Genomic DNA, 1,152,878 nt, shown 5'->3' on the forward strand with positions numbered 1-1,152,878 from the left:
TGAACAAGAGCGGTACCTTTCGCGCAGCCTTCAGAGATGCTTACTATGTCAGCTGATTCGTGCACTAAGTGAACTTTTGCCAGGGGACACCTGGGCGTAACTTATCAAAAACCGATTTTCGACCGCGATTAGATAAGTTAAACCGAGTTTCCGGATCGAAGTAGAAGAATCAACGTATACAACAACGAAGCGCTCTATGATTTCACTGCGCGATTTACCTTACCTTAAAAACAAGAATCGAATCAGCAACAAAACCAAAATGTGAGTCCCATTCTACTCACGGTAGCCATTAACGAGATTGTACTATACAATGGTAGATTTCTCTTGCAATAGTCATTGGCCGATAACGCCAAATATGTATTTATTGGACCATCTTCGTATAATGTATTTTCTTGCAAAGAAAATGGGCGAATACGGCCGTAAATTATCTCTTATTTCTTTTTTAAGAATAATTACTACTCGAGATATTAACTCAATATCATTATTTATTTGTTTTGTCCAAAGCTTTTTGTATAGTACATATACCTACACACGAATGTATGTACTTACGATTTTTTTACATTTTGCTATATGTACATATATACACATATGCAGCTTCTTTTCGTCAGTTCAAAACAAAATATATAAAATAATAAAATAAATTAAAGATTATCAATTAAAAGTAAAACGAAAATGCTATCTAATCATTGCTAACGTTTAACAATATTTAGTGCCTTTTCGAGTGTGAGGCCAAACGGAAATGTAGTAATCTTCGGTGGTGGTGTCGCGGGTAGTGTACAGTAAGCAATCCAATGCACCAGATGCAAAGTGGCACGCTGATATGCAATCGAATTGTTCCAGCAACTACGTATACGGTTCCCCAACGTAGCAGCCAAACATTGTTGCAGAGTTTCTACTTCTCGGGATAGATTTGCGACTTCTTTGCGCAAATGTGACTCCACTTCCAAGCTACTGTCCAAAATCAGTGTTTTCCTTAAAAGCAGTACAATGAATAGAGAACGGTAATCAATGTGATATATATATGAAATATCGCAATTTTAAATCTACTATATGAGTATAGTACGATATATAAACATTTGTATATACCTAAATAAGCCTGTATATGTAGCGCTATAAGCCTTTGAATAAAGGTCAAAGGTTTTAGCACAATTCATAATATACTCGTCTCTGCTGTTCAACCTGGTGTTAGTAATGGACAACAAGCTTGGAGTAAAACTTCGCAGCGAGTAACTGAAGTTACTCTGAGGCTATATGGCTAGTATTGAACAATGTTAATTTGTTTCAAAATAAGAATTACATACAAACCAAATTCGGTTTTAAAATCAATATCTTAAATCAGTTACAGAAACTGTCATCGCTAACAATTTTGATGATGGCAAGATGAATGTCATTAGTGTTAGTGTTATTGGTGCACAGTCCGTGAAAATTCTGTCATTTTTATATCTGATAATGAGTACACCGCTATATATGTATGTACAATGTATATAGTTTTCAGTGCACTTACTAAATGTCACCATTTTCAGGTATTCAGTACTAAAATACTTAAAATTATTAACAGAAAAGGCAACTTACAGAATTTTAAAATTCTTAGTTTGTTTCAATTAATTCGTATAGTTGCTTTATGATCAAATTAAGAATTCATCTTATTATTATTCACATAATACTTACTGTTTCAATTCATTTATTTCGCATTCAAAAGACTCCAGCTTAGTGAGCGCAGTGCTTAAAGCATCGTTCTTCTCCTTAATTTCATTGTGTAACTTTTCTTCCTTTTGCAAAGATTCATTATTAACTTCACATATCTAAAATAGCACATTTTCCGAAAATAAGTAACAAAGTATAATTTACAGTATGCATTTTCAGAGTTTTACTTCATTAATTAATTCTTTCTTCTGTGCTTCTAGGGCTTGTACTTTACGTTGCTCACTGGACAAATTCGCCTGTAGCTCCCTCTGTTGAGCCATTGCTTTAAATAGGTCGGATTTGGTCTGAGAAAGTATTGCATTGAGACCGTCGAATTCTTGTTCCTTGATTTGGATTTGCTGTTCAAGTAGCGTTTTGTCCGCCTTTAAGCTGATGAGTGAAGTAGTAAGACTCTCGCAAGAAGATTTGGTATTGCTTATATCTTCTAAAGATCGCTTCAGCTGAACACTGAGCTCATCATTGCGTTTTTGTTCAACTCGAAAGAGGGTATTGAACACATGGAGTTGGTTCTTGGCTTTAATTGACTTAAGAGTAGAAAATTTAATGAAATCCATGTTTAACAAATAACTAGCAACACGATCCTAGACTTACACCACGTTTAAGGCTGTTTACCTCCTCCATAAGGCGTTTCACTTCGTCGCGCCGTTTTCGCCAGGCGTTTAACATTATTGTTGCAAAAATACGCATTCCAGCTATCTTTGGATCGCGATCTTGAATAACATAATAATAATTGTTCTGATCGAACATTTTATTTACCAACGAAGATTGACTGGATACGCCCATAAGACCAGTTATATCAGAGGTTCTATTCTGCATTAAAGCACTGGGATTTGTAGAAAGCCCACGCAGCGATTGCGATTGCGGGGAAGCTAATAACGAGTAATTATTGGCATTGTCCCGATGAGTTCGCTTTAAATCCATTTGCGTAATCGACTTTCGGATACGGAAATTCAAAATAGCTGCAGTACTTTGACGCCGCAAGTATAATTGAGTTGCAGATGAGTTAATTGTTCTCGTTGCAAGCTCGAGCTTTTGAGAAAAATGATTTCTACACTGCTTCAGTTGCACCAAATTCGGTGTGGTCAAAGGTTGCACATCAGTTTTAGGTATTGTCGCTTTTTTTGTAACTTTGTTTTCAGGATTGTCTACCTGAACTTGTAACCTTGGTGATAAGTTGCAGTAGACGTTTGTTTTAGATAAAGCGGATGATGGGGACGGCTTTCGTAACGGGACACGAGGAATTTGAGATTTCAGACAGAACGCAGTGCTGCTCTTTTGCTGCAAACTGTGTAGATGTGTTTTGAATCGAGGGCGTGGCCGAAAAAACATAGGATGAATCTGGGTTGAGACTAAATGCTGATTTTTTCCTTATTTTATTATACACGTGTCTTTTAATTCGATGTACGCTAATATTATCTGATTAGCGATCTAATAGCGAAATTTTAATGCAATTCTGTTGCACAAAGAAAACCCGAAAATTTTTATATTTACTGCTTTTGAAATTTTCAGTGTCGAAAAACTGTATGTACAATGAGAGAACTGACTGAAAAGTCGTAGCTCAAGTTGCTATAAACATATGTATGTGCATACAAATGTATAAAAAATAAGTGAAGTTGTACGAATCTAAGCAAGTAACCCTGTGTATCAAAAAATGGATTCGAAAATAATGTCACAGACCTGCAATACTCACCCAACTTTCAAAGCCACTTTTTTTTGATTTCGCCGTCCAATAGATTTGCGCGACTTAATAATCTTCCCGTTAAGCATCGGATTTTTTTCACACCTAGTTGAATTCTCAAGAGGGCTTCTAAGCTCTTCACTAGGACTTGGAATTCCATTACTAGAGGTTATTGATCGATCAGTAGAGACTCCGTCCGTTTCGCTTAAATTTTCATTGGCCAATGTTAGAGGTGGAATGGTGGTGAGTATTTCTGGCATATTGAATAATAAAACTTGAAGCGGTGGAAAGTTATAATTTCTTAAGATGAAAATAAATGCAATAAATAAACAGATACAAATTCAATTGAGTTTGACACAGTTTTATTTTTATGTTTTAAGAGTTTTTCAAATTCCTCACTATGATCAATTATAATCGTAATTGTAAAGTGTTTTTGTTTTAAAGTATTTTATATCATTCTGACATCTTTGCAAGTAAGAAATTGTGTACAAACGTTCCGGGTATTTTTAGAGGAATGGAAGTTGTTTCAGGTTAAACGTAGGAAGATTAATAGATATTGTCACGGCGACTGAGTTTATGAAGATCATCCGGGGAAACTTTAGTATACAATCTCACGATTGCAGGGTTAAAATTGGTATGGTTGGATAGAGGAGATACTCCAGATTAAGAAACTTATAGTTTTCGAGATATTCGCATTTTAGGTTAAAAATTTTCACAAATTTTTTCTTGCAATTTCCCGATTTATATTTAATTTTTTATATAGTAAAATTTGTTTTATGTCCATTTATTATTGTGTTAGTTCACTACATTGTTTCTACATATTTAATTTATATCAATTATTTTAATACTTGCTTTAAATAAGCAATTTACTCTAAACACAATTTTCGGTTCATGCACAATAACAAAAGGGTGCCATGTTGACAAATAATAAGTGTTACCATACCCTCTTTAATATTACTTATTTTTGATTAGATTTCCTTTCTGCTTTGGCGGCCTTCGTCAGCGCATCAAAAAAATAAACCCTGGCCGATCCAGCACCTGGGTGGTCGTATATCCTTTCCAAATTTTCCAAGAACGCTGTCGTAGCGTTGAATTGACATTCCCCATTCCTACTATAGTAACATTTATAAGTGAACCTAACTACGCCTCAAGCATTAACTTGAATCTTACCATAATTTTTACAAACTGATCTACAGCCACCACTTGTGATCACTGATTTTCAAATACAGTAAAGTAAAACCTCCACAAAACTATTCATACCTACACCTACGCATCCAAACAGTCCATACATATGTATGCACATACGCACATACATAGGTATGTACATTCATACAGGTGGAATGTTACATAAATGCTTTCTATATGTACTCGTATATACATGTTTACTATGTACATATGTTTATTGAGCCACAATACATGTATAATCATTAAAAGAACCGTTCTTACACTTCATTAACGGCGAACAAATTGAATAAACTTTATAGTTAGTAGCACAAAGTTTGTACGTATGTAGATATGTGTTTTCTTGCACATTGTATATATGGTATGTCTGTATTTATGTATGCACATACATACATATGTGTATGTGGAGAAAAGCTGACAGCTACTAAATGGCTGACTGGACCAGTATACTTCAGTTAGCTTAAACGATTTAAAATATGTTTATCGTATCCATACAAAACATACTTGTACACATGTATGTACATACGTATATGTAATTGTTATATTATGTTTGAATGACAGCATATGCATCTCGTAGATGTCTGTTTAAAGTGTCTTCATATAAACAAGAAAATTCGAACCTACATATGTACCATATAATAGGCCATTGGCCTTTATAAAAATCTATGCATAGAACAAAAGGAGTTTTCCATGCTGACCTAGCGTTGATAGGTATGTATATCAAAGCACTAATAGATGAAATTCCACCACACATACAGTAATGCGTTTGCGCGGATTTCCTTTTTGCTTGGATGACTGTAGGAATCGGGGAGATTGGCAAGAACACTGAGTTATTGTCATTAACAGCACCCGTAGTCGCTAAACGCTTCATTGTCTGTTCGGCTACGACGGCAATCAGTTGATTTGAAAATATCGAACGGAAAATCAATTACTGTAAATACTTACGTACTTAAATACATATATATGTAAATGGAATTATAAAGAACTAGTGCTACCGGTACTCCTGTAATTCACGTTGATTTTATACAAACGAATTGATCGAATCGATTGGACAAATTGGATAAATACAATACGGTTTAAGTTCGAAAAAAGTATATGATAATATCTACGTATTTGTTATAATACAATAAAATTGTGAAAATTTAACATTATTGTTTTTCAATGTAATTGTATTAAAGGCAGACACAGGTTAACGAATATTTTGGATATTAACTACTTTTCTGTAATAAAACGACGTCACTGTGCACTTGATAGAAAACGATATTATGGGTAAGACAATAAGATATAACGTGACATGTTTATAAGTCTTGTACGTATGTATGCCCACCCAATTTAATTTTACTAACAACTAGTAATTATAGTACATGCATGAATATGAATATGTTTATTCATATATATGTATGTATATATGGTATAAATTCCTTGACGGAATCGGAATTAGAACTTCACTGCATTTTGATTCCAAAAAAGTGATCGCAATCGAAGTTCAGAATAGTATTGATAAATTTCTTCTAATCAATAATTGTTTCTCAATACATGCAATCATATACAATTCCTGTCATCCTAAGGCGTACGGATTCCATTTTATATAAGAAAATTCATTTCGAATAATTAAATTGATTTGTAATTACAATATACAATCATTTCATAAAGTGTATTGGTATATTTAGGATGTTGTATTAGTGTATTATATTTGTGGTTATTTTTTATTCCGGAGATTTAAGTGCAATGAATGAAATTACTTATAATAAAGCAAATATAAGGCATAATATTCTAATTTACTTCATTATTATATTCATCTCAAAATAATAATTAATACCTAAATCGTAAAAATATTTCAAACCAATTAACAATGTATGTTTTCGAAGATAAATATATTTGCATATATCTATGTATAATTTATCTATATATAAATGTACATACATATATAATTGACGATACATTAAACTAGCACATTATTTACGTTTTTGCTTTATACTTGAATACATAAAATAATAGAATTCGATCGATAGACTATAAATAGCAAATCTAAGAATATTGTATATTGGAGTGAAACCCTAAAAACCTCAAAGCAAGAACTATCATGACAGTACAATATTGCAGTTTTTGAATGACCTAGATAACCTTTCAAAAATTACTTTCTTATACACCCATTGATTAATATACAAAATTTGTATGATTGTTTACTGGCATATATCATGCCATAACACTACTTAATAAATAAAATGAGTTATTTATTGGCGTAAATATTTCAAAGGAAAAAAATCCCAACTTGATTTCTCAACATTGTTTTTGTTAGAAGTCCACGAATATATAATATGTACATAGTTATTCTTGACCTCAAGTATCGTGTGCGCTTATTAATTTCCTTTTGAATTAACCAATTCCTGGGTCCGATAGTTTTGTTTAATGCTGGCTTTTTCCCAAATCTTATAATAACTAGGTTTAGATGTATTTGAGTAAGTAGCCTTAGTAGTTATGGTATCGGGCTAAATGGACACATATCACTTAAACGGTGAATTTGCGTGCATAGCAAGCTAATATGAAGATTTCTATCTGTTGTTACATTCGACGATCCCGACAAGCTAACGAATTTCTACGCTCGTTGTCTCTCTAAAAATTACATAACACAAGAAGTTGAGGTGTAACCGAACATTTTATACTTTCACAACTTGCAAGGATCAAAGTCGGGGAAAATTCTTCTCGCATTTAAATAATATATCTGACAGGTTGGCCGATATTTTCTGTAAAAAGTTCGCAGTCGAAACTGGGGTCCACGTATTCAATTTATGGTGACTTGAATAGTTTTGGTCCGACTTGGACAATTTTTGGTCTTAAGGTGGCACACGTCAAAGGTACAATTTGTGAAAAGTTTTATACAGATACGTTGATTGGTACTTGATTGTATACTAATTTAAAATTGTCTTATATGGGAAGTAGGCGTGGTTTGTATCTGATTTCGCCCATCGCACTGGAATGTAAGAATGTCCGGATAACATTTCCTACCGAATTTGGTTGAAATCGGTTAAGTAGGTCCCGAGATATGTGGTTTCACCTAAATGTGAGTGGGGCTACGCCCATCATCCAAATTTGTAAAATTGTATGTCCCTGGCGCATTATTTATAGATTTATCGCACTTTTAGTAGTTTTTAACAAAACGTTATATGTTATTCACAGTAGGGGTGGGGGTGCCAAAAATATTTCCCTTGAACAAATTTGGTTATTATAGCTTGAGTGGTTTAGGATATACTTGTATGTACATTAAACTTATTAGATAGCGGATAAGTGCCTCTCGCTAATGAAATTTGTGTCCTATTGCGAAGCTTAGTTATGGCACTTTATATGATTTTCGATTAATGGCATTTTGTGGGCGTGGCAATGGCCCAATTCCAACCATCTGCCCTTGGGTGGCAGGGAACATGTGTACCAAGCGTCATCAAAATATCTAACGTTTTACTCAAGTTATCGATTGCACGGACGGACAGACAGACAGTCACTCGAAAATCAACTCATCTCGTCATCCTGATCGTTTATATATGTACCATATATATAACTCTATATCTATCTCGATTAGTTTTAGGTGATACAAACCACCGTTAGGTAAACAAAACTATTATACATGTTGCTACAGAGTATGCCTAAATATTCGATTTATCACTTGTTCGCACAACTCACTTGTTTATTCGTTATATACTAAGTAGTGTGTGCTTCAATAGTCATATGTGTATGTGTTCCAATTCAACTGTTTTAAAGAGATGCGTCAGGGTTACTTTCAATGATGGATGAATTTGTAGATATTCCTCGATTCAGCAAGTATAACATACTATACCAAGTAAGTATATGAGTATAAACAGTCATACATATAACCAAACCTACTATTTTCTCTTTCGCGAGTACGAGTTTTGCAATCTTTAAATGAAACTGATCGTTTAGGTTCGCACATAGGACCACAACAGCTGAATTACGTTACGCTTCTCTTACGTAATGAGCTGATGTCTTTGCGATTTAATTTCGGAATAAGGCGTGAATGCGGAGAAGCAATGGTTTGCAAAGTACTAGTGTAGAAACTGTTAGAACTGAACTAGTAAGTTTCCTTAAATGCTATGCTGTTGCACATACTTGTATGTATATGAACATAAAAATGTATTGTATTTAGATTAAGTACATTTGCTCATACATTATATATACATACATACATATATATATAGTATAATATATAGAATTAGTAATATTTTCGAACAATTTGGTTTGCACACATAAATATGTGTATGGCATATGTATGCAGACGGTGTGCGAATATGCCAAAATAATACTGAGTAAGTATACGCAGCGTTGTACCAAACAATTGTTAATAAATATTATATAATATATATTTATTGATGTTATATCCCAATCTTATTCTTTAAAATCATGCTATTAATTAAATTAGAAAACAATCCAAAAATAAAAAAATTTTGCCACAACAAATAACTAGGAAACCTTCTTATGAGCCTCCTAAGCCCGAAAGTTCTTTAAAAATATTTACAAAATATCTATTCTACGACATAAGGTTTGGAATCTACCGCACTTTAGCATTCTCGAATTCAACTTTTCTCTATATAGCGGGGGCAAATAATTTTATCTAAATTCTTTCTAGGAGACACTGAAAGACACTTTCTAGGAGACTAGAAGACACTAAAAATTAGTAGTACCGTGCACACTTATTGTTCCAAATCAAATCATTTTAATTACTAGGCTCGTTTTCAATTTTGAATGTATAGCACGTCGCAGTACGGCTGCAGAGTGGTTCTTTTCATTCCTTCAAAATATAGGTTTGTATATATGTAAGACTTTGAAGAAATACATATGTATATACCAGAAAAAATATATATGGAATACCAAAATCGAGTAATAAAGGAGTAATAACTTGTTCATCCAAAATGTAGTAATAAAGGATCAAGTATGGCGAATATATACAGTTGTTAAACGGCTAAAAAGTTTATTAAACTTAATTAACTTATTAAAAATGTGTGAAAATTTATTCTAAGCGAAAAGCGAAGCGATAAAAAATATGGAAAATATTCTTGATGGCCTCTTAGCCGAATTCGGAATGTTCAAAGAAATTAGAAGAGCTTATGAAACCAAACCGGAATCCGAAGTGGTAAGACAAAGTTTATCAATATTTTATAAAGAGAAAAGTTGTTTGGAGTTTTTAATGTTTTTCAGATTTCCTATATAAAATCCATGTTCGATAAACTCAAACTTGAAAAGGCCTTACCAAAAATTTTTCTCAACAACGTGATCAAAGTCAAATGGGATGGCTCGAAAAACAAAACAGCGATAAATAAATACAGATTGTTTAACTTTCTAATTTTCGGTAGAATCTGAGATTTTTATATTATATTATATATTAAGTAACTAATATATATTATCAATTTTTTCGTTAAAGAAAACTTTACAACATATGGGAGTTTTGAAAAATGTAGGACAACTTTTTATCGAAAGACCTATTCACTAAAATCTGCTTCGACTCAGAACTCATCGTAAATATTAAAATTACCTCTACTATTTAGCAACTAATAACTTTATTTTGAATCATTATAACTATTTTTGTGAAGAGAATTACTAATTTTTATATTTCAAAAACAAAAATAAAATATTTGAAACAAGACAAAATGCATTACTCTTTTCGTACTCTTCATGGTGACAAAAGACATTACTATTTTTATGCTCTTTCTGAAGACAAAGAAGATCACTACCTCTGCACTCGTTTCGGAAGTCAAAAAGAACTTAAAAGAATACTCGGTTTGCTCTTCATTAGGAGTTCAAAAGGAGTGATCTCTCGCAAGGACATGCAATTTTAAAAAGGAATATTAAACGCATGGGGCTCGGAGATTTGTGGAGTAATCCATTGCTCGCAAAAAAGCGATTTTAGATTAATCATTGGATAATCCGATTTTTTAATGGGATAGTACTTACTACTTTATTAGGTATCTAATGCAAATAGAAAAGTGGCGTTTATTTGCTCGTTCCCTCTGTGGTGGCATACTCTTCATAAGTTAAAAGTGACAGATATAGTTGCAGATATAAAAGTTATCCTTTAAAATTTTTGAGACTGTTACATTGGTATTATTGAATTATTCTCTTAGTGACTATATATCCCTCACGACTAAAATATAGGTGAATCACATTCGAAAGCATGCCATTTTATTGGTATGGGTATAATCACTTGCTTTAGTTTATTTACAGGTCATTATTATGCAATTTAAATGTTCCGCAACTTGAAAACCAGTTTAGAGTTCGACAAAGTTATTGCGTCACACAGTCCAGCAAAGTATCTACGCAAACAACAAACTGTTGACCAAAATCGCCAACAAAGAAACTTTTCAACTGGTTTTATATTACTATTACGATTAATAATTGCAAAAACTCAACAGTTAACTACAAATACAAACTCTATAACTGGCTGCGTCTTAGCATTGTAAAATTTACTCTCTTCCTCTCAATCTCAAAGCACTATTCCGCAAAATAATAAAAACAACAACTGAACTTCATTATTTAACTAGTAAATAAACGTGTTTGATTTTCAAAATAATACAACGTGAAAGCTTTTTTAAGCTCTAAACTTATCGAACAGAACCCGAAGCAAGGTTTTGTAACGGATTGTGACAAGCGACCAAACTAAACACAGCTAGTGAGAGAACAAATGTTAAGAGATCGCTTAAATCAATGTACCGATCAAAGCAGCATATGCATTGTTGAAGATTTAGTATTAAATTATCAATAAAAGTAAATATTTGAAGGCAACCAATTGAACAGATATCATTACATACAAAAGCATTATATACAAGTATGTACATATGTATGGTATATATGAGCACATATGTACATACAAGTATGTAACCACAAATAAATATAAGTATATGTATGCACGGGAGTAAGGGAAGTGGTAAAAAAGATTGATAATATTGCTGTTCAGCACTAGCTTACTGCGGGTCGAGCTCAGTTGAAAACGCGATTCAGTGCTCGGTGGACAAGCGCGATTAAACAATTCGAAAGTGAAATTAGAAACAGTAGTATTAAAATATAATGTTTAGATTTTGATATTGTACAATTTACTCTTCTACCTTTTCTAAGTGAAATCTGTAATAGTGTGCGACTTTAGCCATAATTCTGTACTACAAAATCGAAGCTAAATTGAATTCATGAGTGTAAACCAGTAGCGCAAATTATCAGAGATAATTTCTTATACATACATATGTTAGCCGGTATATATGTACACATACCGCATGTATTAGTGAAAATAATCTGCCATATTTATTATAAGCACATATTGTATACAGATATGTACACTAGTGTGATGTATATTGTGCAAAATTTCAATGCAGTGAAGTATTAAATGAACAATTAAAAATTATTCAGCTACGACTTAAGTGGAAAAAAGTGTGTTGGCAATATTAGCATAGTATAGTATTTTAAATTAAAATTAATACAATCGCCAAACAGCAATTTTAACAAATTTCAATAATGACATATGTACTTCTTTAATCCATACTAATGAAAACGAAAATAATAGACAACATCTATGAGATAAAAAATACATTTCATTGAAGGTACAATATTATTGTATATGTGCTCGTATTTCATAAACTTACTCAGAGTATTTAATGACTTTGCTTACAGTAACATGAAAGCAATTCTCAACAAAATCACTTCTAAGCAAGTACATAGATTTATAATATTATATATACGAATGTTTAATAATAGATGTTTTTATTTTCTAATGAATATGTTAAATTCGTATGAGATCTCGTGTGTATTTCCCTGCAAACAGTCGTCGTAGACAAGAGCGTTAAATGCGTAATGTGATCATCTTTCCGTTTCAACTCCCGTTAGGATCCTAATCAATTAATATCAAACAGTGAAAAGGTAGAACTAGTAGTGTATTTACATAGGCATGTCATGAGAGAAGCCTTTCATAAATCCCAACGGCCATTTGGAGGCGACCCATATTCATATAAAAAATTAAATATTTTATTCAAACTTTTTATTATTTTAAAGATACATATTTTACAAAGATTTTGTGAAGTATTCAAAATATTCTCAGCAAAAATGTTTTTTTAATTAGTAGTAATAGAGCAAATCCTTCGTTCAAGACCTTGTAAATTATATCTCGAAGACCTGTGTAAAAACATTTTTTTTTTTGAAGCCGTGAAACCCATATAAACCTAAAACCCCATATTTGTTTAACTAGGTTTGTGATAGTTTATGTATTTATGAACATTTGTAAATACAATGTATGTACATATGTATATATTTTAAGATGCTCATAAAAATAAAGTCGCAATAACAGATACTGATTGACATGTGTACAAAAATGTTTCTGTACATTATCAGTATGTGCTCTTATAAGAGAGTAACTACAAGCGCCAGACTAATAATGCAAATACTATATTATATATTTAGGTATGTTCTTTATGCTGTATAAGCTTTATGTCATAAAAAATCATTGCTGAATTGTCACTGATGCAGCTGATGGAATGTTGTTGCTTTGCTTATAAAACAGGTATTACCTTATAGATGGCATTATTATATCTCAAGAAGTAAATAAAATTAATTTTACGGAAACAGTACATTCTACGACATTTTGCTAGCCTTTGAAAATGTTCAAAATCTGGAATTACCTGAACTCACTTCCCCCTTTTGAAATACTTTTGGGCTTTAATTGCAATTATTGTTCTGATAGGTACATATTTAATCTACGAAGAGCAACGGAAAACGAAGCAAGTTCTTTGGGACAGAATTGTTAATCCTTAGTTAATGGCTAACACAGCAACATACCTCCCACGATCCTTCTTGAAAGTATATTTACCACTTTAGTTAAAAATATTACTAATGCAAAAATGAATATGTACATAGTATGTATTTGTGGAGCGTGGATTTAAATAATTTTAAAAATATTCTTAATTTGAATTGTGTTATGGCAAATGCGTCTGTATGTATTTATGTATGTACACTAGTTTACACTTGTGTTGTTGTGTACGTGTGAATAACCCAAGATTTGCTTTATTCAAGGAAAAAATGTTGAATATTTAAAGAAAGTTTTAGTTATATGGTTCTAGGTTATGGTTGAAGTATCGAAATTATAACCATGTGTGAGTAACTTTTAAGCCATTTTTGTTTTAGCAGCGAATTACATATATCTTAATTCGAAATTCAAGAACTTGACTCAAAATATTTAACCGATCTCTATATTTCTGTGAAAACTCGTAATAGTTTGAGATGCAAATGCAATCGGCAGCCATAAACAACATTTTGTGTATAATTAAAAGGGGGGCCACCATTAGTATTAACGATAACTTGTCAGCCGACTGTCATGTTCCCATAAAGCAACTGATATGTTTAATGATTTGATATCTTGTGCTATTATATGGGCAGATTACATTCAAAAACATACCAATCTCACATGAGTTCAAAAAATACAAGTTAAATTATGAAGCAAAATCATTAATAAAATAAAATAATATAATGATCTGATAGTTTTCTGTGTAGTTGGAATTTCTAGTTGTGAATTATTTAATTTTAGACTAGTTAGATGCTTTACTGCAGGGTACTTCCAACCGATGTTATTAAAGACCGCTAATTGATTACATCTAAAATGCCCTCATCTACAGTAAAGTTGGTTTTTAAAAATGAAAGGTATTTCTTTGCCGTCATCAACTTACTTACATATGTACATTATTCTTAGTTTAACAACTTGGTTGTTATAATTCTCAGAATTGAGTTTGATTTGTACCATAATCTTTTCCTTGCTCATATACCGATATACGGGCTATGTGGATGGAGAAGAACCGCTGGAGAAGAGGCGCAGTGAACTTTTGTATGTATAGGTCGAAACTAGAGGGGAAAATTGGAGCGGGAGTTTTCTGTAAGGAGCTCTTCGTCAATCTCAGCTTTAGGCTTTTAGACCACTGTACTGGTTTTAGGAAGAAGTGGATCCTATTAAGTTTACGGTAGGCGTACTGCCACGAAGTGCAACCTCTCTTGGGGAGGTGAGAATTCACTCCGACAGCAGAGAGGCAATACTAGCGTTGAGCTGGCTAACTGTGCGCTCAAAACTAGTTTAGGAGTGTCTGTTCTCACTAGAAACAGCATCAAGCTACCTCGTCATCAGACTCGTTTGGCACCTGGTCATAGCGGAAGCGCTGGCAACTGCAAGGCCGATTGTCTAGCCAGAAGGGAACCCTTATCTCACTCACATCGGAATGGGACCGAGTTGGAGCTCCCTTTGCGTCTTACGTTCCAGCACTAGACCAATGGGCCTGTGCGACTGCGAGATCCTTTTGGCCTCGAGTAGAACGCAGGAGATCTACTGACCTACTTATCGTTTGCAAAGTTCATCTTGTCACAATCGTAGGGGTTCTTACTGGATACTGTCCAATAGGCATTCATGCTAGTTGTCAAAGTTGTATGGATGAAAGTGAGGTGGAAACATCTAGGCACTTTCTCCTTCATTGTCCAGCCTGTGCAAGACTGAGGTAGAAACATCTTGACAGTCGTACCTTCGACAAACCAGAAGACACAGCCGAGCCGTAACCTAACTTAACTTATAGTTAATAATGATTTAGTAAACATTTTTTTAATTATTCAATTTGTATCGGACTCACATATGTATTTACATGCACATGCTATAATTTAAGCTGATGCAAAACTTCAACCTCGCAAATTTTCCTTTATGAGTTTAACTTTTGTTCTAGGTGAAGGTTGAAATTTTGCTTACAGTATGCCTTACGCCGTTTGGGAAATCGTTTTAATAATATCTAATCTAATTTTTAATGTGTCTTCTTATGTCTTTTTACACTTTATATGACTGTATCGCTAAGTAATTTAAAAAGTGTAAGCACCTGTATGTCACATTTCATATGCACAAAAGCCGATTTGTTTATTCCATAACACTGCGTAACATTAAAGGTACTCCTTAAAGCAAGCTATCATTTAGGCAATCGATTGGAAAATTACACCTCTCAAGCGAAAGTAATTCATAAATAAAGCAGTGAACAACTGCCTTTCAACTTAAGTGCAAACATGTACAAAATACCACCTAAATAACACATAACTGTTAATATATGTACTATATATTCGTCATACCTATTTATGTAGTCTGGTAACGATTTTGACTACATGCTATTTTTAAACTTATTCATAACAGAAACTGCCCGAGTAATGTAAAATATGAATAATATAACATACATTTTGGTTTATATGTGATCTGTATATATATTTAGATATGAAATTGGTATACATAAGTGGCTATTTTGCAAAAATGTCAAGATATTTGAAAACTCTGTAATTATATAAATTTCAGTTTTTGTTTTAATTGAATATAACATAGATACCATACGCGCATCCGACTGTATGTATGTATGCTTGTACCCATAGATAACTTTATTGCGATAAATAATTTCTAGTTTAAATATTTAGCGAAATGTGTAAATAAAACTATACATATGCCAAACTATTTCATTTCTTATTCCATAGTACGAAATTAAAATAATGTATGTACTTATATATGCAGATCCGTATACAGATTCACGCATACGCATTTGTTCATTTGTTTAATTGCTGGAAATAAGTGTTTACATACATACATATACATGACCCTCAGTGCAGATGCCGAGAAGAATTTTTCTCTATTTTTGACGTTAAGAAAGCATACATTTTGTTTTTGTTAAAAGGTGTTCTGGTTCAAAATTAAAATTCTAAAATATATGTACTGTGAAAATCACGGTAATCGAAACAATAACAACCTGTCGAATGTATACATGTGTGCGTGTGATTGTAGGTGTATAAGAGTCAAAATAATTTTCCTTATGTAGGTGCACATTCATGTACATAATACGTATGTAAACACTTACGTAAGTATTTCGTTAGTAAACTTATGTCTTGCACATTCGCCCCAAAAAATCATTTGCAACCGAAAATTCCTCTCCACCACGATTTCGTTTTAGTTTTTGTTTTAATTTTTCCATGACCATCATCTATACAAATTCAATCAATATCTATCAGTTCAACAATGTTTTGAGAGCATTTTAGTTTACGTACATATGTATGCGGATTGTGTGATTGGAGAATTCGTACGTATCCGAAATTGCCGCAAATCGGATTCAACAAGAATACATAGTATCCGGCATTCTGTTGACCTGAAACTTTCGTTCAATTTTCCGTGGCATTGCTCCAGCAGGTAGTAGAAGTTTATTTTCTGATCGACCACCACATGTTTTCGAAGACAAATACCATAGAAATAAAACAGATGTAGTCGAATCTATAAACATACTTACAGTATGTTTGTAACGCTTATATTTATAAATATGGTGGCAAAAATCATCAAAGTATCCCTAATGATACTTGTATAAGCAATGCTAAATTCAGCATTCTATGAAAGGACAGTAATTCACATCGCTATGCTTTTGAAAATTTCAGAGCGTTTCCAAATAACCATATTATATAATATGTGCCCTGCAGGAATATACAAACTAGCAAAGTTCGAAGTTGTCATGTGGACGAAAGTCGTTAAGGTTCAGAACAGATGCATTTTCTAAATTAGAAAGGTTTCATTATATTCATATTTGTATATGTATGTAAAGAAATTAATTCATACTCAGAGAAATATTAGTAAAACTTCGTTTATGCACTGCATTTATAAATTTCTTTTGAAGAGTTCGCTTGTAAAAACATTTAGAACTGTATTATGTAAATATTCGAACAAAATTATAATTTTATATGCTTAGATGATATTAGCTTTGAATTTATTGAGCATTTCTACAGATCGCAGGAAGACATTTAGATTTTTTATGTTCTACCGGAGCACGCGCGCGGATTAATCTACAAGTATTTGTGTATAGAAACATGTCCATTGGTAGATAAAAGGGATTACATATGTGTAAGACTAAACTGAACAGCTAAGCAAGGTCCAGATTAGCATCAAAGCTCTCAAAATTCGATCCTGTATGATTTCATATTAGTAAAAATTGTAGAAATCTTTACATGTCAGATTTAGAACGCCTCCATATTTTTACCTTAGCGGAAAGTAATTTGTTAATTTTCTACTTCAGTAAGTTTTTCAATTTACTATTTAAATAACAAGCTTTATTCGATATTACTCTTAACACGATAAGCTACTGATACATAAATAGGTACACGTATACTTTTGTTGCCCTCTATTTTTGTGTGCGTTGTATATACTATATACGTATGTATGTAAGAATATGATTAATATATTAGGAATTCTACAATTAATTTTAGACTTAAGTACGGATCGATTTCATCAATTTTGTCAACCCAATTTAATGTATCCTGAATATATCCTCAAAAAGGTAAAGCAGAAGGACGTAAAATGTTATATTTAGTATACTCTTATGAAAGCTGGGCTATAATTGGTGTCACCAGTATTCATGTAAATGAAATTATATGAAAAATGGGCGCTAATATCACAATTACAAATTTTCGTACCTTTTAATTTGATGTACTAGTATAAGACAAGCTTTAAAATTCCTTAAAACCAATCTTAAAAACTTATATTTTAACGCAAAAATTATAAAAAGTAATTGTAGAGTACTCATAAATCATCCCAATCAAATAAAAGAACTTGTTAATTATTAAATAATTAATAAAATACTTAAATAACTCCATGTATCAAATTGCAGATAACAGCCGAATTATGGATACAAGTGAGCACGAATTGAGTGATATTAGTAAGTTTTACAAAAATAAATTACTTTATGTATGGGTTACGATGGGTACACGGAATTTAATTGCTATGCTCGTGTACTTGCATACTAATCCAATAATAACGTACAAGAATAATATAGAAATATAGAAACTCAAAAAAAAATTGTATACTTGCAGTTGAGATTATATCGCCCGAATTGGATGATATTTCATCCTCTTCCAAACCTTATCTTCGCGTTGTAGAACAGCCTTCAAGAAAACCGATGAGATTTCGGTACAATAGTGAAGGTCGTACAGCCGGAAATATACCTGGTGAGAATTCATTTCAGGAAACCAAAACATTTCCTACTGTCGAAGTCGTAGGCTACGAAGGAAAAGCGCGAATTCTGGTGTCTTGTGTTACAAAGGATAAGCCTTTTCGACAACATCCACATCAGTTGGTAGGTCAGGAGTGTAAACATGGTTATTGTATTAGATATGTTGGACCCGATACACCACTACGTGTCGAACTCAGTAATATTGGAATACGATGTGTAAAGAAAAAAGAAATTTCGGAGTCTTTAGAGAAGCGAAAAAATAGGAAAATTGACCCTTTCAAGAGTAAGTGATACATTTAAACAACTATGGAACTAAAGCAATTAACTGGAATATAACAAATTGCAAATTTTTAGCTGGGTTTGATCACATAACTGATCCGAACTCAATTGAATTGAATTCATTACGTTTGTGCTTTCAAGGCTTTATAAAAGTTGGGAACGGTTGGAAAGCGCTGAGCCCAGTGGTTTCGGAACCTCTCTATGACCGAAAAGCAAAAAGTGAATTGCTTATTAGTCGCCTTTGTAGCTGCGCAGCCACTATTGATGGAGGAGATGAAATAATTTTGCTCTGTTCGCAAGTCAATAAAGATGATGTGAAAATTCGCTTCAAAGCGATCGATAACAATCGCGAAGTTTGGCATGCATACGCCGATTTCGAACCGTCCAATGTACATAAACAGACAGCAATTGTATTTCGCACACCACGCTATCCTCAGGCGGATTTGCCAAAAACTGCCAAAGTAAAACTAAACGATCATATATGTATATGGTGTCTCCATATATGTTTTAACAATATAATTTTCTTCGTATTTTACAGACATACATTGAGTTGGAAAGACCCAGTCTGGATAAACGGAGTGACGCTTTGGAGTTCGTGTTTCATGATCCAGGTACGCTATCCTTTGCCAGTATGCGCCGCAAACTTAAGCGAAAACAAGAAGTGGATATATTTCAACATATATTGTCCATGGATAGTGAAACGACTGCAACAAAATACTCTTGCCCCCCTTCTGATATTGATTTCGATTTGGATGATATTGCTACCTTATCAACAGAATGCACCGAGAGTGCCGTTAGCAAGCAACATAGTTTAGATACACTTAATGAAACCGAAAGTATAGCTCGGTGCAAAAGAGAAAGTATTACCGACGCTGATGAAGATATTAAATTTTATAGACCCAATGATATTGAATACGACTTCGAAGCGCCAACCATGAATTGTCAAGCTGTGGATACAGACACTCAAACATCGACACCAATTGATCAAATACTTAATCCATCACAGATCGAATCGCGTTCATTATCCGCAGTCGATAAAATCACTGAATGGATGTGCTCTAATGAGTTCGAACGAACCGATAGCTTAACAGTTGAGAACGGTGATACAACTTCAATCAGTCCAATAACAGTATATACCAACATGGCAAGTTTATCAACCAACCACACGACTATATCGACTGCTACTGACGACGACAAAACCATTACTGATCAAATGGATCAAGTGCCCGAACTCGATGACATGATTACAGAAACAAAATCTCGACGGGGCACATTTGACAGCCCTATGATACAGAACTTGTCGTTAGGTGGGTCACCGATTTTCGACAATAAATCAATTGAAACAATGGTAGAGGTGGTCAACACAAGAGGAAAGGAGAGTTTTGATGAGGCCTCAACATATACAAATTTACAAATTACTGTAAAAAATCCATTTTCCATTGATTATTTAGACACAAAAACGCTTGGAGGAGTTACCAATGACGAACTTGGCATGGTGGTATTAAAAAATCCCCCTGCACCGAAAATACGCGTAAATGTTGCCCAAACGCCTCCATCACCATCTTCTCCCCCACTACCTTTACCACCACGTACACCCTCTCCCGGTCCTGAACAAAGCCTTCCTCCAATTCCACCGAAAAGAAAAACATCACAAGAACTCTGTACAAACTCATCGGTTACACATGATTCCTTAGAACTTTCTCGCACGAATAGTGTGTCCTCACGACATCCGTCACAAATAATCATTATGCGAACACCAGATCAAAGTCCAACCAAACGACAAACTACACTCACTTCATCACCAAAGAAACGTCAAGGATTTTTCTCTCGACTTTTTTCACGACGCAAAAGTAAAACTGAAATAATGACTAACGATAAATCCATAAAAAATCAATCAAACAAAGTGACAACACTTTTTGACAGTAGGGAGCTTAGTATTGGAAACTTTTCTATCGGGGAACCAAATCGGTGCTCCCTACGCTCGATTAATTCTGCGACGCTACAAGTTAATTCCAACTATTTAGATTCCCACAACAACGTTGCTGAACGAAATGAGAGCAATAGAAATGGTAAACCGGTTGGTCGCAGTGTAAGTAGTATTTCTGGCAAGAGACCGGCATATTTAAATACAGACGTAGTTCATATCCCTCTAAAAGGTGAAAACGCTAAAAGTTTACCCTCCAACGAAGGTAAAGCTTTCACTTTTGGTCAATATTTGGACCGAAGAACTCTTAGTGCTCTTCAATTAGCCGAAATACCCGTTTGTGATGGGAAGATGGAACTATTAGCTATTGCCGATAGACAAAGCATAAAAAATCTATGCGAAGGGGAATTCGGTGTCACACTCGATGCGGAGGTAGACTTGCAGGAGGCCGAACACTTTGCACTATATACGAGTATACCACCAGAGCGTCAATTCACTGCAAATAGTTCCGATATTGAGTTGAAAATCTGCACATCTATGGACGATGTACAAGTAATAACAGCTGACGAAATCGCCAAACGACTGAATGAAGCAAATAGAATGCCAATTTTTTAATATTTATTCACTAATTTTTAATTTAGGGAATGGCAGTGAAAATAGTACATATGTATGTATATGTATATGCATATGTATATTTTTTCAAGATCTGAGAAGATTCATATTAAACCCCTTTTAAAGATTCGAGATGTCTCATATATTTCCATTATAGATCGTTATAAAAGAGAAAGAAAACGTCGGAAGATTAGTGGAGAAAGTCTCATAAACCAGATGAACAGAGATATGGGCTTAAACTTAAATTATCAAAGCATTTGTAAGTTGTATTATATTTATTAACTGCACACACTATTTAAATAAATATCTTGAAAAATACCTTCAAATGCCCATTTCGAAGCATACGGCTAGGCCAATAACTTTGTATTTAAAACAAACAAGCATCTAAAAATATCCATAGACATTTAACACTGGTACTCGGTGACCATCCATTATGTTCTCACCATCTGTAGCATACATATTGCGAACATGCATAAGCATCTAAACACTTACAGGCGCAAATACTTATGTATCAAATTCGACTCTAACTTAAATATGCTAAATATGTAATGTCCATAGTATTTTATGTACTGCATTTATAATTTATAAAATAAATGTATGTAATTGATGGCGCCAATTTTAATATTGTCATTTCTAATTTTGTCATAAAAATAAATTTTTCGATATTCGCGACAGATATACATATACATAGCCAATAAAGTTTGCGTTCACCCGACACATTTTTTTAAGTGAAGTAAAAAAACAATGTAAATAGGTAATTCAGTTTAAAATGCAAAAACAAAAATGTGTATTCTTGTTGGTACAGTTAAACACTGAGGTGGCGGAATTATGGTGTGAATGGAATTATGGTTCCATGGCCGCTGGTGGTGTGGGTCAGCTTGAATTTATTGAATCCACAATGGATAAGTGATATTTGAACATTTTAAAAAACAATTTGAAACAAAGTGCAGAGAATCTTGTATTATCTTCGACGTTTTGGTTCCAACAAGATAATGACCCGAAGTATACTGCGGAAATAGACTTTGGCCGGCCAGATCGCGGTTTTGACGTTAAAATTCCGGTTTTTTTAATTGTTTACGACGCGCTGGACAGAAGAATACGTTCTTCCAATAGTTTGCCCAATTTTTCTGAAACTTTCGCCATCTTTTCACAGCTTAATGATAATTTTTCTTTCCGACAGACTAATTACTTTTCCTTTGGGTTCCATTTTTTAAATATTATTAAAACGCGTCACGAGCTCTTTAAACGACTTATTATATTAAAACACAATAGAATCTACGTAAAAAGAAGGAACAAATTCATGAGAAGTAACGGTATTTCCAATTCAAGCTAACTGAACGCAAACTTAATGGTGCCTATGTTTACTTGTTCTTACACTAAAATCCCGTTATCACAAAATTAAAATAGGAATATACATTTTTGTTTTTGCATTTTGAACTTAAGAATATAAAGAAGAAATACATGCAGAAAATTTAAACTGAATTACCTATTTACATTGTGTTTTTACTTCACTTAAAAAAATGTGTCGGGTGAACGCAGACTCTATTGGCTATGTATATGTATATGGTATACGATCATCGAAGGTTTACCGAGTTTAAGGAATTGTTAGACAAATCTTAAAAGTTTATGTACTTATTCATTACTTATTGACTCAATCATAACCGAATTCTGAATAATGAACCTTATTATAAATAAATAAAAATAAACTATTGACTCTAGTGAATATATATTGTTGATATACTTATGTATCTACATTTATAAGTACATATTTTATTTATTATATCAGCTTCGCATATCAGAAATGTATTGTATAATGGGAAAATAAAGCATATAATCATTGAAAAATAATTGCAATGAGACTCACTCCTTCATACATATTCGATAGGTAATTAGCAAGTTGATTGAGTACGATTAAATACGTTACCGTTACATTTCGCAGTAAGTCAGTATATATGTCCTTCTATGTATGTATGTTTGTATGTTATTAATATGGCATTTTTTCAAATATTAATATGTTTATAATTAAGTATCTTCATACCAGCATCCGGTATGTACATACATATAAGTGCACTTTATAAATACACAAACCAAAGTGACTTCTAGTAATTTTATTGTTATGTACTCACACATTTATAAATCAAGCACTCTTTATTTTGCATTTTACTAATTTGCAAGGTCATTAATTCACAAATGTACATGTACATATCCCTTTCCTGGCTATTCAAACTACTTTTTTATTAATATTTGATGTTGTAAAACTTGGCATCGAATCAGCGCGGAATTCTAATTGCATACGCTTTAATGTAGTTTCTTTACTCTTTATTTAAGCAATGAATAATACTTTCAACTTGCCTGTCACCACAGTCACACACAACTACCAAATGCCACCGCTGTCACAGTTATCGGCAATACCACCACAAAATTGTAATGCAACACCATCGCCGATCACCCCTTCTTCCAAGTATACAGATCAACTAAGCACACTAATTCAGGATACTACTTGTACAAATCAGGCAGCAAGTTGTCAAACGCTTCATACCATATTAAATGATCGAAAAAAGCAAGAACTTGACTACAACACCATAGGCAACGTTAACGTTTACAATGACAACACAAATTACCAAATTACGAACGGCCACTATTTAGGTACTGTCCGTAACACTACCAGCGGTGGTTACTTTCAACCTATTAAAGAAAAAATTGAAATGGATACCAAATGTGACTTATCTGGTAATTTCATTGTTATATACTTATACCTTTATAAATCAAGCACTCTTTATTTTGCGTTTTACTAATTTGCACGATCATTAAATTGAAAATGTACATTTATATATTCCCAACCTACCATTCACACCATTTTTTTTATTAGTATTTGATGTAATTTCTTTACTCTTTATTTAAGCAATGAATAATATTTTCAATTTGCCTGTAATCTCAACAACACCACCACATCCAGATATCAAAGATGAGCCAAGTGAGTTACACTTTAAGGTTTAAAATATTTTTGAAATTACGCATAACATTTTATTTTTTATTTTTGTTTCAGTAGGAGCTGCAATGCCAATAAAGTTTACAGCAGTTGAGCAACATTTTGATCCATACAGAAGCAACTACCTAATGTCACCGCAGTCACAGTTGTCGCCAATGTCACCACAAAATCGTAATGCAACACCGTCGCCGATCTCACCTTCCCCCAACGGTGCTTATACGGACCAATTATGCACACTAATGCAGGATAGCACAATTGAGACAACAAAATGTCAAACGCTTGATGCCATATTTAATGGTCGGGAAAACCAAGAATTCGACTACAACGCCAGAGGCAACATTAACGCCTACAATGACAACACAAATTACCAAATTACGAACGGACATTATTTTGGTACTGTACGTAACACTACCAGTGGTGGTTACTTTGAACGTATTAACAATACCGCAGGAGTATGTACCCCTGCGATACATAATGTACAGGTTACAGAGCAACAGCTCCAAAATTCTATTTCGGATAAGGAAGAGATTGAAAGAATTATATTGGATCTCATGCAAACGCCTATGACGCAATCGCCTGCTCAACTAACTGATCCCAAGCAAAACAATTGCCAAGACAATGCAAATATCGATTTTTTTAAATAATTATCACAAATATAATGAGATAAGAAAATTTGTTCCTGGGGTTAGATTTAAAATCTTTCTCTAGTTTTTTACATTTAAAAGTTGACCGGTTAGAATTAGTAATTTTCTTATAAACATATGTATATATCAATTTATTGTAAGATTCGAACAATACATTTAAGTATACTTCAGAACTTAACTTAATGAAAACAAACATATATTTTATTAAGTATAGATAAAACCTCTGTAGTTGATATAGAGTTAATATGCAGACTAGGGGTTTGGCTTCCAACATAAAGATGATATCGAAAGACAACAATAAAGCAAGAGAAATGTGAATAAAGTTATTTATTTGTATATAAGTACAAATATTCAACATTTTCATGACCATTTAGTGAACCTTTTTACACTTTAATTTGATTGCAAATCTCATGATAAATTTTAATTTACTAATTAAATATAACTGGTATAAGATAATTTTGCATTATGAATTAAATTGTTTGTATATTGACTAAAAATGTAAAGTCCGGAATGTGATATAAAAAATTGGAATACTGAGTCGAATATATGTATGTTTTTAGATGGTATTTGTGTTATAAATTAGATATGTATGGTGCAATGCTTTGAAATTTCATATAATAATTCATGCTTAACGGCAAAGATATGGTTGACCCAAATCAGCGTTTTTTTCGCTCCGAATTTCTTGGAAAAAACGATTGATGTCCGCTTCGGTGACAACTTTTTTGGAAGCAGCAAATGTTTGTAAATATTCTTTTAGTTTATCTTTCATGCGGTTATACTCTGTTATAGCGTCGATTTGTTGCACTCGACCAATGGAAGCCAAAGCGCGTATACCTTGTTCATATGTAGATTCAATTGCACCACGTTTTTTACCTCGCTCTTCATAAGACTTGGCAGAATCTTCTGGATCTAACAAATACTCTACTTTTTCAGTTTTATAGAGATCCAAACAATTAACACATTGACATAAAGCCTCACGCCAGTCACATCTCCAAAATGTAGCTCCTGAAATAATTATAATTATAAAAATTTATACAAAATGCATATGTCATATATTCATATTAACATCACACAATTCTCTTGTGAAGTAAATCCAGAGATCACAAAGAAGGAAAGAAGGAAAAAAGGGAATAATATATTCACACAAATTAATTAAAACAATACCGTGGGAATTAAAAGTCTGGTTCGAAATATAGAATAAAACAAAAGAAGTTTAGAAAATAAAAAAACAGAAATATATCCATTTTTAACATAAATAAATAAATACCGTAAGATGACTTCATTGACGACCAAGTTAAACCTTAACACCCAAGCTAGAATTAGAAAATTGCTACAACAAAAACATAAATAATTTCTAAACAAGGATTACTAAAATAGTGTGGACTTGGTATTCGTTATTCGAATGCCAACTGATACGATATTAACCACAAAAAAAAGGATGGAAAAATATTTTACTATTTAAAAAAAACATATAAGGGAAGTTGGAAGCAAAATTATTAAGTCGACAAATCGAAAAGATGCTTCGTCTAAAATCTCAGCTAGCCTAAACTAATCTTTAGCATTTTGATGAAGAAATCGGCCCTAGGCCTTTTGTGGAGAGATGCGTGTTAAAGTATTTTACGAGTACTATTATATTTAAAATTACTTTATACAAACATTTGTCTTAAATATCTCTAGTAAACGTTATTTTTTCAGTCAATAATATGTATAATTTAGATAAACTTAATATTTTTTGATGTATTTTTTTTACTCAGAGAAAAAATGAATATAGAATATTTCAACGAAGGCCTGGAAGATCTAATGTATTGCGGACAAAAACTAACACCTGAGCAAAAGGTTTTGATCGAAAATTCGCTTATAGTACTACAGAATGAAAATCGATTCACAGGCATGTACTTTTGGGGTCGCATTAATGCAATAACTAGAGACTATTACATAGCTTTCGGATATACCCAAGATTGCTTAAAAGACCGTAAATTCTTTTACACGCTTGATGGATATCAATGGATGATCTTGCCTTTTGTGCATAGTCCGAAAATTTTTCAAGCTACTATTTTATGTCGCGAACCTTTTTTAGGAGACCCGTTTCTTGTAACAACAGTAGAACTGGTAAATCTTATAAATATGTGTTTATTAAAACGGAATCAATTATAGTGTTTTTAGGATCCTACATTCGAAATCGATGCTAACCAAATAATCTCAGCGAATTTACCCGAGAAAGTTAAGCTTAAGGAAGAAGAACGTCTGGCTGCTATAGTATTTATTATTACTGAGGAATGTGCAGTTTGCCCACGTGGAGCCCTTTATAAGCTTACAGATGGACGTGTAATACCCAACCAAATGTTTCGGGGCCTCAACGATCTGCAAGTTGAAAATATTTCTAACTACCAAATCCTTCGATTACCACGAAACGATTTAAAGCACAATTTGCTAAAGCGCAGTGATTACAACTACGCTATTGATTTCTTAGACTGTATAGCCGATGTAATACCGTTACGTCAAGTATTCTCTTTGAACTTAATGAGAAACGAACGCTTAATTATTATAAAATCTTGTCTCTGGCCCGGTATGACCTTTTTCCACAAGTTAAACTCTCGAAAACATGGTTTTCTCTATTTTGGAGACGGCAAGAAAAACTATGATCTACTTTTTATGTACTAGCAATCTCCAAAATGAACACGTATAAACAATATACAAGTCCTACAACAGTACTGAAGAAACTTACGATATCAAACTTACGACCAATCAAAAATATGCCTCACTATACATGACATATTTATTGATTTCGGCTAATATGTTCGCAATTACCTCGACGGTACCTCAAAAATAATTACTTGTAGCTTTAGTTTTAAAAATAAATGAATGCATTACCCTACTTTAATTTAATTATATTTTTAATGACTAACTTGTTTTGACAATGCAACGAAATCATCTCACTATTTTGTCACCAAAAGATGGACGGAGGGGGACAATATAATTTTCATGCATCATACAAATCCTTTGTTTTACGTGAAAACAATAAAATCATATAGCGTAAAATGGTGTAAATATATGATACAGAAAGCTATTATGAAGGTTACCTCCTACGTAATTCGTTTTTTCTTTTGGACGACGGCAACTTTGTTTAGCTGTCTTCATAGGGGAATCACTTTTGATTTTCTGTCGTTTAACTTCTGGACCACCATTAAATGTATTTTCATCAGCATCAACAGTAGGTTTAACTTGTGATTCCACAATTTTTTCTGACGACGCTGTTTCGGCCGCATTCATATGCATTATATCCGAAATGCTCTTGTCTAAATCTGAACGTAATTTGTTGTCGTGATCTTCACCCAACGAATTATTTTCTGCTGTTATATTATATACAGGTTCGTCAGAATTATCAAATGCATCAAGTGCCAGCCCAGTGTAATTTTGCAGAAATATGTGTTTCTTCATACATTTTTCACAAACCATTTCTGCACAGATATCAGCGCTATCTATTTTTTTGGCGGATCCACCCATATCTAAATGAATCAAATGAAACCAATCTTCGCAAACTGTGCACTGCAACATCACTTCTTCCGTGGTTCGCTCCGGATCTGGGTATGGCCTATGACATTTACAATATAATCCTTGAAAGTTTTGATTATACAAGTTCTCGGAATTACACTTTTGTGGCAGTGTCGTTCCAACATTAAGTAAACATTTTTGGGTAGATATTTTTTCCGTGGGGCAATCGCAACGAAAATTACGTTTTGTATACAATTCGACCAGTTCGTGATTTTCGTGGCAACGATATGAACATGCTAAACAGATTCCAGCGCATTTATTCAAGTCGGTACGAGCTTCAGGACAGCAAGTTAGACAAGAGTAAAGAGCCTGGCGCTTAATGGCTCCCTGAGAATATGTGCAACATTTCTCATCAGAAGCGCCTAAAACAGCATTGTATTCCTCTTCTAAATCATGCTCCTCTTGCAAGACATCAACCATTGTAACACTGGACTCATCCAAAGAATTTTCTGTGTGTTCAGGATTCATTGTAAATACACTTTTTTTCAACTAGCTTTGTAATAAAACTTTTATACAGGTCTGCAACAAATACTCAAAAAATTTAGAAAATTGTTTGATCAATCACCACATATAATTAACATAACTTGGCGCGCGCCCAGACAATCTTTTTCTTTACAAGTTATGGAAAATGCTGCCAGATGTAATAAGAATTGTTTTGAATAAAATGACATTCGAACTAAATCCTAATCGCAAAGGATTTATATGAAAGCATTTTATATAAATATGAAAATGTCAAGTTACCATTTATCTTTTTCTTTACAAGTTATGGAAAATGCTGCCAGATGTAATAAGAATTGTTTTGAATAAAATGACATTCGAACTAAATCCTAATCGCAAAGGATTTATATGAAAGCATTTTATATAAATATGAAAATGTCAAGTTACCATTTTTATTTGAATTATTACATTTAATACCACTATATGTTATTAAAAATTTGAATTGAATATTTTTGAGTATCTTAATTTTTTCTTCATTTACAATTTTTCAAAATGTTTCTATTATTCTATGCATACATATTTGCACATTACATATAAAATATGGATAACAGAATTCAAATTTCTGAACGAATAGTATATATTCATTTGAAACCGAGCGCTCTTGTAACCATTAAAAGTCTTCGAAAGTGAAAAGGAATGTTGAAAACGGTAGCAGCGAGCTGTTACGAACAAGAACACAAAGCGTGCCACCCGAACACGAGTGGCACTCTCCCTTCGACTTTCCTAGTCGTCCCCTCGCCCACAAAAAACCGGTTTGGGTTACAAAAGAGTTAAAATGTACTAGAAGTTGTAAGCTCGAAAAACGAGCAATAAGTGTTAAGTGGTTGGAATCTCTTGTAAACAAAAGGTTTGTAAACCTTATGTTATTTTTTTTTAACTTTTTGTAAATTTGTGAAATAAACTCCATTTATAAGTTTATAGTTAAAAAATTAAATAGTGATCACAATATTTCCCTGAACCGTTATTATATTTATTTCAGTAAGATTTTTTCCTTATAAAGTAATAAATTAAGTCTAAAAAATTACGTAACAAGATGGCGGTTGGCGTAATCTTGTATTCTATCATTCTTGCTTTACCACCATAATCCGTTTTCATTTCTTATACACATATGTGAAACACAAAGATTTAGCCAGTGAAAATAGCTTTTTCAGGAAATAATTATTGTCAGCGGAGCTGGGGCAAAATATCGATAAATAATCAACAGATGCAATGCAATTTCGCAAATTATTCTATCGAGAAGTGTTGCGAGCAGCAGCAGGCCTGCTTTTAGTGCCAAAAAAATTAAAATATTGTTTTGGGCATTTATTATTGAAATTGCCGATAGCTTAATAACAATGGCTTACAAATAAATATTGCCTGTGAAGGTAAGAGTTATTTAAAAAACACGAAAGAACGACCTTTTATATATTTTGTTTGCAAATAAAGTTAAAGTTGCGTGTCACTTTCTTAAATTTTTGTCAAATATTCTAAAGATATCTTTGTGCTGGTAGACAATAAACTTTTTGCAGTCTATCTCAGTGTATTTGTGTATCTAGCTTGTTTATTATTTTTTTTTTTAGAAGAATTACATATTTTCTACAAAATGAATGCGCCACCAACGTTCGAATCATTTTTACTGTATGAAGGTGAAAAGAAGTAAGTTTTTAATGTTTAATAAGATATCTTATAAAGAGATTAACCTGTTGATTTTTAGAATCATCAAAGAGTTGGATACTAAAGTTACAAATGCTGCGATATTCACGGTTAATAAGGAGGATCACACACTTGGCAATATGATTAGAAAGTATACAATAATGAAATTACTTCAACTAAAATGTAATATGTTTTTGTTTTAGTCAACTTTTAAAGGATCCCAACGTTCTTTTTGCTGGGTACAAAGTGCCGCATCCATTGGAGCACAAATTTGTTATAAGAATACAAACCACTTCTGATTACTCTCCGCATGAAGCATTCATGAATGCGATAACCGATTTACTAGCAGAACTTTCATTGTTTGAGGAGCGATTTAAAGTAAATTAAGAATTGTGTTCATTAATTTTGTTGATACTAATCAAGCTAATATTTTGCCTATAGGAAGCTATTAAAGAAAAAAGGGAAGGTGGCGATTAAATATTTCGTTTCGAAAATAATGAATATTTATGTATGTATTTTGTAAACACAAAAATATGGATGCTCACATCCTAAGGAAAAGTCAAACTTTCTGATTAGACACAATTATTATATGATGGACTTGATTAAGATAATAAAATAAAATAATAACAAAAAAAGCAAAATTTTAGTTACAGTAATAAGTTGATATATTTGATAATATGTAAAAATGTGACCGAGTAGTATAAATTATTACAAGGAGAATATGTGTAGAATTTTTCAGAAACTTTTTTGTGCTATAGTGGTCCGATATCGGCGGCTCCGACAAATGATCAACTTCTTGAACAGAAAAGGACGTGTGCAAAGGAGAAACTATCGATATCTTAAAAACTGTAACTAACTAATTAAATTATAGACAATTATTTTAATTTAATTTTGGAAATTATTAGCAAATGATACTCACATTCCAACAGAAGCACTTCATTTTGGAACGTGTAGGATCTCAAACGCTCTATTTGCAGATCGCGGGCGTAGTGCTCCAACAGTCGTATAATGCAATAGTTATTGCTTCCGATCCAATCATAATAAAATTGAATTTCCAGTTTGTCCATGAGTAAGTTAATTAAAATGCTTAAAAATATACCGCATATTTCTATATCAAGACGATATAATTTAATTATTTGTTAACAGTATTAAACACTCTTTTATAATACAAATTGCAAATAGTTATAAACAAAATTACAGTGTTTTTGGTTATGCGCAACTCGTTTAGACCGCTCGCCACCCTGACTCACCAGAGGCGGCCACGTTCGTTTTTTTGTGAAACGTACTCTTTGATAGTGGGAAACGCTACTCCCTTATACCATGGTATATCTATGCACTGCACTGTTTCGCTCTTAACGTCTTAACTAGCGTTATTAATATTACAATATGTAAATTTTATTGTACATATTAAATTTTTCCCCTATCTACATATATATTTTAATTGCAAATTTAAATAAAGTAAATCACAACAGAATCGGCGATTAACAACAAAATATATTTTAATATATTTACATACATAAGTATGTATGTACCTGTATTGGATAACTGTTGCGTGCAAAAATACAAATAACAAACTAGTTGTAAGCAGCTATTTTACAGTAATGTAATGACACAAAGAGTGTCTATATTTCTTTAGTTCCTTGCCAATCTTTAATATATATTAGTTAAAGAAATTATAAAATTATATTATAATTAGCAATACATATAAATTTTTGCTATACTTCTGTACAAGTGTTTCTATAACTAAGTGAAAGAAGAGAGTTATGTACATATGTACCCGTACATGAGTAGCAAAGAATGATTAAAAACAATAAGATCCTCAACTGTTTATCACAAACGCATAATATTTAAAAATATATATGTATGCATATTGAAAAAGTTGAAAAGTTCAATATCATTAGTTAGTAGGTAAACATAAAATACATTTGTATATAGTAAATAAAGTTTTGCTACCACTCGTCCTCAGCGCATTCACCCGTTACGTGGCCGAAAACTAAGAGGGGGAATAATATAATTGATCCTAGCGTAATCTCATATAATTTGGCAAACATTTACCTTCACAGGTTTCACAGTATTTTCGTGGTTCTGGTAATTTCCGGATCTTTTTTCCCGTCGCTTCCGTCAGAGGTGGAGGTGAGTAGTCTCGGACATCGGATGCTTGAAGAGGGCAGTCTTCGGTTTCGTGTTTATCAAATTCATCGCAAATATCACAGAAAACACGAGGAGCTGGTTTGCGTTTAGCGATTAATTCAAAAGCTTTGGGCCTAAAAGGATCATAGATTTTTACAATTTCGTTTCGCCTTATAGTGTTATTATTAATGGTAATAAGTTCTAATAATAAGTAGATAAGTTCTCTTGAAATAATAAAGTGTTGTTTTAAAAAAAAATTGTATATAGTAAACATTTTAATTTTCTACTTACTGCGTAAAGTCCGTGGGTAACGCTTCGAGTGCTTCGATCTTAGCCTTTAAAGAATCATTTTTCTTTTGCATGTCCGCAATTATAGAATTCAGAAAGTTGATTTGTGCTAAGTTGCCTTCTGGTTCTTCACCCTAGAATAATATACTTAATTTTTATGCATACTCAGTGTAAAATACGAAAGGAGCAACTATATATTGGCCATTTAATAATAGACTGCCGTTAGGCAAAAGCTATTGGTTTTTTTAAATAATTGAAAATTAACTGTATAAAAAGCAAATATCGTTCGTAAATTTCATTTCCGAAATATGTACATAAATATGTACATACATACATATATTAGACATAGGAAAATTATTTAGGAAAACATAGTAAAATTATAATCAGAATTTGATTGGAAATTATAAATTACATTTCTTTTAAGGTTTTATTTATGTCAGTCTTTTATTAAAAAAAAAACATATGTATGTAAGAATTTGTCTGCTAACCTCTTTTGGGATATCACGAGTTGATGCACTATTTGGTTTCAATACTTTCAATGCCTGCAATTCATTGATACGACTTTGTGCAGCAACTATTTCACGAGTTTTCTCCAAATCAAGAATCTCAAGTTTTCGTTGTATTTTAACGTTATCACTATTTAATCTTTCTTGAGATTCAATATTGCGCAATCTTTCTTCTTCTAAATCTTTAACACGTTCCTGCAGTTGTTGCAGTGTTTCGTTCTTAGCCGTGGTTTCATTATCCATTTCGTTAACTACTCCTTTATATTCATCGAGTTGACTTCGCAAGGCTGCTTGTTGTTCTAATAAATATTTTTTTTCAAAAACTAGTTTTTCCAATTCCGTATTTGCAGTATTCAATTCAGAGATTTTTGTGGCTTGATCTAATAATGTGCTCTGTACACCTACTAAAGCCATTTGTGATGCTTCAAATTTAACCAAGATACTCGACAGTTCGCTTTCTTTTTCCGTTATAATGGCCGATTTTTGTTCAATATGAGCTTGCGCATCAATCAATTTCTGCTTCAAGTGAACAAGCTTTTCACCAAGTTTTTCTATATTTTGATCAGATTCCATTTCAAAGAGTTCGAATATATGGCCTGTTTCACATTTTTCTTGTTCTAAGGACTGCAGTGCATGCGACATCTCCGCATTGGTTGCTGAAATATTTGCATTGACTGTTTGCACCGTCTCCACCATTTTCCGCAATTCCTCTATCTTATTTTTATCCTCTTCTGCCATTTTTGTTCTAAATTGAGCTTCAGTATTCGCAACATCTAATGCGCTTTTCAACGATTCAATTTGATTTTGGAACTCCTTGGCATCTTGAAGAACGCTTGACTCTGCTTCTTTCAACTGTTCGATTTCACTACGACTTTTTCTCAGTTCGTCTTCGATTGTTTTCAGTTCTGATTGCAAACTCTCTATCATCTTGTGTAGTTCCAGCTTTTCTAACTCCAAAGTGCTGAGTGAATTTGAACCATCCAATTGGGTTTGATGTAATACTTCACGTATCTGTTCAGCCTCGTTGCATAAATTAATGATTTGTTTACCTAGTTCATCCTCCTTTGCTTTAAAATCTAGTTGAGATTTTAGTAATTCATCTTGTAGAAGTTTTATTTGTTGTTGTAGACTGGAAATAGCCTCATTTAACTTGGTCTTACTTTGCTCTGCATCCTTTAGCTGCTCTTGGAAATTTTCGATAATTTTTGCCTGCTCGGTCGATTCTTTCTCCTTCAAATAATTTAACTGATATGTTGACTGCGCTTGCATTTCCAGTTTCAATAACTCAAACTCTTCTGCCTGTTTGTCTTTTGATTTTATTGCTGCTTGCAGTTCACTTCTTAACAGATCCGTATCACGAAGTTTTGCTTCAAGTTGCTGTTCTAGTTCCTGCAATTGGTTGCTTAGTTGCAAGCGATCAGCAGCTGATTTGTCTGTTAAGTCCTGCATAGTTTTCTGTTTTTGAGTAAGGTCCTCAGTCAATTTGGTTACAAGTGCGCTTGAAGTGGTTGACTGGTTCCGTAATGTTGCCAAATCTCTTTGAAGATGCTCATTTTCACTCTCTATTCCCGTATATTTCGCAGAAAGTACTTCAAGTTTGCGTGATAGCTCACTTAATTCTAGCTCCTGTTTACCACATTTTTCTTGTTCCAGCTTAAGCATTTCTACACGCTTGATATTCTGCTCTGTAGCACTTTTCATTTCCTGCGTAAGCGTCTCCACCTGGTTACATAATATATCTAGGCGTTGTTGACTGGCCTCCAACTGCCCTTCGAGGTTAATGCGGTCCATGTTGGTTTTATCCAATAGTTCATCGTAAGCTTTTTGTTTTAGTGTCACCATTTGTGACATTTTTAAAAGTTCAGTGTTTGAATCTGTAGATGACGTACGGAGGGTGTTTAGATCTGTTTCAAGTGTTTTATTCTGCACAACCATAGATTCATATTTGCTTTGCAAATTCTCCTGCTGACGCTTCTCGTCACTGAGTGTAAGCTCTAGTTTAACACTCTTTTCCTCAAGAACAGTCAATTGATTATTTTTTTTTGATATCTCGCTGCGAGTTTGCTCAGTGATTGCGCGCTCTTCTTCCAAATCTTTTGATACATTTCTAAATTTCTGATTAATCTCTTCTATCTGACTTTCTAACTTCAATCGTTCATCGTGGTTTTTTCCTTCAGTTTCGAGTAAATTCTTTTGATGCATAGCGAGTTCATCTTTAAGTCTACTAACCTCATCCTCAAGTTGAGAAATAATTGAACGGGAAGAATTAAGCCCATTTTCAAGAGTCTCATTTTGAGTTTTTAGACTTTCACATTTTGTATTGAGGCTATCTAGCTTGCGCGTTAAATTTCCAATTTCAAGTTGTTGTTGAGCACATTGCTCATCTTGTATTTTATTTGCGATGTTTAAATCAGAACATTTGTTTAAAGTTAGCGATAGTTCCTGCTTTTGTTTATTTAAATCATTATTTGCGCTTTCAAGTGCAGTCATGGTCGTGTTAAGGCACTCTATTTTCTCTGCTATTACGCGATCGTGATACGCACATGCCTCCGTCTGAGACTTTAAAGCATTTTCTTTAGTTCTTAAATCTTCGAGAAGGGTTTGCTCCTTTAATTTAAGTTCTTCGATTTTTGAATTTAATTCTTTTTCGGTAGTCGAAGAATTCGATTCAAGATGATTTAAGCCTTGTTTGAATTGATCGACCTCGATGTTAAGAGCCTCAATCTTTCTCATTTTCTCATCTAAACATTCCTGAAATTTTCGTTTATCACTTTCTAGATTTTCTGTCAGGTTTGTATTCGATTTTTTTAATTCTTCTAGGCTAACTGTATATTTTTGTTGCTGATCTATTAAAAGCCTTCGAAGTTCTCCTTCTGTAACAGCGGCAATAACTTTTAATTCTTGTTCTTTTTTAAGCTCTGCATTTAGACGACCATTTTCTGCTGTATGATTATTTAATTTTTTTTTCATATCTTCTATAACGATACCCAATTGTGTAATCGCATCGAGATGCTCGTGATCTGCACATGTTGCAGCCGACAACTGCTCTTCCAAGGCTTTCTGCGATTCAGTCAATTTTCTCACGCCTTCATTGACAGTTCTAAGCTGTATTTCTGCAGAGTCTTTAGCATTTCGCAAACTTATTATCTCATCTTTAAATTTCTTGATTTCTTTCAAATTTTCAGCCACCTGGTTTTTCTCCTGCAAAAGCTTATCCTGCTGTACTTTTACCAGTTCCTCCAGTGTCACATTCTCTGCTTTTTGCATACTTAATTCCGATTTAAACTTCGCTAGTTGCTCATTAAGATCCTGCAATTGTGAATCACGATTTTTGCATTCTGTCATTAAGATCTCACGTTCATCTTGGTTATTAGATCGTTCGATCTCTACCGTAGATAGAGCATTTTTCTGAGAAGTAAGTTCAGAGCGCAATGTGTTTAATTGTACATCCTTCTCCTCCAGTTTAAGAGCAAAATCGGTTTGCAATTGCTGCCGCTCCTTCTCTGCTTCTTCTTTGAGCAGATCCAATTCATGACTCAGATTTTGAATGCCACATGCTGATAATGAGAACTTTTCAAGACTCTCATCTTTGTACACCAACTCTTTTAGCAATCCTTCATTTTCCTTTCGAAGATATTCTATATTTTCCTGCAATCTTGTTTGCTCATCTCCAGCATTAGCCAGTCGTGCTTCGTACTCCTCTTTTTGTTGTTGTAACTGTAATGAAATTTTGGCGTTCTCGGCAATGGACGTTTCAGTCGGCACATTAATGACAGTAGAGGTATCTTTACCGGACTCTGTTTCTGTAGGTGGTGTAAAATAATAAATTTATAGTAATATACATACATATGGAGTGTTATTTTTTTAGCGATATACTCGTAGTGGTCGGCTAATTGTTCAACATAAAATGTTTACTTTTATACATATGTATAATTTTATAGCAATATACATATACATATTAGGGTTCCGATATCACCCAAGTTGATTTCTTTTTGCTGATGCCCATTATGGTATACCATGTCGTATGAGCAACACAGAAATATTTATAAGCCACTTGTATGAACATTTGATGTTTAACTTTAACTGTGTATAACTAAATAATATTCGTTTTTTAAAGTTGTAGCTTTATTTGCTTAGTGCAAAAAATAAAGACGATCCCATGATCCCATCACAGTTGAGTAAAAGTAACTAGATTTAGACACGGTTTAAATTGAAAAAAGGGCTTGTTTCCGTCAGATAATGTTATTTAGAAAAAAAAACTGAAACTTCTGGGAACGTCAGCAATAAAAGATCAACTTAGGAAGTAACGGACACCTTAATCTATATGTACATAAAAACATAAATATTTTCTCACATATGCTAATTAAATTAATTGTTTAATTTAATATTCTTACGCTAAGTTTATGCAGGAGGTGTTGAACATACTTATGTATGTATATAGTACACATATCTATGTATTCTTGGGCTAAATATTCAAAGATTCTTTCGAATGGCTTTTTAGAAGAGAGGAATGTTAATATTTTGTTGATTTTAAATTGAAGTTTGCTTACCTGTCGAAAGATATGTTAATTTTTTCTCCAATTCCTGAATTTTATCCCTATATACATGAGATTGGACCTAAAACAGAAAGGATGGGCTTTGAGTTGTAGAAATTATTTATTCAATTTAGAAAATTAATTCCAAAAGTTCAAAGGCACTGATTAAATTAATGCATACTCCGTTCGGAACCTAGTTGTTTCGTTTTAGAAAAATTTGTATTTGTGATTTACGATAAATCTAAAAAATTTTAAAATTGCATTGAAAAAAAAAATTATAGTAATGTTTAATCTGGTACAGTGGAGAACATTTTTATATTTGCATGAAAAAAGTATTATTTATTCATATATATGTCAATTTTCCTTAGCACATTTAAATATAAGCGATTTCCTCTGAAAGACTTTGTGGTGGATCATTCAACAAAGATCCATAATTTTTGTGATATGGGTGGTAAAGAGAAATAACCATAAGTAGCAAGTCTAACATTCAGAGGGGCATACCGAGAAATATCTAGCGCCTCACAATTAAGCATTTTATATGTTTAGTGTGATGGATTTAACTTTTATTTATTGCGCCATCTGTTTAATAGTGAACATACTAATGCTTGTGAACTTTTATTATTCATTTCTGAATTTGCTTTTACGACTTTCTTACATCGTTACCACAGTATGTAGCCTCATCAATAGAGAATTGCAAATCTTCCGATTTTTTACGTTCATCATCCAGCGAGCGCTCCAATTGAATTATTCGGGACTTCAGCTAACGTTCAAATAGGAGATAAAAGGAAAATAAAACAGTTGAAAAAGGCTACAGCAACTTCAATTTTATTAGAAACTTTAATTTTACAAAAGCAAAATATATATAATATATGTATAGTCACATGAATATTAAGAATATTCCATATTAGCAACAAATATATTGCATAATATATTTCTAAATTCACCTCCAAATGTGCGGTTGAATTTTATTAAATACAATAAAGTAGCATAATAGTAAAAATCGTTATTTGAATAAGCAAAAAAATTCGCTCAATAAATCCATATATACATATATGTGTATGCATGCATATTTATCACATGGCTACCCTTGCAAATTGTAGCTAGTTTTGCTTGCAATTATAGTTAACTTTGATGATCGTATATAATTCCTAAATTAGAATGCAGCACCGTAACAAAATAGATCATTTATGTTTATATTAAATTTTGGTGTTTTTAGTCAGGATTCCATATATACAGGTACTTCTCAGATAATTTGAGCACCGTTTACATCTACTTATACATATATGGTATGTATGTATGTAAGGTATAAGTCGACAATAACCGAGAATCCTATTTGATGCGGAGCGGTGTAAGGATAGTGTGTAGGATGCAGTGCCGTTCATGATTGCCATACCAGCCTCGAAATTCACGACGAAGTTCAGCCAGACGAAAACCTCGACGCGTGATGAGTCGTACCCAACGGTCTGAACCATTGAGTTTATCCTATATTAAATATTGTGATAGAAATTTGATTTATATTGATGTATTTAAATAACTACATACGAACATAGGTATTTGAATCTAAAAAAAGTTGAATACAATAGCTTATTTTCATATCTTTCCCTTGCCTTCACCTGCTATTTACACGCGTTTGCGTAAAAACCGTTATAATTTGAAATATTTTTAAAACCTTCAATAAATTCGATAACTACTATTTAGATACTTATAACATATACGCACCTACAAATATGCATGTATGTATGTACATATGTACAAACATATATTTTGGAAGCATGTTATGATTTTTTACTAATTCAATTACATATGTACATACACCAATTCATTGCATCCTTTTGTAGTCGAAAACAGTATTTTTCGTAATTAGTGGCAATTAATGAAACAAACTGCAGTCTTTTCAATATGCAAATGACATTGAGTTATTTATTAAAAATTAACATATAATCAAATATAACAGTAACGAGAACAATAAAAAACAACATCTACAAATTATTTTTAGATATGAAAAAAGCATCATTGACAATGAAACATCTGCATAGAAAGTTTATTAAAAGATCATAATCAAGTTTTCAAATGTGCAAAACTTATGTATAAAAAAGGCAATTAATGTCATATAGATGCACCAATAGACACAACGAGCTTAACGAGTATACTTGTGTCTTTAAAAGCTATATACTCAAGAAAGTGAAAATTTCTATTAATTCTTTGTCATTATTATTAATGTAGTAAATGCTTCAAAATAAAATAACAGTTTTAAAGTGCTGTAGAGTGTTAATGTACGATATTATACATTTGTTGAGTTTACTTGCATGCTATTAAAAGGATAAATTAAGTAACAAAATAGCAGTTTGTTAACGAAAATATATATAAAATCAAGTACAGAAATATGGATTAGAGATAAAAAAAATTCGATAGTATTCGAATGATCTGTGTATTCAAGTACTTAATGACAAAAAGTAGTTTAAAGAGAACAATTCAACGGAAAGCAAATCAGCAAATATCATCGCTTCTATATATGAACGCCTAACAATCGGAACGTTAGCAGGTTAAGGTGAGTAAAAGTGACTTTGTAGGTGTGTATGTATATATGTATGTATTGTATAAGACCTCATCTTATACACATATTTGCATGTATGTGCTTATGTGTACGAAACCCCAATTAGCCGAAAAATCTCCAACTACCGTATATATTCCTATAACTATTTTGCAATTAGAATCTAGAATGCAAACACTTTATTTGTATCCCAAAACCACACTTTTTTCGTTGGTGGTGTAGGGGAACGTGAGTACGTCCACTGTTGCACCAATGAGGAACGTTTCTTCGCAGGCGAAGAGGGCGGTGATTGCGAACCGCGTGATGAACGCGACGACGGTCGTGGCGGTATAGTAGGCAACCGTTGCCGCGTCAAACGGAACGGTCGCTTCTTATCGGCGTATACGACCGGCGCATATAGCGCGTCTTCGTAGATAATTACCTCGTTTATATTCTTCTGGTATTGTAGCGCCTGATTCTGGCAATCCTCACGATCCAACTCTCGCTCGATCATTAACTGCTCAATGTGCTTCTGCTTCTCGTGTAGTAAATCCTAGCCGTGTCCATATTAAAAGGAAAAAATTTAAAGAAAATAATACAATTTATTCACCTTAATGAACGGAACTTAGACTTAAACATGCCACTTAGACTAAATCACATTGTCACATGCAACTATGGAAATTCGGGCAAAAGTGCAATATATGCATCTAGATACATAAGGGGGCAAATACCATATACTTATAATGGTATATACGTATATAAATATGTAAAGGCATTTACAGTTAAAACACACAAAAAATGAAAACAAATTTTACATATATTTCTTTAGATACAAGTGCTGTAATAAAACAATAAAAACGGCGTTTCTGGCCGTATATGTTCGGACATATTTATTTGAGTCTTATGATTGTTGAAAGTTACCAGGTTAATTACCTTTTTATTAAACCAAAAAACCATAATAACTCAACACTGTATGTACTTGCACACAAATCCGCATACATATGTACTAAACGTATACAACCAGACCCATTACGATTTAATATATCGTTAAAGTACTTAATAGCACAACTCTAAAGATTTGCCTATATACATACATACATCCATAAAAGCAAATTGTAGTAGTAGTTCAACCTATGTGTGTATATATGTATATTGTGTTGGATAATGGTGAAAATTACATGTAGTGCACGTAGTCAAATTTAATGCTAGCAAACAAAATTTGTAACTTTATTTATGAAAGATCAAAATTCGTCTTTTGTAAAACAAGGATCCACCAAAAAAAATAATAATAACGTGCATAGAGTAAGTGTTGGTTTATTTGATTTATAAAGACAAAATTATAACAAACAAATAAATAAAATACATACACATATATACCTATATATACATATACATATGTACATTTCATTCATTGTTAGCACTTAGAGAGTCTTAAAATTATATTTTAGTTAACAACACGCAAGCAATAAGAAATAAATAATTACATAAGGGTATAACGAAAAATCGTCGGATTGGAGAATATTACAGGTGTATTAGTTGGTGCAATTATTAATATTCATTTAGTATTCACACAATGAAGTTGTATTAAGCCACTGATAAATTGCGGTAATATTAAAGATAAATAATTTCAATCATACAAATATGTACATATGTATGTACTCATTCTGGGCAGAACTTTTAAGGGGTTCCATGGGTTTCACGGCTTCAAAAAACCAAAAGATTTTTTATTATCTTATTTAATTCTATAACATATTCTCGTTCAAGCGCGAGTTTATGGTCTTAACTAAAACACATATTTTTTTTGTTTCATTTTAGATTATGCTGTCAGGAGTTATGATGACAACGCGGACGCACCTTTTTTTCGAGGGGATCGGAATCGGAGTTTTAAATTTTTCTTTTGAAAATCTCAGAAATTATTCTTTAAATGTGTATCTTTAAGACAGAAAAAAGTTTGAGTTAAATAAATAATTTTTTATATAGAAAAAAAAATTATTGAAAATAGACCTTTTTTTACCCAACGAAACCCATGTAACCCCTTAAATGAGAAGTTTTTCATAATTCCAGAAAACTTCTTTGTGCGAATACTCGGGAATGTGTATGTATGTACGAATGTATGAACATACATATATGTATATCTACAATTTTGGGCTCCCAGCCCCATAGAAATATTTGGAATAAAATGGTCAAGCATGTACATTTATAATTCTTCTCAGCTTTCATTATCCATATACATATGTAAGATGTAATATAGCATACCTGCATGGAATATTGCGATTTAGGAGGGGCAACGACCGGCTTGATTGACAAAGATTTGCGCTGTATGAGAAAATAATTTAATTTCGTTTCTGTTAATTGATTCGATTAGTTTGGTTAATTGTCAGATCTTATGGTTATAAGTTGTGAAAATAAATATTAAAAAAAAATGATTTCTTTAAATTTAAGATAATTTAAATTAAATAAACATTCAGCCAGTGAAAACTCGGTTTTAATGTTTGGTTCATAAACGCCAACAGAAGTTCATCATAACGTCTTATTTATACCTGTGCATTCATGCGCAAGCGAGATGTATTTGTTGTTGCGATGCTGTTTATAGTACCAATTGAGTTGAGAGATTCTCGAGAGCCTGCTCTGGATAGACGAGACTTTTTTGATGACGGCGAAAGTGAGACTTTGGCAATCGGCACGAACACTCCATATTTCGGCTTACATTCGAAATACCTGCGTAATTAGGGTATAAATATCGATTTTGTTTTCAGAACGTCGGACAATTTTTAATTGTTAATTAAAAAATATTTTTTCAGAAAAAATATGTGATTTGAAAAAAAATACGAATCTCGTTAAGCAGTAATTTATTTGAACTTACTTTATACCATCGACAGAGCCATCGTTTTTACCAGAAGGCTCGTCTAATTCCACACCACACCAATTGCCTGAAGCGAACTGCGTTTCACCCAAATAACGCAATATACCTGGACGACTACCGAAGCCAGACGACACAATAATGCGATCGCCAACTGCCAAACCATTTTCTTGGTTACGAAATGCAATAAAAAATTATAATTAAATGAATATTTAATGCGAGAGAATATACACATACTTCCCGGGCTGCGTAGAAATGAACTGCGTATGCTGGCAGTTGGTGACACTGTACGTGAACGTTCTGGAGACATTTTTGCTAATGGCGAGGTGGGCGTATTTGCCCCAGAAAATGGTGCCAATGTGAGACGTGTTAAGCGCGAGAAAATACCACGCCTCGGTTCACACTGGAAATAACGTTTGCCAGCGACGCAACCATCATTTTTACCTTAAATAAGTATACGCAGTGTGTCACTGAAATTACTCATCTCATCCGATGAATACTTACCATTCGGTTCATCCAATACAATTCCAGCCCAATCTCCAGGGGCAAAATGAGTCTCGCCAATGTAAGCAATTTGTCCGGGGCGAATGCCGCCTACCCATACTTTCTGACCAATTATAAACTGTTCTGTATCTTGTGTTAGAACGGCACCATGATCTGAGGAAGAAAAAGGGGATCAATTGTACAACAATTGAACAACTGTGTAATTAAATACACAAAGAGGAAGAGTTATGGAAACTTTTTGAATGTAATGGTTTCTTGTGGCCATTTAGTTGCAAACTACAACTATTTAACTTCTAATGATTGTTACATACACAATGTTATACCAGTTTTATAAAAGCAACTTTCAGACAAATGTCTCCAAGTATTTGTAGTGGTTCGATATAAGTAAATATTTACATAGTTTTATAAAATTGCACTCTTAAGTGAGAATCGGCAATTGTTGCGTCACCAAATGTTATATTCATCCTAATTGTAAAGAACGGTACAACTTGTAAGACCACAGTAAGCTTGTCAGTGATAAAATCATCGATAGTTGTTTCGAATACAAATGCAGTATATGTATGTATTTATATATCTGTGCATATCTATGCCTAATGAATATTTTTTAAAAACTTTCCTGTCATTTTTTTCAATTGCAGGTCAGATTATTACTTTTTTATTTCAAGGCCATAATTTCAGCGTGTACAGCGAACTACGAGCGGAACTAACTGTGCTGGTGCATCAATGCATTTGGATTAAAAGCGGCCAAATTGAAAAAACTCTACCCGACGAGAAAATATGAGCAGTAGCAAGCTCAATAGCATTGTGACCCTACATACATGTGCAAGCTGGTAAGTGTTCTCATGGTATAAATACATATGTATGTGTGACTACACTTGGAACAACAAAGACGTGAGGGTGTTGCAAATCAAATTTTCCAGCAATATATAAGTACGTAAATAGATACTTGCATGTATGAATGTGTGTGTGTATGTATGTGGTGTGTATAAACGTGTACAGATCAATTGATCACGAATCAACTCTCAGTATTTGGTACACACTTACACTTCGCTCTCACATACTTATAAGTATATACATATGAGCAAGCCGCTATACATATATACTTACAAATAAATATGGCGTTCTAATTACGCCATTGCGAAACAAATATCGCCAATCTCCGATACAATATCTAAAAAGATGGGCGGCGGGCGCTGCTGTTTTGTAGACGTATACCGCCTTCATGAAATGTGTTTTTAATCATCAGTAATTTGGTGTTGATTCCTGCACTTGCAGTAAAATGATTGCATAGCTCCGAAGATGGCCTTTTCACAGTCTATTTAAACAGAGTGTAAGAAGGACAATATGTCTGTATTTTCCCTTTTAATATACTTTGCATTTCTATTATATAGAAACTTGGTACACTTACATAAATATTTATAATCAAGTTTTGATTCATACTTGTTGATTTGGTGTCAACTTCAGCTAAACAAAGACAATTTGTTATGCTAAAACGAAAAACTAATCAATACCAGTTTCTTAATGCATGCGCTTTACCCAATTAAGGCAGCAAAAAGTAGCACATATCTGATGCATCAAATGCAAATACGATGTGAAGGCGCCTACACCCGCGCTGCGTTACGTTAGCATTGGCAGTGTAGCGGCGGAGTAACCGGGAAATACTTACATAATTGCAACAAAAAAAGCACTGAGCACAAAAACTCGCCTTCATTGCCGAATCATAACTGCAAATTGCGCACTATTTATTTGCACACCCCTCACGGACAAATCCCCAACAAAATGTTGCAACAGTATTGGCTGTTAAATAGATTTTAAATTTCATAGGATGTGTATGGGTTAATTTAAATTAATATGTATTTTGTGAATTTTTAATAGTATTTGCTCGAAATGTACATGCATAAAGTACATATCTACACATGTAATATGTATACATTTATAAATATGTTTACTAGTAATTAAAAGTTAGTACAGACTTGGCATCTGTCCAGGGAGTTAAGTGATCCATATGCTTTTCAAAATATAATATATCAGCATACATACGAAACAGTTAGTAGGCGAACTGCTTACCTGAACTACGGCGGCGCCCAGTGGCTTCAAGATACAAATCGACTTTCAACGCAAAGCACAGAAACAACAACGAGGACAAACAATGAATTACAAAAGCAAGAAAACAAAAGAAAAATGTAAAGAAAAGATAAAAACAAAAAATGAAAATCGTGAGATACATATGTACGATGTGTATGTGCAAAAATAGAAAAATTTTCAACTTACGCATACATGCATATACAGATATCTTGTAAGTGAGCATTAAGCGGTTGCTCAATATGATGAAAATCACGACCAACACTTGCTCACCAACAAAATATTTTTGACGGAGATATATTAACTTACAAGAGGTGTGGTGATCACTATCCCGAGATTTCAGGGATGTCGTAGTAGTTTTAGATGAATTACGTGACGATAAGTACTGATCCATTTCAGGGGAAAGTGAGGAGCGTGTAAAGCGCTTCACAGTCTCCTGGTACAAATCTGTCGAACGTTGAGTGATAAGTAGAAGCAGATAGGCAAATAAGTACACATTTGCATATACATATACAAGTTTATGTTCGTAGAAGTAGTTGGATGAGCAGGCCACGTCATTTTGGCATTTCACATCGGCAGCAATTTTGATCGAATATAACACATTCGCCAACATTGGATTAACATATACATATGTATGTAAGCGCATATGTTCGAATGTGTTAGGTGGCGTTAAGAGATCGACCGTAGCAGAAACGTTGAGGTCGTATAACATTCATGTGAAACCGTGTGAAAACAAACGAAAATAATTAAACATTTAGATGGGGCGTCAAGTTAAATATGCACTTTTCTATGTAACAGTAAACTTATCTGGCTAACTGGTTACTTGGTTTATTTTGCGCAATACAAACATAGCAAACACACGTGCAAGTTGTTACCGAATACGCTAACAGTATTAATCGTTAGCTTTTTGAAGGTTTTATATACATACATACATAATTTAAACAATCGAAAGAATTAGTTGATGTGATTTTGGTTAAAATTTAAACAAGCGACATTAAAGCATTATTTCTAATGTTGGAAATTAATATATTCATTTTGGTAATTCCCCGATGTAGTAGAAAAAAAATCCATAAAATAGTTACCCCTTAAAGTTAAAAAAAACAGAAAAGAGAAAAACGCAGACCTTTGGTCACATTTCGAATGAAACAGTGTTGAGGAATTAAGAAAAATATATCTTGCAAAAACATTTGGCTAACAATTTCTGTTGTTCTATATGTTTAGAAAAACATTTTTTTCTGAAAATAACTTTTACTGGGAAACTGTTAAATTAAATGTAAAGATACCAACATTTTCACATACAAACATTTTGCATTTGCGAAGGCTTGCATGAGAAATAACAACGCCAGTTCATAAAGATGAGAAAAAAAAAGGGTGAAACCGGAAATGCGAATTAAACACATGTATGTATATATGTACACACATGCAAGTCCAATTTACAAGTGAGACTAGGGCATAACATGGTACAACATTTTTCCAAGTTACACGTATATGAAGTTTGCGAACCAGCTAAATTTATACATATAAATACAGTAGGGACCATCTATCCGTATACTCGTCGTAGGACACCCAATAACTAAGAAGCCAAGAAACTCTGGCGATAATATAAATTTCAATAGAATATTTAATGCACTATTTAAATTTACTGTTTCCATATGATTTTTTGACATCATGGTTGTCTATCACTCTCTCTCTCGCACCAAGGACCCAGTCTGCTTGGTTATACATATACATATATGATTACTAGCTTTGTACGTTTTTACTAATATTGTGGAGAGTAAATTGTGTGTGTTCCACCAAGCCTATAATTTGACATTGTGATAATCGTCTGTGGCGCCTAACAACACTCAGCAATAAACACTGTGCAGTAAAACAGAATGGCGATCGCACAAAATGTCCTAAAATCAACTATATTGACCTGGTTTAGCAAGTGAGAACCAGCTGAGGCTTACAGAATTTTCTTTTGTATCCGCCGTCATCACTTTATAATGTTAAAAGCAACAAAATTTAATGCTATTGCCGCTATTGAGTGTTGGATTAACAAGCTGCAACTTGTCCATTTTGGGAATAGATACATCGGTCAGTGACTGCCTATTGAAATTTACGTCTATATTGATACAACATCGAGTGACTAGAAAACATTGACTGCCGGCCCTCTTTCTATGACTATTTATCTACTTGAGTATTATGTAAAAGCACACAAATCGATTAGGAAACAGTTTTCATTAATTAAATGATCATGTTCTGTCAGATGCGATTTGTAGATTAGTTATAAACACTTGAGCAAACCTTTAAATGACATCCTATGGGCGTTACGACGGCTATTTGGACTAGTGAATAGACATACATACACGCAAGTATATGTATACACTGCGCGTCACCAGGTTAGCACACCTTCACCAGCTTCTGATTTTTTTGTTATTAATTGCATAATTATATTGTTTTCTTATATTCGTATGAACAACCACTGTTTTTGCTATTTTCTGTTCTTTTTAGTCACTTTTCGACAGTACTTGAAATTTTAAAAAAGTTGGCAGAAGTCGAAATTTTATATAAAATTTTTTGCGAAATACGGTCGAAATAATTAAGACTGTACCAAAAAAGTTATTTCCGATGTTAACAAAAGAGCAATTTTGAGAAAAGAATCAACTCCCATAAATCGACTGCCAAATGCTGGTGTTAAAGTGAGCTTATCTACTGTTCAAAGGGTGTTAAGGAATGCTCCATATTTGAGACTATTAAAACTAAAGGAAAAACCACCACTTAAGATACATTTTGCCATCAATGAAATAGAAAAGGCTCGCAAAGTTTTCGAGTCTGGCCAGCAATATTCCACAAAGAGGTATTAGTTGAAGGTAATTAAAAGTCTTGATCATCAATTTCCTTAAATTACGAGTATATTGGAACATTTTACGAGTCGCTACCCAATCAAATCTTTGAGATCATTCTGAACTAGGAGAATCGACTCTTTATTAAAATAATATATAAATGTTTAAATAAGTTAGTACATAAGGTTACAAATATGTTCTTAGCCAAACATTTTAAAGAATATTGAAAAAAGGTAATATGTGCGAACCTGATGACCTAATTTGAATTGTTAATTTTTTTGTTGAGTATGGAAAAATATGGAAAAAAGATGAAACACTAATTGCTGTTTTTTTTTAGTAGAGAAATTATTCGTTTACAAGCGCTAATTTTAGAATTGTAGCTTTTTTAGTTTTTATAGAAAATAACCTAAACTATTTAACCTGAAGTGTGCTAACCTGATTAAGCGCGGTCATACAACGATTGAATAAAAAAAATAATATGATGACAAATCATATAGCTGCCGCTACTTTATTTGAAAAATTTGTGGCGCAGTATGAAAGCCCACACGTTGGTCAATTAGGTATAAATATAATATGTATATATTATACGTGCATTCGTAATATGTGTGCACAAATGTAGACTTATGGTAACGAAATTTTGTAAATAAAAGCTATTATATATTTAATTAAATAATACTTAAATATCTCAACTTGGGACTAATTTTATAGCTCAACATTTCCACACATAACGAATAAGCACACAAGTGAGTATTAGTATATAATATGTAATTGTGAAATGAAGTATTCTACTTAGCTTAACATAAAATTGCACTTGTGAAATGCTGACGCCTAGATAGATTTTTTAATTCCTGTGAGTACGCTAGTTTTGTTTTCCGATGTACTTAATTTATTTCGTGCCATACAAACGCATGTATGAAAAGAACACGAATTTGGCAGCAATATAATGAGAGAGAGCGAGCTGCTGACTCGTAATGGTGCTACTAACCAAAAATTCAAAATTATCAAAATTATGAAATCCACACGATGTCCAGACGTTTCACTTTACTATTGCACTATTTATATAGTGGACTGTAGCGGTACAAATACATATGCAAACGGCTTTAGAAATGTTAATTATTTCTTTAGTATATAGAATTTTATATTATAGGAATTGTATAGAAGAACAGATAAGAACAATATTCAATCACGTTGATAAATCTTGCACTTCTTGACATAAACAATTTAGGCCACTCATACATACATATCGTCATCTAAAATGCAAAATAATGTATCATTACTTTTCATAACTTAACAGGAGAAAAAACGACATAAAATAAATTGAAATAAAATTTGAATTTTGGTTATAACCTGGTTATATCTGATAGCATAATCTTAAAATTTTGTACGTATGTATATGTAATATGATGTAATGGATCGCAGTCAATAAAAAACTCAATTTTGCATTTTTAGTTGACGATATACCATATATGTGCACAGTATATGCATACATTTATATGTATATAGTAGGTAGTAGTACTTCAAAAGGAATTTTTTTTTGCCGTGCTGATTATGTTAATTAAATAATATACGCCCATGAAACATTTCTAAAAAAAAAACAATGTAGCCATAGAGTTAAAGTCCATATGCAATATATATATATTTACGAAATGTGTTCTAAAAAAGGGCTAATGCGTGTATTCAGAACTGTTACTATAATTTAGTATATTCCCAAATATAAAGTAAAATTAGCTTACGAACTCTTTTCATGTCCCATATAATGAAAAAATCAAAATTTATTTCGGTTAGTTATTGATTAAACAGGCGTTAGAGTGTAACAATAAAGTGAAATATGAGAAAATGAAAAGGTCTGTGCATAGCAATCAAGCATTCGAGATAAATTATAAAGTTATGTGGTGGCATGAATATGTGTTTTTTTTTATAAAAAGTTACAAGAAAAAAGTTTGTAATACTGTACCTGCATATGCTGAGTTAATTGAACTCAAATTGCCATCGCTTTCACGACTCATGCTTTTAGAATCTGAAAATAAAATTAAAGAAAATGAAAGAGCGTGGCGCAAGCAAATAAGGAAAAATCTAAATGCGGGATCATGCGGGAAAATAAAAATTATTCAGCACAACGACAAATTGCCAAACAAAAAAACTTAATTAATAAAATTTCCATATACAAACCTTACGTGTATATTTATTAAGTAAGATCTGGATTAACCAGAAAATATAAAAAAAGTTTATTTTTCATTTAGAAAAAATTAAAATATTTTACAAACTTCAAAACTAGCGTATAACTTGTTCTTTCTTTTTTTTATATAGATATGTATTATATAACCTGTATATGCGATTATTAAGCTACTACACTTGCATTTTATGTACATGTTATAGTCCTCAGAATGTTCTTTTTACTTTATATTGTTGTAATAGAAATCACTTGAGTTATAAATATGTATATATTAAAAGCTGAATGCGTATAGAGGGTGCATGCGTCTCATCTAAATTGTTGCTTACCTGGATGTTCAACAAATATTTCTCTTTTTCAACACATATTCGGATGATAACAGAATTATAAATCAATTTATGTAGACTGTGAATGGAATACAAAATGACAATAAACACGACTATTCAATAAAAAAATAACTGTTGGGAAATATTTACAGTATTAATATTAGTTAGCAAAACATTCGCTAATATTATGGTATAATTTGATATATTTTTCGAAATTTACGGTAATACTTTGATTTCAAAAAGTTACGTGCTATTAAAATCATGAGAGGTAATAAATATTTATTAAGTATTTGTCTAGTTTCTAAGCCAATAATGAAATCTGTAATATGCCCCTAAATAGTTGTTCCAAGGCAATGCATGTACTTTCGAAAGTGGACTACATACATATGTAATTGTCAATCACAATATTATTTGTATAGTATTCAAAAGAAAGCTGACATCAAATTATGCAATAATGCAGCGTAAATTCTGTAATTGTCTCTTGTTAAAACTTTCTGCACAAATAAAATAAAAAAATAAACATCAATGAAAATACATAAACATGCTCCAATAAGAAATAATTATAATTGATTGCTTTTGTTGTAAGTACACAACATTCATAGCTTATCAACGAAAGTGTTGGAGAGAAGTACATACCATGCTTTGGAATTTCACTTTGCTTGTTCGTTTTTTTAATATGCTCCTAAAATCCTATACATACAAAAATACCAACATACGTTTCAATTAAATCTTAAAATTTGATATATTCTATAAATATTATATACAGTTAGCTTGTGAAATAAATCCACTAACCACTTATTTACTTTTATTAAAAACTTCGTTCAATTCCAACTCAACTGATTTTTGTATTCAATTGTACTGTCACTTCGCTAGCTGACCGCTGGCAATTGCCTTTTATAATAATTCATTCACAAATATGTATATAAAATAATAACAATGATTACAAAAATTAAAATGGTAATGTCAACCGCCCTCGTCATTGAAGCGATTACTAAATGACAGTGCCAACATAATTCCCATATGGGTGAGAAATTAAATATAGACATTAAATTATTTTTCTTATTTTTTCATAAATAGACAACATAATTTTAATCCAAAATAGCACATTTTATATTACAAATACAAATTTTAAAAGTATATCTCAATAAATTTAAATTAAAAATATGTTCAATTTTTCATTTACTTAGCTAAATTCACTTCATATTGTACATTTATGAATGTCACCGAATTCGGTTGAAATGCATCTAGCAGTTCATATTATATGTTATCTTAATACGAAATGCTTTTTGTTACACGATTTTTAAATCTTCATATCAACCTACACTCATTCACTAAAGCCTTGTATTAAGTTCCGGGATTTTAGCTGAATTCGCTGCATAACTATGTAATGTCATCAAACCTATAGGGACAAAGAATATGTACATGCCTATGGGTGTTATTTTTAGATATTTAATTTTATGACCAACATTAAAAAGATAAGCGTTTACCATTATGTTTCAAAAATGATTTCTATTCGCTATTCCATATTATATTACCTCACACGCAGATGATTGTATGATAATGAATTCGGGCAATAGAATTGATCGCATGTGTTCAAAAGTGTACGCCTATCTCTTAGAACTTTCTCGCTTCTTCACTGCAAGGGGACTAAAACCTCCCATGTCATATCCACGGCTACCTTACTTACAAATTAGACGAAGGAGTACAGACTGGACCTCAACATTTCTGTCAAAGATGTCAAAATTTCAATGGTAAACAATTCTAAAATTTTAGGTATCACATTCGACCGTCTGCACTCCTGACACTAAGGCAGGTAATTGGTAATTTGGTAAGCCTGCAAACAAAGATCATTCCACAACATCTTCCATAAAGTCGATGGGCACATTCGGGTCTTCTTCACACACCACATTCAACAGCAGCAATAGCGTTTTCGGAGCGCACTGTACGGCGTCCCTGAGGATGCGCATTATCCACTAGAGTAAACGTGGTGTGAAACCGATCCATGGTTGCTTGAATTACCGACTCTCCTGGGCGATTATGTCAATAGAGTAAAGGATGCAGCGCGCGATGCGTCACGCGAACCGAACCTTTTTTTGGTAATAAATTAGCACAAATATTGTTCCGAAATTAGTCTGTTTATCATCCGAAAAATATATTGCCTCATAAAAAACCACACGTCAAAAAAACACCCTTATATACATACATATTTAGCTACACAGTATGTCCGCATAACTTCAAATTTATCGATATAAAAAACATGTTTTGCTTGGAGAAGTTCTGGAGGTGTATTTTTGAAAACTGATAGCAGTAAAAGCCACACTTACTATGTAAAATAACTTTCAATAAATGATATTTTTTTAAAAGTTGTTTGAACGACCATTTTTTGTGTTCACACAGTGAAAGACACTCACTGTAAGGAAACAATTTTTCAAATGAATTGTTCGATCTTGAGTGTATGTGCATCTGTACGCTTTGTCTTTACACTTCCATTGCGTTATACTTTTTTTGCAAAGCTCATTAAAACAGTTTTTTTTTTAATTCATACATACATATTTAAATGACGATTAAGTGTATTTATTTGTATATTAATAGGTACATATATACCGATTGTTATTAAAACTAAAGGATCCGTTTAAGTTAATCAATCACCACAACTTGATCTAAAATATGGCATACCCTGTATGCAAGCTTATTGATATCCAAATAATAAACCGAAATCGTTTCAATTAAAATGTGCTAAAAACATACATACATATGTATGTAATTTACAATCCAATTCAAATATTTATGTACGAATATGTATGGACTATAGTTAAGTAAAGGAAATTAATTTAGAACCAAAGAAAGTGTTATAAATAAATTTATGCTTTACATATGTGAGTATGTCAATTTCGTGATTTGGACTTCGAATTTTTTTATTTATTTATTTATTTCACTTTGTTTATGTATGTCACCGAGTATCGAGTTTATAATATATTCTTAATTAGTGGTTAACCGCAACAGTCGACAAATAGTATGCCAACAAACCTAATCATAAATACTCTTTAGTGAAGCTTAAAACTAGTATGGAGATATACTAGTCTACATCTAGAATTTCCTAAATAAAATTGAACTAGTCAGCAAAACACCAGCAAAATAAACACATACAACGACTTGTAATTTTTTTATTACTTGTTATTTGACTTTGTATATGTCGTATATGGTTTTTATGTACATATTTGTGTACGTACCCAAGTAGTATTTTTTTTTATAAAATAACTCATATTTTTTATCAAAGTGGATTGGTCGGGACTCTTCAAGATAATTACGAGGGAAATAATGTGTAATAACACATTGATTAATTCATATATACCATAGTTTTCAAAAAGTAAGATTAAGCCGCGTTTTATTATTTAGTTTTTGAATGTGTGTTTTTCGAAAACATTTGTATAAATATTGCATATATTTTTAAAAGTGTTATACATTTTTGCCTACATTGTTTAACACAACACAAGTTGACAACACAGTTAAAATCCCTTTATAAAACCCAATAGTACATTAAAGTATGACATTCGAAGAATGTGGTTTTCACGAATTAATATTATAAAATAACAATTATTTGAACGTGGCTTGAAAGAAGCTTGAGCTTATCCTCATAATTTGGTGCTGAATCATCCGGAATTTAAGAACCATTCATCGCTAGATAATTAGCTTAACACCGTGAGTTGTTTGAAATTTAAATTTTAAATTTTTTGGTACACGATCTTTTGCGAAAAATTCGGGTAATTTGTTACTGTAAAATGAAAACTATTAACAAATTTGAAAAAACTATTCGGCGTTACCTCGTAAATTGTGTACAGGAATATTATATTAAAATATTCGGTAATTTCATCAGTTTTGCTCCAATCGACTAGAAATATTATACACTCTATTTATAAATAAGAAATAAAACAACTTTAGAATCATTCAAACAGACATTTCAAAAAACTCTCTAAGGGGTTTGCCAATACTGTATAAACATACATACATATGGACAACTGAATCGTCTGAACATTACACTGAATACAAGAAAACATACATATGTATGTGTTGTAATTGTTATTTATTAAACTTGCATTTGGCTAATTCTACACAATTTTCATTTACTGGCTACATTACCAGTATTTCACTATTTTCTATCCCAAAATGCAGTCTTCTCCTAACGTCGTAAAATAATTTCTCACCGCAGTTTCAAGCGTTAATTTTTTTGTACTATATATATATATACAAATGTCTGTATATGTACGTTTTATATAAATTTCTATTTCGCATTAAAATTCAGGCGCGTACACGTCTGTCTCGTAAAATGTCGTTGGAGTAACTAAAAGTTTCTCCGAAGCACCTTAAAACGCTAAGCTTTGTTGTGAGCTACACGAGAGGTAGCACCGGCGATAACGAAAACAACAAAACCACACAGCAGTCAGACAACATCATCATTACTAAATTTTCAAGTAGATACATAAATGCTTATATAGTATATAGCAATAGTATAAAGTAAATGCCAAATAGCCTTTTTGTTAAATGACTTGGATTTGTGAATAAACAATTTACGATATCGTCACGCAAACCATACTACCAAAGGAAGGTGTGTGTAAGCGCAGAGCTTGGGATGCCTAATATTCGGATTTCTACCATTTTTATATTTTTGTAACAGGTTGCACAGAGGGTAATAGTTTTGTTAAACATTCTTGTTCATAAATACCTAAAGTGATTTAGCTTGGTAATTAATTAAGATAAAAACAAAAATATGTTTATCACAAAGCATTTGACGTGTTCATGTCCTCTTATTCATATGTAGGTGTTGTATAAAGAGTGGAATTTAAATAAAAGGGTGTTTTTTTAGACATATGGTTTTCCAGAAGAAGTAAACGCATACAATTTAATGTTACGGCCAAGAATTTAGCTTTTTATTAAGATGTTTTAAAAAATATTTCGGGCAAGTGATCCCCGCGGCTGGCTTGAATAAATTCCGGCAGAGAAGCCCAAATTTCGACCACTTTTTGTAGCAATTAAGGACGTACATATGTCAGCAATAACGCTCCAAATATTTTCTTCCAAGGCATCAATCGTTTCGGGCTTATCTGCGTAGACAAGTAATTTCACATAACCCCACAAAGAATAGTCCAGTGGTGTTTAATCGCACTATTTTGGTGGCCACGCCACCAATGGTTTCCTTCAATAAATTGATTGTTTTGTTGATTGTATGGTCTTGTTGGACCAAAGGTCGTCCACATCAACACTCTCTAATTCAGGCACGAAAAAGTCATTTATCTTGGCTCTATAGCGTTCCCCATCGAAGACGTATGGACCAATGACTCCCTCTGCTCATAGAGCACACCTAACAGTAAGTTTCATCGCTGAAAAAAATTTTCTTGTGAAAATTGGGATCGGTGGCCATCTCATTTTAGGCCCATTCTCTGAACGTGCGACGAACTTGATGGTCGTTCGTCTTCAATTCTTGCACGAGTTGGATATTGTAATCGTACGTGCGATAAAGGATGGACTTTTTCGGATCTTGTGCCATCTCTGCTCCACAGCAGCAATAGCGTGTTCAGTGCGCACTGTATGGCGTCTGTGAGAATGCGCATTATCCACTAGAGTAAACGTGGTGCGAAACCGATCCGTTTCGTTTTAAACACGTGAAATAACGGGCATTAGCTTTACAATTTTTGAACTTTAAATCCTAATATCTCGAAAACTATAAGTCTGAGACGGGTGGGTAGTGGTTTCACTCCAAGTACTCCGATCACTGGGATGGAGTCTGTGAAAGTGTTAATGACTCCACTGTGAATGGAAGGTCAGTGCGTGTCTGAAGTTAGTTGCATCCAAAGTCTGGTGAGCGTACTGTTCGATGTTGTCGACGTAGTCAAGGAAGGACCTCTTGCTGTTCCTAGGAGGCGGCTCCGCTTTAAGCAGATGATGGTTTTGCGAAAAAATCACAGTAGATATTGGAGAGGAGCTTGCTATGTTCCTTAACCGGAAGCATATGGGCCTTGCTGTGTAAGTGCTCAACCAAGAGGCATCTTGGAAAGTCCGGAGTGCAGTGTTCTGACACGTCTAAGGCATCTTCGTCTGTGGCTGTGTACTTTGGCAGTTATTGTGGTCGTATGAGGAGTGAAGGACCACAGACTGTTGAATGTTACAACTAAAATCTTAGGAATATTGACAGTCGGAATTTTAACGCCATCGACGGTTGCACATGCCATCAATTCCATTGCCTAACGTCAAATCATAAAATCAGCTATCCAGTGCAACCGGTTCGTACGCCAAATTCGCCAAATGCCACGCTCCCGGGAGCTCTAGGCGGTATTTATGGCAGTAATGTAAAATAAAGGTGGTAATGTGAAAAACTATGTACGCGCATTCAAAATCGATCATTGTATATTCTAAAGGATTGTCGCGCGTTCCTGGTGATAATGGAAAAGCCTTTAGGCCATCCGTTCCTGATCACCCTATGCGAGCGGTTAATATCTCTAATTAAAGTCTATACAAGTAAAATAGTTCTATACAAGTAAAATAGTTTCAGCTACCTATTGCGGCTGGTTTGTACGCCAGTGCCCGCAAAGGGTGTCACGGGTACTTATTAAAGTGCATTTTCGCACTTTCGTGTATACTGCTTTTAGATTGGTGCTCGCATAAATCGCTTTCCAAATATTGAAGGCAAAGTAAAACGCTTACATCTGAAAATAATTGTCTTTTAGCTGTTGATGTACAAAGGACTCTAAATAAAATATTAACGACACATTGAAAATTGTTGATTTAAAACCAGAGGCATAATCACGATATTCTTAAAATCTATTAATAGTGAAATTTCAGATAAAGTAGATATACAGGATACTAAAATTTGTATTCAATTTACATAGTATACAAATTTTTCAGAAGTATTAGACTGCATATTCCCCTGCGCTATATTATAACTCTGTAACCAATGAAGCTATTAAATAGCATATACGAGTAGTATGTTTGTACTTGTATATATAATTTTTAAATAACAACGTTTGAGGTCGCGAGGCGATCTCATTGAGTTATTTCTTACTGAATATTAAAATGTGCATCCTCAAATATCTCGGTAAAATAATACAAATCCTGTAATATTATCCAAACGTTACACTTTTAAATAATTTAATACAATACATTCTGAAACTTCTTTTGAATAAATAGTTCAACAATTACCTCGAGGGGGTGGGCCTGTTTTCGGAGCGGCGTGTGAGCAAAGTCGACCAATTTTTGAAATACTTCCAACTATGTCACTACTGTAATTAGTTGGTGCTCTTAAACGGCTTGTGGGTCCACCAGTTATTGATGAAGCAGGTGTTGAAAGTGTAGAAGTCGCTGTTGCCACTGGTGAAGATGGTGCTTTCGGTATAGATTGGCCATTTGATGGATATTTTGGTTCTAGCAACAACGTATCACCGTCAGTGGGTGGCACAGTTTCGGACGAAGATGACATTGGTGGAGGCACTTCATAATTACTTTTATCATCACTCATTTTTGTAATTTATTAGGATACAGTTTGTTATACTTTGTTTTACCGTCACTTTATAGGGTGAATTATTGCTATTATTATTCTTATTTTCTTTCTATTATAAACGATAAAGTCATTTACTCAACATACTAAAAAAAGATAATAATCATTCACAAAATATGCTTTATCGTGATTATCTAAAACAGTTATCGGCAGCCAATATCCCGCGGGTACACTCTGAGTATTCGTGTGTTTCACACAGACGTCTTGCGAGAAGGCGTTCGCGGAAAGTATACACATGTATGGTATATATGGTGTGAAGCAAAAAACCAACGATTTTAGAGCCCTTTTATATTGAGTGGGATTGAGATTTTTTCTTTGTAGAACACAAATAGGTATGTAATTTGTTTCATATACCAGTTGTTATTTGTTCATAATTTATAATACAATTATTTATATCTTTCACATATCATATTTATACTCTGTACAGGTTATGTACATAAATGATCAGCATGATGAGCTGAGTTGATTTAGCCATGTCCGTCTGTCTGTCTGTATATACGCGAACTACTCCCTCAGTTTTTAAGCTATCGATCGGAAATTTTGCACCTGTCCCTTTCTCATTAAGATGCTTATTTGTCTACGCGAATTGTGTTAGACTCGATGCAAATGACACACACATTAGGAGCAGAATATCGAGGGGTACATTGTTAAGGGCCTAACATGGCTATATCAAAGGCAGGTCGGACGACACTGTTTTGCATGATGTAGTGTCATGGCTGGAGGGAGCCCTTATGCACAAGGAATTTCTGCACAATATTTGGCAGTGGTTAAAGTCCTCGAAAAGTTTGAGGTGGAATCGAATCTCAAGCATATCATATGTAGTCTTCTTTGCGACAGAATGGTCGTAGCGGAGTGGGGTTGTGCCAAAAGGTTAATAGAGGAATTCCGCAGGGTGGAGTACTTTCCCACTGCTTTGGATCTTGATGGTAAACGACCTACTTAAAGAACTCGAGGAACGAGGCTGACGATGTTCTTATGGTTACCGAAAAATTCCTAAATACCGTCTATGAGTTAACAGAAGGGTACCTCAACGTTTTATTCAACTTGGCGAATAGAAACGATCAAGGCGTCAACCCAAGTAAAACTAAAATGGTTTTATTTACTAGGAGGTATTAGATTCCAAACGTGTGTTTCCGCTCTTTCGGGGGTTCCATCGGGTGCCTTATATTGATGCAGAGGAGATATAAGGAAAAGGTGGAAACTCTCACCAAAAGTGGTGTTTTGGCTCTACGAAACCGGCGTCGAGCCAATAATGTACTATAGTGTATTACGGTGTATTCGTCTGGTGAAGGGCCCTCGAAAAAGCTTCACTTGCTAAAAAGCTTGTGCGTGGCCAAAGAGCGGCTCTCATCGGAATCTTCGTTGCACTACGGACTACACCAACAATAGCACCTAATGCTATTTTAAATATTGCAGGCAGATGTATTGCTGTGAAGTCTGCTCTAAGGCTCAGGGAAGCTGGGTTTATGAAGGGGTCCAAACAAGGACACGCTGACTCCTTTAGCTGCATTCCTGAAAATTTGGATCACTGCATCACAGAAGCCATTTGTGACTGCTTTTTCTGACAAAGGAAATGTGGATGAAAAGAAATCGCTGGAGAAGAGGGCGGTGAGCTTTTTCATAAATGGGTCGAAGCTAGGAGGGAAGGTGAAAGGGATAGTTTTCCGTAAGGCGCTCTCCGTCAATCTTATAGCTCAAACAGTCACCGACATTCCTCCCTTCCGTACGTCAGCTGCTACGACCTATCTTATGAGAGCGCAATGTAAATGAACAGTCACCACCGCTACTACCGTCCGCTTCAACAGACCGTACGGTAGTATATCCGCGAAAATTGGAATTTTTCCGGATAAACGAGTGAGCTGAGAGTGAGAGAGAAATCTCTTGCAGCGCAGGGTTGTCAATCTTGATATTTTGTAGTAATTAAAAAATTAACTTGAATATATTTTAAATATTCCTAAAATAACTCAAAATCACAGTCGAATACACTTATTTATAAATAGGTAAACTATTTTTATACTCTCGCAACATGTTGCTACAGAGTATAATAGTTTTGTTCACCTAACGGTTGTTCGTATCACCTAAAACTAACCGAGTTAGATATAGGGTTATATATATATAAATATGCAGGATGAAGAGACGAGTTGAAATCCGGGTGACTGTCTGTCCGTTCGTCCGTCCATCCGTCTGTGCAAGCTGTAACTTTAGTAAAAATTGATATATCTTTATGAAACTTGGTACACATGTTTCTTGATACCGTAAGACGGTTGGTATTGCAGATGGGCGTAATCGGACCAATGCCACGCCCACAAAACGCCATTAATCAAAAACAAATAAATTGTCATACCTAAGCTCCACAATAAGATACAAGGCTGGTATGCTTTTAGCACCTCTATCTACGGTGTGAAAATGGGTGAAATCGAGTGACAACCCCGCCCACTCCCCATGTAACGTTACTGTTAAAAAAATTAAAGCGCGATAAATCAAGCACTAAACACACCAGAGTCAATAAATTTTAACACAGGGATCGTATGAGCTGACTTTATAGGAGCCGCGTTCGAAATTAGACAATGGACCATAATTATCTTCTCATATTTCTATGCTATAGTGCGAAAATGAGCGAAATCGGATTACAACCAGCATTTTAAATTCCATCTGATGTTTTCACTTTCCAGTATGCAAATCAAACAACAATGATTATATCGGCGTAAAACTTTGCGTGAATAATACGTTTAAAGTATGCCACTTTGTGACCAAAAATTGTCTAAATCGAATCAAAACTGTTCAAGCCTCTAGGTACTGAATATGTGGACCCCAGTGCCTACAGCTGACTTTTTACCGAAAATATCGGTCAACATAGAACAAGGCGGCAAGATCCACAAAGAAATCTAAAACTAGTATACCATTTGACTTTGCGAGTATAAAATGTTCGGTTACATCCGAACTTAGGCCTTCCTTACTTGTTAATAGTTGGATTTTAGTTTCGAAATTTTACATTATGAAAAAATATAACTAAAAAACTAAATGTGTGAAATATCGTGTATACAAATAGAACAATGGCAACATTGGTGAAATGAAAACAAAAGAAAAAAACTGATTTCTGCGTTGTAACTGCGGGTGTAACTTTTGACAAATTTGGTTTGATACGGTAAGTAGGGAAGGAGGGAATGTCGGTGACTGTTTGTGCTATGAGAGAACAATCTCTTGCAACGCAGGACTGCCAATCTCAATTTTGTAGTAATTAAAAAATAAACTTGAATATATTTGAAATATTCTTAAAATAACTAAATAACAGTCGAATAAACATAATGATAAATAGGTAGACTATTTTTAATAGTTGGATTGTTTTTTTTTTTGGTGAATCGAAAACAAAAGAGAATAACTGATTTCTGCGTTGCAACTACGGGCATAACTTTTGACAAATTTGTACGAAAGTGAGGAATGTCTTAGCTTTAGTCTACCTTCGGCGGACCAGAAGGCATAGCCGAAACGGAGATTAGCCGTCTCAACAAATTTGTTATAGGCTCAAAGCGCTTTGTCGATCTGTAAGGGTCTTATTGTGGTGTTGTGGATTCCAATACACATATTTGCGTGGTTGTCAGAATTGTAATTCTGATTTTTAATGGTGTCACAGAATCTGTTTGAATTTTTGTCATTTCGAACATATGAATAAACAATATTTGAATCAGCTGTTTACTAAGCGACTATCTTCTTGTATTGTTTCTGATAACAAAACCGATAAGATTGGTTACCGTGACATCCAAAACCGATACAATTTCTGTTTCAAACGTCAAACCAATAATATCTAAATTCATGACCCCTACTACTTTTATTATCGGTTTCAATTTTGATTCCGCAACCAGATTCTTAGAGAATAATTTTATTAAAAAAAACCTGCCATCAAAATGGTTTGTTATGTCTGTAATATGTTACGGTTTCTCGAATTAAACTGGAGATAATCAATAAATGATGTTTGGTTCTTCGATAAATCGATTCACAGTTCCATCTCTAAAACCACCAATTTGAGAGTTGGAACCAATGTACAAAGCACATTACAAAATAAACAAGTATTATCACTTTTTGAACATTGTTTATCTAATTTAAAGTATTTCTTTTAGTTAGAATTAAATTACAAACTGTATTATACATTTATCACAATTTTACAGAAATATATATATTTTATTTATATATTACTTGTACTTTATAATATGTGATTTTATTTCACTAAACACGATACTTTCATGTCAATTCGCATTCATTATAATTCGGGAGTGAGATTTGCACATTTCTTCTAAGCACTTGGTGGTCATTTAGCAGAATTTTCCAAACGATTAAACGGAGCGAAAGTTTCCCGAATTTGTATCAAACAGCATTATATAATTTTAAGTAAATAAATATTACTATTACTATTAATTACCCGTTTGCAAACAAAAATCACAATTAATAAGTTAACTGAAAATGAAACTGTCATATATTATAGCCAGGGAATTCAATTAATTTAGCTGACATCAGAGATCGTATACGTTCTCTCCATATTGTCTTGACGTTTTGCCCTATTACAATATTCTATATAAATTATCATAAATCTGTTGAAATCAGAAATACAGGGTGACACAAAATAAAAATATATACGGTTTTTAGACAGTATATAATATTTAATAATAAATCATTTCTAAATAGTAAATGAGTAAAAGGCTGAATAAAAGGCAGTAATTTTTTGAAAGGCGAGTTTTCAATCAACTGATTTCTCTTTACACATTCTAATAATAATTGGTATCAGAGATAGAGAATTTTTAGATATTTCTCCGTTCTCTGGCTTCAAAGCTTCTACAATAATACGAACTAAGCAACTCTACCTTTTCGTTTTTTTTTTTTTGCGAGGAATTTTGGCGAAAAGGAAATATAAAAAATCTTCTACCGAAGCGAACAGTTGTGGATGATTAATTTCATAGAAATTTGCGATTGAAGTGAATTAGATTTGTCAGTGCCAAAAATTACAATTTAAATAGTGGTAAGTGACATATAAAACATTTTTGGAACAGTTTTAAATTTATTTTAACTCAATACGTATCACTTTATATGAGCACATATATTTGTATGAATTTACATTTAAATAAATGTAAGAGTAAGGAAAGCATTGGGCAACTTGCCGAAATAGGAAGAATATTCAATGCCGGCTTTGGATACATTTGGAATTTTGAAGTGTTTGTGCATTCGTTTATTAGACAGGATGATATTGAAATACAAAGTTGTGGAGTATAGATATCAAGGCCATGAATACGTATACTCAAGAGATTTGGGCGTGATTTAACCTCACAATCCGTAAAGAGAGGTGGAGAAATGCATATTTATTTGTGAAGATGTGGTCAAAACCACATACAAACGTAGGTGTAGCTTTTCACTGGCGTTCCTCCAAGAAAAGAGAAAAAACAAAATTAACACAATAGGACTTGGCAGCTGTTTGATTTTATTAAATGGAAAATAATTTTATTTTTGGTTGATGATTTAATTTTTTATTACATTCAAAGCAAAATTCAGATTTTTATTTTCATAAAAATGCATATACCTATTACAAGTACTCACTAAGATATCACTTACATACTATGTACATATATAAGTAGGTACATATTTTTGTTATTGAAAAATATTAATGAATTGGTGCCTCTACGTTCATAAGTATTTAATATGAAATGAATAAATTAAAGAGTTTATATTCATTATCAAAATTTTAAATTAGAAATGGCAATTGTAAAGAGGGTACTGATCAAGATGTTTTTTTAAATAATTGAAGATATGATAAATGTACAAATATAATTTGGGTCGTATTATATAGTATAATTTTTATTGGTTCAATTTTCTATAAAAATGTGGTAATATTCACTGTTGTATAATAAATACTTCATAGTTTCTAATTTTTGATAAAGAAAACTTGAAACTTAGAGACATACATCTCAATAATAACATTAACTTTTTTTAAATTTTTTTATGGATACATTTTGGGAAATGTATAGTTTAGGTCCCCAACTCAGGAGGCCTCAAAAATAAATTTTTTTTTTAATCGTCTTATTTTTACGCGCACATTACAAATCCGTGAGCGGAAAGTGAATTTTTTGGATAATTTATGTATATATATACAAATATATTTAAGGCACTTTGCACATATTTTTCAAGTCACTTAGTTGTTGTTGTAGCGGCAAAATTTTGCATAATTTAGATCACTTAGCTGTAATTACCAGTTCAGTGAGCTAAACATTTTCTTGTGAAAAAATATTCTGAAGAAATGTAACAGTCACAACTTCTTTTACGCCGCGACCTGATGGTATAAACGAATATCGGAGATCGTCGAACTCCATTTCGCACTGGCAGCCGCGCTTCAAAAAAATAACCCGAGACACGTGGACGAAAACGCCAAACGACTAGAGAAATCGATTACCGCATACTCCAGCCGCCTAAAAAAGGTCTTAATGAGCCATCTTAAGAAACAAGCGTCTAGATCTTGATATTAGTGACGTAACAGTTCGTAGACGTTTACTTGAAAACAATTTATTTTTGCGAGGTCCTCGAAAAGTTCCAATTTGCCAAAGGAACAGTCCGATTGCCCCATCTAGAAATGAAGAAATATTTTGTAGGTACAATTCAATTGTATTCACTAACAAATACAAGTCAAAACAATCTACTTGTATTAATTTCAAAAAAACAAAAGTAAATATAAAAAATCAGGTAGAATTCAGGAATCACAATAATAAAAATCGAAAATATGTAATAAATATATAAATATAAAAACATAACACGACAATACGCGTGGATTAGTTAGTTGATTATGTATATAATTTTGTGTGATAACGTCATAACCATAAACTCATGATTCGTCAACATTTATGACCCTCAGGAGCAGATCTGGGTCGTCGCAGACTGAGTTCCAACATCTGAACAATGCCACGCCCCTATTGGTGCTAGGCGGGTGATTGATGATGCAAATGGAAGCCCTGAGTGTCCTCTAAACGATGGAATTTGTTTGACCCACCTAGCTTATATACTCCGGCCGCTAGAGGTCGCAGAAGGGTGGAAAAACACCTGTGTGCAGGGCAAAATTACCCATGGTGCATTCTATAGAATTTCCACGCTCCTGGTGGTGGTAGGCGGGTGGTTGATGGTGATAATGGAAGCCCCGAGTGTCCTCTAGGTGATCCACTTGGTTTTATCCCCCCCGCTCATATACCCCCTTAACTGGAAACACAAAAAAGGCAAAAAATTTAGAAATTTTGAAATTTTCACTTTTTTGTTGATTGCCACTCACCTGTTCAACCTATATCTGAGATTGGCAAACTTTGCGGCGACCCGACTCATACCCAAATCATTGGGTATTATTAAAATCGAATGGCACGAGCCAACTCTCTGAGAACATTTCGTACCAACGATAAACGTTGCTTTTGTCAAAGGCAGCTTCATCATATGCCACGGTCAACATTCGGAATGCGTCCGTGCACTTAATCTTGTTTTTCTCACAAAATTGTATACAAATTATTTGAACCATTTTTTGGAATAAGCAAAAAATCGAAGACGAACCAAAACGGATCCAAGTAAAACAGCTGTCAAAAATTAACTAAACATTCAAAATGGCCGATCTTGTCAGCATAAGTAACTACCGTCTCTAAATAAAAGCAGTAGCGGCAAATTACTGTCAAAAATTCCTCATGCCCATATAAATATTTTGTATGGCGCATATCTAAATAAACGTTGAGCATTGAAGAATTCGATTTTGACAGCGCGGTAAGAAGTAGAGTTGGCTGCAGAAAACGAAAAAATTAAAATTTTTTGAAAAGTTTCTTGATGCGCAATATTTAATGCTTGTACAAATGAATATAAGTATTATTAATAAATTAATGGGTTTACATTTCATTTCGGCGTTAAACTGAGCGGTAAAAAAAAGCGCCGCTCAACGTTTTTATTTAGCTGGCGTATGTAAGGGATATGAATACCAACATAACACAACAAAATAATCAAAAATTGAATACACGTAGCCCGCGAAAATTCAAAATTCGCGATACTTTTTGAACAAACCTTGTACGAGGGCTGCTACATATATTTCTGGGTGCAATCTGACATTTCCATTGGAAAGTGTAATGTTTTTTAGCATAACATCACTCAGAACGTTTTGTCATTTAATCGTGAATTGTTTTATTTACAGGGAATTAAAGGCCAAAAAATGAAATTAACTCGTGAAAATTTTCGTGCGATCATTTTTCACAACTTTCGACGTGGATTATCACGACAAGAGTGCATCGATGAACTAAAATCTTTGTATGGCTATGAAGCACCATCCTATAGCAATGTGAAAAACTGGTACAACGAATTCAATCGTGGCAGACGCTCGCTCAAAGACGAATTCCGTGAAGGTCGTCCAAAAACAGCCGTTGTGTCAGAAAACATCGATGCCGTACGTGAACTGATAATGCAAGACCGTCATGTAACATACCTTCAGATAGAGGCATGCCTATGCATTTCTCCCACCAGCATACATTCGATATTGCATGAACACCTGGCCGTAAAAAAGGTTTGTTCTCGTTGGATCCCGCACAATTTGACAATCGCTCAAAAAAAGGTTCGTGTGGATTGGTGTAAAGAAATGCTGAAAAAATACGATCGCGGTGCTTCAAAAGACGTTTATAAGATCGTCACAGGTGACGAATCATGGATCTATGCGTATGAGCCCGAAACAAAACAGCAATCGACCGTGTGGGTCTTCCAAGACGAGCCAAATCCAACGAAAGTTGTTCGTGGAAGCAGCACTTCGAAGCAAATGGTCGCCTGTTTCTTCGGCAAAACTGGTTATGTGGCGACTGTTCCGCTTGAGCAACGTAGGACGGTCAACTCTGAGTGGTACACCACCATTTGTTTGCCTGAAGTCTTCGGAGAAATTCGAAAAACGAACAAGAGAAGAAGAATCATTGTGCACCATGACAATGCGAGCTCTTACACATCGGCTCAAACCAGCGCCTTTTTGACCGGCCAAAACGTCGAATTGATGGGTCATCCGCCGTACAGCCCTGACTTGGCACCCAATGACTTCTTTTTATTCCCACACATCAAGAAAATAATGCGTGGTCAATGATTTTCGTCGCCAGAAGATGCTATTGAAGCATTCAAAACCCATGTTTTGGAGGTGTCTCAATCGGAGTGGAAAAAGTGCTTAGAAAATTGGTTTGAGCGCATGCAAAAGTGTATAAATCTTGATGGAGAATATTTTGAAAAACAATAAAACCATTTTCGTTGATAAATATTCGTATTTTCATTATTAGGCCAGAAATATATATAGCAGCCCTCGTACTATTGGTGGGTGATATGTGCGGTGATTAGTTTTCCGAAGTTTTCTCTTTACACAGAAACCAACAGCAAAAACTGGAAAATCATACGTATGGTTGGATTCGAATATTATGACAAGTACTAATGTATACAGCGCACACTTTATTTGCCTTCTGAGCTCTTGCTATTTAGTTGTTACCATTCCTTGAAATCGGCTAACACTTTCGCCGTGTATTCTTCAATTTATTTTTATAATTAATGATTATTTGGCCTGGTTAGAAGTATGTTTTATTTTTGGTTTGGCTTAGGTGTGACGGAAGTATAGTCTTGGCTAAAGAGAAGTTTTTACAAAAACTTCCAGCTATGGTATTACTATTTAACACACGAAATAAGAAACAGTCATACAATTTTTAAATGAGGTATGTTTTCCTTTATCATGCCAACCAACCCATTTGTCGAAGAACCTGCTAAAAAGCATATATTGCACATGTCAACCTTATTCAATTTGCCTTGTGATGGTTTTTAAACGTTGACCTTAAAACACCATACAGAAATCAAAAATTGTGCCAAAGAGAAGTCGCTCCTCCATTCACCCTGTTGAAGTATAATATCAAAATGCATTATATACATATCTATGTACATCCCATACTACTATTTCGAAGGCTTCCGGGACACATAGAATTTTCCGCAGCTCACTTTGCTTTTACAGCGGCAACATATTTTCTTGCTTGGAGTAAATCTTATTTTAACGCATGCGCGAATAAAGTAATTTAACTTTATTTAAACAGCAAATATTTTGGTGTGTGGGTTGAGATTTTATACAAAAAAGAGTATTTACACACAAGTAGTAGGCTGCGTTTTTGTCGAACTATAATTTGACAGTTGAACTTCGAATATTTCCCTTCTGTTCCTTTTAGATGAGAGAATCTTTCCTTCTCTTAAATGAAGAACACGAGCTCATTTGAGTCTAGTTTCGGAGCGTGCCGTAGCTGCTGGGTGTACAGTCGGAATGTGAGCACGTCACGGAGCACTTCTTATTTTGTGGTGGGAAGCATTGAGTATTATTTTCACGAAATTTAAAAGCAATTTTTTCGGATGTGTTATTTAAATTAAAATTAATTATATTAGGAGTATACCACTAGTTATCGAACTAAGTTTTAGTTATACTTTTGATATGTTTATTGACAAAGAAAAAATTTCAGGCGAAAAATATTAATTTTATGATGTTAAGCTTTTGTTGGTCTCGGAGTGATTTAAATGTTTAAAAGTGGGTGCACTAAATCAAACTAATTTCACTTCAAAAATATGCTCAAACAAATTGAAATAGATGACATTTATAAGCCTATTTTCTCTATAATATTGTGCGTCAACACCATTTGTACATATGTGTGCCTATATGAAATGTTCAATCGACAGCAAACAAAATCCAATATTTTTGTAAGAACTGTGTTATTCATCATTTCGAGTTTAGAAAAGTTCAACAATCATTCCAAGGCAACCATAATATATTAAAGCATTACATTATTGGTTCCAATGTTAAGAGCCCGGAATAACTTGACCTAATTAATTTCCTGTCAGCTGATTAATAGCTACACTTATGTGTATGTATATGTTATTTTATAGGCGTTGGCGCTAGTGTACTTGTTTTTACAATATAACAATTAAATATGAAGAATATTTTTTATTTTGATTTGCTGCCACTTTGTATTCACGTCTCCATAAATACACATAAATAGGTAAACCTTTTAGACTTATTAAGAAACTTTAGAATCTGACATTTAGTAAGAAATTTTAACTCCTAATAAAACTGTTAAATGTACTCTTACAACTTACAACAATGAATTATATCGCAAATATTTATATGATAATATGTTAGAGTGAGTGGTGCATCATAATTTCTTGGAGAAATCTAATTTGTTCAAATTATAGGCAGGAGAAATGTTTTCCTGTTGTCGTGCTAGTTCGAAAAATTCGAATCTACCAAAAAAAGTAAAAAATAAAAAAGTTGATGCGTTAATCCAAAATCAAAATGCGGAAGGTGGAAGCGGCGAGGATCAGAAGCGAATAATTCCAACGATAAAAATCGAGAAGGGCAAAGCGAATGACTTTGAAACCGAAAACCATTCATTTTCTCTAAATGGAAAAGAATGCGAAAGTGTACTTGAAAATTCTGCAGCAGATAATAGGATGTGTGATGGCATAGCAAAAGCTGGTACAACACAATCCGAAACAGCAGATATTGCAGCTAATACGCAGCTAAGGAACGAAAATGGTACTTTTTTTTATTATTATTGTTATTTTGCTGATCTACTTGAGGTTATTAAATTTTAAACTTTTTGGAATTTGTCGAACAATAACCGTAGCTAATTTTTTTTAACTATACATATACATATGTATATATAGAAAAAGTCCTCTGGACCTTTTACATATTTTGTTGGCTCATTAAAACGAGTAATATGTAAACGTGGAACAATTGTAATGTAGAAACTTTGTTCATTCTCATGAAATCGCTTGATTACTGGCGTAACCAGTGTTCGCGTTTACTTAAATAAAAAATGTACAGAAATCCATTCAATATTTGTGTTTCGAAAACACACAATCTAAAGCTAATAGATAAGTGTATTTTGATATACATACATATGTATGTATGTACATACATATATGTATTTAGAGTGTGTATTTTAATTTATAGTAGATCACTTCAAAAGAAACTTGTTAATAGCTAGATAATCTAATATAATGGTAATTAATTTAACGTTGCTTCCAAAAATTTCAATATCACTATCTAAGCAAAGCAAATGTACTATTACCTATCCTTACGATCGAATTACCCTATTATTTGAAATAGGTATATGGTAAATCTTCGTAGTTCTAGTGTTAAGGACGGCTTTACAAAAAAAAAAGCTTAATAAATAACGTTACCATTAAAGTAAAAGACCCACTTGACGTTAAGAGAAAGTTATTTTCCAAGAAAGCAGCGGGTATTATAAAATAACTTTATTTTTTGTATTAGTGATCTAAATAAAGTAAAATGTACTTAACATATTTAAGTTCTGAAAGAAAAAAGAAGAATACTGCATAAAAAGTATGACTTGGCTGAAGAAACCACTTTTATTGGTGAAATATAGGAAAAATAATAATTCGTACACACTTTAAAATACATACATAGGTATATACATACCACATGTATGCAAGGCTTAGTGATTACGTTTTACTGTAAAAGTAAAATTTTTTGTTTGCTATGAAGAAAGTATATAAATTGGATTTGAGTTTTCACCATGTATTTTTTTTTTGTCCATGTTAATGGACTTCTTTTTTTAATGACCGTCACATTGTATTCGCAGTTGGGAATGACCAAAGCGATGTAGAAACTAGATTGAATCAAAAAACGAAAACTGATTATAGTTGTACAACAACTACGAATGAAATATTATCTGAAAACTGCGGAAAGTTAGACGACATAGAAACAACAGTTTTGAAACTTAATGACGAAACTATAGCAGGCACCACACCAGTTAAGAGTTGTCTTTCACGACACAATTCGATTCACACATCCATAAAGAAGAAGGTTAATATCAGTACACAAGCAGAAATAATAGAACCGGATCCTGTTCCTCAATCCCCACACGAACCCGTTTCATCAACTGTGGATGATGACGATGTTTTTTCCGATTCACTGCCACCGCCAAAACGCGAAAGTATGTGTGCGCCGTATATTGAACAAAGTGAGGTTCCAGAATTAGTGGCATATGCTCATGGGCTTCCCGAATGGTTCAATGATGAAAGGATTAATGAAATGTAATGTTCAAAAATGATAATTAAAAACAATTAATTTATAATAAGAGGCCAATGAATTGTGAACGAAGGAGAGAAATTTAAGTTTTATTAATTTATTTACCAATTTTATGGTCGATAACTTGTTTACCTAAACATATTTAGCTGTTTGGAGGAGCTGGAATTGCTTCAATTAAATCTCCATTTGTAGTTCATCCTATTTCCGATACAATTCTTAATAAAAGGCTCAAATAAAAGTTCATTGGCCTACAACATGAGAAGTAAGACTTATGAACCTAATTTTATACCACTCTTTAATATACTTTTAATGAAAGAATTTCCAAAATAGAGAAGTAGTAGCTTAAACAGATTTGTTGTGTTATCTGAAAAAATTCACAAAAAGTTTACAGAGGAGAGGTCATAACATTCCAATGAATGTCTGTCGTTCATAATTCAATGGCCAAGAATATATAAATAAAGATATATATTTAGTTAAATATTTCTAAAACCGATATAAAACCACATACACAATATTATTATTTATTAAATATGAACTCTTATATTAAAAAACAATCAAAGGAGGAAAAGAATTTATTATACTTAACATTTTCATTATTTATACAACAAGCCATTTTATTGGTACAAAGTTTTATTTTGTGAAAATTACATAGACCTTAATTCAGTAAATGTAAATATGCTGTTTCGTTTGAATTTTTATTTAATATTCAAGTTGTGAATTAGCTTAAATTAAAATTCGACAGAATTGAATTTTGCTTTCATGCATGGTTACTACGTATTTACGTATAATAATTTATCTTCAACTGCAACATTTTCATACAAACACTTTTCATCAATCATCTGCGAAATCCAACGATTAAAAAATCTTAAAATTTGTAGTGGTTGCATTGAGCCACCTGTTACGCCTGTGGGTCGTGATGAGCTTGAATTGAGGCGACAGCGTCTGTATACAGACCTATTGCGTGCAGCGCATGCAGCTGTAGAGCATAACGTACGCTTTACCCCGTTTGCAACAAATATAACTGGGGATGTGACTAGCAGAATAAGTGGAAGCGTTAGAGGTGATTACTTTTTAGTAAATAAGTAAAACCTACTTTGTGTATTACTAAATTATTACCGTATTGCATGGGTCACAGTTATTATTTGTAAAAATATAAATATTTTCATTCTCTACCTTGTGTATTAGTTTCGCACATATTTTTCCTTTATTAATCAATAACTTTCTTGTTAAAGCTTGACTTGAAATATTTTTGAGACAAAAAATGGTACCAAGCCATATTTTTATTTCTTCTGTCGGGTGTATAAATTGTACATACTATAGTCTTCTGGCATCCAGACATGTTTGTGACATGCTAAACCAAATAGGCTTAATACCTAAACCAGCAGTTAAATAACTAAATAATTCCTTATTACTATAACTATCTATTATACATATATTATTATTTCACCTAACAAACATATGTGATTTATTAGTGGATGTCGTGTATTTTGTCAAATCATCGGTAACAATTTAATTTAATGTTAATTTTTTTTTTACTCATTTTTAATAATCCTGATTTGTAAGTACATATGTAAGGATGTACGCGGAAAAAAGGGCAAATTCTACTTGCTGTTCATTAGTTTAGTGGTTTTCTTAAAAATTGTGTCTTTTGAGTCTAATTGTTTGACTGCCAAAGGATTGACATGATAACTAATTCTGCATAAATATGCTGAACTAAATCTCTTTTTCTCAAGGGGCGAATTAATATCAGATTTTTCTATTGGTATCTTTGAAATATACAGGAAACGATTGTTTGCAGTCTCTAAAATATTGTGTAATGAACTTTATTAAAGGAGTATATTTAATGCCCGAAATGTATCATCTTATTTTAATTTTTTTAGAAAAATAATTTTCACTTATAACTATTATTAATATAAGTAAATGACTAATACGTTTTTACTGAAAACAGCTTAAGAAAAGGTTTTCCCCATGGGAGTGTACCCAAATATTCATATCTTATCTTATCAACTTTTCACTATTGTGGATAATTTGTGCGAATGAGAATTCATTCAGTTAACAATTTGATAGCTAACGAGTATGGAAGAGCTAAGTTCGGGCGCAGCCAAATTTAGAGATATATTTACAAAACTTTATTATAAACGATATAAATCATTACAATAGAATTGGCCGTTTTATGATTCAATTGCGGCAATTTGCATACTATAATTATAAAAGGCAATGTTCTTACCAAGTTTTGAATACGAAATTTTTGTAGTTTATGAGGCGCACCACCCTTATTTTTAAAATTTTGTAAGGAACATATCTCCTCCCATTGATATCTTTTTTCAGAGTTATAAAACCCACCTTATGTTATTTGTTTAGAATAATGATGTTTATTATGCCGGAACTCAACCCGACTTGTCCTAATCACTCAATAAATATGTATAACTCAATTACTTTTGCAATAGTTTATGTGTCTTACTCTTTACAACATGGTGCAAGAGTATAAAAATTAGGCAAGTTTAAGAGCTTAGAAGTCTTAACTTTTGCTTACTACGCTTCAAATGGTAAGCAAATAATTGTGTACTAAGTAAGCGGCATGATTCATTTATGTAGTGTTGACTATTTCGTGATTCACTTTTTCGTTCGACGCTAAATAAGTGATGTGCTTGTTGGCTAAATTGATACTGAATGAACGATTGCAGCTAATAAAATTAAATAGTTGCAAACAAGTGCAAAAGTCTGAATGATTCATTTGCTGCTGCCGTTGGCTATGCTGACTATAACCGCAACAACCATGTCCACAGCGGCAGCGTTGATATCTCCGTTGTGACTGTTTGTTTAATGCTGATACTGTAAAATTGATATTCTTAATGTATAAAATGCACATATAGATATATACTTACGTACATATGTATATAATTGTGTGAGCGAATTAACCCAAAAGTATTGTGAAGGGCATTGAATTTTTGAGTAGTAGTAGAAGATCTGTACTATTCGAATGGGTCAAACATTGAGCGAATGTTGTGGTCGAACTCTGATCATCAACGACACAAGAACTTGCAACAATCCGGGTAGGGGAAAGTGAAATTAAACAGTCTGTGAAAGACACGCTCTCTTTATGTTAATAAAATTCCGGAATATGTATATTAAATTCTTAACAGTACTTTCAATCTATCCAGAAAATAATTATGCCGAATATTTGGCAAGAAATCTTTTCATCTAAATTGCCTTAGTAATAGTTTTTGCACACAACTTAATGTAAATTTTATACAAACATGTATGTAGGTATACATGTACGAGTGTTCGATTGCAGTAAGTAAGAACGGTGGAATGTTTATATATAAAACCGCCTATACATAATATAAGCAATGATGCAAAAGAATTTGAGGAAAGATAGGCGACTGCCAATCCAGAATGAGTCACATTGTCATATAACGATTTCTTAATATCTACTGTTTTTTATTCCAACTTGGGTACTTTACAGTGTCGCCTGCTTACATTTTTAGCGTTTATAAGTGAGCATATTGAGTTATTTTTGAAAACTGTTCCTCGCATACTATATATTTATATACGTATCTATTTATAAAACGACTATATAGTATTGCTTTCTACACAAGTGAGAAATCTGGCTTATTGATATTTGATATTTTAAATACTATTTAGATTGTGATCCGGATTTAAAACCATCCGTTGCTGAAAATCTTGAGAATTTGGTAAATCGTTTAGAGCAATTAGTTGAGCGTTTGGAACGTTCGATCTCAGCACGTGAGCTAGAAATTGCAAATCGCACAATTGATGCAGTTCGAACGAAAAAGCGAGAAAGTTTCAACTTAGAGAGTGCCGAATTACTTACAGCGTCGCTTACTGAACAATTGCCACTACAGACGGAAAGCATAAATAATCGAATAGAAAAATTGGAGCGTTCATTAAATCAAATAAACGAACGACACAGCAGCAGTTTGAGTACGAGCAATAGCCAGTGCAGTCAACAACTCAGAGAACAACAGGAGCACCAACAACAAAAAGGGGAGGGTAGCCTTGAAAATATACCAACAGTGCTTGAAGATTATCAAGTGTCCACTTCTCAGCTAGTCTCCGAAGGAGAGCAATATTCGCAGTTAAAGCCGCCGCCCGAAATGAGTGTACTAGGCTTCCAGGATATTATCAGTGGTCCGTTAAATCAATATTTAGCGCTTTCTGAGAAAATCGGTGGCGACGTTGCAAAACATGCGCATTTAGTAAAATTAGCATTTGAGTAAGTCGTAATTTTTTAAATTTGTATTTATGGTATTTCTTTATCAAACTTTGTTTTCGGTTGGTATTGAATTAACATTATAAGCATACCATAAGGAATTTCATCAAAATAATGGCATATTTAGACAAATTGGAGTGTACATTTTCTTATACCATATATGATGTTATTTTCAGTGCTCAATCGCAGTATGTTACGTTAGCCAGTCAATGTTCTCAACCTAACCAAGAGAAGCAAATGGAGTTGCTAAAGCCCACTTCTGTGCAAATTAGTGCTATTCAGGACTATCGTGAGAAGAATCGAGGATCTGCGTTTTTTAACCATTTATCGGCTATTAGTGAAAGTATTCCAGCTTTAGGATGGGTATGCGTGGTAAGTGAAAATCAAATTATACTACGATAATGCTTAGTATTTTATATTATCTTAATTAATAGTCACCTACACCTGGACCGCATGTGAAAGAAATGAATGATGCCGGCCAATTTTATACAAATCGGGTGTTGAAAGAGTGGAGAGATAAAGATTCAACTCACGTAGAGTGGGCAAGAGCATGGATCCAAACATTAACTGAATTGCAATCATATATAAAGCAGTATCATACCACTGGTCTAGTATGGTCTGGTAAAGGTGCGGCACCAGTTCGAGGTACTGCACCTCCACCACCACCAATGGGTGCTTGCCCACCACCACCACCACCGCCAACATTCGATATTGGAGGAATGTCATTAGAAGATGGTGGTGCAGATGATCGCAGTGCTCTATTTGCTGAAATTAATCAAGGCGAGGCTATCACAAAAAGTAACTTTCCTTTAATTAAAGAATATGTGGATATCATTTTGGACCGCCTTTTTTCCTCATAGATCTAAAGAAGGTCACTGCGGACATGCAAACTCACAAGAATACAACATTGCGCACTGGTCCAGCTCCATTTAAGACACCAACTCAGTTCGGTTCATCGTCTGGTGGTTCTTGTACTACTACCGCTGTTACAAAAGAACCAGTATTCACACGTGATGGAAAAAAATGGTTAATTGTAAGGATATAGAAATATTATAATTTATGATATATTTAAATAAATTTTGAAAATAACGATATCAAATCCCATTGTAGGAATATCAACGCAACAATCGCAATTTGTTAGTGGAGAATGCGGAAATGAACAATGTGGTATATGTGTATAAATGTGAAGGTTCAACTTTAACTGTTAAGGGCAAAGTAAACAACGTTGTCTTAGACTCATGTAAAAAGTGCTCTTTACTATTTGATTCAGTTGTCGCGTCAGTAGAATTCGTAAATTGTCAAAGTGTCCAAATGCAGGTTAGTTTTTTTCACTTTTCAATTTATGTTTCAGCCCCAATTTGTAATTTTTAGTCTTGCCTATAATAATAAATTGATCTATCGATATAGATTATACAAATTCACTAATATTTTTATAGGTTCTTGGTTTCGTACCAACTATATCAATTGATAAAACTGATGGCTGTCAAATGTATTTATCTAATGAATCACTCGGTGTGGAAATTGTAAGCTCAAAGTCTTCCGAAATGAATGTTATGCTTCCTCAAGCCAGTGGTGATTATGTAAGTAGATATTTAATGTATAGTTTAATAGAGCTTAAAATATTAACAATATATTGTTCTTAATACAGATTGAATTGGCTTTGCCGGAACAGTTCAAGACTACTATTTCGGGACAATCACTGAAAACTATTTGCGTGGAAAGTCTTGGTTAAACTCATTTAATGCCCTAGATGGATTCAAAACGCCAAAAAATTATCGAAGGCAGATGCAATGGAGTATTTACAGAAAACTTAACATACATATTTACAGAAAATCATTTTGCTACTCCAATTCACTTTTTATATAAGTAATTTATACTATGAAACATCGGTGTTAACACACAGGTTTTATCAAAAACAAACAAAAAAATACTAAAAAAACTTTTTAAGATTACAGTCGTTTAGTACCAATTAGGCGTATTGCAACAACAAATAAGTTTTTATCGCCTGTTTTTGTAAAGTGGAAATTAATACTACTAAATTTATATTTATAGTTGGGTTATTTATTTATCACACAGTAACATCAAAAATGATAATTTTGAATTAATTTCTAAATTTCATTAATATATCTTAATACAAGTATTTAATAAGTAACGCAAATAAAAGCAATTTATATTACCAGTTTACAAAGCAAGTTATATAATTTTTTTTTTTTTGTAATTTTGAAAGCTAGGGTAATTAAAAAGTAAAGATATGCGAAATTAATATAATTATATTAAATTTTATGCATCGGTAATTAAATAAATTCAAATTTATACAGAATTACGAGATTATTTTATTGGTTTGGGTACTAAATTTTCGGTAAAGCAGAGCAAACATGTTTGAAGTATTTATTGAAGAATCCTATAAGTGCAATTGTTGATATTGCAAAGCAGCCAATGTTCCAGTATGAAGGCTAAAACTATCTTAATTTTTATTCAACATTGTTGCAAATTTTAAAAGTAATTTGATAAATGTTATATTCGCGCATAAACTTTAAAGTGTATGAATACAACGATGTACATACATATATTTTATAGGAATATATATTTTCATAACATTGGTGTAATTTATGAATGTACATGCGTACATACATTTACAAATAACTAATGAAGTATAATGATGTGAATATTGGTAGTACTTAACACATCTGATGTTAGTGTTCGCTATGGTGTAATTCAATATCAGCCGCACTAAAGTTTTTTGTATTCAATACGTTCGACTTTCACTTCGTCGCCAATAAGTTGATATACATATGTCACAACGGTTGTACTTTGAATATCCATAAGTACAAAAGATGGTATTACATTTACGTCTAGAGGGTTAAAAGCACCAGTAGCAGATCCAGGGTTGATATAGAATTTATTTCCATGTTCATAAGCTTCAAATTTATATGTATGACCCGATATTAATATATCTACGTCTAATTGTCGCTGAATCAACGCTAGAGCTTCTGGATCACCACGGGGCACAACCTGATGTCCATGTGACAGTCCAATTCGAAACTGTCCAACTGTAACTACCTTCTGCTCTGGGTAACTCAAATTTTCATCAAATTCTCCGCGAACGATGTGTACGTCATTAGCCAATGTTTTGAGGTAATCATACGTTTCCTTTGTGCAAAGATTTCCTGTGCAAAGTATGTGATGAATTCGTCCTGGTACTAACAATTTCTTGAATTTCACCGGTAAACTGGCACAACGATGTGGGATATGAAGATCACCAAGTACAAGAACCAGCATTTTGGAGGCGTATATTTTAATTTATAGGTTGATGAAAATATAAAATGTTTTATCATAAACTTTCTCGCTTCTGATTAAATTTAAAGATCGCAAATTCAGCTGATTGTCAAAATAAAGTATGTTCAACAAAAACTAATACTATGTTTCAAGTAAGTACGTTTAGTTATTTTTAATTCGCAAGCCCATTTGTTTTGTTAGCATCAGTTCATTTCTCTTTAATTTACTGTGGTTATTTATCCCAAAATGTATAAACAGCAAAATGATGGTGAGCTTTCTTCATTATTGGTTTACTTCTATTTTTATAATCCTCTTTTTTAGAGTCGAATAAATTTAGCTTACTAGTGATTGTGCTAGACACCAATCCATCACAACGCATAGTGCGCCAAAATGCCCAGTTACTTACCCAATGTGTGGATGCCATTATTGCTTTTGGTAATGCACATCTCATGCAATGTTCACAAAACAAATTGGCTGTTCTTTCCTGTCATCATCACGCCACGTATAAAAAGCTGAATATGTGAAAATTTTGAGTTGAAAGAAATTCGTATATCTTTCAGTGACTTCTTGTATCCTTTGCCTGGAAAACAATTGGATGTTCGCCAGATTGATGGACAATATGAAGTATTTAGTTTGGTCGAGAAGACTGTAAAACAACGCCTAAGCCATATTATTACTAACTCACCAAAATTGAATGCACCCTGTGAAAGTATTTTAGCAGGCAGCATGGCAATGGCTTTATGCTACATTTCCAGAGTAAGTTCGCAAACGACATATATTAATAATTTAAATAAAATTTTTAAGGAGTAATGTTATGCTTTAGATACAACGTAATGCTTCTGCAGGTGTAAAAATGCACTCCCGCATTCTAGTTGTAACGGGCAGTAATGAATGTGCTTCTCAGTATATGACGTATATGAACGTTTTTTTTACGGCTCAGAAACTAGGAATTACAATTGATGTGTGTGCAATGGATAAAACGATGAGTCTCTTGCAACAGGGTTGTGATATCACGGGCGGTCAATATCTACGCCTTACACAGTTAGATGGGTTGTTACAATATTTATTATGGGTTTTTTTGCCGGATCCACAGATGCGTCAGAAGTTGGTACTACCTCCTGCAACAAAAGTTGACTACAGGGCAGCTTGCTTTTGTCATCGAGAGCTGATTGATATTGGCTATGTTTGTTCGGTTTGCTTATCCAGTAAGTTTGTTATATAGACCTTAACATATTGATTATTTATAACAAAAATTTTTATTTTCACTTATTTCAGTATTTTGCAAATTTAGTCCGATCTGCACCACCTGTCAGTAAGTTTTTTTTAAATAAATAGTAAATCAGATGCCATAATACTTATTTCTGTAATTTTTACAGTACGGTTTTTAAAATACCCGGACCCATGCCCATTAAACCAAAGAAAAAGAAAAAGGTCTAATGGTAATTCACTTACATGTATTGTTATACAATTAACTTATGCAAAAAATATATCTTATTTTTGTTAAATTATATATTTCTCATTAATTTACAAAAATACATTGGGCCATAGTTAGCAGGCAAATAGGGGAGCACCATTTGTCCGTACTTTAAAACTTTATGATTTTCGAATTTAAATATGTCCTCGAATAATCTAATTTTGTAACTTAGATCTTTAACTGTAGTGGTTATACCATTTTCGTTGAATGCTTTTTGTAGCGCCATATGTACAACTCCATCGTTTTGCACAGGTGACAGTGAACATGTTGAATAAATCAAACTGCCACCTGGTTTTAATAGTCGTAAACAATTCGATAGGATGTCAGCTTGTAATTCAGGAATCCGTAGTCGTTCTTTGATACGAGTCGATTTAAATATATTGTTATCATTTACGGTCACAGAATGGCGGTCTGTAGTACATGGTACATCTACCAGAATCTTATCAAAGCTCTCGTAATTATCCATATATTTTGCATCACATTGGTTGAGAACAATTCGTTTATTTTCCCATTTTTCTTTATAGTCAAATATGTACTCTTGCAGTACTTTGCGAATTCTGTTGAGACGGGATTCTTGAATATCATTACAAATCAAGGTGTCTGGGAAAAGTGTTTGTAACATTATAAGTGATTTTCCACCTGGTGCGGCACAAGCATCCAAAACACGCTCACCTTCTTTTATGTCTAAAAACAATGGTGGCAACACTGATGCACCATCTAATAGATAATGTGAGAGCACACCTAGAAACAACAATTAGATTTAAAATGTCTTATTTGTAAATAAAATGTAAATTTATGTACCTGTTACACATTTTTTTGGTGCATTGAATTCGGAACAATTCCCAATCTCGTAGGTGTATAATTTAAGATTATCTGGATAGCAAAATTCCGTTTCCAACTCAAATTTTAAAGGAAAATCAGTATGTGTGGAATAGTATTTATAATGATCTGATTCAGGTATCCAATCTTCCATCCCTTTTATTTTGTTTGCCGGCATAAATTCATATAAGCCCCCTGTTCCATATTGTGGATCTATTAATCGGCTGTTGGCTAGTTGAGTATCCTTTTCAATCGCCATTTCAAGACTTTCTATAAATTTTTGATTCTCTCCATTCTCCGAATTGGTTTTTAATTCTGTCGTGTTGCCTGCACAGTACTCTAGCTGGTCGGATGTTTCTGTCTTTGAACTCATAGGGTATATTGACAGTTTTTCACGTTCTTCTTGCCTACTTAGTACTTTGAATAGATTTTTATCCAGCGTATTACTTGAACCGTTTATCGACAGCTTATTATTGCGCCCAATGCGGGCTCCTACTAATTTTATTAGAGATTTTATATTTAAAGCACCTAAAAGATAAATATATTCCATATAATTCGATATTCATAGAATGACACTTCCTACCGTTTAATTCCATTACATCGCAAGTTTTATCTGCATCTCCAAAGTTATTTACTACTGCTACATATTTATGCTCCGTTAATAACGCTGCTCGAATGTTTTTCCAACGAATACCAAAAACTGATCCATAAAAGTCATCGAAACTTTCTAGAGCTCGCTGAGTATTCGTTTTTTTTCCTTTGAATGCCTGCAAAAATTCTTATATATTCTTATATATTATAAATTGAATATTTTTATTCTATACACGCACCCATCGCTGACTTTTTAACCTCATTTGCAAATAAATAAGGCTATTAACTCGTAACATTTCTAAAGATGTTTATTTATGAGAAAACGTTTCCGGCTCATACTCAACTAATGCAGCAAATATGTGTTTGTTTCTTAACCGCTTAACACAGTAAACGCACTAAGTAAGTAACCAAAGCTACCAATTATCAAGAACCAATTTCCGCTAGGAAATCGTTTCTTTACCCAAAAACTTGCTGAAGACACCGTAAGAATTAAATAAAGCAATTAGTAAAAGTAAAAATTTTACTAATCAAAATGGGCTACTGTCAAATAACAATCAGCTGTAAATCACATGTGTAAGCAATCACACTAGAATCATTTGCTTTTATTTCGTTAGTTTTAAATCTTTAGATTTAAAAACATTGCTTAGGTTTTACTTTATCCCTAGTTTCTACAATGTTATGCAGTAATAAAGATTATAGGATGTGACTGTTTATACTCATTAGCCGTACATATTTATTAGTTTATTGGATTTTTATACCCTGAACAGGGCATATTAAGTTTGCCACGAAGTTTGTAATACCCAGAAGGAAACGTCGGAGACCCTATAAAATATAAATATAAATGATCAGCATGATGAGCTGAGTTGATTTAGCCATGTCCGTCTGTCTGTCTGTTCGTCTGTCCGTCTGTCTGTATATATATTATACAAACTAGTTCCTCAGTTTTTAAGCTATCGATCTAAATTTTGCACCTGTCCTTTTCTCACAAAGAAGCTGCTCATTTGTCGAAATGACCGATATCGGACCACTATAGCATATAGCTGCAATACAAACTGAACAATCGGTATCAAGTGTTTGTATGGGAAACTCTTTCATTTGTCGAGGTATCTTCACAAAATTTGGCACGAATTATAATTTAAGGCAACAATTTAATCTCCGAAAAAATTATCCAGATCGGGTGACTATAGCATATAGCTGCCAAACAAACTAAACAATCGGAATGAAGTGCTTGTACGGAAAACTCTTTCATTTGACGAGGTATCTTCACGAAATTCGGCATGTATTATTATTTAAGACAACAATTTAATCTCCGAAGAAATTATTCAGATCGGGTGACTATAACATATAGCTGCCATACAAACTGAACAATCGGAATGAAGTGCTTGTATAGAAAACTCTTTCATTTGACGAGGTATATTCACGAAATTAGACACGAGTTCTGGCTTAAGGCAACAAATTATTCTCTGCAGAAATTGGTCAGATCAGATCACAATATCATATAGCTGCCATACAAATTGAACGTTCGGAGTCAAGTTCATGTAAGGGGCCTTTGTATTTATGAAGGGTATTATAGCTTCGGTGCAACCGAACTTAACGTTTTTTCTTGTTTAATTATTAGAATAATTTATTTTTATTTTGCACTAGCTTAAATGATCTTATTTGGGGAAAGTGCAAAATCATCTGTTTTCGAAATCATCGGGTTGAACCAAAGGAAAGGGGTATTAAGTGAATGGGTCTGGCGGGGTATGTATAGAGGTGGTTAGTGTCATGTGGGGACTCTTTGAATGAAGGACATATGTATGTATGTATAAATGCTTAATATGTCAGGCATTATTATAGATAAATAGGAGTTTAACCAGCTATAGTATCCAGAACGAAGTTGCCCAAGGGTTTTACGCGTTCAATACACGTCTGAAATTTGTCGCGTCCGCAATTTCGTCGGTACTAAGGTATGACGGGGGATATCAAGTAAGATCGCGGTTGCTTGTGAAGTGAAGGAGTACAGATTATAAAACGTAAAATCTAAATTTTTGTGATTATTTCCTGTTGGAATTTTAGCAGAATCGGCACAAATGTTGGGCCCTGGTCTGTTAATATGTCCGCAGTGTAGAATTTTAGGCTCCTTGCAATGAGGAAGTGAAAAATGTCAAAGAGATATGGTACGGATGGTTGACCAGCGCTCAAATAATTCATGCATTATCTTTTCAGCCATAAAGGAAGCGTGGCTTGTTCAATATTCTTCATAAAATAGTAGTAATACTGGGTGGGAGGGAGTGGTGCACAGGTGAAGGCTGTTGTGGCTGTAGTACCCGTGGAGACGGTTGGCGCACTGTGGGGGGCGGGGGGTTGACTGATCATACTGGGAGCCTTGGGTTATGCTCTTATTGAGTAAAACCACATTTCTGTTCTAAAGTATTTTAAGGATAACACAGGGTAAAAATATTCCTTGCCGGGAAATACTTTTTAATATCTCTGTGGATACCAGATTTAATGAATAAGTTTTGTTTGAAAACATGCAGATGTATGTATGTATATTCTATTTGATAAGTGCAATAACTTGATAGAAATGCCTACAACAGATTTGCCATGTACGTACTATGTTTACTACTAACTACTATCACTAACTTAATAGAAGCCTATCTTATTTAGAAAAAACAAAAACAATTTTGGGGCTAAATGTAAATATGTGTATATACATACATATATACGTGGTATATAATTGTTTAATGCCCATTTTCTTTAGCAAATACAATTTAAAGGTTTTTAAGATATAACACTTTGAGGAATTTCGATATCTTTGCCATGAAAAGTACATATATTTATATACATATGTATGTACGTCATATAATGAAATTAATGAAGGTATTGGTATTTATATTTAAATGTATGCCAATGCATGCAACTAATTTTAAATAGATGTAAAATTAATAACAACTAAGATAACTTAAATTCATTGTATTTTCGGGTGTTGAAAATTTTCAGACATTGTCCTTTAGTGGTTGAGACTTCAATGGCGTCGATTCGTCCTTTGCTTCTTTTTTCTCAATCTTATTCCAAGATTGCTCTTCGCCTGAGCCAAATATTACAAATACCAAGAACTCGATAGCGAAAAGGACTATAGTTACATAGAAAATTATACGCCAAGCCCCAATGGTTTGCTATAAGATAAAAATTTCAAATACTTATGTTCTTCTTTGAATTAGATATAAACATACGTTATTAGTTGTAATTAAGCCAACAAATATTGGAACTATGATGCCTGGAATCGTTGCAGCAGTGTTGGTAATTGCGACCAGTGTACCAGCGTAATTAGGAGCAATATCAATGTGATTTGAAAGGAATCCAGAAAACATGCCACCCATACCAATGATTCCGATTGTCATGATTATAACAGCTGCTGTATGCTTGCAACCGATGTTGCACAATGCTAAAAGGCAAACACCGGGTATGATTGTACATATACTTGTCGCAGTTTTGCGCGCAGTAGTGGTAGTAATTTTCCCTGAAAAAAGAAGACATTTACATTAGTTAATATATTGCGAAATGCATCCTACAGTAAAAATCTACCTTTTATCATTACAATATTTTTATGTTCTTCATTTGTATTTAATTTTCAATTACCTTTGGCTTTCAATGTGTCCAGAGTTTTACCCAATAAGATGCTTAAAACTAGCATTGGAAAGTAAGGCAGTGCGCTGAACTGGGCATTACTTGAAACATCGAATTTCAAAACTTGTTTCATATAGAAAGGTATTTCGATGAGAAACATATACCAACCCCAATTACTGCAACAATGAGCAATTAAAATAGCCCAAAACGGTATTGATGTCAATACTTTTTTCCACGGTACAGGTGGGTGGTCCACGTTTGATGCGGTATTTTCGGTTCCTAACTGTGAAGTTATCATTTGGCGCTCTTCTGGGCTGATCAATCGTTGTTTATTCGGGTTGTCTTGTATGAGGAATATCCATAAGATCATCCAGATTGCACTTAAGCCGCCCATCCAGTAAAATACCGATTCCCAGCCCCATCGTGCCGACAAAACACCAGCTAAAAGTATGGAAATAGCCGTACCAAAAGAAGTTCCCACATATATTATAGTCGACATGACCGAGCGCTCATTGGGTGGTGCCCAAGCAGCGATCATGCAGTGCATAGCTGGAAAAGTTGCTCCACCACCTATGCCCTCCAGAACACGCATTACAATTAAACCGGCATAGTGGGATTTTGTCATAACCGGTGTGAGCAAGGTTGCAATTACATTAATACCAACTGAAAAGAGCATCACCCATTTTGCAGAAAACTTTTCGGCTACTCGTGCACTTGGCATTTGCGACACCAAATAACCCCAAAAGTAGCAGCTCAACAGAGTTCCTTGTATACCTTCACTCCACACAAAGGGTCCTTCCTAAAATTAATTAATACATTTAAGACATTATTTCCTCTTATTGTGTACGAGTATATACATAGTACCTACACACATACATATATATATATATTTTGAACTAAATATACAAGTATTCCTTTCTCGTCTGATTGCCAGGTAAAAATTAGTTAATGTTTTCGTATACTTACATGCGTCTGAAATACCAAATACTCGTATGATACTCAGCTAATGTAATATTTATGAAATTTGTATATGCAGTAGTATTTTGGGAATATATGCAAATATTTGGTATTCTAATGTCTATCTCTATGCCTAGTATATTCAAACTCTTTCGATTAAAGTTAATGTTGACTCATATAATGCACTGTGACAATTTCTTACAATTTACTAATATTTTTTATGCAAATAAAATTTTGAATAATGTCTTTCAAGAGTAATTAAAATTAAAATAATTTCACTTATTAAATAAAAAATCCAAAGTTTTTAGAAAGTCGTCAATTCATCTTAAAACAGAATTAATTTTGTTCCATATCTCTCAATGTTTCCCTTTTTCGCATACATATGTATGTATGTATGTAATTACCACAATTTCGCTGGGTGATATTTGTTAAAGTTTGCAATATGCGCACATAAATATATGTATATATATGTACATATAAGTACATATGTGTATAAAAAGCAATGTGGCATGTTCATATTTACCTCTTGTTTGGTTACATTTCCATTACCAGGCTTATGGCATACCTCTTCTTGTGACATAGAATTAAAGCTCATATTATGAACTTCACGAGCAACACTATGTCCAGCCTCAATGGCGGTATGATTTAACATTGCTACCATTGCAACACTGAGGTTTACTTTGAGACCGTAAATTATGGCCATACCACAAGATCCAAGCACCGCTAGTATGTAACGGGCGGGTAAGCATTCTGCAAATAAACAATTAAAGTAAGTACATGTATGTAAGGTATATTTACATGTTTAAGCCTCTTACGTATCATGGTGATATACTTGTACAAATGATGCGTCAAACTTATAATTATACTGAAATATATTATAATTATACATATATGAATATATAGGAGTATATTAAATCCTTAATATTTCCGTCAAAAGACCAAACTCGCAGGCTAAGCATGCGGCATTTATATTTAGGTAGTTATCATTTGAACAGAAGTTAATGACTGATTACGATTTTAAAAAATACCAAATCACCAGGTTTCATATGGAATTTCACATTTATGTGTAAGTAGATCCGCAATAACGATGGTGGTGGCTTAACTATTATTGCATTGTTGTTGCTAATTGTCGATCAACTAATTCATGTGCGAATGAGTGATTAGGTTAAATAAAAAAAAAATAATAAGAAAAAAAGGTTAAATTCGGTTGCACCGAAGCTATGTACCAGCCCTCCACAAATAAAAAAATTCCTTACAAGGATATAATTTCAATGGTTCAGTTTGTATGGGAACTATATGCTGTAGTGGTCCGATATTAGCAGCTCCCACAAATGACCAGCTTCTTGAGGAGAAAAGGACGTGTGCAAAATTTCATATATCATATATATCGATATCTCAAAAACTTAGGAACTAGTTTGCGCATATAAAGACAGGCGGACATGACTAACTCGCCGCAACTCGTGATGCTGATCATCAATTTTTTATAAGGTCTCCGCCATTTTCTTTTGGGTGGTACATGCGAGGTAACACTGTTCAGGGTATAATAAAATGCTATGACAATCGGACTCATTTGGATATTTGCCGAGTATCTAGTCTTTACATATATATATTTACAATACATGAGATGTATGTATATATTATAAATACATGTTAAAAAGGACACATCAAGTCAGTGCAAAATTCTGAAAATTATTTACAAAAATACAACCACAAAAATTATTTACGATATAATTTCAAAGAAATCATTTAATAAGTTTCTGAAATTCTTATCGGACTTCACTGCATTTATTTACTCAATTATTCGAATTAATTAATAAGAGAATAATAGGATTCATTAAACGGCATTGCCTGTTTACTGATAACACAGTCATAGTCACAGTCGCTACATCAAGAATTTAGATTTAGCTCAGTTCCTCACAAATGTCGTCATAAATGTTAACTGAAAAAAACCATTAGACAGGGTTTATCTTTACATGGTAAAACCGCAGTGCAAGTACTCTAACATTATTGTATTATTATTTAAATTACAAATTCCTTTTTTGTTTTCCTTTTCATACATTATCAGCTTCCTCAATACTTTAATTTCTAATTATTTATACCTTTTGATTATATTCAATATAAGTGTCAGAATAGAGTAACTATTTTTATTATTAAAAAAATTGACTTTTAAATGACCTTACCCATAATATCATAAGATGTGTGAATATATATTTTCGCCAAAATTTAAATGTACAATCGTAAGTATGTATGTAAGTGCTTGTAAAAATATTGGGCACATCAGTATGTATCGATTTGTGATCTCATACTATGTGTTTGAAACCAATCCTCACGTCACATCCTGAGATTTTGTATTCTTTTGGGCACATACAATTTTTAAAAAATAAATAATAATAACAGTAAATATAAAAAAGCCCTAAATCCATTTATGTATAAGCATACGTATATCGTATGTATGTATGTATGTATGTATGTTTATATATAAGTGGTAACCTGCGATTTGAAGCAAGGAAGTCCATTGCTGCTACCAACGACCTTTTATCATTCTTAAGGTCAAAATCTGAATGCATAACTCTGTACTCCTCCCCGTTCATAATTATTGTGTGTAACATTAAAATAAAAGAAGGTGACATTGACGAGCCACTTTCATTCTAAAAACAATCACTATGGCAATGGAGTAACATATATTTATGAATTTGTCGGCATGAGTGTTTAACGGTTTATTTTTAATTCATCTACTTACTTCCCAAGATGCTGCCTTTTGCAGGAACCTCGTTAGCCATTTCGCAAATTATTCGTGAACTTTTTTATGAAGTATTTTGTTAAGACTTATAAGTAAAATTTGTTTCACTCCACTTTCATTAAGGAAATTGTTTAGTTAGTTTTACATTATTTTCAATAAAAGTATTTTAATACTCAAGCGATATTTACTTCGTAGTCTTCACGTAGTTATTCCTTAACAGTTCAACTTTTTGTTAGCGCTCCTCAACTGTTAGAAGCGGCGCGACTGTTTTACACAAACTGAGTAGACTCTCTGAGGTGCGGCCAAGTTTTTGTTTGGTAAATGTACGAGTGTATCCAGAACCGGTCGGCAGCATTGACGATTCTCTTGTCTTGCACGAGTTACATATATTCTTCACTGGCACCCGCGCTTTCTATTCAGCCAATATACTTGTACATATATATAAATAAATAAAAATTATTTCTTCTAAATTGTGGTGGTTCAATACGTTTTTGGATATTCGGTATCTGACAGTTCGGCGTCAGAAAAATATTATGGTGTGCAACATCTGCTGGTATACGCCCGCAGATACTCATATGTTTATATGGTTCCAAATTTGAATGTGTAGATATATATGTGCGTATCCATATATACTTCAATATACATATGTGCATTACTCGAAAATTTTTTCCAGTGTAAGGGTAAACAAGGGTTTCAAGCTGGAGCGCCTATTCATACTTATATATGATTAGCGGTTTAAAATAAGAGTAGTGCATAATTTTGTTTATATTCCCAAACTATACATATATATAATACTTTTATATTTGGAACCGAAACACAATTATATTATGTAGTACATGCATACTATGCCTATGTATTTTTATTTGCTCCTCGCTTTCAGTATTTATGACCGCCGTGGACAAACAAAATTATTTTAAAATCAATTACTAGCTATCAGATATTTTATAATTTGCACAAACGTGTCAAATTTGGTTTAGTAAATTGACAAAAACTGCCAGTAACTTCCATAAATGTATGGATACTTACATATGTATAATCGTTTGTAAAATCACACGTACACTTGACGACGCAGGCGCGATCTCATAGGAAATTGCATAGTATATAATAGTACTGGGGAGTCACTCAATAGGAAAAATTAATAGTTGTTCCTTAAAATTCCAACATGATGCAATGACCTCCGTTTCATCATTCATGCGTAACGCACTTAAATTCCTAACCGAAAACATAGTGAGATCAAAGATGTCTCATGACGATGACTTTCATAGGAGAAATACGCGTATTGCCGGAGAATTTTGCTACAATAAATTTAACTGCATAGCCGAGTCCCAAGGCAAAACTTACTTTTTAACTGCTATTTTTTGTTTGCTACTGGTCCATAAAGAGATGCGTGTGAATGTGCGAAAAATCAATCATATACATGTGTATACCATATAAAAACAATATATCTGTATATAAGATAATTACTAAAGTTATACTCTGTTAAGGGTATTGAATGATTTTACTCGCTAAGCGTTCAAGTTTAAAGTTGGAGACCCACAAGTGGTCAATTGACAACATTTGCATATGTTTACGTACTTAATATGTTGCTTTGGTATTTATGTAGGTTCGTACCGTAACAGGGAATTTAAAATTTGCAAATTTGCATATATTACGAAGTCATTTTTGAATTGCTTACTCAAAAATATTCAAAAACAAAGAACCATATATGGTAAATACTGTTATTTGACCATCTCGTCCGAATAAAATTGTTCTTCTTTTGACAACTGTATAGTAAATTCGCTTTTCATCTGATCAGACAGCAATAACTGGGAAAACTGTGTAATATTTACGTATATTGAAATATACATATAGGTATGTAAGTGGAGACTTTGCAAATGCACTAAAAGCCTAAATATGTAGAATGGTTTTAATGAATATATTCAAGGAAATGTAGAACTGACATAAAATACAGCAGATCTCTTTGCGCATCATTCGTGTATATATATGTTTGTATGTATGTATGGAAGTGTGTCTTATATTTTTGGCGTGATGACATTTGTGAATGGCTGAATTAAATAATAGTTATTATATTGTATTAAGGCGTGAACCTAATTGAAAAAAACTCAGTGCTTTTTGGGATGTTTGTGTGCCACACTCGAAGCATGTAGATGCTGCTTCAATATCTCATTTTATGCGACAATTTTATGGGTTGGTTTAAAGGGTCACATTGAAAAATTCACTTCTATTTTCATAAAGTGATCACGTATATATGTATGTGCTCCAAATTTATTTTGATTGTTCTATTATTGATATCAATTCGTTATAAATTAATTTTTTTAGATTTTCGTTGCAATAGTTTTTTATGCTTGTCAATGTACTATTTTATGGTACAGGTTATATCAGTTATGTTGAAAATACTGACGGTGAATGTTTTGTAATGAAGATCTAATTTTTTTCGGTACAATAGGTGTCTTGTGCATCATTTAAAGGTTAGTGCTCAAAATACTAAGAGTTAACACAGCCCAATGGAAAACTCCACAAAAATTATATAACTATACAATACAAAGTACATACATATCTGTATATGTACTTTAAATTTGAAGACACACATATATCATACCAATATGCATGCGTGTATAAACGTATTTGGATATGTGATGAACCTAATATTTGTGAATGAATTCAATGTCACTGAGAGGTTTGTATAAAAGTGTAGAAAGTTAAAGAGAGCAAAAGATTCTCTTAACCACATGTTGATTGGGACAAATTAAACCGGGTATGTTGTACAAAAGTGTATATGCTAGCGTTGTATTTGCTTTCGTGGCTTTTGTGACGTTTAAAACTGCACGTAACAAAATAGCATACAGCTGCTTGTTTTGCGCATTCATTGAGCACACACACAATTGAAAATGATTGCATATATTTTTGACTCACAGCAAATTACCACTGTAGCAACAAACTACAACAAATGTGGATATGGGAAATGTGATTTAAGAGTCAGAGTAACGTTGCGAAATTCACAATTTCACCAATTTTAAATCGAAAAAGGAAACCGTTTTGTTAGTTCTTCATTCCCAGGTTGTTTGATATAAACAACATTCAAGCCGAGTTAACGTTACCCAATAAAGAAAAAATATTTGTTATAAATAAATTTATCTTGATTTAGATAGGTCAGTTTGTATGCTATAGTGGTCTGATATCGGTGGTTCCACAAATGAGCGGCTTCTTCTAGTACGATCATTTTTAAGTTTGATAGATTGACTTTGAAATGTACACACAAAGTCGACCGCAAACATATCCATATATTTAACATGCTATGTGCTACTAGGACAACCGAAAGGATGAATATCTTAATATTTGGTCGATTGGTTCAACATGAATGCATAGACCGACTTCTTCTATTTAATTTTTCTAGGGTACTCCATCCCACTATATTAAGTGAAAGTTGCTCACCCAAAGAATGATATATACCAACTCCACATGTTTCTAGAAGATAGTTGTAGTATTCACTGTTATTATACCATAGGTATGTTCATTCGCACTTCGTTGCTTGCCCAGACCTAGGCATTAATGAAACAATCATTCAACCATGTAGTCTAGATAGTCAAACAAGAAAAATATGATATATGAAGATAAGTTCATTGAACCCCACCACTCCTCAGGACTCTTAATAAAATATGAGACCCCTTTGACCTGGTACTGTACAGAAAATATGAAGTAAACTACATACTGATATTTGAACTGAAGTGGTTGTTCAAATTTATTTGAAGTAAAGCTTAAAAACTGATTTTCATTAATACCGCTTATTTTACAAAAGTACAAAGGGTCAAGATATGGAAGGTTCAATAAATCTTTACAAAAAATACAACTGAAATCTGAGAAAGTAATAAATAACAAAGTTTACAGTTTTTAATTTCTTTCATATGCTGAATTGGAAAAGACTTTGAGAATTATATTATTATCTTAAATTATGTTAGCACATGTATATGTATAATCTGTACATATGTATGTACATCTATAAGAGAATTTACTTGCTTATGCTATATCTCTATGTATTTATGTATATTTATGTAGACAAATAAAACAAGGAAATCCGCACTAAATTTACTTAAAGGTAAATACTGTAAATACTGGAGTACATTAAAGCTGGAAAATGATGCATGAGTTGACCAGTTAGACAATGTATGGGTTAACTTTTGTTTGAAATCACACTGATTATTTAACGTTTTTCTGTTGATTTTATTTAATTATAATCTTTTTAATATGCTCTGAGCCGTTACAAGCCTTTCGGTTATTTAAGATTTACATTGTGTTGGTTCATAGAGTTCACATATAATATTTTACTTTGCATTATACAGATTTTATAAAGTAAACTATTTAACATTTTCTTATAATTGCATGTACATTTGTATGTACATATATTAGAGTAATAGCTGCTAAAACTCTAGTGGAGAAAAGTATTCTGGTGCTTTGTGATTTCACCAATTACATATATTCATATAAAGAAATACATATGTAGTACACAGTATCTGGGTATATATGAGTTATAATTTTTTTTTTCAAAGCAGGTATTGAAGAGGTCCATAACAGAAGAAATAATTCACATACCGATATTTGTCAAACAAAGATTTTTGAAATTATACAATCAATACCGCAACATCTGGAATATTTCTTATAATTACTTAGCTGTGTACTTAGCACAAACCAATAATATACGTTTTAGTGTATTCTCCCTAATTTAATTAATAAATCGTAACGAATAATCGTTGAACCATTTTAACCATTTGTTCCATCTTCTAATTACATGTTTATTACCTGTACACATAATTGCCGTCTAAACTTGCCAAATACATACAATAAGCACAGATATATATGTATAAAGGTATGTATGTATGTATGTTTGAAATTCCTTATATTTTATTTCTAAGTAAAATATGATAGTACACAAATATGTTTATTTCGATTATATTGTAGTAGTCTGCAAATAATTAGACCTCTTTGATCCATTTCAAAAAATAATTTCTTCCACAAGCGTGGAAAATTTTTAAAGTGTCTTAAACTTTAGTAAAACTTTTCGCTATTGACATTATAGCCAATGCTGGGTTTGGAAACCGGTTCGTTCAGAAAATTGCCCATTGATCGCTTCTTTTTGGAAACCATAAAGCGCTTAACTCCATAACCTGCAACATAAAAGAAAATCCGCTTATATTGATAAACTTAATTCATGTCATTATTTGGTTTCCGGAAGCCTTACGATTTCCATTACCACTTGGTAGTATTCCACCGTATTTTTGTTCTCTTTGCAGTTCGTATTTAGGTATTGCTTCTACATTTGTTGACGCACCGTAGTAATCTATCATGTTTGGTTCTAACCACGAACCACCGTTGTCTATTGCATCTATATTGGTTGGATAATCATAGGCGCCAGCTGAAATTGGATAGTACGTTTTAAAACCGTTATAGGTGTTATAAGCCTCTGAAGGACCAGCAATGCCGTTCGATGGGTACATGTATCCGTTGCTTGTATCGGTTTCGGGCTCCTTCCGTGCACGTTCGCCTGCTTCTACCAGTGCAACCAAAGCCAGCATATCTGCTGGTGTGAGTTTAGTATCTCGCTTTAGCCTAAATTTTGAAAAATATTTTTGCTATAAGTGTTTTCGAAAATGTTTATATATATACCATCTAAAAATATATTCCTAATTGAAGCCTTAAACTTAAAATGCAATCACAAACGTCATTCTAATAAATCTATACTTAATTTATCTTGCTGCATTCAGTTCCAAACCAAGGTAGGCCTTCTATGTCTTTAATTTCAAAACAATAATTTCTTTTCATCTTTGCTATATTTTTGGTATATATTCTTCTAATTGTTGTTAACCGATGAACAATAAGAAACATAAAGCAAATCAAGTGAATGTATCAATGTTACTCATACGCTATGTTGACTATATAATCGAAGTATGTACATTAGGGGATAGATCGTTAAAAAAAAATCTTTTAGTTACTGGTTTTAACGTAAAATATATTCAGTTATACGTATACTCTTATTACTCAAATTTAAATCATTCTAATATTTAGTATTATTGTATATTCTAAATTTAAAAAAAAACATTTTTATAAGTGGTCCGTCCACTTTTCGAGTCTTCAATGAAGCAACGTGTATAATATATACATATTTATTCCAGAGATTCGTCCGGGTACTTTGCTACACCAAAAATATACAGCTAGTAAATTTTATTAGCCTCTTTCACCAAGAATTTACGGAAAATCCAGAAAAGAAGACGCTACTAAATATATTAGTAAATGTTTTATAAATCTACGACAGTTTCTTAGCTTTTGAATCACTCTTCTTTACGCATTGAAAACACATCTTATTGAAATCTTACCACTGTCGATTAAGCGTCATAGAATTTGACAAACATAATAGAAAACACACATTAGTCCATATATAAAAATATATATGTAGATATGTATGTATTAAAAAAAGTCGGCGCTTTTGTTGATAAACATTGAGAGTTCATATAGAAAAATTTAGAATTGTAGATCATATTCTCTTTTCTCCCATTCTCTCTCAAGAACTATTGATCCGCTGGACTACTTCAGTGTCGTAAGTTTCCTACGTACTTTTAAGATGTACTACAAGTAGTCACTAGTGAAAAGCCACAAATTTGTACTAGTCAAACCTGCAGATATATGTAAAGATCGGCGAATTTGTGTGTAAATATTGCAAACGAATAGACACATTATATTTAGTTGTCTTCAAAAAATCGATTAATTATGAAGTATTTTATAAATCAGCGTTAATATTAACCGTTTTGAATATAGACACGTTAACATGTTAAAAAATTGTTCTGTTAAAAGCAAATCTCTTATAATTTTAATATTTAAAACCAATCTATTAATCTGCAGAGCCTTCCCTTACCTCATATCAGCCAATCGGCCACTGCTGCTGCCACTGACGCCGCTATTGTTGTTGTTGTCATATCTATTTGTCCGCTTATTAGCATTGTTGGCGCCATAGTACCGGCTCGTGTGTAGCGTCTGTGGCACTGGATACGCCTCAGCGTTGAGGATGTTTTGTAAATTGTCGTAAGCTTTACTGCGATATGAAGTTGCTGAAGTGTTTATAAGCAGTATGATGAATATTGCATAATATTAAAAAAGAAATTAGTGAATAATACAATAATTTTATTTCTAATTTATTCACACGACAGAGAACTGTAATGAAATGCTTATGAATTGCTTAATGCAATATTTAAAATATTTACTTTAAGTCAAAAATCAGCAAATCCGCTGCAAACAATATTTGGCTTTTAAGTATTTACCTCTCGGTGCGCTCAAAAAGTCATCATCCTGTATATCAGTGTAGACAACTGAAGGATCCATTTCATCTGCCCAAAAGCCAGTGGGCACCGTTTCTAATTCAGCTCCGCTACTAACTTGCATAGGATTATTCAAATATGCATTATTGTAGTATTCTCCACTGCCGTATATGCTGTTACCACTACTGCTTCCACTGCCAGATCCATAGGGCCCTCCTATACCCATTGCACCATAGAGGTATTGTGGATTCGAAATACCTCGCTTTTGCAAAACGCTGGGAGTTTCATCCCCATACACTTTTGCCTGTTGCTTCCATGGTTGTTGTTCCAGTTCGTGTTGACTTGTCGCTGCAGCTGCTTGTACTGCCGCAGCGGTTAGGCCAGCAGCGATGGCGGAATTTATAATATTTTCATTCGATGGCATCGAGTTTGTGCCAGCTGACTGAACATAAGCAATAGAGTTTGAATTGTTGTCACCACTATCTTTGCCACCATTTTCCAAATGCTGGTGGTTGGTTGGCACATTAAAGGCCGGCGGAAGAACTTCGGGACTAGATTTTTTATTTGCCGTTGTAGAGACCTCGTTGTTGATAGCTTCCTTGGTCATCATTCCATTTACGTCGGTGGAAGAGCGTTTTACTGTTAAAATTGGTGGCGTTATTATTTTGAATTATGCAATACAATTTAACTTTTAACAAAATAAAAAGTTGAAAATGATAAACCATATATATATACATGGTAAATTTAAAAATGCAGTTTTTACGCTCAGTAATTATTCCGGTTACAAATTTTCCTACAGCCCTCAGCTTTTTAGTGTCTTTATTGCCATACTTCTTCAATGAAATCGGAAGCGTTTTCTGCTAGTACATTTGAAGAAAATTGCCCATACAGTTATAGGCAATGTAAAGTATGCATTCCAATGTGCAGTATCGAAACGCTAAATCATTTGTTTTTATACAAGTCGTCGAATCGGCGAGGAAATAGTGTTCAAAATCTACGGAAATTGATATCCTGCAGTTGCAATCCTATGTACATAACTATAATGAGAACTTTGCATGTACATTTTTGCCAGCTAAAATTTTAAATTTGTAATGTATTTGAACAGCATTGAATTTGTGAAGAAGTGTCTTTATCAATAATTAAAGTTTGTATCTGTTTATGTGCTTTTATGATATGTCCAATGTGTTGGTAAGTAACTGGAAACGTTAATTAGTTTAATATCAGTTGGTATAAGAAATTTCGCAGAAAATCTTTAAATATACATAAGTAGATGTATTTTCCTTTAATTTGTTTAAATATTTGGTTCCCAAATGCCTTTCAGACCACGTCGTTTTGTAGTAATGCATTTTTCGAAAATGAAACAAATTTGCTGGTTCTATTGCGGGAGAGGTGGCAATATTACTTTTATTATTGTATTTATCATAGTTTATTTTTTGAGCATTCGATTTACCTTCAGCTGCCAATTAATAATAAAGTCTTTGCAAATTTCACGCTTTAGCTATTTTTCTAATTATTAATTAGAGTAGAATATATGTATATACATTATATGTTTGCTTTTTATGTCCACATTTATAGTATGGAATATCAGACTGGTGTGGGGGTGCGAATTTCCACTTCAAGAGAGCTTTTTATTAATCGAATTTATGTACTTACTAGACGAGCTCATTATAATAACTACTCAAATCGCTATTTACGGTGACAAATAAATTCAATTGATGGAGCATATAATTCGCGTTTATATATATATATTTTCGAGAAAATCCCAGTCCCGCTTTGCTGCGGCTAAGAATACATACATATGTGACATAAATTGTATATATTATAGTAGCTGTTAAATAGAGTAAAAATCTTATTTATGATTGAAGACGAAAAGCTTATAGACAGTCTTAAAACACACGGGATTAAAATTGAACATAATTTATTATAGATAATTGGTCATCGAAGTTTTTTCGTCATAATAATTATAGTTTTAAACACGCACACTGACGAAAATCACTAGACAATTGTAAGATAGTACCGCCGAAAGGTTTATTGTAGCGGTTCAAATCTTGCATTGTTCAGTGCAACGCTTCGAGTGATTGTTGAGGTTTGATTTCTCGGGCATTTTTGCTAAATTATAATAATTTTTTTTTTTTGATTTTGAAAAGATGCTTATGTTTAGAAACATATTTTTTTATTTATGAATTGTTTTACTTTTAACATAATTAAGATATGAACTATCCTATATTTCTATATTTTATGTTGGATCAAACTAAACACAATGTTCTAAATTTTATTAAATCGGTCATTATCATTAGTTTATCCCGGACAAACAACGTGACACGCAATTTATATATACTGATATGTAAATACATACATTCAAATAAATATGTATGAATATAGGTTAATATCCTTAATAACTCTCAAGCCCAGCTGAAGACACCGGATTTAACGCTCGACTTTTCCCTTTTTTTAGCCGTTTACTGAACTATTAAAGTACATTCATATTTGTAATACACGACTTATGTTGAGTTACTAAACTTCATAACGAATCCTAACTGCTCCCCAATGTTTATTAGAAAAATGTCAACGTAATTTAATGTAAATGCAATTAACGCCATTACTAATGAGTTGATAACTTGCTGTTGCAGTCGGACGTTAACTGTGTCCAAGTAGTTATGTAGATGCTGACATACGCAGTAGTGAATTCAATTATATACATATACAAATATGTATGGGCATTGGATTCTATTTGTGTAATTATTTTGCTTAGACGCTTTCCATCCGCTGGCACATGCGGTTGATGTCAGTTGTATTAAATTAGATACCCATTACTGAGCATAAGCTTAGCGGCATTGCGTTCTCGTGAAGATACCCTATCATTTCCAACCTCAGTAATTGAATTAGACTATTTAATTCATTATACGATAACTTCCATTAGCATTCCTTCTTATATTCTAGCGACTTTGATCAGTCAATGCGTGATGAATTTGGAATTTTTTCTCTTTCCACTTGTTATCGGGTAGGGTTCGACAGTAGGGTCCTCCAATCGCAAATAGCTTGCCAGACACATTTCATATTTACAAATGTAACGTTTATACAAATATATATATTTGCCGAGACGTTAAACCCTTGAAAGCACCGGGATGAAGAGCGTTTTTGGCTCCGCATGGTTTTGGTGTGCACCTCTAACCACTACAATACCCATACAAAAATATTAATTAATGCACCGCTTTTCGAAACGCAATTATTCTGATTAAAGTCATAAATAAAACACATAATGATGGCATAAATAATAACAGGTTTCAGTCATAAAAAGCCATACGTTGTTGACTTTTTGTTAGTGTTCAATGCAGAGATAGTCTTATATTCATGTGGGAAACTGGAACAGGCAACCAAGCCACATGCATACACATGTAAGAAAATTAGTGAGTATCTATATGCTTGGTTATTGGTTTAAAAATAAATGTAGCTTTCTTAGCCATATGGTCACAAAAATTGTCATTTACATGTAAATATCTATGCATATTAAAATAATATTTGATGAAATTCTTGCACATGTACTCATATTAATTTAAAGCACAAAAAAAAATATATTTTTTTTAACATAATTACCAGGTTCTGACAAATAGCAATAGTTTTGGTTTTAAAAATTGAAACGATATCCTGTCGTTGTTGGACTCTAATGAAAATTGAAACGCTAATATATCAACATGGCGTATGATGAATATTTGTGCCATATACATACATATATTGTAATAGTTACACGCCTGCAGAGGTGTGTAAGTGAAAAGCATATACAAGTGTTATTCAATGACTTGAATTTAAATATAACGAAAGTAGCCATCCTCATTTACTTACAAATGTATGACATGCAAATGTATAAAAAAATATTCATTTATAAAAATTGGACGAATAAACTATGCCTATGCGTACATATGTATACATGTATGTACACATAAGAGTATCGTGTTGTTTGCCTTATGCAAAAATTGCAATGGCTAAACAATCAAAATTGCTGGTTATTGTTGAATTTTCATTGCTTATAAAGTGGGTTTTCGCTTTAACTGCTTCGCACAAGTTATGGTGTTTACTTGCTACAGGCTTTGTAAATAATGAAAAGCTGCAGCAATTGTGTACTGTTCTATAAATAGAAACCTATCCACCCTCTACAGCGCTCTCAATAGGAGCGTCATCGCCCACGTCAACGTAAACTACGCTCTTAACATCAATGGGCATCAGCAGCAATATGGAATGTCCTTATCAGTATGTTTGAGCAAAAAAGTTGTGGGGAAGGCAATGGGCGAAACAAATATTTTGAGTAATATAAGGCAAAGCGTTTGAAGAGGTCTCTCTAAAAATCATGTATTATAAATATTCACTAAGAATTAAATTACACCTTCACAATTTTTGTGAAGATAAACACTTGAAACTGCTAGTTAAGTACACATCGCTTGAAATAAAAACATAAAACTTCTGAACCATGTGTATAATGTTCGGAAAATCACCTGTTGACAGCGAGCCACGACTCTCTTTATTTTAACATATGTGTCGCTTAATTTAATGACTTATAATCTTGCGCTGTTTCGTGTGTTTGTTTCTATATGCAGCACTTACTAACCTTTTGTCATTAAATTGTGCCCATTGTTAGCAGCATTGATGTTGGATGTAACTTCGGAGTTCTGCACCAGCACTGAAGTGGGAACCGCCACAGCGGCCGCAACGAAAAATCCAAGTACGAAAGCCAAATTAAAAGTATGATGTAAACATTTACCGCAGCTCATGTTGACTTGTGTAGTCTACCTTTTTATTTTTTATTTCGAAAAATCACTTGTTGTGATATATACGAGAAAAAAATAATTAAACTTTTACCCTTTTTTTGTTTTGATCACTATGATTGAGTTTTTGCTATAGTCTTTGAGTTTTAGTCTTTTCTAAGTGACGATGTTAATAGCTCCGGTGCTCTGAATGAACTGATGTCTCTGCTGTAGGCGCAACAATTTTTATTGAACTGACCTCGTTTTTTCCAGTGCGGGCGTCGAAAATCCTTTTTGATCCTGCGCCTTTGTGCACTGTCATCAGAGTGAGATTGTGAGTGTAGATATTTAACGACTTTACAGGCGAGGGCGTCTTGCTCGAATGCAACAGTGTATGTTTATGCAGCTTTCTCCGATTACCGCCAACCCTCATCTCTTTGGTCACCCAAAAACGTTTCTACGTACGTCATTGATAAGAATTTATTTCCAACACGTTGCATGTATGTAGATTCATTGCGCATGCACTTAAACATATTCCGGGCTTTTTACTTATTCAAATTCACAGTGGTTTGGAGCTTTTTTCCTGTTTACTTGCTATCCGAGCCACTCGAACCCCCCGATTTGAATTCATGTTTTCTAGCTTTATATAAAAAACCGTCATAAATATTTACAAGTACATATGTATATGTATGTTTGAATGTTCTATTACTAATCTCTTCACTTCAACATAAAACTTTGAAATGACGAGATTATAGATCCCCTTTGATGTGGTGCTGCAAAAAATGATTGTCCCATATTTGTATGCATACATACATATACATATATAATATATATTGAATAATAATTCGCTGATTTTTATACTCGCGCAACATGTGATACAGAGTACAATAGTTTTGTTTGCCTAACGATTTTTGGTACACATAAGACTAATAGAGATAATATTGCATTATACCTATATATACATATATCAAAAAAAAAAAAAAACTATTATACTCTGGTGAAAGCGGCAACTTTAAAATTGCTACATGCAATCTGAGGAGGTTGCCAATCGCCACATCCTCCGACAGTCATTAAGCGAAATATCATTTCGTAAAGAGGATCACATTAGATAGGAGCATACATACATGGTTACCAAATTTTTGATAAATGGCTAAAGCTATGTCCACTAAACTTGCAGAGCACATTTTTCTCTAGCATCATACAATATGAAAATAGACGAAATCGGATGATTAACTCGTTGATGAAAAAAACTCAGAAAACGTAACTGTTACTGTAAAAGAGGCAGGGAATGGCACGTGTAAATACCCTATGGGCGTAGCTCCGCCTATTTTTTAATAAAATCCCGTCTCTCAGCAACTACTCAATCAATTTGAACCAAGTTTGGTGCGTAATATTATATTTGTATCTTAATGCCACAGTGCAAAACTGGCGAAATCAGCCTACAGTCAAGCCTACTTCGAGTATATCACAATTTCTGAATTCTATCTGAACCTTTTATTTACAAATTTCTTTAAGGCAACCTTTTAAAAAAAATTTTCCAATTCAGACGATAGCTTTTTAAGTCCCCCGATACCAAATATGTGGACCTCAGTCCTATGGCGAAAATATTAATCAATCTGTGAGGTGCATATTTTTGTGGTAATACTATTTCGTGATACCAAAAATGGATACATATGTTCAATAGTACTTTTAGTTCTCATGTACCTAATATATCAATTTCGAACTTTCGGTTGGCCTTATACCGCATAATGTTAATATTATATGTAAGATATCTTGTAATGTAAGACATTTTAGCAAAATTGGGTGAGGGCATTTTATATTGGATATTCTATAGTATTCCCCCTGCTTCAATCCTTGCAAATTTCTAGAGTATAACATGTTCAGTTATACCCGAACTTAGCCCGTCACTACTTGTTCTCCTGTTACGCTTTCTAACACAACCTGCTCTAACACATATAAATCTCGTTTGGTTATTTATCAACTAATTTAACTTTACAGAGCGCATTAAAGATCTATTCTGTTATTTGGACACAAAAAATGTATGTGTGTTCCAAATGTGAAAAATTCAGTATGTTTTATAAAGGTAGAACATCTCAACAACAGTATAATATTTAAATGAAAGAATATATATATCGTTTATTCCTAGTGTAAAATATGGATGAAAGTATTATAAAACTTAGAACAGTTATTATAACCGTATTGAGGTGCCCCATGGTGGAACACACAACTGGCTAAGAAAAGGAAACAGCCAAATCTTTCAGGTCAATAAATTTAACATCCTTTAACCTAAAGACTATGGAGAAGATTATTGACAACCACATACACTCTAAGAGAAATATCTTTACACCCTGCACAACATGCATATAGAGAAGGTAAATCAACTAATACAGCGTTATTCCATCTCTGACATTTTAAGATATGCAATGCAGGATATAACACTATGCGATTTCCTAGATATAGAAGGAGCATTTGACAATACCTCCTACGAGGCCGACAACAGAGCCGTACATAAGAAACGCATCGAAGCACCAGTTAGAAACTGGATAAACTTCATGCTTAAAAATAGGTTAGCGGATAATGAAACCGTCAAAATAAGAACAACAAGAGGATGCCCTCAATGAGGAGTACTATCCCCTCTTCTATGGAGCCGAGTAGTAAACGATCTGCTCTACTGGACTAGGCGATTTATATGTACTATCCCAAGAGTAAATACCCCAGCATCTTCCAAGCAGAAGTATTCGCCATAACCTCGTGTGCAGAAACCATACTAAGCAGATCACCAATTAAACAACACAATAAAATCACAGATGGTATGGGAATGTGTCAAAAAACTATTCCAGGACATACAGGTATTGAAGGAAACGAAATAGCAGACAATCTCGCGAAAGAAGCAGCTTCGCAGCCCCGCCAACGGGACCAAAAATATTCTTACCGTTAGACCCTCACACAATAAAAGAGGAAATAAGATAAGAGGAAAAAGAAATAAAATATAGGTACTGGTACAGTAGCGAAGGAATCAGACACTCAAAACAACTGATAGACGGCTGCAACACTAGAAGATTCAAACATATTATCTTATAGACCAATGGTCGTATGCCATATCCTCCCATAAATATATATATCTCTATGGACAATCATATTCATTTTAATAACATGTACGTATGTATATTCTTATTTGCCTTGCCTAAGCTTTTACTTATTTCACACCATTAAACAGGTTAAGACGCGTACATAGGAATCCGCAAAACCTTGCTTTTTTTTTATTTTAACTTATCTAATGAATTTTTGTTTGAGACAGTGTTTAAGTGCCTCTGATGTATATTACTTGTACATATTACACTAGTACGAACATACATATGTATATTGTTTGCTTGGTAGTTGTATGATTACTTTTATAAAAAGTTCACGTTCACGAAGCATTATATATATATATTTATACACATGCTTACATTAAAATATTTATTGCCAGTTCATCCGAAAAGACAATTCTATATAAAATACAATCACATCGCATTAAAAAAATTGGAGTACAGTTGTAAGCTTTTGAAGTATAATTTTAAATAAATATAGGTAAGTATAATGTGGCTAGGCGGAACTTTAATGCGTCTGTAATTCGGAAGTTGCTTGTCAAAATGTATTGTACGAATACAAACTCATCTCGCTTAGTTTATTACTTGATTGTTATCGCAGAATATTCCAAAAATTTTTTATAAATAATACATTTCTATGCTAAATAGTCCCGAGTAAGTAGAAAAAATAATAAAAGAAAGCATCTGTTAAAAGCTTCTTTATGGCATACACATATTGATGTTTTTTAAATTTTATATGTTTATATTATATATAATACGTTTTTTTACAAAATAAACAAAACCTATAAATCTTCATCACTCAATGCAATTAGCTGTTTGATGTAAATATAATGCGGTAATTTTCCATTACGTTAATTTAGAGCCGTCTAGCGTTTGAACAATGTGTTTTGATACAATTGCTGTAGCTTCACTGGCGTTCGGAATAAGAAATCGGTCCATGTCAGTTATAAGTAGTCCATCTCCATCAGGGAATCCGTATTTAAATGTGATCAAATCGCGGTGGCGTTTCTTTGCAGTTATTTTAACTATACTTGATAGGGGACGTCGAACTATAATCTGAGCTTGCCCGCGTCCAAGTTCTCGTAATACAATCAAGTGTGTAGCCGAAATTATTAAATGACTATCGTACATATACCCATTCATGTGAACTTCCTGACACCGGAATGCATTAATTATATCTGGCGACTTTAAATACTGAGTTAAACTGACAATTTCTTTAGCATCACCAGCCAATTTCGAACTGACCGAATCAGGTGAATCTTTCACTTCGTTTTCGTTATAATGGTCATCATTCTCGTCATCAATGCTAAATACCGGTGCTACATTGCGATACCGCTTTCCATTGCGTTCAGTGGCCGAAACATGTCGATGTTGAATGGTAGTCTGACCCAAATTCGAATGGGCATTGGCAGCGGAACCTACACCATTTGCTGGATTTGTTATGATATCGAAAAGCTTATCCTTCACTTCAGAAGATTTCAATTTCATTACGGCAGAAAATCGACTAAAAATATCGGAGGTTGGTCGTGGTTGAGGATCTCGTTTATCCTTAAAAAATAATTTTAATTTAAAAAGGTTACACATTATTTAATATTTATTTCAATACCTCTTGTGTTTGTATTGTTCTTAATGAATTCCTAAGTTCTACACTATTTTTAGAACAAACAATGCATTTTTTAACATTATGGTCCTCTAGACAATCTGCCATGTGGTCTCCAAAATAATCGTGAATGGACATATAACCTCCAGTCAGTAACGATACGTACTGAGTGTTCTTTTGTAAAAATGAAGCGACTACCATATGTGTATATTGATCTTCCTCCATCCGGCCACTTCCCATGAAACAAAGGTGCTCACCTCCCGCGTTAGAATTTGCTTCAATTGCCTGGCGCTGTGCATTTAACAACCCTTGTACCGCCGTAGAAAAAGCCAGGGGTTCTTGCAACATTAAATTACAATCAAGATGAAATGCCGTGGAAAGGTGTCCGGCATTGTATTGTTCTGCTGGACGACAATCAACCAAGAAAAAACGCACTGTGTCAGATGTATTTAATTCTAAAGATGAATTCTCTACTAATTCATAGACGGAAACTGGAAGACACAAAGCCTAGAAAAAACACATACATAAATAACATTTGTTGGAATTATTTGTTAACGACATCTATAATTATAATTAAGTTTTAATAATTATTTTAATTTTAAGAAGTCTACATTTTAATATGTGTCTTACATTATGTTTAATTTGTTTACTTACCTGGGAAACACTGCAGGGTTCAATGTGAGGTGTCTTTTCACATTGCGAACCGTAAAGCGCTTTTAAAAAGTCTGTTTTGAATGAACTAGGGGTTTTAAGCGAGTAGTATTGAGCTAACGAACAAAAGTCAACTACATCATCCGGTTCTAAAGCGCAAGGCATATTAGAAAGAAATTTTATTAAATCTTCTTTTGTTGCATCTTTCATTTCTAATATTAAGTCACGCCCGTTAACAAGTATAATCAATGCCAAGAAGAAAACCATAAAGGGATCTGCATGCTGAAAATATAAATCCCACATCGAGAGAATGACGGTAAGGCTGCAGCTCGAAGCGAACAAACATCGGAACCATTGCATTGAGTACAGATCTGGTGTAATTTTTTTCGTATCTAACATTGTACATAATTCAGGATCATGATATAGTATGAGTAAGCGAAAAACGTGAAACACGTTGCCTTTTGGTTTGCAACCCTTGGGTATGTATATGTCTCTTATTGCCTCGAATAGGTTGTATGTATCAGAGCGATTCAACTTTAGTGCCAACAAAGGTAATAATAATTCTATCCAACCATTATCACTTTCATACAAAAAATTTCGATTTTTACAATAAAATGTGAGGATCGATTCCAAATCGGAAATTACTGAAACTTTGTCTTCATCATCATTTCCAATTCGATCCACAATCGCTTGACAGTCTTCACGTAACGTATTTTGAAAAGGTAAATCAAAAATTTCATTGAACAACGACATTTGATCGCTTTTGTGACGCACATCGAGGCACACTTGCCACACGTCAGGACGCAACGATTCGGGAATAGCTTTGCCTCGGCAAATAGCATATATGTCGTTAACATTACAGTCATCTAAGAGCGCTGACTCTAACTCAATAAGCCTGAAAAAAAATTTAGTCAGCAATATGGTACATGTACTATTTATAAATGTATAAATATTTGAAATGAAAACTCTTTCCAAGATTATGAGTATTACAATGCTTAAATAGCTAATCCAGTATATGAGAGCAAACAAACATTGAGTAAAAGCAAGCAATAACGTTTTTAATCCACCAAAATAAAATGCGTCCCAAATGCGTTTATCGTCAAATTTACGTGAAATACCTATATGGATAAGAAATTTCAAACTACAAAAATTCCATTACAGCTTACCATAAATTATCATCCATCATTTCGTTAATTATCCGTGAATTCGACACTAAATATTTACAAAGGTTTTTCTAATATTTTTGTACCATTTACATCGCAAAACCTTTTTTTCATAGGCTTAACTTTAAATTTTTGGTCACGTATTTTATTACGAATTTAGCCTTATAATTTGTTTCAATGCTTACGAATCAGAAAGGTTTTATTTACTTTTTATAACTTTTATCAAGATTACTTTGTTTTTTCTGACATTTACAGAAAACGTCAAACAAGTGCAACCATTATTGCCAAAAATTAATACAATTTACTTGAAAACTAAACTTCATCTTGAATATAGTTTACAACAAACTTTATAAAACGCAGTCCATTCCTTTTTTTCGTATAGCTCACTAAAAAGCGAGTCGCGCCAGTCGAGCTAATATTTTCATTGCACTTTTGGATTAAACGATTTTCGTGGTAATCGATTATATGTTGTAGTTAGCAAATGAAGCCCTGTGCGCCAAATGGTCGTTGGAGGACAATTATTTTTTGTTGTTTTGTTATTTAAATGCATTAATTTCGCAAATTATTTTATTGAGAAGTATTGCAAGTGGCCTGTTGCTGCTTTTAAAGCAAAATAATATGAAATTTTTTTTTACGGAAATATTTTTTTGTGCAATAATTATTGAAATTGCCAATAGCTTAATAACAATAGCTCACAAATAATTATTGCCTGCGGACATAAGAGTTATTAAAAAAAAAAAAAAACTTAGCACAAACAACTGACTAAACAACTGACAGACAACGTATACATTTTATATTTTTTGTTTGTCTGCAAATAAAGTGTCACTTTCTTAAATTTTTGTCAAATTCATGTAGTTTATTTTTGGTAACATAAGAACGATATTCTAAAGATTTCTTTGTGCTGGTAGACAATAAGCGTTTTGCAGTCTGTATCTATTATTCACAAAATCATCAATTTCGAAAAAATCCACAACAACCCCACATATTACTTATTAAAATACTGAAAAGAAATTTATTTGCAATGTAAGTGCAGTGGTAAATTACGTCAAGGTCGTTTCCATTTGAATATGAAGTAACACTTGCTAATTTGCCATTTAAGTTGGGGATGTTGCTAGTCAGTGTATATGTACCTGCCTATCCAACGTGTGTATACAGGATAGAAATATATTTTTTGAAACCAAATAGGCCCCTAATCCGGGGCTAACAAATACTTGGTCTTATTTTAATTAATAAATTTATGCATGCATATTTATGTTTTTTTATTTAAAGTATCACAGTAATAAATTTATATTAATAACTGGTTTCATAGTATAGTACATGATTTACCAATAAAACCTACATGAAAGGTTCTTAAATGATATTTAATATATTGATTATTGTATTTTTTTTATGTATAGATGAAAAGTCGGCCCACAGGGAGCGATGGTGTAGTTTCTGAGTGGGAAGACAATATTGTCTTCGATGCTGATGATCCAGATTTCTATAGCGCGTCACCCGGCTCTGAAAATCAGCAAATCGTTCTCAGCACAAGGGCACTGACTCTAATGGCTCAGACACCTATTATAGGATGTTTAGACAATTCCAACAACAGGTTAAATGCAGTGAACATAAAAGGTAAGTTTACCCACCAAAGCACAATTTTCAGTATTGAAAAATGTTAAATTAGTAATGGCCATGCGAAATTTATATGTACTGAAATCAGAAAAAAATGAATATACATATGCATTTCCCTTGCGATCACAATGCTCGTTTTTGGTACAGAATTTTGTAAATACAATACACTATTTAGGTTTGTTTTACCTTACCTTAAGTGTTTAAAAAATCAGATTCCTTTGAAGGCATGATCTCTTATTAAAAATGAATTGTATTTTGAGGGTTTTTTTAATAAAGGTACATTATATATATATATTCCTTGTTATTACCAATTTATTTGACATATATTCAATCTTATATCTGTAAATAAATATCCAATTAATAACAGACGGCCACGCAAAGATCCACACAATCAATATTAAACGAATGAAGTTGTTGTTGTTGTTGTTGTTGTTGTTGTAGCGGCAGAATTCTGCCGAGTTGACAGTCCTTGGCCGGAATAAATCCGGGTCCGTTCCGGTTACGTAGAATTAGGAGAAGTGGAGTACTCTGTTAGGTAAATGTCTAAGATAACTTTGACGTCTCGTCGTCCTGATCATTTTGATTTGTACATCTCTATATCTTTCTCGATTAGTTTTAGGTGTTTCAAACAACTGCCTAAAAATCATACATATGGTACATATCTGTGGCGTGTTTTTTAATAAATAAAAAGGTTTGTTCAGTTGCAAACCACCCGAATTTAGTTTTGAATTTATTCAAATAGAATTTTTTTATTGGCTTCAGTTGCACCAGGGTCGCAAATTTTTTAATTAAAAAATTTCGGATTAAAAATTAGATTTTCAATTGAATTTGGGAATTAACTGTGGTCATATGGTTCTGAACTTTAATTAATTACTCTAATCACTAGTAAATATGCACAAGAGGCGTTTAACTTATTTTTATCGCATCAGTTAAAAGCTCCCATCGGTGGTAACTACTTCAGACACACACCTTGCTGGTGTAACTAAACCTCCACCACCGTTATTCCATTATACTCTATTTAATTTGGTAATCATGGTTATATTGACGATCGTTAAATTGTTGCCATATATTATTATTATCGGATTTAAAACTTGGTTTTAATATATATATCCGATATATGCATAATAAATATAAGGGAAACACAAATTAAAAATTGGATTCCAGGAAATATGTATTATGTAACATATGTATTATATTATTAGTTTACTCTTTTAATATTTTGTTTTGTGTACATATGTATGTGTATATATTTGTATATGAATATTTATCTGTTAAATTAATTTTTATCCAGATGGTCTTTCATCTTTTGGGTCTAGGTCTCAGCGAAATCATATGTATATTTATACGTATTTATATGAAACAAGTAAGGAAGGGCTAAGTTCGGATGTAACCGAACATTTTATACTCTCGCAGTCATATGGTATACTCGTTTGAGATTTCTTTGTGGATTGGCTGATATTTTCGGTAGAAGGTCAACTATAGGCACTGGGGTCCACATATTTAGTACTTAGGGGCTTAAACAGTTTTGGTTCGATTTAGACAATCTTTGGCCACAAGGTGGCATACTTTAATCGCATTATTTACGCAAAGTTTTATCCCGATACAGTCATTGTTGCCTGATTTGCATAGTGGAAAGTGAAAGAATCAGACGGAATTTAAAATGGTGTTATATGGGAAGTAGGCGTGGTTGTAGTCCGCTTTCGCCCATTTTCGCACTATAACATAGAAATATGAAAAGAACGTTACGCACCGAATTTAATTGAAATCGGTTAAGCAGATCTCAAGATATGGGTTTTCACCAAAAAGTGGGCTGTGCCACGCCCACTGTCTAATTTTGAACGCGGTTCCTATAAAGTCATCTCATACCATCCCAGAGATAAAATTTAATGTCTTTGGCGTGTTTAGTGCTTGATTTATCGCGCTTTTAGTAGTTTTTAACAGTACCGTTATATGGGGAGTGCGCGGAGTTGCCACCCGATTTCAACTATTTTTTACTCAAGTTAGAGCTTGCATGGACAGACGGACAGACAGTCACCCGGATTTCAACTCGTCTCTTCATCCTGATCATTTATATATATATAACCCTATATCTAACTCGATTAGTTTTAGGTGATACAAACAACCGTTAGGTGAACAAAAATATTATACTCTGTAGCGACAGGTTGCGAGAGTATAAAAACGTTAAGACCACTCAATGGTAGTCACAAAATATTTCTAAATACGTTATAAAGTCACTTTGATTTAGAGAAACAATATGTTATGTAATCCGGATGCTGATGATTCAATATTTTGATCTGCCATAGTTGACTGACCTGTCAATCATCATATTTGACAAAAAAAAATATGTGATTCATTATTTCCTTATACTAGCCAGTCCAAGTTTTTAAATACATGTCTAGCGCGTGTTTGGTTCAAGATGTCATATTTTCAAAATAAATATAGCAACTTTCACGAATACGGAAGGTAGTTTACGCGAGAATTTACTTGGAAGGAGAATAGTTACAATTTTAATGGATTTTGACATACATATGTATATAAATTTCAACGAATGCACTTACGAGTAAACTATATGAATATAAGTGTTAGTTAAGTAAGTTGTGTATTAATAGCTTTCGATTACTATTTTTATATTAACTGCCATTTGTTGTGGTTTGTGCATCTATTGATATGAGTATGCATAAGTACTGATTCTCCAGTTGCGAGAAGTGTCTGGCTACCCACTCGAACTCATTTCAAATTTGAGATCAAATGCTTCCACCTATTTTAAAGTATGCGCATGAACAAGAGTGCTTGTGTAAAGCGATACATTTGAACAAAATAAAACTATTAAAGAAGTGTTTACCATTGTGTTTGGCCTAAGTGCGATAAGTCTCTATTACGGTTTTTCTTGATTGTTCAAATGATAAGTGTTTGCAATTTTGTTATTACGATGTCAGTATCACCTTCATAAATTCGCCTGGTCGCCATCTCAGAAAAGTTTAGGCCCGTTGGATTCTTGTTCAAAAATTATGATTTTAGCAACCAAAAATCAAAAGCGTGTTATTGTCCAGAACTCCTAAAACTTTGTACTGTTAGAGACGTACAGGCAAGAACCATGGGCAAGCCACTGACACCTTATGGCAGATATTTTATATATAATACCATCAGTTTCTTGATTAATCTAAACTCAAATCGATGAACTAGGTCGAACCCTAATATAACTTATTAAATACACGGAGCAATGTGAGATTACAAGTCAAAGCTACAAAAATGTAATGAATTTTCGCAAACTAGGAATGCAGTTATGTACGTATTTCATCATTAGTAAAAGTGATTTTACCATAAAAATAAAATGTATTGTAAATACGTAAATAAAATCAGACATCTATAGGTAAAAATCACGTGAAGAAAATCAGAAACAGAATTTATTTTTAACTTTCATAAGCATACATATGTAGGTACATACTCGTATGTATATCTGTGTTTAAATATAATTTGTTAGCTAAAAATATTTACCTTAAAAAATCTATTTTTACTTTGATATCTTATGAATGTTGGTTCAAATATAATGTATTATTTCAATTTAAGCAAATCATGAGTTCAAAAGTCTTCTTCAAAATAGTAGAAAAATAACAATTCGTAAGAGGCTTCCGCACAGGCCATATCATCACCAAAGACGACGAGCTGAATAGACGTACAAAAGACGCTGTTACGGACGAAAACAATCCTCGAAATGATTTTATATAACTGTAAAATGAAGAAGAATGGTCGATATAGCTGACAGAGTGTAAGATATTTATAGAATGTCCAACACATCCCACATGTCACACATAGTTTATGAATATGTTAGTTTGTGAAAGCTTTAGGCTCACAATCGATCGTTCCACTGTGTCATATAAATATTAATATAGGTCGGTATTAAAACTGAACTACTTCGTTTTCCTTCCGCATCCATCATATTCTTCAGATATGGCCCTAATCGACTTTTTCCTGTCCTCATACTTCAAGAGAATGGTGAATTTCCAATTTTTTTCCTCCAAGATCAGTTGAATTTGTGCATGCTTGGAAAATCGCCGATTCCTCAAATATCGAACTCAGAAAAAAATTAAATAACATGTCATGACACTCCTCACCTTTGTACATACATGCTCTCCGATCTAATTTAATTGTTTCGTTTTTGCAATTGTTGCCTCAGAATTTTCTATTTGATTTTGTTCAATTAGCTTACGTAATTAAAAATTTCACATAAGTCAAGTTCCGAAGTAAGAATGTGTTTCCCAACAGTGAATATACATATGTATATACACACGAATTATTTATATGCACATACATACATAAGTATTGATTGATTATTCTTGATTTTCAATAAGTCGTAATTATAGTCCTCAAATCGATTTGAAGCATTATAATGTCATCAGAGGTGTGCGAATCGAACACCATAATTTAAAATGTGTCTGTAGATCTATACAATAACATACTGTAAGTAAGGCAGTATCATACAGTAAGTAATCACACAAGATATCTAATATTTTTAAGTTTGCTTTAGCTTTGGGTGAAGTATGCCTTTGAACTTTCAGGGCCGGTCCGTCCATATAAGCAAGTTATGCAATTGCTTAGGGCGGCGTTTTGGCTAATTTTCTTTACATATTTATCCCTTAAAGAGGTTATAAATGCAAAATAGGCTTCGAAGGGTGGTAAATTGTCTCGGGCCGGCCGTGTGATTTTTGATAAATAAATAGCGGATAGAATGCTCAAATTTAATGCAAAAGTTCTCACGCGCAATGTGTTGGTGCATAATATGATATCGAAGCGGATGTTGTGTTTACCTGAGTTGCACACACAATATCACATTTTTTTCTAGATATCTAAATGATAAGTATCAAAGTTAAATAGAATTCATCGTATGGCTTACTCATTCATTCATTCACAAGAAATATCTAGACAAATCATGTGTATTATAATCTAAAATTGTAAAATGTGACTGACAGCTACTACGTATTTACATACTAGCATACATACATATGTAAGTATGCACAATTTTAATGATACGGGCATGGTGGATGATGCGACGTTTGGTGCGAAATGATTTGGCAAGCGAGTGGCGTGTTTTATTAGTGTCTGCTCTTGTGGCACTCTCCCTCTGTTATAAATTATGTATGACTTTTGCTGTAGGCTCTTATCAGCGTACAATGTCGACCTGAGTTTGTTTATTATTTCATTTATTGGCGATTGTTACTGTGCCTCCTTTTCATAATAACATTTAACAGCGTAAATGATTTCCACAACTTACTAAACACAATCGCTACACAAAAATCCCAAGAAATAATCCCCAGACATAAAAAAACAAATATTAATGAATTTGGTTTTAGTACCATCATGCTAGTCACGCGTGTTCACTCACTACAACAAATCAAAATTAACTTTCCGCGAATATATATACATATACATATATATATGTATAATATCAGTGATCTTTTGTTGCTTTGCTATTGAATTTATCACACACCGTTTCGTGTTTGGATCGGTTTTTAGTATTTCTCTCTGTTTGCCTACGTATTTATTCGCAGTGCTTATTAACGCGACTCATAGCTTATAAAATAACCGATCACTCATACCACACGTCTGCCGCCTGCATTTCCTTACATCAAACCATCGCTTACTGCTGAAGTTACTACATGCACTTATGATTCACATACATATATTTACAGCCGACGCTCACACACACACACATACACGAATTTGAAAACTTGTGTGCAGTCAGGCATACGTGTGTAATATGTGCATGTATATGCTAAACACATGCATAAGGGTATATGGGTGTACGAGCACAGCGTAACCAGCTGTAGACCAAGACTGCGTTGTCAGGCGAAATTTCATAAAAGTCAGCCGCACGCAACATATGATTTCAGTCTTTTGAGTTGGGTCGTGTTGTCGCGCTTGTTAGCTGGCGTGGAATATAAAGACAGCAATAGAACCAAAATCAATTGAGTCAAGAATAGAGACTTTAAATATAGTTTAAAAGGACTGAAAAAGTTATGAAACTGTTCATCCAAAATCACACATAATAAAAGCGTTTAATATTTGTGCAATCGAAGTACTGTGAAGAATTGAAAAAGAACTGTTTTTTACGAAAGTCGTTTTTGATACCCGTGTTGGTGATAAAAATATATTGTCATAAGCGAAAATTTCGTGTCAACAACGTCAACGCTGCAGTTAACAAACACTATATCCATCAGATTTAGAAAAAAATCCTTCAAAAGTGAACAATTAGAATCCATTCTGAAAGCAAAACTCTCAATTGTGAGTACATAACTGAGCAAGTATTTTGTTATATAAAGCGTAGATAGTTGATATGTAAAAAACTAACAATTATAAATGATTGATGGAAGTAAGATATCCTCCCATTAAACTAAAATTAAAAATAATACAAATAAATAGGCATTTTTACATTCACACACTTTTAAACCCCTCACACTTCGCGAATTCTATGAACACGAATAAATACATACATATTTATGTGACTTTGAACGCGCTGAACTGGTATTCAGTTCTAAATGGAAACGACTGAATAATACCCATACAATACGTAAGAGTACTATTTGTAGTTATGTGTGACCAAATGGCAACAGTTTCACTAAAGATTTAACTGCGTACATATTGGGTATACATAAGTACACTTTTTGTTATCCGTAGAATAGTAAATTATGATCTCCTTGTTTTAGACTTCTTAGATCAATTAAATTTTTAAACGCTGCTCTCCTAATTCCATAGTAGTACACTGGTATTGCAATTTTCAATTTTTAAAACTACCCCTTTCAACCCCACATATATACATACATAATGTGTATAAACATATATAGACGTTCAGCTTTGTATGCTCTGGATACGGTGGCAACAGCTAAGGATGCAATCTAAATTACATCAAAAAATCAAAAGTGTCTATTATTGCCTTAAGTGACTATACCCTATATAATATACCATTCACTAACTTGGTTTTATTTAATAAACACACTCGTATGTGCATTACATACACATAATATACAAGTATTTACTTGTATATAAATTTGTTACGTTGAAGACGAGAATTACTTTAAATATGACGATTGTCATTGACGTCAAGTGAATATGCAAACAGTAAATAAAGCCAAGAGACAGTAAAGAAACAGCAACTGCAAATTTCCAGCTAAGGAAACCTTGCATCACTCCACATTCTAAAACAAAAATAAAAACGGTGCAAACTTATTGGAATATTCAAACGATCGTGTAGTTTCCATGTTGTATTTATAGCTGAAATTTTAAACAGAAATTTACTCGGAGCGGGAGAGCAACAAAAGATATGAGAACGATTTCTGTGTTGAAATTGGTCCATTAATATTTTTATATGGTTTTGTTTACCTAGTACTTGGTATTAAATTGAAATGGTTGTTACATTCATGATTACATGAATATCGAAGACGATGTAACCACGAACTGTATGAGCTCTACGGCGACGTTTTAATAAAATTTTTAACTCCTGGTTGAAGTAGATCGTCTTCTCATTCGCTATACCTCTTTCACTTTGAGGAAAACAAAAATAACAACAAGAACTCTTTCTGTATAGTTCTGGTAAAGTCTGGTCACTGGCGTATTGAGGAATATAAGTAGTACTTATTATCATTACTATGACCAGGGCTGGACCATATATATTATATGTATGTATGTACCATAGTTCTGCGTAAATTCAGGGTTCTCCTTGAAGCATCTTGGGAAGTCTAAATTTAAATATGCTTTTTGTTGTTGACTGCAAGCGTTTTTGTATTATGTGTAAGAAATGCACGGATAGCTTTAGTATTATCTTCCAAGTGACGTTCACTGTTTTAAAAAACTTTCTATCGATTTTAAAGTTGTAATATAATATGAATGTATGTATGTATATTCTTACATATACATGCGTACATATGAGGGATGCACATTAACAACAACGTTTCAAGTGAAAACCAAACCTAGTTTTGCAAAATCGTACCGCATTTTACCAGTTTTTGCTTATGTACTCGGCTATTGCAAATAAGTAATTAACGAGTCTGCTGCTGGAATAGCCGACTGTTAATTATTAATATGTGCATGTGTACATATGTACATATGAATGCATATTAATATATTTTGTTGTTGCAATGTTTGTCGCGTAAAAAATCAAATGTCCTAACCTTGCTTTTGTCCATTTCAGACTATGTACATATGTATGTATATCTACACAACTGTATTACATTCAAATATTAAAGACTAATAACGATTCCTTTTTATTCGTCACAATTCAAAGAATTGTACATATATACATACATGTGTATGATATGCGTTGAAATATTTCATTGTTTTTAGCATAAGCTTTCAGGGTCAAACCATTTATTGCATACGTATAGGCGAAATACATTTGTAAAACATCTAGGTGCATACACATATGTACTACATATGCATAATTTGAAAATTGAAAAGGTCATCCATTTTAGAGTTCAGTGAATTATATATGAAAAATGTATTTTTGAACATTCACATTTAGTATGCATGTATATATGTTCGCGGGCTTTGGGTGCGTTCGCTGAAATTGTTGATACGAATATACAATTGGAGATTTGTCGTTTACAAACCTGTTATGTGATATTTATTACATGGACAGCAGTATATATTGAACCTTTCTGAGAAATTCAACGACCAGATAGGAATAGATATGTACGTACATATATTCTCAAATTATTCTAATAAAATTCGTAATTATTTTCCGTTTTATTCTATAAAATGCATTTGATAATTGAAATATTTACAAAGTATGTATAAGTGTATGTATGAGAATATATGTGAATACATTCCTTTTCATTGATAAATTAAATAAATTGCAAGCTTATGTATATGTAAAATATGACTAACCGGTAGAGATCGTATTGGTGATCGTACCATTGTATTAGTGATATATTGTTTTTCAAACATACATATATATCTTTGTATGTGTTTGAAGTAAAACCAGGAATATTTTTTAAAGTCATAGATACCGTCATTAGTCAGTCGATTTTGTGATTTTTAAAGTACATATACATAGACGTACTTTGTATGCATGCAATTATATAGAACTAATATTTATAGAAACAACGGACAATTCACATATATCCTATTAAAAAATTCAAAAATTTATTTCGAACTATAGTTATACTTTTTTACGTTTCTTTGCAGCTCCAACAATCATGTCTTTAGCTAGTGTTCACGGACCGCAATTTACTGATATCTGCAGCCCATTGGGGTAAGTGTATAATGCCTAAAACAAATCAAAATAGGTATAGAATTACGTATATCACAGTGATCTGTCTGTCCGTACAAGCGATAACTTGATTAAAAATTATATATATATTGATGAATCTTGTTCCTTTCCATCTGAGGAGGTTGGTATTATAAATGGGCGTAATCGAATGCATTCTGACGCAACAAAATCGAAAAACTAAGTCACAAATTAAGCTACAAACATATATAGCGAAAACTTTAAAAGGTAATAAATTTTAAAAGATAGTACAGTAAGATTAAAAATAGTCGCAATTGAGCCATAATTTTGCGAGGCTCAATATACCGAATATGAGGACCTCGGTGCCTATGGCTGGTATATTACAAAAATATCGGTCAATCTGTGTGATATCATATTGAATTTAAGTGGGCATCTCTTCTGCATTATAATAAAATCGGTTCAGTACTTTTCCATATACCTACAGTTATACATTATAATATTCCGACTTACGGTCAACAGTATTTTTAGTATATTGTAATTTGGTGCCGAAAATGGACTATAGATTTACTCTAGAGTTATCTTAACGAAATTGAGTGGAATCATGTTCGCGAACACACCTTAGTTTAATGCTTAACGTAAGTGTTATCTATTTAGACCTTTCCCTAGTAACAATATACCCAAAATAGTTATTTCCGATTTTCCAACTGGCTTTAATCCATTTATGTAGGTCAATATGTGTGATATATCAATGAAATTAAGCATTTTCATAACCATAATGTAATTTAGCGCTGAATTTGAATGAAATCGGTCTAGACCTTGAACATGACTTATAACAAAAGCCAATATGTAAGATATTATATAAAGTTTGGCAACGCCTAAAAATCCTTCCCCTTTGATTCCTGCAAATTGCGAGAATTAAAAATGTTCGGCGGAACACGAAATTAGCCTATCTTTACTTATTATACATATACAAAAACATCAATAAGCTAATGTGCCAGGCCTTGCCAAAAATGCGTCTTGTTCGCGAAATGTCAGCCATCAAAGAACCCTTGTCTGATTTTCAATTCCTAGCTTTGGTTTCAAGATAAGGGTGTTTAATGTGGAAAATAAAAAAATCTCAGCGGTTTATCAGTTCAAAATAAATTGATTGATCAAAAGATTCCCGTTAACTATACATAGGATTTAAAGTAATTCTTCAATTTCCAAGAATTCATTGAATAATGTAGGCAGTTTCTCAGAAGTCTAAAATAAGCATAGTCTTGTTCGTCGTTGATGTTGCATTTGTTATATTGTATCTCGTTAGATCACAAAAGACCTGGACTTATGTATATACTTCTATATAAATTTCTTAAAGACGCAGCAGTATTAGCATGTCCTCATCATTGTCTGATTTGGTCGGTAGTCCGTTGGAAATTTCCGTGGATAATGTCCTTACTATTGAAGAACTGCGTCAGCACATGGGCTCATGTTTTACATGCGGCGTATCCTGGACCGATGACCATGTTTCCCTCGACTGTAGTGAATGTGGAGGCTACAGCTTAGAGCGTCCCTGCCCACTATGTGATGGTCAATGTGGTGTGCTCTGGAAGCGTGATTTCACAATGGTAGGTATAAGAGTTTATGCGTACTGAGAAGTATTTCTCTTCTTCCTTAAATTGCAAATGTTTCTCATACTAGAATTAAATTTCCTATGTACATACATAATGTATAACCTAATATGCATTACAATTCGCCAATTCATCAGTTGTGGAGAGAAAATATGCAGTTATAAATGCTTGTTTCAATTTCATTAACTAACTATATATAAATTTGTTTATTTGTTTTACAGTCGCATGCCTATAGCAAAGCTCGATGGCATGGTGTGTGTCCCAGTTATCAGGAGGCCATGGCACATTTAAATCCCCACGAATCTGCTGCTATCGTCACATCTTCCGCTGCGCCATCTACATGTGCCAACGCAGCTACGCAAATGCGTTTGGCCCAGGAGCTGTGTCTACGTTTGGAAGAGCTTTCAGCAAGTGCTCATACGTGATAATACGTCGAGCAAGGTCCTACAAGTTCCTCAATGTATTGTTATTCCATTTTCATCTGAATTGAAGAAAACTTTAATCAATCAGCGCATGCTTCATTTCTCAACTGTTTACTGATCTACCTGATAGTTATTTAGTTTTCAACTTGCTTAATAAAACTCGACTAATATTATTTCCCTATAACATAATAATTATGAATAAAATTTTGCGTAAAGCCTGCCTCATAAAAACTGCTCCATGCCAGATTTCAGAATTTATGTTTATATAATAGCTTATAGAATTTCTCATATTGTTATTGTAAGTTATCTTCCTTCCATACAGATATGTACATACATATTTAGAAAAGAAAGTAAATGCGTAATTTATAATGTTTTTGTTAACCTAAATGAGTATAACTAAATGCGACGGAGTGGTTGTTACATTTTTAAAAGTATATATGGGGGTTTTTGGCGGAATCAAAAACCTGAAAGCTCACATAATACATAAGGAAAAGTTAATTAAGAATTGGTATTTACAGATTTGTGGAAGGGTGTTCGGAGTTTTATAGTCATTTATGAAATCTACTGAATTTATATTAATTTTGATCTTGAAGACATTTGCATTTTGTGTTGATATAATACTTTCATTCTTAATACAATTAAATATTGAAATACTTATGCTAAAATCGAATTTAAGTCGACAATTTGGATTTCCAACATGGACAAAGGCTCTGCCTTATATAAATATATACATTTCGAATGCTCAATTGATAAGTGCTGTGCCGTACTTATTTATATGAATATAATATATTTGCGGTTTATAAATTTAAGCTGAAGTAAATGTATAACGCAACCAAATCTTTTTAGATTTTCTGTGAAAATCTGTCTATTTTTCCGTTGTATTTTAATATATTGAATATAAATATATTGTTTGTAGTTACATATTATTCCGTAATATTAATTTATATGTATAGTTCATATGTTTTATTTGTATATACTTAATAAATAATTTCAAAAATCTTCTTAAAATCTGTTTGATTCAATTTCCACAGTATTTTTAAATGGAGACATCCATTTGATGTTCCACTTTGATACTTGTAAATTGCGAGAGTATAAGAACTTAAATAGATGAATGTACTGTTACTTCATAAAAAAATTGTTTCATGGCGCAAGCTTTCATTTTCAGTTTTTAATCGTTTTGTAATAATTAGCATGTGTTTCCTACTGACCTTTTTTTTTCTTTACTTAGTTGTTTTAGACTCTTATAGCTATACTGCAGCTTACAATTATTACTGCGGTAACGATGATTGGTGTGAGAAAGGAAAACATATAATGTGTGATCCATCGGCAATTGTAAGTTTAAGTATTCTTACATACATACATACATACAATATAAGGGAATTTCTTTTTGTAATACAGGAAAGCATAGGTAAATTTAAACGGCATATGCCATCGACTTTTAAAATTAGATATATGTTCTTGGAACTTCACAACCAGCTTCGTAATCAAGTAGCTGGTCTGGAGAAAGCAACACGTATGCGAAATCTCATTTGGGACAGTGAGTTAGCATTCCTGGCTCGTACATACACCGGTTTATGCCCAAGCAAGCCGAGCGTATGTCATAAAACGGCACGTTTTGAAAAAGTTGGCCTCAATACATCAAAGCAAGATGGATTAAATCGGGTATCATTAAATACCCTTATGACGACTACATTCCAAATATGGCGGAAGGATGATTCTACTTTTTACAAAGTGCTCACGCACGATCAGGCGTCTCGTGTAGGGTGTGCCATAGGTTATTGTGTAGACTGCCCGGAAGGTAAAGAGTAAGTGCATCACATTTATCAACCCATTATGTCATTCATATTAATATATGTGTCATTATAGTCATTGTTATTTCATATCTTGCTATTATGATATGGATTATAAAGAGGGCGTAGAAGTATATGATAAGGGAGAAAAAGCAGCTTCGAAATGTAACGTTTGGGATTCGGTTCAGGACAAAAAATATACAAATCTCTGTCGTAATACAGGAAAAATATTTTAGAAAATACATGAAGCTTAAAAAAATGAAGTTATGGAAACACGCATTTAACTTTGAGTTCGCATTTACGATCTCATTATATTCTACATAGTTTTATCATTAATAGTTATTAGAAGTTTAATTAATAGTAACTAACGTAAATGATTAATTACCAAATCTTTTTGCTTTTTTAATTTTTAAAAACAACATTTTTCAAATGTAATTATTATATAATATATAACGTTCACATATGTACATATCTTGAGCTGAAAAGCTTTTGATTTTTTGGACTATGACTAGTAAGAGATCGGAAAATCGAGCTGTTCCGATGGAGTTGGTAAGCATCATGCAGGAACTCGTTGGAGGCAGAACATGTGCTTATTACATCGCCCTTTAGTCAAAATAATTATAAGTTTAATTTAGTAACGCGCTTTACTCCCAAGTTACCAGGGCATATAAGTTCTTGGTTTTCAGTATAGTTGTTCGGTGTTATTTCTCGCAACTTAATTACCATTCAACAGTTAAGTCTCGCCGGGTAGGAAAAGTCCGTGTCAATTCCAAATCAGATACATATGTAAGTATGTTAAATTTAATTTAGGAGCAGTTGTTGAGTTTAACAATTACATTTAAAAATTTAACTAGTGCACGTAGTCACACGTACATATATATGTAGGTAAAATTTGGCGCCTCTATTGGTAATGCGGAAATTTTCTACCGCATGGGGAATGTACATATCATATGCGTATAAATAACATTTCCTCGAATTGTATTGTGGCATAGATATTATTTTAAAATGATAGAATTCGAGAAACACTGTTCTACGATCCAATAATTGCTGAGTTGTTCAAATATAGAGGTTAGAGTTAGATGGGGGATGATGGAAGAGTTCCCTTTCAGAGTGATCTAGTTTGTTGTGTCATAATGCAGGGAAAACGTTCCCAGCTCCTTTATGACGTGGTATTATAAGAGAACATGTTCTCTGGTATTATTTCATTTTCGAAGTTGCCATTTTTCGATGTTCCCTTATATGAACGAACATTTTTGAGCAGCTAACATTTGCGCCTTCTTTGTTCATTGACATTCTCTGTTGTCAATTGCAGAGAACGTAGAAATAAAAAAATCTACGTTCTCTGAACCTTCCTATTTCATACGTTCTCTGGCTTTACTGCTAAATTGATTATTTTTGTGGTTTCCTTCGTAATAAGTCGGCATTTTATTCTTTTTAAACTTTTTTATAGCAACTAGTAACTAGTCAATTAAGTGATTTACAAACAGTAAAACCATTAAGAGAAACATAATATTTCATGCTAAGTTTATTGAATGAAATTTTGTTTAAAAATGTGTACCTAAGTATATATTTGTACATCAATAACAAACGACGTCAAAATAATGGACGCAGGCATAACTAGATAAATATTTTTATCGTTTGTTTTAAAATGATAAAATTCATGTAATTTGCAACATTCCCAGAAAATACCGTATATATGTAGGTAAAATTTGGCGCCTCTATTGGTAATGCGGAAATTTTCTACCGCATGGGGAATGTACATATCATATGCGTATAAATAACATTTCCTCGAATTGTATTGTGGCATAGATATTATTTTAAAATGATAGAATTCGAGAAACACTGTTCTACGATCCAATAATTGCTGAGTTGTTCAAATATAGAGGTTAGAGTTAGATGGGGGATGATGGAAGAGTTCCCTTTCAGAGTGATCTAGTTTGTTGTGTCATAATGCAGGGAAAACGTTCCCAGCTCCTTTATGACGTGGTATTATAAGAGAACATGTTCTCTGGTATTATTTCATTTTCGAAGTTGCCATTTTTCGATGTTCCCTTATATGAACGAACATTTTTGAGCAGCTAACATTTGCGCCTTCTTTGTTCATTGACATTCTCTGTTGTCAATTGCAGAGAACGTAGAAATAAAAAAATCTACGTTCTCTGAACCTTCCTATTTCATACGTTCTCTGGCTTTACTGCTAAATTGATTATTTTTGTGGTTTCCTTCGTAATAAGTCGGCATTTTATTCTTTTTAAACTTTTTTATAGCAACTAGTAACTAGTCAATTAAGTGATTTACAAACAGTAAAACCATTAAGAGAAACATAATATTTCATGCTAAGTTTATTGAATGAAATTTTGTTTAAAAATGTGTACCTAAGTATATATTTGTACATCAATAACAAACGACGTCAAAATAATGGACGCAGGCATAACTAGATAAATATTTTTATCGTTTGTTTTAAAATGATAAAATTCATGTAATTTGCAACATTCCCAGAAAATACCGTAAGCAAAAAACAATTTTTATTAAAAGACAAAGGACTAAAATCATTTGAGTTGAGAATTGAATTTTTTAAACAAGTGAAATACTCTTACATTGTATTGAAAACTTAAGACTCTTCAAATTAAAGAAAATGAAGGTGCACTTTCGTGAACAATATGGTACTAAAGGAGAGGAGGTTCTCTATATAACACCAGCAGGTAGCTTTATACGTATTCACTGAGATTTTTACTTTTCTTATTTATACTTTTATAGATCAAAATAACATTGTTCGCGTACCTTTGCGCAGCGATAAATTGGGAATACAGGAGAAATTTTTTCTTTTCCGGATACTCCAAAAAATTTTCTTACCAAAAGGCTATCCTGATAGCGTCAGCGAAGATTACGCATCATATCAAGTATGGGATACTATACAGGCATTTTGCAGCACCATATGTGGTTAGTAATTTTACTCGATTATCACAATTCTCTTGCCTAGTTAATTCTAAGGGATTTGTATTTTAATCCAGCTAAAAACTACCATTTTTATTGTTATTTATTTACAGGTACACTTTGCACACACGCCATTCTCAAAGGAATAGGTGTGGGGAATGATAATATAACAGCTTATTCAGCTACAGTCACTTGGATTCTTAAGGACGGTAGTGGACACTTGGGTCGTATCTTATTCTCATGGTGGAAGGGCTCGCAGCTAGATATCGATTCAAAAAAATGGCGCCTAAGAGCAGATTTTCTGAACGATTTAGCAATGGGTATTGAGATATATGTGCTTCCAAAGTACCAATTTTTCAGTACGCATTTATTGTGTGTCACAACTGTACTAAAAGCTATTGTGGGTGTTGCAGGTTGGTATTTGCATCTTGTTCCAAATGTTATCTATCATTGTATTCAGAAAATAAATATTTATATGATTAATAAAAATATGTTCCACTTAATTTTAGGCGGTGCAACTCGAGCGGCACTTACGCAACATCATGCGATTCGGGGTAACTTAGCTGATGTAGCTTCGAAAGACAGTTCGCAAGAGACGTTCGTAAACTTGATAGCTTCATTCATAGGTCTTTATTTGTTAACGCTTATTAAAAGTCAAAGGTAAACTGCTATATATTACGGTCTTTAGTATTGACTAATACTTAATATTTCAGTATATTGTACACCGTTTTTATATTTATTATCATAACTCATCTTTACGCAAACTTAAAAGCAGTCAAAGCTGTCTGCTTACGTACATTCAACGAGTCACGTTATTTAATTGCTTTGGAAGAGTATTTCCGATCTGGGCGAATGTTAACACCTCAACAGGTTGTATGATGTTACTATATATGTATATATATATATATATAAACAAATTTCTTTTAGGTTAATAAAATGGAGCGGGTTACTATAGGACAAACAGTTTCTGTGTCTCTAAATATTTATATAGGCTTATCAATCAGAGCTCTCATCGTTGAATATAAAACGACTCACGCGGTTGAAAACATAATTTCGTCTTTCGATCCACACGAACGTTTTATTATTGCTGAAAGTAATAAAAACATAGGTGTGTATTTGCATTTTGATGCACGGCCCCAAGATGTCCTAAAAGCATATTTCTTCGCCGTATCCTATTTGCAAGATCGTAATCAAACCAAAGACAAATATTGGGAGATTCAGTCCAAATGGCAAGAGTTTGTAGCGTTGGCACAAAAAGAGGGTAAGCAATAATACGTACATACACATATACACAGTATATTAAATATGATTAAATTCTTGTTCAGGCTGGATTACTACTCAGCATTTACTAATGGTGGACGAATATCGATTGGACTGGAAAGCATAAAAAAACATAGTACATTAAGGATTCAAATATCTATAAATTGAAGAATTCAAAATTTTAAGTTTTGTAGGTCAATCTCTTACACGATCCCAAGCAGAATCTTCAGTTTTCGCGTACTATTCAAAATCTTATTTCAAAATATAATATTATCAAAAGGAGTGTCACTTTATTTTATAAAAGCCGTGTTGTGCTGATATATTTGATATTAGAATTTAAGAAAGTGATATCCACATATCTTGTAAAAACTAAAACAAGCACTATAAATAAAGAAAAGAAAATATTTGTACAAATATTTTAACACAAGAGTGAAAATAATCCATTTCATTGCGTAGTATGTTGATAATCATTCTATAATACCATATTCATTTAAAAACTATTGTTTCTTGCACTTTTTTATGTGTTTTTAATATTAAATCAGAAACCGTATGCCCCTATATCCAGCAAAGCTTGAAGGAATTGCGTCACGCTCGGAGAAATCGAAAAAAATGTTTTTTAAATTTTAAACAAATTCCGGTTTTTGATGTCTGTTTGGATTGTTTCATAGGGCAATGCAAAGAGGTGGTTAGAGTTATGCGGGGCTCATTGCTCGCAGAACATGTGTTTGGTATGTCGGCGTGGATTCTGGATAAGTAGGAGTTAAGCTACAGTATTCAGAACGAAGTTACGGAAGGCTTATTCTAGATTCGCGAGTTATCAAAATTGACTCGGATTTTATCCGGCCAAGGACTGTTAATTCGGATCCCTGTTTGGATCGGCCAGTTGTAACAAAATCCACGGTAATGGAATAATCTCTTTTAACAATATATTTATAAATATTGGATATTAGTATGAATTAATTATACAAATGAAATGTAGAGCACAATAAACACCTTTCTAATCACAAAACACGTATTTTTCGTCTCATCTAGTTTTAAAAATCATAGTTTTATGATACTGTGGCAACCTCTTATAAATCTTTACATCTGTTTCTTCCAAATAATTGGTTATTTTCATGCTTTAATATTTTTAGGAATTTTTGAAAGATTTTCATAGTTTGTAGAGGAAACAATTCAAAAAAAATTTGGGTTAATGTTAATATGGCGGAAATTGAGGAACAACAGGCAGATGAACGAGAAGCGTTACTATCCATTTATGACGGTGATACAAACTTTAAGCAAATTGACGCGAACACTTTTCAATACAAGGTTTATTTTGATCTCAAATTAATTAATATTATTTTATTTATAATAATATTGTGATACCGATTTTAGTACGGCGAAGATGATCTTTACAAATCGTTTTTGGTAGAAATTCAGTGGACTCAAAACTATCCCAATGAAATTCCCAAAATAAATATGGATACGTTCTTCAACCGCAATTTGTAGGTAAATTGCCGAAAAAAATTTAGTTAATAATAAGAAAATATCTTGTAGAGTGCATGACGTCAAAACTAAAATAAAAAAAGTAATAACTGAAGAGGCAGAACAGTGGTTAGGATGTGGAATGACGTACACATTATTTGAATGCCTCAAGGATCAACAAGATGAACTTACTAGCGATCAGCCCGAACATGCAATAACGCAGTCAATTGATTTAGATAATATGGGAGTAAATGCATTAAAAATATCAGATAATATAGAAAGTAACAAAAAGAAGGAAGCAAAAAAAGAGCAATTAACGAAAGCTCAAAAACGTCGTCAATGGGAACGCACAGATCATAAGGGCGACAAGCCGCGAGGATGGGATTGGGTAGATATCGTTAAACATCTCTCACAAACAGGTGGTAAAGATAATGGAAACAATGTAAGCACCTCAGTCAGTAATAATGCAAGTATAAGTGCGGAGTGTCCGCTGTTGCAACCGCTTAATATATAGCATTGTGCAAATTTTAATTTTACATATTAAGTACTAAATGAAAAAGGTATTGCAGGTGTATTATTAATATTGATCTTGCAGATATTAGATGATATACCAATACTTTCCCTATTTACTTAAAACCAATGTCGTGAATATATTATGTAGTAGATTCTGAAAAGAAATTATCGCCCCTCAGTTGAAGTTACTGTCTACGATCCTGATAAATATGAGATCCATTGTTTCTCTCGGTTTTATATTATAAATTTGGTAGCACGTATTCCAAAATAATGGTGAATGGAAAACGCACTTGGTATGAAGTTATAAATAATTTTTTTCAATTGAGAATAAAGGTTTATACTTATAACATTTAAATTATATTCAGGTAAAATATAAAATATCTTAATTATTTTGGAATTTGCCAATAATGGTCGCTCCTTTAATAATATATATTAAAATAAACTAATTTTATTTTGAAAAAATACAAAAGTTTTACATATAATCAATATATTTTGGACAACTTTTTAATAAATTAAAAAAATTAGCAATATGCAACCATTTTCCGGTCATCTTGGCTGTCAATAGAAACTCAACCCTAGGCGGACTAGACGTTTCTCCATGGACACTTCTCAGCTTTGTTTACATCGTTCTGCTTATAGTTTCTCTACTACAATGGTATCAGTGTCGTTCACATTGTATAATTATTTGTGAGCTATTGGGATTTCCAATAATAATCATTTTCTAAAAGCAGCAGCAGGCCATTTGCAATATATCTCAATAAAATAATTTGCAAAATTTTATTGAATTAACATTTTATTTATTTATTTATATTTAAATTATACATAGGTGATTTTGGCCAACTAAATTAGGTATATTGTAATAGCTAATATTGATAATGGCAACTCTATTGTCTCACGTGTTCAATTTTACTAAATTTCCATACAAACAGGCATAACCAAAATGACAGAGATTGTTTTGCCGGGTGATCGGATTTTAGCTGCTGAAGAATTAGCTAGGAGTAAAAAAGTAATTTTAGGACCAGGGTTGCGACGAGAGAATGAACAAGTTATTGCTTGTAAACCGGGGAGACTTCATCACAAGGAGCCAAACACCTACTGGGTAGATAATCATCAGCAACGCTATGTGCCTGTAAAAGGCGAAGCAGTGATAGGCGTAGTGACAGCTAAAGCGGGAGATATATATCGAGTAGATATTGGAGCACATGATCAAGCTTCTTTGTCATATTTGGCTTTTGAGTCGGCTACAAAGAAAAATCGTCCTGACGTAAATCCTGGAGATATTCTTTATGGAAGACTGATTGTCGCCAGCCGCGATTTAGAACCAGAATTAGTATGTGTTAATTCGAGTGGAAAGAAAGGCAAACTAGGTGTGCTAACAGATGGTTTTGTCATGAATTGTAGTTTAAATTTAGCGCGCTTGATTCTACGTGAAAATTGTCCATTATTACGAGAGCTTACTAAAGAAATGCCATTTGAAATAGCTGTCGGACTAAATGGACGAATCTGGGTTAAAGCGAAAAGTCAACGAGAGACAATAGCTCTTGGAAATGCAATATTAGCAGCAGAAAACGCCTCTTACGAGGAAATGCCGAAGATTTGTGAGAACATTGGAAATATATTATTTTCCTAAATTTCAAAATGATTAGTTATTTCTTATTCCTTAAATTACAGTGAAATAATTAGAAAACTTTTTATATTTTGTCTGCATACGTAGGTTGATTTATTATACATTTATGAGTAGTGAGTGTATCTTATTGTTTATATATCTATGATGTTTTTATACGCTTACGTTTTTGTTTTTGCATGTGTTGTTTACTAGTTTCCCTCAATTTAGATTCTTTTGAAATGTCTGAGTTTGGTTTTCTAGCTTTTTGCTTTGCACTCTTTTTACATGAAAGTGGATTTGGATTTTTCGGTCCTTTTCGCTGTTTAATTTTATTATACAGTTTTTCATTTTGTAAAGTCTGTATTTGTTTTAAATGTTCAACATGCTTCTCTAAGCCACTGGTTAGACTTTTATGCGATTTTTTGGAAACATATTTTTTTGATGCTTCGGAAGGCTCTTCTAAAACAGGTGTAGCTTTGTGCAAATACAACAATATTCTACCGGGCACTTTTCTAAGGCTGTTTTGTAAACTACGATCCTGTGAGGCAACGACGTAACGTCCACATTTTGTCTGCAGGTTAATATTTGTTAAATCGTCTGCATTTATTTCAAATTTATTTTATTAAAAACCTTACCATGGACTTAATGCATTGTGAAGCTGGTACAGGTGCACCTTCGTGACCGCATTTGTGCACATGAAATTTCTTGACAATCATAGTAGCTCCAGCAAGCGGACTTCCCAGAGATTCTGCTTCTAGTATTACACATTGGGTAGTTACTAATTTTATAGTTGACTGAAAATATTTTTTTATTTGCTCCTCGATTATAACTTTATTCTGAAAATGGCAATACATAGTTGATGTAAATGGTTTACCATTAAATGGTGAACTTACTTGTAGAGCTATCTGACAGAAAGTGGCATCTACCAAAATCTGGTATGGTTCTCGATATTCAAAATTCGTGGCAAAAAAGTTTAACGTTTTATGAGCTTTTTTAAAACGTGCAATTTTCATTATTGCAAAATAATTACGACGACAAATAAATTATGAAGCAAAATGATAAAAAAAAACCGTTTGATGGACTTTTCCAATCTATCTACTTATTTCTAAATGTCAACTGAATGTCTGGTTTGCTCACAGCTGACATCACATGGACCTCGCATTATGGGAATTCATTAGACTACGATCATACAGCGAAACTTTTGATTCTTATGAGCATTTTCTCTTTAGATAGTGCATGTTATTGTGTGTGAATTCCCCATAAAAGGAGCCATACAAGTCATATATGTGCGTTCGATCGGTATGTGCCCAAGCTAGATTTATTCGTGTATGGGCTTGTGTGCATACGAATCCACGAGAATTATTAAACAAATTAAAAACGAAAGTATTGTGACGAACCAGGATAATAGAACATAATTGAATCGACGATAAATTGTTAGAATCAACTAGACAGCGAATTTGTAGTTGCCAGAAGGTTCTAGTGACGAAGTTTTGTTAAAGATCTACTATATAAGGGCTGCCGGATTGTGCAGCAGACACAGTTCTAGTTAGAGTGATGTGAGCAATTAAGATATAATTAAGAAGTCGTGAATTCGGATGACTAGTAACGCGTTAAGTGGTATAAGTGTATAGCTATAAAATTAAGACTTTTATTTAACAAACCAGTGATCCAACAAGGTAGGTAAGAGGTAGGTAAGAGTTAGAAGGTAGGCGATTTATCGGGAAATCCGTTAAAATTTGAACCCAAGTCTTTTTGTCTGATCACGAGCACTTTGTTGTTTTCCTTTCATTTCATTTGATTTCCAGTTGAAGCAACATAAGTTGCCGTGTTTGAACTCAATCTAGTACGTTGTACCCCCAGAATTTTCATATATATTTTCTACCAAAAAACGAAGATATCAGATACAATCGACATTTACTTTCTATACGATCGGAGTTTCCCATAATAAATTAAAAAATGGTAAACGTAGAATCGTGGTTTAGAATAATATATATATATTATTTATAACTTAGTGGATTGGTGTGATTATAATCATTGTTGTGCCTGAATTGTACGCCATTTTATTATATTTATTTCTATGTTATTCGATATATTCTTGAAAGTTTTCAATAATATAATCCTTTAAAAAATACCTTTTCAGAAAAGAAGTTATTATATTACACTCCTTTTATTCATATCACTGTGCACGAAAAACGTTGATTTCAATCAAGTGATTTCAGCTGTGTAAAATTCTTGGGAATCATATGAATTTTTAGGTACTTGTATGGCTGTACCATGGTCTGGGCAAGTGGCATGTCAATGATTGTAAATGAAAAACATTAATGATAAATGGTTTTAATTTAGCGACAGCGACAACTGCAAGTCTGCTGCCGTGAAAGCTTTCGCACAAAAATGTCACATTGTACAAGTAAGTTCCCCTGTACGAATGCTGTATAATTTTCCTCGTTTCTAGTTGCTTGTATTGAATCGCTTATCTTCTTTTGCGGGCTTTTGACAATTCCCACTCGTTCGCAATACTATCATTCTTTATGTAGAATAAACACATATATAATATACATACATACATATATTCAAGATTCTCCGACAAAGTCAAATAAAGGTATACAGCACTAGTTTAATCGGACATTTTTTACTAAGATGACATTTTTGGAGTTACTCTTCATACTTCTAATTGGTTACTTCTTTATTTATCTCCTTCTTTGGTTAATTTTGGATTGCAATGTCGAACTTTGGTACAATACATATTTTGGTTTACCTATTTCGTCAATGCGTGGTCAAGTTGTATGGGTAACGGGAGCTTCATCTGGTATTGGCAAAGCACTGGCCCTTATATTGGCTAAATATGGTGTGCGGTTGGTGATTTCTGCCAGACGAGAAAACTTGTTGGAATTACTAAAGAAAGATTGTCTGGAACATGCGAATGGTTTATTATCTGAAGATGACATACTTGTAATGCCGATGGATGTTTTGAACATTTCGAAACATGAAGACTACTTTGAGAGAGTGATAAAATACTTTGGCCGTTTAGATGTGTTAGTCAATAATGCTGGACGTTCACAACGAGCAAGCTGGGAAGAAATAAAAGTTCAAGTTGATAGAGACCTCTTCGAATTAGATGTATTTTCCGTAGTTAATCTTTCTCGAATTGCAGTGCGTTACTTTCTACAGCTACGCAATGTTCGAGGTCATATTGTCACAACATCGAGCATCGCTGGATTGTGTCCAGTGCCTTTTTCAGCTACATATTGCGCAGCAAAATCTGCTATTAATGCATACCTGAACGCTCTTCGACTTGAACAAAGTAGTATTGATGTCAGCATATTTTGCCCTGGTCCCATCGCTACAGATTTCCTCCAGGATGCATTTACCGCGAACCCAGAACAGACGTATGGAAAAAGCACAAAAGGTCAAAAACGAATGACAGTGGAAAGATGTGGCACATTGTTTGCTACAACGATTGCAAATAAATTAGATCTGTCGTGGTGTGGATTGTTTCCAGTAAATTTTTTGGCACATGCTACTCGTTATCCAGGACTAGCAAAAATAATTTCCAAACTAATGGGTAAAAGCACAATGAACAAAATACGTGAAGGGAAATTATAATTTTGTGCTTTTTAAAAGTCACAAGATGATGAAGCAATGTTGTTAAATTTAGAAAGCTAATCCATTAACGTTACTTATTGAACTAATTTTAATGATAAGAAAAAATTAGTCGTATCGCTGGAAATTATATATTTTTTGAATGTAAATACAAGTTTATTTTAATATTAATAATCACAAAAATCAAAGGAAAGGTAATTTCCAATCGTCTTAACTTGGATGCGTACTTGTGACAGAGGGTTGGCTCTGGGTCTCAGTGATTTCACAAATCGTTTGGGTAAAGTCAACAACAATTAGGGCGAAGTGGTGGTAGAGGTGATGTGCTTCTTGCGGAACCGGTGTGGAGGTTGTATCAGTGATTTGATTATTATTTTCTCAATTGTCATAGATAAGGGAGCGATGGAAGGATTGAGCTAGACAAAGATGAATGTATCCTCTTTTTCGTCATCTTTTCGTTCATCTTCAATATTTGTTCATCGCCTGCGGAAGTAAGTTCAATGAATTTTTGGCATTAATAAGCCACAGAGTCAATCAATGGTTACAATATTCTCACACCTGCCGGGTCTAATACTGGAATGTTATTTGCCGCTACCACAAAAAAGATCTCTATGGTTAAAAAAACAAAAAGGTAACCTATAGATCATATTAAAAATGTTAACTTTTATTAGTTTTTATAATTATTAAAAACTAAAACTCACCGATCCAAACAGGGTTAGAAAGAACAGCCCTTGGCCGGATAAAATCCGGGTCAATTCCGATAACTGTCGTGGGAATTGTTTTTATTAGTTTTTATAAGTATACTTAACGTACGGTTCGAATAAGCAAGCTATTAAGTAGTATGCAGTATAAGTATGGAGATGTACGTCAAATAAAGCAGCATGTCCGAAAATTGGGCAATAATAAAAATTCTGTTCAGAAAATTCTAATAAAAGTGCGGAAATGTTAAATTTAACGTTAAGAATAATACAATTTTAAACTATAGGTAAAACATAAGTTAATTAGCAGAGAGCACTACCATAGATTTCTGTTAAATTCTATGAAACTCTTACATATGTGTGACAGCATAGGGTTACTGGGCTACGTATGTATGGTATGTATGTATGTGTCAATTTGATCAGATACTCTGTACAATAGAATTGGAGATAATTTCGCAACTTGTAGCTAGTTCGTTATTTTAATGAAGTTGTAGGCAGTTTATTACTTTTTGTACAAAATTACATTACTCTAAGATTAACGGTCCACCTACTTCCATTTGAATACCATCTATCACAAAAATTTAGTAAAATATATAATAATAATAAAAATCCTCATATTCGGTATTTGGTAAGTGCTAAAGTAAGAATCTAGGCATAATTTCCAAATAATGTAGTTATATTCTCGATCTGTTTAGATAAAAACGGCAAAACTGATATTTAGTAGGTGCATATATTTGGTAGGATTTTTTCTTGCTTTAGAAGTACTACTATAAATATGATATACCATCTGCACAACAGTACCGTATTGGTTGTATCAATGAAAGAACGACGCAGTCGACAAGTACGCGACTGTAGTCAGGTAGACCCAATGGTGATCGCACGTACAACCGGTAGAAAATTAAATTATTTAATTTGTCTGGGATATTATTGCATCTTTTTTTGTTGCCGCTTTAAGAGCGGCTTATATTCTGTATATAGTGTGTACTTATGTATATGGGTGCTCTTATTCAATTGTGTGGACCAAGCCAAAAGATTACTGTTATTTTCTAATAATTCTTTGAAAAGTTAGGGAATGAAAATATTCTTTCGAAGTTTGGCTCATTTTTTAATACAAAGCTTTTTCAATTTGTATCGAAGTTACTATAATTAAAAGTATTCGTAACTACCACTGTATTTAGTCAGAACGTTTAAGTAAAACACATTTACATTTCTGCACTGAACGAAGAAATCCTAAAATATTTTAGTAACCCAAAATAGAGAACTGGTTGGAGAGTTTTAACTACTTCTTTTTGTTACGTTATTTGAGCTATAACCGATAAAATTTACGTGATATATATAATTAGTAAATATTTGAAAATAATTTTTTCGTACATATAATATATCGAATATATGTATGTACATATAGCAGTATACTTGTATAATGTATATGTACATATCTAACTCATAAATGTGGTGGTTTGACTAAATTGAAGAGGTTCAACAAATGTTCTTAATACTTTAATATTCAGTGAGATCAAAGTCTGTTCCAGTGGAACTGAAACGGTTTCGGATTTCTAATCTACAATCATCTGATTGGCTTTACAATTTTCTACAATTAGGAAATTTATACATTTTCTCTTGTGATATATGGTAAATGATGTTAAATTTAGCTAGTAGAAAAACCACACATCTATTATCTCCAATTATACAAACTGCAACTTCCGCCTTCTGCTAGAGTTCGGACAAAAAAAAAATTCTTCACAGACTAAACTATATACATATGTATGTGTATATGTACCTTATTGTGATATTAACCAGTTTTCGATTACCTTACAATCAGTGGGACCCAAAAACCCCACTGGGCGGCCATGCAAACAACTGGTATTTTTTAAATGTCCGACAAGTTTTCAATTGCAGTTTTCGGTATGGAATAGGATAACCTCGAGCTTGTTCGAAATAGCCAAAGGCATTTGGATGAATTATAGGAAACCCAACAGTTTTAGTCGACAAGTAAGAAATTAAGAAAAAGAAGGTTGCTAATACACTTTACGTTTCAGAATTTATATATGTATGTATGTGATGTTTTGCCACTAATTCGATATGTTCAGAATATTCAAGTTCTAAGCAAGTATTTCTTGACTAGCTTGACTTTTCGCTACAGAATGTGCACAGGTATGAGTCTATATGTGAATTCAAAACTAAAGTCCTTTCGAAATTACAAATCATATTATTTTACATCACTCCACGATTGCTCGATTGCTACGTTCATTGTTTCAACACAAAGAAGTAAACAACTTACAATTGACTTATAGCGTATCCTTTCGTGCAGTTAGGATTATAATTGAAAAACAAAATTATATACTCTTGCCTCAATGTTCTTTACTTACATATTTACACTTGGTGGGGATTATATGAACATATGTATCTTTACTTCGATTTGAGAAAGCATACTCTTATAGGTATACCCCCATGTGCACATATGTAAGTATGTATGTATACGAACTCGAGTAAGTTAGAAGACGCCTTTTGGCTGTACTGAATGTTCCTTAAATATATGTATGTAACTACAAAAACTAACCGGCGTTAAATATTTGGCTGTTTTGAATAATACATACATACTAGTACATATTGTATGTATGTACCTAAATTATATTACATACATACATACATGTTAATATTTTGAGCTACATTCGTAGATACTAATTGATTGTTGCACTATGCTCTTGTGGCTAAAAATTAAAGTTCTTGAGAATTCTAATGTTTTAGTGCTCAATATTGATATGGGCAACGTTTTGTACCAAAATTGAATGAGTCAGAGTAAACGCTGTGAGCACAGAAAAACCTACTGAGTACGAAGCAAGCCCCAGAAAACAGTGAAAATGAAATGTGAGAGCACGAAATGTTATTGACCGGAGGAAGTGTTGGTAGTGCTTCACGAGCAAACGAACGTTGGAAAAACAAGCTACGATTACTTCGAATGTCTATAAGAGAGCTGGTTGGGCTGTTCTGCAGTCTAGTAAAAGCAAACGGAGTGTTAACATATTTAATACGGTGGTTGTGTCAAGCAACTGTTGAATTGTATTTAAATAATATATATTGAAGTGTACAGAATTGAACGGAAGAAATGAAATAAAGTCACAATCATTTACGAATGTATAACCAAATAAATGAGTTCAAGGGAATTAATGTGAATCAATAATTGTGGGAATCATTGTCATGTTGGTGAAATTCGAATTAAGTAAAAATCAAAATGGATAAGCAATGAGTATACAAGTGAATACAATAAAGAAAGTGAATGTAAAAGTATCCAAACTGTATTCCAAGTCAAATCAATTACAATTATAATATACCAATCAAGAAATATCCCAATAAAATTTATACATCCATACATAGTTTGAACAAATGAACAAATTGCATCAACTACGAATGCAATATCTATAAATAAGCCAGTGAAAGAGACCTAATAACCTTAACTCAAGAGAAAACAAAACAGGAGCAAAGCAGAACATAATAAAAGGTTCGTTATCTTATGTGACATTATGTTTGACTATATATCATAGATACATACATACATACATAAACACATGTTTGTATATTCATGATGGCTGTGAGTTAGTACTAAGAGGTGTGCGCTCAACAGGTACTGGGTGCAAACATAGTTGCAGGTCAACAAAAACAAAAATTTTTTTTAGCGGAAAACCAAAACTTTTCAGCGGTTATCTGCCATAAAAAAGTTTTTTTTAAAACCATTAAAGAAAGGGAAAATTCGTCCAAACATATATCCCAGATTTATGACAAGGGTCACAATTATATTTTAAAAACCTTCGTATTATTATTAACTGTAAAAATATAATCTGTGTACATTTGTATCATATGAACATAAATTTATATATGGGCTTGCAATTATGGTAAAGTGATACAAATTGCCAACGAAGTAGTTAGAAGCTTGCCGTTTCAGCGCTTTTTGGTGCCTAGATTTAACCGACTGGAAAAACTTATTATAACAATATTGTTTAATTTAAACCAACGACACTGTAAACACTATGATGATATATTTTGGACTTTAATAATAGCTTAAATATAAAATGTTTTTCTCTAATTTAGATTTAATCACTTTATTAGCTGCCTTCATACGGTGCAGCACTCATTAAAGTTCTATAATCTGTTTTGAGGAAACTTAAAAGGCATAGGACATTCCGTTTGTTGAAAAATAAAACGGATACAAATAGGAGGAAAGGGTGAATTCGATGAATATCTATGGTTGGTGTAATTATATATACCTATGGGTCTCAGCGGAGAAACTCACTTATTGTTATTGCTAATTTATTAGTTAAATGTACAAACCAATATAATGAAACACAAATTATTGTTTGTTTTCTCACATTAAGTTTTGGTTATAAACTATATGTGCCTCTTATTTATTCTTAAGTTTTTTAAATTATCAACAGACACTGACCTATTTCATTTTATTTGTTTGAATTTCTTAATATTGCCATTGATTGTCGACATAAGCACAACCAAAAATTAATAACAAATTTGTATGTATGTATGTAGACTCGTGTACGCCTGTACATTTATTCCTCTGATAAGGTGTAGTCACTCGAAAAAACTTGAAAGTTAAATAACTACATGTGTGCATATATACATAACAGAAAATAATCCTAAAATTATTTACTCAAATTGCATTTTATTAAAGGTTTTTAAATCAACAATAAGTTTTTTAATCACAAATACTAATAATCCTGTAAACATTTCTTTAAATCATTAAACAGACAAATGTCACTATGGATATGATCTTATGTGACGTTACTACATAGACAAATGCATATAGTATTAGTTAATTACTATTATCATTTAATTTGATATAAACTTAATTAAATTTCTTTCATGAATATTCTATTTGAATAATCTCTTATTCTTTAGTTTGCAATTAACACATCATCTTAATCATCTACAGTAGCGGTATGCGTACATATTAATATTTGTATATATGTATGTACCTAAGTATAACCTGACATTTGACACTTTCGACAACATGTTGAAAGTTTCTGTCGTCGTGTGAAAAGAAAATTGCTTTAAGAAATAGAAAAATATTACATGCTTGTAAATTGTGTGTGTGCCTTCGCATCATATATGAATATATTTTTACATATGTAAGTACCATAAGTATACATACATATATGTACATTTATTGCACAATATTGCTGACTATTACGATTTAAAAAATTATTTCTTTTCTGCGCTCCATTTTGTTGGGAAAGTTATAATATTTTTGACATCCATACATACATATGTATTTATGTACAAGTAACTCAAAGTTCAGCAAATTATGGACGCTTGCAATCAAATTACATACACATTAACTAAAAATGTATACATGTACATATGTAAGAGACATGCAACATTTAAGGAGGGGCACCATACCTACCAATTATCGTTAATCGGGGTTGTGTGGGGTGGAATAACTGTGTGCATAATTTTTTCAGCAGAATCTTACCTATTGGGCAATATTTAAAGACACTAGGCAATTAGTATGTAGAGTCTTTTGAAAGAGAGTGAAACCGTGGGTCTTATTTAAATATAATTTAGAAATATGTATATAATTTTTTTAATTTTTATTTTACATTTAAGCTTTAACTTTATTATGTTTTCTTTTTACAGCTATACCTTCCGCGAATGTTAATGATAACGAACCGAAAATGACTGTGATACAGGATGTGAAGCCTACAGATACATGTGTTGCGGGCATTAATTGCTGTTCCAACACTGCTAACTCGGAAACGTCAATTGACAAATCATCTGTTTGTATGAGTCCCAGTTCCACGAGTAATGTTTTGTATAAACCGAGTAATTATGACAACTGGGAATCAAATTTTAACCTTTGCAAACAGATTGATATCGAATTCGAAAATGTCAAATACACAGTGCGGAAGTTTAATTTTCATGAACGAAAATTCGGTGAGTTTTCTATAAAAAAAAACTTTAATTATGTACTTATGTCATTAATTTTGGCCCGACGTGAAAAAAATAATAATTAGGCTGTTTTACGATGTTATTGATTCATTCAAATTTAAAATTCGTATTGTGGCTTTCAACATTTATACTAACCCTTGAATCCTTAAGCTATGCAATAAGTTAAATTTGATCTATTGCTTTTAACTCGTTTTAGTAACAAAGGAGATTTTACATGGCATTAACGGCGCATTCCGAGCTGGGGAACTTACCGCCATAATGGGCCCGTCAGGCTCTGGAAAGAGTACATTACTCAATGTAATGACAGGCTTTAGGTAGGTGTTTCACAAACATACTAATTATTTGTTAATTATATTGATAGTTCATTTGCACCAATAAACTTCAATTGACATCTTCTGATCTCTATGAACCGTGAATGCAAATATTAGTTATATTCAATTGAATATAATGAAACTATCATACACCTGTCAATGTTTGTGTATTTAATATAACAACGAATCAAGTAAGAAAGGTTAGTAATAGAGATACCCTCGTTTGCTAAACGAATATAAAGGGTGTGAATTCTTTCAATATATGTACGGGTATATTGAATATTCTTAATATGAATAAATTATTCAACGAAGGTATATGGTAATCTCTAATGGAACGATCTCGTGCATTTTTCTTTTTGACAAAACCAACATATGCAATGCAAATTTAACCAAAAGAAACAAAAAGCTTTTATTGCAGATTCAGAAAGACTGAAACACTTTATTATAATATTCACCTGAAAACATGGCATAAAAAGTTAAAAAGAAAATAAGAAAGTATCAAAAACATTCACCTTATTTTTACAAGAGGGGCGAGTTTTAATTTGAATAATGAACTGTATTGATAATACCTTCCTTAGCAAGCCATTGTTTTTCCTTTAACTCTAAAACATTACCGAGTGATTTATTTTATAAGTAATATATTCACCCTGTGTAGATGTGGGCGGATTTTAACAACAGCTTTTATTGATTAGCTAGTGCTTTTTAAGACAAGAAATGTTGAACAATTCTCTAGGCATTACTTAATTGAAAAATACATATATAAAAGACTCACTTGTTGTATTGTACAATAAAGTGAAACAAAGAAAATTGTATCGATTAGCGAAAATTGTACGATAATATTTGTACGGAAAATAAATAGCACACCAGTACCCAAATACGTCTATGTTTATTGGACAAATCAGCGAACATTTTGTAAACTCCGAATCGAATCGATGTAACTTAATGGTGTCTTTGTAGGCAGTATTTAAACCTAACCTAACTTAACAATGTGGACATTATTCAACTGCCACTGAACCTCAATCGGAAGTAAAAGGAATTAAACCTTGAATTTAAAATTTATTAGCACCAGCAGATAAGAAGTTACATAGGGTTTTGCAGATTAAGCTACGAGCACATATACATATATTATATATGTGTGTATATACAATGCAAAAATATATACATTCAAAAAATAACTTGTGTCCAGGTTTTCCATTGAGTTGATTGAACTATAGATGGCGTTGACTGTGTTTGTTATTACTTTCAAGAATGCAGATAAAAAGATAAGTGTAGCACATAAGAACCTTGTAACAATAATGCTACAATATTGTTGTATGAAATAAATAACATACATATACATATATTACTTAGACATGCAAACAGTCCCACATGTTAATTAAATTGCCATTAAAATTTAGAAAATTTTTGTTGTTCACAGAGCCACTGGTGTAACGGGCACAATATGTGTCAACGGGGACCCCATTTCAACAAACTCATCCAGTTTTCGAGAACTTTCTTGTTATATACATCAAGATGACTTGTTAAGGCCACTGATGACTATTGGTGAAACTATGATGTTAGCCGCACATCTCAAGCTGGGGTTTAGTACGTCTAAGGAATACAAACAGAACTTGGTAAGTTATATTGACTGATTTGTGAATTAGATCTTCCCGGTGTTATTTCAAACATATCGCAGCTTCGTTCGACTCGTCTGTTTAATTTTTTTTTATTAATTGTTCCTTCAGATTCGTATACATATGTTTGTAATAGTTTATACATTTTGAATGTCCCACAGCACTTACATAAATTTTTACATCTGTATACACATCTGTGTAATATTATCGATAGTTAAAGGAACTGAGCAAGTGTTATTATTGCTGTTATTATGTATATGTTACAGATCAAACATATATTGGCTCTGCTGGGCCTGGAGCATCGGTACAATGTGTTTGCAGGGAAGTTGTCTGGCGGCCAGAAAAAACGCTTGGCCATAGCACTTGAATTGATAAGCAATCCCCCCGTTTTGTTTTTGGACGAGCCAACAACGTGAGTATTTTTTTTGTATTCTCACTTTATAACATAATAATCGTACAAGCAAAATGTATATATATACTTGTACACCACGACATATTGAACAATCAGTAACCCTAGTGCAAAAGCAACATTGCGACGTATTGAAATAATTACGATATTTAAATGGCTATGGTTCGCAAATATGTATAAATATACATATATACTTACCTATGTCTTTATATTATTCCATAAACCCCCATGATAAGTAGCCCGGATTATTGATTAAATTGTGTGCTGGGTGTATTTTAGTTGTGCACTAATTTCGTGATAGTTGTTTTCGCTCAAGCAAATTATTATGAAATTATAGATTCGAGTGAAGGTTTATTTTATAATCTTGTATACGTTTAGTCACAACGTTTGCAAAATTAACGGAAGCTACACGCCAATGTCATCCATAATCAGTCATTTTGCCTTAGTGTATAAATAAATATATTCCTAATCATAAGTGCACTCTGATACTTGTAAATAAACTTATGCACACATACATCTATTCGTATGTACAGAAGGTATAAAATCATGCACAAATCCGCAATCCTTATGTAAATATTACACATTTAATAGGGTAAATAAGTAATCGATGAGATAACCCTTTATTGCGGGATATTGTGAGCTGTAAAATAATCAGTGTATATGTAATGTAGAATAAGCGCAGGAATAGTATACTTGAAAATACTGTAAAAGATGTGGTATCTTGGTAGCATTTTCTCATTATTTTAATCAAAATCGTTATGGTAATGAACATTGATCCTTTATCTATTAAACGTTCACTACCAAAAACTTCCTTCGAATCTTGCAAAATGTATGTAAATGTGTATATAAGTAGTCTTTTAATTAGTCAATGTCTGTTGGTGTATGCATATACCATACTATATACTATACGAGGGCGATTCGATTAATACTCAGCCGCACCGTTCGATGCACCTATGTCGCAACTGAATCGACTTGTAGTTTTGTTTTGACCTCGTGTGGAAGCAGACATGTCTACGGATTTAAAAACAAATGAAAAAAGAAAAGAAAATCTCACAGTGAAATCAAGGATCGCTTGGATAATGTATATGATGTATACTTTCTCCTCCGATGGCTACAGTTAAAAATTTAAAAAATTTTAAAGTTTAAACCGTTTGAACTTGATCGCTCATCTGCTTTTGTTGAGCTACGCTAAAGCGACCCGTATACGGCACGGACAAAAGTCCCCAAATCACATTGGCAGACCACCGATTGCGGGTGTACGAGGTAGCTATGACAGTAGGTATATGCCATCAAAATATCAGGTGGTCTGGTACTCGAGCCAAAAGGAGTCTAAGTTAAAAATAAATTACCCCCTTGAAAAATTTTAATTTTTGTTTGTAGGCTAAGTACTAATCGGACCGACCACGTACAATGTTTAAAAACTTTATCACGTCCCGCCGAGAGAAATACTTTATCAAGAATAAATTCTATTTTGTGGGTGTAGAATCGATGTGATGTGATGCGTCATACTCTTATGGTGTGTTCGATATAATTCGTATATTATTAGATATTTAATGATTCAGTAGGCTCGGTCATCAATTGAATATTTAATATTAATATAAAAATGTAGCTACACGTTGTAATGCTAGTACACGGATGTCGCGTAGGCTGGTATCAAAGTTCGAAAATGTAAGTGGAATTACAAAATATCCGTTATGTATATGAATATTATAGAATATATTAAGTACAAACTTTTGTAAATAATGGTAATGTTTGCTTTTAAGAAGCATCGACAACACCAAATGTGTTTCCAAAGCTGCAAAGTAGACAATCACCTCGATGAAACACATTAAAATGACCGCTTTGTTCGATTGCATTTCTATTAACATTCGATGAATTTTAAACATAAACTTAATGTCATTGATTGCACTTTTCGCATTGGCTTTCAAAGGGCTCACCTAGTCCATTGCAAAAGTCAGACGATTTATTTGTAAATACATATGTATGACATGCATAAATATATATATAGCCGTATGTACTAATAGAATCGTTAAAATTGCTATGGAATTTCTAACACTACACAAGAGATCTTTTAAAAAATTAGTTGCTTAGGATTATTATTTTTAATTATTTGAATACACTTGTCGGTTTTCATTGCAAAGAAAATTTGCATTATGTCAAAGAGTAGTATACAGCAAACGCATTTTATAAGACCCTCTACTAGTACTCTCTTTTGTGTACAAGAGACTAGACTTCAAGATTCAAAACAAAAAAAAAGGGAATTTAAATCTCTGTATCTGAAATGATATGAAAATGTGGCATCCATTCGTAAATCTTTTCATCTTTTCAGCGGTCTGGATAGTTCGTCGTGCAGTCAATGTGTAACACTATTAAAAAAGTTGGCTTCACTGGGTCATACCATAGTGTGTACCATTCATCAGCCCAGCGCATTAATATTCGAGATGTTCGACAAACTATACACTGTTGTTGATGGAAATTGTATCTACCAAGGGCCAGTAAGGGAGCTTATACCATTCCTAGAAGGACAGGATCTGGTGTGTCCGAGTTATCACAATCCAGCAGATTTTCGTAAGTTATTTAAAGTGGTTGCCTATGTATATATTTACTTTTGTTTCAAGTATGACCTGCAAACCCAACTTGCATAGTATTTGGAACAATTCAATTTCGTTTCGGACTAGCTTACTTTATTTTATTTGCAAACTGTTCTTTTCGCTTTCAATCAGAAATTACTAGTTGTAAACTAGTGAGATATTTCACTGCAGGGCATATAGTGGCAAATAGTATATACAACTACCCTATAATTGACCGATTTCAATGTATTTCATTTTTATTCATAGTGCTGGAGGTTGCAGTGGGGGAGCACGATCGCGATTTAGTGAAACTTATAAATGCAGCAAATAAAAAGTATCACGAAGATGCAGATAACCAACAAATAAATGTGCAACGCTTGCTATCTCATATTAAAAGTAAGATATATTTGGTCAAAGTCGACGAAAACCGAATACTCTTTAAATTTTAAAACTGAATAATTACACACCGATGCAAATACAAATATATATATGCACAAAACCATTATAACTAATTTTACGCTTTAACTTCAATGTTTTTAGGTAATGATGCGTGCAGCAAAATCGCTGGCAATTTAAAACGTTTCCCCAACGTCATGTCGAAATTTACGGCCTTCGACTACGTAAAACCTGCCGCGGACGACGTGGCTTTGGAAGAAATAAAATCGCTCAAAGCCAGCGTCGGCACAAGAGAGAAGTTGGATGATAAAGATGGTGATGTTTGCTCAGCGGGGCGTAGGAAAATTAATGGCCGGCGTTACACGGCCTATAAAGTTTTACACACCGAGCAGGCTTCATTTATCATGCAATATTTTCTGCTTCTGAATCGGATCTTCATATGTGCTCGACGGAATTATGTAAGTTTAACGTTTTATTTAGTTATAATAATTATTCGTATTTTTTGCAATTTTTTTTTTAAATATTTGAAAAAATAAACTGTATGTAAAATATATGCAATTAAATATGTCAGATTTTCAAAAGCAATGATTTGCAACATATTGCTACAGAATGTAATAGTTTTGTTCACATAACGGTTGTTATCACTTAAAACAAATCGAGTTAGATATAGGGTTATATATATATATAAATGATCAGAACGACGAGACCAGTTGAAATTCGGATATCTGTCTATCCGTTCGTCCGTCGGTCTGTGCAAGTAGTAACTTGATTAAAAATTATATATACATATATATTATCTTTTAAGAATTTCTACTGTTCAAATGGGTTATATCGGCTTATAACCTCGCCCACTCTTCATATAACGGTTATGTTGAAAACTACTAAAAATGCTAAAATTCAATATAGAAAAGCTCTCTGACACTAAATTTTGCACTCGAGATGATATAAAAAGGCTTTATAGAAGCCATTGTCAAAATTGGACAATGGGGTGGCATTGCTCACCTCTAGGTGAAATCACATATCTCAGGACCTTAGGACGTAACATTAGCCTGACATTAGTTTGTTACAGTGTGAATATAGGAGCAATCAGACAAAAACCACCCCTACTTCCCATATAACACATCTTTAAATTCTATCTGATTTTACACTCTCAGTATACAAATCAACTACCAATAAATAGTGCCTTTAAAATATGCCATCTTGCGTCTAAAAATTGTCAAAATCGGACCAAACTATTTAGGCGCCCATATATCGAATACGTGAACCCCGTTTCTTTTGCTAACTTTTAACCGAAAACACCAGTAAAAGTCTGAGATATGTTATTGGAATTCGGTGAGAATCGTTTCCTAATAACGGTTCTCTTTTTGTCGAAAATGGGTTGAATCGAAACTTTCGTTTCCTGTTTGGTCAAAGTGTCAGTCACAATCATGCTTGAATGAGACGGCGTATTATCATAGTAAAAATTCCATGGATTTTCTGCCCGTAAATCGGGTCGTTTACGACGAATTGCCGCAGACGCCTCAAAGCGGCGACCCTATGGAACAAATAGATGGCGAACTTATCCACGATAATCAAAAAAACTGATGAGTATCACCTTGATTTTTCACCGACTTTGAAACAGTATTTCGGTTTCATCTCATTTTTGAATCGCCATTTGGCAGATTGTTGGACAGTTTTGACTTATATGTATGTGTAGATAAAAGACCAGATGATGTGTTTGATTAATCAAGCATTTCATTTGGGACCTCTTATTTCTCTTTTTTGGTATGCGTCTAGTGTTGACACGATTCACACCAAAATTTGTTGAGTCGATCCATTAGAGGTGTTGAAATCATCTGCTATCTCTCTGATGCAATCCCGACGATTTTCAAGCACTGACTTTTTTTAACTTTTTCGATGTTATTGTCATTAACAGCGAGGCGTTTAGAGAAATTGTATGATTTTAACTCACTACACAAAACAGTTGCATATGTTTTACATAATAATGAACGTGAATCATTTTAATGTCAATCACCGACTTCGGACGGCTTTAATGTATAATTCTCACGCAATCGATTGTTATATCTGAACAATAAGAGAGGGATAAATGAGACTTTATGTTTTAACTACCTCAAAATATCTACTAAGACGTTGGAATTTTATTCCATTTGTATTGAATAAAAAATTTTCAGTGAAAATTATAAAGATCGAATCAGTACTCGTAATTAGTTATAAAAACAAAAAAATATTTTAGACGCAATTAATAATTCGTGCATGTTTTTGTATGTTTTTTCACGAAATTAATTTAACAACTTAATTTACGGAACAATCCATTATAAACATTTGATGGCAATCAAACCGTGAATAAGTGCAGACATACTTACTTTTGTATACCTACATATAAACAATCATATATATCATTGATAGTGAGCAAGAGCAATATCCTCCTTAAGTAAATCAAATTTAATGCTAACATAATTTATTTGTTACTTTGAGTATATCTTACGACGGTTTCAGAAAGCTTCGCATTAAATTCAACATATTTGTGTACATACATATACATATGTACTGTGTGTGTGTGTGTGTGCTTCCCTACAAGAACATTGACAGTCATCTGACCGGTAATATGACAGTCATAGCTGAAAAAATTTTAACAGCGCGCAGAACAAAGTTTCTATAATTTTCTTAAGATCCTTGTGCGAAAACTGATGTAAACAAACGTATGGGTGTGGGTTTTCCACACATGGATATTTAAAATTGATTCACTATATATATATACTGCTCACTCTCATGCCCTGAGGCATTGCTGACCATAAATCTGTCAAAGTTGAAAATTGTTAATTATGACTGAAAAGCTATCATAGCGGCCATTTGTCAGTTATGACTGTAAATCTATTACATGTGAAACATTTTTTCGCGCAGTAGATAATATAATTTTTATTTCTTTAATAAATTGAAAACTTTAAATTAAAATTAGTTATAATAATATACATAAATATAAAAAAGGAGTGCAACAAAAATATAATTAAATAATAAATTATGAAAAGAAATTTTCACTTAATTTCATGCAGTTCATGGATATTTCGGAATTTGAAAGTGCCTAAATAAAAATGAAAATTAACTATTAATATAATTTTATTTGAAGCTTATAATCACTTACGTATATTATATTTTAAAACTCCTTCGATATTTATTTTTTTTTTTTATACAAAAAGAGTTGTTGTATAAGAGAATAACAGCTACATAGGTATTTCACAACTTCTCGAAACTTCTATGATAATGTATGCCGTCTCTTTTCGATGCTTACAAAATTTGCTTTTGGAAAAACCGTAAACATTGACAGTCATTTTACTGTTCATTTGACTGTCAGTGGTGACAGTTCTAAGAAATGCAGCTATTTCATTCTTACATATGTAAAGCTATAGTATTCAATATAAATCGTAAGGGTCTATTTTTAATAATAACAGTGACGGTCAATTTAGCCGGCAATTGACCGTCACTGTTGACATAATAAATGTGAGTGTAGTGGTGAACTCAAGAGCAGTTTCTTGGATGGCTACGTGTTTCTAAGCGTGTGTAAGTATAAATGCAGACTTACAAATGTACATACATCAACCCACTCATGTCTAACAACTATACTCCGTAAAAATATTCATACTTTTGAGTATGTACGGATGTATGTACATTTGTATATGAGCATGCGCAAATCTTATTACACACAAACTGTTCAAGCAAGTTGCATACGGCTTAATTGTAATAACCTTAACACACTTTTGCATGAGTGGCTACTGGTTACCACAGCCAAGTTTGCAGTCTTTTAGTTTTTGACCATTTTCAATGAACGGTTTTAATTTTTATTTAATTTTTTTTACAAACAACTCTATAACATACCTCATGAACTAAACGAGTTCTTGCTTTGCAGCATTTGTGAGAGATATACCGCTAACTGATTATCTAAATTGGGCTTTTAATTTTTGCAGTTCTTGTTGTTGGCTCGGCTGATGTCACACATTGTAATTGGCTTGGTATTTGGTTACTTGTATATGAATGTCGGCGATAAAGCGACCACTGTGCTCGGCAACTATGTCTATTTGTACGGTACAATTTTATTGTTGGTCTACACTGGCAAAATGGCTGTGGTGCTAACATGTAAGTAATGCCTTGTTATTTTGTATTTATTTAACTGTACGTTAATTATTATCACAGGTATTTTAAAATCTGTATCCAATAATTGGAAACTATGTTTCTTTGAATTCGATTTACTAATAATAACTTGCTCTTATAAAACTAGTAAGTAAATAATACATATATTGGACTATTTCTCAAAAAAAACGAATTTCGTGGTTAATTCAATAAATCACTGGAATATTTTATAGCGAAAAGTAATTAATCGACTATTTTTGCATAAATAATTTTCAATGAACAGGGGAATAAATTATAATAGAGAATAAATTATAATTCGTGGAAACATTCAGGTATGATAAATTTCATCTCCACCAGAAGGGGAATGATTTTTATATAAAATTATTTTATCCATTAGTAAAGTTATTTACAATTACTTCTCTATGATCTCATCTGTATTTGTTTTGAAATAGAGCTAACCACTAAATAATACAATTCATATTTGCACCCGTTTACATATTTTTTATCCTCAACAGTTCCTTTGGAAATTGGAATGTTGACCCGAGAACATTTCAACCGGTGGTACGGCCTGACTCCATACTTCTTATCGATGTTGTCTTTTGAAATACCATTTCAGGTGAGCAATTTAGACACATACATATGCATAAATCATTTCTACTAACCAAGTGATCTACTACTGGTGGTAAAAACCGTTTATTTCTTTACATATATATGCACAATTAGTTTCAAATGTTAGATCACAACTAAAACTTCGAAACCGGTCGCTGTTTGTATTTATCCATTCACAGTACATACGTGTGTGTGCATGCGGGCACATTTATATTTTAACCTTTTACATATTCCTCTTATTTATTTTAATATTCACCTTTAGTGTCAATAAACTTTCTCACATTGACCGCCATACATTACGTAAATGAAAGCTGGGGCATGGTAGATCGTATGTTCAAATCTCGCTAGAGTTAAAATCTGAATTAAGTGGGGTGGGGGTTAGGGATTTTACTTTCGAAAAATCGATTTTATTTTTTTTCTCTTATCTTATTGTTTAACATTTCAAGAATATGTCCTTAAAATTTTAGTTCGATAGAAGCAATATTCTTAAAGTTATTGTCTTATTAATCTCCTGGCCTTTAACGCTCCAACTAGTTAGTTCATAAACTTTAGACGCGTTTTTCTCAAAACTACTTTTTCAAAGTCCGTGTTCACTGTCATTTCAAAACTACTTGACCGATTCATTTCAAACTTTAATTACCCTATATTGTCGAAAGTATGCTCAATAATGTACAAAAGGTCCGAATAAGATTACTCAATCCATATTTAAGAAAAAAATTCCTTGAAACCCTACCCCTCCCCTTAAATGTATGCGCTACTACCTATCTTTCGCGCTACAGAAAAGACTTGTGAAGTGTTATGAGCCATGGTAGAGTAGAGGTGTAACTGAATAACAAATTAATCGATTGATAAAATGCTTACATATATATATACATGTTCTAATACTGATAATGGTTTAATGGTTTTAAATTTTATAACTTAACTTAATGTTAGTGGAGTGTGTTCTACCCTAAACATTTTATAAAAAGGCCCATCCCACACGAGCCTCTGGACTCGTTACCTTCCTTGTCTTTTTGTCTTTTAGATATATACAATGTGTACATGAATTAACTAATGCTAATTCCAAATATATTTTCAGAGTATTTGCGCAGTAATTTACATGGCCATAAGCGTTTACCTAACTGGCAACAACACAGATGAGTGCTTTCGCATATATTACTTCGTGGTATTGGCCGTTTTGGCTACACTAAGTGCTCAAGCCTGGGGTTTCTTTGTCGGTGCTACGCTACCTACCAAAGTAAGATTAATGTTTTTAGTTTAGTATTACCTCTTCTACGTTGATATAAAATTTAATTAGTATTAAATATCTCATAATATTCGAAATTTTCTTATAGTTGGCAGTGTTCTTGGGCCCCATTCTGGCAGTATTGTTTTCAGTGTTTGGATTCTGCACGCGATACATCGATATCACGCCTATCTTTCGCTGGATGTGGCATATCAGCTATTTTCGAGCAGGTTTCCACGGCGCACTTAATGCTATTTATGGTTTGGAACGCCCGTTCCTAACATGTCCGGATACTGCAATGTATTGCCATTTCCGAAGTCCCAAAGTATTTCTTAACTACATGATGATCTCGGATGTAAATATGGCTGACTGCGTCACGCTGATGGTTGTCGTGATTGTTGTTATGCATATACTTACTCTAATAACGCTCTGGCACAAATTGAACAAACGTTAATTAACAAAATATGCATTATAATTACATTAGTAGTTTAAGTATATAAACCAAATAATAATTACTTTTAAATATGGGTATGCATAAGCAATAACAACTATATATGTACTATGTCGTAAGGGGATTATGGTTTTTACTTATTTGAACTTTATTCATCGATCATCGTAATTATTTCCTTTTGTACCTTAATAACTTAATACATAAAAAGTGGAAACAAAAACAAACAATTGTAAATTTGTAGGCAAATCTAGTAGATAAGAATTTTTGTACGTATGGTAACTTTGGTAGTTCTAAAATTACAAATTTAGCAAAAAAAATATAGTATTACATATTTAAAGCCTCATCTGTAGAAATAATGGAACATATATAGTTTTTTGTACAGCATATCTAACAAAAATTTAATACTTATCAAATTCGCTGGAACTTGCCAATTTTACTGAAAAGAAATCTACCAAAACATCTCGAAATCTAGTTAACTTCAACCCTAAAAAACGATTTAGAAAAATTATATAGCATCGAAAATTAGGCGTAAACAATATATACAAATTGTAGGTAGATATTTTAAATGTACAAACAATGTCAGAGATATGTGATTCACAGTTTTTTTTAGCTTAGATATAGTTTAAGCAAAATGTAATAAAAATATTATTTGAATTTAAAAGTTTATTTATGTTTATGAAATAATTAAAAATGTTTTGTGCACTAGGTTGTGAAAAGCTTCAAAGGTTATCGAAACTAAGTGATTTCGATTAAAGTTTAACAAAAGTCATATCAGGTATGTATGTATATGTTTGTAACAATATTTAAAGGACATAATATCATAGGTAATAGAGAAAAAAACTTGATAAAATTACATCTCTTATCCTAAGTGTTCAAATACTTGCAAAATATTAAACGAAAATCGAAACTAAAGAATTAAAGTGTATTTATTATAAACAAGACGTTGTTTTCAAACCGGTTTGAAATTGCCACAAGAAAGTAAATATTTTTATAAATCTATTTATTGTTAGGGATCCCATAATTAATAAGGCTTATTTTCTGATGGTGATAGAGATAATAAATTATCTGGTATGGCATACTATTCTTTCTCAAACTCTGAAAGATGCAGCGGCTTTACGATTACTTATCTTAGACACCTACCACAGTAGAATTTATATAAACTTATCTTATCTTTTTCTTCTGGATTGCTATTTGATTTGATTCAAACAAAATCTTTAAAAATTCCACGGGTAAGTCGCGGCCTTGGTTTCAGTCACTAGAGAAAGCAGACCCGATCGGCATTTATGATAGAGTTGGGAGCGATATCTCAATATGAACGGTCGAGTAAAGCACATATTGAATGGCACAATGTTCCTAACAATAAATATAGTTTAAAAAACTAAAAAACATGCTTTTAAAGTATGTCAAACTGAAACGTGAAAAATAATAATACTTGTATGTGTAAGTTGACAGTAATAATAAACCAAATATACGTGTGAGACAAGCGTGGTATGCTCGGTATAAAAAAATATGACACAAAGCACACAATAGAGCATACTTTTAGGCGTAGTACACTAGCTTTTACTGGTATTACGATTTTGTTTAAGTTTTTATTTTTCCGATTGCAGATGTATTCAAGATTTTATTACTAAGATATGCATCTGTGATTTTTCAACTGGGCTCTACATCCATTTGTCATCATAAGCTCTGCAACTTCAATTGTTAAGTATTGTAGTATTATCAAAGTTGCACATATAAAAGTATATAAAAGCCATAGGGCATAAACAACCAAGATAAAGATATATAACAAACGGGTGGTAGAGTATATTGACTTTAATATACAGTTATACATATTTTATAAATATTTATTTTAATATATTGTTTAATTGTTTTAGGTAAAACAAGGAAGCTCTTTTTATGTTAAAAACTAAGATTTCAATACCAGATATATGTATATGCAATTATTATAACTAATCGTTTATGTAAAGAAATAGTTTCTTATCAGTAAATTAATCAACAAATGTGCTGTCTAGAGAATATAAATTAATACAAAACGAAGCAGAGTGAACGTAATAATACTCAATTCTGATAAACTAAAAATCTTAACAACAATAAAACGAAGAAGACAAAGAGAGAAGAGAGCAAGAACTACTTTACAGCGGCGCAACACCAGTAGAGATATTTATTAATTTAACAGATTTCAGATAAGAAAAATGTTAGACTTGTGTCCGTGGAAGTTTCGTAAATACACAAATATGATTCAAATTGATAGATATATTTACACTTCATTTGAATATTTACTAATACTTTGTATGTTATTTAAGAACATTATGTACTTATTTGCGATATAGTTTTATGTATTACATTTTGTAAATGACAGGGGCGTTTAAGACCGCACTTGATAGGGAAGAATTGGTTAAAGGCAACACTGATTTTCAATGTACCAAGTAAAATATATTCGTTTCTGGCAGTACACGTATACATACATACCTATGAATATTCGTATTTAGATGAGAGTTTGCTAGAGGCGTCTCGGCTGTATTCAGGGGTAGTTGATTGCAAGCATTTTGTGGACTTCGCCGCTTACTCAAATCAGTCTGTGAAATTGCGTTGAACGTGTTTGCTAGTAAGTCGCGGTAATACCTCGCATAGAACATTAGCGATAAGTGTTTCCAAAGGTACCTGGTTTAATTTTAGAAGAGTGATTACAACACAAAAATATGGAAATACTTTCGAGAACTGTTAAATTAAATTATTTAAGATAAACTTTTCTTTCTCCTTCAAATAAGCGCGCGCTTATTAGTAATCTCACCTGCAATCAAATCACAAGTACATATATGAATCAACATATCTATTACAACCAATACAAACATGAAAACGCGTATACCTCAAATGCAATGAAGTGTTAAAAAATATAACAGTAGTTTAAAGTACGAGTTGAATACAATAGTTATTACATTCGATTAATTCTGCAAAAATTATAATGCATATCCATGTTTTTCGAGTGTTTGGCTTTCGGAAATAGTGCGTGATATAAGTAAAACAAAGTATGTATATATATATGTACTTAAGGTGTATTTTACAATTTCGCCGGCAAAGTGATAAAAATGTTAATCATATGTACGTACATATGTACATACTATTTAGTATGCTGAGATATCACATACGAGTTTTTTGAAATACTAGGCATGTTTTTCTAGAAGAACAACTTGACAAGTGCATGTGCTAAACATAATTTCAGCATATGTAGATATGAACATTCGTGTACATAATAGGAACATACCCAAAACTAAAGAGATGAAAACTACGAAACAAGTTAAAGAGGTCGCCCAATACACTTTCTCTCAAGGTATCAATTATTGCCGCCTCATATGTTTTTTGTGGCCAGGAGCCCACAATTCGTTAGACCACATTCGTTAATGGCGATCATATGTATATACTTACATACATACATACACTTCCACTTTCTTCTTCGAAGCCTTTTAAGTGGTAGACAGCGAGAGACGCCTAACTAATAATCAGCTATGATCAAAAGAGTGTAAAATGTAAAATGACCACAATTATACGTAGGGTATATAAAGAGTCTTCAAATTAGTTGTTTGCCAATTTTGGGCTCTCAAAAGGGATCCACAGACTGGCATATCCATATCGTACTTCAAGTTTGCGTGGTACATCACTATTTGCAATCAGGACATACATATTTATGTATGTATGTTCATAGCTTGATTAATATAGTTCAAAAGTTTATCAGCTAGCACGTTATTAACATGATTGCAGTATAAAATGCTAATATTTGAAGAAATACTCTTCATGTATGTATGTATGTGTAATGTACTTGTCCATTCCATGTTTAAAAAAGCAAAACGAGTGCCAACCAAGATGTAATAATAAAAGTAATAAAATGTGGGGCATATGTAAATAGAGGAGGAGAAACAAGTGATGGGCGTGGGAATGGAACGAATTATACACTAGTAAATTATTTGCAAATCGAAATGCTCATTGACAAGCTCACGCTACACTGCATTTGAGCTCTCCTACCGCAGATTACGTTTAGCAATTCAAATTTTGCGGACGGATTGATATGTATAAAAAACAGAAATTAAACCAAATCACCGAAATGAAAGTATATTCAAATATACGTACAAGTATGTATGTACGTATGCAGATGTATAAACAAGCTCGCTCTGTCTAAAATTTATTTATATTTGGTGAGAGCTTAGAAGTTCAAGCGAGACTGCTTAATATTATTAGACACACACATGTATATCTACATATCTACGACGAACTCTTCTTACATTTGTACACATTGGATTTGATAATTAATACAATTATTTTTTATACGCGATTCATTATAAATAATTTACAAATCCTTTAGTTGGGCTTTTTAATGTCTAAGGTGTTTTTATACTAACTTTTTGTATATATTTGCATTAACATAAAGCAACGTACATATGAATTGTGTAACTTTACTTTCCGATGTTAAAGTGTTTATAATCCTCCTCTCTTGAATAATTTTGTGAGTATAATTGGTTGGTTTGCTATTTCTTACAAAAGAGAAATGGATTGCAGAAATCAGAGTGTCAAATACAAAATTGCATAAACTGAAATGCATGATATGATTATGAGTCAGATTGCGGTCTTAAATAATCCCCGACCGTATAAACATTAAAACTTGTCCCCCGCAATTCAGCTTTTCACTACTGGTCTTGTGTGCGAGAGTGCAATGAAAAAACAAAACCCACAAATAAACAATCAGAAAGAGAAAATGTGGATGTACATGTAAAAGCCAAAGTACGACGCATATAATCAAAACAAAGACAACAAATGCACTTTATGAATGCTGAAGTAAATGCGAAGTGCAATAATAATAAACAAAAAGAAAAATTATGAAACCACAAAAAAATAATTTGTTTGAATGTTTGTGTATATGAAATAAGATTACTTTAAAGTTATTAAATTTCATTGCACAATTGGAAGACGGATATGAACTTAATTATTATATATACCATATCTATGAATATGTGTTACTCACACACCTATATGTATGTATGTACATAAGTATATATATGATAATGCGATTTTTAAGTTCATCTACATAATTTTGAATTTTTGTTAACCAAATTTAGTGGAGCCATTGCCCATTTAAAACAAAAATGATAGTTCCGAGTGATCTATGAAATTGTAATATCAATAGCTGTGCGTCAGTTTAGCAACAGACCGCATGGATGATTAAATAATGTTTAGTCACAGGTTCCAACTGCGTACACATTAAAAAAATAGTGCATTAAAGACAATAATAATGAAATTAAATTACTCATCATTACTTTTAAGTGTACTATTTTCGAGTTAATTTTTTTAGAAAGCTTAACATTTATTCTATACAATTATTCGGTAGTTTTAATTTAAATAAGAAAAGTTAAGAGCTGGTTCAATAAAAAACTTAAAAAGTTCAAGAACAGAAATACGGATAATTAAAATGTCTACACCCAATATAAACATTGGATTGCTCTCCGCCATCGAACTTTCATATAGTACAAACAGTGATCAAGCCGCAAGGAAAACTAAAACCGAAGACAATAATTGCGATTTCAACAGCAGTAGAAACGTCAATAGTATAAGTACGAATGAACATTATATGGCGAGTGATAAGCACGGACACATAAAGCTCGAAAAGGAGATTTCAGAGTCGACAGAGTCGATAAAAACTAAAACGCCAGAAGCAGTTCATAAATACGATAGTAATAACACGAATCATTCGGACAACATATCAATAAATAGGCGGCTTGCGAAGGTCGAGTCTTTTGAAAACGAGTTTGCGGAAACCGGCAACGCAACTCTTTCGAACGCTGGATACGCTACGGCAAGTAGAACGCATCAGTCTTCTCCATATGAAAGTGGACCAATGGCGAAAGTAACTAGATCGCTACAACATGAATACCCGAAGCAAGTTAAATCGATAAACATAAGTTTTGAAAATATTTTCTACGGTGTTAAGACGGGTTTACTCAAAAGAGGTTAGTAGTACAAGTGTTAATACTAGTACACATATCTAATATTGAACAAAATTATTGAATAATCCACGAATGTACGATTGTATTTGTACATATGTACATATAAATGCGTACGTTTTAAATATATATTTTCTTAATACTATTGTCAGCAAACACGAGCTTTCGAAAGAATTCTTTCTTTTTTCTCTTTGATGAACCGTACTTTTTATGCTAGGTCAGGCTAGGGACGAATTATTCTTAGCATGTGATAATTTAGTTTCAAATATGAATGAATGATATCTATAACAGGGCCTACCCGCTAAAAACGTTTTTCGTACGAAAATTAATAATTATACAGTTTTGGCTAAATACAGATTTTCGAGCACAAAACAAAAGTACAATTATTTTTTTACCACTCTTTTGTATGTTAAATGAAAGAATTTATCCACTTCGAGGGATTGTTGAACTCAATGGTTGGAACACATTCATTTTAATGAAATAATTAATTTTAGCCTGCATTTAAGTTGAATTAAAAATACATTTTGTACCGCTGTAATGTTTTTTTATAATATCAAACAGAAAAGAGGAAATAATTTTTGGGTTTAATCGAGAAACAAACGCCTGTTGTCTGCTATAGTCCGCTCTGGTTGAATCTGCATTAATTCTGAAAACTAACTGTAAACGCATAATTAAGAAGATGTTTTCATCACAATCAGTGTTCTTAATAACTTAAGAATAGGCTCTGTGCATGTATATAGAAACATATTTATGTATGAATAAATATATTGCAGTACGCCATTCTTATTTTTGTACCACATGCAAAATTGATGTAGTTTGTAGTTGAATGATCTTTGGATTTTCGCGTAGTATACGAACGGAAGAGCCACTTAGTTGAAATCAACTGTCTACCCATTATTGCATTTGTCATGAATATAGCGAGCACGCCTACATGGCTTAGGACCACACATTCTGGTAAACGTATTCGAATATGAATATGACCTTGATAGTAAAATATTTCCATTATAGTTAAAACGAAAAACTTTTCACTGACACAAGAAAGTTTAGCAAGTTTCGTATTTTAGTAAAAATCTTACATGTTTAACTCATATATAACATTGCGTACTGGTCATTTGGCATTTAAAAACTCCAACATTTTCCATAACACCTACCATCAGTGTTAATGAGCATTGAGAGATTGATAACTAGTCCCCCAATTACGTACATTTAGTCTGAGCAGGTGTTCGATATTGATAAACTCGTATAAAACATAGATAATGAACACCTGTTCAATATCTGCATTTGCAGGGTATATTAAGTTTTTCACGAAGTTTATTACACCCAGAAGGAAACGTCGGAGGGTCTGTAAAGTATATATGGTAATGATCTGGGTGACGAGCTGAGGCATTTTGGACATCACGCCTTCAAATTTTACATAAAATATCTTTTTCGGTGTACACGAACTTAACGTTTCTTCTTATTTTTCTTAAATTTGGTGTGTAATTTCTTTAATTATATATAACTCAATATTTTAAAACATTTCATGCCGTAGTTTGCTTTTAAGACATGCAATCCCCAAAAATCATATCTTTTACGCGGTCAAACTAGGTGCGCTTAACTATTATTAAAAGCAGAGATAATAACAATATTATCCCTCATTAAATGTACCTTTAAAATAAACTTAATTTTTAATTTTTTCTTATCGCCATCATTGATAGAGTAAACCATTCGTCACGCCCGTGTGCTCGTATCAATAGATATGCCCGTCGATACCTCTAACTGAAATAGGCACTTATATATACTACTTGCATACATATGTCAAATTTAGGACGGTTTGATATATTTCAAACATTTTTATACCCGACCATAGAAAACCTTTACTCAGCTTTGACACCTGCCTTCTTCGACATCATATTTAAAAGTTTAGAACAAAGTTTGGATTGAGCGCTAGCTACTAAAAATCGGATATACATATACATACACTGATCAATAATTCCTCTCGACTTCGTCATAGTTAACATAATTTCAAACAGAGTTTCGGGCCCATGCTAAGTGTGATGTGCTCGATATACGAGAAGTATATCACAAACTTTAAAAGCACGTTTTTAGTGTTTTAAACCATACTTAAAATATTATGTAGCCACATGTGGTGTTTTCACTTTCTTCAAGGATACGTTTGAGTAAATTTGTTATTCAAATCATAGCATGAATAGTTGATGCTTTTAGCTGCATAGTTTTATAATCGTTGTACGATTTCGCCCATTTTCACAGTGTGTGAAACTTGGTTGAGATATAGGAGTTCACCTAAAGATTGGTGGTGCCACGCCCATTTTCTAATTTTTACACCTCCTCCTATATAGCTCGCTTCTACCGTCTTGTTTGTGAAATTTAATGCTATGGGGCATTTATTTAGTGAGTTATCGCACTTTTAGTAGTTTTCAACATAACCGTTATATAGGGAGTAGGCGTGGTTATTATCTGATTTTTTTTTTTATTATTTATTTCTGCCAGTAGGTGTCCCTTGTTACCGCGATCCCCTGTGACAAATTACAGTTCGGTATTTTAATTTAGTGCTTAGTTATGGTACTTTATAGGTTTGCTCTTAATGGCGTTTTGTGGACGTCGGCAGTGGCCCGATTACGCCCATCTGCAATACCGACCTCTTTTGGGTGCCAAGGAACATATGTAGCACGTTTCATCAAGATATCTCAGTTTATACAAACATACATACATACCAACAAATAAACATGAAGGTGGAGGTAATAAAAGCGTTATAAAATTGGCGACAGTTGCTTGGCAAAGCGCAAAATATGAAACAACATTTAGCTTCGCTTTGCTGCGCTCCATAGAACTTATCTGTCAAAGGAAATGTCTGATGCAAATCGAAGCAAAAGTCCTATGAGAACCAGACATAAGTCCTTTACATTGCTCCCATTATAACTATTTTAAAGCTTAATCAGTTTTTGGCAAATAATTAATTAGCGAATGCTGTATGGCTCACCATTGTATATGTCCATATACACGTATTTACTTATGAATGTATTATTAGTGATAATTTGTTTTCTTATAGCTGGAAAACTTCTACAAAAAACCTAAATTATAAATATTACAAAAATTTTGTATTTTGATGTGAGTATACCATAGAATAAGTACAGTAATCTGGCCACTTGACGCAATCAAACAAGATACGCGATTACTAAGTATTTGTTAATCTGTTCGACTTTAATCGGTTAAATTTGCAGCAAGTTTTATTACCAGAAACTACTTTTAATCAGCAACCTCTTGAAAGTGGGGAATTTGGCATTTCAATTCCGAAAAGTTTTGATAAGACAGGTAATCAGTAGTCTTTGTACTCATTATGGATGGATTCATACCAAATCCACAAATTTAAATTAATTCCCTAAACAGACTTCTAGAAGTATATTATATTATACGCTTTATATTTTTACAGATTATCCTTAATATGCATTACAGATTTAACAACATAAACAGAAATTGGACGAATATTCAAATTTTGAATATATAAAGGGTACTTTCTGTTTTAACTTTTAAACGTTGATTCTCTATGGATCGGTTTGAAGATATATCAATTTCTTTCCGATGTATTTGTTTATCGGTCTTAATTTTTAAGTATTTACATACCTACATATGCATGAAGCTTAATATTACTTCACTAGCAAAATTTTTATTGTCTTATAATCTCTTCGTCTTCTTATTTATTTATTTTGAACATGACAGTTGAGTGTAACAGTTTATTTTAAGCGATTTACGTTTGAAATCTTTTGTTTGAGTCTTTTCAGAAGATAAGCAGGTACTCAATGGCTTCACGGGAGAATTTCGTTCCGGTGAACTCAGTGCAGTCGTAGGTCCGTCTGGAGCCGGCAAGAGCACACTGCTCAATATTCTCTCATCATACACGTAATAGAAAAATAAATTTTAATTTCGATAAATTCTCTAAAATTTTTATTTTTCATTTATAGGCTTTATGGGTTTTCGGGAGATATAAGGATCAACGGTAATCCGCGTGACGTGAAAACATTCAAACCAAATGTAGCTTTTATCACTCAGGATACCACACTACAACCATTTCTCACAGTTAAGGAGGCAATGAATTTTGCTGCTAACCTCAAAATTGGTGACCAAATGAACGCGATACAAAAACGTGAGCGGGTACATAACAAAATGAAGATTTTTTTCATAACATTCAGTTATATCTTAAGCTATATTATAAATCATTAGGTGTTGAAAATTCTGAATGCCATGGGTTTGCTTGAGTCGCTCAATACGAGGACTGGTGACTTATCGGGTGGCCAAAAGAAACGATTGGCGATTTCACTAGAAATAGTGAATAACCCACCAGTTTTAATTTTAGATGAGCCAACCAGGTAAATAATCAGAAGCTTATATTAGTAATGGAATAAACAAAAAATGAAAACATGTTAGAGTCCTACAAAGGTTTTGTTAGATTAGGATAAAATAAATAAAATGGAAATGAAAATCTACATGCAGTTTTAGACAGTGCTCATCAAATCAAAAAATACTATATTTCCAGTTTACAAATCCCTTTTTAAAAATTCAAAGAGAACAACCTCTGTTCGGTGACAGCTTGTAAAATAGCATAACTAATATATTGCTTATCTTTTAAATTTTACAGTGGGCTGGACAGTTCTACATCTAATCAGTGTATTTCTCTATTAAAAACTCTGGCGATGGAAGGTCGTACGATCATATGCACAATTCACCAGCCCAGCGCCATTGTATTTCGAATGATCGATCATTTGTTCGCGATCGCAGAGGGCTCCTGCATATATGCAGGCAGAACAGATAATTTGGTTCCCTTTCTAGCTGAAAATGGCTTACACTGTCCACAATCGTACAATCCTTGCGACTTTCGTAAGTCTTATGTCTCATTACATAATTCCCTTATAAATTAGCAAATAATATTAAATTTAATATTTTTATTTTTTAATAGTTATGGAAATAGGGACAAATGATTATGGTCCAAATAATAAACTGCTTATTGAAAAAATGCAAAACGGTCGTAATACTGGGTATCGACTAGTCAATCGTTCATTTTCCTTTTCAACAACAAATTCAACGTCAACAACAAATACTAATGTGCCATTGACTCCAGTTGAAGAATTGCCATCACGTGATTCTAACACGTACACACATACCAAAGAGAAACAGCAGCAATGCTGTAGTGATAGCAGATTTTCCAAACCGAGGAAATCGAGAATATCAATTGATACCGGACATCTTTGTAAAAGTGACAATATTTATGCTACACCATTTTACCGTCAATTAGCAATTTTGCTAACCCGTACTTTTCTACTTCTTTGGCGTGATAAATCACTTACAACACTGCGATTCAGTATTCATTTCGGCGTGGCGCTGCTCATCGGCTTCCTTTACTATGATATTGGAAATGATGCCGCGAATGCAATGAATATTTTCCGTTATACCTTTTATACAATAATGTTCATCATGTTCTGTGCCTTCTCGTCGATCCTAACGAAATGTAATGAGCAACATTTCTCTAATTACAGACTAATAATTTTAATATTTTTTCAGTTCCCCTAGAATTCCCCATAGTTTCACGAGAGCATTTCAATCGTTGGTATTCACTTCGCGCTTATTATATTGCGATTACGCTTGCCGATATACCAATACAACTTATATGTACGAGTCTCTTCATATTTCCCACGTACTATCTGACTGGACAGCCTATGGACGTAATTCGATTCGCTTTGTTCTTCACGATCGTTTTCCTTACAGCTCTTGTCGGACAAAGCATTGGACTCAGTGTAGGCTCAGCTCTAAGTGTTCATGTAAGTTTTATATTCATATGCATGCATATGTACAAGTATAAAAATTATGTTTATTATTTTATGGTTACTTTCAGTATGGCGCCATCTTAGGACCATTTTTTATTTGTCCTTTCCTGGCGTTTTCCGGATTCTTCCTTCAAAGAAAAGACTCACCATTCTATTTAAAATGGTTGTTCGACATTTCATTCCTAAAGTACGCTTTGGATGGCTCGATGTTGTCGCTTTTCGGTTACGGTCGGGGAAAATTGGAGTGCAAAGAATTTTACTGCCATCACTCTCATCCTGCATTCTTCCTTAAGAACATGGATTTAGCCAATGCAAATTATAAACTGGCTGCCATATTTTTGTTATCACTATTTATCGTGCTAAGAATTCTCGCATTTTATATCATGTCTTTCAGGTTGAGATTATTCAGATGAAATATGCTGTATATATTTTAGGCAACAATTTTGTATTATACGGTTAATTTACATCCTTGTATTTTAATGAAATGGAGAATAGCTCAAAATAGGCCCTTAGTACACAACAATCATTATAACAGAGCAATATATACATGATGTACATATATAGAAAACAAAGTAGTTGTAAGAATAATTAATCAGAAACCGATTTACAGTTTCATGGTTGACCTCGAAGAGAATGAAATGTATGTTTAAATATACATCTTTAAATTTTAAGATCTTTCCTTCAAAGTTTAGCACGAGCATTAGAAGTAACCCATTTGAACTAAATTTTGAAATGCTCTCAACGTGACTTCATCGATAATCACTTTGAAAGTAAGAGAGAGGTTTTACTTCGATTAGTAAATCAAATACCAGTCAAATAACAGCCTCTGTACCTTTACAATGAAGTGGAATTACTCACATGTTTTTTTTGTTTCTTAGGAGAACCTCACAACCGTCGATGTTGTGTTTTTGTAATAGTTTCATTTTTATAATTGAAGATTGTTTAACGTTTAGAACATTCCTCACTTTTCAAATTGAATTTGGTAATCTTATCCACTCAAGTATTTAAAACCGCAATGTAATAAAGGTATTTTTATTTAAAAGTGGCTTTAAATAATTTAAGCGATGTTTTTATATTTAATAAAATTTATTTACAATTAAATTTATGGTTGTAAAATATATACTCGTACACACATCTGTATGTTTATGTTTACCTATATATATTTATTTATATTTTAATATAGCAAGTCTACGTAATTTCTTATTCCTTCTTCAGTAAATGTGTCTTCTCATTCCGGACAACCAAAAAATCTTACACATCGATTTAAAATAGGGCACATAATTCACATAGGATAAATGTTGAGCAACTCCCATCATTTCACGCTTTGCCAAGCAACAGTTGCAATATTGGAGACAAGCCTGGAAAGCAAAACGCCAAAACAAATGTCTGACGCAAAGCGAAGCAAAAGTTCTTTGTGAATTGGCCATAAGGCTCACAAAATAATGAATACAAGTACAACTTATATTGATTATTTACCTCTCGGATATTTGGGCATAGTATAAAAATGCCAACACATCATAACACGAATGAGAAAGGGTGTTGTATCACAATGAGAAAAAAGTTTTGCCATTTTTTTTGCGTGCGACATTTGGAGGGTACTATTCGGGATGATAGATATGTGTAAGAAAGTTTCATGTTTTATTCATTTATAATTCTACGATAATTAAAAGCGAGTAAAAGCGCGTTATCAATTATTTAAGCATATATTTCTGCACGTATAGTGTGCAATGAGTTTCATGAAGTCAAAAACTAATTTTTCTTAGATCCATTTGATCATCCAAGTAATATACGCATTATATATGTGTATATAAATTTATATGTACCATATGTATATGCATATATGCATATTTGGTGCACAATTTCTAATTCTCATTATATAAGAAATGCCACATTAAAAATTGTATCAAGATATTGTCTAATTAAGTATTCGAATTGAAGAAAATAAACGAGCCAAACAATTCCAAATGATAGAACATAAGCTTATTTCATTCTGGAGCAATAGCCGTGATTTTTTACTAACTAACGGAAGAATTAATCGAATAGAAATTTTTCATGAATATTGGATCGAAATTAATAACTGTTTACAAGAGTATAATGGATCAGCCCAACGACATTCAAAAATACGTATTTTCCATTTCACTGATTAAAAAAAATTATTTTGCTAGAAATTTTGCTCGTACTTGTTATATTTAGAAAATCATAAAGTAATCGAGATAGCTATAGAAATATGCACATGTATACCAGTATATAGAAACACCACCTTCGTGGGCGAATTAGCTAATTGCAACGAAATTTTGTAAATGTGATTAATAATTCTTGAAAGATAAAAATCGATTCCCCTTTGACTCCATGTGGCATTGTGGTGCTTTGTGCCTATTTATTCTGGAACCTGAAATAAACTAGATAAGCGAACGGAGCCTATCCTACTCAAGGAGCCGGGTATTTTATTAGTGGTTTCCCGCAGTGGATGAATACAATACAGACAACATCTAATATTTTAGAAAACCGCTAGCGCTCGGCTGGTAACATCAAACCTCGAAGTGTACCTCCACAGACAGGCAGTCGCAATTGCGCAGATCTTCATATGTAAGCTTTCGCATCCCTTTCATAATAAACTTTGCTTATGAGGAAGAAATTTCGATTTGAAATTTATGCGTCCCGACATAACGATATTGATTTATAGCTATCATATATTGCAAATATACTTAGATACTATATATTTGTTGTATATGAGAATCGTCTTAATTGATGTAAACTATAACTCAGAGAAAGAGCGATCAATTTGCGAACGATCGCCTTTGTACTCACGATTTTCACTCTTTGAAACTTTCATGTTATCACTAAATCGGTGAGTAACATGTGTGAGCGGCTGAACATTACCAAGCGGCCATGGAGCTCCAAGCTAACAATGCGATTAGAAGGCAATCAGTCGAAGTCGGTAAATTCACAAGACAAATGTTCCTGAGTATATGCGGATACGCTAGGTCAATATGAGTTCATATTAGTTGAATAATGATGAAGAAATATTTATACTATATTAATAAAAAGCAAGAAAATACTTGTGTAATAAAATGGTCAAGTTCATAATTGACACCGTGGAGTGAATATTAATTGATTAAGTGTTTCAACGATATTGAATGTGCATATATAGTTATATACAATATATGTATTAGTACATACATGCTTATATGTAATATATATATGTATTTTTGTATATGCAAATTACAAAAATGAACCGCACAAAACGGTATAAGCGCATTTGGATTTTAATAATAATAGTGCAGTTTATTCATCTATAAATTTTAGTAGTTATCATTCAATTCAATTTGATTGCAGCGCATATAAATAAATATTTATCAGAAAATGCTAATGCGCGGATGTCGAGTGTAGGCAATTACATACAAATCAACAGAATGTACTCAAGTATAAGGTGCTATGATGCTGATTGCTAGTATCAACGTTATTTTCAGCTCGTAGTTATAACAAACAGTGCCTTCAAAGCAAACAATTGGAACAATATCTCAATAGGTTTTGGCTGTATACGAAATTCATCAAAACCCATTTTTGAACTTTTGGGGAGAATAATATAATATTTGTATCCAACATACGAATTGGTACGCCAATGAAAGGATGCATTTTAAAATTATCGAGAACATTTTTATTTTCGGATTTTTTTTGTTTTTTTATAAGAATTATTTAGTTACAAATACATAGATTTGAATTTCTTTAGCCACATTTATTCAAGTAATACGCCAATTAAAAATTATGCGATAACGCATCAAGCCAGGATCGATTTAAGGTCATTTGCACTTGTGCTACACAATTAACATATACCATACATAACTCATGTATGTATGTATGTTTATATGTGCGACGTTATGGATTTCAGGTTTAACTTTTTGCAGTAATAAAGTAATGGGTCAAGTATAATAATTTAATCTCATATGTACTGACTAACTATGGGACATTCACCATACATTTGCTACTTATATACATATGTATATATATTGTTAAATTGATTACATTGATAAGCCACGTTGTACGTACGTCTGCTATTGCTGTATTCGCTAAAGCTGAATATATATAATATATATACATATGTACAATTAAATAAATGTATGCCTATATTGAGAGCTTTCTTATCAATGCAGTAGTAATATAATCTCAGTTTAAAGGACTCTGCAAATGTTACGCTTCTTTTTTTATTTGGATAATGCACTATGATACTTCATTGTTGTGTTACAAAATGCTATATTTTAGGACTGTTAGCACGAAGCAGTTCGTCATTTTTACCACAAAAAGTAGCTGAATCACAAAATATAAGCCACTTGTATGATACTTTCTTTATTTTTTGCTATGCACTTCGTATTTGATCAATTTAAATTTCCGTAATAGAGTTCTCTCTTTGTTGCCTCAGTGCACTGATCCATGAAAGACCAGTTTCTAGTTTGAATTGTTTCTGGCAAGCTGAGTATCTTTCTCAAACGCAATCAAATTTAGCCGTATGTATGTAGCAGCATGGTATATGCACATATTTACATGTACATGAATATGGTCAGTTGACCAAATTGTGCTCCATCACAAACTCGCATTGTGCGTTAGTCTGCTTGGAGTTTTTCATGTGTTAGCCACAATTTTTATGAAGTGAAGTGAAAGCAATGCTTTATAAATATCTTATGATTATTTTTAATTGCTTGACTAAAGAGTGAATTAGACTTAAAATGTGATAAAAACTACATAAGATTAAATTTATGAAACTAGAAAAATTATATTCAAAAAAACATGCATTACATACTTATATACAAATAAAGATTGAATGTGCGCCCAAGAATGTTTTCCTCTCTGAGTGTTGTGCATATGAGTTGGGAATCACTGGCCAGTAATATATTAGGTCGTTCGTTGTGTGTAAGTTCAAAAGTATATTTTATATATTCACTTAACATTATAATAGCAAGTCTAATTACCTATCTAGCAGGTTAGCGAAATTTATGTATGTGAAACACTCAGTTATTTTAATTTCAACCTTAACTGTGAATCGACTTGGTGTTAGTGATATTATATCAATATAGATTAAATAACTGGGTTATTCTAATAACCGTGCGCGGATAGTGATATTTGAAAATGCCAGATAAGGATAACTATGACGCAATGGAGATCGAGACGAATGGCAGCGGCAGTTCAGCAAATGGCAACCTCTTGGGTCAAGAGAAATTCATATTACAATTCTGCAATGTTTTCTATACTGCTAAACAGAGTAAGTCACGAGTGAGTCACATAATCCGGGAACATAGTACAAAACCGTGTTGAAAGTTAGGAATGAAGTTAGGGTATATTTGCTTTAATATCTTGTTCGTATGTAAAGGGCGGATATAGGTGTAATCATATGCCAATAGCTAGCGCCAAAGTCGAATTTTTATCAAAAAATCAAGATATATATTGAAAAGTGTAAGATAATTGAAATAAAAACCAATGGTTATTAGAAATAAAAAAATTATTTGGGACAACGTTTTTCATTTACACGCTAATCGAATTTATAATAATTCATTTAGGCGGTCATAATTACAATTTAAAAAATTTAGGTAAAAAAAAATCGTTTTTGGTCATATAGTTGGGAAAAAAAGCAACTGAAGCTAAAAATAATAACTAATTGAAACCGTTATAATTAAAATTCAAACTAATCAAAGTTTAAATTAAAATGCCGTAAAATTTAATAAAAAGTATTAAAGCGATTCATATTATATAAATGGATTCCTACGCCTTTTCGTGGTTTCCTTTTAGTCAAACGTATTATTCATGATACAAAAACATGCGGGATATGTACTACCAAGCGCAGCATCTATGTGTTTAAACATTTATTTAGTGTTAGTATTAGCTAGCATCCGAATTTTAACTCAAGATTGTTTTTCCTGCATTTTACTTAATGCTGAAACAAGTGTACCTATATATTGTATATGTATATATATACCATAGAAGTATGTGTGCTATGTAAATATTCTATTTTTCCCACTTATTTTTCTATATCAGAAAATAAACTGGTTACGATACTTAATGACATATGTGGAGAGTTCAAATCTGGTCGTCTAACCGCTGTGCTGGGGCCATCTGGTGCGGGGAAAACTTCGATTCTCAATGTCCTATCTGGCTTCAAGTATAATAATAATTTGATATATTCTACTTAATATGTACATACGTAAAGTGTTAAAATATTTTCAGAGCAAGTGGTGTGTCTGGCAAAATCACCTTCAATGGAGAAGAGCGAAATAACTTGGCATATCGCAAGGTATCATGCTACATTCCACAAGATTTTGCCTTGCTCGATTTATTAACGGTGCATGAGACCATGAGCGATTCGGTGGATCTTAAATTGCCTTCGAAAACAACTTCTGAAGAAAAAGAAAAAATTGTGAGGGTTCAGGATTTTCAAATACCACACAACAGTAGTTTCACTAATTGTGTGCCTTACATGTTTCACATAGGTCAACGACATTATTCGGATACTAAATATGGAGAAGTGCCGACACAGATTAGTGCGTAATCTTTCTGGCGGTGAGAGGAAACGTCTATCTATTGCTATAGAATTGGTCACTAATCCTCCGGTTATGTTTTTTGATGAGCCAACTAGTGGATTGGATAGTGTCTCCAGTTTGCAGATAATCAACTATATGAAACGATTGGCGCTTGATGGCCGGATAATTGTGTGTGTAATTCATCAGCCCAGTTCGAAACTTATGAAACTATTTGATGATGTTATAGTTATGTCGCGGGGAAATTTGGTGTATTCAGGACCAAAAGTGGATATGATCCCCACTTTTGAGGAAGCGGGCTTTGCATTTCCCGAATACTACAACCCAGCCGATTTCGGTGAGTTTCAGAGCCTATCGATACAGGTTTTACCGGATAACGTATGCATGTACTTAGGTATAAGTTTATTTTATCACCAGCTTTAGAGGTTAGCAGTGAAGAGCACAATGAACAAATCCTGAGTTTGATTGAAAGAAACAAAAACCGTTATTGCGGAACGTCCACCCATCTAAATGAAGACGCAACGAATGCAATAAACGAAAACAGTAAGTAATATCTTAAAAACAAGCAATTCTTAGGCGTATTTAGTATATAACGGTATTTAATTATATACAAGTATGCAATCTTAATGTGATGAGCAAGTGATCTTAATGCATGTAATAGCATTACAATATATTTATAAAGCTATTTGATCTATTATTCTTCTCATTATGATTGGTATATGACTGGTTATTTCCGTTATCATAGCAAAAATATTAAATGACTCGAATAATCACACCACAATTAACGTGCCATCGCATAATGGCTCTGAAAGCGGACGATCAACACATGAACGATGCAGTTTCACAGTCATACGTCCCAAAGCCAAGGTAGGGGTCTACAGGCAAATGGTCATACTCACACGGAGATCTCTACGCACAATGTCAAGGAACCTGGTAGTTTATTGCACTTCAAGGTTTAATAACGCAATTATTTTGTATTTGTTCCTTTTTAAATAGATAGCAGTACAGTTACGTGTTGTAGTGCATGTTATTGTTGCAGTTCTTGTTGGGGCAGTATTTTGGGATATCGGCAATGACGGTGGCAGGACTTTAACAAATATTTCTTGTATTTTTTTCATTATAATGTTTATTTTCTTTGGCAACGCAATGCCTTCGATATTACTATGTGAGTAAAATTTGAATTGTACATACAAGTATGTACAAAGGTTCCGAATTCACCCTCCGAAGTGAATTGCAACCAGTTGAATATTTATTCGAAGTTAATATCTGAAATTGAGCATATTTTTAGGTCCACAGGACACGCCAGTTTTTATACGTGAGTACTTAAACGGTTGGTATTCCCTTAGAGCCTACTATGCTTCAAAACTCACCTCAGATCTTCCGATGCTCCTAATTTGTCCAACTTTATTTACGACAATAATTTACTTTATGACTAGTCAACCGGATGACGTTGTACGATTTGCTATGTGCTGGGTGGTTAGTATAATTTTGGCCATTGTGGGTCACTTTATGGGGTTAGCGTTTGGGTCGATATTCGAATTGCAGGTGAGCTACCTTTGAAAAGCTGAAAGTATAAGAATTATTAAACAAGATACATATGTTTTTTTTGTTTGTTTATTTTGTAGATGGCAATCCTATTAGTACCTGGAATATCGATTCCTTTTATGATTTTCTCAGGGTTTTTCATACGTATTCATGAAGTGTCCGATATTTTCCGGCCATTGTGTGATATCTCCTTCTACCGTTATACCATGGAGGCATTTATTCAAGCAATATATGGGTATGGTCGCCCCGATTTGCAATGTTATAGAGAATTCTGTTACTTCAAATCACCAACTAAATTGCTAAAGGAGTTGGATATGGAAGCTGACTTGTATGGGCACGACATATTCGTACTTTCCATTTGGATATTATTCTTTATGGTGTTATTTTTCATTAGCTTGGTTTTACGTATTAAACGCGAGCAATAAGTATATAGAATTTTCTTTTAATTAGCTATTTTTTTACATTATTTAACGCAAAAAATACAAGAATTGGAAAGAATCTGTATATTAATTCAACAAATACACACGCGTTTCCCATTTGAAAAAGTGCAAGTGATTTAACTTTTTTATGCAAAATTAGGTAAATATAAATATTCAGAGCACTCCAAAACACGGTAGTATTCATTGGAATTTTTACGTTAAACCAAAACTTTTATAATTTCCATTTGTACAAATCTATATTTTTACTATTTTAAGTTGGTTATTATCGAACATTTTTTTTCATATTAAAATACTATTATCTCTCCTTTCGGGGGTTAAAGAGAAAGGTGTTAATGACAAAATCAATTGTGTTGATTAAATTTGAATATCAATACGTATGTTAATGCACTCAGGCATTTTGTAATATAGAACAAACGATTGTTTAGAAGTAAACTTATAGATGACATACGTATGTAGGTACATCACACCAATTATATTTAACAACATAAGTGTTCATGAATAAGATTTAAAGTACCGCATATACAAGAAATTACATTATACAAGAAAATAATTGAAAATATGGGCTCCAATTGCCAAATTATTACTTCACCAATTGAATAACATATTTTAATCTATAGAAATTGAAGATATTTCCATGGAATGTGGATCGTCGTCATTGCTCTCTGGATCTCTAATTTGTGCTGATTTTTCATTTGACTGCCCAATCGCACTCACTGCCGCCGCGCTTGTACTCGGGCCAGTTTCATTTGCGTTGTTTGAAACAGCCAAATCGCTTTCATTCAAGCTCATATCGGCTGTAGTTGATGCCAAATGTATATTTGTTATACTTTCAGCATCGGTTGTTGCCGATTTTGTAGGCGCTTTCATATCCGATTGACAAGACAATGCATAGTCGCTACACAGATATTCACTTAATTCCATCTCTATATCATCATCTGATGACGTATCTGCTGCTATGACATTTGCATTCGCAGAATTGTTCGCTTCACTATCACTGTTTCCGGTTTTCCCGCTACGTTTATTTTCAATTGTTTTAAGCAATGCTTTTGCTTCAGATTTCCGCTATATATCAAGGATTCATAAACAAAGAATTATAAAAAGTATAAAAATATCATATACATTGTGATGAAACATTATATTTTTGTAACTACCTCATCGGATTCGAGACATTTATATGCATAATGCGAAGCTTTGTCAAATTGGCCTTTCCCTTCGTAATAGTTCGCCAAAGTCATAAAACCATGGTATAAACTTTGTTTGTCTGTTGCTGCTCTTTCGTCATCGCAATACATTATATAACACTGAACAGCATCTTCAATTTCTCCCCTTTTTTCATGTAAGCCAGCTAATTTACACATAGCAACTCCTTCTATGTCACCTACATCACAAGCTTTCCAATAACACTTAATGGCGTTTTCGAACTTTTCTAGTTTTTCGTATGTTTCTCCTAAAGCCACAAGCATTCGGCTATCATATGGTCGTAATTGGTGGGCTATTTTGAAATAGTACAAACTATAATAGTGCATTTTGAGGATTTCATATGATTGACCCAATCCGTACCAGGCGCGATAATCTCGCTTATTAACTTCTAAAAATAGCGATATTTGTTATTCAAGGGTTTTCGGAAAAAACATTCGTAACTTACCCACCGCCTTGCGATAGCTTTGTATAGCGGCATTTGTATTTTTCAGTTCCATAAATTCATGACCCATTAATGTCCACGCTGATAAGTATTTTGGATTTAATTTAAGAGCACGCTGAAAGTAGACAATGGCCATTTGATGATCTGATCGTATGCTGTAATAGTTGCCTAAAAAATATAAATATTAAATGTTGTTAAGACTGTCAATATTACAATTTACCAACAACGCAGCATGTTTCTGGACAATACTTATTAATACTGACTGCCTTATGCGCTAGTTGTGCCATTTCTGTCTTCAATTCCTTTACAAAAAGCAAATTAGAGTACGTGTCCATATTTTCCAATCGATACGGATCGATTTCTTGTAGTGTTTGGAAAATTTCTATTGCTCTGTCAACATCTTTGAAAAAATATTGAAAGAAATAAAAACACTTATATTAATCACTTTATCTCAAGTTATATTATTGTTTCGCGTTCTATTTGTTATTATGGACATAAGTATGTAATAAGTACCAACCTCTTTTATTGTGATATGCTTGGGCCATTTGTGAAGTTACATATACACTTTTACGAAATCCTGCATGTTGAAGATCTTCATATGCTTTTAAGCCTTCGTCATTCAAATACATTTCAATGTAACTGTGCGCAACAAAAAAGTGCCGCATCCAATGTCCTCCAAAATTTAGAGACAACATTTTTTCCTTTTCCAGTATGAGCGGAGCTAGTTCAACATAAGCTGCCCATAACATTGGTGCTAAGCGAATTGCATGTACCAACATTTGTATTGCGACTTTGTTGAGATTCAATGATTTTAATACAACCCCATAAAGATATATACCATAACCATCAAGACGACCATGAGAATATTCTGAACGAAGAATTGCCAGCAATTCTGTCATATCTCGCACGTGTCCTATATCATTCAAATTCGAACGATCTGTTGTGGAGTCCAAACGTTTTTTTTCTTTTGCCAGGAAGGTGGCATAAAGGTGAAGGAAACGTGGAACAGACGATTCACAATTTCGCACAAAGTACGCAGCTCGATCATACTCACGCACATCAAAGTAACTTTTTGCTAGAAAATAATTATCATATTCTGCTTGTGATATTCCATCCAGAAACTGACAAGATTCCTCATTCGCCGACGTAAATTGTTGTTTGCAACGATTTGGTCCACCTTCATCACAGTCGACATCACTAAGGCCATGGCTCATTTCAGCGAGCCACTTAGCGCTTTGAATTAGCCCTCGCTTTTGGCATTCGATAATGCCTCGACGAAGTTCTCGTTTTACGTCCGGTAATGGGATGTTAAACAAATCCTCCTCCATATTAATCACAGCCTACAGCAAAATTAATAGATTATTAATATTTACGCGAATTCTCAGTTGCCTTTCGAAATTCCCACTCTTTATTTAAATGCTAGAAATGCCGAATTTATAGTTCTATGCTCTTTAAGAGAGATCTTGTCCATTTGACTGTCACCAGAGTTGCCAATTTTTTCACTTCTAATTAATTTTTACACTTCTAATTAATAGGAAAAATGGTTATAATTAACATGAATTAAAAACATTAATAAATTATAACAATTTCATTCACTATAGAATTTGGAGAAAAAAGCTTTGAACAAACCAACGTTGTTCTGCTGCCACCTCAATCAAGGGGACTCAGGCAGCAAAGAACGTAAATTATAGAGAAGGTCCAAAGAACGTAAATTGAAGCTTCTCTATAATTTACGTTCTTTGCTTATGACTTTTGTAAACAGCTTTACAGATGATTTACAAAGATAAGTAATTTATTTTCGAATAGCTTATCTGCATACTAGTATAACATTTAATTATTAGTATTTGCACTAAAAACTAAAATTGTAATAAATTTGTTTTCAAAAAAAGCAACAAAATTTCATAAACTTGTGTTAGCAATAAGTCGCCATATTCCTAATGTCGCTAGAGTCATTTCACCTGAACAACGATTTCTTCTGATCTGAGTGGAAAACAAAGCAAATAAATAAATTTTCTCAACTGTAACTTAAAAACATATAGTAAAAAAATTGTTGCTTGCATTTTTTTTTTTTTAATTCTTGGCGAAATTACAAAACGATGAAGTTGGCTTCTTTCTGGATCTATGTAGTTCTATTTTCTATAAAGGAAGTGGTCAACGCAGCAAAATTTTTATCTCCGGTAATATTTGGTAAGTTTCATCAACGTATTGATTTGTTTACCACAAAATGTGGCACTTGCCAATATTGACGACTATCGTATAAATACCTACACGTTTTGTTACAGTTCCAGGCGACGGGGGAAGCCAACTCGAGGCGAAACTGAATAAATCGAGTTCCCTTCTGTATTGTGCAAAGAAATCTGATTGGTACAGCTTGTGGTTGAATTTAGAATTGTTGGTAATACCGCCAGTTTATTGTTGGGTCGAAAATGTGAAACTATATTATGATGAAATTACTCGAACAACTCACAATTCACCAGGAGTTGAGATACGTGTTCCTGGTTGGGGTGATCCTGAAGTGGTCGAATGGATAGATCCTACACATAATAAAGCTGGGGCCTACTTTAAAGATATTGCAAATGTGTTAGTTGATTTGGGTTATGAACGAAAAAAGAATATACATGGAGCACCGTATGACTTTCGAAAAGGACCAAGTATGTCTTTGAAGTACAATTATAACCGTATTGTATATTTTTATTTATTTTGCTCTAGGTGAACATCGTCAATTTTTCATTGATTTAAAAAAACTTGTTGAGGATTCATATGAACGAAACTCAAAATCGCCTGTTACGTTCATAACCCATAGCATGGGCAGTCCAATGACATTAGTGTTTCTCCACCAACAGACTACGGAATGGCGGAAAAAATACGTAAACCGGCAAATAAGTTTAGCCGGAGCATGGGCGGGTAGTATGAAAGCCCTTAAAGTGTTTGCAATGGGTAAGATATTAAAATAAATAAGTTAAGGTTCTTAAAGATTACTGTTCTTGATATTTGCTTCAAAATTTATAACGCTATAGGTACGCAAATAATTATTTCAAAATATTATTTTTAAGGTGATGATTTAGACTCGTTTCTTCTCAGTGGAAAAATTTTAAAAGAAGAACAAATTACTAATCCCTCTACCGCATGGTTGCTACCCTCGCCGCTCTTCTGGCGACCTTCGGAGGTCTTAGTAGAAACCCCATCACGCGTTTATACAATGTCACAAATGAAGCAATACTTCGATGATATTGATTATTCCGTTGGTTGGCATATGCGAGCAGACAATTTGCAATTCACATTGAATTTTAGTCCGCCAGAAATAGAACTGCATTGTCTGTACGGGGACGGTTTGGACACTGTTGAGCGGTATGTTGAAAGATTTCTGGATGCCACATTTAATACATACATATACCATAAAAAACCTTATTTTACTTTCGCCTTAGTTTACAATACAAAAAGGATACTATCATTGATGAAACACCCAAATTAATAATGGGAAAAGGTGACGGAACAGTAAATCAGCGGTCACTACGTGCTTGTCATGCATGGATCAATCGACAAAGCGCCAATATTACAAACGTAGCTTTAAATGGGGTGGATCATATGGGTGTACTTGCACACAAAGATGTATTGAATTACATAAAGAATGTTCTGCAGACCTAAATTCTTCAACACAAATGTATAAATACCTATATATGTACATATGTACATATACATCACATATATGTTTTTTACTCAATATTTTTTACTTTTAAGTTAGTTTTTGTATATCTTTCATGGACAAGTGAATTGTTAAACGAGTTTTTTTCTAAATTTAATTTTGGATGAATGTACATAGCTTTGTCTTAAGAAAATAGTGTGATTTATAACCAAAATACACTTTTGGTGTAACCGTGTGCAATGAAATAAAAAATGACGACTGACTGATAACTATATACATAATTTGTTTTTATAATGATTTAACCGTAATTTAACCACCTGCGCAATTTACCTACACCAACATTTAACCACCAACGATTAAATGTGCAACAAATGAAAGAAAGTACCCAAATAATATAAGATTGTATTAATTCGTTTGAAGAGCTAACAATATCCTCCGCTCGATAGATATGAAAATTTTGACATTTTGTGGTAAGTCGAACAGACTTTTCAACTCGAGATATGTGACCTTATAGGTGTATATACTGGTAATATTTATGGAAAATTTATTTAGAATTAGTATTTTAATATAATCCAGAGAGATCCTGTTGAAAACGTATCAAACATATATTTTACAATGGTATTTTCCATTCGTGCTGCATTTTCGTTTTCGAGTCCTCATTCCAGCTTTGTACATCCAACGCGAAAACTCAATTTAACACTATACATTCCATCGAAACTGTCATTGCTAAGGATTCAGCTCTTGTATACTTTGAATGAGTAATCATAACAAGGCATACGCATATACAACAAAAAAAACTCATTGCTAACTTCAGTCTTGGCCGAAGATTGCATAGATTGCACAAGATTTAAAGAAAATACTTATTTTATTTTTTGTTACATAAAATTTCTCACGAAATTTATTAAACATTTCTTTCTTTTTTAATACAGTGGAAATAGTTCTTATCTTTGGCTTAGACTAAATAAAAAATCGCATAATTTCTACTATTATACCTAAATTTTGGTTTTGTTCATATATTTATGTAAGTATAAAGTATATAATGCATTGTTACCAAAGCTCTAATATTTATTACTGTGAATTAAGTGAAAGTCAGTAAAACTTCTGAATGGGCTTGAAAAGTTTCAAAGCCAAGCTACTGCAATGCACTGTCTCGTAATTTCCAACTGTATTTCGATTGAATAATGTTGTCCAATCAACGATTATTTATTAATATAGTTAATAGAAAAATTTATCAAAATATGACTTTCTAATTCTAATCGAACTCAACGTAATTAGCAATCAAAGTCACAGTCGGTCTCAAAATGTTTCGAACAATTTTACTTTTTAAACAAAAAAAAAATTGAACTTGAAGAAGTTTTTTTGCATTTATATTTTATAAACAGAAGGGAATTTATAAAAGAAAATTTCTGAACGATCGAGAATAAAAGTTTAATCAATCAAAACTAAATTAATAAAAATGTGTAGCAATTTGCGTTAACAAATTGTTACAATTTAGATCGATTCACGCTTTCTTAAAAACTTAACCGTAAATATTTTATTCGGAACATTTTTAAATCAAATGTTTAAAATGTTATTTAAATAAAAATAATTGTAATTTCTACATATCACAGTTCTTTTCAGGCGCATTTTTCGAAAACAAAAAATACATAATTTCAATTTTTGAAATTCAACATTTTTCTGTTTTCAAATGAAATTTCGAACTGCCTTAGAATTATTCAAAATATTAGTATAAATATGTAGGTATTAGTATATGTGTATATGTATGTATAGGTCTTTTCTTCTAATGGACTAAATTCTTTTACCACATGTATATATACATATATATATTTATAAGTAAATTTATAATACATAATTTTTTTAATTAAAATCTATATAAGTTTTTTCTGTTTTAATTTTAACTTACTCTAATTTTTTCTTAGATGGTTTTACTATTTGCAGTCATTTTTATTATAACAATAAGTTAAGATAGTGTAGTAAATTCCATTTCAAAACAAAAAAAGTTGAAATCATTGTCCTTTCGTATGCACATATAGTAGGTACACTTAATATGTGTATCAAATCACTTGTTACATTTATCTACTAACTTATACAAAGCTTAAACCTCACATACCCGCCCTTTGATATTGATCTCTTTACCAATCTGTTTCAGCAGACGGTCATAAACTGGACGTTGCCATGAATCCTTGCCGACGCTTCAGAACGCGTGTCTTGTGTAACTCCCCCTTATGGCAGGGTATCACGGTTCCCTGATTGATAGCCAAGTTGCGACTGCTGCCATAACCACTGTTTCCAATAAGGGTTCCCAGCATTTTACTTACAGAAAATTTACGAATTTGTTTTTGTGGTTGCGCTCGAGAGTCGATAATCAATTTTTCAAAAGCCTTTGACAATATAGGAGTATACTCGGCGACGGAAACTTCACAAAAACCTATGGAATATGCAGCAGCTAAAGCAGCACCCTCTTTTTCAGGTATCTGAAATTAAATATGGATACGTATGTAAATATCTAACAACGTTAAAACGCAAAAACGGCAAAACGGGAAGTTCATGATTCACCCACATTTTATGCCCATGAAATTTGATATATAAATATATATATATATATAAAGGTATATGTTAGAGTACGCAAACTTACCTCCCGCAAATGATCCAAATCGGCTTTATTGCCTATTAAGTACGCCGATGGTGCATTTTGTAGCGCTTTGATTTCACCCAAACATTTGGTCGCATAGTTTAAACTTCTGCGTTCCGTTATATTGTAGACGACCATGCAAGCGTCGGCCCAAAGAACCTGCAAACATCACCAAGAAAATTTCGTTCCATTACCACATTCCGTGTTCCGGAAATACAAAAAAAATTATGTACATACTAATATTTACACATATTTATGTACTTAGGCATAATTTAAAAAGTTCATGTTTGCGCTAAAAGAAATTATTTATTTACTTGTTCCATTGGAAAATCGTCCATGCTTCCGGCATACACATCAACGATTTCTACTTCCGTCAGACCGCCAGTCAAAGAGATTGTTTTATTATATAATAGATCTGTGTTGGAGCGATATTCGCCAATGAATCGGCCAGTCAGATAACGCACTGTCAACGCTATAAATATAAAGCAATAGAACCATCAGAATTGATACTCACCCGTTATATGAAGTTACGTTATTTTCATTTTTGTTTAGCCATTTATCACTCATTACGCTTATGTTTGTATTTTTGTTTCAATTCAAAAAATCAAAATATAATAATTTCCATTCCATTGACGAAATGCATTATTTTTGTTTACACAACAATTGAAAATTTTAGTGATACACATACACATATGAACATACACATACATACATATTTGCATTAATATGCAGAATATTTAAGGAATATGCACAGTCAAATCAAGTGTAACAGCCAAATATACAAATTTCGTTGTACTTATGAACACATGGTACATATGTACATACATACTACACCAACCTAACCAGTCAGTGGCCTAACAGTGAAAAAACCTTTTTTAATGACTTTATTCTTTCACATAATCTCCATCTAGAGTAAAACATTTGTTGTGACAGTCTTCCAATATTTCAATGCCCGTGCGAATTTTCGCGTTACTGACGCTTGTGGGTGTGAACGATTGAAACTATCATCCAACTTTGACATTATTCTAGCTAAAACATGGTTATCTACTTTTTGTTTGTGGCGTGATCTCTCGATCTGTCAAATATTTTTCAGTACATTCACATATACACTATATAGGGAAAGCTAGCATAAATTGAGTTAAGATTTTGCGAAAAATATTTAATTAATTACACAAAATAGATCTATCTTGATATACAATAACACAAATGTTTCTTATACCATATACGCCAAATTTTCAAAATTGGTTCTCGATCTTCAAAATGTAGTTTCCTTTTTTAATAGAATATTCGAAGTAAATGGAAAAGAAAAATACCAATAAATAGTTCTCGCTTAGGAAATGTCTATAAAGGTATATGTACACATAATTATGTGTATGCAGTTTCCTGGATAACGTAGAAACATACGAGATAAATAAAAATATCAAGCATTTTAGTCAATTTATTCAATTATATGAATCAAAAGAAAGCAGAGACAATTAAAAAGTTTAACTTGCAATTTCACAATCAATATTTTTCTCTAATGTTGTACTTTAGGACGAATTTAGGGTATTTCAAATACTACTACCCATATATACATATATGTACATACATACATACTATATATTTATGGCATCCTTGAACGACTGTTGGATTGTATAGAATATTTTTGAGATATCGATCTGAAATTTTGGACACGTCTTTTTCCCATAAGAAGCTGCTGATTTGTCGGAACTGTCGATATTGGGTCACTATCGCATATGGCGGCCATACAAACTGAAAGATCGAAATAAAGTTATTGTAAGGAAAATTTTGAGTTTTCTTCAGTGCAATCGAAGTTAACGTTTTGTTTACCGACGGACAATCGCTATTAAAAGACTCTTTCTTAACGATAACGGGCTGATCATATGGTGATTGTATGGTAGTAGAACTGTCACTCATACGCCCTGTGGCACCCAAAATAATTGCAATTTAATATATACATACAGGGATGACATATACAAAAGAAGAGATTCGGTTTTATGAAAATATCTTGTGAATACCATACCTGTTAATAATAATATGTCTGCAGCACTAGTGTCACAATTTTCAACTGTAATGGGTACATTACATGCATTTACAGTTTCAGTAAAATATACGAGTATACAAACTTGCTGGTGTGTATGTATGTAAATATACACACGAGGATATATTTTTCGAGAAGAAATGCTTACACAACTGTGGTGACGTTCATCTCAGAAATTGAAAAAAAGGCTATTGATAAGACAATCATGCAATCGTACAAGTAGGACGCGATCACGAAAACTGTCGACGAGGACTTACATATAACATATAGCAATTAAAAAAACAAATATATTAAATCTGTTCTCACTTGAATAGAATTATAGCAAATCTCGCGACATATATTTATACTGCCAGTTAACTGAATAATTTTCAAAACAATGGTTTTTAATGTTAATTGAAATACATACAATATATGTATGTATATCTTTTCGAATTGATACCAAATAATTAAGCATTTTGATTAGAAGTTCATTTACACTAAGGCTACTTAAATTTGAAAATGATATGTGTAAATATAGAAAACGACATAACAGAGAGAGCAACAACATCTTAATGCTAATTGGAACTCTTTTTTCAGAGTACTTTCGGACTTATGTGTGCATAATGTTTCATGGGTGCATACATATACGGACGATTACTCATGATTATTGAATAAGAGTAACAGTTTAATTTTCAGTTTTGAGTTTAAACTCTTGACTTTTTAGTAAACGAAATTAAATAAGAAAAAATGTATTAAATTCGCTGACGTATTATGTGAAAAGTTGACGCATCTCTTCTGTTCATTCTTAATTATTTATGAGTTATTAATTTAGGATTTACTCCATATTTCGCTGATGACATCTTGACATTGACTGGCAAGTTCAAGTATGTTTATATGACTGCTTAATACATTTGCGCATTTATTTGCATTTTATTGATAATGTATATAAATATTGTCAATTTGTATGTGGTCATTTAAATAACCGACCTGATTTCCCCACATCGGCGTTTCCAATAACAGCGAGGCGCACCCGCGGGACATCCTCCGCTCTCATTATGACTGTTAACTGAAAAGACAACGGAAAAATGAACACACAAGCACAGATTTATAATTTAATTTTGAAAATACATATGCATGTTTAAAACATTATCGTATGAATGATCTGATATTTATTATCGTTTAACTTGTAAGAGGATGGTGTTTGTTACATATGAGATAAGTATGCACCGTTGTACCCAGTTCAAAGGTTCTCTTTGGTTTATCAAAATAAAAATTAAAATTCAATCCTCTCTTCAATCTATGAACACATACAATACACTTTCGGTAAAATTAACACTTGAAAAACGCAATGTCTTGCTTGAAGCATATCTTCAAAGAAAATACAAAACAATACAATAATATAATTTTATTTGTGTTAATTTAATTTCCACGAGAAATTCCCATTTTAGGCTGAACTGCTTTTTGATTTAGTTCGAATTTTTCTGGTTCCTTTTACCTGGCATACTGTAGCTAATTATGTATATGCATGTACATAATCATCGTGATTGCAGACACTTATCCGTATAAATATATTTAAAGAAGTGTTTGTATGAGCACATGGCAAATATAACATGGCAAATTGATTTTATTTCAGCGCTTTCTTAAATAATGTGTAGAAGGCACCATAATACAGTAGATAGGACTACCGAAGATAAGATAGTAGGTACTTGAAATCTGCTGCTTATGACAACGAGATGGAATTCGTTAGGAATTTTTATAACTCTATTGTTGTTTGTTAAATGAGTGTGTAAATATTGTAATATACTCTGTAGGAAAATCAAAGTGTAGGCTATTATTTCTTAAGATGTATGGCCATTGTAACGGGCATAAAATCATGTGCAGATTCATTAATTTTTTTCATGATATAATCATTTATTCATCGAATTAATGCAACACTAATCAAGTTTGAACCTAAAGCTGATGAAAAAGTAGTCTTATTCTATAGAAGGACAAAAATTATAGGCATTTGAGCAGAAAAATATAATTTTTTGTCAATAATTTCGTAATAAACTGGCCATAAAAAGGGTTTGAATCGGTCGAAATTTCCGTACGTACTTCTATGCAAAATCCAATTATAAAGATAATCTCAAAACTTAAAGTCGATCGGATATTTATTGTAAAGTTATTTGTCTAGTCAATTAGAAAAAAGTAGTTTTGAAAAAACGCGTCTAAAGTTTCACATATAACTATAGCTGAGCCGGAGGTACTACTTACTTTATACGCTTAAAGTCGTTTAAAAAAATTATTCTCGCTAAAAATCAACTTGAAACTAATTTTTATGACTATAAAGCATAGTTTAAGCGAAAAAAATCGATTTTTTGAAATCCTATAGTGGCCATATCCCTTAAAAAGTTGAGGAAACTGAAAGGAACAGGACAGGCTAATATCACGATATGTATTCAATGAATGTTCTTTCCAATAAAATAATGATCTAATATATAAGCAATCTTGTATTCGGGGGCGACTTAAAGCTCATAGGACTCTACATAAGTGGGATACCATCAAAACTCTCGAATTACAAGTAGGAAATGAAACGCATAGAATCATCTAACAGAATTATATGTCCCAAATATAGTACATACATATACATATGCATACATTTGTGAATTTTAATTTGGATGATCAATAATTAATAACTTAATGACCATAAGATCATGCTTGTGAGGAAGCATTTGGAAACAGATTAAACATATGTATATCAGCATATACATATGTATATTTATATCAATGTTGTAGTAGCAGCATCACCCTAATAAACTTCATGCAGAAAACGAAAACTATTCTATTACTTATTTAAACTTTTGAAAAATGTAAGGGACCAACGCACATCTTCGTCTAAGTTCAGCAAAAACGAAATATTAATGGTCGGTTGTGATCAGTGTGTCGACACTTTTTAGATCTTTTGGCTGTCGCTTCCTCCAGCTGACGTGGTTACTATGAAAGCATCGGCGCCGTACTGGCCGCTGATATTTTTAAAAATAGCAAAGGAATGTTAGCATTTCGGAATACGCTTTATCGTTACAACAACAGCAATGAATACAAACCAATATCAACTCAAAAGTACATATATGTTTATACATGTGTTAAGCATTAAGATCTGATCAAATTCAGTTTAACAATAAAAAGTATGTAGAAATAAAAGTATAGCCATATGAATTGTGTTGGGAAAACTCAGCGTCCTTAGTGGAAAAATTCGCGCATACTGAACCAGACCATAATTAATTAGTCAATCCTGTGTGATTTTTAGTAATCTTTAAGATTTGATAAATGCAAATAGGTCAATAGCTTTAACAAATTCTCAAAGAGCGCTTTAATTTGGGTTTGAGTATTTATATTAATATGAATGCAGTGTCCATTGTTGTCATTTATATATACACATACATATTTACATATGTATACGCGTGCAATTTACAGATTTACATATGTACACCTCATTCCAACTATACATTTCAATATTTATTTTTGAATGTACATTTATAGTGGCATACGTTTGATTAGGAAATTTCAGTGGACAGACTTTTGCGAAACAAGCAATCACCGTTAATGCAATTACAATGGTAATCAAGTTATTTGTCTGTTGCGCGCACGTGTGTTCCTAGAGTCTAACTACTGTCACAAATAAGACTGAATTGATATATTTATGGTCCGGTATTATTATATATTTATGGTATTTAACATCCACAAATCTTGAATTAAATACGTGATTAATAAAATAGATAAGTTGGTAGACTATATGCTCATGAGTAGGTATATCCCAAATTATAGAAATTATTATGTTGGCAAATTAACTAACTAAACTAAGCAGACCACAGTTATATGGAACAATGTTTGGTTCATATAAATCTCCATACTCCCTCCTACATTCCATGATTTTAAAATTGAAAATTTCATATTATCAATTGCTTACCTTTATAACGAGTTGAGAGACAGAATTGAAGTGCTTCAACCAAGTCCGTGCTTACTATTGTTCACTTTTTATCACTGGTTTTAGGAGAGTCTGCAATGTTTTTGAAATATCTATGTTTGTCAACGGTTTATCTTGACTTTTGATAATAGACAATAATATTTACGCGCTAATCCATTTTCCACCACAAAAAAAAAATAACTACTTTATCAGTTTTTTGTTTTTATTTCTGTAATCCTCAGGCATTGAAAGACGTGATTTGTTCTAAATATTTTACTCGACTTTTTGTGTTAGAAGTTTTTCTGGCAATTACTTTCACTTTACACTTGAAAGTTCCGAAAATAACACATGTATGTATGTAATAATAAATATTTTGTATAAAATATCAATCGAACGGCTATGACAAAGGTAGTCTGAATAGCGTTTTCATGCAAAGATTTACGTGGTTGTTCTCACAAAAGAAATTAAGTTATCTTGTTGATTTTATTTTTTATTATTTATTTATTTAACGATAATATATACATATATATTTTTATCTTCCCTTTCTTTGCTTTAGAAAGAACCTATTCCGATGATATCTCATATAAAACTGACGGGCTACCGGCATATGCCGCGCTAAATATACAAATCATTTTGGGCGAAATTCGCAAAGATATTATATTTACTCTTGAGACCACACTCTTAGCAATGCTATTTCTGAGCATGTTTGTTTGAATGTGAAGTTGGTATGCGATCCCAGCCAACCAGGGGAGTCCAAACGTTGCGCTTTACATCTTGTGTCAGTGTGCTCAGCCTCCTAGGAAGTCTCTAATTGATTTTTTTCTATAAGAAAACTTGTAGATCCGATCACTTGTTGAAAACGTGATACCTAATTTTTATAGATAGTGATAGATAGCGGCCACGATCCTCCGAATGGTATTCAGGTACAAGAGTTATGAAAAAATCATTTAAAAATCCAAAGTACCTAGGCGTGGAGATTGACTTATGAAAACCCTGTTTTCTCGAAAGAAGAGACTTCTTCCTTCTTTTATTATTTTTGGCATTGCTCTTGTTTACATTTATGATTGGTTGACATTAATGTTTCACTCGAAGCTCTCCATGCGCATGCGCATTCTTATGTATGTATGTGAAATGTTTTCAATTTCTCAACTAAACTATTAGGGCAAATTTAGAGCAATCGCAATTGAGTACTGTGTGTGAAGTGAAAACAAATTTTACCTCAACGGATGTTTGTCGGCGAATCTATTATACATATACATATGTATACTTTTTACTCATGGCTTTATTTCTAAAGGTTGAAGAAAATGTGTCTTTACTTTTAAAACAATGGTAAAAATTTTTTTAACGAAAATAAACAATTCGGGATTCTCCAATATTTATTGTGAGGTAATCCACCAATAACATTTGTTCTTGAATTAAATTTAATAATTTTTTAGCATAATCGAGAGAATGTTAATAAAATAAAAATTAAAATAATTTATTAACATTCTCTGCTGCTAGCTATCAGGGAGAACAACACTTAGCGAATTGAGAAGTTATGGCCAATTCACATAGAACTTATACTTCGTTTTCGAAGGGAAGCCAAGGAACATGTTGGGAAACTCTCACCTTTTTACACTTTGCCAAGCAACAATCGCCATTTTTATTAGAGAGAAACACTGAAAGCAAAGTGTTCATTGTGACATACCCTTTGTTTTCTGCGCTTCGTTGTTTCAATACGAACTGTCACGCAAATCGAGAACTTTTGAATGGCTCTTTAGTCTCAAAAAGAGCGAAATAACCAAAAAGGAAAGAAACGGATAACTGGCAAAAACTAGCGGAAATTAGCAAGACAATATCAAAATGTTATTTTTAATAATCTATTATGTGAAAATTATTCGGTAGAGTTTGTATTTTGTTACAATTATACACTATTAAAATAAACAAAAACAAAGAAAATTCGTCAAATCTTGCTTGCTTACATACACATGTGTTTTAACAAATGTTTCCTCATATCTACTGCCATAAGTAGAAATTTCACTAGTAGAAACTAGCAGCTCTCTCAGGTTTTTCGCTCTCCATTTTTGCTGGTTGCTGCTAGTTTTTTAGGTTAAGAAACGCTTTTCAAGCAAAAACTTTGCTAGCTTGTGTAGTTAGTAGTTAAGAAACAAACTTAATTTGTGTACACATTTATTTTCATTATGCATATTGAAAATTTATCCTTAGCCAACGCATTCAACGTCAGAAATTGATGTTTTCCTCTATTTAACAGTTAATATTTCTGTTTTATAAAATCTATTAAATTCCAAATAAAATTTAAATAACATTGAAACTGCATGACATCGGTACTGCATGTTTAAAATAATAATTTATTTCAAAAATATTATTGAAATAATATATAATAGCACCAAAGATGAGACAATTTACATATTAAATGATCAAACATATCAATTATTATAGTCTTCGGACCAAAAAAGGAATTGCAGAAACTGCGGAATATCATAGATTTTCGATCAAAATCTACTGCAGTACAATTTACAATTGAAAGTATGGAAACATTTGAGCATGCATCTGCAGTATGAGTATTTGGTCCAACAGTTCCACAGTTGATAATCACAGCTGACACAAATTCGGAACGACTATTGATTAACATTACTTTTTTCAACAGGGTGACATGAATAAAAGTCTTACAAGTTCCTTTCCTCAACAATATGTGGTGTGAATAATATACGAATAAAGCTTTTGTTCAATAAAAGCTCAACAGAAACAGCTGAGAGAGCACTGCACCCATTTTAAAATTTGTTTACCATGCGCTTATGTACACACATACATATGTATGTATAAATGTGAGCGATCAGTATGTTTATGTGAAATAAATAAAACTGTATTTGTAAATGACAGTAACATTGTGAGGTATACTCATCGGGGGACATTCTCTATTTTTTGAGGAGAACACGGAAAGAAGGCCACAACATTCATCACCGGTGGAATACCGTCTGGGCATGAAAGGTGAATCTGATATTTGTGATGTCGCCAGTGCCGCTAAAATAATTTTGGACTTTGTAACCAAAACAAAAACAGATGTGCGACGGTATACAAAACAAAGCACTTGGGGTAACCAAAGCAACAGAGCAATGCATTTGATGTTGAAAGAAAATAGTGATACCCGTATATATGTATATTTACATACATACAGGGATATACATATGTATGTATGCATTTGTGCGTATGTATACCTTACACATATTTCTGTGCATAAGTATGTATGTGTATTACATACATACAGAAAAGGTTTCACATAGGTTTGTATTCCACAATATTATATATGAATCGGTATTGGTGTATATATATACATATATATATATATATGATTATATATTTATTTATGTGTGTATGTACAATAATCATATCATATAAATAAGTAAGTACATAAACATAGGCAAATGCTATTTGCGTACATTTATATGCATTTCACCGTTTATCTACTGGGAGGTGTACTTATATACACTTTATCAGCTGAGTTTACAAAGGAGGCTCTCAGCTGTTACTGGACACATTACCGTACGTACGTAAATGGATACGCGTTGGTTTTTTGGTTAATTGTTTACAGATTTTAGGCGTATTACTCGCCTTCAATATAGTTGATATGTGGCACACATATTATAAATGTACATACGAGCACATAAGTATGTTCAACAATGCACTTTTTATCCTCAAAGTCAATCCCCTCTTACTAAACATTCCTTCGTATCAGCCAACCACAACGTGCACCAACAAAGTCGTATACATTTATTTATATGCTATATAAGCACATGCGTATATGAGTAAATATTTGTATTTCCATACACAGCCGAGAGTGACTGCGTCTTTTGCTCAGTTAGTAGTACATACATATATATCTGTTTACTGACTGCTCACTAATCTTTTGTCCGAGGTTATAAGCGGAAACTTTTGTTGCGCATCATCGAGAAATTCAATTTATGGTGTTGTTTATCGTATTAACACGGGCGACACTAATTCAGCAACTCGAGTCGGGCCATTTTCAGAATTTCCTTTTATATCGTTTTCTCAAAATCTTGTACAATTTTCATTAACTAATTTTTATCCTTATTCACTATTTTCAAAAATATTTCAATTATATTATGCATATTACACATATACAAATATAATAAAATTCAAATTTCTGAACATATTTTAAATATTCATTTAAAATTCACAATGAAAAGTAATGCCGAATTGCGTATCAGCGAACTGTTATGAAAAAAAAACACAAAGCGTATTGCCCGAGGCTGAACAACTCGGTGTCCTTCATCTTTCCTCGTCGCTTCTCGTCAACAAACTACGAGCAACAAAAGTCTTCGTGTGTAAACGTAGTCGTAGAAGCTCGCCTACGCATGAATTTAAGGTAACGACTCTCTGCATACAGTCATACTTATCTCACTAATACATATGCAGATGGAAAGACGCCAAATGTGGGGAGGTTGAATTTTGAAAATGTGATAAAGAAAATCGCAATGATTGAGGCCAGAAAAGTGAGTGCTTCGCTCTATTCACAGTCAGACATTGTTCAAACCTCAAAGAAAACGGGTGTTCGGACTTAAACGCTTACTTATGTGCAGAAAACCACCAAGAGTGTAGTGAGGAAAAATTAGTACAAAATAAAAGTGCTGCAATGAAATTAAGTTGAAATTTCGAGTGTTTTATCAAAATCAAAAGTACAAAACTAAACAAAGGCAAAGCTCAAGCAAATAAATGAATACAACGTGTTTAAAGTGTTACGCACAAACCTACCATTTTCGGACATTTTCCAAAGTACATATGAAATATTTCAACTAGCTTATGCTACTCTCTAACCTTGTGCCGGAGACATAGCTATAACTTTTAACGTCCTTTAACGTCCTTCATTGAACAGAATATAGTGGGGAGAATAATAAAAAATAATAATAATTCAATCCAATACCAAACCAGGAAGTATCTTGTAGAAAATATGGCTCTACGTTGTGCTGGTCTGTTTATTAATAAGGAGCTTGCAGCATCCTCACAGTTTCTATCTCAATTCCGTAACCTTAATATGACCTCTGTGCGTCAAGCGCATTTCCTCAAGAATTCGCCGAATGCAGCGCTGAGCAAAACATTGTTAGATCGCTATCGCACGCTTGAAACTCCAAAAGATCTTGTTCAGGCAACTTATCTTTGGATCGATGGAACTGGTGAAAACATCCGCTTGAAGGACCGTGTCTTGAATAAGATACCAAAAAGTGTGGAAGATCTACCTAACTGGCAGTATGATGGAAGCTCAACATACCAAGCTTCTGGTGAAAATTCAGACACCACTCTAACACCGCGTGCCATATATCGGGATCCCTTCAAGCCTGGTCAAAACGATATTATTGTTATGTGTGATACTTACACATCTGAAGGTAAACCAACGCCATCCAACAAACGCGCTGCCTGTCAAGCAGCTATAGAAAAAGTTATTGATCAAGAACCCTGGTTCGGTATAGAACAGGAATATACGTTGCTTGATGTTGAAGGCCGTCCCTTCGGCTGGCCAGAAGGTGGCTTTCCTGCGCCTCAAGGACCCTACTACTGCGGAGTGGGAGCCGATCGTGTTTACGCCCGAGATTTAGTAGAAGCTCATGCCATTGCATGCTTGTATGCTGGTATCGATTTTGCTGGCACCAATGCCGAAGTTATGCCCGCTCAATGGGAATACCAAGTAGGCCCTAGCATTGGCCTCAAAGCTGGTGATGACCTGTGGGTTTCACGTTATATTCTACAACGCATTGCTGAAGAATATGGGATTGTTGTTACATTCGATCCCAAGCCAATGGATGGGCCATGGAACGGGGCTGGTGCCCATCACAATTTCTCTACTAAAGCTATGCGTGGTGATGGCGGTATGAAAGTCATAGAAGAAGCTATTAAAAAACTAAGCAAGCAGCAAGAGCGCCACATTCGTGCCTACGATCCAAAGGAAGGCAAGGATAATGAACGACGTTTGGTCGGCCGTTTGGAAACCTCAAGTATCGATAAGTTCTCTTGGGGCATTGCGAACCGTGGCACCAGTGTTCGTATTCCACGTGGTGTAGCAAGTGCAGGTAAAGGTTACTTTGAAGATCGTCGTCCTAGCTCGAATTGCGATCCATATGCTGTTTGTAACGCTTTGGTGAGAACCTGCTTGCTTGATGAATAAACTCAGTTAGCAACAAGCAGCCCATAAATTGAGAGAGTGAAAGCCGATATATGTATGTACATATACAGAAACTACAAACGGAGAATATTATGCCATACATATGTACACATATCAGCTTAAGCACATATGCACATACATAAATCTGTGAAATTGGGCACTATGTAGAGGAAAGCATATTTAAAGAATATGCAAATTTTCAGAAGAAAAATGGGGAACATTCGGTACATAAATAAATGTTATTAAATGTGAAATTAAACTCAATCTAAACGATATCTATAAAACATTTAATGTCAAAGATGTATTGCCTGTTGAAATTTCATCGACACCATAATTTATATAAATACATACATACTTACATACATATGTATAAGTACATTATCTTTTTAAGGGGAGGGCCAATTTATTTCAAAAATATTATTGAAATAATATATAATAGCACCAAAGATGAGACAATTTACATATTAAATGATCAAACATATCAATTATTATAGTCTTCGGACCAAAAAAGGAATTGCAGAAACTGCGGAATATCATAGATTTTCGATCAAAATCTACTGCAGTACAATTTACAATTGAAAGTATGGAAACATTTGAGCATGCATCTGCAGTATGAGTATTTGGTCCAACAGTTCCACAGTTGATAATCACAGCTGACACAAATTCGGAACGACTATTGATTAACATTACTTTTTTCAACAGGGTGACATGAATAAAAGTCTTACAAGTTCCTTTCCTCAACAATATGTGGTGTGAATAATATACGAATAAAGCTTTTGTTCAATAAAAGCTCAACAGAAACAGCTGAGAGAGCACTGCACCCATTTTAAAATTTGTTTACCATGCGCTTATGTACACACATACATATGTATGTATAAATGTGAGCGATCAGTATGTTTATGTGAAATAAATAAAACTGTATTTGTAAATGACAGTAACATTGTGAGGTATACTCATCGGGGGACATTCTCTATTTTTTGAGGAGAACACGGAAAGAAGGCCACAACATTCATCACCGGTGGAATACCGTCTGGGCATGAAAGGTGAATCTGATATTTGTGATGTCGCCAGTGCCGCTAAAATAATTTTGGACTTTGTAACCAAAACAAAAACAGATGTGCGACGGTATACAAAACAAAGCACTTGGGGTAACCAAAGCAACAGAGCAATGCATTTGATGTTGAAAGAAAATAGTGATACCCGTATATATGTATATTTACATACATACAGGGATATACATATGTATGTATGCATTTGTGCGTATGTATACCTTACACATATTTCTGTGCATAAGTATGTATGTGTATTACATACATACAGAAAAGGTTTCACATAGGTTTGTATTCCACAATATTATATATGAATCGGTATTGGTGTATATATATACATATATATATATATATATGATTATATATTTATTTATGTGTGTATGTACAATAATCATATCATATAAATAAGTAAGTACATAAACATAGGCAAATGCTATTTGCGTACATTTATATGCATTTCACCGTTTATCTACTGGGAGGTGTACTTATATACACTTTATCAGCTGAGTTTACAAAGGAGGCTCTCAGCTGTTACTGGACACATTACCGTACGTACGTAAATGGATACGCGTTGGTTTTTTGGTTAATTGTTTACAGATTTTAGGCGTATTACTCGCCTTCAATATAGTTGATATGTGGCACACATATTATAAATGTACATACGAGCACATAAGTATGTTCAACAATGCACTTTTTATCCTCAAAGTCAATCCCCTCTTACTAAACATTCCTTCGTATCAGCCAACCACAACGTGCACCAACAAAGTCGTATACATTTATTTATATGCTATATAAGCACATGCGTATATGAGTAAATATTTGTATTTCCATACACAGCCGAGAGTGACTGCGTCTTTTGCTCAGTTAGTAGTACATACATATATATCTGTTTACTGACTGCTCACTAATCTTTTGTCCGAGGTTATAAGCGGAAACTTTTGTTGCGCATCATCGAGAAATTCAATTTATGGTGTTGTTTATCGTATTAACACGGGCGACACTAATTCAGCAACTCGAGTCGGGCCATTTTCAGAATTTCCTTTTATATCGTTTTCTCAAAATCTTGTACAATTTTCATTAACTAATTTTTATCCTTATTCACTATTTTCAAAAATATTTCAATTATATTATGCATATTACACATATACAAATATAATAAAATTCAAATTTCTGAACATATTTTAAATATTCATTTAAAATTCACAATGAAAAGTAATGCCGAATTGCGTATCAGCGAACTGTTATGAAAAAAAAACACAAAGCGTATTGCCCGAGGCTGAACAACTCGGTGTCCTTCATCTTTCCTCGTCGCTTCTCGTCAACAAACTACGAGCAACAAAAGTCTTCGTGTGTAAACGTAGTCGTAGAAGCTCGCCTACGCATGAATTTAAGGTAACGACTCTCTGCATACAGTCATACTTATCTCACTAATACATATGCAGATGGAAAGACGCCAAATGTGGGGAGGTTGAATTTTGAAAATGTGATAAAGAAAATCGCAATGATTGAGGCCAGAAAAGTGAGTGCTTCGCTCTATTCACAGTCAGACATTGTTCAAACCTCAAAGAAAACGGGTGTTCGGACTTAAACGCTTACTTATGTGCAGAAAACCACCAAGAGTGTAGTGAGGAAAAATTAGTACAAAATAAAAGTGCTGCAATGAAATTAAGTTGAAATTTCGAGTGTTTTATCAAAATCAAAAGTACAAAACTAAACAAAGGCAAAGCTCAAGCAAATAAATGAATACAACGTGTTTAAAGTGTTACGCACAAACCTACCATTTTCGGACATTTTCCAAAGTACATATGAAATATTTCAACTAGCTTATGCTACTCTCTAACCTTGTGCCGGAGACATAGCTATAACTTTTAACGTCCTTTAACGTCCTTCATTGAACAGAATATAGTGGGGAGAATAATAAAAAATAATAATAATTCAATCCAATACCAAACCAGGAAGTATCTTGTAGAAAATATGGCTCTACGTTGTGCTGGTCTGTTTATTAATAAGGAGCTTGCAGCATCCTCACAGTTTCTATCTCAATTCCGTAACCTTAATATGACCTCTGTGCGTCAAGCGCATTTCCTCAAGAATTCGCCGAATGCAGCGCTGAGCAAAACATTGTTAGATCGCTATCGCACGCTTGAAACTCCAAAAGATCTTGTTCAGGCAACTTATCTTTGGATCGATGGAACTGGTGAAAACATCCGCTTGAAGGACCGTGTCTTGAATAAGATACCAAAAAGTGTGGAAGATCTACCTAACTGGCAGTATGATGGAAGCTCAACATACCAAGCTTCTGGTGAAAATTCAGACACCACTCTAACACCGCGTGCCATATATCGGGATCCCTTCAAGCCTGGTCAAAACGATATTATTGTTATGTGTGATACTTACACATCTGAAGGTAAACCAACGCCATCCAACAAACGCGCTGCCTGTCAAGCAGCTATAGAAAAAGTTATTGATCAAGAACCCTGGTTCGGTATAGAACAGGAATATACGTTGCTTGATGTTGAAGGCCGTCCCTTCGGCTGGCCAGAAGGTGGCTTTCCTGCGCCTCAAGGACCCTACTACTGCGGAGTGGGAGCCGATCGTGTTTACGCCCGAGATTTAGTAGAAGCTCATGCCATTGCATGCTTGTATGCTGGTATCGATTTTGCTGGCACCAATGCCGAAGTTATGCCCGCTCAATGGGAATACCAAGTAGGCCCTAGCATTGGCCTCAAAGCTGGTGATGACCTGTGGGTTTCACGTTATATTCTACAACGCATTGCTGAAGAATATGGGATTGTTGTTACATTCGATCCCAAGCCAATGGATGGGCCATGGAACGGGGCTGGTGCCCATCACAATTTCTCTACTAAAGCTATGCGTGGTGATGGCGGTATGAAAGTCATAGAAGAAGCTATTAAAAAACTAAGCAAGCAGCAAGAGCGCCACATTCGTGCCTACGATCCAAAGGAAGGCAAGGATAATGAACGACGTTTGGTCGGCCGTTTGGAAACCTCAAGTATCGATAAGTTCTCTTGGGGCATTGCGAACCGTGGCACCAGTGTTCGTATTCCACGTGGTGTAGCAAGTGCAGGTAAAGGTTACTTTGAAGATCGTCGTCCTAGCTCGAATTGCGATCCATATGCTGTTTGTAACGCTTTGGTGAGAACCTGCTTGCTTGATGAATAAACTCAGTTAGCAACAAGCAGCCCATAAATTGAGAGAGTGAAAGCCGATATATGTATGTACATATACAGAAACTACAAACGGAGAATATTATGCCATACATATGTACACATATCAGCTTAAGCACATATGCACATACATAAATCTGTGAAATTGGGCACTATGTAGAGGAAAGCATATTTAAAGAATATGCAAATTTTCAGAAGAAAAATGGGGAACATTCGGTACATAAATAAATGTTATTAAATGTGAAATTAAACTCAATCTAAACGATATCTATAAAACATTTAATGTCAAAGATGTATTGCCTGTTGAAATTTCATCGACACCATAATTTATATAAATACATACATACTTACATACATATGTATAAGTACATTATCTTTTTAAGGGGAGGGCCAAAAACCAAAATATCTATTGTATAATAAATATACATATACCTAAGTAATATTTATAGAAAGAAAAAATTAATCTCTTTGAAATGGATGAATGTAATTATTTTGTTATAGATTAATGTATGTATGGTATATTCTTACATACCAAAATATTCCATTATATATTACTTGAACAATTTCTATTTTCTACTGATATTTTTTGTAATCTATGTATATTTTTTAATTCACAACAACAATTATACGTTTATGATCTTACTTTTTCAACATAACTGACACAGTACTGATTCCAGTGAAAAGTTATTCCAAATACATGGAAGACAATGTGGAATGGGAAAAGTGGAATGAGAAACTCCAGAATTTATACTAATAATGAATAGTTGAATTGCCAAAAAAATAGCATTAAACAAAAGAGCACAAAGCAAAATGAGGAGCGTACATTTAATAAAATCTTATGTGATTGTTATTATGAATAGGTTGAGTAACTCACAATGATACAAAGAAAAAATAGTTGAATAAAAGAAAAATCATTAAAAAATTGTTGTTTTTTTTTAACCAACCCGCGCCTACCGCTATACTTATTTGTCCTTTTCCTATCTGTTAACATATATACATATGTACATATGTATATCACAGGTATGTATAAAGAAAAACAGCATTGAAAGGCGAAAAATATCATCTAGCAACGCCTTATTAAATTGTCAGCACTTCGATTGTTTCAAAAATTTAAAACCGACTAAAACGAATAAAACTTACTTGCATGCGTATGCAAGAGTACAAAGTATATTTCCAACCCGTTGAAAAACATAGGCAAATTTTATATCTCTTTTAATAAGCTTGAAAAGGTACACAGAGATGAAAAAAGTTATACCGTTAGTTTATTTGCGGCCAAAGACTTTTATAGCGGGCGCAACGAGTAGGCAAGTAGTGTTTTTCTGCAGATACATAGTAAACAACAACATATTTAGATATACATGCATAAGTATGTCCATAAGTGTATATAAATAAAAAAATTTCCGCTTACTTTAATATGGACAAGCCAATAATAAATACAACAAAATGACACGACTTTAGCGTTTGACATCAGTTTTTGATGTACATATGTATAAATATGCATATCTTTCTACTTATGTACATAAATATGTATATTTACAAGTGTATTATCGTGTACGCATGTCTAAGTACCTTTGTACATATAATCGAAAAATTTTCCTGGATTAGAAACAAAGTCGTGTCTAATTGTGCTAAATCCTACGCTTAACACTTTTCAGTAAAAGCGATAAATACTTGTCTACCCGTCAAAATATGTAGGATGTATTATGTGATATGAACATACTACAATATATAAATCCTTGCTATCATTAGTATAAAATTAAAAATATATTAATGACAACATTTACATGAGAGGTAACGTGCTAACGTATTTTGTTTCTTTAATATATTTTACTTAATTTCCAAGATATCACAACAATTCAATAATAAATGCTATAATTAGGTTGTGTGTGTAAATTTATATTTCTACTGCTTAGTATAAGCTTAGATTGAAGAATAGCTAACATCATTGATAACAGCGCCGTTAGCTTGATCGAACCAGAGAACGTAAATGAATATTCATTAACATTCTCTGGTAGTAGTAGAACAACACACACATTAATTATTCATATAACATAATTCGAGCGGAATCCGAAGATAGCAGGAGTCCCCGAAACAAGATTATACTTATACGTTAGCCAACATATGTACATACATACGTATATACTCCCTTATGGAGACCTAACTAATTTAATCAAACCCTTTTAAATTTTTGGCTGTCTCAATTTGCTCTTTCACCAAACAGGTGACACATTTTATCATTATCACCATCATAGTTGTATTTGAATCCATAATTAGTATCTCTCAGTAGTATATCTCAGATTTGCATACATATGTCTGTACATAGGCGCTCATATACTGGTACGTAAGTAGATCGAATTGGATGCTAATATATTGTCTGCAAGCGCTAATAAGCCACATTAGCCTGTGTCAACGTCGCCGTTAATAAAGACAGGCTGGAGTGATCGCAGCGTGTTCGACGCGTGTCCACCAGTATGAGAGCGACAGACCTCTTTCTCCTGCCGTTACCACCTCGATTGCTATTTTATTATTGAATTTATAATTTAAACAAAAATATATGTATGTATATGTACGTACTTTTATACATACATACCTATATGCATAGGTAGCTATGTACTTACACATGTTCAGGAGCTTATATATTATATAATATTTGTGTGGATATTAGTGAGTTCCTCTTTTTTAGTTTTATTATCTAGGAATTGGTGAGAAATTAGTTGTTTGTGGTGTGATCGAATTTTATCACACGGATCTGTTCCTCTGGTTATACGAACGAACATACATACATAAGTGTTACCCTAACAATAAAATGTACAACAAAATATTGTATTATCGATCACTCATCGGAAAATAGCTTAAAATATTTATGTATGGCTATACTTGTATTAATATCTACTTTCGAAGAAAACTATTAATCACTTCCAGTGCTATTATGTATATATATTTTCAGCTTAACCCATTCACATGACTAGATCTAGTTGATATGAGTTTCACTGTTTTTAGACTTTGTCGTTCTTATCCTAGTTTGATCCGTTCATTTCATTACTACTACATAATTAATCGAATTTCTTTTTAATATTTTAAGGAATATTAAAGGAAAAAAACTGGGAAACAATAAATGTAAATGAATAAAATAAAAAGTTAAGGTGGATTTCACCAAGTCTGTTTCAGCAATTTATCACAAATTTACAAACAGATGACTAAAAACGAGTTTAACGTGAACCTGAACGAAAGTATTCGACAAGAACAACCTGATTTAGAAAAAAAGATAATGAGCTGCAAGTAATAGATTGAAAAAATTTTCTGCGGTGTTTACTAATAGAGAGCCGTATGGACATATGCGAAGAGCGTGTGTAGCTAAGGACTATATTGTGCTAAATGGCGAAATTGACTAATAATCGCATTTAGCTGGGGCTAGATAAACATGTGAAAATTCTTGAAGATACTAGGGTCTCTGATAGGAGTTGAGCGGTCCCGATATAAAATATTGGTCTTAAAATACCAGTTTTGAACCCGAATTTCGGTAATAAAATTGAACTGGAAGGAGAAACATCATTTAATTTTTTGCAAAGTTGTTTGAGGGGAAGGGGTAAGTAGTTATTATGTCGAATTAATATTTTTTCAATTAATACGCGTCGGAGGCATCGCCCTCTTTTAAGTGAAATCCTATATCAAAAGTGGATATAAAACATTATCCTTACATCATTTTTTTTCAGATAATAAATAACGGGCCTTTGTGTCAAGTGCCTAAGGGATTTCAAGCTTTCGTTGGATTTTATACCGCATGTATCATTCAATATAAGAAGCACCTTAATGAAATTCGAAGATAGTTTTTTGCTAATACTAATGTGCTCATTTTACCAAAAAGTCGGTCTAATACTTATCCAATCCCCCTTATGCTTCATCCAGATGACTTTATACTATATATGTATATCAGTTAACATGTAAGATATCTTGGCAATATGAAGTATATGTATATATGTATGTTCCTTAATTTTTGCAAATTCGACCGCATTTTGATCTTATAATGAATAAAATATTCTAAATCTTACTGTATTATGTATACTTGTATATACATATATAGGTACATTCTATATACATACATATGCTATAAATAATATATATATATATATATATATAGTTTTTAATAATGTAATTTTATGATATTTTCATTTGGTTAACTTTTTAGCGAAAGCTTTGAATAAGTAATAAACAAGAGAAAATAAATAATTATTGAATGCAATTTAATAATAGGCTTTTTAAATAACTAAGGGAGTTCATGCTAGAACGACTGTGAATAATTGGATGATTTTAGAAAACAGACGGGCATATTTTATCTAACGAGATCTAGAGAATCTTAGACATACTGATAAATATTAATAAATATAATATATTGAACACCGTTTGTATGTTCCAATATATTGATAACAATATGCAATTATTTATTAGAGAGTAGCATAAAGCATTCACTGCGGCTAATAAACTGTTATAAGTATTTGCAATAACAATCGTAAGGTCATAAAATTTAAGTGGAACGATTTTAATCATAACAAGTATATGTATACTTATATGCATGCATATGTATATATGAACGTTATTATAGCTCCCTCGTTGAGTTGGTAAATAATATTTACCACTTACAAATTTAAAGTGCTATTACTTGTTCGCCACTTGTTATTTATTTAGTTCCGCCAATTGAGAAATAATAATCACAAAACAATGTCAATTATGGAACATTTATAAAGCTGTGCAAACAACCCATCAGTTTTTATTGTTTGTTGCTGTTATATATTCCAACAATTAGTAATTACGATATTGAAATTTGTTGAATTAATGCACATATGTTACTTATGCTTTATCTAAAAATGTTTAATAAATATTTATGTCATATTCGACTCCCCAAAGCTTTTATGCCCCTTTATTAGATTTCAATGATTTGGTTGACGTTATCAAGGAAAGTAATATAATGCAGTAGAAATCATTTGAAGTTAATGAGCAAAAAACACAATTAGCTTGAGTTATTCATGGATAATCCTTTGGGAAACATGCGCTTTATTTAAAAGGGAAAGTGGAATAATCGTTCATACATATACTTACATATGTACACATATGCCTCTAAACTCATAATAAGTTGATATGAAAATATTTTATATGTATTTTTATTTGAAAGTTTTCACCCACGTGTGTTCATATGTATATACAAATATTTCAAAATTCTCTCTTAATCAGTTGAGTCTGCGTGAGCATCTAAATATGGTACATAAACTAAATAATAAAATAAAAGTGGTATTTTTAGTACGAATTTCCTTGGGCAACTAGGTATACATACATACATAAATAAGTATGTACATACATTCGATATACAATGAAAGAGTAAAGTCTGGTTGCGTGCCAAATAGGCAAATATCAACAAAAAAATAAGGTGTAGAACAACAATTTACAATATATAATATCAACTTAGCGGAACATAATCACATTGTCAACTCGTGTTAAGTTAAAGAACCAAAAGTAATATGACAAAATTTGAATGATTTCTAATCCCTAGTGTCCGAGGCAGCAGTAAGTTATTAGCTTAATAAAATAAAATTTGAAGTCGTTAAAGCTTTGGAAATCATTCTTGATATTCATATATAAATATCATAATTAGATATCTAAAACCAAGCTCGTAATCACTGTTATATAACAGATATTATCATTGAACTAATTAGAAAACGTAGACTGAGAAAGGGAGGTTCGTAGAACAGTGAGCTAAGTATATGTAATGCTTAATTTTCTCTGTGTTGCGAACAGTGCATTGATGAGTGGTTTTGTTCTTGCTTAATCATTACTATTAGTGAATTAAACTTACAAATATACAATAAACAAATAAGAATGTAGTTAACTCAGTAAACTTTAGTACCGCTAATTTGAAGTCGGTTTGTGTGTAATTGGCTTTATATACATATGTAAATATGATATGCATTTGAATTAAAAACCGAACTGAATAAATAGGTAAACAAGTCAGACACATTTACACACAAATATACATATGTATGTACATGCTTTTATGCATTGATATTCTGATGTGACTATGTAAAATACACCTAAAGCAGCTAAATGGAAACAAGTGTTTGAATGTCAATAACAGCCTTGATATGAACGATGTGAACAACTCTACACATTTGTTACACTACATACACTCATACGTACATACGTATATGTACTTATGTAACCACAATACCATGCAAAAATAGCGATTACTCCACGTGGATTATTGAAAAACCAAAATTAACCACATTTCATATGAAATATGCAGTCCAATTAACATTATTATATCCTTGGGCTTGTGGAGTCCTTTGATATCCCACAAAAGGCCACATGGTTCAATATTCTTTGCAAGTTAGAGTTTAATATTTTTTCATGCTATAAAAGCATTCAATTACAATGCCGTGTGAGTGGTGGTAGCAAGTATAATCAAAGGAGAGCGTTATATGTACTTATGTATGGTATATATGTATGTATAAATGCATGTGCATATGGAGCCTAGGTACATAATATTGCATACATATGTATTTTCCAACAAAGCCAGCTAAGCAACTTTATACTGTATCATACATTATTGTTGTTTTTAAAACCTGCTTGTGTTGACTTATTTTCTCGATTAACACATGTACATACATACATACGTATACGAGTACATATTTATGAATGTAAAATATTATAATCAGCAGATTTTATTCTCAAGATATGCACTTGCATTCGTATGTATGAAAAATGTTCGAATGAATGTGGTTTGTAAATATAAATATGTACATACGAGTATATGTATGTATATGTAGTATATGCGAATTATCTCATACATATTTTACGTCAGAAAATAAATTACATTGTTCGTACTAAACTTTCAATCAAATCAGAAACGTTGTATCTAAAGTTTTTGTTGTAGAATGCACTACAATCAATTAAACAAATGTACGTATGAATGTATGTATATATGCACTTCTATACGATGTATACATTTAAATCTCTCCTCTTAAAGCATTGTTATGTGTACATACATACATAAGTTTGTGTATGTATGTATGTACGTATCTTCTTTGGTTCTATGCATTTTCACTTTCACAATGTCATTGAACCCATGCAAAGTGAATATGAGTAATATAATATTTCCCCCTCTTTGTTGTGCTTTCGAATTTTCCTCTTGTTATTCTGTTTATCAGACCAAGATTAAACCTCTGCAGACATGTAAACACATACATAATGTATTCGTACATATTTCGATATATATAATATTGTATATGTCTTTCATATTTATTTATGTCATATTTATTTCAATATATATACCCATGTGCATATATTCTCATTTTACTTATAGCTCCATTAAACTATAACTGGTTCACATCAGAGAAGTTCCAAGTGATTCTCGACCGTAATGAAAAACCAAATTAGTAAGATTACCCTTACGATTATTTTTAAATAGAGTAAACTTTGTTGTGTTTAATTAAAAAAACAAATTTAATACCTGTTAAAAACTAGTAAGTTGTCTTTGCATAGTTTTGCCATTGCCTATAAATGAAAAATAAGTGTAATGACGAACACCTTTGTCTATGTGTGTATGTAAATGCATAATATTTACATATGTGTGACAAAGTTGCCGATCGCATTGAACCGCCACGAAATAAACATTTTTCATTTACACTTTTGTACAAACATACATACAAATAAATATGTATTTAGGTAAGCAGTAAAGACATATCAGTTCAACAAGTAAACATGTTTGTTTCCCATTTCGAATAATTGTTGTCTTGAATGATAAGGTCAAAATATATGCATACACATGAATATATCTGGATATAGATTATGTATTTATACCCTGAACAGAGTATATTAAGTTTGCCACGAAGTTTGTAACACCCAGAAGGAAACGAAGGAGACCCTATAAAATATAATATATACATAAATGATCAGTATGATGAGCTGAGTTAATTTAGCCATGTCCGTCTGTCTGTCTGTCTGTATATATAAAAACTAGTTCCTCAGTTTTTAAGCTATCGATCTGAAATTTTGCACCTATCCTTTTCTCACAAAGAAGCTGCTCATTTGTCGGAACGGCCGATATCGGACCACTATAGCATATAGCTGCTATACAAACTGAACAATCGGAATCAAGTGTTTGTATGGAAAACTCTTTTATTTGACGAGGTATCTTAACGAAATTGGCATGGATTATAATTTAAGGCAACAATGTAATCTCCGAAGAAATTAATCAGATCGGATGGCTATAGCATATAGCTGCCATACAAATTGAACAATCGCAATGAAGTGCTTGTGGGGAAAACTCTTTCATTTGACGAGGTATCTTCACGAAAATTTGAATAATCTAATCGCTGAAGAAATTGTATAGATCGGATGACTATAGCATATAGCTGCCATATTAACTGAACGATCGGAGTAAAGTGCTTGCAGGGAAAATTTGTTTATTTGACGAGGTATCTTCACGTATATAGGCACGAGTTATCGCTTAAGGCAACAAATTATTCTCCGCAGAAATTGATCAGATCAGATTCTTGTAGGGGGCCTTTGTATTTGTGAAGGGTATCATAGCTTTGGTGCAACCGATGTTAACGTTTTTTCTTGTTTTATACTCTTTCAACATGTTGCTACAGAGTATAGTTGTGTTGTTCACCTAATGGTTGTTGGTATCACCCAAAACTAATCGAGTTAGATATAGGGTTATATATATACATATATAAAAGATCAGGATAAAGAGACGAGTTGAAATCCGGGTGCGACATGTTACTTGAGTATAAATTGGGATATCTTGATGAAACTTGGTACACATGTTTCTGGGCACCGTAAGACGGTTGGTATTGCAGATGGGCGTAATCGAACCATTGCCGATCCCACAAAACGTCATTAATTGAAAAGAAATAAATTGCCATAACTTAGCTTCACAATAAGATACAAGACTGTTATTTGGTATAACGAATCACATTAAGGAGGGCCATCAGAAGTTTAAAATTTGTCTAAAAAATGAGCGTAATCCCGCCCTCTAAATGGCTTAATATGGACATATCTGCTAAACCGCAAAATCTTTAATAACCAAACTGACTCAGTACAAATATTTCTAACACTCCTATCGACAGTGTAAAAATGGGTGAAATCGCGTGATAATCCCGCCCACTCCCCCTATAACGGTTTTGTTTAAAAATACTAAAGGTTCGCTAACTCATAAAATAAACAAGTCAGAGAGGTTGAATTTTACACATAGTGAGGTACAATTAAGCTTTATATGAGCCAAAACAAAAATGCACAATGGGCGAGGCACCGCCCACCTTTAGGCGAAAACCCATATCTCGGGACCTGCATGACCGATTTCAACCAAATTCAGTATGTAATGGTCTTCCAACATTCTTATGTTACAGTGCGAAAATAGGCGAAATCGGATTAAATCTATGCACGAATACTGTCTTTAAGTATCAGGTGGTAGATGACCAAAAGTTGTCCAAATCGAAGCAAAACTGTTCAAGTTTCTAGGTACAGAATATGTGGACCACAGTACATATAGTACATTATATTTGAAATTCAGAGAGGATCCTTTCCTGATGTTAGTATGTCTGTATGTGAAAAATGGATTGAATCGCCACCATATACCTAATATTATATAAAGATTTTGGAACCTCCGGGTGACTTTATTCCATATAAATCATACTACCCCCAACTCCCATATACTACTTATAATGATTTTCGTTATTCTAACATGTTTTACGCCGAATATTTATACTATATATAAAATTGCTTCAAAATACGTTCTCGAGTATACCCGAGCAATGTCAAAATTAATGCAATCAGCCCATTTCTCTACCGCCAATATACCCCTTAAAATAACTTCCGTCTTTCCATGTGTCTGTTACCTGTAGGTTGGTCAAAATGTGTAATATTTTAGTGAAATTAAGTGAACAAGTTTTCTTAAAAATTATGTGGTTTTGCGCTGAATTACTATCGAATTGGTCTAGACTAAAGTACCCACCAAATGCGTTTTCTAAATTGCTGTTTACCTTAAAACAAAGAAAACAGAAAATAAAGCTCTTTACATACTTCTATTATTAGGTTATACATATATTCACTTACAATAAAAAAAACATAATTATTTTCATTTTGAAAATGAAAATCGGAAAGAGTTGGTGGTATATTTTTCACGATTTGTCTCCAGTTGAAGTATACGCAGAAAAAATTGGGTTTTTGATTACTGAACAATTAAAGGGTTAAGAATTTTCTTGACTTATGGCTGTCATACAAACTTTCAAAAATAACAAAGTGCAAAGAGTTATACCAGTCCATATAAAATACATGCATATGTATGTACATATACCTATAAGTATTCACGAAGCTAACCAAATACTAGCAATTTTCCCAATTTCAGAAAATTTAATAAAGAAAAGGGGTGTTATAATTGTTAATGCGATTTTATGGCTTCCAATTCTCTTGCCCTGAGAAGCATGCGTATGATTACAGGCACCCACTCCAGTATGCATATACCATTCAAGTATGTACACATTAAATATTTTGAGATATACATCTATTTACGTATGTACTATACAAGTATATACAGCAACCTTTATCATATATAGGTACATATGTATATGGAAATAATTGCTTCAGCCTTTTCTTACAGCGTTTGAAAGAAAAATACATATGTATGTATGTGTTTCAATACTGTTATAAGAGTAGATAAGTATGTATGTATGTATTCTTATTCAAGTATTGTGACTTCTGTTTGATAAACTGAGGCATTAACATTAACTTGACTTCATTGTCATTGGCGATAAATTGAGTTTACTTACATGTTCGCACACAAATGTTTCCGTAACCTGTAAGGAAGTGCTTAGTTCGGGTGTAACCGAGTATTTTATACTCTCGCAAGGTAATGTGGTATATGGGATTTTCGTATTTATTTTAATTAAAAGTAGGAAGTATTGAGTTCATTATTTACAATCACAGCTGAGAAAATACAAAGAACTTCATTAAGATTTCTTACATATTGACCGATAGATGCGGTATAAAGTCAAGCGGAAGTTCAACAACATTTATATTAGGTATATGGGGCTAAGGGGAGGATTGAGACGATTTTACGCATTTTTGGTACGAGGGCATACTGTCATTACAAAAATATTTCTACGAATTTCAATACTACTTGTAGAACTCACTAATTGACCGATATGTTGAGTAAAAATTGGGCCATGTGCATGGGGTCCACATATTTAGTGTCTGGGTTTTTGAAAAGTTATAGTCCGATTTCGACAATTTTTGGCAATACGATTAAATACTGCGATGGCACTATTTGTACAAATTTACTCAGATAACTTCATTGATGTTTGATTGTACACAGTAGAGTGAAAGAATCAGATCGGATTCAGACGTTTGATATATAGGAAACGGGCAATGTGTGGTAGAAATGTTTGGGTTGTCTCACAAATCAGATTTGGTTAAAATTGGTTAAGTATTATTCAAGATATAGAAATTTACCTAAAGATAAAGTTTTCAACATAACCGTTATAGCTGGAGTAGACGTGGTTATTATATGATTTTACCCATTTTCACAGTGTATGACGAGGTGCTAAAAAAATCAGACTGTCAGCAAATTTAGTTGCTTTGACTTTAGCGAGTTGGGTGGGGCCACGCCCACTTTCAAAATTTTTTTAGCCTACAGAAGTGAGTTCTAAGTATGAAACTTTATAGGTTTTCGTTTAATGGCGTTTTGCGTTTTGTATGTAGCAAGTTTCATCAAGATATCTCAATTTTTACTCAAGGTATCGCTTGCAGGGGCAGACAGACGGACAAGAGGACGGAAAGTCATCCGAATTTCAACTCGCCACGTCAACCTGATTTTATGTATTTACAAATACATATATCTATCTCGATTAGTTTTGAGTATTACAAACAACCGTTAGGTGAACAATATTTTGTACTCTGTAGCAACATGTTGCAATAGTATAAAAACAGTCCAACAAGCTTATCAGTTAACTTCATCCCCTAGTTCGCCACACTCGACTATGAGTGCGTTCGCAATTACACATTTCAAGTGGCGGTTCTTAGTAATTCTATATGGCAGTGAATCATCATTAATCAGTCAAATATAATGGCTATCAATAGCATATCTGAAGCAATTTTTAATATACATTTGGCTTTTTCATAATGATTGTCATTGATGAGATGTTATTTAAAAACGACATTTTAATATAATTTTGCAGATTTGCATAAGGAACGAAAGAAAAAACAGTAAGGAAGTTCTTTTATCCTAAAGGGCATTGAGTGTAGTATCATCATAGCGAAGAATATTTACGTTGTTTTAAGATAAAGTAAATCTCTCGATTCTCATACATAAACTTAATCTGCTGGGCTTTCAGCCAAGATTCCTTCAATGGGTATCTTCCTAACTTTATAATAAAACACAACGAGGGATATTTGAGGATACACCTTCAGATACAATTATGTTTCTTCAGGTGTTCTGCAAGGTAGTCATCGTGGCCCGATTCTGTTTTTGTTGTTTATTAACGATATCTCTGCAGTAATAGAATTCTCAAAAATTTGATTATACGCTGACGACGTAAAGCTTTTTAAATTATACACTTCAACTGAAGAAAGGTGTCTGTTGACAATAGACTTAAACAATTTGGTTGCATGGTGTGATAGAAATGATTTGCCATTGAATCTCAATAAATGTAAGATGATGTGCTTTTCCCGTAGATCTGTGCACTACTCTTCTTATGTAATAAAACACCATATTCTAGAGCAAGTTTTTAACTATGTTGATTTGGGAGTTAATATGGACCCTAAGCTTAATTTTAGTCTTCATTTTGATACCATGGTCTTGAAAGCAAAAGCTGTCCTCAGTTTAGTTAAACGTTGGTCTAAAGAATTTAGAGATCCGTATATTACTAAAACACTTTATACAACTTTGGTTAGACATATATTGGAATATGGCTCAGTTGTATGGAACCCTAGCTACCAAATCCATTCTGACAAGTTAGAGTCTGTTCAAAAAACAATTTTTACTTTTCGCCTTAGCGCATTTCCGATGGGATTCTAGGGTAACTCTACCTCCATAACTCTATAGTCGTAGGGAAATGCTTGGCATAATATTCTTAGTGAAAATTTTGAATGGAACAGTTTGCAGTTCTTTTCTAGTGTCTGAAATTAAATTTAATATCCCGGTTCGCCTTTCGAGGCTGTTTAGACCTTTACTGCTAAAATCCTGTAGATCAAATTTTGAACTAAACGAGCCATTCCGCCGTATATGTCATGATTTAAATCTCATTCCAGCACATTTGACTTATCTGACTCACTTTTCAAAATTAAAAAGACTTTATTGTTTTCTGTTAATAAATGAAAATGTAACAATTTATTATATTGTAACTTTAAATCTTGGCTGTTGAAATTTTTGTTTCTGTAGCTGAGCAGTTTTAGATCTGAACACTTAAAAAACTCTCTTGCCTTTTCTGACTCGGCTAATTCCGCACGTATGCGGATTGCGCCCCTCGCGTCGGTTGGGCGGGAGGAGGGTAATCGTTGGGTTATTATTAACAAAAAAAAGGGAACTTACTCGCTCGGGGACAAAAGGACATACGTGGCATCATCGGGAGACGAGCAAGCTAAATTATTCTAATCTTGGTTGAATCATAACGGCAATTAATTCATATAATTCATATCATATCAATATATTCATTATACTAACTCCAAATTTTCTTTTTCTTCTCACAGACTAGAGTAGTAAACATATCTATATATTATATTCTACCAGAGAGCGTAAATGAATAGAGAAGGAGCAAATGTTAACTGAAAACTTTTTGAGTACTAATTTGTAGTTCCAGATGAGGGAACATCGAAAAATATAACTTCGAAAAAGAAAAATACACCACACAATATGCGAAATGCTATAAATAGACACAACGAATATTCCTATATGAAAAAACGTTGCGCATACCTATTTAGATTTATGTTTTCAATTTCTATGATATGACAAATTTATAATTATGAAAAGCCTTCTGAATTAAAAATCTGTATTACCGGTATCATCAACATTCTCTGATTCTACTTCATTGCTTCAAGCAGATATTATTTATTAACATTCTTTGCTGATAGTCTATTTGGAATTAAATTAAAAAACAGGAAAGCATACTTTTAGGAACAACCGTAATGTGTTTGCACTGAACTTTAACATTCGTATGCAATTCAATCAAAATCGCGCTTTAAATAAAATGTACATTGTCTTTTTACCTATGATGTACCATTTAATATGATATTAAGATAAAAACTTACTATTCTCAAGAGGTCCTTACAAAAGAATTTGGGTTTCATTCTTACATATAAGACGCGCCTGAATTACATCAAGCCTTACCCAAACGAAGCATCTGTTTCATTTGATTAATTTATTCATGATAAAGTATTTTTAGAATTTCCAAAAACTGTGGATATAATCCACTCAAAAAAAAAAGTATGCTATTTCGATCAACGATTTGAATGGGATGAGATTATCGCTGTCCCGAAGGCCTTCTATATAAATTAAAAATATATATACTTGTATTTAAAAAAATATATATTTTATTTGTATTTTTTATTATTCTATAGATACATATTTTAAAAAGATTTGGTGAAATTTTCAAAGGAAAATATTCAAAACTCGGCCATTACGACGTCATTTCCGGCAGTCCCTCGGAAAAAAGATGTCTCCGCGTTGACAGCAAAACTTCTTACAGGATCATCAAAAGTTAAAAGAAAAAAATATGTTTTTTTAATTAAGACCATAAATTAGGTATTGGGTGAAGAAAAAACAAAAAAAGTAAAAATTGTATTTTTGGCAGACGTTTTTACAAATAATGCAAATTTTACTGAACATTTTTCGACGATTTTTTTATTAACACTTGTAATTGAACAAAACAAATCCTTCGAGTTTCTCAAGAAACTCTCTTAAATAAGACAATTTTATCGTGATTTCAAATCCCGGCTGGAGTAAAAGTATAAAAGTCTCTTATATTTTTTCGGCAGGCAAAGTCAACATTCCTACAGCATATAAAACTTAGAAGAGCTTATTGAAAAATGTTTAAATCCCATTTAAATAATTAGAGAATAAAATGAAATAAATAAAAGTATTTAAATTATTGCTTCAAGTACTATGTACTTATTTCTTATATTTCTGCAATATTAAAGCATAGACAGAGTAAATAAAGCTTTACAAAGATAACACAGCTAATGTACATAGCGTTAAACTAATTTAAATTTTTTCGCCAACCGCAAAATATCTTCCAATCGTTTAGTAACCGTTTTCAGTCCACGATTTTTACTTAAAGTAGTCATATCTAAGTCCTTGAAATCTTCCGGAAGTGTGCTGCTGTCGGCTAAAATTACTTTTGTCATAAATATCGGATGTGGAATTTCAATTGGTCCCACGCGTCGCACTTCATTCAAGAATCTAAATAATAAAATTAATACACATTCCATTAGAAATATATTCATGCTGCTGAGAGTTTTAAAGAAATTTCGGCTTTTGGGAAAGAGGTTTTTCAAGCGATGGTTGCCGCTTGACATACCATGCCAAGGCTGCATTCTTTGCATACCCACCCATCATAGGAGTAATCATCTGTATTGATTTGAACTTCTTGCAGGTTATGTATAAAAGCGTCATAATAAATTTGCAAAAAACTTTCGAAATTATCTTCAAGCACGGTGCAATCGACGCTAGAGAAGAGGAAAAATATAATATCGTGCACGAAGGACTCATATTGTGCTATTTGGAAGTCTACAAATTTTAACTTCGTGGGTTGATCTCTATCGTCTATTACAAATAAAACGAAAAATATATTTTAATTAAAAAATATATATAGGAGATTACAAAATAAATGAGAATTTTGAATACTTGTGTACCATATTTAAACATGATATTGTTTATCCACATATCGCAGTGTACCAAGCTGGTGTATAATCCATCGGCAGCTTCTGGTTGCTCCAACCATTCATCGTACATTTGAATCCTCTCTAGAATTTCATTGACCGCTTCTTCATTGTTGTTAGTGGCCAACTGTAGATCTTCATGTACTTCCTTAAGAAACAGCAATTTTTTTAAATATAAAGGGAAATGCATCCATTAATAAAAAAGAGACTCACTCTGCGCATTTCGTTTTTCACTTCATCGCCCATTGTGGTATTCATATTGAAGCGATTGAAATATGGGCGTAAGGTTCTTGCAAATAACTCTGACTTTTTAATGCGCAAAGCAATAGGTAGCGCATGATACTGCGCCATATATTCCAAGACGAGTTTCGCATGAACGAAATCGAACATTTTGTGACGATTGCCAGCTCTGTAGCCAGACGCCTGGAGATTTTCCTGCACTAGAACAGCATTTCTGTCAACTTTGGTAGCATTTGGATCAAGTGATATCCGACTTCCATAGTAACCAGGAAGCGCATCAAATAGTTTATCCTTCGATAAGCCAGCTTCAAGTTGCAATAGCTGTATTTCTGGTACCACAATCTCATACATTTTGTTCTCGGTAATGCAAGTGCGTTCCGGTTGAAATATTTGCCAGTATAAATCGTTCGTCACAGGGGGCAATTTCGCAATTAATGGTAGTTCTTCGATGAGCCCATTTAGAGTTTTAATTTTGGCAGCTATAGCCAGCATGCAGCTGCCATAGTTGTCGCCTGGCTTGGTGAGGTAACGAGTGCTATACGACTGCAACTCTCCGCCAGCTAAATATGGCTGTACAACACTCTTCAGATCCTCAATTTTCGGTACGGACATTTTCTGCAAACTATACATTTCACAACTAACGATTAACATTTAATTAATCTAATCGGTTGAATTACAATCAACATTTGTTTGTTTACAACTTCATAATTGTAAAAAATACTCAATGATTGTAACGGTCTTTGTGATTCATTTATGAATATTTTCATTATGTAATAAATGCGACTTGCAAAAATATATAAATACATAAAGGGTTTTCCAATAAGAGTGATATGATTTTTTTCAAAAAATTTCTAAGGAAATTCATATGTTTTTGATTTAATGTGAAGCACAATCAATACAATTAAGTTCCGAATGTAACATCATTTAAATGGCTTTCACGACTTATTTTGCAGGAACGAATTTGATGAACCCAATTTTCGAATGCTTTTTCCACTAAATCAAGTCGTAAGTCATAAATAGCATGTTCAGTATTGACTTCTAAAGCTTGAAGAGAGTCTGGTTTATTGCTAAAGACCAATGACTTCAAATAATCCTTCAATAAGTAGTCTAATAGTGTTAAATCAGGACTTCTTGGAGGCCATTCCATGTCATAATTTCTTGAAATTATCGAATCTCCAAAGTTTTTTCGTTTCAATTCGATTGTTGCACGTGCTGTGTGGCACGTAGCCCCGTCTTGTTGTAACCAGATGTTGTCAAGATAAACTTCTTCCAATTGGGGCCATAAAACTTGGTTATCATCGATCTATACCGCTCCCCATTGACATTAACGGTGTCACTAGCTTAATTTCGAAAGAAGTACGGACCGATGATTCCACCAGACCAAAAACCACACCAAACTGTCAATTTAGGTGATTATAATGGTTGTTCATGAATAGTTTGTGGATTTTCTTCGCGCCAGAATCCACAGTTTTGTTTATTTACCCCACCACTCAGATGAAAGTGAGGCTCATCGGAGAAGATGAGAGCGCATGAAAAGTTCGAAAAGTTGCAATTGGAGAACGATTATTTTGATAATAAAAGTGAATCATTTATAAACGTTGTTCTTTCGTATATCTTTCTATGATGAAATTATAAACATTACTGAATACAATGAAAAAAAATTACAGTCATGATATATTTAAAAAAAAACGACACTTAGAATTCATATCATCCCTATTGGAAAACCCGACATATTTATCTATATGGACATGCTTTGATGCAGAATAAATGATTAAACTGTAGCGATAGACAATATTGAGGAGGTTTTCAGATTAGATCATACAGTTGCAATTACATATATACACAGATACGAAGCTTATTAAATATTTTTCAGGTCTGAGATATCATACATACATGCGTATGTATGTGTAGATAGCACAAATTATCAAATTTAATAATCTTAAAATTTTATTCAATATCTCAATAGGCCCCCATAACATAAACATACTCGTACATCTCTATGGACTATATATGTATGTCATTTAATAAATAATAATCTATAACATGCCAAACGTAACGAAAATTACCTGCGAAAGCAGTAGTTTGTGAGTGTAATATCGTACTTTAATCGAACAATTTAAATTAGTAATTGAAGAAAATCTATAAATATAAAGTAAATTTATGACAATTTCTATTTTGTCTTATATATGGTACATATGTACATATATACGTTTATGAAAATAGCAATAAATTAATGAGTTATTGTTTTTGAACAACCATACAAACATATGCATATATTTACATACGTACATACATACATATACATATACAACAAGAAGTTTTCCTTAAAGAGAAAAGTAAAGAGACAAAGAAATATGATATCAGAATAGACAACGCCAATAATTAAATCCTCAATGTTGAGACATGATCACAAGTACACCATTAACATTCAAATGATTGCTAGTTGAAGTTAAATACGTAATTTGAATACCTGATAAGATTACAAATTATTTTCATGCTACTAAAATAGAAACAGATTTGATTACATTGTTTGGTTGTTCTTAAATTGTAATAAACACTTTGCAACAATATGTATATCTAATTTAAGTATCCTTAGCGAAAAATAAATTTAATTGGTTGAGATTTTACTTGACTTCAGCAAATTCCTATACAACATTATTTTCCCTCCAACTAGAAAATATATCATATATTAAAACCTATTACATTTTTTATGGAGCTTAGATCGTTGTTTGATAACTGAAAAATAGACATTTTTCGTCTTCTACATCTGGACCCGAATATAAAAAATTAGCACATATGTATATACCTTTGGTTCCTTTGGTTTCAAAATATAAACTGCTGTGTATTAAAATTTGGCTCTTCCCTTTATAATAGACATCTAATTGGTACAGGTATAAATAGTCGTTTGTTGTTTGCTTTACTTGTACAAGTATATCACAATTGAATTCAATTGCTGAAATCTAAATGAACTTCGCTAGTCAGCGGTGCTTGAAAGACTGAGGCGAAAACTCATCTGCGTCGTAATGGTCAAAGCTTCACACGAAATTCAATACAGGTATCACCCCCCGTATCACGTTATCTTGTAGTTGCGGTACTCAAAAAGTTTCAACTTAAAGCAACGTATATTTTAATCAGTTCAACAGAGGCAAATCAGCCTAACAAATTCACACATCCAAACCCATTTGCACGTAAATGATAACGCAACTGGTTGATAACTGAGCATACGTATTGAGCATTTTCGAAAGCACTAAGTGTCAGGAGTGAAAAAGATGGTTTGTATATTCGTATATTCATATAATATATAGACATATATGTATGTGCATATATCTGTACATCAGATGTCATTATCAGTTATGAATGAGGTAACAACCTATTTGCACACATGTATATACATATGAAAGTATGCAAATTTTGGTGGCGTACAGTTTGCTCTTATTGTTTGAAAAATAGAGTCTCCAAAAAAGATTTATGCGACATGTCTTAATGACAGTGATCTTCCCGAAGGTTTGAGATCGTCTGCCGAGGAGTGAAACAGCGTTTCCTGTTGCTATTTGCATATGCATATTTATGTATATATAATAACTACTATATATATAATTTCGTTTATTTCTGCTAAAAAGTAAATGTTTACCACTTCATCTTTCCCTCTTGCACTTTTCTCTTAATTATTTTAAATAGTTGTAGCAATCACTTTGATTTCCGGTTCCGGTGTTACTCAGATTTTATGGAGTGTCTAGATAAACGATGGATCTGAAATGGGTCGTAACAATAATAGTGGCTAATGCAGTTAACGGTTTGTGTCAAGGGAGGAATTTCACATGTAGCAGAGAACGTAAATAAATAGAGAAGGAGCAAATGTTAAATGAAATCTTTTTGAGTACTAATTTGTAATTCCACATGAGGGAACATCAAAAAATATAACTTCGAAAAAGAAAAATACACCACACAATATGCGAAATGCTATAAATAGACACAACGAATATTCCTATATGAAAAATCGTTGCGTATACCTATTTAGATTTATGTTTTCAATTTCTATGATATGACAAATTTATAATTATGAAAAGCCTTCTGAATTAAAAATCTGTATTATCGGTAAAAACCCCATTTACATTCTCTGCATGTAGCGTATTAACAGAGGAGGTTTTATTCATTTACATTCTCTGGTACAATTATGTCCCCCAATTCCGACACACTTTTCGATTATACATGAATGTACAATTTCGAAATGTAAGTTTCAAATATTTTTTCTGCATTTTTTTATTAAAAAATTTATTATATAAAAATATGTTTTCTATGTTATATATAGTACAAGTATATTGTTATGTAATATCTGATCCGAAAAACAGTTTATGAAATATCCAGGTACCATTTAAAAATTACTGCAAAATTATTGCAGATCTCCTAAGACAAATGATAAATGATATTTATACTCCTATAACGTCGGTTCTTCTCCAGAAAAAGTGCTTGATAGAACCGAATCCTATCTGCTGTAATTATATTTCTATCCAACAAGTCAGAAATGGGTACGTTAAATGGATTTGTTTTATACAATAGATTAGTCAATATTTAATTCAGCAAAATTAAGATATATTTAAAAACATTCCGCATGAGGATTGTTATGAAAGGAAAATGAAGCTTAAGTATTCTATTAAAAAAGCTTGAATATCACTACACTTTCAATATCAAGAGGACAAATAGCCATAAATGAACGGAAGTGCCAAATTCTTAATAATTGTAAACAAAAGTAAAAAAGTTCCTTTCTTTTAGTTAAAGACGTCACAATCAAAACATTGTGCTGTCAAACACGCTGCAATAAAAGTAAGAGGACACATTGTCATAATTTCTATTTCCATCATTCTTGTGGTAAATAAATGTAAAGGTTACAGAGAACGTAAATACGTAAAAACGAGTCAAACATAAAATAGTTTGCATTGAATCCTGGTTTTATCTAAGTGAACGTAGAGTCCATCAGGTTAACCGGTGTTACCAGTAAATAAAATAGAATCTCTTATCAAATATGTATCTAATGCAAGTATATTTAATGTTTCCATATAAAATAAAAATAAAAAACTTAAAATACATACATACATAAAGTGCACACCTGTATTACAATCCTTTACATAGATACACATGCTCTCACGGGGGTGTAATGAACCCTCTCCTATTATTATGCACTAGTTTTACCACAAATATAATATATTATGTATGGCATGCACATGAACACCAGAAATTAACAACTAGGATTTTGGGATCAAAAATAGACCAATAGATCTCATACACTAAACATAAATTGTTAACTTTGTCATCGATGTGGGATATCAAACCATAAAACAAGTAGTTGCTTGTATAGGAAAAAGAAGGGTCGGCGAACTAGTTGGGCTTGTAGTCGTTGTTGTTGTTGTTGTAGCGGCAGAATTTTGTCGAGCTGACAGTCCTTTGCCAGAAAAATCCGGGTCCGTTCCGGTTACGTAGACCCGACTGATATGGAAACGGGGCTTGTAGTCGTCGTTAAGTATGCTAAGGTATACTGCAACATACATACATATTTACATGCATTCATGTGCACTTCTATTGTAATTACAATAGTACTATACATAAAATCATAGGAAACGGTCTAGTATTAACACCCGAATGAATATGTGCACGCTATTACAAGTATATATGTATATGTCAATTTGTGTATGCACGCTCATATTGTTAAGTTTATAGATATAGGTATCTATCCATATACATACATTTATATGTATATGTGTTCTTATAATTTTGTATCTAAATGCAATTGAACGCAAGTAAGTGACTATGTACATATGGTGTTTCAAGAGACACAAACAAAGATGCGAACATTCATACTCACCTGCGCTTGTTTTATAGGTATGTATGGGTGTGGTGGTACTAAAATATTCAATAAGACAACAAAAAATAAAATGAATTAGTGGTATAATATTGACTGAGCTTTGACAAAAAGGTTATCGTAACTCTCTGGCAAATGCCCAGTATTTGGTTTTGCTGAGGACACAACAGTTCGTTTGTATCCTTCTTTAAGTGCGGTTAGACATTACACTTTTCTAAGTATAAGTTATTTTTCTACTCATATAATATAAATTTATTTCTATGATGCCAAGTGCACATTTAAAATTCTACAACAATATTTTGATATTTTTGAAAATAATATCACTCGCAAGCCTTGCTACCGGACAAACCAATCAAAACATCAATGTTTGTGAGTAAATCAACTAATTTATTTATAACTAACACGTACTTTTTATTCGAAACATTTTCGAACCACCACTCATATAGGTCATTATTAAAGTCTGTGCATACTAATGCGAATACGTATGTATTAATTATACTCATATAGGAAATACAGATATGACAATTGAATTAAAAAAGGAAACTTTCTATTATACATATCTACGCACACAAATGTAGGTATGTGTGAATAAGTAAATTAAAATGATTTCAGTTAACTGCTGTGTAATTCCTAATTAGCTCTCATCGATTTTTCTGTTGATAATATTAGCTTCCGTTATATACGTACATATTAATCATTAGGTCCGACTGTCCCGACTATCGATTCACCGATACATTATGTATATTTTTTCAAAAATACTTGTAAGAAAGAAAAAGATAGGTTTGAACCAAATAATACTTTTTTTGAAAGTCCAGATTGAAAACGAAACAGTGTTCCCTGAAAACACATTAAATTGAGTAGTAATAAGGAAGAACGTTAACTTCGTTTGCACCGAAGGTATAATACCCTTCTCAAATAAAGAAAAAGTTTTCCATACAATAATTTAATTTTAATCGGTCAGTTTATATGGCAGCTATATGCTATAGTGATCGGCGGTTCCGACAAATGATATGGCCAAACCGACTCAGCACGTCAAGAATAATTTATATGTATATGTAGTATATATTTTATAGGGTATCCGTCGTTTCCATCTGGGTATTACAAATTCCGCATATGGTAAATATATAACTTTTTGTCGATACTAAAGAACACCTACAAATACCTCATCAACCCCATCCACCATTACATTATTTCATATTCCAATGCAATCATACAATATTTGTAAGATGTGTATGTGTAATCGTAAAACTTTTATATTTTATAAAACTTAAAATTTCGATTGTTATTGTACGTTCGGTCTTAAAACACAACACAATTGTTGCGGAGAAACTCTATCAAGCATATGTCGCACCAAACAGCATGAAGATATAAAATAGCATTACAAATATGTTTGAGGTCCTCTCGACAAAAGTGAGATAGTTTTAAATTGTGTTGTTCGTCAAAAAAAGTTCTAGGTTGAACGATAGAACTCCGTCTTTAACGAGTTTTATCTCATTAAATATTTTCTTCTAGTTTTTATTAACGATGCTGACAACGAGCCTGCAGCCAAAGCTGTTACAGTGGTATCAACATATTTGAAGAAAAATCCTAGTTATGGAATATCAATTCAGATTGACCAAGTCGAGGCAAACAAAACCGATGCTAAAACACTTTTGGAATCAAGTAAGTCATTGTTGTAGTGACTTTGACTACCATATACCGCGCTAGAATTCATTTAATGAATTCTTGGTTTCAAAGATAGATAACATGGAATCGTTTAATAAAAAATATCAATTTGATTTCAGTTTGTTCTAAATACGCGGAGAGCATTGACCGTAAACAACCCCCTCATGTCGTATTCGATACCACAAAATCGGGAATATCTTCGGAAACGGTCAAATCATTTACTCAAGCTTTGGGGTTACCAACTATCAGCGCCTCTTATGGACAGGAAGGAGATTTACGCCAATGGCGCGATATGGATGAGAGCAAACAAAAATATTTGCTCCAAGTAATGCCTCCGGCTGATCTTATACCTGAAGTTGTGCGCAGTATTGTACGGAAAATGAATATAACCAATGCAGCCATTCTATATGACGACACCTTCGTCATGGATCATAAGTACAAATCATTATTGCAAAACATACAAACGCGCCATGTCATTACTGGCATTGCGAAGGAGGGAAAACGAGAACGTGAAGAGCAGATAGAGAAACTACGTAATTTAGACATAAATAATTTTTTCATACTGGGGAATTTAATGTCTATTCGTATGGTTTTAGGTGCGAAAGTTCATAAAATACTTACATATTTACATAGTATATATATTTCATATGCAATTATATTTAATTACACTTTTAGAATCAGTAAAACCGACATATTTTGAACGTAACTTTGCATGGCACGCCATAACTCAGAGTGAAGGTGAAGTGAGTAGTCAACGTGACAACGCCACTATAATGTTCTTGAAACCAATGTCATATGCTCAGAACCGTGACCGCTTTGGGCGTCTAAAGACCACTTTCAATTTGAACGAGGAACCACAAATAATGTCAGCATTTTATTTTGATTTGGCCCTTCGCACTTTTTTAGCGATCAAGTAATACACTTTCTTTACTTTTTCCCAAAAACAAACAGATTTGTAAAGTGTTATTCGCTCTTTATGTAGGGATATGTTACAATCGGGAGCTTGGCCAAAAAATATGGAGTATATTGGCTGTGATGAGTTTCAAGGTGGTAATACCCCAGAGAGAAATATAGATCTTAGAGCTGCTTTTACAATGGTGAGTACTGTCCTTCTTTCATACATACGTACATACTTACGTACATTCATATACATATGTATGTATAATTTGAAAAATGTGTATGATTTTATTCAGATTCAGGAGCCAACTTCTTATGGCGTGTTTGAATTAGTTACACAACCAGGAAAAGCATTTAATGGGTACAGTTATATGAAATTTGAAATGGACATTAATGTTCTACAAATTCGTGGAGGGAACTCTGTAAATACAAAATCAATTGGTACTTGGACCGCAGGATTAGACTCTCCGTTAGTGGTTAAAGATGAAGACGTAATGAAAAACCTAACCGCCGATACGGTCTATCGCATCTTTACAGTAGTTGTAAGTTACCCTTCAGCTTAACCCTATCAAATTTAATCCGCAATTTTTCTCTTTCACCAACAGCAAGCTCCCTTCATTATTAAAGATGAGAAGGCCCCAAAGGGTTATAAAGGCTATTGCATTGATTTAATCAACGAGATAGCAGACATAGTACATTTTGACTATACTATTCAAGAGGTAGAAGACGGAAAATTTGGCAACATGGATGAAAAGGGCGAATGGAACGGAATTGTGAAAAAATTAATGGACAAACAAGCAGACATTGGCTTAGGTTCCATGCATGTTATGGCTGAACGTGAAATTGTTATTGACTTTACGGTACCTTACTATGATCTGGTTGGGATTACGATTATGATGCAACGACCGCAGGTCCCCAGTTCTTTGTTCAAATTTTTAACAGTACTTGAGACGAACGTTTGGTTGTGCATTTTGGCAGCTTATTTCTTTACTAGTTTTTTGATGTGGATTTTTGATCGATGGAGCCCCTACAGTTACCAGAATAATCGTGAAAAATATAAGGATGACGATGAGAAACGTGAATTCAACCTAAAGGAATGTCTTTGGTTTTGTATGACTTCCTTGACACCGCAAGGCGGCGGTGAGGCGCCGAAAAACCTTTCCGGCCGTTTGGTGGCAGCCACTTGGTGGCTATTCGGGTATAACAGTTTATACACATTTATGAGCTTAAGAATAAACACACGTATACACACTTTTACCTCTATAAGTGCATACTCGTATACATAATTAAATATAATGGAATTTTGATTTATTAGGTTCATCATTATTGCATCATACACAGCCAATTTGGCTGCATTTTTAACTGTATCTCGTCTCGATACACCAGTGGAGTCTTTGGATGATCTTGCTAAGCAATACAAAATTCTATATGCACCGTTAAATGGCTCCTCAGCAATGACTTATTTTCAAAGAATGGCCAATATTGAGCAACGTTTTTATGAAATTTGGAAAGACTTGTCGTTGAATGATTCCCTCACGCCACTAGAGCGCTCAAAACTAGCTGTTTGGGATTACCCGGTTAGTGATAAATATACGAAAATGTGGCAGGCCATGCAGGAAGCCCAGTTACCAGCTACCCTTGAAGAGGCGGTAGAAAGAGTTCGCAATTCAACTTCAGCCACCGGTTTCGCCTTTCTCGGCGATGCCACAGATATTCGATACCTTGTGATGACCAATTGTGATTTGCAGATTGTAGGTGAAGAATTCTCCAGAAAACCATATGCCATTGCCGTTCAACAAGGATCACATCTCAAAGACCAATTTAACAATGCGTGAGTTATACCCTCTGAGCACAAGACATAAAAGCATAATATATTCATTCCTTTTATCAATTCAGAATTTTAACATTACTCAACAAACGGCAACTGGAGAAATTGAAGGAAAAGTGGTGGAAAAATGACGAAACGCAAGCCAAATGTGACAAGCCAGAAGACCAGTCAGACGGTATTTCCATACACAATATTGGTGGAGTCTTTATTGTTATATTTGTTGGAATTGGCATGGCCTGTATCACATTGGTGTTTGAGTACTGGTGGTACAAATATCGAAAGAATCCCCGCATTGTGGACGTTATTGAAGCAAACTCTGGCGGAAAAGATGGCAAGACAGTCGACAGTGTTATCCTTGGGCAGGCTGGAAAAGAGTACGACAAGGGTGGTAATACCGTGCTTCGGCCACGATTTCATCAGTATCCAACCACATTTAAACCACGATTTTAAAATATGTATATACAAGCATACACATACATACATACATATGTATGTATGGAATCAATCAGCTTAACTAAGTCGGATATGAAAGTACCGATAATTATTTCATTTTAATTACATCGCGGATTTTAATAAAGACATATACATATGCACGTAGATATGCCTGTATGTAAGTATGTACGTAAAAATACACATGCTTTACTTCTGGAACAAAATATGCACGCACAATTTTTATAAATCTTGATGGCATTTTAATCATTTATATATATATAATATGTATGTACATATGTATGTATATGCGTACACTCTAATGAAAAATACAAATAAAAATGTTAATGTCTTAATTTATCAAAGCAAAGTTTGTAGCCAAATTTGTATTTTTAATTATGCCCTACTCTTATGGTACTTACAAGGCCGCTTTCACGACATTAGGGTTTGCCTAATCGGAACGAATCTATACCGACTTACTACTGTCAACTCTTCAGTATGTCAAAGTTATTTAGGGAATGATAACTACAAACAGTTTACTAGAAAATTAAGGATTCGAATATAGCGTGACAGCAATAAAAATAACATATGGCAACATTATATTATGAAAAATTTTAAATGAAGTTAGCGTATGTATGATGTATTAAGTAGGTGTACGTCCATTTTTATACCCTGAACAGAGTATATTAAGTTTGCCACGAAGTTTGTAACACCCAGAAGTAAACGTCTGAGACCCTATAAAATATATATGTACATAAATGATCAGCATGATGAACTGAGCTGATTTAGCCATGTCCATCTGTCCATCTGTTTATATACTTATATTATATAAACTAGACCCTCAGTTTTTAAGCTATCGATCTGAAATTTTGCACCTACCCTTTTTTCACAAAGAAGCTGCTCATCTATCGGAACGGCCGATATCGGACCACTATAGCATATAGCTGCCATACAAACTGAACAATCGGAATCAAGTACTTGTATGGGAAACATTTTTATTTGAGGTAATATCTTCACGGAATTTGGCATAAGTTATTATCTAAAGTAATAATGTAATATCTGAAGAAATTGTTTAGGTCGGATGACTATAGCATATAGCTGCCATATTAACTTAACGATCGGAATCATGTACTTGTATTGAAAACTCATTTGACGAGGTATCTTCACTAAATTTGGCATGGAATATTATTTAAGGAAATATCCTATCTCCGAAGAAATTGTATAGATCAGATGACTATAGCATATAGCTGCCATATTAACTTAACGATCGGAATAAAGTGTGTGCATAGAAAACTTTTTCATTAGACGAGATATCTTCACGAAATTAGGTATGCGTTATTATCTAAAGCAACAATGTAATCTCCAAAAAAATTGTTCGGATCAGATCACTATAGCATATAGCTGCCATACTAATTGAACGACCGTTCCCACGACAGTCGGGTCTACGTAACCGGAACGGACCCGGATTTATTCCGGCCAAGGACTGTCAACTCGGCAGAATTCTGTCGCTACAACAACAACAACGATCGAAATGAAGTTCTTGTAAAGAGCCTTGTATTTGTGAAGGGTATTATAGCTTCGGTGCAACGGTTCTTTCTTGTTTGAACTTTTTCTAAAATCTAAATGAATGTTGTTGTTCCAGGGATAGAAAACATAACTGAAATAATTTGGAGAAATGCTACCGGTTACGTAGAACCGACTGTCGTTGGAACGTTCTATTCATTTTATTATACACACACATACAAGTAAATATCTATATGTAAACGGTGTTTACGTACACCATGCGAAACAAGCTGCAATGCGGTATAAATAAAAGCATAACGTGGCCATAAATAATCATTGTACAAGTACAAAAAAGCAAAATAAACATCAAAAGTCCCTTTATACATATATACGTGTTTACATAAGCAAATATTTAGTAGTTTAATCAAGTTTTTATTAAAAAATACAGATAAAATATACAGATCCACAAATATGTCGTAAATTTTAAACATACTTTTAGCTCAAGAATTTAATTTTAGGAAGCTATTTTTCTGATAAATTTACTTTAAACTTTTCAGCAATATATTGCCAATATTTACGCCGTACAATATCATATTTTTTAGACATGTCATTACAAAGGTTGAAAACCTTTCGCGACAATACATCAGATTCTGCCACATTTGATTGTTGGAGACATTGATCTTTATAAAGATCGATTAAAAAGGCCAATAGGTAAGGTGATCGTACACCACTAGAATACAATTCTTCACAAAACGACAAAACTTCATGGTGACAGTTTCTTGTACCGTTATCTTCATATTTCAAAATGCCTCCTAAATAATTCCAAGCGCTTTCGTTATTTTTCACCACACGAATACGGTTCATTGTATACTGAATCTCGCGTTGCACTACATCTGGAGTGAATCCATAATGCTTAAGTACGAAAAAGCGCTGATTCCAAGCTGAGTTATTTCGAATATCTTCGGCAATCAGACGATCCACAAAAGACAGTTCGTTTTCAAAAAGGCTATGGAATGCATTGCCAGAAATTACCTACTTGTAAATTGTGTATATATTTGTTATATTACTCACTCAAACGTTTTTATGGCCCATTGCCTATGTTGCCATGCGTGGTAATTTTTGTTATCACGCTCTAGAGCTACTTCTGTCAACTCCAGTTCCTTCGTGGAATCATTTAACATTTCCACAATAACACGACGATGGTGCCAAACTTGATAATTTTTGGCATTGTCTCTTATAACTTCATCCAAATAGTCTAACTCTTCGTACAGGTCAGATTCCAAGGCTCGTAGTATATCACGCCGATATTGCCATACAGTATAATTTGCAGGATTAAGCCGCAATGCGTCTGCGGTTAAATCCAAAGCTCTCTGTGATTTCTCTCTATGTGCCAGTATTGCGCGGAAATAATCAAACACTTCTCGGACTACATTTCATAAACAGTACACTAACATTATAGTAACCAAATGATGTAAATATATTAAAACTACTTAATTTAGCTCTAAATAACACTCACATTTAGGACTGTAGGCTATAGCAACAATAGGATGTTCACCATCATCTTGAGGAATCGGTACAATGTCAGCCCATTCGTTTCGCTCACTATAAGGAATCCATTCTTCAGACCAGTCGTCGCTATCACTATCGCTCATTTTTTCACCTATTAAATCTTTCGCCAAATATAATTTACAGAAAGCTGCCTATAACCACGACTATAATATAACAAAACGTATAATTTATCCAATAATTATTTGTATTGTACCAACAGCTGACTCATAGCTTTGTTCCATTCTCATTTGACAGCCTGCCTCAACAGAGTTGCCATTATCAATATTAGCTATTACAATATTCCTATGGAAGTCTGATTTAATTGACCAAAATCACCTAAATTTAAATGTGAATTTTGCAAATTATTTTATCTTTTTTTTACGAAAATATAATGTGCAATTATTATTGAAATTGCCGATAGCTTAATAACAATAGCTCACAAATTATTATTGCCTGTGGAGATAAGAGTTATTAAAAAATAATGAAATTTAGTTAGAAACAACAACGGTATATTTTATATTTTTTCACAAGCAATTATTAGAGAGAGGGAAGGAATTATTAAAATGTATTTCGATGGCAAATTTAGCAATATGGTTTTGCAATTCAATGTAAAAAATTATTTATACTTGCATACCAAGTGCGTTTTCCATTCATTTTCTTGGTTAGTGCTTCCAAATTTATAATACAAAACCGAAAGAAACAGAATGGATCTCCTCATATTTATCAGGATCGTTTCATTGTTGTTGCAGCTAAGTGCAAACCAGAGAACGTAGCCACTTAAATGCAACTAATATTGCAAATTTCTGAACTTTATTATTTAGGCAATACCTTCAGAGGTTGGCAAAACTTTATATTAAACAAGAAAACCGTCAACTTCGGTGGCACCGAAGCTATAATACCCTTCACAAATACAAGAGATTCCTTACATGAACTAAATTTTGATCGGTCAGTTTGTAAATGCTATAGTGATCTGATCTGATCAATTTCTTCAGAGATTCCTCAAGTGCCTAAGACAATATTGCCAAATTTCTTGAAGATATCTCGACAAATGGAAAAGTTTTTCATACAAGCACTTGATTCGGATCGTTCAGTTTGTATGGCAGCTATATGCTATAATGATCCGATCTTAACAATTTATGATAGTCTAAAATAAGTTTTTATATACAAAACTACTTCATTCATATCTTTGATACTAATAAATATCAATTGCTTGCGAATGCATTATTAGTTTATAGGCTTTTATAAATAATATTTTAAGCTGTTTCAAGTATTAAAGAACACAAATATATCAAAGAGATTTTGAACCAACTTCATCATCAAATATACGATTTCAAAGTTTTGCCAATCTTTACTCTATGAAATCTGAATATACCATAAGCATTCGACATAAGGTTTGTTATAATAAAATCGTTATATGTAGTATATGGGAGTTCGGGTAATTCGCAGATCAATTTTACATATTTTAGGTATTAATCTAAAGTATATCCAATATTTGTTCAGTTAATTTTGAAGAGATATCTTACATATTGACGGATATGTATAGTATAAAGCCAACAGGTTACAACCGGAAGTTTGAAAATCTCATGTTATGTACATGTATATGGGAGATTGACGGAGAATTAACCCGATTTTAGCTATTTTTGGCAAACATTCTCACTCAATTTTATTAATATAACTCACATATTGGGAAATATATATATGTGGTATAAAGTCAGTAGGAAGCTCGAAAATCTTTATAATAGGTACATGGGGGCTAAGGGAAGTATTGACCCGACTCAAACTATTTTTGACATACAGCCATACTATTATCAGGAAAGAATTATGTCCGAATTTCAATTATATATCTCACACATTGACCGATATTTTCGGTGAAACGTCAGCCATTGTTAATCAAATAAACTTTACTTAGCAAAGTGTTGCACGTATAAATACACTTGAACATAATATTAGATACAATTCCATCAACATATATATATACATATATACATATATCAACATGTATGTACATATGTATCTCTGCGTAAGCCCAATGTACATTGCTTATAAAAGTTTATTGTGTTATTACTTGTAAGGAAAGTGTTATATAATGGAAATGGGAACTAGTGATAGCGAGAACAAACAATATGAGCAGTGTACACATACATGTACAATACATACGAATGACTTCTCGAAAATATTTGGCAGTCACCTTCTTTAATCAGTGAACGGAAGCGAATAGCCCCCAAACCTAGCGGCATCTTTCCTATTCTACGTTACTTGTTACTTTCCCGAATGTTATCATTTATTGTTGAACAAATAAACGCGTTAAAGCTAAAGTAAGCGATATTATCTTCTATTTCATAGTTGAAGGAGCAACAATACTTATTGGCTTTTCCTACTGGGTATACATACGAATATATGTATGTGTAAATCCTAAGTGTCGTATTTTTAAGTTACATATACTTAATTGTATTGTTAAATTATTCAAATAAACACATATGAAAGTATTGTTATATACATTTTAGCATGCACAAATACATATGTATGTGTATTTATTAAACAATTTGATAAGATATCAGTAGCCTTGCTTTGCCAATTCAATCTCCACGCTATCTCTTTTTCAAAACTTGCGTCTTATTTAAACTTTTCTATACCACTGGATAATTAAATGTGTCCATGATGTCGAAGTACGCGCACATAATCAGTTTTGGAATGCGGACTGAATTGTCATCGGATATTCTTCGTTCGTTCTCAAGGATAAATGCAGTGTATCAAGGAAAACATGATGTTATTAGTAAACGATCGATGAGTGTTCAATCGCATCGTAAATGTAATGTGGTAGTTATAGGAGGAGGAGCGGTGGGATCATCTACAGCATATTGGTTGAAAAAGCGAGCTAACAGAGACCTCAGCGTCATTGTTCTTGAACGAGATCCAACTGTGAGTACTTTCAATTGTATTCTTTTATTTCTATGCGTGAATATTTCAAATAACTGTATAGAGATATTCACTACATAAATAATATTTTATAATTTAGTACAAAGAAGCCTCCACTGTATTGTCTGTCGGTGGCGTTCGGCAACAATTCTCCTTACCTGAAAATATTCAAATGTCTGTATTTGGCGCCGAATTCATACAGAATTCAACAAAATATTTCGGCGATGTGGATTTGTGTTTTCGGCCTAATGGATATCTAGTTCTATCCTCTGAGAAATGTGCCCAAACTTTGCAAGATAACTCCAAGTTGCAAAATGAGCTGGGCGCTCGAAATGAATTATTAACACCATCTCAACTAATACGGAAATTTCCATGGATTAATACTGATGACGTAGCATTGGGTATTCGAAATATTTACCATAATTACATGACGTAATGTTTTATATATAATGTTTTTCTGTATTTTTAGGGTGTTATGGGTTCGAAAATGAGGGATGGTTTGATCCATGGGCACTTTTGGGGGGTTTTCGTAGCCGAGCTAAAGAGTTTGGGGCTGAGTTTCTGCATGGCGAAGTACTGGGTTTTGATATCTCTAATAATTCAGAAACACTGAATTCAGTGAAGGTTCAAGCTAAAAACAAAGAGACTTGCGTTGTCGATTTCGATATTTGTGTTTTGGCTGCTGGGGCCCGCTCAGGCCAAATAGCCCAACATGCAAATATTGGCACAGGAGCGGGTGCATTATCGATACCATTGCCCGTTGAACCACGAAAGCGGTTTGTTTATGTTTTTACTACCCAGGGAGGGAATGCACCCGGTCCAGGTACACCTTTAACTATCGATCTTGATGGCACATATTTCAGACGAGATGGCATGGGTAGTAATTTTATTACCGGCCGAAGCCCATGCAATGAACAATCCGAGCCTCCAGTTACCAACTTGGACGTAGATCATGAATTCTTCGAGACATATATATGGCCAACTTTGGCGAAGCGTTGCACTGCATTTGAATCGATTAAAGTTTGCGGAAGTTGGGCCGGATATTATGAGTATAATACGTTCGATGAAAACGGAATAGTCGGGCCACATACTTACTATAAGAACCTTTTAATTGCAACGGGTTTTAGCGGACATGGGATTCAACAATCGCCGGCAGTGGGACGAGCCATTTCAGAATTAATATTAGATGGTAATTTTAAAAGTATTGATCTAAGTCGTCTTGGGTTCGATAGGATTGCGTCCAATAGAAAAATGTGTGAATCAAATATATACTAAATTTATAAATAAAACTGCATAGTAATCCGGTATATAATCGAATATATAATGGACCAGCCAGCATTCATACACATGAATACGTAAATTCCATGTGATATGAATTTTCAGATCGAAATCACTCACAGCTCTATTCTTTAGAGCTGCCTAATGCTTAATGTAATATCGTAAAAATACATATACATATACACGATTAAAATTTTTTGTTTTATATATTTGCATAGAAATTAAATGGAATTAAGATTGGAAAACAAATTGTGTGCACATTCATACATATGTAAAGTTCTAAATTATGCTGTAGGTTTAATTCTATTTTTTTTAAGTATGTATTTCTAATACAATTTTCCTTTATAAAATATGCAATATGTGTAAAATTAATTCTTAAATCGTTTTAATACTCTTGTGCTTGGAAATTGTCGTGTGCTCATTAAGGAAAATTAAACATATTATTTGATAAACAACTTTTTGACAATTTGCTTCGCATAAGCCTTCAATCAGGTTTTAGTTATATTTATAATTACATGTATGTTTCCAATCGGTTGTCACACCTAATTTATGTGTAAGTTTGAGACATACATATGCATATACAGATATAATATATATATATTTCTAGCTATAGCGGGCATATTCATTATTAGGAAGATGAATTAAAGAACTACAAGCCTACTCACATATATACATAATTATATGTGAATGTGTCCTTAAAATCATGGAAGTCCTAACCGCAAACAATTCATTATTTGCTCTAACTTCATATATACACATGCATAGACATACATATGTACATACATACAATTAATCAGTATTTTTTTGTAAAAGCATTTTAGCAAAATCTTTTAAAATAATTTTTATCGATTCGTTTATTATTTATGTATATGTACTATATGTTTCAATTATTAATTTTTATGGTTTTTGCGAGTGCACTAGCTCCTAACTACCAAATCCGTATAAACATATGTATTTACATAAACAATTAAATACATATGTACAGTATTCATGCCAATTTCCGTTTCCTTCTCTTTCATCTGTTATCCAATAAGCTGAAAATAATTACATCAACATACCAGTGTCTCCCTGTGCACTCATTCCTTATAAAGTTAAGTTGCATTGTTATAAGTATATAATATATTAATGGAGTTTTTCTGTATTTTAGCATTTGCAAAATATTTCTGTTAGTTTCTTTTCTTATCTTATTACCCGACCTTTCCCCAATCGGGGTTCCCCTCAACACTCAACACTCATTTCATTCGTATTCGTTTAATTATTTATTTATCCTCTTCGATACCCTCGTCCATTGCAGCTTTTACGTGGGCGGTACACATTTCCTCCTTACCAATATCACATTTTTCAGCTAGCATATCCTCTATTCCTTCATCGACTGGTTGATTTTCTTTGTTAGCCTCTGTGTCATAATCTGCCCTTGTTGATGGACCCTTTGCATTGCTAACACCGTTAGTCGCAGCTTGCGGATTTGTCAATGGCCCTTCCCTACGGATTTCATCTGTTAGGTCAGGAGTCATTTTGACTCGACATGTTTCGTACGCTTTTGTAAATCCTAACTTTGTATAAAGATTTCTAGAAGCATCATTTTGTGGACGTATGACGACAAACGGCGAATAACCACGTTCAATAACAAGTTTAGTGAGAGATCTAGCAAGTCGAATTCCATAGCTAATTTTGAAGAGAGTAATACTTTTATGAATATCATATTAAATATTAGTTGAAGTTTCCTACCCTTTGCGACGGTACTCTGGACGTGTTTGCATTGAGAACATTGCGCCATAATAAGAATGCACCATCCATGCGGCTAATTCATTCGTATCTTTGCGAAATATTCCCAAACCGGGCAATACTTGCACTAATATCTCGAATACTTCTATGCGTTCAATCTCACTGGCCGGATACAAATCGTGTATAGCTTTCACATCCTCAGCAGTAAGTGGACGCATTTCTGCATCATCCGACAATTCTTCCAACTCTAAATCCGTATTCAATTTATTACACACATAAATATCGCCTTCGAGCCTCTCCATTACACCAATAGTCGAATAAAAGTCATCCAGACGATTCATGATAGCAATATGCGTGAAATTCAGGTACAATGGCTTTTTCCAATCGATAAGGATATCTTCGGTCCGCATTAGATCGACACATTCGATTTGTGTTGAGGGACAAAATATACCAAAGCTTTGATAGATATTGTTGTTGGGCTAATTTAATACAAGGAAAACCGATATTTAAATATTTACCCATGTGTAATTTGCGACAATTAATAATAAATATACATATGTATGCACGCAAGTACTTTAGAAGAGCGAGCCCTAAAACAGGCAATACAAATTTAAACGCAAAATCATATATACCGTAAGCGTGCATCCTGGAAAATGTAATATTATTGGCTTCTCCGGCCATTCTTTAGAAACATAAAAATAAAAGTCCCAAACACGATCATTCAGGTACGTTTTAATGGTTTGATGAAACTGAAATAGACAAATTGATTAGTTACTAGTTCAGAACGATACTCAAGATTTTCTAAGCCAATTATATATGTCAATTATTAACTTACCTTTAGTGATTCCGGTATGTATCTTTCCAAATACTCCAAAATTTCTGGAAGCTCAGATTCTTGTACCAAACGAAAATGTTTTCCTTCAGGAATGATTTCCATTTCTGAAACAGAGCAATTAGAAATCATATAGTATGTAAGTACATATATTCTTCAAAGTAACCTATGTATATAAGTGTTGTGATTATAACGTCAGCAAAATACTCATAATTCCCGCATATTAATTTTTATGAAGTAAAATTTAAAATTTACGATGTAAACAAACAATATTGTGACTCTCAAAATCGATAGAGGTCAATTTTTGAATATATGTACATGTGCATGCACGTGTGCGCATGTAGTCCGAAAATATTTTACAACTACAAATTCATTTCTAAAGTCCACCTGGTCAGAAAAAGTATACTTTAGATCTAGAATTTTCTGAATGAAATAGACCTAGTTAGAAACACATTAGATTTATACCAACTACAGCAAGGTATATAACTGTGTCCCTTAATTGGTGAATAATTTTGAGCAGAAGCGAACTAGAAATTCGTTTGATTTAATTTCTACTTTGAACATGTGTGGTGGTGTTGCATTTCTCACCGAAATAAGTCAAATTATATATAAGTTCATTTAAATTGTAACATGGCATTAATGGCGCAAAGTCAACAATTAATAAAAACGGAACACATATGTATGTATATACAATATATGTACATACAAGTATATGTATATACAAGGACACTTGTACATATGCATTTCCTGTTAATTAAGTACCGATATTACTTTTCTCACTCGTATTTAGTTGCAAACAATTAAGCCAACAACCGCAAATTAATTAATTTCAGCAACAATAAAATTACCTTAAAAAAGATCAACGGTATATGTTTGTGTGTTTATTATTGAAATTCATATGTACAAATGTATGTATGTAATATGAATAACATTCAGCAGCGAGACATCAAGTTATTTCATTACGATCGTAACCAAAAGTCTATTGTCTGCGTTGTGCAGATTCCCGATCTTCTGCACTGTCGCATATGAACACATTTGTACATTGTTCCTTCAAAGCATCTATTACATACAAGCGAAGTGCTATATATTGGCACGTGAGATTTTTAAATATAAGTTAATATATGTGCATATGTGCATTAGGACGGAGTCAGTTGTGTTGAAATAAATTGGATAACATGTTGGAATCCTACGTGAACGCTAAGCAAACAAGTTGATTAAAGCATAACTCAAACATGTCTAATCCCTTACAAGTATTATATTCGATGCTTTAGTAAATGAAAAAAAGTCATAATCCCAAAATATCATTAATCTTTCTTTGAATGTTGAAGCTGTATCAGTTATCATCGCCGATAAGCTTTGATATATTGTATATACATAAGTATCGTTGTCACCATTAGACTAGTACAGAAGAATTTGAATATGATAAAAAAAAAGAAATTTTTAGTATAGGTTGAAATCCATCAGAAACGAAAGATAAAATGACAAACATTAAAGAAAAAATAATTTATGGGCGGAAATGGAAGCGGAGGGGCGTGATTGCTTTTAAGGGCTAAAAACAATTTAACTCGATTTCCCTTGAAACTACCTATAGGAAAAAGTTGTATGTCAACTCCTCTTTCCGAACTCAGATCCTCCGTAAATTAATTTTTCCTTAATGTTTGTTATTTTGTCTTTCGTATCCGATGGGTTTCATTTTACTATGATTTTTTTTGTTTTAAAAAATTATCTACCGTGGTCTATATTTATTTTCATTTGTAGATAAAGGGTGAAATCTGAAATGTAACCAAAATTGTACAAAAATGTTTTTCTGACATCGGCGGCCAATCTTCTATGTTTGTACATATAATATACATTTATAATATGTCTAAATATGTAAATATTTTTTTGTTTTTATAATTCGCTAATATTTTATAGTTCATATGGTTAATTCAATCATTTCAGGTTATTCTGGAATTGTAATGATAAATTTAAAATATTTCATATGGATGACAAAACGTATTGCCACATGCGTATATACACCTTTGCAAACAAAAATATAAATATGTAATGAATGTACACGTAAATTCTCAAGCTAAACTAACAGGCAGGCACAAGTGTCTTGAAAAAGTGAGCAGATGCAGATAATATTGAATTGGTTGGCCGAGGAAGTGCTAAACAAATATGTACTCTAAAACGCATATGCATTTGTACTTATATATTTATAAAAATATGCTGGGAGGTACTTACAAACAAATAAAGTCGCACGAAATTATGTAAAGATGTACTTCCGATTGTTTCTCCGATTTATTTAATTCGATTTAATAAATTAACGTTGGAATCCCTTTATGTTTTGTTTCGAAATTTACAGTTATTTTTTATTTTATTTATAAAGACGCGTAGAGGCGATTAGTTTTGTGTTGTATTATTATAATTTTCTTTTAGAGAAGTATAATTGTTAAATTAAGATAATCACAGATTTTTAAAGTTCTTTTTTTGCATTAAGAGTTTTGTTAAAATAATAATTTGTTGATTTTTTTAATTTTTATAAAATATTTAATGTTTTTGTTTTTATTTATCCTCTGTTTTTTGTGATTAAAAAATATGTTGTTATTTACTTATTTTTTGAATTTGTATGTATTATTTGGGTTGGCCTTGTTAGTTGGAGATGACGGGAGGCGAATCTAGTATCAAGTTATATAAATTAAATATGAATTTAAATTTCTTCAAATAATAGCTGCTATGTAGTAATTAAGTATTTCTCAGTTAAATAACTGTTGATTAATTAACAATCCGGCGTTTTAGAAACAAGTTTGGGAGACTTGGGTAGTTTGAAGTGATCCAGCGGATATCACGCTTGCGTTGCCCCCCGGAGCACCTCCACTGGCCAAACCCCGTTCAAAATCAAACTATTATTTTAGAGTTTCCACGGTTACTTATCTGTAAACACAAATATTTAGTACTTGCAGTGTTAATGTCTTTTCACTAAATTCGTAAATACAGAGCACGTTTTTATTATTATTGATTCCCGGTCACACAGTACACATAGATTTGAATGTATGCGTATATCCGCGATTATTACTTAATATAAAAGTCCGGGAAAACTTAGAGAACAAATTTTAATGGTTTTCTTATGATGACCGATTTAATCGGCTTCTGATTATAGTTTTTGTCGTATTCGTATTGTGTTATAATTGTCGTAACAGCTGCTGATGATGCGTTGTTGTTACCGTCGTTGTTTCTGTACGTTTTTGAAACTATGTGTGATTTTTGCTGATATGCATTGGCGAGCAACCGCCTCGCATATGGTAAGTATGTACGTGGTTAGTCACTCGATGTGGAATTTGTTCGCACGAGCCTCTGTTAATCGCGTTTTTCTTTTCCGAATTCTCGTGTGGGTTTATTGAATTTTCAGCACTTCGAACTTAACAACATTGAGAGCTTTGAAAGAAATTTTTGCAGACTGACAATCAATCGATTTTTAATTCACTTTTTTTAACCGTGAAAATGTAAAAACTACTTTTCCAAATTCCTCTTACAGGACAATTGATTTTTAATTTTTTTTATCCAAATATTGTGACTCATTCAATGCCAAAACAACAAAATTACTTTTATTTTCTGAAGACAATATTGATAAGTATATTTCAGCACTCCTCAATCTCAGATTAATCCTTCCGGCAATGCAACTTTATTAGGTGCCTTAATTTTCACAAAATTGTAGAATTGATTGAAAAAAGCTTATGTTCTTTTATTTTCCAAGTATAGAGATGTTTGGTACTTCTTGCACTTCTTACTGCCGAATCAATTGTAAACTCTTGTGGCGAATGGCGACGGTGTCGAACTGTTTGTTTGGCAAGGAGCAGATGATGCATTTAGGCTCTTTGTTGTGTCGGACGATTTCATTGCGCTGCAACATTAGTTGCTACATCGCTGTTGCGCTCTGCTCTCACGTTTGTTCTTACTCGTTGTTGTCGTTCATGACACTCCTACTGTTAGTTTCAACATTTTAAGCAGAGAAAGCCGGTAGTTAGAGCTCACTTTATTTATTGTTCTTCACACTTATACATATGCTTCTACATATATTTACATACATTCACACATTAATAGTATACACTATATATATATATACACATATAATATTTAAATTCAGAGCAAGATATGTGTAATCATAAAGTGATAGAACGGAACCAAGTAACTTGCCATTATTAGGTGCGGTGCTCTGTTCTGTTGTAGTCTTCGAAACTATTCTTTTTTTTACATTAAACAATCTGGCATAAAAAATTTTTACATCTAAATATATACACATAGATATAACCGCGTCATATATAAGTACATATATATTATTAATTATCCTTACAGTGCTGACCCACCTGCATGTTTCTGATTTGGATTTACATACATACACACACCCGCTCTACGATCACGTTTTTTCATAAACTATAATAGGGTTGCTTGTTTCCAGCTTCACTACTGCATCAATGTCACTGTCACTGTAATTTTTTTTTGAATTTATGCCAGGCATGCAAAATAAATGCAACAAGATAAACAACATATTTAACCATATGTCAACATAGCAACTGAAGTTAAAGTTAAAAAAACACAGTTACATAGTTAATTTTAGTTAAAGTTAAGTTTTATGGCTTCAAATATAAAAATTTTCACATATTTACTTACATATGTATCGTATATGTGGATGTTCTAACATATTTACATACATATGTATATATTTTGTACCCACCAACGTATAACTATTGATATTTTGCAAAATTACACCCTGCATCCTTGAGTTTGCGCGTTGAGGAAGACTGCTTTCCACCATCGTTGAGTAATTGTGCTCTCCCAAATTCGCAAAATATACGTGTCAATGTAAGTGTATCGTATACCTGAAGCACTGCATTCAACATTGAGAACTCTGCTCACCATACTCCCTAACTGTTTTTGCACACTTGGAGGTGCCTGCATTGGCGCAAACATGAATCAGCCGAATTTGGCACATGTTTTTGCAGTTGTTACACCGATTTGTTTAATAGTATGCATCACGCATGCATAAGGGCAGGTATTTGTTATTGGTGTAACTTATAAATAAACATTCGAATGTAAGCACATACATACATACATATAAGTACATACGTTTACATTATCGCGAGTTAGTAGATATATGATACAAATGTAAATGCATAACTTTAAAAAGACTTTCCATCACAGATATTGTATGTACATTCTTAAATGTTTTCTAAGGCTTTTGTTGAAATAATAGGTGAATTTGGTTTTTGCTTTTCCAGTTTTGTCTAATACGGATACTAATAGGTTTGAAGTTTGCACTAGCAAATATTAAAATTGAATTTTTTAGCTACATATGCTTTAAACGTAACTTCCACATTATGAAAAATCAATCATAATATTACATCAGACATACCGATATCTGTTGTCTGCAAACGACCAAAAATTACCTCTCTTCAAATGGAATGGAGGACATTCGACATAACCATAATTAGAACTATGGCATGTTGGTTTAACTGTACCGGTATGCTCTCAAATCAATTTTAAAATATGCATTAATAAATATTAGTATGTGTATCTTCACGTTTATCAAAAATCGAAAATACAAGAGCATATGGGCAACAATACCTTATTGTATCAAACTCTTTGTAAATAGCATTTTTATAAGTATCTCTCTCTCTCAATCTGTGGAAGCCTTTTTCTTTGTATTAATATAAATTTTGCGTCCATCTGTTTGTATATAAATACATACACGCAAAAACAATGTACAAGTTAGTTAATTATAAAATAATAGGAATTTTTTACGCGCGATCATGATCAAATCTGCCTTCTTTCTTGACCATTGATTTCGGTAATAAAAACATGTAAATATGCATGTATCATGATCAAATCTGCCTTCTTTCTTGACCATTGATTTCGGTAATAAAAACATGTAAATATGCATGTATATTATGTATTATATGTACATATGTATATTTATTTTCACATGACATGACATATATTTGAGTAACCATCAAATGTTTCGAAATAAAATTAATACTTTGGATAGCGGCATCCTTTCGGAAGAAATGAAAACGTTCGGGTTATTTCATATTTAAATAAAATGGACATAAAATGTATAACGGCTAAAATATATTCACTGAAGGCAGCAGAGTTAATTAAGTTTTTTAAATACCACTTGAGTAGATATGCGATTTGGTTTCTTATGTGTAATACGAACATTATGTTATATTTAGAATTCGAGTTTGTTTCAACGAATGTAGCAAAAGTCAAGGTTTTTGGAAGTTGTGAGCTGTAGTTGTAGTGTCGAGACCCTTTAACAATTACACTCGGTTCTCTTTATTCTTAAGAATCAATCAAAGTTGGGTCAGCCAAATAATTTTTGATTTATTCCAGTTATTGCTAGCTTAAGAAGCATAATCATATTTATATTATAATTTCTTTACCATTATTTATTTCACATTCGGTTTGTTAAAGGCCGTCAACAGTTAGTTTTTTATTCTGTTATGGATTTTTTAGAAAATTGAATGCTCTAAAAAATGGGTTTTCGTAAACCTAACCGATAACAACCTAAAATATATTAACGATTGAATTTTGACTATTTTAAGGCAAATTTTAAAATATAACTCAATAAAAAACATCATTTCAAATTGAAAAGCTCATAATTTTGTAGGAAATCACCTGCTCTACCAAAACCGGTCTCTATTTTTTTTTGGGTTTTCCTTTGATAGACATTGACGTTTGATGATGAATATCTCGTAAACGCTTAAATCAACCGAAAAATTATACAGACCATTTTGGTACCACGACCGATTTTCATTCATACTTGAAGCCTGAGCCGACAAAAGTGTGATAGAAATATATACATAAGCATGTGAGGAGTGCAAAAATAGCGATGTATGTGTACATACACATACAATTATAAAATGTTCTTTCTCAGCTTTAAACAACTACCCCGTATTTTTTGATTGATCGAAAGCCACTAACACCACAACCTCTAGTGTTTGCGACCTTGACGTAAGTAAGTAATACAAATACAAATGCAGTTACAATTGTCAATGAGTCATCAAAATTTGGTCAGTGTCGCAGAAATCTCAATTGACTGCACACACATACAAAGCGCATTCAAAAGCATTGTATATGTATGTATGTACTTCATTTTCATATCCATACATTCATGCGAAAACAATATGCGACGCGATATAAACTGAATCCTTGGTACTCATTTATTTAATAATATACATACATATGTATGTACACAAGCTCTACATGTTGTTGTTGGATTTCTTTAAATCACAATTCGTGTTTATGACGGCGAAAAGAATAGGGTCCCATTATTCTAGGTTAACAATTTATATAATTTTCCGACTTCTCTGTCATGATGTCAAGTATTGGTTGATGCAGTTTTGAAATATTTTCAAGGAGTTCAGTTTGCTTCAATAATCGTTTATAAAAACAAGTCAGTGGTATATTTAAAGGCAGCAAACTGCTGTTTATTTTGATCCACACTAAATTAAAATTTAAAATAAGTATATCGGCGACAGTTAAGAGCTTATAAGTAAATTAATGTTTTTTTTAACTAAAAGACTTACAATATGTATGTATGTATGTACATAAGTAATTGGTACATATACGAACAAACAAAAGGATTATTGATGTAAAGTTCATGGTCAGTTGGTAGAACAAGTTTTAGCGCAATTGCTAACGACAATAACACTGAGTGACTCATCGCTCCGCGAACAAGATGAATAAACACATACATACTTACTTATATAGGTATGTATGAAAATCCAAATGTATAAGAATGAACGTTTACCATTATAATATACCATATACCATTCGAAAATACTTACATACATACATAAAATAACGTTAAATTTTTAATTGTTAATATTTAGTCAAAGAGAGCGCTTTTTTATTTTAAATGGAAGCGCAGCTCAAGACATTCATGAAAACACTTTCTTAGTTTCAAAATTCCTCTTTCTCTCATTGTTAAATTGAAAGTTTTGAAAAATTATTGGGAGATCCTCCAAACAATTTAGTGGTTAAATTTTACATCGACGAACCATTTCAAGTTTTCTAAAGTGCGGGGAAAAGAATAGATAATTTGATGTACAATAATGAGTATTATCTTTCCAAGGAATATTTAGGAAAATAATGCACGCTAAACTCGTACTTTCTATTGGGGAAAGGAATGAATTTCTTTAGTAAGAGCTCATCTTTTGCATTATAGCCTGTAAGGCGCAAGCAACAACTGAACGCTGAACATCTCGGAAATTGCAATATTTTAATCCATGTTGCTACATTTGGCATCAAATTTAATTTAAATAATTCATTTCCTTCTCTCTAATAATCTAGTAGCCTTGTTTGTAAAAAAAAATATTAGGACATGATATATAAGGTATGATATGATATTATAAGTGATTAAAGTACGTAAACGTTGCACACTTTAGCTGATAACAAGTTTTTTTCTTCACTTTATTCTTCGTTTCTCATTATTTTTAAATAACTTTACGTAGTACATCCGCAGGCAATATTTATTTGTGAGCTATTGCCATTTGCAATATTAATTGCATTAAAAAAGATATAATATCTTCCCAGTGTGAGAGCGCCTCAAAATTAGTGTTTTTTAGAACATTTTCCATTGTAGCCAGATCGGACAAAATAATAATATTTTGATTTTAAATTAAAATACCCAACATTTATTAAGATTAAATATTATTATACGTGTATCCGTTAAACATATGAAAAAACTATTTAAAGCCCTTTTTTGTGATTTTGTGATATATTAAAACAACTGATTTTCGAACTTTCAATACTTAAAAAGTGAAAAAATGTGTTAACTCTCAATTAGTAAATGTTTTTTATCATTTTCAATTGAAAATTAACATTTCGATTTCGCGTTTTCTTTCATTTTCATTGATTTTCAATTTTTATTAGTGACATTCTTTAGGATTTCAATCTGGCCCGTCTCTCTGTTCCCAAATGCTAAACTTTGACATTTTAGGAGGTTTTGACGTTTAGCAATTGCGCTCTCATTTCCAGAGAGAGATAAGTTGGGCATCTCTTTATCTCTATCGACATATCCCATTCGACATATTCAACATTCTTTGATTGCGGCAAATCGTGAAACTTCTTTATCGACATTACTTTTTAAATGCTTTAAACTATTGTGATCTAGTAAGATCTTACTAGATCACAATATAAAACTGACAATTTCACGTGTAAGACATGGTATAATATTACCCCTTTACGATGGTGTAAGCTCAAATAAAGTGATAGTTTATGGTCTGCACTCTAATCAAAACATAAATATGGAGACATTCAACTCACATCCCGGTTTTTGTCCAGTATGTGGATCCATTCTTCCACAGTTAAATACAGTGGGATATGTTGTATGTTACAATTGCAAAAAGGAATTTCCTCCAGACGGTAAAGTGTTTTGTGAAATTAAAGTACAATTTGAACTAATTTTAATATATACATTTTTTAGTTTTTGGATCACAAGACGTTGAGTACACTATACACTTCAACAGTTACAATCCAGAAAAGTTATTTGACAAAGCTATAAGCTACTCGGATGATGAAGCGGAAGGACCGGTTGTTGAACGCAAATGTCCAAAATGTGGCAATATGCAAATGTCTTATGCGACATTACAGCTGCGTTCTGCTGACGAAGGGCAAACTGTGTTCTTTACATGTCTTAAATGCAAGTATGTGCAATATTTATATATATTAAAAACAAATTTAAAAAATAATTTTTTTTGCAGATTTAAGGAATCTGAAAACTCATAACTTCGATGCAAATTTGATATTTGTATGTTTTTATTTTGGTTATTTCATTGCACTACATACATATACAATTTTTTTATTGATAGTAAATGCGAATTCATTAAAACGCTGTCGCTTTTTATTGTTATTATTTAACTTTGTCTTGGTCTGCTTCCTGCGACTCGTCACTATCCTCATCTTCTTCGGTATCCTCATCACTGTTTTCGTAAACATACTCGTCTTCATCACTTTCATTTTCCTGAGCATAACTGGAGCTTGCACTGGCACCATAAGCACCTGCGCCGTAATATGAAAATCCTCCATATTCGTCATCGCTATCTACTGGTGCCCCCTGTTGTTGACGTCCGAACTTATGAGATCTCGTTGACATACTCAAGTCTTTTGTGACGGAAGTCTCATAATTACATTTCGGACACGGAATAGCTTTATTCTTTTCATATTTGAATCCTTTCCTTCGCACGTGGTCTTCACAGTAACAAGTTTTACAACGCAAGCAAGAATACTGGCCCAACCGGTTACAGCTCTGACATTTAAAATTCTCCGATTCCAAAACTTGACACGACGCTTGGTGTTCAAATTGGTCATCTTCGCATAAAAATCCATCACAAAATGAACATTTGAAAATGCGACCACCATGCTCCCAAACTCCACGCTCGCATTCGAGACAAATTGCATTTTGCAGAGGACAAGTGCAAGCATGTGTTTGAAGACACTTCCTTCCATGACACACCCAAGCCTCACAGAAATCACAAATCGCTCCGACCATACCAAGACCAGTGGTATATACTCCGGGATGTTTTACGACACAGTCGCCAGTTTTCAACATGCATTTTATCTTTCCACATTGGGCACATATTGGTAAGCGTTGGAGGCTCTGGCAAAAGTAGCAAAATGCTCTACTCTTCTGCTTTTTATCACACTTTTCACATTCCATCGGTGCATTACAGGGCATGTCAGCAAGTGGTACTTCACGACTTCTGATCTCTTTGAGACGCAATTTTTGCTTTTCAGCTTTCTTCCTTTGTCCAGTTTTCTTTTTCGGCATTTTATATTCGTCACTTCTACAAAACTTTAAATCACTCCAAATGCCACCTGAGCAAGTTTATCTAACATTCCATTTACCAGTGATGGCAATTAAAAGTATTAAAAATTCATCACCTCTTTCTTCGGTTAAAATGACAGCTAACATCTATTGTGAATTACTGCATTGACAAAGTTAAAATAAATGTCACATGTTGACATTTACGACACCGACGAGAACGAGTTGGCTTATAAACATTATACTGTCAAAAATATTATTCGTTACTGTTGTTCAATTCTTAAACATTTCAACGCAATAAACTTTTAGTCTATAATTTAATATATACATTTATTGTCCCACATTACTTTGGGGAAAGGACTTAACAATCCCAAGATGTCGTCATCTGTTCATTGCCAATTGTGGATGGGTAGTGTAAGTAAAATATAATTACATTATTAAAGCATTTCTCTATATATCCCAATTTTAAATAAGTTTAGTTGGAGCCGTACATGACGGAAAATTTTATAATAGCGGCTTTTCGTAAAATGGGTGAGGAGCCAACAACAGTTCGACTTATGAGGAACAAATATACGGGTGAGCCGGCTGGTTATTGCTTTGTTAATTTTGCGACTGACGAGAGTGCAATGGATGCAATGCATAAACTAAATGGCAAACCTATACCCGGAACTAATCCGATTGTTCGTTTTCGATTAAATAGCGCAAGTAATTCATATAAACTTCCTGGAAACGAACGAGAGTTCAGTGTATGGGTTGGAGATTTAAGCTCCGATGTCGATGATTATCAACTTTATAAGGTGTTTTCAACAAAATATACGTCTATAAAAACCGCCAAAGTAATTTTGGATAGTTCTGGGTTTTCGAAAGGCTACGGGTTCGTACGATTTGGAATCGAGGACGAACAAAAATCGGCATTGTATGATATGAATGGATACATTGGGTTAGGAACTAAACCCATAAAAATTTGTAATGCTGTCCCAAAACCAAAGAATGAATTAGGGGTTGCACTTGGTACAACCAGTAATTATGGTTATGGTGGTGTTGGTATTACTGGGACATCGACCACAACAGCGACAACTGCGGATTATTCTCAATACTATGATCCTACTAGCACTTATTGGCAGAACTATAATTCTTGGCAAGGATATTATGATCAGAGTGGAGCAGGAGCTATATCAGATCCCAACAGTGCATATTATCAACAATCAATGGCACAATCTCATGCCAATCCACAAACATTGGCACAACATGCCGAGGCGTGGAGTGCTCAGCGTGCGGCACAATATGAACAACAAGCTGCAGCTACAGCTGCTGCTAATAATACAACTAACGTTGGTGAAGACGATGACTACGCTTTAGTGGAACACAAGTATACACTGGATATAGACAAATTGAATCGGGAGACATTAGATGCAGATCGTCTGTTATATGATGCTCTAGAGAGTTCAAAATGGCTCCCACTTGAACAGCTGGAAACATACTGATTTTTTTTAAAGAAACATAACTAGATTTAAAATTTTTCAAGAAATAAATATGAAGTAAAAACTTTCAAGTGAATAGTTTACTTAAACAAGTTATCGCTGTAAGAACTTTTTTTATTTTAATTAAGAAATTTTCATCGGATTTTAATTTAAGTTTCAGATCAATTTTCATATACATGCATACACAATTTTTATATAAATTCTTGTGCGTCGAATTCCTTTCTGTATAGTTTGGCCTTCATTATTACTTATAAAGCTTATGCTAAAAACCAAAAAACTTCAATTTTAATATTCAATAAATATCTAAAGTTGATAAAAAATATAAGATTAATATTCGGAGTTGAAAACCAATTGAATGTTTGTAATTAGTCTTTTGTATTCTTTATAATAAATGAATATGTCTACCAATACATTTCTGAAAAAACTTTGGTTTGGACCGATTTACGTAACAGAAATGCGAGTAAATAGAATATTAACTCATTAAAAAAGTATTTTTCTTAAATACGATCCATAAATATTTCGTTTAAAAAATTTGTATAATACGAATTATAACCAAAGGAATTTCATTTGGCTTTTTTTGATTCTTTCTTTTTATTTGCTCCACTGCTACTACCAGAGATTTCTTTATTCTCTTTCTTCTCAGGTTTTTCCTCGGGATGATCCTCATAACTGCAACAATCATTTATTTAATATTTAAGTAATATAATAATAATACTTATAAAACTTACGCAAAAAGACTTTTCAGTTCGCCTCGCACCAACGCCACCAACAAAGGAGTACCCATGCACGCAGGAACAAGGTAGAGTAGTGCTGGTTGCGCATGTTTAAATACATGCATTACAAAAATAGTCGCCAAAAGTCCAAGGAAATATGCCACCAAAGTTGAATAGAAGTAAATGCGACTTTTTCGTTTGGAACTATGATCGAAGCGTAATAGTAGCGCTATGAAAATACCTGGAATTACTATATCACCCAATCCTAACATCGCAAAATTAGTTCCACTTAGGCCGTTTGTGGGTAAATCTTGTGGGAAAACCAATTTAATTGGCGCTTCGAAACTTTTGGCTACTGTAACCATCACGTTTGTTCCAAATACCCAGAAAATGTCGTAGAAAAACAGACCACTTAAAAGAATACATCCGGTAACAATGTTGTTAAGATGGAGTAGTTCAACTCCGTTCACAGCAAAAGCTAGTCCGAACATATTATTGGCAATCCAATGTTTTTTATATAAATACCATACGCCGATCCCAGACGAAATGCCCAAACATACGATATCATGCGTTGAAAATTTATAATTTATAATATCCTCTTTCTGCTTTCCTTCACCTTTGGTAAAGTGCATATGAAAAGGAATTTTCGGTACTGCCGTAGGCATCAATGAATTAACGATGGGACTAAGCAAGTGTGCTAATGCGATAACACCCAAGCAAAAGAAATATCCAGTGAGTAGCAGGTTAATATGGTCTTTAGAGAAAATTTTGAAGAACATGTAAAGTCCAAAGAGAGCGGCTGAGGCGATTATAGGGAAGAACATTGCATCTTTTTTGGTCATTGTTTCGGCCTTTTCGCCACTCACCTGAAATAAGGTATATTTGTTATTGCACTAAGTATTATATGTGCAGAGTTAGTCTTCTTTATACAATATCTAATTACCTTTTTGAGTTTGTGCAATTTAACTGAACGAATTGAACCAAATACAATTGGGAGCATGGCCATTACCACCAAACTTCCATATGCAACTACAATGCCCTCTGGTGTGGCTGGAATTTTTTCATTTGTTGTAGTTTCACTGGTTGCATTCTCCACCGCATCTTTAACGGCATCAGTAACGATTTCCACCACCGGATCGGACATTTAGCGAAGCTATGTAATTTTTAACAATTATTGTGCTAAATTTATCTATGATTATTTTAGTAAATAAATTTTATCAAGTTGACCACGCATGCACCACAAATAATATAGAAAAGAAAGTGTTGTACTAGATATTGCACCGTCTCTTCTTCTTACCGACAGCGGTAGTGATGTGTCAAAACAGGTTGGCACTAATGTGAAAACGTGTCAATAAGTTTTGGGATACCATATCTAATCCAAAGCGCCTACCAAACAATAAAATGGTAATCAAACTAATAAGAATGCTGTATGTATTAAAATTTAATACTCTATTTATATTTTTTATAACATATTAGAACGATCGTATAAAGTGTTAAAGAAAAGTTAAGTAATATGTGATAATAATAAGATTTTCCCAGTGAACACTCTGCGTAAGTACAATTAAATATTTCAAAAGCAGCAAGTGTACATCATTATCGACAAAGATGTAAGGACAACCAACTTTACTATAAATCGTACAAATAACTGAATTGACTTGTCATTCCCGGCTATAACTACATTCTGTTTGGAAATTTGTAGATTAATATAAATAAAATAACCACAACTTTAAACGATGGAGACAATTTTGGGAATACGTGGAGAAGACTTTGCCATTGTTGCAGCTGAAACAACTCAAGCTCGATCCATAGTTGTTATGAAGGAAGGTAAATAAATAAATATTTGTAACGGAACATTGATAAATCTAATATATCTAATTTACTAGATGAAAATAAAATTCACAAGATAAATAACAGTCTTGTATTTGCCACAATGGGCGAATCTGGCGATACTGTTCAATTCACGGAATTTATTTCTAAAAATATTGCGCTGTACAAAATGCGAAACAACTACGAACTGTCACCCAAAGAGGCAGCACATTTTACTCGAAAGAATCTTGCGGATTACTTACGTAGCAGAACACCATACCAAGTTAATATGATGATAGCGGGGTAAAAATCATATTCATACATGCATATTCGAATAATAATCTTAAAGTGATTAAATTTTTAGCTATGATGAACAAACACAGAAATCAGCATTGTACTTCATCGATTATTTAGCTAATTCTGTTGAAGTAAAATACAGTGGCCAAGGCTATGGAGCAATGTTTTGTCAAAGTATTTTTGACAGAGAATATAAAAATGGCTTAAACCAAAACGAAGCCTATACGATTCTTGAGCACTGCGTTAAGGAAATACAAAAGCGTCTTGTAATAAATCAGAAAAATTTCAAAGTCGCTATCGTAAATAAAGATGGTTTCAAGTGGATGCCCGACATTAATGCCAAAAATATATGTAACTAACTTAAAAAAACTGATTTCATTATCAGCACCATATCCTTTTGATTTATTTTAAACGTGGTTTATCTTTAAATATTTTTGGGAAATTTTTCAAAAAAAGCAAATATACGAACCAGTTTAAATACATAGATGCTGTATTTATTTATTTGAAGTTAAAAATATCAACATATAGCAACGAAATATCCTCTTTTTGGAAATAATTAGTTAGGTTTATATCATGTGCAAACTGAAGGGGGCCAATCCAAATCTATTTCCACTACATCAAGCGCTATGATATCGATATGTTGTCCAATCAATGACGCCACTGATGGAGTAGTTCGTCCAAATTCTCCATGAACCAACTCCTTAATGTATGTTCCCGCTTGTGTTACGATGTCAAGGATAATTAATTTTTTATTTTGTCTACAAACTGATGGCTTTAGACTATATATAGTTCGAGGTCTTGTGTGGAGTGGTCGACGATGTAATACACGTATCGGAGTCTTCTGTTGGATTTCAAATCCATTCTGAAAATCCAGCCGTTTTAAAATATCTACCGTCACTATGGTGCTGATTTGACAAAGTGCACGGTAGCATTTTCTTTTTTGTTCTTCTCCCATTTTTATGTGTATTAATTCTTCTCGTTTAACTATCTGAATATCGCGAACTGATACCTTCTGAGAGACATCTATATTTTCCTCCATTTGACGGGCTAAATCAGAAGATAGTGACGATCGAAAAGCATTGGGTATTTCCAGCACGAATGGTCGCCCTGCTCCAAGGCACCTAACATCCACATCTTCTCTACCACTTGACATAAAGTTTACTTTTTTTTGATCATCACTAAAATAAAAGAGGTAATAGTATTACATGATGATGAAAGCAATCCAATGTAAAATAAAATATTTGTATAGATAATATAGCATATTTGTTTATTAAAGTGGTTCCTTACCAAAAATAATGAGCTATATTACGAATAATAATCTCCTCTATGCTGTCGTCCATTACTCTTTCGCCATTCAAAACCCATGGCGTATGTGATAGTTTTCGGGAAAGCTTTCTATATCGCCCAGCTACATAGGTTACAGGTCCAATTAGAGAAACTGAATCGAATCTAAGACTTTCGGTTGGTATCGACGGAGGCACAACGAATGCATTTTTGAATAACTCGGAACTTACTCTTAGAGGTGTATATTTTTTCTCAATTAATGATCTTGACATTTTTTCCAATTTCTGACCCTTCTTTCGTGGATAAACCAAGCTATTCAGTTTCTCTAATTGAGTGATTCCTTCCTGTTCTTCCGTATGAATTAAATTTATAGTTAACATTAAGCCATTGCTGATATCATATGTTTTATTTAGTCTTTCGCAAATAGTCGGATTCAAAATTAGCTTTATTGCTTCTTTCAAAGATACGTCGGGTGCCCGATCTAAGTTAATATTATCGCCAAATTTATCTAATAAGGCGTACCACATGGACAATTGGCGTAATTGTAGAACTATCGGAATACTAATAGCAACAACAATTCCATCGCACTCATATTTATCGATGTCAGTGCTCTCTATGGATTGAAGGAGTTGTTCTTTAAAATCTTCTGAAAATAAGCCCAAACATGTTGGACAGACATTCTGGCGTTTTTTTTTATTAGCAGGATCCCCGGTCCAGTCAATTTCCTCGTCATAATCGACATTAACCTGAAATATTCAAATTAGAATAGTTCTTAAATTGTATTCGATTTTTAGTTTGGTACCCGATCAAAATACTCCTGTTTATTTTGATATTCATTGCCACGAGCTTTGAGATAACGTAGTTGGCAAAACTGGCATACACTACAGCATTTAAGGTAATCAATCAGATCCTGATTTCTCATATTAATAACATTACTTTTTAAATATCACGTATTAAACTAGTATGAAGAAAGCCACTTTGATCACACTTCTTTACCTGCCTGAAGAATTTTAAAGCATAGCGTTACACTGCGTTGTCAGTGACTATATTACCATAGAACAGCTGTGAGCTTTGACGTTTCTAAAGCATAATAATTTAGTTTATTCAATTTTCTCCGCTACTATTTCCGACCAAATAAAATAAACTATTTATAAAGAGGTAGATATAGCATTTTCTGAATATCAAGATTTTTTAATTGTGGATATTCTACAATACTAATTAGCATAAGTCCTCAGGAAAGTCTACCTTATATCAAAGAAATGTTACGTCACTGCTTTAGAGCTGTCTGTAACTAGTCTGTAATATACACAGATTATAATTTCCTTTGGCATAAAAACCGTCTTTCAAATACATCTGAAGATTTATTTTGTTATTCTTCAACAGTTGCAATGTCTTTGGGACCATTTTTGCGTACTCCTTTTACGGATTTGACTGGATGTTTGATCAATCACCAAACCTATGAGAAATGTGGAAAGATGGAAATGGAAATGATGGAATGTCTTGAAGCTTACGGAGTTGAAAGGGGTCAAAAAATGTGTACTGATATTATTGCAGATTTCAGTGAATGTGTTGGTGTACAGAAGCAACTAAGGAGGTTCCATGTAAGTTTTAATGTGTGTAAATTTAGAACAAAACAATCAAACCCTTACGTATCATAACTTACAGGCAATGCGTAATGAACGGCTAAAACAATACTATTTTGGTGACCGTAAAAAGGAAGAACTATTTGCGGATCCTCCTAGAGTTGATGCTTTCTAATGAACAAAATTTAATGAAGTTTCTTGAAAAGTTTGGATTTTGCTTTTGCTAAAGAATTTTGTTCTGCATATGCATATAAAAAAATAGTATGTCTATTGGTTAAGGTCCGCAATATATTTAGTAAAAGTAAATAGATAGTAAATCCTTTCAATCATTTATATGACTGCAAATGCATGAATAGAAAAACGTCATTCAAAATATTTGTAAACATTATTTCAAGAGTAAAACTTCAACTTAATTTTTTTTCAGTCAGTCTTATGCTTCTATAGTTGCTGGCACTAGCCAAACATAAAATACGGGCACATAAAGTCACACCAACCACCGGTTATCTTCACCATGTGTGGAGGTGTTGGCAAATATATTGGATAAAAATCAAAACTCGCAGCGGTGCATATGTGCTCGTATCATATAATGTAAATGAACGTTCATTTACGTTCTATGCTCTTATATCCATTGTCTGTTGTGGAGAAAGTATCAGAATTACCATTTCTCAAGTTATTTGGGTTGACAGTTCAATGCCGAATATAAATCCAGGCCTTTTCCATTATTATTGGTATTAGGAGTTACTCTTACAGCATAAAGGAATATAGCTCTGGCAGAGGACGTCAATGAATATTATATTCATTATATATTCATTGGCGTTCTCTGCTCTGGTTCTGGCAATCAAATGAATATACTTCTTTATCGACATAGTCTTACCAGAGAATGTCTTACTTGAATATTTTGTCCAAGTGTCAGATGTGACAGATCGAAGATTTTTATAATCATATGTGCTTGTGCATATATATAAACACATACTAGACGTGTTCTTATCAGAAATAACATTCTCTAACGAGGGAAAATTATTAGCGAATTTGTGACGGAAGGAAGTTGGAAGTGTATACGCAAATAGGATATCAGTATAAAGTTTTGAAAAATTTAACATTTTAAAATACTTCTAATAACTTAGTAAAACCGGAAAGCTCAAATGTAAAGTCGAGTACGAATAGATGTTTAATTGTTTATCCTGTGAGACTTTTATATGCTACCTATATGTATGTGATTACAATTATTTGTGTAAGTTTCAACTTCATTAAAGTATCATGAAAAATAAGTAGACAGAAGATTCTCCCTCCGACCTTCATGCAACCTTCAGTTGTGCCTCACATGTGCCTCACTTTTGATTGGTTTAACGCTCTTATAAGCACTGCTAGCAAAACCAATGCAGTGCTTACTTCATTGTATAAACGTTTTATTGTCGCTGCTAAGTAACACAAAATAAACAAAATTGGGGTTATAAATTTAAAAAAGTCGTCATTGTCTTATTTAGTGCTAAAAGTGCAGTGAGCGAATAGTTATAAACATAACGGTGGATAATCATGATATTCTAATTATACAAATACGTATATACATATGTATAAGTGGATTGTGTATAAGCATAAGTAACGATAAACATTTGTATGTATATAAATACATTCATAAGTGCTTATAAACTCTTACCAAAATGATAAGAACAACACAGACATTTGTACCTAGAAATCTGTATTATTTACACAACAATATAAATCTTAAATAAAATTTAATAAAAATCTTAAATAAGCATTCCTCAGTAAATGGTACAATTAAAATTTCTCTTAGAAATTTTCCTAAAGGGGTGAAGAAATAAGTTCCAGTACAACCGAGTAGGTGAAACACATTTGTTGTGAAATCTCTCTTTGGTAAGTGATATGTGACGTAAAGCCAAATGGATGGAAGGAAATAAAAATCGTTGAGTGGGTACTAAAATATACTGCAACAAATTTTAGGATTTTACGACATTTTAAAAGAAAGCATTACTTGCAATATTCCCTTAGGCTCTTCGTAAGATTAGACTGAGTTTAAGTCATTTTCCCTCAATTACCTTTATCCTCTGAATAATCATCAGCCATTCGTATTTTAGAGTAATTACACCTATAGTCTATTTAAAGCTAAAATATTTGGGTTACATGTGTCTTGCAACTTAAAATGAAGTCGTTTTTCTGGATTTTTGATTTTTGAAGCTACAACATAAATATTATATATATATACAAAAATTTGCATTAAAAAATATTATAAATTCAGCCGTTCAATATTATAAATTCAGTATTGCTTGAACGAAGGATTTTAAGAAAACTTGAAATTCGAATTTTTCTTACCCTTTATAACATGTTTAAAAGATGTATGTATGTATCCAAAATTTGAAGTCCATCGGTTCATAAGTTATCGAGAAATTTGACTACCGACTTCAAAAAAGCAATTTGAGAAAACGCGGTTAAAGTTTCTGAAAGTCGAGTCGACCGTAACTACGAGCTTTAAACGCCCATACATATTTGGAAATTAGGCTCGGATCGGCTTGAAATTTTCAGACAATATTTTTCATGAGTTGTACAATTGAATAAATTTTTTGAATATTTTTCTTGTCATGGTTAAGGTTCTGCCCACACAAAGATCCCGTGATCCACACTATCAGTCTCCTTACCGAAAATAAGCGAAAAAGCGGAAGGTTTGAGAGTTTTAATAAACATCAAACATCATCAATGGGTTTGTTTTGTTTTAATAACATTTGTAGAAAATTCGGCCAGGATCTAAAAGTGATTAAGAAAAGTTATGATGGCAGATTACTTATAAAGAAATTGTCAACTGGAAAATTATAAGTTTTAATGAACATGTGTTGGCACCAATATATCCAAAATCGATCTTATATTAAGGGTAACAAAACCACTATAGACCAGTGCAATATTTTAGATTTAAATGGCATATACACACATTTACCATGTGTATATATTTAATGCACCACAAGATGAAACTGTATATTTATTATTTGGCAATACTATGTCTTTGACTTTAGACGTGAAACTTGATAAGGACTCTTAGAAAAATTCGATGTTTTAGCATTATACGTTGACAAGAATATTATGTTATCTAGTGTTATTTCAACACTATTTCATCAATTAAAATAATATAAATTTGATGTACATACATACTAATGCACATACATTGTGAATCATAAATGCTAATTTCATTTTCCAGAGCAAAAAAGAACAGTCAAGTCGTAAATTATCTACACCATGTGAAGTGATATTAAGTTATAGCATTATGTAATATTTTTATTACATATTTACATTTTGATCAACACAAATAACACAACTTTAAGTGCCTTTCAATATGTGTGCCATGTAACGCTTTAAAGAGAGTACACCTGTAGTACTCTCTTTAGGGTATAGTTGGCGCTCAATAGATCCCTTTCAAATATAATTTATTTAAATAACCAACCAAATATAAATAGGATATAATGGAGATTTATTTCGTTGTAAAAAGGTTACAAACTATTTTGTTATTTATCAGTTTTTATAAAAATATCATTTTTGTTATATGAACTAAGATAGGTATTGATGATAGTAATTAATATTCAATACATGCTTGTGACGTAAGCTAATAATTTTTCAGATTCATTAAAAAGTCAGTCAATAATTTAATTTCCACTTAAACTTAAACTTGAAAATCAACAAGAACCTGCATGCGGATATTTTCGGAATAAAAAGAGATAAGGTATTAAAATGAGTCAAGGGCAAAGTTCTAATTCGGGTGGTCAATTTATGGATCGTGGACGCATGAATCAAAATGGGGTTGTCCAGCCTCTTTTGACAGGTGAGTCCGTTTAATAAATGATTAGTATATTCTCCTAACCCCCATCCATTCAGATTATATAGTCATCTATTACTAAATATTTGTCTAGAAAAACTGTAATATATTTTCATAAGAATTATTTTTTTCTGTCAGAATACCATATGTACAAGTACATAAGCAGTCATAATTACAAGTATATAATTACTCGCTACTTACTTATTAAATGATAATTTTTACATCAACTTTTAACAAAATAATGTATTTTCTTAGATCTATATCAGATTACGATGGCATACGCTTATTGGAAGTCGGGAAAAACTGATGACCAATCGGTGTTTGATTTGTTCTTTCGAACGAATCCGTTTCATGGAGAATTCACCATATTTGCTGGACTGGAGGAATGTCTCAAATTTTTAGATAGTTTCCACTATTCAGAAAGCGGTGAATACTCTATTTTATTATATCATTTAAAACAAATTAAATTGTACAATATTTTCTTATTAGATATTGACTATCTGAGGCAAACATTACCGGAAGGTGTAGAAAATGATTTTTTTGAATACTTAGCCAGTTTGACGGCAAAAGATGTTACTTTATACGCCATCGATGAGGGTACAGTGGCCTTTCCAAGGTAACCAAACCCTAACTTCTTTTTTAAAATGAGAAAGCTTTAATGCACATTGGTCTTTGCTTTTATGATATAAATAATTTATGAATTATCTGCAGTACTGTTTACAAATATTCCGTCCTTACATATACGAGTATACACATACATATATTTCCACAATAATTTAATGACAATGAACTTTTTGATAAAGTACAATATATTTATAAAATCAATTAAATATTTGTATATAAAATGAAACAGGGTACCTATTATCAAAGTTGAAGGACCTTTGATAATTGTGCAGCTCTTGGAAACAACATTATTGACGTTGGTGAATTATGCGAGGTACATTAATTTTTTTAAACGTTTACATAACCGTATCTATGAATTTCAAGCACATTTAATTTTGATTGATTTTAGTTTAATGGCCACGAATGCTGCTCGTTATCGTATGGTGGCTGGAAAACATGTGAAACTTTTAGAATTCGGCCTACGACGTGCTCAAGGCCCAGATGGAGGATTATCGGCATCAAAATATTCTTACACTGGTATTTAATATTGATTCCATTGCTAAAATTTAGACATTTATTTTTCCTTTTACGAACACCAGAAAAAGTTGAAAGGCTATAAGAATTAGTTTTGCAATCAAATTACACGTTGCCACGGTAGTAATCGCATGCTTATTACATATAATCAATTAAAAGTACTGTGTTATAGATCCATCACCTATACAGGTGTCTCATTGATTTAAATGATTCAACTATTTGCCCACTGCAAATAATTTTTCGACTATTGCTTGATGATGTGTTTGCATGCAACCACTTTTATATGCGGCAATACTATATCATGGAGCATGAGTCAAGAGTAAATTAACACTTTATATATTTACAAACACATTTAGTTCCTAAATACATAGGCATGCCTATGTATGTATAGGTGCATTTCATACTCTTGCGATTATTGTTATTGAGCATTACTCAAGGTAATAAACAACAAAAAGTGTCTTTGTTTGATTGCGGAAATTCCTTCAGAAAATAGCAAATGGAAAGTTGTTTTGAAAGCATTATCCATACAAAAGTACGCCCATATTTAGCATTTGTTTTGCCCAATTAGCGTACCATTTGGTGTCGGGCTATTTTTCACGTCTGACGTATGAAAGTACCCTCGAAAAGGACCATGCGTAATACTATAGAATTTTTCTATACTTTTTGCGTTGTGCAATATATCACGGAAACATATTATGTAAAAAGAGATTTCGTTTTTGTGCTTTACAAAATTTTTTTTTTTTTTGTATTTTTGTGTACAATATATAAATTTATATTTGAAGTGTATAAACTTAATACAATTAAAGCATTTTTCGTGAGAAATATTTATACATTTATCTATTAAACATATGTAATATTTTGTTGTCAAGGGGGCTTCGATGGAACATCTAACGTGCTGGCAGGAAAACTTTTCAATATACCTGTCAAGGGCACCCATGCGCATGCTTATATTACATCATTTTCTGGAATTGGAGAGTTAAAAACCCGTCTATTAAGACATAAGACAACAGGTATATCGAAGCATTCATGTAATAATTTGGTTGATGACCATTATCTTGAATTAATTCATCAGGTATAACTGGTGATCTATTGGATCACGCTGTCCGGCATCGGCAGGCATTAGCACAAGTGCTGGACGTATCACAGGAGGAGTCTAGTGAAGGTGAATTGGCGGCTATGGTGTCCTATGCTATAGCGTTTCCCGATGGATTCATGGCGCTAGTCGATACGTACGATGTTAAGAGGTATTTCGCTTCTAGGCAGATTCTCTCGGAACTACAATTTTTCTATATTTTGTTGTTTACATTTATACATATTGAACAACATATCATACTTTTCTATGAAATGCTATCACAAATATGGTATTTAGCTTTAGCCCAAGTCAAATTAAACACAAATTTAAAGCTAGTAGTATACATACATGAATGTATGTATGCAACATACATAGGTACAAAATACAAACAGTATAGAAAATGCACGTCCATATAACATATTTAAGTGTTCTATTTTTAGGATTCGTCATTATAAACATTCACACGTTTATGCCTATTCAAATCGGGTAGGATAAGCGATAATATACATATGAATGTATATCATATATCATATTTCATTAATAAAATGTGTTATTATGTCTTGTCCCGCTATATAAATGTTTAGCTTACTTAGTTTGCGAAATAAGTTCGTATATGTACATATAAACCAATGTATTTAACAGCAAAGTACAAACTGCGAAGTCAAGCAAAGACAAAAGTGTGACAAACAATTACGATATTCCTATGAACTTGTCACAATCTAACGGCCACATTCTGCAGGAGACAGTTAATGGATATTTTACTGCAAATGACGTGCTTGCTAAAAATGAAAGTCTAGTTGCTACGAATGAAAGACAATGTATTGGTGCATTGCTGGACCTTAATGATGCAGTTAAATCAAGTACGCTCTTAAATTCAGCCAGTAAACCTAATATCATTTCTATAAACAAGACAACCGATAGACAAACTCTAACTTCTGCTCCAAACGCGTATCTGCCAAAATATGTCGCGAAGTCATTCAGGTAAATCAATATTAGGCTTTAAAATTCTCGAGAGCGTTCTCTAATATTTTTATCATATTTTTGCGATTAAATTTATTCCTCGCCCTATACATTACTATACATACATTTATGTATTAAAAAAATTTAGATGATAAACATAATTGTAATATTGGTATTTTAATACGCCGATATTCGTAAACAGGTGCTTTGAATTCCTACATAAAAAGTGAAGTAATATTTACTTCAAGTTTCGAGGCTGCATTTACACGTTTTTCTCGAGCTGCTATCAATTGAAAATAACGAATTTATAATTCTACCATATGTATTGTACATATATAGCAATAATTTGTTATTTTTTAATTTTACGGTTAAAATTCTTAAACTTAAAATACATAAATTTACAATGGTACATACAGGGAAGTTCCATAATACTAAACATCCACACTCATAACGTAAATGTTAATGCGTAAGTCCATACGTTTTTATTTGGATCCGTTCCTGCATTTAAAGTCCATAACATTTGTAATGTATTATTGATAAATTGTTCAATTGATAAATTTGTCTAAGGAATGGATATTCATTTATATACATACATATATTATTAAATACCATACATTTGTTTAAACAGAAACGTCTATTTAAATATAATGTACATTTATTGTTGATCACCAGTATCCCATTTCTAACATATAAACACATATACACAGTACATACATACGTATTTAAGCATGCATACCTAATCTACATTAATATTGAGATGTGTTTGTGAAAAATTACTTATGGTTTCCTTTGAACACAAATAACGATTTACTAAAATGAGAAATCCTCAAAATTAAATATAAATGACTTCCCGGCACTATTTTGGCAGAGGTATGTAAACCCGAATCCATAAATATATCTTCAATAAAAACAAAAAACAAAACAAAAACGAGCATAAAAGTGTTTGTTATCATGCGTGCTGCCAACTAAAACATCAGTACCATATATTACGCTTGTTGTGTGTGCATTATGCGGATTGAAGGCGGCTCACATATGCACATATTATGTGTAAAGCCATAATATTTAGTTTAATGTGTTAGCTCTACTACAAACTTCATTATATACATCAACAAAATGCGTATACCATAGTTTATCTCCATAACATTTGTTGTTAACAAAATGTCGACTATACTAATGTGGTGCATACTTATGTACGTATTCATATAAAGTTACACCCATAAGGACGAAAAGGTACATGTCTTATATAAGCAAGAAATTACATTTGTTTTCTGTCTTTGAATTTTCATGAGTCTTTTCCCGTCTTTTGTTTATCCATATTTAAAGAAAAAATGTGAAATTGTGTCCGAGAGAGCACACTGCATGGCTTATGTGTTTCTTGTGCATTTTTAGTTTAACAGTTAACTTTGTTTTTTTAGCTTTCGTGTGATCATACAGTAGTATATATTAACTTATTATTATTATTTTTTATTTAGAACACAGATTTAAATACGTAGCTGCACACATTTCTCATAGATACATATGTATAAACGATTTGTAATATCAACAAACAAATCTTCAAGTGCACACAATAATACAATTAGGATGAGATATATGATCACCAATCATGCTTGTAGCTTACCGATTCCTAGCAGAAGCAGCAAAATAGTTTCACTTTTAAACACATTCGCTCTTTTTGGAGTATTTTAATCAAACATGCAAAAGCACGATTCTTGAAGTCAAATATATTTACTTAATAGTTAACATGTAACCATCAACTGCCGACCGTTCAAATATTGCCCAATGGACAAGAGGAAATATGATTGGAATTGCTACAAAATTTTGAAAAACTAAGAATTCTATGAAAATGATTTGATATTAGTAAGCACAGACCAATTTGGACAATATTGGAACGGTCTCATGAACTTAGTAATATTTTTGTAGGCGTATCTAACTAGTTAAATATCGAAACAATACACGATATTATAAAATTTTAATTTCACTGGATTATATTGTTTGCATTTGTAATTTTATACTCCCTATTCTCTCTCAACTGAATTCCGTCCATAGAAGCGGGCTTTTGAATTTCTGTGCTGTTGCATTGGCGCTCAACGATTTGGGATATCATGCAGTTGGTATTCGCATAGACTCCGGCGATTTGGCTTACTTATCTTGTTTGGCACGCGAATCTTTTGAAAAGGTTGCCGATCGATTTAAGGTGCCATGGTTCAATAAGTTAACAATTGTTGCATCGAATGACATCAATGAAGACACCATTCTCAGCTTGAATGAGCAGGGTCATAAAATTGACTGTTTCGGAATCGGTACTCATTTAGGTAAGCTCTATGTGCATATATGAAATTGTACATATATATATATATATATATGTATGTATCTGTTACTATGTCCAAAGAATATATATGTATATATCTATTAGCACAGAATAATGCACGTATTTAAAACTATTTCTTAGTAACATGCCAAAGACAGCCAGCCCTCGGTTGTGTGTACAAGCTAGTTGAAATAAATGGACAACCACGCATTAAATTGAGCCAAGATGTCGAAAAGGTCACGATGCCGGGTAACAAGAATGCTTTCAGGTACATATTGTATTATAATTGGTTATGGCACATTTTATTATTTACATACATCGGCCGAATATTTCCAGATTATACAGTGCTGATGGACATGCCCTAATTGATTTACTACAGAAGGTTTCGGAACCACCTCCAAGTGTTGGTCAAAAAGTTTTGTGCCGTCATCCTTTCCAGGAGTCAAAGCGGGCTTATGTAATTCCCTCCCATGTTGAATTATTGTACAAAGTATATTGGAAGGACGGCAAAATTTTACAACAGTTACCTACATTAGAACAAGTGCGAGAAAAGGTAAAGATTTCGCTTAAAACGTTACGGAATGATCACAAGCGCACACTTAACCCAACGCCCTATAAGGTATGCAATATCTAACTTTTCCCATAATATTCTTATTTATCAAATTAATAAATGTATTGTCTGTGATTTTGTTCTTACAGGTGGCCGTCAGCGACAATTTATACAATTTTATCCACGATTTGTGGTTACAAAACGCACCGATTGGCGAACTCTCATGATCTATATAATTTTCTAATTTTCCAAATGAGTTATGGTGCAAATCGTATGAATATAAAATTGGAAAAGAATTGTTAGACATAGACACCGATTTAAGCAAATTACAATTAGAACTCTCAATTCAATACATTCGTAGGTTTATATATGTATATATGTATATGGAAATCGGATTGGGGAAATATAAGGTACGCGTTACAGAAAATACAATTAATATACATATGTATATACATACAATAATATATACAGATTACAGCACAACTTATCAGGAATGCGTCTTGTGCCTTATGTACACAGACACGATTATATGTAAATGCATATGAATGTAAATTCGTTTGCATGACTCTTAAGTACAATTATTAGTTACGCAAATAAGCGCCATTGCAGTTATGTACACATAAATGTGTATATACATATGAGCTTTTTAATAGATGTTAGTTAAACAATAAAATTTGCACAACTTACCCTTCTCTAAACCCTTTATTGTGTATAGAATGCGTAACTAAAATAGCATTCCGAATTAAGTAAGCCACAATATAGGCAATTTCTTATTAATGAACATTATTTGTCGGCCTGACGCACCCAATGTAGTTTCGATTTATAATGTCTGTAGTTAATTAAGTTACATATTATGACATCAACAAAGCGTACACACTAAAACGTATTTTGAGATACCAGAAAATTAAATAAAAAACGTGTGTTTAAAATCAAGTATTGATTTGTGTTTGTCAATTATAAAATAAAAGATTAGAAACACAAAAATAAAATTTGTACAAAAAAAATATATATATAGTAATATTCCGATTATTATTATTGGGAGATATTATATGTAAACTCTTTATAGAGAAAATTACCTGACTATTAACTCGTTAATTTGTAGCGTTGCTTTCTTCATGAAAAAAAATGGAAACACACATATTTATTTTAAAATTTTTATTAATTTATTGGTTGTATCATTGTCTTGTACATTTCAAAAATTCATATCCTTATTAAGTATATTGTTATGAAAGATCTTTATAATCTACTGTCAATCGTCACAGAGGGATTGTTCATCGATTTAAGTATGCATGTATTTTGTATATTAAGTTTCCGTCCGTTTATTTTCACGTGGGGACATATGTATGCATGTATGTATGTATAGTATATAATTCACTACATAATATGAAACTGTTTAACGTTGAAGATAAATAACTTATATATTTTTGTCACTATTTACTATTCCGCTTTTATATATGTATGTTCTTAAATTCTTTATTGTTTGGTTATAGTTCTTTGATTAATTATCTGAGTATTTGTACACTTCTTGCTTTAAAAATTGTTAATTAAGGAGTAGTCATATAATGCAAATCGTAATGTGGATACATTGCTACTCGGCAATGTTCTCTGTTTTCGTATTACAACTTAAAAAATATTAATAAAAATATTATTGTTTTCAATATATTTCTTTATTTTTTAGAATTAGGTGTTTTATTTCCCAGTTCTCCTGGTTCCTTTTGTTGTTGAGAGGTCTTTGGCATTTCAATTACTTAAGTATATTTATACGATTGTAGCAATATTTTATCTATAAAGTTTTCAATTTAACAAATTGCTTCTTTGACCATAGAAATCACGGTACTAAACTTCAGTAAGATTTATAAAAATGTCAGATAATTGTGTGCTCGAATAGAGTATTGGATGCTCACTTTCCCTTTAAGTATATTTACTTAAACGCAATCAACGCATTCTCCATAACAAGGATGTTTTGTATATGCTTATTTCAACTAGATTTAACCAGATTTAACAACACTTAAATGATTTGCTTTATTGCATCAGTTATTTTCTCTTCCGATTGAAGCTGTACATAAAGGGATTAACAATGACATAAAAACGAAATGTTTTTTTGTTTGCTGAAATTCTAATACAGTATATACAAATTTCTAATATATACACAATACGTTCGGTTTTTAACCAACCGTCAACGCAATATATTATAGTAAAATGTTGTCTTCTCTACTCCAAACATGTATAAGGATAGGCATACTTATCTATAAAAATATGTGTCTATCCCGGAAAACAAAAAAAAAAAACTTCCTCAAGAATAACATATATTCAAGTATTTCCCCTTTGACAATAAGGAGAATTAGAGCTGACGCTGAATAATGTGGCGTTATCCATACATATATAAATATTAAAAAAAACGTATTGAAAATTAAATGTCACCAATTTTCTAATAAGTTTTATTTGTTTTTTAACTAAAGTTTATAAGCTCCCTTAATAGTTAAATCTCCAAAAATTTTGTAAAATGGAGAATAATGTTCGTCGAGTTTTTAACAGTAAAAAATGAAACACGCAACTTATTACAAATTATTGTAGTTTTATTTTCAGAAAATTTAAACTTCTTTTTAAGCTTACAATAACACAAATTCTTAACTGTCATCATTCATATATCTTTTCAATGTAATGTAATATTGTTTTTTGTTTTTCGTTTCTACAAACAATATGTTTACAGTCAAGCCGACTATAGATAATTAATTTTCAAAAATGTTATGTATATGTGTATATTATAGTAGCTATTTTGGATACTTAAGTATTTTTGTGTTTGAATTTTAATGATGTACAAAATTACACAAGTGGTAACCTATTCAATCTTATTCTTAGAAGGTTATGTTTGTTGTGCTAGCATCATACCCTCATCGGAATTGGAGTATTTCAACTCCGATAGCATATCTTGTACGCAATTGTAATTTTGCACCTTTTTGGTATTGTTGTTATTATTATTATTATTATTATTTTAATTAACATAAATGGCTTTTCATATTATTTTACTATTTAATTTTTATTAACAAACTTATTTGATTTTAGAAATCTTTACAATTTGTTTTTGTTTTTCTTTGCTTTTTTAACAAAACAAAATCACATTGAATTGTTCAAATTTATTGAAATTTATATTCTAATTTGGTCAAAATATTAAAAGACAACAAAATATTTTTGAAATATACATATATAAAAATAAAACAACGATAAAGTGACTAAGGAGACACAAAGGAAGGCAGAATCGTATGTAGGGTTATTAACGTTCTAATGCTAAAATAAATATTATAAACAATACTAAATAAAAAAATATTAGCAATTTTTGTACAATTAAATAATGTCAAACGAACTGAGTAAGTTGTTTGCGCATACATGTGTAATTGAAATAATTCTATATGTATGTGTGATATAAAATTATTTCAATTACACATGTATTCATATTGTGGTTAACATAATAATGAGTTAACATATCTATGTATGTGCTGTATACATATAGTACATTGTACATATATGTTGTTTCACCTTTCAATTAATAAAAATATATTGATCACTTATTTGATTATACAAACATGCATTTTTCATCAAAAGTGATTTACATTTTAACTGGTGGGCTTATCTGGCTTGTTTTGCGTCAAACATAATAAACAAATATACATATATCATATATTATATATTATAAATACAATACATACGTATATTAATAATATAGTTAGAAGAAGTAACTATATTAATCAATATTTAACAATTTTAAGGACTAAGTGTGCACCAGCATAGAAAATACCCGGATTTTTGAACAATTTTATAAAGATATTCACATACAAAAATGCTGAAAATGCAAGTATATGTGTATTTGCTATGCGTGCTTGTTGAACTCAAATATAGCGGGAGTTATCGAAAAACAGTAGTAAATAAGTATACTTATGTGTGTGTGCATAGCTTTTTTTCTGTATCGTTTGGTTCTAATTATATTTTTAACGAATAATAATTAAACTACGGACATTAATATACATATATGTACAAAATAAATGAAAAAGGCCTACTTACAAATATTGAATTAATATTATAAATATACAAGTATGTGTATGTACATATGTAGGTTTCTTAAATAAATTGTTTGTTTTAATTCCTTTTAAAGCTTTGGTTTCAGTAAATATTTATATATTTGTATGCTTATTTTTGCACTTTAAACAGAATAACAAGAAAATACAGAGCAGTTGTTTTAAAAAATCCAAAGGAAATTACTGGGAGAGCGTACTCGAAAAACGGGACATTTACCAAAAAACTGGTAAAAAAAAAAGTAAGGTTGTTTGCATATGATAGTAAAGGGTTTTAGTGATTTAAGAAAGAAGTAATTCTCAATATTTTGTAACAATTGTTTTCAGAACAAACGGTGTGTACAAAAAAACTTAGCAAACGAATAAAACGGTTTGTATTATTTATGTTATGTATGTACATATAGTATGTGAATACACACGTGGGTATGCGTTGAAGCTTTTCACATTGTGTTCACCTTGCTTGTTATGCTTAGAATCTAGTTGATTGCATTAACCATTAACTTTTGTCATCTAACTATTTTCCAACGATTATTTCGTGAAAGCAAAAAATTTATGTGGAAGTTCTTAAAAAATTGTAACGGTTCATAAATTTGAAATATTTCAATATTCCATAAACACAAACACATATGTATGCATGTCTTTATTTAATGTATCTGAATAACTGTAATACTTTAGTTCAGTATTCTTCAGCATTTTAAACCAAGGAAAATCCTTGAAAATTACGTCTTGATGTGTGAACTTGTGGTAAGCTTTGAAGCATTTTAGCATGGCAGCTGCTACATAGTAGACTAAATTTAATTAAAAGAGAAGCACATAAATACATTATGTACATATGTGAGTATTTGGATTATTTACACTACAATTATGAATTGTACTGTTCACAAAGGAAACAGAGTAAAGGTGTGTATTTATGTATGTATTTGCACTTGTACTAAGAAAGTACTCTCACATTAGCATGCTAAATGAGCTTATCATGTTGGCCTGGTTTGATGTACTCTATCGTAGACCCTTCGAACACGCCGACTATCAGTCTTATTGCTTTGTAACGGTTACATTATCTCCTCTTTGACCCATAACTCGGTGTTTGTTGTCGGTGTTTCTTTTTTACTTGCCTTCGTGGCGAGAGGTGTTCGGGTCACCTGATCTTTACATATGTTATTGTTGTTAACTTTAGCACTGACGCTGAATTTTTCGTCGTCGAATTTTGTAGCCTTATGGACTTCATTTGATTTTCCCGACGGCATAGATTTGCTGAGAAATCTTCTATCGCGTGTACAATTTTGCTCTTTTTTAATGTTCAATGCCCCCACTTTCATATTTTCACTGTTGTCACTAGTTTTAATCTCATCGCCAGTGCTGTCTTGAACATCCTCAAAACTTTTTTCAACTTCGTTGAACTTTGTCTTTTCTTTTACTTTTTCCAAGTCCTCGCGATCATCCGCAGGTTCAGATATTTTTGCAAGTGCGTCAGATGCTGACATTTGGGCTTTCTTCATTGACAATTCATCACTACTATTGCTGCTGTCGAACAACTGTCCTGCAGTTGCGGCTGAATGAGGCGACAGGGGCGTACTTGCTGTCGGTACTATACCTAAAGAGCTGCTGTGAGGTGCTTGAACATCTGTCTCTACCGTATGTGAGCTCGTTATGGGTGCGCTGCTTTCATCTCCGTCTTCATCGGATGTATTTGTATCACTGCCGCTACCATTTGTAAGAGTAAAACGGGAGGCCTCCGCTTCATCATCATTTTTATTTTTTGAGCACTCGTTGTCGTAATCCGATAACGGTGCCTCGTCTTCCGAATCGAAGTTGGGATCATGATCAGTTGCTTGTGATGTATGTTCTACTAAACGCCCCATGTTTTCTTTATTTATTGCATACGTTCGGTTTGAGCTGTCACTGCTTTCACTGCCGCTTTCGATTCTAGAACGCTTCGGTTGCGGCTGTGTAGCTATATCAATTTCATACACATCATTTTTGCTGTTCGCTGTTTCATCACCAGTTTCTTCGATGTCGATGTTACTTCGGATATGATCAACGGTATCAACAGCATTATCGGCCTCCTCACTTTCCTTATCACTCCCATTATCGTCATCATAATCGTTTTTCTTACTGTTGCCAGAAGTTTCCTGTTCAACTTCATTTTCGCTGAATTGATCATTTTCCGATTGATTCCTTTTCTTTCTTTCGTATAACTTTGTTTGGCTATTCACTTTCACTAAGTTGTTATCATTTTCGCCGCGGTCAGTTTCTTTGGTTAGACTGGTGTTTACAAAATCGTTTTCTTCTAAGATCGTTAATGATTTTTTCAATGGTAAGCTGCGAATCTTTTCATCTTGAAAACCTTGTTGGTTGTTTAAACCATTCGATTGAATAGGGGTCTCATGTAAACTGAGAATTTGCATATGGTGTCGACACGCTCGCAGTTGCTCTCGTAGTTCTCTGATCATTACGTCACGTTTGTGTGTCATTTCGCTCAGTTGAAGATTACTATAACGCAGTTGTTGGTTTTCGTGTAAAACTTTCCTTAGCAGTCCGAGTACTCGATCTCGTTCTTTGGGCCCGGTATCACGAAGTGCTTCAACGGCCATATCCCACGGTGCTAAAATATTGCTGCTATCCGCCTCTCCATTCACACTGTCATCGTCAGTGTCTGTTGACAGCTCGAATTCGGAGCCGACGTACGGCAGTCCGTTGTATGAGCTTTGAATCTGGGATTTTTGCTGATTTTGTGCATCCATCACATCTGCCCGCATTAGAACTTTTTTGGAGTGGGTGCTCAAATTTAGCCCTGTTGTAGTGGAAGACTGTGAAGGCGAATGTTTTACATGCTGTAAATTTGGTTGAGAGCGGATGAGGATGTGTTGGTGTTGTATTGTTGATAGCGCTTGGTGTTGTTGCTGCTGACGTTGTTGATCGTAAGCTCGCTGATTGTGCTTATAAAATTCAAACTGTTGCTGATGCTGTTGCAATATTTGCAGTTGGGGTTGTAGCTGTTGTTGTTGTGGTGTGTTATTGGGTTCTTGTTGTGTATGAAGTTGGGACAATGCAGCTGTTGGAGGTAGTGATGGTGGAGGTGTTGGCGATCTTATTATATTCGACCGATTGATTAAGTTTTTGCTTATCCGAATTCGGCTATGCAATTCGTTGTGGTTACTATTGTTGTTGGCAGTAAAATTTGCTGTTATCGGTGTTGGCAGAAGCTTGGCATGCTGATTCACCGTAGCAATAAGCGGCTGATTTGGTTGATCTCGGCTGGATTCTCGTCTATGAAGGTAGCACTGCTCATTGTCGCCGCTAATATATTTGCTATCGTTGCATGGGGCAGGTGATGTGGAAGATGTGATCTCGTTCGAACCGGAAAATTCTTGAGAACTGTGCGAATCAGTTGGAGAGAGAGGGCACGTACGTGGCGATTGTCCTAAACGGGTTTGCTGCTCCTGATGTACCAAGGTTTGGGCATGCTTGTGTTCCTGTTGATATTGTTTTGAAGGGGGCAGGTGAGCAGGCAATAATTGTTGTTGTGGGGGCGTCGTAGATGCCGTCGACGATGTTGAACTAGCAGAAGAGTTTGAGGTATAAAGTGAATGTCGTCGAGGTTGCAATTGCTGCTGCTGCTGCTGCTCTTGAAGTTGCTGCTGTTGTTGATGCATAACGTCTGCATCACTATGACAACTGCTGCTATTACTATTGCTATTGCTATTACTGCTGCTATTGTTATTGCTTAGCATTTTTCGTTGTTGTTGGTTCATGGTCATCGACATAGGCGACACTATTGGCATAGCCGCAACATTATCGCTAATGGGTATATTGATACGGCAATCGGAAGGATCCTCGTCGCCACCGCTGGTATTAATAAGCGGTGGCGACTGCGGTATCTCATTCGGTGTATTGGCACGTTCTTGTTTTATTTTTAGTTCAGTGGGGCACAAACTTGTCAATGAAACTTGTTCTTGTAGTTCTTGTGCAGATTTTTTTTGCTGTTGCATAGTTTGATGCTGGAGTAAATGTTGCTGTTGAAACTGTTGTATTTCTCGTTCTCTTCGACACCTCTCGTGTTCATGTTGCTCACGCTTCTCTCGTTCTCTTGAACGCTCCTGATCTCGTTCTCGTTCAATGCGTTCGCGATCTCTTTCTCGTTCCCTGTACTCACGGTGCTCCTTTTCTCTATCCTTAGCCAATACGCATTTTCGTGGCACAAGAGCCACATTCGGCTGATAGGTGCGTTCGAAACGTTCGCGATCTGTGCTACGCACTACTCTTTCGGGATTTTGCAACACTGGTGGTTCTTGACTTAAATAGGGTAGTGTGGAGAATGCTGATACCGCGTTATAAGTAGCAGCTGGATGAAGGAAAGATTTCGGTGCCCATGGTCTAAACGCTGACATTGAGCCGATCCGTTGCTGCTGTGCACAATGTGCATACATAAGCGATTGATAGTGCTGATATTCCAGCTGATAGGCAGCCGCGTCTTCAAGACCTTTCGCTTTCTTCGTTGGAACAGCAAGCATTTCAGTGCGCTGCTTATCGTTCATATGAGACACCTGTTGGTGTGGTGGCGGTGCCATACTTGACAGTGAATGTCCCATCTGAGAAGTGAGCATTTCGTCATCCACATGTAATGCATGCTGTAATGAAAATGAGACAAACTGTTATTTCACCAAACATCTTAGCACATACGAAGGTAATTTACAAACATAATATAAGTTATTTATATTAAATAAAAGTTAGAGCTATTCTATCAATTTCTATTGTAATAGAGCAGGAGCTTCGATAAAAAAATATTAAATTTTTTTGCCTTGATGGATTTATGCATTTCGAAAGTTTTACTGATACTCGAGCCGTAAAGGGACATTTTGCTTCAGAAATAATTTTATAGAATCTAGGAGCTGCTTCCAACTAGTAGAAGGGCCAAGTTATAAATTGCTAAAACCGTTAGTTGCTAAACGCAGCTTGTTTATTTGACACCAACACCATTACTTGCTGGCGGTTGACTGCATAAGTAAACCATTAGGCTAGCTACACAATGGTGCTGAATTGTTGATCGAATGTCGTCACTTTGCTACTGCGTTGTCTTAGCAATGGCTGAAAAATAGACAAACAAGCGAAACATCAGTATTGCCGAACGCTAACGACCCATTAGGCGCAATAGTCGTAAAAATCAAGGACCATAAAGACAATCAATAAAAGAAAACTTGAAATACTCAAAGAGAGTTTCTTACTGCATTGGTCTCAGCAGCATTTGGGCTTTATCATCGAATCATCGAAAGAAGCGTTGAAACCACGGCGTTCCTAAGCATCGATGCTCGTGTCACATCAAACTGCTTATTGTTACCGTGAACATCATGCTTGTAGAGAAGCAGCCGGTCAGTTCAGCAAGGCTCCCGGGATGCGTATCTTGCGCAGTGCACATAGAGTTGTACATAAATTATTTAAACCGGGTTATATATACAAATCTTATGGAATTTGTTCAGATTTCTGTACATATATAACTTCTTGTGTGTCCACTATCCTTTTCGCCAAAGAAATATTTTAGATCATCAGCAAATACGCAGCAGTAAAGCCATGGCAAACATATAAAGTTTTCCTTCTATGGCTTTGATATAAAATATCCAATAAAAATAGACAAATGTCTTCCGAAATTATGCAATGCAACGATAATAAATACCCTTGACATTTCTTATGTTATAATAGCATCTTAGTAGGAGAATTCTCGAAATTAAAAATGGATGGAGTGACATTCGACAACTCTGCTATCGGGGTATAAGCCACGTGCTAATTGATTATTATTATTATCGTAAATGTAAATAAATTGGGTTTCATAGCACTATATGCCCATTACTTTATGTACCATATGTAGATATATACATATGTACATACCATATATGCAAATAAGTATTAAATGCAGAGGTAGCAATAACATCCGCAAGGATTTGTTGCAGAAAGTGTTTAAATTAAAGATTGACAAAATAAAGATAAAGTGCTATTGCCACATTCACTCTATGGCTCACTGGCTATGCTCCACCAAAAGCGTGCTTTCCCTTCAATTCTTGTTTACCATGTCCATGTCCATGCATTCGCGTACAATGAAAACCGAGAAATTAAGTAGAGTTCATTCACATTGACGAATTTGTAGTTGAACGACGATTCTACAGAGGTTGAAGTGGGTGATGGAATGGGGTCACCTAGCCACCTAACTGTCTCTTTCCAAAACCGAATGAAGTGAAGTTACCGGACCGGGTGGAAAAACGGGCGCATTATGGGCTAGACGCCGCATGGAAATGAGGTGAATAGCTGTATAGGTATATGGCGTGTACAAACTTATGTGCACTGCCTCTCAAAACGCAGTATTGTTTTCCTTTACCTATCTTTTGTGTTGCTAATTGCAAAAAAATTAAATTTACTGCATCACCCAAAAAGGAAAGTGCAAAATGTGGCAAATTGAATTAATAATTTATTAAAAAAAATTTAATTTTCGTTCACCCAACCAACGCACTCGTGCGCCTGTACATATATAATATATGTATGTATAAATGCATATATGATACGGTATACGAATAAACTCTCAATAGCTTCATTACCATTGCAGATATTTTTAAAACTTTAGAAAGTTGAGAAGGGGAAGTGTTCGGAAGTTGGTTGTACTCGAAAAGTTATGGAAAAGATGGGGTTTGTGGCAGAAGTAATGCGAGATGCACAATTTAAAAACAAAAGGCAGAAAAATAGTGGAAAATGTGAAAAATACAGAATATCAACAGCACAGAGTGTTGCTGAAAAAATTTAATTAGACGAATGTATAGTACGCTACGATACCAGTCATCGCGGTAACGCATTGATAGACGGAGAGGCGGAAAGTTGAATTCTGCATACAACTGTGGACGGTTATATGGAAAACTGCATTAGCTGTAGAATTGAGTGGCGACCTCTTTATGGGCGGTTGAAAGCGAATGAACGAAAAATTCACAGCGGTGAAGTGTACGAGTATAGTGCTACAACGATGTTAACAGGATTCGATGCAGCTGGGGAATTGTAAGCGCCGCCCTAGCTGTGGCTGGATGAAGATGATGGCACATGTGCACTTGTTATACTCCTCTTAGGTTAGCATGAGTGCAGAAATCAGGAAAAAGAAACAGTTCATTCTGCGTCAGTGTCAAATGAATTTAATTCTTTAACAAACAAAGCAATCCTTTAGTTAATTTAAGTAATATGAAAGAGTATGCTTATTCCTAAGACAATTCATGATAACATTTTATGACAGAAAATGATATATCTCCAAAACTGGCAATTATCTATGGCAATTATGACTATGCCATTACATATTTAATAGAGGGGGATCAACTCTTCCCCAATGAACAAGGCTACGAAAAATATAAGCGTTTTATCCACGTTCTCCACATATTAAGAAACTTAGAAATCAAAACACTGGGCTCCATAATCAAAAATTTGGCAAGATTTTCGATAAATGGGCGTCCATCAAAAGTTAGGGGTTAATTCCCATTTCCGCAAATATGTTTCTTGTATATCTTCATCATCGGTTATACAGTTCGAGGCGATTAAAGACAAGTCAACTATTATTGGAAAACCATCAACCGTTTCCACGAACCAATCAGCAGGTACAAATGTTTCACAATGTCTATCACCCCATTCAAAGAAAGTGTCTGCGATCCACCGTATAAAGGCATATTTTCATGCAGAGCAGGTTTATGCTTAATTCAGTTGTATATAATCCTTACTTCATATTTTTACTCGATTACTTGCACAAAAAACTCAGATATAAAATCACAGTAAAAAGTATGGCTTGATATTGGTTAAGTTAAATATCGAAAATGTTCTGTCAATGTCAATTTCGTATTACGAAGCAGGGAGCCCTGCAGGACTTTCTTTTAAGTGCAAAACCGGATGAATAGAATTTGAGTCCTCTCTGCCTGAAGCAACGGGCAAGTGAGAGGAAATGACATTGAGGTAAGGGTGCGAGAAGAGATATAATAAGTGGATCCCTACTTCTATATATACGCGTTTATGAATTTGTGCATATGTTTAAGTGGCATATTCAATTAAGGTTAAGGACAAGCCCCAATATTGCAAGGGCCACTTAGTCAGGCTCCGCAACTTGAAGCTTATAAAAAACGGTTCAGATTAGCTGCTGGTTGAGTGGATGCGACAACAGGTCTCAGTAATATCTAAAAGTACACACGCTCATTTCAAATGCCTACAGAAAGTTAACTGCAAAGAAAGACAATTATTTATCTAAAGACAACAAGCGAAATATTAAAGAGTGCAAAAAGAAAGACCAAATACCTACGGATGGTTTTTGCATTGGGTGGAGATTTGCCCCTAAATACATTTTATACATTTGCTTTTGGGCGCAACTGTACAAATTCATAAACGTAAAAAGTTCCACAGAATGAATGGATGGAAAGTCTAAAACTATTGCAAAAAGTCTGGGTACAGTCACATAAACAGTTTTTAGAGTAAAGCAGAAATACCTGGAAAAGTATCAGTTATTTAGTGAAGAAGTTAAATTGAAAGCCGCAACGACGAAATCTGCTAACTCATTACATTCATATTGTAACCTTGAATGTGATTTTGCTCGTTTATAAAATGTGATGTGAAACATAAATTTCGTCCATCAACTGATCACTGTCTGACATAAAGTACCCACATATAGACGAACAAATATTTACATGCAAGTAGTTACATACAACCACATTGGCACATGCCTAGTCTCTTGCGCTGCAAATAACGAATGCAGCAGCTAGCAAAACGCCTGGAGAGGGGATGTGTACAGGCAAGTAAGTATCGTACTTACTTACAACCATGCATATGTACATATGTATGCGAGTTAAAGTCGCATTCGTGTAGTCACTGCGCTGGATGCAGTGCGAACACCCTACTCATTGCAAAATGGAATTGGTGAGAGGGGCAGTGCAAAAACCTGTCCGTACATTGAACTTGCATATTTTGCTTCATTTTTATGTTTTTTTTTTTGTTATTTTTTTTATTTCCACCAGCTTGTAATTTTTTCGTTCATTTTTTGTTATTTCTTACTTAGCGTAATGAAACGGTGGCTTTTATACTCCGTCAGGCAATTCAAAGGTGTTGCTAGGGCCCACTGTTACGCAAGTTACTGGTGGATGAGGGCTGGGTTGCACTGAATTTTAATGGACTCAGCAGGCGGCTGCCGAAGTACACAACATTAGCAATGTTTTTATTTTGCTCTCAACACGGCAGTGCTACCGGTAGGTTTGGCTTCTTCGAGTACTTGTGTGAGATGGTCCGCTGCTTCGGCCGACAGCGCAAGTAATATTTTCAGATCGCTTTGCGAACGAATGTAAAGGTTTGTGTGAATTAGCGATGATTAATTCTCTTATATGTACATATATCAGATATTCAAAGTTAAATGCACAAATTTCTACATTTTAACAGAATAAAAATTTATGAAAGTTATGTAACAAAAAGGATTGAAAATAAAATTTTATTAAATTATTTAGAGTTAAAAAATTTGACATGATGCTAAATTAGCCAAGTAAACAAATTTTTAAAATAGTGTGTGGAGACAATAATTTTGTTTTAACTCAAATGTTTCTTATACTGTAAACAAACTATTTCAAAAGGACAAATTATTTTCGAAAGTCCTGAAAGAGCTTTCCTTGCAGTATGAAGTCCACATACAGCACTCTTATAATATTATATGAGTACACAAATGTTTGTATATTCCCAAATGCACTCGTTATCGCATTTGGATAAAATGTAATTCTCGTGCAAAGTGGTTGACATTGGCAACTTTATTGTTTTATTGTTGACTAATGGTGAGTTTTTTTATTTTTATCTCTTGCAACAAAACGACAGAATATTTAAATCTTTTATTTGCTTTTGGTGCCCCTCCAATGACGAGAGGTACCGCTCCTATTTTCACGTCGCACAGCCATTGCTATGAAGTTTTCAGTCACTTGCCAAGCGACATTTAGCCAAGAAACTAGTTTCGTTCTATTCATTTTGTATGCAATAAAAACTCACCTACGACTGCATAAATAAACATATATACCTATGTATGTACGAATATAGTCGCACCAACAAAACAAACAACCGAGGCACAGGGTTGGGCGCCTCTCTTCAGAGCATCTCTACTCTGATTCTGCCATTTTCATTTAATGCCAGTTCATACACGGACACTTTTGTCGTCCGAACCGTTTTATTGTGGGCGAAAGCCGACGAGGAGCTCGCTGCTACACATTTCTGCATTCCTTTTCATTATGAAATTCTTTTCATGGTTGCTAGCGCTCGGTTTCAATTGAATATATACGATATGATCAGAAATATGAATGTCCTTATATATATTTTTTTATGTAATATGCAAATATGCATACAATAATAGAAATATTTTGAAAAACTGTGAATAAGGATAGAATTAAGATGCTCAAAAATATTTGATTTCAATTTTTAATAACAATTAGCAGTATTAAATGTAATAATATGTATGTTACATATATAAATGAATTCTAATAACAATTGAGTTACTTTTACTTTTTTATATTTACATAAAATGTTAAGATGCTTTCATACTTATTTCATTTAACCGCAAATGATTTAGTTCGAATATCATTTAACATATTATTTAAAACAAGAAATGTTATTAATTTAAGAAGGTTTTGTAATAAATAGAAAAAATTTGGTTTTTAATAATTCCCGATAGATTAGGAAATTCACGTCATACATTTGGCCTTGAAAATATTAACAGCGGGTATGCAATACATTATGATGAATTGGGGAATTCTCGTCATAAGATTTTCTTTACACATTGCAATAGCGGATATTCTAAATATTATTCTACAACTTTTATGGTAATTCCTTGTAGGAAAATATGAGACCACCATACTACCATACAAATGAACTATGTTATACGCTCTAAGTATCGCGTAGCCGATAATGAGCGACAAGAAAATCCCCATGTGAACGCCATCTAACATGACAAGCTGTAGTTGTTTATACCAGTATATATTCCCAAAAATAACAAAACGAAATCTGACAAGTCTAGTTCGACTTCCCGTTCACCTTGCGGAGGACACTTGTGGACACATGTACAGGAAACGAGACTGTTGCTACAAAAATGTATTGTATACACTCAAAGTGTGCTCAGTCCGATCGGGATGTATACATATATTGCATATATTTGTTTTATTTTTTAAATTCATAAAACCGTAAAATAACAGTTGGCTATAAGAATAACCAAATACGTTTTCTCTCTTTTAATACAGATATTTCGTCCGAGTTTTTTTAAGCGTTAATTTACATACGTTTTTGTTTGGATGGAAATTAAAGAAAAGCGTAAGGCCACCATAGTTTACAGTGTTTATGCTAATAAGTGTCATAAGTGCTGGTCATACCATGAATAGAGATCACATTACAAATCTTTGCCCACTCATTTCTGGACAGAGATCTGAACTGCGTTGCTTCTGATGGAAACTGCAACGAGTGTGTACACAGATGGTCAGTACAAGTATGTGGCCTAAAAGTGTGGGCAGTTGATGAGCACCTATCTTTTCTATTTCGGCAAATCTATGTTTACAATCTATCTATCAGAAATGTTATTATGACTTACACTATGGAAATAAATTCATAATATATGTGTGTGCCAACGTAATAGGTTGCTGTTCCTACTACTGAGGAGGAAGTGACACTCGCTGCAAAGGTGACAAGTTACATATAGATGACAACAACAATTATGCTTTTAATGGGGTTTAGTTTTGTAGGCAGATGTATGTGATAATTACCACATTGTTACTTCGTCTGTGTGGCGTGTGTAGGAACCACAACAACACGTTCGATCACAGTCAGCAACCCACGACAACCTGTACACATGTAGTATAAATGCGCTGTCTCATAATACCATGATCATTGGGCACAAGTTGCATGCATCTGTGTTGACGGCATTTACTGATGACACAAGCTTTGTCGTCTCTTTTAGTCGCCTTGGACGAGAGAACTGTGTGTATATATATAGCCTTATTTTTCAAAAATATCAAAGATCTCGTAAGGAAAGTCTAAGTTTGGGTGTAACGTAACATTTTACAGAATTTGTTTCCACACAATTTTATGAAGACAACTCACACATTGATATTTAGCATAAAATCCGCTAGACGGACACAGTCACTCGAACTTTAACTCGCCTTGTGATTCTAATCATTTATACATATTTAACTCTATATCTATCTCGATTATGTACTCTGTTGCAAAATGTTGCGAGAGTATAAAAAGAAAAACATATACACGTGTATTTCATGGTTCATGTTTTCTAAAGCAATATCACTCTGTGGGGTTCCATACCCCAATCATTATTTTTCGGCATGTTTCTATGCTTTTTCAGCAATTCAACACATTTTAATATTTTATGAGACAATTTTTATCAACTTTGAATTTGTGAGGGCACAAATGCATTTAATTGTTGAACCGTTTATGTAGGCACATTTGTGAATACTTTAGCTGCATTCACACACACTTTTGAGTAAGTATGTATGTATATGCTTTATTTTAAATTACATATTGGTGAGGCGTTGGCATCACAGAAGCCGTTTTGGATTGTCTTGTGAAGATTCACAGCAATTATAATGGCATATGTAACTCGAAGAACTAGATCATTTTCAACTTTCTGAGCTTATTATATGGCTTAATTTCCGTCATTATGCCTTAAGTAATCGGTACCTGTGTATCTCTAAATGTCCTGTTGCATCCAGTTTTCATATTGTACTACTTTCGTTGGGTTTGATGGGCAAAATACGATCAAAGCACATTTTTATCGCCATGCAGATTATGAATTTATCAAGCGCATACGTACATATGTATATACCAAGTACATACCTTCAGATACGAACACACGCAAAAACTTTTTCTCTCAGTAACTGTAAATGCGTTTTGATTTTCACATCGATATTTTAATGGACAACTGTTTATAGGGCTATACAAGAGAATATTGAGTTGAATGGCCGCTAAATGTGGGAAGAACTGCGGCGATGGGCATCGTTTGCTGTTTGGCAGAGATGGAAAATGGTACAAAAGATGCTTGAAAGAATAATGGGTCCGCAAAAACCGCTGAAGTGCAAGTCAGTCCATAAATAGATAATTTACAGCAAATCTGTTTGCATAACTCGGCGTTTACATGGGGACTCTTTTGTCGCTCATTATCAAATTCTCTTTTGGTGTCGCTCTGTGCGTTCACACGAGCGATAAGAATATTGCAATTCGAGTCGAGTTTTTCTGTCATTCCTTTTCACAAAGGCTTACAAGGAATTAACATGAATGGAATAGAACAATATTTAGAATACCCGCTATTACTATTTTCAAGGCCGAATTTATGACGACTACCTTATCTATGTTATCGTTAAGTATATACATATCTTGTTATAAATAATATGTAAAATAAATATGATAGCATTTTATGTAAATATAAAAATATAAAAAGTAACTAATTTATATATCTTATTACGTGTAATACGGCTAAATGTTAATTAATATTTCAATTAAATATTTTTGAGTTTCTTATTTTTATTCTTATACATCCATTTTCAAAATATTTCTATTACTCTTCATATTTGCATATTACCAAAAATTCAAGTAGATATCAAAATTAAAATTTTTGAACTAATCGCATATATTCGGTTGACACCGAGCGCTCTTGCAACTATGAAAAAAATTTCAAAATGAAAAGAAATGCAGAAATGGGTAGCAGCGAACTGTTAAGAACAAGAACATAAAGCGTGCCACCTGAGCACGACCGTCTTTTCTCGTCGTCCCCCTCGCCCACAATAAACCAGTTTGGGCGATAAAAGAGTCCGTGTGAAATGCCACTAAGGGACTTTCATACCACATAAGATGTTGCGTTCTCAAGCAACCCACAAACTAAGTAGAGTTTTACTATTTGTTTATTAATCCGTAAATGTCGTCAAAAAATCCGTTTGATTAAAAGTTATTACTTAATGCGTATAAAATATATTACAAATAACGAAGAGAAATTTATTTGAAGTTGTGTTCTCATCTATCTATGTAACAGCTTATATATAATTAATGTATCTTAATCTTACAAACAATTCAAATTCGAACATATTTGTGAAGGATAATCAGTACCAGTACTGTTTGTAGTATAATATATGTGGATAATCTGTAACAGATAACAGACAAGGGATCAGTATTTTCATAATTAGACTGATTAATTAGATGAAACCAATTCTCGTTCGCATAATAGTCGTAATAATGAATTAATGTTATTCTAAATGAGTTGTTTGTTATTGTCTAACTTAAATTAAACAAACAACTTTGAAAAGCTAATTTTACTTTTGAAGCATTTGCTAATAAGATATCGTGCAAATAATCAAAGATTTTGAATTTTCAATTAGCAAAGCTTTGGTGACAATAGAAAATATTGGTGTTTCCTTGTGATTTCAATATAATTTTATTGTAATAAATTTTAATCAGTGGCGGATCCATTCACGCCTGTATTCCCATAAAATATTCCAATATCGCACTTACTCTTATCGATATACCAACAAATGCACATATTAATATATTATATAAACTAGACACTGACCACCATCAGAAAGGCAAACCACACACGTTAACCGCATTGTCAGTGCCGCAGCCGCATTCGTCGACGTTAACGTTCGAGTGCTCACTGGGTGGTCGGTGTGGTCCAGTATGATCAGAAAACCTTTGTGCTGACGGTTTATAGGCATTTTCCGAGTGGGTTTACACAGTCCATAGTTACCATATTGCTTTGCTTTCCTACTTAAAGTGGGTTAGGGGTCATGCGCAATGGTTTGCACATAAAATATTTACTCCAATTCTTTATATGAAAATTAAATTATTTTACTATAGATAATTCAACTTAATATCTGCCAAATTTTACATGATTATAGTACATACAATTTCATTAACACTTAAGTAAATCCGGATACTTGTTCTATTGCAGCTTGGGAAAGTTTATATATGCGTATGTATTTACGAACAATTCTAAATTCGAAAATTACAGCTTAGCTTTATTTTGCTTTGCTTAGATCTGGCTAACCGCTTATTGTCAAAGTAAATCGTTAAAACTATGTTCACTTTATAATTTTTGCAGAAATGACAGCAATGACGTCGTCCATTTGAATAATTTTCTTTAATACAATAGCTGTTCTCTTTGAACGAAATGCCAGTTGAGTGACCATTTTAACTGTACCTATCCAAGCATGTGAGAGATATACCTTTATATATGGGAAACATATTAAGAGGTATTTTGAAAAGCCTGTTGAGAAAGTTGTATTTAGTTACACTTTATTGAAAATAGTCTGGATTCTGTTTTCTCTGCTTCTTCTATTTACATGCCAACTAAACAAAAAATTAAATAACGCAACAACAAACAGTAACCACAAACCAGGTTGATGTTCATTTGAATTAAAATTTTCGCGAGTTACTAACATGTCGGTCATTAAGGAACGTTGCAACATTGTGTCCAACTGCTTGCATTCACTGCTCGTTAGTGCAATTGATGTATCAAATTTTCTATCGCACGTCTGAGCTATGAACCGGCTAGTCGGCGAGATGGCCATTGAAAGACGCACGTTTCATATCTCGCATTCGATCACGTAGCAGATGTGCATACCAACATACATTTACATATGTATGTACAAGTATATCCACAGACACACCAAGGAAAGTGTGTATTTGTATCGTAACATCATGTTAGGCGACAGATGCGCTTTCCGTTGTTGGTGGTGTGATAAACTTCGCTGTCTTAATTCACCTGTTGACATCAACAATCGTCATTGACCGGAAATTATTTCTATTCGTCGGGTGGTAGAACCAAAAGCAATTATGTAAGCCGCAATATAAAAAAACAAATACAACGAATACTTCATATTCGGGTACACGATTTCGGATACTCATTAAATATTTAAATAATTTCTGGAAAATCTCTGATAATAATCAGAAAAACCAATAATCAGGAAATGCTATAAAGAAAATTTGTTTGCCTATATCTTATAACCAATAATGAAGACACAATTTTAAAAGCAAGTTCCAATCTATTGCACTCTAAGAAGTTGGCAGGCATCGTAAGATCAGTTATGTGCGGTATGAAATTATGAAAGAGCACCCTTTGTGTCGACTCGAAAGTAATTGCACCTACTGATGGTGATTTCTTTTTATTAAGTCAATTCTTCATTATGGGTTGCCAATGGTTGTTTGATGGTGGTGCCGTCATTACACCATTACAGGAGTAGCAGTTCCCTGACCATGAACATACAAATTAACTACGGTACATCATCGGCTACTGTTCTCTATACGACCGAAGTCAAATGTGCTTGCATTGGCCTTCCTATTTATTAACATACATATTTGGTATATGTATAGTTGTCTCCGGTAGCCAAGCGGCACGTGAAAGGATCGCGCCGACACTCGTGATCGTCGCTCTAGCCTCAAGTGATAACCCAATGGGTGTTGAGACAAAGCGGGTATGCACAAGCAAGCACACCCAGAAAGTCAAGTTGAGAATTCGCGCATTGTTAAATGCGCTGCTCAAAGCCCACTTCGCCGCTTACACGAATGGCGCCTGCCGTTGAATTGATCTTGTGTCTAATAGGGAAGACTTACAGTGGTTTGCTTGGAAGCACCATCCAGTCAAGAAAGTCTGTTGTAGAAATAAACGTTCACTTCCGCCTACCCACGGCTATTCGTCGATTTACATGCAATTTAGTAGATTTAGTTCCAAACGCCGCAGCTGTTTACATATGTGTTGCTAAATGGTTTAATGCGTAAATTATTGGCGCCATAAGATGCTTAAAGCGTTCATACAAAAAAGCTCGCCCCATGCAAATAGGTAGCTTAATGGCTACGCTCCTACTGAGTTGATGATATTCGGGCTTATAGCGATTCCACATTAAATAAACATACTATCTTGCACATTGTTTTTGCTTGAATGTTTATTATTCAATTGCCTTTATAGGGGCTTGTTAACATTAAAATCATTAACACGAAATTTTTTCTAAAAAACTAAACTCTCCGATTGAGGTTGCAGTCTTCAAACCGATTTTCGAATTTTATAATTTTCTTTGAAAACGTGAAAACAGTGAAAATTATTTTCAAAGTTTAAAACAAAATTATAATATATCAGGCAAAATAAAAGTAATTTAATGTATTTTTACATAAATATATGGTATTTAGTAGTCCATAAATGTATATACATATGTACTCAGATAATTGTGTAGTTGTATAGTACTATGGATGGAAAAATTAACCAATTTATTCGTTAATCGAAAAATGAATATCTTTGCAAGAATTGCTGTCCCGAATATGTCCCGCTACTGTTGTATGTACTAGTGCATGCAATTGCTACCGATGTTGGCGTCGCTAACACTTATTTGCCACAACATGCGATAAGATATCGCCACTACCGCCTGTTGTTGCATCCAATGCGGCCACTTAGTACATATGAGTATGTATCCTATATTGTTCTATTCTATGGTATATTATTGTTGGCTTTTTCATATTTGGTACAGTTGGTGTCTCACTTTTTCCTGTTTCTGTTCTGTAATTCTTGTATACTATAAGCAAATTAATGATTGAAATTATCTGGAAGCTAAAGTAGTCTGTTGCTGCGCCGGTTGTTGTTGGTGCGTGTATTTTGACCACTTTGACTACTTTGATGGTCACAACCATTGCCGCTGCCGCACCGTTAGGCTGTGAAATACAGTGTATAATAGCAGCATTGGCCACTGCCGCATCAAACTGCCATTTTTAATATCTAGTACATCAGCCGCCAGCCTGACGCTACGAAGATTGAGAAAAGCTAGCTCATTGTGGAGACAAGATTGGGCGCATAGTCAGGTGCCCGGTCACTCCCAGTCTGCAAGCAGAGCACTGCGCTGGACAACTAGTTGGTTGGCCACAGCTGGTACTGATCTGACTTCTAAGACAACGCGATCACCTATCGCCTATCTGCAACTAAAGAAAGCAACCAATTTTTCGTATTAAATTGCCATGTATTAAATGCGAAATTCATCTTCACTTCCTTGTTGAACAGCGCCAACCAACTAAGTAACTTTTCATGCCGCACCACAAACTCGTTGTGGCTACAAGAGCTGTTGATGTGTCAAACGGCGTGTACGCTCGCTTTAAGAACTACAGAAGTGAAGTGGTATGCTGGCAAAATGATTCGCAAGATACATATGAACATATTTAAGTTGCAAACAACTTGGTTGCACCTTAGCAGCCAATGGATTTGCAAATATAAGCTGTAGTGAAGAATGAGATTGAAAAAATTAGATTTTCAAATTAGAATTAGAAGCGAACGGTGACCAAACAGCTTCTGTTTGACTAATTTCTGTGAAGGATACAGATAGCTGATAATCAAGCCATTGAACGGGCTGTTTAGTCCAAAAATAATGTCATGTGACAATATAATCTAACCAACGAACTCTATTACATTTGTTCTATATTCACTATTCTCCCTTCTACTCAATATTCGCGAATTCTTTGTTTAAACAACAACCTGGTAAAGCGGTGACATCAAAGAACAGCACTTAAGTAAGTAAGAAAGCGGCAGAAAGCGTAGGGATTAACTTCAAAAACGAATGCAAAGATATTGTGAATACGAACATTATGTTATGACCACGGGAAGACAATAGGAAGGATATTAAATTCCAAAGCAGCGAATGTTGTTTTTAGTAGAAATAATTAAGTGCCATCGTACGCGGTTGATGAGAATGTTGCAGGCGATCGGTGCTTTTGAAGTCAGAATAAAATTCTTTAAGGTGAAGTCGAGCTGAAAACCAAGCATATCGGCCTACCATGACACAGGTGAGTGTAATTTGATATATTTGAAGGGGTGATACCACATGACAGCATAAAGTATTCAGACCTTTGCGAAGTAAGCCGTAGGTGGAGAACAAATTGGCTTTTATAATGAAAATAATATTTACCCCACGGTTTTCCAATATCAAATCATACTTAGAGTAGTTTTGTTCAGATATATTGGCAGTATGTTAATGACCCTGGATCATTTTACAACCCCATGATGTCGGAACTTTGTATAAATAATATATGTATTTTCGCAATTTTATCGGAATGTTCAGTTAATGGAAAAACTAAAAATATCATATTTACGAGGTTTAACACAAAAAACTAAACTCACACTTTGAATGAGTTGACACTGAAGTTCGATGTTATAAGGTATCTCTGTTAACTGGACTATAGTTTCATCTTTTCAGATGTGCTCGGATTACAAACCACAACGTTTTAAAACTTTCAGCACCACCACATGTGGACCACAAATAAAATTGTCACCAGGCCAACAAATCGTAGCCTTACCCCGCCAATATCGTACTCACTCTGATTTCAGAATATTTCAAAAAGTGGACAATGACAAATTTCTGCTGAATTAGCAGAAGACTGGTTTACATTCAGTTTCCTTCAGTTGCATTATTATAACCGATAACTCTAGCACAATACTGATTGTGTTTTGAGGACCTCTTTCAGAGGACAATGGAAAATAATAGTTACTTGACAGTTAATACTCTATATACTATAGTATATACGACTAATTGCTTTCTAATTTTGTTCAGTTAATTGATGGAATGCCATTTTGTATTCTATTATTGCTATTACGATTTGTTACTATTTTATTACAGCCTAAAAACGTTATTTTTCTCTTTCTTGTTAACAAAGAGTTAAAACACTATTAATTTAGAATATTTTCTTTTTGCTGACGCTATAAAATGTAAAAAAGCTACACTTCAAGAGAAGCTTTAATTTATGCATAAAATTCAAAATTAAAAGATAAATGGAAAAAATCAAAAATATTTAATTTAAAATTCTAATAGTTTCTGCCACTATGGTGTTTGGAAACGCTTGAGCGTTAATCGCGACGAAATATAAACACCAACCATTGTTGATGTAACACTTACGGAATTCATATCTGCGAACACTTCAGCAACAGTAGGGAACTTCACGGGCAAAGCGAATAGGCAACACGGCGTATACGCACCTTCGTTACCGTCTGAAAAATTTGTGTACATAAGTATGTATGGTATGTACTTTAGTACAGATATGCAACGCATTCAGCACTTACATACCTTACCTATGTATGTACATACATACTTAGTAAAAAAAATTTAATAAAAAGATACTTCATCAGTTTTCATAAAATCGTTTGTCTCTTAGGGCTCGATTTCGGGAATTTGTTGAGAGTAAGATTCTTACTTACATTAGTTGACTATTACAGCAAGGAAAGGAAAGGAAATAGTGGAAATTTTGGTTGGCAACCTAACATATACCTAACATATTTTTTAATCTTTAAGTTAGGAAAAATTTATGGGAATAGTTACACTAAAAGTTTTTTAGATTTTCATTCGTTCTTTGCTGCGGATGAGTATTGATTTTCTCCCATAGCGTTGTTTTCTTCTTTCGGGAATATCACAGCTTCACAATTCGTTTTATATCTTTCACTTTATTTATTCTCTTATGTTTTTAATATTTTTGATTTGCAAACCAGAACAACTGCAAGACCACTTTGGAGGTGTAAGCGTCATGCACGGGAATGAATGAGCAAGGGGCGGAACCACCACTATTGCCGGCAGTCCAACTCACCTACCAACAAACCTGCCGTCCCGTCAAGCAACTGTGTAGACAGCACACCAACAGAATGAATATGCCAGTACATACGACCACATTTTGGCCAAAATAACTTTTAATGTAAAGAAGCTTAACTATGAGTTGGTGAGTTTATAGGCAAATGTGTATACTAGTACTCGTACGAAGTCATGTTGGGTGTTCGGGGTTTTAGCAACGAACTGCCAGTATGCCAGCTGCAAATAAGAGGATGCTTCAGAAACGGCAGTAAAAAATAAATGGAAAATAGCAGCAACTATGGCATGAAACCGCAGCAACAAAATAAAATGGAAGCCATACAACAACTAAAGAGTCCTTGGCCAACTGATTGCTGTGTGTGTGTTAGTTTTTCTGTGTTGATGTGCCTACGTTGGTGTTGTGTTTACTAGAGGGGAGGGAAGGGAAGTTTCCATGCGAGCGATGTTTTGATCGAGTAGACAGACGGATAAGTCCTTTGAACGTGAGCGTGCTTTGGTGGGCAGTGTTTGTATGTGTGCCAGGAAGAGTTTCGCATATGAATAAAGGATACTACTGATGCGGAGGGATGGGAAAGGGTAATATTATACAGCGTTTGTTAAGTTTGTATGCTTGTCTTTTTCCGTTCTCTTTTTGATTCGAAAAACTAAATTTTTTTTGCGCTGTTTTTGTATGCTTTGAAAGTCCAAATCATCAACAAGACTATACTTTGAATGCTACAAAGGGAGCGTAAGAGGAATAAATGACCGCGTATCTAAAAAAAATATAAGAATGAGTACCAATATGATTCTGTTTTAAATTTTGATTTTAAATCAGTCACTGATCAAATACAAAAACTACTAGAAATTAAACTACAGTATTTGGGAATGTATGAATATTACTCATTATATCACCAAACCAAAAAATATATTTTTTACTTTATAATTTATTTTGAATGCATTAAGAAAGCCACGATCCTATAGCTTAGGTAATCCGATATTTCAAAAATGTCGATAACGCCACAAAGTAAATTGAAGTAATCACCATTTATTCTGGATCGGCTCAGCATCCTTTTTCTTTTTACAAAAGAGACTTCAAGTTCAATACCCAAAAACCTTGCCAGCTTATTTTCACAATTTGGATTCCTGTTAACGAACTTTAAATATCCGGACGGGAGACATAATTCAGACTAAAGGTGATACTAGATACCGTCCACTTCGATGAACCTTATTTTTTTTTATATTTATAAATATGTGCCCAAATAAAACTTTCAAGAAAACGAGAAGAATTCAGGGGTACCTAAAGAGTTCTCGAAATAATTTGAACTTGAACGAAATGTCAAGCGTACAATCAATTCTCTCGGCAACAACATTCACATTGCTAAACACATTTCGATACATATGCATGTTTATATGTATGTGGTATAGTATAATTTATTGTGAGGCATAAAAACTCGGCATAATCTCACAAGCAGCGTCAATGTTGTCTTCCTTACCAGCCTACACAAATACTGAAAGCAAATATGGTAGAGCAGTCGCCTTCCACGCGCGACACAACGTCGTCACCTTTTGCACTCGTAATAGAGAGGCAGACAAAGCAAAGACGCTCGACTCGCCATTGACGAGACGTTCAAATAGAAAATGAGAATGACGCAAGTCAGAGACACAATAGACAAACTAATGCCTGTCGTCATCATCGGGTGACTGCATACCAAACGAGATTACCCATAAAACAAAAGTAGGAAAAGGGGAGAATTAAACTTGAAAACATATCCTTAACGTTGATTTTGAACTCAACGAATTTTATCGACTATTTTTGTTTTCAGCATATAGTAAATTAATCATTATATTTTAAACATTATATGAAAGCAAATTTATACTTTTCGCATTGTGTATTACACCATAAAGACCTTGAAATATGCTAGATGAGTAAAGTGCTTAAAGGTTATTATATAGGAGTAATCGCAAACATATTTCAAAAATTATTGGACAAAAATCGACTAAGCCTTCGTTCATGTCCAATAAGACATTTCTAATAAGAGCTCATTAAAAATCTTCACGCAAACAACAATACAAACTACAACAGCCAAACAAAAGAACAAAAACGGTGCTATTGGAAGGCAGCTTCAAACAAAACAAAAAATGAAAAAAACGAACAATAGCAGTAAGACGGACAAAAGCCGAAAATCCTTACTTACTTATGTATGAAAGAACGCACGCGGGCGGCCCCACCCGATTTCTTACTGCCCCAGATTTTGAAGAAGAGGCGATGACAAAGCGCACAGACAGACACACACCAAAGGATTTTAAGTAACAGCAATTGTTTTTGTTCTCTTTCCGGCTACTACTAGTGTGCAGTTGCTGTTCACTCTCTTTTAAACGTAATCCTCCCCGATGTTCTCAAATTCTTTTATTGTTATATATTTATGTATATGTACCTTTCTATATACACTTATGTACATATGTATATGAACTTATATACATATAATGGCTTGTCGGAGTCGAAGCATCTACAGTAAAGTGAAATTTGGTTCCGTCCCACACCAAACACGGAGAAAGTTGATTCGAATTTACCGTGTCTACGCACCGACATAATATTTCTTAAAAAGTAGAACACATAGCACAATACAATAATTGTTTATTTTATTTCATCCCTTTATTGCCGAATCGGGTGCAATGGAAATGATGCAAAATGTCCTAATGCATATTTCTGCGCTTGTAATAACAATAATTACCATACTAGTAGTAATGGTAACAACTATCGGTCGCAAGTTTGTTAGGTGTTTAGTTGAACTTCTTCTTCGATTTGTGACGTATGTATGTAAGTATGTCTTTTGAACAAGTAGAGGACTCTAAAAGTTTTTTGTTTATATATTTTGAGCAACGCCTTCCTTTGGAGCAGAATTTTCTATTACGGCACCCGTGGGAACAGCTTGATTTTTAATTGTGAAATATGAAGAATTCGTTGTCGTATATTCAGAGAGTTTGTGTGGCTGGGTATTAAACAATTTGGCAAAAAACCGAAAGAATCTAAGTGACTTGTATGTTTTCTAAAATTATATTTGCGTAGAAAGGAATAACGGCCCATTGTTGGCTAGTACATATGCATAACCTACATATGTAAAGCTTTTATATTACATACATATAAGAAACGTGTAGATGTACTTCAACCTCAATGAATGTACGAGTATGTGCGCGCACATCATCGAAAAAAATAAAAAAGAATCGTCGGTGGACGACGTCGGTCTAGGTTGGATTTAGGTGTGGCAATGACGCCGATGCCAAAGCGAGTGCACAACTTATCAGACTACCAAGCAACGATATTTCGACTCTCATCCAACTACGCATGTATATGTGTATGTGTGACGTCCTGCAAATGTCGTGTCAACCATACCAACATTCAAACTTGTTTGCTTAGCAAAAATGGCACAGTGGCGCAGAACTGTAACAGTGAAAAAGAGAAAAAACAACAAATTAAATTGGCACATGTCTAAACGAAATTGTTTACTTCAACCGTCGAGGCGGTTAGCCATATTGGCCAGACAGACGATGGGACGGCGACGTTGAGCTCTTGTTGTATCTTCGGAAAGTCCAACGAGGTGCATACATATTTCGTTTTGCTCTGCCCTTTAACCCTACTTTGACTTAATTTCATACATATCTTTTGTACCAGTCTCTATATTAACATTCATACACACCCATGTATGGATGTACTTTTGCATTTGGTTATTACACAGACAGTGTATGTACACATGCACACTTGCCTGAAATATGTAAGTAACACAGCAACAATAACTATCAATAAAAGCGGCATACCGTACCGTCATTGTCTAGCCGAATTGTTCTCATCGGGTGCCGGCTATGCTCGTTAGCATTAGTGACGTCAAGTCGAACAGAGCGAGAGAGTCGACAGAATAACGACAACCTGCACCAACCACCCTCCAACCACCGAATATGACGTCGCACTTGTCGGTAGGGTCAGACAAGCAGAAATTATAAATACTCAGTGGGTAGGGAGGGTGATTGGAGCCATAAGGGATTCTCGAAAATGTATACACAATTTATGTACATGCCCATACTTATGTACACAAGTAAATGCCAATAAACCAGACAGAGAAGAAGAAGAACTAGGGAAACGCACGCGCCATTCTGCCGACGCAAACGCAAAATTTTACATGACAAATGTGGGCACATACAGAGTACAGGGGCGGGCAGACAGAAAGGAACAAAACATTGGCGTCAACACTAGCAGGCAGACAGGCGGGCGTAGCGACTGTCGCCGGAACTGCAGCCAAATGACCGACCTACAGCAAACTCTCAGCTACATGTACTTGTACCTGTGCTTATATACACCTCGGTGCTTACTCTGGTACGCGCATTTTAGTGGCCGACAGCAAAGTTTTTCAATTGAGGTCTGAAACAAAAATTGTTTAATTTTGTGAATAAGGATATTTTTAACTAAGGTAATCGAAAAGCTGTCAAATGCGGGAGTTGCCGATATTGATTCCAACTAAATTTTAAAAGTATGCGAGAATAAAGCGCGGAACAATTGCATTTGTGGTTTGGGGTTAAACAGTAGGTTGATGGTAGAGAGTGTCAACTAATGTACAAACCACATCTAGTCTTCCTACAATTTAAATTCAGATTGAGTTGGTGACTTGATGGGATCCATATGAAACCGTAAGCGTACATACACATATGTACATACGCACAAGTGTACAAACGGGTGTTCGTAAAGCCAAAAACAGTAAAAAGAAATCAACATTTAAGCTCAAAGAGCGCTTCGTTGATTGAAATGCTTCGGTGAGCAAATTCCCTTTGAAAATCGCCGACTTTCATGACAAATCGCAATATCATCAAGACTAGCCACCTCCTCCAGCAAGTTTTACAACGTTTCGGTTGGCGTTGCTTCTTCCAATAGAAAGCAAAAAATTATCATCATATGATAAACAATACATATGTAGCTGTAAGAATCATAAGCTCGAGATCATAAGATATCCGCTTTTAGATACAAATTATATTTTTTTACATAAATTACAAATGAACATTTTAACTCTAGCTTAATCAAAGTAAAAATTTAAGTTGTAATTTTAAAAGAAGTGGGCCATAAAAATCCGCGTCACATAAAAATTACAATTGTGATTTGGAGGAAATATGTACAAAGCATCTGAAAAACTGCGATATATTTTATTGTACTTATATACCAATATATTGTTAGGAGATATCGCATGCTGAGGGAATATCGCTCCAAAAGAGAGATGAATTATTGACGAGAACTTTTTTTTTTTGCTTTAATTATCATTCTTCTATATTTTAAGTAAAAATCTATATAACGCAATACATTATTCATATTTCTAATTCGGATATCGTAAGAATTTCCGTCGGGGTGTGAATGTGGTATTATGTTAAATTCCTTGATTTCCCACTATTACACGATTTTCTCGCTCGCTCATTGACTGGCATGAGTCACAATTGAAATAAAATATAAGATTGTTTGAGCTTATCAAGGACAAAGGATACTCACAACACGCTGCTGTTCACTGTTCACAACCAAACGTTAGCCAGTTTTCACCCGCCTGATGTACATATCTGTTAATGATAAGTAAAACGATGGAATGAATACATAATTAATGTATGTAGTAATGTAGTGGATGCGTGTGCCCAGACGAGATTGCGTAAGCGGCGACGCTCAGTGTTGCAGGACGAGCGAAACACGTGCCAACGACTTTTCAAGGATAGCCAGGCCGGTCGGTCGTTATTCGTTTGGCTGCCCTAATGTGGTGCATGTTTGTAAGCATGTCGTATGTATGTATGCAGTGTGTACGTTTCGGGGCTTGTTACAAGAAAGTTAATGGCGGCACAACAACATCGACAAAAAAGTAAGGAAGGGCTAGGTTCGGGTGTGGCCGAACATTTTATAATCTTGCAACGTGCAAGGATACCTCAAAGGCACTATTTGTGCGAAGTTTCATCCGAATATATTCATTAGTTCTTGATTTGTGTACTGGAAAAGGAAAAATCATATGGAATTTTAAGTTTTGCTATATTGGCAGTAGGTGTGGTTGTAGTCAGATTCCGCCAATATTCACAATGTAACATTGATAGCCAGGATTATGTATGGGCGGTGCCACGCCCATTGTCCTTTTTTACCATGGTTCCTATAAAGCTCTCTTGTATCATCCTAGGTACAATTTTATATCTTTGGCGCATTTGGTTAGGGATTATTTCCTCCAAGCGAATTTGGTTATTGTAGTTTCAGTGGCTTCGGAGATATGTACCTTAAACCTAACAGAAGGTGGGGCCACGCTCATTTTTTCAAAATTTTTAGTTCAAAGTTCCCGTTGCTACTGGAATCGCCCAAACCAAATAACAGGTTTATATCTTAATTTAGTGCTTAGTTATGGCAGTTTACAGGTTTTCGATCTACGAATTCGTCCTAATTTTTTTGTCAAGGAATACGTGTACCAAGTTTCATTAAGATATCTTAATTTTTAATCAAGTTATCGCTTGCACAAACGGACGGACAGACGGATAGACAGAAAGTCACTCGGAATTCAACTCCTCTTGTCATCGTGATCATTTATATATATATACCTATATATAACCCTATATCTATATATATTTTTAGGTGATACAAACAACCGTTAGGTGAACGAAACTCTTATACTCTGTAGCAACATGTTACAAGAGTAAAAAAAAAACGCTAATAAACTAAAACAACTTTTTACTAAAGGCGTTTACAAGTTTCAGCATGATCCCCTGTTCCAACTGCTGGTGCTCATATTGCGTGTCTTTTGTCACACCGGTTGCACCTTTCCAATTCACCGACTTTTCGGCTAGCAATACCACGGGTGGGAGGAATTGACATTGAAAAGGAAATTCAACTTTCCAACATTGTTCTGCGTTTATCGTGAGTAATTACCTTGGTAACATAAAGTGCGTGCATGTTACCAAGGTAATTACAGGGAGTAGCTAGGACGCCTCATCAGCCGGTCCAGATACAGCCGTTCCAAAAATTTTCTACATAGTAGGGGAAATGAAAGTGATTGTGTGCACAGTGCTCGCATATAATATTCTACCAACAGAAATTATCATAGTTTATAAGATGCAGACTTTGACGCTTTTCACATTTATATGGTAATCTCCTGACGGATCCAAATCAGTCCACTTACCGTATGAATCACGTGTACCCCTTAGAAAAATATTTGATCCAAAAATGTATCATGTCAGAACCTAACCACCAAGCACTCTTCAAGCAATACTTTTAACGGTATTCTGCAGGTTAAAAACAAAGGATAAATCTATTTCATGGTATAAAAATTTTTTGTCAAACAAATTCTGTAAAAAATTGAAAAATAAGTATAGAAAAATAAAAACGATGGGATTTTATAAAATTAAAAGTCGGTTTTTTTAATTAGTGGGTAGGGAAAAACAAAGCAGCGACGAAAAGCATGATATCATTAAAAAATTTCGAAAAAACGATAAAACTTATAGAGAAATTAAAGAAGTACTCGGGTGCTCTGATCGAATGATGGCAAATGCCCTGTTCTACAAAAATTAACCCGAGTTATGTGGACGAAAACTCAAAGCCACTAGAGAAGTCGATCGACGCATACTTCAGTCGCCTAAAAAAGACCCCAAAGCGTCATCTTAAGAAACAAAGAAGAGTCTAGATCTTATTAGTGACGTAACAGTTCGTAAACGTTTCCTCGGAAACAATTTATATGCGCAAAGTCCTCGAAAAGTCCATTTTGGACAAAGAAACACATTGAAGCACGTCTCTAATTTGCCAGAGGGACATGCTAATTGACCAACGGAAAAATGGGGAAATATTTTGTGGACAGATGAAAGTAAGGTGATTTTATTTGGTGGCACTGGGTCTAGGCAGTATGTCTGTCGTCCGCGAAATACTGAATATCATCCGAAATACATTGTGAAGACTGTCAAACATGGTCGTGCAAAAATTATGATATGGGGAAGTTTCTTGTACAACGACGTTGAACCAGTCCAACTGATAATGGTGACCATGGATCAATGCGTGTAAGATGTACATATGTGGAAATATTGGAAAATGTTATGCTGCTATACGCCGAGTGGAAGATTGTAGACCATCAAACACAACGAAATTATGAAGCACAGCTGACGAGAGATGGCAGCAAAGCCGCAGAAAAGGTTTTGTGATCTGAAGTTTGATTTCCTGCCACGCAGATGTGCTGCAGTAATAAAAAACCGCACTCAACTAAATATTTAGGAAACTAACTAATATGCTAATAATAATTTGCAAATTTTTTGTTTATTATTTCATTTTTAGAGTTTTGTTTTATACTCTTATTATTTTGAGCACCGAACTATTGAGGTTTTCATTTAAATAATTTTATTTTCTTGTTTTACTTAGTATTAATAAAAACTTAAAAATGCATAAGGAGATTGCATAAAATGATCAATTTGTGGATAAAAAATCAATGAATAAAATTCAAGTTTTTTATTAAAAAATATAACTTTATATGATATTTTATTGAGGCAACTGCTTTTATTTTGAAAACAACGGTACATATATGAACTAAAATTTCTCGATCGGTTATAATCCATAAAGTGCTTATTTCGCACTGCCATCTGCACTATTTTATTTGGGTAAAATTCAAAAGGCTGCTGTGTTGGCAATATTAGCGGCGTGTGCAAATTCCTTTGAGCAGCGAAGACGATTGTCATTACCGCAGAGCAAATCACGGCCAACCGCTATGTGAAAGACAAGTAAGTTTATAACAAAGAAGCGCGAACTAATCGCGAACAAAGCAAAGTCATAAACCTGCCCACATACACATCTAACTGTGCATATTAAAACACAATGTTAGCAAGAGCAACAACAAAGCTAAAGGCATGGTGGCAAGTGAATGCAGGCAGTAGTACAAAGGTATAGACAACAACAAACATTCACCCATGACCAAAGAATACCGAGAAGGAAGCCGAGGTCTTGAACACGATAACAAAGTACCCGAAGAAGCAGATATTTAACGTTCAAGGGGTAACTGGTAAACGTCGCTGTGCCAACAGCCAGAAAGCAGCGTCTAATGGCAGCCGAAGCAACCCAAGTTATTCGCAAGTGTTACTGCAATTGGCTACAGATCTGATTGTCTGCCAAGCTGTCTGGCTTGTGCTGCCGTTGAATATTAATGAAATTGTTGCCGTTAATCAGTTGTGAAAACAAACACGCCGACAGAGCGATCGACCGACCAACTCTCCAAACGTGCAGTCAAGCAGTTAAGCGTCAGTATACCCAACATCCGAGCGGTGCAGTTGGCCTCTTTATATTTGCTTATTTTTATTAGCTCGTTGCACTTGAGTCGATTGCCTTCTACATGTTTTCCCCCATACATTTTACGGCATACTGTTTAGTTATGATTATTGGTATTGCTGTTTGCAATTGCTGTCATGGCCGTTATTGTGACGGTGTTTTAGGCGAATGCCGCCAGTTGGGGCCTGTTGCCACTGCCATTGCTTCACCGAAATCCACGGTGCCCCGTTGGGCACTCATTAATTTTACGGCTCTTCTTTGTAGCTTGACTTTAAAGTGCATTTTCGCCGTTTCTTCGTGCCAGCAACGTTTACGAGTGGGAGTTATGGGCTAGACCCACTGTCAAAATATATACAAGTATATATGTATATGCACGCGCTGATGACTGCACACATCACGGCTGTTGCCGAACGCGGCATGTCCTAAGACGTGGTTGTTGCTGTGCGACGTTTAATATGTTTACCAGCAATAAAAATGTTTGCTTAAGATTTTACACCGAACCGTTAACAATGCTTTCCGTCCATTCTCCAAGACGAACAGATTGTCATAAATTCAAAACTGTAGCACTGCAGCAGCAAAGTATTTCAGCTATTCCTTCTCTCGATGAAATAATTACTTAAAATGCAATAATTCTTATTACTTATAATATCAAATGAATTTTTGAAGCAAGTTGATGCAGGCTTATTCAAAATTTAAGCCTTGTATATGTGAGAATATCTCTCGGCTAATGATGACAAATCCCCTCATATTTTACGCATTGCGGGATGTCTACACTTGCAACCGATAACTTACATGATACATTGTTGCTAATGATTACTGTATTTCAGTAAGTCAAAAGTCATTTTCTTTAAAAATAGATGCGTATAGTTGAAAATTTACAAACAAAAACGTGAATTGTATAAAGCTACTGGCTGGCTATTTGCCAATATATTTGAGTTGAATACTAAAATATGATTTTATTTTCGAACTTTTCAGGGTTGCAACTGGATTTTGATTTTGACATTTCTGTATACTATAATAAAGCATGGTAGTAAAAGATAATAAACAAAACATGGAAAGAAAGATTTCTATACAAGTACTTGATTTTTATCGGTCAGTTTGTTTGTATGGCAACTATATGCTATAGTGGTCCGAACATAAAACAAGAAAAAACGTCAACTTCGGTTGCACCGAAGCTATAATACCCTTCACACGTACAAACGATTTCATACAAGAACGTGATTTTGATAGGTTAGTTTGTATGACAGCTATATGCTATAGTGGTTCGATTTTCACAATTTCGGATATTGTATCGTTGCCTAGTGCTAATTTTGTGAAGATATCTTGTCAAATCAAGAAGTTTTCGAAAAAAGTAAGCCCACTTCCCATATAAATGTAATGTTGAAAACTAATAAAAGTTACAATTTGTGAGAATATAAAATATTCGGTTACACCCGACCTTAGCTCTTCCTTGGTTGTTTTGAACGAATATGTTTGTGTAAACCCATAAAAGCTTCGGAATCTTTGATAACAATTGGAATTGTTGACGAACTTCTACCTCGCCTAGACAAAAAATACGCATCACGTATATCTATATATTCAGCATAGTACAAACCTTAATATAAAGTTTATAGCACCTAGTGCCGTTGAAGCAAACACCATTTCCTCCACATCATCATATACTGTATATACTGACCCGGTCGCTATATACATACTATGTCTATACGACATGACAGATCTGTCGGAAAATAAGCTGAACATTCTCGCCTACCGTCCAACCCACAAACAGGCGAAAATGATTTAACGACTTGAGTATCTAGACCATCGTCTGGCTTCGTGTTGGCATTCGAGACCAGTCACACCACGTGTCTGCCGCCGTCACTGTCATCACCGCCGCCGTCGTAACTACGCTACTCAAATAGCATAAAAGGGTGTAAGTATTGAGTGGTAAATTTTGAGCGGTGCGCCTTCTCTTATCAAGCGCTGCAGTAGTTTCTCGCAATTTTGATAGAGCTACCCATGTTAGTCTGCGTAAAGGCGATGGGGAGAACATGCGACAGCTCTTATTCAACTCCCATCTGTCCTTAACATGTACTCGTATGAAGCTGATACAGTCAAGCACATGGCAACGTGGTGGTATCACATAACTTTCAGACATGCGAATACGAATTCATTCCAATGAGACATTGTGCTGTAGTGAGATGACAAGCTGAGAGCTTCATTCAAATTTCATTGCTGTAGGTTGTGGCTAGACTGAGTAAATTAGTGCCAATGTAAGTTTCTTTCAGCCTCTTGTTAGGCATTTCATTCGGCATGCGCTTCTGCATGGGTTGGTGGTTGGTGGGTATGTTGGACTTCGGCTTAGCGCTCGTCGTTATTGCTGTGGTGTTTTTTTAATGATCGTGTGGCGTGTCGCAGCGGCGGCATCAAGTATGACGACGAACAAAATAATTTTTGTCGGCTGTGCCAAGTGGGGTGGACCAGTGGCGTCGGTTGCGTGTGAATGTCAGTGGTGGAGGGCACAGTGGTTTGCAAATAAATTGACTGCTGTCTGCCTGTCTGCTGGTTCTATTAGACGGTCGCTCGTTATATATCGTTGTTGCGACAGTCATTATTTTTGTTGTTGCTATTCTAATTCAACGTTGTTGCTATGATAATAGTTGTTATGGCTGTCAAGCAGCAACGTGCTGAGGGGAAAACATTACAATTGTGGGTGTATTGGTAAACTCTAGTTTATATACACATCCAACTGTATGTATGTACTCGTACTTATATAGATATAAGTACTGCATCTGCTTGTGCGTACATAAGTATCGAGCCCGTGTTTGGCGTTACTGGTAGATATAATAGCCGGCGATGAGGACGAAGTCTTATCGTGTGGAAGCAGGGTTGCCACTTTTTGAGTCTCCTTATACACTAATGTGTTATTTGTAGTGACCTGGAGTTTGTAGTTTTGACATGGTTCGAAACAGAATACAATTTTTGCATTATCTCAAGAAAGTGGAAAAAACTTTATCCGATCATATTTTTCCATGAAACTTTTTGTTGAGGCGAATTATTTTGGGAAAGGTTTATATAATATATGAAGTACAGACAGAAAAAAATCTAATTTCATTATAATTTTTACACTGTGTATGACAGTTTAGGTTTTACTTATGTTTATATAATATGTAATATAATTATCCGCTACGGTTTGACTCCTACACACTTTCCATTTCAACTCAATATGTCCTTGAGCGGGTCATTGCTGCTGCCACACGGCGTTAGCCACTCGCACTGCCTATGTTTGCGGTTGTTACAGCATTTCCATACATACATATGTCTGTATATACTAACTACATACCTATACTGATATCTTCATGTTAGCGACGAGTGCAATGTGTGTTATAAATATTTTTGGGCCAAACCCATTTAAAACACGCTTTTCTTACATATTTTCACTTTCTATTTTTATGCACATATACTTATATGTATATTAAATGCTTATATGACCAGATTTATATATGTACTTTTGTACACATGTTGGAAATGCATAATAGAGTACGTACATTAGAATATCCTTTAATACAGGGACACTCTTTTAATACCCAAACTCCGTTATACATACAAATACTCATATATCAAGACTTTTAAAGTGTGCAGATTTACATATACACAGGCATAGTTGCAAATATACCTACATACAAATATGTCTATAATAAAATATCGGCTTAGTTGAGGCCAAATTGTATTTGTTACGAAGCACTTTTTCGGTAAAATTAGAGTCCCAGGGAAGAACGCCTTTGAATGAAAGAAGAAAGAAAGTCAGTACGATAGTAATGAGGAAAGTGGTTCAACATCATATTTTGCTATCAGTTGTTATTAATTTTATCATGTACATTAAGATAACTTGCTAATTTATAGCGGATCTTTTATCAAAGCCTCCTCACGTTCTCTCAACACGATTCGAAGTCCATATCCAGCATATAATCTATTTTACCCGATCAAAAAAATTGTGTATATTCCAAAGTAAATTTACACACGTCTCTTCCAGCACTAAACTTACAGATACATATATTGCTTTAGAACTCACTTTTTACAGTTTTCCTTTAAAAATATAAATATTTTGATTAATATTTCTCGATATACAAGGTGCGTTCCAAAGTAAACAGTAAAAAAGTAATCAAGTAAACTCTATATATCGACTAGTGCGTTAGTATCTGCTATCCTTTAGCAACTTCCAGTAAAAATTTCATGACATTTCATCTATTGGAAGTGAAGTTATTGCGATTTAAGTGTCAGTATGTTTTTGTCATCGGTGCGAAAATGAGCTTCGAACAAAGAGCCAACATTAAATTTTTGTTTTAAAATTGGTAAAACTTTTACCGAAACGTTTTAATTGATGAAACAAGTTTACGATAATGCGCCGTCTCATCAATCGATGCTTGTGGCCGATTATTTGACCAAAAATCAAATTTTAACAATCAACCACTCCCCGTATTCACCTGATATGGCATCGTGCGACTTCTACCTTTTCGGAAAAATGCATTTGCCGATTAAAGGAAAGCGTTATGCAGACGTGGAGGCCATTCAAAAGGCTTGCACCGGCATACTGGCGGCCATATCGGGCAACGAGCTAAAACACTTGTTCGACATGCTTTTGACCATGCAAAAAGTTGTATTAAAGCAGAAGAAGACTATTTAGAATAAAATTAATTGATTTTGCTGATAAAACCATTTGTTCTGTCTTATTTTTTTAAAGTACTGTTTACTTTGAAACGCACTTTGTAGAACATTTTTAAACTCAAATTTGTCTACTCACATTTACAAATACGATGTCAATCTATATTGCTTACCTGTAAATAAAAGGAAATAATGTTATTCTATATTTTCAAACGAATAAATATTGTTGAAATCTATTATCACTGCAGTATATGATATTAAGTATTAGTCGATAATTAATTGATTTCTCTTCAGACTGTATCTGTTTCTTCTTGGCGAAGCTAAAACTCTACACAAATTAATGGTTGATATTTATAATTGGATAACACGTTGGTTCTGGTTAAAAGTAAGTATGTGGATACCACACATTTATCCCAGAACTATTGTATATCAAAATATTCATGAATTATATTGTTCTTTTAAAGGTTGAGTCTAACTACAAAATATCTGCATTAAATTCTATTGGAACCTTTCATAGAAACGACGCACACTTTTCATTTCTTTATTATGTGTTATTGAACAATAAAACTAGTGTACAAAAGTCACAAAAAGTGTTGTTCTTCTGAGCATTATGTATTGAGAGAAGAGAGCCAAAACAAAATGAGGAAATGATAAAAGAAAATTTTAATGACTGTAATTAAAATGTCAATAAAAGCCATTTGGATTATAGAACTTTTGCAAATTCCAACGGAAATATGTAAAGCAATTGTAGTTCTAATAGTCACAGTCACACAGCATATACATATGTATACTTATATAATATACAATATGTAACATATATGTGTGCGTGATTGTGATACACGTGCAAATGTACAAAGTAATAAATCGTCAACAGAACTGCAAATTCAGAACGAAAGCGACCAACGTGACACATACAAGTCAAGCAACAGCTGCATCAACTACATTTAGCAGCAGCCAAGGCGGCAAGTAGGTACAGTGCGTGTAAGAAATGAGCGCAACCGCAATAGACTGAAAATAATTAATTTATAGATAATAATCACGGGTAAATTGACAATAAGCAGATTATAAGTAGACAAAAAAAAGGCAATTAAAGGAGGAATTTTTCTAGTTATTATCATGAATTAAATGAAAATTCCTACGTTTTAAGGCGCATCCGCGATAGTTGATGAATTTTTAGAGGACTAACCAAAGACTGACATTGGCTTAATTCAAGTAGGTCTGCTGGTAGAAAATGCGTGAGCTGAAATTTTAGATTTTACTCCCAACAGGGAACAAGGAATTGGAATATTGCGAAGACAATTTTTGGGTTTTTACATGCCGTATTGGCAACTCATAGGATAACCGGGGATAACAGCAACACTAAAAGTAATAAATGTCACAGAGACAATAGCAGCGGCAGCGGTGCAACCACGAGTGACAGCAACAGCAACAATGCATTCGTGTATGTACATGCGTGTGTGCGCTACAGGCTTTCTTGCACCTTGCGTTTGCGGATTTCAGTACACTATGCAACAAGATTTATGTTGCAAGGCATGCGCGTGCATTAATTTTAATTACAATTCTTCTTGGCGATTACTATTTACGTATCGGCCCTCCCTCCTCTTTCTTGCGGACCCATTTCACTTTCGTCGCAAGCAACGAATATCCAGACATTTCGTGGAAAATTGCTCAATGAAACGCGCAGTCTAAAATGCACATATGCACATAACTAGAAACATAATAGCACATAAATTTATTCGACTGCTGTCTCTGCAGTTGCCGTGCGCTAAAAGCCATTTTAATATTTATGAATTTATTTGTTTTTTTTTGCGTATGCATATATAAATATAATAAATAACTGTATAGGGTGTATTTTGAGATAAAGAATTTTTTTGAAAGGAAACACAAAAAATTACCGAAATGGCCAGTAATTTATTATTTATTTATTGACTTTATTAATTTGTATATATATTATTAACGAAATTTCGGGTATCGGTCCATAAACTACGCTTTTGTACTACTTTACCTGCATAGTCCCAACTAACGCTTCGAATTTTTACTAATAAGTAATTTGAAGGTGATTTATTAAAACCTTTGCTAAAGATACCCCAGAGAAAACAGGCGACCATGTGATTACTTACTTACTTATTATGCCAAAAATTTACCTCATCGCTGAAGATGATTTGACGGTAAAATAATTCCATGATTCGTAAACTAACTGAATACAAATATCAACTTTACTTTTATTACTTTTACTTCTAAATGACACCCTATATACATAGATGCATACGGCATACATATGTAATTGGTGTTGTTGCCGTTACTTTGTCGAATATTGTTGGCGATGCCGTCGTAACCGCCACAGTCGGTTGGCTGAGCATCCGCCGCCTAGCCGCCCAGCCATCCAGACATGGAAGGCAAATTTATGCACGAAAATAATTTTAACGCACGGCAATAACAACAGCAGCAGACAAACAGTGGACCATGCCAACGAAAGGATCGTCAGTCCGCCATCGTGGCATCGGTACTTTGGCAGCCAAGTGGCGAAAATAGCATGCAATGCATCGGCGGCAATTATTACACGCAAAAAATACCGATGAAGCAAAAAACTCGCTTGGTTTGTGCGCGAGTGTGTGCTGCTCTAACAAATCGAAGGGGCCATAGGGGACAGGTGGAGATCCACCAGAAACGAATGCAATTCGAAAATGAAAATTCAGTAAATCGCGCATTAAATTTGAACGCGCGACTGAAAGTCGATTGCAAGCGTGCGATGCAAGTGGGGGTGCCTACGGACAAGTGGGTGACGGGAATGCATTCATGGGCAAAGCTGCCAGTGCTCATTGAACAGCCAGTCATCGTGTTGCTTAATATGATAATGAAAATTGTGCTTCGTCAACAGAAATTCAAGCGATGAAGCAATTAAAATATGTACATATATATGTCAGGGTATAGCACACGCGGAGGCAGACGAATTATTGCGTTTTACAATTGGAATTAATATTTCGAGCATAGAATATTTAATATTCCGAATTTATATAAATCGCCAGACCAGATCCATTATGACAACACTCAATACAAAATATATAGTGCAACATGTGTACATATGTATATAGATTAGTTGTGATACGAATCAGATCTGAATGTATTTTCTTAAGACTACTTCCTCATTATTTAAAAAGGGGTAACAGGCATACTCATGTATGCACATATGGATGCGTATATACTCTTTTACCACATTCATTATACACGCTATCCCACATTCGTCAATACTATGTTCTATAAGTATTCAGAAATCAAAGGACAGACATCGTGTTTGGCTGCGCCGAACGTTGGGGACAGTAAATCCTTATGGCATAATAAATAACCGCAATATATTGCTTTGCGAATATCACTACATACATATGTACATGCAAACGTATCTCCAGTTCACGAACTGGGAGAGTTTCCCAGCAAACGGAAATCATACCATGAATCTACACACTACTTTGTCAGCGGCTGCCAAACGAACTAATTTTGTATATTTTCACGATTTTCTTTTAGTATTAGTTCAGAACTATCGAACTAGTAATGGTGTTCGGTGAATTAGAACCGAACCAATTTCTGGCTAGAGCAATGTTCTATATACATATGTCATATAGAAAAAGCAAATCTCACTCACTCGACCATGCATGTGTATGTGTGTTTACAACGCACATCATCATTGTTCCTGAAGACTACCGGAGTTTGCAACCGCCGTGCAGCTGACTTATTGTCTTCAACGCCGCTGTGGTGGCGACAATCGAAGTATCCAAATGGCGACGACAACATGTCGCCATTATGTTATATATTTGCAGGCTACATACATATGTACACATGTATGTACATAATCGACGGCGTTACTTGCATGTGCGTATCGGGGCGAAAAACGTGGAAGGAAAGTTTCAAATAGTAACGAAGCGTTCGGCAATATGCCGTTGTGGTACTGCATATAAGATAAGTATAAAATTCCTGTTCGTATAAGCCCATTTATAAAAGAGTATCCACATTTTTAATTACATAAGTAATGATAACCTTTTCGCACAAATTAATTTAGTACATTAAGATTATAATTGAGAAATCAATCAACTATTGCAGTCAGTGCAGTGCAATCTAGTTACGATTATGCACTGACTTTATTTAAAAAAGGAAATAGCGGAACTTTTTAATATTACAACATTTGCGAAGACAACAACTGTTTCTTCATCAGCTGTTTACAATTTTATCAATAAACACAGGAAAATTTTCAACGTGGACAACAACCTACAGAATAGCATTCCAGCTTCAACTCCATTTGTATTCGATTAAATAATAAATCGATCTAAATTAGCACTTTAATCAAGCGAAGGCTGGTTAATTGATCAATTAACTCCTGTGCGAAAGGGAAGGAGTTTGTGACAGACATTTGGATAATTTTTAAGTCGTTTCCAGAAAAACATCTATGAACGAAACCATGATTTAACTTCATCCATACATATAAAAGCTTCTTCTTACGAAAACATTATTTAATTGTTAATGTCAAAGAATGTTTTATGACAAATTGTTGTTTTTGTACTAACAAACCAGGATAATGTAAATGAGTCATGAAATCAAACGATCAGCACATCATGACAATTAATGTATTAAACACATAGACGACAGTCGACAGGCAGCATCTGTCAAATATTAAAATACAAACGTTCTTATGAGCACCGTTATTTAGACAACTCCCGACTTTACGGCAGCAGGCTTGGAGTTGTCGCTGTCGCCAATTTAAAACTATTTCTAAATTTGCCGACGACAATGGGCAGCTGTAGTAATGCCACTAATATGTGAAATGTAAAATTATTTAAAGCTCTAACAAAAACGATAACGATATTTTTCCAACAGAGGCATAAAATAGCTCTGATATATCATTTGTAATAACAATAAGAAATAAATCGACCTACTTATTTCTATTTTGCACAAAAAATTTCACTTTGAACAAAATTTTTAAATTTCATTCAATAACAAAATTGTCCACCTCAGCTGTTTGATATGTCGCTGCCGTCTTCTAAATGTTCAAGAGGCTGGCTTCAAGATTTGCAAACAAGAAAATTTCGCTGTCGTGCAGTCGTCAATTTGTTTAAAGCTTAAAACTTGAGAAAATTAAAAAATAAAAAATGCACCACTTTCATTCAAAGCAGCAGAAAGGCAATGTTTGGCATAATACATAAACATTAACATACATATATATTTTATCTAAGAATAAATAAGTCAAAATGAAGATCAGCTGACTCTTCTTAAAAACTTCTCTGAATTGGATAAATTGCAACTTTCCACTCTGGACTGATTAGGCAACTGAAGAGTGAAGTCTTGAAGTCGATGGGTGGATTTATAAGATATTCCAGAGAAAATTTGTGTGCTGTAAACTAATTGATGAAAAGTGTTTAAAGTTAAACACCAAAACGCCTTAAAAACCCAGATCACTTTGATTGCTAGAGGCAACGACGCTGTCCGAATTATGCATAACGGATGGAATGTATGTGCTCACAAACATATATAAACGATGGCTGAGGTGGCATTAATTCGATACTCATCTTCAACGGTTAATTTACTTAGTTTCATTTTCATTCAACAATTTATTTTTTATTGAACTAAATCATGGTTATTCTTAAAATCTATGGAATTTTCTTAATGTAATCAGGAAGTGTGCAAATAAAATAATTATATACCTACATGCATGCAAACAAATAGGGTTATTAAAAATTATGAATGGGATTGCAATTACTGAGTATGCATTCATTTCTATAGTGAAGAGTAATCAGCGAAAAAGAAATAAACAAATCGTGCAAACTATTATTTGCATCACTTCAATTTGCTGGCTAGCATGGAAAATGAGAAGTATGCAAGAAAATAAGCATTGCAAATATAAACAAAGAGCTTATTAAAAATTGACTTAAAGAGAGGATTAAAAATTTAAAAGTACATGAATAAAAGAACGCCAGTGTTGAAAAGTGCCTTGATTAGTTGATGTGTTGTCACTATGCCAACAACAACATCTTCAAAAACATTTTCCATAGCGGCTATAGGCTTAGTAGCTTAGAATTGGGTCATATGAAAGGAGTCAGCACGAGCATTTGATTACTTTCTGCCAGCCTTTAAATTTAAAAATGTTAAGAACAATCCAAAAAAATAATTATTAGAACCACGTGACAACTCAAACCTTTTATCCAAACATTCTTCTTACATTAAAATTTCTCCCGATATTTAAACTATAATCGCTTATGAACGGTGTACAGCCCTCTAGGATTACCTTATCTTAAGTTACTCATACGTAATGGCGAACGTATACTAAAATACGAAAAGTTATATTATATGTATACACATCTACAAATGGACGCATAACAAACCTAACCTAGTATTTGATTAAGTTTTCAACATATATAAATACAGTTATACATTCTTTCGAATCTTTTACTGTCTCAGAAGGAAAATTTTTATCTATTTATTTTTATCGTTCTATTTATTAATTATACAAGTATGCTGTGCCAGTTGTAAAGAGAGGAATATTCCGAAGCAAGTAAAACTATTTGGTCGGTTTATAATACATATTATAGCCAAAATGACTGAACCTATTCTTAAAACCATTATTTTTTTAGGCAGTTGTCGTCGCAAGCGCTGTAAAAATGAAATTCACAACTGTCAACTGATTAACATTTTAGATTATTATATTTATTTTTTCGGCTGGACTGAAGATCCTTGCAATAATAAAGTGAAATGAACATCGACCAAGTCAATTCCTATTTGGTCACAGAGGTATATGTATTTATGTAAATATACGTACATATATATGACCCGGTTTCCAGACATCTTTCCATTCCCTCCATTTGTCATAGAGAAACAAAACCAGCAGTGAAACGTTTGTCTGTCTCCCATGAATACATATGCACATTCCTTACTACACTAGTTTCTTTACTATACAAACATACATATATATACGGCAGTAGGACAATATAATGTATATTACATGCAACAGGGATTGACGATTACTGATTTTGGTCGACGATGAAGTTCTCAAATTTCTATGCGAAATTAAACTTTAAATACTATACGCATACATATATATTCATATGTACATGCATAAGTTGCTACACATCCACGGTTAACAAATATTGCCCATGCATTCATGTAAATATGTGCTCGTGAGTGCCTTTTTGAAATGCATAGCTATGAACCAGTATAGTTACTGGAATGAGGGTACAATGCGTGGGCGTTCTGCAGAGTAAATCTTAACTGTATGCGTGTGTATGTATTTATGAAGCCGCGGTAGACAGACAAAATGAGGGCAACTCCCAATGTGGTTGCTGCATTCGCTGATTATCAAGAGGAGAGACTGTACAGGGCCTCCTAACAGGACATTAGGGTGTGGTTCGTGTGTGTGTGTGTGTGTGTGTGTGTGTGTGTGTGTGTGTTTTTTTTTTTTTTTTTTTTTTTTTTTTTTTTTTTTTATTTTTATACGAGGAGGAAGCATCGAAAGCCTGAACCCCACGTCAGTGTGGAACTTTAATCCAACTAAACCTCCTACCGTCATGTACCTTTCCCCCCGGTACCACCGTCAAGTATTCCGTCGGGAGGATGGTTGAGTTGAGTGCTCATACGTTTGTAGTAGTCTCAATGCATTCAGTAACAAGTTGCATTTACTTGGCCCCACCTCTGTTGGTATTAAACCCGCCCCGTGCAATGTTTGTCGCCAAACCCTTCCCCTTTAGTGCGTTTGTTTGGTCCGCGTTCTAGTGGTCCGTTAAGTTTTGGAGTTCTCTTCTCCGCTGCTGCTCTCGGGCTCTTTGGGTTTTCATGATTTTGGCGGCTATTTCGCACACCGCCTCCCACTTAGCTTTTGATTCCACCATTTGGTCTACTAAGTTTTCGGGGGTTGGGTCTATACCGAATGCACTCTTGAGGAATCGTCTCTCTTGCTCGTATTGCGGACAATGGAACAACGTATGTTCTACATTCTCAATTGTCTCGCCACCGCATTTATCGCATATATCATCATTTTCGTGTTGAAAGCGTTTCAAATATGCTTTGAAACAGCCATGCCCTGTCAGGATTTGAGTTAAATAAAAGTCTACCTCGCCGTGTGGTCTTTTTAGCCATGGGTCAATGTTAGGAATCAGTCGGAAAGTCCAACGTCCTTTTTGACTGACTTCCCATCGTCTTTGCCAACTCTCCACCGTCTCCGCTCGGGCATTTCCTTTTACGGTTCGGGGTGGTAAGTCCGTTACAGGCTTTTTGGTCTCTTTGGCTAAGAGATCTAATGGGTGTAAGCCCGCAATTACAAGGGCAGCATCTTCTGACACTGTACGGAAAGCTGAGCATACTCTGAGTGCGCAAATGGTATAAATGGAAAAAAGGCCACGTCGGTAAGATTTTGTTTCGAGTGCTTTTCCCCAAACCTCGGCGCCATATAGAGTGACGGACTTCAGAACTCCAGCCAGGAGTCTTCTCCTATTTTGCTTCGGTCCACGGGTATTGAGCATCATTCGGGTTAAGGCTCTACATGTTTTTGAAGCTTTTTCGCAGGTGTAGGCTAAATGCTCTTTAAAGGAAAGTCTTGCATCAAGAACAATTCCTAAGTATTTCAACGCTGGTTGTGTAGTTATACACGCACCTTTTATTCTGAATGTAGCAGTCTCTCGGGTTTTTCTGCCAGTAATAAGCACGGCTTCCGTTTTGCCCTCTGCTAGGGTAAGTCCATTAGTTTCAAGCCAATCATTAATTAAAGATATTACTGCATTGGTTATTGCAACAATATCTTCTATGTGCTTAGCTGTCACCACAACAGCAATGTCATCTGCAAATCCTATGATGTGAACATTTTTGGGTACCTTTAGTCGCAATACTCCGTCGTACATGATGTTCCAGAGTAACGGTCCGAGTACAGATCCTTGTGGTACACCACCGGTGACTTTATATTCCTTATAGCCGTCGCTTGTGTCGTAGCTCAGAATTCTTTCATTAAAGTAGCTTACGATTATGTTGTAAAGGTATTGAGGCACGGAGAAACTTTTTAGGGCAGTTAATATGCTATACCAAGATGCTGAGTTAAAAGCATTTTTAACGTCGAGTGTTACGACCATGCAATATTGTATTGTGCCGCCTTTCCATCTTTTTCCACTAATTGCCTTTTCGGCCAGTGTCTTTACTAGGGTCACCGCGTCGATGGTGGATCTTGCTTTTCTGAATCCAAATTGATTCGGGGATAATCCGCCAGCGTCATCGATTGCTTTGTTTAGGCGTCGGTATACAATTCGCTCAAGGATTTTTCCAGCGGAGTCCAACATGCAGAGTGGCCGGAAATGGGACGGGTCTGTCAAAGGCTTGTTTGGTTTTGGCAGTAATATTAGATGCTGCTTTTTCCATAGCTTAGGGAAGCAACCTTCCTTAATGCATGTGTCATACATAATTCGGAAGGGGTCTGTGTTCTTAGATATCGCTGTTTTCAGCGCTAAATTAGGTATTCCGTCTGGGCCCGGGGCTTTAGATGGGTTTAACCGGTCACATGCTTCTCGGACCTCTTCGTTCGTAACAGACGGTATATCTGGGGCTACTTCTATAATCGCTTGATGAAGTTGGGAATGCAGGGGTCGGGTTGGAAAAAGTACCGATACTATTCTTTCCAGCATTGGGGGGGAGGTCGGCATTTGCCCACGAGAACGGAGTTTTGCCATTACCACCTTATATGCTAGCCCCCAAGCATTATCTTCAACGTCGTCGCAGAGTTTCAGAAAGCATTCTCGTTTGCTTTTCTTAATGGACTGCTTTAACAGCTTCCTCTTGTCCTTGAAAAGTCTTTGGAGGGGTATATAGTCAGGGGTGCCACGTGACCTTTGATATGAACGTCTTGCCTGCTGGCATGCTTTTCGCAGTTTGTCAATTGTGTCATTCCACCAATATACTGGAGGGTGATGATTGCGTCGTGTATGTTTGGACATTGATGCGTCACATGCTTTTTTAAGATGGGTCATAATTATGGAGGCGGAACTATTTGCCGAAAGTGGGTTCTCTTGTAGCACAGTGGGCCTAAAGGTCTCTTCAAGGAGGTCAGGGTCGAACGTTTTAGTTCTCCAGGAACATCTCACTAGGGTCGGTACATTCTGCCGTATGTGTGCGACATTTATTTCAAATATAATGGCATAGTGATCGCTAAAGGTATAATGATCACTTATTTTCCATTTAGATCTACGGACAAGATTTGATTTGACGAAAGTCAGATCTATCACCGACTGCCGCCCATCTTTGTTGAATGTGGGTTGGTTGGTGTTTAAGAGCACAAGGTCAAGGGAAGCAAAGGCTTCTAGTAAGGCTTTACCCCTACTATTAGTTCTTTTGCAACCCCATTCAATAGCCCAGGCATTAAAGTCGCCGGCTATTACTAGATTAGTTTTACTTCTGGCATCAGTCACTAGACAGTCGATGATGTTCTTAAATTCTTCGTCATTGATACTGGGAGGCAAATAGCAACTATAGATATTAACATCACTAATTGTTGCTCGAACAAAGCCATTTGAAGGGTAAGGGTTTTCCAGCTGTGGAGAGTTAGGGTTGCATTTCCATATCGCCGCTTTATTCCTCGAATCGCACGTCCAGTTGGCACCTTCAACGGTTTTATAGGGTTCACTGAGTAAGGCCACATCGATCTGCTTCTCAAGCACTGACTGTTTTAATAAGTCATGTGCTGCTTGACAGTGGTTTAGGTTAAGTTGTAAACACCTCATATTAATTTTTGAGTTTGAGCCGCTTTCTTGTATACCGGGCATCTGACGCTCCCAGTAAAGTGATCAGTTTCACTGGAGCCAGCTTTCAAGCAAAGCATGCATTTTGGCTTCTTGGCACAGTCCGTAGCCTGGTGTTCACCCTCACCACATCTTCTACATAGTTTAGACCTGTCCTCGTTTTCGCAGCTTTTCGCTGTGTGGCCATAATCGAGGCATCTGTAGCACCGTTGTGGCTGCCTATATTCTCTGATACGGCATATTACCCACCCTACTTTTAATTTCTTGGATTGAAGTAGTTTCCTGGCATTCTCAACTGGGAGTTTAATAAGCGCTGTTTGAGTGTCTCTGTAGGACTTTCTTAGGCTCTTTATAGCAGAAATCGTCAGATCGTTGTTACCCAACTCTCTCTGTAGAGCATAAAGTACTTCTTCCTTGGTTGTAATTTCATCCAAGTCTTTACACTCTATAAGTGTCTCCTGGGTCAGAACTTTTATATTTGCTTGGTCACCAAGGCATTTCCTCATTGTTTCCTGCGAGTCGGCTGACATTGCTGAACCACTTAGTTGCAGCAGCATTTCACCGCCTTGTGTTTTACGAATTCGGGTAACTTTCTTTTCGAATTCGCTGAGAGTAGAATCGGACTTAATTTTCCTAAGAATTTCGGCATAAGTAAGATTTCCATTCTTAGAAATTAATATCGCCTGGGGTTTTGTTTTTGGGGGTTTTGCGGTTTGCGGTTTAGCTTTTCTAGCTACAATATTCCACGGCAGTGTTTTTGGACTTTGAGGGTCATTTGGGTTATTACCTTTATTTTGTTGGGTTTCCTTAGGTCTCTTTGATGGTGGATTTACAGCGCCTTCAAAAGTGTGAGGTATAGCGCGGTCATTTGTTATTATTGATCGCTTAGCTTGACCAATCAAATTTGTATTTGCGCGAGTTTTTGGCGAGTTTGTGCATGTTCGCTTAATTTGTTGCTGCGTGTGCTCATCTTCTATTGGTTCATCAGTGTGCATAGTGCGGCCTCTTTTCGGCTGAATGATTGAGTGGGTGGTTGACTCTTTGAATTCAGCTAGTGCTTGTTTTTGTAGCTGCGATATCCTATCAATGATATTTTTCATATTCTGGTTCACATGTCTTTGTTTTTGGCCATGTGTGAGAGCAATTAGTTCATCTATGAGCACTCCCAATGCAGTGAGCACGTTCTCTCCTTCGCTCATGTTTATGATGGGGTCAGTTTTAGTGTCGCTTTGTGTTGATGGCAGATTGACTACGATCAAATTATCAGCTGTTCGCGTTGGTTTATTGCAATGGGTCATATCAAGCGCAGTTGGCGTTGCAGTGTTGACCGATTGTACGCTGGGCGTTATCACCCGTCGCTCGGGTGATCGGGCAGTTTTGCTGCTCCGTGTAAATGGACTAATTCCAGCCATTTCACTTTTCTCCTTGGTGTCTGCTATGGGATTTGCTGTTTTTGCTTTAGTTGACATTTTTTAGCCACATAAACAGAAATCCTCTAGCGCTGGTGTTGAGCAGAGATTCCTCAGGATCAGGCCTCAGGAATTTCTCTCAATGTGGATTGTGGATTTCAAGAGGGTGTAAAAAGAATTAAAAAAGGGAGACGACCATATGAGCAGCTGAGAGAGCGCTCTTTGCGTATTCCCTTTTGTGCGGACCTTTGCCCGACAATAAATAAATATTTTGAAATAGAAATAGCACTTACCGCTTGTACGACTTTTCTGTCGATTCAATTTAGTGCCGGTTTGCTAGTTGCGTTTGCAGTCTGTTTTTTTCGCGCACTTGCGGACTTTAAACACTTTTGTAAAACTTTGTTTATGTTCCATAGGTTGGGACACTCACAAAACACGTCCGTACTTGTGCACTTCAACTATATGCGTAAGTATTCCATTTTACACATGTGTGTGTGTGTGTGTGTGTGTGTGTGTGTGTGTGAGGTGGGTTGTGGTAAGTTGGGCTTTCGTTGAAATGTGGAGCGGCGAAAGGTTGGAGATGCAATACCACTGGAAATGTAGGCCAAACTATGAGTAAACAACAGCACCAGGCGGAAGTTAACACACACTCGCAAAGCATCCAAACAGAAAGTAAAAAAAAACACAACTCTTAACACTCTTGTATACCAAAATACGTATAAGCCGCTGCACGAAATAGCAAAAACAAATTTTGCCATAAACAGTGACAAGAATGAACAGAGGCAGATGATGTGGTGGCCGTGCTACCATAAGTCCACCTGTGTGCTATTGTGGTTAAACAGCAAGTGTGTATGTTCATATATAATATATGTAGCATGTGTGCATGACCTGCATAAATCTATCGATTCGTTACCCTGTTTTTGGTAGGCAAGGGTTGTACAGGTACTTACTTAACTAGCATTGCTCAGCAAGCACCACAACTAAAGATGTAGAAATCTGGTGGCAACCTGCGAAGAATTAACGATGAACTGCAATTGATCGAGGTGAAACTCTAAATTGGTACTATTCGCGAAGCATTTTACTATGACAATACAGAAAGTAAGCTACTAATTCCATTTCCTTGTAGTACTGCTACACCACTATTAGCAATTGGATGGAGGATATCTCTGCTGGGTATGTATAAAAGCTTGATGAAATAGTTAAAACTGGGCCAGTGGATTGAGCAAACAAACAGAACTAAATACGATATTTTCATCTGCGATAATTTAACCTTTGTACTGAAATTTTACAAATTTTCCACTTTTACAGTGATGTTGCCAGAGATGGAGATCGTTTAATATCGATTATGTTTGATTGTTTGGACTCCGAGGATCTACCGCGGTGTATATTCACACAAAAATATGATTGCAATGTATGTACAGATGTAAACATTGATTTGCCCTCGAAGTGTTTTTGAGTGAGAAAAAGATAAAGTTAATTTGTGGAAAAGACTTACTGTTTCTTTTTGATTTTTAATAATTATGAACCATATTAGCTTTTCACATGGAGCTAATTAAAGTTGAAGTCCAAATGAAATTTACAACAAAAGAACTGTGTCAAAATAAACATAAGAATTCCCCCTTATCAAGTGAAAATGATTATTTTATGCAATTTCAACAACACGACCAAACCCAAAGTGAGCGTGTATCGTGCTGGTCAATAATGGAATTTTGATTGATTTAACCGTGATTATCTAAGGCCACCACGGCAGGGAATAATAAGAAACGACCGATCATAAATGCTGGCACATGCCTAACTGCGTTCGGCTAAATCGCAACCAAGTTGTTGTGACATAAGGTTATTTTTGGCACTTCGAAGCGATCGTAACAGCAGTTCCAGTGAGTGAAAACTTTAAATGGAATAATTGTGTGTGTGGTGTTAGCGAAGGCTTGTTTACGGTTTGTTGGAGACCAAAACTTCGCGTCGTCTACGGACGCTGGCATTGCTTTATATAAAAAAACCGCGAGATGGGACCACGATTCCTCTGTGCTTGAAAGAATGAGCATTCTGCATATAGAGCGCTCTTGCCATAGATTAGTCTTCTTTAGTCTGCAAACTACGAATAGGCATTAGCGCTATAGAAATGAATATGAAATGAAAATCGGTTTCATATCCTCTCATCACATTGATTTGATCAAGCTTTGACCATGTAACTTACAATTTAAAAATGAGCAAAGCTGTGGCAGCGAACGATCGTCAATTGATAACTAGTCTTGACGCCAGTTGGCAATGACAATAAAACATGGTCAACAACAATAATGTACGACTGTTTTTGAAGAAACCGACGCAACAACCAGCGAACCCTACCTACCGAAATCACAACACAATGAACGAGTACTTTAACACAAATACCAATGCACTTTGATGTGGCCTTGCGCCGAGTGGAGAAAAATACTACAACAAAGCTGCATACAAACATCTGCGCATATGTTCATATCACAGTGAAGGTAATCACGACGGTATTCTTTTTTGCACTGCATTAAGAGAAGAAACCTATCGAAACCGAATAACACCAGAGTAGTCGCGGCACTCTACATCTTACAATGCTACAGTGCAGCAACGTGCAACAACCAGCACAAATCAAGCGGTGAGACCACCAGACTCTACAACAAAACCAGTCGACACTTGTGCGACGCAAGTGGGTGGGCCATCGCCATTCAACGCTCATCGCTGCTGCGGATATCAGTTTTCTACAATCACTGCTGTACGAATACTTCGCTGGCACATGGTAGAAGCGGGCCATTTATACGGTGGCGGAGCAAATATGCACTAACTTCAACTCGTGAGTTATGTGTGTACACTTGGGCACCTTGAACGTGTTGCAAATTTTAATTTAAGCGCATGGCATTTGAAACGAATTGTTTTGGCTTTGCCATTCTTGCAGTTGCTACATTTTGTCCGACCGATTAACGTTTGCAATATATGCAAATGCAATTCTTTTTCTCTACTTCTGCATATTGTTGTCACTGCACTTCTGTTTTCATTCACTTTTGTCGTTATTCCACGTGAATGCATTGAATTTGAGCAGAAACAAAAGTTGGGTTCAACACACTTTTGGAACGTCGACACACACACACATCTATAGAAATATTTATATATGAAGTAATGTAAGCAAATAATAAGCAGTAATCTGAACACCGCACTCTCCGCTATTAGTATCTATAAATCACAATATACATACGACAGTGACACCGAAATAGAACACTCGCATATGTACAAAGGTGTAAATATATTTTTATATCATGGAACCAAAGGAACAGCTCGCCCAATAGAAGGAGGTGATCCTGGACTCATCGCGGATTTGTCGAAAGATTTGAATGTTTTTACATATATCTCGATTACTAATGAACTCACACATTTATACATATACAAATATACAGACATAAAATCGAATCGAATTTATAATATAATATAAATGTATTTATGTAATTATAAAACTATTTTTAATATTTTAATTTTTACTTAGGAAGTACAGAACCTGATTAGCGTTGTTCTGCCTGAAATTGCTAGGAGCTAAGAAAGTTTCACACGCTATAAACGGAGCTACTTTTTTAAGGCAGTTTGGGTTTGCGACGCTACAGATTATTGTATTAGGTCGGAGACCAATAATTAAAAGATCATGATTTTTTTATTGCAACAAATGTATCTATAAGAATTTTAGCAAAACTTGAACTAAAAACTACAAGTTGAAAAGTTTCTCTCAATTAGCTCCCTCAAAGCTAGCAAGTACTAGTTCCACACAAAAATTGTGAGACGCTACGCGCCACTTTATGCGACGCTCTACAAAGGCGGTTGTATGGCTTTGACAATTTGGTGAGCGAACCAAAGCGATGTTGTCTCAAAGCCATGCCGCGTGGAGCTCTTTGCAGGAAGCGTAGAAAATAAAAAAATCTGTTTGAAAAACTAATGTAAATCCGAATTTGGAGGAAGCAACGGTAGGCAATTGAGCCATGACTCACTTGTTGTTGCTGTTGCCTGCTAAACTGCTACCACAAAGGCGTCAAAGAGTCAATGCATACAAAGCGGTCCAAACAAATAAACTACAGCAACCCAAACCAAAACACTTTCACAACCAAAACTGCAGCTTGAAAATGTGCGACAAAAGGTACGATTCTAGACCTTTGATAACAAAGCTAAGCCATGAATGACGCTTTGGAAAGCCACCCAGTAGCTTTCACAATCGCATTTATATGCATTTTTTTTGCCGCCTTCTCAAGGCAGACATTTACACGATAAGCGTTTAGTTCACCCTATGCCAGTTTGGCAGAAATACTTCAAATTGTGTCTGTATGTGCGTAATTTTAACGCTATTAGTCAAAACCAGTGTATTATAAGTCTTCGACGTTAGTGCATGTTCTGTACACAAGTATTTATTATCTCAAGTATATATTTAGTTAAAACATTTCTCACTTTTGTGGTATATCCCTAATGTAATCAGGAAAATACAGAGACCTTATAGCAGAATTACGTCAAAAAGTTTGTTAATGCGGTGGAAATCGAACTCAAGTCCTTCAAAGTGCTATGTATGTATATTACATATATAGATATGAACACCTACTAAGTATCACAGCGCTCATTCGTTCATCTCATCCGGCGGCAGACTTATATAAATTGCACTACTTGGTTGCATTTTTGTTTTAATCACAGGCTTTACCATAGGTCGCTGCTACATCGGACGCATTACTCATGCGCTAAATTTAGGGGTAAAATTCGATTGTGGCGACAACTCAAAAGATACATATTTTGCAGAGAAACCGAATAATTGCAATTAGTAAGGCGAGTGTCTTTTAGCAACTGGCAGTAGCACATCAATTCCCATCCAAACGTGGACTAAACGACGCGGACAACACACAAACAGCGCTGCAGACGTGATGGTGGTAGAAGCAATGCTAAAATGAAGAATAAAAAAACACAACCAAAACCAAAACCGAAACCGAATGAACGGTAGTCGCTGTCAACAAAGCATGTTTGCAATTAATGTCCACAATTTATTTCGGTCACAAACGTAGAAGGGATGAGCCACCGAAGCACAGCGGCATTCAGCATACAATAACAAAATGTAGGCAAAGGCAAACAGTCACATGTGCAATAGCGACAGTAATAACAGAAGCATTGCGAACGATGATGCGGCCTCCACCTGCTACTGCCATTTCCCCCTACGACAGCGCACCATCTACAAAGCAACAAGAAATTCTGCAAATGTTTCTTTTTTAATTGAGCTAAAAAACGGAGAACCATAACATATTGTTGCGGTTGTTTTTGTGTTGAAGTGTAAGAGCAGACAACTGATAAATCATAACAAATACCCACAAGCAAGCACAACCGACGCCGACAAGTGTTCCCTGCTTCGTGGTGGATAAAGGATTGCGTCTCGCCAATGGAAAATCAAAAATTGTACTCACAATTTTTCATTCCGAAACTTTAAATCGCTCGAGTTGAAAACCTTAATTAATTAATAATAGCACATTCAATAAATGTATACGTACAATTATAAGAGTATGTACAATATATAAGTATATGCGCTGAAGTGTCAGTAATCTACTGGACAGGAAATTCAAAATGTCTACAAAAACAACAAAACAAACATAATATTGTACAGTTTAAAGAATAAGAAAGAAAGTCAATTCATATTTTAATATGTGCTAACTTTTTTCTTCATTTTTAAATAATATTTTCTTAACTTTATCAATATTCATACCCACAATACACAACATATGTTCACACACAAGTTCATTTAAGGGGAATATGAATGGGACCAAGTAAAACACTCTCGTTTTTATAAAAAATATGCCATATGTACATATGTATATAGTGTCAATGATGAAGAACGGGGAATGTGGTAAAGACAAGGGAAGTGTAAATATTCAATCCATATTGTATATACAAATAACCAACTGAGTACAACTGTTGCCCCCTTGGAGCCCACTGATTTGCTCTATCCCCTTCCGGGTATGCTCAATAACGCACCTAATTTCAAAACAGGATAACATGTTTATATAACATTAATTTGTCTACGTTGCAACCAAGTAAACATAAAAATGCATGTCCTCACATACCTACCTACATACAAGTACATATGTATGTACCTAACCTACGACAATCAAAAATGAATTGAGAATAGGAAACAACAGCTTTCTACAAGCACAAAAGTGGTATAGATGTATGCATACACATACATATGTATGTGGCCATATACGCGTGCGCTTTATATTTATGCGCCTAATTGGCATGCAGCGCACACACTTCCCGCCTCGCAAGCACTCGATCAAAATGAACGAAAGAACGAAAAAACACACTAAAAGTAAGGAAAGTCAACACTTTGGTGGCAAGGGAAAAGCCGAACGCAATTGACAACCAACAATTTTAACGTGGTGTCAAGTTGCGAGTTGCATGTTGCATGTTGTAACTAGTTGAATTTACATTAGATATATGTATTTATAAATAAAAACAACCATGAACCCACCACACTTGAAGTTGCAAATGAGGGCTCAGCACATACTCTAGTCTTCTAAGCTTGCGCTTGATCGCTTCTCGTCGAACAGGCGATGAAGGTACACAATGGCTCAACAATGTTCAAAGCCAAATAATAAGAAAGACAGAGGGAAACGTCGACTACAATATCCACATTTCAAATTATGGCTTGCCGCCTTCATTTGACTCACTGACTGAATCCCAACACACAAATGCCTTAAAGAGAATTTCTGGCAGGGAAAACAAACAGCAAAAACCAACAGTACAACAGTACAACCGAACAGCTGAACGAATTGTGCAGACAACAGAAGCAGCGGTCAATATTGCCAACGTCGATAAACATTATAGCGATAGGCAACGAGCGATTATATTCGGGGGGTGTGTAACACCAACGGCCGCCAGGTCCCGCTGCATGATTGCCTTGTCGGCTGTCTGGCTGAATGGCGGTCCTCATCGCAATAAAAAATGCCAATGACAGCTGCGCTGGCCGTCCGTCCGCTTTGTCAACCGATGGTGACGGCAATAATGGTTTGAACGGGTGCAATGACGATCACACAACAAGAACAGTACCCCGAAAGCCAAAAGCAACAGCAACAGCTATAGCAACATTAAATGTGGCAGCAGCAACACGACAACAGCATATTAGTTGCTTGAGCAGTATTCGTGTCGTTTGAGTATTCTGTCCTTATCTCTCACACCAATGTTATTATTGTTTTGCTGTCATATCAGTATTGTAAAGCGCGGACAATGACCAGGCAATGACCTATCGCTGATTCGAGTATTATTAGCATTTCAACGTATCGCATGAAAACGATTAGCATTAACGTCACTCTTTGAGTCTTACCCCTATCTCTTGCCTTACGACACTTACTACTTATCTTCTCTCTTCTTTGCGAATGCGTGGATTCTACTAAATTAAAACGCTGATCAGACTCTCCAAGCTTAGCCTACGCGACGATCACTCTACTGATCACTTTCACGGCACTGAGTATATTGAGTTTTAACCGCGATTCCTTTGCATCCAATACTTATAAAACTAAGTTTAAGAAATGCCTGCAACCGGTTTCGCAAACTCTAAACTCTCTAAAGTTACTAAATCAATAATCCCTAGGATATAATATTAATAGTAATTTAGTATTAAAAACTCTAAGCCAACACTCGAGCTCTCAAATAAATATTGCTTTATCGGCGGTCTATAGTTATCCCGGAGTGCTTCAGCAAGGCACTTAAAAGAGTTTGATAGATCCTTTTAACAACCTTACATCAAGTGGACAACCCTAAGCTCACAAAAGTGTTACATGCTGTCAAAACTTTAAATCGTTTGCATGTGTCTGCTATTTTTTATTTTTCCTTTGGCATTTAGACGTCCATGTAAATTAAAATGTAAACAACTTGGTGCTTTGTGAAGAAATTTGCTAAATGGCGTCGCAAAGCAGCGAATCGAATGGCGTTAAGCAGATTGCTTAGACAATGATCCGAACTGTCCACAACGAAGTTGCATTCGTTGATAGTAGTCTAAGCACAATTGCATAAGCGTCTTTAAAGAGCTTTTGATGCTAAATAGTACATTCTTTACTACCCATACATGCATACAGATATATCTATCAATGTTCATATGCATATGCGACGGACAGCCACCAATTGTTGCGTCAGCTTTTTAACTGGGTTCAGCTCGAGTGGGCTGTTATTTATTTGCATACGCAATGTGTTTAATTGACGACAACAACCGCTTATCTTCTCCGCTATAATTTTACGATTGCAGGTGTTTGAAAGTATGTGCGTGTGTGTAAATACTTAGCCTCAAGCGAATAAGTCTTCTTATCAACTCTTCTAATTACATGTGTTAATGCATATCATTGTGTGTAAGTAAATAGATACTAAATTGATAAATACATACATACGCATGTTTTTGTAAATTGACAGAAAAATTATTGCACTTTGGCAATGCCGTCTCAGAACTTCAATATGTTTGTGGAGCTAATAATATACATATGTATTTGCTGGTAAATATTGAACTTTTAACATCCACCTATGTTTGATTGAAATTACCTACTCCTACTAACTTGTGAAAAGCAAAGAGAAACTGAATTTATACAAGAAATCTCACTCCATACACTTACCAACTCTTATTGTATCTGTAGAAAAGTGTTTCTTAAAATTTGCCACTAAGAAGAAAATGAAGCAAATAAATACAACAATCACATAACAGCCCTGAGCGCAGGTATCAACAACCTTCGGGACAGTGATATCCGACGAGCCAAAATTAAATTCCATCGAAATTATTCATACACAGTTAAAGGCTAGCAAAATATTAAAACAGAACAGTATTAAAAAAGCTCGGACACTGCTGTCATTGCTAAAGAGATTTATACAGTGGTGGCCATTTAAATGGCGTCAGGCGTAGGCGTGGTTATGATTTCAGAACTAATGATTAGTGAGTAAATGTTTTCTCAATTATTTAAGGGGACCTGATGGTCACGGATTTTCAAAAAATCATTTTTTTATATTTCGTTAGTATATACTCTTAAGAATATATTGTCGAAGTTTCATAGAGATATACCAAGTATTTAGTGTTTTTCAACCCGTTTCAAGGTCAGCGGTAATAACTCAGAGTAATACTTAGTTTAAACTTCAAACGCATTTATCTCGAAACTATTTTTTTTCATGCGGCGGCGACACAAAAAAACTACTCGACGGAATTGTTTGAAATTCGAATGTGTCATTTTGTACAGTACTGGCTATCGCAGAAACTAGAATAAATGTTAAATGTCAAAAATTTCTATTTATTTCATTACCCGTATTTTAAAAAAAATTAAGTGAATAGTTCAAAACTGGAATGCTTTTTATGGGTGATTAATTCAAATATTTATTTAAACGTTTTGATTATCGATAAATGAACTTTTTCTCGCTTTTATGGATTGCGAAAGCAAAGCGATTGCTGTTTTAATTTGCAAAACTGTGGAAGCTTGCCGTGGACAGGACTACGATAATGGTAGTAATATGCGAGGTAAATAGGAAGGAGATAAATTAAAGTTTGAATGAGATGTTTATGTCTTCTTATTAACTTTCAAATCTCACTATTCATATATTCCGGTATAATCTGTAAAAATATTTTTGACCGAAATTCTATATACATATGTAAGTATGAGCTGATTTATAACATTATTAATTTTCAAAAGCGTACAAAACAAATTTGTTCCACCCAACATCAACATGAAAGCAAATTTAATACAGAGTTGATGAGAGTTTAAAACACTACGTCGTATTCGGCTTATTCTTCAAAAATATTGAAGTAGAAAGAGGGAAGATAGAATTAAACAATAAAGGCGCACAACGCCTAACACACTGACCACTTAGAGTGTCGTTTAGCGAACTACACTGTCAAATTCGTTTACACACACAGTAAAGATTTTTCGAATGGCCTAAGAGAACAGCTCATTTTGGACAGAGGTTCCCAAAAATTATCAAACAAAAACTATTTCAAAATTTGCACTTTTTTACATAACACAAGTCATAACAAATTTTGCATTACCAATTTATTAAAATTATCGATACGAGTAAAGTACATATATACATACGAGTATGTTCATACTTGTATGAATATAAATTGAGCAGCAACTTGTTCTGCTTATCACGTAGAATAACGGCCAAATGAGAGAGCCAAGGTTGATGCACTGGAGCTTTTCAGTAACTTTCGGACCCCCCGAAAGTTAAATTTCGTTCATTAGCAATTATTAGATGCTCACAACGTTTAGTTTATATGGTATCACTCTCAATTAGGTCGACGCGAGCTGTAGCTTGGCTTTGAATCCATATGGATCAGTGTGAAACGTGTATGTTACTTTTTTGTTATCTCCATATTCGTTATGATATACTAAATACGAAATTTGACAGTCAAACAGCGAAAGGTCAAAAAACCGAATTTAATTGTTAATAAAAACAATAACAACTGATTGCAATGGATAAATGGGTTAATCATAACTTGCGACAGCAAATTGTCTCAAAACGTAGAAATAGAAAATTATTGAATTTGTTATATTTTTTGGTAAAAACTCAATTTACCAAAATGCAACCCCCTTTTGAAAACTGGGAAAAGATATATTAAAATATTAAAAATTATTTAAACCGAAGAGAACAAAATGGTGTTATGGGAAATAGGCATAGTCCCGGAACCATGTTGCATATTTACACATACATACATACTATAAAATTTTTATAACTGTGCCAATTTTTATCAAAATATCAAATTTTAACTAATGGTACATATGCCCTTGAGATGGTCAGACGGACGTATAGCCCTGTATCTATTTCAATTCTATTGCTTACATATATACTATGCAACATGTTAAAAGAATATAAAGACTCCTGTGATCGTTGGCAGCACTTAACACACTGTCATGAAAACTACGACAACAATATATGTATGTACATAAATATTCAGTAATCCGCTACCAAGGGAGTAATACTACTTACGGGTATATAAGTATTGAATTGTGAATGTGTATATTGTACATACATACATACGTGTGCATATACACTTATAACAGAGTAGTAATGCACTCCACGTTCACAATAAAAACGCGTCATTGCTATGGCAACCATCAACACCGCCGATGACACCAGGAGTGTGGGGGAGACCATCGAGGTGGCAGGCGTTACTGACTACTTTAGCGCGCACGAACACGTTTTGCAACGAAAGGGTAGCAAAAGGCAACTCGAAAGAAGTAGATAAGTGGCAGACGTTGCAGATGGATAGAGCAAGTTTGTGAGTTCGCACTGCAGGGCATGTCCTAACGAAGGAGTCTTTAACCTTTCAAGGATTTTCAAGCTCACACCTCACTCGTACACGCTTATTTCCATACACACACATATAGTCACATGACGAAACGGATGCGCAATACAATATGTTGAATGTATGTATGTGCACATGTATGTGTGTGCACTTCAGCACATCGTAAAACGTACATGAGTTGGATATTCTAATAATTTCGACCGTTGGTCCACAACTTGAAATCACCCATTGTGCGTGAAAAAATGAACTTATAAGTTCAGGAAAAGCAGTGGCAGTCATAATTTATCAGTTGTATATATGTATCTATATGTTCCACTCTTCTCAGCTACTTATACTCAGTAGACAGACTAATGACACGTCAGAAAAAACCATGAAATTTCGATAAGTTATTACCTCATGTGTGTGATGAGTTGATGTTGACATATCATTTGCAAAACCAGAGATGGAAGTTAAAACCTCAAAAGTTCTAACGTCTAACATGCGCTTGGGAAAATCCAACTACAGCCCTAAAAATGTCACAGATATACCATACGAGTGTATAGAAATATTCGCCAATTAGGAGAGAATAGGCAACCATAAAAGAAAAATTCTTATGCTTTCTGAAAGCGAAGAAAATAAGCTCAAAGGTTTTCGAATTAAAAATGTATATCAAAGAATATTACTTAAAGCATGTATTCCTTCGACTGATTAGAAGGGGATTGTGCGACTAAAATAAAAGAACCCTTGTTTGCCTGCACTAAACACCGCTCCATGCAAGTCGAACATTTTCTTGAAGATATTTATGTATGCATTTGTATCTACGAATGTGCATTCATATTTTTATGCAGTAAATATTCAAGAGCTCACGTGTTCGCATTATGCAGTATCGCTTAAGGGTGAGATAAAGCATCGCAGATGAATTAAGATAAAAGAAAGAGAAGCTACGCACTTTCGTCAATATTTGCATCAGGCATAATTATAATATGAGCATGCTATTCAAAGGGGCACGCCAACACTCACATTCATACGTGCAAACAAACAAAAATGTACACATGAAGTCCTAAAACAACTTCTCGCATATTTACAGAAAAAAGATGACGGCTCCTTACAAAATGGGGTGGAATTATTTATACCTTTTGACTCCGAGTTAAATGCAATTAAAGGAAAAGGAATAAAATATTGTTAAAACAAGAAAGCTAGGGGAAACTGTTAAGCCTGAAATGCTGTAATAGCCCTATTAACATCTAAACTTTACCAATTAGTTGATAGTTGATATGCGAGTCGCACAGGGAAATATCGACGGTGTGAATATTAAATAGTATGGATGGAACATATCTTAAGACAAAGTCAAAGAGAACTGGAGAGCATTTAGTTAATAATTAAATATTTATATTCACAAACATCTACAATATTGGTAGTTCCTTTCCATTCGAATACAGTACCCAATTATTTTTTTGTATTTGCGTAGATATTTAAAATCGCCGCCAACTATAGTCATAGGCCTTTAAAGTGGGCGGAGACAAAAAAATATGAAATTATTGAAAGTATCAAAGATATGAAAGGAAACATTCATACATACAAACACGGGGTTATGGTGAATCATATAAAAAGGAACCAAGTATAAATTTTATGTGCCAAATTAGAACGAGACAACACGTTCAACAGCAAATGTAGCAACGAAAAAGAAAACAAAAGCGAGCCATGCAAATGAAACGAACAAATTAAGAGACACATGTGTATGAGAATGCTCGATCAGGCCAAATATATTTTTCTACGAATACTTAATCGCCCTCAAACATATATTAGATACATTGTAACGGTAATATTGCAGATTTAAGCAAATTCACATAAGATGTGTATGCTTGAGAGATGCTTTTTGAATTGCCAGTATTCTAAGCCAAGTTCGGATAATGAATGAGGATATGTTGGCATATTATGAAAAGGCTAAACACTTTCGTCAATAGAACAAAATTGCGCGATAAATTAATATATGTATGTACATACACACATACACACATACGTAATACGACTGGTATGTACGCTCAAAATATAGTCGAAAAAAAAATTAATATTAAAAATAAATTTGTATATTATGTATGAAGGTCCAATGACTAGTTGAGTGTACGTAGTACATTTTTAGTGCACCACAGTGATCATTATCGTTTCCAGGAAAATTTTACTTCGCTATTTCAATCTTAGCACCGAAGTCAACTTATTTAAACTGTCATGAAAACATTTAAGAAACTAATGATAAATGCGTTTGTTTGGACACTGCTATGCCTTTAAGATTTTGAACAATTCACGATAACATTCAATCGGAATTAACGTTTCTTTTTATGCACTTGCATAAATACTGTTGAAGTGAATATTGCTCTTAACGTATTCATTACCCGATTACATTCCGTGCAGAGTTACTTGTCTTTTCCAGGATAATGTCGAGCAACTGCTGACCATGTGATCCACTTGACCGACTTTCTGTCCATCAATTGAGCGACTTAATAACAAATTGCATCTCAACATTCCCAACAACAACAAATAATGCTAATTACTGCAACCCCACAACAACAATAGTAAATTGACAACAAAAGCGTCGCTGGCGTTCGGTTGACGTTTGTTTGATGGAATGCAGTTGCGCATGTACAGACCAATCTAAACGCCAACACGCTAACTAGCAAACATTTAAGCTTATATAAATGTAAATGCAAAAGCTTTTATATTCAAACAGCACAAGTACATTTGATTTGAAATTTTTGTACTGTTGATATTGCTATTCGCTTTACCAACTGCTGACTGCAGTCGCAAACAATTTTTGCAACCACTACAAGCCATTACAGCCTCACTCGCTGCCTTTTTATTTATACCATAATTCTAAGGGGCACTGAAGCGCAAAAACAACAAACGAAGCTGGAGCAGCACGCCTCGACCTCCCTCGTCACTCTAACAAAACTGACAACGAATGGCTCAGTAGCTTTGGAATTTATCTGAACACCAGTAGCAATTGTAATATTAGACGCACCAACAGCCGCCGCCTGCATGGAACACTGCACTGTATGCATCAATGTATGCATCACCATCATCATTAACTAAATAATAATCACTCAGCGGCTGTTATAAGGAAACTATCGTGGCCATCAAAGATGAGGTACAGCTGCACACGCCGACCAGCGAGCGACCGCTGCAGTCGCCTTTCCTTTCACTGATCACTGCATTTTACTGATTATCATGTTTCGTCTTTTTACTGCAAAGGCTGCATTCCGAAGTTCCAACACGCTAGCATACCAGCATGTCTGCGTGCGAAAGTCATACAGTCCCTATATAAACACATGTACATACATACATACATATGTATGTATGAATATATACATATGTATATGGATCACTGTTACGTTTATCTGTCTGTCTCGACTAAATAACGACTTTGTTGTTGTTGCAATACTATTTGCTATTGCCAATGATTAGGCGCATTGTTGTTGTCGCTGGCAATGCAGTAAGAATGCGAAATGTCAAGTTTTAGCTTACAACAGCAACTAGCAGCCAGTCGACCAAGTGGCTATATTAATTGAAAATACTTTATTGCCACTATTATTGAAATATCAGTTAATACTATACTGCAACATCCCATGCCTTCTACAAACATACGAACGTTTAGCAGTGCAGTTGAGAAAGTGTTTGTTAATATAGAGCCTTTTCTTATGTTTTGGCCTGACAAACTGATTAAATAACGTCCAATCGTTTCCTTGTCTAAACTCGTGCAAAGGTGCATGTATGTATCTGCTGGACAGGTATTACACCTCGTTTGACCCGATTGAAATAAATTCTAAAATGTTTTTGACAAGAAAAAACCGTTTGAAATTAGATGACTAAGTCCCCTAGATTTTGTTCTAAGACTATAAAAACAGTCTACTCCAAGCTGGTGAGAAGACATTATTTTTTATATATTCGCGGGTATAACCCGCTTAACTTCCATACATTTCGCTATAAAATCCTGTATTAAAAATTAATCATACGCAATGGTGAATATTCTATTTTCAACACCATACATATGCATATGTACGCATGTGTATGTAAAAATATCCGAGTGGCCCGCTAAAGCATTGTGCGCCCTCAGGATAAAGCTGTCATCGTCGTTGCAACAATTAGTGCAACTAAGTCGCTGCTTAAGTCAACAAAAACAACGACGCCAGCAAAGTTGCATACACGAGCGTCATTTGTGCTGTTTCTTCACTGCCCATTATGCCATTTCACTGGAGTGTGAGACCATATGAATTGGTAAGCGGGTGTGATGTGCAAATTCTTCCTGGAAATAATGCGTGTTGTCGCCATCCCAGGCAACAGGAAGGCAACATATGCACATGTACAAGCACAATTGTATGATTACATACAAACAACATACACAACAGCGTGAGCTTATCGCCATTGCACTACTACTACACCATCAATAAGGAGAGGGGTGGCGCAGCAAACGAGGTAAAGCATGCATTTTATAATTTTTGCGATTTCGCTGTTTGCCATTTTCACTTCATACATCTACGCATTCCATATTGTCAACTACCGCCTTCTTCCTGACGGTCCGCCGACGTACATATTGTCGCAAACCACCGCCACCGTATTGGCATGACACGATACATTCCCAAATGCATACTAACCTATTACAAGTATGTTTCATTTTCTTATTCTCAATTTCTTCTGATTTTCTTCTCATTCGTAAAGGACTTTTGCGCAGCTGCACCGACCAGCCAAGTTACTGGATTAATGAAGCTTACTTTGCTTTTTAGCAATCTAATACCAATGCAAAAATAACATACCCAAAGCGTTTAGTTTTACACTAAAGATATGAATATATCGTTTCACATTTTTCATGTTGTATAAGCTAAGTCCCCTTCCTGAAGTATTTTAGAAATTGAAAATATTGAAACAAGTTTTGGGGCCTTAGCCCTGTTGGCTTTTGTTTGTTTACCCGAGTATGTTTGTGACCATTTTTTATGTTCCATCTAAAAATTAATCTAAAAGCAAAATCATTATGCAACGCTATATAATGAAGGACCCAAATTTAACTAAACCAGTTTTCTTAATTGCAGGTTCACCTTAATGATTTAGTGGCTTGAAAGTGACTGAAAACTCTACCGTTTCTATATTTACTTCTTAAAACGTCTTAAAAAGGCTTAATTTATAAATGTATGAGCATTTGTAAATAACAGCAGAAATAAAGATGCAAAGAGATATCATGTAAAACATCAAATATAAATAACTAAGCAAAACACTAAATTAAACACACAAGCAATTGTCGCCATTTTGACACATGAGCGAATATCGCAGTTATTTCGTACTTCCGTACTTCACTAATATGAAATGCAAGTATTATTTTCGTACAAATATTCAGCACATCAATGAATTTCGCATGTATGCACGCTTGTATGTTTGTATTTGTATGTGTATGTGTTTTCGCATATGGATGTTGACACTTGCTTTGTTGTCATTTGTGTTGTTATTTACACTTATTCCACTTTATTGTTTCCTCGCCGCTGTTATTCGATGTTTATTCATTCAATTGTGATTTCTAGTGCGCGGCGTTTTAATTACTGTCGGCGACAGTGACACCAACAGCAACAACAACACCGACCAGAGCGGGCTGGCTGGTATTAGCAACTTTGCACTTTTGCATCAATTAGTTGCATTTGGCGTTAGGCGCAGCCAAATGAAAAGCTTACTTGCCCTCATTCATACATACATACCCTTATGCTAGTACATCTATTTATGCATAAATACATATACCCATCAAAACACATACATACATATGCAGTATGTACATTTGTATATAGACTTACAAGTATTAAAAAATTTTGCTAAAATTTCTATAAGTCCGATGTTTTCCCGAACAATTCGATTTCAGCTGGGAATTTCTAGCTGCAAAGTAAATGTATTGTATATAGTTTAAGGCCCGCTGCTGGATATTAACATACATATTATATGTAAACATGTATGTATATAATGTGATTTTTCTTCTCAATACTGAAAACTGTCAGATGTGTTCACATATTATCGACAAGTTGTTCATGTCATTCCTTTGTTATCTTTACATATCATGTATTATATATGTATCCCTTGTATGCAAATATATATGCATATGCATTTATGCGCTTACATATATACTTGTACATAGATTGTGGGCAATTTGTTGATAGTGTGGCTGTCACTTAAGCGTTAATTCGGCGTTAATTATTCGCACATTGTATTTGTGTTTAGGAAACCCCAAAGGAGGGTCAAAGTTAATTTCATATACACTATATGCATAGTGCATACATACAAATGTATGTACATAAATTCCTTCTTATATGGCAAAGTAAAACGTGAACAAAATGTAAATATTAATTTGCCTAATTTAAAATACATTGTTAAGAACACAAGCAGCATATAGTGGTAAGGTGGAGGATGAAACGAAATAAGTTAGAGTTTCTGTCAAGGATGTAAAAATAATTGAGTAAGTATGTCTCTATATCGGCAATCTTAACAAGCTCATTTTAATTACAGTACCTCTAGATGCCTATACGCTAATAACAAGAATAAAATTGAATTATTTGAAACCAACGTAGAGTTTGGTCCTTCTACATTTCTTCTTTCAAAATAAGATTATATTATTTTAGATGTCAATTACTGTGTTCTAACTTTTTACACTGCCTTAAATTATTATACCATATTGCTCGTCTACTTTGGCACTACTCCTATCTTATCTATGGGTGTTTATTATTAAACTGTTGATAATATGTCTGTAGATGAATTACACTCACCCTAATGCGTGTACATATATGCCAAGTAATAGGTATATTTCACAGTTACATTTATATTTTTATTTGTATTAATCTAATGTGTATGCACTATATGTATGTTCATATATACCCCTCAGAGCAGCATCAAAGTCAAAAAGTAACCTTCTGTAGCTTATATCTAGAATCTTCAGACTAAACAGTTGTCAAAATACTTGTAAGTATTTTCTTTTATCTACTAATTTTTAAATGCAAGCCAACTATTTTGCTCCATAATGAACTATATATGTGTGTTGTTGGTCTGTTTTGAACTTGTATGAAAATGGCCGAAATCCAATAATTGGGATTCCAGTTAATTGTATGGAGAACGAAAGCCTGCTGATTATTTGAGCTGTATCTAGTTAATTTGACTGCAAGGTATGTATGGCATACATATGTATATGATTTGCTAATTATTTTGCACTTCGACATTTTGCAGATGTCACTTAGTTTGGTTATAATTCAGCGTCAGTTAAAGACATTTTACGATCTATAAGTATTTTTTGACAATTATTCCAGTTCAAAACGCTTTTATTTTCAGATAAAACAAATCTGCATGGGTGGTCTACGTGTGCTTCCATACTATTTCCATTATTTTTATTTCTTATCAGTTTTGGCGTGGAAGTAATGTTTTTTATTTGGTCGTTTATTATACAAATGTATCACCCAACATATACTCGATCTACACGCGCTAATCATGCTAAGTTGCTTAAATGTGTACATATCTACACACAAAAGTATACACATATGAATATTTTTTGTAATATTTGTGAATTCCTCGCCATAATAATATTAGTCGGGTAAAGTTTATTGTTTTAGTAAATCATTCGTTGTTCGATTTCTGTTTCGACACGTATGACTATTTTATTAGCTCCTTAATCGTTAGTACCTGAGGAGCATGCGAATAACATCACAACAATATCACGAGTGAAATCAATAAAAATATGTAAGGCATGTCTATGTTCAGACACAACCGAACACAACATTCTGAAGTTCTCTCATCACTTTGGTGTTTATTTATTTAGATCCCAGTGAAAATAAAAACATACATACGTATACAGATTATCTAAACTTCAAAAAACTCTAAATTTTGCCATTGCATTGGTTTTGTAAATAATTAACAATCTTCATCCGACAATGGAAGCAATCTAGGAAGTCGCCTGCCAATGCCCGATGGATGTTATGAAACGAAATGAACGACATGCGTATATAAGTACTAGATTTTTCAAAAACGGAAGTAGTTAACAAAGGAAAGTCCAAAAATTATTTAAACTTATCACAGTCACTATGGAACTCAAACTTACTATGATCATTCCAACCCGATAGATAATATTCATAAAAACTCGGTGAAAACGAAACATGGTTTGTTGAGCGTGGAGAGTAAAGTACCTTCTGAACGGCTAGATAAAATAATACTTTCATTAAGAAACGTAACAACCAGACACAACAATTGTCTCAAATGGATGAAAGGGCCAATAATGGGGTAAGTTTAGCTGGAATGTTGCGGATTATTAGGCAAAAACTGGGGGAAATATACACAAGCACGGATAAGCTACAACTCAAGCAGACAATCAAATTTGTGGGCATACTTTTTCAGCACATTCGCAGTACATAGACTTACTCCTCAACGTGAGTACAAAGAATCAGACTGAAACCACATCTGTCTAATCGTTCGGCGTGTCTCTGACACTTGTAGTCATGAAGACCCGTCGTTGCTTGCTGACAAAACAAGAAAAAACGTTTACTTCGGCTGCTAGAAGCTATAATACCCTTCACAGGTGCATTAGGAACTATATTTATAACTAGAAAACGTAACCGGCCAACGGTTTGCATCCAACAGAAAACATTTCGCTAGTACTTTCTAGAAACTTTGTTTGATATAAACCACCTTCAAGTCAAATTACTTAATAGGGAAAAAAGATGACGATATTTCTGCCTCGGATATTGTAGCCTGTGCAGGGTATATGCAGAAAACTGCAACACGAGCTCTATAAAAGCAAATGCAGACACAAGCATACATTAACGAGAAGCACTCTTTTTTGCTCCACTACCATCAAAAAAGCAAGCAGCTGTGGTGAATTAAGAACAAATCACGCTTTAGTCCATCTGCATTGGGAGTTTGCTTTCTGCTGTCAACCATTTACTGGCACTTGCAAGTGTATTTACATTTTGTTTGTCAAAACCCTGTGAAATGACGGGAATTCAACATAACCTCACTTTAAAACGAATTTCAGTAGTTTGTAACAATTTTTTTTTTTCTCTATATTTAATTAAAAAGATATTTTGTGACATTTTCTTATTCCTTCCATATTAACATTTGACTTTTCAACCGAACGAACTGATCAGGTAAGCACAGAGAGTTTAACCCAAATTTATCGGAGAAAACTCTAATTGGATGAGATTGAGTTTAGGCGAGTGATAGGCGATCTATGTAATACTTTCAAACCTGAGGAATATTACTGATTTCATTAAACTGGAAGTGTCTGTAATTAGAACTCAACAAAAAAATTCAGTTATTTTTATGCAAAACTCGCCTCGGCCATATTGTAGCTCTCAAATAAGACTGGTTTGCGTTGCAAAAACCAAAATACTCTCAGACTTGTTGTAGTAATGTAAATATGGATTCGAAATCAAATAAAAAATCCAGAGCATGCAAAGTATTCTCACAAAACAAAAGCACTAAACTTGTCGGTCCGATACGAATGTGAACACAGCAATGCACAACCTGTACATAAGTAATCGCTTCAACGAAATACGCGAATTTCCGTACAGTACATTGGACCGAACGACCGACTGATTGCCGTGCTGACGGTTAAAGTGTGGCAATAAAACCCAGTGGAAGTCACTGTCAGCGCTCGAAGAATTACGGCCGTTAAGACAAAAAAAAATCGCAAAAATAAACAACAATTGAGTTTAAGTTTGAAAACGTGTCTCCGCTGGCCGACAGTCTGGTCGTCGCCGTCAATGGTGTTTCGCACGTTTTGCGCGTTTCTTTTGGTCTCCAATGGCTCAAGTTCGGTGAGACTTAATCTAGTGTCTACTGTACATGCATTTATGAGTATGTGGGGCTTGCTAGCTTCCTCGGCAGTCTCCCCGACCTACACATTTTCATGTATGCGAGAAATTTTGTTTGCATGTGTTTATGTATGTGTGTATGTCATCACACACATCACCTCAATGTGTGCATGCTCAAAGACGCTCGACTATACGTCGGTGTTTCAAGTTTATCTTCACAACTTTTTTTGTTGTCGAGATTACTCGTCTGTTGCTGTTTTGCTTGTGTGTATTCTACTATTTTTCTTTTTATTCATACACTATTGGTGTAGGTACGAGTACTTAATTGTTTTTTCTCCATTTGCGAAATTTTTTATTTTGACCGTTTGCGCTTGTGCACGCACACATGATTTTTACATAAGCAACAACAATAATAATGCAGAACTCGGAACAAAGTGAACCGACACAGTCTCGCCTGAAAACCGGTTAATAATATTTGTGCTTATATTACAAATACACACACGTATGTACACCCAAACATACATATACATATGCTTTCATGTAAGTTCATTCGCAGACGTGTGTGTAAGTTTTATTACTAAAGTATTAGTCGATTAACTGAAGCTAAAGTTATGTTGGCTGGTAAGGCATTTGACATGGGTAAGTGGTTTATTCGGTTGATATCAGAGGCATTAGAGGAATTCTTATGTTTTTTATTTATCCAGACTGAATCTAGAACAATGATCACAACTACCAAGTTCGATTTAATCAATTTCCCTTCCTTATTTGTGGCTTCTGCCCTCATCTAATTCTGTTAATAACCCTGATCAAGCAATTTTGTCAAAACTACAGTTTTAAATAATTTGATTGGTATACAACGTATACACTTAAAAACATATGCAGATTTAAATTTTACATATTGGTTCTCTTGTAAACTTCGTTAGTTACCTTTCGTTTCATGTAAAGTATTTCATTTTGAGCCTTTAGTGCTTCCTTGATCTCGACCTCCTTCAGCTCATCCAAAATCTTCTGATATTTTTCTCGATTTTCGACATCCAAGGCCACATGTAGATAGTCGTGCCAATTGCGTGAATCAAAGCCCCAATGACATGTTCGATTTTCGACTTCCCGATGTACATGGCCCACAAACTTCTGTGGCGAAAACCATCCCTTACATTCCAGACACATAATGCAAGTTGGCTTTGTGTATGAGTAAAGTTCGGGTGTACAGATACCATCACATTTCCCGAAACAGCGGTGATATACCTTAAAGGAGATGGCACCTTTCGGGATGTCGTCATCGCTAATGTAATTATTTCGATCTACCCGATGTAAAAGTGCTGCACACAAACGCTCTGCATCAGTGCGTGTTATCAGACCGGACGCCTTTACATCCGTGGGCAAAATTTTTGCAGCTTTAAATTCCAACAGTTGATCAGGTGAACATTGAGAACAATAGATGCCCAATTCATCAAATATTCGATTTATTTGATCGAGTGTAAAATCGGCTAGCACATTGTTTAGAAACTGAGGCAGACACAAACGCATTTCTCCGCCAAGCGAGAAACAACCAATAGTTTTTCCTTCCAATCGCGTTTCGTATAATACACCAGACCCCGAGTCTGGTGCGGTAAAGATGGGTTGTGACAACTCCGGTGGTGGGGGTGGTATGATTTTAACTGTGGTAACAGGAGGCTGTGAAGGAACTGTTTGGGATTGAGGTTGTGTTGTTTGTGACGACATCGACAATGGAAGTGACAGTGGCAACGATTGCGATGGCAATATTTCAGCCAGCTCATGTGGTTCGGGTGAGCTGAGTACTTCTTTTTTAATTAGCGGTGCGACTGGTAGCAAGGCAGAACCCGCAATTGGTGAATTCAAGCAAGATTGTGATGATACTATTTGCGGGCAGTTAGACGATATTTTATGGACACCACTGGAGGAACCGTTTGATGGTAAATTCCCAACCGACAGGTGCCCGGAACAAAGATTACGAACGCCACCAGTGTTTAGGTCTGTGTGGTTGCCACCGCTGCCACTTACGCCAGTCAAAGTGGCATCAAGCGGGCAATTGGGGCCGGTCTGGCAGCCGGCAACGGGTAACGCATGACCAGGTCCCTGCAAACTTTTTGGTGCACTTGTCTGATACTTTTTGAGCACTGTGTGAATATTGGGCGTAACGTACTCAGTCATTTTTTTATTATCCGTTTTTGGACACTTCCTTCTGACGAGGGTAGTGCTGAAGCGGCAGTCTCAGAGGCTAATAAAAATCTGAGTAACTTCAGGTCGTACACCAACTCAACAGTATAATTTACCGACTCTAACTTTTTACAAAGGTTCACATCCAAAAATTTCGGCTTTAATCGCACTCTTCTTCACTTGGACAATTTTAATCGATTTGTTTACACTTTGGCACATTATGCAGTGGCACAAGTTTAATCTTCTATTATATTTCTTTTATTTATTAATTACGTGCTTTATTATGCTTTTATGTTATATTTTTGAAAATTTGTATATACCAAATTTTCTTTACATATATTACTTTAATTTTTTCACTGCTTTAATTATTTTCGCATACAATTCCGACGGCATTTTCGTAGTCAGTCCTTTCATTCGTAAAAGCGACATACAGCACCAAGACCGCTTCACTACTGCTGACACTCTCTTCCACCCCCTGCTTTTCTGTGCTTTTGCAACTTTCGTTTTATTTGCTGCTTTGCGCACTTTACAAACAGCCCGGTTTTTGGCAGCGACGAAATTTCAAAGCAGCGCTGGCAACTAAATAAAAACAAATAATTAAAAAACTGTGCCTATTTTTAAACTCACAGGCACAGCAAAAATTAGAAATATTTCTTTAATCCCCATGTCTTTATTTTATTTTTTTTTTTACTCCTTTTAATTATTATATTATAATTTGTTGCTTTGAGCAACCTATTCACATAATATACAAATTTTGTATTTATCACTGGGATGCTTTTACTATTCAAAACACCAACTTTTAGTAATTTCTGAAAACATTATATGACATCTTCACATGCATTGCAAATTCGCAATCACTGCACATTTCACTGCCTATTTGTGCGACATATCTCCACAAATAGGTATATTCATACGCGAATACATACAAACATTTGTATATATATATATATATATATATGTGTGTGTGAGTAAAAATTTATGCGTTTGTACGTTTGAATGTATCTAGATAATATGCGCATGCAGAATAGTGCGCTGAACAAACGACCTCGCGACTGACCGTTCGACTGATGACCAAATTCTGACGCTCTGAGGCTGAAATGTCAAAAATCCAACTGGATTCTGCTACTTCTGCTGCTCTCCTTTTCTTTTCTTTATTTCACTCGTTCCGAACACTCTTGTGCCAGTTGTTGTACTAACGAGAGAACGCGATAATGTATACCGATACGAATTGTTTGAGTGGCCCCAAAGAGCGAAGCAGTGGCTGCGATGCTGTACGGCTTAATGCCTTCTAAGTTGGTGTGATTGGGGACGGAATCGGCAACGGTGGCCGCGTTGGTAGCTTGCGCGTGTTTTACTCTCTCAGTCGAAATTTCGTTGCGTTCGGTTCTTTGCCTTGTGTTTGTTGTTCTTGCACTTTATTTATTTGCTGCTTTTCTGATTAGAAAATGCAAGAAAAAGTATTTACAATTGTATGTACACAAATATATTGGAGACGTACAGGCAGACATATGTCTCGTCTGTTTGTCGACGCTAGTCGAAAATACTGACAGAACATTCAGCGAAAGGGAGGAGGAAGCACAAACACCACTACAAACAAATAAGGTGACCAAGTCGCAATTTTAAACACCCTTGTCTTCTTTTTTCATATAAAACTTGCTGGTTGATATTCCAAAACTTTTCTTTTTATCCTGCATACATACGCGCATATGTATTGCATTTGCTTTTGCTATTTTTGTTTTATTTTTATTTTTATTTACTGTCGCATTTGTGTTTGTTTCCGCCGATGTATGTATGTAAGTACGTCTGGCACTTAAGTGTGTAAAATATCGCCAAAGATTTTCTTTTGCTTGCTGTAAACACACACATACTACACATATTTTTCGCAAAACTTTACTTATCACATTTTTCTATACATTATTTCATCCACTTAAGCTAAAGTATGTAATGCAAACTTCAGCATATTCTGTACTTGCGAATACATAGGTTTTTATTATTCACAGCACTTCACATTTCGCCGATAATGTTACGTATTTATCACCATTTTTATATTTTGCGATTTAATCAATGCTTTTCGACTTTAAATTTTAAATTATATCCGTTTTATAATTACATATGTGCACAATAAGCACTTGAAAACCTTTATTTCAATTCACTTTGCAAATTTCTTTACACGATTCTTGCCTATTCACGTCAAAGAAATATTCGTTTATCTTTAAAATGTTTTGCGAAATACGCGACACACACTACCTTCTTCCACGAAAGAAGCAGAACAACAATACGGCGTTATCTACTACGCTGTGACGGCAAAGTTAGCGGCGACGCCAATCTGAAAGACCACGACAATAAGACTTCGTATCTCCCAGATACATTGGGCGCCGCCATCATGCTCTACCGAGTCATTGTTGGCAACAGAGAAAATGACAGAAAGTATTATAGCCAAAACAGTCACCGACATTCCTCCCTTCCGTACTTACCGACCATATCGAACCAAATTTGTCAAAAGTTATCCCCGTAGTTGCAATGCAGAAATCAGTTGTTCTTTTTTGTTTTCATTTCACCAATGTTGCCATTGTTGTATTGGTATACACGATTTTTCATACATTTAGGTTTTTAGTTATAATATTTCATAATCTAAAAGCTCAAAGCTAAAATCCAACTACTCAAAATAGTTAACCTATTTATAAATAAATGTATACGAATGTGTTTTGAATTATTTTAAGAATATTTCATATATGTTCACGTTAAATTTTTATTATTATGACGTACGGAAAGAAGGAATGTCGGTGACTGTTTGATTTTTTTTTTTTTTTTCGTTGAGTATGAAAGTATTTATTAAGGTATAACAAATATGTTTAATCAAAGTTTTTCAAGTTAACAAGTAACTACTTTCATGTAAACATAGGATTTTTCAATTCTATAATGCTCTCAAAAACAGAAAATTTAATGTGAAGTGATAAAATTGAATTGGGTGACTTACATGTCACCCTGTCTCCACTTCACGTTTTTCGTTTCTTATTATTTTTAAATAACTCTTACCTGCGCAGACAATAATTACTTGTGAGCTATTGTTATTAAGCTATTGCCATTCGCAATATTAATTGCATAAAAAATATATAATTTCATTAAAAAATATGTTCATTATTCCTGCTCTAAAAGGAGTTAAAGCCATTTGCAATACTATCTCGGTTAAATAGTTTCCGAAATTGCATGAAAAATGCATTTATTTGTTTATTTGATGAACATTTAAATCAAAAATACTGGCAATAGAGAGTAATTGTGAATGTTCAGCGAGAAGAAGAAGGTAAACAAAAAGGTCAGCAATTTTGGCGGGTTTTTAGTTTAAGGCATTTCGTTCGGTCTGTCCAAAACATAAAGTTAAATAATAATGGATCTAAATGATGCAGTTCTAACTTGTGCCGTCAATATTTTATGGACTAATGCAGTCGGTGTGACAGGTAAAAAAATGGTTTTTAGGACAGCGACATTACGTTTAATACGGAATGATGTGAGGGAACTTTTCATTGAAGTCGCCGGTGAAAAAATTAAACCAATAAAATTCAAGCTGAAAGATGTGATGGTACATAAGAAATTTATGTCGGAAGGCAAAGCGACAATTAATTTCAAAATTGAGAAGTGTGCAATGTATTTGTCAAATGCTCCACCTGGCACCTTAATGTATTTCCTCCGCACGATATTTATAAAATTAAATGGTGGGGAACGGAAGGATGAGGCTACTACTCAAAAACAGTTACGAGCTCATATGTTGTCAGGAAAGCCTAGTAATTTTGAAGAGATCTCTCCCATAACAACAACAGAGATGATTATGGCCAGGAAAAAAGCTGGATTGTTAGGACGTGGCACTGCAACAACGCCATCACCACTGGCTGCTAAAAAGCGACGATTCGATGATATAAAGATAGGTGATGGAAAAGTGACTTCGAATGCACCTGCAGCGAAAAGGCTTTATCAAGATAAAAGCACATCGCTAGGAATGGAAGACAATTTGAAACTTTGTGAGGAACAGTTGGAAGTCTTACGTGCATGCACTTCAGGCAAGAGCGTGTTTTTCACAGGTTCTGCAGGTACAGGGAAAAGTTTCCTGTTACGTAAAATTATTTCAGCTCTTCCACCAGACGGTACTATGGCGACTGCATCTACAGGTGTTGCTGCTTGTCTGATTGGTGAGCCAAAACCAAGATACCTGCCACTTTGTTTATTTTTAATATTTTATTCAAATTCAGGTGGCACAACCTTGCATGCTTTTGCCGGTATTGGCGGTGGTGACTATGGACTCACGCGTTGCATTGAATTAGCCTCGCGAGCAGCAAGTGCTCAGATTTGGAGGAAATGTAAAAGACTCATTATAGATGAAATATCTATGGTGGATGGACAGTATTTTGAGGTTTGAAGGCAAATATTGATTACATATATTAAATAAACTGTGAATATTTGTCAACATTTCAGAAAATAGAAGCAGTTGCAAGACATGTGCGTAAAAATGACAAGCCTTTTGGCGGAATTCAACTGATATTATGCGGGGATTTCCTACAACTACCGCCTGTGGTAAAAAATGAAAACAATTCGAATCCAACGCAACGGTTTTGTTTCCAATCAAACGCCTGGGAGAAATGCATACAGAGCGTCTTTGAGTTAAAAGAAGTACACAGACAATCCGATCCAGAATTTGTAAATATATTAAATCATATTCGAATTGGGCATATTAATGAAGAAATTACAAAACGTCTACGAGCTACATCTAAACAAAAGATTGAAGGTGGTGGTATTCTAGCAACCCAACTTTGTTCGCACACAAACGACGCGCAATCCATAAATGAATCAAAACTTGAAAGTTTAAAAGGCGAAAAAATGTTATTTCGGTCTGAGGACTCGGATGCGAATATGGTAAAACAATTGGACTCACAATTGCAAGCCATTTCACAGCTATATTTGAAAATTAATGCTCAGGTAATGCTTTTAAAAAATATTAATATATCTGCTGGTCTGGTAAATGGAGCCCGTGGTGTTGTGGTGCGCTTTGAAAAGGGTGTACCCGTAGTACGATTTAAAAACAATCGTGAATATGTTTGTACTCATGAGAAGTGGATAATAAAAACAACATCGGGGGGTACAATCACACGGAGACAAGTGCCTTTGAAATTAGCATGGGCATTTTCAATTCACAAAAGCCAAGGTCTTACATTGGATTGCGTTGAGATGTCACTGTCGAAGGTATTTGAAGCTGGGCAGGCTTATGTTGCTTTGTCACGCGCGAAATCATTGGACTCTTTACGAATATTAGATTTCGATCCAAAACAAGTCTGGGCCAATGCACAGGTCCTTCAGTATTACAAGCTATTTCGCAGACGCTTACATGACAGTACAATGATACCACTAGGTGCAAAAAACATAAAACGTGAAAAAAATGATCCGAAATCGAGTGCTATATCCAAATTAAAGAAGAGTCTAATGGATAAACCATTAGTATCTATAAGCTAACAAATACGCAACTACTTGTTTAGATATGAAGTAAAACTTTATATATTAATTTAATTTAGCCTTCCAATATCTCAACTAAAATTTCTCAATCTGTATTATGATAATTTAGTTTAAATTTGAAAATTAAGTGGCAGTACACATCAAGCATTACATTAATACTCAAAGAACTACTGAATCTATAATATTTTTTTAATCTTACAATAACCGATCTATGTTTTCTTATTTATATATACATTTATACTACAAAGTGATAATTTTTTTAGTCAAATATGTATTTTTCTCAAACACTTCCTATCATACCCTCTTATGTCAAATGCATTTGGTATTGTACAATACTTTTATTAAAGGACGCATCATTATATAATATTACACTGCTTTATAGCGAATTCAAACTATTGTGCCTATATATATCAGCAAGAAAGAAGTATATATTACGCTATATATTGAGTGCATAGAGACAAAAGACAATTGAGCATTGTTCTTAAAAGTATCATAAGTTTGCTTTTTAATTTCAATGCATGGTATACTGTCACATACATAAATGATAATTTTCGTTTGGAATCTGTTTTACTCTTCGTCCGCAGCAAAACTAGATGATACTTCCTCTGTTTTCATTCCACTGCCAACTTGTCCATGGCGACGCTCCCAGATCAAACGATGTTTCTGCTTCATGTATGCCGTTTTAGCATTAGCATAGCCACCTAAATCCCCATCTATTTCACAAATTTATTTCAAAAATTAGTAAATTTTTATGAAGAAAAGTTTTTATTACTTACATTTGATAAACCAATTTTCAGCAGCTTTCTCATATTGTTCTAAAATAGGCTTGCATTTTTTAATATGGTCGGGCGTTTCATACATTACACAATCTTCGAAGCGTTGGCGTAAAATCGACACGATTTCATTTTCAACCATTCGATCCCGGCGAAATTGTTGATCGGCTTCAAAACGGCAAACAGCATCGTCAGTGTAGCACTGGTCGATTGTAGGAACACGTTGAAAACGTTGATGATACCAAGCTTGCTTTTTCTGATTAGGCTCAACAATAGATTCTGTAAAATACAATGATACTCTATGTTTGATGAAACGTAAACAAACATTTGGGTGCTCATCTTGTTTGTAGTTGAGGTTATGTTATTATGTAATGAAGTAATCAAAACCGAAATTAGGATTTAACAAAAACATAGCTATGCACTTAGGGATGCAGGCTTTACACTTTGTATTTCTAATATTATTTACAATACCACACTAGAATTCCTACCTCTGAACCATGTTACTGGCCCATCGATAATATTGCTTACTGACTGGGCAAAACTTGCCATTGGATTCCGGGGTTCGGGCATCGTCTACTAAAAATGCCAAATGGAGAATAAAATGCATCTTATTTATGTATTTAAAAGTATGTACATTAATAAATGCTCCTTACCTAGCGGTAAAACAAAATAATTTTCACTTTTGCCCACAGTCACAAATTTTGATTATGCTTCAAACAGCAAATTGTCAAACTTCAGCTGATAATTTTTTTTCTGGTTCGCGTCTTCACTTTGTATTCTACGTTTCTTATTATTACTCTTACGTAGTACCTCCACAGACAATCATTATTTGTGAGCTATAGTTATTAAGCTTTTGCCATTCGCAATATTAATTGCATAAAAAAATATTAGAATAATTAAAGTTCGTTCGGTTTTTTTTATTGATTTTTCAAAAGATGATAACTTTGTGTACATTTGTCTGATTTAAGTCAAATATGCGCCGTTTTGTTCGTAAACTTGTTGGCAACGAGATGCCAACGTCATTATACCCCTCTCGTAGAAGACTGCGTCCCTATTGCCAAAAAACTCGGAGAGCCAATTTTCACAGGCCTCTCTTGAGGCCAACTTCTCACCATTAAGCGCGTTCGCCATGGACAGGAAAATATGGTAATCACTTGGTGCCAGGTCCGGACTATAAGGTGGGTGCATTAGAACTTCCCATCCGAGCTCCAGGAGCCTCTGGCGAGTCACCAAAGACGTGTGTGGCCTGGCGTTGTCCTGATGGAACACAATTCGGCCTCTGTTGATCAAAGATGGCCTCTTCTGGATGAGTGCTGCATTCAAGCGGTCCAGTTGTTGGCAGTAGAGGGCTCAATTGAGCGTTTGCCCATAGGGGAGCAGCTCGTAGTAAATGATTTCTTGCGAATCCCACAAAACACGCAGCAAAACCTTCCTGGCCGTCAATCCGGTCTTGGCCACCGTCTGGGCCGCTTCCCCGAGCATATACCACGATCGTTTGCGCTCGATTTTGTGGCAAGTGACCCATTTTTCATCGCCGGTCACAATCCGCTTCAGAAACGGGTCGAGTTTGTTGCGATTCGCAGATGGAAATTCGGTCCATCATGTTTTTTGCGTTAGTTCGTGTGGCACCCAAACATCTTTTTGAATCCAAGGTTATGCAAATGGTTCCACACGGTTTTCTGGTTTATCTTTATTTCTTCAGCAATTAAATAAGTGCTCACGTGACGGTCTGTTTCCACTATTTCCATGATTTTATCGCAATTTTCGACGACAGGCCTTCCGACGCGTGGGGCATCTTTGACATCGAAATTACCGGAACGGAACCTAGCAAATCACTTTTGTGCTACACGTTCGTTTACAGTATCGGGCCCATAAACTAAATTAATGTTTTCAGCGGCTTTGGCTGCTTTTTCGCTTTGATCGAAGAAAAATTGTAAAATATAGCGAATTTTCTCTTTGTTGGTGTCCATCGAGCGCTCACAACGAACTGAGTAAATCAATCGAAAAACTGTCAAAGACAAACTTTTAGTGCGAATAAACACGTTTTCAGCGCCGTATAGTATGACATGATGCGACACGTAACACTAATACTATGGACAATAACGCCATCTCTTAGATAAAAACCGAACGAACTTTTTACTTCACCTAATATATAATATTCAGTCAAAAAAAATCTTCATTATTCCTGCCTATTCACCTAATCCATGGCTTTCATAATTACCATTAACCACCCGCTTACCTCCACCAGCAGCGTGGAAATCCTATAAAGCATCGTTTTACCCTCCCCACCCTTCTGCGACGTCTAGCGGCCGTAGTTGTAGGCTAGATGGGTCAAACAAGTTGCATCGTATAGAGGACACTTCAGGGCTTCCTTTTATTGGCATCATCAATCTATCCTAGTACCACTAGGAGCGCAAAAGGCGCAAACTGCACTTCTTTCAAACTCCGGGTACCCATCCCTATTCTTCGTACTTTATTGTCCATCAAAACACAAAAAAGATAGATTATCTGAAGAAGAACAAGATCTTCATTCAACAACAGTGTAGGGTATGTATGTATATATAACGCAATTGAATGAAAAGTAGTGGAAAAGCACCTTTTTTTGTTAAAGAATTCGAGGAAAAATTAATTATCTAAATATTTTGAGGAGGCGATTCAAATATAGCGAGCTAGCTCCACAACAGCCGGTGCTACGATATCGAAATTGACCCGAATTATGGTCATCACTTTCAGAGCACCATCTGACAAACAGAGTAGCTCTTTATCCTCCTGATGGGTGCTGGCATTGAGTACAACCCGGAGGAATTTTTTTGCTGTGTGTAAGGAACCTCAACAACGGTCTCACGGAGCGTAACTAGGCAGCATAACTCCCTCCCAGTCTGATCTAACCTTTTCGATTATTTCCTTTGCGTTTACTTTTAAGACTTTGTTATTGTTATTGTACATATGTATGCATGTAAGTACATATATATTAGGGTGTGTGTTATTTCCTAAGGTGATTTTTTGCTGACGCCCTCAAAAACAATTATCCAGCTCTATATTTTCAACTTAAACCGCCGCCTAAATAATATTAATTTTTCCATGTATATAATTGGTGATTTAGTGATATTTTCATTAAACAAGTAAACAAGAAAAAATTATATATATTCTACATATTTTATAGTAATTTTCGCTCTACAAAAAATGAATTTTACTGTACTGGCACCATGGCGTATGAGCAACACAGAATTTATAAAAGAGTTATTTTCGAAGTTGTTGTAACGGTATCTAGTTCCCCCTTGAGTAGTAAGTTACATTTAGTTGTCGTCGAGGTCATCTAACGGGAGGCCCAGAGCTGCGGGGTCGGACCATAGGGAATGGGTATTAGATGAGTGGGATTCGTTGGGCATGCAAAGAGGTCGTTGGTTAGTGTCATGCGAAATTCATTGCATGCAGGACATATATTGGGTATGTCGGGGTCGATTCTGAATAAGTAGGAGTTTACCCTGCTACAGTCTCCAGAAAGAAGTTGCGCAAGGGTTTTTCCCATCCCCCAACAGCCGGTTCTTCTACCTTACCGGAATTGACCCGGATTTTATCCGGCCAAGAGCTGTTATTTCGGCGATCTAGTCGTGATCGGTGAGTCGTGAGGCTTGCTCACTTAATGCAAAAGATCAAAAGAAAAATGATTAATCTACGGTTTAAATTGAAAATAAAGATCTTGTTAGTCAATTTTTTAGCAGAAAAGCTGAAACTTCAGAGGGCGTTAGAAAAAAAATAAACTTGTGAAATAACGGACACCCTAATGTACCTATACCATATACCATACATATGTATGTACATACAGTTGCAATTTTAGAACTTTCTCTTGCTACAAACTTGAAGGTTTTTATGATTTGGAAATATTAAGGTCGAGTGTGCTCGGAAAATTTGCTGTGATTTTTTTTGTCTACAAAAGAGTTTGTATACATATATATATATACATATATACTTACACATTTAAGGCCCATTGTGCGATAATATTTTCTCCAAAATAAATTTAAAAATTAAGTCTTTATTTGTGGAGTTCATCGACATCTAATTTCCTTATCAACCGAACCTTTAGTAGATCTGAAACTGTTTGAAGTTTAGTAGGAATATCAGTACAATTAATTGAGTTAGATTCGAAATAAGAATTCGAATAAGGAATTCACATTTAGAGAATCCTGCAAAACTGAAAAAAATTAAGTGAAAGTTAAACATTCGGCGAACACTCTCAATCTCACAATTATATTTGATCTTACAGGAAAAATCAATTAAATACATATTTATGATATTAGGGGACTAAGGGCATTATAGATCCGGTCCATTCCATTCTCGTCACACAGGCATACTATTATCAGGAATTATTTTGGTTCGATTTGGAAAATTTTTGGTCACAAGTTGGTACACTTCAAAGGTACTATTGCAAAGTTTTATCCCGTTATACTATACTCATTGCTTCTTGATTTGTATACTGGAAAGTGAAAGATTATAGAATTTAAAATTATGTTATATGGGAAGTTGGCCGATCTGGCCCATTTTCATACTGTAACATAGAATGTCAGTATAATGTTACCTTCCGAATTGGGTTGAAGTCGGTCGAGCAGGACTCGAGGTTTTCACCTAAATGTGGGTGGAGCCACACCCATCATCCAATTTGACTTCGACGCCTATAAAGCCTTCTCCTATCATTTCGGGTGTAAAATGTATGACTCTAGCGTGTATAGATTTATCGCACTTTATTTTTAACAAAACCGTTATATGAGTAGTGGGCGGGGTTATCATCCAATTTCACACTGTCAGTAGGGGTGCTAAATGTATTTGTGGTGAGTGAATTTAGTCGTTATAGTTTTAGCGATTTAGGAGCGCCTATTAGAGGCGAGGACACACACGCCCACTTTTTCAAACTGCAGATGCTCCTCCCTAATGCTATTCCTGATACCAAAGACCAGCGTTATGTCTCATTGTGGAGCATCTTGTGGCAATTTATTGGTTTTCGATTAATGGTGTTTTGTGAGCGTGGCAGTGGTCCGATTACGTCCATCTGCAATACCAACCTTCTTATGGTGCCAAGAAACATGTGTGTCGAGTTTTATCAAGATATCTCAATTTATACTCAAGTTACAGCTTGCACAGACGGACAGACAGCAACCGTCATATATTTATATATGTACATACTTATATAACCCTATATCTAACTCGATTAGTTTTAGATAATACATTTTAGGTGAACAAAACTATTATACTCTGTAGCAACATGAGTATAAAAAAATACATTGAAAAGCTTTTTTATTAAAATTAATTTGTTTATTGCAAATTTTACTTTGATCGCTCTAAAGAACTCAATATAACTGATAATTATAAGTTATAAATTGTGTGCATGTGTATATACATACAGTATCTTTGGTATAAACGGTGTATCAAGTGAAAAACCAACAAAATTTCACGAAAACATCGTGTAGGCTGACGAAATTTGAATGGAGAATTGCTCAGTTTCGTAAAATTCAAATAAAGTTATCTGCACATAAGTATAATATATGTATTTATGTGTACATATGTACATAAATATGTATGTATGCATGCAGCCGAATTCCGATGGCCAATGATCAGCTCATCTGGGTAAAAGGAAAGGAAAGAATGAAAAGCATACAACTTTAGTTTTCAAAGGATAATTTCTATCAGAGGATACTATATTCGGATGATCGGATTATTTATGCTTCTTCTACTTGCTTTTTTTTAGTGCTGCCAAAATAAATAAGAATAGTCCAGAAGAATTGAGCTTAACCGGTGAAAAAATGAGCAGTTAATTGTCACAACACTTTGTTATCAATGGAAATGAGTAATTTGAGCGACATACACGTACTGTAGATACACTAATATACTACACAAACATTTACATTATTATTTTGAAGGCAAAACAACAAAAGAACCTAAGTAGTCAGGTAGTACACGTCTGATAATTGTCTTGCAATGACTCATAATTGAGTAAATTGGGGGTCTTATCAACCCAAAATGAGCAATTATAAGTACATATGTATGTATTGACATGTTCCGACATATCTAGTATTTTACTGTTAGAGAAAGCGTGTTCTTGCGAAAAACAGCGTTTGTTGACCTAATTTTGGAAAAATCATTTAATTCATGCGAATTGCTGTACATACATAAGTATGTACAGATGTGTATAGATATTTAAATATGTATTTATATATGTACATATGTATGTATTTAGAAGCATACACTCTGTTGCTTGTATTTGAGTATAGCTAATTATTTATGGGTTGTGTTTCCCTGTCGTGATTCCTTTGGACATTTTCTCTCATATTTAAGATGCTTGTGTTTTTTTTTTAATTTTAAACGACCGACTGATGCCTAATCTGTTGTAAGTGTCTCAATCTTGTCATAATCAGAATTGACGCTTGACTGACGAGCTCAGGCTACTACCGGGGTCACAGTTGGCGGATAGTGGACGGCCTACTCTAAGTAGGTTAGCTGCGAATAGTAACACGCAGCCCCCGACCAAGAGCTGCAGGAGAGGAGGGCTTGGCTCATAATGCCTCACGCGCCCAATGAACCGTCGGCGAAGAGTCGAACAAATGCCGCCTTTAAATAAGCGTCAACAGCCTCACCGGGGCTGCACCGAGGGAGAACCTACCCACGAGAGGGAGACAACAAAGCGACGAGGGATCATACATATGAATCTACATATGTACATAGGCACGTCTGTGGTAACTCGGAGCATTGTCTGTTATAAAACTGGGCAACCGCTATTACATACAATCAGCCATCGGGACATAAACTCACAACGTACCGTCTAAGAGTCATACACCGTATGATTGTCTGTATACAAATGTACTCGTACATACTTATATATATTAATATATACATGCATACCCTTTCAGGTATAAAATGAATGCGTCTGATCTGATAGCATTTGTAAGGGATAAACATATCGGTGCTCTCTGTATAAAAAGGCGACGATGTGTTTGTGATGGTGGAATACGTGTCAGCAAACATGACGACAAAATGTGAGGATGGACCCGTAGAGTTATGTTCCATACACGATAACATCCACTACATACATACATAAATATGTATGTGTAATTGTACCTGATGTAATTATATTTAAATCTATTCATACAATAGTGTCTGTGTATATATACATACGTATATATGTATTTGTATGTAAATACGAACGGCCTTCATAAGCCAAATGTCACACGTGTCGGCGCCAATATGTATTAGATTGACGCCAATGCGCTTTTTACGCCGTAGATATCTGGAAGTTCTCATTGTTAGCCCCTTGGAATAAAATATATGTTATATACATACATACTATAGGTGTTTGTAAACTGGTTTATGCATTGGTATAAACAGCCATATATGTATGTATGTACATATGTATACATGTGTGTATAATGGGAGCTAGTCCTCCAATAGTCCATATATACAGGTACTTGCTCACGAGACGTCACTAAAAAAGTATGTAGGCTTGTGTGTGTGTACATTTGTAAACAATGCTATGTACTTGTTTACAATCTTTATATGCAATTTCCACGCTTTAATTATGATTCTCATCTGTCGATCAACAACCTTCTCACCAATTTTGAGTATATAAAATTAGTATGTACATCTATGTAAATACATACATATAATAAAAATGTTACTGCGTCGTTTCGTACTCTCTCAAATTGTTTTGTTCGCTGCCGGCTTTTTTATCTCTATCTCTATCTATCTATCTCTATAGTTCGTCGACATTTTCGAAATGGCGTTGATATCTGAAAAAATATTTCAGTAAACGAAGTCTTAAACTTAATGAGAGATTTGAAATCAATGAAAATCATGATATCATCAATTTTGTTGTAAAACCGGCGGTTGTTGAAATTCTTTTCTAGCCTAGGTATTGTACATACGTACATACATATCTGTACTTATACTTAGTTTCGAAAGGTTTATTTATACTTAAATAAAAAATAGAACTTTCTATGATTTCACGTTTTTATACGATTGCAACATGTTGCTACAGAGTATAATAGTTTTGTTCATCTAACGGTTGTTTGTATCACCCAAAACTAATCGAGTCAGATATAGGGTTATATATATATATATATATATGTATTTATAAATGAGAAGAATGACGAGACTTTGCCAAATGGCTTAGTGTACATATCTTCCAAACCGCTTAAGATATATCAACCTAACTTGCCCAGAAGAAGAGATATCATCACATCTCTGTGAAAATGGGTAAAATCGGATCTTAACTTAAATGAATGAAATCCCGATGATCCTAATTTGATATAAAGTTTTGCCAAAACCTGATGGTGCTCTTCCGCCTTTGTTCCTTGCAAGTTGCAAGAGTATGAAATGTTCGGTTACACCCGAACTTAGCTCTTCCTTACTAGTTTTTTTTTTTTTTTTTTTGTAATTTTGATAAGCTCATGAGTATTGCATCAGCCTCTTAACTTTGTAAGAATTTAACGTACATATGTAAATACAGTTTCCGTCAACGTGTGAATAATTAATTTTCGATACATAGAGTATGTAATTTCATGAATGAGATTAAGTTATAAATGAAATACTTCTCATAACAATAAAATAAAAAGAAAAGGTATTATAGTCCCGTAAGGTTAGTGAATTTAGGCCATTCAGAGTAAGAGAAGTCTAGCAAACAGCGAAGTCAAAAAACCTTCCACAGTGCGCAATAATTTTATTTATCAATAACAACAAGAATTTTTATACCTGTATGTATGTATGTACATAAGTAGATATACGAATCACGCTAGAATGCTTCAGTACAGGCTAGAACAAACAAAAACAACCGCGACGCCGACTTCAGCTTTATGACGCTCGCGTAAAATTGACAAACATATTATCGAGCGTGTGCTCACTCACCACCACGACGTTGCGCTACGCCAATGTTTTCGTATAAATATAAACGCTCCCCACCCAAACACAACAGTCAAGTTCAAACTTTCGTTGGACTCGCGACGTAATTTTGTCGGAAAATAAATCAGTTAAACATCAGTATACGAATACAAGTATAAGTACATAAATTCTGTTTCAAGTGCAAATTTGAAGTTTAAATAATTCTCAACACATTTTTGTTTTCGAAAACTTTATAAATTGAACGATCACTATTGATTTTGCGATTCTTGCGAAAAAATTTACAAATAAAGAAATTATTTTATTTTTAAATAAGTGAAATTTTTGATAGCAGCAATTAAGTGAAAAAAACTAAAGATAACTCAAAATGTCTGCATCGCCAACTGCTCGTCAAGCATTCACGCATGCCCTCCCGAAAACTAAAAAAATTTTTATCTCGGACCCCATTCAGATGCCGGAAGTTTATTCATCCACTCCCGGCGGCACACTGTATTCGACCACACCTGGAGGTAAGTTTCCAAAACAACTTATATTTGTTTCTGATTTAGATATTCGAGTGTAGTAAATTACAAAGTTATAGTTACAATATTATTTTGTGTACTCATTTGCCAAATCTGAATTCATGTTGAAAATTAACTTAAAAACTAATGCGCCACTTTTCGAAAGTAAAAAGGTGCTATCTTCTTTCAATATAAGAATTCAAATGTTTATACTCAAATAGATACATATGTACATATGAACCTACGATTACGTAGAAGTATTGAAGATGATTCATTGTAATGTAGAATTTCTAATCAATAACAGAAGACATACTCGTACATACACATAAACAAAAATGTTGTGCATAAATAAAAAAATACAAACACGAATCATAATTTTATTATATTGGAACTTATTTTCTATTGCAGGCACAAAGCTTATCTACGAACGCGCATTTCTTAAAGATTTGAGAGGGTCGCCACTAAGTCAAACACCACCATCCGATTTGCCTACATGTCTTCTTCGCGGAACCCCACGCACACCATTCCGGAAATGCGTCCCGGCCCCAGTCGATTTAGTAAAGAAGACACGGTCAATGAAAATAGAAGACCATGAACAGTTCCAGTTGGAATTGTAATATTTCAAGGCAGCATTAGCAAAGGTGCAGGCAATTCCAAAATACTGCCGTGAACTCGGAAATTCATTGAATAATGCTCTTGCTGAGTTGAAGCTTAAAAAATATGCATACATACAATATGTATTCTATATATTCACATACTCATAAGCTGAACTGTTCCAAATCATCCACATCCGCATTTTTTATTTATAAATAGTTAAGTGATTTATTACCATTTTAGTTTTTATTTAATATAAATTTTATAAAACTTAAAAATTGTATGCTTTAGTTTAAATGCCTGATAAGAAATGAAAAACATTAAATACTATCAACTTTCGGTCATATTGACCTCTATAAAATGTTAAAGATTTTATTGGTTATCCAACATTTATGTGATTTTATTTGGATCATTAAATTAAATTAATTATAACTATTTAGCTGATTGTACTATGTACATTAGATATAAGCAAATGTATACATATGTACACTTGGATATAAACTTTTGGTTACTAACCAAAGCGAAAATAAAAGCCAAAACTTATTATTTATATCATGTAAGTGTAATTGTTCATGCGTTTCACGCTGCAGGAACATTCCCCTAGATGCATCACCAATGGTACAGCGAAACAACAGCGGTCACTGTTAACTATTGTTGTAATGTTTTACGGTACTAAAAGAACAGCAATTAATATCTCTCACTAAACAACAACAAATACCCTTCACAAATACAAAGGCCCCTTTCAAGAACTTTATTCCGAACGTTCAATTTGTGTAGCAGCTATATGATATAGTGATCTGATCTGAACAATTTCTGCGGAGAATATATTGTTGCCTTAAATTATAATCCATGTCAAATTTCGTAAAGATACCTCGTCAAATGAAAGAGTTTTCCATACAAACTCTTGATTCCGATTGTTCAGTTTGTATGGCAGCTATATGCTATAGTGGTCCGATATCGGCCGTTCCGACAAATGAGCAGCTTCTTTGTGAGAAAAGGACAGATGCATTTTAGATCGATAGCTTAAAAACTGAGGAACTAGTTTGTATATATACAGACAGACAGACATGGCTAAATCAACTCAGCTCATCATGCTGATTAATTATGTATATATTTTATAGGGTCTCCGATGTTTCCTTCTGGGTGTTACAAACTTCGTGGCAAACTTAATATACCCTGTTCAGGGTATAAATATGTTATCCTTATTCAATACTCAAATCGCAACATTTCATTTATATAAATATATAGTTTATTTATATGATTTATTTATTCTTATTAACTTAGATATATGTATATATATCAAATATGTGTGGGTACAAAGTCAAAATTCCTTGTCAATTTTAATACAAAATGTAAAACATGCATATATCCCTAAGTTTGTGTGTTCTTAATTCAGCTCGCAGGTCATATTGCTGACATCCTATTCGCCTACACTTCTGTGCTCACATCTTTTTTTACTGTTATATAACCCTTTAAAAGATACGATTAATGTAACAGGACAAACAAATACACAAATCAAATGAATAGTTTTAGGTGTTGACAAAACTTGATCTTAAACAAAATTGTATATTAAATAAGTATAATAATATAGAATATATTCAATAAAAAACACTTACGTATACAAAAGTTTAGTTACATTTACAGCGAAAATTTTAGACATGCAATATAAAAAACTTGGCAGACGTTCTAAAACGTCTTTATTAACAAGAAAGATATTAATTTATTTTTTAACTTATGTTATATCTACATATGTATTTCGATTTCATATTCGTTTTTGAACTCTTTGTGGTTCGAAATTCCCCATTGTTAATAGACGTTTTTATAATATGGCATTTGAATTAGTTCTTTTAGCAACACTATAGAGCAGAGAACAAATTAAACCCCCCCCAAGTTAATAACTACATCTACTGATTAACAACCTTCATGGCCAATGCTATAGTGATGCACATTCAATTCGAACAATCCTGGAGTCGAAAATGGGAAGATATCAATGACAATTGTTTCAATATCTATTGGGCTTTGCAAAGTTGGGATAATGCTGAGCCCCTCTTTCCCGTAAGGAATTACACTGTCATGTATATACATAAATTTTTAATCTCCTAAGTTTTTTATAAATGAAATATTCAAAGCCATGCGCATATTCATCATTTGGTTTGTGGTAATTTATTATTGCAAGAATACAATTGAGAGTACTGCAATTGAATACTTTTAAAAAATCGAAAACTCTAAAATTTCACATTCGATATTGCAATTATAACAAACAAACTTTCGTAGGAGCTCTCAATTTTCCTAATTATTTGCTGCACTTTATTATTGCAGAACATTTCATCTAGTTTACAACTGATTTGACGATATTTTTTATCTACAAATTTACAGAGTGGACATTGTTTTTTTATATACAGATTTTATAGTAAACAATTATTTATTAGTAACTGAAATAATTGTGTTTCAACAAAATGTCAACCAAAAATAGTACAATACAAAATTTATACCATAAGTTGATAATCGTTTTTCTTCTTGTATAAATTTAACAGCTAAACATATCACGAAAGAAATGCGTATTGCGTAATAAAATTTGCATTCCATTATTACATTGAACATTTCGATTTTACTCTAAATATCTTCATATAAATATAAATATTATAAATATAAAACAACATTGACATTATGTCTTTAATATTGTTTCTCAAAACTATATATTTCACAATAATTTGCACATTTTAAATGACGATCACTGTACGATACAGCTTTATATCATGACAACAGTTACAAAAGCGCAATTCAAAATTTACCATCGATCGCATTTGTTCAGGATTTTCATTGTGTTTTCCACACTAGGAACACTATAATATTTTGCAAAATTTATTATTACCATTAAATTTCGAAAGAATCGTCGAGCATGCTAACATTGCTTCCCAAATGTTAATCATTACGACAATTACTCCAAGCTTCGTTGTCATCTATCTTGCTGTATTTAAAAAAAATATATATAAAAAAAAAAAAATTGCAACACCATTACATCACAAATGGTGTACCCGAAAGCTACTTTTTTAGAGCTTTTTGTATCCACTTTAAACATAATTGGATCTCATAATTAAATTCATTGCGGGTCTTTGACTACGAATTTAAGCTCCATGTCTATAATCACATATACTTAAAACAAGGGCTTGAAAAAATAACCTTCAAACCTGTTGCAATTCAATAAAATGTTTACTACGGTTGTGGCAAATTTTGATTACCACTGCCACTCCCCCCAGGATAGGACGATGACAGCGAATTTAAGGAAGAGTGTGGTGTTGATACATCCAATGTATCACTAGAGGGTATTGGAATTGCGGACGATGAAGGCTGCTGCAATGATTGTTGCTGTAGCTGTGCCATTTGTTGTTGCTGTTGTTGTTCTTCAATTTGAAGCTGTTCCAATTCCAGCTCCTCTTCCAACTGCTTCATAAGCGAATCCTTATTGGCATGCCAATATTTGACAGGAATGCGCAGCGTGGTAGTCAGTGTGTCGTTATGCTCTTCGAGTGAATTACTTGCATAGTGTTCCACCAACTTTTTTAGAGAAACATATATATTATAGGGAGCTGCAAAACCGAATCCACTTTCGGTTTCGTAGATAATACAATGGTTTACGACGTTTTTGCAAACAATGGAAAGAGCATAATGTCCAGCAGAACGAGCCCTTATAAGGAATGTACCAGTAGGGGCACCCTTCAACAACTCCTCGGCCTCTTGGCGCAAACAGTCGCGAAGGAACCATAATGAATCATTATTATGCGGTAAATTCGTTCGACTTTCGTATCTCCTTTGCCAGGCATCGAAGCCCATTTCTGCGAGTAAGACAATATCTTCCTCCTTAATACCAGCTTCCATTAGGCGCCTACAAATAAATGGAAATAGTTAATGAATATTACAGAGACATATAAACGTTAAAAACGTAAAAAAAGATTAATAAAACGCATTTTTGAATCTGACTGTAGCATGATTCTAATAAAATTTATCTGACCTAGTTTATTCGTTAACTTTTTACTTGGTAATTTTTATTCGAAAGCAAAATAAATATTATTTTTATTAAGTTGAAACGAACAAATAATCAAGCCATGAGAAAGCTAAATCTTAACTATATATGGAATACACAGATATTTTTTTCACCAATTGTTCTTTGTTTGTGTTTATCTTCTCGATGGTTTGATATGTATATGTATGGTGATAGGGGGGAAAAATATATTGACAAATATAAAAAAAGTCTGTAGAAAGCAACCATAACAAAGGCATAAAATAATAATAGCTATTATGAAATCTTTTACGTTCTCCTTGGCTAATTCAAATATATTTTATAAGGAAAATCAATCTAAAACATTTGATAATAGTTAACTTACTCTGTAGTCCGTTCCTTTTCCAGACTTAGCTCCTGCAGCTCAGGTTTCGCGGCATTGATTTGACGTTCCAGCCTTTTATATTCCTCCTTCTTGTCTTCCACATAACGGTTTAATTTTCCCATTTCTGCACATAATGATTGAAGCTTCATTTTTAGTAATGCGGCATTTGCCTGTAATTTTTCTTGATCCTGTTGACGATCTGCATAGTTGTTATTTCCTCCACTTGCACCACCGTTTGCATTCGTTGTTGTACCAGCTGTGCCGACCTGCGGCTGTATTGCCGTACATATATATGATTCTAACAATTTTATTTGATTTTTAAACATTTTTTCCGCCTTCAGAAAAACTTCTTGATCCTGCTTTTTCTCATTTAATTCAGCTTCGACGTTCTTGAATACTTTCATTTTTTGATCTAGTAAATGTTGCTGCTTATTTAATGTATGATGCAAACCAAGAAATTTATCGGCAAGAAATCGCAGATCACTATGATCGTCTTCCTCTGCAGGTTTCACAATTGGATTGCTCAACGTAATATCAAGCATTTTATTGTAAAGCTTTAAGGAATTTACCCTATAGTAATTGATCAACTCAACTACTGAATTAAACTTGCAGTCTGTGAAACCATATTTTCCATTTAAATGGCAAATTTTTATCAGCTTCTCTGTTCCATCTTTAATTAAAGTTAAAGTATATTCTCCATTTTTGTTTAAGGCATCACGCACCAGAAAACTGCCATCCGGCTCCCCAGATAAAATATTTTTCACTTCTTCTCGGGAAATTTCGCCCCAGTACCATTCCGCTTTATTAAGTTCTTCAGCATTATGATCATACTGTTGCTGACCGGCACCAGGTGCTTGCGGCCGCATAGTAGAATAATGCAACGGAGAAGGAAACACTATATTATATTATAAAACAAAAAAATTTATTAGTTTACTTCAAGATTTTGCGACATTATGTTTAAAAATAATACTCACTTTTTCCAGTTGTGGTTTAACGCAGGAAATTCACAGAAAATATTAATTCTTATATGAATTTTTCGTTCTACACCAAGTTTTTTACTTGCTGAAGCTTAATTTAATTTGATCTTACACGATTCATACCATGTTTCAATTAACTTCATTTCAAACAAATTTTAATTTTTAGATGTCTTCGGGGCGGCTTTGAAGATCCGCGAGTAAAGCACACTTACATATGTACATACATAAGCTGAAAGCGAAATTATCTTAAAATTTTCATTCATTAATTGTAGTTGCAGAATGGGAATAATTTTCAATTTTCAGTATTTTGCCCAAAAGAGATTCATTTTTCAAAACTTATTTTTTAATTCCACTATTTGCCTTAACTAAAACCACATGCAAATGTAAAGATGATTCTTCTGCAAAATTTTTATGTCAAAACGACGGAACAAGAAAACCAATCAAAAATCGGAGCGAACTCGCCTTAACAGAAACGCAGCGAAAAATCAGAGTTGCAAAGTATTTTAAAAATTTCGCGGAAATAGAATTTATATTACAAAAGAGGATGGTAGCTCTGGAGCTTTGTGTAGGGTCTTTTATCCTGAAGCACCCTAATAGTTCAAACAGTCACCGACGCAAAACCGTGGACCGAATTAGCTGATACGACATATCTTATGAGAACGCAATGTAAATGAACACTCACCACCGCTTCTACAGAACGGTAGGGTATCCGCGAAATTTGGATTTTACCCGTAGAAAGGAGTGAGCTTAGAGTGAGAGAGCAATCCCTTGCAACGCAGGGTTGCCAATCTCGATATTTTGCATTAATTAAAAAATAAACTTGAATATATTTGAAATATTCCTAAAATAACTCAAAATTACAGTCGAATACATTTACTTATAAATAGGAAAACTATTTTTTTTAGTTTTGAACTTTCACATTATGAAAAATTATAACTAAAAAACTAAATGTGTGAAAAATGGTGTATACGAATAGAACAATGGCAACATTGGTGAAATGAAAACAAAATAGAACAAATGATTTCTGCGTTGCAACTACGGGCATAACTTTTTAAAAAACTTGGTTTGATACGGGCGGTAAGTACAGAAGGGAGGAATGTCGGTGACTGTTTGAGCTATAATGAAGAGGTTTCAGTAACAATGAGGAAACGGAAAAGTAGAAAATTTTTATTCGAATGCATCATACAAGATGTTTGACCAGGTTGTTGATATTATTACAATAATACAATATGTGAATTGATATATGTATGTAAAAATATTTATAATTTTCAATTAACTATAATTTCTATATAACGGTATATAGTACATATGTAAGTACCTACTTTTACATATCTTATCTTGTAATTGTACAATCTCCATTAATTACTTTTGATAAAATTATTATGATAGCAACCAAAAGTATTTCATGTGGTGGCAACAACTTAGCATAACTAACGACTAGTTAAATTGGCGTTCTCCATTTTGGATAAGTGCTAGCCATACGCCATCTATTCCTAGTGACTTATACCATATTTCTTAAAAGAATTTATTACCCACTCTGCAGATCTACTTATGTATATCTTATTATATTTTTAGCCATATTTGTATGACCATTTAAGATACTCGCTGTGGATCCTGGAAATGTGTATTGAGCAGAGTAATTGCTCGTTCTTTTTCATTTCTTGTGTATTCGTTGTCTCTTAGTTTAAGTGCCATTTGACTTTCTTTTGTATATTTTGCTAGTGCCCTGTGTAATCGGGCTGATTCTGGTATCGATGCTATGGCTATGCTTTTCCTTGGCTTTGAGAATTTATAACTAGAGTTAAATGCTTCGATTATACTATTATTTAAGCTGTATATTTTCTGTTCCAGTTCTTGGAAGTTTTTACCTTAATTGATTAGTTCCTTTCTATTTAGATTTATGTCTAACATTAGCTGACCATTCGTCGAGTGGAGCATCCCGGCCGTCACGGGAATTTAAATAACATTGTGTTGCTCTCTCACCTATTATATGTTGCGATTTTCAGTGAATTGTAATATGGTAATATATCTCTGATTTTGCCGGCACAAATATGGTCACCTTAGTGTATATGGCTTTACTCATATCAAATAATGGCCCTAAGGAGAAATCTATAATTCTCTGATCTGATATTGATGCATCGCAGCCCTCTCTCAACACAACACCACCAATTTCAAACTTCCTTCCTTCTTTCTTAATGGTCAATTGTATTGCCACTAGATCTCTACTTAAAAGTTTTGAGATACAAATACAGTCTATACCTTTGTGCAATATAATACTAATTTTAGAATTATCACAGGTGAGATTCCATATACCTGTTGTGTGTCTATACACCTCATCCATTAGGTGCGTGTACCCTCAAGCCGTCCTGATCGTCTGCTCGGAGTTGCTACCCAATGTGCTTTTACCCTCAGATGATGTTCGACGGTGCTTTCAATGGGACACCTCTGTTCATCGTGTATCCTGTTGACGATGTCTTCCCCGCGAATCCTTTCTTTGCGGGAGTATAAAGCCCTTAACGCTCGGACGTTCTTGCTTGTTAATGCGCTCCCTTGTATCTTTCGTATGGTTCCGGCGACAAGTTTCTTAATTTGTCCCATCCGACCGCTTCTCTGTTACTCTTCCTTTCAGTGTTGTTGTTGTGGTTGTTTTTGTTCTTCATCTTTTCATATGACTCTCGTGGTCAAAATATTTGAAGGGGAAACAAAATAATCCACTGCGAGAGCGCCCCATGCCGCAGTACGGCCACCGTTACATTTCAAGACGGCTCGATGTCGACATGACACCGTTATATTGTAATACAGCTGGATTATTGTACCCGTCCTAGCTGCAAACCAACCAATGGGCACGGTCTACGTTACACCCTGGCTTTGGAGGGGTGGTAATGCTTAGTCACTTCCTGCTCCGCAGCTTATTTCAATCAGATCAAAAGTTGACAGATTGAGACTGCACTGTGTCTCTCAACTTAATTTCTCTCGATAGTGCTGATGAGTAAGCAGTTTTGCATATGTAGGTTAATATAAACAAAAACGCTGCCACATACATGCATATATATATATGCCTTATATATATGTATATGTATGTATGTACGGAAGACAGCGCAATCCCAGCGATTGCCTATATTATATCAATTGATCGTAAACCTTAATACTATTGTGGAATATATTGACATTTGTTGATAATATTGGCTTAGAACCCTACAAATAGAGATGATCTACATTTGCATATACTTACGTATTGTACGTATACATACATATGTACTTATAAACATTCGTCCTACGCTATTCTGCTCTCCTATTGGAAAATTTCACTAACATTTTTTACACTCTCACGCCGGTAACATGAGAAGAAATTCCGAGCAAGCCTCCTAAAATACCATGTATATATGTATATACCAAATCTATATGAATGTGTATACAAATATAAATTTTATGGTGTTGAAGGAAAATTTTAAGAAACCACTCGCTTTTGTCCTAAGCCCTTAGTCCAAAAACAACAGTCCTAACTTGGTTTATTGGTGTCAAAATAGTTCTTTGAAATAATGTATGTCGATGTCATTGACACCCCCTCCCTTTAATGATCGCATTTTAGTCAGCAATCACCAACAGTTGTTGCACGCTTTCTGTCGCATTAAAAGTCATAAAGGTACCATCAATATATGTATCTATCTAATAACATGCGTGCAGTACGGTGTATGTATGTATTTAATTAAAAATGCTTTATACTTGTATGTCCATACCTATGTCGTGGAAGTGCACCTTTTTCTCCATATGTGCAAAAAGTGCTCGCAATACCACCTATCTAAAACCGCATTGCACTAATGGAGCAAAATAACAAAACTCGTTCACATTCATTGTTGTTGTCACAAATCAAATTTCAGAAATCTCTAGCGTTTGCGTCATTCGATGTTATTTTACCAGGCAAGCAGCGCTTAGTGTAAGAAATACACGTTAAGTGCAACCAGAAGAGAGCAAATCGGCATTTAAAAGCTAAGTATAAATATAGGTATGTATTAAATAAGCATATGTGGGCACATGCGTATGTATTTATACACTGGCACTGAGCAGAGCAGTATTGCACAACGAAATACACATCTATGTATGTAGATGTACATGTTTATATTAACGTATATAAATAAATGAGAAATGGTGCAGAGGGACAGTTCTCCCATTAGCAAATTTTCAAATGTAAGTTCGACATACATACATATATAACATAAGGGCTGTACATAACAATAGAACACGATATTTGAATTTATTATTCCAAGCTGAATACCAAATTTATAAATATTTAAAACTTGCATATACATATACGTATAATTAATAATTCATTTTGTACATACTTATGTATGTATGTTGTATAAATATATAGGAACATGTAATATATGTAAGTAATTGTTGGGCTAAACATGTGATTTATATTTTAAAAACAGTATTTTTCTTCTTAGCTTGGTTAAATGGAATATTTTCAAAGTCGTCCTTTATATTCAATTTCTCTCATTGACATACTTGTACTTACGTATTTTCATAAGTAAACAGATAATTCTTGAATACAGTTTGCAAATGCTTTATATACTCTCACCAACAGCTTTTGTTGTATGTGTATTGTCAGTACGTAATTAATTTAAAGAAATGTGACAGTAAAGAAGTGAGACATCCATCCTCTTACCTACCAATGATAGCTGTTCCACTAATATTTATATTTTATTTGAAATCGTTTTTAATAAGATCTGTTGCTGTTGTTTTCTGGAAACAGTAACCAGATGCATATGTTCCTTAGTCAGGCGGCTCGAATAGGCTGTTTGTATTTGAGATACTGAGATACATTATGATGAGCTCATAATGCATAATGTAATTTTAATGTAAGCACATATAATATATACATATGTATGTATAATAAAAATATGAAAGTGCAAAAGAATAATGAATCTTAGAGTTTGGAATGGACATTTGAACCAGAAGACAGGTGATTAATAGTTGTGTGCCCTAATAGAACACAATTAAATGAAATAAAAATAGATTGAGTGTAAACTGAAAAAGAGCTCTCTTAATGTGACTTTGACAACAATGATGAGTATAGTAGCCTAGACAATTCACTCACAGAGTCGTTGTCAACACTTTGCCGAAGTAGATGTGCAAACTAGTGAAGAGGAAGTACTTACATATATTAGTGCATTCTAAAATAGTCGTTCTCTATGGGGCAGAAGTTGTAACAATGAATGGAAATCTCTTTGACGTTAGACAAACTGCATTGCTTCTCTTAGCAGCTAGCATATCTTCGTTATTAAGGCCCTTCGGCGTTCTAATTATTTTGCAGTGAACATCCTACCATTACAGCTTTGTACACAAATTTGTGTGTATGTATGTATGTATACATATGTATATTAGTGTGTTTAAGAATCAGACTTAGAGATTTCGTTTAGTTAAGAGTTTCCCCTAAACTTTAGATAGGCAATAGGCAGAAGAAAATCATTTCAAGATTACCCATGTAGTTTGCTAGAATCTGAAGAAAAGTAGTCATCTACCAATAATCCTGGGTGATTGTAAAAGTCTGTCGAGTTCCATTACTGAACTCGCGAATGAAAATATATACCAACACTAAAACCAATGAAAAGAGTTTTGGAAAAAAACTTTGCACGATTTTTCTTCATCAACATTTTGTACCAGAAACGCAGAAGATGACAGTAAGAGGCATTTTTGTAATTTAAACTTACTTGGTCACGAATGCGCCACCCAATCGAGAAGTCGTACTGCACTGCTGCACTCTCATCAACACGAGCACATTGAAATACAGCCACAAGAGACACCAGTTCGATTCGTTCTTTTGTATACAAATATGATGTGCACAAATACACATGAATATACATATGCATATATGTAAATACATACATGGTTACATGCCTATGTACATATAAGCGATGACACAGACGCGAGATATGCTTGAATGCACTTATATGCACACGTGCATACGTATGTAGATCGCAAGTGTTGTTTCTTTAACAAAGTGCCAAGTGAATGAATTGTTCATATAAATACCTATAAGAAAATGGAATGATATGTTGTGGCCACCGAATTAGAAACTTTAGTTGCTAAACCATATTAAAATAAATCTGATACATAAGTATGTACCTATCACTTCATAAAAGACATTTGTCCAAAATCTTGTATTTCAATTCGTTCTCTAAACATTCTTTATCTTCCTTTTGGTTCTACATACATAGTATATTTGGTGCCGATCCGACTATGCGTTGCTGTGGCTAAGGTATACATATTATTGCATAATATAATAAAACTATTTTACTGAAAATTTTAAAACATGCTGCTGTTTAAAAATATATATTTTTATTTTTTCATGAATTGTTTTAATGTTAACACAATAAATATATAAACTATCCTATCTTTTAAGTTGGATCAAACCAGACGCAGTGTACTAAATTTTATTAAAATCGGTTAACTAGTTTAGGAGTTAGCCCCGGAGAAAACATGACACGTAATTTTTATATAATATGGGTAGGTTGGTATTTTAGGCGAATGAGTGATAAACGATACCCACTAAGCCGAAATCTAACCAGTTCATACCAATTCCAAAATAATTCCAAGTTGGTACATAGAGCTAAATCATTGGTTTAATAAAAAGAAAAAAATCGTTCCTGAATTTTCAAAAGTCTGATGTTTTTCTGTCGGTTTCAGGCAGGAGTTTCTAGTATAAACTAAAATTTTCCTTGACTACTATACTTTAGATGTATGTATGTATATACATATCAATAGTATGGATCGCTTTTTATAATGTATATGTATAATATACTTGTACTAACTTAAAGCTAAATATGAATTTTCATGTATGTACATACATACATGTATAGATGCAAATATCGTATATACAAGTATATAATATTTGTGTGCATAATTATGCAATTGATATGTTTGGTTTACCATTTGTTAGAATCGTGTAAATGAGCCTATGCATGACGAGTAGGTTTGTGTTTCACTTATCAGAAATCAATATCTTTGTGTGATACCGTTGCGGTGCAAGCATCTTTAAAATTAGTTGCGTTCAAAGACGAAAAGTAGTCTTCATGAAGAAATCGAATAATATTCTCGATTGGACAAAGATCCGCCTTATTCCCACGACTATCACGTGTGACTCTTAAGCTTTTACCACCTTCACAAAACTCGATTTGTTGTGTGACATCCCGACCATTGTAGACTATCCGAAAATAATAGTCTGTATGTGTTTCGCTTTTGTATAATTCAATAGCTAATCGAGTTGCATAAGGTATAAATGTGTTTCCAGTTTTTATTCCCAAAGCAGCAGTTAAATATTGCAGAGTCCAATCGTGGCCTGAGTACAGAACAAATTTAGTTCGATCGCCAGAGATCATTCGTAGCATATAGCTAACAATATGTCGGATCATACCATATGATCGAAGTAGGCCGATTCGCCTATAATATATATGCGCTACTTCGTATGTTGATTGCCAGTTTGCATACGCCATAAGGGCTGTGACGTGAGTGTCTTCGACACATCCCATCGAATTTTCACTATCAAGATCTTCGTTAAATATATTCTCCGGTACGAAATGAGGATCTGCAGCGTTTTCATCTTGGTCGATGTTAATGACATCATTTAAATCGATTGCACTCAGTTGGGTCGTGGAAAATAAACGCGAGCTATTTGAAATTATTTGTCGGCAAGGTAATGGGGCATCGTGACATAAAATCATGTTTAGAACGTCCATCACATCTTGAACATTGTTGATCCCATTTGGGGTATGTTGAAGCAAAGTCCCCCCTACCCATTGAATAACCTTACTGATTTCCGGTTGAAGGGTCAAATTCAATTTTTGTTCATTTTTCTGACGCTTGAATAAAAGTTCCGCTTGATGGCAGGTACAGTCTGTAAAACAAAACGCCATGCTCTGTGACTCCCGAATATTTAAGGATAACCACTTATCATTTGGCAAAAAACTGTAGAGAATAGCGAGAGCCGATTGAAAAGTTCTCCTATAGCGCGTAGAAAATACTACCACTTCATCAGAGTTCAGCAGAGAATTAGGAGTCGATGATCCACCCATTGAGGGTTTATTTGATGTTGGTTTAGTCAGCAATCCCAATGCGTGAGCGTAAATTTGATGCAGAATATCACCTACATGTAACATTTGAGCGACTCCCCTGTCATTTTGTAGAATAAATATAAATATAAAATTACAATTTATACAATAATATAATATGTAAATGTATGTAGGTTTGTATGATTTATATACACATGTAAGTGGTTTGTTTACGCACTTAAATGTCAACTGGCCTAAAAGACATGCACGATCGGATGCTGGCAACAAAGGAAATCCATGAAACGGTCCAATTTTATTCCAATACATGTGATTAGAGCTCGCAGACGATGTGGAATTATATAGAAAACTGCGATAGCTGTAAATAATTTTCGACACTCAGAAAGTGTGTAACAATTGTTATTTGCGTAGTTCGTATGGACATTTTACAATCATATATATATATATGTATGTATGTGTATGTGTATGTACACATGTACGAGGTTTAGATGGTAGTTTCCAATAGATGTTTGTAAAGAAATTTGTTTTTCACTCACCGATTGACTAAGCCGTTGTTTTCTGCACTGCAATCGATACCCATAACTCCTCGCATATGCGACATGGGACCACGGTCACCGTGCCTTATGACCATTAGTACACCTTGCAATTTCCAACCGTCTAATATGCCACCTTCATCGCGACGCACTAAATGTTCTAAAGGTGCACAACGCTCCTTTAATTGGCTATATTTCAAAATGCTTTTGTCTAGCCTTTGAGGATAAATTTCATCCGTATATTGTGCGCTGACATCTCCTGATGGAGAATGCAATTGTCCATTAAGAAATTGAATTGTATTACTAAGAGAATTTCCGTTATGACCAATATATTTGTACATTCCTAAAATAATTCAATTCCAATTATCCAATAATAATTGAAATAATGTTAATTTATTAAAATGCTTTTTACCGGCGATTAAAAGAAAAATCCATATACTGAGTACCAAATAACAGTGCAACGTACGATGTTGCGTCGAAAATCGAATCAACTCCTTTATCAACATGCTTTTAAAAGGCTCAGTTTTTCAATCACTCGGAACAAATATTACTCCATTTTCTTGTATTTGATTTATTAAAAAGTTATAACTACTTAAGTTAAAGCAAATCGTCTACTTAATAAATAACATACATACATATGTACATAAACACATATACCCACACATACATATGTACGTGTACGCGTAGTTTGATTCGTTGTCATGCGCATTGTTACTCTAAATAAAGTCTGTGTTTCTGTGTTCTTTTAAGAACGTACTGACTTCTTCCTTGAATGTGAAATTTTAGTGACCATAAAGCTGAACAAATTATAAAACCAAACAAAAATTTTAATAAGCCATTGATATCCAATTATTTTATTAACACCGATGCAATTCGTTTACAATTTTAATACAAGCATTTAAAGCAAATTTATGTTTGTGTAATGTGTATGACAAATTTTCAAAATTATCTTAAACCTTATTAATTTTGTGATGCGGTTAATGCCATTACCGTGAAGCGCATTTCTTGCGGGTCCCTAGCCATGAATCCTTTGCAGACTTTAGCTGCGTCTTCCACAAATGTTGCATCGGAAGTCGAACTATGCCTGATTGGAAATTCTTTTCGACCATCTAACTCATATAATATGCCTCCGTTGTGAATTAATGATATAAAATGGTGATTTACTTTTTCTTCAGGATTAGCAACAGTTTGGCCTTCGTTGGCAAGTTCATAATGACCCTCCGTAAATAAGATATCATTTTCCAAAGCTTTACCACGCTCTTCTGGTGTTAAATTTTTGGCGCTCTCAAGAAAGTTTTTCAATATTCCATCACAAAGTGAAATGCTAATAAGAGAAAATACAATACATTATTCATTACACTTTTAAGTGCATACAACACCTTTTGTTATTAGCCACACTATGTATAATAGCAACAGTGCCACAAGCATTAGAAGTTAGTTGTCGCATGTAGAAAAGATCATCAGGAAAAGTTCCAGGATCAGCAGCTAAGTTTTCATGTTCTTGTGCTCTATGCTTCTCATACTATATTTTAAAGAATATTTCCCAAAGCCAATTTACATAACAAAAAGAAATACCCACATTTTCTGATATAGGAAATAGCAAAATAATTGCTTTAACTGGTTGTGGTATCCATTCGAGCATCTCCGGTTCTAAGCTGACAACATCAGTAATTGACCACTCCTGAGACACCCCCAATTTATGAATATATTTTGTAAGTACCTAGTGAGCATAGGCATATAATTTTATCAAATTCGATGACTCATCATTATTCATTTTAATTGAATATATAAATATTTTTTATTTGCCTCAAATCGGCAAAAATATGCTTACATCTGGATTAGATTCAAGCGGCAGCCAGGCAGGCATTTCTTTAATATACTTAATAATTTAAGAGCCAAAGATTTTATATGATTAAAATATTTTCTAACCTTTACACTGATACTGTTTACTAACTGTTTGCCGGCAATACGTCAATAGTGCCACTTATTCATTTACTATTTTACTCATAACGTTGCCCATGCGTTGAAGCAAATCATAGGAATAAAAATGCTGAATGTGAAAAATATTAAATCTGGCATTCACACCATTATTTATGTTAGTTTTGATATGTAATTAAATATATTTATACTATAGACTTTATGAAAAAGAAAAGCAGGAGATATTTTTATTATATTTTTCATTCTCTGCAATATAGTTATCTAGAGCCACTTTTCGTGTTTCAAAATATTCGTTCATTTGACTAAAATGCAGGATATTAACACTCCTGTGCCTTCTTCACTGGGCGTACCTGCCGTGCGTTTCGATGTAAATAAAGAATTTCAAAATCGCAGTTTGTATCATGATCGTGATAGTTCCATTGCAAGACTTCAACGTAAACCATGGATACGTTCGAGTAATGAAAGGCGATCAAATCGGGAAGCACTTACTACTTTACTATCATCTCATGGTGATAACTCCAATGATTGTATAGAGAGGTTGTTGGCTGAAGAAATATCATATCGGGATTTGGCATCTCTCTCAAGCTCCGATTTGGAATTGATGGGTTTCAAAGACTGCAAAGAACGACAGGAGCTAATAACATTTTTTTCAGAGTTACCAAACCAGGATCCAACGTATAAAGAGCAAGTAAAATTGTGCTATTTATTAATTCAAAATTGTTTTAAAATTATTTTTAGAATATGTGAATTGCCTGAAGCAAAGACATATAATTGCGAGATTTTGGGGAAGGCTATTGACCATTTGGACAACATGCGTTCAGCTCTATCCGCGATCAACTATAAATTGAAGATTTTGCCTCCGGATGACATAATCGTAGGAGAAAAAAGTTTTGCGAGTCGTTTTGTGCTGGAATCACTAGCAGAGTTAAAGGCCCTAACTTTCGAAATTGATAAAGAGATTGACGACTTAACTAAGGTGTTGGATATCATTTAGGTGTCAGTTTTAGGAATAATCAGTTTTTTTTTTCTTGTAATAGGTTCAACTGGACAAAAGTTCTAGGCAGTTAACCGACATTAAAATTAAAAAACGTGCATACAGTTCTTTTGGTATTTGGGCATTCATCTACACAATGGCAGCGGCCGGAGTCTTTGCCTCATTTTACATTCCGAAATTAATCAGAAATTAAAGAACCATAATTTTTACATTATGTACAGACTAAATAATATATTTCATGAATTTCCAAATTGATTTATTATATTTTCATATATAGAATAATATTATTATATATACATATACATTTTTTTACAGCTTAATTCTTTTTGCTTATCGAAATATTTTTAAACTTTAAATTGTTTTAAAAGCCTAATATTATTTTGGAAAAATTTTAATATTAAACTTAATAGAAAAATGATGAGTATAAGTGTTTAATTGACTTCCTTATACATTTGTATTGCACATGGAAGTTGGTTACGACCGAACCATTAGTACAGTGCATCATTGACTATTATGTATATCCCTAGTGAATCATATTTAGCGGCAAATGATTTTAGGTGAACGTTGAAGAAATCTTCTTAAATTAAGTTCTGTTTTTTTTCTCTTCTTCCAAAAATGCAAACATTAAGTATGTCCATTCATCAACGTATTGTGGGTATTCCCATGCAGTTGTACAACGAATTAAATCTGATCTGTTCATACAATGCGGCAATTCACCTGTTTAAATTTAATAAGTAGAAAATTATTTTATTTTAAGGTCGGACTATAATATACTCACAAGCAACCCTTTGTTTTATATTATTTTCTTTGTTATAAGAAGAATATAATTGGTCTAAGAAGTTGATATATTGCGACAACGGCCATGACTGGTGAAAAACTTTATCTGTATTGTCGGGTAATTTACTTAATGCTATCAATAATCGAAGTGATTCTCCTGCAATTTTTGTTATATTTTCGAATACCGACACAATTATATTCAGCTTTTCTATCAGCGGTTTTAGATCTCTGTGATAAAGCGTTTCCTCGTTTTCCTTAAGTTGACGAGCAGATCCCTTAGATACTAAAGCACGGGTCTTAATAGCCTCAATCGAAATACAAATCGCGAAACCCTTTTTTTGAGCGATTTGCCATTTGAAGTAATTTATTTTTTGTTGTGAAATTATATCATCCAATCGATCTTTGCATGTCGTAAACGAATCTTGCATACACAATTTTCCACGCGGGCTAATCAAAACTGTTTAAAATATATAAAATAAAGTGTTGAATGAAATGTATTACTCACATCTTACAGGGGTCAAATCCTTAATGAGATTTATGTCTTCTTCCTTTCCTGGTGTGCACGACATAGTTTATCAAAAAATTAAGGCAAATTAGCAGAGAAATACAAATATTTCAATGCAAAAACAGATTCATTACAAACATAAAGGGGCATCTCGACACGCAATTAAAGATTTCTAAAACCTGAATTGCTAGCAATATTGACAATGGAGGCTGCTCTAATGTTTAGCGATTGATGTCTGAATACATCAGTGGTTTGACAGAGCTTTTTTCATTTGAACACAAATTTGCAAACTGGAATTTAGCAAATGAAAACATGAAAAATAGTAATTAAATACATACATATATATGGGTATTATTTTATTAATATTTGTTAGTATATGTATATATCATTGTTTAGATTGACATCCTCCTCATAAAATTTTTAAACGCGTTTAGAGCTCAAACATGCGCTATATTACAGCTAGAACTTACCTACAATGTAGAACTTACCTGCAATGTATTTGACAGATGGTTAGCAATGTATTATACATTGCCTGTGGAGATGCGATGTTATGTTAGGACATGGTACAATTGTTGCATATAGAGTGTCCGATTTTATGCTAGTTATTTATCAAGATGTTGACAAAATTTTATTCTTAAATATCAAACAAGTTCAATTTTTTTGATCTATCTAATCAATACGTTTTGAGGGTTAAAAACAGCTAAATAATATTTGTAATAATTAAGAGCACGAAGAAATGTGTTAACGTAATTGTTTTATTAATTTAATTTTATTTTCTATATTTACCTTGAAGTAAGCTAACCAAATCTGCAATTTCGAATTGTCATATCATCTAAGAGTATGCAGCATTATATAATAATTTCACAATTATATATATACAATGGATTATACATTAAAAAATATTGAAAAAAGTTGAAAAAAGTTGAGCCGGCAGCTCTGGTTTTGGCTGACACAATCAAATTTTGACATCCATTAAATTTGTGTCTCAATTTCGGAAATAATAGGTATCAATTGTTAAAAAATATATATTATTATAGGTAACAAAATACATACTATAAATAATATAACAATACTCAATACGGAATTAATTGAAAACAATCCCTATCCTTCCATGTGTTGTTTAGAATTTAAATAAAAGTTATCTGTAGACAGAGGTGACTTCACTTAATATGTGTACATAACAGTCGGATTCAAAACAATGCCATCAATTTTAATAAATTTGAAACATTTCCGACGTTGAAATTTCAAATTCTTTTAAAAATAAAATCTTGTATCAGAAGTGTATAAAATATATGTGTGTCGGTCTGTTCAGGGAGTGCGGGTATCAATATAACAAATTGACATCAAAACAACGTGGTCGAATTGTTTCAGTTTGATATATTAATACAATTATTAAGATTTTATTTTATCAATATAGAATGGTAAAGTGTATTTAAGAGTGAATTTTTAAGCCTTTTCTGTCTGGGATGGTGTCCTCGAAATTAAATATGTACAAGTTTAACGAAGTACATACCACGATGTGTGGATCAGTAGTTCAGTCAAACTGGTTTGAATAAGATTGCATGTATAATACATTTTTTATACGCTATTCCCAATGCAAAGTGATGTACACATTCAAATATTAATATATGTATATCGTATATTCATTATGTGTATTATGGCAAATATCCTTTTACTTTGAATATCGTGTGAAGGATTATCATAATTCATTTAAAGCAGAGCGATCAAAAGAAAGTAATTCGTAAACAATATCAAATAAAACATTTGAATAATGAAATCAAAGTTTCCCAACTTAAAAATATTTTGCCAGTATTACCGTCAAGGTCAATTAACAAAAATCTTTAAATGTTATCCAAAATGTGCCTTTTGATAAATACGATTACACTATATCAATAGCAATTTCATATTATGTCATTTGACTAAATTTAGCGATCTCTCGTTTCGTATACGTAATTTAGTGACGCTTTCTTTATTCTTCTTTCGAAATATATGTATACATATATGAGAATGTTTACACACGTAACATACATCTATTGTACATCTAGAATAAACTTCTGAACAAATTCAAGCTATAAAATATGTAGTTTTCCTTCCCAAAATTAAAGTTGTACCTGTCTATATGTACATTGATAAATCTCTTCAAGTCCGTAGTATATTGAATTGAATAATAGATAAATCCTAAATGTCGCGTTTTAGTTGCACAACACGGGATTTTTTTGCAACATAAATATTACAAGCATATTATTAGCAGTTTATTTACATGCAAAAACTCAATGCGCTACTGTTTTTAAATAGTCTAGTCCAAGACTACCCTAAATTTATTTACATATGTTAGTAATAAAACGGTAAAGATATAGTGAAATTCTAACTAACTACCTATGTAGATGCTAAACCGTGCCGTACCGTTCCCACGACAGTCGGGTCTACGTAACCGGAACGGGCCCGGGTTTATTCCGGCCAAGGACTGTCAACTCGGCAGATTTCTGCCGCTACAACAACAACAACAACATGCTAAACCGTAAAAATTCGGGAAAATTCCCTAGGGAAATATGAATATTTTTTTTCTGCGTGACAAAGGATATAAATAATGTTATTTTCAACTACTTATTTAGGGCTGTTTTTTTTAATATAAAACTTGTAAGATGCTACGTCACAACGGCTTAACTGGTATGCCCTTATATAAGTTAATCCTTGGTTTTGGACTATGCACATTGGGTGGCGCTATGTTATATACCTATTTCAAAAATCGGGATGAAGATAAAGATGTGTCACAACCAAAACCCGTGGTGAAACAAAAAAGAAAACCACAACAAGCGAAGTTAAACCCACAACGGATTGACGAGGAATCGAAGATCAACTTTGAAATATTAAATGAGCATATACCACTGTGTGTGGGTCGTGGAGGATCCAATTTAAAATCCATTGAACAACAGACGAGCACAAAAATACATTTACGGTAAATGTTATTCCCGGCATTACTATATCATCTAATTAATATAAGTATTTTATTTTCATTATTTAACTTGGATGGACGGACGTTAGGGATAAAAATGATAAGTACAAGATCTGTGATATATACGGGATGGCAGACGGAGTAAAACAAGCTCGTGCATTACTATTAAAAGAAATAGAACGGGCTCCAATTGTCAAGGAAGAAATCTTTGTGCCACAAAGTGTATGCGGAAAAATTATGGGACGATGCGGTGAGGCAATGCAAGAAATATGTCGCATCTCATTGGCAAAAGTTGCTGTGGACTCAGGAAGTGGTCGTAGCGGAGGGGCTATGGATAAACGACGCATTCTTTTAACTGGAAATCAGCAACAGGTGAGAGAATATATATTTTTAAAATTAATGTATTAAATATTTATGTACATATTATTTGAAGTTTTATTTCTAAGTGAAGCATTTAAATAAAATATTTCCCTATTACAGGTAAATATTGCACGAAAATTGATTGAGGAAAAAATTGAAGAAGATGAAGACCTTCGGCGAGCCGTTGAAGAAGTCGAACATAGCCGCGAGCCGCGTCGTTCGCCTTCGAACAGCATCAATTCAAGCATGTATTCTTCGCAAACGTCTTTGAGTTCGCATTTGCCTCCCCGTGAAAAACTTCTCGCTTCTCGTAATGAGGATAAGCCAATGGAGATTTATGTATCTGCTATTGCATCACCTTCCAAATTTTGGGTACAAATTATTGGTCCACAATCAAAGAAACTAGATGACATGGTACAATCAATGACAGAGTACTACAGTGAACCAGAGAATAAAGCCCGTCATCAAATCGGGGAGCCATATTTAGGTCAAATTGTGGCAGCCGTATTCAAATATGACGGAAAGTGGTATCGGGCAGAAATTGTGGGTATTTTACCAAATCAGTACAATCCTAACGACGTAGTACTAGATCTTTATTTCGTTGATTACGGCGATAGTGAATATGTATCGCCCCACGAGGTATTTGAGTTGCGTACCGATTTTTTGACTCTAAGGTGAGGAAGTCAGTTTTCAATGTTTGATAACTTTTAATTTTATAATAATTACATAGATTCCAAGCAGTGGAATGTTTCCTAGCAGGTGTTAAATCTACCATGCTGAATGATCCAGATACTTGGGATCCGCCATCAATCCAAAAATTTGAGGAACTTACACAAGGCATGCTAAATTATTTCCTGTTGTTTAATTATTTATAAAAATGTATATTCTAACAGTTGCTAATTGGAAGAAACTCATTTCTCGAGCAACTACTTATAAAGAGCGACAAAGGGGTGTAGCTGGTTCTGCCCGCGAGAGTTCTCCAATACCAGGTGTTGAACTTTTTGATTTGACAGAAGGTAGTCAAAAATTATGCACATTGTTCTCAAAGTTATATATTAAGATAACATGGTTATTATTCAGGTGTGGAAGTCAACATTGGACATATTTTAATTTCACACGGATTTGCCTTGCCTGCCGATGACCTACCACGACCACGTTCCCCTTACTATTCAAACCCATCTTCAATTGTTCACCGTAACGAGAACTTGTCAAATGACAAAGGGAATAAAAGCATTGATGAACATTTTCTGAAGGATCAGTATGATACCATACGAACAAATAACAATTTATATGCAGATAGCGCTGATAACGAAATTGTCACATTAACAGACGAACAAGCAGCAGATAATCTAACAAATTTGTCTGCTTCTAAGATTTTGATGAATAAGAAATCTACAGAAGCATTGGAAAATAGTAATTTACATATTAAAAATGGAAATTTAAATCGATAAGAGCGGGATCTTTGCTGATGCCGAATTAATTAAGGCATTGATTACTTCTCATGTTGCTACTTTTGTTATAATGTATCATTTAATTTTACATTTAGTACTTAAGCGGGTGAATATATGTATATAGGTAAATGTTTGAATGTTACAAACATATATGAACATCGACTGGACAATTTTGCAACATATATTAATTGATGTTATTGCTTCAATTTTGTTATTTAGTGCCCTTAACAAAAACTTGCGGGAAACGCAATGATTTAAATTTGATGTAGGAATATATTTACGTCGTTTTTTTAGTGGTAATTTAAATTCGAAAATAATTTGTTAAATTTTAACAATACCTACTTAAGATCTCTCTGTCAAGATCTATTTATTTTATTCAATAGACGAAATTGTTTCAATTAAAATTATCGTACAAATTACATTTTTGTGTACATATGCTAACATACATTTGCATTCAGCAAGCTGAAAATATATTTTTTTCTAAGTCGTATACAAACCAAATCGTTTTTTGTACAGAAGTAAATATTATAAGTTTTTGAATGACTTATTTATTATTAATATAAGGATTTCATATTGGGTTTAGTGAGACAAAGTGGTTTAATGCTGATGGTAATCAGTAATAGAAAATATATATATAATATAATGTTTTTGTAAAGTTTAGGCGTAATAATCGCCAATGAAAAATTTTTATTTTCTGGGAAAACGATCACGTAAATATACAACAAAAGCACATTGTGGTACAGCACATAAGACTTGGGTGGTTTGGTGAGTAAAATCCCTACCCTCTATATAGCATAAACCGTTTCCATTTTTATAATACATTTTTATTTTTATTTTTTTGTTTAGCAATAAAATAATAATTATAATAAATTGTTTCTTTTTTTCACAATTTAGCAACTTAAATATTATGTTTATAGTTGTGTTTTGTTTAATTTTGTGTTTTCATTGTTTTTGTATATCATTTATTCTCTATTATTTAATTTTTATATTTTGTTTTGTGTAAAGCCCTACACTCTACAAACTCTTCTTTTATCTTGCGTTGGCTAATCAGTTCAGTTCCTGCTCCAATTGTAATGTATAGGCCGTACTACTGTCACGTCTCATTCCCAGTCAACGACTATGTACTCGTATGTTATTGTTATGTGATTTATCATTCAAATTTTCTGCTTCATATTTGATAATTAGTTAAATATGTGACAAGGCTATATCTATGCGCGAATTCTAAAAGTTACGTATTTAATAGAAAATTTTAATTTTTATTTGCTGTGATAAATTATTTCTTTTATTAATTTTAATCGGCTTTATTTATCCGTGGATATTTAAATAATGAATTTATATATTATACTATTTAGCGTTGATCACATCGCGTTAACTGTTAAATTAAATGTAAATCAAATGTAATTCTGTCCCAAAGTTCATTTCTTTTCATTTAACTAAAGTGTGGAAATGGTTTGTTTTAGATTTGCATATACTAAAATTTTCGCATTTGGCTGCATCTTTTTTGTAAGCCTTAAACTAATGCCTACGTTTTAAACATATACTTATATGGGTTTTGTGTCGGCTGTTTCTTACACAATAACTTATTAGTACTCCTACTAAGTTGCCAATCGCAGCCGTCCCTCGTCCATAATTATTGCTGCTAAGATCTGGTGTTACCTTCATTTATATACTTTTACATTCACTTCAACTATATTGATTTTACTTATTTATTGAATCTTCTTTCCATGCGATTGGAATTAGATTTTTATAAATAATTTAGTATTCTTTGTTTGTTCTGCTGTTCTTTTTGCATTTATATAAATGTATGTATAGTATAATATATGTAAATGGATGAAGAATTCTCTTATAGGAAATAATCCGGTGTTCTTCGTGTAACGTGAGGTTCACCACGACGAGGTGCTGGGTCAAATTGTAGGCTGTAATAAAAGAAGAGAAAGTTATATACCCGTTTCGTGGCCTTTTTTTTGCTATTTCATATAAAAAAAAATTAAAATCAATATATGCTGGTTACTTGAGATAGTTAGCGGTTTAACCTAATACTCTATACAGATCGTAATTACTCAAAGATTTCAAGTTCCTCGCAAGGCAACTCGATCTCTTGCTGCTTTTTAGTTCAATCTAACATCCTCTTGATGATTTTAGAAAGTGGGTTTGCTAAAAGTTGGTTGACCGTTGATGGAAAAAAAGACGTGGGAGCACTTAAGCTATCATTAGACGCATTGTGATTCAATTAAGTGGCTAAATTGCAGTCATTTCGACGAAAGTGCACAAGGAGTCAAAACAGGCAGCTGCATACTCTGACAGTCGCTATATATATGTACATTTTTTTTTGAGGATTATTTAATGGTGCAATATTCAGCAATAGTGTTAATGGAGACTACCTCGAGATGGTAGAAGCAATCACCCTACGGCACTACCTGTTACGATTTTGTCTACTCAAATTCTACTAATGACTGTCATCTCTTAAGCCGTGCTAACATAATAGAACTTTTTCAGTGAATGTACATATTTTGGTTGCCTAATGAACTAAGGGGAGCGATAGATAATATTGTTATTGAAGGATGTTGCGTATAGGATCGGGGTAATATAATAGATATGTATGTGTGTTTGTAGGTACTTACAATGAAAATTTTAGTGAATCATCTAATTCCATTAGGGCCGCTTGATTGCCACAACGATAGCAATAATTAGGCGCTGAGAATATTGTAACAACATTGCGATCATGGCACCAATTATATCCTTCCATGACTAACTGATGAGCACGAGATACGAGTGTCAGTCCATTTGTGTTGTTAAACGTTTCCGAAATGTCCTGTTAATTTTTTTAAGAATAAATATCTGTTCTTACAAACATGTACAATATATAAAAGAAAAATACGCTTATATACCTGACCAAATGTGTAACCGGCGCCACGGGGTGAAATGCCCCAACCACCCCTATCATCGGGGTCGGACCACAGTAAATCGCACATGGGACCCTCATGCGGCACTTCTTGAAGTCGATCCAAAGCACGAATATGGTCCAAGCTATCGATAGATGGACTAAGCCCTCCATGTAAACAAAATATTTGACCATCGACTAATGCCGTTAGTGGTAAGTAATCAAACAAATCAGTAAAATATTTCCAAACGTTTGCATTGCCATATTTTCGCAAACATTCATCATAGAATCCATAAACTTGAGTAATTTGTCGCGATTCGTGGTTACCGCGTAGAATCGTTATTCTCTCACGATAACGAACCTTTAATGCCACCAGCAAAGTGACGGTTTCTACTGAATAGTAACCACGATCAACATAATCACCCATAAACAAATAATTAGTGTCGGGAGATTTGCCACCTATCCGGAATAATTCCATCAAATCATGAAACTGTCCATGGACATCACCACATACTGTGACTGGACATTTTACCTCCTGGACATTAGATTCCTTGGAGAGGATCTCCTTCGCCTGCAAATTAAATTAAAACAAACTTGAATTAATTATTCCTTCTCATTTATATACAGCTGTGTTCATGAAAATAGTAGTCCGGGTGGGTATTAACTATAAAACAAAAAAAATCAATCAAAAAACTATGAACCTCTAAAAAGTAATTTTTAGTAATTTCCACGTATATACACAGTTTTATTTTTTCATATAAAAAACCTACAAGATTTATTTAAAAAATCTTAGTAATTAGATTAGTCTGTTCAAGGAAATAGTAGTGTCTATTTTCTTGAAGAAAGAAAAGAACAAAAAAAAATCCAGTTAAAGGTACAAAGCCTTTATTTTTTAATACATCCATATACTGACGTTGCATAGGGTGTATCAGATCCGTACAACGCTTCAAATCGTTAAATATCTCCCCATAAATTTTCGATTTTATATAGGTCCACTGCCTGCAGTGACCGGGACATAACATCGATCTTTTCTGATGCAAACCACTCCTTAGCTGGTTTGATCGTATATTTAGGGTCGTCAAAGGTAATTTTTATAGGCATTTTCCAACTGGAAAACGGTAAAATAACATCGTTCGGTAGGTTTACATACACAGGTGCCATGGTGCCATAGATCAAATGTATAAGATCGACACCATGGTGCGGAAAGCCACCCCATACCAAAATGCTTAGACCACCTTGTTTAAAAGTTTAGGTAGTATACCTAGAATGATAAATTGTGTTTGGTAGTGAGGTGGACCTTGTTCCTAAAGAAAAAAGCGATTCCGCTTTCATCAGTACATAGCACATTCCGCCATTTTATGTAGATGGCCAACTGAAATGTTCTTTTGCGAACTTTGTTCTTGCAGTGCTTTCCAGGGTTTCTTTATCTTCAAATTGTTTTCAAATATTTTCCTACGATTGGTAAAATTAATCTTTTTTTTTTCATTTTTGAAGATGCTTAGGGCTTGTTTTTTTACACATAGTATAATCTGTCTGTCCCCTAATATACTTTTTTTTATATTTACCCCTCACGATTCTTCGCTTTATCTTTGTATTTTATAGTATTGTGAAGCTGTACCTCACTATTGTTCAATTCGCTGTAGGTTCTGTCTTGTTTCCTTAGCTTCACCATTATTCACGCCTCTCGAAGGAACAATATCTTCTTCTACCCACTAAAAAGGGAAATGCACTGGGATTTTAAAAAAATTTTATCAGAAAATTATTCAATCCCTTAAATACACTTACTTATAGCAATTATCCAATCATTTTTAATTTATCCACCCCGGCAGCAGCTCGCTTTTTTTTAGAAAATGCAAAAATACGTCATAGAAAAAACAGTGGAAGCAAAAGTAACGTGATTTATTCGATTCCACAATTTGAAGTGTCTATTCTACCAAAATAATCACGCTTGCTGACTTGACAAGTCGGTATATGCTAGGAAAGTAATTTATATAAAAAATATTGGAAATTCTTCTTATTTCCAAACGAAATGCCATATTTATATCTGAATAATATTGCTAGTATTACATAACTAAAATTACAATCTACAACAATGTTTCTTGTCAGCAGGATTGCAAATAATGCATTAAAAAAATAACTGAATTAAATTTTCTTGTAATTTTTTAATCCCGCATATCCAATTAAAAAATAATATAAAAATGTTTAATCCCAAATACCAGATTAAAAATTAAAAATTTTAACCCAAAAACCGGGTTGAAAATTTAAATCTTAAGCATATAATTAAGAATTAAAAAAGATTTGGTTTTAGAATTAACATTTTTAATCCCAAATGTTTTAATTAAAAAATAAGCATTGTCGCTTTGCAGATATCCAGGACAAAAAATTATAAAAATAATTCTACAAGCTTAATTTTTTCATCATTTTCATTGTAAACATCCTAATTCATAATTATTTTGAACAAATCGAACTTTAGCCAGGTTTTGCTAGAAAAGTTAAGATCCCCATCACCAGGAATATTATCAAGATTAAAAAAGAAATAATATAAGTATATTATGGATAAACCTTTTTCGTGACAGAAGTACTTTTGGAATATTTATAGCACAATCCTTACTATATGCCTAACTACAATACTTGCAAATTTAGGAAACTATGAAGAAGCAATATATGTATGTTCATATATACATAATTTTAACAAAACAATTTTTTTTTTTCAGACTCTAAAAAGTTGTTTAAATCGCGGTCCCTATCGTTTGTCTTTGAAAAAACTTGTATTTCGAACACTTAAAATATTCTTGTTTTTTTTTTCTCTTAAAAAGGATTCTTCATTATTGGCATAACATCTATTCACACCAACAAATAAAAGGAGAAATTCGTCTAAACCCTTTTAAACCATATTACACTTGTTTAGATAAATCCTTCATCATGCAAATAAATACATGGTCGAACAAAAAATAAATATTACCACATTGTATCTACATACAAAAGCATATACATACGGAAGTTTGGGAAGAACCGTATTTTTATATGCATAGCATAATCTTTTTGGAGGAAATACATTTTTCAATGCTAAAAATCAAAGTTTTCGTTGAATATAAACAAAGAATGCAATGAATACACGACAACAATCTTTCTTGGATGTTTGATATAATAAATTATTACTAAAACATAACATGGCAATAATTATGTATATCTATGTACCTATAGTTAGAAAAACAGGAGCAAAGAGAGAAATTGTTATATTTTTATTCGGTACTCATTTTACCCACTATATGGAGATTTTATAAATCATTATTTGAAAAGTTTCATAATTTCTTGTTTATTTACTCATTTATATTTTACGAAAAAATTGTGTGATGCACGCAGTCGACCTAACCTCAAACATGTTAAACAACAATTATATTATCTCTTAACATATTTAAGTACTTAATTAAGTAGTACTATGTACATATAAACAGCATATGGCAAAATTTTCTATTTTTAAATTTGCGCTGTGGTTTCAGTGGAAACACGGTTAGGCCATCTAGGCTATATTACATGGCATTACTTCACTCTAATTGAGAAAACAAATGAACAGTTTCCGTAATGGGAGTGTCTAATTCAAGCAAAAATTATATTTTAAATAAAAAATAATATCTACAAACAGATCTTATAAAACTTGATTTCTTCACAAAATTATAAACATTACTCATTTTTTATAACTATTATAGCATTCAATTAATTATTAAGTTTGATTCTATCCCTCATTATCATCGCATATCTCAACTTTTCGGCTTACATTCTGCTATGGCTTGTTATCCCTTTCACACTACTACTTTCATACTCTTTTTTATTCTAATTCAAGATGGCTGACGCACTAACGAAACTGTCGCGTGAACGAGCAAACAGTAATTTTAACATACATAACTATGCACAAATAAATACGACAAACAAGCACAGGTAGCATGTATGTTTTGTAGGAATTGATTTAAACGTTTTTTTTATGTTAACCTGATCGGAAAAGTTAACGGCGGCACACTATTATTCATTTTTATTTTGGTTTTTTGACCGAAATTTCTTTTAACGTATTTCCTAACAAATCACTTTCATCCAAACATACCTTATCACACAAGGTTCGCACTTGCGTTTCCGTCAATTGATTGCATTCGTTCAACTGCTCAATCCATTGATCCAGATCTTTTGTTGTTGCTTTATCCTCCATCGCAGTCGAAGAGGAGGAAAAAGTCTCGTCAATCTTCGTGGATTCAATTTTGACGGCTTTTGATTTACACGAGCCAAACAAAAATTCAGAATGAGTTTACAAAATATTTCTGGCGTAGAGTATAGTCGTGGCTATTTAAACAAAACCAAATCTGAAGCTTTTATTTTTCACTTTTAGAATACAAATTTCAACCAATATATAATTAGACACTAACTCACTAACTTGGACTCGAATCGAATCGCCTTTAACTCAACCGCACGAATGAAAAATAACCGATGACTGACTGTCTAAACGAAATAAATGCACGACCGACACGCACTATCCAATATACCAGCACAATTCGAAAAGACCGAGCTGCTTCTGCTCCCTCTTTTCACTCTTTCACGCTTGCTTTCCACAATCTTGCAAAAATGTGGAATCGTTTTCCAACTCTCGTGTTTTACGACAAAATATGTGATGATTCAATTACCAAGAGACAGAGACCACACTACTCCAAAAATGCATTTACAATATGTCGATTATTAATCGTTGTTGTTGTTTTTTTTTAAATACCAATCCAATTAATAGTTCACTTTTTTGAAAACACTTTTCTTTTTCTCTTCAAAGGCCTTAAATCAATTTTCGTTATAAATTTCTACAAGAGCACACTTTAGTTTCTAAAATGTGAATTGTTAATTTTCAACTTTAAAATTTTATTTCGATTGCAGTAAAATTTTTTCGAGGATGACCGAAATGAGTTTAAGTTGTTGGCATTGGTAAACTAATGGCAGGGATGAATGATTTTTTGATTCGAGAGAGTGCTGTCAAAACCCACATATTTTATAACATTTGTCAATCATGCCACTGTCGAAAAAAAAAGATTGGGTATTTTGAAAATAACTCTTGGATATTTTGAATGAAGTGGCATTATTGGTAAACTAATGGTGAGAAGATAACAGGAGAGTTCATAGTTTAGAAGCATTGCCAGCTTGAAATATTTTATGGCATTAATACTAAAGATATTTTTTGCTGACTTTATTTAACAACGATATTTATTCCGTAACTAAATCAGAAAATACGTGTGGTAAAATACTTAGTTTGTTTTAAATACAATTTTTTTTTGTTTGAAAATGTTTATTTTAAGCTATGGCAATCTCTCTTTTCTCCTCAATTCTTGTGAGGTACATTCAATCGGTTCACAGGTGACGTGGGGCAGAGAATGTCTAATTGTGGGGTTGATTAGAAGAAGCAGAAAAGAGAAATTTACGAACAGGTGAAATATATAAGAATCGTGGAAGATTAACTAATAAATTTCTTCTTAAATATTTGTAAAGAAAAATTAGAATTATAATCTATTCTTATAATTGGATTGCTTATAACAAACGCAAACACATATTCATACAAGTGTTTTATTATACTTAATGCGTGAAAATACTTCACACCTGGAAACGAAATTTATTCAGAAGATTTTGTTGGTCTGCTTCGTACTCACTAGAAAAACGGAAATTGTCTGTATAACAATGCCAGAGTATTTGCATGAGAACAGAATATATTTACTGATTTTTAAACAATATCATTTGTTCTAAAGGCCAACAGCTCCACAGTAGCTGTAACATTCTACATATATATACCAGAAACTCCTATAGAAATCGTTTCGAATGGAAAGGTACATAAGCAATGCAACAGGCATTTTAAAAATAAATAATAAACTTAAATAAACATATGAAAATCATCCAAAATTTGTTAACAAATTATTATTTTTTTGCAGTAGCTAAGAGCCATAACCTGGAAATTTTGTTTAAAGAAATCTATCAACAAAAGGCGAGCAAGAGTAAGTATTTCAATAGTTGTAATCAGTTTAGTAATGAATCTCACACAATTTTACTTTCAGAAAGAATGGCTTCTGCCACTGAGCTCAAGGAAAAAGAAAATGGCACTGAAAAAAAATACATTAATGTGAATGATATATCTGATGAGTTATCATATCAGCATAAATTAATAAACGATGCTTCGAATGTAACCAATCAACATTCAGGAAATGGATTTTCACTTACAGAAAACAAAAGCAAAACAAAAACTCGTCAACTTAATGGAACAACCTCATGTACACATACCACTTCAAGCAAAGGCACATCTACTGGTACATTCATGAAATTGAAAACATATTTACATGCATTGCGTCCATGGTCATTATCTGGCAGTTTGGTACCAACATTGATGGGATCTGCGCTGGCTTATCGTTCTCAATGGGCCGCTGATTTTAGTCTGATAACATTTTTTTTAACTGCCTTCACAGTAGTTACAGTGCATTGTGCAGGCAATGTGGTGAATACTTACTTCGACTTCGTGAAGGGTATTGACAAACAGAAAGCCGATGATCGAACTCTCGTTGACCACATTCTCACAAAGGATGAGGTAAGTAAAAGTTTTGCACTTCCCTTGCTTCTTGTTTTCTCTGTTTGCTTTCGAAAAAACTACTGAAGGAAAACATTCGTCAGGCAAAAAACATGGGACAATCGAGCACATACATGCTAATTAAAAAAATTCTTAACTCTCTTCAATGTGCTTTCTTTTTTATTACGGCTTCATTATAACATTCTAAAATTAGTCTTTTTGAATACTGCTCGTTGACCGGTTCTGTTATCATTTTATCCGCATTCATAAAAAATGGATAATTAGGTGTTCTCTAATTTTTTACATATCTTAATTTTTTAGGTAGTTTCCTTGGGAGCAATTTTATACATGGCTGGTTGCGGTGGATTCATTTGTTTATCCTTTCTTAGTCCAGCGAAAATGGAGCACCTAGCACTAATTTATTTTGGCGGCTTATCATCTAGCTTTCTTTACACTGGTGGAATCGGTTTCAAATACATCGCTCTTGGAGATGTTGTTATATTAATACTTTTCGGACCACTTTCAGTATTGTTTGCATATATGTCACAAACCGGTCACGTGGATTGGACCGCAATTTATTACGCTCTTCCTTTGGCACTTAATGCGGAGGCTATATTACACAGTAATAACACGCGAGATGCTGAAAACGACCGTAAAGCTGGAATCGTAACGTTAGCAATACTTATTGGACGTACTGCATCGCACGTCCTTTATGCTTTGCTTCTCTTCACACCCTACAGTGTATTTGTTGTATATGGCCTGAAATACTCGCTTTGGTTTTTATTGCCGCTTGTGACAGTACCACAGGCATTTCAGATCGAGAAACGTTTTCGTAACGAACATACCATGAGTGCTGTTCCGCGACAAACAGCTAAATTAAATTTCTTTTTCGGTATACTCTATGTGGTAGCAATATGTTGTGCTAGACAACTACCCGATTTCAGTTATCGCAAACATTAGTGTGTTCAAATTGTTTATAATAGTAGCGAAAATTTGCAAGGCTTCCACAAAACAATTTATATGAAATCATAGAGGAGCTAAAACAAATACTACAATGAAAACTGACTGTACAATAAATTTTTGTAATAATTAGAAGCAAATATTAATAACTCTATAAAAATGAGTACATGAAAGTACACCTTACACAAATAGAATCTGAAGTTTTATTTATTATAATAAGCCGAACGAAGTTTTATAAAACGATTAAAATATTAAGGTAGTTTAGCATGGAAATAGGGAATTTTTCGTAAGCTTTATAAACAAATATAATGTATATGTATAACATGTGTACGAAACAGAACTAAATGAATATTCACTTCTAAATTTTGATATCGAGTTTTGCAGTTTTTATAGAGTACAGTTCATTTCCAACATATAATCAAGATCCAGGTAATTTGAGAGAATTTAAAAATACTCATACGATTTGCATGCTATGCGATTCTTGAACCCATTAATTTATATTAACAATGTATGTAATCTCGTAATTAATTTCCTTAATGATTTGGTAATCTCATAATTTTAAAATTTCATGTAATATATTTAATAAATAAAAGTGCTTTAAAAAGGAGGACGAATGAAAAGTTGATTTTTATTTCATACTAGTAGATTCGATCGATTTCGATTCGGTATAAGAATCCAAAAGATTGTACTTATTTAATTTTAAAAATGATTGATACAAATATATAAAAAATAATGAGTTTTCCATTTTTAATTTTATTCAAAATACATACATATACCTATTAGTATAGATAATAACATAATAAAGTGAATATTGTTCATTTTAAAATAAATTTAATTTCTCTCAAAACTGATAATGAACATACGCATTCAAAATATGTTTACATAATTTATGTTGCGAATACTCGTAAAATAATGTCATAATTTTGTGTATAAATGTGACGGAATGGGTCTTTACATAGTTTTAGTCATGGTGTCTTGGGACAATATAAGCACTAAAAGGTTTCACTGCAGCTGTTGCCCCATCTAAAGGCTCATCATCAGGCATTTCTCCTTGTAGTGGCAGAAAGTGAAAGTGTTGGATAACTGTCGTTATGAACACAAACAGATTCTGCCTACCCAGTATGTCACCCATGCAACGGTGCCGTCCAAATCCAAAAGGATTGTAGGCCTCTGGGATTTTTAATTTACCATCCATTAAATAACGTTCTGGGTCAAATTTACTTGGGTTAGGGAAATCATGCGAATTCATCAGCATACCTCGAAAACAAGCGATTACCATAGTATCTTTCGGAATAGTGAACCCGCTCAATCGTGTGTCACGCAGAGCCCGATGGGGAATACCAAAGGTGTTACCCATAAACATACGTACAGCCTCCAAAACTATAGATTCACAATATGGTAATTTTGCACGATCACTCCATTCCGGTAAACGATCGACGCCAATCATTTCCTTTATCTCAGCAAAAGCCTTCTCTTGTATTTCTGGGTTGCGGACCATATGTAAAAAGGCGAAACCCAAACTTTTATTGGTTGTTTCAGAACCGACTAAGAACATATCAAGGCACACAGCTAGTAGTTGCTCTTCACTGAAAAATTCGCCTCGCTTGGGATTGTCCAATTCACGCAAATAACTGTCCATCAAATCACGGGGCATGTCAAAGTTTGCGTATGTTTTGCGATGATTTTCAACTTCTTTACGTAAAAATGTATAAATCCGTTGATGATTTTCTATGAATGCGTTATAGCCCGAATAGTTTGGTGCGATAAACCTAATAAAGGGGAAATGGCTGAACAGCGCCCCTACCATATCCACGTTTTGAAATAATTCAAAAAGCATGGTCAGTAGATCGGTTATCTCTGCACTTTTGCGGTTGTAGCGTTTACTAGCCATCATGGACCACAGTGTATTTAATACATTCACTTTGAGCAAATCATGCATGGAGACTTCGGCCTGTTTACCACCCTGTTCGCTAACGATCTCCCTCAATTCTTCCAACAAAAACGAGGCTTCATGTTGAATAATATTCACCATCCCAGCACGCGAAAAACCAAAATCTTTAAGATGTCGCAATATGAAACGACGTTGATCCACCCATAGGTCCTCATCCGTCACCAATATGCCCTTCTTCGAATTAAATGTTCTCATTCTATAGAATATACCATCTGGTTTGCCATCTAGATCCTCATTAGTCATCATTTCGTTTATGGTATCACAGTAATATGCGATCACAACTTTGTCTCTGCCGATCTTTAGACCATATAATCCATACGGATTTATATAGTACTTAGCTAATTCGTCAACAACTTTGCAAAACATTCCACATTTTAATCTCAATTCGGAGATCTGCAGGGCGCAACCGACAATTGGATACCATTTTGGTCCAGGTGGAAACTTCGGCGGTTTCTTAACATCCCAGAGAAGAAAGAGTAAAATCAATACGCTAAAAAATATAACGGTATAAAACATTACACGTTTTCAAGAGCGTAAAACTCTGATGTTTATTTATTTATTTTTTTCTTCTTTGGCTTTTCCGCAGCAGCACTTCCGGGCAAAGAAAACGCAAACAGCTTTCACTTTTTTACAACAGTTCGTTTGTTGATTTCACTTCGCGGCGTCGCTACAAACCAACACTCGCACGAAATTGTTGCAACGACTTTGTGTGGCAGTTACAATTTGTTTTTACCCCGTATCGCTGGCGCTAAGTATTCCGCATCTAACCTAGTCTGTGAGTCTTAAATAACTGAAGTTGTCCCGACTGTTGCGTCATAATTTATAGTGGGTCAGGCGAACAAAATCTACGTGATGCAAGTGTGAACACATACATCCGTACATGCATAATGTATATGTAAGTAAGGTGACTTAAAATTTCGCGGGCTAAAAATTAAAATTTAAAAAATTTCTTATATTCTCGCCACATGTAGCAGACGAGCATCATATATGGTATTTGTTCACCTAATGCCAGCTTAAAATAGCTTAAAATAAATAGAACAGGCAAATCTATATATATTTTTTTCAATTTCTTAGTGTCGTTCGGAATAACATTCCTTCGTTATCTCGACAAGGGCCCTCTCCTACATCAATGTTATACTAAAAAGTTAGATATACGAAAATGGATAATCAACGGTCATCAGATATCCGAAATATTTACATATTTCATTACCCACCTTCCTGACAATTGAACTTTATGCATTGAAGGCATTCTGATATTTTCTATGGACAAATTCCTTTCACTCAATCCATATAAAATAAGATCCGTTTAATAAAAAAAGCATATCTGAACCATAAAACAATTAAATTTACTTTCGCTGTAAAAAAATATTGAATCACTTGATTCGCCCACCTTACTACAATCCCAATTGTTGCTTGCACACAGCATAACATTTATGAACCCTCCCAAGTGCAAAAGCATACAGCTTATTCAAGAGCATCTCAAATTATAACGGTTTTACCTTTCTGTTCCAGCTATTCGAAATTAATAAATCAAAAACTCTGCACAAAGGTAGCAATTAATATATGATCGAATAAGGAAATTATTATTTGTATTCGAATTAGCACTTTAGAGTTTGGGCGCAAATTACGTTTATATAATCCACGATACGTAGTTGTTGTCCAATATCAATCCGAGCTGTACGTACAAGTATACGTGCACCATATGCATACATATCTTCACTTACACACAATTCGTGAATACGTAACTATGTAAGCGTTTGTTTTTATATTTTATTAATTTTTGTATGAAACTGGTTCCGCTCTTTCAGGACCAGCATAATTTTGACTAAAACAGGATAGTTGTCCCTCGCCCGCATATTTATCGCTATCTAACTTGCATGAACAACTAGTATTAATGGAAAACAGTGTGTGCACTTAACGATTTTGAACGAATTTTCACCAAACCTCTTTTTTTTATAGTTTGAAATATTCCAAGATACATGACAGGATTAATCGTGAAAAAGCGTGTTTTCATTTTCAAATCGCACGCTTTTAAAGCAGGTGGTAAAATATTTTTAAGCTTTAAGCGATAATTATTGCATTGATCTGCGCCTAGTCAACTCATACTTATTTCCAACATGTTGAAGTAAGTGGCTTTAGTGTTTAAAGAGCATCGTTTGGCCGAGAAAGCGTGCCCTTGGGATGAGAATAGTCTTTGTGATAAATATTTGTTGTTATTTATTGGTTTAATATGTTTAAAATATATATAGGTTGCACTGTGAAAGCATCAAATATATATATTTGTATATATGTACATATATACATATATCGTGTTGAAACAAAAGTGTAAAAAATAAAATATCGCGTAAAACACATTATACAAAGGATTAAAACTATTTTTCAGCAAGTTCTTAAAGATTTATTTGATACAGACGAAAATAATTTAGACATTTCTATATGGCGATGGCGTTAAAAATAATTTTAAATCAACAAATAAAATTATAATAAACATAAAAAACACAAATTTTACAAAATAAACAAAGCTTATTTTGGATTACATTTAAATTTTGAGCAAGCAGTCACCAAACATTGTTTTTCCTTACCTTGAAACAAGTAAGGTGGGGCTAAGTTGGAGTGTAGCCGTAATTTTATACTTTCGTAATTTTCAAGGATCACAGTCTGATAATAAATAATAGTCATAGAAACACTTAATTTCAATACTAGATTTTACTTCGCGTCTGGGATATTTACATATATTAAAATCGACATTATTAACTTATACGAGATATTTGTGAAATAAAATCAACCAAAGAGTCTGAGTGCGAGAGTGTATGCAAGAAAAATTTCCCCAGAGGAAGTTTTTACCCGATTTTATCCATTTTAGACTTAAAGATACATTGTTATTACAATAGTAAAACAGTAGTTCTCTCGTTTTTACTATGATGATATGTGGGTTATTGGGCGATATATGCGGTAGATATAAAGATAAAGTAGATATAAAATCTTGGTATTAGGTATATGGCATATTTTTGACTAACCGGCATACTGTTATCAGCAAAGAATCTGGGTTTGCACCGAATTTCAATAATATGCCTCACAGGTTGACCGATATTTTCGATAAAATGTTCGCTGTGGCTTTGAACAGTTGTAGTCCGATTTTGACAATTTTTGGTCATAAGGTTGCCTACTTTAAGCACACCATTCGGACAAAGTTTTATCCCGATACATTCTTTGGTGCTTGATTTGCATGCGACCACGTCCATTTTTTCAAAATTTTTAGGCCACAGGTGCCTTTTGCTACTGCGATCCTCTGCGCCAAATTACGGTTTTATATCTTAATTTGGAGCTTAGTTATGGCAGTTTATTGATTGTCGTTTAACGGCGTTTTGTGAACGAGGCAGTGGTCGATTACGCCCATTCCTCATTTTTTCGCCAAGGAACTCGTGCACCAAGTTTCATTACGAGATCTTAATTTTTCTCAAGTTACAGCTTCGACAGACAGACAAACGGCGGGCAGACAGACATCCGGATTTCAACTCGTCGTCTTGATCACTTATATATATATGTATAACCCTATATCTAACTCGATTAGTTTTAGGTGATACAAACAATCGTTAGGTGAACAAAACTATTATACTCTGTAGCAACATGTTGCAAGAGTATAAATATTAAAGCACAGTTGTTCCTCTCTATCTGTCATAAAACGTGTCTTAGTTGTAGCACTTTACATATATATGTTCGATTAACGTCATTTTGTGGGCGTGGCAATGGTCCGATTTCGTCCATCTGTGATGCCAACCCCCCTTTAGTACTAAGGAAAATGGGTATCAAGTTTCATCAAGATATATCAAGACAGACCCCTACAGCCACACATCCGAAATTGAACACGTCTCGTCATCTGGCCAAGGACAATTAATCGGCTTAGTTCACTAAAACTATTTGCTAATGTTTTATGCACTTTATCTTAAGTCAAAATGTAAATATTACAGTATCGCTAAAAATTATTTTCAACACATTTAACCACATACATATGTATGATGTGGAATTGTAACGTATCAAAAAGTTCGAATTCACATTTACATAATTTACAACATTTTGCTATATTTTTAGACTTATTTTACTTATGGCCATGGGTTTGGGTGCTATGTATATGGTACACTTGCTTGCACAGGACTACAACAAAATTCGGCAACCGGTCGCTGCTGCCGCTCGAGCAATTGTAAGTGCTAGCAATCTGATAACTCGTGCGAAGCGAGATACTTATGAAGATAATGTCAATGTTTATAATTTGTTACACCCAACTGTCGTAAATGTGACAAACACAACTACTCTCAATATTGACTGGAAAATAATTTTGTCACGAGATCCATTTGAATGCCTGCAATCGCTGATATGCCAACTAATGTCAGGTGCAGACACTCATTCTCGCGAGGCCAAGCTGTTAATGGAATTTCTTGAAAAAACGGTAGACTTGGCCCCGGTGGAAGTGCGATTTGCCTTTAGTAGAGGATTAGACCTGCATGGTTCAACCGAAACCTGCTACAATGTATATCCATTCTGCATATATTCTGCGAAAACTATGTTAAGAGTTTTAAGATGGTTTGCGGAGTCGCCGATAGAAGACAACCCTTAACTTAATTTATAACGAAAAGAAATTTCACTTTCATAAGCTAATTTCTAAACGATTTCATTAATATTTTTTTGTTGACGCAAATACGTACATACAATAATATACTTTAAATATCAAATTGAAAGAAAAAAAAAAATATATATACATATATATTGCGCTTTACCCTTATTTATATTTTATTTTATTTTAAGTATGTATTTAAACCTGGCTATTAGGGTCTTTAACTTATATTGTTTTAAATGTCTTGAAACAAATCTCATGCCATTTTTCGCATGTTGTTTTGGTGACTTCAAGTGCACTTGTGCAGCAGTTTAGTATGAATTTAAACCTTAAAGGATTTCTTAGTTTATTACAGTTTTATTTTCAGTATTGGTACATATGCATATCAAAATAATTCTTGTTGTTTTTTATTACATTTTATTTGTGCTTAAATTGAAGGTAGCTTACGTTCTACATATATGTATATGTGTATTAATGTAGATTTTTACTTCATTTTGATCGAAAACTTTTAAAGCTCAGCCATACACCCTCATTCCTTGCTGACATTAACCACATCGCTTGTTTGAGGTATGCCTCACTATTGTCGATTTAAAATTTTCGGGAAAATATTTCTTGAAGAAACTAGAGGTAACACAATTCCCATGATTTACAATACAAAGCAATTATGCATAGTAAAAAGCTTCCAACGTTAAGTTTGGTTGACATTTTTTTCGAATATTTTGTATAAGAAAAATTAAATGACAAATAATATTTTTAATAAGCTACAATGGATCAGTAACACAAGTATATTTGAGACAGTTTTACTAATGGAAATACCTGAATATATGTCCGGCTAGCGATTGTTTTGTGCGATTACAACGAAAATCATAAAAACTATATCTATTACATGCTTTTTATGGCTACTTGATATAGTTTAGAAGATTACAATTATCTACTGATATAAGTAAAAAAATTAATACAATAAAAACATGAGTATATTATTGGTTTGGTATAAATATGGAAAAACAGCTTAATTTATAACTTTAAATTATATAAAAAAAAAACTATAAAATGTCATTTTGCTCTTTACATTCCACAAATATTTCAGATTAACTTAACTTGGTCACATATCCGTGTGTTTAACATTACATATGGTATATGTACTTATACATGATGTTTCAAGTGAGTTTTTACAGTTACATTGCGTTCAATTTTTAGGCTCTTCTGAAGTATTGAAACATAAGCTTATGTACTTTATGTATACACTTACGAATTTACTGCCTATACAAATTTTTATTGACTGAAAACATAAGTTGTGAGGCATTCTCTTAAAGAATTTTGACTAGCCAATCATTAATCGAGATTTAATAAGCACTTAAGACTTTGCAGTCTTAGTCTAAGAACTCCAAATATGAACTTAAAGTGCACAATCAAATTCTTTTAGTATTTGTTTTCTTTCTTGTTGTTAGTAGCTGGAGTGGAATTTTTTTTGATCGTGCCCTAAAGTTACACTTGTCACATCCTTAATTATCATTTCTGCAACTTGCCATGCAATTTCTTCTTGAACCTTTTCTTCTGGCAGGTGAACCAGTTTTCTCATTGCACTTTTAATCTTGTTGCCACTCAGTCTTAGTGGCCAATTTTGTCTACTACTACTCGCCGCCTCACCTCCTACATCATCAACTGCCTCGAAATCACGTTCATAGCGCCCTAATTCGTTAATGTGACCAAATTTAAGAGCTACTCCATCTACTGATTGCGATCGACGCCATAATAAGTTTGGATTTAGTAAATGACGAGCATCAATATGCATAGCAGAACCAGTCCCTTGTTGAATACCTTTTATTCTTGTTTGTGGCAATTTGTTACCGTCCATCGCCAATAAAGTGTTGTGTCTGAAAACTTCACGCCTACTTCCATCACTACAATCTGAAAGGGTTTTTCGATGAAGAGTTTTACTAAAACTCTCACCAGCTGTAGCAGAAGACGTTACTTTGTCGTCATCCGTTGTTCTTGCTGAAACATTCACTTCGTGTATTTTGAACTTAAGCTCATTTAAGTAGTTCTGAAAGAGTTGCGATTTTAAGAAGTCTTGAAAATATTTTCGCTCCAAATATTTCGCTACCAACTGTAAAGCTAAATCAAAACAATACGCCACTCGATCAGCAGCGCAAATACGTTCTTCAACTTGACTTCGAAGCCGATCTGATAACCAAAAACGGTCCTCAGACTGCAGCGAGAAAAATTTTTCATAGATTATCATTGCGTCGCCCTGAGCTTCTAATTGAGCAATGTTTGGAATGTTTGATTTATCTGTTTTCTGAAGACTGGCATTTTCTGTATCTCTGTCCGCACTTATGTAACTTTTGCGATAATTTATGGCTGATGTCCAGAAGTCGAGGCATTCACGTTCATTGTGTTGTTCAAGAAATTCCATGAAGAAGAACAATGTGGCTTCACTATAAAGAATATCATATATGGACAACTCCGGGTTACCATTTTCTATTAATTCAACACTGTATTTGCCGTAAAAAGAGCTCTGCAAAAATTCATTTAGATACACTCTCTCTAAATGATCTAAAACATAACACTGTGCTTCAACGAAGCAAGTTGGCGGAATTGTAGGCATGGATTCAACTTTTGATTGATTTGGCGAAGAAGTTTCTTTTTCAATTTCAGCTCGTTGACATATAATTAATGATATTTCAGATAAAATATCGACAGGTAATGAGATAAACTGATTTGCATCCGCAATTAAATATTTTTGATATATTGCAATTGCATCATTCACGCTAGCGGGGTTTATACATTTTTCAGTAGCAATTCGAGCATTGGATACATCAGAGCATAGTTTATTTTCACCGCCTTCATATAAGCAATCGATATTTTTCTCTTTTGAATTTTTTGTACGATTATTATTTTCTGTACATTGATATATTTGCTTATTAGTTTCGGCGTAGATTTGACTTTTTTCATCGTCTGTAAGAGGCTGGCGCATAGATAAATCGAAAAAGCTTTTTAATTCAGGTACTTTATCATCATCTTGAGTACATGTAGCGTTTATTTCATCCTTATTTTCTAAGTCTATTCGAGCCAGTGTTTTAAAGTCCTTACATTCCTGCAACTCTTTCTTACTTCCTAATGTTCCTTGCTCATCACTTTGTTGTTCTGCTTTTAAGTGACCAAGTGCAGCAGTTTTAAAATTTTCAGTATCAAGGTAAAATTTTAGTAAAGGGAGTGCATTCATAGTGTCCAAAAATTGTACGAAATAAGTAAGACAATTTGGATCACTTACTATTGACGAAATTGACATCGCCAGACGAGATTTATATCGAAAAATATCTGCGAGGGCAAATAGACGTACAAAAATATAATTTTTATATCTGTCATAATTTATATATGTATGTACATATATTTACCAACACTGCTTCCCCAAGAAATTTCAATTCCATCATTTGCATCGACTTCTGCATCTATTTGCGATAGTATTTCGTCGCAAAAACTGGAGGATGAATGTAAAGAGTGCCGTTTATTTTCAATATCTAATCCAGTTACTGTTAGATCGCCACATGATTTTCCAAAAGGGACATGTGTCCCCATTGCTTGGCGGCGCAGTCCTATAAAATTAGTAATACTTAACGAAAAACTATTATAAGTGTGCATTTCTATGCTACCTTTTTGCTTCTTAAAATATTTCAGCATTTTAAAATGCTCTATCGGTATCCATACATCATCTAATTAATAAAAATCGTTAACTCGTTTTTTGATGCGAATCTTGTAATCACTTGTAATTTCCACTGCTTTTTTCTTTTGTATAAATTTCTCCAAGTTTGTTTTCATCACCACAAACGTCAACCGACCTAAGAGTATTCAACAAATATAGTGAGGAAGAAATTTACACAGATACACGGAGAGAAACCGAGGTATCGATAGTGAAATTTATTTATTAAAAAAAAAAATCCACAAATGGATAGTCGTTGGGGGTTGATACGAATTAACAAAAAAGGGAACATTTTTGAACGGGACGTTTTTAAATAGAATAGATTTACTCAAAATGAGAAGTTGCTTGCTTATTAACCGCTGTTTGTGTTAACCATCGTGTTAACCAAGTAGTCTCGACTACCCTGAACTGCAATACATAGAAAGAATTAACATAACGTATTATTTTATATATAGTATAAATACTCCACTCTACGAGAGCAGCTACACAAAGAGGAAAAAGCCAGTAGAAAACGCCACTGGCAACTAGTGCCTGGGCTTCGACAGACAAGGATGTTTCTAGGAGAGTATGATACAAAACGGTTCAAGAAACTAACCGCTCTTCTCAGAGACAAATTAAGGGAGATTGTGGGATTTTATACATGTCACTGTAAGCTGCGGTGTCATCTGCACAGATTAGGATACAGTTCCACGGATCAATGTCGCTTTTGCGACCATAGAGCAGAGACACCAGAGCCCATACACCTGGATTGCCACGCAATGGCATGAAGAAGGAGTGAGGCAATCGAGCAATTAAATCCGGCGAGAGAACATATTACAACCATTAACCCAGAAGCCGAAGTGTTGTAGTAACAGGAAAGCGCACAATAGACCACAGGTCGCAGTGCATTCCTCAAATTTTATTCTAATCTAATCTAATACGTAAAAAAGGGATGAGCGAGGTTCTGACGTGTAAATTTTATTAACAGGTAAAGAAATTAGTTTAAACTTACCAAGATGCAACAATATGAGGTTGTCGTTAGCACAAAAACAACAATTTCCCAGTTAGTATTTGAACATGCTGATGTGAAATCAGCCTTATTGCTTTCTTCGTGTTCTTGTACATAGCATGTAAATAAAAAGCTACATTTTGAAGGAATTTAATTTTAATTATTTTTTCTTTAAATAACTACGAAAACGTTGCCCAGAATTTAAATCGAATATATATTTTTTTCTAATATTTAATTCTAAAAACGAAATGAAATCAAAATAATCACACTCATATCAAATTAGTTATGTAACTCCAGTGAACATTTGTCTATATTAAAGTAATGAAGTTCTATTTATTTTATTTATTAAGTATGTATATATATTTCATTTAAACTATTTATCAATAATGTAAATTTATTTCAACGTACTCCTTATCTTGCATTCAAATTTTAAAGATAATTTAGTATTTACTTTACTCATTTCAACTTAATTTAAATATTTTTTACATATGTATGTATGTATGTAATTCGAAAAATGCAACTAGAAATATAACGGTGTTGCATTATGTAATTCACTTTACAGTCATTATATGTATTAGGCTTATGTATGTATGTATGGTATATGGTATGTAGGTTAGTAAGTTGCATGAGGATTGCTAAAAACGTTGTTTATATATATGTTTGTACTTGTGTACATATGAATTTTTTATTCGTGATATACCCATGTATATAATTGTGTATTTATATGTACAATATAAACGGACACTAATAAATTTCTGCATTTCACAATTAAATAATGCAGGCATATGTTTATGTACAAGCAGAAGTATTATGTATTCATATTTGCTACGTGAAATAGTCGAAGCGATTTTCTTTTATTGTATTTGCTGCTGCGATTGATTATATAGCTTAATATGCAAATATATATGTATTTACATATGTATGCACTTTGAAGCGGGCTATGTTTGGGCGTATGTATGTATGTAAGTATATAGATATTTTAGTTATAATTTTATTCGATTAGGCTGCCCTAACACGACCGAACACTTTATGATTTTCACAAATATATAAAAATGTGTTTCCCCTTTACCATCATCAGATGTCAATTGTTAGCTATGTATGTACATACTTATGTATGTGAATGGGAACGAATTAAACTAATTTACCTTTACAAAAATAATCATAATATCGTTTTTTATATAAATTGACTTTAGTCTCTTATTTCGGCTTTTGAAAAAGTAAAGTAAAGTAATGCAATATTTCGAAATACATATACCTAATTCTGTTTTTACACGGTTTGAAAATAAATTAATTTTTTTATTTTTTTACACGATTTTATTCCGTTTAACACGATCCAAAATAATTTGGGCTTAAATTTTATTTGTCAGATTTAATTTTTGCGACATACTTATGTTCATATCACAAATTTAGAGGAATTCCCTTTTTGTATATACTTGTACAAGTAATTTTACTGGTCCCAGCAATTGTAAATAGCATAAATTGAGGGGAGTTCACTTTTTGTGCATACAAGCAAATTTGAAATGTGTTATTATTTTGTGAACTATCATCACTAACTAGTACAACTATGCTTATGTAAATACACATTATATAATATATATATGATTTTATAAAATAAAAATTAATACTTGTTCCTAAAAAATCCCTATTTTTCCTCTATTTTTAACATGTCGCTTTTTATTCGGCTTTTTCTGGAACCATTCTACCGTTTAAAAACAGAATTAGGTGTTTATTATGCTTTATTTTCGAACGTTTCTCTTTATATACCTTCTATCTATGTATATGTATTCAGTTAGTTATATAGTTGCCGAATGAGCTTTTACATGCGTGTGTTTGTTAACAGATACTCATAATCTTATATATGAAATGATTAAAAAATTGACTAAAGTGGAAATTATGCAGAAATATGACAACTTTCTTGCAAAAAACATAAAATAATAATCAAACAACAAATAATTTTCAAAAAGTATTTATTTAATTCCTTAAATAAAATTGAAATAAGGTTCTCTTGGTTTTGTAGGCACACAAAATGGATAAAAAATATATGTGTGGAGAAAATAAAATAATTCATTTATTTTTCATACTTTCGCTTCAAGCTAAAAAATTAGCATAAAATTATACACATAAATGTTACATAACCCCTATAGAATATTTATGTATGTATGTATATACTCCTTTTTGTTTAAGAAGAAATATATATTCATACATACATTACTTTAAAGTTTGCTTTTAAATTTTGATAATTATTTTTATACAAACAGTCAACAAAACATAAAGATATACGAAAATCAATTAACTTAAATTTAAAGGCATATATAACATTTCTCTCTACGTATCCTTTCACACTTAGCAATGTTCAACATATTTATGTACATATATTAGTTACAATTTTGTATCTTCTGATAATGAATGCATATTTGTATTTTAAAAGAACATTTTGAATGGTTAAACCATGACAGGTGAAGCAAGGATGCATGCTAGGGTAACTAACAATTAAATAATTACCATTATCGACGAAATTTCTTTTGTCAAAAGATTTTACAATAACTATTTGTAAACTTCATACGCTGGGTACTAGACTGAAGCGGATACACACATGCGGTAACTTAACTAATGCGATGGTACTGAGCGCTTACTAATAAAATAAGATTTTGTATCATAAAATTAATAGCATATTTTTTCATGTGTACACCCACTATAGGGTTATAAAATGATCAGTTGTGGCCTTTATACTTTCAATATAATTTAAATAAATGGTTTTTTGAACAAAACGTGAATGCAAATGCTATTCATTGTGTATACATATGTAGCTATTTTTTGTACTTTGATATTTTTTGTATTTAGTCATTATTGTTTATTGCTTGTATAATGTAAGATATAGTACAAATATAGTCAAAATGGATAGATTTGGTCTGTACTTTTAAATAATGTAGTAGCCAGTGGTTTGTAGTTGACACAAAGAGACTTTCTAAAGGCTGCGTCACAACGCAACGAAGATTTTAAATTTAATTCAAATCAGCATACATATTTAATTTTTATTTCCATTATTTTTCATATACAATGCCATTGTATACGAAATCAAGAGAATTCCAGATAATTTACTTGAATTACAATGCAAAGCACTGATATGTAAGCCTGAAGCCATCACCAAAATTGAACTAGAAAGGTGTTTCATTTTAACTCATTGTTTATTTTTAAAAAGCATTATGTAATACGTTTTTTTTTCTTCTAATTTTTCGATCAGTTTCTTAAATTTCGGAATACATATTACATAACGTTATAAATTTTTGAAATGTTGATGTAATAATTTATCTAAATACAAATTTTTCTAAGACATATTTTCTGAGTTTATTTTTACGCTAAATAAGCTTACAAAATTATATGACATCTAACAAATTTCTAATACGGCTATCATAATATGAGATTAAACTTAGTTTAACTTCTGCGAAACAACCTTCATTTATAATAGTCTTAAATTTGCTGATTTATTCACTTAAAACAAATATATACATTTACGTATGTGCTCGTGAAACATTGAAAGTCTATTTGCATAAACTACATAAAAAAAAATCTGAATCTGGCAGACGAATTTTGTTGACATATAATGAATGCATGAAAAGACGTAAACTAGTTGCAAGCATTGAAATGATGCAATTGGTACGTTTCAGAAAGAAATTACGATGGCATTCATGTTAAAATTTGGTTCGAATGTTATTAGAAAATTATTCGCAAATCGTGACTATACATAGCTAAGCGAAGTATAATTTAAGTTTGGTTTAAATTCAAACACAATAAACTAATATTTTGCATTTCGTTCTAATAGTACTATGTATGTAGTTATATAATTATATACATACATATGCTTATAATTATTAATATATCCTTCTTTAATATTGTTCTTTATAATATATATTTATGTTTATTGACTAATAAAACGTTTCGCGCGAACGACTAATCAATTTCTTTTATTCCCTGTATCTTTGTTAGATTTTGGGTAGGTATTTGTTCTTGCATATGCATTTACTCGTATATTATTTATGATTTGATGTAATTTTTTTAGTATTTATTACCATTAGCAATTTTTGGTAACAATAAGATTTTGCTTGCTGACGTTTCACCACCTTAAGTAAAATATTACAAGAACTAATATTACTATTACAATTATTATTCTATTACTATTTTATATTTAAAGTAGTAGTTGTAGTAGTATTAGTAGCATTTGTAATTAGTGTAGGAGTAGTTGCAGTTGCTTTTACATTGACAGCAGCAGAGTTTCCATTTGAAGAGGTTAAATAGCGAATACATTTTCCAGATTTTGCCGCTGGACCAGCTGTTGGCAAAACATGAATAGTGGAGAGTTTATTGGTTGCCTTTGTTGGTGCAATGGCAAATTTGGTATTATGAGCAGTCTTTGTACATTTTTCTAAAGATTCCTGTTTTGATGGATGTGAAATTATCTTAGCAGTGTTATGGATATATTTGTTGCTGGCGAATTTCTTATCGACTGTTAGATTTATTTTTAAAGGGTTGGTCAAGTTTTCATTTGCAACTATTTTCGACCTTTGATTTGATAATTTTCGTCTAACGCTCAACCCCACTAGTCTTGTGACTAGATTGGTGGCAACCTTCGCCGACGATTCCAATTGTGACCTTTTCTCTTTGTATAAATTTTTCCTCAGGAAACCATCAGTTGCTACTGTATTGGACACTGCTAAATCTCCTGCCTCTCGTGACGCGTTAGCTGAACTTCCATTCACTTCTATAACTTTAGTTTTTATATTAGCGGTCTGAGACGCTTTTGCAGTTGAATGCAATCAAGACAGCTGCTTGGCAACAATGACACCTGGCCGGACCTGCTTTAATGCCGTCGTTGTGATTGTTACCTGTTGAGCACCTTGCCCTGTGCCTATATTACTCGCTCCCGCTGCCGTTGTTTGCACTTTGTAAATGGCGGTGGGCATGATATTTCCACCACTATCTTTCTGTTGATTTGGTTGCTGCACAATAGTTACTTGTTTACTGCCTTTAATTTGCAGGTAAGGACTCAATTCTGCCAAAGTGGCTCTTTGAACTTTTGTTGTCAGCGCTAGAGGAGCTTCCTGTGCTCTTTGATTTTGCTGATGTTGTTGTAACTTTTGTTCACTACCGTCAGCAAATAAATGATCACCTTCTAGATGTCTTATTGCCTCGACAATAGTTTCCAGATTTTGCCGCGAACGTGTTAAACCACTTGGTTGATCAATTTTTTCTGTTTTTACTTTGATTATCTCCTGTATACGTTCCACTTCTACTTTCGGTGTTGCCTTGATGGCAGCCTGAAGTATGGGCTGAAGGACAGCTGCTGACGGTGACGAACCCTCAGCGTAAGCCTTGGCAATCGCATTAACTTCTTGTTCAGATTCGGTGGACGATGTGGATGAAAGGATAACCTCTTCCTGTACATTGTCTTCAGTGATAATTTCTGCTGCTGCAGCTGCAGCCTCGCTCTCCAACTCTTCAATACTCGAACAAACAACAACCTGTCGTTGACCGGTCATTTCATCAATTTCAACGTACGACACGGCTCCAGATGGCAGTTCCTCCATAGATTCACGTACTAAATTGTCTGTGTGCTCGATAACTTCACGTGGAATGTATGTGGATGTGGAAGCTGCAGGCGCTGTAGCCACTGAATATAATTGCCGCTTTATCATTTGCAGTTCTTCCTCTAACATGGTGCGCATTCGACGTTCTTTTTCCAGTTGCTTTTTCATTTCGCTTAGTTCTTTGGAGTTGGCAACATTATGAGCAATAATCACTTGACTTTTTGCATTAACATTACCACCACCCGCATTCAGAAGAGTAGTCGGTTCTGGTGACATTGAACCCAAACCTTCATCGGAGGAGTCACTTATCGTCTGAAGGTTGATTATGTTATCAGTGAGTTTGCGCTTTTTTATGGCTACGTTACCGCTGTTCAATGTTTCACTACTGCCAGCGGTTGAAACTTCTCCGGCGCCAGATGACGCGCCCGCCGAATTCGACTCATGTAAACCAAGCTGTCGCTTCAACTGACTATTTTGGTTCAAAAGTTGTGTCTTCTGGTTTTCTAGTTCGTATATATATTGGGAAGTTTGTTGTAAAATCGCTGCCTGCAAAATGAGAAGACACAATTATAGATTACACAGATTGCGACAAGCTGTCATAAATGAAAGAAGATACTGACGTAAAATTTCTACCATTCTTAAGAATATAATGTTATTTTAATACAATTAAAAACGGATTAAGCTGTGAATAATTCACGTACGAACATAAGTTTTCTTCAAGAGCGTTATTCAATAAATTATAGATTAAGACGTAAATTTTTTCTAACTTATTATTAAATTGTTTAAAATTAAATATCAATTTTAAAACAAACAAATAAAAATACAAAGTATACATATATATACAGTGGTTCACAGCTTATTTTATGCAGCGCATACTTCCATCTTTAAAGCATTATAACTAAGCGACTATAATGCATATAAAAATTTTACTAGTACTAGTAAAGGAATAAAAAAAAAAGTCTTCAAAGTCATTTTTACATAACTTAAATATTCGATTCTCGTGAATAAAGCGCTCGATAATTTTTGGTACTGTGCAATTCTCGTTGTTTCACTGACGATAAATTAAGTAACGAAATTAGACTATATCGTATAATAATTCCATTTTAAAAACAAACAAAAAGCATAGAAGAAGAAATTACAGTTGGACGGCGTTCACATGTCGCTCATTATCGGCAAATTTAATTTAGATGTCGCTCTGTGCATTCACAAGAGTAAAAATACACCAGCAACTCGAGTCGAGTTTTTCTGTCTTCCTTTGCACAAAATGTTCACAAATGTTTGTGCGATTCGGCTGCGCGACACTTAGAGCGTGTTGCATATTTCATTTTTATGTTGAGATGATCATGTATGTATGTGATAGAACAATATTTAGAATACCCGCTATTAATATTTTTAAGGCCAAATTTATAATGCGAATTCCCCAATCCTCTCTATCTATCGGGAAATATATACCTTTCATATACATATTTAAGCCATTTTTAATTTCAAAATGAAAAGGAATGCATATATTGTATATGTAGCAGCGAGCTGTTACGAACAAGAACACAAAGTGGGCAACTCGAGCACGTACGATACTCGTCGTCCCTTCATCTACAAAAAAAACCGGTTTGGGCGTCAAAAGAACCCGTGTGTGAACTGACACTTAGAGTGCGCAACGTTGATGTATCATTACGCAAAGAAGTTTCTGCATTTAACAAGCTGTGACAGGAATATTTACAATAAATTTTGTTTTTAAAGATTAAACTTAGGTATACATTAAATTAAAAATAATTAAAACATTAAAACAAAAACAACTAGACTTTTTTTTATCTTTTTAATAGTACTAGTATAATTTTTGTATTCATTATAGTCGCTTAGTTATAATGCTTTAAAGTCGGATATATGCACTGCATAAAATAGCTGTGAGTTACTGTATATACTTATGTATATACCAAATATGTATTAAAATTGGCATGTGCAACTGTTATGCCTTCAACTAGCCAATCGGCAAAAAAAAAAAAAAAAAAAAAAAATAACGAATTGCGAATATACATACATATAAATGTACAATCATTGTAACATTTACAATGTATGTATGTGTGCATTATCTGCAGCTGATTTAGTCAGCTGAAAAAAGGTAAACATCAACGATGGAGGCCTACCCACACCAAACCACTATGCATGCGAACAAAAATAAATGCTATGTAAACAAAAACAAAAAAGTGCTGTCGATCGACTAGTTAGTTAGTTGACCTGCCAATGAGCATGTAGCGAAATGCGGGAATAACGATACTCTGCTCTTATTCAAGTTGTTGTTATCCGGTCTTTGTTGTTTTGTTGCATACGCCTCGTTTAGATAGTATGCATATGTACATATGGATGTGTATGCAACGCTGCATTTTGCCTTCTTAGCCGTAACGATATGATAGCCACGACTACGCGACGGCTTACGTTTTTGTGATGACTGTACTTTTTTTGCCGCCGTCTCGTAAAAAATTTTTCGTCACAAAGTACCAAGCAAATTTACCAAAGAGCATACAAGCGAATTTTCTCTCTTTCCCTCTCTCAATTAACCTCTGAGAAATTCAATATGTTTCGGTTCTCGAAACGTTTCGTTAGAAATACTGGAAGTGGAAGATGAATAAATAGCGAATTTGAAACGGAAGTCCACACCAGAACCACATGTAAAAACAGCAAATGAGCGATTGAACAGCTGGCAATCAGTACTCTCATTTGCTAAAATGTACATACATTCGTATGGTGTTTGTCGAATTGAATGCTACTGGGAGCAGCTGATAGAGAGGACCAGTCAACTAATCTTCTATACGATTGTGGGTGGCAGCGACGCCAATCTACCCATTCATTCACGCATTTTAGACACAATCCAATCTATATATGTATGTACTTATAAAGATTGGTGCAATGCCGTACAGTGTACATTACATTGTAAGCATACTTATGTACACGAAATTATTTATCCTCCAGAAAAAAGGAATAATAATTTTTTAAGCTTTAACATCTGTTGATAAAATTTACTTTTAGGGAATGGTTACAATGCGAATAGAGCAAAACGCGCGAAATTTCTCGATCTTTGGTGTACACAATATATACTACATATATATTTAGAACAAAATCGAGAAATTATGAACTAATTTGCCATGCATAAATAGTTTTAAGTAGTATGTAAGTATGTACATATGTGCATCGGCTTGCTTAAATCAACAAATGCGTAATGTTTAAATAAATAAATAAGTAAATGACTTGCAACAGTGCAGCTCATTTGTCAATATTTAAATATCTATTCAAATAATTTTAATAAAAATCTTCAATCATATACACGTACTATGTATGTATGTATGTAGGCTATAGCTGCAGAACAGCTGATTTTAATTTGTTTTATTCGCTTCGGTGGTGTGACATTCACCTGCAGTATCTGTTTTGCTAAGATTTTACTTTGATTATGGGTAACTACAATTTGTTTGCGTTCTTTTTAGTTCTTGCTATCACTTTCAATGATTTCGCCTTGACAGCATGCTCTGTTTTTCAAAATAAATTCTTTTTATAGGTTCGTATGTGAATATCCAATAAAGAGAATAAATTTAAGGCACGACGCAAAAAGCTACAATCAATGAGTCAGGCAACCGCAATGCTAACTAGCAGCTGTTTCACAATTTGCCGGCGCTGTAAAAACAGCTGAGAGAACGAGTGGCGCGCACTTATACATGAAATCAAACACAAACAGATGGAAATACGAATGTATGTTTTAGGGCTGGGCCATCGCCACTGACTTTATCAGCGCCACATGGTTTTTGATGACAAACAAAACTACAGCGTTGGTCAATTCGTTTCAGCTGATCAGCTTGGATCAAACTTTAAACGTCAGCGTCTTTAAAATGCAGGTAAACACAAAAATATGCAAGAATGATAGAATACAACATTACGACAGTAATTTATCGTTACTTTTTTCGGGTGAGGCTGTGATAATTGTTACAAAAAGAAATTGCACTATGCCGCCATCTTGTGACGTAATTCTTTTGAGTTGAGAAGAAGAAGCACAGAACAGCATCTAAATTGTAAACAAATACGTAAGCACTTTTGTTAATTCGTTAAGTAGACTTAATATATGAGTTTATAGTGAAAAAACCGATGGCGGTTGTCGTATTATTTTATTCTATCATTCTTGATGATGTTACCATTCAAATTCAATTCTAATGAGTAAGTAATTAAACAAAACAAATGCGCTGAAAATCGATCGTTTACACATGTGCTAAACAGCTGTGTATTTCTTTGAAAGCAGATTTGTGATATTTACTTCTTAGGCTCTCTTCTGGTATTTTTTTTTTGGCCATCTTAGCAGACATTTTGCTAACTGTTGATAATAAGTAGTTAGAAAACATTCCCAATCATTTGTGCCCCACACTAAGCACACATACTTGAATCCTTATAAATACAAGTGGAAACAGCGTATGAATACGAGCGATCGTTGACAAATCAGCTGTTTTTGCAAACGAAATATGAGGATACAACACACATACATTAAAGTATGTATGTATGGTTAGGTATTCTGAAAGTTTTCAGGGATTGGTTGTATTCTCTTAACTGATTTCCGTTAACAAGCCGATGGAGGAGAATAATTTAAATGTATGTATGCAGTGTATAATATCTGTGCGAATGCTTACAGATTAATACATTATTAATTGTCACGATTTTTTTTATTTACCTATTTTGTATAAACGATCTAATGAACCATAAGTGTTTTGCGAGAATTCAAAAATTGTTACTTGGCTTCAACTGCTGATCAGTTTATATCATGAAATGTCATATATGTATATTAATTTTTATACTCTCGCATTATGTTAAAACAGAGTATAATATTTTTTTTTTGTATTTCATGTAAGGGTTTTATAACATCTAAACCATTTAATTCAATACATTTAAATATACATATGTACATATATATGGTAAATAATCAGGATGACGAGGCGAGTTGAATTCCGGTTTACTGTGTCCGTCTGTGCAAGCGATAGCTTTGAGTAAAAATTAAGATAACTTGATCAAACTTGGTGCACGTGTTCCTTGAAATTATAAAAAGGTTGGTATTGCATATGAGCAGACTCGGACCATTGCCACACCAACAAAAATTGAAAACCTATAAAATGTCATAACTAAGCCGCTATTTAAGATACAAAACTGCAATATGGGACAGCGAATCGCAGTAGAGAGGGACAATTGTTGTTTAAAAACTGTTTTGAAAAGAAGGAAGAGAAGAGGTCCCGCTCCCTAGTAGATTTATTGTACATATTTCACCACTGAAGCATTATTAATCAAACTTCCTCAGGACAAATATTTTCGATATACAGCCTCATACAGTGTGAAAATGGGTAAATTTAGATGATAAACACGTCCATCATCATTTTACCGGTGTGTTAAAAATACTATCGCATTGATAATTCATCAAAAAAATATGTCAGAAACATTAAATTTTACGTCCTACATGATATAGAAGGGACATTGTCAAAACTGGGAAATGGGCGAAATCCTATATCTCCCCAACATTCTTATGTTACATTGTGAAAATCCAATTACAATATTATGACGTAGATGACATAGGTCTTAAAGGCACAAGTGAAAGAATTATATGGAGTTTAAAATTGTGATATATGGGAGCAACGGGCATGGCATCAAGCAGCCAAATACCGAATATGTTGTTGTTGTTGTAGCGGCAGAATTCTGCCGAGTTGACAGTCCCTGGCCGGAATAAATCCGGATCCCTTCCGGTTACGTAGACCCGATTGTCGTGGGAGCGGTGTAACCGAATATGTGGATTCCTGTGCCTATAACTACCGAAAATATCGTTCAATATGGGAGGAATGCAATTCAGAGAGATTCTTTTCCCGATAATGTGACCTTCTGTCAAAAAATGGCAAAATCGGGACAATACTTTCCTGCCTCAATATACCTAATATTAGAATTTTCGAACTTCCGGTTGACTTTATACATATTTATATTTTGTATAAGTATATGTTAGTGATTTCGCAACTACGCGGTCATTGACCTTTTGACATTTCCCCAGAAGTCGATAGTGTAAGGTAGATTGACATACTTATGTATGCACATACATACGTTCGACACACATTCTGCAAGGCTGCTGGGCTCCATAATAATAGTTTTACATATATTTACAATTCCAGCAGGACATAAGCACATACCTACTGCATACTGCATTAAAAAAGAAATTTTAAATATTTCGGAATTCAACTAAAAATACCAAAAAAGTAAAATAATATAGAAATAATACAAGTGTGCGCTCAAATGCAACAACTAGTATGTGTGCCCAAGCTAACATAGTTCCACATAACTTATGTTTTCCAACGATTTTGACTTCTTTGTGGTAACGCTGAACGCTGAAGTGTGCCGCATAGCATTGCTGGAATATATCGATCCACTTTCCAGCCACCCTACGAGTATAAACTTAGGTTTAATGGAAATATGTGCACTCTTTTATTATACTTATGTATGTACAAGATAAACACATAGATACATATATGCTTACGCATAGACCACTTATAGACTATAGTATTACGAGCGATTGCCCAGCAGCTTTCAGACGTTTTTAGCTGGTCAAATTCTACCAACTCACTTGTCACACATCTAACCGACCAAAGTTATTTTGGAAATTAGTACACAGTACCCATATGATACAATCCAAGGAGTATATTAAACGAATAATTAATAACAATCGTAAGCCTTATAAAAAATTGTTTCAATAAACTGCAAATCCATAAAAAATATACCCAGTCATGTATATCTATCCATATAAGATACATGCAAAAATATCCACATATGTATATATGTACATATGTACTTCAGTACAATTGTCATAGTATAGCATAGTACGAGTGTATTATAGTACTGTGTAGTATAGTATGGTGTGTTGCGGAGTGGCGTAACTTACCTTACTCAACTTGTCGCCTTCGTGGCGCGGTAGGAGCGAACGTAAATTCTGAAAACCGGCATTGATACTCTGCATTCGTCGTCTTTCGTTGCTGTTGGCGATTTCGCGCCGCATACGTTTCTCACTCTCCAGAAGATTTTTACTGCCGCCGTTATTGGTAACGTTGCTGCTTGCTGTGATGCCCCCACTACCACTTTTTGTTGTTGCACTGCTCGTATTCATCCCGGAACTAGAGTGACGTTGACGCTGTGGCAGTTGCGGCTCCGCCTGGTATTGAATGTATTCACCTCCGGAATCTTCTAATTGTAATCTGAAAGAGCACAAACATTGGTTAATTATTTTAGTATCTAATATAAATTTAGGGACAAACATAGACTGTTTTAATTGCAATACTATAGTCAGCGGATGCAAATTTTTGTTGTAGGAGCACAGTAACGTTTTGTAAAAAGAGAAATACTGTTGGGGTGACATTCCATGGTCAGATAAAGATCCGGACCTGTTTTAGGTGCATAGACCCAACTACTAATGACCTTATTGTTTTAATTATACATATAATATATATTGGTAACCAAGTAAGAAAAAGGTTTCCACGAAATTGGAAAAACAAATTAAAAAAATACTTGTTTACAGTGAAACTATGTCTTAAGTTAGTGTTCCCATAATATATATTTAGAAAATAATGAAACTAACTAGGGCGATTTTTTTAGTTAACTGAGTTTCTATATTACATAGGGATTTCCGAATTATTTGGTTGCAAAAAAACAAAGAGAAAGATATATAATCATATAAATATTGGTATTTTGCCATTTCGCTGTTCATGTTTATAAATAATACCACAAAATTTGCTAAAAACTAAATATTCGCGGCAAGTGTAAAGCTAACTTTTCTATTAACACTGACGACGAGTTTCTTTGATAATTCCTATTGGTAGACCCTTAAATATTTATAAATAGCCGACTAGGTATGTATGTTACGTATGGTTTGCTTGTTTAGATTCTCGCGCTCATTCATAAATTTTGCACTCGTTGGCGACTCGGTTGCCGTCACAAATTTCATTTCGTGTTGCTGACATTGGAATGCAGTTTCATTCACCTTAGTGTGGACTAGTAATACGGCCAGCTACATACGTGCTTATGTATGCATGTATGCCAGCGCAAATGTATTAAATAGCAGCAAATGTTGAGATAGTCAAATGTAAGTATATTTCCACATATTTTAGAGCGTGCACAGATTTAAACAAAACCAATGTAAATGCATGTTTTCTTAACGTATGTGTTGTTTTACTTGTAAGTTGAGAATACGTTTACGATTGGTACTACACCCAAATACAGTCAAACACCAGAAACGAGTACCCAGAGTGGCTGCGAAATGCGCCCAATGTGAAAGGACTATTTGGAGCTTGGGTCAACTACTTGATGAGTTCTGGGTGCCGTTCCAGCACTACCTGATTCTAAATTACGTAGCGTTGTACAGATGGAGAAACAAGGTCCTTCGGGTACATGTATTCAGGCAGGGTGCACATTGCCTCGCTGGCACTTAGCCTTATCGTGTAATTTATTATTTATATATATAATTATACTCTATTCTGTAGCTAAGCACAAACGCACGATTCCGTATATACCGGCATTTTTTTTTATATTTTTATTTGTATATTGTTTAACTGTTTATGAGTTACAGATACATATATTTTAAAACCGGTAATATAATATTTGTTAACTATAGTTTTTATTATAGAAATGAGCATGTCTTTGATATTCGGTTTTTCTTTCAATTTACTGAAATTTGCATTCCATATAAATGATTTTGATCGAGTTAATTGCATTATAGCAGAATATTACAAAAAGTATGTATATTATCATTATTGTATTTCGTATCGAGCACCAGTCACTCAATGAACACCGGTAGTTGCAGCCATTGCAGATGATGATGACGCAAGCATTGACCTATTAACCAGAATTGGCATTCTAGCGAGGTTTACCTACATATTGAAATAAGCTCATACGACAAAAAAAGAACTTAAAATATTTTCAACAATTATAAACGTATTCAAAATTATATATAAAATAAATGTCACAAAATCAGTCAACGATCCGTTTTCACGACCAAATTATTAAGTTATTTTTGTTTTTTGTTTTAATAATTAAAGTTATAGTTAAGTTACAAACTTGGCATACAAATTGTGAGTTTTAATACACACAAATGTATGAATATTATCGATTTTAATTTTATATTCAAGCTTTACGAATTCGTCATTCACTGACGCACCATCCCAGCGCCATATAAACAAGTGGCTGCAACGTAAACAAACAAAAACAGCTGCTTGAAATAGCCAACAAGGGATGGTGGGAGGTACTAATAAAAAGAAAACAAGAAAATTACTTAAGGTGAGGGCACCTGTGCCGAAGAATACTTGTATGAACAGATGAAATACATACATAATTTATTATCTTTGTATCAATGCATTTCTTGTGACTATTGCGATTTGGATTTTATAACTTTTGTGACATTTTTATACTCTTACAACATGTTACTACAGAGTGTAATAGGTAAACAAAACTAACGGTTGTTTGTATCACCTTAAATAATAGAGTTAGATATAGGGTTATATATAATAAGTGATCAGGTTGACGAGGCGAGTGTCCGTTCCCACGACAGTCGGGTCTACGTAACCGAAACGGACCCGGATTTATTCCGGCCAAGGACTGTCAACTCGGCAGAATTCTGTCGCTACAACAACAACAACGAGGCGAGTGTCTGTCCGACCGTCCGTGCAAGCTGTAACTTGAGTAGAAATTGACGTATCGTTATGAGTTCGTAGATGGGCGTAATCGGACCCCTGCCACGCCCAAAAAGTCTCATTTACATATAAAATGCCATAACTAAGCACTAAATTTGGATATAAAACAGTAATTTGGGACAGGAGACTGCAGCAACAAGGGGCACCGTGGAGCTAAAATTTTCTTTAAAGTAGGGGTGGCTCGCCCCCTAATAAGTTTAATGTTAATTTCTCCAAACCAAATTAGCTTAGAAAAAATTCTTTAAGAACCCCTACCGACACTGTCAACTTAAACAAAAAAGCGGCGACATTCTAGATTTAATTGACGCAAAACGGAATAAACAGAAACTACTGTCATCAAACTACGTTGCATAGTGACAAGTGATTCAAATCTATGTATATTGGTAAAAAGTCTTTTTGGGCTTTGAAAAATGTCAATGGGTTTGTCCCAATTATTTTTGCCACCAGTGTGTGTATACGCAATCATGTGTTTTTAATATACACATGAGCTGGCTTAACAACAAATAAAACTTTATTAAGATTTGTGAAAAACACCAGTTAAATAATAAAACAAAAAACCTAAATATTAAAAACACCTCAGCCGACACCCGATTCGGATGAATATGTATTGTAAATACATATGTATGTATGTAAATAGTATCGGCTATACTTGCAGTTCAACTCTCCACATATACATACATACGTATTTGTACGGAGATTCAGCTTCGTGTCAGCTACCTGAGTAGATATGTATGTAAACAAACACCTTCATCGTAGCCAAATTAAAAAGAGAGCGGAAAGACTACATGCCATGCTTACACATACTTACATGCATACTGTACAGTACATAGATATTCATGTGTACATATGAATTCCGAAGCGATGCTGCAGTCGTAGGTGCCGGTTGTGGAATGCGGCCCCAATCGTTAGCTCCGGCATTGTCGATTTCATTCGCTTTTAGCCCCTTTATGCACCGAAATGCCAACGAAACTCGCCGACATCGTAGAATTTTCTCTGTAGTGGTTTAGACCTACAACACAGAATACAGACAACAATTCCTCTTTGCTACCGCTCTCTTCAATTCGAAATTCGGTTGGAGCTCATTTACTCTGCTCCCAGTGTTTTCATATATTTACGAATGAAGTTTTGTGCTCTAGCATGCAAAGCGCCAACCAACGCATATCAACCTCCGCCGTTTCAGCTAGCGCAGAACAATTCCAATTGGCAAAGCAAATCCGCCGTTGGCAGCGAACACAGAAACAAGCAAAACGGAAATTTGTGCACAGCTGTACGAGACCATCATGTGGAAACGGTTTTGAATCGAAATCAATTTGTACAGCTGATATATTAACGAATTCGTTGCTAACGCCTTACCTTACAGTAGTGGTAAATATAAAATTCTTAAAGTTTATTGTTGTACCCATGTACATATAATAAAAATCTTTGATTAAGAATATATCACCGATTTGTAATGATGGCACTGACCTTCATAAATTAAAAGTAGTTAACAAAATCCAATCCCGATTAATATAGTAAAAACTCTGAATTATTCGCGGGTTCTCGTATTCAAATGTATGGTGAGTCGAGGCAAAATCACGAGCGTATTTATAATTACTATTTTGTTTTAATATTTGGCTATGGAGCACTTAAAAACATATGAGAGTCCGCGAGCATATAGTCTTGAGTCTACGTTAGACTTTTATTTAACCAGGTTTCAAAACTAGACGTCCACGAAAATTATCTTTATTTTCTAAATTCACACACTAAGTAATAGTCCACATCGACTAACCATCTTCGAAATGGCTCAAAATATTGCAGACTTAAGAGCAATAAACAAAACCGTAGTATGCAAAGGTTCAGTGAACACAGTAAATCAAGTAATGTTAAGTGGAACATTCCCTAAACTTACTCCAGCAACTTTACAACAAGAGAATGACGCGAAACATACCCATAGATCTTTAAAATGATATTTACATATTTTTAAAGAAGTTATGTATATACTTACATATATCAACGTAGTATATCGAGTCGTATTTGCATTCAAATTTAGAACACAAATAATTTGCTTCTCAAAGTTAAACTTATACAACACTACTTCTTTTTTTTTAACGCATAAGAAGCTCATTCTGGAAGATTTTGTTTCTAGAGATCTACAAAACTGAGCTGTAACCATCAAATTTAGGTCCAACGGTAAAATATGAAAAATTGTGTATCTTATGCATTTTAGTTATGTTATTAATTTGAATTATTTTAAAATGAAATTATCCCCTCATGTTTAATATGTTCACTTTGCCCACTGTATGTAGAATTACACCTCTGCTTTGCATAAAACACGTTTATAAAGAAAGAAAGTTAATTTTTTTATATGGATTTACCCACTTTAAATAAATTTGTAATATGGTTAAATTGTTCTTAATTTCCATGTGTGTTTGACTTATATACGGTCTTCTATTGTTTAGGGTAGAATAATTAAATTGAACTCTACAAAAGCTGAATAGAATATTGCGTCGATACAACCAAGACGTACATATACATACATGCATCGTATGGACATATGTACATAATAATAGTTATTTGTCCCTTTAAACCTATTGAATAACAATGTTATATAAATAACCATTTTTGCACTCATTCAACTTTTCGATACAAATGTAAGTACATACACATGTAGCCGCAGAAAACTTAAAAATTATCCTATCAGCCTTTTATCACAAAGCAGCTGCGAACTCGTCATAACATACTATTCTACATCAGCTGCTGTACTTTTGCGCCAACAACACGTTTCACGCAAATCACATGTAGCTTGCCGACTCGACCGCCACTGTAAACAAAAAATCAGCCGTTTTCAATATGGACGCCAAAGGTAACGCGTCACTTCATTTCCAGTGAGCGTACGTGCCAATTTGCCTCCCGCTCTCGCTGGAATACAAGAATGCTGGCGCGGTGATTGGAAGCATTGCCGAACGGCCTGACTGAGAGAAATACGCCGTAAACGAGAACACAACTCATCATCTGTTATTTTTGTATTACGTCTGCTTTGTGGGATTTTCGTAACGCGTCAATTCCATTTATCTCTCCGCCCTTTCAACTCATTAACAAATTTATTTGCATCTGTACGACTATGCATACCTATTTATATATGTATATATATTAGACACACATGTATGTAAACACCGAGTTTCTATTTTCTACCCCCAATGAATCAAATGACAGCAACAGACGAGCCAAACTAACTTATTCCAATAGTCATCTGTGTGTGCAGTGGCTGACGCGACCTCAAATGTAAATGTGTGAGAAATACTCTCCGCTCTTTGTCACACCAACGGCACAGATGTTTTTCACCGCTTTGCTTTCGCTAATAATAAGGCGACGGACGGTACAGAAGGCACATTTAGATACATGTTTGTTTGGTTGTACACGCGTACGTACTTATTGAAATGTGTATATATGTACATATGTATATAGAACCTGTATGTACATATGGTTTTTATGGTCGCTTCAATGAACGAGTAGACGAACGTACACATATAAGAAAAATCAATAACTAATGTGGCAAAGGTACAAGTCCTAAAAACCAATTGCAATTCTCAAAAACAAGTGTTTACGAATTAATTTCCTGCGAACTTACTGTAGTTCCTCGTCCAATTCCTCTGCGCTGTTGTATTCGGTGCTCTCCAAAATGACTTCCTCTGTCTTGATTGCAACGGGTACAGACATTTTTGTGGAACGAAATGTTTGAAATTTTTGTGCGAACTGCTACAACGATGTCTCTATTTCACTTTTTTTTTATTTTGATATAACTTATTTTTCGGCACACACAAACACACTCTTTGCAAAAACTGTAATTTCGCAAATATGTAGACACGTGTTTTAAATCTTTATATATGTATTTATATATATATTTGCAATAGAAATTGTCTGCTTAGACGACACTTTTCGGCGCCTTTTCTCACACCACTTACGCACTGCAAACTTCAACTCTCGGTCAAATTGCTCCTCACCTAGCTTTTACCTTAGTTCTGGACTGTTGCTAGATAATTGAATTTTAAGTAGTATTTACAATTTCACGAATCAGAAATAGATTGCAAATTGCAGCAAAGAAAACGATAAATCTAAAGCGCGCAATTACACGTACAAATATTCCGTCACTGACGTTTGTCGCCTTTTCCTGACTTTACCGGACTGCGCACTGCTAACTGCGAGCTGCGAATTGACAGCGACGCTACTCTCATCTTTTCTCTTTGAACAATATTGGAAGTCGGCATAAAAACGAACGATGAAGAGGGTTGCCAGACTTCAAAATGCAAATGTAATTCCACTTTGAGGAGAGTTTGGCTGTATATTACTCACGAATCGGTAAGCTTGCTGATGTTATAATGATGAAAAGACGCTTGTCTATTTACATTTTCTGCTAAGTTATTCTAATACTTATGAAAATTCATAATTGAATCATTTAAAAATTTTTTTATGTAAAGTATGAAAATAAGAGCATTCTGTCTGATTGCTATTTTTCTGGTGTGTGTCTCGATTAATGAGTGTAGATTTATGGTTAGGAACATGAACTACTTACACTATCTGTCACTAGATGGTGCTAAATGCAGTACAGAGTTTTTCACTTTGTGGATAAAAACTTAAATAAGCTCGATGGCACACTGTGTCCCCCTATGGCAGAAGTTAATTTTACTTGTATACCCTGAACAGGGTATATTAAGTTTGCCACGAAGTTTGTAACAACCAGAAGGAAACGCCGGAGACCCTATAAAGTATATATAGGTATATATATAAATGATCAACGTGACGAGCTGAGTTGATTTAGCCATGCCCGTATGACTGTGTGTACATATACGAACTAGTCCCTCAGTTTTTAAGCTATCGATATGAAATTTTCCACCTGTCCTCTCCTCACTAAGAAGTTGCTCTTTTGTTGGAACTGTCGATATCGGACCACTATAATATATAGCTGCCATACAAACTGAACGATCGGAATCAAATGCTAGTATGAAAAACTCTTTCATTTGACGAGGTGTCTTCACAATATTAGGCACGAGTTATTGTTTAAAGTAACAATGTATTTTCCGAAGAAATTGTTCAGATCAGATCACTATATCATATAGCTGCCATACTAATTGAACGATCAGAAACAAGTTCTTGTGAGAAACTTTTGTGTTTATGAAGAATATTATAACTTCGGTGCAACCGGAGTTAACGTTTTTTCTTGTTTTTTTTTTTTAATTTAATTTTAAAATATTTGTGCGTCTTCATCATGTCATAGCATATATTTATACTATAAATACCTTGTTTAAGGTGAGCAATCGGACATGAAAAGCTATTTCGACGAAGTTTGGAATTGAAAAAGTGGTTTTAATAAGTAGTTTTAAGTGGAAAAATCCGTCCGCAATCAGTGGTAGTTCGACTTTCAGATCATTATTCGCGGGGAAAAGGTTTGTAAAGGATGATTGATGGAGATCCAGGTCCCGTGCCCGAAATGTGTTGCTTATGGTGTGAAAGAAGAGTAGGGGTTGTGGCCCAAGATCTTCTTTTTGTTATCGAACATGAAAAACAGTCTGTGGTCAACGAGCTAAGCTGTGCTATACATACATATGTATATGTATGTTTTCCAAAAGTGCTAACGATACTTGTAATATTCATTTCGAATTACGAAGATGCATTCAGTACCAACTGCTATACACAGAAGGCCTCCACTCCAAATGCATGCAAATGCACACGTAACGAGTATATACATGCACCCATACATATGCATATATACTTTTTGTTTTGGATTTGCTCTGCTCATTTGAATCAAATCATTTCAACAAATATTGATATAGGTACATATATGTATATACATAGATTGTGTGCATATATACGTATGTTACAGTTGTTATGTATGGAGTGGGGCTCTAGATCTTGAATCGCAGAGCAGTTGAAATCAGCGCAAATAAATTCGTGTTTTTTGAGAGGCTTTATATGTAAATGTAAATTCTCACAAACAACATTATGTGCGGTAATAAAATAAAATTTATAGCCTCTACTGTTGACATTCATTTTATGAGTGTACGCACACATAAACACATAAACACACACTGGCGAGCACTTGTGCTGGCGGATTGAAGCCTCTGCATGTATGTGGGTCGTCTGCGTGTGTGAGTATGGCCTACTGCACGGTTGATTGAAAAAAAAAAAACGGCATCAAAATTATCGTTAGCATCCTTTTAGTCCAAATGGATTTTTGGCAAAATGGCTGCCTATTTGCAATTCTGCTGATTTTGCTAAACTGAACGGAACTCATAAATACTATAAATCGCCGCAATGCACGACAAAAACGATACATGTGTTTGTATGTGTGTGTGGTATTCGCGGCAATTGGCAATAAATGAAGAAGCAATCCTAAAAAACAGCCTGGCGAAAGGACAACACAGTACAACAGCTACAACAATGCCGGAATGATTGCTATTGGCTATAACCGGTAAAAAACAAACAAACAAACAAACACAAAAACACAAGCATTTTGCAATTTCCATAATATTAGCATTTCAATTTATCTCTCCTCGATGGCAACGTCAATTGCTTTCTGTTACATACATACACATGTACATATATATGTAAATTCGGCTTCAATTGATTTGATAATATACGAAACTATTATTAATTCTATTTTTAAATTGCACAAACACATTTAAGGAGAAAATTTGATCTGAGATGGGACAATTATGAAAGTAGAATCTTGTGTGAGTACAAACATTTATATTTTTTTTACCCTTCAGGAATCAGAGATTTTCGATAGTTCCGCAATCTCGTTGCTTTTCTAAGGGTTTTCAATTTCGTGCGCTTTTCCTCGATTATTTTCTATAAAAGTTCCGAGTGCAGTTCTGCTCCCAGCTGGACGCTTTCCTAACCAAAGCAGTGGTACACCAGAATTGCTCATTTTCATGTGTATAATTCTGGTTGTGGAGGAGGGGTCGTTTTTTACCAGCAAATGGCAATAATAATAAAAGTAACGATACCAGCAATAAAGATGATTTGAGTGTCTGATGTTTTGCGTATCTCTGGGTTGTTGCGCCGCTTCTCATATGTAACCACCCTGAATAAAGACAACACCACCCTATATTTTACATATACATATTACATATATGTACATACGTAAGTAGCGTAGCCGTATCCATATACTTGTGTGCAATATATATATACATATGTATATACATAGGTTTGTGACTTGGCAGGCCTGTAGTTATGCATAAAAGCAAGAAAGCTTGTCGAAACTCGTCAGATTTACGTAGGCAAGAATATAATCGAAGAGAGTAGCACCTTTCAGTAGAGGCTAATGGTAAGTAAGTGTGAAAGGACCATGGTCAGACATATATGTATGTATATACATAACTATGTATGTATGCAGATAAAGACATAAAATGTGAAATGAATATTTGCAAGCGTGTAACCGTAATAAAATGAAATATATCTTTGAGTCATCTCAGCTTCCACGCGCTTGGTTTGAGTGAATTAGATTAAAATTGTTTCATTCCAATATAAAAACGAATCATATTGTAAACAAGAAAAGTGCTTTGACTGAGTTCCTCCTTTAATTTACTTAAGCTACATATACATACATACACTTTATGACTATGGACGATATTAAAATTTTGAAGGAATTGAGAGACGCTTTGAAAGGATTTTTTTTTATTTCTATCGGCGCGTGAATACCGTTCGATCGAACTAAGCCTGTTATGCCATCCCAGAGCTAGAAATATAGTAGTAGTTAGCTATAAAGCCGGTTTGGGCGTAATAACTAAGTATGCAGTATATCGCTAAAAGGTGGTAATGATCGTCACTTACGCTGCTCTCCAATGCACCTAATTCATATTTGAATACTCAGCCTTTAGTCGATTTACCGATTGTCAAAAGCATTTGTCACAAGCATACCCATATGCGACTATCAACAATGTATGTACGATGTTGGCTGAATGCAAATCACACTTACTTGTATTGTGTGTGGGTAATGCCAGAGTTGCGACTAAATATTTGCCATATTTACAATTGCTGTAATTTCCCACTGGGACATTAGCTGGAGCTCGGCAGGCATGAGCTTGCATAATAAATTCAAAGCTAAGCCACTTATCTCGCACCGCTTTTCGCCTGTTCGGCTAGTTTCCCTCACAGGGTGTCATGATGGATGATGGAGCAATTGTCGAGGACCGCATAGCGTGTTGGCCTGGCCACCCGCCCATTTCTCCTCAAAGCAATATCATTTTTCATCGCTTTTACACAGACGCAGACAATCGTCCACAGTGGACACCGAAAATGGCAGAAACACAATGAATCTGCATGGATTCAAGTTTATTTACATATAGACGCATTCTTATACATGTACATATTATATGTGTGTAACGGTACAGTAAATGTGTTGCTGTGTTCTTGTTCACGCTTGGGACATATTTTGCACAGTTTGTCTCACATTCGATCCCATTCAAAAATATAATTTGAATTACGCATACACTCTGTAGTTGGACGGAAAAGTGGTCGACAAGTGGCTAGTGTCATCAACATAACATACTTCATCTTCGCTTTATGGAAATCGGAGTGACAAACACTTTGCCAGTGATGTTAAACGGTCAAAAGGTGTGTAATTCGTTGATTTCCTCGATGATTGATGGCCACATTTATTGGGGATTGTGTGTAGATGAATAGGTGAATGCGTGCTACATACAAGTATGTACGTAAGTACAGATATGTGATTATTATATTATACAATTCAGTCATTCAATCCTGGCTCAAAAGAATGATGAAAATCGGCTTTTCTGCTTTCGAAGCGTTTGGACCGAGCTCTGTGTACGGTACTTTTCTGATTGAACCACAATAATATTTTTCCCATAACAAATGAACTGAAATTTGCAATTAGTCGACACGGTTTTAAATTATAGGGAATGTAGGCGTATTAGAGAGCAGTGATGTACATAACTCATACGATATGGCATATCCTTAGATAAACATACATACGTATCTGCATATGTAGGGGTGTGCAACTGCGCGATTGTGGATAACTGAAAACATACAAATACAGTATTACATACAAAATAAGTGTACATTATTCCGCTTAATTGAACCCGGCTATTAAATAAAAATTATTAAATTAAATATATAAGCGTATTGTTTAGTTTTTGTTAATTATATTTTGTCCGTATAAACTAAAAAATATTATTTAAATATCATTACTAAAAACTAAATAAATACTTAAATTTTTTTAATTGATTTGGTTGTCGAATTAAGCGGGATCCCTGTAGTTGAACGAATTGTTCAATTAAACGAGTATCGGTTATTTGAACCAAAAATTGTGTAATTTAAAAAGTGAAATTATCCGGGAGATACTATATTTTATTTCAATTTAAGCTGAACTAATTACCTTTTAAAATGGAATAAATAAAAAAATTTAAAGAATTGCGAGCTTTCGGCAGAGATGTTCATATGTGAGGGGCTTTTAATAAAATGCGCACATTTAAAATCAAACAATCAAAGTCAATCAAAACTCAAATTAGTTCTGGCATTTTGACTTTTTCTAATCAACGTTTTCCAGTTGCCTCATTTGGCCCAAACAGAAAGAACGTGGACGTATTGCTTGCGAATGCCAGCGATATACGAGTATATGCGTATATCCTACTGTATACTTCAATATGTACATACAAGTACATGTTACACAACTGTAATTTCAATGAAAATTGGACATTGCCAAAAGCCAAAGGTGTGTTCTGTCAAAGATAACACGAACACAGGCACGCGCCAATTACACACACATATAATACCGACGTAGCCTCCACCATTGCGAAATTTTGAGAAAATGTACCTAATCTCCTTCACCCCTGTCCAATTACTAGCGGCGGCAGGGCGGCAGGGCGGCCACAGCAGCCGTGTGTCCACCCTTACAATTTTACAACGCATTTTTATATTTCGTCTGAAGCTTTCTGTGAACACACTAAACACACTTCCCCACATGCAAGCACATATATGTATATATATGTGTGTGTGTACAAGCACGAGTGACCATCTATACGATACTCAGTTCTTTGCAGATGCTTGTCGCCTCTGATGTCCACTGACGCAGCAACAACAGCCCACAGCTCGGCCATTTTATTTTAAGGCTGAGTTTAAAATTACACTCACACGCGCACATACACATACTAATACATATTCTTCTATGCCACATCTATTTTATGTGGGCGAATTTTTAGATACCAACGTACATATGTATGTACATACACACATGCATAAGTTTCTAGTAATGTTCATATGTGAAAATGTAAAAAAGTTCTACGTGAGTCTTAAGAAGTGAGTTCAGAGTGAGCGAATGCGTGGAAGTAAAGTAAAAAGTAATGAGCAGACGTCCCCAGTCCCTAAAACGGTGGAAAGAAATAACTTTCAATCTCGTTTGGAATTCTGTTGATTCTTATAGTTCACGTCTCATTCCACTTTGTTCAGCTTACTTCGCTTTTTATCGCAATTGAATTGGAAATAAAAGATTTGAAGTTGATTTTTATTTCAGTAAATTGCTACATGTCAAATGTATGTATATGTATACATATGTATATGTAATATATAAAAAGTATGTAAACTTTTACATAAATATGTGTCGACATAAATATGTATGTACATATGTATTCAGCATGCATGTATAAAAAGTTGTGTGCAATGAAATTTAAAACAATTTGAAAAATGCACCGAGTTTGATGAGAAGTTTCTTTGTACAACCAAACGATTTTCTTCCCTTCGAAGTAAGTATCAATCTTAATGTTTACTAAAGTGCGAAGCTTGTCTCAAGCCGCTTCCAAACTGCTGATGGATTTTATAAAAAATAACACTATTTAAGTATGTTGTGTGGGGATTCGAAAAACTATAATACGTATTTAATGTTTTTGATAGGAGCTCTGATCTCTTCTCAAAAATTTACGTGTGGAAAAAAACAAAGTTTAATTCGGTTGAATACGCTACAAGAGAGTGTGTGAGTACCACTTTAAAGTGGTCAAAGCTATTTCTATTTTTTTTTTCTATTTGATCTTGCCATGGTTTGTTTCGTCGGCGAATCAAGTCGTGTATACAGTCTAAAATCTTTGAATTGATCTTTCGGACATCTATTGAGTCCTCATTCAAATCATCAATTTGAACAGGGTGCCAATAACTCATTTCAATTTTCTTTAACGTGTTCCTTATCACATATTTTCTTAATAGGATAATTCGTACACTCGAAACGCTGAGAAATAACGAATGCAAAGTGGGTATGTATGTACATAGGTACATACTATGTGTGCGTGCACATATGTATGCATGTATATTGAAAATAATTTGCGAGGTGGCTGAGACACAATTTTTCTTTTCCAAGCCATTTCATATTCAAGACAAAACTCAACAGCTTTTCTCTGAAAGATTTCGGAATAACCGCAGTCGTAGTTACTCGTATAATGGCGATTTGGTTGCCACATTTTTTCATGGGACACTTGTGTACAGTAGTATCGGAGTAACCCCCGAATGACAAAAAGTTTTCCACTTGCCCATTCTCTTCTTTGTATATTGTATTTTTCTTGTTTTCTAATGTCCTGTGGGGATAAAACGGTGTACCAATAGCTAACGGATGATAAGCACGTGTGTGCATGGGTGTGATGGCTCATGTGCCAAATTGCTATGCGCTTGTGAACGCATCAGTTGGTCGAGGCGACCGCGTTCCAAATAATGAATTATTCTTCAAATACAAATATAAATGGTTAGTAAGGCTTTTTTAATGCTGTGTCTGGTATTGAAAATGCATCAAAATGCCATTTAGCATGTTCTCGAAAGGTATGCTATACATCTCTAGTGTGTGCATACTACATGTGTACATATGTACGTTTATGAAAGTGTAATACATGTGATACAAGTGTTATGTACATACGCGAGAAAGTTGCTAAGTTTTCTCATGGATAGATTTTGTAAAATATCTGTACTAAAATTGTAATGTTGCTAAACTGGTGTTCGGGGAGCTTTTGATTTATGTTGAATTTGTTTGGATATTTTGCTTTGGGCCATTATAAATAGAATATGCGAAATTCTATGCCTTTGATCTCTTATCGAAATTGTTATGAGGTTCCAGTTTTCAATTATTTTCCCTGTGGTAAAAAGTGAAGCAATAGAATCTGACTACATTTGTAATATTTAGGAATCGCCGCTTCACTCACTTCGTGTTTTTTTGTAAACGAAATATTCAATGACTTACCTCTAATTGCATTTTTATGGTCATTTGTGGGAAAAGTATTACAACTTCGATGTCCTTTTAAAGGATTACCGTTGTGAGTTATGAGCAGTTATAATGGACTAACGCCTAACGGTTTTAACAGAAGGAATAATGTTAGCCTGGAAATAAATCTCAAACAACGTTTACTTTTTAAGCTAATTTGATTTAATGGGCTTTACAGGGCAATCGAATTTATTTAGCTTCGTTTCGTTTCATCTTACTTGCGACGTTTATAGCTTTTTTGATTCAGCCAGTGACAAAAATTGCCGCTTTAATGGTGATTTATGAATGGATTGAGAAAATATTGAATTGCGTCGAGCTAAAAAAAAATATATACAACGTACGTACGTACGCATATACATATATGTATTTAGATAGATAGATATGTATTTATATGTAAGTGTATACGAGTGTACACTTATATTTATGGGCGGCAGTTATTCCTCATCTTGTGGCAATTTAGATCCACAAATGCGAAATGATTGTGATGCAGTGAATTATCCGGCAATGTAGGCTCTGAGGCTGCTATATGTATTCGTGGTCTGGAATATAAATATGAAATTACAGTAAGATTTCTGCTGCAAAATTAAAATAGCCGAGAATAGGTACTCACCTGTATACCATAGCTCTACACTGTAAAGTTTTTTTGTCTCGGTTCTTTCATGTAAATTTGGATTATCAATCCATAAGTGTTATCAATAATAATTTGTTGTTTGTGTTTTTCATTTTGAGCGACAATAACTGCCAAGGTTTATGTAGCTATTAATCGGGGACCACTGTATCACAGAGCGTAGTACCAGTGTGCGCCAATATTGTACTGTACCTATTGCTTAGAATGTGCTCCGTAGTTCGTCCTTAGTTTAGTGTTTCGCTCTAAAATAAGGTGAAGAAAAAAGTTTTTCAATTACTAAAAACGTTATTGACCTTAGTTTGCACACCTCTCACGTTCTCCAGCATAGGGTGTCAAATACATACACCCTCTACAATGACAGTCAGACGCCGAGTCGAGTACTGTTAGTTGCGCATATCATTGGAGAGAACATATTTTTCTTCCAGATGATGAATTTCGAGCTACAACTACTTACATACAATCATACAATACATACGTACAACTTTCCAAATTCAATTCTGACACAACGACATACATGTTAATCTCCATATTTGTTTGTACACATTATGCAATGCAAAAAAAAAGGAATTCTGTTCCGAAATTTTTATGTATCCATTAGTTCACATTCGCAAGTTGTGTCAAAATGAAAAATCAGCTTTCCGAAGCATTGTTTGGCATAACAATGAGCTGTCCACACATGCACACTGCAACTTGCACATACATACATACATCAACAGTTGCTTACAGTTGTATGTGCACAAAAGGATAAATAATAAATTTGCTCTAGCCCTGCTCCATATTTTTTGTTGAAATGCATACATACATATACATATGTACATGGCTAGCGAAAAAATGCGAAAAACACAAATTAAGCATTTTGCATTATTCATTTGAAGTTATTATTTGAAAGAGAATATCAATAATATATTATTTAGTGAAGCTCTTTTCCAAACTAATATCTATTAAATAGCACATGGTATACGTTTTTAACCACTAATCTTAAGAGCAAGTTGCGAATAATTTACGATTTGATATCAATTTAATTGATTTAGATCTAATAACTTGTCGCTTAACGAATTTACAATGTTATTATGATAAGTTTGTCACAAATAACCGTGTATTTTAATCAGATATTTATAAGCAATTAACTAAATTATCCTTGTTTTTGTATCGTAAATGAGCGTGAACCTTGTAACCGCATAAAACGATCCACATTCAAAAACCAGCCGATAGTTACCCAGCATAGGGTATCTAGCTGATGAAGAAAACTTGCTGGTTACATTCGAACTGGTTTGAAACCTTAATTACTTAACAAACAAGTAAGCTATTGTTTAGACTTCAATTTGGTTATATTTATTAAACCAGAATGACTCTAGTATACTTCTAACCGAAAGTTAATAAGTGAAATCTCGCAGGACTTCAACAGCAGAAGCGATTACTTTCTTGTATGAATAAAAAAGAGGCTGACTGACTAGTTGAGCTTGTGGTCATTGATACTATAGTTGTGGAAACTGCTCATAACTGATTTGATTTAACTTCAGGGTATATAAATATAGGAGTTTTTATCGAAACACGTTTACGAGAATATTTACTTATTAAGTTCTTTTCATTTAAAATACAAGTTTGATGATTTTTCCAAGAAAGCACAATTTTTGCAAATAGAGTGAGGAAAAGCCAAAGAACATTAAGCGTAAATTGAAACTGCATTCGTTAACTCTTTCTCGTTCACGCATACTTTTTAATATTAATTGTGTAATAATTAAATTTTAATTGATCATAACCTTTTAAACTCTAGCTGTCATTTACTGCCAGTCATTGTAACTAGTCATTGCGGACAAATTTCAAAATACATATTATGGTTGAGGAAGTTTTTGAATATAAGAAGAATCTCTAAATTAAATTTTGAGCGTCCTCCCACAAACAATATTTTTATTTATTTTAATTTTATTTCTCACTGTTTTGAATTTATCGAAAAAACTGCTGATATTTTCTTAAAATTACATATCTCTATAATGGCAATTTGGAGGTTAACCGCATGCACATTCCATTATATATGTATATATATTCACATAAGCACATCAATATATAGATGTCCACCCTCAAAAATTCGGACGTTCGCACTTTTCCCCCTTAATTTGAAGAAGTTTTGTTGTGTTTTCATTTTGCAGTCGACCGCATGAAGCTTAACATCTCCTGTTTGTATGAAAACATGAGATAGGAAACCTTTTGACATGCGGATTCTATAGAAGCATTTATACAGAAGGCAAAATTGGAATTCACAAAATTGTGAACAACTTTATAAATATGTTTATTTTTTGCTTTGTTGGTGAATTTTTACAGTTAAAATATCACAAATAATAAAGCACCCTCTGCCTTACGCCCACGGCTTGCTGAGAAGCTTTTGTGTGCAAAAAATTGCGAATTCGATTACAATATGAATTTTTCAATTCCGGGGGTTGGGGTGAAAATGTGTTCTGCGGATGTTTTTTTCCATGTTCTTTTAAATGAATAAGCAATCATAACAAATGAATGATTTCATAATTTACTACAGGAGTATTATACGATTCACCACCTATGTTTATTTTATATTTGTCTGACATGTATACATACACATAAGTCAAATTTTAGTTTTACTATTCTTCGTTTATTAATCACTTCGAATTACATTGCTAAGCAACTGCGTTTTCAACACTATCCTGGTATATCCATTTCATTTTGCTTTGTCACAATACTTCAAATGCACAGAACTGTAATCCAAGAAAAGTGCCTTTTAGAAATAAAACCTTAAAAGGAAAATTTGGGAAAATTTCTGGGACGACACGACCTAGCAATAGCACGGACGCTGCTGAATGGAGTGCGACAGCGAACGAACTCTCTGGTATTTATAGCTCCATTCAAATGAAATGTCCGACTAATCTGTTATATGTATGCATTTGTGGGTGTTTTCGTGCTTTCCAGCCATTTTCCAATTTTAAAATTTGAATATGCGCAGCATCTGCAATCAGCAAGTTGTTAGGGTGGTGGAATGCATATAGAGAATCCTGGAGTTGATGACAAGCAAGGGTTACTACTGCGCTTTATTCCACCCCCTTTTATTGTATATTGATCAAACGTTGATGGTAGTTCTTCAACCCTTTGAGATTTTGTGTTTGCCAAAAAACGTTTTAGAACTCAGTCCAGAGTTCTAAAAATTGTATTACTTTTAACAGCATTATTGGAAAGTTCAACAGGGAAATCTCCAATCATAGGGTGAATGTGACCGATTGACATCACACAGTAATCTCCATTTAATATCCGGTTAGTGAAAAGAAACACAAAGGAAAGGTGCTGGAGAGTTCTTACCTACCAGATGTATATGCATTGCTTATGTAGGAGTCTTTTTCTGCTGATTCATACCATTTTAAAAAAACATATTAAAACTTTCCAAAATCCATAAGCATAGCATAGAGCATAAAATCATAAAGTATCTACATTTTTACGCAAGTTATGGCTCACCCGGATAAATAGGAGAACAGACAGATCCAGCATTTAGTGGGCAACTCGAGATTCTTTCACTTTGAACTCCGTCATAGTTCCAGCAGGGGTTTTTGATATGCCATTAGTTACTGGTATTTGTGATGTATCAATGACGTTATGAATTGAGCATCATGATCAACTATTTCGTTTGGGGATGAGCAATTATGGTCATTGCTGCTATACGTACATGCATATCTATGTGTTGTAGCGTACTTGAAAATAATGTCGAAGGCTTGTTGTTGCCGCCGTCGCCACTCTCCACAACGAGTTAAAATGCAATTCAAATTGAATGCATTTGAGTTATAATTCGGAATTTTTTAAAAACTGCCATCGATAATTGCATTGCATGCATAAATGGCTCACTGTATGTCGTTGTGTGTTTGGCATGAATATGTATGTGTGTATGTGTACCTATGCACATACGGCACTTGTTTGCCTCACTACTGAATGCCACTGCTCATTTCGAATTGTACAAAGAATGCCGTTGCGAATTCTTATGCAAATTTCAGGTGATTGTTCGCTTTGTCGCACGTCACGCTAAAGTCAACAAGTTGAATTCGCCAAGCTAACTGCAAGTTGCTACAATATGTATCCATGTATATATTATGTATTTGTGTGTAGCATGATCATGAAAATTTCAATTAATTTGCATTGAATGATCGTTTGTCTGACATTTGCATACTCTCATATCAAAGATAAATCACAAGAGAATATAAATACACAAGTACATAAAGAAGCTCATATGCCACACATATACTTAACACGATATTTAACGATATTAGAAAGTTTTGGGAAGTGGAAATTTTTTGGGTTGGAGAATTGTTTGGATGTGTTCGAACACTGTCCGTGTGAGTGATATAGCGTACTTTTGGTCAACATGGTGGCTGCCATCAAAACTAATTAGAACAACAAATAATGGAAGCATTCGTTACATAACACATCCTATCGATCCTGGTACTATACGTATATCATATGAACAGTGAGTAGATCGATTGAGAAGATTTGCATTTAAATTAATTTTCTAAATGATCTTCCCTTTTGTAGCGACACATTTACAAAAAAGTTGGAGTACAGGATCTACTGTACAGATAGACGCACGCGTGCATTGATGGCCGCGATGTTATGAAGCACATAACGCTTGCCAATACATTCGCACCATATTCCACGCACAAAATATTATATGTGTGCATGTGTGCGTATTTGTATTTATATAAATATAAATGAAACAATCGGTCAGTTGATTGCAAGTGCCAGTGCAGGAAGCGACTTAAATTCCTTGCAGATCATAGTTAAATGCTCACGAACTATGTGGCTGTGCGTGAGAATTCTTTCATCGGCTGACCGTGTAGACACACTGTAAATAAATTAGCAATAATTTACAAATTAAACATGAGAATCGTCTTCGAGACTCCGAGTCTTCGAACATCACATAAGCGGTTCAATGCATTTAATCACACATTTATACTCGTACACAAACACAATCACAAACATATGTACATTGATTAAATGCGCATAGATGCGTATATACAAGTATGTATGAATATATTGGCATTAGTATGCGTGTATGCATGTGTGTGTCATGCAAAAACTGTTAACAAGATGATGCGAGCATATTTACTCGCTTATACAAGCAGCGAACATGCATTGCTTCGGAATGATTTCCAAGAAGCCCACAATCGCAACTTGGCAATTTGCAGGTTAGCTGCCTAGTGAGTGGAGTGATGTTAATAAGGCGTCTCATAAATTACCGCCATTTACACGAGATCACAGTTGAGACGCCGTAACAAACTAACCGCGGCAACGGCACTCGGCCAGAGCAAAATATAATATTATATTAATGCACACACACTTACAAATTAGTGCTTAAGCACATTGGCGACATTGTGTGCACCAGTATGTGCAACATGCAGTTGCAGGCAGTCTAAGTCGATGAGTTCGTGCAACAAGCCCAGAAAATGCTAAGGCATTTGGCGTCATCCTGTTGCAGTGCAAGCTCCTTATTGCAATCGCGAGCGTTTTTGCTATTTAATTCTGCAGAAGAATGTTTCCGCGTTGATGCGCGCTTTCAAATTTACATTGCACTTTACATAAACACATAACATATGTACATACACATGTATGTAGGTATACGGGTTTGCTCACGCGCATTAATAAACTTTTGCTGAATAATTGTTTATCATGGTTGCAAAGCTTTACTTTATCAGGCATAACCTGGAACACGCGGATTCTCGGATTTCAAATCGCTAGCTCTGCAAGAGGCAAATCGATAACTGTAAAAAAAATAATTGAACCCTTTGGAGTACTAGATTACTTTAGGCAACAACAGCAGCTACATCTAACGCGAAATGTTTCTGCTGGAAGTACTCGATTTCTGGAAAAATGGAAAAATGTACGTCAGTATGTAGAAATATTGCCGTAGAAAATGTACTAAAGAGACATTGAATGTTGTTGTGATATGAAAAGGGGTGAAAAATGATTAAAATAATGGCAGCAAAGGGTTGTTTCCTATTTGAATGGAGGAGGGAAGTACACTACGTACCTCATTGCTGCACTGAATTTCTCGTTGCAAGGTTGTGCTGGAACTTTTAACACAAATTACAACGTTTGACGTATTAGAAATATACTAAAGATTTGAAGTTAATAAGAAAATTAGAATATATATATAAGATGTATAGTCATATAAAGGATCTGAGAAGTGGTGTGATGCGAAAATAACGGCATTACACAATTACACCTACGGTGGTATAACTTTTATAGATGCATGTGAAACAAGAAATAAGAAAACAGCGAACACGAAAATTCATTCCCAATCAAAGAAAGCGGCTGGTGTCAACAGACAGGAACTGCATAAATCTATTTTTACTACATTTAATAACTGTATAATACATTTCTTTGCTTCGTTCCAGGTATGTGTGCTCTGGAATCCTCCGTTGTGGAAAAGAAGTAAGAAAGTGTGGATCATAAACAAATGAGCTGTAAGAATTTGGAATTAATAAATATCCTTTGAATAATGATTAGATAGTATGATACCAAAGTGAAGATATATTTTAAGAATTGTCAGTTATTTTGCATGGTATGTAGTGACATCAGACGAGTATGAAGGATTAATCTAAAAAGACCTCAGCTATCGATAACATCGATGAGAGCTAATACTAAAGTTTTTCCACTCCCGAATACTACTCTGTAGAGAGGTCATATCGCCGTCAAAAACACTTGTAAAATATATACACATACATTGTGGAAAACCGACTAATCATTTCTGCATTCTCATACTCTTATTGTAGAGAATATACTTGCGCAAACTTGTTCATTGACTGCCATGATTTCTTTATTGATCTAACGAAAACCATCCAGATGTGATGAAACTTTGTAAACCGGTGAGAGCATGTGGTTATGTTGTTTTTTGTAATTAGATCCTTTGTAAAGATAAATTGTTTTCACTTTGTACGCACATAGATTCATACAAACATACATATATATAGTTAACCAACATATGCATTTAAACTCATCGAGGCCTAACTGTTGTGAGCATCATTATCGGTGCCATCACAATAATTGTAATTATTTTTACTTGTATCACCATAACTTAAAGCTAATCAACATACCCGTATACTACGCACATTGCAAGCTAACTTGCCAACATACATACATACCATACATTCTCGTGTATGCGTGCGAACTCTAAATAAGGCCTTTGCAACTTCTTTGTGTTGACTTTTTAGCAAAATGTGCGTAACCATTTAATAAGAGGCAGTTTCACAAGCAGCTGTGTGCATCCATGACTATACCATGCTTCTTATAATAAGAAATTAATAATACTTCCACAAGCACATAAATGCGTTTTGAAATTAGTTCTTGAAAAAAAATGCGAATTCAAATTCAAACACAATCAAATTTTAATAAAAGCAGAGAATTTCTCACATATTTGTTGCTGACCATGCGTCCGAAGCTCTCGGCGGCATTCTAATACATTTTGGTTCTATCAAATGTTAAAAATAGTGTATTTCAAATACTGTTGGTAATAATGATCTACTTTATCTTCAACTGGGTACCAGTTAAAACAAAAAATTACTTAAAAAATCGATTAGTCGTTCAGCAACTTGTTTCGGAGAATAAAATATATAATCTTGAATAAAAGCTGCAAAAAAGGGCAAAACCTGGTCACTTTGTTTCATCCATGCCTACGCATCAATATTCATATGTGTATGTATGTAAAAGTGTGCGCATGCACGTAACATCAATGCAAGACGCAGAAACTATTGAATTGTAGAATCATTTGGCAATTCATCGCCAATGCATTTTTGCGGCGCCTGCGATCTCCCTGCGATCACCGAAAGCTGCGGCTATGAATGGAATTTCCTTGCATTCCTCCAGCCTACAAAGAATTTAAATAATCGATGCATTCAAATAAAGTCACATTGAGGCCACCGAAATGTGTTATTCCGAATGTGCACATCTGTATTTATGCGTACAGAGAGTAGGCATCGGATTTCTCAAGCAGACAGTTTGAAAGCTCGTGTATGCAGATGCCTGCAGAGGGGAATGCGAAACGAGCGCGGCCTGGAAGTATTTTGGCCATGGTAGAATGCGCATGTTGACAAGGCTTTATCCATTGTTGTGCTCGTAGTCAGTGGCGTAAGACTACATTGCATATATTTTTATATGTATTAGGGCTCTTAAAATTATTCGAATAACCTGAAAATCGATTGTTCGAATATCCGGTTTGTAACCGTTTGTATAAATATTAACCAAATAATACCATTAGAATAGTCGTTCTACTGCGACTGTTCGAATAGTTGCTCTGCTGCGAGTATTTGAATTAATGAAAATTGTTTGAAATCCAATCAGCGTTTGATTTGTGCACAAAATTTTATTATTGAATGTTTCACTTTTTTCAATAAAAATTAAAAAAATTAATGAACGCTTGCTATTCGACAACGAACGGTTAACGGGATATTCGAAAATGAGCCGAAAAAAGCCGAATATTATTATTCGAATAATGCCCTATCCGGTTAATCCGGTTATTCGACTAGTCGAATACCAAGAGCTCTAATTTATATATTAAGAAAAGAAAACAATCATTCATATCTGTGTGTACGAACATTTATACATACATTAATGTGGACATCCCTCACATATATTTATACATACGTCCATGTACTGTTAACGTCACCGTTTACAGCAACTGAAACGTAAAAATTGAAGCCACTTCGCTTACCGTGATTGCCTTTATCCCTTTGAGTAATAACTTATATTTATATCTATACATATGTATGTACATTAGGGTGTTTCATTTGCAATTTGTTTTTTATTTCTTCTCGAAAACATCAAAATTTTGTTTTCTGTGTTGAAAAAAAAATTCCCTGAAAGCTTGAGCCCTTTATTTTGACTTTAAGTTCTTTCTTTTTGAGTTTTCACAATTTTAACATATTTTTAAAAACAATTTAGTGAACGGCTGGTTTTATGGAAAAACTTCCAAATCAAAAGTTGTATGTAATGAAATTTCTGACAAAAAAATCTTGACGCTCATATCATAAAAGAGCTTTGCTTTAGAGATATAAGTGATTTATGTTTTTTTTTATTTAAATCTAAAACAATTAGATTTAAAATATTTAAATTTGAAATTCAACACCAATTATTGTATATAACGTTTTTTTATCGTCATGTTCGGCTAAACTCATTTTTATGTCTCGCTTAGTTGAGATAACCAGGTGAACACAAGTACTCCCACGATCACCAACATAATCTCCAAATGAAAGCATACAATTCGGCGCAAAGCACGCATTATATAAGTTTTACACATATAAACGACATATAAACGAAAAATCTCCTGCTTCAATTATTATATTTTGTTTCAGCTCTAGATATACTCTAATTTATTCATTGTATAATCTCAATACGACATGTATGTATGTATTGCGTTTATAAACAGAAGTGTGTGCTAAATTTTAAGCCTCTATTGGTGATCACATCAATTTACTCTTTTACTGATTTCAGCTCAACAGAGAAATGAGGAAATTGATCAAATAAATAAGAGAGCACCAGACCAGCTCAGCCACTCAAACCCCAATTGGATGCTGATAAGGAAACGTGATTTGTGCTTAATCGACTTTTTTCCGAGAAGCCATCTCAGTAGCTGAGAACGTCTAAAGTCTCCACCCACTGGATTGCTAACAAATAAACAAAAGGAGATTAATTGGATTAAAAACAGGGGCGTAACACTACAACATTTTTGTAGGGCTGAATAACCGTTCCAATAATAACATTTTGAGCAGAAAGAGCTTGATGAAGTTGAGTATACGTAAAACACAATTGAAGGCTTTAACGAAAGCACAATTGACTGGCGAATGCAAAATAATAAAGAGTTAAGCTAACAGTAAAGAGTTGGCGTCGCTGTGAGTGCCCAACGGTTTCTCAGAGCGCATAGATACTGCAAACATCTCCTAGTCGGTAGGTGCTATCTCGCGAATTATTGGCGTTGTGGAACCTATTGCATATATGCTTATTTATATTGTGTTTTTAAATAAATATGCTCGTATGTACACTTGTGCTTTTGTAGCAGTCGATAATTCTCCCAGACTTTTTAGCCGCCTGCTGTTTAGAGACAATTTTTTGAAGCGTTCGCTTTTCTTTCAATATATGGTAGTATTAGGCAATGGACTTAATACGTATGTTCGAATACCATATGTATATATTTGCCATTGCTTTGAGTTGGTATTTTCCTAATGATGGTAGAGAAGATCGGCAAGCCAACAAAACGGCGAGTACTCGATCGTATCCTCGACACAATTGGACATTTTCCAGCAGCGATGTGCAGTGAAGCTTCGATTCGAACGCAATTGGAAGGCGGTCGGAGTGTTCACTTCATTGTCCGATTGTCTGCCGGTGCGTTTGTTTGATCGGTGCACGGGAAGATCGCGTTTGTGCAAACAACTTAAATGATATTGTATATGTAGCGGCACTACCGTGTTCAAAAGTTAGCAAAAACTGGAGAGTTTACAAAGTCACTCGATATCTTTCATTGTGCTTCTTAGTTGGCAATTATTATTAGTTATTTTGATTTTTTTCGCGTTGTGTGTGCTCTTTACACTTCAGTAGTGAAATTACCCTGCGTCAGATTGTAGAAAACCATAAGCGTGGGATCAGCAATCCACGACGGCATTTCTAAAAAGTTACGGCAAAGAGTGTTTGAATAAGTGATCCGAATTTCTGTAGATGCATTTGACGAATTACGACGCTGGTGCTTCGAGAGAACTGCGCTAAAGTTAACCCTTAAAATCATATCAATCAAATAAATAATTTTGAATATAGACACGACTGGTTTTAATGCGTTTAAGATTCCTGATTAATGCAAAAGTAAAAAATAAAAAAGGTGTGAGTCTAATTTATCATAAAACATCAACACACGCAACTTGCTTAAATCTCTCACCATTCAGGAACACGGCTAAAGTTACATATACAAGAATATGGAAGTTGGAGAATTTGAGTTTCTTGAAGCAATTGTTTATCATAAGTTGCCAGGTTGACCATTTTCAAGTTATAGCTTGTGGGCGTAGGGGGCAGCCTCAGGTAGAGATGGCTCAAATTTTGGTAATTGTTGGAAAGCCAACTATTTTTCATGAATTCACTAATAGCCTTCCCAGTCACACTGTTCCTAGCAGACACTTTAGACGCACATATGTAAATGTGCAAGTGTGTATGTATGGTATGTATAGGCGATATGAGTTATTGAACGATATGATTGCGTTCTGATTTGCGAGGTAAGACACATGTACATATACACATACATACAAACACACATATATGTCACATATACAAACACACGTTTATGTAAATTATTGTTTAACTGGCAAGAAATGCGCTTAAAAATGTAGTTTAAATAAAAGATAAGCATTCAACCTGTGTTGTTTATATTTGACACGATCGAGATATAGACAAATGTATTTCTCGGATAAACAAACGCATATTCGATATCAATTTCAATTTCAATTTCAATATGTCGCTTATTTCCTTCACTTTGATAAAAGTATTTTATTATCATTTATTAACAAAACACTTGTGTGCATGCACTGCACATGCGTGTGTGTGTACATATGTGTTGGCAACTTACTTATGTATGTACATACCAATAAATCATCAATACATAGACGGGATGCATAATAAATAATTACTCACATGCACTTATGTATTCATGCACATGTAAAATGCATATATATAAATACAACTGTACATATGTAAATATGTCATACCTGTAATGCCATCAACGCACGTTTTATGTGTACAATCACCACACCGAGGAGCATTTCACCGTTTCACGGGTACAGCCCCGGTATGTCTTGCGCTCTTATCACTTTAATTGTTTATTTGGTTTTTATTTGCTCTCAAGTGTTTGCACTTTAGTTACAATATTTTTTGTAAGTATTTATCTTTGAGTTTTTAGTATGAATATCAAAGTGCGTTGCAACCCGAAGCATAACTCCATTTACAAACTTGTACTGAACCTGTAACAGTGTCATTAAAGCCTTCGACACTTGCATTCACACAGATTAAATGCATAGACAAGTTCATCATAATCTCAAGGCGTACGTATGTATGTGAAATTCATTATTAAATAAATTATGGAACAAAAAATGTATTTTTCATATTATTACGCTTTTGTTATAAGTTAATAATTATTTGTTGTAAGTTAATGCAGCCCAAAACGGCAAATAAGTGTCACAAGTAATTAGCTTTTCACAAACTCGTGATTAAAAGTTAGGCACACATCCTAAATGCTTGCCTTAAATGAGAGTAATACTAAAAAAACACAACGTTCTGACTTCATATTTATCACTGATCTCGAATAACTATGTACCATATGTCTATATGTTTGCTAACTTCATTGAATTTATGCAATTTATAAGTTGGAATAAAAATAAGAATTATTTTTTAAGTATTCTGCTTGAAATCGTTACTGAATGACTTTGGCGAAAGCCGATCACAGACACTACTTGTTGTGTTATTTTTTGTTTTCGAACTTCGAAATGGAAATGCAAATAAGTGCCGATATTTTTATCACAGTAGAGTTGAAAGTACTCACAAATAAATATAAATGTCTTCTATTGAGCTTACCAAGAACATCTTTTTATTCTCAAATGATAATTTATTGCCATTAAAGCTCGTAAGCAATTAGCGTGTGAATGTGTGTTGAATAAACGAATATGTTTGCATGTATTTAAGTATAGTATTAGGGTATTTACCTGTTTGAAAACAACAGGTTCCTTCAGAAAAGAAACTCTTCGATAACATAAGAATGGGTATTTGATAGATAAGACTTTTATGAATAAATTTACATAGTATTCGTCAGCGTAATTCATCATGCATACTTGTATGTATGTATGTTGGTATATTTTCGCAATACTCATTCGAGAACACATACCATAGACACATATGTATGTATGTACACATAGAAGCAAAGGTATAACAGAGTTTTAATTTTTTGTTTACGGATTTCGTTATCAATTTGCATGATACTTGGAAATTGTTTCCTTAATAAACACTAACTAAGTGTATGTGTATAAGTATATAAATGTATCTATGCAGGTATTTGTTGAAATTATCGATTCGGGTATTCAATAAAACTAATCAGAATAGAAAATTAATCAGAATAGAGCATTGGTAATAATTTATCGAATAGTGTAAAATATTTGTTTTGTATGAGCTTGAGTATGGAATAACTACATTCAAATATGACATAAGTCGAGATTAAAGAAAACTCATTTACACTGAATAGCAAGAGCCAGACTCTTAATCGGTTCACGGGGCGGTGAGCTCTCACGCGTTTCGACGGCTAAGAATAGGCTGGGTCGCACCTACTCAGCAGGTGTAAGGAGTACCTGTCGCCAATGCTTGCATATTCAATACACTTTTTTCCACAGTAAATCCATTGTTTAAACTTCAATAAATAAAACGGGAATGTAATCAGTTCCGTTCGATATTTATATGACTTCCATTGAAGTTCATATCTTTGCCCCTCTTATCGCTATGAATATTCTTGTTATAAGCTTTCTTGTGCTGAATAGGTAATATGTATGTATGTATGTGTATGTGTGTGTGTATATTTACTTGTATGTAAATAGCTATAACTATACGAGAATACAGCAATATATTTTGTATTTATATTTATTCCTTTACCACCGTATTATCATGTTATTTGCTTACTTACGTTGTTGTAATTATAAAAATAAAAGTAATATGATCACGTATGCCTAAATGGATATTATTGTTAAGATTGTTCGTCACTGTTGCATACAAATATACATACTTCACTTTCTAGCGGACTGTATTGTTTGCTTTCTGCTTAAATCATTTTTATTTACATACATACTTACACACATACCTGTATATGAGCACTATATGTATCAGCTATCAATATTTACATACAATGGTATAGTTTCAAGTGGTTCGAGTAAATGATTCCCAATTACCTCAGCTCATTGATATTGGTAACAAAAATGTTAGCAAATGTGAATTCAAACACATAAATATATTATATAATATATGTAAATGTAGGTGTATCCAATAAGTAAGAGACTGATGTTTCGGTAAGTAATTTTGATGTGTTGCCTTTCAAGTAATTAAGCCAGACTTTCAACCAACTCCAACTGCACGCTCAGTCTAATATACTCAAAATCATTCATTCGATACCATATACCATCTATCTGCCTTTTAATCAAATCCACACGAAATGGTGGTTCTAGAGCAAGGAACTCTCGATGTTATAAACATAAAGTATGAGGAGCGCTTAAGAAGTGTGAAATAAGAACTCTCCACCACATGTGTGTATATTATTCATCAATGTATTGAAAACTGTTAAAGAAGAAACTTGTGTCTAGTAATTGACGACACCGAAATAAGTCAAAAGTAAACGTTAATTTAACTTGACTACTGTGCAACATTCTTTATTGGTTCATCAGTAAAATGCGATAAACTTCAATGTACACAATCATAATTACGATGACTCTATATTTTCCGACCGTTAAGAATGCTCTGTGCGATGCCTTCGCCTGTACCGATGTTCTGTACTCATACATGCATGTGATTGAGTGTGTTTGTTTACTTTTTCTCTGCATTTTACAGTTTTATGATTATAATTTTGTTGTTGTGTCGTTATTTAGAGTTATGTTTCAGGTGTTGAAGTTATCTCAAAGTGTGTTTCCTTACTTTGGGACACGTTCAATGCCTTCTTAAATCCCGAACTAATTAAAATGACAAATCGTTCGATGAGAAATGGGTGCACAAATACAAGCGTAAATACTTAAATATATGCAACATAAGTATATACTTACATGTATATATATATGTACTTGTATATGTATATTGAAAGTACATGTGCGCTTAATGACTTCTTGTCAGTATTTGTCCGGGCGACGAACTACCTAAGTATTTGCTGGTAACTAAAAAATTAGCTGCCTATTCTGTCGGTGCGGCAATGAGTGGACATGTTTTGGTATTTAATTCAATCAGTCTTATATGGTCTTGTCATCTCCTAGAGGCACTAAGCTGGAAATACGATTTGAAAATTTAGAGGTGTCATGGAATTATGTCCGCAATAGAATATAGATGAACTATGAATTCCCAAAATTAGCTTAACACACATATGTACATATTGGTATGCATGTATATATGTATGTAAATAAAAACATGATTTAAAGGTATTTAAATATCATTACTAATTATGTACATGTAAGATTAGGTCTTATGTAGATCATTTACCTTTAACAGACAACACATACAGTCAACCTTTTGAGCGTGGTTAAAGAAAGAAAACAGCTTCAAAAGTGTTTGCAAAATCCGTGAAATTTGCGGTTTAAACATGTTTTGTTCACAGATAGGTTAGTCTCTAGACTGCTCTCAAGTATAAAGCCCAGAAGGTTCATGAACAGACATTTCAAGCTTACGTTTTTCCAATCCGTGAAATTTTAGGTTGATAGAATAGTGGAGGGTTCATTGTTCAAGTTATTATCCTCGAGCTTCCGTAATGATTTTTCCGTGAAATATCTTAATGAGCACAATATTTGTTTTTTTTTAGTCGAAGATGTGGTTGATGGTTATCCAGATAGATTCAGTACGGACGCTGTCTTAAAATAACTTTTATAAATGTAAGGTTGTCTACTTACAAGGAACACATCTAGTCGTTATGGAATTTTATTGTGCTAAATTTATGTTTGGGTTATTTCGTAAAAGGTACAAATTTGGATATTTTCATATTTATTGCAATAAAATTTCAAATGCATACATATATCTATAATATATAAGCTATAATCACTAATCTTACTTTTAAACCCTTCCAGACTTACGATGAATGTGAGCTAGGAGTGGTTGTTATAGGATCGGAGTTACTTATGTCAAATAATCGTGGAGTTAAGTTTCGGTATGCCATTGTTGCTAGCAAATTATCAATCGGGTATAGTTGTTGCTCAAGTGGCATACGGCATGTTACTGGATTACAATAACATTTACGTGATGAATAGAATAAATGCTGATGACAAGCACAACCGCAACTATCTCCTCCAATTACCGACACACGACTTGCTGGACGATGAGAAAATGTCATTAGCGGCTGTTGGTTCGAGAACACGGTCGGCCACAGAGACATTTTCATATCAGCAAAACGTTGACTTATACTGTCAAAAAGAGTCACAACAACAAATAATCGCTCAATGCAATTCCATGCCACCAAGTGGCAGTGGCCCGACACCTCTTCAGTATTTAAACAATATTTTCGGGTTAACAGCTCCTTCACAAACAGCGTTCACTTCGCCAAATCTCACCTCAGCGGATATTTTTAATTTGAGAAGTTTTCAGTATTCAAATGCGACAAGGCATTCCGAACCCAACTATTGCGACAATCAATCTCACGAAATATGTAGCAGTAATGTGCCTCAGAAGCAACCTCGCTTTTCGCTACTGTCAACAGGTATTGCAGCTGATCTGTCGAGCCAATTCAATCAAGCGCCAATAGGAATTACCACTACTGCGTCTGCGTTGAAACGTGAAGGTAATACGAATGATTCATCAATGAATAAGAGTCCGCAGCGAGTATCTTTATTGGCAGCGACGCTGAATGAAATAACATACGCTATACCGAAAGGGCCTGGAGCGACAGCAAACGCGATCACAACAGCCTCTGTTGCAGCGGAAGTCAAAGCCAGAGACGAAGTCGGCGGATCAGCGGTAGCTGAAAGTTCAGAAGTAGTAGCAGTTGAGGCGGCAACGACGAAACAGCCGTCAGCGATTTCCAGTCAAAATAACCCATCCATGCGCGGCATGCAACACATTAACGGTCAGTACACAATTTGCTACCTAAATTTATCTTAATTTTTTTTAAAATATGTATGCTTGCTAAAAGTCACAAGTACATATATACTTATGTATATCCAATATTTTTTCGCTAATATCGGAGTTTGCTGTTTAAAGGCTTTAATTTAAATGATCATATTAGAAAGTCATCTGTTGACTTAGCCATGTCTTTCTCTTTCGAGGATAAAAAACATGAACCGACCATGAATAACTATGCAAGTTTATGTACATATGTATTCCTGTAGCTATTTCCAAGAAGAGGGCAAGTTTCTTTTTGTAAAATTCAAATAAATTCCCTTCGGCCCTGAATGTTTAAACTTTTGACCCAACCCTGGCCGTTATTTACTTTTTTAGTTATTTATATAGTCATTCCCTTAAATTAACAAACTAGAAATCAGAACGATGAGAATATTATTTATTTACGGATATGTTTATAAGGACATACTTAATGTATGTAGAACAATCGATTTTGAGATTTTAATATGCTAGACTTTTTTGTTCTTGACGAAAATTGCAATTATACATTCACCTAAATTAAGGTACAATGCAAGAACGCTTGCCAAAGTAACGGATAAACTCGTTTGCACTACAATAATGTAGTGGCGTACAAATATTATATTAACCGGTTACAATGCAATTAAATCTTAATGTGCTTAATGCGCTATGTAAATGATGGCAAGTTAGTCACATATACTATATAATTGTTCATACATACATACCCTGCTGGAAAATCAAGACGCTCTTCCACGCCACAGGCTGCAACTCAGTGTATACTATGGATGGATTTAAACAGATCTATAGTTTGCTTACACCCTTCTTTTGTTTCCACAAATGGTCAACATGGACCCTATAGTTTTCCCTATTGGGCATTTATGTATATATGTATGTACATGTATGTGCGTGTATTCCTACCGCTAAGAAGTAAAAATAATTGAAAATATCAAAATGGAATACGATACTTTGGTAAAGATAGCGTGTTTGAAAATTATTAATATTATGCCATTCCTACCATGGCGGAGAGGGGGTTTTGACCAGCGCACCGAAGAATAGACAATGAGCCGGTGATACACATTGAAGTAGTCAGAGACCTTAATTAAGCAACAGTCTATTTAGTGTGATGTCCGGTCTGGTGAATCCATCTGTATGCAAAAGATTAAGCAGATATGAATATGTATTTACACATACACATACATACATATGCATGATAGTACATGCATGCTATCAACGGTGTTTGAGACCCCCTGCAAATACCCGCAATCGCCGATACGTAAGCTTCCTAAGTCATTGGCCAAGTAGGTTTTACCTCAAAAGAGTGGGTAAATATACATACATACATACATATATACATATTTAAATGCTTTCACTAAGAACAGAGGGCATTAAATATACAAAGTGTGGAGTAGGAATTGGCTAGCTATCTAAGCGGAGCCATTGTCTGTCGACGGTCAATTGCTAAAAGAACAAACTCTTTGATATTGGTCGTAATTGGGATTAAACCCAGAACTTGAGTAGTGAAAGTGCGTGCTTATAACCGGTATAGCAGACAGCCACCAAGGACTTATCATACAATAGGATACTATTACGCTCACATAGTACAAATTTGGAATCTGTTGGAAAAGTCACTTTTGTGTTATAAATATTGAAGATATTTGGGGAGACAAAAAATGAAATTTTTAGGGGAAAAGATAGATCGTTATTAGCGATTGGATCAGCAAAATGAATTGTCGATGGGGCGGATGTTATGGAATGTTCTTATCACTAGAGATTTAGACGCGGGTTTATAAATGAAATTGGTCTGCCAGATCAGGACAACCCATTATATTTGTAAAAATACAATGTAAAATTTGTATGTTTCTGAAGTTTTATTAGGCTTCCAGTTATGGCTGATGCTTCAGTTATGGTACAAACAGTCACCGACGCAAAACCGTTAATCGAATTAGCTGATACGACCCATCTTATGAGAGCGGAATGTAAATAAACACACACCACTGCTTCTATCATGCGCTTCTACCACGCGTGCTTGTGGATATCCGCGAAAATTGAATTATTCCCGTAGAAACGAGTTAGCTGATTGCTCTCTTACAACACAGGGTTACCAGTCTCGAAATTTTGAAGTAATTAAAAAATAAACTTGAGTGTATTTGAAATATTTTTAAACTAACACAAAATCCCAGTCGAATACTATTATTTATAAAGAGGAAGACTATTTTTAATAGTTGGATTTTAGTTTTGTTCTTTTATATTATATTATCAAAAAATATAACTTGAAAGCTAGATGTATGTATAACCTAAAAGCTACATATGGAGCAATGACAACATTGCTCAAATGAAAACAAAAGAGAGCAACTGATTTCTACGTTGTCACTACGGGCATAACTGTTGACGAATTTCGGAAGAATGGAACGTCGGCCACTAACTGAAGCATGAGGATTCATACTGATGATGTACGTACAAATATTATACATATGGTTCATACGAGTGCTTATTTCGATTTCAGTTTCAATAAACTACCGTTCATGAAAAATGCTTGGCCAAAAATCATTTTCATATTCACAATTATGTACACACATACCAACCATACACACCATATACATACATACATATAATATTGAGCATTTGAAATAATTCTGAATAACTCATATACATTTGTAGCGGCATACTGGCCAAATCCAAATCAGTCTTGCAACTCGAAAGCCACAACGGTGCGCAGAACAGATGTATAATGTATGTACGTGTGTGTATGGGTGCATTTATATATTTCAAAGGAAACGTGCGTACACGACAAATTATCTTCATAAATAATAGCGCCAAAATAAATGGCAAAAGAGTTGAATGGTCCCTCCGTCCATATGCAAAGGTAGTGCGCTTGTAGCCACCGGATGGCTATTAAATAAAATCGAGCAGACCTTGCGAATGAACGAGTATTGACGGCGATCAAGCGGTGATGTTTGCCAAAACCTGTTATTAGCATTTCCGCTTTTTATTATTATTATATATTTTTCGAACAGTTTTCTAGAAATAAGCCAATCATTTCCAGAGCCAAAAGGAGTATTTAGAATTTGCAGCAAATCTAGTTGTGTAGTGTTCACGAACTGTGCTAAACTATCCACTAAGAAGACTTCTGCCCACAATAAAAATTGGTATTCAAATTAAAATGGAAAGAAAATTGTAATTGAGACAAATAGCTTACTTGTACTTGATTATATGAACGGGAACACCATATCATTTGAGTTATATTTTTTATTCGCTTAAATATTTTAAACATTTATATATACACACTTATAATCTACCTACTGTAGTAATCTGAATGTGTCGGCTTTTATGAGCGCTTTTCAGATAGACCTTGATGTTGCATCAACAAATTAGCAAAGCTGCCTTAGTGTGTGTGCGAGCCGAAGGACCAAATGCCATTATGAATATTGTACCTCAGAGTAATTGTAAATATGTATACACTGTGTACCGCTACTAGGCGACCGAAAGGACCGCACACCACAGCGATGAATTATGATGTTGGCTTACATTTTTGATGATGTTGCCGCTGCTGCCGCGGCGCTGCGGTACTTTGACTCTAATTCGCTGCGTTGCGCATGCGGCTAAGCACCGGCTAACTTTGAACGCCAATAAAGTCTTCGCTTTCAACACATCCAACCGGTTCTGAGTCTTTAGATTTTGTTATGTCATGTCATGACGTGGTCCTGCCACGGCGCGCAGCAGAAGGCACAATTCATTTCAAAGTTGAAAGCGGCGCCGTGTAATTAAATTGAGTAGCGCGCTAAAAATAATGGCTAATTTGGTTTTGACGTCTCCTCACATCTACATATGTATGTTGTGTGTGTGTTGCTTTTGCCACGTCCTGTGCCTACGTACATGTGTACATACATATGCATTTGCCCACTTTCGTGTTCATTTAAGGCTAATGGAATGGCGAGACACCTGTTTCAGGTTCGCAACTGTTAACACATGTCATGCGATTTTCAATAAAAGCTTGTGGCAATTAGCATTTATTGAATGACCTCAAGAAATCATATTACATATACATGTGTTCATGCATATGTATGTCCATATGTGGCTGCTTGCAGAGCAAAAGACTCGAGCTTGTCTTCAATCTTCAAAAGCATCCAACATATTTCCTCGGCATTTGCTGACGGCTAACTGCCCTGCGTTTACACATTTTGTTTTTGCTCTCTGGTAGATGCCCGATCTGCATTTGGCTGATTCAGTGATCACTTCCCACACTCTGCAAAAGTTTGTGAAATTAACTCACACATTGTTAGCCGCGAACGGTGCCGCCTCCAAACGAGTGCACGATGTATTGATATTCATTATATTATATTTATATACAACATACATTAAATGTACGTCTAAAAAAAAAAAAAAATAAATAAAAATACATATATATTATATATTTTATCTTTTACACAAATGCATGTACTCTTGCAATTACGTATTGAAATTAGTAGTGTAAATCAAAAAAAGTTTGCATGGAAGCAATACCGAAGATTATTTGCATTCACTGTAATACCACTCGCCTGCGATTCTCGTACCTATTTGCCTACATGGCATCTCGAGATGTGCATATAGTTACATACATACATATATAATGAGTATTTGACTTTTCGAACGCTGGAGTCTGAGTGCGGTAAATGTACCAAAGGTGGAGGCTTGCAGCTGGTGTAGCACAGTGTTATTTGCTATAGAATTTCAAAACTCTTAAACTTATACGCACTAATTCTTCCAAAAGCTCTTGATTTTTTTAATTTGTCAAAATTTATCCTCAGCTTATTTGCCTCTATTATACTTGTATGGTATTTAGTATTTTAAAATGAATATGCATAGTTAATAAATCATCTCAAGCTTAATATATAATGAACTAAGAAATTTAACATAATACGAGGCTTCATAGACCTTACTATTACTATCCGATAGAAAAGCGTAAAGCTTCCTCAAATGAATAATTAGATAAGTCATACGCTTACATACATACAGTTACTTAGAAAGGGTGAATGTATTTATGCGTATTTTTAGCATTCCGATCGCATTTACATATCAACATTTATTTGCAGTATTGCATGTATGTATGTAAATGCGAGTGCAGCATGTCTGTTTGGAAATTTTTATCGCAAAAGCAGCAATACCACACTTGCACTTACATAGATGCATACATATCTACATGAAGTACTTATATGTGTGTATGTATTTTGAAATAAATTTCTTTTAAGCTATTGTACGTGCAAGAGTAAGGTGCATATTAGCGAACAGGATTTATGACACTCGGCCGAAACGAATACATATGCATATATATCTGTCTGCATTTGTGTACACATGCGTTTACAACCACGAGAGCAGCAGTGGTACATAAATGAACTAAGAAAGGCACCAAGCAATATGGTCAATAACAGCAAGCAACTCTGGCAATGCGTCGGACAGCCAGATCGGATCGGCCATGGGAATATTTGTTTCTGTGCTACGCGTACGTTCCATTTAATTTGCATGAAACGTGCGGCACCATAACGTGCGCGGCAACAACGCACACTTGCTCTGCTCTGTGCGAAGATTGCGCAAGTGATCGTTTGGGTCAAGTTAGGGCTACTTTCTGGCTGCTCGAAGCTTCGCCTGGGCGGCAACTGCAACCAATGGTAGGACAGGTACGAATGATGTTGATGCTATTTATGTGTACTTGCTTGTTTATTTGTGTGTGTGTGTATGCCAATCGACAATCTGCTGCCGTCTTTTGTCTTCCGAAAGGCTATCATTATGATTATGACGAATATTACGTTTATTCTTTTGCTTGCATTTATTCTGTATGGTAATGTATAATAACACTTCCATTTATATGTGCATACACATGTACATATATATGTACATACGCTGCACTTAGTGTTCATATTGCTGGCATAAGTACTTATATATGCTTGCAAATAATAAACAATATATAATTGCTTCAATTAATAATTATCCTACATATATTGATGTTTGGCTTTGAATCAAGTCTCAAGCACCTCATCTTCTGGTTTTTTTGCGACAGAACTGTCGTGGCCGAGAGACGCTCCGCATATTGCCCTTCTCTGGATCATGTAGTTCAAGCAAGTGACAATTGCCTTCCGGTGTTTGCTCAAATGGTTAAAGAAAAATGTATACCGTCGAACTAACCTAAGAACTCACCATCAACTCTATTTTCAGGCTTTCACGTAGCAATAGATCTATCGCTACAGAATGTAGTCATCTTCCAAATATTAGCTTCGTTAAGAGGGTAGTGGTATCACCCTTGCCTGCCAAAATCCTTGCGCTCGAGACTAATTTAGAGGAGGGAAGCTGTATTGCTGGAGTTCCGCAGTCGTATTGTGATTTACTACTGAACGGCTGAGCTATCTGAGCCTCGCGTGGCTAACCGCTAGTACTTGCAAATTCTCCTAGACTAGTATTGCTCCATCGCCTTTTAATAGTTGTATGATTTCTAACCGCTTTAAATGTAAATTCAAAATGGGAAGTAGGCTTTCAATGTCAAAGCAAATAATTATTCCATTACGTAGAGATTTTAATGAACTTTGTCTCATCCGATCGAATAGATATCTATCAGTTACGATTGTGGTACATTTTGTTTTTTACAAAGGAAATCTAATCCACCACATAAAAGTCTTCTATTTCTAAGTACTTCTTTTTAAATGCGGAACCACACGTCCCCAATAAGCAAATTGAGCTATTTACTCACAAATCGCAAATTGCCACTTTCGTTCATTAACTTTAGCATTCCACCAGCTGTTGTTGTTGTCATTGCTTTGGAGAGCCCCGGCACGGCAGCCAACATAAAGTGACGATTCGTCAACGCCACAAAGCTAGAAGCGACTACAAAATGATGACAGACATACACACACACATGCACACAACAAAGGCACACGCGACCAAATGTCTGTCGGTTATGTATGTATGTATGTGGAGTTAAAAGTGATATAAGCGACTGCCGAGTAGTCGCTGAAATAAGTGCGGTGAATTATGAAATGAGTGTTATAAGTGTTGCACGGGCGAAGGGAGGGGAGTAAGAAAAACTGTGGCGAACAAGGAATAAGAGATATAAATAACTTAATAAATAATAATTATTCGCAATAAATGCATAAAGTTGTTGCTTTTTCCCATGTGTTAGCCGCTGATTACGTAGATTGCAATTTTTGTGTTCGCACTCCTTCTCGCAAGGCCAGATCATTGCACAAAAATTGCACTTTCATTCCCTTCAAGAGTACAACAACACTAACAAAAGTGTTAACACAATGAAGGCGTGTGAAATTGATTACTTGTCATAATGTTGAGGATGTACAGGATACATATGTAGATGCATCGGCCATCTAATATCATTCATATAAATAAAGTTCAGGCTTTTAGTCTAGTATAATAATTCCAAAATAAATAAGTCTATAATTAAGTACTGTGTGTTTTTTGGTTTCGAAATTGAGTTTTTCATTACGCTCTAGGAACCGTTGGTGTGTTGAGTTTTCGACTATATAGAACTTCGAATAAGTATGCTTTCCTTAAAAGACTTTTGGGGAAAATCCCGTACATGAAGTTCTCACAAACTTAGACCATATATTTCTCGCAGACGTCAAAACCAAAAAATGGAAATGCAAATTGAAAATGTGATTCAGAGCTGTTGATTTCCAGCTAGATACGCTTGTAACTTGCGAGAAATCGTATTTTATATTTTTAATGAGTTTACACGATCGTTGATTGCGTTATACTTGTATGTATGCATACATTAATACTCATACCATATATGTATGTACATATAATATATACTTATCTAATAAAAAATGCAAGAGCATAAGATTTTATTCATGTGCATACGTTTGTGTGTTTGTATGTTGCAATATGAAAATATATAATATATTTCGTTCTTAGCAGAAAGCTTAAAAGAAAAACAAAACAAAAAAGTTAAACGAAAAATGTCTCTGACACGCAGCTCTGCTTTTGCACAGCTTGTAGTTTTTCTTGGTAAGTGTTCAAGAGCCAAAACTAATTATAATTGACAGGCAATATCTGACGAATAGTTGCACTTATGCACATACATACACAAACGTACTTTTACATATATGCACACACTCCCTAGGCAAGCTTCCAAGAGGTATTGCATACGGATATGTGCATTTGACTGCATAGCTGAGCTCATTGCAACAGAAGCGACTGTTTATACACAGGAGACAATAATTTGCAACCTAACTGAGACGACGAGTAACAATTATTTATTTCTGCAGAGTAATTAGTTAAGCTGACGGCCCAAAGCCGCAATAGAAAATACAAAAAAAAATAACAACAACAATATGAATGCGAAGTTGGGAAAAGTAAAATACTTTCTTAATTGCGCGGCAACGTACTGTCGTTTTGAAATCTCCTACTCGAAACGTAGAGACTTTAAAGCCCCATTCACTGGGCTCATCCAATATGTATTATCAATGTTGGCGCAAATGCTTGACTACTCGTTACAGTTACAGAAAAGGTTACACCCAATGGTCAAACCCATTTGGGCGTATTCACAGTTATGCAAGCATTTCTATTTCTTGTATCTATTATGGTCATGGTTAGCTTACTTTAGTACACTAGTACACGCTTTTGCGCCCTCTATGTTCTTCAGGGTCTTGGATTACATTTCTATCGGTTGGTTTTCAGTAAAAATGTACTGAGCTCTATATTAAAGTACGTGATTGGCAGGATTCATAGTAGTGAAGTTGGGTTTATACATATACAGTACGATTACCGTTTACGCACAAATATTTAGCGAAAGATTTGCGTTGATCAATAATTGGGCTTGGAGGAAAATTTAAATGCAGAGGAAGATTTGGTAATTTTGAAAACGACATCAGAACTTCATGTATGACGTGATCTGAGAATATTTGGGGGTCACATCGCACTAGATGTAACAAAGCGCAAATATATTCATAATACATACAGCTAATATAAAATATTTGAAATTTGATTTGTAAATGAAAAGAGCTCTCATAAAGAGACGCATATGTATGTATGTACTCGTGTTATACAATTCTCCAAGAACATGCGAGACAAAGATAATAAGTGGCGTGAATACCAACCGTTTTTAATTATTGAAGAAGCCAAATTAATTACCAACGCACCTTCCCAACACCGATATAATGATTTCTGTTGAATTTACATGCTTACATATACATACATACATGCGTATGTAAGTGAGTTCATCTCAAGCACCGCTCACATAAAACTCAATACATACATACATTCTGTGAGTAAGTGTGTCTGCACGAAAAAATGCTGACAAAACAATGGTTGCATTCAACACTGTTATTTTACAATTCGCTGCACACATTTTACAATAAACGCAACGCACATTTGCATTCAGGGTTAAATTTCATACTTTTAATTGCTGAAAAGGAGAAACGCATCTACGAGTACGTACGAGTGTGTGTATGTTAAACAACAGTGAGAGTACGCCAACTGCAACTCACACACGCATACACACATGCAAACAAACTAAGATATTTATATACGAGTTATTGGCAGTAATTAGCATGCAAAATATTAACATACAATTAATTGCTTCGCGAAGAGGAACAAGCAGGCGCAGCAGGGGGTTGTGGCAGAGGCGTAATTGGGGCATTGAGTGAATGTAAATAAAAACTGCATGTTGCGCTCATCTAACTGTCGGCATATGGCTGCGCTTGGATTTAAATTTACATGCCTTTCTACGCTTCGAGGAATCGTGCGTACCCAACCACTAACGAGTGCGAGCTGTTGGGGGCGGTGTTGAGTGGGTGGGCATACTGCATGCAAAATTGTTGCGAACAACAACAAATATGCATTAATTAGCTTATAGAGAAATATTTTTGACTTCAAAGTGTGGTTGCAAATACAGAAGCTGGAACGGCAAGACAGGTGCAGCTTGAGCTACCAGTGTAGCACTTGACCCCTAACATGTACATATATGTATAAAAGTTGAGCTACCAGTGTAGCACTTGACCCCTAACATGTACATATATGTATAAAAGTTCTGTTGTTCTGCATCTAAGAATTAACTGAATTTTTGTATTACTGGTACAAATGATGAAATGTCATGCTCAAAATCATTTTTTTTAATATTTTCGAATTGGTGTTAGTATATTCTATATTTTCAAAGATCAAGTAAGAAATGGTTGTCTACTTGATCCGTTAATTGTATCTACATACATACATATATAGTTAGTCAAGTCAATGCTATTTTACGCTAGAAACTATATTCACGCAGCTATCTTCAATATAGATTTCATTCAAGGTGCAGAAGTGATTTCCCTTTCATGATTTTAGGGTTTCTAACATTGTTGAGTGCTTGTTTGCGAAATTCAATACAAATGTGTATGTAAACAAATTCATAAATTAAAGTAAATAACATCTGGATTCATATGTATATAGGCAAAAATTCAGATGCTCCAGTATTAAGTATAATAATACATACAAATGCATACATGTGTTGCATATGTGTTAGTTAACTGACGGAGCAATCCTTTTGCGAGTGAAGCACGCGCCAACCAGGACTACGAGGATAATCGCAAAGGCAACTGTACAAAGAACGGATCGCGGAATGATTCTTTATTTGGCCGTGTGTGTCAGAATGCACATACACATGTGCACCTATGTACATATGTACATAAGTATATAGCAACAAATGCTAAATGAAGATAAATGGCCACAGTATGAAATTTAAAATTCATTCAGTTAAACTTACGTGTTTGTATGTACATTTGTATATGTACGGCGCGTGTAGAGATACTGACAGTATTCACGTTTCAAACGTTTACTCCTTTTATCACTTCGCTTTTGCTTTTGTGTGATTACCTGCGTAATGTTCGGGATATGAAAGTAACCCTTAAATTGTGGTAGAGGCACAATAACGCGTGCGCCGTATTGGGTTACATAACAGCCAAGTACGAGTAGTTGTAGTTGCGCATGCGCAGCACAAGACAGCTTTGCCAACACTGGAAATCCTAGCGAAATTCGTGTTGACATATGGCATGAGTTCATCGTTTGGCTGTCGCAACGACTATCAGTGTTGCTTTCCCTCTTTCTTGATTACGCCCTAATACGTGTATAATATTTGAACGATCGCATCTCTGATAGAAAGCGGCGCGGGAGCACGCGTCAGCCGAACCAATATGAGCACAGACGATGTTTATTCGATTTGTTGCCTATTTTATATTTATTATTTGTTCGGCGAATCCTTTCTACTCATCCTTATTGTTGGCTTTGTAGCAATTTTAGGCAATGATCGTCTGACACTGCGTGAATTCAGATGTAGCATTTTATGAATAAAAAAATTCCAAAAAATATGTATGTCTCAATAAATGCCTGTGTGTGTGTTCGAATTACATAAGCATATATGCACCTACAAAAGGTTTAAAAGACTCACACACACACACTTTTTTCACATTTATCACTAAATGCTGTCAAAGTAATTTTATTTTCTTTTTTTTAATTTTCATTGGCTGCAATGTTTTATGGAAATCCTTTGAAAACTTGGCAGCAAAACTTTCGCTAGGTTAATACATATACATATATATACATAAGTATGCATGCATGCATATGTAGATGGCAGTGAAAGAAGTGTCATGAAATCAAATGCAAAATAGGGTTGATATTCACGGTTGAAAGGGTGGTTCGATGCCACCCTTTTTAAATTAATTTTATTTGAATGCAATGGATTTCGTGCAGCTGCCACTTTCACTCGAACACGCGTGCGCGAATGTGTTTTTTATTATTTGATTACAAACGAAGATTCATTAAAAATGGTAGTTTCCTGTATATACATATGCATGTATATGAATATTATATTATGTATAAATCCTTGTATTATACATAAATGCCCAAAAAAATATATTAATATATAGAAGAATTAGCAAGAAATTACTATTTTTCAAATTATTAGTTATATTTGGAAACTTTGTCATATAAGAAAGAAAGCACTTTGCATATAAAAATGTGTATACACTGATATTCACATGAATTCGTTAATGTATGGGTTCAAAAACCTCGAAAGCGCCAACGTCATTTGATCTATTTATGTGCAGAAACCGACGTTGCACCGATGCGCAATTCTTTTAATTTTCTCCAGCTTATTATTATTGCTTAAAAATAGTTTCAAAACAGAAGAAATAAGTTATTGTGACTTAGCACGCAAAAAATCTCGCTTCGGTGAGTGGAGATAGCATGCGCGTACACACACATACGCGCGCAAACACACATACATACATACAGAGTAATGTAATAAATGAACGAATGAAACGATGAAACTTTATACTCTGTGCACTGAATGCACTTCTCGGCCAAAGCAATAAAAGCTGCGATAAACATTTTGCATACGTGTAGACTTTTCGCCTTTGCTGCGTGCTGCCTAGGCAGGGCACCAAACTATTTTTCGTACTATTCTAATTGCAGGCATTTGCATACTCATGCATATGTAACATTTGCAATTGTGTATGAGCTATGTTAATAGGTAAGAATTAATCAGAACCGGTTTTGATCATAATTGTAAGTGTGTTTCCAGAATGTCCGACTCTTTGTTAAATCGATTTTCCATCTACAATTGATCCCTGTTCAAAGAAGCAATTAAATATTTTATTTTTGAAACGATATGTGTGGATGACAACTCTTGAAATGGCTACCTTTTATATTGAGAGCATCGTAGTAGCAATCATCCGATTTGCGTAATAAATGTGAGAAATATTTACGAAAACTGACTGCGGCAGTGGCATTATTCACCTGAAACCTCTATTGCAGATCATTTGCATTGTAATTTGCTCTGCATAGACAGGATATTCGAAGAAATGCACAAAGGCAGGGATAATTTGAAGAGTAAATCATTGCTGCATGAAAAGAAGTGCAAAATAAGAAAGATAAATAGGAGCGCATGCATTTACTTTTACTTGCGAATGCATAAGCGTATGTGTGTGTGCGCGTGTGTGGGTACTCTCTTAGGGGTTCCTCCCAGTTTATCGTTTGAGAAACCTGCTGTTCCCACGCTGACAAGGTGCCTCTACCTTTACGAGCTGACAATAGCTGGCGTCGATACAGTTACTGTTGTTGTTGCCTTCGTCAATGCGCAGTGACTTTGCCTTACACCTGGCCGTAACCATGCAAACACTGGCTTTGTTGCAATCACATTGTGTCTTTGGCATTCTTCTACTACCAAATTAATAGCAATTTTTCAATTGTTACACATACATAACATAACTGAAATATTGCTAAGTAAATGCGTAAGTAGTTGTGCACATTTGTTTTTGCAGCTTCCAAATTTCCTTTCCTATTCGATAAAATTTTGTTTTACGCAAACGAACATAGAAACCGTAGCAGCTGGAGCCAGGTTTAGCGGAAAATTCGTCGATTTTTGAAATTTCTCTTTTAATTAGTGTAAAGGTTCATGCAAAGCAGCAGCAAAGTTTTCAATTTGAAAACAAAAATCAAAATTTTTGTATTATTGTATTTTCAGTAACAATTTAAGCTATTAAACCTAATTCTATTGGATCGGAAAGCCAAGTTTCACTAATGTCTGTACAAATGAATGTGTGGAAATATAAGTGCGCATATACATACACACACCCACTAAAACTTATGCAAGCGATTATGCATTTGATTGGAGTTTTTTATCGCTTGATTTTGATTTGATGGCTTTTACCCTTCGGGAGTGAGCGCTGCCGCCTATAACGGCATGCTGTTTTTTATGCGCCTATATCTGTATGTAAATCCACCCCTTTTTTGGGTATTTGAGCATATGCATAGTGCTTTCTCATATGCAGAGTGGAGAAAAGGGTTCCAGTTATGCTCGCTTAGCATTTGATGGCAAGTGAAATGCCAGCAGCGCTTTCATTGGCATATAACGGTATGTGTTTGAAAGTGATTTTGATTTGAGCAAAAAACGACAACCGATATTATACAAGAATGTGTGCGTTCCATGGCTGTTTTTTAGATTATGTAAATTTTCAACCCTTCTGCAATTTGAATATCCTTCGCCTATTTTTATGTGCGTGCTGGCTATTGGTTGCTTTTTTATTCGCTTGTATACACTATTTACCCGTATACAGACATCTTGGATCTGTGCTTTATAAAGTTTTTTCTTTGGTTTTCAAAATGGAGTTTGTGCTATTATGGTATATTTTTTTTTAGATGAAATCAGAAAACCGTTCAAAACTTAATTTGCTCATTCGTCGACTGCTCATCTGTAATACCAATATGCTAAAGTAGAGGAGTAGACATAACTAACTTGACCCTTAATGAGAGAAAGAAGTGTCACACACACAAAATAAAGAAAATTTCTTCATACTAAAAACGAAGCAGCTTCCAAAGTGCAAATGCGTTTCGATTGATGTATGGTGATTGGAGCAGATATTGAAAATTGGTGTAATAAAAAGTCAACCACATGGACAGAAATCATTATTTTGGGGTCTAGGGGAAGATGTGCACCGATGCCACTTTTTTGGCTTTGACTGGGCTACATAACTAAACTAAGCTAACGAACTTCAAATACTCGTTGCAATGGAAGTGAGTAGTTGGTATTCAGTTTTCATATGGCCATTCGCTAGGATTGAAAGTGATATAAACAAGCGATATACTTACATATAATGTCATTATGTATAATGACAATTCAAAATTTAGAACGAGTAGAAAACCTTCTTTCAAATCGCTTTTAAATTAATAAATACTTACTAGTAAAATGTCGATAGTTTTGTGCGTACATATGTGTGTGTCAGTGTATGCCTGTTCTTTTGAAAGAAAATACGTTTTGCGAAATTTTCCGTTACACAGCCAAGTCACTTGAGATTTAAGCCTTTCAAATTTTAAAGACACATTTCTGCGCGCAAAAAGCCACCGAATACACGCAAATCTATAAACATATACACATACGTACATACTATGCTCGTAAATATGTAGATGCCCGCACATGCTTCTGAACTCAGTGAATATCATTGCATTCTATGCAATTTGGCGCAAAATTGAATCATAAACGCTACTTTGTAACTGCTCGATAGTTTGTTATTTCCGAAAGCTACCCCTATTTTTATATAACAAACTTGAATTTTTCACTTTTTACATTTCATAATTTTTTGCATTTTTTCACATTTTCCTTATTAGTGGCGGCGCATGTGTGAGTGGTTGTTCGAGTGTTCGTTTAGCGCACTCAATATGGCAAATCAGAATGGAGGGAACTTGCATGTAGAAGCATTTTTTAACGGTTCTGCCAACTCAGGTAGCAAGCAGCGGCGCGGCCGAGTAAGCCGTGACGGAACCGACGAGCGAACGCGCCATAGAGCTCATCATATTGGTGTTAAGATTTCTTAAGAAACTACCTTTTTCTTTGCTTATTTTTTATGAACGCTTTTCCAACGGTCGCTGGCAGACAGCGTTAACATTGATTTGCTTTTTATTGCAATTTTCTCTGAAATTTGTTCTGGCGTTTTTACTATTTTTGTGTATTTTCATTTTATTTCTTTTTTCTAAGCGTTTTTTGTTAGGCTCGCTCTCACATAGCAGCGCTATTTCACAGTTCCAGTTCATTGTGCAGTCGTTACACAATCTGAGGGTAGATTTATGCATTTGGCCTGCTACATTTGGCCTTAGCGTTGCGTGTGTGTGTGTGTGTGCGAGTGTTGATGAAAAAATGCATAGATTGCATTTACCGTTTTTTATTCACCTAATGGCTTTGTGTCCCTTTAAGGAGGAAAATCTACCGATAGTGCAGTAATTTAATTTTTAACGTACTTTCTCACGATTTCTCTTCATTTTTGCCTGCAATGATGAAGATAAAAAATAAATCTTCCAATTTTATGTCGCAAATTTTTCGAACCCCCAAAATTAAGGCAATTTTAAGGAATGCAGAATCTGCATTTCATGTTACCCATGCAAATAGCTTATGGTCCATCAGAAATTATTGATATATTGTTTTAGTTTGACGGAGGGTGTTTCAATAACGGTCATCCATATATTTAAACAAATCTGTATACATGTCAAGAATCATAAGTCGGATTTTATTGGGTTGGTAATTAGAAATGTTTGTATGTATGCATGTAAGTATATCTATGCTTCTATCAAGATCAAACTTCTTCAAAACGTCTCCGTATTGGTTTTGAACGATTTCGTACGGTTTGAGTCCTTTAAAAAAACCGAACAATTCCATTTGTATTAGTAGTTGGAAATTTGCCGGAAGACTTATTTTTAACCATCTTATTTAACGCCTTTGTGCTTATATGATCATGGTTTTTTATATCCTTCGCTAAGAACTCATCGGCAAAGCGAAACCGAAACCATAAAACGCTCCAACAGATTGCTTGCATCTCATTGAATGCACCAGTACCCTTAGTATATGTAGATGTGTATGTGTTTTGTATGCATGATGCTCGGCATTCAGTTTAAATACGAAGGATTCCTGTCGCGGTTGACCAAAATTTACCTGCGACTGAATGCCAGTTTTTATGGTTTCCGAAAATTTTTACGATTGTTTCATAGTTCAAGCAATTGCTTTTCGTGCCGCTGTTGTTGTTCTGCTTAATTTTACAAGTTAGGCAAATCAAAAAAAGGTGAATATAATAAAAAGTGACTTTCTAGCGTTATTTTTTAACATTTGACTATTTGATGTTTCAATGAGGAAAAAACACTACTGCTTTATGCGCTTTATGGCTATTCACTTGAAGTCCGGTAGGTCTATTTGAATAAAAATTAGAGTTTTTCTTCGGCCAACAATTTTTTGGTCATCAAACATTGGTTTTTATACTCTCGCAACATGTTGCTACTGAGTATAACAGTTTTCTTCACCTAACGGCTGTTTGTATCACCTAAAACTAATCGAAATAGATATGGAGTTATATATGAATGATCAGGATGATAAAACGAGTTCGAATCCGGGTAACTGTCTGTCCGTTTGTCCATCTGTCCAAGCCATAACTTGAGTAAAAATTGAGATATCTTAATAGATCTTGGTATACGTGTTCTTTGGCAGAAAAAGTGGGTTTGTATATGGCTGTAATCGGACCACTACCACGCCCACAAAACGCCATTAATCGAAAACCTATAAATTGCCATAACTAAGTCGCAAATTAAGATACATAACCGTAATTTGGTACAACGAATCGCAATAGTGAATGGCATCTGTGGTTGAAAGTTTTTTTTCAAGTTGGTGTTGCTTTGCCCCCAAATCCCCAAACAGGTTTAATGTATATATCTCCCAAACTATTCAAGCTATATCACCCAAATTTGTTCCGGACATACCATGGACGTACCTTTTGCGACAGCAATAAGTGAAATCGGATGATAACCACGCCCACTCCTCACGAAACGGTTTTGCTAAAAACTACTAAAATTACGACAAATCAATAACGAATTGTGTCAGAGACATTAAATTTTAGTTCCGAGATGGTACAAAAGGGCTTTATAGGAGAAAGTGTCGAAATTCGAAAATGGGCGTAGCTCCGCCCGCATTTAGGTGAAATCCCATAGCTTCAAACCTACTACACCAATTTCAACCAAATTTGTACAAACGATTATTTTGACATTTCCATATAACAATGTGAAAATGGGCGAAATGGGCGAAATAGGACAGTAACCACTTCCCATATAACACAACTTCAAGCAACTATCAAGCACTAATTAATATATCGGGATAAAATATTGCACGAATATTTCTTTTAAAGTATGCCATCTCAGGTCTAAAAATTGTCAAAATCGGACCATAAATATTTAAGCCCCCAGATACCGAAAATGGTTGACTTTTCGCCGAAAATATCGGTCAATCTGTCAGATAATCAAAATTAGCGGAATTCGGAGAAAATGTTTTTTTGATAATATATCCTTGTGTCAAAAATGGATTGAATCGGATTAAGACTTCCCTTAGCCCCGATATACCTAATATAAAGATTTTCGATCTTCCAGTTGACTTTATACCACATATATCGGTCAATGTGCTAGTTATTTAAATAAAAATAAGAAAGCGTGTTTTTCTAATAAAAGTGTTACCTTGTGTCTAAAATGGATAAAATCGGCCGAAAATTTGCCTTAGTCCCCATATAAATGATATTCACGATTTTGAAACGTCCGGCTGACTTTACTCCACATATATGTTTATATTTATATATTTATAAAATTGCTTGAAAATAAGTTCTCAAGTATGCCTGAGCAATGTCAAAAATTATTGCAATCAGCGAATCCATTTCTATGTTCCCAACAATTTTAGTATAATTTTCGCTGACGGGAAGTAAAATACAGTAATAATACTAATTTTGTCGAACAATGAAGTTGAACCTTTTCGCTACATTTCTTAATGTAAAGGTTTGCCAACACCTGAAGATATTTTCCCGGCTCTGATCCTGGCAAGTCGCAAGAGTATGAAATGTTCGGTGACACTCGAACTTAGCCCTTCCTTACTTGTTTCAAGGTCATTTTATTGCTCGGGAAAACAAAGTCGTTAATTACATTTGCGTTTTGCGCACAACACATCGAAACCAGCGTACATATGTATGTACATGCATCAATGCGGTTATGCTTATAGGTAGGTTTGGTTTGGGAATTATAAGTCAAAAATGAATATAATAAATATGTTCCTGCATTTATAATAACTTAAAAAAAAAAAGTTAACTTCGCATGCACCGAAGCTATAATACCCTTAGCAGGAGCGCCAACCGCCAGCAACTACATATATGTATAAGTCTGAAAACGTAATCGGCTATATCTTTTCAAATAAAAGTTTATCTTACTTACTTGAATTTAGTTGATTAAATTGTCGGCGGTTCCATCAAACTAGCAGCTTGGGAAGCAAACGAAGTTTGCAAAAATTCAGAACGACACATTATCAACTGAGGAACTAGTTCATGTATATATATATGCATATATTGTACATACATATAGATATGAGAAACACTTATTACTTTAGCGCCAATTATCATTCTTTATCATCCTTATTTCATATTTAGAATTACTAAATTATTGATATTGATTACTGAATATGATTAAAATGTTTTCAGCTAGTGATAATTTGTTTCACACTCGACAGTAAATTAAAAATTGCAATTTCAGATGAAATATCCAATATTTTGGACTTGATGAACCCGTAAACTAAAAATATTTATTTTTTTCTTAAAAAAACTATACGGAATTATTTCGAGACTGAGCTGACGCTATTACAATTGTATAACAAATATTAACCTGGTGTAATCGGTGGATATAAGGTTAATAGTTATTAGACATATTCATATAAGAACGAAAGGAGCTTATAATTGGAACACTTGGAAGGTTTGGTTACTAGTATTTATTCAGTAAATTACATTGTGTATATGTATGTACATATATGTAAAATGGGATTGTGACAATCAGAAATTCATAAAACAGGGAATTTACAATAAATAATAATACCGAGTTGGTTTGCCCAGCAAAGCAACTCAAAAATTTAATATGCCGACCAATGAAAAACTTAGAACACAGCAAATGGGGGCTTAGGTCAGTATGTGCAATATACATACATAAATAGGTATCTACGCTGGCTCATACCGCCGTATCCATATATACATACAGCTTTGTGAACTTAAATGGAATATCATGAATGTAGAAGTCCACATTTATGTATAAATACACACATGCATACCTTTTGCACATATTTATATGCTGATAACAATGTGCTAGTACATATCCACATCCATAAAATTATATGCATATAAGTGTGTGTGTGTGTGTGTTATGCCCAACAAAATAAGCACCTACATATGTAATATTAAAGAGAGTTTTTATAATGCAAAATATACTTACATACATACGGATTTGTGATCGTAGGTAAATGGATATATGCACATGTGTGTGTGCATTCAAATAGGCATGTGCATGTAAATATTAAATTCAGCACCACTAGTGCTTTCGCCACCCTAGTCATCAGCCATCAGCCACCAGCCGCCAACCGCCAGCCATCCGCAGACGCAGCAGCGGCAGCAGCAGCAGCAGCAGTTGACATCAACAATCCCCATCGCTCCAAACAGCCGACATTCAAGTGCAAGCGCTTATGGCGAATGGCGAATGGCGTTGGCGTGCCCCGCTTGTGCTTCTTTGTTCTCTACTTATTCCGTTGCGCACAACAGCCTCAGCAAATAAAATCACTAAATTTAAATTTTAAGCCACACCCACTGTGTCAGTCAGTTAGTGGCGGTAGCCGCACAATCCAATGGGTATAGTAAAATTTTAAAATGTATAAAATGTTGTTGGCGCGTGCTTTACAATCTCATTTGCCACACAAACACATACAAACTCATGCACATGTGCAGAAGTTGCTATACAAACAGACGTCACCCAAACACCACACTTTGGCTTCATACGTTTACCGAGAGTTAGACTCTATCGACCAACGGCTCGAGTGCAGCACAGCACGCTCACTCACCGATAAAACCAACACACTCACAAAACGCCATGTACTCTCTGAGAATGCTGAGCATTTTCGCTCAACTGCACTGGAGAGCCTGTGGAATCCATTTGATTCACATGGGGGATGTGGCTAAGAGATTGTTTGCTATTTGATTAAAATATGAAATATGTTAAACTTAGAGGTGTAATTGGAAGATTCTATTTGAACAATGTCGTAGGTGTAAATATAGAAAAACGGATCATCAATTCTTCTTTCATGTTTTCTTATTTGCTACACTCGCTGAATGCTTGCTTCTCTTTGAGCGCAAAGCTCATAGCTCTGTAAGTATGTGTGTTGTATCCGCAATGATTCGCACTCATTCATTCTCGGATGTGGAGCATTTCAAAAGCAGCGATGTCAGTTGGGGTTTCGTCGCTAAACTAGTTAAACGCGTTTTGTCTTACGGATTCTCTAGCAAACATAGAGCCATTCGCATTCGCCGGTTGTGAGTAGAATTCTATTCTTTTGTGGACTTCATCCCCGAAACGACACTACAAGTATCTCATATCCATGTTGCCCCTAGTGCGAGAATTCTAAAGAAAGACAAAATTCGCCAAAGCAAGAAAATAGAAAGAGTGAAATCATATAGAAACGTGTCCGGAGTTTGGGGTAGAAATGAGAATTTGCCATCTCAAACTCGGAAAGTGTTCAATCAAGTAAGAAAATGCAAATGCGACTGCACATACACCAACTAACTCGTATCGCCCTATGTACTTAGATACGTATACATTCATGTGTCAAACTTTTGGCGAAGGCAATAAACTAAGTTCATGGGAATCACAAAAAAGACCGGCCAAAACAGTTGTAATTCAGTCTCGCTAAGCATCGGACCTTTGAACAGTTGAGTCCCCAACAATTTGAATATCGCAGATTGTTTGCTGAAACACATCTTCATCGCTGTTGACAATCGGACACTCGAATAAAAGTACATTAAAACAAAATAAGAAAATAACATTCCAAGTGTGCAAGCAGGAACTCGCACTGTATACGATTGCACTTGTATTACACTAATCAAGTTCTGCATATATGAATAAGTAGTTCGATGTGTGTGTATGTTACAAGCTCCACAAGATAAAGTGACTCCAACATATCCGTCTATGAGACGTAACATCTGATTACACTGTAAGCGCGTGAAATCTCGAGCGTTATTGCTGTTCGCATAGCCAAACACAACGCCAGTCAGCCGATAACAACAACAACGATTCATAATCATTAGTAAACATTATTGGAAACCTTAGCCAGCGACGTCGAGAATCGAGCGTCGAGCATCGAGGTGTTTTGTGGGAAATCATCTTATCGGTATTTTAGTTTTCTGCGAAACACAAACGCGCTAGGTCATGCTCAGTACACAAGCGCTCAGACATTAGCGGAAAATAACTCCGAGTACATATGTGAAATATAATAAAGTAGAGTACGTGTAAATCGAAAGCATAGAAAAACTTAAACGCTCCCTCCATTACTCTATTAGTTATAAACAATAAAGTGGCGACCCAAAATTCGTATAAATATAATCAACCTAGTTTAGATATAATAATTAGATAATTAATCGGAAAAGCAAAATATTTCGGTGTATAATTCGTGAAAATGGTTATGTCGGAGTTACGTTGGAGCACAGGACCTAAAGACAATAACAATTCGTTGAAGCATGATCTGTTGAAAACACCGACAAGTGGGCACATCATGCAGAACAGATGTAAGTAAATACGATTATATACCTACATATGTATGTATATACATATTGGGGCATTACAAGCATCATAAATTTGCATTGTTTCGAAGTGATGTCGTTGCATGAATTACTAGTTTAAATTAAGTGATAAATATTGTTGACATTTGTTAGTTCACTCACTTATTTAGTCAAGTTTTTAAATTTTGGTAACAAAAAACCGTAAGAAAATCTCAAGCAGAACGTAATTAATATCTTAAGCTTTAGAAAATAATGAAATAATCCAGCAGCAAGAGGTCAATTTATATGGTTATGGTATCTTAATATGAGGTAAAAGATGTAAAAGGGCAAAATTTTTAGCGACGTAAAATGTTCGGATTTTGAAATATAATTAATAAAAGGAGAATGCAGAATGTGCAGAACTTTGATTTGAAATCACTCGCATTTAGCCAAACCACTCAACTAACTATGTAAAAGTGGAAAATAAATGCAGGCTTTATTCGAATCGGAAAAGGACTATGGAAAGCCAAGTGTGTGTTCATTTCGATGACATTCTGAGCGAAGAAACTTGAAAACCTTGAAATTAAATAACAGCAGACCAATGTGAAATTAGGCGAACTGATATATAAAACTGTATAATAAAAACTAACAATACTAAATAATATAGTATGTATGTATGTATGTATATGAAAAATTTTTTTATTATTATTCCTTCTCTACCGAGTACATAGGATGTGTGTATGTGCGAACAATGTACAATTATAACGATCGCACATACACATATGCGTACATACATACACACCACAAACTTTAATATGCTCCACTTATGTATGTACATATGCACATACATGTGTATGTTTGTATGCATATATTTATATTTCAGCAAATCACTTCTTAAGTTTATCGCAAATGTTATAACAGTTAGGCGTATTTTGTCAGTTTACATGCCAATTAATCAGAACAATTGACAATTGTGTTCCGTTACATGTGTTGGGTGCTCATTTTAGGTTATTAATAATAACTGCTGCCGCTATAAATCTGACAACCGGCAAATAAAATGCCAGTGGATAGTTGTTGGTAGAAACAAGTTGATACTTTTGCGCAATTTTCGTAAGACTTTAACAGTTACTCATTTGTCGTCGGCGATCGTCGTCGCCGAACCACACGCACTATGATCTATCTCTTACCTTCACTAATACGCACGCACACACACTCATGCACGCCTTTATGAACTCCACAGTCTACACCTCCGCACCTCCTCATAGCTACTGGGGCCCATTAACAATGCTTTCTTTTGAGTGCACACATTGTGCTAATCATTTTTATTAATAAGCGCTGAACACTTTGCCTGAAATCTCGATTTCTTATCGAGCGTTTTGCCAATGACTTTATTTTCGTTTACCATGGGCACATTTTTTTTGTTAGACTTTTTTAATTTGCTCGTACTGTACAAGTATTGAGTGCTGCCGCTTTTCCCTTGCCGTGCGTGTGTGTGTATGCAAGGCAATTTTTCATTTAGTTTGTGATCTGGTCATAATTGATGTAACCGGTGGTTTGTTTAACCACCTAAGAATTTAATTCACTTTTTTGTATAATTGTACAATTTTTGACAACTATATTGATTATCCGTTAGATTGTCGTCGTTAGATAGGTAGCAGGCTTAAAAGCGCAGTGGAAATGCTCAGTACACTATATAAAAGCTTATTATTATTTTTAAATTGATTACGCATAATATGTCAGACGGTTATTTTAATATGAAGTTTGCATCGCAGATAAATGTTATAAATAAAATTTAGACAGCCGGGAAGTAATATATTATCTTTGTGGAGGGCAGAGAATTGCTTTGTTTATAAAACTTATTTTTAACGATTCCATCAATTAAATAAAACGTACGAGAAGCAGCTCAGACCATTGTGCTTGCGTCGCGCCGACGGTTTTTGCCTCCTGTTCGCTTAGCATTTCCACTATTCAGAGGAACATTTGAAGGCAATGTCCTTGCTTGTGTAAAGCATATGTCTTAGTACATACATACTTACATTTGTAGTACATAGCAAGCAGCTTGATGTGTATTTAAATGCGCAGATGTGTGTGTGTGTATGTATGTACATTTGCTGAACATGAATGCAACCATAAAAGCACAACATTGTTAGTGTTTCTATTTTGAAGGCTAACATTAATATTTTAAAGGGCTTGAAGCGCACTCCAAAAGCTCGTAAAAATGAAAAATACCATTGAGATTTACATAGTTGCATATTTAAATGGATTTGTGAATGAATCACAGCGTATCTTTCGTAATGGCTAGATGGACAGCTAGCTGGAAGCGGCCGAACCCTAAAATGCACTACACTGCCCTGGAAGTATACCATATACATATGCATTTCCGAATCTGTAGCGTGACTCGATTTTGTTTCTAACCGAAATTTGTGCACAATTTTTTAAGGCAAATAAGAAGTTGTTTGTATATGTAAACTCGTGTGCGCTACAACTGCCAACATTGAGTTGTTATGCAATTGTTGTTGTTATCAGTGGCTTAAAGCTAATATTAAAAGTCATAAATTGAAATTGAAAAAATATTTTATATATGTTTTAGTTAAACAAGTTTTTCTTTTTAAAAATATTTGAATTCAAAAGCGAATATTAATGTATATATATATTTTTTGGCTTTCAGATATCAGTCGATTAGCTCGATCGCCTTCGCCACTGCAATATTCTGGTAAGTTCTTCTTATTTGCTTATTAACTTATTCAATTGTTTAGTTAACTAAACGAGAACTTTCAACAATAAATTAATGTTGCACTTACGTCCACAAAATCTGCCTTTTAAATTAAGACCATTCAAAGGACTATAATAAGATGAATATAAGTGCGGTAAAAATTGTAAATAAACCTGTGAGGTCACATTAACGTTTAGCCGCAATGACGTACAGAAATTTACCGATGGAGCACCTGATTTCTCTGTAAACTCGACTTAAGCTGTTCTTCCGTTTAAGAATTGAGAAAGTTTTTAATGCAAAGATAGCTGGCAGTGCAGCGCAACTTTGAGTAAGGAAACTGCCGTAGATCGCAAATCCTATTGCCGTTAGATGTGATACGACAACCTTATCAAAACTCCCAAGTATACGAGTACATGTGTGTGTGTATGTGCGCGTGTATGCAGGTATACATGCATCCATTTGGTTCATAAGAAATTTTGTATCGCTTGCCTCCCTCCCGTGTTCTTCACCAGCTCATCTACACGGCTGCGCTCGGACAGAGCAAGCTGGTGTGTGATAAATTTACGATTTGTCTTTCAATTCTGCACCATATGAAAATGCTAAACAGACCTTCGGACCAACAGACCTTCTGTTGCTGTTTACTGTTGTAAAACATCTGCTTTCATACACACTCGCTGCAATAAATATTCGTAGTTGGAAGCAGACTTTTTGAGGGCTCAAATGAAATCGAAATGAATCAATTTTTGTAGCTCATATTGTTTTCAACGATGAATGGTGGAATGAACATATTTATTTTATAGTACTATTAGATACTTTTGTGTGAGCAGCACACGCAGATGTGTACACACACGTACTTGAGAAGCTGAGACGGACCTCGCAACCCTTGCCTGGAGTGCTTAGAGCAGCACGCGAGTGCACACACTGTAATAAACCCGCGTGCAAACAAACATATAACTTAATAAATACACACATATCTAGGCACATGTATGAGGATTAGGAATACTGGTAGGGTTCCCTACATTGGCTCGACCTTTCCATCGCCGCCGTTGTTGTCGTAAACGACACGCGTCTTTCGCACTTTCGATTTTCACTCCTTTAATAATAATAAAATGAAATCTGTCTCTACTTAATTTGGCTTTAAGAAGGTTCGTATAAACTTGTATGCACGGATCAAAGGATGATATCGATAAAAGACTGTTGGCAAGATGTGACAGTTCAGTTATCGTAATAGTCAATCGATTGAGTGACGATCCTGGGGGTAGTGTTTCTTCAAATAAAATCTGAGGAGCTGCCGTCGGCGTTTTTCACCTTTCGTCTGGATAAAGTTGGTTGGTGTCGATCCCCATTTTGGATCGGGGCAGTATGCACCAAGGATGGCAAACTCTGCATAAATTACTATAGGCGCCCTTAGGCCGTCATTAGGTCCATTGTGCTCCTGTCAGATTCTAATTTTCTTCTAAAAGTGTTACTTTAAGAAAGAGTTCTTATTTTGATATGTTGGCGATAAACAACGAAATTAATCGTACAATAAGTCTACTACCACTGGGTGCGAGACCTGCACAAGAAAGTAGGCTGCTCAAACCTTTGTATGATGTTTCGGTTGGCAATCGATTTAGCAAGTTCAGTAAGGGACATTTTAAATTTGGGTATGTTTTCAGATATTCATACATACTCGAATTTATCTATGTATATATTCATGAATATGAGAGCGAATTATCAAGAATAACTGCATAAAGTAGAGTATGTAAATTTAATATTCAACCGGTTCATTATTATTCATAACCCTATTCGATGTGTGTGGGGTCAAGAATTTGCAATTTACACTTGGTTGCATTTGGGGTTTTGTGACGCGAGCGCGAGTGTGAGATTTCTATAAATCGGGGTATCCTTTCCGTTGCTAAATTTGGACTTTTTATGAGAGCACATATTGAAGATGAGTTTGTAAATATGTACTCTCATCAGAAATTCGCACAGAAAATGCAAAAAATATGTGTGTCGGTGTGCATACAGTTATTTTTGGTGTGCCTTTTTCGCTCTGCCCAACATGCAGAGATTTGGTAATATTTGCTGCTATGTGATCGAATTTACATATTTTTTCAGATTCCTTTACCAGTGCAGGCGCTCTTATTGGGATTGCATGCAAACCATGCAAACTCGGGCCACATGCTACTGACCAATCTGTGCTTTTATGAGATGAGCCCAAAGAGCAGTGGCGTATGCCAAAATGGCTCAGCTGAGGGGTGTGTGTATGAATTTCTGCTACAAGATGACAACAAATAGACGGATAAAAGACTTTCTCTAAGGCTTCTAATTAGAGCTGTATCTCAAGCGTAGATTTTCTCCCCCCTTGTGCATAAATTCGCATATAGCAAGTGGCGCCTCTGCCTTTACCTCTTCGCATATGTAGTCAGCACATCATCTGAATACCAAATATTGCACGTACATTTATTTATAGGAGTATGTAAAAATTGAGAATTCTCCAAATGGTCAGCAACATATGGGAATGGAATTACGACCACGGTCCGTTTAGTCAAGTAAGTCATCAAATCTGAAAAGGACTTTACTGGCACATGATAAATGAATGTATGCGTGAGTGTGTGTATGTAAATGTGTATTGCAAGAGCTTACATACAAGCGTTTACTATTCAAATTCTATTCAAATATTTCACAGTCATTCAGTTGCCGTCACAATGAGGATATACCATGTATATATGGTATGTACAAGTACATACATATATATGCAAATATATACGTATCAATATGTGGCTAGTAATAACTTAAAATATTAAAACCAAAGTTAGACTATCACTGCGGTCCCAAGAATACTTTTCTATCTATTCGCACAGTTGTCAAAGCAAAGATTCGGAGTACACCACTGGGCGAGTAACTCGAATATATTTTTTATTGAATAAGCTCTATTAATCATGTCACTGTGCAGTTTACTTAAATTAACTGTATCAGATCCTTAATTGTCGTCTACAGGGTTGAACATTTCTAAATGACTGATCGAAGCCTGTTACACTTCTGCTAAGTATTATTTGGGCTGTGCGCCTAAATATTAATCGACCTATATATAGCGTTATACAAAGAGCTTCAATATTCTATTGGTAAGTTTCTGGACCAGATTGAAAAGACAAAATGCATGAGCAAATTGATTGATCGTGTGGTGCCCTGATCTGGCAGTTTACCACTGTTAAATACCGTACTTTTTATTTGAAAGCCTGAGACAAGTAGCGCAATTGAATAATTTGTACATTTGAAAGTTTTTATATGAATATATATATATGTATATTTATATGTCTGCGATTTGCAATTTTTTTGGGCCGCTACTGAAGTTCTTTAAAATTCAAAAACTCAAACATTTGAATAGTGAAATGAAAAGAAAACATCACAACAGCATTTCGTCTCCAATATTGCCAATCTCATGCCCACTCCCGTCGCACGAAACCGAGAAACCGAAATATGCACATTTTCACAAAACAACTGTCGATTACGACATCGGTGCGCCTGAACGTGGGTAGTTATTTGTGAAAGATTTTCACTTATTTATGCCGCTGCAGAGGGTAGGGGAGCGAAGGTTGAAACTCAGCGGACTATGAAATTGACCACACTTAAAAAAATGAAAATGAAAAAAACATAGTGTGTAGTTTTCTTTTGCGTTTTCCTCCGCATTTCGCATAGGGAAATTGTGTTTGCTTATGCTAAAATTATGCAAAAGGTGTAAGCATTGACGTTTCAACCACTTGTGCCATGTGTGGGTTCCGTCTCTTCGCAGGGATGCAACTCACACACACCCGCACACTTTAAATATGCTCACATGTGCCTTGTCGAGAACTTTGCATAGTTAAGTTGAATTTTTATGAAGCGTTAAACTAACACAAAATGGTCATTTACAAAGTAACCAAAGTCTGAAAGGAGTTTATGTGCTCCGCATAAGTAAACATATCGATTGAGCTCACATCAAAGGGCACGTGCGAACTGAAAGGGTTTTCAAGTATTTGGCCGAAAATTTCCATTTCCATTTTACTTTTAATTTGCATTTATATTTCTTAAATAGTTACCATTAAGGCATCAAATTAACTCCTGCTCTTCTTTCGTTTTAACTCCTCAGCGTCCGATTGTGGCGACAATAATTCGGTAGCGGGGAATTCCAGTGATCGCTGCCTATCACCGCAGAGTCCGCCAATATTTGCTACACCACAGGACGAGCACCAACAACATCAGCTGCCAACTCTAAAGTCCCACTTGTTGGATGTGTTGAACCGAGGCGACAATGCGTTAGAGTGCAAATTAGGTGTTGCAAAAGATGTTGAGCCTATGCGTGACACAGAGTCCGGCGCGCTTAACTTAACCAGTGAGAGCTCGCGACAAAGTTTGCAATCACCGTCACCGTCTTTGCAATCGCTGCGCGCGGGCCGTTCCTCACCTACAACGTCCGCTTGCGAAAGAGCGGCACCCTGTTTTACCAACAACACATATCCAATGCCAAATATTTCCACGCAACAGGCCCAACTCGCTGTTGCGGCAAGCGCAGGTCTGGGCCTTGGCAGTCCACTGTTTTCCCACGCCCTCAACACTTCGATCTCACCGCAAGACTTTACACAGTTCCAGCAGGCACTACAACAGCAGCAAACCGCTTTGCACCAACAATTCCAGAGCTATATAGATATTTTGCGCAGCGGTTCGTTGGGCATATCGCCAGATGATCCGAGCATGGCCACTCAAGTTGCTGCCGCTCAGTTCCTATTTCACAGTCGTGTACAGGCGCTTACTCAAGCAACCCAGCAACTGCAGTCTCTCCAGAAGCAACAAGAATTTCAGAAACAATCCCATCTCCAGCACCAACAACAACAACGAGAAGAAACTTCAAAATCTTGTAGCTTGCACACCTCAACGCCAGCCCATACGCCCGTACAAAGCCCCGCGTCATCTCCACTGCCGTTACAAACGCATTTTAATATGAACTCGCATAGTCAAATCACGCCGCCCAACCCGGGCACTAGTCTGAAGGTGAGTGGGATTCTTACGCCGAATGCAATCAGCGGCGCCCCACAAACACCTCAAATGCTAAAACATGCTGGAGCCGCTCAACGCTTGGCTGGAGAACCATCGCCAGAGGAAACCACAGATCTCGAAGAGCTTGAACAGTTCGCTAAAACTTTTAAGCAACGTCGCATCAAGTTGGGCTTCACGCAAGGCGATGTCGGCTTAGCCATGGGCAAACTCTACGGCAATGACTTTTCACAGACGACGATTTCGCGTTTTGAAGCCTTGAATCTGAGTTTTAAGAATATGTGCAAGCTGAAACCATTGCTGCAGAAGTGGCTGGAAGACGCCGATCGAACGATACAGGCGACTGGAGGGTAAGTGTTTCCAAAACTTACAAATCAACTACATAGACTTCAATTAAGAACTCGCGATATCGTTTTTAGGACAATAAATAATGCTAAAAATTGTAGAAAGCTTTAGACTCAAATCGAATAACTAAATTGGGGGTTTTCTAATTTCTATATATTATATACATATGTATGAAATTAAAATTTTTCACCTAACGGTTTTGCTTATTGGTGTTTTCCTTGTATTACTTTAATCCACAGCGTTTTCGACCCAGCTGCATTGCAAACAGTGAGCACGCCCGAGGTTATGGGGCGCCGCCGGAAAAAGCGTACTTCAATCGAAACATCGATAAGGGGGGCTCTTGAAAAGGCCTTCATGATGAATCAGAAACCCACAAGCGAGGAGATCAGCCAATTGGCCGACCGACTATGCATGGAAAAAGAGGTGGTGCGCGTTTGGTTCTGCAACCGACGACAGAAGGAGAAACGCATCAACCCGTCAATGGATAGCCCGACCGGAGACCATGGCAGTGAGTCGCCCTACATGATGATGCAGTGAAGCTTTTCCTTCCATGCATAAACCAGAAGTAAGACTATCACTAAGCCTACAACTGTTTCGTATTAAATTAGGCCAACTAAATAATGATCCGGATATACATATGTACACCATCCCTATATACATATGTACATACATACCTCTGAATGGATGTGAGTATGTTTAACACTCGTATATCTGTAAGACGAAGGGCAAATATGAATTGTACATACGTATGTGCATACATATCTACACACTGGGCTGAAAGCCTTCCATGAGAAAGGTTAACACACATACACACGCAGATATGTATACGAATCCCTAAGGTGACTTGCATCATGAATTGGCAAAGTCTTTAGTGTGTGTTTGTGTGCTGTATTAAAAGCATTCGTTTCACAATAAACAATAATAAAATATTATATAAATTTAAATGTATATAGGCAATATGGATATTTTATGAAGAAGCTGAATATGTTTTATTACTAAATGTTAACTAAAGTATTTTTGTGTGCAACGTTTATGAAATAAGTTACTATTCTACTAACTGGTGTTTATTTGTAAATGTCAATGTTTCTGGTGAATTTTTGTTAGATAGGTAAATAGTATTAAGAAATAACGGAATAACCAGGGGTATTTTGCAACAGTCTCATCACAAACCACTGACACACATGTATGTGTAAATCATTTTTGAAATACAAAATACAACAAAAAGTGAACTTCGTATGTAAAGCTATATACTCGTATGTATACATAAATTACATACATACATAGGTAAGATCGAAAGAACTGTATTTCGTCGAGACATTTTGTGCAGCATAAATCGTACTTTAAAGGGATATCAACATATTTAGGATAAGTTCAAGAAGTATACCATATACATTGTATATATATGTATGTGTGGATCGTCTAATCTATGTACAATACGTATGTAAGAACTTTAGTCTAGAATAAGTTAGTAGCATTTAGATTATATTTATTTGTTTTAATACTGTGATAATAAGTAGAGGTTTATTGAAAATCTTCATAAGGAAAATTCCTGTATAAATTCCACGAAGATAATTTATTGCAGTAAAATAAAAGTATGAAAAAAAAACAACAAAAGCTGCGAGTATTTATTTTAATTGTGTTCAATTAGTGAGTGCAACAAGCAGTTGTTGTTGCAACACCCCTTCTTTGGTGGTAATGTGACTTAAATGTGGAGTACAAAAAATATAACTGGTATTTGTACTGTACGCTACGACAAGCTACTTCCCATATTTTAAATGCGACTTAGACTAGACTTGAGCCCAATACCAACCCAGGCTAAGGGTTTCTATATGGTAGTGGTAGTGGGCGTATAAAAGCCTTTAGAGCTTCCTCTCTTTTCGCCGAACACGTAATGCTGTTTTGAAATTAGTTAGATAGCAACTAAGTTTCGATGAAACTATACATGAAAATTATAAATAAGGATACATTACAGCTCTATTTGTGAAACCCTCTAGTTAAATTATCAACAATTCTCAATGACAAGAACCCACACGTTTTCACCTAATTTTGTCCAGAATAGGAACTTGATCTCCATATAACATGAATATATTGTATGTATGTATTCCCACAATTATACTTTAGTGTTTTATAATAAGAATGTGCATAAATAAGAATGGAATGAACTTGGGAGCAGCGTTGCGAATTTTTTAAGGGGGTGCATTTGTTTCGTCAAGTAAAAAAAACCCTATTTTCATTATTTTTTTTTTCGTTTAAAAAATGAAATATTTTATTAAAATTTTTTATTATTCCAAAGACCATATTTTACAAAGATTTTGAGAAATTTTCAAAGGAAAATTACGACCACGTTTCTGGCTGTCCCTCGGAAAAAAGGTGAATCCGCGTTGACAGCAGAACTTCTGACAGGATCATCAATAGTTAAAAGCAAAAAATACGTGTTTGAAATAAGACCGCAAACTAGGTATTGGATGAAGACAAAACAAAAATAGTGAAAATTGTATTTTAGCAGACGTTTTTCCAAAAAAATGTAAATTTTGGTAAAAATTTCTCGAATATTTTATTTTTTAATTATTGGTAATTGATCGAAAAAAACCCTTCGTTCAAGACCTTGAAATTATATCTCAAAGGCCTGTATATAATTTCATTAAGATCGGTTGAGTAGTTGGCGGGAAATCTTGACAACCGACTTTGAAAACACAGTTTCGAGATAAACGCGTTTAAAGTTTTAAGTGACTGTATAGCTGACCTCGAGCGCGCAACTTTTCAAAGTTGTATCGCCAAAACTATTACTGGGATCAGCTTAAGAATTTAAGACAATGTTCTAGAGATGTGATAGAATTAAATAAGACAATAAAAAAAATTTGTTTTGAAGCCGTGAAACCCATGCAACCTCCTAATTCAAAATTTTTGGATTAAAATAAAGTTTTAATTTTGAAATCCCGTCGTTGGAATTATTATTTTTATTAAAACTCGAAATAACCTTAATTTTAGGATTTAAATTTCTTTTTTTAATTCTTAATTTATGTTTCGGATTAAATTTTTTTTTTTCAATCCGGTCCGGTATATCAATAATCACTTTTTTTTAGCAGTTTTGGATAATTTTTTCAAAATATTTAAAAAATCATAAACTAACTTTTGACACAACCGGATGCTATAAATCCAACTTATATTAATATTTATTTGCTTTTAAGTTAAGTCAATAATGCAAAATTACAATAATTAATATTATATACATATGTACATATTATATAACTTTAGTTCTTGTATGGATTAGTGTATTGAAAAAATACTTCTAGATAAGGCAAACAAATAAAAAATATATAAAAATAATATGGCGCAATAAAAACAAGTAGAGCAAGCAGTGGTTAATGTAAAAATACATACATACAAACGTACAAATGTATATGTTTTACGGTAATAGTGAATGTACATATGTAAATATAAGTATGCATGCATATGTAATTATACATATATAGCACATACAAGTATACATGTCTATGCATTCATTATTGCAAGAAGCGCATGCAGACGCGTCAGTTCCAAGAACGCTTCTTCGCTTGGAAATTCAGCACCGAAACACGCAAATATTATACTTACTTATCATACATAATGCGGGAAATCTGAATTTGTTCGTAGCACGCAATGATTCCATTTTCATCATTTCTGTCATAAGATATGGACTTGCATAAATTCGCCCCTACTTTGCATACAAACAAGTGTTGCACGTAGAAGTTGGCGTGTGTGCGTTCGTGTGTTCTTGTGTTCGTATCGCGTTTGATCGTAGGCACAATGCGATCGCAGAGCGAGAAGCGTCTTTAATTACTCAAAGCTTCCGCCTGACGAGCTCAAAGTAATATTCCCCTACCCCTCCCTCCACTCAAAAACAGGGGATCTTGGGCGATAACAATCGCGCCTATTGCCCACAGTTGTTGCAATTACAAACACATATGCGCATGCCATGCTATGTACACAGTTACGTTGTCGAAAAAATATTTGCATATTACTTTTTATTTTAACTATGCATATCCATGCATAAATATGAGTACATACATATGTACATCTGCACATGCATACACGCTCGCATAATGGTGATGAATATGTAACGACGAGTTCATGCTCATTTTTGCATGCACTTTGACAGAACAACAAATGAGCGCACATACACATATGCACATTGTTTATATGTATGGTATATAAGCTGAGCTGCGAGACTCCAGGGGGCTATAAAGTTTCGCTTTGTCTCGTTAGGTTCTTCCAGTCATCATATAGCAATTTTAACGATTTGCCACCGAATTTGTAGCTACTAATGCAGATGTGTGTGTGTGTGTGTATAGCGATTTGCGCTTCGTCGCTATTGTCAAAATTAGAATGATAATAATAAATGCAGCGAATTGTGCTGTGTATTGGATGTAAATAATAGTAATATGAGATTACTTGTTTGAGAGGGTGGTGGGTGTGCTCATTTACTTTACGACCGCACTTCATGGCATTTGCCTATGCGAATTTCCATACTCACACACTCACATGCATGCGCATAGGTACTCATAAAGGCGGCAGTAGCAGTTTGTTGAAGTTTTATGAGAAATGTTAGCCAACCTGTGCATTGGAATTGCCGCTCAGATGCACTCATTTGTGATTGCGAGTCGCTTATCGCTCGGCTTACAGTCGTTGCCATCAAACGACCGTCAAGATGATGGCGCTAATTAAACGCACACAGCGGCGCTTTGCTCATCGCCCATTGCCCGCCCAGTCCTCCCGCACCGACTGAGGTGAATAATTCATGGAAACGAATGCGAAGCCATCATTTATGAGCGGCTACAAGTTGGCGCATATACTATTAAAATCTAATCTATGGGGGTGTGCATATGCATTCATTTGTACCTCTGTATGTATGTATATATATTTGCATGAATATGCATTGCATGCAGCCGCTGAGCGACCACTTACTTTGGCGAATATATTCGTGAAGTTATCACCGTTCCGCGCATTCGTTCATATGCTTTCATTATTTCACCGGTAAGAAAGTGTACATACATAAATATTCGTTAAGACTGCACACTTTGAATGTGTGCACATGTGTCAGAGGCGTCTGCCGCTATTCTTCGCTCTTGGCTGCTCATTCACGTATTTAGCCAGGCGAAGAGATCAGTTCTAACCCAGTAAATACCGGTGGATCTGCACATGTTGATTGCATTCGACTTGAATTGATATTCAATTTCGTTGTTCGTTGTTGTGCTTGCACCTCCCACAAGTATCGGATCTAAGCCAATAAGACATAGTAAGGGGCAATTCTGTAGGGGTGTGTCCCTACCCTGCATTGATTATATATTTATAATCACTCAATCAGAGCATACAAAATTCTAAAATTTACGAGTATATGTTAATTTACAAACATATATATGTATATCTTCCCTTCCTTGGTTTAACTTCGTTTTACTGGCGTCGAAAAGGCGCTTCTTTTCGATATTCCGATGACTCATTAATATCGATAAATGATTCGACTTTTTGTTCACTTTCCATTTGCTATACTACTACCATGCTAACAATATTAATAACAAATATTTCGTTACGTTAAACTTTTAATCGAAATTTCGGAAACCTAGAAACCCTACTTTAGAGCATACAATAAAGGTGAAGCAAATTGTTAGCAACTAAACCAAATACAAGAACAAGAACGCCATTACGCCGTGACTCTAATTTATAGAAAGCAATAATTATAGATAATGAGACACCCTCGTACTTCCGAATTTTGTGTTTGGGATGAATTTATACTCCCAGCGTGTCCTAGTCCTACTAAAGCCACTCGAGAGAATGTTTGTGTCATTACTATTTGCATCTACGTACGGATATGAGTAACTGAGCTTTGGATATAGCTAAATTTCGAGTTAAAACAAGTTCGCGTTTCCGCCGCAGCGCCTATGATTATGCTTCCAAAGAACCTTGAATTTCAACAGAAACAATTTAGTTCATTATGAGTTCCCACGTTATGGAAAATAAGCAATGACTTCTGAACTCTCTCCACACTCCTCCCGTTGCCGGGTAAAGTGCAGTAGGGGTTGATGTAAAACCGCATAATTGCAAATCGATTATTCGAGCACACAATATTGAATTTATAACGAAAAGCAATACAGTTGCATTGCCATGAAATGTGACTAAGTATGTGATCTACTCGCAATTATTTAATGCCCCTATGTACTCAAGCACGTACATATGTACATACACGCATACCACTTCATGAGTTCATAAGTTCTACGATATGAATGCCGTCAATAAAAAATCAAATCAATTTCAAATAACTTTTGCGTGTCCTTAACCAAAAAAATAAAATAAAATAAAAACAACAACAACATTAGACCCATTAATGCTTATTAGTCCGTGAAAGGAAGCATATTAAATTTAATGAGTTTTATGAGAGAAAAAACGACCAAGTACAAACAATTATATCTCGGTGAGTGCAGGTGTTTACTTTGCAAGCAGAAACACATGTCGACTAGTAAAAGCTTCGATTTTTCCATTCCATATGCACACATGCAATACGTTAACACTTGTGCCTCGCACATACAATTGTACTACATACCAGCATACATACGTACACACAGGACTCTGGCAAGTCCCTTTCTCGAGAGCTTAGATCGTTAGCTTCACATGGCGGCACTATCGTCGTGACAGCTACCTCTAGACATACTATTTGATAGACCATGCTTTCTCCCAGTCATTAAATTTTGTAATTCTCCATTCATAGAAAGGATTCTTAGAAATCTAGATATACTTGGGAATACATATGTATATACAAGTATGAGCATTTCCTGGAGTCACTTTCTAAGTACAAAATCTATCCGTTCACCACAAAAAGTTACTGAATTATTTTTAATTACTTACTGCCGCTTAAATATAAGTACAAACACATGCATAGGTATGTAAATATCCACTCAGCCCATGTGAATGTATGCATTTAAATGCTCATAATCGAAATTGTTGCTCCCAAAGTTGGAGAATACCATTGCTACAGAAACACTATGTTAATTAGTGCTGACGCCGTTCGCGTTTGTCTCCTCACAAAGGCGTCGTGTTTTGTAGTCATAAGCAAAATAGCAGCGGCAAAGATGAATACAATTAAATTCGAATTTAATCGACACAAAATCGCCACAGCCTTTGCCGCCAACCAGAGATGATATATTCATACTTATTTGCACTCATTTGTATAGGACGGCCTCCTAGGAAATCGACGAGCTCGGAAATAAGCGGTTTTAGAACAATCGTTCGCCTGAGTAACCGATAAAGAATATAAATCTATAAATTATGGCTGAACTTTGCTTTTACACCAACAATAACCGTATGTATTTGGACATGTGCTCTCTCTGATATAGCGACCATGTAAATAAATCTGAACAATTTAGACCAGTTTCCACAATCGGAGTTTTTCAGTAAGATTTTCAGGAATATTTAACGCAACTCACTGAAAGACAGTATCAAATACTGGAAGAAGTAATGGTCTTAACATAACCTTAAACGTTCAGTTATGTTCAGAGCAAGTTTTACAATTAAAATTAATTTTTGCTTGGACTTATTTTAATGCTTTCAAGTATGTATTTCCTACAGGCTATAAGATTTACATATGAGCTAAAGCAGTCTTGTAGTATATTGGATCACTTATGTGGCATGTAGTCTTCCTCAGCTTTCGGACAATTAGAGTTTTGCATGCTTTATAAAATTAATTATTAATTATTCTACTGTTTTCAGAGAAAATGAAATTTGCAAATAGCGACAGCGGCGTTTATCAACGTCATTAGGCTTTGCACAGCGATTTAAGGTTTAGTGTTAAAACTTGCAAGGAGATAACGCAGAACATTTTTGTATAAGTGAATATTTTTGCTCACACTCTTAAATATTAGCGCGACTGTGTGCGTAATGACATTTAAAGTGGATATATCTATCTGATATATTTACTTGACCAGGTGTTCACCATATGCTAATCTTGGAGAAGATCAGTGAAAAACGATTTCAGAGAGGATAAAGACAGCAAATTTTGCTCTTTATGATCCGAATAAAATGAAGTACCGTTAGACGTTGTGCTTCGATTAGGCTCAGAAGTGGCTTTGATTTTATCCACCGTTGTCATAGGGGTCTTCGAACCCAATCAAGCTATTGCACAAGCCAATTTTTTCCCGTTGTCATAGTATCCTGATACATATATGATAGTCCCTAAATATGTTAATTGTGTAAAATAGTTATGTTATTAAGGGAAGCCTCAGCCACATGACAGTGGAATCGTAATTCGCTTAAGATTATATGAGGATTTCGATAGTATTTCAGTTTAATGTGAGTTTTGTGGATGAAAGCTACCTGATAATTCGAACGGGCTGTCACCGTGTTATTGGCGCGTTTAATTGTAGGTAGGCTTCTGCCGCACTCGTTGAACCCGCTGTCCGAGGCTCGATGGCAAATGAAATCGAGTGTTTATTGTGTGAAGCGTGTCAAAAGTGCGTTTGGAAAACAAATGTTCTTGTTCCATTGTTAGGGGATGACCAAATGATCATGGAGATAAAAGAATGTGGCACTTATAGAACACCAAAAAGCAATATTACGTTCAACGCAATCGCGCAGCCGTACTTTAGCCTACACACATACACTCGTACATATGCTTAAAGTGTGGGTCACTCGTGCCATTGACGCCTACACACTGAGCACGGCTGGCCGGCCTTTTGTCTCACTTCATTTTATATGGCACACTGCCACACGCACATACATATGCATGTATGTATGCTTATGCGAGTACATAAGTGTGTGTTTGGAAATTAAAACAGAATTTCATCTAAAATTTAGTAATAGACAATTATTGCATTTGAAAGGCAACCATAAATCACACTAAACGCAAGCGTCTAAACTGCAACTCATTGCTGCTGGCATGACGAGCATCCGCGCGGCTGGAACGATCCAAGCTGGTAGAGCAATCTGCTAAACAACAGTAAACCACTCATAGCGCCTATTTTCCTAAGCGTTGATTAGTTGGCAGTGCACTGTCGGCCAATCGTATTGTGTTCGTCAGTTATTGTCCCCCACGTCCTGGTATTGAGATGTGTGCGTTGGGCAAAATTGCACCTGGATGTGGTGGCGTCGGACAATTGACATAATTGTTTTATGTGAAGTGAATACTTTTTGAAAATGAAGTTGGCTGAAAACGAAATAGGGCGAATCATTCTTCACCATTTTTCCTGAAATTGAGAAATTTTTCAGTATATGATTTTATTATACTTCATAATAGTTATACGCTTGGCCAGAGCTCAAACTCAACCATTTTTAAACAAAGGAATAAGAATTAAACCAACTGCACTATAAATTAACACGGCCAATGTCTTACTTATATAACCCATACTATTATTTATACACTTGGTGCAGTGTTAAACTTTAATGTATCCAAATGTGTGGTTTATTATATTTTCTTACTTTTAGTGCAAAATTATGATTCTGTCATTTGTAAGGTATACTTTATTCGAGTGACTAAAGTTTTCGAACTGTTTTCATTCAATGATCTCGATGAAAAAGTTGTACTCGCAGTCAATACCATATAAGTATATATGTATAATCATACACCAAGGCATTTGGACTAGTATGGGATATACAGATGTAGATATATGTATGTACATATAACCCAGATATGTCGATGCAGACGGCTCATCCACTGGTGCATACATACAGACATACCTACAGGTTTCAAAGCGGATTCATTTAGCCATGAGACATGAGTTGCCTACAAAATTAGCTATTTTCGTTACAATTAAACTAAGGGAAGAAAACATTTCTTATGAATTAATAAGCGTGAATAAATACATACTCTCCTCTCATACACAATAATTTCAGTCCAAGCCTATTATTTGGGAAATGATTCGCAAATTACTTACTGTATGGTATATTATAGGTCGGTTGAAGCTTACTTTGCACTTAAAAACTGCTGTAGAGTTGCTGATATTTATCTAAGCGAGTGAAAAACGAATACTCTACTCGGTTAAAAAGTCACTTGAGACTAGTATTATACATATATTTTTTTTCTTCTCACCTATTCTCGCTTGAGACATTAAGTTAGGAGAAGGAAGCTGTATTTGGATTAGTTAAACAAATATAATGGAACCACAAAACTTTCGAAATAACTTGATTAAATTTGTAATAGAAAAAGAATGCATTCGCTAAGCGAAGTCCATCTATGGGGTGAGAGGAATGAGTCTGTATAAAGCAGAGAAAAGAAACTCATAAATGTCGCCACGAACTTGACGAAATACTTAATTCGGGCCGCCATTAACACACCAAGAGTTACGAGTAAGTTAAGTTATCACATTAACTCCGTAATGAACGAATGGTTGAGACAGTCAAAGTCAAACCTATTATAGGGCATACGACAACAAAAATGGCGATTTGGAAGGAGTCTCATTGAAATGGGAAGGTGTATTGGCAACAGTTTGTAATAATTAATTACAACACCAATGGACCATATATACATACATATGTATGTACATAAGCACACACAGAAGCACATCTGTAAGAGTAAAAGTGGATGTCATTAGCGAAATAAAATGAAATAATGAAGGCGTTTTTCACGGGTTTCAGTAGGCACTTATTGCGGGAGCTGAACAGAATATATATGGTAGATGTAGATGCAGTCCTTTATTTCAAACTATTTTTTTGGATTTTTTTAAAAACTAACTCTTATTCAGACCTGAAAAACATTTGCTGATAGTGGTTATGAGGATTTTAGCTTTCAAATTGGGTCAGCTTCCTTTCGGAATCGAAATAGAAAGCAAAATTATCTCCATTTTACGAATGAAAAAAATTATTAGTTTGTGCATAAGTGTATTCAAACGATGTGGTATCATAAGTATGTGTGTCCCCTTTGTCAACTTCGATCGCAACTCCTCATCTCAGTGATGAAATACTTAACTTATGTGCACTTTCTAGTTTGCCGCTGGGCTTATTGTATTCTCGATTTGATTAGAGTGCTGTTAGCTTTTGCCTTCATTTACCGCTAGTTGGTGCAAAAACTCTCGCAGACACTGCAAAGCATTCCACATTTTTTGCCACAGCTCAATATCAGCAAATGAGTATATATAATATGTATGTATGAATATATATTCAAATTTTCGTTTGTCACATGATTGACTATGTGGTCAAGGTTATACATACATACATATAGACGCACAAATGGGAAAAACTGGTCCGCGGAAAGAACGGTAACTGAGAGGAATGCCGTACTATGAATAATTTGAAGGGTTGCTTACGAATTGGCCGCCTTTGCAGAAGCTTTCTTTGATCGACATAACTTTTATTTGACAGAGGACTTTGGCATTCCATCAGTAACAGAAACGAATGAACTTTTCAGTACAGAGTTGCCATGTCGTAGTGGTTTTCTAATTATTTCTCGTTGAATTCTATTCAATTACAAAGAGAGTGCCACATGGCAGTCGGGATGAAAACAAATCGTTGTGTTCCTTGCAACAACACTTGAAATTCACTTCCCATTGTGATTCAAATTATTGAAAACTTAGCGGTCATGGGCCATTTTTTGTTATTGTCTTTATGCCATTGAGCAATCATACATTGGCAATGGCTTCATGACCGAAAGGAATATTTTTTGACGAAAAGATGTCAATTCTCGTACTCTCCAAAGCGATGACACTCAAATATTCTCCGCGCCGGTTGACAAAAAAATCAAGTTAAGTTTATGTATGTATGTATGTGAATATTTGTACCGCTTCATAAGTTCTCAGGTCGCGGCGGCATTGTGCTTGTTGCTCAGGCGAGCGCTCATACTATTAGCGTAAACGCTTGATCCTGCCGCCAATGCTGCCGGCCGCCTATTTAAATGCAGACAACACACTTGCAAAAACTTGGCTATTGTTGCTAATAATGCCGCTACTGTTCGGACCAAACACGCACACAGACTCGCTGTTGTTGCTGTTGTTGTTAATGTGGTGAACGACGGCTTGTTGATGAAAGCGCGCAGAAATTGATGGATGTCCAAGAGCAGAGCAGCAGAACCGAAGACGATTATTGGAATGGCGTTGGAGCAAGCGACAAGAGGCGAAGGAAAAGAGAAGCAGAAGAAGCAAGCGGAGAGAAGGAAAACGGACTGACTGACGGTTTGCCGACAATGATTTTTTCATGCCATCGTGTACGCTTTGAAGTCCACCGTGACCGCATACAAGCCTATATGTGCGTATGAGTATGTGCATAGGTATGTGTGTACATGTGGGTAGATTTGTATTAAATCTCCCAGTGAACCAACTTGACGACATTTCTCTGGTCAAACAGCTTCACTTAGCCAAGTTAGCCATTATATTTATTTACATACTTACAGTGCAAGCAGACAGTAAATATAGCAAATAAGCAGACAGTTTCAAGAATATTGTGGTGCATGCATATACAAGTATGTACGTATGTGCATGTGAATGTTCAGAGCAATAGAAATGATAGCAATCGTTTGCATTTTCTAATAGTTACTCAGAACTAGAACGCGATTAAGTGAATTGTCTTATTAGCGGATATTTAAGTTGGAACTTCGCCTTGTTTATTCCGCGGCGCGGTGACGTACATACATACATACAAATGTTACGAGTACCTTAACAGTGTGGACCTTGCACATGCAAGGTATGCATGTGTTTGTATGTATGTATGGGGATTGAAGTTACACTGAAATCGCTCGTTATGTTACCGAGCTACTTTGTCTTGCATTAAATATGAGCTACAAAGTGGTTGAAAGTTGCAGTTTTACACATCAGCACAACTTTCCTCTTTGACGGGAATATCAATTTTCTATTTAGAATATGGCATAGCATTGCATAATCGTTGAAGGTTCGTGCGCTAACTCGTCAGTTTAGTGAGTCTATAGCCGTGTTGTACTGTCTAAGAGAGTCTAAATTATAATTTATAGAAAAATGAACGAACAACGAGTTGATGGTTGTTAAAAGAAAGGCACTAATGGTGTGGCGCTTACAAGCACTCACTCATGCATACATATTATATTATCTGCAAGGTAATTTCAGCTGTATTTGGTTTAGTTTGAAACTTCTAATTGCGCTTTCTACTGATATTTTAGTGATATATCTTTAATGCATTTGATTTCAGAGTATACTTGTACATATGTATATGCTGATGTTTGGTAGGCACCATGTCGACGATCTGACTGAAGACATAAATTACACAGAGATATGTTGAAATGATTCAATATATCATTCATATATGATATGGATATATGCGGAGCACTCTTATACCTTAAAAATCGCCTCATTGAGGTTGAACTAAAACTAATTTTGTTAGCCGATGATGGCGTTTGTTGATTGTCAGCTTGTAGTGATCCTAAGTATAAAAGGATTTAGAAAGCACAACTTTTTTTTAACCAATTGACGCAATCACTGTTGCCAGTACAGTATTCCTTAGAGTTGAAAAATGTTTCTTGGCGCCGCTGTCGCAAAACGCTGGAAAACGCCCCGTTACGTGCATATACAGAGTGTCTCAGCGAAATCAGGCAATATACAGGCAAATGCGATATTTAATAGGCTCAGCTTCTTCTGCTCTGTGTTTGAATACTCTATATGAAATTGTATATATATATGTATGTATGTATGCACGTCAGCACTTTCATGGGCGCTTGCATGCTCTCCTCGCGTTAACAAGATGCGAACGCCATTTTCGATTCAAACCAGGAATTAACTCTTTGCATATTGTATAAATTAAATTTAGCGGCACGAGACGCCCATCGCATGTTATTTAGCATACATACGCCCCGAGGTGTCCAAATACGTGAAATGCAGTTTTGCTGGCCCTTTCCGCTTAATTATACCTTATCTTATTACAATAACTGCATCGCGAATATCCACTCACACATACCTATGTACATGCCCACCTATGACTCCCAGGTATGCATTTAAGTATGCAAACACATACACGTGCATTTGAATGAATCGGCTCCTACAATGCTCAGTCAGTGCTGCAAAGATCGTTTTTCACTTTGTCATATCGCATTTCGATGCGAATTGGCGCTTTCGAAGGCTTTCGCATTTCGCATTGCGCATGTCGACTTTGCTTGTTGAAATTCTAATTGCCGGTTGGCCATATTATCGATTCGGAAATGCAATAAATCAATTGAATGTTTTGCTTGTTTACCTTTGGTCGGAAGGCTTACGCCGCTGTCGAATTGAGTGTGCAAATTGAGAAAGAACGTTGGAATTTCTCTGAGCAAAACATAATAGAAGTAATGGAAGAAACAAGCAAGTAAATAGGTGTATGCGTGCGTGAGAGAAACTGTATAAATTATATAAGTTTACAATGAACTAATAAGTATAAGTACTTAAATATAAAATTAGCAAATTGCTTTCTCAAACATTCTTACGTTATTCTATAGACAGCTTTTCAGCGCACTTCTCAGAGTTTCGTACATAATCGTTAAAGAACGGTGGGCTTGGTTGCCAATCGAATATGCCCATATTCACAGTACTCAATGAATGGCGAAGAGAGAGAGAGGTGCAATGTAAATTTCTGTATGCATTACAAGTAATAATACAAGTAATAATTAAATTACTTGTAATTAGTCTACAATGATGAATCTTTACTTAAGTAATTATATAATAATGTATGGTGTATTTATGAATGGCGGCATGACACTGTAAACACTTTGCACCCTAAATCCATGAATCCTTCTTATTGCGTCATTTTGAGTTCATGCCCTGCTATTGGCATCTCCGCCCCCATAGCTAGATTTCGCTTCTATTTAATTTTGGTATTTGTCAATGGAGTTAAATTTCAGTTCACATTGTCATTTATTTTTTTATCATCTTTAACTTTTATCTGGCTGCCTTCAATGCTTTTTGGGGAGGCGTTAGTTTCTACTGCGTGAAAGTAAAAAACAAAAACATAAACATTGTAATAACGCTGGCGCGTGTCCTGTGGTAATTGGGCTTCACCTTACCGTTATTGCGACATAGTTGAAAAAAGCAGAAATAAGGATGGTAACGAATGCGCACAGGGGTCCATCGCAGACGAATAACTTCGTGAATATTGAAAGCGGCGGCTTCGATGATTTCGAAATATTAAATGCGGATATTATTAATTTCCCAGTTCACCAATATGAAGTTTTTATTATTCATATATATACCTGCATATATATATGTACACATACATATGTAATATAGTATTTAAGGTTACCATTTATATATTTAAAATATTGGGAACATTTGCTTTGCATTTATTTAGGAAAATCAGACACTGTACGCCTTTAGATGTACTACAGCAACAAATATAATATATATATATATATACCATAATATAACTGTATTCATGTGTGAGCCACAATAAATAAATTGCTGCAATACATGTACATACTTGTACGTATGTATACTCGTAGGCATATTCATGGGGCTACGGCGAGAATTTTACCAATTTGGCCATTTATAGAATTAATTGCCACATAATGGCAATCGGGAGCGTGAAACACGAGCATTTGAGAATGGCCAGTGACACAAATCGAAATCATCATAATGTCTGATTAGCGCGATAAGGATGTTTCATTTATATAGTTTTTAGTTTAGTGCATTACTACATATGCACATACTCTTACACATTGCTCTTCGTATTTATTTCGTATTGAATTTCAATTTTCTAACGATTTCCTTTGGCTTTTCATTGTGCAAGTGTACTGTATGTAATGTGTCTTCTAAGCATCTGGTTCGAGGTGTGGCCACTTAAACTAATTGAATAGCGCACTTGCATACCACCATACTGTGTATTTAGATGGGTCTGAGTGAAAGTACCGAGTAGTCAACTTTCGGGTATTTTATAGTTGCGTCCAAATATCCGGTTTGGTCGATATAGATCTGTCTGATGTTCATATTATGCTTCTCTCGAAGAATATTCGAAGTGATGAGCAATCTTAAAAATATATAGATTTTAATATTAACTACTCGAGTTTTTGAATAAATAAAATAATAATGTCAAATTAGTCTGTCAGCAGTTTGTTTCAATTCAATACACATTTCCGAAATTTTTAAATGTTATATCAGATTTAGACTTGGTTGGGTACAGTCATGTGAAGTACTACTAGAGACCTGGGACCTGCATCCAATATCGCATATTTCATTAAAATCTTGTAAACAATTACGGTACATTGCGAACAAGCATTGGGCTGCTGGTATCTAGTTCAGAATATGATGAATTAAATGTTTAGTAATCGAATTGGAGCAGTTTTTTGTGGAGACCGCAAAACCAAGCAAATTGTCATAGTAAATTAAGGCATTTCTCCAATACCCCATATCTCTTTACATAAACATATGAATACACAAATATCGTCTATCTATCTTCTATTTAGACAATAAACAAGTTTACCTAATACTAAAATAATAACAAGGCTTATAAAGCTTGCACATACACCTGTATGCATGTATGTATGTGTGTACAATTGGTAGCGTACCGCCTACACATTGTTTATTTGCTTTTAGATTTACTCTAATGAATTGCTTTAAGTGAATAAGTAGGAAAAGTGAAATCAACCATGTGGAAAGGTAACTGAGAAACGGGGCTAAAAGAAGACGCGGTTTGTTGACGTTAAATAACACAAAACACCGCAGAAATAATCATATGCATATGCATAATCACCATACTAAGTACCATACCAAATAATTGTGGCCGTAGTTAATAAGGAGAGCAGAGTGGCACGAGCGCATGCGCAAATGAAATTAGCCAGCGGCTTATGTAGCCGTGATTGCGCCTGTCTGCTGCGTATTATGTATGTATGTATGTAAGTAGGTGCAAATGTTTGTGTATCCATTGTTATCATTATTTCCGTTAATTGTGATAGGTAGACAGAGTAGCAATAAAAACAACAATGCAATAATAGAAACACCATCGCGGCAACTGATCAACAACTGGCATATTCAAACTAATTGCAATAATTTTCATAAACACGAAGCGGCCGCAACGGTTGACTTTGTGGCTTTTGGTCTATATTTGTTAGCAGTGCATGTGCACACACACATACATATAGATGTGTAGCACGAATACTTTTTACTTGGCACTTTGTACACTATTTGCTTACTGCGATTACGTTCCAGTGCCGTCGGTAGCCGTTAAGTTGATTACTGCGCACGCGCCCATTACACCGTCGTCATACAAACACACATATATACTTGGAAAGGTACAAACATATAAACGAACATACACAAACAATTGGCTGTCTAATGAGTGTCAAAACCAAACAAAGCATTTGCGCAAATAGTAATTTGGTAAACACACACACACATACAAAAATACTTCTTCCCACATAGACATATAGACATATTTATATGCGTATATATAGAGTCCATATTTAGTTTTAAACAAAACAGCGAGAATTAGGTTATAGTTCAGTATTTTTGCCACTTCTATTCTAGAAAAGGTCTTCTCAAGTTGGTTTGCGAGTTGGTGACAAATGCTGGAATGTTAGTTATTTTCCACGTGATTTTGCAGCGTTTGAAACTCTTCTGTATTAGCATCTGTGTTACAAACCATGGATCACACATTTTATCGTTTCTACGCTTATGAAATCCCCCAAAGCAGCCGCTCTTCTGAAGTTTCGATTATCAAGAGATGATTAAAATCTCAATTGCTGACACCCTTGAATGACTGTTGGTGGCGTAGAGATATATCGACCAGTCTACAAAAGGACGTTCCCGCTTATGGGACCTAGTGTCTAGGTGCACGCTTTGATTTTTACACAGTTCCAATAATTTCAATAAATATTTATATGTAAATATAAACAACACATACATACGTACATGCTTAATAAAATTTATCTTGCATGATTTAACATAAAAGTAGTAAATATCAGAAGCACTTTGCTATATTATCTTGTTACGATAGCGATCGCTTAGCGCCCAGACAACAAAAAGAAAAAATCAAGAAGCGAATATCATGGTCTGGCATCGAAGGAGACAGCATTAATAGATTGAGATCATCATCTTGAGAAATCGTCCCAATGCTTGCTCCAACCGCCGGTTACATATGCGACATACGTGTACATATATAAATATGAAAACTCATGTGTGAACCTCCTATAGATGAAGCTCATTATGTTCAGTATTAAACAAAAGTGATAATGCTAATGATACGAAGAATTCTACGCAAGCGAAAAATCAAATAAACCAACTAAAAACTGAAATTGGTGTTTTTCTAGGTTTTATGATAACGAAACAGGCATGGCCACAACAACAATTGAGTAAAATCCAGCAGCAGCTAGCTGGCGTAGGTGGGCAGAAGAAATTGAAGCTGCAGCAAGAGTAACAGCAGATTAACGTGGTATCTACACCCACATCGCCTATAAGTGGCAATACAAGATCGCGCGATAAATATTCGCTGATCACGTATCTGATCCTTTTTCCAGTGCCAATGCATGGAGAGCACTGCTGGCTGGCTGCAGCGCGAGTCTGGAGCGAGTGATCATTTAAGCTTAACGAAGGCAGAAATGTGTTTCTAGTTGAACACGCGCAAAGCACGATCACATGATATACTTAAATACCACTATATACATACATACACATGAATGTAAAAATATATGTGCATAGTTATAAGAGTATAAAGTAAGAATTCACTTCCACGATTCACATTGTGTTATAAAACTTTAAACTGCCGAAGTTCACTTCTCAGCAACAGGCACTACCCAAACTTCGTGGTGGCTACTTCGAGGGTCTTTGAAAGAGCTGTAACGAATTGCTAAGAACATTGCAGCTCTTTATTAAGCTTATAAAAACTTTTTTTTTACCCACACACAATTCTTTTTATTTGAATTGATCGGCCAGTCCACACACATATGTGTATCTATAACCACATTTCATCATGAAGTGTTCTCAATATTTCATAGAAAAAGTATTTGAAAATGCATTAATGTCTCTCACACATTTGAATATTGCAATGCCACCAATGAGTGTCGCGAAAGCATAATTTTCACCGGCTTAGTCGTAGTTTCTGTCATTTATGTCTGGTATGTGATGCCTTGTTATTTATTGAAAAATCGAATTACTAAAGCAGTGACTTAAAAAGCAGGCACCATACTTAATACATATATACCATAATTCGCATTGGCGACATATATGTACCTATAGTTTGTATTATTTTAACTTTGGAAATGCCATTTGTACTTATTTAGTACTTTGTATGTACGTGTTTACATATCTATAAATATTTAACGACAGTTGATATATACATATGTATGTATTTGAAGTTGCTTCTGATCTGTTTGAATTTAAATTCATTTATAAACAAAAACATTTTTAATTGTGAATAAACGAACAGCCGTTACTCATAAATACTCGTATGTGCATTAGGGCGGAACGAAATCTTCAAAGGAACAAGAGTGTAGTCACACACAACAATAACTGGATACTTCGTTACTGTGGGAGAATCTTTTCCTACGCCATTTCTATTTGATTATATCAGCTGTTTGTTCGATTCGCTACTACACTCGGTTTGGCGTATCGAATATAGCTAGTTAGCCACCTGTTGCCACACGTACTTCTATCATAAGTAAGTAGTCTAGCACCAACAATTAGAGCAGAAATTATACCAGTTTATATACTATTATATTTTCTATATAAAGTTATATTTATATGTATGTGTGCACTTGTAATGGTTTATCTAGCTCAAATTAGCTTAAAACTTTGTTTACACCCCTCATGCCCAGGCGTACCAATGCGCTTTGCCTCGGTACTAGTTCTACGTACTCCTAAATTCCCCGTCACGTAAAATTGTATGTGATGGCGTGTGTGTGTGTGGACGTGTGCGTATGTATGCATAGCGTACGTGCAACGTTTAACTGGTGGCATTTTTTGCGCCTATGAATATGTATGAACGCGCTGCTTGTAACAAATATTGGCATTAGAAAAATGGTGATGTATTTTTTGCAATTGAATCGCAATAAAGCTCATTTTTGCTAGTCTTCTCATGACAGCTCGGCACATACTTCAATGCATGTGAACGCTTATATGTATGGACATAGTGTGAATATCATATGTGCAGTTGTGTTAGCTGCTGGGTAACAAGTGGCCATTTTAAGTGTTGTCCTCTTTGCATTTTATTTACCTCGATGCATATGTATGCGCGCATGTACATACATACATACATAAATCCATATGAACAAGCTTGCCAACAACGGTATGCATATGTACATGCATAAGTGCACGTCTGGGACAACCAATCAATCAAGTTTTTTGTGCAACAACAAGACCGGCAGCGGCAACAGCAACAACGTCGTATGCAGAAAGCAGGACGTGATGTTTGTTTATTTATCGATTTGTAGCTTTGAATTCGTAATGCCGAGGCTTGGCAAGCGCTGCAATGCGATGCGCTGCAATGTGAAGCTCCGCGATGCAAAGAATCAGGCAGATAAGCGGAGTCAAAAAAATTTACATTGCAAGGTGCAAGATGAGCAAATGTTGCCGAAGAACACGGCAATCCAATGACAGCGAAAATGATGTCTGTGGCGGCCATTGGATGCCGTCTATCCTGCTGTCGCTGTCATCATCGCCATCGACATTGCCATCGTCAACGCCATCGTTGGCGTCAGTTTGCCACAGTGTGGCGATGTAGCCGCCATCTGCATTTAGCATTTGACGTGCTGCCACATTATCGAATACTTTATCTCTTTGTGTCTGCTCCAACATCCACTATTTAACAGCCGCATGTGCGTATGTGTGTATGCTTGTTGCGTTTTTTATACTAATTAAAACTAAATAAATGAATAAATTACACACGAGTCAATATACATAAATATCTACATATGTATGATGCGTACTCACACACAAACACACCGCATACATGTAAACTTATGGTCTTATGTCGCCTCTGCGAAAGCTTCTATGCAGAATTGCAAGCAGTTGCTTCCAGTTCTAACATCTAGAAAACCTATTGAATCAGTAACCACATTCCTTGGCTTAAGATATTCAAATGCTCACTGCCGTACACGTGCTCTAAAATACAGCAATTGCTCGTCCAAACAATTCAGTGCGCAGCTAACTGATCTGCAAACAGTGGGCGTTTCGATGGGCCAATGGGCACCAAACAAATAGTCAGTCACATCAATGCGTTAATTAGAATTAAATGAATTTGTATTTTATCTTGTCTTTGATCTTTCAATTCAATTATATTGAAATAAATTAAACGCGTTCAATTGAATAATTAGACCGCAACACCACCGCACTGTCACAACGACGAGCACATCACCGCGGCTGTGGCCGAAAGCCAAACTGCGTTCGCTCACTAAATTTGCGCCGAATCGATCGGTGCTGTGCGTGTATGGGTTGTGGGGGGTTATCGATTTCATTTTCTCGGAACGGGGCATTGGTTACACTTTACGTGTTTGTTGGAAAACAAGGCTCAAGATATTTAGCTCATGTCGCACACCACATTTGGTGGGGTTGCCATTGTAATTGTAGCTGCTGTTGTTGCTGCGAGATCCGTCAGCTGCGTAATTGTTGTGGGAACATTCGCTCACTTTCCTCTACATATAAATACAATAAATAGCTAGTCTTTATTGATTTCGATGACAAATTAACATTGTCTCCTACAAATCTTCATTGAAACGGATACATCCTCAAGTCAGCACAATAACATGGTTGTGTAGGTGAATTGTATGTGCGTGTGGGAGTGCACTTGCTTACAAACATACAGATATACATACGTGGGTGTTTAAATAATTCAATTGAACTTTTATAGTATGCAACCCATTATCCAATATTACACAATTGGTTCCAATTGAATACATATGGTGGCGCTTGCGGAATTTCTCAGCTCATTATATGAGTGCGCACTCTCATAAGCATAAATATGTATATTGCAATTACTTCCATTATTTGAATAGTCGCGATATTTTCAAAGCGATTTTCTTCGCTAAAAATAGCAGACAATTGCAGAGGGTCCCAAGCAGTAATTGAATTAACATATAAAACTTCTCTAATTTGCGTTTTAACTTAACCAAAGTGACAATAAGTTGGGATAAAGTCATGTGAACCGCTGACTTTCTTTAAAGATTCAAATCCTATTCTATTTCTTTGGAACTGCTATTTTATAATTGATAGGACTTTATCCACGGATTCTGCATATAATTAATTTAATTTACGTTCCAAACTGTAGTTAGTTGTAAATACGAGTATGTAATTTTAAAATTAATTTTCTACTCTACCATCATATCATCTGTTAAATCTGCTCATCCCCTTTCGTTTTGGCATTATTATTCTTCTTCTTCTTCTTTGTTCCAATCAGCGTCAAAGCAGTGTTAAAATGTTACTTTTTGTTATCTTTTACTACTTTGGCTGTAAACTTCATTAGCGGATGATTAATTAATTTTCTCAAACGTGTTTTTTCTTAAATTCATACATATATATTTTTATATACATACATATAATATATTTGCGCGCTTTACATAAGAATTATCGAAATAGTCTCTTTGTGTCTAGGCATTATTTGTATTGTCCCTTTAACTATAAGTGGCTCGAATATTTTCGGAAGAATATGCGTGTGTATGTATGTATATTTGTGCATATGTGTGAGTGTATAAGTGCAGTGTTGCAGAGTTTAATTAAACGTGTTCGCACTTTGCTCTGCATATCCGTAACGCTGTTAGACGCTCTGCTGCCATATCTTACCATAATAAGCAAATAAATGAAACAAGCACCGCACCACTATGCCCATATGTACATATGTATGTATGTTTGTATCATATGTATGCAGCTAAGCTCTGGCAGGTAGAAATATATCAATATTTGAGTTTTAATTAAGCTCTCCTTAACTCAGCGGCTGACTGGCTGCCTTTCGATAAGCAGATACGACTGTGTTAAACAATTTTTAATTATTCGTAATCATCGCACACATACATATCGTAAAATTGGTGTGTGTATCGTTATTCAAACGCTTGTGGGTGTAAATGCATGTGTGTATGTAGGTGTGTATGTCATGTTTTTATTAGATTATTTTGACAATTCTAATTTCATAAAACATTATTTGATTAGGTTAAGTACACCATTCAATTAAAGGCCAATTTTTTAATAGCGAATTTGATATCTCCTCACATGCGCTGAAATTCCTTGTGCCGCTTCCATACTAATGTAGTAATGTGTTAAGTATTGGACTGTATGATATACAAGTATGTGGAAAACACATACATACATTTAATTCATCAAAAGTCAATATCGAATACTTTCATTGAATTTCGCACTTCTGTGCATCGGCTTTATGTGGCTATAACGCAGCTCTACAAATTTACTGAGCGCACCTTTTGTGCATTTTATTTGAATACTTATATAATTACTGCAACATAGCTACATATACAAACATCCGCGCATTTACAACTAGTATCTGTGTATATTTATGGGGAGGACGGAGCGTGTGTGTTTGTGTGTGTAGAAGGCGCATATGGGCAGCTCGTAAAAACATCAATTATACGAAATTTCTATGAGTAAATTTTCGTTTTATGACTGACTGCTCCATTTTAATTAAACAGTAACAAGCTGTACGCACTCCCGATGTCAAATTATTATTAAATTTGTTCTTTCTAGTGACAATTCTTAATTATCTGCTACTAAAAGTTTATTGCAGCTCATCTGTAATTTTATTTACGATCAATATTGATATTTTGATAACAATTTGATAACGGCATGATGTAAGCTCGTCTCGTCGCGCCGTCACGCATTTTGACAAATAGACAGACACACAAACAAGTGTTGTTGAGTTTATATAAAAACACGATTGAGCTTTTTAAATAAAAACCGTCACTCTGCTTCCAAAAAATTAAAGCCTTGGGAGGAGTTTGAGTCGTTGAAAAAAGACGTTGCAATTTTCCTCGTTAAATTAAAATAACCTGTCCAAGGAAAACCTATATATTAAATGTGATGATATCAGTTCAACTTGTTGATATAATAATTTAATTAATTTCATATCTGAGTCGGTTTTTTCTCTTTTGCCAAATGTTGCAAGTAAATGTTCTCAGTGTTTATGTTATAAACTTGAAAACGCATATTTAAAATAACTTTCAGTTACTTATTGCATATATTATAGTCGATTAATAAAAAGTGGTTACCGAATCACCTGCACGCCGAGAGATTCCAGATTCTACATCACTAATTTTTAATGGAAAATGGCGGCTTGCACATCGATACTCCATTAAAATAAAGTACTAAAGTAATGAGCGCAAAGAGTGGCGGACTTGAAGAAGTGACGTCGCTATGTATGTATGTATATATGTATACACGGTAACATAATATATACATACATATACGTGTATAGATATAAATACGTGCTTTTCTAAAAAACTTGCACCAACAATGTGTCATTCCATCACTCACTAAAAGTATTCATTCATTAATTGCTGAAAGCTGGTTTTCATTATTACACTTACATAAGCAAGTATGTATTTAATGCCAGGAGTAAAGATGCCGGAGTTGGACAGTAAATATAGTGAAGATAGACGAAAGAGGTGTAGGCGATAATATCAGGCGCGGAAAGGCTATAACTTCACACAGAGCCGAGACGCACTCCGCAAACAAAGGGAGATCAACGAGAGGAATTGTTCAAGAGCTCTTATACCAAAGGTTATACGCGAGGTATGCAAAATTAAAAGTGAAATATTTCTTATTCTTAAACCATTTCGAAAATTAGGTATGCCACCGGATTTGTCTTCGTATTGCGTTACCTCTTTCGGAGTTCGTGATTTAATTGCGCACATATGATGATGCGGCGTAAAACTAAGGAAAAGTACAACGAGGGCGGACAGAATGAAATTCAAGCTTAAATCAAGGACATTCGACGGGGATTCCCGATTGTGGCCAAAAGCGAAGGCATGACGCGCGAAGGACACTTGTTGCATTCGTGCCACATGCCCCAGACATTTTTATGTACGTCTGCATATGTGAGCACAGCAATTTCTGATGTTTTGACTAAAGCAGCCGCTAAAACAAATGCTTCCTCAATATTCACAGTTATGTATATACGTGTGCCAAGCCAATTTGTAAATAGGTATATATGCATGTGTATGAGGAGACGTGCATCCTCCTATTAATGTACCATACAATAAATGAGCAGACAAACACGTGGTCTGTTGGATGGGCGATTAAGCAAATGGGCGGTTGCGAACAGACTCTGCTCCGAGAAAGTGAAAATGAATCACGATTGTTTCTTTTGCTTTTGCCATAGTGCCAACATTGGACATCTAACGCCAAATGTGTGTACGAAGTTATTTGTACTTATGTACGAGTGTACCATGTGTGTCTAAAGAACACTTATGTGGATATGGAGCAAGTGGAGTGAGCGCGAAAATTTGCGCGAAGAAACAAGTTCAACATTGGTCAAGCTCACAAATTGACCTGGGAAGAGGATATACAAGGATAGGGTAGGTGGCGGATGAAGATGTGCAAGCGGCCAGTAGAGGTCAGCGCAATAACCCACTTACCTCAAATGCCACTAATTTCAAGCGCATTGAACTTGTACTACTTAAACGAATAAATACAGCAGCTCCGTACTACTTTTGCTATATACGAGTACATAGCGGTTTATTACACTTCCACTTTATTTACGCTCATTTTGGTACTTTGACGACCCAAAACTCACACAGTCTGCTTGCAACAGACATCCAAGCAAATGGGAGTACAAGTATTTGTTGCATAAGCAAAAGGATTGCATAGTGCCGACGGCTTTTGGGAACTTTGAAGAAGTGGATTTAAATTGCTTAAGTTGTGAAGTTAGCAACGCAATCACTTAGGTTAGACACAACATGAGTACACATATAAATATATCATACGTTCTCTTGCTCTTATTTTTACAATATTGTTTTACGGTAGTTTTAAATTTAGAGAGTATTTTTTAGGTGAACGTCAAAAATAACACTCGGAAATTTTTCCAAAGTTCAGAAAGGTTGGTTAAAAAGTTACTATTTCCAATATGGTGTTGCAACACTACGAAAGACATCAGTCATCGCAGTGGGAATTTTACAAAAAAAAAAAACCCCAACAAGCAAAATATAGTAAACCCGGTGCCAAACTGCAGACGAACTTTTATGAAAGCTTCGTCAAGTATAAAGCTGAGTTACTTTAAGTGAAAAACACAGCATTTGCCACAGCGGGTATTTACGCCGATTGTCAGTTCCAGACCCAATACACTGTTCTAATGCCAAAATTACGATAATACAAAGCTAAAAAATACAGTAACCAAACCACCAAATATCCTTAACAGTGTTGTACTTATCAGATGGGCTGGTTAATTTACTCCTCATATTAAAAATTTGCTTTTCAACGTGAATTTACATAACTGTCCTTTTTGTCAAATTAGTCCAAGACATCATGCAAGTAAAAGATTTTATATTCGTCGTATAATTCCATATTTTATAATTTTTCAACTTCAGTCTGAAATTTCCGTCAATGAGTTGGCTATCAGGAATCACTTCCCCTGTCCATTATTACAATACTAAATAACGCTAAATGAGATTTTCACAAGTTTGTAAGGGAATCTGTCCAGCCGTAGGCACTTGAGGAGCGAAGACACTTGCAGCGTCATAATCGACAACACGAAAACGATACTTTGTGTCTTGGATAATAGTTTTATGGAATTGCAATCGTGTTGCAAGTGCGCACACATATCTACACATACACCGGGACGCATGGTATTGTCATAATTGATCGCACCTTAGCATTGCTCAATGGTATAAAGTACGATACATACGTAGGTCTTCTTTTTATCCACTGTTGTTGTGGTTGTTATTGCTTTTTAATAAAGCAAATATGCCAGCAATAAAGGCAATCAAATAAAGTAAGGAGCTGGGAGTAAGGCAATGCAAGGCGTGAATTGCAGCAGCCTTGTCTTCGTCCGCCACTTTTGCACTCTTTAGTTGAACCGTGTGTAAGTGTGTATGTATTTAGTTCAGTGTTTGTAGCTGAACTTGCACACATAGCTTTGTTTGCGATTACATTGCTGTAACTGTGGTGTTTGCTCCTTCCGAATCGCAATCTTCGACGCAGACAATTGTTGAGTTTCAACACCTACCAACCAAGTACTCAGTCAACCGGCCACACAACCAATTTTCCACCACACCGAACGCCACAAGGTGAGAAATGAGATTTTAATCGGACTTGTCTGATTTCAAATGAGCTTTAATGGGGAACCTATTTAATGCTTTTTCTTACCTAAATGCTGTGCCTGCTTCATTGTTGTGTTATTCCCATTTTACTGCTAGGTATGTCATCTACGAGTACACCCACACCCGTTTACTATTGCAGTCTCATAGTAGGATGTGTTTTATTGAAATTTCCTTGTGCCTGACACTTGCGCATTCACCTGACATTTCAGCTTTTCGTTTTAATTCATTTGAATTTCTCTTTTTGAGTTATTAAAAAACATCTCGTTCGTGATTGCCCGGAACTAAGGTCTACGTTGTGGGCATTAGCATTGTTGTTCACTTCACTCATAAGTACCGCGAATGTTGAGCAAGCCCAGGTGATATGGTGGTCGCAAAGACGCAGTAAAGATTTCAAGTAAATATCTCCGATTGTTTTGCATCATTTCATTCATGGTTGCATTACTAACAATCATTACCTCAGCATTGCAACTATGTACGTGCGCGCACATTCATATATATGTATGTCCATAGGTGTTTGCGAGAGATTCCAGCCAGCAGATCCGGCATACCGACTGAGACCTCACACTTGGTTGCCATTAATGCTTTAATAATAACTACATACTTGTAAGAGCTTGTTGAACGCAAATCGCGATAAGCACCAGAATCCGCTGCTAAGCAATGAAACCGCAATAGCCACCCATATTCCGCATAGTGTCCTCTGGCACTTGAGCCGCTGCCACTGATATCGCTCCGTTAAGCAGCAATTCACGCAATCGCCACAAAACCAAAAAGATACAACAACAAAAAGCCGCACATAAGAACGCCACAACTGGAGTTTAGGTCGGTTCGAGTGGAGGGTAAAGAATGCTTAAATAGCCTTTTTTCTGGGCATTCGAGCTGCAGCTGTTCGGGTGTGAATTGCAGAGTGCGCGCGTCGCAAAGCGTTCCCATACCCACATAGATACTAACTGATATATGCGCGTATAGAATACCAGTGGATGCGCGCACTTATCTACATAAGTAGGTCCATAATTGTGGCCTCGTTTTTGTTTTAAATAAGCTAAGCGTGCGCACATGCGCGTGCTGCCAAATGCATGAAACGCGTACAAAGGCGAAAATATCCGCAATTATCAACACGCAGTGCAAATATCCCTAGGCCTCAACTCCCAGTTGCGCTACGTTGCAGTACAGCCAGTCCCTTTTTTGCATACACATCTTCGCATGTCAGCGTGTACGCCGATATGTTGATACTACCATGCGCTCATAACAAGCTCACAAAACAAGCTTACTTGCTCTGCTGTACGGAAGGCGAAGGTGTCTCTCGCAGCGGACTTTTTGACTTTGGGCGCAAATGCCCAGGCAAAGGCGCATACACACATTCGCACACTTGTGGACCAACATGAAAATATTTATAACATATTTCGACATTTAGGCAGAAAATGCTGTGTGCGGCCTCGTTATCTGCTGTACTGTGGTCTATCGGTTTACATTATTTGCAGTATACGCGGGGGTGATGGAGCAGTTTTTAATTTTTTTTTTTTTTTTGCCAATTGAAATTTATAAATTTCTGTAACTATATTTTTAATTCAGCTATGACAGCCTCTACAGGCTGTATGTCAGAAGCTCCCCAAACTTATTATTGTAATTATATTTTCAGCTACTTCAATATCAACGCTCCATTTTACCATATTTCCTAGACATAGATATTTCTTAATAACGTACGATGTTTCTAGAATGCCAGTTTGAATAACATCAGCTTATTATCATTTGGAGTGGATTGCTCAAACACCAACTAAGGCTGCTGTGAAATGACAACTCTGATTCAACAATCGTTAAAATCAGTTCATATCTTCCGCTAGTGCTCGTTTTGACTTTATACAATGTCGTTGATCCATATTTGAGAATTTTAATAAAAGTAAGTGAGCATGTTTTTTGGATATCAGATGGTTTACCATATCTTATATCTATTAAGTGTATAGCTCAATATATTTCATCACTCTGTAAATAAATATAATTTTCAGAACCTTCAGCCATTTAAGCTTTATAAATGTTGGTTCTTGTTCATTCAAAAAGGAGTTGAAACCATTAAGGTCTCATGTCGCTAATGCTACATATCAGTTTTATTCAGATAGAGAATATTACTACCAAAATACTCTGTTATGCAATGCAAAATTAGAAAATTACAAAGAAATTAACCAGTACCTAAATACATATAAAACTTTTATGTGTATATATTTAAGGGTTTTCATACACACTCATGTATTTGAGGCATACAGGGCGTATGAAAACTAAAACGTCAGTATATTCGCATTATGAAATTTGTAACGAACTGTAGGCATGTATGAGTGTGGTCTCACCAAACAAACCCCAACCTCCGCTGTGATGTTGCCATCACATCTTGTATTTCAATTGTAAGCACTTAACACTTTCCCCTCTCCAATTTTACAGCTCTCGCCGACACTTGCCAGCATTAATGGAAACATATACCAACATCTTCACAAACACATATTTGATATACCTATGTAATTATTACATAAATATGTCTCTTTGTACATATGGAGGAGGTTTCAGTTGGTGTAAACTCACGAGCACTGTGAAAGCGGAAAGGGTTGGGGTAAGGGAGGATCCGCCGTTGACACACATGCGTGTGCGATGCTGAAACGAATATTTTTGCATGGATAACGGTGCATACGAGATGATGTTCAAAAGGGAAGCAGGCACAACTTGGAAGCAATTTTAATGCCGTAGCCATCTTCTATATTCTTGCATGCAAACGCTTGCATATGCTCATGCCCAAGCACAGACACAACCAACACAACTACACAAGTTCCCGAAAGCACACACACACTTGCCTGGCTGTGCATTTCATTTCCTGGCTCAAAGGAGAAATTTTATGAAAGTTTATTTGCTTTTTGTCGCAATAGAAAATACTTTTCCTGTCAACCCGAGCATGTGAAGCGCACAAATACAGACAAACAAGCGGCATTTGCCTCAACGGTATGTCTGCGTGGAGTGTGTGAAGTAGTTTTATGTGAAATATGTAGATATATATGTGTATATATTTTCACATGCATTTATGTATTTATGTCGGTACTAAGCATTAAATTTGTAATATTATATTTAAAATGTATTTTTCCATGTAAGCACATATGTACGTATGTGCACTTGCCTGTGGAAGCACCTATTGTAAATATTCACATGCGATTGTGTCTGGCATTTCATTCTACTTCACTCAACATACATGCATATTTACTTAGATATGTATTATAGTCCACACACTCTTGTAGCGCATATGCAAGTACTATATGTAATGGGCTGGACATAACCAAATACTTTCAAATTCAAAATTATTCTTCTCTTTTCAATCTAAAATACTCTCTCCTTCTACTTTTATGAATAGGGGAGCAGGCTAAAAAACTCACGACGACGTGCATAAAATTATGGTATACGAGTGGCATACAGGCGAGAGTTGTGTCTTGCTCCTGCGTAGGACATGCGCTCAAAACTGTCCAATAAAATTACGTTGCTCTCAAATTTTCATAACGCAATGTAAATAATTCTCCCTAACCACGCCGTTAAAGGAGGAGTTTTATTCAAAAATTTACATGCAATTTCTAGTAATAAAAGGCCATGGAAATGGAAAATGCTCGAATGCGACGACACATAACGATGTTGCAAGCTTCGGGAGGTGCAGCGATTTCTATATACTTACAACATCTGCTATGTACACGGACAAGTGGAGCTTGCTATGTAAAGTTGCTTTCGAATTCATAAATTTTAAATAGAGGAATATGGGAAAATCTAATTTTGCCGCAAATGTTATAGCATAGCAAAGTAATGTACCTTTGTAGGTGCTTTGAAGAAAGCAAATCGAATTAAACTCAAAATATTGCTGATCCACTCCCTTTTTTTTAAATAATTGCAATTTTTACAATTATTTTGGATGTGGCGATACCTTCACAACTTTGTGTGGAACCAATACTTCGTGGTATTTCCTGTTCAAAACTCAAAATTTATACTCGTATATAAATAATTACAAATAATTTAAGTTTTTATAACTGTTAGATGCTTGCTCGAAAAGTTAGTCCCTTGAAGGCAGAACCGCTAGGATGCACCCTGGGTTCTGCATAGTGGCAGTACGCCCCTTAACTTGTATCTCGACGCCCATCATTTTTAGAAAATTTATTACCCAACGACGTTCTTTCCTCGATAGCAATGCCGCATATCAATGTTGCGATATCTAGCAAAGCGGATCTGCATTAGAAGTTCTCACAAAAACTCCGACCCAGGATAGAATCACCCGTTAAACGCTAATTTGAAGAACTAGCTACTTTCCACTAAACTCTAATGGTTGATGGTTTATGTTAAAGGCCATAATTGATAATGGACAAGACAGCGCTCAAAAGACCATACGCGTTATAATTTATCTCTAATATGTCGCTTTGTTTTTTATTGTACTACTTCTGAATACATACTCAGCTGCGGGTCTATGAACTTCAAAATCTCTAAAAGAATTAAATTTTCTTTTGACGCTACAGGTTATTTTTTATTCTCTAAATCTTTAATTTAATTTTAAATTGTTCTATTTAATTAAAATATTGAGAATATTTGCCTGGAATAACAATTAATAAGCAATTCCGTCACTCGGCGACTAAACAAAGATCCGCCAACTACCCTCATTTGCATGTTCAATTAAACTTACGTACATTGGCACATACGTATGTAAGTGCGTCTGTCTACATGTATAATTACTTACTTACATACGAGTATGCACAATTCGTACTACATACAAAATGGAAATTAAAGAATCATTCTATTCATGTGTGTATTTGGGACTGTCTGTACCCACACACGCATATACATATAAGCACAGAAAGAAAATATTCATACGTACGAAAATAAGTACCATATACAGTTGTATGTATGTATTTAGGTATGTATATGGGAGCTATAAAAACAAAGCAGCGTCAACTAATAGCAGTCGAGATTTGATGTTGGTAATCAATGAATTAAAGCGATAGTGGCATCGGCGAAGACGCACAGCAGCTACCCGGAAAAGTGGAGAATTTTACTAAAAACAGTCGACACAGCCACGAAACGAAACAAGCGAGCAAAGAAAAGTACGAGTGCTTTAAGAGGCTTCATCTTTCATGCCAGAAGCAGACCGCGACCACAACAAAAGCACAAAAGTATAGAAGCATGGAATATGTGAAGAAGCAAAGCGCAACAAAACTAAGAAGAAACTTAGTCAATGAGTGGCAAATGGGCAAAACAGAAGCGTTCGGTATAAAGGGGCTAAATAGTGCGACGACGACAATTTTAATGAGCAGAAATTAGCAAGGAACAAAGCTGCAACAGTGGCAACAATGGCAACAACGACTGCAACGCCAGTGGCAACGGCCAACATGAAACTCGAGACAAGCAGGCTGAAGCCGAGTGCTCTGGCCATAAAGCAGGCAAATACCAAACGCATTCCCTTTGATAAAAGAGAGAAAAGAGTGAATGGCTAAGGGAAATTGATGCTGCTTATTTGGGCTGAGATGCAGCGCTGGTGGATGCGATTGTGGGATGCTGGAGAATGCTGAGAGCACTGTCAACTCACGCGAGTCTGGTAATGTTGAATCGATTGGCTGATGGGGTGGTGTTTTTAGACAATATGTAAAATTTTTAATTGTACTCTTCAAATCACGTTAATTTTTTAACATGAATTTGAAATTTAATTTTCTAAAAAACTCTTTGATTTATATATTTACATACATGCAATTTGAATATTTAACAAACCGCCAGCGTTTCGTCGCTAGCGAAGTCGACGGCATAAAGCAAGATTTGGCGTTCGATGTTTTGCTCCACTGTCATGCGCCATACGCTGCTGAGCTCCCGCGCAGCTCAGCTTGCGCTGATTGGCTGCTCGGCCAGTTGGAGGCATTGTTCACCACATCGAAAGCGTCAGCTACGGTATTGTGTGCTCTCCCGTTTGGGGAGTGAAGGGAGCTGCCCGCTGTCTTTTGTTGGTGCCTAGTTGCACACACAGCCTGATCCGCCGCGCCGTTCGTTTCATTTCCCCAGTTTGATGAGCGCGTAAACCATTTTGAATAATTTGACGTTAGCCGTGTTCTTGTGTGGCTGGTGGAAGAGTATTTTTTAGACGAGGCGCTCTCGACTTGTGTGGAACGTAATTTCGTGAGATGAGCTCTCTATTTTTTATTATTATATACTAGCGTCATCTGTGCATATTGTGTGCAGATTTTAGATATTTTATTTTCTGTTTGATTTTTTATTCTTTGTTGTTCTTATTGTTGCTGCTAAATTTTTATTGTCATTGGCCGTTTGGAATTTGGCATCACCGCCGCCTGCCGTGTGCATCGGCTATGCTTTTTGCAGTCGTGCAGTCGCATTTTGAGTTGCATACATTTAGTTTGTTTTCGACCGATTCGTTTCAATATGGTACGGTTCATTAGAATTGTTAACGGCTTTATAAATACATACTAAACAACATGGATGGCATAATTTGCTGGAAAAAGTGCGCATAATACTTGATACTTAAATTAAGTTGGGGCGTGTGGTTTGGTGTTCCTGCGGTTGTGATTCCGGTAGGAGCTTTCAATTTAGTACAAATACGTTCCTACTGATAAAGTCGAATTACTAAAGAATTTGCTGTATAGGTGAGAAACCCCAAAAACTAAGACGGATTTGGTGTCACCTGCTAGCGAAAATTGTACATGATTACATACAGGCTCTTCATATTCGAACAGACCCTATTCAATAAGATCACAAAGCTGTTGAAAATTATTGCTCGATAACTACCAAACTTTCCGGTGTAAAGCTTATTGCGGTTGGAATTATTGTAAAGTCTACAAACGCTTTCAACTAAATCCTATTTAAAGGTTTCCATACGAGTCCATTAAAATTACATATTTATTCCTGTGGTTATTGTTAATGCGTGTGTATGAATATCCCACAAAAAACCCTGCCAAACCCTTGTCTTAACAATCTAATAAAATCGGTCTTACAAAATAAACCGGTAAAGTGATTTTAATGAAAAATTTACGGTTTTCAGGGCCTAATATATTTAGAAAGAAGAAAGTTTTATAATTCTCTGGACTTTATTGGCCCAAAGGCTGCTTGCTCTTCCTTCGAGTTTGTGCAAATCGGATCAGCACTTCATATAGCTTTCTTATTTATTGAATTGCCTGCTCTACGTACATACATATGTATCCACATACAAACTGGCCTATGTTCGACTCTCCCTAAATTGTGTATGTGAACGTATGCGTGTGTATGGATGCGCTAACACATCTCGCTGCACACGTGTGTGTGAAGGAGCGCTTACATGCTTTTGCAATTGAAATTTGCAAGCGATCCTCTCCCAGCATTTTTTCCCTCATAACAATGTCGCCTCTCCCTCCGTCAACAAATTGCTTCCCACAAACAAAAATAAGAGCAAAAGAAATTTACAAAGCGTTTGAAAACTAAAAAAAAATTCAAGTATCCCCACAAGCTACATTAAAGAATGGTAGAAAGAAAGACATGAACGAAATCCTCCCATCGCTTAGATGCTCGACGCTCGCTCATGTCCACCGATTTATGCGGCGAATTGTGCGGCTGCCTCACTTTTTCAGCACACAGCCGGTTATTGTGGGCTAGCGTGGGCTTTTTCAATGCTGCAATTGCTTTTGTTGTACGTGTTGTTGTTCACTGGGACTTTGGCAGACGGCTGTGGACGCGGTCGGCGCGTTTTTTGCTGCCTGCCTTGTTGGCTGGTCAGTCGAGTGTCGGAAGTCAATCAAAAAGCCCGATGTCACATGCAATTTCTTAGGCGATTCTGAATTGATGAGCGCGAAATGAGCGCGAAACGCACTTTGATTCATTTGAAAACGCCGCAACCGCTAGCATGAACAACTTTCCGCGCGCCGCCTAGAAGCCGCAAACGCGGAAAGAACAAGAAAGAAACTAGCAAAATAATACTTGACGGTTGTAGGGATAAGGCGGCAAGGATTACCGAGATACCAGCATTCCTACGCATACATACATATGCACATACGCATGCATTCGTGTGGCATGTGGCCGCAACGAGAATTGTGTATTTTCGCGCGTCGCTCAAGAATTGTAACATACAATTAGTTGGCAATTGTTTTTGAGTGAAAAGCAGGCCATTAAATTGGAAGTAACGCAACGCAACGCGGCGGCAGTGTTTCATCGTTGCGTTACAAACGACAATTTACATTAGTGTGCACACACTCACACCCTGGCACTCACACACATTGTATATGTTGGTGACGGTGGAATCGCGGAAGCGCCATTGACTGACTACCACAATTCGATTAAAAGGGCAAATCTTCTCTCTAAGTGCAAGTGTATGTGTGTGTGCATGAGCATAACTCCATAAAAGTGAATTACTTTGCCGACGGCATTTTCGGTAAGGCGACACTAGAGATCTTCCGTGCTACAGTGCGTATGTGTGTAATTTCTGCTCGCTTTCCTGCCCACTCGTTCATAAACGACGAGAATCGACAAAACAGCTATTTGCATATCAACTTGAAACGAATTGTGTTTAAAATTTGTTCCAACTTTAAGTTACCAAAGAAATTTGTTCAAATACTGATGCGTAATGTGAATAATAACGGAAAGTGCGAAAGTGAGGAAATCATAACCGACGGAGTTGGACACAATTAAAAAAATTAAAAAAAAAGGGAATTTGTATCATTTTATGTAAGTGTAATTGTTCAACTTTGCAGCTTAACAATTGTTCAGCGAGCGATATAACAGAATTTAGCTCAAAACGCAATGCACATTTATTGAAACGAATAACTAAAATATGTGTTAATCTGTTGACAATTTAATTATTTTTATAAAGTACGAAACTTGTACTACAAATCAGCAGAGGAATCATCCTCCTGGCAGCTGCAGCAGAGCAGAGTTTCGTCGGTCACATTTCTTATTTCTCCAATTCAAAAACTAAAGGCCAAATGCTCCATGCAATCTATGCTTTTCGTTACTACACCATATATAATATGTACCGTATATAAATGCAAATGTGTGTGTGTATGTAGCGTTAGCGTCGGTAAAACTACAAACGCTTCTCGTGTGCTGGTCTTAATGGGCGGCAATTGCTTTTGACATGCAAACAACATCAGTATCCAAGTGATAACATCGAAATGTACGAAGTTATCATTTTCTGTTCCGTCGCCGGTCTATCGCTCGCACTTTAATGTATTTTGCATGCATTACAAAAGCAAACAAATGTGGAAAACAACTCATATCAGCGCCTTAATTTGCGTTTGTTCTTGGAAACAAATTCAAATACTTGTAGCTGATGTGTGGGTGGGCGGTGCACTTTCCCGGGGAGAGGAGTGGAGTGCCGTTCAAGGGTTCCGAACAAACGTATATGTTTACAAACACCTGAGGAGTAGTTTTGATTTAAAAATATGTTTATAAATTTCTACTTTTTGTTAATGAGTTTAAGAAATTTAAGTTTTTAAAATGTATTTCTTAAGGACGTATTCTGGTTTAGAAACCCGAATTTTAGGCTCTTTTTCGGACTCGAAAAAAAGAAAAACAAGAAATATTTTTACCATACATTTTTTTTTATTGATATTTAAAGAGTAAAAATCAATTAAAATATTAAAATAAATAAAAAATGTCAAAAAAATTCCAGGCCGCCAAAGTGGGGATTGCTCAAAAAATGGCGTGTCCTGGTGTGCAGTATATCAGGACTCCTAGTAACCCGAAATAGAAATTGTTGAGTGATCCTTAAAGAGAAAGGAGGAAGGAAAGAAGGAAAGTTGTTATGTAGTTATGTATATATAGGGAAACAAAAATTTCCAAAATGGCGACTGTTTGAAAAATGAGGTTTCGTTATTTCCCTGTTTTTTTGCCTTTCGAAATTTTTTAAAAATATATATATATTATATCTCGTAATGCGATAGAATAATGTGTAAAGAAGCTCTGTATAAAATTTCAAGTAAATCGAATGAGTAGAACTGGAGATATCATTTTTCCAAAAAAAGTAGTTAAGCGAAAAACGAATTTAAAGATCGTGCTGTGCTGCCAGTCGACTTTGTCTGCGCATCACAAAATGAGCTGTATCTCCGAAAATAATTGAAATTTCAAAAAATCTTTTTAGAGCCATATTCTTAAAGGGTTATACTACAATAATATGCCGGAAAAAAATATATCGATATTTTTAAATTTCTAAACCAGAATATAAGCTAAAGCTTAAGCAAGGTTTTGGTGAGACGATTTTGAAACTAAATATAATCCAAATATAGACGTTTTAATATGTTAGATGCGGAGTGGCTTCAGTTTATCTAACTTTTTGAAATATATATTATATGTGATAATGTAACTGTAATTTGGATGTTACATGTTCCGCCGTATATTAGAAACCTTAAAGCGATGTAGGATGTGCTATAACTCTATACACATATATATTTGTGGGCATGTATGTTAAATTACTTACATGAATACCGTGCGATGTCGGAACGATGCACGTAATCAGCAAGCAACATCTCGTAATTATGAAAATTTCAAATCCACTCGAGTTATGTTCATAAATCGCTGGTAGTTTTCTAGTAACCCGCGAATGTAGACGCAGATAATTTAATAGTCTAATCACTTTGTGGGCATCAGCTTCGGCTTAATTCGGCTGTCCATGACAAAGGCTGCAGATTGAGTAGCACTTGATGATTCGTAAAAATACTCCAGTCAACAGTTTAACACCAATTACAAATGCGATTATCTTGAAAGCGCGAGATAAATTGGGAAATTCACCTGTTCAGTGGTCTTTTTATCTCTATGCGTTACAAAAGGCAGTCCACTTAGCAAATTAAGCTTTCATCAGCTCGTTAAAATCGAACAGAAAATTATCACTCTTCATTTTTCGTGAATTTTACTTCTATTTTTTGTCTTCCAGCAGCGTAAATGCGTAGCGTATTGAATGTAACAATAGCAACAAAACAACAATAGCTTGGAAACAAATCACCATCGGTGCATGGGTCAACATCATAATCTAAAAGCGCATCTGTACAACAACATTTCGAAACGGTTAAAATGAGCCAAATTGCACGCAAGAAACTAAGCGTCTAAGCAGTTACGCATTCCAGCGACGTGGCAACAACAGCCAGATGCAAGCTACACCCGAAACCCATAAATCATAATAAAGAGTTCGCTGACGAATTGCTGCCCAACCGTTGAACATTCCTTCTTCAAATTTTGCGCTTTGTTTGGTTCCACGCGCTCGTTGCCGACGGCACCGGCAACGTTTACACAACGCAACGCCACACGCTGCGAAGTCCGAATGCCACTGCTTTTGGCAATGCCCGAACCAGAGCGTTCTCTGTCTCTAATAACAGTGGCCGCCACTGCCGCCGCAATGTCCGAGGGGGAGGTGACAACGTCACCAACTCGAACCACTCCAACGGTGGCTGCAACAATCAGGCCGAATGCGCCCAGTCAATCCGTGCCTATCAAACAGCAATCAAATACAGTCATTGCCTCAAATGTACTGACATCAACAGCAATAGCAACAACAGCATTGACAACAACGGCCGCAGTAGCCGCCGCATTAGCCGGCACAATGCTTACGGCAATAGCTCCATCGAGTGCGGCGATAAGAACAGCAGCCACTGCAGGTGTTAATAGCCAAATTACAGACGAGAGAGGTAGCGTTACCTCGCCACATCATCACTCAACAGTTGGCGTTGTTAGCAGCAATTATGTAGTAAATGAAATTGCCACTGCCAGCAGCAGCAAGCCCGACAGAGCGAACGCAGTCGACGCAGACAACATCGATGGCAGTGTGTTTGGTGGCCGTTATGACGGCGTGTCCGATACTTCATCAAATCGACACCATCGCCGACATTTGAATGGCAATAGCCAGCAAGCTAACAATTGCGACGACGACAACAACGACCACGACGACGGAGACAAGGTTAATTGTTATGCTTCAGGCACCCGCTCGCCTCTGTTCCACGGCAGCGATAAGAAAATCTCCCCCGTTGCCCCAACAGCTCTAACGTCGGCAACAGCTTGCTGGCATAGCTGTTATTCGCCCACTCGCCACCAAGAGAATGAATCATCAATTAGCGCTGATGGAGTGACGACAGCACCATCGCCGCATTATCCGCAAATTCACGTCAAACAGGAATACCTTCAAACGCAATATATGCCAGACGAAGACGAGGTTGCGGACGGTGATAAAGAGCGAACAAATGATAACGGACAGACGGTGCACACCGCTCAAGCTGCTCCGGTCAAACAAGGTATGTATGGTAATGCTCTCTGATGATTTTTATATAGTATTACACGTGTGCTTGGGTGTGTGTGTAGGTGCACTTAGTACCGAGCTTTACTATATGTAGATGATTAAGGTTCTGGGTTAATCCTTATTAGCTAATTTTAGCCAAATTAGACACCTCATTAGGGTTTCGAAATTAAATAAATATCTAGCAGAATAGTGGCGCTTACCTAAAAATTTGGTACTTTACGTTATATTTTTCAAAATCGGAAATATCACAGAACACCTCGTACAACTAACACCATTTATTTGAAATTATAGAAAATCTTATCAGTGACAACAAACAATGGTAAACAATTTTCAGTAAAAATCCATCTGTCCTTCTAGAGATGCAGCGTATGGGCATTGAAAATTGAAATTTTAAAGTTCTGTTTTTGCCCAAATACTTCTTCGGTATGCCTGAAATGGGCTACTTTAATATGAAGCTCGGAATGCTTCTTGGAAGGAAGTAACAAAACGTCTGCCTAATTAATGAACTGAGACCGAGAAGTTGATAGTGCCGTGATACGACTCGCCAGGACTCTATGAACGTCCACTAACGCTAAACCGTTTATGTGCGAATTTTTGTTTTCCATGAGCCCATGTAACTTTGAATAACCCCAGTAGAAGGTGAGGGGGCAGTGCGTAAGGTATTCAAAACGAACAATATGGTTGCAAGTGGCTCTGCATAAACATGTCGCCACTTACTTTCAACACGTTCAAAATACAAGCTGTGACAACAATAATAGCAACAAACATAAGCTCGGAGCATTAGTGTGTGGTTGTGTTCGTACAACGCGAATAAAGGTTAAGGCAACAAAAATTGATCATAACAAAGGGGCGTTCAAAATTCAATAATCGAGAGAAAACAAGATGTTTCATCAATTGGCCCATCCAACCGTTGCCCTTCAGGAGCACACTTGTCCTAAATGAATGTTTGATAACTACATTCACACACACAGACACACACATCACACACATGCACATACAGAAATGAAAACAGACAGTTAAACAACCAGAAATCATTTATATGAACCACTAAAGACTTGCGAGCCAGCACTTGAGCGCTCGTGTTATTTGGTGTTATTCGTGAATCCTTGCCGCTCAGTCCCATTTGCACGCTCCATACGCGTCGGCTTGTATTTTACCACGCCACATCAAGTAGGTTAACATATGCACCCCTCTAATTTGTGAACCCGCATGGTCGTCTCAGGTCGGCACAGTGTTCGGCAACCCTTTCAATCTTCATAAATGTTGCCAATGTACTTGCGACATTAACTCCTTCTGCTCCGTTCGTTTTTTAAAAACGAACATACATGCACAAACACATACACATATGGGAAAATATATACTAGATGCAGAGAGGCGGTTTTATTGCTGTCCAGCAACAACAAAATTAAGCTTTTGTTGACACTACCCGCAGCACCCACACAAGCCGTGAATAATACTCCAGGGCACTGTGTGTCATTTCCATCGACGGCCCGAGCGAGTCTTTATCGAAACGCTGGTATCATGTGTGCCGGCATTAAATTGGGGAAATCTCTGACTTAGAGCTTAGTCTCACGGAAGCAGATCGTTGATGCTTTCACCGAGTTTGTTGCATAGCAGATGACAAGTGAAATGGGAATCCTTTAAACGCATAAAAAATTGGAAATCTCATAAGTACTATTCCTTGGGCGCAGGGTTGCGCTGCGTGAGCGGGAGTAGGAGGAATAGGAGATGGTCACTTTTTCATTTCAAACACACATAAGCAGGCAAAAGGGTTAAGTTGTTTATGAGTGCGTGCAAATAGACCCACATAACCGTACACGCACACACATATGCACATGCGGAGGACTGCATGCGTGTGCGTCGCGTGGTCGAATTGTGCAATCTGTTGCTGCGGAAAGTTGTTAACAGTTTGTAAATACCTCGTTTTTCACTTTAACACTTACTTTTGGCAATTTAGGCATTCGCATAGAAATCGGCCATACCGAAATACACACACCCGTACATACCATACACATGTATGCTTGGGAGCAACCCCAATCTGTGGCAATTTTGTTAAAGAAATCTGTGTATAAATGTCATTTGGGGCAAACATTTGCTGTCAGCTGGTCTCACTTCTTAAGGCGTTTTTAAATTGATGACTAAACGATCAGATGAAGTCCTAAGGCGGAACTGCTAACTGTTTCGAGAGGATTAGAATTTGCCAAATACATATGTACTACATACAAACATATATATTAGCTGTAGCCAAAGGATTGTATTCAGATATTAAAATACTGCTACCAGTGTTGACTTAGTACAAGCTTTAATGCGATTACAGTAATAGAAAATAAGCTTCTACTCCAAACGGTCATCTGCATCTCATTACCGATTGGTATCAGCACAGCTTTGGTACGAAAAGTAGTAGACTTGTGCAATATTTTAGTTGGCAGAAAATATGGAAGAGGTAAGCGTCTTTAACTGTAAAGCGTTAGCTTTGTCTAACCGTTTATTTAAGGTTTTGTATTCATGTATTTTTTTTTGTGTGCGACCGCTTTACATTTGCGTATGTAAATAAATGATCTAATGATCTACTTGGGAAACGGAAATGTGCGAGTCACATGCAAACCAGCGTCATTTTGATGTTCCGAAGATTTGATGCGGTAATAGGAAATGTTTAAGATTTATGTATAATTATGGAGTTCAATGTAAAACTATCCGACAGGTGAGCCAAAACCGAAGGGGAAAAGCAGACACACACAGCTACATATACATATATACACACGTACCAACACGCCGATAGAAAATGGACAAAAATCAGAAAGAAGCTGCTGACCACATTATGCGTAGCACGCCACCGGAAATTAAAGTAATTTCAAAAACCCAATGCTGATATCTCTGAATAAAAGAGACGCACGCACACACAAGACTAAAAGCCCAGTTGACTGACAAATATACTTACGTACTCTACTTGTACATATGTATGTGTATATTGTTTAACTGCATGTGCCATATATTAAGCGTGTAAATAGTAGTAATGCAAAATATACAAACGAATTCAAATGATCACTTTAAACGCATTCGAACCACAGCAGCAAAACTTACTGTTATTTGCGGATCTATCATGCAACAAACATGTGGAGAGTTGGAAGAGTGCACTTTTTAATTAAAACCCAAATTGTGTCCGAAAATGTGCCAATGTACTTGCGCTTCACGAGCAATTGTGATTGTATGTGTGTGTAAACAAGCCGATTTGTCTCTCAAAGTGCAAATTACATCTCATTCACAGTCCGCAATACCCACACAGGTGGGGAATGCACGAAAAGAGTACGAATATGCCCATGTTCTTGTATGTGTACATTTATGCATGTATGTATGTGTAATGGTGCATAGGCCCTTCGCATCATTTTTTATTTATTTACCGCAGCCGAGAGAAGATAAAAGAAAAGCAATTATTATAATTGCAGGCGATATGCAGGCAACTAATTGAAGCAACATCGTAAGGTAGCCGAAGTGCAATCAAAACACAATAAGAAAATCTCGATATGCACATGGACGCATCCAAAGTAGTGCTGATGTGTGTGGCAATGTGTGTGCTGGTGCATTCATGTGGACCAGAAATATCTGTGAATGCAATGCATTGTTCCGCTTAATTATCTTCAAAAATTAAAGAAATGCAACGACCGCAACACAACAACGTCATCAGCGGCACCGCAGCGCTACGGCGCAGTCGCAGACGCAATCGCTCCATCTTTAGGGGTTAATGTGAGAAAACGCACACAACCAGAACCCGAGAGACTCGGTGACTAAAGCTGTCGGCACAAGTGCACCGGCATACGCACACACACATGCGCGCATTCACTCATGAATCTATTCGCGAGTCCGTCTGCACCATCATCCTGTCACTGTCAATACGAACTCATTTGTCTTCGATGCTGCTGCTGCGCCTGCTTCTGCCACCGCCACTCACGCTGCTGCAGCGGCTGATCGCATTGTCTTCCTAATGGATCGGCGGCCAGATAGCGAGCGTTGTGCCTCAGCATGAGGCTGCGCTGCCAAATTTGAATGTCTCGCATTGATCTTCTATGCAGATGCATTGAATTTCTTTTGTGCGCGAATACAATCTTCCGCTCTGCTCATTTAGAATGCATTTACAGTTGCAGTGAAACGTCAATCAAAATCCGCTGCCACTGCACCTGAGCTGTCTTGAAATCATTTATCTTTTTCATTGCCTCTTTCCCCTTTCCCCTTTCCCATTCATCTATATCTATATCTAAAGGCAAGCCCAAGGTTTTATTGTTGTTTTTGGTTTTGAGAAATTAGATCCTAATTTGCTGCTGCATTCGATTAAGAAGGTACTCTTTGAGGTTTTCATTATTCATTTCAGCTACACAAATCTTTATTTACCCATTTACTCACTGTGGTAATTATAATTATCTGTTATATTCAGCTCATGCATTACCATACCCAATGTATTTATGTAAACAGGAAAATTTATTCGTGCGAATGTACATACATATCTATGTATGTAAAGTAATAACTTATTTTTGTCGCTAAATATAATGACTCGACGTATGTATATGAATACAAGTATATAGAACGAAATTATATAGTTACAATATTTCCGTCTATCTATATTAATAACCTGAACAAGGTACAAGGTGAACAACTCTATAAAGTATATATTTTTATATTAGTAAGAGATCAGCGTGCCGAACTGAATGTTAACCGGTTGTCTGTCCGTCTGTATATACACAAACTAGCCCCTCAGTTTTGAAGATATTGATCTGAATGTTTACACACGTCCTCTTTTCCCCAAGAAGCTGCTGATTTGGAACCACCACAATCGGACCACTTAAGCATATAGCTGTCATCATAACTGACCAATCGAAACAATATAAAGATCTTTTTATCTCATTAAGTAACCTTAATTCGACTTAAAGGTGGTTTATATCAAAGAAGGTGGCTAGAAAGTACTAGCAAACAGTTGGCCGGTTACGTTTTCTAGTTATAGATATATAGCTAAAAGAAATGTATCAGTGAAGGGTATATCAACTTGGCTGCAGTCGGCGTTACTGTTTTTTCTTCTTGTTTTATAATAAATTTAAATAATATATGTCTAGATTGTTAAGTATTTGGTTGAACTTGAACGTTCTGATGGTTCCGTTAAATGTTTAAGGGTCCACAGATCATTAATCCACTTCGAACGGTTGGTGTATTTTATCAAGAGCTTCTTCATATTAAAATATATTCACATCACTCAAAAATAAGTTTTATTATATTAGAATTATCAAGAAGCATGTTTTCGCCCGACAACATAGTGAAATTTATGTATAATTTCAAAATAAAATGGAAGTTTTTCTCTACGAGTTAAAAATATTTGTATATCTCTTTAACTGAAGAGCACGGGTGGGTATTACTAAGCACATATACATAGACCTATTTACTTGTAAAAGCACAGTTGTTTACCCATTACTCATGCACGTACATATAGCTACACAAATGGGTAATTTCAGTCTACATATATACATATTTACTTCAAATTAAGAAAATAATACTTCTGAATACGTACATATATACATTCTGGCAGGATATTGTAATTGATGCCAGAAGTTTGAGTACGCTTAGGCAATTTGGCAATCTTACCCTACCCTAATAACATGTCAGTTGATACGCTCATGCTTAATAGTGGCGCGTATACACGGGTACATATGTAAATTCTCACAAATTCATTTGGAAATGTTCAAAGGATGTACCGGAAAACTGAATTCTTCGACAGAACGCATACATTTATGAGTACTTGTTGTGAAGTTGTGTAGAACCTCAAATCAACGATCATTAATCACTTGCATGCATACTCATTTGTAGCGGAGCGGAAGACCTAAGCTCAATTGGAGCTGAAGGTAAGAGCAGCGAATACTCGTCGATCAACAAATGATCAATACAACTGACCACATGACGTATTTTCACACTTCTTCAACGCGAAATTTTAATTACATGCAACATATGTATGCGTGAGTGTTATCCTCTGTGCTCGTGAGAGTGCCACAATCATTCACACGTTAGAACGCGTTAGAGATGAGTGCGTCCAACCGTAAAGAGAATTAAAAAAAGACGAAATTATGTTTCAGCTATTTTTATGCATTTTTTCCGCTTTTATTCAAGCCATTATAAAAACTTAATGTTTTGGTGTCCAAACCTACTATATTACTATTCTCTATGCTCACTCTTAAGAATTATAAAGGACATTGTTTTAGAGACGTCGAAACGGTTACAGGAATATGTGTTGGTGACCGGTGCAAAACCGAATATTTCAGAGATCATTTGAATAAGGCCAAGAAAATGCCATAGCTTACCATATAACTGAGAAAAAGTACACGTGAAGCGTATACGTGTGTGTGTATGTAGTGTGGCTATCGCTTCGCTTGGCTTGAGCTGGACCTGCCCATAGTTGGGTTCAAATGCAAAAGCGTTAATACTCTGCTGTGAAGTTGCACAAACTTTCCCATGGGTGGGACTTTGTAATACACTTGTGATTTTTGTATATCGGAGTATGCATGTCTGCCCGTCTCCTTATGCTGATATGCTGGCATTCACCGAGTATTCATGCTTATATGCATACTGTTCACATATGTATACACATGTACGTATGTACGTGTGTTTGTATGTACATATGGGCAAGGAATGATTCGTGCGTATATGGACATATTTGGCTTTACGGCCATGCATTGGATAACTTCGCCGCTGTGCGAGCCCTGCTGTAATACACGTATGTACATTGTGCGGCTCGCTTGGCTCTAATATGTTAAACATCTTCTACCGGCCCAAAAACAAAATGCTAAATTAGATTTTTAATTAAAATAATTTCGTATGCAATTTAGATAATCGCGGGCAGGAGTGCGCGCGCGCAAGCGCAAACCCACTCACACACACACAATCTCGTCGAAATATGCCGGTATTTGTCGAAAGCGCATGCAACACTTGCTGCGTGCGATCGGCCGTTGCTGTTGTTGTTGTTGTTTTCATGAGTTTCGCTAAAATGTTTTCGCTTAGCGATCTTTGTTGTGGTAGGTGATTCAATAGTGCGGCAGTACGAGCAGGCGTAACGTCAGGGCGTTTACTAAAACAACAGCAATAGCTGCACCAGCACCAGCAGCAGCAGCTACAGCTACAGCTACAACAAAAATAATAATAATAACAAAAGCAACAACAAGCATGTCCGACCATATTTTGTGCTCAATTGCCACTGACCACGTAAATATTGCTTCCATACATCGGTTGGGAACACTACATTAACCCGGGCCACGAGATGGATGCGCAGGCGGCCGATTGAAGAAACCAAGCATGGCAGCAAGGTCAGGGGCGACGCGTTCGTGTAGGCAACAGCGAAGGAAATATTTAAATTGATCATCTCCACTTAATAAAATAAGAAAATCGGCAGCAGCAGTTGCATGCATTATGTGGTCTCATGATTCTTAAGCTTACTTTGCGTTTCTGGTGGTGCTTCTTCGCTTTTCGTTTGGCCCAACACAGTTCTGAACGATTTTCATAATTCACCATTTCATATTGCAATATTATGGCAGCTGCTGCGGCCATTACTCTGGGAAGTTCGCATCCGCGGCAGTTGGTTGCGCACACTGCTCGGACTGATTGTGCATGTGTCCATTCCCAAGCGGCCGCATGCGCGGCTTCTGCGTCTGTATCGGCGACATGGTTGCGGCTGCGCTAACGCCCATTTGTTCACCGACGATCGGAAAGATCATACAGCCTGCATGACCAGTTGGCCCTGATTCCCATGGAAGCCGCTGACCAACTCAGAGGCTGTGCATGTAATTAAGGTAACATGTTGTTGCTGGGCCACGAAGTCTACTCTACACTAAGTACAACCACGACACCACAAGGCACTAGCTGTTGGTTGTTGGCGTTCAACCTAAAGGCAGGCCAATTTCTACAAGTACGAAATTCGTTCTAATTCATTTACTCAAACTGCACTTTTTGCTAATTTATATTAAGGCAAATCTCCTCGCAATCAAGAGCACATTGATGCAGGGAAAATTAGAAACTACAACAACGTCCCGCTATGATGAGATTCGGACAAACTACCAAAATGCAAATGACTAACGAATATGCACGATGATCTTTCGTTTGAAAAGAAAGTGACCAATAAGTCAAAAAGGCACACAGATAGTGTTAAAATTAATCGGCAAGCCAAGACCGAGCAGGTAAAAATTCATCTCAACGCAGTCCTAATAAGAACTATGGCGCCGAAACGCATAAAAAGACCGTAAAATCCGTTAGTTTGGCAGATAACTTCAGCCGGTTTGCTTCCTTCTAAATCTATAAATTATTATGCGCACAGGAGTTCTTTGATATACCAAAGTAGATTTCAGGTATACTTATGTATATGCTATATAAATATATTGGGTCAGTCACTGCTCGAATAAAATTGTACTGTTAAATATTGGCTCGTATTGTCACGTATTGTTTCGTATATTTTTGAAGAGCTCTTACCTGCTGCGGAGTGACAATTAATAATGCCAAATCTTCTAACTGTTTTCATGCGTTTCTACTCAATGCCTCATGTGGCACCCTTCTCACCTGTTATGTGTGTATGTCTATGCATATACTATTAAATGTGATTTTTCTTTTATGGATTTATTGCCGCTGAGGAACCCCATTGTTCTGCGAAATTCGTTACATTCCATTACAATTAGACTCTTATAACACAAAAGCCTGTGGCACAAACGGGGTCTTTTATTACAGAAATGATGTCCGTAGACTCGCGAAAAAAGGTGCATTAGTTCTTTCATAAGATACTTTTTGATGCCATTAACATACTCAGAGACCTAATATTATGTACAAGAGAACTACCCTTTGCAGTAAAAAAAATAGTTTGAAAAATATAGCCAAACAGAGAAATCATCTTTGACAACCCAACCAAAGAAATTTCTTCAATATTATGTAAATACTTTGTTTATGTTGTTTTCTTTTGCACTTTATTCGCTCGTTGATCATTCACCAAACCACACATTTCTTTAACGGATTCATGTTCGATCCCAATCTACACTTGTACACCTCACTGAATTCCGGCATATTTTGAAGCGTTCCAATTACTCGAAACTCTTCGTAAGCATGCACGTCGGTCTTCATGCGTCGCACCTTGGAGGCGTCATCTTTGCCGGTGCACCAGGTTTGAGCAAATTTCAAAAAGTATAACTGCTTGTTGGTCAAATTCACACCGGGTATGGACTTCTTGTCCCCATCCAATTTACCGTAACTATTTAGGTAGGCGTGATACGAGATGCGCGTGCCCACGTTGTCTGCAATATTGTCACCGGATGTGAGTGTGCCATTTGTTAGCACGCCGTGGAATATATACTTGTTGTACTGAGACTCCAAGCAGCGATAGCGCTCCTTGAAATTGCGCAAGGATGCCTCGGTCCACCAGTTAAGCTTCTTGCCATCGTAATTATATTGATAGCAATAGGAATCGAAGCCGTGTGCCATCTCATGACCAATTATATTGCCAATACCGCTAAATTTGATAGATGCTGGGTATTTCAGGTGATAGAATGGCGTCTGAGAAATGCCAATGCCTATGAAGACCAAATTTAGAAAGTCCGCATAGTAGGCATTCACATCGCGCGTGGACATAAGTGGCGGTATTATCGCCTTATTTACCGAACGCATACGTACCCTTGCACGGTTCTTCTCAACCGCTTGTAAATTCGTATACCAATTGTCGCCAATCTGCACATCTTCATACACATGGTTGATGACGTCACGGTGCCGCATTTCGTCAGAGTAGCCGACAGTGATGTCCATGGCACGTAGCTTCGTCTTCGCATTTGAACGTGTTTCGTCGTCCAACCACGTGTACTTGCCCAACAGATCGTAGAAAGTTTCTTTAATGTGTTTCGCTAGCTGTAAAATATCTTCGCGCCGTTCGGCATCGTATACGTTGTCAATGAACCATGGAAGCAGTGCGTAATTAAAGTACTGACTAGTGTGCTCACGACAATTACTCTCCATTGACTTATCACTTGTTTCATACTTCCATAAATAATAGAATTTGGCTATCGTGCGCCACCTCAGATAACTCCTCAGAGTATCGAAGTCGGATTTCTGCAAAAAATTTACAAGGGGTTCTGCATCAGCGATGGTATTTTGTATTATCCAATCATTTTTCGCGCTTCCATTGAATGCTACTTCGAAGTAACGTGTCCAGTTCAACAAGTTGTCCTTGTACTTCAATTTGAATTCGCCTAAGGTGAGTTCCTCTGTTTCGTTCCTTCTGTTAGAATGCATTGTAAGATTCTTTTCAAAATCGATGACATGCTGAAATTCTTTGTTGATTTGCCGAAGTTCTTCTTCATTCTCAATTTTAAAATCTCTTGTCATATTCTTAATGTCGATGACATCTGAGTTGCCTAGCACCTTGCCCGAGGAACTCAGCAGTACGTCGAACTTACGGCTCTCTGTATCGTAGTGTATTTTAAGAGGAAGTAAAGGATACACACCATATTTAGACAAGAAGTTCATGCTGATCCAATCAAATGTTTCATTCGATTCTCGTTTTTCATTCAAATTGAAGGCAAATTCGTCCGTCTCCAAAAGCAGCTTATAGCCCTTGGACATATCCTCGCTCATTCGCATGCAAGACGCAAAAAACGCTTTCGCCTTGGACTCCGCATTATCCAGTCTCATTTCCTTCTCGGTAGCATTTTTCAAGAACTGAGTGAGCATTTGATTAACTGAAAACTGCATGGCGTTCAAAAATGTGTTATTCCGAGAACGCACCGGTACCAATTCAGCCTGTTTCCAATTACCGCACGCGTATTCGTAAAAGTCTTCGCACGGATCCACGCTTTGGTTCATGCTGGCTAACGTGAACCTGCCGAACTCTGCCAAGACCGCGTACTCATCCATTTGTGTGGGCAACTGAAAGAGCGCACTGCCCGTACTATTTAGTTTTGACTGTGTTTGATCTGAACGTTCCGTTGGAATGCTCATCGCATGCGCCAAACGCGCAGGCCAGGGCCATGGCCAATCGACGATTAGTGTAATGATCAGCAACGCCAATAGACCATGACTTTGTGATGACATTTCGAAGCTGAATGCTGCTTTGAATATTTGCTGCTGAGCAATGTTCTGTTCTGTTCCGTAATATATGTATTCACAAAGTGCTCACTCGCAACTATGACGCTTCTGCACACCACGAAAGCTTAAGTACTTCTAAGCCACCACTCCAGCTTGCGCTTTTGGTTTATATGGATTTTCGCCCAACTGATTTCTATCGGCTCATCAGCTAAAATCATTGTTGTTGGCAGTCGGTTGGCCCAAATTCGTATAGAAATAGAATTTATGAAAGTAAGCAAGTGCGCACTTTTATATTTTTCTATGCTATATGTTATGTCGGCTTGACTATTCTACCTGAAAATATACATATGTGAATCTACTCGCGGCTGTCCGTATGTCTCTATGTAGCCATAAATGTGAGACGAGTTTGCAATTAAGTTTATAATGCGCGGCCCACCACAAAATGCTCATTATGGCCTATTTTTCATTACCTAATATTTATATGATTATTTGTATGCATCTACATACCTACATACACATATCTGTGGTGAGACTGAGGAGACCTCATATATTATTTTGAGACATTGATAATCAGCTCACCACAAGTTTGGTTCTTCCCAAATCTTATGCCTTCACTACCTTTGCAATGTTACTTTCCGAATTACTTTTACACTAGGGTTGTCCTCGGCATCGAAATTCGCATTACCAGCGACTTAAACTCTCTTTAAAAGCTCTGCAAACACAAAGCCGAAATGTGTCCCAATAATACTAAAAATTGCAAGTCTTATCTGATAAGCCATTTCCGAATTGCGTATATTAAACTAGTTAAAATTGGTATTTAATCGCTATAAGCGGGTAACAGTTGCCGACGAGCTTTTTTACATTATGTTTTGGGGGGGTATTTCATTTGGAGAAACATTGAATTTGCGTATTGAAAGTGATTATGAAATTCTATCTATGATCGCGTGTGCATCGTCGTAATTCTTCACACTTCTTTGCAATTTGTGGAAATAATTCATATAACAGCATATCCAATATCCAAACAAAGTAGTCTTATACTTGGCCGTTCAGCGGAACTTTTTATAGATTAAAGGGTTTTTTTGAAGGGGTAATGGATAATTAAAAATAATACCTTAGCTAGGTGTTTTTATAACTGTATCTTCTTTTAGTGGGACGCTTGCTGATATCGTAAGGCAAAATGCCATACCTATATTGCTCGGAAAATATCTATGCGTATCTTACTAGATTGAAGCGCTACCGGTAGACTAATAGATTCTTGTACCAAATTCAAGCATAACAGAAATACCTCCAGTTGTTTAATAATACCCGTAGAGAGGTAACCACTACTAGGCAAACACTTTTTTATCATTTAAAATTTGTCTTAATTGTGCATACTTGTATGTATGTACGATTGGTGCTTTGAAACTTTGCTCATTTCTTCTTGCTAATTTCAGCTAATAAAAGCACATAGTTAATTAAATTGAGGTGACGGCGTCTTGCACACACAACCATAAATACATTTTATGCTCGTTTGATTGATGCCACTCAAGTAATAAATACAAAACTCATCTCACACACACACACATGTATGCTCATATGCCGCTAAGATTTCGACATGCAAATGACTTGTTAAGGGAGTGTTCTTGCTATCCCAGATGTCTTCGGCTCTTACGGCCATCTCACCGGGTGTTGAGTCAAAGAACCGTTTGGCAATTAACCTAAATTCTACCGTTGTTTGTATGTTTGTGTGCATTAATTCACTTTCCTTTGCGTACACAGCAGCACTACAAATAGACTCGCATTTGGGCATGCGTGACTTTCTGCGCCATTAACTGACCCATTTTGAGATATGCAAATATCTTGCTGTAATTCGATCTGTCATCTGCGTAAATAACCAGAAACGCTGAGTAAATGCTTCGTAATTCATTTGCCGAAGATGAATCTGCGGCTGCGTTAAATTAAAAAAGAACCAGCACACATTTTAAAATTTTTATTCAATTTCGAGAAAGTCAAGAAAACGTTTTCGATTTCTATTTAAACCATCAAAGTATAACTGTATATTTATATACATCAATAAATTCTTCAAATAATATTCCATTCGCTTTATTCGCGGGCCTTGACTTATTCAAGAAACGCGCCAATTACAATCTTGCCTCGAGTATTTGGATGTGCTAGCAAATGGTCTAATTTTAAGAAACATTTGTCATATTTAATTGAAATGACTTTGCTCAATAAAAAAGTATGCAATTACTTTATTCGTGTGTGTGTAAAAATCTATAGTTTGTAAAATGAAAAATTGTTGTTTTTTAAGAAACAATCGGTTAGAATAAAGAGAGAGGGTCAATGAATGCGTGTATGTCCCGAAGTTTTAAGCCGTTAGCAGCTGCATTCGAACAATGGCAACCCTGTCAATCGCTGACGCGTCTGGTGCGTGGTGTTGGAGCTGTGCAGGCAAATAATGATCCACGCAAATAACTCTACGCCATAGGTACATACCTACTAGTATATGTACAATAAGTCTGTACGGGCATATGAATATATTCGTACGTTACACATATCCTTTTGACGGGCACTCAACTATGAAGTCGGAATTGCATCGCACCACAAACTGAGCCAATAGACGCAAGCGATTGCAATTGTTGAAACTTAAATTAAATCCTTTTTCAGGCTCAATTTGTTTCATCCACAAGAAATCTATTTGGTTTCGCAAAATCCCGTCACACCATTCTACACAACGACAATGTAAAACACACACACTGCTATGCCGCACAGTTGCCACCGCAAACGTGAATTAAAAAATCCTTTTCCTCAAATTTACTCTTAAAAAGCGATGCACCTTTCTGAAACCGCCACTGCGGGCATATCCTTTTACTTTTACGCGCACTTTCCTTTTGTTGCGAACGACAAAGAGGCGAAAAGAGCCTTAACGCAAGCTGTACCAACCAAGTAAAAAGGGAAGAATGTAACGAATGATGTCAAAGTAAGACATTTGAATTTGCTTTTTGAAGCGTTCATCTTTCTTAAATATTGACAACTGACTTTTTTGTTACTTTCTGATTAAGATTTACTCATACCAGCTTCAAAATGATTGACATATACACAAACAAGTATGTATGTATGTAATAGACTTATGCTTCCCTCTAAAACATGTAACGACTTCAAAAAAGAGAAATTAAGTTTGCCATTTTTACTATAGATTCGCAATTATATGTAGCTGAAAACGTCTATGAAATTATGAATAAATAAATATTTACAATGCATTAATATAAGTATGCTTTGAAATAATTTAAACTACTTTCGTCTTACTATTTGAAAATGTATTATTAAAATTCTCTTTTGTTGTCTTAATTTGCATAAGTTTAAAGAAGGTCTGTAAAATAGCATATGATTATTCAAATCAAAAATTTATTTTAGTAGCATGTCGCTTTCCAGTCATGAGCCAGCCAGCAAAGAGCAACTGCTTCCCCATTTTTATTTCTGCTCCTTTTTATATCAGAGAAATTGTGGAGCCTATGTTGCGATTTGCTAAGCGTCGATGTTTCTTATATGCATTGACTATGACTTAGAGAGGTTGCAGAAGTTTTAAGACTTAGTTTTAAAGCGAATATTTCGGGATCATGACAACTTCTTCATGCCAAACCGGAGGTTTTGCTGCACCTCGGTGGCTACCGTGCGTTTGAGTGCTGATTTCGAAGAGAAAGTTGTATATGTATATGTGAAATAGTTCATGCTATATACTCGTAGAACTATTTATAGTTTGTTGTGTGCATGATTTAAGACAAAGGTGTTGCGATTCGCAATTATCGTGCAACTGAAACGCGTGGTTCATCTCGAGTTGCTATCGAATTGCCATCGAATTTTCATTTCATAGCATTGTTTGCCTTTACGAGAATTCCTGCACATGAAAAATTGCTTAGCGCGCGTGGCATGCACACATATGAACGACAATGTGCGTGTGTATGTTCGTGCATTATGTCAACGCTTGTGTCTAATGTCAATCCCTTCGTCACAAAAGCACCTTTGCTTTCGTTTGATCTCATTTGCTGGCAAAAGCATCTGCCGCCGCTTCCTTTCCCTTTTACCATCATTACAACAACAACAGGGGCGCATCTTAACAACATTGCCACGCGTCTACGTTTGGCTTCCTGTGCGGCGACACTTCTCTCGCGCACTCCACACACATACCTACCACTCCGTGGTGTTTTTTATGCTTCACAACCCTTTCACTTTTTAACAAATTGCTCGAACATCTCTTTCTCTCTGCTGCCTTCTGCTACCATCTTACGTCTGCTGCTTGTCGCCTGGCCTGTGCCATATGTCTTGTGGCTTATGTTTTCCCTGTGAAGGAGTTAAACGTTTTCTTATTTGAGCGTTCAATTTTCACACGCGTGTCAAACGCCTGTCCGTATCCGATTGCGCTGCAGCTCCAGCTTCGTCTTCGGCGAATGCGTGCCTTGGATTGCCACCTTTAAAGGGGTGTCAGCACTCAGCGAAGGGTGTTAATGTTTCCTAATACTTCCGTAATGTTATGCTTAATCATATAATCATATAATGCGCCGGTTGATATGAGTAGTTGGAACGTTTGAGTGCGTTTTTATGCATTTATGTACATGTGAAGACCCAGAAACTTTTCAACACACATTTGTAAGACATGTAATATTTATTTATGGAGTGCTGCACTTTGAGAAGTGATTTATCATTAGTCGTTAAATTAACCTAATGATTATGAAATATATTATACTTGTGGAACGATATTTCATAAGCGTGGATTGCCAATGACCATATTTGTAAGTGTAATATACATTTAGATGGTGGACGTAAGTATACATACCAAACTTCTTTCCATTTTAAACTCCTCAGAGCAATACGAAAAAGTAATCGGGTGATCAATAATTATGCATATTTCGCTCAAACTTGGGCTACCCTGGGTTTTTTAGATTTTTTGTTACAGAAACAGTATCCAGAAGCTTTTTACACATCGTCTTAACCTAAATGTAACACAAAAGATGTTACAAATTATTTGAGTCGCGTCTTATAATCACTCAATTTAGATTGCTAGTTGCTCTTCCTTTATATGGCTGCAAAGACTCATTTTACATGATATCTTTTCACTTTTTAGAAGGGCTCTGCGGGTTGTTGGTGCTCCTCCAGCTAGTATTTCCACTATTTCATAATGTAACCACCACTTATTAGATCAGTATGGGAAAAGAAGGCTTCGTATAACTCATTCGGTCATTAACGAACGTATACAAGATATATACACTCTTACGCAGTAAAAGTATTTGAAACCATATGTTTACCTATAGTTCGACTTTTGCAACTCGCTTACAAGGCACTATATTTACCAGATTGTTATTTGATGAATTAATCACTGTCAGAAAGTGGGATGATGGTGTAAAATTAACGGCAAAAACATAACGATAATTCGATGATGTTGTCATTTTCGCCTTAGTCATAATTCATCGCATTTATATCGCTCATGCTTATATGGATGTACGTATGTATGTGTTTTGTGAGCAGAAAATCAGAAAAGAGTTAATCATGAAAGATGCGACTATGTGCATAAGTATGTGTATGTAGGCAAAAAGGGTTGTGAAATATTAACAATAAATATGTTTTTGGGCACAAATTGTATGAAAACCCAAAAAAGGCAGCCCCATTAGGGTGAATTCTCATTACTTTTCGAGAAGTGTATGTATGTGCGTACCTAAATGGTTATGGCAAGTGGCAGTGGCATTAATGTGCTACATTATGGATTCACTGATAGGCGTTTACATTCATTCAATAACATGTCTATATGAATATATGTATGATCACAATTATACACATATGTATTAAAAAAGCAATTGATCACTAATGTCAATGCAAACTTGCGAATTAGTCGCCATACTGGATATATACATATGTACATATTAAGTTGCGTATTAAAGGAAATAATTTTGTTATTCATTTCCAGAGACGGCGACATTGAAAGTTAACGGCGAATCGACGGGGCTTTTTATTCACTGCCCCTGGCATTTACCACCACTCAGCCTAAACTCAAACTCACGGACACTAACGCCAACGCCAACAACAACTTCATTCGCCGTTGCTGCAATAAATGCAATAGACAATCAAAATATATATTATAACGGTATTTACCCGTTACCCCTACCAGGACAACTGTTAGCCGATGTCACGAAAGGTTTAGAAAACACACTTCCCCAAACCGAGCTACCGCCATTCCAGTTGGATCATTTGGAGTATGTTAAATCAATTAACTCTACATTGTTGGCGCAAATCGAGGAAAATAGCTCCTTGAGTACTCAACTGCCAATTAACAAGCTTCCGAGTTTATTTGGCAGCTTATATAATAAATCAAATGGTAATTATATAAGTAAGGGGTTGCATAATAAACTGTTTCAGCGACAGACTGCAGAGGCAAGTGAAATCATTTCAGAAGCTGAAGAGTCCCCAACGCTTCAACAGGTGTTTGAAACTGTAAGGTCCAATCGACTGACAACATTGTCTATACCGCATGTTCGTCTACCATCCGGTGAACGCCTAAATGACGCCCTTATCCCAATGACCCCCTCCCCCCACACAGTATCAGAGCACACGAAAAAAGTTAACGGCAAGGTTTCCCTAACTGGTCTTCACAATATTCAGATCCAAACGCCGCCATCTTCTTCCCCACAGCAAATGGCCGAACTATTTCTGCAACCATCACTGTTACCTCCACGCATGCTTCAGTTTTCACAAACGCCGCCAGTTGCGACTAACTTAAGGGTACCCAAAGTGGGGCAGCCATATCATGATAATTATCAAAATCAATATGGAAACCAAATGACTCACAATACTGACACCTTGGTCTCGGCCGCCGAATCTCTGCAATTATATAGATCCATATCAGAACACCAATCACCTCTGAACGAAGTTGTGCTGCAAACCAAGAGTGCAATGACAGGTCCTTTCCTATTTAGAAATAACCCAACCACAGCCAACTCAGTAACAGTGGCGGCTTCAACAAATATATCAGCGGTAGCGGGAAGTTTCAGAACAGCATCAATGGAAATGAAAGCACAACCAACAACAAAGGGAACATTAATTAATACGCTTCAGCCTTCATATATCTCCCTACCTCACACATCATCAACAACTCCTATGTTCGCGCACCGGAAGCCACCAACTCCACCACCCCATTCCCTTAAATACTACAAAGATTGGAAAGCTGAAGAAACTTCATCTCACGTGACGTCTACATCGGCGCTGCCGTCATACGTTAGAAAGTCATTAACCCAGAATGCCAACAACACTCATGGTGCCGCGTCTAACGACCAAACGGCGAGACTTTCTCAACTAACGAATACCCACAAACACACCCACACCCAGGACCACATTCACAATAAAATCAAAAGCAAGCAGAAACAAACCCAAAAACCAAAACAAAGACAAAAATCGAAACAAAAACAATCAGACTATGAACAGGAGCGCGTAACTTACACATCCTTAGGTTACACTAGCAATGGAGAGCAATTGTTCGTGCGGCATTTTCACGAGAGAGATCGTCTCATACGAGAGCATCAATTAAAGCATCGCATATGCAACACCTTCAGTGCTAACAACGACAATTTTGATGGTGATGGACGCGGTCGGCAAACAACTACACAACACGAAGAGACGACAGCATGTCTGGGGTCACCCGGAATTCGTGAAAGCCATGAAAGCGTCGCGGTAGCCACAACAAAGACCACGTCAGCATTTGTATGTGTGCCCAATTCGACTGTTGCTGGTGATGCTGCGAATGGCATTGCCTTTGTTAATAACGCTCGCACTAATTCTAATTGGCATGGTGTCTGCCATAGTGTTGATGACATTGTGCCGCAAGTGGATCAAGACCAAACCGAGCGGGCGACAGGGACAGCGGCAGTGGGTGCACTGGCTGGCGTTCGTATCGACGACACTGAGGCTGCGAGGGATGATTTGGCGCAATTCGAGGAAATGACGACACGAGACAATGTAGAAATCTCAACGGCCACAGACACGTCCTTCAAAGTCATGGATAAATGCGCGCCCAACACGAAAGTGACAAAAGAAAGAAGTGCGAATGTTCCAATAGCAGGTGAGTAGCGATGAACGAACAAATTAATACAAAATGTAACACGAGCCGATTAATAAAGTGAACGAATTTTTTTTTGGGGGGCACGCGTTTGTTACTATGCATAAATGCATTTACACGAGTGCCACAACTGCAAAATGTGCAATCCAGCTTTTTTTATATGTAAGTGTGGATTGATCCGGGCTTATTTAGGGGTTTCAATTGGTGGGCGTCAATTAGAACAGACATGTAGACGTGTATCCTTTCATTATTGAGAAATATCAACAAAGTTTGAGAGTCCCAAATGGTAATTCGTAATTTTCATTAGCTTTTCAAAGGCTTTATTAGCAACTTTTGCATTTGTGTGTTTGATATATAAGTAATGCCTTAATGTTCTCATTCATTCATATTTTTCGAACAACGAACGCAAATCGGGCAGATTTAAATTGGTTTACTCGGTCCACTTGCGTCAAGAGATTTCACTCCGCTTTTCTACTTAGACAACATGTTCAAATTTTCAGAAAAACACAAGAACACTTGTCTGCTAACCCCAGTTGTGAGGTGTGCGGCAGCACAAAGGCTTCGCACACGCTCCGTTGTGTGAGTGTGTGTGTTCTTTCGAGGCTAATCAAACTCCATTACATGTGAAAAATATGAATTTACACCGTGCATAAACAACATGCGTAAACAATTTCAAGCATTTTAATGCCCCTCAGCCATTTTTACCTAATGGAATTTAAAACCACTTTGGTTGCGGGTACCCCAAAATATTTTATTGAGTAATAACATGAAAAAATGCACTCACCACCCGCCTGCAGTGTTTATCTACGCCCAAAGTGAGTACTGTAACCTTTGACATGGCCCGACTTTAAAGTTCCAAGAGCACCACACCAACACATGCCTATGTCAATATGGCACACACATATTGTATGTGTATGTGTGCATATATGAGCAAGTAAATTCATGGCATTTGACAGCAGCGTCATGGCGATGGCAAGCAAGCCCCCCTACCCCCTCGTAAGGCTTCAAGTTTCGAATACTCGCATTGGTGAGATTTACGAGGCACGGGCGTACATGATGGTGGTCACCCACCAGCACATTCGCAAGTGGAGCGTTGCCGAGAGGGCAACAACGTTTTACGACGCACTGAAGGTCTGTGAATGTGAGTGTAAGTTTTTGAAACTCGGGGGAGGTTGCTTTGTTAATAGGACAAAGGTGGCGGTAAAAATCTAAATCCAATAAAATCACTTTAAAAGGTATAAAGAATGAAATCATAAATTCCACCCATAAGTAAATGTGCAAAAATTGGATTTATTCACATGTCTTTGTGATACGCTTGATTTTCGAATCATCATGAGGAGTTTGCATGTAGAAACAGAAAAGAAAGAAAAAAAAACCAAATGAAAACTTTGGAAAACAAGGACTTTACTTTTAAGATGTGTTCTAATACAGTCACATATATACAAATGTATGTATATATATGTTTATTTTATACAGGGGCACATTTTTCGAATATTTCGTACTTTTTTACATCTTTACTTAATTGCATTGCTTCTGACATACATACGTATAAATTGTGTAACATCATCTCATTAATAAAATCATATTCAAACTGTTCTATTTCAAATAATAATTATTATAGGAGTTCCCCAAGGTGCAGGTAAAACTAATTTGTCAATGCAATATATAAAACATGTCTCTATGACAAAACTATTTATTACATTAATATTATTAAGTTAAATCAAGTTTTGTCTACTACGCAGACCTTCTATATCAGTTCAAGACCCAAATGAAAATAATGGCAAAGCAAAAGCTTCTATAATCCAATCCGTTTGGACTCATCATAAATCCTCATAAGACACTCATTTCTCTATACATACACCCCAAATACAAGAAGAAGCTCGTTCATGTACGAGTATCTAGTAGCAAAGGTTATAATTATATATTTGATAGCTTATGAAGCAATCGTTACGGCGCACTATTTTCCTATAAAATTGTTTTCAGCCAAATGGCATATTTCTCATAGTTTTAATTGAAAAAAACACATTAAAGGGTATGAAGTCGCGCATTTTTCAATAGCCACAGCAACGTGTGAGAAAACATTTAGAAAAATACGTTAAATTTAGCAAAATTGCACAATGTTTAACTATGTGCCTGGAGCCGTAGTCATAGACCGTTTTCAGTGACAGCTGAGCTCGTCAAACATTTTACCTACTGTAGTACCGCTTTCTCCGCTCAAAATTGCGATGGGATTTTTTCACTATTTTCATTATTATTTATTTCTTTTTTCTGTGACGCATTTTTTTTATATTTTTCCACAAAAAAAAAATATCTGCATCAAATGTCGCAAGTTTTTCAGAAAAAACTGTAAATTTAAAGTGTAGGGTTTTGGTACCGCTCATTTTTTACCTCCACTAACGAATGTGTGGTAGTTTGTTGTTATTGTACAATATTCTCTTGGCGCAGTTACGGCATTCGACTTGCTGTTTTTTAAGGGTGAAAACAACCCTCTGCTTTGTAACCCTGTATAAGCCGTCGATGATCTTGCGTAATCTTTGCTATGTTTGTCTCCTCGGCTATTGTTCTCCCTTCGTGCACGATCGCTGATTGCATTAGAATTTTCGATTTTTACCCTTGAATTTGCTTTAAAAAATTCCTGAATATTGAATACGCAAAAAGAAGAAATCAAAAGAAAAAAACTAAAAAACAACAAAACAACAAAAAAACATATAATAATAATAAGACGGAACGGGGAGAGCCATTAGTCGGTTTCGAAATACTCCTGATTGTATAGCAGAGAAATCAATAAATGGTAATAAATAATCAATTCAGTATGCCAAGTTGTGAAAAGAGGAAGTTAAGGGCTTTAATTTGGGATTAAATCTCTTTTTTGCGCTCTCACCAAAATACCATGTTTCCGTTACGTTTATTCGTGTATTTCTTCAAACAAAACAAAGAATAGTGTTTTCTGTAGTTTCGCCAGTTTTTGCGGGTAAATCAAAAATACGCAAGGGTTTCATATCGAATATACTCTTTTCACAATTGCACATGTTTACTAATCTTCAAGGAACACACTACTAGTATATAGGTATTTATTTTCCATATTTATGTAGGTATTTATGTACTTGTCTATACTTTGATGCAGTTATATAGTTATTGAGTATATTTTGCGCGCGAATTTTCTTTAAACGGCTTAAAATGACGCCAGGTGTGGGGCAGGAATCGACGCTAAAGGATTGCCTGCTCGAACAACTGATGAAGGCGTTTAATTCTAGAAAGGATACAAATAATTGTTTACATGACAGAATATTGCAATAAAAAATTCGATTCGTATGATCGCAGTAGTGTTCCGTTGACGAAATATTCTAACAGCTAATTTTCGACGATATGGTTACTCTTTAAGTGCACACTATAGCAAATAGCAAGCCTTTATTTTGCTTTCCTCAAATAATCGACAACAACACTATGATAGAGAAAAGCAGGTACAGGTACAGGTATAGGTATATCATTCTTTCGAATCCTTTATAAATTATTCTTATGTGAATTTCGACCAAAATGTGGACAGCTTTTTGACAAGTGACAGAATAATTACATTACATAGGTTTAATTGTACTTCTTTTTTTCGGTGTATTGGATTCCTATAAAGCAATATTTTTAAACATTTCGCAAAAACACAAATATATACCAAATACGCCGTATTTAATATGTTTGTATCACTTTACTCTGTGCTCACAGATTTCAACGCTAGGGGGGAAGTTGTAGAAAAACGTCCGAACTCATTGCTTGAAAAGGAAATGTACGCTTTCGGCATATAAATTCTGGGTTTTAATGGAGAAATTACTCGCAAACGCATACCAAATACTCCATACATACAAGTACATATCTATTACCTTGAATTACCATCAAGGCGGAAAGCACTATTACAGTTTTTCCGTTATGAAAAAAGTTCGATAATCTACAACATAAAACTGGTAAAGTAATTACTAGTTCACAACCAGATTTTCGAACTAAGAACTTACTTGATAGAAAAAAACAAAGTTAATAATATGTTTAATATATCAAATATCCTATTGTATACATATGTATACAATATAATTAAATATTTCAATTCATTAACCACACATTGAAAACTTGTTTTGCTACAAAACTGAATGAGATAACTTTTTGCCATATTTTGAATTTTTTCAAACCGAAATCTGTTAGATCACTTGGCGCCGTGAAAAGGACCACTTACCTTAAGTGAATAAGAAGAAAGAGAGACAATCACCCGACTAGTTGGACTTGCGGTTCATACTAGTCGCAAGATAGTTGATAGTCAGTTGATTTTACTACAGGGTACACATACATACATACATCTATGTATTGGCAACATAAGTCCACGCTTAGAGATTCTAATTCGTCTCCCCTAATACTTCGAGTATTTATGATGATTTCCATGTATTTAAATTCGTTGCAGTTCACTTCAGTTTGATTCATGTCTGTGCGAGTGTTCATCTAAATCTTCCGACTACGTACGCACCCTCTACACATAAGGCCCTGCAAAAATCTCCCTTTTGGCGCAACGCTCTCACATGCGGAATGTGTCCATTCATTTGCGTTCACTTCGTTTGTTTTCTTGATTAATTTCCACGCGATACAAGCACGAACACCCACACACGCCACACACGCCTTCATACCATACATATAATATTTGTATATGCATACAAGTATAGTATTACTTGTATCTGCATACACACATACATTCACACTCACCGCAGGTCAATGCAATTCTAATCTCGTGCGTAGAACTGCGATTGCTCGAAATTGTCCTGCCGAAGCTTTCAGCCAACGTACTCCATGCATGTATGTGTGTGTGTGTTTGCGTAGGTAAACAAAGTATATGTTTGTGTGTTGCTGCTTCGCCATGCATGCTGTCTGGCGCGCGTCTGTTTTTGGCAATAATCAAGTTGCACGTTGCTTAGCTCCCTCACCTCTAAATCGCCCCGTCACAGCGAGTTTTGTGACAACTTTAATCAGCAACCAAATGTACATAGAGTTGGTGAACTTTCTCATCGAATTTACCTCAATTCATTGCAAGAGGGTGGACAGTATGCCACAAACAATTTGCCTACATGAAAGGAAATGTAAATTCGCCGATTTTGGATGTGGGAGCTCCAGTTGCCAGTTGACAGGTCTCCATGCAGAGCGTGCACAAGTGGGTTTCCGTTTGCCAGTGTTCGTCGACATAGACATATTCACACATAAATCAATATATATGTATGTAGGTAATAAATACATATGTATATAGGTACATATACATATCTATAAGTGTCCGTATTTACGCCAAATTCCGATTTAAAGTGGTTTTTAGTTAATTTTCAAATTCAGAACATCTCTAACCCATCCAAAATTTCTCTGTTTAATGGTGCGCAGTGTTGAAACTCCCAAAAAACTGATGTGATCTTTAAAGATGATTTAAAATAAGTGTGACTAGAGAAGGTCTGCCAAACACCTAATGAAGGCTACATAGGCTATAAGTAGGTGGTGTTGGTGGGCTATCGTATGAACCCTTCAGCCATTTACGGATGTGTGCTATGTCAATAAAACGAAGCCAACTGCAAATATGGCTAATCTCCCGCAAACATTACAAAATATTTATACTATTTTTACAAGCGATTCGAATATAATTGTAAAGATACCTAAGACTAGCTGTTAATGAGCAATTTTGGTTACACGACGAAACGGTTCATGCGCCAACGACGAGAGGTGTCTGACCTTATGCTTATTGTTGCTATTGCAACACGCTCATATTTGTACTCGTTATTTGCTTTCCTCACGTTGAAGCAGTATTAAGTTCCAGTTAAACGATTGTGGGATGCTCAATGATTATGTTAATAGACTTATATATACCGTTATATGTGTATACTGGCTAACGAATCGGCGTACTTATGTAAATGACTTGTTTAATATATACAATTACCAAAATGCAGTGCAATGACACATTAATCAATATTTACGCACATTTGCTATTTATACATATGTACATATGTGTCAATCGAACGCGATTGTAGACCGCTCTGTTGTTAGATGCAGCTAAAACCACGATTCGAGTAGGTGAGTTAAGCAAGAAGAAGCCTTCTGCCGACCGGTTCATTGACAATTTAGGCGGATTTATACAATTCAGTTCAATAGCAAACGTTTTATATTACAAATACTAGCCAATCTTTAAAATATATTTACAGGCTCAAGCATTTGCTAGTATGCACAATAATAAAATTAAGATTTTAGTGTAGAACGCTTATTCGCATTAGCGAATGCTTAGCCAAAACCTAGCTGTTTTTGTACAGCCAGGTCCAGCGCTTTGAACTTGAAAAATTCGACTTGAAAACTTCATTTGTGTAATGTGTCCATTCAATAAACATTCTAAAATTTTAGTGGCTTAACCACACTTAGCCACATTCATATGCATAGGTGTACATATACTTTACAATGGTAATATACAAATATGTGTATATGTGCCTAAATATGTATGAGCGCATGTATGTCGTTGAATTAACTGAGAAAATCAATAAAGAACACCTTTGCGCTCGCCGCCCAGCAGCTTCATTTATTTAAGCATCTCCAGCGTACTTGAAAGGGCCACCGCAACAACAAAAACTACAACAGCATTGGCAACTGCAGATTTTACGTTTTATTGCTATGAAAAACGACTCAATTACTTTGATACTTTATGCATAAGCCACACCCATTCTCATAAATGCGAGTAAACCATACATACGTATGTAAATACGTGCACAAATACATATCAGTTTATGTATGCACAAATATACATACACCCATAAATGGGGAGCCGCTTTGCTTCTACAATGTATGAAAGCTGCTGCAATTGGGGATACGCTTATGCCGTCGACCTGCATCCCTCGAACGGCCGCTGCAAGCCATCATGAGCGGCATAAACGGCATGAACAACAGCTCACAAAGAGGCCATACTCCTTATGCTAATCGTGTTGCCGCTACCGCGTTCGTCATCGTAATGTGCTGAGTGAAAGAGAAAAAGTGACTGGTGCACACACTTCCTTACACGCCTATTAGCATCGCTCCGGATGAATGGTCTTCACTATGCTTATTGTACTTGTATATAGAGCTTAAGGGGAGCACGAAAGAATTCCAAGTAGAATGCAGGCGAGCAGCCACAAAGATGCAACACAGCAGCATGAAACACGTTCCACACAAATGCACACTACTATGTGTGGTTGTAAATCGGCTTGAATAATTCTCTACAGCTCCGTTATGATATGGAAAAGAGCGCTAAAATGGTTGAGCGGACGACGGAGAGAGAAAGAGATCGAGAGAGCAGGCATGAGGAGAAGTGTATACTGAGTGTAGTGCCCCTTCACGGCATTGTGGCTAGAGAAAGGACGAATGCGAAGCAATAGAGAGCATAACACTCTACAACTGAGTGCTAGGATTCTACAGACTCACGCTCGCATCCACACATATCTACTCAAATGTACGATTGGCAAATGCACGAACACAGTTGCAGTGGCATTCTACGCCTGAAGAACAGTTGCAAATGCGACGATTGCACTCGCCCAGAACGCACAGGCGAGAGACCGCTCAAACGCTTGCACATGTTCTGAGCGCTGCCACTGCGAGCGGTTTTACAATTTTATTATTTACATTTACAAAATTGGAAATTGACTCAATGCTTTTGTGTGGCTGTAAGAAGTCGACTTGCCAAGGTAGCTGACACACACACACACATATATATATTTCTACATATGTATGACGTTATATGCATACGTGTTTAGATTTGTAAGAATGAGTGCGGTGAATGTGTTGCACGGTGCGGTGCGGTGGCCGACTATCATCTGTGTTACGATTCAGTTGCATTTCTAATGCGCACACAGCAAGATACATTCAAGAGAGCCGGTTTCGTTGCGCGATAACCAAACGATTGACAAATGCATTCGTCCTTTGCAACCGACGACAATAAATCGCGAGTTACGACTACACTTGGAAAAATCAAAACGAGATTTACATATTATTTTCATTAATTCATAACACATTTCTTGACAAAGTGCCGAAGAAAAGCCAGAGGCTCAACGGGCGCTAATTCACTGATAACCAAAGTGACTGTGAACGATTTGTGAATTTGTGCAAAAAGTTAATAAATATTTTAAAGTGCAGTCGCACATATACACACATACACATACATAAGAAAAACTGTAAAACATGATGGTGATACAACAACAAGCACTATGGAGTGCGGCGGCACAATCTACGGCTTCGCCCACAGTAGCCAATGAGCAGCAGTCCAATAATGAATTGCAATTACAACAACATTTGGTAGATAGCCAAAGTCCAGGATTGTGTAATGAACGAATTTTTATCAAAACTGAACCCACAGAGTTCACGCCGCGAAGCTCCGAGGATCATGAAACATCGACAGCGGATCAACTTCAGCAAAGTATGTAGTAATAAACAAAAGTTCGAATATTAATCGATATAAAACTAATAAAACACTAACAAAATTAAGATAGTTGATGTTAGCTAAGTTTGGTAGGGCAAAACTGATTTTTTCCCTGAGCTATACAATAGTGGTAATTTCGAAAAGCATATATCTAAGGATTGTATGTGGTGAGCACACAAATAACTCAAATCATTCGCAGAAATTTGTTAATTCAATTCCAAAGTTTACTTAATGGTCCAAAAATAGTTGTACCCGCAAATATAACTCTGTTTAGTGAGACTTCACTTTTATAAAACGCTAGGTACTTTGTTTTAGAACGACTTAGTATCCAGACAATAGGCTTAATATGTAATAAAGAAATATAAGTTATAATAAAAGATCGCTTTTCGATAGGTAGATTATTTCGCCTTAAAATAATAAAAATGTTACTTCTATAGAGTTTGCAAGAAAATCTTAATTAGTAATAAAAAAAAATATCTCATAACATGATAAAATCACAAATCGGCTTGGAAGGCTTTTGATTGCGCTAAACTCATCCTGTTGAGTGGCGCGAATTGAATTATTAGAACTCGGACCAATTGTCAAGTAAACACCTGCTCAAAAATGCGGAAAAATTATAAATAATTGTCGAATGATCTGTAGTTTAATTTTCCAATTCTCTGTAGTCCATCCGTTCCGTTCTCAACACAAACGGTACAAATTGGTGGGACAAGTTTTTTGGTGAGAAATGCACAAGTACAAATTTATTACTATTGGAAATATATAATATAGGAAAGGCCAAATTAGTGATTCACTAATCCTTTGGCTAAAGTCGTTTGTAGGAGGTATCATGTAACGTATATGGTTCTCCATAATTTTTTTTACTATTATACCATACTCGTATATAGCAAAAAAGTGTTAGCATTATTTCTCATTATTTACAAACTATATAAATTGTATTGTCCTTTCCAATAAGGATGCGCAAACAGGATATCGGGTGGCCTTAAAGAGATCTCTCCCAAATAATGTGCAAGAAATTGCCAATAAAAGTACACACAAATGGCTAAAAGACAAAAAAGACAGCCCACTGAGCGTCTAATCATAAATAACTGCCTGTGCACTGTAGATGTGTTTGTGAGATATTCAAATAATGCATTATAATTCTTTGATCTCCGAGGAACGATTGCAAAATGTGCATTTGCGTTTCTACCTGTTCCCTAAACGAAAACAAGTAGGGAGCCACAGTTCAAGTCATTAATGTGTGTGTGTTGCACATCCCAGATACTTTGCATGCTGCACAGAATTGTAAGTAACACGTTTGCATGACCACACTTTCCCACAATTTCAATACAGTTTTTCCTTAGCTATTATTATTTTTTTTTTCCTCTTTTGCTTGTCTTGCACTTTTTATGAGCGAGTAGACACAAAGAAAAGTCCAGCTGATTTTGCATTTGCCGTAGAATGACAATTAATTTCTTTATTACATAGCATATTTATGTATGTGTCTGCCACAAATGAGTCGGTGTTGGTTTCGCACTGAAAATGGTCAGCCAGGTAGGATTATCGCCTGCCGACTAAGGCAGCGCACAATACAAATTTCGGTAATTGACGTTAAGTAGTGGGCACAGCTTCCACAAATTCGCAAATGAAAACGCTTGAGAAGATCATCGGCGTGCCAGACAATGTGCGTATGTATGTATGCAGATTAGTCGACTTTTGAACCAAAGTCAACAATTTAAGAAGCGATGATGATTTTGCTCCTTTGTGGTAATACTTGGAGTAAAGGAATTAATATTCAAAAGCGCTATTCCTGTATGTGTGTCATTTAACGGGAGCAACAACAACAACGCGCACTAACATTCCAACACCATCGACGTCTTAATCGAGCGCAAATAAGCAACTTTACATATTCTTACATATGTATGTAAGTAGGTGTGTGTTCATCAGCTCATGTGCTGATACATAGTGTATGAAATTCGTGCATTTGCTTGTAAGCACGTATTCTTGTACCACTTGTAATCTGTATATGAATGTGCAAAGCAACTCTCCCTTGATAATAGATAAACCAACCGAAACACCAAATGAAATACGTAAAAAATGGCAGATTGTTTTCGCTTTTTACTTCGTTTTCCATCTATGCATACGTTTTTTGGCTATTTTTTTTTTTTTTTTTTTTTGAGACAGTAATCTGTATATTTATATTTCGAAATGGACAGTGCACATTATCCCCGTATGCATATATTGTCGTAAAAATATAGGTACCCTGCCAAACTATGGACCATTGCCGTTTCTACTCGGCTTTGTCCTTTTTTGTTTACACCCCAGGGAGCTATAAATTTAATATCCACTCTTTGCTAAATAAGAGCAAATGCCAAAAAAATGTTCTTCTCTCTTTTTTATCACGCTCAAATGCAGAAGATGCCTCAGCGGATAAATGCAGCTTATGCTCCACACCTTCGCCGCTCGCGCCCGTTCAGTTGTCGCAGCCCCGACTGGACACAGGCGTTTGCTGGATCACACCAGTGCCCATACACAACTATACAAACAGATGTGTCTGTGTATGTACATATGCTCTCAGCTAGAGAGCTTCTTCATTGTTATTTTGCAAATATAATGTGCACTCAAATGAGGTTATTTATGACAGTAATGCATAAAGGATACGAATACTCCTAGAGGCATTCGGCACACATGCATGTAAGCGCACGCACACACCGGCAAGCGTGTAGGTGTCACTGTCGAGCGGCAGGAGTAACAATCTCCATACATAGCGAAAGGAAATGGGGATTTAACTAAATGCGACGGTGATGAAATTGTAAGCACGTCGCCCACTGACATCTACCAATTTATTTTCTGCTTTACGGATACAACTACTCACATATGTATGTATCTGGTTTTATGTACCATGCATATTTACATATTCTATATAAGCGTGTTTACGGTATTAATAAATGACGCAAATGTTGGAAAACTTCTTAACTGAAAACGAAAAGGATATTCTGCAGATACTTATCTTCATTGTGGCACTCAAGAGTTGCAGACATTTTCTTAATTGGCTTCAGTGTTGACTTATCAAAAATTCTATTTTCTCAGTATAAACTTATTCATACTTAGCCAAAAAATTAATTATACCCTTAGCGTGTAAAAATCTTGTAAATATTCTTAATTAATTTACTGAAAAAAGGGTTAAATAAATCAAGTCATAAAGAAGAAATTTTAAAAGCTCATAGTAAGTTGGCTGCCTCACAAATAGCTGACTTAAATTTAGTTTTTCATATTCTTAAATAAGCGCATATTATGTGGCAGATGTGGCACTTTATTCAATAGCTCCTCACTTGGAATGTTGTATGATGAATTTCAGAACTAAGTGCAGATTAAAACTGGCATCTTTTTCGAAATTATATGGGCTTCATTAAAGTCATTCAGGTATTTTGCTACTTCAAAACTCTCTCATATCATAACAGCTATTGCACTCTATTTTCTGAACCCCCTTATCAGCTCACTTTACTTGGCAAAACTTTTGCTGTTATTTGCATTCAATTTACTTTTTTGGTGGGTATGATTGCATTATGCATGTTGTACATATGTACATATATCTGTTAGTTTGGGATATATACATATGTAGGTCTGTACATATGTATACATGCATGCCACATTCACCCCATAAAACTAACGAAATACTCGTACTAATGGGCATTTTATGCCCATTTGAAGCAAAAACAAAACCAAATGTACCACAAAAAAACAGAGTAAGAAGTTTGTCGAACACTCTTCCCTCGCCCTCCCCCCAATAAAAGGAGCGAAGAAACAAATGTATAAAAACATTGCATGCAACATTCAAATTGACAAGTTAAGAAGACGTGCCATTTGCATTAAGTTTCGAATGGGCAAAATTGTTGTAAACTCGCCGAAATAGCAGTAAGAGCAACAACAGTGTTATGGCAAGCGGCCAAGAGGTCATCAACATGAGTGAAGAACGCAAACAGCATCAACGCCACCACCATCGTCACCATAACAATCACCACCATCAACAACAACATTATCAGGATGGCTTCAACTACACCCCCACAAAGATTTGTTTCCAACTCAATTCGCATTCACATTTGCTGAGACACATCTGCAGACTTGGACAGCGTTTATTTACTTAGGATATTTACACGGCGGACGGCGGACGGCGGACGCTGGACAACGAGCCGTGGCCGAAAGGGCATTGAACATCCACTGCACTCCACTGCTGCTGGACTTTAATGAAGAGGGAAATAAGGATAATCAATAATTTGCGAAGAACATTTGAATTGGAACTCTTGGACAGTGTGCCACTTAACCTTTTGCCCGTTGATGGATCTTCTGATAGGAAATAGAATATAGATATAGCTCGAACACACTTATATAGCTGCATATGTCCATATGTATATTCATATACATGTAGGTATTTCCATATTATTGATGTTTATTTTTATTTCTTCCACAGATGCATTCAATGGACACATGCGGTACTCGCCACCACCACTGCGCTCGACAGCCGGTAAGTACCCAGCTGGTCAACTCCTTTATATGCAACTAAATATTTTAATAGCTATCTACATATATGTATACCATACTATATACGATGCATAGGTATATGTGTATACAGTTATATATATAGACGCGTGCCTGCCTCAGAACTTTAATCCGTTACCTCAATTCTTTCAGCATGCAAGTTCCTTCCATCAATCCTCCGTTCGCTAATTTGCGCACATCCACACACATGAACACAAGAGCCCTGAGTACCCGCAACATTATGGCAATACTTGTAGTATTTAGAATGTGCGACAAATGCGGCGGCGCCCCTTGCTCTCCGCTCATTTGCTCATAGACACGTACGCGGAGCACGTGAATACAGAAATTTATTACCGACTTCAAGTGAGAAGTTTATTATAGTTGCTTGATGCTGGAACTGCTCAGGGGCGGTAGAGGGGGAAATTCGTTACGCGTGTGTCGTGTGTGCAATTTTTGAATTTGTTCTTTTACTTTCGAATTTTGAAAAGGATGCAAGGGCATAACTCTGGCTCGTGTCAATATCCTTATTGCATTAGCTCTATTCTAAATGTTGGGCTGGTAACTCTAATCACACACATATCCAACGATGAGTGCGGGCACACTGCTGCACGCTCTGACCTGGAGCCAGACACGAGCAAAACCAGCATTAAAGAAAAAATGCTCTCATTGTTAAAATAAGGGACCAATAAATATGTATGTGTAAAAATGTTCGTCCTTAAACTAATTTAGTTAACAAACTCTAAATAATATGAACTCAGAATTTCGCAAAGCAAAAGTAAAATACCAGCCAGGGAAATTTACCAATAATTACAATTTACTCCAATTGAACAAGAAAGCATTCTAAATTTTACAAAATATGTATGTGAATTACTTAAAATTGGCTGCCACAGAGCTAATTCCTTTGAAACATAGTTTTAAAGTAAATTATAAAATCTGACAAGTGCAAGCGTAGATAGTGACTCCAGATTCTCCATACGAAGATTATGACCAAAAATGCATGCAAATAATTAAAATAGAGAGAAAATGAATGATTTCCATGAATATGCTGCAATTCATTTTCATTAAAGAAATCTGTTTAACAATGCCTAATATGCTCAACTGCACGATGCATTTTAAGCGTGATTTTGCAACTTTCAACTTTGTTTCATCTTCATCCTCATTGAAATGAAAGCAATAAAATTTGCAGCAATCACGGAGCCAATATTTTCGACGCCCCTTTGCACATGTCCAAATAATGTCATATCTAACATCTATCTGAAAATTTGACTATCACCGTCAATAACAACAGCACATACCGGCACGAACTCTTATTTATATAGAAAGTTGCCTTTCGCACCAAACTTGACCCCTCGCTGCAACCCTCATTCAGACAGATGCAGCGCTCCGGCCGCTCACATTCACAATGACAATTTGTCACAACCAAAAACAAAAACCGTGGTTCAAACTGGCACAACAATGAAATATCACATACATTACATTTCAATAGTTCGAATAACAGTTTCAACAATAGTACAATGACCATAATTCGGCGAAATTAAAATTCCAAAGCAACCCGGTGACACCTCGACAGCAATGGTCATCACGCTCTGTCCACCCAACTGCAAACATAGCACAAAACAAATACACACATACAGACGAGAGCAAGACATTTAGGGGACGCAGTGGCGGCAGCCCAGCAGTCGATCGCACTGTCTCCTGACAAACACGGAATTGAAATCATAGGTATTCACACATACATACTCGTACGGACATATGTACTGCTCTAACCTTGTGAATTATTTAAAGCATATGGATTTTTAATTATTTTCAATATTTTCAATATTTTAATATTTACACCGCTATTTTATTAAGTGTGTATATGAGTGTGTTTGTGTATGTACGCTTATATGTAAAACCAGTATCATCAAACAACTGGCTGAATATCGCTTTTGCAACGCACAAAGCGATATCCACGTACGACGGCATATATTTTCTAACATATTCATACATACATGCATGTGTGCATGTGTGTGAGCATTTGTATGTTTGTTCATGCACTCAAAACTAACCCCTAACCAGACTTCAATTCATCCATCTCATTAGGTGCGACACACAGTACAAATTGCCGAATATTGCAATGATTACTCATACTTTGTTGAAGGTTTTAAGGTTATGTAAATTTGCCGCCATCTGACCTTTGGGCACTAACAAATGATGAGGGAACCCATGCAAATGTAGTGACAGCGGTGACAATTAAAATTAAACGGCATTTTAATCATATTGCACCACCTATTCGCTTAGCAACAACAAAAACAAAACATCTACCATCTATTGTAGCCTACTTCACGGGGCGCACGCATTGTCAAAAGGTTCTCGTTAGTAAACGATTACACATACGCATGCAAATGCACCAGCATTTGAATATGAAAACATCAACAACAAAAAGGGTTGTCATTCGCTCACTTTTTATTCGCACAATCAACAAGAGTCAACGAGAGATGCGAATATGCATATAAGCAGATCATTGGCGGAATCACTGAATCCAATAAAAAGTGGAAGCGAACCCTTTGCCGTTATGCAAAACACCATGCGAAGGTCGACAAACTCAACTGTTGCGCATCTCGTACAAAAACAAAAACAAACACAAAAAACACCGAATGCAAAGTGTTACCCTGCGCTCCGCTGGCGAGGCCAATCGCAGCTCATTAATGCACCCTTTCGCGCTTTTTACTCGAGTGCTCGTCACTTTTTATGTTGCTGTTGTTGTTGTTGCTATTGCTTCCTACCTTCTACACTCCACACTTAGGTGCGTTTATTTGCCTATCACACACATACATGCACACCTAATAATGCATTTATTCAAATTATAGTGTGAATATTAATGGGCAACACACACACATACACAAATGTACGTAGGTTTTTATGACGGCGTGAATACTCCAATGAGTATGCGCTCCGGCGATTTATGGGCAAATTAAAGGGTGTTGTAATGACGGTGTTTACCATTTTATAAAAGCCAACAGTATTGGGAGTTGCGTGAAATTAATTGAGGTTTTATTGGAGTGGCGCGTGCCAAAGTGGTTTGTTGACGTTGCTCTTCTTACTTATTGTTGTTGTACTCATAAGCATACTTTAAAAAATGTTATGGGATTTACCTGAATTGAGTTCTTACATAATATGGTTTTAATTGGCATGGAAAGTGTTACAATTTGCCTACAGGCACACATACATATGTAAGTCCTTATGTTTAATGAAGATTTCAACTAAATATTTAGTATTAGACAGCAATCCGACTATTATTTGACTTGAATTTCTCTCAAATTCCTTATGAGTTTTTTGGGTCGATGTTCAGTATTTTAAAAAAGTATAAAGATACAGAAACTATAAATGTTCACTATACTTCCACACTTTGGACGTTGTCACCTGGATATTTAGAAGAAATTTGTGTAGAATGATTTAGGTATCGTCCAACACCCGGCTTGGCTCACGTGGCCAACAAGAGTGAGTCAAAATATAGTAGTTACTCTAGCGTCTTTTAAAAAGGGAGGTATTTTTGGCAATCTACATCATTAGTATTGCAAATTTTTTCCTCAAGCAACATTCTTAAATCCTTAACCGGGTATTCGCAAATAAAGTAACGTGCAAAGCATATTGCAGACTCACATACTTGTATATGCTAACGTGCATTACATCGAAGCTTGATTAGATTGCTAAGCGTTATATGATAACGTATATGAAATTCTCACTTGGACCCACATTTGCATGAAAGCATTTGCGTAATCACAGTTGAAAATGGAATTAATGCAAAGGTACATACCTACACACATACAATTATATAGTATGTATGAAGTCGAACGATTTAAGGATCTTCATAATGTTTGCATCCGATACCGTAGAATAATTAAAGTGGATCACAACAAATAACCAATCGATATGCAAGCATACACATATATGTAGACTGACTAGTTGCTGGCCCGAGCCGAGTACAATTGTCTATTCATCAACATCTGCTCGATAGCAAAATGCTTTGTCACTTCGTCATATTCTACTCATACCTAAGCGGTCGGCATTACTCGAATTTCCAAATGTATTCATAATTTTCTAAAATAAAAAAACGAATTTCCTCATTTTTTGAAATCCTTAAACGCAGTTAAATGGTTTTGTGTGTCATGTCAAGCTGGGATTTTGATGTGAAACCGTGACAAGCGTTTTTTAGGAGAATCTCTATAACTTCCGGCATGATTGATTAAACTCGCAAATAATTGATTTTATGCCCTATGTACTCGTTTGTATGTATACGTATGCGTGTATTTATACGCGCGTTGAGCGAATGAATGATTGTGTTTTTACGCTGATCCAATAAATTATTTCCGTGCATGTGTGAGTAAATCAGCGTTTAGCGTGTTTTTTTGCTTGTCTTATTCGGCTTTCACGTGACTTTTCACGGCGTCTGCTCGTAAGCTTTTTATTTTGTGACGAATTAGAACTACAAATAAGGGTTAACGTCAACCAGCAATAATTAACAAGTTATGATTGATGTCAACTCTGACCCAACCCACCAATAGATTTAATTAACAGATAGCTTTGATCCCTATAAAGCGGGGGACAAGGCACAGTTTTTGTCTGGATATACAGTAGGTGATTGGACGCAACTTGGATAGAGAATTGTTTGCATTAGTGGCATTAGAAGGGTTAAAAGCAACCCTGCAACAAATAAAGGGAATTAAAAAAGAATAGCCAAGCAACAACTAAAAATTAGCAGCTCGGCTTTTAAGGGTTTTAAATTAATAGCCGATTACTGACTGCATGGATCTTCATGCGTGCATATACTCGTATGTATGTATGCAACTGTTGTACAGCCGACACTGCGGTCAATTATCTGTTAAAGTATCTCTGGGATTGCATTAGTTCCATTATTGAAGTGATTTTTATTGCCATTTTTGAGGCGATATGCTATGGATTGTATATATAGTAATATACATTTCGATTTTGGAAACTTCTTTGTTTTTAGTTTATATTTTTTAGCCAGAACTACCCCTGAGCATTCAGTCAGCGTGTACGTGTGTGTGACACGGTGAGCGGTTAATGCTGGATGTATTTGGTAGTGCTGATTTGCAGTTTAAAATGAAGGGTATACGTTTGATTGGTCCGTAATCAAGCGCTATAAATTATCATCCCTTCCCGCCCGTTGTAACAGTCGCGCGAAGCGGGTTTTTGCTGCGTGGTTGAATCAAACACCGTACACATACATGCATGCACATGTATGCGCTATGCTGTCCGCATTGAAAACACATTGCTTTAAATTGGGACGTTTCATTTGAATCTTCCTTCTTGTTTTCCCGATTTTACAGCATCGAGTGCCAAATGTCCTCTGGGGTTTCAATTGCATTCACTTATGTAGGTTATTTCGGTTGCATTGTATGGGCAAAATCGGCAGGCGTTATGGGGTGAAAAGCAGCGCTGTAAAGGGGTGTGAATAATGAATCTTTCAAGTTCAAGTTTTCTAACAGTTGACAAAATGAAAGTTAGAGAAAATTATTATTTTTTGGATTGTTTCACTTTTCTCATAGATTAGCATTGCGTTCTCAGACATACTGTGCCCGGAGAGCTCCTTATTCTCAGCACAATCGACTTTGTTTGCAGCATCTCACGCTGCGGAGAATATGCGACGAGAAAAACAGAAATTATTGTGCATTGATAAGCGTAGCATGGTGCATTTGCAGAGGTGCTCTACCCTCTCCACTCTCCAGGTGATATTTTTGGTACCTCACAGGCACCGTGTGGTCTAGCCACTTGAGTACCGAGCGCAGATGTCCTGGGTTGACGTTAAGATTTACACTGATTGCGTTCTATATGTCCCTACTATAGGACTTTCTCCCCAGTTTACAAATACTTATTACAAAGGAAAAGGAAAAAAACTTTTCTCTTTTAAAACTTCAAGCACATAAGAAATGCATAATTGAGTTTGGCTAAAATAGTCCAAGGTCTGAGTAGAACATCAAAATTTATTTTGAAATTAGTTCTCTCAAGAACTCAAAGTACCGTAACCGTGCTGCATTGCGTATTACTATATAATATGTGCAAATATTTAGGGCCGCAGAATGGCTTCACATAGCTTTTTATTCCATTTTGCACACATTCAAAGTGCCTTCCAACACGGTTGTATCAATATTGTTGATATTTCAGCCGGTACGAGTCGACAAAGCCTGCAAAAGCCCTATCTAGCCAAGCAAATGCCGATGGCAAAGGCCACAACACACACCAGCCACTCAAATTGACAATTATTATACATGAGCGAGTTTTCTAAATGCCTTAAAATTAGCCAACATAAGTCAACCCACACAGAGAATATATAATTTTATTTTCTTGCATTTTTTCTACGTCAGGCTCGTATCTACCGAAGACAGAACGACCAAATATAACCCTGAAAAGCATTTTCAGCTATCAAAGCCCACACTGTAGGCTTTGTGGCTGAACATGGGCATGCAGACGGTATCTAGGCATGCACTCATTCGGAAGTTTGAATAAAATTTGCCTCCTTAAAAGAAATATTGAAAATTGATAAAAGACAAGAACCTTTTTCTGTTACCGCTAGTCCATTGAGCCAGTGTTAAACATCTTTGGAATATTCAATTTGTGCCATGGTCAAATCGAATTATGCTCCCGTTGAAATTCACAGTTAATGCACATATGTATATGTGTGTGTGGCGTAAGTGTATTTGAAGCTTTGGCCACTTAGCTTGTGGTTTGAACATTTAAGGGGTTGGGTTCGTTGGAGTTATTGTTGTGTGGCATAAAAAGAAAGCATTTGTTGAAAAAAATGAGGAACAGTAGCGTCATTGAATTGGAAAATTGAAAAGCAAAATATTTATTTCTTCACATAACTGACTTCTTATAACCCTTATCTATCCGCTCTTATTGCAGGCGACAACGACAAACATGAAGACGCAGGGTGTGATGAGCAGTTCAAGCGCTGTGTCCTGCCAGCGAAAAATTTGAGTAAGAAGCGTCGTCATGAAGTGGCAACAGAGTCCGAAGAGATACTTGATCTTGCACCCCAATCACCAAAGCGACTGGCGCGTTCACCACTCCGTCCTGTGACGCCGGGCGAGATGAATGCAAGAAGCTCGGATGAGCACTGTCAACAGTTATCCGAGAGTGCATCGAATCTCTTTGCTGCGCTGCAGAGTCCACTGGCACCGCTACTACTGCAAAATCATCTTGGCATGGCAGCTACAAACTATGCTGCCAATGAAATGCAACAGGCTTTCCAGCTACAACTGCAAAGTTATGTAGATATGATGCGTCAAGTCGCGCCGGATAACTTTCAAAATCCAACAGCTTCACATTTCCTGCTCCAAAACTCCCTCCAAGCGATGGCGCAGTTTCAAGCTTTGCAACAATTGAAACAACAACAACAGCTACAACAAGAGCTGCAACAACATTTTGAAAGCGAAGAACACCCACCCACGAGCAGATTCAATGCCCAAGGCACACCAGCACGCGGAATAAAACACTTTTCTACGCCGCTGGTGTCATCACCATTGCGTAGCCCCTCTCTAAGTCCAGTTAGTCGGCGTCACTCGAAATCTTACAAGCTTACACAAGACGATGAAGAAGAAGAAAGCGGCAACGCAAACTCTTCGCAGCAGACTACGCCACCTAATTCTGCTTTGGGTCTTCAAATGGGTAGCGCCATCTTAACGCCAAATACGCCCGGCATGTCTTCCATATTCCCCAGCACGTTACCCGGCGCAACAATGAGCTTCAGCAGTACACCACAAAACAACAAAGCGGTCGGCGCAAACGCAATGTCGGCGGCAGCACGCTCTCTCGACCAATCGCCTGAAGAGACAACTGATCTGGAAGAACTCGAACAATTCGCCAAAACTTTCAAGCAGCGTCGTATTAAGCTCGGCTTCACGCAGGGAGATGTCGGTTTGGCAATGGGAAAATTGTACGGCAATGACTTCTCGCAAACCACAATCTCACGATTTGAAGCACTCAACCTCAGCTTCAAAAACATGTGCAAACTAAAGCCGCTGCTGCAAAAATGGCTGGCTGATGCTGACAATACAATCTCAAAAACGGGCGGCGTGTTCTCACTGAGCTCCATGACAACAACGCTCACTACGCCGGAAAATATAATTGGACGAAGACGCAAAAAGCGCACGTCGATCGAGACAAACGTGCGCAGTACACTCGAAAAGGCATTCATGGTCAACTGCAAACCCACTTCAGAGGACATCAATAATTTGGCGGATCAACTAAATATGGACAAAGAAGTGGTGCGCGTTTGGTTTTGCAATCGGCGGCAAAAGGAGAAACGCATCAATCCCGCCATGGATCTGGACAGTCCGACAGGCACACCACTCAGCAGCCACATTTTCGGGTTCCCCGCACAAGCGCTCAGTATGTCAAACAGCCATGAAGCCTCCTCAATGTGCGGCAGCTCAATTAGCTCTCTGTCGCCACATTGTGCGAGCAAGCAAGAATGATCCCGAGGCCACAGTGATGTGAATCGAAAAAAATCATATCGGGAAATAAATAAACCTCATTCGTCATACCTGCAGAGCTTCGCAACGCCGCAACATTCGAGACGCACACAATCGTTCTTCGAGAACCGACAGGAACTGCAAAGGATTTGGCACTTCTGTGAGAAACCGTCGTCATTTGTGTCGACCACGTTCGATACATATTCGCATTACACGGAGCTGATCTAAACATATTCACACAACCATACATACCTAAGCTAAACAAATGTGTATATACAAATAGTATTTAAGTAATGTAACGCTAAAATATATGCATTACTTTTACAAAAGTCTATCTCTTGACCATATCAACGCCCGGCCACAGACAGAGCCATAATTTAATTATAATTATTTAAGCAATTACAAGTTCCAAATGTGTATTTTAAATGTTTGTACAATCTATCACTCAAGTATTACACAGTTATGTAATGAGTAACGTACATTTGTATGTGCTCTTCGGCTACAACGACACTTGTGGCGAGTATGAGGAGTTGGTAGTATATATTTCTACTTGTTATTGGAATGAAATTAAGCGAATATGTACATATATTATCTATACACATACATAGGCATGCATTTGTGTATGTATGTAAATGCATTGAATGTGTGTGTAAGTCGCATTTAATGAAATTACTCAGTCAAGGTTCCTATATTTATGTTCAAATCCAGTTCATGTAATTATTTATGCGCAACGTATGTTCAATTCATGCAAGTGTAGTATATTTTTTATTAGTTTTTTATTCTCACACTCGAAGAATTTGAAGTGAATTACACGAAGCCCGAAATGACGATCTTCCATTAAGAAGCAATTCTTAAATTCCGCAAATATTGCAAATATATTCAAGTGTTTTTCAAGTTTTTAATGTTCGTAGAATAATATACACACATACATGTGTACATACATGCCATGCCAGCTAATTGGGTAGTGATTTTCGAAATTTCTGGAAAAGTTTTTCGAAAATCAGCATTCAATATCTGCAACTCTTCATTTCCATATTTTATTCTTTGTATTTATGTATGCATGTATGAACGTATAAAGTGCGAAAATATTAATAATTTTGTAGTTATATTATTAGTACAAGTGAATTCAATTATTAAAGCAAGGCTCACTGCAAGCAGCTTCAGAATTATTGTGCAGATCGTGCTAAAATTGGTTTGTGCTTTATAGTTTTGACCGCACTTTCCACTATTAAAATCTATTTCTAACATTTTTGCATAACTGTTCAGACTTTTTGGAGGCTCTTGTGCATTTGTTGTTGTTTAATGTAAACCCACTTCAGGTGAACCCGAGTACATATATATATTGTATAGGGAATTTTAAACCTCTTTTTAAATTATTACTTGTAACTATATACATATGAACTTGGATTATACTAAATTATAAAATAATTAATGTAGATTTGTAGAAAAATGAATGAGTTCACACAGAACACAAAGATATCAAAACAAATAAAAATCAAGAATGTATTTAGCAGCTAATTATTGAGTATGGTTCTTATTTCAAACACCCGCTTAGGCAGAGCTAAGCCTCTGAGAAGTATTTGGAAGAAATTTCTTCCAGTGCTCGGATACTCGTACACCTGCTCAGATTGCTACTCAGGCTTGCACCAAATATACTCGCATGAACTCAAAACAAAAATGTAAGCAGTTGGAGAGACCGCTATTCCGAGTTTTTTAATACCTGGTTTAGCCCGAAATATTCCAGGAATTTCACGCTCCAGCTGAGATGAGGTGAATCCTTATGTTGCTGATAACACGAAGCAAAAAGTACTTTGTCCGAAAACGAACAAAATTTAATTACCAATTCATAGTCCAAAACTTATAAATAAATGTAACTCATACGCACCGTAGATTGTGTACATTATTCTGTTCTATTGAAATAAGGCATAGCAAGAATAATAAAACTTCACTACTGCATGACAGTTGACTAAATTTAATCGTATTTTCTTATTATTATTTATTTGTGTTGAGGAGAGCCCTATAAATCCCTTAGCTGTTTCGATTGACCCTTTCCAACTACAGAGCAGCGACTTTTGCTGTTGCCGTAGTCAACTGTCATTCTGTAGGTCACAAGTTCAAAATGCAACTGGAGCAAAATCTTAGAAAGGTGAGTTATATAAATTTAAATTCATTCTTAGAAAAGTTTAAGAACCATCTGAGGAGGGCGTGAAACTTAGTGGGTCACTTGGTCCGCATATCATAGACATTTGTGCATATGTGTCATGAAAGTAGGGAAGTAGGGAGGCGAGATGACCAATACATTAAAATTGTTACAACATTTTTTTAAAATTGCGTAAATTCGTACACACATTTACCGGAATATAAGTGTGCGGTTTTCGTTTTATATTCAATTAGTGGAAATTAAATTAAATTCGCACTGCAAAAATTTCCAATTTACTTATTTTTTTTTAAACATTGCCGCACCCAATCATTAAAATGGAATTGAAAATATTTTTCCTCCTTTTTGTGTTGAAATTTCCACAACTACAAAGAAAAACATTTGATCCTCTTACGAAAATAGACTTTTTCCTATCTAAGTGCCCTCTTAACTTTAATCTACAATCTCATTTTTCTTATTTAATTTCTATTTTGTTGGACGCCTCGAGCACTTACGCATGCATTTATGTTAGCGGTAGGAGGGGAAGCGTGCGCATGGAATCAAATGGTCAAGTGGTTTTCAGCAGTCACCAATAGTCAAAGCTTCGTACATATACATACATATATGTCCATACAAAGCTAACACACCCCTCTGCTGCTCATTGTAATTGGGTATAAAAGCACTTTTTACAATGTAGTCGCATTGTGTTGGCATAGATAAGAATGGCGTTTATACAAATCCACATATATGCATGTGTGAACTCATAGCCACACATCCACATACACATACACACATATATATACATATACACTTGCTTAGTTGACTGTGCGCGCACCTTTGAACGCCCGAAGAGGTGTATTTTTAGCCACTACGTGTGACTAAAACTGAAACTCATAAGGCGAAGGCTCAAAAGACAAACGCAAAATTCAATCTACCATCTACTCTCGCGAAATTCTTCATTCTTATTTAAAGCAGTTTTGTTGCTCAGACACTTATGCATCGCATATATGCAAGTGTTCATGCAACATTCTTTCTGCGCTTCTTCGCCGATATTTGCACTGGAATTTCAGAGGGCGATTTCATTCTCTTCTACATGTGCTTTGGTGTAGGAAATATTATTTTTCTAAACATATATTGGGCTTTGGGCACTACTGCAAAACTCTTTGAATATTTATCAAGATTCTATTTTACTTCAAATAATTGAAAGCATATAAAAAATATGTCAAATTCTCTTTTATTGCCGTTATGTAGGTACACGGGAGCCTGATCACACAGGAGCTCATATTCTCATGGACAATATTAAGCTACCTTTTGGTAATATGTGGTATGTATTTGTGGTCTTCCGAACTTGTATAATTTTTGCATTAACTTGTAAACATAAATGATGCGACGCAGGTTTGTTCCCTGTGGCGAAGCGCACTACGAAAGGAGTTCAGTTCCCAACTGGTTCAGTTTCATTCCGAAATGATTATGCTGAGGCTATCCGTCGATCGATGAACATCATAATTCGGGTCGCAACTGAGCATATAGAGTAAAGTTATTGACGAGATCCGACTATATTGGGGTTTGGAACGTTGAGATCGCCAAAATAACAGCACTTCGCATAGACACGACAGTTCTACGTCTACGAAAACAAAATGTGCTCAGATATCAATGCGCATAGGCACAGCTACCGATGCAACAGTGTCGAACGCTTTTCACTAATGGGTCTGCACTAGGCACGAACCTAACTTGCAGGACCTGGATTTTATTATTGGCGTGCTTCTGCAAAATCACACACTTTAAGTAACTTGGCAGAGAATTTGTAGGTCCATTTAACAGGCGATATTTTTAGTCACTCACCAAACCGATGGGAATGAGTTTACATAGCAAAGGCTCTGAACCAGAAATTTTGCAGTCTGTGCAGATTTTTCCTTCAGGGTATATATGTATGTGCATACCTGCTTTGTGCACACTAGACGCCATTTACATTCAAAATCCTCATTGGACAGTGCTTCTTAGCTTCCTTAAGCCATTTGAACCATTTGCAATTTACAATTCATTTTCCTTAGTTGCTGCTGTTGGACAATAGGCCTCTTATTCAGCTGCAGGTGGGGTGGAACTTCACAGAAATGTGATAAAAGAAACGAGCCGAGGAAGCATAGAGTTCTGCAAACAAACGCTTTGGCATGTGCATTTGTTTACATAGACCTGCAGTCATTATTTGAGGCATACGTTAAGGCGCTGATCGGCTACAAAAGATTCGATTTGATAAATTTCCGTTTTTCTCCTTTGTGCCATTCTACTTCTCGCCCAAGGCTATGCTTTTGTATTGTTTGAGGTTTTCTTTCAAAGCGATTTACAAGCACATTTGCGAATGAGATTTTGATTTCACTTTTAAATGTACCATTTTCGCATAAGTACGTACATATGTATGTGTGTTGTGTTTGTGTGTGCGTATATACATATGTACACATGTGTGAATTCTAATTTCCGTGCTCTAATCGCACATACACAAATCAGGCCTGTATATATGTATATATGTATGCATTTACATATACTCTAGTGCGCTTGCTGAAGTTGACTATTTACAAAAACAAATTTCGCTCTCTATTCTTCTACTCAAGTATTCGTTTAAACATTTATTTTTACAGCTTGAAAAATGAATTTCGCATATTGGACAAGCTTGCCATTTATTATAATGAAATTTGGCATGTACGAGTAACGCCTGCCTCGTATGTAACGAGTATATAATGTACAAGGCAGCAGTAGATTGCATTTGTTAAACCATTTATCATGGTGAATAATATAGAGTTTGGCTATTTTCCTCATTTGTACAAATTTAAGTATGGATGTGAGTGGATATGTACACATAGATTAAATATTCAATTATTCGTTGACCTTTGATCAGAGGTAAGGCATCCTAGAAACGAGTGCACAAATCTCGTAGCAAGTTCTTCATTTGCCTATAGGTTCAGTCTTAAAGTCTGCGTCATGGCCGGTAACACACATAAAATCGTTTCTTCACACCCAAGTTTTGAATTCAACATGATTTGCGGCAAGTTTTAGGCGGCTCCCAGAAGAAGATTGCTCTTCTCACTAATCATATCGCCGATGTAGGCCCCAAGTAACCAAAACGGCCTGACCAAAGATCGTTAACTTGGGAAATTATTTCGTGAATATTTCCTGACCACAATAACAAGTACATTATTCTTTCTGGGTTCATATAGGCAATGTCTTTTCATTTCAGAGCAGTGCAGCTTTCCCTGTTTTTGCACCAGATGTTTTTTGGCCCACCAAAAATCAAATTTCAGTAGGAAAACGCAACGAATTCACTTAGAGCTTAAAACAAGCAAGCTGTTTAAATTTCCTTAATTCTTGATTTGCCTGCTAGACCAGAATTGAAAGACACCCTCAATCCACTCGGCGACACTTATAGAACGATCGACTTTATTGTTCTCTTTGGTAATCTGTTACTACAAGTTGGAGTTCAAGAGTAATATGGTCGATTGATTTGTAAGAAAATATTATGTATTTTATTTTAAGTAATAAGAACGAGCTAGCTGGTGGGTTTCTTCGATTAAAGCCATACCGCCATTTTGGGTTCGTTACAAAAGGTCGTAACTAAACCAAATGCTTGAAAGAAAGCATACGCACATCCCATGTACATACATACATATATATGTACATACTTCTTTTACCTTTGCATGTGTGTTGCATGCGCGCTGTTTGGCCCACGCACGACTGCTTTGAATGCGCTCATTTGTTCGGACGTCAAGTAGTTGACATATTCTAAATTTGTATTCCCTTCATTTTAGTAATTGATTGCGGAGCCTTTCAAGTATATGAGCACATTACGTCGAATTAAAGGCACATTTCCACATATACACATAAAATGTGGCTTAATTTGCATCTGGGAAACTGACAAAGTTTTGCGAACTCTATTCAACCCAACCCAAAAAAGTGTCAATAGAACCAATTTATCACTTCATTAGCAAAAGATGACAGCAAAAGTTTGGAAATATTAAGTAGTAATGCTTATGTGGACGTCTTCCCGAGAACTTGCCGATTCTTCATTAAATTTTAGAGCTTTCGCCTGGGCCCTTGATTACGCGAGACACGTGCGACTTTGACCACTCAAATTTAGCTCCCAGCATATGTGTACATTCTCTCCTTTGGATACAAAAGGTATGTAAGACGAAATGTAGCGCGAGTCAACAGAAATTTCTCAACTAAAAAACTGTTTTTCACAAAAAGTAAACAAATAAATTGAGTTACAATTTCAGCAATGAGCAAATAGACGCGGGCGAAAGAAACAAAAACATCAAATTATTAAACGAAAAGCTAGAGCAAACAACGCAGCTATACATATGCACTTTCATACATATATATATGTATAAGCAAACAGAAACAAGCAAATTTTCAACAATTCGAGCGACTAAATCAAAAATCCATTCACATACACCAACTCAGCTAAAAGGAAAGCAGTCCCTTGGTTCCTCAGTCCGGATGCTGTTAAGGTCCAGTCCGAGTCCAAACTCGAATCGAAATCATACAAAATTATGTCAACAATGAGCACATTGCAAAAAGCAGCAAGAACAAAAGATTGAAAATGAGCGATTTTTAACAAGGCGATGGGTGAGAGGCGGACCCGACTGCAAATATTTGCGTTAAAAAAGTTAAAAGGCAAACATTAGCAATAGCGGAACGACTGCGAGGATGCCAAGAATAATATTTGCTCTAGTCAACTGCCAACTGCCAGGAAAACTGAATATGTTAGTTGCAGATGTATGTACGTTTGGGTATGTTAGTGTGTGCTTATTTGGTTGCGTGTTGTTGTCCGTAAATATATAAGTATGTGTGTATGTAGATACAAACAACGGCAATATGAACATCGAAATAACTGAAAATGATGACAATGATTATGTGTACCTTGGAACATTTGACAAACACACGAGCTTGACTTCAACCCGCTGAATGTTAAAAAAAAATTGTTATATGTATGTATATGTGCGTGCGTGTGCGTGTGAACTTAAAAACGCGTTGTTGGAAATATTCGCAGCATCCCGCTCGAGCTTACTGTTTATTCGCTGATAGCTGAGACGCTCACTCCCTTGCGCTCGTACTTGCGCACCCATGAGCTGCAACCCTCGCCACAATAATCAACTGGCGGTCAACCGCCCCTCAGCGCCGGAATTTACAAAGTTTAAAACGCTTTAAATTGTCTTGCAACTCGTTGAGGGTGGCTGAACAGAGGAACAAAGGCCAAGAAGTGTGGGCGCCAAGCTGCCATAACGAATCTCGACACATTGGCGAATGGCGAGCTTGGATTTACATGTTTTCATTTAAATGGATTTGTAGTGTGCACACTCCGGACACTCGAACGCATGCAGACACACACACATACACACATTGCTATGAAGTGCTATCTCCTTGGCAAACGCACGAAACACACACGAAATTTACTCGCATCTAGTATGTATGTATGTACCATATGTAAGTGAACCTGTGCACGAATTTCACATCAAACCATACATACGCACATACACATTGGTTGTTGCCTTTCGCCCAATTTGCATGCTGTGATTCCAAATGGCGCCTGATGAAGCTGTGTATTTATAAAATGGCCGACTTTACTTGTATGAGTTGGCATCTAGCTTCCGCCATGGTAGCAAGCAGCGTTTAGCGTTCCACAAAAGGGGATCATTTTACTCGTAAAAATGTTTAGCAAAATTTTCTCTTCCCCACTCTTTTGTCTTGGCCGAATTTGAAGCCCCTTCAACGTGTTTACACAATTAATTAACTTCACGCATAGCTGCTCACGACGCAAATCACATTGCCATCGCTATTTAGCTTAGTGGTGGTGTCATACGAGTGACAACAGGCTATCAAACTTGGCTATTTGAAATAGTAAACCCTTTTCGTCTACTTAAAACCATTTCAAGAGGCCTAATCATTTAACGCACATCATAAAAATCACATCAAGTGTTTTTTATTTACAAAAGGGTAAGAACACAATGTACAAGCACTCACACCCTTAAATAACGTTCTTAAGGCAGTGGAGCCAGTGGCCAGATGAGAAATCAGAGAAATTGGGCTAACCAATTTTTTCAGCAAAAAAGGGCGAGCAAACAAACTCGTGTTATTCTAATGGAATGGTGAAAAGTACTGCTTGTCTACTTATGCATGTGTACAAGTAAGTATGTATGTACATACATGCGTACATTGCAGATATGATCTCCAATCGCATGCCAATATCTTTGTTTTTCATGTTTTCTTCTAATGACATTAAATCTTGTTATCTGTATTTTCAATGCTTAGATGTATGTAACTGCTTTATATATAATAAATTGTACTTATATATCCATATGTGTATATGTATATACTTACCATGTATGTATGTAAGTTTTTGCGTATATGCATACATTTTTGAATTGAATTCCTGAAATCCAAGCAGAATTCTTCAATATTCGGCGGCAGTTTTAAATTTTTATTAATACTTACATACATACAATGTACATATGTATATATGTATATAATGATGTTTGCAGACTTGAGTCATATACCGTCAATATTGAATTTAACTGAAATAAGTTAGATAAATAGAGATTTCTCAAAAACACTTCAGGAAGTCACTTGCACAATTCTTTCTAGTGCACACCTTCTTAAACCCTTTTAAGCCTTCTTGTGCTTAAGAAGGTAAAAATCATGATTCAATTAGGTAAAGCTGTGTTGTTGGAAATGTGTTAGTTTCACAATGTATCTTTTATTCGTTCTATCAAATTATCTTTCTTAATTTTTTCTCAAGACTTTCTTTTTTATATTTTTATTGTTTTAGGTTTTTTACAATATATTCACACAGAACGTTGCAAACAAACATATTTTTATTGGCTGGAGTATTTAAAAAATATATTTTAAATCATAAAAACCAAGCAAAACAGCTGATTTTAACATTATGAATGAAAACAGCTATGATAAGTTGTTGTTTTTGTTCTTCTCCACATTCTCTGCTTTGACTATAGCAATGCTCAGAACCGAATAAGAGCGGCGCCCAGCGTGAAATAGTTTTAAGTCTGGCTATTCGCAATTTCAGTTTATTGTGAACGAAGTATTAAAGTGACAAGTGACAAAAAGGCTGTTTTTAGACAACATATAAACTGATAGAAATAGCCTACAATTGCAGAGTTTTAATAAATTACGTGGCGTTCTGGCTGTTACCGTTTTCTTTATAAACTAGATGATGGAAATTATATTTTAAAAGTTCCTATATTCATATAACCTTAACATAATGGCTTTCGTCCAAGTGGTGCAAGTGGTACTTATCGCCGGCTTGTCTTTGGTGGCTGGATTCTTAGCAGTGGTAAGATAATATTTTAAATATATATTTTGTTACGGAAATATATTTCAAAAATATGTCAGCTTTTTGTTATACAAAAAGCTATAACAAAACCATTTCCAGTTATTAAAAGACGTAAGGAGGAGAGGCATTTCCTCGACCCGATAAGGATACAAAATGTTAATTTTCCCTCTGTGGAAGATGCACCAACTGTGCATTTAAGTGTTATTATACCAGCTTATAACGAAGAACAACGGTGTGAGTAAAAATGATTGAAAATGTCTTTTCAAAAAAATTATTAAATACAAATTATGGGTTTCAGTGCCAAAAATGTTGGAAGAATGCATAAGTTTCTTAGAGGAAAAAGCGAAAAATGAGATATTTACTTACGAAGTTATTGTTGTTAGTGATGGTAGCAGTGATGGCACAGTTTCTCTTGCGTTAAAGTATTCAAAGCGCTACACCGTGGACAAGTTTCGAGTGTTAGAGCTTTTGGACAATAGAGGCAAAGGTGGAGCTGTTCGTCTGGTAGTTGAACAAATATTGAGTCATAATATTTTTAAATTATAATTACTTTTTAAGGGAATGCTAAGTGCAAGAGGCCGATACCTATTGTTTGCTGATGCAGATGGTGCGACAAGATTTTCCGATTATGATAAGTTGGAAACGAATATGAAAAGTATTACAAAAGATTGGCAGTCGGACGGAATCGTGGTCGGATCACGCTCACATCTTGAGCAAGATGCTATAGCATCACGTAGTCTATTCAGGTTAGTAATGTGTTTTTATTTAGCAAGAATGTGACTTATAGCATTAAGATTTTGTTTCATATATTTTTAACAGAACACTCCTTATGCACGGTTTTCATTTCCTTGTATGGCTCTTTGCAGTCCGAAGTATACGAGATACTCAATGTGGCTTCAAGTTACTAACTCGTTCCGCTGCACATACTTTATTTAAAAATTTACACGTTGAACGTTGGGCTTTCGATGTGGAGCTGCTATACATAGCGGAACGTTTGAAAATACCAATTGCTGAGGTGGCAGTGAATTGGAAAGAAATAGAAGGCTCTAAATTAACGCCGGTCTGGTCGTGGATTCAAATGGGAGTTGACTTATTTTTGATCTGGTTCAGGTATGCGATCGGAGCATGGCAACTATATGACCAAAATAAAGGACATGTCTCGTAAAAACCAACAATTCAATTTTAATTAGAGACTCGCGCAAACTTACGTTCCAGTACTACTGCTTTGTTGAAACACTATTGTTTAAACAACAATACATATTTAAGTATTCTAAAAGTGAACCAAACAGTTTAATGTTTTTTAATAAATTTTTGTCTTTTTTCGGAAAAAAATTAATAAAGTATGGGAAACCAAGTTATTTACATAAAATTTATTCATTGAATAAAATTAATTCAATATAAATTTCTAAATCAATGAGCCTTTTTTGTATACAATAATGCTACCAACAAACAATAAATGGTATTTTTGTAAGAGGTCAGTTATAAATTCCATTTAAATCTGTATTTTACCAGATAAATGTTAAATTTACATGTCATATGGCCATAACATCCATATTTCGTACAGTAGTTGCCATACCAAAGCAATATGTTCTATAGCATTATGAAGTTACTATTGTTAAAAAAGATTTTTTTTGTTTACCCTGTTCAAGGTTATCCCCTTTACTTGTTTCTTTTTTTTTTCTTGCTGTGATTTCTACAAAACTTCCTAGACAGGTATATTTATGGGATAAATATGTTTATAATTTTGTTTATGCCCCTTATAGAGTGGATAAAAAAAACGAGATGGTTTTTCGCTTTGTACCTTATCGTATATAATTACATATATCTGGCAACATGAAACGTTTTACCCGGTGAATGCTAAACGAGATAAAGAAGTAATGAACAAAAGAACAATGATCAAAACTCGAAAGTGGACAAAGAGAAACGATCGCCTTGGCGCAGTCGTAGAGAAGAAGAGTATACGAAGCAAAGCAGGGCTTAAATGTAGTACGCGGTATGGCAGAGGATTATTTCCGCGAATTCAGCTGAAAAAAATATCAAAAAGTAAAAAATCGTATTCCTAATATGTGCTTGCAAAATTAATAACCAGGTGAATTAAAGGGTATATAGAAAAACAATAAAGACGATAAGTTAATTACCTAAAATAACCAAAGTTATAAATTTGTGTTTATACATTTGTGGAGTAATGAGTAACGAAATAAAGCACAAAACAATAAGTAGAAGCCGAAACTACGTTGATCGGACGCAACGTCGGGGTAGGGGCAACTATGAATGAGTCTGAAATTCCTAGAATTGAGACCTAGTAAATTCGTTTGGATAAGTTTTGATAATTCGTTCAAACATTTCCTGCTCTATATGTATGTATATTTTATTAAAGCAATATTTTTACTTCATATCAGTAACATTTTCAAAATGGTAAAATTTATTCTTAATAATTGATAAGATATTGATGTTAGAAAAAATCCATTGCTTATCCGATAAAGGATCTCTTGGATAATGAAATCAAAGATGTTGCAATGCAGGTGAAAGTTTGTGCATAAATAATATATAGTATACATATGTATATATAAGGTTTTAATATAGTTGCGTTATGTTTATAGATGAAAACTTAGTCTCAAAATCAATAAGTAACAATAATTTATAATCCCATTACAGTCAAAATATAATGCCTCAGTAAGAAAGAATAAGTTTACTTAACATAATTAAGCTGTTGACATAATTATTTAACAATAGAAAATTGTATATTTGTAGCTAAACTAAACAATACGTAAAAATTGTGTATTTCTTTATTATAGCCCTATCTCCTTTTAAAGATGTAACAGGTGATAAATACGTTGAAAAGAGAAACAAGTGGTGCTTTAATCAAGATAAATAAGTTATATAGTTTCCTTGAAATCAACTTTTGCTGCAGACATGAACCGATCTTCACATGGTAGCATTCGTTCATCTTCTACAGTTTGCAGTAGCAAATCATTTCAAAGTAGAATGGATAAGGTATCCGAAAGGCTGTATGATATTGTGAAAAGCGGATCGATGGTAAAACGAGCTCAGAATAAAAAACGTTTTACACCAGTCAACTATAAACAACGATGGTTTGAACTCACCAAAAAGTCATTATCCTATTTTGATATGGAAAACATTGAAGTAAGTGTTTGTTAGATTTTGCGTATATACAAAATTACGAGTGAAAGCTCTTCCAAGTAAATAAGAAATTTCCAATGTATTTAAAAAAAAATGATACGAACCCGGAAATGAATATATCATTAGCATCATTCGTTAATATTACTTGGAGAATGCTTTACGCTGAAACAACCATAATAACAGTATATTTTAGTATAATCAAATGATAAGCATTTATGTATGCAGTGTTAAAATACTAAATCTAGTTGCACCTAATTCAGCTGAAACCAACGATTCTGTCTGAGGAAATCTACTGGTTTTATCAGGCAGAATAAATACCGGCTGCAGTGTATTTACATTGTATTTAAGTAATGCAACATGTAGGAAATGCCGGTCTGTTAACATCAACCCTTATCTACTACTCGATGGCGAATAACTATTTTCCAGTCTACAATATGGTCGTTTTTGTTTCCATTGCTTGTTATTAGGCTAGGCATTCTATCTCCTATGAACATTGTGGCAAACCATATCTAATATATTTTCATTAGCATATTGAATTCAGTTCAATTAGAAGTTCACTCAACCATTTAGCAAAATCTGAAATTGATCACAGTTTTTAATCTTTATCAATTTCTTTTTTATTGGACCCTTAAGTGACAATGGTAAGCCTTTAATTACAATTCGGGTCTTAAAAAGCTTCTCGTAAACTCTATCAGGCGATCAGAAGTGGCTTAAGACTTATAGGTCCCTTTATATCTCGGATAAACATAAGACTCACACCAATAATGTGTTTAAAAATTCGGTCGAAGTATCAAGCGAGTGTGAACGCGAATCCCAAACACATACATATATCAGACATTTTAATTATTTTTTCGAATTAGGTATTCGTTTTTTTTTATATCTACAAATAATATATTGAATAAAAATTTCTGATCTCTCCAAAACAGATAGGTTTGCACATCTGGCAATTATACTATTTGCATGATTGTCATTTCTACACACATAGGTTTTTCCAACTAAAAATCTCTACATAGGGAAAACCCTCCCTGATTTGTTGTTTTCCAATTGGTATACAGGCGCATACATACGAACACCCAAGCAAATAACCCCCGTATCCTGGCAAGTGAGTAGGAATAAGTCTTTGTTTTTCGCAACCGTGAAGAACATTGATTTCATTGCTTGAAATAGACAAGTGAATATAAAGACAAAAGTAATTCAACCTCAAATAAGTTTATATAAGTTTTTTGCACAAAACCATAACAGATTTTTTAACAATCAAAAGAACATAATTTGTATATATTAGATCTTAATACGTTTTCCACGTTTCATCGAGTCGAACAGTCTAATCATTCCCTTTGAAAACGGGCGTATTTTATATTATTGTTTCAAAAAAATTTAATAAGTTTTGGAAAACAAGTTGTGAGCAAAGTGCAAAGTGAAAAGTTTTTTAAATATCTTTGCCTTCGCAAAAAATGTATACAAAATTAGCAAAATAAAAGTTATATTTAACATTGTGAAAAACACACCCAAATGCGCACAGGAAAATTGTGAAATTAAGAAAAAAAAGTAAATGTAAAGTAAATATTCAAAATGGATTAACAGACGAATTACAAAAAAAATTATGCCAGTTTAAGAGGATTCCCAAGGTGTTTTGGATGGGTAGAACCAGATATTACAAAACAAAAGAACGAACTTCCAAAAGCCCCACCCAAGGAAACTTGTGTATAGAAAAATGTTAGTATACGGCACCGGTCATTGAGGGTATTCATGTAAGTATTAAAAACAATTAAAATAAAACAGTCGCAATTTACTGAGTGGAAAATCTTCGTCAGAGCTATATTTTGAAATTTTGTAAAAATTATTTTCGAAAAAACTTGTAAATGTATAAAAAGGGTAGTGAAAAGTGAACATTTGTCATTAATTAACCCCAGGATAGGGTGTCTATTCGGTATCAAAACAACGCGTAAGCGACAATATGCACGATACGTTAGATGGGGGTTCAGTGAACTTTTAACAAATATTGTAAATGAATGAAACGCTTTTCGCATGTTCAGTACAAATGTTTAGCGAATATACGAATTATTATATATTGCTGCTATAATTGTTAAAAAAAACGATTTAAAACAAAAAAAATGAAGTGCTTGGAATTTGAATTTCTTATTGAAATGTTTTTATTTGCAGCGTCGTCGGGAGCGAGGTCGAGTTCCGGTAAAAGGTGTTCGCTTGGTTGAAACTGCTATTGTTAGCGGAGAGGGTGGAGATCCTTTTGCACCAAACGTGAGTAAAATATTTAAGTAAATACCAAGTATTTCATGTTGAAGATGTTTGTTGTAGGGATTTCCGTTTCAAGTTGGTTATTGTGAGTCCTCCAATGATCAACAGCTGTCGGGCCGCTCTGTACCGCAATATATTTTATATTTACTAGCGAGTAGTGAAAGAGAACGTGATGATTGGATACGTGCCATAAGAGAGGGTTAGTAAGCAAATGAGATGTTATTGTTTGTAATGATTCAAATTTTAAAATATTGATATTGATTTGTTAGTTTGTGAAGAAACAAATACGCCAAAATCATATCGTTTCCATCCGGGTCTTTGGACCGGTAAAAAGTGGTCCTGCTGTAAAGGAATAAGTCGAGCAACGTTCGGATGTCAGGCTGCGACCCATTGGTTGGAAGCGAATAATAATCCAAGTGAGTACACCTTAATTCATACTAATATTTATATTCTTATTTCATACGTTATATTATTTATTGATACCATACAATATTTAAATATCCCATAACTAAAGAAACTGAAATTTAAATGTTATGCTCATTAGTAGAATGGTCAAAACAGCAAATATGCCAAGGCCAACAATTTTCTTAATACTTTATTATATATACCGTTTACTTGATTCAAAACAAAATACTTAAGTGCTGTTTTATCAGTTATGTGATATCTAACACATTTTAAGGTGTTCAAGTGTTTCGAGTATATGATTCTTATAAAAATTAAGTAAAATTTCGTTCAAATAAAATTCTAGCAAAATGTAATTAAATAATTTAATATTCAGTAATATTTACATATGTAAAACTGTAAAATTATTAATTTCCTGATGTTAGTATTCAAATGAGTAAATGTGTCTACAAATACACATTAGTGAGTAAGTAACTGTTGAGCCTTTCCGAACGCAAGAAAGACACTCAAAATCCAAAAACCGGTTGCGATTTCTGCCAAATTTATAAAAATAAAAAAAACTTTGGAAGCAAATCGTAACTAAGAAAACGCAGTGATGATTGAGTGAAATAGCCGAACTGTGAAACTTATGTTCCTTAAGTCTAGAGCCTAACTAGCGACTGGACGCTAGATCAGCACACCGTAAAGGAAAAGGCAAACGAGTTTTACTTATTTCTTTTGTTGCATATGTTTTGCTTTTTGTCTTTTTGTTGTCTTACACATTTTACCAATAGACGAATTGTGTACAACCATTATATGAACCATTAGCACAAACACGTGCAATGAACTTGATAACTTTCAACTGTCGCGCATTTGTTGTCTGTTCAGCGCTCATTTATATTGTTTTATTATTTCCTATTGTACCACAGGTAAATACATAGGCTATGCGATCTTTAGATCGAATCAAAACATCGCTTTATTCTCTATTTTGCCACAGAAATTTATCTACTTTATTAACAACTCACCCTGTATTCGTGGAAATGTCTAAAATAAATGCATGCGTATCCATGTAATTTCCTAAAATATCTTTGGAAAAGTTTGTCTTGCGGAGAGTCCATGGTCCATGATCGATTAGCTATGAAATACTGGTTTGTCTTTAGCGTGCGTGTTTTTGTGAGTGTGTCAGCATCTCTGTTCACATCAGCAAAACATAGTGTTCACCTTTTGATTAATGATTTGGTTATTTTGTGATTCTAAACGTGGGAAATTAACTGGGTAATAAAGCCTAAGACATTTCTCTTGTAGCTGACCACGCATTTCTCGTAGTAACATGTAAAGTCACTTAACAACTACCGCTTGCCTGATTGATGGAATTAAATTTAGTGAAATTTTTATATTTTATTAGTTTAAGCTTCAATCTTACATATAAAAAAATTGATTATGATTCAGGAAAGACTACTCTTCTATTAGTTAAAGCAGATGCTCATATATAAATATGTATGGTATTTACATATGCATAATATACTCATATATATATAGCCCTTATGGTGCAGACACATCCGTAACCTTTTGAAATTGATGATTTTGAAACGAATTTTTGTTTCTAACCATGAATTCAATATTATCAAGTAGCTAAGAGTTATAATTTTGAATAAATGAATTATTTCTGAAAAATGTATGAAAGTATTGAGACGTTATATTTACGGTCTTAAAAGAAATTTCATAATACAGTTTATTTATTTATTGTTGATTAAAAATGCAATATAATGTTCCTACACATTTTCATTAAAATTGCTATTTCCCAAAATATATTGCACTTGCATACATACGTTCATAAAAGGTGTTATATTCAAAATATGTATCCATCTACATAGAAGAAATTGTAGGTATATCCTCAAACTAGAATTGCTTGGGGAATGGCAGCGCCGAAATCGCTTTAAATATGTTCATGCACCAAGCCATCGGGTGCACTGAAAATCATGTGCTATTTAAAGTTCACACAAATGTGCAATGTGTGCATAGATGCTTTAGTGTGGGTGATATACGATTATGTACATAAATACATGTGTATATTTATGTAGCCTAACTTCTAGTAAAGATTCCCCCTTTTGAGAGTTCTTCGAAATTCTCTGCCCAACCCAATTTATCTTTCGTACTCCCTTCTTCCAAAAATTGGTTGATTAAGGCTACCCAACTTGTTGAGCAAGTTGTTTTGAGCAGAAATTGCTATGAGAGGAAAGCAGTAAGCACTATCACTCGGACCGTAACACTTTGGTTTCAGTTTGCGGCGAGACTCAAGCGAATGTGATCGTGCTGCGAGACACCTCTTCGGCGCCTGAAGTGTGTGTGGCATTGTCTGTAGCTCCGGTAAATTCATTGTTGTGCTAATAAAGTAAAAATTAACATACACATGCATACACTCGTCTGTTTGTATGTATTCAAAATACAAAATATATGCACAGACTTGAAACGTGTTTAAAATGTATGATTATTTTTTTTATTCTGTTATTGTGTTGTTTGGTTGAGAAAATGTGAATTATATCTGGTGGAATAGAAAAACGCCAATTTTTCAAGTTAAAGACGCGAGAGTATTTATTTTTCCATATATGAAAACGATTTCTATATTTTTGTTTAAAAGTGTGCTAAAGTGTTATCTGCGATCTTTGACGGGCAATGCAAAAATACACAACTAATCCGAATCAAAAGTTCAAATTAATATCTTTAAACTCACAATACACAAAGTACAAACGTAGCTCATGTTGAAGTTTATGTATATGTTTCTTTGTAGGAGGAATTAATAAAAAATGTGGTGGAATGGCATTTATACACAGTCAAGGCCAAATAGATTACAGTGTTAATTCATGTATATATATTTACGTGTGTGTGTCCCTCAAACAAAACAACGTATTTCGGCATATCTTCTTTTCAGAATAACAAACAAATATAAATGTGAAACAGTTCTCAAAGGGTTATTGAATGAGCTATGCCGTGTCAGTGCTATTCCAGCAAAAGTAAAAAATTCACTTGAGTCACTTTGTGATGAGGAGCACTATTCTTGACGTACAAAGTCTTATGAGAAAGTAATAGTAAACTAATTATATAAATGTGTGTATGTATATGTGCATTAGTGTATGCATGTAAGAAAATAAATTGCTTCAAATCGTAGAACTGTTTTCTCATGCAATGCCTTTTCTATTGGCTCCGAAGTCTTATTTCGATAATTTGCACTAAATGAGCATTTCCCTAAACCGGTTCGGAATTTTACCTGTTGCTTTTGCCGTACGAAAGATAAGGTTTGGGCAATGTAAACGAAGAAAATGAAGTATTCACGTCAAACATTTTCTAAGAAAATGCATAAAAACTCATTCAGAACCCATCACAATTTCGATACGAGCTGTCTTATTATGAGTATGTTATCTTAGGATTCCTCAATAAAGAATCCACTTATTATCCACACATAAACACAGAAATGTGTAATTTCGTATAAATTGAAAATAATAAAACGAAGGAATGACTGAATATCCCGAAGGGGTGTCTTAAGACCCTTAAGAGAAGTGTTTGCAGATAAACATTTCAAGCCACTCCTTAAACCACTTTCTTATTTTTCACTTTCTTCCTCTTTCTTCTTGCTCATGCTTGTTTTGCTTCTTTAACTGCTGGCTTATTCACAACAAAAATATGTTGACTTTCCTTATATATTATATATATATGTATATATAAGTACATGTAGAAATTAGTGTCCACCAAAAAATTACCTGCATGAGGAAAGTCAACATATTTTGGTTGTGAATTAGCGAGCAGTCAAATATATATATGTATATATATATATACATATTTTTTTTGCTTCAAACATATGTACATATGTATGTATGTATATCCTATTAGTTTGTTGTATGTTGCAAAGATGTTAACATATTTGCGTTCCTACTCGCATACATATGTACATACATATGTACATAAATGTGCATTGAAAAACAAATGTATGATAGCAACAACAAACCAAAAAATTAAATGACTCTTCACCTATCGTTTAATGATAAGACTAACCATTTGTCTGAAATGAAAACAACATATATTTGTAGCGCATGTTGCCTTGGGCACGTTGTCCACCCTTAAATTCGGAAAAGATTCAAACTACTTGTACATCACAGAATTTTGTAATATAGGACTTCATTATAAATATATAATTGTAAACATGTTTGCATATAGTCATATATGATATTCAAAGATCGCAGGTAGATTAGTTTCTAACAATAAATATTGAAAAATTCCACTCTGGTGAACACAATTAGTAATTAAAGATAGTAATAAACTTTGAAGCTTGCTCTGATACCGTGGCAATGAAAGCCGAATTTATGCAGAGTCGGCTAATCAATTAATGTACATCTTGTGGTGCGCAAATGATTCCGTGTGTTAGCTTCACGGAAACCAGTGTGCTGGGCAATATGAAAGAACGTGTAAAAGAAATGAAAGTATTTGGCTGTCGTTTAAATTTTTGGAATAATGTCGGACAATGCCTGCCAAGCTCAAAAGGTATGTACATACTTATTACAGATAAGAAGCTATGTGTCGTTACTAAAACGATTTTCGGATATTACTAAAATTTAAGAACTACAGTTTTATAAGTCATTCCAAAGGAACTAAGTTATTTTAATATATTTTTGATACAAAGCAAAATTATGCTAACATATTTCTTTTAATCGATCGTAATGACGAAGGCAATTCATTACAACCCTCACAATATGTTCCCAACAGGATTTCTACAAAGGGTGTCTCCAAGCCTGATCAAATCACATTTGTCGGTAGTCGATAAATATTAGTCCTTCTGCTCGCCTGCAGCACTATCGAATAAATATATTTATGCACTAAAAAAATAGTATTCACTATTGCGGTAACTGCATGTTCCCAAAGTTAGGCAAATATTGTTGCTTGGTCGCAGCTGTTGCTGACGTTTTTAACTTATTTTTATTTTATTTTTGTATGTGTGTGTACTCTGAAGCAAACACATGTGTACGTATAAATGTGTACTACAAGTATTGAGCTGCGAAACCAGAAGCGAGTTTTGCTTGCTTTTCATTGCCGTTGTTGTTGTGTTACTGCTGCTATTGCTGTTGTCGTATTACCAGATATACACAGCCGTGCGTTGAGTATTTGTACAAATTGTTGAAGTTTATTTTTTATACTAACACTACTACATATGCACATACAAACAAATACATATACCGATGTGTGTGTGTATGTGTGCAGTACGCATTGTGTATGAAAGTTGAGATACTTCGCCTTAAGTTTGTTTGAATATGAATAGTGGTTTTTCCACTTTTTTACCGTTTCTGCTAGCTACTGTCGCACCAACTGGCTGTGCCGTTGACTATTGTCTCCTGATAGTAACTCAATTTAAGCGCAACTAAATCTGAAGTTAACTTCGCTCACAGCTCTCTTCTGAACTGGCCTGTGAACAGTTTTACTGAATGCAACAACAGTAACCACAACGACTGCGATAGATGCATAGACGCAGTAACAGGTTGGCAGGTTGGATATTATTTATATTTCTTCTTCTTGCCCAGTTGAGTTTTAACTTTTATTAATAGAAGATCGTCGTGTATTCGCAATGCCATCAGAGACATACATATATACATAATTGCCTATATGTATATATATTTCTCATGGCTTAAAAAAACTAAACCTACAGAATTGATGACGTTGAAATCAGAATATTAATAATAGAAAAATCAAGGGATAATAAATTAACGTTTATCAGTTAAATGAGGGCGACTTAACGACGGCTTACGAATATACTTGTACTTTCAAATAGCAACCATTTTTCTTACAACAAAGCAAATTTTGCTTGCAGAGTGGAAAATTGCACTATTCATAGTGTGTATACATCATACATATGTACATAAATATATTTGGGTTTACGTAAACTAAGGCAATAAAGTGTGTTTGCAAAAGTGAAGTGAAAAGCCTCCGATGGTTAGACATTTTGCTAAGTCGATAAAAAACGGTATTTTCGCATATTCGCGTATGTATGTACATACAAGTATATGCATGTGTGTTGTGTTCGCAAAGTTGAAAAAATAATAACTAAAATTTACCTAATATCAATATAGCCCAATAGCGATCCAAAGTTATACCCAACAGATAACTGTGGCTAAAAGTGGAAAACTTAAATAAATTAACAGACTTTTAGTCGTGAAGTTTCGATCGAAAATTGACAGAGGAAAAAGCCAGTGTGCTCGGATGTGCAGATTCGATGTATTTTTTTAACATTGTATCTTATAGTGGCTTTTTCATTTTTCCACTCAACGTTGAAGTACAAACTAATTTCATTGTTGTTTTTACCTTGCGTTATTTGCAGCTTCTTAATAATTACATATATACATATGTATGTGTGTATATGTTTTGAAGACGAGGCTTAGTCAATGTGGTTACCATAGTGTCTTGCCGATGTGGTGTTCTTCAAGTCTTATTACTTACTTTATTTATTTATTATTTCTTTTTCACCATCTAACTTAATGTCTTAAGTAATTACGGACGAATGCATGTTGCGTGCGTGTGCGTTACGGCATTTATGGTGTTTGGCTTATTGGTGAACTGCGTTTGAAGGTGATCGCGCAAGTATAGCCATTAGCTGCTTAGAAACATACGCTTATGCTCGCACAGCAGTCTTAAGGCCTATATTATACTACACGTACTTATTGAAGTGTGCGCGTGTGATTTTTAAACCCAACACACAATTTAGTTGTTTGCAAATTTTAAGTTAGTCCAGAAGCACAAAGTGGCATTTTATACTGAAGGAGTTTCATTGGCAAACCTGCCATCAGTTGGTGGTGCTTGAATAGGTTTTACATCTATATTATTCACATAAACGGATTATAAACATGCTGACTAATCAGGTTTTTAAAGTGATAGATGCCAAATCAAATTTTCATCGTAAATCATCTTCAGAGATAAAACATTTTTTCTAGTTTAAGGCTTCTTGCATTGTGTAGTAGTGTCAAGGCTCGCTGGTGTCAAAACTTTATGGGCTTAGACAAATTTTTACAATCGAATATCAATAATTTTCATCCATATAATACTATCAAGAAATGGGCCTGCAAATTTACAATCCAAGTTATCTGATTTGATTTCGGAAGACTAATTTTTGTGGGTGTACGTTAAGTGCGAGCTCTACGCTCATAAACCAGCTATGTCCAACCACTTGGAAACCAACACTCAGCACATTTTTGCCTAGCGCCTGTTCAAACGCTACATGCCATAAAATTTGCGAACCAATACTAAATATTGACGATTTCGTCTTGCTTAACTTTAATAAAATTTCAATCCCTCTAAAAAAACACCCTTTACATGTTTGTAGTTACCGCGCGCGAAACTTATGGTACACCAGCATACTAGCACTCTTACGATCACTTCACTTGCCGTTAGCAGCCGCTACAGATAGTGAATTGAGGAAAAGCAAACAAAACCGCTACTAGCAAGTGAGTGCTTTTGTGCTTTTTACAGCAAGCATTTCACTGCAAATTCATCATTGAATTGCTGAATGTCTAAACATAAATTGAAAGCGAAAACTATTGTGTTTGTATTTGTATTATTTGTTGTTGTCCAACACATTGCGTCCGGCTCCAAGTGCATCTGTTCGAATCAACTGGTGCAAATATGATGCTTTTATCCGCTTTGAAGTTGGGTACGTTACTAGGTATTGTATAAAATGTGTGTTGATTGTAATCTAGTTTTATTTTATTCTCATTTTCTTTATGTGACGTTAGTTATTAAGCAAAGTTACTCTTACAAACATATGATATGTATATGTATATCTAAGATACGAGTATATATTTACCAGACATAGAAAAAAGTTTATATACAAAATATGAGAAAGTTGAAAAATAGTCGTATTGATGATTTTGAATGCATTTGTATCCGATATCTTACAGATATAACATTTTGTTGCCGTGCGCTGCCATTTCAGCAGAGCAGCTGTTTTAGGAATGTTGCATCGTCTATTATGGCAGGTTGTTTTTTGTTGCTATGTGTGGACGTACGCAAACTGTTTTACTTTTTATTTATAAAGTACCGTTACCGTTTACGTATTTGCGTTTTTAATGCAATCACTAGAAGTTTTGTTCAAACTGTATTGTGGTTCAAGCTAAGCTTTTAGAATAAATGCATCAACGGAACTTTAAGTATATTGATTGCTTTTGCCGGATTTTTATTTTATTTGTTTCTGTTTTGCTAAAAATAAGGAAATTGCATGAAATAAATAAAGCTGAGCCCAGCAACATACAACCGGGTCGCGTGAGCATTTTATAACAATTTTTTATAATTTTTTTTTTTTTTGTTTTTTGAGGCTATACATCATGCTTAAAATATGCAAACAACCGACCATTCTTCTCTCAATTCCCGACGCTCTTCTGCTTACAATTAAACGATATTAATAAAAGACATATAGCAAGATGGTCAATAAAAGCGAGTGAATATTAATGCAAGCAAAGCCAATTTTTGACGTCAAGCAAGACAATGCAATGTTTGAATACATGAAGTTTTCTGCTGTTGGTATTCTTATGATGAACATGCATATATATTATTATATCAGTTATTATGTGTGAGGGAATTCAATAACCTGCTAAAATAAGCCTTGGATCTACACATAACTAACACATAATTTTCTGGTTCGTCCTTGACTTAAGCACCATGTCTGCGCACTTTCTTCGTCATAGGCGACCTACAGCTGACGTGCGTTAAACCATCAACTGACTTAAATCCCACACTCCTACAACGAACTCAAAGCAAAAACACTTTAGGTATACAATTTTGGCGAAACAGTTGCGCAATGCTTTGATGGTTTGAAAACTCCCACACCGAATGGCTTTCGCTGTCGCTTTGTGCGGACAATGTACTAAAGGCCATTCGTGTTTTTGATTGTTAAGCATATGTAGATGCGTATATGAGCCTAGTATTACGAGCATTTTCAATTTCCAATAAATTTTGTCATGGCTTAACATTAAATTTCTTTAATTTTTATAGGTACAGGAAGCTCTCCTGCCCAGAACACTACTCGTAGTAGTAGTCCGAACAACTCCACCTCGACCAGTCAATTTAATCTGCATCATAACAGTTCCGGAAGTTTGGGAAGCGCGACACCTACAGCTGCACCGCTACAAGTAAGATAACTTTTCTTTAGAAAATTTGCCATTTTCATCTTTTCACTTGTTCTGCTCCCGTTTAGCCTTCGGTTACCACCTTTAAGCAAACACCAAATATTTTGAATAGCGGCGCTACATCGTTGGACAACACAATGCCGGGAGGTATTCCAACGCCGGGTACTCCAAATTCTAAGTCTAAGGTAAGGTTAAGCACTTTCAAATAGTAATTTATATTATATATGTATATCATTTTGTACACTTGCAGGATAATTCACATTTCGTCAAAGTTGTGGTGGCTCTTTACCCGTTTAAAGCTATTGAAGGTGGTGATTTATCACTCGAAAAGGTAGTGCAGAGTGTTTGTATTGATGTTGGACCTAAAATCAGAATGACTTTTGTTGCATAATATTCTTTTTTATTAAGCTTTTTATATAATGCATATGTACTTGTGTATTTCTTCATTAGAATGCTGAATATGAAGTGATTGATGATTCCCAAGAGCACTGGTGGAAAGTGAAGGACGCTTTGGGCAATGTGGGCTATATACCAAGTAATTACGTTAAGCCAAAAGCTTTACTAGGCTTGGAGCGTTATGAGTGAGTGCACATATTTACCCATATTTATTCGGAATTCCTTGCATTTAAACAAACTTTATTTTGGCACGCAGATGGTATGTTGGCGATATGTCTCGTCAACGCGCTGAATCTCTTTTGAAACAAGGTGACAAAGAAGGTTGCTTTGTTGTGCGGAAATCATCGACAAAAGGTTTATACACGCTGTCCTTACATACCAAAGTGTGAGTGTAACAAAATACTCGTATATTCTAGACAAAAACTGAATAACATTTGCATATTATTCTCTTCTCCCTAACCATAAATAGACCACAATCTCATGTGAAACATTATCACATCAAACAAAATGCGAGAGGCGAGTACTATTTGAGTGAAAAGCATTGCTGCGAGACCATACCGGACCTAATAAACTATCACCGACATAACTCCGGGGGATTAGCGTGCCGTTTAAAATCATCGCCTTGTGATAGACCAGTTCCACCAACTGCAGGATTGTCCCACGGTAAGTGGTATCAAAATTATTTGTTGTGCTTGCTTCAAGCACGTTTCAAATTTTTATACAACAGATAAATGGGAAATTCACCCAATGGAATTAATGCTCATGGAAGAGCTTGGTTCGGGGCAATTCGGTGTGGTACGACGGGGAAAATGGCGTGGATCCATTGACACTGCTGTTAAAATGATGAAGGAGGGCACCATGTCCGAGGACGATTTCATTGAGGAAGCCAAAGTGATGACCAAATTGCAACATCCTAACCTTGTGCAATTGTATGGCGTTTGCTCGAAGCATCGTCCTATTTACATTGTCACCGAATATATGAAACATGGATCGTTGTTGAACTACTTGCGCCGACATGAGACCACACTGATTGGGAACATGGGTTTGTTGTTGGACATGTGTATACAGGTATGTGTAATTTATTTCTCCGTTATTTTTCAATTCGCATGCTTTCATTGAACGCATTGTCGCTTTATTTATTGCGCTACAGGTTAGCAAAGGCATGGCTTACTTGGAACGTCACAACTACATTCATCGTGATTTAGCCGCACGTAATTGTCTCGTTGGTTCTGAAAATGTAGTAAAAGTCGCAGATTTCGGTTTGGCTCGCTATGTTTTGGACGACCAATACACAAGCTCAGGTGGCACCAAATTTCCTATTAAATGGGCACCGCCGGAGGTGTTGAACTATACGCGTTTCTCTTCAAAAAGCGATGTCTGGGCATACGGTACTTAACCTATATACGAAATGAGTTCATTTTCTTTTAAACAATTTAATTTTTTCGAATTTCTCATTTAGGAGTACTTATGTGGGAAGTGTTCACCTGTGGCAAAATGCCTTACGGTCGTCTTAAGAACACCGAAGTGGTGGAACGTGTCCAACGTGGTATTATATTAGAAAAACCAAAGTCATGTGCAAAGGAAATATACGATGTAAGTAAGGGCACACAAGCCTATTGCTTTTCATATAATATTTGAAAATTGCATTTACATTACATAAATTTGTGGTGTTAATATTCATAGGTTATGAAGAAATGCTGGTCTCACGGCCCGGAAGAGCGCCCCTCATTCCGTATTCTCAAGGAGCAACTAGCCCTCGTCGCTCAAACACTAACTGACTAAGCTTCAGCAGAGTTTATCGATGCGACATCAGTGATTGTCGAATTATGTACTGAGTTAATTTATATAGATATTAGCAAAGTAATCGATGAGTGAAATAATAGGAAGGAAAATAGAGTTTGCCAAAAGCTTATTCTTTAGAAACAAGTAATTGCTAAGTAAAGTAATCCAACTGCTAATATGAATTCATAATATCATCCATCTTTAAAAGTAGTCAATACTTTTGTGGAAACTAAACAAAAATATATATGTAGGAATATAAAACAAGTCAAATAATTAAAGAAAAAAATAGGAAAAAATAAAGAATTTCATATTAAGAATAACGCTCTTCGTAAACGTGCGATTCGCGAAAGTATTCAAAAAGTTGTCCAGATGACTTAAATACATACATAAGTATATGAATGCATCCTAAAATGTTTGTAATTTTTTCAACTAGCCAGCCACGTTAATTAAGAAATGAACAATTGAAAGAGAGATTTTTGAACTATTTTTAGTAAGAAATAACGTTTAGTATGCTTTTTTATTGTGCTTTTTACTTTTATATACACAAAAATGAACGTATGCATACAAAAACAAAATTTAGATATAAATAACGTAATTCGAATATTGAAACTGATTAAATATAATGCCTATGGATATCTTAAATGTAAGTAAAGACGCCATGTATAATGTGAGAATTGAGTTCACGTTGAAGAATTTATGTATTATTTCATATTTTTCCGTACAAAACTACGGCGAGTTGAATAAGAGTAAAAATATAATTAAAAAGTAAAACGTGCATAAGAATGATTTTTTTATAAAGTATATGCCTATCCAGGCAAACACTCACCGTTCTAATATTTGTTTTTGGTTTAAATATTTCCATATACATACCTACATGGATAAAAGAAAAGCAACAATTATTTTTAAATCGCATTGTGTGCGCATAGTAATTATGAATTATTATAAATTCTTTTGTGATTTACTTTTAATATTTGCAGATAAAAGTGAAACTTGAATGCACCTTATACGTATAGCAACCGCCTGTATTATTCACTTATACATATACATTTGTATATATGTGTATTTGAAAACATTATATATGTATGTATGGGTGTATTTTGAATTGATATTTCAAGTTTTATTTGATAAATATTTGTAGAACTATAATTTACATTACTATTTTGATGTACAATTACATATCCGCTTATTCATATACAAACATGCATATGTATTTCTGTGTAATGCATTTGTACGACACGCAATATCCAAGCATTGGTTTTTTTTTATTATTCGTATTATCAATGTTTTAGTTGTATTTAAATTATTTTGTAAGATGTAATAAGAAAATAACGAATAAAAACATACATACGCGTTTTTATCAGCAATTTTTTTTTTTAATTTTTACTATGCGAATGAAAAATAGTCGCCTCATAAAGCGCACATGTATTGAAATAAACTAAATACAAATGTAACCAATTGATATAAAAGGGAAACAATGATCTGCTAAAAGAGTAACTCAGCGAGATCAGTTTGCACTATGGGAATAAAGGTTATGCGTGCTAGTGTTAAGCAACACAGTGCTTTGATACCATTTAAATGTAGTATGCGGCTGCGCAGTGTTCTTTGCTTTTTTTCTACACAAAAACTCACATTCTTAGTCAAACTTAAAAAGTGCAGATGGACACCATTCATTTCATATATTAGTTATGATTTACTAAACACAAACCGAAAAGCGACTCATGACTTTAAATAAAAGTTTGCTGCAGCATATATCTGTAATCAAACATTAAGATATACAAATTTACGTTGATGGGCCTTGGATTAGTATGCAGCATATCAGTGCATAAGCACACACATATGCATACACAATTCTAAGCTAAATTCAGGAATCCGGAAAAACAATGAATACGGGTTAGAATGTATGAATATGTAGAGGTTTAATTTAGAGCTGTTGTTTTCACATGAAATCTTCGTTTTTATTTAACTGAAAACAGTTCACATACCTTTATGAAATGATGAGTGTGATGTAATGCAATAGTAATACATAAGTTGAAGTTGTGTCATTCTTCAAAGCGGTTGTGAAATGTTTCAATTAAAATCATATCACAGCCAGCTTTGAGGAGCGATACGATTTTGTCAACAGCACCAATGGCTGGAAACTAACCGTTGTTTGTTGGCTCGCTCTAAACGTTCAATTCGGTAATTGAGTGCCGAAAGTATAAATTTCACAAATTAATTAACATTCAATTTAAACTCAGCAAAAATAATGTTTGCAAGAGGCATGAACGTTATGTATGTATGTATATATGTACATATGTTAGCATGGTAGTCAACTTATTTATGTGTGGGTGTAAATTGCAATAGGAGAAATAAAGCAATATGAGTGGGGCATACAATCGCGCAGAGCGTGGGCACAAAATCTAGCGTCAATTTTCGAATGGTTTGTACTCATGTACGCAATTCATTTGCTAAAATTTCATTTCAATTGAGTTTAGAACGTTCACGCATGAATCGCCGTTAAAGCGAGAAATTGTGTGGGTTAAGGTTGTCGCGTTGAACTGTAGAAAGCCAATGCTAAAATTTTACTTTAAAATTACCTATTTGCCTTACAAAAAATATTAAAATAAAAAGAGTATCGTAAACAAAATTTTAAAATCTTTAATCGCAACTTGAAATATTTTATATACTACATATTATATACATGAATTCAGCGTTTATAGTAATAAAACCGTTATTATTTAAAATGTATTTTGGGAGGGAGAGCTAGCTTGAATTGAAAAAGCTCTTCAACTCACACAAACCAATATAATTGTTTAAGTTTATTGGAGCTTTACTCACAAAGCGGTTTGCTGTTCAAAATGTAACGGACCGTTGTCAGTCTTTTTCTATAATTTTTAAAATATATCCGTCGTTTTTAGTGCAAAATTTTAGTTATATGTAGAGCAACGTGTGTCCGAAAATTTGATCGCAATTTTCTTTAAGTGCGCCCACTGGCGAGTCTTTTCGGTTGTGTACGAGTTCAATTAAGAGAATCGTTCAGGTGTAAGCATATGCTGTGCGTTTGTGCGATTGTTTGACATGTTGAATTTTGTTAAATTGCACATAAAGATATACATAAAAGCTCTTTTAATTGAATTAAATTGCCGATCGACGCGGGCAGGTCGAAATAATGCGTTTTAAAAACTGACGAAAATGAGAAATTCACAACGTGGGTCTTGTGCTTATACCTAAATACACGGGTGCAACTGGAAATTCAGTTTTTATTTGAAAACGTTCCAAAAAATGTAATGCTTTTAAAAAATAACGGTCGAAGGTAGGGAGAAACGTATGAAATTTTATAAAACAATTGTATACCGATGTGCATGCATCGTCGATTACTATATTCACAAGCATTTATGGTATACATACACATGTCTGTATGATTCCAAATATTTTATTTATTTTTTGTTCATTTCAGAATGCAAAAGCTTTTGAAACAATATATCTGATCGAAAAGTAAAGCAAAAATACAATGCTTTCTAGTAATTTCCGTTACATCAAAACTTGCAATATAAGTTCTGTATGTACTTAGATACATACATACACATTTCTTTAAGAAAATTGAGTTTTCATTTGCTTTAATATTTTTTATAATATCTTATATCAAATATTTTAATCAATATTCCTTTTTACTAGCGACTAGCACTTCTTTAGACAAATTAATAAACACTCACACACACTCATGCAATGAGCAAATAACTTCACAATTTAGATTTGACACAACACCTTGACGATGCGGGAGCTTTTTGTAAGCTCTCGAGCGCCAAACCTACCAATGCTAACTTCAAGCTTGCTCGAACAAGTTAGACGAAAACTAGCAGCGCTAGCACTAAACGATTCAGTTGTAGCTCAACCGCCAATCCGACTAGTTTGTCGAAAATCGCAAAATCGCAAAATCGCTCCATTGCACTTCTACTCAATAAGCAATCAATTAATCTTCCAAGCTCCGGCGAAAAATAACAACACTGTATATAAATAACAACGCGTATAAAAAACTAAAAGTCTACGAATGTAAGCATAATTAATCCAAGTGATAAACGAAATCGAAAATACTCATTTTATCCTACGCTTCTGCAACTATTAACTTGTATTTGTAAATAAACGGTGCAAGGAGTGTAATCGCGTTTTCCGAGTTTACAGATGAACTTAGCGATTTCCTGGAGCTAAAAGGTTCCATAAATCGACTAGGCGATAGCAAAACAGCGAACGGCTTGAAGAGATACTGCTAACCCCAGAACAGGCTTATTGCGGAGAGCAACCAAGGTAAAAAAAAAAGTTTAAAAAAAATCGAAATAGACGGAAAGTGGGCGGCTTTTTGACATTGCCACTGTAGGCTGTCAGTGTCTGTGGCACAGCGGTGCCGAGGGTGCAACGAGTAGTGCACTTCGACGCAGCTACTCACATATAGTAAATGCACAAATGTCTGTGTACGTGTATGTAAGCATGAGCTAGTTTCATGTGTGTTTTATTGTTATTGTATTGCTGTTTCAGTTCATTGACTGATTGCCGCGAACTGAAATGGGATGGGTGGCGCTGTTGTTGTTATTGTTTTTTGTTTCAAATTGTTTTCCAAAACGTTTCGATTTACAAATTGATCCAAGCACATGTTTGTAGGTGTATGTGTGTGATTGTGGCACCGCAATTCGAAGCGTTTATCATAAAGCTATTCTTGAATGCTGCGGAAATGGCCAAATAAGTAAATCTCTCATTATAATTTTTCACTTTTTGCGATATTATTAACGATGAGGCGATCTGATCTACGAATAATGACAATAAACAATTACCCATTGACATTTAAGGCAATATCTTTTCCATACACATTTAATTAATTGATTATTTGTTTACGCGTGTATGTACTATATGTACATATGTAGCTTCTGGATTAGTATCTCAAATCTTTGCCGACAAAACAAAAGCATTAGAATCAAAATCTTTCAACTAAGATTTTCTAACCTTGTTTTGCATATGCGATTTTAAATATTTTAATATTATATACATATATCATATACATATCTATTATGCCTAAGTAGTTAGTTGCATGTGTATTAACTTGTATTTATGGCTTAATTACTTGTAAAAGCTGATATTTCATTATTAATGCTGTGTGTGTATTAGAAACGTTTCATAAATAACCACATACTCGTACATATGTATATAGTTAGGTGAGTAAGTCATGTTATACCCTCCAAGCGATAATAACAATTCCAAGTCAACGCTTAGAAAGAAACAGACTGTGCGTATAAATGTATATTTGCGTACAAGCAGTGAAAACAAAACAAACGTATGACATCAGCATAAGAAACCGGTCTTGAGATTTCACAGCTAATCTCATTTACCATTTCCCGCTTATGAACTCACTACATCATGAAAAAAAGCCAATCTTTCAAACGAACCGGACTAGGTGGTTGAGGTGCCGAATTGATACAAGCGCATGGTGTTTATTTCCGAATAAGTGCATACATACGTAGGTACTTATGTATAAGAGCATATGTATCGTACCAACGCAAGCAGAGATCGGCAAACCATATTAACCAGCTAAGCTAAGTAAACTGATTTCGTAAAGCGACCAAACGACCGCAAAGCCACTTCGCAAAAGTCTGCGAATTTACATTTACATATGTACCATGGTATATTCATGCACTTGCATTCTCGATCAGTGGGACCTGATCTGTTTTTGGCAAGCTACCAAATGCTGGGACAATATGTCAACGACACTTTTCAGCATTCTTCCGTGCAAACAAAGCGAGACATGGCGAGTTAAGAATTGTTTGTGAAAGTTTCCAACAAATATGTATAACAAATAATAAACAAACAATAATACAAAAAAACAGTTACTTGTATTATTTACTCCTACATACTAAATAGTATACTAACATAAGCGACTAAAATGGCTTGACAAACATGTTACTTTAAAATTTACGTCATTTGTTTTATATCAACTCATTACTATTTATATATACATACTTATATAAGCTCTTTGTCAAATTATTTTGTATTTACGTGAGCTATTGCTCTTTGGCTCTCACCGTATTATTTTTACAAAAACTCCAGTCTTTTGACTTCGATTTAAATATGTGTATTACCTCATCCCTCGGAGAAAAAAGTCAAATTAAAATCCCATTATAAAAATATGAAATCATGCTGGCAATAAGACTGATTTATTCACCAAGCATACATACACACGCACATTCAGCTATTTACCTTAGCTCTGTGGTCACACTACCAAAGAGAATTTCCAAAAACTGAAGAGGTATAACTTTTATTTATAACTTTTTATTGAAAATTTTATTTATTTAAATTCGAACAATTTTTATATGTTTATATTATATGCACTTAATAAGTTCCCAAAGGAGGTGTTTCATGTAAATGTTTGACATTAAGAACCCGAACTCTGCTTTAAGACTCTGAAAACTCTTGAAGATTTACCGGGCACAAAGCAATTGTTAGTCAATTAGATATTTCTATATTTAGTCTGTATACGCTTGCATAATTATCCAATTTGTAAAAGAACTTTAGTTGAAAACTTTCTCCAGGTTTTTTTTAATTCTCATCCCACGCATTTTACTCATTTTGTCTGGCATATTTAATTAATTTTTTAACATCATTGAATCTAAAACAAATTACACCTATGTCGGTATATATGTATTTTAGCTCAATTCCATATTTAGCCAAGAATAAACAACCGTAGACAAGTCTATATTTGTTTGTATGTGCATATAAGCTATTGAAAACGAAATACATAACGTAACGCAATCTCTGATGACACAAAAATATGTCTCAAACAGTCACTCAGTTGTGTGGGCGACAATGATGTATAGTTTTTCAATGCGAGTTCACCGTGATCGCGCTTTTCATCAACATTCATAGCATTTATTTACATACACATACATATGTAAAAATTGCCCGTTTATGTTTGTAATCTGTGTATTCAAAATTCTGTTAAAATGTCACTAACGAACTCAAAATAGTAATAACTTATTTTTTCTCTTACTAAAGCTATTATGGTAACACAGCATACACTTAATTGAACTACTTGGCGTATGAGCAACATTTTTATACTCTTGCAATATGTTACTTTCTATCACTTCATAACTTTTATGAAAGTGCATGCAGACTTATGTTATAGCAACTGTAACATACTAGTTTTCAGACTGTCTTCTAGCCGATTTATGAATAAACAGAAATAGACTATCGGGAACTAAAAATCGTAAACATTTTTCTTTGTGTATTGTTATTTTGGTCTATCACATTTACTTTAATAGTGACCGCTTAATATTTATATATTTTTTGTGACGTTGCAGTAAGAACATTAATGCAAGCCGCTGCATACATATATAAAGCGTAAGCAAAGCTAATTTGCGCAATGCGTAACTTCCGTCGCCATTATGGCTGTACTTATTATATTTCCGATCCATTTCGAATAATTGTATGACAAATTAACACGAAGGCTTTATAGATTTTGTAGCTACCCTTGAAACGCAAGATTTACTAGTGTACAAGAGAAATCATCATCGATCGCTTTTCGAAACTCTTTTGGGTCTAGTCTATAGAGGATTTTCAATTTTGTTGTTTTATAGCAAACCTACCTCAAACACTAAGCCACCCCTCATCGGCCAAACACGTCGCCACTAACAACCGAACACCGAAATGCACAAATGAAGTAGTATTAAGTGAAATCAAAATGAGGACAACCAATCAAAAATACTTTTACTGTTACATACCCATGTAAACATCAAACACTTATACTACATATATGCAAGCAGACTTACGTACATATATGTATAATTTTATAGTCATATATGTATGTACATCGTTAAAAATTATCCATTGTAGCCGAAAACTTGAATATACATATGTACGTAGTTTGTTTGTTTTGTTCCGCATCACTACGCCATCAAAATAATGGTTGTCCTAGAAAATTTGACGTTCTTCATGACATTCCTTTGCATGTGTGCATGTATAAATATGTGTGAGCGTGTTTGGCTTTGTGTTTAGATACAATCGATGCATAGTAACTGAAAATCAGCTGACTGTGTTGTATTTATCTAAATATCTATATGTATCTGCCCGTATTTAGTATTTAGTATTTATTTACATACAATTACATAGTATATGTATAATATATACGGAAAACGACCACGAACACGTTTTATGAGATGGGATGGAACGCTTAGTAATCACTTATTCCAAAGTGAATGGAATCGGTGCATAAGTCAAGTCCTGATACGTTCATATGTCGCCACACAAACCAAATACACACTAATTGACATATAGAGATCACACTTCACATGAACATATGTAAAAAAGTTGTACCAATCTAGAAAACCAAATTGTATTGATTCGGTTTCGCGCGGAGTTTAAATGGACCTGTCCGAGTCAAGTCGTCGTACAAAAGCCAGCGATCTTAACAAACCCAAATCATGAAATCAGCGTTCATGTCACTTTGCAATGCTGTAGGCAGGCACCAAAACAAAACACGTTTCTGAAAGAGAGAATCAGAGAGACTTGTACTCAATTTATAGTTTTTCGTACTATATGAGAAATATTCTCCATGTAAGCAAGCAAGCATTCATTTTTATAACCTTATCTAGAACGCTTTCTTCTCTACTTTACTAACTTTTCTAATTCGAGGCTTAATTCCAACAGGTCTATAGCCTCTACAATTTTAATCTGTGGAACGTTGTTTCAATTTTGAACGATTTCGGCTATTCATTTTGTGCGCGATTTTCTTTCTATCCATAGGCAATTTCAAAACCTTTACAGATATGCCATTATTTGTTGCGGACTTCCACTTTTTGTATTAAAAGCCAAGTAATAGTGTTTTAGGTAGAGCATATTCTTGGTTATGAAAGGAACAAGTTGCCCGAGAACCTGCCATAATAAATATGATTCTAATGCATCTAAGTTTATATGAGTCTTATTTCTACACATTTCAATTATTTTGTGTAAACAACAAAAAGCAAGCAGAAGCATACATATCTACACATCGTTCATTTGCAAATATTGCTTAAATAATAGATCTCAATACCAGCAAAATGGTCACTGTGGTAATTTTCAATCTCGCTTTCGTCATATTTACGCGCGCCTGTATCAAATCGAAATATATTATATATATGCATGTATATACGTAAATAAATTTGTATATATATTTCTCCCCACAGAGAAAAGCAGCAAAAACGAAAAAGATACGCGGACCCTGTGAACCAGTAAATAAGAAACGACTGTTGACCATGGGCACCGGCATCGAACAGAGACCTTGGACACCGACTGTACGCCGCGGTAAAATAGCCGCGGAGACTTCTAGTCCGGGACCAGCGTGTGTGCAACTACCCACTTTAGTCGGTATGAAGAACAAGAAAATATGGTGAAATGTATAATATTCCGTTTCATAATCGCGCTAGGCAAGAAAGTACCTGACTCGAAGAAACCAGGCGCTCCAGCATTTACTTTTGGCCAGAAACATCGCAGCAACTTCGATTCAATTGGACCTGGGCCAGCGCAATACGATGTTACCGGATTGGGTATGAAAGGGAAGGCCACTCCTCCAGCAGCGAGCTTACGCAGTCGTCCCAAAGATAAAACACTCTTCAGGACGCCAGCACCCGGCGAGTACGATGTGGATCGAGCTGCAAAGGCCGTCATCGACGCAACGCCCAAGTACTCTTTCGGACAAAAGCCGCCAAATGAGAAGCCAAACCTAACGCCTGGTAAGTTAGTTTGGTGCTTCAAGCATTCAAGCATTTGCTTTAGGTATTCATCAAATAATAATCAAACCTTGTTATCGATGGATGGATGGATGAGCTTACTGCATTTTTGTTTGATTTATGATATCCTAATGCTGGTTCATTTTCTAACACACAGCTACCTTAAAGCTTTCAAACACGTATTCAGTACTAAGGTCATTCAGTATTAAAACTTATCAAATGCATGTGCCCCATTCTCATAACTTTATAATGTTTCAGTTCTGTGTCGATGAGTTTTTCATTCAAACAAATCCAAAAATTGGAATTTCAGATGACGCCGAATGGTGGTTTAGCAACGTGTTAATAATTTGTGCTTGTGTTAAATAGCTTGTGAAAGCTCGGTTCGTACATACGAGCTTATATATCTACATATGTACCAAATGTTAGCGATAAGAAATCAAAATTCCTAATCAAATCAGAGGTAAATTGTTAGTCCTTTTTAAATTCTTTGTAGTGTAGTGAATTGGTGCTTTATCTTACGAGTATTGAACAAAAAGCTTCATGTAAATGTTGAAATACTACCTTAATCTTTACCACTTTTATTTAAACTACACTAAATAATTTTACGACTTTTGGTATCTATACATACTTACATACTTGTAAGTAAAAAAATAGTTGCACAAAATATCGGTGAGTTCCACTTTTTTACATTATAGAAATATATGGACGATAGATGTACAACATTTCAAAAAGTATAATTTAGGACATTACACGATTTAGAAGACACATTTATTTATGCAAAAGGCTCTAAAATAGAGGTATTGTACTTCCGTTGGCAAGTATTTTCTTAGTATATGGTACTTTGACATTTAAAACTTTATAAGAATAATTAATTGCTTTTAGGTTAAAAAATTGGTTAATTTTTTACATTTGCTTTGTAAACATTTACAGTATCCCCCGGATAATTGCACTTCAAAAATTGCACAAATATACATTTTGGTTAAATTAACCGGGGAATCAATTAACCGATACTCATTTAATTGAACAATTTGTTCACTTACAGAAATGCCACTTAATTGTACAACCAAATCAATTTAAAAAAATCATATTTGCACTTTAAGTATTTATTTAGTTTTTAGTAATGATATTTAAATAATATTTTTAACTTTAAACGGAAACAAAAGCACAAAAACAAGACAATGTACATATATTTAGAGATCATTGTTTTAAAAAAAATAGAAACAAAAAAAATTACATTATTGTATTATAGTATTTTATTTTTTTGTATATGGTTTTATCTACGTGAAATAACGTGCTATTCCATATTCGCTAATTTACTTTGTTTTGCAAATATACTAACTGGTGCTTATCACAAATGCTGCGAACTATGCGCGGCAATGCCTGATAATTTTTTAAAATAAAGTTTTTTGTGCAATTAACGAAGGAAAATTAAACATATATTTTTTTCCATAACACATATTTTTAACCAATTGCGGGAAAACCAATTTACCGGGTTCAATCAAGCGGGAAAATTGGCACGTATTTTGTATGCAATATATTTTTGGCGGATCAGACGATTTAAATAAGCGAAAAAATCAATTAACAGGAGGTCAATTAAGCGGGACATACTGTAGTCTCAATTTTTAAAAACAGCTCGGGATTTAAATTTTTTCTAATGAGCACTGACTGAGAACAAATAGAATATAGAATAATAGAATGTCAATTATAGTCACAAACAAAATATATTTTACGTTTGACGCACTGTTTATTGACTTTAGGAGAAGATATTATTTTTATAACAAATTCATAAAGGTCCAAAAAAATTTCATATTTTATAAAAGAATAGAATGTATAAGTGACAGGTTAATGATTCCGGCCTTAGCCAGTATTTAACTACGAGCATACTTCTATGTTATCAATCTTTCCTATATATTTAATCTTTGCTTAAGTTATATATGTTATATATACTGTTATACATAGGCATACATATGTATTTATGAACGAGTATGCTTAGCAGTATGTGCATGCAGTTAGTTGAATGTTTGTATGCTTTTGGCATTTCTTTAAGCAATAATCCCAATGAAAGGATGCACGTTCGCCTGCGCTCAAGACCTGTTTTAATTCCTCGTTTTTATTTCTCTTCCAATAACGACAAATAACAAATTTTTTAATGGAATGCTGGTTATAAATAGCGCCAAATAGCTATCGCCCTGAGGTTTCATTTATTAAAAAGAAAGCACCGAGCTACACTTTTGGTAGAAGAACAAAGCTCAGCTTCGAACAGGCGACTCCAGGTAATGCGTTATATAGTACATAGTACACACAGTTAGTACACAAAAACAGATTATTAGATAATTCGCAACTTTTAGTAAACTCATATACATATGTACTCATGTAAATGATATGAAAATAGTCACGGCTTTGCCATTTGCATCGTAGATCAATTAATATGAGCTTATACTAAAATATCGCTTGACTGTGCTTAATTAAAATCAATACGTATGTATGTTCCGAATCCCTACATGCTTCATAACTCAGCAAATGCATTTATCATTATTTTTATTCAAATAGCACCCGGTGACTACCAAACGGAAAAAATTCGTTTAGATCACAGTCCTGCATTTTCTATGGCAGGGAGACATGATATTAACAAATCCAACGACTCTCCTGCACCAGGAACATATTGTCCCGAAAATGTTCGCCTAGGCAATACGCCGGCTTATACCATAAGCGGAAGATCAGTAAAGATATCAATTAGCGAAACTCCTGGTCCGGGAAACTATTGTCCTGAGAAAGTTCGTCTTGACAACACCCCATCATACACAATGGCTGGAAAATATGACTCTAAAATCTGTACTGCCACACCCGCGCCAGGAGATTATTGTCCTGAAAAGGTCAAACTCGATCATACGCCTGCGTATTCCATGGGTGGTCGCCACAACTTACAAAAGCCCAGCGACACACCGGCACCAGGAACTTATTGTCCTGAGAAAGTTCGTCTTGACAACACCCCATCATACACAATGGCTGGAAAACATGATCCCAAACTGAATAACGACACACCAGCACCTGGAGATTATTGTCCTGAGAAGGTGAGACTCGATCATACACCTGCGTATTCTATGGGTGGTCGTCACAACTTACAAAAGCCCAGCGACACACCGGCACCAGGCGCTTATTGTCCTGAGAAAATTCGTCTTGACAACACCCCATCATACACAATGGCTGGAAAACATGATCTCAAAGTGAATAACGATACACCCGCGCCTGGAGATTATTGTCCTGAGAAAGTGAGACTCGATCATACACCTGCGTATTCCATGGGTGGTCGCCACAACTTACAAAAGCCCAGCGACACACCGGCACCAGGCGCTTATTGTCCTGAGAAAGTTCGTCTTGACAACACCCCATCATACACAATGGCTGGAAAACATGATCCCAAACTGAGTAACGACACACCCGCGCCTGGAGATTATTGTCCTGAGAAGGTCAGACTCGATCATACACCTGCGTATTCCATGGGTGGTCGTCACAACTTACAAAAGCCCAGCGACACACCGGCACCAGGCGCTTATTGTCCTGAGAAAGTTCGTCTTGACAACACCCCATCATACACAATGGCTGGAAAACATGATCCCAAAGTGAGTAACGACACACCCGCGCCTGGAGATTATTGTCCTGAGAAGGTCAGACTCGATCATACACCTGCGTATTCCATGGGTGGTCGTCACAACTTACAAAAGCCCAGCGACACACCGGCACCAGGCGCTTATTGTCCTGAGAAAGTTCGTCTTGACAACACCCCATCATACACAATGGCTGGAAAACATGATCCCAAACTGAGTAACGACACACCCGCGCCTGGAGATTATTGTCCTGAGAAGGTCAGACTCGATCATACACCTGCGTATTCCATGGGTGGTCGTCACAACTTACAAAAGCCCAGCGACACACCGGCACCAGGCGCTTATTGTCCTGAGAAAGTTCGTCTTGACAACACCCCATCATACACAATGGCTGGAAAACATGATCCCAAACTGAGTAACGACACACCCGCGCCTGGAGATTATTGTCCTGAGAAGGTCAGACTCGATCATACACCTGCGTATTCCATGGGTGGTCGTCACAACTTACAAAAGCCCAGCGACACACCGGCACCAGGCGCTTATTGTCCTGAGAAAGTTCGTCTTGACAACACTCCATCATACACAATGGCTGGAAAACATGATCCCAAACTGAGTAACGACACACCAGCACCTGGAGATTATTGTCCTGAGAAGGTCAGACTCGATCATACACCTGCGTATTCCATGGGTGGTCGTCACAACTTACAAAAGCCCAGCGACACACCAGCACCAGGCGCTTATTGTCCTGAGAAAGTTCGTCTTGATAACACCCCATCATACACAATGGCTGGAAAACATGCTCCCAAACTTAGTAACGACACACCCGCGCCAGGAGATTATTGTCCTGAGAAGGTCAGACTCGATCATACACCTGCGTATTCCATGGGTGGTCGTCACAACTTACAAAAGCCCAGCGACACACCGGCACCAGGCGCTTATTGTCCTGAGAAAGTTCGTCTTGATAACACCCCATCATACACAATGGCTGGAAAACATGATCCCAAACTGAGTAACGACACACCCGCACCTGGAGATTATTGTCCTGAGAAGGTCAGACTCGATCATACACCTGCGTATTCCATGGGTGGTCGTCACAACTTACAAAAGCCCAGCGACACACCGGCACCAGGCGCTTATTGTCCTGAGAAAGTTCGTCTTGATAATACCCCATCATATACAATCGCGGGGAAACATGATAGCAAAGTGAAAAACGACACACCCGCCCCTGGCGATTATGCACCAGAAGCAGTGAAGCTTGGCCACTCACCTGCATTTAGTATTGTCGGCCGGAGAAATGTCCAGCTGATTAGTGATACACCAGCTCCGGGTGAATATTATTCTGAAAAGGTCCGCCTAGATCATAGTCCAGCATTTACCATATGCAGCCGAAAATACCTTAAACACACAGAAAACACACCATCTCCATGTGATTATAAACCCGAAGAATGTAAACTTGATCAGTCCCCAGCTTATACCTTTGGCATAAAAATAAATCCTCACATCAGAAATGAATCGCCAGCACCAGGGCAATATGAATTCGAGAAAATTAATATGGATCGAGGTCCCGCGTACACTTTTGGTTTAAAAGTAACTCACGAGTCAGTCAGTGAAACCCCAGGTAAGGCCTTATTATATCTCTACATATTGCACGAGCTTTGATCAAGGATCAAACATACTATATGCACATATACACTTACGATTGCAAAGTTTGTTAAAATCTCAAGTCAAGTCGGAAGACTTCACAAGATATAGCTTTCTACTGTGCAACTTAGATAAATTACTCTTTATTTATTTGCCCTTATACCTTAGCATGTGTATATAAGAAATAATATTACGTCTCCGCAGCACCCACTGCTTATGAACCAGAAAAGCACACTCTCGATTACGCACCTTCCTTTAGTTTTGGCTTAAAGCCCAAGAGCAAGTTGACCACCGAGGCACCAGGTATGTTTTTAACACATTTTTATATTTTAATTTTAGTTGTTTTGCAATAAAAAGTTCCTTATCGGTAATTCGGTTGAGCGATTGGTTGTGGTTAAGCATATGTACATATACTCTTTCATATACCTTGCAGTAAAACATCAAGCTTGTCCGAAGAAATACAAGTCTACAATTAAATAGACCTGACTAAAATCCAACTCGTTAGAATATAACTTGGCTAATACCAATCTTTTGAAAATGAAAAAAAGAGAGCATAAAAAGAGACTGCATAAGTAACCAAAAGCAACGAAAAACTTGAACAATATACAAACTGAAAATTTCCCTGAAGATATTCGTTGAAATAGACTAACATATTCGTCTTTTAATTCCAATGTATACTTTTGACTGATACTTTACAAATGAGAATGTCGAAGGACATGAATGCGTAAAAAAATATCAGTTTCTGTTGGATTTAGGCAACTAACGAATCGTTTGCGGTTCCATTTTATTTGTTACTGACGTTTTGAGAGATTTGGTCAGGTTTTGTTAACAAGTTTTTTTTGATGCTCGCTTACAAGATATAGAGCTTACAATCATTTACACCAATATATTGTATGTATGGATGTGTAGTTTGTGTATTTATTTTCGTCTTTCTCTAAGCACCTGGCCACTATCACCCAGAAAATTGTAAATTGAACAATTCGCCAGCTTTCACATTTGGTCTCAAAGTTGCGCCCATGCCAGGTAAGTCGTGCGCTAGAAATTCCCACCCCATATTTTGTAAATATTTGGCTTTGATGTGCTCTTTTTTTTATAATTTTTGTTGTTTCCGTTTTTCCTTGCTTTCTATCTACATATGTATATATGTATTCGTAAACTAAATTGGTATTCCACATGCATGTCCTGTGCGTATCGCATATTCAGCTCTGCCAAAGGGTGCTTATGTAGAAGATCGTATTTTGCAAAGACGAGAACGGCGTTTAGCTAGTCCTGGTAAGTACATATTGATGCGCTCTGTACATATGTATAAAAAGAGAGCGTTCCAGCAGTGCTTGATTAAAGATTTAACAATGATGATATGAGGAATTAGGTTTCACTTACTTATTATTTTAGTTCCATTGTACAATTTTAACTTAAAGGAAATTTTCGAAGTTACGAAAATTTATTTTTTTATCACTTCATTGGTTTCTTTATGAATTCGTATACCATTGGGATCTCTCACGTATGTACAGAGTTTTTTTTTATTTCATTAAAAAACACTTTGGTCCGCACAAATGCAAGTCTTAAAAGCAGCTTTTTCACATTCTCGCCATTTTATTTAACTTTAATTCTGAACACACATACTAGTATACACGAGTGCTTATGTACATATTTCACACATTCTCACTGTAGTACGCACCAATCAAAATCAGACTCAGCTAAACGGCGAGGTGTTAAAGTTCACCGATAATTCCTCCAATGATGTTGAGCGCACATCCAATACAATTACTAGCACAACAATAAGAACAGTTGGTGAGCAAGATGTGCTCGAAAACGGGTATAAAACGGACAAAGCCATTCGCACGCAGCACGCAGACGACAGCAGCACCAGAACAACAATCACGCAGCACATCGCCAAGGGCACATTAAACAACGGCACTGGCCTTAAAGCCAACGCTAAAGCTAAAGGCACCACAACCACTAGCACTCTAACATATACGATTGCCGACGGTGGATTAGATAACGGTAGAGAAATTCACACCGCCCACGGCATAGCTGATGCCAGCACGGTCAAATCAGGCGGCTCTATCACCAAGACGGTGGTACAGTCGGACGGCACAGCTGTTACAACGACCACATCCTCAAAAACTTCGTCCGTCAAATATGTTGTAGAGGCTAACGCCACACACGAAAAAATCATAAGGTAAACCGGGTAAGATTGTATATATGTATCACCATATGCACAAGCATATTGGTACATAATAATAAGAAGCATTGAAAATGTTTATAATCTCAAAAAATTTGCTGTATTAGTGCGCCTACTTACCCATCCATCCATTTCGCCAAACGTATGTGTACAATTAACTTATCATCCCAAACTGATTACAAACACTTTCAGACGTTATTCAACCAATATTATTCTCCCAACAGCTCCTAATGTCTATAAAATACCCACCGTCTTGGGTATCAGCAAGGAAGGCCCGATACGTTCAGCACCGGCCTTCACAATGGCCGGTAGACAAAAGCCGCGACTAATCCCAGCATTATTGCTACCCGGTCCCGGTGCATATGATGCTGAATACTCGGTTATGAAATATAAGCCACCTATGTACACAATGCGTGGCAAATTCAAATACCCGAGTGATGAGCACAATAAACCAGGACCGGGCGCACACTGTCCCGAGAAGGTAAATAATTCTCATATAATTTACAATCACATATTTTCATACTCGTACTGGCACACATGCATATTTATCTAACAATTTTAAATGTTCTCAAATTGGCAACAGTATCAGTTGTACAAAACAAGTCCAGCACCGTCATTTTCAATTCATCACAGCCCATTTTTGGGTCAAAGAAAATCTTATATCATACCACATCTCACTCGTGCATGCCTAGTTCCATAGCCTGCGGTGAGAAAATATTCAAGATTTCTATTTAGCCATGGAACTATTGAGATCTATTATTTTTCAATGCGAACGATTTCATACTCATTTTACTTTAATTGGCCAGTCGGAATATACAAAAAATTTTAAGCAAGTCACATTATAGTTCTGCAAGTATTTTAATGATTATTTATCTCTTAATGCATCTAATAATAGACATATGTGACTGTGTGTATATCATCCATACATTTCAGGTTAATCTCTCACATGTTCCAGCCTACAGTTTTGGCATAAAACACTCGCCCTACATCGGACAAATACATGAAAAATGTGAATACGGTTTCTCCGGAATATGTTGAAGGCGCTCCCACTTTGCCGATTATCAGAACTCCAAGACGGTTTAGTTAAGTTATAACTTCAATATATTAATACTACACATACATACATAAATACATATTTAAACTAACAAGGGACCTACATGTGTTGATCTATGAATGATCTGACTAATTTTTACTAAACTGGAATTGTGCAAACATTGTAAAACATTAATAAAATTTGTAAAACATAATAAAATGGATAAATTCGATTGAAAATTGCTTCGAATTCATCCCTGAGGAATACAAAGGGTAAAGTACACCCTTTGGAAGTACTGCAAAGCATAGATAGATAGATAGATTACTTTTGAGGTATGCACCGCGACCTATTATGCCATCCCCTAAGTCATACCGAATCATCTAGCCCCAGCATGTTGATAAACTCCTGCGTCTGTAGACTGCTGTGCAGTTCATTAGCAGATGTTCTGGCGTCTCCGGCTCCATGTCACAGAACCGGCAGTTTGCAGAGGAGGCTAAGCCCATGCTGAAGAGATGCTTCTTGAGCCTGCAATGGGCGGTGTAAAACGCGACAAGCAGACTGAATTTGTTCCACTGGAGATTGATTACGACTTTAAACCGTTTGCGGTCGTAACCCCCCATTATCAACCTGTCATGGCGCATGCCTTGAAGTTGTTGCCAATGTCTCTCCCTGCCTGCTCTTTCTTCCATACGGAGCAGCTCTTTAATAGTAAGCCAAGCGGGCCAACTTGTCAGCCAGTTTGTTCCCGACTATAACCCTGTGGCCAGGTACCCAAATAAGGTGCACTCGGTTGTGGTCTGATAGGCTGTTCAGCCGTTCTATACACTCCTGCACTAGAAGCGATCTGACCGATTTATAGCATAGACCTCGGCTTGGGAAATGCTTGTAAACTTCCCATGGGAATGGAGAGTTTGGTGCTTGGCCCAGCGACTCCTGCACCAATCCCCTCCGCCGTTTTCGAGCCGTCGGTGTACCACTTAATAGTGCTTTCCCTTAGCAGCAGGTCCAGCGATGAATCATTCCATTCTGCCTTGCTGCCAAGGGTAACTTTGAACTTCTTAGTGAAGCTTATTACTTTGGTAATGATGTCCCTTTGGAGAAGGGCCAGTGGCATTTCCTCATTTAGCGCCTTCATCTGCTGGGACGATATTACCTTCCCTCTGCCAACTCCCTCTGCTGTCATTTGGAAGAGAGTCTGTTTGGCTGTCTGTTTGATTACCATATGCAGCGGTGTAAGTTCCAGCATTACTTCCAGTGCTGCAGGCGGACACATATGCATTGCGCCCGACGCACAGATGCAGGCAAGTCTTTGCAGTGTCGACAGTTTAAGTTCTACCGATGTCTGCGATGCTTTAGAAACCCAAGACACCGCTCCATACGTGGTAATTGGTCTTACGATCATGGTGTACATCCACCTGATGGTCCTTGGGGAGCTTCCCCAAGATTTCCCAGCTAGTCGGTTGCACACCATGAGTGCTTTCGTAGCCTTGGTTAGGGTCAAGTCCATCGTAGAGTGGTCACCTAGTGAACCCTGTTCGTACGCCAGTGATCGCCAAAATGTGACACGTGTACCTATCAAGGTGCATTTTCGCCGATTGCCACACTCCTGATGACCATAACAGATAGCATCTACAAGGTGATACAAAGCGTTTGAGCCACCTAGTAGGCGTACTCCGGTCGCCAGAGGGTGCTGAAGTGGAAAAGCCATTTGCGCACATTCAAAATCGATCATGGTGAAATCTGGACGAATATCGCGTTCCTGATGGTGCTAGGCGAATAATTGCTAGTGATAATGGAAGTATATGAAATCCTTTCAAGCCATCCGAAGCGTTTAAACCACTTAGCGAACGCATCCCGTTAGTTGGTAACCATGGTGTATGAGCGTACTAAAAGTGACCATTCACAGTAAGAGTCGTTTATTTAACATTTCCTGTCCCTATCTTTATTTTCTGCAATAAGCTCTATGTGGCTACGTTGTGAAAAGTGTACAGCGAAATCACATGTTATAGTTGCCAACTTTATTTCAAACATACTTTTTTCTACGCACAGAAACCATTGGCGGTTATATGGTATTTACTAATATTATATAATTATATATCACATTTAATGTATATCTATATTTATTGAAATTGATATGATACAAAAAGATTTTCTTTTTGATTTCTTTTGAGGGTCGAATGTTGGCAACACTACCGTAAATTATGAATTTGCCTTGGTACTGTTGCCGTCTCAATTTTAAACGTATTATAAATACGATATATATTTATGCATAGTTGCCAACTTCATGCTTTTTTTAATTTGAACGCCAAAAAATAGATGATTTAGTGCCTTTGCAGTGCTCTTTTTAACTCATAGATAGTGATCAACATATGACTTGTACATCATTTGTATATTTTTTTACTTTTAGTAAATGCAAGCAAGTTTTAAAAAAAATTTAGATTGATTTGATGCATGTGCTTTTTGACAAAAAAAACACCTTTGTTGGCGTTTTTGAAATTTAAAAGGTGGCAACTATGTGTTTATGTGAGGTATTTCTGAACAACAAGGAAAGAAGTACAAAGGTAAACCCAAACGTGATATAATAAAAATTTCAAGTGTCTAAAGCACATTCACAAACAATTTTGCAGACGAAGAAGACGTGTTTATAATTTAATAATTATTTAAAAAAATAATTTAAATATTAAGTACATTCCATGCCTTTCGAATAGTGTTACATCGGCTTTACAAATATTTATTATATGCAGTAAAAATATAGATGCAAATGAAGAATAATAGATCATTATCGCCTGCAAATGTGAAAAGTGAGTGTGGCTGTGAAGAGAACTTATAACGGAATTTTACTTTCGGTACATCACTCAAACAATTTTATCTAAATATTAGAGAACTTACAACATGACTTAGATATATCGGACCAAAGCTTTCGGCTAACCAGATACGGTTTTTTTTTAATAAATGCGATAACTTCATACCCAACTAACAAGTTTTTTCCTTTGGTGTAGAAAGTAATGAGCCAATATTAAAATAGGCGGAATCGTATAATAAAAAGATTATAAATAACAAAATTAATAATATATTTGAGTGAAATCATTTAATACGGGAAATACCTATTAAGCATTACAAAATGTCGAAGCCAAACCCAGTAGTGAAGTGTATAGCGAGTGATAACAAAAATACAAATATTACAGACGAGAGTGGTACAAGTGTTTCAACCATTTTAGCGGCTAACGTAGATAATAAACACATTCCGGGGAAAAATGAGTTTTTAGAAAACATTGATATTGAGGATCCATCTCAAGGGACAGATTCGGGCTTTTTGTCTGGTCCTCAAAGCTCTTTTCAAGAAGAGCAGGAGGGAGAAAAATATAGCTCCGATGGAAACGATGCAAACAACCTCAACAGATCCAAATCAAATATTATTGCAAGAGAACGTCACGTCAAAAACATTACCGGAATTTCCCAACCACACGATAAAAGTCAAGGGAATATATTTGTTGTTGATTCGGGTTGTATAGAAGAAGAAGAATACGAAGAGTTCAACGATTCAGATACCAAATCCGACCGCGACTTAACTACCAAACAAACACTGCATAGTAAACCACAGTCTGCAATTGCTGCAACCAAGAATTCGAATTTAAGCGAAGAAATGAGACTCAAACATGATGTAGAAAGTCATATATCGGAAAGGTTTTGCAATCTAAGTTTAGAAAGTGGAACTGCAAATAATTTAAATGCTGCTGATAGAATTCCAACCGTGCAATCGACAGCGACATCAAATAAATCGTTAGGATTGTCTCAACTGCCTGTAGGAGAACAAATTTTTCAACAAAATGATGATGGAGACACGTAAGAAATTTTTCGGATATTAAAAAAATTACACCTAGATTTCTATATAATTCGAAATGTTTGGTAAAATTAGTAATATATTTGGTCATTGTTTTGTCATTGTCTTTGCAGTTACCTTCATTTGGCATGCATATCTGGGCAAGATAGTTTAGTAGCTGCCCTTATCCCACTAGCTATGCAACAATGGCTTCTGAACATAAAAAATGATTATGAACAAACCCCGCTGCACTTGGCAGCGCTTTATAGCCATAAAACCATTATGCGTATGCTATTACTTGCTGGCGCCGAGGTAAGCAGATACAAACTACTATAGTGAATAAATAAATTATGATGATCAAACAACTGTTAATCAATATATAAATAGAGTATATAGTGAAATGACTAAATAAGCATACTCCATTTTATATATTATATATATTATATATGTATTTCCAGCCGAATATACGAGATTGCGATGGAAACACAGCATTGCATATTGCTTGTGAAAACGGAGATGAACAAAGTGTTACTGCTTTAACAACACCATTTAGCGCCCTAGAAGTCAATGCTGCATATCAACAATATGGATACGCTCAGAGTAAACTTGTAAACAATTTTGAAATCAGAAATTATGACGGTAAGTACAATCCCTCATCGGATAAATACATACATATTTATCCTTAAATTCATTTTAATTTATGGCTTAATTAAATTCATTTACATTTGTTATTTTTTGTCTCGTATTTTCCTTATGTTATTTATAAAACAGTTTTGTTGCCAAATTTAAAATATTCTGAATATTCGCATAGACATGCCGGCCTTTCGGCTAGCCTGTGATACAGACGCTCAGAAATGGACCAATTTTTTTAAAATTATTTATAGCCATCATCATCAATTTTAATATAATATATGTATATGTATGTAGATTCAAATATACGTCTACGTTGTTGCGCAAATTAATGCAGAATATGTGCACGTAGGTATGTATGCATGCCATAGATACATGAATATATTCGGATATATTTAATTGAAAACTGGTATACATATACACATCATATTACATACATATATCTTTTCAAAATCAAATTAATGCCTACGACATCAAATCATAGGACTACAAAGACGATTTTAAACCTTTTTGTTTCGTGAACATTATTATGTCACATCATAATATGATAAAAATATATACATAGATATGTTTGTAGTATATTTAGAACAAATTCGCCAAAGTAAAAAATAATATTGGGTGTTATATTTGAATTTAAGTATATATGTACATGTGTACAAAATCTGCTATGAAACAAGCATTTATGGCTTTGGCTATGGAGGTATTATATTTTGCCGAAGCACTGTAAACATCGCCTGTTCAATCTGGTTAAGTATAATCTTTCGGGGTTTTCCCCAACAACAACGCAAACGACAACAAAACGATCGACACGAAAATCGGCACAAAACGTTTCTGCAAAAGCAGAGCGAAATATATGCGTATGTATGTCTGTATGTACGTCTAGCTGTGTTTGGGTGTGTACATGCATTTATACAAAATAACCGTGAATACATGGATGTATGCGCCTGGGAAACTACACATGGACATAAATGAAAATATTTACTTATATTCATAAATATACTATGTACATATGTATATTCATGTACACGTAAAAGCCCAAGTCCACTCAAATATAAAAATCGTACATATGTATGTTACAATGAACTTATGTAACTTCCCCACTGGTTGTCCCACGATCAGGAATTTCAGTTTAAAATTCCTCCGTCGTTTTCTGTTTATTTTAAAGGAAAACACCAAAGAGTCACAATTTCCTCTTACTATGGATTTTCTCAGAATATTTATTATAATAATATCTTAGTTTGCTTCAATGTTTTAGTTGTATTGTTTTACAGATGTTACATTGAAAATAAGTAATTTCAAGTTCGGTTTGGTTTATCCACATCATGATGTGTGAAGAAAAAACCCAATTTAAAAATGTTTGTTATATGTATGTATGTATGAATGCGTAGTTGCGATGCCACTGACTTGTATTCTCATTTGGTTGGTTATCTATTTGCCATTCAGTCGGCTTGGTGCGAATGTGTTGTATTTGAATTGGGCTGATATGAACGGGTTTTAACAATTTTATACCAAGCGTACAAGGCATTAATAAGGTTAACTGACAATTAGAAAGCTTTTTACTACTGCACTTTACTTTTTTCAACACTCGTGTGTATTAAGAGTTATTTACACTACCTTCATACATATGTACATTTAAATAAGTGACAAGCATGGAACATGTGAAACATTTATTGGGATTAACGCGCATTGATCATTGGCCAAAAATTGTTTACACAATTGCGTTTAGGGTTTTTGGTGTACGCGCTAGTTTTTCAGCACGGTTTCGACTCGTCATCATTTCTACTTTATGTATAACCACGACTGGGGTTTTCTGTTATTTCACCTGCTTTACGCAAGTGTGTATGCTTTTTAATAGTTTTCTCCACAATCGTCACAATCGCTGCATTGTTGAGTGACAAACCTTTTATTTATTTTCATTCGTTGTGAATAGCCGGTAAAACCATGTTTTATTTGCAGTCGGTGAGCGAGCAAAAGCTGCACCTCCTAATAAAAAGCATTCGACAAGTAGCTTTGTACTCTGGACATTCCACAATTGTGCCCTAAAGATTTTGTAAAATGTGTTAGCTTCATACGAAAAACCTAAATTTATAGGTTAATTAATAGAAACAAACTACAAAACGACCCACTCGCTTACAGGTACAAATTAGGTCGTACATAAATATTTGCGTAACCACAAATGTGGATACATTGAACTTTTGTTTGATTTGTCGATCTTCATGAATATGCCTAGGGTGTGGACTTACAGACTATTCATATTGTCGGATATAAGGTTAGCCATGGCATTTCCCGTTGTATGTTTCACATTAACACGAATTACTCAGTTTTGTGATTTTGTATGAGTAATAATTGTGTAGGCATAATTTTTAAAAATCTAACAGCATATTCCACACATGTACATACATTGAAAAGTTATGTTGAAGGATAATTAGATTTTGCAGGTTATCTACAGATGACAACGTCGATGCCAAATTTTTCACCATTGTGTTCTTTACTAGCTGTTATGGTCTCGTCATCATATGACGATGATTCTCGTCATTGTTGCTGATATTGCTTTGTGTTCGCTTTGGTTAATTTTAACGCTTTGACGAACTTATCCGACATTTCTGTTTACAAAAGCAAAGTTGATTTCTTGTTTACCACATTATGGGAATTTGCCGGGTTTTTCTAAACGCATGCATATGGGTCGTCAAGCAAATATATACATTCGCTCGGCGTCATTGCTCGGTTATCATGATTCGAGCTAACAGTAATGCTATCGCATACATTTGTGGGAGTGATTGCTGTTGAGATACTTCAAATTCATACTCACGTATAATAGTGGTAATTTTTTTTATCATAACATTTAGATTGCTTAGATTATTTATCATAGAAATAATAATTTTCCCAATGATACTTGATATACCATATGATATACATACATATGTTTAGTCTTAGACCGTGCATATTATGTTGTACAAATTGATATAAATATGGTTTGCTTTGTCTTTCTTTTAGGCGAATATTGTGTTCATTTAGCTGCCGAGATGGGTAATCTTCAAATACTAAGATCTTTGGTGCAATCTGGAGCGGATATCAATGCCAGAGTAAGACTTTTATAAGGATTGTAATCTAATCAAACTGTAAATTCTAATAAATATATTTTAACGTGTGCAGGAAGGAAAAGGTGGATACACACCACTACATATCTCGGTCGAAAGGAACAATGAGGAACTATTAAACTTCCTATTACTTTATTGCAAGCCCAAACTGAACTTGGAAGCAATTACTTTCGGACGACGAACTGCATATCAATTGGCATGCATTTCGAATAGATCACAAATGCAACTCATTTTGGAAAAGCATGGCGCAAAACAACTACCGCCGCCAGATGAAGATGAAAGCAGTGACGATGAAAGCAGTGACGATGAATAAGAATAAATAACTGCCTTTTCTATTCTTCCAAAAGTTCTATGTTTTAATAGAACAATTAAAATAAAATATATTGACACCCATACAAACATACATACATGCATTCATACATATGTACATATATACATTGATGTGATCATAGAAATATTATTAGAGAAACAAAAATCGATTTATCTTGTTCAATATATGTATGTAGTTATTTTCTAGTCGATTAAGAGGTAATGCAATGGGTGATAGCGCGTTTTTGTAGGAGCGTTGAAACCATTTGATAAAATGTGTCAAGTGGTTAATGCTCACAACTTTATTTTTTGATTTGTGTTCTATGAAGTGACCTTCTGAATTAAAATATATGAAAAATAAAGACTAATGCACTGAAACAATAACTTTAATACGACTCACATTGGATATTTATAACATTATAAATGTGTTTAATTTCTAATTATTTTATGTGGCGTATATTTACCAATTTTAGAATCTGACTGACTTAAATTAAATTGAACTATGAAATGCAATAAACAAATTGAAAACTGACAAATTTACATTATTTACTGATGTAGGAATAGTGAAACATTTTTTAATGTAAAAAACTAACACCTAGATCTTGGGTATTATTTTATTTTGAATAGGAATGATAAAAAGGTATGTACCAGCAAGTTATTACCTATTAGTAAAGTTATCATGCTGAACATTTGTGGTGTATTTTGTGTCTTCCGACTAATGAAAGTTTTACAAGTTATTTTTTCAAGCTGTCCCATATACATATAGAAAATATATATTTGACTTGAGTGCCAATTGGTTTTATTTAGAATATATACTGAATAATTTAAGAACATACAACCCTCCCTAACCTAGTAGAATTGAGTTCTTCGTATTACGGTAGCTTATATAATATATATCAAGACTTGAGTCCGACCAATTAATGCACTTATGATCTGCATGCATAACACATGAGACTCATCTAACCTCTTCTTTTAACACAACTCGTTTTTGGAACCAACAGATAGACTATAGCATTGACATATATTTTCACAACAACACTATTCAAATGCGCGTTTACTAAACAGAACCAGAGTACAAACCCCAATCCGAGATGTTGATCTAATATTGTCCATTCCGGCAAGCACAACTAGGCGAAGCTTGGCCAAGCGTCAACTAAGACGTAAATGCCAATTATATACTATCCAACACGATTTGTATAGCTACAACTGCATGGTTTAACAACATGATACTTCGAGGTCTAGTTTTAATGACTAAGGATTACCTGGCATGTATTGGAATAAGTTAATGACAGCAGTTGATCTTAAGTGCGGAAACAAAACTCAACGTAAGGAATATTTTGCGGGAAATATGTTGCAATAAATTATAAAAACTTTATGCTTAATTATGGTTTCATGTACTTACCGATCAAATTATGGCAATTAATTTCGGCATATCACTTTCAAAAACAACTTCTACACTTTGTAGAGAAAAGAGTTCAAAAGAAACGTTATAAAATCATAAAAATTAAACCATTCACATATACAAAGGTATTCAATACTAAGCTTTCTAAACGTATTATTAAATACAATTACACCAATATTATTTGAAATTTCAATACTTTAAGCAACCGTCAGATGTAAAAATTAGAACTGGCAGTACTAATCGGAACGTTGTCACAATTTGTAGTAGAGCATTATGTACTAGATTGAAATCAAAATGGCGACCAAGCAACAGGCAATGTTGTCATTTTTGCCAGTTTTAACGAGAAAGCGAAGTAATCAACACACATTATGTGAGAGAGGTTGGCAGCAAGTGTTAAAATATAAGTTATTTAAATACATAAAAAGAAAGTATATATTTGTTTAGCCAAAGAATAATAAATTGAAGACAACAATTAAACTAATTTGGGCTTCTAGCGTACATAAACATTTCCGTATAGGAATAAGTAAAACAGCCGTTGATAGAAAATAAAAAAACATTTAATAAAACGCTAATTGAAGCAGTGAAAAAAGGTTCGTGTGAAGAAAGATGTAGTAAATATTTATATACATATGTAAATGCATTAAGCACATAAAAATAAATGAACAACAAAAACATGATTTGTGTAGTTCTTATACTGAAATTCTAAAGTGATTATAAATAAGTGAAAAACCCATCAAAGTACTTATTTTAAACTTTGCTTATTTCTAAAAAAATGTATTATTCATTGATTTTAAAATAAGGCTGTAAAACGTGTGATCCTTTAAAACTTTGTGTTGGGAAATATTGAATTCGTTTTTCATTCCAATACGAATGGAATGATTATATTTTGGCATCATATGTACAAACCTAAAATTATTGCAGTATTACCTTAATTCCTTGTTTACAGAAAGATCACTATAATTTTCCTTGCGTTTGAAACCTTTAGTTATATGTAATTCTTAATTTAGTGTTTTTAGTTTAGTAAAAGGTTTTTAATATAGGGCTTAGAATAATAATATTATTAAAATATATAATAATAATTCAAATTTAATTTCTATACTTTTAGAATTCTTTGGTCGAACGCAATGAATTTTCTTGCTATTAAAAGAAGTAAACTATTTGAGACAAGCATATGTGAATGAATAATATTTTTTAAAAGTGTAAATAACAATAAAAACAGTTTTAGTGAAAATTTATATTGGCAATTATATTTAAATAAAACTATAAAATGTCGAATAAAAATACTGCGGAATCTAAAAGTGTAAATAAGAACACCGACGAAGAAAGTGGTCATAAGAAAGAGGTTTCAGGAAATATAGACTACGATTTGGCACACGGTACGGATTCGGGGTTTCTTTCAGGACCCCAAAATTCTTTCTTCGAAGAACATGAAGAATCAAAACATAGTTCTGCTGAAAACATTAGTAACAGTTTTAATTCGCAAAATCCCAATATTAATAAATCAGTACATAAAGATGGTAATTATGCTAATATTAGCGATCATTGTCAAAAAGCTGCAGAGGAATTATGTATTGTTGATTCTGGCTGCATTGAGGAAGAAGAATGTGAATCCAACGATTTGCATGCCGACATTGTACAGCCCAATACAAGATCTCGACCACAAGTAATCAACTCTCCAAACCAAACCAGTGTATCTGAAGTTACAAGTTCACAAGATAATAAAATGAAATCAAAGCAAGATGTTGATGCTCATATTTCGGAACACTTTTGTAATCTTAGTTTACAACACGGTACAATAAATAATTTGGGCGCGTCTTGCAAAGATTCTACCGTGGACCCTGAACCAGCGATAACAACAAAGTCATCGACTGAACTCAATCAATTGCCAGCGTGGGAACAATACTACCAACAAAATGATGAAGGAGATACGTAAGTTCTTAGATATAAAAAATACAAAGTTTCTATTCCCATAATAATGTTGGAATTGTTGGAAAAAAATTAGCGAAAAAAATTTTCAAAGCACCGGGCTGTGGGCTGTCCTGAAAACCCTGGGGGGAATAGTCCCCTATGGGTTTAAATTAAAATTTAATTTGTTAAACTTTTTCAATAAAATATCACGGTTTCTTACTCATTTATTCTTAAAATAATTTTTTATTCAGCTATCTTCATTTGGCTTGCATATCGGGGTACGACAATGTGGTAGCTGCCCTTTTCCGCCTCGCTATACATCCTTGTCTGTTGGACATAAAAAACGATTACGGACAAACTCCCTTACATCTAGCTGCACTAACAAAACAAAGAAAAATCATGCGCATGCTATTGCTTGCCGGTGCCAAGGTATGTTTGACTACGGAAATTTATTATATGTTTACAATATTACATTTGAATTAAGTATATGATTTTGTAAATATGGACTCTATTCAATATTTGCAGCCAACCATACGCGACAACAACGGAAACACAGCCTTACATATTGCTTGCATGTCTGGTGATGAGCAATGTGTGAATGCTTTAACAGTTCCATTTAGTGCTTCAGAGATCAATGAAGCTCATCGTCAATTTGGTTACAGATCCAATGATAAGCGAGTTTCTTCCCTTAGTTATGAATGTTTACCCACAGGTTTGGAAATTCGCAATTACAATGGTAAGTTATTTATTTAACTCTTGTTTTCCAAATTTAGAACCATTTTTTGACTACAGTTGCTACAGATATTTGAATATAGTAGTTTATTAAAAGTATACACTTACAGTAAAATCAAATAAATATTTCCGGGTGAAAGGCAAATTATTTTAGTACGATTATTTGCTTGGTAAATAAAAATTTCCAAAAATATAAAAATTTGGCGACTGGCTGTGTTTCTCGGCTAGACAAGTGCGAAGACGGCATAACGGTAACGCAAATAAGAAATTCTCAGCATACATAGATAAATTATTTATAGACGTAATATTTCGCTAGGGGATAATATACTCATGTTTATGTGTGTATGTACATATTATGTGTTTTAAAATTAAACAGCCGTGGAAGCTATTGCCTTGAACAAAATTTACGTAAACATACATCATTTCATTCACGTACACATGTGTATGAATTTTTGCATATACAGAATAGACTTGAATACATAAATATGCACTTACATTTAATGTAAGTATATATATTTCTTAATTTTTTTTTGTTCATAGAATTGATACATACATATATATCTAATTACATATGAAAGAGAGAAGTATAAAAAATATTTATATTCAATGCGGCATTTCAGAACTCCGTAGATTTTTTGGCACATGCCAAAAGTGCTGACGTCAATAACAGTTCTTCCGAAGGAATATTTTAATTTTTGCACCCATCAATCGTAAAGTTTTTGTAAAGGCTGTAAATAATTGTGCCAACTCCGGTATGGGAAACAAAAATAAACTCATTAAATTATGTATGTTTGTATGTAAATATGTATGGATTAAACATTTGGTTGACTCAGGTATTAGCTTGTTTTAGGTAAACCTGTTACATTAAACACATCTATGTATATGTATGTCTGCACCAATAATGCCGTTAATGTATTGATCGGTCAAGTGGAGCTATAAATAGTAGAAGCCTTCAGTGTGGATACAAGGTACATTGGTATATATTCATTCAGTATGTATGTATACATATACATACATAAATTTTTTCTTACATTTATAGTATGATTATTATTGTAGCTAGAAGCAATGTCTATGTGTTAGAGCGACGGTTATAAAAACATAATGTTATTCTTTGAAAAAAAAAACACGAAAATTTGTGTACACTTAATTTTTTTATGTACTTTACCACAGCTGCCGAAGTCTTTTAACCATACAAATATTAAAATAAAATCAGAAAATCCAATCCGACTGTTGAATACATCGATTCCACCTTTGCGTCATTAAATCTTAATGCAATATACATGTATGTATGTACATACATATGCGTTTTTTTAAAGAATAAATCCGGTAAAAGGCGAGCAAAACAAGCAAACTTCAACACCGCAAGCTAAACGAAAGTTTGTTTCTTGTTTATTTGTGTACGTATGTATGTTTTTTTTCACGTTCTTTGCACAGACGTCAAATTGGCTGACACACAAAATTCTTCGTATATTTCGAGAAACTACCTCATTCGTAAAATTACATACATATGTATGTATATACAGAGATATTATATGTTCGAAAAGTAAAATTGCGCGAACGTTTCAAGGAAAATATTTGTACACCAATTTCTCTATAATAATGCACGTACTTTGATTTTTAAAAGATATTCAAAGTGACGTTATCTTGCTATGTGTATATGCTTTTTCTACTTGGCTTGGGGCAGGCAGTCATTGTCAACAGGTGTCCAGGTATGCTTGTTTAATCAGCTGCCAACGCACATCCTTTTGTTATTTAAGATGCTCGGGGTGACCTTTCTTTGCTTTTCCGAAACTGTGCTCTCCCATGGGAAGAGGGCCATAGCTATGTTAGTACGAGAGATGTTTTGACTTTGAAAGGACTTTTCTCTTAAACTATTTCGGCTTTTAAGCTGCAAACAGGAGTAACAATATGAGGATCTTATGTATTTTTCGTATTTTTATAAAATTTTTATCAGTAAAACAATTTTGATGTTAACGATTGCAAAAAATTTAAATATTTAATTTTGAGCAGCAAACAAAAACTTGTACATTTGCGTTGGGACCACTTGAAATGCAGTTATCAAGCAGGTACCGTTATTTTTGTCTGGTGCTATTTGCGTATGGTCAAAATATATATAATATTAATTGGTGAGCGAATTAATTTTGTGCGGTTGTACTTTGTATATACAGCTTAGTACTGTCTCCGCGACTGCATTCCCTAAAACAATTTACAGAATGTTAAATGCTGTTGACACAATAACAGATCATATGAAATACAGAAAACCAATTGCATTTACTTGAATGTTTATTTACATACATACATTACTATTATACTATATACTATATTTATATATGTATGTATGATGAACACATGCACCATACATACATAGTTTATAAACTTGTATCCCCATTGGTTAGTATTTTGACCACAATGAAACCAAAGCTCATTGCAGTCGTCGTATTTGATACGGTGCTAAATATAAAACATTTTGGGGTTTTCCCCAACACCAAATAACAAAAGCGTATGGCAACAGCATGATGAGGGCACAATTCCAAACAAACCGATTGTACAGAAGAGAAGCGAAAATAAAGCGAAAATAACAAATAACTGAAATAACACTGAAGAAGCTATACTTTCGAAAGCTGACGTTAAAAGTAACAAGCTTTGAATGAATACGATAATATATTCATACATACTTATGTACATATTATGTGAATAATGAATATACACATAGCGGAAGTATAGATGTAAATCCAAACAGGGTTAAAGAGGATAAAATCCGGGTTAATTCCGGTGTCGTAAAACCGCCGTTGTGGGAATTGCATGGATGTAAGACTTTAGTACTGGTATTTAGCCACAGGATTCTACGCAAACAGAAATATAAAGTTAATTTTTTTGTATGTCGTTAGTCATAGTTATCATAGTCGTAGTGGTAATGCTCTGTTTGTTATTACCATCTGTCATAACAGCTCCTCGATTTGTGTCCAAAATATTTTTGTAAATTGTTCGTGTTCGTTTTGGAAAATACCCACCGATAAATCGTTATCTTTTATGCTTTAGTGATGTCTTACTTCTAATTGTTAGAAGTTTCTTACCGCATTTCAATACTGCTGTTAAGATTACTTGCGAATCATGCGAAAAATTGCATTGATTAGATAAGGGAACAGATGATAATAAATATTTAAGGCGATCCCATCATGCAATGTATTAATACATATACATACATAAGTATGTATGTATGTATGTATATTTATATATAAATATAAATAACTGGAAAAATAAATAATTAAATTTTGGTTACATAATAACTGTATTCAAAATAAAAATTGCTATGTGCATTTTCATTTTACCTCTGACTTACGTTTATATAATCGACTATCTGCTTACTAGGGAGTCTCCAAAAACTATTTTATTCGGTTGCCTTTCATATTATTTGGGTGTCATGAACAGGTTTTACTCTATTTATTTATAGCAAACGTGCAAAACGCCAGCTATGTAGACTTATTGAAAATTAACTTTAAATAGCGAAATATGTTCATAGATTGGCCGAGTATAACGGAATGTTTTTCAAATCGTTTAACATTTATTTTAAAGAATCGCAACAAATCCTTCTAATTTAGAATTGACGGCATCGACATTGGCATTGGCTACGGAAGTAAACTTCTTAGACATGATCTAACTAAATACTGAAGTTAATAAAGTATGTGAATTTCGAGTAAGTGTATGTGCTATAGAATATTTTCATTTTTATGATGATATGCTGAATTTCTTGAACTCGCTGAAAGAAATCAAAGTAATTTTTTTACTTAATATCGTTTAACCATTTTATTGGTGCACGTGTTACTTTCTCGGCTTCTTCGTCTTGTCTTAGTTTGTTTTATTCGTTTTGAGGTTTATTATAGCGGCATTTCGTTGAAAGTTATCGCTGGGGTTTTTTGTTATTTCACCTGCTTTACGCAAGCGTTTATGCTTTTATTACAGTTGTCTCTACAATCGTCACATAACTGAAGGCATTCACCAATTCACCGTTACATTGTTACTTGTAAGTGCCAAATGCTTTTGTATTTCCTTGCTTTCGAATAGGCGGAAAACCCGCCTTTATTTAGTGTTCGTGCGATCTTAAATACGAAACCGCATTGGCCACAGACGCATCGTACATCGTTCATATACAGCTTGAATATTTTACCCTGCAGTGAAGTTAATTATTTCTTAACTATCTTACAACTAGTTTGAACCTTATACTAGTTAATGAATTAACTACGATTGATTGCAGATAACTAGCAAAAATGTTTATATTTACATATATCGAAATTGTTTTCCGATTGCGTAAAACTTCAAGCTTCTTGTTGTTAACTAATTCTTATCAAGATTGCAGGGGCCATTGGAAGAAGGTAATTGCTTGATTAAGCTTTTATCTCATTGAAAAACCCTACCGTACTAGTGTGTACATACATGTGTATATATGTATATATGTACGTATGTATGTTATGTATTGGGGAATTCATGAAGATCTAAAACTTGGCAGTAACAGTTACTCACTCTTATGTCTTATCTTTAATGCAAAATTGTGTTTGTTTGCTTATAAATGCGTTTGTGGTTGGTAATTCACAGTCCATTCAATTTCTCGGAGATTTACTCGGACTTTAGTTTCCCGACATGCTCCGACAATTCACATGAATCTACATCAATCGACCATTCAAATGTTTTTGATGAGTAATATTTAAGGCAAGATTATAATTTTGACTAAATGTCACACATACAAACATATAAACATATTATTTAGACTATTAATAATATTAAATTATACGAAAACCTCGTGTTTCTCGTTACTTGCAGGAGAAACTGCGCTATAAGGAAATATACATATGTATGTATGTACCATATGTACGTATTCAAAGCAATGTAATATTATTTATTTTTGATGTTTTCAATTACTTGGAATTTGTAGTGCGAATTTTATAAGTAAGAATGTTAGTTCTGTCCTGCGTTATCGCTAAAAAGTATTTCTGAACTTACCAATGCTTAACAGGCTTGTCCTTCATATAAATATTATATGTAGGTACTTTATGCATTATTCTAGCGTGTGTGTTCGTTTTTTTTATACCAGATCAATTACTCATTTCTCATTTGAATTCCTACTGGGTTGCTGTCGCTGTCATATAACGATGATTGTTAGCATTATTGTTTTGTTTTTGGCTTTGTTAATTTTAGCTTTTACGAACTTAACTCACATTTCTGTATGCAAAAGTATTGTTGCTTACTTGTGTACTTTATTGTGGGAATTTCTCGGGTTTTTTCTGAACACACACATAAGCGGCCGATAAGTGCACAGGCACGTTTGTTCGGCGTCATCGTTCGATTGCCATGGTTCACTGCTATCATGTTTATATGAATGTGCATATATATATATATTTGTATATATATATATTTATATATATATATATATATATATGTATGTATGTATGTCATTACTGTGTGGGTTAGTTAAAAATGCTGAAAAGTTTCAGTTCCGTCGTATGACCTCTTCTGTATATATATACATATGTGTATAAAGTAAATTGTATTTATGAATGTACATTTGAAATACTCGTTTCTGTCTTGAAATACCGTTGGCACTTTGTTTAGATTATTTCATTGTCCAAATGACAGCTTAAAAGCACGAACTGCGTACTTAGTTCTGAACTAAAAGCTTGGTTTGTTAGTGGCGAATCACACACGAAGGATTTTGTTGCCGGGGGTCTCGTAATTTGTCGGCGAGAGGGCGAAGAGTTGTTCATGGTCGAGCAACACGCTTTGTGTTCGTAGCAGAAGCGTATAAGAATTTGAGAATGAGATATGAAAATAAATTCAGAAAATTGCCCGACTCCAGTTACCGGTAATGAGCAACTAATATTTTCACGTCTGAACTCGCACTTATTGTATCAGCGATATAAGTAAATGAGGTTACCAATCTCTCAACATTCATTCATAAATTAAGTATGGTTTGGTTGGAGCGCCGTGACCCAAAGTCTACGTACATACGCTTACATAAACGTATGTATGTATATATTATATCGTAAACAGATGTGTATATCTATATGTATATAAAACAACTTAGTAAAAAATATACTATATGTACTTATATATTTTATGTTCGGTTATATTCGGTTTTAAATTTGCTGGTATAACGAAAACCATTATACATACTTACATATGTGATATATATAAAAGTAATGGGTAATTCGTAAACCGATTTCACACTTTCGACATTAAACCGCAGAATATCCAATATTTTATATTCACTTAGATATCCTACATATTGACCGATATATACGGCATAAAATCAATCGCAGGTTGAACTTTTTTCATTAGCTATTAGTTATAGCTCAACTCGTCTCGTCTTCCAAATCATTTATCTACATACATATATACATACATATAAAAAATTGTATATCTAACTCGATTAGTTTAAGGTCTTTAAAGCAACCGTTAGGTGAACAAAAACTATTACGCTCTGTGCAACATGTTGCGAAAGAATAGAAATAAAATAATTATGTTTTATATATGGAAACATTTTGAGCTTCATTTGATTTGCATCGATCATTTGAATCATAACTTTTTCATGTTTTAACTTTGTAATTAATGTTGCCTCATAGAATATTGAATATTGAATATAAGTATATATTGTATTGCTTTTAGGCGAATATTGTGTTCATTTGGCTGCCGAAGGAGGCCATTTACAAATACTAAAAACTTTAGTACAGTCTGGAGCGGATATTAATGCCAGAGTAAGACTTTTAAATTCCATGTGGAACCATAATAACATAAGTTCTAATAAATGTATTTGAATGTTTGCAGGAAGGAAAAGGTGGATACACACCTCTACATATTTCTATTGAAAAGGGTAATGAGGAGTTATTTAATTTCCTCCTGGATGATTGTAAACCGAACTTGGAAGCAACCACTTTCGGGCGGCTGACTGCATATCAGCTAACATGCATTCTGAAGAGGTCACAAATGCAAAGCAGTTTAGAAAAATATGGCGCAGAGCCATTATCACCACCGGATAGCGAATGTGAAAGCAGCGACGACGAATCGGATTTTGAAGAATCTAAGGTGAGATAGAAATCCAAATTGAAAGGTGATAGCCAATGCAAGATGAATGAAGATCCAAATAATTGATCAGATCAATTCAAATAAGTTAGAAAGAAGAGATACACAAACAAATTTGTGTTCAGCTTTATTAAATCGTACCTCATGTGTAGAAATTATTTTTTATATAAACTAGTAAAAACATGGAAAAAATAAATAAATAAATAAATCTGACTAGAAATGTATACTCGTATATGTAAATTTATATACTTTTGAAGTGACAAAGGTTAAGAAAAGTTTTACTTTTTTTATTATTTTCATTAGTTATGTTAGACTTCTTTGGCTTAGTTTTCCATTTTTATTTTCTGCTTATACTTGCTTTTTAGTTCTGTTACGTTGGAGTTTATTTTATTTTTATTTTCAGAACTATGACAGATTCGTCGACACGGGATACTTCGGAGGCAATGCTATGGCAGTCATGTAAAAACCAAGAACCGCCTCGTTTGGCGTATCTTTTCGTTTAAGGGAGTACCTAAATACACTCGATGTACTTAAGTTTATTAAAAATTTAAGAATACGAATTCATAAATGCCGAACGAAATTAGAAAACTATAAGCATATCTTTACCGTTAAGTAGTTAAAAAATTGGTTTATAAAATCTCGATATTCTAAATAATGTATAAATTAATATAATTTTCATGAACGTATTTTACAATAACTGTGACATGACTGTGGAACTAAATATTTATCATATAGTAAAACATATGAAAAACAACCAATATCTTCGTATAAAGGGACTTAAAATAATAAAATAATAATATATGTATGTATGTATATGTTGCTAACGCAACAATCGAAAACTGAAATGGTTTTAATCTATACTTTTGGGAAGAAACTGATTTCAACGACGCGTCTCCCGATTCTCCTTTGAAGTTGAATTTGGGTCGGGGTTGGTCACAAAATTATGTTACCTCGAAATGTAAGCCACATTATTTACATGTAGTATAAATGCATGCACAATTTTAGTTTGATTGTTTTGTTTTTGGAAATTTATTTAGAAATATTTACTTTATTAATGAATAATTATGACATTTCGATGCTTTGAGTATGCTTTCAAGCCCCGAGAGAGTTTCGAGCATATACATAATACTCGTATATATATCGATGCAATGGCGTTGTGCAATGTATGTGAGTGTATTACAAGTATTTAATTTTTAATTTTTTTTCATTTTACTGTGTACTGCCCTAATGCATCTGCCAAGTGCAGCCGATCTCTTCAAAGCCAATAAATAATGGCGATCAGCTGCATATACGTACGAGTATTTATTCGTATTTATCAAAATAGCGTTTTTTTAGATCTGGCGGATACGTAACATAGATGTAATGCTCATTTTGGCCTATGTCATTCTGCATAAATTCATGAATAGATGATGAAGCGCGTAATGAATGCTGAGAGGCGCCACTATTCCGATGATGAGAGGTTAGGGGCCGTGGGTGAGTATTGTAATGCCGTCCTCCTCCCGCAGCCACACTCATGCTCGGTTCGCTATCCAACGTTGTGACGCCGGATGTCCCCAGACCTGCGGTGCTCGCAGACTTTGGTGCACCGCCGGAACTGTTCATCGACTTGCCACCTACAGTTGTAACCGCTGTTGTGGCAATAGGTCTACTTGTATAGTCGCGTCGGTCTAAAATGTCCTGTTGGTAAACGTGACTCTGCGTCGGTACATGTCGATGGTGTGGTGTTCCAGCCATGTCGGCTACCGTTGAAGTGTTCTGCGTATGGGACTCGGTCCTGTATCGTCTTGGACTGTGGCGATAGTCGTATTGAAGTTGTTCGGGGTATAATTCGTGGGCCGACTGTTGGTAATAGTAAGGCTGGGCCGCGTTCTGACGCATGCCACTGTACATACCGGTAGACGTCATTGTCTGGTGCTGCTGCTGCTGTTGCTGGTGCGGGTGTTTTATTGGACCCGATTGCTGATACCGTTGGTACATGTAATCGTGTTGATTTGTATTGATTATCGTCTCCTCGGAACTGAAATAGACAACTTTTGCTTAATCACAAATCATTCAAGAACAGTGTGTTGCTTGACTTAAAATTACATCACTTGTCGTCGCTGATGTGAATACACGCATTAATTACTTACTCAAATAATATCCAAATAATGTAGTAGCAAAAGCATACTCCAGTCGATAACACGAAAATTAGTATTAACGTCAACCCCCAAGGAAATGTGCGGGACTCAAGCGGACCATCCTCCCAATAGCGTTCGCATGATAAATACCAACAAACGGCTCTATTCATTTCCTCTGCAATAGATGTTATACATATATATAGAAATATACTATGTACCAGATTTTAAGTAATTTGGACCAACCTTCCATTTCTTTAAACATCTGATCCGTCATAGTCAACAGAAGACCAGAGATGCAACTGCGAACCAAAGCCTCGCATTGCAATTTCAGCTTGTTAAGTTCTTCGGCCTTGCAACTGGAGCGGGTCTTCTGAATGTTTCCATTATCGTTTTTGTGCGTGCTGCTATTGTCAGGTTGATTCGTATTTCCCTCGTCTGTCTCATTGTGATCTTGTTCCTTTGAGCCTTTCTTTTTGGCTTTCTGACTACGGGGGTGTGTTGGCGTTTGTGTATTGGCAGCCTTGTTGTGCTCCGCATTTGTAGAACTTCCTGTTGAATGTTCACCGTCAGCATGTCCCTTTTTCATATTTTTTATTGGTTCATTGGCAATGATGGTTGTCGTCTGCTTGCTCTTTTCAGCAATAATTATATTTTCGACTATATTTTTGGACAGGAAGTTTGATAGGGATTTCGGATGGGTTACCAATTGAGAGTAGGATCTACATACATATATATATATATATATGTATATATAACTTACCAGTGTCCTTAAATTTATTCTGACCAATTTTGTCTTGACATAATTGACGAGTTTGTACTTTAGCCGCTCGTGTACCGCCTATAGATGAAGTCCTACGAGGAAAAAATATAAATTGTAATACTCATAAATTTGAAAACAAATTTATTCATTTTACCTTAGAGGTATCAAACTCAAATATGGCGTATTCGCCTTAGCTAATGCCGAATTCTGACCCAGAGAATCGCCCCAAACTTCAATATCGGTGACGACATGCTGGTCGCTGGTGGTCAAGCTGGATGATTCCTCTGTTTGGAATACTTCGCATCGCATTATATCACAAAAATCCGCCAAGCAGACGGCATCCTCAGCCTAATTAGAGGAATGTAATTATGTAAACGACAATGTTCATATGTATAAAAGCTGTAGTTGTTTTCAAACCTCATTAATGATACTTTTGTGACGCGTCTCAAAATGTAAGTCCAAAAATCTTTCTTGATAGAAGCTTTTACCACACAGGCGACATGTCCACTGGGTCGGTCGGTCTCGTTTTTTGGCATCTTGGTATGGAGAAAAAACATCACGTAGCGGATGTAACGGGCATTCTAAAGGTAATTTCGCCTAAAAGTAGACAATTTCAGCAAACGTGTTCATACGTTCTACCAAATGGACTTACCGAATATTTATCCAATATGGGTATCCACTTTGAACGCACTATTTTGCGTACTAAGCGACTGCTATCTTTGGAGCAAAGCAACTTTATTATATGTGTTTGAGGCCATGGTATAAGCAGTAAAAAATAAATTAAAGTTATCTGCAAGAAAAGTGCGGATTAGTAATTAGTCTCTAGTTTAATACAACCAACTTCAACTAACTAAGCTGAAGGCATTAAGATAGTAACTTAAAGTGGTAACTTAAAGTGGTAACTTCTTAAAGTGGTGAGAAGGCAAACTCCAGTTATATAAATAAAAGTAAGGATTATTCCAAAATTATTTCCCCCTGATTGAATTTGGTTTTAGTGTTTGTCTGTTTTTGACACATACATGCATATATGTAAATGATAATACAACATCGGTACGTACATACATAATGCTGAGCCGGTTGTAAGTAATTTTTAGGTCACTGACGGTTGAAAAACAAGAGAAAATCGATAGCCTAGTAGAGGACGCCGCTGCTAGAAATAATAAACTAATAACAGAGCTTGTTGTAGTGTGAAAATGTAGAGGAAAATGTGGAATATGTGTATAATTTACTGCTTCACAGTTTGAGATACTATTCATTTCTATTGTCCATATTTATATATCTATAAATATATCAAATGTATTATATATATCACTTACCTCTATATGAAAATATTTACGCGACATTCATAAGAATAACTTTACAAATTTGGCAGAAAATATGAAATGGTTGAAGCTTTTCAACTAACGGTATAGGTAAACCGTCCAGCTTATAAAAATTAATAGTTTTAAGTAATTTTGGTAACTTTTCAAATGTAATAAGACTTACTCCACTAATGAACCATTTTATAAATATAATCGCTCTTAAATATATTGAACATTTCCCCCGGTTTTATTAAGTCACAACGCGTTTGCCTTGCAAGACGTGCCTTCATGCTCTAGGTAATACTGGTTGTTCGAAATTCGATTATCCTTTTCCTTTACCCTGTAAGTATATATATATTCGTTGTCGGCGGCAGTGTTGCTTCCATTAGAAAATCTACCCTGTCCTGCATTTAGTTTCTGTACTGCCGGAAGCCGTGTTGCATTTAATGTTGACGTTTAAATACGTATGTACCATATATATAAATAATATTAATTTGTTTTCAGATCTAATTTTTTTGTATTATTTACTACTAGCAGGAGGAAATTTTTTGGAATAGGCGAATACTTATTAGGCAACTAGTACACCTCAGAAGTACATACATACATTTGAAGATATTTTGCTACCTTATTAAGCTCGAAAGCTTTTGAGCTGAATTAACTGTGTATGTTTTAAGTACAATTATGGTGAAAAAACGTATATATAGAAGATCGCATTTTTTATTACTTACCATTTTACATTATTAAAACAACCATTTAAACAAAAATGTTATATTTCGTCTCGTGTAGCATCATTTGGTATTTTGTAATAACTTAGAATTTACTTTAATTATTTCAGTTGAAATCTATTTAACCCGACGTTAAAAAATAACTTAATTTTAAAGTTCAAAATATATGTTACAATTTAAATATTACTAGTTCACTTGTCTAAAACAATTTTAGACAAAAAATTCATTAATTAACTAAAAATTATCAGTGAATGCTATTTTCAAATTTCACAGCCCGTTGTAAACCCTGTTAATGGACGTCTGATCAAGTATTTTTTTAAGATCTGAAAAAAGTACATATGTAGTGTATATTATATATATATATGTATATTAGATAGTCGTACAAAATTTTTTGTTTTATACGCCCTTTAATTTAGACTAAAATGTCATTTCCAAAACACACCTTCTTTTTCGGCATCGTTTAACTCTTTTTTTGGAAACTCCACATCGAATGTTATATATAGATTGCCTTGCAAATTATTATTTTCATAATTTGGGATACCTTCACCCTTCTTACGGATGCGTGCACCTGGCCATGTTATTTTTTCCCGAGTAATGCTCACAGCGTGACCATCCAAGTGTGTGATATTCATAGTAAATCCAATAAGCGCATCCTAAATTAGAGAGATATTTATTATAAACAATGTGAATGTATGGTATGTGTCAATATAATTGCAAACCTACCTGTAAACTTATTGTAACGTTCGTGTACAAATCATCACCTTTTCTCTGGAAACTCTTATGCGGAGTTTGCATTATTTTAATTATAAGATCGCCGGGCTCTCCATCCAAGTGGGGCTCACCTTCGGCAACAAAACGTGTTTCTTGCCCATCTACCATACCTGCTTCAACTTCAACTTCTAATGTACGTTCCTCATTGACAAGTTTAACGTTTGGACATTCATCACATACCGTTTGCTGTATCATTTGGAATCGACCGGGACCCAAATTGCGAGTTACCATTTCTTGACGGCAATTACACTTACGTGTACCGGTAGCCGGTTTTAGCACCGGTTTGTTTCGAACAATTTCTACAAAGTTGCCGGAATACAACTCTTCCAAAGTCACATATAAGTTCATTACAATATTGGCTCCGCGAGCAGCTTGATGTTCATGTGGATCACCGTTACCAAAGTGAAAACCAAAATCACCAAAGAAACTAGCGAAAGGGTCTGCTCCATGATCCATCATTCCATCTTTTTTAAGACATTCCTCGCCACATCGATCATATGTTTTTCTTTTGTCTGGATCAGATAGTACTTCATATGCCGCACCCAAATCTTGAAACTTTTCAGAAGCCGAGGGATCATCCTTGTTTTTGTCCGGATGCAGTTCTTTCGCTAGTTTTCGGTATGCTTTCTTAATTTCATTTGTTGAGGCCGACTTTTTTACATTAAGAATTTTATAGAAATCTCGACCCGCAAACGCAACACTCAAGAGGCAAAAAGCAATTTGCACAAGAAAGATAAGTGCTAAGGTTCTCATCGTTGAAATTTTAACTTTTTAAATATATGTCTTACTTATTTAATGTATTTATTTATTTTCATAATTTAAAAGATCTTATTTAATTCTAATCTTTAAATTTCGCTGGCAAATGTGCGAATTACATTGATACACTAACAATATTTTTGTGTGCGTGTTCGTGGTTAGCGCTGATTGGCTACCACTCTGCTGTCAAAAACGTAGAGATGCTACTAATAACGAATTTAATATCGTAAATTAATAATTGACAAAATTGGCCGAAAGTCTTCATAAATTCAAAAAATTAAAAAGTACTCGATTTGCTCAACCATAAAAATAGTATGACAGATAATTAATCCTTACATTATTGTAATAAACTGTATTACGCGTTGGCATTTTTATTTTTAAAAGAAGTAAATGAACTATATGAGTATATACTAAAAATCTTTTCGTGGAGACCGTTTGTTATTACCTACGAATCAATGTCACCATGGTGAATGGTTTATTTTTGTTAGGCGTTTAGTTTTTTCTTATAACTTTTCCGAAAATTATATTTATTTACGAAGGTTTAAGAAATAATAGTGATCATTGTACAATCTATCTTTGTGAATTGTGCAATGGTTTGTTCAAAAAGAGTAGAATGTGATAAAAATAAGAATTATTGAAGCTATTGTCACCACATATAACAATGGGAATTAATAGATAACAAATTGCAAATCTTGGTTGTTTACCTAATAATGTATGTATATATTATATTAATATAATTAAAGATTGTGGGACCTATGCATGTATAAGTGAATTTATCTTCAATACCTAGGTTGCAACAATAGCCAAGTTGCTATTTGAAATCAAATATTTTCTTGAATTCATAATAAAATCAAGTGTATGTAGAAACAGTGAAAATATAGTGGAGTCGAGATTATTAGAAAACCTACTTCTGAGTCATCCTTGCTTCTGATGTAGTCTAGCTTTTAAAGAGATTAGAGCACTGCACGTAAGTTCATCTAATTAGTCATAGTTAACCGTTCGTAATGTTACGTTTTGAAAAGTTAATCGAAACAGAATTTATTAAAATGCCTCTTAGAACTACTTTTGAGTTATCTATTTACGTAGTTTTCTTGTGGATAGTGAATTATCGGAATTTCACAGCAGTAGTTATTTAGTTTCATATGCTATATGTCTTTGTCCGCAAAAATTAATGATTTTCTAACGGTATGTGTGTGCATATATGTGTTATGTACTAGCTTTTTCCCTTCGAGACTAATATAATATAAACGTTATAAATATGTATGGCGTTGTTAAACAAATTTAAATGCACACACATTTATATATAAACTTGAACTTAAGGCGATACATACATTTGTAGTTGAAACAACTACTAGAATCAATGTGCTGACGGTTACCATATTAGAACGGACTTGATTTTATATCCGGACGAAGGCTGTCAAATCGCCAACATTTCCTCTAATTTATTTGTGGATTAGTTTCTGCCGCTATTACTACAACAGTATTGTGTTCACATAAGCTATTCCCTTCTCCTCAAAAAGTATTTATTTCTATTTCTTAGGACTCCAATTCATATAAGCCGATAAAAATGTACGAATGTATATTCACACATAGATAGATAGATCTATCTATATATCTCTATATCTTATAGATCTATCTATCTATCTATGTCGTATGAAAATTCTTTGAATGTTGCAAAAATACTAAAAAAACAAAAAAATAGGTAAACTTCGGCCCTAAAAGTGTACAAAAATATCTTTGGCTTGATTTTGATCCCTTAGTTTGTTTGAAGCGATATCCTATAATGGTCCGATATCGGCGGTTTCGATAAATGAGTAGCATCTTGAGGAGGAAAGAACGTGTGCAAACTTCCAGATCGATATCTCAAAAACTGAGGTAGTTCGCGTATATGCAGACAGACGGACATGGATAAATTGACTCAGCTTGTCACGGTGATCATTTATATATACCCTTTATAGGATTTTCTTCTGGGTGTTACTAACTCCATGGCAAACGTTATATACCCCGTTCTGGGTATAATTATATGTTGTATTATTATTAAGTGAAGTTTTATAACAATATATCTAAATATATATAAAAGAGAACCACAAATATGGTATATATATATATTTGCATCTACATATATATGTATGTCGTATTCAATCAATTCCACCAATGAGCCTATCAAAGTTTAAAAAATATATGCAGTATTTCATATTGAATGGTCACAATAACAATTGTTTCAATATTATCTAAAATACCAATTCTTAATGCCGTTCGAAGCGACTACTATTGCGTCTCGGTATAAACAGTTTGAAGTCTATAATTAGCGATAACGCCGTATCTGTAGGCTTTTGATTAGATGTTAAATGTAATTGGATTCGAGGGAGGCACTTATAAAAGAGATTAGTTGTTAAATGCAGTTTAGTTTTCATTTTAATCTACTTTGAATGTGAATTGTTGCAATCGGCAACAGTTAACTGCACATATTCGCAACATATATATATATATATATAGACATACTGAAATACTGCTGAATTGTTCATTAGGTATGTCGGTAAATAGCACAATAGTCTACACAAACTTGTTTTTATAGTTGATTGTGCAACTGGGTAATTTACTCGGAGAATAACTACTTAAAAATTTACCAAACTCGTTCTATAAAGTATAGTATAAAATATTTTCGTTCTGTGTTGTTTGTATGACATCTCGTTCGTCTTTTAAGATATAAGATTTAGGACGTCTTTATGTTGAAAGCGTGGCTGGTTAAGTCGGAAACTTTCGTCGGGTGCGACGATTGCTACTAAAATCATTATCTGACGTGGATTAGTATCGAAATCTTTTGAATGTAAGGGACGCGCAGTTGTTCTGTGACTTACGCAGATAACGGACGCCACTTTTTTTGCCTTATCCGCCGAAGGCTACAGACCATCTAATACCTCTTTTCCTACTGCCTGCCCTATGGAACGAAAGTCGAATATTTGAAAAAGTCAGTTCAATTTCCGAAGTATATAATATACAAATGCGAGTATATTCACATTACGTACATATATATAAATATGTGTACAAGTGGATACAATGATAATTAGCGATTGGACATATGCATAAACTTAGTATGTATGCATGTGTGTACTACGCCCGGTTAAAGTTCATATTCGAACTGAACATGGCTTTGTTTTCAACTTCTGAAATGTCTTATCGCTCTTTAGTTGCTTCACATTTAGCAAAATGCGTTTTGTTAACCCATAATACAATTATTAAAACTTTATTGAAATCACTCGAAAAACAAATATTTGTCCTCACTTACACACACTAAATCCATCCGATAATCGTATTTTTCCGAATCGGTTGACACTCCAATATTTTAATATGCCAATTCATATGCATATACCATATGTAGCTACTTCTTTACCATTTAAAAATTTACTTAAAACTTAATTAAAAATTTTATAACTTTTTTGCAGTAAGAGCCAAAGCTGAGTAGGCACACTCTGAAATTTTCTCTTCACTTAACGAAAATAAACTATTGCTTGTGAACATATTTTAATTTTAAGTCTGCGTGTTCTAGTTTAAAGAAAATTAAAAAAAAAAGAAACAAGATGTGTTGTGAAGCTTGTAGCGTCACTCAGCGGAAAGCATGGGTTTTTGGCTTTGGCACTTTCTTCACCGCTATCGGCATCGCTCTGCTTATATTTTGGAAGGACATCGCTGATAATATTATGAAAAAGGTTAGTATGCATTTTAAAAGATAAAAAAAAAAAACGAATTAATATAATTGATGTGTTGAAATATTTTCAGAATTTGGTAATTAAAGTTGGTTCAGAAGGCTATAACAATTGGGTGGAAGCACCCATTCCAATTTATTTGGAATTTCATTTGTTTAACTGGAGTAATCCTGAAGAGATAAGAAACCCGAACGTCAAACCCCATTTTGTGGAAATGGGACCATATGTTTTTCTTGAGAAGCACTTGAAACAAAATATTACGTTTTTCGAAAACAATACAGTGTCGTACTTTCAAAAGCGAACCTGGTTTTTCGATGAGCAGCGATCTGATGGTTCTTTGGATGACATGGTGACAGCTGCTCATGTGATTACAGCGGTAAGTGGAAGGAAAACTAGTTGGTGATAGCAATTCTAGGTAAATTGGTTTTCTTTTTGGTAGACTGTTGCTGATCAGACGAGACATAGAAACAAGTTGATCAAAAAAGTGGTTAATTTCATGCTGAATCGTGAGGGCGGTGAGCTCTACACAACGAAAACAGTGCGCGAGTGGATCTTTGAAGGTTACAAGGATAGGCTTATCGATTTTTTAAACCTTTTCAATACAACAAAAATAAAGATACCATACACTCGCTTTGGCTGGTTAGTTGACCGCAATGGTTCAGCCGAATATGACGGCCTATTCACAATACATAGTGGTGTCGATGATATGGCTAATTTGGGTCGCTTGACGCATTGGAACATGAAGAATGAGACGGGCTTTTATGAGACACCATGTGGCACCGTTAATGGCACCACCGGTGATCTATTCCCACCGAATTTAAGCTCTAAGCAAGAAATAACCATCTTTGCCACAGACGCATGCCGTTACATGAATTTGGCACCAAATGGTACTGTAGAAAAATACGGCTTAACAGCATACAATTGGGTAGGGACGACGGAGACGCTTGATTCTGGTGAAAATTATCCAAATCAGAAATGTTTTTGCGATCCAAACTTCGACGAATGCCCGAAAACCGGAGTTGTGGAGTGTAAAAAATGCCGGAACAATGCACCAATTTATGCCTCTTTTCCACACTTTCATTTGGCTGATCGTAGTTATCTAGACGCAGTATCAGGATTAGAACCGGATTCTAATAAGCATAGTTTCAACTTGGCAATAGAACCAATCACTGGCGTACCTCTCCAAGTAAATGGCCGTTTGCAAATCAATATGATGATCGAACCTGATAATGACTTCGAGTAAGTTTGTGGAATATATGAGTTTCTTAAATGTGTATGTATATAAATGTATGTGTATTTAGCATTTATCGTGGCGTACCAAAATTCCTGATGCCGATGTTTTGGTTCAATCAAATAGCTGTATTAGATGAGAGATTAGCTAGTAGAACGAAGGTAAGAATCTGCACTAAGTGCGTACTTGTAGTATAAAGTTGATATATTTGCCATTTCAGCTTGTAATCAATTTGGGAGATTATGGGTTCTATACCGGAATTGTTTTATTAACAATTGGAGCAATCTTCTTTATTGTTGCTATAGTTTTGACGATGACAAAGCGATGGAAGCGCATACCTAATGATGATGAGGACATGCTTACGAATTAGGCATTATTATCGATTATTAAAAGTATAAACTAAACAAAAAACTGGGTATAACCCATTTTATAGTATCTTCTATTGTACAAAGTCACGTTAACAGTAGCCAAAGTGCCAGCAGTTATTCCGGCTGCGAAAACAAGTCTGTGAATATATGCATGCTATACTTATAACAATTTACTTTGCAATTATATTAAATTATGTATTGTAAAACGCTGAGTTGTGCTTATATATATTTTTTTAATATGCAATAAATATTATTTAATGTTACAAATCTTTTATATGAAACGGAACAAATGCATGCTGCAATTTACACAATCTCACTTCTACTTGTATATATGTTCTAACTAACGCGTACATCTGGCTCAGAGTTTGATTTATATAACTGTTGTTGAAAGTCTTGCGCTGTTTTAATGAAACTTGATACTTGGTGATTTAGTAGGTTGGTGTTGTAAATCGGTATTGAACCATTATCATAAAGTGACATAACTCGATCCCAAATCAAACGACACGGCTTTTTTCACATTTCGACCTTATTCAAGTAGTAAAAGTAATGTATTTCGCATATGTATGTATATATTTCATTAATTTTTATTTGAAATTTATATTTATAATAAACTTTACGCTAAACAGTGGGAATGTTTTTAGAACTAATTTAGTATGCCTTTTTAACATTGATTGATTTGGACTTTCGTATACGGTGATAAGTTAAAAGCCAAATAATTCTTTACAATTCTCTCTTAACAAACATATGTATGTATATACATCTCAGTACAATCGTAAGTGTTTGCATGTAAATAATGTTATTAATACGATAACATTTCATAGTTTTTAGTATTATTTAAATTGCTATCGAATATATTCATTTAATTTATGAAATTTTTAGATTTTATAAAAATAAAAATAAACAAACACAAAAGTTGAAGGAAATACCATATATTTAAGGAAAATAACAATTGGGGACTCTTGCACTGTCATTTTTTTTGTGACATCCAATAGTTTTGAGAATAATTGTTAGAGTGACAGTTATGCTTTTGAGCACAGACCAGTTTGATATAACAAATCGTCCCGAATTGTGTATTGACCAATTGTACAATATATATGTATGTATGTAGTTTATATTTTTGCATTATTTGTGATGGTAATTATGGCAAAAATATCACCTTTTGTTTTTCATTCACCTTATCACATTTAACTATAGACTTTTAAACGAGAAAAGCCTACGTAAATTTTTGTGACCGAAATACAGAAAGATCAAATTTCACCTTTTACCTTTCCACAAAATACCATCAACATACAGTATGTACATAAGTACATTTTGTTGAATGCAATAATAATAATAATAATAATAATAATAATATTTAGACATACTTATTTATAAATATACCTACTGAAATGGTATCTCTTTACTTATGTATGTATGTAAGCGTGAGTACCTACTACATAACGTACGGTGGGGCAAGCCTAGGCAATATTTACTTAAATGCATTTTGCATATTTAAAATCTCCAATATGTATTTACATACGTATGTACATAAATACGGTAAACTACAATAAAAGTATTTACTCACTTACACCCTAAGCGCTAAGAAACTAAAAGAGGTTAGATTGCATTACTATTGACTTATGGCTTCTCATCGATAACCATTCGACGATCAACAGTCGGGCATTCGATCAAATTGATTCGTTTTGTTCGTTCCGTGTTATTCGTACTTTGCTTAAGCCTAAACTTCACGCACCGTTGAACTTACATATTTATATACTGTTATAGTGTAGTCGTTGCTCTCCTTTAGAAGAAAGAAGAAGAAAAAAGTAAAGAATCTCTACTCTTTCGATTCCTTCGAAGCTTTAATGTATAAAACATTAAAATGATAAAAAAAAATTAAAAATAAATTATAAAAAATAAAAATCGATCACAGTTGTTTGGGCGGATTTCGTATAATAGTATGCGAGTGCATAATATCTTGTCTAATACAGATATTTGTAAAATATATGTAAATATGCACTTTGTAGTGGTTTAGTCACTTCTGTTCATTGCAATTTTATGAAAAGTGGGAAAGACAGGAATATAACAAAACAAAACATTAAAATAAAACAGAAGTAATAAATAAATACAAATAAAAACTCATGTATGACATAAGTTTCCATTTAATGTGTTATAGCGAAAATAAATATTTTCGTATCTTCATACCCAATTTCTACTTGTATTGTATTGTGAGTATTTGTGTACTATTTGTCTTTTGTTTGCTTATTTGTTTTTTAATGAATTTCTAAAAGTGACTAGATTAAAGTGTTTTTCTTTTCATTTTATAATTGAAATGAAATGAGGTCAGTTTTTTCCAAGATATTACTCATATCTTTCGGATTTCCGGCAAATGTTATTACGTGCTTTTATATTACATAATGTACATAAATACATATTTACATGTATGTAAGTAGGCACATATGTGTATGCCACATGAAAGACTGCAGCGTCTGATTTCTTCGAGCGCAACCTTCATATGGTCTGAAATCAGACATTTGGGTTCTCAAAAAAAAGGTTTTTTGGGCAAATACCCGATTAAAATCCGACAACGAATATTGGTGTAAATTTGTTGTCCCGGAGAGAATATATCAGCACACCAGTATGAATGGTTTCGTGACCTTTGCTATAAGTACGCGTTTGTAGTGAAAACCCTCGCCTGCAAACCTTCCCCCTAGACACTGTGACTTTGCGTAGAGAAACTTTCCATGAGGATTATTTACTTCGTTATTTTATATATAGTCGACGTTTGGCGTGATTTTCATTTAGGAATAGAAAGTAACACCTGAACAAAAGAAATCGCAAAAGATCTTACGCCTCCTGTACTTATGCATACCTCTTTTGTTTCAGCTTTACGATGGACTGGGTGCACCAAGTGACAAATTGCATTTACATATATTAGCCTAGTGCCACTCGCCGGTGTGTTAGAAAGAGCCATCAGTAAACGTTTACTCTTCCATACTTAACTACCCTACTTTTTTTTGCAAAGTTTCGCTTTTCCATTCGGAGTCTTATTTCCAATCTGTTTAATAGTTGTTGGGAACTGCAGTCACTACAGATTTCAAATTTGAGAATTGTAGCTTTTGTGGTGCTTCATAATTGCTGGATCCATGACATAGTTATTTGCCTCTGCCATTTGCATGGGTAGAGGTGGAAGTTTGTCATTGGGATGGCGATGGCTTCCCACTGACTTTCGACCTTTTCCGGAGACCAGTAGCAGTGTCGATGAAGTTGAGGTTGTGCTTTTCGTGCTAGTGTTTGTAGAAAGTGTTGTGCTTAAAGTTGGCATTGTTGTGCTTGTTGATGTTCCGGCCGAGACCACAGCTGATGGCGAAGCTGAGATCGTATTTGCCGCCTCATTTGCAACGAAAGCGTCAGTACTAGTTGTCAAGTTCTTATGAACCGATTTGCCGTTGTTGAATTGATTTGCAGACACCGTTGAGGCTCTGCCACTGCTTGTGGACGCTGCATTGGTGTTTACATTCCGCATTGCTGCAGTTGTAGATGTGCGATTCGTTTTCGAAGCGGCAAATACTTTAGTCTGTTTTAGTAGTGACTGATCATTGCAGAGCGCAGAGATAAGTGGTAAATCTAAGTGTTTGCTTTTTTCGCGCAATACAGCAATATCGAGTGGATTTGCAGAGGCGGTGTTTCCGTGACCGACACTAACATTGTCGCCGTTGGTTTCTTTCGACTTGATGTTTCCAGCAGATGTGATAGCCTGTCGATTGGCAGCTGCTGCACTAGCTTGAAGATGTGCTAAGATACTGCCGCCGTTATACGATATGGGGTTCGGTTTTGGCCGTTCGCCTGCCCATTGCGCACCGCTGGAAGTGCGGGTCATATTATTGACACTCTGATTGGTATTCAATGTGGGTGGTTTCCTTGGCGGCAATTGATTGCGAATCGCCGATGAACGTTTGGTCGACACAGTATTGGTTGCGGTTGGTTTTGAGGGAACTATATCAGGAATACGTATTAAAAATATATGAAACTGCACTTTTAGTGTTAGTAATTGTAATTAATGATACTCACTTGGTGGCGGTTTTTCAGATGGTGTGGGCATTGGTGGTTTCTTCAAGCGTCTATTTACATATGGTGGTGGTGGGGGAGGAGGCATACGTTTCATCTTTGGAAGAGAGTCAATTGAATTTAAAATATTGTCATCTGAACGTGAACGCACAAATAAATTTGTTGCTCCCATACTGGGTACTGTCAATGCGGCAGGATGCAGTGGAGGCGGTGGTGGTGGCTCATACGACGAGCATAAGCTGGCCATGGAGGGACTGTAAAGTGGCGAATATGTGCTTGGTAGTTGCACATATGTGTCTGATAAATTCTGTGTCGACGCGTAACGGGAATGTGTGGATAATGCTAATGGCAAGTAAGGTGTGCTTCGGTAGATCGCGTGTCCCTTACATGTCTCCCACGATCCAACATGCGCCCTGCCTGTGTGATAAGCTAAGTATTGATGGTGATGCGGGAGTGGTTGAGGTGGCGCTTGTGCCATGGCCGCATATATTGAGCTTTGTTTAGCATCTAGATATTCTTGCTGACTCACTGCAGGATCTTGAATCGGGTATATAACATAGTCAACGTCGCTGTACAGCTGTTGTTGGTACAGCTCGAGTTGTTTGCGTGCAAGCTGATTACCATAAACTCCTGGTTGCGATGGTGGAGGTGGTGGCGGCGGTTGACGTGGTATATTGGGTGGTGGTGGTGGTAAAAACTGTCGATGCTTAATCACTGGTAATATAACACACGTTCGTGGTGTCTGTTTAATTTCTGGATAAGGTGGTGGTGGTGGAGGTGGTTGCTGATGCAAAGATGACATGCTGCTGTGTCCGCCATGCAATCTATAAGGAACAATTGGTATGCCAATTGTGCTTGGTATGACGCCTGCTCCGGTGGTAGCAACAGCAGCTGCCGCAGCATGTGCCATTGCTGCTGCAGATATGGATGATTGTCTTGTCACTGAAGCCGGGGGATTGTTGCCGTTTAGCGAAATCTGCGACGCACTGATGTAATGAGAGTTGTGTACAGAATGCTGTGAAAGATGACTCGACATGTGTTGGCTGGAAATGGAACCTGTTGTGGACGCAGACGATGAGCAATGCGTCGGAGCAGCATAACTGGGTTTCTGATTATCACTAATTACACTGGTATGTGCTTTAAGAATGTTTATTTGTGGTCGAGTGGTAATGAAACGAGCAGTAATTTCTTCCGTTTTTAAAGAGCTCATAGATCCTGCAACCGAAGATAAAACACTGCTGGAATGATTGAGAGAAGAGCTGCTGGATTCTACTGATACCAGTGACATGGGACGCGGCTTCTGCGATGTAGGATACGGTGGAGGGTCACGACGTCGAACGGCTGATGCCGTTGGAATGGGTGCACGTGGAATTGATGTGCCCACTGGATTTGTGTTTACCTCTTTGGGAATGTTTGGCGATGGCACTTTGGAAAAAGTTGTAGCAACTGTAATGCTTTTGATATTATTGATAGGCTTTTGTGTTAAGGCAGAACATACTGGAGGCCCACAGAGACCAGTTTTTTCATGTCGTGCATGATATGGCGGTGGAGAACGCATTGGTAAATTGCCAAGGCCCGCTAAATTCGTTGTATGCTTCATGTTATTGCTGTCGATACGTTGTGGGGGTGCTGGCGGATCGGTCGGTATTAAATCATTAATTAAATCTTCAACATGATCATCATCGGTTGGTGCAGTATCTTGATGTCCCTGAATATATGATTCCCCTTTGATGGGCAACGGCAAGGTAACATAATCGCAGTCCGAATCTAGTGTGCTTGACACCGTCTTACGATTGGGATATGTGCCGCGGCCAACTATTAAGTCGGTTAATTCCTCTGCAGAAAGAAGGTTATGCTTATTGTCGGTCGGGTCGCTGCCATCACCTCGGAAGGAGCCACTTGTGCTTACATTTGAGTCTGAGCGTAAACGGAAATCTTCATTCTTAATGCGTTTACCGTGATAATTTACACCATCAACTGAGTCCAGATTGGGATGACTTTCATGCAAATTATTAACATTCGCCTCCACTTTGTTGGGCTGAAAAATACTTATTCCATAATGCGAGCTTTTTTCAGACTCGGCCATCTCCGACGATTGTCCCGTCATTTCGCTACTATGCATTGTGTATACACCAGAAGTTTCAGTGGGTGGAGCACCGTGGGCCAATGTATATACACCAGAAACGCTCTCGTTTTCATCGCGACTGGAAGATGCAAAATCGTGTTCAATACACGTTGATTCCGCTTCACTGAGGATGGAATTTTGAGCGGTGTGACTAAAGCCCAATTCAAGGCTACTGGATGTAGAATTTCGACGCTGCATTGGGGTTGAATTTATTATGGAACTCACCGCCAACGATGTTAACGTATTATTTGTAGAGTCTGAGTTGGGTAAAACCACGACAGTACTACAGGTCGATGAGCACTGGGAACCAATATTGTGTTGTGAACTGGGCGAGTCAGTGGCCGTCGAAGAGTCCGCTGCTCGTTGCGATGCCTGATTAGAACTGCTGCTAGAAGAGTTTCCCTCTGAATTATGACTTCGCTCTGGTGATTCATCACCGGAGTTTGCGGAATTCGAGTGTTGCTTTTTACGTTCCTGACGTACAGATAGCGCCGCTAATTGCTCCTCCAAATCTTTTAATGAGACCTGACCCACGGATGAAGTCTGTCTACTGATGCTAGGATGATCTAGTAAATGCGCCAACGCTAGACTCTCTGTGGATGGTGCTGCAATTGGTACGGGTGGTGTATTTATCATTATTTCAACTTCATCTTCAGAATGAACGCGGTCACTCACTATGCCCGAAGTGGTGTTAGAGCTAGTGCTCGAAATTACGGATATGCGCTGATCACTTTTATTTTTGTATGGCAAATGTAAACTGCGCGAATATGTGTAGCAAGCATGAAGACAATCACTCTCTTCTTCTTCACGCTTAATGACTTCTTTTAGACGAGCAGCAATCTTCATGCTGAATTGATGGGTTTCACGGCACAATGTTAATAGCATTTTATTTTTCTCATCCGAGGTAGCATAAAGCAGAATTTTGCAATCTCCAGAGCGAATTTCAAACTTTTTCCGCTCGAAGGATAGCTTAGTAATGCTAGGCCATAAGAATGTGGTTTGTTGCTGAGGATTTTCGAAAGAACTGAAAACTTTTATGCCTTTTGAATAGACCACAAACCACGAACTGCCCAAACCATTTTCGTTTTTCGTAGAACGCATCCTGAAAATGTGCGCATTGACGCACTCATGCACAAGACTGGCTTGCTGAATGTAATGAAGCTCTGCGTCGGCCGTTGACATGCCACGATACTCACGATGGCAGGCCTGTAAAGCACTCATTGCCCAAGTTGTGCGTAGCTCAGCAGGCAGATAATCACTGAAGTTAAAATATTCTTTTGTAGAGATGTTTGTCGACGTATGCGCCAGCGCCGAAAGAGAGGTGCGCGAAGAAGTCGACGTTGTTGGTGGAGTGCTGGAAGAACATTCCCGATTTATAGAAGACATCGACGAAGATGCCGAAAACGAGGCTGCCATAGCTCCAAGACTACGCTTTAAGCTACCACTGATAGGGAAGACTGATGTGGACGATTTTGGTGCTATTGGTTCTTGTGAGTCAGTATTTGCTAATGAAGTTGTGACATTTTTTGTGCTTAGAAAATTGGATAGCCGAAGAACACGATCATTATCACTGCCTGGACGTTTGTTGATTTTCGGCAATGTTGTTATAATTCCAGTTGCCGATTCAGTTTTCGCAGACGCTGTCGTTTCCGTTGTTGTGATTGCCGTTATATCGGTAGTTTTTCCTGTTAAGTTTGAGACTTCACTTGTATTGACTGTGGAATTTGTAGCGTGGGGAGAAAGCTGGCTTAGGTGGTTACACTCCATCGGTTCACCATAGTTGCTTTCTCTCGATAATAAGGATTTTAATGTTGTGGCTCCACTCATTTGTGTTGAATTTGGTGCATCACCTAAATCAGCTTGTAATGCTAATCCGGCGAGCAATATCATTGACTGTTCTGAATATTCTTTAGGCGTTTCCCGTTGTAGAGCATTGTGTTTTAATTGCAGGTAGTAATTATGGCGCGATATCTCATCTTTCAATATAAACGGGCTCTCGATATAAAATTGAACACGAAAGTGTAATTCCAGGAGAGGTCGCCCATTTGCGTCGAGGCCCTATAAATATACAATTATAAATTATATTTAAATAAAGTAACCCGATGAGCATGTCATCAACTTACGTGTGTGTGTGACGAGCGCCAACTTTTCGGGCCGTATTTGGAGAGTTTGCTCTCCGGATCCGCAAACATGTATTCGCCATCTGTAATTGGAATGAATATCAAGTATTAGGCATACAAAAGATTTTCATACTCGATTGTAATAATTTTTTTTTATTTTAATTTTTATGTAAAAGATTATTTTCCCACAATCAACCTTTCATTTTTAAACTTTGAGATGGACAGAGCGAAATGATGGGAGCTCGGATATTTCAGGGGGAACTCTGTTAGTTAGGCCGATGTTCAGAGAATGTGCGAATCCAATAGATTGGAGTTCAGAGACAAGCTATAATTTCGATTTTTTTACTTTTGAACGTTTCATTTTCGCAATAGGGCCCCAAATCTAGCACCATCCGTTTGCTGTTCTACTTGAACTAAGCACACACTCTGCTACAGCATAGTGAAGCTGGCGTATGGTTATCTGGCATGCCGGAAAGCAGCTGCATCGTGCAATCGTCCATCGTCCGGCGTATGTTTGTGAGTATGAATTGCCCATTTCAGCATTCCTGTCTGAGAGCATGCACTACAGACATACATACATACATGCTGTACATGGTATCTACGCGAGTCGAAGTGTATATATATATATTGTACATATGTATCGATGCACACGTCGGTTTATTTTATATTTATTTTACTGATTCCGCGGGTTTGGCTGGAATTTGAATTTCTTTTCGAGGCATTTACTTACACCCCTTAGCGTTTATTGCGTCCTTTTGTACACACATATGTACGTATGTATACCTGTGCCTCTGTACGTGCGCCTTCCTTAGTTTTTTATCAACGAAAATAGTTGTTTGGTATGAAATGCCATATTTTTTTACTTTGTTTTGTTACTATTTCTTACATTGGGCACTTCGTGTTTTTATATATATACATACATACATATTTCAATTTTATTTTATTTTATTTGTTTCATACTTTTTTTTTTTATAAATTATTATCAAATCTTCTTTGTATGTATGGATGGAGTCGCGTCTGCTGCTTCGTGTTGTTGTTTGTGCTTCCATCATTCTTGTTGTTTTCGCAATCGCCACATACCAACAACAGCATTTTCTCTTCCATTTATTGTTAATGGTGCATAATCATTATCGCAGGTAGCGGCAGTCAAGATAGTGGTGACTAAAGAAGATTCGACAATTGCAATAACAACAGCCACAACGTAATATTTTAGATCCCTGTTGAGGTCGTTATTGGTTGTGTTGATTTCGTTTTGTTTTCGTTCGATTTTTATTTTTTTCTTGATTTTCATTCGTCAATTTTTGTTTTGTTTTTGTAGCTGTTGATCGCGTGCAACCGATAAACATCGGAAATTAAAATTCCTCTCTTATAGCTTCAACTTGAGATATTTGGTATACCTCTTTCAGATGTTGGCAAAGGCAACCTTCTGCTGCTGCTTTTGATATTTACATATAAAATATTATATTTTAGGGCTTTTTCTTGTGTTGCGTTATCTCCTCGCAGATGTATATGCTATATGTATGGATTAGTAGATACGTTTGTATTCTACATAAAATGTTGTACAATAATTCAATAACTTATTATGCGCAAGAGGATTGGAGATATTTCTAAACAAGTGATGATATGACTTCAATAAAATTAATTGATTTTGGATCGTTCTAAAAGGTGCTACGAAGAGTAATAATTTATGATAATTTGATTGGCCTTAGGTCTGGAATGTCTCAAATTTGTATTAAAAAAAAAAAATATGCTTTCTTCTTGACATATTTCCTAAAGACTCTTTTAACCTTAAAAAACGGTTCAGATATCATTATCACAGAACCACCACCACAATCCGATTGCCTTCATTCTTCTAAGCTGCAGTTTTTGAATTAAAAAAAGTTCCGATATGTTCGATGCCGCACCGAGTCACTGCCTTTTGAAGAGATTTAACACAAGTGCTGCTTACTCATGGGTCGTGGTCAGTGGGTAAGGGGCCGAGGCTACCCATGCCGATACCATATCGACGAGTGCAGCGTCCGATAAGGTATGAAAAATAAAACTAATAAACATAAACCAGTCTTTTGAAAAGGTGATTACAACGCACCAACGTCGCCTAGCCCAGCAGGCAAGTAGCTAAACTATGCAACACCATAGCAGCCGGCAAGCACCGCAGATTGAGCGACCATTCGATGCTTGCTGTTGTTGTAGCTTGGAGCAATGTATTTGGTTGGTGTTTACGATGCAGCAATGTTACTTGGACAAGTGCAGTGGTGGAGAAGGGCCGCAGACACAGCTCGATGTTTTTTTTACCTCATTAATTCTAGAGATCCATCCTTTGGTATGTGATGACATACAAACCTTCTATATATAAATGTATATGCGTGTGTATGTTTTCATCTTAACCCGTATGCATACGCTTATGCCTGTTGCTAGTGTGCCTGGTCAAGGCAACAAAAACAGTCACTGATTCAAAAAGCTCCACAAAAATGTTTCATAAAAAGCAGAAACACATAAAAATGCTAAAGACACAACAAATATTGTTCAATAATAGCAGCCAGCAAGTGAGCATGCCGATGATGAGGTATTACGAAGCAACATCCACAGCTCGGCGAGTGTGTGGAATGCAGCAACAGCCGGCGGCGGCAAGTGGAAGGCCAAGGGCAGCCGGGACTAAGACAGGGGGACAAAACTGGCAATTGGCAGCGGACACAAGACGCGTGTTCAGTAATTCAGGTAGCAGTTGCGCGCATTGCCATAACACGAGAGCGCTCAGACCAGCGCATGGACGGACGTCCGCCGATGCCTGATGGTTGCCGGTCGATAGTCGTTGGTGGTGGTTGTTGAATTGTCGACGACGACGGCGGCGATGATGACGTTCTGTTGCCAACACAACCAGTAGCCGCAGAAACAGCAGCCTTGCCTACATGCTCAGAAAACGAATGAGAATGGACGCACACCTCTGAGTCGCAAGAACAAAATCGTGAAACCATAAATGCAGGCAGTTCGGCAATATGTAGAAGTAGCCGCTATTCATGTATGTACATTGAAAATAGAATGAAGACAGGAACATAAATTCAGATCCCGAAACAGCTTAGGAATGCTGACCAAACTGGCTGTAGACTGTAGGCAGTTGGTTTCCACTGTTACTGCAGCGATTGCGGCGATTATAAGACGCAGAGAGTGGCGGAGAGTCAGTGAGGAGATAGGTACCACTTGAAAGAAGTTCTGTAGATGTAAATATGCACATGTACACATACAAATAGTTGTACAGCCATGGTCGGATGAGTATGCAACACACTTACGCTCGTATCTGTGACGTTGTCCACCAATCCTTAGCTTGAAGTTGAATTCGAATGCTATGGTAGCGGCAGCCTGCAGCTGGATGTGGTAGAAGTACGGCCATTGCACAGATACAGGAATGCACCGCATCGGTGGCAACGTGCTTCCGAAGCGCAACACTTGCAACTTGCAACATTTTTGGTTGAGCAAGAACAAATATGATAAATAAAGCATTGATTACATGCGCGTGTCATTTGTCGCACATAAATGTACATACATGTATGTGTGGAAAGTAAAAATATCCCATTAAATGTCTTTCATAGGGAGCAAATAGAGAATGATTGAAAATCTGAAAAGTATGTATATACTATGTTTATACATATATATATTTATTAGTGAACGCCTAATTGAAAATTGTTAATGTTTTTTATACTATAATTTTCACCTGAAAATAGTATTTCAATTATGTTCTCATTAAAAGATTTTTTATTTTGTAGCAATATCGTTTAGATGGGACGGTACGACGAAAGTACTGATGTTTCTATCGTAATCGTAACCCTTCATAGAGAACTCAACTATTGTCAATTTGTACCAAAATTTATCTTTTTCTCGTTAACGTGAGCGAAGTTATCAAAGTATCGGCTATTTATGGTTACTTTAATAATTGAAAAATTCCAAATAATCGCCGATAGGTGATAGGTATATATGTGTATAAGTGAAACTTACCGATGAGCACCGCCAAACCGAACAATTCTGTATCGAGCATGCCTTGTGCTGCAAAGTGTAGGCATGTTTGTGTATACACTTCTCTCACCCGACTCTTTGCATCGACTAGGAAGTATAAAGTTTTGGGTTGCTGATTTCCCAAAAGTCTGCAAAAAAATATATCGATATATCTAGTTAGAATGTGATTTATATTGATAGCGGTAAACTAAAAATGCACACGGGCTGCAGATATTCATGCAAGCGATAGAAAATAACCGGTGTAAAACACCTACCTTAGGGCCAAAAAGCGTGATCCTGGTGATAGTTGTTCGGCCGATGACGCGCAAACTTCTAAAGGCGCGCTGACAGTGCAAAACGCTCGCATGCTGCATCATTACTTAAATGCAACAAGCTCTTCCGAAATATCTTTCTGTAAATAAGCAAATTCAAGATAATTAATGTCGTTACTAATGTGATCGGTTAAATAGGTGTATGTGTGCGCACTATTATACGCATATATTAATATTATATTTAAAGTATAGGAAAACGCTTAGTGAGTGTGTGGTACACATAAATTGCTTTTACAAGTTTTTGAGCCTTTCATTTTAAAGAAGTGCGGAATTTAAGGAAATTTGTAAAGAGTTCCACTCTACTCCAACCGAAGACAGACGACTGCTATAAGCCACCGGAGGAGAGAATACGCGCCCTATCAATGACAAGTTCATAGACAAAATATAGGCATATTTTAATCAAAACCTCAACCTACCTTCCCTGACTACTACTATAACTCCTTCTTACCAATCCAGAGCCAACTCAACTTGAAACCTTTTCCCGAGTATACCGACCTGTAAGGCATACATACACCAGCCAATACATATTTACATGCTTTACATACACTCAACAGCTCCCGTTTGCTATTCTCTCCTTGTTGTCGCCCATATTCGTTGAATAATAACTTAAAATAATTAATTTATATGCACGCATATATTTTTATTATATATTTTTTGTATGCATATATGTATATATGTGTATGTGTACGTACGGCTTCTTACGTGTAACTTTCTTTGAGACCATCGCTCGAAATTGCATTTAGTAGGGTTTGTCGCTTAAGTCTTTTGTTATTGTTAAGTGAAATTTCGGTATCGCGTACATACATGTGATATCGTATTTGTAAATTTACATGTATATATGTAATTAGGTAAGTAAGTATGTAAAGAAACATATTAAGATTTTATAAAAATCTCAACAAAAAAAAACTAACACAAAATACTTTTTCCAAAAGTCGTCGACTCAACTTCCGCGATGCAGAGCTATCCATAATGGGCGTAGTTTCACCGACATCTGGGCAACATCCAGTTGAATATCACAAAGGGCGCCTAAAGCTTATGTGAATACATGTTTTTCTAAAATTGGCGTTAAATTAAGCTTTAAAATATCGACCAAAGCCACATACATATGCATTCGTTGATTGAAGGAGTGCAATATGTGTAAATAAATAAATTGTTTAGAGCGCATTGTTTAGCCAACTTAAGGTGTGCTCTGTTTTCGTGTCACCGACCGGATGGGTTAGGCCAGCTAATAAACCGTTCAATATCAAGTGGATTTAATTACTTTCATTGACATTAAATTACATATGTAGCACACATGTGAACCCCTGAAATCCCATGTAATTGTGTTCGGCGCTCTATCATTTATTGGAACATTTAAACACTAATAATTGCTTATTTAATTACTCATCTTGGACAAATTGTTATTTGTTCGCATATCACGCACGAGTAACCCTGACGAACGAAACGGCAATTCAAAGCGTTCGATCATTTGCAACACTCAAATCAAAGTAAAATGTCATATGAAAATATAAGAATTGAATTGCATGGCTATCTCTAAAATCTAATTAAAGCAACATGAAATCTATTGGTAAGAGGTGGTTGTATGGCATATGCATGTGTTATTCAGGGCTTACCTCCACTCCGCCAAGGACAAGACTTATTTAACGACACCTAAATCGACTGTGTTTGACGCCAATTTCTGCTAATCGGTGCCATTTGCATTATGGAACAACTGTGGATACAAACATAAACACCTCATTAAAATCGGTTACGATTTCCTTTTTATACTTTTTACATAGATTATTTACACGCATATGTTCGTGCACATTAATGTATTGTATTTACTACGGAGTTCAAATAAATAGCACAAATACACAGTTTATATTTTTAATAGGTTCTTAAATATAGTGCACATTTTTCGCTTGAGAATTTTTAATAAATATTTTCAATTTTGCGTGCATGTGGGTATTATTTGCTTCTCACTACACAGCTATCGGAGCTTTTTTCAATTATATAACATATGTATGTATATAAATACTGCCTTATACATACATACATATATAATATTTACTACATACGCACAAATTTAGAATTGCCGATTGAAACCACTTTAATTAAATACTTTTTAGAGCAAATCGGCGAATTGTGTGTTGATTTCACCTTTCTATGATAAACTCGATTGACACTTTTGCACATCGGTATCCCTTTATCTGTGTATATATATGTATGTTTGTGTTGAGGTTTTTGTACATACTTCGATCGACGATTTGTAAGCGCTTTATTGTTTTTCGGTTCGGCTCGCATTCCAATTGACTTAGTGTCTAATTGAGGCAAGTTCAGCAAAAGCGTCACGAATTACACATTCAACAAACACATATATACCCATGTATATATGTAAATATGTTTGAAGTAAATGATTGAACCAACACACATCGACGATTATCACACCACTCGGCCGGCCAGCAGACACACAAAGACTTCAGCTACTTCAGCGATGAAAAGGCAAAGTTTGGCTTTGAATTTGTTAGATTGAAAATTGACCAGCATTGTTGCTGCTGCAAAGGGTGATGGTGCATATTGAGGATACACTTGAGGCTAATGCTAAGGTCTCTGTTGCGCAAGATTGCACTATTGCAGGGTAAGCAATATTGAGAAGGATTTAAACACACATACACACACACCAGCGCATGTTCGGTATGCGTGAATACAAACTTTGCCCCTTCTCTCGTTGCAGTAATCGGTGCTATTCGTCTTCGATAGCATTCGTTTTTTTCTTTCATTGCATGGTTGTTATTGTTGCTGCGTTGCTATCTCAATTCGCATATATTTTGTTGTTGCTCGAAAGAATGTCATGCCATTTTTTGTTGTGCTTCGATGTGCCTCTAATTCTCCATTTCGCCGCTTCGTCGACTTTTTACATGAGCACACATAAATACGCGCACACACAGAAAGAGACAGCGACACACATGCACACACACACACACACCATTTTTATCAGTCAGCACATGAAAACCGATTGTGAGAGAATCAACGCGGCGTAAACTCCAACCGCACGCACACACACACATACATATCTATACGCTAAGCAACCGAATGGATCGTGGAGTGGCGCGCGATTTCTGGCGTCTTCGCCGTCGATGGGGCTTGTGAGCGCATTTGAGTGTATTTGTGTGTCTGTGCGTGTGCGCGTGTATGGGTGCGTCTGCTATGTGAATGCGTATTTAGAGAACGCAACGTGGATTTTCAACTAGATTCTATTGGATTTCTTTCCCCATTGTCACAATCATTTCTAACCAGAACACCACCGTGCAGACCAATCGCAAAGCTTTTATTTGTATGCTCGTGTGCACATATGTAAGCATATTAAATGGTATTTGCATTATACCTATTTGTTGTTGTTTGTATACGATTGTTGTAAAATAACAGCACATTCACCGCACTCAATCGAAATAATCGCCGATCATGCAATAAATACATTGTACACCACAATTCATGGGATCGTTCAAAATCGTTGAATGCGATCAACGAAATTTCCAAGTTGCCTTTTCACTTATTATGATTATCATTTTTATTTCTATTATTATTGCTGTTGTTGTTGTTCAGTTATTTCAGTTATTGTATTGGTCACAAGTATTTCAGAGTATTAATATGGCACATTCTTGACTGATTAGTAAGCGAACTTTGCACAACCACCTCATAAATACATACAAGCACACGCTCATACATACGTACATGCATGTAACTATGAGTATAAGTAATTAGTATCCAAATTATCTAAGAAACGATCGCAATACACTTTCAAGTCGACTGCTGCGTTTCGTCTCGCATGCAAACGCTGTGAGATCACTTATCACTAATTTAAACATTCCACAATTTCCTGAAATTATTCGCATATTTATCCTCAGTTATACTTATTTACATGCGTATGAACGAACATATTTGTGTAATTTTGACATGAAAACATACTTTCTTTCGACACGGGTATTTTAGCTCACTAGTTTGGCTAAATCAGCATGAAGAAACTGTCAAGTTATTACGCTTTGTCGTATCTTCTCCGCTTGCCCAACTTTAATTCATTTATTTCGCTAACTTTTTCCACTCAATCGCTTAAATATCTTTGTAACCACTGATAATTTCACGTATTCCTATATATCTTGTGGAACATTTCTGGTGAGTTTCTTTCCTTCTCTATACTTTATTTGACTTTTTTGTTTCAGATTTTTTATATATTTACAGAAAAGTAATTTTTTAGCTCAAACGTATCGAAATCTTGACCGCTTCGCTCAGCACCATAAACCGAACTGAACCAAACGCCCCGCGAAACCACAATTTTTCTCCGTCTCCGCCATACGAAGATTCCTGACCCTCTCTGCTGAGCAATCGAGCATTTAGCTCGTATACCTGTTTTTGCCAGCTACACTTTTGCTTCACTGTGTGCCTGCGTGTGTGCATTTGTGAGACGTATCGGCGAGTCGAGCCGAGCCGTGCGCCAGTGGTGGTGCGAATATTTCTTGAGATACCTGCTGTTGCTGCTCCCAAATACCAGCTACCAGCGTCGAGATATTCGTTGCTCGATGTTGCTTTATTGAAAACGTGATTTTAGATTGGAATGCGCTATTTTGTTGATAATTTCATACAAACACACATGTATTCATTTGTCCAACGTATTGTAGTGCATGTGTGTGTGTGTGTGTGTGTGTGTACGATCATGAATTCATGAACTTTCTATGTATGTACTTGTAGTACAATATACCATGTACGTATATACGAGTATGTGCATTCTCTTTTAGACATGGCGAGAGACTTTTGGGGCTCCGAACAGTGTATGAGCAGCATTTCAGTTCCAAATCGCGATCGTTGGGAGTCTAGTGTTTGTTGTTCATTTTTCGTGCCCGCCGAATATTTTCAGCGATCGAGCGCATGTATGTACATATAGATATGTGTGTATGCATGCCTATACGTACAATTGTATGTATGTACAAGTGGAGTGGTGTGCATGGAGCATTGCCAGTGTAGACATTTGAATGACCATAAATATAAATGGGGTATCGTATATTTTCTAATTGGAATGCGGCAAATGTTTAAGCCCGGTATAAACCTGCGTAAGCGGGTGTGGCGCGGCTAACCTGAAATGTCGATTTAATGCGATCGTGTGTACATACCGACACAAATCTTTGTGGATACGCGGTGCAAGTGAGCTTATGAATTTAATTATTTATTTACTTACTTGCGAATACGTACAGATGTACATACATACATATGTAAGTGTGTACACTTGTACCAATAGTCAAATGGAGTACAAATATTTGCAAATACAACAAAAATAACTTCTGTATGCCAAATATCTTCGTTTATTTCACTCTTAGTCTCTTAGATGGGCTGGCGCACCCACCTAACATCCCCTATTAACAATGCGATTCAGTGGACAAAACACCTGCTTGGGCGACTGCGGATCGTACGAAGTACAGTCTGATTGAAACTCACAGTGGTTGACATGATACGTATGTTATTATCGTAAAGCAAGATAAGCAATAAGTTTGAGCGTTTGAAAAAATTATTAAAACCGGACGGAATCCACCAATAACCATAACCACTGGATATTGAAAGATAGCTGCAAGCGAAACTTATTAGAAGGTGTTTAAGTCAATCAATAACTATCTTTAGAACTTGTTCGAGTCCTTAAAAATTAATGGATTTTACAAGCATTCACTAGTGAAACATAATAAGTACCAAAGCATAAGTTCGGCAGTAGTCTAACTTTACCTACACTCGCAATTCATAAGCTGTATCCGCATAGGAGATGATCCGATCAGCAGGACACTAACCTACTAGGAGTGCCAAGAAACTCCTGTGCAAAGCGCCATCGAGATATCTCAACTTTTAGCCAGGCTATGGTTTGCACGGACGGACAGACAGACATGATGCAACCCTATTATTCAATAAGAACCAAGAAGATTTGCTTTCAATTGTAGGCTGATTGATAAAGGGTTTACTTTATTTAGTTTAGAGCTTTGAGGAGTAAAAACGAGGGCACGACAACTACAATAACAAAACAAAATAATCGTTTCTATATGTGTACATGCTTGTACGTCATAAGAATTTTGATTGTGCTTGTGTTTGTAAGAAATAGCGCGGTTGAACTGGATGTGTAAGTGAAATTCCATTGGTCTGCTGCAGCGGCGGCAATAGCGACGGCAATCACAGCAGCAATAAATAACTTGAATTGTCGGACTGCAAAAAGGCAGCGATTACGATGAAGGCGAAGGCGAAGGCAAGGAACGAAGGCCAATAAAATAAACCCTAAACAGCTTTCAAAAGTTGGGACTCAAGCTGATTAAACCCGAGGTGAAAATCGAATCCTTAGCATCGGCAGCTATTAACACGGGTACAGTTAAAATTACATATGTACATACACGTCAAAACCATTTACTGCAAGGTGGGATATTACAGGGTAAAACTAATGAGCGCATATATATATATATATCAATACATACGTCTACCTTTAATTCGCCCTTTCTGAACTACAAGTTTGTTCGGGCCTGTCTTCGCTTTAATGGTGCACTCTTTAATGTTCACCGAAGAGCTTTTGGAACGGATGAGCTTTGTTTAGATTTGAGATTATTTTAGTGACGGCTGGATCAGATATCGGACTCTGGTCCAGGAATCACTTTATCTTCAGAGATAGAGCATAAAAAGGTTGTTCGACAAAATCAGCGATACATAACTGTAGATGCACATCCAAACTTTGGAGTTTATAAGAACCATTCGTACGAAAATAAAGTTTCACATCTTAGCAGTTATACACATGTACCATATGTATGTTTCAAATACCTAATAATAAACACAAACGATCAGGTCGATCGACGCTCGAGACCAACTGACGAACAGTCAGCTAAACAGGCCAAGCCAAGACAGGTCAGGCTTCACCGAAGACCAAGTCGATGCTGCGCACACAAATTGCCTCACGAGCTGGAAATGCTCCTACCTCCATACCTACGTACATATCATTCCTTACGTCGGTTTGGCTCAGCTCAGCCCATTCAAGTTATGGCCGCATATCCAACTTACAGATTCTCGCGAACTGGTTCCATCGCCATGATGGGAGTGGGTAGTTGTTGTTGTGTTCAGAAGGCTAGCAATTTCATAGTCTTATTTTTATTTCGTCTTTCTTATTTTTCAGTTCGTTTTATAAACTCGCGTTCCTCCCGCCTCATTTTTGCGATGCATGCACACATATGCATGCTCCTTGGCCGATTTTTCTAAAGGAAAATATTCTTATGTTGTTGCAGCCTAAACAGCATTCTCAAAATAGTTGTAGGAATGTCAGAAAAGTTTTTGGACCAAACTTTTCATGCTGCGCAACTGCCTTCCACTTAATATTAATTCGAATTGTTCGACGCAGGTCCGTCTTGTGGTGCGACGTATTCAAAATAAACTTAAGTTGACAAAATTTGCAGCATTACGGTTATGAATTTGAATAGAAAAACATGCTATCCTGCATTTCTTACACACACTTACATACATATATACGCGCTTGTTTGTAGACATTGACGGGGAAGAGCGAAGCTTTGGAATACACTTGAAATGATTGGAATTTTTATTTTGCCCCAAATCACTTGGGGAATTACCAATGAACGCCGCAAATTCAAGCAATTCGCGAAGAATTTTCTATAATGCTGTATGCGGGCAGATATGTTGGTGTGTGTGCACATTGTTAAATACATATTAACACATACATATTTACAACGTGAAATAATATGGCCAAATGCGAACAAAGTAAAGCGAATTCAAATTAAAACATATCTCCACATTTCGCATACAAACATATTTACATGTGTACATGTGTGTATGTATGCACTATGTACATATGCTTAAAAAAAATGTACGTATGAAATAAGGTAAACAGCATAAATACCGAAACTCGTTTTGGCTACCAAACGCGTACGAGCCACGAGAGCTGCGCAATCGATGGCGGGGCCGAACATTGGGGAAGGGAAACAGCCAAAGCTCCATAACACCAACGGCAAAAGAGCGCTGGAACACTGGATCGGTCGATCGTTCGATCGTCGATCGTCGATTTGTTGAATTGTTTGTTGCCAATACTGGCTGGAATGACTAAAATAAAGTGAAATTCACGATGCACCAAATACCATTAAATGCGAATTTGCGATGCAATGCCAAAGTACGCGGGGCAACATACCAAATCAAACCGAAACCAAGCTCAACCCAACTCACAAGCCACGAGTCTTGCGCCAGATTTACAGTGTACATTTCGAAATAGTTGAAATGAGTCCTAATGAAGGAGCCGTCGTATTAATTCGTGAAATAAACCCTTTGTACTGAAACATTGTTGGATAATAAGTAAGATAGGTTTGTTTACACGTTGCTTCAAATGTGAATACCTAGGCACTTTTTACCTTTCGGAGAGAATCGCATTTACCACATATTTTTCATGACATTTAGAAAATATGGTATACTTTGTATATGTGCTTGTGGCATGTGGGTGTGTTGGTATACTCGGTTATGTAGTGTGTATCGGTATCCACCGATCCTTTGCATTTGCAAAATACTAAACGAGGGCGTTCACAATTCATAATTTACGCATATTACATACATATATATGTGTGTATTTATATATGTTACATGTACGTAACAACATACGAACTTACATATATCCCTCCACATATCCTAACCATTTGTATGTATGTACATATGTACATATATAAAGGTATTTATGTATGCCTCTAATTGCAGCTACTGCATAACGCTTTTGCCGCTAAACTGCGCATACGCAACACATGACAAACGTCAAGGAAACGGGCTGGCCTTAGTCCCCCATCTCTTTTGTTTGTTTTGCCAATCTGCAGCTACTCTGTGTCTTGTACGCTTCGCCCTCTGGCTGGCGACTCTGGTCTTAAAAATCAAAGAAAAACACCAATTCTTGCACAGTAGCAGTTTCATGTTAATGCGCTCCGATATTGCAGCGAAATGCTTACAACAAAGCATCAGGCGCAGCATTTTAATTCGCAAGCACATACAGCGTCTGCCAATTGGGACAAGTTGGCATAGATTTTATCGAATTCTATTGCCCCTACTGTGTCCTTTGCCTTGCCGAGAAAATTAAAGTTATCACTTTGCCCCTTTTGAAGAGACGTTTAGATCGCACATGCCACATGCTCATGTTAAGAGAGAATCCAGCTTCCAACAGTAGCAGCCCGTTCAGCAAGAACCGCGTTTGAAAGATCAAGTTCAAAAGCAAGCTTCTGCTACGGAGAGATGGAAATACTGACGACATTCGTACTGTTGAACATTACCCATACATACATGCATACCTTTAACAAGCAAAGCCGCTCAGCTTTACATATGTACATCTCGACAGGCCCCTAAACTGACCAATCCGAAATGATTCCTCTTAAACTACAATTATCTTTTTTTCAGACGTGATCCATAGCTGCCTATCGATTGATCACCACATCTCGCACAGTTGTTGCACACGTTGTCTAAAGAATTTAAGTAAGCTCTCTGTACTTCTGCTCTTAACCAATTACTTTCCTCAAATTTTAAAATATAGCATTTTTCTACACACGAGTATGTGCTCCAAACTTAGCTATGCCTATTAAGCGGCGAACGAAATGAAGAACCATTTAAATAGCTGTCTTCGATTCGCCAAATCTGGAAGAATCGAATCAAACCTAGCAAACGGTTATATCATTGTAATGTGACATCTAAATACTCCGTGCTGTCGATCTCACGTATATGGTTGCTTCCACATGTAATTTTTTTTACAGTGGCGTAGGGCTCAAACACAGCGAGCTAAAAAGTCTCGAATTGGAAACGACTAATATTACGAATAAGCACCCTGTAGGTGCAACCTTGAACTATCGCGCCGTCATGGCAACGGAAAAGGCCAAACAAGAGTTTTCATTTACTGACAATTCCGAAGCTTTAAAGAACACAATATAACTATTTATTAAATGTGGGGACAAAGAGTAGATAAATAATATATTTTCGATTAGCATCGCGAAAAATGTGATGGCTTCTTAGGAATTCGGATCAAATTGTGTGACCTTCGAATTGTTGAAATTAGTTCATATCCGGTGTTTAAAATTCCAACAGGTTAAATCAATAAAGCCTGAAATCAGTGAAGCCAATTGAATTGAAAAAAGCGATTGAAGCATAAACAAAAATCGAGCAGAGAAAACCCAGAATAGGCAACGATCTGAGCGGCAATTGTACGAAAAACTAAATCAAAACCAACAAAAAACGCACACAGCCGGTAGGATGAAGACAGCAATTCCTTTGGCCCCGTTGGCACCCCTGGCATCGCTCCCCTCAACGCGCATGTTGATGGGCACAGCCAACAACATGAGTTCAGCTTGTGCGAATGCCACGACAGCCATGGCGTCAGTTTCAATGCAGCAGACACATTCGCAGTCCCAGCCGGAGTTGGAGCCGCAGCTGCCGCCGACGATAACAATAGCCGCACTCGAGTGGCAGTATTTTCAAGCGGTTTCACTGTTTCGGCGGCGAAAATATGAAAAATGCGTTGAGGTGTGCAATGGCATGTTGCGCACTGGCCATGAAACGAATGTGCAAATGTTTACCTCTTCGTCGGAGAGCCACGAGGCCGATGCACAGTACAGTAGGGGAGTTGGCGGCAGCGGCAGCCTAGTCAGGAACAATAACAACAGCAAGAACAACAACGTGAATCTCACAAGCGGCTCAAGGCAGGGGCGAAGCCACAACCAAAACTTTAAAAGCAACAACTTAAAATATGGCAATACCAATGGTAATAACAATAAAGTGAGCATGCCCACGTGGATGATGGAGGGCGTTTGGCAATTAAAAATGCGCGCGCTTACCCAGCGCGTCTACATCGACGATCTCGAGACGGACGATGCCTTCGAGGGGGGTAAGTATGAATGTGTGTATCTGACTGCCGTTGAGCGGAATTGCACAGTAGCCAAATTATACATAAATATATTCAACACTGTTACCAAGTAGCTTAAACTGTAGCGCAGTGGAATGTTTACTGAAACGCAAGTTGCCTAAAGCCGGAAGATGCTTTAATCCTTTATTAACTCTGCTTGGATAAATGAGGAGTGGTTTTGAACTCTTTACCTAATTCAAACAAGCAAGTTGTTAAAAATCAATAAAATATGTGCAAGAAACTCGTCAAGGCAAGGAAAATTGTACAAATGATTAGCTTCGACAAATTTGTCTATTGTAAAGGCATGGGCCGCGATCAAATATAACAGGAATCAGGTTTGCTGCTACAACGAAGTGTAAAAGTTCAAATCTGGTGATTTCCATGTGAACATTTTCCGAGCAGCCATTCTTTAAGACTTACCAATAGATTTCAATATATACGGTGGTTTTGACCGATGCACCAACGGAGCCGTTATCTTTTTACCAGTCTCGTAAATGCGTGCTTTTGTGCATTTTTATATGTATGTGTGAATAGCCGACATGAATGTTGAAAATTCCGAGCTTGAGTGGCTTAACGGATTACGATTGCATTGTAATATTTCAGCTGCATTCCGTTGGCATGGCATGCCGTGGCAGTTGCGCAGCCGCACACCATCTCAATGCCCGAATACTCATGCCACGCTTCTTGCATTCCATCGTGTTCAATCACCCTGAATTTTTATTTTCATCTCGTTACTTATTACTTTTTTCATACACATGTACGTACACATAGCCATACATACTCGGTGATAATGCTGTGGTGCTACATTTTGGTTATTGCATAGCCTGATACCGCCCCTAGCCTATACACACGATCACATACTTTCCGGCTAGTGCACTCGTATTATATTACATTTTCTTAAATGTGGGCTAGAGTACTTTGTGATCTTTTGAATTCTCTTTGTTTTTGTTTTTTATTGTTTAAACATGTTCATATTTTCATTGGTCTCTCTGCTTAATGCTGGATTAATGCTGGGGTCGTACGAACACAGAGAATGAGGAAGTGGAGTTGGAGCGAATCGCCACAGCCGCCCGGCCAGGTACCTCAATTAAAACAGCATTCATGCCACGACCAACTACAAGCACGCTGCGAGCTCACACCACAGCTGCAAAAAGAAATGACCTACCATTGAGCGAAGGGAGCCGCACCGCTACCGCGCAGAGCAATAAGAGCATGAGACCCAAATCGGGTATGGTAAGTCGATAGATCTTATTGAGATTTCGGATTCAAATAGTCATGGCGTGCCCATATTCCAAGGTGCGGCCGGGTACTGCTACTTCTCGACCTGGTTCTTCAATGGGTAGCCGTACAGCATCCCGATGTGGTACTGCCTCGCGCATTCGTGCTTCTTCTGCCGCCGCATATACGGTGGGTGATGTTACCGCAAAACTTTATCAAGCTTCGCGCCTCAATCCCACGATATACGCCGAACGAGAGGCACTTATTAAAGCGCTTTTTCAATTCCTCTACTATCACGAATCGGATGTTCAGAAGGCGTATTCACTTTGCGAAGCTGTCATGGAGGTGCACAAACAAAAGCGAACATCTGGCCATACTCGTTCGGGTGCACCGGTAGATTGGTGGTGGGACCAGCAAATAGGCCGGTGTCTGCTTATATTACGCTCTCCACGAAAATCGGAAACATTTCTCGTGCAATCGTTGGCAGTATTTCCGCATCCCGATACGTTTTTACTGTTATCACGATTATATCAACGTCTGAGTGAACCCGAACGTGCACTCGAACTCATCGGTATGGCTGTGGATCGACATCCATTCAATGTCACGTTTCGCATCGAACAAGGGCGTATTTTTGATGCTCTGTCCAATCCCGATAATGCAATGCAAATATATCGCCTCATAACCAAGCTTAATCCTATAAATGTCGAAGCGCTAGCTTCAATTGCTTTGAATCACTTTTACGATGGAAATCCTGAGATGGCCCTTATGTACTACAGGTGAGTCAAATACCATACCGGCAAACGAACTCTAATATGGTTTTAATTTAGGCGAATTCTGGCTTTGGGAATTCACTCAGCAGAACTCTATTGCAATATTGCATTGTGTTGCTTGTATGGGGGACAAATCGACCTGGTACTTCCTTGTTTCCAGCGAGCTCTGCTGCTGTCCAAGACTACCAATGAAAGAGCGGACATATGGTACAACATGAGTTTTGTCGCATTGGTAAGTATCTTTAACACACTTATCTAATCACTCACATAAGGGTATGTATGTATAGTAACAGAATGGGTCTAAAATAAATCCCTTAGTAGGCTAAGCAGCTAATATATAAATGGATATCTAATATCTACTTTCAAGTCAACTGGCGATTTTCATTTGGCTCGTCGATGTCTTCAGCTCTGTCTAACCGCGGACGCGTGCAGCGGTGCCGCCCTTAATAACTTGGCTGTATTGGCAGCGCACTCTGGCGATCTAATGCGCGCCAAATCGTATCTCCAGGCAGCGAAGGAAGTGCTGGGAAACAGTCCGGAAATCAACAGCAATTTGAAATACATGCAAGCCCATTACAAACTCTAACCTATGAGCGTGAAAAACTACAAAAGGTTCAGTAGGCCCTGCAGCACCCTAATCCAGCAAACATTGAAGTTGATATCATGTATGTATGTACATTATTTTTTAGAGTAAACAATTTTGATCAGTTTAATGGAAATAAATAACTACATGTGCAAAAGTTTACTTGAATGTGTACCGACATTTTTTTCTTAACAAATTCTAAGGAATCTGCAGCCAGGCGTATATTGCTTCCAAACCCACGTGGCTAACGGCGCTAGCCTCCACAATAGTTAACTGTTGCCGAATTTCCTTTTGAAGTTTCTAAAAAGTAAAGAAAATAGGAATATATGAAAATAATTGTCTTAAGTACAGACTACCGTTGCAAAGTGATATGAACTTATAAACTAATAGAAATGCTCAAAGTGTTGTTGAAGCAGTATAAAGTTTTGCGTTAAGAAACTGAATCTTCACTTTCTTAAAAATATGCGTGTGAACTTCTAAGTTCTACTGAAAATTGTATTTTTTTGAATCGAAATATGTACATATTTCTTACGGATATTTGTAGCATAAGTAAAGCTTCATTGCGCATCTGCCGGTAGGCGTAATCCATCTTAGCTAGCACTAGCAAAATCCGACAGCGCTGCAATCGAGGCTCAGCCAATATAGAATAGAGCAGAACCCCTTCAAATACAAAAAGGCATAAATGAGGATTAAACTAAAATTAATGTACATTTACGTCGCACTTAACCAACCTGCGGCAGAAATTTGACAAAGATTTGAAGTGTCGACGACGTAAATTATTTTTGACACTTTTTCATAGTATTGTCGCCAGAGTGGTGCCATCGCACCACCAATTTCCAAAACTCGTATACATTTTAATGGAGCCTTGGGCCTCTTATGTTTTAGCTCTGTGGCGCCTGAGACGTCCTTGCTGTTCTTTTCAACAGTTAGATCTGTCTGTTTTTTCTCAGTTGGGTTTGATGCATTTGGAAGCTTTGTTGAAAGATTGATTGTAAAAATATTTGTCCCATTTGTTGGCATTGAATAGGTTGTCTCATCAATAGAATCCGGATTTTCGAGTGCCTTAAGAAGGTGGGTTTTACCCGCACGTTTCGGTCCAACACAGATGCAGGACATTTGACTGACAAAGCTCGCATCCATTTTACCCACTCTTTGAACACTGAACTTTAGCTATCTATTATTTTACTTTAATGTTTTCTTATTAACTACCGATAAATAAATGAAGGTCAAATAACAGTTGCTATGGAGTTCATCATAATTATTATGGTATCTGTACTGATTAAGCATTCTTGTCAGAGATAACATTTATTAAAAATAAATAATTATCACTGATTCTTATACTACCCTAAAAGCAATCAAAATCTTGTTAATGGGAGTAGTGCATCGAAGCATTATTTAATTACATACATACATATGTAGATTCGTATTCAGACTAATACTTTTTGTAGCACCAAAGAAATTTGTAGCCTGCCTCCATAGAGTTGCCATTATCAATATTAGCTATTACAAAATACCTAATTTAGTTGGCCAAAATCACCTAAATTTTTAAATTTTACAGTAATTAATAAAATAATAAAACTTAAAAACAGTAAAACTTAGCTGAACGACAACTGACAACGTATACATTTTATACAATATATTAATATACGTTCTTTGGAATGCGTAGTGCAATTATTGTATTTAGTGATAAGTATATAGATTTGGCAATTTTTATTGGACATATTTTCATTATTCTTATTCAATCTGTTATAAAAATGGAATATATGAAGTACCCTGTAGTTGATATATCGTAAAAATTTACTCGTGCACAACGTAAGTATTGTTGAAGTGTTTTTTATATGAAAGCGCGTATACAAGTTTTTATCAATTGTTCATTGAAGGATTAAATATAAAATATGGGTGCGAAAAGACCGGGGACAAGCTTAGTGTTGGCGCACGATACAAAACGCAGCAAAAATGATATTATTGCATACACTAATCGTGATAAGGCGTTGATGGAATCGGTTTGAATTCTTGTACTTATGTCAATTATCTCTAATAAATAAATTTTTAGGGTATTCGACGTACATCTAACTTAATGGCGCCAATAATGCTATTAGAAGGTCATGAGGGAGAGATTTTTACAACTGAATTCCATCCGGATGGCGATATATTGGTTTCGTCGGGATTTGATAGACAAATATGTCAGTGTAAATAAAAATTGAGATTTATATAATTAATTACGTCCTCCTTACCTTCCAGATGTTTGGAATGTGTATGGCGAATGTGAAAATGTAATGGTAATGTCTGGTCACAGCGGCGCGGTTTTGGAAGCACATTTTTCGACGGACGGATCAAATGTGTATACCTGTGCTACTGATAAAACTGTTGCCATTTGGGACATTGTAACGGGGCAGCGAGTACGTAAACTAAAGGGGCATACAAATTTTGTAAGTACAGTACATCGTACACGCCGGGGCCAGCAAATGTTGTGTTCAGGTTCTGATGACCGAACTATACGAATTTGGGATGCACGAAAAAAGAATTCGGTCCACACAATGGAATCGCCGTATCAAGTAACTGCGGCATGTTTCAATGATATTGGAGATCAAGTGATCTCGGGTGGTATTGATAATGAAATAAAAATTTGGGATGTACGCAAGCATCAACAGGTGTTGCACCGATTACGAGGACATACTGATACAATAACGGGGATATCGCTATCACCAGATGGTTCATATTTACTTTCCAATTCCATGGATAATACGCTTCGAATTTGGGATGTGCGCCCCTACGCTCCGGTTGAAAGGTGTGTAAAAATTTTTCAAGGACATCAACACAACTTTGAAAAGAATCTATTACGTTGCTCATGGTCACCAGATGGCAGCAAGGTAAGAATGTAATATATTATTAATTATGTCAAAATTTATATATTTAATTATTAGATATCTGCTGGTTCTTCTGATCGATATGTTTATATTTGGGATACTACAAGTCGACGTATAATTTACAAGCTACCTGGTCACAATGGCAGCGTTAATGATGTTAATTTTCATCCAAAGGAACCTCTGATACTATCTGCGTCAAGTGATAAAACTTTGTATCTTGGTGAAATCGAGGATTAGACTATCTAATGTTTTCCTGAGGATAAGATTTTCATATTAAATACGTTGTCTACAATTAACATAAAATAAAACAAAGTGGATTTGTGTTTGTAATAATATCGACTATGCTATAATGTATAAACGATTCTTTTAATGGTATCACACATGTCACTTTCAGTTATAAATTCAATGTTAGCTATTGAAATGGCTAAAGGATAAATACGAGATATGTGTACAAAACTTAGTTAATTCGACATATAAGCGATTAAGAAATATGTTTCTACCAAGTTTATAAAAAAAAAGCCATAGGTTTATATAATTTTTATGGTACTAAACGGGCAGTGTACTTGTTGAGGATACGGTGCTCTTGAACATTTTTCCGAATAACTTTATTCCGGAAGCTCCACCGGGAACTGTACCAACTATCATAAATAGAAGAGCGATTATTTGCGCCACGGCAAAGAGGACGGTTAACGCTGTGCTATGTACTAACAGTGCGCAGTAAAGTGTTGCTATCAAAGAGCTGGTATATGTGCCGGATACCAACATACGTGGCTTTGAAAAAGCAGTCTTGAGGAAGGCACCAAAGCCAGATAAAAAGCAAAAGCCAAGTATGAAAAACATGCTACCCAAAGAATAAAGTAGAGCGAATTTACGGGCTTTCAATATTAACACTGGTATGTAAAAAACAGAAATGCTGAAACAAAGAGCACCTAGTCCTAAACAAGCAACAAAACCCACAATGCGCTGTAATCGTGACTATAATAAAAAGAGAAATTCGTCAAATATCAAATAAAAATTAATTAAAATATTTACATTTACCAATTTAGGACAACAACTGTCTTGTGTATCTTGCAGCCAACTATTGCTGGGTTCCGTTGGCTCAGAACGCGTAAATAATTTTCCCAAATCTGGCACTTTGATTTGTGGAATTTTGGCACTGAAGTTCTTTTTTTGATCGCTTTGCAGTAGCAAATATTCATCCAAGTCTTGTTTCAAGCTAGCCATGTTTGAAGATATAAAAAGTTGAAGACAGATAGGATGTGCCACGAATTTGTTTATTTTCTATTTTCCACTCGAATGAAATTAGTTTGGTAGTTGACGAACAATTAAACAATAGTACAGGGTGCTCTCTACCACAGAGCTCCCGATATGTTTAAAAAGTATGTACACTGTGCGAATTTGATACATGAAAGATTTTGGAATAGTTGGAAGGATATGATTTTGCCCATAAGTTTGATATTGATTCATATGAATTTTGTTGAAATTATTATAAAAATTATAGTTATCTTTTCTTCTACAATAAAAAAAAATTAAATATTTTAGTGTGTAAACACAATTAAATAGTGTATATTGAATTATAATTATGTATTCACTATCTGATTGTTCTAACATTGATCTTTATTACTTTTGGTAGGTTTCCTTCTAACATAGCTCTCTTATCAATATAAATATGTTAGATTAAATAGTTCTGACATTTGTTATTATTATCCCTATACAGTCGGAAAGAGGCTTCCACGAGTTAGTCGGCGTTCAAAGGTGGACTCTTTTGTCGCTCATTGTCTGGAATATTTTTTATGTAAATGTAGAAAAGTAAAAGTAACTCCATTTTTATTAAAATTCATTTATATATATTATTACATTTCATTCGGCTAATTGTTATTAAATATTTAAATAAAACATTTTTGAGTATCTTATTTTTATCCTTCATAATTTTACAAAACATTTCTATTATATTATGCATACCACATTTACGTATTCCAAAAAAATAATAGATACCAAAATTCACATTTCCGAACATATCGTATGTGTACATATGTATATTTATTTGAAACCGAGAACTATTTCAATCATGAAAAGAATTTCCAAATAAATTTGTATTTCGTAGCAGCGAACTGTTACGAACAAGAACATAAAGCATGCCAACCGAGCACGAGCCGCACGGTCCCTTCGTCTTTCTTCGTTGTCCTCTCGCTTACAAAAAAACCGGTTTGGGTGACAAAAGAGTCCGTGTGTGAACTGGCACTTAAGAAGCAAACTATTACGAAAAGTGCATTGAGGAAGATGAGAAATAAACCGCTCAGCTCTCTAATGTCAGTAGCATAAATATTGTCATTCCCACCGTTTTCAAAACATATTCACCAATGTAAACAACTATATATACTTTAAATCAGTTTAGTTACAGATGATTTCAAGTAAAACAGTTGCAATAAGTTAGAATGAACAACTGACAAAAGATATTTGTGAAGTTAGTATCTTTAGGTAGGCAACGATAAAATATACAAATCAAAAGCGGCAAAATATCTTAAAGATATTTCTGCTCTCATTACCCACATACATATCTCAGAGAATAGATAATTTAGAGAGCATTTTTGGCAACATTCTCTCTCATTTCACTGACTCTGATTACACGTATACAGCTGTGCCCATATAACAGGGTGCGATTCGCAACGCAATGAATTCATAACTGTACTCTCATATATATAAAATTATTGTGTTATTGGAGCTTAGACATTTTGTTAATATTTTTTATGCAAATGCACAATTCCACGGTCATAGCTATTGTGTTGATTGTATTTTTTAAGGATAACGGAGCTTTGTATTCAACATCTTTAAAGTAAGTTGATGCGAAGAGTTGCGAACTGCTGATGCCAAAGCATCGCACCCTGTTTACAGAGTATCTAGCACAACGAAATAACGCTCTCAGGCGCTGTTGGCCAGCAATTTCTGAGCTCAGTCACTGAGTAAATCGCGATGAGGTTGCATCAAAACAACTTAACGCGAGTTTCGTCTTGGAAACCATACGGTAGATATTGTTGTATACACTTGTACAGCAACAAAAGCAGCAGCATTTAGAAGTAGCAGCCAACAACACCAAAAGGAAGATTTTAGAAACACAAAGGCAAAAAAAAGTTGCAAAGCAGCAAAAGGTGAATGGTGAAGCAAAGTAAAATCCAAACGGAAGTTTAAGCATTCATTGAATGTGTTAATTTAAAATTTTTGGTAAATAAAACCACCAAGAATATATGCATATAAATATGTATGTTTGTATGTAGATATATACAAATGAAATCGTAACGAGTCCGAACGAATTTTTCACAAGTACGGCAGATTCGCGCGCGCCCCCCGTTTTGTGTATATCTGTGTAGGTGAATTGTGTCTATGATTGTGTGTCTGTTGAGTTGAGTATGAAAATATGCTATGGTATCTGGCAGTGCGACGGGTGAAATGTGTAAATCGTACGGTAAATTAAGACGGTCGTTCAATGCGAATGTAGGGTGTATGCGACCCGGCATGGTACGGCGCGACGTGACGCGACGCGGCAAAGCGCAATTCGTTGCAATACCTATATAGGTATTGTATGTATGAATGTGCGCTCGTTCGTAAAATGCAATGTCGGTTCGTTGCAGTACGGTATAACGGTAGAGGCGTGTACTGATGTTAACGCGGTGGGGTGAGACGCGCTGTGAATCGAACCGATGCTTGACCATTGGAAAGTGCAATAATAAAATAAATGAAAAAAATAAAGACGCGAATGTGTTCAAAAATAGCAACAACAAAGATGGTATTTTGAGCGCGACAAGCATTAAATAAAAATAGAAAACATCAAAAGGAAATTACGAAATTTCGCCCATTTTTATTGCGCTATAGCATGTGCCCCCAATGTCTCTTCATCGTACTGCACTGAATGCTAATGTTAACGAAATGGTAGCAAAATTGTCGCCTTATATGCGTTCAAAATAAATACATAACCCGATTGTGCATGTGTGTGCATTTTAAAATGCATGCATGTATGAGTTCAACAAAAATTAAGCAAAAGCAAATATACGGAATTTACAATAAAATTAATTTTGTTTTAGTCATATAATATAGGCCCTTTAAAAAGTGTGAAGTGTTCGTAATATACGTATGTATATTAATAATAAGTTTATATTTCCATTTCTACAGTGATCATTTAAAAGAAAGAAAAATTGTTTTAAAGCAAAAGAAAATGAAAATACGAAGTTCATAAGCAATACAAATAAAACACGAAAATATCAAGAATAAAATAAAAAAATATCAAATAATAAATTTAATTATTTCCTGATCAACTGTGTACAATAAATTGACAATATAAAAATAAAACAAAGCATAAATACTTCTAAAAGTACCAGATTCACGGAAAATAATCTAAACATCAAAAATTATAGTTCAATCAATACATGGAGGTTTTTTGAAATTATCTATTATTTCAGAAACAGTCTATGCGGAATGTTAAAATCTACTAAACCAGTAAGTGTTTTCAACGTACTCAAAAAAATATACACTATACATATGCAGTATATACAAATATACACATATTAAAACGCGTCAAAAATATGTATATTTTTATCTATAGAAAAGGATCACGAAAAATCAATTTTTTTTTTTTAATTCTCTGCCTTGCTATTTTATAATTATTTAAAGATGCATATCTCTAGTGTATGCCACTTAAATTGAATAATAATTGCATTAACTACGAAATCTACTGTGGATGTTAGTTACATAAAAGAATTTTAGTTCAATGTTGCTTTGTGTTTGATATTCCAACCGATTTTAGATGCTGCGCTATCAAAAACCATTATAAACACACAATTGCTTAGTTTCATGATTTTGACTTTGATCGCTATAAGAATTTGTATAGCATTATTAAATAGTTTGTATTTCACCAAAAAACAATTCAGATAAGTACTATCTTCCTTGGAAATAGTATAATAATTAAGTGTATAACTCTTTATAATTTTCTATACATGAAATGTTATATTATATATGTACGTATCTAGAATATTTAGTATTTTTTTTATTCGCCAATTAATTATTATTATTGTTTATTTTCAGCGCTTGAAAACATTTTAAGTCGCTCAGCCAATGCTTCGAATAATCAAGTAATTCGAAAATGGAGGAAACAAATTTATAACAAAATGTGTATCAATGTTTAAGGAATCCGATTATAAGTTGATTTTATGATTATAAAGCCGTGCAAATGGAAAATTGTGAAGAAATAAACATGATTAAAGCATAATACATTCAATTACGGGTAAGATATTAAAATTCCAGTGACTATGGTACATAGGGATGTTAGTAACAAATGGAATCGTATTTTAAGAAAGGTTTAGATTTACATACATACATATAGCCTAAATATAATTTTGATTACATGTGGATACAGGCTGTGGATTAAGTACAAGGAAACAATCATTTCATTCTCCACTACTAGCATTAGTCTCTAATTTTCAGATAAATTGGCCATTATCTTCCATTCCGCTATTTACATAGTAAATATGCAATTCTAATACAATAACGCGTATTAATATTGGACAGGCTATTCAATTGTCAAAGATTCGACTATGACTTATCAATTAATAGTTCTGTAATTTTAGCACTCGTAAGTGTATGCGAAATTGTACATACTTAACATACATATGTACATGTGTGTATGTATGTTTTCTTGGATTCAGTCTTAAAATCCTGCTAGAATGCAGACATCGTACGATATTAATTATTATTCTAAACTTTTGAATACGATGACTGCGCCATTTTTACCGGTTTTGCGCCTCTTTCCAACATGCGGAAACATAGAATGGTTCCTAAGTACATCAACTTAAACTCGGCTGTGGTCCCTTACAATGTTCGTCAAAGGGCTCTGCTAATGCGATTCGGGAAAAATATTTAAGGATGGTGTATGTATTAGTGAAATATTCGTAGTGTATGTACGCAATGGCGAAACGCTGAGATAAATAAGTTAACTAACGTTCAATAAAAAGAATGAAACTCCCATTAACATATGTACATGTGTGTGTGAATGTATGCATTTCGAACGCGCCAGCAGTTGAAAGCGGACAGCCGAAGAATTTCACCAGATTTAGCTTTAAACTTAGGCAGTTAGTGTAGAAAGAAGAATAGAAATCCAGCTAAGTGGCAGGGGGCAGCAGTCATCTGAGGTCGGAGCTCTAGAACCATGAATTGGGTACCTCATATTAGCAGCTCTCGCACGCACACACTCGCATACTTACACCATTGTTAAGTGCAAACACTACAGACTATAGTGGATACCGCATGGTTGTGATGTGCACGACCACGATGATGGTCCCCTACTCTGCTGTTTGCACTCGAATACATCATGTCAGCCACAAGCTACACATACACACGTCCATTGTTTTTTACACGAAATCGAGAGAGATGCATTGATGCAGTAGTTGCAAGTGCGACTGAAATGCCATGAGTTCTATACTGGTGTGTGTGTGTTTCTCGCGTAAAGAGAGCTTGTCGCTTTACCGAGAACTACACAAAGCAGCAGCAGCAGCAGCCACAACGCAATAGGTAGTTAATCGGCATGAACAAGCAATAACAAATAGAACGCAGTTGCTTAAACTCAACGCACACATACACATGTGGATGTATATACTTAAAGGTATATAGGCATATCCGCTTTGAATTGGTATGTTGGTTTGTATGGCTTTGCGCGTCACAGCCCAAAGAGCTGTAGGGGTTTCGCTCGCCGCGACAGCGCAACAAACGCAGCGTCAAGTGCGAGAGGGCACGAGCGTTTGGTGCTGCACAAGAGGATTCGGTCGCAGAAACGAGATATCGAATGTGTTATGAACGTTTTTGGCAGCTTTAACGACAGCGGCGCATACACATAGATACATGTATGTAGATAGCGAATTCGTTTCACAACGTTAAACCGCTTTGCGCTCTGTTTTGCTACTCAGTTTTACTGCAGTGCAGCAAAAGTCGAGCGACAGCAATAAACGACAAAAGTCGTTATATGTTGGAAACTGGCATTTTTGAACAAATGGAACGCATTGCCTGGTTTGGTTTGTTTGTGCACTGAGAGCCAAAAAACCGGATCGGGAGAGAAAAATACCGAAATATAAAACGATTTCTTACAACTACATATTCAATATTGGTCACGTATTAAAACGTTTTGAGATTGCTTAATTTGTGCCATGAAATGGCTGCCGTACGCAGCGTCTAGCATTCGTTGCTCTCCGCTCGACAACGCTCGTCTCGCTGCTTCAGTTTCTGCTGCCGTGGCAAAGTCGCAAAGTTTCCACAACGTTGGTCCGGACTCCGAACAATTTGCGCTACTTTAATGCCACTTTGCTTAATATGTACATATGTATGTATGAATGTGTGTGTGGGTAATGCGTTTATGCACTGCAGCTTGCTGCAACCGATTTCTGTTCGAATTATAGCGTGCTCTCTCTTCCACAAAACGACGAGCTGAGATAAAAGTCGACGCTGACGCAGGCAAAAAGCATTCAAGGGGGATCGTGGTGGCCAGGAGATAGTCGCAGAATTACCACCACATGATGTGCTGGACTCGAATCCATAAAGTACACATACCAAATAGTTTTGTCGCAGAAGCGCCACCAATTGCCATTTGATTGTGAGGGTGTGTTTGTTGCGTAAATTCTCCTCTATGTCTAAATACACAAAACACTTGCATACAACAATGTATATGGTTTTATGTATGTATGTACATATGCACATATATCTATGTGTATAATGCTCGTATCACATCGGTTATACCTTTTCGTTGTCGCTACAACGCCGTGCTTATTTATCCATAAAATACATATTTATTGTATCTACATAAGTACATACCCACATACATATGTACATCTAAGTTGGTATTCAAATGCATGAGGATGTGCACTTTACTCATTGTGAACAGAAATTGTCGAATGCACGACTAAATGTGTTGCATTCGACCAAACACAGGGGTCGAAGGTGAATGCATATTAAATTTATTGGGCCCAGAATTTAAGACCTTACATACTTAAATTTTCATCGCCATTAAACGATTTTAACAATGTCCAAAGAAATCCATTCTATAGCATTATTTCTATGCTAAAATGAACAAAGTTAGAAGGTTTTAGATTAATAAAGAAGACTTCGTTATGCCTTCGATTCACATATGTATGTATAATCCCTTAATCCCTATATGTGTTGGTGTCCACCGAACAGATTCAAGGATTTCCATTTTGCATTTGATATCCTCTAGCGACCTCTGCCATACATACAATACATGTATATACATACATGTGCACATATATTATGGTTAATTAAATATGTGTCTTATTGAATATGTCCTTTATGTAATTCTGATTAATTTTATATGACAACCTATGGGAAATGCTTATGCTTATCATTTTTATTGCTTTAAAATTTCCCTTAACACACGTGTTTCATTTCTGTACTAAAAAAGTTGCTTTGAATAAACTTTCGTTTTATTAGTGGCGTGACTTAATTATATGAGCACATGTACTTACATACACACATACATATGTACATCAACATAATAAAAAATAATTTACAAATGAACCCTCCAAATCGGCGAAATTCTCCTTTTTTTCGTTATTTCTTGAATACACTTCGTACTATTGTAGAACTGAAAAGACTTTGTTTCCACTAAATAGCTTAACTAAAAATTTAAATTGAGTACCTCCTTAAATCACAAAGAGGTTCTTGAGGCATTTAGGACCCTAATAGTTAGGGTGTGGGGTTTTAATAAAAAATCACTCAATTACATTTTTTTGCTCAAAATAAAACTAATTTTTAGATCATAGGTTTCTTTTGAAAGCTTTTGCTAACTTGGTTGCATGTATTTTTTGAACAAATCTCAAGGATAAAATTTATGAAGGCATTGCCGAGGGGCGTGGCAAAAATTAGAAAAAATAATATCAAGCGGTAATTATTGAGCAAGCAAAACATAAGTAGTTATTCAAAAAATAATTTCTGTCGGTAAATACGGGTGTAGCTGCAACGAAATAATATCGAAATACAATATTTCTTACCAAATTTTTATGTTATTCACAAAAGAGGAAAGGAAGATATATAGCACAACACTTCATAAGAAATCTATAATCCAAAGCGAGTTTTAAAAATTGCTCAAAAATAATGATTATTTATGATTTTATTTTATTTTTTTTGTTGAAAAATAATAATTATTTATGATTTATTGTAAAATTAATCAAAATTTATTATCATCGGTGAAGAAAATCATAAAACTCAATGTATAATGATTATTACGTGATTGTTAAAATAAAACTTATAATGATTACGGTGAATGAAAACAGTCCATATGTGTGTGCATTGACTCATTCATAGATTTAAATATAAGGGCTAATTATGAAATATTATTAAACAAATCACAAGTGAAGTTTGCTATGTGTTCCAAAACTATTCATGGTCTATGGTATGAAAGAGAAGAAAATGTCTTATGCTCGCATAGATATAAACATTCATTCACACAAGTAAAACACGCAAACGGCGTTTATTTTTTTCTGAAATGTGACGTAATTCATTTGTTTTTGGTAATTTTTATTTATGCATACCTATCAATAGCGCCTACAAACAGCTACTTATGTGAATTTGAACGTTCACAAGTGAGTAATTTGGAATTCAAAAAGTACAACAAATGTTTATTAAATTTTAATTTGAGAAAAAAATTCTGCTAAAGTGAGTTCTCAATTCAACCAACAAATGTATCGCGTTACGTAACATAACTTCAGACCAATGTAAAAATGTATGCATGAATATGGTTTCAAAACTTTTTTCTTGGAAATTACGTAAAATTGTGGATCAACATAAAAAGTGTCATTTGGTTAAGTGCAAGTGTAAAAATAAATGAAATTAAGGAACGAACAAATTATATATTTAGTTCTCGATCATCAAAATGCTAATATACATATACATATAAGTATGTTGTACATAGTGAAATCTCCATCAATTCGATTGAAACACTAAAGAATCTTCCAACGCTCGCGCTAACAACCGCACCCCAACGCGCATTAAATGCGACTGAATGGCAGAGAAAGCAAGTCGACGAGTGTAGGCGCTCGCACTCGGCCCCAACTGCGCCAGCAGCGCTAAAGCAACTCGATAATGAAACTAGTCAGCGCCGAGCTCCAAAGTCAGAAGAAAAAACACCTAAAATAAATTCTCGTACATAAATTACACCTATAGGTAGGGGGTCGAAGAGGCCAAGAGAAGAACAAGTAACTTTTGCGTAGTCTTCGATTGATGTGACGGAATTGTGTGAGCATGTGTATGTATATATCGATGTGAGTACGATTGTACGCTTTGGCGTTTGTATAAGTATGTGTATATAATGGACCCCAAGTGCTTAATAATAAGAGAGAGAATAAGGTGGTTATTTGAACCCCCGCTGCCGCACGATTGCTGATTAGATCTATGGTGGGCAAACTTAGTGTACTTACTTGGCCAACCATCAGCTCATGTTAAATACCTCACAGCGGCTTATAAGCTACTGCAACTACATGCCTGCACACACATACACACAAAGATAAGAATGTATGTATATAGGTGTGTTGTAACTCACATTATCTACTTGAAATAATGAATGTATGTATATATAAGTGGAAGGTTGAGCGTACGGCCCCACTACCGAGCGTGCATATGTGTGTAAATATTCCTCATCGCTGCTATAGCACCTTCTCTTACTTCGGCCAATCCACTTGAACAACACCTACGAAAGTATATAAACTCTTATATAAAAGTACTTATGAACGTAACTAGATAACATTTGTGTATGCGTTTACTGTTTATATATACATATATATAAGTATATCACAAAAACATTTATGTACATATTTGTATATATTTACACGGCCCATGTGTTATTTTTCCATGCAATGCAGCGCCTTTTGAAAACTTGTGAGCACTTGCATGGATTCCTACATCCCCATACATAAGTCCATACGCATGTATGTATATTTCTACATATGTATGTGTGTGACGAAATGTGCAGTGGAACTTGGACGGTGCATTTTCTTCGTGCTGCTGTGTGGGTGTGCTTATGTGATCGGATGCCTGGAACCTGCACTGTTTCCACAGAGGCAAACGTCAATAGTACATATTAAGTATATACATGTATTATTTATGTGAATGTGCATGTACCAGTGTATGTGTACAAGTGGGGCCGGGATAATGATGCAAGTGGGCAGGCAACACGAATTCGAAACCGAGCAATGCATACGACTGAAGCTAGTCAGGCTGCCGGAAATTTAGCTCACTTGTTAGTTCGTCCAGTTATTATACAAACATATGTACATACCTACTACATACCTATGTAATGTATGTACAAGTCTTGAGCTATAACTGGAATAAACGAACATACATTGTACATAATAATTTACCTGTTCTTTCCTGCACTTCTCTACACCCGCATTGCATCCTGGACTAACGCATGTTTTCACTGTGTTGGTGTTTTTGTATTTTTGGAGCAGGTTTATTTGTTAATACATATGTACATATGTATGGACGAGTGCATGTACATACCTATATGATTTGCTTTGACGAGTCTGCGCACAACAAAACAACAACGTAAAGCAAAATAAAAACACAGAGTTCGTGTTTATTTAGTTTGTTTTCATGCAACCGTATTTTATATAACGTCTACGTCGACGTTGACGTCAACGGCTTTACTAGCGATGTTGTCCGGGGCTTTAAGGATTTCTGGGCATAAGCTTCAACAGATAAAAGCAAAAAATATATATAACAGCTCGTACATATGTACATACATACAATACATATACATATGTGTTTATTTAATGATACATGTGTACATAGTAGAACTCCCACATTGCTGCAACGTCTCAGCGGTAGAGGAAAATTGCAAAAACACCAACAGGACTAATAGATACTTGCATCCAGTAGTTACAAACGATGCTGGTTGTTTAAATATGTTTGTATGTATGTATGTAAATGCATATAAAATAATTTTATATGAAAATAGCAACAAAATGTTTGACACATTGTTGTCTTTAACATGCTTTGTAATTATGAGAACCATAGTTGGTTCAAAGGCATATACTATATACTTACATACATACATATACATAGTTTCATACGTATTTAGGTAAATAATTACACGTAATCAATAAAATTGATTGAGTCCATTTTCACTACATGTTATAAAATTGAATCCGGTGCACAAATTACTTATTTTTTTTGATTGCAATACTGAAGCAAGCATGTCCATGCAAATTAGATTTGAGGTAATCCATGGCTCGATTTAGCCACGTCCGTCTGTCTGTCTGTATATACGCGAAATAGTTCCTCAGTTTTTGAGATACCGTTCTGAAATTCATACGTTCTTTTCTCTCCAAGAAGCTGCAGATTTGTTGGAACCGCCGATATCGGATCACTATAGGATATAGCTGCCATACAAACTAAACGATCGAAATCATGTTCTAGTAAGGAATCTTTTGTATTTGTGAAAGGTGTTATAGCTGCGGTGCAACCGGAGTTAACGTTAGTTTTTCACTCTTATATGATAGAATATATTATATATTATATTATATTATAAGAATAACAATATAAAATATGTTTATCTTTCGACTAAAAATAAAAATTTGACTTCCCAATCTCCTATATACATATGTATGTACATAGCAACAAACACCCAAATATACGAAGGCATAGGGTAATTGCTATCCTATAGATGATAAAATTCTTTATTTTGTTTATAATGACGCAACTCTTTATATTAATTTGATTTTCTGTACAAAAATAGTACGCAACATTCACTTCCAGATCGTCAAAAGTAGTTACGAATATTTGAATGAATACTTATCTATGTACGAATAGTAGGTAGTAAATAAAATAAGATTTCTTACTGAATTTTGCTTGGCTTGGGCATTCGTGTATGTGAGTTATTATTCTGTTCTCATATATGCATGCAGATATGAGAAGTTTCTATCTTTCTTTGCATGTGGTTGTTTGGTATATACAAATGGATGGGAAAAGTGGAATAGTAGAAAAGGAATCAGCAACCCTACAAAGGCAAAGCTCGACATTGCAACAATAGCGCTATAAGGGAAAATAACACCAACTTTATATTTGTATGCGCTCATACACAATTATATTCCTACATACATGTATATGGTAGATATATTTTCGTTTCTATATTTACAACAACCATAACAACTAACAGCTCTAATATTATAAAAATCCCTTCAAATGAGAGCCAGACATACCCACATGTTCAAATGTAAATTTTTAGTATATGTCACCTATGGGACACCCTGTGTAAGTGGCAAAAACCGTTCATAGTGTGCGTATATCTTTACCTAAACAAATCATACAAATATTTTTATGAGTTTATGCATTCATATAAATACGTATGTACTCATATTCACTCGAAAACTACAAATGCTTATTTTGATCGACTCTCTCGTTCTGGCATTTACAACTGTTCTCTTCCTCTACATCGCGTATTCTCTGTATTTCTACCACCCTTTTCTTCTTTGCACACTAGTGTAATAAAAGAACTAAGAACAATATGACAGAACCAAAATTTACAAAACGGCAACCAACTCATCAACTTCATTGCCATGCACACAGTCCCACTTATACATATACACTGCTATCTAAATAAAACGAAAATTCTCTCCTCTTCTTTCGCGCATACTCAGCAAGTTTTACCGCTCATTACCTCCCTCCCGGGCGCAAACATCATCTAGTCAATTATACCATATACTCGTATTGAGAAAACAATTCGTCATGTTGCCAATTTTCGTCGACTTGTTTTTTTTTCCCTCTATTCACTCATTTGGTATTGTATGTACGTTTGACTTTTGTATTGCTGCTTTCGCTGTGACTGCGGCAGTCGCTGCAGTAGCCGCTGCCGTCGTTGCTATCGGTGCTGTTTGCCCTGATCTATTGTGCTGCTTTAACATTGCTTTTGTGTGCGTACGCTGTTGCCACATTTCCAGTTTCCGTTAATTGTATACAAGCCGAGTAGATTTATATATATACATACACGCACACAAACCCAAGCCAATTTAGTTGAATTAAAGAATGTATGGGTTTGTATCTACAAAACAACCGACTGAACGGCCACAATAAAATGTTATATGGAATTTTCAACATTTGGTCATGTTTGGTTCGTGCTTCTCACATTTTAGACATACATATGCATGCATAAGCAACTATACACACATACATGGTATATATGAGCACATACTGCTGTCATAAAAGCACGTTGGTAGGTAGCTCTTCGTACAAATTAGAGTAAGAAGTTGATGGTCGGTCGATTGCGGGCTAGAAAAATATGCATATGCACATGTACATATGTATGTATCTACATATGTACATAAAAATAATCACATTTTTCTTATAATTGTTTACTTACATGCGGCCATAAATAAATGTGTAAGTATGACTGTATACTTATGTTCATACATAAGTATGTATGTACAAACAGTTGCTCACAGAATTGAGCGTATAGAAATTATTATTGAAGGAAAACCTTAATTTCAACTCCTGTCCGAGTCTATCAATATTTTATTTACGTACATCTATTAATTAACAAGGTCTCCAAGTACTTTTGAAAGTTATATTTTTTAGCTCAATATTTTATTAATTATTATTCATTATTAAACATAGGAAAATTCATATAACGAAATTAAGTGTACATTTCAGTTAAATATTATAAAAAATAATAAAGTAATAAACTTTATAAACTAATAGTATGTTGATCCAGTTCCTACATCTATTATGCTTTCATCCGTCGTGGCATATATTTTATTAATTTGTGGTTCTAAACAGGTCACATTTCCTACAAATCTTACTTATTTCACGTTTTAAGTTATCTCTGCTTCCTAGATGAATGTATTATAACTTTAGTTTGACTTATGCCCACAAATTCGCTATTGGGTTCATATCTGGAGATTACGGTGGTGTTTTACGTTGTTTGAGAGCAGCCAGTGCCGAACTACATGTACAGTGTGCTTGGATCATTGTCTATTTGCATTTTGTAGCATTTTTGGTAAATAATTGTTTTTTTGACAAAAAAATTAGCAATACGTTTTAATTACCTTAAATACAAATCAGCTGTTTAATGTCTTCTGAATGAAAACACAAATGGAATTGTTTATAATTTTCTTTAAATACGTGAAAACAGGTAGCAAATGCTGATTAATAAAATATTTATATTAAATTTCTTAAACAATTTATCAAATCAATAAACAAAAAAGCAAAGTTTTACAGGCAATTTATCACAACAATATACACCGGCATAGGAAATCAGCTGATTTGACGTTCAATTAAACTTTAAAGTCGTTTATGCACCCGAGTTGATACGTCCACCTACGTAAAGAATGTATGTAAATGTGTATGTACCATATAACATATTCTATCCGAATAGACGATTTAACTCATTGTTAAAAAGTTATTAAGCATATGTGTTGAACTTACCCGTGTATAATATAACCGATCATTTGTAAGCATAAACATGGTAGTCATTCTACTGTAAATTTCTACACTAAAATGTCCATGTATATAGACTTCCTTATACATATATTTTCACAAAATTTTATAGTTCCACTTACAACTTTGGATGCTTTATTTAACCATACTATTTTCCAAATTTTAACGGTTTGTTACCATGGACTTAACCGAATTCTAACCGCTTAGTCCTATTTATTGAAGAAATACATTTTTTTTCGGGTTAAGACACAAAATAATGTAGCGAAATCAATCAGAAATTTGTCTACTCAATTTTGTGCGTTGAATATTTGCGAAAATTGCATGTTTACAAATGTACATATCTTTAACGTATTCGGGTAACAAAATTACGATAGACCAAGCATCGTAAGACAGTTTAACTACTTTACATTAGTTTCTGTAAAAAATTGGTTACAATGCTAAATTGTTAATATATCCGTATTTTTTTGAGAAAAAAAGTGTACACTCAATTGTGTGAACAACTGTACATCATATCATGTTATGTGCTCATATGCTCTCACTGGCTATATTGTACACTTCATAGGTTTTATAATATGTATCTGTGTACATATGTATTTACATACATATATATAATATATTTATGGTATGCTGCTACCAGCTCCTCATATTTCTATAGGTGGCTATTAAAAATCATGAGTTACAGTATCCTCCGGATAATTGTTTTTCAAAAATTGCACAATTTTTTGTTCAATTAACCGGGGAATCAATTAACCGATACTCATTTAATGGAGCAATTCGTTCCATTACAGGAATGCCGATTAATTGGACAACCAAATCAATTAAAAAAATTCAGTTTTGTACTTTAAGTATTTATTAACATTTTAGTAATGATATTTAAATAATATTTTTAACTTTAAACGAAAAAAATATAAGGAATATAAACCAGACAATACACTTATATTTATATCTCTATTTATCTCGTATATTTAGAGATCATTGTTATAAAAGGAATAATATAAAGTAACAAAAACAATTCATATTGCATATTAGCAGCGCTTGCATTCACATATTTTGAGATCGTTGCTTACATTTTTAAAATGTTAATTAAAGAAGTCAGACATTTTTGGTGTATATTGTTCAATCTACGTGAAATAAAATGTGATTCCATATTCCCTAATTCTCAGCAAGATGTTTTCTGAATAAAAATATCTTGAAAGTTCTTGTATGTATTTTAAAATTTCAGGAATTTTCTACTCAATATCAACACCATCCAAAGTACTTATATCATTTACACATTATTTTCATAATCAATTTTACCACAGAACCAATTTTTGAACCTATTACAAACTATTACATTATACATATGAAATTCCTCTGTTAATGATGGTAACCTCAAAAATAGGGATTTAATTCGAAAATGGTCATTTCGAATTATAGACATTGCGGTGGTGAAACATGTCTCAGGCGACTCAATTATTCGTCAGATTTGGTTTCATGTGTGTCAGCCCAGTTACATTGAACTAAAGGAGCTCATTTTTGAGGTTAAAAAAGTGGTGTTATTTTACATTTATTTATCTGCAGGAGATCCCTTTTAGGTTACAATTTTTCTGGAATAAGTTTTAACAAATTAATTCATAAAAATTTTCACAAACATTTTGAAATTAGCTTTCTTTTACATAATAATATTTATAATAGTAAATTCCATATGTTTGTATACAATACTTACCGAATCTTACAAGATTGACACTTAATGGACAATAAAAAAAATTATATAACAAATTGTATTTCTTTTTCTTACAGTAAATGTGCATGTGTAAGTGCTTATAATACATTAAACCCAGAATATTCGCATTCTATCGACGGCTTTTCGGAAAAATATTTTAACGATAAAGAATATTCAGTCGTCCTCCAAAGTGAATGGGGTGGAGCGCGCCCCTCTTAAAACAAGTCGCCTCCATGAAGTTTTATAAACAAAATGGTACGTGAAGAAACCCGAAAAATTTGTTTTGGTCAAATACCCGAAGCGAGATTACGTGAGGATACAAAAAGCAGAGAACACTTAAAACGGTAAGTTTAGAAATTAATGTAGTATTACGCTTAGAAAGGATCAGTAGTTATAAATATAAATTTCTGGCGGAATGTATTTTAATCCCTCGAATGTGATATTATACTAGTAGTGATGTCGCATAATCAGGAGCGAGAAAAGGGTTGAGGAAGTGAAGTAGGAAGTTTATGACCGATAATTTATTGGATTTTGGAGATTTTCGTTAAATGGTCCGTATATTTTGTAAAATATCAACTACAGACATTAATCCCTTAGATACATGTCTTTACAATGCATTAAATAATATGGCCTTCGGTTATTTTCCGGACTCTGGACGGAACAAGTGTTAACGGTTTCACTATAACATTGTATTCGAACTGAGAGCTCTTCTTAAGATTATATTTCCTTTTCAGACAATAAAATTTAGATGTGCTTACATACATATTAAGGAGTATGTACTACATACATATCAAGGAGTGACAGCACAGTAAGGACAAAGTGGTGACGAAGCCATTTGTTATCAAAAACAATTCCAAAAACAGGCGTTCATTCATTCAAATAAATTCCGAACACCAATTTCACCCCATTCTATGTGTAATATTCATCGACATCATAGCCATCAGAGCGAACGGCCACAAGACAGTTGCTTTCCGTAAGAGAACACAAACAGAAGCGGTCGAGAGTCAGGAGTATAAGGCAGCTGACAAGACGTTAAAGAAAATATACATAAATACGTGCATATTCATAAAATTTGTTTGACATAAAAGTCTGTATGTATGTACATACATATATGGCTGCATTTATGCTTATTTAGATATCACATAGTTGTACCATAAATATGTTTGTGTAACCATGAATATTTGCTGTTGAGAGTTCAGTGCTGCAGGAGCCAATACAAAGCCAAAGCGGTATTGCTAGAAGTTGGACTTCCTGTACAAACTCATACTCACACATTCATATACGTACTTATGCACATGCATATGTATCTATTCGTGGTGAAGAACCGCCTAGCTAGTTGTTCTGAAGAACCGATTGAGTGGGAACTGACGTCTCACACGATGCTGCTTTTTCAGCTCTTAATATAAAACCCTGTTTCTGTTTTCCAGTATAAACTCCTCGCCTGATGTGGGCCTCTTTTCGCTTCCTCTGACCTTCTTCAGTCTTTCATATGGTTGAAGTCGTTTTGTGCATAAACGAATCTATCCAAGCTGCAAGCAAATGTTTATGTCCATATGGGTGTGTGTGTTCGTGTGACTGCGTCACATGAATAACGAAAACAACGCAGTTGAGAAGTAGAAAAGAAACGGCCGGCGACGTTGCCGCTGTGACTATCGACTGCCACTAACTTGGCGGTAAGATGTTGTTGCTTTTTAATTTTTGTTTTGTTGTCAGCCAGTCTTTTCACTTTGGTGACTACAGTCACATTTCCAAATGAAGCCGACAGCAACCAAGCGATTCACCAAGCAACCAACCAAACCGCCAGCCAAGAAATAAAAACAAACATAAAACAACAAATACAAGCACACACACACCAACACGTTCGTCGAGTAGGTAATATTGTCGTCAAATGTTGTTGGAATCGGAACAGGCGAAGAGTGCACGTTACTCAGCGAGGCAGCAGCTACGCACGAACGCTTGTGTGCCAAAGTACAATTCGGGCGAAAACGAATAAGTATCTCGTGCGTGTGTTCGCATTCGTAGGTAATATGAAATCAAAGGTGGTAGTAGCGGTGGTTGGTGCGCATCCACAATAATGCGCTGTGTGAAATGTGGCAACATCGCAACTTCGACAATGTTGTTTTATATAAATCCATTTGCGATTTGCTGCTGCCAAAGCAGCTCAGTCTTTAGCTCTAGCTCTCACAGTTTCTGTGGCGGGCTGTCGGTTGCTTTCTGCCTGCTGTCGTTGTCTGCACTGATGTGTTATGCCTGCGCGTAACTGCGAGATACAAAGAAGCAGCTACGATTTGCTCGCCTCTTTGTTTGTTTGTAGTAATTTTAGCTGCGTTTCAGGTTATTTCTACACGTCATGGTTCGGTTGTCTGCCTGTCTGCTGCCCTCCACCGAACGTCTGTTTATCGGCCCTAGCGACCGTCTGTCGTCCGTCCGTCCGTTCGTTCGTCCATCTATCTATTCGCATCGCAGCTGTGTGCGTGTTTACCATTTTTGTAGACTGTTCGGCCGTGAATGTGTTAGTTTTCGTGTAGGTTTTCACCGTCGCCGTTTTGTTTTTCTCGATTTCGAGTTATTTCGCAGATACTATTTATTTTTCATTTCTGCTTTAGCATACACAATTCACGGCAATTGCTTGTTGTTGCCTCTGCTGCCGCTGTTCATGTTATTGCCGTTCTCTGCTGTAGCTATTTCGTTAGTAGTTTCATTATATTTCGACAAGTAGGTATCTGACTGATACTCGTTTGGTAAACAATTTTTTTCAAAACAAATTTTTTCTTTACCTTACCGGTATATGCCTGCATGTATTATGTATGTATGTGTTTGCTTGCGCCTTCATGGCTTATTTTCTTTAACAACCGACATTTTGTGTTGGCGATTTCCCGAAAGCGGCAAATATCTTGCAAGAAGTTGTTTTGATCTTATATACATACATATAATATTTATGCGGACCTCATCCACAGATGCACATACACACCTGCTCAAAATAATAGTTACACAATACTTTTGCAAGTAAAGCACATCTATAATAAGTTTTATTTAAATTTTTAAGAAAAACACAAGCGTACTGTTATTTTTCAAATATTTACAAGTAAAATTTAATAAAACTAATTTTTAAATAAAGCAAAACAAAAAAACAAATGTAGATCCAAAAACGTTATATAGCTAAAATCAACTTGCTCAAAAAAATAGGTACACTTTTAATAGGACAATTATTATGGAAAAACAAATTATGTCATAAAGGTTTTGTTGTATATTTAACATTGCTTTGTTAATAGACAGTATATCCTCCATTATTCTGGATTACTTTACTAATTCCTTTGGGCGTACTACTAATTAGAGTCGGTTAGATTTATTTAGGTATCGCATACCAAGTTTTTTGGATGTACTCCCATAACTGGTCTTTGTGAGTTTGAGAAAGATTGATTCGCCATTTATTTTTAATTCTCTGCATAGGTTTTCCATTGGATTTAAATTCGGGGATTGACTTGGACACTCTAAAACGTGAACATTATTGACTTCAAAATATTTTATAATCAGTTTTGAGGTATGTTTTAGGCCGTTATTTTGCTGATAAATCCAACGCAATGATAAGTTTTCTTCAGCACAGGGTAGCAAGACATCTTCAAGTATATCCTTGTACTCCGCCGCTGTCATTTTGTTAGTTGTCCGGTATATAGGACTACCCTATCCCAAGAAAAAAATACCCAAACCATGACCTTTCCACCGCCATGCTTTACAGTTTTTTTGTGAATCGAACGTAAAACTCCTTTCCTTCTGGGCGACGCACATTTCTCTTAGTATCGTTTCCAAACAAATTTATTTTTGTTTCATCGTATTTTAATTCCTCAGTTCCTGACCAATTAATATAACTTCTTGCAAAGTTCAACCTCATATTGAAATTTCTTGATCGCATTAACGAAAATTCCTGGTTATTCGTCTTGGTAGCTTGGCTTTTTGCTAGCGCCTGCGAACTGTTTAAGCACATACATTAGTCCTTTTTACAAATTTTATGTGGCCATCCACGAGTTTCCTTTCTAGGTTTTCGCTTTAAAGAATTTTTAACAGACCTTTATGCGACCTTTACATTATTTCCCAATATCCCGAAGCGATTCCCATGCTTCATTCTCTCAGAAAGGCCGATGCCATATTCTATTAATTAAACTTACACCACAACTTATCGCATACAGCCCACACATTTTTTTTTAATTATTGAGAGTACCAAGTTTTATATTTATTTAGAATATTAAATAATATAAAATATACCACAAACAACACATATTTTTGAACGTAAGAGGAACCTTAGAGCTCCATTGGATTAAAATCAGCGGTCTTTTACACACATACGTTTATTTACTAATACCAAAAAAAATCGCATATGGGTATGACTACATACATATGCATGAAAGCAAATAAGTAAATACATATGTACAATTACTTTCGTATTTAGCCAAGAACTAAAGTTGTGCTGCGGTGAATAAATTTATACATGTGTACATATGTATTTATGTACGTACTTATTACAGTAAGAAATTAATTTAATTACAATTTGAGCAAAACGAATGAAGAAACGCGCTCGTCGCTCAGTCGAGCAATCAGCCGAGTCAGTAGCGGCGAGGGAACGGCAAAACATAAAAAAAAGCCAGATTGTTTATTGAATAGTGTGGTGCCGTAATGGAAAATGAGTCATGCGGCGGAGCAAAACAGATGTACGTACCGTACTCACTAACACCAACACGCTCATGCGAAAATTGATAAATAGTACAAATTTCAACTATATACACATACTTGTAGATACATACGTTTAAGTATATATGTGAGTAATAATGGGCATACGCCAGACATGGAATGGAATAACACGGCGAATGAAAAGCCACTTATATAAATAAGTACATACATACTTACATATAGATGAACAAAAATAAATACATGTATGTATGTACATATACATACATACGTACATTCATATATAAGCGGCGAACGCGAGTTGACTGCGAGCTTGTGTGTGCCTCCGTAGACATGTGAGCAAATTTCTTTTCACCATTTCCGAGCTATTCACTGCACACCACTGATGTATTCGAACGCGACGAGCTGCTCTCCCGGCAGTCGCAACTCGAGCCCACTTCCATTGCATGCCCGCTGTCACAATTTTAAGCCGTGTCTGTATTAAATTTTTCCTAATTTTGATTTTTTATGCAGACGTAGGTATACGAATGTTTACATAAATAGGCAAATATACGAGTGTGATTAATATATGTACATATGTACTAAGTTTTTGCTACAATTTGAAATCGGCATACAGGAGATATGTTTGTATGATATATGTATGTATATGTACTCATACAAAATACAATTTGTTCAAATGATTTAAAGTTAAAAGCTTTCCTTTTTCATATTGGTTGGTGCTTATGCGGAAAAATTAAATTTTATTTGGTCAAACGTTTTTAAAAGTCGCAACACACACTTTGTATACTATATTATGTACATAAGTTAAAATGTATTTTTGACATATGTACAATTATTTCTTTGTTAACATAATGTTTAAAAATTGTGGTAGCTTAGTATTTTCGGGTATTAAATCACAAAAAATTTAATGGAAAATAGATCATACTTTACATACATACCGACTTTAACAAATTTCTGCCAATTCCTGGCATATTTGAAATTTTCTTACTTATATGAACATTAGCAAGTACATTTAGAGAAAAACTGTATTATTTCCATTGGTTACTAATACACTTTTATACTTATACAATATTTGAGAGATAAATTTGTTATGAGATACCCTGCAATGGAGGCAACTAGTCATAAACTAACTCGTGACTTTGTCTGAAACGCAAACCAAACTCCACAGCCGATCATCGAGGTGAACGAAAATATTCTGTGGCGAAATGTACTAAGAATATATACAATATTTATTTTGTTTTATATTACAAAACCACAAGTTTCGATTTAAAAAAGGAAGAGCTGTATAAAACTTAAAAGTGCACACAGAAAACTTCTTCATAAACTATAATTATATCAATTAAAATTGAGATTAACCGGCCTGAAGTTCGTAAAATTCTGATGTGTCCTGTATAATTTGATGTTTGCCTACAGGAACTCGAGAAAATACTTTTTGTATGAGTACAAAGTTTACGAAGTTGCGGGATCTTGAGATTTGCCGAAAACCGAACATGTTAATCTGGTAATTCGTTAGTTGAAACTTCGTTAAAACATTTTACTGTGAACATACTTTTTGCTCCATCTTAGCAGTGTGGTCAATTTTGTTGCAAAACAGTTGATTTAATTTTATTAAATACTTATTTTTGAAAAATTTGCCTAAATTATTTTGTAGCGAGCAGCAAATGTTTCGCAATGAATCAAATGAACTTTTTAGGCTAGGCCAGGAGAACGCCTGGTTATTATTGGTAAACCGTTATTTTAAGATCGAATTTTACCTTGAATATATACAAGTATTTATTAAATATAAATAATAGTTTATAAAACCATCATGCTGACAGCTTAGCTTATTTCGTACACTATATCATTATGTCGCTAACAATGCGATTTTCCATAGACTCTTTGTTCTTGAACTAGCGTTGACTGTTCCCTTATACACGTATTCATTGGAAAGTGCTTGCTCGGTATGCGCAACACCTTTCGAAAGTCTCAAATTACGCTCAGCAAAGTGTGGTCGCCGGTTGTGTAATGAATTCAAGCCTTAGTCAGACACGTACGGCATGTATTTATTGCCCATACACATTTATATACGTCCGTACATATATATTGGCTATTTCAGGTGTGGTAGAAAAGAATTCATGCTAAATACTGTGTTAGTACAATTTTTATTGAAAGTTCTCAAATAACACAATGTAAAATTTACGTACATACATACGAGTATACTACATATTAGGAGAATGGAATATGTTTGTACATATTACTTGATTATATAGTAATATAATATGTACGTCAGATCCCTGCTTCACATGTGGGTCGTGCTAATAAAGGTCCGTATGCATGCATGTATTTCTGTTGGCAATAATTCGACATACGTAAAGCCCATTAATTAATATAAGATTTATAAATTTTTTTAGAGTCTGCCCTGTGAAAGGCGATGTGTGAGTGGTGGGAGCCTTCAATACCTGTAATGAAAAGAACTGAGTAAAAACGCTTAAATTTTAAAAATTATAATGGAGTTATTATAATCTATAAATCACTAGCTACGTAGAACATGCTCAGAAAACACTATAATTTTTTATATAAAATTACAGTTGAAATACAATAGTATTTTCGTATTCTTAGTATATTTGGCCCTACGATCCAACATGAGTTAAATGAAGTTATGTATACATATATACAGTACATTGCTTAGAATGATGAAACAATAACTGATATAATATGTTTCGCGCGAAAGCGGCCATGCATAGCTCATAAACATTTACATAACTACATATTAATTAAAATAAATGTATGTAAGTGCAATGAGAAAATTACAAGTGCGGTAAAATTCAATATCGCACTGACGTCAATTGCCGCACATCCATACATACATAGGTGTTCAGCCATAATATTGGGAAAATGCCAATATTAATTTTTTAAGATAAAATGTACACGAAATCACTATTCGCTTCGATTGATTCAACCACGCACACACTTACCCACAAATACGTAAGCGAGTGCAAAATCAAATTATAGCCTCATTCGCCATTTTACCCTTTTGTTCCTCATGACGTTCTGTTTATAAACATTATATTCATATACATATCCATATGTATATACATATGCATGTGTATGTAAGTATTACACAAATTATACTATAGAAGTATATCTGGTCACACGCTCTTCAAATGTATAAAACATTCGTGATTCGCTGCATTATTGATAGAAAAATCGATAAAATAAATTATTATTAAAAGCGCAAGCGATTCTTCAGGACGGGCACACCATGAATGAAAGCTATAATTATAAAGCTCAAATAAAATCAATATTTGAATGAAAATGGCAGGTGACACAGCCATACGCTACCATTGGTCAACCGGTTGCCACACGACTTTTAAAGGATAGAAAATTCACTTAAAAACATTCTGAAGTTTTTCCACCGCCTAAATAGTTTGCCCTTATCGACGTTCAGATGCGTGTAATGTGAATAAATTTATCATTTGCCCGGGAGGCTGGACGTAAACTGAATATTTGCCAAAACGGGAGCTTTTTATACTTTTACAATATGTTGCTACAGAGTATAATAGTTTTGTTCACGTAACGGTTGTTTGTATCACCTAAAAAATTCGAGATAGATATAAGGTTATATACAGATATAAATGATCATGATGACGAGATGAGTTGAAATCCGGGTGACTGTCTGTGCGCCCGTCCGTCTGTTCGTGCAAGCGATAACTTGAGTAAAAATTGAGATATCTTGATGAAACTTGGTACACATATTTCTTAGTACTCAAGGGAGGTTGGTATTGTCAATGGCCGGAATCCACGCCCACAAAACGCCATTAAACGAAAACTTTTGCAAAACTGTAGTTTGGTACAGGAGATTGCAGTAGCCGGACACACCTAAGTGGCTCCGTCCACTAAATGGTTTAACGTACATATTTTCCAAACCGTGTAAGAACTATCAACTTAACTTGCATGGTCTAATATGTAAAATCGGATAATAACCACGCCAACTCCCCATATAACGGTTGTGTTGAAAACTACTTAAAGTACTATAACCCACTGAATAAACATTTAATTTCACAACCAGGATGGTAGAGAAGGGCTTTTTAGGATCTGTTGTGCAAATTGGACAAGGAGCGTAGTGCCGAACACCCTTAGGTGAAATGCTATATCTCAGGAACTACTTGACCGATTTCAACCAAATTTGGTGTGTGAGGTTACCGAAAACCTGCCTGCCTAACCACGTCTAATTTCCATATAACAAACTTTTAAATACCGTCTGATCTTTATACTTTGCAGTATATAAATCAAACATCAATAAAGTTCAGTTCATCAGAATAAAACTTTGCTCAAATAGTGCCCTCAAAGGAACTGGGTAAAAGTAAGCCAACACTTCCCCTAGCCCCCATATACTTAACATAAATATTTTCGAAACTCCGGTTCACTTTATACCGCATCTAATACTTTTCTCGTGTATCCTCTTTCCTTAAATGAATGAAATCACGGCGATACTTTCCTTAGTTGGATATAAAGTTTTGCGAAAACCTGAAGGTATTCCTCCGCCTTTGTTCTTTGCAAGTTGCAAGGGTATAAAATGTTCGGTTACATCCGAACTTAGACCTTACATGTTTTGGTAAAACAATAACGTCCAATTCCTTCAAGTAAATCTTCTGGCACTTGAATATTACTCATACGCTCTGTTGAACTGAACCAAAAATAATTGTTGCTTTCCAAAGTGGTGTGAAATATATGTATGTATGTATGTATGTATGTATGTATTTATCCCAAACTGTGGTACCGGAAACTGTCGGAGGCCATTGTACAAATTCTGTCAGCACTCAAATACCTTTATCATTAATAACTACTGAAACTATTTACGTAAGAATGGTATACGAGTAAGTATGGTAACATATGTACATAGATAATAAGAAAATGTGCCTAAAATATGATATAAAAAGTATAAGCCACAAGACGATGCCACCAGCATTTTATATATCCCGTAAATATTTCCTTATCACTTTTTGTTATTCTTCACACGGAACTATCGAAAATTGCAATAACAAAACCTGCAAGTCGGTGCTAAAAAGCAGACTCGTAATCTTCGGCAGATATTGCGACGCAATAATATTGCCGTTGCTCAATTCCATTTACATCGACACAATTATCGTATTCACAATAACTGTATGTACGTATGAACATGTATGACCGTTAATATGAGTGCTTTATAAGCGGCAGATGTCTGTAGTGTTATCTGCCCTAGAATTACTAGCTCTATTAAACTTCTAATTCTGAATACCGAAGTTAACGAATTAACTATTCGAAATAAGGCAGATGTAAAAAGCAAGTTTGGATTTTACTTGAACTGAATCGCATTTACAAATTCAACCAGAATCCAGTATATTTCTGTATTTCTTCCCGAGTAAAATTGTAAGTTCAAGAAGCTGCAGGATTATTTTCTTTATTTACTCATTTTGTATGTGTTGTTTTCACTTCTTGGACCTGGAAAATTTAGCCCATTTCCTTAAGTTTCTTTTTGTATTTTAAAGGTAAAACTATTAACTGTTCATGTTAAGCCCTCATTCACCATTTGCATTGAATAATAGTACACACTGAATGTGTTCGTAGAATTTATATTTAGGCTCTGTAATTTGTTTTTGTAATGCAGTTTTACTTTGCTTATAAACTACAATTAATCATTTGGAAAAAATTTCGAATCATTGCCATTAGGTGATAAAGAAATATTTACCCAGCCAAATGCTTATGTGTGTACAATGTGAGTATCAGTTAAACTGACATTTCAAACTGATTAGATCACATGAAATTTGATAAGATAGTGTGAGAAGGGCATTTTCAGTTATGATTGGACGGCAACTGCAACGTGGAGTGGTGTGATTTGTGTTAGCGTGAAAAATAACATGTGGCTCTAGCAAGCACTTATGGCAGTCAAAAGTAAATGCCTACGTAAGTATGTGTGAATTATCGGTACTTGACCGACTTTCAACAATTATGATTGTAAAACTAGCCGTTTGCATTTACTCTATTTTTGCTAAAATTATATTTGTGTATGTCCGATATCGCCAAAACACGCTTAAACTATCTATATACAATACATATTTACACTGCAATGCGCATAAAATAATACTCGTAAATATTTACATACATATGTACATATTTGAGGACGGTAGATAGCTGTAGAATAAAATGTTATGATTGCTTGGAAGTGAATCTCATTTTGTAAGAAATTTAAGATGTCACCCCTTCTTTCTTTTTCGTGGCATTATGTTGCCAAGCAAGGCGGTTACCTGTTATCGATTGATTTTTAACTGTACTGTATGCATGTGCATATGTATGTATGATTGTACATGTACTAAATTTTTGTATTATATATAGTATATTTGTACAACAAAAATATTGACAAAATACAATACAATATAACTTTTCAACGAAGAAAGGTGAGGATGCTTTTTACCTCAAACTGAGGAACAAACAAGCCATATTTAATACAATAATCACTAAAGAAAAGTTATGTTTGATAGCAGGTAAAAAACCGGTCGCCATACAATGTGGTCAAGCGAGGAGTCTGGATAGGTAAACAAGAAATGTACCTGTTGTGTGTTAAATGACAACTTTGTTCGAATACTCGTATGTGCTTCAGCTTTTGTGTGTATGTGGTTTATATATTTACAAATGTCGATAAAAGTGTGTAGAGGTGCAGACATTGTGGATGAACGGAGAATTATAAGCATAAAATACCAGAAACGTAAACCGGTTATTGCCAATGAGCAAGAAATATATTTACGTGCATTTAGTTTATATAAAAATATTCATGTGTGTGAATGTGTTTGAGCGTCGACATTTTGCTTCCTTTTCACTTTGATGTATACAGAATACCTGCGTGTATCGCATATGTAGTATGTATGTATATAGATACATATGCGATACAATAGTTTGCAAAAAATTCAAATGTAAATAATGAAAACTATGAGAGTTGACATGTTTTTTATAAACACTTTACTGCGACTTCTATGTTGTTCTTTACTGCAAATTTATTGATCGTATGCAGAAACTGCATAGATACTTGCCTTATTGACATTAAATTTCAAAGATTAATGAATAAAGCGTTGGCGGCTTGTCTCCATTAAGTGGTCATCTGCTCTTTACTTCACTTAGAGGGGCTCACACACAAGGTCCGCTTTCTACTACTTATGTTACATAAAATCACATACTCACACTAACTAGCATTATGCAGATATATATATGTACATATGTACCTACATACATATGTAGTAAATATATTAAATACATGCAAGTATACACACGACAAGTGCATACATATATATGGTATATATACATGAAAATATACAAACATACATATGCAAATGTACATATGCATAGAATTAAGTCGAATAATGTAAAATCTGTGTATATTTCGCTGGTGTGGCTTTCTAAATGCAACAACCGTTTATTCTTGCACCAAATTACACACAAACACACCTACAGTCATCCGCCCACCCATAAGTTCAATTGTGTAAACAAAGAGTGGCCTCTAAGAGAAGATATCATTTTGTGTTTAAACAGTTTCTGTGAAGTCCTCCAAATGATCTTAATAAATTTTAACGAGCACTTAAGGCGCGCTTACGCCACCACCACTGCTTTGCTTAATTCCCATTTTGTGCTACTTTAGGTGCCGAAGAGAAAACCATTATTATCTGTATTCATATACGGTTTATTTATTTATACATATATATGTAAATATGTATACTTGCGACTGCTTATAAATGCATATATACATACGAATAAAAATAGTATATGCGCATATAAAAGATGTGCTTATAAAAAACTTTCCGTTTAAGCTAATATGCAAACAAAAGAAAATAAATACAATCAGAAAGAAGACACCAAGGCTGTTACTTGAACAATTCCATTTCTCTCCGGATCGCACCGATAGTTCTTAAATCTGCTGTGCCGCTTGCCTACCGATGAGCGCGTTAAGATCTTGTTCTTTTTGCGCTAAATTAGTCTCGTTATGACTGTTAAGATGTGAAACTGTCTAATTACTTTTATTCTTTGTTGTTATCAGCCAAGGAGTATGCAATAGAAAAGCGTAGCTTTTTTGCAAATTAAAATGCCAAAATTTACATACATATATTTTCAAATTCTACTGGAAATGGATGTATACATGCATTTTAAAAACACAGTACTTCCAGGTCGTAGAATTAAAATTACGTAGTCCAAAAAGTTGTTTCGAAAAGTGTCTATTCAATGACAGACAATCGACCGTGATTTTATTTCTTTCGTAAAAAAATTAATCGATTTATTATTTAATTCAAATTTGGTTCACTATTTTAAAGGAATTTGTGAACATTTTTTCAGAAGCGTATTAAAATTTTCATAGTTTTAGATATTTTGAGATATACAAGTATGGTATGTTCTCATTATCAATAACATGAGAATAGAGTTATTATTATTGTATATATATATATATATATTATATATTAAACGAGCATACCATGGAAGTACTCAGAAACTGGCTTAATATAATATAAAATTGATATTATCATATCCTTCACTATTAGTGGTGTAGCTTATTTGATGTAAAGTCATTAGAGGTTCCAACTAGATTTTTTGTGTCTTTACCTATGATTGCTAAATCGTTTTGAAATTTGTCACATATCTCTGTATACTATTGCTCGACTTGTTTTCTAGCTGCTAAAGGAACCCGACTTCACAATTCGACTTTTGAAACGTTTATGTTTAGACTGGCAATACCATATTCCTTAGCCCACCCAATTTGTCAAGTCTTCAAATAAAACGATATCTATTGAATGCAATTTAAAAATCTACTTTAAGCAATTATCAATCCGATAAGGAAGCGAATGAAATTATGTTTATTTGGTTTCTTGGTAAGCTACCAATTGGCGTTTTACAACGCAGGTTATTCAGTACGACCCACTGTAAGCTTCGGTTCGAACTTTAACATTGGAGTGCCAGCTTGAAGCGTTCATTGACGCACTTGAAGTGTTAAAGTTGAAATGAAGTTTTTGTGTTTGGTTGCTGCACACTGCCCGATGCTTACTGCTCGCTGCTCGCTGCTTTTGCTATTGTCGTTGCGGTCTTTCTTCTTTGTTTCTTTACTGTTCGTGACGTTCGTCCCTATGGCGGTGTGGCTGTGGCCGCAACTCACCTACAAAATTTCCAAATGTCATTGACTTATGCTATTATAGCCGTGCTGTGACTGTGGCAACGGTCACCATTATTATTATTATATATACATACATACATACATATATGTATATGTATATATCTATTAACATATATATGTATATACATTCTCTATGTTCAAATCTATAGACATATGACTACTGAACTTAGGTGTCTAGCGGTACTGACAACTCATACACAGGCACATATGTACCTCTGAACAAACGAATGGAGGATCAGCTGACCAATGGCCTCATTGTTGTGCTTTTGCACACACACATAAACAAACATTGCTACTATTTTGAGCGCTTTTTGCCATTGTATTCCTATTGTTTGTTTATTTCAAATTTCTCCATAAAATTTTTCGATTTTGTTGATTTTGTAATTCTTTAAATTTTCTGTAGAGCATTATTTATGAACACCTCGAATATTTCCATGTTAAACTGCAATCGGCTCCACGTCGTCTTTTTATATACGTATGTACAAATAATTGCATTTACATAATTGTTAAAGTTTCTCTAATTTCTTTTTGAAAGTCACTTCATATACATATTTACGTACATACATATGAATGTATGTATGTTTGCATCCGATTTACAATGAGCCTTCGCTTTGCGATAGATTTAAAATATTGCCCACCAGCGATTAGTTTATTCCCCAGTAATGGAAAGCTTCTAGCTTTGACTGGAATTGAGACTATAAGAAACGCTGATCTTTACTTAAAACCTCGAAGAGTCACTGCTGTTATTGCTTATACTCATTCTTCGAGACGATTTGAACCAGCTTTTGTTAGCTTTTGCTTACTTTAACCCAGGATGAGCATCATGTGAGCTTCGCTGTTAGGACACAACCGCTTGATTGGTCGGTGAATGGGCAGACATTACACTCGCCTCATGGCAACTCCGAGTTGAGAAGTCCAAATAGTTAGAATTTCAGAAAGAGTGACATTTAGAGAGCATAGCGGCATAGCATTTGTGCTACATATGTATGTAATTGTATATATGTATGTAGTTGCGAGTATATGACATATCACTATATGTCGTAAGTGGATCGTCACCTGGCCTCATAAGTGGCATCCAGAACAGAAAGAAGTGTAGCAACAGCATTTGTGGATGTGGTTGGGAAGCACATATCTATGATAACATAGACTCTATTTATGGATGTGTATATCTACATGTGTATGTGTGTGTGCGTGTGCGAGAGTGTGTACATGCGTCAGTGTGCAAAATGAAATGGGAGAGCTGCGATTAAGAAGCGCGCGCGCGAAATATGAAATAAAGTTCATTGAACTGCTGGCAAAATAAGCGGAAAGACGAAACACACCAAACATACAAACTAATAAAACATGTTGCAAGACAGACAGCCTGGGAGAGGGGCACTAGACTGGGAATAAAATCGGTGACAGAAACCAAAGCAACACAACGATGGCGGAAACAATGTGTAGAGCAGTGAACAAAAACTATGATAACAGTTTGCAATAACAACAAGCACAGTATCAGTTAACAGATTTTCTTCTCTTTGCGCGGTTTTGCTCAAAGCCTTGCCTTTGTTGATGACTTTGATGATGTGGAAAAAATTGGCTTTCAAGTATATCTTATACACACTTATTTATGAAAGTAGAGTCGTCGTCTATCTCGTCTGCAGTACTAGAAACCCTATGTTCTATACAAGTGCGTACACATGTGGTACATATACACACGCATACAGACATACTCGTACATAGATCATTCGTATTTTGTACTTTTCCATGGTCATGATAATACAATATTTGCAATTAGCAACTACGGCGGTGGTTTTTAGCGACACCAACTCTTCTATCACAATCTCTTTTGTAGAGAATATTTTTTTACCACACTTTTGGTTCTTCACCGGGATAGCATGGCCTACCTGCATACATACATACATATGTACCTATGTATGCCTATTATGTGGACGTGTTTCTAGCAATATGTACCTATAACTTACATATAATTTGCTAAGTTGATGTGGCTCCTATCATATGTACATAATGTTTTTGAAAACTGTCAGAAAACACAAACATATTCGGCTTTTGTAAACCCATTTCACCGTATCACTATTTCATTACATTTTGAATACTTCTCGTTTATTACAGATATAATTCGAATTCGAATAATGTTAAATATATTAAGGCAGGAAAATGTAAATATAAATAAATTTTATATAAGTATGTTCATGTGGTGAATGCTATAGAAAGAATTTTATAGTTTTGGACGAGCTTAAGCGCATGGCAAAATAATGTTCAAATTAATAGCTAAAATCTTCCTGAAGGTATTTATTAAATCTGGTAACATTTCAGCTGCCAAACATATTCCATTTTTGTTGTCATTAGTTTCAGATATTTTGAATTTGGTTCTTTGAAAGTTCCGTAGCATTATATACATACATACAGTAGACAAAAAAACAACTTGTACAGGGATGGTCATGATTTGACTTTGAAGTGACTTAACTCCTAAACTATTAAAACTTTTGAGTTGCATCCAAAAGTGAGAAAAATACTATTTTATCAATTTTCATAATCTACTTGAAATTTATTTTTAAAAGTCCAATATAACTTCATTTTCGAACACCAAAGCTGCCTTAACCTAATTTTTTCTATTAACTTTTCGATCTCGTAACTTCGTCTTCACATAAGCCCACAGGTGTTCAATCGGATTGAGCTATGGGCTCTGGTGAGGATGCAGCAGCACTTTTTTCACGTGATACAACCACCATTCCTTAACCACTAAAGCAGAATGCTTCGGGTTGTTATCCTGAATAAGGCATTAACTACCATTTAATTTGAGTTCAGTTACAGACGGAGCCAAATTATCTTTTAATATTGCCTAGTAGTCCATTCGTCATATTATTTCTTCGATGAAAACAAGGTTACTGACGCCATTTGCTCCCACTACACCCCTTTTGCCTCCATTGCACCACACACCACACAATGTAGCCTGCTCTATGCTGACAGGCTTATTTAATTTGTTATCTTTTAGCGCTTAACCCTTCTTTCGCCATATAAATTGACGACCATCAGATCCAAGTAAATTAAATTTAGACTCATTGGTAAAAATTACAGAATCACAAAATTCGTTAGCACGATTGATTTCGCAATATTTCTCTTCGTTAAGTGAGGCTTGCTTCGTTGTGTATACGTTCTAAAATTGAGTGAATGCAAGAAGTTCCAACTCCTTAGCGAGAACGACAGCAGATATTTTGGGGGCTTTCTTGATACTCCAAGCAACTTTTCTTTCAGCTTCGGGTGTGTTAATCTTATTAGGCGGTCCACTACCATCAAGTCTTCCCACTCCACCAGTCCTTTTGAGAATCCACAAAAAGGAAATTCCTCTTAATTTGTGATAAAAAAAATCGTGCTAAATGGCATAGAATCGTGCATAAAATTAAAAATTGTTTTATTTTCAAAACGTTAAATCAAAGCCGTGTAAAAACAGAATTAAGTGTTTTGCTAATTCGCGAGTATTGTTGTTCTCTTGCCTGAATTTGACGACTAAAGTCTGTAAATCTTGAGATGTTTGTTTATTCACCATTTTTTCGTCAAAATCTACAACCGCAGAAAAGAAATTGGCCGCTCAAAAAGGAGATATTTTAATTTTGTGCAATCGTTAACAATAAAATTAGTTTATGGTTAAAATGTTTATAAAAATACATAAGACTCTTATATTTTTACGCTTGATTGCAGCTTAAAACTGAAATAGTTTAAGAGAAAACTCACTTCAGAGTCAAAACTTCTCTCTGTACAAGTGTGCTTTTGGTTTACTGTATATTATCTAATTTTTGGCAGGTTGTTTTCAGACATTTTTGTATACGCATTCTTTGCTGCTGCCACATGTACCTTACATACATATTATATATATAATATATATATATATTCATATTACATATGGTATATATCGTATTTAATTTCATATAGATATCTTGTTGAATGTAAATACTATGAAATTGAAACTTTCATTACTCTAATATTTTGCATTTTCTTGTTATAGGTACGTATTCAAACGCTATCACCTTGTACATATGTGTGTATATGTATATAATGTTGTTTATACCGCTATTTGCCCATCTCAAGTCCTGGATTATTGAGATGGTAAAGAGTGGTCACATGCCCGTAAGTACAGATTTTATGAGAACTTTGTATATATCAACATTTTTTATGCATCTATATGGTACATACATATTTCTATATAACAGAGCTAAATATTATAAGATAATTCACTCTAACCTATGTTTATGTGTATGTACATATACAAAATTTAAAAAGATGCCTTAATAATGATAGGACAGAAGCTATATATGTATGTATGTGCATACATACATTCACATGTACATATGTTATCACAAAATATTATACGAGCAGAAGAAAAATAATGTTACAAAGTTCAAATTGATCGCGAAACAGCGCGTAAAGCTCTTGAAATTGTGAAATAAAATATTTTACTTGTTAATAAATAAATATGCTAAATCTACCTGAATACGAAAAATTCTAACTAAAAATAACATTTCGCGAAATTTTAAATTATTTTTCCGTTATTCTTGTGATTAATGTACAGCAACATACATATGTATATAGAATATTCGTATATACGCAAGTGCCTACTCATGGTGGTATTTCTACACTACCAAAAACCTAGAACACCATAATAATATTATATTCAACTCTTGATTTTCTGTTTAGCGGGTTAACAATGTTTAGATAAGCAAGAATTTTTTAAGTAAAGTATTTTTACGCTCCACAGTAGGTCAATACTAACATACTTATATGTATGTATGTATGTATGTATATAACTGATGCTTGGCGTTAAAAAACTGAAGCTCAATACTTGTTTTTAAATAAAATTACAACTATTTTGAAAGTTCAAGACGATTTTCATTTTGTCTGAAAATATATTGGGTGCAATTATTTATGACCCAAAACATAACTAAAATGTCCTTCGTTCCGTGGACTGGCATGTATTCATTCCCCCCCTTTTCCATATCGCGGGTTTGGTTTGCGGGTTAATGATTTTTCGGCTTTAAGGAATCTGTCCATAGTATGCTAGTTATTTTAGTTTTGCTTTATTAAGACGGTTTCAAGGCTAAACAGGTATTAAGTTGCGAAGAATTCCAATTTGAAGGATATTTTTTAGCATCATACTGATTTTATAGGCAAAGCAGTTCTAGCAGATATGGTAATATATAGGTTGCGAGAGCTACAATGCTCCAGATAATATTAATTAAATAGAACTAGCATTTTTACTGTTTTTGAATAACAAATTACGAAATAAAGATAACGAAAAATTGCCTTTAGTATTTCAACAGATTTAATTAATAATAAATTCGGGGAAGGTGATATCTTCATTGAGATCGCCGGCGCTTGACACAAAGAACTTGAGATAACCCAATAAAAAATCAGTTCACATTTTTCGAGAACAACAAAGTTCCCCCTCTCAAGTTTTGAGATGTAAGTTTTATTACAGTTGTTATAATGTATGTATATAGGTCTTTTTAATCTGTTATGAAGTGACAATCTTATCAAACTTGATAACTTTCTTTTACCGATTTTAGATCCCGGTAGAATTGCTCTGCCTGGTGCTCACTTCAATTTCCTAAGTTATCCGGAATTCTTTTGCGGATAGTCTAACTTGATTTGCTTCTGAAATCTTAAAGTTTGTCAGGATATTTTACACAGTTTCTTCATAATTTGGTGTTTTATAGTTACCTAGTAAATTTTCGACTATCTATACAAAATTTTCCAAACTGCAGTCTTCAGAACAGTTATAATTTTCCATACTAAGCTTCGAAAATTTTCCTCAAATGTAATTAAAACAATATCCGCTCACGCTTTGACAAATTGATTTATCATTCCTAATTTAATTACGTATTACCTTGGCATAGATGTTTCACCCTCTCATATACTTCCATTGGTTGACAGTACCGATTTCTGTAAATTTGGCGACATTATTGTTTCTGAGAGGACTTGCAAATCACTTTTGAAACGCAAAGGAAGATTTTCATTAAGTAAAACAAGACGTTTTGTATACTGTAAATCTAGACGCATAATTTTTCGCATATTTTCGCATATATTTCGGTAAGGAGCTTGAGAGTTGTTGATGTTTGTAAGATAGAAAAAGGTGCATAGAACCCTAATTATGACAGGAAAAATTAATTTTATTACCAACAAGCGGATAATTAATTGATTAAAATATAAGATCAAATTGTAGTAAGCCATGCAAGGCAACAAAAAAATTTTTATTTTCTTAAGCAGTGATATTTTTAAAGCTTTGAGTATTCGTAACAGGGATACTGCACAGTAAATATTACAGGATAAAAAAGCGACAAAAGTCATGAGGTTTATCTGAGCTATTACTGACTCGTGTTAATAACCATATATAAATTGTAAAAATCGGTATATGTTTTTTGTCTTTGTATGTACATACGAGTATATGTTTATTGCTGTTTATGCGAAGTTCCCACAGGTAATGTAAAAGGTGTTGCAGCATTTCAGTTTCATTTGTGGCAAAAATGGTTGAATTATTCATCATTTTCCCACCGAAGCGCTGCTCATTACATAAACTTAAATTATATGTGTGTCTTATCTAATATGAAATTGCATACATACGCCTCATTAATATTCTGAGCTACATTTGTTGTTTTGCGCGTCTTGCTGACGAGATGACACGTTATTGTATTGAAAAATTGTGTAAGTTGCAATGTACATAATGTAAGTTTGTGGCTATTCCATTGTGGCCTGAATGTAAATAGCTGTACATTTCTCACAGCATCGCGTAATATCGCCAAAAGAAGTATAATTGTGAATTAAAAATTTTAAACACGTTTGCCTCATTATGTGACATACATTATGTGTGTACATATCATTGCCAGTAATTTTAAAAAAAATTCTGTTTCGAAATGACAGACTTCTAAAAAGAGTCCAAACGTTGTGTTCTAACGCGCCATCCACTAAGAGCCATTTGTACAAAGAGTTTGCAATATGCGATAAAAATTAGTTAAAAATAATAATTTATATAAAATACTCGTACAATAACGCTTTAAGACGTTGATTTGTTCGATTGGATGATTTGCATTGGCTACTAGCGCTTAAGTGGCGATTTTCTAAATTAATGCCTACAATTACATTTAAAAATGTAACACTAATTTTGTCAATTTTCCGGTAAATGTTGTGTTAATAAAATTTAATATTACTCTGTGACACTTGCACGTCATTCAATATATGTAAAAAGTGCTTTATGGAGGTTTAAACAACGGAAAATTATTGAAATTGTCAATATAATAACAATATTATAGTTTTATTAGTTCGAAAGCTGCGAAAGCGTCTTATGCTGACCATTCTGTAGGCAGAATTTTGCACTACTTTTCCAGCATTAGCCTTATCTCGCTGCATCTCGATGGTTTTCGATACATATGCCAGTCGTAGCAATTTTATCATCATAGACCTTCAGTTTGACGCACTGCGGTAAAAATCTTAAATAGTCAATTTTTAGGTGATTTTCTAGATATGACTCGATTGGTATTGACATGGGGAGCCAAAAAATATCTTTGCTCTAAGCACTGAACATAAATATGTGTAAAATTCGTTTGTTTATTTTGGCGACTGTTGTGACAGCTACCGATGGGCGGTTGTAACTGTGGCGTATTCATAATTGTATTTAAAGTTCATTTGTCTAAAAATGCCTCCTATGAAGAGAACGTTTTCATTTTCTTTTTCACCGACTCATTTCTATTTAATCGCTGCGTCAGGATTATTGAAAAAAGTATTTCATCTGATGTTATATTGGTGTTAAAGCAACGAGAAACACTGACGCTATGCATATGTATTTGGTATCTGGTATATGTTTGTATTTAAATAAGAACACATTACATATTACTATAACATAAGGAAAACGTATATAAATCAGTTAACATTTATATTTTCACGGGTTCTACCATCAACAGTGGGGAAGGGATCTACTTATGCTGCAAATACGAATGTGCACAAACTTAACTATAACTGCAAATACGCAGCTTCACACCAACGTGAATGTAGAATAGAATCATGCGCATAAACTGAGTCTCTCTTCTCATCGGTAAATAGGGGGCTGTTCCCACTATGTTGGGACTCTCTTTGAGTATAAGTTTTTTACATACCCTCCTATTTACTTACATATATATGTATATACTTGCTTATAATGTTCATTGTTATGCCAACGATGATAAATTCTTACATAGTGTCTTTTATTCACATATGTACATTGTTATATAAACTTTGATGCTCCAAGCTGCAAGGGATTGCGAATATGAATGAACATTTTCTGCTCTTGCAATTTGCGATATTACAAATATTGAGCTTTAGATTCTATTTGAAGACGACCTCCCTTTTATAACATAGTATACGTTACATATTTATATCTGACATAGTATATACCGTGAGAGATCGCCACCATTCTCATTTGATACCTCATCAAAAGCAAAGCGAAATAACTAGTAAAGAAATCGACGGAGACTACATTTAATTTGACAGAAGGCGGTTGCCATTAGATAACACAGATGAGCTTAATTGAGGTCGAAAGTTTAAAATAATAACAATCGTTGAAACCCATAAAACTAAAAGGAAGTCTGATGCTGATATGCCCTTAGCAGGGCAGAGCAAGGATCATTGCACATGTGCTTACATACATACAAGTATGTATGCACACATATACACAAATATGTATGTAAAAACATATATTATATATGTGAATATATATATGTATGTATAATTTTATTCGTGATAATATAATAAGCGTAAGAGCTTACAGTCTTTATAACTATAATATGGCAAGGGAGTATATGAAAATATGGACCTGATACATGCACACATGTACTCAGTTCAATGACGAGTTCACTGCAGTGAATTCCTGCTGAAATCCATCTAGACAGAAAAACAGTAGTCTTACTAATTATATAGTAGAACGATTTACTAATCGATCATTATAAAACCAATAGTTCTGCACCATAATCGAAATAGTTTTTATGCTCTTGCAACATGTTGCTACAGGGTTGTTTGTATCACCTAAAACTAATCTAGAGTTAGATATAGGGTTATCTATGTATATATAAATGATAAGGATGAAGAGACGAGTTGAAATCCGGGTGTCTGTCTGTCCGTCTGTCGCGTGTCCGTGCAAGCGATAACTTGAGTAAAAATTGAGATATCTTGATGAAACTTGGTACACATATTTCTTAGTACCCAAGGGAGGTTCGAATTGCAAATGGGCGGAATCGGACCATTGCCACACCCACCTACCTACCACCCACACATCAATCTAACTTGCATGGTCTAATGGGTAAAATTGGACAATAACAACGCACACTCCTGATATAACGGATCTGTTGAAAACTACTAAAAGTACAATACTATAACTCACTGAATAAATGAGCCACAAACATAAAATTTCACAACCAGGATGGTAGAGAAGGGCTTTTTAGGATCTGGTGTGCAAATTGGACAAGGAGCGTGGCACTGAACACCCTTAGGTGAAATCCTATATCTCAGGAACTACTTGACCGATTTCAACCAAATTTGGTGTGTGAGGTTACCGAAAACCTGCCTAATTGACACAGCAAAAATGAGATCGGGAAATCGGATGACAACCACGTCTAATTTCCACATAACAAACTTTTAAATACCGTTTGTTCTCTTCACTTTGCAGTATACAAATCAAACATCAATAAAGTTATCAGAATAACTCTTTGCTCAAATAGTGCCCTCAAAGGAACTGGGTAAAAGTAAGTCAACACTTCCCTTAGCCCTCATATACCTAACATAAATATTTTCGAAACTCGGTTCACTACGTACCTCATCTAATACTTTTCTAGTGTATCCTCTTTCCTTGAATGAAAGAAATCACGGCGATACTTTCCTTACTTTGATATTAAGTTTTGCCAAAACCTGAAGGTGTTCCTCCGCCTTTGTTCCTTGCAAGTTGCAAGAGCATAAAATGTTCGGTTACACGCGAACTTAGCGCATCCTAACTTGTTTTTGCATATTTTTGCACTTCTAATGGTAATGGACGGACATATTTCTAAAAGAAATTACACACAGTTTACTACATTACAAATTTTTAGTTTATTTTTTAAATTTATTTTATTGTCTGTAACAATTTTCTTAACTTATCAGACGATACAAAATATACTTACTTACTAATAAATAATGACAACACTGTTTTGGAATATCGAAAAGTTAAACTGTTGAAATCAATTCGAAGATATAGCTTATAGAGCAATATACTTCTGACTTCATGGTGTATTACTTTAAGAGTTGTATTCATTTTAGTGTGCTTAATACTCCGGCTCACAACATTCACCATGGATTGAGAAAAATTCATTAAATATTTGGCTTTACTTCACTAATAAAAATTCAAATTGTTAACAAAAAATACTTTTAAAAGCTACATAAGTTCGTAATCATTTGCGACTTCCTTCAATAAATGCATTATCTTGCGTGAAAGTATTATGTTGTAAGTATTTGTTGTATTAATCACTAATAAATCACTGAGAGTAATTTAAACGAAATTTTATGTTTGTGTTTTATTTTTGCTAAATTAAAACGCTTCTTTTAGTGGGATTCTTTTGACGATAAGAAAAGGTTGGCCTTTAGTTCGATGCAATGTTTTGAGCTTGAAAATTTGGCTACACTGGTTTTCGAACATAAATCTTTTGTACTTATTTACATATTTATATTCGTAATTAGGGAGAACATTTTTTTTTTTTTGCAAATTTTTGTGAGATTTATATATTGAGTATTTATGAATAAATAATAATGATTTTGACATTTTGTGTGAAAAGAGAATCCCCAGTTGTATGGTGTTTAGAATAATTTCGCTAACTATTGTTATTGTATTGTTTTTTCTCGTAACGGAATAGACCATATCCAGTTTAAATGCATAAACTAATATTAATTACTTGATAATTATTGGAAAAATACACAATAATATTTAATCACTGAATGGTCGGCCTCTCTGAACCTCTTTGCAATTCAACATAGATGATGAAGAAGAAACAAAGGTAATAGGATCAATAATATAGGATATAGTGGTACAGTAGTCACCGTTTATAATAAATACTATATGAATTGTTTGTTGTTGGTTTAAGAATTATTTATGTTGTAATTGCTATTGCCAACAAATGATGAGGTACTAAATTACAAGCGGTTTTCTCCTTTTGTAATATTCTAGGTCTACTGAAGACGTTCCAACTCCAAATTTCACAGAACGGAACAGTGGCTTCTATGAACGCAGTTCCCGAATAGCTGCAGAAAACGACACCTATTTGCGTCGTTCAAACCGCCCTTCTATTGGAAGCAACGGTGGTTATCAAACGTCAAACAGCTTGGCAACGTCAAGTCCAACGGCGTCTATACAGGATATATCCTCTGTAGGCACTGTAACTTCTGGTGGTCCCGGTATTAGTGCCAGTGGCACCTTAGATAATCGTAATAGAACACGTGATCGTTTGTACAAAAATGGACCTTATTTATCTGCACAGTTAAACGAGAGGCAAGTAGAAAAATAAACAAGAACTGTAACATTTTTAGATATTGGCGTTGTAGGAAAAATATAATAAAATTTACGTTGCAGAAGTTCGAACGGTGCCACCATCAACAATTATAACCGTGCACTGCCGTCGTCATGGTACGACGCTGCTGCGACGAACACGAACAGTCCTGGTGGCAGTGGCAATGCCGTCGCCTCAACAGTAGGCAGCAACTGCATCCACAACTTTTATTCCACCTCAAATTCAATCACCACACCTGCCTCCTCCATCACAACGGCAATTGCACGCACGTTAACGTCACACCAGCGGAACAATTATTACGGTACTGTGACGGACCTAAGTCCAACAACGTCGCATACAGCAACAACTTCAGCGTCTAGTGCGTATTGGATGAAAAATAATTCGAATTTGAATAAAATTGCTAAATCCGAAATAGGCTTAGAGTCGTCTAAAAATTCACTTACAACATCGACTATGACGACGGATATGTCGGGAATGGGCATGGGTGCACCAACAGCAACTTCGACAACATCCTCGTTTACAAATAATAGTGGCAGTGGCGGTTGTAGTACAATCAGTAGTAGTTATAGCAGTAGTTTAAGCAGTAGCAGTAATATAATACCGTCAACGAATGCGACAGGCATTACCACCACGTTATCTTCGCAGTTAACTGTTGGAAGTCACACAAATGGTAACAATAATAGTGGCGTTTTAAATGTAGCAACATCTTTTATTGAAGCGGCTGCAGACGCTGAAATTCAGCTTCTTAGAAATAGAATTGGCATCAATAATAACACCACCTCTTCCACAGCTCCAGAGTTAGCTGCTACGAGCAGCTGCACCACCTCTCCCCTCTCGTCTACACAAAGCGCGCTTCAACAGCATACAGCGCGAACGCATCGTTTACATGGTCGGAGCACGACATCTTCGAGCCGGTCGCACTCCCGTTCACCCAGTAGCTACAGCTCGTCACATAGCTCCTCCTCATCAAACACTTCATCCCATTCACACGCATCAAGTCCAGTTAGAGGCAGTGAATCTACTCCGTGCAGATCTTCTGGCGGACTGACGAGCAAATCGCGAAATTTACAATCAGCAGTTACAACCCCTCCTCAAGGTATGGACTGCCGTAATAAATAAATATATTACATTCATTCATCGACACTCTATTTAGAGTCTTCTATGAATAAAAATGTTATTTGAGATGTATTTATTGTAAATGTGAATATAACCCCCATTTTAAACATATATTTGGTCAACTTGTAAAAAAAAAAAATGACAATGAAAAACTGTTTCTTCTAAATTTTGATATTCGGCAGTGATACCTTTTATAATGTGCTATTTAAACACATACATACATACATACGTGACATAAAGACGGAAATGAAACTACAAACATACTTATGCATTATAAATAAAACATTAGGAATGGTTAGACTAGAAACACCAGAGCCTTAGAAATGAGCTTTCTTCTATCCTCCATTTTAGAAGTGACTGACCACGCCTACTTTTGATATGTGTAAAGTGTAAAAATTGAAGGGATTATGTTTTGATGGGCAAGTGTTGCGATGGAGTGTTGTGATACATACATACATATGTATTTACCAAAATTATAGCTTGTCTATTTAGCACTATACATGTATAATATGTTAATAAATAATTATGATTGTGTTGGTCTCGTTTTTTTGAACAGGTACTAGTGGAATGGCGGGCAGTGGCACTGCCAGCAGTAACTCAAGCAACAGCAGTAGTAGCAGTGGCAATAGTTCATCCTGCAACACAGTCAATCCCATTGTTCATTCCGAAGACAATCGTCCGCTCGCTATATGTGTACGCAATTTACCCGCACGTTCCTCAGACACATCCTTAAAGGATGGTCTTTTCCATGAGTACAAAAAGCATGGCAAAGTCACCTGGGTAAAGGTGGTTGGCCAAAATTCGGAGCGCTATGCATTAGTATGCTTCAAAAAACCGGATGACGTGGAAAAAGCACTAGAAGTTTCACAAGATAAGCTTTTCTTTGGTTGTAAAATTGAAGTAGAACCTTATCAAGGTTATGATGTCGAAGATAACGAATTCCGACCATACGAAGCCGAATTAGATGAATATCATCCGAAATCGACGCGTACCCTCTTCATTGGCAATTTAGAAAAAGAGATAACGGCCAGTGAGTTACGGAGTCATTTTGATTGTTTCGGAGAAATCATCGAAGTCGACATTAAAAAGCAAGGTACCCAAGCATACGCCTTCTGTCAATATTCGGATATAATATCTGTGGTTAAGGCAATGCGTAAAATGGATGGCGAGCATCTGGGAAGCAATCGTATTAAATTGGGATTTGGAAAGTCGATGCCTACGAATTGTGTATGGATAGATGGAGTAACGGAGAAGATCTCCGAGTCGTTACTTCAGTCCCATTTCTCCCGTTATGGCACCGTTACGAAAGTGATTGTGGACCGATTACGTCATTTATCTCTGGTTTTATACGACCAAATACAATACGCCCAGACTGCTGTAAAAGAGATGCGGGGTGCAACATTACGCGGCCGACGATTGCAAGTGGATTTTGCTTCACGCGAATGTCAGGATGCTTTCTATGATAAGCTGGATAAGCAGAATGCAGGTGCGAAACGACATAAAAGTAGAGTTTCTCATCCATTCGAACATTTTATCTAAATATTTTGGAAACCTACACTAAAATATATATTTACAAATGTAAATGTGCATACATGAAATGTTTTTAAATACAATGTTTTATTTCGAATGGAAGGTCTTATGATTGTCTGAATATCTTTCACCTATTTTTTTTAATTATCGACACGACATTAACTAAATTTGTTCGAGAACAAAGGAGTGAAAAAATACAATAAACCATCACTTCGAAACCGTGGGCTCAATTGGTTTTATACACATTGACAAGTGGGCGTGGCTCAATCTAATTAGTATTTCTATAAGTCACAAATGTACACAAATTCTTTTTTCAATTGACTAGATTTGGGGGTTTTTTTGTTTTATTTTGTTTGGACGCAGTTTGCTCAAAATTTTTATATATCGACAGTTATGAGTGCCTTATTGGTGCAGCTGTAAACAATATAGCCAAAATAGTATGAATGAATCAAACCACAAAAATTTCATCGAACATTTGTTTATAATCCGACTATTACTTATAATTTCACCTCTATTTTTTTAATGTATTTGTTTTTATTTTTTTCAGGGAATCGATTAAACAGATACGACTCGCAATCGCGTTCACGCGCATCGTCGTTTAGCCGACATCAAAACTCGAACGATGGATGTTCACCCAGTAATACGCCTGGAAGTAGCAGCAGTTGCAGTGGTTCTAGCATAACAGCAAACTCTGCCGGGACTGTGCCAGCAGCATCTATTGTCGCCGGTGTTAATGTTGGAAATAATTCCACGACGTCAAATAGTCCGTTGGTGACGCAGAGCATATCCATGTCGGGCAATTCGACGCCAGCCCGCAGTCGTGGATCTCGCAGTTCACGACATACCGTTGACTACGACTACCTGGACATGCGTCGATTTCGTTCCTATGACGAATATAGTCAGGGTTCGGGTGCCTCTCATGATGAGGATGTCGCCCCACAAAGTGGGCATTCGGCAGGTGTTGGCGGTGGTTTGCGGTCCGACTCACCGCTACTCTCACGATTGGGACCCATCGTAAGCGGTATCGGAGCTCACACGGCAGCAAATACGAATGATAGAGTAAATGAAACGCTTGAAGTGACGGTGAATAGCGGCAGTGGTCGCCGTCGTTGTGATAAAAGTCCTGCGAAACAAAAAGGTAAGAAAGTCAATCAAAATCACTCTCACGCGATCTACAACTACAACTTCATCGATCTCCATATTTTGCTTGCAGGTGATATAAGAATTCTACAAAAAGAACGTTCCCATCTTTTAGAGCAACTTGAGGAATGCCCGTCCAGTGGTGATGAAAGTATAGTGAGTCCGCGAAAGCGCATTAAAATCGATCATCATCATTCCATGACCACCAGCAGTGGAATGGTATGTTACAGCATCATTAAACTTATTGATTTTTCTTATTTTTCGTTTACTACATTATTAACCAATTTTTTGATTACCATGTGTTTAATTGTGAATATTTATTCATTACAGTCTCAGTCGCATCTGTCGGAGACAGGAAACATCGCTGGTGCTCAACATAAATGTAACCTAAGTTCCAACTGTGATGCCACTGAATATGATGTCACGGCAGCCGTAGGTCAACGAAAGAGTGAAGTGCGCCGCCTTTCAGATTCTAATAATCAGACCAGCCTCAAGTACCATCAACATCAACATCAGTATCACACACATTCACAATCAATGCAGCCATATCAGCAGCAACTGGTTCGCCGACCGTCCATTGATATAACGGCAACACTGGGAGCTGTTGGCATAGGATCCATTTCTACACGACATGGAAGCGTGAGTAGTACTGGCTCTGGAAGTGATCACCACCATCAAGCATCACTTTCTACCGCAATTGCTTGCAAACGGCGACGAGTCACTAGTGGTAATAGTAATGGAAATAGTAGTACGCTTACTTCATCTGCCTCAAATCTGTTAAGTGGTGTTGTAACCAATAGCATTGGCTGTGGAAATGGTGGTGGTGGTGGTAGTGGCGGTGGCACAGTAAGTGACGACTATCAGCAACACAGTTCACGAAGTCGTGGCCATCCTTTACATTCCCATCACTCACACGATGCCAGTGGCGGAGAGAGTGCAGAAGGCTCACGTCCAGGCACTCCACTTTGTGATGAACGCCCCGAAGTATTGCCTAGCGATCCACGGCGGCCGCCCCGTGAATGTCGGCATGAGCCACTGATATTGCCACTTCCAAAATTCGGTATACCGTTTTTTCATCAGCATCGCAATAGTCTGGCAGGACAAGCTATTTCGAACGCTACAAGTCACACGAGTATCAATGTAGGTGGCTATCATCATGGTAGTGGCGGAATGCTTTCCTCTTCATCTATGGCAGGGTGCAGCAACAATATCAGCACGCACATTTTGTCCAACACAAATGTAAACAGTAGTAGTCATTCTAGTCATAGTGCTCTGCCAACAACGACGACTTCAACAGCGTCATCAGGTTCCTCTACTGTGCCGGGATATCCTTTACATAGTCCATCTAATCGATATTCATCACACTGGCGTCCGCATCAACATCAACATCATCATCATCCGCAGCATAGCCATGGTCACAGTCATCCCGCGCATACGCACTATAATCAAACATCAACTGGTGCGGCTGGAGCATCGATGGTCAGTCCTTTGCGACCACGTTCCCTCAGCTCGAATTCCAGTGATTCCGATGCCCCAGGACAAGTAAGTGGTAGTCCTTCATTGGAGGAGCGCATAAGAACGTTGGATGAGATGTATGAACGGTGGTCTGGTGGCGGAGGAAATAGTGGTAATGGCGGTGGTAATGGTCCTAATACTACTGCGAATGCAGTGAAACGTCATGATTTTGTTAGTCAAGGCGGCTCAACTGCATTTCGGCATGCGCATCGTAGTAGCGAACATCATAGTGGTGGCAGTACTTCATCGCGATATAAGTTTCCTGATATCGACGTCTGTGATCTCAAGCCTTCTGAGATTGTTAAATCAGTGTTAGCAAAGAAATCAATATTCGATGACGACCTGCAACGATTGAAGAAGAACCAGTGGTACGAGCCGTCTTCAGACGCCACACAACTGGCGAAACACATAATTGGGGTTTGCACCTCGCCGGGCCTGCCTAACTTGGCAGCCACGAAGACGCCCGTGGTTGGATGCAGCTCTACAAACAGTGGAAATACAGCGTTAAACAAATCTTCAGGTGTCTTGTTGCAGCGGCTAAGCAGTCTTTCGCCTATGAATTCTCCACAGGCATCGATATCCCCATATAACAGCCCATCTCCATCTCCATCGGTGAGCAGTAGTATGACGACAACTGTATCATCGTGCCCGACCAAAGTCGGAACAACGACTGCGACAAGCTGCATTAGTACTATTTTAAGTACAACAAGTGCCAGCAGTATTTCAACAGTTGCTTCCGCTAGCAGTTTAGCAGCTGCAATGAAAGGGCTACAATATCCATTTCCGAGTCATCCACCTTTACCGAGTACGGCTGCTCCTCTGCCTGCAGCTCAGCCGGCTCCACCTACAGGTCCCGCTCCTTCAGACCCACCACAACCAAAACCATCCCAAATAGCGACTTTGGATACAAACACTTTGGGAGTGAGTAACACGAGAGTGAAGACAAATTCGATTACTAAAAGTTTGAGTGTACCATGGGCAGCACCTAATAATGACAATTTTGGAAAAACCGATAGTCGAATTTTGACAAAATCAGTTTCAGTTCCTGGTAGTACAAATGTTGGCACAATTAAGTCCTTGAATACGCACACGGCTAGTAACGAAGTGGTGTCTCATGCTATAAGCCGGAGTACTTCATCAACAGTTGTTACTAAAACTGACGAGGAAATGTCCAAAGCTCCGAACCAACCATCGAATAGTTTGACTGCGATTTCGAAAAAGAACGAGCGCACATCTCACAAACACAATTATCGCAATGAAAATGAGAAACGTTCAGGGCGAAGTGAGCGCGTATCGGAAAGACGGAAAAACTCAACGAACTCGCAGCATTCAGGGACTTCGACATCTACACCAAGAGTTGAAGGAGATTCAAGTGAAAATGAGGGAAACGACAGTAATATTGGTGAAAAGGGTCAAAGGTTAGAAGGCGATGATAGGGAGCCTGAAAAGGACAGAGAAAAAGAGAAGTCACACAAAGAGCGCGAGAGAGGTCGTGATAAAGAACGAGAGCGTCAAGAACGTGAGAGGCGTGAAAGAGAGATCCGCAAACAAAAGGAAGAACATGAAGCTCGAGAGCGCAAAGAGTGCGAAGAAAGGGAATTCAAAGAGGCTGAAGATCGTCAACGTCGAGAGCTTGAAGAACGAGAGCAACTTGATCGTGAAGAATGTGAGCGAAAAGAACGTGAGGAAATATTGGAAAATGAGCGTAAGGAAAAGGAAGATCGTGAACGTGAATATAAAGCGAATGAAGAGCTATCCGAAAGACACGAACGAGGAAGAGAAGATGTCGATCTTAACGACGTCGAGCATGAAGATCGAGAGATTCATAGTGAACATTCGCGAAGAAAGTCAGAATTAACTGATAAGGCTGATAAGGTAGATGAGAACCGGTCACATACGCTTAATAAAAATCAATCTGAGGGCGATGACGCCGATTTTCAAAATAACAAAGAAAATTCAATTGATGAACCAAAGAGTCCAGCAACCGTCGAAGCTGCAAGTAAGCATCGTGGAAGAAAATCGTCACATAACTCTCCTATACGTCTACCAAAACGTCGTCTTAGCTCACAAGATAGTAATCACGGCAATATAAGTAGTCACACTTCCGTAAGTGAGGACCCAGTCAAACGTTTACGGATTGAAACGCATCACACGTTAACTGTCTCCTGTGCAGGAAAAGCAAATGACCGACAGCATCAGAAAGAAACGACTCATGGCTCTGAACATACGACCAAGCACTCAAGCAATAAGCATCAACATCAACGTACATCAAGTCACACTACAACGGGAAATATTGGAACTTCGGATTCGGCTGTATGCTCCGGTGAAAAATTAAAGATCAAAGAACATTCGAATAAGCATAGAAGTAGCAAACATCATAGGCATCAGCTACAACAACACCAAGGCAACCCTAAAGACAATAGCAAGGGTGAATGCGAAGACAATAATATTTCTGCAACCACAGCGTCAACATCTGCGACGGTCATGCCGACAGTGATAGTTCCGTCAACAGAAAAAGTGAATCATCATGAAAACATTTCGGATCAAGAGATTGAGGGTTCTACAGTTCATTACCTAAGCAGGAATTCGCTTAATTCGAGCGGTGATGAGGGAACATCTCTGCAGCAGTCGAGATGTGTAGCAAGTGGTAGCCAACACAAGCAACGCGATCACAGTGGTCATCACGTGCGTCATAAAAACAAACGTGAACATCGTGAGAGAAAGCGTCCATCAACTACTGAATCTTTAGTATCGGCAACTAGTAATCACTTGACTGATGAGGAACTGACTCATAACCCAAGTCGACGAACATCGGTTGCGGGTTCACACAGCGGCGAATTGACAATACCTATACAGAAATGTAAACAGGAGAGCCGAAGAAGTTCGGAACGAAAATCATCTCGTTGTTCAGATGAGGGTCTTGCCTTGACACAGTCACATTCTGTACAACATCGACAGGGTAATAACGTGAAAGCGACTCCCTCACGGAGAGTGATCATGACTTCGGACGACTCCGACGATTCAGACGATCCAACAAATGGCGGGAAGAAACATTCAATTTTCGATATACCTGATGAGGGACCCTATGTTTCAATGTACGATAAGGTAAAAGCTCGTTCCTGTAAGAACATGCAAAAACACGAAGAGGAAAAGAAGATCAAAGCAAAGTTCACACAATTGAAACAGTCACGGGCTAAGCGAGAGGAAAAGAAACGCTCAACCAGCTATGAAGGTGATTCAGATTCTGATTTCGAGGATCGCAATCAACGAAGTGGCGGAAGCAGTTCTTACAAATCACGCAATCAAAACAATCTTACATCTTCCTCCGATGACGACGATACTACAAATATGGCAACTCGCCGTCGCAGCTCTCAAGCATCTTCACATCCTCACCGCATGTTCTCTGACTCGGACTCAACAACAACTGCTGAAGCAGAAGCACGACGTAACAAGATACATCATAAATTAATGCGACTGTGCGATGATGATGGTGACGACAGTTCCGGGGACGAAATACACGCAAACGCACGCAAATCAATGGCGTCTTCGCCAAGTAAACGAAGCTCCAGCAAAAGAAATTCACATTCAACACGTATAGCCTCCGATTCCGAATCTCAGTCTCAACCAGCTGTAGAGATAAAAATCAAACGGGAGTTGACTGACGAGGAAGATTGTGATAATAAATTCAAAATGGAGATAAAATCAGAAATTCTGCCTTCAGAAACGACGGCAGAATCCGATGATGTTAAACCAAAAGAACCTTATATTAAAACGGAAGTCGAATCGAACGCGGGGTCTATCGAAATTAAAAAGGAGTATAAACACTTTACGGGCAATTCAGTGATTGAGAATTCTGATTATGAACTAGCCTTGGAGCATTTATCAACGAAATCGTCCTTGAAAGTTCAGCAACAATGTTCCCCCGAGACCCGTAAGAAGCACAAAAAAAGCAAGAAACGTCAGAAGAATAATCTTCCTATGCCAAATGCTCCAACAACACACAGCATTGTGGAGGCGAAAAATGTTTTGGTTACCCTTACACCAGGCTCTTTTCAGATGATGAATTTTATGAGCACACCGGAAAGTAAAGTAAAACCTTTACTGTCACCGTCATACGATCCATTTGATGAATTGAAGCGTGAATGTTCGTCGCTGTCCACAACAATTACCCATGCAAACAATGGCGCAAATGACTTGTCCGTATGCGAGAAGAAACGTCACAAGGAACGTAAGGAGAAAAAGCGTGAAAAAGTGCGTAATATGAGTGATGGAGGGGGCAGCATTGATTCAGATAAGTTGTCCAAAGAAGAGCGCCACCGCTTGAAGAAGTCGAAAAAGTCGAAGAGCCTTGATACTGCGCGAATCATAAGTTCAGATGGCAGTACAGTGAAAGCAAATTTAGCGGCGTCTAGCTTGATAGTACCGGTGGCTATTACACAACCAATTCCAACAACTCCACTTGTTGTAACAGCTGCATCACACACACAACCGATGACACAGGCAGCCAACCTCCAAACGACAACATCCAAGCGTGGTGAAAAGATGGAAGATATTTTTGGCCCAATATCGGATGAAGAGTCCCAGTTTACCGATGCTGAGGGTAAAGAATTGTCATCGAACTTTTCCGTGGATACAAATTATGGCGGACTTTTGACATCGTCGAGCAACATAACCGGACCGGTAGTTTCAGCAGCACTGAACCCCTACAAACAGGATCCACTTACACCAAAATCACACACAGTTGAAGAGAATGAAGAGAATAAGCAGAAGGCATCTGTACCTATCGGCGATGGTGGGGCACCTATTGATCGAGAACGGCACAGGAAAGAAAAACGCGAAAGGCGACGTAAAGAGCGTGAGAAGTCGCGTGAACAACATGCTCTCTCAGCGTTGCAACCGCGAAAACAGCATCACATTGATGACGAAAATAGTGTTGATCTTGACGAGGCTGGTCGCGCTCTAGAAGCGCAACTGATGGAAGATTCCGATAACAAACCAACTGAAGATGCGACACCCTCTACCGCTACAACTTACCGCAGTGATATGACTGATGTATTTCGCTTTTCTGATGGTGATGAAAATTCTCTCGACTCGAATATCCCGCGTAGAGACAAATCAGATGTCCATGAAACTAATGCTCCAATCCATACCCAACCATTGGGAGTCGCCACAAGCGCATCTGCTGCAACGCCAGTTCATATGAAGAACAAGGAGAAGAAGAAAAAGAAGAAACGTTCGAAAGAAGAAAGGCATCATCATCAACGTCGCGAGTCTAGTGCTTCAGCGAGTTCTAACCAACACCATCCACAGCCACAAGAACCCCAGCAGCAGCTGCCACCACAAATAGCTCCGTTGCAATCACAACATTCCGTTATGTCACCACCAACAAAACTTTCCATTGATATATTGGCAGCCAATGCAAAGCAAATGCATAATTTAGAGGGTCATATGGATAAGGACGAGAGTGGCGAAAATTCAATTCTCACACATTCGCCAATCTGTAAACCGTCACCCAGTTTACCTTGTTTGACTGATGACGACATTGATTTAGGTGTGTCATCGATTATACAACCAACAAAATCTACCAATGATATGCTGACCCTATCACCTATACGCGAAAAAAAGCTGATAAGTCCAATACCTAATACGCCTACCACAAACCCTACTCCATTCGTGAATGATAAGTCTCAATCTAGCGCTTCTCCAGTAAGTTCGCTGACATCGGGGACAGCTGCTGCTTCGTCTACACCAACCGCAACTAATGCGCCGGATATGACTAGTTTAGCGACTGCATCTATCGAATCAAACTGTGCCGCCCCTACTATTGGCACACCAACTACAACAAAAAAGAAACCAGAAATATTTATTCCTGGTTTTGACGGTAATTTGGATGAACAGATAAGTGAGTCGGCTGTAAAATCCATATCTGTCGATTTTAATTCCTCGATATTAGATTCAAATGCCGATGAACCGAAAATTCCAATAGAGTCCCCTCCTGACCTTGCCCCAAAACATATGGACAAAGCGGAAGACTCAAAGTCAAGAGTAACGATCTCGCAGGAAGAGACAGAAAGTGCTGTGTCTGCATTATTGGGTGAAAGCTTTGGTAATTCATCTAATATTGATTACTCGTTCCAAGATGATCCACTCGAGGATGATTTAGCTGCGGTTGATAGTGTCAATGTCGACGCTCCTGAGCCAGATGAAGAAGCCGCTATTGCTGCGAAGGCTATTGAGACAACTATTGAACCTTTGCAACCAGAAGAAGATGCTGAAGAAGTGAACAAGGCCGTACAAAGTCTTAGTACCGAAGAGATGGATGTCAAAGTTGACACACCGCAATCCGAGCGTGGTCTTCAAATTGATACTGATACGGAGGAGAACGCAGATGAAGCTGATAGTAGTGGAGCAAGTTTGAAAATTGATGAGTCCGCAACATCCGGTGATGTATCCGACGAGTTAGCCGATAAAGAAAGTAAGTGGCATGAATCTCTTTTTACGAAACCTCAATTAATCTATGAAATTGTTCTTTTTCATTCTTCAGAAAAAACAACAAGCTCACTCCGTACAGATGCCCAAGAAGATCAGAATGAACCCTGCTCAGTCATTACAAAACTGGAAACAAGTTCTCAACCTGGTGAAAAAGCAGCCAAAGCGAACTTGCCTCCATCAACCAAACTAGAACCCCCAACAATAAGTAATTTGGTCCAACCAGCTGTACAGCCAGTGAAGTCTGTATTGCCGTCTATGATCAGTCTGCAGCCATCCACATCTACAGTCGGCGACGCGGTGCCAGACAGGTCAAGAGCAGTTGTGACGACCTCATTTGCGGAAAACAAGCCCAGCTCAAGCTCTATTTCTTCTGCAACAACAACTTTTTCCACGACTTTACAATCATCAGCAACCACTAATATTAGTCCGTTATCTGTTCAACAAGAGAAGAGACCGTTCGTTGTTACTACATTGCCGAATGCACTTACCACGCCGCCCACCATAAGCATTCCGGAACCGCCAGCCCATTTCGCCATACCACATCTATTGATTTCCCCCAGAAATGGTGGTAGTAGTACGCCGTCAACGTCGGGTGAACATCAAGTTCTTCTCTCACCTAAAGCACAACAGAAACAGCAATCAACGCAGATGGCAGGTCACTCTATGCCTACTTACACGATCAACGTGCGTTCACCATCTCCACTCAGTCCACAGAAACATAACACGTCTAGAGGTAGTACACCCACGCGACAACTGAGCCCCACTGCTCTAACAATTGCAACACCAGTGCCAACAGCAAAAGTCCAACAGCAGCCATTGTTGTTACATGTTGGCGGACAACGTTCATCTTCATTGCATCAGCAACAACAACAACTACAGTCGCATGTGCTGCAGTATTCGCCCAACGCAAGTTCACAATCTACCAATGTGTCGGGGAGTCCTGTTATTTCTGCCCAACAATCAGCTACCTGTGTTGGCAGCAATGCCAATATCATCAATACAGTACACTCGCCACACAAAATGCAGAATATGGACAGCAGTTGTGCAGTGGGAAGTAATAAGAATCCTAGTTCGTCGCCAACTCCAATTAACGTGAATGTGACAAACGCTCGTAATCAGTCTTCGCAATTATCTGCCAAGCTAGCTATTGAATCTATAGGTATGCAACAAATGACTGTGCAGAAAATGCCACAATTGCCCGCTCATCCCACCATCATCAGCAAAGTGGTGAGTGTGAAGCCACAACAGGCACAACAGTCGTTGATGTCGCCGCCATTACAGTCTGGACAGGCTAGCGCCAAGGGGGCCTATATGGCAACTCATCAGCAGACAACTGCAGTTCAACAACAGCAACAACAACAACATACCATACAAACACAACAGGCACAGCAACAGCGGAATTCGCCGCAAATTATTCAGTCAATGTCGAAAGCACCGAATTATCAGCAGCATCAGCAGCCACAATCACAACAACAATCACAGCCGCCGCAACAGCCGAAATATGCGCAACAGCAACACTTGTTGCAACAGCAAAGACAGCAGATACAACAGCAGCAGCAGCAACAACGTCAACAACACCATCAGCAAATGCAACAACAAATATTGCAGCAGCAGCAGCAGCAGCAACAACAGCAACAGCAGATAATACAAATACAAAAATTGCAGCATCAACAGCAACAACAGCAACAACAACAAAATAAGCACATTCCGTCACAGGTAACGGTGCAGCAACAACAACAGCAATCGCGCCAACGAATTCTGCCAACTCAGCAAAATATACAACAAAATCAAGCACAACAACAATACCAGCCGCATCAACAACATCAACAAATTGCATTGAATCGCCAAGCTGTTAGCCCCCCAAATACCACATCAACTCCGACGCATCAAAATTTGGTAATAATACGTGGACAACAGCCAGCCATTTCTGGATCAACAGGTGTGAGCAATCTATCACAAAATGTTATACAATGCTCTGTGCAAAGCGCACAAAAACAGGAGCAAGTGACGACATCTGCGCCCGTGCAACAGCAAACAAACCCAATGAGCGTTGCTGGAATGCAGTACATTCCTCAAATGCAGCCCGCGATTTCGCAGAACGCCAGCAATCTGCAGCTATCAGCTCCACCTTCATCTCCGTCTGCTTGTCCAGCCTCTTTAGAAACAGCCAAGCAGGCAGTAACTACAACAAACACTCCGGTGTCTCAGTCAAATACACCAAAGTTGTCATATGTTGTTGATATTAAAACACCAGCATCAGCTCCAACACCAACATCGCCGCCAGCATCTACAACGGCAACAAAACCAATACATACAATGGATTTGAATAAACAAGCACAGAAACCTTTTTCGGCGGTAGCTCATGAGAAGCCAGCAGAGAAGCTGGCGGAGAATGTGTCTGTAATTTGTAGCGTTGAAGGCAACGCAAGTGCTGAGAAGACAACATTCAGCACAGTTACTCAACAGAAACGAGATCGGTCGATGCCTGCGCTTAACGCCGATGAAGCTGCAATCTCTATAGGTACTGTAAAAGCCCTAGACTCGGTTATAAAGAAAGTTGATGTGCCCGAAAATAAAAATGTACACAGTTTGCCCACCATTCCTCAACACACGGAGGTCGATGCGAAGCCCGATAAGCCATCCGCTTCCATGCCAATTAAAAACCAACAAGCGGTAAATATAACTGAGGTAAACAGTAGTATACGTTCAACATCGGCTGCTGACGACGTTACCAAAACTGGTAATGCAACATTGGGTCAAAGTGGAAAAATGATTGATAATGTTTCGATGGAACATACAAATCTAATTTCTTCAGACTTGGTGAATCCCATTTCAGCAACCTCTGGCACAGATCACGAAACTGAAGACGAAACCGAAACGAAGCAGTCAAATGTAATGACTGAAGGACCTATCGGTTTGGGTCGACTAGGTGTAAGCACACGTGGTGGTACTGCAAAGCGCGGTCGTCAGCCACGCGGTGGAAAGAAGCATCCTGGTGGTGCTGTCACTTCAGTTTTATCGTCTCAGTTGGTGGCTGCTCCTAATGAGATATCTGGAGTACAGACGCGATTACGTAAACCAGCTACAGTAACGCCAGTAATGCGTGGACGGAAAGGACGTCCACCGCGTAACATTTTGCTACAGCAACAGCAACAACCAGCCCAGATGCATTTGGCTGGCGAAACATTCGATACAGCTAGCACTGGTAAGAAGGCGCCTACTCAGCCACGAAACGCTGCAGCAATAACAAGAACCTCATCAGCTGTGGCTGGTGACTCGGATGTATACGAATTCCATGATGATTCTGGTGAAGAAACGAAAGTTGCACAAGATAACACACATTCGGTGGGTAGTCCAAGCGGAAGTGATGTGAGGCCGCGTTTGATTTTAACTATCAAACCGGGCCAAAGTGCTCCAATCGTAAAAGCTAGTGAGAAACAAAACTTGACTGTTACGGATGATGTGTCTGCCACAACAATGATTTCGACACCGCTTCAGCAGCAACAAACAACCATTCACGTGACGCCAACAGTTCAATCTGAGCCAAGGGAGAGCAGCAAATGTAAAAGCCAAATATCTGCAACCGCGCCTACGTCATCGCCAACTGCGCAACTAGCTCAGTTACCAGATATGCCCACTATGGAAGTAATCCAAGCGACTTCCATGCCCGCAACTACGACCACGACCGGGACAATGGCCCCGTCTGGGTCAGTACCAACAGCACAGAAAATGGGTCATCCGCAGCCACCACATGCAATACCTTCATCATCCGCAACTTCAATGGATTCAGGTAGCACCACAGCGGCGAACACTAGAAAATCGCGACGATTACAAGAGAAAGATCGCTGTACAATTGACGACGTCATTGAGGATGTGGTGCGGAATACCATAACCGCCGGATTGTTGCAGAAAGGCGCACAAACTCCGCCCAGACGCTCTGGACGCAACGCAACGCACGTCGCTTCGAAAAAGGATGCGGGAATGGAAACACCACCCTCATCGCCAGCAATGGTCCGTCCACGACGTTCAAAGGATCGAAAAGAGAGCACTGAACACACCAACGCCTTGAATGACCTATCTTCGAGTGATACAGATGAACAACATAAAAGGATAATCGCAGCACCAACGAAGCTGGAGGAAGAAGTAGTGTTGCCTGTCAGCACGAATAGTGCAGCGAATACACTCAGTTCCGCACCATTGCAAGTAACTCTTGTAGCTGCACCACCAACAGCAACAACAGCGTCGATATCACAACAATCTATACCAGTATCCACAAAAACCGTTCCATCCACGCATATTCCTGCACAGGCCATAACGCATGGTGAGAAGCAGTCTCTGCCAATGCAGCAACAACTACATCATGTTATGCCGCAGCACCCGAAAAAGAAAGCGCTCGCCGCAGCAGAGATAGAGTCGTTCGCTGTCGCCAATAGTGTTTCGAAAACTACTAATCCAGCTACATCGTCATTGCCCAGCATCGACATATCTGCAAGTCACTCATCTGCCCCAACGACACAGAAAAGAAGTGGTGGAACCGCCGATATGGTAAGTAAAGCACTTGTCGACCCAGTAACGGGACTAATCGGCGGCAATTTGCAGCATGGCAAAGATGGCAATCTACCAGGGACAACAGCAGTAGCCGCAGCAGCAGCAACATTAGCCACTATGCATAAAACGCCTTTGGACACGAAGAAAATAGTACAGGCGGCTATTGCGGCAGCCACGGCCGAGAACACTACGCAATCAAGCGATGTTCGCGGTACTGCCGCGTTGCTAACTAAAGCAGCGAGCAATACAAACAATTTGCAAACATCACAAATGGTTGCTCAAACCGTTACGGTTTCTGCTTCCAATTCAGCTTCTCACACTGCTTCCACAAAGTCGTTGACAGTGGAAGGTTCTACCAAAGTGTTGACTACTCCCATATCCCTTTTGAACAAATCTGCTGTGAGTGTGGTCGTAAAGACAACGACAACACCCGTTATCATAAAGCAACAAATTGTGCAACCTCAAACGACTATAAAACCGACGATTTCGGCTAACAGCAAACAGTCAATTGTTGTGCAGCAGAGTCCGGTCGTTATGCACGCCCAGCCATCAAATGTGCGCCCGCCTACCCTAAAAGCACACGTACTTAACAGCCAGAAAACAATGCAGCAGCAACAACATCAGCAGCAGCAACAACATCAGCAGCAGCAATTGCCACAGTCACACCACATTGTTGCTCAGACACAGCAACCAACGTCACCGTCAATACATCAACAGCAGGCGAAACATATTTTGGTAACCAATTCGAATCACTCGATTGCATCTAATGTAATAACGACCCGACATGCGGTGCAGCAGCAGCAGCAGCAGCATCCGCATCCGTCGCCGCAACAGTTGCTCGTAAATATTCCACCAACGAACTCTCAACAAGTGGCAGCGAATATAAACTCACCGCAGTTGCAGCATCAGCAACAACAACAACAACAAACCGCTCAACAACCGGCACAGCAGACACTCGTAATCAAGCAAGGCCAACCGACCAATGCAGGTCAGTTGTCGACCCAACAAACAGTCCATGTTGTCAGCTTGAAGGACCCGGTTGGTTCGCAAGTTGGAGAAGTTCCGTCAGGAGTGCAGCACCAGCAACAACAGGCAACGCCAGGAGGTAAGACCCCACAACATGCAGCAACGTATGCAACGTCCTTACCCCAACAGCCACAGTCGCAACAGCAGCATCAACACCAACAGCCTCAGATAACTGTGCTAACACCACAACAACAACACCAGCTTATTAAACAGCATCACCAACAACAACAGCAGCAGCAACAACAACAACAGCAACAAACTGTGCTTCAGCCACCTGTTAGTATATCTATGGTGACTCAGCAACAGCAAAATCCGCACGTTCAGTTACCACACGGTGTGACGGCAGTGCACCATCAGGGTCGCAATAAAATGCAGTCTCAACAACAACAACAACAACAACAAACATCACCGCTTGTAATGCAACCAAGTGGTATTATCGGTCTACAACACCCGACAATGCTGCTGCAAACCAAACCACCAACGCATCTGCAAGCACAGCAAGCCCATCAGCAGTTGACGGCATCACCGCCATTGCAAGCTGGTGCCATTCCGGTTGTTAGTGGCGCTAAACCCACTATCACTGCTATGCAAACACTGCAAGCGCAGGGAGTGCAAATATTGGCCAGCAGTGTGACAAGCCCACCGCCATCGACGCTCAAACAGACTACACCGCAACAACAACAGCATCCGCACAATAGTGCCAACGTACCAGGTAAATTTTTGTTTGCTAACACACAAGCGGTCTTTCACCCTCATGTGACGACCTTCACTTTAATCAAGGCTATACTACATTTACTTTTCCATAATTTCCGTTTGTAGGCGTTAGTAGCTTACGCACCAGCATTCCAACGTTAAGTCCTCAGAGTCAAACTCGTGTTACGCCGCTACTTTTGCCGACTGGCATGACCATGCCGCCATTTGAGTCAAACATGGTAAGTGCCACCGCATAATTGCCTTTTAATTTTACGATATTTAATTACAATAATTAAGTTTAATTTGTGAGCCAACACTAACGCTTTAAATACATTCATACTTACATAAATGCGTAAGTGAAAACGCGTAAAATATTGATCGTAAAGCCTAGCTTTACCATATGTACTTAAGTAGATAGTTAAGTAGTAACCGCAGTTCCTTCTTTATCATATTTCTTCGGTGGACGCAGCACGACATTGGAAGTTATTGTACAAGTTCTTCTGGTTCGCGTGCAACAAAAAGTCCACCACCCGCGCACCAGCAGGCTTCGCCCATAACTCCGGTAAAATGGACTTCTTTTTTATATTTCTTAACGCTGTCTGTTACGAGTTTAAAATTTAATTGCTTAAATTTGTATATTTTTGAGCGCAAATAACGACTTTTTTACTTTCGATTAACAGAGCGAATCTAGTTTTCCTGTGGGTGGCATACGTGGAGTACCACCACGTGACTCGTTTATCATCTACCAGCACATCTTACGAAATCAGCAGGAAACAATGAACGCATCAATACGTGGTGAGTTTGATGACAAAATGCTCGGTGGAAGTCCGCCCTTGGAGCTGCGCCGACCAGGTAGCGTGCCACGCACCATTGCTGTACCACATGGCCTACAGAGTCCTCAAGATCGTGCAACTGGTAAGTTGAATTGCCTAACCTAAGTTCGTCACCAGAGTTAACACACATATAAACTATTTGAACAGATTCGCCACAAGTAGCACAAGTGTATGTACATAATACCCGTTTGGCACACCCACATTACACCGAGCGATCATTCTACGAAGCGGGCCGGCAATTGCCCATCGAACCACCGCCTGCTCATCGTTCAGTTGCAGCGCATAGTGTTGTGGGTCCACCACTGCCAGTAGCAGTGCCTCCACCCGGCGCCGGAACAACGAGCCCATTCGTAGCTGCATCAACGGCACAGATGTCAACGTCGACACCGAACGTGGGAGGTAGCAATGTGAATGTGCCGCCTGCAGCATCAGCAGTTGCACATTTACACACCGCCCAATTGATGGAGCATGAACGGGAGCAACGCGAACGAGAAGCACAGCGTGAAAAGGAACGCATAGCTATGACAAGTAAGAGCTTTATAATAATCACACTCTTTTATAAGAATACATAATTAAAATATATTTAACACTAGACTCTAACATAGATAACTTACCAGCTGGACAGCAGGCCACTGTGCAAGCGAGAAATATGCAAGTGGCGACGCCGCCTCACGCCAATCCCCCTGTGGCACAGCCACCAGCGGCCGACTCGCTACTCACGTTGCTGCAACGCTATCCAGTCATGTGGCAAGGACTTCTAGCACTGAAGACAGATCAGGCTGCTGTACAAATGCATTTCGTATTCGGAAACCCACTTGTGGCGCGCGCATCGCTGCCCTGCAATCGCGACGGCAGCACTCCACCACTGCGCATAGCTCAGCGCATGCGGCTGGAACAGACACAGCTGGAAGGTGTGGCCAAAAAAATGCAGGTAAGTTGAATTATTGACACGCGCATACAAGTATAGCAATAACAATATTAATAGTAATCGAAAGTTACAATGTCTTTAACTTCTCAAACGATCTTATTTTACAGTACGAAAATGAGCATTGCATGCTTTTGGCTCTACCTTGTGGACGTGATCACGCCGATGTCCTGCAGCAATCGCGAAACTTGCAAACGGGTTTTATTACCTACTTGCAGCAGAAAATGGCTGCGGGTATAGTGAATATTCCAATACCGGGCAGTGAACAAGCGGCATATGTTGTGCATATATTTCCATCATGCGACTTTGCCAACGAGAACTTGGAGCGGGCTGCGCCTGATTTGAAGAACCGAGTAGCAGAGATTGCTCATTTGCTAATAGTAATCGCAACTGTCTAAACGGGCACTCACATGCAAGAAAGCCATAAGCTGGCTTAAAACAAGTGGCATGTTTAACCGCCACACCTTGTCTCACAGAATCATACGCAGAAGGTCTGAGACGTTTGACTTATACTACCTTTGTGTTTTAAACACAAACACTCTACATTAAATATGACCAAAAGAAATAATTAAATACGAAAAAAATACATGATTTACCAGCCGTGAAGATTCGCGAAAACTGAATGCATACATTCTCAGATTGCGAAGGCAGAGTACAATTTACTGTTTTCTAGCAGTAGCATGCGAAGAATAATGTGAAATAATTCCCAGGTCCTTATGCATCAAAAAATCTTGTACATACAATAAGAAACGATATGAAAAACTCACTACTCACTAACGCCACTGACAAATGCTCAAGCTGGCGCAATAGCAACGCATCCAACTTGACACACCAAATATTGAGAGCAAGCAAGCAAACCCCATATAATATTACGGAAGTGCGTGCAAATATTCCAAAAGAGGTATTCGTAATTCGTGCACTCAACTAAAAAAACACACAAAAATGAAGCAAAAGACGCAAATAATACAAAACAAACAACAAAAAAAATTATAAGTATATGAACTTGTTAAAAATGTATAGAAATTTTATTTTTATGCTTTTAAGCAAATTGTTATAAGCTTTGTGAATACCTCTTTAGTTTTTGTCTAATTAATTATATATCATACATTTATTTGTTTTTGACACCGCAATAGTTTTACGGGTAAAAATTTCCTTAGTGTTTTCGTAGTGCAGATTTGAAAAAAGTATGAAGTAATTATAATAATTTTAGTGAGAGTAAAACATTAAACTAATTTTATGGATATCAACAATGAAATTCGTAATTTATATATTTGATCTCAAACTAAAGGAAAGTTTATATCTTAATTTTATGCTTTATTTCCAACAACAATAATTGGCAGACAAAGCATATGTAAATTCCCATTTTTGTTCCCATTTTTTGTTTGCAAATCATTTAAAACAGAAATGACTTCAATATGCCTTGTCTATGTATATGTGTGCATAACAATCAAAAAGGTAACAAAACTGACGGCTATACAGCACACGTCCGTTTTTGAAAATTCCAGTCCCAACTAGAAAACGGTATCGATGAGCTTGAGTTTATAAGATTGTGTAAAATCCCATTGAGAAGGAGTTAGAGTAGAGTGAGGCAATTGTAAGGACACTCTTATGAATTCAAGCGGGCATCAAATATATGTTGGGTTATGCTTAGCCGAAAACGTTGACGCAATGGAGATGCAATTTCGCTACGTCGTTTGCTATTAGTAAACGCTTGAAATATGCATTTTCTAAGCGAGTTTCAATCCGGAATGCACGATCTTGTTATGTGCGAATGTGTGTTTATGTTTATGATTAATTTACTAACAATTATGAGGTTCTGAGAATGCCCTTAGATGCTTGTTACAATGTAAGTTCAAATGCCAAAAACAGAAAAACATAAGGGAAACTAAAACTAATACTGAAAGCTACTTGTAGTCTTACATACATTCATACATAATATAAATATTGTTTAAGAAATGCAAATGCGCAATTATACAACAGCTGAAATTTGCATAGAGCCCAAAGGTTCCAGTGAATTACTTGGGTTTAACGCTCATTGCACAGTTATGAATTTTAAATTTTCACTTGTGAAGCCTTTCGTTTTCCTTTAAATTGTTACTGAAAAGAAAATAAGAAAAAAAGTTCCCATTTCGCTAACTTTATCTAATTTCATCACTGCCATTTATGATATACAAATACATTCGTTTCGTATGCACAATTATCTCTTGTAAGGCGCACAATTTTGTTTGTTTGCCGTAACAGGTAATCTTCTGTGCCTTGTGAAGAATACATAGAGAGTGCTCCAATAGCATGAATATACCAAAATTTATACATATGTATAATGGCGTTTTGCCTTGCTTGCTTTTGGAGTAGTTTCTACAAATCAATGTGTGTTTTCAACCGGATTCGACGTCTGTTTTGCTTCCCTTTTTGTATTGTTGTCAGCTTGTTTGCATAAAACGTTTTGTTTATTATTCAACTTTTTAGCTTTATTTCAATTTTTGTTTGTTCTAATTGGAAAACTATCACAAGGAAAAAGTAAAAAAAAAATGTACATATATAAAACAAAAGAAATAAGTAAATAAAAGTAATTATAAGATAATCCTAACGGGATTCTATAATATAACATGTCTACCCTTTCCCACTTTTATTAATTGTATCTTTGGTAATGAATAACGTTGTAAAATATTAAAATAGAGTGTAAATTATCTACATATATACAAACATACATATATATACATATATGCATATATAAATATAAATTATTAGTAATATTAAGCGTTGATGTAACTAATTATTTACGAGATAATAGTAGTAGTGTCTATTAAATAAAATACACATAAATAAGTATGTTAAATTAATGTACAGTTATTCATAAAATTAGTTTTTATTATAGTGTTAGAACAAATGAAAATCATTAAATGCAAAGCACCCAAAGTTGCGTTTGTCAAATAAATATAAAAAAGTTAAAAAATAATGAATTAATTGAAATAAGAAGGATACTGTAATATCTAGTAGTAGTGAATGAACCGAGCTGTTGAAGCGAAAACAAGTTAATAAAGTTAGTGTATAATATTAAAATCAGAATATGTATATTTATATACATACATATTTATGAATATTAGAACAGAAGTGCGTAAGTGAAAAAAATTTGCACTCGCCCTATTGCATAAGAAAGATAAATATACAAATATAAATGCATATATATACACCTATATGTATATATATATATACATACTTGCATAAATAATTTAAAAATACAAACTAAATAAGTTTCAATATTATCAATACATACATACGTTTTAAGTTGTAACATGCAAAAAGTTTCTCTTTAATTTTATAAACAAAGAAACTACAAGGAAATACAATAAATTTTCTGTTATTTTTTTCATACAACAAATTAAACAGTTTAATTTTTGGTTTTGACTTGACGAGCGTCCACTTTCGAAAATATTATATTTTTACAGCGGCGTAGTGCTTTTTCACAGCTTTCTTCGGAATGACTGACATTTATTTTAGATTTCAGTATCCGCTTTCATTCACTTAGCAAAATTTCAATTTATTGTTCATTACTCATCATGTTCTTAGTTGAAAACAAATGCAGTTCTGAACGTTTTTGTTTCTACTAAAGAGTTCCACAGAGATTTGAGTTTTTCTTTTGTTTATTGCCTCTAGCAGTTTTCGTTATCTGTCTGTCATTCCTTAGCAGCTTGTAGCTGGAGTGACACGTCGGGAGTGGAAGGGCGGGCAAAATTCAGCTGCACAAACTCCAGTGCGAAAATGTTACAATTATGCATACAACAAATGTCTGTTGTGCACCAATGTCGGACAATTACGTTCGCATAAATAAGACTAGGATTCCTAAGCAGTAGTGCGATCATGTGTATGTATGGGAGTTGAATAATAATCGTAATAGCAAAATAAATCTAAAAATTATTGTAGTTATGACCGATGCGAAAAAGAAATATTCCCTAATCCCTAAATGAATAAAAATAGCAAAATTTCAGACTATAAGTGTAATTGTTAAAAAGTTTAGAAACATATATAGAAAATACTTGAAAAGTAAAATACCTACGAATATAATCACCAACCAATCACTTAACTGGTTCTGGTTCTGGTTCTGGACCTGGAAGTATCTAAATTCATTGAACCAGCACATAGATATACATACATACAAGCAAACAAAAATACAAAAAGATATAGACATATGTAAATAAATCTCGCTGAGTTCCATCGTCTTTAAAGTCGTTAAATCCTAAACCATAGATACATAGAATTTATATAATTTCGAATCGATTTTCAATGCTGCAAAGAGATATACAAACAATATACTATATATACAAACTTATGCGTATGTATGTACATTAATATATGTACTATGTACTTCTGTGCATACGTATCTACTACAAGTTGTAAATTATATAATATAAAAAATTTATTAAACACCATAAAGATTATACAAACAACCCACACACACACTATGTATAGAGGTATTAGTAAACACGAGTTCTAAAATCTTAAATGAAGAAAATTTAATATACCAAGGCATAACAAAAAATTGAGAAATTTAAAAGATAATTTCAAAGAATGTAGATGTTTTGTGTGCGATGAGGAAAGATGTAAATATTATTAATAATTGTATGGATAAATATTATAATTAAATTGACGTAAAATTTAATTGAAATAAATGAAAAGAATATTAAACATTAAATTCGGCATTCTCTGCTTCTTCTTGTTATGGTTTTTGTTGTATTGTGTTTATGGTGGCATTCCACACAAGAAGTTCTATCACTGGTGCTAGTGTGGCGATCACAGTTTGCCCAGTTTCTTTCTTCATGTTCTCCGTTTTACGGTTTCTTCCATGTTTTTTGCAGTGAATTTTAAAGAGTGGAGAAGGCTAAAATGTTAAATCAAATCTTTTTGAGTACTCATTTGTAGTTTTCACATGAGAGAACATCGAAAAATACAACATCGAATAGGAAAATACTCCGCGGATGTGGGAATAAAATAGTGGCTAAAGCGACCACGGTCATACTTTTGAGGAGAGCTCAATGCGAATACGAGCATCTACTTGTATGTGCGAATCCTGAAAAATATATTTGGGCATGCGAATGAAGGAAAGCCAATTTCGAGAATACAAATACACATACAAATCGGCAAATTGAAACAACTTAAAACTGATAGCTGTTTAAGCAGAGAACTTAAAACAAGTTCATTTAAGTTCTCTGGCTTAAGTTCACACATTAGGCAATTACTTTCAGTTATAATAATGTAACCACATTGTGGCTCATATTACACACTTCCTTATTGTAGCATCAAATATTTTTGCACATCCTACAGATATTTTTTGATATTATTTTTTATTTTTATAAACCTTTTTTATTAAATTTATTTAAATTTAATTTTAATTTTTCCCCATTCTATAACGTGGTGTAATTGAATTTTCGAATTTGCACATTTTCGATATTCCCTTTTAAAAGCACAGCTAACATTGCGCCAGAGATTTATAGCATTTAGCACATTGTGTGGTGTATTTTTCTTTTTCGAAGTTATATTTTTCGATGTTCCCTCATCTGGAATTACAAATTAGTACTCAAAAAGATTTCATTTAACATTTGCTCCTTCTCTATTCATTTACGTTCTCTGGGGATATTTTGCACCAAAGACACAAACCTGAAAATTATCCCACTATTTGGACTTCTTTCGATTTTTGGGAGACATTTTCATCAATTCCGAAACAGAGGAATTTCAGAGCAAACCGGAAACGAAGCCATATGGTTTTTGATGTGTAAAAATTTAAATATATATACAAAAAATGCAAATTTCGCAAATTATTTTATCGAGATATATTGCACATGGCCTGCTGCTGCTTTTAGAGCAAAACATTGAACATTTTGTTTATGAAAATTTGTACGTGTTTTTTTGGGCAATAATTATTGAGATTGCAAATAGCTTAATAACAATAGCTCATTGCCCGATTTGTACGACATAAAGCAACCGGAAGTTTGAAAATCGCATGTTATATGGAAGTCGCATGGGAGATATAGCGTACCCCTAGCGAGCTGCTAAAATTAAAACTCTAAATGGGGCTCATCGAAGAACATTAAATATAAAAACATGAATTAACAAATGTTTGCAAAAAAAAGCATACCACTCTTATTGGAAACCCCTTTTATATTTATATATTTTTGAAAGTCACATTATATATTACATATAAAGAGACTTTTTTACAATTATGTAATTTGATTTTTTTCAAAATATAAACCAATTTAAGCCATTTTTTATATTATCGTAATCAACATAGGCAAGTACTTTGCTCTAAAATTGCATCTTTGCACACCGATTGGTTACAACGCACACACACACACGATCGCTAACATTGCTTTTATTAATATTTGATTCCTCATGGAAATACACGTCGGAGACACTTTTTGATATGGCAATTTTTTAGCCAGACTATAAATATACGCATATACATGCATGTATGTACAATATATCTAGGACTATGAGCTCACATAGCAGTAAGTTTAGGGGGAAGCGAACAACACCCAGTTTTCATTTCAAACTCCTGACACTTTCAATTGTCGATGTGTTAAAAAGTGATTAATATTTAATTAACAGCTTCAAGAATAAATGTATAGCCACTCTGCTCGCACATATGAGCATACATGTAATCGGCTAACTGTATTGCTACTTGGCCTACTTATTTTTAAAATTTTAAAATACTACTTTTGATGGCTTGATGCTTGAGTTATGGCACCGGTGCCGAACTATCTCCTAAATAGATGCGACCGGTTTTCGGTCTGTTACAAGGCCACGCTCTTTGGGTCTCTTTTAACATGTTCTCCGAATTGGCAAAAGTGAAAAAGCAGACATCGTCTGTCTAATCTATTGAATTTTGCGCCAACACTAAATTTAGTGATTCATAACCTTCAAATTAATAGATAAGGAATTTATGTATAACCCCAGTTTCTAATGTAGATTATACTGGGGACCCTGCTTATGACTGTGGACCCTCTCAACGAAATAGTGGACTACGTTGCTCTTGACATTTAAAATGTATGCATTATATACATATGTGAGCACTTTTGGATATGGCAATCCCCTTCAGATACGTGTTATTAATGATTAGATCAACGACAATTTTCTGGCCCAGTGTGAAAGTCTTTGCATCCGATGAATCACGGCGACAATTGGTTTGGTCTTCTTATCGCTTAGCATCCGCAGTTATCAGGCGTACGATTATGTACACACGTTTTGTAAACATAAACAAACACTGAGAACGTTCTGCCAGCTACTGGCTATTGGAGATATCTTGGTTGGCATTGCGGCATCACTTGCCGGCGACAGCAAGTAAGAAGTGAAAAAGCAACGTTCATAATTAAGGCAATTGTGGCAATTGTGTTCCGATGACAGAACGCTACAGACTCATTTGAGTTTTTCTACTATACTATAAAATCGGACGGACTGTTAAACGATATTAAACGCGCTAAGGAAGCAGTTGAGAAGCGTGAGCGCATTGGAACGGTTGTACGAGCGAACGATCATAGGGCTTACATCCCACTAGTATACGCTTTTACAGCGGAGTGAAGTGAAGAGCAAAAAATCGTAAGCAGATGTGTCTGCCAAAGAATTTGAATGGTTCCACGATCCAGAAAATCGCAACAGCTGTCGGTAATATAGATGAGGGACTTCGCAACACATCTATTACATTGAAGGAATGTTTCATTTTGTGCACTTTTAGGTAACATACTATGCTTGAACTTTGGCATCATGCTAGGCATCACGCCAGCGCATATTAGACTCTACATGGGCGAACAGACCCCCTTGAACCGCGTCGCCGACGAAATTGAAGCAACTTGGATCATCAGTAGTATTTTCGCCAGCGCTGCTTTGGGCTCAGTCGTATGCGGTTTCATTGTGGGGAAAATTGGACCCAAAGCGGTGCTTCTTCTCAGCGGTCTTCTGCAAATCGTAAGCTACAATTTTCCATAGCTGCCTTCTCAAGCATGAACTCAAACTACCCACAACATTCCTCATCTTTTCATATCAGTCCAGTTGGTTTTGTATGCATTTCGCATTTGACATCTTACACATCTATTCGTCCCGTATTATGGCTGGAATGGCTGCTGGCGCCACCCTCACAGCGTTACCTTTATTCATAGCGGAGATATCGGAGGAGAACAGTAGCGGTGCCCTGATTACAACTATCGAACAGTGGCGCACAATGGGCACACTTTTCGGTTTTCTGCTTGGCCAGCATTTGCAATACGATTATGTGGCGGTAGTGGCTGTTTGTATTTCCTGTGCCTTCACCATTATGTTCCCGTTTAGTCAGGAGAGCCCGTACTTCTACATGCGAAAGGGTGATGTGACCAGGCTGGAGAAGTCTTTGCGCTGGTTTCGGGGTGTGCGCAGTATTGACGATCGCGACCGACCTGAGTTCTTACGTGAATTGGAAGATTTCAAGAGCAACATGGAGAATCACTTCATAGCACAAGAGCACGTGTCTCGTGCGTATTTGTGTAAGGCCACGCTCTGTACGCTGGTGTTGTTTGTGGGTGTGCATTTGAGTGGTATCTACGTGATACTAGCCTGGTCGGATCTGATATTTATAGATGACGTTTTCGTTCAGTCTCCCACGGACGTAAGTGCTTCGATTTTCGCTCTCGTACAGTTTGTGGCAGCTACAATGAGCGTGTGGCTCGCACCAATAACGAGGAGAAGAGTAAGGCTTTCGTTAATAATGCTGAGAATCTGAGAGCTAATGGGCTATCTTTTCAGATTCTCTTATTTATTTCGGCATTGATCTGTGGCTTTGCGTCGATTTGTTTGGCAGTTTGCATAGCGTTAGAAGTGAAGGAACAATTGCGATGGGTCGCCTCCGTGTTGTTGCTGCTTCATGTGTTTTTTGCTAGCTTGGGCTTATACCCGTTAATATTCCTGCTCCCTCGTGAAATGCTGGCCACGAAGGTTTGTAAAAACGAAGAGTTTTGATAGAACGAGGGTTCCGAATACACTTTTTCGGCTCCTTTGTTTTAGAATACGGTTTCTTCAATGGAGTATAGTAGTTCTGAATTATCGAAGCGAAGACCTATTTTTCCAAATCGTCCATTCATCGTTATTTTTCTTTTGCAGTTGCGCATTACCTTAACGAGTGTTTCTTGGGGCATCTCATGGCTAATGACTTTTATTTTGATACAGGTTAGTTACAACAGCTATTGTGAACGGTTGATTAGTTACATTGTAATGACATGTATTTCCATTCGAAAAGTATTTCCAGTCTTTTGAATCGACAATCGGACTCAATGGATTTTTCATCATCTTTGGTGTTGGTTGTGTCAGCGTTGCGCTCTTAGCTCTATTCGCGCTGCCGGAGACGCTAGGAAAATCACTCGAAGAAGTACAAAATAAGTGGGGGCTCGAGAGTGAGGCGGGGATTTCGAAAAACAACGTGCCACAACGTGGACAAATCCATTTAGCGCGTTACTAAGGTACTTATACCAATCATGATCCAAGAAATGTTTGTATGTTAGAAATACATACTATGTAAATCTATGTGTGCATATATTTTTTTAAGAAAAAATAAAAATTTTTTGTAAACATTTTAAAGAAACAATCTTTTTGGCGGACAGGCTTAAAATTCTAATAAAAATATGTTCGTTAAATAAATAGAAAGAAGTTCAAAGTAGTTTTATTCAGGTGATTTTGGGAAGGAGGGTTGATGGTAAAGCAAACCATTTTATTTTAAAAACTTGGCCGAATAGAGCATTGTTTTTTCGTTCACACTCGTTTACTTGTTGCATAGTCGTTTTGGCAAATTCTTAACACAAAAAAAAAATTCTGACAACTCGCGTGATTGCCGTACAAAAGGTCAAATTCGCATTAAACTTCTATGCTTTGCATGCATGTATGTATGTATGCACGGAGCAGATGCATGCATATAAATATAGGTCCTTATACCCTTCTGTTATAGTATGACTTCACTTCGATGTCTATAAGCAGAATATTCCATCAAACATTGCACCGAGATAATCTTAAGGAAAGATGAGGAGCAAAAGTCTGAAGGAAAGCGAAGCCAAAGTTGTATGTGAATCAGCCTTATATTCGATTATTATTCAACAAACCCCCAAACAACGAAAGCGAAAAATGATAACAAAAACCAAGCTATAGCAACTTAATTTCTCCATTAGGCAATGGTAAATTCGTGGTAAGTTTTATAGAGTGCATCTATTCGTTTCGCCGTCTCACTATTCATGGTCGTTAAGTCGTTAAGGTAATAATTATTTGAATTGTTTAGCTATCGGTTAGATACTGCGCTAGTTTATGAGGATTCACACTATCTTAGGAAGTTGTTAGCTGCTCATTAAGTGTAGTATATCATAAGTGATGGCTTTAGACGAACGTTTAATTTTGCATGGGTTGCAATAAGAGCGATATCACAGGTGAATAGGTGTACAAGTGTATTGCTGCGAGCTTAAGTACATAGACAAACATATACAGCAACTTTCATTCTTAGTTAATCTTTTTCATATCACCGACTTCAACTGATCATAGGTGGTCTGAAAATTAGACCGTAAATTGGAGCTACGTCTAAAGACAGCACCGCACAGTTAGCTGACAGCTCGCTGAGTGCAGATGGTAGCACATTAGAAATATATAAGCAAATTTTGCAAACGCACAGTAAGAATAAGTTAACTGAACGAAATCGAGAAATGAAGCAAACTCTTAGCTGAGCGCTGAAATTTGAAATTCCTTCTAAAACTCAACGAGTTGTGGAATAGCGTTGAAAGCAGTGGACAATTTTGGATTTTGCTACGATCTTTATTGGGCAAGTAAGAAGAAAGTAACTCGGTGCCGAACGATGACGGAAGGAAATCAATCGAAATACCAGTACTTGGCTGGAATAAGTGGTTAGTATGGTGCGATCGTATTGTTGTTGCCTTCCTTCGTTTTCGACAAATTTCATCAAATCAATTCCATGCGGCTTTATGCCTGCTCTCTGACGTAATTAATGTATTATATATATTTATTTGGTGTTTTGATTTTTAGATCCACTTCAACAATTAATTGAGCATGTCGCATATATGTTATGTTAATATTCTAAATAATGCAGTGAAACCGGTTTTTTAGCACGCGCTAGTCAATTCTTAAAATTTAAGAATTTAAAAATTTGTTTCCAAAGTGGTCTCAGTGATGCGGTCAAGGTTATTCGCAACTGTATACACTCTGCATTCAATATTTGCAAGTAGTATCAGATTGATCGGCAATACCCACGAATCGGGGGAATGTCAGTGCTGTGAAAGATTGAAAGGCGTATGGCACATTACCATGAGTGGTAGATAAGTAACGAAACTAGTAAAAAGTCCATAAGTGATACTCAAACACCTTTGATTTGGTACCGATAGTCATCATAATCCATACTACACACTAAGTGCCTTCGTTGAGGGCTTTCGTCTAAAGATGTGTAAACTCACTGCTCTGTACTTGGTGGCGTTGCGAGTGAGCACGTGAGGGACACGGGGGGGGGAGATAGATTTTCTGATGTTTTACAACGACGCAAATTCTAACTTTGGAATAAAACTGTGCACTTCAAATATCTGGTGCTTTTTGCAATGTAAAATGAAAATAATATTTTAACGCGAGAAAATCTTACCAAATCGTTTATAGTTTCATGAATTGTCAGCAGAAATACCTATATCCAAAATCATAAAAGATCGATGGCAACAAAACTATTATAGACCAGACTCAAATTTAAATGGTATAATAATATAACACCAACACAAACACACAGGGTGTCCTAGTGTGACAACTTAATACATTTTTTGCATTGATTTTTTATACAATTTCAATTTTTTTAAACATATATAATATTATGTCATAAATCTTTAAGATTTCTTGGGATAATCTCGTGAAATCTAAAATAGCTTTTTGATCAGCCTATGATGACCTTTGAGAGGCTCATACATTTATTTTCAGCTTTAATAAATCATACGTATTCATTTTACCAACATCGTAACTTAAATGGGTTTCGCCAACTAAGTTATTTATGTAATGTATAATCTATATGACTTTCACTATTTTATGTTTGCTCTCTTTCTCTCTCCAAATGCCGTAATTTCACTTCTCTACACGGATTCTCCTTTTCAACAGCAAATATTATGACGATATCATATGGCGGGTTCAGTGGCTGGCCATCTGCCAGCTTCTTGGAACTGCAATCCAAGGATAGTCCGCTCGAGACTGGGCCTATGTCGAGTTCGGACGTTGGTTGGGTGGGTTCAATAATTTGCGTCGGAGGTGTTCTAGGTACGATATTTTACTCCTGGTTTGCCGATAGCTATGGGCGCAAAAAGTGCATGCTGTTGGTTGCGCTACCCTCATTGGTAAGTAAATACGTAAGCAATTCATAATGGCAGAACCCACTACTACCAACTACTCCAAATACATCTTGTTTGAAACTACTTAATAATCATTCCGTAGTATTTGTTGTAGCTGGCTTGTATGTATTTTTTTAATATTTAAATTTACCTAGATCGGTTGGTGGATTATACCCTTTGCTACCACACCAACTCATCTTTGCATTGCACGTGTCTTCGGTGGTTTTGCTGGAGGTGGCATATTTACTGTTCTACCCATCTATACTGCCGAATTGGCGCAGGATCAGTGAGTATGAAGCTTCCTGTTTTTATGGCAATTTTAATATTTATCCAAACAGTGTTCGCGGTATTTTGGGGACAGTGCTTGTGTTAACATTTAACTTCGGCATACTCTGTGCATTCGTTTTGGGCAACTTTTTTACCTATGATAAGGTGGCTTGGATTCTTTCATCGCTGAGCGTTGTGTTTCTGCTATGCTTTCCTTTTTTGAAAGAAACTCCTCAACACCTTTTAAATAAAAATAAAATCAAGGTAAGTTACCCAAGTTCGGTATTGCGGAAGATTCTAACGTACTTTAAGATGGTTGAAGAAGTTTAAAAATAATCCCATAAATAGGTTACCCTCGCAAAAAGCATTAAGTTGGAAAGTTCAAATTCGATAGCACGTTTGGTTTAGTTTAAATACTCAGATCCTATAATGTATATACATATAGCAAATGATAAAAAAGTGCTTCTTTCATAATCTTAATATAAATTTGTTAAATTCCAGAAAGCTGAAAAATCATTGAAATACTTTCGTAATATACGAGCACTGTCACACGAGTGGCCCGAAGACTTCAAATTTGAGTTTGAAAAACTGAAGGCAGATGTTAAACAGAGCGACGACAACGGCGAAAATAATTCGATAACCTGGAAAGATATAAGTAAGTACTGCAGAATTTCCCTCTGAATTACATAATTTCTGAAAGTTCCTCGGGTCATTCAAATATAGATAATCCAACAACACGTAAAGCATTCTTGATTGGTATCGGCATTATGACTCTGATGTCATTTTCTGGTTGTTTTGCTATGCTCAACTATTCTGCCAACATTTTTAAAGAGTCTGGCTCAAGTCTTTCGCCCACATTGTCTGCAATAATCGTAGGCGGACTTCAATGGATCGGATCCTATATGTCAACGCTTTTGGTGGAACGCGCTGGTAGGAAGGTGAGTAAAAATTTCAAAAATTAATCGGTTGGAAAGTCGATAAAATATTGAATATCTTAAACTTGATACAGCTATACATATTCAGTTAAGTGCTGGTTAAGTTAATTTATCTATATATACAGTCTTTAATGCTAATTTCAACCACTGGCGTTGCCTTGGGTCACATTATATTCGGTGTGTACTCTTATCTCAATGTGCTCGGCTATGATGTTCGTGGGTTCTCTTGGTTGTCAACCTTTAGCTTCTCATTTACAATATTCATATCGAGCTTGGGCTTGTTAGGGCTACCCTACTTGATTATAGCGGAAATAATGCCACCGAAACTGCGCAGCATTGGCTCCATGATCTGCATGATTCAGCTGTGGATTACCACTTTAATTGTACTAAAGGTACATTTTGCGAATAAACTTTCATACGCATACATACATACTCCATCATATCTACAATATTTATATATTTTTAGTGTTTACCGTTAATGATCGAAGTGATGGGAATGCACGGGATGGTCTTTGTATTTGCCGGTATAAGCATTGTTGGCTTCATATGCGTCTATCTGTTTATACCAGAAACCAAAGGCAAAACCATCGAAGAAATCCTGGAGAGTTTATAGTATTAATGCGATGAGGAAGAGTAACGCTACAGTAGTAGTATTGTTTATTTGTTATTAATTGATGTTCCTAAGTTGTTGTTATTTGAACAAAATTATATGTGGGCGTGGTTTGTCAAGTATTTGAGACCATATTTAACTAAGGCATTGTAGAAATGTCACTCAAATGGACTGCGATATAAACTAGTGTAAATTGGGAGATTATTTGTTTTTGTTATACAATGTATATATTTCAATATACGATAATAGACTGGGGTTTGACTAAGCCCTTGATGGTATAAACTCGTTATTGTTTTTGTTAAGTTGGAAAAGAAGAATTAATTGGACAAATGTTTGGGAGCCTCCAAGGAAACGATATCTATACATCATTATTATGTTTGATGTGTCATTTGTCATTGACTTGATATGAGTTTTCTGTGATATATAAGTCAACTACCGCTGCACATATGAAGTTAGTGCATAAAGTTTGCACCGGTTAGGTAAGGCCATAACTTCTGAAAGGTTCCTAAGTTTGATACAGGCAACATTAACACGCTGAGGTACTGGCTCAATCCATACTTGAACTCGATCGTAACCCTTAAGATGCACCAAAGAGGTCATTGCTGCAACTCAACTGCTTCTCCTAGTGAATTCGAAGAATTTTGACAATAGAAGTTTCCAAAGTAAGGCGGTAATGGTCACAAGCCAGCTGGGTAATGGCAGGATTTCTACTGGTTCTATGGAAATTTCGGCGAGAAACCAATGTTTTTTTTCCCAACTCCAAGAAATAAAATGCAATATTTTGTTATTAATTGTTTTTTTTTTTTTGGTTTTTGTTTTAAATATATTCATATAATACAAAGTTTCGCAACATAGCATTCACAATATTTTATAGCGATAATTATTTATATACATAATTCTATATTTATACCACACATAAGTATAATATTTGTTGTATAATGTAAGGGAATTCGTTTGATTGTATTTGTATTTTTACTATTGTTATATTATATATGTATGTTTATCCTGCATTACTACTAACTTAATAAGTAATTTATTTACTTATTTATTTATATTTTTGTATTTGTTATTGGCGTGCATTTATAAATGTAATCATAAAACTAGAATACTACATCACAGTAATTTTCAACACACAAAAAATAAGAAAATAAGAAAAAATAAACAGACAAACTAAAAAATCCTATTACTTGTGTATATGCTACATTTGTAGGTTATGTAGCGGTTAATGGAGCGCTTTGCGATAACTAATATTTATAAGCAACAATTGAATAGTGCTCTCGCAACCTCTACTCATATTGTAGGTAACGGTAATACATGCAGCCGACCACTTTCGAATTTCATAGTGTCAGGACTGCGAATAAAAGCATATACAATATATATAGATATGTACATATATACATATGTATGTAACTAGTTGTTGGATAACGAAACTTCGCTGTTTTGTTTGGGCGTTCGGCTTTGTTGTTGCTGCATCCTTCATTTGTGATTTACTGCGTAACAATGCGATGCTTTCAAGTTTAACCACATAAAATTTTCATTAAAATAGTGTTGACATAAAATATGCACACACATACATACTTTAGATATATTAAAAACAAGGTTTCTTAAAAATGAAAATATGTGTAAACTTAAAAAATAGTTCTGTACATACATATGTATGAACGTAGGTGTCTCTCGGATGACAACGAAGCTTGTTAGCCGATTCTTAAACACCGTATTTCTGAGCACGAAACTAAAACGAGCATTTTTAAAATAAAATTGTGTTCAACGGGAAATGAAATCGCATCACCAACGAGTGTCGCCGAAACAGTTTCCAAGTGTGTCCAATAACTACACACACATGTACACTCATGCAGACATATCGACTTGCCGAAATTCTATTAGGGTTCGTATTACATACATTTTTGTGAATTTTAGTTGCTTTTATTCGTTAAGCTCACTGGACGCTCGAATATCACGTCTTGGGGCAGCGGACGTAGCGGAGCACCGCGTAGCCGAGGCAGCGGAATACCACAAAGAACATCATTAAAACAAGCGTGTTGAGCCAAAGCGGTGAGGTTGAGTTTTGTGCCTTGAGTATCTCCTCGTATGGAATGAATGTCGTCGTTGTGCTATCAGTTTTACAGAATTCAAAGCTACTAGGGTTGCCACAACTAGGAAGTAGTAAAGGAAAAACGAATGATTTTCAATTTGCAGAAATGGGTAATTTTAAGCGTTTGCTTACCTTATCGCTGGTCCTTCGCGAAACTCCAAAATCTGCATATTCTGATATGCGTAGTGTATCATTGAGGTGTAGCGGATCCAGCTGAGCCCCTCGGGTATGCGTGTCGACAAATAACCGCCGAATAGTTGTGTCGCCAGGGTGTAGAGTGCGCTCAATGTGATGCTGACATTCATATCCATGCAACAGGCGCCGATAAAGAAGCCCACACTTTGCGCCACAATTGTATTGAGCAGCAAAAAGACCAACATCAAGGAGAAGAGTTTGAAGCTGCAATGTAGCGAATTTTTATGATAATATATGTATAATCGTTGAAAGTGGTCCACTGTGCCCTTATCTACTATGAAAACTAGTGTAGTTTCTTCTGAAATGGCACTCACCTGGTACAGCCCAGCATCGGATAGGATATCATGAGGTAAACAGTCGGCAACGTCACCACCAATGGCAGTTCGCCAAACATTTTCGCCAAGTAATAGGCAGAAAGCCTGTAGGCGCCCGAACGACGCTCTTTGCTGATAACTTCGCGCTCGGCAGGGACTGTAATAAAAGCGAAATTATAAAATCCAGTTACGGTTATACACAAAAAAGGCGCTTTCAGCCACCTACATGAATTTAAAGCGCCAAAAAGCGCAAACAGCATCCAGTACGTCTGCGAGAAGAACATCCAGCCTTGCAAATCATGTAGGAACTCCTCGGTACGCGGTATTTGAAACCAAATTGAACCAGCCATCAGTGCCAAGCCGATTGTTTGGAACCAATTCAACTTGGATAACATACGCGGTTTGGCCTCCTTGAAATTTCTACTAGACAACACACAGAATTGCGTGTGAAAACTCGTCGGATAATCAAGCCAGTCGGTGTCGCCGCAGCTCTCGTAACGCTGGCAATCACTCGACGTGGCGCTCGAATTTGATTGGGAATCGTGGCCATACCATAGCTGCTGCGACGCCTCCTCATTAGAGTTCTGGTGATCATTTATGATCAGCATGGCATCATGATTGATATGGTTTGTGTGATTGTTGCGTATGTCTTTGTAGTAGTTGTTGATGATATCGTTGATGAGTGCATCGTGCTTGAGCGGTTTCTCGTGGACAATTTCGGTGGTGGTGGAAGGGCTGTTGGTAGTGGTGTTGGTTGAAATGTGGGACATTGTGTCCGCAGTATCACCATTACGTCGTATGTGCAACTGATGGTTGTTGGTGTTGTTGGAGTGGTGCTGCTGGTTGCGTTGATTGTTCGTATTCACCGTAATGCAGTTTCTATTCAAGTAGTTGCCATGTGATTCTTTGGCGGCTATGAAAAGCTTTTCGCGGATTTTCGGGTACGACTTGAGCTGTTCCACTGACAAGGAGAGAAATTATGAATATATAATGTTAATGTATGAGCATACGACATTTCATCAGCACTGGGACTCCAGTTATCACTTACATACGAAATCCGCAGGATTGTAGTGTGGCTTGATGGCAACTCCGATACTTTCGAAATACGTGTAAATATTATTCACCTCACCAAAGTATGCAGTGCGACCGCTATAGAGCAGCAGCAGCTTATCGAACATGTGGAACATTTGCGAAGACGGCTGGTGAACGGTGATCACCACAGTCTTCTGCTCTTGCACCGCGTAGCGCTTAAGAAAATTCATGAGCGATATGGCGGAATGACTGTCAAGGCCGGATGTTGGCTCCTGCAATAAACATAGATCCATATTAAAATCAACATTTACATATGTAAAAATATATCTACAAATTAAGAGTGTATCGAACAACAAATGATAGTGCTCTTAAATCGCGGCTACACACTTGCACCTTTGCTTCTCTCAGAGAGTGACAGCGTATATTGGTGTTGATATGTAGCTGCTCTCCATTTGTTATTTGAGTTTGTTTTGGTTTTTCTCCCATTGTCTTTACGTGTATTTGATACTCACATCTAATAACATCAACAACGGGTTGGTTAACAACTCGCATGCGATATTGGCGCGTTTCTTTTCACCACCCGACAGTCCACGATTCAGGTAATCGCCAAATTTCGTGTGTTGACAAAATGTTAGCTCCAGCGCCTCCAGTATACGATCCACCAATTGAATTTTCTCTGACTTTGGCATTTTCTCTGGCAGCCGTAACAATGCCGTGTACGTAACGGTCTCTCTAAGGGTCAGCCCAGAGAAAAATATCTCCTCCTGCAGCACATAGCAGATCTTGCGGCGCCACTTTTTCGAGAGCGGCTCGCGATTAAGGTAAACACCGCCACTATCGAAGCGCCGCTGCCCGCTGAGGCAGTCGAGCAATGTGGTCTTCCCACTGCCAGATGGGCCCATTACGGCTAAAACCTCACCGGGCCTGCACCGTGTTAAGGCGCCAGCACAAATGCACAACAACCAGGAAAGCAAAAGCATAAGCCCAATGCAAATTGCAGTCATATCGTCGAATAGATATCGTATATGCGTATGGACAACGAAGAATGATGCGATAGCGGAATGTGGAAATATAAAAATAGAAAATACGAAGAAAACAAAAAACATGAAGATTATTCTGTGTATATAGATAAAATGTGGCAGTATGTTTGTAGTTCAGTTGTTACCTTACTGAGCCACTCACATCGGAGAGAATCTGGCGTTCGTTGTGGAGTACGTTTATATTCTGGAATGACAACTGTAGCGTGCGGTGGTGCGGCTCCGCATCGGATATGAAAGGAAATGTAGACATCGTTTGATCGCTGCTGCAATTATAAAGAAGAACAGAAATCATATTGAAACACATTGCAAAAACAATGCTAAAAGGTATTCCAAAATTATATACAAATGTCTGTACGCATATATGTAAGTGTAAAAGCAAGGGAAATACATATTCTTATATACTAAATACATACATAGGTATATACTCGTAAAATGATTATTCACACTTTTATTTACTTCCGTCGTGTTGCACGGACAATGGCAAAGATTTCAATTGATAACAGTTATAACGGTTGTTATAATTATTAATGCTCTTATGAACACCTCAATTGGTAGAGATGCTGCGCGGGCAGCCAATGGTTGTACGCAAATAAGTATCGTACTTAACGGGATTTTTTCCTTGAAGTTCATCCTTAAAACTTATATGTCAAATTGTTGTTGCTTTATTGTCCCCTACACTGACGTCGGCATGACGATAACGCCATGGCCAAAGCCAAATCCCATGACAATACTGCCGTGCGACACACACACACACACACACACATTCGAACAGACGGTTCATTGCCCTCGTTTAATTACTTTTGTTTCGAGATAATTTCAATTAACATATTTTTGATTTTCTAGCTGTCATCCTTGTATTTATCTGTAATTCTTAATCTCTTGCATGGATACATACACAAGAAAGTATTGTGTACTCGATTGTTTATATGGAATATATACTATTACGTTTAATAAAGTCAATTTTTGCCTCTATGCACATACATATATGTACATATGTATGTAGTATAAATGGGTGAATGATTTCTCTCTAATGACAACGGCGGCAGAAGAAGTTGCAGCGAAGAACAACGACAACAACTGAACATTTACATAAATAAATGTATATAAGAAAATCGGTTCTGACCAGAAAGTAAGATAGCCAGCAGATTCTTTTCATTTGTACGCGCTTTCTATACACATACATACACACACACACATATATATATATGCCGTTTATTATCTTTTGTGTGCACATTTGCATATAGTACATATACATACATATATGTATGTGTATGTAAGCATGTGCGTTTGTATGTTTATTTTTGTTTGTGCGGCTATTCGAGCGCATTTTGACAAACTGACGCCTTAGTCAGGACTTGCATTCATACATGCAGACATATGTACATGCATGGCGATCGTGCCGGTCAGCTGCGTTAATAAACCGGTGCCACTGTCATATTATTTTAGTTTTTCTGATCTTGGTCTGATTACAGCGCCTGTGCATTCACATAACAATCGCACATACAAATATGATGCATGTACATACATACATACATTCATACATACATACGATCTACGCATTTGCAATGAGACGTGCCCAGATGTAGATATATAGAGCTTGTGTGTATACATACATACGCATGTGTATGTACGAATATATATACATATGTACATACATAGATGCAAACACATATAAGTATGTAAATAATTTAATTTTATTTTGTTGTTGCTGTTCACTTTTTGTTAAGTGGTTGTTGTTGATGCTGCTAATATTATTTTTATAAATACATATTTGTTATTGTTATTATTATCGCCAGCATTGAGCGTTTTGTAGGCATGTACGCATGTATGTACATGTATGTGTATGTTTGTGTGCGTTTAACTTTACTGTGTCTTTTGTTGTCGCCATTCGCGATACTGTGTTTGCTCCTTTAGCTGTTGCTGTTGCTGTTGTTGCTGTTGTTAATTCGACAGTCACTTAAATCACCGATTTAATTTCATTAATACATTCATACAATGTCTGTTGAAATTAACATTTTTAAATATGTTTCCTTCGGATTCGTATTTATTTTCTTTTTCGACCACAAGACATGGGATATTCTGCCCTCAGGTTCGTTGACTTCTTGTAAATCAAGTACTTAACCGAATTAATACATGAGAACGATGATACATGTACACGTATTTATTTACATATGTATGTGTTTACATGACACACATTTTCTGATACTGCAGATGCGCGATGATTGACGAAAGCTGGACCAGCGAAAGCAAGTTAAGTTAAAGGAAACAGCAGAATTTATAATAACATTGGTTAGAATGGCAAAAAAGAAGAGTTCTGCCGCATAGACCTGAATTAATCTGCGAGTCTGGAAAATGACGTACGTGGATTGGGTCTTACTTTAAAAACACCAGTTATCCCTCTCGGCTTAGCTGTGTTGGCAATGAAGCGTATGGGCTATAAATGCGTGTAGAATTCTCGAGTTCTGGTTCAATCCTATTTTGCGGCATTTTCTCCACTTTCTGTATTGAGGTGTAGTAGAAATATCCGGATAATCCTTACGTAATGTGCAACAGTCAATGCTGCACCGATTGATTGGCCGATTGACTACATATGTATATACATACGCATGCGTGTATGTGCTTAGCAACGATTCGGTGTACGTGCGAGCATGCACGACAGCCAAGTCATAAACCTACTCCATTTGGTACTTTCATTTGAAAATTGAAAGCAACCGCAAAAAGCGCAGACTCTCGCTAAGAGCGCTTCACTGGCCTAATGCCGTCTTACGAAAACATGAAAAGCCAATTGCAGAAGAAACTTAGTTCATGGGGTTCCCGATGAACTTTGCCTCAAGCCAGGCCAGTGGCTTGATATCTACATACATGTGTATGTACATACAAATAAGGATGAAATATCGGTTCTGCGTCTTTTTAAGTGCAGCTATTCAACATATCGTAGCGCTTAAGCCCAGAATTGTCGCGTAGTATGTGCGCTTCATCACTTGAACACCTTTATGAACCAGTACTTGTGCGTGTGAGTGTGCGTTTGGATTTGGCTTTGATGATCTCATACAGAAATTCGACTGACCCAATTCTTGTGCAGATTTGTGGGAAAGAGATACACCCATGATCATAGAAGAATTCGAAAATAAATTAAAAGTAAAAGAGGAATTTATGTGCTTTGGTGCTATAACACGTACGTTAAGCAAGGAAGCTTACACATATTGTGCATATGTATGTATGCATGTTTGTATGTAAGTAATGCTTTCGAAGCAACCACAGCGAAACGAACGGAACGTAGTTCAAAGCGAAAGTGGGATTGTTAAGTTTGGCTACGGGAAGACACTTGTAATCGCTCACGCTTTCATGCACACACGTATGCAGCTATGTGTTGTGTTAGTTGTTGCTGGTTTACTATAAATTAATGAAGTGTTTAATCTTTCTACTTATAAATGTGAGTGAAAAGCGCAAAAAATGCTGTAAATATGTATGTCTTTGCGTTTCCTCGTCCGTTACGACTTGTTACTGTGTGTGTATGTGCCTTAGTAATATTCGAAATTTTGACTACCTTAATCCAAAGCACTTTTTTGATTTGGTTTGATTTGATTTGATTTGGTTTTGTGTTTGCTTTCATTGTGTTTTTCTGTTTGTTTTCTATTTTTGTTGGCTTATACCTGCTTTCGCAAGAGGTTATTCACATTAGCAAAATCGCAGAAATTACGTGAAAGTTGGGCAATACTCTTATGCCGTTGGCCGCGGCATTTGTGCCAGTGAGTGCGTCTGTGGATGTGTGTGTGTGTGTGGGCGTGGCGTGCATTTAACTTTACGTTTTGGGCGATCAAACGGTCTAACAATTCGCAGAAGGGCAGCATAAGCAAAGCGCTTGAAATTCTTATCTCGTTTGCTTTTGTTTTTGTGGAATACATTGACCGATATTAAATGGGCGAATCGAAGTGAAGGCGCTAAAGCGAAAAAGTGTCAAAGCACAGCTAGGGATCAGCAACGGCTATCTGCTAGAACCGTAAGTCAGTGCCCAAAAGTTGCCATACACACGCGCACATAAAAGTACACAGCGTAGGGGGAAACGACGCTTGTTCGTGTGCATGTGTGTGACTGCGTGTTTAAGCGTAGAATGAAATGATAAAGCAAAATATAAAAATACATATCATATACTACAAACAGACAGACATATGTATAATACATAATATGAATAAATGCAAGAATTTTGAGCAAATGTGTGGAGTGAAATTTCATTAGACCAAACAAATAACAATAACAATAAATACTTATATCAACAAATTTTAATGGGAAACAAAGCAACATTCACAAAGGTCATTGACAATTCCATTTGCACACGCACACAAACACACACAACGCAGCCACACGTGCACATTAAACGCAAATGGTTGGTTGAGCTGGCAAATTTTTGCAAGGCAACTAATAGTGAGCATACATACATACATATATACATACACATGCCTATGTTTTGAAGATTGTGACAATTGATTTTCGGCCTGACGAGTCGGTCTAGTCAATAGAAATCATGCAATTTTCGAAAATGAAAATATCTAGGTCACTGGGGAACTTGCAAACAAAGAGTAGAGTGATGATTTAGTGCATACAATCACATACACGCAAAAGGGCCTTCCCACATTTAAAAAGGACAGTTCTGTATGGATGCATGCATGATACATGCGGCCTTGTAAGGGTATGGGTCACGTGAAGCTCTAGGACTCACTTTTTTGGAATTTTTCCACCAAATTTACCGTCATGAAGCCTTCAGAGTGGCCAATAATGTAGTTATGATATTTTCAAGAACATTAGACACTTTCCTTTGCTCTTTAGAGAAAAGTTCGAAAGAGCCTATTGAACTTTTCAAAAGATGGCACAGCTCACTTGTAAAAATTACATAAATAAATACGAATTAGAAGAACACTCACGCGAATATTGGCTGGCCTGTGTCATTTTTATATGTTTCTATGCTTTTAGGCTGTGACCATGAGTAATCGGCTTTTAATTGTGAATTCGGAACTTTTCACTTTGTTCTTTTTGCGAAATTTGACCCAATTTCTCGATTCGTTGTTTCGTTGCTTTCGCATTCTTCAACTATTTTTTTGAATGTGTTCGTTTGCTTGAGACGCTATAAACTTTGAGGTGTGTAGATATGTTTGGTGGACATATGTATGTATGAATATATGTATATTTAGGAACTTGAAGGGGCTGCCGGACACAGTTTAGATCTAATTGAGTGTTTTATAATTGGAAAACATTTATTGACAATTTGTCCTCTATGCACATATATATATGAGTGGGTTTTAAGCCTTATATAATTTTGTAAATATATTTGCTGACTAAGTATATGTGTCAAGGTCTCGCAGAGTGCTGACAGTCATTAAATGACGATGGGAATGAATGAGGAAATTGGAGCTGAAATATTCACAGTAATGCTCAACGAAGAGCAGTTTCATCGGAGGGGCGCTATTTAATGTATTAATAATACTGAACCTTTAAGGCGCATAATTAATATACTAATAATTTTTATTTAGCCGAACCGATACTGATTCCGAAGTACATACTGAACATAACCTTTGCTTCAGCCATCGATTTATATTGAAAAAGCAATATTTGAAATTTCGAAACTATTATTGATAAGGAAAATATATCTATAATTGCAGCAGCCATTACCTTACGTTACAAGATGAGATGAAAGTATACCATACACATATACATACATACATGATATGATGCTATAAGCAATAATGTTTTAGTAGGTTGAGAAAAATAGTAAAGCAACCCATTTGGAGTCTATCTAGTGCGTGGTTAACGGTACACCATGCAAGAGACCTTACCATGTGATCATACTGCGATCTATTGAACACAATTGGGGACATTGTAATTACAAGTACTGAGATATTTTTTTATATAAAGGAGATATATTTACACCATCACCTACATGTCGCTTTCAAGAGCCTACACACGTATGTTTGTGCATATCGGTGCGCTTAATCTCCATTTATATAAAGCAGAAATATGCCGCTGGCACAAAATCGCACTCAGTCAAGCAATTTGCCAATTGAACTCCATTCAGCGATATAACAATGCAATGACAAACAACAATGGAACTAGGAAGCATATTTCCCACATGTAATTATCACCGCAATCGCTGCATTGGCGAGAAAGTGCGCCACTTGGGCTGCGCCCCAACTGGCCAATCGTCGTTATGGATTAGTTCGAAAGAAAAAAAGCAAGAAAGAAATAAATAAAGAAAGCGCTTTCTTGTTAAATTATGCACGTCGGCGGCTGCAGTAGTTGTTGCATTTATTGTTGTTGCGCAGAGCGTGTGCACTTCCTCTTACATTTATTTGCCATATTTATTATTTATTTCATTTCATTATTACATTCGGATTTTTTTATATATATTTTTGTTTGGTTATGTGAGAGGCACTTTCAGCGTCAATTGCAACTTAACCGCAAGCCAAAGTGTCTGCGCGAGCAGTTATTGTGTTGCTGTTGTTGCTGATACAACAGCATTTCTCTCCACAGCAGTGTGAATAGACAAAAGCTCACACATAATATTGACCTGTATCAATCTGTATATGTGGAAGAGTCCTGCTTTGAGGTTAGCAATTTACATCATGGAGACCACTTGTGTGCAAGCTTATGTACCTTGAGTTGGCCCTATGCTCGGACGCTGCAACTTCTTAAAACTCAGAAGGCATGAAACTAGTAGCGATAAAAAGATAATGGCACAGCGAGCATACCCTCTTCAATCAGACCGTAGAGTGGTCACTTATGGGTGATATGTGTGTGGATGTACTCTAAGACAAGTGTCTCTAAGTGGGCATGCACTTCAATCACATTTGCGAATGCTCGCGCTACTGCTCACCGCACGGTCGCACAGACGCACAGGGTGATGTCGCCACAAGGGCTACTTGACTTCTTTTGTTGAAAGCACGGTCGCTTAATTTATACAACGATTACGTTATACATACATACATACAAGTGTTCAACTTGCAACAGAATGCTGCAAAGTCTATTTGGGATGGAGTGGAGCGCCAGCCACGTCGCGGTGTGATTTCGCTTATCGCTTACAAGCCTGATTTAACTGATGAGTTAAACTGAAAGCCATGCCGGGCGCTGACACACGTTCATATCTGGATGTGAATTTTTGTAAATTTATATCGAGTTCCAAGCACAATTCGTTGTTGCATTTATGACTATGGTGACGGCACGACGAGCTGGTTGTTGTATCTTGAATGCTGGCAAGTCACAGCGGCGAATGATGCAAAATGAAAGCTAAATTTAGTGGAAAAATCGTGCAACCAATTACGCAGATGATTTATGGTTACATGGTAGCCTCCGCGTGAATATCTGTATGGGGTTGCTGATGAATGCCGGAATGTGCGGTGGTGCTGTATGTGTTTTTTTTTTGATGACAAGATGCATCGATGTGTCAAAGAAATCAATAGCACATAGTCATTGCAGAAGCTGAGACGCTTGTCAAGAGCTGCAACCACCACTAAACGCATTGCGCTATCGCGTTGTGTCAAGGAAGTGTTGCCACTCGAAAATCTCAGGTGCTCCATCCAATAAACTGGGTCAACTTTCAATCATATCTCTAGATCTCTCAGTCAACAGTGTGTGTGCTATCACGGAGAAAAAGACGAAGCAGTCTGATTCCACTGCTCCTTCTTTTGAGACCGAGTTCAACCAGGTACTGCGAGCGCTATTGGCTGCGTGCGTCCCTTTTTAGGTTTATTTGCACGCAAGTTGAGGAAATCGACTTTTCCTATCGATAGTCGTTTGATGTGCTACGCTTGGCTTTGGCAGAAAACTTAGCACAACTCGACTGCTTCGACTAGCGCACTTTGCTGGCATAAATATATGGGCATCCACATACATATGTATATATGATACATACAAACGAGTCTATAAATCTGTAATTACGCCAAGTGCAGATTGACAATTAAAAGCAATTTCATTAGTATTTTCACCCAGCTGCAGCAGAGTCTGCAGCGTCACTGGCCTTTCCGTCTTTACCTCCGCTGGGGCGTGGAAGTTGCGATTAACGCCGTCGTCGTTTGGCGTCACAAAGCGTTCGTTGCTTGTCCGCCCAAAGCGGTTGACCAATGGTCAGTGACTGTGATGCGTTCCGTTGACTTTAATGCCAGCAGAGCCGATGATAACACAAAATGCTTGAAGTGTGGAGCGTGTTGGTAAAACAAAAACAACCGCGCTGCAGCAAAATCAACTAATAATCTACATACCATATGTATATGAACAACGTGCAACCACAACAACAAGAGCAATAGTAAAGTGCCGTTGGAAGCAACAAATGAACGCAGCAAAAGTGAAATGCAGGAAAATCTCTAGATTTCACCCACTGTCAGGAAAAGAAAATCGCATATCTGCACAAAAACCAGAAGAAGAAAAAACGTGCGAAGTAAAATTGAAAAGAGAAAATTATGCTTTACACAAGTCTTCATAAAGAAAAAGGTGCAATATCCACACACACATACACACGGCGCTGCTGTTGAAACTGAAGGAAAGCAACGTGTCATCAACTGTCACCATTTAATGTGAAATACTTTCTATTACATTGATATTTCTTTCCAGCAACCAGTTCTGGCGCTTAATCTGGAAAACACTTCTGCATATCAATTTATATGTGCCGACTTTTTTTTTTAATAATTAAAACTAAAAATGAGCTCTTTGCTGAACCCACGTTATTGGAATACCAATTGATAGAAAACCGTTACTGCATAGTTTTCAATGGAAGGGCAAATCTAGTACACTCTGTATGATAAAAGAGAGGAAAATGTTGATAAACACCATGATCATGTGTTTCCATCAAATTGTCAAACTAAAAGCGGGACAATCCCCGGGCTTTGGTATATGCGTGTACCATATGTTAATTTGTAGTAACAACAAATTGCAAAATTTGTGCTAAAATATACATAAATACTAGTAAATAAATATGTAAATGAGAACCCAGTAAACAAGGAATGCAACGGGCCGTCGGCGATCGGTATTGGCAAGAGCCAGTTGCATGGTAGCGCTCTGTGAGGTGTGGGGAGGACTTCTCTTCGCGCCTTCGCGCTTCACACTCAGCACGCAGCAGCTGAGAATGTGGTAGTTTCGGCCTAAAGTGAACTGGTGTCGTGCCAGCGGCTCTACCAGCGGCAGCGATAGCAGTAACGCATTCACCACAGCAGCAAGAAAAGTAGCGGCGAAAGCAGCGGTCAATGAACTATGGTGACAAGCAACAACAAAGTACTTATCAACAGCAACACGAGTCGTGCCGCAGCGATCGACACCATTATAATACAGTCAGGGCAGAAGATATGACGACAACTAGCCGAGGGTGCGAGGGCAGTCAGTCGGAAGGCTGCACGTATAGCGGTCACTGCGATCCAGTCGTATAAACTAATGAAAGTGAGTACAATGGCTGAGTCTGAGGCTATAAAAAAAATACTTATAGTGTCATAAATAATACATCTATGTACCTAACTATGCTAGCACGAAATATGTCTGCGTCTTTGTAGCGTCCGGAGTCTCGCTATCGTTCAGTTAGTCGAAGCTCAGAGAAATTCGACTGAATATTCAGAAAAAGGGTTACGAAATATTTCTCAAAACACACAAAAAAAAAAAAATGCCCACATAAGCCTTTTTGTGTATGGGGTCATGCTCTCTAAGAGCATTTATTCGGTATCAACTGCTGCTTATTGCAGACTATTTATTACGCAAGCTTTGACGGAAGCGACCTTTTTAGAGTTCCATAAATCCGAAGAGGTCAAGAGAAGTTTTTAGACGCAAATGCATTCGCATATATATAGTTAGACTTCGAAATGTGTATATATATTTAACTTCTGACCACGTTTGCTGAAAGCTATTGTTGACGCCGTTTCCATATATTCGTTATTACGTTTACTCAAATTCGCTCCGTAGCGACTTGCAACACACTTTTTCCGTTTGGTTGCATATGAAGTGTATACGTACAGCGTTCGCCGTCCACAATACAAATTTTTTCTCAACTAGAATTGGATTGGAAATTGAAAATAATGCCCTTTGTAGATTGATATTAACGCAATAAAACAACACATAATGAAGACTTAGAAACATAAAGTACCAAAATATTGTTTAAAACTGTTTCAGCACTTAATATTTCTACAGCCATTTGTAAATCAAACTATAACTGAACAATAACCCGATAACCTCAAAACTAAAAAATACTAGACTGGAACGTTTCGGAAACGGTTCTTTAGTTTATATGGAGTAACTCAAGCAACTATTAAAACACAGCGAATCTCAAGAAAAAAATAAAATTTCTTACTATTTAGAAATTAGAAAAAAATGATCTCCTGGAATTACTTAACATATGTATGCACAAGGTGAATGTAAAATGGCTGTTGAAGATCGAATTGAGGTAAGTTATCATAGATGTTTTTAACGCAAGATTCTCGTCTGGCCTTGAAGCTGCACTGTGCCTGCCGCTAATGCTGAGACCGGCGACGTGTCATACTGCAATGTTGTTTGGTTATTAATCGCTTTTTCGTGTTCATAACTTTTCTGTTTTTGTTGTCGCCTTTATTCACACTGTTCCAGCACTTAATATTTTCATTTTTTTAATATTTTACCCGTTGTTGCTGTTGCTGTCGTTAGCCCTGCTGCTTAGCTTTGTTTGATGCCATTCTGGTTGCTCGCCCGTAGTTTGAAGTGTGCTCTTTGCTGCGTAGAGCGAAGTTAGAAAACTTTTGCCTCCACTAATAAAGTTTCGAATTTACGACCGACGGCACACACTTCTGTGTACATTTACATATGGATGTGTATGAATGTGCGCATGTCAATTATGCCAGCACCGAATGTAAGCACTTTTGCTGTTGGCGGCGTCGGCTGGCGGGGCGCTCCTGCTCAGCGCTACGTAATGGGCTGCAGCGCCTCAGCTTGTTGTTTGTGTTGTAGTATTGTGCCAGTTTCGAATTTCTGGCATATTTGTATATGTATGCGGCCATTTCGTTCGTTTCAGCCGACAGCCGAACATCGTCGTTTCTTGGTATCCCCAAATGGTTACCGCTGTCGCCTGCATCTTTCCTCCGAATTGCTTATTGCGCTGCTGGAACTTGTTTATGACGTCTAACTGTTAGACAGCTTTGATTGTTTGTTTTGCCGAAATTCGCGTTTCTTAAAGCCCTCACCCCTTTTAGAACTCTTTTACAATTATATCAAGACGGCAATCAGAGTCAGCCTAAACAAATGGTCAATTCTAAGTTTAACGGTCGACGATTGTGGATCATTGGATTTGGATGTGAAAGGGGCTGCGCAGAAGCTTGAGATCTGTTTTGAAACGCTCGACATTGTTAGATGTGTATCAGACAGCGATGAGATCGTCTGCTATTGTTCGTTGAATTCGCTTTCGGTACACTCCTCCCCCTGAAACTACGACGCCCACATTTGTGATTTAATGACTTTTGTGGCAGATAATGAAATCGTTTGTGAGGCACCAATGTGCTGCACTTTGCCGTTGTTGGTTGACGGATCGTGCGGCTCGGCTGGGGTCTGGCCTTTGCTGCATACCACATTTCGTACATGCCTTTACTTACACTTATATATATAATAGGTATATATTCACACCCATATATACAATACTTATGTACATGAGTAAGCATGTCTGTGCGCTAATGTACGACTTGTTGGTGGCTGCTTCAGTGCGCCAGCTCGACTGGCTGCTGGTGTAGTTAGTGGTTGCATTGCTTCATTGTTATGTTAGCTGGCTTTTTGAATTTGCCTTTTGTTTTTGTTTTTTCTTGGCCACATTTTTATAGGTCAAAGAGATACTCTCATCGCAGACGCGCTCTCGTCCCCTCTTCTTGGTTTCTTGGTATTGGTGTGATCACATTGACTGCGAAAGCTCGATGAGTTTTTGGAAGTTTGATTACTCGTATTTTGGGTGTTTTTCCTCTTTTCGTCGAAGAGGTCAGAATGACATCCCACGGCTGTGCCTGTTGTTCGTCTATTTTGTTTGGTCGCTTTTGGTGCTGCTGCTCAGTTGCTTTGGAGTTATGTGTGCGCCAAGCAGTGTTGAGTAAGCTCAGCTGAATTGTTGAATGTGCAACATGTTTACTATATTTTAGAGTTTTTTTTTGTTTTTTTGGTTTTTTTATTTTTATATTTTGGGTTACGTATCGCCATGTACGCTGCACATGTGTGTGTATTTGTATTCAGACTGTTGACAGCGGCACGAGCGACGTTATATAAGAGATTATTTTATAACTGATCAACAATTGTGTGGCTGAGCGCGTAGAAAGTTTTCAGAGTTTTGAAAGGCCTCAACATATACATACATACTTACACATAGGACTGGCTGCGAAGGTACTCTAGCATTACTCAGGAGTGTTAGAGAGTTGAAAGCAAATATGTAGTAGATTGAAATTACAATTCATTTAGCACAAACAGTTTCAATTTTATTGTTGTTTTTGGCCTGCGAGATTTTTATATGAATTAATTATGCAAATTATTACATAAAAAATATTGGGTTGAGTTTGAGTAAAATTTCCAAGTAAATTCCTCAAAATATCCAAAGCATAGATTAGATTTCAACATTGATCACCGACTGGTGTGAGGAAATGCACTTAAAAATATTTTCCTGGTATAAAAGGAGTGTATTTCTTTGCGATGGAACCGCTAGACGTTTTTGCGTTGCGTCGATTAGATAAAAATCGTTGCTCTCACAAATGTTTGTATGCATGCACTTTTGTATGTATGAATTTATAGAAGTATATTGTATGTACTCTTCAAGTAGTCAGCCGTGTCTTCTGCTTGCGTCTTTTTTCAAAGTAATAACAGCTGTAGACAAAACAAGGATTCGGGTTACATTTTTGAATTTGCATATTTATTTTTCTAAGTGAAGGAAAAACAGCGAATTTGATTCAGTGGTATCATATTTCCGGGTGCATCAGCAGAGCTGCTGATTACAACAACACAAGTTGAGGGAGTTTGTAACTTATTAAAATGCTGATGCGCCGAATTTGCGAGCTGGTCGCAGTCACAATAGCTTAGGCGATGGCAAATTGTCTGCAAATGCACAGAATGTATGGTGAATATACACATACATGTGTATGTAAATATGCATAGCTAAACCAAGTTTTCTTCCTCACATAAATCAAAATAATCATTCGCATGCTATATTCATTAGCTAGATTTTCGATCGGTAATCTGCAATCGCTCCAATTTCTCTTGTGTACACACACACATATACATATACAAAGAGTCATGCGCATGAGTGCATTGCATTTTTTGCATACTATTGCGCTGGCAGTCGCAATTGCCTTGTGCGCTGTCAACTTAATAAAATAGAACAACAATAAATGTTATGAAAATAATTTATTATCATTGCTGCGGTCACAGCCATTGTGGTAAGAGACTTCAGCTGTGGCCATTGTGATGCCTGGCTTTGGTTATCGTTGCCTCTGCTGCTGTTCCTTATTAGTTTATTACTGTCAATTGTTGTTGCTTTTGTAGCAATTGTGACGATAGTTGCATTAGCGTGCATTTACATTTGCATTTACTTCTCTATTAACCTTTACAAGTTCATTTCGCTTGATTAACGCACTTGAACTCTATTGTGGATTCTTGGGTTTTTTTCACAACGTGGCAAGGAAGCTTTTTGCAGTAGCTCGCTTTGATCTGAAATGATCTGAAATTGCTTTGCTTTTGTTATGCTCATTAGTGTTGTGTGGCATATTACTAGTGTGTGCTAAAGTAAATGCTGCTTGAAGGCAGCCAAATGTGAAAAGGACGCAGAAAAATTTATTAAGATTTTGCACTCTTGGATCTATGTATCCAGTTCATGCTCTTAGCTCATCTGCTGTCAAAAAAAAAACCGACATTTCATTTTTAGTATTTGGCTGCTTGTTTGCGAATGCTGACCGTCATAGTCGTTTGAAGAAATTTTTGGAACCAGTAAGGGATATGTAGTTCTTAAGTGTGCCATGGCGTATACGTGACATCATTTACGTCTTGTAAAAAGTTGGATCCATCCAACCCTTGCCTCCATAAAAGTTTTACGGAGATTCGGTTTTATCATTTTTTCTATTTCTGCACACAAATACATACAAAGCTGTATGTGCGCATGTGTTTTAGTTGCACTTTTATTACTGAACTCAGGCAGCAGTGGGCTGCAACGTGACACATGTAAATATCTAAATAAGCACACACAAATAAATATTTACAACTGTTCGTATATACATACATGTATACATACATACATATGTATTTGCAACAATGTAGACGTGCAAAATTTACGACGAACTTGTAGAAACGGCGTTCGAGTTCATTGCCATTGGTGAATATTTGCATTTTTAGACGCTGTACTTGTACAAATATAGAGATAAACATACATATGAGTATATTTACACAACTAGTTACAATGTTTTGAATTCTGTGCAAACAAGCAAAGTGATTTATTTTCTACCATATAGTGACTAAAGTTTACTTGTCTAAAATATGGCCGCCCATTTTATTTATTATATTTCAATTCAATTGCAAACAAACAGAGTCTTATTAGCAATGCTTGCTTATGAGTGTAAGGGCCTGATAAAGTCGAGCGAATGTTTCAATTTAATGAACGTCTCACTAAGTTTCTATTTAAAATGCACTTTCTATATTTAGATGTTGCTCCTAAATCGAATCGTTTATGAATTGAAATCAGCTTTCGTTCCTGCTCTTCGGGCTATTGTCAACGGCATTAAATCATAAGAACAAATATCAAAACAAAAAAGCGACACGCCACAATGCTGAAAAAAGAAAATCGTGAAGTATGCGCTGCTGAGGTCATTCAACCCACGTAATGCTCACAGTCGCCGCGATGTTCCAGCGTTTAACGCTACAGCCGACGCCGCCTCACAGCCGTTTAGTTACGCGCACACAAACATTCATGCACCGCACGCTCGCATACCAGCCATCCACCAAACTAAACAGCTGACTGAATGTGGCGCATTCCGTGTACTCCCTCCCTTTGTGTGGCACTCCAAGTGCGCGCATTGGCTCTCCAGCTCTCCAACGCTCTAATAGATTCAAAGTCGCTACAACGCCGACCGATCGATGGCTGGCTAATCGTTTCGAAGCTTTCAGCGATCACATCACTCACACACATACATACATATATGCTTATATGAAAAAGAACATGCAAACGTGCATGCAAACATTTATAGATATATGTACATATGTATGGTAAGACCATCTTGCTTTGCATACTTGTATGTTGGCTTGCTGATCGGCCGATTCGTTTGTCTGTCTGTCTGTCGATTAATCGCTTCGCTATGCATGCAGAGTGTCTTCATCTCACATCCAAACGTAATTAGCGCAGAATGCGTCGGTGGTTTCATCCTCCTCATCACATGCCCTTCCTCACTCGATGCTTTTTTCCTTATCAGCGTTTTGTTCAACTCCGCAGCATTCTCTCCATTTCTACACACACACATACGAGTACATATGTAGAGTACATATGTAGTTAAGCTTTACTTAATTGGTTTCTTTGCAAAGCGAAAAGAAATTTCGTTGAGATTTTTTACATTTACAGATATGTATATATATATTATATATTGTAGTATGCATGATAACTTCCTAAGCTTCGAGAAAGGCGTTAATGCAGTTGAACCTAGAAACCTGCTCATTATATATACTTATATATATATATGGATTAAGCAAGGACATAGTAAAGTCGTGGAGTAGATCAGCCCTTTATTAAATTTAGTCGAATTCTAAGATAAAAACCCATATATACTTGTACGTGCTTATGTTTGTATGTGTGTACGTATGTATGTAGGCACATTATTCACATATTTCGTAGGAGTAACCAGATAAATTCAGTAGAAATGGCAAGCATGAAAAGCAGCAACAGCTGAAGGTGTCTTAAGACTTTTTTTTTTACTAGCTCTGAGATCCCGATTTGTTAGTTGTGCTTGTAACTTGATTTGCCTTCGTCTAATATTGTTGCCAGTCAGTGGCTAATTGTTGTGGTTTCCGTTATGTGCTTTTCTTTTCTCTTAATTTCATTTTGTTGATGGTTTGTGCCATGCTTCACATACAGACATACACACACATACACGCATATGCATATACAAACATATACACGCACTCACATATGCATATGTATCGGTGGTGTGTGGTGTATGTGTTTTCTCACTTTTCTTTCCGCTGCATATTCGCGTTGAACCGGTTAATAAACTTAAATGTAGGTCAAGACTTGCGGTGATAATCAGGCGGCAAAAACAACAGAAGCATTAATGTGTTTAGCAAAAAAATTATAAATATTATAAATGAAGCTACAGAACAGTTAAAAGAAAACTAAAATAATAAATTTAGCAAATAACAGGCACTTTTAAACATTCAAACAAGCAACAATTATAATAGGATAGTAATCGTCAGAAAGCAGATTGAAAACTCTGCGCAGAGATTGACTGTGAGAAGAGCATCCTAAGCAACTTTTTTTATTCAAATATTAAAAATTACACTAAATTTGCTCAGTTTTTTGTTACTTTGATGCTACAATCAAATGCACAATAGGCGGATAAGCGGGCAACCGACAAAACGGAAACAGCGCAGCAAATCAAAAACCTTTTTAACGGACCGAGTGATGAAAGTAGATATTTGGCAAGGCATTTCACTAATGCCTAAAAACGCTCTTCTACGTAAGCGCTTTTTCGTTTGTGTGAGTTACCATGAGGCAGCAGCAGCTGTGTATGTGTGTGTGTGTGTGTAGGTACCTTCGGAGCCAGTAAGTCACTCAGGCAGTCAGTTAGTAAGTCAACGACAGCTTAGACATGGCCATTTTCTTAATGGCAGCGCTTTAAGCCATTGCTGGCCATTGACTTCGGCTTGATGGGTTTTGTTTTGTTTTGTTGCTCTTTGTTTTGTTACTTCTCGTTGTCTTTTTTGCAACATCTTTGCTTCATTTCCTTTGCTGTGGTTGCGCATTCGCTAATTAACTGGATTATGTTAGGTTGTTGTTGTTGGTTTCACAGAGATTATGCATGCCGATTTGGAGGTATGTATATGAGTAGTATATGTATGTGCAAATGTATAGGTGTATGTTTGTGAAAATTTCTATTTTTCGCATCTGCGTCTGAAACATGCAACATTTCGTTTTTAAAGCGGACGGGTCATAACTTTTACAACACTGGAGTTCATAAGTGACTTATCGACATACATATACATGTCATTGTCACTTAAGCCATACGTAATAACAACCGTTGGTGTAATAAGCTAATTTAAAAAACTTAATGTAAAATACAATTTAAATTGTGCTTTCTGTTGGATAACAGTACATGAGATTGCTCTCAAAATAACGAAATTTCCGTACTCTGCATAGATTTCGGTATACATATTTAGGTATATACATACATAAATATATGTATGCATATTTGGTTATGGTGCAAGTAGCGAGTATACATTTGGCAGCTACAATTGGTAAAGCTTTTGTAACAGTTGTTGAATTTTTTGTAATTATTGTAATTGTGTTGTTGCTGGGTATTGCGATGAGAATTTCATGGGACCATTATCGTAATTTTTGTGTCATTCCAACCGCTGACAGAGTGACTGAGTGACTGATTTTCATTAAGCGACGTACATCACTCGAACACATACACGCAAGTCAGTGTTTACATATGTATGTATGTATGTATATGTGTGCACAATGCGCACATAACCAGTTGTCAGCCGATCCATCAGCGCACAATGGAAATGTATTGTGGCTAAATTGAGCAACAACAATAGCAAACAACGAAACGACCACTCGACAAAAGCTTGCTTAATTGAGAATTAAGAATATACAAACACCTACATATATGTACATGCATACATACATATGTACGTACGTATGTGAGTGCGCACGTGTGTGTGCTGATGTGAATTGTAATATGTCCTTTGCACTTGCTGCTCACCAGTAGCGGCCAATAGACACCGCCGTCCACCAGTCGCACCTACGACTCAGCTCTCAGCTCAGCTCTGGTCAGTTCAGCGAACGCAGAGATCATTATGAGCTTTGCCATCGTCATTACCAATAATTGTGCGCAATTGCAAAATCACACTTTGCACGACCTTTATTTGCATGTGTCGCTGCGCAAACCAAACCAAATCAATGTACACACATCCATACATACATACATGCATCTGCTAACACCCATCTCGCATGCAAAGACAACTATGTCATATACGAGCATTACAGTTGCATACTCGGATGTGCAAACACGCTGTTGTTGTTTTTGACCTTTTATTTTTTTATTGATTTGATTTTCGATTTATTAATCTTTCTGCATTTCGCAATTACTTTTTTGCTGTAATGGCATTAGCTGCCGTCAGCACCGCACCTTAGCCGCTGTCTTCACGGTGCATACGCATGTATTTCGAAGCACGTTTCGGATTATTTTATAACTATATATGTGTGTATATACTGTAGTTTATACAATATACTGTAGTATATAGAAGGCGTTGATGAGCTGGGCCACAGTGAAACCTAATGAGCCATTGGCTGAGCGCCCCTGTTCTATATACATATATGTACCTATAGCACCTTCAATATCTTAAATGGATAATTAGAATTATTCACAATGGTTTGATATTGTTTAGTTATACTTTTCATTGACATTAATGTGAGGTTACTCTGTGAGTTGTATGTGGTGAGCAACCCTCATTTATACCTGGATTATAACAACAAGTCGATACATAAATTTAGTGCTCTTCTTTTTAATTTATGCTAAATATATTTTTTCGTACATATTATATTTTAATTTTCCGCCTTTTCTTCATTTTGGCCGTTCAATGAAAACACAACCAGCCATGAAATATACGATAAACCAGAAGTTCCAGTCAGAAAGCCAACTAGACAGGAAATCGACGGACTTTTACCAATTGTAAAAAAAATTTGCCAATTGGTTGCTTTATTCCACCAGCAGAGTTGCTTCATAATTGAACTAGTATGAGACTGGTAAGTTTCTGAACAAAATCTGGCCATTTTCAACTCGTAGAAAATCGGCAGGTAAAATCTGCAAGTTGCTTTAATGGAAAGACGAAATGGAGTGTGCTTCGCACTAGATGTAAAGTAGTTTATAACTGGTTGATTTGGCTGCAGGGTTTGTGGATTGGCAGTTTGTTGCAATTGGCTAAAATTGGTTCACATTTGACCCACTTCTTGCGGAGTTTGCCACACGGCGGCATTGCACAAAACGAGGAAAAGAAAAACACGCTAGAATCGACGGCGCCGTCGTTGACAGTGGCAGTGGCACCGGCAGCAACAACAGATTTAATAGCAGAAATCAAGCCAGCATCGAGGATAGCAGATTCGCGCAAAGTGGCTTGGTTAAGTGGGTTGCTGGTGTTGATGTTCATGTTATTGTCGGTTGCAGCGTTTGCTTATTTGTTAAGTCCATATGTGTGTACGTACATCACTGCAAACCTGGCTTGAAATTGGACCATGCGTATGCATTAACGCATACATACATATGTGTATATATATATATATGTATACATATGTATGTCGATTTTCTTCGGGTTAACTCTGCAATTCGTCCTTTTTGAACCACTTTGCAGTAACCACTGTTCCACACAAAACTTCCTTTTCGCTTGCATCCATTCGTATATACCATATATAAGTACCGGTATTCAACCGACATGCTATATACTAATTCTCTCTGTCTTCGCTCATGGCGTCCACTTCAGAATACAAGCTCATAAAATTTCCGATTTTTTCACCATTTCGTTTTTGTTGCTTTGTTGTAATATTAAACTCTTTAATAACTTTTTAACTTTGTTTATTTTTATAATTGCCGTTGCTGTTGTTTTTCGCTGTTGTTGTTGTTGTTGCACATTGCATGCTGTGCGGTGTGCTCAATCGCCAACAGGTTCCCCATTTTTGCGAACATTCGCCCTCGTCGCCCCTTCTTCACTCGTCACTCATCGGTTATTGCAGTTTAGTAAGAGTCGATGTGAGGCGGCCGACGGCTGAGCCGCACGAAGGGATGGTCAATTCAGCTGAAAAACGAGTATTTTTGCGTGCCTTTCCTTGCACTTTCTTGTTTGTTTACTTTACATTTTGATGCACCTTTTTGGACTTTGCCACATACAGACAGTTTGCATGGCTGAGTACGTGCATATATATGTACATATACAAACTCGTATGCAAGTATGTGAGATTTCTGATTATATTAATATATGCACATGCAGACAGTTATGAGAAGTGAATGTAGATATGTTAGTAAAACTCTGAGATGTATTTTGCCCAAATTTATATTCAAAGCGGCGGCAACATTTGATGAGATGCACGTTTTTATTGTAACCGCGAACCCTTCCACAGTTTTGGACCCTATCAGATCTGCGCAGTTTGGCCACACTTGGCGCATATTTCCATCTTAATTCTTAACTCATGCAAAGGTTGCAACATTTTCGTATATATGTATAAGTATGTATATGCATTTGTTGCCAAAAGGGTGGACAAGTATTGAGCTTTGTCAAAGCAGAAATTCAAATGCAACAACAAAATGTGTGCCAATTCCACTGAAATGAGGAATGTTAAGCAGGGTTTCAAGTTTCTGCAGCTTCTGTTGTGTTCTCGCCCCTCTTCTTCTGCGTTGACTGTTTCTTCGTTTTGGTTAGTGCATACACATACATACATACACTGTTTGGTACATATCTAAGGCAGATCGCAATGCGTTCCAACTTAATACCAGCAATCCGCTGTATGGTAGAGACTGCATCTGTTTTAGCCTCCGACTTTGTGTTGCTGCCATTAAAATTGAATGAAATATGCGCTCGTTTGTGTGCGTTTGTTATTATTTATATGTGTATGTATGTATGTATGTATGTATGGCCGATGCAGTTGCTTGTAAGTTAACCCAAATTTTCGGCAAGATTATGGAGAAAACAGAATACATAAAAGAGAACGAATGTGCTGCATTCGTTCAAATATAAATATAAACATATCGACGATTTTCTGCATAAGTGTGTGTTACCTATGCATTTATACAGACGCATATATGTACATACGTATGTATGTAATAACAAATTGAGCTTTTGGTAAAAGCGCTTAAGTAACTAAGGTATTCATGTGTATGTGCATTTGTATGTGTGCTAGCATGTGTGTAGGTACAAATATATTTATAGATGACACACATTTGTGGCTGAGAATCAACTCCACAAGAAAGCCCATCGAATGCAGGAAAAACGATTATCACTCGATTTCAGTTTGAGGCGGCGATTTTTCGGAAAAGGTTCGGACCACCGATTCCAGTACGGTTTAAGTCTACTTTTGCAATTGCATTCAAATAGAGCATACAAAATACGCGGCGTAAAAAATATTCCGAAAAGGCTGAAATCTTTCTCTTGGCTTCTCTTTTGGCCGCCAGCTCAAATATATTTATTGTTTATTAAATAGCAGCTAAGGAGGCTCTCTCGACGAACAAATAATGTAGGAATGTAGGTATGTATTTCAACGAGCAATTACTTTGTCCCGCATTGTGGCAGCAATTAAGGCCCAACCCAAGTGTATCACTATTTCCGCAAGTGATTCGCCTCATTCAGCAAACCACACATCTCCACATACATACATACCCACATGCAGGTATATCGACGCACAAGCAGATGTATGCCTGCATGTGTGTTTGTGAAGGCATAAGGCTGCAAATTGCTAATTCGCAAACGTGTATCGGCAAACAGCAAATAGAGCTATAAGCATGTGTGTGTGTATTTGCATGCAGGTATTATACAATTATACAAGTGGCAGCAATATCAACTGCACGCAAACAGGAAATAACTGAGCACATATATACAAGCAGACATATGTACATGAATAAGCATGCATGTACATATGTGTGTGTGAATATGATAATAAAATGTGAAATGTTGTTACCAACCTTGTGTTGTTGCCCAAAATGACTTTGCTCATTGTAGCCGTTGTTGTTGTTGTTGTTGTTGTCAATGACGGCAAATCCTCGTCGGAGTTTAGACTTGAATTGTGGCCGGCAAAAGGTGACTCGACAATGGCAGTCGTGTCGTAACTGCCGCGATCGGAAGTGGCGGCAATTGTTGTTGTGGTCGAAGCGCTTGGCAGATCGTCGGTGGTAGCACCTTCCTCTGCCGCTGGCAAGTGAAGTTGTAGTTGTAGACGACGATCGGTGATTGTGTGCTCCAATTGCTGCTGTGGCTGCGGCTGCGGCTGCGGCTGTTGTTGTATTTGCAGTTCAATGCGGTCGGCTGGCAGCAGTGGCGTTACCTCGTGTGTTGCGAAATCGTTTGTTTGATTTGCCTCCTCAAAAGGCGCTGTTGCGGTTGCGTCTATGCCTGCGATCGTCACCGTGCCACCGTTCGTGTTCGCGCCACTTCCACTGCCAGTGCCAGTGCCAGTGCCAATGTTAGTACCAGTGTTGGCTGTTGCTGCAATTAGCGGCTTTGCAATTATCTTTGTGAAATTTCTCTTCATTAATGGCTTCTTCTTGCCGTTGGCGTCTTCCTCAAGCTGAATGATCACCGATGTCGCCGCGTGGTTTCCTGTCGCTGTCGCTAGCGCTGGTGCGGTCGCCGTTGTTGTGCTGGTTGCCGTCGCACCGAAACTGTTCAGCAAGCGTTCGTGTTGCAACTGTTGTTGTCGCTTTCCCGTGCTATTCGTATTCAACTTATTTGTCCTGCAGCCGTTTTCGCTGTCGCTTTGACTCTTTTGTTGGCTTTCTCTGCTTCTTGTTCTCATTTGCTGCTGCGGTTGCTGTTGTTGCAATTGATGGCAGTGCTGTTTATTGTTTAGTTGCACTTCCTTTGGGGCTGCCTGCAATTTTGCATCTAAAAGCACGCTGGAATCAGCTGCTCCGTAAACGATCGATGCTGTTGTTGTTGCACCGCTTTTGAGTTCCTTTGTTGATGGTTTCTTTGACGATTTGGTTGTTGCATCAACTGCATTCAAAGTGGGCAGTATTTCAGCCGCTGCCTCGATGTCGGTCGTAAATGGTGTTGTTGTATTTATAATTGCCACCGAGTCCTGTGGCGATACCTGTTGTTGTTGCGTTGTCGCTTGTTGTTGCTGTGCGGTCGGTGACGTTCCGCTTTCTGGGATGATTGTTGCAAAAATTTGTTCGCCGAATATAAAGAGATCTTTGGAAATAATCATTATCACACCTTTGTTGCTGTGCGGCGTATACACTTTTGGGGCTGGCGTTATTACGTCTATACTTTTTTTGCTGTGCCACAAATTTACGGTTTATTTTCACTTTAAAGAAGGGAAAACCTCATTATGTCTCCAAGTAGAAGAACCACCCACTTATAGACAATCAGACTTATGCTGGTTTGTATATACTTAAACTCTGGGATTTATATTTTTTTTCAACTTTGCTTGATTTATGTACATAAGTATGTGACTATGTATGTTTGTAGGAATATATTGTTCCAAAAGGAGCAAAATAAATTTCAAGCTATTTCTGGTTTTACATTTATTCAGAAATAAATTAAGTTTTTAAGTATACATATGTATATACCAAATATTAGGTATGCTCCTCTTAACTGTTTGAAGATAGCCCACACAGCTGACACTATTAGCTTATATAACTCATTTTAGATAAATCTCCTAGTCGTAATTTTTTGCTGTAATAGCTCCTGGAAAAAGCGTGCGTATCATTAAATATAAGTATGTATGTTTATATACATATGCATCTGTATAAAGACATATGTATGATTTTCAATATATTTCGTTATTCCTTATTTCACATCGCTTTTAGAGGTAGTTGAGCTTTTACTTTTTTAAAAAAGTCTCCTCTTTTAAAAACCTAGTAGAACATATGTATGTATGAATTTACATTACACTTTTTGGAATGTATATATGTACATATATGAGGGCCTATGTGTATTGAGAAATACAGAAGGGACTAATATTTATTGAACTCGCTGACACCTAAGTATATAGTATAAACGCATATAAAATATCATATACATACAATTAGCCTACATGCATACTACAAACAAGTATATATGTATATATGTATGCATATATGTAGGTATGTACATAAACGCATTGGTTCTGAAAACACGTTAAACGCACCGTTAATTTTTTTGTTGCAGGAATTTCACACATAGCTCACTGTCCACAGCTGACATATTTTTGTCACATACACTCACATATGTATATACATATATGTATGTATGTAAGTATTTTTCACGTTTTTCTGTAATATATTTCACTATATATTTTTATTATTATTTGAATTTCTCTCTATTTTGAACATTTACACTTTCTTCGGATGCATTTTTCAGTTTTTTTCTTTCGTTTTTCTTCTCTTTTCTTACACTTATGCGCTCACAATTATTTCCACATCGAATTTTTTATATCTATATCGCCTTGTAATCTTTTTGTATCAACAATGGCAAACAAGCAAAATGTGTGTTGGAGCAAAATAAACAAAGATAAAAACAACCAACAAAGAGAATTAAAGTATTCCACCGGAAAATCAAGTGAGACAAAACGATTTCCCGATCTGTGGAGGTGTGTTCGTATGCACTTAGATATTTTTAGTTATTTACAATTCTTTCGTTCAATCTGCGATTATTCTTCTTTTGTTTCTGATTCTGATCGATATTTGTTGTTATTGAATATTCGTATGCAAGTGTTGTTATTGTTATGTACTAGGTACTTGCGGTGCTATTGATTTAAACGCGTCGTGCCACCGAGCTGATCGTGATCTCAACTGATCTGGTCTTTCGTCGTCAAAGACCACTGAACGTCTGTATGCTTTGAATTTAAATCAAGCCCTGGCACATCGGCCAGTCAGCGAGCCATGGGCACTGGCTGATTTCGCCGTCGCCCGGCATGCTCCCTCTGTCGATCAGTGCGCTTTGGAGCCCAGCGCTGTCGCTCTTACAGGGGATATTTGCGCGCTCTTATCTTACATTTACAGGCGATTCTCTCCCACCAATCCACCAACACACCAATACACTGACACTCTGCTGTTGGAGCGCTTTTCGAAAATATCTCCCGCGTTTTTAGCGTTTTATGACAGGCCACACATTCGCACTTGATTTCAACAAACACACATACATATATATAGTTATATACCAGCCGCATGAACACAGGTGTATGTGCGCGGATGCGCACGAAAATATGTATCCAGCGACATATAAGTATGTATGTATGTATGCAAATATATATGCTATGCGTTTGATATGTACATATGCGTATATATAAATAAATACATAATTTTTACATATACATACATACATGCAAATATACAAATATAATATATGCATACCCGAGTACGTATGGACGTAGTTTGCAGCGCCGCTTTGCTATTTGCCGGTGATACATATAAACATAGAGACATTTGAATGCAGAGTATATACGCTCACGCAAATTACATTAAGCGCAACTGCATGCTCTTGAAACTGCATTTAAGCGTCGCTCTCAGATTTGAAATCTGGCTTGAGCTCTACAATTCGATAATCGGAAGCGCGCAGGAAATACTGAAAATTTATTTACTTTCCCATTGTGGTGGATTTAAGAGTGGCTAACTCTCTTAGAGATAAATGAGAGTAAGATATGGAGGTAAATTAAGAGCAATTGATATAACGCACTTCCTATTTGAGCTGATGTTACCAAAAGCTGGTTTCTATTTCCTGTTGATCGTAAAACTGCTTTGGGCAAAGGGGTGCGAAAATTTGGAAAGAAAAGGTAACAAAAGAAGCTTGAATTCATTAGAAACTTGTTTGGTGCATATGCCAATATTTATATTGCACAGTGCGTATTTGAAAATATTTGCCTGCGCGGAGCGGGAAAAAAGTTCCCGAATAAGGGTTGGCGTTTCAAGCCTTTTCGGCGTGAAAGCTTTCGCACGTGTTGAAGAACCGGTTCTCAGGTATTGTTAGGCAAATTTTGCAAAGCAGAAAATTAAAATAATAATGTATGTACATATGTATACCATACATATATATGTATACACATATGCGTGTGTGAAACTTCAAATTTCGTGAATCTAGAATCCATTAACCAAAAAAAAAAACAAAAAAAATAAATACAAAGACCTTTATATTAATAATATGAAATTCCCCCCTATGACTTAGTCCTCAGCTGTGTTTAATGAACAAAAACTTCCACCGCTTAGCAAAATATTTTAATTTCCGGTACCGAACTTTGAACCATGAATCTTTTCTGCGTTATTGTTTGCCAAACAGATAGACAAATTCATCATCTCTTCGTGTTTGATGGTTTGCGGTGTTAAAGCCATGCATTCTCATGCCAATCGAAGCAGGAAGTGCATCACAGCACTCGAATCGCACTCTTTCATTTGTCACTTAATTAAAATACATATATATGTACACAGGCATGTAAATTCGCACTTCGGTTAAACTTCATGTTAATTGCGTTAATTTTTATTTTTACTCGAGCAAACTTAAAACATTTTACGCACCTCAACTTCGCAAAGCACTCACATGCGATTCTAGTTATCGACGTCTATTGGAGATCAACTAATTCACTAAAACAATTTTTTACGTTCTGGTCGCTTAAAATAGTGCCACGGCTTATATAACAGATTTACGCGCGAGATATGAATGTAAATTTTTGCCATCGAGTTTTTAACTTAAGATAACACTCATAGTTTTTATGTGCAAAGCCGCATAAGCTTGTTTATGGGTGTGTGCCTGTGTAGGTGCTTAATTAGATTTTGCACGCTCATTTAAAGTTAACTACAAGTATATTTACCGTTGCATGGCACATTTGGGTGTTAAAGCCAATGGAGTACTTATATTTTGCTATATGCTACAAGCGATTTCAGCGAATGAGTACTGAGGCCATCAAATACTTCACCAACACACTCACAAACCCTAATGCTCCCTGCCACCTCGCCCAGAAGCCTGTTGCAGTTATTTATGAGGTTCCGCCTTCATTAGTTACGTGTCGTCAATATTTGACGCATGCACACATTTTTTAAATAAATTCTTAACAGACACAAAAACAGACAACAACAAAAGGGGCGCCAAAGCCACGATAACAATGGACTCTATTGCTGCAAATGAAATTGCAAATGTAAATAAATGCAAATTTCGTTAGATGCCCAGCTATTGCGCTCGAATCATTGAAATCGCGGTTGTTGTTATTGTTATCTTACTTTCAGCTCACTAAAGAGGCCGCCGACCAGTGCGACGATTGTGGAATAAATTTTCGTGGAGATTGCAGGTTCGGTGGCAATGACTTTCCGGCGATCATGCGCATTTGTTTGATGCACATCAGTGTGGGGGAGAGAGGTGAGTGGTATTGGGGACAATCCGGATATGTGTTTTGGGTATTTTGGGAGGAAGCATCTTTAGACGGATATCATATAAGTTTAAGATGCTTCCACTTATTTAAGGGAAACATTTACATGTGCTCACGACGTCCGGGTCAGCTTACCATCCTAGAGACATGAAGCACAAAATTCCATCTGGGCTAGGAAACAGCATAAGAATAGAGCAGAAGGGCGCAATAAATGGGTTTTGTATTGAAAAACCTTCCGAAACTTAACACTCTCATTTTGTGAACTGTTGATAAAATCGAGAGGAACTGTTTGTCAATGTGAGCAACTACGGATTATATGCACACACATATGCAATTACATTTGTATGTGTTTATACTAATTCACTGGATACTGCTGGATCTTGAATTGCGTGCCACCAAATGTAACAGTAACGATGATTTTCAAATGTTTTTTATGGACTTTTGTGCTTGGTGTCTGTTTTTGGTGGAAAACGAAAACAAATGAAGCAAAATAAGTAATTCCATGCAAACTTATGTGTGTATGTCGTTGTGTACATCTCATAAATTTTATGAGCATGAATAAAATTCACTCTTATCAATGCGACACTGGCGAGTGTATGCGTGCGTCAGTGGAATGTGCGTGACATTGTGAAATGATTTTACCATAAAAACGCTATTCTTGCGATTCGAACACCGACATATTTACATACAAACAAACCCACGCACATTGACATGCTGTTCGCGCTCAGCAACTCTCCCACCGGCAGCTGTCGCGCTCTTCAACAGCAGCAACGAGCGCTAGGTGTGTGTATATCTGTGTCTGCTTGCTGTGCGCTAGTGCTCTGTTGTGCGGTCGCGCCGGCGGTGGGGGTCTAGTACCGTTCGACTAACACGTTGCGTATACGCAGAAAGCCACAATCAAATCGCTCTGCACAAACACATACCTAGATACGTATGTATGTATGTGTGCATGTGCGTGCGTAGATGCGTAAACTTTTTGTAGCGTTGCGTGCACACATTTTCTTGAAATTCACTTATTATTTTTGTGAAACTCTTCAATTTCTATTTGGTTTCGCCATTTGGCGATTCTATTTATTTTCATTTTTTGCAACATTCTGATAAGGCGCCGCTAGCCAAAGGCTTTTTTGATGACCGGTGTTATTTTTACACCTATATACATACATATATACCTAAGCCAATACATACATACGTACATAGTAACTGAAATTACGTATGTATGTATGTATATCTGTACCCATACCTATGGAATATCTGTCTACACATTGTATGTATGTATGTATGCAATTAAATTCACATGTGCGTATGGCTGTTTGTGGATTCGCAGTTGTCGCACTTGTTGAACTTGAAATTTCGAAGCCATGCGTATTCAGCAATTTGCTGTTGTTATTGCATGAACTGATATGCGAATTATTATTGCCGCTCTTATTAGCAGCGTCAAAGGCAAACGCTATATTTACCATACGAATCGTACGACTTGACGCTGTTTAGTGTACGGTAATAGTAACTGAAATTAAGTAATCACCAATCCCTGCGCGTACATACATATGTACGTATGTATATGTGTAGGTATTTATTTACATACATATTTATATATGATTTCTGTACACAATATTTTAATGGATTTTATACATATAAGTATGTATATACCTTATACAACTGCACCTACATATGTACATTATTTATGTGTGTTTTTTATTATATACATATGCACATACATATACACTACTGGGATCAATGATCGCTTTGTGCCGATGTACATACATACATACTACATATGTATTAATATATGCAGCGGTTGATCTTTATCGCCCATAGCCGCTTATCAGACGAAATCGTACAGTGACCTCGAAGGAACAAAAGCGAAAACAAAAGTTTCGCAAAAAATCGCTATAAGCTATAACACATACATACATATATGTATATGTATTTATTTAGGTGTTTCACATGACTACATACACATGTATGTTTGTATATACTTGCTTGTTTGTTTGTAGATGTAGCTAGGTACATTCACATGCTTGAAGAATATTTACAAACATTTTTCTACGAAAAAACAATAAACTAAGATTTTTGCCGCACGTATATGTATATGTACGTACCACACACATTAATTGTTTGTATGTATATTGAATGTGGAAAACTTGTGCTAATAAGTATTTATTTTTTGATTCGCACCGTTCAGTGGCATGTAGGATCCTCCTCCAGTTGTTGTATCACATCCCATAGGCAGAGCAGCTCGGCCAAGCATCTAGCAGACGTGCGTATATATGTATGTATGTACATCACATTGTAGATTTATGTTTATGTTGAGAATTTTCAGCATTGGCATGACCACTGTTCAACACTAGCGAAATTTGTGGCATACATTTAGGCTGCGCCGCCAAAAAAAAAGAATTAGAAGAATTGATTCCAAATGATAAACAAAACTAACTTTATTTGCATAATTAAAGATTTTCAGTGTATTTTTTTATTGAATTTTCCACAATTGAGTTCTATTGACAATATTTGTATAAATTTGAATTTGTTCAAACACTTTAATTTACGCGTAGGTAAGCTGCCGTTGCGTATTGCAAATTTATTGCTATTGGCCAAGTCGCTTATATTTACTTACATATGTAACTGTTTTAGTTAGGCTGCGCTCACACCACTATCTGCTAAAGTTGCGGGGCAACAGTAATTTATTTTTAAATTTATAATTACGGTTCTTCGCTAACGTTGTACAATTTAAATAATGACACGCATTTGCATCGCTAGCCCCAAGTCTTTGTAGGTCTGGGTTATAACTTACATACATATGTAGATATACTTGCGATTTTAACATTTATGAGATACTTTCTGTTTGCAAACAATACTATTTATTCGAGGTTTCCCTCTCTCGTTAACAATTATGCAGTTTACTTAGCATTGCTATAAATATTTCCGGCTAGCCTCCTAAATGATTTTGTCTCTTTCATTTGCATGTATTAATCATTATTTAATGGAACTTCAAAATATTCGTTACAAAAATATATATACTAAAATATTACAAATATATACGTACTAACACTTATGATGATCCAAACAAATAGTCGCGTGCAAAAATATTTCGTTCAAGCACACATACATATGCATGAATATACATATGTATATGATTTTCCATTCTATTGCTTTGTCTATTCTTTGCACAATGGAAATTTTCAGTTGTGTGCCGGATTGCCTGGCTTTATTATTGCTTGCTTGGGAATTGAAAAGCTTCGAAAATTAAAAACGAAGCTCAAATCACTCATAAAAAATTGCTCTTGCAGCAACAATAAAACCATGCGCATTATAACCCATTAGACGCTGCTAAAATTTCTACAATGTAGTTTTAACAATAAATCTGCTCACGATGCTTGGCAAATAATAGCTTAGGCTTACACTATACTACAATAATACAAATACAACGGTACATTTTGGATATATATATATATATATATATGTACATACAAAATCTTTATAATATATTCAATTTGTAAATTGGTATTTTTAACTAAACTAAAGTCTAAGCAACAAATCGCACTTTATCTTCATAATTAAGTATAAGCTATTTTTAAATAAAACTAAATAGACAAAATTAGCTTAGCAAACATGATATGCCAGCGAAAAGAAAAACAAACCGTTGGAAATATGCAACAAAATTATTGAAATTTATATACAAATATATAAAAAAAACTAACGGGAATCTAGTGGCAGTTGGCTTCGCTCAGCGAGAAGACAACTTTTTGTGACATTGCTCCGAGCGTCGCATGCCTCTTCTTTCGTGTTTTGCTATAAAATCCGATTTCTGTCCGATCAAATTTATGCCAATAACCGAAACGAAACCAGGCAATTGGAAGCATTTATTCTGAATGAGTTCGGTTTAATTTAATCACTTTCTCTTTTGTTTTACTTGTTAGCGCTAACTTATGCAATTTTTGTCTCTCTGTGCAATCAATCACAGCACAATTTAGTTAGAAGGCTTTAACGAAATATGAGAGCGGCCAATGTACGTTCAGTCTGAAATGATATGTAAAAACCGATAATTTGTTGGTAAGTCAATTGGTCGATATAAATTAAAAAACTAGAAGAAAGCGTAAATTTGTTATTAAAACGAATAAAACAATTACAACATAGAGCAATTATTTAGTGTCGTCTACAGTTATAGTTTGTTTAAATGGCAAGAGAGAAGTGTGCTCAGCGCGAATTGTTACTATAGCTTTTTTTCTAATTGAGTACAGTTTCTTCAAATGTCCTATGAATCACAAATAAATTTGTTGTCATTCTTGACTATAACTAATTTGGGAAGCGCTTGCATCGAAGAACTCTAAGTGGATTGTGAACTTAGGTTATGTTATGAACGATACAATTAACAGTTGTACACACACATACATACTTATATCAGTGCTTTATAGGATAGTCATCAGTTAATTTACTACATTTAAATTTTTATGTTATAATGAGTCTTAATGCATAACTCTTAAAAGCTTAACCATTATTAGTTACGGGGGTATGGCGTTATAAATATGCGTATGCATTTGTTTTGTGGTTAACTGTTATAAAAATTACTCTTTATTGACGTGAAACTCCCTTCAACGAATTTGCTCAATGGTCATGTGCATGCAACTGCCATTTCAGTTGAGTGTGAGTGTAAAACTAGAGCTCCTCATGGATCTTATCGATCTGTTGTGTTAGTTTATCATTCTTGTAAATAAATTCGCACACGGCGCTCACCTTTTTCAGCAATTCGATGGCAGTTTGCAACACTTTGTGCCACTTTTTTAGCTCCGCCTCATGCAAGATCTCCTGCTGACGCAACAACTCCACCCACTCTTCATTCGAATTCGGTAATTCTCTGGCGGAGGAGAGAAAATAATGTGAAACGCTATCACTTGAATGATACAAAACTTACCTCAAAGCAGCCAAATTCGGTAAGCGCGCCCTATTGCCTATATCGTCGTCAATGCGCTCTTCCAGTGCCCAAAGCTTGAGTAGGAGTATTACATTTAGAGCGATTAAGAAAAACAATAAGGCAATCACAAACACCGACAGCCACTTATGTTTGTTTTGTGGTTCTGTTTCGACTGGGGATTGCTGTGCAGCGACCAAGGGTAGCCGCGGAACGTTGCGTCGACTGGTGGCCGTTGCCACTTCAACTGCTTCGCTTTTGGTCTGTGTTTCGGGCACATCCTCCGTGGGACGCGCTTGGGCTGCAGTACCTTTAAAGAAGTAAGAGAAAACGAAGAAAGGATATGATGAGGAACTGACAGAGGATATTTTCATCATGCGCAGGTGAATTTCGATACAAACACAGTATGTGCAAGTGTATGTAATGTATGCATGTTTAAAATAAAATAAATATTTGTATAATTAAAACTACACTGTACACAATGCAGGCCACCAACTCTATCCAGAAACCATGTCCGTGTTTTTTTTTTATTAACAACCGTTCAAAAGCATAACTGCAAGTGGAGTTGCACAGCTTATTATTTTCAAAAACCAAAACAACGAAAATAGTTACTAAAACAAACTTATCGACCTCATAATTCTCGAACGGCTATAAATTCAGTGTAACATTTCATTGGCTTGGAGTGAAAAGGTGCCGAGTCCACTTTTATGCGAGAGAAGCAAGAGCAAAACTCCACCGTTACTTTTCTGTAGCCCTACATTGTTGTACAACAGCGCGAAGTTGAGAGCTTTTAATCGAATTCTTTCTCTTAAAATTTGAAAAAATGGACTTGGCACGTTTAGGCTCAAAGCCAACGATTTGTAAGTCTGTGTATTGAGTAAGTAGCCAAATTGACATTAAGTCTACTTCATGCGGGGGGAGTTCATGTTAAGGATAGTCTACCGGAGGCTCTGCAATTATACCTTCATTGCTATTAAAAATCACAATTTCCTTATGCACTTGTAAGACTTTGTGAATTGAGTTTTGTAGTTGTCGGTTGCTAATTTCGTATTTATCGTTATCGAGCCAAGGATATTGACGAAGCACTGGGTGATGGTTGTGATGGTGGCCGAAGTGTTGCTGATGTGGATGTTTAGCATCAACACCTTCAACACTCCTAATGCAATGGTGATGGTTGTGTTGTTGATGTGGGCTGTTGCTTTGTCGTTTGTAACTGTTAGTGACGGTGGTGGTGTTCACAGTACTAGAGGGGGACCTTGTGGTGAACGTGAGTTTTGCAGTTGGAATAGAAGCGATAGAAGTTGTGGCGGTGATAGTGGTAGCAGTGGCAATGGTAGTATCAAAAAAGGTGGTGGCATCAATTGTTGAAACGGCAGTTTTATTATACGAATATTGATCAATTTTGTCGTGAACAGTGACATTAGTAGTGGTGATTGTTAGTTTGTAGTGCTTACCGCGGCGTGGGCGCCGTCCTTTTGCCTTGGCGGGTGGTATGCAGGTTTCACTTTGCAACGCTTGCTGCATGGCGTTAAAGTACTCCTCCAAACCGGCCCATGTGTTCTTCTCTATAAAGCCCTTAACGACACCCCAAATGGATTTTTTGTATTTAATTTGCGCATGAACAGACAACATTGTATGGTCATCCACGGTTCTGTAAACGTTCGATAAATGCTTTATTGATAGGATCAACGCATTTTGATGTCTAATTTCGGAGCTGAATTTACCTTACGAAGCAGTAATGCATTAAAACGCTAAAACTATCTGCATATGGAATGCCAGCGTTAACACTAGTTATATCTATGGAATACAGTTCACCGGGTTTGCTGCAGTCGCGTATTTCCTGCGTCTCGGTCACCTGCAAGTTAGAAACAGCCAAAGCACATAAAACCGGGTTAGTAAACGCCTATCTGCGAATGCTATTTAATATTTCGTATACCCTGGCTGTTTTTGGTCCCACGGAAGCTAATAACTGCACTGTTAAGCTTACGGCGCGCGTTTTCTTGCCGTCCTCATCAGTTAGCCATTCGCCGAAAGACATATTCTCGGTTTTGCGCATAGCATGGAAATCCATTAGGAATTTGGATTTTGAGAAGAGCAAGTTGAACAGCGTATCTACATTAATGGGAAGTATTGTGTGTACTAATTGACGGCCTTCATGTGCTGATGTGCATTCCGCCGTTGCAACAAAACTGAAATATAATCATTTGTGAAGTCAATTTCAATTGGCAATGCAGATTCGAAAAATAAACTTACGGAGCTTTATTCTCTTCAGAGTCACTGGAACCAGAGACATCTGTAGGCAAATTGGTTTGATTATTGCTTGCCGCCTCATCACGGACGCGCGTACTTTTTGAAACTTTGCGCTTTTCATGCGGTTGTGGTTTAAGTGTTGAACTTTTCGTCTCTTTACTGGCGCCGCTGCTACTTTCATTCGCATTATAACTGCCCGTCTTACACTTGGCAGTATCATCTTCCGGCTTCACCGAAGTCAATGTTAATTCCTTCGCGTTCATTATGTTTTTTGAAACGCTTTCGCGTTCGCGTATGTTATTGTCACTTGTTTTGTTATCCGAACCGCTTGCCGACGTTGTGGTCGAAGAGTTCGCAATCGATTTATTCGAATTGAAAAAGTATGACTTGGTTTTTGATTTGCTGCCAACGCCACCGCCGCCACTACTTGTGCTGGAGCTATTACCCCCGCTATTGTTCACGTTTTGAGTTGAATGTGCTGTGTTGTAGTCACTTGTGAGGGTTGAGCTAACAATAGAAGTTGCGTCTTCTAGTGCTGATGCATAATCGATATCACCTTCGTTCTCTGTTTGTACTGTGGTTGGATCAATGTAATCTTCTTCGTCGTCTGTAGTCAAACCAAGTTCATCGCCGTAACAATTATGCACCCATTGCCATATTTCTTGCGGCAGCATTTGCTTGTTCATCAACGTATTCTGCCATACTCGAAAGAGCATCAAAAACGCCTTGTCACGTGTTGTGAATGTGGCAAAGAAGTACTTCTCCTTAGCAGTACAAATCAAAATGGCATTTGGTATGACAAGAGCAGTTTTCTCCTTTGTTATTGATGTGACATCCTTCCATCGTATGGTTAAATAAGTTTCCCATCGGAATATATTAGCATGAAAACAAACATAATTCTGTGAGACATACAAGCGTCCCTGCACTAGAATGTCGCGCTGCAGTGCGCACGAGTAATCTAAAAAAAATCAGAAGCATGATTACTATAATTATCGATTTGAGATCTGAGTTTAGTTTTTTACGCACCAACAATAAGACGCTCCTCGCACGGTACCTCTTTGAAGAGCTTTTTGAAATCTTCTGCGCGTGATTTGTAATTCGGATAAAGGACGTTGTACCAAGACTTCTTTTTGGCTCGTTCCGAAAGCCGAGAGCCGCTTTTTGGTTTATCAACAGCACTCGAATCTTCAAATATACCACGCACTAGCTCACCAGAAGTATCGCTTGACTTGCTGATGGTGTCCTAAAACGAGACCAAATATGAAATGTCAGTAAGGAGTCTAATGTGCATATACTCGTATACTATGTCAGTATTGGGAATGCATAATCTAATAAAGGGGGGTTTCGGGAACAGAGCCGGTGGTGAATACCCGTCTAACAAATAAATGGCGTTATAAATTATAACATACGACGTATCACAGGGGTTTATTTGTTCAAATGAAATTAAACTGCTATGTTATCTCTCCATATTTACCGATAAAGGTTAATAACATGTGAAGATAAAAAATAATATAATTCACAAGTTAAAAAAGCATACAAGCAACTTACCTTCAAATACTTTTGCAAATATTATTGAACTAATTATTAAATAAATTTTTGCTCAAACTCATTTGGGTTTGAGGATATGTCACTGATAAGCATATATAATTGATATAAGACGATATGAACCAAACGAATCGAATCAGGCAATTCACAAAGAAAATATCAAATTCATTATAAACACAAAGTAAATCGCGACCATATGTTAGCTTTACTTCACCACAACCGCCTGAAAATGACTGCCGACTTTAAAAAAGAAACATTTGGTTTGTCGCTCTTTTGGCCTCAACTAAGGGATATCAATTCACATATTACCAATGCCAATGCCAGAACTGATAAGTCCGCTCTCTAATGATACCATTAGCAAAACTAACGAAAGCTGGCCATTCGCATGCTCTGCGCGATGACTGAAACTAGCAAGCACATTGAGGCACGCAGCTGTTGATCGCAGTTCTTGATTATAACTTCTGTATGTTTGTCATAGATAAGACGCTCTACAAGTTGCTATTAAATTTATATTACTAAAAGGAATGGTAAAAATATTATTGTTTTCAGAAAAAGTTATGTTTGTGCATTTGCAAAAAGCAAACTGTAATAAAGTAAATCGAAACTAAATGTATATATTTCTTATCAGCGAAAGCTCCAAACCTTAGAACTTAAAAATTTGAGATAAATACATTGCTAGGTTCAAATTCACAAAGAGCTTTTACTATACTTTAGCAGCACAAGGTTAGATTACTTTTTTGGAAAAATACTCTGCAATTAATTTTGCCACAAGGCATTTAGTTGATTTGAACACTCGCTACCTCGCTGTCTAAAATGTATTGAATGAGTTGACGAATGCCTAAGATCATTTGCTAACAAGCAGATCTGACATGATAAATAAGAGGAAATGCAAAAAAAAAAACGAAGTTCAAGTTTACCTGTTTAAGCTGACATGTTAATTGTTCACAGACTGCGGACATTAGCATCAAACTCATCACCACACCCATAATGTCTGCTAGCGATGCTAAGCGTTATTCTAAATATGCAACTGCGAATGTAATATTTCGAAGAAAATAAAAAACTCTGTACGCACCGTCCAATTCAACCTACGCACGCAGCAAGTACGCGAACGCTTCTGTCATAACTATAGACAAGGGTTTACACAAGTTTACTAAACTCACCTCATCAGGGCGGCTGCCGCTAAGTGCTCCCAGCGAACTCTGCAAGCTATTGGATAATTTTGAAAACGATGGTGTTTTCGGTAATTTACTTTTTCCTAAAACAATTGAATTATCTCGACTTAGTGAACTTTCTCCGCTATTAGACGCCTTAGGCAATAATCCATCCAATGTGGTTCCACTCGCTGAGTCTTGATTTTCCTTTTCGGTTTTGTCAGTGTCGCTGAGTACGCATTCAAGTGTTTCCGACACTGCTGAGAATTTAACGGTGCTCTGTATGTATTTGTTAGTCCCAGTTGGGACCAAATTTGAGTCAGACGTAGAAGAGTTGGGGACGTCAACAGCTGTCTCTATTTTAACTGTAGTAGATGAGAACGTATTATTCGCCAATTTCAAATCGCCGCCTCCAAGTTCCTGAACATCACTAGAAACTATAGTGGCTGCGTCGCTATCAGTTTTAGTATTATCAGTGTTTATTGGCTTAGTTTCTTCGGCCCCCTCTTTAATTGGTTTTAGTTTATTGACCTGTGCTGCACCAATTTCATCGGCGATGGAAGATTTCCTGCGAAAAACAATGGATATAATTTAAGTCTTTATATGAAATATTGTTAAGATAAAACAAGTAGTGCAAAATATTAAATCGAAAACAGTGCATGCAGAATTTCACAAGTATGCAAATGAAAGGTGAGTGCAATATTAAAAGTTATATTTAAAAGGTTTCGTTACGAAATGCGTACATATTTGTGATTTCATTACAGCGGAGGAGCAAAGTAACTCTAATTTCAACCAAATGCGAATACCTACCTGTTGGGACCACAACAAATATTTTTTTCTTCCTTTTCTTCATCTTTTTCCTCAGCGTTCGCATGAGTTGATATGCTCTCAATATTTTTTATCCTACAAGAATTTACAGTAAAAAAAAAAACAATAAAATAAAAATAAAAATTCAAAATGAAAAATTATAAATATGTAAAATACAATGTCAATTATAAACTAATTGTAAGTAAGGTAGGTAAAAGAAAACATTTAAATTCACAAGCAAATAACACAAAGAGCTGATTAATATTGAGAGCTACATATGTTTGTACACCACAGCACTTGCACGGTTTATACGGCATATCAGGTTATTATGCATAACTCCGATTGAATTTTACCAAATCACGAAATAATCCACACGCCTAGACATGCTAAAGCAAATGTGACTCTGAAATTTATGGATTTTTGATTGCAAAAGCTATAAATAAATACGCGTATTGAACAAATGTGTCTATTCAACCAACAACAAGGTTAGACTAACTCTTGTGCAGAAACTTTGCAAAAACCCAAAGGTTTGCGTGTAAGCAGGAAAAGCCAAGTGATGGAATCTATCATAGTGGTCATAAATATATGGATTTGCTTATCGAATTTCTATTAACTCATTTATACAGAGATAGTGGCAGTAACATTTTGAAAAATTGGAACCACTAAAAACATTTCTAAGGTCATAGATCTAATAGTAAAGAAATAAAGAAATTGTAACAATGATCAATCGAACATTTGATCAACATATCACTTGACTACAATACGTTCATAATAAGTGAAATTAGATTTAACAGCAACTAATGCATTATTGCTAAAATAGTTTTAGTTATTATTGGCATAATTGTTGCTAAATAACACAATTGGCATGAATTTGAGAATGTGTTTAGACTGTATAAGGGGTCGCGATTAGAATCTCAAATGTATAGGTTGGTATATTAATGTGTAGTTTTATTGCAAGATAACAAAATACTTATTTATGTACGGTATATATGTATATATGTATGTAGTTATCAACAAATGATTGAATGCATTTTAGCTATACGCATATAATACTGTCCCAACCTTAATAAACCAACACAATTTGTTTATTTACTTCCACGTTCTACAATACCATGCTAAAAAGGCAAACATTAAGAACATTTACGGTGGATTTATGTTAGCTCTAGAAAGATAAAAAAGTGGCTCGAAAATTGAAGCAATATTTCACACGTCATTAAATGACGCTGAGTAGAAATATCACCTGCTTAAATTAAGTTTGCAAAACGTACATAAATAAAACTTGTCCCCTCAACACGGGTATCACACACTGCTGCTAATAATAAACTTTTCTTTATATGGGCAGACTTGCGGAAAATCAATATTTTACATATTTGGCGTACACTTGTTTTCTCATATGTTTTCCAGGACATCCAACAGCTGTGCGCTCTTATATTTGTTTTTTATTTGTAATATCACTTGATTGAAGATTCTACTGCAAAATTCACTTTACCAACATTCAGGTATTTGAAATAATCATGCAAACCTACTAGCATTTCATTAAATAAATTAATTAATAGCCTTGGTTAATAAGAATACATTTAGCTATGAACGAATGATTAAAGTCCGCGAATGTGGGTATAAATCTATGAACAGTGGGTGATCAAATACTCTAACTGCTGCGGTCTCGGTTGAAACAGTCTGTGTAGAGAAGAGCGGAGCAAAGCGGTTAACATAACGTACGCTAATAGAAAAAGGCAACACGACGATTGAATCAAAAATAATAGCAACAATTATAAACTTAGTAGATACGATGGTAAAATGTCACATTCAAAAGAATTGCGAGCAGAAACTTAGCGTAAGTTACTATTATCGTTTTCTGTTTCATTTTCGATTTTACATCTATAATTTATGCCAAATGTTTCACATAATTTGAAGAAGTTTTTGTATCGCACGTACATGCCCGTTGTAATAAACAAATGTGTGTGAATTAACTCTCTATAACATTGTATATGATCTTGATTCAATCACGAACTACGTTTATTCTTATATGTATGTAAGTATGTTTCAGACATTTTTTCTAGGTGTTGGTCTACTTAATAACAAAAATAATTGCATGCAAGCCCTACAGAAATTCCAATATGACACCTTTTACTCTATAATGGATAAAAACTAAAAGTCTTCTAGTTCGTTTTCGGGTTTGACACTACATGCTTGTTTCTTAACAAGGTTTGCAAATGGTGTAATTTCAATTAGAAGCTAGGTACTAATTATATTAACTAGATTATGAGAAAACAGCGATTATGTTAATGTAAAGAACATGCTAAGTATATTAAATTATATTATGTATTGAAAACCAAATTTGGAATAGCTTAGTAACAATCAAATGAGCTTAAAACATCAAGTAAAGGTATAACTTACATCAGCGTTTGATGAGCCGGCGCCGCAGCGGAAGTAATTTTTTGGACCCTTCCTAATCTTGGGGGTGGTGTTGGCCTACTTTTCCTTAAGTCTGTATATTCAAGAGCACTTGTAATTATAGATGAGTCCTGGTTTGCAACGTTGCCTCTATGATCTATTAAGGGGTTTTCTAAAATTGGGGACGATGATGCTGAAGTGAAGGGCGCTGGCTCCGTACTATTAATTGGTGTAGTTGTTGTAGATTGTTGTCTTTTTGTACTGGCACAACTCATGACAATCCAAGCTTCACCCAGTTAATATCACAGCGATTCAGCGCTACACCTTTGATTATGTATTCTCAGACATTAAGTCTATCTTAAAATTTCTTTAATCCTTACACATTTTAAGGAACATTTCGTAATTTTTCACATTACTAGCGAGCTGATTTTTGGCTTTTCAATACTGATTTTCAGCTGCGAATGCTACTTTCTCATAGGTTGAATTGCAGGTTTCTGTATATCTGGATTGCCATATAGCGGGTCAGCAGTTTAAATTACACTAATTCTTCTTTTATTAGCTATTGCACATGATATTAAAATATTCTTAAGACGCACAGAAATAGTATCTTTAAATCATTAATAATTATAATCTCCGCACTACGAAACACTTTTGATGCAAAGATTTCTGCCACTTTTTCATTTCTGCGATGTTTTTTTTGTATTTTATTTATTTATTTTTTTTTTAGACGAATTGGTTTCCTATGAAACTGGGTTGCATGTGGGCTTAAATTATTTAAGCATTTTCTTAAAAATAAGTCATAAATATTTTCCAAACTTTTGTATTTTCTGTGACATGCCTATTTATCCAACTAAATTATAATTAATTAATAAATAATTTCATGGCATTTAAGTGTTAGTGTTTAAAAAAGACATGGTTTATCTGAAAAGTTTAAGGAATGAGTGACTAATTTTTGCTATGTATCACCTGTTTTTTTCGCTTATGTAACTCTCTCATTCGTAAATAAAAGAAGTCAAGTAAAGAGTAGAGACTTCTGACAATTATGAGAGAACGTCAAAATTTAACGTTCTCTGTAATCAGCAGCAGCATCAGCATAAGCATCTTTTTGCAAATTGTTGTGGTATCCCTTTTTGGGAACTTATGTGAATTAAATCACAAATGCAGTTGGAAACTTTTATATTTATGGAAAATAAGTGAATAATTATGAAAATGAATTGAGAATATCTATCTGCTAATGACGACAGGTTTGTGGGAGTGGCTTTCTGAGAACAGATCACAGCTGGCGGAATAATTGCGCGTTTACCTTTTGAAGAAGCGAAATGGGACAGACAAAGAGCCAATTCACTGATGAGGAGCTACAAGATTACGAAGTTAATTGTTTCAATGCATAATTAAGTAATGATTAAACAATTTTTTGTTTTTATTTATAGGACTTGACATTTTTTTCGAAAAAAGAGATACTTCTGTAAGTAATAACTAAAATCCATAATATTGCTTGACTTCACATTTCTTTGCAGTGCTCATAAAAAATTTAAAAGCCTTGCACCCGAAAAAGTTGGACACAACAAGAATGCCAAATTGTCTATGAGCAAAATATTACAATATCCAGAGTTACGCGTAAACCCTTTCGGTGATCGAATATGTAAAGTGTTTAGCTCAAGTGAAGATGGTGATATGACGTTTGAAGATTTTTTAGACATGATGAACGTATTTAGTGATGCTTGCCCAAAAAAATTAAAAGCGGAATATGCTTTTCGCATTTGGGGTAAAGTATTGGAAATATAAAGGTTTTAAGTTAATGTAACATATTTCGACTTCAGATTTTGATGGTGATGATATGCTAGGTGTTTCGGACTTAAAACAAGTTATTGAACGATTATGCGGTCCAGAAAATAAATTAGATGACTGCGATATGAAAGAGATTATACACTGCATTTTAGCAGAAGCAGATTTCGATGATGATGGAGCATTGTCATTTCCGGAATTCGAGCATGTCACTGATAAGTCTAGAGACTTTCTTAAGTATGATTGATGGTATTTTGAAAATAATAAGTAATTAAATTTTTCCTCCTACAGTTCTTTTCGCATAAGACTTTAATAGCACAACAATGCAGCTGGCATATAAAAATAACATATATACATTTGTATCTTATAAAATACCCAAAGTTGCACATTTATATTTAGTATGTTCCTTGTTGCTATATTTTATGTATCTATTTGGAATCTCAAATGATTTAGATTATTTACCTAAACCATTACGAACTATACTTATTTCTGTCAGTAACATTTACGCGAATATGTGAATGTTTGTACAACCATGTGATTATATAGATATATGTTGCCCATAATTCACGTATTAATTATTTGGTGATTAAATTATACAAATAACTTGAATTTGAAGTTACAAAGTATATATATGTTATTGTAAACTGCAATGAATTAATCGAATATATGTCATGAACAGTGAAACAAGATTACGATAATTAAGTACTATTATTGCCACAAGGTAATAATTTTTCCTCGGAAGTATTGTCACTTACTGTCAAAAAATATCTCCATTCTATGTAAACCATGAGTTCATGTAGATTTATAATATAATTATACTGTTTTCAATACCATCTAATTGTGTTGCAAAAATTCGGGAAAACTATACATTAATAAAAAAATTTAAAGATGCTTGGATTTATGTACTTCCAATCTGCATTTATGGTATTGCATTGCAATCCAACTATATATGTGTAAGTGAAATTTGATAAATAAAATTTTCAATTTAACTTATACCAGTTCTTTTAAATTATTAAGTAAGAATGTACACTGTAGACATAGCTTTTGGACTTCTTTATAATATTTATTTAACGTAGATCGCAAAATTGTATAAAAAAATGTTCGAGAAACCAGCCATTACCATGTTCAGTGGTTTTACTCATGGCTGCAAATAGCTGGGTAATTTCATACGCATAAATAGCCAAGTTGTGAAGAACGAAACCAGTATAAATATAAATCCCATTGCGGTTAAAAGAAATCGATTGAGATTTGTCTTTCCTGGTATATGTGTTTGGTCCATTATAATAAATCCCAGCCCTCCGATAGTGAATAGAAAACTGCTAGCCAATCCCTCCATTATATATTGACCATTTACTCGGTAAGGCATGAAAGCGACGGGCCGAGAATGTCCATGTTCATCTACCGTAGCTCCTACACTCGGTGGCTCCACAATTACATCGTATATAATTCCTAAACAGATATACACATATATAGAGAGGAAATAGTTACTGTGTATACCAAGTAGGCGTTGACTATAGAGGCTGCTTACCACCGGTGACGAGAAAATACGACAGTAGCACAATGGAAAACATAACCATTGGGGAAGGTTTACGAAACCATGCCGGTCGTCGAATTTTAATATTTGGAGGTACCAAGATTTGGAAGGGTAAGCTATACAGTGTCTCAATCATATTGCAAATACTACTCAGACTTTAAAAACAGTTCACAAAATTACACTAATATGCCGGTGTTTAATGCGTTGACGTCTACATTTTGTAGAGTTGCATGGGATAAATCAATTTGACGGCGTTGAATTCAATAACATAAGTACATATGGGAAAAAGTCATAATTGAAGGTACTTTCAAGGAATAAAATGAATTGTTTCAATTATATCTTTAATATTGAATACTTGAAGATACTTGTTTCGAAATGGAAAGCGCTTTTTAGCGTTGCTTGTTGTGTCCTTAAAAGCATTTATAGAAATTAACAACTAAATAATTGTTTGCTTAAACCTTACAATACTTCTGGTAAACTTCAAAAATTTAATTTTAGTAGCATTTAATAAAAGTAGCAAGAAATTATATGTAAATTTTTACGCTAAGCAAAAAACAATAACATCCATACATATTTCTAAAAACTTTTTGCTTTCAAAAATTACATTCGGTCGTATAAGCAACCCTTGCAAACTTGAAGGTTACTTAAAACAAAACAAATTTTCTGACATTTTTTTATTATTCATAAAACTAGACAATATTATTTAATTATATTTACTGGAATATAAAGAAATGGACGAGTTTCGTAAATCGGATATCCCATGTATGTAAATAAAATACGCAATAAGTAATTTTGCAAATTTGTTAAATATTTTAATTTTCAGTCGAAGCACTAAGCGGTCATGAGCCGTCAAAGCACGTAAAGATACCCCAGGACATAGTCAAATGGCAGCGTTCAGAAGCTTACTATGACCTTTTGGGTTTTATAAATGCTGTCAGTTATGCAATTCAAGGCAAACGCATCAATGATCCGAATATTTACATCTCACCTACGATGAAGAATGTGGTGGGCATTTTCGAAAAACTCAATAAGCTTGTTGATGAATCTCCTCCAGTTGATCAACCAACTCGCTTTGGAAACAAAGGCTATCGTGTTTGGGCTCGCAAAATGCATCGCGTGAGTATATCATCTTTTATTATACAATAACAAATTTAGATTGATGAAGAAATTGAAATCCCAAGATTATGTTCTAGGATATATTCGTATTCATGAAAGAAGCTTTGCCACAAGAGAAGTGTGATCTGTTCAGTGAACTGGGTGCATATTTGAGCGAGTCGTTTGGCAACTCTGTCCGCATCGATTACGGAACTGGTCATGAACTATCTTTTATATTCTTCCTTTGTGCGCTCTTCAAGGCTAAAATATTCACTGAAGAAGACAGCATAGCTTGCGCGCTCCTCCTGTTTAATAGCTATTTAATTTTTGTGAGAAGGCTGCAAAAGGAGTATCATTTAGAACCCGCTGGTAGTCAAGGAGTTTGGTCTCTTGATGATTTTCAATTTGTTCCTTTTATTTGGGGTAGTGCACAGTTATCTTGTGAGTAAATGCAAATAATATTTTCTACAAATTAATTTATGTTCAAAAATTTATAGTCAATAGCCCTTTCGATCCGGCGCGTTTTCTTGACGAAGACATAATAAACGAGTACAAAGACGAATATTTGTTTATCGGATGCATCGATTATATTAAACAAGTAAAAACCGGACACTTTGCGGAACATTCTAATCAGCTATGGAGTATTTCTGCAGTGCCCAGTTGGACAAAAATTAACAGTGGATTGGTGAAAATGTACCAAAAAGAGGTATGAACAATTCTATAAAGATTTATTATTCTATACATATTAAATTATCCAAACTTTTCACCTTTTTGAAAAGATTCTATCCAAATATCCGATTATGCAGCATGCACTTTTTGGCAAATTGTTAAGATTTGATCCAGTTACACCTGGAACAGCCCTGCCTGTTGCTCGTCTAGGTTTTATACATCCATCGTCCACGAAATCTTCTACGAACACATCGAGTTCGGCTAGAAGCGGTTCTCAAATTCTAGAAACAGCAATGTATGATACCTCTACACAAAGCTTGAATAAATCTCCGAAATCATCAGAGGAGGATCAAGATAGAAACGCTAAACCCACTGATGCAGCACAAAATTCAGTATAAGCGAAAGGCAGTACCCATGGCTTCATTAAAGTGGGGATGATCCATTTATGGTATGTATAATATATAAGCAGAAAATTTCATATTGGTATTATCAATCGCACAGTTTTATTGAAAAGTAAACGCTTTATATTGCAGTCTAACCGGAGATGAGCGAAATTGGGCAGGGCTCCAACTGAAAACTGCATTCACTTATTATATGAACTGCAAACAACAACAACATATACAAATTTCATATAAATAATCGTTAAATATAAATTTATTTACTCATACATCAGTATGTATGCACATATATATATATATATATTTATATATTGAGTATGTCTTAACTTTTTTTAAATGGCGGACTCGATCTTCCAGTATTTAAATAGATACTTTGGATTTGATATTAACTTGTCCCTTGCAAAAAAAATCCTTTGGTTCTCTTTAAGAGCATTCACAAATATTTGCGATATGCAAGAGTTTAATTTCGTTTGGAAAAGTGTGTGTGTGTGCACATATGCCTTTGTTTCAAGAATAGAAAATACCGTTCAGAAAGCTTTCGCAATTCAACGTAGTACCGATTTTGATCGCCAGACGTGAAGATGTATTATGCTGGCTACGCGCACGGATTTAAGGAAATATTCGGGAGTTTTTGAGTAGATTTGAGGCATTACTCGATTAGTTTTTAGTTTTCTCGCTACATCATCTGTATGTTTTGAATGAAGTGAAACACTTGAAAACCGCGGATACTGTTAAACCAGGCAAATATATATGTTTTTCTAGTTTTGAAGACCATTTTTTAAAAATAAACAAAAAGTGACGTAACTTTTGCCCTGCGACAGAAGCTTTCGCCAGCGAGAAAAATGAGAGCGTAAAAGATGCAGCAGTAATGAGAGCACTTTGAGAGAGTTTTCGTAAACATATCAATTATATATACATACGTATATTTGTTTTTATTTACTTTGTAATGTTTATAAACAAATGAAAGTCACGTGTCTAACTGAACAGAATTAATCGTATTAAATCGGAGAACTAATGCCAATTCATCTACTTGTATACATAAATGAGTGAGAAATACCGGGTGCTATTTGAAACCGGCCTACGTACATACATTGTATTTATTGAGAACCGTTAGAATTCGTTAATTTTGAAAATGTCTAAAAAGTGTGGTGTTCGGTCGCTGAGCGATAGTGCCTTGGCCGAACTGGCTAACCAGATTGTTTCGACGATCGGCTACGCCAAGTACGCTCCTGACGTTGTGCTGGACATCGATATTGTGATGGTGGACATCAATCAATATCTCGAGCAGACCGGCGCCACCTGGAACATATATCAAGACCTGCTGCGGGTCATACTCAGCTCCGACTACCTGGATGCCAATATGCGTTTCACTTGTCTGCAAATGCTACTCAACGGCAGTGTATCGTTTTTAGTCACCGAAGTCTTCCCCTTCTCGTATTATGAGAAAATTCTGCAAGTGATTGCCGCCCAGGGCACCGGATTGCGTGTGCTCAATTTGAAGGGGGTGTGGGTCAAGGAGGAGCACATGCATTACCTCTTTGAAATCGTGCGCAAATGCAAGTATTTGACGAAGTTGTTTGTACCATATATTGCCAACGATGATCTGCTGGAGGTGATCGCCAAACACTGCAGTCAACTGAAAGTGTTGGACATATCCGGTGAGACAGATATCACCGAAATCGGCATAGAGTCGCTCAGTCACGGTATGTGCAATGATAAGTTAACGGTTGTGGACGTTGGTATGCCAGGCGAGGAGAATATCTGCTATTCAGATATAGCGCTAATATTGGAGCACTGCCCTAATGTGGAGACGCTTTCCACCTACTCGTTTGTGGGCGCTTCGCTGAAGTTCGTGCATGATAATATTGACGAGAACTTTACTTGCAAGCTGCGCTATTTACATGACACTGGCACGGACGAAGAGACGCTACGTGTTATTATGAAGACTTGTCCGCACTTGGAATCCCTATATCTGGACACACCGAAAGCCGGCTCACTTTCTGTGCTTACGAGCACATTTCTAAGAAAACTGAAAGTCTATAAATTTTCATGCGCTGAAGTAATGGATGTACTCGACAGAATCGGACACAATCTCAGCCACCTGACTATGATAAAGGGTGTTGGCCATATGGAAATAAGCGAAATAGTTCGTGCCTGTCCTTTGCTGGTCGACTTAGACTGCTATATGATGGATGGACTCTCCTATACAAAGGACAGCAATCGGTTTGAATGCTTAGAGGGCTTGGAAATGCTCAGCAGCCCCATGTCCAACACTTCACTGAAGATGCTCATCTGCAGTTGCAGGCAATTGAAACGGTTGGCCGTGGACAGCATCAATTTCACGGATGAAGATATCATTAAGTAAGTACAATACTTTGTAAGTACGAAAGCATAGTCATACTATTTTGGAGTGTCTGCGTGTTTGGTGTACCGAGTGTTGGTTTTCAATTTATTTATTGCTTTTATGGTTGTACGTGTGCGCCTAAATGTATGCTGTATATGAACTTTGAGTGTTTGATTTGCATTTCTCTTTAACTGTTAGTTTCCTGGTTTACTATTTGGTGGGACCACCTTAAAACGTAGCCTGCATAAAGTATTTGATTGGCCGCCAGACTTTTGAAGGGATAACTATAGTTACTACTTCTTCATACATATGTGGATCTAATCTATTTATCCGTATACATACATATTTACATTTCAGTATTTTCGTGGAGCACGATTTCTATGCACTGGAGGATGTCTGGTTCACATTGGCGCCGAATTTGACCGTGCAATCCATTGAGGTATTCAAATCCGCATGCCGGGCGGCGTACTTATGTATTTGTATCTGTTAATTGTGGTTTTTCGTGCAGATACTCATGGACCGGTGTCCGGAATTGCAATCGGTGGGTCAGTTAAGTGGCTGGTCTTTGACTCCCGATGACTTGGCGTTGATACGTGGACTGTTGAAGAGCGGCAACTCTTGCCTTGTACTTACACCTAGCGGGTTTTTCCCTTGAAAGCTGTGATTTTAAGCGTTTCACATTAACTCTCATACATAAACATGCCTACAAATAAGAAAGCAAATACTCACCCAGTCGTTCACATCCATGATTTAGCGAAAATCTGCAGTCGCGGGAAAGTATAAAAAAGTAATTTTGGATTTTTCATTTTCAAATTCTCGCCTTTTGTAGCTTTGACAATCCTCCTGAAATTGCGAAAACACGTGTGTTTATGTTTATTTACTTAAGTGTGGTTACATAATTGATTGATTTTGAAACTTTGCACAGTTTTTTCTGCGACTACAGATTAACGCCTAATCCTCCCGGTACTAATAATACTTTAAATAGTTATTTTGTTTTCTTGCTTTGTTGTTTTTTATTTTATTTTCACTATATGTATGTGTATGTGTGTGCATAAATCTGTGAATGTTTAACAACTTTGCCATTTATGTATGTATGTATTAGTGTTGACGACATTGCTTTGCACGAATCGAAACATCTCAGTGCTTACAAACGAGCCGCAAAAGAACACACCATAACTATGTTTTGCTTCAATTGAAATTTCCATGATTTTTATACTTTCGCAAGAGTGTAAACTCTTTTTCACCTCACGAGTATTTGTAATGCCTCAAACGGAACTATTATAACCCTGTATATATCAAAATTGCCACGATTAGTCTGTCTGTATCTGCATGGATAACTTTGCAGGCCACTCCATTATTTCACATTCTTTCAATTGGTAAAAGTTGCGAGAGTATCTGAAGTTTGGCTGCGTCTGAAACGAGATCTAATTTGTTATTAACGTCATTTATTACAGTCACTAATGAAGCCCAGATTCTTCATGGCGTATCTAACCCGGTTAGCTTGAGAAATAAGGCATTCAAAATTCACTTTCGCTTGCATTTCTGAAACCCTTATTTTGTAACATAGTGTTAATGCAACTAACCGTTTTTTTCTATTTACTTATCCCTCTCAGCGCTTGCAGTGAAGCCTTTGGAAAACGAGCGATTTCTTGACTCGACTACATCGATCGGACGTACCTATGTATGTGCTTTGAATTATTTGAAAATGTGATAGTAAGATAAAATAAATGTCCGTGTTGATAAAAAGTGTAAAAAAAACATATTAAAAACAATTGATGTTTATAAAATTTATTGAATAGAGGCACACATTCAGAAGCGTAATGACTTTAGCTGCTTGACGGCAACCACTTTAACCCTGGCGCTCAAAGCATAGTAGATCAAATCAATGCGTTGATCAACGCGCCGAGAATGCGAAACATTATTCGTTGCCAAATGGTAGTGTGGTATGGAAACGGTAACCTCAGTTATGTTAGAGACCCATCTGAAATCCTTGCTTTGGGCCGTCACCCGGTTGCAATGCACACCGAATTGTCACCAGGTAAGCTCTGCCCGCAGATGGTTATTTAACCAAAGTCTTCACGATCCTCTGCGAAAGGCCGTGCCAAATGAGATGACTGCTCCTCATGGTAACAGAATTAAGTCTCCGGTCCGACCTCGTGTTCGAAACTACTACCAGTAGAGTTTTTATACGGTATATATCTATATCTTTAGAAAACGGGTTTTCCAGACGGGAGAATATTTTCTTGACTGAGCTGAAAGTCAATTGTAAATTGCCGGTTCCAGAAATTTTCGTTTTTTTGTTGTAATTTTTCATCGGAAAAAATTAGAGACATTTCAAAGTGATGCATATGTGATTGCACCCACTATTCGGCAGCCACAGATCTTGTGAAGTTGACATTTATTGTTGTTGGTAGAGTGTGCATGTAGGACAGAAACTGAGAAGCCTCAGGAATCCATTTTTATTTCATGTATCAGCTTTAAAGCTTAAAAATGTCAGCAAGCGGTTTAAGGAACTCGCACACATATACACATGAGTTATAATAAATGTGTGAATGTTTGTAGGGACATGTAAGAGCTTGCGCTCGGAGAAGATAACGCTACAGTTTGTATTTGAGTTTAAGAAGCGAGTGCAGTCGATGGACGGCCGACCGTGCAGGGAAACAGTGCACGCCGAAGAGAGAAATTCAACGGCGTATCGCAATTGGTGGGCTGCTTATGTTGAACGCAGGTAAATAACTATATTTTGTTAATGCCACATGTGTTTGCTTCTATAAGATAAAACAAAAAATCATTTGCTTGACTGGCGTGACGCGCGTTGTGTTTGAGCATGCATACGTGCGTTCAATAAATGTTTTGCGCAGCAGTGTTTGTCCACTGTCCGCTTCCTTCCGCTATGTGATGAATATTCTAGTTGTTGTTGTTTTTAACGCTTTACCGGCACTTGCGTCCGTGTCGATAGTCAAGCGACCGCGGCAGAAACCTCTGTAACTGTAACTGTTGTCGGCATTCAAGCGTAAGCGCTCCAGCACATGCTGCAATAGTTTATGACAACCATTCCCATATATTCGTACATATTGCTGACATCGCAGCCGCTATTATTATCCTTACTCAAATGAATATAAATACATATGTGCGTATGAGTATGTGGCTTTGTGGAGAAGCTGTTGCTTCCGAGAGTGTGTGTATGGGACGTGAACCGTGCGAAATTTATGGTTGAATGCAGTCCGTGTTGGAAAGTTAGGGAAGCTTCTTCGCCAAGCGTTTGCTGGTTGGGAATGGGCTAAAAAGACTGGGTCACTTGTTTCTTTTCCTTCAGCTTAGACAGTTTTCCAATACGAATCCTTGCTTCTGGTTTCAAGCCGCGTACTCTGAATTCAAGGTTATCTAAAACGGACTATCGCTATTTAACAGAGCGACGACCTCATACAGCTGATCAATAAGTACAATGTGGAACAATTTCAAACTTATTATTGTTGTTATGATAGTGTCAAATATTCCGCAAATAATTTTAAGGAAAGCTGATGAGGTGAGAGTAGTTGACCAGATACATATCCCGATTCGTTTTGATTTCGACCGACCCAACGTTCAAACGTTTAAATTGGCTTAAACGCTACATGCCGTCATTCTATCATACCTATATTAGGCTAAAGAAAGAGGTTAACACATTCAAATATATACTTGCATTACAATAAACGTTGCACAGTAAAGTTATCTCTGCAAAATTCCGCTTTGGTCACCAGACAATATTGCTTGCTAGTTGGTATCTGTTGTAGTCTGCAATGTTGCTGCTGAAAGAGTTAAGCTGACAGTAGTACACATTTACCGCAACGCGGTTGGCATGTTGGAAGAACTAAAGAAGAAGGACAGCGAACACGATCCATATAGGCCAGTAAGCTTACGCATAAGTCGTTGCATATACACGTTTCCATATATATTTTGCATTTGTCCTTTTGAAGCGAAAGGCCGAATATTTAACAAAATTCAATGTGTTACGTAATGCGAATAAAGGAAACGTGTTTTCTTCTTTTGAAGCAAGTTTTCGTGAAGCGCAGAGATCGTCCATTAGCTATGTGTGTTTGTACACGTTCAGTTCGTCAAACCGCACAGAATTCCTTATGCGAGTTGAAGGCAATGATGCACTGCCACCGCGATTATTAATTCCTCTTCATGCAAGCCCGTGCAGAACAACACAATGAAACCGGCGCTTATCGCCGCTTTCCGCCACAATTACTTCTGACACATTTGCATTCACAATTTCGCAATGCCACAGCCACAATGCCACACTACCCAGCCACAATGATGCAAACGGCCAGCTCTGGCAAGCACATTGTCATCCACACCGGTTTCAACAGCGCCAACAACTTACCCGAAGCATGTCAGCCTTAATTACTCTACATCACTTTGACACTTCTGAAGCGCGCGCTGACAATGCAACGAGGAGAATGACGTTAATGATGAGAACTTCTGCAGGCGGCTTTTGTAAGCTGCATAACGGATAGAAATGACATAGCGCTGTATTCCGCTTCATGTCTGTTGATCAATGCAAGCAAATTGCTGCTCAATTTAAATGGCGGAACCGGCAAGGAAATGCTTTGGTGCCAACTTAATATGAGCAGAGCGGCACACATACGCATAAACACTTATCTTCGTTGCGCCTATCAAAAGTCTAAATCATATCAAAACATTTCAAAAAGTAGAAAGCGCTACAATTGCATTGCGTTTCGGAGAGCACATTCCTTGAGCGCGCCTGCTCGTCCTTGGTTGGAGTTCTGACCTTCAGTTCAATTGGCTGCGAATAAGTGTGTCACATATTTGTTTTCCAAATTGCAGCCAAATTTGCATTTTTGTGAGCGTGTATGCATTTATGAGCCACGTCGTGCACTCGCCTCTGCACCGCGCTTCTGCCATCGGAAGCTAAAGCGTGGTGATAATGTGCATGTCCGTCCATTAAAATTCATGTCGTACTCTTGCTGCGCTTCCTTTGCCGCTGTCTATTTCTGTGTGCCAATATCCCTGTGTGCGTATGTGTGTGTTGACTAGAGTAAGCTTTCGCATGAAATTAAATTTCGCTTAATGATGCCGTTGTCGGCGAACAATGATGGCAATGACAGCGGCAACAACAAAGTCAGGCACCACAGTTGTTGTTGGCATATGCATGTTTGTGTGAATGTGGCCACCCATTTAGAAGTATATTATTTTATTGCTTAATAGCTTGTCATTTAATTTTAATGCATTTCATTTCTCCGCGCTTGATGACACTCTCGCGTACGCACGAGAATGCAACTTCTCCGGCTATCGTCCCGATGGCTTTTGCTATGTGTTATTGGTCATTAAGAATAATCGCTGTGTTAGAAAATCTAATAAAAGAGTGATTGCAAAGTGAAGAAAAAGTTGTTAAAGTAAGGACGACCCACAAGAGTGGGTTGACAAGTTCATACATTTTTAAACTCCTCCATGATAGTCTCAAATGCAACATTGCCGAAAATAATCATTTTCCAAAAGCAAGTAGTGTTTGACATATAAGTATCAAGTCCTTATGTATTCAATTCGTTTTATCATTAGAATCTTTCCTCCGATTGATTTGGGGTTCAAAGATTTTTAGACGTGTTCTCATGATGATAATCGAAGAGCTTTCAGATAAAGCTTCTTTAGTAGTGGTGACGTGCACCACGAAAGCGGTATTAATAAAACGTTATAAATCTAGGTTAATTGCTAATTTATTGATATTATTTGCGTAGTATTTATATTTATTAATCGTTGAGTTTTTTAGTGCAGTTCTCGTTACGTAGAGAGTATGCGTAGAGTGGCTGATAGATATAAATATCCACACTTTTTGTTGAATCAATGAAATGTTGGCTGGCAAGATGAAAAGAAAATTGAGATTTGGCATTATGGTGAATTGCTTTTGAGTTTGCATTTTTAATTTAATGGCTATTCAAAGAGGGGACTTTGAATACAATGCGAGAATGGAATGCAATTAATTACGCAATAATTTCATTAATGAAAATGTTTATTACAAGTTAAATAAGCTCCAGCCAAGCGGAATCGCGCCTACAATAACAACAGTAACACAAACAAAAATAACGGCGAAATATATAATATATATATAAATATTTGTATTTGAAAGCAAAAAGAAAATTCGGGCAGTTTTTTTTCGAATTTAAAATATATGCGCTTGCTATGCATTTTTGCCAAAAAACTGTAAACAATATATTTTTTTGTAAAATTTGTGCGTGTCAACAAAGAACCAACAGAAAAGATTCGGAAAGCTGCTCTCCCAACTACCCATCGCTAGTATGGCGTTTTCTGTTACTTTTTATATGAAGATTCTTTTCAACTTCCAATAACCGGTGATATTCATATTTGCATTTACGTACATACTTGTACATACGTGAGATTATAGTAACGCTTCCATTAAGAAGTTTCAACATCACGCATATCACTTTTTCCATTGTCTTGCATATAACTGTAAATGCATAAAAAAGTGCGCTCCAAGCGGAAATCGGGCAAATCATGTTAGCAAAGTAGGTTATCGAGCACCGTTGACGCACAACATAACGGAAAAAGCGGTGAAAAGAAAAAGAAAAGTGCATTTGTTAAAAATTGTTTACGAAGCTGTCGTTTTGTCGATGAGTTGTAATCGCTTATACTCGAAAATTTATCTAATATGTATAAAAATATATTCGTACATACATATAAATGCGCGCGGAAATGGAAAGTTCGCATTGCAAAGTTGAACATTTGCTGTTGTAGTTGTTGTGCCATAAACCACTTACCCACAAGTTCAAATAGTCAGTCGAATGCCTTTTTTCAAGCAAGCAACCGTCTTTTAATGGCTTGATGCCGCATGTGTTGTCAATTGTCAGATTTCGTTGAGGTTCTTCTTCTTTTTATTGAATTTTATTTTGGTGCGGCAACGCAGCTACTTTTGCTCTTTGAACAAACCTACTAAAGTGGTGACTTTCGGACTGGTTCAATTATATCCAGGAACTGGAATCTTTCCTCCTAGTCTGCTCTTTCACTTCGAGGTATGCACACATTTGCAGGTGTATGTGTGTTTTTTCACGCTGTGCCTTGATTAATCTGTGCCTTCAGAGTTTGACTTGCGGCAAGATTTAAGTTTTGCTCGAAAATGCGGTTCGCTTGGCTCTCGGGGCGCTGCGGTAGACTGTGAAACAATAAAAAAATTGCGCACACAAAAAAGCTTTTGTCAAATATCGCATACATACATACTCATGTATACATAAACAGTTTAAGTAATTCACCTTGACTCAAAGGATTAAGCAAGTGCATGCAGAATTTGATGCACAAAAAATATTTAGTTGAGAATATACTTGTAGCTGACATCTTCTGCAGTTTTTTATTCTATATATGTATATTGTAGGAGTATGTATGTATGGGTGTGTATTTGTAGGCGATTTTTTTAGGCATTTATTCTTTTCATGGTTTTGAGGGTAGCTGGCTTTGGCACAATTCATGAGGACACAGTGTAAAATTTGGAAAAGAAAATCACACAGTGAACAGGAACAGAGATAAAGGCAATTAGTGCAGGAGCTGGAGCGTTTGCGAGCTTTGCTTGTCATCAGCGCCGGCAAAAACTTTCAAAGCTGTGTAGCACACAACCACAAATGCACATGTATCTATGGCTGTATGTATGTTTATCGCGCAGGTGACATAGTCAATATATAGATATATATAATTTTATTGGATACACAAGTAGAATAATATTCCGGTTAATAGCTGAAAGTGATTATAAGATCAATTCTAGTATTTTAGTGATTTAAATTTTTGGAAATATGCTCCACTTTGCCCGTTACACTCTCGGTCTTTTTTCGCATGCACGGCTACTTACAGGCGTACGAAAATTTTGACCACGTAGTCATAGGGAGTGCCTGAGGGACTGTTCTGATATTGCTTGTTTTCGATGATAATCTTGTTTTAGTCATTATTAGATAGATATGGGTGTGGCTGATTCAGGATTTTCCAACAGGATCCTAACGATTTGTATATTTTGCGGGCGAACAGAAAAATTAAACATGAAAGTGCAACTGCAGCAATTCGTGGTAGTGCTTGACTGCTGCGGCCGCATTCAATGAGCAATTACTGTAGCCAACGTTGACATTTTGAGGGTAAATGTGTAAATGAATAAATTGCTCAAGTGCATTTGTGTACATCAAGTGGCGCAGTGCGAGTGTATGTATGTATGCAGCACCCAACGCTGCTGCGGAAATTACAGGAATTGCATTCGCACTAACAGGAGCAGAAAAAATTAATTTAAACATACAATACACACACACACACACACAGACGTAGAGCAGAAAGCACCGGCATTTATATGACCCGCTGAGCTAACAAATAAAATAACAACAACAATAACAATATTTTATTAGTCACAACCCTGGGAATGAATACATGTGTAACAGTAGTTGCCTGTGTATTTGCCATCCTAAAATACGCACATTCCGTCCGTACGACAGGCATGGTCTGGCATTAACTAGCGTCCTCTTCCACTTCATCCGAGTATCTGCAATGGAACTGTTTTGGCATTTGGAGCGCTTCCATTAGCAACCAAACAATATGTTCGCCAGTTAGCAGTGGCGCTTTCGTGGAACGTTGGTCAGTGTTACTAAATGAAATTCATGTAAAATTTATGTGCGGTGAGTGGAATTGATGATCCGTCATTGCCAATGATTTTAAGTGACTTTCTGTTGGAGATTTGACTTTCCATCAGCCGATGTTTAGATTTGTACATTTATTTTGGCTCGTTGCTGAGTCGTTTTGTTGCAATTGTTTATCCGCCGCCTTATGAAATTGCCTCTAGTGCTGCTAGAGTGTTGCGACACGGTCGACCAGGGCGTATACGTAACATGCAAATGAATGAGCGCCGTCGTCGTTGTAGCACAAGTGCACTCGATTGTTTTGCCGCCATTCATGGCTACTCCGGCATTATGCTATAATAATGATTTGTTAGTCACTTAGCGCGCGCATTGCCCGCGTCGTGCCACGTACCGCCAGCGCTACTGCGCTTACATACACTTTTAGTTGCTTCCGCATTTCTGACTGCCGGCAATCTTTAATAATTTATTGTTCGACGTTAACAATACACTCGCTTGCATAATTCACATTTTGCATTCTGCTCTTTGCTATTTTAGCTGAACATTTGTCACAGCATGCTTGGCTCAAGCTTGGCCGCGTGCTGGAAATATTTTACATCATCATTTAAGCTTTTTCGTCCGTTCAGCGTCCCTCGTCCCTGGCACGCGTCTAGTTGTGTTCATTCATGAATGGAATCCGCTTGGCGAGGTTAGTTGAATTACGCCTTTGAAGTCATTATAAAAACTCAAATTGCTTTAAAGTAACGGCGGTGCGAATTTTATGTAGGCCATAAAACTTTCGGAATGCGCGCTGTTGTTGTTGCCACGAAACGTGTAAGTGGTGTGATATGAAAGTAAATGTTGCGTGATTTGGCCCGCAGGCAGTAGGCAACGCTTTACAAGTGCTTAAAGCACATTTTAGGCTTGAAAATCAGTGAAGCTAACGCTGTTGCTCATTTTCCAAATATTCCGCATTCCCTTTCAAGCTGAACTCATTTTCCACACAATAAATAGCATTACAAACTCTGTAAATCATTTAATAGAAGGATACAATAACTTATAGCGATGGAGGGAAAGGCATTTCTGTGTTTCGACGTAAGTCTGATTTTTTTATTGAGAATTTCTTTTGATTTTGCTCCACTCTTAGTATTGTTTACGGAAGAAACTAAAATTATTGAAAAAGGTTGTGTAATAGTAAAGTGTTCTCGTCAAACCTCAGAGTGAGCTTGCGGCGTTAAAAATTATGAAAAAACCATACCAGAATTCCCTGGAAGCAAGAGTGGGAGTGGGAGTGCGGCAGACATTTGCGCGACTTGAGCGAAAGTGCAAGAATTATAAAGAACTTTTGTTTCAAAATTCTTAAGTCAATGACGAAAACAATGAAAAAATTAGCAACAATGGAATAAAACAGTAAATAGAACCAGCTGGCAGTCGGCACGTTACCCGGATTTCTTAGGAACTAATTTCGGTAAGTGACAATGAGTGCGATAGTTTCTTTCCGCTGCAGTTTTTGCTCGGTTGCTCTGCTGCTCGCGTGACATAGAAATGCATAAAGCGCAAAGAAATGAAGAGCTTGAAGAACACAACAGAAAAACATAAGGAAACGCGCAAGCAAAATGGTGAAATGGAAGCGCAGCATTTACAAGAACAAACAACATTAATCTTCATTGTTTGCTCGACTGCTCACAAGGGACCCTGCTCTGGGCCTTCCCGCAACTAAGCAAGTAGAGCGAAGAAATAACGAAAAAGGAGAATGCTAACTGCGAGGGAGGCAGCAGGCACGATAAGTGTGTATATGTTTCGTACACTTTAACAAGCTTGTAAACTCGTTGTGCAATGTGTGTTTGCGCGCACTTATTTTTGGCAAAGTATTTTCAGCACAAATCTAAAATAGAAAATTCACAGTGTCCGGGTAAGTGCGGCGCTGGGTACTTTGTCACAAAAGGGTAAACGGAAACCACTACAGGAAGTGCCAGAAAATATGCGCACACACAACAACTAAGTGCCACAACAAAGGGAGTGCGCCTTTGTAAAGGCGAAATGTGCAGCACACAATTTAAAGTGAAAGGAAATTTCAAAGTAACGTTGTTGTGTTTGTTGTTCTATGTACACTGTCTGTTTCGCTGTTTGACATGATATGGTGAACTGTCAAGGCGGATGTTTAACAGACCCATCCGCAGCGACACGACAGCGACACATACCACTATATAGTATGCCTGCAAATGTATTTGTTTAGCCCTGACCAAGGCGCCCAATATGCGCAGACATACATACATACATAAATAGGTAAACATTTAGTGTTATGCTTGTAGCATACAAGCAAGCGCTGTGCTGCTAGCGATTGTTGACGCCAAGCGACTTAATGTAGTCGCAGATAAGCCGGCTTGACTTGGCTTCCTGCGTATGGCACTCGCCTAAAGCAGGCGGCGTTACCTCCTCCGCCAATACAAGAACTTAACGGCGAGTGTATTTGTCTTCAACCAGCTGCTGAATGTGAGCATCTCGATGATCGCTCCACGGGTTAAGTAAGCTTATCAGCGGCCGCGCATAATTGAATTTTGGGTGCTCCGCGCCACTGACTGCTCACATCACGGATATCTGTTTGCAAAACTCTTTAAAGCATTTAACGTCCAATTTAGTTTCTTATTTGGCTTTACATTTTTTCCGTAGAAATTTTAAAATGCTGTTATCTAGTTAGTTTTGATTTATTTACGCGAATTTGCTTTTTCGTGGAATTTAAGAGCTCTTTGAGACTGTGAATTGTCTGTTTCCGTTCTTTATCTTTGAGTAATTTGAGTCGAACAAATGTGCAATAAACTACGCGCACACACATAGTTGCTCTTTAAGTAACCAGCCAAATAGGACACTTGGCACTTGCTTGCTCACTTGCATACATTTATGGAATGAGAGTTGCCGAACACATAAATAATTTCTATTTTTGACTTTGCTGAAAATAAAATAGGGATCGATTCTTTAGGGGTAACGTTGGAGTCTATTTATTTATGCGGCGTAAAGAAGAAGACTTCGGGCATGAAGCGCCAGGGACAAAGCTCAGCCCTAAAACCTCCATGCGCTTTGTGTTGAATGGAAGACGTGGAGCGAAGCTTGTTGAGCAGCACAAGCAAACTCGGAATTATCCGCTGAGAGTCACGCAGCAAATATTGGAGACTGTGCGCATATGGTGGGAGACAGAAGTCGCAGCGCCCTAACGCTAAAAATTCAGCATAAATTACCTCATGAATGACAATTTGTCCGATTCGTATTAATTCATTTGATACTCGTTTCGATGATGCTATGTAACTGTTATTATCTGCAATAACAGTCTCTTGCTCCACCAAATTACCCAGCACGAAGTTGAATCGAAAATCTCCAACATCTGTAGAAATCATTTTGTGTCGCTTATCTGCGACATGTGGAGCAACACGTCTTCTGCCAATTCTAACAAATTGAATATTTGCCGACATCGACAGCTGCCGGCTACTACTAAACGCGTCACTCGTGCAATGACCGCAGATACGCGTTTGCTGAGCGAAATGGTCCTTATCTAGTTGCCAGTGTGTTGGCGGTTATTCTCTTCAGACTGTGCAAATCGACAGATGTTGCCAGCGGTTGCGTTGGGACGTGACCAAAGAGACAACTATTCAACTTATTGACACAATGCTGCATTCCCCGAAGCTATTTACATACATATGTATGTATATGTGCTATGTTGGATATTTTATGTGAGGATTTGTGATATGAGAATGAGCCGCTGTGATTGCTGATATGAGCACAATGCCGCATTTCGACGATATTATTGTGCTGCGCTGTAATAATCGGAGGAAAATATGTGATAGTAATTTTGTTGTACCCTCTTCAATAGTGCTGGTTAGCTTTATGTGGCTAAAAAGCCGTTTGGCTAAACTATGGTGTTCGAGAGCTTTTCAAGTAAGCAGATAAGACTACTCTGTAGATTTAATAGAGAGTATTGAATATACTTCGGTTATACATCCCACACATACACATTTGAAGTTGATGCCTTCTTTCATATTGCAAGCCAATAACTAACGCAGAGTAACTGTATATAAACATATATATACATATACTAGTTTCTTTAAATTTTTAAATTTTGTCACTGTTTGCAGAGATCTCCAATTCCTTTATCAAACGATGACAACGATATATGATAATGCAGCGCTCTGTGAGCAACACAAGAAGCAATGGGGAAAATGAAGCTAAAAGCAGGCAACTACAGGTGAACGAGAATAACGCCAATTTGGAAAAATGTATACCCACTGCAATTTTTGGGCAACAAAGCAGAGCAATAAAGAGCATAAAGGACACTGAGCAGCAGAAGCAACTCAAGGACATCATGCAACATCTCGAATTTTATCGCACCGGCACAAATCGCCTTTGACACATGACCAAAGCTTTAAATACTTTTCTGTTGCGCTTTGTTGAAATCGCTTAATGAAATAGTTGGCTTGACCTGCTTTCCGTTTTCACTTCTATTTGGCTACTGGCTTAATTGCCGCAGCTCAGGTTCAAGTTGAAGGTGTGTGCAAGGCCAACGAAGGTTTAGGTCAGACATGTGAATGTTCGTGCGTAAAATGTGTGCTTGTGTGTCTGAAAACAATACAACTTTTGTTGAACAAACACAAGAAAATAATTGCCTTATGCGCCTCTCAGCCCTCTCAACAAAATAGTGCAGTCTGAGGTTTGAAGAGGCCCTCCATTTGCATGCCACCGCGCCTCTTTCGCAAACTGCTGTGTATAAACTTGCACAAAACCGCAATGACAATGACAGCCGACAAAATGTCTCGGTAAGCGAGCTAAGTAGATTCTGTTGTGCGCTTAAGCGCTGGATCACATTATGGGAGACCTCGTCAAATGCTTGAGAATTCTCGCGAAAGTCAACTGCTTCACGCTTTTAAGTATAGCTGTGTGCTTGGCGTAAGGAGTGGCGAGGGTCGGTTAAAGAAGCGGAGCAGCTGTGAGCTTTTCGACTGCCTTATTGTGCTCATTTTAAGGTTTGTACGTTTACCGTTTGGGCATTTTTCGTTTGCACCAAAGTAGATAAACAAATTATGCAAATGCTCTGGAAGCCTTCAGCCACTGTCTGTTGCGCTTTTGTCATTGGAGTCCAAGCTCACTAATAGAAGTACGCCTAATTAATTTGTTTGCACAAGCGCTGGGTATTAGCATGAGCAAAAAAGACAACACCAATTAAGTTAGGAAGAAACAAAAGGCGGAGCGTATAATAAGAACCCTTAACGGCGGATAAGGGAGAAGAAAGTGGAGGCGAAGTGAAGTCACCAAAAGAAGCGCGTAGCAATTAAAATTATTTGGGCAATCAGCGATTTGCTGCAGTCGGGCTAAGCAGGTCAGGGAGCTTAAAAGCATAAAAGTAATTTGAGTTATTCTCAGCACCAATAATCAGCTGCGTCCACCGGACAGCCAATTGCACTACCTTTTTGTACCGTAATGAATAGCCGTTTTTGGTTTTCAGATTTAGAAGTAGCATAACTCTTCAATTTGGACAAAACACAAGCCGTTTCGTTGTTAATTTTTCGTACTTTAGTCGAGTTGATTCTGTTTTGAGAGACCTGTGCAACAAATCTAATCTGAAAGCAGATGGAATCCAATATAAAGAGAGCCTTCCAAGTTTCAGCTTTGCGATCAAAACAATAAAAAATGAAAATACAGACACCCGTTAAATGTGTGGGCTCATAAATGATGATGAGTTGTTTGAATTCTTAGCGAATTGCATAATCGTTCATATTGTGACCCACTTGGACTGGATTCGATTGGATTGGATGTAACTTTCACTGGGCGTGTGTACGATTGCGCTTTTGGACCCGCGCGAACGTTTTCGCGTTTAGTCATTTGGAAATTTGCCAATTGGTGGCATGCATCAAGCACTGACAGCTCAGCAACAGCGACTAAGCGGCGCTTTACTCGAGATCAATACACTAACACACATACAGCAGCAGCGTCGCATAGCAACAACAGAAGTCGAGGGAACAAATTCATTCGCCGCAAAATGTGCAGCGTTTAGAGTAGCCACAGAACTTACCTCAGCAGCCAGACACACACACGCACACATGAGCAAATGCTGGTGCCAGCATTGTGAGCCGACTTGGTGCTGAGTGTTTGCTGCATCGGATTAAAGCTATGCACACACACACACACACATTGACACACTCATACATTCATGCAACAAGTCAGCTTTTTGCCCAGTTTTCGCCGCCTTTTTTCTTCCAACATATGGAAACGTAGATTTTTTCATGATTGTTTTTTTTTGCTCCGAAAAGCGTTGGCTTGGTTGCTTTGAACGATGTGTGGCACTGCAGGCACTTGGCTTGTTTTATGTTCCATTTTTTCGGGATTTGTGCGCTTTTGTTTTAGAGTGTTGGCAAAGATGCATGGCATTTGGATGGCTTTTGGCAATGCATTAGCTGATGTTGGCGCAGAAATAAAACGAAATTTTGATTCTTATGTACTTTCTTTCTCTCTTTCCACAACCGGTATTTCATATATATGTGCGATTGTATATTTATATGTATATATTTAGCAAACTTAGTTTGCTGACAGCATTCGCTACATTATTAAATTGGTTCTCAGCACCTTGATTTATTTTAAGTAAATTGGCACTGCAGGATTTGTAGTCGCAAATATGTAGCCCTTTACGTTTTCATGATAAACACACGCTTCAGGCGCTGACACTCTCGAACATATCTTCAATTTTCGAGCCATTTGCTTTTTCATGTTTTGGTCCCACCCGCGCCACTGAAGTCTGACGACCGTATGTTGTTGATACTGCATGTTCAGCTTCCACCTCAGCCCGATTGCGGCCAATTGACGAGCTACTTTTCGCGTTCGAACTCATCACTCATCCCGCTTTTTGATGCGTGTTATTCGATTCCATTTTTTCCATTTCGCATGGCTTTCACTTTTCCGTAATCCCGTTCCGTTGAGCGTAGTTAACTACTCTCCAACCTCAGCGCCTGTCTCGTTCCAGTAATCGTTCTCGTATTTTCCATCGTTTTTGTTGTTGTGCTGCACGGATCTGCATGCCAAAGCGTGTTGCACGCGTATGCAAGGAATGCAAGGGAATGCTGTTTTTCATGAGGTTTTCTACTTGAAATTTTGACGGCCACGTGAAGTGGGGGCGTGAACAAGTGGTTGGTCGCGCCGGTTGTTGGTTTGTTGTCGAAAATGCAATGACTTGTGGTCATGGTGGCATTCCACTTGTTTGTTGGCTCACACGAATGTCTGCCACATTTCGCTTGTAAGCTAGAAAAATGCTGGAAATGCCAAAGTGCTTTCGAAGCGGAACGCCATCAACAACCAAGCGTGCAAATAAATTCATGTGTATGTGAGTAGTGCAATTGTTGTTGTAAAAATTGCAACAATTTGGTGAATATGAAGCATATATCGAAATAATGAAACTTGTAGCAGCAAGCTTAAAGAAGCCTTCTTCACAAATTATCTAACGAAGCACATATAGTCATTAACCTTTGATGTACCCTTGAAATTCATGAATGTTGCTCAATTAGCCGAAATTTAGGAGATATGTGAGTGTGCCCAACACTCGGGTCAAGACGATTGCTGAGTTCAAGTGTCGACTTGTACAAAATTAATTTGGTAATTTTACTGCAGACGTAAAACCACAAGAGTTATGTGGGGGTCACTTAAGTAAGAAAACGTCAGCCAAAGCCCTACAAGCAGAGCATACATGGATACAAGCATACATACAGGCATATTTTCCATATACTCAGCAACCTTTTGAGTATTTAAATTTGCCTATTGAGCTCAGCAGCGGTCAACAAAAGTAGAAATAGTAAAATTGAAATTACTTTACTCATAAATATCTTACATCCACATTTATATACATATACATATACATATACTATATATACACACATATGCATATAATGGCACTTGATGAGTGCAACACCATGAGAAGCTTGGAATTCAAGGCACACCACATGCCGACAGCTGCTCACACTCGCACTTAGCAAGTCTTTTTTGGTGCTCATACATGTGTGGGTGTGTCTACGGCAGTGTCACCTCTGTGTGTGGACGCATGCGACACTGTTGATATTTGCTGACTGTAGATGGTCATAGCAGCCTTTTGGGCGCTCAAGCGTTCTAAATGGGATTGCTTGTTTGTACCGGACACGCAGCGGCCGACTGGGTCATGTTTTCTTTTCCTTCCGAAGCTCCACTCTGGGCTAATCAATGTTTATTTTCGACACTTTCAAAACAAATTAAATTTCGACGCACACAGCCCTGGCTGCGGGCTTCTCCTAAATTGCTGTGACATTATTTACAACCTTGCAAAAGTTTGTGGAAACCCACGTCCTCTAATAAGCTTGCATGTATGTGGGTGGTCAGTGTGTTTGCCCACACTTTGCTGTGTGTGTGTGCGCGTAAAAGGTATCTTTGGTGAGTGAAGTGTGAAAAAGGACACTTTGGGTCGAAAATTGACTGGCTTACAACTAAATTTATGACGAAGATATTTCGAGTGTTGTAAAATAACAGGTGGCGTCGAGGCTTTTTCAATAACAAACCCATTGGGAATACAAATGTTATGGATATATGGTACATATGTACGTCTAGCTACCGTTGCTAGAAATTTGATTATGTGCGGGCTTTAAAGCCTATAAATTGTAAGAATTTCGTTTTGCAAAACACTTGTTTAATGTGTAGTTAGGTGGCTGAATTCTCTGCGGTACATTATATGGTACATACCTGTGTGTCAAAATCTAGAAGACGCTTTCATATTGGGTAACCAATCGCACAGGGCTTCTTAACAGAGGTGATGATGTGAACATTTTAACTTTGAATACTTGAAATGCGATATTAGCTTGGAATATGGCTGTCAGTTGTCACCGAATATTTACAAAATGTAATATTTGATTTGATTTGATATACATTGATGGAGCTGTAATTTATAGGGAGCTTTAATCAGGAGCTTTTGAGAGCTTTAGGCAGTATCATAGATGGCGCTGCTGCTAATATTGTGCAAAGATGGTATCAACTGTAGAAATTTGCCATAATTAACATAAATAACTTTTGCTAACGCAGCGCACTGATTCGAAATCAGATTTTAATAATACACACAACTTCATCTCACTGATAGTTCAGGATCGTAAGGTATGCGATAAGGTTTGTAGATTGGATAACACGGCATCTAACTGGCGTGCGCGAATGGATGGAATTATAGTGATATTGAAACGGGAATTATTCGCCTTTATTTGTGTGTGTATACAGAAACTTATTAGTTAAACATATAGCAGCACTCTTCCTCTACAGACGAAATCTTCCTCTACAAAGTTTTTTGCTCTTCTTTACAGAATGAATAAACGAATATATCAATTTAAGACTTCGTACTCATTTCTACTGTCCAAGTCGAGCTCGAAGACGTACAAATTTGCTTTGTATGGGTGTGTGTGTGTGTATGTTTTGTATGAATAATAGCACGCAGGGTTGAATAAATTGTGAAAATAAATGATTAGCGAAGCCAGTGCTCTGCCGCCATATGCCTTGCGAACGTATCCTACGATCCATCGTCCTATATTTGGATCTATGTATGGTTGTATGATTGTATGTGTATGCGCATATGTTACGTCCTGTTCCATTTAGCTTTTATCTTGTTTGTAATTACTGTAAAAGCAATAAGATACGCAAGTATTTGTGTGTATTTAATGCATTTGAAGGCAACACAATAATTGCCTACAACTACGAGTGCTCAACGAGCGATGTAAACTCCCACGGCTTTGCAGAGAGACATCTATATATGTATGTATTTATGCTTAAATTCGCACGCACACACACGCACACTCACCTACCTGCACAGCGTTTTAGAAGGATGTGAAATTACGTTAAATAAGCCCTGTGCGAATATTTAAATGTAAAAGTGAAAGCAAAGCATATATACACGCGCAGAGACACATCAAGTGTGCTATGCAGAGGGACTTATATTGCCAAAGTAATTTATAACTCGTAATCATATTGAAACACTCGAATTCTAAATATATGCAAGCTGCATTTAGCTTTTGCTAAATTGTTTAGCCTCCCTACAAGGTCTAATATTCAAGCGTTCAAGTAGGCTGAGTTGAAGCCGGAGCCGGATGTTCCTGCCGGCTAAATGTGTTTGTTTGCAAAAATTGCTGTGAGTTCGTTAGCATTTGTAATCAACTGGTGCCGTGAGAGTATTTACAAACCGTTATACATACATATGTATGTAGATACATGCCTACAAATGTATGAGATATGCGCACCTGTTAATTTGTTGCATATAAACATACACACACATAAAAATATGTCAAATGTGTGTGTGTATGTGCGGTTATAGTAGCACGCGTTTTGCAACAAACAACAACAGCAACAAACTTTATTCAGTTACTAGGCGCAGCACAGCAACGCAGGTGCAGCGAGCGTGTATTTGTATTTGTATTTGTTTTTGCTTTGACAACTGATTCAATCAAAAGCTCTCCACCTTCCCACCGCCCACACTTCTGCTAAATGCATTCGCTTTTTGAATTTACAATTGCTTGCATGTTTCGATTTGATCATTTTGCCCTAATTAAATCTCAAGTGCTGACATGAGAACCCGCTTAGACTTGTTAACATAACGGTTAATTGGCTACTTGTCGTGTTTTATTGCTGTTGAATTTGCAACAATAAATTATTTCAATTCTTGAAAGGTAACTGACATCTAGGTGGCTGTCTTGAACTGGAGGACTCCATCCCGAAATTGAAGCGTCTGTGCCACGCAGCCGTCATTTAAAATACCTAATACCGGATTATGTTAAGGCGGTTACTCCACATGGTGCAATGTTATCAAAAACAATGGCTAAATATATTATTATGAAGACGTTATACTTGCAATTTCTGCCTCTTCTATATTTTGTGTCTATGAATGAAGTGCATAAAAATAAGAATATAATAATTAGTGGGACTATCGATAAGATATCCGTTACGGAGGGAACTCCTTTATTCTCACACGTTATAACAACAATATTAACACTTATTTGTAAGATCTTTTAGATTTATTCATTCTTCGGCATATTCTCTTACTAATTAAAATGTAATTACCGTATTTTGCACACAATTAAATGAAAAATATGGCCTTAGGATATATACGAATTTCAAAGCTCTTGAGTGGAAAAAGAGACTGAGAATGCAGATGGATTTTAGTAAACATTTGTGAACTAACTTCTTCCATATTATTTGGTACATATTGCAGAACATGATAACACATGATCCCTCACACATACAAATGTGCAAACCTAACTATCTGTAGCGCATGTGAACGTCCCTACAAGAACAGTGACAGTCATCTGACTGGTCATATGACAGTCACAGCTGGAAAACTTCTGTCAGTACTCAGAACAAAGTTTCTATCATTCTCTTAAGAGCCTTGTGCAAAAACTGATGTTATCAAACGAACGTGTGTGAGTTTGCATTTCTCTTTAACACATGGGGATTCGGAACGGATTCACTACATATCTATACTGCTCACTCTCATGTCTTTTTCTGAGTCATTGCTGACCATATATCCATCATAGCTGCAATTTGTCAGTTTTGACTGTAAATCAAGTGAAAAGTTCTTTTGCGCAGTAGATAATACAATATAATTTTTATTTCTTTAATAAATTCCAAACTTTAAATTAAAATAGTTATAATAATATACATTAGTATACAAGAAAAGTATAACAAAAATATAATTAAATAATAAATTATGAAAAGATATTTTCACTTAATTCCATGCTTGCTCCTCTCAAATGCTGTACGTATTTCTCCAGTTCATGAATATTTCGGAATTTAAAAATGCGTAACTAAAAATGAAAATTTTGTAAAAATATAATTTTATTTTAAAATTAATAATTACTTACGTATATTATATTTGAAATCTCCTTCGTTATTTACGCACTCAACACTTTTGGTTTATCGCACGAAATAACAGCTACGTAGGTATTTCAGAACTTCTCGAAACTTCTATGGAAATGCATGCTGTCTCTTTTCGACGTTTACAGAATTTGACATAATAAATGTGAGTGTATTGGTGAAGCCATCAGTAATTTCTTGTAGGCGTATGTACCATAAGTGCCATGAGTAACGGTGAGAGCCTTGAGCAGCTGCACCTGCCACTGTATGCACCGCGAAACAAGAGGAAAAAATCATTTAAGGCCCTAAACTTAAAGGAGAATCAATAAATTTAGCGTAGAACCACATGAACCGCCACCGCCTGTCCCCGGTAGAGTCGGTGAAGAGCATGGAAACATTTACGTCTTGCATATTTCATGAGCGAAAACCATTTAACGCATATGTAGAGAGGGGCTGTGGCTCTTGATATCATATTTATTTATGCCTACAAGAACCGTTACGTAAATATATGGTCTGTAAATGTGAAGATATTTTTGCAAGTACCGTTGTGTATGTGTTGGTGCGAGTACTCTCTATTATTTTGAGTGAAGTTTGGTAGAAATGCGGATGCCAGCGGTGTATTTAAGCGCCTGTGCGCCTCAACATGTGGCAATGACAAACGTGAATTCACTAATGCGATTCTGCGGCTGTAATTTTCTATTCTTCGACTGGGTGAATGAGCGGCATACAGCCACGAACGAGCACACATGCAGCTACACACAGCGACAGGGAAGATAAAAGTGCGGAAGCGGATAACATACGCTCGGTGCTTTCGAGTTTCAAGCCTCGTCTTTAGCTGGCTGGCATGCTTTACACAGACGGACAATTCGGTTTTGCTTGCCTCTTAGGCAAGTGTGTCCTTTGCGCTTCTGCCAGAACCAACCCAGCATGGCCGCCTCGGCTCGTGGCTTATTGTTTCATACATGCCACCTGCTGTGGCAGCATTTGCCGTTTGTAAGTTATGCTTAATCGAAAAAGTTCTATTCTACGCTCTTCTGCCGTCTTTACATGGAATGTCGTCAAGTGACAAGGAGGAATGAGCACATCAACAGCGTCGGTCTTACGGCATGGAGCCACTTACCTTTGCAGATAGCATTTTTCTTGTTTCTATTCTAAACCTTTATTTAGTCCGTCCTTTCAGGAGCGGTGCGTTGCTCACAAAAATCCTTACGTAAGCATGCACCTACTTTACCGCTTTAACCCTCTATCAGTCATCTGTATACACACCTCAATAGGTCGGTGGGAAGGTGTAAGCATAAACCGTAAATTCATATGAAGGCATTTAAAATTGTTTGGAAATTATAATTGAACTTACTGAGCTTGTGCTACTTGGGCGACGGCCGTTGCAGGTAGCGATATGGAGACCCTGAGAAGCGGCAATCGGCAGTGCTTTAATAAAATATATTTGTATATATGTGCATACATTTTCTGCTCTTAAAAATCTACCAGATCCTATAAAACGAGAATAGTCTGTGCAACAGTGTGTCCATCAAAGCGGAGCCATACTTTCCACCTGTTCGCTTGTTTACATATCACTTACTTGTGTAGTCCTTTCTCGCCTCTTTCATTGCCCCTGAAATGGCCGAGAAACTGAAGCACTGGTCGGGCTATCCTTCGCTGGAGGCGTTGAAAAGGTGTAAATCACACGTTTGCCATTAACCTACTTTCGGAGCAATGCTGGAGCATCACGGCTCATATGCACACTTACACATATATAGAGGCATATGAGAAACCCATTAACATCAATATCGACTTAGCCGGGGTTTAGCAGCTGAGTGTTGAGAGCCGCGGCGTTGGGGACGGTGATGTTGGGGTGAAGCAGGTTGTGTCTAGCAAAATTAATCTTCTTTTATGACGTGCGACAGCAAAGAGACAACATTTGGCGCTGTGTTAGAGTTAATATTATATATTTCCTGTTATGAAATTTTCTTGCCGCAAACGAGGGAAATTGCTTTGCGTTTATTCAATAACTTGCAGTTTGCTCCTAAATGTAGGCTACATTTTATTATTTATTGTACAACTGCCATTTAAGGGGACACGCCCACATTGTAAGCATAAAAGATAACATGTAGCAATCAAATTGCTGACATTCACAAGTATGACGGTGTCTTGCAGCATAATTTTTAGTGGCATGACGTGGCTGGCTTCTTTGACGCTGCAAAGAGTGTTTGTGAAATTTGTGGGAATTTCGTTTATGGAAATCTATTTGCTAACAAATAACATTAAAACTATTTTTAGGATACCTTCGATACAGATATGTGATTATGTTTTTCGCCTTTAAAAAATAAAAAATTACCAAAATGCAAGAAAATTGACTGCCGTCTTATTTATTATTGGGCGTTTCGTCGGCGGAAACTTTTTTCCACACATTAGCAGTTGTGACCGCTGAAAATAAATACATATATGCTCGTACTGGCAGCATGCTATAAGTTGCATGGTAGAATAAATATAGAAAATTACTTACGACGTTTCATGCCATGTGAATTTAAGAAAAACACTTAATTTTTTATGATCCTTTTTTTTTCAAAGTTCTATTTGAGCAAAAATGCATTTTTTATGTACTTATGTTTATATTTTATATATATATATATTTCTTTTTTTGAAATATTTGGTTTACGCCTTATTGTGTAGAACTATAAAAGGAGCTCACATCGTTCATAGCGTGTTGCATGCGCACACATGCATACATATGAACGCACGTAAAATTTACAATCATATAAACATACACTATGTATGGGCATATACACATAAACATCTCCTCGCTTTCAATTGCCGTTAGACTTGTCTAACGCTTTCTGGAATTTCGCTTAGTATTTTAGTCAATTAACATTTCAGCTTTCGCTATGAGCCTTAGCTTACATATACATATACATACATATATAGTGGTAAGCACAAATACACGTATGCAGATTTCATTTACTTTTTTCAATTATTTTTATAGGTTTTACTTTTGTGTTCAATAATTTTTTAATATTAACTAAGTCGTATTTACTTAAAATTGTATTTCATAACTAAACAGCTCGCTTTTTCATTTATTCAATAGTTTTCATTTCTCAATATAAATAACATTTATTTAAAATAATTATGTTTTATTTACAATACATTCTCAAATATAATCTGCAATTAATTGATGCTTATCTAGTGACAAATCTTTGTTTCTCTTCAACACTTTTACTTTAAACTTTTGGTAACGTTTTTTCTATCATTTTATTTAAATTTTTTGTTGTTGTTGGTTTGTATGATGGGATTATTCGTGAGCTGGTGTGAGTGTAAGATTAAACTAAAAAGCAATAACATTTTGAACAACAATTTTCTTAGAAACCCAAACGATGTATCAATTTGGATAATTGACGTTGTGGATTTGTGGAAGGGCACATATACCAGCAAGGAAGCAAGTGGCAGGTGGACGAGGTGAAAAGAATGTTACTGCAGTGCAACAACAATGACAATAACTGTGAGAAGAATTCGAAATTTAGAAAAGCAGTTTGCAAAGAGTTTTTCTCTGTCCGAAAGTCAGGGCGACTTTCAGGTATATCTATATTAATTTGTAGTGGTGTGTGATGGAGCGTTATTTTTGAACTGATGTGCGTGTGTGAGTGTGTAGAATGTGTTTTTCAAGTTGTAGAGAGGGTGCGTTGCAATCGAAAATAAATTGCTTGTCATTTGGAATGCAAAAAGTGCGCAGTGTAAATTCACGAAGGAAACTTTATGGTTAAGAAACATAAAAAAATCAGTCTAAATATTTAATTCCACCTCAACAACTCTAAAGTACCTCACTTTTTCGAAATTACTTGTTATCGTCCACGTTGCATGCAACAGCGTGACTACCTCGACTGAATTTATGTTTCATAAATAAGCCAGCTGTCGGCAGTGCTGGCTGCCAGATCGTCGTGTTGCGAGACCTTGCCCCCTCTTCCCCCACGTCTCGTGTAAATTTAACTAACAAATGTTCATCTTCATACAAGTTTATGTGGCAGTTGGCATCTGTAGCCGTTGTTATTCCTCTCTTCCTTCTGCATTTGCCTTTTATGCCGATAGCTGCTGTGCCAATGATCCATTAATTTTTTAATATCACTCTCGCTCTTGTTTACTCGTTTACGCTTAATTGTATCCGCTTACTATTCTTCATTACTTGAGTAGTCAGCAAATGATCATTACGCTCATGAGTACTTATCCTTCCCCCAACCCTTGGCAAGCCTTGAAGCTCTATTTAATTGGTAGCCGACTGTCCGTTTGATTACTTAATGTCTTTTCGTTTGGCCTTCTCGTAGTGGTCAGTGTGAGAGTGTATGTGTTTGTGGCGGTTTGGCTAAACGCTCCGCGCCAGTACTTAATCTTTTGCTTTAATTGGTGGCAGCAGTTATTGTTGTAGCAATAGTTCCTGCAGTCGTGTTAGCTGTGGTTGTGTATATACATATATATATGTGAGTAGGTAGTCGTGTAAAGAGTGAGATCCCCGTTTAGTCTTTCATCGACACATCCGATGCATCTGCTTCCACCTGTGTTTCTGTTTCCGCTTCCGTTTCCGTTTCTGAAGTCGCCGTCAACGTCATCATCGTCATCCTCGCTGAGACTGTCGCAGCCTCATCTCACGCATACTTGCCGTTCGCCACGAACTTCCAGCGCTGCGTCTCCAACGCTGAGTTGCAGCGCTGTGCGGTCACACCATGCTCGTGCTGATCACGTGAGTCGAGACAAACGTTGAGCTTATTGTGCCTTAAGAAGCCGCCTTCGCGCAGGGTCCAGCGCTGATTCTCGGAGCTATCACACTCCTTCATCACCACCTCGGAGCCGCGTGCAAACTGCACCAGCGTCAGACAGAGATCGTCGTGCTTGATTTGGCCCTGTTTCGTGTAGGCCCACTCTTGATTACCGCCAGTATTGTGGCACTGGAAGAGGCCTGTTCAGGGCGTCAGTTGATGTAATGAAATGCGCACGAGAATTTGGAACGATAAAAAGAAGAAGAAATAAGGAGAATTTTAATCCTATTTGTCCTATTTGCATTTTCATTTACATTTTTCCTTAATCATTGAAGCAGAAGCGATATGGAGGGCACTGCCAGAGATAAAAGAAAAATCGAAAAAAGATTGCGCTCGCTTGTCAGCGAAAGTTCATTGCTTGATTGTAGTCGCCGGAAACATCGAAATGCAGCGGCTCAATGGAGCGGAATTAATTAAAGCAACGCAGCGGCAAATTCGATAATAGGATTGCCAGGTGCGCAGTGTTTCTCGCAAAATTGACGGATTAACTGTACATTGATGAACAAATTATTAGGCTATGTAAGAAATGATGGTGTGCGGATGGCTGCTAAGGCTTTGTAGCAAGTTTTTTCACGGAAAAAATATGCTGAATTGATTTTGTATATCGAAAACCGACTGATTTGTTTGACCTCACAGTTTCAATGGGCTGAGAATGAGGAAATGGTCGGTACTGTTACAGCTTTCCAATTTCAATTCCAACTTCTTGTACTAAACTTAATTCAATACCTTGAGAATTTAATTTGCTGAGATGCTAGCGCTCTCTATGAAAATTTGTGGTTGGTAACTCTGAACGTAATATATTCATATATAAACAGTTCGCTTTTTGCATCCAGTGAAAATTTTAATTTGGAAGTGGATTTCGCTTGGGGGTGGGAATACAAGTATGTAAGATCAATAAAATAATATTAACTGCAATGCGCTAAAATATTTGACACAAGTCCCTCATTAACCAAAGAGAAGAGCGCAGCAGAAAAAATGCTTACAAACATGTGTGTTAATGCAACTGAATTGCGACGTGGACCCAGTTTTGGGTGAATTTCACGACAGACCCACTCATTTGTATTTGTTGTGATGTGGCGATTACTTACCAACTGTGCCATCCACCAAATTGCCCATGGTGTCCAAGCAGTCGGTGAGTCCTTGCTTAAATTGACCGAATTCAAATGACTCCGGCACTTGCAGGTCAGGATAGACATTCTCCAGATACCACTTGAATGGCTTACACTGCAATTTTTCCTTCAGCGCCAATCGGTCCTCGATGCTGTAGGCAGCGCAGCGCATTCACATGCAATCGAAGAAACCCAGAGGAGTAGCAGCAGCAAAAAACGGGAACGATTAAAAGAGAGTAAAGAGAAATGCAAAGGGGTAAGTAAATACATGAAAAGTGCAAATTTACAAGTAAACATCGATGTCCTCTGCCTTAAAAGCACCACCTCCACTTACTTGCCATAAGCGATGTTCTTAGCTAGCGGAACTGCAGCGTAGTAGTACTGCTTGTAATCGTCCATCCAGACTTCCGCGGCGCGTCTCGTGTTCCGCGCGAACACATTGCCGCTTCCACCAGGGAAGGTATACGGATGCCGTTTGCGGAATACGTGTCCCACCCGACTGCAGGGTATTATCTCCAAGCTGCCGCCACACTGCCACACGCGGAAGGAGATCTCGAGGTTCTCTCCGCCCCACACATCCATTTTCATGTCATACTTGCCGAGCTTGTTAAAGTACGCCTTGTCGATGACGAAGAGCCCGCCTGCTATCATGGGCGTGCGTATGGCAGTGGTCGGATCGTTTTGCCGCGTTGCTCGGTCAGACGCACTCAAGTACTCCCATTTGAAAATCAAATTCCAATCGAAGCCACCACGCAAGTCTGCCGATGCGCCAATATACTGAAAGTTGTCCATGCTAATGACATCGATGACCGGACAGACGACACGTGTCGGGTCCTCGCGAACGCGCTCCAGGAGCGGCTCCAGCCACTTTTCATTGCACTCCACGTGACTGTCGAGAAAAGTGAGCACACCGGCAACGGCTGCGTCTGCGCCACGTACACGCGAACGCACAAGACCCTCACGCTTTTTGTTGCGTAATATGCGCACCTTGTCGATTTTGGCCAACTCCAGGCCATCCTCCGCTACATAAATACAAATACAAAAAAAAAATAATAATTTCGCGAATTAAAAGGAGGTGAGAAGGAGATGTGATGGGATGTGGAGGAACAGCTATTTAATTAAGGCTCTTGTGGATGTTTGTAGCGTGGGTGTGTGAAGTGGTGTGTCTACTTACGGTGGTCACTAAAATCGTCGACTAGAATAATCTCCCGAATCAAATGCTCCGGACTTCGGTTTAGCACACTGCAAAGTTCAAAATGAAATAATTTATTGTGCGCCTTTGTTTGTACTCGTATGTTTCGGTATTTGTCGTTTGTAATTTAATTTTGAGGATTCCTTCTTGCTTAGCGGCAGTTCACTCACCTGACTATTGTGCGGAGCAGCGTCGAGCGAGCCTCGTTGTGGAATGTTATAATGACGCTCGTCTCCGGCAGGTCCTCACGATACTTTTTATTGCGACACCTGTCGGGAGAAACGAAGAGTGATTAAAATTAAGCCGAAAATTGTTTCGCTATATACATATAAGATGAGATTCGCCCATCAAAGCATTGTTGTATTTGGTTTTGCAGAATTTGAAGTCGAAATTAAATGGAAATAAAGTATTTTGCGTAATTAAAGACCGAATTCGCGGCGAATGTTATATGTGCTTGGTAATTATGTAATGGCACTCCTCTTTGTATGGAAAAATCAAATACTTTGTGAACAAGATTATACGCAATCAATATAAAGAAAGGAAATCCCGCTTTATTTATTTGTTTGCTATTGTTTGTGTTCATTTTTAGCTTTTGCGGAGCATAAAGGACTCGCACAACAACAATGTTAATTCAATACACTTACATAAACATATATGAGCGTGTAATTTGTATGCATGTCTCGATAGTACCGTTACTGTTACATTTTACTGCCAATCTGTAGTAGTTCTGTGGTGATGCCAAACGTTTGGGGAAATGGGATTTGGCGGCATGAAGTATGGGGCGAGTGGAAATCGTTTATGTGCAGTGGAAAGAACGACAACCGAAATCTTTAAAGTCATGACGAAATCGAAATCGAAAAAGCCCAAAGCGAAATCAATAAACAAGTACAAGGCACGTCGGGGAGAAAGGGGGCAGGAGACAACGAAAAGGGGCACCGAGCCTTCAAATAGAGTTTCGACAGAATAACACGATGACAGTTGCACACTCAGCAGAGCGGGATTGTGAGTAAGCTGCCATGTGTGCGTGTGTGTGAGTTTATATGTGTGTGCTAAGTGTATCTGTGAGATGGAGCAAGCCCTGTGACAGGCTACAAATTGTGGCACGCTAGAGTTGTACTTATGGGTGTGTTAGAATATGTGTTCCCAAGTGAACGCATGCCGCATGCCGAAGGGCGGACCCTTCGTGTGTGCATGCATAGGGTTCACCGTCTTAACTTGAACAGTTTGCATACGTGTGTGTGTTCGGGCGGCAAATCTGGGTTTGCGGCTGCTATTTGGGACAGCTGTTATCAATTACTACAACACTAAAGCAATAATCCCTGCTAATGTGCTTTTAATGGACCCTCTATCCACATATCCATACAGCCTGTTCGCCAATGAACTCGCACATATGCAAGCACTTGCTCTTGGTTGTGTCTGTGTGTGTATCCGGACTTAAGTGAGAGTATTAGTATGAAATGCTTCGTAAAGAATCAATGGAACTTCCATTCGTTGTCATCAAACTCGTAAGCTGTTTCAGCTTTCACCACAATGTGTGTGTGTGTTAGAAACTAATGAAATTCGCTTTGGTAAGGCCGCTTGCACTCTTTCTATCGGCAAACGGGCAACAGTTGCAGTAAATGTGTGATATATACACATACACAAATGCAAACTCAAATATAATTATAGACTTGTGCTCCCAGCTAATCGAAATTATCATCTTGCAACGCAGAGCTTAAGTAAGGCCAAATATGTGCATCTTAAAGCTTGTTCGCTTGCGCCTAAAAGCGAAGAGGTCTTCTTTGGTCGAAATAAAATGCATTGCAATTTCCGCTCGCTCGCCGGAAACACTTAACGAAGCGAGCCATGAAAGTTCGTTAGTTCAAATTAAAGATCTTATCTAGCGGCGCTTCAATTTCCTCTCTTGCGTGGCAGTATAAGTATGTGTATGTGCGTTTTGAGCAAAAGACTTATTGATTTTCTCTAAGAGAAAGATTTTGTTTGTGTCTAGGCATATATCAGCTTGGTTGCAAATAGTGGGTATATAGTGTATGTTTGATGGTATGCTGACATAAAGAGGTCAAGAAATTGATAGAAAATAAGTCAAGAGAGTTTGGTTTTATTAAACTGAGGTATTTTTAAATTTATAAAAACATTTTTAGCAATTTAGGCTAGCTGGTTGTGTGATCCTGGCATAAGGTTGTCATGTCGTATGAGAAATATTCATGCAAAATTGTCTAGGGTAACATATAGTAACATGTAGTATATAATACACTACTCTCAACATTTAGGGAATGTGTGTATGTACATATATTCTAGAAGAGTAAGAGCTAAGTCTAAACAGTGGCATATTATTATACCTCATGATGGCTGATATACATACGCTTACCTCACAGACCTTTAAATGGGTTAGAAATAGAATGAAAACCATTTGTCAGTTGTGAGAAATGGAATCTGAGCGGTACGATCAGAATGCATATATATTTTGTAGCATTTATATGTAAAGCTAATAATAAAACATGTAATTCTTTTAATTTTCGGAAATTTGAAAGTGAAAATAAATACAAGTGAAAACTTTGACCCAAAACCACGAAATAACGAAATAACTCTTAATCAGAGAAAAGCAATTTTTGCGTTTGACTATTTTATTAACTCCAAATTAGAAATTGTTCATATTGGCTTTTGCTTGTGGCGAGCAATTAAGAAATAAATTTTCGGAAATTTGTCATCTTGCCTGCAACCAAAGACTAAAGAGAGTTGTTCGAGAGGGGATTGTTTAAATTGTAGTATACAACACACACTTACGCTCGCTTGCTTCATTGGCTACGCTGGCATTCTCTGCATTGCGTTCAGACACTTGACGGCGGCAGTCAACCTCGTTTTGGCCTCAATCCGAGCGCACTGTTTACAGTTATCCTCAGCTATGCAACTATAGAAAGTCCTGCGTACATGTGCTGCTTAGGTGTGTGTGTGTGTGTACATATTTATATAGGAACGGTGCATGTGCTTTGCCTTGTCATTTTAATTGTGTGTCAGCATATGTGGCAAGCTTAAGCCGGAGAGCGTTGCATGGCAAGCATGCAAGCAACCTTTCTATTTCCATAATAAACTACTGTGCTGTTTGTTGTTTTGTTTTCCTTGTCAACATAACAACAATGTAGCACTTGTATGCTTTGTATATGTTGTTGCACACAGGTTTTTGCTCGAACTATCTATGCCAACAATTTGCTATGAGCGCCTTTAACCCGCCTCTAACACATTTTGCTGAATATTAGTGGCAAGCGTTTCGTGAGGCATTGCCATGCCGAGGAGCAGTTGAGGGGCTCACCAGGCTGCGCTTGATACAATCAGCTTGCTCAATAAGCTTTTTGTTTGCCCAACATGCCACACCCGCCGCTGAGCCACGGCTTGTTAGTGTCACACGTCATTACACATTTGTCCTATTTCCCTTTTACCGTCTATTTTTAACATAAACGCAGCCCTACATATAAATGATTGGGTGCCAAAGTGGAAAATTATCACATTCCTATCGACTCCACAAGCAGTATATTTACGAGCATATATAGTTTGTGATTGTAGTACATCAAAACTTTAAATACCTTCATATTCCATAGCTCTTAAATTAAATACCGTGTTTCATATATTGAAAATGCATAACCTATAATTATCAATTTCCTACTTACATTGGATTTCGGGTATCTGGAATATCGCGATTGCTCGGCAGCGCGTCACTGGCCTCCTGGTTGAAACGATTACGTATGTAGGGATCCTCGCCGGTACGCAGCGCACCGCCCTTTATGTAGCCCGCCTCGTCGAAGTACTCCCAGTCGCCAGCGCTGCGACCATTCGACGCTGTCAGCGAGCCATGTGCACCGGTGGCGCTGGCCACCACAGCTGCGCCGCCTGCACCACTACTACTACTGAACACACTATTGCCATTTAGCCGCAGTGTGTCCTGGTCCAGGTCTGCTGCGCCACCCGCCGCGCCATATGCATGCAGGCCGAGCCCACCGATGCGCGATTGAAACGCGGGTCCAGTGCCGATAATTATAATATTACCTCCACCACCGCCGCCGGGTTCTTCATCGGTGCCCTCATTAATGCCAACGCCTAGCGGGTGCAGCCTATTGATGTCATGTGCGGCGCCTCCGAAACTCTGACTGCTACTGCCATCGTGCGCGGAGGCGGCCGAGGGGAATGGCTCGTCCTGGTACTGCTGCATAGCGGTGGCCACTTCGCGTAGGCGTAGCGCGCGGTTCTCCACCTGCAAAAACAAAACGAAAAGCGGAAAGAATTAAAGAGAGAAAAGAACAAAGAGTTCGATTTCTAGTTCGCTTAGCTACGAATAGTATTACAACCGATTAGGTACGTTTAGACAAAACATAAAAGGAAATGTGAGTGCAAAATTTGAGGTCTTTCATGAGTTTTGGCAGCCGTTCAGCGGTTAGCAAAGCAACGGAGTGGGTTCGCATTGTTTATGTGAAAAGTGGCACCCTATGCAGATTAAATAGTGCATAATGTATATGTATGTGTGTGTGTGTGTGTGTACGACTGAGTGCGGCCTTAAGACTGCTGCTCGTGGGTAGAAGAGTGGGCCAATTATGCTGCTTTTATTGTTATTGCTAACGCTGTTTTGTTGCTCCAGATGACGGCTGCCATTGAATAACTCAAAGTTGCACGGTAAATTAGCCATTTCGCACGCACAGTGCGCCAGTATTACGCTACAATCAACGCCTTTGTATACCCTTTTAGTTGAGTGGTTGTTGTTGTTGTGATTGTGTACTGCTGGCAGAGAGCATGCCACAATTACATGTACATCTTTTGTTGCAAAATTTTCGTTCTCCATTTTTGCCTTAGCTCCGTTGTGCCACTTCGCTTTTCAAGCCCTTTGCAGTGCGAAAAATGGGTCTGTTGACACCATTCTATGGAAACCTGTGGAGACAGCCACAGCATTGGTGTCAAAATCATAGTTATGGTACGCCAACTTTAGTTGCGACACTAACACATACACACTCACACAAGGACGCAAGAAAGGCATTGGCGGTAGTTATTGCTCTACTCGCACATCACTTCAAAACTTTTGGAATTTTCGCATTTCGTTGCTTTTACGTCTGCCACTCTGCCCGCATCGTCGGTTTGGCACAATTTGCCATTCTACCAGTTCGCATTTTCATCATTTTACAAGTTAGCGAGTTTGTCAATTCGCCACACTTTATTGTTGCCTTTGTGGCTGTTCTTGCTGTTGTTGGTTGTGTTGTTATGCACATTTACATCCATAAAATGCGAAACTCATATTTTGTAATTCAATTTTTGTTACATAATTGGCTCGAAAGTGTGCTTATAAGCATCTGCAACGGCACTATGCTGCAGGTGTGCGCCTGTGAAATAGGCGAACGCTTTCAACGCCGCTGTTTTAAATAGTTTAGTGCTCGCTCGAGAAGAATTTATTTAATGACAACTTTTATTTCACTATTTTCGCTTTTGCAGCGAAAACTTTACCAATTTGAGTAAAATGTTGTGCTGTAGTGGAATTCATGATCATGCTACATACACATATATTTTACTCCGATGTTTTTAATAGCCTCGCCACAGTTGATGGGCAAATGACTGTCACGGAATTCATAGATTTGTATAGAAAAACATTAAGTTTGTTGTATAAAAATTTTGCATAATTCAAAACAAATGTCTGTTTTCAAAAAGGATTCAGACATGGGTTAAGAAAATACCAATTTTTAAAGTGAAACACTCTTTCCCGAATTGTTCATTTATTCGCAATGCTTTCGTAGCTTTTACGTCCTTATTTGTGCTCCGAACCCTTCCTATGTTTAGTACTGTTATGAAGAGATACTCTACCTTAGACCCAACTCCTTGAAACAGTTTCATTGAAGTCGGTAAATGGTGAAGATACGTCTACTCAAAGTATAGAGTAGCGTTGCAGCATTAGAAGGAAAATGTCCTTTGAGATCGCTTGCCACCATGATTCCTGGCAAGTTGCGTACTGGTGGTAAGTAGGTTTTTGGGTTTATTGTCGTGAAACTTCAAAAATCAAAAGCGGCATTCACCAATTCCGTAGTGTTCTGATTTCGAACTGTTTACTTTCACATAGCGCCGAGAGTACACTTTCGCTTGGTTCGAAATACATGAACTTCGATTTATTTAAAAAGTTTGTTCAAATGTTACATTGAAGAGTGCCCATGCGGTCGTTGACTGGAATATCAAATATGTTGAATTTTAGCTCATTACTAAAAAATAAAGCAAAAACTCGTGTACGCAACGTTAACAATTGCAAAAGCATACAAATAAAGTTTAGCGCACACGAAATGCCGTTAATCGATCATATATAGAGAAATCTGTCAATTTCGCCGCGAGTAAAGAAGCGCGCAGAGCGGAATGGAGTACAATGAACGCAGAGCATTTAGAAAGGTGCGAAAAATAAACAACCGCAATGGCAGCAAAATTTGCATTTAATCAGCGAGCAACTCAAGCAATAAAGCAGAAATCGTAAAGCTCTGCACAATTCATCAAGCGTCGCTTGAATGGAAATCACGTATACGCCCCTGACGCAGGCGACGCCAGCGACACATTCAACTGTCTGCATAAATATGTAGATTCGAAATAGCGAGGTTCTGCGAATGGAAATCAGAATGGAGTGAGCGAAGCGAATGAATGCGACAACAAACACAAAAGTTGAGACACGCGCACGTACAGTTAACTGCAGATTATTGCAACAACAAACAAGTAGAGCAATTAATAAAACACCTAACGTGACCGGCAGGAAAATGAGTGTCCCTCAGTATGCAGAATTTCTCCAATTAAAGAATGGCGAATAAACTATTTGATTATAAGTATTTTTTTTTTTGTGTGATTTGTCTTCTTTATTGACCAATTTGCAAATTACCTGACCTCGTTTGTGCTGGCCGCATGCCTTAAAATCGAATGGGAAAAATGCTATGAATCAGCTCGAGGTTGAGAGTGTAGTAGAGCGCCTCTTGCAGCGACAAGATTGTTTTGGGAATGATGCCGTTGCTCTGAGGCAGACTATATGGACAACTAGTTAATTAAAGATGCTTCCATTATTTCTCTCTTCTATGGTTTCTGCAGTGACAATTTGCGTGGGACGCGACTAAAATGAAATTGTTGCCACTTTCTCATTCTGCCATTGCTTATGCAGAGTTTGGTGGCGTCGTCCATTGCTTGCACCCTCATAAGGCCACTGACACTGCACGAACTCGAGTGTTGGAAATTTATGTAGAAATAACAATATGGTTTTTGTGTTGCACTCATTGCTGTTTTGTATGTGGCACAAAAAGGATTGCAACAATGCCTTGAAGGATTGAAGCGTACGCCAATGTAATTGAGACGCTTGACTGCTTTTGCTCGTGCTTCTTGACACTGCCAGTAGTACTTGGAAAAATAAGAGCACCAGCGTACTTTGCGCTTTTAATGCGCTTTGCAAAAGGCGCACAAAAGAAGCTTTTAAGTGCAAGTAAAGTATCAATTACACCGAAAAGGTTTGTTGCCCCTTGCATCCCTCTTCTGCTTCTTCTTATTTAGTCTTCTGGGGCGTTTCTTCTTGCTACATTTTGTGGATTTCAGTCAATCCTTTCATGCTTTTTGCGCTTATTGTTGGCTATTACGTATTTTAATTAAAACTAAAAGCTATTCAAACGCTTTTACTTAATTATTCAGTATCTTTAAGGGAAAAGAAAGTTACGAAATTTATAACTCTCCGTAAATATTTGTTCAGGGTTGACATTCATCAATGATTTATAAATAGCAGCGAGTAACTAAAGTGCTTAAATCCACCCACAAAACACATTAATTGCTTCAACAGTTTGCTAACACTTTATAGAGTCTTCGACTCAATTACTTCTCTTGTTCGCGGCAATGAGCTGCCAACTCTGCCACCGTTGTGCCGGGTTAAGGAAAAATGTGAAAAGATTCTCATTCAAATTCGCAAACCTATTTAACTGTTTGCACAGCGACCAGACAGTGTCAACAAGCTTTTCAGCGCGAAATTCGCTTAGAAAACTTTTAGTTTGTCGACAATTGTGGAGATTTTGGCTGAGTTCGCTATTGGTTAGTGATTTGATATGTATTGAGACTGCATAGAAAAACGATACCAATTTCGTTTTGAGTGAAAATAATTGCTTTTGACTGACTTTTTGAGCATGCTAACTCTACGAATTGACTAAGCTTGCGCCGTGTCATGCATTCGCATGCACACAAGCGTCACTTGCGCTTGGCGATGCTGCATTTACAGACCTACTTGTAATACATTCACCGGCCGGTTGAGATGCCGTCAGCGCGTGGCCTTGAACTACATGCGATTTTGACATTAAAATTTTATTACCTGCTGCAAGCAGCAGCCACTTATGCGCTCGATGGTGGGTTGCGCGCGTGGCTGTGTGTGTGTGGCAGACAGAGACTTCTTCTTTAACATATCACTTGGCCATTTATTGGCGGCACTTAAAATTATGCGCTGTCGTTCGTTGTTGTTTTCAATATTCATTCGAGCGTCAGTTTTTACGACTTTCCTCATTCACTCTTACTTCACAGACACACACACACACACACATGCACATGCAATGGCGCTTGCAAAGTAGTCAATTGGTCATTATGTGATTTTGTTGACCACTCTGTCTGTCTCTTTCTGCTGCTACACACACCTTTTCGTCGTTTTTCGGTTTCTGTGGCTATTCATGCAAGTCCATATCTGGCCCTCTGGCGTCGCCGTGGCGTTGGCAACCAAGCGTGTGTCATTTCCTTGGCAGCGATATTTCGTTAGCAGCACTTAGCTATTTATTTATATTCGCTGAAATAGGCGCCAACGCAATTTCAAAGATGAAATCACAGCACAAAAATTGTGATAATTTTTAATGCGATCAGTAATTGTCAACGAGAGGCGTCCCCTCCTCTGCTTGACTTGAGGCGCTCTCATTGTTATAACGATCGGCATAAACGCAATCAGATCGCGGCGTGCTATTTGTGTCTTTGTTTTAATCACTGTGACTACAATATGTATATATATATATAGATGTACATGTTTACCGGTTATGTTCGTATATCTCGTTGTTGCCACATTCAACTCTTCACAATACCCACTGCTTGAAAATGGAATTTTATTTGATTCACCAACCGACAAGCAGTCGGGTAATCGGGATTTCATAGCGCATTACGATGCATTGAAAAGCAATTACTCATTACCAAAGTTATGTAATTTCTATTGTGTTCATTCTTCGGTGTGTGTGTGTGTGTATGCGTGTGAATGTGAATAAATATTCGGTTAATGACGTTAACGAATTTGATTTATGGAATTTCTCTGTGTGTCGTAATAAGTATACATGCTTCAAATAATGATCCATGAAGACTTTTTTCAAAAGTAATTTGGTTATGAAAATTTGTGGAGTAAATCTTGCTTAATTATTTGCGTCTATTATGTAAATTAGTTGATTACTATAACTAATAATGAGAATAATAGAAGAAAGTGAAATGAATGTGAAAGGTTTTGCATTTATCGCGATTTGAACCACGACCATATATTTATGAACTTCACTTATCGATAACTTTGCTATTAACGGCTCATGGACAAATCTGCTACATTTTCTTTCTACTTGTCGATTGATAAATTTTTGACATTTTCGTAATAGTTTAGAGCCGTAGAAGAGGCATGCAGAAAGGGTCATACAAGTTTTCCCAGTTTTTCGTGTCAAAGAAAGCATGACTATGAGCGGTGACTACTTGTACTAACCTAAAAGCGCACCAATTTTGTGCTGGTCCATTTCTCTGCTGGGAACGTATATGTATTTATCTGCGAATACAAATATGTTTGTTAACTAGTTAAGCAATTCGCCGGGGGACAGCAATACAAATTGAAAATTTTCGTTTGATAATAGGGTTTGGAGATTCTAGTTTGGAGAACTCCAATCTCTACCTCATGGAATGATCAGCAAAGTTGCCAATGGTCGAGAATCAATAGAATACGTTTGGACATTGCAACCGCGGATAGAACGACTCTTATCTAAAAAGGCTAGTATTGCGGGTAAATGTGTTGGGGCTATGAGCTTGCCATTTTATTTGTTTATGTATTGTTTTTTTTGTGCGTTTAAACGGAGGTAGCGGCACTGTCTTTTCATACTCTGAACAGGGTATATTAAGTTTGCCACTAAGTTTGTAACACCCAGAAGAAAACGTCGGTGACCCTATAAAATATATACATAAATGATTAGCATGATGAGCTGAGTTGATTTAGCCATATCCGTCGGTCGGTCCGTCCGTCTTTCTTTATATATACAAACTATTGCCTCAGTTTTAAAGCTATCGATCTGAAATTTTGCACCTGTCCTTCTCTCACTAACAAGCTGCTCATTTCTCGGAACTGCCCACATCGGACCATCATAGCATATAGCTGCCATACAAATTGCACAATCGGAATTCAGTACTTGTATGGGAAACTTTTTATTTGACGAGGTATCTTTACGAATTTGGGCACGAGTTGTTGTTTAAGGCAACAATGTATTCTCTGCAGAAATTGTGCAGATCAGTTCACTATATCATGAAGGTGCCATACAAATTGAACGATCGCAATCAAGTTCATGTAAGGAGCCTTTGTATTTGTGAAGGGTATTATGGCTGCGGTGCAATCAAAATTAACGTTTTTTCTGGATGTGGTTTCGATTCAACATAGCAACCGATCAGAAACCAGCATTTGGCTGAAAGCATGAAATTCCAGTTAAAGCCGGACTGCTTGAAGGGACTAGTAGCTTTACATAGCTTTTGTCGTTATAATGTCATTGCTCTAAGCATTATAAATTTAAATTAATTTACCATTTATAACAAGAGATGAAGTTTGTTTGTTTTTAGTAGACCTCAACGTATTTTCTCATGTCTTCTGTTTAGATTTTTGCTATTTAAAGTCTTTTAATATGAAATTTTAAAAGATATAGATGCTTGATTGTGACATCTCCTAGATTGTCAGATTTTAGACAGCTGCTGGATGCTTGACGTCCCCATTTAGAGACTGCGATGTCACATCGAAAGACAGTTTATCTCCCCAGAAAAATATGTGCATTTCTAACATGTTATTGCAGGGAGTGAGAAAGCGTGAAGCTTATTCTTTTCTGTTTTTTTTTTGTAGATCCTTCTCTTCTTTATTTCAACTATTTTCCTCGTGAAAATACTTTTGAGCACGAAAACTGCGCGGTGAATATTTTTCTGCTTCATTCTTCGCATTTTCGCAAACTGAAAATTCATTGCAATTTAAGGGAAATGCGATTCGTTGCCGCATGCAAACTTCGCAAAATGCATTATGTAATTTTCGGTGAGTCGATTTATTTTATCTGCACAATTTCGCCATCTTCTGCTTGCACATATGCAAATAATCACTAATACATATGCATGAGGAAAGCAGGTGGATAAGAGGCGAGCACCGAGGTCCGATTTGAAAAAGTTGAATATCTTCGAGTTATCCGCCAGCCACTTGAAAGCGAAATATGGGCACCGTGTTGTTGCTGTACGCTTTGCACGTTACCAGCTCTCTATGCAATTTAGCAGTTTTTAACAGCGTTTTGGTGCTAACTTCATGAATGCATAACTAGCTGGCCACATGCACACACTTACTGCATTTTCATTTGCCCACATGAACTCTGGTTCGGGTAAGGGAAAGTGTGGGCATTGTAGCATTTGTTGCAAGCGCTGGATTTGCCCATTATAAATTCAAAATTTGTAAGCGATTTGTATCGGATTTAAGTGTCCACTTGAAATATTAGATTCGTTTCCGTCTCCTGCCTTTCATGCGCTTGAAGTGGTGCTAAAAAGCTTGAAAATGACCATTCATATCGCTTTTAATTTGACTTGTGATTTCTGTCAGCGCAAAAGAGTTGTGAATAAGTTAAGTATATTCCTAGAAACGAAAATAAAGTTGCTTGATAGGCGACCAAAATGATCCAAGGCTTTAGCAACTACTAATATTAACTACGAAAACCACGTCCCGCAGACATGTAAGGCATGTTCCCATTCTTAATAATTCACATAAATTCCCTTTTGCATATTTTATTACCGACTCGGCAGCGTACGCCGCCGGCACTTCGAGCGCAATGGGGCGCAGAATGCGAGAGCGCTGCGTAAGCTTTGATTTAATTCGAAAACTTTCAGCCGGAATTATTCGCAAAGTCAATAGAATTAAATATTTGAAAACTTCAATCAGAAAATGTACGTGGATGGGCGAGCAGCGCATGTAGAGTTGCATAGAGAGAGTATTTCATAAAATATTTTAATGATGGAGCAATAAAACAGCTGGAAACTGGCGGGCAAACTTTCAAAAAAAGGAGAGAGAAAATCGAAAAATATGCAAATATAGTTGGGGAATAAAGAATAAATGTAGAAGACATCGGTATAATGGCACACTCGCACACTTTGTATGTACCAAATATGAGTATTGGCAGGGCATGCGAGGCTGTGGGGAGCGCGCAAGGCGGCGAAAAGAACGAACAACTATTAAAGTTGCAACAGAAAATGAGCGTTGCAAGTAACTCTTTTGCAACAATACAAGGACACAATGTGTGGCAAAAAGTTGCGAGGATGGCACACACGCGCGCGCGTACCTAAAGGAGGAGCTTCATTTGTCTGTTCATATACATATATATAGTTGATGCTGCCGCTCTGCACAACTGCACCGGAATGCAATAAACAGTTATAAAAATTATGCAAAAGCTTTAAGCGCTTCATGTCAACGCGCAACTACCGCAGGTGCTTGTGTGTGTGCAACAAAAATTTTATTGTAAATTTAAAGAAATTTTTTTGTTCGTACATGTTAGTATGTATATTAGGATGGTCATTATTAAACTTAGGCTTATTTAACTCATTTAATAGCGGTTACTAAGGAGCGAAGAGGCGCACAAAGCGTGGCGCCCACAATGAGCGAGAACATATTTAAATATGGGAATGCAAATACAAATTAGATTAGATGGCTTTACAATTGTGCGTCGTATCTCAGATTTGCTGATAGCACGTTGAGGCTGAATGCTTTGAACGCAAGAATCTCGGAACACAACAAAAAAAGATTGGAAGAATGCAAACGCCTTGTATGTCGTATAAACATATTCGTAGACGGAAAATTTGGAAATCTGAAACGAAGCAGCGTCATTGAACGGCAATTCGATACATGGGCGTAACTGATGGCAAGTAATCGTGCGTAAGACATCTCTGTCTCGAATGCACCGCACAAACTTTTCATTCAAATTGGTTGTGTGAATGAAATCAGCGGCAATACGCAAGCGACACAACATGCAAAGAAACAAACCGTTAGTTGTAAAAGGACACTCCAGGCACTTCAGAATCAAAGGGTAACGCAAGTAAGCGGAGGCGTCTTTTTGAACTCACATGTGTCGGTGTATGTGTGCGCATGTGTGAAATGACATAGTGCGTGTGGCAAACCAAGTAAATCGCTGGCAAATCAGTCGCTTAGCACTGCAAGAGCGCTGCATAGAATAATGAGGGGCTTTCGAAAGATAAATGGTATCGTCGCTATTTTTAGCCTTGCGGCCGCCTACGCGAGCAAATGCAGCAATAAGAGTCATTATTTTTAATTAGGATGAATATGCTTGCAACATTAGAAAATGTTATGTGTATTTGCTTTGGAGGAGGCGTGTATAAATTCAGTAAAAACTGCCACTAAAAACAATAAAAGTATAATATAATATTTGTTACAAAGTATTCTCAGAAATAAGAGCTTATTTGGATTTCGGTCCAATGTATATGAAAGTATCAAGAAAAATCTTGGGTTCGGCTCGTTTGTGGCTTGCGGACAAACTTATTGCATTCTTATTAAAATAAAATTCTTAATCCACTTCCAGCTAAACACAATCATTAGGCAAAGCAGATTGTGGAGTCATGGCCAAAAGTGGGCAAGAGGCAGTGATTATTATTGTATAAAATTAAGTGAATTTTTTCTTCGAATGATGTCCAACCTTATGGCAGCACATACTCGTGTGTCTGTACAAGTGTGGCATGATGCATAAAAACCGATATTGAACCGTAAGTGAAATCATTAAAATATGTCCGTTGAACATGAAAAACTACATGCCACAAATAAACATGTTGCATGTCTGTTCGTAAATACATACATATATAATTCCTCTAACTCGCACATTGATGCCTTGTTGTCCCTGAGGCTGTGTGGCTTTGTATGCAGGCCCGACGGAAAAGGCGGCTTGAGAGGACAGGCGAAGTTATTGTGGGAATTCTGGCAAAGGCAGCAAACGCCTCGATACCCAAAGGATTGACAGATGCCTTTGTTGGCTTTTGCTTTATTTGATTCTGCGAATTTGTAATATTCATATTTATGAATAAATTGCTAGAGCATTTCTTGAATTTTAAACCAGTTTTCATTGAAAGTTTTCAGTTTACAAGGCAGTTAAATTTATTTAAATATTTTTTTGTTCTGTTTTTGCAAATAACTGCGAGCATAATTCACATTGGAATTGAGTTTGGATTACAAACCCTTTTGCTTTTGCTGGCCACAGAATTAATTAAATTTCAGATGAAATGTCAAAAGCATTTGCAATAAAGCCTTAGTTAAGTGAATCCGAATAGCAATCCATTTGCGCATATTAGATGCATATTCGTATGTATTGCATATGTATGTATGTATGTAAATTAATTTAGAACTACTCATTTCAAATATTTGAAAATTAAATCGCCATCTTTTTCGAAAACAATGCTAACAATGCAATTGCAATGGTTTGCTGAACAGAACAAAGCTTGAGAAGATTGAAAAATATGACAAATGAAATATCAAGGTTCTAAAAATCGGCTAGTACATCCCAACCAACTAGCAACCTGTCGACCTGACGAGCTAATCTATAAGTGCGAATCTCTTACCCTCATAACAAGGTAAAGGTAATTCGCATTTTTTTTCATTAAGACGAGCCAACCCGTTTTCAATAAAATATTATTCAAAAAGACAGCAAATGGAATTTGAAATAAAATTCGTGGCTCAAATTTCGAAATCACCCACATATGTTTGCTTTCTTAAGTACAAGTGAGGTTATGTTCCCGCCAAATATTTTATTGCATATTGGAATCACATAAGAAGCAAAAGGCAAATTACGCAAAGAACATTGGAAATGCTACGTAATGCTAATGTGGGCATTAAATAAGCCAAAAGCTGAATTCGGTTAAATTTTAAGAGCGTAGAAGTACACAAGCGGCATACAAACTCCACGAAGCGACGCAAAGTACACTCACCCATACACTTTTGCATGTCTGCACGCGTGAAAAGAAATTCACATAAATTTGGAACTCGTGCGTTATTGCGAACTAAGCCTTATAAATACCGTTTTATAGACACATCTGTGCGTTATCGCAGGGAAAAGCTTCGGCTGAAGTTAGGAGGTTTCGCTTTATTGCGCATAAATGACTTTTTATATATGTAACAACACCGTTATTATTTTCTTTATGTTATACACAGATATGCGCAATTCACGCTTGTGAGTGCTCGTGTTTTCCTACGGGGTTCTTCGCGCACACCACGCGCCAACATGCATTGTAGGTATGTTATTTGTGTTTTGGCCTGAATTTAATGTGCAAATTATATGAGGTGAAAATTTGTAATTGTTGCATATTATGAGCAACGAGATATTTACGACTACGTAAACAAACGCAATAAGAAAAGTACAAAACACGCAAACGCTGAAAACGTGTGAGTTCGCTTCGTGACTTCGCGCTGCAGCGCTGTTAAATGTTACCGAAGTTTTTGCGAAAATTCGCATTTTCCATGATTTCTTTGGATGCAAGTGCAGTGAAGCTCGGCGTGTAATGTGCAACAAACCGCAAACAATTGCAAAGTTCTGTGCGGCCCATAAATTTTATATCTCTCCGCGCCTTGATTGACGGACTATACATTTTCGGCGCTGCTGCCACCGACGGCGATGCATCGTGGGTGCTTTTGTTAGGCGTTTGCGGCGTTTTCGCTGCTCTCGACTATCAACTGCCGATTTGGCGATGTGTCGATGCTGCGTGCAGACGAAAAATCTAATTAATCTTCGTGTTTTTTTGCAAAACATTTTTGCTCCACTTTGCTTCGCTTTGTTTTTTTTCAGCTGTTTTTGTTTTTGCCTCACTGAAAAGATAATAAATCACGTTCAATTTCAATTTAAATTACTCCACATGGTGGGGTAAGCACTTATGTAAACTGGCAGATGCTGTATATGTGTGTGTTTATATCTAGAGTGTGAATGATTGCAATAGCGATTTATTTCAGCGTTTTTTTTAACAATGTTTGTGTGGCAACGCTTATGCATTTTGTTACAAAAATCACATAAAATTTATATACTAATAGCCTCAAATGACAAGCGAACAACTCTCTAACTCCGATGGCATCGTTATTTGACATTTTGTATATGAGATTTGTTTTCATATGACGGCTTATTTTTATTCTTCTTCCGAAGTTCTTTAAGCTATTAATTTATTCAAACTTTCCCATGCGCAGAAGGTTTTTTAATCTTACCCTTCCATGGCACAAGTTAAGTGCTTTAGGAATCCATACGTATAACATATCCGAGTCAGCGTGGTTATTGTGCTGCTGCGGCAATCGTCTAATCGTTGTCGCAACAACGTTGTCCCAAGCACTGTTAATTCGGTAGTAGTATTTCAAAATAAGTTGGGTATGATAGCGATTTAAATATTTTAGTTATGTCGAGAAAGAAATTACTTTTTGTTAGCTATGAAATTTCAAGTATTTTGGTGTAGACGCTGTTACGTAGCCGATAAAATTGTCTAAAATAGAACCAGCATTCACTGAAAGAGAGAATACTCATCCGTCTTGCCTTTCTATCTCTGTTGAAGAGGTCGAAATAGAAGTTGGATTTCTGATATTCAAATACTTAATAAAAATATCACGTTAGTATTAAATTACTCGAAAAGGTTTTCTGAAATTCTGAAAAACCAGAATGAGAAACACTTCAGCATGCGCCATTATTTATTATCATACAATTAGCTGTTTTGCAGTTCAAAACGTGATAGTAGTAGAGACAGAGGCTGTCAATCTCTTTGTTCGGTCTTTCTATTATTTTCTCATTATCCTAGATAAAGGTTCACCGCAATGTCCCTAATGAACTCACGTTCAACTCATAAGCGCTAGGTCTTATTATTTTGTGTTCTAATTAAAAGAAAAATAGAATTTATGCTCATCGAAATAAATACCACAAATGATAGTGAATTGCATAAAAATATGAATGCACAGCAAAAATCTCAGTTTCGGCGGCAGCAAAGCCGATTTGCCAAGCCACTAAACCTTCGAGTTGCGGGACATGAAAGCGAAAAGACAAACCACATTAACCTTGTTACTATTTTTGTGGCACATTGCGCAGCAGAAAACTGGTTTGTTTGTCAGTTGTTGCTCGTACTTAAGTGCTCAATGCTCCACATGCACACGCACACACATATGTTTAGCGTATGAAGAAACAACTGACACGTGTGTGTGTGTGTGGGCAACGGAAAAGATAATTAAAAGCAGATGTACTAAACATTAATTAAACTTAAACTTTTTAACTTGCGGAGCGATTGCTGATTGCCATGAGCCGCTTGTCTGTCGTCCGTCCTCTGTTGTCTGCGGTCTGTGGGCGCATCTGAAGACGACTGCTGTGGTCTCCTCAAAGGAATATGCTGGTTGCTCACAGAGACAAACTCAGCCATTTGGATTTTATTTTCCTTTGTCTTCAAAAAAAAAATAACTACAACAACATAAAACGCAAGAGTGTAGAAATCTCTGTAGAAAGATCGAAAAAATGAGCCAAGGTGAACCCAAGTGGAGTATTTCGATTTAATTGGCAGCAGTTCGTTCCATAAGGGCACATAACGCTGTGTATATACTTGTGCATTGTAATGTACTGGGTATTGTAGGAATTGTTTAGTAGTCGCTTTGCGTTCCAAATTGAAGCAATCAGGCAACTGTGGCGCAATGACAGTGGCATTCACTCTGCGCGTCAATCAATAGTCGTGTGGCAGCACTTGGGCGATTTGCATGCACAACTACACACATACATGCACTGATGTAGTTATGAATATGCGACATGCTAATCGGAGCATGCATGCAGGCAGGCAGACAGCAACAAATTATAGGTTACACGTACCGCACTGCCGCAGCGTGTCACTCATCGAGCTTGGAACGTACTTGTGTGTGTGTGTGGTCGTGTGTCTCCCTCGAATGTAGCTAACTACTTGACATGCATCTCATAAGCAAGTGCCACAATTTACTGCATGCGGCATGTTGCACGTTCCAGATGCAAATAAATACAAATATGTGTCGAAGCAACGCGGAGCGCCGTCTGTCCCACAAAGTGGTTAGCGCATGGCCCAGTGCACCGAGCATACTTAAGCGCTTATTTGGAGCTGTGTGTGTGTGTGTGCTCTTTGCTAGTGGTTGGCAAGCGGTTGCGATGCGGCGGGCGGGTGCAAATTGGGGCAATTCAGAGCTGCTGTTGCCTGGCAATTACGCCAAAAGACGAAAGCATTCAATGACAAGCTAAGCGGTTACCACTCACGGCGCTCATAAATTGTTGGCGCAACGAAGGGGGCGGAGCCTGAGAGCGCACGGTGGTATTTTGTTGCGGATTGTTGTGTTATTAATTTTATGTCAAAAACGTTGAAATAATGTAGACGCTTTATCGGCAAACACCTTCATACTTGTGTGCAACGTGTGAACTAATTTTAGAAATTGTTAAAATTGTTGGTTTATATGTGTGTATGTGTGTATGGAATACGTGAACGATACTTGGGCGAAATACCGTTAACATTGCATTAATTTTGAAAGAGAAAAGTAGTAAGAAAACGCTATGTTCGAGCGGAATCGATATTCTCTCCGAAAGAACATTAAAAAAAAACATGAAAACTTTCGTCACTATGATACCGTTATAGTCTTTGGCAAAATGTGATGTCCCTCTATGGCATAAACTTAAGTTGTTGACTTAGTTGCGGCAGTAGCGCAAGCAAACGCACAAATTAACAAATGCATGGAAGAAAAGTCGCGCACATCTTGCGCTCTTTATTTTGCAGCAATTGTTGTACTTTGCCGATTGCCGGTAAAGAGACTTAAATAACTTTTTCGGTGGAGAGAGAGAGAGCAATCGGTGTAGTTGCCTCTTGTTGAGCGAATGTGGCATTGATCATTTTAACGATTAATAAATTTTAGACCGCTGAAGTGAGCATGAATATTAAATTAGTTGGCCTTTGACAGGAACCTGTAAAAAATTTTAAAGTATAATCACTAAATTCAAATAATGCGTGGGTCTGAGAATAGCTTTTGTCACTAGTGTGACCAGACCTGCCTTCACTGATTGCAAAAATTTCTCGCAGTTCTATTATTACTATTAATCAAAACCACAATCAACTGCAGACCGTTTCGCCCTTGTTTCCATTGTTCCTACAGGGTTGCATGTGAGTGGGTGAAGCCACGTACATTTACAGACTTCACAGCACATACATATACACAATAAAATGACAACAAATGTTGCAAATCCAACAACAATATTATGGTGTGCACTTTAACGAGAATTTTCATGCAGTCGGCAGTCGCCACAATTTGTTGCCGCTGCAGTTATTGCTGCCATTTTCCGGCGCACTTCTTTTCAATTTCCGCTGCGGCTGTAACTACAGTCGAGCGCATTACAATAACCCTTGCACTTTTGTCGGCGACTATGCCGCTTTTATGACGCACATAACCATCACCGGCAACAGCAACAATTGTGTGATATGTGTACTACGCGGGAAGTTGCTGCTGTCATTTTTGTCAGCCGCTGGCAGCAACACTGTATGCCGACACAACATTCCGCCGCTTCCATGTCGAGTTGGCGCTTCTTCTTCTTCCCTCGCCGATATATATTTCTGCCAACTCGCACATTTTTTTAGCATTTCTCACTCACGCTGCGCCAAAAATAAAATGTGTCCGTCTTATTGTGTCACTGGGAAACATGACGCCAAGCATAAATGGAACTAAATGAAATTTACCCCTTACCTTCAGCCCTCGGGCGCTAAATTGTTCAGCTGTTTTTTGCGCTTGCGGATGCAAACATTCACAATCTGTTAATAATACTGTTCCGCAGCTTCTTCTCGAGTCCGTAAAAATATGTCTTCGAATAACCAGGTGTGTGTGTGTGTGTTCTCACGCTTCTGTGCGGCTCTTATTTATCTTCTTCTTTTGCAACTTATCCACGGTATCTTAGTATTCTCTTTTCTGGCCAACTTCTTGCTCTTGCGTAACCTTTCATGCTTCCCATGCAAATGAAGACACACTAAATTTTATACACACATACATATGTATTTATGTATCGAACATCAGGGTGGCACAGCTGAGGCAAAATGTTTAATCTTATAGACTGAGAAATCTCATTCGGCTTTTGTAAAATTAAGCATTTTAAATACGTGATTTATAAGCGGATATAGTATTCGAAGACCTGATCGAGCCATATGCCTTGTCCCAACAAAATATATATATGCTTGGCTGATTAGAATAGGAGTTTGTATAGGCAATCGAATAATTTAAAGTAAAACTTATTTCTGAAGAAATAAGTTAAGTTAAGGTTAGGTTCTAAGCAAATTTAATATGGGTTTTTAAATGGTTTACTGACTAAAGGAGTAAAAAAAACGGTTTGCGTTTGCAAGATCTTTAATATTTTCTTAGTATGAATATTTTCATCAAAGTCTAGCAGCGAGCGAAAGTGTTTACAGAAATCGTTTAATGTTTCAGTTTTTATGATATTTTTGCGTCACTAAATGTACCCCTCTAGTGAGTTAAAAAGTTAAGCGGTAAAAGAAGAAAAACTGCAACGCAGCAACCATGAAACGTGCAACAAAATGGCATTACGAAATAAGACCTACTTTCGGGCCCTTAAGTAGAGTGCGTAAAAACGGAGATATGAGCTGCTGGTTAAAATTCTGCGCGCTCTGAAGAAATATAGATTTCGTTTGTGTGTCTGTGTGTTTGTGTGTAGACTGGTCGCCAGCGCCAACGTACCGAGGGTTAAGCCATTTGGTAATTGTGAAAAATTATGTCAAGAACATGACGTGCTTGTGGGGTGCCAAGTGAGTGCAAAAAACAAAGTGCAAAGGCAACAACAAAAATAGAGCAGGAAACTCGTTCATGCTTTCGCTCGCACACTATTTCCATTTACAGCTGCTTTTCCATTTTGTTTATAAATATTTTCACTTTTTGCCAAGTGAGGCTTGGTGTGGCGTGAGCGCTGAGTTTCTGCGCCAGGATTTAAATTAATTGAAATATATTTGCGCACGAAATTACCAAAATGTAAGTGAAAAGTAAAAATAAGAAAAAAACTAGGACAGGACAAATAAAATGTTTTTGAATAAAATAAAGCTTTGGTAGAAATTCCAAAAATCAAAAATATGAACACTGAACACGGAATACCATCGCTAGACACAGGAGTATTTCCAATAGTCACTAGAGGGTCTCGAATTTTGAACCTTTAAGCTGAATTCGTGTCAAAAATATATCCCCAGCAATTGCTGAGGCATAAGGGTAAATACGTAGTGGTGCAAAAAAAAAAGTAAACAAGTACTAAACTTTGAAAGTTGCTTTACTTTATAAGCCCTAACAGTGTTCGGTACAAATCTGGATGCTTAGTAGACAATATCTGGAGCAATGTGCGCTACACAAGCAGCATATTGAAAACCAAATTTTAGTACTATTAATTTTTTTTTTACGTTTTGTCATGCCCATTTACGTTTCTAGTATTGATGGAATTCGCAAAAAAGGGCAGTATTTGAAAGCATTGAGCAAGCAGAAGTCCACAAAAAGTTATGAAGAACCAAATGTAACGCCCACACATAAATGGAAATATTTTTCAGAATTTAATCCGCCTTCAAGCTGGTTGCTTTCACGAGATACATTAGTATGAATGAGCTATTTTTTCATTGTGTTTCTTGTATATACATATATGCAATCGTTGTAATGGACACAGTTTGGCAACGCACGAATATCTTTGCTTTTCCTTTTCCTGCTTGTATTTCATTTAGGTGAGGTAACGTCTCTCTCGCCGCTGCTATCTGGCGTGCGCATCTTGACGCTCCTGCTTATCCCTATCTGAGGCTGCAGTTCGAATAAAATAAAGCGAATGCGATTTGCCAGCAGCTGTATTGCCCGAGTAATCTCATCTAATTCACAGAAAAAACTTTGTATATACAAGTATCGGCAGCATACATAAATATATATAGACATATGCGTGTATGTAACAGCGCATACAAGTGGTTACATAAATATGTGTGTTTGTAAATATGTCAGGTGGAAGGACACGATTCCCTAACCGATTACGAGCTAACGAGTGGGCTTGCTGTATTTGCATCAAAGTGAAGCTTGCTGATTGAATTTATTTTTTCGCTCAATTCTTTGCATACAAACTTGAAGATAATACTCTGATAGAAACTGTCAAGATGCATGTTAAAGATATGGACATACATATTTACATATACAACAGACTTTCGTCCTTGTGTGTGTTGCTACAAAAACATTTAAAGCAAATTTAAAGTAAAAATGCGAGTTTGTTGCCAGCAGCTACTAGAAATTCCTCTGTGTGGCAGCACAATTTATTGAACTCGAAGGACAGCAAAGAAAATGCAAACCTTTTTGGTAAATTTTAAGTCATCTACATACATATGTGGGAGAGATTGAGATTTTGCAGAAGGTCATACCTGCAAAGAAGAGAAAAAATAAAAATTAATTAGACGCTGACAAAAAGTAAGAGATCGTTTGATTTGTAATGAGTTTTGAGCTAAATTTTGCTAATCAGTTTTAACATTTCATATCGAAGTATGGTTCAGTTAGTTTTATGCATGATGAGCGCATAATTAAATGAAGATGATATTTTAGAAAATCGTATTTTTTGGAAGTAGTGATGTTTGTGCTTCTGTAGCTTCGCCTGCAGGAAGCGAACGTTCGGCATATGCTAATAAAGGGAATGAAACTCGTATAAATTTAAGAAAGATTTAGATTTTCTGCAATCGAAAATTTCTTATAAAAATTTTAAGCTGCCTGAAGCTACCCAAAACGAAGCTGTACCAAGAAAAACACAACTAGTCAAACAGCAATGTATACACGTAGGAGTTCGGGGTCAAAGCCATCGCGATTGGTTGGAAAAAAACAAGTTCGCGCCCTAATTGCCACAGATCAATCATGCTGTCTTTCGCCGAGACATTTCGACTACTTGAACTTACAAAATCGCGTTGCGACTTCGTCCATATGACAATGTGGCATTAATGATTAAGCAACTGGCTTTCAAGTACAGTTTGATCGAACTCCGCAAAGGTGTTGATGAGTTTGTTTACTGCATTTGCAACACAAATAATTCAGACATACGAGTGTGTACCATATGTAGGTAAATATATATTATTTACGTACATAATTAATGTTAGATCGTTTCAGCAACACGCCTGTTAAACGGTTTAATCGCTGCATTCAACAACATTTACAGCAATTTCAAATGCAATTAAGCGTTTTTGCCCAGCGGCAATCGCCGATCGCAGTTTCTCTCATGCACTGAAAGCTTTTTGCTGTTGTTGTAAAGGCATGTTGCGACTCTGAGACCGCCAATAGTTGCTGAGGCGTCGCTAACGGTGGCGGCGGCGGCGGCGCATAATTGCCGCGCATGCGCATCACTGACCGTGACAGCATGCAACACGATGTGGCAACAACAGCAAGAAATTGCAGAAGGCGCAGTAGCACAAACGAGTGAAACGGTTTGTCTGTGAAGAATACCACACTTTCCGCTGATCTATTGATATGCAGAGATTTGTATGGTAGTATGTGAGTATGCAGTTGTATGTTGCTGTGCTTGTGTCAGCATGTTGCCGCAATCAGTAACAAGTTACAACACTTGCTGCCAGAATTTACGGGCTGATAGCACGCCACTAACTGTGCTACAAGAATTAAAGAAGAAATTATTCATATACCCCACAAATACAAATACAGCAAAGCAGCCAAGTGAGAAGCAATAAAAGAAATGTGGAAATTTAAATCATTAATTTTTATATGAAAGAAATGTGCATAGTTGGCTTGTGGCGGTAAGGCCTCATGGAGAAAGATGGTTAGCAAGAAGTTTAGAGAAGCAAAATGCTAATTTGATACGTTCCAATTGCTCAGCTACACGCTCACTACACGCTGCATTAGCGAGGAGTTGTGGGTACACACATGCCAACTTATGTACACACGTATGTATGTATGCATATGTACATATGTATCTGTGTATATTATATAGATACGTGTATAAAATAACAGTTTTCAGTTGCACTTCATTTAAATTCAAGCTCATTAAGATCGGCAGCCGAACGGTAGCAATGTTGCACAGTGTGTCATTTTGGAAAATTTTCATAAAAATTAAAATACGAAAACTTGGCGCAGATATTCAAAACTGAAAAGTAGGTTGCACGTTCCTCTGACAGCCACGCCACTGCGGAAATTAATGAATGATCTTTATATTTGCCCAATGGTAGGTTGCTCCCTAAAACTATATGCCAAACGCCTTATTCTGTTAGAACACCAACTAAATTAACTTTATTTTAAGAGCTCAATAGCGCAAATTAAAGTTGAACTGAATCGTGTTGTTTAAAGGAAAACTTTATCGAGGATATAAGGCAATACTACAGAATCCATATTTCTTCATATAAAAATTATTTTTCTAATTCATTTGTTAGGTTTATTTTGTCCTTTATCGTAGGATAAGCTGGGTTCAAATGTTTAAAAAATACTCTCTGCCTTCATCCTCATGACTGGAATAAAAAGTGGAAAAACGAAATTTTAATGTTATTCAGAATTCTTATATATGATCCACTGTACTCTGACCAAATGTGCAATCACAAACAAATGTATATGTATGTATCTTTTCGCCCTCTTCTCGGTTTGTTGAGCAAAATGTACCGAATGTCTTAACGTACTAGCCTAGTTATGGTGGCTTCGTTGTGAGGAGAAAGCTGAAACGCAAATGTAACGAGGGGAAAGGGTGTGTCGAGAGCAAAACAACAAACGAAATCGTATGAAAAGAACAAGAATTGGTTGAAAAACTTAAGAAAAGTGGTAAACCGCTCAACTGGAAGAATGCACAACTAAAACAATGCCAACAATGCCAACAATAACAATGAAACAATACCTACACACCCATACAAAGGTACACAAATATGTGTGCATGCTCGCTTCAAGCCGATTACCACAAAAATAGCAAAATTAACACGAAGGCATCGGTAGCACTTAAATGTCTCAATGAAGGCAGCTACAAACGAAGAAGAAGAAGAAGAAAAAAAGTATGCGGCAAATATTTGTTGGTAAACATTTAATGTGCGAACTTAAGCGTTTGCGTACAGTTGCAACTGTTTGTTCAACTATTTAGCAGTGAATGCTGATCAAGTAAATTCGACAATATTTAATGCTTAACAACAAAATAACTGTTCTTATTAGTATAAGGCGGCAATTTCGTCGCACGCGCACGTTGTCCAATAATATCAGCAGCTTGATTTGAGCCTCGCACACACTAAGCAAGGGAAGTCGTGTGAGGCGTATACTTACCCTACAGCCTGGCAAATGGTTATTGGTTTATTTCGCACGATTGCCAATACAAATAAGGCAGCGCTTCAACTGCCTTTTGATTTATGCGATGTGGCATTTCAATCAGCGTGCCAGACAGTGTGCATCTTCGCCTGTGATCAGTAGGCGGTTTGCTGGAAAATCAGATAATAGCAAAGCCCACGTGCCACACACATACAGTCAAACATATGGTTACGCATTGATATCCACGCCCTAAAAATTCAACTTGCTAATTTTAAGTCGGACTTTTCGCCCCAAAGTCAAATGATACGAAGTAATTTATATTAAAATGTCTTATTGGAAAAAACTAATCTCCGCATAAGAAATATTTAATGCATAGCGATTTTGCTTAACAGCAGACATATTGTGAAAAAATAAATCTGCTGCTGAAATAAATTGAAAGTTTGAAATCCAAGCTGAAATGGTAAACGGCTCATAAGCAGCACACAAAAAAGATGATATAGGTTTGCTGAAACAATAAATAATAAATATTTTCTTAGTTGCCCCAATAATGGAGCGCTAAAACATGTTCAAAGTCCCACCCCGAACGACTGATACATTTTAAAATGGCAAAAATACTTCAAGTCAACAACCAACATTTAAGCTTTAATTTTCACTACTATTAAAAATATATAAATATATATATACCTTTCTTGGAAGCTTAAACAAACGTGTGTTCGCACACTCGCATTTCACTGACTTCCAAGTAACAGGAGATATAAATATGAAAACCATTGCCATTTATATCCAGACAAGCAGGCACACACCCACACACGCACACAATAAAATTACGCAAATACAAAACTGCCAGAAAATAAATTGTTTTTGCAATGTGATGTTTAAATATTTAATTTCTGATTACATGCAACATTGCATTAGTTTATCAGCTTTAATTAATACTCTTATCTCAATAATTTGCCTGTTGACGGTCTGGAAATTGAAAATTTTGCGCGCTTTGCCGGCTCTTCAACACACAAACGTCATATATTGTACACACATACGCTTATTTCACTACAAGTTTTTCGGCCGAGTTTCTGAATGCTCCCTTATATGATACTCTCAACAACTTGCCGCTTCCTCTTACATTTTATAATTTCATTCGGTCGCGATTTCAACTTGCGACCACTCGATTGGCAGTCACGTACTTAACGCATCTAACATTCCACATGCGGTGGCTCTTAGCTGTAGGGGAGCATAATCTAAGATGGCACACCGCGCCACAGCAATTTACAGCATTTTGCGCGCTTCCAGGCGTTCGTCTGACCGCTCCGTCCAACCCAGCGGACGCAGAAAAATTCAGGTTCAAAAGATTAAACATTAAATCAACAAACATAACCAAAAAAGCAAGCAAAATTTAATTTAATTGAAATAACAACGAAAACGCAGCGAAAAACGTGCAGCAGCCAGGCGTGGCGGAGCCAGTGAGGCACACAATACTAAGGTGACCATGGCTAGTGCTGCTGCAGAGAACAGTTTTGGCAGCAAATATCTAAACACATGGATGCGTGGATGTGAGAGTGTGTTTGTATTTGGAAAAAACGAGCGGAAAAATGCAAAAATAAGATATTCAGCGATTGAAATCTTCGATTGAAAATTGCCATACCAGAAGCTCCACAGCTCCAATCGACGACCACTTGGCTCCGCGCCGCAGCTTGAATTCCATGTCGTTGTCATCGGTTTCATCACTCAGTGCCGTGCACATTTCCGACTCGTTTAGAGTTGCATGCAACAATTGCTGCAGTCACATAGGCTGCCACAGCAATGAAAATCACAAGTGGCAACAGACAGTGCAACTTTAACTGGTTGCCGCCACAATTTGACACCTGCGATTGCTGCCGTGATTGGTTGGGGTCCAAGCAGGTTTTAAATCTGTCGACTAAGAAATTATTACTATTACACGAGCGTGATATTTGTTTGTGCAAAGCGACAGTGCGCTTTTCCATCACATTCCAAAACCCAAAAGAAAAACGAAAAACTGAAAATCATTAAAAATGACATAATCAGTGGAAAATGTTGATGATTGATGAGTTTAATTGGAGGGAGAGAGCAGTTCTTCGCAGCTAAACTAGGGACGTTGCGACTTAAAAAGTTTTTCTTTCTTGTGAAAAAAGCTTCTCAGTTATTCTAAGCTGCAAATTGCCATCTGCTCGCAATAATGAGTTTTGCAGTGATTTTTGACTTGAATTTAATTAAAATTCTAGCCAGTACCAGGTAAATATCCATCTACTCAGGGTTTTGTCGTTAACTTCATTTATACTCAACAACCTCTGCCTTGGTTATATTTTTGCTCGAATCCGATTTCAAGCTCCTTGGTGCATTGGAATTTTTCTATTTTGCATACACAAATGAACAACAATATAATTGTAATAATATGCTGAACTCTGCTGCTGACTCCAGTTACTCGTATCTTTTTGATATTTTATATTATTCCTCTGTTTCGGTTGCTTTTGATGTCAAACCAGCGAGCACGCCGAAATTCGTGCTACAAAATATTATTCTAACGGATTTCGAAGAATGACAGTGACGAGCTTTTCGTGTTTCTGCTCCCCTGACAGTCACTGCCTTATGACTTGTCAGCGTCACGGTTACAAACAATAATATTTCGGTATGCTTGCAATAACACCAAACGCTGATAAGCACTAAGCTGTGAGCGGTGAAGTGTGGGTTGTGAAGAGACGCCAACAACGAAGGTGACAGCGCTGGCAGCCGATTCCAATTCACTTCCACTTTCATACCAAATATCGTTATTTGTTTTTATTATATAGGTGTTTGTTGTTGTTGGTATCGTTGTTAAGTTGTTGTTATCTTGAATTTCATTTGAGTTTGCTCGTTGTATTTATTGGATTACCGTCGTGTGGCTTTTGTTTTCGCAGTTTCGATTGTTTATTTGTTTATTTGTTGTTATCTCGAATTTCAAGACATCGTCATCGGTTGTGTTTTCGTTGCGTAAGAAAATTCGCCACAAACGACCTTGTCATGTGGCCACTACCGCTGCCTCTCCAGCGCTTCCTACTTCGTTGCACTTCTGCTCTTCCAACAGCTGTCCCCTTCCGTGAGTTTGCTTAGTTCCTATCACCCCGCTTGATTTCGTTTGCTCATTCGCAGCTTTATCTTGTGGCGCTTCAGTTGGCAGCGGGCTTTCATTTTATGACTTTGGTTTGAATTGCATATTTTTCTTGACCATAAATTTCCTTCATCTCGTTTGCTTCGTGTTTACTTCATTTAAATTTATTCGTTTTCTCTCTCCTCTGTCGTCTGCCCTGGACCTGTGCCACCAAATTGCTGATTACCATTTGCTCGCTAATAATGGCAGCTACTGCTGCTGATGACTGTTCGTTTCTATGCTGAGCGGCTGACTGCTTGCAGCGGCGTTTATGGCTTCGGTTGCGAAGAGTTTGAGGCGTCGACGTCTCGACAAGCAGAGTTAAGTGTCACAGTTATTGTGGGTTTTTCACTCAGTTATTTTTGATGTTTCTGTATTTTTTTTAAATATACTTGATCATACCTTTCTGCTTGAACACAAATAATTATTCCTCTGGTATTGCCGCTAAGAAACTGGCTTTCTGTTAACAGAGTTGGTTTGAAAAACTTTCATCAGCAAAAGCTGAATTCATAATTTAAAAGAAATAGAATAGAATAGAAATAGTCAGTTTCCGTAAATTTGAAGTTCCGTTTCGCTTATGTAAACACCTGAATTTAAAAATATTGTTTGACCTACCAATCAACCTCATTTTTTACTAATTATTCATGTTTATGTGAGCTCGCATTTGTAGTTATCAAATTCGCCTAGTTTATGCCATTTTGTGACAATGGCTAATATTATCACGAATTGGCTTTGTTGTGATGGCCACTGACTTTCTGTCGTCGACTTCTTGATATCTTTTTACATTTTTCAACCTAACGAATGCCGCAATTTAGATTGCCGTAATATTTCCAAGATAAGCAAAATCGCATTCGATTAGTATGATAAGCCGTGGTTACCCATTAAACTGGTGAGTGGAGATTTTCTTTTGACTCAGCAAAACAATAACACTTTGAAATGTGTTGCGTCCACTCCTATCAGCCATGCACTAGTGTTATTTTTGCTCTTAGAGTAGTTGCACTGTTGACCCATCACCCAGTTTTCAATTCTCCATTAGAGCAAGGCGCACTCTTCCCTCCGCTGCTGCTCTACCTCGGGGGATTTGTGGATTTACAAAGTTATTGTGACTACTTTTGTTGCGTTGAGAGCTGAGCTCATTTCATAACACTAAAGTAAATAACAACAAGCAATTGTTGTTGCTTTATTTTAAGGTATACAAAAGTAAGAAGTGACGCATTTCTGACTTTCAAAATAATTGTGTTTTTTGTAATTACCTTTCCACCTCCAACTGGCTAACCTGTCGAGGAGCTTGCTGACAATCTCTCTTGGCTCTTCAGCGCTTCGGTCAGCAGTCAGCAGTCAACGGTCAGTGGTCACTGGGTTTGCAGATTTCGCGTAAAATATTTCTCATTTCCCTCTTTATTTTGCATTTTTTGCTTGCCATTTAGCACTCGGAGTTTTGTTGCGGCCGCGTGCTGTCCAAATACGAGTAATTGCCACTGCGGCACACATTTAAAACTATGCCGACATGCTGGCTTTGCGGCTGCCGCAGGTAAGTTTCTGGCCTGTTAATTATTTCTAATGCTTATCTCTCCGGTGGCGGTGTGTCGCAGTGGCCAAACTACAAGCATGTTGGATAACTACTTTCTCTGCCATTGTGAATGAATTGTTTTTGTGTTTATGTAAATTAAGTGGCAGTGTAATTATAACAGTCGGCTGTTGAAAGAACGGAACTGGTGGCAATAAGCAGCAAGTGAATTATTATCGCTCAGCGGGCATTCGCGTACGTTATTTTTAACAGGTATGATAATGCAATATTACAAGCTGGTATAAGATCGTAAAGGGTCCGTCATTTAGTAACTAATTCAGTTGGTTAGACATGTTTTGGAAACCACACTTTACAATTTCAATTTTGCAACGATTCACATTCAAAATAGTCGTGCATTTGTGTTACTTTAAGAGATATATAGTCGATAATATCGTGCTTCATTTCACACTATCTAATGATAAATTGATCCAAGTAAATTATAAAGAGTCCTTAAACAAAAGTAGCTCGAATATAAAATGTAGTTTTTTTTGTAAATATTTGGACATAAAAGATGTATATATTATATTAATGTATTCTCTCTAATTTTTTTATATTGTACTTTGTGGTTATTAACTAGAACTTCTAAGAAATAATTGGAAAACAATTATTTGCTTACTAGTCAATGTATGTGAGTAAATTTAAACTTGGGCTGAACAGTCTCCTCGCTCTTCTCGAAGAATTTGTACCATACAGCTTATATGTTGACATAAATACAAGCAGACACACCGATCGCTTATATCCGTTTGCCCGCGTTGAGCTTTTAACGGCACTTGAAAAAGTGTATAATGCAGATCTGAATAAAGCCTTTGCAACCCAAAAAGCATTAATAAAAAGTGTGCCTTTTGTTTTTGTACAATGAATATTACACTGAGAGGGGATTAATGCGTTTTTAAACGAATTGCGTGTCACTTTAAGCTTTATCAAATGTTTGCCACCGTTCCTTTTAAATTACGAGCGTCTATTATTAATTGTGCTTTAAACTTTTCAGACTTTTGCAAAAATTTTGCTATTAAATTATTCTAAATTTATGCGTTGCAATGGATTATAGGTTTTTTCTTATTTTTCTTTCATTAAATTTCTTGTACAAAAAATTAAAGAATTTACGAAGTTTTAATTTGATCATCTTTTTGCAATTCTTAAATACCCTTGACATTTATGTATGTGTGTATACGTGGGAGTATGTAGTCGTATGTATGTGCAAAAACGCTTAGCCGTATCCAAAATTAGCTAAGTTGAACAAGCTCAAGTGCAATAAATGAGCCGTTAAATTGTTGTAAGTTTTATACCTTCTTGTTGGCAAGTGTTTTGTTTCGCAAGTTGGTAGTTTGCCTCGACATTGTACGTACATATGTTTATTACATAAATTGCTTATTTTTATTAAGGATAGAACAATAGGCAGGGATTTGCATTAATGAGCCATTCAAATGACTTAGCTCACAGCGTTAGAGAAATATTTAGGTATGGAAATACCCAAAGACGTGATGGACCGTTTTTTTAAATATGAAATTGGATAATGATTTTGTGTGCGCAATAATCTAGCAATATATATGACCTGGCCGGTAAAACTAGTAGTCGTTGAGTTCTAGCTTCAATTATTAGTACAGGTAGTGCAGAAGTTAAAATTCCATTCATTTAGAAAAATTTTATAGAGAGATCAGAGTAAATAAATATACGGATCGCCCTCTAATTAGTTTAATGTATATATCTCCTAAACCATTTCAGCTATATGACCTAAATTTGCATACCATAAATATTTTTGAGCCTACCTTCTACTGCATTAAATTTTACATCCGATATCATACAAGCGGGTCTTATAGAACATAGGGTCAAAATTGGATGATGGACGTGGCACCACCCATATTTAGGTGAAATCGCATATCTCCGAAACTACTTGATCTATAACATGTTATGTTACAGTGCGAAAACGGACAAAAACCACGCCTACTTCCCATAAAACACAAATTTAAATTCCATATGATTCTTTCACTTTCCAGTTCGCTCTATCAAGAAGCAATCAATACAACGGGATGAAACTTTGCACAAATAGTGCCCTTGCAGTGTACCACCTTGCGAGCAAAAATTCTCCAAACCGAAGCAAAACTATTCAAGCTCCTAGGTACCGAATATGTGGACCCCAGTGTCTATAAATGAGTTTTACCGAAAATATCGGTCAATGTGTGAGATATATAACTGAAATCGAAGAGCATCCGTTCCTGACAATAGTATGTTTTAGTGTCAAAAATGGGCTGAATTGGGTCAATAGTTCCCTTAGCTCCCATATACCTCATCGAAATATTTTCGAACTTCCGGTTTTTTCCATACCGCATATATTGTCCAATATGTGAGCTATCTTAATAAAATTAAGTGGATGTATATATCTTATAATGGTGCATTTTAATGCTTAACATAAGTAAAATCGGCTGAAAACTTGCCCCAGCTCCGTATAACTAATCACAGAATTTTCAAGCAACCGGTTGACTTTACTCCATATATGTTGGTGATGGTATGTGAGGTACCTTAATGAAACTTAAGGAGCATTTTATTCTGCTAATAGTATGTTGTATTGCCAAAAATAAATAAAATTGGGTCAATATTAACTCTATCTTTCTTATAACTAATATAAGATTTCAAACTTCCGGTTGGTCGGTTGGTTGGTTTTACTATAGTTTAAGCCCGAAAATATGTAAATTTAGTCCACGAATTACCATAACTCCCAAATACTACATATATTGATTTTCGTTATTCTAACAAACCTTATGCCGAACGTGACGTGTGAGTTATATATTTAAAAAAATTGCTTAAAATGTGATCTCAAGTATAAAAGTTAATCAGCCCATTTCTTTCTGTGTTCCCAATATAGCCTGTATAATAAAGTAATTTGTATCAATTCGCAGTGCGCACAGTTTATATAGACTTGTCTGGGTTAAATTTGATCTTTAGTGTGTTCTGGGAAATATGAAACAAACCAGCTTGTGAACGCCTATTCCAGTGTGAAAAACAATAATAACAACAGCAGCAAATATATTTATTTCCAACCATCAGTCCAATTCAAATGTATGTAAATACATAGACAAATTTGTGTGACTGTTAATGTCTGCCTAACTGAATATTTGCTCACACAGCCGCGAGCGAGTATGATTTTCTAATCTATTCGATGCAGTTTTGGAATTTTTGATAGCCCAAAATCCCGTTGAAATTGAAAACGACAGCAAAACAAGTATCTGCATATGTATGCAAGTGTGTATGTACATATGTATGGGATGTATATAAATGTTGAAGAAAATTGGTAACCAGAAACAACAACGCAAGCAAAGCAATTTCACAGCAAAACTAATTAGAATAGAAATCGAAAATAAAAATAAAATTTGAAAATGTTGACAAGTTTGGCTTATCGGAAACTGAACCTGCTTTTAGGCCTTACTACCTAAATATATAGGCATATACACATTCATGTGCACATACGTAATTCTAATAACTGGATGCATAAAACGCGTTTGTTGAATATTAATTTGTGTGCCATCGAAATGTTAAATACCCAGAGCTCACAATTAAGTCGCGCTTTTAAAGCTTTGACTTTGGAATGAAATTATTTGGAATGTCGCAGCCATTGGGCGCACGAATACAAAATACGAGTAAATTCTGTTGCCGACGGATGATCAGTGGACTGAAATGAAGTTTGCTGGCCTTCTAGCCAATAAATTTTATGATTCTGTTGATATACTTGTATATGCACATACATACTTACACACATATCCATAGTATTATTTTTAGTTCTCTGCTGAAAGATCCGCACGACAGTGGCAATGGTATTAATAATTACAAAAAAAAATTAATAGAAAGCATTTGGACAATGTGGCTGTGGTTAGCAGGCATTTTCGCGCGATATTAAAAATGCTTTGATAAAAAAGGAAAATATTTAAATAAATTAACTCTAGCGGCAAATTAACAATAAAGATTTTTTAATATATTCACTGTTTTTACACGCAGCGTACATTTAGAATTATGTATGTATGTACATATGTACGAGTATATAGGAGCAGCAGGAGTGGATTTTGCGGCTTAGAGTTTTAGCTGCCACACGCTGTGGCGCGGCTTTTAGTTTTTAGATTGTGGCACACGCTTTTAGAATTAATAGACAAATTTACGGCTGCTGCCTGAGCTGCTTGCCAATAACATCGACTAGAACAAAAACACATTATTTCTGTTTTGCTAACTATTCGAGCTTCACAATCGAAAATATACCATATATATTTTAGATATCCTCCATAACCCTTCCGCACCACAGGCAGGCAAAACGAACAGCAAACCAATAAACCGTAGCTTTTGAGAAGTCATATAAATAATTTTCAATAATTTTCGAGTACACTGTACCTTATTGAAACTCAAATAATATGAGTTCATCAAAAAGCAATTTTTATTATCACTTTGTATTGTTATTACTGTTGTCAACATGAAGGCCAATTTGAATAATAGTTTTCCACTGTCAATGTCATCGCCTGGTGAATAATTCCCCAGAGTGATCACTATTGTATGTTAGACCAAAATAAAGGTTTCACAGTAAACAAAAAAAAAACATAAAAATTATAATAATAACAGCAAATAACAAATAATAAATAAAATGTGAGTTGCGCATAAAGTTAATTGATGCTGTTATATCAGCTGAAAAGAGTAAGCACCAGTAACTGGCTCATTAAAAGCACCGGCGTTCAAGGTCAGCCGTAGCAAAAATGCCACAAAAATAAAGCGAATCTAAAATGAAGTGCTCGTTTTCGCGTTTTAAGCGACATAAATTATCAAATAGGTTGAATATGAAAGCAAAATCAAAAAATTTAAATATATTTATTAATGTGGATACACACCTACACAAACCATGTGAAACAGACACATGTGCCTTTAAAAATTTTAATTTGAAATCAAAAATGAGCTCAAATACAAATGAAATGCAAATAACAGAAAACGCATTCACTAAAAATTGTCTATAAATTTAGCGCTTGGGTATTGCGAAGAAATACGACTGTGTGCCCACGTTTTCAGGGCGTTGCGAATGTGCGTGCCAAAGCGGTGATGGAGCAGAGATTCAAAAACCATAGCAGATCAAAGTCAAATGCTCATTAAAGTGATATGCCGCGGGAGTCACAATGAGAAGGCGCCTCACAGGAAGCGCCAGCATTTAAAAGTAATAAGATAATGTTTCTTCTTTTGTGCGGGGTCTAGAGTGGTAGATCAGAACATCCCTATGCAAGATTCTATGAGGCGATGTTTATATAATGCCATTACTTTTTATTGCCAATATTCACATTTGAAGGCAATAATGGCAACACGTTCGAAAACAAAAATATTTTCCACATTTAGCCTATTACACACACATATGCATACACGCGCACACACGCATGATCTTTCGCCTTTTTTATGAGTTCGCTTGAATTAATAAAATCACACAATGAAACTTTTTTTAAAATAAGAAATGAAAAGTGAAAAAAGACAATGCCGCCACAACAACAACTGTGGAAAATTTTTAACAAAATGTAAATAAAGCAACAGCTGCACAAGCGAGCGTTAAAAGTTGAGCAATATTTGCCAAATGCCGTCGTCGACGCAAACAGTCACATATGCGCACACAAAAACAAGCACACACACATGCACACAACTATGTGCGTGTGTATGACAAGCGCTGGTGAACGTGAAAACAATAACGCTGCCTGCTGGTGCGCTTGTCGACGCTTTATTGATGATGTGCCACCAATGGCCGCACCGGTTTGGCTCTGTGTCAAGTCAGAATTATAGGCCGCGCCTGTGCCCTCACGCCCCCGCGCCTTCATCAAACACGGTCAGTTGCGGACAGCGCGCTCGGTTGCTCAATTGCGTCGCACATACAACTTAATTGGCCATCAAATGTGCCCAAACGTAATTAATTGAGCCGTTATTATGCGACGCTGCCACTGCTGTCGTCTGCATTAATTGTTGCTGTTTTTGCATTTCTTTATTAATGAAGTTGGCCTTTCGTGCGCCGCCGCCAACCGATACCGCTGGAACGCATCATTGGGAAACACCATTAATGAGGACGCGCGCAATACCGTTACTGTTGATAGTCGCAGCGCAGTCGTGTGGGCGGTCGGCGTGGCTAGCATTCTTCCTTACGTTTCGCGTTTTGACAGCTGCTCGGCGCGCGCGGCAATAAAAAATCATTTTCATGGCATGACATGACTGACTCGTTGGCCCACAGGTTTCACTGAAATCGAGGTACACAAGTAATACGCGACATTTGTATGGTTTTAATTGAATTTCATAAATGAACGGCAGAGAATTAATTCATTTTGTACTGAAAAGATTGAATTAAAATGCGGCGATACACATTTTGCGATACAATCGGATTTACGATGAAAATTCAGCGGTTTCGAAGCTTGTTGAATTTTGGTCTGCCATTGCAACAACAATCAAACATTTTGTAAGCATTTTTACATCAAACAATATTTATTTATAACATGCCTCTTTAAAAGATCGTATGAACCATTAGTTTAAAGCATCCAGTCACGTTTTCCAAATCATATGTTCTGCTCGTGCGAATCGTGCACAAAGTTAGGGTCTAATTCACCATAAAAGGTACTTAGGTTTTGAAACCATCGGGAAGATATTAACCTGGTGCAAATTTCTATGTCGTTTATATCGGGCTTTTCGGTAGGCATGATATGATTTCTTTATGTCGTTTCGACCATTTTTAATACGTGATCTTTAATTTATTTTCATTGTATTCATCGTGGAAAGATATCATCGTGGTTTTGGGTCTGGTGGAATCATCGGTCCGTATTTCTGTCAAAATGAATCTGGTGACACCGTTACTGTTAATGTAGAGTGGTATAGATCGATGGTATCCAACTTTTTATGGCCGCAATTGGAATAAGATGATCTTGAGAACATTTTGTTGCAACAAGACGGAGCTACGTGCCACACAGCACTTGCAACAACCGAATTATTGCGACAAAAGTTTGGAGATTCGATAATTTCAAGAAATGTGACATTGAATGGTTTCAAGAAGTTGGAATTTAACAACATTAGACTACTCCTTGTAAGGTTATTTGAAGTAATTGATCTTTAGCAATAAACTAGATTCTCTTCAAGCTTTATAAGTCAATACTGAACGTGCTATTCGTGCCATACAACTTGATTTATTGGAAAAAGTACTCGAAAATTGGGTTCATTGAATTCGGTCCTGCAAATAAAGTCATGCAGCCAATTTGAATGATGTAATATTCGTAACTTAAATATATCGATTGTACTTCACATTAAATAAAAAACATTTTAATTTCTTTAACAGTTAGTGTGTTTTTGTGTTTGAAGAAAAATCATATCACGCTTATTTGAAAACCCTATATAACAAATATAAATTGAGGCATTTTATGATGATGAGCTGAGTTGATTTTGCCATGTCCGTCTGTCTGTATGTCTGTATATATACGAAATTTTGCATCTGTCCTTTTCTTACCAAAAAACTGCTCATTTGTCGAAACGGACGATATCGGACCACTATGGCATATAGCTACCATAGAAACTGCACAATTGGAATCAAGTGCTTGTATGGAAAGATTTTTCATTTGACGAGGTATCTTCACGAAATTAGAAACGAGTTATTGTTTAAGGCAACAATATATTCTTCGCAGAAATTGTTTAGATCAGATCACTATATCATATAACTGCCATACAAATTGAATAATCGGAATCAATTTCTTCTAAGAATGCTTTTGTATTTGTGAAGGGTACTATAGCTGCGGTGCAACCGAAGTTAACGATTTTTCTTGTTATTATTCTTAGAAAGAATCCACAATTTACCTTGAAGTTCGTCTTCTACTCACCAAGCCTTACTCATTATGAGCAATTTCATAAGCGATGATCTAATTTTTATTATACTTATTCTCAGTGATAACCCAGACACACATTCAAATTGCTCCGCTGAGCAAAATACTCAAGAAATTGAAAAAATGAAGCCTGATTCACAGCAAAGTAGACAAACGTTACGTTTACATATATACAAAGTGACATAAATGTCATTTTAACAAAGCAAAAAATCAACAACCAGAAGCGCCTAAACAACGAACTTAACGCCTACAGGCGCCACCCTCCGCGCAACGATATCCGCCAACGAAGTGGGATGTCTAATTGTTCGCTATTATATTGAGAGCGAACACACACACAAACACCTTTTTATCTAGCAATGTTAATTGTATGCACATAAACTTGCACGTAATTCCGAATCAATTGACGCCAAAGTACGGGCTTCCGAAGGCCGCGCGCTGCGTGGCTGTATGGCTATGGGGCTATTCGCGATCTACATTTGTAATTGCGACATGTGGCATCTCCACAAAGCGACAAGCAAAAACAAATAGCTTTTTGTGAGGCTGTAATGCGCTTGCGGCTTGCTTGCCATTGTTGCTGTCGTTGTCACTTGTTTATTTGTGATGTAAATTTTTTTGGTTTTTTTTTTAATTTTTTTATTTATTTTTTTCATGGCTTCTGCTTGGCGGATCGCAAATTTATTGTGGCTTTTGGTTTTGTTTGTTGTGTAATTAACAAATGATACATTGCAGTCGACATTTAATAAACTGGCACGCACACACACTTAATTAAATAGACGAGTAGGCAGTGGTGGAGGGTGGCGGTACGGCCACACATCTGAATTCTAATATTCTGCGTGCCAAAGTGACATCTGAAGCCACTGGCAGCCTTAATTAATTTCCATGTTCAGGCCCCTCTACACCACCGCGCCCACCTGCCTTCAGCTAAAACCACCGAAATTCATAATGACACCACTACACCGGTGGGAATTTACTATAAGCATACACGCATACATACCAACATATAAACATATGGCACAGAAACCACGTTGTCTGCTGCTGTGCTGCGCCAAATTGAAACTCGGGATTAGTCTTTCATTCTTGCAACTTCAGCATAAAGCTTAAGATTGCTGAAACTTACTTCTTGACTGGCTACAATTTTGAGCTTCGTTCAAAAGATTTGAAAGGATTTTTTGATAATTTTCGATTCCTTTCATTTCGCAGCAGAGAAAATAGTAAGTTAACATTCTTTATAGTGAACCCGACAATCTTGACAACGTCCCTCCTCCAGCTTAAGGGTATTACTTTGTTGATTATGTCGATAATTATTTATTTTTAAAATGTTTTTATATCATTAGAACATTATCTGTCACGAACCCTTGTTGGCAGCTTCTTTTCACACTTCATTTTCAAAACCTCTATATATTCCGTCAACCTGATGGAAATATCGCTGAAATGTTATACGCCTGTTGTTTATTTGTTGTTGTTGTTTTATGCTGCGATCGACGTTCAAAGAACTGTCTCGATCCAATGGACCACAATGCAGAGAGCAATTCCCATAGTTCTCTTGGCAGTCTATTCCATGCTATCTGCTTAGTGAAGCAAGTTCTTTGTTGCAATATAAAAAGACGTATACATACATACATATGTACACACACATACGCATATTAATTTGCATTCAAAGTGAATTTAAGCTTATTATTGTATTATGATTAACACCCAGAGATTACATACACACACACACACACATGCTGGTGTATTTACATCCAGTTAATGTATTAACAACAACAACAACAATTAAACATTTACATCGTGCAACAATAACGAAAAGCGATAACAACGCGAGTGGCGCGAATAATGCCAACAACAACAACAACAATGCGTATAGTACAGCAATACTAACAACAACAACAAAACAAGCCACAGCAGTGGACCAGTGAGTCAGTGATGATGGCACCGGCATCAGCGGTCGCGGTGTGTCATTGGTGACAACAGCTGACTGTCGCATAAATCAAACAATGAATTGTACCGAATTATGACAGCGACTATGAATTTATTGCTCAACAAAAAACACGCAAATTAACAGCAACGGCAACAGCGAAATATGACAAAACATTAATGAATACATAAAGAGTGGCAACGCGATTGCAAGTGTTGTTGAAATGCGTCTGTATGTGTGTGCATGTGTGTGAGTTGGTATGTTGGGAGTTGCGAATGTTCGCACTTTTCCGCCTTTGTATCGCTTTGCCGCTGCAGAAGATAATGGTGGCAACATCCACCGCCGCCACAATGATAGCAACAACGGTTGCAATGACAGTTATACTACTTTGTGAAGCCACCAACAACAATGGTGCGTACATTAATTGTCCCACTGTCGAGTTTTGTTATTGTTTTTATTGTTGTACACTTGTTACTACTTAATCAGCTGAAATTTATGATGCGATAAGCGGTGAAATACGATGTTGGCCGATATTCATTCAAATGAAACAACAACAAAAACAAACACATAATAATAACGGCCGATTATTAAAAAACAAAAACAAAAAAAATAAAAGTGTATTTGTATATGGGCGGCCATAATAAACCATATCTGGGAATTTGGTGCTTTGTGGCTTTGTTGCTGTCTTCTGAACGTTTCAAAACCAACAAAAACGGTTCACAAGAGTTTTCGAAAATTCGAAAATTAGTGGCGATTTCTCAACTGAACAAATACTGTGGGTACAATTAGTATAGCGCCACTTAAAAATACTAATTGCGGAATGTGTCACACACACACACACACATATCCATGTGCAATGCTCACACTTATGACTGTCTCTATTTCGCAAGAAATTTAATTGCTTTCATTTACTTTTCTTTCTGCACTTTTTGCGTTCGTTGCCAAGTGAGGGCCACACGATAAATTATTTCGCTTGTGGAAGAGTTCAAGTGTCCACAAGACAAAATTTACAAATGAAAATAATGGAATCGTACAAGCGAATTAACCTGTTTTCTCTTTTTGCCCCTTGGCAGAGCTCGTTCCTGAGTGTGTGTGTGTGTGTGTGATCGTGAATATGCAAACGAGCAAAGGCCACACGACGTAAGTGGGAGGTTGGGGGGCGGTTACCACCGGCCGCCCTGAGTGCGTCGCAGCGCGAATGTATGAGTGTGTAACGAAGCGAATGTGTTTTAATTTAAATTTTCGGTAACCGAATGAATGACGAAAATAGCAAAAACAATGAAGCCAAATAAAATGGAAAACAGAAAAAAAACTAACTGCTGTAAGATTTATTGCCGCCGGTCGGGCCACTTGGTTGCCTAGCTGGCTCGCTCTACCGGCTTTGTCTGTGTGGTTGTGTCTTTTCGGTCGGCTAATATCACGACTTTTTCGGGCTACCGACCACACACATTCACATCTACAGCCACATACATGCAAGCGCATAGAAACGCATTAATAAAAAGTCATCATTTATTATTTCTAAGCAGCTCTTTCTTTTTGGCCGTTTGAAAGTGAAAGGCTGCCGCCAAACTTGCCGCAGCTGCTCTGCGCTTAGCGATCACAAACGACAAGCCGCAGCTGAGCTTTAAACTAGTAGTTGTGTGTATGTATGCACATAACTGTTATTGACGTGTGAGTATAGATGCATTTTAGTTGCACATTTCCTTGAATATCCAGTCAATGCGCGCCGGACGAGCGGCTAAATTGGGAAATGGACCCATAGATTCGCAAATACCCGTATCTGCCATCGTGTTCGGGAAGTTTTGTGGTGACGCTTTGCTACCCGCAGTTAATGTTTCCACACGAAATGTATTACAATTTGATATAGATGTGAAACAACAACAACAACCGTCATGCATGTAAACATACCATGCGAACGCAAGCAGCGGCATCTAAGCGCCGAAACTGAGAAATAAACAAAATTCATTGGTGGCTTTCAAGTTTCGCAACATTTGCACCAAAAACGCAAATCAATTTCCAAAAACCGTAAATCTTGCCGATATCCGTTGGCGCACACATTCGCTAGACAAACAAATTTATAACTGTCGATCGCATTTGGTGTTGTGAATGGCCAATAATCGGCGGCGGCGAGTTCAAGTTGCTGCTTAGTCGTCATTGTCTTTATTGTTTGGCTCAATTTGCTGCTGCTATTGTTGTTGCTTTCGCCGCTGATGATATGATTATGAGTCCGCACCGTTTGTCCTCCAACTGAGGAGCGCCCGATTTTGTCTCTTCCTCCACTTCGATTTGCAATTTGCTAAACTTTTATTGGGTTTTCGGAACGCTCGAATGCTCGATTGTTCGAGTGTTTGTGACTTTGTTCAAAGCCTTTCCATGAATTGCGATTTATTGCCAATCTTTTGTTTGATTGCGCGGATTTTTGATTTATGCTCGTACATTGTGATACTGATTGAATTGTGAAGTCGTGGACGACTGGAAATTGAGGCGACTGACTTTTGTTACATAACTTTGACATTTCAATACATAGTTACTGGCGCATCTTGCTAAGTGGACCATAAATTATAATAGTAGCTTCTTACATAAGCTCTAATTTGATAGAAAATAGTGGTCTTTATTCTCAAACCTTAATAAGGAAAGTGTTTTTTGGTAAATCACCGCAGTTCTTAGAGAGAAAAAGCACTTCAATTACTGAGCATTACGAAGACAAATGAGCTTAATGAACCTAGTATTTGAATAAAATTCTCAACAAGAAGGTCTTAACTTAGTATCTGAAGGAGTATAAAGTACTATTTTAACTTCAGTCAAGGACAACCCAGAATCGAATCCAATCTCAGTAATGAACTTCTTACCCATCATGATACCGAATCTCTTTTAGGCCTACAAAATATTTGTTAAACACGTTTACTAATCTGCTGAGCGCCGACTAGTTGCTGCCTGCATCTACGAGTACAAACAAGCACTTCCTAGTCAAAATTTCACCGACGAAGCTCATTTATTATGATGTGATCAGCGGAGGTGATTGAAAGGACAATCCACTGTGCTGTGCCAACATTGCTACATGTGTCATCTTAAATTTGTTTAGGATGCAAAAAAGTACAAAAGAAATCTTGAGAAAATTCTAAGGATATTGTAAAGTTGTCATCTCACTTCATAAAAACTCATCATTTTACATAACAACAATATTTGTATGATAAAATTGTTCTTAATAGAACTCTTACACGAGTTTCTTGTAAACTCTCGCTCATTTGTTTCTTTGGTTTCTTGTGTTTATTTTGCTTTGTGGCGAATTCTCGTCTCTTTGGTTTCGAAACTTTTCGTTGCTTATCTTTGGGTTTGGCCACTGCAAATTACGTTTGCTGTTGTGTGGCCAAAGTGGCCGTAAGTGTGCTACATGTGAGCAGAATATGGAAGTGATTGCGTATATTTGTATGTAGATATGTATGGATGCATGTATGTGCGTTTGCAAGAGTTCTTAAGTCAAGCATGACAACACACCTGTTCATATGTGTATGATTACACATACATACATACATATGTACAATATATATAGGTTGTGTTTGAAAATTTATATTGAATGCTGCCTGCAGTGAAAATAACTAGTTATTAACTACTTTCTAACTAGTTTCAACCGAAAGCATAACTAGTCGGTCGATTGTCTTGCTAGTTGCAAACAGATAGTTAACTGTATGGTTTCATGTATATTTCAAGTAACAATATTTTATTTAATTTTTTTAGGTCCTAAATGTTTTTGTATATTAGAAAAAATATTGATACGCTCTTTTTCTGAAACAACTTTTCTAATCATCGGTGTATGCTTTTCTAACTAGATCGATTTCATCCAGGAAATTTTAGTTCTAAACTGATTAGTTTGATGTTTCACTGCCGAGCGCTTTCGAGTTTCTGCTTCGCTGGGCGTTGATTTGAGCGCTCGCATTGTTGTTACAAATTATTGAAGCGCCTCAACAATTCCACCAAAGTTTTATCAGCTACTTTACTTAAAAAGTTACTAGTGATTTGCTATTGTGGTGACTGTCAAATTTGCTGTTGTTGGCAGTTGTATGTGCCTTATGCGTAACGGTTAGCCATTTCTGATTTGCATTTCCCTTATTGGAATTTTAATTGGATAATTGAAGAAGAACTCAACTCAAATGTAGGCGGCTTAATGAATAAAATATTACTTACTAAGCAATGCGAGAGCGGCAAAGAGACTGAGAGATGCACAAAGCGAGAGTAGAGCTCAATGCGATGATCGGTTAAGGGGCTAACGATCATTTACTAACAATCGTTCAACGACTTCAAAATTGTAGAATATAACAAATAGCAGTAAAAAACAAAGCAAACGATTTTGTTTGATGATTTTGGTCATTGTTGCTGCTAACCGTCTTCTCTAGCTGGCGTGACGAGTGCAATGCCCAGCGTAATTGCAAATGATTTCTGTGTCCGTCCGCCAGCACATCGGCACCTCGTTGAATAGGCAGCCTCTTCCTGTCTCTGTTCATGGCGTTGTGAATGAAATGTTAGGAGCGAGTGGTCGTTGAATAAAAAATGGCCATGAATATGCGCGATTATGCAATTGGACGAGATTTGGAGGAGAGGTGTAAAGACGCAAGGGAGATCGCAAAGCAAGTGCAGTTTACATGTACATTGTGTGTATGTGTGTGAGACCACAATAGAAAAGAATGCCGTGACTAATGAGAGACACAATTGGGGAGGGTGGTTGTTTTACAGTTACTCACCTTTTCCGTGCTGGACTGGAAGTAGTAAACCATGACGAATATCCAAATGATGCTTACAAAAACAATGAATTTCACATTGCGGCGCATTTTCCTTCTGTTGTTGTTTCTGCTGTTGCTGCCGTTAATATTACTACTGTTATTAATATTCCTGTTGTTGTTGCTACTACTGCTGCTGCTAATGCGGTTGACTTTGTAGCTTTTATTGTCGCTTTCTAGACGACAACACGTGGCACAACAGCCAGTAACACGTCCAACGTGCGTCTGTTGCTCCTGCAGTTGACGGAATGTATTGGCAGCGTTGTTGTTGTGCTTGTCGCAGCGCGTCTTATTGCTGCTAACTATATAGCGGTTGGTCTTGCTGTTGCTGTCACCGTCGCCGCAATGATTATCATAGAGATTTATGAGTGTGTTGTTGTTGGAGCTACTGCAATTGTTGCTTATTAGCGTGGTATTGTTGTTATTGATGTTGTTATTGTTCTGATTAGAATCGTTCTGGGTGCTGTTATCACCAATACTAACAACCAACAAGTTCTCTTCATCTGATTGCACCGAACTGAAATTGTTTATCGCTGCAAAGGGAACAATCAAGAGGGTGTAAATATATTTGATTAATGAGCAGTTCACTATATACATATATCATATATATATATATATATAATAATTAATACTGTAGCCTAATTGCAGTACACATTCTTGTTTCTCAAAATTAGACATCGAATTGTGCTGCTTTAAAGGTAAAAAACACTCACTTCGATTCTCACACACACACAACTATTTAGAATTATCTAAAATATGAGAAAAAATTATCAGTGCACTCATGCACTATCCATATTTAATGAGGTTTTAAAAGTCTGCCATCAATGAAATTAACTTTTTTGTGTTAATTTTTTCTAAAATGTCGCTCCATTAAGAGGTTATAGAAAAATGTTAAAAACTAAATCCACTTAAATAGTCCACAATGTTTTTTCTATAAAAACCTGTTACATTAAATATTTATGACAGTGAAATCGCGCCATTAACATTATCAAAAGAACGAAACTTTTTTTTCTGATTTTTTTTTATAAAAGCAATATTTTACAGCGCTTTAAGCCGATTTCTATCAATTAAAAGATAACGGGCAATTATAAATCAAAATATGTTTTTATGAAATCGAAATATTAAATTGAAAATACGAGCTTTATTTTTATTGCATTACCCTTCTGCATTGTTGTTGACAATATTTTCTAATATGTGCAGAGTTCTAGCATTTTTTGCGTGTAAAAACCTTTTAAGCTCCCTCGTATGACTATAAATTCGCCGTGTCGATATTAACAGATGTACATATGTATATATGTACTCTACAGATATGGCTGAATGTCATGCAATGTTTTATTTGAAGAATGCAAAAAATAATCCGAAAACATTGTATGGGGTTTCTGTTTTTTGTCAATTTCGATACGAATAATGAAACGTATTATTTCGAGATATTTTCTTTACATGCACAGAGCTTTATTCACTTTTTCTGCGCATATGTTCTCGTGTAAGCCCCCGTGTGTGTGTGTATCGAGGTATGTAAGTGGAACGGGTTTTTGTTATGAATGTGAAACAAATACATTTAAATTAAAATCAATATGTTTGCAGAATCGAATGGAAACAGTAAACAATAAGCCCAATAGCTGAATTGAACACAGATGTAAATGTTGTAAATTAAACACGAAAAACTTTTGCACTTTTGCAAAAACTGAAAAGAAAAGCGGAAAGTCAATTTATATGCTATTTTTATCACAAACAAAGGAAAATATTAAAAATCTGCTTTAATACGGATTAATTCGGATTTAGATCAATTGAGTTTTCGTTGTGAATGAAAATGAAACAGGCGTGATAACTAGCCTTTAACTAATAGAATGACATTAAACTAATATTTTAAAAAAACAAAAGTGCTTTTTTACTGACCAACTACATTTTGAATCTTGCCACATTTCCACAAACATGCACTAATTTATCAAAATCGAAGCACCCAAAGGCTGCATAGTTCTTTCAGTAAATATTTGTTGCATTTATTGCAGAAGAGCCTTCGCTTTCTAAGAATGCCACCACATCGAGTACACTCGTGTAGCAAATAATAATTATAATTAGTGCAGAGCTCTTCTTTTTTTTAAATGTGAGTGTTTTATATGTTCATTAAATGCTACCGGCATAAACAACACAACTCAAAACTGTTTCTTTTCAGAGGCAGCCATTTCTGGTTGTTTAGAAATCTACTCGCTGATGACGAAACCGAAATATTTACAGTGCAACATAAAAGTCGGTGCATAGATTCATATGTATATATTTAATGGCAGAACGAACGTTTTATATGCTCAACGAACATAGGTTTGTGTGGTTTCAAAGTTTCGGCACGTAATTATATTAGCACTAAGAGAAACCAGTGTGTTTGCACATATGGTTGTTGGTGTGGACTGTTTATTTCCGAATACCATTCATAATAAAAATATATTTATTTACTTGGCTACATATTATATGTATATAGCATTTACGTAATTTGTTAAGTAACGAACTATTCTGCAGCTGTTATATTTATTTGGAACTTTTTGTGGGATATACAAACAGAGCTATTTCAATAAAAGCATTCAACACCAATGAAATAGTTTTGAAAAAAAAAACTTATTTCTGAGTGAAGTAATAATAGTTTCTAAATGAAATATATTTTTATTTCAGACTTTGCACATTTGGAGCCCTAAACAACTTTATAGTATTGAACGTCTTAAAGTAGTAGTTCGAATATTTTATGCAATCGTGATAGCACTGAAATTTCGCTTCGAAGACATTCCGCTAAAAATTCTGAAATCTGTCAAACTAGAAACACTTTTATCACGATGTTATTATTAGCGTAAAAGTTATCTAAATTGTATTTCTTAAACAGCTATTAGATCACGTTAGACACATATGAAAATTATACACATAAATTGTGAAATCATGAAGACCACAATTCGCAGATACAGTATCAGTAATCAGTTATTTCAATTAAAATAAATTAAGATAAATGAGAGCTGATGTAAAAAAACAACTCTTGGACCTTGAAAAGTTATCTGGTAAGATCTAGTAACAATAGTCATCTTCACATAAAAAGCAATCTAGTTGCGATGTCAAATATGGAGTTAGTATTTATTTTTTTTTATCAAAATGTAGAATTAATTTCTGATGGATTCTTGATGTTGCATTTTTTATCGCTAATTTAAGGCGGGACTTCAAAGAAATATCTTGTTTTTATGTTATCAAAGGCCTTTCAGAACATGCGGAACAACCTGACATTCGAGCACATTTACACACATACGCACTAGAATGCGGCACATACCTCTCCCTTTTACTTTTATGTTATCACTTTAGAAAGAATTCACGCAACAAATTCCACAAACAGAGTGAAATTTATCGAAGCTTTACGCGGCAGTTAAGTCCAACTGGAACGGCCTTACTCATACGACACGGAGCACTCGCGCGCACCAGCGCCACACAGAGAACGCTGAGAAGCAGCTGATAACAGCGACCGCCGCACAGAAAAACGCTTGATCGCGCGCTTTTAGCCGCGAAAGTTTTGGTTTTCACACGCTCGCACGTTCACGCGCTCCCGCTGGCAAACGCTTTAATTATGGGTCTACGCAAACGCACCCACAGATAAGATAACCGCAATTCAGGTGTGTGACGGAGAATAGGATATAGAATATCAACAGCTCTAGGTCAATACTTCTTTGAACAAATATGAGCACCCGCGATTTCCTATTCGATAATGTTTACACTTTGTGGTTCCGAAAAGCGGTGCTCAAAGTTGAATATCATAAATTCACTAATACACACACGCGCGCGTATCACAATTCAATAAATTTGGCTAACACCGATTACGAGTTGACAGCCGTTGGCATGGACAGCCGTCTGTCTCGACCATGAGCTAAATATCACGAAGCGTTAGTTGCACCTACGAGGGTCTCTTGACGCGCTTGCGAGTGTGTCTCTGTAATAAATTGTCACAAACGCGCGTTAAATCTCAGAAAGCGTCACACTACGCACCGAAAGTGTTGAGCGGAACCGCAAACCAACGCCGACAACTCGAACGAGGGGCTTAAAGCAACTGATGCGCCGCGTCGATGTGCAAGCGCTTTTGTTAACTGATAATGACTGGTAACCGCCTTGGGCTAGCGCCGCGCTATCACTGCTAGAGCTGACGTCGTTGCCGCGAAACGCACACACACAAAGCGAACGCCAAATGACCAGTTTCGTTGCCGCGTTAAGCGTTTTATACGGACGCCGCGGCAGTCGGCAACGCACACCGAGAACTTCGTATAAGAGTTGTGGCGCTTGCAGCACTGTGCCTCCCAGTTGGCGCTCGCAACATATTGTCTCTCAGTCACGGTGTGCGAACATGTTCGGAGTCTCCTCGCCGCAATGGATTTCAGTTGTATTTTGTTCGATCGGTGGGGTTTTTGAACCTTCGCCAAGTCTGAGGCCGAATGCCTTTTAGCTGCAGTTACAATGTCGTAAGTTGGCGCTGCTTGCAGTGCTCAATTCCGTCGGAGTGCAGCTAAGGTTCTGGGCTATATGTTATGGACGGCAGAGAAGACGATGGTATCAGAAGAAGAAGTATTTTATTATTTATGTTGACATTTTACAAATGAAGTATTAAATTTGATTTATTATATTAGCTTAAGATTCGAATTGAGTTTAAATAATTTTTATAGGCAACATATGAAGAATTATTATATTAGGGTGGATTATTTTTTATTAATTTTACTTATTTGCCAACACATTTCGATTTATACAGTATCATATGTAGTCCTTTGGCCATCTCCATAATTCGTTAAGACTAGCTTTTACTGACTTAATTGATTGACATTTTAATTAACATTTGCAAGGCGAACTCATTATCGCATCGGGGAAGACAATTACCAACACACGTATATTAAAGCAACTGGGTCAAAGTGTGGACACATTAAATATACTGGAGTATACCCACCAGCATGCAAGTCATTGAGTATCAAGTCGATATGTTCTTCGACGCGACAGGTTTCCAACAACACAAGCTAATGGACGACAGGCATGACCGAAGAATCAGTCAACTTGATTGGCATGACTTGAGTGGGCATTTATACACACCATAGGCGTTGGCAGCCCAAGTGAGGTGCGATGCCATTCAAGACAAACTTCGTTAAGGCCTTGCTATTTATACAATCAGGTGAGGAATCTGAGAAGTGGAAGCGATTATAACAACAACAAAACTAACCACTAAAATGGCATCCAAGACATTAATGACAATAGAGGCAGCACCAACAACAGCAACACAGCACAGCACATAATTAAATAATGTGTAAACAAGCTGAGTTGTTGGGCTGCCGTTTGAGTTAATGGCGTTGCGCTGCTTGTTGCAAGTGTTGCACGCAAATCAGTTGCAAGTGATGTTCAAGTGGTCTGCATCAAATTTTCTCAAAACTAAATTTCATGCTGTTGTTGTGCGGATGCTGTCCGCGAAGGCGAGTAACTACACTATAGTGCGCCAAACAGCCACGCGGCAAGTAATTGGAGAAGTGGGAGTCTTGTTGTGCAGTCGCTTGGAAAGTTACAATTTATACACCCATTGCACCCAGCGACTGAGGAGACTGTGCATGTTGAAATGCACTATTTCCTTGCTGAGTCTGTTGTTTATTGCGAAAACCTCGCGTGGTGAGTGGTGAAGAAGCACCGTTAAGATTTTGCCTAAAAAAAATAAAATAATACGCCTCTGTTTTTTGATAATAGCAAATACTTCTACTTGTCTTTCTTAAACAACAAAGCGAACACGTGTTGCTTCCTTATACAGTTCACGCATTTCAGTTTTCCAGTCAAAGTTACTTCGAGAATTTGAATTTTCTTTGACCATTTTATAAAGCTCCGCAATTTTGCTGTGATAGTGATATTTTTCAGCTGGCAACATGGTTTTCCCAAATTCTCTCAATCAAATTTAAGGGTTGCTCGATTTAAGGTCAACGACTAACGCAGAAATTCGTAAAAACAATAGCCAGCATGATTCAAACACAACAACTTTCTCTCTTTCTCTCTCGAATACCCACTATGCCCTTTTAAGACACCTCAAATATATGTGAGCAACAAAAACGCAGAGCAAAGTGGTTGACGGAACACTTGATTTTGTCAGACTAACGCTTCAAGGCATGAATCGTTCGATTTTTCACAGCACTTTACTACCTTTTAGAAAGCGCATATTTCGAAGCAATTTACCTATAAATTGTTATGTTGGTCTACACCGATTGGAAGCGAAATTAAAATATTTTGTGGAGCCTTATCCATATCGCTGCGACCAATTGCTCATGGAACACATTAAACTGCGTTGACTTCTGCAATGAAGCCACACATTAACCGTATTATACACACACAAACATAACATCTTCTGACATAATTAAAACTATTTTGTTTTTGTTTTCTTTTACGCGTATTTTCCTTTATTTAAAGCACACTCGGCATTTGGCTAATAATATTTATAATTGTGGAGCGTTTAAGGCTTTTGTTGCATTGCATTTAACTTGAATTACGAAATTTGTACGAAAAATGTATATGACCACCGATTTATTGTTTTCCAATAATAGCTCAATTGGCTTTTCGCGAGTTTCAACGCGGATTTATTATTTACCTCGCGACGCACAGCTGAAAGTCGGCATGACTAACGCGAAACTGTCAAATATGCTCTTGGGTGAAATGGGCAAAACAGCGGTGGCAAGCTATAATATGAGCGATTTTGATTTTTGCCTCTTTCTTCGCTCAATTCTTTAACTACCCCTTTGGGTGTTTCGCCCTGAGTGGCATGATGATCACCCTTAGCAAATGTTTTGGTTTGGTCTTTGCTTTTGCTGTCAAACAAAATGTCAATTAAATGTTGAAAAATAAGAGAGCGAAGCCTTTTTCTATAGAGAGTGTGAGAGCAGGTAGGCGAGAGCGCGATGGCACATGCGCTTTCGAATTGCTCAACCTTTTCTTCGAAAATACTGAAGAAGCAGTGAGTTGAAGGTGAGTTGGCGGGTTAGTGGGTTCCTACGTTTATTGAACTTTTACTTTGGACGGGGGGATGGGGTGATTTTTGTGTTAAAGAAAGTACAAATAAACGCTTGTATTCCCAATCACACATACCCACACCCAAATGTACGATTTCCGGTTAAATCATTTTGACCGGATGCTGCGCTCTACTGTTGTACTTTTCCGGGGTGTGGTGTACCGGCGTGTTGATAAGTCATTTTCAATGCGCCATGCCGAAGTGAACATTAGGGGATTATGTAAGGGATTTACGTATGCTTGTGAATTCGACAGGAAGTGACAATGAATTTTCAATGTCAGGCGAATTGTGAAGAGCTCGCGCCGTAACTGTGCTTATAAATCATATAGTAGAAGAGACAATGAATACTCGCTTTCACACTTGGTGCAACACAAATTTACTCACACAGATATATGTAATAGGACTATGTCACACCGAACGATTATCAATTTAGTCAGTATGATGTTTTTTCACACCATTGTAAAATTTAGCTAGGAAGACTCAACGCCAACTAAAAGGGATTATTCTGCCTAGCTAGTAATAGTGTAGTAGCGACGTTTGCTTGGAAGATTAGTTTAAGTCAAATTAAGAAATTAATGGAGTACAGCAAAAGTTTTCAGAAATTATGCTTTTTGACAGTCCATTAGCCTTTTGGCAACATCTTTGAATTTTAGCATACAGTATGCCCCTAATAGTAGAATAACATAAGGTCACATGACAGAAATTTCTTCAGAACTTTTCTCTGACAGATCGAAATCGAGAAGACAAAAACTTTGAAAAAATTTAGATTAAAGATTAGATTATAAAAGGCTATACCTTCTTGTTTTTGTAATCGAGTCAACCTGGGACCTACTTCATATTCAAGGCGTATAAAAAAAAATTGTAGACATATATACATATATACTTTATGTATATTCTACAATTCGAAGCGGTCAATTGCCTTCCTCGAACGCATTCAAATGCTTTCGTTATCATTGTAATTTTCAGCACACACCCACTAACATCACTTGCTTCCGTACTAAACTAAAACCGGGGTGGAACCACAGTTTGCCTTCCGTCATGGGATGGCGAGCTAAGCTCCATTTGCACCAACCGTTAGCTTTTCCAAACATTTTGCGTCTAACATATGCACTTATCCCCTGTGCGAGAGTTGGAGCTCGAGTTGAAGCGCACGAGATTTATGCATTTTATTGCACAGCGAAACCGATTAATGCAAAGTTAAATATGCTGGCACGAGTTTGGCAACACTTTTTACTCACTTTTTCCAAATGTTTTCCCTTTATTTCATTATTTTATGTATTTATATATATTATGATAGGGTGTGCATTTAGTCGGGAAATCAAATTTTTACAGAATTACGATGATAAAAAGTTTTGCCGCATCCAAAACGCTGCTTAAATGAGTTCGGCAATAAAATATATACAAGAGCGCGATTAGCAGAGATGAGCGAAACAAGTGTTAAAGCTGTGTTCGTATGTTTATTAACGATAACTTGGACGGAATTATATTTGTAGGTGGCAGTCAGTTGCTTAATGTGTTGGTGCATATTGGTCTCATATATTTACCCGTAAATTTACTTTATTCAAAATACACATACAACTCACTGTTGCAAAAAAACAGGATTCTAACTTTTCGCCACAGGCGCTGATAAACTGCATAACCTACTCTTAACTACACAGCGTCGCTTTTTCGCCACAGTGTTTTTTGAATTTACCACTCTGTGTCAGCTTGTCCATCACTGTATTTGACAGACATGAGCATTTTGTTGGAAAATGTTTTTCGCCTTTATTGGATTTATTTACTTCTCTTCTTTTTGACAACTATTTTAAGTGGTGTGATGTTGCTGTTTCACTGAGTTCAACTTGCGGTCAAAAAAGAGTTCAGCGTTGAGCAGACAATTGTATAAATAAAGTATATCCTTTATTTTGATCAAGTTAATATATAATAAATGAAATGATTGTATGCAAAGCCTTTATGAAGCAGCAAATTTGCGATTTACGTTTTTCCGATTTCTTAGAGTAGTCGAGTCTTACTTTCCCAAGCTCTTTTGCCAAATGAATGATGTGATAATTAATGCACATAAACGAAAATACGCTATGGAATAGGAAACGTTCTTCATTAACCTTACACGAAATATTATTATTATTTCTAACTCAGCTGATTGCGAAATGCAAAAGCATCGAGAAAATCAATGCCATTGATCATTTAATAGACTACAATGTGCGTTTCCCATACTTGAGTATTGTTAAAGCGAAAATATTTCAACCACTAAAGAACCCCGAATTCTGGTTTCGAGTCAAAAGGTTTCTTTCGAAAGTAGATTTCGAAAACAGCGCCATCTGTCGGCTAAACACTATTCGTCCTTAAAATTAGTAGCGAAAGTTCATGTTCCGGAAGTCAGCGTGTGAATTAGCCAAGTGTAATTTTTCTGCTCCTAAAATTGTAAACTATTTTCAAATGTTTTTGCTATATTTGTACAGTCAGCATTACTTGTTTCGTTTCGGTTTATATTATTAATTAATTTATAAACCACATAATTGAAATCAGAACTGCTGTTTCTAGTACGAGAATGAAATCAAAAAAGTTTCGACCCACACATTTACTGCGCATGTATGTATGTATGTACCATATCTACATACATATGTACATGTATTTGTGTATTTAATTCATAAAGTTCAAAGTTAATTAATAATAAATATTCCTGGCAAGAAATGTGAAACTTAGGCAAATCAAAGTTCATCGCAAGTGCGTGTTTACATATGCGGCCTGCGCGCCTTAAGGTATGCTTGAATGACTAGCAAATTGAGCAGACAACTGGGTTGCAGACACTTTCTGACTTAACAGATTTTTATTATGCATGTGTGTGTGGCTCTGTGAGTGGGCGTGTGGCACCATTTTGTTAATTTGATTAAGAGCGCAATTCTCGGTCAATATGGCATGGTTTTAGGCGCAGAACTTTGGCAATTCTTACAGAATTAGACGGTATAATGTTGAAGCAAATTATTAACTTTTTCCACAGCTCACCAATCATAAACACACACACACATTCAGAAGGCCATTTAATGCAATTTAGTGAAACCCGCAATTATTAATAGAAAGCACTTCTATGAGGCATTTGAAAGGCGATTGTTTGATTAAATTTTAGTTCGCCTCGCATTCGGTAGTCTATTTTCGCCGTAATTATCGAGATGTAAGCGCAATAAAATATGCGTAAATAATTGCTTTTCATTTGCAAAACTAAATATCTGCGGTTGCACTGCAAACGCATGACTCTCACACACACACAAACATTTCAACCGAAATATATATTTACAGACATATGTATATATGTATATATTCACATATTTAGCGAGCAAAAAGCGCATGCAAATGCGAATGTTGCACAGCAAATGCAACAACAACAGGCACACCAACTGCCTCGCCTTTATTGAATGCATTTGTGTGTGTAAATCGCGGCAATTAAATGCAACAAAATTGAGAAGCAAATTGAAATCGAAGTATTGAATTAAGCCATTTAATGCACATCAATGAATCGGCCAATAATTGTGTTATGAATTGATAAAACAGTTAGTAAATGCGCAAACAACTCGACGCGAACCTGAATATGCATTTTTGATAAATTTTCATTGCTGAATTTCATTATGAATTTTGATAAAATGTTAAATGCAAATATGTGACCATCAATTCAAAATGAACACCAAAATGGTACTGCTTGAACCCTCGGTTATAATATTGTGGTACAAAGAGACAATATGAACGCCTGTAGAAACACTAATGTTTAATAATGCAACATATAATATACCAACAATATTATTGAGATATATAATATTTTTTTTCGCTTTGACTTTGTCCAGATTTAGCCAAAGCGCAATAAATATAGCAAATAAAATGCGTGTGCTCTTAATAAGAGCAGCTCAATGAGTTTCTTTACTAAATTTATATTTATATCGGCCACCTTGTTACTATTTGAAGGGTTCGAAATTATATGCATGAGAGAGAGAGGATATCAATTAATATTTAACAGAACCATAGACGTGGATAGTTCCCCTTGTGGTGTAGTAGAGAACGCGAATTTCGTGCGAGAGAGAGAGAGAGTAATAATGGATTATTAGAAATAATATGCAATCATCATCAAACGTCTTTGCGTGGAATAAGAGACATCTTTATTGGTTATACATACATATTTTTCAATCGATGGTACTTCTCAATTATTTTTTATAAACAATTCCTGAAATTTGACTGAGATCACCCCAAAATTTACACACACACACACATATATATATAAATATAAAATGCGAATAGAATCTAACCATTGCTGATAGCTAATGTATTAAAAAATGCCTCCTTCTAACATTTGACTGGATTCAGTGAACTAGAAAAATAAATGTGGAAATTTTTCTTTTCAGTTTATATAAACTTATGTAGGTATGAACGTACATATGTGTTGGTGTTACCTTCAAATTTATGGAAAAATACCTAATACCATTCACCACTTCCAACCACCATACTTTTAAATATAACTCAGCATCTGTCTACAACTTGATGGTAAACAAATATTAGATAAAATTAAAAGCTACAACTAGGGCAGGGTTTGATGCGAGCGAAATTTAAAATTGTTGGAATTAAATGTGTTGTTAAAGTGGTTGTTGACCCACCATCATTAGTAACACTTTTATTAAGCTTCGTAGCAATATTTCTTTTACTCAATTTGAAAAAGAGATGTGAGCGCGACTGTTGTTGTTCTTGTAGCGGCAGAAAACATTTGCAAGTATGCTGCCGAGTTGACACTCCTTGACCAGATAAAAATCTGGGCCTGTTCCGGTTACGTAGACCCAACTCTTTAGGCAAGTGAGAGCATGGCTGTGAACGATGTGATGAGCCTATGTGTCATTAAGACTGTCTCAAAATACTCTTTACATTGTCTATATACCGAAGTTCAACCAAAGGTTTAATGAAGGTCAAATTTGGTGCCATAACCGGCGTCACGCGAAGTCAAGATAGGACTCCAGCGAGGTGTTAGCAATGTCTTTTAGGTCAACAAAATTATTGTACTCTGTGCAGCATGTAGCCCGAGTATAAATAAGAGAATTTACAAATAAATAGCTTTAAGAAATAATACGATTATAGCATTTGCTTTGCTCAGCTTCGCTGTTGTTGGGCAAAATGTTTTTTTTTTTGGTTTTTGTTTACGCAGAATATTACGCAAAACGTAGTAAAAGTAAAATAGAATGAATTTAAAAAGACAAACGGAGGTAGTTGTTGAGAATATTTACAAGAGTAGGTGTATGATAAAAAACTGAGACGATATAAAAGGAGCGAGGGAGCTCATGGTCTCTGTTCAAACTGGCTTCCAGTAACGGTACTAAATATAAATGAGTTTTAATAGCGACCATAAACGGCGAAAAAATTAATATTTACAGTATAAATGGAGGAGACGCTGAAAGTTACCGTTAAGTTTATATGCAAATTTCAACGGACCAAGCGCAGAGGCTTGCACCAACACATACACACAAGCGCATATAATGTGTACGTCTGTTTTAAAAATAGCAAATGTATAAATAGCGAGCCATAACTTGCAGTTTAAGGATGCTATTTTCCAGACAAAAAACTTGCGTAATTACAACAACGAGGCGCTGACCTGGATCATAAAACAAGTGTACGGTAAAGTGTTGAATAATATTATTTAAGGAGTTTAAAATGAAATTTTAAAACTTTTTAACGTCGGTAATATATATCTGAGTTATACCTCCATTCGCATCATTTAGCTGCCTTGGTTTATTTGCATTTTTTGTAAAAATGCGAGACGTATGCTTATATGTAAGTATGTGTAAGTTTATTTGGCAAATCCGCAGCACTTACGAAATTGAATTGCTTTTTCATTCTTCGTTGCAAAAGACGCTTCTTTTCTCTCATTTAGCACACTTTCGCTTGAGTCGGTGCCAACAAAGTTGCAATGAAAGCTCGTTTACTCTAAGAATGTCTCCTTGATATTTTGATGATTAGATGTGTTCAGACTTCTATTGAGACAACAGGATACTTGAGTTTAGTCAATGAACCATGCTTTCTCCATTACTTCATTAAAGTGAAGAGTGAGGAGAAACAACAAAACTTTTTTGAGTAGACAAGCCCATTTTCCATTGATGCCACACATTTACAGATACTGCAGGAGAATATGTTTTGTCTAAGGGAAGAGACAACTGAGTTCCCCTAGAAGCATCATGTTTTTTTTGTTTTTAGAAGGAATACACCTTTGTGCCAAAAGCATCCAACTATCATTAAAAGCAAAGTGTGAAACATCGATGCAATTGTGTGAGCACACACATATATGTCTACTTATGTAAATGAATACTTGCATATGCAGCACCTTAATCCTTTAGAGGTAAGTAAGCAGCAACAACAACAAGCCATTCATACGAAAACTTAATGAAATGCCAACGCGAGAATTCTAAAAACTTTTCAAGCAATCTAGCACGCGGTAAATAAACGCTTTGAAAGCGTAAAGGCGTATAGAAAATGACAAAAAAATTGTTTGCAATTAAAAGCGAAATTGATGTAATTAAAGTTCGCATTCAAGAAATTAGAGCGTAGAGCGCTTTCTCGCCTTTGAGAGCTTTGTTGCAGTGAATACACCGGCGCTACAGATTGGTACAAATATGCAAACAAATAGTTTTGCACGTTTTTGAATAACTGTGTGTGTGTGTGTTTATTTAATCAAAGGAAGACGCAAAGGGAGCACTCTCACTCCGGGAATTCGCTTAATTAATTTACCGTAAAACCGTTCTGATTTTAATCTGTGAAATAATGAACTTAATAACAGTGTAGAAGCCTATAGACTAACATGTATGTGTGTGTGTAGCTATGTATGTGTGTGTATTATATTTACATGTGTATGTTTAAAGTGTCATTAAGTTAGCACTTCAAAAGCTTTTAGCGGAATTAGCTGGGGAAGCGAGAAAAATTAATTCGCAAACAAATTAATGACACGGTGTAAAAGTTGATTTTGACTTTATTTTTACAAAGCACATATTGGCAATAACATATGCCGGTGTATGGCCACCCTGCAATAGTAACGGACACTTCATGCTACCATGAAAAAAGTGCTTTGTGTTAAATTTAAATATAATTCCTCCAAAAATATTGTATCTGCACAAATTGATATTGTGCGATCCTAGGACAGGTCCATACATAGACTCCAACTTAGCATGATATCAGGACACTCAGTGACGAAAGTACTTTCGTAACTACTCTCAAGAAACTTCAAAAATAAGAATGGCATTTCAGGATCATGTGAGAAATGCTTTGAGCTTTTACTAACAATCTGCTTAAATATGTTTTAGTAACTAACTCCAACCGTGAAGTTGAGCAGTACTTATGGGGAAGAGTTAAACCGAACAGCAATGCCTCATGTTTATAATGAATGGAATACTCGTATATTCAACCAGAAATTGCTCCATTAAAATAGCACACTGTTGCTTGCCCGCTGAAGTGAGCGCGATATTGTTGTTGTTGTTGCTTTTCTACATAATTAACTAGCACATGAGTACATTACGGTTGATTTTTGCAAGTCCAAAACCGTTACTCTTTCGCTTTACGCCAACACTTATTAGGAAGAGCAAAAATGCGCTAACTAGCTAACTGTTACATAAGGCTGTGGTTGGCAACGAACGTTGAGATACCAGCCACCGTCGCTGTCGACATCATCAACAATCAAGTAACGGCATCGCCGACACTGCCATAGATATTAGCCTTAGTCAGCGTATCAGCGTATTTATTCCAGTGCCATAATCAGAAAACGGGTTAGTGGCTCACGAAACGAAGACGATCGCCTTTCCAACAAAGGCGATGAAGAAGCAGAAACAGCAGAAGAGCAGCAAATCTAAAAACTAATAACCCGGCGGTGGTGAATGCGAATGCCTCACTTATTGCGGCAAATAAATATGTATATAAGTGGGCGAGTTAACGCTACGGACGAGTATACGTGTGCTAGTGACTGCGTGGTTGTGTGTATGTGCGTCTATTATGTTGTCATACAAAGACGTAATTTGAGAAAGTGAAAGGAACCGGCGCCGACTGCGGCAGCGGCAGCGGCTGTGGTTGTGGCTTTGATTGTGGCTAATACGGTTTGAGATGCTACAACTTGGCTTGCCATGTCGCGACCGGGCTTTGCCTTGGCAGATGCGACTGCTGGTACTACGCTGTTGATGCCGCGTGCCCATTACTGCTCCTATGGCGTTGTGAAGGGGCGCTGTGTAAATACCTATAAAAATTTTATTCGCTTATTACATTTATGCATTTATGTAGATGTGTGCTTGCAGTCGCTCTAAAGTGTGTTTATGTCTCGGAACAATAAAGTCACTTCGCTTTATTTTTTCTCGGACTGTGTGACAGCAATCATAAAAATGTGCCAGGCTGTGTAAAAATATGTACGTCTGTTTGTTTGTTAGATTCACAGAACGTGTTATGTCATCATTACAGCAAGTTTAACACTTTAAAACTTCATATTCATCTTGGCTTATTAGAAACAGTTAAAATGTGTAGACATTGAAAACTAAAAAGCCAGAAATATTGAGAATTATCACCTCTTCAAAGAATCGCATCCAAACCATAAGTCACGCAATCATTAATTCCTTTAGCAAACACCTTTATACATACATAGATATACATGTATGTTTGTGTGTATGTAGGCAGCTACTCACCGAAGAGTCTAAACATTTTGAGTTAACACGGAATTTGTAAATTTTATGCACAACATAAGGACAAAATGTGAAAAACCCAAGCAACTAGAAAACCACAAACAAACACTAAATGAAAATAAAATTAATTTGAAATTTTTTTAAGAAATAAATGTTCAAAATAAAATATTGACAGAACCTTTTTTTTATTTTGAAATTAGAGAACTTTTGCTTTGAAAAATCTGACAGCAATCAATTTCCATTCGTAATGTACAACACTTAAAAAAGTTGTTGAAAATCTTAAATTCTGATTTAAAACATTTGTATAAAAAAATGAGTTTTTCTCTATATTTCGTTGCAATCAAAGAAGAAAGAGCAGCGATTAGTTCTGGAACATATTTATATTCCTTAAAATGGATCTTTTGTGAGGCAGATATGCTACTTTAAGAGCCTGCCTAGGAGAGTAAGTGCACCGCATAGAGAGTCGTAATAGTGGAGCTGCATATCAGGCTTTTTAGACGCATTGGCTTGTGGTATTTTGCTCTGACATAATTTTTTACTTAACTGTTAATCTTGTGCACTTGAGATATTCCTACAAGAACGCTTTCAATAGATATTTTTTCACAATCCTGCACATACATACATACATTCATACAAGGTATGTGTATTCGTGTGAGTATTTGTATTCTTGTGTATATATGGTTAGCCTTTTATATATTTTGCAATAGCAATACGCTGACGCATTTAATGAGCTTCAATATACTTCTGAATACATACATACATATCTATAAATGTAATTGAGTGCCATAAGCTTGTTTATTTACAAATAAATACACACAAAGCTTTATGCATATATGTATGTAGCTGGAGGCTCAAGCAGCTGCCACGTGACATCAATCAAAAGCAGATGCACGAACACACACACACACACGTACCATCTGCTGGTTTTCGGTCCACACAGATTTTATAGTTTTTAATGCCGTGCTACAGTGTCTGTCGGTTCATTTTGGAAATGTACCGTTCACTATTTTTAATGACTTTTCAATTAACCGACGGCACACGAGTGACTTCTCAGAAAGTGAACGTAACATAAACACTCACACATATTTTATACTCTTTTCATATATATGTGTGTGTGTTAGTGTGTGTGATGTGATTTAAAGTATTCCATGAATTTTCGGTCGCACTGTTCATTTATGCACACATTTAAGCTTTAAGTTTTGACTTTAAAATTAAATTTGTTATTTCAACGCAATCTCATGGCTTGGAGACAAACATTCAGCAGCATATTTTATCAGGTAATTTGCATATTCGGTTCGTATGAAATGCTCGATCAAATTTGAAATATTTTCCGCCCGAATGCCTCGAATTGTTTGTTTGGATAAATGGTAAACAAAGTTTGCTTAAATTTTTTGCAAAAATATTGTCGGAAATCGATAACAATTAAAACTTCTCATCAAACAACAAGTGATTAAAGTTTCATATGTTTTTATGTATATGTTCATAACCCGGATTCATTTTACGGGAGACTAACTCAGCAACTGAATTAGCGGTATTTTTCAAAGCCAATTCAACTTGAATCTGTATAATGAAGATATCAGATAAAGGATTAATTATACTTTGCTTTTATAGATACATTAGTTTTCTTTAAGAATCTCTCCACTTCGATTTTGATTTAATTATATTCCATTATCCAATGAACAAGCGCTCCTCCTCAGTACTTGCATAATATTAATTACACATAATAAAGACGCTTAATTTGCCTAAATGTATATATGTATGTATACTTGTATAAACTAGACGCTTTTCAAAATGCTTTTCTCTTCACTTTTCTCGTATTTTAAGCTTCAACATGATATACTGGCAAAAGCCTTCACAATAGCACAATTTGTTATTATCATTATTACACACAAAGTATTAATTATATCTACTAATAGAGCAGAAATTATAGATGCTTCTTAAGCAGAGAAAACTAGCGAATTTCTTCACGTCCTTTTATACACATATATGCTATATAATTTATAGCAATAAATATATATATTGCATTAACTTAAGACAATCTCAATTAATTGAGTATTGCCATATATGTATGTATGGATATGTAAATATTTCCTTAAAGAATTGAGTTTGTTGCTCCTTTTCGTTCAGAAACTGTGCATGTATTAGCTGATTTATTTATGGTAACTTAAAAACAAAACCTTTTGCACAAGGCTCTTCCGTAAATACTCACTCTCTACAATTTTCAAGGTTTTATGTTGATATTACATTATACAAGATAAGAAGCGAAAGTTCAGAGAATTGATATTAGGTAATTTCGAAAACAGCGAGAAAAAAAACTTGAGGCTCACATATGACCAACAAGACCAGAAAATACCAGAAAAGGTTACCAATCTGATTACTGAAACTGCTCAGTCATCATCTACCTTTCGGGTACGTCGATGGGTTGAGAATGGCTCCTGTACACTGTAAATGGACTAATAAGCAAATTGTTGGCGAAAATGTTTATCCGCATGACATGGGTGGAAAAATAAATCGATAAACCCAACCTTTTTTAAATTTTTTGATACTATAATTAACTTTCACACACCTTAATTCCGTGAATAACTGTAAATTACCGTTCTAATCTCTTCCATGATGTCGCCACAAATGTGTGTAAATGCTAAAAATGTGGTGTTAAGTAGTTGAAGTGCTCATTTAGTTTTTACCTTCCATCAAATATATGCAAAATGCTTACAAGCACTACAAATGGTGACTACCACTGAGCTACTACATCAAAAGTTTAATATAACCGGTAACAACCGGTGAGTAAATCACACTTAGAATTATGACACATTAAACTTTATTTGCGATTGTGACTAAATGCGGCAAAAAGGTCAAGCCAAAATTGTCACTTTCCACATGTTTCTGGCAGCCGTAACTGTTTCGCACACACATACACACACCCACAAATAAACACACTCAGTCTAATAGATGCGGGCAAAAAGTTTGACACCCAGCACTTTTAATTAAAACACTCGGAAAATATGCGCTTCGTCATGCTGAATAATGTGACGCAAACTGGAAAACTATCTCGAGTGCCAGCAGGAAGACGAAACTGTTAACGACGACAAACAAGCAACTGAAATAAACGCACCATAAACATGTACTCACACACGCACACAAACACAGCCGCAGACACTGCGACTGACACATATACGAAGGCGGGCAGTGTCCTCCTGGGGATTTCCACTTGAACTTATGGCAATGCGCAGTCAAAGTAAATGTTTGGATTTGCAGCCGCTTCCCCGCCCTGTTCTAGCTGCCACTCGCACGGATTCTGACCTACAACAACAGCGGCCAAATTGGCCAACAGCTTGGCTACCGAGTGGTGGTTGCGGGGCAAGGTCAGGCGGCACCCGGCGATAGGGCTGACAGGCGCCACTGCTGGGCTTCCACTCAAGACATTCATGCGATTTCTGCTGAATAGCGTTAAACTAAGCAATAAATAAACCAACATCGATGCAATGAAAGTGTCCACAGGCAAAACATTGAGAGAAATGTGGTTGTTGTAAAGCCTGAAAACGTTTGAGTAGCAACCAGCAATGCAATGCAGTTTCCTGACTGCTTGTGACACCTTTGTATTGGGCACGTCACGGAAGCCTCTGCAAACGCGTGTGATTTAAGGTGGCGAAGTGTGTGCCCCTGCGTATACGCAACTTTTACCCCCTCGTCTATGGCAGGCGCTGGGCATTCAAGAGTTGCCAATAGGAAAATAAAAAACGCTCTCACACAACTAACTTCAGTCAACAAGCGCGTGTGTGGCCCGCAGAGGTTCTGCAGCAGCAAATATTCATGAGCTGCAGTTCACGCTGGAGGTTAAATGAGCCAAGGGGCTCCAAACGGCTTTCCGACGGCAACATTTTACTTTTTTAATTTCGCCGCTTGCTCACACCGCGAAGTAATTGGAATTTCCAAGCGCACGAAAGGCTCGGCGGCGCATCTTTTACTTAGTTGGCGCTGCAGCGAGAGTTGGAAAGTCACGCTGAGATGAAATTGAAGCGGGAAGTAGAGCAAAGTTTCGTGCATACTCACTCATACATAAATATGCACACAGTATATCACATACATATAAAGCATACTGGGATCCGTCTAAAACTTTTGCAGGCTCTATATCCGGCTAACTGATCAGATACATCGAAGACTATTCAAACAAGAGGCATTGAAAAGGAAAGCGCCAAAGGCTAAGCTTTCGTCTCTTTAGAAATGTAAAGATTTTCTTCGACCTTAGCCAAGCTTAGTCGAACGAAGGGGTTACAATCCATAGTTCTTTCGGGGATCCTTTTGCTTGTGCAATCCGAGCAAGATACTTGGAATTTGAGAGAACATTTATTTTGAAAGCTTAAAATGGCGGACCAGGAATCCATTACGTTCTTGCATTGACCTAATTTACAATGTTGATGACCTGTAACTGTGCAAACGAAGTTAAGAACGACATTTTCGAACTCTTCTTTGGTTCCAACGCGCTGTGCGGAATGAAGCGGTAAGGGTCCCCAAGCGGCGCAACGTAAACGATGTTGTCCTATGTCAACTTGAGTGGCATTGCAATTGATTTAGACTAACGCGCCGCTACATACATACTTCGAATTCCGAATACCGACATCAGTGCCCCACGTAGGTATGTTTGTATGTCCGGCGAAGGTATGGATTTCCGTGTGGACTTTTGGAATTCTTTATAAAGCTTGAAGTGAAGACGGCCGTTGAGCATTTTTCATTTCCAATTTGCACAAGACAAACGGTAAATGCAACTAATGCATGTGTATTTGTAGCTGTTAAGCATCCAGTGACAACAAGCCACACTACATGCCACAACTACAGCAACAACAACACACAACGCACAAGTACAACTGGCGAGTGTGTGCGACAATTGCAAGTGAAACCGATGCGCAAAGGGAAATTGAAGTAAATAAACGAATGACAGCATAAAAACAAGTGATTGCAGCAAATCTTGTTTTGTCAGAGATTTAGAGCCAAAGAACAAGTTGGCTTCGAGACTCCTTGGCAAGGACAGTAGCAGAGGCCGCAGCATAGGCAAATTGCCACTAGAAAACTAGAGCGCTGCATTCAATTTGTAAATTCTACACACACGCACGCTCACGCTTATACACACACACATACACACATAAAAGCGAACAAATACTTATGCTGTGGTCGAGCGTAGAAAAATGTTTGCCAATACATTGTTATTTATGACAATGGCAACTGTAAGCTTCTCCAGAATTCCGGTATGTTGGAAGCTTCGCATGTGTGCCGCCGCTCTTTGACTTCCTGTCTCTTGACTCGAGGCGCCTGGTCAGCAGTCATCTCAGCCATGTTGTGTTTGTACTTTGTTAGCGCCCAATACAAATTACTACTAACAGAGAAAACAAGAGCTATAGAGTGGATGCTGCTGCTTCTTCTATATTTCGAACTAAGAAGAATATATCTGCGCCGAGGGAAATGAAAATTTCAATTTATCCAAACTCGTCGATATGAAATACGAGTGTGTAAACATGCAAACTCATGTGAGTGTTATATTATATGTAAACGTTATCGAGTGTTTGTGCGTGTGTGTGGCATGTGTGCATTCTTTGGTTGCGGTATTCACAAATGGACCTCGCTGCCATGTTCATGCAGCCCCCACACATTTTCTGCGTGAGAATTTGCATTTTCCACAAAATACATATACCGTTATGCGCTTAAATATGTTATAAATATTTGTAGCCCATATATCCTTAAATACACACACAATGTATGCTAGATCCAAGCAAAAATATTTCAAAATGCATGAAGTGATTTTATACTATCAAAGGATTTTCGAATTTAACGCACAGAATTTACAATCACAGTTTAGAATTTACCTCACTGCATTGTTGTTACTATGGTTGTTTGTTGTTTTTATTACTATATAGTAGCTTAATTGGCAGTTGTTGCGTTGTGATTGCCCAAGAAGTGATGAAATTCGAAGCTTTGCGCATAATTGCTGTGCCCGGCAGCCAGCATATGCAATAGTTTGCTGCCAATCTTGCGATTGTTTAATCATCTGTGATAAGTGTTTAGAATTGCATTTACTATAGTCTAACTCGTTATGACATACATGGAATCGACACTTAATTTGCAATTGCTTGTCCAAGTCGGACACAGCAGCTTCGCTGCATGCTCTTTGACAACTATTTCAAAGAGAATGCCAGAAATAGTTGTTATCAGTAGAATAACTGCAAAAAGTGGCAGGTATCATCTTTTACCCAAACATTCGGGTCTATGCAAATGGCAGGAACCTTGATTTTTACACGCGCCAGGTCTAGCGAATCGGCAGTATGCTTCGAAATTATTTAAGAAATGTCTGCTGTTGCTCCAATAATTAAATTTCCCCTTACCACTTTTAAATATGCTGCTTTATGCTTTCCTTGTGTGTGGCATTTACATTTGAATACGAAACCACAAATTAATTTTGAATTCTGAAGTGCTGTCACTTTGGCAGAACATCAACTGAAGTGTATTTATTGCACAATGCTTGCAATTTATCGTTCTCTAAGTAAATAAATTATTATACTCTTCATTCGTTGTACTCAGTATCACTTGTTATTGTTGTTGTTGTTTATCTAAAGTGATACCATGATTTTATGTGCTGCATGCCACATCAAAAGTTTGATGAGCTTACGTACTCACATATGCATCACCTTGATCCACTCACCTGAAATCCGAGCGATTCTGTGAACTCTTTAAAATTGCATAGTCTCAACCTCAAAATGACGGCATGCGATATGAATATTTGCAGCTAACTTTGTAAGCATAATTTCTGCTGCATTAACACGTACTTGTTTAGTTGCCATGCACGAAATTTTCATAGCAGAATTCTCTACTCAGACCAAATTGGATTAGCATCTTTCGTTAGCTGCAACTAGCGCGCCACATTTGTGCGTGTGTGTGTGCATGTGTTTGTGGTGGTGGTGTGTGCAGCGAAGCAAACTTTTGGCAGAAGTCTCAAATGGCGCATCGATGCCACTCACTAAGCTGCGGTTGCCACCTACCAAGCGGCCAGGCGAAGCGTGAGATGCCGCAGGCAGTCGGCAGTCGGCAGATGCAAGCGAAGCGATCGCGTTGGTGGCTGTGCAATGTTGCTGGGTCGTTGTGTCAACTTTGAAATTTGCGCCCGACAACAACACCAACAGTCATAGCGCGAATGCATGCGTTGGTGCATTGGTGTATTGCCATGGATTCAAACACCTATGTTTACTCATTCATATCGGTGCAACCGAGGAAACGCAGGGAAAACTCTGCTACCGCATGCCACTTGAAAACACACAACAAACAGCGGAAGAAGTTGTGTGGCGAATGGTGTATAACGCTGTCGGTCAACAATGTGTGTGCTATTTAGGAGAGGTACTAAACGCCAGACAGCAGCGAGTGTAAAAACTTGTTGGCCAGGTGAATGTGTGCTGGCGTGCTTCCGTCTGAAAGTTGCGGTTCTTGCGGCTATTTCGGTAAGGATATCGATGAGCTTGCGTTGATATTACTCACATATTTTGTCAATGGAGATTGGTGTATATGTCTACACAACCACATTGTGATGCATACGTTGTAAGTTTCGGAGCCTAATCGAAACCTTTTGCTTGCTAAAACTTGCGAAAACTTTTGGGTACACTCATTATCGACTTTCAATAGTCAGAGAAGCAGTTGGAGCTGAAAGCTGCACCGAGACAACAAATCAAAACCACCAACAAGTTAGCATAACTTTTGCATAAATGCGGCCGACTCCCAACCGATGACTCCCCGCTCTTACTCTAAGTTTTTACGCATAAGTTTTATTCGCTAATAATTCAAGTAGCATCATCTTAAATTCTTAACTTTCGAAATCCAATACCGATATATATATAACTAAGACAAAAGTCTCTGCCAACGCTTTGAATAACATTTTACCTCGTACATTTTCAGTCTTTTAAAAAAGCGATAATTAATTAACGATATTCGAAATGAGTTTTTTGTATTGAACGAAGAAAATCAGACGCTTTGTAATTAAATTTTTGCAATTCAATGCCGATTAATTGGCCTAATTACAATTTAATTAAAAGTCCAGAGCTTCCAGCGACAGCAACGCGCTTGGCTCAATTTAAAAAAGCTCCACAGGATTGCACCATATCGCGGCAAACAAAAAAATACGCACAAAATTTGACTGGAAACCGAAGACCACCCGCATAAAGCACGGCAATTTCGCATCCCAGCAATGGCCCGCGGCATGCGGCTGGCGCTTGGCAAACGGTCTGTGAATGATGCGAGCGCGCGCCATCGCGTCAACAATTAAACGTTAAACAGCTGTGCGTCTAAGAACTATGTCTCCATGCCATGACCTTGAGGCAGCGGGCAGCGGATCTGCCAACAGCGCAGTGATACTCAACCACCAGCATTAACGGTTAAACCACTAAACCAAGGGGTCCAACTCAAGTTAAATGCTTCAAATTTCGGCAACTCCAGCGCTAGCAAGTGTATAAGAGTGAAGAGAGCGCGCTGGCTGGTGACTCTCTGCGAATGAGGCGCGCCGCGAGTGCAGACACGCCGGTTCGACTACAAGTTGAATGTTGCATGTTTGAATGCGATAGGCAAGAACCACTGGCGCTCAATATCAAATCGTACACTGTGGCACCCTCTCCTGTCCTTCAGTATATAGATATGCCGTTGCAAGTTGTTGTGTACATTCGTTCACCCGCAGTTGACTTGGGCGGTTTGTGTTGTATGTATATTTTACAATGCCACTTATTGTGGCATTCTCAAGTGTTGCACGAGTTATGTTGCACGCTGCTCGCTGCACGATGTCAGAAGTCATTGCCATATGCTAATAAGTGCAGTTAACGCTCCTTATGCCACGGCTACTCGAGGTAAGTGATTCAATGCTTCATGATAGATCACGATTAAGTTTGGTATTTGAAGCTCGAAAGCGACATTTGGCCACGAAGAGGCAAGTTGAGTGAGCTGGTCTGTTGCACTGAGTAGTAAATTTAAGCACTGAAGGTGTTTTTAGTCTCAAGATGAAGTAACGTTATTTTAGAGCAGTGGCCGCCGTTGAATATTTATACCCTGAACAGAGTGTACTTAATAAAGTTTGACGCGATAAAACTGAATGATTGAAATCAATATTTTATAAGTAATCTTTTGTATTTGTGAAGGGTATTACAGCTTCGATGCTACCGAAGTTAACGTTTTTTCTTTTTTTGTAATATTTTTGACTGAGAGAAACCGTTATTTTTTACAATGCGAAGTCTCGCTAATATCAATTCTCAGAAGCCTTCAAGTCTCTCACAGGTTCCGCATGTACTTCAATTGAGGAATGAAATTAAAAGTTTAGCCTGATAAATGATATACAAAATAGTATTATATGCAACAACAACAAATTTCTCAAACTAAATCTGAATTATCATTATTATATCCGTTGTAGTTATTTGCCATAAATCAACGAATTCAACGAATATAACTTATTAAAAAATCGCATTACCATCGATACAAATCTGTACTTTTTCGGACCAGTTCGTTCTCACCAAAGAAATTCTAGTTCCTTTAAGTACTTCTTCTAACTAGTTTGAAGCTCTTCTGCCGAGAAATAACAGTATTGCACTTGGATAGCGTTGAGTAAATGTAGCAGGCACAGATGTTCCACCGGTTGATTGACGCCGATGAAGTAGCAAATTGCAAACAAATTGAGTGTCAGCGCTTTCCTTCACAAAAACGGCCGCCCATCGCTTTGCTCACCCAAACATATGTATGCAGCCATTATTAATAAGAATTAGAAGGCATACAAGCCCACAGTTCAATACACACACCCACACACTCGTATTCAGAGAGCTGCGTTAACAAAGTTAATATTGCCGATAAAAGTGAGTAAAATCCAATAAAAGTTTACTTTGGAAAATGTTATTTACTTCGTTTGTTTTGTGCTCTTGTTCTTTTCTTTCTTGATTTATTATTTGATTGTTTTCGTCGAATTTAATTAAATTATTTGTGGGCCTATCAACATGGCTTCATATGGGTATGTGTATATGTGTAGATCATGTTACTATTGTTTCAATTTTTTTCAAATGCACTTGTTGTTGTTATTGTTTATGGCTTGTTGCACGTTGCAATGGAAAGTGGTGACACATATTACGTGATTTTGCTGCAGGCGCTCCACCACAAATTGAGGTCTTCAACGGCGAACGCAAAGTTCATTTGTTTACAGCAACACCAACACCAACACAAACACGCACTTCATTATACACACGCGCCAACCCAATTGCACTGAATTGTTGCATCGCCAGGTGAGTATCGGCAGCGCCGCGGTCAGCTACTGCAGTGGCAAAAAAAATGAATTTTAATCAGATTTCATATTGTTTCTCTCGATTTGCATTGGAAACGCACTTAATTGATTTAATGGAGCAAACACATACTCACACACATACAGCTGAACGAGTGTGCTGACCATGTAAAGCACTTTAATAAAGAAATTGCAAAAACAACAACAAATGATAGTGAAATGCTCTGATTGCCAGCGAGTTGGACGAGTGCAGCGGGTTCAATGGTAATTAATAAAGCAATTACAAGCTTTTGAATAAAAAACGGTAAATTTGCATTTATGTAATATGCGAGGGGAGCCACACAGCCGGACAAAGGTTGACATTGCACTAATAAAAATATTATTTAATGTTTCACGCTCTCATCATTGCGCTATTGACATTGTTATACGAGTATATATAGTATATGTATATATCTGTTTCGTTTATGGAAAAAAACATTGGTTTTTTTTCACTTTTTATTATTTAATTTTTGAATAGCGGTGCTGTAATTAAATAATCAAATTTCTAAAATCTAAATATGCTACATTAAGCCTTTTGTTGCCAACCTAATTTTAGGCATGAGAAAGTTCTCTGCTTCACATAATTTCATACTGTGATACATACATATATATGGTATGTATATTATATTGAACTGTAAATGCACAGTTAGATAATTATAATGTAACTTTTACGCTGAATCAAAAGCCTGTCACAACGTGATGGCGGGAGCGACATCAGTGAGTATTTGTGCTGCCAGCTTTGCGCTTTTGCCGAAATTTCCACCGCAATTCCACCACAAATCACAAATGGCAGACCTGCGGTCATCTCTGGTAATTAGCTACCCATTGAGGTGACCATTTCTTATGTAATTAAGCTCATCCACATGGAACATACGCACGAACAAACACATGCATATTTCAGAATGCAGTTTGATACTCGAGTATTGTTTTCCCTTTAGCTCACATACATACTTACTTGCACATATGCGGGCAGACAAAACATCAATAATTGGTGAAAACGCGAATCGCAAACTGTGTCACCGTCGAACTTTGTCCGCGTGTGTGAATATGTCGAACTGAAATCGAATGCGATACACAGTTGCGAATGCCGTTGCTTTTGGCGAATGCTGCCACAATTGTAATTTCCATTTCAAACTAACTGTTATCTGTAGCCAATGGCATCAAATGTTTGTTGGGCTTTGTGTTTGTAGGCTACGCTCGCTCCACTGGCGAGGGTTAGCGGTGTGTGGCAAAGTTACAGGGATATATTTTTGTTAATTATCTGCAATAAGTAAACAGAATGGTGAACTCCAATATGTCAGGCAAAAGTCGATTATATTCTTTGACATAGTTGTCACCGAGGACGGCACAACCATTGTAGCATACTTATAATTTCTCTACACCATTTTGGTTGTACGTTTCGTATTTTGCTTCTAAATAGGCACAGTCTCAGCGATTGCCTACAGCGAGCTTCTCGCGAGGTCTGCGGATAGCACAAAGTCAATTGGTACCAGTTCCAGCTAATATGGAGGATGCGGACGCAATTCGAAGCACAAATTTATGCAATTCTGCCATTATTTTCAAGATTTGAGTTTTGTGGGATAGCCCCAATCTTAAGTTCATGTATGACCTACTGCGTACAGAGCCTTGCGTACCAAAATATTCATGAACGCCATGTAGTATAATTATTTCCTTTGATATTTTTAGAGCGTCTGCCGTCATAAGCAAAATAATTTTTTCTTATGTAACTTACAGCCAGTTTATCGGCTTTTAAGTTCTACCAAAACTGACTAATTTCAATTTTGTAGATTATTTATGTTCTTTTACATTAATATTTATGGGCAACAACGCCGGCACTTTCGCTTCTCAAACGAATTGCGATAAGTCAATTAGAGTTTTTCCGCATCCACATATTTTTACATATGTACCATATAACTGTGTGAGTATATGTGTGTGTTTGAGAATATTAAGAGCTTTCGTTTAATTCAATACAAAAACATTGACTGAGTAAACGAGTCTGTAACCATTTGTCCCGGATATTCACTGAGCCTGAAGAACGCTCATCGCTCGTTGAGAGCTCGAAAGTAGTAGCCGCTTTGCAAGCAAAAGGATTCCAACAAATGCCGCGACCCACATACACATACATGATTTTTATGCTTCTATGTTTGCAGTTAAGCGCAGTAAAAAAGTACGCGCGTTGAAAACTCAGAGTGTGGCAACAAGCATGAAAATATTAACTAAACTGACCGCCAAGCAACGGCGTGACACATTTACACTCCCTTACAAATCCATGGATGGCGAGCTCATTGTGAAATTGGAAAGGGACAATAGTTTCGAGCTTCGAACTCTAGTGCTCAAATTTAAGAATATTTCGCCAGAGTACCGATTCCAATCAGTGCAAAAATGGAGGAAATCGGATTTGTATATAACTAATATCGAAATTTTCGAACAACCGGCTGACCGGCTCCATATAGATTGAGCATGGTATGTGAGGTATCTTAATGAAACCCGGGTAGCACTTTATTAGTACGTGCCATTTTAATAGTATGTGGTATTGGCAAAAAAAGGTAAAATCGGGTCAATACTACCTCAACTCCCATATATGTATTACATATAATGAATTTCGTTTTTTTAACCAAAATTAATGCAAGCAGCTTGTCCCTTTCTCTGCTCTCAGTATACCCCCATATAATTATTTCCGTTCTACCACCTGACTTTAAACCCTTCAAGTTGTTCAAAATGTGTGATACTTTAATAAAATTAAAATGGTTGACGTTTCCCCTAATAACTCAATATATTAAATTTAAAGTAAATCTCATTTGAAGATGTTTTTAATATAATTTTAGCTTATGCGAACTAAAACACCTTCAATATATATAAGATACCAAATTTGATTGTAATTTATTCACGATGTTCAGCCTTTGACCTTATAATGTAAACAAAGGTTGTGGACTTGGCTAAATCTAAACAAAAGGATCATTGACCTAATAAAATGTAAACAAAGAGTTCATCGACCTCGGCAAAATGAAACAAAAGGTTCATTAACCTCATAATATAAATAAACGGGCCATTGACCCAATAAAATGTAAACAAAAGGGTTATTGCACTTATATTGTAAACAAAGGTTGTTGTCTTGGCTAAATGTAAATAAAGGTTGTGGACTTGGCTAAATGTAAACAAAAGGGTTATTGACCTATTAAATGTAAACAAAGGGTTCAATGACCTCGGCAAAATGTAAACAAAAGGGTCGTTAACCTCATAATGTAAATAAAAGGATCATTGACCTAATAAAATGTAAACAAAGAGTTCATCGACCTCGGCAAAATCAAACAAAAGGTTCATTAACCTCATAATATAAATAAACGGGCCATTGACCCAATAAAATGTAAACAAAAGGGTTATTGCACTTATATTGTAAACAAAGGTTGTTGTCTTGGCTAAATGTAAATAAAGGTTGTGGACTTGGCTAAATGTAAACAAAAGGATCATTGACCTAATAAAATGTAAACAAAGGGTTCAATGACCTCGGCAAAATGTAAACAAAAGGGTCGTTAACCTCATAATGTAAATAATAGGGTCATTGACCCCATAAAATGTAAACAAAAGGGTCATTGAACTCAGAATGTAAACAAAGGTTGTTGTCTTGGCTAAATGTAAACAAAGGTTGTTGTCTTGGCTAAATGTAAACAAAAGGGTTATTGACCTATTAAATGTAAACAAAGGGTTCAATGACCTCGGCAAAATGTAAACAAAAGGGTCGTTAACCTCATAATGTAAATAAAAGGGTCATTGACCCCATAAAATGTAAACAAAAGGGTCATTGAACTCAGAATGTAAACAAAGGTTGTTGTCTTGGCTAAATGTAAACAAAGGTTGTGGACTTGGCTAAATGTAAACAAAAGGGTTATTGGCCTATTAAATGTAAACAAAGGGTCCAATGACCTCGGCAAAATGTAAACAAAAGGGTCATTAACCTCATAATGTAAATAAAAGGACCATTGCCCCATAAAATGTAAACAAAAGGGTCATTGAACTTAGAATGTAAACAAAGGTTGTTGTCTTGGCTAAATGTAAATAAAGGTTGTGGACTTGGCTAAATGTAAACAAAAGGGTTATTGACCTATTAAATGTAAACAAAGGGTTCAATGACCTCGGCAAAATGTAAACAAAAGGGTCATTAACCTCATAATGTAAATAAAAGGACCATTGCCCCATAAAATGTAAACAAAAGGGTCATTGAACTTAGAATGTAAACAAAGGTTGTTGTCTTGGCTAAATGTAAACAAAGGTTGTGGACTTGGCTAAATGTAAACAAAAAAGTTATTGACCTATTAAATGTAAACAAAGGGTTCAATGACCTCGGCAAAATGTAAACAAAAGGGTCGTTAACCTCATAATGTAAATAAAAGGGTCATGGACCCCATAAAATGTAAACAAAAGGGCCATTGAACTTAGAATGTAAACAAAGGTTGTTGTCTTGGCTAAATGTAAACAAAGGTTGTGGACTTGGCTAAATGTAAACAAAAGGGTTATTGGCCTATTAAATGTAAACAAAGGGTCCAATGACCTCGGCAAAATGTAAACAAAAGGGTCATTAACCTCATAATGTAAATAAAAGGACCATTGCCCCATAAAATGTAAACAAAAGGGTCATTGAACTTAGAATGTAAACAAAGGTTGTTGTCTTGGCTAAATGTAAATAAAGGTTGTGGACTTGGCTAAATGTAAACAAAAGGGTTATTGACCTATTAAATGTAAACAAAGGGTTCAATGACCTTGGCAAAATGTAAACAAAAGGGTCGTTAACCTCATAATGTAAATAAAAGGGTCATTGACCCCATAAAATGTAAACAAAAGGGTCATTGAACTTAGAATGTAAACAAAGGTTGTTGTCTTGGCTAAATGTAAATAAAGGTTGTGGACTTGGCTAAATGTAAACAAAAGGGTTATTGACCTATTAAATGTAAACAAAGGGTTCAATGACCTCGGCAAAATGTAAACAAAAGGGTCGTTAACCTCATAATGTAAATAAAAGGGTCATTGACCCCATAAAATGTAAACAAAAGGGCCATTGAACTTAGAATGTAAACAAAGGTTGTTGTCTTGGCTAAATGTAAACAAAGGTTGTGGACTTGGCTAAATGTAAACAAAAGGGTTATTGGCCTATTAAATGTAAACAAAGGGTCCAATGACCTCGGCAAAATGTAAACAAAAGGGTCATTAACCTCATAATGTAAATAAAAGGACCATTGCCCCATAAAATGTAAACAAAAGGGTCATTGAACTTAGAATGTAAACAAAGGTTGTTGTCTTGGCTAAATGTAAATAAAGGTTGTGGACTTGGCTAAATGTAAACAAAAGGGTTATTGACCTATTAAATGTAAACAAAGGGTTCAATGACCTCGGCAAAATGTAAACAAAAGGGTCATTAACCTCATAATGTAAATAAAAGGACCATTGCCCCATAAAATGTAAACAAAAGGGTCATTGAACTTAGAATGTAAACAAAGGTTGTTGTCTTGGCTAAATGTAAACAAAGGTTGTGGACTTGGCTAAATGTAAACAAAAAAGTTATTGACCTATTAAATGTAAACAAAGGGTTCAATGACCTCGGCAAAATGTAAACAAAACGGTCGTTAACCTCATAATGTAAATAAAAGGGTCATTGACCCCATAAAATGTAAACAAAAGGGCCATTGAACTTAGAATGTAAACAAAGGTTGTTGTCTTGGCTAAATGTAAACAAAGGTTGTGGACTTGGCTAAATGTAAACAAAAGGGTTATTGACCTATTAAATGTAAACAAAGGGTTCAATGACCTCGGCAAAATGTAAACAAAAGGGTCGTTAACCTCATAATGTAAATAAAAGGGTCATTGACCCCATAAAATGTAAACAAAAGGGCCATTGAACTTAGAATGTAAACAAAGGTTGTTGTCTTGGCTAAATGTAAATAAAGGTTGTGGACTTGGCTAAATGTAAACAAAAGGGTTATTGACCTATTAAATGTAAACAAAGGGTTCAATGACCTCGGCAAAATGTAAACAAAAGGGTCGTTAACCTCATAATGTAAATAAAAGGGTCATTGACCCCATAAAATGTAAACAAAAGGGTCATTGAACTTAGAACGTAAACAAAGGTTGTTGTCTTGGCTAAATGTAAACAAAGGTTGTGGACTTGGCTAAATGTAAACAAAAGGGTTATTGACCTATTAAATGTAAACAAAGGGTTCAATGACCTTGGCAAAATGTAAACAAAAGGGTCGTTAACCTCATAATGTAAATAAAAGGGTCATTGACCCCATAAAATGTAAACAAAAGGGTCATTGAACTTAGAACGTAAACAAAGGTTGTTGTCTTGGCTAAATGTAAATAAAGGTTGTGGACTTGGCTAAATGTAAACAAAAGGGTTATTGACCTATTAAATGTAAACAAAGGGTTCAATGACCTCACCAAAAATGTAAACAAAAGGGTCATTGACCTTAAAATGTAAACAAAGGTTGTTGTCTTGGCTAAATGTAGACAAAGGTTGTAGACTTGGCTAAATGTAAACAAAAGTGTCATTAACCTCATAATGTAAATAAAAGGGTCATTGACCCCATAATATGTAAACAAAAGGGTACAAAAGATATCTAGTACTTTAGATGATATGAACATTAGTATTTTCACTTTGAATTTATTCATAATGAATGCAAAGGAGTACAATAAATTGTAAGTATGCTTTTGAAAGAAGATAATTTCAGGATTATTCGAAAAAAATTAAGGGCCGAAAAAGCACATAATGCCAAAACTTTTAGAAAGAAATTCGGACGCTGTAAAAAATAAGTTCGAGGATAAGAAATTAAACAAAAACAACATACACATATAAGTCTAGTTCTAAGAAGGTGTTAATTCAGTATAATTTACCTATGCATACATATATATTATGTTCGCTAAATCACATGCTAGTTTTAATTTAAACTTCGGTAGGGTAACCACAGTAAAGTCTGCGTAGACTCAAGTACTGCTTTGCAGCTGGAGCAGTATACAGGCCCTCCGTCGTGCATGAATCCAACAAGGGAATAGACTTGCTTAACTGAAACTTTATTGACAACTGTAAGGGCGAGATAAACTCAGGAGGTTCGGTCAGGTGCAACTATTGGCAATAGGTCATAGTAAATATATGGGTTTAATAATTTGCTGTATAGATTAAATTATTGGCTTTCAATGAAATTCATTTATTCATGCACAGACAGATACTACGCGGCTGTCTTCAATCCCCGACTCGTTTAAGCTCGTTAGCGTGTTGCGAATTGTTGCAGCCGCCGCCAAAAGAGTTTTACCTAAACCAAAGAGTCAAAGCACTCGCGCTGCTGCCACACCATCAAAACTAGTTGACACTTGACTGGGTCACAAAGATGCTCAAGGCCATCCACTAATGCGCAATCATTGCGTATATATATAGTATTTTGGTAACTGCTATTAATATTTTTGTTCGAAGTACAATAAAATATATAAACGTATATAGCGCGTCTCAGCTAAGCTTTTTAAATCTCTCGCTTTAATCACTTTGAGCATTTAATGGCAGTATCGCGGCTTCATCGTCACAGACCATAAATTACCGATGAAAATTGCGGCAACGCAACCATTTATGCAAAACCACATGAGCATCCGAGATGAAGTAGTGTTCTGCCCGACCCAGACCCTACCACAGCCCCCATTTTCTCGTCAATCTTGTTTATCTCCACTATTTCAGCTAACTCCTCATTACCATTTCATGGCGGCCGCACCGAGGAGAACTAACGGAAATTACTTGACTAACTGCAGTTTAGTTTTCTGCCACCATTTGGGTCCCACAAGGACGTGCGAATGGCAACGAACTCATCTAAATGTATGTTGTTGTGCTTCTACTCCGCTCTTATTGCGCCCCTCCCCCCGCAGCACCGACAGCGCTACTCTGATGAGTTTTGACCTTACAGTGTGCATGGCAGGGGATCGGCTTTGAGAAACTTCCACATTTAGCGCAATGATAACGCTCATTTGGCGCACGGACCGGCTGAATGGCAGATTGCGCTGCGCGACGGCTTGGAAGCGGCGGTCCTGGCAGCGCGTCAGTCAGTGCATCCTTCATGGCTACAAATGGTCTGTCAACGAACCGGATAGTGCGTATTCACGCAGCAAAACGAGCCGCATACGGACATTTATATGTATCTACATATTTACCATGACGATGGTGGCCACCGCTGGGCTTGCGGTGAGTAAGAAAATATAATTTTGTTGCTATTTTGCCACTGCCGCTGCAGGCGCTTGCCTGTTTGTTGTTTTATAAAAAGTTAGAAAGTTGTTGCTGTTAGTCTACGCCCTCGGGAACAGCAGCAGAGTTCATGAATTGCTTTTATCGCAGCTCGGACAACTTTTCATGCGGAATAGTTTCGCCTGATGCTAAATGTTGGTGTAGCTCTCTCTTAAATTGTTAGCAATCTCGTTGAGGACGCATGCAGCTCCCTCTGCTCTGTGTTAGGATGCAAATTGTCATTTGTTTCATGTTTAAACTTAGTGTTTATGGAGAAAATAAAATAGAATGAGAAATCACAACTTAATGTTTTAATTGTTTTATGTTAAGTGAGAACCAAAGTAAAAAAAAAATTATGAAAGGCAGATGTATGTTGTTGTTGTTACATTAAAATTTAGTGCACAAAATTCCCTCGACAGTCGGGTGAACGTAAGCGGAACGGACCCTGTCAACTCATTCTTCAGGTTTATTTCAGGAATGCTTTCTGTCGCTATAACAACAACAACATGCACAGAGTTTCGTCATGGTTTCGTCCAGTAATAAATTTAATAAGGTCGTGCACTCCTGCTCGGATTTGAGGACCCGATGGCTTTAATCCCTTTTTTAAACAGGGTTACGTCATCAAGGAGCAGGTGATCCCGAGTTTGTATCGCCGTGTTGGAGAAACAATGCTCCAATAGAGCTTTATTTCAAATCATATCGTACCGTTTTTCCTTTTTGGCCAGTAGTTTACAGGCAATAGAGTTTGCACATTATAAGCAAAAAGCGGATTAAATAGAGGTCTAGCTGTGTTTATAGAATATTGTAAATGTTCCTTATATATGTAAGTACATATGTATTAAATTTATTCTTACTCTTAGTTTCTTATTATTTTTAAATAACTCTTACCTCCACAGGCAATAATTATTTGTGAGCTCTTGTTATTAAGTAATATTAATTGCATTAAAATATATATGATATTCAGTAAAAAAAAATTTCATTATTCCTGCTCCTCAATAAAATAATTTATTCTGCAGCGCTGGAATATTATTCCAGATAATATTATTATCCTTGATAATCATTTAAATTAATTAAATTATTTCATATCTTGGTTACATTTACATTTATATTTGGTTAATGTGCGGTACCCTGTGTTACTACTGATCGCTAGATGTCGCGCTAAGTTAAATCAGCTGATAACAAAAATCCAAACAGCTGTTCTCACTTACGATTCAAATAAGTTTTAGGTGTTTATTGCTGTACGTTGTAAACAATAGGCTTGTCTCTTTACTGGTAACTATCACTTGCTGGCAAAGTTTCTGCTGGAAAAGCGTTTCTTAACCCTAAAAGCCAGCAGATATTAGCAGAAGAGAGCACAAGTTGAAAGCGTAAAAAGCTGTGAGTGTTGCTAGTTTCCGCTAGTAAAATTTCTACTAACGGAAAATAGCTACTTCGTAACAGCTGTTAAACCACAATTGTATACAGCGACATTTGACGCATTTTCTTTGATTTTGTTTCTTTTGAATTGAAAGAATAAAAATTTCAAAATCATTGACTTTCAAATGTTTGTATGAAGTGTCTGTAAAAACCAACATTTTGATATTTTTTTGCTAGTTTCTGCTGGTTTTCCGGTTCTTTACTTCTTCATTATTTCGCTCTTTGACAGTTACTATCAATTTTCTTCTCTCTGATAGCTAGCAGCTGCTAGCAGGTAAAATACAGACCTACAGTAATTTGTCTGTCCAGACGAAATGGATAGTTACCGTGGTGCGATCTGAGCGAAGTGCGATGGTATTATATAGTTTATAGCTGACAATCAAAACATGATGGCCGTGTTGAGAGATACAAGTATCCATTGTAAATTACTAGAGCCTTTTACAGTTTTTAATACTGCTGACTAAAATAAATTGTATACAAATATATTTATTGGTGACAAGAATACAAATGATAACTGTTTTCTGAGTGTACAAAACAATCAACGTCTCACGGAGATAACTAAACTTCATCTGCTTGAATGTGTTCAGGACCCAAGTGTGCCCGCACAACACTGGCCACCACTTTTTATGCCCACCCAACCCAACTCATCTTAGTCAGTCCTCAAAGATAAAAACACTGTTTTTACAAGATCCAGTTGATTGAAAATAAACCAAAATGTTGTTGATCTGACTCTGACTCTGTCTCTGACCTGACTCTGCTTCTAATCATATCATCAATTTATGCAAAAATTTCAACAAGCACGCCTTTCCGCTTGGTTTCTTAAAATTATTTTATCTCACAAAAAATGATCGACATTTTATTACTATTTCTCTATTCTTCTTCCAACTAATTCTCATCAAATATCGATTGTGACACTTTCTGCCAATTCATCAGTGTTGATCAGATTTGATGGGTTTAATGACACAACTGTCGTTTACAAAGTTATTGAGGGAAATAACAACGTTGCGGGTTATTGACGTCGCCATCAGCTTGCAATTATGATTGTGTGTCGAAGAGTATTTATTTGAAAAATGTGTATAGAATACTTTATTCGTGTATTAATAATGTACTATTTACTATAATTATTAACTTAAGTGTAATTAATATAAGATTCTGACTATTATTAGTGAGCAGTATAGTACTAAACGGAGCAGGCACAAGTTAAACTGATTACTCTCCTTACAGAAGGTAATAAATCAAAAATTGTGTCCTCATCAACAAAGTATTTACTTTGAATTAAGTTTTTCTCTTTTATCAGTCACTTCTACTCTTTTCGTTTTCACATTCACTCTTTTTTAAACGGGAATTGCAAGTTCTGCTCTTCACAATTGCCAACAATTTGCTGCGCAAACGCCGTCAACGTCCAATTCATAATTTGATGTGATTGATTTTGACAGCGGCGAACTCAAATTAATCCACTTATCAAATTACCTGCACCACATTGGCAATTGCTAATTGGAAATCGCTTGCAAGCCTACTTCACCTGTCTGTGTGTTTGTATTTATGACTGTGTGTAAGTATGTAAAGACAACCTGCCTGAAAAGCTACCAAAGGCACCCACCGGGAGCCTCGCCGCATGCGCACAGTGTGCATATCTGGCCAAAAGCAGTTTCATATGGTGAGCCGAAATCTTCGAAGTTCTTGTCAGAGTTGCGAATTTTCTGCTTACACTTTCTTTGTCCTCCTGTACGGCAGCTCGCCGTTCTGACTGGTGTGCAAGGCAATCTGTTTTTAATGGTGATAAATTTTCAATATCACAGAGAATAAATCGCCCTCGTGAAGGCGAGCCGCTAGATCGGCCAACCAGTCCTCCATTTCAATGCCTTTGCAATGTCTATGTATGTAATTTCGCATGTACATACGTGAAGCTCACATATGAACACAGCGGCAGTTCATAAACAAAACGAGACAAGTGGTAAGCGCAATGCCGCACTCGGTTGGCTATATGTGTGATTGTATGTTCGTATAAATTTGTTATATCGGCGAATGCATCGCGTGAACAAACGATTACCAGTCTGCAGCCTGCCTATACATATGTGTGCCTGTGTGCAGTTCGATTTAAGACTTTGTCCATTTAGTCAGTTCACCAGTTGGCCATCGCTTAGTCACCATGCTTGTATGTGAGTGTTGACACTTAAGCAGTCAACCAGTCAGCTGGCCAGACGGCCAGACGACCAGCCATGCGTGCAAAGAACATTGTCTGCTGCACCTTCCTACAAGAATTTACGGATTCGTGCTTCCGTTGCGGTTTTCATCTTTCTGCCCACTTCCCGTTTGTCGCCCTTTATTTGCCGCCTTTAGATTGATCAATTTCGCAGATGATATGCTTGTGTTGTATCTTGCGACTTCAGGTTACCAGAAGACAGTTTCTCTTGAAACCCGCAAGGCTTCTAGACTTTGCAGAAGCTCGGAGTTGCTTGCAAACGCAAAACGAAATTCACTTCTTGATACCTGAAATTCTTTTTTTATACACATTCGTTTTCTAATTCAAATCGCAGATCCGAATCGATCAGACGGTCGGTGCTCATAAAGTCGTATTTATGTCTGGTAACTCAATAAAAACTTGCGGAAATGTGAGTTTGTGTGTTTGCAAGTAGACAAGTGCTGTATCCTTCAATTCTACTTCTTCACATGATATATTCAGGCAATACAGACACACACACATATTTGACTTCAGTTGCTTAGTCTGTTTGGTATTGCATGCTCAACGAAGAGGCGGAAGTTCATGTAGTCATTTGGACAAATTGATCGGGAACATTAACATGCCGGAGAGTACAGTTCTTAAGTTACTCATTTAATGAGGGTTTCAGAGCGTACGCATATTAGTACAAGTATATAGCAGCTTTAATTGGTAAAATAAGAACGATACTGCTGGAAATGCTCTGAACTCAATAGCAATTACAGCACCTATCATTGTTACTTTTTGGAATTACCAATTCTACATAAGCGTCATAAAGATCTTATACTTGTGGTTGAATGGTCAAACTTTAATTCTGTTGACTTCGATCTCAATTTGCCTGTCACAAAACATTCTCTCACTGCCAAAACACTCACTTTTCCAAGCAGCCAGACCTTCGTCTGCCATTTCTCTTTAAGATTTTCTCTTCAAACCTTATGAAATCGTTTTTGTTGGCTGCGCTCGATTCTCTTCGTTCGTTGGCGCCGGAAAAGAATGAATTGTGACCAACAGAACATCGTAGTTGGCAGCAGCGTTGGCTGGGACGGCAGCGCCAGCGTTCAGGCAGACTTTCTTCTTTTAAACACGTCTTTAAAGCTTGGTCTACGGAAGCGCTGCGCCTCAGTTGTGAATATGCACGCGTCGCGTTAAGATCGTCTCCATCGTAGCCCGAGTTTTGTGCCATGAATCTAAAAGGTTTGCAGTAAAAAGTTTTGTGGTTGCGCTGAGTGAAAAAGTTGTTCTTTTTTTGTTAGTTTTAAAGTTTGTATGGTGGCAAGAAGAGCCACTGACACAATAACAAAACGATAGTGCAGCGAAGAACAGTGCATTGTAAGGCAGTTGAAGGCCTCGATGAGTTTGCGGTTTGCTTAGAAGTGCTAAACTTTTATTCGTGCATGCGCCTGCGTCTGCGAGTGTGCGCGTGCGTGTGCGGTTGTATTAATGTGCAACACAACGCACATAAAAAGTGCAACAGCAACAAATTGCGGAGGAAAGGTATAAAAGCTGGAAAATGTGTAAATTATTAGTTGTTTTTGTTATTGCTGACTTTTTTTTTTACAATTTATGAACGTGCAGCAACGCAAGGTGAAGTACAGTTTATCTGTGGCCGCGGTAGGAAAATTCCAAAAAAAAAACGTTAGAAGTAATTCCAGGTTAATTAAAGTCTGCGATATTTGCAACGTCCATTGTGCTACAACAAAAACATTATGCTCGTAAAATGGCAAAAAAGCATAAATTAGAGTATAAATTGCTCCACAAAGATAAAGCGGCTTATGGCCCGCATCGCAGCCAATTTACATTTTATGTTGGTGATCGCTTTTGCTTGCATCGTTTCTGCTATCGCGTCTATGGCGGCGCAGAGCAAATGAATGGCCGCGACGGCAACCGACAATCAACTGGTGTTGCCATAAATTGGCTTTAGCGGCCGCCGCGGTGAAAACTGCTTCCTTATTTCCCTTTAAGTGCGCCTTTGCGCCAACGACGCTGCTGGAGAGTGCGCGGCCGCGGCGCTGGGGGCTGCAGTCGAGCAGGGAATTGGCACGCGCATGCGCCGCCGGCGATGGCACAGCTGCAAGAGCTCTGTAAGCAACAGCCGTGAACGCAGTCAACCGAGTACCTGATAATGTTCCGTGCAATATGACAGCAACATTTTCCACTCGCCGAAGGGGCGTTGTTGCTGTGATGCTTCAGTATTTTGTTGCTGCCACCTCTTTCTTGCCACAGCTAAGAACTTTATGCGCGTAGGCTGCTTTCCTTGTGGACTATGAGCGCAACTGTGGTAAAACCGCAAGCGGTTGATAGATGTGTGTATGTGTGGCGCAATCTCAGCTGCAATGCGGCGTTTTTCCTTCAACATTTATTTATATTTTTTGCGCTGATGCAACATTTTCTGTTGGCTGCAGCACTTTTTTTATTGCTTTCATTGCTTCCCGCCATATATCTTCGTCTATTTCGAGACGAGTCTTGCGTTGTTCATGCGACTATGTGCGCTGTTGCGTCTGCGCAGAATCCACTATTCAACGGTCGTTCGCTTTACGCGCATCGTTGTTAGCCTGCATATGAATTTCCGCTGCGTAGCGCTTTACCGATGGCCGGCAGCTGCTTGACGGTTGGTTATGGTTTGGCTGTATATTAAGTAGAGTTGTTGTTGTTGTGAATAAAAAATTGTTGATCGTCGTTTCCTCTGAATTGTTTCGGTGTGTTTGTTTTTATTTTTATTCTCGTGTGGCTCGTTACCTATTTTCCCGTAGTCATCACCGTTTGTTGTGCGGCAAAACTGCGACAACAGCAACAGCGGGCATTATATAATATAATATAATGTCGGCGCAGGCTGTGGGCAACAACAACAACGGAATGGTCGTAAGAAATCCAAATAGGAACAAAAAATAAATGCAAAGCCTTGCCATCATCCGTTGGATTACCTTGTTGTTGGCGAGTTAACGGTTTCATTTACAATGTCGCTGACACTTTGTGAGACGCATAACGACAACAACAACCAATTCACAGTTGGAAGGCTACGAGCGCGTGTACTTGCGAGTGCTGAGGTAAATTCTAAACATATTTGTATGTGTATGAATGCTCGTGTGAGCACGCATGCACTCACACACTCGTAAAAGTGCCATATAGGAGTTTGTATGCGAAATTACACTACTTTCGGAAATGCTGCTTTGAAATGTGCAAGAAATATGTTTGTAATATTTGATGGTAATAACGGTTAATAAGTGTATTTGTTATACTTTTTGTTTCTTCTTCTAATGAACTCAATCTTCTTTACCTCACAAAATAATATTTCATATATTTGAGTACAAAGATTAATATTTTTGTTGTAATTTTCCGGGAAGAAAAAATTATCAACAATTAAATTTAAGGTTCATAGAAACAAAGATAATAATAATCATATCCCCAGAAAGTTTTTGAGAAAACTTATTCTAATATATGTTTCATAACGACAGAGCATTGTGAGCAGAGTAATTGCTTGGAGACATTTTTTGTGCCTTTTTGCAGGCTCCTTAATCCGAGCAATTAGTTGGGTTGATGAAAATGTAGCACTCTTTTTGAGTTGATATGCACTGGTCTTGAAAAAAGCAATAAATATTGTCCGTTAGAGCAACCAAAAACTTCGAGGCATCGACAACACTTTAAAACCATTGGCCGGCCACCTGCACATTTCTGAAGCCACAAAATCCACAAGAACGTTTGAATTAGCATCAGCGCACAGAGAAAAGCTAATAATTTATTTTGTTTTCTTTAGCAAATTATCATAAATAAGTATTTACTGAAGCTTTTGATAAATATTTACCATGCACATATATATTTTCTGCGCGGCAAACTGCATAGTAAGCATTGTGTCTGCAACGACGGCGTTTGGTGGTAAGCACAATCACATGTAACGCAGTTTAAATTGCCATGTTTGCACTTCTTTTTTAAACTTCGACACACACACATGGCTACCGTCATGATTACACTGTCACCACATGCAACACCAGCCAAGCCATTCTAGCTAATCTGCCCAGGCGATTTGCATATTTATGTGGCAAAAACCTGTGCGGTCCGGTGCACTTCGGAGCACCAGCCCCTCATACGCCTTGCCGCCCGCTGTAACGCATGGCTGCGGCTGTTCTCTGAAGTTGCTTGTATGCCACTCACGTTGTTGCAACAAGCAAACATCGTCCATTTCTGCATTTGTTCTTGCATTTAAGTTTTTGCATTCACTCTGTACCTTTCCTTGCACGCTTGGCCACTTGCCCGGCTGTTCGCGTCGGCTTGTCCGTCCGCTGTTGTTTTCATTCTGATGAAAAATCGTGTCTGTTGGTTGCTTTTCGGTTTTTATTACGATGCCTTTTCATTTTACGAGCACCTCTCATTGCGTCCCAGCCGCCGCAACCAAAGCCATTGGCCACCAGCCGGTGAACGCTACCCGCTAGCCGCAGAGCAGCAACCACAAATGAGTCTTCGAACGACGCGGTCGCAGCGGCAGCGGCAGAGCAGCAACATTTACATCTCGAAGAGCAGCTGCGTCTTTGGCGCCGAACAGGATAATGTCGAGCACGTTTCGAACGAAAGTGGCAGTGGCGGCGCTGAGCGCTAGGCACAGTTCGAATGCTGGTGGCAATGGCTTAGCCTCATACTTCCGCTGTGCCGCACTGTCACGTCCGTTTGGCAACATTTGCATTTGTTCTGTTTCAATTCAGCTGTCGATTGCCGTCGACTGACGGTGCTGCTGGCGGGCACAGCGCATTGGCCAGCCGCCAATAGGCATTAAGATCCATGTGACAACTTAGTAACAACACCAACAACAGTTTTCATTGCTTTTAATTGCCCAGTTTTCTCCGAAGTATGTGTGTCTGTGTGGTCGGAGCTACTTTTTATGTCCATTTCATTTGTAGAATATTAGGTTAAAATTGTTGTTGGCCTATTTTTGTGCTGAGTGCGTGTGTGTGTGGCCGCATTTGCGTGCCACAATTGAGTTGCGTGGTGACCGTGAGGCGGCGACAGTTGATCAGCAGCACGTTAGAGCAATTTGTCATAGCCATGAAAGGATGAGCGAAGTGTCACCGCTGCAAAGTGGAGCAAACGAAAGACTTAAGCGCAAAACTCGTTTGTCTATAGTATTCCATAAAGATAAAGTTACCCATTTGACTGACATAATGATATGGAAATATGAAGTAGTCATAACTTATAACTGTTAATTGGTGTCAGTGATGGAACAACTCTTTTTCTAACGTTTTGAAATTTGAGGAATTTTACATTTAGTTTGCACAAAGAAAAATTAAAATCGTATATAAATGATAGAATTAAATATGAATTGAATGTCTCAAAATCGGTACTTTGAAGCTGAATATACTTTTATATAGAAAGTGTGGAAATTTTCGATTTCCGAACACCCTTTTAGAAAATATAGTAAAAAGCAACACAACTCGAAATTCGAAAATTTCTGATATGCTCAACTCAATATATGGGTAAATGTTCATATTTTATAAGTAAATGTTTATGAGAAATACTGTCCACCAATCTGAGAGGTCTTAGAGGTTCCCGATGGTTAAATATCTCTGCATTTATTGGTTTTTTCTGCCAGCACATAAGGAAATTACAAAAAACATTAAATTACCGAAACGTTATAACTGCTCTCTATTTAATGCGACCTAACATAGACGAGCCTTAACTACAGGAAATTCGCTATTAACTTCAATAAAAGAAAACTGTGTCAATATTGCTTGTGATTGGGTAGTTTCACTTAATCGAATTATTTATGAAGCAGCAAGCATCTCAAATGCTCTAAAAACATATAAAATTTATTTCATGTTATGACAATTTCAGATTCGCCAATATTTGTTCTCCGTTTTGCTTCACTCCAATTTCCCCACTGCCATTCAATAAATTCGTAAATATTAAATTAGCGTAAGTGCTCACGTTTCACAATATTTATCACATAATCTTCGCAAAACGGACATTTGACTGCCTTGAATTTCACATGAAAAATGGCGCTGCGCACACGACGCGTAGCAGCGATTGCTGTTTGTTGTTGACTCTGCCTGAGTAGTTGGACGTACAACTACCAGTTTCCGCTGCCGCAGCGTTCACATGTTTGCAGACGACGAGCACTTGCAGATATCGGCCGACAATAATTGGTATTAAGTAACCTAAGTGCCCACCATTACACGATGGCAGGCGATCTGGCTGTCACTGGCAGTCTGAAAGTACCGGCTGCCCGTGCTGGGGACGGACAGTCGATGTGGCATGAATGAATGGAGAAGCGCAATGCGCCAACTGATGCTCGCAAGTGTTTACGTGAGCAGTTGCAACAGCAGCGCTTCTATGAATTGTGGCACCTTTCCAACGATATGTGGGCCCAGGCCAGCAGGCTGCCGTACACCTCTCCGCATAAGAACAGCCGCAGTAAAGGAGACACTGAGGCACGAAGCAGTGATTGCAGCTCGTGGCAAGCGCAATGTGTGCCGATAAATTTGAATCAATTTCGAACTTTTCGTTCTCCATTCCGCCTTCCTTATCTTGACTACGAGTATTTTCTGACTATTTTCACTCGCTCTACGGCCATTACAGTGCTTTTTTGCATTGCCACAAAGTGAGGAACTATTTACTAACCAATGCCCTGTTGCACTGGCTTTTTCTTTCTGTTCTTAGTGCTGCTAGGTACAGTCTGTGTGCGCAAATAGAGCCGACGTAGCGGCAGTGTTGTGGGCGTGCGCAGCCAACCACAGCAAAATGACCGCAACAAAAGTAAATAAATCAAGCAAATCGCATTACTTGGGAATGTATGTATGGGGGTACATGAGTGGTTGGTGTTTTGCTCGTGTCATTGTTCTGCGAAATTGCCCTTCGAGGCGTATTGTAAGTGTCTTAAAGTAGGTTTGCCATGGAAAGAAGAAGGAAGAAGAAAAAGCCTTTGGATATTCAGTAAGAGATGTATGCAGGATGGCCAGAACTAATCGATATTTTAATAGATTAGAAGCCATTTTTAAATGGCGCTCTATATTTATACACTCGCGTTTTGATACCGGTATATTGGCAACTATTCTTGCTAATAATTTTACTAATAATGATAATTGCAGAACTTAACCGTGACTTTGTGCAGCAAATAACTGTAAATGCAATGCTGAAATTTTCAAATTATATTACTGCTCCAGTTAGTTAAGTGACATTCTGTTGGTGCAGATTTTAGCGCAAAAACAAGTGTTTAACAACAATTACAAAAACAATAACTCTGCAACTAAAATACTGCTTTGGCAGCCGCTGCTAACACATAAATATTTGTACACAAGCCATTGTTTGCCAGCGGAGACGCCTGAGTTGCACGATTGTGCTTTGTGCCGTTTGCTTAACGGATTGCCGCATAATTTCGCATAGCTTAGCGTAAATTAGCAGAAATGCAGTATTTCGCTGCCGCTGCTGCTGCCCGTTGCCGCCTCCATACCAGCAATCGTTAGCTATACACGCGGGTTCGTTGCTTAAGTCTTTCGTTTTACACATGAAAATCAAGCTTAGTGTTGTTGGTGTAAATTTTGAGACGCGCTCAAGGAACGAATATGGGATGGAGCGCTGAGTCGAGCTTCCGCTTTTCACTGACAACTCAGTGGACGAGTAGATTGCGTGTAGACAAGTGAGTGGACACACCCCTTCATCTGGGGCGCAGAGCAACCCGCAGTTAAGCCACTTCTTATAAGCCTTTTTCTCAATTCTTACTTCGTTTATACGTGTATGTTGTTATTGTTTGCAGTTGCCAAGCAAAAGGCATTTAAGTGCTGACTGCTCGCAATTCTGCCGTTCTTGTGAAAATTTTCACTCATTAGTAATGCAAACCTTGATTTCTAAGCTTTGTTGTTGCATGTTTATTATATTACTCTTCAGTATGCGTGCCTTTATGCTTGCGGTATACACAACAGTAACAATTTTGCACTGCCATTCTCCGCGGTGATTTGGCTTTGGCAGCAGCAAAAACAAAAACAAAAATAAAATCGCTGCACCTGCCTATGAGCGGCGCTGTTTGTTGCATTGCTCTGCTTCTTTGTTCGAGTTCTGTCGGTTGACAGTGGCAGTGCAAACATTGCACGGCATTTTCCGATCACTGCACCGCCATTAACTAAACCGTTGGCATTGTTGCATGCTTTGGTTCGTGCCTCGCCACTGTTGGCTTCACTCAAGTTCAGTGCCGTGTGGCAGATCGTTGTTTCTGTTGTTTTCCAGCATTTTCTCGCTCTGCTGTTTAGTTGCTGCAACTGCAACAACAACACAATAGAATCCATTCCATCTGCTGGGCGACGAGTGGCAAAAGAAATTACGACTCTAATTTCCGCTTTATTGTTTTTGCTGCACGTTATTGTATTTATTATTAGCTAACGGCACTTTGCACAACAATCACTCCTCAGTGTTTATTTTGAATGCTGTGGCGCTGATCTCTGTCTGTGACTGTGAGCCACTGTCAATAGCTATTGTCTGCCTTTGTGGCACAGACACAGCTGGACATGCGGATTTTTATTGAGGTTTTCATTTAGGAAAACAACGAGAGACATTAAAATATAAAAGCATGTGAAGGGAGTCACACATGTGAGTGTTATAATATACTTGGCACAAAAGTCACTTCATACAATTTTTAATGTTGCAAATCGGTCGAAAAATTTAATTTAACTTGGTGCACACAAATTTACCACATATGCAAAGTTAGTGAAAATTTTGTTTAATTGCTAAAAGAACAATAATTAATCAACCAAAAGTAAACTGCAAACCGACACCAATGACAATTTAATTGAAATCGCGTTGTTTTGGCAAACGTTTCTCATAACTCTTTCAGTCGCTCTTGTGCTAGTCGACAGGTGGCACTTGGCCACTTTGTTACCTGCTCCATTCAAATTTGTTCAGCAGATAATTTGCGAGCGTAGAACGCCCGCAGTGTTCACTTCTTGCCTTTCTACAGCGCACTTTCTTTAAATATTGTTTTTTGGAGTTTTTGTTAATGACTTTTATTTTTATTTTTTCACTGTTTTCTACTTGCAGATAATTGTGCGGAGTACACACAAATTGCTTTATGTGGCATGCCAACAATAACTGTGACAAACAAAGTGAAATTATTTCCATATCAATGCATAAATCGTAATTAAACAGCAGCCAAGCCACCCACATAAATTTGCGGCAAACGATACAGCAATTACACACAACAATAAAAGCAACATACGGCACTTCATTGCCAATTCAACACACAACGTTCGCTACAAAACAACAACACACACGCAGTTCAGTGGCCCCGCTGCTCGAAGAACACACCACGCGCGGCCCGGTCCACTTCGGCACCGGCACTCCGCCGATCAGGCTGAAAGCGATTGAGCAGCGCAGCTTTTGCACGCACTACACGCGCCCTCGCAACGCTCTCGAGCGCCAAGAATTGGCTGAGGCGACGATAAATTCACCCGGTGACACAGATTTTACGCATTTGTTTTGATCAGCTGCTTCGAACACGCTAACGGCATACCGCACCTTCGCATCGGCCAACGCGTGCCGGCCGGCAACTGTTGCTACTGATTTCTATCGTTGATTCCTCGCTTCTCGCTTTTTTCGATATTACTTGTTCGAAAATGTTGCGGTGTTCCATTGGCGCGGCCCTGTTGGCGCTGCTGTGCTTTTGGCCCGCTCACTTGGACGCTTTTGTTGCGCAGTCAATGGGTAAGTATTTCGCTTTGTTTCACACTCACACCTGCACACACACACACTGTACACTCGTCTGCAAATCAGGGCCAGCGAAACAAACGGCATTCAATAGAATTGGTAGAATTAAAATTCCCGCATCATTCAACTGACCATTTACCTAAAAAGTCGCCACTTTTTATCGCATTTCAACACAATTCACCTGCTAAATTGTTCATGAAATTATTATTGGTACTCTGCTGAATATGTGGCATAAGTAAGCATACCTTGGCTTTTTTGCATCTTAATTCTAACGGAAATGAAGCGTGATTGACATCAATCGCTGCGGGCGCTTTGAGCATTCTGGAGTTGTGAATAGCACAGTTCTAAGCAAAGTATGCAAATCAATAGAGACGAGCAAATATGCCCGAAGAAATTTCACTAAGCTCGCGAATTAGAACAAGCGGTCTTCGCGACAAAACACTTCATTCGAAATTCAACGCAAAATTAATTGATTACGCTACATAAATTTATGCGAATATTTGATTGCTGCTGAGGTATTTGGGTATTCAGAACCTAAATTTCGAGTCGAAACATTTACAGAAAGACTCACAACTTGAGCAAGTTAAATCATCTGAATTAAGTCATCTAGTTTAAAATGCAATAAGAGTAGGCCCAAAAACTCCACTCTGCTGCGTATTTAGGCAAAGAGGGAGAAAGCAAATAGTTGTTTTATCGAACTTTGCTGCATATCTAAGTCTATTTCTTAGCATAAATTAGACTCCGGTTTAATATCAGCTTGAGGTTTCGTGTATCACAAGTTAATATATGGGCGTAACCAAATTTGAAGTGCCATCTGCAGTCAAAGTGGTTTTGTGCTGGGATAACCTAGGAATATTCGACAATTTTAACATAATTAGTGACAAAGTTACAAAGAGCTCAAATATTGAGTCCTACTTATAGGGAAGTCGAACCCATCGCATTTAATATAGTATTTAAGAAACGCAAACTTTTTGAATATATTTGGCCAATCAGACTGAGTTTTTTTTGAACAAAAAAAAAGAATAGAAGTCAAGCTCCAACCGCAGGCTCAATATTAAATCCATGACCTATATATCTTTATTGTCAAAATAAGCATTTCAGTACTTAATTATACCTCTCTGCTATATTGAATAATATTCGCTTTTTGCACCTTCGCTCAAGTCGGTTCTACCAAGAACTTCAACGGAGATGCCTTATTAAGAATATCTAGTAATTATCTCACTATAATGAGTCTGTCAAAAGTACGTAGAAGTCAAATATATTCATTAACATGCAGTATGGAATCCTCCAGCGAACTGCCAAGAGACAAAAGGTTTGACCCACTTTGCAGCGCGTTTAGCTATCAATCAACTGCATTTAACCACCGCATTTATCAACCCGCGAATAATCACATTTTCATTAATAATAACAATTTGCTTAATACAGTTTTCTTCTGCCATGCGACGCTGCTTGCTTCTCAGTGCCTTGGGAAAGAACCAAATTGTTGGGGAAATTCTGCAGTCACTTCTGCAAATTGCTCACTCACTTACAAAACATAATTATGGGAATTAATTTGTGTGCCAATTTGTTGCCATAACGAATACATCAACAGCTAATCTGCGTTAAGGCAAACAACAACAATAATAATATACAGCACATAAATGTATAAAATGGTGAAAAAGAAGTGACTGAGTAAAATTATGCAGGCTCTAAGCGGTACCCATCATTAAGTTGTAGCTGGTTTTTCATCAGTTGCCAATGAATTCGACGCGCGGACTAATGAAAATGTCACTGCCGCAGTAAGAATTGATGAAGACGTACACTACACACATACATACACATACAAATGTGAAGAAAAATGTCGTAAGCGCTGAATAACAATGGAAAAGTCATAGGAACTCCAGCGTTTTTCGACACAGCGGTAGAAAGCGTTGACAATAAGTTTGCCCAGAGTAGCAAGCAGCGGCGGCGGACACCGAGAACGTGAGGCTCGAATGCTGCACGTACACAAACACATATACGTTTGTGTAAGAGATTTGCTTGCTAATGATGTTGACTGATGCCGCTTGCTTCTTGCGGCGGCTTGCGGGCAGAGCATGTTACCGGAAGAAACAAAGTGTGAATTTAATGGCCGAAACTACTATGCTTTCTCATTCCCATTAACGAGTTGACTTTCCCATTCTGCGCGTTGACTCTTCATTATTGTCGCACGGCAATTTGTTTGTAATTACGCACACACACACACACACGCACAGACACACAGACTATCGACACAACCCCGTGCTGTTACTGTGACCGTATTTATCGCGCCGCCGCATTGAGATGCACGAGCGCCGAGATTTGTGAGCGTTTCGGCAATTGACATTTTGCTCGTCACAGCCAGCATGACGGTCATTAAGCAGTACATGCCAACGCGTACAGTTACGTCTAGATATTTTCACCAGCGATGAGTTGTGTTGCATGCCACAGCTCAAAAGTGCTGAGCTGCGCGGAAAAATTAACGAATGAAGGCAGAAATTAAGAACGAAATTATAATTTCTCTATTCATTAGGCGCCGACTTTCACGGTCATACAGAGAAGACACACACTCTCACATATGTACATACATACGTCTGTGTAGGAGGCTTCGTTAGCTTCGTAAGCTGTGTGTGCGCTGACGTTTTCCACTCACTCACGAAAGCAAGACACCCGTTGCAGCTGTGGGTCAACGCGTTGGCCCTTCACCACACGTGGAATGCAACGCTGTGTGGCTGAGTGTGTTTGTGCTTGTGAAAGGCAGTAGAAGAATAGTTGAACACTACACCGCTCTAAATGATCAGCAATGACTCCAAGCCGTAAGCGTCTTTTGTTTGTTGTAGTTTATGTTGTTCTGCTGCCTCACTTTGGCTTGGCACTATTTCATAGTGGCAAATGTGTGTCGGTGTGTGCTGGTGTAAAGAATTGATTTGGTTCCAACTTTCACCCAACGATCTAACACTGAGCGGGCAGACAAAACACTTCAGAATCTACCTACAAATTTCCCTTTATTGTTGGTTATAGTTGTTTTATTTTTATCAAACGAAATGAATGCGTAAAGCGCTTCCAACAGCGCGTTCTTAAGACTGTAAACATGTGTCGAGCATTGCGTACGCTTAGTAGTTTATCTGCGGCGCAAGTTCGGCCGCGAGTCGTTTGATTTTTGATTTGCTTAAAATCGAGTTCGTAGTTCGTCTTAAATGTGTGTGCCACTTGTGCGTCTTGGTTTTGTGTTTTCGGCCTTTTTCGACTTTGTTATTAGGGGCATTAAGCCCAATTCGATGATTTATTCGCTAAGTTGTTGGTGTTAATGCGAAGAAATGTGTTTGAGTGTGAATTGAGTGTGAATTGTGTGTGGAAAATGTTGACGCCATAGAATTAGTTTTTATTAAAATGATTTCTTCAAATCTTTATAGCAAGTAAAATTTCGTAATTTTCATGAGACTAACTGCGATTCGGAAGATTAATTTATCTAGTTCATCGTGAGAAAGTGATATTCAAAGCGAGTTTCAGGCTTTGTTTAAGAACACTTTCGCTGCTTCAAAATGCGTGTGAACGGAAGTGACAATAATGAAAGACATTTTAAAGGGTTAGTTAAATATCTGTTTGCTGTTTGTAGCTATTATTATCACAAGCTTCTTTACCTAACTTGATATTCATGGTTTTGTGTACCAAAAATTAATATATGCAAAAACTCGCCACTATTGGCTTTTCGCACAAAAAAGTACAACTATGTTATATGCAATTAATAAATCTTATACAAATCTACATGTCTTCTAGGAAAACAAGCCTTTAGCACGCCTGCCTTAAGACAATTAAGGCATGATTTGGAAGCTTCAATTTATTTCAATTCTAATCACAAAGTGTTTTATATCGAAACAACCTACAGAAATAGTGACGATTTGGGTCGAAAATGGACGTTAAGACAATAGTATTCGACATTTTATTTCAAACAATAAAGTAAGCAAAAATTCCGAACGTCTATGCCGCTTGGAATACAGCCAAAGCATTCCAATCAAAAAAAGGTGACAGTGTCTAACCAAACCCATATCCAGAATAGATTTCCCTTAACTGCTTTTTGTGGCTTATTTGAAAAGCAAAGGGACGCAAAACTTAATACATAAACTTCGTGCCGATATAATCGCCGAAATTAACGAAAATATAAGATGAAGTAGAAAGTGCCGGCTCATATATAGACAAGACATATAATTGTCCCGAACAGCTTTTTAGAGATGTTACTAAAAAGTTAATAGCTTTACATGCCTCAGAGAGAAAGTAGTATCCGCTCAGAATATACAATGCATTTTGAAACGCTTCTCTCATTGTGAACTATTTAATTTTGGAAACTCCTAAATCTACCATCTTAATAGATAGCATTTGAAAAGGTTTGAGATTGTAAATGATCAAATGATGGATAAGTTTTGAATTTTCAATATTTGAGAAAATTGCTATAAGCTATTTTCTAGCAAAATCAGACTAAAAAATCTAAAGAAATTTTTAAACATATCCACAAGTTAATGCAGCTACAAACATATATATATTTTTATATTTAGTAACGCACAAATACATACATACTTGTCCATAAGTGTCCAAGCATTCACTCACACGCGTGTCCGCATGCAACAAAAAATCACACTCGTTGGAATTACAAGATTGAATGTTTTGAACGCGGTAACATCTGGTTCACGTGCTTGTCCAACTGTAACGAAGACAGACGTCACAACAACAACAAATTGCTATCTAAATATAAATTAAATGAAAACGCTGCCGACAATTAAATTACAGCCGCACACGAACTCATAGACGCATCTATACACTTTTTACATACAACAACAATCAATTTCAACAACAAAAACAGTAAACTTAACCCATTACTTTGTCGTACATGAATTTCTTGTGCTTCCGCTAGCCCGCCGCGCTCCCTTGCAGCCAGTCGAGCGCCATGTAAACAAACCGTTTATGCTCGTGCGATAATTACTGCCCAACTTGGAACGCCTGTCTTGCGCCCGCCCGCTACCGCTCATGTTGACTGTCTATTTTGAGGCGTTAACTTGCATTTTCATTGTCACTTTTGAATTTGCCAGCCCCACGCACACACTCGCACACTTATTTAAGCATATATACACACACACACACTTACCAAGCATATGTGTTAACTTTGCAACAATTCAACCGGTTCGCTAATCCCGTTTTTACAACCATTTTTATTGCATTTATTGTTGCTTTTGGTATTCTCTTGGATCGTGCTGCTGCAGGCTGTCATCACAATGGCACTTGGTATGCAGACAGATCACTCGTGCCCACCGTGGAGAAGTGTCTCACATGCCAGTGCCAGCGGAAGACGCTCGTCTGTCGTTTGAAGGTATGTCCCGAAATGCCGATGCCACCGCCCCGCGGTTGTATTGTGGTGCAGCAGCGAAACGCCTGCTGTCCGTATCTGTCGTGCGCGCGTCTGGATGCCTTCTACAAGATACCGGCGACGCGTCGCATTATCGCTTACTTGGATCACTACGAACGGGAGTCAATTGATCGCGTCGTAAACGATAATATGCTGCAACGGCGCTCCGATGACTCTGAGGTCGATATGTATGGTGAGTAAATATCTTCAGTCGTCATTCAGTTAGTAGTGGCTTGCGAACAGTATAGCATTCGTGACAAAAGAGCATATAAAATAATCGATAAGTACAAAGACTAAATTTGCGCTGCATTTGTAAGATAAATTCAAAGAATAATTTAAGACTTTTAAGCCGAAGGCTCTAGCAGCCAGTGATTTATATATTGTATATACAAGTATAACAATTATTTATATTTATTTTTCTTTGAAATAAATAAATTAATTAAAGACTTTAGTGATTTTGTTCTCGTAAAGTAAAATATTAATTTAATATTCACTAATTTAATACTAAAATTTATCGATATTTGATTTTTAGATTTACGCAAGCACGATTTGTAAGCCTTTCAACCATAAGGAATCGATTTTATTGCAAATTCCTTCCTACATATTTTCAGAATGAGCAAGTACTTCGGATCAAAATTTTCCGATAAGTTTAGTTCAATAATTCCAAAATGTGCTCAATTAACACTTACATCGTAGTCTTCTAAATATCTGTGAGCTTTAGTGAAATGCATTACTGTAACCGCACCCTTAACTTCTACTATGATGTAATTCTATCTTCATCCTCTGCTTTTCAATGTTTTTTTGCAGTTTGCGTGAAGAACGGCACTGTGTACAAATCCGGTTCGGCAATGTCATCATCAAACCTCTGCACCTACTGTTATTGTATTGGTAAGTGATTAGATCCCTTAAGAGGCATTCACCACGACACCGTTGCTTATTTATGCTATTTTTCTTGCAGGTGGTACTGAGAAATGCGTCAAGCCGAAATGTATGCTGCCGGTCGAAGGCTGTAAGCCCATCTTTGTCGACTCCACCTGCTGTCCCGTGCGCTATGACTGTACAAGCAAGCCATCCGGCAAGTCATCGCAGGAGGTGCGCTACCGCAAGACCTCGAACAAGCATTACCTACGCATGTCACAGCGTCTGCAGCGCAATCGCGGCTGCACTGTGAACAAGCAGTTCTACGTGGAGGGACAGAAAATGCGCTCCGATTCGGATAAGCCGTGTGACATTTGTTTCTGCATACGTGGCACGCGCCGTTGTGCACCAAAGAAATGCTCACCTGCGCTGAAGAACTGCATACCGGTGGTCCCGAAAGGCCAGTGCTGTCCATCCAGCTACGATTGTGGCAGTCAGCGTGCGCAGAGCTCACGTCAATTCAATTTATTTTCATTGTTGTTCGGCAAAGAAGATGAGGTTAATGGCAATGACACCAAGAAAATACCTGCTGAGTATCCACCAGACAGACATCCGTCGGTGACAGTGACACACAATCAAAATATATTGGAGAAAAATGATGAGAAGAGCATTTTAGACACAATACGCGAAGGTTTGGAAATTATCGACGGGAATAATGATGAAGTCATTGCACAAAATATCAAAACGTTGGCTCCTCTAACGAAGGTCGTGACTGAATCGCAGTTAAGCACTCAATCAACGGTGCCAGAAAACGCTGCCACTGAGGTCAGTTTCTTGGACTTGCTGCTAGGTACTGACGAGGATGAACTGCCTACAAGAGTGACAGAAGAGGTTGCACCTGAGTTGAAAACAACTACGGGGTACGACGGTCTCTCATGGGTAGACATTTTGTTGGGTCCTGATGAAGATGATCAGAAGCAAACAGGCACAACTGCAGGTGACAGAATGAGTATCTCCGAGACCACGGAAAATTATCAGAATGTCCTTAATAGCACAAGTATCGATCGCATCGACCAAGACTTCGAAGATTTCTCTGGCAGTGGTGAGATTATAGTGGGCGAACCACAATCTAATGAGTCGAGTGAGGGTCCACTTGCCGAATATTCTGTTCTGCATAAAAGTAGTATTAGCAAAGAGACGCACGCCACACTACAAAAGCCGATATTGAATAATACTTCGGTTACCAATTTAGTTAAAGCGGGGGAGTTAACCGTAGCCAATACGGAATCCCATTTAGCAACTGATAGCACTACTGCTGCGGCAACAAAATCTTATGCTACGAAAAGTTCGCAACCGACAGTGTCCGTTAAAAAGACAACATCTGCTCCCAAAACTACACAACGGCCCGCAACCAAGTCCAGTGCAAAACGCACTCAAAGTACCACTAAGCCCACACTGAAACCCTCACAGAAACCCGTTGAATTGAAATTCAAACCAAAATCAACGCAAAAGCCAACCGAGAAGTTGCACAAAACTACCACTCCCCGACCTCTGAACATTACTCAAACAGAGTTACAAAATTCAACAGAAAAGACGAAAAATGGTCTTCTGACTGTCCTGCTTGATGGTCTTTCCGATATGCTTAGCACTGAAAATGTATTCAACACCACTCAAAACAAAATGCCCTCGAACAGCACATCTACTATTATAAGTACAACAACGATACAACCGAAGGACACAATTGTATTGCCCACCCCAAAACCCAAACCATTGCCCTCATTTAAACCGCTACCCACTGGAAAACCATCGCCCATGCGAATAAACTCTAAGATTGCAAATCTAACTGTAACAGCCGAAATTGCCAAATCGAGTCTTCCATCTAATGTCACCGCTTTCAAACCTTTGCCAGAGCATATGGTCAAGTCTCCAATTCTGCTAACGTCCACTCAAGCATCAGTGACCACCACAACAACACCTCAGAGCAGTACAATTATCACTTCTACCACAACAGCCAGTAACATGACAACTGAAAAATCAACTTCCACCACTGGCAGCATGACAACGACGACAAAAGCAACTACTGCTAGTACAACCAATGCAGCAGCAACCTCAAGCACTACACTTAAGCCAGTACTAATTAATACAAACCCCACTATATTAGAGTCGGATCCTTTCGACGCCAACGCTGAACCCACTTTACCACCCAGTCTTCCCAATCTGAAAATAATTCCTTTTCTGCCAACGGATGCCGTGAAAGCTGATCGTACTAAGCCACTTTACGACTACTATCACAGCAATTCGCCGACGGCGAAAATTGACTATGATCAATATGATGAAGGCAGTATATATCCAGCCATTACTGAGCCACACTTTCCCAACTATCCGGATATAGCAGATGCTAGTAAGGCGGAGTATATCTACAAGTTCAATGTGGAGGGTCCATCGGCACCGGTAATGTCCTCGACTGCAGGTAAGTCGGACGGTTCAAGTGGAGGGGCAGCAGCTTTTGTGAAATACGATTTTGTAGGAGCGACAGAGGAGCATAAAGGCTTCTCACCTCCAACCAAAACCGAAGGTGGTTTCGTACCCAAAGACCCACTCGTTTTAAGCGATGTTAACGAGCAAATCGATACAGTACCCTACGTGGATACTGGCTTTCAAGTAACGAAGCATTTCATTGACATAACTACAGGTGACCCACTCAGAGAGAATTCAACGAAAGTTATTGGTATGTGCTTAGCACTTCTTCAAAATATTTATAATATTCAATTTACGATCAACTGATTTTGTTTATTTGCCTCTTTTGCAGAAATCACTACACCTGACCCATTTAAGGATGTCATTCGAACTGAACAGCCGCCCGATCTGACCTCTCTTATTGAAGATAAGGACAATATTTTAGTTCACAAGCCCATACAACTACAGCCACCCAAGTTGTTTGAAGACCCCGAGAATCTAAGTCAGTCTCTTATACACATTACCACTGCAGTACCACAGTCAGCGAATGACGATGAGTCACCACCTCCTACAATGTTCGCCACAATCATTAATGAACATAACGATTTGAGACAGCCAAATGAGGAACACAAAAACACTATTGCGTCCTTTTTGGACTTACTTTTGGGTGGCGAACCCGATTTGGCTGAGAGTCATACTGCGGATAATTTGAGCCCGAGCAGTAGTACAGTGCCTCCTTTTAAAACTTTGCCACAAGCTTCGCTGGAACTTTTTCCCAACATTACCACCACGACATCTGCAACTGTAAAGCCAAAGAGAGTGGCAACAACAACTATAGTACCAACAAACTCAACGGCAACAAACACTACGAAACGGATTGCTGTTAAGACAAACTCTATCGCTTCGTCGGTCCCCGCATTCAGCAAGTGGAATGGAACTGCAACTGCTGCCAACAACAACACTAAGCCTAAGCTAAAACCGAAAACACCCGCAACACAAAAAAACCATGCGGGCGCCACATCCACTACCATCACAACAAAGACTTCATCAACAATGCGTCCAAAAAGTACTCGACCAAAATCGGGCTCGACACGCCGTCATACAACAAAGACTCCGATCGCTATAGCGGCAAGCCAAAAGCGAATGAACAACACAATGGCTCTGCGTAACCCCAATAGAAATACCACTACCAGTCCGCTGCCACCAACAGTATCACAAAGCACGGCGCCCGCAAACAAACCGCTGCAGCGTTCACCATTTGATACGCTGCCCTTTATGGACACTAGCTTTGAGGTTAAACGCACTACCGAGCGTCCATTTGTTGTCGGACAACACATCGATGGTGACTTTTTGGGCCTGCTGTATTATAAGAATTCACTGAATCAGGTCGAGGGGCTGGAACAGGCACGCGGAAGTGCTCTGCAAGGTGCGTCTTCATTCAGCAGCAATTCCACGGAGCGGACGACTACAACAACAACGACGGCGACAAGTGTACCGTTGGTGCAAAGAAACATCGAACAAATTATTTCGGCGACAACGTCGGCACCAGTCGCTTTAGACGCACTCGCAGCGGCAAATCCACTGGAAGCGCAACACACCGCCTCAAACAGTTTAATTGATCCGTCGGGTGTGCTCAAGCTGGCCGGCTGCAATATCTACGGGCGCATGTATCGGGTTGGTCGCATCATATTGGAGTTGTCCAGCCCGTGCTTGGAATGCAAATGCACCGAGGTGGGCGTGAAGTGTGGCCAATTAGCTTGTTAACTGACCGTGTGGATGCAATGTGTGGTTATAATAATTAAGATTGATTAGTTGTAGAAGCGCATGCGCGAAGCAGTAAGAATATTTATTACGGAGTGCGGTGCAGTTGACGTATGCTAGGTGGCGCCCGATCTTTAGCTTTAGTTTGATAGGAGAAGACGGAGACAAAAGCATTTGGTTTCGCGAAGAGTGAGACCAATTTGTTTATGAGTATTTTATCTTTAACTTTAATGTGTATGTGTATAAGTTGTATATTTAGCGAGAATATATTTATAAAATTAGTCACTTAAGCTTAGTAGTAAGAGATTTTAATTGAGTTCGAAGCGAATCAATCAGAAAATTAAATATAACGAGTTATCATAATACTTTAACTGTGATTTTCTAATGCTCAAGCCGAAGTTCTGCAAAAGAGATTATGGAGGGTGTTGACGGTTACAGGTTCATAAAAGAAACACTTTGTCGTAAAATATTTAAGTTTGAGGTTGTCCAATGGCGTTAAGTTTTTGTATAGGCAAATGCTTAAATTTGATTTCATTTCAACCCAATATGTGTACGCACTTAACCAGGGCCTTCAAATCACACGGCTACACCTGCTGGGTAATAAATACTTTTCACTTACCCAGTAAGGAAATTCATAATGTTTTGAAATTGTAAAAATAGTTTATTCGCACGGAATACTAATGAAGTCTAATGCTATTCGGCCTCAAATTTCGATATTATATCGTGAATGATTACCTAAACCGATGTTCGCATATACAATGAAGTATATCATATATTGTTATATTCATTTCATATACTCAGCAAGCAGTAGTGGGTGGCATAATGACGTCTGATCACGTTGGAGAGCAGAAAACCGAAGCAGAGGCCGGCCGAAGCGCCGGCAATGTGAGCCTCCACACAGATACGCGGGTTTAAATTGTGCTTGACCAGAAAATGGTACACTGTGAGCGTAACGTCCGTGAGACACAAAATCAGTAGAGACGCAATGCGCAGATAACGGTAAGGCAGTTGACGAAAATTCTAGCGAATGAAAAGGTTTGAAAAATAAAGAATTCGAGGTATCGCCACGACTCACCAACACCAAATGCGGCACATGATTGGTCAGCAGCGCGTAAACGCACGCCGATGCGCCCAGCAACGACAAATCTGGCTGAGAATATGCGGTGATTAAAGAGCCAGAGATTCCTCCCGCAGCATAAATCATGGCCACTTGCCAGTGACTCTGCTCGCTCTCCAAACAAAAGCCAATAAGGCACTGTGAATTAAAGGGAGAATGGAGAAAATGAGGAGCTTGGGGAGAGAAGTTATTTTTTTTTGAAGATTATTGGAGAAATATTGAAGCTGTGTAATTACAGTAGGAAAAATTTGCATTTCATATTTTTTCATTAGCCGAAACATTCAGCAATCATTTCGTGAACTTTCAGGTTGATATGGTTTACTTGCCTGTAATGACACGTTCAATAGCAGATGCATGAGATCGGAATGTAGTAAAGTGTAGGTGAAGTAGCGCCAGACTTCGTAGGGATGTCCAGGAATTAGCATCAAACGCTGAGTGAGACAGTCATTGGCGATGAAGTAGACGGTTAGCTGTGGTGTTTCATAAGACAAAATGCAAATATATATATATATTATTTTAACTACCACAAACTTAGAAAATTTACTATATATTTTTTTGTGTAATTAAAAATCTAAGTAACATCCAGTAACCATTGGAAAATCGGCGCTCAAGTATGCTTACGAAGTCAAATGCCTGTGTAATATCACTGAAAAAATTTTTCAACAGAACGACCGTGGACTAACTTAATGTTATAACATGCGGATAAAAAAAAACCCTGAGAGTTCTACAACGGGATCACTTTTACTTTTTAGAAGAAGACTCAACGTATTTCGAAAGATGTGTTGTATATGACGACTTTAACAAACACATGACTGTTAATTTCAAAACCGAATGGTATAAACAAATTCTCTACCTTATTTAAATTCAACTCAAAAAGCATTTATGGTGCTATCAACATTGATTTTGTTCCACTTCCTTTCCTTATACCGTTACCAAACTCTTGAAGGCGGTTTTAAAAAATGAGCAGCATTACTCGTAGCTTACAATAACAAAGGGATACCCATTGACATAATTGATGAAATCACAAAACCGCAATCGATTTGACAAACGCATGGCTTGCAATTTTCATACGGCGATATGGAGCAAGTGTAAGGAGATGATATGGCTTCAGGCATTGGTTTTCTGTGCAAGTGTGTTGTTTTCTCGAATGTCGAGAGACAAGCCAACAATAACAAAAAACGCACTACACTTGGCGCAGAGAATAATATATAAAGCAAACGCAGATCGAAAGCTGTTATGAATAACGGCCAATCTCATCTCTAAAATGTTTCAAAACTAAATTATTAGATTTACTTCTGCTTCTTTTCACTTTTTATTTTGGCAAACCATATAAGCATTAGGGTGGAGCGAAAAAACATTTTGTTTGGTTTAAACTCTTCACATTTATGTAAAAATTGCCGAGTTTGACGGTTTTTGACTCAACATTTATTTTAACGCTTAAGAGAATCACGTTGTCGTTTAAGACTTTTTTTAAAACTCCAATAATGAACTCGAAATTTACTTTAAGAATGAATGTTCTGCCTATGGATAATAAAAAAAAAAATTTTCCAAAAATTTTCTTGTTTTATAATATACAAATTTTACCCTCAGGCTGAGCAAAAAAAATTTTTTTTTAGCTCCACCCTAATAAGCATGCCTCATATACACTTACATATGGTACTTGTGGCAAGCACAAAACCGCAAAATATTCTGTGCTAACACATGCCCAACGAACCGCCACCCCAGCATTTTCACACGCACACATACACCCACATTTGCGATTTTATCGTTCCTACGCAATCGAAAGTATAACAGCGCAATCACTTCAAAAGTGAACTGTTCTGCAGTTTTGCTTATTTCATTTTTTTTTATTCGATTTTATCTTTAATATTATAATCAAATTGATTGCCCGTCTTTTTGTTGTTGTTGTGTTATATGCTTTAAGTGTAAACAGTTGCGAGCGAAAGTGAGTAAAAACAGACCAAAGCGAGTGCAATGACTTTCTTAGGTTCTACCATACACTCTCACACACACGCACACACGCACACACGTGTTAAGAGAGGAGCAGCGTATAAATCGAGGGCGATAAAGTATTGCTCATACGCCCGTCGCACATGCATTGCCTTAAGCGCCTTTTTCGCAATAAAAGCAAATGTTTCATTATTTTCACTTGAAGGCTGTACTTCACCTGCACACACGACATAACGGTAAGGAACCATGGCATGCGCCACAAATATGTATGCTCGCGCTTCGCTAAATCAGCGGAAGCAATTGACGCGACCGGCATTAGGGCGTTTGGCAAAAGTAGCTGCTCAGTCGCCAGCGTGGAAGCAGTCTTTGGTGGCAGACACGCGTGCCCTTCCTCACTTGTGCGTTCACCATCACTGCGTTGCTTTTCGCTGCCACATTTGCAACATGCGGCAATGGTGCTCTTCATTCGCATTTTATTTGCGGTCATTGTAGCGATACGAACGCAGTCAAGTTCAAGTTGAGATTTGCAATGTAGTAACGCGCTGCGCGGCTATCAGCTTCCCTAATGGCCTAGCTTATCAGCGCGATAATGATGAATTGACTTTAGCTATTGCTCTTTGTCTTCCCCCCTTGCTGACTTGCACTGAGAAATTTTTATGTTCACCGCGACGCGTGCACCCACAACGCCGCCACACAACTGATCGAACGGTGTTGAGCATCGATCATAATCGGCTGCGTTCGCCGTGCGCGCATACCTACAAATGCGGGGGTGCAAAGGGTTTTGCATGAATGCGTTATTTTTAATATTACTCAAAGTTAAGCATTCAGTGACGATTGCCAATGACAATGGCCTAAGCGGCTATTTTGCGCGCTAAATTGTAAATGCAATTAATATTTGCACACTCTTCACTTCATTTGTATTATATATCACATTTTATAACGCTTAATGTAATCTTATAATTATGTGACTAATAATTCTTGTTAATATGTAATATTTTGTTGTTATTTATTGTCTATATTTTGGTTGTATTGCTAAATTTTTGTATACGTCGTTTATTAAGTTATGTATTACCAATTATTTTGCATATCTTTAGGCATTTAGTTAGTTTCCGGTGTGAGATCATTTCCTGCGATCTGGGGTTCGTGTATGTGCTACACTGTTTAACCAAAATAACAACAAACCGTAGCCTACACAAAGGCGCAAACTAATTACTTCAAGTTGAATTATCTTGTGTGTAAATTGTAAATTGAGAAAGTTACCAGAAAATTCTAAACCCGTTTAAAAGTTTCTATGAGTGCAATGCTTTCTTCGAAGAATGGCAGTATATATTTCACTCTTCCAACGTGAACTAAGCGCTTATAATATATGTATATATGTAGTACTTACAATATGTATACATCATTATCACTTCTTTCTCGTAATTGCCTAGCAACTACACTCTCTCTTAGAGCGTATTATAGTTAGTACTAATGAAGTCCAAGCTGTGCTAAATATCGGGCAATTGATGGGGTTACCGACGAGTGATGTCATTAAAAACTGTTCCTAGTGTCAAAGGGAACAAGAGGCCCAAAAGAATTGGAGCTCTTAAAATTTGATAACTCGCTTAATACTCTTCCTTGTATTGTGTTTACTTTTGTAACTCCTTTGTCAGAGCATCCAGCCAAGTGCTGTCAACTCGAAAGAAAGTAAGCCTTCACTGAGTGGCACTGTGTGCGATGGACTGTGTGGCTATAGGTACAACGTCGGCTCTTTTGATGTATGTGGCGAGTAAAAATAACTTTTTCGGTGCAACAGCGAAGCGAAAAGAAATCGAAATCGAAACTGAAACCAATGCCAAAATCAAAAACCAAAACTACAACGTCTGCTGAAGCAGTGCAACATGAATGGAAAGTGAATTTGCTTTGCTGCAACGCGTACGAGTATAATTCAAGCGCCAGCGTGTGTGAGCATGCTGCCAGCGGCACTAAGCTTTTTCGATTCGCTCTGCATTCACGCTTCAGCCAAGCCACTCGCGATGCCCAGGGGGGGGTTTAGTGGAGTTTTTGTTTTGGGGAAATTCAATTGTGTTGGCGCATGTAAGCGCACGCCTGTATAGCCAATTAGACTTGTTATGCCGCTGACTGGAGGCATGCAACATGCAGCACAATGCCACAATGCATATTTCAACTTTGCAATGCTTTTGCTCAACGACAGTAGCTCGTGAAACAAAAACCCAAGACTATCGCCGTTGACCCAAAATGGCTGAGAAAATATTTGGCCACCTTCGGCCGCCTAGCGACTCTGCCCCGTGTCTTTAAGCAGCCTTTTCTAACTGATGCAGCGCCGGCAACTGTTATGATTTATTATTGATACTTTGGTTTTATTTATGCCACCCAGAATTATTGACCTTTTCCTTATGGCGCGCCAAATCTACATGGACCAGTCGACCACAAAAGCAAATTGAGTAAGAAAAGAAACCAATTTGTTGTGCCTTCGTTCGTTGCGCACACAGGCGTACAACACGTCTCGTCGGGTGAGTTTGTGTATTATTTTTCCTGTTTTTGCAACGTCTGCTTGCAACTTGATTTGGCGAGACAACACGTCACAGCCGCGCATTCTGATGGGCGCGTTCCATTGGAAATGAAAGTCGGTGGCGGAATGCCGCACTTGCCACACTTGCCATACAAACGCAGGCAGTTGCGTCAGCGGTGGCGACGGTTGTTCCCAGAGCACACACACACACTTTGAATTCATTTACCGTGCGGTGTTTTTGCCCAATTTCATCAGCATGACGTGCGCTGCTTCGTCGGCCTTCGAAGAAAGTTGCTCCAATGACCTGCTTGTGTGTAATTGCACTGAAGGTTGTTGTCCACACATGGCAATGCAGGATTTTTGGTTTTACTTTTCCAGACCTTATTAGATGCAGCAGGATGCTGTCATACGTTTAATTGCGACACTCGGAAAATCAATTCCCCCGGCACGTTGCATGCGGGGCGCTATTGCTGGCAATTTGGTGGCGATAAAAATGCTTTTCAACCAAATATTATTTATAAATATATATGCATGTCATTAACTACAAAAATTATTGTGGAAATTATTTTTTGTTGGTGTTTTTGATTTACCGCAATCCGAAAGATTTTCTCGTTAACGACAGTTTTTTGCCCTCGCATTTGGCAAGCGCAACATCAAATTTCCCATGCTTTAGCCGGCGGTCCAGGCGCGCCAGGCAATTAACGACGATTTGCTTTTTATTGACCACTTCAGGTGCTTATCGCGAGACCCATAAGCTTCCTTACGAGCGCTGCAGCCTGTGTCTAATCTAGCCGCTGAGGAAGAGCAAGTTATTACTGAAAAAATTATAGATCGTAAAAGTTAATGTCGCCGCCGCTAATCCCTGCATCACAGTTGCAAATTGCTGGCCACAAATCACTGTGGCATCCACACATTTACGCAGCTGACACTTGTCTAGCACATTCTCAATTACGTAGCCATTCCGAGGCGGCACCTAGGGTACACAAAGCGAACGAGTTTCACACACTTAAGTCGAGGCAGATAACACTGCGACAGCAATAGACGTTGCATCAAAGAATCATTAACCGCTTCACGCTTCGTGTGTCCACACACATCGCTTGCCACATTGTAGTGGCGGCTTCAAAGCGCGATGCGACTGATTAGGCGCAGCATGCAGCAACTATTAGCAGTGTAATTTACGCATTGTTTATTAACACTTTTCTCGTCTCTTGTAGTTGTTAGTGTATATCTTGTGGTGTTCAAAAGCATTTAACTTCCCCTAAAACCCAGTGTGGTCTAATCGGTATTTTTTAATTCTTAAATCGATACCTGCGTTGTATGGCGTTGCGTTCTAATGACCCGTCGCTCACTGTTGCATGCACCTTTCACTTGCAACACTTAACACTACAAAGCCTTGCAACGATTCAAGTAAAATAACAACACGTTTGGGGTGGCAAGACAGTAACTTTACTGAAGCGTCAACTATGGCCACCCATAATTCTATATTAGGTATCAAAGCACACAGCCTGTGATACCTTAAAAATTGTTCTTAAAAGTAGTGCAAATGTTTCTCTTTTGTAATGGCCGTGTCATCCCTTAAAGTTCTTCAAAGTAGGCAGCCCTCATCGGTAAAGAGCAGAATTACGCAATTTTTAATGAGAAAAAACAAAAGACTTTTTATCCTTAGGAAAGACACAAACTGCTCATCCTTTACACCAGACTAACTGGACTTAAGGAGGAAAGGAAATTTTGAAATAAAAAGTACTCTCAAAAAATCCCAACAACAAATATGTTGTTATTCATATGTGGAATAATGTGAAAAGAAAAACACCTTACTGCTTCCTTGACCAATTTACGCCTGTCGCACTGGCATAACAGTGAAAATGCATCAAATAAGTCATCAGAATTATAGACGCTTTCTCAAAAAACAAAAAACCCCAAAAAAAAGTAAATGCAACAACAACAAAAATAACAAAACCTTAACAAAGCTCTGAGAGCCCATTTAACGTCCACCAAATAACGCAGCCCCACCAATGCATGTTGCATGCAACACATATTTTTTAGACCTCGCGCTAATTTATAGCACATCGCTGTGCATGTATTTGTGTGGCACTGTGAACGTGCGTCGCTTGAACTGCATGTGTGTATGTGTGTGCGCGCTGAGCACCTAAAAGTGCATTAAACACTTGAGAAACCTATTCTGCGCTTGGCTTGGAAGTACTCGTTTCTGTTGCCACCTTTGAAAAGTAAACATAAAGGCGCAAGTATCGCTTCAGGACAAGCATGCAACGTGCAACGTGTTGGCGCTGTTGCATTTGGTTTACTTTGGGCGCTCAACACAAGCCACCATTGCGGGACGTTCAAAGGTGTGTGGCATGCATATCGATTGCTTTTGCTTTTCGTCGCTTTTGTTGTTGTTATTGCCACATGCAACATTTAAGTGGGTCAACAGCTTTGGTGGTTTCGCTCAAATGTGACTGTGAATTCTTTCATGCCTCATTTGAGGCGCTTTGCCGCACTTCGCGTCTCCTTCTTTGTTTTTGCAGATGCTGCTGATGTGATTGTTTGTGCTGTGGCTGTTGTTGTCATTGCAGTGCAGTGGGTTGGTCGGTTTATAGGTTTGACGTTGTCTCGATGCCTCTTTGGGCGGGCAAGGGAGCGCGTCAGTGGATTAAAGCCCACAAAGCTTCAAGAGTAACCGCAAGAGAGGAAGAAGGGAGAAGAAGTAAGAAAAATTAAAATTAAGCTGTTTTAACAAATATACATAATAAGAATTGGTTTTCTTGTTGTTGTTGCATAATAATTTAACATTTTCAAGCAACAAGTGCACTTTACATTTACTCACATATGTATGTATGTGTGAACAGTTATTTCACTCCCAATTTTATAACTTTATTTTTTCGTAAGTGACTTTTCTGAGCCCACACCCGTTTTAGAAGACAATCCCACGCCCACATTTTCGAAAGGCGGCAGCAAAGCAGGCGATCTGGTAAACATTGTGACAGCAATGTGTCGGATTGGCCCAACAACAAAGGCTCTTGATGGTTTTATTTAACTTTTCTTCCACTGACATTTTTAACGCGCTTGCGCACGCGCAATGTTAACACCTTTTCTAGTTGACAGGTTAGACTCATACACCCATATATGTACATATATATTATGTCAAAACACGACCAGCAAACGAAAATGGCGGCCACCTTTGAACGCGGCAATTTGGAGTGAACGTAAACGAAATAATAAAGTCACATGGAGGGAATATTTACCGAAATGTAAACGAAATAATTAGTGCAAAATAGTGCGTAGGTTTATTTCGATTGCGACACGCAACATTTTCCAAATTTACTTAGCTAAAACAGAGATTAATAATATTAAAATTGAAATATCAAATAAAACTGGAGTAGATTCGTAATGTCTGCTGTTCAACGTAATGGATAATATGGGTGTATTGTGCTATTTCAATGAAATTACAACAGTTTAGCATTCCCGAATTTCAAGCTTTTAAGGTCATATTTCCAATATGATCGCTCTCGGAACCCGATAGAGTGTGGTTGAATAAAATAAAAGTCTCAAGTACTACTGAAATATGGCAACTTCCAAGTTTGACTTCTAGCTCCATATAAATAGCGGTCGGTGTGTGTGTTATATTGCTAAAATTAAATCATCGTCTTCCCAATTTTCAAGATCGCATTTCCGATCATAAATATGCGCAGACATTTTGTAGTAACTCATACTTTTTGTAGTCCAAATATAACGGTTTGTCCGAATTAGCTTCGGGAGTACTAGAACTTGCATTTATTTCACCATAACTTTAATATGCCTAGAAAATACTTCCTGGTTTCAATCGAAACGTATATGTGCTATGATAGTATTGTAGTTTATTCGTATATATAACGTTTGTTTGTGGGGCGTGCGATATGGTTGAGTAAATTCACTGGGCGTGCATAAATTTCACACATCAAGGTATCCGAATGCTATCAACTTATTTGGCAGCGCCAAAAGAAACGTAACGTTGTCTACGGTTTGTCTTCAACATTCGTATGTATGTATGCATGTATGTATGACATATGTATTTGCTTGTAAGCACTTATAAAGAAATACATACTGCTTGCATATACATATTTACATATAGAGTTGCGAAAATCACCACCTACACACAAACTGGATTGCAACGAAACCATACCACAATTAATAATAATACATGGCTGTGTATAATAGCTGTAGCAACTCTATTTTGAATTGTTACCTCACTTTATTGTCGCGTCTTTTGGTCACTGCATCCCACTTTTGGCGCTTTCGGAACAGAAATCTTAATCCCCTGCCAGTGTGGGTGGCAATTCTCGAGCAAAAATATTATACATGAAAACGAACCTATTTTGGTAGCTGAATGATTGACATGTAGAGTCTGCTATGCTGTGTTTGCACTTGTGTGTAATACCACACACACACACACACACACACACATGCGCCCGTTGGTCTAGATTCTATGAGGGATCAGGCTGTTCCAGCTGAGCTCTAAGCTACCGGGGGGGTCGGCAGGTCGCGGATAGCCGGACGGCCTGTAGTAGCAGGTTAATTGCGAAATAAGTAACAACGAATAAGCAATCCCCGACGAAGAGCGGCAGGAGTGGAGGATGCGGTATAAAAGCCAGCTAAGCCGATGAAACTCCTGCGACAGAGGCGAGCCGATACCGCCTCTATAAAATAGGTGTCCCCCTAACCATGCATAGGCATGGTGAGTAATACAAAAATCCAGGCGCGACGGACTCACAATGAGCGGCTTCCTGGTCAGCGTCTGTTCACCATGCTAGGTGCGGCTGTTAACATCACGCAACGCGACGCGCTAGGATCAAGTCCTAAACCGCGACACAAATGGCAAATGCCTGTTTAAACGGACCCCAGAGTCTGAGCCCAGTAAGACCCTGGTGAGACCCTACTGGAAATATTTATTTGGAAATGGATGATTTGGCGCTGACAGACGTGGTATTCGGCAACCTCAGTAAGCGGAGTGACATCTTGCTGAAATGGCTTGTCGGTTAATGCTACGGATGCCTTCCGTCCCCACTAAAACCCTGGCAAGGCCTCAGGGTACGTTCAATGCTTGCCGCCATTGAGTTGGTGCTGCAATTTTCGGTTGAGCATGCTCCCAATTAACGCTGATCTGGCACTGAACATAGGCACCCATAAGGACCTACGTCAACCCTTGCGTGACCTCCCTGCAATGCAAAGATAATCACGGGATCAACACAGCGATTGCACATAGCGAGCGGAGATAGCGGCCCTGAGGGGGGACCCACAAATATGAACAACTTAATAGAACCAAAACGCATCAATACCACAACGGAACTACAAAACGGACCTGAAAACGGAAACGAACACACGGCTTTTAGGAGAAGCTCAACTATAATGAGGACGCCTCCACCACATACTAGCGGCGAAAACAGTATACCTGTAAGCGTCGAGCAGGATACATTGGTAAATACGACACCTTTAGTAAGAAGAGAGGATATTGGAGGAAATATATCAGCTTTCTACCAACTTGGCGAACAAATTGGAAACCTCGTAGCCATGCTTGAGGATGGGAAACGACGATCCATCCACCAAGCCATGAGAGACACCATCGGACGGATAACCGCATTATATGAAGTAGCTGCCTCCGAACGAGCCAAACCTAAAGAATGTGAACTGAGGGAAAACATGTCACAAACCTCGCCATGGTTCATGATTGCGATGCAGGCCAAGAGAAAACTCGAGAATGATAAGGAAACCTCGAACAGCAAGAGACGACCCAATGTTGTCAAAAAGCCAGTAGCACAAACGCCTAACAATCGAACAACCTGCGAAAGTAAAGATATCGCCCCGCCACAAGTTCAAGAGCCTGAGTGGGTACTGGTCAGTAACAAAAGTAAGACCAAAAAAAGTAAGGCTGAACCTAAGAATACCGAACCAAAGGCCCCAAAACGGAAGGCCAAGCGCTCTGAAGCTTTAGTGATTGCAAAGACAAGCGACTCATCTTATGCAGATATGTTAAAAAAAATGAAGTCGGACCCCAGATTACAAGACCTCGGCGACAGCTTGAGCAAAACAAGAAGAACAGCGAAGGGTGAACTGTTGCTTAAACTTAAAGCTAATCCGAAGGAGTCATCCAGTAAACTTAGAGAGCGCACTTTAGAGGTCCTAAAAGATATAGCAGTAGTCAGAGTCCTAGGGCACGCGGTTACACTAGAGATCAGAGACTTGGACGAGGCAACATCAGTCGAGGAAGTCTGCAAGGCAATAAATGAGAAATTGCCCGATGTTGACAAAATAGAAAGCAGTGCCATTAAATCCATGCGTCGCCTCAAAGACGAAACACAAGTAGCACTTATTAGTCTTCCTGTAACAGTCTCGAATAAACTCCTTAGCGCAAACAAAATAAGGATAGGCTGGGTCAATTGTAGAATCCGAGAAGTCGCCAGACCAGTCCGCTGCTTCAAATGTCTCGAGTTTGGACATACACTACGCAATTGTAAAAGCACTAGAGATCTTACAGGCTCGTGTTTCCGATGCGGAGAGAAAGGTCACACCGCAAAAGGTTGTATTAAAGACCCTTTGTGTGTGCTATGCCCACAAGGTGGAAATAAGCACCCGACTGGTTGTTACACCTGCCCAGCATACAAAAAGGCTGTTGGAAAACCTCAGGCAAATGATTAGGTGCCTCCAACTAAACCTGAATCACTGCTCAGCAGCTCAAGCACTACTGACAAAAACTGCATCAGATCTCAACACAGACGTACTACTACTCAGCGAACAGTACAAAACCCCAGGTAGTGACAGTAATTGGACCGAAGATAAAAGCTCAAAATCCGCGATATGGGTTTTTAGCAATATACCGTTTGAAGAAGCACCCAAAAGTCAAGATAATGGCTTTGTATATGCAAGGATAAAAGGCATACATTTTTATAGCTGCTACGCTGCTCCCAGCCTATCACTTACGCAATTTCAGGACATGCTCTTCAAGCTCACAACGCACGCGAGGGGTAAGGTACCGCTAGTGGTAGCCGGCGATTTTAATGCGTGGGCGGTCGAATGGGGAAGTAGCTTTACAAATGCGAGGGGTACAGCCCTACTATCATCATTCGCAAATCTCGACTTAGTACTTCTTAACAATGGACGCAAACCAACTTTTATTAAAGGCAGGGCGTCGTCTTACATTGACCTTACCTTTGTAAGTTCATCCATAGTTTCACAGATATCATGGCAAGTCTCCGAAGTATATACTCATAGTGACCACCAAGCCATAACGTTCGATATAAATCCGCGACATAGGCAAAGCCCCAGTAGTACGATGCCCAAAAATATGACAAAACGTTGGAAGATAAAAGCTTGCGATCTGGAAATGCTTGAATATGCCACTGGCCAAATCAATGAAGACACACGAGGTGATGCGCAGAGCCAAACGCAGAACATAACGAAATCCCTTACAATGGTCTGCAATGCCGCAATGCCACGAAAGAAAAACAGGGTAAACAAAGCACCCTCGTACTGGTGGTCCGAAGAAATCGCTAATCTGAGAACGGAATGCTTCAGGTTTAGACGTAGGCAACAACGGGCGAGAGGAAGACATGACTTTGGAGAACTCCTTATCAACTTCCGAAAAAAGCGGAAAGAACTACATAAAGCAATAGTGAAGAATAAGAAAAACGCTTTCAATCTGCTCCTGTCACAAGTAGAAAATGACCCCTGGGGAAAAGCTTACCAGATAGTGATGAGGAAACTGGGAAGATCAAGAAGACCCCCTATATCGCCCATCATCCTGCGCGAGATAGTTAGTGCCCTGTTTCCAAGATGTGAACCCATGCGAGTGCCAGTTTTTCGTATAAACACGGATGAAATCCCGGAAGTGTCCCATGAGGAATTGAAACATGCTGTGACAAGAATAAAGGTAGGAAAAGCACCTGGCCTGGACGGAATACCCAATTTCGTTATCAAGTACGTCTCAAAAAGAAAACCCGAACTGTTTCGTCAAGCGTATACAAGTTGTTTGAGGGAAGGGATTTTTCCCCAAGACTGGAAGCGGCAACGGCTAGTTCTTCTCCCAAAGGGTGACAAACCTCCGGGAGAACCCTCATCATATCGCCCTCTCTGCATGCTCAATACGGCAGGAAAGGTTCTGGAAACCATAATACGTAAACGGCTTGAAAAATACACCGAAGGAGACTGTGGATTGAACCCAATGCAGTTTGGCTTCCGGAAAGGACGAAGCACCGTGGATGCCATAGACACTGTGACAAAACTAGCAAAAAAAGCACTGGAAGGGAGTAGATGGCGGTGGGGTGATAAGCAATACTGCGTTGTCATTACCCTCGACATAAAGAACGCCTTCAACTCGGCCAAATGGACGCTAATTATAAGGGCCCTGAAAGAGCTAAAGGTACCGGATTACCTTTGTCGAATTGTTACGAGCTATTTCGAAAATAGAGTTCTGGTTTACGATACCGAACACGGTCCCGAAGCATACAAAGTTACTGGCGGTGTCCCACAGGGGTCAGTTCTTGGTCCTGTCTTGTGGAACGTAATGTATGACGGAGTTCTAAGAGTAGCGGTGCCGAACACAGTAAAAATAGTAGGATACGCGGACGATATTGCGGTCGTAGTCGTAGCGAAAACTCTAAATGAGGCGAAGAATAACTGTAGTGAAGCCATAAGCCATATTAAAAACTGGCTGGAGAACGCCGGTTTAGAACTAGCAACACACAAAACTGAGGTGGTGCTAATGAGTAGTCGAAAGAAAGTTGAAACCATTGAGATCAGCATTGATGGGCATACCATAAAATCGAGCCCTTACCTCAAATATTTGGGAGTGATCCTGGACCACAGACTCTCATTCAAACAGCACCTAATCGCCACCCATAACAAAGCGGCGCGGTCTGTATCGGCAATCGCTAGGATAATGCCCAATACGCGGGGCCCCAGACAGCAGGTGAGAAAGCTACTGACATGTGTCAGTAACTCAATAATTCTGTATGCGGCACCAATTTGGCTACCAGCAACCAAATATAGTTCCTATATGAGAGGATTGGTCTCAACACACAGACTAGCATCACTAAGAACGTGCTGTGCGTTTAGAACGGTATCAGATGATGCAATAAGTGTTATATCAGGTAGACTACCCATAGACATTGCAGCTTTGCGTTGCTCATTAGTGCGTGATATTCGACACGTTAAAACATCCAACCAGTATGCTCAAGAACTTGGAAAAATCGAAGAGAAGTGCCTCACTCAATGGCAGAAAAGGTGGAATACGTCAAGTAAGGGAAGGTGGACCCACTCCTTGATACCCAATATCCAAGAGTGGACTATGCGCGAACACGGCGAGGTGAACTATTACCTCACACAGTTTTTATCTGGCCACGGCTGCTTCAGAGCATATCTATATAAATTCAAGCACGTTGAAACACCATACTGTACATACTGCGAAAACTACACTGAAACGGCAGATCACCTCGTGGTAAAATGTGTCCGTTTCCAAAATGAAAGACGAATACTATCCGATAAATTAGGGAAATCCCTACCAATATGTTCCACTGATGTGGTGCGTCATATGCTATCCTCCCAAAATGGCTGGGATACAGTAAGCGGTATAATATCGTATATCATGCAAAAGGCCCGCGAAGACGAAGTAGCTGAAAGACCGAGGGTGCAGTCCCGAGATGCATTACAAAACTAAGACGACCCCATAAGGAAATAGAAATAAAGAAGCATTACTGTGTATAATACCTGCCCTGCGAAGGAAAGCCTAACGGTAGTTCCGCAGGGAAGTACAGGTCTGAGAGCAAGGGGGTGATTTAGCACGTATGCGCTGTACACTTTATATTGTACAGTGAATCGGGCATAATTGATGGTACGGGCCATCAATATCTTTCGAAGATTTACACCCACCTTTGGCGTATCCATAAAAAAAAAAAAAAAAAAAAAAAAAAAAAAAAAAAACATGCGCACATTCGCCAAAGAGCAGTTGCGTCTAAATATGGTAATTTGCAGATTTGTCTGTCCGCTAATTTGTCTTGTGGCACTGTAATTTATCTTTTGCGTATACGCAAGACTTCAACACATGCTCACACACACACACACACAAGTCGCTACTCAAGCATGTTGCCACATATGCATATATTAGACACACTCGTCATTCTAAGGCCCAATCGCAATGGATCACCATAATTGCAGTCAAGTAGACAAGTAACTGTTTATTGGCTTCCGTTTGCAGTCAATTTGAGTGCTTACTTAAACATAAATACAATTACACGTTGCAGTGCTTATGTGTGTTTACGATTTACATAAATATATTCAGGGGATTTCAATTGACTGTAACACGTTTTGTATGTTGCTCATTCTTTAATGCGATTAAATGTTGGCATTATTAGCATTTCGTGAAAGATTACTGCCAACTATATCAAAGAATGTAGTCTCGAATTTTCTCAGTGTATTTGTTTTAGCTGTTAAGGGGCTGTTCTTTCACATCTTCGGCGCTCAAAACGCTTTGGCCTACTTGAATTATTACTTATTATGAAAAAAATCCAGAAAAAACTCATTTAAAAAAGTGAGTAATAATTTTATCTCACAGACTGGTCAAAAACTCAACTAAACATGGCAATAAACAGTTTTTTTTGTCATAATACTTTTATGACCTTAATTGAAATCGGTTTAGTGATATAATATATATATTCAAATCGACGAAATCTGTCTATAACGGTGTTTTAATAAATTCAAAATGTCTTCGCTTTGTTCTTTGAAACGCTTTGGGAGCACCCTAACGATGTTTCTCGTATTTAAATATTTACAACAACAGCTGCTGACTTCGACAAACTCAACAACAAAACATTTTACAAGCTAATATTCTAAAAACACACATGTAATTTTATTTTATTTTGCTAATAAGGAAATCAACGCCAGCAGCAATAGCCGAAAAGGCCGGCAGCACTGCCATAAGTGCGCGAAAAGTTCAAATGCAGTTAAGCTTAGTGCCGGCGAGTGTTAATGTACTTCACACATTTTCCCATAAAACTTCACCCAACCGAGCATGAGCGACGAGTGTTTGGGTGTATGCGTGTGTGTGTGCTTGTAAAAGTGAATCGGCCGAATGCAAAGCGGCGCACCTCGATTTCAATGGGAAACTGCCGCTTTTGGCATTTTATGGCTGCCGGTGTCGGCTGCTGTGATTGTGGACGTTTGTTATTGTTATTGTCATTGTTACCACCGTGGGCAGAGGTTGAATAACGAGTGTAAATCCAAAATAGCGCAACGAGCCCAGAACTTTGCCCACAGCTAACCATTTGGCCAGTGCATATGGTCGTGTGTGTGTTTGTGTGTGTGAGTATGTATGTGCATGTGAATCGCCCGCTTAAAAGCGAGTGCAGCAGATTTACTTAATCCGATCGAATCTCTGTTGTGATGATTGAACCAAGCGCTTGCAACACAATCCAAAATCGGATGTGTTCACACACACACATGCATACACAAACTAGTACATACCTACCGATATTTGTGGGTGAGCAGTTGACAACAACTTGCCGAACAGAAGCCAAACGCTTGTTTGCTTATTTCACAATCTAGAAGTTTGGAAAAAAATTCTTATTAAATGAACTCATTCGGCGAAATTCTAGAGCAGCTTTGCGTTTATTAGAAGCTTCGAAACCACATGACACAGATGCTCGCACACAAGCGAGTGAATTCGTGTATCAGTGAGCGAGCACAGTCGGCGCACATTCACAGTCGAAGTGCCGTAAAATGTCTCGACACTTTGTCAGGCAGTTTGCAACAAGTGCTTGCAACAACAACAATAACAAGAGATCTAGTCTTCTCTTAACCGTGACTTTACTTGATTGCAAACATTTCTAAATTAACCACAAAAAACAACGCGACACACAAATAGCTAAAGCTGAAGACTAAGACGAGAATGTAGACGAGGGAAGGCCGAAGCAGTTGGCAGACTGCAGAAGAAAAGCCACAACTAGAACGCCCTCAAATTGGGCAAAACTCATGCAGAAATTCTTTACCGATGAGTTGCAAGTGAAAAGTTGGAGAAATGTGCTGCCAGATTTGCGCAAATCATTTATGGAGAATAAAAATATAAAAATTGAGGAATGGAAAGATATACACTAGGTCCAAATAATTTAAATAAGTGCTTGATATTGAAGCAAAAATATTGAATACGTCGACTATAGTGTGAAATACTAAATTACAACAACTACATACGCATAAATGATATATAACATTACCGCCCAAATGTTAAATGTTTTATTATTGTTTTGCTGTTTTCTCAGCATCTCATCGCTTCTTCTTATGGCTACTTATGCCGATTTTTTATTATTCTTGGTGGAAAATTTCCCATTGATCAATGCTCGGACAGCAGCGCTTATTACTGGTCATCAAATCAGTTATGGCATGACTCTCGATAATTAAAAAATGCAACAACAACAGCTACCGCGAATAACACGTGTGACATTGCCGGCAAACACAATTGTGGTTAAAGCACATACACTCACACAAACACACATACAGGCGCACATATATGCGTGAGCAATTTGTGATATAACTGTTTTTCTGCATTGTGCTCAGTGATTCGTTTTGATGATTTACTGGGTTTGTTCAACTCTTTGTGCGCTCCAATTTCTTGTTTTTTCTTTTTTTTCGCTTTTTCCGCAGCTGCCCCCGAAAAGCATACGCACCGTAATGACTGAGGCCAATTGCTGAGTCTCGCATTCGGCGCAATGATAATTCACTTTTGTTATCTTTTATTGAGTTCCCACATTTGGCTTACTGATATATGTTATTGTTTTTTGTTGGTTCTGTTTTTGCGTTATTTGGTGGCTAATTTCATTCGTTTGAAACGAGCAAAGCACAAAAAGAAATTAATCTCCAAATGATGATTGACCACATTAAGGTTTGGAAAATTAGGAAATATTGCAAAATATGGTGAAATATCGCATGTTTTGGAGCAATTCAGAGCCACTCTGCAGAATAATAGTAACTGTTTTTAAATTATACACCAAATTTCATTTCATTAATCGAAACTCTATAATTTATGGCGAATAAATTTCTCTCACATAATGTAACCTCGTAGAAATGTTCTTGATTATGCTCTTTCTGTATGCAAGATAATCTTTTACACTCAATAAATTTGTTCAAAATCGAATTTTCGTAAAGTTAACTATTTTTTTGTGAGTTCGATGAAGCTCGAGTTTGTGGCACAGTTTGTGTGGACAATTAGTTGCAGTACCATAACTACGATTTTTCACCGTCAAGTCGGCATAGACTTACAGCGGCAATTAATGAATACTCAACGAATTATATGATAAATTGGTGGGGGGTATACTTATATATAACTTCATTATATAAACTGATAAATTTTTACATTCCATTCAATTGTTGGCTAGAGTTTTAGAAAAGCATATCGTAATTTTAGCAGCAGGGGAGAGTAAGGCTTAATGAGCGCACACGCAGGTACGAATTATTCTTTACTCTTTGGCTAATATCTTTATCCAATTTCAATTTCAATGCTTTTACTATTTTACATTTATTCTAAGTGATTTGTAAGCTTTCCCTTCTTCTGACAAGCTTTCTTCAATTTTCACAGCCTGCAGTTAGAGTCCCCACTAAAAAAACAAATTTCCAGAAAAAATAAAATTTTCAAAGTCATAATGACATTAGATTTCTTTAGCGAATAAAAACGAACGCATATTAGCGAAGAATAGAATACTCCTTCCCCATTAACAGCGAAGAGTGCCAATGAAGACTGGTTAGGAAAAACCGGTTTTACCGTTAAACAGGAAGTATCACAGACCATTCAATCGTCGCGCAATAAATGCAAAGCGCTCAATATTTCCGTTCTATTTACTGTAGACGCAGCCGCAGCGCCACAAGGAAGTGGCAGCAAATGCTACTGGACGCAAGAAGTATTTATGTTCGTACGGGTTTGTATGTGCAACAGGTGCTTGCAGCGCACATTTCAGACTTTTTCACGATGGAAACTAATAGTTCAGAATTTATGACGACAAAACCACTCATACAAACGCAAAGCATCAAGTGACATACATACACACATGCATTGTTGAAAGGCAACTTTCTAAGAAAATTAGCAAAAGTCAATTTTCCGGTGATTGTTTGGCAAATTGATTTTTCCCGCCACGGAAGCACATCTTTCTTCCTTGCCCTTTTCTATACTTTGTTGTAGAAAGCAAAGAATATTAATTGGTTTGTTAGAAGACGCGCTCCCTGCACCGTCTCGAAAGTGTCGTGCTTTGTGTGCCACAGACAGCGGCAGGTGTGTATTTGTGGCACGTTGCAAATGGCTTCGGCAATCAACCAACCAGAAGCACAAAAGCAAAATGAGCGAGAAAAATTAATTTCTCGTCTGAAGGCACACAATAGCGCACGTCCGCTTTTGAGGTCAGCCCAGCGTCATCTGGCCCTAATCATTGAACGATTGAGTGTGCCTGCGCGGCGTGCTGAAAGCGGTAAGAGTGGCGCTTGCAATCGCACAAATGTGTCGGACTTACTCGCGTTCTCGCGCCTGCATTTACGCATAAAATTGGATCACGTGCTAATGGCGAAATATTACGACCGTGTAATAATTGCAAATCGGCAAGTCGACTCGGGAGATTTGTGGCGTGTGTGCCGTGAAGGGGCCGAAAATAAGTTGGCGATGCAATTAAATTTCGCTTATGCAATAGTGCTATTTGTGCAAATCCGCTGAAGCAAGTCAACCGCATAGCGACAGAGCCTAGGCGCCGAGCGAGAAAAGGAAATGAAAGGCGAGCTATGGGCTGACCTTAAAAATGTGATTATTTTTGCTTCTGCTGAAGATGAACTAAAATCTCTTTGCTAAATTAACTACCAGTAGCTGCAATGGATAAGCGAAAAAGTTATTAAATCAAAACTAACAAAAGTAAATTCGACAAACAAAAGAAATGTGCGAAATCACAATCTTTCAAATCTTCAGGCGCACACATTGCGATGGATGACAACAAAAACATGGTAATGAAGAAATTCGCAATTAACTGCAGAGGCCACTAATGGTAAGACTAAAATGACATAAAAATACAAATTTTGCTTATAATTTTTTGTTTGTTGTATATTTTTGAATGTAAATTGACTTGAGTCATCTTCTCTATATATATAGGGTTTATCTACATTAAAAAAGGTGTCTATATTCGTATCGACTTTCAAAATAAAATAATTTATATATTCTTCCTTTGCTTTACAAATTGCCAAATCAGCGCTGCACCATAGTGCGACGAAATGATCTACGATCCGACCGCAAATTCTTCCACCAGGCGAACGAGCCGCTAAATTCAGTTGCGCATGCGCCGTAAACTATGAATGGAACGAACTACACAAATCACATTTCATCAAGCTCAACTACTGCAGCTAAGAGCACTCATACACTTGTACAAACATATGACTTTGTTATATTATATATGGCACAAGTGCTGTAAAAAATATGCTCTTGGCAGAAAGCGAACAATGCAACATTTTGTGGCTGCCATTGCGAATTGGCTCTACACAGTTGGATATTTCAGCACCACCACTTGCCGAAGCCGCGGACCACACTTATATATTCGTACATTTATTCATTGCTTTCATACAACTGCGCCACTGTGACCTGGCTTCGGCTGCGGTTTTAACGCTGCCTCTGACTTTGGCTATTTAAAGCGCACAAATTAGTTAATTAAATTTTTAATCGGCAACTATTTAACTTGCTATTATAATTACTTCAACTGCAGCAACAACAACAACTCACTGCTGGCTATTATACAATGCCCATAAAGAAAATTCAATGAGCACTCGTGTATATGTGTGTGTGAGTGTTATCATATGCGCATGTGCATAGATATTTGTAAGCGCGGCATGTATGTGTGTGTGTGTATGGCCGATGTTGTAGGTGGAAAATTGGAAGTTTTCTTTTTCTTTACGTAATAAATTTATTTATCGCTTTCCAAATTAAACTTTACTAGACTTAAATGAAAATGAAAACAGGAAAAAACGTTAACTTCGTTTGCACCGCAGCTGTAATACCCTACAGAAATAAAAAGGCTCCTTACAAGCCCTTGATTCCGATCGTTCAGTTTGTATGACAGCTATATGCTATAGTGGTTCGATAACGTCCGTTCCGACAAATGAGCAGCTTCTTAGTGAGATTTTTGAGCTGAGATCGATAGCTTAAAAGCTGAGGGACTAGTTTGTATATATACAGATAGATGGACAGACGGACATGGCTAAATCAACTCAGCTCATCACGCTGATCATTTATGTGTGTATATATTTTATAAGGTCTCCGACATCTCCTTCTGGGTGTTGCAAACTTCGTGGCAAACTTTATTAAGTTCACTCTGTTCAGGGTATAATGAAATCGAAGGCAAAAACATAAATGTAAAATGTAAATGAGCTGCAACAGCAAGTGTAAGTGAATGATTTTCATTTATTTCTGGCCAATTTGTGGCATGTTAAGCCGCACATACACATATGGACACATATCGGCACACGAGAGTAAAAGTGTAAGCAATTACCGTTAACTGTTATTTAAATACTGTTATACTATAAGTGGCGTTTCGGGAAAGTATGGAATTATTGACTTTGCATTTATGAGTAGTGAGTAGTTATTAGCCGCTAGTGTTACTGTTGCAACCACAGCGTTGACAGCCCCGTGTGGCATGTTAATAGCGCTATTGTTGCAAGAATCAGCTGCGACATATTTGCCTTATGAATTGTTTTTCTTCACGCACATTTTAGTAGTAAAAATTTAGAAAATAAATCTAAAATTCAACATAACAGTAAGTTGCTCACTTGAAGCCCTGCTTATTCATTTCCAAATTTTTATATATATATATTTTGAATCGGTAATAACGATGTCTTGATTTTTTCACTGCTATAATTAAACCTACAAGTATATAAGCATTTAGCGATCTTGCGTGGAACCCATGCGAAAAAGAGTTCAATCGTCATTTATATTTGTTAACTGTTGGATGTACCAGTACACATATTAATAGAACCATGAAGATATTCAAATGAAGGAATATATCGTGGCACTTACCGTTATTATAAATTAGCTATGTCCATACATATATTATATTTATGATTCCAAATCTTTAAATATGCTTCAAGCTCTGAGTCACGCACAAAAATAGGTTTTTCATTTTAATGCGCTCACGTTTTTCGGCTCTAATTACGTTTGTGGCTCAACAAGATTAATGTACGACAACAACATACGCAAATCATACACACACATACAGAGCAACAACAAGCGCCGTAAAATATTTGCAGGCCAGAACTGCTGGAGTTTTATGCCCTTTTACAATCGGCAAACGGCGATTTCCTCATCAGCGGCGCGGACAGCCAACACACGCAGACCCGCGAGACACGGTGCAACTTCAGCGCTGGCACTGGCTTCGTAAGTATAGGTGGGCAACATGTATATAAAGCGGCGCTGTTCAGAAAATGTCGAACAAAAACCATAACAAGACATTTGCATGTCGAAAAATGGTGTGCAACACATTTCCATACATGTGTGTGCGTGTGTGTGTTTGTATCAATTTTTCGTGTTTAATTTAAACTAAAGTTTTTCTTCTTCTGCTTGTATCTACAAATCCGCAAGTGTAGTGCGCAACAAAGCGTGAAACAAATTAAGCGTTGTTGAGTTGTGTTTTGCGAGCTTTTTCCTTTATTTTCAAGCATAAGTTTTGCATATTTTACTACGCCTCTTACAGCACCCTTCGCCGATACACCAGTGATTGGCTTATGGCGGGTTTTAATTTTGGGCTCAGTACTGGGTCAGCGTGCAACAGATGCCGTTCGCTTGCCAAATATGGATTAGCTTCACGCTGGCTGACAGCGTTAGAACATCTGTGAGAAGTAAAAGGCTGGCGTTGATGCGGCGGAGAATTGTCGAGCACAACCTTGGCGAATGCAGTTCGCATTAGGCAACTTATGAGCAACTAAACATCATGATATATTAGCTGGCACAATTAGGAGAGTGGCGAATCGAACAAATGTTTGCACAACTTAATTCTTTTACAAGCTAATACAGCTTTCTGTCCTTGCTTCAGATAATAATCCATATACTTACATTACTATGTCGCATTGTGCATATACTTTCAGCCAGATAGAACATTTACAAAGGCTGCTTAAACTATTTAGCGTCAATAAATTTTCTAGTCATCAGCGTAAAGTTCTACGGATTTAGAAGAGCCTCGTTGCAGCACAGAGCACAAATTCGATGCTTCAGTCGATCTAGCTTTGCTCCTCAGCGAGCGGAAATGCACTTCCGTTCTAAAGGTGTGTAATATAGGCCGCCAAGCCACACAGCAACAACAACGCAGCTACATTCTATCAGCTGCACACATTCGTCTGCCGCGCGCTTCGTCGTGCCTGGCAATCAACATTGTGGCACAACAAAAGGGGACTAAGCGGCAAACATGCTGAATACGCACACTGCATTCTGGATTTGTTACGCTTTAAGCTGTGTGTTGTTGCCTTTGTAGCGTCATATGCGCTTTTAAACATGTGCTTACCAAAGCCTTGCGCGGAGGGAGCGGAGGGGGTAAACAATGTGATAAAATTGTTTCCTATGAACGAATATCAGTCAGCAAAACTTCACCATGCGTTAATGCTGTACACTCACACACACCTCGTCGTGGGCTTAGCTGTCAACAAGCACCTACACACATACAATAAACAAAGCTGAGCCAATGTTAGGGCTCAACAAATGACTCTAAAAGTTAAATCGCTTTTTGTTTGGTTTGTTGTTGTTTCTTTGTTGATTTCGCCCCAATTTGTGGCAGTGTTGCGCATCGCTGCACTTGTGTAACGAACCCGAGCGCTTGCTTGCCGCTGTTGCTGACTAATTTCGGTTTCGTTACCCACTGTGCGTTGCCTTGTTTTCTAAATTTGAAGCATTGCGTTTCCCGCTGAAGTTTTAAGAATTTGGAGCGAAGTGAGGCTTTAGTAGTTGTCGGGTAATGGAAATACTGCAAACAGTCACTTTAAAGTTTGCAGCAACATTAAAAATTCGTATTGAACTTACGGCTTCCTTATTTTTAACACACTTGTGTAGATTACAAAAATATCCGTTATGAAATTACTAAAAGCGAAAAGAAACTTCGGCTCGGCAGACAAGTCCTGCAAAGCACTACTATTTTTATTTTGTTGTTAATTTTTGATTTTTTTGATTATAAACCGTTTTATGCAATCAGCTGCGCCGATAAAGATCGCCATTCAATTACGGCGAAACCATTTATTCATTAACGGTAAAGCTTGAAAGATTTCCAATTTCTCGCATTTGTGTGTTGAACATGTACTTTGATGCAAGCTGTTGCCGCTCATCTTCCTCGTAGAGATTGCGCTTAAATAACCTTTCATCACTGCCAGTGTCATCGGCTGCACTAACAGAAACAACAAAAACAGACATTCGTCGTGCGTCTTCGGGCGAGAGCTTTGGTCACGGCGCTACTTGGGTTGTCGCTTAGACGCGCACGTGCAGTTGGCAAATGCATAAATTAATAATAAGTTGACGACGCCAGCGGCAACAACATCAATAAAAATAGGAACAGCAATGAGAATAGTTTAATGACAGCCGAGCGTGCAACATGCCGCCGTGTTGCGCCAACAGCAAAACAGCAACAGCATCATCAGCGGCAATTTCTAATGTCTCCCCAGAGATGATGATGGCATTGTTGGCGTTATGCAGCGGCGACACAATTGGCGCTATGGTGGCATGTGGCAGTTGTCGATAATTGCGCTGCGCGGCGCAGACTCATGCATCATTTCAGCTCTTCTTCTATCAATTTATTTCCCTAATGCAATATTTGCAACGTGTGCAACACGCGTTTGCCACATTGTTCACAACTAATTTTTTCGTTTACTTGGCTACAGCTCATTGGTGCCACGCTAACGTGCCACCGCTGGCGATCATGCATCATCATTAGAAATTAATATTGTATACCTGTATGGTTGCTCTAATGAGCAGCTGGTTCCCCAAGTTGACACGGCTTTGAGGCAATCGCCATTGCTTGCGCCCTTGTATGCCCTTTATTGTTTACTGAATTATTTCAAATGACAAGTTGTTCTTTGAGCTGCCGTGAAAGTATGCGATGGGGAATAGAAAATTAATGAGTTTCAGTGAATCTATTGACTTTAATGAATTCGAAAGAGGCAGTCAATTAACTAAAATTATCCGTGCTGAAGTGGACTGTGCGTCAAAGCAAAGTGGTTAGGCAAAGAAGGAAGTACACTGCAGTTCACCGTTTAAGTTTTAAGAGATCAGTTTACCACGATTACACAACAGATTAAATTACATGCGACTTTCCTTTCGAAATCTTGTTCGAATATGCAAAGTCCTTGTCAACGCTTAATAAGACGGCGTTCAGACGTGCACTGTTTTGTCTTTCTTATCACATTCTCAAATTCTTGTGCGCTTCATATACGCGACGAGTGACACGGTCCCTTCTGCTTTTCTCGTCGTCAACTCGCCAACAAAAACCCGTTTGTCCGACAAAAATAGTACTCGTCTGAACCTGCGCTAACAGCATCAAGTCTTACTAACACATATGTTTAAACTAAGGTGAACAAAAATACTCTCAAGCGATTTCCAAACATTTATTCGAAATATTTATATGGAAGACGTCGATTTACGGGAGATATACAAATACTTCCAGATGCGCATACATATTCTTCGACATAACATATATTGTAAGCTCTAAAAGTTTAAAACTTTAATCCAAATCCAAACATGCCACTTCGTTGATTATTTGAACGATGAATTTGAATTTTGAACAGTTGTTAATACTTGAGCTTAGTAAAAATGTTCTTCGTTACTTTGCTCGCTGAAAATGAAATGAAGGCGACTGACAAAGCCATAACTGTTGTATATTTCGAGGAGAAACGGACGGACGAGGGACTAGTACGCGTTCGGAAGAAAGAAATTTTACAGTATTGTAATTATTAATGGACTCACTAGCATATGCAAAAATAACCAAGAGAAATGAGGAAGAGAGACTTTCAAGCGTCAAAAAGGTTATGATTTTATATTAGCTATGTTCCCTTTCCGCGCACTAAGCAGCTTTAAATGTACGCACTCACGCTTTAAAATAAAGCAGCACTTGAACGAATCACTGCCTCTACCGGCTCGAACATCGTAATCAAAACAAAACCATAAATACGAGTATTTTTTGTTTACCTGCCTCTTCCACCATATTCTTCGTTGAGTTGGCCAGACCGAGAGACTTACTCAAATTTCGTTAGCTTGGCGCTCGCGTACGCTCCGCGACGACTCTCTTTTGCGAGCGACCAAATCGTTTGCCGCACTGCTCGACTAGTAACTCGCTAAAGGCACGTTAGTAGCAAACGGTCATTGTGGAATTAAACAAGTGTTTCGGAATTACTACGCGATATTGGATTCATTCAAGTGTTGAAGAAATCAGGCGAAAATAACAAATAAATAAATTTGTGCACGAGATAACGCAAATCAGAATTTAATTATAGAAAGTACGTTCGAGGAAAGTCTCCAAGTAAGTGTTTATGCAATCGGTGCATAAAAGCAAACACACATGCACATATTTATGTACGATAAAATTTAAAGTTGCGTGTGAGAAATGTGAGCAAAAATTGTGAAGAAAATTTGTATTTACAACAAGTGTTTAAAATTACAAAAGTAAATTAGCTGCAAATACTCGCAGGCAAAAAGTATGTGTTTTAGTGTGAAATTGACAAGCTCAAACGCTTCAAGGTTGCGCATGGATACTATATACCTTCGAGTACGTGTGTCCGCTCGTTTGCGGATATGAGTGTGCAGTTGCCACAGCTGGCAGGATATGTGGCATGAACGCTTTGTTAGTTATTTGTTGTTGGTTTTCGTTACCTTCCAACGGTTTTTTCTTTTGACACTTGGTGTTTACATTGCAAATATTAAACATTATTGCTGGTTAATTTTAAAAGTGACGCAAAGCACTGACAGCTCAATGAAAACCTCATCATGAGCTTAAGCACATTGCAACGCAAGAAGGACATGCTCAAGGAAAATCGATAAATTTAAAACAATTTAAAAGGACATTGCTGAAATTTTTACGGCAAAACTTAATAATGCAAATACATGTTTGTTGTTGTGCAAATAATATTCGCAAAGCTTTTCTATAGGAAAATATACATAATTATTGACGGAAATTTTCGAATTTTGTACTTATTTTTTTATATTTGATTTTAAGCCCAAAATAAGTGATTTTTAAAGTGTTTTCCCAGTTCAAATATTATTTTCATAATTTCGCAATTTTTTTGCTCGCCATTATTCTCATAATTATATTAATCAGTGTAATCGCGTTTGCTGCGAAATTTCGCATTTGAAAATTCTTCGCACCCAACCTTTTAACTAGGGGCGTTCGCAATAGATAACGATGAGCATTTGCAGGCGTCATTCACGAGTCTCATCGTGAATCATACGCCAACTAACGGACTTCATAAATATTCCAATGGAAATAAAATACTAAAACAACACCGAAACAACAGCAAGACAACGGCAAAACCGAAAAACTAATCTAAATTGACAAACTAGCTATTGTAAAATTATTAATTATATAGAACCAACAACAACTACAAACCTTGCTCAACTACTTTATCGCACTGTTTTTGTGTAGTAATTTTTTGGAAACAATTTTGATTGCTTTTTGTGTTCAGTGAACAGAGAAATAACTGCATAAATACCTTTTTACGAAAATTCCATTTTTATTCCCAAACTTGATTTGATTTCGTGTCTGATTTTTGTGAAAATTTTTGTTTGTTCTCTTTTATTTGTGAAGCGGTGCATAAATTCTATGCCAAATCGACCATCATACGACAACAATAAACATAAGCAATACAACAACAACCGCAACAACCCATTTAAATACAAAGTCGGACGGTCTGGCTGACGTAGTAGACCAACGATTATACCCAAATTAGAGAATGTAATTGAAGTTAAAAAAAATGTTTGTGAGAAACCTGACCACAAGTGTTAGTGTAAAATTTTGTGCTAAGAAATTATATATGTGTGTCTGCGTACAGGATAAAAATTTGTGTGCACCAAAAGTGAACCGTCCCGAGCGACCCAACGATTACGTATCGAGCGAACGACGATTCACCATTTATATGTAAACCCAACTAATCCATTAACTAAACACAATTACTTGAAACAAAAGTAAAGTGCTTCGATATCACAACTATGACTGAGGAAAACAACAACAATAGCGCCAATACCAACAGCCAGAAGGTGGACGACAGTGGCGGTGGTAGAGGTGTCTGTATGGACAGCCGCCTAGGTGAGACGTATACGAATGCGGTCAGCACGAAGCTCCACGCTGGACTGGAAGTAAATAAAAAGCTAGCGCCCATTCTCACCATCAATTCTGACACGGAGGAAGGTTTCCTTTCGACGTCGCCGGACAGCAACCAGGGCGAGCAATCGCTTCATGGCAAATGCAATGGCAGCAGTAGCACCACACTAAACGCCACAGCGGTGTCCACAAATGCAGTGGTGCCGATGCCACCGCCTGTCTGTCTCTGCACGAATTCGGAGAACTGTGTGACGTTGAAGGAAATTTTGGATTCATTCAAGTCACCGCTCTCCGAGGAGCAGGCCTGGGCGCTGCTGTACCAATTCATGGTGCTCTATCAGCAGGTGGCTGCTGCTGGGCAGAGGCACATCTTCAATGAACTGGAGATACCAGAAGGAATTGAGAATTTGAACTTGCATCGCGACGGTGCAGTGCATTGCTCGTGGTCCGATGAGGAGCGCAAGGAGAGGGAGCAAAAAATACAACAACAACAGCAGCACAAAAAAGCTGATGAGGAACACGAGGCGGTCACGGAGCCGCATGGTAAGTATTAGTTGTTAATATTTAGTATCGCTGACAAAGTATTTTGATTTTGGCAACAACTTTCCAGTAAGTTATTTATAACATTCTGTCCGGTGGTTTCAAGACCTTGAGTCTATTTAAGAATTTAGTGCTAGAATTAAGAATATATCAATTTGAAAATGTTGCAGATTATATTTTTAAAAGATTTTCTTGACCGTACTCTTGAGACCTTAACTTTTTTTCAGGTGAAATGAATTGAACCAAGCAAAGTTCATGTAATCAAGATTGAAATATCCACTCTTAAGCGCCGAATATTGAAAACTCTGTAGATGCGGCCAAAGCCTCATTCGAATCTAATGACGAATTCTTTTTATATTTATTCGTTTACTTTCCACCATAACGGTTCATCAATATTTCATTGTTTCTATGACCGCCCATTTGAGCATGTTGTTGTTGTGGTTATATTAATTTAGAAAGACACCTTATTGCTGGATGCGATGGACTCGAAAAGAGAGAGTTTTCTGGCACCGCGTGATGCATGAATTTTTGATAACATACCAATACCAAGTGCCGGCTGCCAGCTTCCCCATCTTTCGAAATTTATATTTCTCCCAATTCGTGTTTTTTTCTTTCTGTGTGTGTGTGGGTTTGTGTGGATGCCAAATTCATTTGCTTGTTTGGGGCACACGAAACGGAGTTGGCCCAACTGCGACCGAAGTGTGGTGGCTAAGGTCATTAGTTTCTTCAGCGCCCCACCAAGCAGCAGCATGCCAAAAGCCAACAACAACAAAACAACCAGCAACAACTTGTTACTACTGACCCAGACACCTCAGCAAAGCAAACAAATACTCTTGGATGTATAACCATAGGAAAGATGTGGATGTGTGTGTGTGTGTATATAGAAACCGCAGCAGCGACAGCGTCAGATTAGCAGCGCTAATCCGCCAGACTGCAGTTGCACAAGTGAGTTTGCACGGCGGCGCGGCCCAAGTCAGCGTGGTCAATGCTGACAACAACAGCAATAACAACCTCACCGACAACTGGCCGCATGAGTGTGTGAACACATTATTCGTACATATCGTTGTTGGTTGTTCTGCACTTATCGCTTATTTGTGGTTGCTATTGCTGCTGATGTTGTTGTTGTTAGATCGCTATGCGGGTTGTGCACGAAATGAGCTGGCCAATTTGTGTACTGAGAAGCGGAAAAGGTTGACCGGCTGGCTAACCAGTCGCTCTGCCTCGCGCTTCGGCGCTTCACTCGTGTGCACATTGTTGTTGTACGCTCGCCCCACTTGTTGGCTGTCGCTTATCAATTGTTGACTTAACGGTACGCCACGCGCTGACGCTAGAGCTTGCGGGCCGCTGCGGTTGGTGGCTTAGTAGCATAGGTTAGTTATGAAGCGGTCTTGTTAGCTTTTTCTGAGGTGTGCTGGCTACTTGTTAGCTAGTCGGCTGCTTAATTGGACCTGCATTTTCCGTCTTAGGCGTTTCGAGTGAAAATGAAAGCAACAAGCTTGAGGTATGTAAGTGGCGTTTCTAGTTACAGGGCTGTGTACTTTGACTGCCAAGAAAATCATCACTTTCGGTTTGTGGTGTGGATTTTAGTAATTTTAGTTGCTCAGTTGTTTTTGTTGTTGTCGATACATTTGATGGTGTCCATCATTTGTTATAATTTCAGCGTTGGATTGAAGCTTCATTAGCTACTTAAATTTTTTTTTTACATTTTTATTGTAATAGTTTCTGTGCGCGCATGTGTGCGTGTCTGCGAGAGCAGCTAATGTTTGTTTGATGTGAAATTTATGCGAAAATGTGAACCGGAAAAACGAAATTCGGTGGGCTCATTATGTCTGCCTAAAAACCAGTCGCATTAACGTCCACGGTTTTCTCTTTACATTGAGGAAATGGAAAAAATCAATTTGTTTTTATATTTGTAGATGTGTGTGTATATATAAGTGTAAGACTGCACGGTTGTGCAATTTACATTAACTTGGATCTCTAATGGTTGAACAGATATTAGCTCAGAGGCACGAAAATTTACCCTTATATAACTCTGCACCTACAACAACTTTTTCTTTATTAGTTTTTTTTATCGAACAAATTTTAATTAGACCTTTTCTGACTCGGAAATCGATAAATCGTTTATAAATTTGACTTCTCAATAATTCTTCACAGCCACAATATAATTGCGCTCATCGATTATAGTTGCGCTCGTTTATCCGCTTCCAAAAAAGTGATTCGATTACACCTGTTAATTTTAGCCGAGCTGGTCCAAACACCAGCGACCATCTCACAGCACTTTGTGATCCCTGTACAGCCGCAATGCACAACAAAAACTTTTATTGTTACTTCACTTAGCGCGAGAAATACCCTGAGAAAACCTCACAGCTTCGGACGTTCTTTGTTCTGCCGCACTTTTAAAGCCCAACAAAAAGACAAACAGCAACAGCCAGAGAACTCATTTCCCTGTGTTCGTACTTAGAGGTTTGGGTGTATGTATGTGTGTGTGCTAAGTGCATCGCTTGAAGGTTGCGGGTTTGATTTATTACCGCATGGAAAGTCTTGTGGAGTGCAACGCTGCGTCGAGCTTGGTGGGAGTTTCACAATTTTTACTTTTTAACACCTTTCTTTTTTAGTTTCTTAAAAAATGCTTTGTAAAACTTTTGGCTTAAGGCAGCGAAGCGTTGCTTTATTGGTGTGTTAGAATTTTTAATGGAATTTTTTCAGGTTTGTTGGATGATGCTGAACGCAATTTCCCAGTCTTTTCAATTTTTGTGGAAATTGTTCGCTGAGAAAGCATTTTCAACTTCTTAAGAAGCGATCGGAAGCCGCTGGCCTTTTTTATACTAATACTATAATCAATTTTGATTAATTAGATCGGACGCATAGGCACTTCTTGCTCGTTATATGCGGAGATTCCTTTGATAGCTGTGCTGTGCTGTATTCAAGTAACGCGGCAGATGGCCTTGGGCTTAAGTGATTTTTAATTTTCCTGCTCACAAACGCATTGCAATTAAAACAGAGCAGTGATATTTATATTTGTAGTTGCGATTTCATGTAAATTGCATTTCCATTAACAATATCATTATCTGCCGTGCCTTTTTCGAGGTTAGCTGGCCACATCAGCCCGCAGCATCAAAAGCTGAACCAAGCATTTCCGTCAAAACCAATCATTTATGAGTATTGACTCTTACAACACAATATATTCTATTTGTTATTTATTTTAATAAAATTATCAACTAGCTGTTGGTTTACGAATTAATTGTTCAAAATCCGACTTAAAAGCATGTTCGACAATTTGTTTCATTGTGTATGCCTTAAGTTATTCACGAAAAAAGTCTTCTCCAATATATGGTACATTGAAGTCAAATAAAACGTTCTGCACTGTCATGAAGTTGCGAACACAGAATGCAATTGCCGTTAGTGCGCGGAATTTGCTGGCGTTTCGTCTGGCAACTGAAAGTTTTGCTTTGCATTGTGGATTTTACCTCCTGCTAATTTCTGGCTGCCTATGTGCAACGCTCGCAACTTCATTGATTCTTTCGCCATTAACGATTTGTTCACTAATGAAAACATGAGCAAATTGAAGCACACATAACGGCTGTTTAGGATTGCCAAGTATTCGCAAACAAAAATGCAACAAATTACTTAAAGTGAGGCGAAACGTGTGACTGAATAGATAATATACTAGGTTTGAATTTATTCAGCGCTATGAAAGTGAACTTGTCTATATTTACGCTAAATAGAATCAGAAATACTTGTACGCATGTTGTGATCACACAAAATTTAGCCCTATCATGAATAATATGACTAACGCACTTCCAAATGCACACCAGCTGCATTGACAGCAACAAACGTGCAGCAGCCCTTCATGTCGCATTGTCGCGACCATAAAATTCAACTGCAACAATAACAGCAACCAGCTGATGCGGCATCCCCAACTGTGCACACTGTGCAACGCGCAAGTCTTCGATTTTTGAGCTTACAAGACGCGCGTTGCGCATTGTGGCGCCACAACCAGGCGCTCAGCAACGACGACAGAAGGCGCTATTGTGCCGAAAAATGTTGCTCCATTTAACGGAATTTCTGCATTTTCCTCTGTTTGAAAATCACTTCCAGGCACAATGGCCGACGGAAGTCAATGTGGCCGCCATGGTAGTTTTCGTCATGGCGTACCAAAGTGAACACCGGCGCTCAGCAGCGAGCGCAAGCTGCCAGCAAAACGAAGTGTAGTCGAGCTGACAATATGGCGCCGCCCAGCAAAAGTGTCGAGCAACAGTTCACGCGACACGTCAAGCTGTAATGCGAAGCTGCCAGCTGGGGGTAAAAACAATATGGCTGCAGAATTTTCTTTTGAAGGTCAACTGTCATGCGCGCTGCTCACGCGGCGCTTCGTGCGTGCAAGTACACATAGATATATAGTATATTTGTGTGTGTGCGTATGTATGGGAGTAGTTTACTAGCACTTATGTGTATGTCGGCCGTGAAGGCGCCGCTGTTACACCCACATTCATTCACACGCACATACACATACAGTCATGGCGCTCTGCTTCTTGCATGGGCATGCAGCTTAGTTAGTTCAGCTGGGAAGTTGCCGTGCACTTTTCTCTTCGACCGCCTACAAACGTTCTGCGTCACACTGCAACATGTGGGCCATGTTGCCTCAGATAAGTGTATTTAATAGCGCGCTCTTTAATCGTTTAATATATTTATAACAGTTTGGCGTGTTCGTGTATTTCTGGCTGTCAAGCATATTAAGTCATGTTGCTGGGTTTTTTACGCTTCTATAATATTTACGACCCTTTCAGCTATGCGCTATTAGTCGTATTGTTTGTGGTTTGTTCCCTTTTAAGTAATTGCTGACTGATGTGCCTATGTGGGCGCTTTATAGCCTTTAATCTGCCAACAAATGAGCTGTTGCTTCAGTTAGTAAATTGAATGAATTCGTTTCTGCCTCGACTTTGACCTTCACGTATGAGTGTTATTGTAATTGGCTTGTAGCTATCAGCAGCCTAAGTATTAGTATTGTTCGCCTTGTCGAATTGTTTGCCTCGCTTTATCAAAAATTAATTTTCCTTTACATTACATTTTCAATGAGTTCGCTGCTTACCTCTACTGAAAGTGAGTACCAGCTCTTTTCATATCTTTCTGTGTGTCTTGACATTCATCGTTAATTTTTGGTTTTTTGCTTGACTTTATTTTTTGATTACCGTGATTTATGTGCGAAGAAGTTGCTAAAAAAATTTTGAAACTAGCAAATATCCCTCTCCCCTCTCTTTGCTGTTTCTAATGAAAGCAATATGAGTGGAAGGAAAATCGATTTTTAGTTGCACTCTCAACTATTTGATCAAGAATACCGTTATTATGACAATAAGGCTTCCAAAAGTTGTAGGTGCAATTTTCGGTATCAATAACACACTGCGCTTGCGCTCTACTTGAGAACTACTAGTGAGGTATTGACACATATTTTCGATATATTTGAAGGCGACAAAAGCATTATTTTCGCAGTTATTTTAAATGAACAGAGCGGCAATTTTAATGCGCTCATAATATGAGACTAAACTTTTTTTTAATTGTTAACATTTGGCTTTTTATTGCACACCAAAACCGTTAGAGCGCCTTGCATGAAATGGGAAAACTCCATCTAAAATAAAGGCGCTGAAAACGAGAGAAAAGCACAAACGTGGAAAGCAAAATTGTAGGTATTTAATTAACCGGTAAATGCACAGTGAGTGTGCGTGTATGTATGCAGACCGCGGTGCGCATCATGTGCGTTACCTCAGCGCTTCATGCAGCGACAAGCGCATGCGCAGCGCTATGCAAATGCATACACATATTAACAAGTGAGAATATGTGTGCGGCTAACGAAGCTGGCCACTGGGCGCAAGGCCGTTAGGCGACTGAAAGCGCCATCAACAAGTAAAATCTACGAGCTCGGTTATTTATGTGTGTGTGTGTGTATGTTTGTGTGCTCGACCGTTTGTTGCCTGCACTTCGACTGTTGCTTGTTTGTAAGTACATCTACAATTATTTAAATATAAACTTAATGACCATAAACTAATAAAATCGCCAAAGCGTACTCGTCGTGAAACTCGGGGTGCGTAACAAGCGACAACAACAACAAATACAATTGTTTAAGATTAAATTTTAGTAAATAAACAAGTTTCTTTCTTTGTTGTTGTGTTTTCGCTTTTCAACGTGCGGCAACAAAACGAACGACCGACTTCGGTGAAAAGTGGCAAGTCATCAATTGTCGGTGTGTATACAAATTGACGCAGCAAAAAGGTTTAAACGGTTTATATTTCGAAAATCACGACTACAACAAAGCCAAATAATTACAAATAAATTGAAAAAACGAAATAGAAGTGAAATTAACAATAAAAAATACCAAACCAAGTCTTGATCAACCAGCAGCAGTTGTTGTTGCTGTTGCCGCTATTGCTGTTGCCATTAATGTTGTTAACAGTGCGCACCTAATTGCTACACAACAGCGACCCTCAGCGCTTTTTATTCTCGCATCCGTACGCGTAAATCTGTGTTTTGTTTGGTAAATAATTCCGTGCTGAGCGCGTATCGCGGACCGCCAAGCGTGAAATTCGAGACACAGAATTGGAGAATGAAATATCATTAAATGAAATCACACAACTTCTTGCTGAAGCTGCCATTGTTGTTGTTTCTATTCTCAGCGCAACGGTAGATATATTTATTCAACCTGATTTCTACAACGAAATTGCTGAGCTTTTTTGCTTTAGCTTTTCGGCAGCTATATCTCTATTTGCTTTCTTATTATCATTTCATCGACAGCTGTGCTTTGCTTCAGCCAAGTAGAAATTGGTGATAAATATTTTTTGTTTTACAAGCTTTATTTTAAAGGGAAAGGGCCAACAGATAAGAAGCCAATGCCAGAGTGCTAATGAAGAGGGCGACTCTTGCTTTCTATCAACATGGAAACACTTATTCAAAAATGTTTTACAAGCACATAGAAACTTTATCACAAACATGTCAAAAAGCAGAGGCACAAACTGAGAATTGAGAAAATAAGAATTTATCTGTTGAAGTCAATATTGTTATTGTAGAGAGCAGCGAAACATTCATTGAATAATTATGCGCAGACTCCAGCATAGAACGACGAATTTAGAGCAGATCCACGCGCCAATATATTTAATGAACTGTAACGCTTTTCTTTTCAACCTTCTTTAATATTAGTTTCACCAAGAGTGGATGTTGTTGGCGCATATTTGAGCATTTAATTTGCGAATCTCTTTAATTAAGCGACATTTTTTTTGCATATTTGTTTGCTAGTTACATACACACATACATACATATGTATCTTTTTATCACTTTTCACCCAACAAGCTGGGCTTCGGCCTCATTTTTTAATGCATTTCAAACATTAAGTCAATTTGTTTATGATTTTTTCCGCGAAGCTGACACTTTTATGACGCGCAGAAGCACTCTCGCCGCGCTCTAATTTGCATATATCGATATTTGAAGTGAAACATAAAACCGCTACTGCGCTTCGGACACGAAATTAATTAGGAATTCTATAATAATTATTAAATGGAAGCTTTACACCAACAAAAAAGCAGACTTCCTCCTTAAAGAGTAGAGGAAAATGGTGATTACGGCGACAATGCGACAAGCGTTTGGAAGGTGAAAACAAGATGGAAGCAGAAGAGAAAACTGAGGCAAATGGCAAGCAACAGAAAGCGAAACCCAAACTGCCTACGTGCATTTATCTACAATGTATGTATGTGTAAGGAATTTGGTAGGAATAAAAGTGTGTGGCTACTTTTACTTTTCATAAAGAAAGTGACAAGAATACTGCTGGTACTGCGGTTGGTATTGTTGTTGTAAAAAAAAAATGTGTATGCTTCATACGCTCGATAATATCTTACTGAAGTCCGCAGCGGTTCTGGACCAAGTGTCAGCTTCAGCTAACAAAGACCTCAGGAATTGCCACATCCGTTTTATATACTCTTAAACGCCGATAGTGGCGATTCGAACAAACATATGCTATAGAATAGAGACAGTTTATGCTGCTGTAGTGATATACCTACATTCTCTATTGCATTGATTGAATTAGAAGAGGCGAATCGAAGAGTTTTGGAATTTCATAAATTAAAGAAACTTCTTAAACTCAATCGACCGAACTTAGCGCATATATAGCTGGTATATGCAGACAAATGATTCAATAAAAAATACTATTATTATAAAAAAATTTTCCCCAAGATTCTACTATGAGTTTTCGGTTTGGGCTGCATGTTATGATCCCCTTTCTTCGTAGTCGTCTGTAGTCTTCTCTTCCTTTGGAAGGCGGTGTGTATCTTGAAATTATCTGAGTTTCAATGAACACCAACCACAGTGCGTCAGCATCCGGCAGTTAGTGGTGGTGATCAACGGACCGACTAATAAAACAGGTTGGTGTTGTTGTAGCAAGTGCAACCAATTTGACCCAGTTAACGGTCGGTGTGGCTGAGAAATGCACGCGCTTGCCCACTCGCACTTTCCTTGCTGTCACCACTGGTTACAACAACAACTACACAGCAACAATCACAGCATCAGGCCAATACAGGCTGAAGATAAGCAAATTAAGTGAAATAACGACTGCATCCGAAACAACAACAATCGTTACAACGTCGACTATAATGATTGCTGCTGCACCTACTGTGTGTGTATGTATGTATGTGTACGTACAAATATTTCAATGCTTGCATACACATGCGCCATTATAGTATGTACAGCTGATAAACGCGGCGGCGCGCCTGCGCACATCTTTCACTTTTAATGCCGCTCGTGGATTTTTGTGTACCTTCTTTGGTATGCATATTTTATTTACGGTCGTTCAGTTCTCTGTTTATCACGCGCGTTTCTATATTTCGCCGAAAAGTCGTAATTTTTGACCATTTGCCAAAATGCGCTCCGGGCAAGTTGTTAACGGCAGACAATATTCATATGTAAATACTTGCAAGAGGCACACATACACACTCACATTCATACTGAGGTGATAAACGCGTTCGGTGCTATTTGAATTCTTTGTTTTTCTCTTGTGCTCCGCCGTTGGAAAAAAATACAATACAATCTTATTATTTTTCTTTTTATATACCTATACATACGAGTACATACACACACATATATGCGCAAAGAAAGCAGCAAGAGGTAAATGAAAGCAAAAGTGCGCACCCCACTCGACTTGCGCGCTTGCCACAAAACCGCTGCACCACACACATACACAGACGCACGCAAGTAAATTTTTACCCATACACGAGCGTGCAACTCTTCTTAGCGCTTACGTTTGCTTTGCCCAACTGAGCGCGGTCGCATCGCTCCGCTGTGGCTGTGGTCGGGTACGCCGCGCTGCCGACATCGAAAGTTGCGCCGGAGCGCGATTGTTTTTTGGGTGCGCCCACCTGTTGCCGGCCACGCCAAGCAGCGGCACTCACAATTTCCCCGTTCTTCGCCAAATCGACACGCTTTGCATGTGAAAAGGTAAAGATTCACTTGACCGGCTCACCTGTTCCATTAGCTCGCCGTCTTTGCCGTCGCTCTTCGCGATGCTTTGAGTTGTTCTTGTATTTTGTTTCCCTGCTTTGTACCCGCATGTGAAGAGAATGAACGCCTTTTCTTCTGCTTTTGTTGTTAAATGTAAATAATTTTGGGTTTGGCTCATTTTAAATGGCCGCCGAATTGGTCATTACATAAACGCCGTGGGACTCTTTCGCAAATTCATAAGAAATGCAAATGAAGACAGAAGGAATGCCAGCAAAGAACGTGTTATCGCTTTTGAGCACTTTGTTGGCTCATAAGGAAACAGTTATGTAACATTAGGCAGAACTACAAGCGGTAGCGAATAATTTGTATGACAAAAGGCACACACGTTTCGGCTTGTGTCAATGGTATGGAGGCGCCCTTTTTGTTGTTGCTTAGAAATTTTACGATTTAAGTAGTGTTGTTGCAATGCTTTTGTAACCGCTGGAACAGATTTGTTGCGAAGAGTGGCGCAGAGCGTTGTCAAGCGATTAAAAGTTGCCCAAAACTGGCTTTTGATTTGCTAACTTCTTTGTATCGTTGCTGAATGCCACTAGAATAGCTGGTGTGTTGCATTCAACATTGCGTAATTGAATATTAACGAGGGAGAATTGCAAAACTTCTAATGCAAATGGCGTGCCAATAAAAATATCGAAATGAGCAAACACTTTGGCAAACAACAGTTGGCTGTTTTTAACACAACTGGCCGTAATCCAAAACAATAAATTCCTGATGGCGAACGAGACAAAAACTTGTGACCAACTCACGTTGTCGCGCCGGCGCGTTGAATAATAACAAATGCTATTACAGTAATACCCATACATATGTACATATCTACGAACACACATAAGTGTATGTGAGTATAGGTCGGAATTTAAAGCATTCAAATAGTTGTTAGGAACCTGCTTTAGATTTTTGACATAAATATGAGTACATACCTATACATACATACATATATTAAAATATGTAAGGATATGAATACTATATATGCACATACATACATATATCACATCATACGCGCATAAACACTCCCACAAGATCGATATTTTCGCATTTAAGGCACTTCGCTTGTCGGCATACCAGGCTCTCGAGCATTTTCCACGCATTTTGCATTCGTTTTTTCATTGCATCATAACTGAAACTCATAGTTGCCTTTGGTTTTTTGCCAACACGAAATAAATTGCAATTGGTGGCGTGCCAAGTCGCCATTCGTAAGTTGTATAGATATGTTTAAAGAAAAACTGTAAAATAGTTAAAAATTATGTATTTCCACTAAAAGCTTTAAATGATATCGCTTCACTGAAGAAGTTGTGAAATTTTTCTTTGTAAACAATAAGTGGCTTAAAATGGTAATTTAAAAAGTATTAAACAGAGTATTAAGAACTTGCTTTACAAAAAATGTTAAGCTTCAACAAAGAATTTTTATTACGAAATAGTATGTTTAAAGTTAACTTTTAAGAGATGGCAACCATATTGCAAAATATGTCTAAAGGATTTCCGAGTCGATATTATACAATTTTCTATGCTTAGATTTTTTACGGAGGTGGCAACATTTCCGCTTTAAACAAAAAAATTAGCATATTATTTTAGAATTGCTAGCTGGCAACCCTCAGTTGTTTGAGTCTTGAAATAGATCAGTATATTGTTACAAAACCTTTTCTGCCTAAAGCTATATAAAATATCGCCTATTTGACATTCATAGCTCAAACAGTCACCGACATTCCTCCCTTCGATACTTACCGCCCGTATCAAACGAAATTTGTCAAAAGTTATGCCCGTAGTTGCAATGCAGAAAAGTTTGGGCTATTATATTGCAGTATTTGGCATGAAATAAACCATTTTTGTTTAATGCTGCTTTTTAGGAGTATATTTAAGTATTTCTCAAATATATTATACTCACATACATTATAAGATATTATACAAAATATCAAAACATCACTGAAGTCGTCGTCTCCGATTTTTTAGACAACTATTCTAAGTATTTGAGAAAAATATTTTTGTTCAATATTCCTACAGTTTTACTCTAAAACCATCATCCTTTTTTTGACAACACACAAATGCTTGGTGCGTTGTTTTTCCATTGAAGTGTTACCGATTGTTATTTGCATCTGTGTAATAAATGTTTTATATTACAACTTTTTGCAATTCTTTGCTTATCACTTTAGTAAAACAACAATAATAGAATGTAAATGTAAACGAACAAGTGTGTAAAAAGTCTGTTCATTGCAATCGAAGTAATGACTATTGAACAATAAAAGTTGAATTCAAAGTGTCAAAGGAGGACAACATAAACAACTGCGCCGATCACTTATCACAATTAAATGATGAAATTAAGAGCGAGTAGACGAACACCAAGAAGCTTTTCGATTTTTTTAGAGAAATGTGCAACCATGTGATATTTATGATACTATCACACGAGTGTGCGAATATTTATCATAGCATCGATGCTATTAATTTAGGTGCCAACCCAGGTGTCTAACCCACTCGATTACTCCACAGTTATCTATTGGCAATCTAGTTTCTCATATTTCTTTAGACAAACGTTGAAATGAAAACTGAAGTCAATAAACTGTTGCCGAGCGCAAATCGCCGCAAATGAATTATTCATTAAACTGCTGAAGAGAGTCGCAGAGAGCTCGTGAAGAGTGTGTAATTAGTCAAAGAAGCCGCGCAGCTGATAAGATAAGGCTGGCGCTGTCTTTGTATGCATGCATGTGCATGCAAATGTGTATGTGTGTGTGTGATTTTCGATCAAAGTCATATTTGCTTAGCAATCTAGAAGCAACTTCGTCGTGATCGCAGCACTTCTCACCCGAGCAAACACTCGCAACTCAAATGATTCAACAATATTTGACTTTTCTGTCGCTGGGTAAACAGCGGCAAGTGCTCACATGCAAACACACGCACATGCGTGGAAATCCGCCGGCAGATATTTGCTGTTTAATTAGTATATTGACTACATTTTTAACAGATGTTATATAAATAAAGGCCTTAATGGTGCTCTACGAAAAGATAATTATTAGCTACATGAATTTTGCGGTTTTCACATGTCTGTTTGAGTGTATGAGTACGCGTGAAGCATGTCTGTATTGGTATAGCGGTACTTTTCATGCTACCGCTAACAGAATTAAACGAACTGCACTTTGCGCAATAACGTCAATTTTTAAATTGACTAGTCCATATTGTTATTGAAAGTCCATATAATACACTAACATAGCCGCAATTCCCAGGTAAGCTATCTTGTTTTACTCACTTGTCGACTCAAGCAGCTATGGCCAGAATAATAGCAACTGTAAGCTTGCTTCTGATTATTGTCTGCTGCATGCTGAGGTCCTTTCATTTTGCCTGAGTTCACCTTAAACCGCCAAAATTAATATATTGATTCGTAAAAAAATGTTTGAATAATCGTTTTTATGCGCTCATTCTCACGAAGCAGCATTTTTTGGGCTTTAGACGATATTTTTGTTATAAGACAAGCAATTTATTGGGTTCTAATATTTTTTCAGCACACCAGTGTTTATTAGGCAACTGTTTAACTCATATACTTTGTGTAGGTGTCATTTCATATCCAAACCGATTTCTAATTACTTTAATCAGCTGCTCACGTGACGTGATTGGCAACGTTTTGAGTCAAAATTGAGAAATGCCAATCAAGTCCCTCTCACTTGACATTGATTTCTGCAACTAATACGACCCAGGATTCCTCAACGTTCTTCTCTTAAATCCAACAGAAAAGTCATTAACTGAAGTAATTGAAGACATAATGTGTTTTTTAACAAAATAACCGAAATATTACCACAATATCACTACTCCAAGTCCATTCATTCACTAATTTTGCCATTCATGCCTTCAATATTTGGCTGCGCACACACAGACACACATACATGCACGATTCATAGTCGCTTACATCGTTAAAAATGCCATTAACCAATTTTATTGCGCTCATCAGCTAAACGCCGTTGTTTAGCATGAAATACGAGCAGCAATGTAATTCGAAATTTAATGAAAAAACGCCAACATCAAATTAATATGTTTAATACTAATAAACAGACATGTACACATACATACATACATATGTACTTGGGTATTGTTTTACAAGAAATGCAAATAAGCAAAGGCAACAACGTCGCGGTCATCAAGGCGGTAAAAACTCGAGCGAATTCCAACAACATCACATAATGTTGGCCTGATACACAGAACAACAACAAGCATTTAACCAGATTTGGTAAAAATTTCGCATGCTCAGCTGTTTGGTCATCATCATCATCACACCAACGCCGTCGCTCGGCTATTTTTGTTCATTAATGACAGAGGCGCCGACGAAAGAAAGACGTCAAACCGTCAACACGTCAAAAATGAAGCCAAAGCAACAACATTAAGACTGCAATAATAATTTACTAACGAAGGTGCAATAAAAGAGACAATAAAGGTGTAGACAATGGCGCACAAAAGAAGTCGAAGTCAATAAACAAATTAAAGCCAACGAGGCAAACAACACGCACACACACACACGAACGCACGCACCATTGAGTAGTTCCCAACAAAGCGCAATTTGGCAAAGCCTCTTGGCTTAGGAACTCTTTTTGCAAAAATTGTAAAAAAAATATGAGAAATAACAGTAGTTAAATAAATAATATTATCAACGCATACATACATACATATATATAAATGTACTTGGCTGCCTTAAAAGGTATCTTTTGTTGTGTTTGCAGTGCTCCATTGATTAGAAGTAGTGCGCAGGGCCGCGGTGAGAGCGGTGCCGTCGCTCAGCGGGTGCTTTATGGCGAGTGAAACGCGTGCGAATACCAACAACAATAACAATTGTATCATGTGCTGCAAACAACATCTGCAAATAAATACGAAAAAATGGCAAATAAACATTAGATTCGAGGCAAACCTGTTGAGCGCAACAAACGTGAGAAATTTTCACACAAAAACAACATTATGAAGGCGTTTAGCCACAAATGAATGAAGCAAACATCGTTCATGCCTCATCCGCGTATAATTTTCAAGCTTAGCTTGCAGCGCTTAAAAAGTATTCGCCTCCGATATATCAATTTCATATTTGTCGGCGTGATACTCGTTTAATTAATAGCCGGCAAACCCCCTGGGCTTTGGGCTTTAAGCTTAGTTCACATTGGACAGTTGCACATTGTGCTCACTTTGTTATTTCCTCTCAATTGTTATTTCCTCTCAATTGTATCATGCCAGTATGCGAGGGTGTATGGGAGTCTAACTAACTAATTAATGTGGAGATTTAGAATTTAGGTATACCGCTATGGTTGTTAAAGTAAGGTCTGGCTTTATTGGTGTGTTTTCGAATTGGCGATAAATTGTGAAATGGTTGAAAGGCCTTTATGGAATATGAAAAAGAATAATGTAAACTTAAAATATAGTAAAAACTAGAAACCAAACCCAATTAAATTTAAGCCCCCTCCCTTTTCGTAATAATAACCTCTACCATCGCGGCTTTTCCCAAATTTGTATGGCAGAATGTCATGGCTATAAGAATAGGATATACATTAAATATTTTATATAAGTTTCTGGGCATACACAGTGAGCATTTGCATATTTTTTATCTTTTATAACACAAACAGACAACTTTCGTAGCGAAGCACTTCTGCTTCTATTACTTCATTTCTAACGTTCTGAAGTTTCGTTATCACACAAAGTCAACTCCGATAAGTTCCTTATCACTCAACTTGTGACGCCAAAGAGACACTCACAATGCACACACATACATATCTACATATAAAAATTTTAATTTACTTACTAGTGGGTGCTTCCGCAGGCAGTTGGCGAAAAACCTTAAATAATTGCTTTAAAAACTTAGCTCTGTGCAAACACGTTTCCCACTCTTCAAAATAACAGACAAAAGCCGAAAATAAACAAAGCTGCAGCTCAAAGCGTTACAAGTTCATTTCACAATTTGGTCAAGGTTGTTAGAATTGTTGTAACCGCTTAGAGTAATATAACAGCACCAGCGTCGAGCTGAGCGCCGCCGTGCTGCGGCTTCTGTGTTTACGCAATTGTCTAATTTGTTTTTGAAATTTTAATTCTAATCTCTCGCAATGAATGACTACTAAATGCTAAATATATATATATTGTGTATGTATAACTAATGCACACATGCAAAGCAGTTTGGTCACGCTCTAATCTGGCACTAGGCTAGACGAAGGCGCAATGCCGGTTAGCGCACCCAAAGTCCCCCATTGAAACAAAGCTTTATACACACACTCAGATTTAGTATTTATACATATGGTAAATATGCGCGTGCTTGTGTGTGCGTGAGGCACGCACGTATTCTTTGTCTATATATTTTTATGCACTCGCACACATACACATTGGCAGCGGATTTTTACATGTTTTTGCGCTGATTGTTGTTTTTGTGATTTGTTGTCATTATTTATTAATAAGTGCCTGCATTTATTTTAAACTGCTGCTCAAACCCGCGAAGTGGCGTGTGTAGTTTTAAAGAGCTTCATTAAAGAGCTCGATTAAACACGTAATCAGGATGTTTCTTTGAAATATCGCAGCTGAAAATTAGAGCATTGCCTAGGCACAAAAAAATCGCTTAACATAAATTTATTTTTTAAACCTGCTGGAGGTTAAACGGGAGCATATGGGCATGATACATAACATTGTTACTGCGACTGCGCATGAGCTCACGCGAACAGTATCTCGGTAGCTATATTCACTGGAAAGTACTGTCTGGCAGAATTGTTCCTTCTTTCTTATTTTAAATCCTGTCTTAAACTTTTGATTTTGAGATTAAATAAAATCCCAAATCGAACTATGCAAATACTAGGACAATAAGCCTAGGTGAGCTTTAGAAAAACAATGGCGTGATTTTATATAAATGCCACTTCTATGAGATATATATTAAATACAATATATATTGAATTGAGGATATTCAACAGTATGTTCACATATTCTGCTAAAAACGCTTCCTCAAATGCCGGAAACTCGAGCTGCCAATTCAGAGCCATACAACACATGCATACTCATATGGATATTGGACTCTAATAAATACTTCCCTCACTCATTAAACGGTACATTTTACTCGACATTTCTCATTTCTTGTTTTTATGGTATTTCATCAAGTAAAGTAAAGTAAAGTAAAAATCCGCACATTGGTGTTTTACGAAATTGTCTCAGTTCCGCGCCTCCAGGGCGCAGCAGACCGAGCTCAAACAGGTTCGCGACTCAGCGCGGATCGGGCCCGCGGCAGTCTCCTTTCGGCCGCTGCGCTGCTCCGGCCACTTTCTAGTCATTTGGCTTTAATTAAATATCAATATTTATTAGCGTCAATTGTTTGTGCACACACACACACTAACAAGAGGGGAAAATATGTGTGTGTGTGGCTGTGTGTTCGCGTGAATGAAGTCGTCGTAGCGCATATTTTGCAGACACTCAATATTTACTCGCTTGTCGATTTGTGAGCGTAAATAATAAAGTTGAAAAGCGCAGAATTAATGTAAAAGAAAAAAACCACAATAACAACAAAAACTCTTGCAATATCAAATGCACAAGCAGGCGATTTCGAAAATGGAGAAAAAACGGTAAAGGCGCTCATAAGCCAGCTGATTGACTACCGGCTAAATACTCGCCAACTAGTTGGTAATAATCACAAAAACAACAACAGCAACAACAAAATGCATATTGGCAATTCAACTGGCAGCAACGGATTGTGGCGTTCATTGGTGTTTGTGCAGCTGTGGCTTTTTAAGCGTTGTTGTTGTTGTAATGCACCGTTTGCTCGTTAGCCTTCGGTGATAGTTGGCAATGGTTGAGGACAACAGCATATGTGTTAGTTGTTGTTTTTGTTGGCGCTTCTCGCTAACGGTTATCGATAAGCATTTGAGAGCCATTAAGCAGAGGTGGTGGTGGGGGGATTGACTGCTCAACAATAATGCTAACTGACTGCCAACCCGCCAGTCCATCAAATTGACGCATTATGTGCCGTTAGGCACGCGCACACCATTGTACACCATAAACTACGGACTGTAATTGACCACGCCATGGAGTTTTAAAATTACCGTTGTAACCGTTGCGGGAGGGGCGGCGACGCTATCACTGCTGGGAAAATATAAGCAAATAGTAGCAGAGGCCCCTCTACTCACAAAATGCAATGAGAGGAATTTAAATCGACTAATCCATTGGAAAAACTGGGCGAAACTCCTGCGCTTCGACGGGCGAGCTCGGCAGGTGCAACACTGCAAGCGAGGAAGTGGCAGCAAGCGCCTTTTTCTTTGTTGTGTGCCTGAATGCTTAATGTGTTTATTGCTGTGGACAAACGCCAAGCAGCTGCTGCGATATTTGCACGGGCGCTCGTACGCCCACAGTTAGTGCGCATAGCTTGATGTTACTATCGTTGTTGTTGTTATTATGTTTAATGTTTCATTTAACAATTTCCGTTTTTTTTTTTTACATTTTTTTCATTTACTTTTATCTAACGTTACCGTATTTGCTGCCAAAGTCGCCGGCGTCGCTACTGTCATTACAAGGCGGGGTTCAGCGCCGCATATTGACTCTTACCGTTAATGGCTTTAATTACCGCCAATCATTCATGCCACCAAATGCCAACAACAGCCAATTAATAAAACTAATAATGTTTGCCAACTTGTTCAATTAATTGTTTGATTTTATTAGAGAAAACAATAACAAAAATAAATAGTTAGTTTGCTCTCATAATTACTTCTTACTAAGTGGCGTTGAAAGTGGTTTCCGGGTCATACGTCAGCCACTGGCTTCGGCGAAATTTTATAGTCGCATTTTTTATGCAAATCTCAGTAGAAATATTTTTATTGCGTTTTTATGACACTCGAAAACAAATGAGCAGGTTTCTCACGCATTTGAAGTCTGAAGTCTTAGTCTACTTTCTTTATTTCTTTATTTATTAATTACCCCACAACAAAATAATAAAAGCATAATCTAAAGAAATATAGAAGCCAAAAGTATGTGCGGGCAGCTATGATGTGCACTTGAAAAAATTAGCGGCGAAAATTCAGCGAACGATCTTTTATGCTTTGTTGAACTAAAGATAGCAACGTTGTCGGAATTTTTAAGTGTTTGCCAAAAATTTCAATTGCTAACTTTTATGTCTATTCACCAGAATAATACATTTTTTACTACATATATTAACAACATACTAGATCTTTATTATAATAATGTATCAGTTATGAAATATATGAAAGTTGTGTTTAATATAGTTAAAAAATAGATTATTTTGGTGAATAAGTCTATGCTAATATATAAAATTAAAATTCCAACAGGGCTGCTATCTTTACTTTGTTCATACCGATTTTCATTAAAATTTCTAGTTGACTTCCTTCAAAATTTTCTCCCAGTGTATCCATCAACCCACATTTAAGAAGAGTTTTTAGCTGGCCCAATATTTTTACTATTAGCACACACTGTGTGTTCATATAAAAATGTATATAGTTTTAGTAAACTCTACTTAATGTCTATGTTTAATCTAGAGAGACCTTATAACACAATTCAGCCCACAAATTAACTAGCTAAGAAGATCGCAAAGCAAAAAAAACCCTATTTGGCTAGTAAAGCAAAATACCATCATTACTTAAGTTAGTAAGCATGCTTATTTGTTGAATTCACATGCTTAAGTAATTGCTATAATTGACCCCGTTAAAGATGAAAATTATAACATGTGTATAAAAGCTGCCTCTTTAGGTCAAGCGAGTTAAAACATAAAAGATACCAGTAATCTGCGCAGCGCTCATTAGGCGAATTTTGATCAAAATATTATTTCTTTATTTTTCCGAAAATTTTCAAAATTTTGTTTATTATAATTCTTTGAAACTACTAGCACCGAGCTTATTCCAAAATTTCAACTAATTCACCGTTTATTACTTATTTTGCGCGTGCATTCGCAGTTCTTATTTTCTTTTTTGCGGTCGCAACCTTTCCAGTGAAGGGGAGTAACCGGCCATGTGCGATTTTCAATGTCGAGCATTCGCTTTTCCATTGTTGCCTTGTTTCAATGCATGCAAAATTTACGCGCTCAAAATTTAATTAAACTCGATACTCTTACTAATTGAATAAATTAGCTGCCCAAGCGCGCGCACACACAAAAAAAAACAATAAGACAACGCGTTTGTGGCATTCGCATGATGTCATTTGCGAATATTTATTTTATTTAATAATAACGGCTTTCTAAAGAACCTTCCACAAACGCACACGCAATAAATGGGCGCACACACATGCACGCGAATTTAAAATAACAGCGACTTTTGGAAGCGGTCAGGGAGAGTTATAGAGGGCGTTTAATGATGGGACTCACGGTCTCTATTGGCCTCGGAGACTGCAGACTTCGCGACTCCCATCGAGGCAAGCATACAGCTGTACGTGTGGTGTAGCATATACATATTTGTAGATTTTCTAATCAAATTATTGGTTCTTGGCTTTGTTTGCGTTCTAAGAAATACACAAGTTGTGGCATGTGCAACACGCAAGCGGAATTTAATTTGCTGAAATACTTAATTGACATTTAACGGTCGTTTTGTACCCAAAACGCTGTTTGGCGTTCGCCGTAGTCATTTTGGAGAAACACACATATATACAAACAAATATTAGATACACATTTCTTTGTTTTCGCCTGTTGACTGCTGCTTTGGTATCACGTAATAATAATATTAATAATAATGATGTTACAGCTGCGGCTGGAAGCTCATAAATTAATGGTTTAATTCCCTATTTCGGTACGTTGCCATTTCTTAAATGAATTTTTTTTTATTGCTGGTGATTTACGCGTTTTAAGTAAACTCGGGCATCGGTTGACACGCTGATGTCATACGCTTGCTAGTGGCATAATTTGAATTTTAACGGTTCAAAATATTTAAAACAGAAGTCAGCAGTCAACATGCCTGCTGTCAATTGAATATTTCTAATATTTATTTCATTTGAACGCTGTTCGAATAATATGGCACCCTTCGCCACCTGCGCCCTCGATCGCCGATAATGATTTATTGTCATCAAATGCGAATATTCACCACTAGTCAAGTGTTAAGCGCAAGCCAAGCGCAGCTCCAGTTGATGAGCGAACTCAGTGTCGCTAAACATTTCAATTATTACCAAACAGAAATACGCCGCTGTGGTTCAGAGATTTATGGCAGTCATCAGTGAGCGCTGCGGCACTTCAGCTGACTTTTAACACTGACTTCAGCATAGGCATTCCATATTTTAACAATTTATAGCATTTGTATTTGCGCATTTTGTGTGAGTGTGTGCATAAGGTATGGTAAATAAGCGCTTGAACGGTTCAGCGAACTCAGAAATCCAATACCACTCATTACCAGCGCCATTGCCGCCGATTTGCATTAGCATACACACACGAACGCGCAGGTACATTGCTATATAGGCATGTGTTCATTCATGTTTGTATGTATTTAAATACTTTTTTAAACTCATTTGCAACTTGAAATATGTGGGCCACACACACGCGTACCCCGCCATGCTTACAAGTAAAAACAGACTGCTAACACACAAAAAATGTGGCGCCGTCACCTCCTCTAACTATACTTGCGCCATCTGTATGCATCGACACTTTTATATGTATTTTAAATGTTTGAGTGTGCGTGCGAGTACGCAGCGTTCGGTGTGCTTTTTTCCTTCCTGCATCGCATCACGCTTCGTGCATTTGTCGTGATCTCGTAAATGTCATTGGGCACTGCTTTATCTCATGATGAAATGCTTAAATTTTAATAACAAACTCATCGTCGCCTCTCAAGCAATACTTCATACTTCAATCTATTGTTGTTGTGACTCTGATTTACCATGCTTTTGAAGGCTGTCTTGGAGCACTTCGTGTGCATTGTTGATGACTGATTTTGCAATCAAATATTTGTTTAAGCTGTTTAATTTGCTGCGCTTAATTTTTAAGATGATAATCTCGTGGAAGACTTTTATGACGTTTCTCTTTTTCCATGAGTTATTTTATTTATTATTTTTTTGCTCTTATTATAGGTGATGATAATCACGCGCTTCTGGTGGCTTCACATAAAAAGGTGAGTAAAAAAAGTTAATTTAATCAAATATTGCAAAAGTTATTTTCAAAAATATTTTTTTTTAAGTCAAATGCGGATTTTGTAAATAATAGAAAAAAATTATGAAAAATAATGAGCACTTGACATTACAGTTTTTGTTAAAGTATAATTTTAAAATGAATCTAATATGATTTCGTGAACAGGGAAGTAATGAAATCTCAACTACAGCGCCATCTAGCGTTGACAAACGTATTTGACTGCCAGCTAGGCATATGACGTAGAAATATGTGGGAAGCTAATTCAGTGTATATGAAAGTGGGTGCAACGAACCTACAAATATGGCAACATTAAGCACACAAATTTGTAATTAGACATTGAAATCATTAGCAATGCATACATACATACATGTAGTTTGTAAGGTAAAATTTTTAAATTGTGGCATAAATAAATGTATGAATTGTCTAATGCTTAATTCGCAATACTGTTCGTTCACTAAAAACGCCATTGTCTGCGACCTTAACAATGAAAATATCGCGTTCTTTTTTTTTTTTTTTGTTTGTTAATTTTTATGTTGTGCTGACATCTGGCACCCACGAGGCAATAAATCGCGCGAATAATGCGCAGAATTCAGCAAACACATATGGTATAGCCACACTCCCCCACTCCGTAGCTTTTGCGCTCTATTTTATTTAACAACAATTGCATCACTTAGTTTTACGAGCGCACAATAGATTTTTATTAAATAATTGGCAATAGAAACCACAAACATGGAAAACTAAATTACAATCGAAACAAAAGCTCACTCGCCGCCATTTATTGGTGGCCTAAACGCCGCTGCCGTCGTGTATGTACACGAATTTAGCTGCCCGGCTGCTCGGTTGCACGGTTGCAAGTGCGCAATAGTTCAATTACCTGCCCCATTAAGCGAAACTGTGGATTGTGGCGTGCGTGTAGGTGCCCACCGTGGACTGTTGCATGAGTCAAGCGGCTGCCGGTGTTGTTCCGCTCGGTTGCACAACTGGCTGGTAGAAGCTAAGCGCTGCTGCTGCTGGCTTCTACTCTTGCTTTTGTTTTTGTCACCGCTCGGATTTCCAAGTTTGAAATATGAAACGCGGTTGCTGTTGCATACACACACATACACATATATATATATATGTATGTATGTGAGTGGAAAATACGCATCAGTAAAGAACAATGAAAGGGGAAATGCTTTGAGAGAATCGCTGCTGCTACCGCCGCTGCCTCTGCGGTCTCTGCTGCTGCCGCAAAGTGTTCTTGGCTTTGAAAAGTTTTGCGACAAAAAGGCATTTGTCATAAATAGGGCTCTGCGTTGAGGAATTCTCGTACGTGTGTTTATGCGCACAGCTTTATTATTTATTTATATTCGTGTGTGTATATATGTAAAAATATATGTGTTCAGCAGTAAGACTGTGAGCATTCGTACGAGTCCGTCTAGCTTGGCTGCTTGTTTTAGTCAATTCATTTCATTTTCCGTGTTATTATTGCCTTTAGCTACAGTGCGTGACAAGTATCACCGCTTAGCAGCAACAACAATATACATGGCTCAGCGCTGAGCTTAGCATGCAGTTACAGTCGGAATAGAATTTTATTGCAAATTCTATTCTGCTCATTCGCCAGTTTTGCATTTTTACATTTGCAAGATTCCAACAGCCATTACACACACGTATATATACATATAAATATATATACATATGTACACAGTTCGTTTGTTGAAGTATAATTAGAGCATATTACAAAATGCCACAACGACACATTTAGTATGAAGGAAATTTCTGCAATTGCTAATAAATGCCAATTAATTTGCCTTAATTAATTGTTGCTATTTTTCATATTTTTGTTTTTGCTTTAGTTTCCACTGTTGACAATGACCTTTGTAATTGTTTTATGGATGGGCGGCTTACGGAGAATATTGTAATTGCTTTATTCTCAGAAAAACGAAAGTACGTTGAGAGGAAAAGCGAGAAAATATAACTTACATAAAAATTATATAAAAAAAAAATTGAATAAATTTCAATATTCTGACTAATAAATAACAGTGAACGTTTTAACTATTTTCTGAAAAACATTTTTAAAATATTTACATAGATCTCCAGGAGAAACCTGAGGAGGAAGAAACGCCGGCGACACCGAGATAAATGGTCAGCTAATTCTAGACCCTAATGTCTGACATCGTTCACGTATATGTTTGCTTATCTTCATCGAGTATTTTGTGCTTTATTTCTATAATTTTTGGGAGATTAGAGGTTCCTTGAAATAAAATGTTATCAGGCTATGATATAATAATAAAAAAAATAAATCAATTCAGCCTTTCTGTTTGTCAAGACCGATAGCTTGTTGTTGTTATCAAATGCAGTCTGCTACATTTGACGGTTTCCGACAAATGGAAATTTCGCGTAAAGCTAATTAAGGTACATATGTGCACGTGTATGTGTTATGTAATAGCATTGTATGGCATGTAGTACATATGTACAGCTGTTTGTACAAACTTGCATAGACATTTGTATGTTTGTTAAAGTCGATCAGATGCGGAATCGAATCGACAAAAGCGAATTAACAATGCAGCGTTGCATTTCTGGCGCGACGGCTATGCTAGTATAGCATGCAACATGTGGCATTTGCGGTGTATGCATGCTGATGGTGGTGCGTCAATGCGTCGTCACCAATCTTACGTAATCCGTAAAGCGATGATGACAGACAGCAAAAACAAAACCAAAACGCAAACTCCAAGCGGAGCCAAGCGCGCTTGACAGCCAATTGGGCCCTCTTTATACCAGCTACCTACTTATCTGCCCACAGGCAATGAGTCAGTCAATCAATCAGTCACTCAGTCAACACACTAACGGCGCTCGAAGACGGAACTAACCACAGCGATGCGTATTCGTGCCAATACACACACACGCACAAATTGATGTATGAGTGTGTGTGTGTGTATTTGGCTGTGTGGATATCAAATGATTTTTCCATAATTATTTTCCCTTCCTAATCCATTATTATGCAATTGGATATATTATGGCAACATGGAAATTGAAATCGCTGCACGCATTAAACGGTGGCACAAAGACGAATGCATACCTCAGAAACATACAGACGCACAGGTAAAGGCACACAGGTAACAACCAACGGCAGCCGCTGCAGTTAAAACGACGTTTGCTTGCCGCTCGGCGGTTGGTTGCCTCATCGGCCTCCAGCCTTCAACCACCAGCCACCAGCCAGCAGCCACAAACGCTACGAGACTTGGCTGCAATTTCCTTTTCGTTGCTTTCGATGGTGATTTGTGGCAATGTGGCGAATAAGAGTGTTTTCCATTACATTTGCATCGTCGGATCGAAATACAGATTTTCCTTTTTCACTCTTTCGATCAAGTGATGTAATGCACTGGCTTAAAGGAAATATCTCGAGCTCATCAGTTGATATTTAACATTCAGCTGACAAATAAATAGATGTATGTTTATGTATGTGTCTTAGCAGCGTCGTTAGGAATGTTACGAATGTTTACTGTGCGGAAGCGCGACGTTTTATATACTTCTGAACCGTTCTCAGTGGGATCAGACGTAAACTAGTTACAAATAGTTTAATAATGAATTTACTAAGAAAATACTGTTACTAAAGCGAAAACTTACAAATTGTCTTGCAATAACATCTAACTTGGACAATCAGACACTCTCCCTGATACAACTTTTTTTTGTCTTATGCTCACACTATACACTCCCCGTTTAAAATGTTACCTCCACCTGAATTCAAATGCATTGCCCTACTGGGTATTTCTAGTGATATAAAGGAAATGCCTCATAAAATGCAAATAAATGTTTTTTGCGGTTTAATAATCACTAATTCATTGAAATTTATACTTTTTCTTGACAATGGAACTGTTTAAAAAATAACGCTGAGCAGAACTCTGTCATCAGTAAATATAAATCACCATTGTATGTATATATGTATAATGTACTTTACTTGACTAAAAAGAGGGTTTCAAAAAGTACCCTGCGTATCTTGAATAACATGCGTTCTCATATTCATACTATATAATACATACATACACACATATTAGTATATGATAATAAAAAATAACAATTATTGAAAGCCTGCTGCAAAAGCCAGCATGACTCATGGTGCAAGCGTTAAAAACAGGCACTGCAATTACAATAATCGCAGATTATTAATTTTACTTTATTTAAAGGCGCCACACTCACAAATGTATATATAAGAATCACAATTTTTCGTACAGTCATACTTGTTATGAAAAAATACATTAGGCCAGACCCTTTTCAATAAAAACAAAAGCTTTATATGGAACATGACGAAAGTGGATTCGGATTGCGACTAAAGTAACTCACCTAGGGTTGCACTCTATCCAGCATACAGCAACACGATATAAAATACGCACACCCTTATGTGGCGCTAAACTCAATGCGTTCTTAACAAACGATATAATCAGCGCGAAATCTAATAGATTTTGACCAACTTACTTTTCCATTTCACATTTGCCAATCAATGGTACTCAAAAACATTGTTGAGATATCAGTAGATCATTGTTGCCTCTGACATTTTTTGTGAGAAACCGGAAAGTTATCGATGCAGTTTGCTCTATTGCGACTTAACAACAAAAAAATATATATATTTGGGTTTGCCAGCTGTGGAATGCCTTCCAAGCACAACGTTTACTGCGCATAATTCAGTTCAAGATAATTTACTTTAATTGCATGGCTTAAACTTACTAAATATAAAAATCTTTTATTTTACAATTACATAGTTGTTTAATGGTCTGTAAAAATGTTGTATATAAAGTCATTAACATTTTTCTTTTATGGAAATTGATCGAGCCCAAAGGGCGCAGCGGCCTTGCCCTAATAATTATATTAACCCTAGCACACCTTTATGTTTCTGTTATTCACGTCGATAACTGCGCTATTTGATACAACTTCCTGTTGAAGCATTTTCATTTTCATCATCACCTTGAAATAATGAACCGTAAATTGATTATGCTTTTCCACAACAATTGCTTAGGGAACGGTGGTTAAAAAATTTTCTCTATGTTTTTTTCTTAAAATTGCGTGTTGAAGTAACACCTAACCTCAAAAGTATCATTCTTTGCAAAGAAGTGTATGGAAATATAATAAGAAGCTAGCTAGTTGTCTTATATAACCAATATTTGAAGAAACTTCAGTCTTATTTCATTTCGTTTTATAAATGTTAAAAAATCTGTGACTTAAAAATATCTAAATAAATAATAATGGGAAATAAATTTTTGTCGAGTCAGCTAGGTAGACTTATTTAAATAAATAATTTGCTAAAGGAACACCTACTCAAAGAGAAAAACTCGAAAGAAAATTATTAAATTATGCTAATTAATAAATTCTTCTTAAACGGGAGCACCTATATACTAGTTATCAGCTCTCTTTAAGCCAATTATTCAATTCAATGCGTTCTTATTTATGGGCCATTGTTTTGGTCGAAGAATTTTTCCCGAAGAACCTTCGAAGGCATAAATTGCTGTTCTTTTTGCTTGTGAACTTTGCAAAGCATTGTCCTAGAAAAGTTCTCACCGACACATTTTTCCCAGTTAACCGTTCTTCTCACACATACAACTCTGTCATACACACACACCAATGTAGATAAGCATAAATATACATATTAATGGAACACCACCAATGTTCGAAACAGGTACGAGGCCTTTGGGCACACATGTGACTACATATGCAATTTTATGCATAATTTAATGTTGTTCATCATTAATTTTTTATGATTTTCCCATAAGTATTGTTTAATGAACCTCATTTCTGCAACTTAGGCGTACAAAATAAAAGCAAAACAAAATGGCAAAGTAAAAAAGTCCATAATTCCAGCGGAGAATAACAAGGGGACCAACCGGGCTTACAAAGGTCGTAGAAAGGAAGCCATTGCCGTGAATGTGAAATTCATGCTTCGTGTCTTCATTTACTCTTTATTTACTCATACATTGCTTTGTTATTGTTGCTGCTTGTTCATAATATTATAACTACATACTTGTAATTTTTTGTTCGCTCTTAAAAATGCATTACTGTGAAAGTCAAAACGTAAAAAAGCTCGAACACAACACACACATATGGAGTACATGCGAGTATATGCAAATTAATATCTCTTCGGATGGCAACACCTACGAGTCGAAACTAAGAGATACTAACAACGACAACAAACAAATTGAAATTACTTTGTGGCATCCACTTTGTGAATGATGGCGCGGAAATTAAGAGGAATGTGTGAAAGTGTTGGACGGCCAAGCACTTTCAGCCACCCGCAAGTGTGGGGCAATGAAAAAGTGTTAATAAACGAGAATAAAGAACAACAAATAACAAAAGGGCGCTTGGAAAAGAGCCATAAAGAATATTAAGAATTTGTCTTGCTCATTTACCACAACAATAGCAACAACAAGGGTCCCACTCAAGTTATTGTGCACATATGCATATTGAGGTAATTTGAAACTCGCTGCATACACACACACTTACGTACGTACACATCTATCGAGGTGCAAAGTATTCAACACTTAATAAATGGTAGTCGTGCTGAAAGCGACAGAAAAAGTTATAAAAAAACTGAGAAACAATTCCATTGAGGTGCTAGAGTTCAAGCGCTTAATGAAAGCGGAGAAGGTGTCAAAGACCAAATCAACAACAACAACAGCAAATAGAAAATATGATCCTAAGCACCAAGCTTTCTACTATGCTAACAATGCATTAGTTACACACATACTCACACACACACACTTTTAAATTCTTGTACATAGAGCCTTTGGAAAGAGTTAAGCGCAATTGTGTTCTTGTTTGCCACAAAGTGACAGCGGAAGAGTGACTCTCAAACCAAAGTAAATTACTAAAATTTTTAAAGAAAAATAAAGTTCATATTTCATAAAGATCGTTCCATAGAGAATATGAAGAATTTAATTTTTCAACATATTGCATTATGAGTTAACGAAAATCTAAACAGAACTTAAAATAATCTTTATTTAGAAATTGTTGATGGATTCTGACTTAATCATACATTTTTTGGCATAATGTTATTTGTTCTAAAATATTTAAAATATCCATTAGATATGCAAATATAAACAGCTTGGTTCTCCGTGACTGTAGACAAGCAAATGTAGATATGTACATTAGGGTGGAGTTAAAAAAAAATTTTGGACAAGAAAAAGGTATTTTTGATTTAAACTCTTTGCATGTATATAAAAATTAACGAATGTGACGGTTTTTGACTCAAAACTTATTTTAACGCTTAAGGAAAGCATGTTGTCGTTTAAGACTTTTTTTTTAACTCAAATAATGACAACAAACCTTTTTTTTTTAAGTTGATAACTTTTAATTGGCCAGAAAGAGGACTCTCCACAGCTTCTAGAACACTTATCAAAAAATTTTTACAAAATAAACGAAATTTTAGCTCGAAAATTTACTTTAATTTTTTATTTTAATTTGAATTTGTCCAAAAATTTTCTTTATCTATTCTATAATCTACAAATTTTACCCTCGGGCTATGTAAAATACAATTTTTTTCGCGCCACCCTAATGTACATAGCATAAAGTTTGAAGTATAAATATATTTTCAAGAATATACAAACCCAAATTTGAAGCACTTCCACCTGATTACATTTGTGCCACTTGTTTGTCACAACAGCGTTATTTTGATATATTTTGCAAAGTAAATGAAAAAAGTTCTTAGCTTCAAATTGTAAACAACAACAAATGTCAAACTTCAAATTGTCAAGAAAAGCGCAGAAACAACTCTTTAAAGCAATTCGAATGGTTGTTATTATCTATGTTGTTTACATATAGCACAAATTTCATTTTAACAAAACTTAAGGTATACAGGGTGATCCATAAAGAAATTTGCAAATACATTTTCTTCTATATATTATTGGATATTTCGAAAGCGAAAGCATTTCAAACAACATCTGAACAATGCGTTAATCTGGTTTTCCCTTAGACGTTCGTGATTGATTGTAGCTTAACTTCACGAATTGCTTGTATTTGCATATTCGCCATAGGGCGTCAATTACTCGCATTACTTCGGTTCCGCAGAGCACCCTCAAAACAGATTATAATGGTGCCAAGCTGTAACCGAATTTGCCAATTGACATGATCGATCCATTATATAGCAGACTCCTCCCTTGAGCCTATTTAAAACAATGGTTTCGCTTTCTATCATTATCAGTGACCGCATGAACCACAAAACACACTGTTTCAAAATCGCAATTAAACTGCAACCACATTTCCTTCGCTCCTTTCACTTATGCGCCTTTCCAGGGGTCCCAAGTTTACACAACCCCCGATTAGAAAAACCACTGCGTGGACCCCCTTCATCTTTATTTTTATTTCAAATACGCAATGTTTCAATTTTCCTAATGCGCTTTTAAGTGTTTCTGTATGTGGATCTGTGGGCCCATGGAAATGCTTTCGGCTGCATATGCTCAGCACTACTTAACGGTAAATGGGTCATGGCAGATTTGCTTCGAAATGTATTACAGCGATTCGGTTAAAGCAAACAAGTCGACGAATGAACAGCCAGCCGAACCGACAGACAGACAAAACAATTTGCCAGCTTCAATAAATGCAGTTACAATAAATGCAGTTTTGCTATTTCACTTAACCACGTTTGTATGTGCGCTCACATGCGCTGTTATTATTTTTGTTTACTTAATGGACAGCATTTACCACTTTATAATTTTGAATTTGGATATATTTGCGGCGTTTTAAGCGTCTGTATGTAAATAATGAGCCATAAGTACTTAATCGCCATAATTTCAGTAACGAAAATACATTTAGAGTTGCCATATTTTTAAAACATTTTCATATTAATGAATCAGAAAGCTTCCCGTGATGAAACACGTATGGAATTTTGGAAATTTTTAAAATAATAGTTTCAATATTTTTATTCGTTTTCAAGAAAATATACTTGGTCTCTATATACAGTACACTCGAGTTTAAAGCTTCAAGGGTAATTCCGTAACCTTTCTGTAAATGTGATATTAGGGTATTTTGCTGATAAGACTTTTTTCTATAAAGTTAAGAGACCATACATTCGCATACTTAGTTAATATTCGTCAGTTGGCTCTTCTAATGCAATATTTAGATTAGACTTTTCCATATTACTTTATTTGCTGATGTTACAACTCTCAAACAGACTCAACAGATAAGAAATCTGGGCTAAACAAACATTATTTGAGCAAACACAATTTCAGAGTGATTAGATCTTATGATTTTATCTTAATTTTTTATGTAAGGTGTAAGTATATGTAATCTTTTAGTAAGACCGCTTAATGCACATGAGCTAAAAGTCTATTTTTCCTAAATTACAATCTTGTTGACAAAAGTTTTGACAATATTGAGAAATTCACAAGCTTTTTCAGGTATTTCATACTTATTTTCCATCGGCTGACAACTTTCAGTTTTTGAATATGACTACTTTATACTTTACGTTTAAGATAAACCAAATATTTTTTCCACTTAAGTTATATGTATTTGAATATATTTTTGTCGCCATAAATCTTTTTCGTGTGTATGAGAGAGAGGATAAACAAAAAAATGACATTTTTATGTCGTTTTTCGTTTAGAAAAGTAATGATGATACAAATATAACAGACACTGTATATAAACAGCTGCAGTCAATATTTGGCAATATTACCAATAGATCCCTTCAACGATACGCAAGTTTATTGACTCGGCCGCTTGAGGAACCCAATGTAAGCACTCAGCTGTGAAAAAATGTTAACGTAAACAAAAAATAGTGTCATTAATGACATCAAATGATTGCATTCCAACCAAGTGGAACTGCCTGTTAGAATGAACGGAAGCGATCGTCGCCCAAATGACAAATGAAAGCACAAAATACAATTCATTTGTCAGAGCATCGACAGCAATTGACGACCAAATCATCATGAAATAAATAAATTCTCAAAGCGAAAAGTTCAGACTACCTAGCACCATTTGGTTCAAGTACCTTTCAATAAAGTTCTTCACAGATTTTCTAAGTAACTTAGTTTTTTACTGCAACAATTTACCGTTATTTGTGTATAAAATTGGTAATAAACGCGCATTGTGCATTGTGATCGCCAACTATCGTCCATCAGTCAAGCAGCAATCTATTCCTCAAACGCCAAATTGTTTGTCTGAACTGTCATCGAGCAACGATTCAAACACTTTTGCCGTAGAACGGCTCTCTCCCTGGTGTTAAATGCAGTTTGCTGATACTGAAACGACTGACTGACGGACGGAGCAATCAATAGTTCGTGTATAAAGCGATGACGGCGCTGTGGTTGCTTGACTGGTGCAGAGTCGCGCAAGCGCAAAGCTTTTCTCGCTCTGCAGCTCAAGCATGCAACCGTAATGCCGCAGCAATGTGGCAAGAATAAAGAACTAAGAACGCAAGAACGCGAAAGCAAAGAAAAAGAGATTGAAGTAAAGAGCTGCTTATTGAAAATAAATATTGATATTGAAGTTTGAATGGAGGAGAGGAGGGGGAAGGTGCGCGAATAAATTGATTTACTAGTTTATATTTTTTTTAAGTATCGATCAACTAACATCGTTAGTAAAAAACAACAAAGAAACAGAAATTTCGACAATACGTCAATTTTGGATTGACAACTTCGCTTTGAGCTTGTAGCGCTATTGTAAATATTTTCCTAAGATGATTGAGTGCGATAGAATAGAAGAAGCTAAGTCATTACCTATTCACAGAAAAAGCAAATATATATTCAATATATAGATTCAGATTTCATAAGCGTTAGCGTTCATTGTTGTTGCGGGTAATCATTCTGCTGTCTGCCCAATCGATCACCTACTCGTCTATTGACTTGATTGGATTGACAGCTCGAAATGTAAAGTAGCGAGAAAGACAGGCGCTGCTGAAGCGGGAGCCGCCGCTGATGCTGGGAACTGTCCCGTAAATCATTTAAGATTCTCACGCCTTACTGAAAGCACAAATATTTGCATTTCGTTTCGATTTTTCACATTCTGAAGAGCAAATAGAAGAGAAGACTCACATGAATAACCCCAAAAATAGAAACAAAATAAGTTCAAGCAATAGTAGTCATTTCTAAATATTTATTTGGCATTCGTTTACATATTCGTAGCGCCCATCTATCTGATAACGGCGTACAATTTTGAAACGCCAAAGTCTACAGCATTTTCGGTTGTCTGCTTGTGAGAGGCACTCCGCGCCTAACGAGAAAGTTTTCTTGGGTTTGGCATAATGACCGAATAAGCCTGTTTAGCTCTTATCGCTTGTGCAGAAATTGATTCGAAATGAGGAAGAGGAGAGACTATTTTATATATATATGTATATGTATATGTTTGTGTAGCCATATATTTCTAGGTGCGCACATTAGCTTGGAGAACTCGCTTATCAATTGGCAAAACCTGTTTGCACTCAAATTCTGCAACAACGTCGTAGTGAAATGGATTAGCAACGGTACTTGTCGCACTGCCTTGACCATTTACCACACTCTAACGAGAAATAGCAGCAGTTGTAACACCAAAGAGTGCACATACTGGCCGATCGAAAGAAGCCACAACAACCATAAAAACGACGTGGCAAGAGGCGCTTTTTAATTGAAAAAGGCAAAATAGTCGCCGCTAATGCAAACTCGCTAGAAAAAAGTGTCGCTAACGAAAACTCACGCACACACTCACGCCGGCTAGAAATGGGCTTTGCTGCAGAGACACAGTTCTTGTTAATATAGACATAAATAAATCGATTAAGACAAGTCGGTGCTAAACCAAGCCAACCGAACAGCGCGAGGTGGCCAACCGAACCATGCCAAGTAGAGCCAAGACCGCCATGCAAGCCTCGTCAGGCAGCACAGACAGGGAAGCGGCTGTGAAGCTGGTCGCTTGCATTGCACAAATAAAGTCAAGTGAAAAACTGTGGCATGCCGAGACAAGTTCTTTCACCAAGTAGCCAGATTTATGTTGCCCACACACATAAACATAAATAAAGCGCTAGCAGAGCTGATGTTACTACATATATTTGCAAACATACGTGTAAGTATGTTTTTAGGCTTGTGCAGCGCTGATCATGCACACGGCTGGTAAAAAGTCGCTGCCACCGGGCGAGACTTGAAGACTCGCACTCGTCTAGCGACACGCGACATGCCGCACACACACCGCCATTACACGCATGCGCCTGCATACATGCATAAGTTGATGAGCAACTAACTGTACAATGTTGCACACTCTTATGTATGTATGTGTAGATGTCAAAAGTTTCACCATAGGCAACAACTCATGCAACACGTCAACGGATCAAAATTCAGATTTCCATTGACTTCAGTTGAAAAGCTGTGAAGCTAATAAAGGCACAAACAAAGAGTGCGCGTAAATAGAATGTGCCACAACGAGGGTGTGTGGCAGGCATTTACATATTTACTACGAACTTAGATACATATTTGTGCAAGCACACACACACAAACACGCATGAATAAGTGGCGCGTCTGTATGGCAGATGCCAAAATCGTGACTGGAACTGTGGTGAAAAACAGCATTTTTATCGCAGCAGCAACGCGAACGTTTCGCCGCACCGATATTAGCAATAATAGAGCCAACAACAACAACGTTTTAAGCGCAAACTATAAAAACAGCAATTACGGCATCATTTTCGAATTGATTTCGATGCCATTCACTGCAATGCACATACACACACACACACACACTCACATCGATGCCAAAGCACTCGCTGCTGCATGTGTTGGGGAGTTGGCGCATGCGCACAACGGTCAAAACAACGGTTCCCGTTGGAATCGCTGCAAGAGATCTACAAAACGAACGCAAAATGAACGAATAGCAAGAATGAAAGAAAAATAGGCTAGGCGCAGTGGAGTCAGTCGCTTCGACTAGCCAGCAACAATCACCGATGGACTTGGCTTAGTTAGCAGGTTTCGCTATAATCGGCCGATTGACTGTGTGAGCGTGGTATTGGTGCGCCCGCCGCTGCTAAATGCAAATGCTTGGCAGCAACAATAACAAAAGCGCACAATTTAATAGCGCGTTACCCGTTTAAGCCAACAGTCTTTCACCTGAATTGCATGAAGACACACGCTCCTCCTTCTATCGGTCTCACTTTAAAAACTTTAAAAAAGCGTGGAAAGCTAAAAATATGAAATAAATGCAATGAAAATGTTGAGAGTAATATTGCAAAACGACAAACCGCTGACTATGTAGTCTACTCTAAGAGTCCACGATCGCGCTTGTACTCAACCAAGTTTATGATCAGGATGCTACTCACAAATACGTCAATATGTCCATAAACAACCTGTGTGGCAAGTTGCAACCTGGTATGGTTTTGCTATGCAATTCTGCCTGGCAGCAGACTGTTGGCACATTCACCGAAACAAAACGGTTGAATGGCAAATATTAGAAGACACACGTTCTAGAAACTGGCCGACGTTCTTTGTGTTGGTTGCTAATGCCTCAATACTGGCGACGCGCATCGCCTGTTTTACTACAACGTGCGAGGCTTTCAATATTTTTTTCTGAACCTATTTCAATTGTCTTTATTTAACTACAAACTCGCTCACCCGCTTGCCACATGTTGCATGTTTCAAGTGAATAAATGAATGAATGTTGCGCGCCGCCATCAATGCTTTCACGGCTCCCTGAATGGCTCAATTGCCCTTACTGCAATGGTTATAGCTCCTTTCCCACATTCATTGTGAGCTGCGCATGCGCATGCGCGTTTGTCTGAGTGTTGTTGTAATAGCATACCAAAATTATGGTGTGCGTTTTATTTTCTTGTTGTTTGGGGGCCTTTTGCGACTGTTTTAGTTTTATTTTTTTTGTTGGACTTACATTTATTCTACGAACTTTTGTGATTGTAAGACTCGTTCTTGTTGTCTATTTGCCTTTCGTTTGTCTGCAATGCAGCAAACAAGTTTCATTTCTCTTCCTTCTTATGATTGTGCAGCCGCGATAGCTGCAACAACACAAAGCACCGTTCGTCCATTTGGCGTGTTCCGCTGAAATGTTCTTGACTTTACCTTTCTTTCTTTGCCGCCGTCAAGTCAATTTTCCTCATTTCTCCTTATTGCTAGCGTCTACTACGGTACTTGAGCCAATTACCCAATTAAGATTCTGCGATATCATCTTTTGTGCGGCGGCCCAGTAGCCATCGAAGTTGCCATATACTGTCCCAGCAATATTGCTTTTATTATTGTTCATATGTTCTTTTCCTGAGTTTAACTTCGAAGTCACACGCTGCCGAAAACGAGCGATTCGGAGCGCAATACCGAGTGCTTATTTTTTCCCACCGATTTCGCTATTTTGCATTGTAATGTTGCATTGTGTTGACCGAAAGCTGATTTGTTCTCGATGATCAAGTGGCAAAGCCTCAAATTCTTAATTTGTTTTTATTAATTCTCAGTTTATGTCCAATCTAACGGAACTATGAATGCACAAGTGAGCTGCCTTTCTAAATTTTAAGAGCCCCTTGTGCATTACATATTTTTGTTTTTGTAATATATTAGAAACACTCAAAAATGTTGCAAAATCATCGGTAGCACAGTTCGACGCTAATTGTTTGTTCAAGACACGATTTTCAAGGTCTACTGTTGGTAACTTGATGATTTGCTCGAACTATGTTGAATATTGCGAAGGTTTGCCACTCGTTTAACTCTTCTTTTTACTCAGTTATAAACAGCCTCTTAAGTAGAAATAATAAATAATTGATTTTCATGTTTACTTTCACAGTTAAAATTATCGCAACACTAAGTAACGCATTAACATAAACCAACGACGTCCCAGATTTTTTTTTTGTCATGACTCGTAGATAGTTGTGTCGCGCTTCAAGTTTGAGGTAATGTTTCGGTTCCTCGTTGCAAATCATATTCTTTGATAATATAGTGAAATTAATTTTTTGTGTTATACATGATTTTTCTAATTTCTTTTTTGGTTACTGTATGTAGCTTCTTCAATATCTTTGCTTAAGAATCATGGTGATTTCTTGCATTATTTACAACGTCATTTGTAGGAAAAGCCTTCAAATTATGCCAACATAATGTCGTCTTATTTATCTTGACAACTTTCACTAAGCTTTCATTAAAAGCTTTCAGTATGGATGCTTTATTAATCATAAATATTTTAATTAGTTCCCAGCCAAAGCCAAATCGAAATTCTTAGTTATCTTGACAACTTTCACTAAGCTTTCTTTAAAAGCTTTTAATAAGGACTCAGAGAATTTTCAGATGTGTAAATTCAGTATTCGGTATGACCCTACTTGTATTACTAAGGCCCCAAAACTTTAATGTGTAGTCTGTTCAAACAAGCGACTTGCAGTTTGTATTGGAATTGTCATGTATTTTTCAACCTCTTCAGTTCGCAATAAGTAGATTCGTAGAAAAAATGCTGCGCATAGTTAAGTAGCAAAGAAATAGGGAACGACAATTCGACTCAAGAAACCATGTCGCGGCCAGCGACAACCCAATAAACATTAAACGCGATTCAGTTTCGAGTAAATATGGGGAACTCGTGAACTTCTTGAGTCTCACTCCATTTAAGAAGACCACAGTTTCAAATATGATTCTTCAAAGATTGTGGCTGGAATGAACAATTGTGCTGGGTATCAACTTGAGAACTACGAATTTCTAAAAAGTTGCTGAAATTGCTTTTCAACGCTTGTTGGGAACCTGTGTACGTGCGTATGCATATGCAACTCTAGGCGACACCAGCAGCGCCAATATTGTCGTTACATTGTTGTTTTTGTTATGCAGCCGTGCGCAGCGTACCGAACAACAACGATTCAAATCTCTTGGGAAACTGCCAGAAACGCTAAATTTTCAGGCTGTTTGTTTGTTTGTGTGTTTGCTGACTGGCAGTGATCGCTTGCTTTGCGCATGCGCAGTTGCAACGGCGAGCAGCTACCACAACAATTGGCATCTCGCTATGTTGTTTGCAACAGTGCAACAATGGCGTGGAGGAGCCGCTGCATGCAACATGCGCACAAAATATTTGGAATCGCTGTGACGGCGATGACGGCAACCAAGCATGTTGCATGTAAATGTAACAGCGCTTTTCAGATTTTCTTAACGATTTCATGAATTTTTCATTTTACTTCAGCTACCTGCTTGTTGTTGGTATTCCGGGCGTATTTTAGTTTCTTCTTCTTTTATGCATTTTTTGTTGGCTCAAAACAATATTATTATGATTCTTCGCGTTGCGCGCGGCGTGTGTGTTTACAAAGCATAAACCATAAGCGCTCTGTCATGCCTCTAATGTCATCATTTCGGTTTTTCGGCAATCTTCGCAGACTCTCCTCTATTGTCTTTGCGCATAAGCTTATGCATGTTTACCGCTTTTTATGTATGTAAATGTGGCATATTGCTCTTGCGCTTCTCTAACTGTAAAGCGCTGTAGGAAAATACACTCGTTTTATGCAAAACTTTTCGATTGTGCTCAGAGATCACCAAACTGAATTTGTTTTATCCGAAAGTCTAAAATTTTGCGAAGAAATATCATTCGATAAGGCTAATGCATAACAAATATATCTAATTATTTCTTTAATCAAAAACGCGCCTTAGAGTATTCATAACTTTTGGGAAATATTTTCACGGCTGTATGGATGTTTTTCCAATAGGGTTGCTACCTCTGGTTGCGCGCTTGCTGGTAAATAAATGCTTTTAGTCATCAAACTCACATCAGGTATTTTTCAATGTACTCTATGTGTGTAGGAGCGCACATGCGCAAACTCATGTTTGACCCAAATCGACGGCAGCGCTGCAAATGTTGTCACTTGCGATTATGCCAACTTAAGCAATGTTGCCATCGTGTTGCATACTCAAGTTGCTCGTGGGCTCAGCTGCGCGTTTGTTTGTAAATATTTGCTGAACTGCATATATACATTTGCGAGTGTCGTATCTGTAGAAGCAGTCAGATATTTAAATTTTCAGGTGCGCATTGCACAAAGGCAAGCCGCAGGCATAAATAATATGTCATTTCGGAGATGCTGGTGTTTTACGGTGCCTTCCCAGACCCACAGGCTCCATGCTAATCCAAACGAATTTCAGTTGGCGAAAGTGAAGTTGTTCAAAATCGTTTATGATGATTCATGATTCCCATATTTTATTATCATGTCATTCAATGATGGTGCTCAGAACGCGGTGCACACAAAACGTTGCGAAATGCTTTTGAAACAGTGCGCGCATGCGCAATTGCCTATGTCGTGTTTATCAGCCGCGGCCAATACATAATCATCAGCGACGCTTCACAACGCAACGGCATTTACATACACACATACATACATTATGCTTAGCAGGCTATGACACATTTATCATATTGCATGCCACATTTTATTTCGGTGACACTTCTCAAAGCATGCGCATTTGTGTCTATATACTTGTATATATATATACTCATGGAGATACACAGGGAGTGTGCGCTTGTGTGCCCAACCAACCTGTGCAACCTGCCTGTTCGTACGCATCCACTCAATGTGAACTAGGTTGAGTCGTTGAATTGGCTGCTGTGCGACGCGCTGCTGTTTCACACAATTTATGGCGGCGGCAAATTTCTCTTGCCGATGTTGATAAGACTAGGTGTTGGCAAATGTCATAAACTGATCGCAGATAACCGAATTTTTTCGAAATACTCGTGCTTGTTGTTGCAATATACAGTAGGTTGATTGTGAGGAATCGCATTGTTAAAACGGTGAGGCAACTACCTCAATTAGCGGAAGTAAAACTAAAGTTACCCAACACTTTTTAAATCGAAGTTAATAAATTTAAATCACTCAGTTCTAGTTTTTTTCTAAAACAATATTTATGTTTCTCTTCGCTTAAGAATATTTGTTAGAAGTAGTTGTTTAGTTTTTCTGAAGCGAGTTCTTGAAAAAGAGTTGTGGAGTAAGAGTTTCTTCCAAATATTACCACTAATTCTATTCTGGAATATTAACCGAAACACCATTTGGTGCATTAGTCATGCAGCAGCGACAACTGCCATTGATTTTAATCGCCGCGCGTGATGTGTTGCAATAAGGTTGTCTCACTGCATAGGACTTCTATGCATATGAATTGATTCGTGGAAACGCGCCGATTCATTCGCAACGTTGCATTGTCTGCTCGACATGCCACACCCCCACCCACCGCTGCGCCGCATGTTGTATGGTCGAAACTCACTCGCTCTGCCATTCATTGGTGAACCAACGCGCACACACACCGCCGAAAGGAGTAAACAAGCTGAAATCGACACAAAGTTTCCACATAAAGCGTGCGGCGTGAGTTCACCGTCGAGGTTAAGCACATTGAACCGCTGCGTTCCGCGAGCGCTTAGCAGCCGCTGCTGTCCGATTGCCGAATGTGAGTGCGACTGCGCTCTCCTCAGGTCTTAATGATCGGCGCGCAATTTCCCAGGCTTTGCAATGGTCAGGAAATGCTGGGAAAATGTTTGCTAAGAATGCAAACACGAATGCCAGCTGAACTGCGAAAATGCAGTGCAATGCTAAACATGCCGAAGGGTTAAGATAGTTGTTGTTTTGCCACCGCTTTTATTCGCGTTGCACATGGCAAGCGATCCACACCGACAACCCTGTTGGGCGAGTAGTTACAGCAATATACACTTCATTGGCGTGTTAACTGCTTCTAACTTGCCACAAATGTCTTGTGCAACAACAAAACAGCAGTAAACTGGACAACGCATTTTACGATTGGTTCATATTAAGTGGCCGCGAGTGTTTGGTTATTGCGATTTCTTTTGTTTTGCGCCTGGTCGACAGCTACTTGCCACATCGCACTCCAACTGGAGCGGAAAGCACAACCGACGCGCACTTCCTTTGCGTGTGGCAAAAGTGATTTTTACGCGATTGCTACACTCCCATACCCATCTGCAACGTTGCCAGCGCCCGCGGCAGACTTACAATCGGTCGCAATAATAGGCGCTCATTCCTTAAACCGCCGACGAGGTCTCCTATCAGCCGTGAAATCAACAGTTGCACCAAAGTGACTAGGAAGTGTGAAACAAATGCAAAAAATTCAATTAATGTCCCATGCAACTTGCAATTTGTGTAGATCTTCTGAGAGTCGTAATTAAAAAGAGTAATGAAGTGGCGCATGCAACATGATCACATCCCTCCCACCCCAAAAATAATTTTTTGTTACTGTGATGTATATGATGTTCCCAAATCAAAAGTTTTGAGCATTCAGTTAGTGCCCTAATCACTGTTCTGCTTCCCTGTGCCACTGTTGATGTTTCGCATTCTGTTGAAGCCACTATTATAGAGTGGTTTATAGGTCAGAGTGTTGACTCCAGTTTTGCATATAAAGCCTTGGCTCACGAATATACAGGAATAAGGAACAAATGCACTAGTTATAAAATGGAAATTGGACCTGCCAGGTTACGCGTTGCTGTAGGTTGTTTTAAAAGATAGGACGTATGGTTTTGGCGTAGCAATGGCGTTGAGCCTTCAAACTTCATACTACTCGAAGCATATTGAACTTTCTTGAATAACTAAAAGCTAAATAAAACCAAATTTTTATAATTGAGCGAAAAGAACAGCAATGCTTAGAGAGCTGGCAGGCAACTGCGCTTAACCCAAAGTAAGGTGTTTAGTGCAATTATACTAAATATCAATGAAATTTCAACATCGCTAGATTTTCTCACATATTTATATTATTATCGTTCGTGTTTATATGCTCATGTGCCGTTTTGCATTGCCGTCTCAATGCTCGCCACTTGACCTACCTACTTAGCATATGCAAACAGCGCATTATGTAAGCACTTCTGCGCCTGCGCGGTGTCATTTCGAAAATTTTGTTGATGACAAGCATTATTTGGTAGTTACTCCACTTTCGTTTGGCCGATTTTTGCATAATTTCCGAAAAGCTCCCACGCCGCTGACATTCGCAATTTACTCATCAACGATTTGTTGGCACCGAGACAAACGACAATGCCATGCCGTCGAAAGTGGAGACATGGAGACAATGTGAAGTGCTTTATAATAATAAAAATGTTGTAACTTTAATGTTGCCACATTAATTGTTTCGCGCGTTAAAAGCGACATTTTTGAAACTCGCAACTAACAAATTTTTCCAGCTGCAAAACGAGCAAATAAAATTAGCCAATGCCAATTTCGCACACTGGTTAAAAATAGCAAAGGCAACATAAAAGCAAACGAGGGAGGAAAAGAGCGTGAAAAAAGGCGCTTGTGCTTGTGTGTCGCTTTTGTTGCTCCGAGTTGAACGGCATTCAAAAATTCACACCGCTGCGTAAACACACAAAGCGCCAATGCAGCAGCGAACAACGCGCATAAATAACGGTGCAACACGGCGAATGCTTTTGACATTGCGCCAATTGGGTTCAACGTTGCGAATGCATTCCGCGGCAACATGGCCGGCGCAATGGCAACAACAACAAAAGCGTACACGTACCAAACAATAACAATGCATTAAGAGAAAATGCAACGGAAAGGTCACAGCATTAAGCGGTGATGTCAAGTGATGTGGTAACAAGTGCTTAATTCAAATTTCACAAACATTTGCAACAGTAACGGCAACAATTAATAATAAATCAAAACAAAATTATAAAGACGTTGAGTTGAGCATGTGCATAGATATGTATTTGCATGAGTGTGCGAGTTTGAACGGCATATCAAGGTACTAATGCAACCGCCGCTCTGCCGCCGCCAACAGCATAAGTTCAACAAGCCAGTTTGTGGCGCGCCATGGCTGAGCCATGTGGGCGGCTGCGCAGCAACCTCTTCACTTGGGCGTGCAACACACAGCCCGAGGCACCTGTGATGTCACAATGCCACAGTCAAAGCTATTCATTCCGTTAGAGTGCTGCCATTGACACGAGCAAAAGCGAGACATGTGCATAAAATCGGAAAATATGAAGTTATTAAACGAAAAATTTTATTGTTAACTGCCATTGAATGTGTGTATGTGCGCATGAGTCCATGTTGTTGGCTGAACATTGGAAGAAGCGAGCACTTATGTTCGCAGCTTGAAGATTCGATACTCGAAAATGTAGTGTCTTGCTTAAACAGTTACATTCACACTGTGCCATTACAAAGGCCAAAAGCCCCCAGCAAAAAGCCTATTCAAGCCTATTTCATTAACAAACTATAATGAAAAGCGAAAGTTACTCATACACCTGCCTGCTACCCGCCGGCGTGCAAAGCCTTTTATTTCGTTGCCTACATTTCGGGTTGTTTTTTTCTGTTTTGAGATGCCAAAACCACTTGTCTCTGCTGATGTTACCGCTTCGCTGACTCGCATCTGCATATCTTTGCTATATCACGACTTCGAAACCGCAAAATAATAGCAAATAAATGAAATTACAATCAATGGCGAAGAGTGGCGAATGGTTGAAGATGCGCCTACAAGCGATCGCGTGCGTTCGGCCAGACGCCAAATACATGTTTTGAATTTTCTACATTATAATTTTAGTTAAATTTCATTACATCAGTTATTTTCTCGACACTTTTTCATTTTAATTGCCTAACTTTTTATATGCAAAGTTTTACAATTGCAAGTTACTAATTGAACTTATTTTGTTGTTTCAGATCCTACGCAAAGTCGCAGTGATCGTGTACACCGCCTTGGACTACAACCTGACAGTGGATGAACAGTGTCAAATGTCACATGAGCTGGAGGAACTGATCGCTTACATGACAGCAGAAGGTACAGCTTAAACTTTATACCTTAGACTTTTAAGCATAGGCTTATTCACCACTTTAGATCGCATTACGTCAGGTTCATATTGTTGTTTTTAGCATGCGTCCTACAGTACTTTGAGAAATAACTTGAACAACGCCAGCTTAAAATCTATAAATAAATTTGAAATTAATCAGTGTGGTTGTGGAATCCAAGACAGATTTGCGTAGTTGTCAGAAAACAGCAAACCAATTATTGTTTTTAATAGTGTCACAGAATCTGATTGTTTTTACGTTTTGCAAATCCTCTTAAAATATCAGGATTTTACCATAAACTCAATTATGACATATTGTATTTTATTCTTATGTTTTTCCCTTATAGAAATAAAGATAAATTAAATTGTAACAATTATATAAATTAATTTCTTAACTTACATTTCAAATCTGTCAGCGACTATGCTCTTGCTTTGTTTCTGATAACCAAACCGATAAAATTGATTTCCGTGACACCCAAAGCCGATAAATTTCTGTTTCGAACGTCAAACCAATTATATCTGAATTCATGACAACTACTATATTTTTTTATCGGTCACAATTCTGATTCCGACAACTATCAGATTCTACAACACTCCAGATTATCAACACGTGATCCGCTGACCACCAGAAGCGAGTGACGAATCGACCCAGTCACTGCCGTTCGGTTCATTCTCTAATTTATTTGCTCACTTATATATTTTTTCCATTTTCTGGTTTATTTTTCATAAAATCAGTGCAAAATACGAATCGGTAAACAACAATATTTTGTACGTTGTTAATGCTCTCTTGTTTGTTCTCAATTTCGTGTTCGTTAATTTGGCGTTGTTGTTGTTAGTGAATTAATTCAGTTGTTACACTTTTTTGTGTTATGTTTCGATTTATATTTTGAATGTTCGTGTTGCTGTCGTAAATTTTGGTTTTGCGGGAAACCGCAAGCGTCATGTCACCATCTGTCCGTTATCTGCGACTCGCGATCTGCGGTCTGTAGTTGGCGATCATTGATCGGCGGTTTGTAATTCAGTCTCACTTCAAACTGAATAACATTTCCTGTCTGTCCGTGTGTTTTTTGTGCTTGTTGTATATCGCGGCTCTGCAACAGCCGTTGCCCGACCACGAATTAAGAGTGGGTCTGATTTTTCAAGGACGCGTGTGACTAGTGCCCTGCTTTGTGAACTTCGTTTTGATCGACGGCGAGTGGCACACAGCGCTAAGCAGTGACGTAGCGGGATAGAAACTAGGTTTGAATTGCAAAATACACAGATATTGCTTTACTTGCCGATTTTGCCTTTGTTTTCGCGAATGAATAACACATTTTGGATTTGGATCTCGATATTTAAATATTTTCTTCTTTTAGCAACTACAACGTCGAATGAAACTGTTATGTTTTACTGTTTAAGCATTCAACTAAATTAAATATTATCTGGTTTTCAGAAAACGATGATGACTGCATCGATGAGGGCATTGATGAGGGCCACCAACGTTGGGATGATGAGGGCGATGATGAGAAGTGGAATGAAACCAAAGAATTTGATTATGTGCTTGAGGTAAGTTTGGAAAGATACTTCAGAACTTCAGCAAATAAGAGTTTTTGCAAACTCTAACTTAATGTAATAAATAACAGCATAAGACGACTTAGGTAGAAATATTCTCCAAGAAAGTATTAGCTGGACTCGAAGGATCACTAATGTGATGTTATGTAATAAACAATAATCAATACCAAAGTGCTTCTAAGATTGTGATGTAAAGCTCTGTGATGAGCTGCAATACTCCAAATCAATTTAACTGATTATGATTGCTCACCACTCCTCTGCTTAGCCACTAGGGCCTGTCACCGACGCTTGACTCTTTCGGTTTGTTCCCACACTTTCTGTCACAAAATTGCTTGTATTCACTTACAAGCTGCATTTAACGAGCATAATTGCTGGACCGTTATAATATTTTTATGCCATTGCTATCGTTGCAATCGCTGGTCGCTGCGGCTATGCTGCAATGCCTGCTGTTGACTCCAGATCGAGTGTCCATTGAAGTGGTTTAAGGTGTGCCCGCTGGTTTGCTTTAATTTGCTTACTTATTATTTCGTATTTTATTTATTTCTCTTCGTACTTCACTTTGACAAATTCACTGTTACGGATTGACAATCAGATTACCGAATTTAGGGTCACTAGACCAATTATCTGGCAGCGCATTGTTGGTGTTGCAACACATTTGTTTCATAACTCTTGAATTGATGGAAAATAAGTCACACTCAACACTTTTGGAAATATAAAGATTTGCGGACCCTTGGAAGTTATGCGGCAAATGAAGCTTTTTATGAGAGGTCTTTTCAAAAACCAGTCGAGCGCAACTGAAATTAGCTAACAAATAGAAATGTTTTTGCTGTGAATCGGAATTTGGAAGCAAACCCAGATCAATCTCTAACAATTACTTTCGGCGGCCGGCGCTTCAGCTTCTGTTCAAAAATTGGTCATATTCACTTTTTCGACTTTTTGGTCTCACCCAGGCAATTAATATACATTTTTCTACTGAAGTGCGAATTGCGTGGTTACGTACCGCAAGCCTGCGAAATGCAAGCTTTTCCTACCACCCATCTAGTTTAAGCGCCAGCTCGCTGTCTAATGCATATAGTTTTCTACTAATACACGCACACACACACATTCATTGCGTAGTTCCCCATAAACGTCCACGTGCATTGTAGGGGCCTCTGGCAACAATGGGTCAATAAAATACGTCAGCTGTCAGTGCGTTATAAACAAATGGCCAATATTCTAATGCCCGACAGTGTGGCAGGCAGTCGATTGGTTAGGCATCTCATAAGGACGGCTCTAGCTGAGCAACATTGGCGGCGTCTGGGCGCAGTGGCGATTGGCTATTGTTGTTACTTTGTTATTGCTTTGCTTCTGCACTTGCCGCACCGCAATAAGCCTAGCACTTGGCGAGCCAAATCGTTCAATATGTGCACCATTAAATGTGGCACAAGCATTCATATGCTAACAGTTATAGAAAACGTGCAACATGCCACAAAAGGCGGTTAGAAATGACCACCAACGTACTCGTGCAACCAAGTAAACACATTTTGCTTAAGCTAATGCATGTGCATGTGTGTGAATGTGTGAGTGCGATAGCAAGTAGATTGCGGCAGCAAAGTTATGCAAAAACGCTGGTAGCTATGCAACGCTTTGCCATGTTTATTGTTGCTGGAATTTATGGCAATACACAAAACATACAACACAAATACACACACATGCATTCTTAGCATATAATATTTATATGGCGAAGTGCCAGCAAATGAAAGACAAAGGTGAAAGGTGCTGCTGACAAAAACTGGAAAAGTAGCTGAGCTTTTTTCAACAGAAGATTTCTGTCAAATAAATATTGGCACACTTCTCGGCGGAATTTTCTAGTCAGACCAGTTTTCCACAATATTTGTGCATTACAAATGGATAATAAAAGTTGCAATTTTTCTTTCCACATACGTATGTATGTAGTATGTACATGTGCCTGTTGCAAGTCAAGTGTCAGGTGCCAAGAACATTTGTTGGTGATCGGCAGGTGCGGAAAGTCTAAACTTCAAAGACAATCCGACGAAACAAACTCGGTCATCCGCCTAGCATTGAGCTCCGTACACTAAGGTGCGTCAGTATGTAGAATGGGTTTGTAAGCCCCTTTATTTTGACAGCCAACTGCTTAAGAGTTTTACAAATATTCACATTTAACACACATTCGGAACATTTCTCACGGGGAAACATCGATCAAAGATATATCAAAACTGTGCGTTACATGTAAGAATATACATACATACTTATAAATGAGTCGTATATTGGTATAAATTGAATGAAATCGACTGGGAGCTAATTTGTATATAAATATGCATGTATGTATACGTGGGGTATATGTGGATATATACCAAATCTCTGCTCGTAAATAGCAAACTCAGTGAGACTACAGCAGTGCTGTTTAATTTTCCTCGCAATTTAACGGTAATAAATATTTCAAATACCCAATGCTTCTAATAACGCCATATTAATAACCAGTTCAGACATAATCCGCTTGTACAACACAATTTTTGCGGCTGCACAACTGGCTGAGCGAGCTGCTAGCAAGCGCTTATGCGCGAATGAGTGTTCACACATACAAACACATATATGCAAGCGTATTAAGGTGCTCTTGGGTGTTTGTGTGCTTGTGGTACGTATCTAGCGGATATAACAAAACGGCAACATTGCATCCTAGATATCAAATCACCATAAACAAGGTTGCATAACCCACTCGCTGGCATTAGCTGCCGCCCCGCTACACGCCGCGCCGCACGCGCAGCTTGGCACCTTCACCGCAAGCGATAATAACAATTTTCACATTCAAATGAATATTAAGAATTGTTATTGTTGCTGTTTCGCTGTGTGGCAAGTGCGACAAATGGCTGCTAACCGGCGTTGGTTGCAGCGAGCATAAAAATTCCGTTGCCAACAAAGAAAGGAGGCGCGCGGTAAGTGAGCGTTGCTGTGGCATTGAAGCGTGTGATATTCACATTAGAATGTGATCAACGGCTGTCGAAGACCGGAGGTGATCGATGAAAAACAAAGAAGAAAGCAAGAAAGAAAGAGGAAGCGAACTGTTTCAGAGGCAGGGAAAGAAATTTTTTTTTGCTGCAGCGCAGCGGTCAGGCGTAACAAAAGCGGTGACTCAATCGCGGCGGCAGTCGATATGACAAAACAAATATGAAAACTGTAACAATTTTCTTTAATGAATTTTCACACGTAGTTGGCATTTTGCATTGCCTTTTTCACGCTTTGCTGTTAATTGTGCAGTTGCTGCGCGTTTTGCGGCTTTTTCAGCTATCAGGTAACAGTCAGGCGTGAAAATTTTCCAGCTATGCAATAGCTTTATTCGTGCATAAGCGCATGCACATTTGCTTTAACACTAAGCATACATTGTTGTTGTTGCAAAGTTTAACTATCGCACACACCGCTGACAATGTAAACAAGTATTCGGCACTTGACAGTCAACGGAGTCGCTCAAGTGTGGCAATTCCAGTTCATATCTCTATTTACATACTCGAATACATGCTATTATGTACCTACATATTATATATGTATATTTATTTATATACAATGATCAATGCGAATTATTTAACTTGTTAGCGCTCCACTTCAAATTTTACAAATCGATTGTTCTCAAATCTTAAGTCTAGTAATTTATTTTGACTTTTTTATTTACGCTAAATTGTTGTGTCATTTTTTTTATAGGCCTGCAAAAATCACGTTAAGCCCACTGTACCTGAGGAGCATTACAAGGCGGTCTGTCGTGCGTTGGTTACTGAAACAATCGAGTTGCGCATATTCCTGCAGCAGGTCTTGAACGATGGTGAGTGCAAACAATTTCAGTTTCTATTGCAGAAGAATAATTTTAAATAATCTATAGGCACATAAGAGGGCCACACAAATAACTGGGAAAATGTTTATAAGTCATATTCAAAATCTTAGATATTCTTAAACTTAGATATTTCTATACTTAACATTTTGCCAAAATAACTGTCGTTTTGTCTTTTCATAGGTGCCGACAATCTCCATTTAGAAGCCGGTTCGCAAACATCCAAACAGGAACTGGCCAAACTGGGCTTCAACGATTGGGTAAGTCTTCAATACGCATTCTAGACAAAGAACGCTGACTGTAAGAAATATATCTGTTGTTCAGTAAACTCACCATTTCCATATGTGCAGCGTATTTACTTTTTTTTTAGCATATTAAGCGCTCTTCTACTGTATTTAAAAAAACATTTATTTGGTAATGGTTATTATTGTTTTTGAGGTTTTAGTTGTAAATTAAAAATAAAACTGGGTTTACTTAAGATATATGTAACAGGAATTTGAATTATCGGTCAAAAGCATTCGGTCGAAAGCAGTCACACCCTTTGCTGCTATGAATTCTACGCACCTATTCATACTATTGATTCGAATGTTTGTGTGTTTGTGTTCAAAGAGCAATGTTAAGCACAGCACGCTATTTAGGGCTAATTCACTGTGATTATGCCCTTTAATTGAATTAGCTGAACCCAACAAAGCTCAATTTGCCAACACGCATATCGGAATCAGTGTGTGTGTTTCCGTTGCAAGTTATATGGTGGACTATGGGTAATGAATACCACTTGTGTTGAAGTTGCTTTGCTCTGTTACATAAGCAATCAAAGCGCAGATATACATATGTGATAAATACATATAAACATTGTTATCTCATCAGTACTCAACAAAGCCGAGTTGTTCGGTACGTAAGTTGTCACAATGATTTATTACCACGGTTTTTTCAAAAAGACAAAACGACAGTGGATATGTAGAGAAGAGTACACATACACATCGATATATTATATTAAAAACAAATGCCGCACCTCGATACATTTCGGTATTCGACCAAAAGGGCAGGTATTATAATAATTAATTAAGTTTGAGCCATTATGTCTGCTCTAGTTATAATAAAAACATGTAAAAACAGTATTTTTTAAAAACAATTTAAAAGCTAGCTTCGTATTGCTTTTATTTTACCGAACAAATAAGCAATTGCATTGCATTTCTGTTAAGCTTTGTGTGGCAATGTTGCCAGACTTTTCCAAATAACATGTTATACGCATGTTTTACGTACTTACGTATGCACAAATAGACGCACGTGTGTGTGCACGACCCTTCACATGACAATTATGTGCTCGCCTTAGTGCCGGCTTTAATGATCCACGCTTATTTTGTGACGGCCATAACGCGCTGGTTAAACGCTTGAAATCTAATTTGGTTATATAATATGTGTAAGCGCTTTCTTTTCAAATCATTTGTTGGCAATTCGTTTTGGTTAACAACTGCAAGTGACAAATCATGAGATTAGAAATGCGATAAACAAATTTGTATACTCCCTCGCGAAGACCTATGCAGACAGTTATGTACATATGTATGTATTTCCGTTCATAATCTCATTGTCTCCAAAAACAGCGCAAAAACTTAGAGATCAAAGAAATGATCGATCAAACGTATGTGCAGTAACGGAAGTTGTAGTTAAAATAAGAAACTACTTTCTAACACAACCAAAAGCACAAATATAGACACACATATATGCATATAAAAATATAAAAATGTGTAAAAACATGTTTATACATTTTTATGTAACTCGTTTACTATCATTTTTATTTTAAACTAAGTATTATTATTTTCTTGGTTGTTTTTAATGCTGAAGTAACATTTTTATTCAATTATTTAATTGTGATTGCGCAGAAAAGCTTGGCAATTACCTTCACTCTTGCTAATTGCATAGGGTTATTCAATCATAGTAAAAAGGAAAGATTATACCATGTAGTATAAAGCTCACTTAAAGGGCTCTTAAATAGTTCCACTTTACTATTTAAATTACTATCGGAATACTGGTGAGAGCTCATCAAGTGCGTGAGAATGTGTAAGCAGCCTTAATTGTCTGAATGAGAAGTGATTAGTAGAAACCATTAATAAATAAAATTTGTTGCATATCAGTAATATTATCTTCTGTCAGTTATATACACTAACTTCTTCTCATCATTTGTTAAAAATGTAGTACTTCTTCAAAATTGTTTTGTTCAAAGTACAATTTTTTCTTTTTCTCCTCTATTTCCTAATAAATTCAGCACTAACTTCTTCGATTGCTACTTTATGCTTCATAATTAATTTCTCATTTACTTCTTATCATTTCACCACTTTATGATTTTATTCAATTTACGCTCTATCGTCTGTCGCCTTTATCAGTGTCTTTTTGTGAATTGCGTCATGTACTATAGATATAAATATACACAAACACTTAAAGAGGAGAACAAATAAAATCACAAATTAAAATGAAGCAAATGTCGCTCTCCTACACGAACTCGCTTCGGGCTCTTATCAAGCGCCAAAAATCTGGGTAAATAGTCACAGCAATTTATAGTTAAACGGCCTTGCCAATGTCATTTGCTGTGGCATAATGATTGTGAATGTGTTTATGTATTTATAGTTCCAACTTCATTCATACTCACTGAGTTTGCTACAAGTATTTTTGTTTTTCCTCTAAAAAATAATAAACATTCGATGACAATTCAAATTCACAGTTTATTTGCTCAATCGTGAGTTGCCACTCGGTTTTCATTGTCGCAGCTTGTTTATGCTTATGTTTTGTGTTAGTCTAAAGTATCTATTTGAAAACTATACGCAGACATCATAAAATAATGTACAATTGAAATATAGTAAGTGTCACTAAGTAAAGTGGCATAATTAATTGCGAGCCGATTTTGCATTGTTTAATTAATAAATGAACTATTTATACAATTTGATACCTTCAAATGTGAATGGCATTCAACAAAACACGTTCTCGTATTCTCTATTAAACGTTTTCTAAGCATTTGATATAGCAGCCTTGAGTCATTAGCTGCTGGAGCTATTGCATTAGTCTATGCTAACGTTTACTTATAAATATTTTTATAAACGGCTCAGAAAACGTAATTATGGTTTTGCATAGAAGCAACTAGTGATAATTATAAATGTGGAGTACATATGTAGGTCTACATTCGTCTTCAGTTTGGGGTTGTATCACTGTATTGCAAGAAACTAGGCTATGCAATATTTTGTCGGTTGAAGTGACGACTGCTAAGCAAACAATTTTTGTTGTCTTGCCCAGACCTTGCGAAGTGGTGATGCACTTTTCTTGCCACTGCACTAATGCGGCCGCCATGAAAACAAACAAAATTACACAATGGACACTCCCTCTTTGGTAGCGTTACACCTGCTTCTAAGTGGCGTTTTTAAAAAACTACTGCCATTTATATATTTATGCAAATAGCTTACCCCAAGCATAGCTAAAGCCAAAGTTCATATCAGTAAATTGATATTTATTCCGCAACTTGTAAAAACACATTTATCACACACAATTTTCTTTTCACGCACTTCCTTACACTACATTTGCACTATTCTTCATCGCACAGACTCGCTAGCTGAATGCATAGAAATTTATGTATTAATCACTGAACCCTTTATATTTTGACATTTTTTGCTATAAAACACAAAATTATTAAATTATCCACCGATTAAACATTTAGAAATAATATTTAACTTAAAATCGCGCATTCGCGAATTTATCACCGAATTTTAACAGATGACTTTAAAGCACGCAAGGAAGGAAACTGACATATGACAATAGCGCCAACCTTTGAATGTTTGAGTGGTTAGCAGAGTTGCATCCTGTTAAAAAGTTTAATATCAAAAATTAAGTAAACTAAGTATTATAGAAATATTTTGTAAAAACAAGCTTTTAAAATTTAGACATTTTTGAAAGAAATAATAATGAAAAAATATGCTTTCTTCACATATACTTTAGAATAATTTAATACACAATGCTTAGTGTATACTGTTTTAATGCAACTCTGCGGCGTTAATCACCTGTTCTAGTCAACATCCGCTTTGTGTTGAATGTTTCAAATGCAACTCTCAATTAGTCAGCTGTTCTCATTGGTTTCCGCCTAGTACTAAAAGCAAAGACAGAATAAGTTTAAAAGTGCAAAATTGCAATTAAATTATTATGTATTGCGTACTATAATAATGAAATATTTAAAAAAAAAAAAAAAATACAGCAATATGCGCTGTATAAGGTGTATAACTGCAAAGAGCGATAGTTTTGAAACTAAATAAATGCTAATATTAAGCACGGCAGAGTATTTGGTGAGGTTGAACAACGTTTTCGCAATCATTTGTGTAATCAGCAAACATCGTTTGAGTCTTTCGCCTCTTTGCCCTGCTATATGCTGCATATTTTTTCCAACATGAGGTGAGTGACCAAGTTACGCGAAAAAAATTGAGACTATTTCTTGCATTTTAAGATTTGGTGATTTGCGACATCCGTCACGCTGCGTTGGGTGGCGCCCAGTTAACCAGCCCGTCAACAGTTAGTCACTCAGTTGGGCAGTCTACCGGTCAACCAACGAAGCGTTGTAATGTGTTGAAACTATTCACGCCAACGCAAAAAAATTTGAAAGCCACTGCTACTGTGCTGTAGGTGTTTGTCACTATTGTGACTTTAATCGACTACTGTTTGTCTAATGCCGCTATAAACGTACCAAATCGAACACCTTCCGGTGGAGGCGGGTGGGCCAAGGTGCGACCGAAAACTATTATACTGTAATATCTTTCAGTCACGGCTGCTGCATTTCAGTAGCAATTTACAACAACTGCGATACCCGCATATGCGGCGATTTTGATGGCGGAACGCTCGTTAGGGCTCAGCCCAATTACACCAACATTTTCTTTTGCAAATTTTCAATCACATTTAAGCTAGTAAATATCAACGATTACGACGCAACAACGGCCGCCCCGCCACACTATCGGTTATGTTGTCTGTCGAGGCAACGTGTGCAAGAAAATTTTCCTGTTGCATATGCATGAGTGACTTGCCGCTTACCCACATGCTATGCAGATTTTCGCTTTGCGGAAGCTGTAATTCTTTGTTGTTGCCCCAATTTATTGGAACCATTTGCACTTTTTTCGTGCTGTTTCTTCGGTGCGTATCGTTGCAATTTGCCTTTGCCTGTTAGTTTTGTTGTGCTGCTACTGCTGTTCGCTGGCTTCGTGTTAGCTGTAACGAATGTACAGATATTGTAAAATTGCCGCTTTAAACTTTTTCATTTATTTTCTACCTTCAATAAACAACATAATCGCCAAAACCAACAACAGCAACTGAAGTAGGAACAAGCCCAAGCTGTTGGCATATTATGTTGTTATTTATGCTAATACAACTTGTTGTACACATACGGCTACTATGGCATTTATATGTTACGTGCATGTGCCAGTTGTTGTTGCCTCCTGCTGGCTGCTTTACATATTTTCGCGTTTTGGCAGATTTGGTTCGTTAAATGTTGTCGGCTGGCATGTTAAATCATCATTGAATTGCATTGCAAGCACAGCGTCTGGGCCAGCAACAAAAAGGCGGGTGGATATTTCCAAGCAATCTGCATTGATTTGAAATGAAATTGTTGTAATCGCGCCACGCACACTTCAAAGCTTTTGATCGTTTGCAGCAATGCAATATTAATTACAGGTGCAAGGAAGTATTTAGAGAAGTTTTTTTCACTGTTGAACTCTGGTGACGTGTTGTAATAAGAAAGGAAGAAGTAGGGCTGTTTTGACGTTCGACGCTTGCTGTGATTTTTCTATATGAACACATACTTGTATTAATACACAAACAATCTTTTTTTATCATTTCTCACATGAAATATTTTGCTACACAGGGTCTAAAGCATACCTACTACATGGTAACACACATCATCGATTGATTTCAAAATCGAAAATACCCGTATTTGTAATACACGAATAATCAAAGAAATCAACACAATGTCACTCAAAAGAATTCCATTACAAAATCTGGCTTAGGCACCTACGCAATCGTTGACCACACACACACGCCTCGGCGGTCGTTTGTAAGTTGAACGTCGCCATCAACGAGTTCAGGCGAATTTTTTGACACTTTGTTTGCTGTTACATAAGAATTATACAAATTACGACAATATTATGCAGTTAAATAAGGTTGAAATAACAAACGAAAACAAAACACAAACGAGAAATTGGAACGAACGCGCGTCAGGAAAATTAAACCGGTCTCACGCACATATTCGTTGGCAACCGCTTCTCACTCTTTATCTTCAACCTCATTGCAATAAACGAAAATACCCAAGATAATAATAAATAAACAGCTGTCGGTGCTTAACGCTCACCAAAGGGTGTAAATTAATTCAATTGTTTCGTCGCTTACCGCGGCGATGACAAATTAGATACTTGATGCATTTTGTGCAACTGCACGTAAGTCGGCTTGACATTCAACAGAGCGGATTAATAAAATGCGACGAAATATATTCGAAACCATTTGCTGATAATTACAAGTGCAACTGAACGATTTGGAAATTATTATTATTATTTTGGATTATTAAAATAACATTTTATTTAGCATACAGTTTCCGACGAAGCACTCAACTTTACCCTCCACGCATATTTTTTATGATTGCTGGTAAAAAATTAACGCAAAATGTCCTTGAATAATTATAGCTATATAAGACTTGTAATGATATGCCATAAAATGTCGCGTTATTTGTCGTAGAAGTCATTGTGTGAATCCATGACATGTATCAAAGTAACATTTACTTCTCTTTTGGTATTAAAATTGTTTACATGTCTCCAACGGCAAGGCGAAATCATTAATAATTCACCGAAATGCAAAGCGAGACCATATGTTGCAACGTTTTATTAATTGCAAGCGAGTATAAATTTTGCACTCTCGCCCGCAGTCATAATACGCCACCACACTGCGTTGCTTTAGACCTCGTAGCGCTAAAAAAGCAATAAGTATTGTAAATAAATAAATAAGCAAAAGTGAAAAAATGCAAGACAGCACAATTTTTCATAAATTTATCGCCAATGAAAGGATCTGCGTGCGAGTGTGGCAATGCAAACAATGCCGCTGGCATAAAATGAAAAACAGCAGCAGCAACAACAACAACAACTAACATGACAGTCGCAGCAACATTGATCGCACTTGCAGCACACAATAATCAGCGTGTTGCAAGTGAAAGTCGCTGTGCGCCACACTGCGGCACTGCGTCGGTGCAATGGCAGCTGAGTTAGCCAAGTCGCTTGGGTGCGGACTTCTGCACGCCGCGGCGCAAAAAGTAGGCGTGTGCCGTGCGTTTGTATGTTTTCGTGACATTAATTAATGTGACGATTTCAATTTCATTTATTCGGCGGCAATTGCTGCTGCGATTTCTTAAATTTCAATGGCGACTGCGCAGAGTTCGAACGAAAGCCAAAGGCAACAAGCAAAGAAGCCCGCAAGAAGAGTGGATAACTGCCAGATAGCGATTATGTGTGCGCGCCGCTTTGCTTCTGTCTGTTGGCGAATGCTTCGGCAGTGTAGATCGATGCTGCAAGTGCAAAATTATGCAATTATCGTGTTTCTTTTGCTTTTCTTCGGATTTATTGTATAGCTGTTTACACAGCCTATGTTTATAACGGCAAATCGATTATGATTTGCAATCCTCCTTTCCACGTGCAATTATAGCAAAATACCATCTTAGCAATAAAATTGTGTATTGCAGATGTTTTTGTTGCATTTTAGCGTGTTGCATCGATATTCTTTGCTCTCGAAGACGCGCCATCTGTTTGTTTAGGTTCTTGCGTCTGTCGAAAATTGTTTGGATTTATCAATGTTTGTCATTACACATACACACATGTAGTTACCTATCTAACCTTTGATTTTCCCGATCTAATGTAAATAATATTACAATCTTTGTATGCAATACAATGCTAAATGTTTTGTGGCAATGCTCTTATAATTGTTTTGCGCATAAGATTATAGGAGCATTGAAATTGAGATATTCTTACCAGTTTTTCATTTGAAAATTAATTTGAAATAATTCAAAATATTGTTTCCCTCTTTTTGAAACTAAAGCATGAACTGGAAATTTGGAGGGCCCTGCAAGTACGTTCCAGCTTATTTCTTTTTTAACATTTACAAAGATTTTTTGCAAAAGAATATTATATTGCATGAAAAACTCATAAACACACATTTTGAGTTGTTAGTCAATTTGATCTTAGATTTTACTCAAAATCGAATGTGTTTAACGATATTTTAAATAATAAATTTAGATACTAAAGAGATATAGCGACTTTTTTCTTATTTTTATCAAAAATTACAAAATTTCTTGTCGCCTTCGTTATACAGTCACGTTTTGATCCTTCTATTACAATTGTTCTCGCATGCGATTTTTTCTTATAGCTTAGTTGTGACATATTTCTTATTCTATTCTTTCGTAATATTTCTTATGAATGCAACTTTAATTTTCAGGCACGTTTCTGGGTTCAGGTGATCGATGAGCTGCGGCGCGGTGTGCGTCTGAAGAAAAACAATTATTCCCGCACACCCATTGAGTACGAGTTGACTCCGTATGAGATACTCATGGAGGACATACGATCCAAGTAAGTTATGCTAGCAGATACCGATTTAGTCAAGAATTTATGCAGGTTACATAGAAAGAAAGAGTGAGAATACGATATGCCTTTATCCCTCCTACTCCTTTCAGCTTATCTCTCTCCGCGAACCATTTCTCTTGACTCAATATCGCACTTTGTAACATTAACTTTAATATTTGATTTATTTAAAAGTATATACATATATTTATATATTTCTCTCATCCATAGAAAGTACCAGCTGCGCAAAGTGATGGTGAACGGTGATATTCCACCACGCGTGAAGAAAGATGCCCACGCCATGATATTGGAGTTCATCAGGTCACGGCCGCCACTCAAAAAGGTATGTCCCACCACACTCAAACGTACACATACCCTTCGTTTCCCCCGAATAATGACGATCATCGCCGCTTCTCGCTTGTATCACTTGCACATAGTTTCACTGCTCATTTTGGCACAGTTGTGGTTTTAGGATTTTATTGGTTTCATCATCGTTGTTTGCTTTGGAAAAGTTTTGCCTTTGTTGTTGATTTTTGGAAAAGTGTTAAGTGGGTAATTTTCATTGCACTTTCCTGTGGTAATTGCCAATAATCGCATTGGCGAAAGAGTAGCAGTGAAACAATATGAGAGGGGAGCTTTCCTACTAAAATTACAACTTTTCTTCGTAAAATAAACAATAATATATTTACATTCAACTAACAGTGAAAAGACGCTCTTTCGTCTTAATTGAAAACCTTTCAGTGAACTAAAATACTCGTAGAAGTCATATTTAGTGGAGAGATTAAATTAAATAATAAAAAAAAAAATTTATAAATCCATTTCATATATACCATCTCCTTTGTCTACGTAAAAAATTTCATTTCGAATGTTTTTCGATCTCTGACATTTAATGTAATTGCAGGCGTCCGAACGTAAACTACCGCCACCCATTAAACGCACACCATCGCCGCGCGAACAACTCATGGACTCGATACGAAAGGGACAAACACTGAAGCACATACAACCGCCAACACCGCCCCGACTCAAGGATCGATGTAAGTCAAAATCAAATTAAATATAATCTAAAACCGAATAAGACCACAAACACATAGAAAAACACGCAGTAGACAGACTATAGACACGAATGGAATACAACACTATTGACTCGGAATTCGACCACTTCCACGGATACTAAAACTGTACCTAGAAGAATAAATATCAAGCCTTCTGCAACAAAAAGCGCATTGCTTGGTAAGACATATTCAAGCAGCATAAAATATGCCACATGCTGACAGCGAACGCCTGACTGTACAACTGCGCTCGACATCGCAGCTCGCTGTTCTATGCTCGCTACGGCTTTGTTGCAAGTAATTTGAATTTCATTTGACTACTCGTATTTAGGCGCGGCAAATCTCTCGTTTGTTTAGCAAATGCCAGACATTAGCTATTCTCGCAGTGTCTTGCAGCAATTCAATGCGGTTGCGTTCGATCGCTTGCGAAGCATCTCTGCGCATGTCAACCTGCACCAATCCAGTATGTTCTATTGAATGCCACAGTGGTTACAACTGCATAACGATATTGCAACGTTTTTACATAAGTTTGTATGTGTGTGTCATGTACTAGCTGTTGACCACTGTTGATGCTGCCACAAAGTGGCACGATTGGCGGCTCCAAACTTGGACAATGTTTAGCATGATTTAGAATTGCAAAGTGGCGTGGAGCGCGCTACGCTTTGATCAGCGAATTGGCGCTGTTGTACGATTTGTCAGCTGACAAAAACAGTGTGGCAAGTGAAGGATTTACTATTGCCTTGCACTCCTGGTGAGAAAGATTAAGGAAATGTCAGAAATTAGCATTACTTCAAAAAGTGAACTCGCCGGGGATTCTGGGGATTGAAGCAATTCAATAGGGGAATTTAGATAGAAAATAGGTAAGATTATCTAGAATAGTTATGAATGAATCTTTCGGTGTATATTAACATTATGGTAACCATAAATTTTTAATACAGCCATATGCTCGGTGTTTGGGAAGGATCCGGGAAGTGAGACCATTTTGCACGTTTAAGAAGCTTCACGTTTTAGTTCTAGTTGTTGATGTAAACAGAAGTTGAACCTGACTGCAACAACGCTATTAAATACTTTTCAAGTTCTCGTCTTTCAGCCATTTATATTTCTCTGTGTGTTATTTTCTATAAAGGCATGTTTTTATATTTGCTAGCGATGAGTTGTGTGGCAACAACATCCATTTAACTATAAAAATTATAGAAGCGCTACTTATTTTTCTTTGCATACTTTTAGGCGCGTTACAATAAGTTGCACTACTTCAAATGTGTATGTGTTTGAATGTGTCTTAGCAATTTCCTTCGCTCCGCACAACAGCGACTTCAGCTAAACAAAAGTTTTCAAGCGAAGCTTTCGAAAGCTTTGTGCTGCAGTTGTAACCATTTTCATAATATTTGCATTAGTATGTGTACGCATAGCTATGTTTACTTGTAAATTCCAATTCACTGCGCTACAAAATACTTTGATTTGTGATAACAACTTGTCACTTACGTAGTGTCCGCCACAAAGGAAGCAACGGCATTTTGCTGAACGTTAAGTTTTTTCGTGTAGTAAAATTTCGTTGTAGGAAATATTTGTTTGTGGTGTGTGTGTGTGGCAATTGAAAGGGGTATCCCTTGCTTAACCTAACTTTCTGTCTAAGTGATAGGATGCTCCAGGTAAGATTAAAAAAATAAACTAATTAATCAAGATGATATTGAAGCGATAACGCACGAAATACTGATCCAGTGTTGTTATTGGAAGCAAAATTGAACCTGTACTTGTGTAAGAACTGCGATGATTGCCATTTCCGTTTTTTTTTTTTTTATTATAGTAAATGTCCTACTGTCAAACATAATAAACATTAGTTTTAATCATTTTTACTTCGCTTAAATGTCATCAACGAAACGCGTATATGTGTGTGCAGCAACAATTCTGCTGGGCGCCACGCTTCTCCGATTAAAATAACTGACCGAAAAATGTCAACAGAAATTCTAAATTTCAAAGAAAGTACTCCAATGTCACTCATGTGTGAACTAATTTATGTATACGATGGATATTGGATAAGAAAATATTTTGAAGCATAAATGTACCCTCTTTAACCGACTTGCTCTAAGAAATTTGCCATTCTCCATCCGGATCAATGATGCAACTCTTATAAAACGGCTAGCTATATTACTTTCCAAGCCTATTATTTACTATATATTTTTATTGGTGCATTGGAAATGCAAATATGAGGAAAATTTTAGTCACATTAATAGCAAAATAAAATGGATTGTTCAATTAGCATAATGCCAACGAGTAAACACCGACTGCTTAATATAATAGTTGCGCAATCAAATAAACTAACAAAATAAAGAAATTTAATTAACACACTCACTTCATGCTGCCACTTACCCACAAAGTGAACTATCACACGGCCGTATGCAGTGTGTATTTAGCTATACATATGGACAATGTAAAACTAAGTTCACATAAGGGTACACATATATCTACTGTGTGATTTGCTGGTTGCAATCGAATCCACTATCACTTTAACGCTGACGTCACGCATTCGCTCACCTACATAAATCGTTTCAGCATAAATGCATTTTAATTTTTTGCTAAGCTTTGCAATGTGACGTCAATATTAAGCTCCGTGTTGCATGCCACAATCTTGAAATTGCTTATACTTCGCAACCCTTACTGTTGAGCTTTCTGCGATATTACTTTGCGCTGTGGCAATGCGCTGGCGCCATAACAGTCGAAACAAAGTGGCATTTTGTGCTCAAAACTTGCTCTCACTGCACCCAGTAGTTACTATTTATGTGCATACCATACATGCGACTGCTCCACACAAAGACATCTATGGTAGCATTGATTGGTCTTTAGTGAGCTTCCCTTTAAATCTTATAATTCCAAAAAATGCCATTAAGAATTGTAATCGTATAAACCTTTTCTTTAAGTATTACTTTGAAGGTAAGAAGAGTGGATTTTATGTGTGAGCCAAAAAAGTAACATAATAGTAGGTAGTGGGGTGCGCCCCATTGTAATTCATTGGTCCCGCTTTTAACGACTATCGACTTCGTTGTGCATTCGTACAACCGCCTAAGGAACGGGGGCAAGTTCTATAACCGTGCGCAAGCCACAGCGAACGTGGAACAACCAACACTTGGTCATGGTGAGCATAAACGTCAACGAGCTGAAAATGGAACAGCAACAAAAGCCAGCTGCAATTTGCTCCCGGTGGCTTTTGGTTGGCTACAGCACGAACACGAATTTCAGTTTGATGTCGGACTTTCTGCGAAATGGTGTGTGAAACGGAAACGTGATTAACGCGCTAGCGTTTGGCGAATATAAAATATCAACAAAATAAAAAATAACGTGACGCGAACGTTAGTGCTAACGGGATAGGTGTTGTGTGCGCTGTGTAGCGTGTAGTTGGTGGCATGTACAATATTTTCAATAAGCCCACCATATAGTGATAAACAAGTGATGGTCAGCATTACCATAAATGTGTCGCGTTAGAAAACGAGCGAACAGCGGCGCATGGCTCTATGCCATTTGGAAATCGTGCTCCTTGCATCTGTACCGAAGCATATGACACTTACTGAAATGCGGGAAGTCGCATCAAATGGGAAGAAAGGACACTGCTAGAGGTCTTCTTTTAATTTATAAATATGAAAAGCGCTTTTCATTGCGAAAGTGAACTTAAACAGCACAACACACTCAATAACAAAGGTGGCTTCCCCTACGTATGCTATGCCATAATCACTAAGCTCGATAGCAAACAAACTGACTGAGCTATATATTGCAGAAGTTGCATGCAATTGTGGCTGGTAAAGTGCACAAATGCCTAAAAATAAATTTAGATCTATGTATGTACCCAAAATCTATTTATGCAGCGTATTTATGTAACTACATAAGTACCTCGACTGGTGGGCTTACTTAATTTATTTAATATAAATATGTATTAATAATAGATTATGGAGGTGGACAGTCTTTAAGCAACGGTAACAGTTCTTTAATTTGCTAAACTTTTCAAAATTTATTGTGCTCTTAAGTATACCAAACAATAGGAATGGTTCGTGCGCCTTGAACTATGCACTGAAAAAAATATTCAATTCAATTAGCACACGTGAAGGCCAAAGCGTTATTTCAGTGAAAGTTTCAGAATAAATACCGTATTCTTAAATTCAAGTGCTCTCACTCTGTTCGCTGTGTTGCACTCGAGTTGCATTCATACACACACACACTGATACAGTTTAGCATCCTTCGCAATGATATTCTCGTCGTGATAATTTGTTTACTACAACCACTTAGTGTTATCGTCAGTGTTGTTGTGCATTATTATTGCCACAACTCTTAACTTAATCGCAACTCTTAATGCTCATGCGAGTAGCTCATAAAGCAGACGGCACACCTCCCACGCGGCGCACCACACTGCCCCAGGAAAGTGTTATATCCTTCGTTTGTACATTTCGCCAATTCGCGTTGCCACTCACCGGTTGCCGTTGTGTGTTTCAGCTTTGGATCGATAGCAAGCGGAAAGCGCTCATGCTCACGAGCGGCATAAAAGTGTCTGCGAGCGCTTAAGGGAAGCTTGTGCGTACGCCGTGCAACAAACGAGCCAATGGAACATTGTGGAACTGAAACACCCCAGTGTGACACAGCAAAATGTGACGAGCGGCACGAACTTGTGATGAAGCGATTAATACTCGTTTAAAATTAGCAGTGAAAGGACGGCTGTGAGTTTTGGCAAGGCACTCAATAATTGAGTTGAAGGAAAATGTTGGTGTATATAATATGAAAAGTGCAATAAAGAATAGTGTAATTAACAGTTAAGTTATGAATAAAATATGCGCCTAAATAAATGCTGATTTCAAAGGGTAGCGCGTTCTTATAACGGTATCCACAACAAGTGCAATAAATCAAGTAATTAAATGTGTTCCATTTCCAATGAGTGCTAAAGTGCCAAATGTCAAATAGCAGCATCAGCAGCAGCTACAAGAACTACAACAACAAACCAAACCGAAAAGCTTACCGTCTAAGAACAACAAAACCAGCAGCAACAACAGCACAACCACAACAACAACAAAAGCAGCAACGCACAAAAGTAGCAGCAAAACAACAAAGATGACCACCACCAGCGGCTTTGTCGCGCCCAACACATCAGCCATGTCCGCTTCCGCTGGCGCCGATTTAAATCACACAGCCACGGAAGCCAAGGAGGTGGAGGCGGTGGACGTGGCCAGTGACGCTTTCTATTGCGGTAGCAGCGCGCAAGAAACGCAAAAACAACAGCAACAGCCGGAGACAGAGACAGAGACGGAAGATCCGCAGCCGCCGCCTAGAGCAGCGCCGCGCGGTAATCCGCCAACGCCAAAACCACGCTCAGGTAAGGCTTTCGGCCGGCTGCAGGTGGAATATTCGCAAAGTGACCTGGTTTTGTCGATGCATTATAGTTGAGAGTGCCGTGTAATGCTGCCCCTTAATGTCCAATGCACCTCGCTGCAATAACTGGGACAATGCATTTCTTACAATTCTCACAGTTGAGCGCTTTCTTATATTCTGAAATATTTATTTTATGGTTGGAATTTAAGCGGTGAGTCCTTTGAAGTTAATCTTTCCAGTTGTCGAGATCTAAGGCTGCACGGTGGTGCATGCAACGTTATGTTTTCTGTGCGCAATGTGTTACCTACAAAGGATTGTGTGCATCGATGAGTCCGCTTGCAGCGTTCGGTTTATTCTGCACTTACACTTGCTAAAGAACACACACGCACACACATGCAACTCTTCATATGTATGCACATATGTACGCACCAATACAAGTGCTCGCGTAAATGGTAAATATGTCCTATCGAGCATAAAACAATAGCTATGAATGTGGCAAGTCCATGTGACCCATATTCTTGGTTTCCATGGCATGAGGCCAAATAAACTAACACACCTCTACCAAGTGCCAGTACTCACATACCGTACATACAAACGAGTATGTGCTGTACGCTGGAAGTGCGCACTCAGTTCTTGAACAGTTAACTGTGGACATAGGTATATATGAACACATGTATATATGCATATTTGTACTTAAATAAGTAGGTGAATATGCCTTTTACTATAAAAAGCGCTATACGCTTTCAGCGTCCTCCGCTCTCCTCACATAGTTCCGAATGTCGCTTTGTTCGCAAGCGTGTTGCAAGTTGCTGTGGGCAAAGTGTTAGTCCAAATCATTAAAATTTCATGTTACCGCATTGTGCTCGTATAAGCTTTTAAGCGCTTAAGCTATGAGCTGCAAGGACTGAGGCATTCTAAGTAATCGCGCGTAAGTGCAACAGCACAGAATCTCAATATTTTTTTAGAATTTATCAATTGACAGTTTTAGTTGAATTTTGCGCTAAAAGCTTGCTAATCTGTGTATGTGTTTGTATATTTTTTGCTTTGTGGCCGTCGTTGGGACGGACAATTTGTGGATGCCGTGAATGCGTATCGATTTTTAATTAATGTGTGTTATTCACTTCTAGACAGAGACTTACAAACATGCTGTCTGTGGGCTATTCGAGCTCTTTAATTACGCGCCGACTAATATTCTCTTATTTTACAGTTTTGTTTTGTTCGCTGCTTGTCTTGTGATCAGTTTGTGTCGCACTGTCAAATAGCTTTGCCAACTTGGTATAATGCGTATGAATGTTGCAAGACTCTTTGACCGCTGCCTCTTCGCATATTATTGCTCTAGATAACAGTCCCTTTACTTATTACTTCTTTTCTGTTTATTCTTTGCCTAGAGGCATTATTTACGCTTACGTTTATGTATATTCTTAGAGAAAAAAACTGTTATTTAGTGTGCAAATGCTTCTGAAAAACTGTGTAAAACGGGTTCTAAAACTATTTTTCTTTTTGTTTTACAAGAATTTGTGGTCCCATCTTGCATTCATACTTGTAGACATGTGAATGCATATGTACATACTTATACACCCATACATAACAATTATATATACTATAAAATTAACTGAACAAATCGGTATTTTGTTACCCTTTTTTTGTTTTTGCTTGGGTTGCCTCACGCACTATTTTACTACGAAATTTATGTTCTTGTGTGACACAATTGCTGACAGAGCTAGTCATTAAAACGGGAATGGGGAATGGATAGAAGCCTTGACACTTCACCACTTGATGTTGAAAGTAGCTTTTCGTCAAACGCTATTAGCAAATGTTTTGTTGAAATCTTGATTTTCAAGAAAACATTAAATAAGTTGATTTGACTACTGTTTGTTTTATTACTGTTTACTTTTATAAGAAAAAAAGTTAACGAGAGTATACATAATTAAATTGACTTATTTGTAGACTATCCTAAAGAGTTTGCAAACACTTTTTTATAGTTCAGCAAAAACTATACTTGATTTCCGTCGCTCTTCTTCTTGATTTATTTGCGTCATATATGCGCTGGTTACTGAATTAATTAACTTTTGCTTTTATTTTCAGTGCTCCCACCAACCACAACACTAATGACAACAACAACGCCAGCAACAACACTGAACTATTCATCATCATCTGCAACATTAAAATCCGCAGCAGCAGCAGCAACAACAGCGCCAGCACATGCAACGGTGAATGCACTGAAATTAACGGAGAACGTGGAACCGCATCTGACGCCGCGCTCCAAGCAGCGGCTAATCAAAGTGGATTTCTCGCTGTTGCAGGTACACACACACATACATATATACATAGCGATATAAACATACACAAATGCATGCTCGTTGTGCTAGTACTCCTACGCCGTTATATGTATTGTGGCAGTAGGCCACATTATTTGATAATAAATATTTCAGCGGGAACCGGCGATTATGCAACGTTGAAATTGTATAGTTTAGAAAGGCGGCTTGACTTAATCTGCAAAGCTTGAATTTTCATTAAAATCAGTAGTTGGTTGCTTTGTGGTGCATGTGCGCAGGTGAACGCTGTGTCGTGGCAACTTGAAGGGCTGCGCTCCCACGCACAGGCATGTAAACACATGCATACTCCTCCATACATACATACATATGTGCATACATGCATAATAACTGTACACCGATGAGTTGCAAAATAATGATGGATTCGTGACATAAATTACCCAATAATTTTTCTCGCTTCTGGCTTGGCTAAACGCTGGCCCACTTCAACGCCGGTTATATCACAAGCACGTCTCACATATGCATGTCTGTATGTATGTACCTAACGTTGATTTTTGTAAAATTGCAGTTGACCTCGTGCGCCTGCCAGTGGTCCTGCACGCAATACTACTTGCTGCACATGTGGAAGTAAACTCATTGCCCAAACTCAAACAAAATCGCAATAAACAAAAAAAAAATCACCAAACAGCAATCAACGTCGCTAAACATTTCAAGAAAATCGGCGCAAAATTCACTGTAAGTTGAGTCCAAAAGCCCACAAGCAACAGTTTACAGGTAAAAGCTGAGAAATTCTTTTTGCCTCCAAAAACCAGAGAAAACACATTAAATCCCTTTCTATCGAAGTTACTCACGTACTTATGTAAATATGTGCATAAACATATATCTACATAATAAGTGCATATGTATTAGGGTGGAGCGAAAAAAATTTTTTTTTGTGTAGCCTGAGGGTAAAATTCGTAGATTAGAAAAAAAGAAAATTTTTGGAAAAAAAACTAAAATTTTTTTTAACATCTAGAGGCGCCCCTTCACTTTTAAAGTAAATTTCGAGTTAAAATTTTTTTTGGACAAAATAAAACTTATTTTTGGTTTAAATTCTTCAGATTTATGTGAAAACTACCGAATTCGACGGTTTTTGACTCAACATTTATTTTGACGCTTAAGAAAAGCAAGTTGTCGTTTAAGACTTTTTTTTAAAACTCAAATAATGACGACCAAAAATTTTTTTGAGTTCAAAAATTTTAATTGGCCAGAAAGATTACTCTTCTAGAATACTTATCTAACATTTTTTACGAAATATTAATTTAACTCGAAATTAACTTTAAAAGAGAGTGGGCTGCCTCTAGTAAAAAAAAATTTTTACCCAAAAAATTTTATTTTTTATAACACCTTTAGGCTAAGCAAAAAAAATTGTTTTCGCTCCACCCTAATATGTATGTATATTCAATGACACAAAACCTAAGCACACGCTTAATTGACTATCGCTTTCAGTTGAAACTGTCAATGGCAACCACTTTGCGGCTTTGGAAAATTATTGGAGGCAACTGCCAAAAGAAAGAAATTTTACAAATGGCAGTGAAAGGAAATGGATGTCTGGAGGTGAAATGGAAAGTCTTTTGCATTGAACGCGCAAATAATACTCAGTGACAGTTTGAAATTAATTATGGGAGACGTGACTTTTGCCTAAAACAAAAGCTGAAGCGAACAACAAATATTTATATTAGTTTCAAAACAAAAAATAAACTCAAAAATTAAATAAAAAAACGAAATAAGCTGAATAACATAAACTACCTTCCTACTCGGTATGTAGCTGTTAGGCGGCTTTTTTATTTACCTTTGCAAGAACTAAGTTAAACTTGAATTTACCATCAAACTACCCATCAGTGCCAAAATTAATTACGCTTATTATTTTTTGCAAATATTTTATTCCCGAAAATTCAAAGCAATGCGAATTCACACATATTTACAATCGGAAATAAATTCACATGTACGTCTGACACACACACCCACTCGCCAACCGTTCGCTCGCAGTGGCGCATGACAACGCCCATTGAAATCAAATACAATATACTCACTATGCAGAACTGGTGATTATCTTTAGGTGAATGTGCTGTCAGTTCACTACACTTCATCGCCAGACAACAAAAACATGCTAAGGATTACTCATATAGCAATTTCTGAAAGCTATTTTTAATATATACTTGTATTTCATATGTTCTCCTCTCACTCTCTTCACGCAGGACGATGACAATTTCTTTGATGAGCCTTCGTCAACTGTCAGATATGGCAACTGTCACAGCGCACATGTCGGGATCTGTTCGCAGCCACAAATGCCTCCTTACCCGATCGGCGGCTACATGACGCTGGGTGCTGGCTATGGTGGGCCAGCGAGCGCCGTGACCAATGCCAACGTGAAAGGACACGCGCCAACAGCACAGTTGCCGTCAGCGCTGACTTCACGGGTGCTACGACGAACAAGTAAGTTTTGCTGATTCCGTTACAATTTATGGCACAAATACGCCATTGTGTGTGTGGTGAATGATAAAGTTCATATTGAGTTTGGTATTCCGAGTGTGATCGGTAAGTAAGCCACAACGGCAAATCAAATCAAAATACTTTAGGCACTTGTTAGAGTGCAGCATACTTTTGGGAGTGCGTCACTGTTCGGAATACCACCCAAGTTGTTCTCAATTCTCTTGTAATTATATTTGTTGTCTGATTGATTGGCAATGTATTTCTTATTTGCTTTATATTAGTTTGGTTTTACATATTACAAGTATTTTGTTTATTTTATTTTATTTTATTTTATTTTCATCTAATGGATTTTTATTATTGTTTCTACTTTTCTTTTCTCCCACTTTTTTGCGTTGGATTTACACTTATAAATTGGTTAATGTGTTTTATTGAAAAATAATAATAATTTGTTTTTGCTTTCGGTATGTTTAAAGGTATTTGATTGGTTTTTATTTGAACTAAAATGCAATGTACACCATAATTATTTATTATACTTCATTTGTTGTTATTGTGAGCACAAAGAACAAAAACAAATCGACGAAAAGAGGAATTAGAGATATGCTCTTTTTTGCTCGATTGCGCGATTTTATAAAAAATAGAATTCGCTTACTAAAAAAATGCGGTGAAGGTTAGGAGCTCAACAACTAGTATTTGTAAAAATTCTGCAATCCTTAAAATTATTTAAAAAAATTTCCAGTAGTGTTGATTGGACCCAGTTCAATAACTTGACCAAAAACCTCCCGTTAGTCAGTTAAAACACCAAAAATCTCGAATAAGTATTTATATGTAATAATTTGAACTAAGAAAAAATAAATTACTGTAAAAATATTCTTTAAGTTTGTAATGTATATAAATTTGTAGTTGTGCATGTTAGTTTACGCCGTTATTGGAAGGTGTATGTAGAACCACCTGCCTATAGACCCTTCCCGATTCTTTAACTTAATGCAGTTGCCTTTTTGTTCGAGCATTATCCGATAGAAATTCTGAAAAGTTAATGCAAAAACTGAAATTTTTAGCGTTTTCTTCTCAAAGCAAATACACTAAAAATTATTTCCCATGTGTTCTCCTCTTTACAATCAAATGCGCTTTAAATAATGTAAATGCAAATTGAAAATAATGAAAATCGCCAAAATTGTCTAAATGGAAAATTTTACTGTAAAATCCACCCAAACGCGCCGTAAATTATGCAACGAAACATTTATGCAGAGGACTCGTACACCGAGGATGAGTACCATAGGTTCTTCGACAACGCGCTGGAATGTAAATATGATTATATTTCTTCTTCACTATTTCCTTCTATCTCTTATTCATTCATCTGCTCGGCAGCCTTCAAATCATATTCGCTTGAAATACATACATACATATTCAAACATAGCTTCAATAGAACAATAAACTTTACGCTTACTCGTGAGTATATACATATGTGTCCATTTAAATATATGCATAAATAGTTTAAACTGGCTTTTATAATACTCCGAAGCAATATCGCGAATCGTTCACATACATATATACAACTAATGTAAGCCCATTTCTGTGCGCGTTTTTCCATAAAAATTCATGTATTTACATATATACATACACATGTGTGTATTTGGTTTACCAGTTATTGCCATTCCATTCATTCGCTTCGTTTGTGCTGCATTCGCATGTGACTCATTCTACATACTACGCGGAGACCACCGTTAAGCGCCTAAAATGCCACACAGAACTCATGCAAATATGCTTTCGGACAAACCTTTGTCTGTAAATAAAATTAGCCGGTCTTTTTTTTATTAATTCACACGCATTCTACGAGGGTCATTCTTTGTAATTTGTTCAATTAGAAAAGGAAAAGGAAAGCAACTCAATTGAACTCATTTGCAAATTTTTCGTCGTTACTTCCATGGTTTTTCTGAGTGTGTTTTTTCCTTTTCATTTTTAGTTAATGCCACTCGATTTCGATTTGATTGCATGTTGCTCTCGTGTAATTGTATATAAAGCATATCTATTATAGCAAATTTTAAATTGAAATTTTCTTTAAAACTGAGTGGGTCTCTAGATATTAAAAAAAAAATTGTTTTATCCAAAAAATGCCTTATTTTATAATCTACAGATTTTACCCTCAGGCTAAGCAAAAAAAAATTTTTTGTTCGCACCTCCCTAATATTTATTATTCTTAATCAAACTGAATTGCCGGTTGGAACTAAATATTTATTTATTATTATAATTTTTTTTCAATTCCTACCTTACCGACTCGTTGACTGAACTTTTGCAGATTCCAGTGGGCCTACCGATATATATATCCACATCCCCCAACCTACATCCATCACTCATTTCTCCTCACTTAGATCAATGTAATGTCTTTTCAGCTCTCTCTAAACTCTAACTGAGATTTAAATCTCTGTAAACACTAATCAACCAACACTCACAAAAAGCATGTTTTCCAATTCAATTGAAACTCACTGTAGTTTTCGTGACATTATGTATTCATTATGCTACTTAAACAATAATTTACATTATTCACACTTCTAACGCTTACGTTACTCACACGAACGCCTTGCATTATCACACTTCGCTCTAACTGTATTTGATCCGATTTCTTCTTGCCTTTTGACAGCTTACGATCTCGCCACACAATGCGAGTCGCGGCGCGCCTCGTTACGCCGTCACACAATCGTCGGCTGCCAGAGCAACTTCGACGAGACGCATTCCATGCCGCCATCGAGGCCCGAATCGCGGCAGTCGGATGTGAGTTCTGTTGCTGCTCCAGGCGGCGGCACAGACGCAGTTGCAGGCACAACTAAACAGGTAAGCAACGTAAATATTTGAGTTTTCCACCAATTAACCGAACATCGGTTGTTCGCTACAGCTACACAACAATTACAATCAAAAGCAGCAACAACAACTAAAGCGCTCTCAAAGTCCTGCTACAGTAGGCAGCCACAGCACACGTGCCGGCGGCGAGAGCAGCGGTTGCAGCCGTTCGTCATCCTCGGTTGGCCCATGGAGCAAGTCCTTTCTAGATGAGAAAACTTGGACCGAACGCGGTGACGATCGTCTCTCATTGACGTTGGAGGAGATCGTACACATACGTTCGGTGATGACGAAGGCCGAGCTGGAAGGACTACCTGTGGGTGTGCGTGTCAAGGAGGATGTCGAAAAGCGCAAAGTCTGCTTCCTGTGCCTACGTACACGTTTCTCCATATTCGGACCTTGGGGCATACAATGCAAATTGTGCCAACGCACCGTCTGTTCCAAATGCTATACGAAGGTAAGGAAAGCACCGTCATCAACTTTTTTTATGAGACTTACTTGTGTGCATTACATTGTAATGTTTTAACTCAGATGCGAATACCAACGGAGCATTTCCGCAATGTGCCGCTTGTCTTGATTTCACCCTCACTGCTTGCCAGTCCGGCTGGCTCCAGCACGCCATCACCATCGCATCACGCTCACCATACACACTCGTCTTCGACAGGCAACATATTGGACGAGACGTTTCCAAAATCGTTAATTGAGCGTCTGTTACGTTCCGAGTCAGAGCGTAAGGTGAGCAACTGTCGTCTGAACAGCGCGTCAGATCGCTAACCCTTAGAACAAATTGCTTATGCATAATCCATTACAGACTCGCAACACGGTGGGTAGCGCTCCGTCATCGCCCAAACACCAAAGATCCAACACCAGTACACCTGGCATGAGCCACATCATGGCCACACGTTCGGGTATCTGTGTTACTGGACAAGCCATCGAGGCGGACGATGCTTCCGCAGTGACGTCTTCTTATAACAGTAATCTAGCAAATGGCTCTAACAGCAATATGTACGCCAATAACAACAAACACATCAACATAATGTCACGCAGCATGGAGGGACCGCGTAGTTTGCCTGCGAACAGTCCTGCGCGCGCGCATTCCAACAGCAGCACCTTGGACCGGAAGTGAGTAACAAGCACAATTAAATGCCACATTATATTGCAATAAGTATTTTTGTAGAACGAAATTTTCACAAGCCTTCACACTCTCCGCGTCGGGCACTCAACTCAGTCAGGAGCAGAAGGAGAATATGCGCGGTGAACTGGTCACCGTATGCAACGACTGCAAAGGTCTTGTCATGGAGATAACACGCTCATCCAAGCAGACGCGCTCCTCAGCGCGCAATCGTGCTCTGCAAAACCTCACGCTCGACCTCTCCCCGGTCTACAAGTGAAAAGGAGCTACCAGGCGCGGCAACGAGCCGGCCAGGCGAAACACGAATAGGCCGTGACGCCCGAAAACAGCTGAAGTTGAAATAAACGCTGTTGTCGATACACACGCGGTTGCTGATAATTAGATTCTACTGCACTTCCAAACCACTCTTCCCTTGAAAGCGTATTTTTACATACACATACGAACACTTTTTGGACCGACGCCTACACACGCCGCGCCGGAAAGTGTGCAGCACTGTTTGTAAATAAACAACAACTAAGCAATTTATTGAAATGTTCGAATTAAGTTTTTAAACAACAATAACAAAAAGCGGAGGCAGCGCTCCGCGTTGAAATGGCTTTGGTGATTACAACCACGATTAATGAAATTTATTACCATATGTTCCAAGAATGCACCCCACCATTACATTGTAAAAAATAAGAAAATTATTGATATTCAAAAAATGTACATATGTATGTGTAGACGTACAGTTAGCGCGTTAATAAGTGATTAATTTGCTTTTGATTTAAATATTGTGCAAGCGTTCTTGTAGCAGTCGCTCTCGGAAATCGCTTAAAGCTAAGCGGAGTTCATAGCTGGGCAAGGCGCAGGACAAGGCAAGCGCTTTCGATCTTGTATACCCTGCGTTTTAGTAGATGTCTTAGGGTATTAACTGTTTGGAACGAAAATTCAGCGTAAATTTGCTTTAAAGTTTGATACGAACAGCCAATTTACTTTTAGTTAGTTTTATTTATTTATTCAATTTTGTTTGTAAAGCTTTCTTTCTTGTTTTACTTCATGGAATTTAAGCGCGGCGCTGCTGGAGGTTTCCCTTCTGTTGCGGTCACACACCGACAACGTTTCTTTTTTATAAATATTTCATTTTGTGATACGGAGGAGTACTCCTTCCACCTTTCTAATTATTCTATTATTTTTTACGCGCGATTTTCATTGCCCTCGAAACATGAAATATCATGAATATGGTTGTGTGAGAACTTGTACAAAAACAATTGATTTATGTGAATTATTCGGACTTTCTTTGTTTGTTTTTCCCCCCTTTTTTGTTTGTTTTGTTTTTGCATTTTCAATCGTATTGAGAATTACATATATTTAACGCTAAGTTTATACTTTTTCCTTTTGTTTTTTTTTTTTTGACATGACATCTGTTCTTCTAAGAAAACTAATGTTTGTATACATACACACGTGATAATGCTACGAACACTTACCAATAACTGTACTATTAAAATATTAACATTTAGTTTTAAACGTAACAAAAAGGTCAATGCATATTTACCGTTTTCACAATTAAGCAATTTAAACATAATTTGTACTATACAACTTACAATACTGATCGCATAATTTAATATGCTGCGTTTAGCACACACACACACACACATACATAATGATGATTGCAAATGGACAGACGTCCCTATTAATATTAATATAAACCATATTACCACTAACTTTAACATATTTATACATGTATACAAACGTACATACATGCGCTATAGTTTAGAAACCCACACACACACATACCCATAAATATATTTTGTCAAACTGCTTAATTTTAGTTAGTAATTTATACCTATGTAATTTATAATAATTATAGTTCATAGTGGTCTTAACTCTGTTTTCGATTGCATATACTTTTTGTTGTTTTGGAGCTCATTTTACGTTTTAAGTATCGATTTAATTTGGTTAACCACGCCACGACTTCAAAGATAAGATATTATTTGTAATGTAAAAATATTAGCAAAACACACAACTATATAAACTATATACATACAATAAAAGCTAATAAGCCACAAATGTACAAAGATAAATTACAAAAAAAAAAAAAAAAAACAGTTGTATTAAAGATTTGCAGCAAACACAATCTGATCTTGTAGAGGATACAAAGCTCGTTGCGGAAATGTATGTGTAAAAACATAAACATAGTTATCGCCTAAATTTAACACCTTTACGCTCGCTAAAACAATTTTCACTTATTTTTGCAATTTTTTCAACACATTTGTCTACCAATTTTACCAATCGCCGCGTGGTATCCGCAGCGAGATTTGTTGACTCTACATGCTCCCAATTCTAAAGCGAAATGATTAAGCATTGTTGCCGCACTCCACTGCAAGTTTATCCAATGTTAAAGAAAAAGTAAATTATAAAAATATGTTCTGCTTTCAACAGCATTAATGCATGCATATGTACAGTTTATCGTTGTATAGTTAATAGAACCCTTGTGTATTTGTAAACTGATGTGCTAAGATGCGCTGGGAAAGCAAACAAATATCCAGTGGAAATGCACTTGTTGCTATTAATTCATTTATGTATTATTTAAACACATACATACGCGCAAGCAAGCGTCGAACACAAGCTAACATACATACATATGTGTGTATGTACAAGTATAAACATTATACAAACTAATTTTATAAAGTATCCCTAAGGATTAAGTGTTTACAAGAGCAGCAGCACCAAAATAAATTTAAACTAAAGAAATCAAAATAAAAGGATCAACAATTAAAACACAAATGGTTTTTGTTTCGTAGCTGGAGCTAAGATTACTGTTAAGGGTTTTTTGTTTTTGTTTTTGTGGCTACACCATACAAAATGAAATGCTAATTTATTTTTGTGAAACGTTTTGTTTTTATTAATATTGGCCAATTCGAGCCAGTCGTTAAATACATTAATATGTATTCAATTGTTATGCATATACTTTCATAAAAATATGCTATATACTATTTTTAATTATTGATGTATCTTTACATCTAAATCTATTTTCAAATAATTTCAGTTAACACTCTTAAAAAATATGCACCTACATTCACAATGCACAGTGTTAAAAAAAAAAAAAAACGAATTCCTATATTCGGATTCTTAAAGGTGGAAAACTTGAATGCTTCATGAATTTCGTACGTCTCATATACTCATATGACTTTACGTTACTTCTATTACCTTATCTTTACATATAATTATGCACATAAATATAACATTTACATGACCAATTTAGCCATTTGTTAAAAAAATTCTGCATTAATTCTTTTGCAAAAGTTTACTTAAGATCTCCTTTTCTTTTCGTCATTACGATGCTCGTGCCCGCCACGACGTTTGCGGTTGCCGTGACCGAATTTATTCTTGTTGTGATGGTTTCGTCGACTTTTCATTTGTTCAACAGCCTTAGCCAGATAAGTCTTCTCTTCTTCTTCTGAGAGTGTACGCAATACCAGCTCCAAGTCATCACTCAATTTTAGCTACAATTAGAGAGTTAAATTAGTTAAATAATTTTTTCTTCACATCACAAATCTACCTTATTTTCAGTTAATTTCTCGAGGAACTGAGATCCATTATTTTCTTCCGCAAAGCGGATATGACCTGTTTTATCGCCTTTGCTATAATCAATATAAGAAATTTCCCAATTGCCTTCAACCTTTTCTACAGCCTCACGCAATAATTCGCGGGTAACAACATCTGTACAATTTTCGAAGTACACAACAGTCCCTTTAGGCAGTTGTAACTTTTCTTCTTCTGCTTTGGCTTTGCCCTTCTTTGATTTAGACTTTGTCTCTTCTTTTTTATCTTCATAATACTTATCTTGCCATTTGCGTAAAAGTTCACGTTCCTGATAAAGCACCTGCAAATTAATAAATAGTTAATTATATTTTTCAATGAATGTTAGTGCTATATTTTGTTGGTTTACCTTATCCTTCTCGATGAACTCTTGCGCTTGCTCTTTCTTTGCAAATGTTACAAATACGCTGCCTTTGAATTTATATGTTTTGGTGGGTTTATCTAAGTATTTCCGCATGGTGATATGCAACACCTTTTCATAAGGTGCAAAGAAATCAATCAACTCCGACATGGTGGTTTCCAATGGAAAGCCTTTAGCATATGCAGTTCGTGTTTGTACTTCTTTACGTTGTTCCTCATTATGTTCTGGAATAGGACGTTCCGGATGACGTCGAAGCTTTTCCTTATCTTCACTAATTTCGAGTAAACCTTCATCAGACTTAATAAGGGAATCAATGATCACATTCGGATCGGTACTCAATGATGATAAACGTTTAAATGTTAATAAGACGGAAACAGGTACCCAGCCCTCTTCATCTTTGGAGATCTGCTCTAACAAGAATTTATCACGACGCAAGTTAGCATCACTGAAGTAATATTCCACTTGACGTATAATAGCACGCTCTTGTCTGGTCAGTTGCCCATCACCAGTCTTTTCATCTTCAGAACTGTCCTTCTTGGTTTCTTCCGCAACATCGCTTTTTTCCTCTGCGCTGTCTTCTTTGATTTTCTCTGCGGAATCTGTTTTGATTTCATCTGCAATTACTGTAGGCTTTTTGGTCGCTACTTCTTCGTCTTTTTCGGACGCACCATTTTTCACTTCTTCAACGGGAATATCAGCAACATCAGCCATTGTGTCTACCTAAAAAATTATCTTTTTGCATTAAATGAATATATTATGTATTCAAGAATTGACAAATTTACTCGAAATATGTTAAAAACTTGGAGAAAACTTATTTAAACACGTGTGGACAAAAAACACGTTTCCAGACAAAACGCCGCTAAAAGAAATTATAATGAAATGACAACGAAATGACAGCTACATTTGCCAGTAGTGTTGACAGCTATGATTCACCCAGTATTGGCAAATGACGATTTGTAAAAATAATCGATTTATAATATAAAAGGGCTTATAATGTTATATATAATCTACATTCTCTGTTATTTCTAAGCATCAAATCTAATTTCAAATAAATTGTATAAAATCTGAATATCCTAAATCTTCTAATTTCTGCTAAAGTTTATTTTTAAAATCTGAATATTTTAAAAATTTTTATTTTCTGCTAAAATTTATTTGAGATAGGCTTGCTGGAAACTTTGTGCTCTACGTAAATAAATTTGCTTTGTACTCTGGCATCTCTCGCTGCGAATAAATAGTTGGCAATACATACTTATGCTAATATGTCATTGACTATTTTGTAAACAAAAACACGCGGACATCGATTTTATAAATCACAATATAATTCCTGTGTAAAAAATGGATAATCCGCAAAAATTCGTTTTACCTTCCCCGAATTTCCATAAAAAAATGGAATCTCCTTTAGCAGTGAAGCCTCACTTTCTTACTCCATCTGGAATGACCTTACATGCAAGACATCAGCCACCGCCAATGTATGGAAAACGGGGACCCACATATCCTTCAAAATACCTTCAAACGGCAAATAAAAATAAAGTGAGTTTAAAACTGTATTTAAGTGTTGAAAATTGTACAGCCTTCAATAGTTTATTAAAGTAGAGGCTGCGCAAACAGCAGTCGTTGAACCTGAATATTGCGAAGCTTGTGACATGGAGTTACAGTCCAATGATGATCTACGGCGACACAAATTGCAACATGAGAAATGTCCAGTAGATAATTGCAACTATCGAGGACATCCTTCAGTAATGGACAAACATGTCGGAACACTTCACAGTTCTGGTTTATTTGATAAATTCAAAAAACTTAGCTCGCCTGAGGAAATAGCTGCTTGGCGCGAAGAAAGGAAAAGAAAGTGAGAATATTGTGTACCAAAATTAAAAGATAGCTTTTCGTAATAATATTTATTTATTTTGTAGATATCCTACATTAGAAAATTCTTTAATGAGGCAACGTGCCAAAGAGCAGCGTGAGAAGCGTGGTGAACGTCTTGAGGCCCACAATAGTAGGTTTGGGAAGCAAGAGGATCGTAAACGGGCACAAAAAAACCATTGCTCTGAAACAAAGCAAAGAAATTACAATCAGCAACAAAACCTAAAAGTTCAGAATGATAATGAAAAAAGAAAACGCAATAATAATAAACGCCGTAAAAAGGAAGAAATTCAAAAGATCGAGGAGAAGAAGCAAAATGATGTCATAGCAAAATTAAAGTCAGCAAAAAATGCACTTGAGGAAGAAAATATCGAAGAAAATGATATAAGCTGCAATGGTATTTTGATGTTTAAAGGCACAAGTAAATTGGCCAATTATCATCACGTTAAGCCGAAGAAACCGAAAGAAACGAACGTATTGAGCAGCTTACTTGGAATGTATGGATCAGATGAAGATTCTGAGAATGATTACAGTAATAATGAAATGGATAATAATGACACAGATAATTTAAATGACGATAAATCAAATAATACAATTTGCACTGATACAAATACGAGTGATAAGGGCCTGTTATTAAATCCTATAGAAAATTCCTTGCATCTACACTCCGTTAGTTCGTTTAATGTTGAAAAAGTTGAAGATACAGAATCAGGACATTTCGCAGAGGCACACAGCAAAAAGACTTTGGAAAATACCGATATAGTGACTAATTCCGATAAAAGAGATCCGCACAACATCGTTACAGAAAAAAGTGAAAATATTAGCGATAATTCGGTTGGTACTGCTCAAACTGAGAAGCCACAAAGCGCAGATTTAGTCTGTTCTGATGATGAGGCGCCGGAAGAAGCACCAATATCGCGCTCAACTGATCTGCCGATCCCTACCAAATCTCCACAACAAAATTTGCGAAGAAATGATGGACCAAGTAATAATAATCAGCAACCCAATAATAGACTTCCAAAAGCGGACAGAGTGTCTAAACTAAATAAGCAACAATCAGGGCTAGACTATCGAAAAGCACGTTTACGGAAACAAAATACATTGTTAGAAAAACTACTAGAGCCGGACATTAGGCACGAGCGAAATGTGTTATTACAGTGCGTGCGTTATGTTTGCGAAAATAATTTTTTCGGTATAGGCGAAAAAAAATAAACTGAGTTATTAGTAAACTTGTACAAAATCATACAAACAAAATTTTATTTTTAATAAATTCTTATAGTAGGTGCTTAATTTAATGATTTATAATTTGGCCTTAATTTGGAGCTTGTTGTCCCATTTGTGTTGCTCCAGCATTAGACATTCCTGGATTAATAGAATTGTCGTGACTTTGTTGAAGCTGTTGCTGAGCCATTTGTTGCTGTTGCTGCGCTAACTGCTGTGCATGTTGCTGTTGCCGCTGTTGTTGTTGTTGTCGAGCAGCATGTGTATATTTCGCCTAAAAATATATACATATGTATATTTCGTAGAACTACATATATGCACTTAAAAGACCTTACCTTAGACTCTTCTAGCTCACGCACTCTAGAGCGTGCATGTTGTATTCTATGCCAAGCCATTTGTAGAACTTTTGCAGAGGCATATCCTGAACCTTCATGCGGTTGTCCCGTAGAGACCTGTGTTAAATAATTTATCTGCTCGCTTAACTTTGATTCTACATTGGATAATGATCTGATAAATTGCTGCGTTTGGGTTTCTGCACTTTTTTGCGAAGATTTTTCCTTGCTAAGTTCCTGCAACGCCTGACCTGAGGAAACCGAAAAAAGTATTGTTGAATGCATACTTACGTCTACAATTTGAATAAAAACCTGCACTTTGTAGACACATTATAATTTCTTGTTCTATTTCATCTAATGCGTGTATTTTGTCTAAAGGATTAGGTGCCATTTCTACTTTATTATTATTATTTATTCCAACGATTTAAAATTACTAAACTTTCGTATAGCCTCTCAACAAACTAACTGGATCAGCTGTTCAATTTGACATTTCTCTCCAAACTTGGCTGTGCTGTTTCTTGTTTATACGAGTTGGCCGCGATTAGGTGTGATAACAACAATACATTTAATTTGATTTATTTATAATATGTAATACAATATTTTTACATCATGTAAGAATAAAATAGTAGATATAATATGTAATGTTTCTAAGTCGTTTAAAAGTGTTGTAATAATTTAGCAACATATGAACAAGAATTTTAGTCTCCACTACAAAGTGTGTATTAGTACTGAAGCTGGCAACTCAGTTAGTCATTTTCGGCAGTCGAGTAATTTTCGAGCAGATTTCTTGGTGTGTCATTTTAATCGCTTTTTTCGATTTTATACATTATAAAAATCCGAAAAACATGTTAATTATTTTATTAAAATTGTCGCGAAGAAGTGCAGATTGGTATACGGGCCGTTGTTAGTGTTTAAAGAGTATAAACATACAAAATAATACAGTCAGTTTTCCTCTGCTCAATAAATTTTTCTGTTGTTGCTTTCGTCGTCGACGTCGCTGCCTTCTATTCACTTCTTTTTCGAGCTAATGTCACTGCCGCTGTTGACTGCGCTGTCGCTGTCACCGATGTTATATTGAGAAAGAATAAACCTGTGAACATTGCTATTTTTAATAATTTGTTTTTAATAAATATAAAAAAACAACATATGGTACAAAGTTGCGATTAAAAAATTTACTGAAAAAAATCGGTTACCTAATGCGATAGTTGGAATTACTTACAACTCATTAAATTTTCTTATTTAAACAATAAAAAAAATATCACTTCTATTAGCTAATATTAAACGTCGGTGTTGTGGGTGCAATTATAAAATAGCTTTGTAGTGAGTTGGATAAAATCCGAGTAGTGGCAACAGTATAATTATATGGTAAGTATTTGTACCCACATACATATGATACTTTAATTTTGATATAATTAGTATGTAGGTAGATTGCGTACATGTATGTACCGATGTAAATACATTTCGAAACTAGCCGTGAATGGTTTTGGGAACACTGCTGGGAATTTCTTACTCTTATTAAATATTTATTGTTTGCTTTAATTTTAATAACAATATCGTATAGGTAATATACAAATTTAGATTTATTGAACTGTATTTTTTTTAGTTTTATTTATTCAGATCGTGTAAGTTTATGTATTTAATATGTGCACAATTAACTGCATGGCTATGTTTCCTACCCTATGCGCATACACATATGTTTTATGCGTCATCTAAGCTGCTATTGTCTCGCAACCAAAGAGTATCCAACAGACAGAATTGAAAGCATTACAACGATGACAATAGCATAGTTGTAGCTATATGGTGCACTTTACTTCATGCAATTTTCCAGGTTTTTACTGTTTCTTCTATTTGCTTTTATTTGTTCTGCTGTTTTCACAAAAGAGCAGCGTACAAAAGAGGGCGACAAGTGGTCGCTTGTAGAAGTGCGCAACAACATCAACGGTATGTTCAAAGAAATGCAGTCTGAGTTGCAACAGAATAAAAGAGGAGAATTGAACAGTGTAGCAATTCACGAAACACTGCAGTAAAAATCACACGACGTGCAAATATTATACATATGTACCATATAAATGTATTTAGTATACATATGTGCGTGTCGTTGGCAGGGTTGCGAATTTTAAAATTCAAAATTTTCAATTAAAAAATTAATTAAAAATTGGATTTTCATAATACTGATGTTAAAAATAAAATTTAAATTTTTTAAACTCGTTTATAGTTTTAAGAGTTAAGTTTTCATTTTGATGATTTTCATAATGTTTGGGATTGAAAATTTAAAATATTATTTTTTGATTTCAATAAACGCGAAAAAATATTAATTTTAAAACAAGTTCTTTTTTAAATTCTTAATTCTAAGCTTAAAATTAAAATTTTTCTTTGTTATTGTTCAATACGGTAGTTGGGGCTAAAAATTAAAAATAAATTGAAAATTAAAAAAAAAATTTAAAGTGGTTTTTGGTTTTAATTTTTTTTTTTTAAACAAGTATATAAGGTTAAAATTTGTGTTTCTTTTTGTTTTTTCTTATTCCAGTATGAAGTATTACAATATTTTTAGTTCGGGGTTACAAAAAAAATCAAATGTTACAATTATTTTTTTAATGCATTATTTGCAACCCTGGTCGTAGGTGATGTACAAGGAGAGCAACTAATCTTGAATCAGATAAAGTAACCTCAAGCTAATTATACATATACAATATTCGCCATAAATAAGAGTTTTCTCCATACTACAGCAGGCACTTGAAGAAAACATAATTCTTGTTATCTTTTTGACTTCTCTATCTGCAACAATTCTGATGTGCTTTAAATATTTTGTTCCGAGTGTTGTTTGATTACTGCACACCGTGTTCTAATCTATGGCTACATGTAGCCACAATGACTCTTGCGGTTTATAGATGTGCCTTTGGCTGTGCTAAGATTACCTACAATGTTATTCCGATGATGGCGCCAATTTTCACAGGGAGCTAGACAGTCGAGTTGAGTCACAATGCGTTACATATTAATACATACATATGTAAGTGCATACCCTCGTAAGTTGCCAATGGCTCTCACCACAAACTGTTGCTCCTCAGTCGATTCAACTCTGTACAACACGTACCATACTGGATGCTTATATGTATTATATGATTTTTTCGGTCGTTGATGTGACAAATGTGGATATTCATTCATTCATGCATTGAAAGGCTTTATAATTTATATGCTTTTTTGTAGCTCCCTATTTGCTTTGACAAATTTTATTCTATTTTCACTTTAAACCATTAAAATGTTTTGAAGTTGTTTTAAATAGAATTCAACTGAACAAAATCCCGCCAACAGTCCATAATTTGTGCATGCACTACCTGCTTCAATGAATGTCTGCCACATTTTAAATCCCATAAGCTTGAGCAGCAGCGCTGATCTTCACACTTCGGTTGCACACGCTCTAGAGGGTACACTAAATTTAGGTTGCACAAACAAATGTTTTTGTGTGTCTGTATGCTGCATTGCGCCACCCTTGATTGAAATCGATAAGTTGGGACATTGTATGCTGTTAAACTTCAAGACCCCAACACGGAAACATAAATTTTCTGCTGCCACAAGTGTGAGGAACGCAAGTTTTTTTTTTTTTTTGCCTTTTATATTCATGCTTTTAATTTATGTCTGTTTCAAAATGTTTTCAATTATTACAAGCAATTTAACTTTGTAAAATTTAGTTTATGTTTTATTTCAATTTCAATTGGTTGCACTTTTGAACCGCGATAAATTATTAAAATTTCTATTTTTGTACTAATTATAATTAATTTGTGAGCTTATTCATTGCCAAAACTTGTTTTACGAGCAAATTTCGAAATGCAACAAGATTTTCGAAAATCCATGCATGCCAATTTGCTGATAATGGGTATTATCTGGCAAATTCTTGAAAACAATTCTGTTATATTTTATGACCGACTTGTTTCCCTATTTTTGCTGCTCCTCTCCACCACTTGGTTATGAATCCTCCATACTGTCAAAACCCTTAAATAGTCATTGATTCATTACTCGATAGTTTTTGTACCTTAAAATGCCGTTATTGTTAATAATAATTTTGCTCAAAAGGGTCATAACTTCTTTGAATTGAATTAAAAGCAGACGAAGCGACAATTCGACCCCAGGTATCGTTCGAGTATGCTCCAATATATGCAAATTTCTTAAACCCCACTTTCCCCTTGTAACCCCTCGCATTGACATTAGCTTAGCTGGCTTGACAATGCGGTCCGTCCGTGTCCTATACATATGTATATACTTGTATTATATATAAATAAGTTTGTCTGGCTTTTATGGCTGCTGCACGCGTCGTCTAAACTTCGTGTTGCCCGAAAAAGGCATCTTACTGCTTATCTAAGTGCCTTTAATTACTGCTGCATATTTGTGCAAGTCCGTATGCACTTATTATGCACGATACTTGATCGTTTCATACTTGTTGGGTAATTTACTCAAATAGAATTGTGTTTATTTTCCTAAATGTTGTTTATTATTTTTGTTTCCACACGATGATCTGCAATGCTTTGCATGCAACAGCTTTGATTATGCACTATTTGTAAATATTTTCTAAATACTTTGATTCCAATTCGAATTCATCATCAAATCACCACTTGGCTTAGTAAGCAACCTTCATAAGAAGTCAAAGTGAATTTTAGCGAAATTTAAACAATTGCGGGGCAAGTGTCGCATTGTTTATGCAAATGTTGTGTTTTGCGCGTGCAGCAAATACTCATAAACAAAATATTCATGCAAGCGTACGAAGTGGCGAACATAAATTGTATGAAAGTTAAACGGCAAATTATTGAAAATTCCTCATTTCGCAATATTTTTAACGATCGATTCCAAATATTTTTGCTCTCATTTATTCCCGCTTAAATAAAATATTATAATAATTTTTTCCACATCTATAAAATATCGCGCCCAAAATGATGTCAAATAAAGACTGGTATTTTGCAATTTTTCTTTTTTCTCCCTTCCACGGCCAGAATACCCCTTAGTCTTAGTTGAGGAAAATTTGATTTTGACGTCTGCGTCTGGGCGTTTGGCATCATGCCAAACGAATGTCGTCGCCTGGTGCTCTTCATCTCTGCTGTGCTTTTAGTGCGACATATTCGATTTTTAAGTTGAGTACTTTTTGCATTAATTGTGCATTATCCTCTACAATAAAGTAAACTGTAATTTGGAGCTACTATTTTCGTACGCATTGCCGAAAAGCGCAAAAATAAAGTATTTAAAAATAGTTGAGTATGTAAATATTAGAATCAGTTACACGTGCCATGAAGATTTGCTATGTTTCGAGATGTGATATAATCGTACCGTACAGTTGAAGTGTCTACGAAGCCTCACTTATAAAAAATAATTCGTAATATTGGAGTTTAACCGATCGAACATTGGGTTTCAACCCAAGTACCAATAACATTGTAGTTACGAATATTTTCTACACCTCTACAGCTTGGTTTCATGTCTATCCAGATGCAAATATATACCCTCACCTATTTATTCACGATTTTCATTAAAGCCATATACATACATATAATGTATATATAACCGAAAATGTCAAAAAAAATTAAATTCAGGCATATGAAAAATGTCTGCATATGCATTTATCCTCCTTATTTCCGAGAAAGCGTAAAAATATAATAATTAAAAATAATTGTGAGGTTTTCTGAAAAATGCGAAAATTGTGCTTGCACCGTTCTCTTGCCACTGCTCGTAGTATTATTCATATTCGTTGTCATGCTCTTTACATGACAACTATTTACGTGCGATTGCCAGCTACATGTGCAGTGTGTGTATATATATATGTATGTATGTCAGCTTGCTTCCGGAAGCGCATGCAAAACCAGAGTAAAAAAAAACTGAAGGATATGTGCCACTGGCGCTATATTAAAAGTTGAATGAGAGACGGGTGAGGACAATTACCGCTTTTGGAGGTTAGCGAATTTCTATGCAACGGGATTATAATTATGCACAGCTAATCTAATTACCGTTAAAGACGCGCATAGCTTATGTTGATCCTCATTGGGTGTATTTGCCGGTCTTACAAGCGCACTCCATTTGGTTGAGCTCAGGAAGCTATTTTACATTTAATCGGAGGTAATGCTGCCCACGGAATCATCACGAATGCATTACTTAACCCAACCAATTCATGTACGCATGCACATATCTACATACAACTACATACATGCAAACATCATTTATGCAACATACCTACATATTTACACGCTGAGCTATGCAGCCATGCAAGAGCATGTGTACATATGTATGTATGTATATATGTATGTATGTAAATCGAAGCTTATGATTGCTGCAACCATTCAAGCGAGTGTTGTTCGTCTACAAATTTACAAAATGTAATTAAGTTTATGAATTTCGGCTGTTTTCTGCGAGGGTGGCGCAACGCTTTTGAAACGCTACTGAAATATTTTATTCTTTTAGAATCAGTGAGCTCGAATGTATCTCGTTGCGGCTCTTGATTGTGCGCTGGAATGCAGTGTGTTGTTGTACAACAACATGTGTTGTTATAATTCCATGTAATTCTCCGGCAATGGTAATCTGATGTAATCGCATGCAATTAATTTAGCGTGAAGGACAAGCAGTCAATGCTATTTCCATTGCGCTAATTAGTGTTCAGTGCAAATTATGCATAAATGCTATTGCATACTATAATACAAATGCGAACATACTTTAAAGTTGTTTAGAGTTTCAGTAAATAGGCAACCATTTTTGGTGAAGCTTGGCGTTAATCTACAGTTAGAAGAACCTGGAAGCTTCAAACTGACTGCTAACGGTTTGTTGGTCTGCACAAAAACTTTTCGATGCCAGAATTGTCTGCGTTCGGATTGCCACCGATGGGGAACAAGTGGGTACCCAATGCGCCATTTATCTGTTTATCAAATATTTACAATTTTAATGAAAAGGTGAGGGCCGCGTATGCAATTAAACTATATGGAACCACATTAAATTCCGCTAAATAAAAAGTGTTCTGGTCGCTAATGGAATAAATAAGAACAGAGGCCGCTTTTGCTCAAATATTTAACGTATATATGTATATATTGTATGTTGTAGCGGCCATTCTTAGCATTCTTCATATATACATACATATACAATAAGAGCATGCATGACCTGAAATAAAAAATCTTATCTATGATTTCCCTCATTGATGTCAACAAGATTTTTAGCTTCAAATCAAATATAAAAGTGGCCCAGAAAATGAATTTAAGGGGTTACATCCACTTGCAAGACCGAAAAAATGCGTATTTTTGTGAATTTTTTTTAAGCGGCATTTTATTTTACGACTTAAAAAAAAATTAACATAAAAAGAATTTAATGTAATTTTTGAATCAGCGATTAATTTTAAAAATATTGGTTTCCCTTGTTCCTATAGTCGATCTCCAGAAGGTCCTCCGTAAGAAGGTGTCACGCGGTGAGGAAAATATTTCGGCGTCGAATTATCTAAAACCAAAAACCAATGTATTAGTATTATGATAGCTGAGTACAGTTAATGATCGAAGGAATTGTAAAAATTTTGAGTTTTGAGAAAATGGCGGCTTCTCAAACCAAAAAATTAATTTTTTGTGCGAAAATTTACAACTCAAAGTGGCTTAAAAACTTTAATTATTAAAATTAAAATAAATAAAAATTATTGTCAAAACTTGTATTCCTTCGATCATTACCTGAAAAGTATATTTAAAAAATTTGCCTCATCGATTCTGAAAACAGCGTTTCGAGAAAAACGCGTTTGAAGTTTTGGCAGCCGAATACATAAATTTGAAATTTTCGAAGAATATACTCAAATACATGTACATAAGAAAAATTCAAAAATAAAAAATCAATTTTTTTTATTTACAAATGAATATAACCCCTTAAAGTTTCATCACAACTTCAACCTTGTAAAACGAATGGCACACCAGCAATTCCAGGAAAGTGAGGTTTGATCTAGCAGAATCAAAGTGAGTTAAGCCCAGTCCTCCTTTGCACTTCACTTGAGCGCTTATATGGAACGCCAAAAGTCAAAAATTATAACCTCTGCACACTTTTTGATTTACCTCTTCATTTGCGACAGAAGTACACACAGCCATCGATAAAAATAAATAATAATAAAAGAACGAAAGCTTTATATTTATATGAATGTATATGGTACAAGCATATAAATGCTCGGTCGCCTTAGCAAAATTATTTTTATGAGGACATAAATTTGTTGAAATGCTTTTTAAAAACAATTTTTAATAATTTCGATGAGAAAACGACGCACACTAACATATGGTATAATACATGCATACACACACACACAATTGAGTAGCTAACTGAAAGAGTAGGCGAAAAGCTGAAAAATAAACACTTAGCCACAGCAACAACGCGACTGTATAGAAAAAAAAAACAAAAGCCATATGTATTTATGTATGCATACACACCTGCGTGCGTTTGTTTGTCTAATCGAAGCAATAACGAAAATCTGCAAATACCGCAAAGCAACCGGGTAATCGCAAGCGATTTCTTTAAATTGCGAAAAAAGTTGCTTTGGAAGAAAATTCTCAATGAATGGCCATCTTTTTCAAGAGGGGTGTGTGCAAAGCGCTTGAAACGGTTGCCCAGTCTGCGCTGGGGGTTGCGATGAGGCTGCGTGAGAGCATTGCTCCTCGGCTGCTGTTGGCGCTTCTGCTGTGTGCGTGCGTCGCATGGTTGTCGACCAGCCGCTTTGGCGTTGACAAACACGCTCGCTGTGGCAGCCACCTCAGTCTCCAAATAAACGTGAACGCGCGAGCATCAGACCGTATATATAGCAGTAATTTTGAATTCGCTATAGCAAAAACTAACGAACTCACATTTCAGTGTCAATACATTTGCTTATAGAGCTTATTTAGCCATCTATATTATTAAAAACAAAGTGACAAGTTACCGTTAATCTTGAAAACATATATCGTTTATATTACTTCGGCCTGAGTGTGCGGTGCGCATACTTCAGCGAATGATAAATCGCGCTAAGTGGCTGTCAACACGCTCCAAGAAAGCCCGCTGGCAATGTAAAAATCGACGAACTCCACGCGGAGTGGAAAAATTTGATCTGTGCGAAGAATCGTATGTGTTTTTGCGGCTCTGGTGACCTTGTAACCATTTTTAATTTCTCTTGCAGTTTGTAAAATTAAAAATTCCTTAAGTACAAGTGTAAATATGTATGTACGCGTGTCAAGAGTGGTGCGCGAGCGTTCTATGCATATATAAACAAATGCATATCTATATAGATATACTTGAATACATATAAATATGTACTATATATATTACATAGAGTTTTATTTTTATAAACCGGAAACGCTTTGTAACATTTGTCAACACCGCCATATGCCGCTCTCGCTTTTGTCTCACTTTAGCTCTTTGGGTCGTTCTCTTCTTTTTGGCCTCTGCTACTTCGTTTATAGCGATTTTTAATTATTTTTTAAGACAAGATCTTTAAGCAATTAATTAGGCTGCTGCCATATGTTGTTGGTCGAGATTGTTTATTTTTGATGCCCATGGCAATTTTGAATTCAAGCAAATTTTTGTTTTTTTTCGAAATGCCACGAACATTTACTCAAACTTTAATTGTTAGCGTTTTCAGCACTGCGATTTTAATTGGAAATGGCATCTACATATACATACATATGTAGTGAATACACTATTCACTTATTATCTTAGAGTAAGACTTCAGCGTTACGTATACGCCCTCGACACCGAGTTATTTTTAAGTAAGCTCATCTTCTTACTTGTCAATTAGGACCAACACCGTTCTTCTTCCACAACAATAAAACAGTTTCATGTGGCCCCGACAAGTTTCAAAAATAATTTAGATATAAATATTAGTATATAAGGTACCAGAAGTTGCTATTATGACATATTAATTGTCCCACTACTCCTTCTGAGTAGCCAAAACACCCACTGATCATCAGATGCTTGCACGGCTACTAAAGTTGAAGTATTTTGTTGAAGCATTACTGTTCATTACAATCGCTACTGAATACATTGGCTTTACACGCTTTTTCACACAACTGTCCATGTAAACATTTCATTGTACCAAAAATAAAAGGCCAAGCAATCAGCTGGTCCGTAGGTACTGAGCTTACAATAACTGCATTTCGATACTCAACACAATGGCAGCGCTGTTGCCGATATGTCTTTGGGCATCAGCCAGTCAATCAAAATCAATTAGTCAAACGTCAAATAGTTTGGACAAAGTACGTGTAGGATTTGCGCAATAAACGCTCAGCGAAGTCAAGCCGAGTATTGACTACCCAGCAGTAAAAAAGATGAAGGGGTTACATGGGTTTCGTCGAGCGAAAAACGCTCTATTTGCAATAATTTTTTTTGTCATATAAAAGTGAAATACTTTAGTCAAACTTTTTATTATTCTAAACATACATATTTTACAAAAAGTTTTTAAAATTTTCGAACTAAAATATTCAAAACTCGGTCATTACGACGTAATTTCCGACAGTCCCTCGGAAAAAAGGTGCTTTCGCGTTGACAGAAGAACTTCTGACAGCGTCATCAAAAATAAAAAGAAAGAAATACGTGTTTTAATTAAGACAATAAACTAGATATTAGACGAAGGAAAAACAAAAAAAGTGAAAACTGTATTTTTGCTAGAGAATTTTACAAAAACATTCAAATTTTGAAGAAAATTTCTCGACGTTTTTTAAATAGTTATAACTGAACAAAAAAAATCCTTCGTGGCAATAACTTGTAAATTATATTTCAAAGACCTGTGTAAAATTTCGTTAAGATCGGTTGAGTAGTTCGTGAGTTTTAGACTTTGAAAACACAGTTTGGAGAAAAACGCGTTTAAAGTTTTAAGTGATTATATAGCTGACCTCGAGCGCGCAACTTTTCAAAGCTGCACCTTCAAAACTATTACTGGGAGAATTTAAGACAATATTCTAAAGATGTTATAGAATTAAATAAGACAGTAAAAAAATTGTTTTTGAAGCCGTTAAATCCATATAACCCTTAAGTCGTGACTCATTCCGTTAGGGGCTTCGGCCAAGTATTAAGAATATATATATGAATAAGCTCATACTGAGCATATATTGCAATATTCGCTTACTACGTGAGAGAGTGTCAAAAACGAACGATTTCAAATGAATGTGAAATCCGACCTTGTTCGGGTCGCTAAAAATGGAGTAGTTACAGTTCCGACTAGCGCAGACCATTGCAATTGACTACTGTGTAATGAACATTTGTGAATAGCATTTCCCGGTTTTGTTGATCATTGTTTGTTTGTCTCGCTGTCATCCCGGTGCAAACTGTTTGGTTCTCTTCCCGCTGCTGACGTTGATTTATATTTTTAGTGCCAAAATCAACAACAAATGAAGAGTGTGTGTGATGTTTTATCTTTGCTAGAACTGTCGCGGCTCGACTGCGCTTCTTGCGCGAAAAGAAAACAACAAAGCAAACATGTCTGTTTGTAAAGTTGTCGATTGGCTATTTTTATTCGCAGCAAATGATGGCAAAGAGCATGAAGGAAATAAATAACGCGATAATACTACACTACTCCTTTGTTTTTTAATTATGAGGAAATTTTCAAGTGTAAACAAATTTCGGAAAGCGTATTAAAACACTAAAAAAGTCATAAATAAAATAGAAATCAAAAAAGAATAAATCACCGAAAGTTGGAGGAGAAAATCATTGTTTTTCCAATTTAATGATGAGTGTTTTCATAAGGGCGACATAATTTCAAAACAGCGAACTTGTAAACAAGAACAAATTAAAAACAAAAAGAAATGACAATCATTCTGCAATTTGCGTCACAACGGTACATTTTCGTCCAATGACTAAATGACTAAAAGAAGCGGAAATAAACAGGAGACAATTTAAGTGCATGGACGGAGCAGCGTTTCCTTTGGAGGAAATCGTTTGCATCCGCAGCCAACTGAATGCGAGCATTGTGCATGTGCATAGTAGCGGACGTATTGCGCGTGTGTGTGTGGCATTTGTGTGCGCGAGAGTGCAACATCACCAGCAGCAAACATTGAAACTAATTATGTGGAACGCGTGAGCGGCGGAAAACGTGTTTTGTTTGTGAATGCATTCCATGCATACATGCATACATACATACATATGTGTATATATTTTTGATTATTTAAAGTGTTTAGTGTGATTTATGACAATGGCTTTGTGCCAGATATGAAAACGTCTTCAATATACTCCGTGTCCATCATGAATCCAATTGGCACTAGGGAATAACGGAATTACCGAAGGCAAACAAACACATTTAATTCTATGCATACAAGTATATTGCAAGATATCCGTGTGCGTGTAGGGGAAATTTGTGTGTGATATTAACACTTGACTGATAATGAATGTGGCGGTGACATGTCGCCGTCTCAGCGAGCTGTGGTGTTGTCAGTGAACCAGTGGTAGCTGTTGTCGCGTTCGAAAGCATTATGGTGTCATTTATCGGTTCATAAAGCAAAACATTACAGTTGTGTAAAGAAAATAATAATATTTTTTTTATATCAAAGACGTATATCCATTCAAAGCGAAAATCTGTGACTAATATGTAGAATATTCAATAGGTCGATCAAATGTCCTATGATTACATTTTCCTTTGCCTAAATATTAATGTACATGTATGTTTCTGCATAAATGAAATAGTAATTTTAAAGAAAACAAAATATTTTTTACTCAAAATTGGGTTTTAAATAAGAAAAGATTACTGCATGCTATTCATTGTGTACAAATCGAGATAATTTAGTTTTTGCATTGTCCTTTTCAGCTAGCAATAATGCCCAGTTTAAAAAGCGCTTAAATATATTTTTTTTCCAAATAATTATAAAAAAGAAACGCAAACACAATTTTGTGATCGACTGTTCTTCTCTTTGTTTCTAAGCAAATTTTATTTCCCATACAGCCATTGAGCACCCAGTGACAAACTGCCTTGGAATTCTCACGATTTTCATTTTAGCGTGTGTCTTTTAAAATGATCTCAAAAAATATTTGCGCAAAACAAATGGATAAAAATTTAATCGCTTTTTTGTGTTGAATTTACATCTTCAAACAAACATACTCGCATTTACAAATGTATTTACATACATAAGAATATAAATAGCTGGGGTGAAAAGCTGAAAAAATACATTTCTTCTCAAATATTCAATAACGAGAGAGTTAGCGCTTAATGCAAACAATCTATTAGAATTTAGAGAAATCACTAATAAATATAATTTGGAATTCTACTCGAATCATTTGGAATTAATCCTTAATTAACGGCACTTAAAAGCTTTCAACAAGTTGATCGTGCTTTTTTCGAGGTGCGAGAAAACTAAGTTTGGCACGGTCGCAACATTAGTGCAGGGCCAGAATGGCGATTACCCGACGCGTCGACCTTGGCAACCTTGGAAGTTTTCCTTCTCCAATGTGATGTGACACACTGAATAAAATATGCAGAATATATAATATATGTATGCATACGAGTATATATGTGTATTCAAAGAGTGAGGGGAGAATTGTAAGAGAAAAAATATAATATTTTTATATTTGTCAATGAAAATATACATAACGCTCTGGGTAAATGAATTCTTCAAAATTAAAATAAGTATTTTTCATATATTTTTATTTTGCTAACGGGATAAATGTCTATAAAATATTTCGAATTTTCGAAATTGCCCGTTTTAGTATATGTTTCATGACATCTTCTTCTTTGCAGTTCTAATTACTCGACAAGTATAAAGTCGAGCAACTACGCTGACACGATTCAATTGACCCGAAAGCCAAGTGGTGTGTTTCAACTCAACACAAGCGTTGTATTTCACGTCGAACTGGCTGTAACAGCATTTTGGAAAGCTTTTGCAACAGAAAGGCCAGCAAAATGTCGCAGCCACTCATCGTCCAAGCGGAGTACTCCTTTAAGGGCGGCAATAATGACGAATTGTGCTTTAAAAAAGGCGACCTCATCACAGTCACTCAGCGCGAGGAGGGCGGCTGGTGGGAGGGCACACTCAACGATAAGACTGGCTGGTTTCCCAGCAACTATGTTAACGAATACAAGGCACCATTGCCGCTCACAGAAACGATACGACCACCAGAGGAGATACAGGAGTACCGTTCGGTTGTGCTAAAAGATCTGCTCGACTCTGAACGGGCACATGTTGCCGAGGTGCAAGGTCTCCTCGAGAATTTTCTCGAACCACTACAGCAGGCGCAAATGTAAGAAAGCGCAAAACCGGAACCAAAATTAAATAATTCATTTATTTCTACTTTTACAGCCTCACCGCGGATGAATACGCCCAGTTGATGTGTAATTTCGTAGAAGTCGTTAAAACACACGAAGAACTACTCAAACAGATGGAAGAGTGCAATGATCGGGTTGGTAAATTATTTCTAACAAAGGCACCTCACATGAAACTGGTGCATCAAGCCTACTGTGCCGCCCACCCGAAGGCCATTGTCATACTCGATAAGCACAAGTGAGTAGAGCATCTTAAAGACCAATTTTTCAATAACATTAAATTCGGCTACGCAGAGATAACTTGGAGAAGTATATGGAGCGACAAGGAGCTGCCTCGCCTGGTCTGTTGGTTTTAACAACGGGTCTCTCGAAACCTTTCCGCCGGCTAGATAAATATTCTGCCATGCTTCAAGAACTCGAGCGACATATGGAGAGCAGTCATCCAGATCGAGGTGACACACAACGAAGTGTTGCTGTATACAAGGATATTGCGGTAAAGTAACTCTCGAAGTAGCGCAGTTATTTTAAATTGAGATTTAATATGCTTTATCATTAAAAGGCGGCATGTTCTGCTACGAGGCGACAGAAGGAACTCGAGCTACAGGTGTTAACGGGGCCAGTACGCGGTTGGCAGGGACAAGAGCTTAGCACTTTAGGTACAAAAAGGATATAAAACATTTTTCCTTTACGGAAATTCCTTACTCAACTTTTCTTCTTAACAAACTTAGGTGACATAATACACATGGGCAGCGTTGCTGTCGGGCCGGATCACAGAGACCGGTACTTTGTGCTTTTCCCACAAACTTTGCTGATACTCAGTGTTAGTCAAAGGATGAGTGCCTTTATTTACGAGGTAGCTTTTAAAATATATTTACGTGCGATTTTTCGCTCAGCGTGATTTTTATTTATTTTAAAGGGGAAACTGCCTCTAACGGGTATCATTGTGAACCGTCTCGAAGATAGTGACACTGTGAAGAATGCCTTTGAAATTAATGGACCCTTAATTGAGCGTATCGTTGCTGTGTGCCAAGGTCCCAACGAGGCGAATAGATGGGTTGAGCTCTTAACTTCTGCAAATCCAACTATGCCAATTGGAATCAAACGGCAGCTAAGCAATCTTAGCAATAAATCGATGAGCGGCGGTAGTAGTGGGCATGCACCGCAACCTCCACCACATGTAAGTTTTCTGATAAGCCTTTTAAATATGAAATCAACGTTACCTCAAACTCGCTGCAATATAGCCTCCCTCCACAAAATTTATCATTGGTATAAGGTCTAAAGTTAAAAGTAATAAAAATTCTTTTCACAAAGAAAATTGTAGATTAAAAACGATTTAAAAAAAATTGAGTTTGAGGTAATTTATTTAATAATAGAATTTTCTTGAAGTTTTTAATTTTACTTTTTACTTAACTTTTTGTATTGAAAAATTATTCGACGATTTTACAAATTCTTAAACATAAACTTTAAATAAAAATAACAAAAATTTCAATTGAAACTCAAAATTAACAACAATACGTAAAATCCAATAAAAACGCACGTAATCAACTGAACCACGTCGCAGAACCCTCATATTTTAGATGCGCGCGGTTATAGTACACGTTTCTCGCTCTGCGCGTACTACGCTGCTCCTCCATGCAAACCATATCGCATAACATTGCCTCCGAGTAACTACCCGCCCACCGCACCTTATGCTAACCTAAGTGCACATTTTGCCAAACTAGTAAAGACCGGCCGACTCAAAAGTACTTTAGTAAAAATGTTGCTCTACCCGCAAGCGCGACAAAGTATCGATTTGAAAGGTATACCCCTGCGTAGAAAACGTGCCCTCAAGTCTTCGGTAAAAATGTATAAGTCAAATCAACATGATATAGACTATTCCAACTCATCTGAACGTTCAGAATTGGAGCGGCAGGATGCCTTCGAATTGCCTACTGACTCCGAAAGTGACGAAGACGAAGATTATGAGAAATATAGCGACCGCGATTCCAGTCCCCTTGAATACGTAAAATTCCACGCTAATCAGCGGCATTCAATTGACGAGGCGGCATCCGCTAACAGCGTAGAGCTTACAAGGCGAAAAGAGCGACATTGTTCATCTATAAATCTAATAAAATTAGATACAGATAGCACGGAAGATAGCGGCCAGTGCTCTGTTGGACCGGTTGCTCTGCAAAAAGAATCTTTGATCATCGGTTCAAAGGCAATGCAAGCGCTGGTACGCAAATCCACCGATAGTATTATCATCCATACAACAACAGCGCATCTGGATTTGTGTTCCAGCGGCGGCATCACCAAGTGTGTGGAGGAGCTTCCTGAAGATACCGCAAGTCTTCAGCAAAGCTTGCATCACCAAGCGTCCCAAACCTCGCATGGCTCCTCTGTGTTTTGTGAGCGATTTGGGGGTGCATACGTGGCATGTGAGAATCTAGCAAAAATGTCAGATGAAACTAAAATAAAGCTCGTCGCTCCAGTTTGCGATTCACCGCCAGAGCGGCATAGTATGCCGAGCTTATTTGTTGGCAATCGCTTCAACCGCAGCTCGAATACTGCCGTCTATGTGCCAACTTGGCAAGATCGTAAGGAGGCACACAATTTGAGTGTAGATGCACTGAAACACCAGAGTTTAGAGAGCGACAATGCCAGATCAGACTATGATTATGGTGACAACGATGATGATGATGATGATGATGATGACGACGGTGATGAGGACGATGTTACTCATTCCAGTACGTTAGACTTGCCGGCAGAGTGCTTAACGGCCCCAGACAAGATGCAGGCGGAGTTGTTGTACAATTTTGATGAGAGCTGCTTGGGAAGACAAACGTTCGTAAAAACTGTGATGATTCATAATAATCTGTTGAAGGCTCTCATAGCTGTAAAGGCAGTGCGAAAATCAATTCGGCGCTATATTTTAGGGGGGCGATACTTGTAAACGCCTGAATTTAGGCCAATTTTTGGAGGCTTATTTGAAATAGAAAAAATAAATGGATGATAATGAAACTCAGCATGTTTATTAATTATATATTAAAATATGAAAATCCGATTAAAAAAAATTTTTTTTTTTCAAAATGGCCGCCGTGGCAATCGATCTCTTGAGGCTCTCGCATCAATAGGCGGGATTTTGAGCTTCAGTTTCAGCTATCTGCAATGTTAATAAAAAAACCAAAAAAATAAAAAAAATAAAAAACTGGCACGCCTCAGACAAAAAAGTCAAAATTTTGACCTTTTTTTCTACATTTTTTGGTTTTTATTTTTATTTTTATTTTACATGTATCGCTCCCCTTAAGAAACACGTTCACATTTCTTTTTAAACCAACGAAATTATTAAAGTAAAAACATAGTTGGCTGAAACACTTATGAGAGTCTTCATTGGTACAAGAGGGCTTGGTTTGATCAATCTTTATGCTTAAGGGAGTTCGTGTATGCATAACTTGATATGTAAATAAACATAAAATATTTATATGTATAACTATGACATCTAAAGTATGCTTCTACGTCTCCCATGAGCATATTCAAGCATAGTGCTCACATACCACTTTCATCTGTATACATATAGCATGGCAGAGGATTTCGACGACATCATATCGCCACCTTCGATGTTCAAGCCACAATTTCTTTTCAATCAAAGTGCTCAGAAAATTCAAGAGCGGGATGGAGCGGTGGCAAAAAAGCATCAACCCGACCACGACGAAATAAACGTTGCTGCTTTACACAGTAGCCAGTCCACCACTGAATTGTACATTGAGCCCCAACGTGCTAGTGGCGGTTCCGACAGCAGTAAAGCAAAACGTCCTGGTTCAATTAGGCGTTGTATAAGTTATCAGTATGTTCAAATGTCCAATGCACATAACGACCACACTCCAGCAACACACTCGTCGAAGATCGCCAGTGAAAGCAGTGGTTCATCTAATGGAAATTCAAGTAATAATAATAATCACTTAGATCGCAACATTCCCATCGAACGCACGCACCGCCATCAGCAGCAATTACGTAAAGAGAATAACCAGTCTTCGAGCTCTAAATGCAAATGTTGTGAGAGTTCGCAGTGTCCAAGTCCACGCTCCAGCGACTCTGGCATGGCTGGTAGTTGCACTATCACTTCACCCGATCCACCTCATGGAAATTATTATGCTGGCGAAGATTTACCCACATTAGCAACAACCAATTCCGATTCTAACGATATTTCTGATCTCACGCGATTCGATGTGTGTGGCATGTTTCGTGCGAAATTCCTCACACCTGAAGCTACCCAAGATCTCATAGATAATACTGACAGCATAGAGTCGTTCCACCATATACAACAACATAATGCCGCTACATCAAACAACGCGACGATCAAAGCTGCTCCCATCTCAACTCTAACAACCGCTGAGTTGCAAATATCCGCCAGCAGTACAACCATTGATTCTGTGGCCAGCAGTTCAAGTCACCAAATGATGACGAATAGTCAAGGAAATATGCAATTCTCATCAAGTCTGGATGGCATCAACTCGCCAGCAATGACAAGTACAGCTGATGGTCCGTTATTTCGTTCTGGCATGTACGCGCATTGGTGGAAGAAAGAAAAGCTACCACCGGCGGTGGTGCGTGGCATCGCCAAGGCTTTGCAATCAACTCAGCTGAGCAAAGATTCGCGTTGTTCCATGTGTTCCAGCTGTGCCAGCTGTGTATCTGGTGGTGGCAGTGGGTTTAGTGAAGGCACAGCCTACTCGTCCCTATGCCGAGAATGTGTGTGCTTCTGTAGATCCAATTCAGGTGGTGAGAATAGCACCAACACCACAACAACCACTTCCATGGTGCAATGTCCGTTATGTTCGGCGGACGATTGCGGTATTACCGATATAAAAGCAGCTTCGGCAACTCACAGCGAACGTGCCAGTCGGTCATCCTTTGGTAATGCAGGCGCTGTTACTGCAACCACATCCAGCACTTCAACCGTTTCAAGTCCGAGTAGTTCGCTGGATTGCCCAATTTGTAAAGGTCTCATAACGCGTGGCAACTCCTTATGCTCTCTTCAGTTGGCAGATGATGATGATGGTGTTAAATTGTCCGCCGAAGGATATGCAGGCGATGCGAGTTCTGCTCATTTAAATTGCGCAAACTGCTCCGATTCTGTTGTAGAAGGCAAGCAAACTTTATTGACACACGCCTGCCTCACCGACCGCTTGGCAACTGCCACTTGCCATTTGCTGGTTGGTGGCGGTGAAGCCGGCGCTGGAGGGGCGTGTGGGCATTCAATTGTGTTAACCTTGATTAACAAGCATTTTGTGATTTCTTTTCGGTTGACATTTGACTTGTGCGCGAGTTGTGCGCTTTTTTAACGGCTTTATGGCCAATACTAAGTAGTTTCACTAGTGTTGCTACAATTTTCATCAATCACTAGTCAGTGTGTTAAAATTTCATAAATCAATACAAAAATTTTTAACCCAACAGAGTTTGTACGAAATATTTGTATGAAGAAAAAGTTTTAATTGTGTAACGCTAGTGTTAACTGAAAACCGCGCAGTTCCCTTGAGTAATACCCTAACTGTTGATATAACTTGAAGATGCATTCTGCTTTTTGTTCAAATTCACGTCATCTGCTTGTCTTCATCATTCATCAAACAAAAACAAAACCAAATCAAAACCACAAACAACTCCAACAAATCACGCTGAGTTGCAAATCGTTTCGATCTAAGAAAAATGAACAAACTTTAGCATTGCCACACTACACCACTTCGCCACCGCATTTGCTCGTTTCGCTTGCTTGCGCTATGTATTTAGCTGTCACAGTGGTTGCATCCGTGCGAAAACTAAACTAAACACAAATTAATAATGAAAACCATAAACTAAACAAAAAAAAATGAGAAAACGAAAAAACTAACTAAAGCTAATGTATGAAGCATTCTTAATTTTTTTATTGGTATTAATTGCGTCGAAAATGTTTGGAAACTAACAAAATTGCAAAATTGCCACTTACCTGTAATATATACAACGAAATGTGTTTTCATTTTTCAGATGTCTCCACCGGCGAACCTCGGCATGCTGGGGGCGCAACGCACAAACTCGCAAAGCTCAGCGGCGCCAGCAACGTCAATGGGCACGTCCTTGTCGCATCCGTCACAACACAAACGGAGCCTGTCGTTCAACCACCACCTCAGCTACAATCAATACACACACACTCAGCCTCCACCACCTCATCATCATCTTCCACCACCACAACCAAATCCACAAAATCATCCGGTGGCACCAAACCACAAATCAAGTTTAGCCCCGACATCGAGCAATTTTTCAAAGAGCCAATACCAAGCAGCAGTGGGGGGAAGCACAAACGCAAAGATAGGAAACACAAGAGGTGAGCGATCTCTCTTTCACATACTATGTGCATCTGTATAATATTCGTTTCTATTTTAGCTAATTGGAGTATAACGAATCTTCGTCCAGCTCCGCCACTGCGTCCCAATTTACTGAATGCGACGGCGCAAAGCGGCAGTGGCGTCACCAGTGGCAGCGGTAGCGCCAATGCGTTGGCCAGCTACTGCAGCGGTCGACGTACGCAGCCAACTTTCGAGGAGGATGTGCTGGTTTTGAGAGTTTTTGAAGGCTATTGTGCTGCCTACCAGAACACTACACGCAACACTATACATTCGGGTAAGTGCTAAACAAACGATTCCCTCTCACTTATATTGTATTGGTAGTACTTAATCATACTGCACATTGCTTAGAGGTGGGTGCATCTGTTTTTTTTTTTTAACTCTCCTCACCTCATTTCACTATTGCTTGTGGTTTTGTTGTTTGTTTGGAAAACTCTGTATAAACGTTTTTTTTTTTTTGCCATTTTGCACAAAAAGCGTTCGTGAAGACGTTGAGTGACTGTGGCAGCTGCGCAGTTTTCCTCAGTGTCCTCACATACGTGTTTTCGTTTTCTGCTTCATGTGGGGGTCATAATTACTGCTCGTAAGTTTTGTTTTTTGTTTTGAAGTTTTGTTCGACAAAAAAGCAACACTTGCATATATTTGACATACCATTACTAAAATATTTGACAGAAACTTAAATAACAACTGCAGTTGTAAGTCTAAATTGGAAAATCGTACCGAAAAGTGTGATTTCGCAATTAAATCATGATTCGCAAAGGGGTGTAATAGTAATTAGAATAACAATAACAGTTTGATTTAAACAGAGTGCTTAATTATTATATAAGTTAATTAATATTGCTAATTATGAAATAAAATAATCTTTAGTTTTACATATTGGATTAGATTAAGTAATGCTAGTAGTAAAACATTAATAATACCCATTTGTTTACACTAATTCACATATAAAAAAAAATACACACAAACAAGGAGCTCCCGAAAATGAAATAGAGTAGCCCGAAATCATTGTAACGAATAAAAGCTATTTTAGTTTTTTAGTTTAATATTAATTGGAAAATGTACATATATATTTAATATGCCTACGAGTTTTTTTTTTTTTAATTTTTCGATTATGGTTTCATTGGAATTACCACTATATGCCTCTGATAGCACATTTTTCGTTGAGCATACTCGTATATACCATCATGTTGGTTTGTTGTTGGTGTTATTACTGGTTTTCCATTATGTGCCTACTTTGCCACCTATTAGCTGTCCTATAATTGTATTCTGTTGTCGCTCCCAATGTCACGGAAAATTAATATGTGCAGCTGGTGCACAAAAAACACATGCAAAGTCCCTAGCAATTTCACCCCAACAGTTAACTGTAAATCTGGGTCTTTCAATAAATTATTATGCTGAAAGCATCTTTTTACCGCTATTAAATGCTTACATATACAGCTAAAATTTATTTAGTCTTCTATGTATTTATGCATTGCAATTCTGATAAAAGTGCGCTCCTTTAGCCTAAACGCGCACCTGAGTCTGCATAGCACCTCTCTGCCATTTCAACTCTAATTCCATTTAAACAATGTACATAATTAGATCTAATATTTAATGTTGTGCATATTTATCGAAAAAAAAATAGTTTAGCTTTTAACTTCTTACTTATCCTGCTATTCAAACATCTCCATAGAATCCTCTGCTCCTATTAATAATTGCGGCTGCGTGAATTGTTTTCACTAGTTGTTTTGTTTGTTTAACCCACCTCTCATGTAATATTACTTTTGTGTTTTTTGTTGTTTTTGGGATCTTGTGGTGTTTTGGTTACCTTATGCTTATTTAATTACGCTTTGTTGTCCATTGTCGACTCACATTTGAGTCTCACATTGTTTTGACTTCTGTTGTTTCCAGTTATTGTGTTGGTTTTCGCCTTTTTTCGTTTTTCGATTTCATTTCTCTCTTTGTCTTTCTCTCTTCCCCGCACTCTTTTACACTTTTGTTCCGACCCATTTAGCACTGCAACCGTGGACGCCCTGCTTGCCGATACGCGGCGGAAAGCTGCAGACCAGCAAAACCTTTTCTACATCAAATCCACAACTGCCACACCTGTGCAATACAGGCGTTCCATTTCCGGGTAATAGCGGCGCGTCTAACCAACAAAATTCCACAAACAGCCTGAATTCCTCGTACATTTGGCGCGAGGCGAGTCCAAACTATTTCAATTTATATTCTAGTTCAGTTTCATCGTTGAATGCAACAACAACAGCAGTAACCGGCGGCGTGAATACCGGTGGCTATCGCTATTCACTTTCTGGAGCCACCACAAATGCCGGCAGTGGCCCTTCTAGTCTGCCAATATACGAACGTGCACTCTCAGAGGAGCGCGCAACCCGCAAATCACTCAATCGCATGAAGAGCGGTTTTGGTTCGGGATATGACAATATTTTTATGACACCACTGTTGCCACGTAAGAATAAACCATCTCCTAAGCTCGTGAAAAATAGCTACCAAACCCACCAGCGGTCTCCACCGCCTTCGTCTACATCGTTGCGCAATCGTAGCGATTCGGAACGGCTCGATTTAACACCTCTGACGATTACGGAACAGGAGCCGACAACGCAGCGACAGTTACAAAAGCAACAGCGTCCACCAGTGCCAGGTCTTTACGACCGCCGCCTCAATCGTTCTTTTGAGACAACGGTTTCCCATCGTTACGCCGGTTACGGCGGCGGATACATAATGTCTGGCTACGGCCCGTCCACCGGCTATAAGATGACACCACTGCGACGCAGCACACCGCAACTAGCCGGCGGTGAAGATGTGGTGGACAACGGACGAGACAGCGACGACGTCGAGGACGGACCACGCGGCTGTAGCGCTGCACTGTTGCGCAACGGCAGTAGCGTGGGAAATTGCGCAGCCGGCGATCATGAGGCAAACACCAGCACAGACGGCGACAGTCAGCGTCACTCGGGCAGCTGGTGTTGCGGTAATTTTGTTATGAAGCAATGGCGTAAAATGAACAATTATTGATTGTTAAGTGGCTGCATAGAGACGCTTAATGCACGCTTGCTGACAGCGTGTTTACTAGCGCTGCCAGTGTTGCCATACCGCTGCTGCTCATTTCTAATTTGCTGCATTTTGCGTGCTGCTTCTCTTGTGCTAAGCCACAGCCATTAGTTAATAAATTTTTTGTTGTGCAAACGCTGCAGTTAAATTAGCTAAATGTGTATGTAGTGGATAAGTCAGATTTTGTATACATATGTCCTAGTATTAGTTGTAGGCATACCAATCGGTGATAGAGGCTTCGCGCATGCGCAGAAAGGAAGTAAAAATTTGTATTGACTTTTTTTGATACAAAGTTGAATTTAGCGATAATGTTTGATACATTTAAACAAAAATATATATATTTTTTATTATATTGACCATTAAGAAAATCGGGCCATCGCAATAGCTTTATTTTTGCTTATATTTATTCACATATTTTAATATTCAAACAATTTGGTTTTGTAAATATTCAAGTTTAAAGTTGCTATCCATTTTTTTTTTACATTTATGAAATGTTTGTACGTTCTTCTATGCCTTACATAATATATGACCTTTATAATAAGTACACTTAGTTTATAAATAATATTTTTATACTATTAAAATCTATTATACATATTTATGTATGTTTGTATACTTGGAGCAGTTGTTACTCATATTATTACGTATGAAGAGAAGCAATTCGAACTTTTGACAATGCCGGAGTCAGTCTTAACAAATTATATGATTCATTCTTGTACATAGTTACTAGGGTGGAGCGAAAAAAAAAATTATTTTTTTGCTTAGCCTGAGGATAAAATTTGTAGATTATAAAAAAAAAATATTTATGGTAAAAAAAAAAATTTAGAGGCGGCTCACTCAGTTTTAAAGTAAATTTTCGAGTTAAAATTTTTATTTCGTAAAAAATGTTTGATAAGTGTTCTAGAAGAGAGTACTCTTTATAGCCAACAAGCTATCAACTTAAAAAAAATTTTTGTGGCCATTATTGGAGTTTTAAAAAAAAGTCTTACACGACAACATGCTTTCCTTAAGCGTTAAAATAAGTTTTGAGTCGAAAACCGTCACATTCGGTAATTTTTATATAAATGGAAAGAGTTTAAACCAAAAAAAAGTTTTTCTTGTCCAAAAGAAATTGTTTTTTTTTACCCTCAGGCTAAGCAAAAAAAAAATTTGTTTCGCTCCACCCTAATAGTTACTATTTATATTTCTTCGATAACCGAAGATTTTTAATTAAATTAATTCATTAAATGAAATTAGAAGCTCAGTTAGGTTACTAAAACCGTTCACCGAAACATCCCAGTTTTAGTGAAATTGAAAACTAAAAAAATCGTATTTTTTTTTGCATTAAATTATGTTGAAAGTGCAAAAGAAAGTAATTTTCCGCTCTCTGCTGAACTTAAACGCCCCCATGAATAAATGTGAAAAATTAGTAAAATGCATTTCTAGCCAAATAACTACGTTTTATAGCCACACTGAGACTGTATGAACAATTGTACAATACGTAGCATGATAATTGAATGTAACCGTTAATTCTAAATGCTATACACATTGCTTGCCGTTTGCCATAAGCGACCTGTACGCAGTTGCCACATTCTAACATAATTCGTTTTTCCGCATCTGAGCAACTCAAAGGCAACGATTTAATACTTTATTGAGATGATTGACTTTCAAAATGTTTTATTGATATATAACAGATAGCGCACACGCAGCAGTATATGCTCTGTATGACAGGCAAGCAGCTGTGCAATATTTCTCCGAACATTAAAAAATTATAGAAAATTAAATGCCTCAACAAGCGGCGGAATGTCTGTTCTTAATAAAATATCATCTTCAAGTGTACTTTCCTTAGTCATTTTTTCTGTTAATCACATTTTGTTGTATTTATTATAATTTTTTTTTAGAAAATTTTATTACTAACTTCTACCAAAGAATTAAAACGAATCAAAGAAGAGGTTTATTACTTTTAAGTCTTGTGTCGCCCAGGAACTGAGCGAAAACATGAATACAATATTAATGTATTTTGGATAATTTGACAGATAAAATTTGAAAACTAAACAATATATAATATTGAAATCGTGTATGCTTTAAATGTTATTGCAGTGAAAATTATGTATATGCGTATTTAAATTTGTATGTATTTAATACAAAAAGCAAATATATGTACAATCGAAATGTAATTGCTAAACTTTAAGTTAGCCAGGAGTCTTTTAAGTAACTAATACTAAGTCATCATGAACCAGTGTGTGAGGTTTTACATTGAAATTAATACTAAAACAAAAAAGAAAAACAATAATAAATCAATAATACAAACTGAATTGAAGAATTTTTTTTTAATACTCATGTGTAAAATTAAAAATAATTTTTTATAAAGATTGGTAACTCACACAATGCGCAACAACAATAACCACAAACGAAACCCAGCACCCAGAAGTCGGAAACATGTTGACAAATGAAGCAGTAAATCGTGTCTGCATGCCCGACGCTTTTGCTATACTCTCTATTTAGTAGTGTAGCTTAGCATTGCAGACATGTTGATAAACAATGCAGAGACCCATATTGTCCATAGAGTGCTCCTTTGAGTTTACCATTAACTCAGCCTTGGCTAATTTTCGTTTGCAGAACAATCATTTGTTGCTTGTTTTAACGCCGTAATTTCACTTATCAACCTGGGTGCTAAACGTGTCCAGTTACAATTCGGTTTTTGGGTTGGGCTTTTTGTTTTTGTAGCTAAGAATTACCATTTTCCTCCAAGGCTGAACAACAACATTTAGCAAATATTGTTTGAAAGTATTATATGTAGTTATATTTCTATATTTCTTCTCGCGTTTGGTACATTAAACACTTTTATTACGTAATCTATTGAATGCTGCGTTTGTAATGGATTTCTTTTGTCTACATAAGCCTTGCTTCCATATGTACTCGTATTTAAGTATTTAGTTCTTTGTTATTTCTATAAAAATATTTTTGATAAACGTTTGTTCCGATTATTTGCACCATCAAAATCACAGTTCAGCAATAGAACCTTGAATCCATCACAGCTAGCAACACCATTCCACAATATTCTATGTTTTTTCTTTTCTTTTACCTCTTCGAACATCTCAATCAACATCACCATCATCACCACAACCATCACTATCTAACTACATACGAATGGCAACAACAACCAAAACTACGCTTTCTACAAACCCCAACAACACGTGAAGGCTTGGAAAACGAGGATATGACACCGACTCTGCGCCAACTATGGACCGCAATACGTCAGATGCAGCAGGAAATGTCACAAATGAAGCTACAAATGAATGAGGAGCGTGCCTTGCGCACTAGCCTGCAACAGCTGTTAATGCAACACTTGGAGGCGGGCAGCGCGGTTAGCAATACGCCGAAATGTTGACTATGCAAGTGAGAGTGCAACGAGACACGTGTGACATTGATAAACGGATCGAGTTTGAAATGCCTGGAAGACAAAGTATTCGTTTGGTCAATATCGCGGTAATGAAGCGAGTAGGGCGAGTGTGTCGGTTGCACCTACGCATCATTTATTGCACATTTTGTTGCAATTTTTCTTTATGAAAGAACAATAATGTTTTATTATTAAGTATGTATTGTATGTAGTTCTGTTTTTAAGTAGCCTACTTATGGTAAGTGCATAGTTTGTAACACAGACCCTTGCATACATAGAATGTGTCATATTTAACGCTCACGCTCTAGTTTTTATGAACTTAAGTATTAAGCACAAATATTGAATAACTTTGAAAATAGTTTATTATTAAATTTCACGAGATTCGTAAAAAGTTGTGAACTAGGCTTATTTAGTGTTATATTATTTGTATTTTGTAGTTGAATAGCAGAAGAACTGCGCTGGGAAAGCGTCAGTAGTGGCTTTTTCGAAGAATTTTCGAAATTTTCACAAATAGAAATAATTTTCGCGTATAGTCTTTGCTAGCAACATACTTGTAGTAAGCATGCTGCTTTCACTTTTACGCTTATCCTTCATGTTAACAGTTAACTTCTTTTGACCATGATAGTTAGAGGTTATGACATCACAAATGCTTTGCACAAAAATATCATTTCGTATTTACTCGGGTTCTGCATAATCGCAATTGAGCGTAGAACGTTTAGTCAAACATACATTTGACGGAGCAACCAGAATGCTGAAACTAAGCAAACATTTCATTAGCAAATCGTTTAATTTAAAAAATTACGCAAAAGCGTAATTTTAAACCAGGCGTATTAGGGAGCCGGTACTTTCATTTAACTTTGTATTTTTTCAAATATTTTCAAAATTTCAAACGAGTGCTTTCTTCTTTAATAATTCAACCAATCACTCATTAAGTCGGACGCACAAAAATTCTACTACACAACAACAAATTAATTATTAAATATACGTAATAAGAAACTAATTTTTATAATCGAACAAAAAAGCAATTACAACGACATTAACTTCTCGACAGCCAAGTAATAAGTTGAGAGGCCAGGAACACTGCGCAGAACAGAAGTACAGTGCTAATTGTAATTACGAAACTGAAAAATTACTCAATAAGAAAATGCTAGAGTTTTTAGCTGACAAGCAAATATAATATATTATTGCTTTGGTGAAGCCGTGGTTAATGTATTTATAACTAATTATAGGCATTGCATATTTGATTACCGTTATTTTATTTTTTGGTGATAAGAAATATTGGAAGCGTTTTATTGCTTACCAAATGTGTTCGCAAGAATATGAATTATATTCAAACAGAAATTAGTAAAGTATTAAATAAAATAAAATCTATTTTTAGCTTTGCAATATTATTGGTAGAGTGTATTAAGACAAGAAACAGAATTTATTCAATTGTTGCATAGTGCTTTTGTTGCTATTGTAATTTCGATGTGTATTGTTAACAAATGCTCATTAAACTCCTTTTTGGATTGTCAATTATATATTTCCAAATCAACAAGTAATTAAACAGTAATAGAGCATTAAGTAATTGTAAGAACAAAATAATGGTTATTATACTGACAAAAAAAAATAACAAAAAACCAATGTAAGCGAGTGTCTACACGCACACAACTAAATAATAAAAGCGAATATTTTCTATTTCATTTCGAAGGAATTACCATTTTGTTTTTTCTTGCAAATAAAGTTTTGTTAGTTGGAACAAATGAAGGTGAAGCTAAGTGTGCATATGTTTGCGGAATTTCTAAAGATTTTACACATATTACAAAAGTTTAGTAGCACAACTACACTAGAACTCTACGTGGGTATGCCCAGGTATCATTTATATCATTATCCGTTGAAACCTGTTGATTACGACTGGATTTACTCAAAATAATATATGTGCTGTCAAATCGCGAATTTCAAGCTTTCAAACCATCGATCTTTTTCTGCATGCAAAATTCATAAATTCAGACACATAAGCAAGCTAAATTGAATTGCACTTAAAATTTATTATTTGTTTTCTACTTAACAGTAACAATAATTTAAAGATCAAGCACAAAATCATTTTTAAAATGATCAGCACAGAATAAAATAAAAGGGCACCAACTCAACTCCTCTGGAGTCAAATTGTAAAATATTTTTTTTTTAATTTTTTTTTTGTTTTTGGTTGATTAAATCTTAGTAATTCTCAGTAGTTCTGACATAATTGACGCCGGACGGCATTGTCACTTTGTCGAATCCTTTTGGGAACAGTTTGTTTGCTTCCTCATCAGTCACATTGGGAAGAATCATGACTTTAGTGCCAGGCTGTATTTGAGGAAAACAACAGAAACAGTTATTAACAAATAAAAGTGAATATGTGTAAACGCAGTGACACTTACCGTCCAGTTGGCGGGTGTGGCCACAACCTTCAGCTTGTCGGTTAATTGCAATGAGTCCAAGCAACGAAGAATCTCACTGGTATATGAAATAGTTTTGTTTGTTTTAGAAATAAATTTTTTTAATTGAATTATGCGTGCAACTCACTCAACATTTCGACCCATGGACATGGGGTAGAACAACGACACACGAACTTTGTGATCGGGGCTGATGATGTAGAGCGCGCGAATGGTTTTACCGATTTCCGGGTCACGTTTCTGCTCCTCGTCCAACATGCCGAAGAGTACAGCCAAATCACGATGAGGGTCTGCAATGATCGGGTAGGGGAATTCTCCGGGAATATCCAGACAATAGGACTTAATATCGTTCACCCAGTCAACGTGTGATTTCAAATCATCCACGGAGTGAGCCAAACACTTGGCATTACGTTTGGCGAATTCTGGCTGATGAACGGCGATGCGTCCCAACTCGGTAGTGCAGACGGGTGTAAAGTCCGAGGGGTGTGAGAATAGGATGACCCACCTATGAAATAATCAGGGCATGTGGAAATAATTGACATACTTTTTGAATATGAAAAACTGTTATTTATTCTCTCGCTTTAAAATTAATAATTTGTTATATTAATGCCTTCAAATTGGAACGCGCTCTTATTTTTGAACTTCTGCTGCATTTATTTTAATACAACTATTTATGCTTCATCGCTTAAGAAAGAATGTATGTACATATGTATTTGTAGATAACATGTGGTGTCCAAGTGCAATTTACAGTTCAGTGTAATTGAGTTTATTTTCAATTGGGTAACAATGCTTAAAATTATAGACTTACGAGTTTCCTTGCCAATCGTAAAAACTAATTGGACCCTGGGTAGTCTCAGCTTTGAAGTTCGGCACAGTTGCTCCCAAACGCATTTTAGTATGTATGTATATGTATATTTTGTATATTTTTACTATTATAAATGATATTTCACACAAAAGTGATATGACAACAAAACAACACGATTCAGACACGAAGACGCCTTTTCACAGACTGATGACAACTGCGAGCTGCAAAGGTATTTATATACAAGTATACGTCAGCTTTCATCGTGGCTCGGTTAATTGAACGACAATCGCTTATTCTATTATTGTCCTCCAGCTATTCACCCGCCAGATGAACGCTTAGACATTGGTAACAGGTTTTAAAGGCGGGCGGCAAGTGGAGGAATGGCTGTAAGCTTTATCAGCTGCTGAGGGTGTTACTGATTCGTAACGATTTCGATAAGTAACCTCTGCTCCATTGCTGAAAGGGCCAGTAGACCGTACGATTACGTTCATCTGGCACAAAATAGTGCAAAATAGTAAAAACTGAGAAAAATTCGAGGCTTCCTTCACACAGTCTCATCATTTCTATGCTTTAACTCTTAAGTATAACAAACAAGAATAAATAATTTCACAATCTTTGCTTCTATTGACGAATTTTTGAATGCAATGCTAATTTTGCATTAAAATTCTACGTGGGTTCAATATTAGTTTATGAATATTTCGATCCACATTTATAAGCGATAGTGTATGAAGTAAACAAGTATATATATTTGTATATAAGTATAAATATATTTGCTTAAGTATTTGCTCAGTTCCTGGGCGTAGTGTGATCTAGTGTGGATTGCAAAGCGAATAGTAAAGAAGTGTAACAACAATAACAAACATGGACAATGATATTAATTTCTCGACTTTTTTGCGTTGCTTACATACACTAGCGAACAAAAGTCTGCGTACGATTCATATAACGGTGTAAAGGTATTATAAATAAGTTGTTGAGACTGAAAGTAGGGGAATATATGTGCATATATATATTTAACACGATTCCCCAGTTAAAAAGCTTTTAAATGGGAGATGGATTTCTTAGCAGAATACCAAGAACGTAAGAAACCCATTATATACGAAAATGTTCGAAAGCTTCGTCTTTCGCTCAAACAACTTTTCTAACCCCTTGAGACAACAAAAATAACATATCATAAATATTTTACTATCAACTGAAGCCACTAATTTTTTGACTTGTGAAACAATGATAATGTAGCCATATCTATGTATGTAGAATAACTATTCTACATTTGCGGTTTCGCAAAATAATTGCGTTTTTATTACTACGGTAAACGCCTAGATAAGATAGAGACATTGCATTGATAATATTTTTATTGTATGCCAGTATAATTCAATATTAGTTGATTTATTATCTTCCATATTTTGCAAAGCGGCCACGCCCACTTTCGTTGATTACGACCAAGAATTGGGTTATATATTTCCAGCAATCGCTTGTTCATAACTCGGCTAATAAGTTAGCATTTCAACATAAATGCACAAATATCAAGGTTAATGTGTGTGTGTGTGTGCATTTTCGTTGCTAACGACCTCAATCCGAATTGGCAAACAAGTAAATTTTTCGCGGAAAATCAGCAGTGGCAATCGTTTTCAGTATTTTCAATTATGCTGATAAACATATACATATTTACTTATAATAAATCTATGTATACTAAGTAAGCCTGCTGGCATTTATATCTACGCATGTATGTACTTATATTTGTGCTTATGTACATATACGAGTATGTACGCAATGATTTTGTTGTTGTTGTCAAAAAATGCGCCGCAATCTTACAAAAGCTTTTCCAGACGCTTACAATATCAAGAGCAGCAACTCGACGCTACATATGTACTCATATATCATACATACATACAAGTACATATGTGAGAAACAAACACGCGCTTTTGCATACAAATCACATAGCTCAACTGTAACAGGTCGGCTGTGTTTATGTTTATTTAATGTCCACTGGAAACTGATAACCTTCTGGGTCTCAAGTGAATTTAATCACAAACCATGGTTTGTTGATAAGGCTGTGTTTGAAAAAAGCGGCGCCTAGCTAAATACTGTCTACGATCGGTAAAAAAGTTGCAAAAAACATAATTGATTATCAAATTACAAATATTACCACGAACTAAATAATATTTAAGAGCAAAAAAAAAAACGAAGTATTTATTACATACACACACATGTTTTTATTTTTATGTGGTTACGCCTTTTTAATATTTATATGTTTATACAATATTTATGGCGCGCGTCAGAATCGTGCTATACGAATACGTACTAGATGTCCCAATTAGAATAGATGGGAAGTTGAAATTCGTGCTGAAGAGGGCTTGCGTTTGTTTGCGTCCCATTCTCCGAAAAATGCTTCCAATTGTGACTATCATCATTGTGACTATCAGTCATTAAGTTAAGAATATATGTTTCTGATAAGTTTCGAAATAATTTCAGAGAGTCTGAGCAGTTAAATTTCCAGTCAGTCACTCTTAGTGATGCATGGGTGAGGTGTGGTATATAGAATCATATAATATACCATACGTATGTTCATATGTGATCTTCCCCAGATTGCTTGAAACTTGCAAGTTTCGGTTACGAGCTCTCTATAAGTATAATCATTGTATAATTTTCTTGTAAAAACTCCATATTGAGTAAAATTTAATTATCAAATATTTTTGGATGTATTTTGGTGCTCAGCAAAGAGTATATCTAAAAAAAAATTTGCAATTTATATGAGTTCTATAAAAATAAGCTGAAATGAGTGATCACCCTATAAAAGATTTATGAGCTAATCGCGAAATGTTTAGTTAGCCGCTCTAACATAATATATTCTCTTTAGCGTATTTGCCTAGTGCACTCCTCTGACTATTTTCATATTTATTTGTACGTTTTTGAGAAGGTAAATATTGACAAAAGTACGACACTACTAGTGAAACGCAACCAAAAACTAAACACAAATATGCGCCCGATATATTTGTAGTCGCTCGATTGCTTACTTGAGCAGTAGGAAACGTCAACTTGTTGTTAGTTTTGCACATTTGATGAAATTCTCCGCGCTCATAAAACCTATTCAGCCATGTACACACACACGCCCAGCAAGCTGCCATAATCGCATGCTAATGATAAAGTGTAAAAGCGCTTAAGAGTGTGTGTGTGTGTGTAAGTAATCGACAGATATAAGTGTATAAAAGCCAGAACAGTGCTTGGAGCCGACATCAGAAAGTGCTAAACTGTGCTTGAGTTGAAGTCGTCAAACATTGTGACAGTTCGTTTGCTTCAACAATAAAATAATTTTGTTTGAAAAGTATAAATAAAAACATTTAAAAATGCGTCTGGGAGCCACAGTACCGAATTTCAAAGCGGAATCCACCAAGGGACCCATCAACTTCTACGATTGGCAAGGAAACTCGTAAGTCAAAAGTTATCAATTTAAGAAAATAAATTTGAATTTGTTATAATTAGCTTGCGATTGATTAGAGTTCGGCTACACGATTTGAAACTAATAAAATTACTAGCTAGGAGTAAAATTTATGATAAAAATGTACATGTACATATGTGCATATTGTAGTACAAATATAAATATTTAAATTATTCGCTTTGCTCCTGTGGGCATTTTGAGAGACATCCAGCAGTCAGCTAGAAATTTCTACTATACAAGATTGATTCATAAAGTGCAGAACGAATCAAAAACCTGCAGCCGTCAAGAGACGGTATAATCTTGTGGGGATCTGCAATTTGTAATCTAAAACGTAATTTTGTTATGATGTTATACAACTTTTATTTGTACAGAGCGACGCAAATATCAGTTTCGCATTCACACAATGTCGTTCCATTCAAAAGTAGGTGTGCCTATAAATAAACGTAAATCACACACACACACATACACATGTGTTTGAGTACTTCAAAAATAATAATGTGTATTTTAATATTCCTCGTGTGTCAGGTTGTTTGAAAACTATTAATTGGCTTGTTTATTGAAAAGGCAGCGCACGCACACACATACACACGCGCATATAAATATTTATGGATGAAATGATAGGGTGGTGCTTTGTAACTTAGGATTTGCTTTCGAGTTTGTTTATTGATTTTAACGACATATAAATTTTACACAGTTGGGTTGTTCTATTCTCACACCCCTCGGACTTTACACCCGTCTGCACTACCGAGTTGGGACGCATCGCCGTTCATCAGCCAGAATTCGCCAAACGTAATGCCAAGTGTTTGGCTCACTCCGTGGATGATTTGAAATCACACGTTGACTGGGTGAACGATATTAAGTCCTATTGTCTGGATATTCCCGGAGAATTCCCCTACCCGATCATTGCAGACCCTCATCGTGATTTGGCTGTACTCTTCGGCATGTTGGACGAGGAGCAGAAACGTGACCCGGAAATCGGTAAAACCATTCGCGCGCTCTACATCATCAGCCCCGATCACAAAGTTCGTGTGTCGTTGTTCTACCCCATGTCCATGGGTCGAAATGTTGAGTGAGTTGCACGCATAATTCAATTAAAAAAATTTATTTCTAAAACAAACAAAACTATTTCATATACCAGTGAGATTCTTCGTTGCTTGGACTCATTGCAATTAACCGACAAGCTGAAGGTTGTGGCCACACCCGCCAACTGGACGGTAAGTGTCACTGCGTTTACAAATATTCACTTTTATTTGTTAATAACTTCTTCTGTTTCTGTTGTTTTCCTCAAATACAGCCTGGCACTAAAGTCATGATTCTTCCCAATGTGACTGATGAGGAAGCAAACAAACTGTTCCCAAAAGGATTCGACAAAGTGACAATGCCGTCCGGCGTCAATTATGTCAGAACTACTGAGAATTACTAAGATTTAGTCAACCAAAAACAAAAAAATTAAAAAAAAAATATTTTACAATTTGACTCCATAGGAGTTGAGTTGGTGCCCTTTTATTTTATTCTGTGCTGATCATTTTAAAAATGATTTTGTGCTTGATCTTTAAATTATTGTTACTGTTAAGTAGAAAACAAATAATAAATTTTGAGTACAATTCAATTTATGACTTTTAAGTCTGGATTTCTATATGCACATACATATGCACGCGTTCTCAGTGTCATTAGCCATGGGCACTAGGCTCGCTGTCGTTCGCGAAGATAGAGTGGGCAGTGCAAGTGAAGTGGCAGTTAGCAGTTATCTTTACGACGCACTGCCACAGTCGAAACTTAACTGTGGAATGGTCGCTAACGTTCTCACAAACCGATACATATACATATATCTATGTACGCGCATACTAACACACGTATAGTATATATGGTAGACTGCCGTTGCGACCACAATCACTATAGAATTTCAAAATAATGTCTGTTTCGCAGCAATTGTCATGCGTGTGTCTGCTCCTCCTGTATTGCTCCCCAAGGGTATGTTGCATGCAGCACGCCATTTGTGCTGCGCCTCCTCTTTGATACTTTATCGCATTTTATGTTGTTTATAAGTGGCAACTGGTAAGTGCGTGGCTTGTATGTTTATGTTGCATGCCACATATGGAGTGCTGCGTGCGACAGAATACAGAATACAAATGTCACTTTGTCAAACAAACTGCTGCCCGACCGCAATCAAATGACCGCACGAACTGATAGGTGGGCTAATAAGCAAGCAGTCAGTGGTTAAATCATAAGGAGTAGCGGCTGCTCCAACGAGATTAGCACTACGTTCCTCAAAGCTGTTTTATTTACTGGAAAACAATGTTGCACAGACACCTGCAGACATTTCGATGTGCCTGTGGACCCAAAGCCACGGAATCACTAACTAATCGCAGGCGTAATGCTGCTCTTCATATAACGGCACAGTAGGATGACGCTGACGACACGTTGATGTTGAAAAGATGGGCGAAACTCTCGATGCTTTTAGAAAGACTTATGTAATAGATTTGGAAGTAAGAGCTCGCTCCTTTTATTATTAATATTTACGCCGTTTAATGGAAGAAAAGAGAGATACGCTTGCAGAAAGAGGAAAAATCGGATTGTTATAATTTTATAATGGCTTATGAGCCGACATATGGTAGCAAGTATATTTCTACTTCAATATTGAGACAGTATTCGGGAATTGCCACACTGTGCAGCAGATTAGCGGCGCTGTGTATGGCGGCACATTTGTCGCTTTTTTTATGCGACAGCTTGTTGCAATGCCACCGTTGTTTGCGGATTTGACGCAGAAACGCATGTAGAGATTACCTATCTCTGGAGGAAACCGAGGCAAAAGTGGAACTTCAGACATGCGTCCGCGTGAATGTAAACATGCACAGATATATACATGAATATTTAAGAACTGCTCAAGTTATTTGTTTGCTTCTGCTACACGCATGCGACGCAGGTGACGAAAAATACCGTTTTAATTAGTTTGCCTTTGCGCAAGGCAGCACGTCACGGTCAACGGCGTCGTTTCCAAGCAGCTCTTCCTGTTGGCCCGCTGCATGCCACAGCACTGCTACCCAGGAACAGCAACTGCCCAGCAGAACCACCACGTTTGCATGTTGTTGGTGCCAGCAACTTACTTTATTGCGTATTTATTATTCGGCAAAGCGCCTGCAACCTTGCGCTCTTCCAAATGTGCGAGCTGGTGCGTATACAGACATAAATACGAGTACATATGTATGCAAGCACATGTACAATTGCAGAACTAGTTTGGGCATCAGATAACGCATCAGCTGCGCCGCGACTCCGAACAGTGGAAATCAGGAAGCTTTTGTGGATGTTACACACGCCATGCCCCACCAGCGCTGAATAGCAGTGGAAATCAATTGCACGCATAGACAGCGGACCGTTGGTTATGGCGTGACGAATGTGTCGGACATGAGTAATTGCTTTGTGTCGGTCGCCACAGACACACACACACACACATCATTTCCACACCGAAGCGGTGGACATTTCCTTTTTATAGTTGGGAATGGCTTCCCAAACGCATTTCATGCTGCCAAAGCATCGGCATTGCAGTCATGCGATTCAATGTTGCAACAAATGTTATGAAAGTCAATGCAATGTTGTAACTCGGTAGAATCGGTGTACTTTTACTTTTTTAACAATTTCATATCGCTATTTTAGCGGCTGTTGGTTTATTGGCTAATCAATTATCCATCTGTTGTGCCTGTCACTCGTTGTACATGAACATAGCATAATCCATGTATCAGATAATGATTACTTTGCGCGAAATATAACAAAAATTAAGCTGACAGTTAGTTGCCACTGCAATGCGCCGAAGTAATTGCTCGAAACCAGCTGTGGCATGCAGCATAAATCTTTGGGCAATAAACTTGCTGAACCCAGCGGGGTGTCTGGGTAACACGCATATCAACTAGTCTAAGATAAGAAAGCTTTTACGACAAAAATACCGGACAATTGCATATTTGTGTATTATTTTTGCATAGGCGCGTATTTATGGTGAAAAGATCATTAAAATTCGCAAGATTTAACTACTGCAACGAGCTGCGATTTATTATTCATAAAATATGAAACAAAGACTGATATTCAGATGGAGAGGTCTAAGTCTCTACAGCCAAACAGTCTCAAAGCTACATCAGTGTCTTTTGCAACAAATTGTAATAGTAATAGTTATAGGTGTGAATAGATTGTCCATTAACCTACTTGGCTATTGAATGTCGAGACAACAAACCGAATGTCTTATAGAATCAGCGCACCTTATATAGGGTCCCAGTATTGTTTGTTTGTGGAAAAGACGCGTCTACTAGTGAAATTATAATAGTGTATATTAGGGTGGAGCGAAACATTTTTTTTTTTGCTTAGCCAGAGGGTAAAATTGTAGATTATAAAAATAGACAATTTTTAGAAAAAAATAAATTTTGAGTTAAAATTTTTATTTCGTAAAAAATGTTTGATAAGTTTTCTAGAAGCTGTGGAGAGTCTTCTTTCTGGCCAATTAAAAGTTATCAACATAAAAAAAATTTTTGTGGTCATTATTGGAGTTTTAAAAAAAAGTCTTACACGACAACATGCTTTCCTTAAGCGTTAAAATAAATTTTGAGTGAAAACCCGTCAAATTTGGTAGTTTTTATATAAATGTGAAGAGTTGAAACCAAAAAAAAATTTTTTTGTCAAAAAAAAATGTAAACTTGAAATTTACTTTAAAAGTGAGTGGGCCTCTAGATGTTAAAAAAAAATTTTTTTTTGCCAAAAATTTTCTATTTTTATAATCTACAAATTTTACCCTCAGGCTAAGCCTAGTGTATATACACATATGTATAATTTCGAAATGTAATTAGTATCGAATTAAAAAGAAAATAGAAGTCTTTGAGCGAAAATCGTTTTGTGGGTTTTCCCAGGTCGCGATGAGAAAAAGCAAAGCAAATTCAGACTAACAATATTTAGTTCTTAAAAAAAATCTGATAAATATAAGCGTAGTGGGCAAGTAGATGGTTATCAAATAAAGATCAGTAGAAAGCCAGTTTGGAAAGGGTGCCCAGTTGATACCATTTAAAACAGTCTGCGGTCATCAAAAATGCATTAAACAAATGAGTTGAAAACGCCAAGCTAAGCAAAACAGTAAACAAAGGCCATCTAATGGTACGCATGCGCGCACGCATCTAATTGCATCAGTCGATTATGAGGCGAAATGAAAATGAAAATGAAATTTCACCAATGTGCAAATATTAAAACATAAAACATAGACGACTTACATATGCCTGAGCATGCTTGCGTGCATATAATATGAAAATATTAAAACGTAATTGAGACGGTTTCTCTGCTATGTTAGTAAATCTGGTAAAACAGGGTAATAATATAAAATATATCAGACTTGTGCACAGATTGAAGTGTTGTCAAAAGCTTGTGGCTTCTCCATTGCCGTTTTGCGCTCACATAACGAAAAATCAAACGTTTGAATAGTCATGCAAACGCAGCACCCTGTTCGTTGATTGCCATTGAAATCGCAGCACCGGAATTCGCAAAATTGAAAATTCAATAAATTAATTATAACACTCTGCTCACACCAAAAGAGAACTCATAAATGGGCGGTGGTTTTGTAACGCTTTCGCTTTCGAATCCGCAGCACGCCCCTGACCTTACACATCCATTCGCTGGAGCGGTGCTTGCAACATGATTTAACGCTACATTTTCAACATAACCTAATCGTGCTGCCATACCGACATTTTATGCTGCAATAAATACTGAGTAATTTTTCACGCAATTATCGATGCTTCTCATTAAAGCACCTGCGCACACACACCTGTGCAAGTATGTGTGTTGGCTTGCAGACGACGGCTGTTCTAGTGTTTGTGGCTGCCGCACTGCTTGCATGCGGTCTAAGACACTTCTTCCGCTATGCTTTGGATTTTCTCAACGAAATTTCGCTGTCGTGAACACGCTGTCGTTCTGGCAACTAGTAATGCGGCAGTGTGTGTTAGGCAACAACAGCAACTAACGTAGCAGCAATGTAGTGGCAAGAATGCGCGGCACGCCATACGCTGTTGTGGCAGCAACGGCAACGAATGATGCAACTTCATTGTTTGTAATCACCTCACAGCCATTTGTGCTGGCCGCCGTTCCGCTACGCCGCTGCTCTTGCCGCACCATAATAATGGCCGGGTATTTGATTTTTCTAACGCATTATGTTTATTATTGCAGCATTTAAAGAATGTGGTTTTTGTTGCGCTTAATGTTGTCATTATCACTGCTGCTGCTGGTAGAAATATCTGATCTACGTGTTGCCGATTATTCGCAATATTTGCGTTGAGCGGTGAAAGTGTTGCAGATAATTGAAAAGATTGCCGGTCAGTGAGGCACTCAGCCGTTGCTACTGCTATTATTATTTATTTAAGCGAGTATTTAGCAAACACAAATAGAAAGTAGAAACAATAAGACATCTAGCATCTGATTATGTGGGAAGTTAGTTGTTGTTTTAATGAGGAAAACTAAGCAAGTTTAATCGGCACTTTTGCTCGAGTTGTATTTATTTTCACCATTCACCATTCTGTGTATTTAAGGTGCTGGTTAAGCTGGGAAGAAGGGCCAGAGCAGTTTCGTCCAACTTACTCGCTGTGGACATAATTGACGACATAAACTTGAAATATACATACATACACATTTTAGTTCATCAGCAGCAAATTTTCTGCTCCTTTAGAACTGAATAATCACACATCGAGCTAAGACTTTGCAGAAATGATTACAAAAATTCTATAAAATAGTTTTAACAACTTTTTGAATACGAAAAAATAGCTATATATTCTTTAAAAAGAGTTGCCAAAATGGTGCAATTTTATATGAGCACACCTTAACGACCTTAAATGATTTTTATACTCTTGCAACATGTTGCTACAGAGTATAATATGTTTGTTCATCTAACGGTTGTTTCTCTCAGCTAATACTAATCGAGTTAGATGTACAGTTATATATATATAAAGGATCAGAGACGTGTTGAAATCCGATTGTTTTTTGGCAAACAAAATTTATTTTTGTAAAAGAGCGTAACCCCACCACTGCCATGCCCACACAACGCCAATAATCGTCATAGCTGCAATCCATTCTCGATTTTGATTTTCTTGCAATGTTTGAAGAAATTATTCAGATCGGACCGTTATAGCATATAGCTGCCATACAAACTAAGTCACTGACCCTAAATGTAGCCAAAGGTTGTGGCCTTGGCTAAATGTAAACATAAAGTTCATTGACCTCATAAAATGTAAACAAAGGGGTCATTGACCCCATAAAATGTAAATAAAAAGGTCACTGACCCTAAATGTAAACAAAAGTTGTTGACTTCGCTAAATAAAATGGTTATGGACTTTGCTAAATGTAAACAAAAGGTTCATTGACCTCATAAAATGTAAACAAAAGGGGTCATTGACCTTAATAAAATGTAAACAAAGGGGTCATTGACCCCATAAAATGTAAACAAAAGGGTCACTGACCCTAAATGTAAACAAATGGTTGTGAACCTCGCTAAATCGAATATAGGTTGTGGACTTGGCTAAAATGTTCATTGACCTCACAAAATGTAAACAATGGGGCATCGATCCCATAAAATGTAAACAAAAGAATCCCAAATGTAAACAAATATTAGAGAATTGGTTAAATGTAAACAAAAGGATACCCCGTGACGGGTATTAGTGCTTTGGGGCAGCTGAAAATAACATTCTTCTAGTTTAATATAAAGTTCTGCTATATCTGAATGTATTTTCCCTACTTTGATCTTTGCAAGTTGCAAGAGTTTAAAATGTTCGCTTACACCCGAACTTAGCTCTTTCTTACTTGTTACTAGTAGTTTTAGTTATTTGTGTTAACGCTTTATTTCGGCATCTGAGCAGATAATGTTGTTTATTATGTGCTTATTTTTGTTTTCTTAATCTCTGCACCTCTACCGTCGCGTCCACCATTAAAATAAGCAGTACTCACAGAGAAAGAGATGTGTGAGTGAACTCGTGATTTGTTAAATTGAGTATAATTTTGAGTGTTTTTGTTCTTCTGTAGTTTGAGTGGAAGCTTCTAAAAGCTTACGCCAACTGAATGGGATTTTATTTTGTTGCTAATTTTTATTTTTGTGTGGATGTAGTGTTTGGGACTTAAGTCTTTGGTTTATTCTCATTTCCCTTCGTTTTGCTCTATTTTAAAAATGTTGCGCTCATATTGATTTGGAATATTTAAAAGTGATTAATAGCTATATCACTTAACTTTATATCAAATATAATTTTTCAGGTTTGAAAATATAAGTATATCAAATTAAAAAAACATATCTTAAGATTAATTTATGGCTGTCAAAAGTCAATATTATAAATAAGATTTTGAATTTTTGAACTTATTCGTTCTCGAAATATGAAAGAACAAGGTAGGTTTTAATATTTTTTAGTAGTTTGTAATGTTTCATTTAAATCTTCGTAACCGAAAGGTGAAAAATTAATCTTAAATTTTGTAAAACAATATGATTTTAAAATATGTGTTTACATGTGTGACCAGAAAGTTTCCGGATATTGTAAATAAAACGAAAAATGTTTAATCTTCATTAGTATTTATTTTGTCGAATCTTTTTCCAATTAACTTAATCCGGTGGATACAGAGGTTGATCGATGGTATTGAATGAGTTTTTGGCCTTAAAATCGTTCACAACTACAATTCGGTGCAATTGCGCATTATCGTCAAAAAAAATCCATGAGTTGTTGGCTCATAAATTCGTCTGTCCCGTTGGAACGAATTCATAATGAAGCAATCGAAAAAAAAAACAATTTCCGGAAACTGTCTGATCTTAATGTACATTGAAGTACATACATATATACCTTGTACCCTTATTGTAAAAATTATTTGAAAAGAATTTAAGATATTTCTTGGCATTCATATAGTGTTTCTGGAAAAAAGCTACTTTTGACATTCAAACAAAATTGAAATTTTACCGTTAACCCTTTTTATGAGTAATTGCGAGTGTCATTATTAGCGTTTTTTTTTTAATGTTTATCAGATTTGCAATTTCTAAATGCAACAATATCTTATAATCAGCTGTGAAATTTCGGATAATTTTTAGTTAGTAACAAATTATTTTTCTACCAACTGCGAGCTTCAGTGACCATACACTAGGCTAATGAACTTTTAGGACATGATTTTTTTTTTACTTCGAGTAGTTAGGTAGGTAAGAGTGCAGCCTCTGCGGGAGGAGTAATGATGTGAATTGTGTTGTGAGTTGTGCAGAAACTCAAAAGATATTATAATTGGAGTTGCAAATCGATTTCTCTAACACTTCAACCGCAACTAATCATTAGTTTACCGCAACAATGAATAGCTGCTACGCTGATTGTTTTTACTTCGAAAAATGTGCGTATATACCTATAAACAGTTAAAATCAATACAACGGCATTGGAAATGTTACAGTTTACGAGCAGATGGCGGCTAGCTGCTAATTGAAACCGTTACGTTATTCTTTTGCACACACGTACGTATATATGTATGTAGATTTTCTAAATTTGTATGAATATGCGATTGCACATGCTTACATATGTTTGTAAGTGCCAACGAGCGCAGATTCCCGATAAATGTGTGTGTGTGTGTGCGTAGCCACCAGCAAATAAATAACGCGCTGTATCAAGTTAACTAATAACAGTTATTAACAGCTGCTGCAGTCACTCAAACTTTACCATACATTCTACCGGCATATGTACCATGTATGTATGTACATATGTATATGGGTAAATGCATAATTTTTCAATCTCTGAATTGGCATTTGCGTCTAACGATTTATGTCAGTTCAGCATCAGCAGCACTTTCCAGAGCCGCTAATAGGTCATCGAAGTGAGTGCAGATTACGCAAATGCAAATAAGCTCAAACACACACGCACGCACACATACACACTACGCATTGGTTATTCAAGTCTAAAGCCATGTTATACGAGCTGTTGGTGAATGAGAAGGAAAACCAGCCAACAGCTAAGCAGCAAAAAGTGGCAAGAAACCCATTGAGAAGGAATAGTTGAAGAAATTGTCGAATGCTGGCGGGGGACGATGGGCGGGGCACAGATATCTGGTGTGCGAAATGTAGAACAGCTGACTGATACGAGTAGCTAGCGACAAGCGCCGCGTAGACACAAATGTGGCAACGATATAACATTTGTTGTTGGCTTTGTTGGTAATCGGATAGCAGGTCTCTGCGCTACGCGTGCAAGCCCGTGCGTTTCGTTCTCACTGCGCGCATGTGTGAGATTGCGGCTGAGTGGCAAGGAAACCTCAACCTAATTCGAGCACAGCAATTATGATAATTTCTGCAACATATTGTAATAATCGTGAAATTTTACTGCGGCACTGAGCGACTGCGAAAGCGTTTAGTTTTAGTGGAACTTGAAAATGATCAATGTGTGCGTCATGCAAATACATACGCATGCGCATAAGTACACTAATTGGAAAACGACACGATTTTATGGTACTTCTAGCGATTGTTGGTTTTGTGCAAATCGGGTCGCGAATTAGTGCCATTTGTGGTTTGTGATTGACGGCTGCGTCATTTTGGAATATTTCGAAATAAACGTTAACTTCCTGAAATTAACTCAGGCGGTATAACCGTTAAGCCACAAAAACGGAAAAGGGGAAAATGTATAATTGAAGCTGAGATCATAGATTAAACATGTGTGTTTACTTTTGTTTCTTGCACGTTTGTATGTATGTGTGTGTCTCACGCGATTCTTCATATGTGAGAATTTATTTGGGTTTTCTTAAAAAAGTACATATATATATATATTTGTATTATTTCAATTCGCCATGAAAACGCAAATTTAAGTATTTCCGATAGACATCGTCACTTTCTAGCACGTACTTAACGTAGAGCGGATGAAACTCAGTTGGTCAAGACTAAAAATAGTTAAAGAAATAACTGCAGCAAGCGATCATGATTATGAGTGAAAGTAACAATTTTTTGCTTCAATTCTCTTAGACAAACAATAAGCATTAAATCAAACCAGAGACAAAAAAGCTTAACAAAGCAAAGGCAGTATAAAATAGCCACAGCGGATGTACAGATATAAATTCTGAATAATTAAGCGTTTAAAAATAAATCCAACACACAAACCCCTTTATATACTCGTACATATATATATATACCTATATACATATTTAAATGCATTTGTATGTAAATTGTGCTAGAGCTCAAGCTACATTTCAGTAAAAAGGTTAAGACAAAGCAAAAAAAATTAGGGCACATGCGCAAGTCACTGGAAAAACTGTGCCATTGCGCATGCGCACATTTCTGCTGAAGAAACACAAAACATTGCGCGCGATACTCAGTTTCGCATTGTGTTAAAGTGCCATGGAAGCCCTTAGATTTATAACAGCTCAACTGCAGACAGCCCACACGGCGGCTACCTGGCTACCAGCAATAAACACTAACGACCATATCTGATGTGGCATGCAACAGCAGCAAGCATATTTATTATACGCAATTATAATATTTCTTTGTGTGCAGCAACACTTGCAGTTAAAACAGTAAAGGAAGTATAACGGAGTGTTGCTCATTTCTAATTCGTTCTGTGCTCTAGGCAACGGCTTTCATAGGTGAAAGATGTGCTGAGTAGTATCATTATATTATTAGGAACATCACTTATAAGCAGATACGGTAATAATAGTTTGCTCAAGGCAAAAGACGCTGCTGGCTAATTTAAACAATTAGAGGTAATGCTTAATTTTCGATAATTGTTCTCATTTGAAGAAAATCGACAACGTTTTATCTCCAAAAGGCATAGTACAAAGAGCAAGAGGAGACGGGTTTCAAAGAAACTTGTAGTAAATATGCAAGCGGCAGTTATTCTTCGTCAACTCATAGTGTTAAGAAAGTGTGAAAAGTTGCAAAAAATTACAAAAATTCAAATGCTGCAAATGGCCAACGGTCGAGTGATTAATTACTAACCCTCCACAAATTTCTCTTTTCTGGTTACTATTCCACAGGAAATATGAAAATCGTTTGAAAAGTTTGCGAAAAATGTATGCAAATATGCACATAACTTCGCCACAATTCCTACGGCGCCTTATGTGGCATGCAACACCAAAGCTTAGCATGCAGCATGTGCTTTTTGTAGCCCTTTACCAGCGCCCCACAGAACGTCATGTCGGCAGCGTCGAATGTGAAGTGGAAAAAGCTGGTGAAGCCCAAAATAACGCTTGAAGACCTCTCTAGACTCCCTATGCCATTGGGTATACCAAGCGTGTGTGTAAGCGTACTTTTTGTAGCAAGTTTGACGTGAAAAGGAAAACATTAAGTTGTGGCAACAGCTGGACCTAGAAGCACTGTATACCTGTTTAGATACATATGATAAAACACTTACACACACACACACACTGGTAGACGCAATCGTACAAGTCGGCGTGGTGGTAGTCAACGACTGCAACAGATTGAGTTACGCGATTGCATAAAACAAATGTTCGCACATCAATCAACGTGTCAAGGCAGTGGCGGTGTGACAGAGTTGCAGAACTGCAAAGCGAACGCGCGACCGTGTGGCAGCAACGCAATGCAATACAAAGTTGCGACTACAATGCTTTGTTGCATGAGAGGCTTTTATTGTTGTTGGCGTTTTTTTCGCGTTGCATTTTGCTCTTTTGACAGCAACGTCAAGTTCCAACTAGACAAAACAACAACAAACAGCTTGCATTTATGTTACCCTCTACTTATATATATGCTTCTTTGTTTTTGTTTTTTGTTGTTGTTTCTTCTTTCATTTTCATGGCCAGCGCTGATTGAAACTGTTGGCTAATGTGCATGTGTGAGTGCCACTAAATGTATGCAATTCGTTTTTACTCTGTTTGGCGCACATTTTTCGTGCTGCTCCTTAGTATGTGCTAACGAATGTGTTAACAACTTTGTTGGAATATTTTGCCACTTCTGACAAGCGAAGCGCAAATTTATTGTCATGTTCGCAATAAGCAGCAATCAGTATGGGCAAGCAAGCAGTGCAAGGAAACCTAAAGTGGAAGCAATAAACGAGCTTGTAGAACGGGCAAATATATATGCAGAAGAAAGAACGTACGATGTGCACTCGTCTTCATTAAAATCACAATAAAATGGTTGTGGCCATTTTTTTAACTTTGAAAGTTTTGGAATTTTGCTTTTAAACGAATATAAAGATTGTTGATTTCGAAATCAGTGGTGTCTAGAGACACCACTTACCACTTTGATGTTAGGAAATTATAACGAATACCGAGAAGATTGGAAGTCGGTTCTAAAATGTATGTGCCACACAAATTATTCAACACTTCAATGGTTCATTCCATATTGTAAGCTTTCTTCGAAATAAGCCTTTTAAACGGCTTATAGATTCACCATCGCATATAATAAGAAAATGCATTGTTGTAGCATATTTGTAAACAAACCTCTGTTCGAAATGAAATTTATATAAACTTATATAAATTAAATAAATTAAATATATCTCTAAACAAGCACTGTGAAATCTGAAAGATCATTTAAGCTCTGGAGAAACTCTTCGTGGAAACCGATTCGGTGGCGTCTTAAAGTTTCCAGACGTTATATACATATCGAATAACACAAACAAGAAAATAATCTCTGTCAAATAACTAGCAATGGCGCAAGTGCAGAAATATTTCGGCGCTTTTTCGATTTTTTGTTTCAAATTTTTTTCTACGTTTCTCTTTTCTTTATTATCAACTTATTCTTTCTACTACATATACCATATATATATGATGGCGAATATTCTTGGTATCAAGTTTAAAAAGTGAATTTTATGTGCTCGCAATCAAAACCTAATCGAACAGGCCAAAGTGAGACAGCTCATTTCGTTGCGCACATTCTTGCGGTCATGGCGTTAGAATCTGGAACGGCACACAGCATAGTGACCTGAATCCCAATTTATATACGTCTCGATTTATGACTATCGATTTACGTGCACATATACACACACACACACCCATATGCACGCGCTTTTTCGCATCATCACAAATTAATGCTGACGAGTCAATTCGAGTTAAGGCAAGTGGCAGCTGTTGTTGTTATTGCTGTTATTGTCGTAAATCTATTGAAATGTTCTCTGAACTGCGCCAACGGCTGTCCGATAATGCTTTGAATGCTATTTAAATCTCACACTGACTTGATGCTGCGGCGATCTTCTACATCGTGTCCGCCACTGTCGCCACATGTCCGCTAGCTGGCGTTTACAGCTGTCACTGCACTAATTCCACGCATTCCACTGGATTAACATGCAAAGTCGCTTCGCTATGTGCTGCGATGTTGCTTTTCATTCAAAGCACACACACACTCAAGCGTTTATATATTGTACAAAGAGCCAAGTGTTGGTTTGTGCATAAATCGAGTTCACTTTTATGTCATTCTAGACTTCAGTGCGCGTCCCAGATGGCCATGCCACAAAAAAATCGGCCAAGTCTTCAGTTTGTTTGTGTTGCTTTTCTGCTTTTCTTTGTTTTTATTGTGATTTAACCACTTTGGTGGCTGTGTAATTAAGGCGTGTGGTGCAAACGAATTGATTTCCGTCAATCAACGACTGTTCGAAGATTGAGTTCATTACCGCAGGCACTTTTGCAGGCTGTGCGCCAACATGCAACGATGTGCGTGTTTCCTTTTTAACCACACATTCCTACATATACATGTATGCATATGTATTCATATATAGTTAAAAAAATTTAAATGGAAAATTCATTTGGACATACAAATTGTTGAGATGTTTAGGGTAAATTACCTGTGATTTTCTTTTTGAGCATGGCCGATACAAACAGATTTATTTCTCAATATTCTCCGGCAATTGAAAGAGAATGATCATAATGAGGGTTTGTGCTTTAAATCTTTAGTTTATTTGCCGTGACTCTGTGAACGTATGTACGTGTGCATATGTTTGTAAGTAAATTAAGAGGGTATTCTAGTCTAGAGACATGAATTTTAGGTAATTTTTAAAGTGTCGTAAAAAAAGGCAATCAATATTTTTGCTATCGATTTTTTGATCAGTTATTTATTAATCTTACAAGAGTACAGAAAAACATTTTATTAAATAAGCTAAAAATTTAAAAAAATGTCAGCTGATGAAGGGGGAGGGGGTCTCAAAAAATTGACACATGGGCATACCCATGATTTCAACTCTCCTAGTCATCTGAAATGAAAAAAAAGATTGTCAATTTGCAATGATGTCGCAATTGCATGAACTAGCGACAAGTAAATATTTTTTTTTTTACAAAATAACGACTATTTGAAAATAAATCGATTTTTTTTACCATTTTTATTATTTTCTCGTATATTTTAAAAATAGTAGAAATTGAAAATTGGGGATGAGGTTCATACTTGAGAGAGAAGGTGGGACTAAATATCTGCTCTCAATGTATATTCTATAAACAGTCAGCACATCCAAGTTTTGCTCACACGTCAATGTTGACAGACATAATTTCGTTCAATTTGATGCCAGCATAAGAGCATAAAACCATGTTTTTGATGTTACTGATAGAATTATTATAGTTCGCCAAATATATATAATCAATGCTGGATCAGCAGCTGGTAGCAGAGCAAAGAAAGGACTGTGAAGATTAAGCAAGGAGAGACTAGGTTTTATTTGCACTTATAAATGATAAAAGTTAGTTAGTGAAGCTTTGAAATGACTAACGCGCTATGATGATATCAGCCAAGATCACTTGCTTTGTTAAACAACGAAATTTAAAATAAATGCTCTAGGAAAACAACAGCCCACACGCTAGAGTAAGTGATATTCAGAATGGTACATTATTGCTTAAAAAAAGTTTTATTTAATTAATATGAGTAGTATTACAAGAAAAAGTTGTGACAGCTTGCCACCTACAGTTAAACATTGCGTTAAATGGCACAGAAACCCACTGAAGAGTTTAGCGACTTCTGCTTCCGAACAAAAGTTAACGCTTCGTGTCTAAGCATATTAGTTGCACAACTGGAGCAGACCATAGCCGCTACGATACTGCCTTAAATCCAGCAATCAGCTAGGAATAACACCACGTGCTCACACGAACGGCAAATATAACGCTGCAAAAGAGATTTAGCACAAATTTACTTACATATATACATGTGTGCCCATCGAAAGGGAACACTGATTTTAGTGCGAAGAGGGAACGCAAATTAAAAAATTAAAATTGAAATTAATTAAGAAACGAAACGCTGCATATATAATATAATACGAGCGGAGGTGAGTCGTTTGAAAAAGTTGCCTTAACAGACATTACAAATGCTTTACCGTTAGGCATAGTCAGCGCAGAAGTACAATAAATAACGACAATTCACACGCTCGCCGATATGCTGGTACACATATGTGTTACTGTGTGTTTGTGCCTGTTTTGTACTCACAAAGTGCGCTCGTGCTACTGCAATGTCTACATATGTTTACCGGTTTGTCGTCAACTTTAACGGTTATTATTAAATTAAGCAGTACACCGTAGGCACAAATAATACATACACAAAAACAACAACAAGTACTTATAAAAAGCATAAACGTCATGCCACAATTTCCACTCGACACACATACACATGCATATGTATATACATACATATATGTGTGTATGTAGCATGTCCACTTACCGCGTCTGAGGCATTCTCATCGTGCCAGCAACTTGTCTGGAAATTTGTCATTATAACTTTATATTTATTGCGCCATGCTTCATAATTACGCGCAGACTTGTGGAAATAATGTTCGTAAAAAATGTGGGAGTTCCCAGTGCAGGCATTAAAAAAGCATTAAAACAACAAATTAACAATGCAGCAGTAGTGCAAACCGGCTAAAAAAGTTCTGAAGAACAAAAACGTAGCAAATCGTTGGTGGCAAATGTACCCACACTGCATCAAAAACAATGGGCGCTTGTGTCATAAAAATGCAACAAATATGACGTCTAGCAAATTAAGACCATAAAAGTTAACTCTGCTTTATTGCAAAGCAGCTGTGTGCGTGTGTGTGTTGGCTGCCGTTGCTATGATTAAGCCCGAGCAGCTCACTAGCTCATAGTTTTGATAGCTTGGTTCGACCCAATTCCGTACTGATGGCGCTTTTATTGGGCTTGGGAAATTGGCGAAAGGCTAAGAATGCAGAATCTATTTTCGTCTGTTCTCCAACAATGAGCACTGTGCTTGGCTAAGCTTGGCTTTTTAGTAAGCATTAAGTAGTCGGATGGCGTATGGCCTGGTTAGTTGTCTGAATGCCAATGACACTGATGTCTCTGAGGTCTTAATCATATGAATAGCGAGAGAGTTATAAAATGAAAATTGGCCCATTTGTCGCGTCCAATTAACAGAAAAAACATTTTTTTTTTTTTTTTGAAAAAAAGTAAACAAATAATCTCATCCAGTAAGAACACTAACAAATGTGATGAGCTTGAATTGCCTTACAAAATTATGTTGTGTATTGAAAACAGAAATTTGTCAACAATGGCATCACATTTAAGAATCAAAACAGAGAGACCTAAAATCACAATTCTTATGTTGTTTCCTCATTTATTTACTTTTAGGCTTTTATGTAATCGCCAATTCACTGGCATGCTGCATCTGACACTCTTCTATTCGAAGATAGAGTTTGTTCTTGTTGTTAGAAGATTTATTGTCTTTGCCATCTTTCACTCGAAGCCGAAGTATATCAGGCTATAAGGCCTTTTAGTTGATTTCTCTGTGCATGCTCAATACTGGGAACCTCAATTGGTAACAGTGCAATTTATTACAGTTTTCTTTCTATAAATCTGCTATATTTAGAACTTCAAGAACTAAAACATCTCAAACTTTCAACATCTTTTTGATTATTCACCAATTTTTGCCACCGCCCTAGACTCTTCGTTGTCACTACTTACTTTTGTGTAATGTGAGCACGACGCAGCATTTAATTACACGCACCTTAACTCTAAGGCGATCACTTAGCAGTGCATAGAAGCTTCTACCATACATCTTAGGATGCTGCTACTCATCATAATGGTAGGATAAATTGTAGCCTTCGCTTGCCACGGAAACTACCGTATAATTATGTTAATGAAAACCTTTACTTTAAAAATGAGTGAATAATAAATTAAAGTAAATCGTACACTTTGCTACTGGCAATATTTTTGCAACAACTAGAAATGGGCAGCAAAATGCTTAGAAACACTTACACTTAAGATGCATATGCATACGATGGATGCGATGCTGAGGAACAGCAGTCACTCTTCTAGCTCCGGTTGAGGCACATGTAATATGAAGCAGTAATGTGAAGTGATGGCCACGTACATAGCAATTTGGGTATCAGCAATGGATGCTTTGCTGACAGCAAAAGAACAAGCTTAAGATCATCATTCAGTGTCAGAAGCTAAACGAATCTTCAAAGTTTGGAGAGGATGTAATTTGTTGTATATGTTATTTAATCTGCAGTAATTGCGTTGATTATTTATGTAATATAGGATGTTTTGCATGGATTGTATGAAAGAATAGTTTCCTCTACTCATGTGCCAAGAATGACATAGTGTCAGGAGTTCAACTAATTCCCCAACCACACAAAGGTCGACAAATGCCTTGAGAAGAATATTTTGTGTTTTTTTTTGCCCATATGAGAGCACACTAACTCCTTCAGGCATTGCATAATTCACATACTCCAGCTACTGGCACGACTAATGGAGCCGCAATGCACATTAACATTCTGGCAGCAGATGTTTATGCAGTTTTACATACATACATACGCATTCTAAATAACATTGCGGCATGCTGTACCCTTTGGACTTCTTGTCATAATTTATTTGCGCTGCCACTGTGATGCATAAGCTTTTCGCTGCCATAAAATTTTCGCCATGTTTTACGTTAATTTTCCTATAACATCTTACATTTAACTTCTGTCCGCTCATCGCTTGCAGCCAAGAAACTCTTTGTACTTGCTACAACATGCGAAAACACGCGAATACACATGTTTTCCTCCCGCCAAAGTACGTGCCATCACTTGGCGGCGATTGCCAAATTGTTGCAGTTGTAGTTGTGACTGTCTAAGCTGTTGTTCTTTGCTTTGTATGAATGCCACATGCGGTTGACCTCTGCGAGTTTGGCATTTCCATTGGCGCTTACATACACACTTATTTTCCCATTTTCTGGTTTACCGGCAACATCAGCGCCACCGATATCTGTCGACAGCATTCTTTTCAATTGTATGTATGCGCCGTTATAGGTTGCTTAATATCTGCCTAACCTTCAGCATTCTCCAGCCGAGGTGCCAAGATATTCCACGAAATTCGCAAACAATCAAATATTTTATGAAAAACACAAAGACTTGCTCGAAAGTAAGCACGTAACATAGTATACGTTTTTTATGATGAATATTAGTAATTTCAAATATCAGGCAACTATGGTACACATGAATTTGAGTTCTAACCTCCGTAAGAGCATTTGATAGAATAACATCAGGGAGCTTTGTGTTGTCCTTACTATCCTAACTAGATGTCTAACTGAACCACTTAATTCTAGCTCTTAGTACTAAGGTTTCTAAACAAAAGTAAAACGGTTAGTCTCCTTCGTTGCAATAATCCTGTTACCAATAAAAATTTTGTTGGCAACTCTGTTCAAATGGCGGTGGCGCAATGTCAAAGCACAAAAAAACGCCGCCGATGAAGTCAAGGCAGGCCATTTGAAGCTTTCTTTGTCTATTTGTTGCCATCAGATAGGCGCGTTCCTTTCCGCTTTTATTATACCGATTCTCTTCTTGAATCTACTCTCGTTGTTGTTGTTATTGTTTTGTCGCTTTGCGGCCATAGAATTTTCCGTTTTTCTTCAACACATTTCGATTCGCGCTGCAATTTCATAAAAATACCAAACAGTTGCTTTTGTTGTTGTTGTTTGTGAATATTTGCTGATTTACGGCTTTGATAAAGTGTTGTTGTTAGCGAAGCTGTGGCGCTGTTTGCAATAAATTATGAACACTACGTTAATTAGGCAACAATTGTTTGGACTGCGGACAAACCGTGGGGGGCAAGTGCACTGGGGCAGGCGGCGAAGGCGGTGAAAAATACAATATTTATGCATTTGTCGTAGATTGTCATAAATCTATGGCTGCATACCTGGTCTCCGCGTCTCAAATTGACCACAAAGAATAACTGTCAGCGAAATACTTTTCTTATATTTCTTCCTTTTGTCTAGAATGATGCATAAATTCGCTTGTCGCTGATCGCCGTCGACACTTGGACATATTTATGAACTCCGTTGCTGTTCTGCCGCATTGAAATAGCTTTCGCTAAGAGTTAAGTACTTGCTCGTCACACTCAAATTAATGCCGAAACGTGCAGATCTTAGTCTAAATTCAAATGGGGGGGCCAACGCCCCTAGAATGATAACTAAGCGAGTGAACAAGTAGAATATTGGTTGGCTTTCAGCAATCAGCTGGCGGTGAACGCTCAGTTGCTCGAGTCACGATTCTGACTCGCCCTCGATTCTCGTTGCGATTGTCGGTTGGTGGGTCGCGTCGGCCAAACTGAAGCTGCCGATGAAGCCTATGAGTGGCAGCGGCCGACTCACCTACTTACGTATGCACAGCTGCGTGGCCTTTGACGTCACAAGCAACCAAACTAACGAGCAATAGGCGCTTGAGTGGGTTAGGCGGTTAGGCAGCGATGGCGGGATGCTGCGCATGCGCGCGTGTAATTCAAGAGCATCAAAGCGCATTGAATTGCAGCGCGCGTTTTAAGGGTCAAGAAGCGCAGTTGGCCTAGAAAATGAACTTTCTCACTCAAATACGCCGCCATAGTGGCCTTAATGGTGACACAATTCACTTCTTATTTCGTCTACGCGAATGGAATAAATACTAAATGAGTAAACAACAATGGAGCATATGTGGCGTGAAGAAAATATAAATCAGAGCAAATCAAGCACATTTGTTTGTGGTGGTGATTTATTTATTTAATAATTTATACATTTTTTATTCTTATATACGAGTATATAAAATGTGTGCTTAGCGTAACTTATGAAGAAAAGAATAAAATTATTGTATTATTTTACTTATTTTCTAACATTCTAAGTAATATAAGTCGAAAAGAAATATTAAAGTCAGTGCGTTTTATTCATTTAGTCATTGACAATAAAATAGCTATGAAACTAGAAATTAATTTTTATTTAAATATATTTAGCTTAAATAACTGTAAAATATCAAGCGCTTATTTCGAGTTTACTTCAATCAGCGCTTATAACTATTACTCATTATAGTTTCAACGTGATTTTTATGTAAGATTCTATATAATGTTATGTAGTAGAGTTCGAAATAAAAATATTGAGTATTACAATAAAATATCTACTTTGAAAAGTGTTCACTAGCTAAAGATACTTTTGGATATTACACATTTTTGATATATATATTTTTTTTAATTTAAGTTTTAGAGTCTATGCTCAGTCACCTTGAGTTAAATCAGCAACGGTATTATTAGTCACTCGAAAGAGCTCTATAACGTGGCTATTTTGATATTTAACAAGACGAATGACCATAGCTGGAGTTAGGTAATCGGTTTCACGTGTGCGTGTGCAACTTCTTACTTGTCTAATTCATACTTCTGTAGATATATCATGTATATATATATCTATAAAATATATTCTTTACCTATACGCTATTCAACTAATTTAATCTCGTTTAGAACTATGGTACTATTTGCAAACTTTCTACTGCGGTCTTTATTTAAATTGCTGTAAAATTGAAAGATCCACCCTAGTACTTCTACATGGACCCCTGAGGAAGCTGAGCCTGTAGAGCACGTGGCATTGTTCGCTTCCCTGGCTGGGGCTTACTGGCTGACAGCGACGTTGACGATGAAGCGCGTGACGAGTGCAGCTGCTGCATTTTAATATTGCTGCGAATGAAACGCTGACGACGCGCTTCACGAAACACGACAAACACGAAAATGCCCAAAACTATCACACACAGCGAAACAGTGATGATAATGCTGCCGGCGTTCGCTGAAATGCGCTCCAAAGTGGTGGCAAAACCTGAGACGAGCCGAAGGTAACAAACACAAAATATATTGAGTAAAATTGTGATTACTCCACTTTGTAAATAAATCGAAACTAAATCTTATATAGTTCATTAATCTACGTAGAAACAATAAGCACTCACCTCTTCCCTCGACTGTATTGTGCAAGTGATACCACTGTTCCACACTCATTGTTCCGCTGGTGTTCGTCTCATCTGCCAGCAGATTGGCGACCGCCTGTTCGCGCACCAATTTGGCGTACTTGGCCGCACGTGCCGCCATCACCGGCACTTTAGGAGCGCCATCATCCTCATGCTGTTCGTCAATTTCCTGTAGCTTCAGCATTGCATTTTCGTGCTTGATATGCTGCTCATTAATGCCGGGCACAATATCCTCTAACATGGCTACACTGTTCGGCACATCAGTGTTGTCGACAGTCAGCAGTTCGTTAGCTACGCTACTCTCAGAGCTGCTGTTGGCGGCATCGGTTACCTCTTGGACCAATGCGATGCTTTCGTCAGATTCCAAACTTTGCGTGCGCGCTGCGGGCGCTATAGGTTCCAGGGGTGCATGCTCCTTCAAAACTAAGGCACTCTTATCCACAAAGCGCATATGGCGCTGTTCTCGGCCCAGGCGATCGTCTGGCTCGAAAGGATCATTTTCGACGGCGGCGGCTACGCCGTCACTGCCGGGTACTGTAAAACTGGCACGCACTGTCTGCATGCCCGATTGGAAGCTACAAACCACGACGAACCTGCGAAACAAAATTAAAGAGACGACAGAAAAATTGAGTACCTGAGTAGCACTCGTAGTTATACTTGTAAGCTATATATATGCATATATTTATTATTTTACGAGTTGAATAACGTTTCTTAAGATTGCTTCGAATTGGTATTTTTAAATGTTTTAGAGAATATTTCATAAAGGGTTTTTAGTTAGGTTTTTATTCTTTCGGGGTGTTTAATAGATCGTCATTGTTATGTACTTGTATTTACCTTCGTGTGCTGTGTGTATAGATGCCCAACTTCTCTTGTACCGTTATAAACGTTTCAACCGTATTTGTTTCCGGTTTCACCAAACTGCCGCACATTTTGTGATCAATTCGCATCGTATAACGATCGGTGGGATCATTCTGATCACCCTTTATACCACAGTTGCCGCCATCTACAACAATCTTCCCACCAAAGTATGGACCGGTTTCCACTTCGATCTCAGAGGCTTGTGGCAAGCACTTTGTAGCTTGTGCAGCAACTGAAAAAGTGGAAAGAACGTCAGCGAAAGGAAAGCATTTTACTTGTTTATGAAATCTCTATAATTTTCCACTTCATCTGCGCTTCAAATTAGCTAATCAATGCTTACATCCTTTCGTTGGTATAATGATAGTTTGACCGCCATCAAGTGGCACACCCTTCGCTTCGTCGTCGATTTCGTTGCCGAAAAGCTCTGAGCGTCCAGTGATTTTCATATTTCTGCGCTTCGCCTGCGGTCGGATGTGGAAGCTGTATTTGGTGGCCATGCGGAGATTTTCGATTTGTACCACGTAATGACGTATCTGTCGGCTGATTATAGAAATATTGATAAATGCATTATGATATTGGTTAGAGGAAAAAACGCGAAATCGCAAAAGCATCAAAACGCGCTATCTAAGTCTAAGAGTTAGCATTATTCTATTCTGCTTTGTTGTGCTGATTTTATTAGTGACCCAGTTGATGTGATATTAGAAAAGTTAACACTCACCTGCTTTTCGCCTGTTCGTCTTCCACATTATTGTTCTTGTTGCTGACTTTATGATTGTTGCTGTGACTGTTGTCGTCGTTACCGTTTGGTTCCAGCTGTTGCGTTTCGTTCACTAATTTGGAGCGACAACGATGCGGTCCAAATGACTGTAATTCACAAAAGAAAATCTGAAACGCTTTCGGCGGTTCCACCTCGGCGCTGCTGTTGGTGATAGCATCATTATCGGTTGTCGGTGTTGACGAATCGGCGGAGGGCACGAATTCAACCTCCCAGGTTAGATTAACGGATTTGTAATTGGGCTCACCCGAAACACTTCGGATCTCTATAATTATAAAACGAGAATAAGGTAATTACTGTTATTAAAATGACGGCTCGTTGACGTTTGGAGAGCATTAGTGCTTATAAATTATTGAAATAGGGAATTTTGCAGCAGAACTAGAAAAATAATAAACCTACTAAAACCTTAATTCATTAAAAAACGTAACAGCATATTTAGGAATCTGAGAGAAAATTTGTAATTTTTCGTCATTTTGTGTCTATTCAACTGCCGTAACTCACATTTACAAACACACACACAGACACTCAAATTTCTGAGTGCAAATGCATGGATTTACTCTGTTTGCTACAACTAGTTGTCACTCTTGTTGTTATTGTTTGTATGCGAAAGTAACTGCAGTCAAGAATCGTTCCTGAGCAACGGTAACGACAACTGCAATAAATGTGTCTGCAGAAGTCCCCCCTTACTTTGTAGCAATAGCTTGCAGTGCATATGTAGGTGTGCTAGTTATGGTAAACTTGCCTCTACTGTAACGACTTTGCCGCTTCAACACACCAGCGCCCCTTCGCCGCACACCACTAGTACGGGTTTGGCGGAAAGATGCCGCACCATCCAAGCTCATGTTTTGGCAGCTTGAACATCGCGTACACTCGTAAACGGATGCTGACTGCCATTCTGCCTTTTTGCATTCTGCTTCTTCGTTATCTCTCTGGTTGTAGCTGTTGCCGTTGTTCTTATTTGTTATTCTATAAACACATACTTACATATGTACATATACACATATATACGCTTATGCCACATGAATAAATATTCCCAACGGTGCTGCAACGCATTCGCACAAGAACAAAGTCGCATCACTGCTTGACTTTGAGTGCTGTTATTTGCCGTTGGCTGTGGGGCAGTGGGATTTTGCGTTGGAGCGCTTTTGGTTTTCGTGGTTGTGTGGCATTGTCTCTACATGTATATGTGAAGGTGTCTTTTGTGGTTACTTCAATGCTTCGGCTGCATAGTCATCCAAACATTTTAATTACTCCCGCAGGAGCATGACCAGAGCAATCCAAGTGCTATGCAGCTCGTTAAATTTTAAGCCACTGCCTTTGTTGGTGTTTCGTTGACGATCAGCGGGAAGATTTTTAGTGTTCGGAAATATTTCAGAACAGTCAGCTTTGAAGATATTAGCCAAAGGTTTCATTGAATTGCAATTAATTTATTCAAAAAAATTAATTATTTGCTCTTGACTCAAAGGTTAACTCTGTTTAGGCCAGTTAACGGAAAGTATACTTGAACTTGAAATAAGCGCGTGTATAGCACTGAAGAACGCAATGAGTTCTCATTTATATATATTTTTTTTTTACTTCCATTTCAGTATTATAAAAATTCCACAGGTGAATAAGTTCAAAATAGTAAATAGAAAATTTACAAATATTTGAATTTCAGTGGCCGTGTTTATTTGCGGCAAATCTTAGAAGCCTGAGCAAAGGGTAACGAATTGACAAATTGCTTACGGCTATAGAGGCAAGTGCTCACAGTACATCGTCTACGAGAGCCAAGTATCGCAACATGGAGGCAGATGCTTTGAGTTGGCAACAGTGGTGCGAAAGCCAACAAACAGCAACTGTCAAGCATCAGCCATAATCACGGCACCGAACGCATTGACAACAAATCAAATAAACGTCAAATACTTGCAACAAACAGGCCATTGAGCCAGCGTACGTGCAGTGCGCTCGTTGCAGACAAGTTAATTCCCCCAAACACTCCACTCAACACACCGACGTCAGTGAAATAGTTTGTATCGACGAACCAAGTGAATCCAATGCGAAAAGTGAAAACGGCAAAGCTTTTGCTGGTCGCTCCTACAATCATTGCCAACATCATTATTGTTGGTGTTGTTGCAACAGCAGCTGTTCTTCCTTCGAACGTAAACTCAATCACGCTAGTCATTCTAAGCGCGCTCGGCACGAACTCGTTCTCGACACTCTACACCCGACACCCGATACCCGATGCGACTAAACGCGAGTGTATTAACCCAATTCGCTGCCGTCACTCGGCATAATGGACAACAAATATGTAAGTGATGGCTTCGCTGTCGCTACCTAAGTACAATGCGATGAATGAAAATTGCGGCAACTGTGCGGCAACGACTAAGTCACAACACAAAAAGTATATAATTGCATTGCCACAAGTTAGAGGCAGCAGTAACAGAAGCATAAGCAGCAGAATTTGTGACGCACGCTTTTGACACTTGACCCTTGTGCGACTGGCGCTTGACCTTTTCCATGCTAATGCCAAATTATTCCACAAAATGCAAACGCACATTTTACTGAGAGTTGCTACAGCTGCAGCTGAGCTCATTCTGTTGATCCCGCTATGATTTTGGTCAGTTGGCCATTGGAGAGTTAATGGCCGATTGCATTGCTTTCTGATGTTACTGCAGCATCTTAGGAAAGGGTCAATGAAGGTCCACTCTGTGCATGCCACTTTGTCATTGATTGCATTTATTTCAATCTGCTTGAAGGTCAGCTGAGCCAAGTAGCAGCTTGCGGCGTCATTTGTGTGCTCTATAAAATAATTTTACTTTCTTTTAAGCAAAATTCCACATTAAAAAAACCGAATTGGATTCAACGTGCAGACGCAGCACCTTAAACCAAGTCAATAAGTGGTATGCAGTTGCTGCCGCTGCAATATGGTGTGGTTTTTATTATTGTAGTAGTGATGAGTAGTGATATTTAGATGAAGCAGCTGAACTAACATTACTTGAACCATTTTAGACACTATATTTAAAAAGTATGAAGCTTCGAAGAATAAATTTAGCGCAGTCCTTTCCTGCTGGGAGCGAGTTGCTATAATAAGCATTACGGAATTCAGTCAAGACCCTCACGTTCTCGCGTGTCATCACTACCGTTTACCTTCTTTATCTACAATCAAAGGTTTTTGTTGCAATTCACAGTTGTTGGTGCTGTTGCTACAACTCGTTATAGTTGCAGCACGTTTTCTTGACTCTGCGGTTTCGTGTGGCAACATTCAATATTATATACAATCAAGCATATGCATATAAGCATATATTGACTATGCAAGCGTGCATTACTGAACGATTACATACGAACCCACGAGGATGTGATGCATAGGTGTTATGTTGTACAAATGTATCCGAGCAATAAATGCTCAAATGCACGATTGTAATAGCGTTTAGGATAACTTAATGCTCTGAGGACATTTGTTGGCGCGCAGACATAAGTATGTATATATACATCGTCTAACTCGCTCACCTCTTGAGTCGCGGTAAAGGTATCGGTAGATGTGTAAAAGAGTCTGCAAATTTGCAACAAGTCCCAACCGCAACGAGAGTAAATTACGCTTTACCTTTTTCATGGCAGTTTGAGTTGTTCGTTGCCCATCTGTTCCGTTTCCCGTTATTCGTTTCGCTTCATTTTACAATTTTAAGTTTCATTATTCGACGGAACTGGCAGCCTAATTGAGATCTCCGTTGCACACGCCTGCCCAGAGCGCTTAGCCAGCTGCTTGACTTAGTGAAGAAATGTAATTTTCTTGTAAGTTAACTGAGTGCGCACCTCGCAAGTGTTGTTGTATCCACTTAAGATTTAGGTTACAATCATTAATTAATTCTTAAGTGCTGCTAAAAACTGAAGTTCAAAAGGAAAACAAGTTATCGATAATAGGAAGTATGGATAGGATTAGGGTCAGTCATGTTATTAATAAATTTCGGAGCCTCTTAAGTGTTGTTGGAATTTTTTACTAATATTAACATCGTGATATGTTGTAGAGCTTTGTTTTGGATTTTCTTGGCTTAGAAGTGTAATTTATGATTAAGCGATTTTCTCGTTAAGAGAATTCCACGTACGTTCAACCGAAAATTGATCGTTTGCGCTATATTCTGCTGCAACAAAAGCAACAAATGATTAATATCACAGTGTGACAGCGTCTAACTACTAAAATTATTTAAACTATGCTGATCACATCTGCGTTATAAAATATCTCAAATCTCTTGTTAAAGGCTTAAGTTAAGTTAAATTTAAGCCTTATGATGGTGACTGTCATTCCAACTATATTCCGCAACTTAGTGCATAGATCTTAAGACTGGTATCTTAGGCGGAGCAATGCTTGATTTAAACATAAAACTTGGACTTTCCATACAGCCCGAGTAGCCAGCGCATCAGAAAGCGGCCATTTGGTGCGAACTTTGGAACGGCGAACCATTTTTCTTTAAAAATTTTGTGTAAAATTCCATTTTGGTCAGTTTAAGAATCTAAATTGAGGGCATGCACTAGTATATTCTTTAATTTTAGCACAATAAAATGAACCCCATTCAAGGTGGGTCAACTCGCGCACCAAGTTCACTAACTATGTTTTCGGCAGCCTGAAGTCATGCGCGCAATTCTTTAATATTTCAAGCGCAAATTCAAATCACAATAGTATTCCATATAATAAAATTGACGTGTTGACTTAATTTCAACGACACCAATGTTTGTATGTCCTCGTACTACCCTTTAAAAAGTTCTTATCATAAAAAGTGGTCTAAAAATTTAGAAACAATAACACATTGTGATATAATGTGTTTCGTTGCTTGAACTAATTAAATGTCTTAAATGCCAGGAAGTAAATGATTTCTGTGAAGCAAATCTTTCAATATATCTTGTCATATATAGAATGAACGCGGTCTTTTCAACGCTTTGACGGAATAAAGTATATGAGGAAAATGTATAATTTTTCGCAATTATTCCCAACCGATAATTAAAAGCTCTTTATTTTCACATCATTTTTGGTTTCGCCTCATAGAAATTTCTCAAGAATTACGTTCTTGCTACTGCTATTTTCCCAGGTGTAGAAACTCGGTTGTATGTATATATAAAATTTGCATATGAGTGCTCACAGAGAACAAGTATATTAAACAAAAGACTTTCGCGCCGAACTGGTCCGCCATTCTTTGTCCATTTCCTGCAACAATTTAACGCCGATTTCTCGCTAAACACACATTTTCACTCTTACTCGCGCCGGGCAAACGCTTGTATAATTACATACATATGTATGGTAAACAAGAAGGAGCAGATTGTCACTAATGACAATGAGATGTGAAGGAAATCATAGAGAAACCGATACATTTGCAATTATGCTAATATCCGCAGCTAATAACCACATATATATATATATGTATATATGTATTTAATTATGTTGAAATGACCATTTGTTTGCATAGCCGCACATATACGCAGGCAGTTTGGCTCAGCACATTCGTAAGACAGCGACTTCGGCAACAGCTGGCAAGGCTCTTGGCTTTTAAAAAGTGCTGCATTACCTTATCGCTCGGCTGTGGCAGGAAATGGCCAGCAATTACCGGTGCTGACAGCAGAAAGAACGGGAATATGTAACCCTTTTAATGCAACGCAGAGCAACAAGCCGCTCTTGGGCGACTAACAGCACACATCACATCTGCATATGCTCTCATACATACATACTTACATGCACAGAGCACCAATACATATGTACGTGCATGAGCGTTTGCCAAATACAAACACTCACAGTTGGCAGGCAAATGCGAATTTAATTAAATGCAATTTGCGTCTGTTTGTTGCATGCAAAGTGCAATTTAATGCAAATTGCTGTAATATTACGCTGAGGATGAGCCAATTCGTGGCGTAAGTGGTAAGTGGCAACATACGTTTTTGCACTCACTTTCGTTAGAAATGAAGCCGGCGATTGTAGAGAATCGAATGCTTTTTGATTACGTAATAAATGGTACGATAGCACCTTTCCGTTTTAATCGACAACACCGCACCGCTTTCTTACCATTTTCGTTTGTGCTGCTCGCAAGGAAAGTGCAGCAATTCAAAAGTTGTTCAACATTGTGATGAATACGTTAGGCAACATCTTGGCTTTATCCAACAAGGTAAGAAAGTGCCAAATAGTTATAACAATGGCATTTGAGAGCAGATAAATGTTTCATTCGCATTTCAGTTGACCACTGGATTGCTGAGCTCTGTGCAGGCGGCCTAATGTCCACACATTTGACACTAACGGCATGGTAGTGCTTTGGTGCTATATTCATGTTCATACATTTTACAGTAAGAAATAACGTTACCAGTGCTGCTTTTTACTCCTATCCTTTTGCCTTCGCTGATAGAAGCGGCTGCCAACACTATGCCACAACGGTGGGCAGCAGTGTGCTAATGCTTTCACATGCCGCGAGATTTTCTGACTTATTCGCCTCACACAATTTTCGTTTGCTAAAAACCATTTAAAAAAAATATTATATTGTTTAAAAAATCTATTAATTTTATCTATTTGCCTGTGAACATTTTAAAAGAGCATTGCTGGCGAGGTCAATCAGTGCCATTCCATACAAACGCCTGGCATACATATACATACATATGTATGTAACGGCTGTTAAATATATTCCTATGTAACTTTCTGCTGAAGAGCGAAGAGGTATTATTATTGATATTATTGGAGTGTGAGGCGGCCTCCACCTTCGTTTAGACTGCAAGCATTTATATGCTACAACGGTGCCAAACACGCATTAATAAAATTGCTTACGATTATGCCAAAAATATAAAAACAGCCAACTATAAATTTAAATACTTAAAGTTTACGACTGAAATATTATGACACAGCATTTGCTGCATAACTGATTTTTTTAAGCACCTAGCTTTACCAGCTTTAAAAACGACACCACTAACCCGACATTTTTAGAAGAGAATGAACATTTTTAAGCCTGTAGTTAAGCCCATCGTCTTTCCCCACAGAATTTTTTACGTCGAGATGCTTTTAGGTGTGCTTTTTATTAAAAATATTTAAGTTTTATTATTGTTTATGCGAGCTGAAACGCCATGGAAGGTAAAATTTTTATTTTGGTTTATTATTTTCCACCAATCAACTCCGCTATTGCTTCCGGTGCAGTAAAACTTATAAGCGAAACTTTCGTCTGGATAAAAAAACAACAAAAACAAGAAATCGCGATATACAAAATGTATCCAAAAAGTAGAAAATAATAAGTAGAAACGTCCGCTGCCAACGCCGGTGGCAAGCAGGCGACGTTCGCCAATGTTCTTTCCATTTCATCGGCACGCACATTGGACAAGTTGGAAAAGTTTCCATCAACGAAAATGCCAATAGCACCAGCAGCAAATTACTCGCATTAAAGATTTTTTAATTAAGCAAAAACAACACGGTGAGCGCCGCTGTCAAACACGCTGCTAAGTAAGTTGGAAGCTTGCAATAATGTCAGGCGGTTAATGGGTCAAGTGAGGTTCGGCGAAAATAGCGAAAACAGCCACATTATTCGTACAACATGATATTTACACATAACTGCACACATACATACATATGCAAGGCGGCAAATGCGCCAATGAGGAGCGACGCAAACAGCTAAATTAAATGTAAACAAATTACAAAATTTTCGCTAAAATCGCCGACAACTGACAAAAAGTACCCACAAGTTGTATGAGGCCTGAGCGACTTGATACACTGAGAAAAAAAGTATATATAAAGCTAAAAAGCCTACAAACGTAGTGTTGAGTTTTGTGACGAATTTTTGAATTTTTTCTATTTTGGTTAACAAATTATTATTTCATAACTTTTAAAACTTTAAATTTTTATATTTTATTTGCACAATTTTAACAAAAATAAATAAATGTTACCAATTTGTAATTTTATTTACATCAAGATGAGCAAATATTAATTTATCTATTATTTCATCATTTTTATGAAATTTGAGATAACTACATCCTTTCGAAACAAGTACATATTCCATACCAGCTTCAAGCTTCATTCACCAATTTAAATCATGATTAGCTGCAGATTTTGTTATGTGCAAAAGGACATCCCTATAGTGACGAAACTAAGGACAATCGGTAAGTCTAACGGATATATGCAAGGTTCGTCGATTCCATGAAGAACTGTCAAACCTTCATAACAATTGTATGCCAAAATATTCGCGTTCTTTAGTTTATGACGCCACATCCCAATCAGTTATCTGTGACTGAGCGAAACCGTTGTAAGCGCTAATTTAATCATTGCTGAAGTTTACAACCCACAAACCGATATGATTCGGATGAATTTAATTTGCATTTATTGCCAATGTCAATATATTCTAGTTATATGATTTAATTGCAAGCGATTTGTTATTTTAGTTGTATTTTTATGTGCACAGCGAGTGGAAACACATGCGCAACGGCTTAAGTGCACAAAAGTAGTGTCATAAAGTTGCTCACCATGCAAACGAGGTTTAACGGTAAGCGCCGATGGAGTGTTGCAGAAGCTTGCGCTTGTGGCGGTCGCCCGAAAAGGTCGTTTCGTGCGTTTCAGTTGTATTATTTATGTGCGCATTTAGCGCTAAATAGGGACATAAAATGTCAATAAATGCCCAACACAACAACAACAACAATAGAAAAAGCGCAAATGTATGCCTGCCACTGAGAATATGGTGGACGCGATGCACGGTCAATGACTGCTCGTGGCAAGCCGCCAGTGTGTGGCTCAATGCAGATAAGAATGTAGGTATGCATGTGTGTGTGCATTTGCAGGTTGTAAAACGGTATGAAGTTGTCGCCGCGCAAATAAGACGGCTTTGGTTTTTGACTATTTTTTTGTTGACTTTCTGCCTCGCAGACGAGTAAGAAATCAGCCATTCAACCGCAAACAGTTAAGTTGACAATTTATGTGGCAAGCGTCATTTATTCAACGCGTTGACAGTGTGTGATAAAATATGTTTAAGTTGTCGGTATCGACGGGGTGGAGCTGACTTTGAAGGTGTAACGCTTGCATATTGCGCTTCAAGAAAAAAATCCGAAAAGGAAAAACGCAAACACATACCCGCACAAATGAAAAGCTGCCAAATAAAGTATGTGAAAAGAAAGTCAGTGCCAAGCCGCTGCACTGAAAAAACGTGACTAGAATCCGCGCCACAGCGCCAGAACGAGTTGCGTTCTGCTAGTGTCTCATTATAGGCGTTGCTTGTGGCGCAAGTGAGGCGAAAGCTAGCGCGCACACACACACACACAAGCAATTGCGAAGCGCAATCAATGTTTGTAGTTAATTTGACAATTTTAGTGCAAAATAAATATTTGCACTTTCAACGCCAACATAAAACGGCAAACAACTCACACAATTTACACGCCGCTCGCACAAATTCAATTGCGTTACTTCTGTTTTTCTTCAACCGCAAATGCACAAACAAAGGCAACCACTTAACCAACTCATCTTGTAGCGGTTCATTAAATTTTATAGACTTTCATTCTTAACTGTGACCAAAGCGCCGCACACCGACACCGCCGCCACCATCGCTCCAGTGAGCTCACGAAAGACTTAAGCGACAAGCGAGTGCGCTGCTATTGTTTTGTACTTCTTGAGTTGGCGCGTTCAATACGGTTCGTGCTTGATTCGATTTGTGCTCCAATTTCACTTTCAGCCACATGCTGCAACCATTTAAGATCCATCATAAAGCTTTTCGAAAAATTCATAAGCGCTTAAGTAAATGATTTATTACATGCCCATTGAAAAGTATAACAAACCATCTAATCTCGTTATGCCGCCCGAAAATCAAAGATGACTCCCAGCGCAGCCAGCGCCATTGTGCTGGTAATCAGTGCGTTGCCGCATCTATTGGAGCAAATTTTCACTTTTTCATGCTACAACACAATTTAATTAATACGAAAAGCATTCATATATTAACACTTAACGGATATTGCAAAACAAAAAAAAAAAATACAATAAAAAAAAATAATGGGAAATAGTAACGCAGGCATACAAAGAGCGCACTATGCAATTACACAAGCATCTTAAGTTGTTGTCTTTTTGTATTGTGTTGAACAATCAAAACATATTGTCCGCGTTGCCAGTTCCTCGCTTCCAACTCATTGTTATTGTAATTTTCAGGATTTGTCAAATCATTTCGGCGGCTACATTTGCTTTCGTAATTGCGTGACTTTTAATTTCAAGTCTTCAAATATTCATTCTCCGTATTTTAAACCAGTTTTATATTACAATATTGTTGATTAATATTTTGTTATTGTTTGAAAGATAATGGCCACTGAAATCTTAGCGTCATTTCCATTTGTATACCTGGTTCATTTTCGTTGGAGAGTTTTCCATTTAATAAATGAGTAAATCAGATTTAGAGCACTTGTACTCCCCTCATTTGCATATTAATGCATTAGTGGCCACCTGCTTTTGGTAATATTTTATATACTCAGTGGTTACCTTAGTAGCAGTTAACAGAGAAACGAAAGTTTTTAGAGAGATTTCTAATCTTAGCTAACAAGCTAATTAATTTCGTAAGAGAATATGTGCGCACAGCTGGAGCAAAAATATATATAGATTCGTGAATTAGTTTGTTAGTATGTATAAGTAAAGTGAAAAACTAGGAAAATATGTAACTAAGTATTCGTTAATGTTTTGTTTTGTCTAAAGTTCTCCTAGCCAACATTAAAAATGGTATAAAGAGTTAATTATTTCATTTATCATCAATTCATTTCTCATTTAATACAGGGTAACCACATTCAGAGCTTAATACCCAAATTCACTCTTCACATATTCTAATGTGCTTGGATGGGCAATATACTACATTTGAGTTACTGCCTTCGCACCTACGTATATAAGTAAGTGTGTGTTCATTCGCCATAAATGCTCTAGTCGACTGACCCACTGAGTTGCTTGCTTTCTGGATGATCTTGGCAATGTTTCCGCTTACTCCCTTTTATTATTTCTTTATATATAATTAAACCATACAATCTTGTATTCAAACTCCAGCAGTGACAAAGCCACGCGAAGCCCAGCAAAGCAATGAAAGGCGATCAGCATATAATGGTTACAGCAACAAAATATGTGTAAAAATGCCAAATTCAATTGTTGCCTCATTAATTGTCCGCGCAGTTTCTAAACGTTTTCAACTGTCTGCCTCACAAGCCGCCTGTGGTCACGTCTAATAGTACACGATGTTGTTGTTAGCATTGCTTTCTTAGATTTAAGACGTTTCGTTGGCACATGAAGTTTTTCTATGCGCATTTGTATTAATTATTTTCCTCTTCGAAATTTCACGTTGAAAGTTGCAAGTATGCAAGCGGTGGCATTGTTTAAGGGTTTTGTTTCTAATTCGCCGTTAAACACAAGAATGACATACCAATAAAGATTTAACGCAACACCAACGCTTACCGTAGCATACATATGTCTGCAAGAGCGCGACAGACAAGTTGTTACTCGTGATGCTGGTTCGTAGCTTAAGTCTTTTGTTTTTGGCCTCGAAATCGGAACTTAAGCGACGTTGTGAAGAAAGCAAAGTTGCGCTCACCAAATTTGCAATTGTTTACGGAAAAGCAAATCTGGCCTTGTACATAATTAATTTTTGTTTTTGTTATTTGGGAATTTGTTGTTGCTTTCTTATGGTTTCTTTGTGCAAGCGTTTTCGTTTGATTTTTGCCTAATTAGTGTTTAAATATAAATAATGCTAATGAGTAGTAATCAGCGTTTGGTAATTAGGTACTTCTTCTGCTGAGCAATGAGTCTAACGCCGTTAAACGGGAAGAATCGAAGAAAGGGAGATGTAGGTGCAAAAGACTACCGCAGAATCTGAGCAAAGTCGCTTCGTTTCTCATCTTTGCTGTAGAATAGCGGCCAAATAATGGGGCTAAGTTCAAAGTATGTAAAAGTAGAGTTATAGCTAATGCATGCTCGCATAGATATAAATATACTCTTTCAAATAATTACTACCTTTCTATAGCTATTTTTTTTAAATTTCTGTGTTCTATTCAAATAATAGAATGTAGCACGGTTCTGAAAACAAAAATGGCAAATAGACAAGATATTTTTAATCTTGAAAGTTAGAACCAAATATCGCGAAAAATTTCCCTGCTAAAGTTAGGTTAGGTTAGGGTAAATTATAATTGGGATATGAGCTAGTCAGTATCATCGTTGCGTTAAAAGATTGTTTCTAAAGCTTATATTTTTTAGGCGTAAAGTTATTGTTGTAATGTCTTAAGACCTCGAATTATAAAGCTATTGTGTTGCTGTTTTGCAAAATTATCATAAATCTACACTGAACCTGTTCTTATTAGATTTAATATATAATAACATACTAAAGTACTGACCACATTAAAAAAATTCACATCGCTATTTATTGTTTATAAATAATCCAAGTGGTAATTATGTTGTTCTCAATAGGTATTAGATATATGTATACCTCCCAGTTCGAGTTGTAGTACACATTTCAAGTTTTTGACTAATTAGAGCGTTTTCGGTGTCAAAATTCGCAATGAAATATGTAAAAAATTCTTCGAATGCTATCTAACCGTATTCGTTTTTTTTTATTATAGCAAATAACTCTATAAAGTACACTTAAAAGGCATAAGTTGATACATGTATATTTCAACTTTATATAGATAACAGTTCTTTCAGTAAGAAATCAAAGCAAATCACAAAGCCTCGAACATAAAATCAAAACTTTTTTATAGACTTTGTTCATGTTTGCTTATTTATCTTTGATTACGAATCATTATCAAAGGTTTTCCAGATCTTATTTGCAATATTTATGATTTATTTTTAACTTGCCATTCAATATCATATGATAGTAAATATTCTTTTCTCAGTTAGTAATACACAAACTGTTCATATTAATTAATAAGATCTACATAAGATAAAGTACTGAAGGGCTTATCAAAAAAACTTTTAATCAAACATATCGCTTATTTATTATAAATTTTTAAAGATTTTGACGTAAGTACCAAAAGTATATATACACAACAGTATGTATAATAATGGGTAATGGGCTTTGAATGCGCAGTTTAAAAAAAAGTTAGTGTCTCTCGATCAGCAACATCGAAATGTCGACAATATTTATTATATGAAGAGGCTTCTCATAAAACACATTAGAGTAGGCGTTAAGTAGTTTCCAAAGCTATTAATTAACTATCCTATTGTTGATAAAAATTGGTAGGTGATAATAAAAAGATAATAAATGTTTAGATCTTGCTTTTCTTGGAATCTCATTGCTAACGCTTCCGCATAATCCCTCACGTTATTTTCAGTACGAGTATATCTGGTAACAGTAACCATTAGGTAACTTTTCACTTGACAATTGGAAAAATCGTTGACATCATGCTTTGAACTCACCGTATTTGCCAGCCAAATGATTGCTGTCGTCGATGTATCTGTTTTGCTTGTCCTTTGTCAGCGACTTGTTGATGCTTAAACTCTCCGGCACTGCCTGCAGGCCATGAACGTGCGCCACCTTCGCTGCCCGCATGCGCTGTAATCCTTTCGTTCCGCTAGCGCTAGCTGTGACAGCGCTGGCTGCAGCAGCGGCTATTAGCACCTGCAGCAGGAGGGCAGCAAGCAGAATGTTGTGACCAGCTTTGTTGTTCGCAGCAGTTCGCCGGCGTCCACTGCTCTTTAATGACGGACGGCAGCAGCTAGGCAGCAATAATGCGGTTCTGGAACGAAAGCGCATCTTTACCCTCGGCCAAAGGTGCGATCACAGCTGGGAACAGAAATTTCCAACGGTTTGTGTGCTTTTACAAAGAGTTTTTTTCTTCGCAGTTTGTTTGTATTATTTACGATATTTATTGTTTTTGTTAAATGCTTTGAATGTGACTTTAATTGAAAAAAAAGTTTTGTGGAGATCGAAAAAAATTGCTTTGTTGTTTTTACACAAAGTAGCGCTTAATAAGCGCAACACTTTCTACGCTGGCAAGTAGACTATTGCCTACACACATACAAGCGTATAAATATCAGTGGTCAACACAAAAAAAAACACAAAGAACACGCTGCGTCCGTCCTACAATTAAAAGCAAATTGGACCTTGAATTTATCGCGAGAGAATATGTGTGTGAACTGCACGACACTAATCGATTAATTAAAATTATTTTAATTTCTACAACACTTAGGGTTTGACTACACTACTTCTTGTCGATTTTCTGCGTTCGCTTTTCACCACCTTTTGCGCAGCCGTAAACGCGTGCGCTCTTTCACCAATGCGGCTAACAACTGATTTTGTTCGGTTGTGGCAACTGCAAGCTCAACCAAAAGTCATTGTCGGCAGCGCTTGATAGATTGAGCCACGGATGTGCTATACGAACTTCTGCTGTTGTTTTTGTTGTGCTGCAGCAGTTGCCGGTTTGCGGCCTTCTGTCATTGCCAAGGCTGAATGCGAGTGCGCAGAACACTACTTGAGTACTTTTGGGTATAAACAGAGAGGCACGATAAGTTAAACAGAGCACGGTAGAGCTTTCACTCAAAACAACTGTTTGCGGGAGAGTGAAAATATGGTATGAGAAGCTAAGTGAGTTTACATTTTCGATTATCTCGTATTTTGGCGGCAAAGAAAATTTGTTTTGAAAGTAAATCATAAACGTTCTAGTTACTTGCTTAGAATTCTAGTATTATTTTTATACTATAAAAGAGCTTAGCAGATTTTCTTAAACATATTTATAAATTTTTAGCTGCGTCATTTGCTATAAAGCTTGCCAAACTAGGTACTCATTTAATATGATGATGGCTATAAAAGTAGACTGAGACATAAAATACTGTCTTAATTTCATTTTATTCAGTCTCCAGTGGAAGTAGCAACACGTGGTACAAGTATATACAGCAGTGAGTAATAGAAATAAATTACAAAGCAAATGGCTACAAAAAAATTAAAAAGGGATATTTATTAAAAAAATAATAGAAATGAGTTTCGCTCAAACTCACCGTAGATGAAGACTAATACTTACACCTAAAAAATTATGAACTCTACTGAAGTAATGACAATTAAATAAGCAAATCCGTTAAAACTAGCGTAACTCTATTCTATACATTTCGAACCTCCATGTACGCCAATTTCGAACATGCACTAACACTATAACAATTAAATGCACCTCCACCCCGCAGTCATTAATTATGGTAAACGTCAATTAGCCGAAGTCGTGATAATAAAGTAGTTAAAAATTATTCAAATAGATGAAAGTAGGTGCAACTGCATGAATACTTATTACTCTCATGCAATTTTTCAAACTTCATCACTTCACACTCCGACGACGTTTATTGCGAAAATGCATTGCAGTAAATCTTAAAATCTGAATTATGACAAGAAAAAAGGAAATAAATTGCAAAACCTAAAAGCGAATGTGAAAGTAAGATGCAAACGCCGTAAAAACACGCTTTGAAAAAATGACCACAAGCGGCTTAACATAATTTGAGCCAATTTTGCTGTTCCTTTTGGATGGTTTACAAATCGATAACAAGGTGTTTAACGCTTCCAATCGACTGTTAAAGTGGAGTAGCGCATTGCCAGCGGATGAGTGTCGAATTATGAATTGGTGGCCATATGCCTCTTGTTCACTCAATATTCGCTGAGAGGCATCAATTCAGATCCATTCAATGGCAATAATGACATAATTATGAGTGTTCAGCGCTGATGACAGCATAATGAGGAATAGTGGAGAGGGCAGTAGTGGATGGGGCGATTATGTTGAACACCGGGAGCTGAGTAAACTTAAACTGCCAAGCTTTGTGAAAACAGCGCATATAGCAGAGTTGTTATTGCGTTTTATTCTGCGCCACAGGCATTAAATTAAGTCTTAGTATAAATAAGCAATTTTGGGCTAGCGAACTACAGTTTTGTTGGAGTATCGTGCATTTTTAGAAATAGTTTTTCTTATTGGTCAAAGTTTAATTTTAAGCATGCGTCTATTCGTTTCGAATAATAAGAATTTTTTATAAAAATTTGCATAAGTTTTAAAGCTCTGAAGTTAAATGCAAAAATACAATCGTAATCTGTGCTTATACATTTGGAAGTATATAATATGTCTTAGTTTAAGCATGCAAGCAATTATTTATACATATAACAGTAAAAACAATTATTTCACACACTCTTACAGAGCATCCGAAAGCTTTACACATATTTTAATATTATATACAGGTATATATAGATATATGGGCGTCACCTCTATACTCGCATGCTGTATGCTTGCATAAATTTATCCTTCCACACAATTATGTAAATAACTGCAGCCTGCAAAGCACTGATAACGAAACGCACTCAGGCATGGAATAAATGGCAAATGAAAATGCCATAATTTGTTTGTTGTGCAACGACGAGAACATAATCTGCAACATGTTTAGAAAATGCAAAAATATTGTATTTCACATACAGATAAATTCGCTATGACCTTTTGGGGGCTTGTTATTGTCTTGATAGGCAAATTCATAAGTTATTTCCGTTTTATCTGCTAGTAGTAATGTAACAATAATATATCGCTTACGTAAGTATATTCCAAAAAGTTAGTTGCCAGAGTAGCTCTTTGTGCCTTGATTGTGAAATAAATAGAGGGTCTTATGTTATAGTCCATTTTAGTTGCGATTATGTGAGAAAAAATTGGTTTTCATACATTAAGATTTCTTTCTTTACGCAGCCATTTGGTACAGTAAAACTGTTTAAAAACATATTTTATGCATTTGGAATTTACATTGGTGAAAAGCCAAATATCGAAAAGGGCGCCAGTAACTTTCTATCGCTGATGAGTATATGACTGCCCTGTGAACTCGACAGAAGCAGAGCTAATAAGTGTGGTATGTGTTGATGTTTCTTTGAAAAATTAGCTAAAATAAAAATGCGTAAATTCAAAGCAATAAAACTCACTGAAATTTCCATACAAACCCTCACTCTTCATACAAACTGTCAAAAGCAAAATAACCTTTATTATCGGATTGCTGGTTTTCTAGCGCCACTAAACACCATATATGTATGTGCTTGTATATATACACATTTACACAAGTACAGACCACACACACATTTGTATGAATGTGCTCTACTGCTTTTGAATTGGTTGGGTGTAATTAAGTGCTACTAAAGACTCATAAATCATTCTTATTTGCTTTAGCAACGACCAACGGTCCGTCAATGACCAAAGCATTTGTATTAAGGATGTCTACTACAAAAATTACCGTTAATATCCGGTGCCACTTTATTAACAGGCATTTATATTTTCCCCCCTTGCCATCATCAAGCATTCTGGCGTCTATTTGCTCATTATATATTTATTTTCGCCTCCGCTTTTGTGCCGCTGGCCTTGTGTACACAGTCATGCACGCCTCGACAATTGCGGCAAGGAAGGCCGCGAAAAGAGGGGCGCTTATGCGCTCATAGTCGGACGTGTGCGACAGGCATTTGTAGGATAATTTTCATTGCGCTTTTGTGCTGAAAGGCAAATAAGAAATATGTGTCAATAAACGCAAATAAATCCACTAATCGCCCACCTACCACACGAAGAGTAATTTACGCTTGCCACAACTGTTTACAAATATATTCTCTTTACAACTCACTTGCCTTGGCTGTGAAATCTGGTTTTCGATTTCTCACCTAGAAATATAAATAAAACAGTTTGTAATCATCACTAATGTGTTGGTGACTATAATTGCTGCCGCCAGAGTAGTAAGCTCTGATTAACAATAACAACAACAAATTGTAAATTGAAAACTGATTCTCACGACTGATGAGTTGTAGTCATAAAATATTCAGTTTATCATAAGAACATGTGCATATAAATGTTTGATATTATAATTTTTTTTTATCTCCTTGCTGGTGGTTTTATGTAAATCCACATTTTATAGATGTGTGTATATATTTATTTAATATATTTATTTTTATATTTTAATTAATTATTAAATATAATTTAAAACAACCCAATACTATGACTTCATTTTCATATAGCAAATTATCGCATGAACTCACTCAGCCATACATTTTTGCATTAATATATAACGATTCCATATGTATACTCATAGATAAAAACCATATCCTCTATAGAAACGTTCGTAGAGGTCAGCAACAAAATGTGACTGCCAATCCAAACAGCTTTGCTTTTTATGTTCTCCTAAATGGGTTCGTAATACAAATTTTAAGTGAAATTAAAAAGCGCAAATAATATGTAAGCGCATCGCTGCGCTTTCTCGCTTATTTCCCTGAGGAAATTATGCTTTAATCTGTGGCCAACAATGCTGACACTTTAAAATTCATCTTCAGCACCTTCGCTCTTTACATGCTGGCAAGAAATGAAGAGTAGAGGAGCAAATGCGAAAACCGTAAATGCGTTAGTAGAAGTGTGAATGCTTTAAGCGAGTCTAGGTTTTTGAACAAGACTTTGTTTTAATAGACATTAAAAAGCTTTTTGCGGATTCGTTTTGTCATTTTAATTTCGATTTATAAGAATTTGCCCTTTTCAGTTTTCAACTGCAAATATCTTCTTTCGTACCGGTCATGGTTATTCCAACAACATAAGTATTGCAATGTTTTGGCACATCATTAAACTTTTAGCTGTCATTGTCAATGGTAATGACACAGCAGAGTGGCCGTCGCCAACTTAAGCGGCGACTGACCCAACGAACGAAGCGAAGCACAGACACAAAACTAAGTAATTGACTACATACATTTCGTTTGGATGGGTGGATTAGGGGAGTACCTCTACCAGAGTCCAAATGTACGGAGTATTTAATTTGAAGTAACTCCTTCCACTAAACTCAATTAAGTTTCCCTCCCACACATACTTGTATACGAGTGTATAAACAATTAATTTACGGGTCCTAGGGCCATTCGTTAGCATACATCGCACTACTAGAAATACTACTTACCAGAATCGACTGCTAAATCTCTCCGCTTGGTAACATTGATACATTTACGAGTCGGAGTTCGTGTTGTTCGTGACATTTTTGGCAGGTCACCAGCCCAGTCAAGGGTGCACTGTACACAAAGGGCGAGGTGTGGGGATATGTGTATCTATACATTTATACATACCTCGGACCGATGAACAGTCATAAAGCTTGTAAGCGCAATGAATTATGGGTGGCGGCGACCAGGGACGAGTTTTTCAACTGGAACGAACAACGAAAGGGTTGCACATGCTCACACTTCGATGGCTTGTTGTTGCCTCTTTTTTTGCATGTGTGTGTTGCTGCCTTAAGCAGTGCGGTGACAATTGAATGTCGTAAAATTCAATTTACGCAAAAAGGGATTTGTTTTAGCCACATCAGAATCAAAATCATAAATCACTTAGCCTTATGAGCTCAGACATAAAGGTTTTGTGAATATGTTGGTATGAAAAATGAAGGCGAGTTCACGCACGAAATTGCCAATACGATGGAAATCAAGCAAATAAATGCTAAATCGTTTTAATTTTTATGCGCTTTAATACTTTTGAAAATCAGTCAGGAATACCCACGCCTACATAGTTCGCTCCGTTGTACCTTCGTACAAAAGGCACAGTATGCAGGTTAATATACGTATATGTACATATGTAAGCTTATGTCGGTATATAATTACATATATACATTTATTTTTATATGTGAGTATTCTTTACAAATATAGAAGAAACCGCTCAAGTGTAAAAAGTAATTAAACAACATGAACTCCTACAAATAAACACATTTAATTCGCTCTAGCGATCTCACGCTGCCCTTCCCCTTCCGTAAAATTTACTAATTAATTCCTTATGAGTAGTGACACTGAACGGAAATATGTCTTCAAATAAGCTTTTTGATGAAATCAATGTGAAACAATTAAGGAAGAGGCCAGTTCAAGCTTTTAGTTATCAAGATTTGTCATCTCGTTTCATTGAGATATCCTTCTAAATATCTGAGATACTTACTAAGTATTTTTTAACCAAAAATCAACGCTCAAAATCACTTAGAGCAGAAGTTTAGTGCCAGTTGTCGATTGGGTTATCTAGCTGATAGCGAACATGTTTGAGAGCTTATTTGATCATACCTGTCGTAAAGCCAACAAATACAGTAAAGAGCTTTTCATTCATAGACTCGAATGCTACAGTGGTGGTTTTATATATTAGAAAGAGGGAATCTTTAAATTTAATGTTTCAATATTTTCCTTAAATAAATGCAAAATATATATTTTTTTCGCAATGCACTGCTTTTGGAAATACTCTCTCTAAATACAAATTTAGCTTATTTTTCAAATAACTACTTCTTTTAGTCGCTAAAATTTATTTTAAAAATTGCATGTTTTTATGTTAAGTTGCTGTAATATGACATAAATCGGACAGTAAACGATTTGTTGTAATTGCTTCGTATTTAAAAAAGCACACTAAACTATTTAACAACCGTTGCACTTGTAATTTTTCAAGCGGCTTTTCAATGAGCTCACGCTTACTTTTGTCACCGTCTTCATAAATTATGCAAATTATTCCATGTGAATTGCTCCATATGCCTTTTCATTTCATGTCGAGTCACAAATTATTCAGGCACTTTTAAAAGCCAAAGCTATAGCTGTAAATTTTTACACTAAATTACGTAATTTTGAGAAAATTAATTAGCTTTGCAAATAGACAATCGTGCATTGTCACATGCGTAGTATATACATATTTAGACATATCTACGCAGTCAAGTATGTGTAAAAGTGCGTGAAAATTCTAATTCGCCCTTTTTGATTTATTAGAACTCTGTCTCTTTAACGAGCTTGTTAGCGGCCTGAGCATATGCTTCACATCCAGTAACAGGAACTCCCACCTCATAGACTACATATGTATGTATATATTTACATGCCTTATTTGTATTTACATATTGACATTGTCGACACACTCACTGCCACAATTCACACACCTGTTCTCTGTATTGAAATCCTCTACATATTTGCTCAAACGACCGCTTTCAACGCTCTTACAAGCCGCTATGTGACGGAAATGAACTGTTTTGGAGATTCCAATGCGATAGGAAATAAATAAAGCACACGCATACCAGTTAAGTACAGGCGTCCCCAGTCCCGTTGTAATACGAACAATAGAGACATGCGATGGGGGCCAGCGTTGTCGGTGGACTGGGTGTTGTGCGCAGATCTATCTAACTATCTTACAAACATTGTTATTTATATATTTATATTATATGTATGTTTGTGCGTATATGCGAGCTCAAGTTGTGTGGTAATGGGGACGTATATGCGTGGGCCGTGAAACGCCTAATTTAGGTTTTATTTGTGGTGGTTGTTCTATTTTCGGGATGAGCGTCAATGAAGCGAAAAATATCAGCTTCTGGCTTAAAGCAATGTACAGGTTACACAAGAAATGAAATATTCTCATAAATAAATGTGTATATTATATACTAAAAGAATACAGCTACTAATACCCATAACTTGGGGCTTGGGTATACACCAAAAAGAAATTAAGTTCCCCGCAATAAAAAAGAACAATCTTTACATATTATACCAATACAATATAGCTACATATAAGTATTTATGTTTATATTGCGTATAGTAATCTCTTGTATAATTTAAATCCTTTTTATTGCTCGAAACCTCATTCAATGCACACATTTGCTTAATTTTCTGCTTTAAACTTAGCCCAAGTACCGTTATTCGTATTTGCACATATAATTCTTTTCCTCACGTTTATTTGCTTATTGGCCCCTAGCGAAACACTGATGCATTATACTTCGCTCTTTCAATCGCTCTTCATATGAATGTTTGTAGATATGTTTTTAGGTACGTATTAAAGCAGACTGTGAACTGTGCGACAGTCACGTGTCCTGTGCACATTCTCCTGCAAATCTCCTTTGTCATTACCACTTTGTTGGTTATTGTAGTCGCATTTGTACACATTACCTTAACCCCCCTGTGACCCGATTCGGATGACATGTCCACTATGTCTTTCCATGCACTGATTTTCGCTTCCCTTTCACATTTCCATTTACAAGTTTATCTTTCACAATTTTATTTGTGACAGCTCCGTTGTCCTGCTGATAACTTACCTGAAGCGTTTTTGTTTTTGTTGTTTGGCGCGTATTCCGACAATCGTCAGCAAGTATATCATTCGCATTGGTCACTGTTGTTCGCGTTTAGGTCAGTGGTGAATTTTCGTGAATTTTTGTTGTTGATAGTTATCCAAAGTGGGATCATTAAAAGTAGAACAAGCTACTCATTTTCGTTGTTGCACGTTAATGACGTTATTCGCCTACTTCGACTGGCTTTATTAAGTTGACAGTTCCTTAAAATGAGCTCAGAAATATAAATTTATGGTTTTACAGATTCATATATTTTTATTAAAGAGAGGTCTCGTTTAATATTAAATTTAAACAATATTTAGATTTCCACAGTCCATCGAATATTTATAGCTAAATAGCCCACCTTTTTTCCGTAACAGTATATATGAACATGGTAATTAATTAATCAGCATAAGTACTTTTACAGACTTTACTTTAACCCGCTTCACTACAGAAATACTAATCTCTCCATTATTTTTTTTTACTTACTTCTAATTTCATTTTCAATTGTCTGTTTTATATATATGTGTGTGTGTGTTTACTTAAATTTGTATATATAGGTATATATTATTATACAATATTTATACTATGGTTGAGGGTTACGAACGAGCGGGTTCACGTACATTTCACGTTTGTGGGCCAGGTTTTTGAGGATACTGTTTCACTTTAAATATATTTGCATGTACGATTATGCAGGAATTCACTACTCGCCAAGTAAATAAATTAGGTTGGCAACTGAAAAGGCAAAGAAGTTTAAAATTAAAGCAAAAAAATATACTTCATAAATATGGAGAAATTTCACTGTCAAAATAAGTTTGAAACTTTCGCATATATTTCAGTTCAAAGAAAATATAACAAATAATACCAGAAAACTCTGAAATAATCTATAACCACATATGAGTATTAATTTAGTAAATTATTGCTTATTTCCTAATTAAATGATAGATATTATAAAAAAACTTAACTTTTCTATAATAAATTTGGTTTTTAAAGTTAAAAAGTACAGTTTAACGTAATGTAAGGATTTACTAAAATTACTTTTTTCTACATGGTAACTCTAAAATAATACTTTTAATTTATACTAGGACTTAGAAAATTTTATAGGGACACATCATTTTATCATTTAGTGATTCATTTAACCCTTTTATGGGAGAGACAATATGTCCACAAGTAGTAATTGGACATTTAAAAAAACAAGAGTTCGGAATAGGGTTAAGATACAAAATAAGCATGTTTAACAATATTTGTACAAAATATATGTAATGTGATATTTAAAAATATAAAAATATTACTTAAAAATTCGTTCTTCACAGTAACAAGCTTATTTTAGTTGGAAAAAGTCGGTGAGATATGAGTTTAATTAATAATATGGCAACACTGTTTATTCACTTCCACTTTTAATCAATTTCCAGTCAAGGAAGATCTCTTACTCCTTTAAAACCGATTTCGAGGCACCGCCATTCAACCGCTGTTCTGTCTATGGTGTAGTTGGGAAAGCTATAAAAACCTGTGTACTATATTTTTTAAAGCATTTACCATTTTGTTTGCGCGCATAAATACGCGACAAAAATTTACATACTATTTTTCGTAATACAAATCTCAAGTTTATAATTTCGTCATTAGTGCTTGGAATTATTGGAATAATACAAAATTGGTTCCTTACAATATGACTATGAACTATTTTGTTAGTTTTTCTTTTTGTTTTTGTTTACAATTGCACGTGTTTTGGTAAGAATAAAGCCTAAGACTTGCATATTCCGCAGAGCATTCGTTTTGCTTTTTCTATCCCATGAAGGGCTTACGCAGACGCAACAGAACAGGGTAGTGTAAGTCCTCGTCGTACAAACCGGACGTCATCATCAATTCCTCGTGCCGCTTCCATATGGTCTCATTATAGCGCTGTGTTATCTCTACTGCGAAGCCTCTTCGCGTACACTCACTAACAAACATCGCCATGGTTTTTCCACGTCTTGGCGCCATTATTATCGCCTCACCTCTGGGTGCCATATAATACCAAATCGTCTCCACCAGCGACGAGCGCGCTTCATCGAAGAACAGGCAATCGGCGGAGAGAATGACATCGAATTTCCCAGCCTCCGCCGTAGCACGTGCACTCACATCCTCCCACTTGAGCACTGAGCACTTTGTGTAGCAGGCGAGCTCATTCAAGCATACTGTCTTCTTTACATTCTCCACTGACACATCGTTGCCATCGGTGAGATGCACCGCATAAGGCTTAGCGTACTTGGAGAGCATAAGCCCAGCTAAGCATGTGAATCCGCCACCCAATTCCAATATCCATTTATCACTATACGTAGCGACGTCGGATAGAACGTAAGCGGTTAATGCCTCCTCTGAGGGCCACACACAAATGTTGCCGGTGTTATTGAAGCCCATTAGGTCACTGGCTGTTAGCTGACGCTCCACGTGATGTATGTTAACGGTGAACTCCTGCTGACCCTCCCCATCGAGCAACACACTGTATTTGTACCAGTTCTCCGGTTTGCCCAGGCAGTTCAGTGTCATATGATCTTCGAAGCTGTCCTGGCGCAACAAGTCGAATGACTTGAAGCGACGCACCGAGGCCGTTTGCTCCTCACCGAACTCCTCCCCCGACGACGAGACTGTCTCCTCGGAATCTTTGCGCAATACTTTCGCTAAAATCTTCCAGCGTTTGCGCGCTGTATTCGCCAAATTGGGCGTGGCTGGTGGTGTTGGTGGCAGCACAGGTTTAATATCTCTTAAAGCTTCATTTGTAAGGGTCGATGGCTGGCTCACATGCTTCGGCGGATGGTGTGCTTGTTGTGGCGCTTGTCGTTCTTGTTGTTGTATGAGATGTACACCATTCTCTTTGATGGTGTTCAGTGTGTTGTCAATGTCGTACTCGAGCATTAGCGATATCGACGAGAGTTGTTGAATGGCGGAACTGGCAGCGACGGCGGTGGCCGACATTACCGCTGTGGAGTCAATGACGTTTGGCGATTTGTTAAAATTTTGTACAGAAGTCGACATTTTCTAGTTCAATTACGGCCGTAATTTGATTTTTTGACGTTTTAGTCTAGGCTACGATTGTTTGTTTCTGATATGATTTGATTATGACTTTTGATTTGAATGTTGACCAGCGAACACTTCTGGGTCTGCGTGTGGAGTCTGTAAGAAATAAGCGTGATGCTGACATAATTAAAGATTCATAACTTGTAAATTAACATAATTAGCGAAGAATCTTTTAGGTGTCGTCATTTTTGTTTAGCATTTTAAGGGATTAGCTTCTAATAAATGTTAGTATATGTTGTGTGCGTTTACGATTAAAAATATAAATTGCACTCTAATGGAAACTAAAGACTCTTATCTCAAATTATATAGATTTTATATCCATTCTTAGTGTTTCCGCCACTCAATTTGCTTTACTCATTCAGAATTTTTTATTTTTTGATGAAACTTTTGCGCATAAAACCGGGTATTTGGCATGGAAATGCGAAAGACGCCCAAAGGCAAAAACGAAAATCGAGAAGAAATTATATGAGAATTCGCAAGAAATCTATGAAAAGATTGCACGCCTGCAGCGTCTTTGGTTATTGGTGTTTTTTGAGTAAAATATTTCAGGTGGATTTTGCTGCGTTAAAGCGTGTGAAGTCCTGCAACATTAAATGTGTGCTGAAAACGCTGAATGTTGTAAGTGAATGTCGACAATATAGCAGCTGCTTGCTCTTCAGTTGTATGTAAAATATTTATTAACATTGTCTGACTGCTTTGCGACTGCTAAAAACTTTGATTTCCCCTCACTTATTATATTCGAGCGTGATTAAGCTTCTTATGGTGTATAAAGTGGACGAAATGGTAAATATTTTATATTATATATCACTTACAGTTTCAGTTTCAGTTAAGTGTTTAAATATTAATTTGTTTTTTTGTTTTATTTCTCGCGGCCATACTTATGTGGGCACTTCTCATATTAAATTAGCAATCAAAAGGTTTTGTTAGCCAAACATTAGTTATTGCTTTTAAACAAAAAAAATATATATAACTTATTCTTTGCGACAACTCACTGGATTTTTTTGTTTTTCAAACTTTTTATATTCTTTTTACGAACAGTGACAACACTGAACTCAAATTGGGTGCGAATATTTATAAGCACTGTTATGAACTGCCTAGTAATGCTAACAACGCGCTAAAGACGGCCAATAACTACAAAAGTTAGTAAGAATTTACCTCTGCTCAAGCGCTGTCACATAGAAGGGCTCCATTAGAACTCTTTATATACACAATATTTTAAGAACTTGGATATCCACTGAAAAAAACCATTCGAAAACTCCTTAAAATTTTTAAAATGATAAGATATCAAAACTGCTCTTTTTTTTTTGGAGAATAAGCAGTAAAAGGTTGTATATATGTCGTCGAATGAAATAGCCAGCATAACTATAACTATTTCCCCAGCAACTTTCAAATTCGTTTGCTTAAGTGCTAAATCACACTTGTGGAAACGGGAAGATTAAGTACTGAAACCACAAAATCTAAATCACCACGAGACAAAAGAAAGAGGAAGCACCTATGAGCACCACAAATGGTATCCATTTCACCAGGCCATTAGGTGAGGATTTATGTTAACAACGCTGCAAACAAGTAAAGTAGTTCACTTGCCACACTAGCCAATGAAAGAAAAATCCGTACACATATATATGAAAACATATAGACATAGAAGGTAATATAATCCACACTAAAGTGTTTTTGTATGTACATGCATATATGTATGTATGGCGAGAGTAAAGTTTGCTGTACAGATCGACAGATAAGTTGCCAGTATACCAGTCAAAATACCAATAAAACAAATTGGGAATAAAATCAGATGACGAAGCCAACAATCCAAACGCCGTCGAGTGGAACCACATGGAGCACGTTTTCGCAATAAAATCAATATTTTTGGTACGTTCTCATATCTAAAGATATATATATGTGTGAGTATACAAATGTACTTGTTGTGAGTGTGTCACTAAAGCGAAATCAAAGCATAATTCTGAATTGCAGCACCCGCATTACTGTTTGCGTGACTAATGCGGTAAGAAATTTTGAAGTAAAAGGCTTTAAGTGATAAACATTAAATATTGAAATGATAAAATGTGATATTATTTATTGGCTGTGGGAGTATATAGTTACATAGATATAAATTTTGGACTTTGTTGAAAATGCGTTGTATGATTCATTCATTTTCAACTCTTTCCCATTTATTATCATTTTGTTGAAAGCTGCTGTTGTCTTTAGAGAGTTCAAACATCTATGTAACTAGACATTTAAGTTATAAAAAGCTATGAAGTGCGTATCAAATTGAAGCAAATGTGCACTTAAATATTTTCTAAGATATAAGGTCCCTGCTTGCCACATATTTATTGCCAACCAATCGTTTTTCTTATAACCTCAGTTATTACAGTTCATTCCGCACATTTCACTTTTGCCATCGGCTCACATTCCTCGCGACGGTAGATCAAACTGCAATCACTCTAGCAACGACCAAAGTTGTTGAGGACTCGAAAGAAAACTTTTTACCAGCAAAAAAAGAATCGACAGCTGCCACAACGTCATGCCACGTTACACTTGTGTAATTACATACGAATTTATACACGTTGATACATATCCATCGTGTCAATGGTGCTTTTGTTTTGCCGCATTCATACTGAAAATTGCACACTTGATGGCCCCTCTTTGCACCTCCGGCTGCATTCAGCAAATAGCAATGCAATTCAAACTTTATAAGTTCGCCGACAAAAGTGCCGTTATGTAGTGCAGCTCCTTACCGTATTGTCTTGTTGTAACGGTTTTTGTTGTTCTTTTATTTTCATTCTTGTTATTTGATTTGCTCCACTTTTATGTGCTCAGCAATTCAGTTTATTTTCTGCAATTTCTCCCGCAGCAGTCGTCATCATATTTCAACCAGTGCCATAGCAAACTATTCGTTGTGGTGGTTAAATGGATGCATCGTTGTCTTAAGCCGGGGATATACGCACATCTTCAGTAGAATCGCTAGTCAGTTGCTTCTATAGTTCTCACGATAGAATGCATTTAATTGCCGCTTTGGCGGTAGGTCCATAGTGTTTGCCACTGCCATTTTATTGCGATATCATTTGAAAGTTAATGGTTGCAGTGGGCAAGGACTTTCATTACCTCAAAATATTTAATTCTACTTAAAAACAAGTACACAAAAAGTTTTTACTTTATTTTTTATTTAACAATTTAAATTTTAGTATTATTTTTTATTAGATGAAATTGCTTTATACACTCATATGTGTATCATTAGATAATCTCTTTCAGTTGAGTGCATTTACCTTTTAGTTGCGTATACGCACTGTCAGCTATTTTAATCCTGAATTGTAATGAAGTATAGTTATTGAGTGTCGAAGAATACTCGTAACTGGTTCACAGCAAACTTTTTTGCTATTAACTGAAGTGGCATAGTTTGGGGTGAATAAATTTTCAATTGAGAAAATCTTTCGAAATTATTAAATATAATATAATATGGCGTATTGACAGCATTCATTAAAATGCAAATAGTTTTAATGAGTTCATTCATTTAGTTTCGCCAATATTGCCCATTTTATTTAATCAATGACACTGACCAGACTTCGTTCATATTGAAAAGTCTTAAGCAGATATTTCAAACATCCTCATGCCAGCTCAATTGAAAATATTTATGTAGCTGGTGAGCGATATTTTTACGTGAACCAAGACTCGCGCGCGTACAAAAGACCAAGTGAGGACTTGCATGGTCATCGACATTTTCACTGCTCTTCTTTGCGATCTCTAGCGTGCATTGACCGTTAAATACTCGTATATTATGTAGACGATTATTCTCTATCATTTCTTTATTTCTTGAAGCTAAGTATATTTTCATACTATATACACATATTTTCAATATTATGCCTTATTAGCCTTTAAAGAAGTTTTTAACACACATCAGGCAAAAATAAAATAAATTTTACTACTTTAGAAATTAATCATAAACAGTAAAAACTTATTTTCATTTTTCGAAATATTAACGTATCCTCTAAAATATGTGGTATTATTTCGCGAGCAAAGTTTTTGCAACAAAAAAAAGTCGATTTGTTGTGTTGTATATATGAGTATATAATATATCATCAACAATACAACTAAACAACGTCACAGCTTAAGGTGCAGATTTTCCCTACAAACCCACAACAAAACAACCAAAATGTCCAATGTGGCTAAATCTGGACTTCAAATGACTATAATTTACACTAAAAATATTTGAAGGACATCGCATGTTGTTCAAATGTCAATGAATATCACTCTCCGCTTCACAAATGGCAATTTTCCCACATAGTTAATATACAATGTACTAATGAGGGCACGTCAGTCACATATGGCAGCTAACTAAACTAATACATGCATACTCATGATTATCGATTTCAAATTAATGTTTAATGGAAGGACATTAGACTGCCCAAATGCACACCCACGCAAAAGCACACACAACCTTATGTGTGTGCTGGAATACTCAAACCTTTAACCGAATTTCTAATGGAAGTTGCGGTTGATTGCTTATACATATGTATGTGTGCCCACTAATGAAAGACACACACTCATAAACGAAATACCAAAACATTTACTTTAAGACACATTGTAGATAAAAGCGAACCACAAGCCATACAACTGTTGAGGAAGTTTCAGTCAGTTTAGCACGAAAAAGGAAGAAAGTTAATGAAACCGTTAAACACACGCAAATAAACAATTAAAACGAGCCACGTCAACAACGGAGAATTGGAATATAAATGTGTGTGCATGTGCGTGTGCGGTCGCGAAAAGACAACAGGCAATATTTAATGTCAACGCTTAACTGTAGTTTTCAATAACACTCTTGCGGCTGTCGCAAACTTTTATGACTTTAGAAAATGTGTAAGGTGCGTTTATGTTTTCAGTTTTAACCAATTATAAAAATGTATATTCTACAAAATATTTATACTCATATACATACTTGTATCATCTAGTATAATCTCACCTCAGTTTATTTAGCCAAGTCCTAAGCAAACACAGCCGTGAAATCTATATGTGTTTACAAAATGTCGAATGCTCTCAGACGTAATTGTTGGTTACATATACATAAATGTTTGTATACTTATATGTAATTGATTTTATTTTTATAGATATGGCTTTTTATAGAATAAGCTGCAAAGGCGCACAAAAAGTTTTAGGAACAACTTTCTCAATAACGATTATTTTCAATTTATAAAACGTAGAACCTTAAATTTTTGGTTATGAGCATTATTTTATCGATTTATCTTTATAATCTTAATTTAGCACCAACTAAACTCTTAAACAGTCTTCAGAAATACACGTCACATACATATGGAAGTATAGGTAGATGTGTGCGTATGTGTAAGTATTTATTTGAAATATCTTCATGAAAATAGCTCTGGTGTTTTTAGTGTGTAATAAGTGTATGTGTTTTTTTATGAAAATCTTCTAAAGATATTGTAGGCCCGTACCATCGATTATGCTCGATTCACTATACAGTGCAGATATTACATATAATAATGTTAGTTTATTTGCATTCCCTTATGTGGACGCCTTAGTTTTGGCTTGCAGTTTCTCGGGACTGCACACTCGCTCTTTTAGTCATTTCGTCTTCGTGGGTCTTTTGCATAATATTATATATGCAATAATACCGCATACTGTATCCCAAGCAGTCTGGGAGGATAGCATATGACTCACCACATATTCGGAAAATATAGTTAGAGTTTTCCCTAGCTTTTCATAGAATAATCGCCTTTCATGTCGGAATCTGTTCATTTTACCATTAAGTGATCTGCCGTTTCAATACAATTTTCACAGTGCATATGCATACAGTAAGCTGTTTCAATGTGTTTCTATTTATAAAGATAGCCTCTGAAGCAGCCGTGGCCGCATAAAAATTGTGTAACGTACTAGTTCACCTCACCATGTTCCCACATAACACACTCTTTAATATTCGGTATCAAGGAGTGCGTGCACTCTTTATGTATATGTGTATGCAAGTCTGCTTATATTATATTTACATACGTTCACATTTTATACCAAAACGTCTAGCAAAAATTTACCTCTAAACTTTTAAAATGTGTCACAGACATTGTGACTGACATTTAATAGCAACCCTATCCAATGTACGCTGTCTCTGGCAAAATATATTATATATGTTATTGTGAATCTGTAACTGTTGACTGTTTCCACAATTTATTTTACACGCTGTGAATTGTGAATGTGGCAACATGATTGACACGCTCACCTGTTATATTACTGGCACTGGCTACTGTCTAACTTAGTGCCACTTTAAAATCAAATAATCATATATACATGCTTACATACATACTTTGCCTAATAACCAAATATTATTTTCAAAGATACAACTTCTGTGATTTAATTATTGTAAATATGTTGCAAGTGTATTTATCTTAACAAGCTTGCAAGTTAAATTGATATTTGACAAATATATTCACACATAAGTCTATGCATATATTTCTAAGTATGTGTGCGTGTTGTAGTCAATTTGAATTTGAATGAAAATCTGTATTTCATAGCAAGTGCAAACTCATTGACTAAAACAGCGAAATTGTAACGACGACAACAACAACAACAACAACGTAATCATTCAGAATCTCCCAATTGCCTGTCAATAGTGCACACAGGCGCATGTCCAATTACACTTTCACCTGTGCAGTAATTCCCGGCATGTCTATGAGTATGTTGTTGTTTGCGTTGGCGATCTAATTTTGCTTGGCTATTTTATCTATGCAATTGAAATTCCACTTTAACTAATGAGCCAATTTGACGATGCTTTTGTTTGATTGTGCATTTTTATTATTGCTACAAATTTAGTTTTGCTTTGCATTCGACGCTGCTCACATAGTAACAGCTTTTGCTTTTATTTCAATGAATTTGGCTTTTTCATTTGTTGGGTATGAAAAAATTTAGTGCTCGGTAGCTTTCACTACGGATTGAGTAAATCGCTACCGCGCTGGCGTTGTTTTTGCTGTTGTTGCCATTGACGCTAATGTCGTAGCCATTTCGAAGCGTTGGCAGTCGATCTAATGTTGGCACGATGTGATTAATTCTTTGCGACATTCTGTCGTTGACAATGCTATTGCATGATCGCAGATTTGAAAGTTATTTATTTCGTTCAATTAGTAACACAGTGCAGTTAAATACAAAGCAGTAGGGTATTGTTAATCAATCTTCTTTTAAGCAAGTAAGTGCAATTTCCTGGTGGTCATCTCACATACAAATCACTCAAGTTTCAAGTGGTACACGGACACATATCTGCGCAGGTTTATCTATGCTCACGAATATCGACTTGTGTGCATGTGATTGTTGTTTTCTCGCAAGTATTTTATTTATTTGATACTAATTTATTTGGCTCATTACTTTTAGTTTCTACGAGCAATTTACAACGTTGGCCGGCATCATGCAGAATTTGGCTGCCACTCAGCTGCTTGCGTCACACAGTTTTGTTAGTTATACGAACAGTTATGTGTACATATGTTTTATGAATTTATGTTTTATGAATTTATAACTCTTGCAAGAAAATGCAACTGTTTAAATCGCATATCAAATTTTAAATATTTCAGAGCATTATTAATTATTTTAAATTTGTTAGAAATTAATTAAGGCATTTTTTGACATTTGACATCCAGAAGTGCTTAGAGGGTAAAAATTGTTAATTAGTGTAATATTGTTTTTATCAACTAAAACGCTTAAAAAAATTGGATAGTAAATTAAATAAAACCAACCAAAATAAACCCACTATATATTATATATATATATGGATACTGCAAATGGCTTCCGTTACCACACTGAGCGTATACGTAACATTTTGCAGCATCTATGTATAATTGTTATCCTAAAATTGCGATTCTTTACTCCTAATGATGCATCCACACTACAATGAGCACCACTTGCTGCAATTTGCATTCGCGAGCATAAGCGCCCAAGTGCGTTCAGTGTGAGGCTCATTACCATCTTGCTTCTGGAGGGTATAAGGCTATTTATGGCCGGTTGTGTGGCTCAAACAATATTTTAACGGGGCTTGATAGCTTCAAACAGCTACTATGACTAACCGTAAGTTATATTTGTAAAGGCCACAGCACGCATATGCACACATACACACACACACGGGCATCGGAATTTATGGAAAAGAAAAAATATGAAACGCATAATTAAGCTCATAAAAATTTGTTAGCACCCCAAGGCAACACATAATACAAAATAACACAGTATACAAATAATGTAGAAATCAACAGAAGCTAAAGCGATACCAATCGTGCCGATAACAACAATTATAATGAGCCCAACAAAAACGCATTTGTGTTCACAGAGAAGACAAATTTACACAAAAAACACAAAACAGAAGCCACAATCAGAGTATTTTGCTGTGCCTTGTTCCATACATACGCACATACATAGATATGTGCATGCATATATTCTTCACATAAAGACAACAACAAAACGTCAACATATATTTGAACTTGCGTCTCGACGTTTCCCTCCTACGCCCTGGCTTGTTTGCTGCTCTCCACTGATGCCCCGCATTTTGTCACTTGTATTTTTATTTACGATATTGTGTTTTAAATTCAGGGCTCTCCCTAACCCCCTTATATATGCTACTAGCTACTATATGTGTAATAAGCTGCGGGCGTGCAGACTTCAATACAATGGCGCTCTTGTCCGTATTTATTTATGGCTCACTGTCGGCAACGCAAAACAAAACAAAAAAGAATTTCATAAATTTATTTCAAATGATGCAGAACGCTTTCTTTATTGTTGTTGAGTAGATTTCGCTTTACTCATTTGTGAATCTCTGCATAATCGCGCACTGTGTTAAGAAATTCACATTTTATGGTCGTCCATGTGTGCACATGACTTTAATGCCTTGCACTTAGGGACACTTAAAATCAAGATATATAACTCATAAATACATACTTTGAGTTTTTGATAAGTATGCCTTTGATATCTGTAAAATGTAATGTTTTGTTTATGTAACTTATATTGCTATTAAAATCAAGCGATATGCGATTTCTAAGTAACCTAAAATTTCCGTTATTATTATGCGCCGATGAATTGTGATTTTTTTTTAATTTTTCAAATTAATCTGATTAATTAAATAAACATTTATAATAAAGAAAATATTTCAATTAAATATTATTATAATGCAAAATTGTGTTGCTGTTTTTGGTAGCTAAATGTCACGAACTCGTCGGTGTTAGAAAAATTAGAGACAGAGAAAGTCATTAGTCCATTGCAGGAATTAGTTGACGGAAATACAGGTCAGAATGAGGCGTTACGCAATTTATTGTTCCTCAAACCTTATCTATAGAATTTCGACTAAATTTTTGTTAAATATTTGTTTTTTTTTGTTAACATACCTTTATAAAGAGATTTATGGTGTGCTAAGTAAGATAAGTATTATTTTGGGTTCGTTTGTATTCGTGCTCAAACACAGAAAGCAGAAACCTATGAGTCCATGGAAATACGAAACACATTCATTTCAATGAAGCTAAGCTTGACTGCTGCCACACTCGCACCGAATTCGCAATCCCCTTAAGTGCTATTTCACAGTTTATGAAAAGATTGCATGCCTGTTGCAGGCGCCATGTGCCCATGTGTGGAACTAGGCAGCTACATTGTTCTTTGGCTTAGAATTCGCCAGATTTCACTGTGCCACACAACACCTCGCTTTCGCGCTCATATGCACAACAACAAAGCAATAAGCCGGTGTGTACGATTCCACATATTTATGTTAGCTTCTTCCTGATGATGGACACATCTTGTTCTTTTTTATTGCATTCTGCCAATGTGCCATTTCTAAAGCCTCTTTGCTTCATATTCGGAGTGTCTCGTAGTGGTCAAGGACTCGGCATTATTAGCAGCTGCACAGCAGGATCCTTACTGATTTGCATTATAGTAAGAAACAAGTTGAAAGTGAAATAGTCGTGAGGTTGAAGGAAAACATATGAATGCATCAACAAAATCGGCAAGGCTTGCATTATTTGAGAACAGCGAGGTTTCACAGAATCGAAAGATCATTGTACTTGGCTAAAGCCCTATAAAATACATACAAATATAGGCTTTTACACATTCAAAAAAATAGAATACAATTCTGGCCTGTAAATTGTGCAAGTTAGCTTCAGAAATAATTTATGGCTAGAAATCTGCTCAAAATTTATAAGAAATGTCTAAAAATAATTTTAAAAAAAGTATTAAAAATGCCTTAAATTTTGCTTTTTGCCCTCTCATCATATAATGTTTGCAAAATATTAAGGCAACGTAAGCAGAGAAAGATATTAAAATGCGACATTCTAACACAAGAACAAATATGAGCAATCGAGCAATTTTTACAGCGTCCGAAAATATATTCGGTTGAGAGCATCTGCGCTAGCGAAGAGCTTGTCACTTATGTTACCTTTGCATATTGGTGGTCTTTTGGCTCTTGGCACTTTTAAAAATAGGTCTTCTTGCAGCATTCCTATTGAAACCGTGTCTAGACTCGGGAATAAGAAGATATGTGTGAATAAAAGTTAGTTTTGAAGATACCGTAAAGAGCAGAGACGCACAACCAAGCATGCGTTATAATCTGTGGCAAACTATACACAAGCACACACGCGCACACGATTGCCTTGCATGAGCATCGTTGGCTGCATTTCTATTTATGTGTGTGTGTTTGTACTTAGCTTTCTACCCAACATTTTACACTCAATTATGCAATTTTTGTTTTGCGCTTGGCGGGATGTGGGAAGGCAAAGGCGTCAGCATGCCCTACTCCAATACATGTGAACATAAAATAAATACTCATACTTAGCGTTAGCGCTGTTGCTTTTGCCACCGAGTGCGCGCCGCTTTTGCCTCGCACCCTTCGCTCTCGTCAAGTTTTCTATTTTTACAACGCCGCTGCTAAGCTTACAACAAATTAAATTTTATATTCATTGCAAAAAACGCAACGCGCAACACAAAGTTGTGTGTGTGTGTGTGTCAGTGTGTGCAACATAGCATTGCATACATACCTCATTTGTGTATTTACGAGCGTGTGTGCGCTGGCCTGTGTGACTTGTGCTGAGGCACCACAACAAATGTGCAGAACACAAAATCACAGCTTTCATAATTGGTTTAGATGTTTTTTCGTCTGGCACCAGAGATGTGCTGCTTGAGTCTCACTCGCTTGTTTTGTCTGCATATTTTTTGTGTTCTAATATAGTTTGTATTTAATATTTTTCAGCTGAATCTGGGCACGCACTGTCAGCAACACTTTGCACACAACCATCTATGCACTCATGTATGTGTGTACGTGTATGTTAGCGTATACATTCATCTAGATGTAGTTTGTGGCATGTAGCATGAAATGTGTTCTCACATTTATTGTCCGTGTAGAAATGCACGAAATGTACTGTGAATTTGTTCGCTGAAGAAGTATAATTAATGGGTTGGCAAATTGCTTTAAAGGTCAGTAAATTGCTTGGGACTTAATATATTTTGAATACAATCTGTATAAGTACAGGAAAAAAGATATAAAAAAATCACTCATTGGAATGTTGTAAATAAAATGTATGTATAAATAAATAAAAAAGATAATAAAAAATAATTTTTTTCGCATTCTTTTTATTGAGACTTTCGTTTGGATGGGATGGATCATACCGTATTTTTGAGAAATTAAACGGAGTTTTTTCGATTTGCTCCACAATGCACATTGGCCGCCGGAATATTAACTACCATTCGCATTTCAGCGTCGCTTTTGATAGAAAATACTAAATTTCTACTCCAACCCCAATAATTACTATACTTTTTTATACTTAAAATTTAAATTTATCGCCGCCAATTTTCAGCAATTTTAAATTGAAAATATTAGTAATATTTATATTATAATAAATATATTTGTAAGGCTGTACAGGCAATGGCAACGAGTTTATTTAATGATGAGCAGCAAACTGTCCCTCCTTTTCTTAGCATGCTTGCTTGTGTTGAGAAAGGCTCTGTTGAGCTCAAAATCGTTGGTGTCTCCGCTAACTAAATTTTTTTTTGTCTTTTGGGTCCTTTTATAGAAAACACACATACATCTGTGAGATTATAACCACATAGGCACTTTCACTTATAAACTAACAAAATAGCAATTTATTGCGCCACATTTCTGCCATTTTTGTATTTTTGTGCAACAACCACTGCTCATGAATGTGTGCCTCTCAAAAATCGATTTTGTTCAGTAGTAACATATTGAGGCTAATTTTCACTTTACTACCTTAGTGTGACCGAGTAACTCAATTTGCCACATAAAATCCACAACGGCTGCGTTCACTTTTTCTACCAACGCAACTAACTTCAGGTATTGCAGGTCAAGCCGCCACTTCATTGTCCTCTTGTCGCTATTCGCTACTTTTGCGGAATTTTACAAAGACTCAGAGTTCAATGCGAAATAGCAGCGCATACATTTTTCCAAACATCCTTGTATACAAACATACATTCACGCTTGAATGCCACCGCTTGGCTGACCATTACTTTCATTTTTCTATCACACCTAGTTAAGAGAGACCAAAGAGTGAGTGCCCGGTTTCGGGTGTTAAACTTCGTAAAGCAACCTTCCAAGCACGGTAGAGCAGGCTTATTATGTTTTTTGCTAGATTTATGGCTAAAATCTGGTTATGATTTAGTAAGTCATAAAGGAACTCCAATTTGTTGCACATGGCGTATGAGTAACTTTTGATGCTCTTTACTATATTAGAGCCGCACCGTTGAATTTTTGCTGCATGTCAATTTATGTTTGTTACAAATTAATAAGCTGAATATGATTTGACACTTTAATAAAATAATTTTTGAAAGAGGAGAAATCATTCAAAAGCCATTACAGTTAATTGATGGTAATGGCAATACTTTGCTCTTTGTTTTGAAGACATTTTGCTACAAATCCGTAATAGTGAAAAATTTTCCAAAAAAAATCTAAAATTTAATATTATACCCAAAGCAAGAAAATTGGTATTTTTAGCTCAATCAGAAAGTAATATAAGAAACCCAACATGCCGGGCTGGTTTTTTTTATCGTGATATCAATAAAGACCGGCATAATTTCACAACATTCCACATTCGCCTGCTAACTTCTTGACTTACACACTTTTCACGAAAATATTAATCAAATTAAAACTTTCGCTTAATAAAATTAGTAAACTTTTGTTTGGAAAGCCATAATAAAGTTAAAAAGTTTTTTGACTGGAAGCACTGCGCTTAAACTGTTCACCTGCTCGTAGACGCAAGCACATTCAAGTGCAGTGCCTACATTTAGGCTTATAAGCATGTGCTCAAAACTCAAAACTTCGAGCAGCGAACGCTTCAACACTAGCGAAGCAAATTTCGTGCCATTCGACACGCTACCTGAGAGCTGTACGAATAATTGCTGAAGTGAAAGCAGGAAATTCGATGAAAGCAACAAAGGAAAGTCAAAGTAACCAGCAAACAACAAGCGAACAGCTCTGATTATTAGTCTGCATTTGCATGTGCTACACATGGCACAAAATCATGAGAGCATGGCAGTAGGAGTTGGCGCGTGTGTGTATATGTGTATATGTGTATGTGCGAAGCCATCAATTGAGTGCCATATTCCATTGACAAGTTTTTATTCGATTGAACAGCAGTTGCGCTGTCAGGCAATCAGTCGTTTGATTGGCGATATTCGCTGCAAGAATATTAGACGCTTTAAATAGAACATATTTTTTACAGTCTAAAGCAATTCAGAAATGCATTAAACTCGAAATGATATCCTACGTCACATTGAATTGATGAAATATCATTTGTCTGGTTTTGCACTTCAGTAAAGCCAAAATACAGTTTAATGCAAAATTCTTGGTTATTTAGAATATACAAAACTGTAGACATATGTCCAGCTGCAATACAAGTAGAAATTCAAATTGGTGAATCGAACGATTAAAGCAATTGATTGGAATTTTTTAAATGTTGATTCTGCGGATATGTATATTAATTATGAAAACAAATAATGCAACAGAATAGCCAGCCGTTAATACATTGTTTTTGTTTTCATTTATTAATCACACATTGCGTCCACTTTTCCAGCCGCTCGATCGCCCGCCGATCGATTTGCTTGCCAAAACAAATATATAACGCTCTTGTTGTTTTTGTTGTTGTTTAGTATATACCGCTGTTTGTTTGCTCAAAACAAGTCAAAGCAACAACACGCCTGTTTGTCCAACGAGACAATCATTTAGCGTGCTACCGACAGCCGCGCGCCCCCCACTTCACCGAAGCATCCGTCAAGCCGCCTGCCTCAGCTGCCGCCGCGCGACTTTTATGGATTTCTAATTTTGTTTACAAATGTGTGTTGTTGTTTCTTTTTTTGTATTAATTTATTTTTATTCGAGCACGTCGCTGACGCTGACTCAACCGACATACACACACACGAGCGTGCACGCCGGCATCATATGCTCAGGCTGTGTGTGTGCGTAGGTCAAAATGTCTAGTCCGCACGCTTTTTACGTTTGTATTCGCACGCCAATTGGATGTTGGAGGTTTGCCGGTTTGACGCGCTTCGGTTCGTCTCGTTGTCGTGAATTCGAAACATCTTGTATAAACTTTGCTGAAATAGTGAAACAGTTTTTCACGCATGATTTATGGCTGGCAGAATTTTATTGACACATGTATTCAATTATTGATCCATCTTTTGTTGGCGCTGACGCTTATATATACCATATAGTTTAGCCACACGCGGATAGGGGCAGAAATTATTTATCTTCACTAACATGATTACATATATAAATTTGAAATTTATTACAAAAGTTACTATAACGGATTTAAATTGCCTTTCTTGTTTATTTAACACAGCGCTTTTCCCCGTTCATTCATTTGCATGCAATTCTTGTATGCAATGCGCGAAAATACACACACACAAACTTGAATCGCTTGAACAAATAACATAGCTTGAGTAAATAAGCGCAAAGCCGTGCAAGTCAAAGTAAATATCAAGCGAAATCCACATTTTTCACGTTTCTTTCGTTTTTCTATTATCCAATATTAAACAACAAAAAGTGTGCAGATAGTAAAATACCTACATATATATATGTGTATATAGTAATATTTCTAAGAAGACATGTGTCAGCTTATGTACACATGTACATGCAAAACAGCTTAAAGTATTCAAGAAATATTCGAGTGTTTCTAAGCATCGGTAGCGGTAATCTCAATGGATTCTGGCGTATTTTCCAGGGGCACTTTATTTATTGAAGCCATTATAACATTCTATAAATAAAGGACGATATTTTTGTGTATCTTAAATTAAAATTATTTATAAAAGCTACGCGTTTTAAATAAATCAATCTGTTAATTGTACTTGTGGGTGTTTTGACTGGTTGACTAAAACCATATTGAAGTAATCTAACGGAATTTTTTCGGTGAAGTTTTATCTCCACAAGAGCTAAAAAAATACATTTAACACACCCTTAAAATATACTACTTCCAGATTTCGATTAAGATTGCTCACATTCAACTTAAATACACACACGCACTTACATAGGCATATCAGAGGCTCACTGTTCATCCTGAGCACTTGGCAGACTTAATTTATACAAGTATTGCTGTCTGACAACATACTAGACACACACACACCTGAAAAGGCAAACACTTTAAACATCGCCACCTTTAAATGCTTTAAGGACTTGTGACGCACAGGAAAATGGATTAATAGAAATAAGTGCAGTAAGCGGGAAACCAATGCGAAAATACAAAAATTTGCCTACAGATTTCTCACTAACGCTCCACGGTAAAGGATTCCCAAATAAATTTTGCTAATAATTCTTTGGTAGCAAATGCAACTGCTTCAAGAATCAGCTTAGAACTTAGCAAGGCTTTAGAATCGAGTTAAGTCACTTTAGATTGTTAAGGGTAGGATCTCAAAAAACTATATTTAGCAGTGAATATAATACAATTATTGTGATTATAAACCCGTGTTCCCTAATATTATTTATTTTTTTGTTTACATATAATGTTCATAATATATATGTAGGTATATGAGTTGATATGCGTGATAATGTAAGCTGATTATGAAAATACTAATGTGCAAACACACATATGTGTCAACTGTAAGGATGTTTGCTCAGAAATGTGTGTGAGAGCGTTTGCTGTATCCCTGTGGCACACCTATTACCATTTTTCCCCTTGCTTGAAAATTAAATATTCGAACGCATAGTTTCATTACTTAGGCGTCAAGTCAATTTATGTGCGTATGACATGCGTAACCAGCGGTAAGGAGAAATATCACCCCCACTTATAACTGAGTTGCCACATAAAAAGTACTAAAGGAAAGCCGGTCTTGAAAATCGGGTATTAAAGACGGTTGATTGAGTATATTTAGCTGTACTATCTTTGATTTGATAGAACGAAATGCTTAAAAAACGGTTGACCTTGAGCCAGCACCTGCGCAGACGTTGTGTTATGCGACATTTGCATTTTTATCGCTCCATAATTTTGTTGATTCTCTAATTGTAACTTCCACACAAATTATATCTGACACAATTACTGTTATGTCCGCGTTGTTGTTGCTGCCTGAGTTTTATAAGAATTCTACATTAAGTTATTCCAACACTTTGCATTATGCTACGGCATAAAATATAATAGCATCGTAAGCGTTGCTCTATTGCATGGAGGTGGCTGATGTGCTCTAAGGCTGAGCAGCCACTCCTAACCAAGAACCTAGCGTACTCTAGGTTTTATTATACAATTTATTACAGTGCGATTTCTGTGTCGTATGCTTACATTTACTTTATTATGTTTTTATGCAAAAGGATTTGACTGCGCCCCCTTCGAGCACTGGAATGTGCCTAACTTCCTTTGAAAATGAGAGCTGAAGTAGCGTTTGCAGTCCACTTTTGCCATAAATCCGCTTCTTAAGCAAATTATGCTTTGAATGCGTTCTGCGTATACTTTACAATCAGTTTTCTCTATTTTACCTTCCCACTTTCATTTGCCAACCCTGTTTAATTTGAACAATGCGATTGTAAAGTGCTTAAAAGCTCGTGGAGGTGTCGAGTTTTTATTTAAGATGACTCGAACAGAAATCATTTTCACACGTAAGTGTTGCTGAAAGCAATCTTGCAATCAATAGCATTGATATGTAAGTATGGGCACGCTTCATCGCTTTGGGAAGTATGTGTTTTATTTGAAATGAGATTTGCTCATTAAATCTTCGAACACACTTCTGTTGTGTTGTTTGAGTAAATTCAATAATTTTCAAATTTCAAAACGTTTTCACACCAACTTATAAATCAAATCTGCTTACTGCATTCTCGAGTAAATTTGAATTCAATATGCCACGCACGTGTTTTGAGCGAAAATATTTGCGCTGATCGTATTAAATAACGAAATTTGTGTGTTGAGTTGCGCTCCATTGATGAGATGTGTGTACTCACATTCTCTTTACCAGGTAGGTGAATATGTGCGGATGTTGTTAAAACCAAAAAATAAATAATAATTAAATCATAACTTACCTTTTGATAAAATGTTGAGATATCAGAAGAGATCGGATAGTCGAAATCTGAAAACAGAAATCCAAAAAACAAAAATCAATTATTTTGTTTACAATTTTTTTATTTAAATTTAGCATAACTTTATTATAACATAATTCGAAAAGAATTTTAATTTAAATGCCACTTTGCCACTTTGATGACTAAGCTATTCAAGTCTTTCGTTCGCTCGCTTCTTCACCCGATACAAATACTTTAATGTGTATTTTACAGCTGGATGTGCGGATGATTGCACCCAAGTGTTATTAATGCTCCCTGCACATGGCACTGCCAACCGTGCCACCGCAATCAAGCCACACCATCGATGCAAGTAGAGTTGTTTATTTGAAACAAGGCTCTTCGGGCATGTGAGAAATTGGAGCGAAGAAACGAAACGACAAGAAACAAATTTGCTCTAAGTCCACAAAACGTCATTTCTTTTGTAACGGCAGAACATAACACTTGCTTCTGAATTTTTTTTTTAATTCTGAGTGGACATACTGAGGTAACACTTGCGTTTTAATTGCGTTTCTCTTCATTGTTCTGTAGCAAAGGTTCAAACAAGTAGCCGATTTCCTACGAGGCATGCCATGTGTGCATCTGCGGTATCAACCTATGCATTCGTTTACATCTGTGTTATTGCAATTTCCAATCTTGTGATTTTTGCACACCCGCAAACTAAGCTAAACAAATTTTACCGCAACTCGTAAATTTCTCAATCGAAGTTGTTGACTCAAAAATAATAAACTACCGCACTATTGGCACCACACAACGATTAATGTTCACATTCCTCTCCCACACACCCACGCATTACAGCTTTATTATTTCATAATTTTGGGTTATATTTTCCTCAAATCTGCAGATTTTCATAATTTGCCATAATTTCGGAAAACCACAGAAATTTGTCGAACTCCAGTAAAGTGAAATATCTACGATCCGAACACTCGCTCAGTTGACCTTATGACACTGTGAGGTTAATTTTTTGTTTCGTTGAGTTGAATGAAAACCAGTGAGTAAATTCAAAGGCAAATAAATTGAACAGGAAAATGGAAAGCAATGAATGCTGTTCGCGGTTTTCTGTTTGGCCCAAAGAATGTAAATAAAGTTTGCCATTGCTGCGCATCGCCCAACGACATCCACATGAGTAACAATTGGAAAATCGCCGAATTATGGATATATCAAAAGCAAATGAACTTTGATCACACACATACTGCACAAACACACGCACACGTTCATGGAAGTAAACATTGAGCAGGGCACGTTGCTCGTGTTCGACCACGCTTCAGGCACACGCTACCCTGCCGCTATATATGTACGAGTATGTGTATGAATAAATCGAAGCATCAGTCGGAAGCGCCAACAAGCGATGCGTTAACTTTTTGTGTTCAAAATGCGCGGAAGCGTGCAACGTTCAACATATACATATGTATACAAAATGCACCATAATTCATTGGCATTAACATTATAAACACACAGGTCATACATACAACTTTAGTGCGATTTCAAATGGCTTTAATTATTTGATAATTTACGGCGTGCTTTGAAACCGGAAAAATAATGTAAATTAAATCTAAATTAATACGTCAACGGTACAATTCACATACATCCAACAGCAGCTAACGTAAATAGGGCTAATTCTGTTTAAAGCTGAATTGTTGTAAGAATTTATTTAAGACGCAGATGTCAGCAAACGATCAAATGCCAAAGCGATGCATGTTACGTATACGCCATGGTCATACATATGCTTATTCATATAAGGCGCTTCGCCTTTGTTTTAACAGCGGTAAAGTGACAAAATTAGTTAACTCATTGCTAAAATATCAGTATTTATTTAATATATGCCTTATAAACTAAACTAAATGAATATTCCCTTAAATATTTTTGCTAAACATAACATTGGAATTAAATTTTAAAATTTTAAATTACTTTAAACATATTTAGCATAAGCATTTGAATGACTTTGCCGCAATTCAATTATCTTATTCAAAACTTCACGAATTTTCTTATCTTCCACTTGACACAGTCGCACAATTTTCGTTGCCAAAAGATACAAGTTTCAAGAATGTAAGAAAACAGGCACATAAGGAAATGTAAATCCATTAACGGAAAAATAAGATAAATGTTAATTTGAAAACACTTGAAGTGTTAGGAAAAAAACAGTGTCGAAAATATCAGAAAATTTAGAAAAAACTAGAAAAAACGTTTACTTTGGCTGCACCAAAGCTATAATACCCTTCACAAATACAAATTATTCTGCAAAAAAAATTTGATCGGTCAGTTTGTATGCCAGCTATATGCTATAGTAATCCGATCTGAAAAAATTCTTCGGAGATTGCATCATTACCTTAGGCAATAACCCATTTTCCATACAAGCACTTTATATCGATCATTCAGTACGTATGGCAGCTATATGATATAGTGGACCGATATCGATATCGTTCCAACAAATAAGCAGCTTCTTGGTGAGGAAAGAACAGGTGTAAAATTTCAAATCGATATCTTGAAAACTGAGGTATTAGTTCGCATATATACAGACAGACAGATAGACAGACGGACATTGCTAAATCGACTCAGCTCGTCATGCTGATCATTTATATATATATACTTTATAGGATCATCGACGTTTCCTTCTGGATGTTACAAACATCGTGGCAAACTTAATATACCCTATTCAGGGTATAAATATGGAAATCGAACGTTCTTTTTGCAGATGCCTTCATCTTATTTATACTTTTAAGGATAAGCGTACACAGCAGTTTATTCAGGCGTAAAGTTAAGCAAAGTTTAGAGCAAATCGATATCTTAAGATGGTTTCGGAATTATTCGCAATATTAATGCAATGCCAAATTAATAAAAAACGAATCAAATTCGAATATTTGAAAGTGGTAATATGTATATTTTTTTAACTTTTTACTTATTTGCATAGTCTAGATTGATGTGCACAATATTGTTGATGCACAATGGTCATAAATGCAATTTGCATAATTGCTGCAAATTTACATTTTATTTATGCCTCTCACGCAAAACGTGTTGCATGCAACTGCAAATATTGCATTTACAGTTATAATCAACAATGCGTGAGCACACATGTCCGTATGGAGGATTTGCCCACATCTGTTGCGTTTCCCACTCGCTGACTGGAATCGCATAGACTGGCTGTTAGAATTATAACACAAGAAGGAATCACATATCTTCTGTTAAAAACAGCTTTCATATATTTTGGATCAAATTAATTTACGTAGACATTTCGTTCTCTACCTGAAACATTGTTATATAATACAATAATTAGTATATACTTTAAGCTGTAAAATGTTATATAAAATCATATGAAACTAGACATTACACATTTTTATATAAATACATATATATACATTAACATTTAAGTGCGCATAGCCTGCCAGATCTTTTAACTACTGCCAAGTACCCTTAAAAAAGAAAACGCAGCCTATCTTGGTTTCAACATGTGATCTCTTTGTGTGCTTATAAAACGTAACGAATATTTTAGTTCCGCTTTGCATTGCATTGACTCATCAATTCAAAGTCTCTAGCTGAGCAAATTCGACGCAGCGGTATTAAGTGATTTTAATTGCCTCTCGATATCGATGTTTGTGTATTTGCTGCCTGGCACGCTTCCACTTACATCCCCACATATATATATGTATATATTTGATAGAAATTTCACACAAACACATTTTTTTATTTTCCAAGTAAGTGCCGTTGCGCATGTTTACACGAGTGCATGTGTCCCCATAAGTACTTTTGATGGATTGAAATGCTCTCAATTTGCCTGCTTGTCCTTCCACTTTTGACAACACAAACTATTGTTTTTGCAACTTTTGTTTCGACATTTTTTGCTAAAGATGAAAAGCTTATTCTTTTTATAAGTGTTGTACTTGAGCTGTACGGTTAAGGGCGTGTTCTCTTAATGGTGGCGTAAAGTTAAGTAAATCACAATGCTGTATACTAGACCTAATTTTTTTGCGTTCTTTTCATCTTTTCTTCTCATTTTATAATTACATGTAGAAAATGTTTTGTCAAAAAAGGCATTTATGTCTACTTTAACTGATGAAATTTTGATGAGTTGAGTATGCAAGCGTTATTAATTGCTTTTATTATTTGAATAATATTTTTTAAAGGGGAAAATAGGTCAGCATATTCTGATTCTTAATTTTTATACCCTGAACAGGGTATATTAAGTTTGCCACGAAGTTTGTAACACGAAGAAGAAAACGTCGGAAAACCTATAACATACATACATAAATGATCAGCATGATGAGCTTGAGATGAGTTGATTTAGCCATGTCCGTCTGTCTCTCCGTCCATCTGTACACATGCAAACTAGTCCATCAGTTTTTAAGCTATCGATCTGGAATTTTACATCTGTCCTTTTTTCACTAAGAATCTGCTCATTTGTCGGAACGGCCGATATCGGACCGCTATAGCATGCCATACAAACTGAACGATCTGAATCAAGTACTTGTATGGGAAACTTTTTTTATTCGACGAGGACACACAAACAGAAAATGGAATTCTTTAGAGGGGTCAAAATACATTAGTCACATGTTCTTTGCCCTTAATCATGGACTCAAGCCGAACTTTTTTGTATTTTTTGGCATTTTTTTGTGGGCCACTCCATAAGAGGAATTCGTACGTATTTAAAGCTGTGATCCTATTTGTGATACATACATGTTAAGCTTATTAGGTCAACATACATGTTCTACACTCGATAGAATTAGCAGTTGGAATATTTGAGAATGAGAATACTAACTCAGAAGCCTGCATAGTTTACATGCATTCCAATTCCCCTATATATGTATGTGCGTGTGCCTGTGCGGAAGGATATTCGATGACATAAGCTGTACGAACGTTGCTACGCTTGTGGTTTTACGTATGAGTGTACGAATAACGGTATGAAATATTACATTCCTGAATGAAATGTGCAAAATATACAGAACATTGCACAACAACACAACATAGCGGAGAAATTTAAGTAGCCAGCCATTCATTTATTCACAGCTGCTCATTCATTTGTACAAATCTTCCCGACACATGCCAACCGCGCACACACTTCAACACAAGAGGGTTTGACACGTGCGTTGGTGTACAGATGTGTGTGCATTTGCTTACATACATATGTAAGTATGTTATGTGAGTAATTTGTCATTGCTTCTAACTACTTGTCAGAGAGTGGGTATGTCAGTCAGCAACCATTGCTCCGCCATCATATGTGATAAGCTGTAGTGTTTCTTCAAATCTTCAGAGCTTTCATGGCGGCTGCTTTTACTAGTTTGATAGTCGCTATTTTATTAACTTTTTATAAAAAAAGTTAAATTTTATAGAAACCGAATAACCGTTGGCGCTTTCAGTTGCTGAAATTTATGTTTAATTATCAAATAAGTTTTTAATATGAACACGCTGAAATAAATATACATTTTTTCTACGGTCTGTTCATTTATTTCACAAAATCTAAAGTACAATACTTTTGAAGCTTGTCCTGTGGTTTAAAGTCCACTTCCCACACTCTTAAGTTAGCTCCACAAACGATAGTTTCACATTCTCGACACATCGTGTTCGGAATATCATCGCATATCCTTACATACATACATAAGTAGCACGCACTGCAGCAGTATGGTATAACTCGTTGCGTTTTCATAAATAACTGTGAATCACTATTTATCCATGTAAGCAGCAGTGCATTTGACAAATGATAAGCAACGTGAAAGTATGTCAAACTGTATCCTTTAAATAAAAGTGTGTGTGTGTGTGTGAGTATGTGCAACTCGGAAAGGGAAACGTTGAAATGTTGATGGCATTTTTGTGTTGAACTGACAGCCGCACCGATGACGGCATGTGCCACATGCCGGGCGTCAAAGTAAAAAATATTATGGATGCAAATTACGAATGCGGGTGTGTGGATAACTTAAAAAAAGTTGAGTGTTGCCAACAGTGTTTCCAGCAGCAGCATCATCATCATTCATATTGACGAAGCTTGAAAGTGGCAAAAACTCTTTGAGATTACTACTTGCTGCAACCTCTCGAACTGGCCCTTGCTCTTCATCACGTTTTGTTCGCAGATGCGTTCAATTTATTATTTTCCTTCTCTTCGCCATCATAGTTGAAATGCAAATTCAGCGTATTTTCGTCCACTTAGTGAGAAGAATAACTATGGCGACGAACTGCATGGAAAAGCATGGGAATTGAGTGAAACTATTTTATTTTGGAAAGAAGCCATGCACACGCTTTGATCGAACTTAGAACATAAAACGAAAATCGGTTATCGCCCAACTCAATATTTTTGTTGCAATGTGGAGTATTTTTATTACGCTTTTTAAAATCCAGTAAGACTTTTTTTTCAAGAATTTCGCTATTCCGAATTTTCCTTCCATGATTCAGTATTTAACATTTATTATGTACATGAGTGTATTGGTATATAAATAATTCTGAGAAGAACACCAGTAGTTACTTAAAGCGGCCTTTGTGTTTTAGTTACAGTTACAAAATACCGTAAGTAGCACACTTTTATGCGTGTAATATTTCTTTGATGTTTATCGTCGTGTATTCGTACCGTTATTAAAGCATTTGATTGCAGTTTTTATGTGTATTCTTTCTTATGTAGTTTTCGCTTTATTCGATTACAGCTTAATTTTCTGGTTCATTGTGTTTCGTAAACAGATTCAGACATTTGTTCTCCACGAAGTTTTTCTGATTACAGAGCAAATAGCTGTCTAAGTTTGTGTTTTGCCAACCACAAAATGGCTTCATGCTCGCAAAATAAGAATAAACTTTTGTGTATGTAACACAGTTACGGATTTCATAAGCAAAATTTTTAACAGTTTTTTACTTGTACTTCGGTAAAAAGCAAATTAATTAAAAGCGAAACAGTTTTTGAATAGAACAATAATTAGTAAAAAGGCTAACGTCAACCAAAAAGTCTTCAACATTTACGTTTAAAGTAAATGTTTGATAATCCGAAAAGTAGAAAAATACATACACAGAAAAAAAAGGCGAATTAAATGTTTACTCAATAAGAAAATGAAGTTGTTCTTCGAAAATTTATAAGAAATAAATTGGGGATCAAGCGAAACTCAACTTTACTAAATCAATCATTTGTCGAATGACATCAAGATCGGTGTAGACGCCAATCCGAGGATTACATATATAATATGCTCTTGCCACACGCATAACTGTCAGTCAGTAAATCCTTCATGAATCGCCAATACCTTTTATTCGAAATCAAAGTATCACTGAACAACACCAGCAATTGTATGGCATGGAATGACAGCAGTGCTCAATATTTCACAAATGAGCGGAGTGTGGCATATAGACAAGTTGAGGATGTTGACTGTCACTCCTATGTCTCAATGAAACTGACGGCTGACAGTTTTCTTGTCGAATCGTTTACTTTGACCTGAAAACTGCTAAACATACAAACATTGGATCACTCTTTCGACTATACATAGACACATGCAATATAATCGTACATATGTTCGTTTGCGTATAAAACGTTCGCAACTCCCGAAGTAGACAAACATATGATTATATAATATATATAAAATAGTATATCAAGTGGCTTTTTGCATTAGATTTTTGGTTTGATTGGAAATTTCGCTCACACAATTATTCCTTTGCATAAATAAATAAATAAATTATTCGAGTTTCTGCTATCACAGCGAAATCAAGTGGCCTCAAGAAAAAGTTACGACATGATAAAAAAGAATAAATGACAGTGGGCAAAGTGGGGTGAAATGATGGCAGTGCCTTCCTCAACTTGCGCGATTGTGTATACTTTTGCACATATGGAGGGAAGTCTGAGTTTTCCGTTTGCTCCGTGAATAATTCACTGCTTTGCACGCAACGCTTCAAATCTAACTGAAAATACCAGTGTGCAACCTTCAAATTAATGACATTTTTTACAACAGCGCAGTAGTTGCATTTGGTTTGTATGGAATCGAGAATTAGACGGTGCCAATGTTGAATGCCATAAATATTAGGGAGGTAATAAAAATTAGTATAAGAAATTGGTATTAGAATTTTGTGGCATAAGTGTACTGGTTGCATATTAATTAATGGCGCCGTATTAATAAAACCAGTGAAAGTAATTCACTATGTCTACTACTTCAAAAAATTTGCTGAATGTGCCAATTAGAATTCATCATTATTTACCTTAAGGTATTAGGTTAATATATCATTTATTTTGATTATTGAGTAATAGCGAAGAGTAAAAAGATGTAATAAAGTATTTAACATAAGAACAAGTAAAATCATTAACTTCGGAAGCTATAAAACTCTCACAAATAAAGAAATTTCCACTTAAATACTTGATTTGATCGTTCAGTTTGTACGGCTGCTATATGCATAGTGGTACGATATCGACGCTTCCAACAAATAAGCAGCTTCTTGGAGAGAAAAAGATGTGTGTAAAATTTCAGATTGATATCTCAAAAACTGAGAAAATAATACGCGTATATACAGGCAGACAGAGGAACAGACAACTCAGCTCACCACGCTGATCGTTTATATATGTATATATTTTGTAGGGTCTCCAATGATTCCATCTGGGTTTTATAAACTTCGTTGCAAAGTAAAGAGTATAAAAAACTGATTAATATATTTTTTTTTAAGTTTATCTGTAATGCACAAATTGATTTGGCGCACAAAGTTCATTCATACGCCAGCGCTGAAAAGTAACAAATTAAGAGAAAAACAAGTAATCGTAGCGGCAAGTGAGTAATTAGTGTTTTTCAGCACAACGAAGTGAAATATGGCATTTTTACAGACAATATGTTGACATATCAATCGCCCTTGACTGATTTCATGTATTCGCTTATTTTCAATTGTTTATGTTCGACAACATCATTAAAGAACAATTTTCGACAATTTATTGACATAAAATGAATCATTCTTATATACAAACAAATATATATAAAACAAATAATATCATTAAAGTAATGCAATATGTGGTGGGAAAATGCTCCCGGGCGTATACGCAACTTTTGGTTAATAATAAGCTTACTGATTGGCGTTACGGTAAATTGCGCGCCATAAATAAATGTATGACTGTTCACGTTAGGAAATGAAACAGTTTTCAAAAACTCGAATGCTGCTACAGATATTTGGCTTTTATGCACAACCGCGAAATTGAAAACTTTTTCGTTGTAAAACAACAACATACATATTCATGGCACGCCCATACTATTTTCAGAAATAAATTAAATACAAATAGTTCACGTGAAAAGCGTTCCATAAAGTCAGTAATTTTACATGGAAGACTGGCCACCGAAACTTTATTGGAAAAAAAGTGGAGGGAAGCGCACACATACATACACACGCTTTTTCATTGACTTCTCTATTGCAAACAAGAGCACTTTAGACGTAGACAGGATACACGTTGCTCTTCACAATCCATATTTTTAAATTACACTTGGCAAGTGATCAGCCACTCGAGTTCACATTCAAACGCCCACAAAAAGCAAAGGATTTCGACGCTCTCCATGTAACATCCCCAGTGTGTGCTCAAACAAGCACGGTATTTAATTGAAAAATTTTTCACATCCGCGATTCATTTTAATTTACAGCATACACTCTCACACGCACACATACACACACACACTTTATACATTAAAAACTCATACATTCACGTGAACTAACAGTACAAAGCAGCCCGCTTGGGGTAATTTTTGAGTAAATCCCAATGTAGGATGCTAAAAGGTTGTTCCAAATTGGTATTGCTTTTGTTGTTATAATCGGTTGCGTTTTGTGCGTGATTCTGAAGTAAGAAGTTCACACGCACACACACATACACCAACATGCACGCACTTGTTAGTGCCACTGTTTTCATTTATTTTATTTTACTTAAAAGCATATAAGCTCCTAAGCAAGTAAGTATATGTATGTGTGTGTATTTACGTACTCTTTACTACTACTTGCTGGTTTCAAGTTTTTTCTTTTTGCAATTAATTAAACTTTTTCTTTGGCAACTACCGTAAGCAACAAAAAGAGGTGAGTTGGTTGACCGTTAGCTGGTGGCGGTCGGCTGCCGATTGGAACACCGGCTTGCTGTTGATTGTTCGCGGCTTAACGAGCGACTGTCGCTGCACAAAAGCAGTGGCCGCTTTAATAACGGTGGTACGGCCAGCGGTGCGCCATGTTGCATGCAACGGAGTGATGGTGTGATGTTGGTGGCAGAAATTAAAATGTTGATTTAATAATAATATATTTAGCGTGAAATATTTTTTTTCTGTTCTCAGAAAGAAAGCAAAAAAGCACAGCGTTGCGGTGCTGGTGCCAATACTCAAAAATAGCTAAAACATGTACATATGTATGTATGTGTATGCTTATGCAGACCTCTGTGCCAAGACGATTTTTGTCCGTCTTGTGGCGCCGCTAACGTCCGCTGCCCGAACTTCTGCACCGCATTCTGCTTGCAAATGCTTGTGTTGAGCGTTTCTAAATTGCCACATACATACATACGTATACGTGAAGCATGTCAATGTGCCGCGGTTAATTCAAATTTTTCATTTTTTAATATGTTATTGTTTTTGTATATTTATTTAAGCTACAATGTTAAATTGCCGCCAAAAATGGCAACTTTCCACATTCTGATTTGTGTTGCGGCTGTATGCGGCAGCTTATGTGCTCATTTGCTGGCGTTTTTCGTCACGTGACACAGTGTTTGGCTGTGCTCTGCACTCCTGTGGTGCAGCAAATGTATTTATTGTCCTAAATTGCAGGCGTCACACTGCAGTCGACTTGCACATTCTAGATATGTATAGGACATGACAAATGCACATACATATGTGTCGGTGAGCGCACACGTGTAGCTACATCCGGTCTCTAAGCATATGTATGGGTATGTAAATACGTCAAGCGGAAATGGGCAGTGCCAATGGTTTAAAAATTATTGTTACTGTTGTTGTTGTAGGAAATTGCACGCGTGACTACTCCAGTTCGCCGCAGCGTTGCGGTAGCGCCCCTGCTGGTGTCGCTTGCTTTTTGCACGTCGCCAATGCGACCAAAATGTAATGACAACAAACTTTTGGCAATGAACTGCGCGCACCATTGGCCTTTGCTCCTCTCACAAGCGCTTTTTAATGCCCAGTTTTTTGCATGCACAATTCAAAGGCGTTTAATATTTAAGAACTCAGTCAACCATAATTCAACACAAAAGTGCGCATTAAAAATAAATCTAATGTGAGCAACAAATAGTTTCGTAATAAAATATGCACACAACATCATGTAAACATTTAATTTGTTTCTTTTATTTCAAGCATACTTGTATGTTTTATTTAAACCTGTATTTACCTGACTCTATGTTGCCTCCAACACTTTTTGTATTAATAACTTATTAATTAATTAATAACTTTTTGCCAGAGTATAATTTGTATAAATATATAATTTTAAGAATATGTACAAATACTCGTATGTATGTACACTTTATTAGATTTATATCACTTTTTAATGTTTTTCATCAATTTTTCGAGCTTTTTCTGATTTTGAGTGTAATGCAGCACTGCCTTCTTCAAATACTTTAAGCGGCAAAAAAATGTCACACAAAATTTCTATTTTAAATATGCTGATTTTTTTTTCGCTCAACCGCACTTTCCCCACTTAGGACCCACACTCATTCACGTATTCGACTAATTGTTTGTTTAAACTGAAGAAACAAGTCGTCACTCTTTCTTCCTGTCCGTATCTTTCGAGCACTTGACTGCCGTGTCGCGCGCGTACGCCAATTTTATGCGACAACGAGCACCAACGAATAGCTAATAAATGGCCGAGCCGCGTCGAGGTGCCTCTTCGTTACTGGTCGCACATCCACAACGCCGCAACTTCCACAACGAACTGTTTGTTGGCTACCAGACGATTCACTGTATCGCTACCATTTTTGCGAAGCTTTTTAACCGTTACAATGTTTGCGTTACATTCCTCGCCTTCTGTTTTCGCCCTTTGGCTTGCAACATGTTCGATGTTGTCTGCAGTGCGACTCCACGTGTTTTGACACACCCTCCCACTCCCACTGCCTTTCTGCGACGGATGCGAGCCAATCGTTTACCCGAGCGCTTTTACGTACGACCAGTTCAGCTCGTCAATTGCCTGCCGTCTAGTTCGAGCGCACATTGCTCCCACGTCGCTCACCCGCACTCGGCGCTTCGTCCCACTGCCGTCGTGGTAGCTTTTCATTCATAAAAATCCGCTGGGTCGGACAGACGCGGCGCTTGTGCGGTAAAAACAATCGTAGTTGTGCAAGCGCGTGGGCGAATTGAGTGGAATGAATGGCCGGTGTGTGAGAGTGTGTGTCTGCGTACGTGTGCGTTTATATGTTTGCTTGCTATGTTAATTATTAAGAAATTTTCTTTTATTAGAGAATGTTTTTTATTTACATTTCTGCGGAACATTGCTTTTGAATTGTTTAGTAAGTTGTTTTTTTTTTTTTAATTTTATGTTTATGGTAATAAAATGTACACAATAGGGCTCTTTTATTCTATTACTTTCTTCTTTTTATTACATAATGGCCTTAACGAATTGATTTGATATGCAATAAACACTGGGAACAACAGCCGCTGGCACGTGAGCATTATTTCGAAACCGACCATCAAATAAATCTGAAATTCTAGCACCCTTCATTTATGAAAAAAACCAGCGCCTTACAATTTAAAAAAAAACTATTTTCTGAAATTCGTACATACACCTTTGCAATTTAAGTAAATTTAGTATTTATATAAATAAATGTCAAACCTGTAGGTATTTATAATAGAGATGTCTTCTCTCATTTTAGGAAAACATTTAATAATCATAAATGTTACGACACATTTTCAAGGTGAGCTGTTTCGTAAAAATCACGTCGCTTAGCTACTTGTACAACAAATTGCGGCACTTCTGTGCCACAATAACAAAAAGACAAGACGTAAAAGAAGAAGCAGAGCAGAGAAATTCAGAACGTCAACAGCTGCAAAAAAAATCATAAATTAAAATGCCATAAACACATGTACCACAATACTACAACTAAATATTAAATGTGTTCACATAAATATCGCAACATTCGCGCTCATGCATACATACCAATATGGATGTGTATGTTTGTATGTGTGTGCTATATTTGTATCGCAAGCGTAAGACATGTTGACGCACTCATCCCTTTGGCTAAAATAAAAGAATTGGCAAACATTGCAAAATGGGGAGATCAAAAAACCATCTGTGCTATTTCGAAATTGTCTAAAAAACCGTTACCTTACAAATATTGAGATGACTCACCTTCAGTACATACATACACACATATTTACGTATATAATTATTAATAATAGCAATAAAATAAATTGTTTAGTATAATATTAGCATAATAGCAAAATTAAAAACGAAATGCTTTGATCTTGTGCCGTTTTCAATAAAACTTACATTTGACCTTCGTGCAACAACTTTGTGTTAGATCGCATATCTTTAAAGCTCATTTTAAGCATTCTGCCAATTTGAATGTGAAGAAGACTATTATTATAGCAATTATTTAAGTAATTACGACTACTTTGTTACTTAATATTGTAAGAGAAATCGGTCCACTACAGCTTTACCCCAGAATATTATCTATAAATAATAGAAAAACAAGAAACTCCAGCTTTTCTTCTTAGCTGTGTAGCATTTTGCCTTTTCGCTGAGTTATGTATGTGTATGTATGCAGAGTTTATAATTACCCTTAGAAAAGCTGTAAATTTGAGGTGTTGAACTTTAACCTTGAAATTTCGCACTTTGACCTTTGATTTTGTGACCACTAGATGATGAACGCTGTTTAATGCAAATATATCATATATACTTGTACCTATGTTTATAAAGTACATATTTATAATTTGCTAAATCCTTATTTTTTATTGCTTTATGCTACACCGTACACATACGAGTATACTTAAGGGTGTCGTAAACTGTTTTGAAAACGCTTTAGGCAGTGCTGCAGAGAAGTCCAAGGTTTTCATCATTTCTACATCTTTTACCTCCGAAAGGTTTACTATAATACCACATATAATAGATCAAGTCGGAAGTCATTAGGTTGGCAGTTGGTTCTACGCACCCAAACTTTTATACGGCCAAGAACCTCAACAACATGCCCCAAACTATTTTAGGGAATATTTTATATAGCTTTGCAATTTCATTGCACTCCATCGTCTGTCTTCTTCAGCTTTTTGCATTTCATGAGCTCAGCAAAAAACTTCTATTGACTCGAATCCATGCAGTTTGTACTTGTTTCATATTCTAATTTGTATGCGCCCAGCTGCCTGTCTGCCAGTCTGTCTGGATGTCGGTCGTCAATGTTTCTTTCTACTTATGAGCTTGTTTACCCGCCATCCGCTCGCACTTCGAATGTTTTCAAGACGCTTTTCTTTTAGTTTCATTCTTTTATATTTGCTGTGCGTGTTTATTTTTTCATTGTCTCAATTTTCTCGATTTGCGGTCATTTGCATGCCTAAACTACGGGCAGTGGCGCGCGGGTGGGTGCTCCCCCGCCGCAGACCACAAGCTGTGATCTTAATGAGATAATCACATCGATTTTCGTTTCAGCTTTTGGCTGACTAAATTAATCATTCACTTGTTTCGGAATTTCAAATGAACTTAATTAGTATTGGAATGTGCACATACGCACACACATATTCGTGCTTAGGTATGGGTGGGCACATTTATTTGCTGGCGTACATACGCACCTACACATGCATTGCTGTATACACTACTGCCGCATGCACCGGTACGAATTGACTCAGATCTAGTCCAGCAAGCAGTTCAACTACATATTTCTCTTTACTGCTCTCTTCTATAGAGTAACTGACGAATTTAATGTCGATATCAATAAATGACACCCACCACTGACCTCTTCTTCACCTTCGAATTGGTGCAAACTTGCAGTGTTGTCTTCATATTTATGTTGGAAATCTGATTTGAAAAGTTGTGAATAATCACATATCCAATAAGGAGACCGTTTGGAATGAAATTCATATAGAAAGCTAAGTAAATTCATAATGATCTTGTCTAAACTTAGTTGAGTCAAATTTATACAACTAGCTGCATAAGCCGAATAAAGCATGACATGACATGATTGGACTTGTTTACCGTCATGCCTCCGTTATTTTTCAGGCAATAAAAATATTTTGCGTCGTTCACGGTAAAAAAATATTTTAATTTACTTGCATATATTCATACATATGTATGTACATATATATAAATATATTATTGATAACGTAAAATTTGTTAAGCTCGTTTTTAATTTAAAAGTTGTACTTTGCCACCGAGCAGATACAGCTACATACATACATACATATACCATAGTCATATACACAAGCGAGATCCGTTTGGAATTTTGTGGACATTTAGCTCAGTGGGAAGTGTAGAATTCTTGATTAGATATGAGTTTACAAATAATACACAGTAAATTTCGTTTAATACTCGGCACATAAAAGGCAGCTAACATATCCCAGATCAGAAGGCGTGGAAAATAGTTAGTAACACTAGCTGATAGCAGCAAGGTGTTAAGACCCAGGGCACACATGCAATCATACATGTAAGTACATATTATTACAACAGCGTCGAAATGCTGATTGTTAGATATGCATATGCACATGCATACATACATACATATGTATACATAAACACAAGTATAATAATCTTTTACGACTAAATATTTCAACAAAACACTTAACGGTGGTGTATTTAAATATTCGGGTAAGCAAGGGCATACATTTGTATGTGTGGAACGTCTCTTTGATATTCCTGTAAACATTTGAGGTAGTCAGAAATCACAACACAAAAAAATAAACAATAATTCGGAAATCAGTCACGAAAAGATCTTTCAGCTTTAATGCAGATATCGACATTTGTTTTGATCAGCTTTTGGGGCAGCAGGTGGGTGTTTGGAATGTGTTTACCAAAGTGAACGGATGGATGTGGGACGCATGTGCGTGTACAATTTTCCGGGAAATGACAATTTTTCTGATTTGAAATGAAAAAAGTAGATAATCATTAAAAGATTATAGACGTAGACGTTGTTGTTGTATATTCATATGCTTACACCTATGTATGTATGTATGTATGTATGTATATATAAATCTCCATAAGCTGACCAATTGGAAACTGTGATTGCTTCGACATTGAGACAATTGTATTATATACTTATAAATACTTATAAAACGACAGGTCAACGAGGAATACACCATCACAGCAGTTCTGTGACTACAACAGTTTTAATAACACAAAGTGATAGATTAAATCAAAAATATTTTAATAGAAATCAATGATGTTGTAGAGATTAAGTTGTAATCGCTTCTGAATTATATTTAAATTAGCCTCAATTGGAGAGCACCGGCGTTTTGTTTTGTTTCACAAACCCATTTATAACGGAATGAGAAATATTTGCATTTCTCAAATATATACATACATACATATATGCTTGATTATTGTTCTGAAAATCACATCCTAGAAAATTATGTGTTTATTTGTATGAGTGCATACATAGATATTTGTACATATGTACTCACATGAATCTAAAAATATATTATTTACAGAGCAAATAATTACAGCCACCTGCAGAGGATACAACTCATGATTCACCAGACTCTGCCGATATTTACAAGCAAATAAATGTGTCTGACATGTTGCATATGTGATTTTATTAATTTGTATACAATTACGCCTACAGCTTAGATTATTTGACGTCAAAGTGCAAGTTCGACATAATATATACTGGTCAATTGAATTTTATATTTCTTAATTAATTTATTCAAACTAATGGATTGTAATTAAATAAAAACTAAGAAAGAAATCTGCCTTAAAAGTTAGTCGACGTCGAGTCGTTGACGTTGATTGGCCTTTGAGGCGAATTTTCGTTTCTTGAAGGAAGTTGGCACGTCATTTACAGTTGTTGGATCCAAGGTTTCAATGACCTTCTCTTTGAAGCGCTTTACTGGGGGCTCCGATGATACATTGGACACCACCGGTGGTATATAAACGTTATCAACTTTGGGTAGCTCCAAATCTATAGGTACCGGAGGTGGTCTGTAAAGAGTTGTAAATTTAGGTTTATTCTCGCATATAACGTTATACTCTGAATAGAGCAATCAGCATGTTTCAATGTCATATTATTTGGTTCAGGAACTTACTTTTGTTCCACCACTTGCCATTCACCAATCGTTTGAGCGCTGGCCTCTTCCTCTGTTTTGTAAGCTTCTTTCTCTTCACGTCGCTTTTGAACTTCTTGTGGTGTTTCTGGTTTTCTGAACATTTTCAAACGTTCTCGATTATAACGCGCAACTTCCTCATTAACGTTCTCGCGAAACTTTTTCGCCTCACTTGCATCTTCCAATTCTTGCTTTTTCACAGCCAATTCATTAATACGTTGATATTCAGCATAGGAGAGATAGCCTTCTTTAGGTGGTTCCCATACGGATTCGTTTGTTTTCACATTCCAATAATATGTGTAGCCTTCATCAGAAACACCCTCAACCCAAAGCGACGCATTCGGTACACTCTCCGGCATAACTTTTTGCACCCTAACACATCTGCCCTCATCGTCTTCGTCATCAGAATTGCCGGGAAGTCTTACGGGATCCACTTGCTTTGCTCGTACTTTAGCTGATGTTGATGTAGAAGCGGCCACAGTGCCTACGGTTGCATCCAGTACGGCGTTTATGTTTCGCGCTGTAAAATCTCCGCTTGCATGTATATCCTGCGCATATGAACGCATTGCCGCTTCCTCCATTTTACGGATCTCGGCATCCATCTTCTGCTTCTCCCTTTCTGCCTTCTCGCTATTCCGGCTAATGTCCGTAATACGCTTGGCGACGTTCATTTTGTGTCGCTTCCCACTTTCGTGGAAAGCAATGCTCTGAAAATAAGTACATTTATAAAATTATTGTTTTATTGCAAGAATTGTTTCTAACCGCTTTATTGTCGCTTATCCAACATTTGCAAAAGTCGCAGTATTTACGCTCATTTGACTTCCAATAGTCCGCCCTAGGAAGGAACAAAATTAATTTGTTTAAAATGATTGCTAGCTAATATAAATATCATTTTTATATTACATTTTTATAAATTATCAACAATACAATTGTTTGTAAACAAAATACGCTGGGACTGTAGAAATTGTCAAAATCAGCACAGCTGAGAATGTTGGTAAAGCAGTTTAAAAAATGTAATAGCTTTTGGGTAAAATGGTGTGTATCTTGGCTGTATTGACGCCCAGACAAAATATTTATCAGGATAACGTTCATCGCGTAGTAATTTAACACTAAAATCTAATAGCTATTCGATGCAATTTCGCAAATTATTTTATCGAGATAGTTTTGCAAATGGCTTTATCTGCTTAAAGAGCAGGAATGATGAACATTTTTCTGAATATTATATATATTTTAATGCAATTAATATATCACATGATAGAGCTTACAAATAATTATTGTCTGTGGAGGTACTACGTAAGAGTAAAAAAATAATAAGAAACGAAGACGCGAACCAGAAAAAAACTTATTATTTATCAGCTGAATCACAAAATTTATTTAAAAAAAAATATAATTAATACCTCGTTTACCAAAAACAATGTGTGAAATGTCCACTACAAATATTTCTTCGGCTCCTCTGAATACGTTTAATCGGACCAGTTTTCGAATTGAACAGCACTTCTCAACAACTGACGACAATGACCCCTAGCATAATTGCCATTTACCTTATTAGACGTCAAATACCACAAAAAGCTTAACTTAACTTATACTAAGCTCCTTCCATATTTTGCATACATTAAATCTTTTTTTACTTAGAAGTTTTTATTTTCTTTTTGTATGTTTAGTTTAATCGCACCTACTTCAAAAAGCTACCCATAGTAACTGTACTTGTGGCGGCTAAAAGCTATGCACAGCCAACCCAGCAACGTGAGTAGGATATAACAATTATAAATGTGAAATGGTCTAAATGGGGAAGGAAAGCCATCGGCTTCTTGGCTGTATGACAAAAGGCCAACCTGTCCTCCCACTGAACGAGTACACTTGTATTTAATCCACAAATTGAGAGGCAAAAGGCGACAATCGGAACATCTGGCAGTGCCTGCCACGGACGGTCATGTTGAAGGCTAGCATGGAGATTCAGCAAGTTGCTGTTGAGCTAAGTTTAAGAGCTTGCGAGTTTGGGTGCCTGTCAATCAGGTGGTTAAAACGAAAAAGCGCCTCTGGAATATTTTTACTAAATGCTCTTCGAAACATAGTGAGGTCAAAGGTTTTGGAATTTTATATTTAGATAAAAAAATACAAATGCTGTGCGCTTTGCTGTGTCGCAATGGCAATTCTCTAATAAAAAACCTGTCGATATGTATGTAAGTATTTTTTTCATTGAAAGCGTTGCCTTAAACCTGCTGCTGTTTGTAAGTGGTGTCCTAAATTAATCATTTTATAAATCTCAGTTTCTACCGACAATTACAAGGCTTCTTTAATTTGTGCCGATTTCTATATAAGTATATTTACTTTATTAAACTGAAACCAAAACTAATTCTTCAGCATAAATTTAAGTTATCTAACATTCTGGTAATCTATGTAGTATTACCACTTTTAAACACATTGTAACTGTTGTTTGTTCTGATAGTTCTTTAATTGCAGTTTATCGGAATTCGCGACCATTTTTTCATCTTATTCATGTTTCAGCATAATTCCAAATGCGAAAGCAACAAAAATAATGTACATATTTATTAAACTACACTAATATGTGTGTTTGTTGAGTAATTTTCCGGTAATATCTACATTATACATACATATATACCATACTATATGTACAATGGCACAACAACAATGGCGCACACACGCGCACTCATTGCCAGCCAACCACATCTACCCAGCGGGCGGCGCACAACGGGACATTAACCACAACAACAGCGCCAGACAACAGGAAAGCAGGCGACAAATCAGCAAAAATGCACGAGCTACTTAGACGTGTATGCATGTATGCGTGTACGAAAACAAATACAAAGGTAATTACAAAGCGAGTAAGAACATCATTAGCAATAACAACAACACACAATAGCCTTGAGCAGCAAAAAGTGAGGTAAACTTTATATGAATATCTGTATGTTTGTAAGTAGCTATGTAAATACACATACAGTATGTATATTTATAGGCATTGCAATCACGCACACACGACTGCATAAATGCATATGGTGATTACTAGAGGGATGTCAGTGCCTTCGGTGCAGCAATATGACTCAGGAAAACTGGACGTACTTTTTTTCTACATCATTGCATGCCCGTGCATTCATATACAATACATAACTTTACATAGCTGCATTTAGTGCACATAATATGGACATCTTGCTTCAATGGCGCAGACTTCAGCTCTTTGTAGTTGGGCAATACTCTGAATTTCCTATGACATCATTACAAGGATCAATTTTATTTTGCTTTCGGCATTTCCATAACTGAATATCTCTCGGGTGCTGTATATATATACACACATTTAAATGTGTGCTAGATGCACAACTCGAAATGCATTTGACGTCTTAATTGTGCCATAAACTACACCCAACTATTATTCATTGGATTCGTGAATTTTTGGATAGTTTATTTACACTTGCATTTTTCTTCTTCTCTTCAATTGGGATAAAGTTTTATTAATTTTATTGGCTTTATTAAAGGTATGAAACGTACTGAAATGTTCACAAAGATTTCCTATTTTACCTCAAGCGAAACTTAAAAATCAAAATAAATAATTTTCATTCAGAAAGAAGTTTGTTTTAAAATTTTTTTATTAATATTGTCATTTTATTAAACAACTGAGCCAGAAGCAGTCAATAATGAACTGCTACCGCTTGATTTGATCACAACTTCTATGTACGCTACATGAAGTGCATAAATACTCGTATTTAGTTGCTAGCACTAGTGCAGGCCTTAAAAAGCGCAAATTCGATCTCGTTCAATGCTTACTCTCCTCCTCTTTTTTGCTCTTCTTTTCTTTCTCTTTCTTGCTTTCTTTTTTGTGACCCTCCTTATGTTTGGCCTTCTTTTCGCCTTTTTTGCCATACTCCTCGTGCTCCTCGTGATGTTCACCATGTTTGTGCTTCTTCTTATACTTCTTCTCATCCTCATCTTTATGTCCCTTTTGATAGTGTTCTTTGTGCTTCTTGTGCTCCTTCTTTTTACCGGCTTCATAGTGTTCACCCTTCTTGTGACCACCCTCCTCCTCTAAATCATGCTTGTGATCCTTACCGTGTTTCTTATGATGTCCCGCTTTATGTTCATCATCGTAGAATTTCTTTTCTTTCTTATACTCGTCTTTATTGAATTTCTTATGGTATTCCAGTTCTTTGTGACCCTTCTTGTGTTTTTTCTTATGGTGATGCTTACCGCCCTTCTTATGCGCCCCATGTTCCTTCTTTTCGCCATATTCCTCTTCCTCATCATAGTATTTCTTCTTTTTCCCTCCCTTATTCCCATACTCGTGCTCATGGTCCTCTTCCTCGTGGTGTTTCTTCTCATCCTCTTCCCATTCCTTATGCTCCTTATGACCTTTGTCTCCTTTATGCTTCTTCTCCTTGTGTTCCTCCTTATGATACTTTTCGCCCTCTTCTTCTTCCTCTTCGGAAGACTCCTCCTTCTCCTCCTTCTTCTTCGCTGTCACATAAGTGACCAAGAGTGCGAGCAGCAGAAACACTTTCAGGTGACGACGCATTCTCAGCCGCGTACGAATTGCCAATCTGACAATATTTTACAGCAGTTTTATAGGAAAATCCACCATTCAACAAAGAAGTGAAACAAGTTAGATAATAGGTGAATGGATTGCGTTTAATACACTTTGAGAAATTGGGTTATTTCAAGAGATTTAACACAAACAAACATATAACCGTTATTCTCTCGGCTTGCATTGAAATTTTTCCGGTGTTTTGTCACTGCGGTTTTGCTTTTCGATCGAATGACGCAAATGTTATGCTTCAGTGCCCCAGTGTGGTTTATATCAACGTAATATCAACTCTTAAGAAGAGCAAGTTTTTGCTGCTTTATCACAAGCATTGCAACTCTATTAATCAGCTTCTTCGATTTCTCCACAGTTTAGGCACTCATTTGTATGAAATTATTATAAAAGTCGGATAATGTAATGTATGTACATATATTTCCTATTTGCAAAGAATCTTCAACGACTAAGAGGGACATTTTTGGTGTACCTACTTAGTTAGCATACATTATGTGGTTTTATGGTCTACTTATGCGAGAATATGAAGCATGCGCTGCGTTAAGAACCCATTTCAAAGGGTCGCATACAATATATTGACGACATGTAGCTTTGCCACTATCTCATTACGAGCAAACAGGATTTCAATTAACCCACAAATTGATACTCAAACAATTGTCGCTTGCTGTGCGTCTTTTCGCAGTATCTCATTCACGGCTACACCCCCATCTCAAGAATACCTATAAGAACAACTCAAAGATGATCCTTTACTGCCAGCGGTCGTTCCTTAAGACCAGACTTATTTGGCTTAAGCCCACGCGCTGGCTTCTACATGTCACAAAGTGCAAATATAAGCCAGACAAAACAACCGAAAAGCGGTGTCGGCGCAAGTCGACCGGCAGCAGCGACAGGAGAAAGGCTGCGGGGAAGGAGTGAAATAATGAGCAGCAAATACTGAATAGTATGAATAGTATGAGCTGTGTGCTGGATTCGCACTAGTGCACCAGTTAAACAGTCAATCCCATTGTTTTTGGCATCTGCCATTGTTAACGGCATCGAATGTCGTTCAGTTGTGTGTCGCTTGGCGGTTTGTGTTCAGCTGCTCCGGTAGCTGCCGCAATCGAGCCGAGAGTCGTGGCGTTGCACTTTGTCTGAGGTGAGAATACAAATTGGCCTTTGATGGGATTTATGTTGTGTTGACTGCAAAACACACGTACAGTGTATGCATATACTATGTGCATACATACATACATACACACATACACACATACATACATATATACATATTTCAAAGTGAATGCTATTGAATCCACAGACGCAAATCCACATCACACACATACTAACGCTAACACGTGTGTGCGTATGTATATACTTGCATATGTAAAAGGGTAATAATCCCCATTTGCTGATTGTTCCATTGCTGTCACAGTCAACAATTCCACCGAACAGTGGCTGTCATCCGGCTGTCGGCTAGGTAGTTGGATAAAGAGGCAGTCAGTGTTATCAAATTGGTGTCGCGCTCATACATATTGACACATATGGGATGCTATTCGGCCATTTTGTTGATTATCAGTTTTTCATATAAATTCGCTCATATTCATACATACCTACATATATGTGTATATGTATGATAAATAGCTACATGCACGGATTAATGCCTCTCGCTGGCTTATGCATAATATGTATGTGTGTGTACGAAAGCTACAATATTATTTGAAATGCCAACGTAATAATAAATGATTCTCCAATACATATATATGTATATATATAATTATGTATATATGTACGTAGAGCTTGTGCGTGTTAAATATAAGGATTTTCTGCTCACATGGCTTCCTTACAAGCATTAATCATATCCCGGCAACATAGCTGTTTGTATTAGTTGTCTAAAATCTTTGCATAGTTTCCCCACCCAACGCGATCGGAAATCGAACAGTCGGTGCATATAAAATCGAATTAATTTTTTAATCTCTCCCCTGAGGGTGTTTGAAGATTAAAACCATAATAAACGCATGCATACATGTATTGGAGATATTTTATGTACATATATATAATATATACATATGTACCGATATGTGTTGCATAGACTCTTTGCGTCAGCGGTATCCTGCATGCTTTAATCGATTGTAAAATACAAAATTTATCAGAGCCAATAAGGAAAACGAATTGACGTGCATATATAAATGAACAAACGAACGACTACAAGTGCACATACCAATTTACTTATGCAAATAAAAATTATATACTGAATTTTATATGATCAAATATTAACCCAGCCATTTTGCCAGTGCATACCAGTTATGTACGAGCACGTACATGCATGTATGTACATACATAGGTGTACAAATAGAAAATGTTCAGTCTCAAGAGAAAATATATCCGTACAATAGTCTTGTAAAATACAATAGTATAGCAGAAAGAGAGTAACGTTCTTACAATTATTTTCTATGGAATTTATTTTCATTCAAAAAAGGATAAATCAAAGAAAGGATAACTCCTAATTGGCAAGAATTGAATGTGATATGACACTAAAGACATATTATTATTGTTCGTGTTGAGATATTATACCATATTTCTAAATCTGTTAAAATGCCGACAATTAATTTCTGCTGAAGGAACCTCCTTTTTGCATAACATGCTAAACACGACTTTTAAGCCTTTCTCATTTAAGCGTTACTAGAAGACTGTGGCTAAGTTATAATGAAATTATGCTTGCCTAAGAGTCAAGAAAATTAAGTAATAAAAATAATCAGCAAGAAAAAAATGTCATAAAAATTAAAAAAAAATTTAATTTTACTGAAGATCGTTCGAAAATTTCATTGAAATCGGTCCAGCCATTTCGGAGTTTATAAGGAACATATGTACATACACACTTTCTCTTTTATATATATAGAAGAAGATAGATAGATAGGTTCAGCTCTTTTGTATCGAGTAAGTTATTTTAGCCAATTTCGAAACACAAAATTAAAACGAATCTAGTATTTCGCCATATGCAAAGCTAAAGTGCCTACTCTACATCCTTTATTCAAGAAATTTCAAATGTGTTGTAATATCCCTGCCTATTATTAAATATTTTAATATATCATCATTACTGTACTTAGGAAGCGTTTCTCTTATCTTCATAAAACTAACTAAGACCTCATAAGTCAAAATCAAGTTGCATGATTATAGGAGTCTCCACATAGAAATACATATGTACAAGAGCGGTTGGTACATACAAGTGCTTGAATAGTAGGATTTGTGTATTTTTAATGTAAAACTGCCAACGGCGACATTTACTTGTTTTAACAACGTTAAAGGTAATCAAATATTTTATAGATTCCAATTAATTCGGCCTAATCTCTTAAATAAAATATATATATTTTGTTTGGCAGAATGTCAAAATACCTTCAACATCTTCAACTATTAATTTTGCGAATTTTACAGAAGCGATGTACTTCTCTATTGTCGTGACAGCATCGTTATATGAGCGTGTATGCTATTTTAATATACTTTTATGGCTTTCGCAGTAAAGCGCTGATGTTAATATGCTTTTATTAATAAAATGATATGGTAATAACGAAAAAGAGCGAAAGAAAGGAAGAAGCAATCATTCAACTAATACCTAGAGAAGCATTACCTTCAGATAGACACCTCCACCATTTATGAATTCTGCAATACTACTGGAAACTGTGATATGAAAATAATGAAAGTTTAAAAAAAAAAAAAAATCATCGTCCACTTATTTTAATTTTATATGCTTTGATTCATCTACTAATGGACAAAATTATGCGAAAGCCACGCCCATTTCATTATTCTATATATCAAAGTCTTCAAAAGTACAAAATGTTCGGTTAAGCATAGGCTTAACGTTTCCTTACATACACTTTGCGTGTATATTTAGAGTATATGTGGATTTCAACGAAACAGAATGGTCGTCCATTTTTCTCCGATTGGGTTATTTGCATTTTTCGCGCAATAAATAAAGCCATCAAAGGCGAAAAATGAATTGCAAATATTAAATACACCATATGAAATGAAAAAGTATGCACTCACCGACATGTGCGTGCAGCAGTTCCAAATGCATTCGAACCCGTCGAGAAAAACAGTTATTTCAGTACATGTAATGCTTCGTATGAACATATCTATTAGAGCTCATGGTATTCGACTAATCGACTAACCGGATTAACCGGATAGGGCATTGTTCGAGTAATAATATTCGGTTAGCACTATCCGGATAGTCGTAAGTTGTCGACTATTCGATTGGCTGCTCATTTTCGACTATTCAGTTAACCGTTTGTTGTCGACTATTCGAATAGTAACCGTTCTTTAAAAAAAAAAAAATCAAAACCTGCTTGGATTGCAAACAATTTTCATTTATTCAAACACACGCCTGGCAGAGCAACTATTCAAATACTCGCAGTTGAACGGCTATTCGAATAGTACTATTCAGTTAATATTCGTCCTGTAACCGGATATTCGAATAAACGGTTTTCGGTTTATTCGAATCATTTTAAGAGCACTAATATGTATATATGTACGTAGCGTATATATGTTAACACATACATTCGTACCGGCATAGCTATATATGAATATATATGATTTTAAGTGACTTTTGTGAAAACAATCCATATTCGCACATATGTATGCACGTCATGGCCCAGCAGAGTAGTTGACTCCACATTCGTCAGCGCGGACACTCGCGGATCCTTTGGCTCAACCAAAAGGTGTTCAAGCGAAAGATGCAATTAACGAAATATTCATATTTGTGTTTGTTCAATAATTTTTTGCTACATTTAAGCGCGCTAATTAAAAAATATAAATGCATGATGTCCCTGAAAGCATTCACATAGACACACATATACGCGTGTGTATGTATGTACTGCTGCCGATCATGTGAAAAAGGGTTTAATTAAAAATACATAAAAATCGCTTAAAATGAAAAAAATTGTAGTTAAAAAGCGCACCTTTGGCCACAATAAACCATATACCTGGCTTAATAAAGTTTACGCACGCACATATTAAATTTCAACAAAAGCCTCCATCAACGTAGAAAAAATCGACAAATTAAATAAAAATCAACTTTTAATAGATTGCAAATATTTGTAAATTTTTACATGAACTATTAACGTTGACAAATAGCCAACGCACACAATTAAATGCATGACAACAATAACACGAACTGGAACTAAGGGAGCGGAACATAAGCGGCAATGAGAAATTCGAAATGTGAAAGCAATGTTTTACCACCACCGAAGTACTACCAGCAGGGGCACCCTTGCCCATCCATTCAACCATCCAATGGGCATCGACTACGGCATTCATTGTCACTGTGCGTGGCTCCCCTCAATGCATTGCGGTTTATTTGGCCAACAAGCCATTCGGAAGCGAAAAACCAAACAAAGAAAGAATTGTCAAATAGATAGGCAAACAACATGGAAATTCGATAGGAAGCCATGTAAACATTACCAAAAAGCAAATGCAAATGCAAATGCGACCCAAGATCTTCGACCGGGAAAAAATCGTGGAGCGAAGTGGAGGACATGTTCTTGGTATTTTTTAGATCACCCGAACTGCCTTGCGATTACTACTCAGTAATAAGATGCAGGAAGGTAACTGAAGCGAAGGCTTCAGCGCATTGGCATACGTTTGTTTACACAAAGACAGCTGTCTTCTGTCTTGCTTCATTATGGCTTGTTGTCACTCCTTCATTCGCCGATATAAACAAAAAAAGCAATTTTTAAATAATGAATGAATGATTTACAGTGCATACTATTATAACTGTGATTTTGAAAGCTTTCCGTATGCGTTCGCTGTGAACAATATGTAAGTTGCTGGCTCAACAATCAATTTAGATTTATCTTACTATTTTATAGTGAAGCTTACTAACGCATAATATGTATGTGTATATAAGAACAATATTCTCTCATTTCGAAATATTTTTTCCAAATTGTCAAGATCAAGAAAACAAATTGCTTTCATTCTGCTAATGTAACGATTTAAATAATTTTTCTATATTATATAGTCATTTGCTATCATAATGATTAAATACTCGTATGATTTATTTCATCGCACAGAAAAGCGAGTTCAAATCACAAAGTTCAACAGCCATTTTATTAACCATACTTTAAACTTAACTCGTATTTTTATGCAGAATTCTGTTTATGTTGCCCACTGTGAGCGTAGTTTCTTTGACAGCGCCGCAACAACATAGGCGATAAAGGTCTATCCCAACTGAAATACCTTCAGATATTATCCTAGAAGTTTTTGATTTTCTTGATTTTAAAACAATTTCTTACTTTACCAATTACCAATTTTAATGGCTTACTATCGTTTCAGCTAAGATTCTATATCTACTATAAGTATTACTCTATAATATAAGAATGTTCGTACACAAGGTGTGTTCAAAAATAACGAGAATTTTCGTTTTTTGAAAAAAGTATTTATTCACTTTTCTA

At 36.2% G+C, this 1,152,878-nt stretch overlaps 96 protein-coding genes and 14 long non-coding RNA genes across 226 annotated transcripts; 58 read left to right on the forward strand and 52 right to left on the reverse strand.

Moving 5' to 3' along the window:
• Nucleotides 1-467: 467 nt before the first annotated feature.
• On the reverse strand, nt 468-3,741 carry LOC106614935 (desmoplakin). Its single transcript, XM_014230884.3, has 5 exons — nt 3,395-3,741; nt 2,296-2,989; nt 1,872-2,228; nt 1,669-1,802; nt 468-972 (listed from the first exon to the last, which is right to left on the reverse strand). Exons 1-5 carry the CDS (start codon nt 3,640-3,642, stop codon nt 690-692), a joined length of 1,716 nt encoding a protein of 571 aa, XP_014086359.1. The 5' UTR covers nt 3,643-3,741; the 3' UTR covers nt 468-689.
• Nucleotides 3,742-3,799: 58 nt separating this feature from the next.
• On the forward strand, nt 3,800-21,438 carry Dif (Dorsal-related immunity factor). 8 transcript variants are annotated; one of them, XM_070106877.1, is made up of 7 exons: nt 3,800-5,833; nt 8,139-8,396; nt 8,459-8,648; nt 18,247-18,294; nt 18,449-18,871; nt 18,943-19,328; nt 19,406-21,438. In XM_070106877.1, the coding sequence occupies exons 4-7, from the start codon at nt 18,261-18,263 to the stop codon at nt 21,404-21,406; spliced, it is 2,844 nt and encodes a 947-aa protein (XP_069962978.1). In that variant the 5' UTR covers nt 3,800-5,833; nt 8,139-8,396; nt 8,459-8,648; nt 18,247-18,260; the 3' UTR covers nt 21,407-21,438. The 8 variants fall into 8 exon arrangements, with proteins under 8 accessions (XP_069962978.1, XP_069962974.1, XP_069962980.1 ...); XM_070106873.1 differs by lacking the exons at nt 8,139-8,396; nt 8,459-8,648 and having other exon boundaries at nt 3,800-5,655; nt 5,743-5,833; XM_070106875.1 differs by lacking the exons at nt 3,800-5,833; nt 8,139-8,396; nt 8,459-8,648 and adding exons at nt 11,534-12,156; nt 17,846-17,916.
• On the reverse strand, nt 15,858-20,733 carry LOC118682179 (uncharacterized). 2 transcript variants are annotated; one of them, XR_004977901.2, is made up of 4 exons: nt 20,662-20,728; nt 16,882-17,138; nt 16,646-16,802; nt 15,858-16,581 (listed from the first exon to the last, which is right to left on the reverse strand). It is a non-coding gene; the product is annotated as an uncharacterized lncRNA (long non-coding RNA). The 2 variants fall into 2 exon arrangements; XR_011395465.1 differs by lacking the exon at nt 16,882-17,138 and having other exon boundaries at nt 20,662-20,733.
• LOC138856297 (uncharacterized) lies at nt 21,413-25,579 on the forward strand. 2 transcript variants are annotated; one of them, XM_070106882.1, is made up of 4 exons: nt 21,413-21,662; nt 23,732-24,133; nt 24,306-24,377; nt 24,450-25,579. In XM_070106882.1, the coding sequence occupies exons 1-4, from the start codon at nt 21,461-21,463 to the stop codon at nt 25,034-25,036; spliced, it is 1,263 nt and encodes a 420-aa protein (XP_069962983.1). In that variant the 5' UTR covers nt 21,413-21,460; the 3' UTR covers nt 25,037-25,579. The 2 variants fall into 2 exon arrangements, with proteins under 2 accessions (XP_069962983.1, XP_069962984.1); XM_070106883.1 differs by having other exon boundaries at nt 23,768-24,133.
• On the reverse strand, nt 25,126-29,205 carry LOC106615013 (putative E3 ubiquitin-protein ligase UBR7). The gene is made up of 2 exons (XM_014231017.3): nt 28,117-29,205; nt 25,126-26,041 (listed from the first exon to the last, which is right to left on the reverse strand). Exons 1-2 carry the CDS (start codon nt 29,054-29,056, stop codon nt 25,665-25,667), a joined length of 1,317 nt encoding a protein of 438 aa, XP_014086492.2. The 5' UTR covers nt 29,057-29,205; the 3' UTR covers nt 25,126-25,664.
• Nucleotides 26,714-27,917, forward strand: Rsph9 (Radial spoke head protein 9). The gene is made up of 2 exons (XM_014231019.3): nt 26,714-27,145; nt 27,200-27,917. The coding sequence occupies exons 1-2, from the start codon at nt 26,798-26,800 to the stop codon at nt 27,695-27,697; spliced, it is 846 nt and encodes a 281-aa protein (XP_014086494.1). The 5' UTR covers nt 26,714-26,797; the 3' UTR covers nt 27,698-27,917.
• A 1,324-nt stretch (nt 29,206-30,529) lies between the features above and the next one.
• On the forward strand, nt 30,530-31,359 carry Polr2J (DNA-directed RNA polymerase II subunit RPB11). The gene is made up of 4 exons (XM_036369692.2): nt 30,530-30,721; nt 30,780-30,869; nt 30,922-31,096; nt 31,160-31,359. Exons 1-4 carry the CDS (start codon nt 30,669-30,671, stop codon nt 31,193-31,195), a joined length of 354 nt encoding a protein of 117 aa, XP_036225585.1. The 5' UTR covers nt 30,530-30,668; the 3' UTR covers nt 31,196-31,359.
• An 833-nt stretch (nt 31,360-32,192) lies between these two features.
• Nucleotides 32,193-63,569, reverse strand: CLIP-190 (Cytoplasmic linker protein 190). 25 transcript variants are annotated; one of them, XM_036369605.2, is made up of 17 exons: nt 63,435-63,569; nt 58,666-59,106; nt 50,933-50,995; nt 46,463-46,600; nt 46,139-46,180; nt 44,072-44,224; nt 43,805-44,011; nt 43,571-43,736; nt 43,248-43,425; nt 42,964-43,023; nt 41,150-41,260; nt 38,833-38,937; nt 38,193-38,259; nt 33,625-37,445; nt 33,140-33,270; nt 32,774-32,982; nt 32,193-32,711 (listed from the first exon to the last, which is right to left on the reverse strand). In XM_036369605.2, the coding sequence occupies exons 2-17, from the start codon at nt 58,979-58,981 to the stop codon at nt 32,668-32,670; spliced, it is 5,811 nt and encodes a 1,936-aa protein (XP_036225498.2). In that variant the 5' UTR covers nt 58,982-59,106; nt 63,435-63,569; the 3' UTR covers nt 32,193-32,667. The 25 variants fall into 25 exon arrangements, with proteins under 25 accessions (XP_036225498.2, XP_036225496.2, XP_036225497.2 ...); XM_036369603.2 differs by having other exon boundaries at nt 63,218-63,545; XM_036369604.2 differs by having other exon boundaries at nt 63,212-63,545.
• Nucleotides 46,599-49,470, forward strand: LOC118682181 (uncharacterized). Its single transcript, XR_004977903.2, has 2 exons — nt 46,599-48,534; nt 48,647-49,470. It is a non-coding gene; the product is annotated as an uncharacterized lncRNA (long non-coding RNA).
• Nucleotides 63,570-69,247: 5,678 nt separating the features above from the next.
• Nucleotides 69,248-78,539, forward strand: capt (adenylyl cyclase-associated protein 1). Of its 2 annotated transcripts, XM_036369680.2 has the most exons (11): nt 69,248-69,364; nt 70,250-70,592; nt 71,665-72,118; nt 72,992-73,173; nt 75,759-76,350; nt 76,524-76,719; nt 76,782-77,145; nt 77,208-77,380; nt 77,458-77,664; nt 77,784-77,927; nt 77,996-78,539. In XM_036369680.2, exons 1-11 carry the CDS (start codon nt 69,263-69,265, stop codon nt 78,077-78,079), a joined length of 2,841 nt encoding a protein of 946 aa, XP_036225573.1. In that variant the 5' UTR covers nt 69,248-69,262; the 3' UTR covers nt 78,080-78,539. The 2 variants fall into 2 exon arrangements, with proteins under 2 accessions (XP_036225573.1, XP_069962982.1); XM_070106881.1 differs by lacking the exons at nt 69,248-69,364; nt 70,250-70,592; nt 71,665-72,118; nt 72,992-73,173 and adding an exon at nt 75,079-75,166.
• Vps29 (vacuolar protein sorting 29) lies at nt 78,387-79,742 on the reverse strand. The gene has a single exon (XM_014230961.3). The coding sequence runs from the start codon at nt 79,624-79,626 to the stop codon at nt 79,078-79,080; it is 549 nt and encodes a 182-aa protein (XP_014086436.1). The 5' UTR covers nt 79,627-79,742; the 3' UTR covers nt 78,387-79,077.
• A 48-nt stretch (nt 79,743-79,790) lies between these two features.
• Tfb4 (transcription factor B4) lies at nt 79,791-81,131 on the forward strand. Its single transcript, XM_014230960.3, has 6 exons — nt 79,791-79,891; nt 79,945-80,125; nt 80,184-80,379; nt 80,447-80,828; nt 80,899-80,935; nt 81,000-81,131. The coding sequence occupies exons 1-6, from the start codon at nt 79,870-79,872 to the stop codon at nt 81,058-81,060; spliced, it is 879 nt and encodes a 292-aa protein (XP_014086435.1). The 5' UTR covers nt 79,791-79,869; the 3' UTR covers nt 81,061-81,131.
• Nucleotides 81,058-83,035, reverse strand: l(2)10685 (5-methylcytosine rRNA methyltransferase l(2)10685). 2 transcript variants are annotated; one of them, XM_036369688.2, is made up of 4 exons: nt 82,747-83,035; nt 82,500-82,694; nt 81,899-82,444; nt 81,058-81,838 (listed from the first exon to the last, which is right to left on the reverse strand). In XM_036369688.2, the coding sequence occupies exons 1-4, from the start codon at nt 82,748-82,750 to the stop codon at nt 81,129-81,131; spliced, it is 1,455 nt and encodes a 484-aa protein (XP_036225581.1). In that variant the 5' UTR covers nt 82,751-83,035; the 3' UTR covers nt 81,058-81,128. The 2 variants fall into 2 exon arrangements, with proteins under 2 accessions (XP_036225581.1, XP_014086434.1); XM_014230959.3 differs by having other exon boundaries at nt 82,500-82,683; nt 82,747-83,034.
• Nucleotides 83,036-85,006: 1,971 nt separating this feature from the next.
• MFS3 (major facilitator superfamily transporter 3) lies at nt 85,007-90,110 on the reverse strand. The gene is made up of 5 exons (XM_014230901.3): nt 89,814-90,110; nt 87,597-87,823; nt 86,129-86,915; nt 85,723-86,009; nt 85,007-85,665 (listed from the first exon to the last, which is right to left on the reverse strand). Exons 1-5 carry the CDS (start codon nt 89,851-89,853, stop codon nt 85,486-85,488), a joined length of 1,521 nt encoding a protein of 506 aa, XP_014086376.2. The 5' UTR covers nt 89,854-90,110; the 3' UTR covers nt 85,007-85,485.
• Nucleotides 90,111-94,007: 3,897 nt separating this feature from the next.
• LOC106614957 (uncharacterized) lies at nt 94,008-102,163 on the reverse strand. Of its 4 annotated transcripts, none has more exons than XM_070106886.1 (6): nt 101,715-102,155; nt 97,118-97,753; nt 96,715-96,907; nt 95,278-95,414; nt 95,047-95,220; nt 94,008-94,972 (listed from the first exon to the last, which is right to left on the reverse strand). In XM_070106886.1, the coding sequence occupies exons 1-6, from the start codon at nt 101,875-101,877 to the stop codon at nt 94,854-94,856; spliced, it is 1,422 nt and encodes a 473-aa protein (XP_069962987.1). In that variant the 5' UTR covers nt 101,878-102,155; the 3' UTR covers nt 94,008-94,853. The 4 variants fall into 4 exon arrangements, with proteins under 4 accessions (XP_069962987.1, XP_036225494.1, XP_036225495.1 ...); XM_036369601.2 differs by having other exon boundaries at nt 95,047-95,414; nt 101,715-101,896; nt 101,966-102,151; XM_036369602.2 differs by having other exon boundaries at nt 95,059-95,414; nt 101,715-102,163.
• Nucleotides 102,164-105,658: 3,495 nt separating this feature from the next.
• On the reverse strand, nt 105,659-108,722 carry TBC1D23 (TBC1 domain family member 23). Its single transcript, XM_014231078.3, has 4 exons — nt 108,357-108,722; nt 107,194-108,085; nt 106,546-107,046; nt 105,659-106,487 (listed from the first exon to the last, which is right to left on the reverse strand). The coding sequence occupies exons 1-4, from the start codon at nt 108,374-108,376 to the stop codon at nt 105,786-105,788; spliced, it is 2,115 nt and encodes a 704-aa protein (XP_014086553.1). The 5' UTR covers nt 108,377-108,722; the 3' UTR covers nt 105,659-105,785.
• A 417-nt stretch (nt 108,723-109,139) lies between these two features.
• On the forward strand, nt 109,140-122,224 carry Pino (protein pinocchio). Of its 2 annotated transcripts, XM_014231079.3 has the most exons (5): nt 109,140-109,376; nt 109,751-109,967; nt 119,145-119,211; nt 120,542-120,791; nt 121,016-122,224. In XM_014231079.3, exons 2-5 carry the CDS (start codon nt 109,751-109,753, stop codon nt 121,217-121,219), a joined length of 738 nt encoding a protein of 245 aa, XP_014086554.2. In that variant the 5' UTR covers nt 109,140-109,376; the 3' UTR covers nt 121,220-122,224. The 2 variants fall into 2 exon arrangements, with proteins under 2 accessions (XP_014086554.2, XP_014086557.1); XM_014231082.3 differs by lacking the exons at nt 109,140-109,376; nt 109,751-109,967 and adding an exon at nt 115,846-116,246.
• A 24-nt stretch (nt 122,225-122,248) lies between these two features.
• LOC138855556 (venom allergen-1-like) lies at nt 122,249-123,477 on the forward strand. Its single transcript, XM_070106887.1, has 3 exons — nt 122,249-122,548; nt 122,615-123,021; nt 123,083-123,477. The coding sequence occupies exons 1-3, from the start codon at nt 122,324-122,326 to the stop codon at nt 123,240-123,242; spliced, it is 792 nt and encodes a 263-aa protein (XP_069962988.1). The 5' UTR covers nt 122,249-122,323; the 3' UTR covers nt 123,243-123,477.
• A 1,718-nt stretch (nt 123,478-125,195) lies between these two features.
• LOC106614931 (RUS family member 1) lies at nt 125,196-127,643 on the forward strand. Of its 2 annotated transcripts, none has more exons than XM_014230880.3 (8): nt 125,196-125,708; nt 125,764-125,946; nt 126,054-126,353; nt 126,450-126,600; nt 126,654-126,810; nt 126,868-127,201; nt 127,266-127,336; nt 127,395-127,643. In XM_014230880.3, the coding sequence occupies exons 1-7, from the start codon at nt 125,642-125,644 to the stop codon at nt 127,325-127,327; spliced, it is 1,254 nt and encodes a 417-aa protein (XP_014086355.1). In that variant the 5' UTR covers nt 125,196-125,641; the 3' UTR covers nt 127,328-127,336; nt 127,395-127,643. The 2 variants fall into 2 exon arrangements, with proteins under 2 accessions (XP_014086355.1, XP_069962990.1); XM_070106889.1 differs by having other exon boundaries at nt 125,197-125,513; nt 125,639-125,708; nt 127,266-127,643.
• Nucleotides 127,644-128,275: 632 nt separating this feature from the next.
• On the forward strand, nt 128,276-129,227 carry LOC106614944 (RWD domain-containing protein 4). Its single transcript, XM_014230894.3, has 3 exons — nt 128,276-128,508; nt 128,575-128,684; nt 128,737-129,227. Exons 1-3 carry the CDS (start codon nt 128,401-128,403, stop codon nt 129,176-129,178), a joined length of 660 nt encoding a protein of 219 aa, XP_014086369.1. The 5' UTR covers nt 128,276-128,400; the 3' UTR covers nt 129,179-129,227.
• A 693-nt stretch (nt 129,228-129,920) lies between these two features.
• Rrp40 (exosome complex component Rrp40) lies at nt 129,921-130,816 on the forward strand. Its single transcript, XM_014231041.3, has 2 exons — nt 129,921-130,026; nt 130,107-130,816. Exon 2 carries the CDS (start codon nt 130,118-130,120, stop codon nt 130,805-130,807), a length of 690 nt encoding a protein of 229 aa, XP_014086516.2. The 5' UTR covers nt 129,921-130,026; nt 130,107-130,117; the 3' UTR covers nt 130,808-130,816.
• Nucleotides 130,817-130,865: 49 nt separating this feature from the next.
• Nucleotides 130,866-131,905, reverse strand: LOC106615024 (rRNA-processing protein UTP23 homolog). Its single transcript, XM_014231040.3, has 3 exons — nt 131,677-131,905; nt 131,419-131,619; nt 130,866-131,354 (listed from the first exon to the last, which is right to left on the reverse strand). The coding sequence occupies exons 1-3, from the start codon at nt 131,794-131,796 to the stop codon at nt 130,944-130,946; spliced, it is 732 nt and encodes a 243-aa protein (XP_014086515.1). The 5' UTR covers nt 131,797-131,905; the 3' UTR covers nt 130,866-130,943.
• A 1,410-nt stretch (nt 131,906-133,315) lies between these two features.
• LOC106615023 (dehydrogenase/reductase SDR family member 7) lies at nt 133,316-134,581 on the forward strand. The gene has a single exon (XM_014231039.3). The coding sequence runs from the start codon at nt 133,421-133,423 to the stop codon at nt 134,384-134,386; it is 966 nt and encodes a 321-aa protein (XP_014086514.1). The 5' UTR covers nt 133,316-133,420; the 3' UTR covers nt 134,387-134,581.
• Nucleotides 134,582-138,050: 3,469 nt separating this feature from the next.
• On the forward strand, nt 138,051-165,758 carry LOC106615021 (ABC transporter G family member 18). Its single transcript, XM_070107571.1, has 20 exons — nt 138,051-138,574; nt 140,719-141,015; nt 141,227-141,344; nt 142,759-142,954; nt 143,221-143,366; nt 145,693-145,931; nt 146,201-146,329; nt 146,474-146,787; nt 150,289-150,457; nt 150,967-151,067; nt 152,139-152,297; nt 152,395-152,734; nt 158,127-158,729; nt 162,494-162,620; nt 162,683-162,872; nt 162,942-163,087; nt 163,357-163,595; nt 163,675-164,223; nt 164,277-164,533; nt 164,608-165,758. The coding sequence occupies exons 2-20, from the start codon at nt 140,757-140,759 to the stop codon at nt 164,950-164,952; spliced, it is 4,626 nt and encodes a 1,541-aa protein (XP_069963672.1). The 5' UTR covers nt 138,051-138,574; nt 140,719-140,756; the 3' UTR covers nt 164,953-165,758.
• Nucleotides 165,759-167,435: 1,677 nt separating this feature from the next.
• LOC106615033 (ATP-binding cassette sub-family G member 1) lies at nt 167,436-173,127 on the forward strand. 4 transcript variants are annotated; one of them, XR_011395466.1, is made up of 12 exons: nt 167,448-167,523; nt 169,244-169,444; nt 169,515-169,793; nt 170,564-170,687; nt 170,753-170,942; nt 171,016-171,400; nt 171,481-171,606; nt 171,809-171,996; nt 172,060-172,228; nt 172,352-172,393; nt 172,500-172,608; nt 172,689-172,826. XR_011395466.1 is itself a non-coding variant. In XM_036369592.2 (11 exons), exons 3-11 carry the CDS (start codon nt 169,661-169,663, stop codon nt 173,031-173,033), a joined length of 1,917 nt encoding a protein of 638 aa, XP_036225485.2. In that variant the 5' UTR covers nt 167,449-167,523; nt 169,244-169,444; nt 169,515-169,660; the 3' UTR covers nt 173,034-173,127. The 4 variants fall into 4 exon arrangements, 2 of the variants coding, with proteins under 2 accessions (XP_014086531.2, XP_036225485.2); XR_011395467.1 differs by having other exon boundaries at nt 172,352-172,378; XM_036369592.2 differs by having other exon boundaries at nt 167,449-167,523; nt 172,352-172,608; nt 172,689-173,127.
• A 130-nt stretch (nt 173,128-173,257) lies between these two features.
• Nucleotides 173,258-176,174, reverse strand: Cdc23 (cell division cycle protein 23). The gene is made up of 5 exons (XM_014230878.3): nt 175,208-176,174; nt 174,911-175,090; nt 174,694-174,858; nt 174,200-174,636; nt 173,258-174,110 (listed from the first exon to the last, which is right to left on the reverse strand). Exons 1-5 carry the CDS (start codon nt 176,016-176,018, stop codon nt 173,655-173,657), a joined length of 2,049 nt encoding a protein of 682 aa, XP_014086353.1. The 5' UTR covers nt 176,019-176,174; the 3' UTR covers nt 173,258-173,654.
• A 290-nt stretch (nt 176,175-176,464) lies between these two features.
• LOC106614943 (lysosomal phospholipase A and acyltransferase) lies at nt 176,465-178,614 on the forward strand. Its single transcript, XM_014230893.3, has 5 exons — nt 176,465-176,877; nt 176,973-177,341; nt 177,400-177,627; nt 177,744-178,038; nt 178,116-178,614. Exons 1-5 carry the CDS (start codon nt 176,787-176,789, stop codon nt 178,333-178,335), a joined length of 1,203 nt encoding a protein of 400 aa, XP_014086368.1. The 5' UTR covers nt 176,465-176,786; the 3' UTR covers nt 178,336-178,614.
• Nucleotides 178,615-179,179: 565 nt separating this feature from the next.
• LOC106615031 (ras-related and estrogen-regulated growth inhibitor-like protein) lies at nt 179,180-187,460 on the reverse strand. Its single transcript, XM_070106891.1, has 6 exons — nt 187,095-187,460; nt 186,932-187,021; nt 183,973-184,051; nt 181,280-181,437; nt 180,969-181,124; nt 179,180-180,807 (listed from the first exon to the last, which is right to left on the reverse strand). The coding sequence occupies exons 3-6, from the start codon at nt 184,037-184,039 to the stop codon at nt 180,490-180,492; spliced, it is 699 nt and encodes a 232-aa protein (XP_069962992.1). The 5' UTR covers nt 184,040-184,051; nt 186,932-187,021; nt 187,095-187,460; the 3' UTR covers nt 179,180-180,489.
• A 133-nt stretch (nt 187,461-187,593) lies between these two features.
• On the forward strand, nt 187,594-188,888 carry LOC138856299 (uncharacterized). The gene is made up of 2 exons (XR_011395468.1): nt 187,594-188,314; nt 188,429-188,888. It is a non-coding gene; the product is annotated as an uncharacterized lncRNA (long non-coding RNA).
• A 2,550-nt stretch (nt 188,889-191,438) lies between these two features.
• LOC138856298 (glutamine synthetase 1, mitochondrial-like) lies at nt 191,439-193,370 on the forward strand. The gene has a single exon (XM_070106890.1). It carries the CDS (start codon nt 191,895-191,897, stop codon nt 193,101-193,103), a length of 1,209 nt encoding a protein of 402 aa, XP_069962991.1. The 5' UTR covers nt 191,439-191,894; the 3' UTR covers nt 193,104-193,370.
• A 2,298-nt stretch (nt 193,371-195,668) lies between these two features.
• Gs1 (Glutamine synthetase 1) lies at nt 195,669-198,259 on the forward strand. The gene has a single exon (XM_014231060.3). The coding sequence runs from the start codon at nt 196,124-196,126 to the stop codon at nt 197,330-197,332; it is 1,209 nt and encodes a 402-aa protein (XP_014086535.1). The 5' UTR covers nt 195,669-196,123; the 3' UTR covers nt 197,333-198,259.
• A 14,203-nt stretch (nt 198,260-212,462) lies between these two features.
• Nucleotides 212,463-216,512, reverse strand: LOC106614939 (uncharacterized). 4 transcript variants are annotated; one of them, XM_036369590.2, is made up of 6 exons: nt 216,308-216,512; nt 216,205-216,237; nt 213,475-214,123; nt 213,235-213,409; nt 212,932-213,145; nt 212,463-212,782 (listed from the first exon to the last, which is right to left on the reverse strand). In XM_036369590.2, the coding sequence occupies exons 3-6, from the start codon at nt 214,111-214,113 to the stop codon at nt 212,575-212,577; spliced, it is 1,236 nt and encodes a 411-aa protein (XP_036225483.1). In that variant the 5' UTR covers nt 214,114-214,123; nt 216,205-216,237; nt 216,308-216,512; the 3' UTR covers nt 212,463-212,574. The 4 variants fall into 4 exon arrangements, with proteins under 4 accessions (XP_036225483.1, XP_036225481.1, XP_014086364.1 ...); XM_036369588.2 differs by lacking the exon at nt 216,205-216,237 and having other exon boundaries at nt 213,475-214,138; XM_014230889.3 differs by lacking the exon at nt 216,205-216,237 and having other exon boundaries at nt 216,308-216,511.
• Nucleotides 216,513-219,520: 3,008 nt separating this feature from the next.
• On the forward strand, nt 219,521-224,551 carry Ir25a (ionotropic receptor 25a). Its single transcript, XM_036369586.2, has 9 exons — nt 219,521-219,724; nt 220,868-221,017; nt 221,140-221,616; nt 221,696-221,933; nt 222,003-222,117; nt 222,214-222,459; nt 222,523-223,115; nt 223,233-223,748; nt 223,814-224,551. The coding sequence occupies exons 1-9, from the start codon at nt 219,616-219,618 to the stop codon at nt 224,193-224,195; spliced, it is 2,826 nt and encodes a 941-aa protein (XP_036225479.1). The 5' UTR covers nt 219,521-219,615; the 3' UTR covers nt 224,196-224,551.
• A 1,537-nt stretch (nt 224,552-226,088) lies between these two features.
• Fnta (farnesyl transferase alpha) lies at nt 226,089-227,466 on the reverse strand. The gene is made up of 3 exons (XM_014230892.3): nt 227,194-227,466; nt 226,749-227,103; nt 226,089-226,683 (listed from the first exon to the last, which is right to left on the reverse strand). The coding sequence occupies exons 1-3, from the start codon at nt 227,327-227,329 to the stop codon at nt 226,200-226,202; spliced, it is 975 nt and encodes a 324-aa protein (XP_014086367.1). The 5' UTR covers nt 227,330-227,466; the 3' UTR covers nt 226,089-226,199.
• A 2,389-nt stretch (nt 227,467-229,855) lies between these two features.
• Nucleotides 229,856-231,612, forward strand: LOC106614945 (FAD-dependent oxidoreductase domain-containing protein 1). The gene is made up of 3 exons (XM_014230896.3): nt 229,856-230,144; nt 230,242-230,542; nt 230,611-231,612. Exons 1-3 carry the CDS (start codon nt 229,881-229,883, stop codon nt 231,414-231,416), a joined length of 1,371 nt encoding a protein of 456 aa, XP_014086371.2. The 5' UTR covers nt 229,856-229,880; the 3' UTR covers nt 231,417-231,612.
• LOC106614949 (uncharacterized) lies at nt 231,607-237,847 on the reverse strand. Its single transcript, XM_014230900.3, has 5 exons — nt 236,203-237,847; nt 233,980-234,083; nt 233,777-233,893; nt 233,148-233,623; nt 231,607-233,084 (listed from the first exon to the last, which is right to left on the reverse strand). Exons 2-5 carry the CDS (start codon nt 234,079-234,081, stop codon nt 232,679-232,681), a joined length of 1,101 nt encoding a protein of 366 aa, XP_014086375.1. The 5' UTR covers nt 234,082-234,083; nt 236,203-237,847; the 3' UTR covers nt 231,607-232,678.
• Nucleotides 237,848-243,145: 5,298 nt separating this feature from the next.
• Nucleotides 243,146-243,850, forward strand: Polr1H (RNA polymerase I subunit RpI12). Its single transcript, XM_014230937.3, has 3 exons — nt 243,146-243,384; nt 243,446-243,665; nt 243,723-243,850. The coding sequence occupies exons 1-3, from the start codon at nt 243,267-243,269 to the stop codon at nt 243,745-243,747; spliced, it is 363 nt and encodes a 120-aa protein (XP_014086412.1). The 5' UTR covers nt 243,146-243,266; the 3' UTR covers nt 243,748-243,850.
• Noa36 (zinc finger protein 330 homolog Noa36) lies at nt 243,749-244,927 on the reverse strand. Its single transcript, XM_014230935.3, has one exon. The coding sequence runs from the start codon at nt 244,787-244,789 to the stop codon at nt 243,872-243,874; it is 918 nt and encodes a 305-aa protein (XP_014086410.1). The 5' UTR covers nt 244,790-244,927; the 3' UTR covers nt 243,749-243,871.
• A 90-nt stretch (nt 244,928-245,017) lies between these two features.
• On the forward strand, nt 245,018-246,335 carry Secp43 (tRNA Selenocysteine associated protein). The gene is made up of 2 exons (XM_014230933.3): nt 245,018-245,197; nt 245,263-246,335. The coding sequence occupies exons 1-2, from the start codon at nt 245,159-245,161 to the stop codon at nt 246,265-246,267; spliced, it is 1,044 nt and encodes a 347-aa protein (XP_014086408.1). The 5' UTR covers nt 245,018-245,158; the 3' UTR covers nt 246,268-246,335.
• Nucleotides 246,336-246,340: 5 nt separating this feature from the next.
• Nucleotides 246,341-248,286, reverse strand: LOC106614969 (minor histocompatibility antigen H13). Its single transcript, XM_036369583.2, has 3 exons — nt 247,921-248,286; nt 246,993-247,843; nt 246,341-246,933 (listed from the first exon to the last, which is right to left on the reverse strand). Exons 1-3 carry the CDS (start codon nt 248,119-248,121, stop codon nt 246,828-246,830), a joined length of 1,158 nt encoding a protein of 385 aa, XP_036225476.2. The 5' UTR covers nt 248,122-248,286; the 3' UTR covers nt 246,341-246,827.
• Nucleotides 248,287-248,605: 319 nt separating this feature from the next.
• Prosbeta4 (Proteasome beta4 subunit) lies at nt 248,606-249,564 on the forward strand. Its single transcript, XM_014230936.3, has 3 exons — nt 248,606-248,801; nt 248,861-249,086; nt 249,148-249,564. The coding sequence occupies exons 1-3, from the start codon at nt 248,711-248,713 to the stop codon at nt 249,437-249,439; spliced, it is 609 nt and encodes a 202-aa protein (XP_014086411.1). The 5' UTR covers nt 248,606-248,710; the 3' UTR covers nt 249,440-249,564.
• Pus10 (Pseudouridine synthase 10) lies at nt 249,553-251,301 on the reverse strand. Its single transcript, XM_014230931.3, has 3 exons — nt 251,167-251,301; nt 250,368-251,110; nt 249,553-250,258 (listed from the first exon to the last, which is right to left on the reverse strand). Exons 1-3 carry the CDS (start codon nt 251,284-251,286, stop codon nt 249,652-249,654), a joined length of 1,470 nt encoding a protein of 489 aa, XP_014086406.1. The 5' UTR covers nt 251,287-251,301; the 3' UTR covers nt 249,553-249,651.
• A 76-nt stretch (nt 251,302-251,377) lies between these two features.
• Nucleotides 251,378-252,320, forward strand: ND-15 (NADH dehydrogenase (ubiquinone) 15 kDa subunit). Its single transcript, XM_014230898.3, has 3 exons — nt 251,378-251,522; nt 251,748-251,965; nt 252,030-252,320. Exons 2-3 carry the CDS (start codon nt 251,753-251,755, stop codon nt 252,120-252,122), a joined length of 306 nt encoding a protein of 101 aa, XP_014086373.1. The 5' UTR covers nt 251,378-251,522; nt 251,748-251,752; the 3' UTR covers nt 252,123-252,320.
• Nucleotides 252,321-252,457: 137 nt separating this feature from the next.
• Naprt (nicotinate phosphoribosyltransferase) lies at nt 252,458-263,446 on the forward strand. 3 transcript variants are annotated; one of them, XM_014231071.3, is made up of 13 exons: nt 252,458-253,178; nt 255,567-255,767; nt 256,017-256,187; nt 256,251-256,377; nt 256,615-256,698; nt 256,774-256,901; nt 257,768-257,908; nt 257,971-258,142; nt 258,613-258,951; nt 260,977-261,242; nt 261,380-261,506; nt 261,575-261,857; nt 261,938-263,446. In XM_014231071.3, exons 2-13 carry the CDS (start codon nt 255,677-255,679, stop codon nt 262,013-262,015), a joined length of 2,007 nt encoding a protein of 668 aa, XP_014086546.1. In that variant the 5' UTR covers nt 252,458-253,178; nt 255,567-255,676; the 3' UTR covers nt 262,016-263,446. The 3 variants fall into 3 exon arrangements, with proteins under 3 accessions (XP_014086546.1, XP_014086548.1, XP_014086547.1); XM_014231072.3 differs by lacking the exon at nt 252,458-253,178 and adding an exon at nt 253,192-253,819; XM_014231073.3 differs by lacking the exon at nt 258,613-258,951.
• Nucleotides 263,447-264,343: 897 nt separating this feature from the next.
• On the reverse strand, nt 264,344-338,201 carry Snoo (Sno oncogene). The gene is made up of 2 exons (XM_014231075.3): nt 334,560-338,201; nt 264,344-270,483 (listed from the first exon to the last, which is right to left on the reverse strand). The coding sequence occupies exons 1-2, from the start codon at nt 335,802-335,804 to the stop codon at nt 266,905-266,907; spliced, it is 4,824 nt and encodes a 1,607-aa protein (XP_014086550.1). The 5' UTR covers nt 335,805-338,201; the 3' UTR covers nt 264,344-266,904.
• A 907-nt stretch (nt 338,202-339,108) lies between these two features.
• Pif1 (Pif1 DNA helicase) lies at nt 339,109-341,401 on the forward strand. Its single transcript, XM_014230947.3, has 3 exons — nt 339,109-339,991; nt 340,052-340,212; nt 340,275-341,401. Exons 1-3 carry the CDS (start codon nt 339,196-339,198, stop codon nt 341,304-341,306), a joined length of 1,989 nt encoding a protein of 662 aa, XP_014086422.1. The 5' UTR covers nt 339,109-339,195; the 3' UTR covers nt 341,307-341,401.
• Nucleotides 341,402-341,781: 380 nt separating this feature from the next.
• ND-PDSW (NADH dehydrogenase (ubiquinone) PDSW subunit) lies at nt 341,782-342,873 on the reverse strand. Of its 4 annotated transcripts, none has more exons than XM_014230949.3 (4): nt 342,733-342,873; nt 342,568-342,655; nt 342,083-342,358; nt 341,782-342,019 (listed from the first exon to the last, which is right to left on the reverse strand). In XM_014230949.3, the coding sequence occupies exons 2-4, from the start codon at nt 342,647-342,649 to the stop codon at nt 341,874-341,876; spliced, it is 504 nt and encodes a 167-aa protein (XP_014086424.1). In that variant the 5' UTR covers nt 342,650-342,655; nt 342,733-342,873; the 3' UTR covers nt 341,782-341,873. The 4 variants fall into 4 exon arrangements, with proteins under 4 accessions (XP_014086424.1, XP_014086426.1, XP_014086425.1 ...); XM_014230951.3 differs by having other exon boundaries at nt 342,568-342,652; nt 342,733-342,853; XM_014230950.3 differs by having other exon boundaries at nt 342,714-342,814.
• Nucleotides 342,874-346,311: 3,438 nt separating this feature from the next.
• On the reverse strand, nt 346,312-347,255 carry LOC118682178 (uncharacterized). The gene is made up of 2 exons (XR_004977875.2): nt 346,656-347,255; nt 346,312-346,553 (listed from the first exon to the last, which is right to left on the reverse strand). It is a non-coding gene; the product is annotated as an uncharacterized lncRNA (long non-coding RNA).
• A 3,770-nt stretch (nt 347,256-351,025) lies between these two features.
• On the forward strand, nt 351,026-352,603 carry Thor (eukaryotic translation initiation factor 4E binding protein thor). Its single transcript, XM_014230953.3, has 2 exons — nt 351,026-351,468; nt 351,868-352,603. Exons 1-2 carry the CDS (start codon nt 351,327-351,329, stop codon nt 352,074-352,076), a joined length of 351 nt encoding a protein of 116 aa, XP_014086428.1. The 5' UTR covers nt 351,026-351,326; the 3' UTR covers nt 352,077-352,603.
• A 676-nt stretch (nt 352,604-353,279) lies between these two features.
• Pi3K21B (phosphatidylinositol 3-kinase regulatory subunit alpha) lies at nt 353,280-357,872 on the reverse strand. Its single transcript, XM_014230948.3, has 3 exons — nt 357,410-357,872; nt 356,436-357,330; nt 353,280-355,936 (listed from the first exon to the last, which is right to left on the reverse strand). Coding segments are annotated over exons 1-3 (1,566 nt in total). The 5' UTR covers nt 357,411-357,872; the 3' UTR covers nt 353,280-355,266.
• Nucleotides 357,873-363,729: 5,857 nt separating this feature from the next.
• Nucleotides 363,730-366,693, reverse strand: LOC106614958 (2-phosphoxylose phosphatase 1). Its single transcript, XM_014230912.3, has 4 exons — nt 366,424-366,693; nt 366,015-366,354; nt 365,699-365,836; nt 363,730-365,581 (listed from the first exon to the last, which is right to left on the reverse strand). Exons 1-4 carry the CDS (start codon nt 366,515-366,517, stop codon nt 364,402-364,404), a joined length of 1,752 nt encoding a protein of 583 aa, XP_014086387.2. The 5' UTR covers nt 366,518-366,693; the 3' UTR covers nt 363,730-364,401.
• Nucleotides 366,694-366,836: 143 nt separating this feature from the next.
• On the reverse strand, nt 366,837-367,997 carry Uch (Ubiquitin carboxyl-terminal hydrolase). The gene is made up of 4 exons (XM_014230944.3): nt 367,843-367,997; nt 367,591-367,731; nt 367,391-367,533; nt 366,837-367,335 (listed from the first exon to the last, which is right to left on the reverse strand). The coding sequence occupies exons 1-4, from the start codon at nt 367,876-367,878 to the stop codon at nt 366,972-366,974; spliced, it is 684 nt and encodes a 227-aa protein (XP_014086419.1). The 5' UTR covers nt 367,879-367,997; the 3' UTR covers nt 366,837-366,971.
• A 112-nt stretch (nt 367,998-368,109) lies between these two features.
• Nucleotides 368,110-369,198, forward strand: daed (daedalus). Its single transcript, XM_014230942.3, has 3 exons — nt 368,110-368,633; nt 368,688-368,925; nt 368,987-369,198. The coding sequence occupies exons 1-3, from the start codon at nt 368,257-368,259 to the stop codon at nt 369,134-369,136; spliced, it is 765 nt and encodes a 254-aa protein (XP_014086417.1). The 5' UTR covers nt 368,110-368,256; the 3' UTR covers nt 369,137-369,198.
• Nucleotides 369,199-369,516: 318 nt separating this feature from the next.
• Nucleotides 369,517-370,493, reverse strand: LOC106614979 (uncharacterized). 2 transcript variants are annotated; one of them, XM_014230945.3, is made up of 3 exons: nt 370,226-370,493; nt 369,722-370,177; nt 369,517-369,660 (listed from the first exon to the last, which is right to left on the reverse strand). In XM_014230945.3, exons 1-3 carry the CDS (start codon nt 370,287-370,289, stop codon nt 369,527-369,529), a joined length of 654 nt encoding a protein of 217 aa, XP_014086420.2. In that variant the 5' UTR covers nt 370,290-370,493; the 3' UTR covers nt 369,517-369,526. The 2 variants fall into 2 exon arrangements, with proteins under 2 accessions (XP_014086420.2, XP_014086421.1); XM_014230946.3 differs by having other exon boundaries at nt 369,722-370,167; nt 370,226-370,491.
• A 616-nt stretch (nt 370,494-371,109) lies between these two features.
• papi (tudor and KH domain containing protein papi) lies at nt 371,110-375,673 on the forward strand. 4 transcript variants are annotated; one of them, XM_014230938.3, is made up of 7 exons: nt 371,110-371,229; nt 372,838-373,181; nt 373,268-373,550; nt 373,659-374,212; nt 374,269-374,375; nt 374,432-374,554; nt 374,619-375,673. In XM_014230938.3, exons 2-7 carry the CDS (start codon nt 372,868-372,870, stop codon nt 374,987-374,989), a joined length of 1,752 nt encoding a protein of 583 aa, XP_014086413.1. In that variant the 5' UTR covers nt 371,110-371,229; nt 372,838-372,867; the 3' UTR covers nt 374,990-375,673. The 4 variants fall into 4 exon arrangements, with proteins under 4 accessions (XP_014086413.1, XP_036225456.1, XP_036225455.1 ...); XM_036369563.2 differs by lacking the exon at nt 371,110-371,229 and adding an exon at nt 371,269-371,379; XM_036369562.2 differs by lacking the exon at nt 371,110-371,229 and adding an exon at nt 371,285-371,646.
• A 1,008-nt stretch (nt 375,674-376,681) lies between these two features.
• On the reverse strand, nt 376,682-382,831 carry mts (protein phosphatase 2 catalytic subunit mts). The gene is made up of 4 exons (XM_070106898.1): nt 381,967-382,831; nt 377,878-378,441; nt 377,611-377,801; nt 376,682-376,905 (listed from the first exon to the last, which is right to left on the reverse strand). The coding sequence occupies exons 1-4, from the start codon at nt 382,066-382,068 to the stop codon at nt 376,833-376,835; spliced, it is 930 nt and encodes a 309-aa protein (XP_069962999.1). The 5' UTR covers nt 382,069-382,831; the 3' UTR covers nt 376,682-376,832.
• A 495-nt stretch (nt 382,832-383,326) lies between these two features.
• heix (UbiA prenyltransferase domain-containing heix) lies at nt 383,327-385,595 on the forward strand. Of its 2 annotated transcripts, none has more exons than XM_014230874.3 (4): nt 383,327-383,713; nt 383,816-383,878; nt 383,939-384,462; nt 384,763-385,595. In XM_014230874.3, the coding sequence occupies exons 3-4, from the start codon at nt 383,944-383,946 to the stop codon at nt 385,399-385,401; spliced, it is 1,158 nt and encodes a 385-aa protein (XP_014086349.2). In that variant the 5' UTR covers nt 383,327-383,713; nt 383,816-383,878; nt 383,939-383,943; the 3' UTR covers nt 385,402-385,595. The 2 variants fall into 2 exon arrangements, with proteins under 2 accessions (XP_014086349.2, XP_014086351.2); XM_014230876.3 differs by having other exon boundaries at nt 383,819-383,878.
• Nucleotides 385,230-387,899, reverse strand: Cyp303a1 (Probable cytochrome P450 303a1). Its single transcript, XM_036369565.2, has one exon. It carries the CDS (start codon nt 387,866-387,868, stop codon nt 386,363-386,365), a length of 1,506 nt encoding a protein of 501 aa, XP_036225458.1. The 5' UTR covers nt 387,869-387,899; the 3' UTR covers nt 385,230-386,362.
• A 266-nt stretch (nt 387,900-388,165) lies between these two features.
• LOC118682177 (uncharacterized) lies at nt 388,166-392,125 on the forward strand. Of its 3 annotated transcripts, XM_036369578.2 has the most exons (3): nt 389,008-389,101; nt 389,161-389,477; nt 391,442-392,125. In XM_036369578.2, exons 2-3 carry the CDS (start codon nt 389,470-389,472, stop codon nt 391,962-391,964), a joined length of 531 nt encoding a protein of 176 aa, XP_036225471.1. In that variant the 5' UTR covers nt 389,008-389,101; nt 389,161-389,469; the 3' UTR covers nt 391,965-392,125. The 3 variants fall into 3 exon arrangements, with proteins under 3 accessions (XP_036225472.1, XP_036225470.1, XP_036225471.1); XM_036369579.2 differs by lacking the exons at nt 389,008-389,101; nt 389,161-389,477 and adding an exon at nt 388,166-388,247; XM_036369577.2 differs by lacking the exon at nt 389,161-389,477 and having other exon boundaries at nt 388,984-389,101.
• Nucleotides 392,126-392,298: 173 nt separating this feature from the next.
• On the reverse strand, nt 392,299-395,815 carry pkaap (A-kinase anchoring protein pkaap). Of its 2 annotated transcripts, XM_014230862.3 has the most exons (3): nt 395,615-395,815; nt 395,360-395,557; nt 392,299-395,282 (listed from the first exon to the last, which is right to left on the reverse strand). In XM_014230862.3, exons 1-3 carry the CDS (start codon nt 395,640-395,642, stop codon nt 393,406-393,408), a joined length of 2,103 nt encoding a protein of 700 aa, XP_014086337.3. In that variant the 5' UTR covers nt 395,643-395,815; the 3' UTR covers nt 392,299-393,405. The 2 variants fall into 2 exon arrangements, with proteins under 2 accessions (XP_014086337.3, XP_069962996.1); XM_070106895.1 differs by lacking the exon at nt 395,615-395,815 and having other exon boundaries at nt 395,350-395,553.
• Nucleotides 395,816-399,310: 3,495 nt separating this feature from the next.
• Nucleotides 399,311-416,162, reverse strand: crp (transcription factor cropped). Its single transcript, XM_014231059.3, has 3 exons — nt 415,570-416,162; nt 409,166-409,475; nt 399,311-402,777 (listed from the first exon to the last, which is right to left on the reverse strand). The coding sequence occupies exons 1-3, from the start codon at nt 415,656-415,658 to the stop codon at nt 401,461-401,463; spliced, it is 1,716 nt and encodes a 571-aa protein (XP_014086534.2). The 5' UTR covers nt 415,659-416,162; the 3' UTR covers nt 399,311-401,460.
• An 8,152-nt stretch (nt 416,163-424,314) lies between these two features.
• On the reverse strand, nt 424,315-560,898 carry LOC106614963 (uncharacterized). Of its 2 annotated transcripts, XR_011395481.1 has the most exons (5): nt 560,524-560,898; nt 560,367-560,446; nt 560,253-560,304; nt 424,802-425,061; nt 424,315-424,730 (listed from the first exon to the last, which is right to left on the reverse strand). It is a non-coding gene; the product is annotated as an uncharacterized lncRNA (long non-coding RNA). The 2 variants fall into 2 exon arrangements; XR_011395480.1 differs by having other exon boundaries at nt 560,367-560,898.
• Nucleotides 430,874-434,883, forward strand: LOC118682175 (uncharacterized). The gene is made up of 3 exons (XR_004977873.2): nt 430,874-431,529; nt 431,599-431,691; nt 434,312-434,883. It is a non-coding gene; the product is annotated as an uncharacterized lncRNA (long non-coding RNA).
• Nucleotides 435,011-473,401, forward strand: nub (nubbin). 3 transcript variants are annotated; one of them, XM_070106941.1, is made up of 6 exons: nt 435,011-435,686; nt 440,385-440,539; nt 440,647-441,638; nt 466,400-466,444; nt 470,556-471,807; nt 472,042-473,401. In XM_070106941.1, exons 3-6 carry the CDS (start codon nt 440,729-440,731, stop codon nt 472,337-472,339), a joined length of 2,505 nt encoding a protein of 834 aa, XP_069963042.1. In that variant the 5' UTR covers nt 435,011-435,686; nt 440,385-440,539; nt 440,647-440,728; the 3' UTR covers nt 472,340-473,401. The 3 variants fall into 3 exon arrangements, with proteins under 3 accessions (XP_069963042.1, XP_036225403.2, XP_069963043.1); XM_036369510.2 differs by lacking the exon at nt 440,385-440,539; XM_070106942.1 differs by lacking the exons at nt 435,011-435,686; nt 440,385-440,539; nt 440,647-441,638 and adding exons at nt 462,431-462,721; nt 462,784-463,758.
• On the forward strand, nt 506,670-553,255 carry LOC106614955 (uncharacterized). Its single transcript, XM_070106919.1, has 5 exons — nt 506,670-507,617; nt 509,821-511,168; nt 528,185-530,329; nt 543,205-543,258; nt 550,176-553,255. The coding sequence occupies exons 2-5, from the start codon at nt 510,205-510,207 to the stop codon at nt 551,747-551,749; spliced, it is 4,737 nt and encodes a 1,578-aa protein (XP_069963020.1). The 5' UTR covers nt 506,670-507,617; nt 509,821-510,204; the 3' UTR covers nt 551,750-553,255.
• Nucleotides 520,164-522,313, reverse strand: Nepl7 (Neprilysin-like 7). Its single transcript, XM_014230863.3, has one exon. The coding sequence runs from the start codon at nt 522,253-522,255 to the stop codon at nt 520,165-520,167; it is 2,091 nt and encodes a 696-aa protein (XP_014086338.2). The 5' UTR covers nt 522,256-522,313; the 3' UTR covers nt 520,164.
• Nucleotides 560,899-561,003: 105 nt separating the features above from the next.
• On the forward strand, nt 561,004-562,591 carry wol (Dolichyl-phosphate beta-glucosyltransferase wollknaeuel). The gene is made up of 5 exons (XM_014230864.3): nt 561,004-561,222; nt 561,282-561,456; nt 561,521-561,726; nt 561,781-561,968; nt 562,042-562,591. Exons 1-5 carry the CDS (start codon nt 561,151-561,153, stop codon nt 562,385-562,387), a joined length of 987 nt encoding a protein of 328 aa, XP_014086339.3. The 5' UTR covers nt 561,004-561,150; the 3' UTR covers nt 562,388-562,591.
• Nucleotides 562,592-563,132: 541 nt separating this feature from the next.
• On the forward strand, nt 563,133-579,694 carry Btk (tyrosine-protein kinase Btk29A). Of its 8 annotated transcripts, none has more exons than XM_014230921.3 (15): nt 563,133-563,265; nt 564,018-564,366; nt 566,524-566,619; nt 566,677-566,815; nt 566,886-567,032; nt 576,019-576,155; nt 576,221-576,337; nt 576,403-576,483; nt 576,603-576,733; nt 576,805-576,933; nt 577,018-577,211; nt 577,276-577,616; nt 577,699-577,936; nt 578,008-578,141; nt 578,232-579,694. In XM_014230921.3, the coding sequence occupies exons 2-15, from the start codon at nt 564,136-564,138 to the stop codon at nt 578,328-578,330; spliced, it is 2,214 nt and encodes a 737-aa protein (XP_014086396.1). In that variant the 5' UTR covers nt 563,133-563,265; nt 564,018-564,135; the 3' UTR covers nt 578,331-579,694. The 8 variants fall into 8 exon arrangements, with proteins under 8 accessions (XP_014086396.1, XP_014086394.1, XP_014086398.1 ...); XM_014230919.3 differs by having other exon boundaries at nt 563,151-563,311; XM_014230923.3 differs by having other exon boundaries at nt 563,154-563,311; nt 564,036-564,366.
• Nucleotides 579,695-582,170: 2,476 nt separating this feature from the next.
• LOC106614920 (uncharacterized) lies at nt 582,171-596,755 on the forward strand. Of its 11 annotated transcripts, none has more exons than XR_011395478.1 (11): nt 587,281-587,395; nt 587,510-587,690; nt 587,750-588,055; nt 590,224-590,325; nt 590,603-593,275; nt 593,503-593,601; nt 594,238-594,321; nt 594,502-594,570; nt 595,708-595,964; nt 596,067-596,336; nt 596,417-596,755. XR_011395478.1 is itself a non-coding variant. In XM_070106935.1 (10 exons), exons 2-10 carry the CDS (start codon nt 587,579-587,581, stop codon nt 595,712-595,714), a joined length of 3,963 nt encoding a protein of 1,320 aa, XP_069963036.1. In that variant the 5' UTR covers nt 582,171-582,611; nt 587,510-587,578; the 3' UTR covers nt 595,715-595,857. The 11 variants fall into 11 exon arrangements, 8 of the variants coding, with proteins under 8 accessions (XP_069963036.1, XP_069963034.1, XP_069963035.1 ...); XR_011395477.1 differs by having other exon boundaries at nt 596,067-596,332; XM_070106935.1 differs by lacking the exons at nt 587,281-587,395; nt 596,067-596,336; nt 596,417-596,755 and adding exons at nt 582,171-582,611; nt 594,970-595,480 and having other exon boundaries at nt 595,708-595,857.
• A 2,349-nt stretch (nt 596,756-599,104) lies between these two features.
• LOC106614967 (NF-kappa-B inhibitor cactus) lies at nt 599,105-604,757 on the forward strand. Its single transcript, XM_070106943.1, has 5 exons — nt 599,105-600,359; nt 600,471-600,648; nt 600,795-600,975; nt 603,961-604,049; nt 604,120-604,757. The coding sequence occupies exons 1-5, from the start codon at nt 599,638-599,640 to the stop codon at nt 604,375-604,377; spliced, it is 1,428 nt and encodes a 475-aa protein (XP_069963044.1). The 5' UTR covers nt 599,105-599,637; the 3' UTR covers nt 604,378-604,757.
• A 1,294-nt stretch (nt 604,758-606,051) lies between these two features.
• LOC106614966 (NF-kappa-B inhibitor cactus) lies at nt 606,052-616,325 on the forward strand. 2 transcript variants are annotated; one of them, XM_014230929.3, is made up of 7 exons: nt 606,052-606,154; nt 606,881-607,704; nt 607,935-608,112; nt 608,209-608,419; nt 615,073-615,161; nt 615,232-615,489; nt 615,890-616,325. In XM_014230929.3, the coding sequence occupies exons 2-7, from the start codon at nt 607,043-607,045 to the stop codon at nt 615,947-615,949; spliced, it is 1,458 nt and encodes a 485-aa protein (XP_014086404.1). In that variant the 5' UTR covers nt 606,052-606,154; nt 606,881-607,042; the 3' UTR covers nt 615,950-616,325. The 2 variants fall into 2 exon arrangements, with proteins under 2 accessions (XP_014086404.1, XP_014086402.1); XM_014230927.3 differs by having other exon boundaries at nt 606,100-606,365.
• LOC138856307 (uncharacterized) lies at nt 607,997-610,290 on the reverse strand. Its single transcript, XR_011395482.1, has 2 exons — nt 609,447-610,290; nt 607,997-609,348 (listed from the first exon to the last, which is right to left on the reverse strand). It is a non-coding gene; the product is annotated as an uncharacterized lncRNA (long non-coding RNA).
• On the reverse strand, nt 610,681-611,632 carry LOC138856308 (uncharacterized). The gene is made up of 2 exons (XR_011395483.1): nt 611,349-611,632; nt 610,681-611,258 (listed from the first exon to the last, which is right to left on the reverse strand). It is a non-coding gene; the product is annotated as an uncharacterized lncRNA (long non-coding RNA).
• LOC106614921 (uncharacterized) lies at nt 616,041-620,015 on the reverse strand. Of its 6 annotated transcripts, none has more exons than XM_036369549.2 (10): nt 619,849-620,015; nt 619,680-619,788; nt 619,422-619,510; nt 619,016-619,153; nt 618,781-618,960; nt 618,518-618,711; nt 618,364-618,455; nt 617,847-618,260; nt 617,616-617,778; nt 616,041-617,503 (listed from the first exon to the last, which is right to left on the reverse strand). In XM_036369549.2, exons 3-10 carry the CDS (start codon nt 619,425-619,427, stop codon nt 616,789-616,791), a joined length of 1,902 nt encoding a protein of 633 aa, XP_036225442.2. In that variant the 5' UTR covers nt 619,428-619,510; nt 619,680-619,788; nt 619,849-620,015; the 3' UTR covers nt 616,041-616,788. The 6 variants fall into 6 exon arrangements, with proteins under 6 accessions (XP_036225442.2, XP_036225440.2, XP_036225439.2 ...); XM_036369547.2 differs by having other exon boundaries at nt 619,422-619,527; XM_036369546.2 differs by lacking the exon at nt 619,422-619,510.
• A 401-nt stretch (nt 620,016-620,416) lies between these two features.
• Nucleotides 620,417-622,077, reverse strand: shv (DnaJ homolog shv). The gene is made up of 3 exons (XM_014231045.3): nt 621,113-622,077; nt 620,832-621,042; nt 620,417-620,712 (listed from the first exon to the last, which is right to left on the reverse strand). The coding sequence occupies exons 1-3, from the start codon at nt 621,911-621,913 to the stop codon at nt 620,657-620,659; spliced, it is 1,068 nt and encodes a 355-aa protein (XP_014086520.1). The 5' UTR covers nt 621,914-622,077; the 3' UTR covers nt 620,417-620,656.
• A 328-nt stretch (nt 622,078-622,405) lies between these two features.
• crq (croquemort) lies at nt 622,406-627,486 on the forward strand. 3 transcript variants are annotated; one of them, XM_014231044.3, is made up of 7 exons: nt 622,406-622,628; nt 622,707-622,883; nt 625,360-625,623; nt 625,694-625,996; nt 626,060-626,859; nt 626,922-627,012; nt 627,072-627,486. In XM_014231044.3, exons 3-7 carry the CDS (start codon nt 625,495-625,497, stop codon nt 627,219-627,221), a joined length of 1,473 nt encoding a protein of 490 aa, XP_014086519.2. In that variant the 5' UTR covers nt 622,406-622,628; nt 622,707-622,883; nt 625,360-625,494; the 3' UTR covers nt 627,222-627,486. The 3 variants fall into 3 exon arrangements, with proteins under 3 accessions (XP_014086519.2, XP_014086518.2, XP_069963051.1); XM_014231043.3 differs by lacking the exon at nt 622,707-622,883; XM_070106950.1 differs by lacking the exons at nt 622,406-622,628; nt 622,707-622,883 and adding an exon at nt 624,324-624,444.
• Nucleotides 627,487-627,770: 284 nt separating this feature from the next.
• On the reverse strand, nt 627,771-644,119 carry ex (FERM domain containing expanded). 2 transcript variants are annotated; one of them, XM_014231006.3, is made up of 7 exons: nt 643,773-644,119; nt 641,441-641,538; nt 639,771-639,907; nt 639,499-639,644; nt 635,515-635,594; nt 631,270-635,449; nt 627,771-631,194 (listed from the first exon to the last, which is right to left on the reverse strand). In XM_014231006.3, exons 3-7 carry the CDS (start codon nt 639,860-639,862, stop codon nt 630,296-630,298), a joined length of 5,397 nt encoding a protein of 1,798 aa, XP_014086481.1. In that variant the 5' UTR covers nt 639,863-639,907; nt 641,441-641,538; nt 643,773-644,119; the 3' UTR covers nt 627,771-630,295. The 2 variants fall into 2 exon arrangements, with proteins under 2 accessions (XP_014086481.1, XP_014086482.1); XM_014231007.3 differs by lacking the exon at nt 641,441-641,538.
• Nucleotides 644,120-648,892: 4,773 nt separating this feature from the next.
• Nucleotides 648,893-653,469, forward strand: BBS8 (tetratricopeptide repeat protein 8). Its single transcript, XM_014230899.3, has 5 exons — nt 648,893-650,718; nt 651,767-651,969; nt 652,033-652,730; nt 652,782-652,956; nt 653,092-653,469. Exons 1-5 carry the CDS (start codon nt 650,088-650,090, stop codon nt 653,308-653,310), a joined length of 1,926 nt encoding a protein of 641 aa, XP_014086374.2. The 5' UTR covers nt 648,893-650,087; the 3' UTR covers nt 653,311-653,469.
• On the reverse strand, nt 653,391-654,706 carry LOC106614962 (ADP-ribosylation factor-like protein 16). The gene is made up of 3 exons (XM_036369500.2): nt 654,039-654,706; nt 653,840-653,967; nt 653,391-653,607 (listed from the first exon to the last, which is right to left on the reverse strand). Exons 1-3 carry the CDS (start codon nt 654,445-654,447, stop codon nt 653,506-653,508), a joined length of 639 nt encoding a protein of 212 aa, XP_036225393.1. The 5' UTR covers nt 654,448-654,706; the 3' UTR covers nt 653,391-653,505.
• Nucleotides 654,707-655,117: 411 nt separating this feature from the next.
• On the forward strand, nt 655,118-656,532 carry LOC106614926 (U5 small nuclear ribonucleoprotein 40 kDa protein). The gene is made up of 4 exons (XM_014230870.3): nt 655,118-655,310; nt 655,361-655,490; nt 655,549-656,177; nt 656,232-656,532. Exons 1-4 carry the CDS (start codon nt 655,203-655,205, stop codon nt 656,409-656,411), a joined length of 1,047 nt encoding a protein of 348 aa, XP_014086345.2. The 5' UTR covers nt 655,118-655,202; the 3' UTR covers nt 656,412-656,532.
• LOC106614927 (vesicle transport protein SFT2C) lies at nt 656,492-657,515 on the reverse strand. Its single transcript, XM_014230872.3, has 2 exons — nt 657,213-657,515; nt 656,492-657,149 (listed from the first exon to the last, which is right to left on the reverse strand). Exons 1-2 carry the CDS (start codon nt 657,396-657,398, stop codon nt 656,721-656,723), a joined length of 615 nt encoding a protein of 204 aa, XP_014086347.1. The 5' UTR covers nt 657,399-657,515; the 3' UTR covers nt 656,492-656,720.
• Nucleotides 657,516-659,113: 1,598 nt separating this feature from the next.
• On the forward strand, nt 659,114-723,253 carry spen (split ends). Of its 12 annotated transcripts, XM_070106962.1 has the most exons (19): nt 659,114-659,393; nt 660,339-660,662; nt 661,248-661,446; nt 673,431-673,697; nt 698,406-698,726; nt 698,808-699,103; nt 699,161-699,415; nt 699,536-699,841; nt 700,418-701,347; nt 701,939-702,529; nt 702,605-702,750; nt 702,862-710,521; nt 710,591-716,824; nt 716,932-717,044; nt 717,275-717,367; nt 717,486-717,720; nt 717,786-718,166; nt 718,232-718,569; nt 718,674-723,253. In XM_070106962.1, the coding sequence occupies exons 4-19, from the start codon at nt 673,606-673,608 to the stop codon at nt 718,959-718,961; spliced, it is 18,279 nt and encodes a 6,092-aa protein (XP_069963063.1). In that variant the 5' UTR covers nt 659,114-659,393; nt 660,339-660,662; nt 661,248-661,446; nt 673,431-673,605; the 3' UTR covers nt 718,962-723,253. The 12 variants fall into 12 exon arrangements, with proteins under 12 accessions (XP_069963063.1, XP_069963061.1, XP_036225373.2 ...); XM_070106960.1 differs by having other exon boundaries at nt 698,808-699,841; nt 710,591-715,083; nt 715,138-716,824; XM_036369480.2 differs by having other exon boundaries at nt 698,808-699,415.
• On the reverse strand, nt 679,855-699,273 carry LOC118682174 (uncharacterized). The gene is made up of 4 exons (XR_011395487.1): nt 699,189-699,273; nt 698,801-699,100; nt 697,369-698,707; nt 679,855-680,471 (listed from the first exon to the last, which is right to left on the reverse strand). It is a non-coding gene; the product is annotated as an uncharacterized lncRNA (long non-coding RNA).
• Nucleotides 692,538-697,354, reverse strand: LOC138856312 (uncharacterized). The gene is made up of 3 exons (XR_011395488.1): nt 697,028-697,354; nt 692,912-693,335; nt 692,538-692,852 (listed from the first exon to the last, which is right to left on the reverse strand). It is a non-coding gene; the product is annotated as an uncharacterized lncRNA (long non-coding RNA).
• Nucleotides 723,254-725,627: 2,374 nt separating the features above from the next.
• On the forward strand, nt 725,628-728,223 carry LOC106614933 (facilitated trehalose transporter Tret1). The gene is made up of 6 exons (XM_014230881.3): nt 725,628-726,216; nt 726,287-726,516; nt 726,596-727,270; nt 727,327-727,515; nt 727,681-727,746; nt 727,817-728,223. The coding sequence occupies exons 1-6, from the start codon at nt 726,159-726,161 to the stop codon at nt 728,033-728,035; spliced, it is 1,437 nt and encodes a 478-aa protein (XP_014086356.2). The 5' UTR covers nt 725,628-726,158; the 3' UTR covers nt 728,036-728,223.
• Nucleotides 728,224-728,781: 558 nt separating this feature from the next.
• LOC106614934 (facilitated trehalose transporter Tret1) lies at nt 728,782-733,016 on the forward strand. Its single transcript, XM_036369474.2, has 9 exons — nt 728,782-728,987; nt 729,062-729,455; nt 730,696-730,928; nt 731,078-731,208; nt 731,261-731,453; nt 731,691-731,844; nt 731,913-732,127; nt 732,250-732,516; nt 732,591-733,016. Exons 2-9 carry the CDS (start codon nt 729,407-729,409, stop codon nt 732,735-732,737), a joined length of 1,389 nt encoding a protein of 462 aa, XP_036225367.2. The 5' UTR covers nt 728,782-728,987; nt 729,062-729,406; the 3' UTR covers nt 732,738-733,016.
• A 573-nt stretch (nt 733,017-733,589) lies between these two features.
• On the reverse strand, nt 733,590-762,159 carry E23 (Early gene at 23). 4 transcript variants are annotated; one of them, XM_036369471.2, is made up of 9 exons: nt 761,457-762,159; nt 759,289-760,631; nt 737,533-737,667; nt 736,880-737,291; nt 736,384-736,639; nt 735,562-736,296; nt 735,336-735,492; nt 734,959-735,225; nt 733,590-734,887 (listed from the first exon to the last, which is right to left on the reverse strand). In XM_036369471.2, the coding sequence occupies exons 2-9, from the start codon at nt 760,530-760,532 to the stop codon at nt 734,689-734,691; spliced, it is 3,405 nt and encodes a 1,134-aa protein (XP_036225364.2). In that variant the 5' UTR covers nt 760,533-760,631; nt 761,457-762,159; the 3' UTR covers nt 733,590-734,688. The 4 variants fall into 4 exon arrangements, with proteins under 4 accessions (XP_036225364.2, XP_036225363.2, XP_036225362.2 ...); XM_036369470.2 differs by having other exon boundaries at nt 733,592-734,887; nt 737,533-737,670; nt 761,936-762,158; XM_036369469.2 differs by having other exon boundaries at nt 733,592-734,887; nt 737,533-737,670; nt 759,289-760,602; nt 761,457-762,158.
• A 4,932-nt stretch (nt 762,160-767,091) lies between these two features.
• On the reverse strand, nt 767,092-778,439 carry GramD1B (GRAM domain containing 1B). 4 transcript variants are annotated; one of them, XM_014231021.3, is made up of 11 exons: nt 777,714-778,409; nt 775,320-775,412; nt 774,519-775,077; nt 772,840-773,056; nt 771,817-772,771; nt 771,500-771,752; nt 771,288-771,418; nt 771,018-771,214; nt 769,567-769,873; nt 769,389-769,509; nt 767,092-768,674 (listed from the first exon to the last, which is right to left on the reverse strand). In XM_014231021.3, the coding sequence occupies exons 1-11, from the start codon at nt 777,983-777,985 to the stop codon at nt 768,639-768,641; spliced, it is 3,141 nt and encodes a 1,046-aa protein (XP_014086496.2). In that variant the 5' UTR covers nt 777,986-778,409; the 3' UTR covers nt 767,092-768,638. The 4 variants fall into 4 exon arrangements, with proteins under 4 accessions (XP_014086496.2, XP_014086495.2, XP_069963066.1 ...); XM_014231020.3 differs by having other exon boundaries at nt 767,092-769,509; nt 777,714-778,439; XM_070106965.1 differs by lacking the exon at nt 777,714-778,409 and adding an exon at nt 776,696-776,830 and having other exon boundaries at nt 767,092-769,509.
• Nucleotides 775,066-775,415, forward strand: LOC138856313 (uncharacterized). Its single transcript, XR_011395489.1, has 2 exons — nt 775,066-775,199; nt 775,274-775,415. It is a non-coding gene; the product is annotated as an uncharacterized lncRNA (long non-coding RNA).
• A 323-nt stretch (nt 778,440-778,762) lies between the features above and the next one.
• Nucleotides 778,763-780,488, forward strand: LOC106615018 (calcium and integrin-binding protein 1). The gene is made up of 5 exons (XM_014231026.3): nt 778,763-779,080; nt 779,141-779,175; nt 779,228-779,475; nt 779,531-779,732; nt 779,787-780,488. Exons 1-5 carry the CDS (start codon nt 779,030-779,032, stop codon nt 779,806-779,808), a joined length of 558 nt encoding a protein of 185 aa, XP_014086501.1. The 5' UTR covers nt 778,763-779,029; the 3' UTR covers nt 779,809-780,488.
• Nucleotides 780,489-780,533: 45 nt separating this feature from the next.
• Nucleotides 780,534-781,251, reverse strand: LOC106615019 (putative oligosaccharyltransferase complex subunit CG9662). The gene is made up of 2 exons (XM_014231027.3): nt 781,024-781,251; nt 780,534-780,944 (listed from the first exon to the last, which is right to left on the reverse strand). The coding sequence occupies exons 1-2, from the start codon at nt 781,163-781,165 to the stop codon at nt 780,634-780,636; spliced, it is 453 nt and encodes a 150-aa protein (XP_014086502.1). The 5' UTR covers nt 781,166-781,251; the 3' UTR covers nt 780,534-780,633.
• A 383-nt stretch (nt 781,252-781,634) lies between these two features.
• On the forward strand, nt 781,635-783,482 carry Ptpa (Phosphotyrosyl phosphatase activator). The gene is made up of 6 exons (XM_014230885.3): nt 781,635-781,791; nt 781,853-782,145; nt 782,223-782,565; nt 782,622-782,830; nt 782,904-783,241; nt 783,327-783,482. The coding sequence occupies exons 1-5, from the start codon at nt 781,761-781,763 to the stop codon at nt 783,189-783,191; spliced, it is 1,164 nt and encodes a 387-aa protein (XP_014086360.2). The 5' UTR covers nt 781,635-781,760; the 3' UTR covers nt 783,192-783,241; nt 783,327-783,482.
• Nucleotides 783,483-783,585: 103 nt separating this feature from the next.
• Nucleotides 783,586-787,307, forward strand: LOC106614951 (uncharacterized). 3 transcript variants are annotated; one of them, XR_004977855.2, is made up of 4 exons: nt 783,586-785,552; nt 785,893-785,974; nt 786,044-786,322; nt 787,149-787,307. XR_004977855.2 is itself a non-coding variant. In XM_036369460.2 (4 exons), the coding sequence occupies exons 1-4, from the start codon at nt 784,324-784,326 to the stop codon at nt 787,158-787,160; spliced, it is 1,440 nt and encodes a 479-aa protein (XP_036225353.2). In that variant the 5' UTR covers nt 783,586-784,323; the 3' UTR covers nt 787,161-787,307. The 3 variants fall into 3 exon arrangements, 2 of the variants coding, with proteins under 2 accessions (XP_036225353.2, XP_036225354.2); XM_036369460.2 differs by having other exon boundaries at nt 786,044-786,160; XM_036369461.2 differs by lacking the exons at nt 785,893-785,974; nt 786,044-786,322.
• Nucleotides 787,308-809,088: 21,781 nt separating this feature from the next.
• Pgant2 (polypeptide N-acetylgalactosaminyltransferase 2) lies at nt 809,089-873,732 on the reverse strand. Its single transcript, XM_014231076.3, has 8 exons — nt 873,577-873,732; nt 857,836-858,404; nt 816,769-817,349; nt 813,277-813,375; nt 813,089-813,156; nt 812,249-812,936; nt 811,894-812,066; nt 809,089-810,945 (listed from the first exon to the last, which is right to left on the reverse strand). The coding sequence occupies exons 1-8, from the start codon at nt 873,590-873,592 to the stop codon at nt 810,635-810,637; spliced, it is 2,505 nt and encodes an 834-aa protein (XP_014086551.2). The 5' UTR covers nt 873,593-873,732; the 3' UTR covers nt 809,089-810,634.
• On the forward strand, nt 827,481-828,096 carry LOC118682173 (uncharacterized). Its single transcript, XR_011395609.1, has 2 exons — nt 827,481-827,723; nt 827,838-828,096. It is a non-coding gene; the product is annotated as an uncharacterized lncRNA (long non-coding RNA).
• A 120-nt stretch (nt 873,733-873,852) lies between the features above and the next one.
• Nucleotides 873,853-883,473, forward strand: LOC118682172 (uncharacterized). The gene is made up of 2 exons (XR_011395367.1): nt 873,853-874,015; nt 882,998-883,473. It is a non-coding gene; the product is annotated as an uncharacterized lncRNA (long non-coding RNA).
• Nucleotides 883,474-896,909: 13,436 nt separating this feature from the next.
• LOC106614922 (mucin-2) lies at nt 896,910-916,284 on the forward strand. The gene is made up of 6 exons (XM_014230867.3): nt 896,910-897,264; nt 904,780-905,442; nt 910,695-911,030; nt 911,645-911,725; nt 911,796-914,423; nt 914,505-916,284. Exons 2-6 carry the CDS (start codon nt 905,355-905,357, stop codon nt 915,914-915,916), a joined length of 4,545 nt encoding a protein of 1,514 aa, XP_014086342.3. The 5' UTR covers nt 896,910-897,264; nt 904,780-905,354; the 3' UTR covers nt 915,917-916,284.
• A 269-nt stretch (nt 916,285-916,553) lies between these two features.
• rho-6 (rhomboid 6) lies at nt 916,554-919,663 on the reverse strand. Its single transcript, XM_014230868.3, has 4 exons — nt 919,198-919,663; nt 917,357-917,500; nt 916,989-917,168; nt 916,554-916,933 (listed from the first exon to the last, which is right to left on the reverse strand). The coding sequence occupies exons 1-4, from the start codon at nt 919,465-919,467 to the stop codon at nt 916,703-916,705; spliced, it is 825 nt and encodes a 274-aa protein (XP_014086343.2). The 5' UTR covers nt 919,468-919,663; the 3' UTR covers nt 916,554-916,702.
• Nucleotides 919,664-942,846: 23,183 nt separating this feature from the next.
• spir (spire type actin nucleation factor) lies at nt 942,847-1,020,350 on the forward strand. Of its 3 annotated transcripts, none has more exons than XM_070107021.1 (18): nt 942,847-943,010; nt 944,292-945,347; nt 966,837-966,877; nt 988,385-988,502; nt 989,942-990,054; nt 993,754-993,871; nt 994,061-994,137; nt 1,002,365-1,002,495; nt 1,002,718-1,002,829; nt 1,003,388-1,003,520; nt 1,010,964-1,011,181; nt 1,013,389-1,013,626; nt 1,014,869-1,014,922; nt 1,016,259-1,016,449; nt 1,016,511-1,016,912; nt 1,016,987-1,017,190; nt 1,017,267-1,017,577; nt 1,017,633-1,020,350. In XM_070107021.1, exons 2-18 carry the CDS (start codon nt 944,693-944,695, stop codon nt 1,017,844-1,017,846), a joined length of 3,330 nt encoding a protein of 1,109 aa, XP_069963122.1. In that variant the 5' UTR covers nt 942,847-943,010; nt 944,292-944,692; the 3' UTR covers nt 1,017,847-1,020,350. The 3 variants fall into 3 exon arrangements, with proteins under 3 accessions (XP_069963122.1, XP_069963123.1, XP_014086476.2); XM_070107022.1 differs by having other exon boundaries at nt 942,847-942,987; XM_014231001.3 differs by lacking the exon at nt 1,014,869-1,014,922.
• A 90-nt stretch (nt 1,020,351-1,020,440) lies between these two features.
• On the reverse strand, nt 1,020,441-1,022,454 carry La (La autoantigen-like). 2 transcript variants are annotated; one of them, XM_014231069.3, is made up of 4 exons: nt 1,022,310-1,022,454; nt 1,021,516-1,022,247; nt 1,021,126-1,021,449; nt 1,020,441-1,021,069 (listed from the first exon to the last, which is right to left on the reverse strand). In XM_014231069.3, the coding sequence occupies exons 2-4, from the start codon at nt 1,022,236-1,022,238 to the stop codon at nt 1,020,875-1,020,877; spliced, it is 1,242 nt and encodes a 413-aa protein (XP_014086544.2). In that variant the 5' UTR covers nt 1,022,239-1,022,247; nt 1,022,310-1,022,454; the 3' UTR covers nt 1,020,441-1,020,874. The 2 variants fall into 2 exon arrangements, with proteins under 2 accessions (XP_014086544.2, XP_014086545.2); XM_014231070.3 differs by having other exon boundaries at nt 1,021,516-1,022,259; nt 1,022,310-1,022,436.
• A 306-nt stretch (nt 1,022,455-1,022,760) lies between these two features.
• Nucleotides 1,022,761-1,024,644, forward strand: Nufip (nuclear FMR1 interacting protein 1). The gene is made up of 3 exons (XM_014230981.3): nt 1,022,761-1,023,057; nt 1,023,108-1,023,373; nt 1,023,438-1,024,644. The coding sequence occupies exons 1-3, from the start codon at nt 1,022,863-1,022,865 to the stop codon at nt 1,024,600-1,024,602; spliced, it is 1,626 nt and encodes a 541-aa protein (XP_014086456.3). The 5' UTR covers nt 1,022,761-1,022,862; the 3' UTR covers nt 1,024,603-1,024,644.
• Nucleotides 1,024,609-1,025,396, reverse strand: MED11 (mediator complex subunit 11). The gene is made up of 3 exons (XM_014230982.3): nt 1,025,256-1,025,396; nt 1,024,947-1,025,194; nt 1,024,609-1,024,885 (listed from the first exon to the last, which is right to left on the reverse strand). The coding sequence occupies exons 1-3, from the start codon at nt 1,025,332-1,025,334 to the stop codon at nt 1,024,703-1,024,705; spliced, it is 510 nt and encodes a 169-aa protein (XP_014086457.1). The 5' UTR covers nt 1,025,335-1,025,396; the 3' UTR covers nt 1,024,609-1,024,702.
• Nucleotides 1,025,397-1,025,572: 176 nt separating this feature from the next.
• Nucleotides 1,025,573-1,053,604, forward strand: RtGEF (Rho-type guanine nucleotide exchange factor). Its single transcript, XM_070107583.1, has 13 exons — nt 1,025,573-1,026,308; nt 1,038,613-1,039,112; nt 1,039,172-1,039,372; nt 1,039,429-1,039,627; nt 1,039,694-1,039,790; nt 1,039,863-1,039,987; nt 1,040,051-1,040,311; nt 1,040,696-1,041,957; nt 1,042,691-1,044,326; nt 1,045,132-1,045,468; nt 1,045,528-1,045,764; nt 1,047,481-1,048,455; nt 1,051,715-1,053,604. Exons 2-13 carry the CDS (start codon nt 1,038,775-1,038,777, stop codon nt 1,051,900-1,051,902), a joined length of 5,856 nt encoding a protein of 1,951 aa, XP_069963684.1. The 5' UTR covers nt 1,025,573-1,026,308; nt 1,038,613-1,038,774; the 3' UTR covers nt 1,051,903-1,053,604.
• Nucleotides 1,053,605-1,053,918: 314 nt separating this feature from the next.
• On the reverse strand, nt 1,053,919-1,055,325 carry LOC106614953 (peroxiredoxin-6-like). The gene is made up of 4 exons (XM_070107023.1): nt 1,055,134-1,055,325; nt 1,054,456-1,054,830; nt 1,054,311-1,054,386; nt 1,053,919-1,054,236 (listed from the first exon to the last, which is right to left on the reverse strand). The coding sequence occupies exons 1-4, from the start codon at nt 1,055,214-1,055,216 to the stop codon at nt 1,054,108-1,054,110; spliced, it is 663 nt and encodes a 220-aa protein (XP_069963124.1). The 5' UTR covers nt 1,055,217-1,055,325; the 3' UTR covers nt 1,053,919-1,054,107.
• Nucleotides 1,055,326-1,058,343: 3,018 nt separating this feature from the next.
• LOC106626437 (peroxiredoxin-6) lies at nt 1,058,344-1,060,172 on the forward strand. Its single transcript, XM_036365663.2, has 4 exons — nt 1,058,344-1,058,554; nt 1,059,258-1,059,632; nt 1,059,702-1,059,777; nt 1,059,858-1,060,172. Exons 1-4 carry the CDS (start codon nt 1,058,472-1,058,474, stop codon nt 1,059,984-1,059,986), a joined length of 663 nt encoding a protein of 220 aa, XP_036221556.1. The 5' UTR covers nt 1,058,344-1,058,471; the 3' UTR covers nt 1,059,987-1,060,172.
• A 19,748-nt stretch (nt 1,060,173-1,079,920) lies between these two features.
• On the reverse strand, nt 1,079,921-1,099,645 carry LOC106620641 (uncharacterized). Of its 2 annotated transcripts, none has more exons than XM_070107034.1 (6): nt 1,099,446-1,099,645; nt 1,082,240-1,082,561; nt 1,081,862-1,082,061; nt 1,081,498-1,081,753; nt 1,080,646-1,081,256; nt 1,079,921-1,080,518 (listed from the first exon to the last, which is right to left on the reverse strand). In XM_070107034.1, the coding sequence occupies exons 1-6, from the start codon at nt 1,099,477-1,099,479 to the stop codon at nt 1,080,250-1,080,252; spliced, it is 1,692 nt and encodes a 563-aa protein (XP_069963135.1). In that variant the 5' UTR covers nt 1,099,480-1,099,645; the 3' UTR covers nt 1,079,921-1,080,249. The 2 variants fall into 2 exon arrangements, with proteins under 2 accessions (XP_069963135.1, XP_014094666.2); XM_014239191.3 differs by lacking the exon at nt 1,099,446-1,099,645 and adding an exon at nt 1,095,633-1,096,512.
• A 4,864-nt stretch (nt 1,099,646-1,104,509) lies between these two features.
• Nucleotides 1,104,510-1,136,633, reverse strand: LOC106620637 (calmodulin-lysine N-methyltransferase). Of its 5 annotated transcripts, none has more exons than XM_036369443.2 (3): nt 1,136,080-1,136,633; nt 1,124,764-1,124,810; nt 1,104,510-1,107,410 (listed from the first exon to the last, which is right to left on the reverse strand). In XM_036369443.2, exon 3 carries the CDS (start codon nt 1,107,270-1,107,272, stop codon nt 1,106,043-1,106,045), a length of 1,230 nt encoding a protein of 409 aa, XP_036225336.2. In that variant the 5' UTR covers nt 1,107,273-1,107,410; nt 1,124,764-1,124,810; nt 1,136,080-1,136,633; the 3' UTR covers nt 1,104,510-1,106,042. The 5 variants fall into 5 exon arrangements, with proteins under 5 accessions (XP_036225336.2, XP_069963136.1, XP_036225337.2 ...); XM_070107035.1 differs by lacking the exon at nt 1,136,080-1,136,633 and adding an exon at nt 1,134,760-1,134,911; XM_036369444.2 differs by lacking the exon at nt 1,136,080-1,136,633 and adding an exon at nt 1,134,689-1,134,911.
• Nucleotides 1,136,634-1,140,454: 3,821 nt separating this feature from the next.
• Nucleotides 1,140,455-1,141,656, forward strand: LOC118682170 (uncharacterized). 2 transcript variants are annotated; one of them, XR_004977851.2, is made up of 2 exons: nt 1,140,455-1,140,703; nt 1,141,311-1,141,656. It is a non-coding gene; the product is annotated as an uncharacterized lncRNA (long non-coding RNA). The 2 variants fall into 2 exon arrangements; XR_011395504.1 differs by having other exon boundaries at nt 1,140,455-1,140,651.
• Nucleotides 1,141,394-1,142,907, reverse strand: LOC106620638 (WW domain-binding protein 4). Its single transcript, XM_014239187.3, has 4 exons — nt 1,142,826-1,142,907; nt 1,142,685-1,142,757; nt 1,141,905-1,142,629; nt 1,141,394-1,141,800 (listed from the first exon to the last, which is right to left on the reverse strand). Coding segments are annotated over exons 1-4 (1,020 nt in total). The 5' UTR covers nt 1,142,828-1,142,907; the 3' UTR covers nt 1,141,394-1,141,580.
• A 2,698-nt stretch (nt 1,142,908-1,145,605) lies between these two features.
• Nucleotides 1,145,606-1,146,444, reverse strand: LOC106620636 (glutamic acid-rich protein). Its single transcript, XM_014239185.2, has one exon. It carries the CDS (start codon nt 1,146,442-1,146,444, stop codon nt 1,145,689-1,145,691), a length of 756 nt encoding a protein of 251 aa, XP_014094660.1. The 3' UTR covers nt 1,145,606-1,145,688.
• Between the last annotated feature and the right edge of the window lie 6,434 nt (nt 1,146,445-1,152,878).

This window comes from Bactrocera oleae, chromosome 3, assembly GCF_042242935.1.
Source record: "Bactrocera oleae isolate idBacOlea1 chromosome 3, idBacOlea1, whole genome shotgun sequence".
NCBI classification, from domain to species: domain Eukaryota; kingdom Metazoa; phylum Arthropoda; class Insecta; order Diptera; family Tephritidae; genus Bactrocera; species Bactrocera oleae.

Bases quoted from the DNA above. Each gene is read 5' to 3' on its own strand.
- LOC106615033 (XM_014231056.3), top strand. From the start codon at position 169,661: ATGCCAGATAAGGATAACTATGACGCAATGGAGATCGAGACGAATGGC. The intron at 169,794-170,563 runs GTAAGTCACGAG...TTTCTATATCAG, and splicing joins TTTCTATACTGCTAAACAGA to AAAATAAACTGGTTACGATA. The intron at 170,688-170,752 runs GTATAATAATAA...AAATATTTTCAG, and splicing joins AATGTCCTATCTGGCTTCAA to AGCAAGTGGTGTGTCTGGCA.
- La (XM_014231069.3), bottom strand. From the start codon at position 1,022,238: ATGGCTGATGTTGCTGATATTCCCGTTGAAGAAGTGAAAAATGGTGCG. The intron at 1,021,450-1,021,515 runs GTAAACCAACAA...ATTAATTTGCAG, and splicing joins AGTTCATCGAGAAGGATAAG to GTGCTTTATCAGGAACGTGA. The intron at 1,021,070-1,021,125 runs GTAGATTTGTGA...CTCTAATTGTAG, and splicing joins AGAAATTAACTGAAAATAAG to CTAAAATTGAGTGATGACTT.
- LOC106614966 (XM_014230929.3), top strand. From the start codon at position 607,043: ATGTCGAATAAAAATACTGCGGAATCTAAAAGTGTAAATAAGAACACC. The intron at 607,705-607,934 runs GTAAGTTCTTAG...TTTTTTATTCAG, and splicing joins CAAAATGATGAAGGAGATAC to CTATCTTCATTTGGCTTGCA. The intron at 608,113-608,208 runs GTATGTTTGACT...CAATATTTGCAG, and splicing joins TATTGCTTGCCGGTGCCAAG to CCAACCATACGCGACAACAA.
- Polr2J (XM_036369692.2), top strand. From the start codon at position 30,669: ATGAATGCGCCACCAACGTTCGAATCATTTTTACTGTATGAAGGTGAA. The intron at 30,722-30,779 runs GTAAGTTTTTAA...GTTGATTTTTAG, and splicing joins CTGTATGAAGGTGAAAAGAA to AATCATCAAAGAGTTGGATA. The intron at 31,097-31,159 runs GTAAATTAAGAA...TTTTGCCTATAG, and splicing joins TGTTTGAGGAGCGATTTAAA to GAAGCTATTAAAGAAAAAAG.
- spen (XM_036369475.2), top strand. From the start codon at position 673,606: ATGGTACGTGAAGAAACCCGAAAAATTTGTTTTGGTCAAATACCCGAA. The intron at 673,698-698,405 runs GTAAGTTTAGAA...GTAATATTCTAG, and splicing joins AGCAGAGAACACTTAAAACG to GTCTACTGAAGACGTTCCAA. The intron at 718,570-718,673 runs GTAAGTTGAATT...CTTATTTTACAG, and splicing joins GTGTGGCCAAAAAAATGCAG to TACGAAAATGAGCATTGCAT.
- Cyp303a1 (XM_036369565.2), bottom strand. From the start codon at position 387,868: ATGTTTTATACCGTTATATTTTTTAGCGTATTGATTTTACTCTTTCTT.
- nub (XM_070106941.1), top strand. From the start codon at position 440,729: ATGCCATTGTTGCTAGCAAATTATCAATCGGGTATAGTTGTTGCTCAA. The intron at 441,639-466,399 runs GTCAGTACACAA...TTTGGCTTTCAG, and splicing joins CGGCATGCAACACATTAACG to ATATCAGTCGATTAGCTCGA. The intron at 466,445-470,555 runs GTAAGTTCTTCT...TTAACTCCTCAG, and splicing joins TTCGCCACTGCAATATTCTG to CGTCCGATTGTGGCGACAAT.
- Btk (XM_014230921.3), top strand. From the start codon at position 564,136: ATGAACCGATCTTCACATGGTAGCATTCGTTCATCTTCTACAGTTTGC. The intron at 577,212-577,275 runs GTAAGTGGTATC...TTTATACAACAG, and splicing joins AACTGCAGGATTGTCCCACG to ATAAATGGGAAATTCACCCA. The intron at 577,937-578,007 runs GTACTTAACCTA...TTTCTCATTTAG, and splicing joins AAGCGATGTCTGGGCATACG to GAGTACTTATGTGGGAAGTG.
- LOC106614945 (XM_014230896.3), top strand. From the start codon at position 229,881: ATGATGTCGAAGTACGCGCACATAATCAGTTTTGGAATGCGGACTGAA. The intron at 230,145-230,241 runs GTGAGTACTTTC...TTTATAATTTAG, and splicing joins TTCTTGAACGAGATCCAACT to TACAAAGAAGCCTCCACTGT. The intron at 230,543-230,610 runs GTATTCGAAATA...CTGTATTTTTAG, and splicing joins TACTGATGACGTAGCATTGG to GGTGTTATGGGTTCGAAAAT.
- Pus10 (XM_014230931.3), bottom strand. From the start codon at position 251,286: ATGAGAAATCAGGATCTGATTGATTACCTTAAATGCTGTAGTGTATGC. The intron at 251,111-251,166 runs GTACCAAACTAA...TGAATATTTCAG, and splicing joins AACAGGAGTATTTTGATCGG to GTTAATGTCGATTATGACGA. The intron at 250,259-250,367 runs GTAAGGAACCAC...CTTTTATTTTAG, and splicing joins AATATAGCTCATTATTTTTG to TGATGATCAAAAAAAAGTAA.
- LOC106614944 (XM_014230894.3), top strand. From the start codon at position 128,401: ATGGCGGAAATTGAGGAACAACAGGCAGATGAACGAGAAGCGTTACTA. The intron at 128,509-128,574 runs GTTTATTTTGAT...TACCGATTTTAG, and splicing joins CGAACACTTTTCAATACAAG to TACGGCGAAGATGATCTTTA. The intron at 128,685-128,736 runs GTAGGTAAATTG...AATATCTTGTAG, and splicing joins ACGTTCTTCAACCGCAATTT to AGTGCATGACGTCAAAACTA.
- Ptpa (XM_014230885.3), top strand. From the start codon at position 781,761: ATGGACGAGTTTCGTAAATCGGATATCCCAT. The intron at 781,792-781,852 runs GTATGTAAATAA...TTTAATTTTCAG, and splicing joins TCGTAAATCGGATATCCCAT to TCGAAGCACTAAGCGGTCAT. The intron at 782,146-782,222 runs GTGAGTATATCA...ATTATGTTCTAG, and splicing joins GGGCTCGCAAAATGCATCGC to GATATATTCGTATTCATGAA.
- LOC106614943 (XM_014230893.3), top strand. From the start codon at position 176,787: ATGAAGTTGGCTTCTTTCTGGATCTATGTAGTTCTATTTTCTATAAAG. The intron at 176,878-176,972 runs GTAAGTTTCATC...GTTTTGTTACAG, and splicing joins TTTATCTCCGGTAATATTTG to TTCCAGGCGACGGGGGAAGC. The intron at 177,342-177,399 runs GTATGTCTTTGA...ATTTTGCTCTAG, and splicing joins TGACTTTCGAAAAGGACCAA to GTGAACATCGTCAATTTTTC.
- LOC106615013 (XM_014231017.3), bottom strand. From the start codon at position 29,056: ATGAATCCTGAACACACAGAAAATTCTTTGGATGAGTCCAGTGTTACA. The intron at 26,042-28,116 runs GTAACCTTCATA...TAATTATTTCAG, and splicing joins AAAAACGAATTACGTAGGAG to GAGCTACATTTTGGAGATGT.
- Pino (XM_014231079.3), top strand. From the start codon at position 109,751: ATGAAAAGTCGGCCCACAGGGAGCGATGGTGTAGTTTCTGAGTGGGAA. The intron at 109,968-119,144 runs GTAAGTTTACCC...GTTTCTTTGCAG, and splicing joins AAATGCAGTGAACATAAAAG to CTCCAACAATCATGTCTTTA. The intron at 120,792-121,015 runs GTAGGTATAAGA...TTTGTTTTACAG, and splicing joins GGAAGCGTGATTTCACAATG to TCGCATGCCTATAGCAAAGC.
- wol (XM_014230864.3), top strand. From the start codon at position 561,151: ATGGCTTTCGTCCAAGTGGTGCAAGTGGTACTTATCGCCGGCTTGTCT. The intron at 561,457-561,520 runs GTGAGTAAAAAT...TATGGGTTTCAG, and splicing joins TTATAACGAAGAACAACGGT to TGCCAAAAATGTTGGAAGAA. The intron at 561,727-561,780 runs GTAGTTGAACAA...TTACTTTTTAAG, and splicing joins AAGGTGGAGCTGTTCGTCTG to GGAATGCTAAGTGCAAGAGG.
- MED11 (XM_014230982.3), bottom strand. From the start codon at position 1,025,334: ATGGCACCTAATCCTTTAGACAAAATACACGCATTAGATGAAATAGAA. The intron at 1,025,195-1,025,255 runs GTTTTTATTCAA...CGGTTTCCTCAG, and splicing joins AATGTGTCTACAAAGTGCAG to GTCAGGCGTTGCAGGAACTT. The intron at 1,024,886-1,024,946 runs GTAAGGTCTTTT...ATATATTTTTAG, and splicing joins GTGAGCTAGAAGAGTCTAAG to GCGAAATATACACATGCTGC.
- daed (XM_014230942.3), top strand. From the start codon at position 368,257: ATGCAGGATATTAACACTCCTGTGCCTTCTTCACTGGGCGTACCTGCC. The intron at 368,634-368,687 runs GCAAGTAAAATT...AATTATTTTTAG, and splicing joins CAGGATCCAACGTATAAAGA to AATATGTGAATTGCCTGAAG. The intron at 368,926-368,986 runs GTGTTGGATATC...TTCTTGTAATAG, and splicing joins AGATTGACGACTTAACTAAG to GTTCAACTGGACAAAAGTTC.
- LOC106614979 (XM_014230945.3), bottom strand. From the start codon at position 370,289: ATGTCGTGCACACCAGGAAAGGAAGAAGACATAAATCTCATTAAGGAT. The intron at 370,178-370,225 runs GTGAGTAATACA...TATTTTAAACAG, and splicing joins GGATTTGACCCCTGTAAGAT to TTTTGATTAGCCCGCGTGGA. The intron at 369,661-369,721 runs GTGAGTATATTA...AAATTTAAACAG, and splicing joins TATAAAACAAAGGGTTGCTT to GTGAATTGCCGCATTGTATG.
- MFS3 (XM_014230901.3), bottom strand. From the start codon at position 89,853: ATGGCTAACGAGGTTCCTGCAAAAGGCAGCATCTTGGGAA. The intron at 86,010-86,128 runs GTAATTGAAAAT...TTCTTTTTTCAG, and splicing joins GGACACATTGAAAGCCAAAG to GGAAAATTACTACCACTACT. The intron at 85,666-85,722 runs GTATGTTTATAT...TTTATCTTATAG, and splicing joins GCTTAATTACAACTAATAAC to CAAACCATTGGGGCTTGGCG.
- LOC106614967 (XM_070106943.1), top strand. From the start codon at position 599,638: ATGTCGAAGCCAAACCCAGTAGTGAAGTGTATAGCGAGTGATAACAAA. The intron at 600,649-600,794 runs GTAAGCAGATAC...ATGTATTTCCAG, and splicing joins TATTACTTGCTGGCGCCGAG to CCGAATATACGAGATTGCGA. The intron at 604,050-604,119 runs GTAAGACTTTTA...TAACGTGTGCAG, and splicing joins GAGCGGATATCAATGCCAGA to GAAGGAAAAGGTGGATACAC.
- E23 (XM_036369470.2), bottom strand. From the start codon at position 760,532: ATGATTATTTCCAAAGATCTCTTTATATTCGGCGAACAAATTTTTGCA. The intron at 737,671-759,288 runs GTTGGTAACAAC...TTATAATTGCAG, and splicing joins ATTTTGGGCAACAACACAAG to CAGCGATCAAACGATGTCTA. The intron at 737,292-737,532 runs GTAACAACTGAA...AACACGGTGCAG, and splicing joins GATGTGAGTGGCTCAGTAAG to GCCCGGTGAGGTTTTAGCCG.
- Noa36 (XM_014230935.3), bottom strand. From the start codon at position 244,789: ATGCCGAAAAAGAAAACTGGACAAAGGAAGAAAGCTGAAAAGCAAAAA.
- GramD1B (XM_014231020.3), bottom strand. From the start codon at position 777,985: ATGAGTTGTGCCAGTACAAAAAGACAACAATCTACAACAACTACACCA. The intron at 771,215-771,287 runs GTAAATTCAGCT...GAACGTTTACAG, and splicing joins ATGCATTACTGCTTCGTAAG to AACCGTGGATGACCATACAA. The intron at 769,874-771,017 runs GTAAGCACTACA...ACTTCTTTAAAG, and splicing joins AGGACGGCGCCCACGCCGCG to GTACTGCAGCCCAAGCGCGT.
- LOC138855556 (XM_070106887.1), top strand. From the start codon at position 122,324: ATGAATGTACTGTTACTTCATAAAAAAATTGTTTCATGGCGCAAGCTT. The intron at 122,549-122,614 runs GTAAGTTTAAGT...TTTGTAATACAG, and splicing joins TGTGTGATCCATCGGCAATT to GAAAGCATAGGTAAATTTAA. The intron at 123,022-123,082 runs GTAAGTGCATCA...GTGTCATTATAG, and splicing joins GACTGCCCGGAAGGTAAAGA to TCATTGTTATTTCATATCTT.
- LOC106614935 (XM_014230884.3), bottom strand. From the start codon at position 3,642: ATGCCAGAAATACTCACCACCATTCCACCTCTAACATTGGCCAATGAA. The intron at 1,803-1,871 runs GTAAAACTCTGA...GTGCTATTTTAG, and splicing joins AGAAAGAATTAATTAATGAA to ATATGTGAAGTTAATAATGA. The intron at 973-1,668 runs GTAAGTATTATG...ACTGCTTTTAAG, and splicing joins GAAATAAATGAATTGAAACA to GAAAACACTGATTTTGGACA.
- Snoo (XM_014231075.3), bottom strand. From the start codon at position 335,804: ATGACTGAGTACGTTACGCCCAATATTCACACAGTGCTCAAAAAGTAT. The intron at 270,484-334,559 runs GTAACTAACGAA...TTTTCATTACAG, and splicing joins TACTTTACATGAAACGAAAG to CATGCATTACATGTGGATGA.
- LOC106614955 (XM_070106919.1), top strand. From the start codon at position 510,205: ATGCCACTGCTTTTGGCAATGCCCGAACCAGAGCGTTCTCTGTCTCTA. The intron at 511,169-528,184 runs GTATGTATGGTA...ATTCATTTCCAG, and splicing joins AGCTGCTCCGGTCAAACAAG to AGACGGCGACATTGAAAGTT. The intron at 543,259-550,175 runs GTAAGTACCCAG...CTCTTATTGCAG, and splicing joins ACCACTGCGCTCGACAGCCG to GCGACAACGACAAACATGAA.
- shv (XM_014231045.3), bottom strand. From the start codon at position 621,913: ATGAGAACCTTAGCACTTATCTTTCTTGTGCAAATTGCTTTTTGCCTC. The intron at 621,043-621,112 runs GTAGGTTTGCAA...TCTCTAATTTAG, and splicing joins ACGTTACAATAAGTTTACAG to GATGCGCTTATTGGATTTAC. The intron at 620,713-620,831 runs GTGTGTTTTGGA...TACTTTTTTCAG, and splicing joins AAACGATGCCGAAAAAGAAG to ATCTTAAAAAAATACTTGAT.
- Nufip (XM_014230981.3), top strand. From the start codon at position 1,022,863: ATGGATAATCCGCAAAAATTCGTTTTACCTTCCCCGAATTTCCATAAA. The intron at 1,023,058-1,023,107 runs GTGAGTTTAAAA...AGCCTTCAATAG, and splicing joins AAACGGCAAATAAAAATAAA to TTTATTAAAGTAGAGGCTGC. The intron at 1,023,374-1,023,437 runs GTGAGAATATTG...TTTATTTTGTAG, and splicing joins CGCGAAGAAAGGAAAAGAAA to ATATCCTACATTAGAAAATT.
- LOC106615021 (XM_070107571.1), top strand. From the start codon at position 140,757: ATGACTGTGATACAGGATGTGAAGCCTACAGATACATGTGTTGCGGGC. The intron at 151,068-152,138 runs GTGAGCAATTTA...ATATATTTTCAG, and splicing joins CTTTTGAAATACCATTTCAG to AGTATTTGCGCAGTAATTTA. The intron at 162,873-162,941 runs GTACATAACAAA...ATAAATCATTAG, and splicing joins CGATACAAAAACGTGAGCGG to GTGTTGAAAATTCTGAATGC.
- Prosbeta4 (XM_014230936.3), top strand. From the start codon at position 248,711: ATGGAGACAATTTTGGGAATACGTGGAGAAGACTTTGCCATTGTTGCA. The intron at 248,802-248,860 runs GTAAATAAATAA...CTAATTTACTAG, and splicing joins CATAGTTGTTATGAAGGAAG to ATGAAAATAAAATTCACAAG. The intron at 249,087-249,147 runs GTAAAAATCATA...TTAAATTTTTAG, and splicing joins GTTAATATGATGATAGCGGG to CTATGATGAACAAACACAGA.
- LOC106615018 (XM_014231026.3), top strand. From the start codon at position 779,030: ATGGGACAGACAAAGAGCCAATTCACTGATGAGGAGCTACAAGATTAC. The intron at 779,476-779,530 runs GTAAAGTATTGG...TTTCGACTTCAG, and splicing joins ATATGCTTTTCGCATTTGGG to ATTTTGATGGTGATGATATG. The intron at 779,733-779,786 runs GTATGATTGATG...TTCCTCCTACAG, and splicing joins AAGTCTAGAGACTTTCTTAA to TTCTTTTCGCATAAGACTTT.
- Pgant2 (XM_014231076.3), bottom strand. The intron at 812,067-812,248 runs GTAAGTGGAGGT...CGCTGCCTACAG, and splicing joins AAGAACATCGCTTATGGCAA to CATCGAGGACCGATTGGCGC. The intron at 810,946-811,893 runs GTAAGTAATCGC...CGCCCTGAACAG, and splicing joins TTTGGTGGATGGCACAGTTG to GCCTCTTCCAGTGCCACAAT.
- LOC106614939 (XM_036369588.2), bottom strand. From the start codon at position 214,131: ATGTATAGTTTGCAGAAAATGTCCGTACCGAAAATTGAGGATCTGAAG. The intron at 213,410-213,474 runs GTGAGTCTCTTT...CTGTTTCTTAAG, and splicing joins TGAAAAACGAAATGCGCAGA to GAAGTACATGAAGATCTACA. The intron at 212,783-212,931 runs GTGGGTATGCAA...TTTATTATTTAG, and splicing joins GATGATTACTCCTATGATGG to ATTCTTGAATGAAGTGCGAC.
- Thor (XM_014230953.3), top strand. From the start codon at position 351,327: ATGTCTGCATCGCCAACTGCTCGTCAAGCATTCACGCATGCCCTCCCG. The intron at 351,469-351,867 runs GTAAGTTTCCAA...TTTCTATTGCAG, and splicing joins GTATTCGACCACACCTGGAG to GCACAAAGCTTATCTACGAA.
- Ir25a (XM_036369586.2), top strand. From the start codon at position 219,616: ATGATGCCAAGTGCACATTTAAAATTCTACAACAATATTTTGATATTT. The intron at 219,725-220,867 runs GTGAGTAAATCA...ATTTTCTTCTAG, and splicing joins CAATCAAAACATCAATGTTT to TTTTTATTAACGATGCTGAC. The intron at 221,934-222,002 runs GTAATACACTTT...CTCTTTATGTAG, and splicing joins CGCACTTTTTTAGCGATCAA to GGATATGTTACAATCGGGAG.
- Nepl7 (XM_014230863.3), bottom strand. From the start codon at position 522,255: ATGTCATCACAAAGTCATGGTCTATTGGCGTTGCTGATCATTACACTA.
- Pi3K21B (XM_014230948.3), bottom strand. The intron at 355,937-356,435 runs GTAAGTTAACTA...ATTTATTTGTAG, and splicing joins GAAAAGGAACGGACTACAGA to GCGCCTAATGGAAGCTGGTA.
- LOC106615019 (XM_014231027.3), bottom strand. From the start codon at position 781,165: ATGATTGAGACACTGTATAGCTTACCCTTCCAAATCTTGGTACCTCCA. The intron at 780,945-781,023 runs GTAAGCAGCCTC...ATATCTGTTTAG, and splicing joins GTATTTTCTCGTCACCGGTG to GAATTATATACGATGTAATT.
- LOC106626437 (XM_036365663.2), top strand. From the start codon at position 1,058,472: ATGCGTCTGGGAGCCACAGTACCGAATTTCAAAGCGGAATCCACCAAG. The intron at 1,058,555-1,059,257 runs GTAAGTCAAAAG...AATTTTACACAG, and splicing joins TACGATTGGCAAGGAAACTC to TTGGGTTGTTCTATTCTCAC. The intron at 1,059,778-1,059,857 runs GTAAGTGTCACT...CCTCAAATACAG, and splicing joins CCACACCCGCCAACTGGACG to CCTGGCACTAAAGTCATGAT.
- Rsph9 (XM_014231019.3), top strand. From the start codon at position 26,798: ATGAATATAGAATATTTCAACGAAGGCCTGGAAGATCTAATGTATTGC. The intron at 27,146-27,199 runs GTAAATCTTATA...TAGTGTTTTTAG, and splicing joins TTGTAACAACAGTAGAACTG to GATCCTACATTCGAAATCGA.
- papi (XM_014230938.3), top strand. From the start codon at position 372,868: ATGCTACGTCACAACGGCTTAACTGGTATGCCCTTATATAAGTTAATC. The intron at 373,182-373,267 runs GTAAATGTTATT...GACGGACGTTAG, and splicing joins AGCACAAAAATACATTTACG to GGATAAAAATGATAAGTACA. The intron at 374,555-374,618 runs GTAGTCAAAAAT...GTTATTATTCAG, and splicing joins ACTTTTTGATTTGACAGAAG to GTGTGGAAGTCAACATTGGA.
- ND-15 (XM_014230898.3), top strand. From the start codon at position 251,753: ATGTCTTTGGGACCATTTTTGCGTACTCCTTTTACGGATTTGACTGGA. The intron at 251,966-252,029 runs GTAAGTTTTAAT...CATAACTTACAG, and splicing joins AGCAACTAAGGAGGTTCCAT to GCAATGCGTAATGAACGGCT.
- LOC106614949 (XM_014230900.3), bottom strand. From the start codon at position 234,081: ATGGAAATCATTCCTGAAGGAAAACATTTTCGTTTGGTACAAGAATCT. The intron at 233,624-233,776 runs GTATATATGATT...GTATTAAATTAG, and splicing joins TTCCAGGATGCACGCTTACG to CCCAACAACAATATCTATCA. The intron at 233,085-233,147 runs GTAGGAAACTTC...CTTCAAAATTAG, and splicing joins CCAGAGTACCGTCGCAAAGG to CTATGGAATTCGACTTGCTA.
- Uch (XM_014230944.3), bottom strand. From the start codon at position 367,878: ATGCCTGCCTGGCTGCCGCTTGAATCTAATCCAGAT. The intron at 367,732-367,842 runs GTAAGCATATTT...TATGCTCACTAG, and splicing joins CGCTTGAATCTAATCCAGAT to GTACTTACAAAATATATTCA. The intron at 367,534-367,590 runs GTGGGTATTTCT...TTTAAAATATAG, and splicing joins TATTTCCTATATCAGAAAAT to TATGAGAAGCATAGAGCACA.
- ex (XM_014231007.3), bottom strand. From the start codon at position 639,862: ATGCGAGCGTTTTGCACTGTCAGCGCGCCTTTAGAAGTTTGCGCGTCA. The intron at 635,595-639,498 runs GTAAGTTTCACT...TTCCAATTACAG, and splicing joins CGGTTTGGCGGTGCTCATCG to ATGGCGAATACATGTTTGCG. The intron at 631,195-631,269 runs GTGAGTATCATT...TTCCTGATATAG, and splicing joins ATCTGAAAAACCGCCACCAA to TTCCCTCAAAACCAACCGCA.
- crp (XM_014231059.3), bottom strand. From the start codon at position 415,658: ATGTCTGTACCCGTTGCAATCAAGACAGAGGAAGTCATTTTGGAGAGC. The intron at 409,476-415,569 runs GTAAGTTCGCAG...GTGCTCTTTCAG, and splicing joins GAATTGGACGAGGAACTACA to ATTACAATTAGAAGATTCCG. The intron at 402,778-409,165 runs GTAAGTTACGCC...CTCATTTTGCAG, and splicing joins AAGGCGACAAGTTGAGTAAG to GCAGCGATTTTACAACAAAC.
- spir (XM_070107021.1), top strand. From the start codon at position 944,693: ATGACTGAGGAAAACAACAACAATAGCGCCAATACCAACAGCCAGAAG. The intron at 1,017,191-1,017,266 runs GTGAGCAACTGT...AATCCATTACAG, and splicing joins GTTCCGAGTCAGAGCGTAAG to ACTCGCAACACGGTGGGTAG. The intron at 1,017,578-1,017,632 runs GTGAGTAACAAG...GTATTTTTGTAG, and splicing joins AGCAGCACCTTGGACCGGAA to AACGAAATTTTCACAAGCCT.
- LOC106615031 (XM_070106891.1), bottom strand. From the start codon at position 184,039: ATGAGAGCGGAGGATGTCCCGCGGGTGCGCCTCGCTGTTATTGGAAAC. The intron at 181,438-183,972 runs GTCGGTTATTTA...TTATATTTATAG, and splicing joins CGCCGATGTGGGGAAATCAG to CGTTGACAGTGCGTTATCTG. The intron at 181,125-181,279 runs GTAAATAAATAA...TGATGTTTGCAG, and splicing joins ACGATTTTCCAATGGAACAA to GTTCTTTGGGCCGACGCTTG.
- ND-PDSW (XM_014230949.3), bottom strand. From the start codon at position 342,649: ATGCCCGAACCCCGGAATCCAATGGCAAGTTTTGCCCAGTCAGTAAGC. The intron at 342,359-342,567 runs GTAGGAATTCTA...TGTATTTTACAG, and splicing joins GCCAGTAACATGGTTCAGAG to AATCTATTGTTGAGCCTAAT. The intron at 342,020-342,082 runs GTAAGTAATAAA...TTTGTGAAATAG, and splicing joins TGAAAATTGGTTTATCAAAT to ATGGGGATTTAGGTGGCTAT.
- Gs1 (XM_014231060.3), top strand. From the start codon at position 196,124: ATGGCTCTACGTTGTGCTGGTCTGTTTATTAATAAGGAGCTTGCAGCA.
- CLIP-190 (XM_036369605.2), bottom strand. From the start codon at position 58,981: ATGAGTGATGATAAAAGTAATTATGAAGTGCCTCCACCAATGTCATCT. The intron at 32,983-33,139 runs GTAAGTAGAAAA...TGATCCTTTTAG, and splicing joins TTACCCACGGACTTTACGCA to GCCCAAAGCTTTTGAATTAA. The intron at 32,712-32,773 runs GTAAATGTTTGC...TCCCCCTCTTAG, and splicing joins ATACTGTGAAACCTGTGAAG to TTTTCGGCCACGTAACGGGT.
- LOC106620638 (XM_014239187.3), bottom strand. The intron at 1,142,630-1,142,684 runs GTTAGAAACAAT...ACTTATTTTCAG, and splicing joins GGATAAGCGACAATAAAGCG to AGCATTGCTTTCCACGAAAG. The intron at 1,141,801-1,141,904 runs GTAAGTTCCTGA...AACTCTTTACAG, and splicing joins TGGCAAGTGGTGGAACAAAA to ACCACCTCCGGTACCTATAG.
- LOC106620636 (XM_014239185.2), bottom strand. From the start codon at position 1,146,444: ATGCGTCGTCACCTGAAAGTGTTTCTGCTGCTCGCACTCTTGGTCACT.
- pkaap (XM_014230862.3), bottom strand. From the start codon at position 395,642: ATGCTGAAATATTTTAAGAAGCAAAAAG. The intron at 395,558-395,614 runs GTAGCATAGAAA...CTAATTTTATAG, and splicing joins ATATTTTAAGAAGCAAAAAG to GACTGCGCCGCCAAGCAATG. The intron at 395,283-395,359 runs GTAAATATATGT...TTGCCCTCGCAG, and splicing joins TTCTTGGGGAAGCAGTGTTG to ATATTTTTCGATATAAATCT.
- LOC106614962 (XM_036369500.2), bottom strand. From the start codon at position 654,447: ATGGATGCGAGCTTTGTCAGTCAAATGTCCTGCATCTGTGTTGGACCG. The intron at 653,968-654,038 runs GTTGGTTAAGTG...TTGTATTTGAAG, and splicing joins TTGTCAAATTTCTGCCGCAG to GGGTTCTGCTCTATTCTATA. The intron at 653,608-653,839 runs GTAAGAAATATG...TTTACTTTTTAG, and splicing joins TACTTATGCTACAAATATCC to AAACTTCAAAAGGAAATTCG.
- LOC106615024 (XM_014231040.3), bottom strand. From the start codon at position 131,796: ATGAAAATTGCACGTTTTAAAAAAGCTCATAAAACGTTAAACTTTTTT. The intron at 131,620-131,676 runs GTAAGTTCACCA...TGCCATTTTCAG, and splicing joins TCTGTCAGATAGCTCTACAA to AATAAAGTTATAATCGAGGA. The intron at 131,355-131,418 runs GTAAGGTTTTTA...ATTAACCTGCAG, and splicing joins CACAATGCATTAAGTCCATG to ACAAAATGTGGACGTTACGT.
- Cdc23 (XM_014230878.3), bottom strand. From the start codon at position 176,018: ATGGAGGAGGATTTGTTTAACATCCCATTACCGGACGTAAAACGAGAA. The intron at 175,091-175,207 runs GTTGGTACTTAT...ATTTTTTCAAAG, and splicing joins AGCATATCACAATAAAAGAG to ATGTTGACAGAGCAATAGAA. The intron at 174,111-174,199 runs GTAGTTACAAAA...CTTGATATATAG, and splicing joins AATGTCTCGAATCCGATGAG to CGGAAATCTGAAGCAAAAGC.
- Polr1H (XM_014230937.3), top strand. From the start codon at position 243,267: ATGGAGACATTCAACTCACATCCCGGTTTTTGTCCAGTATGTGGATCC. The intron at 243,385-243,445 runs GTAAAGTGTTTT...TACATTTTTTAG, and splicing joins AAAGGAATTTCCTCCAGACG to TTTTTGGATCACAAGACGTT. The intron at 243,666-243,722 runs GTATGTGCAATA...TTTTTTTTGCAG, and splicing joins TTTACATGTCTTAAATGCAA to ATTTAAGGAATCTGAAAACT.
- LOC106614958 (XM_014230912.3), bottom strand. From the start codon at position 366,517: ATGTTGATAAAGGAGTTGATTCGATTTTCGACGCAACATCGTACGTTG. The intron at 366,355-366,423 runs GTAAAAAGCATT...GAATTATTTTAG, and splicing joins GATTTTTCTTTTAATCGCCG to GAATGTACAAATATATTGGT. The intron at 365,837-366,014 runs GTGAGTGAAAAA...AATTATTTACAG, and splicing joins AACAACGGCTTAGTCAATCG to CTATCGCAGTTTTCTATATA.
- LOC106620641 (XM_014239191.3), bottom strand. From the start codon at position 1,095,969: ATGCGCTTTCGTTCCAGAACCGCATTATTGCTGCCTAGCTGCTGCCGT. The intron at 1,082,062-1,082,239 runs GTGAGTGTTAAC...TTCTATAATCAG, and splicing joins GACGAACAGGCGAAAAGCAG to CCGACAGATACGTCATTACG. The intron at 1,081,754-1,081,861 runs GTAAGCATTGAT...CCACTTTTTCAG, and splicing joins CATTATACCAACGAAAGGAT to TTGCTGCACAAGCTACAAAG.
- LOC106614933 (XM_014230881.3), top strand. From the start codon at position 726,159: ATGTGTCTGCCAAAGAATTTGAATGGTTCCACGATCCAGAAAATCGCA. The intron at 726,517-726,595 runs GTAAGCTACAAT...TTTTCATATCAG, and splicing joins TCAGCGGTCTTCTGCAAATC to TCCAGTTGGTTTTGTATGCA. The intron at 727,747-727,816 runs GTTAGTTACAAC...CCATTCGAAAAG, and splicing joins TGACTTTTATTTTGATACAG to TATTTCCAGTCTTTTGAATC.
- LOC106614931 (XM_014230880.3), top strand. From the start codon at position 125,642: ATGAAGGTGCACTTTCGTGAACAATATGGTACTAAAGGAGAGGAGGTT. The intron at 125,709-125,763 runs GTAGCTTTATAC...ATACTTTTATAG, and splicing joins TCTCTATATAACACCAGCAG to ATCAAAATAACATTGTTCGC. The intron at 127,202-127,265 runs GTAAGCAATAAT...ATTCTTGTTCAG, and splicing joins AGCGTTGGCACAAAAAGAGG to GCTGGATTACTACTCAGCAT.
- heix (XM_014230874.3), top strand. From the start codon at position 383,944: ATGGCTTCTGCCACTGAGCTCAAGGAAAAAGAAAATGGCACTGAAAAA. The intron at 384,463-384,762 runs GTAAGTAAAAGT...TTAATTTTTTAG, and splicing joins ACATTCTCACAAAGGATGAG to GTAGTTTCCTTGGGAGCAAT.
- LOC106614927 (XM_014230872.3), bottom strand. From the start codon at position 657,398: ATGGCTAGCTTGAAACAAGACTTGGATGAATATTTGCTACTGCAAAGC. The intron at 657,150-657,212 runs GTAAATGTAAAT...TTTTTATTATAG, and splicing joins ACAGTTGTTGTCCTAAATTG to TCACGATTACAGCGCATTGT.
- mts (XM_070106898.1), bottom strand. From the start codon at position 382,068: ATGGAGGATAAAGCAACAACAAAAGATCTGGATCAATGGATTGAGCAG. The intron at 378,442-381,966 runs GTATGTTTGGAT...TTTAATTTGCAG, and splicing joins TGCGAACCTTGTGTGATAAG to GCGAAGGAGATCCTCTCCAA. The intron at 376,906-377,610 runs GTAAGTACCTAC...CTTTTATTACAG, and splicing joins GATTCACTAAAATTTTCATT to CCTACAATTTGACCCAGCAC.
- LOC106614951 (XM_036369460.2), top strand. From the start codon at position 784,324: ATGTCTAAAAAGTGTGGTGTTCGGTCGCTGAGCGATAGTGCCTTGGCC. The intron at 785,553-785,892 runs GTAAGTACAATA...TTTACATTTCAG, and splicing joins ACGGATGAAGATATCATTAA to TATTTTCGTGGAGCACGATT. The intron at 785,975-786,043 runs GTATTCAAATCC...TTTTTCGTGCAG, and splicing joins TGACCGTGCAATCCATTGAG to ATACTCATGGACCGGTGTCC.
- LOC118682177 (XM_036369577.2), top strand. From the start codon at position 389,055: ATGCATACATATCTTCACTTACACACAATTCGTGAATACGTAACTAT. The intron at 389,102-391,441 runs GTAAGCGTTTGT...CTATATTTTTAG, and splicing joins ATTCGTGAATACGTAACTAT to ACTTATTTTACTTATGGCCA.
- LOC106614934 (XM_036369474.2), top strand. From the start codon at position 729,407: ATGACGGAAGGAAATCAATCGAAATACCAGTACTTGGCTGGAATAAGT. The intron at 729,456-730,695 runs GTTAGTATGGTG...CCTTTTCAACAG, and splicing joins GTACTTGGCTGGAATAAGTG to CAAATATTATGACGATATCA. The intron at 731,845-731,912 runs GTAAGTACTGCA...ATTCAAATATAG, and splicing joins GATAACCTGGAAAGATATAA to ATAATCCAACAACACGTAAA.
- rho-6 (XM_014230868.3), bottom strand. From the start codon at position 919,467: ATGACCGCAAATAAAATGCGAATGAAGAGCACCATTGCCGCATGTTGC. The intron at 917,169-917,356 runs GCAAGTAAACCA...TTTAATTCACAG, and splicing joins TATTGAACGTGTCATTACAG to TGCCTTATTGGCTTTTGTTT. The intron at 916,934-916,988 runs GTGAGTCGTGGC...TTCATTCGCTAG, and splicing joins ATGTGCCGCATTTGGTGTTG to AATTTTCGTCAACTGCCTTA.
- Rrp40 (XM_014231041.3), top strand. From the start codon at position 130,118: ATGACAGAGATTGTTTTGCCGGGTGATCGGATTTTAGCTGCTGAAGAA.
- LOC106620637 (XM_036369443.2), bottom strand. From the start codon at position 1,107,272: ATGTCGACTTCTGTACAAAATTTTAACAAATCGCCAAACGTCATTGAC.
- Vps29 (XM_014230961.3), bottom strand. From the start codon at position 79,626: ATGCTGGTTCTTGTACTTGGTGATCTTCATATCCCACATCGTTGTGCC.
- LOC138856298 (XM_070106890.1), top strand. From the start codon at position 191,895: ATGGCTCTACGTTGTGCTGGTCTGTTTATTAATAAGGAGCTTGCAGCA.
- LOC106615023 (XM_014231039.3), top strand. From the start codon at position 133,421: ATGACATTTTTGGAGTTACTCTTCATACTTCTAATTGGTTACTTCTTT.
- Secp43 (XM_014230933.3), top strand. From the start codon at position 245,159: ATGTCGTCATCTGTTCATTGCCAATTGTGGATGGGTAGT. The intron at 245,198-245,262 runs GTAAGTAAAATA...AAATAAGTTTAG, and splicing joins GCCAATTGTGGATGGGTAGT to TTGGAGCCGTACATGACGGA.
- Dif (XM_014231013.3), top strand. From the start codon at position 13,070: ATGCAGCTGATGGAATGTTGTTGCTTTGCTTATAAAACAG. The intron at 13,110-18,246 runs GTATTACCTTAT...ATCAAATTGCAG, and splicing joins TTGCTTTGCTTATAAAACAG to ATAACAGCCGAATTATGGAT. The intron at 18,872-18,942 runs GTAAGTGATACA...GCAAATTTTTAG, and splicing joins GAAAATTGACCCTTTCAAGA to CTGGGTTTGATCACATAACT.
- BBS8 (XM_014230899.3), top strand. From the start codon at position 650,088: ATGAAGACAGCAATTCCTTTGGCCCCGTTGGCACCCCTGGCATCGCTC. The intron at 650,719-651,766 runs GTAAGTATGAAT...GTACGAACACAG, and splicing joins GGACGATGCCTTCGAGGGGG to AGAATGAGGAAGTGGAGTTG. The intron at 652,957-653,091 runs GTAAGTATCTTT...TCTACTTTCAAG, and splicing joins ACATGAGTTTTGTCGCATTG to TCAACTGGCGATTTTCATTT.
- RtGEF (XM_070107583.1), top strand. From the start codon at position 1,038,775: ATGTCGCAGCCACTCATCGTCCAAGCGGAGTACTCCTTTAAGGGCGGC. The intron at 1,039,988-1,040,050 runs GTAGCTTTTAAA...TTTATTTTAAAG, and splicing joins TGAGTGCCTTTATTTACGAG to GGGAAACTGCCTCTAACGGG. The intron at 1,040,312-1,040,695 runs GTAAGTTTTCTG...ACCACGTCGCAG, and splicing joins CACCGCAACCTCCACCACAT to AACCCTCATATTTTAGATGC.
- LOC138856297 (XM_070106882.1), top strand. From the start codon at position 21,461: ATGTATATGTATATGCATATGTATATTTTTTCAAGATCTGAGAAGATT. The intron at 21,663-23,731 runs GTAAGTTGTATT...TCTTTATTTAAG, and splicing joins CTTAAATTATCAAAGCATTT to CAATGAATAATACTTTCAAC. The intron at 24,378-24,449 runs GTGAGTTACACT...TTTTTGTTTCAG, and splicing joins AGATATCAAAGATGAGCCAA to TAGGAGCTGCAATGCCAATA.
- crq (XM_014231044.3), top strand. From the start codon at position 625,495: ATGTGTTGTGAAGCTTGTAGCGTCACTCAGCGGAAAGCATGGGTTTTT. The intron at 625,624-625,693 runs GTTAGTATGCAT...AAATATTTTCAG, and splicing joins CTGATAATATTATGAAAAAG to AATTTGGTAATTAAAGTTGG. The intron at 625,997-626,059 runs GTAAGTGGAAGG...TCTTTTTGGTAG, and splicing joins CTGCTCATGTGATTACAGCG to ACTGTTGCTGATCAGACGAG.
- Naprt (XM_014231071.3), top strand. From the start codon at position 255,677: ATGAGTCAAGGGCAAAGTTCTAATTCGGGTGGTCAATTTATGGATCGT. The intron at 255,768-256,016 runs GTGAGTCCGTTT...GTATTTTCTTAG, and splicing joins TGTCCAGCCTCTTTTGACAG to ATCTATATCAGATTACGATG. The intron at 261,243-261,379 runs GTAAGCTCTATG...ACTATTTCTTAG, and splicing joins CGGAATCGGTACTCATTTAG to TAACATGCCAAAGACAGCCA.
- Fnta (XM_014230892.3), bottom strand. From the start codon at position 227,329: ATGAGCGATAGTGATAGCGACGACTGGTCTGAAGAATGGATTCCTTAT. The intron at 227,104-227,193 runs GTGAGTGTTATT...TATGAAATGTAG, and splicing joins TATAGCCTACAGTCCTAAAT to TCCGAGAAGTGTTTGATTAT. The intron at 226,684-226,748 runs GTGAGTAATATA...TGCATTCCATAG, and splicing joins TGGGCCATAAAAACGTTTGA to CCTTTTTGAAAACGAACTGT.
- Pif1 (XM_014230947.3), top strand. From the start codon at position 339,196: ATGGATCTAAATGATGCAGTTCTAACTTGTGCCGTCAATATTTTATGG. The intron at 339,992-340,051 runs GTGAGCCAAAAC...ATTCAAATTCAG, and splicing joins TGTTGCTGCTTGTCTGATTG to GTGGCACAACCTTGCATGCT. The intron at 340,213-340,274 runs GTTTGAAGGCAA...TCAACATTTCAG, and splicing joins TGGATGGACAGTATTTTGAG to AAAATAGAAGCAGTTGCAAG.
- LOC106614920 (XM_070106933.1), top strand. The intron at 590,326-590,602 runs GTAATGCGTTAT...TTATTCAAATAG, and splicing joins CTTCGAACAGGCGACTCCAG to CACCCGGTGACTACCAAACG. The intron at 594,571-594,969 runs GTAAGTACATAT...TTCTCACTGTAG, and splicing joins ACGGCGTTTAGCTAGTCCTG to TACGCACCAATCAAAATCAG.
- LOC106614969 (XM_036369583.2), bottom strand. From the start codon at position 248,121: ATGTCCGATCCGGTGGTGGAAATCGTTACTGATGCCGTTAAAGATGCG. The intron at 247,844-247,920 runs GTAATTAGATAT...ACCTTATTTCAG, and splicing joins AATTGCACAAACTCAAAAAG to GTGAGTGGCGAAAAGGCCGA. The intron at 246,934-246,992 runs GTAAGTTTTATA...TGATTGTTGCAG, and splicing joins GAACTGAAAAGTCTTTTTGC to TTATGAGGATCATCCCGAGG.
- capt (XM_036369680.2), top strand. From the start codon at position 69,263: ATGAAGAACACGAGCTCATTTGAGTCTAGTTTCGGAGCGTGCCGTAGC. The intron at 70,593-71,664 runs GTACTTTTTTTT...TTGTATTCGCAG, and splicing joins GCAGCTAAGGAACGAAAATG to TTGGGAATGACCAAAGCGAT. The intron at 76,720-76,781 runs GTAAGTGAAAAT...CTTAATTAATAG, and splicing joins CTTTAGGATGGGTATGCGTG to TCACCTACACCTGGACCGCA.
- LOC106614957 (XM_036369601.2), bottom strand. From the start codon at position 101,877: ATGAGCTGCGGTAAATGTTTACATCATACTTTTAATTTGGCTTTCGTA. The intron at 97,754-101,714 runs GTTAGTAAGTGC...CAATTTTAACAG, and splicing joins GCACAATTTAATGACAAAAG to TAAAACGCTCTTCCACCGAC. The intron at 95,415-96,714 runs GTAAGGGAAGGC...TTCAAAATTTAG, and splicing joins GGCCGATTGGCTGATATGAG to GCTAAAGCGAGATACTAAAC.
- TBC1D23 (XM_014231078.3), bottom strand. From the start codon at position 108,376: ATGATGGATGATAATTTATG. The intron at 107,047-107,193 runs GTAAGTAAACAA...TGTTTTTTCTAG, and splicing joins AACCCTGCAGTGTTTCCCAG to GCTTTGTGTCTTCCAGTTTC. The intron at 106,488-106,545 runs GTATTGAAATAA...TTATTTTTTAAG, and splicing joins GAACAATACAAACACAAGAG to GATAAACGAGATCCTCAACC.
- Tfb4 (XM_014230960.3), top strand. From the start codon at position 79,870: ATGTATAAACAGCAAAATGATG. The intron at 79,892-79,944 runs GTGAGCTTTCTT...CCTCTTTTTTAG, and splicing joins GTATAAACAGCAAAATGATG to AGTCGAATAAATTTAGCTTA. The intron at 80,380-80,446 runs GTAAGTTCGCAA...GTTATGCTTTAG, and splicing joins CTTTATGCTACATTTCCAGA to ATACAACGTAATGCTTCTGC.
- LOC106614926 (XM_014230870.3), top strand. From the start codon at position 655,203: ATGGGTGCGAAAAGACCGGGGACAAGCTTAGTGTTGGCGCACGATACA. The intron at 655,491-655,548 runs GTCAGTGTAAAT...CTTACCTTCCAG, and splicing joins GGGATTTGATAGACAAATAT to ATGTTTGGAATGTGTATGGC. The intron at 656,178-656,231 runs GTAAGAATGTAA...TTTAATTATTAG, and splicing joins GGTCACCAGATGGCAGCAAG to ATATCTGCTGGTTCTTCTGA.
- LOC106614953 (XM_070107023.1), bottom strand. From the start codon at position 1,055,216: ATGCGTTTGGGAGCAACTGTGCCGAACTTCAAAGCTGAGACTACCCAG. The intron at 1,054,387-1,054,455 runs GTGAGTTGCACG...TTCATATACCAG, and splicing joins TCCATGGGTCGAAATGTTGA to TGAGATTCTTCGTTGCTTGG. The intron at 1,054,237-1,054,310 runs GTAAGTGTCACT...CCTCAAATACAG, and splicing joins CCACACCCGCCAACTGGACG to CCTGGCACTAAAGTCATGAT.
- LOC106614921 (XM_036369551.2), bottom strand. From the start codon at position 619,619: ATGAATAGTATCTCAAACTGTGAAGCAGTAAATTATACACATATTCCA. The intron at 618,456-618,517 runs GTAAAATGAATA...TTTTCCTCGTAG, and splicing joins TTGAGTTTGATACCTCTAAG to GACTTCATCTATAGGCGGTA. The intron at 618,261-618,363 runs GTAAGTTATATA...CCAAAAATATAG, and splicing joins GAATAAATTTAAGGACACTG to TCGAAAATATAATTATTGCT.
- LOC106614922 (XM_014230867.3), top strand. From the start codon at position 905,355: ATGTTGCGGTGTTCCATTGGCGCGGCCCTGTTGGCGCTGCTGTGCTTT. The intron at 911,031-911,644 runs GTGAGTAAATAT...GTTTTTTTGCAG, and splicing joins CTCTGAGGTCGATATGTATG to TTTGCGTGAAGAACGGCACT. The intron at 914,424-914,504 runs GTATGTGCTTAG...CCTCTTTTGCAG, and splicing joins GAATTCAACGAAAGTTATTG to AAATCACTACACCTGACCCA.